Here is a 1,153,433-nt window from a genome sequence, read left to right on the forward strand (position 1 = left end):
ATTTGCTGCGCGAGTACTTTCAACTGTTTTTGTTATTTTAATGATGGGTCCTCTTAGAAGAGGCCTTAGTCAAATACAATAATAACAGAAACATGAAAACAACGAAAACTTTGTACTTAGAGCCTAAAAGTATGCAAAATATAAACACTAGTATAATTAGTAAGGCTAATCTAGTGGATTTTATTGCTTAAAAAATGTACGGACAAATGTTGTTCCTACCGATTTTGGTTATTTTTATACCCTTCACTAAGATTCGCAAGGGTGGGATGCGAGTTGTCGCTTAGTGGACTGACTTTAGTGGATTGACTTTTTTTTTTGCAAATTCGAACTTTTTTTTTCAAAATGGGCCCTTTTTCAATTTTTTTTTGCTAAAACGAAAGCTTAGTTGTTTTCCTTTAAGTCCTATTTGGTCGCTTAGTGGGATGCGAGTTTAATAAATATCAAAGTAAATGTTTTGTAACTCAAGATATAAATTTTTTGATTTATTTTGGCAAAATCAAAAACTTTTTTGACTTTTTTTAAAATGGGCCCTTTTTTTAATTTTATTTCTATAAAGAAAGCATAGGTCTATTCCTTTAAGATGGATTTGGTCGCTTAGTGGGATGAGAGTGGGATATATATCAAAATGTTTTGTGTTAAAACATATCCCACTAAGCGACCAAAAATATCTTAAAGGAATGGACATAAGCTTTCTTTTGAGCAAACAAATTTTTTAAAAAAGGGCCCATTTTGAATAAAATTAGATTATGCAAAAAACAGTCAAAAATCGTATGTCTTGAGTTACAAAATATTTATTTTGATAGATATCCCACTAAGCGACCAAAATGGTCTTCAAGGAAAATATCTCAGCTTTTGGTTGAGCTAAAAAAAAAATTAAAAAAGGGTCCATTTTGAAAAATAAAGTCAACAAAATTATTGATATTGCAAAAACGGTCAAAAATTTTATGTTTTCAGTTACAAAATATTTATTTTGATAGATATCCCACTCGCATCCCACTAAGCGACCAAATAAGTCTTCAAGGAAAATATCTAAGCTTTATTTGCTTGGCCAAAATGTCAAATTTTAAGCCCCTCTAACTCAGAGTGGTCTCGACCGATCTTGTTGAAAAATTGTGTCTGAATTACTATCCAATAGAACTAACCTTGGTGCAAATTTCATCCCGATCGGAAGACATCGATTTCAAAAGTTGGTTCACTTGACACGAAATGCCCCATAAGTTTGTCATTCCGTTTATAATTTCTACATTTTTCATTTGCGACCCCACAAAGTATATATATTCTGGACCGTTATAGATAGCGAAGTCGATATAGCCATGTCCGTCTATCCGTCTGTATGTTGAAATCAACTTTCCGTAGCCCCCAAATGACTTACAAACATGATTGATTCATCAATATATCGGGAATTCTCCCGGCTCGAGAAAATCGGCCCACAAATGGCTGAGATATAAGCAATACGGGACAACCTCGATTTTTGGACTATTTTTTATCTATATCTGGATTACTAAGTCATTAATATAGACAATATGGATATCTAATGATAGATATTTCAAAGTCCATTGCAACGATGTATATAAGGATATAGTAATGGACCTACAATGGGTCAAAATCGAGAAAAATATTTTTTAACCCGAATTTTTTTTCAACAAAAATATTTATTGTCATAAATTTTATTTTAATAAATTAAAAAAAATAAATAAATTTTGAAAAAAAAAAATTTTAAAGTTTTTAAAAGCAATTCGGCACAGCCGAATATAGCTCTCTTACTTGTTTTTACTTATTTGGTATATTTATGTATAATGATAAATAATCACAGTTTAGGAAGATGACATTGTTACATATTCTGAATTTTTTATTAGACTTAGGATTTTCAGGATTTTCAGTTTCAAAATAGTTGACATCACTACCTACAGTACAAGTCAAAAGCGAGAGTTAGTGTGAGAGAAAAACAAATATTATAAGAAATGAACAAGAGTAAAATCAAACACTCAAAATAAACACCTTAAGATTTAGTTGCTTAACAACAACAACAACTACTACTAGAATAATAATAAAAAACAAAAGCTAAATTTTCTCCATGTTCACCATGTTTAAAGGGCCATATTTTTTGTAACGAACCTACTACATGTCCACTCTAAAGGCGATTTGCTTCTCTAACACACAAAACTTGTACTTTTATAAAGTTACCTTTACACTGTGTACTAAATACTAGTTTAACATACTAAGACCTTAACTACGTCCTCGTTTAATTGTTAGTTTTAAAAATTTGTTGTTTGCCTTCCAAAAGAAACTCTAAATATAATTTTAAGGCTGAAACGTAAACTATGACGAAAGCAAAAGAGTCCATGAATCTCAGCTAAATCTTTAGGTTTTAGTTTTTCTCAACAGAACAACACATTCAGCTATACATACATACATACAAACATGCACTCTTTTTTTTGCATACTGACTCTCTTTTATGATTCGAGCAAAAATAAAGTGAAAGGAAAAGCAAGGAGCAAATTATTTAGGCTAATTTAAGGAGTTGTATTTAAGGCTATGCTAACATTACTAACAACAGCAACAAAATCCGCAGCAGCAGCTATCAAAATGTAAACAAAACAAAAAAACAACAACTTAAGTAGCATGATGTTTTGTTAGTGTGACTAGTTTGAGTGTATTTGTTGTTATTTTAGTTGTTATACATTCCCTTTTAAAACAGAATTAAAACAACACTTGGGAAAAAATGCAAAATAACACCATATATTTATATACATACGGGCAATTCCACGACAATAACAACCACGACTGAAAAAACAATAACCCTTGAAAGTTATTTTCAAGATGATTTGAATAGGAAAACATTTTAAGGGCAAAATAATAATTCAAACTGACAATATATCGAGGGCCTATATTCAAAACCATCTATGGCGTGAATTTCAAAGCAACCATATTTTTTTTACTATTTAATTTGGATTTTTGTTATTTCTCTATCTTATAAAATCAATTTTTTCCGAATGCAAAACCCTCTATCTTTTCAAATAATTAATTTTCAAAATTTGTTTGGGAATAATTTCTTCTTGCAATTCTTTTTTTCTTACTAATTTTTGCATGCTGAACATGAATTTTAGATTTTTCAATCATTTATCAAAATATTGAATGCCAATTCTGAATTGAATTACCATGAAAATATTTTATAAGAAATTAAAAGAAAACATAACGCCTCTCACGATTCCCAAATTTTCGCATATTTCTGTATGTACCTCAAAATAACTTCCGTTTTATGTCACGTGCGATATAGCCTTATTTCGCTTGATATTTTGGACAACAATGTTTCGAAAGAACTTAGTATTTTTCTAAAATATAGTACCCTCAGAATGGAGCATAAAGACCAAATTATTTTTCAGATATTCTTATATTGGCAAAATCTATTCCACTCTATAGGCGTAGGTAGGTACAAATGTCACGTACGATGACATGGAATTGCCCATATATTTTTTTGGTAATTACAGTAGTATTTTACTTACACACATAAGGTGTGTATGTGTGTGAAAGTACCTATTTTATATGTATTAGTTAAATAGCAGCTAATCAACATGCAATTCCAAAATCATTCATTTAATATTACACAAAATTAATTTTCTTTGATGAAAATCTTTTTTTTGTTTGTTTTTGTTGCTCTTAAGCAATTTGTTTGAAATTAGATGTTATTTTAAAATAATTTCAAAAGTGTGACAATTAAAAATCGTCCATGATTATTTAAGGTTATGAAAATGCTGTTGATAATTACATACTAGTATGAAATTACAGTGGATGGCGAAAACCAGCAAAGGATAAATGGAATAAATAAGTTAAAATTATTAGAATAAACAGACAGCCTAGAGATCGAAATAGGCTTGTCCACAAAATCTATGTATATATCTACTAGCTGAACCCTGTCCGTGTTGCTGGCCTTTATAAAACATTTATTTTATATTGCATCTCGATCTCGATTTTAATATACAGTGTCAGACAAAACGAAATCAGGGACTGCCCCGACCTGAGTTCGCACCTGAAACACTTATTATCTGCAGCCAGATGAGGAGGGAACAAGCCACATACAATTTTCCAAATGTTAGCCAGCAATAGTTAACGATTGGCCTTGAGCTTTGTTAATGGTTATAGCAAAGGCAATACGCAATGGGAACTGGGAACTGGGAACTTGGAGCCGATTGAATTCAAATGGTAAGTCGTTGAAAATCATTGGTATGCATGGAATCAGATGATTGTTGCCTCAATTAAATGCGGTGAACATTTTTTGATGGTCAATCTTGTTCCGTTGCATAATTTTGTCGCGTTTAAGTTGCGGAGAATCATTATCGGTGATCCATCCTTCAATGTTAATTCCGGCTGGTTGCAATGAATTCAAAAATTCAGTAGGATCATTGACGGCTTGTTCTTAGTTCATTACTATGTCAATCGATTTGTATTTCATTGTTTCGCCTGGCAGTTTCATTGGGTTTGTTGACATCATAATTTTTTGGTGCCAAAATTGCACGTTCCCACATTCAATCCGAATTTTTGTAGTTGATTGTAAAATGATTCAATTGCATTTGGCAGAAGTTGGACTGGAACGAAATCTCATTTCGACTGGAACGAAATCTCATTTTTCCATTTCCGATGTCCAACAGTTGTTTGGACATCGGCAGAATGGTCTTGCAGCAAATGCACACTCGTCGATAGCGTTCGGCTTTTGTAGCTTTATTTCCAGTGAAATAAATTTGAAGCAATGATCCAATTCTGTATTACATTTGGCCTTGAACGTTAACTTGGTCATGATGCCGACATTGTTTACGATATTAATTGCCCCGAAGGTGTCATTTGAAAGCATGAGTTGTACCAGGGCACACTTAGAAAGGTGACTGCATCACTACAACAATACAAAAACAACAGGTACTTTGTTTTTGTTAAAAAGTAGGTGAACTGTCAAAGTTGCTTGTTGTTGTTTTTGCTTTTGGGTTTGTTGTATTTTTCGCCACAACAACCACAAGTGAATTGACAATTCAAACTGAATAAAAAAAATAATCAGCTGTTTCATCGCAGTCACCTTTCTAAGTGTGCCCTGAGTTGTACTTTCGGATATTTTGAAAGAAGTGCTTGGAAATCGTAGTGACACCGGAAATGTAACTTAGAAGCTGCTCAGGCGGCTCAATAATTGGTGGCAGAACAACTTCACCGTTGTTCTCCGGGGGATTTTTTTAGGGAACTTCAAAACGCTGCAATGTAAGATAGGTCTATTCATTGCGACAATCAGTACATCCTTGTGATTATATAGCTAATACTATTTCTCAGTTTTACCTTTACAGTTTATTAGCTACCAAAGGGTTAACGCCCCAACACTTAATGATTTCAAAAATCAATCATTTCGCAAATGTTTGTCACACAATCAAAACATATGACTGTTTATCGTTTCTTTAAAATGTAGCATGTAGTACTTTATACAAACAATCGCTTGTCGGTGCGAACGAAGCGAATTGATAAATTACCAACGTTTTTGTTTCTTTGATGGCAAGACAATAATTTATGCAACATTTCCGCAAACTTTGTACTCCAACTAGACTTTAGAGTCTAGAGACTAATGTTCGAGAAAAAAAAAACCAAGAGGTCATCTGGTTGTGGTAGCAGCAATAAGTAAATAAATGTCGAAATTTTTGACCTTAAATATTAACAATGAACATGTAATTTGGACATTTTGCCAAATGAAAATTCCTTTACCAAATAAAAACTCATTTGTACTACATTCGTTTTTAACTTGAAATCGGAAAAAGCAACAAAAGAAAAATTTAGAAAAATAATTTTTCTTTAGTTTTTTACAAGTCTTTGGTTTATAAATATCAAATAATAAAATAAATATGTACATATGTATGAGTTATATTTTAATATAAAATGCAAAATAAAGATTTATACACTTCATACTTGATGTACGGTTGGTAATTTTGCAACTTTATTCAGTGCTGAATATTGTCTTGATTGTTTATGGTAATGATGACTAGAGTTATAATTAAAATTTGTGCTGAGGGAAACACCTCCACATTTACATAAGGAAGGAGCATTTGAGACCTAATAAAGTATATCGACGGCATTTATCCAAAATTGTTTATCTGCAAAACCCTGACTAGTGAGTATTTAACAAATCGATCTTCTACAATATGATCGATAGGCTTCTACTAATTCCTTAAAATATAAATTATAAAGTAAAACCCGTTATTCGCATTTTTACGGTAGATAAACCATTTTATCTTAGAAAATTTTCGATGTAAATATTAAAATGAGTAGATAAACCATTTAGTTTCAAAAAAAAAAAATTAAGTTTAAATACTGTTGTTTTTCACTTTTAAATAATTTTAGGATTAAAAAATAGGTAAAATGAATTATCTGTATGGTTAATGTTACGATTTTTATTAATATTTATTAAATAAATTACATTTATTTTAAATGAAGATTATTATAGAATGATATTCATTATTCATCACAGATTTCAATTCCTGTAGATGTTTCTATTTACTGGTAGATATTGGAAGATATTCTTGATGAAGTGATCTATATATCCTGGGTATTTTTCATTCGTATTAGAAGATCTTTGTACTTCATTAAAACTGACTTTGTATTTTACGTAGGACAAATACTGGAAAAGCGTATAATATTTTCATCGCTGAAGTTTTTGAAAAAATTGTATTCTAAGTATTCGTTATCAATCGGTTTGCTTATTTTTTTGGCACCTACTATTACACTTTTCCGCGCCTATTTCGTTATATTGATATAATCATGAGCTATATATATGGATTGGTTCTTAAACTTTTTTCAATTGTTGCATGTGCACTCTCACATTCCATCTGAGTGTGTCCCTTTTCCAGATATTTTTGCTCAATAAATTTTTTTGTTTTCTATTGAGAATAGTCAAAATAGTTCCGATTAACCCTTTAGGCTGTGTGTCTTAAGATGAAATTTGAGGACAAAAATGTTGCCATATGTATTTACATATTATATAAACACTATGTTAACTTATAATATTTTTGGCTAAAGTAATAAACTCACATCCCAATTATCGAACTTTTTTTCGTTAAACTGTGTGAAAATAGAAACATTTTGAAAACATATTTAAATCAGAGTATTAATATTCATTAGAAAAGTTGAATACGTTTGAAAATAATTACGTTCTTACAGATTTTTAATATACGACTGCTATGAAAATCTCGCAAATACATTGTAGATAAACCATTTTGCCTTCAAAAAAAGTTTTTATGTAGATAAACCAAACAAAAAACGTGAACAAATCAATATTTTGATCAGAAATTCATACCATAGGAAAAGTACATCACGGGGAATAGTTTGGCATCAAAAACTCATTTTTACAAAATCTGCAGATAAACCATTTTGGATAAATGCCGTCAACATATATTCTGGATATTTTAAGACAGCGGAGTTGATATAGCAATGTCGACTTTCCGAAGCCACTAAAAAGCTTGCAGGCATGATTGATTCATCAATATATTGAGTATAGATGATATTTAAAATCGATGTAAGCAAAAAAATCACGACTAAAATCATCTAAATTGTTTTCATCCAAAATTAATTTTATTCAACAAAAATTGTTTTCAATATTTATCTTAAAGTATAGTTTAGTGAAGGTTCTTAAGATTCGACACAGCCGATAATAAGAACGCTATTTTGTATTTACGAATTCCGCGACTTTTTGAATTTCCCAGCTCTTAACTGAAAGGGCACTCCTCCTCTCAACACGCATCTGTCAGTTGAATCCTGTCAAACTTTTAACAAGCTGCGTCATTTAGTTTGTGTTTGACAGCCATTGATGGCAGACTAACTCGTGACTTGAGGATAAATTGGAAAAAGGTGAATTTCGTCTCAATTGCGAAAAAATCATTCAAAATAAAAGCTAAGTTTGATAAATACTAAGGGAACTCTGCACCATCAATTTCAATGGTAAAAAAGTGGTTTACTGAATTTCGTTGTGGACGTGCAAGCACGGAAGTTGCCGAACATTCTGAACGCCCAGTTTAGGTCTCTGCACTCGAAACAATTGCAAAATCACGATATGGTGTTGGCCGAACGAAGATTAAAAGTGCGAGAGATTGTGGAAGCCACAGGCATCTGACATAGCTCAATGGTTTCAATTTTGAAAGATCACTTGGGTATGAGAATGTTTTCCGCAATCGGGTAAACACATGTGCGGTTTACATGACAAAAATCCATTGAGTTGACAAAGTGCTTAGACGTGGTCGTAGCCCATAATTTAGTGTTCCCTACAAATGCTCCAGGGGCGGCACTATGAGGGTTCAAAGTAGGATACCTTCGACATGTAACATGTAAACACGTGCCATTTTTTTGTTTCCCATCCGATTTCAAAGACTTTTATATTTTTGGATAGTCTTGAAAAGACACGATTGCTTCATTTCATACCTTGGTCTGCTTTTTTTAAAAATATAGGGCGTATTTTTGGACTAACTTAACACAACTAAATTACCAATAATATACAAATGATTTCAGAGCAATATCAATTATGGACACAAAAGTACAGGATTTTCAATTTAAAAATATTTAAAATTTTGGCGAAAAGGTGACTTAACTATTTTTTATTAAAACAATAACTTTCTTTAAGATCATATCAAAATTTTATATTTTCTGTAAGTTATCTTTAAGGAGAATATTTTTCTATAAAAAACATATCCTATTTTTCGAATATGCCGCCCTTTGGAATTTGACCTATTTTCGATCAAAATTTCAACTTTGGCCCCCATCTTCTTAAATCCGAAAGCTGGGATTAGAAAACAGAAATCAGCTTTGGGAACCTTGATGTGTTCCCTATTTATCCACAATGTATTTTATCAGCCCCGAAGGAAGTATGGACCCTATGGGCTAAATTGTAAAAATACCATTTTTGGGATTTTCGATCTAAGTTTTAGATCAAAAATTGTATTATTACAATTGTGCCCATAGGTGCACAAAAATATAAAAATCTTTGAAATCGGATGGGAAATAAAAAAATGGCACTTATTTAAAAATGTAACATTTCGAAGGTACCCTACCCTACCTACCATAGGGTCACCCCTGCAGCATCTGAGTACTCATTTTAATAACTTAAACTCAAATACTGCACGTCAAATTTTATGTTGATCGGCCCAGCCGTTTAGAAATGCCAGATTTATTTGCAAACAAATTTAATTCTGCCTAGAGATGCCAAACGGGGAATCCCGTTCCCGAAAAGCCCTGGATTCTTTAATTTTAAATCCCGGGATTTTCCAAATCCAGTTTTTCATAAATAAATAGTCATTTTTATGTACCTTTTCCATGCATTTTGACATTCTAAATGCCCGAATATCGCAAAGTGACGAAGTGACGAAATTGTTAAGCGCAACTCCTGCTACAACATAGCTAATAAAGGAAAGCGTTATTTTTGGTTTTCCTAGAGCGGGGCTCTGGAAAATCAATGCTTCAAAATTTTTTGTAAGTTATCTAACCAAACTCAATTTAAATCCTCTTCAAACGAAATTGATTTTATCTCAATGGAATGGAAATATTTCGATTGCTCAAAGGCTAAAAGATATTATTAATAAATGTACAAATATCAATAACGAAACCAAGTTATAATGTAGATTTGCAAAATAAATATATCATTTTATTTATGAAGGAACAAGAGGAAAATACTTACAGATTTGTTATAAGTATTTGCAAACGGTTTTGCCAATGTGAAAGATGTTTTTCGGCAGCAGCATATGTCGGAAACAAAATTCCTTCCAGAATGGCAGACGAAACCATAGATGCAATAGTATGTTTTTTTGTGTCTAATAAAATTAATTGTTAAATAAAAAATTTACTTTCAATTGTAAAGACATAATTATGTACGTTTCTTTCTTATAATTTTCGATCCCCGGGATTTTCAAAAATCAGTCCCTTTTAGCATCTCTAATTCTGCCTCACTGTGCGACGGTATATTTGCCAAATATGCTGATGACATGTATAATAATTGCCTTCTAGAGGAATTTTGTACATTTTGTGATAAATTTTGAATGGAAAAAATTATGATTGCTGACTTTGCTCCTATAAGTCTCATTTCAATTCATCTAACAACTATGCCAGGGAGTAGTGTATGTATGACATTTCAAAAGTATTATTGTATTTACATTTAATGATATATTTCTTTACAAAATAATTATATATATATAACTTAAATAACTGTAATTAAGAACTTCTTCTAGAGAATAAAACAACTTAAAGAATATTTCAACTAAAATCTAAAATAGCGACTATTTATACTTTTATTTATTTGTTGCTTTCATGTATTGTTTTTTTCTTTTTGTGAAATGTAACCAAAACTATAAAAATATTTTCAGCTTCACTCACTTCTGAATCAGTCATACAATTCAACACTCAAATTCAAGACATAAACTATTTCTTTTATTTTATTTGCATAGTATTCATTTATTTATTTTTTTCTATTCATTTGTTGTGTAATTAATTGTTTTCACGCACACAATTTATGCATAAATATTCATTATTTTCGGTCACTTTTTACTTTGCACTTTTTTTATATATATTTTTGTCCTCATTTGCACGAGCAATTTTCTTCTTTTCATTCAACAACTACGTTTTTGAATCATTTTGTTTCGATTTCATAATTTAATTTGTAACAGTATTTCTTCGTATGATATGCGTAGGTAGTTTGCATTTATTAGTTGAGAATCGTTTGTGACCTTTCTATTAAACCATATATTGCTTAAAAGACATCTATTTAAGGAATTTGGTCTTATATTAAAATCAATTTACATAATAAAGGGTGTTTTTTTAAAACCGATAGAACTTACAAATGAGTTAACTTTCAAACGATCACTTTTTGACAAATCTGACAAATCATCATGATCAGGCTTGAATATTATCCAAATTTACTTTGGAAATCAGTCATAGATTCACGCAACTTATGGACGACTGTTTTATTCCCTATTATAAACTTAATAAATTCCAATGTGATGATTAAAAATTTCTGAAATTTGTTTAAAAATTTTTTTAAAATTTTGAAAATGGAGATTTGAAACTGCAGTAAATATAATTTAATTTTGTTGGCCATACCTGCGAATAGGTTAACGATATTGTACAAGGACAAAAACTCATACACAAGTAAATACGGATATATTTTAAGTAAAAATTATCTTTTATTTTAATATTTCTCAAAACATGATAATTTTTTTCCTAAATTTCTTGTTCAAGTGGCCTAAGACACTTTAATGGTCTGGGAAATTTTTAATAACTTTAACATTTTTTTAACCATTTTTTTTCATTTATATCTCATTATAACGAAAAAAACGAAAGTTTCTATTCTTTTTCATTCAAAGTAATTATTTAGTAGCAAAATGTTTATAAAAACTGATAAATTTGCTTTTTTTACGAATTTTAGCGGTAATACAGTTTGTGTGCCAAAGGAGATATAGGGTTAATCTCCATAACTGTAACTGTACTGTAATTTTCATTAATATAAATAAATCTAAATATTTCTGTAAAATAATGCAGAAAGTTAAGGAGTTTCACAAATTTATTTCATATAAATATAAAAATTTTGCATATATCTGACCTTTGACCTCGATGCGTGTCCCGACATCGTTGTCCGATTTGGCTCAAATTTTCAGCAATTAACTTTTAGATCTACTGTCACAATATTTCACCCGGCACTCTTTGAAATCTAAAAAATCGACTGTCACCCTAATATACATACATATAGTAAGTACATATGGGCAATTCCATATCATCGTACGTGACATTTGTACGCCTCTAGAGTGGAATAGATTTTGCAAAAATAAGAGTATTTGAAAAATAATTTGGTCTTTATGTTCCATTCAGAGGGTACTATATTTTAAAATAATAAAAAGTTCTTTCGAAACATTGTTGTCCAAAATATCGACCGAAATAAGGCTATATCGAACGTGACATAAAATGGAACTCATTTTGAGTTACATGTAGAAATATGCGAAAATATTGGAATCGTGAGAGGCGTTATGTTTTCTTTTAATTTCTTACACTAATCGAAATATTTTTCCTTTACAATCCGTCATATTTAAATAAAAACAATCTTTGGACGATTTTATAATAACTAAAATTTAATATCGTACGTGACATACCGTACGTGACAGATTTTTCTCTTATAATAAAACAATATATATTCTGTAAATATATGTATACAAAAACCAAAAAAGTGAATAGAAAATATGCAATCGGTTTTAATAAACAATTTGCCAATAGCAAAAAACAATCAGAGTCAAATTCATTTCATACTACAAGCTAATTGGGAGCCTAGTTTTCGCCGCAATTTTAGCCATATCAACATTAAAAATTAAATATAGTCAGTTTAAAATATTATTTTTGTCCTTAAAATGTAATATGATCTAAATACTTTCACATAGTAACATTTTATTATTTTCTTCTATTCAAATCATCTTGAAAAAAAGTTTCAAGGGTTTTTGTAATTTCAGTCGTGGTAGCGATTCTTGTGGAATTGCCCATATGTCATTCCGTTTGTAATTTCTACATTTTATAGATAGTGGATTCGATATAGCCATGTCCGTCTGACCGTCTGCATTTTGAAATAAACTTTCCGTAGCCCTTAAATAACTTACATACATGAATCATACATCAATATATCCGCTATAGACCCGGTTCGTTTTCTATTTAAAATCGAGACAGTATGGATATCTAATGTAGATATTTTTTAAAGACCTTTGAACTACGTAAATAACGTCATAGTAAGTCGAACCTACAATGGATCAAAATCGGAACAAAAAAATTTAAAACCGATTTTTTTTTTTAAATTTTATTAAAATTTTTTTATTATAAAATTTTATATATTAAAATTTTTTTATCATAAATTTTTTTCACTAATAAATTTAAAAAACTTTTTTTTTTAAATTTGAAAAGAAATTTTTAAGAAAATATATATCTTAATGTCATTAATATAGATAATATGGATATATATTGTAGATAGCTTTTAAGAGCTCATAATCGTGGCACATGATTAACCGAAACCTGGAGGTAAATCAGAAATTATGTCCGTAGCTTTTGTACGTGTGTCCCAATTCTCTAAAAATAACTATAACAAAACAAATACATAAATCATAAATATCATTAACCTCTCTTATGTTATCCCTCAAACACTCAAAAAGATACTTCCTTTCATTAGCTGAAATTCAAATCCTCAGCAATTGGTTAATCATTCGTCTGACCTGAATATGTTACACGTTTTACGCTTTTCTTTCACAAATCCATTTATAATATTCATATTGCATTTACAATAAATCCTCGTTTTCAACTACGCTCTATTATTCATAACTTTTTATTAAGAATAAAAATTGTATAATCCACCACCACACCAAATGCGTAATTAAGCATTATTTGTACAACTCCAGTTCAGCTTATTTAATTACCCGTTTAGTTTATTTGCCAAAATTCCTAAATGAAATAAATTCTTCGAATGAAAACTAAACTGAAATATAATTATTACTTGCACTCGCTCGTATACAACAATTTTAGTAAAATCAAGCACAAACTAGACGAAATTCTAGAAAAACTTAAAACATGCAGATTGTGAAACAAGCTTATGAAAATGTTCGTTAAAATTAAACAAGTGTGAATATTATTGGTGGAATAAATTCGATTATATGGTGTGCCCTACTGTGGGTTTAAATGACAATTTAAATTTAACTAACTATGTTTACGATTAATTTTAATAATCATATATACTTTTCTTTTTTGGAAAAAAGTAATATTAACAAGTAAGAGTGCTATATTCGGCTATGCCGAATCTTATATACCCTTCACCTTTGTTGTGGATGCATTATTATTTTTTATAATTAGTATATATGTATGTATGTACATTGCCCACTTTCAGCGTACAGCATCCTAAATTTATCAAGAACACAAAAAACAACAACAACGCCAAACGAAACAAAACACCAAAAGAATAAACAAAATACGCAAGCCAATGAAACCAACACACATCCAAACATACGTTTAATTGTATAAAAAACAACAACAACGCCAACAGAAACAAAACATTCAAACATACGATTTGTTGCTTTTTTGTAAAAAAAAACCAACACACAACCAAACAACCGTTTAGTTGTATAAAAAACAACAACAACGCCAAAAGAAACAAAACACAAAAAAAACAAAATACACAAAACTTGCACATCCAAGCCTACGTTTTGTTGCTTTTTTGTAAAAAAAACCAACACACAACCAAACAACCGTTTAGTTGTATAAAAAACAACAACAACGCCAAAAGAAACAAAACACAAAAAAAAACAAAATACACAAAACTTGCACATCCAAACATACGTTTTGTTGTTTTTTTGTCAAAGCATGCAATACATTGTGTTTTTTGATGAAATTTTCAGAGGTTGTCTCGGATTTTTGCTCATATCTCCGTTATTTATGGACGGATTTTGCTGATTTTAAATAGCAAAATTCTCGAAAGTATGTCTGACAGAATTGTTGAAGATTTGGATCCCGGAGATATCTGGGGCCTTCAGAAAATTGATTTCAACAGACAGACAGACAGACAGACGGACAGACAGACAGACAGACGGACATGGCTTAATCGACTCCGCTATCTATAAGGATCCAGAATATATATACTTTATAGGGTCGGAAATGAAAAATGTAGAAATTACAAACGGAATGACAAACTTATATATACCCTTCTCACGAAGCTGAAGGGTATAAAAAAATGCTATTAATAATATATGTATTTGTCTGAAATCCATAGTTTTTAGTAGGTGACAGTCTTTGGCCTAAATACTTCCAAAAATAATTTAATAATTTATACCCTTCACCATAAGTCAAGTGACAAACTATGTAAATAAATTTGTCATTCCGTTTATAATTTCTACATTGTTCATTTGCCACCCAACAGAGTATATATATTCTGGATCGTTAAAGATAACGGAGTCGACATAGCCATTACAAATCGAGAAAATCGGCCCACAAATGGCTGAGATATAAGGAAAAAAACTCAACAACCTCGATTTTTGGGCTATTTTTGATCTTTATCAGAATAACTAAGTCATTAATTTAGACAATATGGATATCTATGGATATGATAGATATTTCAAAGTACTTTGCAACGACGTATATAAGGAGCTATGATGGACCTACAATGGGTCAAAATCGGGATTTTTTTAACCCGAATTTTTTTCGACATAATTATTTTTTTTCACTAATAAATTAAAAAAAAAACAAGTAAAGGGCTAAAATTTTTTTTTTAATTTTAAAAAAAAAAAATTATTTTTGCTTTTAAAAATTTTTTCTTCTAATATTTACTAGATTGTAGATCCAACTTACTATAGCCTTATATACATCGTTTCAATGGTCTTTGAAATATCTATCATTAGATATCCATATTGTTGACTAGTAATCCAGATATAGGTCAAAAATCGAGATTGTACTGGTTTTTTTCTTATATCTCAGCCATTTGTAGACCGATTTTCTCGATTTTAAATAGCAACTGAGCCAGAAGAATTTCGAAGATATTGATGTATGAACCGTGTATGTAAGTTATTTGGAGGTTTCGGAAAGTTGATTTCAACACACAGACGGACAGACGGACATGGTTATATCGACTCCGCTATCTATAACGATCCAGAATATATATACTTTGTGGGGTCGCAAATGAAATACCCTTGCCACTCATGGTGATGGGTATAAAAATTAAAAGTTTAAAACATAATTTTAAAAATTAAAAAAACGATTTTAAAAAAAATTAAATATTTTTACCTAAAAATATTTTAAAGTCGACTTTTTTAAAAAATCGAAAAAGTTGAAAAGTCGACTTTTTGTTTCAACTATAGAACCTTATATACATATTACTATGCTTAACTGAGAGTCCACTAATTTCGATTGATTGTCAATTTTCCTCTATATAACTTGTTTTTATTTACAAGGTCATTCATAATATCTTCAATATTTTAATCTAACTTAGTTTACCAAGTATAGGGTAGTAAATAGCCAGAAAAAAAACCGGTAAACCAAAACTAAATCAACAACAATAAATAATTATTTCAAATTCTCACGACATTTAACAGTATGATTTTTCTCATTTCCTCCATTTCAGCAGTGAGCAAAGTTATTTATTTTTTTTTTTGCTTTCTGCAAAATTTTCGTAAAATATTTATAATTGTTTGGTGTTTCCAAAAAAAAAAAACAAAAAAAAACCTGACCATATTTTGATTAATTAGGTCTGCAGTAATAAAAATTGGTGGCTTTATATAGGAATATAATATTTAAACATGAACTGTAATTAAATGATTTTTTTTTTTGTGTTACAAATATTTTCAACATTTTTAAACGAGCTGTATTTGTACGTTTTCCCCACGTGCCAACAACATCTTTGTAAGGACTTTCAAAAAAAAAAAAATCAGCAACAACTACTTTTTGTTGGTATATTTTTTTATACTTAAACCAATATTTAAGTATGTAATGAATGTATTGTAATTGTAATTGTGCTCATACCAAACTGTTGGATATTTTCCTGTTTCGTGCAATTATTTGATGTTGTACTTTGAGAAATTTTTTGTATTTCTGCAAGATGTAAGTAAATTTTATATTCATATGTATCGTTATACATCGTGTATGTTTTATATTGAGGACTAATTACTTCCTTGCACTTGTGATGAGCTTTTAAAACGACATCCACAATGGAAAAAAAGGACGAAATTTACTAGTTTATGCCATGTTTAAAATCACGAAATATTTTGAGAAACTTGTTTCATATTAGCTTGTAGATTTGTTTTAATGTCGAATTTTTCAGTGTTATTAAAAAGGTGAGAGCTTTAAAGGAACACAATTTTCTTTAATTCCTTTTACATTGGTGACATTATCTTTAATGTAAAAGGTTAAGTGTAGAGTGCTGAGTAGTTTTTCAGATCCAAGAATATTTCCTTTCATATATTATATTTAGCTCATGATCTAACTTCCACTAAAAAAGCAGCAAGTCAAAGTTATTCTACTACGATCAAGCTTTTTCTCTCGCTTCTTATTTCATCTGCTTATTATTGTTTTGATACATATGGGCAATTCCATGTCATCGTACGTGACATTTGTACGCCTATAGAGTGTAATAGATTTTGCAAAAATAAGAGTATCTGAAAAATAATTTGGTCTTTATATTCCATTCAGAGGGTACTATATTTTAAAATAATAAAAAGTTCTTTCGAAACATTGTTGTCCAAAATATTGAGCCAAATAATGGTATATTGTACGTGACATAAAACGGAACTTATTTTGAGGTACATGTAGAAATATGCGAAAATATTCGAATCGTGAGAGGCGTTATGTTTTCTTTTAATTTCTTACACTAAACGAAATAGTTTTCCTTTACAATCCGTCAAATTTAAATAAAAACAATCTTTGGATGATTTTCTAATAAATAAAATTTAATATCGTACGTGACATATCGTACGTGACAGATTTTTTTCTTATAATAAAACAATATATATTCTGTAAATATATGTAGACAAAAACTAAAAAAATTAATAGAAAATATGCAATCGGTTTTAATAAACAATTTGACAAAGCAAAAAAACAATCAGAGTCAAATTCATTTCATACTACAAGCTAATTGGGAGCCTAGTTTTCGCCTCAATTTTAGCCTAAAACATACCTAAAACATTAAAAAATTAAATATAATCAGTTTAAACTATTATTTTTGTCTTTAAAATGTTGTAATATGATCTAAATACTTTCACATAGTAATATTTTATTATTTACGTTTATTCAAATCATCTTGAAAAAAAGTTTCAAAGGATTTTGTTTTTTCAGTCGTGGTAGCGATTCTCGTGGAATTGCACATATAGAATTTTATAATGACACATTTATATTTCGCTACGTTAGGTGACAGAATGATAAAATCAGTGGTGTTATTCAATACTTTTCTTTAACGATTTCATTCCTTCACATTTTGCTGCGTTCAAAACTAGCATTTTATAATTTATTTCGCTGTTTTCTTATTTCAAGTGCAGTTTCACGTGGATTTTTAAATACTTTCTAATGGAATTTTTTCCACCTTGCAAAGGACGTCCTTGAATTTTTCTAATCTTTCTTGTTAGAATTTTTTAAAGTTCAATGAAATTAGATAAATTAAATGCCATTCAAATATATTATTGCATTTTGAATGCAGCTCATGCTATTTTATATTTAAGAGGACTTTTAAATAGCCCTTGATTTTTTGTAAAAGATAGTGAAGATTTTAATAATAAGCTAAAGTAACATATTAAAAGTAAATTTTGTTTATTAGATTACTTTATGTACTTATTTGGGCTATGCAGCGGAATTGGATATATTCAAAGCAGATCCCATTCTGTCTAACTCCTCTGTGAGTGACACAGAAATAGACAACATAGAAATTCAATGTGAGGAACGCCGCACAGTGGCTCATTTTCGTTTTTCATCGGCCAAAACTCTGTAACTTTTGAACCGATAGAGATATTTTAGAATTTTTTTTTTTTGGTTGACAGATAACTTCTTGAATTTTTCTTCAGTTTTAATTTCATTAAAATCGGTTCAACAGTTGTTACGCAATTTAAGGTTAAAGTTGAACTTTTAATTTTTTATAGCATTTAGTATGAAAATGCAAATTTTTTGTTTTTTGAATCAGCTATACTTATTAAAAAAGTTATCAGCTGATAAAAACAAGTAAGGAAGTATGTTCGGCCAAGCTCGACTATATAATACCCTACACTATAATTTATTTTCGTGAATGATTTTCGGAAGCGGGTCTTATATGGGAGCTATGACTAATTATGGACCTATCGCCATGAAATTAGGTCGTGTGATTTACGTCTATATGGAAGTTATTTATATTGAATTTTGGGTTTATACCAACATTTTTAAGAGATTTATGCTCGTTAAAGTGATTTTCGGAAGCGGGTCTTATATGGGAGCTATAACTAATAATGGACCGATCATCATAAAATTAGGTGACATTAATTCAGTTTATATAAAACTTATTTGGAGCAAAATTTGTGTAGATACATGTATAAATTAACCATTTACGACCGATAAAGTATAACTTCGGGAGAACATTTGTATGGGTGCTATGTGAAATAGTGGACCGATTTCAGTAATTTTCAATAGACTTATGTACCAAATTTTATCGCAATATCCTCAAAATTGCGAGTTGTACTTTGCGCCAGTCATATGAACAAATAAAATAAAAATAGAACAAAAATTTGGGAGTAATTTCATTCAAATGAAAAAAGTGTTCAACAAACAGGTCAAAACAGGTCAACAGGTCCTGGTTTGTTTTTATTTGTTTAACCCCTTTTGACCCTAAGCACTTTTACTCCACTGAAATTCAAATTTGGCTAAAATATAGTACTGAGAAAAACACGCACACAATTGACAATATTTTTATCTAATTTTTTGGCTACCTTAGTTTCAACGTGTTTACTATTGAATGGCATTATCATTTTTGAAATCGGATTTAACAAAAAGTTGGACTTTTGGCCTATGAAATTGAGATGTGAGCCACCGTGCGCCGGCTGAATTTTACCAAAAATACCTCTTTAGTTCCTTAGACTTTTCGAAACTTGGAACTTGACTCGTCGTCAGAGGATGAGACGGCAAACGTTTGTTACAAACCTTTACATCTACCGGGAGGAAAGAGTTGATGTCGTGGGATTAATACTTATTTAACGCCATAATCTTTATATTTACCCGTCCCTGATTTCATCAATGTTAATGGTTACGTAAGACATTTTCGTCATTTCTCTTATAACAGTTCTGCATGTATTTTTGTTGACAAATGTTGAGCGTAAATTTACGCATTTTATGTAATTTTACAAACAAACTAATTCTTGGATTTTAGCCATGGAATCTGCAGTCGTGTGTACCCTTTTGCGCGTCAGCCATGTGAGATGCCTATGGCTTCCACAATCTCTCGCACTTTCAACCTCGGCCAATACCATATCGTGATTTATTTGTAATTGTTTCGGGTGTAGAGACCTCAACTGGACGTCCAGAACGTTCGGGATCTTCCGTGCTTGTACGGCCACAACGGAATTCAGTAAACCACTTGTTTACCATTGAAACTGATGTTGCGGAGATCCCATAGCATTTGTCAAGCTTAGCCTTTATTTGAATGATGGTTATTTTCCGCAAAAAATTATGCTAAATGAGCAGACGAAATTCACTTTTTTCCATTTTCTCCTCAAGTCACAAGGTAATCTGTTAACAATGGTTGTCAAACGCAAACTAAATGACGCAGCTTGTTCAAATTTTGTCAGGATTCAACTGACAGATGTCTGTTCACAGGAGTAGTGTTGCCCTTTTAGTTAAGAGCTGGGAAATTTTAGGTTTTTACGGTAAATGTTATTATTTCCTTCTAACAACAAAAATTTAAACACTTAAGTTTTTTTTCTGATTTTGAGATCTGAGAGAGAATACTACCCCCCCCCCCTTGATTTGGCTCCCATTGCAGAATTATTTCTATACCCATAGGTTTTCTGTGTAATTGATATTATATTTCAGTTGATACTTAACTCAAGGGTGAAATTACACTTATTTTCAACTTCAATTCAGCAAAATTGCATTTTGAGAATTAAATGAAATTGATTATTTGGCCAAATAGCAATAACATTTATTAATCTTAAAATTATGTTTAATTTTTCTTTTTCTGTTTATATTTTTTTAAATCCTTCTCAATAAATATTAAACATTTTAGTACAATACATATTCAAAAACTCTATTAAAATAAATTATACAATTATTGATTGCATGCAAAAACCAAAAAATTAGCCAAAACATAGTTGACCAAAAAAGAAAAAATTAGCGAAAATATTGTGTGTATGTAAATGGATTAAATAAGAATTCCAACAATTTAGGCACAATAATGATTATGGTGGATTCATACATTAAACTACATTTAAGCAAAAGCAACAAGAACAACAACATTATAGGTATCATACCCCTACCTGTACATTTAACAACATGTATATATAATAATTTCCAGTCCAGTATTGACCAACAATACATTTAGGCAAGAAAGTAAAAAAGGAAAAAAAGTGCTAAAATGTCTTATATTTGCCTACAACAACCCACTTAATGGTTGTTTTAAAGGGGGTTAGAGGCCAGAGCTTTGGAAAACCATGAATTTGCAAATGAATTTAAATGTTACAAGCAAGTAAAGAGAAAGAGAGTATATAAACAATAAAAACAACAACTCCTTGGAAAATTCATGACGGCATATTAACACGCAATCTATGACTTCATCAACATCAATGATTTGTTTGTTTTTTTTCAATTTTCTTTACTTTTGCTCTTTGCTCTACTGTGTAACAGTTGAAATATTGAGGTTTCCAAAGTAAAGTTTAATGTTGTTTTTGGCGCTAAATGTGAAACATAAAGAAAATAAAAACAAACAAACATATACACACACAAACACACTTACAGTTAGATACTTACAATTTGAGTAAAATAAATAACGGTGAAATTGAGAATGCTTATAAACTACTTTAGGTCGTTTTTTCTCACTTCCTCTGCAAAAAAAAAAAAAAACAAACATAATTACTAAAACAACAACAACAACTGTTTGTTGTAAATAAACAATCAACGTTAACCTCACTGTGACTTTAAAGGTAGCCATTCCTAACTACACCCTAGCTATGCGATTACTTTGGCAGATATTCATATCGAAATTACAATGATCATTGTTACTAGTTACTTTTCTGTTGTACAATTTTGCTGGTTGTCACTATATTATTGTTCTCCAATAGTTCAACAAAGCAGTCAGTCCAATGTATAAAAAGAAAAGTATGACAGAATTTTTTTAAAAAGTAATCAAATATTTTGCATTGTGTGATCGATCGTAATAAACTAGTAATAATATAAGCTTAAAGAAATTTGTCTACGATTCTTTCATACACAATTTTTCAATCGGACCAGTATTTTAGAAGATCCAAATTTATTGACACTTTTTTTACGATCGTCGAATAATCACCATTCACTAGTCATTTAAAATTTCCACCTCGCAATGACAATAGCATATCAAATTTGTCAGTTAAAAGCCTTACAAGTAGGTTGTTAGGTAACCATTATTGTTTTTAATTAGCAAATGCAGGACTTTTAAATACTTAAAACACATTTCTTAGCAAACCGAGAGTAGCAGTTGTAAAATGAGGAGCCGCAGAACAAAAGGTACTTTTTCGCACATTTCAAATTTTTGGGAAAATGAGTTTTATTTATTTCGGCCCCTTAAAAAACTGCATGAACCTGAAAATGGTAACCAGTTTCTTAGTTATCAATGGATACATCTAACTGCCATAATTAAATGTATAAAACCATTTTAATATCGGAAAAAGAACCTTTTGTTAAAAAATAAAGAAAAAAAAGTACGTTTTGTTAAAAACAAAATTAAAAAGTATGTTTTTTTGAGTTTTTTTTAACGATAATATTTTAAAAGACTGTTTTTAATCCTGATCTAATATATAAACAAATTACACATTGAAATTAAATAATTTTCTTTTTTCGTTTTATACTAGTGTTGTACTTTTTATTAAGTACACATTTTTTTAGAAGCCATTTACTTAGTAAAAAAATTTAAAAAAACATATTTTACGTAAGTACTCTAGATTATTTTACGAAGAAAAACAAAATATTTAAAATTCCTACACAGAAAAAAGTTTCAACATAAATATTATGATTTGATTTCATTACCGGTATTCATGATGTAGAGCTCTTGGTCTGGTAAAAGCGCAAAAGAGCAATTTAGTGACACAAAATTTTACACATTGTGAACGTACCTTTAAAATTTGCTGTCGATAAATTTTATTCTCGAACCATAAATTGCATTTGTAATGCACTTTTCGATTTATTTCTTCGGATTTGTCTACATTATTTTGTATTATATTTTTTTCTATAAAATTTATTTCGAATTAATATTGAATTTATTTCCAAAACAAAAATACAATGTCATGAAATATCAAATACAAAATTACCTCAAATAACTTAGAAAGCAAAAGTGTAAAGAAGTAAAAAAGTAAAAAAGTAGTTCTAATGTATTTTGTTTTTGGTTTTTGCTAAACTTCTCTTTTGCTACTTTGCTAGAGAAAGTACCCTACATTGTGAATACCACTAATTAATACTTTCCAAGGCGTATTAATCAGGTGAGAGCGTCTCGGCTACAAATACAACAAAGACAATATTTGTTATTTGTCAAGAGATTGAAAATATCAAAAAATATAAAAAACAAACAATTAAAAAATAATAAATTACAAGTTTTTATATGAAAAATATTAAAAACAAACAAATAAAAAATTAATTATTTGTAGTTTGCACCAGAGCGGAAACTAGAAAAAAACTCAAACATAAATATTACTCAAAATAATCACACATACGAGTGTTGTTTTTGTTTTCACATAGTTTTTTCTACAAATACATTATCACCACTTAGGTTTCTGACAACTGAGTTAGGTCTTTGACAGGAGAGTTTCCGCTATATGTCTATTCTCTATGGTTTGCACTGTTTGTTTTTTTTTGAAGATTTAATATTAAAAACGACCAGCGGGGATAGAAAGCTAGGTGATTCCAGCGGAACTATCAAACTATCCATTTATGTACATATGGCCGTCTGTCTGTCCTAAATACAAAACCACGTCCAAAATACACAACCAAATTCTTCTAAGGAGTTTGGTATTAAAATTCAGCAAAAGCTATAAATGTGATGCATTTTCACCAATCAATTTCCAATATTGCTTATTTTGTTTTTGCAGATATTATGTTTTTTGTTTGCTTGAACAAATTTATTTAAATAATTTTCAGATTTTTATTATTTTCATTTTAAATATTTCGAATGTCAACAACAAATAGTAAACAACTTTTTGACACTTTCAAACACAACTGAAATAAACAAACAAAAATCAGCTGTGCTCGTAACTTTACCTTATTGAATACACCTTGATACTTTCTTAAATAATATGAATTTTTTCATATTTTATGTTTTCAAACAAAATTTAGAAGGCTTGGAAAATATAATTTAAATTTTTTTTATATTTTTATGTTGTTCAAAAATGTTTGAAAATTTCTTTGGAAATTTTTTTATTTTTTTATGTTTTTCAGCTTCAAAATGAGAAAATATGCGCGAAATTTACACTATTTTTTAACAGGAAATTTTTTATGTTTAACAGTCTTATGCAAAAAAACTTACAACATGCTTACTAACCGTTGTTAAGCTAAATTCGATAAAAGTATGTATATCCAAAAACTAAAATTATCTTAAAACACCTGTAGTAAACCATTGTTAAATATATGAAATTTAATAATGGTTCAACCCAAGGTCTATTAATAAGGTCTGTGCAACTCTACAACAATTCAAAAACAAAAACAGGCATTTTTTTGTATAAAACTATACTGAAATTGTCAAAAACTGCTGACTACAACGAAAAAAAACATAAATAATATAATTATATTTTCAACTTTTTTTAAATATATCAAATTCAAGAACTATTAAACATGAAAAAGGCATCTTGCAGTTGTTCACAAGTGCGGTGAAAATGTGTAAGTCTTTAAATTGTGATGCGGCTGAGCTATAGAAATGAAAAACGTGCGGCCGAAAAAGATTTGAGAAATGTGTGAAGAGGAGTTGAAGAACAAAAAAATTGAGTTATAAATCTACAAAATGAAAAATCAAGATCTGCTGTATCAATAGCGTAAACGGCTGTATCAATAGCGCATTTTTATTACTTTTTTAACGTTTTTGATTAGATTTAATAGAAATTTAGACTTAAAAAAAAATGTCACGACACACAAAAATATACAAATTAAAAAAAATGTAAACAAATTTTGACAATCACAGTATGTAAACACAAAGGGGCAAAAAATTATCAGCTGATTAGTTGCACAGACCTTATTAATAGACCTTGGTTCAACCCTACTTTAAACCTATTTTAAGGAATTCTTTTTACTTTTTATCTTAAAAAAGAGGATTTTAAAGATAAATTTGGAATAATAGACGATACTATTGACATTGCTAAACACAATTTCCAAACCGCTGGCGAATAAGTTCCATTTTAATAGTATATGATTTGGTTTGATATTCCTCCGGCAGTGAACTACATGAGGTTCACAAGTGATTTGATTGGCATTTTTGTCATTTACTTTTAACCTGCAACGCTATATAGTAATAAAATGTGTAAACATTGTGGAAGAAGGTCCACACAATCTAATATACCCACTCCGGAATTATAATTGTGTGTTTCCACATAGAAATTCATTAAATTTTGTTAAAATTTAACAAAATGTCAATAAAAATAAATTATGAAACAGTGATGTTTATTTTATCACAGAATATTCGTCATTCGAATACTTTTAATAATAATTGAAATAAACTATATACAAAAGTTTGTACATTAATATATTTTAGCTTAATATAAATTTACTAGAATCAGATATACATTCTTTCTCTAAAAATTAGTTGTTTCTTCAAAAATGTATTATTACTAAAAACAATCAATGAAAAAAAGAAAATTAACGAATATTTTATCCTAATTGAAAGCAACACTAACAACGAGAAAGGGTAAATAAATGAGAAGCATTGCCAGCTTAAACAAAAATCAGTGCCTTTAACAAACGTTTTTGGATACAATACTTTTATAAATGGGTTTTAAAGTGTTTGTTAACAAAATTGTGTTTTAAATCTACAATAAGGTTTTTTTTGCATAAGACTGTGAATGTTTATGAAAGTTTTATCATGTTTAATTATTAAAATTTCAGATATTGTTGATTCATCTTAAAATATTGGCCAATATATGGCTATTATGCAAACATTTTTTAACTAATTCATTACACAATGCAATATAATGCAATTTATTATAAAATATTATTAAATTTATGTAAAAAAATCTAAAATTTGCGTCATGTACAAATTAATAATATTTATGAACATTTTCTTATTCTGAATGAAAAAAGTTTGGGAAAAAAAAGTCATGTTCGATTAATAATATTTATTACAAAATTCATTCCAATTATGAATTTCATTTTTCTGTGTATATGTACATATTTTGCTTTTTTTCACACAATATAAAAGAATTCTGTTTTAACTTAAGTGCGTATGAGTAATATTTAATTTGTTAACGTAATTCAATAAATATTACTCATACGCATAGTGGAGCCAAATCAAATTTGTTGAAAATGTTATTAAAATATCGTGATGAAAAATCACTAAATCATGAAATTTCAAGTTTTTTTGTTAAATTTTATTCTCAAAATAGATAATACCAAATACTTGTACAAAATGCATATATCTACACTCCAGCAGACTCACAAGCCTAGTTTTCTCTTAAATGTTATAAGAGAATTGTTCATTGTTACTGTGGCAACGAGAAAATGAGCGACTTATTTGAAATCGACGTTAAGGATTTGCACTGGCTGACCCTTAATAGCCGTTTAAAATCTATTGAATAATTGGTCAATTGGGATATATTGTAGTTAGTTGGTGTTTGTTAGTGATGTCGAATAAAGAATAAAGTACAAGTTAATGCGTGTCCATTTGGTCTATACAGTTTATTATTATAATTTGCGTGGATTATTTACTACTAATTGTTTGTATGTAGTATGTAATATACTTACACCCTCTCTCTTTCTCTCACTCAGCCATTCAAAAAGAAATGAAATATTGATAAATAACGGCTTTCTATGAGAAATACGAGTATAATAATACTACAATAACAAACTTGCCTTTAGTGTTCACGATTGTACTGTTTTGTAAACATACACACATACATATTTATATATGTATGTATGTATATGTTTTCTCATATTTGCACGTGTATACTAAATACTTGCAGTTTACACAGTGGGCCAAATAGCAGACATTATTTTACAAATAAATCCACTGTGCAACATAATAAACATGTATCTTATTATACCCTTCGAGTGGCAAGGGTATATGTATATAATTTTATCATTCCGTTTGTAATTTCTACATTTTTCATTTGCGACCCCACAAAGTATATATATTCTGGATCGTTATAGATAGCGAAGTCGATATAGCCATGTCCGTCTGTCTGTCTGTATGTTGAAATCAACTTTCCGTAGCCCCCAAATAATTTAAATACATGATTAATACATCAATATGTCGGGAATTCTTCCGGCTCGGTTGAAACCGGGACAACCTCGATATTATCCCTATTTTTGATCTATATCTGGATTACTTAGTCATTAATATAGACAATATGGATATCTAATGATAGATATTTCAAAGTCCATTGCAACGATGTATATAAGGCTATAGTAAGTTGGACCTACAATGGGTCAAAATCTGGATAAATATTTTTTAAACCGAATTTTTTTCATCAATCAATTTTTTTTTTGTCATAAATTATTTTTCCCAAAAAAATTTGGAAAAAACTTTAAACAATTTGGAAAAAAAAAATTTTAAAAAATTTTAATTTTGTTTAAATAAAAATATTTAAAAAACAATATTCTATGTATAATTTGGTGAAGGGTATATAAGATTCGGTACAGGCGAATATAGCTCTCTTACTTGTTTTTATCTAGCTTTATTTTTTGTAAATTAAATTTTTTATTTCAGTATATAACGGACGTAAATCGCTTAAATATTTTCTTTTTTTATTTTCATATGTATGAATGTACATTATGCCGGGTCGATTTGTATGGAGGATCAAAAAGTAAAAAATCGTATAGCTTAAACGCAATCTACGGAAGATTCTAAGAAAGTTTCCTCAAGAAACCATAGGTCTAAAATCAAATCCTATCTTGCACATTCCGTTTTGTATCCAATAAAAAACTATTAAAAAATAAAATATGTATTGAAAGCGTTTCTGCTTCCGTAGAATGCGTTTCTGCTATACGATTTTTCGTTAAAAAAATTGACCCGCCCTAATGTACATACATATTCCAGAGATACATATACAGTGCCGAACTTAAGTATTGGCACAGGATGCTCATTGTACTTTAAGGTCGATTTTTTATTTATTTTTATTTTTTTTATTTTATTTATATTTATAATCAAAGCCCTTATGGGCCAAATGATTAAAGAATAAAGATTTAAAGGCCATATTGTTGACATTTTTAATAAAAATATATATTTATCAGATAAATTGATGAATTTCCTACAAAATACCACCAACTTCATTTCAACAATTTTACAATATTATTTAAAAATAATAAAAAGACGAAAAATTCCACAATTCCGTTGAACAAAACTATTGGCACACTTAACCAGATTCTTCAAATTTTATCGATCTATCCACTTTTTTTCTTTGAAAATGCGATTTTATCTTCTTTTATTTAACAGTTTTCGTTTCTAAAACTGTTAATGTCAATTTGTAAAAAATGAGCACAATAATTATCAATTTTGCTGAAAATGGCTAACAAAAAAAGGAAACAACAGAATCTGAGCGCAAAATCATCCTTCACTTGCACAATCAAGGAAAATCGTATGCTGAGTTTGTAGAGATTATGGAAAGAAGCCGTTTTACAATTTGTGCAACGTTTTAAGGCAACATCAACACTTGAAAGTGCTAAACATACAGGTCGTCCTAGATTCTTAAGTGAGCGTAAATACAGCCATATAATCAAAAAGGTCAAGTTATGCCCAAAAATATCTTCAGCACAGGTTGCTGCAGAGATTAAAGAAGAGTTTGGGAATGAAGTTCACGCAGCAATAGAAGACAAACTATAGTTGTCATATTGCTAGGCGTAAACCATTTATTTCATCTGTGAACCAAAAGAAGCGTAGAATATGCCGTTTACGAATTTACGTAAGCCACATGATTTTTAGCACCAAGTGTTATTCTCTGATGCAAACAAATTTAATATTTTTCGCTTTGATGGCCGTCAAACGGTATAGAAAAAAACCAATAAAGAGCTGGAAAAACAAAATATTGCTTCAATAGTAAAACATGGTGTTGAAGAGGTAATTGTGTGGGGTTGTATGTCCGCTTCAGGGGTTCGAGAGCTGGTGTTCATTGACGAAATAATGGACAAAGTGAAATATACGAATACACCTCAGGAAAAGTGCAGAAAAGTTAAATTTACCATTTTCTTTCACTTTTCAACATGACAATGATCCCAAACATTCGGCCTATACTGGACATATGTGGCTTTCATACAATATTTCGCATGTCCTACCACACCCTCCACAATCTCCGGATCACAACTCAATGGAGCATCTGTGGGAAGAGCTAGATAAGCGAGTGAAAAAGGCATTAGTTGAAGAATGGCAAAGTATTGGGTCAGATATCACAAACATATTGGTGGACTCATGCCTAAGCTACTCGAGGCATTTATAAAGCAAAAATCACTTGCAACTATATATTAAATTTTACTATATTGCTTCCTAAATGAAATGTTTTTTTAGCTTTTAATGAAGTGTGCCAATAATTTTGTTCATTGAAATTAAGTATTTTTATGTAGTTTTGTTATTAATAAATAGTGGTATTAAATTGTTGAAATGAAGTTGTTTATATTTTGTAGGAAATTCATCAGTCTATCTGGTAAATATATTTTTTTTATTAAAAATCTCTACAAAACGGCCTTTAAATAGTCCTTAAAGTACAATGAGCATCCTGTGCCAATACTTAAATTCGGCACTGTATTTTAATAATTATTTTTTCAAATAAAATTTTTTCCTTAAAAAATTTTGTTCAAAAATAAAATTTATTTTTTTATTTTTATTTTCTGTTCAAAAAATAAAAATTACACTAGTTTACAACTTTTTTGTTCATGATAAGAGTATCCAAAACCGAAAACCGGTTTTTTCATCTTTGTAAACTCGACCGGTTTCGATTTTCTTTAACTTTTCGGTTTTTTGAGAAACCGGTTTTTGTAACGGTTTTAATGAAATATAATATAATTATTAGAAAATTATAGCATTTGACAATATTTCGTAAAAGATATAAAATAATAGATATAAAAGATCGAGCCTTAAGAATCAAAAATGTTAAATTTCCAACGATTTAGTACACAATTCCTAACATATTTCTTATAAGCGTCCACAAATAAAAATAATATAACCCGCTTAACCGGTTTTTATTTTCAGTCGTGGTAGCGATTCTCGTTCATCAGAAACCCATTTAACTTCTTTTTATTTAATTAAAAGTAAAAAAGTCGAGATTTGTTCAACGACCAAAAATAACATGTGCTGATTTTGAAAATCAAAGTTTCTTTCCATTTTCTCTTTTTTATAAACATTCACATTTACTTTAATCCTGTACAAAGACTGCCATCATTTATAGACGAACAATATTCAAAGGTTAATGGAATTGCAGTAGATGTTTGTGTATTTATTTCTTTTGCATATAAACTTGTACTGGACGTATGAGTGACATTGTTTAAAATTGAAAATTAATTGAAAACATTTGGAAGTGAAGGATATTTACATATTTAAAATATTAATAGTTAGAAAAATGTTTTAAAGATTACAAGTGCAATAGGAAAAGCAATTAAATTGGTAGGTGGTAATTAAAGTTTTCGTTAAATTAAAAAATATTAATTACACTGTAAGTATGTGAAATTGGCACATCAAAAACGCCAATACACCCAAACTTAGTTTTGGATCGTAGATACAATGGTAGATATTGTCCGTTTTAAGACATCAGGTCACAATCAGGAGATATGTATTGCATTTTTAAATCTATATCTATCTATATACATATATAAAACACAAACAATGTTTCTACCTAAAACACTACATTATATGCATTATGTTTATCAAGGTTATCACGAGAGATACAATGGGCAATTCCATATCATCGTACGTGACATTTGTACGCCTATAGGGTGGAATAGATTTTGCAAAAATAAGAGTATCTGAAAAATAATTTGGTCTTTATGTTCCATTCAGAGGGTACTATATTTTAAAATAATAAAAAGTTCTTTCGAAATATTGTTGTCTAAAATATTGAGCGAAATAAGGGTATATTGTACGTGACATAAAACGGAAGTCATTTTGAGGTACATGTAGAAATATGCGAAAATATTTGAATCGTGATATCTTGAACTAAACTAAATATTTTTGCTTTACAATCCGTCATATTTAAATAAAAACAATCTTTGGATAATTTTATAATAAATAAAATTTAATATCGTACGTCGTGGTAGCGATTCTCGTAGAATTGCACATATGTAAGTATTCTTGGAGCTAGAGCATTTTTTTAACATCGCTTGAAATCAATTTCCGAAGAAGCTTGGTAACTGGCATCTATTGCAATATCGGCCCCATTTTTGGCAAAATTTCTTCACAAATATTTACTTTTAGTAGCCCCAGATAATTTGTATATTAAGGAGTGAGATCGAAAAATTCTTAACACACGTTTTTCATTACATTTTTTAACCCAAGTATTATTTGAATTTTTTTTTGATCAAGTTACCTTTGAAAAACATGTCAGTTATTATGTGTAATGTCAATTATATTAATTTTTTTGTTAATCTGATTAAAATGAGTGACCAGAAAAAAGTGCGTACTGAAATTATTAAATATTTTCAACAAAACCCAACTTGGTCTTACAAAAAGTTGGCCAAGCATACAAAGGTCTGCCGTCAAACTGTTTCCAATGTTATTAAACAGTACCGGGAGAACTTGTCAGTTGATAGAAAACCTGGTTCAGGTAGAAGGAATGGTCCACATGATGTTTCTAAAGCCAAAAAAATAGAACGCATTTTCAAAAGAGCTCCCAACACATCCGGTAGGAAAGCAGCCCGGTTAGCTCAGTGCTCGGACTATTTGGTACGAAAAGTTAAAGCTAATGCAGGTTTAAAAACATACAAGGCTCAAAAAGTTCCTGACAGGAACGCTACTAAAAATTTAGAGGCCAAAAACAGAGCACGGAAATTGAAGTCAAGTTTTATAAAAAAATATTCTTGCTGCATAATGGATGACGAAACGTATGTTCTGGCAGATTTTTCGCAACTTCCAGGTCAAAAATTTTATGTTGCTGATGCTCGAGGGAATGTTGAAGAAAAGTTTAGGACCCAAAAGCAGACAAAATTTCCCAGAAAGTTCTTGGTATGGCAAGCAATATGCAGTTGCGGCAAAAGAAGCCACTCATTTGTTACAACGGGCTCTATAAATACCGAAATTTACATCAAGGAATGTTTACAAAAAAGGCTGCTTCCATTCATAAGACTTCATAATGTGTCCACTTATTTTTGGCCTGACTTGGCATCCTGTCACTATGGCAAACAAGCCCTTGAGTGGTACAAGAACAATAATGTGGTATTTGTACCAAGAGAGGCAAATCCTCCAAACTGCCCGGAGCTAAGGCCAGTGGAGAGATATTGGGCTCTTGTTAAAAGAGAATTGAAGAGTACAAAAAAGGTGTCCAAAAGTGTGGTAGATTTTAAACGGAGATGGACTACATGTTCGAGCAAAGTGACAGAAAGCACTATAAAAACGTTAATGGAAGGGTTTCCGAAAAAGGTTCAAAATTTCATCACTAGTGATTAAAACTATAAAAATAATTTTTTTTGTAAATTGTAATAATAATTTCAATCAAATAAAAAAAAAATTAAAGCTGTAAGTTTAGTGGTTTCTTTTTTATAAACATATATGTATGTTAAGAATTTTTCGATCTCACTCCTTACTCCCAAGCATTTGCATTAATAGTTTGACAAATAAAAACAATAATGACGAACATGCTAAATTTTGTTATTGCATTTACGAACGTATTCTAGCCCATCATTTGCTTTATTTGTTTCACAAAATTTTTTTTTGTACCAGTTACTGGGCTTTCTCCGTTTTGATGTTCACTTTTCCCAAAAATAATAAAAATTACTTAACTTTTTATTTATTATTTTACTTTTTTTATTATTATAATTTCTTTGTTTTTTTCGATCCAAAAAAGTAGTACAAACTCGATTACCAATCGAGTACTACATCGAGTAGATATGTTTCGATAACGATTGCCGTGATCCCCGTTAACTACATTTCGATGCCGAAGTACTCGATTTCGAATGCGGTGATTTGCCCCCTGTTTGAACTCATGTATGTACGTATGTGTAATTTTTAATATTTAACGTAATTCAATAAATATTACTCATATGCATAATGACGCAGCACAGTGAGGGAATTAAAAAAGTGGAAATATATCTGTAACGGTACCGTGAAATACCTCCCAAATGAAATAACTCCCCACGAAAAAATTAAATAACACCCAACAAATTTTCCATACAACTTCGGACTTATTTCATTATGAAACAACTCCAAAGTTATTTCATAATTTTTTGTTGGGAGTTATTTCATAATGCAATAACTCCCAATGAAACAAGTCCCAATGAAATTTTTGTTGGGTTTTATTTCATTTTATTTTGGGAATTAGGAGTTATTTCACTGTATTGGGAGTTATTTAATTTTTGTTGGGTTCTACTTTGCAATAGCAGAACCCATAAATATAAAAAAACTGGCTTCACTCAGAAAAGTTTTTTGCATTGCCGGCCTTCGGCCGGGCGCAAAGGTTTCTCCTCTGGGGTGTTTCAAAAACCGGCTTCGCTCAGAAAAGATTATTTATACATCGTCGGCCTTTGTCAGGTTGCAACGATTACTTAATCTGGTGCGAAATGAAAATCGTGTTTCTGAAATATTATAAAACCTTTCTTTTTTGAGCGAAGCCAGATTTTTATACACCCCGGAGGAGAAAACCTTAGCGCACAAAATGCACAAAACTTTTGCAAAACAATGCAAAACAAATTTTCTGAGTGAAGCCAGTTTTTGACACATCCCAGAGGAGTAAAACTTTGCGCTACGCTATAGGCCCGCAATGCAAAAAATTTTTGGTAGGCGAAGAATAATTTCACTTTTGTAGTTCCTTTTTTTAGATTGCATAAATAAATAGCTTCACATTGGAATTATTTCATTTCTATTGGGAGTTATTTCGCTTTTTTGGGACTAATATTTTTAAAATTATGAAACCGCCGATTATTGGGAGTAATTTCATTTTACCCTTTGGTAGTTATTTCATATTTCAAGTTTGGGAATTATTTCATTTTTGAAGGGAATTATTTCATTGGGAGTTATTTCACTGGGAGTTATTTCATTTGGGAGCTATTTTACGGTACCATCTGTAACTTCTAAACGTTACAAACAAATAATTTTAGGAACATTTATTTAGGAAAAAATAATTATTTCAAATTCTATATTTTAAAAATTAAAATTTTTCAAAAAAATCAGCCATCATTTTTATTCCCATATTTTTTAAAAAATTATTCCCATATTTTTTAAAAAATTATTCCATCAATTTTTTAATTCTTAAAATGTTTATAAATTTTTGAAAAAAATGCACAATTTCCTATATGTTGATATATAATTTATGGATTTAAAATCAACAACGCTAAATTTTGTTATTGCATTTACGAACGTATTCTAGCTTATTTAACAAAAATAAAGTTTAGAAACAAACAATCATTTGCTTTACATATTTATTTCACTTAATTTAAAAAAAATCCTTTTTTAACTCATGTACGTATGAGTAATATTTATTTTTTAACGTAATTCAATAAATAAAACTCATACGCATAATGACGCCCGATAGAGTTCTTGCTATTGAATCCATAAGTTTATTTAGTGGAAAAAATAAGATTGTGTCTAAAATTTGTAAAAATTTTAATAATTAAATAATGTATAGAACATTTTTTGCAAAAATTAGAAACAAAAATTTTTTTGGAAAATTTTAAATTTTATAATGTATTAAAATAAAATGATTGTTTATGAATCTTTTTGTATAAAATTTTACAGTGTGAACATAAAATTAAGATTTGCTATTGATGATTCCTCAATTCCCAAAAATACCAAAATGGGATTTTTTGGATATTTGTATGTATTAACGCTAACAAAATCAGTGCAAAATATTTCCTTTGCCAAATAATTCACACACATTTGGTTATACAAAACACGTTTTAAATTTTTGTGGGATTAGAGAAAGTTTGAACTAAAATTGAATGTGAATAATTCTTTCTCAAAACATATTTTTTTTATTTTAAATGCTAATAATTTTTAACCCAGCCACAAGATTTTCAAACAATTATTTTTACGATTAATTTCTTGTTAATTGAAAATAATTTATTCAAGCAAATAACCATACTAAAGTACATATTTAAAAAACTTAAATTTTAATTTTGGAATGTGAAAAGTAAATATGTATATATATATGTTTAGATATCTTCTAATAGATTCCATATGTATAAAAATCTTTCAAATCGAATCGAAAACTAAAAATTGGCAACATTCCGAATTTTCCATATACTCGAGCCTGCATACTCTACGCCCTTTTTGTTTGAATATTTGATATTCAAACGGACGTTTGACTTTATTATTATTAACTGTATAACGTTTTTTGCATCTCCTGCAAAAAAACTAAATAAGTTTTAAGCAAACATTGTATGTACATATGAAAATATGTATCTGGAAAATAAAATGAAGTGAAACAACTGCTACTAAAATTCCTTTTGTCCCAGACTACATACACTAACAGTATTCAAAGTTCAACAACATGGCAATCACAATTTCATTAAATTTTTTGAAAAAATCATGAAATAAACATAAATTCTTCTACTCGCCTGCAAAGAAGCAACAAACTAAACAAAAAAAAATTACACATAGTTAACCTAATTTTATTGTGATTTAATACAATCGAATTGATTGTAATGACTTTTTGCGGTGAAATCGGAAATTTCATACTTAAATGGCATCACCACTAATACTAACATATTCGAAAATTAGGCAACAACAACACGTGTACGCCATAACGGAAACTAAAAATTGGAAAATAAGAGAAAAAAAAATCGTTCAAAGAAATTTCAAAGCTTTAATTTATATTTTAAGCGATAACAAATCTTATCCTTAGTCTGTCCCACCTTTAAAATATGAGGGATTTCATGTCATATGGGGTATTTCCGATCGGAATGAAATTTGCACCAAGGTTAGTTCTATTGGATAGTAATTCGGCACAATTATTCAACAAGATCGGTCGAGAACTCTCTGAGTTGAAAAAAAGTCAAAAAAAGATTTGTTTTTTCCAAAAAAAATCAAAAATTTTAAATCTTGAGTTACAAAACATTTATTTTGATAAATATCCCACTCGCGTCCCACTAAGCTACCAAAACCCTCTTAAAGGAATGGACCTAAGCTTTCTTTTGAGTAAAAAAGGGCCCATTTTGAATAAAAAATTAGATTTTTCCAAAAAAAGTCAAAAATTGTATATATGAGTTACAAAATATTTGTTTTGATAGATATCCCACTCGCAAACTACTAAACGACCAAAAAGGTCTTCAAGAAAAAGATCTACGCTTTCTTTTGAGCAAAAAAAAATTAAAAAAGGGTCCATTTTGAAAAAAAAAAGTCAACAAAGATTTTGATTTTGCAAAAAAAAATCAAAAATTGTATGTTTTGGGTTACAAAATATTTTTTTTTGGTAGATATTCAACTCGCATCCCACTAAGCGACCAAATTGGTCTTCAAGAAAAATATCTAAGCTTCGCTTTGAGAAAAAAAGGCCCATTTTGAAAAAAAAAAAAAAAAAGTTTTTGATTTTCGGAAAAATATGTCAACTAATTTTTATTTTTTTTACATATTTTCGAAAGATTGAGAAATAGCAATCTAAACTATTTGGGACACATTTTGTTAAGAACAATAGGTAATAAGTTACATGGATGAGAAAAAACACCTGTTGTCAAATTTTGTCCCCCTCTAACTCAGAGTTCTCGACCGATCTTGTTGAAAAATTATGTCTGAATTACTATCCAATAGAACTAACGATCGGAAGACATCCATTTAAAAATTTGGTTCGCTTGATATAAAATCCCCCATATACATATGTAAGTAGCAACATTTTGTCAAAAGCATGCACTCCTGGAGTTTTAAAACGTAATAAGTGAACAGCCTACAATGAACATGAATTGTTTTTAAATATAGTTTGTACTTTGCTTTTTTATTTATTATAATAGTTAGGTATTTTGTGTGTTTTATTTATTTTTTTTATTTATGGTTTTAAAAGGAAAAACTGAGTACTTGACATTCCTGTTTTACCACCATCTAATGTTTAGTACTTACTTGAATGTTAACGAAATGTGAAAGCATGCAGATTGTTTTCTCTCTAGTACATTTTTATAATTAAGTAATATTTATAATAACTACAATATGAATAATTATTAGGTGAGTTAAACCAGATTATGGTCGACTAGAAGATGGCCTACCACAGCGTATTTACAAATATTTTACGTACCCATATTCAAAACCCATTTTTAAAGTTTAAAACCATAGAGTAGACATAGAGTGGAAACTCCCCTGTCAAAGACCTAACTCAGTTGTCAGAAACCTAAGTGGTGAAAATGTATTAGTAGAAAAAACTATGTGAAAACAAAAACAACAAAAACAACGTCTGTGTGACTATTTAGAGTATTTTTTTTGTGTTTGAGTTTTTTTTAGTTTCCGCTCTATGTTTCTCTATGGTCAAAACCTTCTGTATCATAATACAATTTTGTCCTCTAAACAAAAATTGTATACTATTTTCATATAATATAGAGGCATCCGAATTTTGGCATTTGATGACGGCCATATTGTTGAAGCTAAATCTGTCGAATTGGCTGTCATCTATTCAGTTTGTTTTACCAAATCACCACGGACGGATATAGCGTTCAAAAACACGTGCAAATGATAAAATTGTTTTATCAAAATGGGTGTTCTGTTCGGTCAATTCAATGCTTCACCAATTCAATGCTTCACGAAAAAGTCACTGTTTGGTGTAGAATTTGTCCATATTTCTTTGAGAACGACGCACAGTGGTATAGAAAAAAAAATAAGAGTGAAATAAATCAGTAACATCTAAACCCGATTCATCCGATTTGAATGAAATTTGACATGTGCAAAGAAGTTTTGAACTTGGACTCGGGAAACTTCGGATATGTTCAATTAAAAACATATATACAATCTGTGCTGGGTAAATTCTCTGCTTAATGCCAGTCTTTGCAAGTTTGTGGACTAAATCTAGAAAATCCATGTTTTTCACATGGGCAGCTTGTAGTTGCATGTTCGCGAGTGGGAAATCCCACAGACATATAGGTCTATGCACCTGGTGAAAAAACAAAATATATTGTATATACTATGGCATTAGAACAACAAATAGTTAATAAAAAAATTTATATAGGTACTAAACATTAAATACAATTTTTTTTGTTCTAAACTTTTCTATTTTATTACAATTCACATTAAGGTTTGAAAATAAGAAATAAATAATGTACTTTTTATTACATTAGAAACTAATTTTAGATATATATATATATTAATTCCTGTTGTTCCTATAAGGAGCATAGGGCCGTAAACTAATTTTAGATAGACTAAATATATTGTAAATCATTACGGTACGGGTAGCGAAGCGAAGCACACCAGTCTTTAGCTAGTACTATATAAAAATAAAGTTTGCAGAAAAATACTAATCAACTGAAAAATAAAATAGCTTTATATTGTTACGTTTTAACCTTTTCAAAACGTTGGTTTATTTCCTTCCTAATAATAAAAGCCGTTTAGCAGTTTAAAAATTGTAACAATTCTTTATTTTAAAACGTACAACAATAGATTTAAATAGTCGCCAAGTGTTTTTTTTATACACGTTTATAAATTCGCAGAAATACAAACACACTTTATAATGTACACGAATTCTCTTGAAAATACAGCACACTTTAAGGCACTCAGTTGATGTTTATTCGAATAGCGTCTCTGATAAACTCCACTCACGACTGCAACCATGGCCACTATTTATATACACGCCATCTCTCGTGATCTTTCTACAATGTCTTTTAACTATCAAAACTCGTATATTCGAAGTCTAGAGCTTTCGAATACACACGCCATCTCTGGTGAACTTTCTACAATGTTCTTTAATTGTCAAAACTCGTATGTTTCGAATTCGAATATACGATTCGCAGCAAACATTCAGCGTTGCCATACTTACGATCAATGATCAACTCAAAGCTTTTATTCAATGTTAATAATGCCCACAGATATGTTACAGTTTCAGAGGCACTGCTATTTGAAAGCATTATGCAACTTTAAATCAGCCGTTAAAATCGTTATATTTGAATTCAAGTACAATTTCGTAACAATATTATCGTGACATACCATATTATTTCAATAATATTTTTTTAATTTTAAAATATAGTAATACACAGCATTGTCGTCTGTAAATAAATACCTTTATGAATATGGGGGTAAGTATTTATTTGAAATTAGATTTTACAGCATTGGTTATTTGTGTGCTTTACTCAGAATCTATGACGAAAATACTACAAGTTTTTGGAAAATATTTTCAATTCCTGTATTAAATGCTGGCTATAGTAAACCCCAATTAATTTATAATTTAAAGGCAACTATTGTGTACATATAAAGCAGTTGCAAAATAATTGCCGACATGTTCTATTATATGTATTTTTAAAGATTTATGAATCACGATATTGAATCTGTTGTAAAATAGTGAGTTAAATAAAATGTGTTTTTCCTTGTTTTCCTGTATGCACTTAATTTTTTTAACAGGTGTTTTAATTTGTTTTAATGTGACATTTATTGCACTACCACAATTTTAGATTTAAATAAAAACTTAATCAGTTATTTGTACGTATTATTAAAAAAATTAAATCATGAAAGTACATTTGCATGACAGTCTACTATTTCTGGATTTCAGACATAAGGAAAAAAGTATCTATTATAAAGATTTTATTAAAAAAAGATATTTACAATTAAGAATTTCTTGAAAATTAATGTAAAATCAAGAGCTAAGAAGGATGGCATTAGGAAGGCATTACAACTGGGCGTTACAAACTAATATTTTTGGGCAGCACAAACGCATAACACCCTTCCCACTAAGGTGGTCCATTGATATTTCTCTCTCCTTTCCCTATGATTCGAACCATTACAAAGGATCCTGAAATCGAATCTGTAAAAACTGATATGACAATCTATGACCAAGGGATTTTAGGATATGAATTAATATTTTAAAAAAAAAAAAAGATTTAATGAGGATACATAATTGACACTACATTTTTGTAATTCCTTTTGAAAATTTAAATATTCAAATTTGTAAATCGCCCAGAGTAATGATAAATAAGTATTTTAATAGCAATTTATTAATATTGGTTGACTGGCCACAGCTTTATTTAAGAAAATATGAATTTAAATGTAACAATTCTTTGCTTAAACAGGAAAACATGAAAAATAACAACTAAAGAAGAATGCTACAATAAGAATAAATGATAAATACATTTTCCTTTGTTTTTGTTGTTTTAATCATTTTAAACTAAACAAAATATTCCAAAATGTGAGTAGAAGAATTTCTTATCTACGATTTTACATTTTGCTTTTCTATACACAATTGAAATAAAAAAAAATATCTCATGCCGCTTATGAGAAGAGATGCTTGGTTCAGAGTGCATTAGATGTTTTACAAACATGACACATTGACGAAATTGGAATTAAAAATGAGAGATAAGAATGGAGAATAATCAGAAAATTCAAAGTGTTCTCTGTTCTGACTGTTGACCAACGCCTGTAGAAGCATCATCATTTATGCAAGTCCATTGATTTTCATTATTTTCCTTCCATAGAGTAACTTTATTGTCACCACCCGTAACGGCCAGAATATTGCCGGTCATTGACCAGCTTACCGACCACACGACATCATCGAATGTATGTAAGATGGTGGGAGACCATGTGGTAAAATCTGTACTATTCCAAATGATAACATGACGATCCTGCGAAGCAGAAGCAATTTGAGAGCGTGGCAAACCAATGGACGGGGCCCAAGCTACATCTCGCACCCAATCGGAATGAGCTTCTAGACGATTTTCCTCTACCCAACGATCATTATCTTCACGCCAAATTTTTACACAGTTGTCGCAACCGCCACTGGCTAAGCGTTTTACACCAGAAGTACGTGTCGAAGACTTTTGGTCAAATGCTGGCTCTGGCACTGTCGAGGGACACCAAGAAACGGCATTGCAGCCAATAGTATGAGCATTTGGAATTTTCTTGCAATCCCATACACCGTATTCCGTGTTGCAAGTTAAAACCGATATGGAACCATCTGAACTGCCACAAGCCAACATCAATCCATACTCGGCCGGTGCAAAGGCTACCGAATTTACTGAAGAATCGTGATTGCTGTATTCATGGCTAATTAATATTAACAAAAAACAAACATTGATTAAAATGACATCATTTAAAACTATTTATTGTTCTACTCACATTTTTGTCCAATCATTAGCACTCCCTTCTTTCCACACAATCACCTTACGATCATACGAACAAGATGCCAACATATTGCCGAATTTGGGATGTGCCCAAGCTACTTCCCATACTGGTCCCTGGTGACCTTTAAGATCCGCCACTAACACTTGATTACCATTCTTAACATCGAATATCTTTACAGAACCATCCGAGGAACAAGTTGCCAAATGTAAACCATAATAATCTAGTGTGGCATTGTGTATCATATCTTCGTGACCGGTGTCAATAGTATTAATTAAACTAACCATTTTTGTTAAGTTTTCTTTATAATAAATTAATAATTTTATTGGCAGAAAATTGTAAAAATAATAAAAATTATTGGCGGCTTCAAATTTTTCCCGTCGGTTTATGTTTTTTTCCTTTAATTTATTTGACGTGGAAATATGGAACTGTCAACGAAAAAACATTCAGTGCTGACAACCTATGGTTGAATATTGTTTAGGGTTCATAAATTGAATTTTTTGGAAAAATCGTCTAACAAACGATTTTTTCTTCACAAAAAAGTCCAAATGACGACTAACTGAAATGACACAATTCGATAAATGTTGTTAAACTTCTAATTTTTTTTTTTTTTAAACAAAAATAGTTTGCAGCAAAGTAAATTAATAAAGTAGCGACAGTACTACAACAAATACAACATTTACAAAAACCACAAGCAATTTTGTTTTTGGTTTAAGGTCTGAGCCAAGGCGAATTTATACAAGGTGGAGTCAGTCAAACAGCTGATAATTTTTTTTTCGCTTTTTGGTTCTAACAACTGTCAAAGCTTGTTTTTATATTTAAATATCTACATATTCTAAGCTTATTAACAAAATATTTATTGTTTACATAAATAAGTGAAGCCCTCACTATTCAATTATCTACACTATATTAAGTTTAAATACTTATTTGTTTAATTTTTCATTTTGGTTTTTTGACATTTGTTAAGACCAATCGTTGTTTTTGTAGAACTGACACCACCTTGTATAAATTCGCCTTGGTCTGAGCTGTCAAAGTTGCCTGTTGTTGTTTTTGCTTTTGGGCTTGTTGTATTTTTCGCCACAACAACCACAAGTGAATTGACAGTTCAGACCAAAGTAAAAAAAATAGTCAGCTGTTCTAATGAGTCTACTTTATTAATTTACTTTGGTTTGCAGATGGCTCTAAACAAGGCGAATCTATAGAAGGTGACGACAGAAGAACAGCTGATTATTTTTTTTATTCACTTGTTTAGACAAGTGAACTGTCAATTGACTTGTGTTTGTTGTGGCGAAAAATACAACAAACCCAAAAGCAAAAACAACCACAGGCAACTTTGACAGTTCACTTATCTTTTTACAAAAACAAAGTACTTGTTGTTTTTGTATATGTTGTATTTGTTGTAGTTCTGTCGTCACCTTCTATAAATTCGCCTTGGCTCTAAATTGAATATTCTTTAACAATACATACACCAAAACTGTAATAAATTCATGTTAATATCGATTTTTTTTTAACTTAAAAACTCAATAAAAAGTCATTAAGTATAAAATTAATCTTTTAAAAAATTGAAAAAGTTCCAGTTTCAATTCCAGGATTTCTAAAGTTTAAAGCCGAGTTTTTGTACCAACCTTACCGTTTATTAATAACGTAGTAGAGCAGTGATGGAATTTATGGCAAAATTGTGATATTGTGTTCGAACAATCGAACAAATCGAATTTTTGGTCGAAAAAAGTTTAACAATCGATTAAGTTATCTCAAAGTCGACTCGATAGACTGTCAAAAAAATATGTAAGTGCAACAGTATAATAATAAATAAATGTTTATAAAATAATGCTCTTTCTACATAAAATTTTTCCAAAATGTTTCTATAAAAAACTAGACATATCGTATATACTAGAATTGCAAAAAGTGTTTGATAATAAACATGCCAAATTAGTAATGTAAATTTGTTTACTATTTATTTTATAACTTTTAATCTAACGATTAGAAACAAAAGTGATAATAATATTTAATACATTATCGCATTGAAACATTTTATTTTTATATAGAGTCAAAAAAGTAATGCAAATCATTTATTTTCTGGAAAGTAATGTTGACACCAAAGTAAATTAATAAAGTAGCGACAGTACTACAACAAATACAACATTTACAAAAACCACAAGCAATTTTATTTTTGGTTTAAGGTCTGAGCTGTCAAAGTTGCCTGTTGTTGTTTTTGCTTTTGGGCTTGTTGTATTTTTCGCCACAACAACCACAAGTGAATTGACAGTTCAGACCAAAGTAAAAAAAATAGTCAGCTGTTCTACTGAGTCTACTTTATTAATTTACTTTGGTTGACACTATTTGTCTCATTGTGGTACATTTTTGACATCAATTTGTCAACAGATATAAATTTTAAAATCCCATCTCTGAGTCGGATTGCATATACAAACAGCTGGTTAACGGTGTTTTTATATTTTACGCCACATGTTTGTTTTCAATACAAATATTTGGGGTCACTTTTTTGTTTCATTATAATTCTAATTAGGAATTCATAAAGAGCCAGAATAAGAAGAGTTTTAGTGACGCGGTTATGTAAATTTTATGAAAATAATAATAATCATTGAAATTCTAAAGGAAATCTTCAACAAAATTCCAAATAAAAAGAATTTATTATTTGTAGTTTGTGCTTGTGTAATTGCTATCGTCGTTGGTTTGCTAATAGCGCACAATAACAACAAAGGCATGGAAATGAGTGTAAGTATTAGAACAACAACAACAATACATTTAGACTTTTGTTGACAAGTGTTTGTGAGGTTTTTCAGTTTGTTTTGGTTTTTGAGTTTCAGTCTTCAGTGATTTAAAGCTCCACTTTAAACTTTGAAACCAGTTTTAGCTTAAAAATTCGACAGTTAACAGCTCGTGTGCGTTTGTTTTTAATTATCAAAATTCGAAAACTAGTAGAGATGTCAGTTGTCTTGTTGTAAAGCGCGTAGAGTGAAAGTTTTGTTAAATTCATAGAAATCCATTGGAAAATTCTTTGTTTCATATTTTGTGAGACTCATTAATTAATTTTCTAATAAAGTCGTTAAATTTTTAAAGGCTGCAATGCTTGCTCGTGTCTCCTTCTATCCCACTCTCCTTTACAATGTTTTAATGGAGAAGGCCACTGCCCGCAACTGGTATGATCGTATCGATGAGAATGTCATATTGGGTGCTTTACCTTTTCGATCACAGGCCAATGATGTAAGTTTTCATAACTTTTACATATGTATTCTTAGATATCATAAAAAAGTTTAACTTCTTTATATTATTATGTTGTTGCCGCAGCTTATTAAAAATGAGAATATGAAAGCTGTTGTTTCCATGAATGAAGACTATGAATTGACTGTGTTTTCGAACAATGCTCCCAAATGGCACTTGTTGGGAGTAGAATTTCTTCAGTTGGCTACCACCGATATTTTTGAGTCACCTTGCCAGGATAAGCTCTTCAAGGGAGTGGAGTTTATGAATAAATTCCTTCCTACAAATAATCGTATCAAGGGCTTGAGTACTACTTCCAGTCCAGAAAATGTTGGCACCGTGTACGTACACTGTAAGGCCGGGCGCACTCGTAGTGCGACGCTAGTTGGTTGTTATTTAATGATGGTGAGTAATTCAAAGCTTTCTTCATTTTTTTATATTTTATTGTCTAAGAACTTTGTACTTAAATATTAACATTAAATAACATGTTTTTTATTTAATTTTTAGAAAAATGGCTGGACACCTGAACAAGCTGTTGATCACATGCGTAGCTGCAGATCTCACGTCTTACTGCACACCAAACAATGGGATGCCCTGAGATTATTCCACCAACAACACTTACAAAAGTCATGACCTAAAAACGACAATCAACAGGAAATATAATTCTTAAATATGCGTCAATTTGTTCGACTGAGTGTGTTTTTGTGCTAAAAGTTGTGCGTTCGGTGATGTGTTTTTTGTTTATTATGTTAAATATATAACACTTTTATCGTTATCTAAATAAGCCCTTTATCGTTTAAATGCTTATATTCTCTTTATTCAAACCAAATAATAAAAAGTATTTTTAGACTATTTTCTGGAAAACAAGCGAAATATATTTTGTTTCTGTTCCAGTTCAAGTTTCTGTAAGTGTTTGGGTGGCACATAATCTTGACCTCTTATAGACCAGAATTTTTTAATCATGTTAATAAGACCAACATCTTCATAAATTAGTTGATAAATACCAGCCAAGGAGGCAAGGGTTAGCAAAACTACAGAAAGACGTACTATAATAGGCAAGCCTTTGCCCACAATGGAGGAGCGTAGATAATCACTACACATGGATTGGCAGCCCCTAAGTTAAGAAAAACTTTAAATTATTTTTTAAAAATGTAAATAAAGTACTATTACCAATAGGTATGCATTAACCCCGCCATGCACACTGCCATTTCTAATTCTTTAGAGTCTACAGCAAAAGCCAATGGTATCATAATTGCAAGAGACCAGCCCATTAAACGTTCTAGTTTCCAGTTCCACATATATTTGCGACTGGTTTCATATGGCTTAATTGTAATAGACTTAGATGAGCCACAACGTAAAATGTAACGATTAATTGAAATTAGTTGTTTTTGTAAAAATATTTTAGATTTTAGAACCGTAGAATCATCATTTTGCGTCAGGATATTGAGGTTTTTGGTAAGTTGATAACACGATTTAACTTTGGAAAATATATAAATTTAGGAACAAATCAAATTCATGGGCAGCGTCGAAAAAAAATATTTTTTTTCATATAATTGTTTTTCTGGAGGTCCATTGTTTCCGAGTTATGTACCAAAAGTAGAATTTTATTCTAGTAACCTATTAGCGTATGTATTAACCCAATAAAACTTAATGCAAATACGTTTACCTATAGTTCAAGGTATTACATGTCCTCACTTTTAATATATCGGCTTAATTGGTAGCTTCACATGAAGTCTATGGTTGGGCGGAAGTGTTTCAGACTCTATGGTATATTGAACACCGGCGTCGTAGTAAAGTAGTTTTTTTAGATGCAGGACTTCTGCCAATTATTAATACAAAATAGATACAAAAACATTTGATTTTTAATATTCGATATTTAAAGTGGTATAACTCGGGAACTATTGACCGTTGAAAAATAATAATATATTATCATATTAGGCATTGAAACATGTACTTCTGATATAAATTTAGTTAAGATCGTGATTGCTGACCATCAAATAGAGCTTAGCCAAACTTTGTTATTTAGACTCAGTGATGATGAACTTACAATATAATTTCTTTAAACTATTTCTCAAAAGAATTCCAGACATGATAAAATTAGAGAAATAACAAATTTTCCAATTATTTGTTAGTTGTGGAAAACAATATTTTAAAGCTATTGACAGTTTAATTTTTTTTTTTAGTACTGGTAGTAAACAAGAAATTTTTGTGAAAGTTTGATATAAATTATTATTACTCAAGTCGAATTTACTGTACAGTAAATTCGCCCGCCTTGTTATTACTGAGAATATACATACCGCACAATTTGGACGTAAGAAACCATTTTAAATAATAGTCATTATAATGCAATTGAAAATTTCCATTCGTTTCATTAATTTATTATTAGTCGAATATCATATTGAATTTCTACAGACTCAGTTTTTGAACTTAAAACAACAAATATATAGTACTTTTACCATTATTTTTAGCTACAAATGCAGCTAAATTCTAGTTATATTAATTAAGATGTGTAACAAAGTAAATTTTCACAAAAGATGGCATCTGAATTTTAAATCTTCTTAAACACCCTTAACGGCCCACAGTTTCTTAACAGACTTTGCAATGCCGATGTCATTGTAGATCATGTAGAAAAGACCGCCCAAAGCGGCCATTGAAATCAATAATAGAGATCCATGAGCAACCTTAGGTAAAACATTGCCTACGACAGCAGGACGCACATAATCGGTAACCATAGCTTCAATACCCCTGAAACGGAATAAATACATAACAATTAAACTTTTAATTAAAATATTAATAAAATCATTACTTTACCAATGGGTATGCAAGACTAATGATACGGCCAACAAAGCGTCCATAGTTTGGGAAGGCAACAAAAAGGCTGCGGGAATAACAGCCAAGAGGGCTACAGAAACACCACGTTCAATTGACCACAAAGCTGTGTGACTACCACCCTCAGCAGACATACGAGGAGCACTCAATGCAATGCTACGGGTAACAGGCTATAAACACAAAAACCTCATCATTATATAGGAAAAGACGCATTAACTAAATACTTACTGCAGCATTTTTAACCAAACTCAATGGTTTAACTAATGCATTACGCTGAGCAGCAACTACTGTAGCATAGGTCTTCAAGGGGGTCAAACGGGCAGATTTCATCAAGCCAGCAGCACCTGTAAATAAACATTTTTTTATCATTTTAATAAATGGTATAGAATTTTTCAACAGAAATTCATATCCCAAGTTATATAATGTACATAAGTGAAATTTGTATATTCTGCCAATGCTTTTGGGTATTCTTTGTACTTACTGTTGAATTTGGTAGCATTGCGTAGTAACATATTAAGTGCCATGTCTGATTTTTATTGTTTATTTAAATCTTCCTTTAAAAAGTTACGATTTTTAAGAAAAAATAACTACAAAATCTTCAGGTGCCGAATGTGTTAAATGGGCAGTATGAAAACGAATTAAAAGTTAAAAGAGAGACGTCAAAATGTATAATCCAAAGATGCCACATGACGGGAACACAGCTAATTGTGTTGCCAGGACTAGTTTTAGAAGGCACAGTGTTGCAAATCAATGTGTAAATATTGGCTAATATCAATATTATATAACCCCCATTTTTGTCAAATTTTTTTATATTGTTAGCATAAATTTAAAATTACTAAAAGTCCCTTTACTGTTTAAGAGTATTGGCGCACCAAGTTTTAATGTTTTACATACATAACGGTACTAAACAAAATTTAGGTATCTTAAAAAGCTTTATTTAGCGAAGCCGATGTTCGACATATCACAGAGTAGAAATACATTGCTCACACATTTTCAAATAAATCATCTGAATACATTTTCATTTTGATGTGTTTTGCTGAAAAAGTCGAACATGTATATAAAATGAGTTTATCACATCAATAAATCTTTTCCTGTCATTCTCCATATTTTTTTTAGAGTTCTACCGTCATTATTCCACTGAATAGTAGTTTTCTAGGTTGCATTCAAATATAATTCTATGTTTTGTTCTCATATTATTAAATTTGAATCCAAGTTTGACCCGTTCAGGGGGAGACACGAAAAAAGCTGTAAAAACTAATAAATGCAAAAATATGCTCTTAAGGGCATATGTTAAAATTCTTAAAATGTTCTGAAAGGGATAAATACCTTATGCACGGCTCCATTAAACGTACAGGAAGAACTATGTATTTACACGATTCCAGTTTCCGTGGTCATCATATTTACATCATCATTACCTCAGTTAAGCTGATGATTTGTGAGTGCGATTTGTTCGTGTTCGACTTGTTAATGGGGCTGAGTGCGCACAAAATTACAAGTAATTGAAAATTTTCAATCACAAATCAGGCGAACAAATAATTCCGTGTGTGGCCAGCTTTATACAACTGATTGAGAGTGCTTCAAGAAAAATACATTCCATAATCAGGAATTCAATAAATCGTTGAATTGCAAAAAAATACAAAATTTGGCAACACTTTCATTGTTGTGAATTAATATTAAAGCAGAAACCGCAATAAACAAAGTGACAGGCGAATTAAAAAGCAATTGTTGATGGAATTTGAGAAGAACAATGGCAACTGTTGAAGATGAAAATATTAAAAAGTTACAAAATTATATACTCTCTCCAGAGTTATCAATACACGACCCATTACCAGATATAATACCACGTAAATACAATGAAATGCGTTTGTTGAATTTACCGCGAGGGCCGGCAAGCACAAAATTGGTACCTAAACGAGACTTGATTACCGGCCAAATTACCGCCTTCATTGAAGTGGACCTTGAAGATGTGGGGGCAAATGCAAACAATTCAACGTCTATGAAACGTGAACCGGGTTTGTTGGATGAGGTGACCAGAGGTTCCGCCATGAATTATCCATTTTGGCCGGGAGGTTTAGATGAGCCGGCCAAGGAAATAAAACGTTTGGAAATGCAGGGTTTTGAAATTGAGGGACCGTTACTTACTATTCCGCCGGGTTTTAAGACTGGCTATGATTTTAAGGATAATATGAAGTACAAAGAAGATATTTACTCACCAAAAACTGAGGAAAATGTAAATTTGCTTAAAAATTTGGAAGATGATTTAGATGTCCAGGAATGGCTGAAGTTGACACAGAATGAAAATGTAGAAAATAAAGAGCGATCAATCTCTGTTAATAATGATCAAGTTGAAGAATTTAAGGATGTGGATGAACATATAATGGCCACTGAACTGAAATCGGTTCTGAAAATCTCTACCACCAAAGACACCAGTTTGCGTACAGAGTGGGCCGAAATGTTAGATATATCCCAGCCGATAACAGACTTTAAAGAGAAAATACCCTGTCCCGCCATGACATACCCCTTTGAGTTGGACACCTTCCAAAAACAGGCCATTTTGAAGCTAGAGGAAAGACAATATGTGTTCGTGGCGGCTCATACTTCAGCCGGTAAAACTGTGGTGGCCGAATATGCTATAGCTTTGTCGCAAAGAGATTTGACACGCACCATCTACACCTCACCTATTAAGGCCTTATCCAATCAAAAATATCGTGACTTCAAAAAGACATTCAAAGATGTTGGTCTCATAACGGGCGATCTCCAAATTGATTCTACTGCCACTTGTCTGATAATGACCACAGAAATTCTGAGATCTCTGCTTTATTGTGGCAGTGATATTACACGCGATCTTGAGTATGTCATATTTGATGAGGTACACTATATAAATGATCCCGATCGTGGTCATGTTTGGGAAGAGGTTATTATATTGTTACCCGATCATGTCAATATTATAATGTTATCGGCCACTGTACCAAATACAATGGAATTGGCTGATTGGGTAGGCAGTACTAAAAAACGCAAGGTCTATGTGATAAGCACTTTAAAACGACCAGTACCATTAATGCATTATCTATATACGGGATCTGGAGGCAAAAGTAAAGATGATATTTTTCTGTTGGTCGACGAACATGGTCGTTTTATACAGCAAGGCTATGAAAAGGCTGTCGAGAGGAAGGAGGCCATGCAAAGTAAAACTAAAAGGATGGGTGGAGGTTCGGGCGCTAAAAATCAGTCAACCACACCGAAACAGGATCAAAATACTTGGATTGGTTTGATTGATTTCCTTAAACGTAATGACAAAATGCCTGTGGTTGCATTCACCCTGTCGAGAAATCGTTGTGATAGGAATGCTGTGGTAAGATATATTCCCATTTTGACAAAAACAAAATTTATTTTTTTATTTATGCTGAAGTAGATTTGTTTATTGTAAAGGATAATTTTTTACTATACATATTTAAGGGTAAAATATCACAGTTATATGTTTTTCTTATAGGCTCTTCAATCTATTGATTTAAATACAGCACGCGAAAGAGGTTCCGTTGAAATGTTCTTCCAACAATGTTTGTCGAAGCTCAAACCACCAGATCGTGTTTTGCCACAGGTTTTGACACTAAAAGATTCTCTCGGCCGCGGCATTGGTGTACATCACAGCGGAATTTTACCAATACTCAAAGAAATTGTGGAAATGCTGTTCCAAGCTGGTCTTGTTAAACTCCTCTTCGCCACCGAAACTTTCGCTATGGGCGTTAATATGCCAGCCCGAACAGTTATATTTGATTCTCATCGTAAATTCGATGGCCTCGAAGTTCGAAACCTTAAACCAGGCGAATACATACAAATGGCTGGTCGAGCCGGTCGCAGAGGTCACGATAAAAATGGTTGCGTTATTCTGCTGTGCAAGACGAGCGTTCCTCCAGTACAGGATTTACGTTCTATGATTTTGGGCAAACCAGAAAAATTAGAATCACAATTTATTTTGCGTTATGCCGTCATATTGACATGTCTACGTATTGAAAGCATTAAGGTAGAGGATATTATGAAATATTCCTTTAAAGAGTTCAATCAGAAACTGCAGTTGCCTGCGCAACAAAAACAACTGGAAGTGGCTCAAAATAAGTTTTCACAAATGCCTGAATTGGGTGAGCATCTACAGAAACTATCAAAGTTTTATGATTTGGCCTGGGAGTATATAACAGAAAAACAAAGACTTATGGTATGTGCTATAATAGAAATTGTTAAGAAGACATTTTTATTTTGAATTTCAATATTGTTTTTATAGAAATTTTTAATAGCTCAACCTAAAATTGTGAAAGAGCTTAAAGTAGGCCGTATTGTAGTGGTGACCAAAGGCAAACACTATAATAAATTGGGCGTGATTTTGTCGATTAAATCTGTAGTGGGCAAAGATGCAGTCTATCGTGTTTTAGTATTAGATCATCAATTTAAAACGGAACACAAGGTAATATATGTAATTAAAAAAATTTAGAATATTTTCAAACAAAACCTTAATATAATAATAACCAAAAATACTCTTCAGGACGATTTTCAACGTGGTGATATGTACTATAAAATGGTTTCTCTTACACCCCAGAATAAATTCTATCACCCCGAAGGTATTGGAGGTCATATTATACTCGATTTAAAAGCAGCTGATTTTGTTGAAATTACCAAATCTTCAATGAAAATTGAAGCTGACATTGTTATACGCAATTGGGAACAACGACAAATTGAGCGCTTTAAGGATTCACCACCTACCAGTACGGTGGTCAAAGTAGTTTCGGAATTACATCAAATAAATGAAAACTATATACAAAATCCCGATATTTTAAAATTTATCAATATGTCGAAGGAAATCAACGTGAATGCCGACACCGAAATGGCCCAAATACGTTATTTGGAACATGTATGGCGGCAATTGCAAGAGGTCTTACCACATACAAATATTGCGGGTTTCGAACAAGAATTTGCAACCGTCTACGAGCGTAAAATACTAGAGCAACGCATTGAAGAATTGAAATTTAAAAATTCTACAAAAAATCTCTCTTTATATCCGGACTACTGCAAAAAGTTGGATGTTTTGAGAGCTTTAAAGTACATAGATGAATCGGATGAAGGTTTAGAATTTAAAAGGAAATATCTAATAGTGTATAGAAATTGAAACACATTTTTTTAAATTTTTTTAGTGACTCTCAAGGGTAAGGTGGCCTGTGAAATGGGTCAAAATGAATTGTTGATAACCGAGTTAATACTTTGTAATTTGTTTAATGACCTTGAGCCAGCCGAAATAGCAGCCTTATTGTCTGGCTTAGTGTTTCAAGCAAAAATCCAGGGTGAACCAGTTATACCCGAAAAACTGAAAAAGGTTTTTTGTTGCTCTGTTATAAATACGAATCACATATAAATATCTGGATTAATTCTTTTTAGTGTGTTAAAGAATTTGAAGAAATCAATGACAACATTCTGGGTGAAGAGCTGAGACGTCAGGCTGTGTCTGAATCTGAAGATCGCTTGAATTTTGGTCTACTCGAAGTCGTTTATGAATGGGCTCGCAATAAGGTAGGTATATCTATACAACGGAACAATAGAAAACTCAGTGTATTTTAAATATGTAACTTACGAAGCAACTGATTTTAGACATTTTTCATTTGAGACCCAATAAAGTATATGTAGTCTGGATCGTTGTAGTCTAAAAAATACAAGCCTTCTGAATTCAGTCTCAACGATTCTCCAACATTTTAGATTTTACTCATAAAAAACTACAGCTTATAGTATTTCAATAATTTTTTGTTCTTTTAGCCATTTGCTGAAATAATGAAACTTACTGAAGTCCAAGAGGGTATTATTGTTCGTTGCATTCAGCAATTAGATGAAACATTACGAGATGTTAAAACCGCTGCCATACGCATTGGTAATCCAGATTTGCAAAGTAAAATGGAGGAGGCTTCGAATGCCATTAAACGTGACATTGTATTTACGGCCAGTTTGTATACAACATTTTAACAGTTGTTTGCAAATGGTGGGTGAGTTTATTTGCATAAAAATAATTTTAAATTTAAATATGTAATTGCTTAATGCAATAAATTGTATTTTTTTTATAAAACGAAATATGTCAAAGAATTTTTTTTTTGTAGACAAAAATATTGACAAATAAAATTAAATAAAACAAGTATGAAAGTATAGTCAGACCATATGATACCCTAGACCTACATCCCTTTAAAATGTGTGACTAACTATGGACCGATCGTTTTAAAATTTGGTGGCATGACTTTTGTATACAGTATTAGTCAAAATATATTAGACAAAATTCGCGATATAACTTTTTTTCAATTCCAAAAAAGTAAAGATTTTAGAAACAACAAATTCGCCTTAAAATATAAATACATCCTCAGTATTATTAACAACGAAATTTAATTTCATTATTATATTATTAAAAAATTTAACAAAAAGTAAAAAAAATCAAACGACAAACATAGTGGATTATATAACACATTCATGTTTTGTTGCATAACCGCACTTCTTCAAAACTTTTGCATACCTTTTAGGCATTATATATATGTAGCTTGATACAATGTGTTTGTATCTCGATGTGCCCATTCTTAATTTCTTTTCTATTTACTTTTTCCATAAATTTAAGATCGTGTGACTGTGCTGGCCACATCATGACATTAACGCCTTCCTATTTGGATGTGTGTTTAGGATTATTGTCATGTTGAAATATCCATTGGTGGGGCATTTCATCATAAGCATGAGGCAGCATCTTCACCTGCAATACATTTGTTTGTCCATAATACCGTCACTATTCTGTAAAGGTCCTAAGTTTTCACCACAAAGACCACCCCACACCATAACATGTCCGCCTAACAAAATTAATTAATTCTGCTATCAGAATACATAAAATTAAATTCAGATTCATCGGAAAATGGCATTTCATTGTGCAACAGTCCAGTTCAAGTGTTCTCAAGCTAATTTAAGGACAGTTTTACGATTTTTCTGCTGAAACTGCTCTTCTTTATATATTCCGTACACTTAACTCTAGTTTGAGAGAATCTATTACTCTAGAAGCAGACATGTATTGATCTTTTTTGAGCTCTCTCACAATCCGTCCTTCTTCCTTATAGATGTTGTGCATTTTGAAATATTATAGGAATTGGTTTACAAAATTTTACTTCACTAAAAATTAAAAACAAAAACATTTCCTTTTAAAACAATTTTAAATTTGTGTTATTTTAATGTAAAAATCAAATTAAATTTATTATGAACATATATCGTCCCCTCAATAAAACAATAGTATACATATACGCCATTATTTTTATTATTTTAATTGCATAAGAATCTACATAACTGAATTTGGTGAAATTCTACTTACACAAAGTAGGTCAAAAGATCAATTGAAATATTACTTTTGTTCTAGATGTCTACTAACACACATTTTAAACTCAATTATTTCGAAATGGCAAAAAAATTATACACTATTGTTTTATTAAGGGGACGATATTATGTTCAACTTATGGAATCGTACTTTATTTAAAGGAAACTATTTTTTTATATTCACACAGATATATTTAGACTGATCGCATGAAATGCTTAATTTTAACATTATAAAAGTTAAGATCTAAATACTTTGCAAGTCAATATTTTTTGTGTTGCTTGGAGAAGCACAAATAGAACTGTGCATTTTTTAGTTACATATTCGTTTCTACTGTTTAATCTGTTTAAATACTATTATTAAAAAACTAAACATTAAAAAATGATGAAATGAAATAAGTGTTTGTTAAAAAGTCGTTGATGATTTTGAATCAACGTAAGGTAGATAAAAAAGTAGGTGGACTTAATTAAGACTTAAGTTATTAACATATAATACCACCACATTTATCGTGATTCCGGTTTAAATTTCGGTGGCATCATCATGCCATGCAAGCGTTTTTGCTTCTTGGCCTTCTTAGCCGATTTACCGGATTGAAAGTCATGCCAACTGTTAACGCGACTTTGGCGGGATTCTTCAAAATTCGTTTGCCATTCTTTGTCAGCTTTGCGCTTTTCCTCCTCTTCAATTTCAGACTCTCTTTTCCTCTTGCGTTCCTCTTGGTCACGTTGTTCCAACTTTTGGCGTCTTCGTTCCATATCGGCAAAGAGTTTCATGACCATAACATAAATAGCATGCTTATATTTAACAGGATCATCTTCGGGTATGGTCTCAAAGCAACGATTCTCCTTTTTAATCTTTTTGCGCTTTTCAGCAATCTAAAAGAAATTTAAATACATTTGTTAAGGATTTTTAATTAGTCTTTTTCGTTTTTACCATGTGGTCTGTCCTCTCTTTAGCTTCCTCATAAACGTCTAAACATCTTTTGCGACCCAATTCATTTTCCAATGTCTTCCAGGCACGATTTATAATATCGAATGCTTTTTGTGCGCGATCCTTATCATCCTGATTTTTATCCGGATGCACTAATATGGAGAATTGACGATAACGTTTCTTGATTTCTTCGACCGTGGCTTCTGGTTCAATTTGTAACACCTCGAAGGGATTGAGATTAAAGTACGTTGAACCTGGACGAAGTAAACGATCAATTTGTTGAGTAGATGTTAGTACGGAATCACGTTTTTCAATTTCTTTAACCTGTGAATATGGCAAAATATCTTTTAATTTACAACAAATTCAATTATAAACCTAATAATGGTCACACAATGCAAATGTTGTGTCTCTTTTTATTTTTCGTTTGTTTGTTTACATATGGGATTGGCTCTTTACATAAACGACATTGAAAAAGAGCTGAGCTGACTTTTGCTTCCAGTCTATTACTTACTTCTGAGTAAAAAACATCAAAGGATTCTTTCGATGTACTGGGTTGCTCCGAACTCATTTTCAGTTTGTTTTCTCTATAGCAAAATAATGGGAAAATAGTTTATTAATTTTTTTTATACAAAATTTTGTAGTGAATTATGTAGGTAGTTGTTGGCGTCTCTTCGCCAGCTGTGTTGTTTTCTTTGTTGTTGTGGTACAATGTGAAATTAAAAAGTTTTTGTATATTTATTTTATTATTTTGTCCATAATTTTTTCACAAATTTAAATAATTGCTATTATTATATTTTGTTCAAAATGTAGAAAATAATTTTATTATAAAGTGTCAGCAAGCGAATATAGACACAGTTGTATTAAAAAGTATTAAATATTACTATGACATTTTGTTATATGTTGGGTTCTATAAGTTGATTGTTCGAACCATCGACTTTTTAGTCGGAAGAAAGCCAAACAATTCTTTCCGTTATCCAAAAAAGTCGAATAGTCGATTATTTTAATTTTAAAGTTTGTTGTAAGAATTTAAAAAAAAAACTTTTCCTAAATAGTTAAATTCGAATAGTCGACTATTTAGTTTTCGAAATAAGAAGAAATGTCGAAAAATTAAATTTTTATTTCAAGTATAGACTAAAAGTCATATGCTGAGTGAAACGCGGTGTCATCGACAGCACAGCCGATTATGGAAATAGCATGCATAAATGTCATTCTACACAAGGTGCATTTAATAAGGTGCCATCGGCAGCACAGCTGATTATAGAAATAGCTCGCACAAATGTCAAACTACATATATAAAAAATATTCGCCCGTACGCACGTATGTCAAACTCTATATATAAAAAATAAGTGAATTCGTCTGTATTTATTTCAATTCGCCACTGCTGTCACCTTGTTAAATACGCCTTGATTCTACACATATAAATAATATTCGACCGTACGCTTTTATGTTAAACTACGTATATAAAAAATAAGTGAAGTGAATTCGCCTGTATTTATTCCAATTCGCCACTGCTGCCGAATATTTTTTATATGTGTCGAATATTTTTTATATGTGTAGTTTGAGATCAAGGCGTATTTATATGCCAGGTTATGTTGATAGCACAGCTGATTAATGTTGTTTAGATGTTTAAGCTGTCAAATTATCTTGTGTTTGTTGCGGCGAATGCTACAACAAACGTAAAAGTAACAAAAACAACAGGCAAACTTTGACAGCTTAAACCACAAACAAAAACAAATTGCATGTGGTTTTTGTAAATGTTGTACTTGTTGTAGAATCGACACCACCTGGTATATAAATTCGCCTTGTTTGAGATTATCGCGGGATATTTTTATAAACAGCTGTGCTCCCGATGACACCTTATTAAATGCACCTTGGTCTTGCTCATACACGGTCAATCACAAGGCGAATTTATAGAAGGTGACCTCAGAAGAATATGAATATGATGCTATTGGGTTTTTTTCACAAACCCAATAGCAACAACAACAGACAACATTCGAATTAGATTCGCCTTGGTTCTGTCATCACCTTCTATAAATTCGACTTGGTCAATCAGCTAGCACAATCATGATGGTATTGAGTATGGGCCCTATAATAGTGTGTCGTGCACCCGCTTAGCTATATAAAGATTTTTTTGATATAACTGTTTAACTTTAAAGTACCGCAATGTATGTGAAATTTTAAAATTTGGAGGCATAACTTTACAACTCTTTACTCAAAAGAAATATGACCATTAAAGAAATACATATCAGATTAACTTGAAAATTTAGGCAGATTCGTTTAAATATTTTTATCTTTTCATTACCAATGCGACTGTGATATAACTGATTTTCAGGATTTCTCACAGTGTAAACGTATATAATAAGAAAAGTGATGGCAACCCTTATCACGTACACATGATTAGTTTGTAAACATGTTTTAGTTTGTACTTACTAACTTGTTATTTTAAAATAAAGTATTTAGAAAAACCAAAATATATAAATGATTTCTGTATTAAACAAACTATTTATTGCCAATAGAACATTACCCCAACTCCTCCACAAATCATTGGCTATACAACACTTAACCACCATTTCGCGGGAAACACAAAAAATGACTTCAAATCAAGATTTTTGCACTGAGATCGTGTGGATGGATTTAGAAATGACTGGACTCGATGTTATCAAAGACAAAATATTAGAAGTATCATGTCTTATAACAGATAAAAACTTAAATGTTATAGCAGAAGGACCTTGTTTTGCCATCAACCATCCCGAAAATGTTTTTCAGGAAATGAATGACTGGTGTATCAAACATCATAATGAATCTGGCTTGGTAGAGAATTGTCTTAAATCGCAAATAACAAACGATAAAGCCGAACAAATACTATTGGACTTTATAAAGCAGCATGTACCTAAAGGCAAATGTCCATTAGCCGGAAATTCAGTGTATATGGACAGGTAAACAAATAATATTTTTGTTTGATACATAATTCAATTAATTTTTATATTTTTAGGTTATTTCTACGTCAACTCATGCCATCTGTGGACGACTATATGCATTATCGTATTATTGATGTTTCTACCATAAAAGAATTGGCAAGACGTTGGCATCCTAAGTTATTAGATGCAGCACCCAAAAAAAAATTTTCTCATCGAAGTTTAGATGATATTTATGATAGTATTGATGAGTTGAAATTTTATAGGCAAACATTTTTTAAAGATACTTAACGAAATTGAATAGAATAAATTTAATATTAATCATGATACCTACAAGAATTCTACAAGGTAGAATAGTTTTCCTTTGGTAGAATCATTTAATTCTATAGAGTAAGTTCGGGTAATGTGGTATACATACATATTTTTTACTTCACTATAATTTTTAGAAACTTAATACGATTAGAACATATCTCAGCAGGTATTCTACTACAAGTCTTATAGGGTTTTTACTACACTAGCGCACATCTAACATCTACCATCAATTTGCAAATATGCTAACATCTTCCCATAAGAATTACACAGGGCTGAGTGCCAACTCTATATCTTTAAAAAATGTTCCTATCTCATTTCGTTACACCTAACATCTTTCGATTATTTTAGTGTCACCACTAATAAAATGGCATTTATATTAAAAAAATGTAAACAAATATTTGAATAATAATGAAGGGACATTTTATTTGTTTGAAATGTGTTTGTGAAATTATTTTCTTATTTAATTTGATAGTATAAAAATAAAAACCAATCTCAATTCATTTTGTTTTCATAAAAACAATATGATTTTTAATATTTTTGCAATTTTACTGATGGTAGATGTTAGAAGTTGCAAGTGAGAGTTTCGACACCTTCCATGCGTTTCGCCAAAATGTACGTAAGTGTAAAAACCCTATTAGGTTTACATCCAGGGATGTAGAAAAGTCCAAGTTTCAGAGAAATTTGAGAAAAAGTGAAAAAAACCCATAAACAAGCCATTGAAAAATTGGCGGCTAATGTGGTATATGTATGTACTATTGTCGGTTTATATCGTATACATACTATAAATGAATTGCGTTTTATTTAAAAATTACATTTTATTTCAATTATTGAAAAGAAAAAACGGAATTCATATAAGATTACATAAAATAGTTCAGAAAAGCATGGAGAAAAATAGCACTTCGATTATTAAATTAAAAAATACTTCAACATTAGGTGTGTTCTCGTACTTTCCAGTAAAAAATATCCAGTAACTTTATTTTAGAGAGTAAAAATTTGCAAAACTTGTAAATTGTATTAATTTTCAACTTTTTAGTTTTGTTTGAATTTGCAACAATATGTTTTAAACGTTTTTTGTGTTGATATGTTATACTGGACAAAAAATATCCAGTAAAAAATATCATGTTCTCTATCTACGAACTGTCACTTTTAACACTCTCTTGCTCTCTCGTTACAAGTTTTTAAAAGTAAACGAACGGAATCCCGTAAGACCCCTTTCACACTATGCAATTTAGTTGCGCAAGTCTCTTGTGTTTGTAGATGGCAGAGGTAATGTCGGTTAAGGAGAAGAAAATTTTACATGCTGTTTTGTTGTTGGGCAAGAGACTTGCGCAACTAAATTACCTAGTGTGAAAGGGGTCTAAGTCTTAGACTCTAAGATCATATTTTAGAGTACCCTATTGCTGAATGTAAAACAAGAAAAGAGAGTTGGAGAATTCGTAATCAACAAAACCGTATGAAAGGTAAGAAATACCATGGATTTTCTAGATGAAATGCCTAGACAAATGATAGACACATGTAAATAAAAGTTTTTAGATAAAAGAAGTGGCAACGTCTACAGGATTTAAAAAAGCTGAAATGAATTCGTCGGAGCGTTTTTTATTGTATTGGCGAAATTTGCATTGAAAATCTCAATATTTTTTTTATTTTATCATGTTTTTTTCTTCTCCTGTTAAATTAGTAAAATGTAAGTTAGGGGTAACGATATATTATAATTATTTTCAAATACCAAACAATTGTTTGGCACTTGCCACAAAAGTCAAACATAAATTATATATGTAGTTAATTAGGCACAAATTAGGTTATTGATTTCTACGAAGTATATTTAATTAATAAAAAATTCTTGCATCAGAAATTCTAGACTGTGATCAGACAGAAATTTGTTCCACCATCTTTGTTTTTTTTTTTTGATAACGTTTACATATTGAACTATTAATTCTTTTTATTTTCATCTCCTTTTAATTAAATTAATACAAATATTAATAATAAAATATGTCTACAGCAGATTACAAAATAAAAAATATTAAAATGATGTTATAATAAAAAAATCTTCACGTACTTAGCAACGATGGAACAATCATAAAACCTTAAGTATCTTAATAATCTAATCGATTTCAAATAATTATAAACATTTGGATGAATCAGTAACACATCCTTAGATGTATGTACTATGTATACAAAAACCTTGAAATATTTAGCGATTTTAATTATTGGCTGTCACTTCCATTAATCTATTTGGGAATCAATGTCCGACGTGATCACTGGAAAATTACGTGTTTTTTTTTACATTAAATCAAAGTACAACTTTCAATAAGATAGATAAGACCTATAAATGGTTTGAATGTAACGGTCTTTGCATAAAAGCGTTAAAGGTGACCAGTTCATAATTTCACTTTAAACGTTTTTGGTTTCTTAAAGGAAATACTTTTCAAAAGTACTGATTCATTCACTCCGCATGTTGGAATATCTCTGAAATTCTTTAAATTTATTTTAGAAAATCAAAACAAACAAAAAATCTGAACTTTGATACATTTTTATGTATGTATGTAATAGTTTTAAATTGAAAGAAAATATTTTTTTTTATTTAAACTTTTACTATTTATTATTAATATTGTTGTTTTAATGTTAATAAGAACTGCACATCTTACTTGTTATTTGGAATCTTAGCTAGCCGGCATTTTGCTTATCTGTAAAGTCTCTCAAAGGTCAAGCTTTCTATTTGTGTAGTATAGTATTTAATTAAGAATACATTTTAAAATATAATAATACTAAGATGGTCATATAATTTGATACAGTAAAAAGTAATATTATTATATTCTATTGTGCAGGTTTATATTTTTCTCATCTCAACAATTCGGTTTGATTTAAATTAAGAAAATTTAAAAAAAGCATTGTCAAAAAAGTACATCGAGTAATTCACACTAAGTGTGTTCGCGTACTTTCCAATAAAAACTATCCAGTAACTTTAATTTAGAGCGTAAAAATACATTTACTCTCAATCTAAAAAAATATCCAAAAAGTACTCGAACAACAATTTGTAAAAATATGTTGTATTTTATTATAAATCAATTTAAAACGTTTGTTTTGTGTTATTTTACTTCTTTTCTTTGCAAGACTTGTAAATTGTGTTAATTTTCAACTTTTTAGTTTTGTTTATATTTGCAACCATGTGTTTTAAACATATTTTTATGTTGATATTTTTTACTGTATAAAAAATGTCCAGCAAAAAATATCATGTTCTCTATCTACGAACTGTCACTTTTAACACTCTCTTGATCTCTCGTTGCAAGTTTTTAAAAGTAAACGAACGGAATCCCGTAACTTCCAGTGATAATTTGTACAAATTATCAAGTACGCGAACACAACTATTGTAATTTTTGTAAATTTTCTTATTAATTTAAATCAAACCGTAAACTATATCCTTACAACAAAACACCTTAAACGAAATAACCCAAAGTACCTTCATCGATAAAAATCAGTAACAGAAATAATCTAAAATAGCGTATAAAATTAATGACGTTACAATATTTCTGGATTCCAAGTTTTCTCTGGAAAAATCTTTATTGTCTACTGTATATATGATTTGCTTCTTTCCAGATCGAAACTGCTATCCTAACAAAAACAGTTATTTTAAATTCGATCAGGGAAAAGAAGCATGTAAATAACAATTTATAATGCAATCTTTGGTGAGATTTGTTCTTTACTCTGATACTTACTCGTACATGTAGGGCATAACAAAATTCGTGACTCTGGAATTAAACAATTGAATTTACTTGATTACTGATATGATTTTGTATTGAGTATCGCTCATTATTAATGCAACATTTTAACGCGTGAGCAACATCATCATACAAAATTCTGATACTGATTTGCTGTTCCCACCAATCATCATACATACATACATACAATAAATTTTCTCGTATTGTTGCATAAAGCTGAAAACTTGGAGTATTAAATTCAATATACTTAGTACGCTTTTTTCACAAAACGAAAAATAAAGAAATTCATTTTTTAAAAGTACGTTTCAAAGTCAATGAGATTTAGTTTTTATATACAGCTTGAACGAGAAGGTTTACGAAACGGACCGCGTTAAAGCGGATCAATTGAAAGGGTGTTTTTTAAAAATATAAAGCTGCTACATTTACCAACAAAAATCCAAATATATAAAATAATTAAAAATGGGTTAGTAAGAAAGGTTAAAATTATAAAGAAATTAAAAATAAAAATTCTAAATTTTTATTAAAACAATTTAAGCCAATACGCCAAGTATAAAATTGCATCTGGAGACAATCGATCGCATTGGGAGTATACCATTAATTGAAACAAGTTTAAAACAGGTAGAACATCTGTATGCTAAAGTCAAAAATAGCAATCGTCTATTCAACTGGTATTTTGAAACTGCAGAATACACTATTTTATCCGCTTATGAATCTGTGCAACCAGCGGTAAAACTTTTCGAAGCACCACTCAAACGTCTTGACTCAGTGATGTGCAAGAGCTTGGATATTTTAGAGCAACGTGCCCCCTTGGTGTATTTACCACCCGAACTGGTAAGATAAGACAATTTAGTTTTTAGGCTAATAGCATATTATGATTATTAGACTATTATTATGGGTTTAAAGATGTATTGGAATACTAAGGAATACATGACAGATCATTTGGTTAAACCGGTTCTGAAAAGGGCCGATTCGGTGAAACAAATCGGCAATGCAGTGCTGGAGAGTCCCATAACAACCTATGCGGCCGAACGTTTAGATGGTGCTTTGACGGCTGGTGACAAATTCGTCGATAAATATTTAGTGGCCATTGAGGGTGATGGCGATCAAACTGATGGTAAGTTAAAAAATAATGGTATAGAAATATTTGTTTAATTGGTTTTTGTTTATCTGTTTTTCGTTCACTCGAAAAAGAAAACAAAAAAGTCATTTAAATAGTCTTAAGGTTATCATTTCCTGCTAAATAATTTTGGAAATAAGTGACTGAAATGAAAACAATAAATAATTTCTTTTAATCTTCATTTAAATTTTAAAATGTATATAAATAAAAACGAAGACAAAGTCGACTGTTGATTTTCTCTTCAATCGCTAAAAACAAAAAAAAACCAAAAAATTAAGAAAAAAAACTTGCATTGATAAGACAACATTGAAAATAAATATGAAATGGTCAGTTAAGTTCAAGTTATACCCTATATTATTAAGTCAAAATAGGTAATATCCCAAAGTCCCAAAAATTCAAGCACTTGAACATTTTGTTGTAATTTGACTTGAATTTAAATATAATTATGTTTTAAACTTGAAAGATATATAAAAAACAAGTAAGAAAGTATGGTCGGTCAAGCCCGACCATATAATACCCTACACTAAGTAAAAGAGAAAAAAAAAATTCTTTTAAAATTTCAATAATTTATATTTTTAATTGATTTTCGGAAGTGGACCGATCACCATGAAATTAGGTCGTGTGATTTATGTCTATATTAAAGTTAACTGTGTTGAATTTTGTGTGTTTACCAACATTTTTAAGCGATTTATGCGCGTTAAAGTGATTTTCGGAAGCGGGTATATATGGGAGCTATGACTAATTATGGACCGATCGTAACAAAATTTGGTGACATGAATTTTGTGTATATAAAACCAGGAAAATCTCGATTTTTTACCTATGTCTGGATTACTAAGTCATTAATATAGACAATATGGATATCTAATGATATATAGATTTCAAAGACCTTTGCAACGACAAATATAAGTTGGACCTACAATGGGTCAAAATCGCAAAAATATTTTTTAACCCGAATTTTTTTTCACCAAAATTTTTTTTCGCTAAATATTAAAAAAAAAATTGTTTACCTAAAAATATTTAAAATTTTTATTTTGAAGTATAATTTGGTCGGAAATGTGAGTGATCACAGATCGAGCTCCTTTTCTTGATTAAAAGCTTATTGGCGAATTTAGATATTTTGAGTTTTTATATAAAAAATCGATTTTTGGTCAGAAATATGAGTGATCACAGATCGAGCTCCTTTTTTTGATTAAACGCTTATTGGCCAAGATATTAGCGAATTTAGATATTTTAAGTATTTATATCAAAAATCGATTTTTGTTAAGAAATATGTGTGATCACAGATCGAACTCCTTTTCTTATTGGCCAAGTTATTAGCGAATTTAGATATTTTGAGTTTTTATATAAAAAATCGATTTTTGGTCAGAAATATGAGTGATCACAGATCGAGCTCTTTTTCTTGATTAAACGCTTATTGTGAGTTTTTGTATAAGTAATCGAATTCTTGTGTGAAATATGATTGATCACAGACCGATGTATTTTGCAGAAATAAGTGGGCGTATTAGTGGACAATTTTTATTTATGTAAAAACTTTTGCGGTTTATGTATTGCGAACATTAAAAAAAAAGTAATTAAACGGTCCAGGCGTACTGCGATTTAAGATATATCGAAAAAAAATTGGAGTTTTAAATTTTGCTTTCAGTAGAAACTTAAATTGGATTACTATGATCATTTAAACAAAAAATTAGCCAAATCGATGTAGCCGTTTTCCGATTTTAGATAAGTCGAAAAAAGTGGGTGTGGTCAATTTTTCATTCCGTAAAATCCTAAGTTGGGCTATGACCAACATTTTAAAAAAAAATTTGTCTAAATCGGTCCGACCGTTCTCTGCTGATGCAATTACCAACGAACGACATTTGATTTTTATTTATATAGATTATCAAGTACGCGAACACAACTATCATCATTAGATATGTGTTTTAAACGCATTTTTAATACAAGAACAATTCGATTTTTATTCGATAGTCCGGATTAGGGTCTGCAGCAGAATATTCAGAATAATTTTACTTTTATTTAGATTCATATAGAAGTACTGCATAATAGTTGATTTTTGATTTTATCTTCGTACGTATTTTCGTTAATTGAATTCCTGATCTATACACATGTCATGAAAAATATTGAGAAAAGTTTTGAATGTTTCAGTTATTTGCTGTTCACACGAGAACAGTTGTAACATTGTTTATTCAAAAAGAAATATCAGAAAATATTAAGGCTTGGACAAAATCTGGATAAAGTTATTAAGGAATAATAAGCCACGAAGGAAATGTTTGAGATTTATTAAAATTTGAAATCTAAACTGAATTCAGTAATACTTAATTATTCATTTCTCATTAACAATTACATTTGTTCTGCTCTCCTAAAATATGTTTGTACATACAGTTGTGGATTGAATTACTCATCTGCTATTGCCTTTAATTTCCAAAAAAAACACTTTTTATTAAAAAATTTATAAAAATTAATAAATTTATTTCAATTTTATTTAAAATGGGCTCCATTTGAAATAAATTTATTTTAATTTAATTAAAATACTTTAATTGGTACTACCTATATTGTTTTTTTTGTATTTAGTACATATGTATATATTCTTTGTAGTATATAATTTCTGCACACCTAGATTGGAAACACCTGACTACTGGGTAGGAGTAACTGGGCATAATTCTAGATCAGCTATTATACTTAATTGTAGATCTGGGAACTCAACATTTTTTCTTATCCAACCATGACTAAACGATGCCAATTTTAAGGTTGGGCCATTAACATCCATTAACTACTGAAATATCATCGGCATATTTCGTGATAATACGTAGGTTAAAATGTTAATAAATAAAAATGATTTTATTTAATTTCTTTGTAATTATTAAAGGCAACAGCAGATTAGTAACTTAATTGTGTGTCAACAACTGTACATATAAATTAAAACTTGTTTAAATATACATTTAAAGACACGTTTATCTAACCTTTTGACCCAAGTAGGTGACAGGTATTCATAATATATTGTTTCCTCTTTTTAGATTAAAGTTAATTTCGACAATAATTAATTTCAATGTGGACAAAGTTTAAAAAATGATTCGTTAGATTCAATTTACAATTTGTTGAGATAATTTAACATTTTAAAGAAAATTTATAAGTATTATTGAAAATATCTTATTGAACATGATAGAATTTATGTTAAAGTTTTTTTTTTTTTTTTGAGAAGATTCACATCTGTATTTACAATTTACACTACCAGGGATACATTATTTTTTAAATGTACATATTTACTTTCATGTCTTTTAGCACCAAATGATGAAGATAACAATGTAGATGCACCGAATGAAAAAGGCGCCATCAAGGCAATTCATCACGGTCAACGTTTTTCGCGTAAGCTTAAGCGTCGTTTAACCCAACGGACTTTAGCGGAAGCCAGAGCTCTGAAGAAACAAAGTAAAGAAGCGATACATATATTGATATATGCTGCTGAGTTGGTAAATAATATTACATATGTATATGTACATGTGTAGATACATTTTAATTTGTTTTCAATTTTTTTTAAAAAAAACTTTAGATTGCAACTGATCCAAAATTGGCCCTACAAAAAGCAAAAGAACTTTGGGCTTATTTAAGTCTAGATGAACCCGAAAATCAAGCCAGACCGGCAACACTCGAACAGTTAATTGTTCTACTGACCCGAGAATCGGTCAGACGTTTGGTACATGTTGTTAACTTTGGTGCTCATGTGGCTGCCAATATACCCAAGTAATTTTTTGTTAGAATATCATTTTAAAAACAATATAAATTATATTTGGTTTAATTTCATAGAACTGTATCCCATACCACAACAGAAGTTGTACACCACATGCTATATTTCAACAATCGTTTGATTAGCATAACAAAATTGGATAAAGTAAAAAATTTGTCGAAAGAAGAAGCCGAGACATTAATAAAACGCATGTTCACTTTCTATGGCAGCCTACAAAGTCTTTCTAATGCTTATTTGGTAAATATTAAAATTAATTAATTTTAACCCTAGTCAAATACAAATACATATATATGTACATATATTAATTTTGCAAACTCAATTCGAATAGGAACGTTTGGCTTCCTTCTTATCGGGCCGCATCGAAGCCGAAAAAATTAGCGGTCATCGCAGTTCTGCTGCTTCATCCTCCACAACTTCATCAGCAAGTCTGCGTTTCGTAGCCCAGGAGAATAATACGCCTTCGTCTCACAACAATATAAATGGCGTGTACTGAGAAGTAGAGTTTTTTATTGCAGTCGTATTTTTATTTCTAATTATCGAATTTTATTTTTGCTTTCATATTCGTACTAACTAAAAAATAATAATTTTTCTCTCTTTAATTTTTACTTCTCCCTAACGTTATTTTATTTAATATTTTGAATATAGAGTAGGCATAGACACGCAACTTCATTGTAAAATTTTGTTACACACAAGTTTAAGAAATATTGTGTAGCGCCCAAGTATCTATGATTTTTAGGTCGGATAAAACCGATTCTTTCTAACAACGATTTTAGTTTTATTGTCGTTTTGTCCATTTAACCATTTAAATTTTACTTGTATGTCTTTGTTTTTCGTATGTAAGAACACTATTGTGATTTTTAATAATGATGATGATAAATATATAAAATACATCAAATAAAGATTTAAAAATATTCTTTCGAAAACTTGTATGTACTTACTTTATATCCAGGGACTTATTCAAAACACCTCTATCTTAGAAACACACAAGTTTTTAGGAGAGCAAAAAAAAAACAGTTCATTTGCTTATTTCCAAACAATGTTGAATTTTTTCTTTATTATGAAAATTTTGCTTACGTATTACTTACTTTTAATAAACCGAATAGTAAGTGCTTTGCAAATACAGTTTTACACAGGGCTATTGTAGAATAGACTGACATATTGTGTGAATTGAGTTCTTTGTCTCAATTCACAACGGGTCCCATAAAAATATTAAAATGCAAAGTTTTTGAGGACCACTGGAAAATTTCACCAATTGTTTACCAAAAATGGTCGGTCTAAGATAGACACAAAATAATGTGGAAGAGTTGTAGCAACTAAGGGGAATACGAGATACATACATATTTTTACCTTTCGTGAAATTTTTCAAAACTGAACGCAATAGTAAGCTTATGACCAGGGAAACCGGATTCATGCAAAAGCTTTTTTTCCAGTACATCATATTTTACTTATCATTCGAAAATATTACATAATTCATTATAAAAATAGGATATTTGTTATTGAATTTAAATTTAACGATATGCAAAATCCCGCCATTGTATTTTCTCTGTTCATTCTAAGCGTATTTATAAGTCCGGCAGCACAAACATAAACCAAACATTTGTGTCTCACATAGTTGGCAACTCAAACACCTAACACGCACAGTTCTTTTATTATATTTACGCTAGTGTTTTGTTAATTTTTTAAAATTGTTCTTTTCATTAAATTTATTAGCAAATATTTAAGGAAATTATGTTAAAGTATTAAAACATTAGTATAGTGACAAAGTTATAATGAAATTATATGAATTATTTACCCTTTTGGGTATTTTTGTGGCAGGTAAACATTTGCGTGTTGAAAACAAAAGTGACGAGTCTTAAGCCACACCCCTGGCTCAAGTCACAAAAAATAAAAAAACAAGCAAATTGCTTGTTGATTCATTTGAGAAATTAATTAATTTATAATACATTTTCATTTTATAAATATGATATAGCCAACGGTCAATACAATCAATTGCAAGAACAATATTGTACTATACCTAAGATTCTGCAAGGATCATGGTTTTCTTGGGAATCTGGCTATCCCACACAAACGGTAATAGATGCCAGGCAAATGAGTAAGCGAGGCTACTGCATAACAATGGAAAAACATCACGGCGATGAGTATTCTTTTGTATTTGAAGAACGCGGCAAGGGCTGTTACCACTGTGTAAAGACTTTCATAAGAACTTTAAATATTTTCGAGAAATTTGAGAGTAAGTGAACATTTGTTGCATAAAACTAGTTTGTTTTCCATAATGTATTAGTATTGTTAATTTTTGATTATTTCAGGTCCTTGTGTTACTATAGCAGATGGTGCTAAACCCTCGGTACAAACTGTTTGTCGCGGCATTAAGGATGATCAGCAATTGATTACTTTGTTCAACGAAAACTTTATACCCATCAATTGCCGCAGTTCTTTGGAAGGTGTTTGGCACTTTACCTATCAGAATCGTTTCCGTTTTACAGGGGTATGCGATAAACCTGATGCCAGAATACAGTCCTGCCAAACGGCCGGTACTCAGTTCTTGATACAAAATCAAAAGTTCAACATCACCTATCAGCAGTGCGAGGGTATGGATGGCACATTTAGTGGCATTGTGGAATACAGTTGTTTGGGTGATTGGTTTGTGGGTAAAAATCATTACTTTGCCGTGGCCAATACAAAGGAATCACGTAAAGATGAAAAATATCGTTGTTTACTCAAAAATCGTGACGATGACCTGTATGTGGGTGTATCCATTACTGCCGAGTGTAACACACTAAAAACTCCCGAAAATTCTCCGGAACGTCTAAAACTTACCCCCGTCAAAGCGGAATATGTTGAGCCTGGATGCACTTTACCACAAAATTTTTCCGGCGAATGGGTTAATACGGCCAACATAGATGCTGATGTCATTATTAGTGAGACGCATATAAATGAAACCTATTATCCGGATACGGCACGTTATAGGCGCACCATTTATGTATGTCGTGAACGTCGTGGTAATCGTATTATGATGGCTCGCCTTACTGTCGACGGTTGTCAGAAGGATTATGTTTGTTTTGATTTTATGCCCCGCCATCACAACATTATTCGTTATCGCAAGGGTTTGGCTGTTATTAAAGATGATTTCAGTACGGTATGTTCGTGGGTTCAATTTAAAAATGATGAAGCTTGGAAATATGATTTGTTTTTGGCAAAAAATCCTGTACCTGTGAGATGTCCAGTAGCCGGTAAATTTAATTTTACACAACGTGGTGAACATCCTTTTAAAACAAGGTGAGTAGAATATACATAAATAAAAAACGAACGAGTTTTTAGTCTGATATGGGAAATGATAACGTAACACATTGGGGAATTTTAATAAAAAGATTCTTGGTGTTATTGAGTTAGGACTTCAAATACCAAAGGGGCATACATAACAGGTTCCAATTTTTAGAATACAGCTATTGGAAAATTAAAATTTTTATAATGCAATAAAATTAATAGTAATTTCTGATTACAATGCAAAAGTGAAGAATGAAATTATAATTTGCTATTGGGAATTCTACAACCTTGCTAAAAATTAAGTATTTTTTTAAGAAAAAAAAAAAAAAAAATTAAAATCCAAAAATCCTTTGCGAAGTTTTGCACAATCACAACAACCACACGTATCATGTATGTTGTTGTTGTGATTGTGTGAAAGTTTACATAGTTCATAATTGGATTTCAAATACTTATAAAATAAAACCTATTGAAATCAATTATATTTTTCTAGAATTTTGGGTGGCGTTACATTGAGTCCACGTCCTGATATACGCTGCAAACAAAACATTTCCGATTTATCAGTGTGCGATACAGATCAAAAAGAAATGGCGGTCGATGAAAACTATTGTTTATCTGTAGATCATTTGGGCAGACCGGTAGACATTTACAGTAAGTTTTAATTTCACTTTAATATAAAATAGCAGAAAATTAATATTAATAAATTAACTTAAGGTGATCCTGATTATCGCATGAAATGTATCGGTTTTTGGAAGGAAAATTTGAAGTCATACTTAATAACATATGACGATTTGGATCCATTATCTAAATACAGATGTTGGGTATATCAAAGGGCCGATTTAAACAGAGTTTTAATGTCACAAGGTACTACGCGAGAATGCAGAAAACGATAGAATAAAATAATTAATTTCGTTTCTTTTTTGATTACTAGCTGCGGGCGCCTTTTGCAAACTCAATCAAGACGTAAGTTCCTGGAATCACAGCGAGGGAGCTGCTGTCGCCATTGATGCCATCGAATACGAACGAGAACGCGATGACTGCCCCATGTATTTTGATGATGGTGAAAATCCATGGCGTCAATCTGATGCCTCCAATATTATATTCGATTGGGACTTTTATAAGGCCGGTGCTAGTCGTCTCGAAGCATTAGTAAATGTGGAAATTTTTTTGACTTTAACATTGGGTTTTCTACTCATAAAATTATTACATTTTTATGTTTAACCTAGAGTTCATTTAGGTATTTCTATAAGTAAAATTCATTTAGTAACAATTTTTTACCAAAACCATTTACATATATACAAATTCGAAATATCTAAGAATCTCTTTGTAACAAACAAATGTGTCTTATTAGTTGTAAGTTTATATAAAAATTTGTTGTATAATTTCAAAACCTCCCTCCATTCCAATGTATTTTTACAATTATATTAATATTTTAAGTTCGTCCATTCCGTCCCTAGTTGTAGCATGTTGAATAAATACATCACCAACGAAATTATTGGAACTGTTTTATACAAATTATATATGAGTAGTATAAAAATAAAATGTATTAACGATGTAGTAATAAAAGAAATTTCGATGTTTTTTATACTGTTTAGCATGAGTGTGGTATAAATGTAGAAAATTCTATATTTATTATTTGCTACCCTATAAATTATTATCGCTCATTTGCTGCAACGTATATTTTATTTTTGTTTTTAAACCGATATATTTGTTTGTTTATTTTTTAAGAAAAATAAGAAATACGTAACAAACGTATGGGTATGTTTGTAAATGCAATAATATTGCATCACTGCAGCAAATTAAAAGTTTAATTAAGAGCATATTTGCCATTATTGCTTTGCGTCAAATGTTTTTTAATGCAAATTTTTGGCAGATATGCCGTTGCAAAAGTTTGCAGGTCGTGGCATCAGTGATGCACAAATTTACATTTATGAAGGCAAAAGTGACATACACTTTTTTTTATAACTTAACGATGCTGAACAAGTAATAGACAATAGATTATGAAATTAGGACAGAATGCTTCTAAGGCGATCCTGCGTGTAAATTTAGAAGCTATGTAGTTTACAAGACTTTGTCAGTTATTAAAATAACTTTGCTATTAACTCGAAATTTGGCATTGCAAATTGGTGAGATAAACTTAACTTCACCTATTTAATATTTATAATTCTGTTGTTTTTTTATTTTTTAAGTTATTCATCATTATATATTTAGATATTTTTGTCAGGTTTCTTTGCATTTTAGTTGACGATATTTCATAACTAAATATTTGGCATCAAATTGATCATAGTTTAAGTAATTTTTGTTGTGAACGCTTTTCATCCCTATTGCAAGTGCTGCTTCAAAGATGCATTTGCATCTTATTGTTTCGAGACCTGTCTCACTACATACTAGGGTATTCAATTAATCGGGTTTCTGGATTAATCGGTTAATCGAGCAAATAATTAATCGAGGTTTAGATTTATTCGGTTAATAATCGGTTAATTTAAAATTATTCGATTAACCGAATAATTTCTATTTTAATTTAAAATTGAAAATACAACAACGAATTTTGTATACAAAAACATAAAAACCAGAAAATAAGGTATTTGAGATAATTATTGTAAATATATCGCATATTTCCTGCAACAACGTCATAACTCAAAATCCGCGTTTTATTAACTGAGTAATACAAAATATGCGCTGTTCTATAATATTTCATATAGTTTTCAAAAAAGTCAATTATTTTTTGTGTGAGAGTGTTTTTTTGTTGTAAACATCAAAATTAAAATTCATGTTTTCTCGTATATTTGATAAGTAAAAATTTGGGTTAAATACAGATTAAAAAGATTATTAGATTATTAACATCTAGTATTTATATTTCTGAAATCGCATGATTTGTTGAAAATTTATTTAAGAAATAGTTAAATGTCATAAAACATTGAAAGACGTATTTCTCGAAACGACTTTTTTAGAATTATGACGATGTTGCAGCAAATGAGCGATGTGTGAGTTTTTTAGGGTTTTAGTGAGATCTTCTGAAATAATCTTTTATAAAAAGAATATAATTTAAACGTTTTTTTCCTTTAGATTTAATAAAACTTTTCTTGGAAAAAAAACCTCTCGTTGATTGTATATGTTGGAGAAATCAAAAGCATTATAAGGAATACTCATTTTTGGATTGTTTTAGATTTTGATTAATTTAATAGTTTCGTTTAGTTATGATAAAAGACTCATTTCAAAAAAGTTTCGTCTATACATGTAAATACATACAAAGTTTCAAATACATGTAAATTAAATATGTCAGTTGTTATACATAGTCACTAATCATGGCAGAACAAGCAAGGTACAATTATTAAAAAGTACGTTCTCAATTATACATTCCCTATAACGTCAAACAAAAGAAAATTAGAAAAAAACAAAACGAAATGTCTAATACAAAAATAAATTAATTAAACAAATTTTTGTGTATTTACTTTTTTTTCGTGAAATATTCAATTCAAATTAAATTTTTTCTAAATAAATATGTGTTAGTTTTAATATAACGTGCAAAACATTTCGAAAACAAAATAAAAAGTGACGTTGTAGGGGTAAATATTGAAAACTCTCCCTAATAATTGTACCTGGTTGGTTCTACCATGGTCACTAATCATGTTTATTGGATGTTCAAAAAATATCTAATTTTAATTTAAAATTTGTATTTGAATTGAAACGGAAAAATAAATACAAAAAAATTTTTTAAAATGGAAAAAAAAGGAATTTCGGTTAATCGGTTAATCGACACAAATTAATCGGTTTATTTGTTATTTGAAAATCGGCAATTTCAAATTATTCGAACAGTTAACCGTCCAAAATTAATCGGTTAACCGATTAACGGTTAATCGATTGAATACCCTACTACATACATATATTCATAATAGAGAGTTTAGTATTGTCAGTCTATATTTTGGGTTTTTGTTCATTCCAAGTAATTGTGGAACTATAAATAAAACTAAATAACTGATTTAGATAATTTAAGTAATTTTTAATGTAGCCTTTCGATATAAACAAATTTCTAGTCTTCCAGCTTGAAAATGAATACAAATACCAAAACACAAAGTAGTGGCATAAAACTTAACAATAAAGTAAATGAATGTAGAACCAAAAATCAACTTAAACAAAACAATTAAAAATATGTTTGTGACAACAAGTTAATGTTTCTTTGGCTTGGGCTCAGGAGGATCAATTAGATTGCTATGGCGAATAACGTCAATGTTGCCTAAACGTATCATTTTTTCTTCCCACAAGGATATTTCTATTCTGTAAACACAAAAAATTAAATCAATTCTGTTTCTCAAATATTTTGCCAACTTACTTGTACTTTTCCAATTCCTTGCGTGATTCCATTATGTAAACATTCTTTTGTTCGTCAGTCAGTGTGCCCCATTTGGCGGTGGCCTTTTGGTGCCATTCCCTGAATGTTTCTTTTTCAGTCTGAGGCGTTGCAATTCTTTCCTTGGCTATGAAACGTAAAAAGGCCGAGGCAGGTTTTTTAGGACGTCCCAATTCCTTAATACGTTTACGCATCATACGTCTTTCTTTTGCATCAATTTGCTCTTGTTTAAGTTCTTTTAGTTGTGAGCGCTGTTCATCTGTGATTTTTGCATCGTATTTCGTACGTGTCTCCACATATTTCTGTTGTTCTTTTTTGTATTCCTCTTGCAAACGCTGCTTCAAAGATGCATCTGCAGTTACCCATTGTTTTGAGACTTGTCTCACTATATCCACAATGGAGATTTTAGGATTTTCAGCCTGTATTTTGGGTCGTTGTTCTTTCATAAAACGAAAGTAGGGTGTCAATGGCTTTTTGGGTCTTGGCGGTAGTCCTGCTTTTTCCTCCAAAGTTTTAGCCACATATGAGGGACTACTCAAACTAAGGTTAGCAACAGCAGCAGGTCTATTGGTTTGTTGTTCCGTAATTAACAAAGATGCAGGCGATGTTATTGCAGCCGTAGGAGTATTTGTTGATGTTGTTATAGAAGTAGAGATGTTGGGTTTTATATTAGTTTCTAATTTAACTGGTTTAATTCGTACAACTTGCCTGCATTTGTTAATCAAAGAACCCAAGAAGGATCCTTTGTTTAAAAGTGAAACTGTTAATATCATTTCTAAAAGCGTAATAACAAATGGTTCACTTTGTTGTATAAAAACTAAACAATAGAAAAGAAAATAAATGCAGTGTTAAGAAATAAATCTTTAATAAAAATGTGTGCAGAAGAAAAATTTACAATAAATTTTACATAAGAAAACGCGGAACCAGCTGAGCAAGAGTAAATGTCAGAAGAACAAAAAAAAAAACAAATTTACCCAAAGATGTATGTTTAGTGAAAAACATTGATAGGGGCAAAAATAAATAATTTTAAAATACAAATATAAGATAAGCTGTTTAAATTTAATAAATAGAAATATACTTTATGAAATAAATACTTCATGTATTATACTTTTATTAAAATTTTCAAAAATTAAAACAATTTTGTTAAATATTGTCACTTGCTGAACATACTTTTACTTGTTTGTTTTTATTTACTGACATACACTGAATATACCTTCAACTAATTACAGCTGTTTACAGAACCTAACCTCATTCAAACAAACTAATATTTTGGCAAGAAGTTATTTTAAACATCTTTTAATAATTCTACTATGACCAATAACGAGGCTGCTTCATCATCTGCTCCTACATCGTCAAGCAAAAAGAAATCCTCAACATCCCAGCTAGAAATCAAAGACAAAGTGCGAGTTTTGTGTTTACATGGCTATCGGCAAAATGCCGATAGTTTTAAAAGCAAATTGGGATCATTTCGCAAACATGTAAATAAATACGCCGAATTTGTGTTTATAGATGCTCCCCACAAGGCTAAACCCATGGAAGAGGGAGTAGAACCTCAGCCTGATCAGTTGAGCTGGTGGTTTAATAAAGATGATGGCTCCTTTAAGGGTACCAATAGGAATGGTCCGGCATTTGGTTTTCAAGAAAGCTTGAAACTGGTAGAGGATACTTGGAAGACTCAAGGCCCGTTTCAAGGTCTATTGGGCTTCTCCCAAGGAGCCTGCTTTGTGGGCTTATTATGCGGTCTAGCTAGGAAGAAGTGTAAGTGGAAATGTTATAAAAATTTTCTAAATTTACCATAAAGTATTTGCTTAATTTACAAAATAAAATTACATAGAAACATTTAAAAATTCCAATTTGTCATATTGTAAATATCTGAAATACATAATGTGAAGATATTTTTTAAAGTTGTGAGTTGAATTTTTTATTTGAAAATGTAAGTAAACTCATAGTAATTTATTGCAAAAATAACAAATTGAATCAAAGTCATTAAAATCGAAATTTAGTCTTATAATAACCAACTTTAATTTATGAGTTTTTTGAATTTCAAGAGGATATTTTTCGTTTGTGTATTTTTTATGCGCATAAAAAACTTTTTGGTGCAAATTTATGTTTGCTCTGGTCATAGAGAATTATACATGGAGACGAGACACTCCGATCTGTAAAAGAAAAATACAGTTGTGGAAGTTCTTAAATTTCTGAATATATCCCTTATTATTGTACATAGTTTGGCTGAAAATGTGAGGTATTAATTTCGAATATCTGAAGATCTATAATCGTAAAAGAATTTAAACTTTATACAAATTAATTTCTTATCAATATACGGAGTTTTTCTGAAAATGGCAACTATTATTTACATATATAAAGTAAATAGTTATTTTCCAATATCTCAGGAATAATAATTATAAATTGGAATCTCAAAAAAACTATTTTATACTTACGCTACAAATTGTGAGATATAGAAGTCAACTTGGTTCAAATACCTTAGGATCGTTTTCAACATGGGGTTTATATAACATTCATTCCGACTCAAAAATATATTGATTTATAAACAGAAATGGGCGATAAGATAGAGAAATTACAAAAATGTCAACAAAATTACAAAAAATATTTGTTTCTCTTTTAAAATATAGAACGGATATGGGCTTGTTTGCTGAATATTTTGCAATCAATATAGTCCATCGATATATAATTGTTTCTCAAAAAATTGTAAATTTCAAAAATCGTTTTTCACTAAAAATTGCTAATTTAATAAAAAAAAAAAATCAAAAAACACTCATACTGGTGTTTCTTTCTCTACATTTACGCTTCTATGCCACTATCTTTATTTCAGTGACATCTATACGCCCGGAATTTGCCATACTCTCGTCTGGCTTCCTATCCGGTAGTTTAGTACATAAAAGCGCTTACGAAGAATCCATTATCATTCCCACACTACATGTCTATGGTTTATCCGATGAAATCATACCCAAAGAAATGAGCCAAGAGTTGGCCAATCATTTTAAAAATGTCGAAGTCCTAGAACATAATGGCGGACATTATTTCCCAGCCACATCCCAGCAAAAACAAACCTATATAAATTTCTTTCAAGATCGTTTGCAAGAGTATTTGGAAAATTTAGAATTACAACAAACCTCAAATGCAGCCTTTGTGGAGGAGCAACAAGGAGAAGAGGTGGAGGGTGAAATACAAACAATATCCGATGATTCCGAGGACAGTGCATGAAGAGATCACGAATTTTATAAGTTTATAAAAATTAATTTTATTTTTTTTTGTAATATTTTGTTTTATTCTTTTTTAATTTTCAATTAATAAAATTAAACCGAAACATAATTATAATTTAAATTAAATAGAAGAAAATAATAAAAATTAAAAAAAGAAAATAATGTTTTTAGTTTTATATTTATTATGTATTATTAATAATGCCTTTAGAGAAAATTAAGGATATTTTTTGCTTTGCTTTACGTTTTATTCGTTTAAATAATTATGAGCTAAAAATCATAATATGTTTTTGTTGTTTTATTATTTTTCGTTTGGTTAATTCTAATCATTTCTTACAAATTCTTTTTCTTTTTTAACGAGATTTTAACAAGGCTTTTTTTAATTATTTTTAAATGTTTAATTGTTACTTTTTTTAAGTCAGAACTTTTTTTAAAGAAAAATCTTAAAAACGGGTTTTAAAAAATAAACGTAAATAAAAATTAAAAAAAATATTTTGGGTTATAGAATTTTTAGTTTTTTTTTTTTAATAATTTTGTTTGTCCGCTAAGCTAAGAATTTTTTTAAATAAGATGTTTTGTTGTTTTATAAACTATAAATTTTTAAAATTTATTTTTTGTTGAGAATTTATTTAAGAAAAGAAGAAAATAAAACTGAAAAATCAAAAACATTGAGCCCCCCTTTAAATATTTTTTTAAATAAATTTACTTTAAAAAAAAAACTAAACTCATTTTAAAGAGAGATTTTTCTCTTGTGAAATGACAACAGTAAATCTTAGCATTTAGTACAACACTTTATGTTTGTTTTTAAATTTAATTATTATTTAGCTTCGGAGAAAGAGAAAAAAATATATTTCAAGCTGGTTAATTTGTTTGAAATGTATGAATAAAACATGTCGCTAGATTCCACGCCTGACTGTCTGTTTCTTTGTCAATCGATTTCTTAAATACATGTTTTTGTTTTGTTTGGGTTTTATTTATTTTTTTCTTTTAGCAATTACCTGTATTTTCATTCGACTTAAATAGTTGTTTGTTTTATGTTTTTTTTCTTGTTGTGTTATTTAAATAAAAAAGTTAAGGAAATGTTAAATGATTGATTGATTTTTTTTGATTAAAAGAAAGTGTTGCTTAATATTTTGCTGTATTTTGCTATTGTTGTTGTTGTTCTTATTCTTGCTGTAGTAGATGTCTCAATTGACTGTCGTCTATGCCACTTGTTCTTTACCATTTGCTGCCTCTTGATTTTTCATGACTTCGGGTAAATCGGGTGGTGATGAATATGATGTAATTTCGAGTGCTTCTATATCGCCGCTTTCCTTTCTGTAAGAGGAATATAAAGAAAATTATTAAATAATATTTCAGATTCATATTGACTTTTGTGTGTCTAATAAAATCTGCTGATATCCTCTGAATTCCTAGTTCTTTAGTAAAGTGTTTGAAATACATTATTTTGTCCAATGACGTGAATTTGGCTAAAATTTTTCGTTTTTAAAACGAATTCTCATATATTGGTGTTCTATAAATAGACTCCACATTATTTATTCTTTTAACTTTCGAGTAAAAAATCCTAGGGCCGAATTGCAGCATTCGTGATCGTATCGAAAAATAACTTCGATATTGAAGTTGTAATTGTAATAAAATGTACTAAGTTTCTTGCTCGAAATCGATTGCCAAAATCTCAAACAATTACGATCAATTTTACTCGATATCGAAAGAGGCAATTCGGTCCATTTTAATATATAAAATCGAGCTATTTGCAGAACATCGATACAATATACAATTCCATTATTTCGAAAGTGACCGTCACATTTAAAGTGAAACAAGTCAATATAAAATGGGTTTTTATTTTGACAATAGGATTAACTTATAGTTGTTAATTATTAATTAGCCTTATAATTAATTGGTACTAAGGTTATTTTTGGAAAATTTTTCGTTTTCAAGATACATAATTACAAAAAATCATGGGTTAAAAAAATTGGTTTTCGGGGCCAATAATTCAAACGCCGATTTCAGCGAAACCTGATGCAAATATGACTAAATTAGTATGTTGTTCTTCGAAGTCTTTAAAAAATGGTTTTGATTTTACCCAAAAATTATTTATACTTTTATTTAAATTTAATTTAAATCCCTTTCGCACGTGACTATTTGTCCATCATGATATTTATATTGTTTCTATTGATAGTTTTACGAAATTTTATATAAACAAGTTTAGTATTCAAAGTATTTATTTTTAAAGAATAACAATAGACTACAAACAGTCTCCTCCACTTCTCAAGGCACGCAATTACATCAACCAAAAGGTTAGACACAGGGACTTAATCCTTAAAGCTCTAAATGACACCTCTTGGGACATGAACAAGGAGACGATTGTAGCGACTACAGTGGTGGCCACCAATTTAAGACAAATACTTGAATTTTTTCATCAACTGAATTTTAAGTGCGATAGAGCCAAAATAAAAGGACCTCTAAGGGTATGAAATTTATTATTAATGTTTCTAGTTTCTGAAAAATGTTAGGAAAAATCGGTAAAACATATATGGACAAAGATATGTGGAAATACGTTGACCCACCTCAGCGAACATCCACTGTTAATAACATGATATGAGCGAAACTAATGGAACTAAAAATACGAAATTTGGTCCGAATATTTTATAATAATAAAAATATAACGATATAAATGTGAGAAAATATTTTTATTCAAAAAAAAAATTGTTTGGTCAAGTTGTAGAATAGAAAAATTTTATGTGTTCGTGGTGAATATGTATGAATTGACACAGTCGAATAAAACACACTTGTGTGTTAAAACAGTCCTCATGCATACATATTTGTGGAAATATTTGAAAAAATAATTGACAATCACGTGGAATTTAGCAAACAATTTTTGTCTTAAATTCCTGGCCACCACTGTAAAAGGCGATTGGTCGCTCTTTTCTCAATTATGCGGCCCCAGTTTAGAAACGGCACAGAATAATACTCTCCGGTCCACAACTGGTTCTGTCAAGATGACGAATGTGGATCATCTACATGAGGAGACCAGGTTACTGTCGGAGACCAGGTTACTGTCGGTCTGACAACTAATGTGTTGTTGACTATCGCTTTCGCAGCGATATCCAAGACGTCTTACTACCGGACGTCGACAGATTGTCAATTGCAAGCGCTCGGAAAACTTTGCATCACACGGCGGTTTCTGAAGCCATTAGAGGCTACAGATGCAATAGAGTCCTAAATAAACACCCCCCTGCGATTTCGTATTGTGAGAGACATTAGCCGGTTCAGTTCAGTTTACTCAACTGCTACCAAGAACGAATTGTTCCTGGCACTTTAAACCGTTGCCACGTCTGTCATCAAAGTCCTCACGACACTTTGCACTTATTCAATTGTCCCACCAGGTCTACAAATTTGCGCCGCATAGACCTATGGCGCAGCTCCCACTACCAACTTCAGACAACAGCACAAATAATTAAATACTATATTCTTATAATTTCTGGAAAAAACTATCGGCCACAGTCGAACTGTTGTAACAACAACAAACTTAACAAAAATATGTTGTGTTGAGTACCATTAAATATAACAAACTAAAATTAATTTAAATGAAAATAGTATGTTTTACTTCGTTCCATTTTTCGTCTAAATTAAATAACAAGAAATGCTTTTAAAATGTATTTTATTGCCTCTGATCAGATGCAATATTATCGATTCCTTATGCTTTTTATTGTATCCCTATGAAAATATAATAAAACAAGGTGTTTCCAAGGTCTTTTTGGTCACGGTGTACATTTTGGCGGAAATGCCCATATATGATATATAGATCATCCATATGTCTCTAATTATTTCGAGACTTTAATGGATACAGGGACTTTATTTAAAATAATTGATGCTCTTTGTGCACCACAATCGAATGTTTCATGGAATGATCGATATTCACATTTAACAATATACAAAATAAACGACTAAACGACCTTGAAATCAATGAAGTATGATTGCGTTGAATTGATGCAGCCAAGGAAATATATATATATTTGTATATATGTATTCCATAAAACATGATTAGTCACTAAGGCAAATATAAAAAAGACTAATAAGGGGTCAGTAAGGAAGACCAGGGATAACAACAAAAATATAATTGACATTAACTTAAATAAAAGAGAAAGCTCTTAATTTATTTAATAATATAAAAGTTCTTTTTATAAATCAAAAACAATTTGATCTCAACAAATGCAATACAAAATGAATGAATAATGTAGAAAAATTAAGAAACAAAATTCTGATTTTTAGACTTTCAACCAGTATCAATCAACGCGTTACTCATCGATTCGAATTGAAGATAAGATCGACTCGGTGCGAGAGACTTTGAATGAAAATTATATAGTATGTATACATATAAAAAATATTAAAATTTTTTGTATAAAGAAACAAACTTTATCAGTAACAGCAGTAGCCAGACAAGGAACTTTCATTTTATGTTAAAAAAACATAAAGTACACAATTAATAAAATATGAGCAAGATTATCTATCTTATGAGTTCATCTATCATTAATAATTTACACTTAAAAGTACAGTGAAGTTGACAGACTAAATAATGAAGTTTTTTCGTAAAATTTAGCTATAAACGATACAATAGTACTTGAAAAATCGGTTAGTCTTTTAATATGTTCTAAAAGATAACTTTTTCAAAATGAAAGAAAACCATATTTATTAAAATGTATTTCTAATTACATTACATAAAGTTTGCGAATTCATAAAAACATTTAATTTTAGATACATTTCAATAAAGGGTTTTTCCTTTAATTTATTTGAACATTTTAATATTTGAATCAGATGTCTTGAATATTTTGACTTTTCTGTGGTCGAAATTCAATGTACCGCTTCTTACACATACAGATTCCCCTTACTGATTCAACATTTTTCTATGGATTCGGAATATGATTTTTGTTTTAAAATGTTGTGTAACCTTTCTTCTGGAATATGTTAAGTACATAGTTTTCTAATATTTTCGATATTTTAAAAATTATTTCCGAAGTTTTTTTAAATTCGATTTGGATATCTCTTGCGTAGCGACAAATAGATAATAGTCATCAATGTATAAAATTGGTTTCTCGATACTTATAATTGAGAGAACACATGCTGTTCATAAAGATATAGCTTTAGCCCATGGCTAATAATTTGTTAATTGCCCAGCGATAATGTATTTTCTTAGTCTTATCCCCATTATCACAATGTATTGTTATGTTTAAATCAAAAGTTATACGGACAGTTTTCATACAATAATTGCTTTTTCAGACAGTATAACTTTAAGTTATCATATAACCAGACATCATGATAATGGGGGTTAATCATATTTTACCTATTAAAAATCGTTGTTTTAGCTAATCCATTTGTAATTATACTTTTAAGAACTATTTTCTTTTTAAAATCAAATGTATGTTTTTTATTGCATTGCAATAAAAATAAATTAAAAATAATTAGTTAAACTAAGGAAAAACTCACCTTAAAGCCAAACCTAATTGAGCAGGTGCTTGCGCCTTTGCTGTTGACATTGTGATGCCATAATCTTGCAAAGTATTGTCATCATCCATAATATCATTATCTTGATTGTATAAACGCTGATCCGCAGGTTTGACTTTTAAAATGCCTAAAAATAGAGTTGACGTTTTGATTTTTATATGATTTTCTTTTAGCACTTTTAAATTTTTTAAATGAGTAGCCAAACAAATGTTGTACATATTAATGACTGTGCTGAACGGCAGACAGATTTACATACCTTCTAGCATACGCTTTAACTCAGCCACTGAAGTATTTTCTTTGGCATCCGTGAAGATGGTTGTTTTGTGTCTTCTAATCATCAGGAACACATCCTAAAATAAATAAAATTATATTTCTAATTCAATTATCCGTGATTTAAAATAATTTATTTAAGCAATTTTATAATTTTGGTCAAAGTTCAATTTAGACTGCCAGTATTAAAATGATAAATTGAAAGGGGGAAAATAAAGAGCGGCACATCACAGTGTAGAGCTTTCGTAAACGATTGTTATCGTTATCCCCGGATCGGCTGGAGTGAACTGTGTTTATTTAATTAATTTGCGTTAATCGCTTTGATTTTGTTTAAATTATAAATCCTTTTTTGTATTTTTTTTTGGATTATTTTTACTTCACTTACCATGTTGCTTGTGTGTTGATCTTTTTTCTTTTTTGATGACAACGATGACGACCTTGCCTGTTTTTACTTCACTTCCCTTTTTCGTTTTTTCGAGCAAAAGATTTAGTTTTTTCAGCTGAAGAATTTTTTCCTTTCGCTCCTAGGCCTTCCTTTCTTTTGCTTTTCCACTTTTTTCGATTAAAATGTTAATTTTTTCTTCTTTCTAAATTTGATTTTGTTGTTGTATAAAAATATATAAGCAAAAAAATTTTTCTTATGGCCTATTCTTTTTCTTCTCTTTTTGTAGTTTTTTATTTTCCCTTTGCAGAGCCGCAATTCTGATAAATGCCGAAAAAAGACAAAATGCTAATTGACAATTTCATTGAGAGGTATGTTCAGTGCGTTTATTTCAAGAGAAATGTCAAATGTGGTATAGTGTGCAAAATAACAGGGTGCATCTAAAACGTATTATTAATGTATTAAATATACCGTTAAATTGAATACCTAGAGCATATAAGGAATGGGTAATCAAAACAAAAAGTAAAATTATGCTTAAAAATAATGGCGTCGTTGTTAAACGAAATTTGGGGATATTAGTGGTTCTTATGAATAAAAATTGTGTACAAATTAAATTAATAAATCTGAAGTGTGTCATGTATTTTATTAAGATATTGTATAAATTAAGTAATGTGCATATAGTATAATATTTAAAAACTTGAGTTTTTAAATGAACATGTAAAATAGTTTAATGAAATGGTAAATATTTTTGCAATTTTTATATTCATATAATAAATAAGACTACTTACTGTTTTTGCAATCTTTCAGTTTTATATCATCAAAATAATGGGTAAGTTTTTCTTGAATTCTTGTGTTAAATTTTTAACTTTCAAAAATTGTTTATTAATGTTGCGTTTTAAAACTATTATTTCCCAATTTCCAAAGCCTATACAATTAAAAAAAAGTTTGTTGATACTCCCATGACCTGTTCGGAGATCTCTGCGGATAATTCATACTGTTTTTCCACACTCTCATTGATTCCATGTGTACAACCTAACTTGTCACTGAATAACCAACTGCTTTGTATGTATGCATTCAAGCCAAGGTTTCCTAGTCAGTGCTGCCGGCTAGTGATTGTCTTCTAAAATATGACTTTAATCTTTAATTGTAGCTTATATGAATGCATTTGGTAGTGGATACTATAAACAGCAGTTCGATTATTCAAAAATGAAATATTGTGCTCGATTAATAAATTGAAAATGTTAATTACCATGTCCACTATTAATAACCCGCCTGTTTTCAGACAAAAAATTAAGTATAATTATAAAAAGATGTTTCGGACAAAATTTGAAGAGTCTTGCAATTTTAGTTATCCAGATATACAAAGTTGATCAAGTACTTTGTATGGAAGGGCCCACAACCACCGTTCCTATCCCAGCCATGTTTAGTTAAACTCCGTACAGTGATGAGAAATTAATTCATATAAAGTTTGAAGAATTTTGCAATTATAGTTCTCAAGATGTTTAGAAATAACTATTTACTTTTTTGGTAGGTGACTCACCCCCTGTTCGATCACTCCTATTTTTGGTTAAACCTCATGCCTCATAAGTAACTGAATCATGTAAAGTTTGAAGACTTTTATAGTTATAGTTCTCCAGATATTCGAAATACTATTTACTTTGTATGGGAGGTGCCACTAATCCAATTCTTCATATTTTCAACAAACCTCCGTACAGTAATAAGAAATTGATTCGTAAAAAGTTTAAATATTTTTACAATTATAGTTCTCTATATATTCGAAATTAACTATTTACTTGTTATGGGATGTGCCAGTAATCTAATCCCGAAAATTTTCTGTAAAACTATGTAAACTGATAAAAAAGCCATTCGGATACAGTTTGAAGAATCTCGTAATTATAGTTCTCAAAATCCCATATACTTGAAAATAACTATGTATATACTTTGTATGGGAGGTGCCACACCCCTTGTTCCCATCCGTCCCATTTTTGGATAAACTTCATGTACTGATAAGAAATTGATTCGTATAAAGTTTGAAGGCTGTCGCAATAAAAGTTCTGCAGATATTCGAAAATACTATATACTTTGCATGGGAAGTTCCACGCCCACTAATCCACTCCCGCCCATTTTCAGCTATTGTAAAATGATAAGAAAGCTATTCGAACAAAGTTGGAAGAATCTAGTAATTATAGATCTCAAGATATTTAAAAATAACTAATTACTTTGTATGGGAGGTGACTCACCCCGAGTTCCGATCCTTCCCATTTTTTTATTAACTTCTTGCACTGATAAGAAATTAACTCATATGAAGTTTGAAGCCTTTAACATTTACAGTTCTCCAGATATTCGAAAATTACTATTTACTTTGTACGCCCACTAATTTAATACCGCCCATTTTCAGCCAAACTATGTAAAATGATAAGATTGCTATTTCGACTAAATTTCAAGACTTCCACAATTATAGTTCACCATATATTTGAAAATAACTATTTGCTTTGTATGGGAGGTGTCACACCACCTGTTCCGATCCGTCCCATTTTTAGTTAAACTTCAAACAGTGATACGAAATTGATTTGAAGTTTGAAGATAGTCACAATTTTAGTTCTGCAGATATTCGAAAATAACTATTTACTTTGTATGGGTGGTACAAATTTTGCCCTCTTTTGTCCCTTTATGGTCCAAGTTAAGAAAAAATATATAGTCTATTATTGCTTCCAAGTAAAGGAATATCTATGTTCCAAATTTCAATAAAATCGGTTCAGCCGTTTAGGCGTGATACTCAAATAAACCAACAAACAAAGACATTTATATATTTATATGGATATATAAACAAAACTAAAAAGTGGAAAATTAATACAATTTACAAGTTTGCAAAGAAAATATGTAAAATAACACAAAACTAACGTTTTGAATTGATTTATAATAAAATACAACTTATTTTTACAAATTGTTCGCGTACTTTTTTTTTAATTTTTCAGATTGAGAGTAATTTATTTTTACTCTCTAAAATAAAGTTACTGCATATTTTTTACTGGAATGTACGCGAACACACCTATTGTCTTAATGTTTTCAATGGAGTAGCGATATAAAGTTGCCTTTTAATGAGTAAGTTAAATGTACGAAATGTACTTACCTATTTTGATATTTTGAGGAGCCCCAACACAATTGAAAATCAAAAAATTGTCTATTTTTCATATTTTCCATACTTTATAAACTTTAGTTTATGTTGAATATAAATATTTTTTATGTATTGTTAAGTCAATATAATTATATCCAATAATTAAAAAAAAAACAAATTTTTACTTGAAAAACTAAATTCATATTTCATACGTTTTACAACCCACATATGCCGAAGTGGGTATTTTTATACCCAATCCACAAAATCGTACTTGTAGCTTAGGAAAGTGGGCCTTATCGCTTGGTTATTTTTTTTTTACTGATAGCGGACATCCAAGGCTACTAGACATAAGGAGGGCATTGGGGACTTCTACTCCCCCCGTTTTCTAGAGCCATTTATTTTTGTATTATTATAATGATATGGGGGCACCTCTGTATATACGATCCACCAAATGAAATTTTTTGTGTATATTTAGGAGTTAAACAGAAGTTGAGTATATTTCTCTAACTGAAGCATCGCAAGAAGCGATTTGGTTACGAAGATTAATGAATGATTTTTAAATTAAAGTAAATAACGCAACAATAATCTACGAAGATAATCAGAGTTGCTTAAAGTTAACCCAAAACGAAAAATTCAGTAGAAAAACGAAACATATTGAAACAAAATACAATTTTGTCCGAGACTTAATTGAAAATATTCTAAAATTTATATATTGTTCGACAACTCAAATGGAAGCTGATATACATACTTACAAAACCTCTACAAGCTACTAAAATTAAAATTTTTCGTGAATTAATTGGATTGATTTAAAGTCAAATCGAGAAGCAGTGTTGGAAAGAATGATTTATACTTTAAAATACTATTTGCACTTGTTTTTATGTTTATAAATATGTATAATCAATTATTCTTAGATTATTTTGTTTTTATGAAAATTAATATTTTTTCTCACTTTCCATTTTTCATTTGTTAAATAAGTCTATATAATAAATAGTCAATTTATTACATTACAACATTATCATGACAAACATTTATCAGTTATAGGCATACAGATATGAATCAGCTGGTTTCAGAAATATGGAAATAGAATAATAACAAAAGAAATTGTCAAAATGTGGTTTGAAAATAGGGACAAATATATTTCACACTCGTTGACTATTGAAAATTGTACTTTTTTTTAACCACATAGGGTAACATAGAGACGAGACATAATTGTCAGAAACCTAAGTCTGTTGTCAAAAACCTATCTCTGGCAACAAGAAAATACATGCTAGTCAATGTATTTGGTTTTTGTATAAGACATATGATTTGTTGTATATTTGTTTGACAAATCGGAGTGTCTCGTCTCTATGTATAATTCTCTATGCCACAACCATTGAAAACTTTTTTGACAACTGTCATTTGTTGCATATCTGTAATAATCCGTGCAAAGTTGTAAACCTAAAAGTGCATACTCCTTACTAGGGTATTCATTCGAGTAATGATCGTTCGATTAATCGCATAATTTCTTATGAATAATTATTCGAACAATTTTATGTAGAATAATCTAATAAAATTAATAAATGTTCATAGATATTTAAATTTATTAAATTGCTTAAAATTTTTCATAATTCCAAATTTAAATAAGTAATAATGACTCACAAAAATTGTATTGTAAATAAAGGCAAAGGGACTTTTATGAGTGTTCCGATGAGTGTTCCGATAGCTCCTTCTATAAATATATAAATATTATTTATTGCAAGAAGTTACAATTCTAAAAACAAATCTTTAAAAATGTTTAACTTAGGTCTTGAACCAATGAAAATAAAAGGTACGGAATAAAATTTTTGTTATTTAGCTGGCGAAATATTAGAAGAATCGCAATTAATAATCAAAATATTAATTTAGATTAAAGTGGAGTTGAATGTGAATTGAAACGGTCGTCGAAAGTGATATTGAGGATGACATTTATAATGATATCGTTGAAATAGACAAAGGCCATGATCTTAAAATATATGTATATCTATAAGGGATGTTATTAACCGCGTACGTAAGTGTTGCAAAATATTTAATAAATCGAATGATAAACACAAACATTGAAAAACTAACGTTTTGCTGCAAGAAAATCGTTGAACATCTTTGTCTAACATGGTAAACAACTTTTTACGTATCTGTAAATGTGTCAATCATACACAGCCTGACTTCAAATTTGCCACGTTCACTGACAATGATATCAAACTTTGGACAGATTTGTGTATTTCCCTAAGACAACTTGATTAAGCAAAGATTCGGAACCCTGATAGAACTTGAGGGTATAATACAATTTGTTATAAATAATTTAGATAAAGTGAATAATTCATTTACTAAAGAATTAGTTACTCATTTTAAAACCCGAATTAATGAACGACATACAAAAGTTCTTAATACAATTATATTATATTCGAATTCAGGATCATGTCCAACTAGCTCAAATTTTTTAAAGCATAGCTCCAAAACAGAAACTTTAGGGTTTGCTAGTCAATTGTTTTGTAGATTATTTGGGTGTCAATATTTCTGATGAAAATTTAATGATGGACTTTGTTTTCGAATTTTGACCACCATGCATACGAGATTTACAAATACAGACAATGTTAAATTGTCCAATTTGGACATACGGAATCCATAATTGGATTCCGTATGTCCAAATTGGTTTTAAGACTATCTTATACAGGATGACTTTGCAGTTAAGGCGTAATTTCGATTGGTGGTGGATTAGTCAGTGTAAATTAGAAGCTTTTAGTTTCATGTGGAGCCGCTTGGCTTCTATGTGCCGACGTTAAGTAAGACGTCTATCTAAATGAATGCCAATGTATGTAACGTGGTCAGATTGTGGGATTTTCACACTGTTTAGTGTCTCTGGTGGACAATTTCCTCTCCTAAGTGAAAATGTTATGTGCTTGCTTTTGATTTCGTTCACTTGTATTCTCCAATTTTTTAACCACGTCTTCACGTGCCTGAGATAATTATCAAGGTTTCTAGATGCTACATTTAAGTCCACATGAGTACTAAGATTTGCAATGTCATCTGCAAAGGTGGAAATGGTTAATTCTTCGGACTCGGGCAAGTCTGAGGTGTATAATAAGTACAGGGTTGGTCCTAGAACACTTCCCTTCTAAACTATTTGCGAAAAATTTTAACATTCTTAAATAGTCAAAACATTATCCCAGATCATCAATTCGGATTCCGTAAACATCACGGTGTACCTCAGGGGTATACCAGCATTGATCGTATAGTCGCTTGTCACATAATCGCCGCATTTTTATCCTAAACAAGCGATCCGATAGGTAAGACTCTAGTATTTTGTGGGTACTAGAAGGCAGTAGGCATTTAATCTTGTGTATTAGACCTTTATGCCATACCTTGTCAAAAGCCTGGGCAACATCTAGAAATATTGCCGAACAGTACTTTTTTAGTTCGAAAGATTTTCGTATCTCTCCAGTTAGGCGGTTAACTTGCTCAATTGTTCCGTGATGTTTACGGAATCCGAATTGATGATCTGGGATAATGTTTTGACTATTTAAGAATGTTAAAATTTTCCCTTGGATTATTCTCTCAAATAGTTTAGACAAGCAAGGCAATAAGCTAATAGGTCTGTAGGATAATGCCAATGTCAAATCCTTTCCTGGCTTGGGTATCATTATAATTTGGGAGATTTTCCAATCATTCGGAAATACTCCTAGAGACAAGATCGCATTGAATAATACTGTGAGCACAATAATTGCCACATCTGGTTGGATTATTACAAATTTTCACACACAAATTTTAAATTTGTATCGTAATAGTTTTTTGTTATTGAACATACCATATGTATATTATCATTATTACTTGTTTGTTGCAAATATTGTAAGTTGAACGTAAGCATATGAGTGTGTCTAAAATACTCGTACATTTAGTGGTATTCACAATCTTGTGGAAATGGTATTGCACCATTGCAAATGCAAAATTTTACAGTAATCCAATAACAAAATACACACAAAAACCTTTAAAATTTTGCTTTTGCAATGATGCAATACTATTTCTACAAGATTCTGAATACCACTCTTGTATATTTCGTTTTTGTCCTCCCGATTTTCTAAATATTATTTGTTCTCTTAGTTTTTGAAAATAATTAAAAAATATTACAGCAAAATTACATTATTACACATCTGTGTAAAAAGGCAGTGTGTGCGGGAAGAGTGTTTAAATATCATCAAACGCTTATAGTTAGAAATTCTGATTGTTTGTGGTTTTGCAGTGGGATCGGTATCACTCCACTCACTCCATTCACAAACAAACAGTGTTTGGTATTTTCATTATTGTTATCATTCATGATGCTCGTCGATGTACATATGTATGTAAATGGGTGGTGGAGTTGGTTGTTAACTTGAAATAGTCAGTGAGTTCATATTGTAATTGCATGTACAAAATAACCACAAATATGTAGTAAGTATTATTCAACTTACTCAGTTAATCCCTCAGTCAGTCAGTTAGTCAGTCAGTCAGTCATTAAGTGGCAGCTTTTATCAGTTATTTACAGTGTAATGAATAACACAGATCTACAATGTTTTAGGTGGCGCCAAAACTGAAACAGTACATATCTATATCCCATCACTTTTAAATCTTTATGGAAACGTTCTCCTTCTTCTTCGCTATATGATCCAAGACATTTTCGACAACAAAAGATTTTCATAAAATCGTTGCTTTTCATTAAAAATCTTCTTTGTGGGCCATCAAAAATACAAGCTTTTAGTTTTTCTGTACTCAAACCTGAAAACATAGAGAAACAACAAGAAATTAGAAAACAAAACTCAAACCAAAATTTTACTCAAAATAATCATACATACGAGTGTTGTTTTTGTTTTCACATAGTTCATATTTCTCTATGCCTGAAAACTTTCTTAAAGAAAGGCAAAACATGGAGTAATTATAAGTTATAACTAATGCCTTACATACTGCTTCATAAGTCAAAATTTAATTTGTAATGGCGGGAAAAATTAATCAAGAAAAGGAGCTCGATCTGTGATCACTCATATTTCTGACCAAAAATCGATTTTTTATATAAAAACTCAAAATATCTAAATTCGCTAATAACTTGGCCAATAAGCGTTTAATCAAGAAAAGGACCTCGATCTGTGATCACTCATATTTCTGACCAAAATTCGATTTTTTATATAAAAACTCAAAATATCTAAATTCGCTAATAACTTGGCCAATAAGCGTTTAATCATGAAAAGGAGCTCGATCTGAGTTCACTCAAATTTTTTCAACAAAAATCGATTTTTTATACAAAAACTCACAATATCTAAAATCGCTAATATCTTGGCCAATAAGCGATTAATCAAGAAAAGGAGCTCGATCCGTGATCACTCATATTTCTGACCAAAAATCGATTTTTTATATAAAAACTCAAAATATCTAAATTTGTAATAACTTGGCCAATAAGCGTTTAATCAAGATAAAGAGCTCGATCTGTGATCACATAAATTCGATTTTTTATATAAAAACTCAAAATATCTAAATTCGCTAATAACTTGGCCAATAAGCGTTTAATCAAGAAAAGGACCTCGATCTGTGATCACTCATATTTCTGACCAAAAATCGATTTTTTATATAAAAACTCAAAATATCTAAATTCGCTAATAACTTGGCCAATAAGCGTTTAATCATGAAAAGGAGCTCGATCTGAGTTCACTCAAATTTTTTCAACAAAAATCGATTTTTTATACAAAAACTCACAATATCTAAAATCGCTAATATCTTGGCCAATAAGCGATTAATCAAGAAAAGGAGCTCGATCTGTGATCACTCATATTTCTGACCAAAAATCGATTTTTTATATAAAAACTCAAAATATCTAAATTCGCTACTAACTTGGCTAATAAGTGTTTAATCGAGAAAAGGAGCTCGATCTGTGATCACTCATATTTCTGACTAAAAATCGATTTTTTATATAAAACTCACAATATCTTAAATCGCTAATATCTTGGCCAATAAGCGTTTAATCAAGAAAAGGACCTCGATCTGTGATCACTCATATTTCTGACCAAAATACGATTTTTTATATAAAAACTCACAATATCTAAAATCGCTAATAAATTGGCCAATAAGCGTTTACTCAAGAAAAGGACCTCGATCTGTGATCACTCATATTTCTGGCCAAAAATCGATTTTTTTATATAAAAACTCACAATATCTAAATTCGCTAATATCTTGGCCAATAAGCGTTTAATCGAGAAAAGGAGCTCGATCTGTGGTCACTCATATTTCTGGACAAAAATCGATTTTTTATATAAAAACTCAAAATATCTAAATTCGCTAATAACTTGGCCAATAAACGTTTAATCGAGAAAAGGAGCTCGATCTGTGTTCACTCAAATTTCTCAAAATTATATTTATTTCAAAAATCGATTTTTTGTATAAAAACTCACAATATCTAAAATCGCTAATATCTTGGTCAATAAGCGTTTAATCAAGAAAAGGAGCTCGATCTGTGATGACTCATATTTCTGACCAAAAATCGATTTTTTATATAAAAACTCAAAATATCTAAATTCGCTAATAACTTGGCCAATAAACGTTTAATCAAGAAAAGGAGCTCGATCTGTGATCACTCATATTTCTGACCAAAAATCGAGTTTTTATATAAAAACTCAAAATATCTAAATTCGCTAATAACTTGGCAAATAAGCGTTTAATCAAGAAAAGGACCTAGATCTGTGATCATCTATATTTCTGACCAAAAATCGATTTTTTATATAAAAACTCAAAATATCTAAATTCTCTAATAACTTGGCCAATAAGCGTTTAATCAAGAAAAGGAGGTCGATCTGTAGTCACTCATATTTCTCACCAAAAATCGATTTTTTATATAAAAACTCACAATATCTAAATTCGCTAATAACTTGGCCAATAAGCGTTTAATCGAGAAAAGGAGCTCGATCTGCGATCACTCATAATTCTGACCAAAAATCGATTTTTTATATAAAAACTCAAAATATCTAAATTCACTCAAACAAAAATCGATTTTTTATATAAAAACTCACAATATCTAAATTCGCTAATATCTTGGTCAATAAGCGTTTAATCAAGAAAAGGAGCTCGATCTGTGATCACTCATATTTCTGACCAAAAATCGATTTTTTATATAAAAACTCAAAATATCTAAATTCGCTAATAACTTGGCCAATATGCGTTTAATCGAGAAAAGGAGCTCGATCTGTGATCACTCATATTTCTGACTAAAAATCGATTTTTTATATAAAAACTCAAACAAAAATCGATTTTTTATATAAAAACTCAAAATATCTAAATTCGTTAATAACTTGGCCAATAAGCGTTTAATCAAGAAAAGGAGCTCGATGTGTGATCATTTTTAGTTTTTTAACAACAGACTTAGGTTCTTTGTCTCTCAGTAAAGCTTTTATGTATATTTTATTCTATGACCATAAGATTCATTGTACATACATATTTTAAAATCAAAAATCAAACATTTAATTAATAACTGAAAATATGTGGTCTTGAATTTCTGGACAAGTTATTATCAGTCTCTGATCTCCAGATTTAGTTGTTACACTGTGATACCCTATGTCATTCATTGATTATGGTATAACTTTTAACTATTCTTTCCTGTCCAACTTCAAGTTGTTAGTTTATTTACTGCAACATTATACATACAGTAGAAGACAAAACTGTTCATGATTAGATGAAATTTTAGTTTACAGATTATTTCTTTCACATAACAACTGGTTCGATAACATTTTCTTTTTGTTAATTTGTTAAGCACTATTTACTATTATCTGGTATCTCACTCTTAAACTAACGGAACTTTTATACGTTTTTTGAATCACATCTAAACAAAGTCACATGTGAACAGTATTGTCCCCCAATAGATTTTGTGAAAAAATTAAATTAAATTCTGATATTAAGAGGAGAAAATTAAGTAAATATAATCCTTTTAATATCTTTATTACAAAATAACACAAAATAAAGCACTACAATAAATTTTCAGTTACTTTACAATGGATAAAGCTATAAATTCTGTTTTGAAGAAAAACATCATAGAAGATATACAAAATTGTGTTTCGTACCGATTAATTGCTAAAAAAATAGAAAGTTTCTATCGGACTTTGCAATAAAATAAAAAACAAAATAATTTATCAGATCCACGACATTGTGGTGGCCGTCCACCGAAACTATCTTCTGCTGATGCTCGAATTTCAAGGCGCTTAATCGTTTTAGGAGCCACATATCTGCTGTTTTCACTGCAATTAGATTAATAAAGTGCTTAGAGAGGCCCATGGAATCCATGTCAGTGACAAAGCAATTCGAAGATGTCTTAAAAATAACGGACTTAAAGCAAGAGCGATTATAAAAAAACATTGTTCAGTCAAAGCATCGTATGGCTCGATTAAAGTTCGTTAAATCGTACGAAAACTTCACCATTGACGATTGGAAACAAGTTACTTGGTCTGATGACTCTAAAATTAATCGGGTGGTGTCAGATAGACAAACATTGAAATGGGTTGTTAAACGCTTTGAGGTACAAGATCGCAATATACATATCTCAAACTATGAAATTTTAGGGTTGGATCAATCATGGTTTGGGGATAGGGTTGCCAGATTCAGATTTGCAAAAAGCTGGACATTGGGGTCTAAAAAGCTGGACAAATCAAAAAAAAACTGGACATTACAAAAATTACTGAGAAAATGTTAATTTTTGTTTTGTGTAATCAAATGTATTACACGGTGCTACAGTGAGAAAAAACTTGGAAAACGACAAAGCGTGGGTTATAGGTACATTGCAAATTGTGTCAAAAAATTTCAGAACACTCTCAATTTCAGAAGTTATTCTAAAACCCTTTTAAGTGATGTTCGTCAACTTATCGACCAGTCAGTTTTTGTCTGATTTTAATTTTTTAACGGGTTTAGAAAGAAAATTGATTACGCTTTAAAATGTCGTGCATTTTTTGATATATTTGTAAGTTATAAGTATTGTTTTTGTTAAGAATATCTAAACAAAACAAAATTCATCAATTTTTTTATTTTAAGTGGCTTTTCATTGCTTATTTTGCTATGAAAGCTTAAGCAAATTTATAGCAATGTATAAAGCAAATTTAGTTCTTAACAAAACATGGTTTTATTCAACTTTTCATTAATACGTTTTTTAGTAAAATAATTGTAGTTTTTAATTTACAAGTAAATTTTTTAGAACTTTTTCGAAAAAGTTTACAAACTTTAGCAAATTTAAACCGATTTTAACAAGTAATGTCTCGTTTTTTTCTATATACAAATTTGTTTATAAGATTGTACAAAAAAAAATTGGTTGTAATAGAAAATACATTTTATGTATAGATTTTATGAAAGCTTAATTCTTTGCCTTTTCATAACTGTTTACAATTTTTCGGTCTAAAAATGTGTGAGTTAGAGGTACTAAAGTACTACGACCTATCGTAAAATAGTTTTTTCAAATTAACTAAAAATGTTGAAGGTGTTTCAAAATCTTTGGGTCTACAACCCCCACTTGGTCGCTTTTCAAGTTCTTACAAAAAGTGTTTTTTTAGCAGTGTGCTAATATTTAGAAATTTAGAATCACAATTAAATATTTTCATTTCATTCCTTAAAATTTATTTAACTAAACTTAAATTTGTTCGGTTACGTCCGTCATATACATATTTATATTATTAAATACTAAAAACACTATCACTTTATTTCGTTTTTGAGCTTACGCATTTTGACCTAGAGGTTTGTAAACAATTTTGAAAATTTTTACAAACTTCCTATAATTTTTTTCGTATTAATATTTCAGGTCGAATGACATTCTTTCTTTAGTATAAATATTGTTTAAAATAGAAAAAATCTTTCACAAAAAGCTTTGCTTACTGGTATTGAAAATACGAAACATGCAGCTTTTCTTAAATTCTCGAATTCATTCGTTTCACCTTTGGTAAAAAAATAGGACCATATCCTTTGACAAATCTCTTGGTATTTATTTATAAACTTCACGAATGCTGCAGTAATCAATATATGCATAGTTTATCGTTATCTATTTCTTCAGATATTTCAAGGTTAAATTTAAAAATGCTATTTTTTAAAAAAAACTATGTTCTAAATAGCTGACCGCTGTTTTTAAAAAGTCTTCTACGTCAGTCTTAAGAGTTTGTTGTTCATTAGGCGAAATTTTTTTCAAAATGCTGTTAACTTTGGAGCCAAAAAAATTGTCATTTATTCTACTTTTGCGGCTTATAAATAGCCTCATAAATAGCCAGTAGAAAAGTACGGTCATTATATCGAGCAACTCTAAAACTGTACACGAGTTATTCTCAAAAGCTGTAAATTCCTGCATTATGTTTTGCATAAAATATAAATATGCTTCTGATAATCCTTAGCTTTTAAATACTTCTTCATTGACATCATTAACAGAAATTCCACATGACCGTATTCCCATAAAGCTTTTTGGTATTTATTTTTTCCTTTCTTCAAAAAATACATACACTTTTTTGCATAAGTTATTACTGTCTACTAATTAGTAGTAAGTAAATTTGAAGTAATAAATAATATAGATATTATTGTCGAAAATTTCAATTTAGCTGGACAAATGAAATTTTAGCTTGAAACTGGACAGGCATCAAAAAAGCTGGACAATCCAGCCAAGTCCAGCCAGGCTGGCAACCCTATTTGGGGATGTTTTCGTGGCAATGAGCCCGATATACTTCGGCGTATCAATGGTATTATGAGTGCCACATACTGTATTACAACATTGGAGGCCTCTTATATCCCGAGTCTGGATATATTGGTTGTTGAACGTGGTCAACAAGAAATATGTATGCAGGACAATGATCCTAAGAGCGCCGCGAAAATAACAACAAAATGGTTTGTTGATAACGAAATCAAACTGCTCAAATGGCCTTCCCAGGCCACATATTTAAACCCTATCGAGCACCTTTGGACATTTTTGCCGAAAAAGACTCCAAGACCTGTAAGTTGAAATGTGGGAGCGAGCTCCTCTAGCAAGGTAAAATATAAGTCCAAACATTTCGGAAAATCTTGCAACTAGTATGCCAGAAACAATCAAAGCTCTAAAAAAATCAAGTGGTGGCCATACAAAATTTTAATTTTAAAATTACTCTGTTTTTCAAACAAGGGGCAAAACTGTTCACACCAACTTTTCTTTTAAAAGTATTATATTGTATTTAATCCAATTTTTAAATTTAGATTTTATGTTTTGTTTAAGTTAATAAATAACATAGTGAATAATAAAATTCTTCTGAAATACAAAAATTTCGGGACTTTTTGTGAACACTTTTGTCTTCTACTGTATTTCCGAATAAAGATTTAGCTTGTTTTCATATTTATCATTATCAATCAAACATTAAATTTTGGTAGTTTTGTTGTTAAGTTGTTTTGCAAAATTGTCTTCTACTGTACATATGTATGTGCGGTTTAAGATGTTCTTTTTGTTTTATTTTTATTGTTATTTTACTTTTTTGTTTGTTTTTGGCTTGTTGAGTCTAAATTTTTTGTTGTTGCTTCATTGTTATATATTGCAACAATTTTGTTAATAATAAGTTGCTATCACGTTGTTGTTGTTGGTTATCATATGACACAATAATAAGTGTGTAGTATATGGGTTGCTGGGTTGAGTATAAATCTATGTGGCGGACAGTGTATTTCTGTGGTGTGATAAGTGGTTTGTGGGATGTCGCTCTTGTTGTATTTTTTGTAGTTTTTTCCTGACACTGTTGTCCACCATCACCTTCAACTATTACAACAACATTTTGTCTGCGTACAAAAACCAAAAAAATGGATAAAAAGGAATTTTGCCACTGCCATAGTATAAAAAGTTTATCAGTTACTCAAGAGTTGAAAGCACTTTGGTAGTAAATTGGTTTTTATGGTTTTATGCTATAATTTTGTAATAATAGTACCATACCCACTACATACTGCTACTACTACTACTATAACCACTGCCTCTATTGCTCTCACTACTAATATTCTATTTTAGCCACTTCATGTACACTAGGTTAGCCCTTATTTACCACTTTCGATGCTCACAAGGTATAAAATTGTTCTTTGTCATCTAAAAATCTAATGCTGAACATTTTATGCAAAATCTGATAACGTTTGGAGGTTGTACATTTTGTTAGAAGACCTTGGGAGCATCGGAAATCACAAAAGTGCAAAATAAGGGCCGCCCTAATGTACATAAAACGAAAAATTTCCTTTTCTCATGTCTTAAAACATATACATATGTATTGCATTTAGTCTAAGTATGTATTCTACACACTCAAAAAATTTAGTTATCTAAAGATTTGGCCAAAACCAAATCAGTGAATATTAGTATCAACTTTGATGCTTGTTACATAAGATAAAGAAAGGTGCCCGTCAATATTATAAGGTTACATGCTTTTTGTTATGTTTATTTAAAAATACAAATATGCCCAATTCACAAGAAATACCAGGATACTTTTCAAACTAAATTTTTAGAAACAAAAACAATAATATTAATAAAAAACAAGTAAGAGAGCTATATTGGGTTGTGCCAAATCTTATATACCCTTCACCAAATTATACTTCAAAATACAAATTTTAAATATTTTTAGGTAAACAAAATTTATTATTTTCCAAAGTTGATTTTTTAATTTTTTGGGAAAAAATTTTTCGAAAAAATTTTTTTTTTGTTTTTTAAATTTTTTTTGATAAAAAAAAAATTCTGGTTAAAAAATATTTTTTCCAATTTTGACCCATTGTAGGTCCAATTTACTATGGTCTTATATACGTCGTTGCAAAGGTCTTTGAAATATCTATCATTAGATATCCATATTGTCTATATTAATGATTTTGTAATCTAGATATAGATCAAAAATAGGTCAAAAATCGAGGTTGTCCCGGTTTTTTGCTCATATCTCCGTTATTTATGGACCGATTTTGCTGATTTTAAATAGCAAACTTCTCGAAAGCATGTCTGACAGAATTATTGAAGATTTGGATCCCGAACATATCTGGGGTCTTCAGAAAATTTATTTCAACAGACAGACGGACAGACAGATAGACAGACGGACATGGCTTAATCGACTCCGCTATCTATAAGGACCCAGAATATATATACTTTATAGGGTCGGAAATGAAAAATGTAGAAATTACAAACGGAATGACAAACTTATATATACCCTTCTCACGAAGGTGAAGGGTATAATAAAATAAACAATTCAGCACAGCAGCTCTTTGTTTTGTTTTGCTTTATTAACGTCAATATAATTTTTAATATACATTATATATATTTTAATGGCACTTTTTCTTTTACAAAGTTAAAATTTCCAAAAAAAGATATGTACGCATTTGCTTTTTCTTATAAAATTTAAAGTATTGCCATATTTATATGAAACATTTTGAGGAATGCACATGTGATTTGACTGAAAAGTATGGCAATGCTAACAAAATTAATCCATTAGTGATAAACACAATCACTGGTTAAATCCCGTCTAAATATGTTTCAGGTTTAATATAAAAGTGTGTTAAGCTACGTTTAACTGACAAGTAAGAAACTAGCTCTTAGACAATGAAAATGAGAGAAAGGTCAGATGGCAACTAACCGATATCAGCACCCAATTTCAGTACTGTTTTAAAAGAAAGAAAAACTATTTCTAAAAAGTGACAAAATCCATTTGAATTCCATATAAATTAAATTTCTTGAATATGGGATACAAAAAAGTACTAAAACTTGAGTTTCGCCCGTTTTATCCCCTTAAAAGTACAAAAATCGTGTAAGACAAGAACGCTAGACAATTTTATATTTTGGTTAATAAATCGCACTAACAGTAATCAAATGTGAGCAAACTTATTTAAAAATGTTTGAACGATCGATCATTTTAGCCATTAGTATCAATCAATACATTTCGTATTTTTGGATAAACAGAACAAAAACTAAGTGACCTTAGTTAGATCGATAAGTTGAGATGTTTATAAGACCTTGTTGAAACTAGTGGGTTTCCCTTGAACCATTTTCTTTGAGTGCACAATTCATATTGCCCTTAGAAAAGTTATTTGTGCCAGTGTTACTACTCCCACTATCAGTAACTTTTTGTACAGTGTTGATTTTGTTGCAAATTTGTTTTTTTTTTCTATGTTTCACTTTTTCTGCAAAATTTATGAGATTATTATCACAAAAAGTTGTATAGTTTGCGGTAGTTTTTTTTTTTAGGAAATTCATATCATTGTTCCTGCTACACACATTATCAGCTCTAAGTATTTTTAAACTAATGTATAGTGCATTCATATCATAAACCACAGATTTATTTTTAAAGAATTTTTTGCAACAAATCCATTATTTAAAAAATATTCACATTCCCTACTACATGTTTTATAAACTGTAATCCGTTATATATTAAAATTGCAGATTATAATTTTTGTATTTTATGTAATTAAACAAAGTATTTTCATCCTCTCTGTGTTTTAACAATATTAGAATGTTTGCAAGCGAAAGTTAAATTAAAAACATGGTAGTAGAAGTAATCAATTTAAACTAACAATAACAACTTAATTTTTACATTAATTTTTTAAAAAAAAACTCGCAAAAGCCAGTTACAGAAACGTTCCTCTGAATTATGCTGGCCTGTGGGAGTTGATCACATAGTCGACCAATTACCGTTTTGATTAGACCACACTAGATAAACCACAGTCATATAAACACTAAGTACTAGTATTACCCCCATTTTCTCAATCTCAGGTTATTTTTTTATCGTGATGATAAACTGACAGTTCTCATACAAAAAAAATGTTAATTGGATGTTTACCGTTACGAAAAACGATAACCAGATATTGAGAAAATGGGGCTTAGAGTACTAGGTTTAATTTGTAACATTAAAGTATCTAATGTGGTCAATAAATGCAGGTTCGAATGAACTTATGCTTTGTGTAATTATGAACTGGACATGAGCTGAGAAGCTAAAAAACTATCTCAACTTTCCGGAATCTTCTACACTACACCATGATTCATTGAAATTGAGAAAATTCCAAATGAAATTGAGAATTTCAAATTGAAATTGAGAAAATTCCAAATGAAATTGAGAATTTCCATTTCAAATTGAGAAAATTTCAAATGAAATTGAGAATTTCCAATTTAAATTGAGAAAATTCCAATTGAAATTGAAAATTTCCATTTTAAATTGTGAAAATTCCAAATGAAATTGAGAATTGAGAATTTAATATGAAATTGAAATATTCCAAATGCAATTGAGAAATTCAATTTTAAATTGAGAAAATTCCAATTGAAATTTAGAAAATTCCAAATGAAATTCGGAAAATTCTAAGTAAAATTGAGACACATTATATAAATTATTTTAAATTAAAAAAAAACAAAATTAATGATTATATCAGATGTGGAAAGATGTGGTGGTCTGAATAGAGAGATCAATTTCAATTTTTTTTCGTAGAAAGCATGGTTGGTCTCGTGTTGGATCCCGAACAGTTCTTTCGATATTCAAATGTATAGTCGCAGAAGTTCGTTCACTGCCGAAAGCGCAAACGAATGGGTCAAAAGTGTTGATAGCAAGAGTTGGGTAATCAGTTATCTGAACTCGTTCTAGTATGTGACAATGCCCCTTGCCACAGTCGTTTCAATTTCAATTAGAATTTTCCCAATTCACTTGGAATTTTGAAATGAAATTTGAAATGGAATTTCTCAATTTCAATTGGAGTTTTCTCAATTTGAAATGGAATTTCTCAATTTCAATTGGAATTTTCTCAATTTCATATTGAAATTCTCAATTTCATTTGGAATTTTCTCAATATCATGTATAATGTCTCAATTTCAATGAAAAATGGTGTAGTCATTGCCATCAGAATAGAATAAATGCATAGATCGTAAGGAGAGAGTAAAAAATTACTCTCTTTTCACACATACGGGTGATACAAAATACATGCAATACATTCTCATGAATTAGGTTTTTGACAACACACAGAGAAAACAGATTCGTGATAGCAACCGAATTTGGTGCCAATCGAATGATTCTGTCTTAGTGACCGAATTTTACAGTTGTGGCTACAATATTTTGGAAGGGGCAACTAAAGTTTGGTTGCCTCAACTAAAATTCTTCTTTATCAACTGACTTTCTATTTTTAGAACTGAAAAATTCTATGTGTGCAACCGAATCATTCGATTGGCAACAAATTCGGTTGCTATCACGAATCTGTTTTCTCTGTGCAGACTAGGGATGCCAATCCCGGGATTTGTGAAAAACAATCCCGGGATTTTGCGGGATTAACAAATCCCGAAAATTACGAGATTTTTTAATATTTTAGGATGAAACCTAGAAAGCTAAATTTCAGCATATTTATAATACTAATATAAAATAAGTAAGAGTGTTATATTCATCTTTTATACCCACCATCAATATGTAGTTTTGGTCTTCTATGGGGACTTGAATCAGTATTTATGAATGAATGAAATTTATGTTAATATCATTATATATAAATTATTTATTGACAATAAAATATTTTCTGATATAGAGGTTATATTATTATGGACTAGTCCTCACAAGAGTGGGTAGAAAGATTAATTTTCATATACAACTTGTTTATTAAATTTTATCACTATATTAATTATTATAATACAATTATGAAGGCTAAAGTCATTTTCTGAAGGGGACCATGTATGGGGACTAGGGACAAATGTAGCCCGGTTTCCGCAATACTTTATATATATTTTAATTCAATACATTAGTTTTTGCTTTGTTATATTTCTACTTAGTGTATTAACGAAATAAATAGTTTTTATGTTAAACTTGATGTTTTTTGACACTTAATTAAAATCCCGAAGTCCCGAAAAATCCCGAAATCCCGAAAAATCCCGGGATCCCGAAAAATCCCGGGGTCCCGAAAAATCCCGGGATTTACATTTCTAAAATCCCGAATCCCGGGATTTGTAAAACCCAGTCCCGTTTGGCATCCCTAGTGCAGACTTAGGATTTTGGCTCTCAGTTACCTATCTAGTTGTTGTCTATGGCCATCAGCCTCGATTCGTCGATCCTCTCCGACCATTTATAAATGGTCTAGTTGTCCTTCTTTGTCCATTTTCAGTTCTTTGAAGATGTTTAAATATTACACGTTTAATAGTCCCGAGCAGTATAGCAATAGATTTCCAGATATTCAAAGCCGAGCTGAGCCCTCTTACGGGCTAAGCGTAAGGTCATAAAATTACTTTACATGGATACACGCTGGCTTCATCAGGAAATGGAAATAGAAACGGGAAACTTATCTCATCTAAAACAATATAATATGGCTAAGAATTAGTTCAATTAACGACGAAGTTCTTCGATTTAGGTGAACCATGCGTATCAATTTTAAATTAAAGTGAAATATTAAAATTCGCAGTTCTCAACAGTATTACAAGATATTTTTAAACTCTTCATCTGAACCTTCATCACCTGTCAGACAGGACCTACGTATATACAAATATGTATGCTCTCATGTGTTGGGGCCATTTGATCCTAAGCTCATATATGACAGCTTTGAAAGACATTCATATAATCGCCAAAAGCAGACGCCGAGAAGATTCTGCCGCGTAAAACAGCAGTCGTTCTGGTACAATTAAGATGCCTATAGAATTAGCACATTTCCTAGGACTCGATTTAAAGATTGTAAAATTGTTTATGCTGTTACAACAATAACAACCATAATGTTTGAACCTAAACGGTAAGCGTATACTTACTTCCAGACGGCTTTGGATCGAGCACCCAGAATGAAAGATGGGAGAGATAATACGAAGCCTGTGGAAAGAATATCGTATAGTATATGTGAACTGTAACGACATAACAGAGATGGGTTTCCCTGGGACATTTTTTGTATAAGCAACACTCAGCAGATATCCCCAATAAATTGACGTTCTAACTAATAATTACCCTTTCAATTTGTAATAAACTTCAAGATATGATTTTCACACATGTCAACGTTTGACAACGGTTACTCTTAACAGTCGAGAAAGTTGTACAAATACTTACTCAATGTACTAAGTAGGGCTAGAAAACAAACCACAATACAGTTCAAAATTAAATATTGAATATTTTTTTCTGTTGATTAAAACTCCATGTTTCAGAAACCACATATTAAATTCCCCAAATAGTATGCCTCACATTCTCTCACACACGTATGTATAAAAAACAAACTCAAAACAAAACCAAAAAAGATAAGAGTGGAAAAAGGAAACAAACACCAAAGGATTAATATAACTAATATAAACTCAACATTTTGTTTACTTAGGATGTTTATAAATATATTATTTTCTTCATCTATTATTCGTATTAGTATTTTTTTTGGATGTATATACAAATACGACCAACAACACCACAGTTTATCCCCTCAGCCAAATCTTCTAAACGAAATCAAATGATTTTTTCCTAAAACTGACATGTTTATCCTCAACAGATGAGCAAAATACCAAAATAACCAAAAAAAACAAATAATAACTGAATACTAAACGAACTTAAACGATGACAGTAAGAGGAGCAAAGATGCTTTATTAAAAAATAGTTTTGACATTTACAATAGATTATTTATTTGATATTGTTGTCCTCTAGAGTGGAATATAAGAACTTCTCTACTTCTGCATTCTTAGCTACTCCCGTATGTACAAATAGCTAAATAAATACTTTCCCTTTTTCTTTCCTTTCTTTGAGTATGTGTGTGTGATTTTTTTTTTTTTAATAAAATCCAAAATATAAGAAATATTTTCAATACAATTCATATGCAAAGTATTTGTAAAAGTCATACTAAAGTATTTTTTCCTTTTTCGTTGTTGTTTTTTTATTATTGTATTTCTAAGTCGTAGTAATTTTTTATATTTTCTCCAACAAGGACACACCAATGACACAGAAGAAACTGTCAAATGCCACTGTGAGGCCAAAGAAGAAAAATAATCTTCAAAAGATATATTTATTTTATATATAAATATTGAGGTTTTTAATGTGTTACTTGTACATGTACACAATTGAAAGCAGTAACATTTTATTCGTTAGTGCAAAGGGGCCTTTATTTAATTAGAATTATACAAATTATTGATTTAAAATCGAGAAAATCGGTCCACAAATGGCTGAGATATAAGGAAAAAAACCAGGACAACCTCGATTTTTGACCTATTATTGACCCATATCTGGATTACTAAATCATTAATATAGACAATAGATACCTAATGATATATATTTCAAAGACCTGTGCAACGAAATATACACATGTATAAGGCCATAGTAAGTTGGACCCTACAAGGGGTCAAAATCGAAAAAAAAATTTTTGAATTTTTTTGTCCGAAATAATTTTTCCACAAAAAAGGATTTTTGAAAAATAAAAAATTAAAAAAAAAAATTTTTAAAAAAATAAAAAACTATTTTTTATTTTCGGCACAGCCGAATATAGCTCTCTTACTTGTTGTATTAAAATTATTGAAAATAATCGCATGAAATCTTAAATTAAATTTTAAAAAATATTCGATTTTGTCGAATAATTCGAGACAAAAAAAAACGGTTTGTCGAATAACTCGAAAACTGTCCTTTTGTAAAAACCGGTTTAGAAAAACCGGAAAATTGGAAAAAACCCGGTTTTTCGAATAATTCGAAAACCGGTTTGACAACTCTAATAACAAAAACTATCTGATGTACAATACAAATATTTCGTTCCTACTAATGTCGGTTGTGTACTACAGACCCGAGTACTTTTCGGTTCAGTGCTTCATCTTCCAGTTTAATAATTTTACTACCATCTGACATTGAGCAAATCTGGGACCACTTGCGCCATATCTCAATTTTTAATTGAGATGTAACACTTGTTGGCTTAGCGGAATAAAAGACAAAACTTATCCGGAAGTTCAGGCATCACATCTGCAATGGATGTTCACCGAAAAGATCTTATCTGAATGAACGATGCAGTCAGAATCAGTGTTATCTGATTGTCTTGAACCATCTCATCAGAAAAAATGCAATAGTCATCTTATAGTTTAACACGGTTCATTAGGCCCGACCTTAACCTTGTTACGGTAGAAGTGACAGATGTGTTCGATGTTCGCCGAAAAGACCGCACCAGATCTAAGGATGTCGTACAACAGGGTTCCTAATTTCCAATACATTTTATATTAAAAAAATCTGTTTAAACTCTGCGAATTCCCGCGAATATTTTAATTTTAAATTGAGTCAAAAACAAGTAGAATTTTTCAAATAATACTGCAACTTTATGAAAGAAACTTAAAAATAAATTCCAAAAATTTCTAAAAAATATTTGTTGGAAATTCTGGTAAATTTTTTCCGATTACGAACCCTACGTATACCACTTATTCATCTGATGATCTTGAGTTCCAGGGTTTTGCTATGAGATCCTTGAAAATTTAAGAAGGTCTTAAAAATAAATTCCGGAAATTTCTCGAAAATTTCTAAAAAATATTTGTTGGAAATTCTGGGAAATTTTTGCCGATTAGGAACCCTACGTATGATACTGATTCATCTGATTCTGATGATCTTGAGCACCAGGCTTTTGCAATCAGAACCTAGAAAATGTAGATTTATAATGTCCATGTTGTGCTAGTTAACAGCTTTCTACCTTTCTGAAGTATGATTAACCAGTTGACTTTCTGTTTGATGACTTGTGAAAATTTAGCGAAACTGTCATCACAGCGTCCGTTTGTTTTATTACATACAAATTGTTATTGTTAAGAATATATGTACCACAATCAAGAGCTTACTCGATGTACGGCCCCGAAAATACCATTCTAATCTCGCACACACTGTGAAGTAGGATCAAGACTGTAAAAGCGTATGAGACAGCAAAATACCCTTAACAACGTTTTTCATTCTCACTAGGAAAATAAGTTCTAAACTATGAAGGAATACGACACAATATTTAAACGCCAGTTGCTTCTAACAAATCAAATAATGGACTTCAATACCACCCAATACATAACATAAAAGTGAACCTTTCGATCCTACATTCTAGCATTTAACGTTATGTTTCCTGGATCTGTTAGTAACTAGTTTCCCTCCTCATCATGACAGCTTCTCTAAGTAATACAAATTTACAGCATTATGAAATCACATTTGTAAATCAAGGCTTTCTTAAGAAAATACATTTACGGTCGAACGTAGTCGGTAGACTAGCTAAGCTGTGCTGGTTGTTTTCTGTTTTCTCCAATATACAAGGTTGATCAAAAACATCATATATTGGTCAATTGCGCGTCGTCATTATTCAAGACAATTTGGGCTCTTTTGACTGTATTTTCCATCGTTCTGGCTAGAATATTCTCAGAATATTAAAAATCGCAAAAGAAAGAATTCTGAAACAATCAAATAGAGTATTCTTGGCGGCCACTGAAAATAGCCAAAACGAGGAGAACCCAGCAAAAAAAACGTTATTACTTTGGAAGCAGTAGTATTTGTTATTGCCTTCATACAGCTTCTCACAATATTTATCCTTCAAAATTAGTGAAAAATAAGGCGAAGAACTGCCTTATTCGAATCACGAAAAAAAATATTATATGTCTGTGCATCCCAAAAATTCGAAAGTGCTCGCGATTTACTGAAATTTTACACTATTTTAGTTTGATTTAGTGCTTGCATTTTTCACCATTTTTGGAAGCTAAATATTGTGAGAAGCTGTATAAAAGAAATAACGATTTCTACTGTCATTTATTGTCACTTAGTTATTGAATATTATAGTGTAAACAACAAATGTTGAATTTTGTGCTAACAAAGCGTCATTTGCGAAAAGTTTTGCTTTATTTCTATAATTTGAAAAAAAGTGGCGCTGAAGCAATCGGTGTTTCTCACCAAAGCTTATGGTGAATGTGTTCCATCGGGTTCAACGTGCGAGAGATGGTTTGTTCGGTTCAGAAGTGCTGTTTTTGACACGGAGGACAAAGATCGCCCAGGCCAGACAATTTTAAAGAGAGACCTTGAATGACGATTTCGAATGCTATAACAGAAAATCATTTTTGCACCCGAAGCGTAAGAGATCGTATGTGAAGCCCGGCCAACCAGCTGAAATGAAGCCAAATATTCATGGCGCTAAGGTAATTCTCTGTATTTGGTGGGAGCAAAAGAGTCCTATCTATAATGAGCTGCTGAACTCGGACCAGACCATCACAGGGAACCTGTACTGAAACTGAATCGTTTGAAGCTAGCATTGGCCGATAAACGACCAGAATATGCGGCCAGACATAAAACCGTAATATTGCATCATGACAACGCTCGGCTACATGTTGCAATACCTGTTAAAAAATATTTAGAAAGAAGTGGTTGAGAAGTTTTGCCGCACCCGCCTTATAGTCCAGACCTTGCCCCGTCCGACTGCTATTTATTTCGATCGATGCAGAACACTCTTTCTGGGACACGCTTCACTTTGAAACAGAGTGTCCGATATTGACTTGATTCGTTCTTTGGCTCAAAAGATGAGCACTTCTTTTGGCTAGGAATCCATATGTTGCCAGAAAGATGGGAAATGGTCATAGCTGCAATGGCCAATACTTTGAATAAATTTATATTGTACAAATGTTTCAAAATAAAAGCTACAAATTTGAAAAAAAAATCCCGAATTTTTAAGTTATTATTTTAGGCCATTTTGTACTTTTCAATAATTTCCGAGGGCCCATATCACCCTTAAATCCTGGCTACTCCTTTTGAAAGTATTTTTGTTGTATTTTTTCGGTTGTATGTTTTTGGTTATCCCAACTTGGCTTTGGTGTTAATCTATTTGGAAGTAAACTGAAACCGTCTGATTGTACGTATGGATGTGTAAAAACCATAAATAAAAATATTTGTTACTTCCTTTTTTAGTAAAATTGTACATTCGTTGCTATTTTGTTATTTTATTTTTTTCCTGTACACCGAAGAAAGAGGCACAATAATTTTGTCATTTCGTTTGTAACACAATGAAATATAATATTTATGAATTTGAAAAATTTTATAAATTTTGGGTTCTAACATAAATTGAGAAAGTTTGTATATTGAAAAATCTAAATTTCTCAGACATATGTTTGTTAGAACTTGCCTTTAAAACACTTGATCTTGGATGGGTTGAATTATATTCTTAGAGCCAACTTTCAGATGTTTGAAATAAATTTTATATTCTGTCTAAAATTGTGTTTCTAAAACATTACTACCAAATATAAATAGACAAGTCATATGAATTTTCCCTGACAGTAATCTCTTAAAGTATGCATTTTGTACTGCTTCAATTATTGAGGTTATTATAGAATAGTTCTGGTTCAACTTAGGGTTCTATAATTGACTTTCGATTTCTAAAAAGACGACTTTTCGACTTTTCGAACATTTGATTATTTGAAATTTTTGTATAGTCGACTTTTTGACATTAGCTATTTATGAAAATTCTTGCTTGATTGTATTTCGGTTATTTTGGAAAATGGTACAAACAAAAAATCGAGTGTGAGCGATGAACAAATCTAAATGTTTAGCTGTATAGCACTTTTCCTAAACTTTTATATTCATGGCCAGGATTCGAGTTGAATGTGGGTACTGTGTGACTGTTTGTGTGTAAATTTTTGACAAGGGTTGATAATTCATTGTCATGACAGATTTTTCTTTCTATAAATCAACATTTAGTAATATTCTGATAATAACATTTCTATTCTCAAACAAACCATTCTCTTTTGTATTCCACATACTAATGGATGGGTGCATGCATGGTTGGTTGGCTACATATTTTCCGTCGTTTTTTTTGTACATACAGTTCAAACAGAACGGCTGCTATTTTCTGGTTTTATACTGATGCTGTTTTGTTAAGTTTAGTTCAGGTCGGGTCATTTTTATGGTGATAAATATTTGCGAAAACAACAGATTAAATAATGGCTTCCCAAAATGCCATGCAAAACAAACAAGGAGAAACAAGATGGGAACCTACAAACATGTTTGTCTTTAGGAATGGTTATGAAACAAACGAGTAGGTTTGTGGGTCTTTCAAAAATACTTTCATAACCCATATTTAACTTTGAGTTGATTAATTGTTGTCCTGCTTTTGGTTTTTCTATTACTCTCTGGCTTCTAAATCTTTGACGCTAAATACGGGAAACATGTGAATGTTTGGAATTTGACTGCCCTGATGAAATGTTTAAATAAATCAAAAAAGAATTGAGTTGTTTTTATTTCTATTGTTATTATTATAATGTTATTTTTTGTTGCTTTATATGCGAGTATTTCGTTTATTTAACTTTATGAATTTTATAGACTGTTGAGTGATTATAAGGGATTTTAATCTTATTTAAATGTGAATAGAATTTTCTTGCTTTTATATTGTTTTAATCTCGAAAGTATTTCGTGGAATTTTAAACCAGTATTGTTGGTTGGTTAATAAGATAAGTTTTATTTTTTCGTTATTGTTTTAGATACTGGTATCAAAATGGTGATATGATGAGGTTAATATGTAATGAAGAAGATTTTTAAGAATATTTTTTAGTAACAGTGTTTAAATTGTATTCCATCATGTAAATATTAATATTATTATTGAATAGATAATTTTCGTAATTGAAACACAAAAAATAACAAAAATGTGTTTTCAATTACGAAAATTATCTATTCAATAATTTTTGTATTTGAAATTCAACCAATAACGAAAATTGGATATTCAATTGTCAAAATAATCAAATTCAAAACTCAAAATTCAATAGAAAATATCAAGAAATTTTGTTTTTGAGCAAATGAATACTTGATTTAATTATGAAATAATTGAAACCAGTTCAATATGTGACAAATATTTGAATTGAAACGGTTTAATAAATAGTTTTTTCTGTGATTGTTTAATGTATAGAAAAGCCCAACACTTTTCCTTATATACAAATAGTAGATACGAAAAGAAACGAATGTTTATTTTTCAGCCTAATTAAATCTACTTTTTATACCCTTCACCATGAGTGGCAATGATATATACATAGTTTGTCATTCCGTTTGTAATTTCTACATTTTTCATTTGCGACCTAACGACGTATGTATATTAGGGTGGACCTTAATAAACGAAAATTGGATTTTGGCCATTCTCACCCCCCAATTTGGTGAACATTAGTAAAAAAAATCATCCTGAAAAAATTTTAGGTAAATCGGTTGGGGTTAAGACGTGCCTCAAGCCCTCTGAAGTTTTGAGAAGCATTTACAAGGGGAAAAAATGCATTTTTTTCGTCATTGTAAAAATTTTGCCATTAAAAAATTACTTTTGCAATTTAATTTAAAAGAATAGAAATGTGTACGTAATTGTCGTTCTAATGAGACATAAAAAACAGAAATTTGTCCAAAAATGTTAAAGTTATTAAAAATTCGCCAGGCCATTACCGTGTCTCAGGCAACTAGAAAAATAAATATAGGAACAAAATGAACATATTTTGATAAATATTAAAATAAAAGCTAATGTTTACTTAAAATATATCCATATTTACTTGTATATGAGTTTTTGTCTTCGTAGGATACCGAATAGGTTAACGGTATCCTACGAAGACAAAAACTCATATCCAAGTAAATATGGATATATTTTAAGTAAAAATTATCTTTTATTTTAATAGTTATCAAAATATGTTCATTTTGTTCCTACATTTTTAGTTCTTTAATGGCCTGGCGAATTTTTAATAACTTTAACATTGTTGGACCAATTTCTGTTTTTTATGTCTCATTAGAACGACAATTACGTACACATTTATATTATTTTAAACTAGTTGGTCGCCCCGGCTTCGCCCGGTAGCATTTACTAATGTTAGTTCTTCAAGTTTCTCCAACCCACGCACATCAGCCTGTTCTTATTTATTTGCAAATAAAATATCTAAATTTGTACTGCATAATTTAGGGAGCTTTTTTATTACAGTTGACTGGACTCACAAAAAAAAGAATTTTAAAGTTTTACCCGGAACTTTTGAATTTTTTACTTTACAAACCATGTCCTGAAAATTTCGAATCGAATAAAAAAAAATCAGCCAAATCGCTCCAGCCGTTCTCAGGTGATGACATTACATACATGGACCATTTCATTTTTATATATATAGATTAAATTACAAACGTAATTTTTTAATCGCAAAATGTTTACAAAAACTGAAAAAAATGCATTTTTTCGCCTAGTAAATGCATCTCAAAACTTCAGAGGTCTTGCGGAACGGCACTGCACGTCTTAACCCCAACCGATTTACCTAAAATTTTTTCAGGATCATTTTTTTTACTAATGTTCACCAAACTCGGGTATGAGAATGGCCAAAATCCAACTTTCGTTAATTAAGGGCCCCCTAATGTATATATATTCTGGATCGTTATAGATAGCCGTAAAATAAACTTTACATACATGATTCACACATGATTCCACAAATAGCTAAGATATAAGGAAAAAACCAGGACAACCTCGATTTTTGTCCAATTTTTGATCTTTATCTGGATTACTAAGTCACTAATTTAGATATGGATATCTAATGATAGATATTTCAAAGTCCTTTGCAACGACGTATATAACGGACCTGCAATAGGTCAAATTCAGAAAAAATATTTTTAACCAGAATTTTTTATCTTTAAATTTTTTTCAATATTTTTTTGAAATTTTGAAGAAATTTTTTTTTTTTTCAAAATAATTTTTGTTAGAAAAGAACACAAAGAAGGTCATAATTTATGCCAGAAAAGAAACGCCATAAGTTTTGTGCGACGTTATCTGTATATGCTTTAAAATTAATTGTTACATTTTTATAATTTGTAACATTTCCAACATATAACGACTTTTATAATTATTTTCTGTATTTAAAACTTATATATGTTTGAAGTCAGGATAGTGATTTAATGTGAGGATAATGCTGTTTTTTTTAAAAGATAAGATGTCTCTTTAAATTAAAAAGAAAGTTCATTTCTTTTGTGAAGAAATGAATTTCGACCGAATACTGGTATTAATTAGAATTTTAGCCTTATCCGACACTGAATTTTGGGTCGAACTAAATATTAGTGGCAATTTGAATATGAGAACGAATTATTTTCGTTCGAATTACTTATTGTGGCGTAAAACATAACTACTAACCCTCGTATTTCGTATATAAAATCTATGAACAAAAAACTTCAGACTGCAATAAAAGATAGAAATAAAAAAGAAAAATGTTAACCAAAAGCAACAACAACAATGGAAAAAGTTATTTAAAATAAAAGCTGTTCTTTCCAACCAACATTTTTACAACTTTATTGTCACAATTGTTTTTCTCACAATATTTGTGGTCTTTTAGCAAAAAAAAAAATGGAAAAAAGAGAAAAATAAAAATAACAGCAACAAGGAACTGTCATTGTTCCTGGCAATATTAAATAAGTTGCTGAACCACAGAAAACAGTTGAAATGCAACATAAAAAGGACACTGCTAGCAGATGTAAAGTGAAAGACTGAAACAAACACACAATACCACAATGCACTGGTTGCACATTGGGTCACCAAATGAATGCACTGGGATTGGGAGCGAGCGAATGGTCAACACACATATTAAAATAATAATAAAAAAAGAAAAAGTAAATGAATAACGACAACATCAGCAGCAATAACGACACAACAAAATGTCATTAAATATTCAACAAATACGCGAATTTGGTTATTTCTTTGTTTATTTTTCGTTTGATTTAATTTTAAACATATTTCACAATTGGGGCTAAGGATATAAGCAGGATGCTTAAAGGGAAGTTGTGTATTTAAATGTTTTGTTTGCATATTAAGAAAATTTACCCAGGAAGTTAATGTTATAATCAGTTGCTTAATTTAACAACTCAAAAAATCATAAATTTTTATTTCAAACTGACATGTAGTTTTAATTTTCGTAACCTTCTGATTTTATTATTACAGAGTAATTATAATAGATGAACTTAAGCCAAATTAAAAATTAAAAATTTAAAACTTTCCAATTTATTAATTACAATTATGGGAATTTTACTCATACTTCTCTCATAAGTATTTAATATAATATGATTGTCGTATTTAAGTGGCAAGTCATTAAAATCTTGTTAGAGAAAATCAACTCCATGACACCCTTAATCCTTAATTACTACAAATCATTATATTTATAGTTATTCATTCTTCTTGTACGTAACGTAAGTATTAAAATCCCTAAAATACAATAAAACAATAAATCAGATAAAATGCAAAACGATGTAACATCATTTTAAACATTTTTGAACAGAAGAATATAAGAAGAAATAACATAAAAATGCGGAATTTTTTTAAAAAAATTAGCTTTTATTTTGAACCTTTTGTACAATATAAATTTATAAGTATTGGCCATTGTCAGCTATGATCTTTACCCATCTTACTAACAACATATGGATTTCAATTCAACAAAAAAATGCTCATCTTTTGAGGCCAATAACGAATCTAGCCAATATCGGATACCCTGTTCCAAAGTGAAGCGTATCCCATAGAGAGTATTCTGCATCGATCGAAACAAATAGTATTCGGACGGGGCAAGGTTTGGACTATAAGGCGGGTAGGGCAAAATTTCCCAACTACTTCATTCTAAATACTTTTTAAAGATATTGCAACATGTGGTCGAGCGGTCATAATGGAATATTACGGTTTCATGTCTGGCCGCATATTCTGGGCGTTTTGCGGCCAATGATCGCTTCAAACGAATCAGTTGCTTTCGGTACAGGTACCCCGTGATAGTCTGGTAAGATTTCAGCAGCTCATAATATATAGGACCCATCCCATCACATTAGCAATGAAGGCAACAAACCATCAAACAGCAACCGTGCAAAGACAAACGACGACAGACAGTGCGTAGTAAAACAGCTTACCGCGATATCCCGCGGACACGCAGTGACCCACCTCCACTAACATGTACCTGTCCTCTCCTAGCAAAAGCAACACGCGCAAACTCGCCCAACCTCCTAAAAGTCCTGCAAAATCCTACGGACTACATCAATAATGGCCACGTAAGTCGACACTCAGTCAGTACGTGCCTCCAGTCCTCCGGTACCCTCCCACACCCACAGTTCTCAGTATCAGACAGACCTCACTTATGCAAGAATGCATTGAGCGAGCCATGTCACGTCAGTAAAAATCCCATACTCAAGCCAAAGCCGAAATCCGGGCGTTGCCGTATGAACATACTGTCACGTATGAACTCATACGTTACCTTCCTTTTGTCACTGTTCGTCCACCTCGTCCTCCACCTAGTGACAAGACACTCATCCAAGAGCAGAAACCCAACATATGATCTCTTACGCTTCAGGGGTTTTCGTAATGGATCCAGTTTTTTTTTTTCGCAAATAATAATTCAAACATAATTTCGTGTTTCAAAGTATCTCGGCTTTAATTCGTATGGCACCCAATTTTCATGCTTTAGGATGAATCATGCTTTAGGATGAATCATGCTTTAGGATGAATCATGCATGTAATTATTTTGTAAGCTCATGTTGAGTTTGACAACAATCTTCATGGAGTAATGCCTCTAATTCTTGGTCTTCAAACTTTTTTGGCTGGCCTGGGCGATCTTTGCCTTCCGTGTCAAAATAACCACTTCTGAACCACACAAACCATCTCTCGCTCGTTCAAACACATTCACTTTGGTGAGCAATTCGTGTGCTTCAGCGGCACTTTTAGTTAAATTAAAGAAGTAAAGCAAAACTTACCGCATATGCTAAACATATTTCCGAATAAAGATTTAGCTTGTTTGTTTTCATATTCATCATTATCAATCAAACATTAAATTTTGGTAGTTTTGTTGTTAAGTTGTTTTGCATTTTATGTGATGATATACACAAATTCACACATTTCACCCACAACCGTTTGCCATTAATTAATAAAAAGGAAATTTGTTAGAACAATTCACTTAAAAACTATTGAGGGTCTTTACTATTTTTTGGGGTCATGAGAGCTAGAAAGGGTGGCAGTGAAATGGAGCTGGATAATGACATGCAAATCATATCGTTCCACAATAAAACAAAACAACAATTAGCCAAATTAGACCTAAAATGATTTTTGAAAATTAATTAATAATAAAATGGTATATTGTAGTTAATCCTTTGTTTTTCTTTTCTTAATCGAAAAAGGCTAAATAAAACTCAATTAATAAATTAATAGTTTCTATAAAGGGACGAGATATAGGATATTCTCGTCACTTTATTGTTCAGAACGTACACTTTTAACGTAAGTGTATGTGTTGTAATATCTACATATATATATACACACAGTTACTAAAGTATACGTACGATCGACTTTTTGGGCCTTTTTTAAAAAATCTATATACATATATACAAATACAAGGCCTGACTTATTCATTCACTCACTCATGACTGATGAGTCAGTGAATTATGTGTGTGAAGTTAAATTTCGAAATTTATAACCCTAGACACAAACCAGTTGAGTTAACAGAGTTCTGTTTAAAGGCTAACATAGCACTGTTAAACATTGGAAATCAAGGTAGGTGTATTCAAAATGGAATAATAATCACACGGTTGGACCAAATGGACCACTCACGTTGGAAACGGGAACTCATCTCCCGCTTTTTCCAAAAACTAAGTCAAATCATAAATTTCAAACATATTTTTACATTTTTTCGGAATTTTTAAAATTTACTTATAATGGATGGATGAATCTAAATTCCTAGAAATTGGGAGAAGATGGGCGGATGAATCTTGCTGGAATATTTAGGAAGGGTGTTGGTCTATTATGATCTGTGGTCATAACCTTTAACAGTGCGAGTTCTGATAGAGAAATTTAAATTTTTCGGAAATTTAAATTTCTTGTGAGGATGAATCTAAATTTCTTGGAAATGGGAGAAGATGGGCGGATGAATCTCTCTGGAATATTTAGGTAAGGTGCTGGTCTATAATGGTCCATGGTCATAACCTTCAACAGTGCGAGTTCTGATAGAGAAATTAAAATTTTTCGGAAATTTAAATCTCTTGAGAGGATGAATCTAAATTTCTTGGAAATGGGAGAAGATGGGCGGATGAATCTTGCTGGAATATTTAGATAGGGTGTTGGTCTATCATGATCCGTGGTCATAACTTTTAGCTGTGTGAGTTCTGATAGAGAAATTTAAATTTTCCGAAAAAAAATTTTTTTTTTTGGAAGATGAATCTAAATTTCTTGGAAATGGGAGAAGATGGGCAGATGAATCTTGCTGGAATATTTAGATAGGATGTTTGTCTATCATGGTCATTGGTCATAACCTTTAACAGTGCGAGTTCTGATAGAGAAATTTAAATTTTTCGAAAATTTAAAATTTCTTGGGAGGATGAATCTAAATTTCTTGGAAATGGGAGAAGATGGGCAGATGAATCTTGCTGGAATATATAGCTAGGATGTTTGTCTATAATGGTCCGTTGTCATAACCTTTAACAGTGTGAGTTCTGATAGAGAAATTTAAATTTTTAGGAAATTTAAATTTCTTGGGAGGATGAATGTAAATTTCTTGGAAATGGGAGAAGATGGGCAGATGAATCTTGCTGGAATATTTAGATAGGGTGTTGGTCTATCATGATCCGTGGTCATAACCTTTAACAGTGCGAGTTCTGATAGAGAAATTTAAATTTTTAGGAAATTTTATTATTTTTTTTGGAGGATGAATGTAAATTTCTTGGAAATGGGAGAAGATGGGCAGATGAATCTTGCTGGAATATTTAGATAGGGTGTTGGTCTATCATGATCCGTGGTCATAACCTTTAACAGTGCGAGTTCTGATAGAGAAATTTAAATTTTTCGAAAATTTAAAATTTCTTGGGAGGATGAATCTAAATTTCTTGGAAATGGGAGAAGATGGGCAGATGAATCTTGCTGGAGTATTTAGATAGGGTGTTGGTCTATCATGATCCGTGGTCATAACCTTTAACAGTGCGAGTTCTGATAGAGAAATTTAAATTTTCCGAAAAAAAAATTTTTTTTTGGAAGATGAGTCTAAATTTCTTGGAAATGGGAGAAGATGGGCAGATGAATCTTGCTGGAACATATAGATAGGATGTTTGTCTATCATGGTCCGTGGTCATAACCTTTAACAGTGCGAGTTCTGATAGAGAAATTTTAATTTTTAGGAAAATTTAAATTTCTTGGGAGGATGAATCTAAATTTCTTGGAAATGGGAGAAGATGGGCAGATGAATCTTGCTGGAATATTTAGATAGGGTGTTGGTCTAAAATGGTCCGTGGTCATAACCTTTAACAGTGCGAGTTCTGATAGAGAAATTTAAATTTTTAGGAAATTTAAATTTCTTGGGAGGATGATTCTAAATTTCTTGGAAATGGGAGAAGATGGGCAGATGAATCTTGCTGGAATATATAGATAGGATGTTTGTCTATCATGGTCCGTGGTCATAACCTTTAACAGTGCGAGTTCTGATAGAGAAATTTAAATTTTTAGGAAATTTAAATTTCTTGGGAGGATGATTCTAAATTTCTTGGAAATGGGAGAAGATGGGCAGATGAATCTTGCTGGAATATATAGATAGGATGTTTGTCTATCATGGTCCGTGGTCATAACCTTTAACAGTGCGAGTTCTGATAGAGAAATTTAAATTTTTAGGAAATTTAAATTTCTTGGGAGGATGATTCTAAATTTCTTGGAAATGGGAGAAGATGGGCAGATGAATCTTGCTGGAATATTTAGATAGGGTGTTGGTCTATCATGATCCGTGGTCATAACCTTTAACAGTGCGAGTTCTGATAGAGAAATTTAAATTTTTAGGAAATTTTATTATTTTTTTTGGAGGATGAATGTAAATTTCTTGGAAATGGGAGAAGATGGGCAGATGAATCTTGCTGGAATATATAGATAGGATGTTTGCCTATCATGGTCCGTGGTCATAACCTTTAACAGTGCGAGTTCTGATAGAGAAATTTAAATTTTTAGGAAATTTAAATTTCTTGGGAGGATGATTCTAAATTTCTTGGAAATGGGAGAAGATGGGCAGATGAATCTTGCTGGAATATTTAGATAGGGTGTTGGTCTAAAATGGTCCGTGGTCATAACCTTTAACAGTGCGAGTTCTGATAGAGAAATTTAAATTTTTAGGAAATTTAAATTTCTTGGGAGGATGATTCTAAATTTCTTGGAAATGGGAGAAGATGGGCAGATGAATCTTGCTGGAATATATAGATAGGATGTTTGTCTATCATGGTCCGTGGTCATAACCTTTAACAGTGCGAGTTCTGATAGAGAAATTTAAATTTTTAGGAAATTTAAATTTCTTGGGAGGATGAATGTAAATTTCTTGGAAATGGGAGAAGATGGGCAGATGAATCTTGCTGGAATATTTAGATAGGGTGTTGGTCTAAAATGGTCCGTGGTCATAACCTTTAACAGTGCGAGTTCTGATAGAGAAATTTAAATTTTTCGAAAATTTAAAATTTCTTGGGAGGATGAATCTAAATTTCTTGGAAATGGGAGAAGATGGGCAGATGAATCTTGCTGGAATATATAGATAGGATGTTTGTCTATAATGGTCCGTGGTCATAACCTTTAACAGTGTGAGTTCTGATAGAGAAATTTAAATTTTTAGGAAATTTAAATTTCTTGAGAGGATGATTCTAAATTTCTTGGAAATGGGAGAAGATGGGCAGATGAATCTTGCTGGAATATATAGATAGGATGTTTGTCTATCATGGTCCGTGGTCATAACCTTTAACAGTGCGAGTTCTGATAGAGAAATTTAAATTTTCCGAAAAAAAAAATTTTTTTTGGAAGATGAATCTAAATTTCTTGGAAATGGGAGAAGATGGGCAGATGAATCTTGCTGGAACATATAGATAGGATGTTTGTCTATCATGGTCCGTGGTCATAACCTTTAACAGTGCGAGTTCTGATAGAGAAATTTAAATTTTTAGGAAATTTAAATTTCTTGGGAGGATGATTCCAAATTTCTTGGAAATGGGAGAAGATGGGCAGATGAATCTTGCTGGAATATTTAGATAGGGTGTTGGTCTATCATGATCCGTGGTCATAACCTTTAACAGTGCGAGTTCTGATAGAGAAATTTAAATTTTTAGGAAATTTTATTTTTTTTTTGGAGGATGAATGTAAATTTCTTGGAAATGGGAGAAGATGGGCAGATGAATCTTGCTGGAATATATAGATAGGATGTTTGTCTATCATGGTCCGTGGTCATAACCTTTAACAGTGCGAGTTCTGATAGAGAAATTTAAATTTTTAGAAAATTTAAATTTCTTGGGAGGATGATTCTAAATTTCTTGGAAATGGGAGAAGATGGGCAGATGAATCTTGCTGGAATATATAGATAGGATGTTTGTCTATCATGGTCCGTGGTCATAACCTTTAACAGTGCAAGTTCTGATAGAGAAATTTAAATTTTTAGGAAATTTAAATTTCTTGGGAGGATGATTCTAAATTTCTTGGAAATGGGAGAAGATGGGCAGATGAATCTTGCTGGAATATATAGATAGGATGTTTGTCCATCATGGTCCGTGGTCATAACCTTTAACAGTGTGAGTTCTGATAGAGAAATTTAAATTTTTAGGAAATTTAAATTTCTTGAGAGGATGATTCTAAATTTCTTGGAAATGGGAGAAGATGGGCAGATGAATCTTGCTGGAACATATAGATAGGATGTTTGTCTATCATGGTCCGTGGTCATAACCTTTAACAGTACGAGTTCTGATAGAGAAATTTAAATTTTTAGGAAATTTTATTATTTTTTTTGGAGGATGAATGTAAATTTCTTGGAAATGGGAGAAGATGGGCAGATGAATCTTGCTGGAATATTTAGATAGGGTGTTGGTCTATCATGATCCGTGGTCATAACCTTTAACAGTGCGAGTTCTGATAGAGAAATTTAAATTTTTAGGAAATTTAAATTTCTTGAGAGGATGATTCTAAATTTCTTGGAAATGGGAGAAGATGGGCAGATGAATCTTGCTGGAACATATAGATAGGATGTTTGTCTATCATGGTCCGTGGTCATAACCTTTAACAGTACGAGTTCTGATAGAGAAATTTAAATTTTTAGGAAATTTTATTATTTTTTTTGGAGGATGAATGTAAATTTCTTGGAAATGGGAGAAGATGGGCAGATGAATCTTGCTGGAATATTTAGATAGGGTGTTGGTCTATCATGATCCGTGGTCATAACCTTTAACAGTGCGAGTTCTGATAGAGAAATTTAAATTTCCTAAAAATTTAAATTTCTCTATCAGAACTCGCACTGTTAAAGGTTATGACCACGGACCATTTTAGACCAACACCCTATCTAAATATTCCAGCAAGATTCATCTGCCCATCTTCTCCCATTTCCAAGAAATTTAGATTCATCCTCCCAAGAAATTTTAATTTTCCTAAAAATTAAAATTTCTCTATCAGAACTCGCACTGTTAAAGGTTATGACCACGGACCATGATAGACAAACATCCTATCTATATGTTCCAGCAAGATTCATCTGCCCATCTTCTCCCATTTCCAAGAAATTTAGACTCATCTTCCAAAAAAAAAAAAAATTTTTCGGAAAATTTAAATTTCTCTATCAGAACTCGCACTGTTAAAGGTTATGACCACGGACCATGATAGACAAACATCCTATATATATATTCCAGCAAGATTCATCTGCCCATCTTCTCCCATTTCCAAGAAATTTAGAATCATCCTCCCAAGAAATTTAAATTTCCTAAAAATTTAAATTTCTCTATCAGAACTCGCACTGTTAAAGGTTATGACCACGGACCATGATAGACAAACATCCTATCTATATATTCCAGCAAGATTCATCTGCCCATCTTCTCCCATTTCCAAGAAATTTAGAATCATCCTCCCAAGAAATTTAAATTTCCTAAAATTTTAAATTTCTCTATCAGAACTCGCACTGTTAAAGGTTATGACCACGGACCATTTTAGACCAACACCCTATCTAAATATTCCAGCAAGATTCATCTGCCCATCTTCTCCCATTTCCAAGAAATTTAGATTCATCCTCCCAAGAAATTTTAATTTTCCTAAAAATTAAAATTTCTCTATCAGAACTCGCACTGTTAAAGGTTATGACCACGGACCATGATAGACAAACATCCTATCTATATGTTCCAGCAAGATTCATCTGCCCATCTTCTCCCATTTCCAAGAAATTTAGATTCATCTTCCAAAAAAAATTTTTTTTTTCGGAAAATTTAAATTTCTCTATCAGAACTCGCACTGTTAAAGGTTATGACCACGGACCATGATAGACAAACATCCTATCTATATATTCCAGCAAGATTCATCTGCCCATCTTCTCCCATTTCCAAGAAATTTAGAATCATCCTCTCAAGAAATTTAAATTTCCTAAAAATTTAAATTTCTCTATCAGAACTCACACTGTTAAAGGTTATGACCACGGACCATGATAGACAAACATCCTATCTATATATTCCAGCAAGATTCATCTGCCCATCTTCTCCCATTTCCAAGAAATTTAGATTCATCCTCCCAAGAAATTTTAAATTTTCGAAAAATTTAAATTTCTCTATCAGAACTCGCACTGTTAAAGGTTATGACCACGGACCATTTTAGACCAACACCCTATCTAAATATTCCAGCAAGATTCATCTGCCCATCTTCTCCCATTTCCAAGAAATTTACATTCATCCTCCCAAGAAATTTAAATTTCCTAAAAATTTAAATTTCTCTATCAGAACTCGCACTGTTAAAGGTTATGACCACGGACCATGATAGACAAACATCCTATCTATATATTCCAGCAAGATTCATCTGCCCATCTTCTCCCATTTCCAAGAAATTTAGAATCATCCTCCCAAGAAATTTAAATTTCCTAAAAATTTAAATTTCTCTATCAGAACTCGCACTGTTAAAGGTTATGACCACGGACCATTTTAGACCAACACCCTATCTAAATATTCCAGCAAGATTCATCTGCCCATCTTCTCCCATTTCCAAGAAATTTAGAATCATCCTCCCAAGAAATTTAAATTTCCTAAAAATTTAAATTTCTCTATCAGAACTCGCACTGTTAAAGGTTATGACCACGGACCATGATAGGCAAACATCCTATCTATATATTCCAGCAAGATTCATCTGCCCATCTTCTCCCATTTCCAAGAAATTTACATTCATCCTCCAAAAAAAATAATAAAATTTCCTAAAAATTTAAATTTCTCTATCAGAACTCGCACTGTTAAAGGTTATGACCACGGATCATGATAGACCAACACCCTATCTAAATATTCCAGCAAGATTCATCTGCCCATCTTCTCCCATTTCCAAGAAATTTAGAATCATCCTCCCAAGAAATTTAAATTTCCTAAAAATTTAAATTTCTCTATCAGAACTCGCACTGTTAAAGGTTATGACCACGGACCATGATAGACAAACATCCTATCTATATATTCCAGCAAGATTCATCTGCCCATCTTCTCCCATTTCCAAGAAATTTAGAATCATCCTCCCAAGAAATTTAAATTTCCTAAAAATTTAAATTTCTCTATCAGAACTCGCACTGTTAAAGGTTATGACCACGGACCATGATAGACAAACATCCTATCTATATATTCCAGCAAGATTCATCTGCCCATCTTCTCCCATTTCCAAGAAATTTAGAATCATCCTCCCAAGAAATTTAAATTTCCTAAAAATTTAAATTTCTCTATCAGAACTCGCACTGTTAAAGGTTATGACCACGGACCATTTTAGACCAACACCCTATCTAAATATTCCAGCAAGATTCATCTGCCCATCTTCTCCCATTTCCAAGAAATTTAGATTCATCCTCCCAAGAAATTTAAATTTTCCTAAAAATTAAAATTTCTCTATCAGAACTCGCACTGTTAAAGGTTATGACCACGGACCATGATAGACAAACATCCTATCTATATGTTCCAGCAAGATTCATCTGCCCATCTTCTCCCATTTCCAAGAAATTTAGACTCATCTTCCAAAAAAAAATTTTTTTTTCGGAAAATTTAAATTTCTCTATCAGAACTCGCACTGTTAAAGGTTATGACCACGGATCATGATAGACCAACACCCTATCTAAATACTCCAGCAAGATTCATCTGCCCATCTTCTCCCATTTCCAAGAAATTTAGATTCATCCTCCCAAGAAATTTTAAATTTTCGAAAAATTTAAATTTCTCTATCAGAACTCGCACTGTTAAAGGTTATGACCACGGATCATGATAGACCAACACCCTATCTAAATATTCCAGCAAGATTCATCTGCCCATCTTCTCCCATTTCCAAGAAATTTACATTCATCCTCCAAAAAAAATAATAAAATTTCCTAAAAATTTAAATTTCTCTATCAGAACTCGCACTGTTAAAGGTTATGACCACGGATCATGATAGACCAACACCCTATCTAAATATTCCAGCAAGATTCATCTGCCCATCTTCTCCCATTTCCAAGAAATTTACATTCATCCTCCCAAGAAATTTAAATTTCCTAAAAATTTAAATTTCTCTATCAGAACTCACACTGTTAAAGGTTATGACCACGGACCATGTTAGACCAACACCCTATCTAAATATTCCAGCAAGATTCATCTGCCCATCTTTTCCCATTTCCAAGAAATTTAGATTCATCCTCCCAAGAAATTTAAAATTTTCGAAAAATTTAAATTGCTCTATCAGAACTCGCACTGTTATAGGTTATGACCACGGTCCATTATAGACCAACACTCTATCTAAATATTCCAGCAAGATTCATCTGCCCATCTTCTCCCATTTCCAAGAAATTTACATTCATCCTCCAAAAAAAATAATAAAATTTCCTAAAAATTTAAATTTCTCTATCAGAACTCGCACTGTTAAAGGTTATGACCACGGACCATGATAGACAAACATCCTATCTATATGTTCCAGCAAGATTCATCTGCCCATCTTCTCCCATTTCCAAGAAATTTAGAATCATCCTCTCAAGAAATTTAAATTTCCTAAAAATTTAAATTTCTCTATCAGAACTCACACTGTTAAAGGTTATGACCACGGACCATGATAGACAAACATCCTATCTATATATTCCAGCAAGATTCATCTGCCCATCTTCTCCCATTTCCAAGAAATTTAGATTCATCCTCCCAAGAAATTTTAAATTTTCGAAAAATTTAAATTTCTCTATCAGAACTCGCACTGTTAAAGGTTATGACCACGGACCATTTTAGACCAACACCCTATCTAAATATTCCAGCAAGATTCATCTGCCCATCTTCTCCCATTTCCAAGAAATTTACATTCATCCTCCCAAGAAATTTAAATTTCCTAAAAATTTAAATTTCTCTATCATAACTCGCACTGTTAAAGGTTATGACCACGGACCATTATAGACAAACATCCTATCTATATGTTCCTGCAAGATTCATCTGCCCATCTTCTCCCATTTCCAAGAAATTTAGATTCATCCTCCCAAGAAATTTAAAATTTTCGAAAAATTAAAATTTCTCTATCAGAACTCGCACTGTTAAAGGTTATGACCAATGGCCATGATAGACAAACATCCTATCTAAATATTCCAGCAAGATTCATCTGCCCATCTTCTCCCATTTCCAAGAAATTTAGATTCATCTTCCAAAAAAAAAAATTTTTTTTCGGAAAATTTAAATTTCTCGGATCATGATAGACCAACACCCTATCTAAATATTCCAGCAAGATTCATCCGCCCATCTTCTCCCATTTCCAAGAAATTTAGATTCATCCTCTCAAGAGATTTAAATTTCCGAAAAATTTAAATTTCTCTATCAGAACTCGCACTGTTGAAGGTTATGACCATGGACCATTATAGACCAACACCTTACCTAAATATTCCAGAGAGATTCATCCGCCCATCTTCTCCCATTTCCAAGAAATTTAGATTCATCCTCCCAAGAAATTTAAATTTCCGAAAAATTTAAATTTCTCTATCAGAACACGCACTGTTAAAGGATATGACCACGGATCATGATAGACCAACACCCTTCCTAAATATTCCAGCAAGATTCATCCGCCCATCTTCTCCCAATTTCCAGGAATTTAGATTCATCCATCCATTATAAGTAAATTTTAAAAATTCCGAAAAAATGTAAAAATATGTTTGAAATTTATGATTTGACTTAGTTTTTGGAAAAAGCGGGAGATGAGTTCCCGTTTCCAACGTGAGTGGTCCATTTGGTCCAACCGTGTGATTATTATTCCATTTTGAATACACCTACCTTGATTTCCATTGTTTAACAGTGCTATGTTAGCCTTTAAACAGAACTCTGTTAACTCAACTGGTTTGTGTCTAGGGTTATAAATTTCGAAATTTAACTTCACACACATTCCTGCTTTTGGTTTTTCTATTACTCTCTGGCTTCTAAATCTTTGACGCTAAATACGGGAAACATGTGAATGTTTGGAATTTGACTGCCCTGATGAAATGTTTAAATAAATCAAAAAAGAATTGAGTTGTTTTTATTTCTATTGTTATTATTATAATGTTATTTTTTGTTGCTTTATATGCGAGTATTTCGTTTATTTAACTTTATGAATTTTATAGACTGTTGAGTGATTATAAGGGATTTTAATCTTATTTAAATGTGAATAGAATTTTCTTGCTTTTATATTGTTTTAATCTCTAAAGTATTTCGTGGAATTTTAAACCAGTATTGTTGGTTGGTTAATAAGATAAGTTTTATTTTTTCGTTATTGTTTTAGTTACTAGTATCAAAATGGTGATATGATGAGGTTAATATGTAATGAAGAACATTTTTAAGAATCTTTTTTAGTAACAGTGTTTAAATTGTATTCCATCATGTAAATATTAAGGCTATAAATGACTTCTACATTAATAAATATAATTAGTAACAAAACAAATGTTCTCCCGAAAAAGGACTTTATCGGCACATCTAAAAATTTTGCACGGATCGATTCACAATTGCCACTTCCGAAAACTACTCGGTATCCTGAAAAAAATATCAACAGAAATAAGTTTAACATAGAAAGAAATCACGCGACCAAATTTCATGGCGATAGGTCCATAATTGGTCATAGCTCCCATACGAGACCCACTTCCGACAATCATTTTATTGAGCATAAATCTCATAAAAATATTGGTATGTTAATAAAATTTAACATACCATTATTTCTATTAAACAATAGTGAGACTTATTTATAATTTATTTGACTCAGAATATATTTTTTAAAAAAAAACGTGGGTCTTCAGATTTTGTTTGAATTTGTTACACATACATGGAGCCATTTAGACATTTCCATTTTGAATTTTTCACGATTTTTGAAAAGTGACAAAGGTATTTAAGTTGTTGTATTCATATTTTGTAAAGCTATGGTCCGATACGGTTGATTTGTGGAACCATGAGAATCGTTATTATATATAAAAGTGCATTCGTAATGCAATTGCAATTGTCTGATGCATTTTTGTCCAATTTCTATTCATGTGATTGTTACAATCACAGAAAAAATTATATTTCAATTCAAATATTTGTCACATATTGAACTGGTTTCAATTATTTCATAATTAAATCAAGTATTCATTTGCTCAAAAACAAAATTTCTTGATATTTTTCTATTGAATTTTGAGTTTTGAATTTGTTATTTTGACAATTGAATATACAATTTTCGTTATTGGTTGAATTTCAAATACAAAAATTATTGAATAGATAAATTTCGTAATTGAAAACACTTATTGAGAATATTATAGTCCAGATAATTCTAAATATACTCTGAAAGGGTTACTAAAATTGGAAAACTTTAAACCTTAAATCGTGAAGGTCAATGGTCAAATTTCACAATATTTGGAATTTCTCTTGGAAAGATAGCGAAATGTTGTATATTTTTGGGCCGATTTTGATGAAACTTAACAAAAATATAACACAAACTCTAGTATTTATAATAACATCACAAGAATGGAAATTAACCCTTAATGGCACTAGCGGTTAAAATGACCCCAAACTTTTAAAATCATAATTTTTTTTTATGGTTTTAGAAGTTTGGGGTCATTTTAACCCCAAGTGCTATATATGGTTAATTTGAATTTTTCTGCTGTTTTTGTAAATTTTAGGCTTTGTGTTATATTTTTGTTAAGTTTCATCAAAATCGGCCCAAAAATATACAACATTTCGCTATCTTTCCAAGAGAAATTACAAATATTGAAAAATTTTACCTTTGAAAAATTTGACCTATAAGAATCGCCAAAAAATGGGCAAATAATTGGTTTTTCTCGAAAATTTTAAAATTTAAATCGCAGGTACGGAAAAACTATAAGAGATATTTTCATAATTTTTTCACATTTTTATTCCCTATTATATTCTCAATAAATCCCAATCAGATGATCAAAAAATTCTGAAATTTGTTTTACAAAATTTTTAAAAATTTGAAAATGGAGTTTTGAAACTGCCGTTAAAATTTTTTTTTAATTTTTTGGTCATACCTGCGAATAGGTTAACGGTATCCTACGAAGACAAAAATTCGTATCCAAGTAAATATGGATATATTTTAAGTAAAAATTAGCTTTTATTTTAATATTTATCAAAATATGTTCATTTTGTTCCTACATTTTTTGTTCTGGTTGCCTGAGACACGGTAATGACCTGGCGAATTTTTAATAACTTTAACATTTTTGGACCAATTTCTGTTTTTATGTCTCATTAGAACGACAATTACGTACACATTTATATTATTTTAAACTAGTTGATCGCCCCGGCTTCGCCCGGTAGCATTTACTAATGTTAGTTCTTCAAGTTTCTCCAACCCACAAGTTTCTACAGCCTGTTCTTATTTATTTGCAAATAAAATATCTAAATTTGTACTGCATACTTTAGGGAGCTTTTTTATTACAGTTGACTGGACTCACAAAAAAAAAGAATTTCCAAGTTTTACCCGGAATTTTTGAATTTTTTTTCTTTACAAACCATCTCCTGAAAATTTCGAATCGAATAAAAAAAAATCAGCCAAATCGCTCCAGCCGTTCTCACGTGATGACATTACATACATGGACCATTTATATTATAGATTAAATTTATATATATAGATTATATTGCAAACGTAATTTTTTAATGACAAAATTTTTACAAAAACTGAAAAAAATGCATTTTTTCCCCTAGTAAATGCATCTCAAAACTTCAGAGGACCCCAACCGATTTACCTAAAATTTTTTCAGGATGATTTTTTTTTACTAATGTTCACCAAACTCGGGTATGAGAATGGCCAAAATCCAACTTTCGTTAATTAAGGGCCCCTAATGTATATATATTCTGGATCGTTATAGATAGCCGTAAAATCAACTTTGCATACATGATTCACACATGATTCCACAAATAGCTAAGATATAAGGAAAAAACCAGGACAACCTCGATTTTTGACCAATTTTTGATCTTTATCTGGATTACTAAGTCACTAATTTAGATATGGATATCTAATGATAGATATTTCAAAGTCCTTTGCAACGACGTATATAACGGACCTGCAATAGGTCAAATTCAGAAAAAATATTTTTAACCCGAATTTTTTTATCTTTAAATTTTTTTCAATAATTTTTTGAATTTTGAAGATAAATTTTTTGGCATACAATTTTTTTTTTTCAAAATAATTTTTGTTAGAAAAGAACACAAAGAAGGTCATAATTTATGCCAGAAAAGAAACGCCATAAGTTTTGTGCGACGTTATCTGTATATGCTTTAAAATAAATTGTTACATTTTTATAATTTGTAACATTTCCAACATATAACGACTTTTATAATTATTTTCTGTATTTAAAACTGATATATGTTTGAAGTCAGGATAGTGATTTAATGTGAGGATAATGCTGTTTTTTTTAAAAGATAAGATGTCTCTTTAAATTAAAAAGAAAGTACATTTCTTTTGTGAAGAAATGAATTTCGACCGATTACTGGTATTAATTAGAATTTTAGCCTTATCCGACACTGAATTTTGGGTCGAACTAAATATTAGTGGCAATTTGAATATGAGAACGAATTACTTATTGTGGCGTAAAACATAACTACTAACCCTCGTATTTCGTATATAAAATCTATGAACAAAAAACTTCAGACTGCAATAAAAGATAGAAATAAAAAAGAAAAATTTTAACCAAAAGCAACAACAACAATGGAAAAAGTTATTTAAAATAAAAGCTGTTCTTTCCAACCAACATTTTTACAACTTTATTGTCACAATTGTTTTTCTCACAATATTTGTGGTCTTTTAGCAAAAAAAAAAAATGGAAAAAAGAGAAAAATAAAAATAACAGCAACAAGGAACTGTCATTGTTCCTGGCAATATTAAATAAGTTGCTGAACCACAGAAAACAGTTGAAATGCAACATAAAAAGGACACTGCTAGCAGATGTAAAGTGAAAGACTGAAACAAACACACAATACCACAATGCACTGGTTGCACATTGGGTCACCAAATGAATGCACTGGGATTGGGAGCGACCGAATGGTCAACACACATATTAAAATAATAATAAAAAAAGAAAAAGTAAATGAATAACGACAACATCAGCAGCAATAACGACACAACAAAATGTCATTAAATATTCAACAAATACGCGAATTTGGTTATTTCTTTGTTTATTTTTCGTTTGATTTAATTTTAAACATATTTCACAATTGGGGCTAAGGATATAAGCAGGATGCTTAAAGGGAAATTGTGTATTTAAATGTTTTGTTTGAATATTAAGAAAATTTACTCAGGAAGTTAATGTTATAATCAGTTGCTTAATTTAACAACTCAAAAAATCATAAATTTTTATTTCAAACTGACATGTAGTTTTAATTTTCGTAACCTTCTGATTTTATTATTACAGAGTAATTATAATAGATGAACTTAAGCCAAATTAAAAATTAAAAATTTAAAACTTTCCAATTTATTAATTACAATTATGGGAATTTTACTCATACTTCTCTCATAAGTATTTAATATAATATGATTGTCGTATTTAAGTGGCAAGTCATTAAAATCTTGTTAGAGAAAATCAACTCCATGACACCCTTAATCATTAATTACTACAAATCATTATATTTATAGTTATTCATTCTTCTTGTACGTAACGTAAGTATTAAAATCCCTAAAATACAATAAAACAATAAATCAGATAAAATGCAAAACGATGTAACATCATTTTAAACATTTTTGAAGAGAAGAATATAAGAAGAAATAACATAAAAATGCGGAATTTTTTTTAAAAAAATTAGCTTTTATTTTGAACCTTTTGTACAATATAAATTTATTTAAAGTATTGGCCATTGTCAGCTATGATCTTTACCTATCTTACTAACAACATATGGATTTCAATTCAACAAAAAAATGCTCATCTTTTGAGGCCAATAACGAATCTAGCCAATATCGGATACCCTGTTCCAAAGTGAAGCGTATCCCATAGAGAGTATTCTGCATCGATCGAAACAAATAGTATTCGGACGGGGCAAGGTTTGGACTATAAGGCGGGTAGGGCAAAATTTCCCAACTACTTCATTCTAAATACTTTTTAAAGATATTGCAACATGTGGTCGAGCGGTCATAATGGAATATTACGGTTTCATGTCTGGCCGCATATTCTGGGCGTTTTGCGGCCAATGATCGCTTCAGACGAATCAGTTGCTTTCGGTACAGGTACCCCGTGATAGTCTGGTCAGATTTCAGCAGCTCATAATATATAGGACCCTTTTGCTCCCATCACATTAGCAATGAAGGCAACAAACCATCAAACAGCAACCGTGCAAAGACAAACGACGACAGACAGTGCGTAGTAAAACAGCTTACCGCGATATCCCGCGGACACGCAGTGACTCACCTCCACTAACATGTACCTGTCCTCTCCTAGCAAAAGCAACACGCGCAAACTCGCCCAACCTCCTAAAAGTACGATCGTCCTGCAAAATCCTACGGACTACATCAATAATGGCCTCGTAAAGTCGACACTCAGTCAGTACGTGCCTCCAGTCCTCCGGTACCCTCCCACACCCACAGTTCTCAGTATCAGACAGACCTCACTTATGCAAGAATGCATTGAGCGAGCCATGTCACGTCAGTAAAAATCCCAGACTCAAGCCAAAGCCGAAATCCGGGCGTTGCCGTATGAACATACTGTCACGTATGAACTCATACGTTACCTTCCTTTTGTCACTGTTCGTCCACCTCGTCCTCCACCTAGTGACAAGACACTCATCCAAGAGCAGAAACCCAACATATGATCTCTTACGCTTCAGGGGTTACGTAATGGATCCAGTTTTTTTTTCGCAAATAATAATTCAAACATAATTTCGGACGTGCAAAATCGTGTTTCAAAGTCTCTCGGCTTTAATTCGTATGGCACCCAATTTTGATGCTTTAGGATGAATCCTGCTGCTCGCAAGCGTTTCGAAATTGCTGCTGGAGTAGCTTGTAATTATTTTGTAAGCTCCTGTTGAGTTTGACAACAATCTTCATGGAGTAATGGCTCTAATTCTTGGTCTTCGAACTTTTTTGTCTGGCCTGGGCGATCTTTGTCTTCCGTGTCAAAATAACCACTTCTGAACCACACAAACCATCTCTTGCTCGTTCAAACACATTCACTTTGGTGAGCAATTCGTGTGCTTCAGCGGCACTTTTTGTTAAATTAAAGAAGTAAAGCAAAACTTACCGCATATGCTAAACATATTTCCGAATAAAGATTTAGCTTGTTTGTTTTCATATTCATCATTATCAATCAAACATTAAATTTTGGTAGTTTTGTTGTTAAGTTGTTTTGCATTTTATGTGATGATATACACAAATTCACACATTTCACCCACAACCGTTTGCCATTAATTAATAAAAAGGAAATTTGTTGGAACAATTCACTTAAAAACTATTGAGGGTCTTTACTATTTTTTGGGGTCATGAGAGCTAGAAAGGGTGGCAGTGAAATTGAGCAGGAGAATGACATGCAAATCATATCGTTCCACAATAAAACAAAACAACAATTAGCCATATTAGACCTAAAATGATTTTTGAAAATTAATTAATAATAAAATGGTATATTGTAGTTAATCCTTTGTTTTTCTTTTCTTAATCGAAAAAGGCTAAATAAAACTCAATTAATAAATTAATAGTTTCTATAAAGGGACGAGATATAGGATATTCTCGTCCCTTTATTGTTCAGAACGTACACTTTTAACGTAAGTGTATGTGTTGTAATATCTACATATATATATACACACAGTTACTAAAGTATACGTACGATCGAATTTTTGGGCCTTTTTTAAAAAATCTATATACATATATACAAATACAAGGCCTGACTTATTCATTCACTCACTCATGACTGATGAGTCAGTGAATTAAGGTGGAGCGATAATGTATGGAATTTTTTTTTGTTTTCAATGGAGTAGCGATATAAAGTTGCCTTTTAATGAGTAAGTTAAATGTACGAAAGATTACTTACCTATTTTGATGTTTTGAGGTGCCCCCACCACAATTGAAAATCAAAAAATTGCCTATTTTTCATATTCATTAAAGTCATTAAACAACCTTATACTTTATAAACTTTAGTTTATAAATCACTTGGTTATTTTTTTACTGATAGAGGACATCCAAGGCTACTAGACATAAGGAGGGCATTGGGGACTTCCACTCCCCCCCTTTCATAGAGCCATTTATTTTTGTATTATTATAATGATGTGGGGGCACCTCTATATATACGATCCACCAAATGAAATTTTTTGTGTATATTTAGGAGTTAAAAAAGCCACTTTTAACAGGTATTCCAAAGCGATTAAAAATAAAAATCGCTCCACCCTAATATATATATATACAGTCAGAGTCAAAATTTAGTATACAGCACGAATTTTCATCTATGAAGCTAAATATTTTAATTATAGAAAGAAATATATAAGTTTGATTAAACTTAAAAAAAATTTAGATTTTAATCTTTTATTATTTTAAAAAACTTTGAAATTTAAAATCGATCTCGTGGAAAATTTATGAGAAAAAGAGAAAAGTACCTAAAAACAACAGTCCAAATTTAGTATGCAGTTGATGGGTAGCGCTCTATTTTATATCACCAAAAGCCGAAAATAAAAAGTTTATATTTTGTTGGTCCCCATTTAGCTTAACTACGGCCTCTAGATGCAGTTTCCAAGATATTCTGTCATAACTTTAGTAATTTCCCCCCTCTCTTCCGTCAAATAGAGTTCAGAGTTCGTCCTTAGATGAAATGCTTCGTTTTCCAATATTCCTGTCTAAAATTTCCGACAGGAACTCTATTGGATTAAGGCCTGGAGATTGCGGAGATGAATATAACTGTTTAGGCACGGTATACAATAGTCACTCCTTAACAATTATTGCGGTGTACTTTGAATGACCCATGGTGTTACAGGACCTTATTTTTCAGCCCTTATTTTCAAATTGTTCTTTAAAATTTGAAATGAATACAAGATTGCCAGATCCTGCAGTTGACATACAGCCCACACCATCAAAGACTTATTTAGATAGCAATTTCTCCAATCTTTCGAAAAAATATATTTAATAAAAAAATTTTAATATTTTATTTTCCGAAAAAAAAACGAAAAACTTTTTTGGCTTTATTAAAAAATTCATAACAGTAAGCCAAAATATGGCCAAAAAATTAGTTTTTCTCGAAAATCGCAAAATTTAAATCGCAGGTACGGAAAAACTATAGGAGGTATTGTCATACTTTTTTCATATTTTTATTCCCTATTTGTTCTCAATAAATCCCAATGTGATGATTGAAAAATTCTGAAATTTGTTTAACAAAATTTGAAAATGGAGTTTTGAAACGGCCGTTAAAAGAATTATTCATGGTAGAAAGACAAAATTTCATATTTAAATATAGTTTTATATATATAAAAATAATAGAGGGTAGCGTTCCAAAATTCAAAAAATAAATAAAATTTGGGACACCCTAATGTACATTTATTCGTTTTATTCGAGTATTCTACATAAAATTGTTCGAATTATTCGTTATTCGAAAATTGTAATTTTTAAATTGTTCGAATAATTATTCGTAAGAAATTATTCGATTAATCGGTTATTTCAATCGATATTTTGTTTTGTCAATTGACTTTCTTTTGCTAAAATCTAATGAACCTATGGATATAATCGAATAATTCGATTGTTCTTAGTTGTTCTACTGTTAATTTCAAATTATTTATATTTTTTTTGTTCCTCTTTCTACATTGAACAACTTAATCTTGTTTAACATCTGTACATCATTTAAAATTCGATTTTAAAATATATTTCCTAAGCCTCCACTACCAACACAAACACCACCTACTCTCCCTGTCCAACACATCAAGAGACCTGTTGACATACAAAAAATAAATGAAAAGAAAAGTAAATGAAGAAAAACAAGAAAAGCTAGAAAATGGAAAAATAATAAACTACACAATATTGGAAATAGCCACAAAGTAAACCACTTGTGAAACAAGTTGTTTCCACTTGAAATCCACTCGAAGAACAAGAAGATAGAGAAGATGAATCCTATTTTTTCAATTTCCTAAGTGTTCAATACAGTAAAAGATATAAAGTACATGAACGTACGACTGTGAGCCACAAAATAGCCACAATTTTCTTTGTGTGTAGTTCTTTAGAGGTAAATAATAAACGTAACACATTATACGAGTACATATAGCCAAGCCAACCAGATCAAATGAAACAGCAGTCACTTGAACTCACTTTAAGGTGAAAATGTAATTTTCAATTTTTAATGTAAAACTAAAATCATGAACATCAAGTGCACGTATGCCATACACTTTCCAGTTGAAAATTTAAGTAGTACTTTATACATATGTATATAAATACTTACATGTTTGTAGTTCGAATCAGAATGAAAGCAAACATTTGATTTTACTTTTTTCTGTAGTAGTTTACATAATAAGCTAACGGCCTAAATAAGATGCATAAAAAATAAATCTAGAATTTATTGCAGATTTACATACATATATGCTTTAAAGCATTGTTCACTTAAAATCCGATCGCACTTAAGCTTTAATATCTACATAAAGAAAAATGCGTTTTCATAATGTTCAACCATTACCTTTAATCTTATTTATTAACAGTTATGAATATGCAAAAACAAACTAGTTAAATATCTTTATTTTTAATAAAAAATTCTAGTTTTTGACTTGCACAACTTTTCGGTCCACCTGTGCTGCATATTTATTCCAAGCAGATAACATTTTTTTTATTGTCGATAATAGCACTTCCATTTTTCTTTAATTTAGCTTTGACAGTAGCCCAATATTTTTCAACTGGCCGTAGCTGGGGACAAAACTTTACTGAAGAATGGTGTTGTCTAATAAAGGCTAACAAACGTTTTAGAAGACATTCTTTGATGTAAATATCTGGAGTCATAGTTGTAGAGGTTAAAAACGGAGAACTCTTAAGACCGCAACTGCAAATAGCTTGCCACAACATTTCCATTCTTACCAAATTTATCCATTTTTGTATATTTATACATAAGAGTGTCCCTTAGAATTAAATTTTTCGAAATGTTGAGAAGGTACCCGCTGAAAACTTTCGTAATGACCTAAAATACCACCAAAAAAAATTTTAGCTTGTTCTAAGAAGGGCAACCCGTGCCGACTTAGCGATTTAGTTTTGAGATGTATTTACAAGTGGGAAAAATAATTTTTTTTTCAGTTTTTGTAAAAATTTTGCCATTAAATAATTACTTTTGCAATTTAATTTAAAAGAATCGAAATGTGTACGTAATTGTCGTTCTAATAAGATATAAAAGACAAAAATTGGTTAAAAAATGTTAAAGTTATTAAAAAATCGCCAGGCCATTAACGTGTCTCAGGCCACTAGAACAAGAAAAGTAGGAACAAAATAAACATATTTTGAGAAATATTAAAATAAGAGCTTATTTTTACTTAAAATATATCCATATTTACTTGTATATGAGTTTTTGTCTTCGTAGGAACCGTTAACTTATTCGCAGGTATGACCAAAAAAAAAATATTTTTTTTTAACGGCAGTTTCACAACTCCAATTTAAAATTTTTAAAAATTTTGTTAAACAAATTTCAAAATTTTTTGATCATCACATTGGGATTTATTGAGAACATAATAGGTAATAAAAATATGAAAAAAGTATGAAAATACCTCCTATAGTTTTTCCGTACCTGCGATTTAAATTTTGAGATTTTCGAGAAAAACTATTTTTTTGGCCATGTTTTGGCGAATGAGCCGAATTTCTTTATTGTTATGATTTTTAAGCAAAAGCTATTCAGAATATTATATTCCATGTAATTTTAAATATAGTCTGAACGTTTTTCTAAAATTGGAAAAACGTTAACCCTTAAATCGTGAAGGTCAAAGGTCAATTTTTTCAATATTTGGAATTTCTCAAGATAACATAGCGAAATGTTATTTATTTTTCTGACGATTTTGATGAAACTTAAGAAAAATATAACACAAAGTCTAGTATTTACAAAAACAGCAGAAAAATTAATATTAACCCTTAAGAGCACTTGGGGTTAAAATTACCCCAAACTTCTAAAATCATTAAAAAATCGTCAATTTCAATAGTGCTGATGAAAATTTGATTTTTATAGGAAATAAACTTTAAAATATTGTGTTGTGTATTAAAAAATAGTATTACGAAGCCATTTTGAAAAATGTTCACAATTTTGTTCAATTTTGGCCACACATTTTTCAAACGACAAAATATTGTATTTATACCTGATTTTTGCTTTAATAACGTAATTAATATTTAATTAACGATTTTTGAATAATAAAATTGGTTTTAACCCTTTACTGTACTTTTGATTTATTAAATTTAAAAAATAACTTGAATGATTGAGTTTATTTAACTCTGAAAAACATTAAAGTTAGCACCATTCATATTGAATGTGTTTTTCGTGATTTTAAAAGTTGAGTGTCTTTTTAACCCCAAGTGCTATTAAGGGTTAATTTTAATTGTTGTGCTGTTATTATAAATACTAGACATCATGTTATATTTTTATTAAGTCTCATCAAAATCGGCCCAAAAATATATAACATTTCGCTATCTTTCCATTAGAAATTCCAAATATTGCTAAAATTGACATTTGACCTTCAAGATTTAAGGGTTAAAGTTTTCCAATTTTAGAAAAACTTTTAAGTTACCTGGACTATATTATTCTGAATAGCTTTTACTTAAAAATCATAACAGTAAGGAAATTCGGCTCATTCGCCAAAATATGGCCAAAATATTAGTTTTTCTCGAAAATCTCAAAATTTAAATCGTTGTTACGGAAAAACTATAGTAGGCATTGTCATACTTTTTTCATATTTTTATTCCCTATTATGTTCTCAATAAATCCCAATGTGATGATAAAAAATTCTGAAATTTGTTTAACAATATTTTTTAAAATTTTAAATTGGAGTTTTGAAACTGCTGTTAAAAAAAATAATTTTTTTTGGTTACACCTGCGAATAAGTTAACAGTATCCTACGAAGACAAAAACTCATATACAAGTAAATACAGATATATTTTAAGTAAACATGAGTTTTTATTTTAATATTTATCAAAATATGTTAATTTTGTTCCTACATTTCATGTTCTAGTGGCCTGAGACATGTTAATGGCCTGGCGAGTTTTTAATAACTTTAAAATTTTTTAACCAATTTTTGTATTTTATATCTTATTAGAACGACAATTACGTACACATTTCGATTCTTTTAAATTAAATTGCAAAAGTAATTATTTAATGGCAAAATTTTTACAAAAACTGAAAAAAATTATTTTTTTCCCCTTGTAAATGCATCTCAAAACTAAATCGCTAAGTCGACACGGGTTGCCCTTCTTAGAACAAGCTAAAATTTTCCTTAGTCATCGGGAAGCGTAGAAGACAATATATTGAACTCACTATAAAATCACCATCCAAGCCATGAAGTCGTATTTATGTGTCCAAAATAGTTTTGTATCAAAATATATAAAAAATTTGTTCGGATTTAACGCTATACATACATTTTTTTACCGATAACATTTAAATGGAGGGTATATTAGGTTTGTGTAGATGTTTGTAACGTGCAAATATTGTCCAACACCCATCTTAAAGTATACCAATCTGCTCAGGATCACCTTCTGAGTCGACTAAGAGATGCCCGTCCATCTGCGATAACAGATCACAAATTCAAAGATGAATACATTTTATATGAATGTGTTAGTATGAAAATAGAATAAATCTCTTAAATCTGTTATAATGAAACTAAAAGTAAGTTTCTTATAAACCTAAATCAGTAATGAAGCATACATAGGTCCTATAAAATATTGGAAATCACTTTCTCTCTTTTTGCGTCAATGAAATTTTATATTGCCAAATATTTAAAAAATGGTGACAAATGACTTACACCCTTGTTAAATGTAATAATTGAAATAATATGTTCATAAATAGAATTTTGCAATACAAAAGGGAAATAAAATCTAACTATTCGTATACAATTTACTAAGGGTTCAGACAAGGTTTTTGAAAAAAAGGTCACCCCAATTTTTAAGTTAAAAAAATTAACCTTATAATTTTTCAATAAACCCCCACAATACAATAAAGAAGAGTATGTAGAGGACTATAAATCTGTATAAAAGGGAGAATAGTAAAAACTCGATTATGTTATTAACAATTATTGTCAAACAGACTGAAATCCTTTTTTCCCGGAAACAAAATTATAAAGCCAATAAGCAAATAACTGTTTACTGCCCTTCCAAACCATAAAATACCATCCAAAATATAAGTTTATTGAAGCAAACAACTAATGATAATGGTGCAAAAACCAAAAAAAACAGCCATTATTTGTGAAAGTACTTTATTTCCATTTAACACATGAGACCGACCTGCTGCCTCTATGAGCAGAGATTGAGGGGTGAAACACTTACATAATAATTTAAACAAAATTTATGATGGTCTTAAGCAGCAACAAACAAAAATCCTCTTGAAAAAAAAAAACGTAAAAAAATGTATATCAAAATGTCAACTAAATTAAGGAAAGTGGTGGAGGAATAGGAAGAAATTATTTTGAAAGAAAAGGAAAGTTTATTTTAATACTTTAACACAAATTAAAAATTATAGTCATCTTTGTTTCTTTATTTTATTTTTTTTATGTTTCGTTTGCCATCTTAGTGTCCTAGAGACAAATCTTTTTTGGTTTTATTTATTTGTGTTGTTGTCGCAAACAGACAACTTCATATAAAAAACATCAAAACTTAAACCTTTTAAACGACCTTTTTTTCGTAGTGATGCTATACTGTGGCTTCGAACTGTCTTTTTCTGTGCCAAAAAGGAACAGACAACGAAGAAGATGAAGATGAAGTAAATAAGTTTGCTCCCAAGTGTAATATTAATGTCTCAATATATTTACATTGTTTTATTTTTTCTTGGTTTGGTTTAGTTTGTTTTTACACTGAAATTCAATGTGACATTTAGTATTTTTTTTATTTTGTGTCCTTCACTTGGCCAAGGTTGTAATTGTAATCACGAATTTCGGTTTGTTGAGGAATTTGTAACATTTTCGTAGCATAGATATTGAACTCATTATACCTACATTGATTTAGTAAAATGAAAAAGTACCATAAAATAAATAAATACCATTGTGATCCCTCCCCCTTTGAGGGATCAACAAAATAAAAAGCAAAAAATAACTTTGCTTTTTATTTTTTATTAAAAGGTAATAACTATTACTTACGATCCCTGGTTTTCAGCTATGATCATTAATTTAAAATTTAAAAAAATTAACATTCAAAGACCAATGTACCAATTTCCTGTCTTTGTCCTTTAAATGATCTTCAGGTCTGAATTCATTAAAATTTTACATTTTGGCGAATGATAATGTTAATTATACAAACAAAAAAAGCAGTATTAAAAAAGTTCACTGCTCCCTTTCATAAACCTTATTTTTTCTGTGACTCCTGGAACCTATGTTACAAATTGTATCTTTGAAAAAATAAAAATGTTTGTATTGTTTTATAAGAACCGATTTTTTGATGATCGGTTCATTTATTAGAAAAGTACCGAAAATAAATTAAATGTTAAAATTTCCAAAAACTAATATTTTTTTAAAGGACACAGAAAGGTTTGGTGCCTTTTTGTCCCCTAGAAATAACAACAATTTTTAACAAATATTGTGGTATAACACATTTTGCATGCAATATATGAAAATATTGGGACTTTTTTGGGAAAATACTTAAAAAATATGGCTCTGCGATTTTTTAAAATGTAAGAGCCGAACTGACCAACTTTGAGGGCCACCTACTGGCCCCCATTTCGATTACGAAGCTAAAGGTAGGGTCACACATGGCAAATATTTGCTCAAAAAAGCGTAACCACTTTTTTAACACAAATTTGTTTTACGTGTTTAGTCTTACAAATGTTTTGTAAGATCAAACAGCATCAGATAAAATAAAACAAAATTTTTGGTTTTGATTCATCCAAAGTAAAATTAGTTTTTGAAATAAATAAATGACTTCAAATGTATTTTATTTAGTGGTTACGTCTTTTTCGTCAAATATTTGTCATGTGTGACCCTACCTTAAACAACTCGAAAACACTTCAGCTCCAACCTTGTGAATCATTACGATATTTCCAACAGTTCACGAGATACCGAACAAAACTTTTCGAAACCAATGTGCATGAGTCGCATGGATATAATATGGGCGTCAAAATTGAGTAACACCAGTGAATTATAATTTTTTTAAAGAGAATGAAAAACATTTGAGTCCGACTGAACCTAAAATGTGGCCTACTGCAACAAACCGAAACGTTTAAATTTTAATTGATTGATGGGTATTTTGATAAATTATTCTAAAAACATCCAATAATTCACTGATTATAGTATATAAGATTGGTAGTCCGTTTGGAACTATATATATACTCTGGACCGTTATAGCTTTTGAAATCAACTTTCCGAAGCCCCCAAAATAATGTACATACATACTCGATTTAAACATCTATATATCCGCTATAGTCCTGGTTCAGTTGTGTTTTAAAATTGGGCAAATCGTTCCACAAATGGCTTGATATAAGCAAAACCATGACTAGAACGAATTTTAACCTGGATATGGATTATTAAGTCATTAACATAGACAATATGGATATCATATGAAAAGTATTTCAAAGGCCTTTTTTCCAATGACGTATATAACGTCATAGAAATTTGGTCCGACAATGAGTGAAAATCGGGAAAAATATTTTTTTAACCGAGTTTTTTTTCACCAATTTTTTTTAGGATTCCTAATTTTCTGGAACTTTTTCATTACCTGCTTAGAAATAATACTGTAACTTTAAAAACAAAACTTAAAAAAAAATTCCAGAAATTTGCCGAGAATTTCAATGGCAACGGAATGGATTCCGGAATCCATTCCGATCGAAAGTGGAATTAATTCAGTATTTTGCTTCTTCAGTACATGTAAAATGAAAATTTCTTTCGGAATGAAACCACTTTCAGTTTGCAAATTGGAATTGATTTTTGATTGTAATTATTTGGTTTTTCCAAAATTTTTAGTCAATTTCTGTACCAAAACCTTCATATTTGTTTTAATATGAAAAACGTGTTCAAATTAAAATCATAAATACAGAATTATGAAATATTTTTGGAATTAATAAATTACACGAAATCTGAAGAACCTAAAACGAAATCGATAGGAATAAAAACTATGGATTTGAAACCATTCCGGACAAAATGTGTGACAGGCCTGTATGTCGGTTCATGTTGTAAATTTTGATCACAATTTTGAAGATAGTACAACGAAATTTTAGGTAATGAGCCATTTTTCTAATTACTTGGGCCTACATATATTAACGAACAAAGCTTTACTATTAAATGTCAGTCCATTTTAACATTTTCTGTAAAAGTTTTTATGTTAAAGCTATAGGGTAAATCTTTTTGGTTTATTACCCGCTCTTTAAGTACACATAGTGGGTATGTGGTGATGTTTGTAGATATTAGTCTAACACCCACCGTAAAATATACCGATCGACTCAGAATAATTTTCTGAGTTAATATACATATAATCCTTGTTCGGAAAGTACAGGTCGCAATTTTGAAGATACATATTTCGATAAAATTCGGCACATTAATTTTTTTCAGCCCAAGAACGAAGCCAAGTGAAACTGTCTGAAATCGGTCCATTATTTTACATAGCCCCTATACAAATGTCGTTCCGTAATAGTAGCTTATAGGTCTTAAATGTTTAATTTATATAGATATCTACACAAATTTTGCTCCAAATAAGTTTTATATATCTGGAAGTCATGTCACCTAATTTTTTGATGATCGGTTCATAATCAGTTGTAGCTCCCATATAAGGCCCACTTCCGAAAATCACTTTAACGAGCATAAATCTCTTAAAAATTTTGGAATCCAAATATAATTTAAAAAAAATGAGTTTCGTATAGACATAAATCACACGGCGTAATATTATGGCGATCGTTCCACAATTTCTCTTAGCTCCCACATAATAATTCCGAAAATCACTCACAAATATTTATTATTGAAATTTGAAAAGAAAAATGTTATTGCTTGGTTGTGTAGGGTATATTATATGGTGTGGCTTGACCGACCATACTCTCTTACTTGTTTTTATGTTGGTTTGTATTTTCTAAACAGATTTATGTTTATTTTATATACATACTTTCATACATACATATGTATATATGTTTCGATCTATTTTTTTTGTGGTAAATATACGTAATAAGTAAGAAAAGAAGAATTAAATAAATAAGTACAACAAAACAAAAAATATAACAACAACAGCAATTTCATTTAAACAGCATAAATGTCAGGGCAAAAGAGAAAAGGATACTATTACTACTGAAACCCCAAACTGAAAGATACAAGCTAAAACAGAAGAAGTATAAGTTGAAGGTGTCAGATGTAAGTCACTTAAACTGCAGTTAAACCATTTATAACAATGACAGAAGTTTTAAATTTTTTTTTAACAACAAACTGAGGAAACAATTTAAAGCATCAGATTAATATATTTGAAGGAATACAAAAAATATTTAAAGTAAGCAAGAGTATAGGTTTTAAAGTTTAGGAAATATTTACATATATGTATGATAATTTTGATTCATAGAAATTTCTTATAACCAGTTTGTGAACATTTTCTAATTAGTATTTCATTCTTTCTTAGCACTAAAATGATTTCTAATAATAATGATAATTTAATCATTTTTTTTAGTAATTTATTTACATCATATATTTTCCATATAATTTCCTATTTCGGCGAAATAATTATAAATAAATACAATCGTAAAAAACATGCATATTTTTTATAGGTATATAAATACAAATTCTTATTAAAATTATTTATTAATTAAATAAACAGATTAAGATTTAAAGAAAACAACTTCTGCTTTATCGCTTGTAGAAACCATAATGATGATTATGATGATGATGATTCACTATATTGCAGTAGTGGCCATGGACTTTATAGCAACCAGCAAACTGAGAAAATTCATAGCGACAACATTTTAAACATTCAAAGGTATAAAAATATTTCAGACCTAAATTAAAGAATAGAATAATAAAAAAGAACAGTAATTTAATGATGTGAGCTGGGACTATAACAGTTATAAGTGATATCAAAAAAGATATTTTATAAAAGTTATTTTGTGACTTTAAAAATTTTAATTTTTCGTCAGAAAAAAAAAACTCATTTGAGGATTTTTATTTTCCCCGTCAGAAAATAAAACTCATTTTATGTAAATTGACACCTAAACCTTGACGCTGGTCAGATCATTACAATTCGTAAAGCCTCTTGCATTGCAATTGAATAATTTTTCATTAAAATAAAATCAAGTGGGATTTTAATTTGTTATTGTTTGATTCCTATTATCAAATTTTTGTTGTTTTTTTTCATAAACAAATAAATTACTACAAGCATTATATCAGATAGACTCAATAAAGAAAGCTACTGAAAAAATAGTAGAAAATAAACGAAAAGAGTTTTATTTTTTGACGGGAAAATAAAACTCCTCAAATGAGTCTTTTTCATGACGGTTTATTAAAACTCTTTTTTCATGAAAAATAAAATTCCTCAAATGACTTTCATTTTATGATGGAAAAAATAAAAGTCCTCAAATGAGTTTTTTTATGACGGCTATTTAAAACTCATTTTTTAAGTGTTTCATGCGAACTTTTATTTTTACGTTGAAAAATAACTGTTAATTGTGGAGTTATCTATTGGTATATAACATTATAGGTCTCCGTTGACTCTAACATAGAGATTTTTTTATTTAAAATTTTCTGGATAACTGGTATTTACGGTCCCTGAATGTGAGCACTATCAGCTTAAGTAGACATAAGTTAATTTATGAATTTTTGATTTTAATAAAAATTTATTAAGGCAGAATTCATAAATGGCTGAGAAATATGCAAACAATTACACAATCTGAATTGTCAGTATTGAAGAAATTATGGAATCCGTTTTTATCGGTTTTAGTAAAATTATTCAAAAACTCTGTAGTTGTGGGTACAACAAAAATAAAAAATTATTTATCATCGACGCTAGTTTCCAGTCTATATCAAATGAAAATTAAATGAAAATCTGAAAATTAATGAAATAAAATCAGAAAAAAGAACCATTATTTAAAAATATATTTTTTTTTACAATTATTAAGTTTGTAGGTGGGTTTCTGATAATATCTCAGCCATTTATGGATCAATATCGCTGATTTGTAATTAAAATTTATCGAACGAACATACAGTGAGCCTCAAAAGTTATTTAATTTTTTTTTAAGATAATGAAAATCCTAAAATCTATTCATCGATTCAAATTTAAAAGTTTCGGTTTGTTGGAGATTGAGTTGAATAATAGATTCGGTTCTCAAAAAAAAAAGATTTAATGATTTTTATGAACTTAAAAAAATCAAAAAAATCACTTCTGAGGCTGTGTGTATATATAATAAATTGATACAATAATTCGATCACCTCTGGTTAGGAGAACATTGTACAGCTTGTAACTTGTACCAATATGGACAGATTTCAATGTTATAAAGCAAGTTTGAAGATAAATAAATTCCTGTTAATTTCACTAATAACACCACCGCAGTGGCTATGGTATTATGCGTTTGTGCTGATAATGTCCAAATATACTTGTCTAACACCCACCTTAAAGTATTCCGATCGAATCAGGATCATTATCTGATTCACTGGCTGTCCATGTAAGCCTTGTGCGCAAAGTACAGGTCGCAATTTTGAAGATAAATATTTCAATAGAATTTGGTACATACAAATTTGCGGCCCACGACTGTTGAAACTGACAGAAATCGGTCTATTATTTCAGTTATTCACTACAAAATGTTGCCCAATTTCATGACGATCGGTCCGAAATTAGTCATAGCTCTCATATAAAATTTTGACTTTCATTATTTTTGACGACATGAATTGAGATATTTCAACAAAACTTATTTTTTGGATTAATCAGAAATAAGAGAAAATGCTTTTAGAAACATATTTGAGCAACCATTACCGAAGATATTTGCGAAACACAAAATAAAGTCAATGTAAAAATTCAAATTTTAAAATTTAATCAGAAATATCTTTTAAACTGTAAGAGACAACTTAGAGAAGTAAACATGAATTTCATTACCTTTCCACTTGCTTTAAAACAAAGTATCATTCATTGAAATCTGTCCATATTTGTTCAGGTTACATGCTAAGCAAAGTTTTCTTCATCAAAGGTGGACGATTTTGACACAAATTTAATTTTCTTGAAGCAACATTTTTTAATCGGACCGGAATGTACATGCTGAGCAAAGTTTTTTTTTTTTTGTAATTTTTAGGTTCTAAACTATCAAATAGTTGTATCTAGGGAGCCTTACCTTTACATGTCCATCTCGCTTGAGGATAACCATATTGTTTTCTAAAGTAACATCTTCTTGAATAGTCAGGATAACTGGGATATAATGGATATTTGGGGGCTGGAGTTGTGGTTTTTGTAAAGGGTGAATCTGTGGTTGGATAATATGGAAAATCATTTCGTTTTGTAGTAGTTGGTGCCAAAGTGGTTGTAGTAGTGGTAGTTGTGGTTTCTGGGGTTGTAGTTGGCTCTTCTGTAGTTGTGGTAGTTGGCTCTTCTGTTGTTGTAGTTGGCTCCTCTGTAGTTGTAGTAGTGGCTTCCGTAGTTGTTGTAGCGGCTTCCGTAGTTGTTGTAGTAGCTTCAGTAGTTGTTGTAGCGGCTTCCGTAGTTGTTGTAGGGGCTTCGGTAGTTGTTGTAGCGACTTCCGTGGTTGTTGTAGGTGCTTCGGTAGTTATTGGCTCAGGAGTTGTGGGTGGTCTAGTTGATAGGTCCCAATCCGGTGGTGGTACATCTTGTGTTAGCACCGCCACCACCAATAGAGTTAGGATTATTAAATATTTAAACTAAAAAAATTAAATGTATTAATTTTTTATTTGTTACCATTTAAACTTCTTCTATTTAATCTCATTATTTACCATAGTTTATTTATTTATTTATATCTTATTTTATTTTTTAAATACCACAATTATTATTATTTTTTCTTCTCTGTAATAGTTACTGTAGTGTTTTCTTTGGCGCGTTTCGTTTCAAACTGAAAACATTTTCATTTGTTTATGCCTTTCAAAGTGCACGAGAAGCTTAGTCGTTTTGTTTTTTCGTACTTCGATTATATTTTCGGAGAATCGCAAGTGAAATAGGAACAATTAAGCAGATCAGTTTATTTACTTTAGGGGGGAAAATGGCGGGGACTTAATGCCAGTGGACAAAACTTACGTAGGTGATAAATTTATATGTTTTCTCCTACCAAAAGCTGGAACTTGAGATAGTTTAATAAAATTTAAAAAAAAAAATTATAAAATCATTCCAAAAACCGGTCAATCGATTTTTTCATTATTGTAAACTCATCCGATTTTTTGACAAACCGGTTTTTTTTAAAGAAAATATATTTTCTAAAGCTTATTTGAGTGCCAGCCGTTTTTTTTTTTTAGATTTTAAAGAGTGCCGGGTGGAATATTGTGACATGACACTAGGCCTAAAAGTTAAGTGCTGAAAATTTGAGCCAAATCGGACATCGATTTCTGGACTCGCATCGAGGTCAAACTTCAGATATATGCAAAATTTTACTATTTATATGAAATAAATAGGTGAAACTCGTTAACTTTCTGCATTGTTTTCTAGAAATATGTAGATTTTTATATTAATGAATATTACATTATTACAAAATGACCCAAAAACTGTATTAGCGCCAGTTTTTGTAAAAATGTTTGCTACCAAATAAATACTTTTCAATTGAATGTAAAAGAATCGAAATGTGTACGTAATTATCGTTGTAATGAGGTATAAATGATAAAATTTGATTAAAAAATTTTAAAGTTATTACAAATTCGCCAGACCATTAACGTGTCTCAGACGTTAATCCTTAAAACGTGAAGGTCAAAGGTCAAATTTTTCACTATTTGGAATTTCTAATGAAAAGATAGCGAAATGTAAATTATTTTTGGGACGATTTTGATGAAACTTAAGAAAAATATAACATGAAGTCTAGTATTTATAACAACAGCACCAAAATGGAAATTAAACCTTAATGACACTTGGGGTCCAAATTACCCTCAACTTTTAAAATCACGAAAAACACAGCCATTTTGACCCCAAGTGCTCTTGAAGGTTAAAATCCATTGTTGCACTGTTGTTGTAAAGGTTAGACCCGAATGTATATTTTTCTCAAGTTTCATTAAAATCGGCCCAAAATATATAACATTTCGCCATCTTTTCATTAGAATTCCAAATATTGAAAAAATTTGACTTTTGACCTTCACGATTTAAGGGTTAACGTTTTCCGATTTTAGTAAAAGATTCAGACTATATTTAAAATTACCTGGACTATAATATTCTGAACAGGTTTTACTTAAAATTAATAACAGTAAGAAAATTGGGCACATTCGCCAAAATATGGACAAAAACTTAGTTTTTCTTGAAAATCGCAAAATTTAAATCGAAGGTACGGAAAAACTGTAAGAGGCATTAACATAATTTTTTCATATTTTTATTCCCAATTATGATATCAATAAATCCCAAAGTGATGATCAAAAAATTCTGAAATTTGTTTAACAAAATTTTTAAAAATTTGAAAATGGAGATTCGAAACAACCGTTAAAAAAAATAATTTTTTTTGGGTCGATCTGCGAATAGGTTAACGGTATCCTACTAAGACAAAAACTCATACACAAGTAAATACTGATATATTTTAAATAAAAATTAGCTTTTATTTTAATTTTTCTTGAAATATGTTAACTTTTTTTCTTAAATTTCTTGTTGAAGTGGCCTGAAACAAGTTAATGGTCTGGCGAATTACAAAATTTCTTAAAATAATACCCAAAGTCTTCTAAAATATTCAAATTTGCGAGGTTATATTGGATGTATGACATAAAAATACGGAATTTTTTAAAATTGTTTGGTTTTATTTTGAAAGATTTGTACAAATTTATTCAAATTATTTGTCATTGGTAGCTATGACCTTTTCCCATCTTTCTGACAAAATATGGATTTCTAGCCAAAAGAAGTGTTCGTCTTTTGAAGCCAAGAACGAATCAAGCCAATATCGGATACATTGTTCCAATGTGAAGCATATCCCAGAAAGAGCGTTCTGCATCAATCGAAACAAATAGTTGTATAAGACTTCATTATAAATACTTTTTAACAGGTATTGCAACATGTGGCCGAAATTTGTCATGGTGGAATATTACAGTTTCATGTCTGGCCGCATATTCTGGTAGTTTATCGGCCAATGCTCGCTTCAAACGAATCAGTTGCTTTACGTACAGATTCCCTGTGATTGTCAGGCCAGATTTTAGCAGTTCATAGTAGATAGGACCCTGAGCGCCATTTAGCTGTGGTGTCGATTCGGCTGGTTGGGATGGCTTGACATACGATCTCTTACGCTTCGGGTTATCGTAATGGATCCATTTTTCATCGCAAGTTTTATATAATAGCGTTCAAGCATCATTTCGGACATGCAAAATCGTCTTTCAAGGTCTTTCGGCTTCAATTCATTTGGTAGCCAATTTCACTGTTCTTGGATGAATCCGGCTGCTCGCAAAGTATTTGAAGTTGCTGCTTGAGTTGCTCCCAATGATTTAGCAAGCTCTTGTTGAGTTTTACAACAATTTTTATGGAGCAATGCCTCCAATTCTTGGTCTTCAAACCTTTTTGGCTGGCCTGGGCGTTCTTTGTCTTCCGTGTCAAAATCACCACTTCTGAACCCCATAAACCATCTCTCGCATGTTGAAACCGATAGAAAACATCCATCATACGCTTTGGTGAGCAATAGGTTTTGCGTTAAAGAAGTACAGCTAAACATCCCGCATATTCGCAGCAAAAAAAAAAAACACTATAGGGTTCAATAACTAAGTGAAGAGAGTTCTCGACCGATCTTGTTGAAAAATTGTGTCTGAGTTACTATCCCATAGGTCTAACCTTGGTCCAAATTTCATGCCGATCGGAAGACATCGATTTCAAAAGTTGATTCACTTGACATGAAATCCATCCCCCCTATGTATTGAGAATTTCTAATAATATAGGTGTATGACTTATAAATGCGAGATTTCCGCGATTTTTAATAACTTATATGTCATTTTGAAGTTTCAAAAATTTTAAATTTTTTTTTCGAAAGATTTAAGAAATAGCTATCTAAACTATTTGGGATACATTTTGCTAAGAACAATAGGTAATAAGTTTCCGGTTTGGCCAAAATGTCAAATTTGTACCCCCTCTAACTCAGAGAGTTCTTGACCGATCTTGTTGGAGTAACCTTGGTCCAAACATTCCGATCGGAAGACATCGACTTCAGAAGTTGGTTCACTTGACATGAAATTCCCATATGTAAACAGTGGGTATACCAATACAGACATTTTAACGTTTTGTATTAAACCTGTAATAAAACTACTAATTTTTTCCAAAATATCCAAATAGATCTGGATATTCTTAATCCTTGAGATTGTTATTGAAATGTACTCATTTATCGCCACTTTCCCTCATATATATATTTTGTACTATTTATTATTTATTTTATTTTTCATTCATATATTTATTTATTTGTATTAATTCTACTGATAATTTCTTAGTGTTACGTATAAATTTCAACAACAAATACTATGAGACATTTAACAATGATCGCTATGATGGTATTTACAAAATACAGCCAGCCTGCCTGCCTGCCAATATTAATGACGTTAATTCTGCTACAATTAAACAACTTGTAACGAAATGTTTAAAACATTAAACATTTGTTAAATAAAAACAGAAAAAAAATAATTTGAAAATTCCCTACTAACTGCTGATAACCTTTTCTAGACATTTCAGCAGTGTTTATTTATTTGTTGTTGTTGATGTTCATACGATCATTTCTCATGGCTCTTCATAGATGAGGGAGATTTAAAGGAATTAAAAGTTTTATTTTTCAAACATGTTTTTAATTTAAATATTCAAGATGGCGCAACAAACTTGGAGTTTTAAATCAAAGAACACTGGAATAGAAAATAGAAAATCAGACTGTGTTCCATTTGGTTGGAGAAGGTTAACTCTTTGCGGTTGAGTGGTCACTTTACTAACCACCTTTTCTATAGTCTTTAAAACATAGTTTATTGCTAAACGATTATATTTTGTGAAGTCATCGTTTGTGATTTTTTTGCAAAACTTTGCCGTCAGGGTGCTCTGGTTAGATAAATATATTTGAAAATATTGTAAAAATCTGTTTTTAAGAGACTTTCTGGCATTCAATAAAAAAAAGCACAGAGTGCTTAATGTTCATTGAATTCAGTGTTACTTAGCTATTTCGGTTGTTTTGTCAGAAACATTTTTACTAAACAATATTTTTTAACATAGTTATTTTTAAAGCCATGTGGTTAGTAAACTACACATGGAAACTGCACATGCGTGCAGTCACGCGGTTGTCAGCTTTCAATGACACAAACTAAACGACGCAGCTTATTGAAATTTTGACAGGAGTCAACTGACAGGAGCAGATATTGAAGGGACTTTCAACAATGTAACATTTGTCGCAGTTCAATGGACTATCAGCAGCTGGGTGGTGACCATATTGAAATCGAGTGATATCTCTGAAAGTGTGTGGGATATGCGAGGAGTCAAGACAAGTAGACGACGAATATCCAAGAGGGAGTGATCTTTCCTCTACTGTGGTTGATTTTCATCAAGAAACTAGATTCTTGTTGATTTGGACAATAAGGGAATTAAGAAAAGCTTCTGGATATGATTAGAAATATCATTTATTAGGAATGCTCAGCTACTGAACTACAGATCGGGCTACGTGTATACCCGAGCAACTCAAAATTTATTCATAAAAGCGTGTAGGTCCTATGCTAAGATATACATTTCTGAGCGAAAATGTGCTGAATAATCTAAAGTATTGAGATCGAGACCTGGGACAGGATAGATATAGTACGCATTTCACTAGTATCTAGTCTGGATATAGTTGCTCGATTTAATTTGGTTATGTCACGGAGTCATATGATACCACTTGAATGTGTTCAATTTGGCAAAGACAAAAATTAATCATAAACAGCCTAAATGTACGGGTTATCTTTTATTTCATGGGTGTAATGTTATTTAACATTTTAAAGTTTTTATGAATTAATTACTTCATAGCTAATTACATATTTTCTAAGTGTGAAATAATATTAAACGAGTCTCACACACATTTTATTTATTTTGCCTATAAAACTCATTAGTTTAAATTCAACCCTCACAATTCCAAAATAGTCGTCCCACTGATAAGTGCTTATTTTAAAATAAATAATGAAATAATTTGCATATGAAAACATTTTGTTAATTTTACTTATTCAATTCTTTGTATAAAATTTGTTTTGTTTCTATTGCAAACTGCTGCATTATTCGACAAAGTCAAGACTTTGTTTGGAAATTGTTTTTCATTATTCATCCATAAATGATATATTCAGGTTCATTTATTTCTACATTTTTATAAAATTTCGTATATTGTTGAATTGTAATCGAATACTAGCATTTTTATTAAGATTTTACAATGAATCAACTGACTGACCACAATGTTAATAATTTTCAATAAATAGTTTTGTTATCAATCCTAATGACTGTGTTATTTTATTAAGAATAATGTGTGAGTATTTTCTTTCTGTTTGTGTTAATTATAAATTCAATTGAATTGAGTTTATGACGATTTTTTGTTTTAGAAACTGATACTAATAATTTAAGAATTAAAAACAATACTACACAAATATCAATTTCCATTAAGCATGATTCATTATATATTTAGTGAATATGTATGACAATGCATAAGTTTAAACGGTTTTTAGTTTGTTACATATGTTTTTTTTATGGATTTGAAAATATTTCAGCAAACAACATCTGTTAACACTAATTGGCAGTTGTGCATTTTTTTAACAATTGCACATAGTATTAATATAATTGAAAACATAGTGATGCATTTAGTGATTTTGGGAGGTATTGATAGAAACTAATACAAAAGTTCTTTAAAAAAATTAGTAACTTCAAGACCACAAATAAAATGTTCAAAATTCAAAATAAAATATATGTATTTAATTTATTTGTCTGCTTTACAAAATGCAGAAAGTGGTTTTGACACGGGAGCCAAAAAAGTTGTAAGGCCAAGAATTGGAGGCTTTACTCCATGAAGATTGTTGTCAAACTCAGCAAAAGCTTACAAAATCTTTGGGAGCTACACATCCAGCAATATCAAAACGTTTTCGAGCAGAAAGATTCATCCAAAAGCTGGGGAAATTGGGTACCATACAAACTAAAGCCGAGAGACCACGAACGACGATTTTGTACGGCTGAAATCATTTTGGAATCATTACTTGAGATGACCAGAAGCATAAGAGATCGAATGTGACGCCCGTCCAACCAGTCGAATCGATTATGAGCAGCTCAAATCTGACCATACCTTCACGGGGAACCTGTACTGTAAATAAAGTTTTTTTAGTTTTTGTAAAAATTTTGCCATTAAAAAATTACTTTTGCAATTTAATTTAAAAGAATAGAAATGTGTACGTAATTGTCGTTCTAATCTATATATAGATATCCCACTCGCATCCCACTAAGGGACTAAAAATATCTTAAAGGAATGGACCTAGGCTTTCTTTTGAGCAAAAAAAAAAATTAAAAAAGGGCCCATATTGGAAAAAAATGTTGATTTTGCAAAAAAAAATTAAAAAATTGTATGTCTTGCGTTACAAAATATTTATTTTGATAGATATCCTACTCGCATCCCACTAAGGGACTAAAAATATCTTAAAGGAATGGACCTAAGCTTTCTTTTGACTACAAAAAAAATTTTAAAAAAAGGGCCCATTTGGAAAAAAAATCGTATTTGCAAAAAAAAAAGTCAAAAATTGTAAGTCTTGAGTTAAAAAATATTTATTTTGATAGATATCCCACTCGCATCCCACTAAGCGACCAAAAGGGTCTTCAAGGATAATATCTAAGCTTTTGTTTGACCTAAAAAAACAGATTAAAAAAGGGTCCATTTTGAAAAAAAAAAGTCAACAAAGTTTTTGATTTTGCAAAAAAAGTCAAAAATTTTATGTTTTGAGTTACAAAATATTTATTTTGATAGATATCCCACTCGCATCCCACTAAGCGACCAAGTAGGTGTTCAAGGAAAATATCTAAACTTTATTTTAAGAAAAAAAAAAAAAAAAAAAAAAAGGCGTATTTTAAAAAAAAGTCAAAAAAGTTTTTGATTTCGGAAAAAAAATATTAAAAATTTTTTATTTTTTTTTTTAAATATTTTTTTTTCGAAAGATCGAAGAAATAGCTATCTATACTATTTGGGACACATTTTGCTAAGAACAATAGGTAATAAGTTACATGGATAAGAAAAAACCCCTGTTTGACCAAATTGTCAAAATTTTACCCCCTATAACTCAGAGAGTTCTCGACCGATGTTGTTGAAAAATTGTGTCTGAGTTACTATCCAATAGAGCTAACCTTGGTGCAAATTTCATCCCGATCGGCAGACATCGATTTCAAAAGTTGGTTCACTTGACATGAAATCCCCCATATATAAAAGTCAATGTGTGTTTGTTTGTTTGTATGATTGTTTGCGTATTTGTAATGGCACTCGACTTACAGTAAGGCAATTAATGAACAATCTAATCGGAGCGACCTTTATAACTGGGAATTATAACTTCGGAAATGCCATTTGATTTTATTCGATTGCAGTTTCCTATTTGCTTAGTATTTGCAATGATAACTGATAAAGCTCAACGTCAGTGTTTGCAAGTTTGCGGACTAAATCTAGAAAATCCATGTTTTTCACATGAACAGAAACTAATTTTAGATAGACTAAATATATTGTAAATCTTTACGGTACGGGTAGCGAAGCACACCGGGTTTTAGCTAGTAAGATATAAAAGACAAAAATTGGTTGAAAAATTTTAAAGTTATTAAAAATTCGCCAGGCCATTAACGTGTCTCAGGTAACTAGAACAAGAAATGTAGGAACAAAATGAATATATTTTGATAAATATTAAAATAAAAGCTCATTTTTACTTAAAATATATCTATATTTACTTGTATATGAGTTTTTGTCTTCGTAGGATACCGTTAACCTATTCGCAGGTATGACCAAACAAATTTTAACAGCAGTTTCAAAACTCCATTTTCAAATTTTTAATAAATTTTGTTAAACAAATTTCAGAATTTTTTAATCATCTCATTGGGATTTATTGAGAATATAATAGGGAATAAAAATGTGCAAAAAATTATGAAAATATCTCTTATAGTTATTCCGTAGCTGCGATTTAAATTTTTAAATTTTCGAGAAAAACGAATTATTTGCCAATTTGTTGTGAATGAGCTATATTTCCTTACTGTTATGAATTTTAAGTAAAAGCTATTCAGAATGTTATAGTCCAGATAATTCTAAATATAATCTGAAAGTTTTACTAAAATTGGAAACGTTAAACCTTAAATCGTGAAGGTCAAATGTCAAATTTTTCACGTCGCGTCGTCACGTTGAACATTTTTACTAATGTTCGCCAAACTGTGGAGTGAGAATTGCCAAAATCCAACTTTCGTTTATAAAGGGCCACCCTAATGTACCCGGTTCGGTTGCTATTTAAAATCGGCCAAAAAATGGCTTAGATATAAGGAAAAGACCACGACAACATAGATTTTTTAGCTATTTTCTTCTATATCTGAATTACTAAGTCGTTAATATAGATAATGATAGATATTTCAAAGTCCTTTGAAATACGTATATAACGCCATAGTAAGTCGGACCTACAATTGTTCAAAATCGAGAAAAATATTTTTACCCTATATTTTTTGCCACGAATAAGTTTTAAAAAATTTTAAGTTTTATTTTAAAGTATAATTTGATGAAGGGTACATTAGATACGGCACTGCCGAATATAGCTCTCTTGTTTTAAATTCAAATCAATTACAAAATAGCTTTATAAAATTTATTGAATGATTCCGTTTTTCTTCAAATCCAATCTGAAGTCATTTACAAATAGGCTTTAGACTATTTCTTTCAATTCATTTTGTAAATGATTAAAAATAAATTGAATGAAGAAAACACGTTTTCATTCAATGTGGATTATATTTAATTCAAATAATTTATTGTTATATTTCCATTATGAATTAATTCAGCAATGATAAAAGTCTTTGAATTAAGGTAAAGAATTTATTTTGTTCGGTATGGTTTTATGGAATGAATTTCTGACATAATTTAATTCTGAATTAAGATTTTAGTGAATTAAGCTTAAATTTAGTTAAGTCATTCAAAGCTCTGACTGAATACCACAAATATAAATAATAGTAAAATTTAATTATGATTTATATATGTTAAAAAATGCAAACCACATTTGAACTATAGGGTGATTTATTTAGAATTTTCTTAAATTAAAAAAAAAAAAAACACTTAGGCTGGGTAATTTATTAAAATTTTAAACATAGTTATAGCTTAATCAATGCATTGTTTAAATATACTTTTTTTCATACAAATGTTTAAAGTTAATAAGTCAAATAAATATTTTTGGGCAATTAGTGGTTACACTCATTTCGTCAAATATTTGCATAATCTGAATGTACCTTGTGTATATGTAGGTGTTGTATATATAAAAGTGTAGCATACTTTTAGGATGTACTAATTAATTTACAACTGCACAGTGGGGCAGAATCGAAATTTTTTGGAAATAAATCTGGCATTTCACGTGGGCGTAGCCAAGGAGTATTCGAGTTTAAGATATTAAAATGGGCCCTAAAACTGCTCCAGGGGCGGCGCTATGGGGGCTCAAAGTAGGGTACCTTCTTGTAACATTTTTAAACACGTGCCACGTTTTTGTGTCCCATCCGATTTCAAAGAATTTTATATTTTTGGAAAGCGCTCGGCTAGGTCTTGAAAAAATGCTTGCGTGTGCTATTATATCTTATAATTTCCGAGTTTAGGCATTTCAAAATTGAAATTTTAAAATTTTGCCATACCTTGGAGAACATTTTGGTATAAAAAACATGTCCTATTTTTCGAACATGTCGGCTCTACGCCCTTCGGAAATTGACCTATTTTTTTTATCAAAATTTCAAATTTGGGCCACATTTCTAAAATCCCAAAGCTGGGATCAGAAAACGGAAACCCTGATATGTTCCCTATTTATCCCTAAAGTATTTTCCCAGCCCCGAAGGAAATGTGGACCATATGGGCAAAATTGTAAAAAATACCATTTTTGGGATTTTTGCTCCAATTTTTAGGAATTGCGGGATTCCCTTTAAACTTTTTTTACACTTTGTTATTTAGAATGAAAAACTTAAAAAACGTTGAAAATTTCATTGAGTTTCGTTAATAACTAAAGATTTTATTACATATTAAATATTGATAGAGTTCTTAAAGAAAGTTGTTTTTTAATAAAAAAAAATTTAAGTCACCTTTTTGTCCAAAAAACAACAAAAATCTACTATTTTTTGAATTTTTAAATTGAAAGTCGGTTATTTTTGGATTCGTAATTGATATTGCTCTGAAATCTTTTGTATGTTATTGGTAATTTAGTTGTCTAACTAACAAAAAAAAATCGAGTCCATTCGGTCAAAAAATGATCCCTATATTTTTAAAAAAGCAGACCAAGGTATGGCAAATTTTTAAAATTTAAATTTTGAAATGCCTAGAGATAAATAGCATATGCAAGCATGTTTTTTCAGGACATAGCCGTGCGCTAACCGTTTTAGGTTAGCTCGTATTTTCGAGAAATACCGTTATTTCGAAAATGGAGGAGGTTGCACATTTACAAATTAAAATACTATGCATCGGTTATGTGGTTTAGTATACAATATTAAAAGAACATGGTATACCACATTACCCGCCAATTTTTTCAATGTCTTGTTTATGGGCTTTTTCTCTTTTTCCCAAATTTCTCTAAAACTTGAACTTAAAAGACTTTTTTACTTTCATGGATGTAAACCTAACACTTGTAGTAGAACACCAACAATCGAATTAAGATTTTAAAATTATAGTCAAATAAAAAATAGGTATACCACATTACCCGAACTTATTCTATGTGGATACCAACATTTTTAAGAGCGCGGGTTATATGGTAGCTAAAACTAATTATGGACCGGTCATCATTAAAATGGGTAACGCGAATTCCGTGTATATAAAACTGATTTTTAACGAAATTTGTGAAGATACCTATATAAATTAAAAAATGTATGACCGATAAATTCCAATTTTGGGAGGACATTTGTATGGGGGCTATGTGAAATGATGTACTGATTTCAGCCAGTTTCAAGAGGTTTCGTCCAAATTTTATCGAAATATCTTCAAAATTGCGACCTATATTTTGCGCACAATGTTATAGCCAGACGAACGGGCCGGCATCGATCGGGATACTTTAAGGTGGGTGTTATACTAATATTTTTGGACGTTACAAACATCAGCACAAACGCATAATACCCTGCCCGCTATGGTGGTGTAGAGTATACAAATCTAGGGTATATCACATGATCTAGGCGGCCAGTTGACAGGTCCGGAATGCGAAATATGTGTTAAATTCAAATCATTCTCCACTTTATATCTCATCTGATTGTGTATATGCGTGGTGAATTCAAAGAAATATTTTTTTTCAATTAGTGGTTACACTTATTTCGTCAAATATTTCCATAAGCTGAACGTACCTTGTGTTTATGTGTTGTATAATTAGAAGTGTAGCATACTTTTAGGAGGTACTAATTAATCTACTATTAATTTAAAGTATGATAAGAAATACATACTGAATGAGGAATTAAAAGTATAAAAAATGCATTTGAGGAAGTAGAAATTAGGGCTGTTTACTTTATTGGCCAACATCTCAATACAAATAGAAAAATCTTATTAAAATCAAGTAATCGAATCATTTTAGATTAAGTTAATGAATGAACATACGATCTTTAATATGAAATGATATACAATTGGTCAATTCACAAGGTTTCTTATCATGTCATATTGTCATAATGTCCTAATATTTCACAATGATTTAAAAATATTCTTATTGCCTTTAAAGCAAAATATGTTCTAAAATACCAACCAGCAGAGGTCTGCGCCGAACGCCTAAGAGTCGGTTAAGCCGATCCGCCGATTCGTGAAATATTAGGACATTATGACAATATGACATGATAAGAGACCTTGTGAATTGACCAAATATAAATTTATTTCAAAGATTTTTAAAAGTTTAAACATGTCGTAAGTAAATTTTGAAGATTTGGTGTAACATAGTAAACTTATTAATACCACAAATTTCATCCTACATACATCTTTTCGCAATTAAAAAGTCTAGACATCTTATTTTTTCATTAAACATACAATATTTTATTTGTTTAAGAAGCGTCTCTTAAATAATTAACATTTATATTGTTTATAATTTACTTGTTGTTTTCTTCGAGAATTACCTCTATAAATTTCATTTAGATTTTGGTTTTCTTAAATTAATTATTAAATTTTTGTTATTGGTTTATTTAAGCACTTACACTTACACTTTAAACATAAAATGTACAATTCGTGTGTTTCTTTCATTCACTTCTTTTCTTTTTTTTTGTATTTTTAAGTTTAAAACTAAATAAATTTAACAATAAATATAACGATTTATAAAAATTACAAATATTTTTTAGTTTATAATTTTTCAATAATAATTTTCTCTTTTCTTTTGTTGAAATTAAATCAAAAAGATTGTGTATTTTTCGTAACTGGTTAGTTTTGGTTTGTTTTATATCTAGATACATATTTTCTTTACAACTTAGCGTTTAACAAAGCAAATAATAGCAATGAGGTTGGTATACTTTTTTACTTGGCTTAAATTTTAGAAATTTTTTTGAAGTTTTTGGATTAAGTTTTCGTTTAAAGTTAAAAATTATACTGTAACTTGAATGTGTTTACTTAAAAATCATAAGAGTTGGCCTCATCATCACCCTTGCGTACTTTGAAAACAAACTTATAGAGCAAAGCAGCCACGGCAGCGCCAGCAAAAGGACCCACCCAATATACCCAATGATCCATCCACATGTTTTGTACCACAGAGGGGCCAAAAGAACGGGCTGGATTCATGCTAGCACCGGTAAGATTAATCTGAAAGGAAATTTAAATAAACAAATTAAAAAAAATTATAAACAATTAAATAAAATTCCACTTACGGCACACAAATGACCAGCTGCTATGGATAAACCCACAGCCAAGGGAGCAGAACCCTTAATATCGGTACGTCCGGGATCGGATACAGCCTTAACAACAAACACCAAAATGAAAGTAATCAAAGCTTCGATGAGCACAGCTTGACCCACTGTTAAGGAGCCAGCATAACCGGAAACACCCAATTCAGGACCACCCACAGCTTCGGAGACACCAACCTAGATATTCGCATAAAATTATTTAGATTTCTTGGCTTGTTTGGAATCGAACTTACTTTAATGACGGCAGCTCCTGCAATAGCACCCACACATTGTACAGCCATATAGAGAGCACTTTTGATTATGCTCATTTCGCCAACGACAAGGAAGCCCAGGGTAACAGCTGGATTAATATGACAACCGGAAATGTGTCCAATGGCCTGCAATTAAAATGAGAGAAAGAGAATATTATGGTTATAGTTATATAGCATTTTATATGCATATTTTTCATATTTTGTCTATGGAACCTTTTTAAATTCGAAAAATTCTCGAATTTATTCATGATTTCGTGATAAACTTAAAAAAAAGAATTCTTTCTGATAATTGCATTATCTGTCATCTGTATGATTGAAGAAATATGTATTTTTTCCTCTTAATTTTTGAGAATAAAGGTACTTCTTAAATGGGAAATAAACTCCCCCTTTTTGTTGAGCGTGTTAATCATAATCATTTTCAAACTGTTGATATGTGATGAAGGATTTGTTTACAAAATAATTCTGAGTTTGATATCAAACATTAATGTTTGCAAGGTCCTTAAATCACGTTTAAAAAATAATATTATTTTCAAGTGTTTCTCAAAGGCAGATAACTTTTTATTTTCACTTTTGAATAAAAATGTCTTTATGATATTGTATTTTCTCATGAATTTAAATCATTCATAAAACTAATATTTCAATTTATTTTAAAACAAACACAGATATTTGATGTCTAATTGAGAATGATTTGATATCAAAGCGTTTCACAAATGTAAAAGTTTGAGAATGCTGGTATAGTGCATATTTTAAAATTATAACTTTCTCAATAATTAGATTCTTACAGATTTGCTAAGAGGTTTAAAACTACATTAGATATTATAAGAAGAAGCTATTCATAACACTGTACAACACAAAAAAAAACAAGTAAGAAAGTATGGACGGTCAAGTCCGACCATATAATACCCTACACTAAGTAAAAGAGCAAAAACATTTTTCTTTTAAAATTTCAATAATTTATATTTTTGAGTGATTTTCGGAAGTGGGCCTTATATGGGAGCTATGACCAATTATGGACCGATCACCATGAAATTAGGTCGTATGATTCATGTCTGTATGAAAGTTAACTATGTTGTTTGTGTGTAAACCAACATTTTTAAGCGATTTATGCACGTTAAAGTGATTTTCGTAAGCGGGTCTATATGGGAGCTATGACTAATTATGGACCGATCGTAACAAAATTCGGTGACATGAATTTTGTGTATATAAAACTTATTTGGAGCGGAATTTGTTGAGATACATATATGGGGCATTTCATGTTAAGTGAACCAACTTTTGAAATCGATTGCACCAAGGTTAGTTTATTTCAACAAGATCGGTCGAGAACTCTTCGAGTTAGAGGGGGTCAAAGTTTGACATTTTGGTCAAGCAGGTGTTTTTTCTTATCCATGTAACTTATTACCTATTGTTCTTAGCAAAATGTGTCCCAAATAGTTTACATAGATCTTTCTTCAATCTTTCGAAAAAAATATTTAAAAAAATAAAAAACTTTTAATATTTTTTTTCCAAAATCAAAAACTTTTTTGACTTTTTTTTTAAATGGGCCCTTTTTTTTCTTAAAATAAAGCTTAGATATTTTCATTGAACACCTATTTGGTCGCTTAGTGGGATGCGAGTGGGATATCTATCAAAATAAATATTTTGTAACTCAAAACATACAATTTTGGACTTTTTTCGCAAAATCAAAAACTTTGTTGACTTTTTTTTTTCAAAATGGACCCGTTTTTATTTTATTTTTAGCTCAAACAAAAGCGTAGATATTTTCCTTGAAGACCCTTTTGGTCGCTTAGTAGGATGCGAGTGGGATATCTATCAAAAGAAATATTTTTTAACTCAAAACTTAAAATTTTTCACTTTTTTTTGGCAAATTCGATTTTTTTTTTCAAAATGGGCCCCTTTTTAAACATTTTTTTTTAGTCAAAAGAAAGCTTAGGTCTATTCCTTTAAGATATTTTAGGTCGCTTAGTGGGTTGCGAGTGGGATATCTATAAAATAAATATTTTGTAACCCAAGACATAAAATTTTTGACTTTTTTTGCAAAATCGATTTTTTCCAATATGGGCCCTTTTTTAAATTTTTTTTTTTCATCCCGATCGGAAGACATCGATTTCAAAAGTTGGTTCACTTGACATGAAATGCCCCATATAAATTAAACATTTATGACCGATAAAGTCCAATTTCGGAAGAACATTTGTATGGGGGCTAGGAATAATAATTGTCCGATTTCTGCCAGTTTCAACAGGCTTGATCCTTACATGGACAGCCAGCGAGGCGACCAGCCAGACGGATGGACGGATATCGTTTACTTAGAAAGTTATTCTAAGTCCATCGGTATACTTTAAGGTGGTATACTATGGTGGTGTAGGGTATAAATACATATATGTTACTTGCTATACATTTTCAGTAACAGTTGTTAACAGTGAATGTTGGAAAATATAAAAGAACGACTTAAGTGTACCTTTTACTTGCTATATTCAGTAACAGTTGCTGCCAGTGATTATTCAATCACGGTGATTAAATCACAGGTATGAAAATATCGATCGCCTCTAGTAGTCACAAGGTTTTCATACTGTTTTGATATTGGTGTGTTAATCCAAAGTTGATTGGAAAATTAATGTAGAAGGTCGTTTCTAATAAAATGTTCAATGTAACCAATTTGGAATAACATTATAAACTATTGTTTCTTTGAAATAGATTTCTCCATATTTTTGATTATATAAACTATTTTCTTTTTAATTTTAACTTGAAAATAAATATATTCGACTATTCGATGAATCGACAATTATTGATCGAATAATTTTAATATCCATCGAGGACCCACAAAAGTATTTATATTCTGGATCCTTATTCTAAGACTGACTGTCTGGCTGTTGAAGGCACGATATCCAATGGAAATTTTCGTTAAATATTATCTTTTGATCAGAAAAGTTTGGTATTGAAAATCGGTCAAGTAGGACCAGAGTTATTTTGCACACGTTATTGATATTATAAAAGAACATTTTGCGTTGAAAATGGTAGGAATCGGTCTATGATTTTTCCTAGCACCCATACAAATACATATCTTTCCGGAATAAAAAAATATAGGTTTTCTTCGATTATTCGAATAATTTTTATTCGAATGACAACCCTTGTAGCACTTTAACTTATTTTATGTTATTTTCATCGAAAATATTTTATCAATGTCCATAGACATAGACCTTTGTTTGGTCAAAGGTCTATGTCTATGGAATGGTCTATGGAATATTTTTTAAACAAATGTTTACTATATTTTGAACGATTTGATAAATGAGCCATAAACAGTTAATTATCAGATGCGTTTTATTTAATAAATTAACTAATTAAAATCTGAATATACCAACCAGTCATAAATTTAATTAATTGCTAATGCAAAATCATGTGCATAATGTCGACGCAAATATTTTGCATGAGATAAGACAGTAAAAGATATTTGCCTTATATTGAAGATATAAACAAACTGTATTGCCAGTTATTTTATGAAGACAGTAAAGTGAGTCAAAATTTGTATTTAAGGAAAATATTTTAAAAATACATTTAAATAAATAGTTACTGACAAAGATTTTACACAATTATTTATAACTTTGATCTACTTTTCTCTTCAAAATCTCTCCATAAATTGTAAAATGTCACAAAACTTTTAAGCGAATATGCACGTGAAATAATGTACAGCAATTTAATTCATTTTTAATTTTAATTTTTCATTAACAATTTTTTTTTTAAATATAAACAGAATTATAGCGTAAAACTGAAATTCTTTTATGGCCAATATATGACAAGATTTTAGTTTATTTATTTTTTTGTTTAATTCTTGAAACGCATAAAAATTTAACCTACATTCAACAGGTACAAACATACATTCATACTACTACTTACTCCACTCGTCTGCGATTCTAAATTGAACATTCACACATATATTTTTGTTTTTACGAATTAATGTATGAATATGGGTACTTTTAAAAATAATGTATGACTATATTTGTATGAAAGAACGTATATAAGTATTTATGTATGTTTGAATTTAAATTTATAAGTAAGTTCTTCAACATAAATGAACTCATTTAATATGCAAACAACATTTACTTTAATATATTTTTCTTTTCGATTGATATTGGGTACGTTACATTTGTGGAAATATTTTTTTTGAGTTCTTTTCAGTTTTATTTACAAACTGAAACTCTTTTGAAAATCGTAAAATACCAAATCGAGTGTTTGAAGAATTTTATGAATATCAAACCAAAATTCTCAAAGGTTTCGCTAACCTAAACAAAGATTTTAGTTCCACATTTCATTAAGACTAATTTAAAAACAAGTAAGAGTGCTATATATACAGTGGTTCACAAAACAATGGAAACTTTTCCAAATATTTCATTAGCGGCCTAAAATCTGAAATAATTTTTTAAAAAATTTTAACATTTTTGTAGTATTTTATTTGTATAATTTTATTAACTTAATTTAACAAAAAACAAAGAACATAATTAATTAAATTCTAAGAATGAGAAAACAAAATTAAAAGATTTCTTTATTACGGTATTGACAAAACAATGGAAACTTAGGTATTATTTTAACAAATATGGTCTAAACTTTGCAATAACTCAATATTTTGTTGGGTATACCTTATTTTTTATAACTGCTACACATCGACGATGCATTGAACCAATTAAAGTGTCAATGGTCTCCTTTGAAATATTTTGCCATTCCCTTATTGAGATCTGGTTTGGGCAGGCCACTTCAAAACACGTACCTCGATAGATTGTAATCACTCGGTTACAACCCTAGAGGTGTGTTTCGGGTCGTTGTCGTGTTGGAATCTCCAAACTAGGGGCATATTTTCCTTAGCGTAGGGATACATAACATCGTTTAATATGGTTCTGTATCCTATACCTGTCATGGTATCTTTTATAATATGAATTGGGCCCATACCTTGCCCTGAAAAACATCCCCATACCATAATATTGCCACCGCCAAACTTTACAGTCTTATTTGTGTACTTTGGATCTAATCTTTTTCCCTTTGGTCGTCTTACAAATGTTCTCCCATCACTGCCTCTTAAATTGTATATGGATTCGTTGGAAAAGAGGACAGTATTCCATTTCTATATCGACCAGTTTAAATGATCCCTGGCAAATTGTAGACGAGCAGAACGGTTCTTTTTAGAAATGAGTGTTTTTTCACATGACGATAGCAACCAAGACCAGCCTCATTTGCCCTGCGACTAACAATGTTCGGGTACTTATTTCTAATTTTAGGCTATTAACAACCTCTCGATTAGTTATTTTTGGGAATTTCTTGAACTCTCTCGCTATTAAATTATCTTGTCTAGGCGTAGTCTTACGAGGTCTTCCACCTAAATGTTGAGTTTTTACAGAACCGGTATCAAGAAATTTCTTTATAATTTTTGAAACTGCTGATTTATTGAATATTTGTCACAGATACTTTTTTGTTTTAAACCAGCTTTCAAATCGTTAATTATTTTATTTTTTAAGTCTTCACAAATCTTAACTTTTTGTTTTGTCAGTAGCGAAATAGTGAATATTTTTAATTTTGTTCCCTTTTTTCAGAATATAATTAATTATGTTGTTTGTTTTTCAGTTAATTTATATAAATATACTAAATACTAAAAAAAAAAAATTTTATTTTAAAAAAATATTTTAAATTTTGGGATACATATGGAATATTTGGAAAAGTTTCCATTGTTTTGTCAACCACTGTATATATATCTTAAATACTGTTCACCAAGTCTACTTGAAGATAAATATTAAAAACAATTTTTGTTGAAAAACTTTTTTTGGGTGAAAAAAATTTGGTAAAAAAATAGTGCGGATAGGACAACACGGATTGTGTGTCGACTCTGCTATCTAAACAGATCCTGAAGGGTATACAAAAAAATTTGATTGATGGCATTTTCTCAATTTAATATCAAATATTATTCTCAAACCAAAAACTAAATTTTAATTTTTGAAAAATCACGTTTGAAAAATTTTGTTTTCGTTGATAACAAGTCTTATTCCCAAATCAATCTCAAACCTTAAGACTAGTCCGACTTATAAAGGTAACAATTACAAAGATAATTTACTTTCTTAAAAAAATAAAGTCGTTAATATTGTATGCTTGTAGGCTGATTTTGGATTACGATATCAGTAATCAGTTTCAGTTTTTAGTAAATACGAAGAATTAATTGAATAAATTTAGATTCCTGATAGGTGGAGTATTTTGTGAATGATATTTCTGTGATAAAGCTAAATCTTAATTCGAGAATATGTTTGTCATTCTAGTAGAAGATTAAATAGCAGGCATTTAGTTTTTGGTTCATCTCTTTAAAAACTGTTGAAATTATTCTTAGACATAAATTGAATTTAGATGCTGAGCCTAAAAACAATATTACATTAGAATAAACAAAGTTGGAAGTGAAAAAGAAGACTAAAAAATTGTAAATTGTTTATATTTTTTACGAAAGAGATTTTATTATCATTTTTAAACACAGATAAAAATTGTTTAAACAAAAAGTTTGGTACCTCTATTAAAAATTTGAAAACTCTCAATAATTGGACAAAATGCCCAAATTCTTGCACACGAAATACTAAACATGAAATCCCCAATTCAAATACACTAATCAGGTAACATTGATTGGGCCCTCTACATAACATTAATGTTGGTATTACTGGCCGTTCCCCACAATTTGATTCCGTACATATAAATTGGATATACACAAGGCATCAGCCAATTCTAGAGGTTTTGAATTAAAAATTAGTGTTTTATTTATTTTTATGTTACAAAACTGCGTAATTATTTAAGAATTATCATAAAGGAATCATTTCTGAAAAATAATTCGTATAAGATCAATTGAAGGCTGTTAATAATTTAAATAATATAATATAAAGAATATAATATAAGTTTGTCATTTCGTTTGTAATTTCTACATTTTTTCATTTCCGACACTGGATCCTTATAGATAGCGGAGTCGATTAAGCCATGTCCGTCTGTCTGTCTGTTGAAATCAACTTTCCGAAGCCCCTAAATAACTTACATACACGACACTTACATCGATATCTCCGGAATTCTTCCGGTTCGGTTCTATTTATATAAATCGTGAAAATCGGTTCACAAATGGCTGAGATATAAGGAAAAAACCAGGACAACCTCGATTTCTGACCTATTTTGTTTACGTATATATGGATTACTATGTCATTAATATAGACAAAAAGGATATTTAATGATAGATATTTCAAAGACCTTTGCAATGACGTATATAAGACCATAGTAAGTTGGACCTACAATGGGTCAAAATCGGAAAAGATATTTTTTAACCCGTTTTTTTTTCACCAAAAGTTTTTTTGTTATATATTAAAATAAAATTGATAAAACAAAAAAAAAAATTTTAAAATTTAGGAAAAAAAAATTTAAAAAATCAATTTGAACAAATGCTTTTTCCAAAAAATTAAAAAAACAACTTTGGAAAAAAAAATAAATTTTGTTTACCTAAAATTATTTGAAATTTTTATTATAAGTATAATTTGGTGAAGGGTATATAAGATTCGGCACAGCAGAATATAGCTCTCTTACTTGTTTTTCATTCAAATTGTTTTTGGTTATTTAGTCAATGAAATTATTTAAAACATTTTTCCAATAAATGTCTTCTGTTTGTCTTAAATATAATATAACAACGGTATTTATAAAATAAATTTAAAAATTCCCAACAAATTCGACTGACCTGACAATACAGTTTTCTCTATATATCTAGTTCTTCAGTGGATATTATTTTTGAACTTTCCAAATACCTCATTGTAGAGTAACATTTAAACTTATGTATTTCCAAACTTACTATACCTCTTACAATACATTTTATTTTAATCAAATATGCATATTTGCTTTACATTTCAATAAAATTAATGAAAAATAATAATTTTTATGCACACACACCGTAAATTTCCCATAAAGAATCGCACATTTACGACGTGCAATATATGTATGTAGTTTTAAGAAAAAGAAATCGAATTAAAAATAAAATAAATTTTATAAATTTTATGAGTATGAACGATAAATAATGTTAAACGCTCATTCTCACACAGATATGCACACACATACATACATTCATACCTATTAAATACAAACATTCATAAATAATAAATAAATAAATAAATAAATGATAAACAAATCATTTAAACAATTTAATGTTTTTTTTGTGCGAACTGAAAAAAATGCATTTAAACCATAAAAAAGAAGTTCAAAACTTTAAAAAATATACAGTAGCGGTCAAAACATATTGGACACAATTTGAGTTAAATATTACTTTTTTCCAATTCCAAAGAAAGTAAAGTACAAAAATTTCATTCTGGTTTGGTGCACCGAAACATATATTTGATAAAACATATATGGGCAATTCCACGAGAATCGCTACCACGACTGAAAACACAAAAACCCTTGAAACTTTTTTTCAAGATGACTTCAATAGAAGAAAATAATAAAATATGTGAAAGTATTTAAAGACAAAAATAATAGTTTAAACTAATTATATTTAATTTTTTAATGTTTTAGGTATGTTTTAGGCTAAAATTGCGGCGAAAACTAGGCTCCCAATTAGCTTGTAGTATGAAATGAATTTGACTCTGATTGTTGTTTTTGCTACTGTCAAATTGTTTATTGAAACCGAATGTATATTTTCTATTAATTTTTTTAGTTTTTGTCTACATATATTTACAGAATATATATTGTTTTATTATATGAGAAAAATCTGTCACGTATGTTATGTCACGTACGATATTAAATTTTTATTTATTAATAATCAGCCAAAGATTGTTTTTATTTAAATACGACGTATTGTAAAGGAAAAATATTTCGTTTAGTGTAAGAAATTAACGGCTCTCACGATTCGAATTTTTTTCGCATATTTCTACATGTACCTCAAAATGAGCTCCGTTTTATGTCACATACGATATACCCTTATTTCGAAAGAACTTTTTATTATTTTAAAATATAGTACCCTCTGAATGGAACATAAACACCAAATTATTTTTCAGATACTCTTATTTTTGCAAAATCTATTCCACTACTTCTGACTATAGGCGTACAAATGTCACGTACGATGATATGGAATTGCCCATATGGGACATTTCATTTTCAAAACTATCTAAGTTTTTTTTTGGGCACTTTTGTATTTATTTTTTTGATTATTCTGTATTTTTTTTTCTTATTATTTGAATATAGAATAAATGGAGACTTAAATACAAAAAAACACAGTTTTTTTTTACTGGTACTCTACTTTGACATCAATTTTGTAGATCTAAATTCCAGGATATAATGGTGAAAAGGATGTTGAAAATTAACTTTTTTCAATTTCACTCTTATAAGTTTGGCCTTTGGTAAAAAATGCTTTTTTTTAATGACACTGTATGTATATATTCGAATTTGTTTAAATGCACTGGGGCCTTAAATAAATAACAACGTGTGGATAGGTAAATGTGTATAAGAGAGCGTAATGCAATTTTCGTATGAAATGGCCATTAATTTTTGTTGTTTTTAAGATACAAACGAACCATCAACAAGTGCAAGATTACATCTGTATGAAAATGTATCGTTATATTTAACCCGCAAACGGTTAATTAATTGTATGTATATTATTTGTAGGAATTAAAAAAGGAATATTGAGAGATACCTACTTTTGATGTCGTCTTTTGTCGCATGATGCTTAATCTGGCATCATATTCCACATTTATATAGTTTTTTAACTCTCTTTAGGGTTAAAATTCAATGTAAGTACTTCATACACACACAATACCACAACACAAATAAATAACTACATAAATAAACGTTCAATGAACTTGTATTTTTATAGCTACAACTACAACAACTAAACCACATATAATTTTAAAAAAAATAATAAAAATACAAACAAACCAAATGTTAAATTTTGTACTGGTAACCATATAAACAAGTTAAAGTTTTAAAAATAATTAACAAAAAAATAAAAAAAAATAAATTAAAAGAAACATTGCGTTTTGACCGTGTACGAATATGAATTAAGACCAGTTTACAAATGTTTTACAAACAAACATAATTTACGCATTACAAACCAACTGCATTTGTAGCGAAACATGAATTTGCAACAAGAATACATAGACCAAGTTAAAAAGTTACAGAAACAAATGTTTTTACTAGACTTGTGAACGCCACAAATTTAGAAGAAAAAAATCGCTTGCAAAAAATCACCGATAAAGAAATTTAACCCCTAGGGAGCTTAAATTTGACTAAATGTTCTGAAATCCCAAAGCTGGTACACTTTTTGATCGCTGTTGAGATTCATTTCAAGAAAATATAAAATGTTATGAGTTCCTTAAGATTTTTTATAGAAAGGAAATAGTAATAGCGGCTTATTCTCCCAAGAAAAAAATACGAATAGTTTCAAATTCAAAATCGATTATATATGTATATGAACTTGTAAAATATATTGCTTCGAAACTTTATTATTTAAAAACAAGTAAGAGAGCTATGTATATTCGGCCGTGCCTAATCCTTATATACCCTTCGCCAAATTATATTTTAAAATAAAATTTTTAAATATTTTTAGGTAAACAAAATTAATTTTATTTTTTTCAAAATTGTTTTTAAATTTTTTTTTTAATTTTTTTTGAAAAAAGTTTTTTCCAATTTTTTTTTAAATTTTTTTAATTTTTAAAAATTATTTTTTTCAAAAAAGAATTTATGACAAAAAAAAAATTTGTTGATGAAAAAAAAAATTCGGGTTAAAAAATATTTTTTAATTGTAGGTCCAACTTACTATATACTTATACATATATACATTGTTGCAAATATACATATTGTCTATATTAATGACTTAGTTATCCAGATATATATCAAAAATAGGCCAAAAATCAAGGCTTTCCCGGTTCTCAGCCATTTATGGGCCGATTTTTTCGATTTTAAACCGAGCCGGAAGAATTTCCGATATATTGATGTTTCCGTTTTGGATACTCTAATAACCACTTTTTCAGTACACATGTTTTGTAAGATCTATCTGCTTCAAAACTAAATATTTGTTTGGAATTATCCTAAGTTAAAGGGGTTTTTAATGAAATATTTCTAATATTTTTTTTCCGGGGACCCAATAAAATCATCATCATTTTGAAAGAACCATACAAATCTTGCATACAAGATTTGTGGGACTTGAGGTATGTTTCTGTGAAATTGAGAATGATTTGTAAAAAAATTGAGAATAAAGGAACTTCCTTTCTGTGGAGAAGGCTTTTCTTATCAATTTGAGATGAAGTTTGATAACAAATCATTGTAATTTTATTAGTAAACCAAACGATTTTTTTGATAGAGATTTTTTAGCACATTCAAATTATTGTGAACATTTGATGGAAAGCACAACAGCATTAAGACAATAATCTACCATAGAACATGGGTTAATTTGTAGCATCCGTTCTCTGTCTTGTGTAGCATGTGTTACAAACGCACTGACAATTTAATTAGTCCGACAACAGACACTTTTCCATAGTGGAACCACACTAGGAGTTGCATTAAGACTACAAATAAACGAATTGCGCGTTAATTTCAGTTAACATTTATGTACAAAGTGAGAGTAAGACCCAAAGATGGAAAAAAAAAATCTGCCGCCGCGCAGACTCAAGAAGCCAATAACTGAAATGCAATTCTGGTGTTTTTGTTACGTTTGTCATACACAAATTCACACGTTTGTTTTGTATGTTGTTGTTATTGTTATTATTGTTGTAGTTACTGTTGTTGGTATCATTATTGTTGTTAACGTTGTTTTGTTATTGTTTTTAAGCTGTGGCCCACATTTTATACAAAGCTGCTCATTTACTACTCTCCTCACATTCTTATTTTTGCTAATCACTCATACGCTCTTTTATGTTAATACAATGTACTCGCGATAATATGAACTAATTAAAACCAGGCCAGTTCACTTTTGCAAGATTGTTCATATTTGCGAACGGCATCTATCTAATTCCCATCTACAGCTAGGGAAGTCTAAAAATTATTAAGCAGTTAAATTAGAATTTAGCCACTACCCTGTTGATTTAGATTTCAACTCTGTGCAGATAGATAAAATACATTAAAAATACAAAAATAAGCTGTTCATATTTTAAAAAGCTTTAAAATATGAACATCTTAGTCCACTAAGTTCATATTTTAGAGTAGCCTATGGAAGTAAAAAGTGTTCATATTTTGGGGTGTTCATATTATCGCGAGTGCACTGTACTCGTTTATTGTTGTTGTTGTTGCTTTTGTATTTGGTTTGTTTTGTTTATAAATGCGTAAACTTTGGTTACACTGTGAAAAATAATTGAACAAATTAGCGACAAATTTTGCTACTGAAAATGGTATGCAAATGGTAGTTGAAATTTTGTATATTTGTTAACCATTTTTTTAACCTTAACCAATGTCTGGTCTTATTTTTATATATTTTCTCTTTCAGTGTACCTTCAATTGGTTGATTTGTTTACATTTAGACATATAATCCGTAAATACACAAACTCATACGACATACATACTTGTAATACAAGATGTCAGTGCGTTGGCATATACATAAATATTAGGATGGTCCCAAACCAAAAGTGTGTTTTTGAATACCAATTTTGATGAATGTTTTTTCTATACCATTCAAATTTAGAATTTCCTTTTTCAAATTCGGTTTAGAACAATTGAAAATTAGATGTTCCATTTTATATTTAGAAAAGACCAAAGGAGAATAAGATTTTCCGTTTAGAATTTAGAAAAGAAGAATTGAAAATGACATTATTCCAAAAGGATGCAATTTATCATTAATTTTTTTTCAAATGAACATTTCAATTACATATGAACGAATTTCCATTTGAATTTTAGAAAACATAAAACGAAATTAAGATTTTTATTTCAATTTCAAAAAAGAACAAATGAATTCAAGAAACAAAGCAATGAAATTGTGAATAAAATAAATACTACTTAAGGTATTTATAGACGGCAATACTGAGTATTAACACTTTTCAAATTTAAAATATTATTGAAATTATTCGGTATTTCAAAAAATCGTTTCGAAAAAACATTTATTGTTTACACGATAGTATTAAAAATATTTTATTTCTTTGTTGATTGATAGTTTTCTGCAAACTTTATATTTATTTTTTATTTTCTTGACATTTTTGTTTGGCTTATTTGTATTTATAAATACATACCCGATACATATGAAAATAAAAAGTTTTTAAATTGTTTTAAAAAAATTTGAATACCGACCGTAAATCAAAAAAATCATTCGTATTTTTTGAGAATCTAATACAAATTTTGTTTAGACGATGAAATTATATTATGATACCTGAGTTTTTGACAAATATTAATACTCAGTATTGCCTTCTATGAATACCTTTAAAGTAAACTTTGTTTCAGTTGCGATTATTAGAGAAACAATATAAGTATTCGTCTTTGACTTTTTAAGGGAACACTTCCAAAATATTTCTGCCCGAACTAGAACAATCGAACATTTGGGCTAAATAATTCGAAATTCGGTTGTCAAAACTGTCATACTGAAATAAAAATACACGAGTGTTCCCAGTATGAAAACGCTCTGATGACAATTGAAAATAATATACTTCTCTACAAAAACAAAGAGTGATTTGAGAACCACCATTTTTCGTTTGACTTTTCCAGTAGAAAATTTGTATCAATTGTTATAATTGTACTAATTACAAGAGAACACTTGTCCTATTGATATACATACATATATGATACGAAGAGTTCCAAAACTTAATTAAGACCCCTTTCACACTAGGCAATTTAGTTGCGCAAGTCTCTTGTCAACAACAAAACATCATGTAAAATTTTCTTCTCCTTAACCCGTCATTACCTCTGGCATCTACAAAAACACAAGAGACATGCGCAACTAAATTGCCTAGTGTGAAAGGGGGTAAGAAACAGAAAATGAGAAATATTTTCGACCGGATCATATTTTAAAACAAAAAATCATTGATCATGGTGCTGTAACGATCTCATTGAGCATGGTGAGGTAATTAGCTCCGGCTTAATTTTTGAAGAAATAAGATCCGATGACGCAGCTTGTAAACAGAACCAAACGATGCATTTTTCTGGAGGTAATGGAGTCTGTAGGGTTTGTTGTGTATTGGTCTCATTTCATATGCGAAAATTTTCATTATTAAGAAACCCTTTAAGCCAAACATGAGCCTCATCGTTGAATACAATTTTGCGATAAAACAATCGTCTATAAATTGCGAGAATCGATGATTGATTTTCAAAAAAATGAGGTCTGGTCAATAAGTCCGTTACTTTTTGAATGAAACACAGGTTTTTGAATAAAAAAATCATTTTATTTTTCAACATATGGTGTTTTCTTTTCTGGCATAAATGATGCATTTATTCTGCCTTTTACCCTTCTTTGTGTTCTTTTCTGAAAAAAATGTAGTTTGGTCGTGTTCTTTTCTAATAATGTTACCCTAAAACCCTGAATATATGCTACATGTTTCATCCTCAATTTTATCAAAGGGTTAGAAATGCTCCACTTTTTATGTAAGTAAAAAGTATAGTTTTATAATATTTAGAAGCTACATAAAAGAAAATGGCAATGATTGTGTTTTATTGTGATAGTTAAAAATCCAACACATTATGAGGGTATGGGTAGCATTTAATAAATGGTACACAATATATATGCAACATTTTGTGTCAGAAAAGAAAACTCCAATAGTCTTCTTTGAGCTCTATACACGTTGCATCCCTTCCAAAAAATGAGATTTGTCGAGGTCATCAAAATATGTATTTGGTTGTGTGATGATTTCATCGTTGGAGTCAAATCTCCTTTCGCCGAGCCATTTCTTCAGGTTTGGAAACAAGAAATAGTCAAGAAATCCGGAGAATTGGGCGGATAAGGTAGCATTTCGTAGCCTAATTCATGGAAGTTGCACATCTGAACACTTTTTTGTACACCCGATTATTAGCAAACGCGGCATCCATCTTGCGGAAAGCTTTCTCATACCCAAGTGATCATTCAAAATTGAAACCACTGAACCTTGTGAGGTGCCTATGGCTTCCACAATCTCTCGCACTTTCAATCGCCAGCACTATATCGTGAATTTGTTTCGGGTGTAAAGACCTCAACTGGACGTCCAGAACGAAATTCAGTAAACGACTTTGTGATTGAAATTGGAGTTCCTATAGTATTTACCAAGTTTAGCCTTGGTATGAGTAATGTTTTTTTTTCGCAAAAAATAATGCTTTTGATTCCCATTTTCTCCTCAAGTCACGCGGAAGTCTGCTATCAATGGCTGTTAAATTCAAACTAAATGATGCAGCTTGTTCTAATTTTGACAGGAGTCAACTGGCAGATGCTTGTTTACAGGACCAGTTAGGAGTCACGGAATTATTGACCAGCCCTCGTAAATTTTAATAATTTAGTAGCGTTGTTCAAGCGTCAATCTGTTCATAATGATTTGCCAGACTATATGGATCATAAATGTTAAAAAGTGAGCGCAGTATTACAGTTCGTTTGACCCTTTAACCCTTTCTTAATCCAATCCAATTTATTCTGGAGGTATTAACTTAAATTCATGACGAATAAACTAATTAGGAAACTACAGAAACGTATTTAAATTGGAAACATAGACCACTTCTTTAGGAACCAGCCTAATAAGTGAATACATATCAATATATTTACTACATAATCATAATGAGTCTGGCCATTAGCGTTGCTGTTTTGTTTTTTTTTAAACTTTTCTCACTGAAATGCTAAATGTTGCTGTTGATATTATTGATGTTGTTGATAAGTGTTGCCCGTTTGCCATTGCCATGGTTTTTTGCTTTTTGTTGTTGTTACGATTGCTTCTATTAGGCTTTGTGTTGTTATTTTTGTTTTTGTTTAGCTTTGGCCATTTATTAATAATGAACTTGTGCTACTGTTCGTTCGCTCGCTCGCTAGTTTAAGCGTTTGGCTTGAATATTTGTTGCTGATATTGTTGGTGTTATTGTTGTTGCTGCTGTTGATTTGTAAGCACTTGCATTAAGCATAAGTGTTTGTTAAATACAGACAAACGGACGCATAGAAGTACAGTGGGCCAAATGGGAAATATTTCAATTTTGAGATTAAAGAAATTTTAAATACCCGTAGAAGTCGAGGATGAGGCTCAGAGTGCTGAAGTGAATAATCTCCTTCCTGCACATTTTCTAGCATGTTAGAACTCTTATATGGATATTACTAAGGATTGGTCCCACTGTGCCATACACAACTTGTTCAAAAGTGTTTTATTCTAGGTATTTTTTTTTGCAATAAACACTCTCATTTATGTGTTGTTTTTCAAATTGTTGCTCTTTTGACTCTTTTTTTTTAATTTTAGCTTTAACAAATGTGCGTGTCTGCATGTGTTGCAAGTGCAAGTTTTTAAGTGAATTTTGTTTTCGATTTCAGTTAATTCAATATCAATTTTATTTGAGTGCATGCATACGCATGTTTGAATGCTTGTGTCAGTGATTGTTGCTGCTGTGTAGTTGTAATTTCCATAATTAGCATACTAGCACGTTTTTCAATATTTAATGGCCATTTAATCTATAAAAAAAGCAAAAACAAAACAGTAACTTAAGAGCCACCACATTTAGTATCAATCTCATAAACAAATGCGGTTTGTTGTGTTTTCAATTGGCTTTGGTTTTTAGATTAATTTATTTGTAAGATTATAGTTGTATTAAATGTAATTTAAGTCGTTTTAATGTAATTTTAACCAAAACAGATCCGAAATACAATTTAAGGCAATACAAGTTTTGGTGAACGACTTTTTTTATTTTTGGATATTAAAGACAAGGTGGTATTGTAAAGTCTGATAAAATAAAAGTTGAATGTTACGCGTATTTGTACCAGCCACCCTCTCTTTTTTTAAAAACTATTATTTTCTAGCAAAATTTTTGCCATTAAATACATATCGAATCTCTAAATAAATTGTTGGTCACAACATACAAAATATTGCTGCCACCAAAAATAACAAAAAAATACATATTGGGATTTCGATGGTTTAAAATTTTATGGTAGTTTTTCTATCACAACTTTCACTATTTTATATAAAAAAAAATAGTGCATTTAAGGCATTTTAGTAAATTTGGCATAGACCTTCGTCTTGCTGTTCTCAATATAATGATAAAAGCTATGATAACTCAACATTACGTTACGCGAAATGTTGGAGGTCAAAGGTCATAAACATTAATTATTATTTTTTTATAAATCTTGCTTATTTTTCGTACTACGTATTTTGAAGTTATTACATAATTTATATATTGGGTGTATGACTTAAAAATGCGGAATTTACAATAGATGGCGGTTTTTGTTTTTAATAACTTATATGCCATTTTGAAGGGTACATTTCACTTAGTTATTGAACATTATAGTGTAAATAACAAAGTTTTTCGAAAATTTCGAATTTTGTGTTAACAAAGCGTCATTGCAGAAAGTTTTGCTTTAATTCTTCAATTTGAAAAAAAGTAACGCCAAGGCCAGCCAAAAAGTTTGAAGACCAAGAATTGGAGACATTACTCCATGAATATATGGAGATATGGAAAACATTTGCGAGCAGCAGGATTCATTAAAAAGCAGACAAATTAGGTACCATACGAATTGAAGCTGAGAGACCTTGAAAGACGATTTTGCATGTCTGAAATGCAGCTTCAATTCTATAAACGAAAATAATTTTTTGTTCCAAATCATTACTTGTGATGAAAAATGCATCCATTACGACAACCCGTAGCGTAAGAGATCATATGTGAAGCCTGGTTAACCAGCCGAATCGACACCAACGTCATATATCCATGGCGCCATGGTAATGATCTGTATTTGGTGGGACTAAATGTGTCCTATCTATTATGAGCTGCTGAAATCTTCGACCAATGCTCTCTTCAAAAACACTCAGAATATGCGGCCAGTCATGAAATCGTAATATTCTATCGTGACAACACTTGGCCACAGTGCCTATTAAAAACTATTTAGAAATAAGTGGTTGGGCAGTTTTGCCTTACCCGCCTTATAGTCCAGATCTAGCCCAGTCCAACTACTATTTGTTTCGATCGATACAGAAGGTTCTCTGTGGGATACGATCCACTCCAGGCCACATGTTGTAATATCTATTAAAAACTATTTAGAAAGATGTAGCTGGGAAGTTTTGCCTCAACCGCTTTATAGTCCAGACTTAGCTCCGTCCGACTTCTATTTGTGGTGACATAAATTTCGTATATATTAAACATATTTGGAGCGAAATTTGTGTACTTATATAAATTAAACATTTATGACCGATAAAGTTTAATTTCGGGAGGACATTTGTATGGGGGCTTGGTGAAATAATGAAGCGATTTCAGCCAGTTTCAATAGGCTTGATCCTTTATCGAAATATCTTCAAAATTGCGACCTGTACTTTGCGCACAAGGTTTACATGGACAGACAACCAGCCAGACGTACGGACGGACATCGTTTAATCGTCTCAGAAAGTGATTCCACTTCAAGATGGGTGTTAGACCAATATTTTTGGGCGTTACAAACATCTGCACAAACGCATTATACCCTCCCCACTATGGTGGTGTAGGGTATAACAAACAAGTCAGAGTGTTACATTTGGCTGTGCCTAATCTTGTATACTCACCATCAACATGTAATAGGAACAAAATGAGATATCGATCATAAAAGTCAATGGATTCTTTTCGAATTTATTCACTAAGTGAATTCGCTCATTTTCACAAAATTTTATGTGCTTACATAGCATGGAAAAAATGTTTTCAAAATTCAATCAATCAAAAAATGAACATTAAAACTACTCAATTTTATGTATATCAAATAAAAAACTAATGTTTTGTGAAAATGAGCGAATTCACTTAATTGTGAATAAATTCGAAAGGAATCAATTTGAATTATGTTTATTGTTTTGCCATAAAATAATACTTTTTTTTTTGTTTAAAACACAACAACAACTACTACACTAACATTATGACAATATGACTAATAGCAGACATGTGAATAGTGTCTAAAACTGATATCCGTTTATGAATTCCAGCTTTGGGATTTTAATAATAATAAAATGAGTTATTAAAATTTGAAGCTATTTAGTATAATTGCTGCTAAATTCTATATAATTCTTGGAAATTAAATAAATTTTTAAAAATGATTACCATTACAAAATTGCAAACAAATTACCTAAATTGTTTGCTAATTATTTAGTTGTAATTAACTTGTAAATTGTAACAAATTTGTACAAACTTTTGTTTAAACTCAAAATCAAGCCCTTAAGCTTCTTAACCCACATATTTACTACATTTTGCTTTGTCAAACAAAATCAAAAAGATCAAATCACTTGACCTTCAAGACAAATGAGAAAGACAACGGCCAAATAAAAAAAACTCGTTAAAACTTGAAAATAAACGGATTTACGCAAAAATAAGTACAGCGACAAAAATAAAATTATTTAGAAGTGCAAAAAAAAAAAAAAACAGAAAATATTTTTTACACAAATTGACTGAGTGACTGCAATAACTAAATATATAAGTGACTAAAACTTAAAGACCAACTTAAAGATATGTACTGTGAATTTGTATCTATTGGATCGCATGGAATAGAATGTGCGAGCGAGCGTGCGTGCATGCGTGTGTGATAATTACACACATGAATGAATGAAATGAATGAGTTGGCTGCCTTAACTTGGCTGACTGACTGGCTGGCTGCTGTTGTTTGGTTTTAGATTAAAATTTATTTAGTTTTAAGCGAAAACAAAAATTAACGGATACACATAATTAAGCGTTAAAATTATGTCTATCAAATTGAAAAATAAAAAAAAAAAACTTTAAACTCAACTTAATGCGTAAGTAAATATGTAGCCAGCAGTATGTATAAATGAGTAAGCAGACAGACGGAAAGACAGACATACTATTTTTGATAAATGAATCGAATAAATTAGAAAAAAATGCACAACTCATACAGCTCATAAAGACACACCAACCACCTCGACGAGAACGACTAACTGCATTAGAATTAGAAACATTTGCACTAATTGCATAAATGCGTTTTTAAGCATGCGTAAGAAGTTTTTTTCTTTTTTTAAATTTAACGTTTTTGTGTGTATGTTTGTGCGATTTTGTTCTTCTTAATTTTGTTTTAGAATCTCATTTTTGAACAGGTTTATCAAGGTGTAATTAACAACAATAACAACAACAACAGCACCAACAATGATAATGATGACGATGTTGTTAATGACAACGATCTGGTTGGTGGTGGTGATGCTGATGGCTGTGATTTTTACTTAAAATAAATAATTACAATTAAGCGAAACAGAAAGAAAAACAAATCAATTCATTAAATTCGTTTTTTTATCTACCCTTCACCTCAAACTCAAAACTGCGTGCATGAATTTGCCAATTTCCATTTTGCATTAACGAAAATTATTTATTGGTTAGATGCGTTTTACAGTTGAACGTGATAAATCGAAATTTAAACGACTTTGATTCTTACATACTACTGCTCTAAATACAGTGGTTGACAATACTAAAAACTAAAAAAAAAAAAATTCTTACGAAATTATGGGCTCATTTTGTAAATCGAAACGTTTTGAAACGTAAGAAATTTGTATGAAGAATGCTGGGAAAAAGGTAAATTCTATGGAAAATATTCAAGTTTCAAACCCTTTTCCCAGAATTCTTCATACAAATTGCTTAAGCTTCCAAACGTTTCGTAAAAGGTTTATAAAACTAAATTTTCATACAAAATTCGTTTTATAAACCTTTGATAAATTAAAAAATTTATTATGAATAAGACTTTAAAAAAATATGATTATCGGAAAAAGTACTAATGGTTCTTTCCTTAATTTAAACGATTTTTTTTAACACAGCTATGTCTCAAACAATTCAAGACGGTATTCATTTCTCAAGAAAAACATATGTTTTAAAAAAAGTACCAAACTGTTTACCCGTATTTGGCTCAATCTTACTTTCACTCGAGTTCCAAATAACAACCTGTTAGTTAACGTTTGTATGACTAGATGTTTAATGTTTAAAATTTTATAAAAATTGGCTTATTAATTTCGTATAAAATGTTTTTTCCCGTTTTTACCCATTTTTGGTACTTTTTTTTGTTCACATTTATGACAATTTATAGAAAAACATATTTTATGCAAAAATACCAAATTGATTCGGCTGTAGAGACCTCAAATGGGCGTCCAGAACTATCGACATCTTCCGTGCTTGTACGGCCACAAATAAATGTTTTACCATTGATATTGATGGCGCAGTATCCCCATAGTAATTATCAAGCTTAGCCTTTATTTGAGTCAAAAATATTTTGCTGATATAGTATTTATATGGGGGGACCAATCCTCACAAAAGTTGGCAGAAAGATCTAGGTTCATAAAAAACATGCTTATCTGCAATATCATTACGATATTTATTATTATAACACAATTCTGAATGTTCAAGTCATTTTCTGAGGGGGGCCTTGTGTGAGGACTAGTGATAAATGTTGTCCGATATTCACCATACTTTACAGTATAATTTCAGAGTATTTACAACAAATTTGTGCAAAATTTTAACATGATTGCCGCATAATCAACATATTTATGACTGCTTAAACAGTATTCCGGGTGGACATTTCTATGGGAACTAAGTGAAATCATGGACCGATATTGACCATTTTCAATACCAAATAAAACTTAACAACAGAGAGTATTTGTGGAAAATTTCAGCCACGCTCCTATTGTGTTTTCAACAGACAGACGGATGGACATAGCTAGATCCTAGAATCTTATGAGGACCCGCAATATATCTGTCATATGCAAGAGTAGCTTAAGTCGACATAAGGGCGAATTGATAATGAAAAATATTTTAAGTAGAAAATGTGACAAATCTTCTATATTTACCAATACTTTTTTTTTAAAACTTGTACCTTTGATGTCTAATAAATGTAATACCAATATGTTAAGTTACAGATTTTTTGTAACAATACAAATTACACAAAATTGTGAATACTTCAACATTTTTTGGTATCGACTTAAGATGTTCTTCCATACGGACACAGATATATACTTTTCTGAGTCTGCGATGAAGATGTATTACAAACAGAATGACAAAATCAATATACTCTCCATCTTTTTTGATGGCCCACTAGCTCCCATTACAAGTAAATACAAATCAACTCAGAAACATCTCAGCACTTATTATGTGACCACTGTGTCACATATACATTGTCATGTCGAGCATGTTTAAACAACACAGCATGACTTGACAATGTTTGGTGTGTGACACTTATCATGATGTCAAAATTTGCAGATCTTTACTTCTTATTCATATCAAATCAATTTCAAAATATAAACTAGTAGTAGCTTCATTTAGGCACTGAATATGAACGATTTATATTAGGTCTGTTCATTTACTTTCCCAGTAAAAACTTGCAACGAGAGAATAAAATCAAAATTTACAAAATTACTCTATTAAATTCTCAAAAATAGTAAAAAGTAAATGAACGCTTTTCCAGTAACAATTGTTTTATACACACAATTTTCTTATTTTATTCCTTTTAAAATGTATAAATACTCACATGTTCTTCAATTTTATTGAAAATTCTTTTTTTTAAATTTTTTCACCACAATAATAAAATTGTAAATAAATAACAATAACACAAAACATATGAAATATAAGCTGCTAACTATTACGAGTTCAAAATAGAACTTGTAATAGTTTGCAACGAGAGAACACTCTCTAAAATTTATATGCTCATGATTTTTTCTCTACTTGCTAGTTTTTTGAGTTAATGAACGCTTTTCCAGTAACAATTGTTACTAATTAGTAACAACTTTTAGTTATTGAACATAGCTATTATTAAAGAATTAAATAAAAAAATCTATAACATTTATCTCTACTTTCAGAAATGCCTCGAGGGACTACATTATTTTAAGATCTGATAAATAGAAAGGTAAGCTATAATTTAGGATTATATCTATTAGTTCCACTATTAACAATTTACAATTATATTTTGCAATTATTGCAATAACTACAAATTAACCAGGTACAGGGTTAAATAAAGATGACATTTGAAATCGACTACAATTTAATAATTTTTGAAAAGTTTAAATGCATTCAAATAATTCAATGATGGCCATAACTATTATGATTGTATATGGATTTTATACAGTTTTTTTTCTTGAATTTGTTAACAATTTATAACGATTGTTTGCATTTGTTTTTTGCTCATAAAGAGATCAATCAAATGATTGTATGATTATTTATATGCGAACAATAATAATAATAATAAAAAATATGTATAAAAATATTGAAAAAATAACTTACCTGAGCCAATGTGGCCACGGTTAAACCGAAAGTAAAGGCTATTTGTGGTATTGATGGTTTCCATTCTGAACCACCTGTACAACTGCCAACACCAATGACAACCAAAAAGAATGTACCAATCAATTCGGCCAACAGTTGACGCCAAATCTTTTTATTATCTGTGATGTCCTTAACACCAACCATGGCTGACATATCTGTAAATGGGTTTAAAAAATAGAGAAAATTGTTTTATTTAATTATTTGTTTTTTTTCTTTGTGTTATTTATCTTTAAGTACTTAAATAGTTTTTCGAAAATAAAAAAATGACATGAGTGTTTAACAACAAATAATAAGTGTAACGAATTGCTGTGATAATTGAAAATAGAGAGGGGTAACCAGCTTTAAAGTTTATGGTTTATAGGAATGACCGATCGACTCAGAATCACTTTCTGAGTCAATTTAACGTTATCCGTCCGTCCGTCGGTATGTCCATGAAAAATTGTGCGCAAAGTAAAGGTCTAAATTTTGAAGATATTTCGATAAAAATAAACAGACGAAGCGTGTTGAAATTGGTTAATATCGGTTCATTATTTCACCTAGCTCTCATACAAATGTTCACCGAAATAGGACTTTAGCGGTTATAACTATTTAATTTATATATGTAGGTGTATCCACATAAATTTCACCAAAAATATGTTTTATGAGAATCGGATTTTATGAGAATCGGCCATAGCTCCCATATAAGGCCTTTTGTACTAATTCGCCATATAATACCTACCATATAGTGTATTATATGGTCGGTATTGACCGTCTAAACTTTCTTACATGTTTTATTTGTTTGCCTTTTTGCATTGTACAATATTTATTAACAATTGTTTAAATAAATTCCACGAGTAGTGGGATTAAGATAACTACTCTCAAGTACCAAAATGTTCAAATATATTTTTCATTTGAAAACAATAAGTTAAAAAAACATTAAAAGTGTAACTAAAATAAAGACAAGTGTAGAGCATAGCTGTAACTTGTGAATAAAATACAAAATATAAATATTTTTTATATAATTTTAGTTTTTGTTTCCAATTATAAATATTTATTTTCCAAATTATTTATTAGTTAAATAAAATATTTGTCTAATTTATTAATAATATTTACAGTTAAATTTATCCATATTTATATCTTTTAAAACCAAATAAATTATAAATATAATCATTTTATATTAGTTTAATTAAATTATATTGATATTTTTTTAGAAAATAGTAAAATTTTATATATTCAAATAAAACAAAGTTGAATAAAATTTAAATTTATTTCATTTAGATACAAAAAAAATCAACTAATTTCTTTGGAATATTTATTCAAACAAAACACAAAAAACTAAAATTATTCAAACAAAAAATGATTGAATAGAAATAATTCTAATAAAACTTTAGAAATATTTTTATTTCTCACAAATTTGAAACAAATAAATTTATTTTTCCAAAAATTACTGAATAGAAATAATTCTAATAAATGTTAAAGAATATTTTTATTTCACAATAATACTGATGTAAAATGTCTTCTGATTGCATTCTGAGTTGAAAAAGTTATTTTCAAAACGAATTACAAATTTTTTTCAGACCCTAATTCTCTGATATCTAATATTCTATTTTTAAAAACTACTCTTAATCATTGATTATCACTACAATATGAACATTATTATTAATATTATTAATTTAAATTGTGAAGAACAAAACTCATGAATTATTTTTGAAAACTGTTTTTAAAGTAACTAGTTGTTCAAAATGATCGTCTGACATGGCATTCCTCCTAGGGCTATTTATCGTTGAATTATTTTTGAGCATTGTTTTTATTTTTTCATAGCAAACGAAGGATCTTTTTCATAATCATCGGATGAAAAATCTTCATCGTCCGAGCTCATTTTCACACACAAAAATATTTTTTTATGAAATTGTTCAAAAATTTGTTCTTAAAATATTTGACTTTATTTTCACAAATAAAATTATTCAAAGAAAATTTCTATGAATAAAAATATTCTAAATTTTTTTGTTGAATATTTAAATATTTTTCTTTTTTTTGGAGAAATAAAATTATTCAAAGAAAATTGCTTTGAATAAAATCTATTAACAAATTTTCGAATAAGTAAAATAATATTTCATTTATAACTAGTTGAATAAACTAACTTAATATTTAATTTTTACTATAAAAATATAATTTGAAAATAATTACATGTTTTCATATTGATTAAAATATTTTAAAATCTATTCATTATATATTGAATAAAATACAACTTATTGTTACTAAAATACAAATAATATTAGTATAATTTTATGAATGTTTATTCAAAACTTTTAAGTATAATATATTTAATATCGTATTCTATTTAAATCAAATAATATTTATTGCTTTATATTCTAAATAGATATATATTAATTAGTATCCTATTTTGAATAATATAGAATGATTTCAATATAAATTTATTTTTTCAAATATAACTAAAATTCAAAAATAATTAAGTTTTTGGAAATATCTTGAATAAAAATATTCACAATTTACAGCTATGGTGTAGAGCGGGATAACGTTAATATTCGTGTTCGACATGCAGTGTAAAAGTGCTGAAAAAGTGTTATTGACTTAAGCTTTAAAATGATAAAAATATTTAAAGATTGCGTGAAGATAAATCCACATATTTGATTAATGATAAAAAACCGTAGTGAAGGTAAAAGATATTTTCAGTTTATTTTTAGTTTTAAGCGTAAAACACTTTTTATTATTAATAAAGTTAACATTTATGGATTATAAAATAAGAATTTTAAAAATTTAATTTTCATCACAAGATACTTTTCATAATCAAATTTATGATTGTTTACAAATTATTTTAGAAATAATGTGCTGTTATCAAAATATGTACATATAAAAACAAGCCAAATTTCATAACTTATTTTTATATCACCCATCGAAAAGATGGGGTTATATAGATATCCCACTCGCATCCCACTAAGCGACTAAATAGGTCTTCAAGGAAAATATCTAAGCTTTATTTTAAGAAAAAAAGGGCCATTTTGAAAAAAAAAATCAAAAAGAAAAAAAATATTAAACATTTTTTTATTTTTTTAAATAATTTTTTCGAAAGATTGAAGAAATAGCTATCTAAACTATTTGGGACACATTTTGCTAAGAACAATAGGTAATAAGTTACATGGGTCACATGTTTGGCCAAAATGTCAAATTTTGACCTCCTCTAACTCCTAGAGTTCTTGACCGATCTTGTTAAATTGTGTCTGAATTACTATCCAATAGGTCTAGCCTTGGTGCAAATTTCATCCCGATCGGAAGATATCGATTTTAAAAGTTGGTTCACTTGACGTGAAATCCACCATATATCTGCCTCTTTTCATTATACATGCTGATCATTATACCCGAATGAATGTTCCAAAGAGGAAAAAAAGGTTGTCAAAAGCTCCAAGGGAATCTTGCAATTCCTAATTAGAGCGAAAATACCAAAAATGGTATTTTTTACAATTTTGCCTATAGGGTCCAAATGGTCCACATATCCTTTGGAGCTGGGAAAATACTTTAGGGATAAATAGGGAACACATCAAGGTTTCCAATATATTCTGGATCCTTATAGATAGCGGAGTCGATTAAGCCATGTCCGTCTGTCTGTCTGTCGGTCGGTCTGTCTGTTGAAATCAATTTTCTGAAGACCACAGATATCTTCGGGATCCAAATCTTCAATAATTCTGCCAGACATGCTTTCGAGAAGTTTCCTATTTAAAATCAACAAAATCGGTCCACAAATGGCTGAGATACGAGGAAAAAAACAGGACAACCTCAATTTTTTACCTATTTTTGACCTATATCTGGATTACTAAGTCATTAATATATCTAATGATAGATATTTCAAAGAACTTTGCAACGACGTATATAAGACCATAGTAAGTTGGATATACAATGGGTCAAAATCGGAAAAAATATTTTTAACCCGATTTTTTTTTAAATTAAAAAAAAAATTTAAAATAACAATTCGAAAAAAAAATTTCCAAAAAATTTAAAAAACAACTGGAAAAAAATTTTGTTTACCTAAAAATATTTAAAATTTGTATTTTGAAGTATAATTTGGTGAAGGGTATATAAGATTCGGCAGAGCCGAATATAGCTCTCTTACTTTTTTTTAATAATATTATTGTTTTTGTTTCTAAAAATTTAGTTTGAAAAGTATTTATGACATACAACTTACAACGCTACGACACCGATTACCTCTTACTTGTTTTTTTAAAATATTTTTTCCAAATAAATTGATCTAAACATATGACTTTCTTATAACCTCCTGACACAGCATATATATTTATTTTTATACCCTTCACCATGAGTGGCAAGGGTATATATAAGTTTGTCATTCCGTTTGTAATTTCCACATTTTTCATTTGCGACCCCATAAAGTATATATATTCTGGATCGTTATAGATAGCGGAATCGATATAGCCATGTCCGTCTGTCCGTCTGTCCGTCTGTCCGTCTGTCCGTCTGTGTGTTGAAATCAACTTTCCGAAGCCCCCAAATAACATACATACATGATTCATATATCAATATCTCCGGAATTCTTCCGGCTCGGTTGCTATTTAAAATCGAGAAAATCGGTCCACAAATGGCTGAGATATAAGGAAAAAACCAGGACAACCTCGATTTTTTACCTATTTTTGACCTATATCTGGATTACTAAGTCATTAATATAGACAATATGGATATCTAATGATAGATATTTCAGAGACCTTTGCATCGACGTATATAAGTCCATAGTAAGTTGGACCTGGGCTGAGATATAACCAAAAAAACCAAAACACAATGTAATTTGTTATTGTTTTCCATGACGTCATGCAAATATATGTATAATAACAAACAAATCTTTATTTGTATGTGTTTTTTTGTCAATCTTCAGCAATGCGAATTTATATACCAGGTGGTGTCGATTCTACAACAAGTATAACATTTACAAAAACAACTTGCAATTTGTTTTTGTTTATGTGGTTTAAGCTGTCAAAGTTTGCCTGTTGTTTGTGTTACTTTTACGTTTGTTGTAGCATTCGCCGCAACAATCACAGGATAATTGACAGCTCAAACAGCATTAATCAGCTGTGCTATCAACACCAGCTAGTATATAAATTCGCATTGAGAGAGAGCTTTTTATAATGTGTTCTCAAAAGAGCAACTCTCTCACGCGTACACAGAACCAGTGTTGCTATATGTTTTTTGAAGAAAACTTTTTATTTCTAAGTACATACTAAAATTACAAAACCCAATTCGTACATATATGAGATAATTTATGTGAATTTGGTGCTGGAGACACTTTCAATATATTCAAATCAATCTCCCCATTTCGTGAATGAATTTGGGGACTATCATTTTGAAATCATCGGTTCAACTTATTGATATCAATATTCCAAAAAAAATATTTTTTTAAAAATAAAACTTTTTGCGTCTCAAAAACCTTGCTAAAAAGGGAAAACTTAACATATGGTAACACTGCACAGAACACATATTGTACAAAAACAACAACCACGTTGTTTGAGCACGTTGCTTTTGCGCTTATTTCATTTTTGTTGTTGTTTGTTGCTATTGTCAACAAATAATTGAGCAACGCAACCACTCCCAGCAAGGCGAATCTATAGAAGGTGACGACAGAACTACAACATGTACAAAAACAACAGGTACTTTGTTTTTGTTAAAAGATAGTCGAACTGTCAAAGTTGCCTGTTGTTGTTTTTGCTTTTGGGTTTGTTGTATTTTTCGCCACAACAATCACAAGTGAATTGACAGTTCACTTGTCTAAACAATTCGCCTTGACTCCCATATTGTTATTCTATTTTTTTAGCCGTTTTTAAACATGAAAGTAAATAACAAACATTTCAGAAAAAGCTTTTTGTTCGATTGTTGTGTTTAATTCTTTTAATACCCTTCATCATAAGTGGCATGGCTATATACATATGTATATGTAAATTTGTCATTCCGTTTGCAATTTCTATAAAATTTTATGAAATTTCAACAGATTATGTAAACGATTCTATATTTGATTTGCTGTTACGGTTCCATATGTGTTCTCCTATTTTAAGATTTACTTTTAATCTTATATACAGGGATGGAAAATTATATTTTTGTTCCGTATTAAAATAGTATTAAAAAATTACTTTATTCATCACCAGAGTACTTAAAATTTTAATATTACTGTAGCTTTATGTTGTAAACAGTCGTCTGTTATCACAAAATTGTCTATAGAAAGTGCTGTTGAATACGAGATTTTCTATAGAAAATGCTGTTATAATAGACAAGATTTTTAAAGAAAATGCTGTTTTTCATACGATTTTCTATAGAAAATACTGTTATACACAACATGTCCAAAAAATATAGTTATACACAAGATTTTCTATAGAAAATTATTTTATTTTCTATAGAAAAATGTTACACTCAAGATTTTCAACAGAAAATATCGTTATACTTAAGATTTTCTACAGCAAATATTGTTATACACAAGATTGTTTATAGAAAATATTGGTCTACGCAAGACTTGCTATAGAAAATATTGTTCTACGCAAGATTTGCTATAGAAAATATTGTTCTACACAAGATTTTCTATAGAAAATATTGTTCTACACAAGATTTTCTATAGAAAATATTGTTCTACACAAGATTTTCTATAGAAAATATTGTTCTACACAAGATTTTCTATAGAAAATATTGTTCTACACAAGATTTTCTATAGAAAATATTGTTCTACACAAGATTTTCTATAGAAAATATTGTTCTACACAAGATTTTCTATAGAAAATATTGTTCTACACAAGATTTTCTATAGAAAATATTGTTCTACACAAGATTCTCTATAAAAAATATTGTTCTACACAAGATTTTCTATAGAAAATATTGTTCTACACAAGATTTTCTATAGAAAATATTGTTCTACACAAGATTTTCTATAGAAAACATTGTTCTACACAAGATTTTCTATAGAAAATATTGTTCTACACAAGATTTTCTATAGAAAATATTGTTCTACACAAGATTTTCTATAGAAAATGTTGTCCTACACTAGATTTTCTATAGAAAAAATCGTCATACACAAGATACTCAAGATTTTCTATAGAAAATATTGTTCTATACAAGATTTTCTATAGAAATTATCGTCATACTCAAGATTTTCTATAGCAAATATTGTTATACTCAAGATTTTCTACACAAAATATTTTCTATAGAAAATATTGCTCTACACAAGATTTTCGATAGAAAATATTGTTATAGACAAGATTTTCTACAGAAAATATTGTTATACACAAGATTTTCTACAGAAAATATTGTTATACACAAGATTTTCTACAGAAAATATTGTTATACACAAGATTTTCTACAGAAAATATTGTTATACACAAGATTTTCTATAGAAAATGTTGTTCTACACAAGATTTTCTATAGAAAATATCGTCATACACAAGATTTTCTATAGAAAATATTGTTATAGACAAGATTTTCTATAGAAAATATTGTTATAGACAAGATTTTCTATAGAAAATATTGTTATAGACAAGATTTTCTATAGAAAATATTGTTATAGACAAGATTTTCTATAGAAAATATTGTTATAGACAAGATTTTCTATAGAAAATATTGTTATAGACAAGATTTTCTATAGAAAATATTGTTATAGACAAGATTTTCTATAGAAAATATTGTTATAGACAAGATTTTCTATAGAAAATATTGTTATAGACAAGATTTTCTATAGAAAATATTGTTATAGACAAGATTTTCTATAGAAAATATTGTTATAGACAAGATTTTCTATAGAAAATATTGTTATAGACAAGATTTTCTATAGAAAATATTGTTATAGACAAGATTTTCTATAGAAAATATTGTTATAGACAAGATTTTCTATAGAAAATATTGTTATAGACAAGATTTTCTATAGAAAATATTGTTATAGACAAGATTTTCTATAGAAAATATTGTTATAGACAAGATTTTCTATAGAAAATATTGTTATAGACAAGATTTTCTATAGAAAATATTGTTATAGACAAGATTTTCTATAGAAAATATTGTTATAGACAAGATTTTCTATAGAAAATATTGTTATAGACAAGATTTTCTATAGAAAATACTGTTATAGACAAGATTTTCTATAGAAAATATTGTTATAGACAAGATTTTCTATAGAAAATATTGTTATAGACAAGATTTTCTATAGAAAATATTGTTATAGACAAGATTTTCTATAGAAAATATTGTTATAGACAAGATTTTCTATAGAAAATATTGTTATAGACAAGATTTTCTATAGAAAATATTGTTATAGACAAGATTTTCTATAGAAAATATTGTTATAGACAAGATTTTCTATAGAAAATATTGTTATAGACAAGATTTTCTATAGAAAATATTGTTATAGACAAGATTTTCTATAGAAAATATTGTTATAGACAAGATTTTCTATAGAAAATATTGTTATAGACAAGATTTTCTATAGAAAATATTGTTATAGACAAGATTTTCTATAGAAAATATTGTTATAGACAAGATTTTCTATAGAAAATATTGTTATAGACAAGATTTTCTATAGAAAATATTGTTATAGACAAGATTTTCTATAGAAAATATTGTTATAGACAAGATTTTCTATAGAAAATATTGTTATAGACAAGATTTTCTATAGAAAATGTTGTTCTACACAAGATTTTCTATAGAAAATGTTGTTCTACACAAGATTTTCTATAGAAAATGTTGTTCTACACAAGGTTTTCTATAGAAAATGTTGTTCTACACAAGATTTTCTATAGAAAATGTTGTTCTACACAAGATTTTCTATAGAAAATGTTGTTCTACACAAGATTTTCTATAGAAAATATCGTCATACACAAGATTTTCTATAGAAAATATCGTCATACACAAGATTTTCTATAGAAAATATTGTTATAGACAAGATTTTCTATAGAAAATATTGTTATAGACAAGATTTTCTATAGAAAATATTGTTATAGACAAGATTTTCTATAGAAAATATTGTTATAGACAAGATTTTCTATAGAAAATATTGTTATAGACAAGATTTTCTATAGAAAATATTGTTATAGACAAGATTTTCTATAGAAAATATTGTTATAGACAAGATTTTCTATAGAAAATATTGTTATAGACAAGATTTTCTATAGAAAATATTGTTATAGACAAGATTTTCTATAGAAAATATTGTTATAGACAAGATTTTCTATAGAAAATATTGTTATAGACAAGATTTTCTATAGAAAATATTGTTATAGACAAGATTTTCTATAGAAAATATTGTTATAGACAAGATTTTCTATAGAAAATATTGTTATAGACAAGATTTTCTATAGAAAATATTGTTATAGACATGATTTTCTATAGAAAATATTGTTATAGACAAGATTTTCTATAGAAAATATTGTTATAGACAAGATTTTCTATAGAAAATATTGTTATAGACAAGATTTTCTATAGAAAATGTTGTTCTACACAAGATTTTCTATAGAAAATGTTGTTCTACACAAGATTTTCTATAGAAAATGTTGTTCTACACAAGATTTTCTATAGAAAATGTTGTTCTACACAAGATTTTCTATAGAAAATGTTGTTCTACACAAGGTTTTCTATAGAAAGTGTTGTTCTACACAAGGTTTTCTATAGAAAATGTTGTTCTACACAAGATTTTCTATGGAAAATGTTGTTCTACACAAGATTTTCTATAGAAAATGTTGTTCTACACAAGATTTTCTATAGAAAATGTTGTTCTACACAAGATTTTCTATAGAAAATGTTGTTCTACACAAGATTTTCTATAGAAAATGTTGTTCTACACAAGATTTTCTATAGAAAATATTGTTCTACACAAGATTTTCTATAGAAAATATTGTTCTACACAAGATTTTCTATAGAAAATGTTGTTCTACACAAGATTTTCTATAGAAAATATTGTTCTACACAAGATTTTCTATAGAAAATATTGTTCTACACAAGATTTTCTATAGAAAATATTGTTCTACACAAGATTTTCTATAGAAAATATTGTTCTACACAAGATTTTCTATAGAAAATGTTGTTCTACACAAGATTTTCTATAGAAAATGTTGTTCTACACAAGATTTTCTATAGAAAATGTTGTTCTACACAAGATTTTCTATAGAAAATGTTGTTCTACACAAGATTTTCTATAGAAAATGTTGTTCTACACAAGATTTTCTATAGAAAATGTTGTTCTACACAAGATTTTCTACAGCAAATGTTGTTCTACACAAGATTTTCTACAGCAAATGTTGTTCTACACAAGATTTTCTACAGAAAATGTTGTTCTATACAAGATTTTCTACAGAAAATGTTGTTCTGTACAAGATTTTCTACAGAAAATGTTGTTCTGTACAAGATTTTCTACAGAAAATGTTGTTCTATACAAGATTTTCTACAGAAAATGTTGTTCTATACAAGATTTTCTACAGAAAATGTTGTTCTATACAAGATTTTCTACAGAAAATGTTGTTCTATACAAGATTTTCTACAGAAAATGTTGTTCTATACAAGATTTTCTACAGAAAATGTTGTTCTACACACGATTTTCTACAGAAAATGTTGTTCTTCACAAGATTTTCTACAGAAAATGTTGTACTACACAAGATTTTCTACAGAAAATGTTGTTCTACACAAGATTTTCTTTTTTTATACTCTGTTTATTCACTTGAGGTTAAAAAGGAAAAATTAGTCTTACTAACAATTGTTATATTATTTCAGTTGTTATACCATCATATTAGGGTGGAGGGTATTTAAGATTCGGCACGGCCGAATATAGTACTCTTACTTGTTTTTTATATTGTTGTTACATTATTAGAGGGACAAATAATGTATTGAATTGAAGAACATGGAGAAACTGTATTTTATTGCAAATTAATGAGCCAACATAGATAAAAGTCGTTATTTAGGCACCATGAGACCAAAGGTTCGAAAGAATTAATTCATAATTAAATTTTCAAAATCAAACCATTTCATTAAAGAATTCATTACTATTTTATTCCTATGCTTTCTAAAAGACTTAAAGTAAAATAAAAACTATATTTTTTCTCTGAGTGTATCTATATATATATGGGGCATTTCATGTCAAGTGAACCAACTTTTGAAATCGATGTCTTCCGATCGGGATGAAATTTGCACCAAGGTTAGCTCTATTGGATAGTAACTCAGACACAATTTTTCAACAACATCGGTCGATAACTCTCTGAGTTATAGGGGGTAAAATTTTGACAATTTGGTCAAACAGGGGTTTTTTCTTATCCATGTAACTTATTACCTATTGTTCTTAGCAAAATGTGTCCCAAATAGTATAGATAGCTATTTCTTCGATCTTTCGAAAAAAAATATTTAAAAAAAAAAAATGAAAAATTTTTAATATTTTTTTTCCGAAATCAAAAACTTTTTTGACTTTTTTTTAAAATACGTCCTTTTTTGTTTTTTTTTTTTTTCTTAAAATAAAGTTTAGATATTTTCCTTGAACACCTACTTGGTCGCTTAGTGGGATGCGAGTGGGATATCTATCAAAATAAATATTTTGTAACTCAAAACATAAAATTTTTGACTTTTTTTGCAAAATCAAAAACTTTGTTGACTTTTTTTTTCAAAATGGACCCTTTTTTAATCTTTTTTTTTAGGTCAAACAAAAGCTTAGATATTATCCTTGAAGACCCTTTTGGTCGCTTAGTGGGATGCGAGTGGGATATCTATCAAAATAAATATTTTTTAACTCAAGACTTACAATTTTTGACTTTTTTTTTTGCAAATACGATTTTTTTTCCAAATGGGCCCTTTTTTTAAAATTTTTTTTGTAGTCAAAAGAAAGCTTAGGTCCATTCCTTTAAGATATTTTTAGTCCCTTAGTGGGATGCGAGTGGGATATCTATCAAAATAAATATTTTGTAACGCAAGACATACAATTTTTTAATTTTTTTTTGCAAAATCAAAATTTTTTTCCAATATGGGCCCTTTTTTAATTTTTTTTTTTGCTCAAAAGAAAGCCTAGGTCCATTCCTTTAAGATATTTTTAGTCCCTTAGTGGGATGCGAGTGGGATATCTATCAAAATAAATATTTTGTAACAATTTTTTAATTTTTTTTTGCAAAATCGAAATTTTTTTCCAATATGGGACTTTTTTTTAAAATTTTTTTTTTGCTCAAAAGAAAGCTTAGGTCTTTTCCTTTAAGACCTATTTTGTCACTTAGGAAGATGTGAGTAGGATATCTATTAAAATAAAAATGTTGTAACTCAAGACATTCAATTATTGACTTTTTTTTTGCAAATTCGAATTTTTTTTCAAAATGGGCCCTTTTTTAAAAATTTTTTTTTAGTCAAAAGAAAGCTTAGGTCCATTCCTTTAAGATATTTTAGGTCCCTTAGTGGGATACGAGTGGGATATCTATCAAAATAAATATTTTGTAACTCAAGATATACAATTTTTGATTTTTTGGCAAAATCAAAAACTTTTTTGACTTTTTTTTTAAAATGGGCCCTTTTTGTAATTTTTTTTTTTTGCTATAAAGAAAGCTTAGGCCTATTCCTTTAAGATGGTTTTGATCGCTTAGTGGGATGCGAGTGGGATATATATCAAAATAAATGTTTTGTAACTCAAGACATACAATTTTTGTGTTAAAACATTTATTTTGATAGATATCCCACTCGCATCCCACTAAGGGACTAAAAATATCTTAAAGGAATGGACCTAAGCTTTCTTTTGACTACAAAAAAAATTTTAAAAAAAGGGCCCATTTGGAAAAAAAAATCGTATTTGCAAAAAAAAAAGTCAAAAATTGTAAGTCTGAGTTAAAAAATATTTATTTTAATAGATATCCCACTCGCATCCCACTAAGCGACCAAAAGGGTCTTCAAGGATAATATCTAAGCTTTTGTTTGACCTAAAAAAAAAGATTAAAAAAGGGTCCATTTTGAAAAAAAAAAAGTCAACAAAGTTTTTGATTTTGCAAAAAAAGTCAAAAATTTTATGTTTTGAGTTACAAAATATTTATTTTGATAGATATCGCACTCGCATCCCACTAAGCGACCAAGTAGGTGTTCAAGGAAAATATCTAAACTTTATTTTAAGAAAAAAAAAAAAAAAAAAGGACGTATTTTATAAAAAAGTCAAAAAAGTTTTTGATTTCGGAAAAAAAATATTAAAAATTTTTTATTTTTTTTTTTAAATATTTTTTTTTGAAAGATCGAAGAAATAGCTATCTATACTATTTGGGACACATTTTGCTAAGAACAATAGGTAATAAGTTACATGGATAAGAAAAAACCCCTGTTTGACCAAATTGTCAAAATTTTACCCCCTATAACTCAGAGAGTTCTCGACCGATGTTGTTGAAAAATTGTGTCTGAGTTACTATCCAATAGAGCTAACCTTGGTGAAAATTTCATCCCGATCGGAAGACATCGATTTCAAAAGTTGGTTCACTTGACATGAAATGCCCCATATGTATATACTTTGTTGTGTAAATTTCATTAATTGATCATTCAATCGAGTAATCGATTAAATGTAACTAAAATACACTACTATCATTATCAAAGGCATATATATTTTTGTTTTTATTGTAATTTAAGAGAAGAAAAAAAAAACTATTTCTATTAATGTTTGGGTTTTTTTCTAATAGAAATCGATCAACTGCTGCTGGTTGTTGTAAATTTTTAATTGACTGTTTATGGATGTTGTTGTATAGTAAGATTAAATTTGACGTTTATAATGATATTTTGATAATTTTTTTATTATTGTTAAATTTTTTTTTGGTTGTATTTTTATTATTATTAAGATGGCAAAATTTTAATGTTGAAAGTGTAGAGTTAGGTACACACATTAGAAAGTGAAATGTTATGACAATGTATAAATAAGTATTTAGGTAATAATAAATAATAGTGCTGGTGTAGTTTTGTTTCAAACAAAAAACTACAACAATTATAATGCTCGTAACAAAGAGTACATATTTAAAAGATAAATAAAATATGTATCTATGAAATTAATTGCTTGCAAACAAAAACCTGCATTACTTATTGTATTCACGATAAACGAAATGTGAAACCAACATAATATGAAGTGTCCATGATCTTGAAGTCATATTAGCCAGATATTATTAAACTACTTCCAAGTAATCTAGACTATATGTACTTATCATTACACAGTTCGTATGTTAGTCAGTAAATACTATGCCATTACAAAGTTTATGCATTTTTAACAATTATATTTTTCAAACACTGTTTAAAAAGCAACATAAATTAAAACAAATTCTACCATATATCTTAAATTTTTTTTGTTACGCTAACAAAAGTGGGACTGATTAAAATCATGTCAAGTTGTCATCATTAATTACATGTGTCACGTTTTTGTTTAGGGATGAGTTTGTACTTCATTCATTCATTCATAGCAGTTGCTGCTTCTATTGTCATTATTGTAGTTGTTTTAATTAATTTTTGTTTGCTACAATTTCTAAACAACTACGTATTTAGTTAATACGAGTTTTAGTTGTTGTCACTAATATAAGATATATGAATGTACAACAACTGATTTATTATATTAATTGTACTTGTAACGTATGCAAATTAGTTAAATTGTTAATTTAATTGGCTTGTTAAGTTGTAATTATTAGAGTTTAGTTGTTGTTCAGAGTAACAGTTATAGTCTAGGTGAGAATAGATTGAAAAACTTAAAACATTTTAAATAAGTTATGTACATATGGGCAATTCCGCGAGAATCGCTACCACGACTGAAAACACAAAAACCCTTGGAACTTTTTTTCAAGATGATTTGAATAGAAGAAAATAATAAAATGTTACTATGTGAAAGAATTTAGATCATATTACAACATTTTAATTAAATTTTTTAATGTTTTGGGTATGTTTTAGGCTAAAATTGCGACGAAAACTAGGCTCCCAATTAGCTTGTATGTAGTATGAAATGAATTTGACTCTGATTGTTTTTTTGCTATTGTCAAATTGTTTATTGAAACCGAATGTATATTTTCTATTCTTTTTTATAGTTTTTGTATACATATATTTACAGAATATATATTGTTTTATTATATGAGAAAAATCTGTCACGTACGTTATGTCACGTACGATATTAAATTTTATTTATTATAAAATCATCCAAATATTGTTTTTATTTAAATACGACGTATTGAAAAGAAAAAAATATTTCGTTTAGTGTAAGAAATTTTTCTCACGATTCGCAAATTTTCGCATATTTCTACATGTACCTCAAAATGTGTTCCGTTTTATGTCGCGTACGATATACCATTATTTCGCTCAATATTTTGGACAACAATGTTTCGAAACAACTTTTTATTATTTTAAAATATAGTACCCTCTGAATGGAACATAAAGTCCAAATTATTTTTCAGATACTCTTATTTTTGCAAAATCTATTCCTCTCTATAGGCGTACAAATGTCACATACGATGATATGGAATTGCCCATATGTATTTGGGAAAGTGAAAATATGAAAGTGAATACCTTTTTTAAATTTAAAATTATATTTATAATCTTCGTCATCGAACAATCCCACTGTGCAAATTTTAATAAATTTTTAGGAGTTAAACTTCTGATCCGATAATAAAAAAAGTTTATAGCAGAACAGATGCTGGAAACTGAGTAAGCTGTACTGGTTGTCAATGTTGACCATTTCGAGTGTGAAAAACTGTTATTTTTAACTATTCATACTAAGAGCATGATTACTGAATGTCACATTTTGTAATGACCACTATATACCGTCTGTAATACTTAGAATTTTAGTTTAGTAATTATTATTTTATAATCAAATATATAAGAAACTAACGTTAAGATGGTAAGGGTATCGTTAATGTGGAATTTTTCGGTAACGTTGATTTACCGTTAACAGAATTTTTTGTTATTTCGGTAACGATATTTTTATGATAAACGGTAATTATGGTCTGAGTATTTTTTTTTTAATTTTTCTGTTACAAAAAAGAAACCAAACAACAAATTATATTTATTCCAGTTGTTATCAATATATTTCCATTTTCTTTAAAAAAATGCATACCTGATACTATGTAGTATTTACACACCAAACATTATAACATTACAGTAAACGAATAAATATAATTCTCATTTAGTTAAAAATACTTTACGCATAAATACTTGTTTACGGTAAACCGCTATCTTGTCCTTCGCTATATATTTTCTGCAGTACAAGTAATGTTTTTTTCATTAGGAGCATGACTTAAAAATGTGAGATTTTTTCAAAGTTTTAGCTTTTATTTTGAAACATTTGTACAATATAAATTTATTCAAAGTATAAGTCATTGTTAGCTATAACATTTTCCCATCTTTCTGGCAACATATGGATTCCGAGCCAAAAGAACTGCTCATCTTTTGAGACCAAGAACGAATCAAGGCAATTTCGGATACTCTGTTCTGAAGTGAAACGTATCCCAGAAAGTGTTCTACATTGATCGAAATAAAAAGTAGTCGGACGGGACAATGTCTGGACTATAAGCCGGGTGAGGCAAAACTTCCCAAACACTTCATTCTAAATAGTTTTTAACAGGTATTGCAACACATATGGCCGAGCGTTGTCATGTTGGGATATTACGGTTTCATGTCTGGCCACAAATTCTGGTCGTTATTCGGATGTTTGGCCGGGATTCACATATGATCTCTTACATTTCAGACTACCGTAATGGATCCATTTTTCGTCGCAAGTAAAGACTAATCATAGATCGATCCATGATTAGTCATAGCTCCAATATAAATTATTGAAATTTTAAAAGAAAAGTGTTTTTGCTCATTTACTTAGTGTATTCTTACTTGTTTTTTTATTGGCATTATTATCTCTAAATCTCGCAAAATTTAAAAAGCTAAAAAAAGTTGTGGAATATTTTTTTTATGATAATTATGACCCAATAAACTCAGAACAGCCATCAGAAACTAATTTGCAAATTAAGTTTAGGAACCAGGTGCAAAAAGGTGTAGAATGCCTCAGGGCATTGTTGCCAGTTTAGGTCTAAAAAACAATAATTATGATACGATTTTATTGAAAAACTAATGAAAAATAACTAATAAAAATATTTCGAATAGATAGGTCAACAAAAAGTTAGTAAAACTTTGATTTAAAAAAAAATTACACACAAAATTTCACGTGCAGAAATTATGACATCACTCACAAAACAGCTGACAGAACAAAAACTAAAAGTCAGAATGCATTTCGACCTTCGAGGGAAATGTTAACAAAGCTGTAACTAAAATCACAGTTAAATTTAAAAAAAAAACAAGTAAGGTCAAGGCCGACCCTATAATACCCTACACTAAGTAAAAGAGTAAAAACATTTTTCTTTTAAAATTTCAATAATTTATATTTTTGAGTGATTTTCGGAAGTGGGCCTTATATGGGGGCTAAGACCAATTATGGACCGATCACCATGAAATTAGGTCGTGTGATTTGTGTCTATATGAAAGTTTACTATGTTGAATTTTGTGAGTATACCAACATTTTTAAGCGATTTATGCACGTTAAAGTGATTTTCGGAAGCGGGTCTATATGGGAGCTATGACTAATTATGGACCGATCGTATCAAAATTTGGTGACATGAGTTTTGTATATATAAAACTTATTTGGAGCGCAATTTGTGGAGATACATTTATAAATTAAACATTTATGACCGATAAAGTTCAATTTCGGAAGGACATTTGTATGGGGGCTAGGTGAAATAATGGACCGATTTCAGCCAGTTTCAATAGGCTTGGTCCTTGGGCCGAAAATAATATGTACCAAATTTGATCGAAATATCTTCAAAATTGCGACCTGTACTCTGCGCACAAGGTTAGGATAGGTTACGTGGGTTGCTCGCAAGTTAGCGAGTTCACTCGGAGGCCTTGCGGCCCATTGTGGTACCCTTAGAAGTACTATTCCATTATGCTGAAAATGTTATACATAAAGTGAGAATAGTTTCCCTCCCTAGTTTCGTCTATTATGTGATTTCTGTGGTCCCTATGGGAACCAGCCGGTACTTCTAATAAGGTTTACATGGACAGCCAGCCAGCCAGCCGACCAGACGGACGGACGGACATCGTTTAATCGACTCAGAAAGTGATTCTAAGTCGATCGGTATACTTTAAGGTGGGTGTTAGACTCATATTTTTGGGCGTTACAAACATCTGCACAAACTCATTATACCCTCCCCACTATGGTGGTGCAGGGTATAAATATAATTACTTTTTGAGATAATTGGTGTTTTGTAATGCAAGCCTTGAGGCACTCTTGTAGGTTAGAGGGTTAATAATCCCTTTAAGAACTTAAAATTTCAATTGGTATTAAGTGAATTTTCCAGTTTGAAATAAACTTTTTCTGTATTGGTTGTAATAATCGAATTCAATCAAATGATTCGATTTAAATTATCGAATGTTCCTGCAATGTAACGTTCCTGTAACGTAATTCAGAAAAATTTCACCTTTTCACACATAAAAGTGGAGGGTTTGAAATCTCAACGGGTTATAATATTTCATGTAGTACAGGGGATTTTTGAAAATAACAAAAAATTGCATGTACAAAATTACCCCAAAATCCAACAAGACCACAAAATATTTCCAGCTCAAAAAAAATTACATGTTTCTTCCGGTTGAAATAAATTCAAATACCTATTCATTGAATTCATTATGGACATAAACTTAATACTGAATACATGAATATCATTTAAATATTATTTAAATTTATCGTACTTTATTGTAATAATTATTAAATTTTTTTTGCCGACAAACAATAATCATTTTATTGTATTGTTGTAAAAGCATTTTCCTAATTGACAGCTAATTTCGCTACCTTCTCAGTAGTTTCTTTATGATTTGTATTACAATCTCTTAAATAAACTGTTTCTAATTTTATTCATTTGTTTGAGTTATAATTTTTTTTTTAATTTTTACAATATCATTGTTAAGCTTTATTGTAGCTGTGAATAATGTTTTTAATATAAGTAATTAAAATTCCTGGGAAATAATAACACTGTACAACACAAAAAAACATGAGGTGGAATTGCCTAGAGCTAAAAAAAATGCAATTAATGAACACTTCCTATTCAAATTTGCAATTGAAGGTAAAATAATAGAGATATTAGTGATTTTTAGTTAATTTTGAACAATTTCAAGCTAAATTTTTGGGGTACTTTAAAATAAAATTCTTAATAAATGCGAAATTAATCCTAGGCTCTGTTTTGTTGTGTCTGGTTGAATTTTCCGTTTTGGTGTATTCAGGGGCTTATAGTAAAATTTCACGGATAATATTTTTGCGGAACATTTTAACCCCTTAAATCCCTGTTTTAATGAAGTTTTTCGCTCTTTTTTAAAAGAAGGGCAAAAAAGATTTAGAGGGTTAATATATTCTACAAAAATATTCTCCGTAATATTTTACATAAATTTGCTGAACAGAGTTTATACCTAAAATGTAAGTTAATCGGTTTCTTATACCGATTAACAATAAGAACGTGCCAGAGTTGGGAAACTTTAATCCCCCCTGAAATGAAATTCAAGGCTTTTTGTTTTTGTCTCCAAAATTTATTGATCGGACCTTGTAATTTTGGAAACAATTTGATTTTGTTGTATAGTGTAATTATTATTGTGTTTAAATATATGCATATTCACTCATTATCTTTTGCATGAGTTTGCTTAAGATTTAGAAAGTAAATAATAGTTTAAATAAGTAATTATTATTATTTTTTTTTGTATTTAAAACACTTTAAGATTTTCATTAGGTGCTATTATAAGATTTATAAAGAAAAGTAAATCTAAAGTTTAGAAATTAAATACGGTTAGTAAGTTTAATTAAATTATTTCTGAATAATTATTTTATTTTTGTTAATTATTTATTATTGAAATAATTTTACATATTTATAAAGGGGTCTTGCAATAGGGACCATATCGAGTCCTTAGTGCCAAATTATCATAAGCGACATTTTCTAAATTTTTTTTTATTGCAAAAATTCAAATTTTATGAACCGACTGATGTTTTAGCGTTCTCAGAATATCAAAATTGTTAATAACTTAAAAATTATAGGCGGTAAGATTTTATCGTAAGTCAATGTTTATATTTTACAGAAAACGAATTTTATCGTAAGCGACACACAGTGGTATCGAACAAAAAGAGGGAAATAAATCTGTAACTTCTAAATGGTTAGATTGGTTTGAATGAAATTTCACAAGCGCAAAGAAAAAGTGTTGTCGAGTTTAAGTTTTGAACCTTGATCTCATGGGCCCACCTGGGCGCGACCAAGTGTCCTCAAAGTAAGACACCTCGGGCATGTTATTTTTTTTATAAATTACACACATATAATCTTCTCATCGAGCACTATAAAAAACCTTGTCCTAGCTGTCAAATATCTCTTAGAGCTTAGGAGATATTCGCATTTGAAAATTAAATTTTCAAAATGTTTACCCACCACACTCCAGTTTTTTGATAACAGCGGGTCCAAATATTTTCCGATATTCTCCAATTTTCATTTGTTGGAGTAACAACACATTTATGTGTCAAATAGAAAAAGAATTCTTTAAAAATAATGATTAAGTCCAAAGTTATATGCATTCGAATTTAAAAAATTTTAAAAAGACAATTTTTCGCTAATTTTCTGGGAAAAAAGTACTTTTTTCTTTTTAAGTTATCGCAAAATATTTCTAAGAGGATGTATAAGGAATATATACTTTCTGAAAGCTAAGTTTTCATAAAATATTTTAAATGAAAAAAATTAAAAAATGTTTGTTATCGAGGGGACCAGGTCCATTCAAAAAACACCTATTTTTTATGTAAAATTAAATTTTAGGGCAAAAATTCTAAAATCGCATATTCGACAGTAACCAATTTAAGGTGGCCTAATATGTTTCTAATTATTTTGTAAAGGCTTCCGATAACCCCGACCCTGGTATGGATATTATAGCCAAAAAACTAAAAATTCCCATTTTTGGATTTTTTAAACACTTTTTTGGGAATTGCGGGATTGCTGATAATAAATTTCAAAATTCGGTTTTATTTTTCCATTTTAAATAGAAAAATCTACATATCTGTGAAATTTCCTTAAAAACTATACATAAATAAAAATTTAATTTCAATTCGAAAAATTTTTATTTTTTGTCATATTTTTCAATAAAGTATTCAACATAGACAACAACTAGATAGGTAACTGAGAGCCAAAAACCTAAGTCTGTTGTCAGAAACCTAATTCATGAGAATGTATTGCATGTATTTTGTTATTGTATCACCCGTATGTGTGAAAAGAGAGTAATTTTTCCATATATATTACTCTCTCCTTCCGTTCTATGTGTTTATTCTATGGTATTCAATGAATTTTTAATTGTCAAAAGTTATAAATATTTTTGAAAAATAAGCAAATATAGCTTGAACGAAATTAGATTATATCGCATCATAACATTTTTAATTCTATGTATAAATTTCAAAATAATCAAAAAAAACCTTCTCCTGTAAAATTTGTGTTTTGTCGCTTACGATAATTTGGCGCTAAGGGATCGACATTGTTGAAGCTTTATCTGTCGAATTTGTTATCATTTATTCAGTTTGTTTTTCCAAATGACCATGGACATTTTCACATGTTGTTTAACGTGTTCGCTAATTTTACAGTCTCTATAATTGTCCTATCGATAGGACTATATGTGGTGGATAAATTAGTGTCCACTGATTCTCAAAAGTAAGATCTGCCGAAAACATTCCCGCTGTTCGTGAGAGTGTGCAGGAGAATATGAGGCAGTCGATTTCGCGTCGCTCATAAGAACTCAACCTTTAGTAGAGCATAACTTGGCGTATTTAGCATCGTGACTAGGGCCAGCACCAGTACAAAATTCAACTGATCCAGGACGAATGTTCGCTGATTGGACCATGTAGCAGTTGGAAACAGACCTTAATTTTCATCCAAAAATCATATTCTGCGTTGAAGCCTATTTTTGGATTCAATGCGTTCCGAAAAAGTCACTGTTTAGTGTGGATTTTGGGCTGGCGGCTTCATTGGCCCATATTTCTTTGAGAACGACATTGACAAGGCCTTCACTGTTAAAAGCTGCTCAAGCGATTTGAGGCGATGCACAGTGGGGTCAAATGACACTTTTTTACGGATTTATTAATATCTCAACAACAATAATAGCGACGCTCGCAAAATTTTAGCCCTTAGACCAATCCGTATTTTGTAACAAAATTTTAGGGATATAGGAGGGGGAAGTCAATTACCCACCATATAAAATAATTATTAACTGTGCTATATCTATAGAACTACAATAGTTATGCACACTAAATTTCCTGCGGGTAACTCTAAAAACAAACTACACATTCCGCCAAAAACGGAAGGGTATACGAGGGTGGAATCGGGTGGAATCGGGTTCCCCCCATACGAATGAATTATTAATTCTCCTATATCTAAAGAACTACATCAGTGAGACACACTAAATTTATGCATTTTATTGATAAAAAAACTACCATATTGTTTTAAGTTGATATCATTATATTAACTAGTAATGGGAGGTTGAATAATTGAGATCTTTCCCAACTCCTGCCACTAAAAGACTTGCAAAGTTTAAATGCACTGCTTTGAAATTTATACAACACAATATTTGAAATGAGACAATATAAAAACTACAGATCTGAACGTGAGTGATAACTGGCTCCCCATATAAAACTTTAAAATTCTCGCGATCGCGCTCACTAACATGACTTTAAGCTAAATTGCCTGCTATTGGATGACTTCGTATTAACCACAAGAAAAAACTTCGAATTAATCACAAAAAAAAACTTTTAAACAAGCATTGTTAAAATTCTGCGTGCTATTCATTCACGATTAGAAAATCAACGGATGGAAAACTAAACTGAAATAAAGAAAAGTAATTGGTAAAAGTTTATTATTGTTTATCTCATTATAATACAAGAATATAGCCACGTCCAGGCCTGACTCTCGTATTATTAATCACAACACTTGCACATCTCTTATAAAACAAAAAAAAAAACAACAATGACAATAACAACAACGACAGCAATAAAACGTTTATCAGAATCGCAAAGTGCTTTTTGCTTAAAGGGTGAAGCTTTTACTAATTTACATATAACTTATGAGGCGCAGCGATGCGCAACCTAATTTTTTCTGAAACAACGCCTAACTGTCCAGGCTTTTAAATTATATTATATTCTCTGCCCAGCTGAACCCAGCTAATAACTTTATGTCCATTTTAACTCACAAAATCCATTTTTTTTGCACTTCCAATATAAAAACTAATATCAAAGCCACTTCCACAATTAATTCAAATTTAAATTTAACCAAAACATATCAATAAATACTTGAACTTGATGGTTACATAATTAGATTTGTTAATTTTTTTAAATTACCTATCACAAATAGTATTTATTTGCGCAATTTTTTATTTTTTTAGGTTTTTTTCTCACAATATGTAATTTCAACACGTGACTATAAAAATACCTTTTAATATTTCACATTAATTGTTTGCCTGCTGATGTGGAATTTTGTGCTCTTTAAGCTGGCACTTTCAGTTTACACGATACTTGAAATTTGTTTTTTCAATTAATCCGCAAAATTAGTATGTTGGCCCTTCTGTGTGATGGTCAATATAACCCCGTTAGTCTTTTTCTAGTGGGATTATCTTAAGTTGCAGGTCTATGAATAAGCCACAAATCACATCTGCCCTCAAAGGTAACATAATCCATGCCATCGGTCAAATTCAGCCTGATTTATGCGCCAGAGTCATGCGCATCGATATGCCTTTCAAACGTATAAAATTTGTTAATAGGAAGCGCTTAATGAAAGACCCTTTATAAGACTTTATATTTCATATGTATTTTATTAATTAGCTTATGTTATTATTATTGATGTAAACATTTCATCATCATTATTAATTAATAGTATCAAGTAATATGCAATTACTTATTGACTTCTAGTGAAATTGTTATACATAAAACAAACTTCATATTTAATTAGCAAAAAATAGCTAAAATAAATAAAATAAAAAAAAAATAATTATAGCATGCATGAGTATAATTGAAATAAATAAAATTCTTCACATATTTCTTGTTAAACAGGTATCGACATTTTAATTCCATATAAGGTTCGCTTATAATTAATCAAATGAAGAAAATAAAAAATAAATTTGTACAATTGTACGACTTAGTGCAATTGTTTTTTTTTTAAACTATGGAAATGTTTTCATTTTATATGATATGAAAATATTCAAAAATCCTTTCCATGTTAGCTGTCATTGATTGACAAGCGATGTGGATATAATGTGGATTGGTATCGTACCAAATTATTATAAACAGTTAAAAATTCCTATTTTAATAAAACATCCTAGGGCTAAAGAGGGATTAAGGATTTGAATTTAAACCTTATGGAATATCGGGGGGGCGTGTTCTTAGGGCATTGCGAGTTGGGCCATCTCGGTTATATATAATATTTAATGAATTAGAGGCGCAACTGAGCGTAAATATAATTACTCTCTCCCAAATTATATGGCTGACACAACAACTATATAAATTGATGTACATGTATTTTGTTGTAGTTCAATATTAGTTTGTTTTTCAGAATTTCTATTTATTATATCTCAATAATTAATTGAATGTTTTGATTTCAAGTTGTTTTTTCTTAATATCAATTTGAATCTTCTCAATTTCAACTAGAAATGTACTTGCATTGCCTAACAAACAAAAATTTGTAGCTTTTTGTGTGTTTTGTTTACAAGTCGTGAAGCAAATAAGTAATTTATATCAGATTACAATGCAGCTATTACTCAACAACATCTAAGTAATGTATTTGGTATATATCAATTTTTTCCTGGAATTGTTTTTCAATCGGTCTAATAAATACTCATTTATTCACTGTATGAAAATGTTTATTGCTACCAATATTTAGTTTTTTTTGAAATTTCATATTGCAATTACAATTCAATACTAATTGTTTGTGTAGGTCATGATATAACAAAATGAATATTATATTTGAATAAACAAAAACCGTAATGTAATCAATACTTGCAAAAATATGTTAATTATAAATTATTTAAAAATTTCAATGAATAGAGAGTTCTTAAATTATGGGAAATAAATTTTTGTAACCGCAAATTTCCAAAGTCATGCTTATTTTGTTGTGTACAAATATAACTAATAACTTAATTTATTTTATTTTATTAATAACTACAAAGAAACAAAACAAAAAAGGTACATTTTTTTTAAACAAAAAGTACTTTAGTATTAAATAAAACATAGTCGTAGTATTTAGTACAAAATAAAACATACAATAAAATGTGATGTAAACAGCAACAGCAACAAATAATAACAATAAATATTTCAAGTTCAATGAAATCTCACGTTTGTTTTTAGTTTACAAATTGGAAAAAAAATACAAAAAACGTGTATGAAAAAAAAATAAACCTGTGACTGACGACTGACTTGAGTCTGTCTACACAGTTTAAACCACCCAGAGTACATATTGGTAGCAGTCTCGGTCGTTGTTGTTGCTGTTTTCAGTAAAGTGTCATTCATAGTCTCGGTTTATTTATATTTTATATGTTGTTTCTTCTTTCAATTCACCTGACTTGTCAGTTAGTCGGTGTAAATAGCTGTCTGTATGTCTGCATGTTTGTATTTATTTTGTATTTCGATATTTTAGTCAGTGTTTTAATATGTTGATTACGATTATATTTACTATATACCCCCCTTGCCACGACACTCTACTCACTGAATGTGGTTGTTAGTTCGAGAGTGTTTGATTGTAACTTGTAGTAGCATCGCTTGTCAATCATATTTATTGCAAATGATAGTAATAAAAACTACATATTTAATAACACCAAATACCGGTAATGCTGTTTTTTTATGCAACTTTTAAACATGCTGCATAGTAGTTTCAGTTGGGTGCTAGTCTCAACTATACTTAACTCACACAGGTTACTTTCTTAACAGAAGTGAAGCTGCAAATTACTCTGGAGTTAGAAGTAATCATATATTTTTAAATAGTATTTAGAATTGTTTTTTTTGAATTTTGTACCGATTACTTTTTTTTATTTAGGAACATTTTATTAATTTTTGTAGATAATTTTATTTAAATTTAGCTGTAGTATTCGTTTAAATTAAACGGATATGGTTTTTTGCAATTCCTAAAATATTTGGTACCGATTACTTTTTTTATATTTTTAGCAATATTCAATTATTTTAATGTAGTTTTCCTTTAAAATTATTATGGTATTTTTTAACAATATTTAAAGTTGTTTATTTTTAATTTCTAACAATTTTGGTACCGATTACTTTTTCTGTATAAGTTATTTTGATTAAATCGTTTGTATAGTATTTATTTTGATAAACCTGACATGGCTGTTTTAAATTTCGGAACATTTTGGTACCGATTACTTTTTTAGTTTGAGCAATTTTTAAAGAATTGTTTATGTAGTTTTATTTTAAATTGAGTGTAGTATTTATTAATGTTATTTAGATTATTTGATATCCATTTTCTTATGTTTTTTGTACCGATTACTTTTTTTTATTTAAGCAACATAGAATCAAGCCAATATCGGATACTCTGTTCCAAAGTTAAGCGTATCCCAAATAGAGCGTTCTGCATCGATCAAAACAAATTGTAGTCGGATGGGGCATGGTCTGGACTATAAAGCGGGTGAGGCAAAACTTCCCGACCACATCATTCTATATACTTTTTAACAGGTATTGCAACATGCGGCCGATCGTGGTCATGATGGAATATTACGGTTTCATGTCTGGCCGCATATTCTGCGCGTTTTCCGGCCAATGATCGTTTCAAACGAATCAGATTTCAACAGGTCATAATTCAATACAGAATATTACCTTAGACCCATGCGCAGATGGTAAACGTTTTGAAATTGCTGCTTGAGTAGTTCCCAATGATTTGGCAAGCTCTTGTTGAGTTTCACAACAATCTTCATGTAGTTGTGCCCCCAATTTTTGGCTGGTCTGGGCGATCTTTGTCTTTCGTGTCAAAATCACCAATTATGAACCGCACAAACCATTCGACATTTACACTATAACGTTCAATAACTACGTGAGGCAAAATGCGCGCTTAACAGATACGCCATCTAAGAAAGTGCCGCTGAAGCACACCGATTACCCAGGCCAGCCAAAAAAGTTTGAAAACCAATAACTGGGGGCACTACTCCACGAAGATTGTTGTAAAACTCAACAAGAGCTTGCAAGCAGCAAAATCAAAACGTTTGCGAGCAGCATGATTCATTCAAAATCAGAGACATTGGGAACCATACAAATTGAAACCGAATCATTACTTGCGATGAAAAATGGATCCATTACGATAATTCCGGCCAACTAGCCGAATCGACACCAAAGCCGAATATCCATAGCGCTAAAGTAATTCCCTCTACTTATTGGGAGTAAACCAGACCATCACAGTGAGCCTGTACCGAACGCAACTGATTCGATTGAAGCAGGCTTTGGCCGGAAAAAGCATAGAATATGCGGCCAGACATGAACAGTTAAAATGCTCCGACACATGTCGCGATAACTGTTAAAAAGTGTTTAGAATTAAGTGGTTGGGAAGTTTTGCCTCACCCGCCTTGTAGTCCAGACCTTTCCACGTCCGACTGCTATTTGTTTCGATCGATGCAGAATACACTCTCTGGGATAGGCTTCACTTTGGAACAGAGTGTCCGATGTTGGCTTGATTCGTTATTGGCCTCAAAAGATGATCCGTTCCTTTGGCGCGGAATCCGTATGTTGCCAAAAATATGGGAAAGGTCATAGCTAACATTGGCCCATGCCCTATGAATAAATTTATATTGTACAAATGTTTTAAAACAAAAGCTAAAAATTTGAAAAAAAAAATCCTGCATATTTAATAGATGCATCCAATAAATAATTAAAATTTTTAATATTCTGAGGATGAAGAAAGTACCATTTGAATATTATTCGATCGACAATGGAATTGTACAACCCTGCCCAACATCACTATATCTTTTCTATGATTACCACTAGTGAATGTGCAGAACATATTTCAAAAATCCAAATTGAAAACACAGTCATTAGTTAAAATTAAATGCTTGACTCTGCAACAATTGAGGTTGTCATTTCAGCTAATTTCTTGTGTAAAAATATTACTTACTACTTACGACCTATAACTTGTCCTAAGCAATTGAAATAAATCGTTTTATGCCAAAAATTATTGTAAATTTGTATAGCCGCACTCTTGTTGACCAGTGCAATTTTAAATTAAACTTTATACACTTTACTTACATTTAAATTTTTATCACAAAACACAAATATAATCTAAACAATTTTGACATAAATATTTAGTTTTTTTTTTTCTGTTTATTTGGATATTTGTGCAAAATTTATTACAACTTGTTTAGAATTAAATAGAATGTAATTTCACTTTTTCACTCTAATGTTTGTTGCTTTGTGCAATTTTATGAAAGTCAGCTTATTTGGCAGGCCAAAGAGGAGTAGAGAAAAATAATATGAAATGAAATACTTTCTTTTCTATTTTATTTTATTTCTATAGTTTTTATATTTATTTTTTTTGCTGTTTGAAAAAGAAATTGCAATATTTTGAAGTGTGTTTGTTTCTTTTGCTATCGTAATAATTACAATAAAATGTATACAGGTTTGTAAAACTCGTAGTATACAATTTACAATTACATTTTTTATTGTACTCGGACAAGTGTTTTAAACACTGACAGACTAGTATTTAAAGTTTTATTTAAAATATGTTGGTATTTAGTTGTAGGTAAATGTATTATGTATCGTGTGTAGTTTGCAGAGCGATATAAGTATTTAGAATAGCCCAAGTCATAAATTAGTTGTAAAGACTTGACTTCTCATATTCGTATCTTTGTATCATCCATTTTTATTTATAATCGTATGTCAGACTACTGCAATTTAGATTTTGCCAAAGTGCCACAATGAATGATCATATCAGAGTTAGACACATGAACATTTTTAATATGATAAACGAGGGTGATATCAAGAGTGTAATTTTACTGTGTGACGTTAACTTTTTCGTTTATTTTTCATGTGATAAAAGAAAAAGTAGTCTCAGATCCACTATGGCGGGTAATATATGGCCAAAAGAGGAAATATCCTTTAAATAAGATAATATAAGTTTAATATGGTGAAAGGGATATCCAGAGGATGTTTTGAACCATCATCTGGGTGCTATCCTGAGAATACAATACTAATCATATATTTGTTATCGTTCAATCAATTTTATCGCCTTTGACAGAGCTTTCGACACTAACATCAAAGATATACCAGACGAAGTTGTAAACAACATATCGCTCATTTGCTGCAACAACGTCATAATTCAAAAAAAGTCGACTTTGAATGTTTTATGACATGTTACTATTTCTTAAATAAATTTTCAAGAAATCATGCGATTTCTGAAATAAAACCAGATTTAAATATATTTTAATTAATTTGATTAATATTAAATTTTAAACATTTTTTAATTAATTCAATTAATATACTTAAATTTTTTTTAAATTAATAGATTTAAAAAATTTGTAAGAAATTTAATTATTTTTTTAATTAGTTCAATTAATCGTTTAATTGAAACTTCCTCTTGTTTTTCAATTAAATTCCTTGGTTTTCATTAATTGATTTTAAAATACAGAAAAACCTCAAATTTAAAAATTCGTTAATTGGTATGATCAATTTGTTTGCAGGCTGAAAATTAGCGAAAAACTTAATTGGGATCACGAATTTCTTAATTGAAGTCGATTTTCCATTTTTACTGTGTATTAGATACTAATATCTTTCTAATCTGTATTTCACCCAAATTTTTACTTGTCAAATATACGAGAAAACATGAATTTTCATTTTGACGTTTACAACAAAAAAACACTTTCAAACAAAAAATAATAGACTTTTTTAAAACTGATAAAACTATATGAAAGACTAAAAAACGGCGCATATTTTGTATTACTCAGTTCAAAACACCCGGATTTTAAGTTATGACGTTGTTGCAGCAAATGAGCGATATGAAGAGTTTTATGGGAATATTTTTAAATGCCCTAGAGTGGATGCCGAATGCACTGTAGAAGGAGAATATAATGACGAATAGTTATTTCAGAACAAATATGTATATACAATAGAGTGCTCCAAAAAAATAAAATTGCGAATTTTGACCGTCCCCCCCACTAGAATTGTTCTATGTATTGTAGAAACACATTGTGTAAAATATTAGGATGATAGGATAACCTTAACTGGTGGCGCAACGACGCTGAAGTTTTGAGGTTCATTTACAAGGGGAAAATATGCAATTTTTTCAGTTTTTGTAAAAATTTTGCCATTAAATAATGACTTTTACAATTTAATTTAAAAGAATCGAAATGTGTACGTAATTGTCGTTATAATAAGATATAAAAGACAAAAATTGGTGAAAAAATTTTAAAGTTATTAAAACATCGCCAGGCCATTAACGTGTCTCAGGCCACTAGAACAAGAAATTTATGAACAAAATTAACATATTTTGAGAAATATTAAAATAAAAGCTTATTTTTACTTAAAATATATCCATATTTACTTGTATATGAGTTTTTGCCCTCGTAGGATACCGCTAACCTATTCGCAGGTATGACCAAACAAATTTAATTTTTTTAACGGCAGTTTCAAAACTCCAATTTCAAATTTTTAAAAATTTTGTTAAACAAATTTCAGAATTTTTTGATCATCACATGGGGATTTATTGACAACATAATAAGGAATAAAAATGTGAAAAAAGTATGTCAATACCTCCTATAGTTTTTCCGTACCTGCGATATAAATTTTGCGATTTTCGAGAGATTACAAAAATTTCGAAAAATTGTAATATAGGGCACCTCATTGCAAAAACTAAAAATGTTTGCACACAAAAATAAAGCATGGACATCTTTCTTTTAAACTGTGTCCTCAAAAGTAATAAAAATCGTGTCTTGACAAAGTTATGAATAAAACTCAAAAAAGGCCGACAAACCCGATTTTTGACAAAACCACTTCCGAAAAATCTGAAAAAATCTCAAAAATACTCTACCCTATAAGCTCTCAAATTATGCTTGAGCACCCATGAAAATAAGAAAAAAAGCTTTTTTTGGGACACACTAATGTGATACAACAACAAAATACATGTTTATGAATTAGGTTTTAGACAACATAATTGGGTTTTTGGGTCTCAGTTACATATCTAGTTGTCGCCAATGGCTCTAACCAAAGTATACCAAGTATTCCGCCTCTCTATTTGTTAAATATTTAAATATTTTTTTTAACGGCTTTTGTGCGATTTTGATCTTGAAGATCTTGATTTTATATGACTTAATGACAAGAGCTACTTTGCTTCAGAGAGTAAATCAAAATTCCGAACGTTTTGCAAGATATGAGCCTGAGAAAATTATCACTTTTTTTTTGCTAAAATGACACCGAGGCCACAAATCTTTGGAGGCCCTTAAAAAAAAGTGCATGACTTTGGGCAAAACGGCTCGTTTTTTTTGGTCTTTTATCAGTGGTAAGGGTATATATAAGTTTGTCATTCCGTTTGTAATTTCTACATTTTTCATTTGCGACCCCACAAAGTATATATATTCTGGACCGTTATAGATAGCGAATTTATCCGTTTGTATGTTGAATCCGTAGCCCCCAAATAACTTACATACATGATTCATACATCAATATATCGGGAATTCTTCCGGCTCGGTTGCTATTTAAATTGACAAAATCGGTCCATAAATGGCTGAGATATGTGGAAAAAACCGAGATAACCTCGATTTTTGGCCTATTTTTGATCTATATCTAGATTACTAAGTCATTAATATAGACTATATTTATATCCAGTGATAGATATTTCAAAGTCCATTACAACAATGTTTATAAGGCTATAGTAAGTTGGACCTAAAATGGGTCAAAATCGGGAAAAATATTTTTTAACCCGATTTTTTTTTTCACTAAAAAAATTTTTTTGTCATAAATTTTTTTTCAATAAATTTTTAAAAAAAATTATAAAAAAATTTTTAAAACACTTTTTTAAAATTAATTAAAAAACAATTTCGAAAATAAAAATTTAAAAAAAAATTTTAAATTTTGTTTACCTAAAAATATTTAAAAAATGTATTTTAAAGTATAATTTGGTGAAGGGTATATACGATTCGTCATAACCGAATATAGCTCTCTTACTTGTTTTATCTAGTTTACATTGTTCCTTCACTTGGAACAATTAGCGAAATTGGCTCAAGAATGAGACATGAGTAAAGTACTTAAATCACTGTTAGTTATTTGAGCCAAGTTCTTCGTATTTACCTAATATATGTAAATATATTTAATATTAGGAACTAGTTAAAAAAAAATATATAACCTTTAGGAACTCTTGAAGTTATATTTTGTTAAAGGTTTATTTTCTTCAAATCAAAACAACTAAATGAAAATGATTTTATATTAATGATAAATTTATTATTGTATACTTGTATTTGAAACACTCCTTATTCTCAAGTTAATACGTATAAAAAAAGTCAAGATCTTTATAAAATGATAAAATTTAATGGTACTAATAAAAATGTATATATCTATATGAGTTTAGATGTTTCAATATGTAGGAAATGTTAGAATGTTGGTTTACATTTGAAAACAACCGTAAGTAGTTGTGGTTTTAATATACGAGCATACAACATGTATTGCAACAATTTCTCATGGCTAAATGTCGGAAGTTGGATGAGTTAGTAAAAAAACACATATAGAATAGGTAAAAACCAAAGAAATGCACAAATATTTGCAATAACAAGTAAATTATTTGTTTAAATAACTGCAAGAATTGTGGGTAAAAGTCAGTATTAATGAAAAAGCACAGAAGGTGATGTAACATATACATAAATGCAAGATATTTCTGATTTCTATTTGAACTAACTACATAGTTGGAAAACTGAACACTTCAATTTAAACTAATAATTTTAAGTCTTTTAATTTATGACAATCATAAACCCACCTGTTACCAACTTTATTTTTGTTACCAACTTTAACTGTTATCTATATAAACAAACATATTAGTACTTGCGATACATTCTACCCAGGCCCTTAATAATATTTTTTTAAGGAGTGTGTAAATGAAATTGAAACCATTTTTTTTATTTGTACCTCACAAGCCATTATTAACGGGCAATTACTAGATATTAGATTATTATTCTTTTTTATTTGTAGAGTTTTATTAAAAACTCATTTAACTTAAGTAATTTAATAATATACCCGCTCCCTTTACTCAAAGGCCTTTATTTGGTGATGATTTTTAAAAGTTTTATACAGAGATAAGATACAAGCAACACTCTTAACAATATGTCGTCATTTTATTTGTGTTAAAGTTATTTGAAAAAAATAAAATAAACAAAACTAAATAGATTTCATAATTGCAAGCGCCTTTAGAAACAATTTTGAATTTTAATTAGATAATTGTATGGGTATTTATTTATTAATTTATTAGGAGAATATTTTTAACAAACGATAAGATTAGTTTCCTCTCCCCCAAAAAAAGGCTTGACTTTAATTAAGTGACATTATCTTAATTTGTTAATCGTTTGAAATAATTATTTGACATAAAGTACAAAAATAAAAACTAGTAAGAGTGTTATATTCAGCTGTGCCGAATCTTATATACCCACCATCAATATGTAGTCTTGGCCTTCTATGGGGACTTGAATCATGGTCCCTACAGTACAGAATTTTATAGAGTGATTAATTTCTTAAAACTTTAAATGACTTATGTAGAAATTTATGTTAATATCGATATATATAAATTATTTATAGATAATGAAATATTTTTGTAATATATTGGTGGTGGTTTTTTATATGGGGAGTAGGGTCAAATATGAGCCGATCCTCACAAAAGTTGGTAGAACGATTTAGGTTCAAATAAAACTTGTTTAAGTGCAATTTCATTATGATAATTATTATTTTAAGACAATTATGAATGTTCAAATCATTTTCTGAGGGGGACCTTGTATGGGGACTAGGAACAAATGTTGCCCGATTTTCGCCACACTTTACACTATAATTTCAGAGTGTTTAGAACTAATTTGTGCAACATTTTATCAGGTTTGCCGCATAATCAACATATTTATAACTGCTAAAACAGTAATCTGGGAGGACATATGTATGATTTCACATGGACCGATATTGAAAATGTTCAATACCAAACAAGTTTCAGCCAACAAGCTCCTTTCGTTTCGGCCCTATTGTATTTTAAACAAACAGACATGCGGACGAACATACCTAGATCGTTTTAGAATCTTATGAGGACCCAGAATATATCTACTAATGTGGGTCTGCGACAAATATTTTGATGTGGTACAAACGGAATGACAAAATCATCTGTTTTGCTGGCGGCTATAAAAACTACTTAAATTATTTGAATATTCTATAGCAAAAACTATATTCGAAATTATGACAAAACTTGTCATGGGATTAGCTCGTAATAAATACGGATCGTTTCTAGTTCCAAGTCTATATGTGAAGGGAACCTGTTACTTTAACATGGCAATGTACCATTTATTAAAATATTTTTTTTTTTTTTAAAAATTTAAATTTATTTTAAAAAACCATAGCAGAAACATAGAGCGGAAACTAGAAAAAAACTCAAACAAAAAAATTACTCAAAAAATCACACATACGAGTGTTGTTTTTGTTTTTGTTCACCACTTAGGTTTTTGACAACTGAGTTAGGTCTTTGACAGGAGAGTTTCCGCTCTATGTCTATTCTCTATGACTATGGCCCTAACCATAGAATAATATATCCATAGAAGCGTTACTGAGAAGGAAAAAACCTAAGTCTGTTGTCAAAAACCTAAGTCGTGAGAATGTATTAGTACATAGTTTTGATATTGTATTGGTGCCTTTTTAATTTTCACCAGACACACAGAGTTGTATAAAAATGTTTAAATTTTAATTTATTTAAATTTTCTTCTATTTTTAATGCCAAAAATTGAAACTCTGTTCTATAAATTAAATTCCACCACAAATAAAATAAAGTGTCAAAAATTAATAAAAAATATTTTTTTTCGTTTGAGCAAAATTAAAAGTATTAAAAAAATGCCAAATATTGTGTAGAAGTGTAATAAAGTGGTTCGGTCTCTATTTAATCGGAATATCGAAATTAAAATTTCAAGTATTTTTATGTGTTTAATTCTCTCACAAGTATGTTGAATTCACATATCACAAGTACGTGTGAAGAGAGTAATTATTTTACTCTCAGCTTACTCTCAGTTGCGCCTCTAGCTGTACCCTATGGCCCTAACCATAGAGAATTATACATAGAGACGAGACACTCCGATTTGTCAAACAAAAATACAACAACTCATTTGTCTGATACAATAACAAAATACAGTGACTAGCATGTATTTTGTTGTTGCAAGAGTTAGGTTTTTGACAACAGACTTAGGTTTTTGACAATTACGTCTCGACTCTATGTTACCCTATGGCCCTAACTATGAAAGAAATTTTAAAGTTTGTTTTTGTTAAAGTCGACTTTATTTTAAAATAGAACTTTTGTTTTTATTTGAAAAAAGCTTCAAAACTTTTTCCAACATATACATACATTCAAATAATTGAAAATATTTTTCAATGAATGTAAATAAAAAAAGAAATTTCAAAAAATTATAAAAACAAATTATACATAAAAGTTCAAAACAAAAAGCTTTTTTTGAAATAATAAAACAACATTTTAAATTATATATGAAATTTGTTTTATGGTACGAAATTTAAAATAATAGTCAACTTTATGGACTTAAAATCGATTTTAAGGCTTTCGTAGTTAGGCTGTATGAAATTTAGAAAATACTATTTCACAAATGAACCTCAAATTGCTCTTAAATTATAAATTAAAAGCTCGTTTTAGGTTTGAGAAAACATTGAGAATTATGTTTAAAGTCAACACAAGTTATCATCATATTTCAAAACATTGACTTTGTGTAAATTAACATTTAATTTTGGGTTTGAGAATGATTTGATATCAAATTAAGAAAATAATATATTTCAAACTAATTTTTTACATTCAAATCAACCTTTAATTGATTTTAAATTAAAGAAATTGTTATCACTAATTAGGTTTGCGAAACCTTTGAGAAATACGTTTAATGTCAAATCCAAATATCATCGTTTTTTAATGTTGACTTTATGTTTGTTGTAATAACATAGCATTTCCTTTTGGGGTTGAGGATGATTTGAGAATGACATTTTTTTTATCTAATTAAGAAAATAACAACTTCAACATTTTTGTTTATATTAAATTCAATTAAGAAATGGAGTTTTTTTTAGGTTTGAGAAACCTTTGAGAATTATGCTTAATAACAAATTAAAAAAAACATAATTTTTCAAACGTTTACAATTAATGAAAACTTTAATCATATGAAAACGAAAATTTTCATGGGGGTCAAGGGTCACAAAATGCATGATTTTACATACAACTCGCAAATGATAACCTATAATGTTTAAAAGTTATTGCAAAATAAAATTTCCTACTTTTTTGTTAAAACTTTTTCCAGTTTAATATTCTTATCCACAAAAATCTAAAACGTGAAGAATTTTAAGATTTTAAGAGGCTTAAGTTCATGCCTAAAAGTGTGCTCCGCTTCTAAGCTCATTAGGCATTTGAAATAAAATAATTAGATGACAAACAGTGGATCTCTTAATTAAGTTTTTTTGTGTGTTCAGTAATAAATTCAAAAATTCATGAGCTTCTTTTTGCGGCTTTGTGTGATTGTTTTTTTTTGTTTTGTATTGTTAACAATTCAAGTCAACCACCACGTTTGGCCAATTTTTGAGGGCTAAATCAAAACAAACACAACAGCGTGCACGCTGATGCAGATTTGTTTTTTGTTGCCGCTTTTGAAAATAACAAATTTAAATAAATCTTAAAAATATGTAAATCAAAAGATACACGAGGTAAAAATAGCATAAAACGAAGAAAAATTACTGAGTTGAGAAAATAAGTCTCGTGATAAAATCTTAATCACTTTGAACTATATCTGTTAAATATTAAAAAAAAAAAATTCAGCGTTAAATGTCTATCATTTAACAGATGCTTAATGTGTTTCTCATACAGCTTTATGTTTCATATGAAATATTTATGTATACAATTTCATTTAGAGTTAAATGAATTTTAAATTGTTTCAAATCAAAATATTTGTAGTTTAACCGGTATAACTTAATAAAATTCAGTGTCGTCTGAATAAATTGTTTTTTTTCTTCAAATTTTAAGTATGATTTAAAATTAATTTTTATTGCATTTCCCTTTTATATATTAAGCTATATGTTTACTGTTTGGATTCATCTCAGAGTTGAACAACTCAAACGAGATCGGTTAGCGTATTAGAAGTATCTCAGCTGCAGTATAAATCTTGCAAAGGGATTAAAAGCTGATTTTAAAACGGTTTCTTGACATTTAACTTAGTTCTACCTAATCTCTAACATTTTATTAACAATTTATTGATTTTAAATTACAATTGCTTAAATTTGGTTTTGTTTAAATATATTTTTTCTGTTTGGTTATTTTTCCTAAATTTTATTGTATTTTGTTTCGCTTTTAAAGCGGTTTTAAGTTTCTATATTAAAAATAGAATATTACCGCAGAGATTTTTACGTATTTGGTAGTTATTATACCCTTCACCATGAGTGGCAAGGGTATATATAAGTTTGTCATTCCGTTTGTAATTTCCACATTTTTCATTTGCGACCCCATAAAGTATATATATTCTGGATCGTTATAGATAGCGGAATCGATATAGCCATGTCCGTCTGTCCGTCTGTCCGTCTGTCCGTCTGTCCGTCTGTGTGTTGAAATCAACTTTCCGAAGCCCCCAAATAACATACATACATGATTCATATATCAATATCTCCGGAATTCTTCCGGCTCGGTTGCTATTTAAAATCGAGAAAATCGGTCCACAAATGGCTGAGATATAAGGAAAAAACCAGGACAACCTCGATTTTTTACCTATTTTTGACCTATATCTGGATTACTAAGTCATTAATATAGACAATATGGATATCTAATGATAGATATTTCAGAGACCTTTGCATCGACGTATATAAGTCCATAGTAAGTTGGACCTGGGCTGAGATATAACCAAAAAAACCAAAACACAATGTAATTTGTTATTGTTTTCCATGACGTCATGCAAATATATGTATAATAACAAACAAATCTTTATTTGTATGTGTTTTTTTGTCAATCTTCAGCAATGCGAATTTATATACCAGGTGGTGTCGATTCTACAACAAGTATAACATTTACAAAAACAACTTGCAATTTGTTTTTGTTTATGTGGTTTAAGCTGTCAAAGTTTGCCTGTTGTTTGTGTTACTTTTACGTTTGTTGTAGCATTCGCCGCAACAATCACAGGATAATTGACAGCTCAAACAGCATTAATCAGCTGTGCTATCAACACCAGCTAGTATATAAATTCGCATTGAGAGAGAGCTTTTTATAATGTGTTCTCAAAAGAGCAACTCTCTCACGCGTACACAGAACCAGTGTTGCTATATGTTTTTTGAAGAAAACTTTTTATTTCTAAGTACATACTAAAATTACAAAACCCAATTCGTACATATATGAGATAATTTATGTGAATTTGGTGCTGGAGACACTTTCAATATATTCAAATCAATCTCCCCATTTCGTGAATGAATTTGGGGACTATCATTTTGAAATCATCGGTTCAACTTATTGATATCAATATTCCAAAAAAAATATTTTTTTAAAAATAAAACTTTTTGCGTCTCAAAAACCTTGCTAAAAAGGGAAAACTTAACATATGGTAACACTGCACAGAACACATATTGTACAAAAACAACAACCACGTTGTTTGAGCACGTTGCTTTTGCGCTTATTTCATTTTTGTTGTTGTTTGTTGCTATTGTCAACAAATAATTGAGCAACGCAACCACTCCCAGCAAGGCGAATCTATAGAAGGTGACGACAGAACTACAACATGTACAAAAACAACAGGTACTTTGTTTTTGTTAAAAGATAGTCGAACTGTCAAAGTTGCCTGTTGTTGTTTTTGCTTTTGGGTTTGTTGTATTTTTCGCCACAACAATCACAAGTGAATTGACAGTTCACTTGTCTAAACAATTCGCCTTGACTCCCATATTGTTATTCTATTTTTTTAGCCGTTTTTAAACATGAAAGTAAATAACAAACATTTCAGAAAAAGCTTTTTGTTCGATTGTTGTGTTTAATTCTTTTAATACCCTTCATCATAAGTGGCATGGCTATATACATATGTATATGTAAATTTGTCATTCCGTTTGCAATTTCTATAAAATTTTATGAAATTTCAACAGATTATGTAAACGATTCTATATTTGATTTGCTGTTACGGTTCCATATGTGTTCTCCTATTTTAAGATTTACTTTTAATCTTATATACAGGGATGGAAAATTATATTTTTGTTCCGTATTAAAATAGTATTAAAAAATTACTTTATTCATCACCAGAGTACTTAAAATTTTAATATTACTGTAGCTTTATGTTGTAAACAGTCGTCTGTTATCACAAAATTGTCTATAGAAAGTGCTGTTGAATACGAGATTTTCTATAGAAAATGCTGTTATAATAGACAAGATTTTTAAAGAAAATGCTGTTTTTCATACGATTTTCTATAGAAAATACTGTTATACACAACATGTCCAAAAAATATAGTTATACACAAGATTTTCTATAGAAAATTATTTTATTTTCTATAGAAAAATGTTACACTCAAGATTTTCAACAGAAAATATCGTTATACTTAAGATTTTCTACAGCAAATATTGTTATACACAAGATTGTTTATAGAAAATATTGGTCTACGCAAGACTTGCTATAGAAAATATTGTTCTACGCAAGATTTGCTATAGAAAATATTGTTCTACACAAGATTTTCTATAGAAAATATTGTTCTACACAAGATTTTCTATAGAAAATATTGTTCTACACAAGATTTTCTATAGAAAATATTGTTCTACACAAGATTTTCTATAGAAAATATTGTTCTACACAAGATTTTCTATAGAAAATATTGTTCTACACAAGATTTTCTATAGAAAATATTGTTCTACACAAGATTTTCTATAGAAAATATTGTTCTACACAAGATTTTCTATAGAAAATATTGTTCTACACAAGATTCTCTATAAAAAATATTGTTCTACACAAGATTTTCTATAGAAAATATTGTTCTACACAAGATTTTCTATAGAAAATATTGTTCTACACAAGATTTTCTATAGAAAACATTGTTCTACACAAGATTTTCTATAGAAAATATTGTTCTACACAAGATTTTCTATAGAAAATATTGTTCTACACAAGATTTTCTATAGAAAATGTTGTCCTACACTAGATTTTCTATAGAAAAAATCGTCATACACAAGATACTCAAGATTTTCTATAGAAAATATTGTTCTATACAAGATTTTCTATAGAAATTATCGTCATACTCAAGATTTTCTATAGCAAATATTGTTATACTCAAGATTTTCTACACAAAATATTTTCTATAGAAAATATTGCTCTACACAAGATTTTCGATAGAAAATATTGTTATAGACAAGATTTTCTACAGAAAATATTGTTATACACAAGATTTTCTACAGAAAATATTGTTATACACAAGATTTTCTACAGAAAATATTGTTATACACAAGATTTTCTACAGAAAATATTGTTATACACAAGATTTTCTATAGAAAATGTTGTTCTACACAAGATTTTCTATAGAAAATATCGTCATACACAAGATTTTCTATAGAAAATATTGTTATAGACAAGATTTTCTATAGAAAATATTGTTATAGACAAGATTTTCTATAGAAAATATTGTTATAGACAAGATTTTCTATAGAAAATATTGTTATAGACAAGATTTTCTATAGAAAATATTGTTATAGACAAGATTTTCTATAGAAAATATTGTTATAGACAAGATTTTCTATAGAAAATATTGTTATAGACAAGATTTTCTATAGAAAATATTGTTATAGACAAGATTTTCTATAGAAAATATTGTTATAGACAAGATTTTCTATAGAAAATATTGTTATAGACAAGATTTTCTATAGAAAATATTGTTATAGACAAGATTTTCTATAGAAAATATTGTTATAGACAAGATTTTCTATAGAAAATATTGTTATAGACAAGATTTTCTATAGAAAATATTGTTATAGACAAGATTTTCTATAGAAAATATTGTTATAGACAAGATTTTCTATAGAAAATATTGTTATAGACAAGATTTTCTATAGAAAATATTGTTATAGACAAGATTTTCTATAGAAAATATTGTTATAGACAAGATTTTCTATAGAAAATATTGTTATAGACAAGATTTTCTATAGAAAATATTGTTATAGACAAGATTTTCTATAGAAAATATTGTTATAGACAAGATTTTCTATAGAAAATACTGTTATAGACAAGATTTTCTATAGAAAATATTGTTATAGACAAGATTTTCTATAGAAAATATTGTTATAGACAAGATTTTCTATAGAAAATATTGTTATAGACAAGATTTTCTATAGAAAATATTGTTATAGACAAGATTTTCTATAGAAAATATTGTTATAGACAAGATTTTCTATAGAAAATATTGTTATAGACAAGATTTTCTATAGAAAATATTGTTATAGACAAGATTTTCTATAGAAAATATTGTTATAGACAAGATTTTCTATAGAAAATATTGTTATAGACAAGATTTTCTATAGAAAATATTGTTATAGACAAGATTTTCTATAGAAAATATTGTTATAGACAAGATTTTCTATAGAAAATATTGTTATAGACAAGATTTTCTATAGAAAATATTGTTATAGACAAGATTTTCTATAGAAAATATTGTTATAGACAAGATTTTCTATAGAAAATATTGTTATAGACAAGATTTTCTATAGAAAATATTGTTATAGACAAGATTTTCTATAGAAAATGTTGTTCTACACAAGATTTTCTATAGAAAATGTTGTTCTACACAAGATTTTCTATAGAAAATGTTGTTCTACACAAGGTTTTCTATAGAAAATGTTGTTCTACACAAGATTTTCTATAGAAAATGTTGTTCTACACAAGATTTTCTATAGAAAATGTTGTTCTACACAAGATTTTCTATAGAAAATATCGTCATACACAAGATTTTCTATAGAAAATATCGTCATACACAAGATTTTCTATAGAAAATATTGTTATAGACAAGATTTTCTATAGAAAATATTGTTATAGACAAGATTTTCTATAGAAAATATTGTTATAGACAAGATTTTCTATAGAAAATATTGTTATAGACAAGATTTTCTATAGAAAATATTGTTATAGACAAGATTTTCTATAGAAAATATTGTTATAGACAAGATTTTCTATAGAAAATATTGTTATAGACAAGATTTTCTATAGAAAATATTGTTATAGACAAGATTTTCTATAGAAAATATTGTTATAGACAAGATTTTCTATAGAAAATATTGTTATAGACAAGATTTTCTATAGAAAATATTGTTATAGACAAGATTTTCTATAGAAAATATTGTTATAGACAAGATTTTCTATAGAAAATATTGTTATAGACAAGATTTTCTATAGAAAATATTGTTATAGACAAGATTTTCTATAGAAAATATTGTTATAGACATGATTTTCTATAGAAAATATTGTTATAGACAAGATTTTCTATAGAAAATATTGTTATAGACAAGATTTTCTATAGAAAATATTGTTATAGACAAGATTTTCTATAGAAAATGTTGTTCTACACAAGATTTTCTATAGAAAATGTTGTTCTACACAAGATTTTCTATAGAAAATGTTGTTCTACACAAGATTTTCTATAGAAAATGTTGTTCTACACAAGATTTTCTATAGAAAATGTTGTTCTACACAAGGTTTTCTATAGAAAGTGTTGTTCTACACAAGGTTTTCTATAGAAAATGTTGTTCTACACAAGATTTTCTATGGAAAATGTTGTTCTACACAAGATTTTCTATAGAAAATGTTGTTCTACACAAGATTTTCTATAGAAAATGTTGTTCTACACAAGATTTTCTATAGAAAATGTTGTTCTACACAAGATTTTCTATAGAAAATGTTGTTCTACACAAGATTTTCTATAGAAAATATTGTTCTACACAAGATTTTCTATAGAAAATATTGTTCTACACAAGATTTTCTATAGAAAATGTTGTTCTACACAAGATTTTCTATAGAAAATATTGTTCTACACAAGATTTTCTATAGAAAATATTGTTCTACACAAGATTTTCTATAGAAAATATTGTTCTACACAAGATTTTCTATAGAAAATATTGTTCTACACAAGATTTTCTATAGAAAATGTTGTTCTACACAAGATTTTCTATAGAAAATGTTGTTCTACACAAGATTTTCTATAGAAAATGTTGTTCTACACAAGATTTTCTATAGAAAATGTTGTTCTACACAAGATTTTCTATAGAAAATGTTGTTCTACACAAGATTTTCTATAGAAAATGTTGTTCTACACAAGATTTTCTACAGCAAATGTTGTTCTACACAAGATTTTCTACAGCAAATGTTGTTCTACACAAGATTTTCTACAGAAAATGTTGTTCTATACAAGATTTTCTACAGAAAATGTTGTTCTGTACAAGATTTTCTACAGAAAATGTTGTTCTGTACAAGATTTTCTACAGAAAATGTTGTTCTATACAAGATTTTCTACAGAAAATGTTGTTCTATACAAGATTTTCTACAGAAAATGTTGTTCTATACAAGATTTTCTACAGAAAATGTTGTTCTATACAAGATTTTCTACAGAAAATGTTGTTCTATACAAGATTTTCTACAGAAAATGTTGTTCTACACACGATTTTCTACAGAAAATGTTGTTCTTCACAAGATTTTCTACAGAAAATGTTGTACTACACAAGATTTTCTACAGAAAATGTTGTTCTACACAAGATTTTCTTTTTTTATACTCTGTTTATTCACTTGAGGTTAAAAAGGAAAAATTAGTCTTACTAACAATTGTTATATTATTTCAGTTGTTATACCATCATATTAGGGTGGAGGGTATTTAAGATTCGGCACGGCCGAATATAGTACTCTTACTTGTTTTTTTTAATGATCATGTTATTTTTTTACGATTGTTGTCAGTGCGGCACGCAAGCGAAGAGATCAAAGATCACTTTTTAAGAATTTTAACCTTTTTGGGAAAGTTCCTTATAAACATGATTTTTTTATGATTGTAACATAAAGAAATTAATGAGCTAGTTTGTTTTAGGTGTGAAAATTAATAAATTTTAAGCGATTGTTTTTTGGCACTGTTTGGATTTAAGTATTTTAATTAAACAAATAATATTATTGTAGCAACAAAATTAAACTAAAACCCAAATGATATTTTCAGAAAACGGGAACAGCAAAAGAGATATTTCCCATAGCACTCTGTGAGAAACTATTGAAATAAATTTATCTGAAAATTGAGTACTCAAACGTTTTTAAAAGGAAAGAAAAGCATTTTCATATCCTATACTAAGGTCGGGTAACTTATAAAAATTTTAAACATAGTTAAGCTTTTCCAATGTTTAAATATATTTTTTTTGTATGAAAAAACATTGATTAAGCTTAACTATGTTTAACATTTTGATAAGTTACCCGGCCTAACGGCCATTTTCACAATGTACGATTATTTCATTTTAACCGGAAAATTAACTAACTGTCGGTTTGTTTAACGGGGACCATTTAACCAACGGTTACCGATTTACGTTTCACCATCATTTGATTACTTAACCAAAGCATTCAGTAGAAAGTATGGCAATAAAGCATACATTTGTTTACGAAAAATAGTGTAATGAAAGATTGAAATATAAAAAATTGTCTAAAAGACGGCATAAAAATGAATAGTTTGTGTTTTCTTAGTGCTATAATAAAAAAAACGTATAAAACTCAAAAATATTAAGGTACCTAACTGTAAAATTTACAGAACAAACTGAACAACAATTACTGAAAACCAACAAGCAAAAGTGCACATTTGTTGTTTGGTTTGTAAGTGCAATATCCGGGTGGTATATGGATCACCCCGTGCAAAATTTACTTTTCTTCGCTTTACACTTTTAAAAATTATAAATATTACAAAAATATAAATGTTTTTCCATGTTCTTTTATTATATTTCTTACAATTAAGATGCTAACCGGCGAAATTTGTTCGGTTATATTTAACAGCAACTTTGTGTCAATTAAGAATTAATCGTACATTGTGAAATTCAAATTAGCCTAACTTGCGGTTAAAGTTCACCTTAACTTTTAATCGTACATTGTGAGAATGGCCGTAAGTGTATTTTGTCTTATTCACCGATGTATTTTAAATGTTGATTGAAATTTGTGAGAATAAGTTTTGATACAAAATGAGAAAATTTAATTTTTCAAAAGTTTTTTTTTTTCATAAATTAAAATTATATTTAAGCAAGACGAAAATCAGGAAAATCGCCTTCTATTTAAAGTTTGAGAATAATTCAAGTACATCATTTGAGATCAAATTGAGCAAATATAATTAAAATGGTTTTTTCAAATCAGTCTCAAACTGAATTCAAATATTTAGCTTTGAGAAACCTATGTGAATTATTAAATGAGATATCAAATGCAAATAACATAGTTTAAACAAAAATTGTTGAGAATCAATTCAGCATTTTCTGTCGTTGATATCATATATCAACGTATTTATCGGGGAAGTGGCTGTATTGTTCAACTTTTGCTTAGTTAGTGACCGAAAATTACAATTAATTTTTTGAAGAATCGACTTTAAAAGTGAATACGTTGTTCCCACGAGTATTGGATCTTCGACGACAAAAGCGGATATAGAATATTCTAGAATTGGTCGCTATTTCGAGATAATTTGTTTAAATTCTCGAACGTTTGTATTACATTTTTTTTTGAGAAATGTTCGCTATTGACTATGGTTGACATTGTTCGAATAATCGAGGAAAAAATATATATTTTATTCGAATGAATAACATTTATCAATTTAGTATAAAAATTTTAACAATAATTGTCGTTTAATCGAGTAGTCGAATACATTTATTTTCATGTTATAATTTAAATAAATAATTTGAACAAAATTGTCACAATGAAAAAGTTCAATCGTTTATAATTTATTTTGTCATTCCGTTTGTAACATATCGAAATATTGGTCGTTCAGCCAAAAAGTATATACATCCTGAGTCTCATAAGATTCTAAGACGATCTAGCTATGTCCGTCCGTTTGTCTGTCTGTTGAAAACACGATAGGGACCAAACAATAGGAGATAGCTAGCTGAAATTTTCAACAAATACTTTCTGTTGGTAAGGTTTTGTTTGTATTGAAAATGGGCAATAGCAGTTCATGATTTCAGCTAGCCCCCATACAAATGTCCCCCCGAATACTATTTGAGAAGTCATAAATATGTTGAATATGCAGCAATCCTGATACAATGTTGCACAACTTAGTTCTAAGTAAATATTACTATTTATTTCAATTTAAAGATCTTCACCTCTATAAAGAACACGCTTTACATTTATAGTTTTGTTAAATAAAGATTTCAATGCGAAAAGACATACATATATGATAAAAGCTACGATAAATCGAATTTACGTTGCGCGAAATATTGGAGGTCAAAGGTTACAAAAATCGAGTTTTTGGTCAGTTTATATAAACATTTTTTTTCTTCTAATTTTAATTATAGGTAATTTTAAAAATTTTTCTAACAATTTTTTCTCAGCCTAAACACGTCATAACATTTTATAATATCTTTCATCTCAGAATCACTTTCTATACCGAGATGTCAAATTTAGAGGCTATAAAATATGAACCATATACTATATGTAAGAGTAATGAATGTATGCTTTGAATTTAAATAATATCAGAGATGGTAAAAATCCAATCTGGATCCAAATAAAATGGAATTATTATTATTATATTTAGGTACTAGTTAAATATTATTAATTTTATATTTTTATTCATTGTTAACAAACAAATTATTAAAAATTTTGTTCATCGAATAATCGAAGTAATTTTAAAAAATAATCGATCACTTGAATAATAAAACTACATACTTATTATGAACTTTTTATTAGATTAAAATAAAATTCGAATAATTGACAACCCCAAATATAAACTTCTTTCAAAACTCTGTTCATGTATCGCCCAAATTTTGAAATCAGTTACACATTTTTAAACAATTACACTGTCCAACAGCATTTTTGGAATAGAATAGCGACCCTATAATTCTGAAAGGGCATGTTGAGTAGAGCATTTTTGTAGAATAAACTTATAGTCCAGCTGGTCTGAATAAGTAAGTTAATATCTGAGAGAATTCTTATGGTCAGAGTTTTTTAAAAAATGTGAGACCCAATGTGGCGTGCAATTTTGCTAATTAAGCGTAAAGTGCTTTATCTACATCTTTGGTGACCCGACTGAAATTTTCCGACAAAAATTTTCGTTGAATATTTGAATCCTTAAATGTCCTTTTTGAAAGGACTTTTTGCATTTTCTCGAAAAAAGGGTCAAAGTGACCCCCAAGGATAGGAGCTAGAGGGTTAAGATCTTCCACAAAAATGATCCCCATAAAATTCCACAAAATAACTCTGACAATAATAATTCTCTTAGACATTAACTTACAACATTTTTTTCAGATAGTATACTGCTCCCTTCGATCAAAAAATGAAAACATTGACCCACTGTAAAAAAAAAAATTCAGACCAAACTTACAACATTTTTTTCAGTTAGTTTGACCCACTGTAAAAAAAAATTCAGACCAGTTGAAGTTTAAGTTTATTCTACAAAAATGATCTACTCAATATGCCCTTTCAGAATTATAGGGTCGCTATTCTGTTCCCATCAAAAAGTCTCAATTTGTTGGACAGTGTTATTATCTCTGGCTTGTTGTAAGTTTCAAAACATAATTATCAGCATGCTATTTCGAAAATTTCAAAAAAAGAACTATTTGGAGCCAACAACATCAAAGAAAAAAGAAATGTATAAAAAACCTAAAATAAAGTCAACAACATGAACATCAACATTAAACAGGAAATCAAAAAGAAAAAGACACAAATAGATACAAAAAGTATGTTTATTGACAACATAAAAAAATATGTATGTATGTTTCAAACCTGAGTTATTTGAAGGAGCTAAATGTTTATATTTGATACACTTTGTATTTACTGTTCTCTAGTCAGGTGATAACAATAACATCTAATAAAACCTAATGTTTGTTTTAGTTTTTTTTTTCTCAGTTTTAGTTTTCTTAACAAAAACAAAATATTTAATTATGAATTCTATTTATGTATGTAGCTGTATTCATAGGATAGTATTGTTTTGTAAATATTAAATTGTTGTGATACCAAGATACTATCAAAAACAACAACAACAACTTCATACAATTTTCATATCAAAGACAAATTAGTCTTGAAAAAAAAAACCAACACAAGTGTTTTAGTTTTGCATTTGTTTTATTATTTTTCTTCTTAGTTTAATTTCATCTGTTTTTTCATCTCTGCTCTTGTGCGATTTTAAGCTCGAGCATGTTTCTGTTTCTGTATTTTTATCTGTATCTTTTTCTTGCTCCACTCGAGCCATTTGGTGAATTATTCGTGTTCGTATACAGTTGTTTTTGTTGTTTAAATATTTATTTTTGTTTGTTTTTATTTACAAAACATTTAATACTTTATTGTATTTTTTTTTCGTTATTTGTATCTTTCTGCTGGCTGTTGTTACAGTCATTTGTTTTTTGGCTTTAAGAAAGAATTGTAGAGAGATAAACAACATAGTAGTTAGTTAGTTTGTGGTTAGGACTGTCATTCGAATAAAACTTATTCGAATCGTAGAGGAAAACAAAATATTTTTATTCGAATGAATAACATTTTTGAGTTAAGAATTAAAAAAAAATATTCGATTAATAATTGTCGAATAATTAAATACTCGAATAAGTTTATTTCCGAATTAACACTTTATGAAATAGTTGGCCATCATCAAGGCAAGGATTTTCATGCACTAAAAAATTAAAAATATGCAATAAAAACAAGTTCATTTGAAATATATTTATTAATATGTAAAAGAAAAATATAAATTTCACTATTTTCAGATAGGGCAATTATATGGGGGCTAGGAGAAATTATGGATATCCCGAGACAAAAATATTGATATATCATACATTAAGATCCGACTGTAAATGGAAAAGATATAACGAAAAATGTAAAAACACGACCCCTACGTTCGGCAAAAAAAAATTGTTAATAAATTGTGTAAATTGTCTAATGTACAGTCTACACTAATATAAAAATATATCCAAAAGAATATTAAATATACAATAAAATGCTAAATGTATGCATTTAAAAGAAAAATATGCAAAATATGCATTTATAACAAAATATAGAAAAATATGCAACAACAAATCTATGCCATTTTGTTGAAAATTCTTCGATTCGGAAAGATAAATTGTAAAAAGTGATTTTGAGTTACTGACTACAAACATGCATTTGCATAGAAATCCTTGCCCTGGTCATCATTGTAAATTTTACTATAGATACATTTTTTCTATAGATTTTGGATTAAGATTACAAGGTATTATCTAAATTTTAAAATATTTAACAAAATGTGATGTAATTGAAATTTATTATTTTTTTATTGGGTGTATAACTTAAAAATGGGGGATTTTTTCAAATGTTTAGCTTTTATTTTGAAACATTTTCCTAGCTTTCTGGCTCGGAATATATGGATAAAAGAACTGTTCATATTTTGAGGCCAAGAGCGAATCAAGCCTATATCGGTTACTCTGTGAAACGTATCCCAGAAAGAGCGTTCTGAATCGATCGAAACAAGTAGTAGTCGGACTGGGCAAGGTCTGGACTATATAGCGATTGAAGTAAAACTTCCCAACCACTTCATTCTAAATACTTGTTAACAGGTTCTGCAACATGTGGACAAGCGTTTTGATGATAGAATAATACGGTTTCATGTCAGGCCAAATTTCAGCTGCTATTAATAGATAGGAACATTTTGATCCCACAAAATACCACGGTTACCATCGATATTTGTCTTTGATGTCGATTCAGCTGGTTGGCCGGCCTTCACATAAGATCTCTTACGCTACGGTATATCGTAATGGATCCATTTTTCATCCCCAGTAACGATTCGATGCAAAAATTATTTTCTTGTATAGCGTTCAAGCAGCAATTCACACATACAACATCTCTCAGCTTCAATATCCCAGCTTTTGTATGAATTCTGCTGCTAGCAAACGTTTTGAAATTGTTGATTGAGTAGTTCCCAATTATTGATTTAGCAAGCTCTTGTTAAGTTTGACAATAATATTCATGTCTTCCATTCTTGGTATTCAAACTTTTTTGGCTGGTCTGAGCGATCTTATTTTTAAAGAAGTAAAGCAAAACTTCCCGCATATGATGCTTTGATGGCACAAAATTCGAAATTTTTGAAGCAAAAAATGCTTATTGTTTACACTATAATGATCAATAACTAAGTGAGAATAAATGACAGATATGTACCCTTCAAAATGACAATTAAGTTATTAAAAACAAAAAACGCGCTCAAAAGATACCCCATCTATTGTAAATCCCTTATTTTTAAGTCATACATCCAATATTATTTTTAACAAACCAATTACGAGTATTGTAAATTTTCTGTTTTTAAATATATTTTATTATATAATTCAAATAATAATTTATGTAAGTTAGTCGTTCGAATAATCGAGGAAATTTTATAAATTAATCGATCAGTCGAATAATAGAAAAATTATTAACTTTTGTACGATTAAAATTAAACTCGAATAATTGACAACCCTAGTGTTTATTAAAGCACAATGGGTTGGGGATACAAGAATTCTACAGATGAAATATTGCATTATTTAAGGAGCATATCGAGTTAGACTTCTAGATTCAGGGAGAATAATTGTTCAACTGATATCTAGATTTACGAAAAATGAATCGCTTTGGAAAGTAATTTAAAATACCTTTCACTTGACATGCATATTGTCTATGTAGCCGAGATGTAACCAAAAATTCGAGATACATTGTTCTAAGTGCTGAAATGTCTGCTTTATTTTAAATGTCTTAGAATGGGTACTAATATCTATGCTTTTATTTTTTTCTCACATGTTTTTAAATTCTCTTCCACCCATTGTGCACACACCTCCTCATATGTAAGGGTGTTCATGCCTGTTTTCGTACTAACGTACGTAGGTATTTCACTGTATGTTTAAACATTAATTGTTTATTTTTGTATTTGTTTATTAATTTAACAATATTAACAAGTTAACGGTACTTAAAGTTAGTTATATTTTTAACATACAAAATACAACAAAAAATATTAAAAGATCTTTATAATTTGGATAAAGGCGTAATTAAGCGGTTTTAAAAACATACATTTCTGTTAGGTTGAATTTAATTTAACACTATAACACTTGATAATCAAAAGGAAAGCAACAAGAGGATGCAAAGTATTTTTAAAATATGTAAATTATTTGCTTAATTAGCAGCGGCGTAAACAAATTACACACGTACTTACTTACTTACTTGCATAAATACTTGTGCAAATAAAAACCTCAAGTCTTTGACAATAAAACATTTACGTAGTTTTTAAATAAATAAATATAAACAACTGCGTATTTGTTTAATTTCCATTTTTCAATTAATGTATTGTAACAAACGATACGGGGATAAATTACCAAAATTATTTATGGATGTTAATGAGATGAGGCATAACGTTGTAAGGACAGACAGACAGACAGACAGAACGATATTTGTTTTAAGAAATTGAATAAATTTATATGAATTTAATACTCGTATTGTAAAAAGTATTTAATAAATACTTGAGGACAGTTTTAAAGATTCTAAACTAATTTAGTGATTCGTGATTCATAATCAAGGATAATTATTTTTTGTCCCACTTTTTATACGGTATTTCTAAGATAATACAGAAAAATATTGTTGTCCACATAAGAATCGAAATGTTTTTAAAATTTCATAACAATCGGTTCAGTTGCCTAACTGAAATAGTTTCAATTAGGCAGGCCTTTCAGTCTTGTGTATTTTTTTCCCATTTACTAGTTTATAATGACAATAAAATACCAATATCTGTAACTTATTTCATATTTCTGGAATGGAAAATATAGATTGTGAATAAGATTGAAAATACTTGGCATTATAGCTGTATTTCTATGACAATTATATTGAAAACAAGTAAGAGAGCTATATTCGGCTGTGCCGAATCTTATATACCCTTCACCAAATTATACTTCAAACTAAACATTTTAAATCTTTTTAGGTAAACAAATTTTTTTTTTCCAAAGTTGCTTTTTTTTAAGTTTTTGAAAAAAACTTTTTTCGAAATGTTTTTTTAAATTTTAATTTTTTTTTTAATATTTAGCGAAAAAAAAATCGGGTTAAAAAATATTTTTTCCGACTTTGTTCCGTTGTAGGTCATAGGTCTTTGAAATATCTATCATTAGATATCCATATTGTCTATATTAATGACTTAGTAATCCAGATATAGGTCAAAAATAGGTAAAAAATCGTCCTGGTTCGTTGTCCTGATTTTTTCCTTATATCTCAGCCATTTGTGGACCGATTTTCTCGATTTTAAATAGCAACCGAGCTGGACATATTGATGTATGAATCGTGTATGTAAAATATTTGGGGGCTTCGGAAAGTTGATTTCAACAGACAGACAGACGGACATGGCTTAATGACAAACTTATATATAATAATTGTAAAATTATATATATAATTGTAAAATTAAAAAAATGTGTTTAGTTTTTAATATTGACTCTGATTACCTTAAAAACCATTACGTTTATGAAAACTGGTTACTCGATTATTCGTAAATAAACAATAATATATTTAAGCACACAATTTAGTACAATCTTGATGTGTTCACGAACATTTTTGCATAATTTTTAAATTAATTAAACCTTTTTTATATATAGAAAAGCCTATATTTATTTGCAATAATAAACCTTTGTTTTTTGATCCAATCAATAAACAATAAAATAGATCAAATTCATTTATCATCAGCTCTAAACAAAACAATCCATAAAAAATCGTATACATATGTTTGTATTTAAATAAATATCTGTTTATTTGGCGCTCAAACAATACAAAAATAACAAGAAACGTCTCCAACAATTTGATTTTGAATCATTCATACGTTTTTGATAAATGACGCCAAAAAAGTGCATCCCATGATAATGATATTTATTAGCGGTATTGACTTGGTTTTTAAATAAAAAAAGAAAAATATTTAAACACCGAAACACACACCAAAAATTAAGACAAATGAAACAAAGAAATAAATACTTGTACAATATTGAGAAGAAAAAAAAAATCATTTGAAAGACAAAACATTTGGTTTGATTGAAACTTTTGGAACCAGTTTGCTTGACACAGTTTGAATACCCAAAAATGAAACAAATAAAAAAATATCTTTATACTAAATAATACTACTACCAAATTAAATATTTAATCTGTACACTCATACTTAATATTCGTCTACTTAAAATATTGAAACATTAAGAGTTGAAGTGAAACAAAGCCAACAACAAAAAAAAGTCGTAATCATTTTATGGTCTTTGTGGCGATTTACAAACCCCGGAAATAAATGAGTGAAATGGTCCAAACAATCAAATAAAACAATATCGGGTTACAGTTTATACGTTTTTAGTTTAAAAGTGAACTAATTGTTCACAGTTTTAAGTAGGTCAAGGACATTAGTTGAATAAATTTAAAATTAATTTTATAGAATTAACACAGCATTTATTTCATTGCTATTTGTAAATCTGTAAAAAGTAAATTATTTATATTCATTCACTTAAGACAGACATATAAATAATTACAATTTCTTTTTTAAAATGTTCAAGTCACGTTTTGTGTCCACTTTATTATTAGGCCGCTCATAACTCAGAGACATTAAAATTCTATGCAGAATTACAATTCATTCATGGCCTTTAGCATTTTGTAGTAAAGTACTACATTTCATTACTTCATGTTACAAAAAAAGAACACAAGTTCAACTTATTTTTAGAAATCTCAAACCAGACAAAAAATTTTCAAATCTCACTGTTTGATTTTTATATCCATTGATTTTGTTATTCCGTTTGTAACTTAACAAAATATTTGTCGCAGTCCCACTTTAGTATATGGATATATTCTGGGTCCTCATAAGATTCTAAGACGATCTAGATATGTCCGTCCATCAGTCTGTCTGTTGAAAATACGATGGTCCCAAACGAAATACTCACTGTTGATATGGTTTGTTTGGTATTGAAAATGGATAATATCGGTCCATGATTACTGTTGGAGCAGTTGGAGCATTATGTTAATTATGCGACAATCCTCATAAAATTTTGCACAATTAAGTTATAAGTACTCTGAAATTATACCTAAATAAATGGCGAAAATTGAGCAACATTTGTCCCTAGTCCCCATATAAGGTCCCCCTCAGAAAATGACTTGATGAATTTTGACATAACAAGTTATATATTAACTTGTTGACCCTATCCCTCATATAACATTAATTGTCATACATTGATGGTGGGTATACAAGATTCGGCACAGCCGATTCTTACTTGTTTGAAATAATTTTTTGATTCACAAAATAACATACTTTGATGGGATGTAAACACCTCGCTCTCATACTCTTATTAACAATTTACCTTCAAATTCTATTTAGAAATAAATTTATCACACAGTCATTGACTCGAATTATTGTAAATTCTATTATATTTTGTTGTTGCTGTTCTATCCCTTGAATAATTGACAGATTTGATTGATTTGTGTGGTTTTAGTTTCAATTCAAAACAAATGAAATCAAACGTAAATAAAGGTTGTGTCATAAAAAGGGTTTTTTTATGACAATTTTACAACATTTATTTCTATGTCTACTTTTGTTTTGTATTATTTTGTATAAATTAAAGTAATTTTAGTAAAATTAACTTTTCTACGTTAACAAAAAACAAAAAAACAAGATTTAATTGAATGTTATAAAATATTAAATAAGAAAAGGAAAAAAATTCCATAGGCATCACGAAAACACTTGGTATTTTTCCTTTACATACAATTAAATTGTGTAGAGATAGAATTTTTTTGTAAATTGAATAAGTTTTAGCAAATTACAGCTGAAATGATTCTTCAAATTTATCTTTACATATTCTATAAATAAAATTTCTATTTTATTTTACATTTACTCTCTCTCCACTTCCCTTCTTTAGGGTTAGAGAAAGCTAATTTTTACAATAAATTAGCAAATTTTGTTAAGACTTATTTTAGGTTAAAATTGATGTGTGTTTGGGTTATTTGTGTAATTTAAATTGCATTATTGAAATTCTTTTCCCATGACTATTAAACATGCAATGTGCAGTTGTTTATCAATGCAACTGTCTACGATTTAAATAAAAGTCATTTAATATAAACTCTTGTTTTTAATTTAAATTATTTACTTTCTTTTTTGCCTGGTTTAGGATCTTTGAATTTTGGTCAAATGGTGTCCAATATTGCAGGCAGCGTTTTTATTCCTCACTTAATGGTACTTTAAACTGGTGGTCGGTCGGCATAAAGAGAACATTGAATATGAATAAATAATAAAATCGCAGAAAAAACTTGGTAGTAAATAGCAATTACACTAGGGTTGTCATTCGAATAAAAATTATTCGAATAATTGAAGAAAAAATTTATTTTTTTATTCGAATGAATTATATTTTTCAATAAAAACTTATTCGATAAATCGATTATTCGAATAAATTTATATTCAAGTTAGAATTTAAAAAATTAAGTAAGATTGTTATAATCGTCTGTGTCGAATCTTGTATACCCCATCCCATAATCAATATGTGACAAGAAAATTTTTTGTGAATGAAACTTGTTTATATCCAATTGCATTAAAATCTGAGGGAGACCTTGTATGGGGGCTAGGTGAAATCATGGATCGATATTTCCCATTTTCAATAAGAAACAAACGTACCACACAGCTCATGCCACATTGGACATTCTGCACGAATGATTTGAGGGCATGGTCGTCTCACGTGAAGTGGATATGAACTGACCTCCGAGCTCGTGCGATTTTAGACCGTTAGACTTTTTTCTGTGGAAGAAGAAGTCTGCGGACATCAAAGCAAACAAAATCCATGCCATCGGTGAAATTCAGCATGATTTATGAGCAGAAAAAATTCAGTTTTTTTTTCCAATTTCTGCTCAAGTCACGACAAAGTCAACTGACAAATTTCAAAAGAAGCGGACTTATCGATATTTGTATATATATTAATACTAGCTGTCCCGGCAAACGTTGTTCTGCCCTAGCTCACACAAAGTTTGAAGATTCTAACTATAATAGTACTCTAGATATGCAATAATAAATTTTTACTTCGCATGGGAGGTGCCACGCCCATTGTACCTATATAGGTCAATTGTGAATCTAAACCATGCGGGAAACCACTCAAACAAACACAAAAAATGTCATCGAAATCGACCCAGCAGTTAATGAGGAGTTCAGTTACTAATACACGTACAGAAGAATTATATATATAAAGATAGACAATATGAATATCTAATGATAGATATTTCAAAGGCCTTTCCAACGATTTTGTTTTATAAAGCCACAGTAATTCGAACCTAAAATTGGGAAGTTGGGGAGATTTTTTTTACCCAATTTTTACAAATCGTTTTCTGTTGAAAAGATAAAACTCATATCTTTCAATAAAAAAAACAGTTTTAAAATTAGTTTCAAAAGAAAATATTTATGATGTTTTGAAGTTGTAACTTCAAGCATACTGTTATTTCACTACAACGAAGTGATCGAGAAAAACTATAAATATTTCAGTACTCTATAGACTCTGACAAAACATAATTGCATCATGAGAACCCCTGCATAAATGTTTCGTTCAATTTCTTATCACTGTGTTATCTATCGAATGCATCTATAAATCAATAAAATCCGTTTCACAAGATATAAATATTTAAAGATACACAATATGTACTAGTATATTCAATTAATCGGGTCTCTGGTTTAATCGGTTAATCGAGAAAATAATTTATCGGGGTTTAGATTTAATCGATTAATAATCGGTTAATTTTAAATTATACCATTGGAGTCCTTTGTGATTTTTTTTTAGATTTTGAATACTTTTAATAATTTCGATAAGTTTTGATAAAATACTCGTTTCAGTAATGTCTCCAGTTTTTCCTCCTCCGACAAATACATGTAAATTAAATATTAAATGTTATACTCACTATGTTCTTGGATGTTCGAAAAATATGTTTTACTTTGACATTTGTATTTGAATTACAAAAAAAATATGTTAAAGTGCAAAAAAAAAAAAATTTCGGATAATCGACACAAATTAAACGGTTATTTGAAAATCGAAAATTTTGAATTATTCGATCAAAATCAATCGGTTAACCGATTAACGGTTAATCGCTTGTATACCCTAGTATGTACCATAAGTTTTCCAAAAATAAAAATCGCCAAAAAAAAATTGGGAGTTTTTTGAAATTAGAAAAATATGATAAAAATCGCACGACCCAAACTCAATTTGTTTGTGATATCTTATGGAATTCAATTCATGCTATATTTATTTAATTATATCATGAATATCGGCCAAAATGTGCCAACGGCATTTTAAACGAAATAGCGATAACAGAATTATATTGTTGCTGTAACCGTAATCAAGCTCAGGGGATAGTTATGCGATAACAGTAGTTTTATGAAACATTTTTATTACTTAATTAACGTAAAATATGCCTCCTATGTTTGCTTAAAATAAAAACTATAAAAACTTCTTGTTTAAAATGTTGTTAATAAATGCGGTGCCTTTTAATAGTTATATAATATATACAAATTGCAACATGACATTCCCTTAAAAAAAATAAAACACCCTATTTTTATGATTATTTCCTAAGAATATTTTCAATTTCATTTATTAAGTTCAGACGTCATAGAGCTACAGATGACACACCCCTGGCAACAGAAAATCTCAATTTATTTGAAAGTATTTAGACAACGCCCATTATTAATTTAATAAATCTAAAATAAATTTATAAAGATATTCTTCTTCGCGGGATTTTACATCATTTATAACATTCTTTACATGTTTCCTGCTGTTTAAAAGTGAAACTAAAAAAAAATATATGAATAAAAAGAAAAGGATCTTAATTTAATTTATTAATTTCTACTCTTTACTACTACTTTACTACTATGTATGTGAAAACTGGAAAAGGTCTATAAAGGAAAATATGTTTTTTTTTGTTTTATTGCAAAAAACACGTCATAAATGAAGTCGTTTCTTGTAGAGGTTCTTTCCTGCTCAGTTGTATAATTTATCATGTCCAATATTCGTTTGCTGCACAGGGACGCGAATTTTTTGCTTTAGGTGTGTTCTAAATGAATCAAGGTTTTATTTCTATTATAAAATGTTGTTTTTTTTTTACAAAATAATAAAAATATTATAAATTTCTTTCCTTATGTCTGCATGTAGACATAATTTTTTATTATTTATTATGATTTTTTTTGTTATTATTGCTGTCGTCGTTATTATTGAAATGATGTACCTGCTGTTGTTTAATTTTTTTTTGTTTGGCTCGTTAAAAGGTTTTAATTTACCGTTTTTTTCGGTTTATAATGCCAATGTCAAGAGTTGTTGTTAAGACACAAAAATATACTTAAAAGGTTTGGTTTGGTATGTTTTTTTCCCTTCCTTTATTGTTTTTTATTAGAATAGTGGGTAATAATTTCTAAAATACATTGTATATGAAGAAATATCAACAATAGCTACAAATATTGTTTAGCAACTCCACCCATATTGTTAGAAACAGATTTACAAGTGCGATTAAAATCGTAGACAGAAATTAGAAACATCATCAGCAGGTTTTGTGTTTAGAAGGTTTAGCTAGATTTGATGAAATTTTTATTAGGTTTTTGTTAATAGTTTCAATGATTGGACTTGGCTGAGTAGAGAAGGTCTGGTATGATGTTTTCAAATTAGAAGTGTCAATATTGTTTGTAAACTAGTGTCCTGCCAGTAAAAGGATTTTCTGGCACCTCTTAGCGAATAGTTTAGAGGTGGTTTGTTCATGAACGAACAAGTTCAATTGAACAATTCAGTCGAATGAACAATGTGAAGTTGTTCAATCATCTTGTTCTTTATTGTTCTTTATTGTTCTTTTTATTCACTTTATTCCTTTTGGTCATCTGCCATTATATGAAACTTATATTTCGAAAACGCTTTTAAATGAGATTTATGTTGTTTGAATTTTATATAATTCCTTCTTCTTTTCTTTATTATTAAAAAAAAATTAATTTTCCAAAAGCAGAAGTGATCTGTTCGTTTTGATCACTGCAAAAACATTAAGAGAGCAATTGTTCATTCACTTAGTTCAATCAAACACCACAGAATAGAAGTGAACAACTGAACAAAAATAAAGAACTTGTTCATTTATTTGTTCTGAACAAAAACGACCAATCAGTAAAAAGAACGATTATGCCCAACTCTAGAATAGTTTTCTCATCACTTCATAAGTATGGAAATTATTATTCTTTCAATTTATTCGTGACTGAAAATTTCGATAGAATTTTATGCTATATTTCAGCACTTCCGAATTGTGGAGTTGTGTCGTTGCTGAACGAAATCGTCCATTTAAACCATAAATTCAACAAGGTAATGCTTGTTAAACACCAATGTGAAAACGGTTACAAAAACAACACAAACTGTTGTTTTTGGAATTGATTTACCTTTGCTGTTAAAATTTATTTATATTTTTAATGGATTAAAAGATTAATGGTTGAGAAAAAACACCTATTTCGACAAAATGTAAAATTTCTTGACCGATCTTGTTGAAAAATTGTGTCTAAATAGGACTTACCTTGGTACAAATTTCGGAAGACATAGGTTTTAAAAGTTTGTTCACTTGACATGAAATCCTCCACATATATCGTTATCTGTTTTGTTGCAATTTTTTGCACATAAGTTATCTTTAAAGTAACAAAGAAAAGCCTGAGGAATTTGATGCGATCGTCAAAGAATTTTAAAATGATACATTAAAATAACATAAACATAAATACCCGGCAAAACCATAGTAATGGATTAAACTGATTATATAATGACAGTTCATTACTTAAGTAGATATTGTAATTTAAGCCAGTGATGTCTTTGCGGGCAACAATTTATCACTTAAGACATATAAAGCCTTAAATAAATCACGGACTATATAACATATTGATCGTAAGGCATTAGAAGGCATAAAGAGAAAATGGATTATAATAACATGATATGCACTTTCTTTCTCAGTTGCAATCTTACCATTTTCTTATTGATAATTTTTATGAACATTTTTATAACCGATAATGTTCGTCCCCTGGTGATCACTGTTGCAAGGTCTTACAGAAGTTGTTAAGCTATAGTTTTTCAATGTCCAATATGAGCATCATTCTTTTTATGTTCATTTACCCTGCCAAAACAAAGTCAAACGTTGAGAAAATGATTATGTAATTTAAAATTTTTCATCGAATCTCAATGATAATTGTAATTGTTGAGAAAGAAGGGCTTTAATATTTCAAATCATTCTCAATTTAACATCGAACATTCGTGTTTGCTTTAATATTTCAAATCATTCTCAATTTAACATCGAACATTCGTGTTTGCTGGGTAAGTAAGTGATATTTAAAAATGAGAGCTGAGAATCGAATATACTCAAGCAAAGCCATCCATTGCTAAACTACCTCTAAATAATGCACACGGCATGTGGTACTCATTACTGATTTACAGTAATGACATGTCATTATCAAAATTATGTTGGCTACATTTTTGTTTCAAATATGATTAATTTTCACATACATACATATGTATTTTGTATTTAATCATTTTTTATCACAAATTCATTTTAAACTACCATTAAATGCCTGTTTAGATTATTTTTATAACGTTTTGAATAATTCATTCAATCATTTATTAAGATGGACCTGTTTGACAGCTACTCTTTAGAAGATTTAATAGTATGTATTTTCAATAAAATCTTAATTTTTCCTATAAAAATTAATAAAAACTGAAACAAATAAAAAGAACATAAGTATGTGCCACTTGAACGAGTTTTAAGTTTTGTTTTTAAAAAATATTTACCATAATAAAACCATCATATAATAAATTTTCTTTAAAACGAAATTATTGTAATATTAATTATAAGTGTTATGTTATTGATACAAAATATTTTTCTAATAATGTTTACCCCTTCTTATTAGTAATTAATTATTTGCATGGAAAGAATTATTTATTGTCTTCTCAAAAACGCAATAAGCGCTTTCTTGAATATGGCTGATTATTTTTTTATCGTTATTTTAGATAATACATGTGGTTGATCACTACACTAATACGTGTGATATAAATAACATTAAAAACCATAAGAAGAAAAAAAAATGAATCAAGATTATTTATGGAATTAAATGTGTGGGTAAAATTGCAATTTTAAGAAGCAACAAATATTAAGAAAACAAATAACTCATCATGCCTCTATTTCAGTATATTTCCACAATTTATTTAACCTCTATATAAATAAAGATTATATGATACCATTTACACTTCTTTAATTGTTTAATATATAGAAACCTTATTATAATTCCCTGAGGTTTGTTCTATCTATAACAAGAACGATATTTGAATCAGAATGTCCTCAGTCAAAACATTGTCGAGTAATACATATGTTAAATGTGTAACAAATGTACTGTAATTGATATTTTATAAAGTCGTTTCTTTGGAAATATTCCAAAAAAAATACAGTGTTATTCACCGATTTTGCCTATTTTCAATGTCAAACATTTCTGATCAATAGAGAATCGGGGTTGTCATAGAATACAATCACTGTCGGAATCGGTTTTGAAAACTGCAGAAAAGATAAATTTGTCTTATGAAATACAATGTCATTTTTTGTTTAATCGATAACGAATTTAATTATAGATCGAATATAAAACCAATAACTTTCGAATTCACGAGCCAATGTACTTTTTCTGTAGTTTTCAAAACCAATTCCGACAATGATTGTATTCTATGACAACCCCGAATATTTGATACAAATTTTATCCTTATAGGTCCTTCCCTATTGACTCCATTGTGCCTTAAACATACAGAAGGATGTATATATGTAGATCGTCTAGAATTTTATAAGGACCCAGAATATATACAATTTGCCGATGTGTTACAAAAGGTATTAATGTATTGTATAATTTTTACTACATACTAATTTCCTTCAACTTTTATATATTTTTATACCCTTCACCTTCGTGAGAAGGGTATATAAGTTTGTCATTCCGTTTGTAATTTCTACATTTTTCATTTCGGACCCTATAAAGTATATATATTCTGGATCCTTATAGCGGAGTCGATTAAGCCATATCCGTCTGCCTGTCTGTCCGTCCGTCTGCCTGTCTGTTGAAATCAATTTTCTGAAGACCCCTGATATCTTCGGGATCCAAATCTTCAATAATTCTGTCAGACATGCTTTCGAGAAGTTTGCTATTATAATCAGCAAAATCGGTCCACAAATGGCTGAGATATGAGAAAAAAACCAGAACAACCTCGATTTTTGACCTATATTTGGATTACTAAGTCATTAATATAGACAATATGGATATCTAATGATAAATATTTCAAAGACCTTTGCAACGACGTATATAAGACCATAGTAAGTTGGACCTACAATGGGTCAAAATCGGAAAAAATATTTTGTAACCCAAATTTTTTTTTCACCAACATTTTTTTTTTTTTAAATTTAGAAAAATAAAATTTTAAACTAAAAAAAAAAATTTTTTAAATTTAAAAAAAAAACAATTCGAAAATTTTTTTTCCAAAAAATGAAAAACCGGCAAAAAATAAATTTTGTTCACCTAAAAATATTTAAAATTTTTATTTTGAAGTATAATTTGGTGAAGGGTATATAAGATTCGGCACAATCGAATATAGCTCTCTTACTTGTTTAACCCCCATTAACACGAAGCCTGGTTATGTCTTAACAAATAGTTATACTTTCGGTTAAAAATATTTTTGTATGAAAATTGTTAGTTTAACTATTAGTTAACAAATAACCAGACTTCGTGTTAATGGGGGTAAAAAAGTTTTTAGACTAATAAAAGTAATTTTTCTTAAAAAGTACATACTATTTTTGGAGCTTTTCAAAAAAAAATTAAAAATATGTATTTTGTTTATTGCAACAAACAAATTAAATTTATATAAATTTAAAAAAATGTTGGCAATAAATAGAACATTAAAAAAATTACTTTTTTAATAACTATCATGTTTGGTACTTTTCCCAAAAACATTAAAAGAGTTTTGTGTTTAGCAACTAACAAATTAAATTTATATAAATTATGTAATTAGAAAAATAAAAGTAATTTTTCTTAAAAAGTATACATTTTGGTACTTTTTCCAAAAAAAGTCATTTTGTTTATTACAACTAAGAAAATAAATTTATATAAGAAATGTTTTTATAATTTTTAATTTTATAAAAATTGTCCTAAAACATGTAAGATTAAAAAAAACCCAAATTGGTACTTTTCTTAAAAAATAAAAAATATTTCGTTTAACTTAACAACAAGATTGTTATATTACATACGTTCTATTAAAAAAATGTTGAAAATGCAACAGTAATCTTAACTGACAAAGTACCAATTTTGATACTTTATTAGATATACTTTTTATACATTTCATAAAGTGCATAACACTTGTTCTTTAGATGTCATTATGTTGCTTTAGCGTGTTTTTATTTTATTATAAGATTTAGAAAATTCTCTAATAATTAAAATAACTTTTGAGTTATGAAAAAAAATCTGCAAAATATCTGGAAATTTCTTATTTAAGAATATTTGTTCAAATAAGCAATATTAAGAACGATTTTTTATAACAAAATGTACATATTTGAATTAATAAATGCAATTTTAAAAGTTTAATTGTCATGTCTGCAGTCATGCCTTTAAACATTTGGAAAACAGATAAATGATAAATTATTTTGAAACCAGTATAATTTATTTTAACGGAATATGTATGTACTATAGTGTAAATAGTGTTGGATACTCACCGACTTTTTCCACCATTTTTATTGTTTGTAAAATTTATTGTATAACTTTTTAATTTGTATTAAAAAGCAAACTGAAATTATAATAAATATTTTTTTTTTAATAAAATGAGTATAACACTTTCTTATTTAAAATATTTTTATTTAATTTTTTTTATGTTTAATTTTTTTTAACACACACCTTTTATTTGTTATTAATAGAATTAAAAAAAATTGAAAATTTCAAATCAATTTTTAACACTTGTTAGCGGTAATTTTCTTTTTGGTATGTCGTTGTTTTAAATTCGTTTTATATATTTTCTAAGTAATAAAAATTAATTAGTTATTTTGTGGTTTGTTGGGCTTTTTTAAAATAATTTTCAAAAACTTTTTTTTTTTTTAAAAATTGTTCACCAGTTTTATTCGCGCCTTTGCTAAGTTGCTAACACTTTCAGTGTTCGAGCGTAAATAAACGTTAGTTGTGTATGAACTGAAACTTAGATATGAACCTAGACGGTAAAAACAATAACAACAACTCAAAGTTTGCAAAAATTTAAAAATGAAAAACAACAAAACATCAACTCTGCCAAGTTAAAACAAACGTTCACTGAACTGAATTGAAGCGCAGCCCGACTTCAAAGAAAATAAAACACAACAAAATAATATAAAACAAACTCAACACACACGACCACTTTGTGGTGAGGCGTAAAAACGTCAACTTTTGTTCACTTCTACGCCAACGTACTCATTAACCGCACAACATATGCTTTACGCACAGTACAGGTGTTTACGTCAATGTATATATTTCACTGTTGCAGCGCAGTAGCCGGCATATGTTAGTTACTAAAGTTACGATCTTTTTTGTAGGCTTTCGAATACGAGTACGAAAGTGAGTACTTGTACTCGAGTCTTGTTCAGTTGTTGTGTTTGTTTACAAAACAAACAAAAATAAAAAAATAACAACAACACAAAACACGAGTTGGCAATGTTTTCGTACGAAAAAAACAGTGCTTTCGTTTTAGTTACGGTATTTCTTTGTTGGTAGGTGTATTTACATGCATGGATGGTTGTGTATGTGTATGTATGTATTTCATTTTGTTTAGGGTTTTCTCAATAAACGTGTGTTTTTTGCTGGGGCAAGGTCTTCCTTCTTTTTTGTTTTGGTCTAAGATTTACAACACATGCATGCAACTAAATAGTCTTGTCCGTACGTATCCTTAACGTAAATGAGTTGTGTGTGTGTGTAAAAGGAAATTAATAGTTTATTATTTCTATTTTCAATGTTGTTTACGGCGTTTAAATGTTTTAAATATATGGTCTAAATGGACGAGTTGTTGATTGTATGTATCCCCAATAGGGTGTCCCAATATTTTTTTTTATATATGGGGGATTTCACGTCAAGTGAACCAACTTTTAAAATCGATGTCTTCCGATCGGGATGAAATTTACACCAAGGTTAGACCTATTTCAACAAGATCGGTCCAGAATTCTCTGAGTTAGAGGGGGTAAAAATTTGACATTTTGGCCAAACATGTGATTTTTCTCATCCATGTAACTTATTACCTATTGTTCTTAGCAAAATTGTTCCAAATAGTTCATTTCTTCATCTATTTCTTCAATCTTTCGAAAAAAAAAATATTTAAAAAAAAATAAAAAAATTTTTAATATTTTTTTTCCGAAATCAAAAACTTTTTTAACTTTTTTTCTTAAAATAAAGCTTAGATATTTTCCTTGAAGACCTATTTGGGCGCCTAGTGGGATGCGAGTTTGATATCTATCAAAAAAAAATGTTTTGTAACTCAAAACATGGAATTTTTGACTTTTTTGCAATATCAAAAACTTTGTTGACTTTTTTGACCCTTTTTTAATTTTTTTTTTTGCTCAAAAGAAAGCTTGGATATTTTCCTTTCAGAACTATTTGGTGGCTTAGTGGGGTGCGAATGGGATATCTTTCAAAATAAATGTTTTGTAACTCAAAACATGCAATTTTTCACTTTTTTTTCAAAATCGAACTTTTGTTTTCCAAAATGGGCCCATTTTTAAAAAATTTTTTTTGCTCAAAAGAAAGCTTTGGTCTAGTCCTTTAAGATCTATTTGGTCGCTTAGTGGGATGCGAGTGGGATAATAAATGTTTTGTAACTCAAGATATACAATTTTTGTTTTTTTTTTTTGCCAAAATCGAACTTTTTTTCAAAAGGGGCCCTTTTCAATTTTTTTTTGCTCAAAAGAAAGCATTTATTTTGATACTATCCCACTCGCATCTTAGTGTGATGCGAGTGGGATAGTATCAAAATAAATGTTCTAATACAAAAATTGTATGTCTTGACTTACAAAATATAATATAATAATGTATATAAAATTATAGTTAAATATGAAATTTTGTCTTTCTATCACGTTCAATTTTGTTTTGAATTGTAAATAAAGCCTATTCAGAATATTATAGTCCAGGTAATTCTAAATGTAGTCTGAAAGTTTTACTAACATTAGAAAATGTTAACCCTTAAATCGTGAAGGTCAAAGGTCGAATTTTTCAATATTTGGAATTTCTCATGGAAAGATACCGAAATGTTATATAACTTTGATGAAACTAATGAGACTTAACATGCAACTTAAATAACAGCTCAAAAATGTAAATTAACCCGTAATGGCTTAGTTTCTTATAAAAATCAAATTTTGATCTGCACTATTGAAATTGAAAATTTTTTTATTGTTTTTAAAATCATTTTAACCCCAAGTGCTATTAAGGATAGTTTTAAGTTTTTTGCTGTTATTGTAAATAAAAGACTTTGTGTTATACGTTTCTTAAGTTTCATCAAAATCCTCCCAAAAATATATAACATTTCGCTATATTTCCTTGAGAAATTCCAAATATTGAAAAATTCGACCTATGACCTTCTCGATTTTAATCGGTTTTCCGATTTTAGACTATATTTAAAATTGCATGGGCTATAATATTCTGAATAGGTTTCACTTAAAGTTCATAACAATAAGTAAATTCGGATCATTCGCCAAAATATGGCCAAAAAATTTGTTTTTCTCGAAAATCGCAAAATTTAAATCGCAGGTACGGAAAAAGTATTGTCATATTTTTATTCCCTATTCTGTTCTCAATAAATCCCAATGTAATGACCAAAAAATTCTGAAATTTGTTGAACAACAAAAAAATTAAATTTTTTTTCTTATACCTGCGAATAGTTTAACGGTAACCTTCGAATACAAAAACTCATATACAAGTAATCATTTTAGCCCTTGTAAACGCACCTCAAAACTTCAGCGTCGTTGCGGTACCAGTTAACGTGTTTCCACAATACATAGAACAATTCTTTGGAGCACTCCAAAGTCTACATATTTGTGAAAAGGGTATTCTTTTACATTAGGGCCGGCCCATTTCATATGAAGCCAACATTAATTCAGTTCACCAATATACAGTGTAATATTTGTTTAATTTGGAGCCATTAAACTAATTATGAACGTTTAGGGGTAACTTTATAAAAAATGGCATTCAGTGGTTGACGTATTTTTTTTTTACTTTTTCTGAATATGTCGTAGTTGAATTTTTTTCCTCATCCCCCATATTATGGGAAATTTCATGTCAAGTGAATCAACTTTTGAAATCGATGTCTTCCGATCGGTATGAAATATGCACCAAGATTAGTCCTATTGGATTTCAACAAGATCGGTCTAGAACTCTCTTGGTTAGAGGTTGTCAAAATTTGTCATTTTGGCCAAACAGATGATTTTTGACAACAATGTTCATGGGCGCACATTGAAACCGATAGAATACACTCATCATTAGCTTTGGTGATCAGTGGGTGTGCTTCAGCGGCACTTTTTTTCAAACTAAAGAAGTAAAGCAAAACTTCCCGCATTTTTGAAGCAAAAAAAACTTTGTGGTTTGCACTATAATTTCCAATAACTAAGTGCGAACTAATGACAGATATTTACCCTTCAAAATTAAAAACAAAAGATACCCCATCTATTGTAAATGCCGTATTTTTAAGTCATACACAGGTCTTACGAGGTCTTACTTACTAATGTTAAGTTTTTACAGAACCTGTCTCACGAAACTGCTGATTAATTAATTGAATTTTAATCTTAGATAATTTTTTGCTGCAATCCAGCATTAAACTCGTTTATTATTTTGGTTTTAAAATTTTCGCAAACTGACTAACTTGACTTGCTAACTATTTAAAGAAAATATTATATTGTGTGTTATACCGTCCTTGATATTGTTACAAAGGAATTATTTAATGCAGTACCTTTAAATACGACAAACTATTTAAATAAAGTGAAATTAATACTAAATAAATAATGCAACAATTTGGCTTAAATTGAATAGACACAATATTTACCTTACTTCACGACACGTTTAAAAGAGCTGACATAATCAACTAAAATGATAAGGAAACAATTGAAAATATTGACGATAATTTGCAGAATCATAAATTATTATTTTATCATTTGATAACCACGGGAAAAAGTGAATTTTTATTTTGTAATAAAATTCAATAAGGCTCTTTAATATGGCGTCTACAATGTGTTGCATTACTTTTTGTTATGGGTTTTTTCAAGTACATATTTAAATTAGAACATGTCATAATGGAATTACCTGGTTGTTTATAATTTTGCATTCAGCTCTTGATTTGAACACTTTTTTAAGTTTTCATTTTTCACTTTTATGTTAATTTTTTTACAAACTTAGAAAAAGTGTTTGCAGGATACCACTCCTTTGACATGTTTTATAACTGACAGCTTGTATGTCATTTATATTGAGTTACGTTATGTCATGCTGTATTAGAATTCTTATCAGTTTTTTTTTTATTCACAGTTGATTTTTATTACAAAAAAATGTATCTGTATAAAATACATATGTATAAGAAGGCAAAGTAAAAGTGTTGAAATGGGTATTGGTAGAATATGAAATGAAGTAAAAGCTAAGAAAAAACTCTACATAATTAAGAGGTAAGATATTAAGTGCAATTTAATATCAAATGATGGACAATATGTCATAGTGTTGTTGTTCTTTTAAATTAAAGTCTTGTTTTTAAATAATAGGGCTTTGATTAAGCGCTTCCTATCTTTAAATTTAAATAAAACAAAGATTATGTGAGACATCATCGAAACTTTTTATTCATTAGAAAGTCATATCGATGTCATTATGTATGGGTGGCATGGGTTATGATGTATTTGAGGGCCGCTGTGGTTTGTGGCGTATTCTCATAGACCTAAACCCTACAAGAAAAAGTATAACGGAGTCAAATCGCACGATCTCGGTGGCCAGTTCTCATCACCTTCACATGAGATGGCCATGCCCTCAAATCGCTCGTGCAGAAAGTCAAATGTTGCAGGAGCTCTGTGGCATGTAGTGTCATCCAATTCAGTGAAAAATAAGTTGGTATTCATCAACCTATAGCGCTCGCCGTTGATGGTGATGGCCTTTCCAATGTCGTTCTCAAAGAAAGAGAGTACAAAGTCCAGGATCAAAGTTCGAAAGTCCCTATTAGAAGATCCTTTATTTTATTTTTAAATTTATGACTGGTGCTCATCTCTTGAAGAGATGTGGAGTAGTTCCCTATCCGAGGCACATGGAAATCTCAGGACGAATAATCTTGGCGTACAGACTTAGATTCCACCAAATGTGGAATCCGAGAGAGACTGATACATCGCAATAATACTAACGATGAGGTGTGCCACCAGTAATATTTGAAGGACATTTGTTTAAAATTTCCTAAATTCACATGTTCTCTACTGGAAATATTAAGGAAGGTTAAATACTTAATTACTTATTAATCATGTTTTCTTTTAATTAATTTTGTATTAAATCCAATGACAAATTTAATTTTCGCACTTTCTACTCGATAGTGTAGAATATTGTGTTTCGAATTTCTTTATAACTTACACATCATGATTTACATAGTTGTGGCTGTAGTTATGGTAATTCAAATCAATTGTAACTGATGTCACTTTAGAATGTAAATGAAAAATTTACGTACTTACGTATACATATAGTACGAGGATAAGTTTTTTAGCCGTTATTAAATAGTACAAACATACAAATTGTAAGTAAGTACTTAAAAAAAGTACAAATACAAAACAATAGAATTTTACAAATTTAACACGATTTTGAACGTGCTTTGTTAACGAAATTTCGCAATTTCGAATTGAGTGAAATGGCAAATAGGGTAGGAGTATTGATGTAAATAATAATAATAAAAGTAATAATCATAAAAAAAAGAAATTCAATAAATAATCGTATTAATTAACGTCAAAGATATTTTAAATAATTTTAACTATGACGAGTTTTAAAATAATTTAAATTCATGCCAGTATTTATTTTATTGAAAATGTTATTTAAATAATTTTTAAAATAAAAATTCCCTACAAATTTACAACTAAAATTTAGTTTACCATTTAAGCAAAAATCTCAAGGAAACCGAAACTTGGAATAAAATTATAATTGCAAACAAAACAAAAAAACTGCTATAATGTAATAAATTTCTTATAATTGTATGACAATAATTACTTCTATACACACCTCATTAGTTGCACAAAATAAATCTAATTTTTGTTTTTTTTTTTTAATTTTTATTTTCAGCGAAACCACAAATTCGTGACTTTTTATTTATGAATGAATAATTTGTTGAATGAACCAGCAAAATACGAGTATAATTATTGCAATAAATATGTTTGTACGTTTATTTGAAATGTAAGTATTTACATATGTATATAATCATTAGTTTAGCAAAATTTAACCACAATTTGATGTCAGAAAAATTACCGATTTATTGTCAAATCGTATGGATATCAAATGATTCAGTTTACAGTTGATACAAATGCATTAAATACATTTAAAGGTTTTAAATTGTTCATTTATATTCGATTGATTAATTGTGTGAGTGATTCGAATATGAAGGTTTCCGTTGTGGGGATGAAACCTATTTTTATATTTGGGAACTTCTTAAATACAACTTATACTCATGGCAGTGTCTGTCTGTGCAGAAATACAGCCTCTTCTGGACGTTATATACAATACAGAGAAAAATAACAAAGTAGATTAGTCTTTTAAAAGCATTAAAAAACTAAACGTACAAATTTAAGTTACGATTTTTTTATAATATTTCTTATTTATAAAATAATGTGATGTGAATTTAAAATTTTGTTCTAATGTTACTTTGTTCAGTGTATATTAAGTTTCCTAATTTCCATTCCCGAGAAATATTAATTAATATTTTTGGGTGTATGACTTAAAAATGCGGGATTTTGAAAAATGTTTACATTTTTTTTTTTTTAAATTTATTCAAAGTATTAGCCATTGTTAGTCATCGTTCTGGTAATATATGGATTACGAGCCAAAAGAACTGATCATCTTTTGAGGCTAAGAACGAATCAAGACAATATCGGATGATCTGTTCGATCGAATCAAATAGTAGTCGGACGGGGAACGGTCTGGACTATAAAGCGAGTGTGGCAAAACTTTCCAACCACACGCAGAGAAAAAATATAGTTGTGCATGTTTACTGTAACTATGTAAACATAATATGGTTAAATTACGATTCACATGATTGTATCAACCATATACATATATGGTTACAGTAAAAAAGTATATGACTGTGACAACCATTTTTATGATGAATCAGAATATTATAAGCCGAGAGCAACATAATATGGGTAAGTTCTTTATCATATAAATGGTTGTCACCAACATATACTTGTTTACTGTAACAATATATATGGTTGATACAATCATGTGAATCGTAAATTATCCATATTATGATTACCACAATCATGTAAATAGTTACTGTGACAATAATATTGTTAAAAAACAATGTTGAAATGGTTCTCTGCGTGCACTACATTCGAAATACTTTTTAACAAGTATTGCATAATGTAGCCGAGAGTTATCAGGATTGAATATTACGATTGCATGTCTGGCCGCACATTCTGGGAGTTTTTCGGTCAATGCTCGTTTCAAAGAATCAGTTGCGTTCGGAATAGGTTCCCTGTGATGGTTTGGCCAGACTTCAGCAGCTCATAACAGATGGGACCCCTTTGATCCCTTCAAATACAGAGAATTACCTTAGCGCCATGGATATTTGACTTTGGTGGCGATTCGGCTAGTTGGCCGGAGTTATCGTAATGGATCCATTTTTCATCGCAAGTAATGATTCGGTACAAAAATTATTTTCTTTTATAGCGTTCAAGCATCGTTTTGGACATGAAAAATCGTCTTTGCTCTTGGGCTTTAATTCGCATGGTGCCCAATTTGCCTGAATCCTGCTGGACGAAAAAGTTTTGAAATTGATGCTTGAGTAGCTCACAATGATTTTGCAAGCTCTTGTTGAGTTTTACAACAATCTTCTTGGTCTTCGAATTAAAGAAAATTTAAATGATTCAATAAGGAATTAATTCTATAAAGAATGAATTCTCCAAGGAATCAATTCAATACATTTGAAGTACAAACAAATTATGAATATGAATTAATTCATAATGAATGGTGAATAGATAAAATTTATTTCAGGGACCGTAACAATTATGACATTTATAATAAAAATCACAACATAATTGTTATTTTCTGATTTTTATTTTTTTTGTCAGAAATAATTGTTATTTTTGAGTTTTATTTTTTTTTGTGAGGAATATTTGTCAGACTTTGATTTTTATTTTTTTTGTCAGAAATAATTGTTATTTTTTGATTTTTATTTTTTTTGTCAGATATATTTGTCAGACTTTGATTTTTATTTTTATACCCTTCACCACGAGTGGCAAGGGTATATATAAGTTTGTCATTCCGTTTATAATTTCTACATTTTTCATTTGCGACCCCACAAAGTATATATATTCTGGATCGTTATAGATAGCGAAGTCGATATCGCCATGTCCGTCTATTGAAATCAACTGTATGTTGAAATCAACTTTCCGTAGCCCCCAAATAACTTACAAACATGATTGATACGTCAATATATCGGGAATTCTTCCGGCTCGGTTGCCATTTAAAATCGAGAAAATCGGCCCACAAATGGCTGAGATAACGGGACAACCTCGATTTTTGGCCTATTTTTGATCTATATCTGGATAACTAAGTCATTATGACAAAAAAAATTTTTTGGAAACAAAAAAATGTTTGACAAACAAATTTTTTTGGTAAAAAAAAATTTATGACAAAAAAAATTTGTTGGTAAAAAAAAAATTTATGAACAAAAAAATTTTTTGTTAAAAAAAAATTCGGGTTAAAAAATATGTTTCCCGATTTTGACCCATTGTAGGTCAAAGCCTTATATACATACATCGTTGCAATGGACTTTGAAATATCTATCATTAGATATCCATAATGCCTATATTAATGACTTAGTTATCCAGATATAGATCAAAAATAGGCCAAAAATCGAGGTTGTCCCGTTATCTCAGCCATTTGTGGGCCGATTTTAAATGCCAACCGAGCCGGAAGAATTCCCGATATATTGATGTATCAATCATGTTTGTAAGTTATTTGGGGGCTACGGAAAGTTGATTTCAACATACAGCCGAATAGACGGACAGACGAACATGGCGATATCGACTTCGCTATCTATAACGATCCAGAATATATATACTTTGTGGGGTCGCAAATGAAAAATGTAGAAATTATAAACGGAATGACAAACTTATATATACCCTTGCCACTCGTGGTGAAGGGTATAAAAATAAAAATCAAAGTCTGACAAATATATCTGACAAAAAAAATAAAAATCAAAAAATAACAATTATTCCTGACAAAAAAAATAAAACTCAAAGTTTGACAAATATTCCTGACAAAAAAAAATAAAACTCAAAGTCCGACAAATATTCCTGACAAAAAAAAATAAAAATCAAAAATAACAATTATTTCTGACAAAAAAAATAAAAATCAAGAATTTAAAAAGCATGTTATTTTATGAAATTATAGTTGAAAACAATCAAAATGGTATGCTTGACTTGACTCTCCGATATTATCCTGTGATGGCTTTTTTCCTTAGAAATTTCAAGAATAATTATTATTTTCGGTCCCTGATTTATTTCGATTTCGAAAATGAAATTAAGATTTAATTCTTTTGAACCTTTGGTTCTAAAATTTAGAATCAAAGAATAACAAGAAGGGAAGCCTCTCATTTTTTTACAACAACAACTTCTCTCTCTTCTCACATACAAGTAGTATGTGAAGCCAACACACCTGAGAGAGAGATTTAACTTAAAAACTTTTTCTTGAAAATTGCACAAAATTGCAATTCTAACACACACTTTCAACATCACATAATATTTTTATTATTTTTTACACACTTTTAAACCATTTAAATAACCGAAACGTGTATATTTTGCACAAACGAAAAAAATATTTTTTTTAATTTTTTTGACATTAATTTTTTAGGAGGTGAAATAAAAACTAAAAAATACACATTTGTAAAATTTCGTATTGTAAATAAATAAAAAAGTTCAAATAAACTTAATTTTTGCAGAAATTATGGAATAAAAAGCTGAAAAATCTATTTATAAAACCATTCCAGATCAAATATAATTCAAATAATTCGAGAATTGTTTGAATTTTTAAATTTAATTGTAATAAAATTTTGTTATAATTTTTAAGGTCGCTTTTTTACAACTCTGTGTGTTTGATATAATAAAAGTGATACCAATACATCCAAAGAGTTAGGTTTTTTTTTGACAACCGACTTAGGTTTTTTTGACAGCGTTTCACTTCTTGTTATTATTCTTTATTTAGAATCATCTGGTTACGACTTAAATGAATTTTTTCAAAACTGGCCCAATATAAAGTAGAATGTGTGTTTACAGTAAATCGAACAATTCAAACAGTAAGGTCAAAGGTCAGCTATTATTACAAACATCGGCAATAATAAAAAAAAATCTTGAAAAACTAAATAATAATATTTAGAAAACCAACATGTCTAAAAATAAAAATATCTATGTATTTATTTTTATTTTGTTTCTGAACGCCTGTCAACTACTAAAGTAGTGATTGTGTTAATTTATTAATAGGTTGTTTTTATGATTAAACAAACCGTTTTTACTAGCGATAAAGACTTAAACAATTATTTAACCAAACAATTAATATGGCGTTTAACAGCTATAAAGCATGTGAAACATTCTGGGTATTTTGCACTCGTTTTTCAGGGTTCCGTAAAAAACAGTGATAAGAAAGTCAATACATATAGTACAAATACGAGTGGGAATTATAAACTGTTTTTATAACTAAATAATATATTTATTTCATATACAAGTGGATAATCTAAATTAAGGTGGTATTTCAAATTCGATTAGAAAATAATTGCAATAATAGAGACAAATTTTAATTCCTCTAACTAATCACACCCTTCAAACAAAGTCCATTGACTATTCCAGGGTGTTAAAAACGTTATTATTCTACTGCATAACAAATTATTGTGGTTAAATTAATAAAAAAAAATAACAATAATTTAACTACTGCTAATTATTTCACACATTTTCATTTAAAATGAAAATAAAATTCTACACAAAAAACTCTAAAAATTTATAGCAAAATATATTCATGGCAATTTGTGAACCGCACAGTCGTCAATCTAAGTTCAAATAAACTTTTTCTACAATGAAACATTTGCAACAATCATGGAAATGAAGTGTTAATTGAAAATACAACGGGTAATTAATTATCAAGTTATTAAATTCTACACTAAGTAGTAAATAAATAAATTTTGTAAATAATTGTTAATGTATAGTTGTTGTTACATAAAAAAGTCAATTCAATTCAATGGCTAAGAAATTATTAAACGTTTTTATGCATTTTCCGTTAAGAAAAGGAAGTAAAGCAGATAAGTGTTATATCCGTTGTTCTGTGACACTTTAGGCCGCTGCAAGACTATGTGGAGAAAAGAAAGACCCTAGATCAGTACTGCATTGACTGCTGAAGAAGTTAATTAATCTTATTACGCAATTGATTTTACTTGGTAAAATTACTAGTTCGGGACACTTTGCTAAAAACGCTGAGATATTATGATTGATTCCCATTAACACCTACACACTCGAGTTAATACCAACAATCGGTCAGGCGCGTATCCAGGGGGTGAAAAAAGGAATACCCCAAAAACCGAACAGTTTTAAAATAAAACAAGTAAGAGTGCTATATTCGGCTGTGCCGAACCAAATTATACTTCAAAATTTTAAATAGTTTTAGATAAACAAAATTTATTTTTTTTCAGTTGTTTTTTTCATTTTTTGGAAAAAAAAAATTGTCGATTGTTATTTTAAATTTTTTAATTTTAAATTTAAAAATTTTTTTTTTGTTTTTTCAATATTTTTTTGTGAAAAAAATTCGGGTTAAAAATATTTTTTCCGATTTTGACCCATTGTAGGTCCAACTTACTATGGTCTTATATACGTCGTTGCAAATGTCTTTGAAATATCTATCATGAGATATCCATATTGTCTATATTAATGTCTTAGTAATAAAGATATAGGTCAAAAATAGGTAAAAAAACGAGGTTGTCTTGGTTTTTTCCTCATATCTCAGCCATTTGTGGACCGATTTTGCTGATTTTAAATAGCAAACTTCTCGAAAGCATGTCTGACAGAATTATTGAAGATTTGGATCCCGAAGATATCTGGGGTCTTCAGAAAATTGATTTCAACAGGCAGGCAGACAGACAGACATGGCTTAATCGATTCCGCTATCTATAAGGATCTAGAATATATATACTTTATAGGGTCGGAAATGAAAAATGTAGAAATTACAAACGGAATGACAAACTTATATATACCCTTCTCACGAAGGTGAAGGGTATAAAAAGAAAAAATGCAAAATAAATTTTTATTTATAATATAGATCCCATGTAAGGCCCAATTCCGATGAGCATAAATATCTTAAAAATGTTGGTATCGACATAGAATTCAACAGAGTAAGTTTCAAGTGTCCTAGTTTCATGGCGATCGGTCCATAATTGTTCATAGCTCCCATATAAGCCCACTTCTGAAAATCACTCACGAAAATAATTTTTTGTAATTTTAATAAAAAAACGGTTTAGCTTATTTAATTAGTCGGGCTTAACCGATGATACTTTCTTATTGGTTTTTTTAGCTGATAAATTTGAATCAGCAAAATCTGACCACAGCTTTATACTTTGTCGATTTTTTTCGCTTTTCAAAAATCAAAAGAAAGATTACGGGTTTTTCAAAATTTTAAATTTAAAAATGAAAATACTTAAATAATGCCATAGGCTATATGTGTGCCACATACATACATATTAACAAATACGGTGGAATGAATAATATATAATTTGTTAGGTCTTAGGTGATTATTTCTCATGATTATACAAATATATGTATGTATATAAAGGGGTTTCCAATTAGTGTGAGTCGATGTTGATAGTCTGTTATTTTGGCTGCGTCTGTCAAGTCTATTGTTTATTATTCAGTCTTCTCCTTTAAAATTCCATAATCTATGATTTTTCTTTATAAAAATTGGGGACGCTGGACGAAATCATATTTTTGGCATAATCCGAAACCAAGCATTCGGTCGGACTCTAGCAATTTCTTTTGTTCCAAATTGAATGATAGGGACATGAATGAAATATGATTTCTTGTGAGTTTTACAAAAGACGTAGACAATAATTCATAATCGACAAAAAAGCGAAATATGAGGAGATGTGATTTTGCAAATTTTGTCATGAAAATGAACATTTTAAATAACTTAATTCGAATTTTACCGTTTCCATATCATTTTTAAAAAAAATATTTAAAAATTTTGCAATAAACAACTATTGAGGGTGATTACTTTCATTTTTATTGATTTTGAACACAAATTTGACTAATTTGGAGGAAAATCGTTGTAAATTACCCTTGATATTAAACAAAAAAAAAACACTTATCATTTTTAGCAAATCTTGCTCGTGTTCTCTATTTATGTGTTTGACATAAATGATTTAAATTTTTTGAAAATCGAATTACAAGTTTAATCGTTATTTTAACCCCTTCAACAATTCGAATAATAATGACTGTGATGATGATGGTGATTACAAATTAATATTCATTTTAACATTTTTGTTTTGGTTTACAGCCAATCTAAACGACATACAAATAACAAAACAATAAAATTGACAAAACCCAGCTATATGATGGGAAAAACTATGATTTTATATAAAAAATAATAGACATACTAATAAAGTCAGTGAGACTCCATCGTTCAAATAACTGATTAGTATGCATTGTTGTAAATGGTTAGTAGTTGTACGTACTAGAGCTAATATTCGCCAATATTTATTGTAGCTGTAACTAAGTAACATCGGTATAAAATCAAATAAACTTTATATTTAACGCCAACGCGGAAATACATATTTATGTCAAACGTTTTTATACATGAATACATGATGAATCTAATTTGTATCTTATTTCAGTTTCAATTTATGGCAAAAATAATTGTTACCCGTAAACATACATAAATACATTGATAGATACATTGTGAAAACACAGTTTATAACTTTTTTTTTTGCAATTTAATTGAAATGACTAATAAATGTTTATACTTATATGAACTTTATAAATGACTATGTAAGTTCGTCTGTTCATCTTTCATGTTTGTATAAAGAAGTAAATAAAATCTTTTTATCTTTCAGTTGAATCAATAATAACACACAACAGTTTTATTGTAACTACACTAAACAATTATTATAATTATAATAATTGTATTCAATTTGAATTTAATTTATGAAACCCGCCACTATTTAGAGTTTTTTGGGTATAAAAAGTTTAATCATATGTTTGGAACTGGCTTCTAATTCTATCCACATAGTTAAACATATTGCTTAGGCTTCCAATTTTTCACCATTCCCATAAAATCTCATAGAAATTTGAAATGCAAAAAACAATACAGCTAATTTTATAAAACTAGCAAGAATTATCTCACCTCAAGAACTTCCTTTATTGTATGCCTAACTAAGTAGAATAATGTTTTTTTCATTCATATGTTCATAGGGCATATTTGTATATGGTGCACAGTTTTTTTTTTAACAACCACAAACTGCGAAGCGTTTTGCTTGTCTGCAGATACACCCAGAGTCTCTGACGGGAATCGAAACCGCAACCCTCAGATTAATAGTCCAGCACACTATCGACTGATCTATCGGGGCACTCTAACAATTGGTGTGAAGTGCCAATGTTCAAGCTCCTTACAACAGATCCCATTGTGATTACCAAGGGGTACACCGCAGGTCCATCAATTATCGCGCATTTTTTCCATACCGAACTGATCAGATAATCCGATAAAAGAGTAGATGTATATGAAATTCATCCTTGACTGCTTGATAGGGGCACAAAATATACGCTCCGTCATAGTGAGACACTGTCTCAGCGTCCTCTTTCACATTATGACAACTTTAATAGCCAAAAAACTTATACTTGTATTAAGATACAAAACTTCTCCAAAATACGTAAATTTATTCAAATGTTGAACAGTACCTCGTCCATCAGCCACATACAAATCTTGTCCCGGAAGTTTCATAAGTTTCATCATCCATCACACAACAGGTATTATTTTATGAAATTTCTGCGTAAAGATGCCTTACAGAAAAACATAAAATTGTTATATGTTCTTAAAGAAAAAGATAAGTCACCTTTTCGCCTAAAAAACAGCAAAAATCTACTATTTTTTTAAATTGAAAATCGTTTATTTTTGAATCCATAATTGATATTGCTCTGAAATTATTTGTGTATTATTGGTAATTTAGTTGTTGACCTAAAAAAAATATATGAGCAAAATTGTAAAAAATACCATTTTTGGGATTTTTGCTTAAATTTTTAGGAATTGCGGGATTCCCTTTGACCTTTTGACAAGTTTTTTTACACTTTGTTATTTAGAATAACAAATTTAAAAAACTTTGAAAATGAGTTAGTTTTGTTAATAAATAAATAAAGATTTTATAACATATTACATATTTATTGAGTTTCTAAAACTGAAATTTGTATCAAAATTTTAATAGGATTGCAAATATTAGGAACTATTTGATCTACATTTATTCCGAACTATTTTTTTTTGTTTAAAAATGTTACATGTCGAAGGTACCCTACTTTTAGCCCCCATAGCGCCGCGCCTGGAACATATGTAGGGCCCATTTTAATAACTTAAACTCAAATACTCCTTGACTACGCACAATACAAATAATAGTTTAGAAATGTAAACTATTATTTGAATTGTCGACTCGTATTTGAGTAAATAATAATTTTGCTTGTTTCTTTTTTAAATTTTATTTTAGACTGAAAATTTTATTTTTTATAAATTTCATTTTGAGTTACAAAATCGAAAGTATTATGACTAATAATTATTTTTAAGTTTAAAGTATTTTTAATATAAAGTATAAATTATGTTCATATATTGCCTACAGCTTCATACACTTTTTTTGCAAAAATAATAAGGAGTGGTCGTAGAGCGCTGAAATTTGGCACAGAGAATTATATGGACCAAACTAAGAAAAAATAAAATTTTATCAAAATCGACCACTTTCCAACGCCCACTGCCCATACAATCCAAATAGATTTTTTCGCATAAACTTTTTCCTATCCAAGTAAAAGTCTAGAAATTTGGTACATATATTTTCTGAAACAAAAGAAGAACGTATGCTGTTTTATTAAAATCGGCCATGCCCACCGCATACCGCCCATGTAATCCAAATGCAATACATTTTTGTGCAAAAATTTGTCACTGAGAATTATGTATATGGACTAAATAAGGAAAAAATAAAATTTTATCAAAATCGTCCACGCCCAACGCCTACTGCCCATACAATCCAAATTGATTTTTTCGCATAAAGTTGTTTATATCCAAGCAAAAGTCTAGAAATTTGGTACATACATTTATTGAAACAAAAAAGGAACGCATGCCGAGTTTCAATAAAATCGGTCACGCCCACCGTCCACGAAACCCATACATAGATAAGAATTTTTTATCTATGTTAAGTTTTCATCCTGTTCCGAAATCTTCCTAAAACTATTTCATTTTATTAAAAAACAGCTTGGGGGAAAGTGGGGCTACATTTTTTTTTCTCCATGGAAAATCAAAAATAAAATAATTTTTAGAGACTTATAGATTTGGGCATATCTTCTTAACGGTTTATGATATACCCATAATTTTTTTTATTGATGTAGAAATGTTATATTTTTCAAATATGTTAAAGGTAAATGGTATTATTAGGAAAATTATACATATGTATATAAACCACTGAATTACGTGAAAATATAAGTAAATTTTAGCTTAACACTCTTGCATGGACTTTACTTCAATTTTTTAAAAATAAAATAAAATTTTTCTTAAAACTATAAGTGTACATTTCATCTTTAAACATTTCTCTACAAAACTGCCTCATTTGATTTTTGAAATTAAGTGTTTGAAAAATTGACTTTTTGACACCAAAATTTCTCTGTGCTACGTCCGCGTCAAATTTTATCCCGATCATACCAGCCGTTTAGAAATGCCAGATTTATTTCCGAAAATTTTTGATTCGCCCCACTGCAGTGCACTGCGGTGATTTTTCGATTTTTTTTTTGGAAAATTGATTTTTTTATCAGAATTAGGAGTGATTACAAATCAAGCTCATTTTCACTTTTAAACGCTTCTTTACTAAGTTATTGATCATTTACGGTTTCTAAAGTTTTTCATATAAAAAAACTGATTTTAAGTCAGATTGATCGAGATCAAAGGTTCACATAAAATTTAGTGATCATTTAAGACGGTTTCAGTTTAAAAACAAACATTTTTTATCGATCAGAAATGGGAGCAATCTAGCTTCTCTTCTAGGCCAAACGCTTGTTTACAGATTTTTCGGAATTTTTCATATACAGTGGTGGCCACCAATTTAAGACAAATACTTGAATTTTTTTCATCAACTGAATTTTAAGTGCGATCGAGCCAAAATAAAAGGACCTCTAAGGGTATGAAATTTATTATTAATGTTTCTAGTTTCTGAAAAATGTTTGGAAAAATCGGTAAAACATATATGGACAAAGATATGTGGAAATACGTTGACCCACCTCAGCGAACATCCGCTGTTAATAACAAGATAAGACCGAAACTAATGGAACTAAAAATACGAAATTTGGTCTGAATATTTTATAATAATAAAATTATAATGATATAAATGTTAGAAAATATGTTTATTTAAAAAAAAATTTTTTGGTCAAGTTGTAGAAAAATTGTATGTGTTCATGGTGAATATGTATGAATTGACACAGTCGAATAAAACACACTTGTGTGTTAAAACAGTTCTCATGCATACATATTTGTGGAAATATTTGAAAAAATAATTGACGATTACATGGAATTTAGCAAACAATGTTTGTCTTAAATTCCTGGCCACCACTGTAACAATGTTGGTCAGAAATACGAGAAACAGTTCGTCTCGTTTTCACGATAAAGCCAAATTTCTAATTATCATACTAAAAAAATAGATAAATATTGATGAAAAACAGGTAAGAAAGTATGGTCGGTCAAGCCCGACCATATAATACCCTACACTAAGTAAAAGAGCAAACAAAAATTTCTTTTAAAATTTCAATAATTGATATTTTTGAGTGATTTTCGGAAGTGGGGTTATATGGAGGCTATGACCAATTATGGACCGATCACCATGAAATTAGGTCGTGTGATTTATGTCTATATTAAAGTTAACTATGTTGAATTTTGTGTGTTTACAAACATTTTTAAGCGATTTATGCACGTTAAAGTGATTTTCGGAAGCGGGTCTATATGGGAGCTATGACTAATTATGGACCGATCGTAACAAAATTTGGTGACATGAATTTTGTTTATATAAAACTTATTTGGAGCGGAATTTGTAGAGATACATATATAAATTAAACATTTATGACCGATAAAGTACAATTTCGGGAGGACATTCGTATGGGGGCTAGGTGAAATAGTGGACCGATTTCAGCCAGTTTCAATAGGCTTGGTCCTTGGGCCGAAAAAATAATATGTACCAAATTTGATCGAAATATCTTCAAAATTGCGACCTGTACTCTGCGCACAAGGTTTACATGGCCAGCCAGCCAGCCAGCCAGCCAGCCAACCAGACGGACGGACGGACGGACATCGCTTAATCGACTCAGAAAGTGATTCTAAGTCGATCGGTATACTTTAAGGTGGGCGTTACAAACATCTGCACAAACGCATAATACCCTCCCCACTATGGTGGTGTAGGGTATAAAAAAAATTACTACTGAATAATAAAATCATATGAAAACAATAATGAACTAATATGAATTTAATTTATTTAATTTAATTTAAGACCCAAAAAAAGGTAGTAGTATATCAAATTCAGTCTAACCTAAAGTTACAAGTTTATTAGTTAATTTTTTATTACCATCGTTATCGTTCATTCCATCTTTTGCACATTAGAAAACAACGACAACAAAGTTGTGTGTGATATTTATTTATTTAACAATTCGTAAAATTCGAATAAATAGCAGTAAATAAATAAACTATTGTGTGGTTGTTTGTCTACAAATCCAAATAAATTTTAATGATTTGTTTATAGAAATTAGTTACGAGTATTTTGTATATATTATTTGTATTTTTTTATATTTACATGATTAAATTAAGATAGTCTGTCTATAAGTATAACTTGAGTGATTTGTTTTGATTTATTGTCTGTAATTTTTTCTTATGAGAGTAGAGCAAAATGATAGATTCTTGATGTCCAGCAATTTTTATGGCCAATTTCATTTTACAACACAATAACTACTTATTTTCTTTCTAGGAAAATATAAATGTTATTCCTATATTATTGGCAGTTAATCGATTGAATTAAAAAGCCATAAGTATAATTAAATGTTTAGAGAGAAATTCTTGAATGCTTTTAATTTATGGCTCGTAATTGGTTGGGAGATGTAATAAATTTGTGTCTACATATGCATGTAGTTAGTAGGGATGCCAATCCCGATCCCGAAAATCCCTGGATTTTTCGGGATCGGGATTTGTTAATCCCGAAAAATCCCGGCATATTTATAATACTAATCTCCCTTCAAATCCAAACGCAGCCAGATTTTTTCATTTGAATCAGGGAGCAGCACGTGTCCCTTGTATTGACAGGCTTTTACACAATTTACACTTTTACGAAATTTATGTTCAAGTTATTTTCTGAAGGGGACTAGGGGCAAATGTAGCCCGATTTCCGCAGTACTCTACAGTATAATTTCAGAGTACTTACAACTTATTTTGTGACTGCTCAAACAGTACTTCGGGGGACAATTGTATGGAGCTAGGGGAAATCATGGACCATTTATTTTAATTTAATGCATTAGTTTTTGATTTGTTATATTTTTACTTAAATATATTAATGAAATTAATAGTTTTTATTGTTGAATTTGATGTTTTTGACGTTTAATTAAAATCCCGAAAAAACTCGGGATTTACATTGCTAAAATCTCGAATCCCGGGATTTGTAAAACCCAGTCCCGTTTGGCATCCCTAGTAGGTAGTTGTAATATAAATAAGAATAAAAAAATGCCTAAAGTAGTCTATTGGGTTATGGAATGAAAATATTTTATGAATTAAGTAAATAATTTATATACAGTTGTTTATCCTGCAGTCATTTTCGGTGCACCAATTCCAACATTTTAATAAAAATTCACTTATTTAGGCGCTGGTTCTAGAACAGCTTCAATTATAATTAGTAATGAATGTGATAAATTCAAAGCTGTGATAACAAGCTACTATCAAAATCAGTTCTAGCATCTGGTCATAGATTAATGCAGTTTGTTTGGTTTATATATTAAAAAATAAATTTTAAAACATTCTGCGAGAAATATGTATGTATTCCCTTCCGTATTTCAGCTGAATAATAATAATAATAATTGTGTTGCAATTTTAAACAAATATAAACAAATATTTTTTAAATATTAACCATGTAATATTTGCTCGGTAAATACAAATACAATGCATTCTAGTTGTTATAACAATGTATTGTTTAATTACTACACAGAGAAAACAGATTCTTTGTTGCAACCGAATTTTTAGCCAATCGAATTTAGTCGGTTTCATTCAATTCGATTACAATGACTGAATATATGGATCTAGCATTATTTGATTGCTAATTCAGTGGTGAGAACCGAATGTATCAGTAGGAACAATTAATATGTATTTGTATACCCTACATCACCACAGTGCCGAGGGTATTTAAAACATAAACACTTCCTCTGTATGTTAAATTTCATTTAAACCGTGCTAACCGCTTAGAAGTTACAGATTTATTTTTGTTTTTTACCACTGTGCCTTTTAAGGAACACGGGAAACCTTTCCTGTGTTCCTTAATTCTTAATACTTTTCTACAGTCCGAAATTTTGGACAGTTGAGTGGATTTACCTCCCGTGGTACAAAATTGATAATATTGTTTGAATACCACTCAAGGGACCTTTTTCCATAATCGCATGATCAAATCGGGACAGAAATATGAAGGCACTGCTGTTTTAAGAAAGGTAATAGCCGTTTTTGATGTCGAACATTATTGGCTTCATTTCTCAAGAAACTTCTTGGGAATTTTGTTTGTTTTTTGTCCGGTATTATTCTTGAACATTACCTCGTCCATCAGCCATATAAAAATCTTGACCCGGAAGTTGCGAAAAGTCTGCATATACTGGCAGAAGTTTCATCATCAATTAAACTACAGGTGCATTTTTTTATAAAATTTGATCTCAATTTTTTCGCTGGTTCTTTTGTTTCTAAGTTCTTTACTGCCTTGTGATCTGAAACTTTCTGAACTTTATACGGCTTGAAAGCAGCATTAGCATTGGCTCTGCGCATAAAAGAATAAGAGCATTTAACTTTACGAGCTGTTTTTCTGTTAGAAGAGTTGTTCGACTTATCTTGCCTTACCAATATGTGTTGCACATTTTTTTCTTCCTCATCCAGGTTGTCTTTCAATGGCCATCTTCCTTATACTGTTTAATGGCTGTTGAAACAGTGTGACGAAGAAACTTCAAATCATTTGCTATTTTTGAAAAACAGTTGATCTTACATATTTCTAAAAGCTAACGTGATTAAAAAATTAATAGTTTATTGGACCAAATATAAGTTTTGGCTAGAATAGTGTGTATAAGTTTTTTCTGGCTCACTCTTTATCTATGCAAATTAATACATATCGTCACCTAAAACGCAAAAGGGCCTATCAGCACTTTTTAGAATTTTACAGGAGAGACAAAAAACTAAATAAAATTAAAAGTGTTGTGGTTACAACTAAGATTTTATTTCTTTGATAAAGTCGTTTGGTTGTTACGCCCTTTTGCATTTCAGGTGACGATATATAGATAATATACATATCTATTACTTACAATTATGATATGTTCAACAGCTTGTATACATATTTTTGTATACAAGCATATATATTTTATATGATAATTGAATTTTTCGATTATAATCACCAATATTTGGAATTCATTTATATATTTAATGCTGAATTTAATTATATTTTCTTTACTGAATTCATCTAATAAAATTCATAATAGTATTTTATATTTCGATAACTTTCAATTTTAAAATTCTTGAAATTAAAATTCCATGTACGATTTAACAAGTATTTTCATAGAAAAACGGTTGTGTTATAAATATAAACTAATTTTCTGTTTCACTTATTAAATTTTTATAATGATAACCAGGGCAACCAAAAATATGCAATATCATATTTGTTGCTGTGCATCGTATAAACATATGAGTTAGTTATTTATCCGTTTCAGACAATTATAAGAATTTTGGCATCGATTTGTTAGTGCATATTTAACTCATAACTGCATATTTTTGTGGCATATTTTCTTTATTTCCATTATTTTGTTTTCTAAATATAATTTTCTTGCTTGTATTGTAATTTTTCATTTCTATATTTTACAATTTTGTTAAGGTCCAATGCTAATTTGCCTAAGCTATTTAAAGAAAAAAATTAGAGTACCCATAATCGACTTATCTTCATTAAATTTTCATTGACTTAAGGGATCTTAGTTTCAATATATATTTGAATTAAATTAAAAATATTCACACACAAATATCAAAATTTAACAAATAGTAAAAAATACATAAAAAATTAAAAGAAAAGAAAATGGGCAACTTCTTAACAAAATGTTGGATACATTTAAAAAAAACTTAAGGTAGCTTGAGACAGTTATGGTTGGGCATTAACAGTTTACCACTAATGCAAAATTAAACAACTTTTCAGCAAATGTTCAGAATATTAAGATCCATCGAAAATATCACGTTCAAAGCACGTTGATAGATTTACACAAATTGTAACAAAGATATTAGGAAATCATTAAAAAACAATCAATTGATGAGAAAGGAAAAAACATAGAAAATGTCACGGTATTTTGAGTTCCAGTAATAAAAATGCAAAAAAGGTTTTTTATTTTTCCGCAGTTTTAAAGAAAACAAATCACTTCACTATTGTAAGGCTTTTTGATAATTCTGTTTAAATTTTGGAAATCAAATTTAGATGTTAATCTTCATATATGATGAATGCTCCAAAATCTAATGCAATTTTATACCAAACAATTACAAACGCTCTCTATAGTGATTTCGAAACATAATTCAAATGATAATAAAGTAGATTTTAAAGAAATTCTTGATATCCTCTCCCTACAATATTATGCAACTAATTACTAAACAAACTTTTATTTACTTCTTATATTATTTTTAATAAAACATTGAAATCAAACAATAACCAACTAGTTTTAAGTGCATATTTTTTATATTTTAAGAGCATATTTTTCGTTTTTAAGTGCATATTTTATGCGCATAAAACTCTTTTTTTAGAGCATATTTTTGGTGATGATAACTGATTTCCAATTGATCTTTTTTCTGTGTGTATTTATCCGCAAAACAAAATCATTTCAGTTTTGAAAATTTGTTATAACTATTTACCAAAAAAAGGTACTTTCAGTTGGTAATTAGTCTGGTAACAAAATTTAAGACAGGTTCGTAAATACTGTAGGTCAATACTTCTCACTAAGTTTTGTAGTAAAAATTTTTACAGTCTTTTCAACACGATTACAACCAAATGAGTACTGTTTCATTCAAAATACTTTTCAACATCTTTAATTTGAATGCCTGTCTGTTTTAGTGGTATGTGAAAAACAATCGGCCTAAACTAATATAGATTTATAATTTTAATTAAATCAAAAAAAAAAATACTTTGTTGCACATTTTAATGTTTTTCGAAACAGATAAAACAAAAATTTGAATTGTATTTGTTAAATTATCACTAATTAGCACACATTTTGTGTATACACAATTTTAAATATTGAATTGTGTTTTGCCTAATTTAGGTTATATATTTTTTATACTATACGTATTTTAAATGTTGCAAAATATTTGTAGATATAAGTGAAAATTTATATATTTATACACAAGTAATAAATTCTATGATTCCATTTTGTCAATACCAATCTATTTAATGAGATTTTTGAAACTACATCAAGTCTAGATGCTAGTGAAAAAAGTACTGGATCTAGTCTGTCGCATTCAGGCATCTAATAAGATCTCATAGTTTCCTAGCATTAGTCTTTAATAGATCGTTCAGTATATCATTACCTTAATATAGAAAGGTCCTAACTCATGGTCCGCTAATATATCATATTTGGCCAAATAAATATCATCTTAAAAAAACACGAGTTAGGGACTTTCTATATTAAGGTAACGATATGTAAGTTCAGAAATTGTTATCTCTATAAATGAAGACCAGAACACCACAGAGGAACACATCATAGGAGGTGCAAATCAGTTTCTTACTATCTGCGGTCCAGACAGCCGCTGCAGTAACTGTTGAACATATTTATCTGTCCAAGGCTGTTGACGGGATTACTGAATGACCCGTCAATACTGCTGTTAGCTTCAAAATGCCATTGTATGCGGGCCACTATTTTTAGTATTGCAAATGCAAACATTTTAATTTTAACATTCTTTTTCAAAATAGCACATTTTGTTCGGAATGGTTTCAATTCCGATCGATTTCGTTTTTAGTTCTTCAGATTCCATGTAATTTATTACTTCCAAAAATATTTAATCTATATCTTCTATATATAAAAATGAAATGGTCCATATATGTAATAGCATCACGTGAGAACGGCTGGAGCGATTTGGCTGATTTTTTTTTTATTCGATTCAAAATTTTCGGAATTTTTTTTTTGGAGTCCAGTCAACTGTAATAAAAAAGCTCCCTAAAGTATGCAGTTCAAATTTAAATATTTTATTTGCCAATTAATAAGAACAGGCAGGTGTATGTGGGTTGGAGAAACTTGAAGAACTAACATTAGTAAATAGCTTCCGCAGGAAGCCGGGGCGGTCATCTAGTAATTTTATATTTCTGATTTAAATTTGACAGCGTTGTTTATATTAAAACAAAAGGGAAGCTTTTGGTACACAAATTGATTAAACATTTTACAAAAACAAATAATTACAAAGAAATATCAATTCCACTTTGAAAACTGAAAGTTTATTTTATTTTTTCTCAAGAAGCAAAATACGGAATTAATTCCACTTTCGATCGAAATGGAATTCTGTGAGAGGCCTGTATATTGCAATTTTTAAGATTTCTTGTTTGTTTGAAATATTTATCTCATATCTTTGTATATATAATCGTTAAGCGTTTACTAAGGTGGACAGCCCTTAGGTGGATAACTCAGGTCAATTCGTTGCGCAGATCATGCTGTCGTGAGAATGACGTCATGTATTAGTTAAATACATGCTTTCTTACAATATAATAAATATCGTTACTTGTTTCTGTTATGGTGTTGTTTTTATTTATTTACGCCATTAATAACATTGTTGATATCATTTAAATTTGATCACAATCTCCTTAAAATATAAATATGTAATTGTGTAATAAAAATATATTATTTGATTTGAAACAATAAAATGCTAAATTAAAATGGTATGATTTAGTGTTATTCATAAATATGACAGAGTTGAATACAATATAAATTTCAAGGACAAAGATGGGAAAAGTGACGAAAAAAATACCCACCATCAAATGAGATGGGGATATATTGATGTTGTCATTGAAAATTGAAAAATATTGAAAAGATATTGTCTTTAAAATGGTGTGAATTTTTGCAGTATATATTTCGATGTAAAAAATATCAAAGATGGCGATATTAAAAATTAAAAAAGTACATGGTATGAGGACACCTGAACTATCTTCTATATTTGTGCAAAAAATGTTCGATAGACACTAAGGAATTTCCTACAGGGCTACTAAACAAAAACTTAAAGAGTGCCTTTGACTTCTAGAAATCTAACAACAATAATAACTGCCAGATTTAATTACAATTAAAATTAATTACCTTTTTTCCACCACTACCATCATGAAACAATAAACATTTTATCGTTCACTTAGATCCATTAAGAACAGCCCATTGAATTCTCCAGCATCATAAAGATCATAAATATAATTGAATGGCTGTTTGTTACCAAATGTCAATAATACTTTGGCACTTTTAAGTTTAAGAGTTTTTTTTCTTCGCATACTCGCTGTAAAGAAATCGAGATAGAATCTTATTTATACATATTGTTGGAAAAGGCGAACAAACAAATAAATGTGAATAAATTGAAATTGAAATAAATGAAAGAATGAATGACCATTTGAATGCAATATTTTTGTAACGATTGTTTGAAGATCGACACCATTGAACCCAGCCTTGTTATACGTTTTTTTTTTAAATTTCTAGCCATTCAAAAAATTTATTCGTGTGTAAAACCTCCTCCCATACAATTCATAAAGTGTCAACTTTTAACTTTGAAGTTTGGCGTTTTATTTTATTATTTTTCACTGTTTGTTGTTGCTGTTTTAGGGTGTTGCAAAACGCAAATTATAAATAATAATCACCAAAATCCAAATCCAAGATGTGATCTCAACACACGTTTTTCATTTTTATAGCTTTTTCCATGAATCGCATGGTATAAACAGAAAATAACAGAAAAAACCTTTCAATGTTTAAAGTTCTTTTTGTTTTGCTATTATGATCATTTATAGGTGTTTGTTGTTATAATTGTTATTTGTTTCGAAAAACTGCGTAAGTGTTCTACTAGCTAGCACTGGCAACCACCAAGACAGCCTTTCAATTTCGAGTTCAAGTCAAAGTTACAATTCATTCAAATGAAAAATGGTAAAAATCAGTTTTGAAAAATTTGAATGGTTAAAATATAATTTTATTTTGTTTGGTCTGACTGTGTTAAAGTTGCTGTTGCTGAATTTGACTGATTGACAGTTGTGTTGGTCAAGGTCGACTAAAATGTGCTCAGCCTTTTTATAAAATTTCATTTGTTTTTACTTACAGGAAAAATATACCAATTCAAATGTGTTTGAGCTAATCCATTACAGTTCAACATATCGTATCGCTGCTGACTTTTCCGCCCTACAAACCGATATTTAAACATTTTGATATAATGTCAGCCAGACAAAAGAAACAGTTCGTTTATAGCTTAAATTTAAACCCTTCGAAATTTCAGCTGAAATTTTATACTACGTTACTGAAATAACTGAAATTATCGTTACCATTACCGATATAATCGGCTATTATAATTGATAACTAAGAAACTTGTTACCTTTTTCAAGTTCATTCAGGGCGAAATAAATAAAACTCAATTTCCCAAAAATTTTAAATGAGCAAAAAAGTACCTTTTGTTCTGCGGCTCCTGTTATATTTTATGAGGTTGCATCCATTATTTAGAATCAATCATGCCCTAAGCTCGACTACGATTATGACTTTTAGTTAAATAAAAAAAGTGTTTGGGTTTGATTTTTTTTAAATATAGACAAGGCCATTATATTGTTGTTGTTGGTGGTGGTGGCAGTAGTACTCGTAAATATTTTTTAATGGTTTGTTATTGCAGCAGTCTCCAAATCATTTAGTATGACAGGCTGTTTCTTCAAGATGTGTTATATTCTTTTAAATCTATATTATTTTAAATTAGCAGAAATATAATTCTTTTGAATTTTCAGAATAATATCACTGTCCAACAAATTGAGACTTTTTGATTAGAACAGAATAGCGACACTATAATTCTGAAAGGGCATGTTGAGTAGATAATTTTTGTAGAATAAACTTATAGTCCAGCTGGTCAGATTTTTTTTTTAAAGTGGATGAAATTTTTATTTTTAGATCGAAGGCGGCATTATACTAACTGAAAAAAATTTTGTAAGTCAATGTCTGAGAGAATTCTTATTGTCAGAGTTATATTGTGGAATATTATGGAGATAATTTTTGTGGAAGCTCTTAAACCTCTATCTCTTCTCTTTCAAAAAGGACATTTAACTATAAATTAGCAGAATGTTAAAAAATGTGAAAGAACGTTATTTAACAGTGTAATAGTGTATGTTGAAAACTGTGTTGAAATATGTTAAAGAACGACATTTAAAGTTAATTTCTCCAGTTGTTACCAGTGATTTTTCAAAAACGTTATACACATATTTCTCAACGTTACTTAAAAATAGATGTATATACCATTAAACTGAAAATCACTTTATATTCAAATAAGTTACTGGATTATAACTAATTAGGTACGAAAAACGTTTTTTTACACGTAACTCAAGATTTTGGTATTTTTTACAGTAATGTAAAAAATAGTTTGATTTAATAAAGTATCCAGTTAGAAATGACAGATTTATTTCCTAAACAAAATTGATTCTCCCCACCCCCACTGTACATTGAAGTTGGGAGCCTTGATTGAAAAATAAGTCCAAAAATAGTGGACTTGATTCGGCTCCGCCGAATATAATACTATTACTTGTTTCAATATTTATCTTATTTTCATAATTTCTTTTTGAAATTTTCTTAGTAAAAATTACATTTAAAAAACAAAGTATGATACGATTTGAGGTTGTGGATTGAAGCGAAAAAACTATCTGAAATAATATTTAATTAATAAATTTCGTGAGGTACTGTAAAAACTCAACATTTGGGATGAAGACCTTGTAAAACTATTCCAAGACAAGATAATTTAATAGCAAGAAAGTTCAAGAAATCCCCAAAAATTACACCCCAGGAGCTTATCAATAATTATCTTATTTCTAAAAAAACGTACTAATAGTTTGAAGTGGCCTGTCCAACCGCCAGATCACAATCTCATAGAACTTACCCTCAACCTCTTATATAACCAAGAGACATTTTATTTAAATCGTAGTATCCGTTTAGAAATTACAGATTTATGTTCACTTCTTTTTGAAATTGCCCCACTGTGCAATGGTCGATTGCTTAAGATTTAGTGCTCGGTTTTTTAAAAGTTGAGTTTTTTCTTGATTAAACGCTTATTGGCCAAGTTATTAGCGAATTTAGATATTTTGAGTTTTTATATAAAAATCGAATTTTGGTCAGAAATATGAGTGATCACAGATCGAGCTCCTTTTCTTAATTAAACGCTTATTGGCCAAGTTATAAGCGAATTTAGATATTTTGAGTTTTTATATAAAAAATCGATTTTTGGTCAGAAATATAAGTGATCACAGATCGAGCTCTTTATCTTGATTAAACGCTTATTGGCCAAGTTATTAGCAAATTTACATATTTTGAGTTTTTATATAAAAAATCGAATTTTGGTCAGAAATATGAGTGATCACAGATCGAGCTCCTTTTCTTGATTAAACGCTTATTGGCCAAGTTATAAGCGAATTTAGATATTTTGAGTTTTTATATAAAAAATCAGATCGAGCTCCTTTTCTTAATTAAACGCTTATTGGCCAAGTTATAAGCGAATTTAGATATTTTGACTTTTTATATAAAAAATCGATTTTTGGTCAGAAATATGAGTGATCACAGATCGAGCTCCTTTTCTTAATTAAACGCAAGTTATTAGCAAATTTAGATATTTTGAGTTTTTATATAAAAAATCGATTTTTGGTCAGAAATATGAGTGATCACAGATCGAGCTCTTTATCTTGATTAAACGCTTATTGGCCAAGTTATTAGCAAATTTAGATATTTTGAGTTTTTATATAAAAAATCGAATTTTGGTCTGAAATATGAGTGATCACAGATCGAGCACCTTTTCTTAATTAAACGCCTATTGGCCAAGTTATAAGCGAATTTAGATATTTTGAGTTTTTATATAAAAAATCGAATTTTGGTCTGAAATATGAGTGATCACAGATCGAGCTCTTTTTCTTGATTAAACGCTTATTGGCCAAGTTATTAGCGAATTTAGATATTTTGAGTTTCTATATAAAAAATCGATTTTTGGTCAGAAATATGAGTGATCACAGATCGAGCTCTTTATCTTGATTAAACGCTTATTGGCCAAGTTATTAGCGAATTTAGATATTTTGAGTTTTTATATAAAAAATCGAATTTTGGTCTGAAATATGAGTGATCACAGATCGAGCTCCTTTTCTTAATTAAACGCTTATTGGCCAAGTTATAAGCGAATTTAGATATTTTGAGTTTTTATATAAAAAATCGAATTTAGGTGATCACAGATCGAGCTCCTTTTCTTAATTAAACGCTTATTGGCCAAGTTATAAGCGAATTTAGATATTTTGAGTTTCTATATAAAAAATCGATTTTTGGTCAGAAATATGAGTGATCACAGATCGAGCTCCTTTTCTTAATTAAACGCTTATTGGCCAAGTTATAAGCGAATTTAGATATTTTGAGTTTTTATATAAAAAATCGATTTTTGGTCAGAAATATGAGTGATCACAGATCGAGCTCCTTTTCTTAATTAAACGCTTATTGGCCAAGTTATAAGCGAATTTAGATATTTTGAGTTTTTATATAAAAAATCGATTTTTGGTCAGAAATATAAGTGATCACAGATCGAGCTCTTTATCTTGATTAAACGCTTATTGGCCAAGTTATTAGCAAATTTAGATATTTTGAGTTTTTATATAAAAAATCGAATTTTGGTCAGAAATATGAGTGATCACAGATCGAGCTCTTTTTCTTGATTAAACGCTTATTGGCCAAGTTATTAGCGAATTTAGATATTTTAAGTTTCTATATAAAAAATCGATTTTTGGTCAGAAATATGAGTGATCACAGATCGAGCTCTTTATCTTGATTAAACGCTTATTGGCCAAGTTATTAGCAAATTTAGATATTTTGAGTTTTTATATAAAAAATCGAATTTTGGTCTGAAATATGAGTGATCACAGATCGAGCTCTTTTTCTTGATTAAACGCTTATTGGCCAAGTTATTAGCGAATTTAGATATTTTGAGTTTCTATATAAAAAATCGATTTTTGGTCAGAAATATGAGTGATCACAGATCGAGCTCTTTATCTTGATTAAACGCTTATTGGCCAAGTTATTAGCGAATTTAGATATTTTGAGTTTTTATATAAAAAATCGAATTTTGGTCAGAAATATGAGTGATCACAGATCGAGCTCCTTTTCTTAATTAAACGCTTATTGGCCAAGTTATAAGCGAATTTAGATATTTTGAGTTTTTATATAAAAAATCGAATTTAGGTGATCACAGATCGAGCTCCTTTTCTTGATTAAACGCTTATTGGCCAAGTTATTAGCGAATTTAGATATTTTGAGTTTTTATATAAAAAATCGAATTTTGGTCAGAAATATGAGTGATCACAGATCGAGCTCTTTTTCTTGATTAAACGCTTATTGGCCAAGTTATTAGCGAATTTAGATATTTTGAGTTTCTATATAAAAAATCGATTTTTGGTCAGATATATGAGTGATCACAGATCGAGCTCTTTATCTTGATTAAACGCTTATTGGCCAAGTTATTAGCAAATTTAGATATTTTGAGTTTTTATATAAAAAATCGAATTTTGGTCAGAAATATGAGTGATCACAGATCGAGCTCTTTTTCTTGATTAAACGCTTATTGGCCAAGTTATTAGCGAATTTAGATATTTTAAGTTTCTATATAAAAAATCGATTTTTGGTCAGCTCTTTATCTTGATTAAACGCTTATTGGCCAAGTTATTAGCAAATTTAGATATTTTGAGTTTTTATATAAAAAATCGAATTTTGGTCTGAAATATGAGTGATCACAGATCGAGCTCTTTTTCTTGATTAAACGCTTATTGGCCAAGTTATTAGCGAATTTAGATATTTTGAGTTTCTATATAAAAAATCGATTTTTGGTCAGAAATATGAGTGATCACAGATATTTGCAAATTTAGATATTTTGAGTTTTTATATAAAAAATCGATTTTTGGTCAGAAATATGAGTGATCACAGATCGAGCTCTTTTTCTTGATTAAACGCTTATTGGCCAAGTTAAAAAAGTGGGCGTGGTCAATTTTTCATTCCGTAAAAACCTAAGTTGGGCTATGATAAACATTTTAAAAAAAATTTGTCTAAATCTACTGATGCAATTACCAACGAACGACATTTGATTTTTATTTATATAGAAGATATAAATCCATATAATTTTGCAGCAGTCTATATTTTAGATGATTAAATAGTTTTAAATAGTTTTACAAGTATATTTAAATGTCACCTCTCATTAAAGCAGCCTGTTGGAAAACATTTACACACAATTTATTGAATTGTATTGACTGACTTACCGTCTCAATAACTGAGAGGTGGTGACAGAGTGAGTACGTTTTCGTGAATTCACACAGATTGTTTATATTATATTGTTGTTGTTGTTATTATTATTGTTATTGTTATTCGTATTGATCGTATTGTTTGTTGTTGGTGTTGCAAAGTTGTTAAACATGCATAGAACTTCAAATGTGATGGCGTAGTTTTTAGGTTTTTTTTTCAGCAACTTTTATGCGTTTTTGCTGTTTGTTGTCGTTAATAAAAATATGTTTTATTTGATTTTAAATAGACGCGTTTTTTATGATGCTGTTGGTGGATTGTGGTTGTTTTTTTTAGCCGTTTGTTGTTTCTTTTTTTTTGTGTTTGGCGTATGGGAATATTTAACATTTTGTCATGAGTCATTTTCAAATTGGAGTCTATTTTATTGTTGTTGCTATTCACTTCATTCATGTAATTTTGCATTTAAAATATTCACTTGTTAGTGAAGTACATAGATTTGTGTTATTGTTGGTTTTCATAAATGTACTTGTTTGTATTTTTGTTGTCTGATTTGTGTGGTTGCTTTTGTAGTCAATAAATCTCTAAGGAATTGTTGAAAAACTCAACAGCAAGTAAAGGAACAAAAACAATAATATGTATTAACAAAATCTACAAATTGATGATTTCTGAGAATAATTGTGGTAAAAACAAATGAATACAAATAAAATAACAAGAAACAAAAACAAAATAAATAATCAAACGTCTGAAAAAAAGACCTGAGAACTGAGATTTAAATGCTATTTTTATTTGATTTTGTATATTTTTATACCCTACACCACCATAGTGGGGAGGGTATTATGCGTTTGTGCAGATGTTTGTAACGCCCAAAAATATTAGTCTAACACCCACCTTAAAGTATACCGATCGACTTAGAATCACTTTCTGAGTCGATTAAACGATGTCCGTCCGTCCGTCCGTCCGTCTGGTTGGCTGGCTGGCTGGCTGGCTGTCCATGTAAACCTTGTGCGCAGAGTACAGGTCGCAATTTTGAAGATATTTCGATCAAATTTGGTACATATTACTTTTTCGGCCCAAGGACCAAGCCTATTGAAACTGGCTGAAATCGGTCCATTATTTCACCTAGTCCCCATACAAATGTCCCCTCGAAATTGGACTTTATCGGTCATAAATGTTTAATTTATCTATGTATCTACACAAATTTCGCTCCAAATAAGTTTTATATATACAAAATGCATGTCACCAAATTTTGTTACGATCGGTCTATAATTAGTCATAGCTCCCATATAGACCCGCTTCCGAAAATCACTTTAAAGTGCATAAATCGCTTAAAAATGTTGGTATACACGCAAAATTCAACATAGTTAACTTTAATATAGACATAAATCACACGACCTAATTTTATGGTGATCGGTCCATAATTGGTCATAGCTCCCATATAAGGCCCACTTCCAAAAATCACTCAAAAATATAAATTATTGATATTTTAAAAGAAAAATATTTTTACTCATTTACTTGGTGTAGGGTATTATATGGTCGGGCTTGACCGACCATACTTTCTTACTTGTTTTTTTTATATAAGTGTCTTGAGATTTATATTAAAAGTTTTCAAACTAAGAGAAGTGCTGAGTTAATTGTTTTGACAATAAAGGAATGATAATAAACATTTTAATGTACAACTGTCTTGAAGACTTATGCATATAACTTGATACGTTATTAAAGAGGTCAAAGGTTTTTTAAGACATACAAATAAAAAAAATAGTTGACTTTTTACACTAACGAGAAAGTGTTATATTCGGCTGTACCAAATCTTGTATATCCATTTAGTATATAGTTAATAAGTGAATACATGTCGAAATTTTATATTAATATCAATATGTATATGGGAGATTTCATGTCAAGTGAACCAACTTGTGAAATCGTTGTGTTCTGACACAATTTTTCAACAAGATCGGTGCAGAAATCTCTGAGTTATCGTGGGTAAAAATTTGACATTTTGGCAAAGCAGGGGCCGAATTACCGCATTCGATATCGAGTAATTTCGATCGTAATTTTAGATTACGGCATTCGATATCGAGTATGAAATTTAGTACATTTTGTTATAATTACGATATCGAAATTATTTTTCGATACGATAGTTCATTCGATCGCGAGTGTGGTAATTCGGCCCCAGGTGTTTTTTTCAAAATGGACCATTTATTCAATCTTTGGAAAAAAATTTAAAATTGTTTTTATTTTTTTTTATTTTCCAAAGATTGAAGAAATAGTTATCTAAACTATTTGGACAACATTTTGCTAAGACCAAAATGTAATAAGTTACATAGATGAGAAAAAACACCTGCTTGGCCAAAATGTCAAAGTTTGACACCCTCTAACTCAGAGAGTTCTCCACCGATATTGAAAAATTGTGTGAAAAATTATGAAAATCAGTATCTTCAGAATTTGAAAAAACTAAGTTTTTTCGGAAGCTGACAATCTGCTCTCCTCCAATACAAATGTGTTTTTCAATTGGACATTTCGTTTTCTCAACAGAAGCGCCAGAAGTTCAACAAATTTTGAATCATATTTTCGTTATTTTTTTTTAATATTTTACTGCTTTACTAAATTAGATATATCTAAATGGTTTTACCATATAGAAATTCATACTTCAAAACATAGATAAACATTGATATAGGCTTTTATTAAATGTATATCTTATATTTATGGGCCTCTCCATTTTCCTGTTATAGTCCTTTAAACTTGGTTCTCAAATATACTGATATTGTTTTTTCTAAGAATATTATAAAGCTTGCCAAAAAAAGAGGAAGCCTGTCCAAAGACTATATACATCATTTAAAGAAAGTTCTGGGGAATGTCTTTGTAAAAAAATTGTAGCCGCCAGCACCCGCCGAAATACTTTTTTTTTTAATTTTTACGGAATGGAATTTTTAGAAATATTTCTTTATTTATTATTGATTTTTATATATCTAGAACCTACTGTAACTTGAAATATAGTAAATACAGATCTTTTTAAAAATTTAGTTTCAGAAAGACATACAAAGGTATTTTTTTTTAATATTTTATTAATGTTTTTTATATGTATATCTAGACCCTACTATAACTTGAAAAAAAGTTTATATTGATCTTTTAAAGATTTTTTTTAGAATCGGAGATACCAATTCTATATAAAAAGATCGCCAAATAATTTTGTCCACCTAGATTTTGATTTGAAAGTGTACAGGTCGCAATTTCAAAGATAATTAACAAAATTTGCAAGGACGAAGAAAATAGTTATGATCTCATAAATATCCAAATTCAGCAGAAATAAGTTTTATATAAGCTTAACTCGTCTCACCTAATTTTGTGATGATCGGTCCACAATTATTCATAGCTGTCATATAGACCCACTTCCGAAAATCACTTTAACTAGCATAAATCTCTTAAAAATTTTGGTATTCAAATAAAATTCAATACAAATAATTTATTTATATACAAAAGTCATGTCACTAAATTTGATAACGATCGGTCCATAATTAGTCAGGCTCCCATATAAAGCCCACTTCCGAAAATCATTTTAATGAGTATAGATTTCTTAAAAAAGTTGGTACCATAATATTAATAGGCAAGTCGATTTCTTTAGACCCCTTTTACGCTCACATTATACATTCAATTTAGGAAAGAAATATACCATTTTAAAGGGATTTATTCACAGAAGTGCAGAATATATATTTTATTGAAATCGGTTCAGTTTTTTAGGAGTTATAAGCGTTTTAAGATGTTACTAACACACATGCAAAAACGTGTACATGTGAACCTTAAGCTAAAAAGTAAACAAAGCAATGCGTGTTGTTGTTGTAAATAAATAAGAGAAACAATTAAACAGTATTGATTTCGCTCTATTTTAAGTGAGAGTTGTTATAGAAAACAATGAAGAAGAAGATTTTATTATGTAATAATTACATTGTAATTTAAAGTCGCTTGAAAGAAATATTTTGAAGGTTTTTTTTATTTTCTCAATATGTAATTGTGAGTAAATAGTTATTTTATAATATCTGCAGAACTATAATTGCGAAGGGCTTTAAACTTTATACGAATCAATTTATTATCACTGCATGAAGTTTAACCAAAAATGATATGGATCGGAACAGGTGGCGAGTCACCTCCCATACAAAGTAAATAGTTATTTTTAAATATTTTGTGAACTATAATTTCAAGATTTTTCAAACTTTGTCTATATGGCTCTTTTATCATTTTGCATAGTTTCGCTGAAAATTTTCGGGATTGGAATAGTGGGCGTGGCACACCCTATACAAAGTAAATATTTAATTTCGAATATCTGGAGAACTATTACAATTATAAAAGTGTTTAAGCTTTTTACGAATTAATTTGTTATTACTGTGCGGAGTTAGCTGAAAATAGGCGAAATTAGATTAGAGGACGTAGCACCTCCCATACAATGTAAATATTAATTTCGAATGTCTGGGGAACCAAAATGGGAGGGTCGGAAAAGGATGTGAGTCACCTCCATACAAAGTTATAATTACAAGATTCTTCAAACTTTGTCCGCATAGCTCTATTACCATTTTACAGAGCTTGGCTGAAAGTGGTCGGGATTGCATTAGTGGTGGCACCTCTCTTTCAAAGTAAATAATTAATTTCGAATATCTGGAGAACTATAATTCTAAAAGTATTTAAAATGTATATCAATCAATTTATTGCCATATTAAAAACGAATTTATTCTTGATCATTTTACAAAGTTTAGCTAAACATGATCGGCTTAGTTGGAATAATGCCTCCCATATAAAGTAAAGTTAAAGTGAATATGAGTTATTTTTTTACATAAAATACATAAAAATGGGTGGGATCAGAACAGTGAAGTAGTGTCTCCCATACCAAATTAGTTAATGTTTGAATATCAAATAAACAGTAATTGAGAGATTCTCAATATTTTGCATGTGTTATTATCATACCATTGTACATAGTTTAATTTTAATAGGATAGGGGTAGCGAAGTGCACCGGGATATACTAGTTCAAATAAAATTCAACACAAATTGGTTTTATACATACAGAAGTCATGTCAAATAATTTTATAGCGATTTGTACATAATTAGATTGGTGTAGGGTATCATATGGCCGGGCTTGACCGACTACACTTTCCTACTTGTTTAATACTAAATTAAACCAAAACATTTTTTCCAAGAGTATAAAATTTGGTTGTACAGTGTTGCTCCAGCCTTTAAAAGCATTTCTAATTTAATAGTGGCATTTGATCGGTATTGTCACACTCGTAGTTTTAATCAGTATAAAACCAATAAATTATTTGTTTAATTAAAAAACTTAAGAAAACTTAAATCTATAAAACAAATCTAATTTTAAACAAACAAATTTGAACCCTATTATTGTTATTATTTTCTCTAAATACTATTTGGTCGTATTGTCATAATGTCCTAATATATTATTATAGTTTAATCAAATTTTTTTTGTGTTTGAAACAAAAAAGTTCTAAACTAATAAGACTATTTGAACTATGTTTATTGTTTTGTCATAAAATTATACTTTTTTTTGTTTAAAACACAACAACAACTGTTATAATATATTAGGATATTATGACAATATGACTAATAGGAGACCGTGTGAATACCCCAATAGAATATCCCTAAAAGTTGTAATGTTAGGCTTCTTAATAATTCCTTTAAGAGCATAAACATTAAATTTGATTCATTCTTAATAACCGAATTTTTCTGATGTGGCTTGAGTTGAATGAAAAAAGGTCGGGGTTTTCAACCGTAATACTTCTTTGCCAACTGACTATCTGTTGCTAGAACCAAACAAAACAAACTTACAACTAAAATTAAAACTAGTTGCTCTCTAACAAGAGAGCCTTCATTGATAAATGGTACTCATCTTATTTATTGACAATAATATATTTGTCTCTATAGGGATTATATGGGAGGTAGAGTCAATTATAGACCGATCCTCATTACGAGATTATAAGACAATTATGAATGTTCGTTTCATTTTCTGAGGGGGACCTTGTATGGGGACTAGGGACAAATGTTGCTCGATTTTCGCCATACTTTTCAGTATAATTAACATTATTCCTATAGTTCCTTCCAGACATACAAAAATATACTGTAAAAATTTCAAGCAAATCTGTTCAGCCGTCTATAGACTTCAAACATACAAACACACATTCACTTTTATATACAAACTAGCATGCAACCCGCTACTTCGTTAGCGAAAAAATGTGGAAATAACAGAACAACTACGTAAATTATTTTAAAATGTTTATTATAGAAATTTTAATTATTGCGTAAAGTAAATACACCTTACAATTGTTTGTAGTCCATGATATTTTGAAGTATTAAAGCATCTCAAAACTGCTTGGGTAATTGAAAATTCATAATAATAATTGCAAATATTAATAGTAGATAGATAAAGATATACTAATTTAATAATGTGTGTGAAGTTAAATTTCGAAATTTATAACCCTAGACACAAACCAGTTGAGTTAACAGAGTTATGTTTAAAAGTTTACATGACACCGTTAAACATTGTAAATCAAGGAAAGTGTATTCAAAATGGAATAATAACCACACGGTTGAACCTAATGTACCACTAATGATTGAAACGGGAACTAATCTCCCGTTTTTTCCAAAAACTAAGTCAAATCATAAATGTCAAACATAGTTTTATACTTTTGCGGAATTTTTAAAATTTAATTATTATGGATGGACGAATCTAAATTCATGGAAAACGGGAGAAGATGGGCAGATGGAAATTGCTGGAATTTATAGCCAAGGTGTTTTTCTATCATAACCCATGGTCATAACCCTTAACAGTGCGAGTTTTGATAGAGAAATTAAAATTTTTCGGAAATTTAAATTTCTTGGGAGGATGATCTAAATTTCTTGGAAATGGGAGAAGATGGGCGGATGAATCTTGCTGGAATATTTAGGTAGGGTGTTGGTCTATCATGGTCCGTGGTCATAACCTTTAACAGTGCGAGTTCTGCTAGAGAAATTTAAATTTTTCGAAAATTTAAATTTTTTTGAGGATGATTCTAAATTCTTTTATAACGGGAGAAGATGGGCAGAAGGAACTTGCTTGAATTTATAGCCAAGGTGTTTTTCTATCATAACCCATGGTCATAACCCTTAACAGTGCAAGTTTTGGGAGGAAGAATTTAAATTTTTTGGAAATGGTAGAAGATGGGCGGATGAATCTTGCTGGAATATTTAGGTAGGGTGTTGGTTTATCATGGTCCGTGGCATAACCGTTAACAGTGCGAGTTCTGATAAAGAAATTTAAATTTTTCGAAAATTTAAATTTTGTTTGAGGATGAATCTAAATTTCTTGGAAATGGGAGAAGATGGTCTATCATGGTCCGTGGTCATAACCTTTAACAGTGCGAGTTCTGATAGAGAAATTTAAATGTTTCGAAAATTTAAATTTTTTGGAGGATGAATCTAAAATCCTGTATAACGGGAGAAGATGGGAAAATAAAATTTTTCGAAAATTAAAATGTTTTTGGAGGATGAATCTAAATTTCTTGGAAATGGGAGAAGATAGGTGGAATGAACTTGCTGGAATTTATAGATAAACTGTCCCACTATGATAATCTGTGGTCATAATATTTAACAGAGCGAGTTTTGATAATAATTTTTTAATTTTGACCAAAATCGAAATTTAATATACTTGGGAGGCTGAATCCGAATTCTAGGAAAACGGGAAAAGATGGGCGGATGGAACATGATGGAATTTATAGATAGGCTGTTAGTCTATCATCGTCCATGGTCATAACCTTTAACAGTGCGAGTTCAGAGAAATTACATTTTTACGAAAATTTAATTTGGAGAATGAATCTAAATTTCTTGGAAATGGGAGAAGATTGGCAGATGAATCTTGCTGGAATAGTTAGATAGGGTGTTGGTCTATCATGGTCCGTGGTCATAATCTATACCAGTGCGAGTTCTGATAAAGAAATTTAATTTTTTCTAAAATTGAAATTTTTTGGAGGATGAATCTAAATTCCTGGATAAAGGGAGAAGATAGCCGGATGGAACTTGCTGGAATTTATAGTCAAGGTGTTTTTCTATCGTAATCCATGGTCATAACCTTAACAGTTTGGAAGGATGAATCTAAATTTCTTTGAAATGGGAGAAGATGGGCGGATGAATCTTGCTGGAATATTTAGGTAGAGTGTTGGTCTATCATGGTCCGTAGTCATAATCTTTAACAGTGCGAGTTCTGATAGAGAAATTTAAATTTTTCGAAAATTTTATTTTTTTTGTAGAATGAATTTAAATTTCTTGGAAATGGGAGAAAATGTGCGGATGAATCTTGCTGGAATATTTAGATAGGGTTTTGGTCTATCATGGTCCGTGGCCATAACCCTTAACAGTGCGAGATCTGATAGAGAAATTTTCGAAAATTGGAATTTTTTGGAGGATGAATATAAATTCCATCCAAGAAATTTAGATTCATCCTCCAAAACAATTTCAATTTTCGAAACATTTAAATTTCTCTACCAGAACTCGCACTGTTAAAGGATATGACCACGGACCATGATAGACCAACACCCTATCTAAATATTCCAGCAAGATTAATTCGCAAATCTTCTCCTATTTCCAAGAAATTTAGATTCATCCTACAAAAACAAAAAAAAAATTCCGAAAAATATAAATTTAATAAGTAAGTATTGAACTCTTTATTTTATTATTTTATTTAAATATCGCCATTTGAAGAAATTTTAATATTCATTTCTGTATGTTCAAAATGTATTTTCTTTAATCCATTAACGTCAGATTTGTAGAAAAATCGTAGCTGAGATCAGATGAGAGGTAACACAAATCTATTTTCACGGACAGATAAATAAAGAATAGGACTACACAAAAAAATAAGATTTATACTTAGGGGAATCAGTGGATCAACTACCTTAAATTTCACAAATTCATTAAAATCGAATAGAAATAGCTCTAGAAAATGTCAAATCCAGAAAACTATATCTATATCAAAATAGTATATTTTCCTTAATAGGTCGAATCATACCTGGCCTACAGTAATGATTCGGTCGAGTAAAAATTCAACTTTTTTGTATAAAATCATAAAAAATTTATTTAAGTTTTATTGAGCAACATGTAAGTGGTTTATTCTATAATATTAACAGAGATGACAATCATCCAGATAATTTATATTTTAGTTTCGATATATATAGACTCAATTGTGCATTTCACAACACAATTAAGTTTAAACGTGAGGTGTGTTGACATTATCAGCTATATTTGTATTATTGTTAAAATCGTCAACCATTTATTTTACTGTAGTTATTAAAGCGGAAGTCCCAAATTATTTTTAACCTTGCATGCCCACTGTTTCGACTAATATTATTGAATTATTCCCGTACCAAATTTTATTTAATTTTTCTGTATCGTTGTAATTTTTTACGTTGAGAGATCTTATTCCGATCTTATTTTTTATTTTTATATATAAAAATGTATTTTAGTTTTTCAGTTCATTTTTCAAATTTGCTAAATGTTGTGGTATAAATATCATTCGAAGCGAGTATGACTCAATCTGTGGGATTCTGCATTTATTCTATAATTCAAAAATATATTTGAAAAAGCACAAAATATTTTTCTGATCTTCTTAGGAAAATTAATTTCAACTAACAGTCGTACATACACTCAGATGGACAAATAAGTGTTCACCAATTACCAATAAATATTCTTACTTTAATCATATATGTATATTTACAACTGTCTCAATTTACATCCATTGTTTAAGCCAAAATAAAAATTACAGCCAGAAGATAGATAATTAATAGTAGTAGTAATTGGTTTTTAAGTCTCATAGAAACTCACATTCTAACTTTTAGAATTTTCTATGTTTATGAAAATCAAAAATACTATTAAATAACTGTTAGTTCAAACGTCATTTCGGAAATGCTAAATCGCTTTTCAAGGTATCTCGTCTTCGATTCGTATGGTACCCAATTTGCCTTTTTTTTTGACAAATCCTGCTGCTTGCAAACGTTTTGCTTCTTGAGTATCTCCCTATGATATTGCAAGCTCATGTTGAGTTTGACAACAACATTCACGGATTAATGCCTCCAAATCTTGGTCTTCAAATTGTTTGGTTGTCCTGGGCCTTCCGTTTCAAAATCATCACTTCTGAACATGCACCATCTCTTGCACGTTGAAACCGATGGAACACGTTCACCATAAGCTTTGGTGATCTATGTGTACTTCTGCGGCACGTTTTTCAAATGAAAGAAGTAAAGCAAAACTTTCCACATATGACGCTTTGTTGGCACAAAATTCGACAAAAAAAACTTTGTTGTTTACACTTAATGTTCCATAACTAAGCGAGGATGAATGACAGATATAAACCCTTTAGAGTGATATAAAAGTTATTAAAAATTAATAAAGGGGTTCAAAAGATACGCCACCTATAGCAAATCCCACATTTTTAAGTCATATACCCAATCAGTTGAAATCAAATTTCAGTAAAAATATTTTTTTAAACACACTTTCAACATATTTGGGGTATTCAAATGGTCTGATTGTCCTAATATATTATGATAGTTTAAACAAATTGTTGTTGTGCTTCAAAAAAAGTGTTATTTTATGACAAAACAATGAACATAGTTCAAAAAGTCTTATTAGTTTAGAACATTATTGTTTGAAACACAACAAAAATTGTTTAAACTATCATAATATATTAGGACATTATGACAATAAAGACATTATGACAATATGACCTAATAGCATATCATTTTTTAAAATTTTAAAAATTGTGGTGTGAATGTATGTACATATACATTTTATTTACACGATAAAAACGTAATAAAACTTAATGAAGATTAATATATATATATGGAATATGAAATTAAAAAACTTACATTTCTAAGTAACGTAGAATTTTTTCTTTTAATTGAATTTATAAAATTTGAGCACTTATTATTACACAACTATTTTTTTTCAAATGAGTTGACGGTTATATGTAAATAGTGTTGTCTATTCATCGAAATAAAAATATTTAAATAAATGTTTGTGTAAACGATTTTATTTATGCGAAAATTTATTTGTTATTATCTAAAAAAATGTTTTTTTTTTATAAAGCGTGCAATTTGTATGAAGAATACTGGTAATAAGGTTTTAAACTTGAATTTTTTTCATACACAATTTGTTTAACGTTTGGAAGCGTAAGCAATTTGTATGAAGAATACTGGGAAAAAAGTTTAAAACTTATTTCCATAGAATTTTATTTTAACGTTTGTCGTTGCGTTTTATAAAATGAGGCCCTAAATTTGTTTTATAATCTTTTGATAAATTGAATATGAATAAGGTTTTAATCATAGAGACACATATTGTGTAAATTCTGTTTTTTAAATTTATAAAAAGTTTCTAATACTACATTTGAGTGATAAGTTGATTTTATGAACTTGATAAATAGAGTATAAATAATGATTTACTCATAGATACACATAGTGCTTTACATTTTAATTTTTTTAGGGTCTAATTTTATAAAACGAAATGACAAACGTTAAAATAAAATTCTATGGAAATAAGTTTTAAACTTTTTTCCCAGTATTCTTCATACAAATTGCTTACGCTTCCAAACGTTTTGTTTTATAAAATGAGGACCTTAATTTACTGAAATTGTTATTAAATTTTGCGAGAACAAAATTCTTATTTTAGCGAATAGGAATAAACACGTGATTTTTTTTTGAGAAATGCTTTAATGAATATATTTTTATGAATATTTTTTGTTTTGTTTCACATTTCAACAAAATAATTTGTTTTGTAGTTTTTTATCAAATAAAACTATAACATTTCAAATAGCATTAAACCAACTATATTTACAACACTGTTATTAATATTTTCCCTCATAAATTCCCATATACATTTCATATAACTGTATGTTGAATAAATTTTAAATTTATTGAATAAGGTGAAAATAATAATTTTTACAAAAAAGGTTAAGGTTTATGTCTGTACTATTGGAATTTTCAACACCATTAGAATTCAACTAATGGTGAATAGGGTGAAAAACTATATATTTTAAAATAAAATTAGTATTATAAACATGAAAATAAACATTCTGGTGTAGGCTAAGGGTTTAGACTACTGAACTGTAGCCGAACTACATCGGTTCGAATCTCAGTGGAGGCAAAACAATTTTATTGAAAAAAAAATAAAACTACTTGAATAGAATAGTAGAACTGAATTTCAAAAAAGTACCAATATAAGTGTACTGAAATTTGGCCCTTTTTACCCATTTGTATTTGACTTCCGAATAGCATGTTGTGGATTCTTTTTTGTGTGGTTGGAAGAATATTTTATCTTTTTTTATTTTTAAATTGAATAAATAATATCAAATCTCCGTTTTTATCCCGTTTTTTGTCCCCTTTTTATCCCCCGTGAAGAAATAATTTTCAAAAAAGTACCTAGTAATACGTACTATTTGAAAATAATAGTTCATGGAATTGTTAGTGAGAAAATACATTTTGATAAAAAAGTACCAAAAAAGAAAACAATTTTGAGGCCTTAGGAATTCGAATTTCAAAAAAGTACCAAAAAGATTTCTAGTTTTTATTGATCTGAGCCAGATACATTCAATATAATATTTCTATGTTTATTTATGTAGGAGATATACATGTTAACAGAGGGTTCTACGGGGACTATTTTTACCCCATATGGCCACTTGAATTTTGAATTTCAAAAAAGTACCAAACACCTGTCGGCTCTTTTTTTGATTACAGGCGGACGCATTTAAAATATTATTTCTAAGTTTATTTGTTTTGGAGATATAGAGGTACAGGTTTTACCCGTTTTTGCCCCATTTGTCCCCCTTAACGACCGAATTTCCATAAATCCCTTCTTAGTGGATCTACATATTGTAAAAGGAACCCATTACCCGAATTTCAAGTTTCTAGCTTTAGCGGTTTGGGCTGTGCGATGATGAATGAATCAGTCAGTCAGTCAGTCAGTCAGTCAGTCAGTCACGTTACTCTTTTATATATATAGATTAATGAACATTAAAAACATTCGTTTTGCACATAGCAGTAAATATGCTCCACTGGTCCTTCGATAATTTGATGTTATTTTTATATATTTAAATAGTTTAAATTATTAAATAAAATACAATTTTTATGTTTTATACAGCATACATTTGTGTTTTGCCAAATTGTAAATTGATTTTAAATCTTTTTTGCTTTATAACCATATTTCTTTATGTATCATAAATATATAATCGAAAATTTATTAGAGTATTTATGAGTACTTAAGCAAAATCTATAAAAAGAGACGATGAAATTCCTAAACAAAACATAAATATTTAATTTAAAACCTTATTCTATATTAAAAATTCCGCTAAATAACTTTGAATGTTTGTATTAACGAAATAAATGTTAAATATTGATATCAAAATATTATTAGTATTTTGCATTTACGTTTTCAAACACACCCTTCTCCAATATAAATTTAAGCGTTAGCAAGCAACCCACCCCATAGCTTTTTGAATGCGAGAAGAAATAAAAAGCTTCAAAAATATGTAGATAGAGTTTTATAGATAATTCAAGTAGACTGTTTTACACCTTTTTTTTAGTACAACTAAAATTTATTTAAGAAAATTATACTTACTAGGATCGCCTGGTGGCCGAAATTCGACTACTTTTAAACGCTTTTTACCACTTTTATGGAAAGAATTTTGCAATAATTTTTTATATTGTGCACATCTAGAGAATCTAAAAAAACCTTTTAAACCATATAAGTTTCATTAATATTGGTGGGCAATAACATACTTAAAATTGTACCTCAAAAAACGTGTGGCCTATTTATTTATAAGAAGTTAAGATAATGACAATAATGGAAATAATTCGGATGCTCTTGAACTATTGGGGATATCTAATGAAATTGTACACAGTCAGAGCGGAGGTTGGAATGGGACTAGAGTTTTTCTTTTCCCGCACTTTTTTATTTCGCGGGAAATGGGAATTAATTTTGAAATTTCCCGGGATCCCTGAAATTTCCGCATAGAACAAATTATTAAATTTTAAGAATGTAGACTTCGTTACAAATCTATAAAATTTCTTTGGTTTTAAAATGTAATTGGATACACATAATAAAATCCAATAAAAACTTAATGTAAACAAATAAACTGACTCAATTTCTAATAATTCTGTTAATTCGCAAAAAATAAATATTTTATTTTTTTTTAATTTAGAATTGGCAATGTTTTACTTATTAAATCAAAAATTAAGTAAAGATGTTAATTAAAACTTGAAGAAAACGCAATAATATTAAACAAAATTCAATTTCGTTTTAGTCTTCGTGAAAAAGCTAAATACTAAAATAATTCCACTTTCGATCGGAATAGATCATTCAGGAGTTTAAGGAATAATTTGAATAATGAACATGTTATTGCTCTATTTGGGTTAAGTCCTTTTTGTTGTATTTTTCTTCTGAATTTGCTTTGGGGCTTTAAGCTTCTTTTAGAGAAAGTCAAGTTCAAAAAATATCAAATAGAACGAAAGAAAATAATTCCCGGGAATTCTCGCACAATTTCCTGGGATTCCGGATTGAAAATATTGCGTGAAAAATTAAAATTTTTTGAATTTTTTTCCAATTCTTTGCATAAATGGTTAAAAGCTAAATAAAAACAAAACAGAATGAAGGAAAAATATTTTAATGCAATTTGTATTAGATTCGAATCAACAAGAATTGAATCATTGGACGATTGAAGTATTATGAATTAATTCTTTTTAAATAAAAACCTTTGAATGAAGCTAAAGAATTAGCTGCAGTTACGTCGAAACATATTTATCTTCACACACATATTTTGATATATGTGAATATAATTTAGAAAAATGGCTTTAACTACTGGGTTGCATTTGAGAGTGTAGGGTATTTATATTTCAAAAGACTTTAACAGTGTGTAATAAGAACAAACTTAAACAAAATAAATGTTTTTATATGCGTCATAATTTTTTTCTTTTATACGAGTAACAACGCTTTCGCCATATACTCCACGTAATTAGAATAATCACACAATCAATGTCAAACACTAACTAATCTTGCATAGTTGATGATCAATAAGTCACTAAATTTTTGAGTTACTAAAGTGCAAAGTAGCAAAAGGTATAATTTTGTAGTTATGTTTTGATGGTGCTGAAATACAAAAAAAAGTCCCACAAATATTTTTAAAAATTCTTTGTTTATAATTGTATATTAATTATAACTGCCTTTATTCAAACGTCTTTCAGTGTGTGTTTACAACAAAATTCAGTCTGTTTTTTGAAAATAAGTATCATACTATTTTTATGCGTGAATATTTGCGTAAATTTTACATTTACTTGTGAGCAAAAAAAAATAAAATAAAAAGGAGCAACACTAAAAACGAGTAAATAAATTGAACAAATCAAGCATAAAACTGAAATGCTAAACAAAACACTCATAGATACACACATACATACAATTCCAAACACACTCAAATACATACAATCATACCCCTGTAGTTCTAGGAGATAGTACCGAACTAGTGATTTTACCCATCATTTAGGGTGGGAGCTAATTACTTCAATAGCCACGCTAATTACTTTTAACACGGGCATGTCCTAAGCAGGGACTGTCTGGTCCAAAATAGGCAGTGCATTGGCTTCACATAATGGTTACATAACGTCAGTTACCTTACTAGCTTTGCAATTGGTTACTTGATCAGCTACTTGACTAGTTATTTTAACACGTGCATGTCCTAAGCAGGGGGTCAATTGATCCTTTTGATTGCAATGTGACTATCTGATAACTAATCGAAAGTAGTCAACGCTTCTAGTGGGTAAAAAATAAAAACAAACTGTATGAGAATTATATCAACACAATTTGTATAAAACCAGTTTGCACGAATTACTCACAAAACGTTTAAAGTGACTACACTCCAGATTACTTAGAGACACTTAAGTGTCAATTGTATTCACGCTAGATTACTTGGGATGTATAAAGTAACCAATTGACCAAAATATATAAATTCAAATGACCAAAAATATATAAAACCAAATAACCAAAATATATAAATTGGAGTGAGCCAAGTGATAAGACATTTGTGACAATTGACTACTTGCTTGACTCCTGAGTCCCAACAGTTTCCAGCATTTCTAGGAGACAGTCCCTAACTAGTTACTTCAATAGCTACGTGACTAGTTATTTTAACACGTGCATGTCCTAAGTACGGGGTCAATTGACCCTTATTGATTATAATGAGACTGAGCGATAGCTAGTCCAAAGTATTCAACGCATTGGATTCACATACCGGTTACATAGCATCAGTTACTTTACTAGCTACCTAACTGGTTACTAGTTGTCAACTTAAAGAATAGGCAAAATCACTAGACAGTCTCCTAGAACTGCTGGAACACTTGAATATGGAAAATGGAAAAGTAAACTTAATTTGCACAGTTGTAGAAACACGATATTGTGTTCGTGCTACTGTTGTGATACTTTTAAATTTTGTACGTTTGAGTAAAGTGTTAAAAGTACCTATTTAGAGTTGAGGAAACCCTCAATTTGGATTACACTGTAAAATAACTACATATTACATTTCTTTCATTTATTCATTAAAGTCTATACTATAAAAACATGGATCAATCATTTATCTACTATAATATAATTAATATTTTTTTTTAAAAAAAAACTTAAATTTAAACAATATTTTAAAGCAAAATTTCCATACTAAATTTGATTTTAAAACGTTGATTAATTTTAAAAATTGTTTATGATTAAGACAGTTTTAACACTATTTTAATAATATTCATTTATTTTTTCGTTTCAGAACAAAATCATGGCTAAAAGGGTGACCGTTTCGAAACGATTTATTGGCCTATGATGTAAATGTAATTCTTATGAAACCATAAAATGAAGATGAACCTGGAAGTGTTTATATTTTAATGTATTATACGATGTTCCTTTTTTGTTTATTGAATGAAAGGCTAGGTAGAGTAGTTGATTAAGTATTTTTTGCTTGCCAACTTTACATTACAATTTTCAAAAAAAAATACTTCATGCTTAAATACGGGGGTGGTTCAATAAGACCGCGACTTTTTGAATTTCCCGGCTCTTAACTGAGAGGCCAACACTGCTCCTATCAACAGGCACCAAAATTTGAAATTGCATTATCAATTTCAATGTAAAAAATTGATTTACTGACCGTTCTGAACGCCCTAAACAATTGAAATAATTCTCGATATCGATCGGAGATTGAAAGTACGAGAGATTGTCTCAGTGTCTCGGCGGAAAGAGATTTTACGATGAAATCATCTCACAATAAATACATACCTACATATATTGATGATGAAAATTTAAATTTGATTATTTTCACGAATACGGATTGAGATTTTGGAAAAAAAAACGTTTTTCTATATTTTTATAGAGTTTATTAGAATGTTTTTAGAAAAAATGTTTGACAGCTATTAGGAAATATATTTGCGAAAAACTAAATAAAGTCAAAATAAAAATCGAAAATTTAAGCTTAAATATATTTTAAAGTAAAGAAATAGCTTAAATATTTTTTAAAGAGAAATAAACAGGATAATTCAATTAATATATGTAAATCAGTATTTGTACAAATTACGAATTTGTACAAGGTGGTCTACTTTGACACCCTGTATGTTACCTTGTGGTCATACCTAGCGTGGTCATAAATTTAATTTTCTGGACCCCTTTGTCCTCCTGTAACATTGGTTTGTACATAATCTTGCAACCGGACCAGTAGTTTAGAAAAAACAGGTATATTACCAATTTTCTTCTGATCGACTCTACCATGACGTATTTAAACGGAACTATCAAGGTTTTTGGGACCGGCATATATTAGGAGACTATATAGTTGGAATGTCATGAGGGAGACAAATGAAATTATAAAACCAGGATTAACATTGTTAATTTTAAATTAGTTTTTTTTTAATTTTAATGTTATTTTTAGTATTTAAGTGACCTAAAATAATAAATCCATAAATGTTTCACATCATAAACAAAAACCTTGTAAAATGGTGTTATTTATAGTTATTAATATTTATTAATAATACATGTTTTTATATAATCTAAATAAATAATTAATAAAAATAAAATTGTGTTTTATTCTAAATTAATATGAGAGTGGTACACGAAATATTCTGAATTAAAATGTATGTATATAAGCAATATTTTTTTTTTTGTAATTTCAATTTAATTTCTTAATTGTTTCAAAATGAGTCGAACAAATTTGTATGGAAACTATTCGAAAGAATTTTAAAAACTGAGTGTTTTTCATAAAAATGTGTTCGACTCATTTTTCTTTCGACATCGTGAAACAGGTCTTTAAATTTTAAAGCAACAACACTTATTATAACCATATTAAGGATATCACTGCATAATAACTATTTAATTGCAATATGGTGCACAATAATGATATTTTTCAATTAATTTTAATTTGCGACATTCATTGTTTTCGTATACTACATACTTTTCGTATGTAATTTTTGTCTACCACACTCAAAACGTAGGTTGCGTATGATAAATATTTATTTCTCCATCACATAACAAAACTTTACAATTTTTGATTTGTGCCTAAATTTGTTTTTAACACCAGGTGCACATAATCGCTGAAAATGCAGAACGTGAATGCAAATTAAAAAAAAAAAAAAAATCACAGCATACTTTGGGGCTCTGAAAAGTATTTGTCTCAGCCTGTAAGTAAAAATGAGCATAGGCTGACTCAAATACTTTTTTGAGCCTCAAGATATGCTGTAGAATTTGTGAAAACATTTTTGTAAGCTCTTGTTGCTGTTTTTTAGAGATTCTGTGCTCTTGGTATTAAAAACAATTTCAGGCAAAATTCAAAAATTGTAAATTTTTTTTATGATTCAGTTAGTGTGATGGAGAAATAAATATTTATCATACGCAACCTACCTACGTTTTGAGTGTGGTAGACAAAATTAAAAAACGTAATTAAATAAAATGAATAACCAAAAATTAAATAAATAAAAACCCAAATGACCCAAGAAATTAGCTGCAATATTATCAACGTCAGCCACACTAGTAATTGGTCTAAATTTATTTTGTTTTAAAGACCTATTATTTATTAATACATATTGTTTGTTTATTTTATGTTAAATTTTAGATTGTTAGAATTTTTTTTTATAAAATTAGCAAAATTAAATAAACCTTAAATAAAACAATAAATATACACATTAAACAACTATGTATATTATATAAAATTATACATATGAATACATAATATAATCGTTTGAGTACTAGAGCTTAGATTTATGTACATCTTTGATTTGGTTCTACATCATCTGGGTTTTTATTAACATTTTGAGTACGATGGATAATGTTGTGACTTTATTTAAAATCCTTTTTTGGGATCACGATCTAAAAATAAACAGAACACAAATTCTAGAATAAAATTTTGAAATGTATCTTATTTTTTTATTTAATATGTATTATGTCATTCGATAGCAGAAATTCGAATAATTTAATTCAAGTTGAGCTTAATTCCATACATTTTTAATTCAGAATTTAAAATGTCAGCAATTCATTCCATAAATTCATTCCTAATAAACTAATTCTTTAACTTCTTTCAATGGGTTTTATTTTAATATAATTCATTCACAGTTTAATGAATTCAGAATAGAATTCATTCTACAACCATTTAATCATTCAAAGGTTGGTATGATTAAATGGTTGTTAATTCAAATCTAATACAAATTGAGTAAAAATATTTTGTTCATTCAATTTGTTTTTTAGCATTTACAAAATAAATTCAAAGTTTTGTATCAAATTTTATGGGCATAGTTTTATAATTGTTCTCAAATGAGAACTCATCCCAAATTTTGACAACGTCTGTTATTATTGTCGATAAATTCATTGGCAGTGGCACTATTTTTGTTGTAACAGATCTTCTGATGACCAAAGTTCTTCCTCGGGTAAACAAAAACTCCCAGTTGATACAGCTTACAGTGGACACGATTGTTAATATAATGGTAATCACCTAAACTACTGGAACAATTTCAGGTTTGCAAAACTTTGTAGAGCTCGTAACATGTACAATATACAGTGGTGCATGTATTAGAAAATAATAAAAATAAACAATGTACAGCTGTCGTTAAGTGGACAATCTTTGGCCAATTGTGACTCAGGTGGTTCTGGAGCATAGATACAATTACATATACAGCCCAATTATGAATAAAAATTCCGCGGGAGTTTTTTCCCTTTTCTCATTTTTCCTATTCAAATTCAATGGGAAAAATCTCTCGGGGAACAAACTCCCGCGGAATTTTTTATTCATAATTGGGCTGATTATGATAACGTCTTAAAATATTGCTTGTGGCCCTAAGTTATTAATATCTGTGGTCGAACCAACAGTGCACAAAGACGAGATCGACATAGTTCCCACAATGCAGTAATGAGTAGGCGGCCCATCTACTCGGAACATATGGGAGCACTTAAAAACAGTTTTCTTTACATAATCGTAATAGGTGTAGGAGGGTGGTATTATATGAATATGGCATAATAATTCATATTTACTCTTAAATTAAAAAGGTACCAAAATTTACGTACCATCCTACCAACTCTGGTAATCTATATGTATGCGTAAGATTATACGTATGTGTGTGTTTGCATAATAAATGCGATATTATTCATTGAATAAAAATAAAGTACATTTTTCGCTAAAATAAGAATATGCATACATATGTAGAATAGAATATACACTAAAAACTTAAAATAAGCCAGCAGAAAAACTGAAGAAAGTAAAATGCGTTGGAACAAGTAAGAATGTATAGTCGGTCAAGCCCTACCATATGATACCCTACACCAAGAAGATGATTCTTATATGGAAGCTATGACTAATTATGGACTAATTCTATACAATTAAGTGACATGTCTTCTGTATATATGAAACTTATATGTGTTGAATTCTGTTTGAATACCAACATTTTAAAGAGATTTATGCTAGTTAAAACAATTTTCGGAAATTAACCTTATATGGGAGCTACGACTAATTATAGGCAATCGTAGGGGGGCTAGGAGATATAATGGACCGATTCTAACCAAATTCAATAGGATTCGTCCTTGGGGCAAGAAAAGCTCGTATCAAATTTTGTCGAATTATCTTTAAAATTACGACATGTAGTTTGATTACAAGGTTTACATGGACATCGTGATTCTGAGCAGATTGGTATACTTTAAGATGGGTGTTGTGACAATATTTTTGCACGTTACACACATCAGCACTAACCCACTATACCCTCCCCATTATAGTGGTGTAAATTCTTTAGGAAAAACTTATTTTTCACGCAAAATGATTGAAAAACTTGCCCTACATGAATATGTATCAGAAAATGACAATAAAGACAGTGTATTTACAGTTCACAACCATACATAATATATTACGAATATATTATTCTAAATAAAATCCTTTTTATGATACAATTTCGTTGATGCTGATGTTGGTGTTGTACATTTGAATATAGAATCAATTGATTGAATTTGATTTAATAGACCATTTTATATGAACGTATGCAAATGGTACAATGTAGTCTTACATAAGTATGACAAATGTGTATTAAAATCGAGAGTGCTCAGCAGAAAATATTGAATATATATTCAATATATATATGCAAATACATACTAGGATCAGTGTAAGCATTTCAGTTTATATTGAAAAATGTCCAAGAGATCAAGTGCGTAACCAAAAATTCCGCCTAGATGGGCCACATATTTATACCCTTGACCTTAGTGAGAAGGGTATATATAAGTCTGTCATTCGTTTGTAATAATGAGGAAAAAACCAGGACAACCTCGATTTTTGACCTATATGTGGATTACTAAGTCATTAATATAGACAATACCTTTTGCAACTACGTATATAAACCTTTGCAACTACGTATATAAGGCCATAGTACGTTGCACCTACAATGGGTCAAAATCTGAAAAAATATTTTTTTACCCGAATTTTTTTTTCACAAAAAAAAAATTAAAAAACAAAAAATTTTTTTTTAAATTTTAAAAAAAAATTTAAATTTAACCCAGATATGCCGACTGTACTACATGTAGTACATGTAGTTCTTGTTTACAGGATACGTCACGTTTATCAAAATACCATTTTTTGTTGTTCACATACTTAGTACTCACCACTACCTCATAGGAAATTGTGTGATCGCATTATTTTTTGCTACTATTTTTGAGTTATTGAATTTTTAGTTTGTGATATTTTCAAAATGCCCATATTTAGTCATTATGGACATATCTCGTTTGTACTGAAAGTAAAATTTTGTATATTTACAAGTGAATAAATGCTATATTTTTTTGGAATTTATATTTATGAAGAGTAGCTTGATTGTTATATGCATGAATGTTTCATTATTGCGTTTTAGTTTTCTTGTTGTGACCCCAAAGTCCAAACCACTTTTGGACTTTAAACAACAAAACTAAACCAACGATAAATAAACAACCAAACTCATCTAAATTACGGAAATTGGAAAAATATTATTTAATTTTTCATAGAAATCTTAAGGAAACACTAAATATTCGACTGTTTTTTCACCTTAGAATTCTTAATCTTATAAAACCTAAAAATCGGCTGTTCTAAATCTTAAACTTACTATGCACTGAAATAATAATAATAAATTGGGTTTTCATTAAATGACAGATGTATTTGTTCCTAGACAAAAAATCATTTTCCGGTAATATTTTTTAAGAAATTATGCGAATTTTCTTACATGTTTTTTTTTTTTCTTTAAGTTAAAGTATTATTTCCATTGATATGTTCGGTTCTAGCTCAACATAAAATCAGACCGGAGATAAAACAGGACAAACGATAGTTAGTGATAATGGTACGTAATTTACTTCATCTGAATTTAAGTCAACTGAACTCAATAGAACATTTACGAACGAATGGATTTTTTGGATCGTTTTGTTCCAACTTTTAAATCGTCATTTTATAAAATAAGTATGTCAAGAAGAACCCAAACAAGAACATGCTTTAAATAGATATCTCACAACATACAGAGCAATGCCTCCAGTTAAACATAATTATATTAATACAAGATCAAAATTTAATATTGGTTAAAAAGTATAAGTAAGAAATTTTTCAAAAAATAAACGTTGGGTTCAGGATGAGGTAAAAGATAAGATTGCAAATTTCATGTATTAAAATTCAGTAATTAAAATACATCAAAATCCAATAAAAGCAAGTAAGCAAGTATAGCCGGTCAAGCTCGAGAAGATGATTATAAAGAGTTGTCTTTTAAAATTCATATGGGAGCTATGACTAATTTTGGACCATCGCCACAAAATTAGGTGGCATGTCTTCTGTATATATGAAACTTATTTGTGCTGAATTTTATATGAATACCAAAATTTTTAAGCAATCTATACTCTTTAAAATGATTTTCGGAAGTGGGCCTTATATGACAGTTCTGACTAATTATGAAACGATCGTTATAAAATTTGGTGACATGGCTTCTGTAATTTTTAAGGGATTTACGCTAGTTAAAGTGATTTTCATAATTGGACCATATATGGGAGCTAAGACTAATTATGGACCGATCGAGTTCGGCTTATATAAAATGCTTATATAAAATGCTTATATAAAATTGAATTGGATATCAATATAACTAAGATATTTATGAGAGCTTAATTATTGGCAATTGTATGGGGGCTAGGAAAAATAATGGGCCGATTCAATATGTTTTGTCCTTGGGGCATTAAAAAAGTTTGTACCAAATTTAATCGACTCAGAAGGTGTTACAGGACAGATTGGTATAATATAATGTGGGTGTTTGGACAATATTTTGGCAGGTTACAAACATCAGCACTTACCCAATATACCCTTTCCACTGTGTAGGGTATAAATAGACTGGATGTACCACAATCAGCAATCGAACGATAATCAAAAATCGAATCAATTTACTTTTCCAAGGACCAGATACATAATACTTTCAAATAGACATAATACTTTCAAATAACCAGTTGAATCAACAAAAACAGAGACATCCAGAAAATAATTTTCAAATTTCAAATAATGAATCAGTTAATAATCCCAACATTTCAGCAAATGAACAGCTCACAGTAAACCGTGTTAATTTAACAGGAAATACACAGATTCTTACCAAATCCTCAGGAAACTATTGATCGTCAATAGATGTCTATAAGAAACCTATCCGAAAAACGCCAATAAAAATTTATGCCTAGAAAGACTAAATGCCCGTTTCACGATGTCGAAAGCAAAATGATTCGAACAAATTTGTATGAAAACTATTCGAAAGAATTTTAAAAACTGAGTGTTTTTCATACAAATTTGCCGACTTTCGATTTAGTTTTGAGGTGCATTTACAAAGGGAAAAAATGCATTTTTTTCAGTTTTTTTTTTAATTTTTGCCATTAAATAATTACTTTTGCAATTTAATTTAAAAGATTCCAAATGTGTACTTAATTGTCGTTCTAATAAGATATAAAACACAAAAATTGGTTAAAAAATGTTAAAGTTATTAAAAAATCGTCTGGCCATTAACATGTCTCAGGCCACTAGAACAAGAAATGTAGGAACAAAATTAACATATTTTGAGAAATATTAAAATAAAAGCTTATTTTTACTTAGAATATATCCATATTTACTTGTATATGAGTTTTTATCTTCGTATTTTTTCGTATATTTTTTTAACGACAGTTTCAAAACTCCAATTTCAAATTTTTCAAAATTTTTTTAAACAAATTTCAGAATTTTTTGTTCAGCACATGGGGATTTATGTACAACATAATGGGGAATAAAAATGTTGAAAAAGTATGTCAATACCTCCTATAGTTTTGCCGTACCTGCGATAAAAATTTTTCCATTTTCAAGAAAAACTAATTTTTTAGCCATATTTTGCCGAATGAGCCAAATTTCCTTACTGTTATTAATTTTAAGTAAAATCTGTTCATAATATTATAGTCCAGGTAATTTTAAATATAGTCTGAAAGTTTTCTTAAAATCGGAAAACGTTAACCCTTAAATCGTGAAGGTCAAAGGTAAAATTTGTCAATATTAGGAATTTCTAATGGAAGATAGCGAAATATTATATATTTTTGGGCCGATTTTGATGAATCTTAAGAAAAATATAACATGAAGTCTAGTGAACTTTTAAAATCACGAAAAACACAGTCATTCTTCTTCTCTTCTTAGAACAAGTTAAATTTTTTTTGGTGGTATTTTAGGTCATGACGAAAGTTTTCAGCGGGTACCGTTTCAACATTTCAAAAAATTTAATTCTAAGAGACACTCTAATGTATATCTATTTGTGTTAAAAAAATAATACTAATTGTAATTTCTCTTTGAAATATTTGTCTATCCTATTTAAAATAAAATTAATTTATATTCTTTAAAAATGTCTCATTTTGTTAATATTAACAGTTTGGTTTGACCTTTATTAGTTTTTTGTTTGTCTCTCACCTAAGCATTAAAAGGTGACAGAAAAACAATTTCAATTGTAATTGACCTTAATAACTGTTACCATTTTAGATTTTTTTTTGGAAAATTTATGTTTTTTGTTTAATTTAAAATTTTACATTCAAAGATTTAATTAATTTAATATTTAAGCATTGATTTCCATCAAGTGAGTTTTGCCATTTATTTTTAAAGTTCCCAAATAATGTATAATATAATAATAACTCATCTTGCACGCAGAGAAAAAATATAGTTGTGGATGTTTACTGTAACCATTTCAATATTATTACAAGTATTTTAATGATTGTATCAATCATATATGTTATAGTTATGGTTACATTAAACAAGTATATGTTTGTGACAACCATATTTATGATGAATCATCATATCATAATATGTTGTATATGTATGGTAAAAATGGTTGCCACAAACATATACTTGTTTACTGTAACCATATATATGATATATGATCAAGTGAATCGATTACTTGTGTTTTTTTTTCTGTTTCTCTCAACCACTAACATAAAATGCTATTTTATAAATCTTTCTCTCAGTGATATAAAACAAAAACGATATTTTATGATTGAGGTTGCGAATTTACCACTGAAATGAAAGTGGACCCATGGACGGTGTGGTTAATAATTGCAATATCAATGACATTTCACGTGATACCAAAATATCATGCTTTTTTACGAGAAGTATGAAGAAAATAATAGAAACTAAATTGAACAATTTTATTTTTTTTTACGATATCTTAGAATGAATTAAACTTTTATTTTAGTTGGGAACATTATATGGGGGTAGGGTCAAAGTACTTAGAACTAATTTGTGCAGAATTTTATCATGAGAGTATTTGTTTAAAATTTCAGCCAGATAGCTCCTTTCGTTTTGGCTAGACATAGCTAGATCGTCTTAGAATCTTATAGGAACCGAGACATTTAAAAAAAACGGTATCTTATAATGAATTACATTTGTTGGGAACATTCACAACCTATTCCTAGAGTCACACAGTGCTTTGTTCAATGGACAAAAATCAAAAACAAGATTATGTCTTTGATGTTAATGAAATTTATATTTTTCAATAGACAACTAAATAACTCATTCGTGTAAAAAAGACTTTTTTATAAATATCTCTTTTTGTCGTCACTAGAGGTCGCTAAAGTTAGTACATTTTCAACATAAATTTTATGGAGAAAAATATATTTTTTTTATGGTTAACTAAAATCATTGTTAAAAGTTCGTTTTAAAAGATATAAACTCGCGATTGGCTGCAAATGAAAGAATATGAATGTGGAATTATGGAAAATTACTGTTTTTGTCAAAAATTTTTTAACAGTTTAATCTGCGCAATTTTTAATAATTAAAATTTTTTTTATTGTAAGCCTGAAATTCTAAAACTTTGTTGGAATATTAGTAAAATACGTGTTAATCTATTTTGATTATGTTTTACTATAGAATAGCCATAAGTATTATCTATAAGAAAATGTAATCATTAGTTGTCCTTTCGTATGAAAACTATTAAAATTTTGTTTTCGTTTAAATGTATAAATTACAATTTCGTAAATTTTCAATTTGATGGTTTTGGGAAATAGCTCCAGATTTTTGGTTTTTTATAAAATAATACCGTTTTTTCTTTTAAATAACTAAGAAATATTGCGTTATTTAACAAAAGTAGTTTAATGGCATAAAGTGTATTAATAGGTCTTTATTTGGTTCTTGATGTTGTATGTTTTTTTGCTGAAATCAAAAAAAAAATCCAAAGTTTGATTTAATTTTGAAAAAAAAACATGTTAATCAATTTTAATTTTTCTTTAATTTTATCTAATGCCTATCTCTTATTTATTATAATGTGAAATCATTATTTGTCCGTTTTGACTAGAACTTTAAAAAAAATTGGTTTTTGATGGCACCCATAAATAATACATTTTTACCGTATATGTAAGTAACTCAATAATTTAATATAACCTACATAGCCTTAGATTGAGATATTAATATGAGCTTCTGCTGATATTAGGAACACTTAAAATATAATCCAACATCCAGTTTCTAATTTTACAGCTGAACCATAAGGCTATCAATACTTGAAAATGTCCGTCCATCCGTCCTTCCGAATTTAGAAAATATATAAAATATTTCAGTATTTTTTTTACAAAAGGATATTTGGCAGTTATGTATATCCTTGCTAGAATTAAAATGTTAATTACTAAATTAATCTGATATTATAAGAGAACAATAATTTCTGAAAATTAATAATTTTATTCAGGTTCATAGGTTTTTTAAGGAAAAGGATGTATGGCAGCCACCCGAATCCTTGCTGCGATTGTAATAAAAATTTTCACAAACAACAATAGCTTTATTAAAATGATTATAACCAAATTGGTTCCAAAATAAGAAACGATTTTTACGAATTTTTTTAAAAAAAAATTAGATGTTATACAGGATATTAAAATCTTGATGTCTTGGAATTATGAATATCCTTCCGATAAAATTTTCATAACTTTGCATCTAATATTATAAGACAACAATAATTTCTGAAAATTAATAATTTTATACAGGTTTATAGGTTTTTTAAGGAAAAGGATGTATGGCAGCCACCCGAATCCGTGCTGCGATTGTGATAAAAATTTTCACAAACAACAATAACTTTATTAAAATGACTATAACCAAATTTTAAAATGTTAGGAGTATAACTGTGAATTTTATTCAAAATTATATGTTCAGGATATATGGGAGGTACCCGTGTCCTTTCACGGATTTTTTCAAGAATTATATTTTTTCTTAATCTTACCAAAAGGTAATATTCCACTAATTTTTATTCGTCTGCAATAACTCCTTCTATTTTTGTCCATTGCCTATATGAAAACAAAGCACTGTGAGTCACCCTAGTAAAACTATATGTATGCATGTAGATATAATAAGTAAATGTCCATTCGTTTTAAGACTTACCTACACCTATATGACCTTTCTTATATTACGCCTTAAATTTCTGCCAAATACGTCAGGTCATACATTTAAATATGACCTTTTTGACATTTGTCCTTATTTTTTTTATGTTACAACTACACCTTTCTAGATTATTGTTTTTGTTTTTATTTTTTGTGTGTGTGTTGACCCGAATTGTTTATTGCGAACCGGAAATGCATCAAAACTTCATTTTACATAGTGCAGAACGTGTTGGTCGAATGCAACTAAAAACTTTTGTTTATTCGTTAAGAATTTTAATTTTAAATTACAGAAAATGTACTTTTCATTATTTTTATCATTGTCCTTTGTGTTGCATTTTTAATTACTTGTTAGTTGTTGTCAGCAAAGGCTATTACAATTGTTTCATTGTTGCAAAGTGGCAACGAATGTAGTAAGGGAAGCAAAACGATAGCAATTGTTTAGCAAAAATGTCAAAGTATGTATGAATATTGTTAAAACACTATAGTTAAAAACAAAAAAAAAAACTAATTTAATATTAGCAGGGGAATAAATGATTTTATTTGTTTACACAAGCAGACTGCTGTTTAGTCATTTACTTAATGTTCGACTGTCAATAGGACTAACATGATTTCTGTTGCCACAAAATTCATGTAAGAAACAATTATTCTTACCAGAATATTAAGTTATAAACTCTTAAAATAACAACCTTGCAACATAAAACTCAAAGGAATTTAAAAATATTCTTAAAAAACGAATCACAATCAATAGTATTGATTTCATTTTACCATATTTCAATATTTTTCATCAATTATCTTTGTAGATTCAACAATTTTTGGATATGCGTAAATCACCAGGCGTGAAATGAATATTAACGAAACATATTTTAGAAAAATTATAAATTTGATCTCCTTTAACATGTATTGGTTTTCTAATATTTAATTGAATCTTTGTGAATTTATGGACAAATTTTATAAAGAAATAACAATAACAATTACATACATACATATTTCAGTTTATATTTTTTCCACTTTTTATACTTCAAATATCATTCATATTCATGCAAAATAAGCTTTATTTACCAAAGGCATTTGACGGTTTTTTATGAATTTTGGGATTATGTTAGCTGTTGTTTAGAATTACCCAGCAGTTCTGGTTCAGTGTCCCAAACTAATGAGTTTAACTATCATTCATCATAAGTTAAAGAGCATCAGGTATGTAACTAGTTATTTTAACATGTGCTTAAGTGAATTTATAAAGTTAAAGTCACAGCCATTTGTTTAATGTAGGTATATATACAATATGATTGCAGAAAGCATAATATGTTACACGACTATTTGTGGCAATTATTTATATTAAGTATAATGTAATGCTTCGTCATAGATACATATGATTGACATAAACATATACCTTCAAGCTAGATTAGCCTGGATAAAGTAACCAATTGACTTCTCTTTGCATTACAATGTGCTGATCATGTACATATATAATCCAAATGATCCAAAATTATTTAAAGCATTCGACCAAGTATTTAGTAGTAATGATTACTCTCTAAAATGGATACATTAACTTCTTTCAATGCCAATGCAGAACTGCTGGGTATACATACTTATAGAAACATATCTCTATATTTATTTACGTATTTTGATATTCAAATATGTCTCTTAATATAAATAAAATAGAGTTTTATGTGGGGGATTTTATAAACTCAATGTTAAACTTTTAATAAATCTATGACATAATATACTTTAAATGCAATCTATTTATTGATTACAAGTTAACTAGCAAAAACTTCCATTACTAAGAAGTAGTTTGAAATGCTAAAATAATGACTCCTCACATTGCCATTTAAACTTATTATTTATACCCCGTGATTTCATGAGAGGTAACTATGAGGGTGATCGGCCCGGTTTTAATAAACGGTTTTTTTGAAAAGCTCACATTTCGACTATCGAAGAAACCGGGTTTTTCTCCTCTAATAACCGGTTTTTTCTAAAAGTGTGTCTTTAAAAATATTCAAAATCGAAAAAACTTTAAAAAAAAATAATCCAACTATTTTTTTTAAACCTAACGTAGTTGTTGACTTTTGAAATTAAATAAAAGTCGTTAAATATCAATCACTCATTTTAGAAAAAACTCAATTTTAATTTCAAAATGTTGCACATTTGACCCGAATATCTTTGAAAAACAATAGCTTTGGTATTTACAAGGGGATTCCTAGTTTTCATACAAATATAATGTTCAGCAAGTATGATGAAAAGAGACGGATATATGTTAGTGCTACCAAAGCTCTGAAAACATTTAACTTAATTGTGCGTAACAACAATTTAAGATTTTAGATCTAGGTCAAATTTGACCCAATGACCTTAAGCAAAAAATTTTATAGATATTTTTTTTTTTTGGCAGATTTGTGTTTCTAAAACGTAGTTGTTGATATTTGAAATTAAATAAAATTCATAAAATATCAAAAATATCAACCATACACTTTTAGAAAAAATTCAATTTTAATATCAAAATGGGTCGAATTTGACCCGAAGACATTGTGAACGTTAAAAGAAGTAAACAAAATTAGAATTAAAAAGTATTTAAGCGTTTTAAAAAGGCTTATAAGTATGAGATATTTAATATAAAATAAAACTTATATTCTTCTTATTTCTAGGCGTTTTAATATTTTGCCAAAAACCGGTTATTATTAAAAAACTGAAACCGAAACCGGTTTATATTAAATTGCAATTTTTCGAAGAAACCGAAAACCGGTTTCTAAAAAATGTCGAACTTCCCATGAACGCTTACTCATTACATTGAGTCACTTAAATAACTAGTTACATGTATGGACTGTAGAACTCATTGATTGTGATCAGTACAACTGCTAATTATATGCCATGTACAAAACAATGTAAATTTAACGAAAACTTGCTAAACTAAATTAGTATTATATGTATAGGATATTCCTTTAAGTACCATGCATTTTTGGGAATTAATAATAGTACATACTCCTGCTTATATCTAACAAATAAATACAGATTATAAACCTGTTAGTTATGGAGTAGTTATTGTAACGTTTTTTAATCATGTTTTGTTTTAAGTTTTTTTATGGGGTATATACATATTTCCATATGAAACTCCGCAATTTAAATTATCGTATATTCATAAAATATATTGTGAATTTTTTGATGGTGAGTAAGTAGTCTTTATGTAATACAATGTTATCAGCCGGCATACAGACTCTACTCAATTTACCAAAGAAGTCTACCTATATCACAGCTTTTGAAATATTTCTCTGTCTCATTTTTTTTAAAAAAAATCGCCAAAAATCCATTTATTTTGCCTACGTTAAAATTTTTCAAAGGGGGCAAGGTTTGTGAAGCTTCAGAAGAGTAAATATAGGATTTCTATATAAGTATTTGATATTGGTGAAAAATTTGGGAGTTGAATTAAATAATTCTAATTAAATAATTTTATATATTTTTCGGATGTCTTAAAAACTAAAAAAAATTATAATATGATTTCCATGAAAAAAAAATATATAAAATTATAACGATTAAAGACATCATATAAAAATTTGGACCTATTGTAGATCCCAATGTCCTTAACCTTTAACTTATAACGTGAAAATTTGAGTATGTACCTCAAACGGGAAAATGTGTTCCAAAAACTGATTTTTGTTTAGAAAAGTGTATACTGTGACGTTATTAACGGAGTGATAGTAAAAACGCATAGTATGTATTTAAGCAATATATAGGGCTATACAAATATAGGGCTTTTTCGAGGATCGGTGCTTTGCCTTTTTAGAAAAACTCAAAATATATAAATTCGTAAATAACTTGGCCAATAAGCGTTTAATCAAGAAAAGGAGCTCGATCTGTGATCACTCATATTTCTGACCAAAAATCGATTTTTTATATAAAAACTCAAAATATCTAAATTTGCTAATAACTTGGCCAATAAGCGTTTAATCAAGAAAAATAGCTTGATCCATTTCAAACTGCATTTTTTTACTTTGGAGAGGACAACGTCTGTCGGGTCAGCTAGTTAAAAATGAATAAACCTAAATATCTCTTCAACTAAAAGAGATAACACAGGTCAACAGCAAAAAAGATTTGATGCATCATGACTACCTAAGTACAAAAATTGAAAAATTTTTCAATTCTATGGATAATTTTGTTTTAAATAATTTTTAAGTAAAATTGGCAATATTTTGACACATTTCTTATCATAGAATAAACACATAGAACCGAAGGAGGGAGGACAAAATTACTCTCTTTTCACACATACGGGCGAAACAAAAACAAAATACATGCAATGCATTCTCATGAATTAGGCTTTTGACAACAGACTTAGGTTTTTGGCTCTCAGTTAACCTATCTAGTTGTTGTCTATGTTTCATATGTTGTCATATCTCAAAAACAACTATTCCGATATTATTAAAATAAACTTGGAAAAATTGTGATTTACATAATCTTTAATCCGTTTATATATTGCGTTTCAAATCGAAACATTAGTTTCGGAGTTACAAATTAAAGCAAAAAATATATTTTTTACGAGCAAATTGGAAATTTTATGCCATTTTCGATTTTTCATGATTTTATAAAAAAAAAAATTTGTTATGATAACTTCGAAATTACTGAACCGATTGAAACGCAATATATAAACGGAATAAAGGTTATGTAAATAACAATTTTTCCAAGTTTATTTTAATAATATAATTTTTAATTATGTGGAGAAACGTCTAAACAAATTTATAATTTTACTCATGATACAATAATTGTAGAAGGTAGAATCACTAGGGAGAGTTTTCAATATTTACCCCTATAACGTCAAACTTTGATTTTGATTTTTTTTTAATATTTTTTTTATATTTTCTTTTTTTTGGCGTACAAGAATTGTACAATTGATAATTTATTTTCCACTGAGTGTATCTTTACTTAAAAATTGTTTAGAAAAACTCTCCATAGAATTTAAAATTGTTTAGACCACAAAAAGCAGGATCATGGATCAAGGATCCTAACTCTCAATATCATTGAGATATACGCCGATAGAAACCGTGAGTCCAATGGAAAGGCAACTTCATTAACTTCTTGCCCAATAATATACGCGTCATTTTGTCCAAAACTTATTTTCAATAAACTCACAACTTCACTCACCTCGGAAATAAGTTTGAAAAGGGTAAAGTGAAAGAGCATAAACATCTTAAAAATGTTGGAATCAAAATGAAATTTATCGCAAATAAGTTCCATACATATAGGATTCACGCGACCTAATTTCATGGCGATCGGTCCATAATAGATAATAGCTTCCATATAAGGCCCAATTTCGAAAATCTCTTTAACGACCATAAATCACAAAAAATTTTGAAATTCAACAAAAATAGGTTTCATATTGAAGGAAGTCATCGGTCCATAATTGGTTATAGCTCTCTTAAAAGCCCACTTGCGAAAATCAATCTAACGATAATAAACCTTATGAAAATTTTGATATCCATATAAAATTCAACACAAATAAGTTCTATATACAAAGAAATCACGCATATAGCAAGAAATTTCATGACGATCGGTACTTGATTAGTCAAAGTTCCCAAATTAGGCACAATCTCCTACGTATAAGAAATTTGGAGCATCTACTCAGTATATTTTCTTACTTGTTTTTAATTGCTTAAGATCAAAAACTTCTAGCTTTTTGTCCTCTATAAAAGTTTAGAGAAGTTTAATGAAATTAAAACCAGATGCCTAATAGAATCTTTCCGGCTTTCTGAAATATGGTCTAGCCTTTTGCAAAATTTGCTATTTTGATTGGTTCATATATAAACTGACGACTACTAAGGTATACTTCCCTTTGTCAAAGATTTAGCACAAATATGTTATAAATGATAACGATGGAAAAAAAGAGCAAAAAACGAAAAATAAATTCACTTATATCACTGATATATGCCACACATATACTCGGAATCGCGAAAACAGACAAATACAATAAAAAAATACTTTACCTATATAAATATTTATGTACATAAGGATGGTCCAAGAAAAGGACTAAATAGTCTAGATTACTTAATATGTTTCTCATATTTATTTCAAAATAATTTTCGTAATATATATGAAGATCGATCGACATGTATGAACTTTACGAGTAGGTACAACCATACCCGATATAATATTCGCGAATAAATTCGCACGTGCATGGAAACTTATCAGGTACTTGATACTCTAATTTGCAACATGAAATTTCAGCCTCAATGATTCCGAAGCGTATGAATAAATTTATGTGGCTAAATAAAATTCTAAAAAGATTTTACAAATTTGGTTTGAATTTAATTTGTATGGGCTCTTGAAGTTGGAATATTTATGAAAATAATGGAATCATGCCGAAAAATATACCAACTTCAACCTATAAAAAAAAAACAATTTATTTGTTTGAAAAATATGGCCCGATTTTACCACAATATGTCATTAAAGTCATAAATTCTTTGATTCAGCTAACATTAGAACCTAACATTCTGAGAAACGTTCACTATTTTCTTAGTTCCTCAATAAGTAGGACTCTCCTAATGCTATGTAAATATTTTTTTTTGATAAAATAAAGGATGTGTATATGACTATGTGAGAATGTACATATGAGTATTGATTGAACAAAGCGATTGAAAGAGAGTATGAGCAGAGAAATGCTGCTTAAGTTGACAGTTTCGCGTTTCTTTTACGATTTTTCAGTTGTCAATATATCCTAACAAAATATTTTGCTAAATTGAAATACGAAATAAATTTTTTTCTCCCGACAAAATAAGAAAAGCAAAAATAAGAACAAAAACTTTCCTTGCTTTCAAATAAATCAAATGGGTTGCTGGGATATGTGCGGATAAGTGTTTTTTTTTGTAGTATTTGGATTAATGGAAAGAAATGGTAAGATTGAGTTGTTCGTATGAAGTATGATTATTCAAAGATGGTTGATGGTTGCATTTATTTAGTTTATATTCCTCACTTTTGTTTGTTTGTTTATTTTAGATTTTATTTGTATCTGAAGTTGATACACGCGAACGCCTTTTATAATTTCTCTTAAAACGAATTTGGCTGACGTGTGTATAATATTTATTATATCGTGTCACCATTGCTTGTTTATTTTATTTATCACGGTTGTTTAAATTTGTTATTTTAATAGCAAAAGTTGAATCATGTACAATTTTAGTGATATTTAAACTTTTAAATTGTAATATTTATTTAATGTGGAACAGAATAGCGACCCTATACTATTTATAGGATTATTTATATTTCAAATTTAAGCTCATTTGGATAATAAATAGATTTTTTACGATTTTTTTAAAAAAAAAAAGTGAGATTTTTTTAAAAATTGTCCAACTAATTGAGACTTTTTTAGTGGAAGAGAATAGAGACCCTATACTATTTATAGGACTAATTATATTTTCTAATTCGATGTGGCGTTATTATTTCAATGAAATGCAGGGCCTGTACATCAAATACTCAGCCATACAAACTCAAATTGTGTCAGATTTTTTTAACCAGCTTAAAGAAAGTAAAATTTTCCTTATATTTTTCCTTTGTAAAACTCATACGCCCCCATAGTGCCGAGCAGAATAAATTTATTTTCACGGTTTCATCTTTGTATGTTGCCGTTGTTGTGTTAAAAATGTTTTATTGGTATGTGTGTGTAATCGGGACAGAAAACAGTATGAGAAACTTGGTTTCTGTTTTATTTTGTAAGAGTTTTTTTTAGTAATGTTTGTTATTTATGTTAAAGGAGCAAAATAAACAATTCCTATTATTTGTTCATATTTATTTTTAAGTTAAGATCAAAATAAATAAATCAGAAAATTAATTATATTTAATGGCCTCTCATGATTCTCAGATTTTGTTAATTTTTTGGAAATTATTTCAGAACACTCGCAATCTTAGATTTCTATGAAAATGAGTTTTTGATGTCATAGTATTTAGAAAACAAGCTCACATCTATATCTACATATGTAAATAAAAATCAAATGTCGTTCGTTGGTAATTACATCAGTAAGGAACGGCCAGACCGATTTAGACAATTTTTATTTTAAAATGTTGATCCTAGCCCAATTTAAGTTTTTACTGAAAGAAAAATTGACCACGCCATTTTTTTCGATATATCTAAAACCGCAGAACGCCTGGAATCAAGAGTTTGCAATAGTTTTTACATAAATAAAAATTGTCCACGACCACTAATTCCCACTTATTAAATACATCTGAAAAATACATCGATCAATCATATTTCAGAATTGGATTTTTTATATAAAAACTCAAAATATCTAAATTCGCTAATAACTTGGCCAATAAGCGTTTAATCAAGAAAAAGAGCGTAATCTGTGATCACTCATATTTCTGACCAAAATTCTATTTCTCATTCGCAGCCATTTAAAAATAATTTTTTGTGATATATCACTGAGAGAGTGATTTATTCGATAACATTTTAGTTTTGGGGTTGAGAGAAACAGAAAAGAAACAAACACAATTAATCTGGATGAGTGATTTATAATTTATTTTTTTCGTAAAGGTCAGTTTCTGTTACTCTGACTTCATTACTTCATACTTATCATATTATTTCCATAATTTATTAAAAATTACTAACAATATGTTATTGTATGTAAATAAAAGAGAAAGTAACAGTTATTAAGAGCAAGAACAAATGAATGGTTTATCTCACATCAAACCATTAAAAAACAACAAAAACGAATAAAAGTCATACCAAACCATTTAAATAAAAATCATTTTGTAACTGTTATTTTCAGTGATTTATTTTTATCACAAAAATATAAATCACAATTTGGGGTTTTTGGTATATGGAGGAGTTATTTTCGATCTCTGCTTCTAATTTGTTATGTTCACAATGAATCTGGTCATATACAAGTCACATTGAACAGAAGCCCTTATATTCTGGTAAAGGAATGAATTTACAAGATTTAAATATCCCCTTTATACAAATCCTTCACAATAATTTGAATTAAGGAAAGCCTAACTATGCTACACCAAAAATATGCAGGGGTTCTCATATAGAAATTTTGTTTTATTGGAGTCCATAGAGTTGGGGATTATTGTAGTTATAGTTTTTCTCGATCACTTCGTTAAGTAATCGTACTTTTTTTTGTTAGCAAAGGTAGTGGAATGACGATATTCATAAAGTTACAACTTCAAAAAATCATAAGTATGTTATTTTGAAATTCTTTTATTTGAAAGATATGTATATGTTTTACCTTTTAAACAGAATAGACTTTTTGAAAATCAGTTGAAAAAGGCTGTGTTATGATTGTTTAAGTTTCAAAAAACCAACTATTTTCAACAAATTTTTACTTCGTAAGGCAGTAAAATATTTTTCTTTTATTTGTTTATTTTATTTAATTTGTTAAATCCATTAAATAGTACGAGTATGAATAAAACATGGTAGAATTTACAGAAGTCCCAAAATCAAATCAAATTTTAATTGTATTTCTTACCACCAGTAACACGAAATGTGGTTATGTGTTAACTAATAGTTATACTCATAGTTTTCATACAAAAATAATTTTAACCGACAGTATAACTGCTTGTTAATGCATAACCAGGTTTCGTGTTAATGGGGGTTATAATACAAAACCCTGTAACTATTACCAAATTTATATTTTTGTAAAAATATATTATAGAAGAAAGAATTTAATTTTCCTTAGGAATTAGTAAAATAAACTGTAAATTTAGTTCTAACTTTTAAAATTTCATCTTTAAAGTCATCTTTAAAAAGGAAATTATAGAAACAAAAATTAAGACCAACAAAAAAACAAGTAAAAAATTATAGACGGTCATGCCCGACCATGTAATACCCTACACAGCGTAAATGAGCCAATAATTTTTCTTTTTAAATTTCAAAAATTGTTTTCATGAGTGATTTTCGGAAGTGAGCCTTATGGATGGATCATCATGGATTATGTCGTGTGAATTACTTCTATATGAAACTTATTTCTGTGGAATTTTATGTGGATACCAACTTTTTTTAAAGATTTAAGCTAGGAAGCTATAACCAGATTTCCCAATTCTAGTCATGAACGAACTAGTGCAATTGAGCGATTCACTTGATTGAACTATGAACTAAAATGATCCAAGGCTAGTAATTCGTGTGAATTACTTCTATATTAAACTTATTTCTGTTGAATTTTATATGGATACCAAAATTTTTAAGAGATTTAAGCTTCTTAAAGTGATTTTCGAAAGTGGGCCTTGTATGGCAGCTATGGTAAATTATGTATTGATCTGTGGAGGAATTTGAGTGGATACCTATATAAATCCAACATCTACCTCCCCACTATGTTGGTGTAGGGTATAATGAAAGAAATGAAAACTTGAAAAGACAATTAAACTCACACCTGTAGAATGATGATGATGGAAATATGCTTCACTGCACAGCAGGCAAAATTGGAAAAAATGAGAGAAACACAAGAATGTATTAAAGAAATGAAATATGATGTATAAAAAGCACCATATGCCAGCAAAATTACGAGACAAAATACTTACAAACAAAAGAAATTCAAATGGTCAGCACAAAAAAGCATACAAAAATTAAATAAATAACGACTGAAACTACAAAAGAATTCACAAAGGGAAACATGAAAAAAATCAAATAAACTTAAATCAATTGTCTGCCAGTTAAATATGCAAAGACATATCGACATTATATGAAATTATATGCAGCACAAAAGAAGAGAATAAAGGGCACGAAAACCCGAAAATATACAGCCCAATTATGAATAAAAAATTCTGCGGGAGTTTGTTCCCCTGGAGTTTTTTCCCATTGAATTTGAATAGGAAAAATGAGAAAAGGGGAAAAACTCCCGTGGAATTTTTATTCATAATTGGGCTGATAGATAATCAGCATTAACTCAACGAAAAATTCATTTGAATTGTCCATATATGAGTTTGGTAAGATTTCTTTAAAAATTCTCTTTGGTTTTTGTTTCCATCTAACCAAATCCAGCTCAGATGTCATGTTCATAAGTAAAACAAGACAATTTAAACAGCAAAAGGTACGTTCTCGTGTACTTGTATTTAGTACGTACTTTTTACGAGTATGTACTTGTATATGAGATTAAATGAAATGTATTTTATGGTTGTCAGTACCTTTAAAAGATGCAAATCTTAAAGTTTAACTTCTTGACATGGATTTTTTATGTAGAAAGTTCAAAAAACCAAAAAAATACAAAAAAGTATACATCAAGAACAATAAACACTCACGGGCATTCAAAACATAGCTTGCAGAAGTTTAAAGTGTTGATTTTTTTAAGCAATATTTTATTTTAAAAACTGATGAATGAATATACTATAACTGTTGCACAGTGGGTCTATTAAAAACATTTCAAGAGCTTTTACTATTCCTGTTCTTACTTTCATCATATTTTTTTCATATATGTATGTATATTGGAAGTAAGTTTGTAAGGAAGAGTAGCTAAACTCCTCGACAGACAAATAAGACTTTAAATGAAAGACAACGATTACATACATACTTACATTCAATGAAATCTTTTGTTGCCGTTGTAAAAAATTTCTTCGGAAATCTGAAGGCTGAAAATTGCGAGGAATTAATTAGCTTTAAAAATCTTGAAATCAGCACAGTCATTTAGACGTTTCCATCAAGATTTAAAAGTAATGGAAGATATATACAAAGTTCACTGGGATGATAATATTATGGCACATCACTATTGGAGTATCACAAAAAGAAGCGTATAACCTGAAAAATAATTTAATACAATTTTTTAAATGCTGTCAAATTCAAATCTTGCGAGAGTTTTGGAACAACCTACATATATGCCTATAATAAAAACGATTTTCCAGAAGATTTATTCAAAAGAGATTTATTTCAAAAATTTTACTTTACCAAAAGTTTGGAAATGAGAATGAAAGGTAGGAAGAAATACATTATTCTTCAAAAAGAAATAATAAAAATCAAAACAACAATTTTTTATTTAGAAATATTTGGGATAATCAAACGGTCTGCTATTAGGACATATAGTCATAATTAGTGTTTATAAAAAACCGACTTTTTAAAAAACCGGTTTGTCGGTTGACCGACATTGAATGGAATTTAAATGTAGAATACATAAAATATCCAAAAATGTTTAATATTTTTAGTTTTTAGTGGTCAGGAATGGTTAATATTTTTTTTTTCCATTACCCCACTTTGGTTACGATAACCAAAATAAAATATATCTTATAAAAATGGTTAATTATAACCATTTTATAAATTCATCAATATAAATGGTTAAACATGATTTTTTGTCGTTTATCTTATAATTGTTACGTCCCTGGAAAAAACAATAAACATAGTTCAAAAAGTCTTATTAGTTTAGATTTTTTTTTGTTTGAAATACAACAAAAATTTATTTAAACTATCCTAATACATTAGGACATTATGACAATATGACCTAATAGCATACCTTTTGAATCCCCCAATTATATTATTTGGAAATATTTTAACTCAAATAATATTTACATATAATAAAATGAAAACACTTGATATTTATGAGAACCAAATAAATTTGAGGAACGATTTAAATAATTTTCTAACAAATTCTAGGCGTGAAATTAGCATTTGTTTGTTATTAAGCCAGGGGGTATATTTATTTCAGAGGATATTGATAATAAAATAAACAATAACAGAAACGTAGTACATAGGCACTTACACAAAAACAAAATATACAATATATTTGTTGAATGTGATGGAAAATTGCTGAAAATTTATGGAAAAAAACTCATCAATAATTCATCAAGAAATTAATACAAATTTTAAAGCACTGACATTTGAGCTCCCTTACAAAATCATACATCTACAAAGATTTTGACCATACGAGTAAAATACACATTGGAGCATTAAGAAACCATTTCAAATTGGTAACAAATCCACAGACACACACTCGCCCACACATCAACTGAAATGGAAATCTTCAAAGAAGTGAAGAAAATCGTAGTAAAATAACAGAAAAAAAGTCAGAGAAACAAAATAAACAAAAATAAAAATCGTAAAAACAACAGTTTCAAAAAAAAAAAATAAGGACTCATTACTACTACTTCTACTGCCACAAACGTAAGAAAACAAATCAAAGAGAAATTGTAAACGACAAGTTAATCTTACTTCGAGCATGGCCGGAAGCGTTTTTATTACCCAATGCACAAGGTTGGCAAAAAAGAAAAATTAAGGAAAGCAAGGAGGACATACACACATGTAGATAGATTGTTCAAACATACATACATCAACATCATCAAGGGAGAGATGCACAGACAGACACTTAGTCATGATGAAACACGAGACAAGACACAAAGTATGCTTTCCAAAAAAAATATGTATGTACACAACAACATATCGCAAAATCTACACAAATACACACACACATACATTCATATTCACAGGATCTAAATGGAAAACAACCAACAAAGTGCGTAAAAATCAGGGAGGTGCAACATGAGCCACATAGTGGGGCCAATTGTAGAGATGACAAATTCCGAACATTGTCTAAAAAACTTTTCGGATGTTCGCTTTAAGCTTTTTTATTTGACTAAAACTTTATTTGAGTGCTTATATCTAGGTTAGTTTTTATTGACAGCCTCCCAAAGCATATCTCACTAAAGTCCAAGCGTAGGTCTCGTTATGATACCTTGTGTCCATCGCTCCATTTGTCATAGGTCAGCCATGTTGTTACCTTCTATATCCCCGTGTCCTAGAACCCATACGAGGCTAACTGATTAATGTCTCGCTATATCCTCTAGAGACTCCCGGCATTTTTAAACGATTTTCTATGTGATATGTTCACTCTCTAAGGACCTAATAGCCGCTTTGCTGTCATTGGATATCCCAGCTCGATATCCCTTGATATTGAATTTGTTCCGCGGCTCAGCTTGAATTATGCTACCATAAACAGTTCTGGATGACATTTCCATGCTTTCGCGAATATTACAGTATTCGGCAAGATATCTGGTTAAGAATAGTGAACAATGCATATTATCGAATAGTCATAAGAAAACCTGTTAGTCTAATCGCCACCATTCTCAATTCGAATCTGTTTTAGTGAACCGCTGTCCCGTAGAATAGAATTGATTTGATAACGAAATCATATAGCCAGTATACGTTTTTATATTCGATGCTCCTGTTTACGCCAATTGTGTTTTAGAAGAAGTATTGTATATTATCCAGCATTAGTCCAAAATATTTGACATTATCGGACAATGTTAGTGCTACTCCATTAATTTTAACGGTATCAAACAAATTGAGGGATTTTATATCTTTTTATGAATATTACTAGTTCTATTTTGTTGGTGGATTTACTTCCAGCTCACATTCTGCCACCATTCTAATAATAATTTTAGAGTAGTGGTGAGAGTACACATCTTTATAGTTTACCACTAACCGACACTTTGGAAATGTTCGAGGGGCTTAAAATACCTGTATTTTAAAAGTTCTCCGACAAATCCGATGACAGCAGGATTATTATCCAGCTGTCTTATGGCGTTAATAACCAATTCCGATTAAAGAATTGTTAAAGCCCTCTACATCAAGAAAGGCAAGGATATTCCTTATAGTTCAGGGATTTTCTATACGGCTTAGCGCGGCTTCGGTATGCATATATAAGCCCTTAATATAGTACCTGGTCCAAGGCATGATGTAATATAGACATCGATGATATTTTCCAGTGTTTCGAGTAAAAAGGATGAAAGACTGATAGGCCTAAAGTGCACTCGAATTCGAACCTTCATCAGATTGACCTGGCAGAAAAGAAATTTAAGATGGCTGTGTTTTTCCTACAAGCTGAGGGCAACATAATATCCATTAGTCAAGTATTTGTGATTCTATATTTTTGAGGCCCTGAATTGTCTGGCTCTGCATCACTTATAACATCATCTCAAGTAGTTTACCTTATCTAAATGAAAAAACAAAATCTTCATGTATATGTATGTGGTTAAAGTAATTGTGTTTATATGGATGTAAGTCTGTATTCTGAAAACGAAGGAAAGAAAGTGTGTGTATGTGTTTGTCTGTTATAATATGAAGAACATTTTAACAAGACCAAAATTTAGAGGCCTGTTAACTTCAGCAAGAATTGTAAAAGTAAAACAAGAAAAGGATGTGAAAGTCTCAGCTGGTTCACTGATTTAGCTGTACGTTAACACAAAATACAAAGTTAAATAAAACAATTTCTTTAACGTTAAAATCATTGAAATTAAATCACAACATACAGATGAATACATCTATCTACTTACAACATCTACACACTACCACTTCTACTACAGACACACACAAAGAGACTCATTTTTTCCTTGTCTTTCTGGTTGAGTCTCCCCGGAATTAGGGAAGTATAGCTAAGCAACTGAAGGCAGGAGAAGTGGAGATGATTTAGTACTTTTGGCAGCGTATTTTTTAATGTGTTTTCTTAAGTGTTTCCTCATTTGAATGAGTATGAGGTGAAAGAGAAAATTTATTTAACGATTCAAGTAGAAATTAAATAAATTAATTTCTACTTTTTTCTAATTATAACTGAAACCCCAAAGATGTGAGCTCCTCACGTCGACAATTATCCGCTGATGTCGATGCACAACCAATAACTTCATCGAATTATTATTAAGATTTTGATTCGGTTCTACAACCGGCACTGCAACGCTTAAAGAGCCTCTTGTATGATAGATCATCTGTTATTCCTGATTCTATAGAACGTTCCTAATAAATATTAAAACACACGTTGAAGAAACGAATTTAAAATCCTTTGAACCCAGAAGATACATACAGAAATCATGGCTCATTCTCTTACACAAAACAATACATTTACACCGAATGTGTGCTTCCTCTAAACATAGGGACACAAATTAGGACTAGTACAATCACTTCTCAATAGAGGATAGTTAAATCGGAAATAACAAGAGATGAACGTAGTAATAAGTCAGAAATCAATAATTTTGAATCCTAAGTTTCTACCATGTGAATAAAATTTAATAATTAAATGTGAGACATACTATGCCTCCACAAAAAATTTTACGGGAACCAATGATGATGTAAAAGACTCCTTCTCATCATAGGTTAGGTTTCCAGGCAGCCACGAATTGAAGAAAGAAGAGCAGCTCACGTGGGTCCAGGTCGCTTTGTGTTACCTGAATGCAGAAAGACAGAAAAAGAGAAAGATAGAGATGAAAAAGAGAAGGGGACAGTCAGATGTTATTAATAAGAGGTCCCAAGAAAGAGAAAGGAGAGGAGATTATTAATTGCATACCAATGAATTGGCGGTTATTAGGTCACTCTATGGAGATCCCCATGTCTGGTCTGGTTAGCCAATACTAATCCTTATAAAGGCATTAATGCACTCTAACCTCATATTCGATAGCTCAGCAAGACTATTTAGGAAACGATGTCCCAGAAACCTTAAGGGAAGATCTCCTAATGCCGGACAGTGACAAAGAAGATGAAAAATGGTCTCATCCTACTCCTAGTTTTGACAACTTCTGCAGAAGTCGTTGTAGGGCAAGCCAAGTCTCCTCGCATGGTTGCCAAAAGTGCAGTGTCCGGTAATGACCGCCACTACACCACTCAATTGTGAGCGTGTCAAGCCAAGAAGATATGTTGTTCGTCCACGATTCAGTCGGGGCCGTATAGTTCACCATATACAGTGACCAAATCCAATACAATGTGACCATATTTTGCATAGCTATTTTCTGAAGGAAACTTGAAAATGATAGAGATTTTAAAGTAGCTTCTTAAAAAACCTATGTCTGAAATACGGTGGTCCATTTTCACAGATATTCTCAAGTTTACTGTAAAGATCCTTGGGCATTCTCTATACAAATTTTTGGACATTTCTGTATGTAATTTAAACTTTCTGGTGTTGAAGAAAGAAATATGTTCAGATTGATTAATGTATGTAACTATATCGATTTTAATACAAACATTCGATATAGTGCAGGATTTATTTCAAAAATGTTTGATCTTTTTTTAATACAAAGGAAATTATTTTATAAACATTTCTCATAAATAGAGTTCAGATGAAAAGATTAAATAGAGATGTCATTCGAATAAATTTTTTTCGAATAATCGAGGAAAAATTGATATCCTTCCCTATCTTCTACTCCATACATTTCAAATTCTATATATTTTTTCTACGTTTTTGTTTCACTATCAATCCTATCTACTATTTAGTCCTTGCATTAGCATTACTCTTCACCAAAATAACTTGCTGACATTTAAAGCTTTTTGTCCTGCTTCTCTCTGTCTGTCGTCTCGCCCTTTTCCTCAACGGTGTTTTATGGACAAGAAACATACTAAAATCTCTACTCTCTCTACTTCATCTATGTATGTTAGTTCTATTTTTATTTTGTTTTTATCGGGTACATTTTATTTAACAGATTTCTTTGTTTCATTTCATTCTATTTGTAGCGTAAAACAATAAAAAAGTCGAATGAACGTAGAAATCTTAAAATAATACCTTTTTTATTATTGTTGCTTATGCTTCATTGCTCTTTGGGTTTGGTTTGCTATTTTTTTCTTTTTCAATTTTATTTCATTTGATTCTTTTTGCTTTTATATTTATTCAGTTTGAACTCTTTATGCCACACTCTCTTCATTTCCTCAAATGTACTTACATACATATACCGAGATTTACGATGTGTATGAGTGAATACTGGGGATTTGGTAGTTGTGGCTCACATTCCCCAGCAGCTCTTGATGACTTTCCTAGTGATTTTACTAGTGATTTTACCTATCACTTAGGATGACAACTAATTACATATGTAGTTACGTGACTAGGTATTTTAGTACGTGCATTTAAAAAAAATTTAAATTTAGAAAAAAATTTTAAAATAAAAATTCGAAAAAAAATTGTTTCCAAAAAATTAAAAAAAACAACTTTGGAAAAAAAAAATTTGTTTACCTAAAAATATTTAAAATTTGTTTTTTGAAGTATAATTTTGTGAAGGGTATATAAGATGCGGCGCAGCCGAATATAGCTCTCTTACTTGTTTATTACACTCACACTTACTAGCTACCTAATTGGTCATTTGATCAGCTACATAACAAGTCAGCTAAAAGGACTTACTTGTACAAAACAAACGTTTAAATTGACTACATTCTAGTTTACTTAGAGACAATAAGGAGACAATTGACTTCACGCTAGGTTAGGACGTCAGTATACTTAAGCAAAAAGAAAAAATACTGTATGAGAGTTATATCAACACAATTTTTACAAAACCAGTTTGTACGAATTACTCACATAAAAGTGCATTACAAGTGACTACACTCTAGATTACTTAGAAATACTTAAGTGACAATTGCCTTAAAGCTAGATTACATGGGATATATAAAGTAACCAATTGATTTATCTCTGCGCTACAAAGAGCACATATATATAAATTGGAGTCTGCCAAGTGATCATACATTATTGAAAATTAGTGTCTATAAGAGATACATTGACTACTTGCTTAACTGCTGGGTCTTTATGTATCCAGGAACACCAATACAACCGTCACTAGCAACCAATCATTATATGATTGGATAAATAAATGAATTGGATAGTTGTGGATGGATGGATGGATGGTTGAAGAGACGCATGAATCAATGAATGGCTAGATGGATGAATGGATTCATGGTTGGCTAAATATGAAACAGCAACAATATGACAATATAAAGATTTAAATGCTAGAACAATTACTTACGTAATAGCTTTTATTTTGAATGGCTTATGTCAAATTGTAGTTACTGTGACATCTTATGGCTTGGTTTAGAGTGAGCTGTTGAAGTGGTTATGTTAACTGTAATACAATTGCTTAGCAGAAAAACAGCAATAAATACTGATGTATGTCGCCTAATTTGGTTAAAATTAAAATTAAGGATTATTTAAGTGTTTCTAAGCTTTCATTTAAAATAAATCAGTATTACAAATACAAAATAATATAAAAAGCCGAATTTAAGTCTTATTATTACTCTAGGCTACTAAAGTGCTCGAACAGTCTCAGTTCAAATAGGGCATTTGTATTTCTTATAATTTGTCATAGCGGTATCAAAGATCTCAGCAGTTTTCTATTTATTTTTTTTTTTATTATTATTCACATTCATAATCGTTCAATCGGTGCTGATTTTTGAAATGAGATTCGATCATTCGGCCCATACGATTTTAAATTGTTCCAAAGAAAAGCACTACCAGAACTAAATGTTGCAAAAAGCAGTAAGTAAATCTTTGTTCAGACGGTTGCAAGATCTAACAATATTGTCAGACCTAGCAATGTGCTGACAAACTTTAATATCTAATCCTCTGAGGAATTTCAAGCATTAAAAAAAAAGAAAAGAGCTGTCAATCATCCTGTAGATCCACCTGACCATCCTTGCACTCAAGTCCTAAATAGATCTGGAGGACTTTTATATAGCAATTCCAAGTGAGTTTCCTTTCAAGTGTGACTCCCTACAACTAGTATATTGCCAAATGATTTTATACATGTTTGTGAAAATTATTCAATGCATGTGTAAAGTCTACTCTTTTGTAGGTAAGTGAGCACAATCCTGAAATAATTACAGGTATTTATCAATAGGAGGATATTATGGCCCAACACGAATCTCTGGAACTTAATCAATGAGGAACCCTTACTGAAACAAATCAAACGCAGAAAATTGAGGTGTATCGGCCATAATATCACGAAGATGCCCATAGTATTACAAGGATGGCGCTAGAGTGAAATCCTCAAGGCTCAAGAAGCCATGGTGGACCCAAGAACTCGTGGAAACGCACGATACTCTAAGAAGTAAGACAATGCAATCTTACGTGGGAAGACGCGAAAACAACAGCAGCAAACCGAATAAGATAGAGATGCTTTGTGGAAGTATATACTCCCAATCTTCTGCAAAATCATTATAAATAAAGTTGAACTCTAAAAAAATCAAAGAATTTTGAAAAAAACATTTCAGGAGATTTTAAAGTTTTTTAAATGGATGATTGCTTTTGGATAGAACATTGAATGTTATTACTTCTTCATTACATTTTGTTAAATGTTTTTAAACATTTTAAGATTTCTTCTGGATTTAAAAAAAAAAAAAACAAAAATAAATAAATATTTTTTACTACTATATTAAACAGCACTGTTAGAAAATTATTTAGTAGAAGTTTGTGATAAATCATTTGTTTCTTTCTAACCCAACTGATTGAAAGGTGTTGAAATTGTTTATTTATTCATTTTATTCATTTCGTTCAGGTACATATTGTACATATTGTGTAGTGCAGATGAATGTTTAACATATTTTAAATTTAATTGCATTTTATCATTATCTCATTCACGTAGACAGATACTCACACAAAGACAGATTCATAGATACATTTCATACATAGAATCACATGAGCTAATGTATCCTTAAAATGTCTAAGTCTTCTACAACTACTTCCTTTGTAGCATCATCAGCAACATCATCGTCTTGTAGTTCGTTTCATTCAACCATTCATCTTGTATTTTGACACAATAAATAAAAGTTTTCGTTTTGTGGCATGAAAGGAAACATACACATACTACATACGAGTACATAGCAGAAAACCTAATGTATTTCAAATTTAATTTTCAAACAAGTAATTAAAAAAAATAGATCAACGTTTTATAATACAGGGTGCTCTAAGATTTCTAAGGTATTACGTAACATTCTAAAGCATTTCCATGCATAGTTTTCATTATCTAAACATTATCTTTATCCTTGCAAAGTATAATAATAATTCCTTAGTCGCAAAGCTTCCATACACCATTTTGGAAACCCCTTTACAATTAGTTATTTATTTATATGCATTTATAGCACACAACACACACATTAGAAAACTACGAACATGTACATCTGTTCTATTCTATTATTCATGAGCATTTTCATCATAAAGAACTAAAATTCAAGACAAATTTAATTGCCTACTCCAATGTATTTATATTTGTAAATATTTGAAATCCTTATCGTGCACCAACCACTTAGTGTTTGAGTGAAATGGAATACAACTGAGGATGTGTGCGCACAACGTACACAAACAATTAAATTGTGGCAAAGAGGGGAGTTCATCTAAGAAGGGAGGTGTAGGAGTATAAAAATTATAAAAAGCTTAAGGATAAATAACGATCAAACATTAAGACCCATAGTCAATGTAATCATTTTACTTATTGCCCTGCGGTTACAGACAGTATGCAAGGCGTCCTGCCTGTTTGCCTGCTTTCCACTCGATTCAACAGAACTGAACTCATCTGAATTTAAAACAATTCAATTCAAACCAATGCAGTTCAATATAAAAGTAAAATAAACTACTTTCATCTTAACAAAAGGCATCATATTTTCCCCAGTAGCAGTTACTATGTGTAGTACTGGTAGGCCTTGTAAAAGTTTATGTTTTTTTTTCTCTTTGCATAGTATTAAACAGAAAAGTCTACTTGCCCTTCTGTAGAGAATTGCATTCCCTTTTCTTTAAATAAAACAAAAATACAAGGAAAACAAGTTAAACTTTTAATCTAGAGCAAATATGTAAAATGAAGCTACTGATGCTCGAATTCGGATAAAATAATAACTATATATTCATTATATCGGTGAAATGGACATTGATTTGTTGGACGTAGGGTCTCGACTGTGGTGCTTTAAAGCGTTCGCTATTGATGGGATAGAATCTCATCAAACCATATATGTTTCTTCTTCTATTCTCTAATTTTAATTCCCTCGTAGACTGAGTTTGTTGAAAATTGTGGGGTCATTAGACTCAATATGAGTTATGCTTTTAATTGTGCACTTTTTTTAAGCTCTAAATAAGAAATTGGGATGATTTGGTGCACAATTTAATGTGAATATGAAACATATTGGAGCCCTTAGCGCCAAATTATCGTAAGCGACAAAACACAAATTTTACAGGAGAAGGTTTTTTTGATTATTTTGAAATTTATACATAGAATTAAAATTGTTATGATGGGAAATAATATAATTTCGTTCAAGCTATTTTTCTATTTTTCAAAAATATTTACAACTTTTGACTATTAAAAATTCATGGAATACTTTATTGAAAAATATGACAAAAAAAATTTTTTATTGAATTTTTGCATAGATAAAATTTTTTTGAATTGAAATTAAATTTTTATTTATAAGTAGTTTTTAATGAAATTTGACAGTTATGTATATTTTTCTATTTAAAATGGAAAAATAAAAACGAATTTTGAAATTTATCATCAGCAATCCCGCAATTCCAAAGTGTTGAAAAATTCCAAAAATGGAAATTTTTAGTTTTTTGGCTATAATATCCATACCAGGGTCGGGGTTATTGGGACTCTTTACAAAATAATTAGAAACATTTGAACCACCTAAAATCGGTTACTATATTTTGATATCGAATATGCGATTTAAGAATTTTTTTTTGCCCTAAAGTTTTATTTTACATAAAAAATAGGTGTTTTTTTTAAAGGACCTGGTCCCCTCGGTAACAACAATTTTGAAATTTGTTTTCCTTTTAAATATTTTATGGAAACTTAGCTTTCAGAAAGTAGAAATTCCTTAAACATCCTTTTAGAATTTTTTTGTGATAACTTAAAAAGAAAAAAGTTCTTTTTTCCCAAAAAAATTTGCGAAAAATCGCCTTTTTAAAATTTTTTAAATTCAAATGCATATAACTTTGGACTTAGTCATTATTTTTAAACAATTATTTTTCTATTTGATACATCCATGTGTTGTTAGTCCAATAAAGGAAAACTGGAGAAAATCGGCAAATATTTGGATACGCTGTTATCAAAAAACTGGAGTGGTATAAATGTTGAAAATTTAGTTTTCAAATGCGATTATCTCCTAAGCTATAAGAGATAATTGATAGCTACGAGGTTTTTTGTAGTGCTCGATGAGAAGATTATATATGTGTATTTTAGAAATCGGAACTCAAACCAAAAAATAATATCGTTTTAAAAATGTAACATACCCGAGGTGTCCTACTTTGAGGGCCCATGAGGTCCACGTTAAAAATTTAACTCGGCAACACTTCTTTTTGCGCATGTGAAACTTTATTCAAACCAATTTAACCATTTAGAAGTTACAGATTTATTTCCCTCTTTTTTCTATACCACTGTGTGGCGCTTACGATAAAATTCGTTTCGATATTAACAATTTTGATATTCTGAGAATGCTAAAACATCAGTCGGTCCATATAATTTTAATTTCTGCAATAAAAAAAATTTTTAAAAATGTCGCTTACTCGGCAACACTTCTTTTTGCGCATGTGAAACTTTATTCAAACCAATTTAACCATTTAGAAGTTACAGATTTATTTCCCTCTTTTTTCTATACCACTGTGTGGCGCTTACGATAAAATTCGTTTCGATATTAACAATTTTGATATTCTGAGAATGCTAAAACATCAGTCGGTCCATATAATTTTAATTTCTGCAATAAAAAAAATTTTTAAAAATGTCGCTTACGATAATTTGGCGCTAAGGGCTCGATTTTTTTTGGAAATAAATCTGGCATTTCTAAACGGCTTATCCGATCAGGATGAAATTTGACATGGGCGTAGACAAGGAGTATTCGAGTTTAAGTTATTAAAATGGACCCTACAAACGGACCCCGAACCAGCGGCTATGGGGGCTCAAAGTAGGGTACCTTCGACATGTACAATTTTTAAACACGAGCCATTTTTTTGTTTCCCCTTCCGGTTTCAAAGATTTTTAAATTTTTGGAAAGCGCTCGGTCTTGAAAAAACATGCTTGTGTGTGCTATTTATCTCTTAAAATTTCCAAGTTGAAAATTGAAATTTAAAAATTTTGCCATACCTTGGTCCCCTTTTTTAAAAATATAGGCCGTACTTTTGGACCGAATGGACTCGAATTTTTTGATAGTTAGACAACTAAATTACCAATAATATGTAAAAAAAGCATGTTTGCCAAATTTATTTCAAAAAAATTTCGATTCAATTTCTGTTTGGGTTACCCCATAGAATTCTGGTTGTTCGTTCGACAGTTGATCCGTTCGTTCTCTTTTTATAGGGGTTATCCAAAAGCATGCTTTACGTTCTCTTGATCTTTTTGGATCATCGTGTCGACGTTATCCAAGGAGAAACCTATCATGTATTCAAATATTGCAAGACAATCATCATTAACATCGTTTCTTAACATTTTTATAATAGATTTGTTCAACAAAATCCAAGGCCGGTTACACCATTCAATGCTTGTCTTTAAGGAATACTGGTGATAAACTTAATATTTATATAACTTTTTCTTCTTGTAAGACTTTTTACTGATTTTTCGAGGTTTAAATTGAGAGCTCTTGATCTGTGTGAGTGATTGCCGCTTTTGGACATTTATGTAACCAGTATACTTTTTGTTGGGATTTACATTGTGACATTTTTGTCTGGTTTAGTTGAAGGATGTGTCAAATGCCACTTTTGGTCATTTATGTATGCAGTTATAATATTTTCATTTTGTCAATATTCTGATGAGATTAGGGAACGAGTTCCCTATACATATACATATGTTTTTTATATAATACTCAAACTAGATAATTCAGTGGTATAGAAAATAATATGAGAACATTTCAATTCCATTTGTACAAACTCTAATCCCTCTATCCTTCTAATAATAATCTTCTCTAAAGGTCAGTTAAATTGTCGCACAAGTAATAGTCTAAATGCAATTTAAAACATTTCAAAAAACAAGCAAGTCGTATTAGAAAACAAACAAATTTAACAGTTGTTTTCATTTTACTTCATACATATCGTTTTTGTTATCAAATTTTGTTAAGACTTTTAATTTTATTTGCTCTTGGCATTATGGTCTAAAGCTATCTTAAGATATTTTAAAGTAAAAATCCGAGTAACTAGTTTCAAAAAATATATAAATGAGAAATTCTTAAGAATTTAAGTACCTCAGTTTACTTTTAAGAAAGTTCTGAGAAAAGCTCTTGACTTTTAAATGTGTTACAAAGTCTAAGATAAAAATTGGCAACCCTAACATATAACGAAGCGTACAAAAAGTAAGAACAACACCAGCATTGCAATATTACTGCACCACATTTGTATTTAACATTATGAATAAAAATTAAATGTAAATTCTTAAATGTTGCACAGTGGTGTATAACGTTAACAATACTAACGCAGAGGGAATAAATTATTCCATACCAACTTCAGTTTCTCTATACCCAATATAAATTATGGAATATTTGAAACAAATACAGATAGGAATAAGTTTAATTATTAGGGGATATCATTCGAATAAAAATTATTCAAATAATCGAGAAAAAATTCATTTTTTTTATTCGAATCAATGAAATTTTTCAATTTAGAATATAACATTAATCGACCAATAATTGTCAATTAATAGAACATACGAATAAATTTGTTTTTAAGTTAAAATTTTGAGAAAAATATCTCGAAGAACCAAGACCAATCTCTCTGTACAGTGGTGGCCATGAATTTAAGACAAAAATTGTTCGCTAAATTCCATGTAATTGTCAATTATTTTTTCAAATATTTCCACAAATATGTATGCATGAGGACTGTTTTAACACACAAGTGTGTTTTATTCTATTGTGTCAATTCATACATATTCACCACGAACACATAAAATTTTTCGACAACTTGACCAAAAAATTTTTTTTTTAAATTAACATATTTTCTCACATTTATATCATTATAATTTTATTATTATAAAATATTCGGACCAAATTTCGTATTTTTAGTTCCATTAGTTTCGGTCATATCATGTTATTAACAGCGGATGTTCGCTGAGGTGGGTCAACGTATTTCCACATATCTTTGTCCATATATGTTTTACCGATTTTCCCAAACATTTTTCAGAAACTAGAAACATTAATAATACATTTCATACCCTTAGAGGTCCTTTTATTTTGGCTCTATCGCAGTTAAAATTCAGTTGATGAAAAAATTCAAGTATTTGTCTTAAATTGGTGGCCACCACTGTATATACATATATGGGCAATTCCACGAGAATCGCTACCACGACTGAAAACACAAAAACCCTTGAAACTTTTTTTCAAGATGATTTGAATAGAAGAAAATAAAATATTACAACATTTAAAGACAAAAATAATAGTTTAATTTTTTAATGTTTTAGGTATGTTTTAGGCAAAAATTGCGGCGAAAACTAGGCTTGTAGTATGAAATGAATTTGACTCTAATTGTTTTTTTGCTATTGTCAAATTGTTTATTGAAACCGAATGTATATTTTCTATTCACTTTTTTAGATTTTATATGCATTAGAGTGTCACAAAATTTTTTTTTTTGGAATTTTGGAACGCATACCCTCTATTTTTTATATGTATAAAACTATAGTTAAATATGAAATTTCGTCTTTCTATCATGATTGCAAACCGTGCCGACTTGCGATTTAGTTTTCAGGTGCATTTACAAGGGGAAAAATGCAATTATTTCCGTTTTTGTAAAAATTTTGCGATTAAATAACAACTTTTGCAATTTAATTTAAAAGAATCGAAATGTCTACGTAATTGTCGTTCTAATAATATATAAAACACAAAAATTGGTTAAAAATTGCTAAAGTTATTAAAAAATCGCCAGGCCATTAACGTATCTCAGGAATCTAGAACATGAAATGTAGGAACAAAATTAACATATTTTGAGAAATATTGAAATAAAAGCTTATTTTTACTTAAAATATATCCATATTTACTTGTATATGAGTTTTTGTCTTCGTAGAATACCGTTAACCTATTCGCAGGCACACAGTGGGGATTCTGAAAAAAAAGTGGAAATAAATCTGTAACTTCTAAACGAATAGCCCGATTTTAATAAAATTTCCCATGGCCATAGAGGAGGTGTTGAATTTTGAATTTGGGCTTATAACACCAAGGGGGTGCCGAGCCACAATGCCCCAAAGTGGTGCACCTCGGGTATATCAAAAATTAAAAATTATGCCAAATCCATAAATTTGACTAGTGGAAAAGAAAAGATATACATGTTATATATCAACGTGTAGGAAATTATGTCCTCTTTTCAAAAATGTACAACATTTTTAAGAATTAAAAAAATTATAGAAGACTCTTTTTAAAAATATGGGAATAAAAAATTATAGCTGATTTTTTTTGGAAAATTTTAATTTTTAAAATGCAATAAAAGTTTTGTTTATGAATTGTTTTTAATAAAATTTTACACTTATATAGAAATGTTCGATCCAAATTTAAAAGTGAAAAAGATATTTGTGAATTGTTAATGACAATCCTACAATTCCCAAAAAACTTTCCAAAAATCCCAAAATTTTTTGATTTATTGAAGGCACCAAGCATGGGGCTATGAAATCTTAATTTTATGAAAGCAGCTATGCGATTTGAGAAAATGTTGTCTTAAGTTGAAATTTATATAAAAAATAGGTCTACTTCGAAAGGCTCTGGACCACGCAATAATACGAATTTTAATATTATTTTGCTTTTATAATATTTCCCAAAATGTTGTCTTTCAGAAAAATATAAATACACTATTTATATTTTTCTTATTTTCTGTATAATTTAAAATTAATGTAAGTACTTTTTTCGACAAAAAAAAAAAATGGCGAAAAAACGACTTTTTTATTTTTTAAAAATTAGAATGCACATACCTTTTGACTCAGTAGAGGTTTTTAAACAATTCTTTCCTACTATTATTACTACATGTCTTGTTAATTCAAAAAATCGGGAAATAATTGGATCCGTTATTAGCAAAAAACCAGACCAAGGTAGGTAAATAAAATAAAATTTTACTTTTCAAATGCGAATAACTTGTAAACTATAAGAGATAATATATGGCTAATGTTTTTTGTAGATCTCGTCTAGTAGATTCCATATATATAAAAATCTTTCAAATCGGTTCGCAAACAAATTTGGCATGATTTTTAATTTTTGATATACCCGAGGTGACCCCTTGGTGTTATAAGCCCAAATTCAAAACTTAAACTTATCAACACCTCCTCTATAGCCACGGGAATTGGGCAATTCGTCTAGAAGTTACAGATTTATTTCCACTTTTTTTTCAGATCCCCCACTGTGCGCCAGTTTCAAAACTCCATTTTCAAATTTTTAAAAATTTTGTTAAACAAATTTCAGAATTTTTTGATCATCACATGGGGATTTATTTACAACATAATAGGGAATAAAATGTGAAAAAAGTATGACAATACCTGCTGTAGTTTTTTCGTACCTGCGATTTAAATCTTGCGATTTTCGAAGAAAACTAATTTTTGGCCATATTTTGGAAAATATTTCGTTTAGTGTAAGAAATTAAAAGAAAACATAACGCCTATCACAATTCGAATATACGATATACCCTTATTTCGCTCGATATTTTGGACAACAATGTTTCGAAAGAATTTTTTATTATTTTCAAATATAGTACCCTCTGAATTGGAACTCAAGTGTGAAGGTGTAGATAAATTAAATCTAAATCAATTTGTGACCACTCATATTCATACCAAAAATCGATTTTTAGTATAAAAAACTCAAATATCTTAAATCGTTAATAACTTTGTAAATACTGTGATTTTTGTGAAATCGCTTATATTTCATTCCAAAAATCGATGTCTTTGTTTCCTTTTATTTCGATTATTACGTAAAGCAAGTAAAAATCTATTCCTATATAGTACCATAGAATCAATTAAATTTAATTAGCTCCCATATACCTTGCAGTATAACCCTTTGTCGACCGACGCTACTTATAAGTACCATAACAATAATAAACTTACAGAATGAAAACAAAACATATGTTGAACCTTTTTGCCCAAAAGTACTTTGAAGTACACTATCATCTTTGGAATAATGTATTTTTTTTGCCTATTGGTAAACTCGCTTACCCAGAATAACGTTGAAATATTTCATGTTCTCATTTTGGTGTTTATTTATGTTGTAATGATAACAAATACTGTTTCGTAAAATACCATAAAATAGACTTGTAATAGAAAATGTTATAAAAGTTACAAACCTAAACAATATTAATAAAATTTAAACAAAATACTATGAGTTTTTTTTATCTTTTGGCTGATGCTGACCCAACGGTACCAGGTCCCTTTCGGATCCTTGCAGGTCCTCCACAAAGTTAAAATTTTGTAAATAACTTTCTGATGTCACTATTTTCAATATTTCATAAAAAAAAATAAAATTTTTTCAACGATTTAAAGTCTTGGCCCACAAGGGGATAAACACAAATCTAAACCCTTAACAGAATTTTCAAAAACCAGATTAAAAATTTTCGTCTCCTGCACAAACATTTCAAGCTAATATAAATTGATAAACCACTGTTGTTAGTTACTCCTGTTCTTGATATTGTTGTTGATGATTCCAAACAACCGCCAAAGGTCTACAAATGCACGTGGATGTGTAAGTAAACATCTGAGTGAGAGCGTCAGTGAATGTATGTACGACGAGTATGAAAATATATTTTGTAAATGTATGGAAAAGAACATTTTGCTGGAGGTTGTTTACATATCTGGTTGCTTGGTTTTTGTTGAAAATCATTGGGGGAATAAATATATAAGTTTCTCATTTACAAGTATCTACGTGGGTTAAACTAAAAGTTCAGTGAAAGGAAGAGTCTCCCACCCATGTTTACTCCAAAGTTTAGAAAATGTGTCTGACCTGAGTTATAATGTGTGTTCCGAATGAAATCGCGATTATTAGGTATCTGACGATGTTCCAAAATATCAATAGGCCGAGTAATACTTGCATTCCCAGATCCACCGCCCATTTTTGAATCCAGCAGCTCCCAGATAAGGGAATTATATTCCGTTTTTCGACAAATGAAGGTAGTGCGTATACAAAGTAGATCGGAAGTCTCAAGAAACCCAGGCTCCAAAAAGTTTCCATCACAACATCAACGATATGAACATCAAGATATGATTCCAACGAATGTCACACTGTTTTCCCGTACCTTGAATCATATTTGAGGACATGATTGTAGTAAATTCTCTAAACGTTTGTATGTTAATAAGAAACACTGAGTTTTAAGTGCGTTAAAATTAAACCGAAATCAATTCACCCCATCAGGTCATATTAATATGAGTTTAGTGTTTATAAAAAACCGACTTTTTAAAAAACCGATTTGTCGGTTAATCGAAATTTGGCCTTTTTTAGAAAACCGGTTTTTCGATTAACCGACATCGAAAAAACAGGTTAAACCTAACTAACCGTCATATATGTGTAGAAAACATAAAATGCCCAATAAAGTATACATAGCTTTAAAATTTTTGGATTTTAGTAGTCAGGAATGGTTAATATTAAATAACTATAAATATTTAAATGTGCTAAGTCCATTTTATTTTGTAAAAATTTCAAAATTATTATCTCAGTCAAATGGAATTGAGTATTAATATGTTACTAAATATATATAATACTTGTTTTAATTATTGGTTTATTAATTAAATTTCAACCAAAAAATGTAAATCATACAATTTCTAATTAAATATTTGATCATTTTGAAATTTATTATCACATTAACATTCTGATATGAAACAGAAAATATTTCAAGTCCCTAAAAGGACCTATAAGATGCAAACGCACTTTTTCTTAGCTGTGATTAATTGTCATTATATGTATATCATACCAAATAATAAATAAAACTCCATTATCAGATTTCAAAAATATTTCATGATTTCTGTATATATAAAACTTATTTTTTCGCACAAGGCTTACATGGACAACCAGACGGACGGACGTACATCGTTTAATCGACTCAGAAATTGATTCTCAGTCGATCGATATACTTTAAGGTTAGACCAACATTTTTGGGCGTTACAAATATCTGCACAAACGGATAATGGTTTCAGAAATGGTGATTTAGACACGGAAGACAAAGATCGCCAAAACGGTTTGAAGGCGTTACTCCATGCAGATTGTTGTAAAAGCTTGCAAAATCATTGAGTAGGGTGATTGGCCCGGTTTTTAATAACCGGTTATAACTGGTTTTTTTGGTTAAGTCGGTTTCGGTTTTTTTGAAAAGCTCACATTTCGAATATCGAAGAAATGTCACAAGCGATCTGGAATGCTTGAAAACTTACTCAATGCTATGTTAACTACATATACGTCCTACAAGTATACTGAGTGAAAGATCATTTTCAATGTTTAGCTTTATAAAAACAAAGGAAACAAATCGATATACTCCAAAGCATTTAAACTGTGTTTTATTGCTATGAGATTGTTTTAACATTCATAAGGTCTTCAAATATTTGTAGTTAACGATCTTCGGGTCAAATTTAACCCGAATAGAAAATATATATTTTTTCTATTTAAACCTAACGTAGTTGTTGACTTTTGAAATTCAATAAAAGTCGTAAAATATTAACCACTCACTTTAGAAAAAACTCAATTTTAATTTCAAAATGTGTCAAATTTGACCCGAATATCTTATGAAGCATAAGAAAACAATAGCTTTGGTACAAGGGGAATCCCAGTTTTCATACAAATATAATATTCAGCAAGTATGATGAAAAGAGACGTATATATGTTAGTGCTACCAAGATTATGATTTTAGCTCCAGGTGAAATTTGACCCAATGACCTTAAGTGCAAAAAATTTGTTTGCACTTAAGGTCATTGGGAGATTTGTGTTTCTAAAACGTAGTTGTTGATTTTTGAAATTAAATAAAATTCATAAAACATCAAATGTATCAACCACTCACTTTTAAAAAAAATTAAATTTTAATATCAAAATGGGTCGAATTTGACCCGAAGACATTGTGAACGTTAAAAGAAGTAATCAAAATTAGAATTAAAATGTATTTAAGCGTTTTAAAAAGGCTTATTTTTTGTAATTAGAATACATGTATATTCTTTATCATAAGTATGAGATCTTTAATATAACCCAGCAAAAATTTTGTGAATTTTTGTAATGACAACTAGTTATTTCATGCATTCTTTTGTAAGGAGTGGTGGTTACCCAGCACATTATTTTATTTACTAGAATAAGTACTTATTTTTATACAGGATGGTAATGAACTTTTGCATTTAGCACAGCTATCTAGTGTGTTTGACTGGAAAACGGGAGGTTAGTGGTTCGCCACCTGTCAAAGCCATTAATTTTTTTGTTCATATCATACTCATTTATATGTTGATGTTAAAACTATTGTTAACTTCCAATAAAATAACTCGTACATGGAGCAGTGAGTTAGCAGCTTGACTATCAAACACAAGCAAATAATGTGACTGTTCGATTCCTACACAAGGCAATATTTTTTGTGTTTTTTTTTAGCTACATATTCTTGTTGTGAATTTACTACTTATTTCTCAACTGATTGTAAGTACATTTGTAAGCTTGACCCCTGAATTTTTTAAAAATCTCGAACAACGGTAAGTAGTGTTTCAGTCAAATAATAAGTAGTTATCGCTTTGCTCCAATTATACTTGCTGGCTTACTAGGTAAGTAAAGTTTTATTTTAAAATAAAACTTATATTCTCCTTATTTCTAGGCGTTTTAATATTTTGCCAAAAAGCGGTTAACCGGTTATTATTAAAAAACCGAAACCGGTTTATATTAAATTGCAATTTTTCGAAGAAACCGAAAACCGGTTTCTAAAAAATATCGAAGAATCGATCACCCTAGTAAATCCTTATTTAACGCCTCAATCCCATGCATTAATCTCTATTTGAGAATGATTTTAAAACTTTGAGGGTGATTTTTCTGTAATTTATTTCCCTGGCGAGACTGAAATCTCAATGCAAGTCAAAAAATCTCCGTTAACCCTCGTTTAAATTTGCATTGGATTGTGGAGCTGCTGTTACTTTTTGATATTTTATTGTTTTAAATAGTCAGAATCATGATGAGATGATGTTGACGATGGCTTATTTGTATTTCCATTTCCTTACCCGATACTGCTATCGTTGTTGTTGTATATTTAGCAGAATATTATACCATTTGTAAAGTCAGTCATGACTTCTCAGGTTTGTTAAAGTTTTCTTTCACAAGGCGCACATTGTTTACGAAGGCTGATGAGAATCATTTAAAACTTTTTTTTAAAACAATCAAATTACAACAACTAAACACCAATTAAATATTAAATCAAACAATTCAAAAATACAATGCGAACAACGGTAACAAAGTTCAGCAAAGTTAAGAGTTTATTTGTTTCTAGGGCAGATTGTATAGATGACGGTTTTGTAATATGATTACTACAGTATAGTTAGAAGAGGTATAATAATGTTATCAAAGGATGCATAATATACATGTGATGCATAATAAGTTGAGAGATACTCACTGATATTGATTAGTGTACACAACAGGAAAAATAAACTTTTGATTAAGTGAGAATACTAGAGGATACAATTTGCAATCGATGCAAATAGGGTCATTGAAATAAAATATAAAGTGTTTTTTTTATTTAATGCTGGTACCGACAATATGATTTCACACATACTAGTGCAGTCCTTTTTGTATTAATTTTCATAAAATACACATTTTTAATGATTGGCGTTTTTCAGATTTCTAATACAATATAAGATACAGACATACAGGAACAATAGACCTGCTCTTAAAAAAATTGATTTTCTTTGCATTTTTTTATTTAGTTCTTTAGTCTCTGATTTGTAGTTTGTGTTTTGCAAACCTCAAATTGATATCGTCTAACTAGACTATAATTTTCGAGTTGATTTTTTAACAAATATTTAAAAATTGGTTCTTAAAACAGCTGGAACTCCAGAAATTGTTAATATTTATTAGGAAAAATATATTAGTTCCACAACTAATGCTATAACTCATTCTTATAGTCAGTAGTTGTTCTAGTTTGTTGTTGACCTTCTTAGGAATCATTCCAGAACTAGTTCTTCAATTTCAAATCAAAATCACTGGTGAGATTTTGATTTGAAATTGTCATGCTTTTTTATCGTTTTTTCGGTTAAATTTAGAGAATAGTAGCAGATTTTTGTATGCTTATTTGCCAAGTTATTAGCGAATTTATTTATTGTGAGTTTTAATATAAAAAAAAATATGAGTGATCACAGATAGAGCTCCTTTTCTTGATTAAACGCTTATTGGCCAAGTTATTAGCGAATTAAATATTTTGAGTTTTTATAGAAAAAATCGATTTTTGGTCAGAAATATGAGTGATCACAGATCGAGCTCCTTTTCTTGAATAAACGCTTATTGACCAAGTTATTAGCGAATTTAGATATTTTGAGTTTTTATAAAAAAAAAATATGAGTGATCACAGATCACTTATAAGCGAATTTATTTATTTTGAGTTTTAATATAAAAAAACGATTTTTGTTCAGAAATATGAGTGATCACAGATCGAGCTCCTTTTCTTGAATAAACGCTTATTGACCAAGTTATTAGCGAATTTAGATATTTTGAGTTTTTATATAAAAAACGATTTTTGCTCTGAAATATGAGTGAACACAGATAGAGCTCCTTTTCTTGATTAAACGCTTATTTGCCAAGTTATTAGCGAATTTAGATATTTTGAGTTTTTATATAAAAAATCGAGTTTTGGTCAGAAATATGAGTGATCACAGATCGAGCTCCTTTTCTTGATTAAACGCTTATTGGCCAAATTATTAGCGAATTTAGATATTTTGAGTTTTTATATAAAAAACGATTTTTGCTCTGAAATATGAGTGAACACAGGTTGAGCTCCTTTTCTTGATTAAACGCTTATTTGCCAAGTTATTAGCGAATTTAGATATTTTTATATAAAAAACGATTTTTGGTCAGAAATATGAGTGAACACAGATAGAGCTCCTTTTCTTGATTAAACGATTGTTGGCCAAATTATGTTTTTCTATAGTGAACGAGTGCTTTGAGTGGACGTTTTACATGTATTTTGTTTTTGTTACAATAACAAAACACATGTTAAATTTCCACTCAAAGTACTCGTTCGCTATAGAAAAACAGCACATAAATTAATTTTTTTGTATGACAACAAATGAGTAATTTTATTTGTTATGTAATTTTATTTCAATGGATATTTTCTCGCGATCTCGTTTTCGAATTTTAATTAATAACACTCTGCTACAAAATAACACTTTTTGTCAGAGCTTGAAAAGCCTAGGTGAGGGCATACTAAAACCATTTTCAAAGATTTTGAAACACCCTCAAAATTTTGAGTTATTTTGAAAAAACTGTTTTAGGGTATGTCGTAGTACTTTAGTACCTCTAACTCACACATTTGTATGCCGATTTAAAAATTGTAAACAATTATGGATAGGCAAATAAATGTATGCATAAAATTTATTTTTCAAAAAATTGTTTAAGTTTTATAAAAAGTTTCGCTTTATTTTTCTTACGAATTTTACTACGAACATTTAAAAACTAATTAGCCAAATGGTGCAGCCGTTTTCCGATTTTAGAAAAAAAGTGGGCGTGGTCAATTTTTCCTTCAGTAAAAACTTAAATTGGATAACTACGAACATTTAAACAAAAAATTAGCCAAATCGGTGTAGCCGTTTTCCGATTTTAGATAAATCGTAAAAAGTATGCGAAATCGCGCACAAAAATAACTAGTGTTTCAGTCAAACAATAAGTAGTTAGATATTGATTTGAAATTAATGTCATGTTACATTTTAGGTAAATTTATATGTTGGGTATTTTACAACATAGATATCTATTTATTGAAATTACGGGCATAAGAAGTATAACCACATTCTATAAATGCATTTGTTTATTAAACTTAAATGCCTAAATTTAATATACAATGTGGCGCAATTGCGATTGGCCCCTAATGTCAGTTCTGTTTTGACATTTGTGTAGTAAACACATGCGAAATACACGTTAATAAACAATGTTACGCTACACTGCTTCAGAACGCGGAATATTGCTTACTATTTATTTGACCAATAATCGAAGATGATTTTTCATCAAAAATAATCATGAGTGATGAGGCCCATTTCCATCTTAGCGGGTACGTAAATAAGCAAAATTTACGCTTCTGGGGCACTGAAAATCCGCGTGTAACTCACGAAGAGCCATTACACCCGCTCAAAGTCACTGTATGGTGTGTTGTTTTCGCTGGAGGAGTCGTCGGACCTTTTTTCTTCGAAGACGTCGCGGGCCCAACGGTTACGCTACAGAGCAATGATCAACGAGTTCTTTTTGCCGCAACTTGATGAATTGGGATTGGAAAACATGTGGTTCCAACAGGACGGTGCAACGGCACACACTGCACGTGCCACAACCGATATGCTGAAGGATGAATTTCCGGGCGCCTAATCTCCCGTTTTGGCGATTTGCACTGGCCTGCAAGATCGCCTGATTTGACCGCTCCAGACTTATTTTTGAAGTCGCGGGTTTATGTCAACAAGCCTCAGACTCTTGCATCTCTTAAAGACAATATCCGTCAAGAATGTGAGGACCTATCGCCGGAAGTTTTGGCCAAAGTGATGGAAAATGCCATAAAAAGGGCTCAAATGACAATCAACTGTGGCGGCGGCCATTTACATGACATCATATTCTCGACTTGATGTAAAAAAATTAAAAGACCAAATAAAAATAATCCACAAGAAGAATCAAAGTTTTTAATTTTTTTCTTTAATTACAGCCAAAAAACATCGGAAGTTTACTTTTGAGCCACCTTGTATTTGAATTTATCTTAGATATACATTTATATTTCATGTAAAAGTTCATGTTTTTAAAACTAATATTACGGAATATAGTTTTTTAGAAAATTCCAACGACAAACTCGGCATCACTCTGTTAAATTAAATAACAATACAAAATTTTTGTATAAAGAATTTTTTGTATCTGATACAAAAGTAAAATTAATTATAGTCTGTTACATTTTCATTAATTACTCTAACATTATCACAATATTGTAATATTTTTTTTTTTTGGTTATTAACATTATTATTTTAGGTTAATACTTATTCCAAAATGTTTCTTTCTATCGCTACGGTTTCTTCGAGAATATATAGAAGAATCTAACAAAATACTTTATGTATTTTATACGGTCTTTTGACAATGATTAAAATGTTCTTATATTAAAATTAGATCAAAGTGAAAATTCATAGACTTTGAGGCTTTCAACCGGGGTGCAAAAGCATTAAAATTCAACAGTAACATCCACATCACCATTGCCATTAACATCTTTATTATCATTATCATCATCATAATAATTAATTTTCCTCTAGAAGCACAATTAAATTAATGTCTAATTAACGTTTTCGTTTCTTTTTTTTGTTTTTTTTTTGTCTGTAAATGTATGAATTATTCATATCAAAATAAATACGCGTCCACCAGGGACACAATTGTTTGGTTAGTTATTGTGGTGGCATCAAGAAGGTGAACTTGTTGGTCTTTCTCCCACTAGCTATTCCTAATGGACACAAACAGGCATAAAATTGTCTAGGAACACACATACACACTGAAATACATTTCGTTTTAGTTTAAGGGAATGATTTGCAAGAACATCATAAACTAAATGAAATACAAACTTTTACTTGGTAACAGCCATGTTTAACAAAATAGCACATTGCGAGTTTAATTTAAATTAATTTGCGACCCTTTAATTTATATATATTCCCAATAGCGGATTCGATATACATAGTTAAAATCAAATTACCCTAACCCCCAAATAACTTACATACTTGATTCATACATCAATATATCCGCTATAGTCCCGACATTGACAAACTGTAGATGAGAACCTTGTATTCACCTATAATAGAGTAGTCAGAAAACAAATTTTCTTAAAAAAAACTATTTTTTCCACTGTGAAAGGAGTGTCATAGTATAAAGTATAAATACTAAATACCCTAAATAGATTACGCTTGAATTTAATTTGATAAATATTTAAAAGAATGAAAAAATAAATGATAACGACATACGCTTTGACAACTGGTATACAAAGATGTAAACTTTCATTTTGCAGAGGAACATAAGTAATTTTTTTTCGACTTCAGACAAACCAGAAACCTAATGTGCATATCTACCCTTAGTTCATCGAACTAGTTCCGCCACGTCGCACAGAGGGATTTTGGTGTCAAAAAGTCAATTTTTCAAACACTCAATTTCAAAAATCAAATGATGCAGTTTTGTAGAGAAATGTTTAAAGATGAAATGTAAACTTATAGTTTTAAGAAAAATTTTATTTTATTTTTAAAAAAATTTAAGTAAAGTACATGCAAAGGTGTTAAGCTAAAATTTACTTATATTTTCACGCATTTCAGTGGTTTATATATGTATAATTTTCCTAATAACACCACTTACCTTTAACATATTTGAAAAATATAACAAAAAGAAAATTATGGGGATATCATAAACCGTTAAGATGTACCCAAATCTATAAGTCTCTAAAAATTATTTGATTTTTGATTTTCCATGGAAAAAAAATGTAGCCCACTTTCCCCCAAGCTGTTGATAAAATGAAAGTTGGGAGTGTCTTGTTTCGATTTAAAAAAAAATAGTTTTCGGAACAGCATGAAAACTTAAAATTTGTTGTCGAATAATAAACGAAATATCCAAAAAATTCTTATCTATGTATGGGTTTCGTGGGCGGTGGGCGTGACCGATTTTATTGAACCTCGGCATGAGTTCTTCTTTTGTTTCAAGAAATATATGTACCAAATTTCTAGACTTTTACTTTTATGTGAAAAAATCGATTTGGATTGTATGGGCAGTAGGCGTGGTCGATTTTGATAAAATTTTATTTTTTTCTTAATTTAGTCCATAGAAATTATAATTTCTTAGTTTGGTCCATATAATTCTCAGTGCCGAATTTCACGACCACTCCTTATAATTTTTGCCAAAAAATGTATGAAACCATCCCTCTCTCCCACTACTAGTGAATTTTCAACCTACGAGCAACGTTATTAACTGGTGAATTTAACACCTTGTGGACCAGGGCTTTAAATCGTTGAAAATTTTTTATTTTTTTTATGAAATATTGAAAATAATGACTTCAGGAAGTTATTTGCAAAATTTTAACATAGTGGAGGACCTGCAAGGAACCGAAAAGGACCTGGAATGATCCGAAAGGGACCTGGCACCGTTGGGTCAGCATCAGCCCAAAGAAAAAAAAATCATAGATTTTTGTTTAAATTTTATTAATATACTGATTAGTTTTGTAACTTTTTTAACATTTTCTATTACAAGTCTATTTTATGGTATTTTACGAAACAGTATTTTTTATCATTACAACCTAAACAAATACCACAATGAGAACATGAAATTATTCAATGTAATTCTGGGTAAGCGAGTGTGCCAATAGGCAAACCAAATATATTATTCCAAAGATGATAGTGTACTTCAAAGTACTTTTGGGCAAAAAGGGTCAAAATATGTTTTGTTTTCATTTTGTAAGCTTATTATCGTTATGGTACTTATAAGTACCGTCGGTCGACAAAGGGTTAACATGGGGATAATAATTCACTATTAAATTCACCAGCATTTCAAAAAAAAAAAGTAAACATACATTTTTCAGAGAACGGGCTTGAAATCATAAGCTTACGTTTTATAGTCAAATGACCTAATCACTAAGCCACTGCTCTCTATTTGTTTTTAAGAATTGCATGTGGGTCTACTCTCAATTTTTGAATTTTCCGAATCATCATATAGAACGAAAATACCAACACCATATTCGGCATTACATTTTAGAAGATTTTATTTTCAAAAACTTAAAACGAATATCTGACTATTGTTTATGCAGACCTTGTTAAAAATCTAGAAAATATCTTTGGGTTTAAAATGTAATTAGACTGAATCGATTTCTAATTTTGGTTATATAAAAACCTGTCTCCATTCACAGAAAAAACTATATTTCAATTCAAACCAAAGTATAACAAGTAGTCCAACTCTTTGAAAGCAGTACCTAACTCTCAACATGTGTTAGTGAAAAAGTACCTAAGTCTAAATATGTGTTAGTAACAAAAATGTACATGTGTTGATGCCTTTTTAATTTTCACCAGACACACAGAGTTCTATACAAATGTTAAAATTTTAATTTATTTAAATTTTCTTCTATTTTCAATACCAAAAATTTAATTTTTTTCTTTAATTCTACCACAAATAAAATTATGTGTCAAAAATTAATAAAAAAATATTTTTTTCATTTGAGCAAAATTAACGTGTTTCGGGAATAAAAGTGTCCTACAAAGTGTTAAAAAAAATTCGTAAAATATTGTATAGAAGTGTAAAAACGTGGTTCGGCCTTTATTTAGTCGGAAAATAGTAGTAAAATTTTGATGTGTTTAATTCTCTCACATATATGTTGAGTAATTTTAAAAAATTGAGAGTCGGACTACTTGGTATACTTTGATTCAAACATTTATCACATATTGAACTGGTTTCAATTATTTCATAATTGAATCAAGTATTCATGTGCTCAAAAACAAAATTTTCTCATATTTTCTATTGAATTTTGAGTTTTGAATTTGATAATTTTGACAATTGAATATACAAATTTCGTTATTGGTTGAATTTTAAATACACAAATTATTATCTATTCAATTTTCGTAATTGAAAACATAAAAATAAATATTTTATTTTTTTTTTAATTTTGAATTGGCAATAGTTTGCTTATTAAATCAAAGATTATATATAGTTGTTAATTAAAACTTGAAGAACAATTTTAGTTTTACTCTTTGTGATAAAACAAAATACTAAAAAATTCAACTTTCGATCGGAATGGAATTCTGTGAAAAGCCCTGAACATTCAAGAGTTTTTGGAATAAGTAATTTGAATAATGAACTAGTTATTGCTATATTTGGGTTAAATCTTTTTTGTTGTATGAACCATATGCAATTGTTTTGGAGCTTTAATCATCTTTTAGAGAAAGTCAAGTTAAAAAAACATCACATAAAACAAAGGAAAATAATTCCCAGGAATTTTTCGCACAATTTACTGGCATTTCGGAATTGAAAATTTTGCGGAATTCCCGTGAAAAGCTCTAGTACATACACATATTTCAACTATAAAATCTCAAAAGCATTGCATTCATATTTTGTTTATTACTCTTTTCAAAATACCCAAAGAACTCTACAAAAATAATACAGTTTTCCTTGAAATGTTGCTTATATTAAAACTAAAGAGTATAATTGCTTCTTTTTTTATTTATTATAAAAACTGTCCAATTTATTTTAATACACAAAGGATTTCAAACTTCAGAGCTCTGAGGATTTGAAGTTTATATAGTGAAAATATGAAAAGAAAATGTTTTATATTTTAATATAAAAATATTCAACATTCATATAAGCATGAATATATACATTAAATATAATATACAATATATTATTTTTAATATTACTTAAGGTTGAATAACATAGACTATACCATGCACCCTGCAGAAATATTTGAGACTTGACTGACTCTCTGTTGACTATCAGACATTAAATAATTATATGGTTTTAAATCAGAAATGATGTATGAAATATAACTGAGATTATGAAATGGAAGTCTCATAATATTTCAGAAATATTGTAATGAAGAATAAGATAACACTGAGCGGATTTCAAATTATTATTTACTATTCAACTCAGATAGTAAAATAGTGAGATACCTTTTTTCGAAACGTAAACGAAACGCATACAAAATGGCCCTAAACAAAGTGTAGCGCTCGTTATGCACAAAAATAATAGCAAAACCAAACAGCACATTATTATTATAATTAACTTAACAGCTGGTAAGTATATTGTATCTTAATATAATATGTATTTATAACCATCTATTAACATATACATATGTATACGTACATACATTGGGGTGGTTCATGTTCCCAACTAAATTTATAGTTTAATTCATCCTAAGATAACGTTTATCAAAATGTTCAGTATATGGTAAGAAAAGATCTTTGAAAGGCGCTTTTAATGCCATATCTAAAACAAGTAAGAAAGTATATAGACCATATAATACCTGACACTGAGTAAATGAGCATAACCATTTTTCTTTTTAAAATTCTATTATATGGGAGCTATGACCAATTATGGACCCATCGTCATGAAATTAGGTCGCGTGATTTCTTATTTATTCCATCTGAAAATTCCATATTGAAAATAACATTAACCAACTATTTACTTTCAAAATCCTTGGAAAATCGTATATGGCATGAAAAATATTTGGTTAATTCACAATGTCTTAATATTTCATAATGGTTTTTATTCTTTTTCAAGCAAAAAATGTCTTAAAATAATACTACTCTGTATGCAATGTTTATTGTGTTATCGTAACCAACCAGCAGAGACCTGCGCCGAATGCCTAAGAGTCGGTTAAGCCGAGCTGTCGAGTCGAGATATATTAGGACATTATGACAATATGACTGATAAGATACCTTGTGAATTGACCAATTGAGTTGTGTGTGATTACAATAGATGTCGTATCTTTTGAACGCGGTTTTTGTTTTTTATAATTTGTATGTCTTGTTTGAAGGGTACATATCTGTCATTAATTCTCACTTAGTTATTGAAGATTATGTCAAATTTTGTGCCAAAAAAGCGTCATATGCGAGAAGTTTTGCTTTACTTCTTTAATTTGAAAAAAAGTGCCGCTGAAGCATGAGTTCCATCGATTTTAACGTGCATGAAGAGATCTTGAAAATACGGAAGACAAGTATCGCCCAGGCCAGCCAAAAACATTTGAAGACAAAGAATTGGACATGAAGATTCTTGTAAAACTCAACAAGACCATTCAAAATCATTGGGAGCTACTCAAGCAGCAATTTCGAAATGTTGGCGAGCAGCAGGATTCATCCAAAAATGAAAATAGTTTTTCACCGAATCATTACTTGTGATGAAAAATGGATCCATTACGATAGCCCAAAGCGTAAGTGATCGTATGTGAAGCCCTGCCAACCAGCCGACTCTAAACCAAAGTCTAATATCCATAGTGATAAGGTAATGCTCTGTATTTGGTGGATGCAAACACATTGAACCTGTACGAAACGCAACTGATTTGTTTGAAGCAAACATTGGCCGAAAAACGCCCATACCGCTCGGCCGCATGTTGCAATACATGTTAAAAAAAACTTTGGTTGGGAAGTTTTGCCCCATCCACTTTATAGTCCAGACCGTGCCCCGTCCGACTACTATTTGTTTAGATCGATACGGTATTAAAAGCACCTTTTACATGATATTAATATGTATTTCATATGTGTCTTCATTTTAGTTGGGAACATCGACACTATATTTTGTCTCCATAGAGACGGGACCACCCTAATATACATATATATGTCTATGTGTCCATGTAACAGTATCTAAATCTACATATGTATGTATGAGTTTGAATTTATTCGTCCAAATTTACAACTTATGAATGGCTTGTCCTTTATGTCAGTAAGTGTATGCGTTTGTGTTCATGAATGTGTAATAAACTTAAGTTTTATCAGCATGATATTTTACTTGGCTAGATTTACTTACTACGAGTCAGGTTCAAAGCCAATGATTAAAAAATAGATATGTACATTATACATATAGTTGTACATCTTGTTGTTTTATTGCTTCTTGTTGTCGTTTTTCCAAAAATCATGTCAGCATATAATGTGTATTTGACACATTATAATAATGATGTTTTTGGACACAAGTACATACGTCTGCATAGGCATTTCCATAAAAAATAAGTGGCTGAATTGATAAGCACTGACAGATACATATCTATTTGTTGAAATTTGTAAAAATAAAACCTAATGGCGTTTTCTTTTCTGGCATAAATGATGCCTTTATTCTGCCTTTTACCCTTTTCTGTGTTCTTTTCAAATAATGTTGCCCTAAAACCCCGAAGATATGCTACACGTTTCACCCTCAATTTTATCAAAGGGTTAGAAATGCAGCACTTTTAAAACAGCAAAATGTATAAAATTGCATAAATGGTTGCCAATTAAATATGTTGGCAACATTTTGTGTCAGAAGAGAAAACGCCATAAGTTTCTATAATAAAGAAATTCTTTTTAGTTTGTTTTTAATTTTCAGAATTTAATTATTTCCTGTGGGTAATATACATTAGCGTGTTCAAGCATATTTTGAAAGCTAGTATTTTTGAGATTTTTTTTAGAATTTTCGGATGATGGACATTTTTCTTTTAAACTGTGTCCTCAAAAGTAATGAAAATCGTGGATCTTGACAAAGTTATGAATAAAACTCAAAAAAGGCCGACAAACCCGATTTTTGGCAAAAACTCGATTTGAGCGACCTCTAAACCACTTCCGAAAAATCTGAAAAAAATTCAAAAATACTCTACCCTATAAGCTTTCAAATTATGCTTGAGCACCCATGAAAATAAGAAAAACAACTTTTTTTGGGACACACTAATATACTACATACATACATAAGTAAAAAAATATATTAATGAAATATTTACTGCAATAAAAAAATTTAAATTTCTTATGAACTTTTTTGGATTCTGACTAATTATGCCGCGGCAGCCGGTAACTTCAACAAATAGATATATATCTACGGTCTAAAATATCCAGCAGATGAATTTACCTAAAAAGTAACATGGCATTAATTTCAAATCCATATCTACGGGTAAAACTTACCAAATATTTTTACTCCATAAGTAGCTAAGCACTGATAGATATCTATTTGTTGAAATTATGGGTATTAATTGAATTATTGGAAAAGTTTCCATTGTATTGTCAAAAATTGTATATTATTTTAATCACTTCTCAAACTCGCTTCTAACATGCTTGTCATTTTAACAGGGTATAAAGGACAGCAACAAATAGTAAAAAACATTTTAAAAGTAGAATAAATACGAGTAAGAAAACAAAACTTTCATCTTTTTGTAATTCATCATTTTTGTGCTGCTTTGCAAAATTATATAAATTAAACAAAAAAAAAATATATATATGAAACACCAGGGGTTTTAAGTATCCTTATGCGTTGCATAAAAAAACAGCAAAAAAGCTCCGAGAAATTACTTTTAGGGTAGTTAGTTTCCAGCATGAGCAGAGTATTGTAGGTATTCCACGTTTTTTTTATTTTTTGGTTTTTATGCGTAAAAATTTAATAACATTCCATTTGACTTAAAAACAAACAAACAAAATACCAACAATACTCACTCGTATTGTACATTAACTTAAATAAAGTTAAGTAAGAGTAAAAACGACAACAAAACGGCAGGAATACAAAAAATACAAAGAGTAAAACAAAAAGTCCTTGAAAAATAAAGGTCCTTACAGTACTTTAGTACTTACGTACCCATATCATATAGTAACGGTGACTTGAACAAACAGTTTGTGTGTGTGTGTGTGTTTTTTTAAAGGGTAAATATTCTCTACATAGCAACAGGATATTTGGGATTTACAAAATTACAGAGTCGACAAAAGAACTAAGAAATTTTATAGAGAAACTGAAAAATACAACATTACAAATTGTGCAAGATAGATCTGGCTGTCATCCAGGGTTATTAAGTTGGACTTAGGAGGATCAACGGGGACCATTAGGGCAACCAGGGGATGTCCACAAGGTGGCGTACTATCGCCTCTATTGTGGACTCTTGTCATCGATGAACTTCTGGAAAAACTTAACAACTTAGGTTTCCGCACATATGGTTACGCCGACGACTTAGTAATATCTGTTACTGGGTGGTATGACGTAACCATATCGGAAAGGATGCAGACTGCTCCGAATATAACCACCAAGTGGTGCTTGGAAAGGGGGCTGACTCATAGAGCCTACATTGAATGGCTCATCTATAGGGTTTTCTAAGGAGGTAAAATATCTTGGGGTTACACTTGATAGGACTCTCACTTAGAATTCTCATTTATCCAACACTATCAAAAAGGCCACTTGGGCAATATATGCCTGCCAGCGTCTTTTTGGTAGAACGTGTTGGTTAAAACCGAAGATGATTTACTGGTCTTTTATTACGGTAATTAGGCCAATAATTACATATGCTGCATTGGCATGGTGGAAAAAGATAAAATAATGCCGATCAAGTATGGTTTACTGATGGTTCCAAACAGGCTAATGGTGACACTGGGGCTGGTATCTATGACCCCAATTTTCAAAGGGGTATCCCAATGGGAACATTCCCATCAATATTTCAGGCGGAGATTTACGCCTTTCTTATATGCTCCAACGAGTGCATAAGAAGGAGACTAAGGAATAATAGAATATTCGTTATGTCTGATAGTCAGGCTGCTCTTAGAGCATTATCATCATGTGAAGTAAGATCTGGTGTTGTTATGGACTGCTGGACATCCTTGAATGAACTCGGCGCACGCAATGAACTTACACTCTGCTGGGTACCTGGCCATGAAGGTCACGCTGGCAAGGAACGCGCTGATTGTCTTGCCAACAGGGGCGCTCGACGCTTGTTTATAGGTCCTGAACCGTTCTTTGGCATCCCACGTGGATACACTATGGAACGTATTCGTTCTTGGGTTGAGTCGGAATTTGCCCGTTTTTGGGGTAATCTACCAGGACTAAGACAGTCCAAACGATTCATCACCCTATCCAGATGTAGATCCCAGTCGTTGCTTTCGCTCGGAAAGGGTGACTTGAGGATACTTACTGGATTATTCACCGGACACTGTGGTTTTAAGTATCACCAATTTATGTTACGTAACGTTGAGAATGAACAGTGCAGATTCTGCGGACTTCATGCCAAAACCACTGAACATGTTCTATGCGACTGCCCAATGCTGGAATTATGCAGAACTAAATGGCTCGTAAGGGCCTTAATGGCCCCGGGAGACGTAATTTATCTCTCACCAAATAGAATACTTGGCTTTATAGGTAGCCTAAATCTATTAGGATGAAATAAATCTAAGGCTGCACAAAAGATCCTTTGGTCGCAGTGCGTAGAGCCTCACTAAAAATAAAAGATAGATCTGAAGCTGCACCATAAAACATTACATACGTGTCAAAAGACCCTAAATACAGTGTTGGAAAAAATAATAGAGACGACATTAGGTTTCAGTTTTTCTTATCTGTATACAGACTCATAAATAAAAGTTTATGCATAAACAAAATTAGACTAATAAACAGAAACGGAAACAGAAATTTTATTCTATTCTATGAATTTACAATAAAATATTTATGTAAATTAAAATTAAATACCTTAATATTTCAATGTTATATTAATGCTGCCTTCATTTTAACTCTTTCAGCCACGCTTTTTTGTGTATAAGTTTAAAAAGAAAACAATTGCATTTTTACTTTAATCAAGGTTAGTTTATTATAAAAAGTAAGAAACAATTAATCAAAACATGAAAAAACCACACCATTCCAAGGTTTTTTGTGGAGTGAAGTGGTTAGTTTGGCATTAAAAATAACTACGATAAAAAAGTTTGTTTCGTATAAATTTTTTTTAAATCGAAAATTTTTGACTAAATTTTCTGACCAAACAACCAAAATATCAAAGAACCACTGAATTCGATGAACAATAAACACTCTGTGCTTTTTTTTATTAAATGCGTGAAAGTCTCTTAAAAAATCTGATTTTTACAAATTTTTTAAATTAATATTTGCAAAAAATTATAAACGATGACTTCCAAAAATATAATTGTTTAGTAAAATGGCAATAGATGCCAATAAACTATGTTTTAAAGACTATAGAAAATGTGGTTAGTAAACTAGCATCTGCGTCCCATAGATCCAACAAGACTAGCACAGGTTTCCCTCTATTTTTTTGCTCTATTTTATTTTTAAGAACACCCCACAACTGGTCAATGGGGTTTAAGTCCGGAGACTGGGAGGAACTCTCTAGGACACGCAAGTTGTTCTCTTGAAACCATAACTTAGCCATAATTTAGTGCATCGGATGGTTGTCCTACATAAACTTCCAGATAAGAGTCATGTTTTCTTCGGCAATTTGTTTCTTAAGTATCTCTACGTAAACATTTGACACCAGATACAGAAAAACATCCCCAAATCAGTATGGAACCTCCACCATGTTTGACTGGGTTTTTTATACACCTGGAGTCAAATTCTTTATTTTTTAGAGGTACTTTTCTTGGACTTCGTCCATATATGGGCTGGGAACAGAAATCGCCAGAAGTCCACAGCCCATATGTGGGCTGTTCGTCCAAACAATTTTCAAGTCCACATGTTGTCTGTGGACTTTGAAATCGATTTATATGAGATTTTTCGAATGCCCATATGTGGTCTATTAAAAAGAACCCTTTTAGCTATTTATATACATTTTAAAAGCTGTAGATCTTTATATTTAGAAAGCGGGCGTGTGATGCAATTTTCAGTCCCTACCTTGGACTGTTAACGTGTTCTTTTTCGTCATTGTTTTTAAAAAATTTTGTGAATTGAAGTAAAAGAGCTTAAATTGACTAAATATCTTATTTTTATTGTCAAAGAGCATGAATTTAAAAAAAGTGAACTTTTAGTGCGTGAGACCGACGTCATCATTGATCAAAGTCACATTTGCGTCACCATTGGCGGGTTAATACAGCTTCTATAAGTCTACTCCTTATTGTAATGGTTGTAACTGATGCACATAAATCGTTTTTGATTTCACTCGATGACTTAAAAGGATTTTTTTTGGAAGTTCTTACTATAAGTTGGTCCAAGCATGTTGAGGTTTTTCTATTTCTTCCTCGATTTTCATGTATTTTTTTAGAGTGAAGTGCATTGAAAACTTTATTTTTGGAACACATTAATATTTTTGCAAATTCACGAATAGATTTTCCGTCTTTTTTAAGCTCAGAATAAACTCTTTCTGAGATGGTGTAGTATGAACACATCGACCCATTTTTAAACAATAATTCAAATAATCTCCCCTATCGCAAATCAATATTTCACATGAAATATGTTCCCTTTTTCCAATTTTCGTTAATTAACTTTGTTCAGGTGAAAAAATTCCGCATGTTGTGAAATATTTAGATGGAATTTTATGAACAATAAAGTGCTGTAACGAACTATGTTCACATGAAAAAAGTCCGCATGTTGTTAAATTTTTAGATGGAATTTTATGAACTATAAACTGCTGTTACGAACAAAATTAAAAGTTCATGGGAGTACCACGATAGCAATTTTCACTTCTGGGAAATACATATTTCATGGTAACAAAATTCCACATGTTTTATGCCAAGAATTTGTTTTTTACCGTTATATTTCATCATTTCTTTTCGTTTAGAGTACATTCAATTCAAGGAAAGGCATTTTTGTTTTTCCAATACTGTATAAAGTGGAGTCCAGACATACGGCATATATTGCATGTGTATTGTGACATTTATTTGGACAATTTTCCCACATGTAAACATGTACATACCGTGTGATAGTCATATTGTCATAATATCCTAATATATCACGACTCGGCAGCTCGGCTTAACCGACTCTTAGGCATTCGGTGCAGGTCTCTGCTGGTTGGTTACGATAACACAATAAACATAGCATACAGAGTAGTATTATTTAAGGACATTTTTTTCCTTGAAAAACAATAAAAACCATTGTGAAATTTTAGGACATTATGACAATATGACATGATAAGAGAATTGACCAATTGTGTAAGTAAAATACGTGTGTATATCTTATAACATTTTTGGCAATTAGAGCATGTTCTATTTTCGTGTGTTTAACAATTGGGATATTCACACGATGTGCTATCACTTCATATTGTCATAAATTACTAACGTTTTACAATAGTTTTAAAAAAATTTTATTTTGCTTCCTAAATTAATGAGACCTTTTATGCTGTGTATATTGTTTTGTCATAACTAAACATTGTATATCTAAGACATCATAGTAAGTCGGACCTGCAATGGTTCAAAATCTGGAAAATTAATTTTTAACCCGGATTTTTTCACCAAAAAAAATGTTTTTATCATAAAATTTATTTCACTAATAATTTTTTTATTTAATTTTGTTTACCTAAAACTATTTAAAATTTTTATTTTAAAGGACATATAATTTTTTTTTTCTTTTATAAGCTGACTCAAATTTGAAATAGCACACTACCTTATGAGGGCTGCTCACAGCAGTCATATTTGTTCGTGTTATTATTTTATGACATGAATAAATGCGTATTTTGAAATACAACACTGCATGAGTGCAAAATAAAAAACACAAAACATTAAATATATTTATTGTGATTTAAAAATTTATTAAATAGATATAAATGGGCAACCACCCCAGACTCGCATCTGCCCACCCCAGATAAAAATTTGGAAAGTCGCAGAAAGATTTTTTTGGATTTGTAGATTGTTCTGTTAAGAGATTGCAGAGATTCCAGAACAAAAAGTTAAAAAAATATTCCAATGCCAATCGTACAACGGAGCACATGTAATGTTTGGTTTTACAAACGGTTTACAAGCTAATATAAAGGAGTCAAATCCGCAAGCCATTTTGGTTCATTATTTATCCGACAGGCTAAACTTAGTTATTGTGGATTCATGTTCACACATATGTATCATCAGCGCAAACATTCTTAGCATAGAGGCTTTATGCATTCACTTTTCGAAACCAGAAAATAATAATGATTTAAAAAGCCTAAGCCAAGCTCTTCAAATTAAACAGTATAATAATATAATAAACAGCCTTTGCACAACTAGATGTAGTTGTAGATATAAAAATTGTAAGTCAGTAATTAAAAATTACGCTGTAATTAAGTGATTTTGAAGATTTCAACATTAGGTAAAAGCTAAAATCTGGATTTGCCGGATTCTATTCCTTTATTTGATTATTGGAAGTTAAATATATAGTATAATCCAGTAGTAGCATAATTTTTAATATCGAATACCGATACCAAAACATTCCATTACCTAAAGCTGTTAACAATTTCTTTAAATTAGATTTGGATGGCGCCGATGAATTCATTATTAATTACAAACATGTCTTGCAAATTGATTCTGATTCTATGAAAGCTGAAGCACTAGTACTAGTTTAAACACATATTCAGCGAAAAACAATCAAACTTTGATATGATAAAATCCAAAATTGACAAGAATATCTCTCCAAGCATTTACATACTTTTACAAGTGGCATTAAGCCTTACTAGTTGCGAAAGAAGTTTCTCAGCTATGCGTAGAATAAAACAATGGTTACGTAGTGCAATGCTTCAGGAACGATTTTCAAATTTAGCAGTTTTTTTTTCAACTCAATTCTTTATTTATAATAATATTTGTACAAAGCCGTATATATCCATGTATACAATAGTACATTTTTAAATATAGAGAGTTTAGATATAAATAAATCTTTACAACTCAAAAATAATATTTTGTCTAACTAATATAATAAGGAACAAATATCAGTTAAGATCAAGAGGAAAATTAATAAAACCCCATTTAAATATAAAAAAACATTTTATAAAATAAATTAGCAGTTTTAAATATTGAAAATGAAGTAGTTATGTTAGCAAACTGAATTTTTGTGATATTTTAGTCATAGAGAATAGACATAGAGCGAAAACTCTCCTGTCAAAGACCTAACTCAGTTGTCAGAAACCTAAGTGGTGAGAATGTATTAGTAGAAAAAACTATGTGAAAACAAAAACAACACTCGTATGTGTGATTATTTTGAGTAATTTTTTTGTTTGAGTTTTTTTCTAGTTTCCGCTCTATGTTTCTCTATGATTTTAGTTTTATTTTTACTATTTGGGAAGTGCACTTGCCCACCCCAGAGTAATAGTCTAGCTACGCTTATGCTAACAGCTGATCATTTGTTGCATATAAAATGTTTCGCATGAAAAAACCATAATTTTTCGTTAATATGAACAGAGTACTAGGCTTATAACATGAATTTTAACATAAGTACACATGGAATTCCATATGTATCGAATACATGACGCAATACATGCCGCGTGACCCCCCTTTAAGGGATAGAATGACTACTTGCGTAACTGGTGGGGAGTGCTATTCACAAACAAAAAGACCTTTTAAATGATATCAGATATGTAATTCCATTAGAACATATTTAATATTTTAATGATTTATGGATGTTAATGAGTTCCCATCATTTTAATATTTCAATATAATCAAGCAAAAATGCAATAACAAATTAACTTTATGTAGTTACATACATTCAACTTACCAGCTTCCAATACATTTCTTATAGACATTTGTTGAAGTTTCCAACAAATTTAAAGATACACAACACACAAACAGCACTTGCTTTAAAAAGTTTACACACACTAACACTCACTTCGAAAATAGTGCATTTTTAAATTGCTTTTCCGAATTATTAAGATTAGTATTAAAATTAGTTTATTAAGTTTTCTAACATTTTCCAGTTTTTTTTCAGGTTTTCTTTTGTTCTCTCTCACAAAACTACAGTTACATAGTTTAACTTCGATGACAAAAACAAAATGTAAATAAACAAACAAGTTGCGGGTCGTGTTGCCAGATATACTTCAAATGATAGAAGAGGAATAATAGTTGTGTTCGCGTACTTGATAATTTGTACAAATTATCACAGGAAATTACGGGATTCCGTTCGTTTACTTTTAAAAACTTGTAACGAGAGAGCAAGAGAGTGCTAAAAGTGACAGTTCGTAGATAGAGAACATGATATTTTTTACTAGTAAAAAATATCAATATGAAAAATATGTTTAAAACAAATTGTTGCAAATGTAAACAAAACAAAAATGTTGAAAATTAACACAATTTACAAGTCTTGCAAAGAAAATAAGTAAAATAACACAAAACAAAAGTTTTAAATTAATTTATAATAAAATACAACTTATTTTTATAAATTGTTGTTCGCGTACTTTTTTGGATATTTTTTTAGATTGAAAGTAAATGTATTTTTACGCTCTAAATTAAAGTTACTGGATAATTTTTACTGGAAAGTACGCGAACACACTTAATGTAAATAAATTAAAAGCTCAAACTATGACCCCTTTCACACTAGGCAATTTAGTTGCGCAAGTCTGTTTTTCATTTTCAATAACATGAATGAAAAAACAAACTAACTTACCGTGTACAAGCAAGTCTGTACTCAAATTTTAACCCGACTTTACCTCTGAGATATACAAACACAAAAATTGCGCAAAAGACTTGCGCAACTAAAGGGCAGCCACAAATATGCAATATGTATCATATTTTTTACTATGCGTTGTAAAAAAACATATGACTTAGTTGTTTATACGTTTCAACAAATTTTAAGAATTTTGGCATCGATTTGTTATTGTATAGTTTTCCATATTTTGCTCATTACAGAATAGTTTGCGTTTTATAGCATATTTTTGTAAACTTAACTAATAACTGCATATTTTTGTTACATATGTATTTTATTTTTCTTTCATTATTTTATAATTATTTTTTATTATTTCATTATTATTTATATAATTGGCCTAAGCTTAGAGTGTCCAAAAATCCGGAAAATTTAAAAAACCGGCTTATCCGAAAAAGTGTGTTTTTGAAAAAACCGGTTTTGATTATTGTCTTTTAAAAAAAACGTTTAAACGGTTTCGGTTTTTGTCTTCAAAAAACCGGTTAACCGGTTTTTATTAAATATTTGTTTAATGTTAAAAATGTTATCAAAGTTTTTCATAAATACATATGTTTGAGTGAGCTTTAGAAAATATATTTCATTAAAATGAGAGTATCCATAATCGACTTTGCTTCTGTTCACTGAATAGCTTTTTCTTCACCGGCAACGATATAGAGCAATTCTGTATATTTCGAATTGTGGTTTATAGGTTGCTGAAATGTTCACTGGGCAATGATATTAACCGAAACTAAAAGAAATTGCGACCGTGGTACCGACAAAATGAGAAGGGAGAGGATTCTTGTTCGAAATCAATTACGAAAATGTTTTCTTTATTTAAAACTAGCTGAACGCCCCGAACCGGCTTCGCCCGGTAGCTATATGCTAATGTTAGTTCTTCAAGTTTCTCCAAAAAATCGGTTAGTCGACACAAATTAATCGGTTTATTTGTTATTTGAAAATCTGGAATTTCAAATTATTCGAATAGTTAACTGTTCAAAATTATTCGGTTAATCGATTAACGAATAATACAAACTCTGCGTATGTATATTCAAAACCCTCATATATATTCACTGCTTTTGTGACATTTAATTTGATCTATGCAAATATCGTTTCGTTTTATAAAATAACTAACTTTTGTTTTTTCATTCCAAACGGAAACGCAAACGAAAATTCGTTTGAAAATATAAAATAAAGTCTGTTGTCATGTATTCCCATGTATTTTGTTATTGTAGCACCTATGTGTGTGATAATATAGTAATTTTGTTTAATTTCTTTCCTTCTATGTATTTATTCTATGGTACCAAGTTTAAAAACATTGTTTAAAGGAAAAAAGTTTGTTTTTAAATTTAAAAATACATGAAAAATGTATTGAAATGAATAAAAATTCTTAACGTTTGATTTTGATAATGCAAACCTTTATGAATGTTTATATCGTCCCCTTAATAAAACAATAGTGTATAAACGAAAAACTTGTTTTTAAAAATATGGAAATCAAAAAATGAATTTTATTTTAAAAAAAATCGTTTTTGTTATATGTATAGTATATTTTAATTTTTGTAGCAATTTATTATTGCCAATATTATTTAATTTTAATTAAATATTACCATTAATATGAATACAAAAATTATATAATTAAAAATTATTTGCTTTTTAAATTGATCAAGAACATTACATTATTTTAAAAAATAAAACGGTTTTAAAAATTCTAATCTAAAATTCTATCAACAATCTGGCACTCCACTTAGCTTAACATGTATAATTGCCAACTTGGCAGCACTTAACGATCAAAGATGTGCTTTAGCTTAGACAACAACCTACAATATGCTTTAGTACCAAACATGTGTTTTGCCACGCAAAGCTTTTGAAAATGAATCAACAGCTGTCATGACGGCAGCTGTTTTGTTTTAGAATTCATTTGCCGCTAATAGTAACACATGTGTTTTTTATTGTTGCATTCAAGTTTTGTTTATAAACTATTGTGGTAGACGGAATTTTAATTGTGAAATATTTTTTATTCAGTTGTCATAAAGTATTGCAAATATTGCAATTATTCGTTTTGTGGTAAATTTAAAAGCGTGAAATATTTCGTTGACAGTTTAATCCGAGTGTAAGTGTACAATTCGATTTAACGCGAGTGTTGTGAAAAAAATTGGACTTTTATACGTATAAACGGGCGTGTTGGTTCCTTCTTACGGTTACGGGTAACATTTTGTGCCGGTAAAATGTCGGTGTTGCTGGCTGATATCGATGCGACTTGTGCGGCTTTGGGCTACTCCGATGGCCAACAGTATCAGGCTGAGCCAGATGCCATACAAGGTTTAAAGGTAAAATCACGTTGTAAACATGTTGGCTGGGAAGCTAAATCGGCTGGTGCTGTAGTACATGCTTAACATACACATTATGCCGTCTCAATCCTCAACCTTTTTGTCAATTACTTGGGCTTGATTGATTTTTCATTGGCCTGCCACTCTTGTTTTCCCTCTGACATTAACATTTTTCTTTACTGCAAGTTTAATTTCTATCGTTTTTCTTTTTCCTTTTGCATTTAGCATCTCATTTGGATTTTACGTCGTGATTTGGATAATCATGAGTATCGTCGACATTTGGGTCGTGCCAAAGTCTTGCAAACGGATTTAGTTTATATGCTGCCTGACTATGTCGAGGATGATGAATATGCCGACGTACTCATACGTCTGCTGGTCATATTAACGAATCCCACATTATTGCTGTATCGTGATGGGCCACCCAAGGACAATCATGGTCGTAAGGTTTTCCTTGAACTCATTGATATTCTGCAGGGCTATAAGAATGCCTTTACACGTGATAAAATTTGGTCGGCTCTGTTTGGCAAATTAAAGAAATCATTAGAAATTGTAAGTAACAATTTATTGTATATGTATATTATTCTTTTACATATTAGATGTATTCTTTTTGGCAATTTCTTTGCTAGCTACACATGTCCTGTCTGATATGTATCAACTTTAGTTCATGTGGCGAAGAAATTGAATACAAATTATTGTGTAAGTGGGAAAGGGTTTGTAGTTGTCTTATTGTAAACTTTGTTTCTATTTACATGTATAGACTAAACTTTTTTGAAATGAGTCTTTTATCGTTACTAAACGAAACTATTAAATTAATCAAAATCTAAAACAATCCAAAAAGGTATATTCTTTATCATGCTTTTGATTTCTGAAACATATACAATCAGCGAGAGTTTTTTTTCCAAGAAAAGTTTTATTAAATCTAAAGAAAAAAATCGTTTAAAGTATAAACTTTTTATAAAAGATTATTTCAGAAGATCTCACTAAAACCCTAAAAAAACTCAAACATCGCTTATTTGCTGCAACAACGTCATAATTCAAAAAAGACGTTTCGAGAAAAACGTCTTTGAATATTTTATGACATTTTACTATTTCTTAAATAAATTTTTAACAAATCATGCGATTTCAGAAATATAAATAGTAGATGTTAATATCTTTCTAATCTGTATTTAACCCAAATTTATACGAGAAAACATGAATTTTAATTTTGATGTTTACAACAAAAAAAAAAACAGTCTCACACAAAAAATAATTGACTTTTTTGAAAACTGATTAAACTATATGAAAGATTATAGAACGGTGCATATTTTGTATTACTCAGTTCCAAAAACATGGATTTTGAGTTATGACGTTGTTGCAGCAAATATGCGATTGTTTACAAAAATGATCTCAAATACATTATTTGCTGTTTTTTATGTTTTTGTACACGAAATTCGTTGTTGCATTTTCAATTTAATATGAAAATAGAAATTATTCGGTTAATCGAATAATTTTAAATTAACCGATTATTAACCGAATAAATCTAAATTAATTATTAATTATTTGCTCGATTAATCGATTAACCTAGCGTTTACACATGCAAGTAACAGTTCGAAAAACACAATACATACATACTTTTGCACTAACACAATCACACATGCAGCCACTTGCAGCTCACTGCCTACTGAATTTAGGTGGACAGTGATTTTCGACACTTTCATACAAGTGATGACAAATAGAGTTGCCAATAAATAGCTTTTAAAAAATTTATCAGAAGGTGGTAAAATAATAATTATATTTTTAACTTATTTTATGTATTTTTGTAAAAGAAAATAGTACAAATGACCACTAATGCTTATCGTTTTCGTAAAAATAGCAATTTCATTAGTTTTAATAAATAAAATTGTTACTAATATCTATAAAAATTGTTAACCTAACATTTTCCCCAGAAATTTTTATATTTGAATATCATGGTAACACTTTATTGTTATGAATAAAAATAATAAAATTTGGTTTCAAGCCGCAAATGGACTTAAAAATAACAAATGCTGATATATAAAAGGTTTATTTATCGAATTAGCTGTAATATTCTTATATTTGTGGCATTTTGAAGACATCATTCTCCTTCGCTAACATTTACAAAATGAACTTTTACTTGCATGTGTAAACGCTCAAGCAACTTGTAGACATTTCGATGTATTTTCGACATTTTCGATAATAATACATATTCTCAACTTTCATCAATTTACTTGCATGTGTAAACGCAGCGTAAATCAGAAACCCGATTAATTGAATACCCTAACTATAACCATAGAGAATTATAAACAGAGACAAAACACTCTTATTTGTCAAACAAAAATACAACAAATCATATGTTTGATACAACAACAAACAAATACATTGAATAGCATGTATTTTGTTGTTGCAAGAATTAGGTTTCTGTCAACAGATTAAGGTTTTTGAAAATTACGTCTTGTCTTATATTATATTTGTTTGACAAATTGGAGTGTCTCGTCTCTATGTATAATTCTCTATGCATTATATATTATTTACAATTGAAATTGATGAAATTACACATGTATTGTGAAAATTCGGTATAAAATTGAGAAATTTTAAATGAAACTTAGACATTTTTAATTTAAAGTTTTCTCTACATATGTACATACATAATTAATACACCACAGATTATTAAAGATATGAAACAAATGACAGTTTTCAAAAAAGTAATATCGAATCTTATGTTTATTTTGACGTTCTACAACCAATTTTCAATGGTTATGGTGTGCAGAGCGAGAGAAAAAATACAATTTTCAATAGGCAACGAATGTGATATATACACACAGCCTCAAAAGTGAGTAAACACCACAAATTATTGGAATTTTTTTTAAGATAATTAAAATACTAAAATCTACCCATCTATAAAAATTTAAAAGTTTTGGTTTGTTGAAGATTGGGCTGAATAATAGAATCGGTTCATATTCTTCAGAAAGTCAAAACAAATCAATGGTGTTTACTTTTACTGACTTTTGAGCTTGTGTGTATTTGTCCCTCTTTCCAAACCACAACAAGTATCAAATTTTCTTTTATTAGTTTTCTATTGTCATATTACTGGAACCAGCTGATTCATATCTGTGTAATGCACATTAAAGAAATGTGAAACTAGATAGGTGACAACTAGGTAGGTAACTGATTTTATGAAATTTCATAAAATAAAAAAACGCACCTATAGGGCTGTAACTTTTTTCTTATAATTTTGGATTTTTAATAATTATTTAAACGGGACATTATCTATCTGTTTTTCTACTAATGGTTAGGAATTTTTATTGATTAATTTTCTGTCCATCATCTGAGGAAATTCTAAAGCTTTTGCCTTTTATCGTTTTTTCCAAGCCACATTTGGAATTTGTTATATTTTTTTTAAAAATATTGGTCCGTTTCCGTTATGTTTTATTGTTTCTAATACTCAGCATTGATTTATTTTCATCAAACTTTCAATTTAAAAAAAACATGTTTTGTTTTCCTAAAAGATTCTGAAAAACTATGGATTGTTTAGATCAACATTATAAACTTGTCCACAAGTTTTAAATTATTGTTCATATGAATTCATTTGGATTTGAACATTGTTTTTATGATAAAATAAATGTTTAGAATATCATTTTGTGAAAAATTAAAAATTAAAAAAGGTAAAATTTTAACTCGAGGAGAGATTTGAATTAAATTTCATAATTTTTCTACAATACTACATCAGTTAAGCTCTTAAATTTGATTTTTATAAACAAACTAGTTGGCCCGACTTCGCCCGGTAGCCATTTACTAATGTTAGTTCTTCAAGTTTCTCCAACCCACATACACCTGCCTGTTCTTATTTATGTGCAAACAAAATATCTAAATTTGTACTGCATACTTTAGGGGGATTTTTTATTACAGTTGACTGTACTCAAAAAAAAAATTCCGAGTTTTACCCGGAATTTTTTGTCTTTACAAACCATCTCTTGAAAATTTCAAATCGAATAAAAATCAGCCAAATCGCTCCAGCCGTTCTCAAGTGATGCCATTACATACATGGACCATTTCATTTTTATATATGTATATAGAAGAAGATAGATAGAAAATAGTTTTCGAAAACACTTTTATCACCACTTTAAACTGAAATAGAGAAAATACAAATTGATATTATGAACATTCAATTAACAATGAGAAATTTTCAATTGATTCACGAAATCCCAATTAATGTTGTAAGATAGCAAATTCAAATTTAGAAATTAAAATTAATACCGAGAATAAACAAATTGAAATTTTGAAATCAAAACTAATATTGAGATGTAAATGTAACTTGAAATTTAGAAAAAAGAAATTGATTTTGAGAAATTAACAATTTGTATGAAATTTTTCCGTAACCCGAGACAATGTGTGTGTTAAGGTAGGGTCACACATGGCAAAATATATTTGGATTCTTTTATTTATTTCAAAAACTTATTTTACTTAGGATGATTCAAAACATATGTATATTTAGTTTTATTTTGATCTTACAAAAGACTTGTATGAGTAAATAACGTCAATCAAATTTCTGCTAAAGAAAGTGGTTGCGCTTTTTTGAGTAAATATTTGTCATGTGTAACCCCTACCTTTAGAATTTTATAAAAGTCATAAGTAAGTACATATGTTGTTATTTAGTTAACATATTAATTCCTGAAAACTTAAATAATATAAAGAAGAATTTCAAATATAAAACACAATACATACATAGGTATTTTCACATTAAAAAATGTTTTCGGAAACAATTTCTAGCTTTCATATGAAATTTCTATTTTCCGTATCTACATAATTTCCAACAATTTTATCCAATTGAATGTAAACTTACTACCAACTAACTTGAATTTAATTTTGTAATTGTTTATTTTTTTTTACTTTTCATAATTTTAGTTTTAAGTATAATTTTATTTCATTACATATTTATTTTTTTTATATTATTTGGTAACAAAACTTCTGCAGACTTATTTTATCTTATAATTACGAATGTTTTTGTTTTTAATTTTCTTTCTTAAAGTTCACTTCAAAAAGTTATGTTTGTATGTTGTTGCAGTTGCTGTTGCCATTTCATTATGTCTGTCCCGTACGTCTGTCTGTAGCTCGTACTTTTTTGGTAGACAGTTTTCAAAAACTATTTTTGTCTTGTCTACTAAAATTGCAATTTCCCTTAATGTTTTATTATTGCTGTTGTCGTCGTCGTCGTCATTTCTCCAACAAGTGACAATTGTTTTCAGTCATTTACATGTCTTAAATTCAAATGTCAAAAAGGAAGAAAAAAAATGCTACTAAAACTAAAAAGAAAATCCTTTTTTGCCAAGTGGTTTTTGTGTGTAGACTGCTCAAAATCTTTTTGCTCCTTCCCCACAATCCACAGAAATATTTTGTTTGTTGGGAAGTATGAGAGTGCTTATGCTTCTGCTAGTGCTTAGGATTTGACTGACAAATGTGTCAATTTCGTATGAAACTGTCGTTATTATATTTGTTGTTGTTGTTTTGGCAGCATTTACGTTTTGTGGCTGATAACACTGCTGCCTTTGCTGCTACTGCTTTAACTGTTTAGATATTTTCTTAACTTTTGAGCGGGCTTAAGTCAAAAGTTTCTAACAACTACATGTTTTTGATGCTGCCTCTTCCACTTTTTATTCCTTCTTTTTTTAGTTTTTTAAATATTAAAAGAGAGATGAGTGTAGACCTCACTTAAACTAAGTTTAATTGTTTTAAGATTTTTTTCTTCAACTTTTTGTGTTATTTCTTAGAGGATTTTAGATAAGTTTTGTGTGTGTTTGTCGGTTTGTTTGAGTGCATTTAAACTTTTTAAAAACTTGTTGCAGCTGATTTGTATTTGAGTGCGCGTTGAACAAATGCATTTAGCATAAGAAGATGACATCCCAAATATTTGTTTAGTTGAGTGCGGTTTTCTAAGTTGTTCAGTGTGCTGAATTAATTTTTTTAACACAACATGATGCAAAAATAAATCTTAAATAAACCTACACTGACTTCAAAAAATAACTATTGATGTTAAATATTTTTATTAGGTACTATTAGGTACATACATTCACCGCCATTTCCTCTTTAGGATGTGTAAAGGATCGCCACGGTACGTATTTGTAAATTAGGTTAAGTTAAAAAGACTTGTTTTAACTGAAGTATAATTAAATTGAATTATTGTTTTTGTTGAAAAAATAAAATTTTGTGTTTCAATTATATTTATAACGTGGTAGTCCTTTAAACATTCTGAAGGGAAATGGCTGTGACTTTCGTCCATCAGTGTATGTATATTATTACGCTAATAAGTAATTCGGACACCTAATCTCAAAGTGTGTATAAGATGCGGTATATGCCGAGATAATGTGATCGGAACATTATTTAGGAGATTTTAATTTATCGTTAAAAATAGCCAAATAATTGGGTTCCGCCAGAGCGGGATTAGATTAGGACCAGTAGATTCCAAAACTATATCGTATATGTCTGGATTCAGCCCTTTCATGGAGACTTATTGGGTGTATGGCGGGTCTTACAATAGTTGGCGTATCTTTTGAACGCGATTATTATTTTTAATAACTTATATGTCATTTAGTTATTGAACATTATAGTGTAAACGGCAAAGTTTTTTTTTTTTGCATCGGTAATGTCGAATTTTGTGCCAACAAATCCTCATATGCGGGAAGTTTTGCTTTAATTAATTAATTTTATCTCAAAAAAATTTTAATTTTAATTTCAAAAAAAAAAAGTGCCGCTAAAGCACACCGATTGCTCACCAAAGCTTATGGTGATTGTGTTCGATCGGCTACTAAGTGCGAGAGATGGCTTATGCGGTTAAAAAGTGGTGATTTTGACATGAAAGGCAAAGATCGCCCAGGTCAGCCAAAAAAGTTTGAAGACCCAGAATTGGAGGCATTAATCCATGAAGATTGTTGTAAATATCAACAAGAGCTTGCAAAATCATTGGGAGCTACTCAAGCAGCAATTTGAAAAGGTTTGCGAACAGCAGGATTCAACCGAAAGCAGGGAATTTGTTTACCATACGAATTGAAGCCGAGAGACATTGAAAGACGATTTTGCATGTTTGAAAGGACGTTATAAAAGACAATCATTTTAGCATCGACCCATTACTTGCATAGAAAAATAGATTAATTACCATAAACCGAAGCGTAATAGATCGTATGTGAAGCTTGGCCAACCAGCCGAATTGACACTAAAGTCAAATATCCATGGCGCTAAGGTAATGATCTGTATTTGGGGGTAGCAATAGGGTTCTATCTATTATAAGCTGCTGAAATCTGGCCAGACCATCACCGAACGTAGTTCCGAGCATTTGCCGAAAAAAGTCCAGAATATGCGTAAATGAAACATTAATATTCCATCATGACAAAGCTAGACCACTTGTTGCAATACCTGTTAAAAAGTATTTAGAATGATGTGGTCGGGAAGTTTTTCCTCACACGCCTTATAGTCCAGACCTTGCCCCGCCCGACAACTATTTGCTTTGATCGATGCAGAACGCTCTCTCTGGGATACGCTTTATTTTGGAACAGAGTATCCGAAATTGACTTGATTCGTTCTTGACCTCAAAAGATGAGCAGTTATTTTAGCTCGGAATCCATATGTCGCCAGAAAGATGGGAAAAGGCAATAGCTAACAATGGACAATACTTTGAATACATTTACAAAAAAAAATTTAGATTTTCTTTATAAAGCTTTCGTAATGACCAGGGCAAGGATTTTCATGCACTAAAAAATTAAAAATATGCGCTTATAATATGCACTATAAAGGGAGAAAATATGCACTAAAAATGACAAAAATATGCAATAAAAAACAGTTTTTTATTTGAAATATATTTATTAATACAAGAAAAATATACATTTGAGGTCACAGTTTCAATATATGAATATGTACATTAGGGTGACAGCCGATTTTTTTTAGATTTCAAAGAGTGCCGGGTGGAATATTGTGACTCTAGGCCTAAAAGTTAAGTGCTGAAAATTTGAGCCAAATCGGACAGCGATTTCAGGACACGCATCGAAGTCAACGTTCAGATATATGCAAAACTTTACTATTTATATGAAATTAATAGGTGAAACTCGTTAATTTTCTACATTGTTTTCCAGAAATATGTAGATTAATATTAATGAAAATTACATTAAAAAAAAATTGTTGAAGATTAACCCTGTATCTCGTTTGGGTCAAAATGACCCAAAAGCTGTATCGCAAAAATTCGTAAAAATTAAAATTTTTCAGTTTTTGTAAAATTTTTGATACTAACTAAATACTTTTGCAATTGAATTTAAAAGAATTGAAATGTGTACGTAATTGTACTGGATACTTTTCTTTAAATTTTAAAAACACTTTTTTTCATTCGAAATTAATAAATCTATATCTTCAAATTGAGATCTAATTTATTCGGCTACTCGATGTAAACCATGTGCTAAACATGTTACATGAATAAGTTTTGAATAAAATGCCTTTAAATTATTTGCAGCTATAAAAATATATCCAAAAGAAAATTAAATATGCAATAAAATGGAAAAATATGCTAAATATATGCATTTAAATGAAAAATATGCAAAATATGCATTTATAAGAAAATATGCAAAAATATGCAACATCAAATCGATGCCATTTTGTTGCAAATTCTTCGATTCGGAAAGATTAATTGTCAAAAGTGATTTTGAGTTACTGACTACAAACATGCATTTGCATAGAAATTCTTGCCCTGGTAATGACAAAGCCAACATATGTTTAAAGCGGAAGAGTATTCTCGGTGTCTGGAAACTTTGCCACTAAAATAAGACTTAATGAAAAAAATAGTTCTATGACGAACATATAATATTATTTCTATGAAATTATATCGGTATTCACAATGTAGAGTACTTTATCTAGCAAAGTAGCAAAAGAGCAGTTTAGCTGAAACCAAAAACAATATACATTAGAACTACTTTTTTTACCTCTTTACACTTCGGCTGTTTAAACTTTATGAGGTAATTTTGAATTTGATATTTCATGACATTTGATATTTCATATTTTTGTTTTGGAAATGAATTAGATTTTATTTTAAAATATCGGTGGCTTAATATAAAAAAGGCGTAACTCGATTTTTTATTACTTTACAAGAGAAGGAAAAAACTTAATAAAATCCATAAAATTTTAGACACAAAGAATGTTTTAATGCAAATTTTAATAAGAAGAGGCATCACATTTTATTTCTCATTTAAAATTTATTTAGTTTTTTATTTCAATGAAGTTATTTAATATACCCTTTTTACATTGATATTTTTGAAAAAAAAAATTAGTTACGCCCATGACGAATTTACTATACAGATGGCGTTGATATTACAACAAGTACAACATTGCAAAAACAACATTAGCGGTATTCATGATGAAGAGCTCTTGGCCTGGTAAAAGTGTAAAAGAGCAATTTAGTGACACAAAATTTTACACATTGTGATTTGAAATTTGCTGTCGATAAATTTTATTCTCGAACCATAGATTGCATTTGTTCACATTATTTTGTTTTAATTTTTTTCTATAAAATTTAATTAGAAATAATATTGAATTTATTTCCAAAACAAAAATAAAACGTCATGAAATATCAAAAACAAAATTACCTCAAATAGTTTAGAAAGCAAAAGTGTAAAGAAGTAAAAAAGTAGTTCTAATGTATTTTATTTTTGGTTTTTGCTAAACTGCTATTTTGCTACTTTGCTAGAGAAAGTACTCTACATTGAGAATACCGCTATTGTGTTTTATTGTTGCTTGAGGGGCTAATGTGTCAAAAGCAAATGTTTTCTAATGCAAAACAAGAGACAGCTCCAAAAAGAACATATCTCCAAGAAGTATTTGCTCCAGAATATTTAATCATAAGGGCGAAGAAGAAATGTGCGACCTGGACAGTCGAGAAACAGAGATTTTGTTCTTTTTGCTAGTTGTGATAATGATAAGAAGCCGCAAAACGGATCGTGTTACAATGATAAACTATTTTTCCTCACCATTCTTGTACACAAAAGTAGCAAATGTGATTTTACGGGCTTTTATACGGTATAGAATCCTAGCTGTGTAAATTTTGCACCCACTTTGGCCGAAATATCGGCTGAGTACAAGTTGGAAAAATTGATGTAGGCCGTTTTCCCGAAATTGCTCAAAAGTATCGCATCTCTTATTGCAGTTTCTCACGTCAGCTGTTTCAAAATGGCAAAGAAAGGCTGATGCTAAAGGCAAACTGCAGAAATTCTTTTCCTCGGACAATGTTACAGCCACGTTTGGTCTTAACAATTTGTACAAATAATGAGTAGAATATTCAATACCTGTCAAAGCAGCCAAACAAACGGCTTCTATTAAAAAGGCCCAATAAATAAAGGAGAAAACACGTCATAAATTTAATATCTTCATTATGTTGTGATTTGTGTTTTATTATAGACTCTTTTTTACATAAAATAAATTCGTTTTGTAAACAACTTTTGACAAGTTTTCCCCCAAGGCGAAACAAAAAAAGTAGATCAGCTGTGCTGTTAACGCCACCTGTAAAGTAAATTCGCCTTGGTTACGCCTTTTTTATATTAAGCCATCGATATATTTTATTGAAAAACAAATGATCTCCAAATATTTTAACCAACTTTTTTTTTGTTTTATGTTAGTACAATTGAATTGTTTTTTTTTTATAAAATGACACAATTTCTCATTCCCGTTTCCCGGGAAATAAAATTATCCAGGAAACAAATGAATAAAAAAACTCTTTAGCTTATTCTTTTCCAAAATTAAATTATCTTGAATTATTTAATTCTTTAGATGAATTGAGTAAACACCTCTTTTAAAAAGCCATTAACATTCAGATTTAATTTAAACGATACGACAAGAAAATAAAACAAAATGATAAAAACTAAAAAAATAATTTTTTTAATAAAGGTTTGCTCAAGGTTTAGTTTTCTCTTTCTTTGGCATAAAACATTCGTTAAAACAAAGTTTTTTAATTTAAAAAAAAATTCCAGTTGTTAAGGGTCCTATTATGCGCAACTGTTTTCTGTCGTTATTTCTGTCTGCTTTTGTTTTTCTAATTTCAAATTTGTTCTCCACTATTCAATTAAAATTTAAACGTGAATAAGAACCAAATATAAACACATTTTTCATTCATCCTTTGATGGACACAAGTCGGACTCTATATTTTATCTTTTTTCTTTTTGTAATTTAAAAGTCCAAATATACAGACTATTAAAAACGTTTTACGTTTAATTTTTCCACTTTTTTTTTGCTGCTGCTGCTGTGTTTCATGATAAATAGAGAGTTAAACAACAGAGTGAGAAAACAGAAAGGAAAAAAACGAATTCAAAGAAAAACAAAATAAAGGCCAAATTATTTTGAATTAAAAACAAACAAAAAATCGGAGACCCTGTAAAAAAATAATAAAATAAATAAAATGTGTATGTACAATATAAAAAACAAAGAGAAACTTACTTAAGTCAACTTTTAAAAACAAATTAAACAAATTAAAAATAATGGAAAACTACTACGGGCAAAATCACATCGCTTCACATCAGAACAGACCAGCAGCAGAAGTTCAGTAGTTGAATTTTTAAATTTCACAGCACATGACATGAACAAAAAGAATAACAAAACAAACAATATTAAACAGGAAATTAATGTGGAGAACGTAAAAGAACTTAAAACTTAAACACCTAAAATAAATAGGAAAAAATTAATTTTATAACTGGACGACAAGTGGCAATGAGAATCAGTTTAAGAGAAAATTTGTCTCCACAGGTTTAATTTGAGGGAAATGATATATGATTTTAATCGAGTAAACAAAAAGTTATGTAGTTCAATAATATCGTTTATATTGTGCTCGCTCCGGTATTAGGTGGTTCTAAGGAGTGAGATCGAAAAATTCTTAACATACATATATGTTTATAAAAAAGAAACCACTAAACTTACAGCTTTAATTTTTTTTTTATTTGATTGAAATTATTATTACAATTTACAAAAAAAATTATTTTTATAGTTTTAATCACTAGTGATGAAATTTTGAACCTTTTTCGGAAACCCTTCCATTAACGTTTTTATAGTGCTTTCTGTCACTTTGCTCGAACATGTAGTCCATCTCCGTTTAAAATCTACCACACTTTTGGACACCTTTTTTGTACTCTTCAATTCTCTTTTAACAAGAGCCCAATATCTCTCCACTGGCCTTAGCTCCGGGCAGTTTGGAGGATTTGCCTCTCTTGGTACAAATACCACATTATTGTTCTTGTACCACTCAAGGGCTTGTTTGCCATAGTGACAGGATGCCAAATCAGGCCAAAAATAAGTGGACACATTATGAAGTCTTATGAATGGAAGCAGCCTTTTTTGTAAACATTCCTTGATGTAAATTTCGGTATTTATAGAGCCCGTTGTAACAAATGAGTGGCTTCTTTTGCCGCAACTGCATATTGCTTGCCATACCAAGAACTTTCTGGGAAATTTTGTCTGCTTTTGGGTCCTAAACTTTTCTTCAACATTCCCTCGAGCATCAGCAACATAAAATTTTTGACCTGGAAGTTGCGAAAAATCTGCCAGAACATACGTTTCGTCATCCATTATGCAGCAAGAATATTTTTTTATAAAACTTGACTTCAATTTCCGTGCTCTGTTTTTGGCCTCTAAATTTTTAGTAGCGTTCCTGTCAGGAACTTTTTGAGCCTTGTATGTTTTTAAACCTGCATTAGCTTTAACTTTTCGTACCAAATAGTCCGAGCACTGAGCTAACCGGGCTGCTTTCCTACCGGATGTGTTGGGAGCTCTTTTGAAAATGCGTTCTATTTTTTTGGCTTTAGAAACATCATGTGGACCATTCCTTCTACCTGAACCAGGTTTTCTATCAACTGACAAGTTCTCCCGGTACTGTTTAATAACATTGGAAACAGTTTGACGGCAGACCTTTGTATGCTTGGCCAACTTTTTGTAAGACCAAGTTGGGTTTTGTTGAAAATATTTAATAATTTCAGTACGCACTTTTTTCTGGTCACTCATTTTAATCAGATTAACAAAAAAATTAATATAATTGACATTACACATAATAACTGACATGTTTTTCAAAGGTAACTTGATCAAAAAAAAATTCAAATAATACTTGGGTTAAAAAATGTAATGAAAAACGTGTGTTAAGAATTTTTCGATCTCACTCCTTAATTGTGCCTTGCTCTTCCTCTCTATTGCTGAATAAATTCCCTGTTTAGTGCTTTGCTGCCACATTGATCCGTTACACCCCTTTGCACTCTGCTGAAACTGCTGTTAATAGTTTCAGACAATTACAAACTCACGAACTCCCTGTTCAACATCCTGTAGCTCATAGACATCCAGATAGGAGAACAGCATGTTATTACCGAAGTTATTATCGTCAAGGCCAGCCAAAAATGTTTGAAGACCAAGAATTGGAGGCATTACTTCATGAGGATTATTGTAAAACTCAACAAGAGCTTGCAAAATCATTGGGAGCTACTCAAGCAGCAATTACAATACGTTTGCGAGCAGCAGGATTCGTCCAAGAGCAGGCAAATTGGGTACCATATGAATTGAAGCCGAAAGACCTTGAAAGACGATTTTGCATGTCTGAAATGCTGCTTGAACTAGAGTGTCAAAAAAAAACCGGCAAATTTAAAAAACCGGTTTCCGGTTTAACCGAAAAAGTCTTTTAAAAAAACGGTTTCGGTTTTTTGGTTTCAAAAAAACCGGTTAACCGGTTTATATTAATTTTTTTTTAATGTGAAAAAGCTCTCCTTAAATTAATTTTTATTTGTGGACCTTAATTGGAAATGTGTACTAAATCTTCGGAAATTTAGCATTTTTGAATTCTTAAGATTCTATATTTATGAAATGCTATAATCCATATAAATATATAAATGTCTTTGTGAGTTTGTTTGTTGGTTTGTTTGAGCATCACGCCTAAACGGCTGAACCGATTTTATTGAAATTTGGAACATAGATAGATCCTTAATTGGAAGCGTCAATCCATATAAATATATAAATGTCTTTGTAAGTTTGTTTGTTGGTTTGTTTGAGCATCACACCTAAACGTTTGAACCGATTTTATTGAAATTTGGAACATAGATAGATCCTTAATTGGAAGCTTTAATACTTGGACCAGAAAGATATTTAAAGGGGGAAAACCGGTAAAATTGGTACCTTTAGTTCTTAAACAATCAAGAGTAAACGGCTGCACCGATTTGATTGAAATTTGGAACATAGATATTCCTTTACTTGGAAGCAATAATAGACTATATAGTTTTTCTTAACTTGGACCACAAAGGGACAAAAGAGTGCAAAATTTGTACCACCCAAAGTAAATAATTACTTTCGAATATCTGCAGAACTAAAATTGTGACTATCTTCAAACTTTATACGAATCAATTTCTTATCATTACATGAAGTTTATCCAAAAATGGGACGGATGGAAACAAGGGGTGTGGCACGCCTTCTTAATAACTGGCATCAACGTAATTTACACAAAATTTAAAGACTCTTACAATTAGATTCACTTGATATTCGAATATTTATATATTTTATATGCAATGGTAACAAAATAACTCATTTGAAGCATTACTTTAACTATTATAATAAATAACCTTCATATCATTATAAGGAGTTTTTTATACCTTCAACGGCATAGTATGCAATTAATCACAAACAAGAAATTCCGGTATTAATTATATTCATTTATTTGCTTATAAAATCGTTTCACATTTTTTTATTTTACTTCGACAGGGGTAGCGAAGCGCACCGGGTCAAGCTAGTTTTCTACAGTACGAGACACAAATGTGTAAATAAATTTGGAAATATCTATAATTTGAATTTTTATGCTCAACATTTACCAATCTGACAATATTTTTTACACAATATGAAGATCATGATTAGTGAAGTATAGCAATACAAAAAAATTAATTTCAAGTAATGGCATTTAAATACCAGGATATCAAAAAGTTAAAAACTGAATTACACAATTTTGTCGCATTTTCTTTAAAGTTAAATAAACTTGTTATTATTATTTAGAAAAAGAACAATTTTAATCAATTTCATTAATGACAGTTAGTTAAAACATGTTACTAGTTAACAATTTACAATTCTTTAAGGAATATTGAATATGAAGAAGATTATCACCGAAGTTGCAAATTCTGTTACCGAGCAGCTGAAAAATGGTATCTCCCATCGAAAAATATCCACCAAATTCAATATTTCTTTTAATCTGTTGAGAACATAGCGAATATATGTGGTTTGGCTTTTCCAGCACCAATTTGTGGACGGAATTCAATTCTATTGTTAAAAGATGGTCTCACTGTATAACGTCTAGTTGCATCAGGAGAAGAAAATAGTCCCCGTGAGGTACAACCAAAACTATCTTCATGCTACCAAATTAAGATTTCAAAACGTGCATCTCTTAGAGGAATCAAAAGATGTGGTTTTTATGCAATAAAGATTGTTAAAAAACCTCGTTTAACTGAAAGACACAAGTCTCTTCGACTAACATTTGTAAATTTTTTTAAGAAATGGACATTTGATGATTGGGAAAAAGTTATCTGTACAGATGAATCGAAAATTAACCATTTTGGAACTGATGGACCAAAATATGACTACCAAAAACAAAATGCGCCATTAAAAGACCGTGATTTTATGACGACTATGAAATATGGTGGTGGAATATTGCCATTTTGTGGTTGTTTTTCTGCGAAAGGTGTAGGAAAACTCCATAAAATTGGTATTAATATGAATGCAGAAATGTATATAGACATTATTAAGACAACAGATGTGGATAGTCTGAATGATTGGCGTGGACAAATTGAAAACACTGTGATACTACAAGATAACGACAACAAACATAAGTCTAAAAAGACGCTTAATTTTTTAAAAACCGCCAAAATTACATTGCTAGATTGACTCCCACAATCTCAGAATTTAAATCCGATTGAGAATTTGGTGCGAATTCTAAAACGTCGCGTTTATAATTATCAAAATGCATTTAGAAACACAACTCAGCTCTAGGAGCGCTCCCATGATATCTAGGGATCTATAATGCAAGAAGAGTGTCGCAAACTGGTGGAGAGTATGCCCTCCAGAATTCAGGCTGCCATTGACGCGAAAGCAGGTTATTCGAAGTACTAAAAAAGTTACTTTAGTAATCTGCGCCAAAAGTGTGTAAATGGGTTGCAGTTATTTTTTTTAGATTACTGGAGTATAATTAAGGAAATATTTTATTTATTTAGTCCTAAAATATCCTTAATAAATATTGTTTAAAAAACACAAAACGTTTCTTTATAAACATTGCACTTTAAAAATGGTGTCACAAAGTGTAAATATATGACCATCATTTACACATTTTTGTCTTACACTGTATAAAATAAATCAATATTTTTTAAAATGGTATCAAAGTTTTTCATAAATATGTTTGAATGAGCTTTAGAAAATATATTTCATAAAAACCGGTTAACTGTCTTACATAATAAACCGGTGGAGTTTACAAAAATGAAAAAACCAGTTGACCGGTTTTCGGTTTTGGATACTCTAGCTTGAACGCTATAAAAGAAAATCATTTTTGCACCGAATCATTACTTGCGATGAAAACTGGATCCATTACCCATAAGAGATCGTCTGTGAAGCCCGGCCAACCAGCTGAGTCGACACCAAAGCCAAATATCCGTAGCGTTAAGGTAATTCTCTGCATTTGGTGGCAGCAAAAGCACTTTGGGTCCAAATGACCCTCAACTTTTAAAATCACGAAAACCATAGTCAAATTGAGGTTAATTTTTTGACCCCTAGTACTCTTAAGGGTTAATTTCCATTTTTGCACTGTTATTTTAAATCTAAGACCTTATGGTATGTTTTTCGCAACTTTCATTAAAATATATTTCGCTATCTCCTTGTAAATGCATCTCAAAACTTCAGAGGGAGGGCATGAGGCACGTCTGAACCCCAACCGATTTACCTAAAATTTTTTCAGGATGATTTTTTTTACTAATGTTCACCTAACTGTGGGGTGAGAATGACCAAAATCGAACTTTCGTTTATTAAGAGCCACCCTAGTGACCATACCTTAAGGAAAATAAGTCCCGGGTATTCTCGCAAATTTTCCCGGGATTTCCGTGAAAAACTACAATGCTATTAAACAAAAATCATTTTATTTACTTCCTTAGCAATTATTAATTTGTTTGTAAAGCCAACATTAGATGAGTAACTTAATTGTATGTGTTACATTATTTTTAGTTTATTTTAAACTTTAAACAATTTAATACAAATTTTACAATCACAAAAATAACAACAACATAATAATAACCTTTAAAATTAACATTCCACCATTAGATATCGTTTGCAAATCCACAAAAAAGGCCATATTACCAATAGTTTTATTATCGCAATTATGCATTTATTTCGTTGAAACTACAAACAAAAAATTTTAGTACTTTCTCAAAGTTCAACTTGTCCTGAGGCTGTGATATATAAAACAAAAAAATAAAAACTTTTGAGCCAACCAGAAGCGCCAACAACAACAACAATACGGATAATACAAAATTCCGAAATTTCTTAAAACTTTATATTTTTATGAATCATCATAATTTTTAATTACACCACTAAAACTGAAAACGCTACGATGCTATGAATGGAATCAAGAGAACAGAAGAGGAGTGGAGATAGACGACGGTGATGAAGATGATGATGGTGATGATGATAAAACACCTTACGGAAATATAAACCACATCCTTGTCGTCATTAAGCTATTCGCCTAATAGAACATACACCCAGAAAGATTGAGTAAGAGGGAGGGAGAGGTCTGGAGTGGGAAGTTGTGTAGGTTAAGAGTGTAAGGAAATAGTGTGCCAGAGTCCTGAATGATAATAAAATAAGCGTTCATTTAGTTGGTGGTCTGTCTTTCCTTCTATTTATTCATTCATTCAATGGTTGATTACTATAATTTTGTCACACTACTTTTGCAACTGTGCAGAAATGTCTGTCCGTCCGCCCGTCCGTCCATCGATTTATCTAACAGTTTGTCTCCACGTCTATTTGTCTCCATGAATGTGATTTTATTCTTCTCCTCTTAGTTTGTAAAACTGTCGTTGTATTTCCTTTTAGCATTTGTCAGAAAATGGCAGTAAAAATAAAATTGTATAATTTCTGTTTTATTGCGGGAAACTTAACAAAACAAGAAAAACTTTTTTTTTTTTTACCAAATCTTTACTTTTTTTTAATTTTTGTTACTTGTTTGTTTTGTGAACTTTTCACTACTGTTCAGTTCGGTTGTGCTCATAATGCATTCATTCAGTTGTTCATCCTCTACTACTTGTATGTTTGAATATTTGCGTGTGGTTCTGAGATTCTACACGCAAAATGCAATTAAAATGTCAGAAAATCGTAAAAAAAGACCAACTGGTTTTATACAGCATTGTACGATTAACTAGGACATATAAATTTGGTAATAGACGTTCTAGAATTGAGGTATATTTTTTATGGTAAAATGTTGTAAAGGATTTTGACAAGTATCTTATTTGTTTGTAGTAATGATGTATTTTAGTAGACTGCCTCTGAAATAACTTAAAGAGAAAGGGTGTTATGCCCCCCTCTGGCCCACAGGCTTCACTTACATTTATTTCTGAAATTAAGAAAAAAGTATGAGCAGCCATCGATCCTCACTCTGATAAAAGATCTACAAATTTAATTTCAAGTCAAAATATATTCATTCTTTTTCATAAATTTTACAGGAGACACAAGAAACGTTCTAAATTCCTTTGTTTTAAATATTTTTAAAAACTATTATTATAATGTCCTGTGTTTCCTATAAGGAACAAAGGGACACCACAAACTGATTCCGATTGAGTATTTCAGTCTGGATTGGACGTTGTTAGATTTGCTTTTGATTTTGTTTGTTCTTGCCTCGATAATACTGTAAATCGAGTGACATTACAAAGTCGTGGCATAGTAAAGTACCCAGTAGTTCTAGGAGATAGTCCCGAACTATTCATTTTACCCATCATTTAGGGTGGGAACTAGTTACTTCAATAGCTACGTGGCTAGTTATTTTAACACGTGCATGTCCTATTGACCCTTTTTGATTACAATGAGACTGTCTAATAGCTGGTTCAAAGTAGTCAACGCATTGGATTCACATACTGTTTAAATAGCGTCAGTTATCTTACTTACAAACTGTTTACTTGATCAGCTACTTAACTAATTATTTTAACATGTGCGGCTGCTAACTGACCACAAATAGTCATCTAAAAAGACATATCATAGACAGTCTAATAAAGGTTGCTTGTAAACAAACCTTCCACCGACAACTCTCCAATAGATTGTCGTCTCTTTTTTTGTTTCCACTCCTTGTGGTGGTTCAACGCACCTAAAGACGCGCATTTTGAGCACATTTTCTTGTAGAGCAAAAACGGTTGATTATATTGCAAATCTGATTTCATCAGTCAATTCTGCATCAAAAATTAATACAATTGTTAAATTTTTGAATCCTTAAAAATAGTTCCAAAACAACAGGGGGCGCAAATCTGAGAAAAAAATAAAATAAAGAATTTTAGATTTTTTAAACATGCACGATCAAAAGGCATTTTAAGATTATCAAAACGTTACCAATATTTCCTTTCTATCACAACCCGTTTAAAAGTTATGTGGCTTTAAAATTCTAAACTAAAGTCCGCCATTATTTTTATTTATTAACTCTAATATACATATAGAAGTTTTTCACAAAATTTTAACATTTACTTAACATTTTTGGTAGTACCCCATTTATATCCTAAACATTCCTATTGACAGCTGCTATAGCTTCCTCTATATATAGTTTTTTATATCTGTATGGGGTGCCACGCCCACTAATTCAATCCCGACCATTTTCAGTCAAACTATGTAAAATTAAAAGAGAGCTATTCGGACAAAGTGTAAATAATCTCGTAATTATAGTCTCAAGATATTTAGAAATAATTGTATACTATGTATGGTAGGTGAATCACCCCTGTTGCGCGATCCCTCCCATATTGACTAAATGCTTTTTTAATCTATAAATAATGAATTCTCAAGGGAATGAAGTCAATACATTTGAAGTACAAAGGAATTAAGCCTATGAATTAATTGATAAATAATTCATTAAAGGATTGATTAAGAGATAACATTTCATTTTCATTTTAAAATAAAAACACGTATTTTTTTAAATATTTGTGATTGTTTTTATTGGATTGTAAAGAAGACATGTTGCGATTAAGTATGGAGTAAAATATAAATCAAATGGCTCCCACGGCTCTGATGACATGCCATTATTCTTTTCATGAATCTCACTAATTATGCGTTGGATCTTGGAATTGAGCTTAGGGGTTGTTTCTGGTTTATTCGCATAAAAGCGAGATTCACAAAACACCAAAGAAAAAAATCGCACGGCGTTAAATCGCATGATCTTGGTGGCCAGGTGACATTAGAATTTCTTGAGATAAGAACTCCGTTATCATGTTCCTGTAACGAATGCCGTTCACAAGCTGCCTGACCAAAGTTGCTCATTGTGGGTGCATTTGTTTCACATGAATTGCACAAGGATTTTCTGAGCCCCAAATTCGACAATTTTGTGTATTCACGAATTCGTGAATCTTAAGATGACTTAATCGGAGAAGATGACTTTTTTCGAAAAATTGACATTGATATTGAGGTAAGCTGGCTTGAGCTCCTGAGTAAACTGAATTTTATACGCACGAAGGTGGATTTCTTTCATCAAAATTCGATGAGTAGTGCTTCGTGAAATTTGAAGTGGTTGACAACGATGTCGAATTGTTGTTTTCGGCCACACTCTGCTTTACAGCAGCAATGTTTGCAAGAAACCGACAGGACGGTACAGGAGTCCAATCCAGTTTCTTCAAATTTCTTGAGCACTCTTCGAATGCTTGATACATTTGGTGCACTTTATAGACTGAAAATTTATCGAAGTTTGCGTGTGGTCTCAGCATAACTTTCCAAATTTTTGTAATAAGTTTACACAATTATAACGCGTTTTTCTTTCGTAAAGTGCTCCAAATGACGCTAAATTTAAAAAGTCCACTCTTACTGAGGCACCCTTTACATGTGTTTCTGAATAAGTAAGAATCCAAAAAAATAGCGTCAGTGTTACTATTTCATTATTCTCAATAGCAGCATTTTTAAAACAGCTCATACTATACCGCCCTTCACAATGTAGTGCTTACCGGAAAAATGTACAAAAAAAAAAACCAACTCAGGATATAGAAATTGGCGTCTGCAGTAGTGGTTTTTTAACTGAATAAATGAATGAATGACTGCGAAAAAAAAGAAGAAACTTAATGATGGGCTGCTATTTTTTGCAATTTTTTTTCACTGGCATTTAGAAGTAAAATTTATATATTTTACTTTTACAAATTGCCTCTAAAAAGTAAAGTTCTTTCCGAACATTTCTAGCGGCAGCAGCATCAGAAACATTAGTAAACGTTTTATAGTCTCTGACATTTAGCCAAACCAAAATTTAGATTGAAAGCAAAAACAGAAAAAGGAAAATTGCTTGTAATAATATTCATAATACCCATTACATAAGTATGTCTGTGCAGTTTTTATGCTAAATACTGTGTAAAAAAGAGACGAGTTTTGCTGCGCGACTCAGTAAAAGGATATTAATCCTTTTAATGTATTTTAAGTGGCAACACAAAAATTATTACTATTATAATTTTATTTTTTTCGTAAAAACAATAAAACCATGAACAAAATTGAGTACTTTAAGGGAATGAGTTAGTAGGTTTTTTTTTTGTTTTAATATTCAAAAATCTGTAATCTTCTGTTATTTAAAGTGTGCTAGGGAAATTAAAATCAACAATAAAAAAAATATTATTTTATTGCATAAATAAATAAAAGAAAAGTTCATTAATATAAAAATTTACGTTTGTTGGAAAAATTACAAAAAAAAATATATTATTTTAATTAAATCTCAAGATCATAAAAGTATTGACGGCAATAAAAAACAATGCTATAAAACTTAGTTTTTAATGCTAATAGAGTTGAAGTTAAATTTACAATTTTATTATTATTTTGTGTACTTTTTTTTGGTTAAACTGCAAGGACTAAAAAAATTATTGAGCTGACAGAAAACGAAGTATTTTTTTTAATTTAAAATTATTTTTATTTTCAATTCATATCAGACATTGAAAATTAAATATTTGTCCGCTGTTAAAATAGTATTTTAAATGTATTTTTTTTCACATTCAGAGTATTAAAGTTTTGAATTTTAATTATTTGTTTATTAGCGAAGTTCTGTTTATATAAAAATGTTTGATAGTAACATTTTTTATACAGAAAACTGTTGTATCCAAATTTTCTTCAAACAAAAAACTGTTAAAAATGGACATTTCCATAGAAATACCAGTTATACAGGAAATTTATCAAAGAAAATACTGTCATACACAAATTTTTTAATAGAAAATACTGTTATACAGAAAATTTTCTACAACAAAACTATCATACCGCCAATTTTTTTAAATTGTCATACAAAAACTAAACATAAAATTTTCAATAGAAAAAACAGTTATATTGGAGCTTCCAACAGAAAGCATTCCGGTTAGCTCAGTACTTGGACTATTTGGTACGAAAAATTAAAGCAAAGGCAGGTTTAATAAAAACATACAAGACTCTAAAAGTTCCTGACATGAACTCTGATAAAAATTTAGAGGCCAAAGACAGAGCACGGAAATTGAAGTCAAATTTTTATAAAACAAGTAAGAGAGCTATATTCGGCTGTGCCGAATCTTATATACCCTTCACCAAATTATACTTCAAAATAAAAATTTTAAATATTTTTAGGTAAACAAAATTTTTTTTTTTGGATTTTTTGGAAATTTTTTTTTTCGAATTGTTTTTTTAAATTTTAAAAAAAAAATTTTAAATTTTTTTTTTTAATGTTTAGCGAAAAAAAACTTTTGTGAAAAAAAAAAAATCGGGATAAAATTTTTTTTTCCGATTTTGACCTTATATTACGTTGCAAAGGTCTTTGAAATATCTCTCATTAGATATCCATATTGTCTATATTAATGACGTAATCCAGATATAGGTCAAAAATAGGTAAAAAATCGAGGTTGCCCTGGTTTTTTCCTTATATATCTGCCTTTTGTTGACCGATTTTCTCGATTTTAAATAACAACCGAGCCGGAAGAATTCTGGATATATTGATGTATGAATCGTGTATGTAAGTTATTTGGGGTCTTCCGAAAGTTGATTTCAACAGATAGACAGACCGACAGACAGACTGACATGGCTTAATCGACTCCGCTATCTATAAGGATCCAGAATATATATACTTTATAGGGTCGAAAAATAATATTGTGGAAATTACAAACGGAATGAAGGGTATAAAAATATACCTGCTGAAAAATTCGCAGCTTCCGGGTCAATATTTGTATGTTGCTGATGTTTGAGGGAATGTTGTAGAAAAGTTTAGGACCCAAAAGCAGAACATTTTTCCAAAAAGTTCTTGGAATGGTAAGCAATATGCAAAAGAAGCCAAACATTTGTTACAAAGGGCTCTATAAATACCGAAATTTACATCAAGGAATGTTTACAAAAGAGGATGCTTCCATTCATAAGACTTCTTAATGTGTCCACTTATTATTGGCCTGATTTGGCATCCTATCACTATAGTAATAAAGGTCTTGAGTGGTACAAGAACAGTAATGTGTTATTTGTACCAAGAGAGACAAATTCTCAAAACTGCCTCCAGCTAAGGTCAGTGGAGAGATATTGGGCTCTTGATGAAAGGGAATTGAAGAGCACAAAAACGGTGCTCAATATAAACCTTAAAGGAAGTGTTTCCGGAAAAGATTCATAAATTCATCACTATTGATTAGGACTATAAAAATAATATTTTTTATAAGTTGTAATAATAATTTCAATCAAATAAAAAAAGAATCAAAACTGTAGGTTTAGTGGTTTCTGTTTTATTAACATTTATGTATGTTAAGATTTTTTCGATCTCTCTCCTTCGAAAATGTCAAATTTTGTGCCAAAAAAGCGTCATATGCGGGAAGTCTTGTTTTACTTATTTAATTAAAAAAAGTACACCGAAGCTTATGATGAATGTGTTTTACCGATTTCAATGTGCGAGAAGTGGTGATTTTGACACGGAAGTCACAGATCGCCCAGGCCAGCCAAATATGAGCTTGCAAAATCAGAAAGCTACAATTTGTAAAAATTTTGCGAGCAGCAGTTATAGAAGCCGAAATACCTATTGAGACACCAAAGCCAATTATTCATGTCACAATATGCGGCCAGACATGAAACCGTAATATTCCATCATGACAAGACTCGGCCACATGTTGCAATACCTTTTAAAAACTATTTATAGTGAAGTGGAAGCTTTATATTCCAGACCGTACCCTGTCCGTAATAGCAGGGTTCTGACCGGACCACTTGCTTCCTTTTCGTTATAAATCTACAATTGCTGACTAAAAACTTAATTTAGCAGAATCAGCTCTATAACGTGCCGAATTTCATAAAATGTAAATGGAATATCTTATTCAATTCCTAGCTGTATTTTCATAGTAATGTTAACAAAGCGGATACTTTAAATACTGCTTCATGTTGGACATAGTGATTGATTTGCGGTGATACAAATTGTTTAAACTAAATCACCAAACAATTTTCATTTGCAACATTTAGAACTTAACTCATTTGAGGAATTAACAAAAAAAAATCTATGTTTGCAATCTATCATTTGTGTAAAGTGCTGGGGTGGTAAAGAAAACCGACATTCTCGTATTTAGAGAGAACTAATTTATCCAGTACGGCTGTTTCCATTTAATGAAATATAAGATTAAATTAAGCGCACCCACAAAGTAAAAAAATAAAAAATATGTGAAATTTCTTTCTCATCATACAAACCAAACCAAACAAAACAAAATATAATATTTCTTTTTTAATTTTTTTGTTGGAAAATTCTAAAAAAAATCTCTAAATAGGCTGATTCTGAAAATATTGGTGCGGCAGTAGTCAAACAACATACCACAACCACTTGTTAGCCTGAAAATAATGCCTACAAGCTGTTACATGTTTTTGAGAGCAGAAGCAATTTTTTTTCTGCTGTTTTCAACTACTGGCATTGCCTCAGACTCAACTACTAATGCTACCAGTTTTACCCACAGATTATTTCACATATTCCGAGCTAAATGAATTTGATGGGGGAGAGACGACGCGTCGGAGGAGATTTAACAATGGAATTTTTGTCTTCCTTACAAACCAAATGGGTGGTTTGGTATTTCATATCAAAACCCATCATGTGTCTTTGACAATGAATAACAATGAAAACGAGAAAAAATTTAACAATAACTTAAACCAACTCCCACTCCCTCACCTCTGCTACACTACCACTATGTTGACTAACTAAAGAGCTGGGAAAAGGGAAATGGAAGAGGCCATGTTAATACAACAAAAAAAAATCCAATTTGTAGATGAACGATGAACGACATTTGGAAATGGTTGGGCAACTAAAATACATTTAAAAGCATATAAAATATTATATGAATTCATGAGCATTTTTCTATGCCACACTCGCACACAACTTTTGCGAGGAACAATGAAAACAAACCATTTTTTGTTTCATTCTTTCTCAAAAAAATATTGCCAAACATAAAATAAAATTCATGTTTGGTTTGAAATAATTTGAAGCAAACATTTTTTCTTCCTTTCACATTCTCAACATTTTCTGTTTTTATGCCTTTTTGACTGTTTGCTTGTTTTTTTTTGTGACGTTTTTGGTTTTCTTTATTTTTTTTGTTAATTTTTGATGGCTGCCTCATGGTGGTTTATTTTTCAAATACACCATTTCTGTTAGGGAATTTTCGAAATGTATTTAAAAAGTGATATTAAATGTTGGAATTGGCTTTACTTTTGTACATTAGACAACTGATGAATTGTGTGTGCAGATTTTCTTTAAAATTAACCAAATGAATCCATTAGCCTCTCTATGTTTCGATGTGTGTCTATGCTTAGCTTAGCCATTAGCTATTTGAATGTCCAGAAATGAGGAATAGTGGTTACAGATTAATCTTAAATATAGCGGCTGTTGGAAATTACTTATTTGTCCAAATTATTATACCCTACACCTCCATAGTGGGGAGAGTATAATGCGTTTGTGCAGATGTTTGTAACGCCAAAAAATATTAGTCTAACACCTACCTTAAAGTATACCGATCGACTTAGAATCACTTTCCGTCTGGCTGGCTGGCTGGCTGTCCATGTAAACCATGTAAACCAGGTCGCTATTTTGAAGATATTTCGATCAAATTTGGTACATATAATTTGATCGGCCCAATGACCAAGCCTATTGAAACTGGCTGAAATCGGTCCATTATTTCACCTAGCCCCCATACAAAAGTCCTTCCGAAATTGGACTTTATCGGTCAATTTATAAATGTATCTCCACAAATTGCGCTCCAAATAAGTTTTATATATACAAAATTCATGTCACCAAATTTTGTTACGATCGGTCCATAATTAGTCATAGCTCCCATATAGAGACCCGCTTCCGAAAATCACTTTAACGTGCATAAATCGCTTAAAAATGTTGGTATACGCACGGAATTCAACATAGTTAACTTTCATATAGACATAAATCACACGACCTAATTTCATGGTGATCGGTCTATAATTGATCATAGCTCCCATATAAGGCCCACTTCCGAAAATTACTCAGAAATTAAAATTATTGAAATTTTAAAAGAAAAATGTTTTTGCTCTTTTACTTAGTGTAGGGTATTATATGGTCGGGCTTGACCGAAAAAAAATTTATTGAAAGACAAGAGATGATCTTTTGAACGCGGTTTTTGTTTTTACTAACTTAGATGTCATTTTGAAGGATGTAAACAAAAAAGTTTTTTTTTTTGATTCGAAAATGTCAAATATTGTGCCAACAAAGCGTCATAAGCGGGAATTTTTGCTTTACTTCTTTAATTTGAAAAAAAGCCGCTGAAGCTCACCGAAGCTTATGGTGAATGTGTAACATCGGTTTCAACGTGCGATATATGGTTTGTGTAGTGGTGATTTTGACACGAAAGCCTTGGAATTGGGGGCATTACTCTATGAAGATTGTTGTAAAACTCAACAAGAGCTTGCCAAATCATTGGGAGTTATTCAAGCAGCAATTTCAAAACGTTTGCGAGCAGCAGGATTCATCCAAAAGCTGGTAAATTGGGTAACATATGAATTGAAACGGATAAAATCGATTTTGCATGTCCGAAATGCTATTTAACGCTATAAAAAGGAAAATCATTTTTGCATCGCTTCATTACATGCGATGAAAAACGGATCCATTACGAAAAACCGAAGCGTAAGAGATCATATGTGAAGCTCGGCCAACCAGCCGCACCGATACCAAAGCCAAATATCCATGGCGCTAAGGTAAATACTCTGTATTTGGTGGTAGCAAAAGGGTCCTATCTATTATGAACTGCTGAAATCTTGCCAGACCATCAAAGGGCACCTGTTCAGAACGCAACTGCTTCGTTTCAAAGTATTTTTTTAATTCGTAAAAGGCTTTCAGTAAAATTTTATGGCGTTTGACTAAAATATCTATATTGTTTATAATTAATTGCAGAATTATTCTAACTCTATTGCAAATAATTTTACTTTAATTTTTAAGTTAAGTTTCGTAATGTTCTTGGTCTTAATCCAAAGTCGATTGGAAACTGAATGTAGCAAGTCGTTTCTAACAAAATTTTGCAATGTAACCAACTTGGAATATCATTATAAATTAATGATCTACTTTATTTGAGTTATTTTTTCCAATTTTTTTTTTATTTAACTTGAATATATATTTATTCGAGTATTCGATTAATTGACAATTATCGAATTTTTTCCCTCGATTATTCGATTAATTTTTATTTGCTTTCGGTGAAAATAATTTCAACACAGAACATATAAACTTTTGTCCTATAATTTCTAGTGTTTGACAAATGGCCGATTAGTAAATCACTGATAAGTACTGGCAAATAATATATTTTCTTAACATTTCCATATGCATTCCGAAAAAAGTGACCTAATAGTTTCATTGGTGTTTCCTGTTAAGACCCTTCCTTTGATTTCAGCATACAGTCAAATATTTCGAAATAAAAACGAACGTTTAAACAATAAGAACTGTCGTTCTTACTTTTGAAATAGAAACCTAGATTTTCATTTTTTCTGTATCTCAGGAAATGGTTTATTTTAAATCATAAACTAAGAAAAGAAAAATCTAAAAATTCAAAATTCAAACATCGTTTTACAGTTGCCTTTATTTTGTTAAAAGACATTTGTTTGACGTCCACCATAACCATAACCAACAGCAACAACTACAAATAGCCTACAACAAAATATACACTCATTCCAGCCTCCACCCCAGAACTCTGTACTCTCAACCCGCTAAACAAATGTCCTCCCACTAAACTATCAGATAAAGAAAACCTCGTGAATAATATTTACTTTAGAGGCCATAAATCGGATTCACTACATTATAAATAAATATATTTGTATTTTGTTTTCATTTAATTTTTTTCATCACTTGTTATAGTTCATAAAGAATGAAATGTTTAAAGGAATTCAAATGGTTAGTGGAAAATAAAGAAATTTCAAACCTTACAAAATGATTTTAGAAAATAGAAAATGGCAATAAAGTTTTAGGCTAGTTTTTAATAAAAAACTCCAGGAATCAAACTTAAAACCTACATACCAGGGTTCTATAAGTCGATTGTTTAAACAATTGTAACTTTGCTGAACAGAGACTTTTTGGTCGAGAAAAAAACCCTATCAATCGATTGCGTTATCGCAAAAAACTCTATAGTTATCAGTCTGTTGAAATTAATTTTCCGAAGGCCCCAAATATCTTACAATAGCTATTTCACCGAAATTTTTTCAATATTTATCTTAAAGTAAACATTGGTGAAGGTTAAGATTCGATACAGCAGAATATAGTATTCTTACTTGTCTACATTAAAAGAGGATAAAAATTCGACTTTTCACAAACAAATTTAGAAAAGTCGAAAGTTCGAGAACTGCGACTTTTTGTTTCAATCTAAGGTTTCTATAGTTCGAAAAAAAACTACTTTCACATTACCAAAATGTCCTTTAATTTCAAATAGAAATAGAAACAGTCCTGAATATTAAAATAAGATTTAATCCATTTAATTCTCCTGCTCATATTTATGCCAATAAGGACTTCCAGTGGTGTGTTATATTCCGTCTTGGTATTTTATTTTCTTTACTTTATTTTATTACTCTTATTTTTATGAAAACTATGTTAAGCATTTTTGTGTTTTTATTTAATATGTATTGTATTATCCCACGGCTATCATGTTTCGCTATTGTATACTTAAAGGTAATAACAGCCTTGATCAAAGATCTGCAACATATTTAGTAATTGTCTTACAATTATTTAAATGCAACGAAACTTTTGTAGCATCGAACATGAATAGCTAAAAAATTCGATCAAAAAATACTTTAAATAAATTTTTTCGTTATTTTAATTTAGTAGCACATTCAAGTCCTATTTGTTTTCTTATCGAAAAGCAGCATAACTTATTTGGTCAATTCACAAGGTCTCCTATCATGTCATAATGTCCTAATATTTTTCAATGGTTTAACCCCTTGTGGACCAAGAATTTAAATCGTTGAAAAACTTGTATTTTTTTATGAAATATTGAAAATAAGGACTTCAGGAAGTTATTTACAAAATTTTAACTTTTTGGAGGACCTGCAAGGATCAGAAAGGGACCTGGTACCGTTGGGTCTGCATGAGCCAAAAGATAAAAAAACTCATAGATTTTTGTTAAAATTTTATTAATTAATTAGTCTAATTATGGTATTTTACGAAACAGTATTTTTTACCATTACAACATAAATAAACACCACAATGAGAACATGAAATAATTTAACGTTATTCTGGGTAAGCGAGTATATCAAAGATGATAGTGTACTTCAAAGTACTTTTGGGCAAAAAGTGTCAAAATATGTTTTGTTTTCATTTTGTAAACTTATTATTGTTATGGTACTTATAAGTACCGTCGGTAGACAAAGGGTTAAAAATTCTGTTATTGCCTTTCAAGCAAAAAATTTCCTAAAATAATACTACTTTGTCTGGTATGTTTATTGTGTTACCGTAACCAACCAGCAGCGACCTGCGCCGAACGCCTAAAAGTCGGTTAAGCCGAGCCACCGAGTCGTGAAATATTAGGACATTATGTCAATATGACATGATTGACCAATTAATTGTGTATTGACCAATTAATTATTTTTAGAAAATTGTGGAACTCATCAGTAAATATGTAATAACGGAGCAACTTCGCTCTGGTTGATCTGGCATGTAGTGCATCCTCTTGAGCGACTTTACCCTGCTAATCATTTATGACTTATGGTTTGTTCTTTAAATTAACATCTCCCAGACTTGTTGTATTTCTTCTGTGCTTTTTTTTTTGCATTCTCAACTTTGTTCATAATTTAAAATTGCATTCTTTTTCTCTATAAATATTTCTATTTTATTTATTTATTTATTCCATCGTTTTCTTAAATACAGACACACTCCAATACAAACACAGACATACGCCATCGCACACAATAACTCAGCATAGAGGGGGGATTAAAATGAAAGGCCTTAACTTTAAATTTCAAAAATTTTAATAAGCGACCTTATTATTTGGGAAAATTTGGCCCAGTTTTGGTACAGCGACATTCAAACTATTTTGTCCGTGCTTCAATCGGAAGACATTTTAGTATTGCAGGATGGTGACATATGTCTTAGGTCATCGGGCGATGCAATCAATTTACTGAGAGTAATATTTGACAAACGAATAATTTCAAGAAATGGACGTCTTTTAATAGTCTTCGTTTTCACCAAAACTTAATACTTACTCGATTTGTTGCATTTATATCCTTCAATGATAAGATAAGTCTGTCATTCCCTATGTAATTTCCACAATGTTTTTACGACTCCATAAGAAATATATGCAAATTCTAGAGTACTTATAGATAAGGATGCTTATAAGTATAGTAATGTCCGTCTATCCATATGTTGGATAAGTCTTATTCAAATACAGAATTCAAACAATTAAACTGTGTAAAAAAACTTGGATATGAGTTCAAAATAATATATTTTGTGTTTGCAAAATAAGGCCTCCTAACAGGCCTCTTTTCTTTATATTTTACATCTTAGTTTACTCTCAGACGCACACACAGTCACACAACAAGTACTGTTTAATATTTTTGTTGCCTTAGGTCAATTTTCCAGCGGGAAAAAGCTGCAGTAAAGATGCCTTCCTAAAGGCCGCATTGCAAAATCCTTTAAATTATACATGGCGTGTCTTTGATAGTCAAGGCCTTGCATACTGTCTTCGGTTAGTCATCCGTAAAGGCCTTTAAGGAGATATATCGCTTAATGTCTCATAGAATGTCTAATAGGAATTTCTATTCAAAGCAGGAACCGTAACGGTTATAAGATATATCAAAAAAGATATATTATAACAGCTATTTTGTGACTTTAAAAATTATAATCCATCTAAAACAGTTATTATTCAACGTAAAAATAAAAGTTCGCATGAAACTCTTGAAAAAAGAGTCATAAAAAAACTCATTTGAGGAGTTTTATTTTTATCGTCAGAAAAAAACTCATTTGAGGAGTTTTATTTTTCGTCATAAAAAAACTCATTTGAGGAGTTTTATTTTCCCCATCAGAAAAAAGCTCATTTGAGGAGTTTTATTTTTTCCGTCAGAAAATAAAACTCATTTTATATAAATTGACACCCAAAGCTTGTCGCTGGTCAGATCATTACAATTTGTAAAGCACCTTGCATTGCAATTGAATAAATTGTCATTAAAATAAAATCAAGTGGAATTTTAATTTGTTATTGTTTGATTCCTATTATCAAATTGTTGTTTCTTTTTTCTTAAACAAATAAATTACTACAAACATTATATCAGATAGACTCAATAAAAAAAATACTGAAAAAAGTAGAAAATAGACGAAAAGAGTTTTATTTTCTGATGGGAAAATTAAAACTCCTGAAATTAGTTTTTTTTTAAAACAAAAAAAAATAAAACTCTTCAAATGAGTTTTTTTTATGACGGAAAAAATTAAACTCCTCAAATGAGGTTTTTTATATGACGGATTTTTTTAAGAGTTCCATGAGGACTTTTATTTTTATGTTGAATAATAACTGGTTAAAAGACCTGTAAATTAATGCCTAATTCAAGATCTGCTGAAGCAAGCCTTTAAAGAGAGTTATTAGGAAAATGTTCTTAATTCAGAATTAAATATAAAGAATGGACTTTAAAGAATCTCGTGTATCTTATTGTAGCTTATAATAGGAACTATTGAAAACCCAATCATGTTTGAATTTTAAATAAATGTTTGTTAGACCTTATTTTGCAATGCACTAGTGCAATGTGTGTGAAGTTTGTTAGTTGGAGAAGCAGAGTCCTTCTAGAACATCATCTGAGAGAAGGCGGAGCAGAAAGAGTATCGGATATTATATAATGTGTAAACAGGTCTTTTAAAAGGCCTGTCAATTGAAGTCCTAGAAATTTTTTCCGCTGGGTTGGCATTAAAAAATTTGTATTCGTTTTGTTTATTTACTTGTGTGTGTGTTTATACAATTTTCTCTCTCCCTCTCAGGAAAGAAAAAAAATATTTCGTTTAACTTTAAAAAAGTTTTAACAATTTTTTAAATGTTGTATGTATTTTAAGCTGGTATTTAGGAGTTTTTATAGTCATTAAAAGCCCAGAAAACTTTTGTTTCTTTTTTTTTTTTATAAACCGTATTTAACTTTATTAACAAGTAAGAATTTATTTAAAAAGTTAGTTAAAGTAAATACTTACTTAATAAAACATAGAAAAAAAAACGAAAATTTGTTATGTATTTTTTTTTGCAAAGCTGCAGTAAATATTTACAGCTAATTATATACAATGATATTAGATTAAAGGCATTTTTGGTTGTTCTTACAAATTTGGTATATTCCACCCAATAATAATACAAAGGAGTCTAGAAAATACTACCTCAGTCATATTAACAATATTAGATATTGGTAACATTTAGTCAAGTACGTCATCTACATATATGATATCTATAAGTATTTTTCCAACAGGATGTTTATATTTAGCTCTATTCAAAAACTTTAAATTGTATTTAATTTTATGAATTTTTTGCCCTCATCATAAATCTGTTACACTTATCGATTTCCCACAGAAATACTCGGTATGTTGGTGAAATATCTTTTACTTTTAATGTAAAATATTGTGTATTTTTTTTGTAACATTATCATCATACAGTTGACTTGCAGCTCATAATTTACATTTCAGTCCGATTGTTGTGACAGTCATAACACTTTGGGGAGCTATACAACAGGAAGCAATTTTTTTCCAAAACATATTTAGTAGGGTATCCATTCAAATAATGTTCGTTCGAATTATCGAATAATTTATTACAAATCGAAGAATTTAAAAATTACCATTTTCAAATACACACAGTAATTCGAATAATTTTATGAAGAATAATCCAATAAAATTTATATTTTTTTGTAAATTTTAGAGATCTAAATATTCTGTTTAGTGAATCTATAACATGAAATTATAATGATCATTTTTATTCTGATCGAAAAAAATCATATTGTTGCAGCAAGCCGACAAATCTTAAAGGGATTCTATAAAACGGCGGCATGAAATAACCCCCCACGAAATAAAACCCCAAAAATAAAATTAAATAACCCCCCAAAATTTGGGGTCTTATTTCATATGAAATAGAACCCCAATTTTTAAAAAGAAATAAGTCCCCAAACACAGTGAAGGTGATCTAAAGCAATTGGGGGTTTCAAACCGTCTGCTATAAGGTCATATTTTCATAATGTCCGATAGTTTAAACACATTTTTGTTGTTTTTCAAACAAAAAAAGTTTTTAACTAATAAGACTTTTTGAACTATTTTTATTGTTTTATCATAATAAACACTTTTTGTTTGAAGTACAACAACAATTTGTTTAAACTATCATAATATATTAGGACATTATGACAATATAACTTAATAGCAGACCGTTTGAATCCAATAAATGTGCTTGTATCTTTCTCATTTTGTGTTGAAATCTCTTTTAAGACTTTTGGATGAAATAAAAACCATTCTATTTGAATACGAAATATATTTTGGTTTAATGAGATTTTTTAAAATATTAATTTGTAAATATATTTTGAATTACTGTAATGTTTTGTAATCAAGCGCCGCAGGCGAAAAATTAAACCTTATAGCTTTTATTAAAAATGTTAGAGCAGACTAAATATAAAAATGTTCTATGAAAAAGTAGAACTTTTTAAAAGTAAAATATTTTTAATTTTTATTTATTTAAATATGAGAAAATAAATTGAATTGCTTTCTCGGAAAGTATTTTAAAACACCATTAGAAATTTAGAAAAAAAAATATTTGTTAACCCCTATAAAACAATGTATAGGACCACACCAATAGCTCCTTCTACAAGATATGTATTAATGACTTAAAAATGCGGGATTTTTTAAAAATTTTAGATTTTATTTTGAAACATTTGTGCAATATAAATTTATTCAAAGTACTGGTCAATGTTAGCTATGACCTTTTCCCATCTTTCTGGCAACACACGGATTCCAAGCCAAAAGAACTGTTCGTCTTTTGAGTCAAAAGAACGAATAAAGCCAATTTCGGATACTCTGTTCTGAAGAGAAATGTATCTCAGAGAGATCGTTCTGCATCGATCGAAGCAAATAGTAGTCGAACGGGGAAGGGTCTGAACTATAAGGCGTGTGAGTCAAAACAACCCAACCACTTCTTCTAAATAGTTTTTAACAGGTATTTCAACATGTGGCCGAGCTTATGGTTTCATGTCTAGCCGCAGATTCTGGGTGTTTTTCGGTCAATGCTCGCTTCAAACAAATCAGTTGCGTTCGGAACAGGTTCCCTGTTATGTTCTGGTCAGATTTTAGCAGCCCATAATATATAGGACTAGATACAGATAATTACCTTAACGCCATGTATATTTGGCATTGGTGTCGATTCGGCTGTTTGGCCGGGTTTCACTTACGCTTCGGGTTATTGTACTGGATCCATATTTCATCGCCATTAATGATTCCGTGCAAATCAGATTTTCTTTTATAGCGTTCAAGCATCATTTCGGACATGCAAAATCGTCGTTCAAGCTTACTCAGCTTCAATTCGTATTGTACCCAATTTGTCTGCTTTTGGATGAATCCAGCTGATTGCAACCAAAATTGCTGATTGAGTAGCTCCTAATGATCTTGCAAGTTCTGGTTGAGTCTTGGTTTTCAAACTTGTTTGGTTGGCCTGGGCGATCTTTGTCTTCCGTGTCGAAATCATCACTGCTAAATCACACAAACCATCTCTCGCACGTTGAAACCGATTAAACACTCATCATAAGCTTCGGTGAGCAATCAATCGGTGTGTTTACTTTATTTAAAAAAATTGGATTATTCAATTCGATTAATTTTAAACATGTTACAATCTCGTATTCGAATAAAGAAAAAATCTATAAATTTGGATACCCTAGTATTTAGCAAAGACCTAAAAGCAGAAGGAAAAAATCAAAAATAAACCTTTGACGTTATATTTTTAAATAATACTGGATGTTTTGTTTTTGTTTTTCCACAAGCTTTCTTTATCACTGTGATAAATGACAGACTGCAAAGTGGTGAACTAAGGCTACCAAAAAAAAGTGATACATCTACATACATATTCCCTATTTTTGAAGAATAAAAGCAAAAATGTTGATCTTTTTTAGCAATAACCTAAAAGAGTCCTAAAAGACAAACATTTAAACAATTTTTAAATTTAATCTGTGTCACTGTCTGAGTTTGATTTGCATATTTCGTTTGCCATTGCTGCTACTGGTTTTATTGTCATTGTTACCATGTCTATGTCGAAAAATCAAAATTGATTTTCTTTTATTTTGTTGTGTGTTCAATTCAATGCTTTTCGTTTCGTTGTTGTGTTGGCTACGTGTATTAGATTTATAGCAATTATACACAGTTACTTTTGTTTGAAAAACATTAATTGGGATTTTTTTCATCTTTTTGCTGTTTATAGTCCCAGCTCTGCCATCATCACTACCACCTTCTATTTGTTGTTAGTTGTTGTGCTGTGTTGTCGTCATTCTAAATTGTATTGAAAGCTGCTGCTGTTTTTTACTCTGTCGCAACCGACTTCCTTGGAGTATTCAATTCATGTTTGGATTTACATTTGAAAAGATAAATTTCAATTTTTAGGAGGTTTTTTTTTGTTGGTAGATTGTCTTTTAGCTTCAGAATTAAATTTCATGTGTATTTGTTTAAAATTTTTATTTTGAATTCATTGTAATGTACAGTGGCTAAGAAGAAGGATGAAGGAAGTTATAAAAATTAAATAAATTTTGTTGAAAAATTATAAGTTAAATAGTTGTAATATCTGAATTTTGATCTAAAAACCTTTTTCATTCATTTGATTGAAATTGTTATTACAACTTATAAAAAATATTATTTTTGTAGTTCTAATCAATACTGATGAATTTATGAACCTTTTTCGGAAACACCTCGATTAAGGTTTGAATAGAGCTTTCTATTACATTGTTCGTACAGGTCCATCTTCGTTTAAAATCTACCACAATTTTGGATACCTATTTTGTGCTCTTCATTACTCTTTTAACAAGAGCCCAATATCTCTCCACTGACCTTAGCTCCTGGCTGTTTGGATGATTTGCCTCTCTTGGTACAAATACCACATTATTGTTCTTGTACCACTCAAGACCTTTCTTACCATAGTGATAGGATGCCAAATCAGGCCAAAAATAAGTGGACACATTAAGAAGTCTTATGAATGGAAGCATCCTCTTTTGTAAACATTCCTTGATGTTAATTTCGGTATTTATAGAGCCCTTTGTAACAAATGTTTGGCTTCTATGGCCGCAACTGTATATTGCTTGCCATACCAAGAACCTTTTGCTTTTAAACCTGCATTGGAATTTGAACAAAAGTCGTTCTACATGACCATTACGGGAGTCACAAAGTTAATGCTATTAAGTCTCATCCTGCAAACTACATAATCAACATCTCTGCAATACCCAACGTGTACTTATGTTATCTATGACCTCAAAGTCCAGTAAGCAATCACTTAAGTATCCTTTCAAGCGATAATAGCTTCTGGAGTTTTATCCCCCAGTACGTTCCGAGATATAATACAGTTCATGACAGCTCTCTATCTTGCGATACGATAAAAAGGCCCTGAGTGAATGTTATGTGGGTTCATATAGGAAGATATAAAAATATCTTCTAACAATATTAATAAAATATACCACTGTCCCAACTGAAATTTGCTCTTATTTATTCTAGTCATTTATTCATTCATTTATTTTGTTGTAATTCTAGGGATTTGCATTAGTTTGTTATATTGTTGTATTACTTACTTATTTCTACATTTTATTTTTTTTCTACAAAACCATTAAACAAAATTCCTAGTATGGATTTAGTTAATGTTCTCCAACATCTAAAATGTAATTTAATTTTCAACTGTTTTAAGTTTTTATTTTTGGCTTATTTTTTTATTTATTAAAAGGCAAAAAAAAAACAGTAGCAGCAGTCAGCTAGCTAGCATTTTATATGTTCTGTTTTTATTCTATTGTTTTTTACCAATTTGTGTTTAAATTTTTTTGTAATTTACACTTTTTGTTATTTCTTTCCAGGATTGGGCACTACGCAGTGAAGAGCAGAGTCTTTTAATTGAACGTATTTTGGTTTTGATACGAAACGTGCTTCAAGTGCCAGCAAATCCTGAGACTGAATGTCGTGCCGATAATGATGCCAGCGTACATGATCAGGTTATTTGGGCTTTGCATCAGTCAGGCATTTTAGATTTGGTATTGTTCATAATTTCATCGTCGGATGAGAATCAATTCCATTTGCACTGTTTGGAAATTGTGTGTCTACTGTTTCGGGAACAGGTGAGTTTTTTTTTGTAATGTTTAAAATTAAGGAGAAGAACATTTTGAATATTGTCATACATTTTACGTGCATAACGTGGTATTGCTAAAATTATGTCATGAATGGATATTAAATATGTCGGAGTTTCAATTGCTAAAATGTGAAATATTTGGAAATGAAATAATTCCAATAATGTTGCCCATTAATGTTCAATGAGCAAAATTTTTTCCATGTTATCTGTTTGAGTCACATTGACCACCTTCGAATTTTCCTTATAAGTTATGTCTTTGCAACATAAGAATAAGCAAAGTTATGATTTTTTATTTAAATGCGATAATCAACATCTTTAGATATTTCTTATTTAATCATCAAACAATTCCATGAGTACCAGCAGTTATCTCCAGTTGCACTGATGCGTATTCCTATAAATGTACAACTTACCAAAAATAGGGTTTAAAAAATATTTAAGGAGCTATAAATTTCTTCAATAAATCTTTGTTGAACACATTTAAAATTATTAACTGAAACTTCAATTAATAATCCTAATGTTACTCGTTTAAAATGACAAACTCCTTTAAATTTTAAAGAAGTTTGTTATTATACCCTACACCACCATAGTGGGGAGGGTATTATGCGTTTGTGCAGATGTGTGTAACGCCCAAAAATATTGGTCTGACACCCACCTTAAAGTATACCGATCGACTTAGAATCACTTTCTGAGTCGATTAAACGATGTCCGTCCGTCTGGCTGGCTGGCTGGCTGGCTGCCTAGCTGGCTGGCTGGCTGGCTGGCTGTCCATGTAAACCTTGTGCGCAGAGTACAGGTCGCAATTTTGAAGATATTTCGATAAAATTTGGTACATATAATTTTTTCGGCCCAAGGACGAAGCCTATTGAAACTGGCGGAAATCGGTCCATTATTTCACCTAGCCCCCATACAAATGTCCTCTAGAAATTGGACTTTATCGGTCATAAAAGTTTAATTTATATATGTATCTACACAAATTTCGCTCCAAATAAGTTTTATATATACAAAATTCATGCCACCAAATTTTGTTACGATCGGTCCATAATTAGTCATAGCTCCCATATAGACCCGCTTCCGAAAATCACTTTAACGTGCTTAAATCACTTAAAAATGTTGGTATACATAGACATAAATCATGCGACCTAATTTCATGATGATCGGTCCATAATTGGTCATAGCTCCCATATAAGGCCCTCTTCCGAAAATCACTCAAAAATATAAATTATTGAAATTTTAAAAGAAAAATATTTTTACTCATTTACTTAGTGTAGGGTATTAGATGGTCGGGCTTGACCGACCATACTTTCTTACTTGTTTTTAATAATAAGTTGATGATTCATTATTTCATATTATCGAAAAAATACTCGTAATCATTTAATCCACAAATTTTTTGAGAAAATTCAGATAAATATCCTCCCAATTTTATGGAATTTTCAGTTTAAACTCTATCTCCATCGCACTTAAATCCATTCTGTAAGCCGGCTACACCAACCGAGAAACACTATGTTCAGTGAACCACGATTTGGATTATTTTAAAGCGTGAATGGCAGCATAGTCTTGTTGAAATATTCAATATCACTGTGTGTAATTTTTTAAGTCATGGAAATATAACCATATACGGACACCAGTACGTGATAAAAGTCCCTGTCTCCCAGTTTTGCCCAAAGTCAAGCACTTATTTTTATGGGCCCCAAAGTTTTGTGTCCTCGGTGTAATTTTTGCAAAAAAAGTTACCATTTCCTCAGGCTCATATCTTGCAAACAGTTCAGAATTTTGTTTTACTCTTGTCATAAAGTACAAAAGTTGTGAACATATAAAATCAAAAAAACTTCATCTTTAAAATCAACATCACAAAAAACTTTAAAAAATTCGAAATAAATTTTTTTAACCTTTGCTTTACCAAAGGTTTTTTTATGTACATGGTTTACCAATAACCACCCGGGTGGTATTGCACTTTTACACATGTATAAAATTTTAAATGATTTTAATAAATTCTACGGAACTCTAAAATTTGTTCACTTAGTCTTAATTTCATTTAAATCGAAACAAAATTAAAAAAATTATTAAACTACTAAATCCGTAATAGTCACCCGGGTGGGTATTGCTAAAGCGAAGGTTAAAGCTGCCTAAAAGCATGCTTTAGTTTATAATAATTTAATAGTCTATGGCCCAAGACACCTAATTCCTTTAGTTTTTTCTTACTAACTTATATTGACCTACCTAAACGGTTTGAAGAATCATTCCTAGGAAGTTCATATGTTCTAGAAAGTTGTTTATTGAGATCTTAGGTACATTTTTGTAGTTGATTGTTTCCTTGAATTTTAAACGGTTTGTTACCTATGGACCTGAACAGGGGAAAAAAGGTAAGAAAAAATCGAATTTTTTAAAGTTTTTGCAATTTTGATTTTGAAGATGACGTTTTTTTTGATTTTATATGTTCACAATTTTTGTTCTTTATGACAAGGACTAGAACTTTGAGCCTGAGAAAATGATCACTTTTTTGCAAACATGACACCGAGGCCACAAATCTTTGGGGACATATAAAAAAGTGCATGACTTTGGGAAAAACTGGGAGACACGGGTCTTAATTTCAATTAATTTCATGTAGAAAGAAATCACGAGATCATATTTTCGGTGGATTGTCCCATATTAGACCATAGCCCCCATATAAGAACCACTTCCGAAAATCACTGAAATTTACATAAATCTCTTCAAAACATAAAAATCTAGGAACCTAATTTTGTGAACATAGTCTCAATCATGGGACTTCCATATAAGGACCACTTTCGAAAAATACATTAACCTACACAAATATCTTATCGACATGAAACTAACATTTAACACAGATCAGTTATATGTATTTATGCTAAAATCATTTGCTAGATATCGGTGCATAACTGGGCATTACAGTGCTCCAAAAAAATAAAACTGCGAATTTTGACCGTCCCCCCTCTAGAATGGTTCTATGTATTGTAGAAACACGTTGTGTAAAATATTAGGATGATATGATAACGCTAACTGGTGCCGCAACGACGCTGAAGTTTTGAGGTGCATTTACAAGGGGTAAAAAATGCAATTTTTTCAGTTTTTGTAAAAATGTTGGCATTAAATAAATACTTTTACAATTTAATTTAAAAGAATCGAAATGTATACGTAATTGTCGTTCTAATAATATATAAAAGACAAAAATTGGTTAAAAAATGTTAAAGTTATTAAAAAATCGCCAGGCAATTAACGTGTCTCAGGCCACTAGAACAAGAAATGTAGAAACAAAATTAACATATTTTGATAAATATTATAATAAAAGTTTTTTTTTACTTAAAATATATCCATATTTACTTGTATATGAGTTTTCGTCTTCGTAGGATACCGTTAACCTATTCGCAGGTATGACCAAAAAAATTTAATTTTTTTAAAGGCAAAACTCCAATTTAAAATTTTTAAAAATTTTGTTAAACAAATTTCAAAATTTTTTGATCATCACATTGGGATTTATTGAGAACATAATAGGGAATAAAAATATGAAAAAAGTATGACAATACCTCCTATAGTTTTTCCGTACCTGCGATTTAAATTTTGAGATTTTCGAGAAAAACTATTTTTTTGGCCATATTTTGACGAATAAGCCGAATTTATTTACTGTTATGATTTTTAAGCAAAAGCTATTAAGAATATTATATTCCAAGTAATTTTAAATATAGTCTGAAAGTTTTCTTAAAATCGGAAAACGTTAACCCTTAAATCGTGAAGGTCAATGGTCAATTTTTTCAATATTTTAAATTTCTAATGAAAAGATAGCGAAATGTTATATATTTGTGGGCCGATTTTGATGAAACTTAAGAAAAATATACGCAAAGCCTAGTATTTATAAAAACTGTAGAAAAATTAAAATTAACCCTTAATAGCACTTGGGGTTAAAATGGCCCCAAACTTCTAAAACCATAAACAAAATTGTCAATTTCAATAATGCTGATCAAAAATTTGTTTTTTATAGGATACTAACTTTAAGATATTGTATTGTGTATTAGAAAATAGTATTACTAAGCCACTTTGAAAAATGTTCACATTTTTGTTCAATTTTGACCACACATTTTTCAAAGGACAAAATATTTTATTTAAACCTGATTTTTGCTTTAATAACGTATTTAATATTTTATTGAGTATTTTTTGAATAATAAAATTGATTTTAACCCTTTAGTGCACTTTTGATTTATTAGATTTAAAAAATAACTCGAATGATTCAGTTTATTTAATTCTGAAAAACATTAAAGTTAGCACCATTTGATTTTAAAAGTTAAGAGTAATTTTAAAACCAAGTGCTATTAAGGGTTAATTTTAATTTTTCTGCAGTTTTTGTAAATACTAGACTTCATGTTATATTTTTCTTGAGTGTCATCAAAATCGGCCCAAAAATATAAAACATTTCGGTATCTTTCCATTACAAATTCCAAATATTGAAAAATTTTACCTTTGACCTTCACGATTTAAAGTTTAACGTTTTCAAATTTTAGTAAAACTTTCAGAGTATATTTAGAATTATCTGGATTATAATATTCTGAATAGGTTCTACTTAAAATTCATAACAGTAAGGAAATTGAGCTTATTCGGCAAAATATGGCCAAAATTTGTTTTTCTCGAAAATTGCTAAATTTAAATCTCAGGTACGGAAAAACTATTTAGCAGATATTTTCATAATTTTTTCATATTTTTATTCCCTATTATATTCTCAATAAATCCCAAACTAGATGATCAAAAAATTCGGAAATTTGTTTAACCAAATTTTTGAAAATGGAGTTTTGAATCTGCCATAAAAAAAAATTTTTTTTGGTCATACCTGATAATAGGTTAACGGTATACTACGAAGCCAAAAACTCATATACAAGTAAATATGTATATATTTGAAGTAAAAATGTGCATTTATTTTAATATTTAATGTTCTAGTTCTAGTGTCCTGAGACACGTTAATGGTCTGGGGAATTTTTAATAATTTTAAAATTTTTTGACCAATTTCTGTTTTTTATGTCTCATTAGAACGAAAATTACGTTCACATTTCTATTCTTTTAAATTAAATTGCAATAGTAATTTTTTAATGGCAAAATTTTAACAAAAACTGAAAAAATAGCATTTTTCTCTCCTTGTAAGTGCATTTCAAACCTTCAGAGGGCTTTTTTTAGTATGATCTTTTTTACCAATGTTCACCAAACTGGGGGATGAAACTGGCAAAAATCCTACTTTTGTTTATTAAGGTTCACCCTAGTGCCGACTATCGTTCAGAATTTTGGACATATTCGGCAAAAAACGTTTAGTGAGTGATAATAAATTGATATTATTTTAAAATAAAAAAATAATAAACAAAATAAAATGCAATATATAACAGAAAATATGCAAGTTTAAAAACTGTAATAGCCAACTAAAATGTAAAAAAATATTTGCAAAATATTTCAACATAAAGCAAGTAGCAAGCATTTGACCCCAATAAAATCAATCATAGTCTGTCTGTATGTCTGACTGACTGACTCATCATACATAACAATACACCAAAGAGCCCTTATCATTTCCAAGGGCATTTTACGTTCGATGTAACTGCCTGCATTTATCTAATATTCTTTATTACAACTTGTGTTATTTAATCTTGGCCTTAATCCAAATTGTACTCGAAAAAATATCTAATACATTAATTTAAAATACATACAAGCAAATCAAATCAAATAAAATGAAATACAAAAACACACTCAAAACATGCACTGAATGAGGAAGAGAGAGAGTAGACTGAGACTGCAGTTTGAGTTGTACGTGTTGTGTTGGCGTTATATGTCAGTTTGGCAACTGAAGTTAAAGCTAAACAAAAACTACAATAGAAATAAACTGAATACATCTATCTTACAATTCGCAATACCCCAAACAGCCAACAAACTCACCCATTTTTCATCTATTCCATCCATCTATCCATCCAACTATTCACATATCCAACTGTCCTACTAGTGGAATGTTGTGTGTAAAGTCTACTATGCACAGATGATGGAGTGGATGTTTTTAAATTGTTACAGGGTTCTTTCTTTTGGATGGAGGCTAGACATAAATCACGAAATCTTAATTTTCACACGAACATCAACCATAAACCATGAAATATATTTCTTTGCTTCGCCATTGTTATTGCTGCTGTAGCTGGTATTACGACTTCACCAATTTGATGGCCACAAACATTTCAATTACAATACAATTTACAAAAGAAATTCCTTTTTACAAACTCTGTAGAGCGCGCGTTTCTGCACTCACTTACACTTTGAACAGAACAGAAGCCTCCATGCAACTCTAACGAAACGTGAGGTCCTTTTGTTAAACGTAATACCAATACAATGGAAAATCAGACGCTTGGCTGGTCGTACAAAGGGATAAATAGACGGTGGCAAGTCAGACAGACTGGAACAGTCGTAGAAGTAGAAGTATACGCATATGAACTTGTATACATTGAAAGCAATATTGAATTTTTATTTTCTTGTATTTTTCCTTTTATTGTTGCTGTTTCGTTTTAATACCACTTAAAACTCCATTACTAATAGCAACAGATCTAAAATAGTTGTGCGCTATTAGCAACATCACATTAACAGTTTGCCCTATATGGTGTGGATTGACGTAGGATATGTTTAGATTATTAATACGTAGTCATACCGATCATATACACGCAGAGAAAAAATATAGTTGTGCATGTTTACAGTAACTATTTCAACATTTTTAAAAGTATTTTTAACTATATTATAGTCTCAGTAACTATTTACATGATTGTGGTAACCATAATATGGTTAACTTACGATTAATATGTTTTTATCAATCATGGTTACAGTAAACAAGTATTTGTTTGTGACAACCATTGTTATGATGAATCTTTATATCATAATATGTTGTTCTCAGATTATGATATCAATTAGCCCAGAGCAACATAATATGGTAAAACTTAATCATATAAATGGTTGTCACAAACCTATACTTCTTTACTGTAACCATATTGTTACCGCCACTGCCTACGCGCTATCGTTAATGCTATATTTTCATGTATTACTGTTAAAATTTGTATTAGGTGGCAACACTTATGATTGTCAAAAATAATATTCCAAGCGGCAAATGCAATCTTGGATATACATAAAGAAAAATTAAAGATTCTTGAGGCATATCAAAGCTAAAATTATTTTGTGAAGTTTAACGATAAATTATTTAAACCAAAAAGCTTGCTCCGAGTCCAAACTAAAAAAGTTTGTAAATCTATTGTTTGTTTTGAAGATATTTGTATTAAAAAAATTGATCTGGTGTTAATAATCTATTGGAATCTGGAGCTTGGGCTACTTCAATTAAAACATATACATATATGATTGATACAATCATGTGAATCGTAATATAGTGAAAAAAACTTTTAAAAATGTTGAAATGGTTACTGTAAACATGAACAATAGAGTGTCTCTTAGAATTAAATTTTTTGAAATGTTGAAACGGTACCCGCTGAAAACTTTCGTAATGACCTAAAATACCACCAAAAAATGTTTAAAAAATGTTTAGCTTGTTCTAAGAAGGGCAACCATTCTTTTTCGTTTTCTTTTCTGACACAAAATGTTGCCAACATATTTTGTACCATTTATTAAAAGTTACCTATACCCTCATAATGTTTTACATTTTTAACGATCACAATAGAACAAAAACCATTACCATTATGCAATTTCTAACCCTTTGATAAAATTGAGGGTGAAACGTGTAGCATATCTTCGGTGTTTTAGGGCAACATTATATGAAAAGAACACGTTATACACTTACCAAACTACATTTGTTTTAGAAAAGAATACAGAAAGGGTAAAAGGCATAATTTATGCCAGAAAAGAAAATACCATTAGTTTTGAGGTGCATTTACAAGGCGGAAAAAAATGCATTTTTTCAGTTTTTTTAAATTTTTGCCATTAAATAATTACTTTTGCAATTTAATTTAAATGAATCGAAATGTATACGTAATTGTCGTTCTAATAAGATATAAAAGACAAAAATTGGTTAAAAAATGTTAAAGTTATTAAAAAATCGCCAGGCCCTCAACGTGTCTCAGGCCACTAGAACAAGAAATGTAGGAACAAAATTAACATATTTTGAGAAATATTAAAACAAAAGTTTATTCTTACTTAAAATATATCCCTATTTACTTGTATATGAGTTTTTAACTTCATAGGATACAATTAACCTATTCGCAGGTATAACCAAAAAAAAAAAAAATTTTAACGGTAGTTCCAAAACTCCAATTTCAAATTTTTAAAAATTTCGTTAAACAAATTTCAGAATTTTTTGATCATCACATGGGGTATATTTACAACATAATAGGAAATAAAAATGTGAAAAAATATGTCAATATCTCCTATAGTTTTTCTGTACCTGCGCACATTAGGTCAAATGACACCTTTTTCTATGCAAAAGTATTAAAATCAAAGTGCCGTTTTACATTTGTTTTTGATGCTTTTTAATTGGAAACACATTAAATAAAAGACTCATGTTTTTTGTTTGAGTTAAATGTCAAGCACCGTTACACAGCTATGCGTCAAAGTCAATAGATGTAATTTTTTTATAAATGTGCTTGCAATTTCAGTAGTGCTTGCTCAACTTTAAGTGCGTGTTTCTCGAATCGTGTTCGTAATAATTCATTTGTATAAAATGGAAAATAAAGAGACAAGTAAGTATAAATGTATTTAATTTAAGCTGCTTTATACATATGTCGCTATACCTCAAAATAAATCATTTTTTTACATAACCTCAAAGCGGTAAAATTTATCCAAAACTTTGACATTTCGTAAGCGATAAAAAATTTTGACCCCATTTGCCCTCTGTCAAATTTTAATAATAGATTAAATAATAATTAATAAAATAATAAAATAATAATAATAAATTAATTAGCAATTTATCTCAAACTGCTATTTTTTGCGTTTTAGGAGTAATCCCTCTTTATTTCAGGTAACCTCTGTATAAAAATCTATCCATTTGAAATATGACGAAAAGAATGCACAACAAAAGAAAAAATTTATGCCGTTTTTAATATTTTCAGATGAAGAAGCATATAACGCAAATAATAAATTTTGTATACCCTACACCACCATATTGGGTAGGGTACAATGCGTTTGTGTAGATGTTTGTAACGTCCACAAATATTAGTCTAACACCCACCATAATTTGGTATATATAATTTGTTCGGCCCAAGGACTTATCCCCCGTACAAATGTTCTCCCGAAATAGGATTTTATCGGTCATTAATGTTTAATTTATATAGGTACCAACAAAAATTTCGCTCCAAATAAGTTTAATATATACAGAATTCATATCACCTAATTTTCTAATGATCGGTCCATAATTAATCCTAGCTTCCATATAAGACCAGCTTCCGAAAATCACTTTAACGTTCATAAATCTCTTAAAAATGTTGGTATTAACATAAAATTCAACAGAAATAACATTCATATAGAAATTAATCATACGACATAATTTCATAGCGATCGGTCCATAATTGGTCATAGTCCACTACCGAAAATCACTCAAGAATATAAATTATTCAATTTTTAAAAGAAAAATGATAAAGGAAAATAAGACCCTTGCCAAAATTTCGTTGCAATCTATTTTACTGCATATTGCTATATTGTTGAGATGCAATGGAAACGGAGAAGACGTATTTTCCGACTTAATATAAATCTGTTGATATTTCAGATCCATTAATTTCCACATCATTTTTAAATTGGCGCTTACAAAAGCGGAAACGTTCCACACTTCCACCTGAAGTAATTGAATTATTATGTTGCAGTGAACCCATGTAAGAATTTCACTTTAGACACCAAGACGATGAAATTAATGAAATTGAAGAGGACCTTTTGGTTTTAAATTTACAAAATGAATTAGATTTAAGCAATTACTAAATGTTTTAGTATAATTAAAATAACTGAATGAATACAATGTATTGTGTTCGCATTAATGGTTGCAAAAGGGTTTATTTTTGGTCGTTAGTGGGTTAAATTCCATTTTCTTTAATAGAATTATTCTTACTTATGAAATTCTTACAGTTTTTGGGTCGAATAACATGATTTTGTAGTCGTTATTAATTTAGCACAGAAAAAGTGGTCATTTGACCTATAGTGCTGCGATATAAATTATTCGATTTTCGAGAAAAACTAATTTTTTGGCCATATTTTGGTGAATGAGACCAATTTCCTTACTGTTATTAATTTTAAGTAAAATCTGTTCAGAATATTATAGTCCAGGTAATTTTAAATATAGTCTGAAAGTTTTCTTAAAATCGGAAAATGTTAACCCTTAAATCGTGAAGGTCAAAGGTCAAATTTTTCAATATTTGGAATTTCTAATGGCAAGATGGCGAAATATTATATATTTTTGTGCCGATTTTGATGTGAGGGGACATAACATCCTCCAGACCTATCCAAACTTGGCCATTTAAAAAAAAATTAAAATTCTAAAAACGCAAAGCAGTGATCCTCGAAAAGGCTCCATATTTGTATAACCCTATATGTTTCTTAAATACTTACAAAGTTTTGTTTTACTATCAAATGGTAAATAACGTCACAGTAGGCACTTTTCTAAAAAAAACTCAGTTTTTGGCACACATTTTCCCCGTTTTAGGAATTTGGGTATATGAAAATTAAAAATATCAAAAATTATAATGCCATTGATTTCAGAACATTTTGTTATGATATCTTAAACCGTTCATTTTACATTAATTCAAATTTTATATTTTTCTTCGTGGAAAATCACCATATTATTTTTTTTTTAGTTTTTAAGTTGAATGACGTCCCAAAAATATTTAATTTTACTAAAATATCAATCTTCAAGTTCTAAGGTTTTCACTAATATCAAATAGTTAAGTATGTATGCATATAAAAAGCTTTTATTTACCCTTCAGAAGTTCCACAAATTTTGTAAATTTTTGGGAGGTCAATTGTCTATTGGATACTGGTGGATTTTATGGCGATTGCTACCTTATTTTATGGCGATTGGTCCATTAATAGCTCCCATATGTCGTCGGGCTTGATCGACTATACTTTCTTACTTGTTTTTTAATGTAAATCTTTTGAAATTTCATAGGTGTTCTTAAGTACTTTTAGAATTTTATAGTAAAAACTATTTTAGCTTAAATACTCATCGAACGTGTGTTTACTTTAAATTAACACATACAAAAAATTCCAAACAGAGAGTCTCCTGCAATGTCAGTTGTTATGCACATAAGACATTTTTGCAATATCCATTTCTCGCATCATTAAATATGACTTGAGACTTTGAGCCATACCACAGACATCTAGTAAAAATCAAAAGGACGTCAGAACGCAATTAACGCCCATAGAAGAAATCTGTTTACAAATGAGAAAATTTTCACCGTGAATGAGTTTTTCAACAAACAAAATGACAGAGTCTAAGCTACATCACCTCGACAAGCATCGGAAGTGGTTCCTAGAGTAGTGCCTGCTTCTGCAATATTGTGGTGGGCAGTCACAACAAAGTTGATTTTCTATGCAACGGAGAAAATCATCATGACATTGTGAATCCACTAAACAACACCTTGTTTAAAAACGAACCATAGTTGGGCATGTTTACTGTAACCATTTCAATATTTTCAACAAGTTTTTTTTAACAATATTGTAGTCACAGTAACTATTTACATGATTGTGGTTAATTTACGATTCACATGATTGTATCAAACATATATGTATAAGGTTACAGTCAACAATTATATATTTGTGTCAACCATATTTATGATGAATCATTATATCATAATATGTTGTTCTCAGATTATGATATCCATAAGCCATGATTGAGACAATCATGTTAATTACTGTGACTATCTTACTATGTAAATGGAGACTTAGAATTTTTTCTTTTTGCACAATATTTCAAAACATTACAATTTTATATTTAACCGTCTTCAAATCTCAATATTGTCTTTCGATTTGTTAACACATTTAAAAAAGAGTAGTCTGTATTTGTTACAATCCAACCATCCTCAACACACTATTCAACAATGTTCTCATCTTTTTTAAAACTAAATTCTTCTATATCAAATAATGATTTTTTTGTTTTTCTTATTTTCAATTTTGTGTCTCCCCCAACAGACAGCAGAAAATCTGGCTGATGCCTCACTGCAACGCAGTGTCAGTGAAAAACAACGTGACGAACAGGAACTCTTGGCAGCACGACGACGTGAAAAACAACGTCTAGCCTCAAAACCGGCTGCTGGACGGCATTCACGTTTTGGCGGCACGTTTGTAATACGTAATCTAAAATCTGTCTCAGATCGGGATATAATCTGCCATCAGCCATTGGGACGTGTCACATCGATTGATTTGGATCGAGAAAAGCAGCAACAGAAACGTCCGCATCGTCATATACAGGAAGAGGGTCAGGTGACACGACGTAGTGCGTTTTCCGTACGGTAAGTGTTTGCAAATTAAAGGATCTACTTTTTAAAACGTAAATTTAAATATTTTATTTTTGATTACACATTCAACATGTTCCTTTTCATAACTGCAATAGGATATTAATATGTATTTCGAAATATGTATTTGTATTTAAGGTTTGTAAAAGGTAGTAAGATGAGAACTCATACACTATATAATATTCTTTTGCTCATGTATATTTTGCATTTCCTGTTTATAATAAAAATTGTTTATGTTACTGCGTGTGTGGTGCTCACACATATGACTTCTCTTGCACATATTTGTGTTTGTTGTTGTTATTGACTGTTGTATCCTGGCAGATTTCTACAAGGATGTGCCTGCCTGCATGTACATTAGGGTGGGTCGACTTTTTTGCCAAAGAATCGTAGGGGATGGGATAATGATGATTCTACGATGAATTATAATCTAAGGAAATTTTCCCTAAATCTTTTGTCTAAAATGGATATTAATTAATGTTGCAGAATCAACATTTATTGGAAATATATCTGCCATTTCGGTCGGATTAGGATAACATTTGACGTAAACGTAACTAAGGAGTTCGTATTTGTGTTATTCAAATGGGCCCTACAAATGCTCCATGGTCGGCGCTATGGGGGCTCAAAGTAGGATACCTTCGACATGTAATATTTTTAAACACGTACAATTTTTCAAAGAGCTCGACTAGGTCTTGAAAGAAATTTTTTGTGTGTGCTATTTATCTTTTATAATTTCCGAGTTATAGGCATTTCAAAATTTAAATTTTAAAATTTTGCCACATCTGTTTTTTTTATAGAAATATAGGGCGTACTTTTGGAACGAATGGACTTTTTTGTTACTTAGACAACTAATTTACCAATAATATACAAAATATTTCAGAGCAATATCAATTATGGATCCAAAAATAAATAAAAATTCAAAAAATAGTAGATTGTTACTGTTTTTTTTGGGCAAAAAGAGGTGACTTAACTCTTTTTTTATTAAAAAAAAAATTCCTTTAAGAACATATAAAAATGTTATGGTTTTCTGTAAGGTATCTTTACGGAGAACATTTTGGTATAAACAACATGTCCTATTTTTCGATTATTCGCCCTTCGGAATTTGACCTATTTTTTTTTTAATCATATTTTCAAGTTTGGGCCACATGTTCTAAAATCCCAAAGCTGGGATTAGAAAACGTAAAACAGCTTTGCAAACCTTGATGTGTTCCCTATTTATCACCAAAGTATTTTCCCAGCACCAAAGATAATGTGGACCCTATGTGCAAAATTGTAAAAAATAAAATTTTTTTGATTTTCACTTAAATTTTTAGGAATTGCGTGATTCCCTTTGACCTTTCGACAAGTTTTTTTACACCTTGTTATTTAGAATGTAATAGAAATTTATAGTTGCATTCATACAAATCGACCCACCCTAATATACATACATATATAAATGTATATGTTTGCATACCCACTCCGAATAATCAAGATAAACTTGTTAAGTCACATACACATGTCATTCCATTCATTGTACTGCATTTTGAAAAGACAATTGAAATTTTGTAAATGATTGACTTGTGGTTTACACCTGACGCCATGATGTTATTGGAATTGTTGTTGCTGCTGTTGCAATTACAACAGTTGTTGCCACAATCTGATGTGATGTGGGGATATACATAAGTATGCTTGTTGTCTATGTGTTTGTGGTTGGTTGTATGTGCGTGTTAGTTTTGTTAACTAATTTAAACTGTATGATGACCCCTAAACAAAAACAAGACTTTTGTAAATTAAAGACAACAAATTTTATATTTTCTTGGGGGCTCTTTTATGTTTTTTGTAATAGAATTATTTAATAATCAAATTTCTTGGCATTGAATTCTTTTATTTATAAAAATATTTAATGTTATTATTTATATCTAACGGATAAATAGTTAGTTTAGTTCTAGACGCAGAGAAAAAACATGGTTGTGGTAATCTAATAGCAACATATTATGATAAGATTTATGATTGTAGTCCAAACATGTTCTGAAGTAATCGTGTTATGATTTAAAGTAATCATATTATTATTAAGTTCTAGTTCAGTTCTAGTTCAGTTCTAGTTCAGTTCTAGTTCAGTTCTAGTTCAGTTCTAGTTCAGTTCTAGTTCAGTTCTAGTTCAGTTCTAGTTCAGTTCTAGTTCAGTTCTAGTTCAGTTCTAGTTCAGTTCTAGTTCAGTTCTAGTTCAGTTCTAGTTCAGTTCTAGTTCAGTTCTAGTTCAGTTCTAGTTCAGTTCTAGTTCAGTTCTAGTTCAGTTCTAGTTCAGTTCTAGTTCAGTTCTAGTTCAGTTCTAGTTCAGTTCTAGTTCAGTTCTAGTTCAGTTCTAGTTCAGTTCTAGTTCAGTTCTAGTTCAGTTCTAGTTCAGTTCTAGTTCAGTTCTAGTTCAGTTCTAGTTCAGTTCTAGTTCAGTTCTAGTTCAGTTCTAGTTCAGTTCTAGTTCAGTTCTAGTTCAGTTCTAGTTCAGTTCTAGTTCAGTTCTAGTTAAGTTCTAGTTCAGTTCTAGTTCAGTTCTAGTTCAGTTCTAGTTCAGTTCTAGTTCAGTTCTAGTTCAGTTCTAGTTCAGTTCTAGTTCAGTTCTAGTTCAGTTCTAGTTCAGTTCTAGTTCAGTTCTAGTTCAGTTCTAGTTCAGTTCTAGTTCAGTTCTAGTTCAGTTCTAGTTCAGTTCTAGTTCAGTTCTAGTTCAGTTCTAGTTCAGTTCTAGTTCAGTTCTAGTTCAGTTCTAGTTCAGTTCTAGTTCAGTTCTAGTTCAGTTCTAGTTCAGTTCTAGTTCAGTTCTAGTTCAGTTCTAGTTCAGTTCTAGTTCAGTTCTAGTTCAGTTCTAGTTCAGTTCTAGTTCAGTTCTAGTTCAGTTCTAGTTCAGTTCTAGTTCAGTTCTAGTTCAGTTCTAGTTCAGTTCTAGTTCAGTTCTAGTTCAGTTCTAGTTCAGTTCTAGTTCAGTTCTAGTTCAGTTCTAGTTCAGTTCTAGTTCAGTTCTAGTTCAGTTCTAGTTCAGTTCTAGTTCAGTTCTAGTTCAGTTCTAGTTCAGTTCTAGTTCAGTTCTAGTTCAGTTCTAGTTCAGTTCTAGTTCAGTTCTAGTTCAGTTCTAGTTCAGTTCTAGTTCAGTTCTAGTTCTAGTTCAGTTCTAGTTCAGTTCTAGTTCAGTTCTAGTTCAGTTCTAGTTCAGTTCTAGTTCAGTTCTAGTTCAGTTCTAGTTCAGTTCTAGTTCAGTTCTAGTTCAGTTCCAGTTCGGTTCTAGTCTCTCTATAATGTAGAGCCTCTTGAATTTCGGTTCCAAAAACTAAAATGTCACTCCTGATATGTAATTGATTTCACTAACACAAAGTCATCTTCGCCTAACAAGAAATCAAAATAACAATTTCATTAAATAAATATTCTACATCTAAACAATATGTTTATGATGTTCCCAATGTGTACTATTGACCAAAACCAAATAATATTATGGCTTTTATCCTATTACTTATTTGATTGCAATTTTTTACAAACAGGAAAAAATAGAAAGACTACTGACCACCCCTGCTATTTGCACAGAAGGAAAAAATATTAAATAATTCATGATATTATTTCCGTTATACGGAATTTCTAATCAAAATTGCCAATACAGCATTGGAAATAAGTCTTCTGTTTATTGTCTATAAAATGACAACAACGGCCAACTGCAGGAGAAAAAAGATATTGTGAACAAAATAGATAACAAGACTGTTTATGTCTGTTGCAATGAGGACTTTTTATACATCCTGGGAGTATTAGCTTTTGTATATGCTTTTATCATACCGCATAAGAAATAAGACTAAATATTAATAAATAAGAAACAACTATAAGACAAAAAAAATATACTCGTACTTCAACGCCCTTAATGTATACTACAGATTTTTTTTATTTATTTTTTTCCCATTTTCATATTATTTATTTTACGTGTTGTTTTGCTTTCATAAACAAATCCCGGAATGTGCCAGTGCTGACCAACTTGTTAGTTTTTAAATAATTGTACGGTTTTTCGACTTAAAGGATGAAAAGGACACAATAATTTGTCTGATTCGTATTCATTTTTCATTTACTTATTGGAATATTTACAAAATGTCCTTGATCCAAAAGCGCTTAAGCGATCCGAATAGAAATAATTAAAAGTATTGTTTATTGCGGTGTTTAACCATATTTAAATTCTTAATATTAAGTCTATGTGCTTTTGTTGATACAGCTCTGCACCTTAATCATACTCTGCAGAGATTTAAAGATTTTTCTAGACTAAAGTCTGAAAAAGTAATGCAACAAGGTATTCATCCATCCATCTAGATGTGGCGGTAAATCAAACAATTTGTTTGCCATCTTGCGTACATTGTTTAGAATTATTTTTTTTTGCGCTCTGAAGGAAAAAAGCAACATAATGCAGGTCTCTTCTACTTGGGAAAATACAAGAACACCGACAGACACATCAACAAACTTCCACTTATTGGCCACAAATAAGAGGTCAAGTAAGTATTAGTATTTTTTTCTTTTTTTTTTTGACCAACTCGCCCCCAGTTTTCTTAACAATTCGTATTTTTTAACCGGAAGACCTTAATAAATGGATTTCGTGAAACTAAATGGATGTTTTTATAATATTTTTTCATACAGTAACTTTAAAGGGTTTTTTTCATACATGTATCAGCAGTATCTGTTACAGTATGAGTTAAAAAGTTTATTGTTTACTTTGTATTTCTTGCTGTTGCCACATAGATACACATTCTATAGTTATAAGGGATGTATAGATTTATTTTTAGTTCGTTTTTCATAGACAATCTTTCGCCGTTTAGTAAACACCACTGGCGGCAAACATTAACCTGCTGCAGCTATTGCTGAGACTGCTTGCTGGCTGTGAAAATAGTGAAACATAAATTATTGTTACAGTTGCATAGAAATGGCGCAACAATTTTTTGTTTGCATTTTTATTTTTTCGAAAACAAATTACAACTTGGTAACAATAGACCATTGTAGAGCAGAAATATTTATTTATCTGCTGTGTTTTTTTGCTTACTATGCAGGTGATATGGGTTACTTTTCAATTTTTATTATTTGCTTAGTTACCAGCAAATTTCCACTTTTATATTTGGCTGTGTCTTTTTGTCTTTTTTACTAGGGGGTCCATTAAGTTGAAATATATTATTATTTTTGTTATGACTTTCTTTATCACATAAATAGAAAATATGAGGAGAAGTTTTATTAAAAATACTTGAAGCAAATACTATAAATAGTATGACTATTTACTAGCATGGAAGAGTGTGTGAGAAATGAATCCTGCTGTAAATTATTCTGGGAACTCTACGATATATTCCACGACATTGCCGTACATCGATAGGCAGAGTACAATACATTAAATTTTTCAGCCTTGTTGTGATGCCGTGATGATCCCCGAAGTCAAGATGAGATAAATTGAACTTGTTTGGATAAACAAGTTTAACATTTTATTTATGAATATTTTTTAATGAAGTTTTACAGTTGCACAGATTTTTAATTTAAAGATTAAAAATTGAAAAATAAACACAAAATTTTGAAATTTATTATCAGGAAGCCCGAATTCCCAAAAAATTTGAAAACCCCAAAATTGGGATTTTTCAGTTTTTTTTTTTGGCTATAATAAGGAGTGAAAACGAAAAACACGTGTTTTTCCTTAAAACTTTTAACCCAAGTATTACACGGTCCGACAAATAGAGAAAAAATTCTGTAGACACGAATCGGATGATATACGTCCGAAACTATAAATTTAATGGAGAAAAACTGTGTTTTCAGTTTTTCATTTCGTGATCCTGTGTCCTTTTTTAAGGACTTCAAAGTTTCAAAGAAGTACATTTTTCAAAAAATATTTAAAAATACTCCTGCTATTCCAACAATGACAAATTGTATGTCAAAAGAACAAGAAGAGTTTTAAAATATTTTGTATTATCTTTATTTTATCCTGTAAGGATCAAAAGATGCCAAAAATGTCCTTTAAAATGTTTATCCTTTAATATACTTTAAGATTACCAATAAATTCCTTTTAAAAAAATAGTGCGTTAAAGACCCAAATATTCTTTACTAAAGGTCAAAATTTCATCCTTTATATATATAAAGGTCAAATTAAAATATAAAAAATTATTAAGAAAAGTGCTTGTTTATAAACTACACCAGCATAGTGGGGGAGGTATAATGGGTTAGGGCTGTTGTTTGCAACATACAAAAATATTGTCCCAACACCCACCTTAAAGTATACCAATCTGCTCAGGATCACTTTCCGATGTCCGTCCGTCTGTCCGTCCATCCATGTAAACCTTGTAATCAAACTACAGGTCGCAGGTTTGAAGATAATTCGACAAAGTTTAGCACAAACCTTTATATTGCCCCAAGGACAAAGGCAAATGAATTTGGTTAGAATCAGCCCATTATTTATCCTAGCCCCCATACAATTGGCCTATATGAAAATAGTTAAGCTCTCATAAATATCTTAATTATAAACATATTCAAACCAAATTCAGCAGAATTAAGTTTTATGTAAGCCGAACTCTCACGACCAAATTTCGTGACGATCGGTCAACAATATTTCATAGCTTCCATATAAGCAACATTCTCGAAAATGTCATTAATATACATAAATCTCTGAAATATGTCAGTATCCAAACAAAATTCAACACAAATATATTTCATATATTCGCAATTCATCCCACCAAATTTTGTGACGATTGGTCCATAATTAGTCATAGCTCCCATATAAGGCAAACTACCGAAAATGTGTCTATTCAAATAGAATTCAACACAAATAAGTTTCATAACAAAAGAAAATTCTTTATAATCATATACCCGGTGTAGGGTATCATAAGGTCGGACTTGCCCGACTAAACCATTTACTTGTCTTTTTGATCCTTACAGGATAAAATAAAAATAATACGAAATATTTTACAAGTCTTCTTGATCATTTGACACCAAATTTGACACAGTAGGATGATCAGAAGTATTTTAAAACATATTTTTAAAAATGTACTCCTCTGAAAATTTGAAGTCCTTTTAAAAGGAAACAGGATCACGAAATGAAAAACTGAAAACGCAGTTTTTCTCCATTTAATTTATTGTTTCAGACGTATATCATCCGGTTCGTGTCTAATATAGAGTGTCGTAAGGTGTTATTTGATTTTTTTTTTTGATCAAGTTACCTTTGAAAAGTATGTCAGCTATTATGTTTAATGTCAATTATGTTCATTTGTTGTTAATCTGATTAAAATGAGTGACGAGAAATTTCGTACTAAAATTATTAAATATTTTCAACAAAACCTAACTTGGTCCTACAAAAATTTGTCCAAACAATTAAAGGTCTGCCGTCAAACTGATTCTATTGTTATTAAACAATATCGGGAGAAGGTTTTTCAGGTTTTCTATGAACGGAGAAGTTCATAGAAAACCTGGTTCAGGTAGAAGGAATGGTCCACATGATGTTTATACAGCCAATAAATAGAAACCATTTTCAAACGACCCAACACATCCGGTAGCAAAGCAGTCCGGTTAGCTCAGTACTCGGTACGCAAATTGTAGTCAAATTTCGCAGTTTCCGGGTCAATATTTATACCCCACACCACCATAGTGGGGCGAGTATTATGCGATTGTGCTGATGTTTGTAACGTTCAAAAATGTTTGTCTAACACCCACCTTAAAGTATACGAGTCCATTAAACGATGGCCATCCGTCCGTCTGGCTGGCCGTCCATGTAAACCTAATGCGCAACATACAGATCGCAATTTTGAAGATACTTCGATAAAATATGGATAATTTTTTCGGCCCAAGAAAGAAGGAACTTCCTGAAATCGGTTCATTATTTCACCATCCAAATGTCCTCCCGAAATTGGACATTATCGGTCATAAATAGTTTATTTATATACAGTATTGGCCATAACTAAAGCACCCCCTCAATGAATTTTTTTCATATGGTATTTTTTTGTATAAAATCAAAGTTTTAAATATTTATTATGTATTATTCTATAAGACGAAACGTAAAATCAAAAAATATTTTAAGGATATACTATAAAAAAAAATTTTAATTAATTTTTTGTTGCAAATCCTTTGTTTTGGATGGCACAAGAACATCTCTTGGCATAGAAGATAATATGTTTTTATGGCGTTTTTCGATATTCCTTCCCAGGCTATTTTAACGGCATGAAATAAATCGTGAAAATTTCCGATCCTTATTTCAACAATTTTCACGATTTATTTTCATATTAACAATGTGCTACAAGTTCTCAATAGGATTGAGCTCGGGAGATTGACCAGGCCAATGAAGAACTTGAATCTTATTGCTCTGTAGCCAAGTCTTACAAACTTTGGAGGGGTGCTTAGGATCGTTATTCTGTTGGAAGCTCCCTATAATTGGCGTCTCTTCACTGGCATAAGGCAGCATTACAGCTTTCAATACATCACGGTACATGAACCGGTACATGAACCGGACCAGAAAAGCAACCCCAGACCATTACATTGCCTCCTTTTGAAACGAGCCTGGAAATAACTGATCTGTTAATTAAATATTTTTTACTAAATTCATGTAGTGATAAGCCCGTCTTCCAGTCTTCAATAACTTTAATTTTAAATTTCATGGAGTACTTGTTCCTTGTCATTGTTTTTTTCAAAATAAACTGTATAAAACTTAAATTTTGCACACTACTTCTTCCTATATTTTTATCTTTTGGAATTTTTAAGTCCATTCATTGTGATTCCCGATAATTCACATTGCAAATATACAGTACCGAGTCAAATTTTTAAACATCTTATAAGAGGGTGCTTTTGTTTTGTCCGTTGCGTTTTGAGTTTTTATATGATTTATCATTTTAAATTAATTTTTAATACAATTATCTTTTACTAAATGAATAGTAAATGAACATTAACAACATTAGTTAATAAAATATATACAAAATACATCCCAAAAAAGCCGTTTTTATCAAAAAAATTATGATTTGAAAAAATCCATTGAGGGGAAGCTTTAGTTATGGCCAATACTGTAGGTATCTACACAAATTTCGCTACAAAAATAAGTTCTATATATACGGAATTCATGTCACCAAATTTTATTAATTAATCATAGCTACCATATAAGGCCTCTCTTTAACGAGCATAAATCTTTTGCACATAATATTCAAAATTCATATTTCATGGCGATCGGTCCATAACACGGTGCTACGATGGAAAAAAAAACTTGGAAAACGGCCTAGCGTGGGTTATAGGTCTTGCTGAGTACACTACAAATTGTCTCTAAAAATTTCAGAAACACCCTCAAATTCAGAAGTTATTCTGAAAAAACGTTTTCAGTGATGTTCGTCGACTTATCGACCTGTAGCTTAGTCAGTTTTTGTCTGACTTTAAATTTTTTAACGGGTTAAAAAGAAAACTGATTACGCTTTAAAATGACGTGCATTTTTGATACATACATTATAAGTATTGTTTTTCTTAAGAATATGTAAAAGAAAAACAAAATTTATCAAATTTTTTATTTTAGTCGCTTATCATTGCTTATTTTGATATGAAAGTTTATAAAAATTTATACCAACATATATAGGACATTTTGTTCTTAACAAAACATTGTTTTAATTATTCAAATCGTATGAAAATTCTAAAAGTTATTCAACTTTTAATTAACACCATTTTTAGTATTTTCTCCCCCAGCGCATATAAATAAAAATAAACAAAAAACTGTAGAAACAAAAATATTTGTAAAATTTTGAATTTACAAGGTAAATTTTTTCGACCTTTTTTCAAAAAAGTTAAATAACTTTTCAAATATATACCAATTTTAACAAGTAATATCTCATTTTTTCCCATATAAAGTTGTCTTTAAAACATTTTTTTTCATAGAAAAAAATTAAATTAACTATTGTTGAATACTTTTTATAAAACTTACTTGATATACATTTTGTGCATACATTTTATGAAAGCTTAATTCTTTGTCTATCCATAATTGTTTAAAATTTTGAAATCGGTCTAAAAATGTGTGAGTTAGAGGTACTAAAGTACTACGACCTACCCTAAAACATTTTTTTCAAAATATCTCAAAATTTTGAGGGTATTTCAAAATCTTTGAAAACGGTTTTAGTATGTCCTCACCTAGGCCTACAACCCCCATTAGGTCGCTTTTCAAGTTCTGACAAAAAGTGTCATTTTGTAGCAGAGTGTAATTAGTCATAGCTCCAATATAAGGCCCGCTTCCGAAATTCATTCACGAAAACAAAGGACTGAAATTTTAAAAGAAAAATATTTTAGCTCATTTAATTAGTTTAGGGTATTTTATGGTCGTGCTTGACCGAGAGAATGTTGTAGAAAAGTTTACCAAAAAGTTTTTGGTATGGCAAGCAATATGCAGTTGCGACAAAATAAGCTAAACATTTGTTACAAAGGGCTTTATAAATACCGAAATTTACATCAATGAATGTTTACAAAAGAGGATGATTTCATTCACTTATTTTTGACATCGGCAAGGTATTGAAGCTATGAAATTGGCAATAAAATATGCAAGAATAGCGTACCAAGCATCTTCTAATCTTTGAAACATAATATCTGAATTAGTGTAATTTTTGCGATAGATTCTTTGATTCACAATTCCCAGGTTCTCATTAAGTTCTGGTGATTGTGATTACAATTCCATTACAGAAACTCTTTCTTGTGCTAATCACGATTTAACAACTTTTGAATAGTGCTTGGGGTCGTTATCGTGCTAAAAAACCCATCGCAGCAGCGTATGTGGAAGCATTACTCTTTCCAAGATGACTCTATAGACAAATCCACTCATTACTCCATTAATTCTGTGCAATGGGCCAACTGCAGCAGCAGAAAAACAAACCCCATACCAACAAAAAAATATAACATACCCGAGGTGTCTTACTTTGGGGACACCTAGCCGCGCCCTGGTGGTCCCATGAGCTCTAAATTATTTTCTATACCACTATATGCTCTGTATTTAATACACATTTAAAGTTTCTCCAAAAACCCATTTTACGCTCTCGTTTTGGAGCAGACAAATTATTCTCAGTGCATTATATTGCAGTGTTTTGTAATTTAACATTATTGTATGATTAATCCCTTCATTGAATAGTGGGATAGAACAATGTCGGGTTCAGAATCTGAGTCATCTATAAAACCTAATAATTTAACTTTGAATGTTGAAAATAATATACAATTCGGCTATGTTGATTACATTTAAAGTTTAGAATTCCCAAAATTCCAATCGTCTAAAAGCAACGCATTTTTTTTTTGTTATACATCTATAGTAGTTGTTAGTTTATTGTTTTCCATTAAAATTGATTACTTTACAACGTAATTATTTATTTAGTCCAATGAAATTTATTTACTTAACATGTTCTTAATGCACAATCTTTTTTCAATTTATTTGCAGTTTGTGTTTACGTGAGTATTGTATCGAAATCTTGCGTTCGGCATACAATACATTAGTACGTCAAGTGAGACGTGTATTGGAACGTAATTCAGGATCAACCAGTCATGATGATTCGTACTTATTGTGGGTCATACGTTTCTTTATGGAATTCAATCGTCTAAGTGATATGAAATTGGAATTAGTAAGGTAAGTGTTTTTTTTTTAATTTATTTATTTTTTTCTTAAGAAATGCATTTTGCAAGAACTACTTAAAAGTTTTTTGCTTTTACTCATTCCCTGCTTTTCCCACCTGTAAACTGCTCTACTGCTGTTCATTGTTTATTCAAACTTTTCTATTATTATTTTTTTTTTAGTTATTTTGTTGTGTTTTTATACCCTACACCACCATAGTGGGGAGGGTATAATGCGTTTGTGCAGATGTATGTAACGCCCAAAAATATTGGTCTAACACCCACCTTAAAGTATACCGATCGACTTAGAATACTTTCTGATATTTCAATCAAATTTGGTACATATAATTTTTTCGGCCTAAGGACGGAGCCTATTGGCTGAAATCGGTCCATTTTTTCACCTAGCCCCCATACAAATGTTCTCCCGAAATTGGACGGTCATTAATGTTTAATTTATATATGTATTTCCACAAATTTCGCTCCAAATAAGTTTTATATATACGCAATTCATGTCACAAAATGTTGTTACGATCGGTACATAATTAGTCATAGCTCCCATATCTTCTGAAAATCACTTTAACGTGCATAAATCTCTTTAAAATGTTGATATACACACAAAATTCACCATAAATAACTTTCATATAGACATAAATCACACGACCTAATTTCATGGTGATCGGTCCATAATTGGTCATAGCCCCCGAATAAGGCTCACTTCCAAAAACCACTCACGAATATAAATTATTGATATTTTAAAAGAAAAATGTTTTTGTTCATTTACTTAGTATAGGGTATTATATGGTCGGGCTTGACCGACCATACTTTCTTACTTGTTTATTATTTTATTTTACCCATGGTATATTGATATTGTCATTCCGTTGATAACACATTGAAATATTCATTGCAGACCCGCAACAGTATAGATATTATGGATCCTTATAAAATTCTAAGATGATCTAGTTATGTCCGTTCGTCCGTCTATCTATCTGTCTGTTGAAAACACGTTCCACAAATACTCTCTATTGATAAGGTTTGTTTGGTATTGAAAATAGGCAATATCGGTCCATGATTTCACCTAGCCCTCATATAAATGTCCTCCCGGAATACTGTTTGAGTTGCCATAAATATGTTGATTATCCTGATAAAATTTCCGCATTAATACTGTAAAGTATAGCAAAAATTGGTCAATATTTCTCCAAGCTCCCCCCGTCAGAAAATGACTTGAACATTCCTAATTGTCTTATAATAATTAATATCATGATCCTCCAAATTTTTGTGAGGATCGGTCCATCGGGTACAACTAGAGGCGCAACTGAGAGTAAGCGGAGAGTAACAATAATTATTCTCTTCACATGTACTTGTGATATGTGAATTCAACATACTTGTGAGAGAATTAAACACATCAAAATACTTGAAATTTTAACTTTGATTTTCCGACTAAATACAGACCGAACCACTTTATTACACTTCTACACAATATTTGGCAATTTTTTTGACTACTTTGCAGGACACTTTTATTTCCAAAACACATTAATTTTGCTCAAATGAAAAAAAAATATTTTTTATTAATTTTTGACACTTAATTTTATTGTGGTAGAATTTAATTTATAGAACAGAGTTTCAATTTTTGGTATTGAAAATAGAACAAAATTTAAATAAATTAAAATTTATACATTTTTATAGAACTCTGTGTGTCTGGTGAAAATTAAAAAGGCACCAATACAACCTGAAAACTATGTACTAATACATTCTCTCGACTTAGGTTTTTGACAACAGACTTAGGTTTTTTCCCTCTCAGTAACGCTTCTATGGATATATTATTCTATGGATCGGTCCATAATTGACCCTATTTCCCATATAACCCCTATACAAGAAGGGAAGCCTCTCAATTTTTCTACAACAACAACTTCTCTCTCTTCTCACATACAAGTAGTATGTGAATTCAACACACTTGAGAGAGAGATTTTACTTCAAAACTTTTGCTTGAAAATTGCAATTTTAGCACACTCTTTCACAGACAGATAATATTCTTTTATTTGTTTCTATATATTAAACCATTAAAGTAACCAAAACATGTACATATATTTTGCACAAACGAACAATATTTTTTTTTTAATTTTTTTGACTTTTAATTTTTTTGAAAAAACACATTTGTAAAATTTGGTATTGAAAATCAATAAGAAATTCAAATAAATTAAATTTTTGTAGAAATTATGGATTAAAAAGCAGAAAAATCTATTTATAAAACCTTTCCAGGTCAAATATAATTCAAATAATTTGAGAATTGTTTGAATTTTTAAATTTAATTGTAATAAAATTTTGTTAAAATTTTTAAGGTCGCTTTTTTACAACTCTGTGTGTTTGAGGAAAGTGTAGTGGTGAAAGTGGTTTGAAAACCAATACATATAAATTAAATGTTACCCATACATTCTTATAGTTAGGTTTTTTTTGACAGCGTTTCACTTCTTGTTATTATTCTTTGCCCCTATATAAGAACAATTTTTTATTGTCAATAAAAATAAATTATGTACATAGAATGATTTTACCAGGGACCGTAACGGTTATAAGGGATATCAAAAATGTTATTTTACAACAGTTATTTTGTGACTTTAAAAATAAAAATCCATCTAAAACTGTTATTTTTCAACTTAAAAATGAAAGTTCGCATGAAACTTTTAAAAAAAGAAATTTTTTTTCCCGTCAGAAAAAAGACTCAATTGAGAAGTTTTATTTTTTCCGTCAGAAAATAAAACTAATTTTTTGTAAATTGACACCTAAAGCTTGTCGCTGGTCAGATCATTATAATTTGTAAAGCACCTTGCATTGCCATTGAATAATTTTTCATTGTTTGATTCCTATTATCAAATTGTTGTTTTTTTTTCATAAACAAATAAATTACTACAAACATTATATCAGATAAATTATATAAAGAAATATACTGGAAAAAAGTAGAAAATAAACGAAAAGAGTTTAATTTTCTGACGGGAAAAATAAAAGTCCTCAAATGAGTTTTTTTTATGACTGCTATTTAAAACTCTTTTTTTGAGGGTTTCATACAAACATTTATGTTTACGTTGAAAAACAACTGTTAACTGTGTAGTTGAGATCATTTTTTTAATATCACCATAGATTCTGAAAGAGCACGTCAATGCGAATCTATTGGTATATAACAGTATATGTCTCCGTTGACTCTAACATAGAGATTTTTTGATTTCAAATTTTCTGGATAACCGTTATTTACGGTCCCTGGATTTTACATATTATAAATTTCGGCCAAATTCTTTTAAAGTTTTAAGAAATTAATCACTCTATCAAATCCTTCAATATTGTATAGAAGGCCAAACCTATACAATATTGACGGTGGGTATACAAGATTCGGCACAGCCGAATATAACACTTTTACTTGTTCTATTTAGTTTATTTTCTTAAATAAAGTTTTGTAGGTTTATTTTTTGCCCTTTAAAAATGTAATGCAACAACGTAGAAGCTAGATGGACGAAATAGGGAAGAAGAAAAAAATAAGCAAACACCTTTTAGAAAATTGCACAGAGAGTTTTCTATTATTTCCATTTTTATTTTGTTAAGTTCCCACTGCCAATCTCTCCCAGGAATCAGGAAATTTTGTTGGCAGAATTCTATATATTTTGCTATTTTTTCTTCTATGGTACTTTCGTTTCTTCGATTTTTTTTTTATATTTGTATGTATTTAGTTTTCAAATCTTTTTCTACTTTTTTTTTTTTGTTTAGTTTGGTTCTTTAACAAATTAAATTTAACATAGTTTTACAAGAAGTTGTACTTGTGCATTATTATTGCTGTTGCTGTTGTCGTTGTTGTTATATTCTTTAAGAATTTCCTTCAAAATACTGTCGTCGATGCTGTTCCTTTCTCTAGCTGTGTTGTCTTAAGGAAAGAAAAACTTGCAAATAGTTGGCCAGTTTTTTTTCTCCTGTAGTACATTTTGGCTATTTGCACAGTTGTTTAGTTTGATGTTGAGTTTGGAATTTTCTTTTATTTGAAGCTATTCAAGGATATTTAATCGAAACGGGATTTTTAAAAAAATCTAAAGTTCACAAATCGCTGCCACGAAGTTTTTTTTTTTTATTTTAAACTTGTAGAATTAAATCATGAATATTATTCTCTTTATGCTAAATTGCATAGATCATTTATAACTTATGTTCTTTTGGTGGCAGAATTAGGTCTACGTAGACTTGAAATATCCTAGGTTTCTTTTTATCACAGAAGGAAAAAAAGTCGTCAGTTCTTACAACCTCAAACCTTTTAGTTTATAAATATTTTCTTTGGATTTATAGGAATTTATGGCTTATGCACAGATAAAATAGATTTGTGATAGAAACCGAATTTGTTGCCAATCAAATGATTCTGCCTTAGTAACCGAATTTTATAGTTGTGTCTACGAAATTTTAGAAATGATAAAAAAAATGTTGGTTGCTTTAACCGAATTTCTTCTTTATCAACTCACTTTCTACTGATGCAACCGAATCATTCGATTGGCAATAAATTCGGTTGCTACTACGAATCTGTTTTCTCCGTGTACGTCTAATCGTACTCAATCAAAACCATCAATATTGTTCTGGTAAGGATGGTTGTCTGAATGGCACAGATGTAAATTATTGTCCGTATCAAAAAATTCAGTCTTCCTGTGAATGAAATTGGCTGAATCCGACAGAATATTCGGTTTCGGATTAGGCTAAAATCTGTAAAATTTTGCCCGAAATTTTTTTATAAAGAAAATATATAGATTATGACATTTTTAAGTGGAAACTAGTTTTCAATATAAAAAATTATATAATAAGGACAGAGATCGAAAAAATCTTAACATATATGTTAATAAAAATGAAATCACTAAACTTACAGTTTTTATTTTATTTGATTGAAATTATTATTACAACTTACAAAAAATATTATTTTTATTCTTCTAATCAATAGTGATGAATTTATGAACCATTTCCGGAAAAACTTTCATTAAGGTTTTTATAGTGTTTTCTGTTACTTTGTACGAACAGCTAGTCAATCTGCGTTTATTAAGATTTTTGTGATCTTCATTCTCTTTTAACAAGATCCCAATATCTCTCCACTGGCCTTAGATCAAGGCAGTTTGGAGGATTTGCCTCTCTTGCTACAAATAACACATTATTGTTCTTGTACCAATCAATACTTTTCTTAACCTAGTGACAGATGCCAAATCAGGTCAAAAATAAGTGGACACATTAAGAAGTCTTATGAATGGAAGCATCCGCTTTTCTAAACATTCCTTGATGTAAATTTCGGTATTTATAGAGTCCTTTGTAACAAATGCTTGGCTTCTTTTACCGCAACTGCATATTGCTTGCCATTTTAAGAACTATTTGGGACAATTTTCTGTTTTGGGTCCTAAACTTTTCTACAACATTCCCTAGAGCATCAGCAACATAAAAATATTGACCCGGAAGCTGTGAAAAAGGTTCCATACGTACGTTTCGTCATACATTGTGACGCAGGTATATTTCTTGTAGAACATTTTACTTCAATTTCCGTGCTTTGTTTTTGGCCTCTAATTTTTAGCAGAGTTCCTGTCAGGAACTTTTTGAACCTTGTATGTTTTTAAACCTGCATTGGCATTAACTTTTCTTACCAAATAGTCCGAGTACTGAGCTAACTAGACTGCTCTTTTGAAAATTCTTTCCATTATTATACTATAAATCATCCTGATTATACTATAAATCAACGGACAAGTTCTCCCGATACTGTTTAATAACATTGGAATCAGTTTGACGACTGACCTTTGATTGTTTGGTCAACTTTTTGTAGGATCAAGTTGGGTTTTGAACTCAGAATTAATTCATTCGTCAAAGTTTCGGCGAATTCAAATAGAAGAAGGAATGTACAGATGCCGGTAAAACAACGAGCTGGAGAAACTAAACGAAAATCCGAATATTGATCCATTACAGTGACAAAACTGTTTGAACAACAACCAGAAATTATTGAGAAAACAGAACACCCGAGAAAAAGAATGGAAAGTTAGCTTAGAGGATGAGTTTTATCTATTCTCCTTGTTAAAACACCCTTTAGATAAGTGGTCGGCACTCATAGCAACCAGGTTAGAATGGAATCAGTTATTTACTTGTAAATACCATGTTAACAATCAATTTCATACAAATCAATCTATCTTCTATATAAATAAAAATCAATTCTCGTTCGTTGGTAATTGCATCAGTTGAGAACGGCCGGACCGATTTAGACATTTTTTTTCTAAAATGTTGGTCATAGTCCAACTTAGGTTTTTACGGAATGAAAAATTTACCACGCCCACTTTTTTCGATTTATCTAAAATCAGAAAACGGCTATACCGATTTGGCTAATTATCCAATTAAAGCTTTTACTGAAGAAAAAATTAACCACGCCCACTATTTTCGATTTATCTAAAATCGGAAAACGTCTATTTGGCTAATTTGTTTTTAAATGTTCGTAGTAAAATTCGTAAGAAAAATTTATCACGCCCACTTTTCTTCGATATACATATCTAAAATCGCAGAACACCTGGACCGATTTGGCTATTTATTTTTAAATCTTCGCAATAGTCCACAAAAGTTTTTTACGACCAATAAGACGCTTACTAATACGCCCACTTATCAAGTGCTGAAAATATGCGACCAAAGGTAGTGACATGGCCCGAACGCTGCTATACTACGAAATGACAAGATATTATACTTGGAATCAATAGTCAAAGAAATTTCAACGGCGGAAACAAGGAATTCCAGTTTTAGGTTCCCCTATTTATTTTCCAACGACAATTTTTTTTGCTTTGGCCAAAAATCGATTTTTTATATAAAAAATTACAATATCTAAAATCGCTAATAGTTTGGCCAATAAGCGTTTAATCAAGAAAAGGAGCTTGATCTGTGATCACTCTGATTTCTGAACAAAAATAGATTTTTTTTATATAAAAACTAAAAAAATATCTAAATTTGCTAATAACTTGGTCAATAAGCGATTAATCAAGAAAAGCAGCTCGATCTGTGATCACTCATATTTCTGAACATAAATGGATTTTTTATATAAAAACTCACAATATCTAATATCGCTAATAACTTGGCCAATAAGCGTTTAATCAAGAAAAGGAGCTCGATCTGTGATCACTCATATTTCTGAACAAAAATCGATTTTTTATCTAAATATCTAAATTCGCTAATATCTTGGCCAATAAGCGTTTAATCAAGAAAAGCAGCTTGATCTGCGATCACTCATATTTCTGAACAAAAATCGATTTTTTATATAAAAACTCAAAATATCTAAATTCGCTAATAACTTGGCCAATAAGCGTTTAATCGAGAAAAGGGGCTGGATCTATGATCACTCATATTTCTGAACAAAAATAAATTTTTTAATTAAAATCTCACAATATCTGAAATTGCTAATAACTTCGCCAATAAGCGTTTAATCAAGAAAAAGTGCTCGATCTGTGATCATTCATATTTCTGGCCAAAAATCGATTTTTTATATAAAAACTCAAAATATCTAATTTCGCTAATAACTTGGCCAATAAGCGTGTAATCAAGAAAAGCTGCTTGATCTGTGATCACTCATATTTCTGAACAAAAATCGATATTTTATATAAAAACTCAAAATATGTACATTGATTTACATGTATGCTGTTGCTGCTTGGACAGAACAACGTCTGTCGGGTCAGCTAGTTATCACAATGAAAAGCTTATCAGATTGTAACATAGGAAGATTTCTCTATTTGGCGACCACTGCTTTTTATGAATAAACACAGGGTAAATAGACCTGATCATAAATTGAAGCGATAATAATGATAGAGATTTGCAGCAATGAGGTCAATCCACTTGGATGTACGCTTCGGAACGATCTGAGTTACATTCGAAAGAAGATTGTCAACACAACTACAGCTGCTTCAAGTTTTTCTCATGGTACAACTGTAGATCTACAAAAACTGACACATCAGTATAACTTTTAAATCCAAATTTCTTCCAAGATCTTCAGAAAGTATGTTTTCTTACCCAAATCACTGTGCTGCACATTTACCCATTCTACCTCTCTTCGTTTTCAATGAAAATGTTTAAAAATAATAACTTCAAAGTCTATATTTTTTCTCTCTCTTTCCTTCTCCATTGAGTATGTCTATTATAATTTCAATCTGGACCATTGTGTTTATTTACATCATTTGTCCGCCTCTGCGCTGTTGTGATGAAACAACATTGGCGTTAAGTAAAATGTCTTAGGAATACAACACCAAAAATCTTAACAATTTGTTGGTTACTTTAAAACTGGTTTCTATACAATGACAAAAATGAAGCATTACAAAAATGTTGTCATTCCTAGAAATATTTCAACTCTACCGATAGCGCCCCTTCTGCTTCCTCATTGTTCCCTAATAATATGCTTTAATTTTTTATAGTTGTAGGATAGTGTGGACAAGTTTTATTGTTGTTATTCAAAAGTTTCACCAATTTATTCATTTTCCTATTCCTTCAACAGCAAGCTGCTGTCGTTAGTTGTTGCTGTGGAACCTTTCCAAAATGCATACTTTTTAAGTCAAACCCGTGTTGCATCAATTTGTCTATGTGTTTTATTTCTTTGTTTCGTTCGTTTTTTCTTCAAATTCTGGTGACTTGCTGAATTTCTTTTTGCCCAAAACTTCACTTTTAAGTTATTTAAAAGAAAATGAAAGAAACCGAAATGTAGTTTTCTTTTGCTGTTGTTTTGCAAGATAAAAAAGTGGAAACAAAAACTCCATAAGTTATTGTTGTTAAAAGCGTAATAAACTAAAATAGCAATTTGTTGTTTACATTACTTTAAAAAGCCAACAACAAAACAATAGCAGCAGTTTCAACATTTAACATTTTCAGCTGTTGCCTTTAATTCATTCATTATTTTTGGGACTTTTTTATTATACCCTACCTTAGTGAGAAGGGTATATATAAGTTTGTCATTCCGTTTGTAATTTCAACAATATAGTTTTCCGACCCTATAAAGTATATATATTCTGGATCCTTATAGATAGCGGAGTCGATTAAGCCATGTTCGTCTGTCTGTTAAAATAAATTTTCTGAAGACCCCAGATATCTTCGGGATCCAAATCTTCAATAATTCTGTCAGACATGCTTTCGAGAAGTTTCCTATTTAAAATCAGCAAAATCGGTCCAATGGGTCAAAATCGGAAAAAAAAAATTTAAAAACAAAAAAATTTTAAAATTTAAAAAAACAAAAAAAAATTTTTAAAAATTTTAAAATTAAAAAAAATAATTTTAAATAACAATTCGAAAAAAAAAATTAAAAAAACAACTTGGGGGAAAAAAAATTTGTTTGCCTAAAAATATTTAAAATTTGTATTTTGAAATATAATTTTGTGAATGGTATATAAGATTCGGCACAGCCGAATATAACTCTCTTAGTTGTTTTTAAATATCTTTGAAACAAATGTTTAAAAACTATTTTAAATGAAAACAAGCGTTTTAATCCGAGAGCTTTTGGGAGAATAATATTTTGGTTGAAGTTTCGAAATATCTATTGGCAAATAGATTATTAATAATATGCATTTTGTCAAGTTTACTCCATGAAAGCCACACATCATCCATAGACTTAAAAACACTGCAAAGTGCCGATCTGCTAACGTGGTCAGAAGGTTTTGACATGCGAATTTTTGCAGATATTTCAAAAGATCAAATAATGGAATGAAAGATGGACGATGAGCATCGATGATTATTAACGTGGATTAACTAAAAGTCATTTGGTTGCCTACTAAATGTATATATATTTCTAATGCACCATACCTAGGCATCCAATTTCTATGGTTTTTGAAACATATTAGCCGTTTCTTAGTAAAGGAAATTCATGATAGAAGCATCATCATCATGCCTACCTAATAGATCAATCAACCGAAACTGACTTGCATGAGGCTATAAGAACCGTTGAGAGATCACTTGAATTTAAACTACATGAGATGGCAACAATCCTAGAAATGTATCTAAATTACAACGGTTTTAGGAGATCTAGCTGCTTTGATTTATATCAGTGATAGTGACCACCGAGAGTTGGGAAATCCAAACAAGTTAAACGTGCAACACTCCAAGGTGGGTACAGGATTCAATTCGATTCAGTTTGAACATAAGGCTTTGCTTCTGGTTGATGGTTACAGGAATGTTTCCTTATGTGATTAGGAATATCATAAACAATGGCTTATGAATAATCAATAACTGGGTCACAGATAGTAGGCTAGGAGTTATCCCGAGCAAAACAGAACTGGTTCTTTTTATCACAAAGACTATGTTTCAGATGGTTACAGGACCGTGAACTCTCTCTATCAGTCAGTGTTAAATATCTAGGTTTTATTCTGGACTCAAAATATCTATGTTTTATTCTGACCTTATTGACATACAGGAAATATAGCGTGGATCAACTGTACAGAATTGAGAGATCTCTGGCGCACTAAGCACAAGTCGTTCAGATACTTTAGTTCGGTTAGTCGCGCGGTGGGGGGTCGAAATTTCCTTTTTTCACTAGCCTAAATCCGCGCCTGAGTTCGCTGAGACTTTCTGACCATGCCAGCTGGAGATCTAGAACGTCTGGACACACAAGGATATTGTATGTGCTTTATTTGCTCCTAAATCAAAACTATAAATATAAAACGCCATTTACGGACTTTGATAGGATGTTAAAAAGTGTTAAAGTTCTCAATACGTTTTCCAGATAAGTCTAACGTCTCTCATCTCGAGATATTGGCAATCAGAGATCTTAGTCGATAGTAAGGAGGTACTTATGTTATTAAATCATATATGTACCACCTCTTTCAGTTAGTCCGACAGTGTAAAAAAGTCTATTTGCCATTGGATCGCCTCGCATAGAGTACGTGATCGATAATAACGACCTTGTCATAGAAGGATCCGCTTTAAATGTCAGGTCATGCATCTGGAATATTAAAGGTGGAATCTTTAAACACTATCTTCAGAAGGCTGTCAATAAATGGCCCAAATACTTATCAGTAAAATGGTCTGCGTACTCTTGAATATGAACCAGATCGACATTATGAGGTTAATGACTGTGTAAAGGGGTCATTGGGTGATCTGTAATCGTTCCTGCTGGCTTGCTTGTATTTTCATTCAACAGTTTCACATTCATTTGTTAAGACAAACAATTTTGAGCGAACATATGCTAATCGTTCTATCTGAGCTATCTGCAAACTGTGTGACCTTATTGAATACCTGACTGCGACAACTTTGATCTTACAGTATTTCCACTATCAACTAGTCATGACCTTTATAAGTGGTGAGGTCTTGACAAAATGAATTCGCATCGATTCTACATGATAGCTAGCTGCAAGAGAGTAAACTAACTAACGGGACTACGAGACAATCTGCAACTATCACCAACTTTACCACCTGGACGATGGATGGATTTGAAATTCCGACTGTGGAGCACAGACACATTTTCTGGCACAACTGAAATGGGATGGAGGAACAGGCTTATTGCCTTCCGAATTTATGACCAGCTTGTGGGCAGTTGATGATGTGGTCACCATGACACCAAATGTTCAACTACGGAGACAATCTTACTTCACTTCGTCCAATGGATTAATGGACCCACCCACATGAAGTTGCACACAATACCTTGACAAGTATCTAAATTTGTTGGTGGAAAATATTATCACAGTTGCAGAATTTGATATTTGTTAAAGCTTACTTAAATGCAGTCAACGCAATCATTGTTGATTCCTTTTCATTAATGTTTCTGTTGCAATTTCAACCATATTAGATGCATTGATAAATACGTCTACTACTAATAGGGTCATTTACCCACAACGACTTTGCATTCGGTTTGTCTTTAAGTCTATTAAAGTCATTGAAAATTAAATCCAATTAAAAATTTCTTTTCAATTTCTTTACAATTTTGTTTTCTATAAAGTTTACTTCATTTCTTTGGATTAATCCATACACTCACAAAGTTTATATAAGGAGACACATACGTTTATTCCTATGACGTATTTAGAAGTTTCTTTTTATTTTTTTCCAGGATCTACTTTTATTTTCATACATACGAGTATAAAGAATCCTTAGACATTTTTAACCGTTGTATACACCTTTATGATGGCTACCAAATAGCAAATACAAACTCTTCTCCCAATACTATAACGTTTATTATCAGGCAGTAGAAGTGGAAGTAGCAGTGGAGCAACCAAAAGATGAGTGGAGTGATGATGTTGTATTTGCAAGTGTTTATTTCCACTTGAAGAAATTTAATTTCGTTAATGAGTTTTGCTTCCTTAAAACCTGACTTCTTTAGATTTATTTAATTTTTTTTGTTTGTTTGTGTATGAACGAGTGAATGAATGTGTTTAATTTTGAGTCAATGAGTGAGTGTTTGTATGAAAACTTCTCTTACTCTGTTACCAACTAGAAAAGTAGTGGAAAATCTTAGGTGCTTTAGTTTTTTCCCCCTTTTAGAGTCTTAATATCCTTGTGTTTTGTTTTAGCTATTTCTTCGTAGTCTTTCTTTTGCTACCTTTTGTTTTATATAGCTGCACTATTATTCTCAACTAAGTAGTCAGTCAGTCTTTTATACATTCATTCAGTCAGTTAGTCAACTAGTCATTCATTTAGTTTCTATGATGTTGACGATGATGATGATGATGATGTTGATGGTATTAAATAGTAGTATGTTTTTTGAAAGTTTGACTATTTCTTTTAATGTTGATGTCTTTTATGATGTACTGTGGTTTTGTTAGGATACTGATGAAAATATACTTATGTTTAAATACAGTTGGAAGTGGATTGAGTTTGTTTGAAACCAAACCAAACCATAGCGAAAGACTTTAAGAAGAATTTCTATTCTATAGCAAGGCTTCCCGACTGTCACATGATGACTATTTGCAACTAATTTTTTTCCAAGATGTTATAATGATCCTAAACCACATCTTATGATGATGAAGAAAATCAGAATTAGTTCAGAGGTGTTTAAAAATGATACATAACGACCTCTATTAAATTAGTTATATTTCCATTATTTATCGTAATCTAGTTTCTGACAGTTCACTAAATATTGGGAATTTGATAGACTTTCGGCTATAAAATCTGGATTATGATCCAGGTTCTATTGTTAATCATATTCTAAGATTGTTTTTTTCTCATTTTTTCTCTATCTGTTAAATTACTAGCCTTTGCTTTAGGCTACTCTAACCTATGCCGCACCAACACTTTCTCCTATCTCCTAATATAGTTAAAAAACTTGTAACAATATTGAGATGGTTACAGTTACCATGCCCAAATATATTTTTTTTCTGCGTGTACTGAATCTAGATCTCCCTGACTTTCGGCTATAAAATCTGGATTATGATCCAGGTTCTATTGTTAATGATATTCTAAGATTGTTTTTAAATTATGGTAGAATGCTTTAGACTAACTCTAACTTATGCCGCACCAACACTTGCTCCTATTCTGGATCTAGAAAATATAGTATTCGGATGTTAATCCAAATCCCTTAATTTTTTCTGGATCATAATAATGCCAATGAAGAGACTAAAGCAGTCTTAATCATGCCTTTCTATAACCTAAATGGACACTGAATTTATTGCCACAAATCAATAAAATCGTTAAGCTTTCTTTACTGTATTAACACGACATTCAGTGCCTTGTCTTATACGACAATTCAGGTTAACCTTCCATCAGACTTCTTGTTGTCTCCAATCTAAATATACGGAAGTAACATCTCATCCACTAAATGTGATCCATGAACTAAAATCCTTGTTGCGAATGTTCGTTGTTGGAGTCCATGAATAGATGAAGTTTTGAAGAAATTTGTTTCTTACACATGGAAAAAAATTCTTGATAGCAGCCGAATTTGTTGTCAATCGAATGATTCTATCTTTTACAGTCGTGGCTACAAAATTTTTGAAAGTGTAACAAAAGTTTGGTTGCTTCAACCGAATTCTTATTTATCAATTGACTTTTTGCTGATAGAACTGAAAAAATCGACAAATTCGGTTGCTATAAAGAATCGGTTTTCTCTGTGTAGACATTGCAATGTCGAAAATGCTGAAGAACATAATTAAGCTGAGGATGAAAACTTGCACCCATCCAAAAAGAAATTTCGATTAATTTTAAGGACAAATGAAGAAGTGAAAAATTCCAATTAAATCCAGAGAGATCAAGAAATTATGAAAAAAGTGTTGTTACGTGCAAAATAAATGTATCTAAAGGATAGCTAATTATTCTCTAAACCACCGGCAGTAGCGTATATATGTAGAATAAACTTTGAAAAAACAATCGCTTCATTTTTTCATAAGTATCATTTTTGAACATCACATCAAACCACTGTATCTACTTATGCAATTTCAAGAACCCCTTATTTCTCTATTTCTAAGGACTGAGATCGAAAAATCGTAACATACGTAGCATATTAATAAAAATGAAACCACTAAACATACAGTTTTTTTTATTTGATTGAACAAAAAATATTATTTTTTATAGTTCTAATCAATAGTGATGAATTTATGAACCTTTTCCGGAAACCCTTTCATTAAGGTTTTTATAGGGCATTCTGACACTTTATTCGAACAGGTAGTCCATCTCCGTTTAAAATCTACCACACTTTTGGGCACCTTTTTTTGTGCTCTTCAATTCCCTTTTAACAAGATCCCAATATCTCTCCACTGGACTTAGCTCCAGGCAGTTTGGAGGATTTGCCTTTTTAGCTACAAATAACACATTATTGTTCTTGTACCACTCAATACCTTGCTTAGCATAGTGACGGATGCCAAATCATGCAAAAAATAAGTGGACACATTAAGAAGTCTTATGAATGGAAGCATTCTTTGATGTAAATTTCGGTATTTATACAGCCCTTTGTAACAAATGTTTGGCTTCTTTTGCCGCAACTGCATATTGCTTGCTATGTCAAGAATTTTTGGGAACATTTTCTGCTTTTGGGTCCTAAGCTTTTGTACAACATTTCCTTGAGCATCAGCAACATAAAAATGTTGACCAGAACATTTGACATTTGTTGTTTTCCAGAACATTTGACTTCAATTTCCGTGCCCTGTCTATGGCAGAGTTCCTGTCAGGAATTTTTTGAACCTTGTATGTTTCTAAACCTGCATCGGCTTTAACTTTTCGTACCAAATAGTCCGAGTACTGAACTAACCGGACTGCTTTCCTACCGGATGTGTTGGTAGCTCTTTTGAAAATGCTTTCTATTTATTGGCTTTAGAAATGAATCATGAACCAGGTTTTCTATCAACGCACAGTGGCTCATTATCGTTTTTCGTCGGCCAAAACTCAGTAACTTTTGCACCGATAGACATATTTTAGAAATTTTTTTTCTTCGATTTTTCTCCAGTTTTTATTTCATTAAAATGGGTTCAGTAGTTGTTGAGCAATTTAAGGTTAAAGTTGAACTTTTAATTTTTGTATAGCATTTAGTATGAAAATGCAAATTTTTTGTTTTTTGAATCAGCTATACTTATTAAAAAAGCTATCAGCAGATAAAAAGAATTAAAGAAGTATGTTCGGCCAAGCTCGACCATATAATACCCTTCACTATAATTTATTTTCGTGAAAGATTTTCGGAAGTGGGCCTTATATGGGAGATATGACTAATTATGGACCTAGCGCCATCAAATTAGGTCGTGTGATTTATGTCTATATGGAAGTTATTTCTGTTGAATTTTGTGTTTATACCAACATTTTTAAGAGATTTATGCTCGTTAAAGTGATTTTTGGAAGCGGGCTTTATATGGGAACTATGACTTATTATGGACCTATCATCATAAAATTAGATGACATTAATTCAGTTTATATAAAACTTATTTGGAGCAAAATTTGTGTAGATACAAAGTCACATGGACAGGTCAAATAAAAATAAAAAAAAATTGGAGTAATTTCATTCAAATGAAAAAAGTGTTCAACAAACAGGTCAAAACAGGTCAACAAGTATATATGGGCTTAAAGAGGACACTTTCGCCTTTCTCCTGGTAGTAAAATTTGTTTAACCCCTTTTGACCCTAAGCACTTTTATCCCACTGTAATTCAAATTTGACTAAAATATAGTACCTGAGAAAAAAATTAATAACACATCAGGTATAAACGGTGCAGTGACAAATCATACCAGTTCTTATAGATCCTACCTATTATCCTACCAACATAACAAAAAAATCATCCAATTATCGATAATAGTGGAGAGTAATGATAATTTACTTCTGATAAAATTTACAAAAATCACATTTTTTATAAAATGACATAAAATATTTGACTTTCACAGCATGCCACGCACACAATTGACAATATTTTTATCTAATTTTTTTAGCTACTTTAGTTTGAAATCGGAGTTAACAAAAAGTTGGACTTGTGGCATATGAAATTGAGATATGAGCCACCGTGCAACGTACAAGTTCTCCCGATACTGTTTAATAACATTGACATTAGTTTGACGGCAGACCTTTGATTGTATGACTAAGTTTTTGTAGGACCAAGTTGGATTTTGTTAAAAATATTTAATAATTTAAGCATTTTTTTCTCGTCACTCATTTTAATGCACATAACACTGTGCATCAAATTTCGGGTCATTAAATCTTTCCCGAATGATACCAACGGGAAGTGATAGTAGAACATCAGTAGACTAAAACCCCCAAATTTTTGCTAAAGTAGTGTAAACTTCATCCCTCTTAACCACAGTTTTCAGAAAACTTTTTACTATACCGAGTTTTATATGTAATGGTGGTAATAAAACTTTGTCTTGAGGTACCAGGGGATCATCAATGACGTTGGCATTCGCATGTTTGCTTAATTCCCTGCACTTCCATTCATGATTTACATATTGATCACCCTTATATCTGGAGTCCCAGTCACATAGAAAGCACATGTATTTAATGTATCCAGATTGCAATCCCCGAAGAACTAAATTTAAAAACGATATATTTTTCTGCTTTTCGGTAATGTATTAGCAGACATCACTCCTTTTTAGAAATATTTTAGGTTTACAAGATTATATCAATAAATATTTTGAACTTTTTAACTATTATTCCAGTTTTTTTAATAATATTTTATTCTGATTTGAAAATTGTTTACGCTAAGAGTTGCATTTCTAATATTGATTTGAGTTGTATTTATAGTAGAGATGCATTTTTTGCACCATAACCGTTAAATTTAAATAAATTAAATTGTAAAAATAGAAGTCTAAAAGTATTGAGTAACTACTTTTGAGTATTGAGTACTCAAACAATATGGCAAATACTCGATACACGATACCCACTACTCAATACTTTTACAGCAATATTCAGCAATTCTCCAAAAATTAGTAAATGCGTTTTTAAGTACCAAAAACTATAAAAATAAAAAAATAAATCTGCAAAAAGTGTTAAAATTAATGAATTTTAAGTATATTAGGACTAGAACATTCAACTAAAATTACTTTATATATATATTGACTTACTTCAATAGATTATTTATAAAATATATATGAAAAATTTTTACTCAAAACAGCTGAACTTTAAAGGCGAATAACTTTAAAACACGAGCTAACTTTTAAAAACCCTTTGGGGTTTTTGGTATACTAATTATCTACTTTCATTTCCCGTTGGTCTCATTCGGGAAAGATTTTCTTGTTGCACAGTGTAATTGACATTAAACATAATAACTGACATGCTTTTGCAAATAATACTTGGGTTAAAAGTTTTAATGAAAAACGTGTGTTAAGGTTTTTTCGATCTCAGTCCTTAGTTGTACTTATTTAATTTTTTTCCAGCATTATTTAAAAAAAAATTCATTTACTTTGCTTCCAGTACTTAAGAAATAATACTTTGTTAAACTATCTAATATATATATTGCTTGTTTTATTTCCTTGACATTTTTTTAAAAAAACTTTTCTTTTATTCTCCTTTCTATAGCGAATCATTGAGCGTTCAGTGCTTTCATTGGGTTTTAACACGTATGCAACATGATATGGACATGATTGTTAGCGAAAAGAAACAAGCTCGTCTTTGGGCCAAACGTTTACATGTTACTTTACTGGTAAGTGTCTGAAATGTACATTAAAAATAAAAGTTAACATATTTTGCTGTAGCTACCTGAAACATACCAACACGTTTGCTTTTCGTGAAACGTGAATGTAAAAGTTGGAGTATTCGGAGTCTAGGAGTATGTGTTTGTATTATTTTGTGATTATTTAAAATTATTTCAACGTCTGCTAATTTTCCACAGACTTGTTCAGGGGGTTGACAATATTGTATTTTGTATTTAGTTACTTTTTAAAAGTTTATTTTTTATTTTTTTCCATGCTTTGTATTATCTGAAAAACTTTTTTAAATACCTTTTTGTTAGTAGTTAATATAAACACACTTTTATTGTTTGCATTTAAAATCCAATTCTTGCATGACAGTAAGTGTTTATAAAAAGTTGGTTAAAGTTTGTTGATATTTAAGCATCCTTCCAAGTGCAGTTTCCTGATAGACAAGTTCAGATTTGTTTGAAATAGGACCTTCGATATTCCAAAGTCATTATAATTCCTATAGGTACATTTCAGAATATCAATAATATCATACTATTTTCCAAGGTAGAAAGTACAGAAATCCTTGGTGTCATCGAAAGTAAATTTTGAGACTGACTAACTTTCCCACAAACTTTCCAAACAAGTTATCAAGAGAACTATAGAGAAGATTTGTAGAGTCTTAAATTATAATTGTATTCTGGGTTGATATCGTCGCTTTCCATTCGATTAAAAATATATTAGGTGGTAAACAGTATTGTAATGTTTTTTAAAAACATCTGAAAATCACTTAAGTGTCAGTTAAAATTGTGAAGGAGATTCGAAAAATTTGTGAAAAAGTTTTTAATTAAAAAAATCAATAAAAATGCACAACATTTTTAAAATAAGTAATTCTGATTTTTGCTAAACGTGGTTCAGGTAGAAGGAATGGTCCACATAATTTTTCTAAAGCCAATAAATAGAAAGTATTTTCAAAAGAGCTCCCAACACATCCGGTAGGAAAACAGCCCGGTTAGCTCAGTACTTTGACTATTTGGTACGAAAGTTAAAGCCAATGCAGATTAAAAAAGTTCCAGACAGGAACTCTGCTAAAAATTTAGAGGCCAAAGACAGAGCACGGAAATTGAAGTCATATTTTATACAAAAAGTATACCTGCTGCATAATAGATGATGAAACATACGTGTGGAAAGTTTTTCGCAGAGTCATGGTCAATATTTTTATGTCACTGATACTCGAGGGAATATTGTAGAAAAGTTTAGGACTCAAAAGCATAAAATTTTCCAAAAAAGTTCTTGGCATGGCAAGCAATATGCAGTTGCGGCAAAATAAGCCAAACATTTGTTACAAAGGGCTCTATAAATACCGAAATTTATATCAAGGAATGTTAACAAAAGAGGATGCTTCCATTCATAAGACTTCTTAATGAGTGGTACAAGAACAATAATGTGGTATTTGTACCAAGAGAGGCAAATCCTACAAACAGCCAGGAGCTAAGGCCTGTGGAGAGATATTGGGCTCTTGTTAAAAGGGAATTGAAGAGCACATAAAAGGTGCCCAAAAGTGTGCTCAATAAAAATCTTAATGAATGATTTCCGGAAAAGCTTCATAAATTCATTACTATTGGTTAGAACTATAAAAAATTATATTTTTTGTTCAATGAAATAAAAAAAAATATCAAAACTGTAAGTTTAGTGGTTTCATTTTTATTAACATATATGTATGATGATTTTTTCGATCTCAGTCCTTAGCTGTAGTTAATAATATAATAAATATATTGATCTATGTAGCTTTTTGTTACATTAGTACAATATAAATTTATTCAAAGTATTGACCATTGATATGACCTTTAACCATCTTCCTGGACATCTTGGCTTCAATTCGCATGATACCCAATTTCCCTGCTTTTGTATGAATCCCAATGATTTGGAAAGCTCTTGTTGAGTTTGACAACAATCCTCATAGAGTAATTTCTCCAGTTCATGGTTTTTAAACTTTTTTGGCTGGTCTGGGTGATATTTGTCTTACGTGTTAAAATCACCGCTTCTGAACGGAACAAACAACAATCTCTCGCACGTTGTAAAAGATGAAACAAATTCATTGCTCACCATTTGGTGAGCAATCAGTGTGCATCAACCGCATTTGTTCAAATTAAAGAAGTAAAGCAAAACTTCCCACATATGACGGTTTGATGGCACAAAATTCAATACTCATATTAATTTAAATTTTATTACATAAACGTTAGCACGATTTTCATTCTTGCGCTGTCCTTATATATACTTTTGTGGGTCTGCGATGAATGGTGGGTAAAAAATGATTAAAATAAGAAGCATTTTAAAAGTTGGAAACTTGATTAGACATGACAGAGCAATAATCTATGTAAACTGGAGTTCAGGTTCAGTCGAATCTGATAAATGAGGTACCCAAATGGATCTAATGGAACTAAAAGGAGATCTCAGATAGCTTCAGACAAAATCAAAGGGATTCAACATTAGAAAGATAAAATGAAAAATCTGCAACTGGTTTGGTATTAGACTTTTATCTTTACTACTCCTCAATGTTGAACAAAAAGTAAGAGCAAAAAATGAGCATGAAAATAAAATTCATTCGAATGGTATTCACAGCTACTTTTGAACACACTTTGCTTTCGACATCTAGAGAAAGGCTGGCAATTTGGGTCCTAAATATTATCTCGTATACTATGGCATGTATACACTCTTCATACCACACTCTTTCACCGACTGTACATTTTCTAAAATTTCTCTATATATAAATGTCTTTTCCACTTCCCTTGAAACCGTATGTTAAAAATTCTTTAAGTTTTTTGTTCTTTCCTGTCGAGTGAATGTTGAAATACTTTGAAAAAAAAAGTAAAAATACTTGTAACGAAGTCAAAGTCACGTGTTGCATGTTATGCAATACGAGAGCTGATCTCGTAGCACTGGTGGAAGAAACCAAAGCAGAGACTGCAAAAAAAAAATAATGGAACGAAAAATGCTGTTTTTACACTTCATTGCATTTACGTGTAGTAACGAACGAAAATAAGCAACGTTGCAACGACAGCAATAACATCTTTGCAAGAAAAAAAATATAAAATCTTGTAAAAATTAATCATGTTAAAACATGCACGCAACAAGAAAAAGAAAAGTAAAATCAAGGAGAATTATAAATTTGACTTAATTCTTTAATAACAAACAAACAAAAAAAAAATAAAAGTAAGAAGAGCAGATGAATTGACAAATTATGTTTTTATTTGAAGGTAATTAATGAACATGGCGAGACAGTGGTTAAAGTTCATAATTTTATAAATTGCTAAAAAAAAGAGAATTGAATGTGAAGTAACAAGAGTCATTGGTATTAGCTTAGAGTCAGATCTGATTGAAAAGTTTCATTATGTTGCCATCAAAAGTAAAAAAGCTAACTCAAAAAAAGAGGCAAGTAATTACCACAAAAGCTTACAAATAAGGAATTAAATAAGTCTTAAAAATACGGACTTAACTGAAAGCGCAACTCTGCTCCTGTCAACCGGTAACTGTCAATTGACTCCTGTCAAAATAAGCTGAGTCATTTAGTTTCTATTTGAAGGCCATTGATAGCAGGCGTGACTTGAGTAGAACATGGAAAAACCATTCCTCAAACAAAGGCTAAACTTGATAAATATTGTGGGAACTCTGCACCCTCAATCTCAATGGTAAAGAAGTAGTTTACTGAATTTCGCACGGAAGATCCCAAATTTTCTGGAGCACCAGAACACCCGACACAATTAAAAAATATCACGATATGGTGTTGGCCGATCAGAGATTGTGGAAGCCATAGACATCGCACATGGCACGGTGGTTTCAATTTTGAATGATCACTTGGGTATGAGAAAGTTTTCTGCAAGATCTGTGCCACGTTTGCTCATAATCCACCAGGAGTGTTTGGCGATGTTTAAACGTAATTTGACGAGTTTTGCTCCATTTCGTAACTGTGGACGAAACATGGATCCACCATAATACAGCAGAGACAAAACAGTAGTCAAAACAGTGGGTTTCTCGGTGTGATCGCACAGGCCAGCCAAAACAGTTTGAAAAGGTTTGCGAGCAGCAGGATTCATTCAAAAGCACGGAAATTGGGTACCATACGAATTGAAGCCGAGAGTCATTGAAAAACGATTCTGCATGTCCGAAATGATGCTTGAACGCTATAAAAGAAAATAATTTTTGCACCGAGTCATTACTTGCGATGAAAAATGGATGCATTACGATAACTCGAAACGTAAGAGATCGTATGTGAAGCTCGGCCAACAGCCGAATCGACACCAAAACCAAACGTCCATGGCGCTAAGGTAATTCTGTGTATTTGGTGAGAGCAAAAGTGGTCTGTCTATTAAGAGCTGCTGAAATTTGACCAGACCATCACAGGGAACCTATATCCTGATTACTTTGAAGCTGATGCGGTCAGACATGAAACCGTAATATTCCATCATGACAACGCTCGGCAAAATGTTGGAATACCTTTTAAAAACTATTTGGAATGAAGTGGTTGGGAAGTTTTGCCTCACCCGCTTTATAGTCCAGATCGTGCCCCGTCCGACTGCTACTTGTTTCGATCGATGCAGAGCGCTCTCTCTGGGATACGAGTTACTTAGGAAGAGAGTATACGCAATTGGTATGATTCGTTCTTGGCCTCAAAAAATGAGTAGTTCTTAATTCTGAATTTTGAAAACAAGTACTAACATATGGGCAATTCCATACCATCGTTCGTGACATTTGTACGCCTATAGAGTGTAATAGATTTTGCAAAAATAAGAGTATCTGAAAAATAATTTGGTCTTTATGTTCCATCAGAGGGTACTATATTTTAAAATAATAAAAAGTTTTTTTCGAAATATTGTTGTCCAAAATATTGAGCGAAATAAGGGTATATCGTACGTGACATAAAAAGGAACTCATTTTGAGGTACATGTAGAAATATGCGAAAATATTCGAATCGTGAGAGGCGTTATGTTTTCTTTTAATTTCTTACACTAAACGAAATATTTTTCCTTTACAATCCGTCATATTTAAATAAAAACAATCTTTGGATGATTTTATAATAAATAAAATTTAATATCGAACGTGACATACCGTACGTGACAGATTATTTTCTTATAATAAAACAATATATATTCTTTAAATATATGTATACAAAAACTAAAAAAATTAATAGAAAATATACATTCTGCATTTGACAATCACGCTAATTGGGAGCCTAGTTTTCGCCTAAAACATACCAATTAAATTAAAAAAATAAATATAGTCAGTTTTAACTATTATTGTTGCCCTTAAATATTTTAATAAGCTCTAAATACTTTCAGTAACATTTAGTATTTTATTCCATTCAAATCATCTTGAAAAAAAAGTTTCAAGAGTTTTTGTTTTTTCAATCGTGTCACGTTGGGTTCAAATAGTTTTTATAATAAATTTTGGTATAGGGTAAAAGTAGATATAATTCTAGACCATTAGCTGTTAAAATAAATCAACTAAGTTGTTTACTTTCTTTTCAGTGAGTGGTCTAAGTTAGCAAATTATTGCTGTTTTTAAAAATAGTGAAAAAATTGAAAATTTTTACAATTCAAGCGATTATTGTTAGTATTAAATCTATTAAAAGTAAATTTTTTATAATGGAACCTTCAACATCGGGTATTAAAGTATATAGTAAATTTTTTTTTTATAAAAACTATGTGTATATATTTTTAATAATTTTTTTAAAAAAGGTCCAAAATTGGGATAATTTTCGCATTTAATGGGCCACAAGTAATAAGTTAGTAATAGTTGAAATTAGTTTTATAGATTTTAGAATAGTATAGGATATCAGCTTATATTTAAGAAAAAAAAGTCCAGACAATACCCGGCCATTTTTTTTATTTTAATTTTTGTGTGAAAACTCTGGATGTCATTTATTTTACAAGACCAGTAAATGATAACAACCCTGTTGGTCAGGATGGACAACAGAAGGATTAAAACAGTCGCGTACGCTGACGATGTAGCAGTTTTTATATCTAGTAAATTTCTGGATACAATATCTAGTTGTATGGAATCGGCATTAAATACACTGAGTGAGTGGAGTATATCGAGTGGACTTAGTGTGAACCCCCAAAAAACGGAACTGGTTCTCTTCACTAGGAGGTATAAGATCGATGACTTTAGACCACCTAGACTGAATGGAATCAGTCTTGAAATTAGGGATAATGCAAAATATCTTGGCATCATTCTAGATAAGAGATTGTCCTGGAATATGAATGTTCAGAACAGGATTAACAAGGCCTACGTGGCAAAAAGGCAATTGGTACTAACTGGGGCATTATGCCGAAAGGTATAAATTGGATCTTCAAAGCAGTCGTCAAACCCATCTTGTTCTATGGAGTATTGGTGTGGTGGCAGGCCTTGGATAATGCTACTCACCGGAAGGCCGTTGAACGAGTTCTAAGGACTATTGCGATACTGATTACAGGCGCTATAAGGTCTACTTCCTCTAAGGCACTTTTTACTATTCTAAACTGGCTACCAGTGGATTTGATGGTGATACAAATGGCTCTCAACTCTGCTGTGGGACTAAATGCGGGTGGTTCGTGGTCTGGTAAGGATCTTGGACACTCTAGGATACTGAATTACTATGGACAGATACATGGTAATGTCGATTACTGCATTGCAAAACCTTTTTTCGATAGGCATTTCCATATTATGATCCCGAACAGGGATTTATGGCAGCGCGGACTCTTCCCTCCTGCTGATGTCATACGGATATATACTGATGGCTCTAATAGGGGAAACAGGGTCGGTGGAGGTTTCTATATTAAAAACTTTGGGATAAAAACCTACCAGGCGGAAATTACTGCCATTAAGCGTGCATCGAACTGGCTGAGGTATTATCGAATATCTGGTGATATATGTATATTTACTGACAGCAAGGCTGCCGTTAACGGAATAGCGGGTGTCTTTACGACATCTAGGTTAACCGAGGAATGCCGGGTATCCCTAAATGAGATAGCGAGACATTCTAGGATAACGCTTATATGGGTCCCTGGACACGATGGAAATCAGGGTAATTGTATAGCAGATGATTTGGTCAAAAGGGGTGCGATGATGAGTGAGGAGGCAATCGATCACTTTTCTGGTATTGCCCTTGTTAAATGCAAGATGGCTGTTCAGCAGAAACTATATGAGACTGCACAAAACAGGTGGACTAATGAACCTTCCTGTGCTACAGCGAGGTCGACTTGGCCCGTATATGATGCCAACAGGACGAATCTACATGTAGGATACCGTCGTGAGCAAATAAGGCTAATTGTCTCCTTTATTACAGGACACTGTTTAATCGGGACACACGCTAGAAGATTAGGCCTACGGTACAATGATTACTGTAGAAGCTGCCATAATGAAGAAGAGGAAGAGACTGTGTATCATCTTTTCTGCCAATGTCCGGCTCTTACAAACCTGAGGGAACGCATCCTCGGATTTCCATTCCTATCATGCTTGGACGAGCTATCAAGGTTGAGTCTTAAACGAATCTACTCCTTCATCCGGGAATCTGGTTGGTTAAATTTGGAGGCAACGGAAGTATTATAAATACCCTGATGTCTACCCCCTGGGTATCACAATGGGATCAGTTTTGAATGGACCCAAGTGAGCTGCTTGAGGAGCAGCAGCCCATGGAACCTAACCTAAATGATAACAACGATGAAGATAGTAATGATAATGTAATGATGAAGAAGGTTATAATAATGATGATGAAGATAATGATTATAATGAAGCTTATGATAATTGGGATATTTGTGGTGAATTTGAGAATGCAGAATAATACAAATATTTTAATATATTTTTTATTAAGAAGGTAAAACGAAACCAAAGAAACGCCTAACAGGTTAAACATTTTCCATTTTTTTAAAGCTGTTTTTTTATGTATTTGTGATTACTAGGTTCGCCTGGTGGTCAAAATTCGACCACTAATAACGAAATTATACAGTTACTTTTTTCCTATTTACAGTGACGGACAATACAATAGAATCACTACATATGAATTCGATTAAAGCGGTAAAAATACAAAATTTGATTTCAAAATTTAAAATTTGTTCATTATATATTAATGCTCATAACGTAAACAATAAATAGAAAAAAACAAAATAAAAAAATAACACATTCTTATGTTAAAAACGATGTCAAATCTAAAAGACTAAATAAAATATGCGACATTCAAATAGAATTAATCAGTCATAAAATGATTAAAAATCATCATAAGAATTCGTTGTTTTCTTAATATTTTGTTGCATATCAATTATTTCTAATAACAGCATCAAATCTTTTGGGGATTGAATTTAACAGACTTTCGCATGTAGATCGGGAAGTTGCATACCATATTTCCTTAATTTTCTGCCAAAGTTCTTCCTTGTTTTTCAATTTTTCAGGTCCGAGTTTGTCTTTTACTATTTTCCATAGGATTTAAGTCTGGTTATTGAGACGGCCATTCCATAACATGAATTTTGTTATATAAAAACCATTTTTTGGCAAAACCTGACGTGTGCTTTGGGTCATTATCTTGCTGGAAAAGCCATTTTAAGGGCATATTCCATTCTGCATGTGGCTTTATAACATTCTCCAAAATATTTACATACAAGTGCTTATCCATATTTTCTTTAATCCAATAAATTGGACCAACGCAATACCAAGAAAAGCATCCCCATATAATAATATTTCCCCAACCATGTTTAAACGTTTTTGCCATTTTTTGGACGTCTAACCCATGTCTTATCATCACTACCAATTAAATTAATGGTCGTTTCGTCCGTCCACAACACATTTTGCCACTTTTTTATATTTTCTGGCCCACACCAATCCTTATGATTGCTCCTGGTTTTAAATGAAATATTGGTAGGGATTCTATTGTAATGTCCGTCACTGTATATATAAGATTCATTACAAAAATTTATAATATTCTCTTTTGTGACTTTTTTGAAAAAAAAATTGTAAATTTATACAATTTTGTGTAAAACAAAAATTGGATTTTAAATTAAATTTATACTAATATAAATACATATAATAAATTTATTAAGTATGTTTAATCTCCAATTTTATTCATTAATTTATCGCGTTCCATTCCAAAGTTATATCATAAATTGTGAGCTAAGGTCTTTTTTTCCAAAACACAATAGTGCACTTAACGGGTTAAAAATTTTTTTTTTCTAAAATTCTGTGTTTTTATGTTTTTATGTATTTATAATTATTCATTACTAAAAAAATTATAATATTCTCTTTTGTGACTTTTTTGAAAAAAAAAATTGTAAATTTATACAATTTTGTGTAAAACAAAAATTGGATTTTAAATTAAATTTATACTAATATAAATACATAGAATAAATTTATAATTTGACTTTTTTAATAGCACATTAAGCATGCTTTAATTTCCAATTGTATTCAATAATTTATCGCTTTCCATTCCAAAGTTACAGCATAAATTGTGAACAAAGGTCTTTTTTTCCAAAAAGCAATAATGCGCTTAAAGGGTTAAAAAAAAATTTGTTTACCTTTTCTTTTTCTAAAATGCTGTGCTTTTATGTGCTTATAATAACTCATTAATAAAAAATATAATATTTTAAAACTACGGCTTCTATGAATTAATCGCCACTTTGGGTACCATCGAACCCACTGTGCGTGGTAGCGATTCTCGTGGAATTGCCCATATACTATCAGATTATATGCAAGACATTACCAAACTAGTTCTTAGTCATGCAGATGTTTGGAAGTAGACATTAAAATGTATGTTATTCAGTAATGGCAATTCCATATCTTTACCTACAATATTATTCTTTGTGCCTTTACAGATGCCTGATGTTTGTGATATTCAGTTACAAAGCTGTCATATTATTTTATATGTTCCTTAATATAGATTTAACATGCATTTATCTTGCATTATACAAGAATCTGTGAATAGTCCTTGAGGCATTATTTAACAATATTGAGTTTCATTAATAAACCATATTGTTTTTTTTTTCAATTTTTGTTTTACATTTATTATTTGCTTCAAATTTTCATCGTCTATTACAGTTTTAGATACACATACTCCCAGACTCCTGTCGTTTATACTATTTTACTAGTTTATTCTTCATCTTACTTACTTTCCCTCATTTTATTTGATTATTTTTCCATTCCATATCATTTTCTATGCTATTCTCTAAACTCTTTCGTTTCGTTTGGTTTCTATTTTATTTTTTAATTAAAGACATTCCGTGAATTGCTTCATAGTCTGTTGGCATTACAAAAACTTCAAGATGACAATGCTCGAGCACTGTTCGATATGTTATTGAACAATGTCTGTTATGTCCTGGAATATCGAGAGACAATATTGCATCTGTTAATGAACTACAATGAGGCGCACAGTACCAAGTAAGTATTTTCTATGTATTACATGTATGTATATGTAAATATCTAGATGTATGCATTTACTATAATAGTTAGTATCTAAGTATGTTTGCATGTACATATGAATGTATGTATAAGGAAGTGTGTGACAGTATGAGTATGTGAAAATGAACATGCACATTTTTAGGGGGGAAAAAAAACTTGATAGGAATCTATAAGAAAAATACCATCACATATTTGTCATCAAGTCTGTGTATGTAGAATTAGAAAAAAAACAAACTAAAAAATTTAGAATTTCCTTAATGGTTTGGGGTTAGATTTAATTTTTTTTTAAGGAACCCATTGTTTCCCCATTAGAGTTTGAGTTACTACGTGTATGAGCATGATGACATTGCTACTAACTATTTTCTTCCATGTGGACGACTCTACTCCTTCTACTGACTGATTTCTCAAACTGATGTGATGTTCAAATGAATGGTGTAGTTGTCGCCATAGTAGTGTTTTTGACTTTTAGTGTCCACTTGTGTTTTCTAATAGGATTATATCGTCCTTTAAGGAGTTTTTTATGTGGAGAGTGGTGGTAAGGGACGAAGGTTTTGTGTTCAAGGAGGTGGTAAATTGAAAGAATATTTGATATACGTGCTTGATTGTTAAAATCTAGTTCCTGTTGTTGTACTTGATTTTACTCTACTCCTCTATATTTAGTTAAGATTTTGTTCTATGATATTAGGGTAACTGAGAATTGTATAAATAGTTGCATGGAGAACTAAAGTAGAACTAAATCTTTTACAGAATAATTGATTTCTGAAACACTTTAAACATCCCACTGAAGGAAAACTATTGATTAAACATTTGGCCTTCTATCATTAATTAGTAATTAATAAATACGAAATTAACCGTAAGCTCTCTTTTGTTGTGTCTTATTTCTGACTTACTGGTTGAATTTTCCGTTTTGGTGTATTTAATGACTTATAGTAAAATTTCACGGATAATATTTTTGCGGAACATTTTAACCCCTTAAATCCCTGTTTTAATAGTGTTTGTTGCTCTTTTTTAAAAGAAGGACAAAAAAGACCCATGTCTTGGGGATTTAGAGGGTTAATATATTATACAAAAATGTTCTTCGTAACATTTTACATAAATTTGCTGAATACATTTTATACCTAACATGATCTTTAAAATAAAATTCTTAATAAATGCGAAATTAACCCTATGCTCTCTTTTGTTATGTCTTTTTTCTGACTTTCTGGTTGAAATTTCCGTTTTGATGTATTCAGGGACTTATAGTAAAATTTCACGTATAATTTTCTTGCAGAACAGTTCAACCCCTTAAATCCCTGTTGTAATGGTGTTTTTTGCTCATTTTTAAAAGAAGGACAAAAAGACCCATGCCTTGAGGATTTAGAGGGTTAACATATTCTACAAAAATATTCTCCGTAACATTTTACATAACTTTGCGGAACACATTTTATACCTAAAATGTAAGGATCACATGGTTTCTTATGAAGATTAACAATAAGAATGTGCCAGAGTTGGGAAACTTTAACCCCCCCTCAAATGAAATTCAGATGTAAACTTTCAAAACGCTGATACACGTGTCTTTTTTTTTTGTCTCCTCTATCAAAATTTATTGGTCGGACCTTGTAATTTTGGAAAAAATTTGATTTTGTTATAAACCAATCCTCATAAATGTTGGTAGAAAGATTTATATATAATGTCCTGTGATTCCTATTGGGAACAAAGGGCCACAACGAATCTATTCCATTCAATTTTAGCATGTGTCATCTGAAGGCCTGCGCAGCGTGTGATCAATCCAGCGCCATTTGCGGTTCAAAATATCAATATGGACGGGCTGCTGATGTGTTTGTCTCCAGAGTTCTGTGTTACATATGGTGTTAGGCCAGAAAACTTTTAATATTCTACGGAGACATCTATTAACAAACACTTGTATGGAGTTTACGTTGTGTTCCGTCGTATTCCACGTCTCGCATGCATAGAGGAGCACAGAATTGACACTAGAGCTAAATATACCGATCATGGTGTTCTTAGATATAGTAAAAGATTTCCATACTGACTGAAGGGTACCGAATGCGGAACTTGTTGGTGTTTACTGTATTGCAGCGCATTATCTTACTCTTGTTTATGTTTATTTTTAGCCCAGCTTTTATGGCCTCGGTTTCGATGCATTTAAGTTTTAATGCCATATCCTTATAGCTGTGTGACAGGAGGCATATATTATCTGTATACTCGAGGCTCTCGAGTTGTTGGAAAGATTTAGGTTCATATAAACGGTTCATATCACGATATTAATTATTATATGACAATGAATGTATAAATGTTCAAGTCACTATCGAAGTATTAAGAACAACTTTTTTTTTTTGCATACATTATTCCGGGAGACATTTGTATGGAGGCTAGGTGAAATCATGGTACGATATTGCCCATTTTCAAACCTTATCAATAGAGTATTTGTGAAAAATTTCAACCTTTCTTTTGGGTCCCATCGTGTTTTCAACAGACCCATCATTTTTGATGGTGATTATAAAAATAAGATTTCCAAACCATTAAAAATATGCTCTTGTTTTAGCAATGATCTAATTTTTTTTTTTAAATATCTCTTTACGCTGAACAGATAACCCAACGAATCGTGTCGAATTACGGTTATAATATCTTAGGGTACTGCTACATGTTCTATATATGTATATTGTGATATATGGATCGCGATCCATTGTAATGGATCACGCAAAATTAGGTTATTCTGCGATTTGGATCGCGATCCATCAATACTGCATGCTACACGTTCAATAAATATAGCGATACTGCATCGCGGTCAATATATTTTGAACGTGTAGCAGTGCCCTTAGATTATCGAGTTTTCAAAATTAAACCCTTCAATGTCTTACCAATCACTGCGATCAAATCTCATTACACTGAACACTGCTATGAATCATTGCAAACTGAATACATAAATTTTTACTGTAATTGTGTGTAAACTGTTAAAAAATTCAACTGATAAATATTCTTTTGTTTTAGTATTGATCTCATTTCATAAATACTGAACTCATAAAGAATCGTATTCGAATTACAGTTCGATCGATTCGAATTAGAGTTATATTCTCTAAGATCATAATTTTTTTTTAAATTTAGACTCTTCATTGTATTACCAATCTCAATATTGCTATCGACTTTTGTGAGTTTTTTCTTTGATCGAAATTAATATAGCAACGTTTCTTGAATATCGTATTTAGTTGCATCTCATTCAACTAAATACGATAGGCTCTCTCTTCAACACGATGAAGAATGACGATTGGGTCACGATCAAGTTCACCAACAATATTAAATAATATCATCTTGATATATTCTGGGTTTTTATTACAAAATATATAATGCGAAACAAAATGTTGTTCACTAATATCCAGTCAAAGTTTAGAGCAGTGGGCGGCACTCACAGCCACCAGTTGCAATCTACTATTCAGATGAACAATACGAATGTGAATGAAACTCGTTAAACTTATCGAAAGGGAAACAAATTGCAGGACAAAATACTCAGAAGTATATCTTACATACATATAGATTCAACAACAAAGTCTGCAAGTTATCTGGGACTAACGAACATTAGTTTCAACATACTGTCGACATTTGGTAAACACTTTATAACAAGAAATGTATTTCAGGCTGAGAAATACTACGTTTATACGTAGCCTATTCGCAAATAAAAATAATTTGCAATTAACTAACTCTCTGTTTATATGTCACTTGGTTACGGAAAATTTTTATTTTTTTAAATACAAAAATTAAAGAATTTAAAATTCTTGATTGTCTTGCAATCCAATTAATGCAATAACGCAATGAAATATTTAAAAAACGAAAGAAAAACTAAAAACTTTAAAAAATATGGCAATGTTTAAAATCTTATTTGCAAATAGTGTCGTTAATCAGGAATTGTATTCGTGATTTAGCTATTTGCAAATAAAAAATTAATTGACTGTTTATACGTCTAATTTTTCTACTTTCAATATATTTATTTGCGAATAAGCCGTGCGTATAAACGTAGTAAAAGAGACGATCAACAACTCACCATGTAAGGTTATAAATGCTGATCTTGACAACACTCTTATCAGTATCATTCTTTAGATCGCTGTCACATGATTTGGGTTTAGTTTGTTTTGCCATTTCATCATGATCTTGAGATTGATGACTGAATTTCAGGCAAATAGTGACATAACAAGTGGTACTAAATAATATCTTCTCCATGACAGAGGTGTTGATATGAATCTCGAATTAAGATTCATATCAACACCTGTTATTTCAGATACTCTTACGGGATCCGAAACGAACCTTCTTGCTGTGTTCCCATCATTCGTATTGCCTGGTCATTGTTTTGGTTGATCAAAATTTTGCAGTTGTGACTACAATATTTTGTAAGGGGTAACTAAAGTTTGGTTGCCTCAACTGAAATTATTCTTTATCAACTGACTTTCTGTTGTTAGAACTGAAAAAATCATTGTGTGCAACCGAATCATTCGATTGGCAACAAATTCGGTTGATATCACGAATCTGTTTTCTCTGTGTAGTTAATCGGTTTAAGTCTATTTTAATAAACTCAGTTTAAGGAGGATAAGTGAAGACTGGGCCATTTAGCTAACGCGAAATGTTCTGTACAACTTATTAATCGTAATTAAAGAGACATTGTGAGTTGGTGATGGTTGTATATTGTGAGTTGGTGATGGTTGTATTAATGGGTCATTGGGCGATCGGTAAACATGGGATCTATTGAAAGCCGATAATTTATTTTTGTTCCTCTGTAAATGTCCATCTTACTGTGTTACAAAATATGTATATGAGGTGCCGCACAATAAAAGGTACTTTTTTGAAAATTTAAAAATTTTGGGAAATTGATTTTTTTCTGGAAGATTTAAACCCAAATATTATAAAAATAACAAAAAAATCGAAAAAGTACCTTTTGTTCTGCTGCTCCTCATGTCTATGTGGGTGCCCCGAAAGACTAGACGATAGTGTGATTGACTATCAATCCAAGGGTTGCGGGTTCGTTTCCTGCCAGAGACTCTGGGTGTTTCTGCAGATAAGCAAAACGCTTCGCAGTTTGTGTTTGTTTTTTTAAGTACCGAGAACTGAACAGAGTTGTCTTATTAGATATAATAATACTTTATTCTTAACCAAACAAACTTCATAAAAACTTCGTTGTGGAACAGATACCACCCTACTAGACATTAATTGTCTATTCTAACTAAACATACTTCAATAAATAGTTTATTGTCCTACTCTAAGGTGGCTGGCTGGCCGACTGTAGCTACTGATACTGCTCCTGCCTCTGCTGATGGTGTTGTCTTGACTGCTAATGCTCATTTAAAGTGTTACATGCTTATTTTTCATAAAATTCTAACTTCCCTTGCTCATTCCTGGCGTATTCTGTCATCTTTCACATCTCATAGTTTCTAATGAAAAGGGATCAATTGAATTTTCTTATATTTTTTATGATATTTTTATCATATTAAAATATTACAACGTGCCTTGGCATAAAATTACTTTATTTAACTTCATCTTCTTGTCATTCATAATTTTTTTATTTGATTTTTTTCCTTCATACACATATACATGTACTTCTGACGTATTTTCGTTAACAAATCCTTTTCATGTCATTACACCGTCTGCTTCGTCTTCGGTGTCTGCTTCATCCTCATTGTAATACCTCAAAATGTCACAGTGGAAGTCTGTAAAGTTTTCGATGTTCTTTTCTGTTGTTTTCGCTCTCCCAACTTGTCTTAAATAAATATTTACCAAGTCATTTAGTTGCTGATACTCGTATACCCCGTATATTTTATATTCAGTCATACATAAATATTGATTGTCTTTTATTTAACACGATGAATAATTAATACATAAATTATCATCATTACAGATTTGTCTAAATCAATTAGTTTGTCGCTTTATTAGTAAAACGAAGGTTAATTTATCACTGTGTTATGTTATCATTACAGTTGTAAATGTCTTCTAAAGATCTTGCCTTAAATTAAAAACATTTAATATAATTTTCAGTCGCTTATACAAAGTTTTAACAAATTTATGTTAAACATTTTGTTTAGTCTAATACCGCTACTAAACTCTCAATCAATGAAAATCAATACACTAATTTAATTCATGTTTTTTTTTTGTATATTAAATATTGAAATATAAATTATTGACCAAAAACTAAAATGATCTAATTTTGATTTTACGTACGTTGTTTAATTCTGTTTATCATCATAAATATTTTATTTATTTGGACTAGTGACTAATTTGTTGCTGTTTGTAAAATTTATTTCGAACGAATATTGAATTTAACACTCTAAAAATACATTCACATAAATATTTTTTCAATACAATATTAGAATATTTTCTAGTAATTATTGGTAAGTTATTTGTTGTTTGCAAATACACATAAATAGAATGGAGAATGCATTTATCAAATACAGATACAAATATAGATTCAGATAGTTAAACGAATGGCAAAAAAAAGGAATGTTTCTCTTGCGATTGCAACGAATTTAATGGAACCTCTACCAAGTCGAAGAAACCTCAAGTGGACTTATCAGTGCATTTGATACAAAAGAGAAAGTTTACGAATTTTAACAAATCCAACTATAGTTTTGAATGTAAACTATTATATAGGCTTGACTATAGACTATTCTATAGTCTTGACTATAGACTATTCTATAGTCTTGACTATAGACTATTCTATAGTCTTGACTATAGACTATAGTCTTGACTATAGACTATTCTATTCTATAGTATTGACTATAGACTATTCTATAGTCTTGACTATAGACTTAGTCTTGACTATAGACTATAGTTTGACTATAGACTATTTTATAGTCTTGACTATAGACTATTCTATAGTCTTGACTATAGACTATTCTATAGTCTTGACTATAGACTATTCTATAGTCTTGACTATAGACTATTCTATAGTCTATAAACTATTCTATAGTCTCGACTATAAACTATTCTATAGTCTTGACTATAAACTATTATATAGTCTTGACTATAGACTATTCTATAGTCTTGACTATCGACTATTCTATAGTCTTGACTATAGACTATTCTATAGTCTTGACTATAGACTATTCTATAGTCTTGACTATAGACTATTCTATAGTCTTGACTATAGACTATTCTATAGTCTTGACTATAGACTATTCTATAGTCTTGACTATAGACTATTCTATAGTCTTGACTATAGACTATTCTATAGTCTTGACTATAGACTATTCTATAGTCTTGACTATAGACTATTCTATAGTCTTGACTATAGACTATTCTATAGTCTTGTCTATAGACTATGGACCGTAGACTATTCTATAGTATTGACTATAGACATACAGCCAGTCAAAGGAGTAGCCTTGGCCTCACTTTTAGGATTTGAAATCATTTTTATTATTTTTTTTTGAAAAATTTTTAAATATTTGCAACGTCGATAGAACCATATCGCAGAACCACTTTCATTGCCTCATTCATAGGAAAGCTCTTTTCCTGGAGTTAAATTTATAAGTTTGAGCGCGCTAATAATAGCAAATGTAGGGTACACAAAGATACATTCCTCTCACTATAAAATCTGTAGGCAAATAGAAAATGTAATTGTATTGAATTTGTGTTTCTGAGTATGTGTGTATTTGTATTTTTGCCATCATTTGCCTGCATTTTCGATTTCGATTCCTCTTCATTACTTTTATGGTTGTTGAGAAATTTAGTTGTTTGTACCAGTTTAATTTTATCACTGAATATACACAGCTCATTAACACGAATTGTAATGGTATTATATTCCATCTACACAAATCCATACATGCATATCGTCACCTGAAATGCAAATTCAAAATTGAATATTTATGGGATATTGGTATAGCCCATCAAGGCACACATCTTCACAAATGTTTAGCTTTCTATTTTTATAAATAACGACTTTATTTTATTATGATTTTTGTCTCTCCTGTAAAATTTAAAAAAAAGTGTTGATAGTCCCTTTTGCATTTTAGGTGACGATATGTACATTAGGGTACAAAATACGTTTGCAAGGATTTGTAGCGCGTAAAAATATTGCAATTTTGTACTTATTTAGTCATTTTATTTTAATATATTTTTCATATTATTACTGAAATCTATTATATATTGATAACTTTTTAGGCGCCATATATTTGTTTTTCTATTATTTAAAAGTTGAAATATGTACGTACAAAATACTATAAAAATTTTAATTAATAACGGCATTAAAGCATTTTAGAAATCGCATTTGGCGCTTGAAGTTTTTTCTCCAAATTGACTTAATAATTAGGTTTTTATTATCGATACAATATTGCCCATAAGGTGGTGATAATATACATATTTTGGCCCCAATAAAAATATATCACCCTAATGTGTATGACTGCAGAGAGTTCTGGCAAATGCATTTATGTATTTGTCGATGAATGCGTTTAAAGCTACAAGTGATAGTAATTTGAATTTAAAATGATCATTAGGAAATTTACACCGAGGAAAGTTGATTGTATTCAGAGAGAAAATGAAAGGCTCATTTATAATTGGAATACACAAATCTTTGAGTAAATTCTCAGAATATTAATTAATAATGCTTAAATGTCAAGCTCTAAGAGGAAAATTTCATGTGTTTTAACTTACAACGTAGAAGATGTATACATGAAATTATATTTATATATAAATTAGGGTGGGTAAAAATTGTTTGCTTCTTGTTCTATGGGTTATTTCAAGAAACTTTGCCAAATAAACCATAGCTCAAAAATGACTTTTCAGTCCCCGGATTTTTCAAAATAGATATTTTTCCAAACTATTCAAGAATCGAGGCAAAAGAAAATTTTATTTCATGTAGCCAAATGTGTATGTGGGGATTTTTAGTTTGAGTGACGCCAGATGGCGATTTTTTAAAATTGTTTAGTATTTTATCGCCTTTATTTTTGGTGAAAATTTACGAAATTGTAGTACTAGATACATTGTGTAGATACTTAAATAAATTCAACAGTTATGACCGATAAAGTCCAATTTCGGGAGAACATCTGTATGGGGGCTAAGTGAAATAATGGAGCGATTTCGGCCAGTTTCGTCCTTGGTTTGCTGAAACAAACCTATATACCATCGGACATCGTTTAATCGACTCGGGTCGATCAATATTTAAAAACAAATAGTCAACGATTTTAGTGATTGATTGAAGCAAAAACTATCTGTCCTAAATATTCAATTAATAAATTAGCCGTTTTAAAAATTATCAAAACATTTCGTGAGATAGGAACTCTCTCTTGGTTGGTATCTGTCGTCCTATACCTAACAACATTTTAACTGGCCGAAACTGAAATGCAAAACTGATTTAATTTTCGGATGAATCCAAAAAAAATACAAATAAGTGAGCTATATTCGGCTGTGCCGAATCTTATATACCCTTCACCAAATTATAATTAAAAATAAAAATTTTAAAAAAATTTAGGTAAACAAAATTTATTTTTTTTTTACAAAGTTTTTTTTCATTTAAAAAAAAAAAAAAATTTCGAAGTTTTTTTTTATTCTTCAAAATAAAAATTTTAAATATTTTTTAGGTAAACAAAATTATTTTTTTTTCCAAAGTTGTTTTTTTTTTCATTTTTTGTAAAAAAAAATTTCGAAGTTTTTTTTTAAATTTTAATTATTTTTTTAATATTTAGCAAAAATAAACTTTTGGTGAAAAAAAATTCGGCTTAAAAATATTTTTTCCGATTTTGTCTCATGTAGGTCCAACTTACTATTATATACGTCGTTGCAAAGGTCTTTGAAATATCTATCACTAGATATCCACATTGTCTATATAAAGATAGGCCAAAAATCAAGGTTGTCCGGTTTTTTTTTTCCTTATATCTCAGCCATTTGTGGACCGATTTTCTCGATTTTAAATAGCAACCGAGCCGGAATTTATCATACAAATCCAAAATACATATCATCACTAAACAACGTAAGTTCGTCTAAATTTTCCACTGGTCTCGTACACACATCTATTTGAGAATTTAGTTTATTGAAAAATGTTGTGCACCCAAATTGCAAAATTGTGTTTAAATTAAATTTACTGCATACTTAGTTCATTATAATATAATATAAAATGCAATTTTAGAGTAAATAGAGAAAAATAAAACTACAAAATATCTAAATGTACAAAATGATTTGAGTTTGATAAAAATATGAAGAGACACTTATTTACACTTGAAAGGTTCATTACTTAGAAAATACAAAAAAAGAGCTCATGTAACATGAGTATTTCCTAACAAGACATCTAGTTACACTGATTTAATTTTGTTAGTACATATATACATATGAGTATTTTTATTTTTTGTTGGTTGAATGAAATCAAAGAATTTATTGGTAAAATGGCAAAAAAAACAAACATCACTTTAAAAGTTAATGACCTCAAGGAAATCATTTGGCTTGTAGTGAGTGATGTAATACTGAAATGTGAGATTTATTTAAAAATTGATTAATTGCAGTTTAAATTTAGCACAGTGATATTAAACAGTGATGAATAATACCGATACCTGTTATTGTATAAAGTATTTTAAAACTGTGTAATAATTTAATTATGCCAGATGAATTTATAAAAAACTGTTCTTTTTATCACTAATTGATTCATCATATCACTGGGAATTTCATTCAACAAACAACTTTATTTTAAAAATGGTTTAAGAGAAATTCAATGCATACCCTACCTTCACTCACAATCACCTCATAGAAAATATCATTCAAACATGTATAAATATTTATTCCAAGTTTATATCAACCTTGATTATTTGCTGATATTTGCTATTCTTGTTAAAATAAACCCGTTTAATCGTTCGATATTTGCTCTTAATTTAATAGAGTGCATCTATCAAAATAAACGATTTTATTTTTTGAGTTTCTAAAAAATTCATCATTTGACCTCAATAACAAAATTAACAGAACAACCATGTTCATTACAAACATTAAACAAAATTCGGTTGTTTTTCCTCATTCCACTCGTACTCTACCAAAATTTCTATACTCTATTCATGTATAAAAATAAAATCTGTAACAATCCTTAACAAAAAAAAAAAAGCTAACAAACCTTCTCCATCATTCTTTGCTGTAGCGCTGGCGCTCGAATGTAATACACACACTCGCATAATGAAATGGCAGTGATTTTTAAACATCTGACAATTTTACGATTTTAACTAAAACCGCCCTCTCTCTGCCATGATGCGATTTTTACGTGGGTCATCCACAAAATATTGAGAGATTTTGAAATTCTGAATGGTCTGCAATCCTGATTATAGAATATAGAATGGTCTTCAGTCCACACTATAGAATGGCATAAAGTTCAGACCATAAAACCGTCTATAGTCCAGACTATAGAATGGTCCGTCTATAGTCCAGACTATAGAATGGTCCGTCTATAGTCCAGACTATAGAATGGTCCGTCTATAGTCCAGACTATAGAATGGTCCGTCTATAGTCCAGACTATAGAATGGTCCGTCTATAGTCCAGACTATAGAATGGTCCGTCTATAGTCCAGACTATAGAATGGTCCGTCTATAGTCCAGACTATAGAATGGTCCGTCTATAGTCCGGACTATAGAATGGTCCGTCTATAGTCCGGACTATAGAATGGTCCGTCTATAGTCCGGACTATAGAATGGTCCGTCTATAGTCCAGACTATAGAATGGTCCGTCTATAGTCCAGACTATAGAATGGTCCGTCTATAGTCCAGACTATAGAATGGTCCGTCTATAGTCCAGACTATAGAATGGTCCGTCTATAGTCCAGACTATAGAATGGTCCGTCTATAGTCCAGACTATAGAATGGTCCGTCTATAGTCCAGACTATAGAATGGTCCGTCTATAGTCCAGACTATAGAATGGTCCGTCTATAGTCCAGACTATAGAATGGTCCGTCTATAGTCCAGACTATAGAATGGTCCGTCTATAGTCCAGACTATAGAATGGTCCGTCTATAGTCCAGACTATAGAATGGTCCGTCTATAGTCCAGACTATAGAATGGTCCGTCTATAGTCCAGACTATAGAATGGTCCGTCTATAGTCCAGACTATAGAATGGTCCGTCTATAGTCCAGACTATAGAATGGTCCGTCTATAGTCCAGACTATAGAATGGTCCGTCTATAGTCCGGACTATAGAATGGTCCGTCTATAATCCGGACTATAGAATGGTCCGTCTATAGTCCGGACTATAGAATGGTCCGTCTATAGTCCGGACTATAGAATGGTCCGTCTATAGTCCGGACTATAGAATGGTCCGTCTATAGTCCAGACTATAGAATGGTCCGTCTATAGTCCAGACTATAGAATGGTCCGTCTATAGTCCAGACTATAGAATGGTCCGTCTATAGTCCAGACTATAGAATGGTCCGTCTATAGTCCAGACTATAGAATGGTCCGTCTATAGTCCAGACTATAGAATGGTCCGTCTATAGTCCGGACTATAGAATGGTCCGTCTATAATCCGGACTATAGAATGGTCCGTCTATAGTCCGGACTATAGAATGGTCCGTCTATAGTCCGGACTATAGAATGGTCCGTCTATAGTCCGGACTATAGAATGGTCCGTCTATAGTCCGGACTATAGAATGGTCCGTCTATAGTCCGGACTATAGAATGGTCCGTCTATAGTCCGGACTATAGAATGGTCCGTCTATAGTCCGGACTATAGAATGGTCCGTCTATAGTCCGGACTATAGAATGGTCCGTCTATAGTCCGGACTATAGAATGGTCCGTCTATAGTCCGGACTATAGAATGGTCCGTCTATAGTCCGGACTATAGAATGGTCCGTCTATAGTCCGGACTATAGAATGGTCCGTCTATAGTCCGGACTATAGAATGGTCCGTCTATAGTCCGGAATATAGAATGGTCCGTCTATAGTCTGGAATATAGAATGGTCTATAGTCCAGATAATAGAAAGGTTTATAGTCTAGCCTATGGAATGGTCTATTGTCCAGACTATATAATGGTGCAGAATATAGAATCGTTTATAGTCCAGACTAGATTGGGCTAGAGTTGAGGAATTGTCATTATAAAGTTAAGTATATGATTAAAAGAATGATTTGCTTGAAGTTTAAAAAGTCATGGAAAAATCTACAAAATTTATCACACCACCATCTGACAACCTTTGATGGACTGAAAAAAGTTGTTGTTAAAATGATTGATTACGTTTCAGCAGTATATTGGTTTATTTGTCCCGTTTCGCCTTTTCAGCTATTAAGTAAATGGCAGAATAAGAGAGAGAGAGAGTGAGAGTAAGAGAGTGAGTGGTATAAAGTACCGAAAAAAAATCAATTCATGACAATTTAAAATTTGTTGACCCTTTGAAAACTGAGCAATTTAAAGTGATTGTAAATTTGGTAAAAGTTCATGGGTAGCTGTTAGAAACTTCATAGAGAGGGAATGACGGATGATGAGGAGTTTTTCGTTTTTTTTTTGGTTAAGTGTGTGGTATATTTAGCATTTCAATGTTTTTGAGGGGTTTTATAAAAGTTTAAAAAGTTTATATATACGAATATACTAAAAGGAAAACAAAGCAAAAAAAAAAAAAAACACAAGTGAACCAAATTTGTTTCTGTTTCTGTTTTTTTCCCGTAAAATCACTGAATTGATGAATATTTCTCTTTTTCCACCATGAATGAAACTAATTGCCTTTCAATTGCAAAAAAATGGCGGTCAAATTGAGTTTGCATGTGGATGAGCTTGTGTTATTGCGTGCATATTGAGTGTCTGTATGTTTATGTAAAATGAAGGCTACACTGTTAATGTGTGTGAACAATTTTGTTTGAGGGGCTTATAGGCTGCCCGTCAAAATGATAAGGTTACAATCTTTGCGTTCTTTGCGATTAGGCATAGAATTTATGAAATTTTGTAGTGTCCGTAGGCTTATATCCCACAAAACATTCAAAATTGTGATTTTCATTTCTTCAACCGAATCATAATAATGGTTGTCAGAAAAAACTTAACTCACAAGCAGTTCACACATGTTCTCCAAATTTATGTACAAAATTGCGCACTAGGTTTACATGAACAGCCAGCCAGGCGGTCAGACGGACGGACATCGTTCAATCAACTCCGAAAGAGATTCTACCATGAGTCAAAAAAAACTTTATCAGAAATAATGTCATTTACGTTTAATTTTTAAAATACAGGATGAGGGTTAATGGCTACCACTGATTTAGTGCAATTAATTTAGTTTATACAACTTGCTTTAATGGCTCTCAAAACTGTACTTTTGGTGCATTTTCTGGATCTGATGAAGTCTGTAGGGTCTGTTGTGGATCGGTCTCTCTCTTCATATGCGGTAATTTTGTTTATTAACAAAGCCGTTTGCCAAAAATTTCATTTTGTAAAAGTCACCTTTGATCTTCAACTTCAAATTATTATTCTTTTCCATTATTAAATAAACAGCTAATGTACAATATGTTAATTTATAATTAATTTAAAATAATTTACTACGAAACATTTTAATTTTGTCTAATGATTAAATACCAGATATATTCCAAGAATAAATACAATAATTGAAATTAAATGTAACTCGTTTGCTAAATTGGTTATTGAATCAGTTACAATCGAAAACGTTTGTTTGAAATATTACAAAGTTTTGCCGTTGGTTGGCTTTGAAGCGTTCAAAGTATTACTACTGTTTTGATCGATATAATTATGTGAAATAGCTTATCTGCAGTCTGGCACTCATGGACGCTGAGAATGATGCGAGTATTAGATGTTAATTGAATTAAAGTTAATACTTTTTTTTATTATTCGAGTAATCGATTCATTTTTAAAATTTTCTCGATTATTCCAACAATATAATAATTAGTTTTTTATACCCACCGTTAAAAAAATACGGGTTCGATATTGACTTTATCTTTCCGTTTGGGAAGATCCATATCAAAACGGACAGCAGTCGGATTTACCATCTCCGATTTTAATGAAATTTATCACGTACATAATATATCCAATATGTTTCTCATATCAGTGACTTTTTCAATGGAAACTCATTCCGATGTAAAAATATTGCGATTTGAAAATTGAAAATTTTGTTAAAATTGTCTAAAATTATATTCACATAAATTCATATAAAAACTTAAGCACCTGTGTTGTACCACATAAATTGAATTTGATTAAACTATGTTCTGTTTTCTGTTTGTTTAAATTTGTATATGAATTAATAACTTTTAATAACGTTTTTATTTATAACTCCTGAACTAATCGAGTCTCCATCGAATATTGAAATTTATACTCTGGAAATAGACCTTTAACCTTTTGGAAGTAAACAATTATATGGACAATATCTTTGCCTTTAAAACGGAATCAAAAATTATGTTGGACTTTCAGTAGCTTCGAAGTTATGGGCAATTATGTGTATATAATTTTAGAAATTTTAAAAAAAAATTTTCAATTTTCAAATCGCGATATTTTTGAAATGGAAAGGTTCTCCGATGAAATAGTCATAGATTTGATTAACCCTTTGGAACCGTAATATGTTTGGTAAAATTCATTAAAATCGAAGATGTCAAATCCGAAAATAGCAATAAGTTTATGGATTCTCCCGTTTGTAACATATTGAAATTTTGGCCGTAGAATCAAAACTTATATATCTATATATTCTGGGTCCTCATAAGATTCTAACACGAAAGGAGCTAGCTGGCTGAAATTTTCCACAAATATTCTCTGTTGATGTTGATGGTTAGTTTGGTATTGCAAATGGGCAATATCGGTCCATGATTTCACCTAGCCCCCATACAATACTGTTTGATTAGCCATAAATATATTGAATATGCGTCAATCCTGATAAAATTTTGCACTAATCAATTCTAAATACTTTGAAATTATACTTTTGATATACTATACGAAAATCGGCCAACATTTGACTTCAACATTCTTAATTGTCCTATAATAATTAATATTGTGATGAAATTGGGCATAAATAAGTTTAATATGAATCTAAATCTTTCTTCAGGGTGCCCCGATAGACTAGACGATAGTGTACTGGGCTATCAATCTGTGGGTAGCGGGTTCGATTCCCGACAGAGACTCTTTGGATTTACTACTTATGTAGAATAGAGATTATTAATTCTATCTAAATTAATTGCAAAACTATTCCAATTATATTGAAGATTCTTTACTCTAGCTCTTTATAAGTCACAAGGTTTTCGTGTTTTAGTAAAGTTTGACAATATTGGGATCCATTGGTATCCAAAATCTATAGATGAAATTTTTATTAGCAAAATATCCAATGATGACCAACCAACATTATTTAACATTATGAATTAATGGTTTTGTTTCATAGACCTCTTTTGAGGCAAATAACACATGATTGTTCTTGTACCACTCAAGACCTTGCCCATCATAGTGACAGGTTGCTAAACTATGCCAAAAATAACTGGATACATTAAGAAGTCTGAAGAATGGAAGCAAGCTCTTTTGTTAACATTCCGTGATTGTAAATGTCACTTTGTTCGAACAGGTTGTCCATCTCCGTTTAAAATCTACCAGACTTTTGGACACCTTTTTTGTGCTCTTCAATACTCTTTTAACAAGAGTCCAATATCTATCCACTGGCCTCAGCTCCAGGCAGTTTGGAGGAATTGCCTCTTTTGGTACAAATATCACATTATGATTCTTGTACCACTCAAGACCATTCTTACCATAATGACAGATGCCAAATCAGGCCAAAAATAAGTGGACACTATAAGAAGTCTTATGAGTGGAAACATCCTTTTTTGTAAACATTCCTTGATGTAAATTTCCTTTGTAACAAATGTTTGGCTTCTTTTGACGCAACTGCATATTGCTTGCCATACCAAGGACTATTTGGGCAATTTTGTCTGCTTGTGGGTCCTAAACTTTTCTTCAACATTCCCTCGAGCATCTGCAACATAAAAAAAATTACCCAGTAGCTGAGAACCATTTTTCATACGTGCAGTTATATTTTTTGTATAAAATTTGACTTAAATTTCTGTGCTCTGTCTTTGACCTCTAAATTTTTAGCAGAGTTCCAGTCAGAAACTTTTTGAGCCTTGTATGCTTTTAAACCTGTATTGGCTTTATTTTTTCGTACCAAATAGTTTGACTACTGACCTAACCGGGCTGCTTTCCTACCGGAGGTGTTGGGAGCTCTTTTGAAAATTCTTTCTATTTTTTGGCTTTAGAAACATCATGTGGACCCTTCTTTCTACCTGAACCAGGTTTTCTATCAACGGACAAGATCTCCCGATACTGTTTAATGACATTGGAATCAGTTTGACGGCAGACCTTTGATTGTTTGGCCAACTTTTTGTAGGACCAAGTTGGGTTTTGTTAAAAATATTTAATAATTTTAGTACGCACTTTTTTCTCGTCACTCATTTTAATTAGATTAACAACAAATGAACATAATAGACATTAAACATAATAACTGACGTGCTTTACAAAGGCAACATGATCAAAAAAAAAATCAAATAATACTTGGGTTAAAAGTTTAAAGGTAAAATATGTGTTAAGAATTATTCAATCTCAGTCCGTATAGAAACTTATTCGAGTACTCGATTATTCGGCAATTATAGAACGAATAATATTTTATTCTAAACTGAACGATTTTATAGATTCAAATAAAAATAATTTTGTTTTGCTTCGATTATTTGAATAATTGTTATTCGAACGACGACCTACCTAATAAATACATACATTTACATGAATTATTTGTTGTGACCTAAATATGGTTAAATAAATTATATGCTCCGCTAATAATTACCAAACAATAGAAATGGTTGATTCGATGAAATGGTGCAGGATGACCATGAAGGAAAAACTTATGATAACCTCTTAACCACAGAATCGAATACAGAATTACTTGCAACTCAAAATCTTTAAAAGTTTGTTAAAATAATAATCTAGATATTAAAGACTACCAAATTTTTGAAACAATGCTCCGCTGAATAACAAGAAACATTCTAGTTTTTCAACAAAATAAAACACTGTTTCTGAAGCAGTTTCGGCCTCAAAATGTCAAGCAACAATAAGAAACGATTATTTTCAATCGTTTACAACTGTTTATTCTTCATCCAGCATACAATTCAGATCATCAACATTTTCAATTCATCCAAAGTTTTGTTACTCAATTCAAGCTAGACCTTTATAGGTCATACGTTTTTTTTTCAACAATTTCAACACCTTTGCGCTAAGTCTCGCATCAACTTGTTTCGGTGCTATCTATCTATGTATCCAAGTATTATTTACCAAAGTTAGTTTTGTACATTCAACATGGTTTGTTTGTATTATTTCCACTATTTATACTTTAAAGCCTCTGTTTTATTGTGGTTTCTGTGCACTGTTTTTCATGTTGACGTTTTCACCATAATGTAGGCAAATTACCAGCCAACGATAAAATTTATTACACGCCATATTTTCTTACTTAACCAGCATCATCCCGGCAACCACTAAAGTCTAAAGCTCGTGCCATTACCAACCACCAACGCCATCGTCATCATCATCAACTATAAAAACTGACAGTTTAAATGACCATTTGTCCGTAAGGCAAATAAACCAACAGCGAACAAATAAACAAATATTTATCAGTATTCAAGTTATCCTTTAGCAGCACCTCTCCCTTTACTTCACCTCTTTCCCTGGGTAAAAAGTTTTATTTTGCTGTTGCTGCTCTACGTTGGCCAATACACTACTGTTGGCCATGTAGAGCAAGATTAAATGTTTCCAGCAAAATATGTGGAGGCATAAAGAAAGGGATTGAATTGAATTGTTACTTAAATTCACTTTTAATTGTGGAATATAAGTGCAGTTTAAGTGGAAAATAATTATGTTTTTGTTGTACAATTTTTTCACATTATTGCTTTCGTTATCAGTTGCCTTGCAATAATTTTGGTTTGTTTGTTTGCTTGCTGCTGTCCGAAAGAGTAAATATTCATATTTCTTGATATAAATTTCTTTTAATTATAGATTATTAAGCATTTTATAATTTAATCTTTACCGTTTGTGAGTCTTTGTGTTGTGGTTAGAGGCGTTTCGCATTTCCATTTGTTACCTTAATTACATAATTATGACTAACTAGCTGAACCAGGTCCGCGTTGCTGGCCTTTAGAAAACATCTGTTTTTTATTGCAGTGTCGGAAAAAGTCGGTAATCCAACCTTCAATGTTAATACGTGTGGTGGCATTTCGGCTAGTTATAATGAATTCAAAAATTCAGTAGGAGAATTGACGACTTGTTCTTCGTTCATTACTGTGTCAATCGATTTGTATTTTATTGTATTTTATTGTTTGCCAGACACTTTCAATTGTATTTGGTCATCGAGCTTGTTAACATCATAATTTTTTGATTAAAATTACATTTCATATGGAAATTTTATATTCATGCACCTAATATGCAAGAGTAAACAAAATTGTTTATCACAGACCGAAAATCAAAAATCTGACTATACACTGTTACACAAAAGGCTTTTCTGAAGATTCCGTGAAAATTGTACCAAAATCGGTCCAGCCATTTTTGAGTCCATACGAAACAAACATACACACATCCATTTTTATGAAATATATGGCATTAGCGGTATAATGTAAAAATTGGATTTTTACACGCCCCTCTGACTATACAGTGTTACCCGCTGGGCTATTCTGAAGATTCCCTGAAAATTTCATCAAAATCGGTTTAGCGGTTATTTATATATATAGATGGCATTAGCGGTATAATGTAAAAAATTGATTTTGCCACACCCCTTCGCCCACAGACCGAAAATCAAAAATCTGACTTTAGAGTGTTACCCCCCGCTAGGCTATTCTGAAGATTCGCTGAAAATTGCATTAAAATCGGTCCAGCCGTTTTTGAGTTCATTCGGAACATACATCCATTTTTATATATATAGATGAAAAATGTTTATATGAGAAAATTCGAAAATCTTCTTTACGAAAGCACCGAAAGCACCGAAAGCACCGAATGGACCTAATGTAGTATTTTAGGTGTCTAAAACCATATTCAGAAAATTTCCTTTCCAATGATACCAGTTTGGAGCTAATCGGTTGGATGGTCTCAGAGTCTATAACGGATATAGGTAGAAACATTTTTTGTATTTTATATAGATATATAGATAGATAAAGAGTTTTTGTAATAATTATTCGTACATTGACAATTGAACGCCTTTAAGAAAGATACTTAAATTATTCATGCAGTTATTGTTAGTATATATAGCGGTGTTAGTTCAAGGTAACTGCTAATTTTGAAGAAAAAAAGTATTCAAATGTTCCCAGTCGCTTTTAGAGTATTTTGTTAAAATTCTAAAAATTTTAGTTCTCTAAACACCTTCTGTCCAAATGAATGTAACTCAACTCTTTAGTATTAATCAACATGTCATCATGCTAATTTTATAATTTTGTTACTGATTTTCTTAGTTGTCATTAAAAAATTGTTTGTCTGATTTTAATTTCCTCTTTTACATTGAAATTATCTACATATCACATTTGGTTTGTTGGCATCATAACTGCTGATTTAATGATTAATTTAATTCTTTTTGTACCTTTTGGACTTTGTTTTTGTTTCTTCAAAATAATTTAACTAAATAACAAATTACCTTAGTTGGATATTTAAGGCCTGATTGAGAAACATGGTCACAAAATTTATTTTACAAATTTTTATGAAAATCAAAAATTGTTCATGTTTCTGAATTTGGGGGTTAGCTTTTACAAGGGTCTGAATTATAAAATATTTTTCTAATTTGGCAAATAACTGCAATTAACGTTACCGCAATAATCGAAAATACCGTTATGTTATTGTATAAGTAATTTTAAATTATGAAAATAGTCTACAAAAATTGAAATATAATAACTGCAGCTGTCGTTACAGCTAAAACACCGTTATGCAGGGACTGTAACGGTTTTAAGTTATTTATAACAGTTATTTTGTGACTTTAAAAATAAAAATCCATCTAAAACAGTTGTCATTTAATGTAAAAATAAAAGTTCGCATGAAACTCTTAGAAAAAGAGTCATAACAAAAAACTCATTTGAGGAGTTTTATTTTTCCCGTCAGAAAATAAAACTTATTTGAGGAGTTTTATTTTTCCCCTCAGAAAATAAAAAAAACATTTAATGTAAATTCACACCTAAAGTTTACCGCTGGTCAAATGATTACAATTTATAAAGCACCTTGCATTGCAATTGAATAAATTGTCTTTAAAATAAAATCAAGTGCGATTTTTATTTGTTATTGTTTGATTCCTATTATTAAATTGTTGTAGTTGTTTTTTTTTTTTAAACGAATAAATTACTACCAAAAAAGTAGAATATAAAACTCCTCAAATGAGTTTTTTTTATGACGGCTATTTAAGACTATTTTTCTAAGAGTTTCATGTGAACTCATATTTTGAAAAATAACTGTTAACTGTGGAGTTGATATCAGTTTTTAATATCACCATAGATGCTGAAAGAGCACGTCAATACGATTGGTATAGGTCTCTCGCCATTTTGATTCATTGATTGTACTGATGCCACAAATTAAAGAATAGTCTACAGTCAGGACTATAGAATAGTCTATAGTCAGGACTATAGAATAGTCTATAGTCAGGACTATAGAATAGTCTATAGTCAGGACTATAGAATAGTCTATAGTCAGGACTAAAGAATAGTCTATAGTCAGGACTACAGAATAGTCTATAGTCAGGACTACAGAATAGTCTATAGTCAGGACTATAGAATAGTCTATAGTCAGGACTATAGAATAGTCTATAGTCAGGACTATAGAATAGTCTATAGTCAGGACTATAGAATAGTCTATAGTCAGGACTATAGAATAGTCTATAGTCAGGACTATAGAATAGTCTATAGACAGGACTATAGAATAGTCTATAGTCAGGACTATAGAATAGTCTATAGTCAGGACTATATAATAGTCTATAGTCAGGACTATAGAATAGTCTATAGTCAGGACTATATAATAGTCTATAGTCAGGACTATAGAATAGTCTATAGTCAGGACTATAGAATAGTCTATAGTCAGGACTATAGAATAGTCTATAGTCAGGACTATAGAATAGTCTATAGTCTGGACTATAGAATAGTCTATAGTCAGGACTATAGAATAGTCTATAGTCAGGACTATAGAATAGTCTATAGTCAGGACTATAGAATAGTCTATAGTCAGGACTATAGAATAGTCTATAGTCAGGACTATAGAATAGTCTATAGTCAGGACTATAGAATAGTCTATAGTCAGGACTATAGAATAGTCTATAGTCAGGACTAGAATAATCTATAGATAGAATAGTCTATAGTCAGGACTATAGAATAGTCTATAGTCAGGACTATAGAATAGTCTATAGTCAGGACTATAGAATAGTCTATAGTCAGGACTATAGAATAGTCTATAGTCAGGACTATAGAATAGTCTATAGTCAGGACTATAGAATAGTCTATAGTCAGGACTATAGAATAGTCAGGACTATAGAATAGTCTATAGTCAGGACTATAGAATAGTCTATAGTCAGGACTATAGAATAGTCTATAGTCAGGACTATAGAATAGTGACAATTGACTTCACGCTAGATTACCTGGGATATTTTGAACATTTAATACAAGTGTGTACAGCAAATTGTATACTTTTGTCCAGCAGTGTTTCTTTTGTTGTAAGTTTTTAATACATTAATTGTATTTATCAATTATTAATTAATATTGACTCCTTTTTCCAGTATTGTATTCATTTATGTTGATTGCTTTGTTTTAAGATTTTGGTATTGCACCCTTTTATAACAAATTATTAATGCTGCTGTTTTTTTTAATATTTTTTCGTTTGTAGTTTACATAAAATTCATGAATTATATATAATTTTATGATTAATTACTATATTTGGATTTTATTTAATTGTTAAACAATGAATTCATACACATCACCATGGTTATTACCAAACGTATTTATTTCGTTATATAAATTTGGCTAATTAATTACCAGGAATTAATTTTGTTTATAATGATTAATTTTTTTCTCATGGTAATTGTAGTGTGAGCGACAGGATGAATGACGTAAAGACTTTGTGTGCTACTGCAACATTTTCTTTTCAATTGAATGAAAATCAATAAATTCATTAATAATGTTCGGTGTTGTGAAATTGAAATTGTAATTTTTTTGGTTATATTGGAAACAAAAGTGAAATTATAATGAATGATTTGTAGAAATATGAAAATGACTTAATAATAATGAGAAAATGAAGACTATAACTTGTTTTAAATTTCACCATTGCCGATACAAATGTCTAAGTCTAATCATGAATATTTATAATATAGATTCTACAAAATTTTATACAAAATCCCACTTATCGGCCAGAAACTTTTGGTTGAAGTCTTAATATCTTTTTCACCATTTGGAGTTTGTGTTCATATCTTGGCTCATTTGTTTTACTAGATTCAGTGACTTCCTTGGAATTTTATCTTGCGGTTACAGAATCGTCCATTGAAATGTCAAATGTGAATAATAACACTAGTTTAAAGGGTTTTTGTTCATGATGTGAATCATCAAGGGTTTGTTATTTTAGGCCTCTCACTTTGGAAAAGATATTAAGAAAAATCCAGGATGTCAAACCTTTGAGATATTTATTGAGAAAGAAAACATTAAAATTGTAACAAAAATAAAACTGAACAATTTTGTTTTTGTAAACAAAATTGTTTTCTAGCACATGCTGGTCCCAAAACAATCTCTTATACTTTAAGAGATATTTGAGTTTCAATTTTAAAGTTTTCGATTTTTACCTTGACTTTATTTTGTTTTTCGCAAACATATTTCGTAATAGTTGTCGAACATTTTTTCTAAAAACATTATTTTATATCTAATAAACTCTAAACTAACATGTAACAAGTAAGAGCACTTAGTTATTGAACAACAAATGTGAAAATGTGGAAATTTCTTCCAACAAAGCGTCATATGCGGGAAGTTTTGCTTTACTTCTTTAATTTGAAAAAAAGTAACGCTGAAGCACACCGAAAACTTATGGTGAATGTGGTGATTCTGACACGGAAGACATAGATCGCCCAGGCCAACCAAAAAAGTTTGCAGACCAAGAATTTTAGGCATTGCACCATGAAGATTGTTGTCAAACTCAACAAGAGCTTTCAAAATTATTGGGAGCTACTCAGGTAGCAATATCAAAACGTTTGGATTCATTCAACAGCAGGAACATTAAGTACAATACGTATTGAAGCTGAGAGACCTTGCAAGACGATTTTGCATGTCCGAAATGATAAAAGAAAATCAAAAATGATGGCTTGATATTGAGCATTTTCAATACCAAATAAACCTTAGCAACAGATAATATTTCTGGGAAATTTCAGCCAGCTAGCTTCTTTTGTTTTTGCAACAGCCAGATAGACACTCATAGCTAGATCGACGTAGAATTTCATAAGAACCCAGAATATATGTACTTTTTGGTTCTACGTTCAATGACAAAATCAAATAGTTTTAACAAAACCCAACTTGGCCAAAGCCATGCAGACCGGCTCAAAAAGTTCCTGACAGAAACTCTGCTAAAATTTTAGAGGCCAAAGACAGAGCACGGAAATTAAAGTCAAATTTTATAAAAAAAAATATAACTTCTGCATAATGGATGACAAAATGTATGTTGGAAAATTTTTCGCAGATTCCGGGTCAATATTTTTATGTTGCTGATGCTGGAAGGAATGTTGAAGAGAAGTTTATGACCCAAAAACAGAAAATTTTCCCAAAAAGTTCTTGGCATGGCAAGCAATATGCAGTTGCGGCAAAAGGGCTCTATAATGTGGACATTAGAGTAGATTTTGTAAAAATATTAAAAATTTTAATAGTATTTTATTCAACTGCATAAAATTTATACTAAAATTTTTTTTTTTTTCTGAGCTCTCAAATCAAAAGAAGAAATATGTATGCATGTGGCTATATTTGGGAGAAATATATGTTTCATTCATTTTTGTAAATAACTTGTATAATCAAACATGAATATTTGTGAGTGCTGGGCACTTTGATCCCTTTATAACATTTCCTCTTAAATTAAATATTCCATTAACTTTTACAAAATCATTAATCGTACAAACTGTATGAACGGAATTTATAATTTATTAATAAATTTATGGAATCAGACAGTAAGCAAAAAAAAATCAGTTTTTCAAATATTTATATTTATTTGATAAAATAAATACAACAAATATTTCAAACATAAATATGCGTAAAAAACACGCAACACAAATGTACATACTACATACCATTACAAATTCATTTATTTAACAAAATCCTTTTTTTGTTGATTTTTTTTTTTTTTAAATAAACAAGTCACCTAGAAAATCATTAAATATTATCACGATAAACAATATACGTTTTTTCCTTATTTTTATTTAGCATAAATAAAAATATATTATTTTTTTTTTAATTCAAACTATGAATAACAATAACACACTGATACAAAATAACACTTTTTGTCAGAACTTGTAAAGTGACCTAATGAGGTTTATAGGCCTAGGTGAGGACATGCTAAAACCGTTTTCAATGATTTTGAAACACCCTAAAAATTTTAAGTTATTTTGAATAAAAACTGGTTTTAGTAGTTTAGCACTTGTAACTCAGACATTTTTTAAACCGATTCAAAATTTTAAACAAAGCAAAAGCAAAGAATTAGCTTTCAAAAAATGTATATAGTTTGCGTTTTTTTATATTTTTTTTAAAATTCAACAATAGCTATTTTAATTTTATTCTATGAAAACCTATTTTTCTTTACAAAGTGTTTTTATTACCAAAATTTACTTAAAAAAAATGTTAAATATTTTTGGGTAAACGAAATTAAAATTTCTTTTTTATTAATTTATTAGCGTAAAAACTTTTACGGAAAAAATAAGGAAATGTAAGAAATGATAAAATCACGGTTTATTGTTGGTGTTTTGATTAAGCTATGATATTTTTACAAATAAAGCTTGAGTGTCTGTAATTCTCAAACACTCTATAGTTTTATTTGTATAATATCTTTAGTTTTTCTAAAGCCTTTTGGGAAAAGGTTTCCTGATGATCTGTCCTAAGCAACCAGTGAAATGCGCATAGGAACTAGCTTATCCCCCAACAATAAATTTCAAACTATCAAATTATCAAATTAAAAATTGGGAATTTACCATAAAACAATTTTACTAAAAAACTAATTTTGTATTCCCGAATAACCTTTTAACCAAAAATGTGTTTAATTTATTTTTTAATAAAAAAAAATTTTTTATTTTTTTTTTTAACAAAAAGAAAAAAATATTTCTCTCGATTTTTACCAAATGTAGGTCCGACTTACATATGCTGTTGAAAAGAGCTATGAAATATATATTATTGGATATCCATATTGTATATCACTGTGTGCAATTTTTTGAGTCATGGAAATATAACCATATGCGGACACCAGTACGTGATAAAAGACCAAAAAAAAAGACCCTTGTCTCCAGCGCACAGTGGCTCATTTTCGTTTTTCATCGGCCAAAACTCTGTAACTTTTGAACCGATAGAGATATTTTAGAAATTTTTTTTTGGTGGACAGATAACTTCTTGAATTTTTCACCAGTTTTAATTTCATTAAAATCGGTTCAGCAGTGGTTGTGCAATTTAAGTTTAAAGTTGAACTTTTAATTTTTTATAGCATTTAGTATGAAAATGCCAATTTTTTGTTTTTTGAATCAGCTATACTCATTAAAAAAGTTATCAGCAGATAAAAACAAGTAAGGAAGTATGTTCGGCCAAGCTCGACTATATATTACCCTACACTATAATTTATTTTCGTGAATGATTTTCGGAAGAGGGCGTTATTTGGGAGATATGACTAATTATGGACCTATCGCCATGAAATTAGGTCGTGTGATTTATGTCTATATGGAAGTTATTTCTGTTGAATTTTATATTTATACCAACAGTTTTAAGAGATTTATGCTCGTTAAAGTGATTTTCGGAAGCGGGTCTTATATGGGAACTATGACTAATAATGGACCGATCATCATAAAATTAGGTGACATTAATTCAGTTTATATAAAAATTATTTGGAGCAAAATTTGTGTAGATACATATATAAATTAACCATTTACGACCGATAAAGTATAATTTGTAGATACATATATAAATTAACCATTTACGACCGATAAAGTATAATTTCGGGAGAAGGGTGCTAGGCGAAATAGTGGACCGATTTCAGTAATTTTCAATAGACTTAGTTCTCGGGCCGAAAAAAATTTATGTACCAAATTTTTTCGCAATATCTTCAAAATTGCGACTTATACTTTGTCATATGAACAAGTAAAATAAAAATAGAACAAAAATTTGGGAGTAATTTCATTCAAATGAAAAAAGTGTTCAACAAACAGGTCAAAACAGGTCAACAAGTATATATAGGCTTAAAGAGGACACTTTGGACTTTCTCCTGGTAGCAAAATTTGTTTAACCCCTTTTGACCCTAAGCACTTTTATTCCACTGAAATTTAAATTTGTCTAAAATATAGTACCTGAGAAAAAAATTAATAACACATCAGGTATAAATGGTACAGTGACAAATCATATCAGCTCTTAAAAACTATTGTCCTACAACATAACAGAAGAAAAATCATCCAATTATCTATAAGAGTTTGCGAGTAATGATAATTTACTTTTGATCAAATTTACAAAAATCACATTTTTATACAATGACATAAAATATTTGACTTTAACAGCATGCCACGCACACAATTGACAATATTTTTATCTAATTTTTTGGCTACCTTAGTTTCAATGTATTTACTATTGAATGGCATTAAAATTTTTGAAATCGGAGTTAACAAAAAGTTGGACTTTTGGCCGATGAAATTGAGATATGAGCCACCGTGCAGCGCTGCCAACTTTGACGATTTATCGTCATTTTGACGATTTTTTTAGTCAAAATTATTAAAATGACGATTGACGATTTTTCATTTTTCCCGCGAACAAAAATGACGATTTTTTAAAAACCTTTTTTCCTAAAATTAAAATATTGTAAGTCCCCTTTTGCAATGTACAAATTGAAAGGCAGACGCGTCCAATTTTATATTGAATTGATTTCACAAGTTTTAAAACGTTTTGATTTTCGCGATAAACTTTTAGAAGGATTAAACTCCATTGAACAAAAAAGAATTATTCAATTTTACAATTGGCCAAACTTATTACAAATTTATTAAATGGAAAAGAACTTGATAATGAAGTTCGAGAATTACGTAATATGAAATTCACCGAACTCGAAACATTGCAAAAATATTTCTATTTTAAAGAGAGTCAATAATGCAATGGCCATCCCAATTTGAACACAATTTGTTTCGAAATTAACCACATTCGTCGGCCAACATTGAAAGAATTTTTAATATTGTAAATTTAAATAAAACAAAAATCAGAAATGCTGGATTCTTCAACATTACAAGGAATATTGTTTTCAAAAGATTGTCTTAAGTTACTCATCTTAAGTTACTTACTTTTTTATGGGCCCCCAAAGATTTGGGGCCTCGGTGCGGCTACAACTTTGTCTCAGAGAGTAAATCAAAATTCCGAACTGTTTGCAAGATATGAGCCTGAAAAAGTTATCTCTTTTTTTTTGCAAAAATGACACTACATGACTTTGGGCAAAAGTGGGAGACACGGGTCTCTGTTTTGGTCTTTTATCACGCAGTAGTGTCGGTATATGGTTATTTTTTCGTGTTGCACTGTGTATATTAATGACTTATTAATCCAGATATAGATCAAAAATAGGTAAAAAATCGAGGTTGTCCTGGGTTGTACTAAAGCTACTAAAATCAAAAAACTTGATAAATTTATTTTTTTTAGATACATTTTAAAGCATGATAAGTTTTCTTTTTAAACCCGTTAAAAAATTTAAAGTCGGACTAAAACTGACTGATTTACAAGTCGATAAGTTGACGAACTTCAGTGTAAACGTTTTTATTTAACCTATAACCCATTCTAGGTCGTTTTCCAAGTTTATTTTTTCACTGTAGCGCCGTGTAATTGAACAAAAATTTTGAAAGAAAAAATAAAATAGTATTTTATTTAAATACAATTCATTTTTATACATATTTTTTTTCCAATTTTTATTAAACAAATTCTATAGAATTAATTCCATGCCATTTGCTTTTAAATTTTTGTGAATATTTAAAAAAAAACGCTTAACTTTTTAAGTGAATTTAATAAAAAAAAATATTGTATTTTTAAATCTTTAATGGAATTTTGTTAAATTTTGCAAAATTTTCTTTAAATTTCTATTCTAGAGCCTATTTGCGTGATGTGGTTGAAACAGCCAATATTTTCATTAAAATGATGGAGAAATTTTGCAAAGATTCGGTGGTGGTGCAGGATAAGAAACGATCCAAGAAACGTTCTAATAAAAAAACAAAAAAATCCGAAAAACCATCCCAAGAAACTGAGGTAAGTAAAATAAATTTTTTTTTTTAAATTTATGAAAATTTAGTTTATTTTTTTTTTATTTTTATGATTTAAATGCTATTGATTTTTTTTACTATATAAACATTTGCGTTTACCGTTTAATATTTACTAGGAAAATTCGACCACTAATAACAAAATTATACAGTTACTTTGAGTATACGCAAAAATATTTTTCACGTTTGTGTACAAATACACGTGTATTTAGATGTGCATAAACATGTTGTTGTTGTTGTTTTTCAAGCAAATTTAAAACGCTTTGTAACACTTTTATGGAAAGAATTTTTTAAAAAAAAATTTATATTGTGCACATCTAGAGAAAATAATCTTTTAAACCATATAGGTTTCATCAATATTGGTGGACAATAACATACTTAAAAGTGTACCACAAAAAAACGGGCCTATTTATATACAGTCAGCGTCTAAAGAAAGTGTACAACTTGTTTTTACATTTAAAACATTTTATTTACATATTAAAAAACTATTTGTTCTCCAGTTCTAGTATATTTAACAAAACATTTAATTGTTCTCTTGCAATATATAAACAAAAAACTAAACTAGTTCAACTGCAACAAAAACAGTAACAACAAAACCAAAAATACTCCATTTTTAACGCGTCAAAAGAAAGTGTACAGTTTAGTGAAATTAGAAGAAACAAGTAAGAGTGCTATATTCGGCTATGCCGAATCTTATATACCCTTCACCTTTGTTGTGGATGCATTATTATTTTTTATAATTAGTATATAGGTATGTATGTACATTGCCCACTTTCAGCGTACAGCATCCTAAATTTATCAAGAACACAAAAAACAACAACAACGCCAAACGAAACAGAACACCAAAAGAAAAAACAAAAACAAAATACGCAAGGCAATGAAACCAACACACATCCAAACATACGTTTAATTGTATAAAAAACAACAACAACGCCAAAAGAAACAAAACACAAAAGAAAAACAAAATACGCAAAGCATGCACATTCAAACATACGATTTGTTGATTTTTTGTCAAAAAAACCAACACACAACCAAACAAACGTTTAGTTGTATAAAAAACAACAACAACGCCAAAAGAAACAAAACACAAAAAAAAACAAAATACGCATAGCTTGCACATCCAACCATACGTTTTGTTGTTTTTTTGTCAAAGCATGCAATACATTGTGTTTTTTGATGAAATTTTCAAAGGTTGTCTCGGATTTTTGCTCATATCTCCGTTATTTATGGACGGATTTTGCTGATTTTAAATAGCAAAATTCTCGAAAGTATGTCTGACAGAATTGTTGAAGATTTGGATCCCGGAGATATCTGGGGCCTTCAGAAAATTGATTTCAACAGACAGACAGACAGACAGACAGACAGACGGACATGGCTTAATCGACTCCGCTATCTATAAGGATCCAGAATATATATACTTTATAGGGTCGGAAATGAAAAATGTAGAAATTACAAACGGAATGACAAACTTATATATACCCTTCTCACGAAGCTGAAGGGTATAAAAACGTGTTTAGTATTTTATTTGACATCTTTTGGGTTTTAAAACAGTTTCAAGCCTCCTTGGCATTGTTTCTACCAATTTTGATGTCACCGATGTTGGGATGTTGAACCACTCTTCGTGTAGAGAGTCATTGCTGGTAATATTTCATTTTCTGATCTGTCTGTCCAAATGCTACCACAGATGTTCAATGGGATTAATGTTCGGTGACTGTGGGGGTTGTTCCAGTTATTTCGGTGTATGATACAACAACCATTCTTTAACAAGTTAAGAAGTATGCTTCGGATAGTTGTCCTGTTGGAAGATCCAGGTTCGGTCTAGATTTAATTTTCTAATGATGGGTTCCATATTTTCTATAAGAATGTTTAGGTAATCGGTTTTGCTCATCAAACTATCAATAAATATGAGTTTTCCCATGCCACTTGCCGCCATACACCCCCACACCATCACCTAACCACCACCATGCTTTACGGTGGATAGTACATTTTTTGGTCGAACTCTTGATTTTTGCTTCTCCAAAGTTTACTCCTTTTTTTACTTCCGAAAATCTCAAACTTGCTTTCGTCCGTAAACAGCACATTATTCCAAAACAATTTTCTTGGTTTTTGTACCTGTTTGCGAATTCTCGAGGTCGCTCTTTATTTCGTTTGGAAATGTGGTGTTATTCTCTCGGAACTCCACCATATAGAGCATTTGGGTGTAGCGCTCGGCGAACCGTACTGTTACTAACTCTCACTCCAGACGAATCTGTTAATTCTTCGCATAATTTTACTGCACTTACTGTGAATACTTTCTTCACTGCTCTCACAATCGATCGTATTTCAAGGTTGTTAAGGCGTTTTGGTGTTCCGGCACGTTGCTGATCTTCTAAAATTCTAAATTTTTTTGTTTGTCTATAATTTTTTTTACAGTATTATGGCTTCTTCCTATTATAGATGAGATTTCACGTGACGATTTGCCTTCATTTTTAAATTTTATGACTTACTTTCTTGTTTCAATTGCAGTTTGTTTACCCATTTAGGTTTTAAAGTTCTCGCGATCAAACAAGAAAAGCTACTATCTTAAAATCTCATGAGACTAGCAGCAAGATCCACAAAAAATTATAATCTAGGCAAAAATAAAGAATAACAATATATTTTTTTATATAGCTAGAAAAATCTTATTGCAATTCTAAATGTGTACACTTTTTTCTGACGCGTTAAAAATGGAGTATTTTTGGTTTTGTTGTTACTGTTTTTGTTGCAGTTGAAATAGTTTAGTTTTTTGTTTATATATTGCAAGAGAACAATTAAGTGTTTTGTTAAATATACTAGAACTGGAGAAAAAATTGTTTTTAATATGTAAATAAAACGTTTTAAATGTAAAAACAAGTTGTACACTTTCTTTTGACTCTGACTGTATAAGATTATTATTACTTGACTTATGATGATGGATTTTTAATTTGCAACGATCAAATTCATGAAATATTATTTGTATGTACTTTAGGGTGGCCTTGTTTTTATGAATTAAAAATGTTTAGTTTAGTTTGTTTGCGTATACTATTTCTCAAAATTTTTGTTTTGATGCCAGTATTTGTTGAGCTGGATCAAAGGATAACATTTTTTTTGTTAAGGTTTTTACGATTTTTTCCATGTATGAGCAGGTCGTCCTCTACGTCGGCTTCCCTGGGGATGCCATTCGATTGCCTACTTGGCAATATCATTATCATCTTTACGATGTGCATCCACTTTGAATTCACATATTTTTATTTTTTTGGAAGCCTCCCTAATTTCCATATGTTTGTGCGGATATGTCAACGTATATAGAGTAAGAAAAATAAATTAAAATATTTCACAGCTGCAGGTTGTTTTTGGAAAATCCAGCAAGTTGGAGGTGGTCTGTTGGTTGGTAGGTCGGATATCACACTGAGCGTTGATGACCATTAGGGATTTTATACCAAAAATAATAAAGAATTATTATTAAAACACAAAGCTAGAAATTAAAATAAAAATAAAAGATGTGATGAATGAGTCGCTGAAAAAAATAAATAAAACAGTCTATTGTAATTTTAAACATATTTATTGATGCCAAAAAATTTAAAAATTGCTAATGTTTATATTATTAACAAAAATTCCATATACTAGTTAACGTGGTTTTATTGTCAGCTGGGGTCACTGACTCTCGTCCAGGGCATACATACGGATCAACGAATCTTATTTTAGAGTTTTCTACAAAACCGATGAATTTTAAAAATGCGATTTCGGTGTTTTTTTTTTTTAATTTAAAAACTATCGGTTTATTAAATATCATACAAAACCGACTGATATGTATGTATTAGTGCTGTCAAATTTTATTCTCAAATTTCAAATTAGATGTCCCGATAGACTAGACGATAGTGTGTGCAACCAAAGGGTAGCGGGATCGATTCCCACCATAGACTCTGGGTGTATCTTCAGACAAGCAAAAAGCCTCTCAGTTTGTGAGCTATATTCGTCTGTGCCGAATCTTATATACCCTTCACCAAATTATACTTCAAAATAAAAATTTTAAATACTGCTAGGTGAACATTTTTTTTTGGGAGTTTTTTAATTTCTTGGAAATTTTTTTTTTTCAAAATTTAAAATTTTTTTTTTTTGGTGAAAAATAAATTCGGGTTAAAAAATATTTTTTTCCGATTTTGACCCATAGTAGGTCCAACTTACTATGGTCTTATATATAGGTAAAACAAGTAAGAGTGCTATATTCGGCTGTGCCGAATCTTATATACCCTTCACCAAATTATACTTCAAAATTTTAAATATTTTAAGGTAAACAAAATTTAATTTTTTATCCAGTTTTTTTTTTATTTTTTGGAAATTTTTTTTTTTCGATTGTTATTTTAATTTTTTTTTTTTTTTAAATTTAAATTTTTTTTAAATTTTAAAATTTTTTTTTGGGTTTTTTATTTTTTTTTTTTTGACAGACAGACATACGGATATGGCTTAATCGACTCCGCTATCTATAAGGATCCAGAATATATATACTTTATAGGGTCGGAAATGAAAAATGTAGAAATTACAAGCGGAATGACAAACTTATATATACCCTTCTCACGATGGTGAAGGGTATAAAAATCTAGGTTGTCCTGGTTTTTTCCTCATAGACCGATTTTGCTGATTTTAAATAGCAAACTTCTCGAAAGCATGTCTGACAGAATTATTGAAGATTTGGATCCCGAAGATATCAGGGGTCTTCTGAAAATTGATTTCAACAGACAGACAGACGGACATGGCTAATCGACTCCGCTATCTATAAGGATCCATAATATAGGGTCGAAAATGAAAAATGTAGAAATTACAAACCCTTATATACCCTTCTCACGAAGGTGAAAGGTATAATAAATAAAGATTCATAACTTAATTTATCTTATAATCGGTGATGCCAGGAGATTTTTTCAGAAATCCCTACGCTTATGAAAAAAAATTCCTTTTTTTCCCTACACTCACTTTTGATTTTCCCTACATTTTTCCCTACACTACTTTTTTCTTTTTTGAACAGCTAAGTTGTGTTCATTAATCGGATTTTGAAATTGGCCACATCATTGGTTTTTCCAGGACTTGCTTACCAAAAAGAGAATCCATTGTTCGGGTTTTTGTTTTTGAAAGATTTTTTGGTGCATTTGGGTATTAGCACACAAGTCTTGTATCTGCATTTAAAGTCGTCATCTTTGACCGGCTCCAGCCATCCCATTAGCTTCTCGTTTCTCAACCAACTTGAGCAGTATTTCTTTACTTTGTTTCCATCATTATCAGAAGACGAATCGGAATTTTTTTTCTAAAATTTGTTGTTTTAATTTATAATGACATTTATTTCTTAAAAACTTACTTATTAAAATCGATGAGACCTGTGAAGATGGAGTACGTATGTATGTAAAAAAATGCACATAACCAAACATGTGTTTACTTCAAAAGAAAATTTATTGTAGAATCTACTCTTGTAGCTAGTTCTTTAAGGAAATGTTAAATACCGTAAAAAGGAGAATACAATGCGTATTAACAAGGTAAGTGCGTGAGTGAGTTAATACGCCTTGAGATAATCACTATGGCCCTAATTTTGTAAATCACGTCACCAAAGTGATATTTATGTGCAAAGCAAAAACAACATTTAACACATTTCAAAAATTTGTTTTTGTTTTATGTACAAATTCTGAACCAAACAAACGCACAAAAATTCAAGCGTTGATTTGCCTTTCATAATTTGAAAATTGTGTACACAAAACAAAAACAAATTTTTAAAATGTGTGAAATGTTGTTTTTGCTTTGCACATAAATATCACTTTGGTGACGTGATTTATAAAATTAGGGCCTATATATGTATGTAGTTTGAAAGCGGTGATGATATTAAAGATGCCACATTATTAGTTACTTCATATTATACCAGATTTACGAATTTCTAATGATATGCTTAAACAAATTTTATGTTTTTTTAATTTTATATTTGGAAAATACATAATAATTGGGGTATTCATACGGTAGTCATAAAGTCGTATGTCATAAAATAATAACACGTAAAAATATGACTGCTGTGAGCAACCCTCATAAGTTAGTGTGCTATTTCAAATTTGAGTCAGCTGATAAAAGAAAAAAACAATTACAAATATTTTTAATAAAAAATGCCAAAAACAATTTAATTTAAATAAAATTAATAATAAAGTAAATAAAATCTTACCTGAGAATCTTCTAAACCATCCATTTTTAAAAAAATATATTAAAAAATTTCTTGTCAGAAAATAAATTGTTTAAGTACATAAACATAAACAGCTGTTGTCGGTGACTAAGCCGGCAAATTTTTCTGACGGCGGTTATTTTAAATACGTTTGGTGGCTGCCAGTCAGCTAAAGTATACAAACAACATTTTCTTACTTTTTTTATATGTCTCAATGCGGCTACTTCTAAATATTGTCACCGGCTCGATGAAAAGTTTTTCCCTTTCGACTTAGATTTACACTGTTCAGTTATGACAAAACAATAAGCACAGTATATTTCTTATTATTTTATGACTTTTTTCTTTGAAGCACAACAACAATTTTTAAAACTATTGTAAAACTTTAGTACTTTATGACAATATGACTTGATAGGACACCGTGTGAATACCCCAAATATGTAGTTTTAAATTGCCATTGCAAAAAATCCCTACAATTCGACAAAAGTAAAAAATCTTTCCCTTTTTCCCTACATGTGAAATTTTGGGAAAAAATCCCTACAAAAAGGGAAAATTCGCTACACTTGGCATCACTGCTTATAATTGTAAGATAAATTTGAATTTGCTAATTCTGATATCGAATTCGTACAAACCAATTTTTGGGTAATTTTCTACATTTTTCGACTTTTGGCCGCACAAAGGGACACTAAGGGAAATCTTGACCCGGTAGTTGTGAAAAGTCTGCCAGTACATAAGTTTCATCTGCCATCACACAACAGGTTTATTTTTATTTTTTTTAAATTTGACCTTTTGCCTAAGTTCTTTAAAGCATTCCGATCTTTAACTTTCTGAACTTTATACGACTTCAACCGAGCATTAGGATTGGCTCTGCGCACAAAAGAATCAGAGCTTTAGCTTTACTAGCTGCTTTTCTGATAGAAGTGTTCGGTGTTCTTCGAAAGAGTTGTTCGACTTCTTTTGCCTTAGCATCTGTTAGACCTTTTCCTCGTCCTGATCCAGGAAAAGGAGTCGTCCTGACGAGGAAAAGGAGTTGTCGATATTGTCCTAACGGACGTCATTAACTGGATGTTTTGCTTTTTTGCCAACTTTTGAACTTCCTGGCTGTGGATCTTCTAGTGGAGTACCAACTGATCATGAGTCAAGGCGGATAATTTAATCCGTCTGTCATTTTTTTTCATGTAACAAAAAATATAACGATAAATTTAGCCCTGAGTTTTTGCGTTCTCAACACACTTTTTTTTAATGATTTAACATTTACCAATTCATATACTGAAAGAAGAATATCTTACTATTTCCAATAGATCGGGCGACTAAAAGTTGGTAAAACTTTGATTTAAAAAAAAATCACACGCAAAATTTCACGTGCTAAAATAATGACATCACTCACAAAACAGCTGACAGAACAAAAACTAAAAGTCAGAATGCATTTCGACCTTCGAGGGAAATGTTAACAAATCTGTAACTAAAGTCACCATTCAATTTTTTAAAAAAATATTATATTTACTTTTTGAGATAATTGGTGTTTTTTAATGCATGCCTTGAGGCACTCTTGAGGGTTAGATGGTTAAAATAATTATAATTTGTTGGACCAAGGATAAGTTTTGGCTGGAATAGTGTGTTCACTCACTCTTTAAAGAACATATGCATGAACTTTTTTTACAATATGTAAGTGCTTTTTTCAGCCTCAATACGTTTGTGCTACATCCGCATTCAATACAAACGAATAAAAAAATGCCTTCGACAATTATTATTACATGAAATAATAATAAAAAATATTCATTTTTAAAGAGGCTGGCTGGCCGACTAGCTTGGTTGGCTAACAGCCCTGCAGGATATGAAAGTAAAAAAAAATATATAGTATAGTATATTGTATTTTTTTTATTTTTCAAATGTATTTTAATATTTTACTGTTGTTTTTACAGCCAGAAAATTTTTAACACATTTTTTGAGTACATACTAGGGTATTCATTCGACTAATGGTCGTTCGATTAATCGAATAATTATTCAAACAACTTAAAAATAGCCATTTTTGAATAACGAATAATTCGAACAATTCTATGTTTGTTCATATATATTTCAATTTATTAAATTGCTTAAAATTGTTCATAATTTCAAATTTATATAAGTAATAATGACTCACAAAAATTGTATTGTTTCTGAAATTCGACATATAACTAAAGACAAGGGGACTTTCGATCACTGTAGATGAGTGTTCCGATAGCTCCTTCTATAAATATATAAATATTACTGCAAGAAGATACAATTCTAAAAACAAATCTTTCAAAATTTTTAACCTAGGACTTGAACCAATGAAAATAAAAGGTACGGAATAAAATATTTGTTATTTAGCTGGCGAAATATTAGAAGAATCGCAATTAATAATCAAAATTTTAACTTAGATTAAAGTGGAGTGTGGAATGTGATGGAGAATGTGATCTTGAAACGGTCGTCGAAAGTGATATTGAGGATGACATTTATAATGATTACATTGAAACAGATGAAGGCCATGATCTTAAAAGATATGTATGTATATAAGTGTGTTATTAACCGCGTACGTAAGTGTTGCAAAATATTTAATAAATCGAATGATAAACACAAATATTGCAAACTAACGTTTTGTTGCAAGAAATGCATGGTGGAGTTCGTCTTATACATGATTTTGAACATCTTTGTCTAACATGGTAATATACTTTTTGCGTATTTGTAGCTGCATGACTTCAAATTAGCCCCGTTCACTGACAATGATATCAAACTTTGGACAGCTTCCCTTAATTGTGTAATTCCCTAAGACCACTTTATTAAGCAAAGATTCGGCAACGTTGATAGAGCTTGATGTATAACACAGTACAACATTTTTCAGTTCATTGCTTTGGGACTCAATTCTGACAATTGCACGTGAAAGTAGCCCCAAGAATAAGAACTTCTGCATCATTAGTTTTGTCAAGTTGGCTGCCGTAATAATTTAATGGCCATACGAATTGTTTTCCTCAAGGTGGATTTTTATCACTTTTTCTATATTTTAGAACGGTTATATCTCGTATACCGTACGGAATATCTCTTTTGTGGCTGAAGCAAAGTTGTAGATATTGTAGAAAATAGTAGAAAAAAAGTACGAAACATACCTACCCGAAAAAGGTGCACCCAGTGCCTTAAAAATCGCAAAAATGCCCATTTTTTAAATTTTTTACCAATTTTTCACCTTTTTTGCTCAATAACTGGATTACAAATCCAATTATGGACCGAACACCATGAAATTAGGTCTTGTGATTTGTGTTTATATGAAAGTTATTTATCATGCATTTTGTATGTATACCATCATTTTTAACAGATTTATTCACTTTAAAGTGATTTTCGGAAGCGGGTCTTATATGGGAGCTATGACTAATTATGCACCGATCATAAAAAAATTTGGTACATATAATTTGTTCGGCCCAAGGACGAAGCCTGTGGAAATTGGCTGAAATCGGTTCATTATTTCACCTAGCCCCCAAACAAATGCCCTCCCGAAATTGGACTTTATCGGTCATAAATGTTTAATTTATGTATCTACACAAATTTCGCTCAAAATAAGTTTTATATATATAAAATTCATGTCAAAAAATTTTATTATGATCGGTCCATAATTATTCATAGCTCCCATATAAGACCCGCTTCCGAAAATCACTTTAAAGTGAATAAATCTGTTAAAAATGATGGTATACATACAAAATTCATGATTAATAACTTTCATATAGTCACAAATCCCACGACCTAATTTCATGGTGATCCATGGTGATCGATCCATAATTGGATTTGTAATCCAGTTATTGAGCAAAAAAGGTGAAAAATTTATAAAAAATTTAAAAAATGGGCATTTTTGCGATTTTTAAGGCACTGGGTGCACCTTTTTCGGGTAGGTATCTACAATTTTGCTTCAGCCACAAAAGAGATATTCCGTACGGTATATAAAATATAGAAAACGTGATAAAAATCCTCCTTGAGGAAAAAAAATTCGTATGGTCATTAAATTATTACGGCAGCCAACTTGACAAAACTAATGATGCAGAAGTTCTTATTTTTGGGGCGTGCAATTGTCAGAATTGAGTCCCAAAATCATGTGTTGTACTGTGTAATACAATTTGTTATAAATAATTTGGAAATAGTGAATAAATAATTTACTAAACAATTAGGTACTCAATTTAAAACCCGAATTAGTGAACGACATAAAAAAGTTTTTAATACGTTTATATTGTATTTGAATTGAGGATCATGTCCAACTAGCTCAAATTTTTTAAAGCTTAGCTCCAAAACGGAAACTAAAGGATTTGCTAGTCAATTGTTTTGTAGATTATTCGGGAGTTAATCTGATCAGAATATTCTGTTGAAAATTTAATGATGGACTTTGTTTTCGAATGTTTTTTAACATTATCAATACTTGAATTGTTAACAATAAAATATTAAAAAAACCGACATCAAAACTTCATTCTTTACTTTTTTTAAAAAAACTTTAATTATTCGAATAATTCGATTAATTTTAATCGAACAAGAGAAAAATCGAAGAATTCGAATACCCTAGAGTACATACATATTTTTAATATGCATATGTCTACTTTATTCTTTACAATACTGTATATGCAGATTGCAACTCTATCCTTTTTTGATATTCATAGATTAAAGATAAATTGGCAACATTTTTTGTTTTTACATAAATTTAAATTTTGAAAAAAAAAATGCTGCTGATACAACAATATTTTCATTCAATTAAATTTGATGATAAGCATAAATTTTCAATACAAATTATAGACCATAATAACCAACTAGACATTTAAATGTTTTCATTACACATTTGCACTCGCATGAACAAATACGAAATGCATTTTAAAAATAATAATAAAAAACTTGAAATACTGATAATAAATGATAATAAATGGTTTTAAGTTTTTACTTTGTTTTAGAACAATTTGTTAAGCTTATAATTTGTTGAGGTATTTTTGTCCGGCCGGAATTAGCTTTTTTTAAATTTAATATAAAAGATAAACAAAATATTGTTAAGTTTAAAGAATATTTAAAAAGAGAACTATGAAATTACATTTTTTTATTCAGTTCTTTTTATTTACAAAGATATTTACGAAATTAAATGAAAAACTAAAATTGGGCTGTCTCCTCTTATTTTTTAAACTTTCATGACTTTCAGGATTTACTGGCAATCATTTCTAGTCCAATATATTATTGTATTAAGATGTGAGATCGAAAAAACCTTAACACACATTTTTCCTTAAAAATTTTAACCAAGTATTTTTGATAATGTTACCTTTGTAAAGCATGTCACTAAAATTATTAAATATTTTCAACAAAACCCCCTACAAAAAGTTGGCCAAATAATCAAAGGTCTGCTATCAAACTGATTCCAATGTTATTGAACAGTGTCGGTAGAACTTGTCCGTTGATAGAAAACCTGGTTCATGTAGAAAGAATGCTCCACATGATGTTTCTAAAGCCAATAAATAGAAAGCATTTTCAAAAGAGCTCCCAACACATCCGATAGCAAAGCAGTCCGGTTAGCTCAGTACTCGGACAATTTGGTACGAAAAGTTAAAGCCAATGCTGTTTTAACAAGTATGAGAGCTATATTCGGCTGTGCCGAATCTTATATACCCTTCACCAAATTATACTTCAAAATACAAACTTTAAATATTTTTAGGTAAACAAAATTATTTTTTTTTAATTTTTTGGAAAAAAAAAATTTTCCAAGTGTTATTTTAAATTTGTTTTTATTGAAAATTTTTTAAATTTAAAATTTTTTTTAATTTTTTTAAATTTAAAATTTTTTTTTTTAATTTAAAAAAAAAATGTTATAGTTTTTAAATTATTTTGTGAAAAAAATGTTAGGTCCAACTTACTATGGCAATGGTCTTTGAAATATCTATCATTAGATATCCATATTGTCTATATTAATTACTTAGTAATCCAGATATAGGTCAAAAATATATCAAAAATCGAGGTTGTCCTGGTTTTTTCCTCATATCTCAGCCATTTGTGGACCGATGTTGCTGATTTAAAATAGGAAACTTCTCGAAAGCATGTCTGACAGAATTATTGAAGATTTGGATCCCGAAGATATCTGGGTCTTCAGGAAAATTATTTCAACAGACAGACGGACCAACGGACATGGCTTAATCGACTCCAATATCTATAGGGTCGGAAAATTATATTGTGGAAATTACAAACGGAATGACAAACTTATATATACCTTTCTCACGAAGGTGAAGGGTATAAAAACATACAAGGCTCAAAAAGTTCCTGAGTTTAGGACCCAAAAGCAAAAAAATGAGAGCCTACAGAACGGTACAGAACAGAAACGTTACATAACTCAAAGACTAATGGAGCCTTTAATGGAAGGGCTTTCGGAAAAGGTTCATAAATTCATCACTATTGATTAGGACTATAAAAGTAATATTTTTTGTATATTGTAATAATAATTTCAAACAAATAAAAAAAAAAAAAAATCAAAACTGTAGGTTTAGTGGTTAACATTTATGTATGTTAAGATTTTTTCGATCTCACTCCTTAAATAATAAATTTTTTTGTAGAACTGAACCATTGATAGAAGTCCACATGAATGAATTATGAAATTACAGCAAATATATTGAAATTTCAGCCATTAGGAAGCACTTAGCTGAAGCATTATGCAAAACATGCTAATATTTAACGAAATATACAAAAAAAAGTTGAGAAGTGTAATCCTTTTTTTTGTTGATTTGAAACTATGTATTCTATTAGATATGTTTTAAATTTTAGTTTAATTACTTTAAAAGCTTAATTTCCTTTAGCAATTGTATAAAATTGTGTTTATTTTGTTTTCTGTTTTATTTTTAGGAAGAACTATCCAATCGCTGGGCTGAAATGGCTGGTGAGGTATCAGAAATTCTGTCAAATGAATTGCAACTGGCAGAGGAAGATCAACCCATACCATTTGATTCGGCATCTGATGTACCAATTGATGATCAAAAGTAGGTCACTTATGTTTTGAATATTTACATATTTATTTCTAACCAACAGATATTATTGTGTAATTTATTTGCAAGCATTTTCTATTGCATGTTGTGTTGCTTCAGTTTAACATTTGTTTAAAATGTTGTTCTCACCTTTGCAAAATGTTAACTCTTTATGCTTTTTATTTAACGATCCTACATTTTGCAATTGAATCTGTTTTTTTTATCATACTAAGACATTTTTAAAAAAAATGTTGTAATCTAATCATCATTTGATTGTGATTTTGGCTTCTTATTTGACAATTTTTTTATATTTTTTTGGATATTGGTGTTTCTTACAGGTAAACCGATTATGTTCGGTCCCTGGTGGATATAAGTACCGACCACTGTATTATATAGTGAGATCGAAAAAAACTTAACACACGTTTTTCGTTAAAACTTTTAACCCAAGTATTTTGTGATTTTTTACCCTTCACCTTCGTGAGAAGGGTATATGTAAGTTTGTCATTCCGTTTGTAATTTCTACATTTTTTATTTCCGACCCTATAAAGTATATATATTCTGGATCCTTATAGATAGCGGAGTCGATTAAGCCATGTCCGTCTGTCTGTCTGTTGAAATCAATTTTCTGAAGACCCCAGATATCTTCGGGATCCAAATCTTCAATAATTCCGTCAGACATGCTTTCGAGAAGTTTGCTATTTAAAATCAGTAAAATCGGTCCATAAATAACGGAGATATGAGCAAAAAACCGGGACAACCTCGATTTTGATCTATATCTGGATTACTAAGTCATTAATTTAGACAATATGGATATCTAATGATAGATATTTCAAAGTCCATTGCAACGATGTAGATAAGGCTATAGTAAGTTGGACCTACAATGGGTCAAAATCGGGAAAAATATTTTTTAATCCCAATTTTTTTTTATCAAACTATTTTTTTGTCATAAATTTTTTTTTTTTTAAAAAAAAAAAAAATTTGTAAAAAAAATTTTTTAAAAAAATTTAAAAAAAATTAAAAAAAAAATTTAATTTTGTTTACCTAAAAATATTTAAACAAATTTATTTTAAAGTATAATTAGGTGAAGGGTATATAAGATTCGGCACAGCCGAATATAGCTCTCTTACTTGTTTTTTGATCAATTTATCTTTGTAAAGCATGTCAGTTATTATGTTTAATGTCAATTAAGTTCATCTGATTAAAATGAGTGACGAGAAAAAAGTGCGTACTAAAATTATTAAATATTTTCAACAAAACCCAACTTGGTCCTACAAAAAGTTGGCCAAACAATCAAAGGTCTGCTATCAAACTGATTTCAATGTTATTAAACCGTATCGGGATAACTTGTCCGTTGATAGGGAACCTGGTTCAGGTAGAAGGTATGGTCCACATGATGTTTCTAAAGCCAATAAATAGAAAGCATTATCCAAAAATTCTCAACACATCCGGTAGGAAAGCAGTCCGGTTAGCACAGTACTCGGACTATTTGGTACGAAAAGTCAATACTGGTTTAAAAACATACAAGGCTGTAAAAGTTTCTGACAGGAACTCTGCTACAAATTTAGAGGCCAAAGACAGAGCATGTTGTAGAAAAGTTTAGGACCCAAAGGCAGAAAATTTTCCCAAAAAGTTCTTGGTGTGGCAAGCAATATGCAGTTGCGGCAAAAGAAACCAAACATTTGTTAGAAAGGCCTTTATAAATACCGAAATTTACATCAAGGAATATTTACAAAAGAGGATGCTTCCACTTATTTTTGGCCTGATTTGGCATCCTGTCACTATGGTAAGCAAGGTCTTGAGTGGTACAAGAACAATAATGTGGTATTTGTACCAATAGAGGTAAATCCTCCAAACTGCTTGGAGATAAGGCCAGTGGAGAGATATTGGGCTCTTGTTAAAACGGAGATGGACTACCTGTTAGAACAAATTGACAGAAAGCTCAATAAAAACCTTTATAAAGGGTTTCCGGAAATGGTTCATATATTCGCTCAGACTACAAGGCATATGATCCAAAATACACCAAGAAGTCCGTAAAACAAGGCGGTGGATCCATCATGATATGGTGGTGTTTTTCCTATTCTGGTGTCGGTCCAATATATTGGATTAAGAACAAAATATGCACTCTGGACTATGTAAATATATTGCAAATCATACTTCTTCCATTTCCTGAGGAAGAGATGCTCTTCATATGGGAGTTTCAGCTGGACAATGGTCAGATGCACTCCTCAAAATTGGTAAAATACTGGTTTGCTGTCAACAAAGTACCTCTTATGGAATGGCCTTTGCAGTCACCAGACCTTAACCCAATAAAACACGTTTTGGGAGTGCTCAAGTAAAAGCTAGAGGGTTTCAGTCCGAAAAATAAGGACGAATTATGGGAACAAATCCAGGAAGAGTGATTTGATATTGACAAGGACGTTTGCATAGAAATTGGTTGATTCCATGAGCCGCAGATGCAATGAAGTTGTGAAAAACAAAGGTAGAGCAACGACATATGAATATAATATAGTTTTTTTAACAAAAAATATAAAGATGTGCCTCTAAAAGTTGAATCCTTTTACGTGTTTCTATTATTTTTTCCAGTAAAAATATTGACTCTTTACATTGTTAAAATATAAATGAAAATAGGAATGGTTATGTTTTTTCTTATAAATAAATAAACAAAACTGCATACAAATTTTGTTCAACAAAACTAAACTTGACTAATATACTTACAAAGTTTGAAAAAAAGCATTCGTTTCTATTATTTTTTCCAAAACTGTATGTTAAAATTTTTTGGATCTCACTCCTTATTTGTTTATTTTGTTTTTTACTTTAATAAAATTTGTTTAATGTTGAGAGTTTGAACAACGTTTAATTGGAGCAATTAATATGAAATGCTTCGACGATACTCCTTCCGACAAGAGAGCTCTTTTCAAAACAATTAATTTGAATAGTTCGAATCTGGAAAATGCTCACGATGTTGATATTTACGTATTCTTGAATTGGCGTTACCCTAACCCACGCCCACATGTATTTAAATATTTTTTTCATGGCAACAAAACTGTTAGTAGCAAAATATTTTTTTTATTTTAGTTTTTGACTTGTAAAAAACAAAGTTATTTTTAAAATTTATTTATTTCGAACAAGTTTTGTGCGTCACATTTTTATTTTGATTATTGCCACTGGGGAGAAACTATTTAACTGTTGCTGAATGGAGTGTTGTGGTGTGATGTGATGTGGCATTGCACATTTAGTTAGTGATGTGGTGATGGCATATAATTAAAAACTTACAGTTTTATTTTTATATGTACGTATGTACTATGATTGCAGTTGCAGTTGTTTTTTGTTTTTATCAAAGTTAAAAAACTGTTTAATTGAAATTCAAAAAATTTCAAACAAAACTAACAAAAATATACATACATATATTTAATTGCAATCGAAAGAAATGTAAAAAATTTCAAAACATTTTGGGGTTGATTTAAATTGCCAGCCTACATAAATACTGGCTAAACGAAAACTTGACAGTGTGTTTTGCACTTCTGACAACTCTTATTCCTTAACACTAACTCATGTCAGCTCTATTAAAATAGAAAAGAATCAAAGTCTTTCTTTAAAATCATTTCTATAACATAAAATCAATTTAATTTGATTAAACTAAATCGAATAGTGTTTTCTTATACGATTCACATATTTTTTTCCATGGCAATAATGTAATTGTATCGTGTTTGAATTCTTTTTTCTTTCTTCGACATTAACACAATCATTATTGTCTTCTTCTTGTGTATCTTCGATAGAATTTCATTATTTTGAGTACATTCACAAAAACACACACGCACAGATTCATATGCTCCTCTTTTTTGCTGGTGACAAAAATATACATTCGCCTTTTTTCATACTTGTTCGTTCTTTTGATGATAAGTTGGTTCAGATTTTTCACTTTGACATACTTATCTTAATTCAATGTTTTGAACATGTAGTTCGAGTGTGTGCTTTTGAGAAGGTACAGCACAAATAATTGTTGTTCGTTTTTGTTTTCATTGTTCGATTTTCCATGTCAAGAAAAGGTGTTAGTACTGTACTGCAAGTAGGGTTTATGAATAATACACTGTACAAGAAGTCTTTTGAAAATTTTATTCAAGATCTGAGTTTTGTTAAGAAAACTAGTCGGAATCTGATAACTGTTTTGTTTTGCTAAAATCGGAATCTGAGCACTGTTTCGTTTCTTTACTTTACGAAATGTAGTCAAAATGAGTGCCGTACTGTTTCGCTAAGAATAACTTGTCAGAATCTGAGTATTCTTCTGTTTCATTAAGAAAAACTTATCAGAATCTGATAACTTTTATGTTTTGTTAACCCTCTAACCCGCAAGAATGCCTCAAGGCATGCATTACAAAATACCAATTATCTCAAAAAGAAATTAAATTTTTTTTTTAATTTAACCGTGACTTTAGTTACAGTTTTTTTTTTATATTTCCATCGAAGGTCGAAATGCATTCTGACTTTTAATTTTTGTTCTGTCAGCTGTTTTGTGAGTGCTGTCATAATTTTAGCACGTGAAATTTTGTGTAAGATTTTTTTTTTTAAATCAAAGCTGTACTCACATTTAGTCGGTAGATCTATTCGAAATATTTTTTTATTCTTTCAGTCTATGCATTTGTAAATGTTAAACAATTAACAAAAAGTGTGTTGGGAACGCAAAAACTAAGGGGTGCTTCAAGGCACTGTTGCGGGTTGCGGCTAAATTTATCGGCGTGTAATATTTCTTAGTTTTTTACTTTTTTGTTATATAAAAAAATGATAGGAATGGCAGATGGAGACCGCAGACAGCTTAAATTATCCGCCTTGACTCATGATCAGTTGGTACTCCACAAGAACATCCACAGACAGGAAGTTCAAAAGTTAGTGAAAAAAACAAACACATCCAGTTAATGACGTCCGTTATGACAATATCGACCAGTTTACCCAAAATGCAATCTTCATTTATGCTACTCAAATGCCAAAAATTGTTTTTATGAGTTTTATCGTAGAAAGTATCTTTTTATACCCTTCACCATGAGTGGCAAGGGTATATATAAGTTTGTCATTCCGTTTGTAATTTCCACATTTTTCATTTGCGACCCCATAAAGTATATATATTCTGGATCGTTATAGATAGCGGAATCGATATAGCCATGTCCGTCTGTCCGTCTGTGTGTTGAAATCAACTTTCCGAAACCCCCAAATAACTTACATACACGATTCATACATCAATATCTCCGAAATTCTTCCGGCTCGGTCGCTATTTAAAATCGAGAAAATCGGTCTACAAATGGCTAAGATATAAGGAAAAAACTAGGACAACCTCGATTTTTGACCTATTTTTGACCTATATCTGGATTACTAAGTCATTAATATAGATATGGATATCTAATGATAGATATTTCAAAGACCTTTGCAACGACGTATATAAGACCATAGTAAGTTGGACATACAATGGGTCAAAATCGGAAAAAATATTTTTTAAACCGAATTTTTTTTTCATCAAAAATTTTTTTTTGTCATAAATTCTTTTTCCAAAAAAATTAATTAAAGAAATTAAAAAAAAAAAATAAAAAACAATTTGAAAAAAAAAAATTTTTTTAAAATTTTAAAACATTAAAAAAAAATTTTGATTTTGTTTAAATAAAAATATTTAAAAAAAAAATATTTTTAAGTATAATTTGGTGAAGGGTATATAAGATTCGGCACAGCCGAATATAGCTCTCTTACTTGTTTTCATTAGTTTTTCAATAACATCGCATCATAATTAATGTTTTACACCTAAACCGGCAACAATGCCCTGAGGCACTCTCCACCTTTTTGCCCCTGGTTCCAAAACTTAATTTGCAAATTAGTTTCTGATGGCTGTTCTGAGTGTATTGGAGTCATAATTACCCTAAAAAAAATTATTCAACAACTTTTTTTTAGTTTGCGGTTTAAGAGGGTTAAGAAAAGCTGTCAGAATCTGAGAACTATTCCGTTTAGTTGAGAAATGTGGTGAGAATCTGAATACTGTTCTGTTTCGTTAAGAAAAACTTGTCAGAATCTGAGAGCTGTTCTGTTTCGTTAGGAAAAGTAATCGAAATCTGAAAACTTGTCAGAATCTGAGTATTCTTCTGTTTCGTTATGAAAAACTTGTCCGAATCTGATAACTGTTTTTTTTTGTTAAGAAAAGCTGTCGGAATCTGAGACTATTCCGTTTAGTTGAGAAAAGTATTCAGAAATTGATTTGTCAGAATCTGAGAACTGTTCTGTTTCGTTATGAAAAGTAAACGAAATCTGAGTACTGTTTCGTTAAGAAATGTAGTACTGTTCCGTTTCGGTAAGATTATCATGTCAAAATCTGATAACTGTTTTCTTTTGTTAAGAAAAGTAGTCAGAATCTGGGCACTGTTCTGTTTCGGTAAGAATAACTTGTCAGAATCTGAGTTCTGTTCCGTTTCGTTAAGAAATATAGTTAGAATTTGAATATTGTTCTGTTTCAGTAAGAAAAACTTAGTACTGTTTCGTTAAGAAATGTTGTCAAAATCGGAGTATCCACTGTTTCATTAATAAAAGTAGTCAGAAACTGAGTATTCTTCTGTTTCGTTAATAAAAGTAGTCAGAATCTGAATACTGTTCTGATTCGTTAAGCAAAATATTCAGTCAGAATCTGAGTGTATTTCGTTAAGACAAATAGTCATAATATGAATCCTATTCAGTTTCATTAAGAAAAATTAGTCAGATCCTGTGTGTATTTCGTTAAGAAAAGTATTCAGAATATTACAAATCTGAATACTGTTAAGTCAGAATCTGAGTGTATTTCGTTAAAAAAGTTTCCTTAAGAAAATAGTCAGAATATGAATAGTGGCTTCGGTGCATCTGAATACTGTTTCCTTACGAATTGTAGTAGAATCTAAGAACTGTTGTTTTTCGTTAAGAAATGTACTCAGTCAGAATCTGACTACTGTTTCATTAAATGTGTTCTCAGTCAGAATTGGCGTTCCTTTTTGTTATTCTGAATCTTAGTAACTTTTCTGTAAGAACATTATTCAGAATTTTAGTAAAGAAAAGTAGTTGGAATCTAATTGTCTCCGGAAAAGTGACACAGTTTCTGTACTACGTACACAAACTCTGTGTACATTTTCTATTGAAAAAGTACACAGAATCTGTGAGCATTGTATTGTACAATGTAGAAAAGTTATACAGTATCTGAATTCTTATATTGTCGGGCTTTTTCAATCCATAAATACTTTAGCATATTGTAGATTAAAATACAAGAATTTCTTTCACTTTGTGACATGCTTTCTCAGATATTGTGTTAACAATCAGAACAAAGTAAAACCCATTTTCAATGACTTACAACATCATAAAGTTGTCGTAAATGATGCAAGGAAACAAAAAAACATAATAAAAATAGCTTTAAATTTGATTGAATCTTGTTATTTTTAGTTGTGTTACATCATCGGCAACTCAGCGTTTTTTTTTCTATTTCCTACATTTCCTACATTAACTTTATTTTTCAGTTTACTTCAAATCTTTTTAACTTTATCAAAATCCTTTTGTTAACAATTTGTAATTTTTTTCTTTTGCACCTTCTCGTCTATTTGCAGGGAAGATTGTATGATAAGGATTCATAAAATGTTGCGTACTGGTAAATTGGAACATGGCGTTGCATTAATGCGTGCTGCCAGGTAAGTTTAATACTCTATTTCTATCATCCATCCTATCCCCATCATACCTTTGAAAACATGTTTGAACATTTTGTATTGAAATCGACTGATATCAATATGCAGAATCATAGAAATTCAATGGTTTTAAATTTCCTTTTAAAACACCCGCTAATGTGTTTCTTTTTTTTTTGGGGGGGGTTTTCTCTTCACTGAAATGTATTTTTGATTACACTTTAATATCAAAAGTGTTTATACGATTTTTAGCTCAAAAAAAAAAAAAAACACAAAAAGAAAATTGAAATGAACATAGAATTGTGTTAATATGAAACATTTTCACAACAAGTTCAGGCTTATTTAAAAGGAAACTAAAAATATTTTTTTCCATTTATTCGAATAATCGACGAACTAATTTCTACATTTTCTTATGGAAATATATTTTTGAATTGTGAATAAAAAAATATTCGAGCAGCAGCAATTGTCGATTAGTCGAATAATTTTATTTTCAAATGCAATTTTCAAAAAATTTTTTTATATAAATAAAATTTTGGACATAACTATCTCATTAACCCTCCGACTGGTGAGAAGGTCCCTGGGGACCTTTTTCATTTTCAAGGTCCATGGGAAGTATACCCGCCCCCACATGTGTTCCAAGGAAATTTTATCTAGAATCGTTTAAAAAAAATCTAAGCGATCCGACCAATAGTTTAGTTTCTATTGAGATTTAAATGTGTTTAGTAAGGGAACGTGTGAAAACGTACTTGTACTGAAATTTCAACAATAGTTTTTTAGGCTTTTTTCATATAAATATAATATAAAAGACATTTTTTTTTCTATCATTAAATAATAATAATAAATCAAAACAAAAAAATGTTTAAAAAATGCGTTTTCATATAATAGAAGAACAAGGTCCCTGAGGACCTTGTACTTCGTATAAGGGCAACTTCTCCTCAACCGTCGGAGGGTTGAACAAGATCTATAGTCATTTTTACTCGACTTTCCATAGACACAACAATATTAGAAGCTTATGAAACCTGAATGAAAAACTTGTGACTGATCTAGGGAAGGTTAAAGTAACGGCAATAGGTGGTGAAAAAAGAAAATTCCTCCCCCGGTAAAACCTAAAAGTTTTAATATAAACCCTTCACCAAATTATTTTATTTTTTATTTACTACTTCTTCTTTAGCAATTGCTGCACTAAAAAATTATGCATAAATGCTGTAAAACTAATTCTTAGTAAGTATTGCAACACATGTTACAACGCCTCTTATTTATTATCTTTTCTTTAATGTCTTAATTATGCGCTACACCACCATAGTGGGGAGGGTATAATGCGTTTGTGTAGATGTTTGTAACGCCCAAAAATATTGATCTAACACCCACCTTAAAGTATACCGATCGACTTAGAATCACTTTCTCAGTCGATTAAAGGATGTCCGCCCGTCCGTCCGTCCGTCTGGTTGGCTGGCTGGCTGTCCATGTAAACCTTGTGCGCAGAGTACAGGTCGCAATTTTGAAGATATTTCAATAAAATTTGGTACATATAATTTTTTCGGCCCAAGGACCAAGCCTATTGAAACTGGCTGAAATCGGTCCATTATTTCACCTAGCCCCCATACAAATGTCCTTCCGAAATTGGACTTTATCGGTCATAAATGTTTAATTTATAAATGTATCACCACAAATTGCACTACAACTAAGTTTTATATATACAAAATTCATGTCACCAAATTTTGTTACGATCGGTCCATAATTAGTCATAGCTCCCATATAGACCCGCTTCCGAAAATCACTTTAACGTGCATAAATCGCTTAAAAATGTTGGTATACACACAAAATTCATCATAGTTAACTTTAATATAGACATAAATCACACGACCTAATTTCATAGTGATCGGCCCATAACACTATACAACAAAATCAATTTTTGTCCAAAATTACAAGATCCGACCAATAAATTTTGATAGAGGAGACAAAAAAAAAAGACACGTGTATCAGCGTTTTGAAAGTTTACATCTGAATTTCATTTGAGGGCGGGTTAAAGTTTCCCAACTTTGGCACATTCTTATTGTTAATCTTCATAATAAACCATATGATCCTTACATTTGAGGTATAAAATGTGTTCCGCAAAGTTATGTAAAATGTTACGGAGAATATTTTTGTAGAATATGTTAACCCTATAAATCCTCAAGGCATGGGTCTTTTTTGTCCTTCTTTTAAAAAAGAGCAACAAACTCCATTAAAACAGGGATTTAAGGGGTTAAAATGTTCTGCAAAAAAATAAACGTGAAATTTTACTATAAGTCCCTGAATACATCAAAACGGAAAATTCAACCAGAAAGTCAGAAAAAAAACTTAACAAAAGAGAGCATAGGGTTTCGCATTTATTAAGAATTTTATTTTAGAGAACATTTTAGGTATAAAATGTATTCAGCAAATTTATGTAAAATGTTACGAAGAACATTTTTGTATAACATGTTAACCCTCTAAATTCCCAAGACATGGGTCTTTTTTGTCCTTCTTTTAAAAAAGAGCAACAAACTCCATTAAAACAGGGATTTAAGGGGTTAAAATGTTCCGCAAAAATATTATCCGTGAAATTTTACTATAAGTCATTAAATACACCAAAACGGAAAATTCAACCAGAAAGTCGTAATTTTTTTTGGTGTTGTATAGTGTAATTGGCCATAGCTCCCATCTAAGGCCCACTTCCGAAAATCAATCAAAATTATAAATTATTGAAATTTTGGAAGAAAAATGTTTTTGCTCTTTTACTTAGTGTAGGTTATTATATGGTCGGGTTTGACCGACCATATTTTCTTACTTGTTTTTTTTTTGTATCCACTACATTTTAAATCATGTTTTTTATTCTCTCTAACACTGAAAACAAAAGAAAATCCTTTACTTTATCTCGCGTAGACTTTAGACCAAATTAAAACCAACTACCAGTAACTAATTATGTGCGATGCTCCTAAAGTGTGTGTCTGACTGAAAGTTAGTACTTGTATTATCAAAATATCTAAATCAAGTTTAAATTTAATGCCACATAAATAACTTTAGACACTTTTTTTATTTGTTGAGCTAAAAAAAATGTTAAAAACTAGATGTAGCTACAAAAGAAACTAGTGGTTAAATTTAGATAGAAAGTACAAAAGAAAGAAAAAAAAAACTAACTTGCAAACATAATTAACACTTCCTGGTAAGGTATGAGAATGAAGTGATAGCATAAAGGGACTAATAAGATAGAACTGGAAATATAGGACAGATTTATAAAAGGCCAATAAAGTTTAATAAAAATTGGAACAGATTCAGATGTCCTTACCTTTTCTAAACGAAACAATACTCAGATTCTGAGTAGTTTTCTAAACGAAACGGTACTCAGATTCTGAGTAGTATTCTAAACGAAATAGTCCTTCGATTCTGAGTACTTTTCTAAACAAAACTGTACTCAGATTCTGAGTAACTTTCTTAACGAAACAGTACTAAGATTCTGAGTACTTTTCAAGAGTAAGCTGTACTCAGATATTGAGTAGTTTTCTAAAGGAATCAATACACAGATTCTGAGTACTTTTCTAAAGTAAACAGTAGTCAGATCCTGAGTACCTTTCCAAACGAGACAGAGTACTTTTCTAAAGTAAATTGTACTCAGATTCTGAGTACCTTTCTAAATGAGACAGTACTCAGATTCTGAGTTCATTTTTAAACGAATCAGTACTTATATCTGAGTACCTTTCTTAACGAGACAGTGCTCAGATTCTGAGTACCTTTCTAAACGAAACAGTACTCAGATTCTGGGTTCTTTTCAAGAGTAAGCTGTACTCAGATGTTGAGTAGTTTTCTAAACGAAACAATACACAGATTCTGAGTACTTTTCTAAAGTAAACAGTACTCAGATTCTGAGTACCTTTCTAAACGAGACAGAGTACTATTCTAAAGTGAGACAGTACTCATATTCTAAGTTCTTTTTTAAACGAATCAGTACTTATATTCTGAGTACGTTTCTTAACTAGACAGTGCTCAGATTCTGAGTACCTTTCTAAACGGGACAGTTCTCAGATTCTGAGTACTTTTCTAAGGTAAACTGTACTCAGATTCTGAGTACTTTTCTAAACAATAGAGTACTAGTACTTTCTGAGTTCTTTTCTGTTTTCAGGTTCTGAATACTTTCTTAACGAAATTCTACTCAGATTTCTTGAGGAAACAGTGGATTGTGTATACTATACAATAGAAAAAGTACCCAAATTCTAAAAGTACCTGTAATTCCTATTGTATTTTGTTTTGTCCAGAGTCTGCCTACAACAAGGAAGGAAAATATTTAACAAAAACTATTTTTATTTTGCACTCTAAACAATGTTCACTTCTCTACCACCTAAAATTGCCAGGAATAATAGATTAATTTCTATTTTGCAGCAGTATAGTGAATAGAGTCTGAAGTTTGAGAAAGTACGAAAAAAACAACAATGGATCACAATATAATGCAAAGTAATAAAACAAGAAATAAGAAAAAAAAAAAATAACAATAGCAGGGAGCACAAGAGGTGGACATTGTGTGTTAAAAGTACAGTGTCGGCGAAATAAAATAGAACAAAAATTGCTTCTATACTATTTCTTTAGGGAAAACAAATTTGTTTGGTTTTAAAACAAAAAATATAATGATCCAAACGTGTTACAACCTTGATTTAACTAAAGAACACAAAATGATAAATATTAGATTAGCGTGTTAGTTCTTTGTGTGTAGGGTTTTTAATTTCCCGACCTTTTTTGATTCCCGGGAATAGGGAAATTTTTTTCTACATTCCCGGGTAACCGGCTATTCCCGAAATATATAATGATACTGTAAATTAGGAATATTTTAGCCAAATTTCGTATAAAAACTTAGTGTTATAACTATTATATATCAGAGCTTCGAATTAATTAATACAATTTGAGCTTAATTCACTAAAATCTTAATCCGTAATTAAAAAAAGTCAGCCTTTTATTCCATAAATACTTTTCTAATATTTAATTTTTTAGATTCATTCAAAAGCCTTTCTGAATTAATTTTAAAGTTAATTAATAACAGAATTTATTCAAACTTTGAATGATTAAATTTTTGTTAAATCAAGTCATTTACAAAATTAATTGAAAAAATTGTCTTAAACCTTTCTGTACTAGATTTTAATTGAAGAAAAATTTAATCATTTAATAAATTTTTGAAGCTACTTTGTTATGGATTTGAAGAAGAAATTTAAAGAAATTAAAATGATTCAATAAGAAATAAATTCTATAAATAATGAATTCACTTTTTAAATTTTCATACGAAAAACCCGAAATAAATTATAATAATAAGCGGTCTATTATTGTCAAGATATAAGCAAAAAACTTTTCACTGTTTCTTGGTGAAAAAAACAGAGTTCTAACTTGTTTTCTATTTTTTTTTGTCAGTTTTTAATTCTCGGGATTCCCGACTAAAAATCCCGGGAATCGGATAGTGAAAATTTGGCAAAATTACCGGGAAATTTGTATCGGGAATTCCCGGGATAAAAACCCTAGTTGTGTGCAAACAGTCAATTAGATTCGAAAGAACCCCGTTTTGGCATGGTGAAATCGTCTCAAAAAAATGTTGATAACCTCGAAAAATTTTATTTTCTGGAACAAATTTGGATAAACGACAAATTTTTTTATCCAAAAACCTGTGTTTCATTCTAAAAGGCATGGACTTCTTGACCCACACTTGTTGTTTGTAATAGGCAAGTGACATATTCACCATTATCGTGGTTGGCGTAAACGTCTTACGCCTACGACTGTTTCGTACTAGATTAAAGATTAAAGATAAAATGTAAACTGTTTCTTTAATCTAGTACGAAACTGTCGTAGACGTATGATGTTTACGCCAACCACGATTATGGTGATTATAAAAAACTGTTTATGTATGCAAAAATTGCCGATACAATTTAACTACACTTTAAAATTAACATCAAGAACTAAAAATCACTAATATCTCTATTATTTTACCTTCGATAGCAAATTTGGATAGGAAGTATTCATTAATAATATTTTTTTTAGCTCTAGGCAATTCTACTTCATTACCATAAAATGTCCAGCATATTTCAGCGATAAGCGAATGAATACTTTTCAATTTATAGCGTTCGTCAATGGGTGCGCATATCTTTCCGTTTTGGTGTATTCGGGGACTTGCAGTAAAATTTCACGGAAAATATTTTTGCGGAACATTCTAACCCCTTAAATCCGTGTTTTCATGCTGTTTTTTGCTCTTTTTTAAAAGAAGGACAAAAAAGACCCATGCCTTGGGGAATTAGAGGGTTAACATATTCAACAAAAATGTTCTCCGTAACATTTTACATAAATTTGCTGAACAGAGTTTATACCTAAAATGTAAGGATCACATGGTTTCTTATGCCGATTAACAATAAGAATGTGCCAGAGTAGGGAAACTTCAACCCCCCTCAAATGAAATTCAGATGTAAATTTTCAAAACGCCGATACACGTGTCTTTTTGTCTATTGGTCGGACCTTGTAATTATTTTTTTGATTATGTTGTATAGTGTAATCTTTAACAGGTATTGCAACATGTGGCCGAGCTTTGTCATGATGGAATATTACGGTTTCATGCCTGGCCGCATATTCTGTGCATTTGGCGGCAAATGCTCGCTTCAAACGAATCAGTTGCATTCGGCAAAAGTTCTGGCCAGATTTCTGCAGCTCTTAATAGATAGGACCCTTTTGGTCCCACCAAATACTGAGCATTACCTTAGCGTTATGGTGTTGATTCGGCTTGTCGGCAGGTCTTCACATACGATCTCTTACACTTCGGGTTATCGTAATCGATCCATTTTTCATCGCAAGTAATGATTCAGTGCAAAAATGATTTTCTTTTATAGCGTTCAAGCATCATTTCGAACATGCAAAATCGTCTTTCAAGGTCTCTCGGCTTCAATTCGAATTTTACACAATTTCCCTGCTTGTTGGTCGCAAACGTTTGTAAATTGCTGCTTGAGCAGCTCCCAATGATTTTGCATGCTCTTGTTGAGTTTGACAATAATCTTCATGGAATAATGCATCCAATTCTTGGTCATAAAACACTTTTGGCGGGTCTGGCCGATCCTTGTCTTCCGCATCCAACATACCATCTGGAAAAATTCATGTTTAAGAAGTACACTGTTGTAGTTTCATGTTCTGTTGTACTATATCTTTGTTGCGTAAACATGCAATAGACTTTTTGTTTTCTTTTAAGCGAACTTCAGTTACCACACAGCAGCTTAACGAAAGCCATAACTGGGTGCCACAAAGGGTAACTGTATGTCTGAAAAGCAGCTTAATGTATTTGCCCGTTGTGAATGTGAGTAATATTATATGAAAATATACACAGTCGCTGACAAACAGAAGGAAGAAACAGGAGCAGGAGCAAGATACAAAGTTAAAGTAGTCAACTTCATCAGGTATCAACTTAAATTCACCTCTTATATTTTGGTATGCAACTAACTATACACACAATGCAACACATACTCTTGTTTTTATCTTTTACTATTTATAAATAAAAGAACTATTTAATATTCCTGCAGGCTCCGCAACTGCTGAGTATTGCCGCGATAGCAACCAACAACAGACCAACCCATCATCTACCTCTGGCTTTGAGAGTGTTCCAAAGACAAATGCTGTGCGCGGCATAGACCAAAAAATAAAACACAAACAAAACAAAAAAACACTTAAAAGCGTGTAGCCATTGTAAAAGTTGTCTGCCACAAGAGCTGTATTAAGCTCGTCGCTTTTAAGCACAACAATGCCGTTGCTATTTTTTAAGACTCCCTTTTTTATTGTACGTTTTTCTCCTATCTGGCTGTTTTAAAAACATTTTACATCACCGAACGTACGACTACGAAACTGCTGATATCGTTTAGTTAGTTTTTGTTTGTATGGCCACCAGGAGCAAAAAATCTTTTTGTCGGAAACTACAAAATAGAGTTAATGTTGATACATAGACACTACTCGTACACTTACTTTTTCTACATTTTTTGTTTTTATCACAAAAATAAATTGTAAAATGTATTTTTCTATATTAAAAATGACAACCAAAAAAAAACTTTAAGTAATGAAAGCTACAAGAATAAGAAAATCATTAAGAATTTGAGTACAATTTCATTAAGAAAAGTAGTCAGATTCGGAGTTAAAAATGCACTCAGTTTTGGTCGTTAAGAAAAGTATTCAGTCAGAATCTGACTACAGTTTCGCTGTGAGATCTTTGTTTAAAGAAACATTTGCCAGAATCTATGTATATTTTCTTAAAGGAAACTAGTTAGAATCTCAAATTCTGAGCACGGTAGTGGTAGGAAAAGTAGTCAGATATTAAGTTTCTGTTTCGTTAAGAACAGTACTGAGAATTTAATTACTGAAAGTACTCAGAATCGTACTATCGCTAAGAAAATTACCCAGATTCTGAGTACTGTTTCGTTAAGAAAAGTACTCAGAATCTTGGTACTGTTTCGTTTAGAAAAGTACCCAGATTCTGAGTACTGTTTCGTTAAGCAAAGTATTGAGAATCTTGGTCCTGTTTCGTAAAGAAAAGTACCCAAATTCTGAGTATTGTTTCGTTAAGAAAAGTACCCAGATTCTTTGTAACGTTTCATTAAGAAAAGTATTCAGAATCTTGGTACTTTCTCGTTAAGAACAGTACCCAGATTCTGAGTACTGTTTCGTTAAATAAAATACTCAGAATCGTGGTACCGTTACATTAAGAAAAGTATTCAGAATCTTGTTACTGTTTCGTTAAGAAATGAAAAAATACCAATATTCTGAGTACAGTTTTATTAAGAATCTCAAGTTTTCTAAAGCAATTTGAACAAATTTAAACATATTCGTTAAGAAAAGTACTCAGATTCTGATTACTGTTTCGGTAAAGAAAGTATTCATAATTTTGGTACTGTTTCGTTAAGAAAAATATTCAGAATCTTTGTACTGCTTTGTTAAGAAAAGTACCCAGATTCTGAGAACTGTTTCGTTAACAGATTCTGAGTATTGTTTCGTTAAGAAAATTATTCAGAATCTTGGTACTGTTTTGATAAGAAAAGTACCCAGATTCTGAGTATTGTTTCGTTAAGAAAATTATTCAGAATCTTGGTTCTGTTACGTTAAGTAAAGTAACCAGATTCGGAGTACTGTTTCGTTAAGAAAAGTACCCAAATTCTGACTACTGTTTCGTTAAAGAAAGTACTCAGAATCTTGGTACTGTTTCGTTAAGTACCAAGATTCTGAGTACAGTTTTGTTAAGAACCTCAATTTAAAAACATTCGCAATTGTTACGTGTGTTAGAAAGATATTTGATTTTCATTTAGTTTTGTTTATAATAAGGATAACGTAGAGATATTCATTCAGTGTGCCTTAACCCCCTTAAGTCATGTATGTTAGCAATTCATAGTTTTATATGCATTTCATCTCTTTAGTTTTTAGTTGTTTCTAAATGTTTTTACAATTTTATAGTTTATTTAAAGTTTGTAAAATAGAAATAAAAAAAAAACAAAATAAACACAAGCATAGTTTGTAGGATTTTAGTTAGTTTGTATTTCATGTTGCTCATGTACTTCATTTTACAAAACCAAGTTGTCCAGTTGTCTGTATTGTAGTTGTTTTTTTGGAGGGTAGATTTGGTTTATTGAAATGCAACATAATTCTCTCTGCCTTATTGTGGCAACTTTTTCTTTCTGACCATAAGTGAGCTAGATGTGGGCATGAGTGTTGGTGTTGCGGCCAATAAATACAATTCGTTTGTTTTATCTTTTGGTTATTTAAAAATTATTCTCTTTTGAATATTTGAAAAATTCATAATCACCCACTGTCTAGACATTTAAGTCTCATATTTATTTATTTTTTTCTATTTGCATTTGGTTTATTTTATTTTGATCTTTTTATTGTTCGAAATTCATTTGAAACATCTGGGATTGCGTTTTGGGTAAATGAATGATGATGCCAAGGGTAAGAGGCAATATGATATTTTGCAAGTTCAAGGCAAAATTATTTGTGTGAAATATTTAAAATATGTATTTATAATGTGCTGTATAACAATATGGGTTTAGTAAAGTTGTGACATATGCTTATATCTAGATATTTGGTATTTAGATTTAGATTATTCCTAAAGAACCTTACTCCCGCTTTTCTTAATATTTTATTCGTACGCAGGCAATAAATAAATAATTCTTCTTTAACACTCTAAATACCCACATCCTTATCAGTGGTGAGAAATACGCAAATCGTAATTTCATGCCTTGAAAAACTTTCTTTATTTCATTATTTTCTTAACTTTTGATTAACTTATATGCCGTTAAAATGTGGAAATTACCTTCTCATTTCTTTTGTTTGTACTTTTTTCATTTTATTGTATTCTTTGCCAGAAAACCCCCAAAAAAGTAGAATAAAACACAAAAAATTGTAATAAAAAGTTTAGAAAAAATACTTCAAAAAAAAAAAGATAAACTTTTTACATAAATAAAATTCGCAACACTGTGAAATTAAACTATACAATAAAAGAAAAAAAAAACGTAATTGCTGTAAAAAATACAATTAAAAAGTAGCAAAAGAATTTAAAGGAGTGTAAGAAGGTGGTGCAGAAAAAAAAAGAAAAAGAGCATTAAATTTTAAATAATTTTTAAGGAAATTTAAAGTACATATTCCATACAAAATATTGTAAACAAAATAAAACAACTTGCACGAATATGATAAAAAAACTAGGAACAAATTGTCCACAGGTAATTAATAATTGTTACTAGCTGAAGATAAATGTACTAAGTCCACAGTTTCACTCATTCATTTACAAACTCTCACTCCAAAGTCCAATCGTTTCCTCTTGATTTTAAACACACACACACTCGTAAAGTGTCCTTCTCTGGCGTTTAGAGTTTTGTGCGGTGAACACAAAACAGAAATTATAAAAATAAAAGTGAAATTGTGTGGAAAATTAAGTGGGTAAAATTGAATGAATGTCGAAACATAGAGAAAGAAGAAACACACAAAAACAGAAACTGAAGAAAAAAACAATAATAATTAAGCTTTTAAATTAAATTTTTATTTTCTAATTAAAATATCATTAAATATGAGTATGAAAAACACTTAAAACAGCATCAACAACAGCAACACATCTACTTAAAGAGAAAAAACTTAAAAGTACATAATTAATTTTTTATACAAGAAAATAATCATAATTATGCAACATGTGTAATTAACTGAAAAAAACACTAACTCATTCCTGGGGACCTGCTAAATATAGGATAATTTACTTATTACTTTTATTTAATGAATGTGTGAGAAAGAATCTGAATACTTTTCCCACAGGTAATCTTTTCAGACTCCGACCACTTGTCCCTTAGAAAAGTTAGTCAGAATCTGGAAAATTTAAACATTTCTATGATTGTTTGTCAGAATACAGCAAATTTCGTAGAAATGTTGGTCAGAATCTGACTACTTTTCCTATAGAAAAGTTGTTCAGATTCTGACTACTTTTCCTATAGAAAAGTTGTTCAGATTCTGACTACTTTTCCTATAGAAAAGTTGTTCAGATTCTGACTACTTTTCCTATAGAAAAGTTGTTCAGATTCTGACTACTTTTCCTATAGAAAAGTTGTTCAGATTCTGACTACTTTTCCTATAGAAAAGTTGTTCAGATTCTGACTACTTTTCCTATAGAAAAGTTGTTCAGATTCTGACTACTTTTCCTATAGAAAAGTTGTTCAGATTCTGACTACTTTTCCTATAGAAAAGTTGTTCAGATTCTGACTACTTTTCCTATAGAAAAGTTGTTCAGATTCTGACTACTTTTCCTATAGAAAAGTTGTTCTGATTCTGACTACTTTTCCTATAGAAAAGTTGTTCAGATTCTGACTACTTTTCCTATAGAAAAGTTGTTCAGATTCTGACTACTTTTCCTATAGAAAAGTTGTTCAGATTCTGACTACTTTTCCTATAGAAAAGTTGTTCAGATTCTGACTACTTTTCCTATAGAAAAGTTGTTCAGATTCTGACTACTTTTCCTATAGAAAAGTTGTTCAGATTCTGACTACTTTTCCTATAGAAAAGTTGTTCAGATTCTGACTACTTTTCCTATAGAAAAGTTGTTCAGATTCTGACTACTTTTCCTATAGAAAAGTTGTTCAGATTCTGACTACTTTTCCTATAGAAAAGTAGTTCAGATTCTGACTACTTTTCCTATAGAAAAGTTGTTCAGATTCTGACTACTTTTCCTATAGAAAAGTTGTTCAGATTCTGACTACTTTTCCTATAGAAAAGTTGTTCAGATTCTGACTACTTTTCCTATAGAAAAGTTGTTCAGATTCTGACTACTTATAGAAAAGTTGTTCAGATTCTGACTACTTATAGAAAAGTTGTTCAGATTCTGACTACTTTTCTTATAGAAAAGTTGTTCAGATTCTGACTACTTTTCTTATAGAAAAGTTGTTCAGATTCTGACTACTTTTCTTATAGAAAAGTTGTTCAGATTCTGACTACTTTTCTTATAGAAAAGTTGTTCAGATTCTGACTACTTTTCTTATAGAAAAGTTGTTCAGATTCTGACTACTTTTCTTATAGAAAAGTTGTTCAGATTCTGACTACTTTTCTTATAGAAAAGTTGTTCAGATTCTGACTACTTTTCTTATAGAAAAGTTGTTCAGATTCTGACTACTTTTCTTATAGAAAAGTTGTTCAGATTCTGACTACTTTTCTTATAGAAAAGTTGTTCAGATTCTGACTACTTTTCTTATAGAAAAGTTGTTCAGATTCTGACTACTTTTCTTATAGAAAAGTTGTTCAGATTCTGACTACTTTTCCTATAGGAAAGTTGTTCAGATTCTGACTACTTGCTCAAAAATTGTTCAGAATCTGAGTATGTTTCTTATAGATTAGTTGCTCTAAATTAAACTTATTTTCCTATAGACAAGATGCTCCGAATCTGACTACTTATACCATGCTTATGTTGCTCATAATCTTACTATTTTTCGCAAATAAATTCTGTTCCACTCTACCATGGCCAGAAATGCTGAATTATTTGTATAGAATGTAATTTGTCTGTAATTGCAAATTCTGTTGCTGATAAATAATTAAAATTTACAATGGCTTTTCGGCTCTTCGTCCTTTTTTTATATTAATTTACATTTACTTCTTCTTACTACAGTATTTCATTATTTGAATTTTTATTTTCAATTATTTATTTTTGTTGTTAATGTTTTTGTCATTCATTAAAATGTGTCATTGGTGGAATTGAGTTACCAAGAGGCTTATGTTTATTTCTTATACATATATAGGGTTTTCTTCTCATTTTATCTGCATGCAACTGCATTGCTCCACATACATTGCTGTTACGTCAACATGAATATGACAATTAATTAAGTGCATTCACGCATTCAATTCATGTTTTATTGTCAACATGTATCATATGTCACAGCCGAAATTATTTCGTAATATGATTTTTCGTCTTTATTTTATTTTTTCGTTGATTTTAATTGTGCAACACCACAAATTGTGTAAATTTTTCATTGCAACGCTTTGGCGTAAAGCCTTGGTTGCCAGTAGAAAATTGTATAAAAGACAGAGATTTATAAGAAATCCAACTGATGATGATTATAATGACGCAATGATAATCTATCAAAAGTCATTGAAATATGGAATTATTATTATGATGTGTTTGTGACACGTTGTTTATTTATATTTTTTATTATTTTTATTGTAATTTCTGGGTGTAGAAAATATATGCAAATAGTCCTCGAACTGTTAGCCGCACGGCAAACAGGATCCATCATTAAATGATCTCATTCATATTAGAGTCGATGTATTGTCACAAAATGTTGCTGTTTTTTAGAATCTCATGATCTGATATCCCTCCAATAAAGTGCACTTAAAACAATGAACCCACATTTATATACTTTTTATTTTTTTATATCCACCATCCAAAAAGATGGGTGGGTATAATAATGTTGTCATTCCGTGTGTAACAACACATCGAAATATTTGTCGCAGACCCACGTTAGTATACATATATATTCTGGGTCCTCATAAGATTCTAAGACGATATAGCTCTGTTCGTCCGTCCGTCTGTCTCTCTGTTGACAAGGTTTGTTTGGTATCGGTCCATGATTTCACCTAGTCCCCATACAAAAGTCCCCCCGGAATTCTCTTTTAGCAGTGATAAATATGTTGATTATGCGGCAATTCTAATAATGTTGGCCACTCTCAGAAAATGACTGAAACATTCAGAATTCTCTTATAGTAATATATATCGTGATCAAATTAGACAAACTTTTGTGAGGATCGGTCCATAATTGATGTATGTATACCAAATATTGATGGAGGGTATACAAGATTCAGCGCAGACGAATATAACACTATTACTTGTTTTTAAGCAAGTCCCTGAAATTCTCTCGCCGCTAATAATAGAGAAATTACATTTAACAGTGGTGAGTTGACTGGCTTTGGTTGGCTGTTCAAACGAAACGACCACCAATTGTACTTAAAGCTCACAATAATCCACGCTATAACTTATTACTTTGTGGTTGTGCAGTTATTTTTTAATATCATTATTATTATTTTTATTATTACATATTATTATAGCGGTATTTCTGTTGTTGTTGTTGTTGAAACTACAATAATGAAAGGATTAAGGAGTCAAAGTCACAGCAAACCATTATTCAACAAACCAGCAGAATGTGAGTGAACGAGTAAAAATTTCAATAAAATTTATTGTTTGTAAATGAGCGTTTGTGTGTGAACGATTCAAATATATTTATAATTTTTGTTTATCAGGTGGAAGATTTTAATGATGTCATAATTAAATGACTTGGAAATATTTATATCCTTGAGCTGTCACTCAAAACATTTATAACTTTCAGTGTTCAACGACGCATTTGTCTTTGCTCAGTTGTCGTGCCCAGTGTTGGAATGTTTAAAAAAAGAACACAACTTGTATAATTTGATGAAGCTTATAATGATTGCTAGTTGCTTGCCACTTCGGCCATTCGTTGCTGTTGGCACTGGGATGAAAGTTATTTATATTTCAATTATACGTATGGCTAATGTAGCAAAATGATTTAAAGCTTGGTTTGAATTCCTTTAAAAAAGGATTTACAGAATTTCCTTAAATACTTTAAAGGTTTTGTCATAGAGAGATATTTTTGCTAACTATATTCCATAAAAGTGCCGTATGTCCGCTCAGAAAACGTTCAAGACACAGTACAATTTTTGATGATGCAGAAATTTCAATATTACAATTCGAATATTACAAAATGTGCCTTGATTTTGAGGGATAAAAAAGAACCTGAAGACTTTGTTGGACATTTTTAGTGGAAATAACGATATGTCTTCTTTATTCTATGGTCCCTAAAGTCCATGTCTGCTTGCATAGTTGGTTGCGGTTTATGGCATTCCATTAATGTTCCCCTCATATAGCCAGGATTGTCCTCATCCCGAGTTTTTCCGATAAGAACGCAAAGTTTCCACCACATTGCATCGTAGAACCGTTAGTCAATACACTGGAGTGATATCAATTTATCTCGTTACTAAAGAAATAAAAGCTCTGAATAACCTTTCAGAAGAAAACTAGTCGACAGACAGTTTTCGTATAGAAAACTTGTCGACAGACAGTTTTTGTATAGAAAACTTGTCTACAGACAGTTTTCGTGTAAAAAACTTGTCGACAGACAATTAGTTTTCGTGTAGAAAACTTGTCGACAGACAGTTTTCGTATAGAAAACTTGTCGACAGACAGTTTTCGTATAGAAAACTTGTCGACAGACAGTTTTCGTATAGAAAACTTGTCGACAGACAGTTTTCGTATAGAAAACTTGTCGACAGACAGTTTTCGTATAGAAAACTTGTCGACAGACAGTTTTCGTATAGAAAACTTGTCGACAGACAGTTTTCGTATAGAAAACTTGTCGACAGACAGTTTTCGTATAGAAAACTTGTCGACAGACAGTTTTCGTATAGAAAACTTGTCGACAGACAGTTTTCGTATAGAAAACTTGTCGACAGACAGTTTTCGTATAGAAAACTTGTCTACAGACAGTTTTCGTGTAGAAAACTTGTCGACAGACAATTAGTTTTCGTGTAGAAAACTTGTCGACAGACAGTTTTCGTGTAGAAAACTTGTCGACAGACAGTTTTCGTATAGAAAACTTGTCGATGGACAGTTTTCGTATAGAAAACTTGTCGATGGACAGTTTTCGTATAGAAAACTTGTCGATGGACAGTTTTCGTATAGAAAACTTGTCGATGGACAGTTTTCGTATAGAAAACTTGTCGACAGACAGTTTTCGTATAGAAAACTTGTCGATGGACAGTTTTCGTATAGAAAACTTGTCGATGGACAGTTTTCGTATAGAAAACTTGTCGATGGACAGTTTTCGTATAGAAAACTTGTCGATGGACAGTTTTCGTATAGAAAACTTGTCGATGGACAGTTTTCGTATAGAAAACTTGTCGACAGACAGTTTTCGTATAGAAAACTTGTCGACAGACAGTTTTCGTATAGAAAACTTGTCAACAGACAGTTTTCGTATAGAAAACTTGTCGACAGACAGTTTTCGTATAGAAAACTTGTCGACAAACAGTTTTCGTGTAGAAAACTTGTCGATAGACAGTTTTCGTGTAGAAAACTTGTCGACAGACAATTAGTTTTCGTATAGAAAACTATTCAGTTTATAGAAAATTCAAATCTTGTCGACAGACAGTTTCCTGTCGATAGACAGTTTTCCTATTAAAATCTTGTCTTTACATATTTTTCGTATATAAATATGGTTTTGTTTGAGAAAACTTGTCGAGAAATAGTTATCCTGTAGCTCTGTGGCAAATTAGATTTCAACTTACTTTTTTAAATCGAGCCGTTGCTACTAACTTAAGAAGTGGCCACTTAAAATCCGTACGTATTAAAGCGAGCATAACTTTTAAATTAAACAACGTATGTTAGCATTTTATACATGAAGTTAAAGGTTATTTGTTAAGCTTTAAAAAAAATATAACTGTAGGTTTATGTGTCTTTATTGCGAATTAATATTCTGGCTTTTCTTATTATGCCTCCCATTAAAAGCTGCACAACTTTTCTTCCCACTTATACCGTTATTCCAGCATGTTTATTCCTCTTTGTTCTCATCAAAATCTGGTTATTTACCGTACCTGCACTTGTTTTCAATTTACGTTTAACAATTGCCCAATATATCTCGATTGGACGAAGATTTGGGCAATTTGTTTAATTGCTTAGTTTTGGTATAACATCAATATTATTCTCATTATACCACTTCATAGTTTTATTTGAGTAATGACATCTTGTCATTGAGTAATGACAACTTGGCTGAAACTTTGTATCAGATGTTGATGTCTTATAAATGACAGCAATCGCTTTTCCAAACTCTCTTTTTTTATATAATTCTAAAAATTCTGAAAAGCTTGACTCTTCAAACCGCAGCTGCGGATTGCCTGCTAAATTAATATTTTTGTTCAATTTTACGTATTCATATTTAAAGGCCACACAACCTCGAGCTGTCGAGACGTAAAATTTTTGATCTGATATCTGCCGAAAATCAGATTTTGGCTATGTTTTAACCCGACAAAGTCGGTTTTTCTAGATATTTGTGCACAATTTTATCTCTAGCTTCTTTTTCAATTGTGTCTACACTTTTTAAAACTAAACATAATGACTTGCAATTCATTGCAGAATAATGGTAGATTTGTTGTTAAAAACGTATGTAAATCTTTTTTTCATTTTGATAACAGGGGGCGTTGTTATGATTACTACAGTGCGTACCGATTTTAAGTGGCCACTTCTTTACTTCTTTCATCCGATGTAATGAAGATAGTGTTCACCTTTGCCACCTTTAATTATCTTAAACTCCATCACCTATCATTAAATTTAAAATATGTAAGCACTTTTCCTATGACTCGTATTACGATCCAATTGCATTACCTTAATTTCTAAACACCATCATTCGTCATTATCTACCAACAGTTTTGTGTAATTTGCCAGAAATCTAAATTGCTTCTTTCTAAACCTTAACATTTGTTCTGTTCATTTTTCGTTTTAATCGCAATGATTAAAAATTTTAAGTAGAAAAAGAAAAACATGAAAAACACTAAATAATGTAAATTACGAAGGCATTATATGGAAAAGTGAGCAGATTTTATGTACCATAAATTATGAACACGTTTTAATTAACAGCATGTGTATGGGAGTTATAAGCGAGAAAAAGATATTTCCATAGACAGGCTAAACTAAAATAGATTGAACGCACACATACACTGATCAAAGCAGAAAAACACGCCAAATTATAGCGTGGTGTGCAATCTGAAACTTGAAATTCAATAAATGCATGTAATTCCATGCAAACACCTAGATTCATCCAAAGACCGGAAAAAACAAAACCCTTAATAGGAGAATTCATCAGGGGAAATAAAACATAAAGCAGAGGTCGCCAATAATGACAACATCAAAGAAAATTTTAAAAATTCTTATCTAAGTAGCTTCCAACATCGCCCAGCACAGACGGCAAAATGCAGAGACTTGAAATTGGGACTAAGATCCAATAAGAAGGAATTTTTGGAAATTCAATGGTTAAGGGGGTATAAACGGGTTAATTCGGTAACCATATATCTTCTAAAGTAATACAGATACCAACAATATTTGGTTAGCGCGTCTGATCATTAAGCATGATTTGGTATTTGCGATCTGGGTTCGATTCCCAGCCGCTGTCAACCAACAACATCCGTTTACTAATAACTAATATTTATCACAGTGCCCTCCTTCGGTGGTACCTGTAATAATAACAAACATAACGCGCAATTGTAGAGTTGTCAAACAAAAGCTTATCTCCTCTTTCACCACCTTACCTTCTACATTCATGACCGGTATTGTAACGTGATGGAATATTATGGTTTCATGTCTGGACGCATATTCGGTTAATTTTTCGGCCAATGCTCGCTTCAAACCAATCAGTTGCTTTCGGTACAGGTTCCCTGTGATAGTCTGGCCAGAATTTAGCATACAATGATAGATCGTACCCTTTGCTCCCATCAAATACAGAGCATAACCTGAGCGCCATGGATATTTGGCTTTGGTTTTCATTTGGCTGGCTTCATCCGGGCTTCACATACGATCTCCTACGCTTCGGATCGTAATGGATCCATTTATCATCGCCAGTTATGATTCGGTGCAATACTGATTTTCTTTAATAGTGTGCTCAAGCAGCATTTCCGAAATGCAAAATCGTCTTTCAAAGTGTATCGGCTTCATTTCGTATGGTAGGTAGCCAATTTCCCTGCTTTTAGATGCTCGCAAACCTTTTCAAATTCAAAATCAGTTGCGTTCAGTACTGGTACACTAAATAGAGAGCATTACCTTAGAGCCATGGTAGGCGTTCATATTGTTCAGGTTACGATGATTTTTAGTCAAACAACCCGAATGTGAACAAAAGAGCGTAATAGAGCGTAAAAATACGCTCTATTGTTTGCAACTAAATGAGTTATTGTATTTTTTATGCTCTTGCTGTGTATTTTGTTTGCTTTCGGGTTGTGTATGTGTAAATTCACGAAAATGTTCGTAATTTCAACGCCTACCAATGCCTTAGAGCCATGGATATTTGGCTTTGGTGTCGATTTGGCTGGTAGCCCAGCCTACACATTCGATCTCTTACGCTTCGGGTTATCGTAATGGTTTTTATCGCAAGTAATGATTCGGTACGAAAATGATTTTCTTTTATTGTGTTTAATTGCCTTTCAAGGTCTCTCAGCTTCAATTCGCATGGTACCCAATTTCCCTGCATTTGTATGAATCCTGCTGCTAGCAAACATTTGCTGATTGAGTAGCTCCCAATGATTGTTCAAGCTCTTGTTGAATAATGCCTCCAATTCTTCGTTTTCAAACTTTTTTAGCTAGTCTGGGCGATCTTTGTCTTCCATGTCAAAATCATCACTTCTTAACCGCACAACCCATCTCAGGCAAGTAGAAACCGATGGAACATATTTACCATACGCTTTAGTGTGCTTCAGCGGCACTTTTTTTTTCAAATTATAGAATTAAAGCAAAACTTCCCGATATGACGAGTTGTTGGCACAAAATTCGACATTTTCGAAACCAAAAATATTACACTATAATTATTAAACAATTTTTATTTACGAAGCGAAGCAAACCGAGCCAGCTAGTGTTTTATTAAATCCGAATGCTTGAATTCTGGGTTGCATATTTTTCCAATATAAAGATTGTGAAATTCTGACATTTAGTGTTGCATGCAACAACTCATTTAAGGTGTAAAAGTTAACAGTTTTTATATGGCGAGCATACATGAAACACACTGCCAGATATGAAGCGCCTTTATAGCTGCACACATGCACGTCCCCCGATATCAACTAAAAACATATCCATATGTACATACATATATTCCACCTCATGTTTAATTTCTGATTTTGGTTTCACTATTTTAAACATAAACATGGTGGAATACAAATTTCTATGTGAAAGAACTAGCACACAAACGCAAACACATCTCTGGCTCCTAACATTCAATAATACCAGCGCAAACTTTTCCAATAAAAGAAAAAAAGTTGTTGTGTGTTGTAGACGCACTATCGCTTTTGAACACTGACATAAAATACAAACATAAATATCGTGCTTAGTGTCTAATTTGCCACTATAACATTTAACAGAGACGTTGTTATGGGAAGGTGCAAGATACAGCAAGCAAAGCGGAACTAATAAAATTGTAGAGAACTTTGTCCACAGACAATTTTCGTATAGACATCTATCGAAGGAAAGTTTTCTTTTAGAAAACTTGTAGAAAAACTATTGTCTTACAGAAAACTTGTCGAAGGAAAGTTTTCTTATAGGAAACTTGTCGAAGGAAAGTTTTCTTATAGAAAACTTTTTAAAAGAAAGTTTTCTTATACAAAATTTTTTAAAAGAAAGTTTTCTTATAGAATTTTTTTTAAAGGAATGCTTTCTTATAGAAAAGTTATCGAAGGAAAGTTTTCTTACAGAAAAGTTATCGAAGGAAAGTTTTCTTATAGAAAATTTATTGAAGGAAAGTTTTCTTATAGAAAATTTATTGAAGGAAAGTTTTCTTATAGAAAATTTATTGAAGGAAAGTTTTCTTATAGAAAACTTGTCGAAGGAAAGTTTTCTTATAGAAAACTTGTCGAAGGAAAGTTTTCTTATAGAAAATTTATTGAAGGAAAGTTTTCTTAAACATTTTAAAGGAAAGTTTTCTTATAGAAAATTTATCGAAGGAAAGTGTTCTTATAGAAAACTTTTTAAAATAAAGTTTTCTTATAGAAAACTTATCGAAGGAAAGTTTTCTTATAGAAAAGTTTTTAAAGGAAAGTTTTCTTATAGAAACGTTTTTAAAGGAAAGTTTTCTTATAGAAAACTTATCGATGGAATGATTTCTTATAGAAAACTTGTCGAAGGAAAGTTTTCTCATAGGAAACTTATCGAAGGAAAGTTTTCTTATAGAAAACTTATCGAAGGAAAGTTTTCTTATAGAAAACTTATCGAAGGAAAGTTTTCTTATAGAAAACTTGTCGAAGGAAAGTTTTCTTATAGAAAACTTGTCGAAGGAAAGTTTTCTTATAGAAAACTTGTCGAAGGAAAGTTTTCTTATAGAAAACTTGTCGAAGGAAAGTTTTCTTATAGAAAACTTGTCGAAGGAAAGTTTTCTTATAGAAAACTTGTCGAAGGAAAGTTTTCTTATAGAAAACTTGTCGAAGGAAAGTTTTCTTATAGAAAACTTGTCGAAGGAAAGTTTTCTTATAGAAAACTTGTCGAAGGAAAGTTTTCTTATAGAAAACTTGTCGAAGGAAAGTTTTCTTATAGAAAACTTGTCGAAGGAAAGTTTTCTTATAGAAAACTTGTCGAAGGAAAGTTTTCTTATAGAAAACTTGTCGAAGGAAAGTTTTCTTAGAGAAAACTTGTCGATGGAAAGTTTTCTTATAGGAAACTTGTCGAAGAAAAGTTTTCTTATAGAAAACTTATCGTCATTTTAAAGAAATCTTGTCGAGAACAAGTTTTTTTTTTAAAGAAATCTTGTCGAAGGAAAATTTTTTTATAGGAAACTTGTCGAAGGAATGTTTTCTTATAAGTAAAAAACTTGTCGAAGGGAAGTTTTCTTATAGAAAACTTGTTGTAAAGGAAAGTTAAAGGAATTTCATTCTCTTCCCCAATTTCCTCCTAACAAAAACGGCGTTTACAATCGGTTCCTTTCATTTTATTAGCATAAAGTAAATTTTTACTGGATCTTGTAACCTGTAAAACGAGACAATACTCGTAATATGAAAATATAGAGTCAAATAAAATACACCTTCTTGAGAAATAGTTTGTCCGTCTGTTAATATGCCCATGTATTTTCTATAGTGTAAGTACACATCAGTTTGTGGGTGTATTCTGTTTTCTGTGTGGTATAAAATACTGTGTTTTTGTTGATATGGCGGAAATTGTTTGGTATGGTTTCATCTCATGCATTTCAGGCATGTTTTGCATGCAGGAAAGTACGTCCTAACAAATACACACACAAATATCTATTGCATCAGTGCATGTTAAATGAAACTGAGTGAATGTGTGTAAGTGTGTGGTAGTGATAGTGAAGTTGTATTTATAGGAATACAAACATACACATAGATACATCTACATTTACTATATGAATACACACGTTGCCATATTTCTATGCAGCACTGAAAATAAGGTATGTTGTCCTTTTTTAAATTTGTTCTCCTCTCTATAGTTTCGAGCCAACGACTGACTAGAAGCCGTAAATGGAAAGTAACAAACTAACTGGAACGAACCGTTTAATTAAGTTGATGTGATTGTGTCGTGTTTTTTGCCAGTTTTAATTTTGTTGTTGCTGGCGCAAAAACTTATAAAATATATAGAACTAACCTTGTGTAATGGATACACCAATTAATGTAGGTATGACGTATGTGCAAAACAAAAATATTGTACCAGAGAGAGATACTTGTACTATTTACGAAGCTGCTTGTTCATTAAAATTTGGTATAGCAATAGGTCTGGATATTTGTTGAGCCGTAGTAAAGGAAATGTTTCGAAATAATTGTAATTACAATATGTTTGATCTTTCTGAACTTTTCTAGATATGAGTATTTTTCTCATATCTACTTTTTCATCCCTAATGCGTTCACACGATATTCGATTAACAACTCGTATAATAGTTCAGATGATTCAAATGCATGTCGATAAAATTTTGTGTGAATATTTTATTTTATAATTCGTCAGCAATGCAGAGAACAGTATTTTGTCATTGGTGGGCATAAATTAGGGTGATATCTAATTTACGCTTTAAATTACAATTTTAATTGTTTAGTTTTTAGCCAACATTTAATAAATTAAAATAGATTCTGATCATCTCCCACAACAACAAAAATGCATGTGAGGAGCCGCATAACAAAAGGTACTTTTTCGTATCTTATCAAAAATTGTTTGTTTTTTGGTATTTTTATAATATTTGGGTTGAAACAATCTAGTCAGCAAAATTTTTTAATTTTTTTTACTAAGTAAAAGAGTGCTTAAAAAAATGTACAACACATGTATAAAACGAAAAAAAAAAATATTCAATTTAAATGTGTAATTTGTTTATATATTAGATCAGGATTAAAAACATTCATTTAAAATATTATCCTTAAAAAACAACGCATAAAAAACATACTTTTTAATTTTGCTTTTAACAAAACGTACTTTTTTTCCCCTTATTTTTTAACAAAAGGTTCTTTTTCCGATATTAAAATGGTTTTATATCAAACATCTTTAACATTTAATGTGGCGACGTATGCCAGTTAGATGTATCTATTGATAAGTAAGAAACTTGTTACCATTTCCAGGTTCATGCTGTTTTTTAAGGGGGCGAAATAAATAAAACTCATTTTCCCAAAAATTTTAAATGTGCGAAAAAGTACCTTTTGTTCTGCGGCACCTCATGTCATACCAAGTATTTTTTTGGTGACCAATAAAATCTTGTTTTGATGTGTTTTTGAGTTGATTTACAGTTGTTTAGCTTCCTAGGGGTAATGGGGGCTAGTGCGTGGCCCCCAAAAGTTGGTAACTTTCGGGTCTCACATTTTAAAAAAAACCCGCCAAAATCGGCCCTATGCGGGATCAATTTTTTTAAATCAGCTTTAAGTTTTTGGAACACATTTTCCTCGCTTTAGGTATTTCGGTATTTGAAAATAAAACAAGTAAGAGAGCTATATTCGTCTGTGCCGAATCTTATATACCCTTCACCAAATTATACTTTAAAATTAATTTTTTTAAATATTTTTAGGTAAACAAAATTTAATTTTTTGAATTGTTTTTCAAATTTTTTTTTTTTGAAATTGTTTTTTAATTTTTTTTAAAAAAAGTTTTTTCCAAATTTTTTTAAAAAATTTATTTTTTTTTGGAAAAAAAATTTATGACAAAAAAAATGTTTTGATGAAAAAACAATTCGGGTTAAAAATTTTTTTTCCCGATTTTGACCCATTGTAGGTCCAACTTACTATAGCCTTATCTACATCGTTGCAATGGACTTTGAAATATCTATCATTAGATATCCATATTGTCTATATCCAGATATAGATCAAAAATAGGTAAAAAAACGAGGTTGTCCCGGTTTTTTGCTCATATCTCCGTTATTTGTGGACCGATTTTGCTGATTTTAAATAGCAAACTTCTCGAAAGCATGTCTGAGAGAATTATTGAAGATTTGGATCCCGAAGATATCTGGGGTCTTCAGAAAATTGATTTCAACAGACAGACAGACAGACAGACAGACAGACAGACAGACAGACAGACAGACAGACAGACAGACAGACAGACAGACAGACAGACAGACAGACAGACAGACAGACAGACAGACAGACAGACAGACAGACAGACAGACAGATAGACAGACAGATAGACAGACAGACAGACAGACAGACAGACAGACAGACAGACAGACAGACAGACAGACAGACAGACAGACAGACAGACAGACAGACAGACAGACAGACAGACAGACAGACAGACAGACAGACAGACAGACAGACAGACAGACAGACAGACAGACAGACAGACAGACAGACAGACAGACAGACAGACAGACAGACAGACAGACAGACAGACAGACAGACAGACAGACAGACAGACAGACAGACAGACAGACAGACAGACAGACAGACAGACAGACAGACAGACAGACAGACAGACAGACAGACATGGCTTAATCGACTCCGCTATCTATAAGAAAAATGTCCAAAATTATAATGTCATTGATTTAAAGACACGTGGATAGAGTTTAGCTGAAAGTGGGCGTGGCTTTTCCCATAAAAGGTAAATCGTAAATACAAATATCTGGATAACTATAATAGTGAAAGTTTTCAAACTTTCCACAATTTAATTTCTATCACTGCATGATGTTTAACCAAAAATTCCAGTGATCGGAACATGGTGATTCACCTATCACACAAAGAAAATAGTTATTTTTAAATATCTTGAGAACTATAATTGCAAGTTTATTCAACTTTTGTCCGAATAGTTCTCTTATCAATACAAAAAAATCTTTTTTTTTGTTGTTTACACGACAGATATGTACTAAATAAAATATTGCTGAAATTAAATTAAAATAACAATTATTTTTGGTATGACAACAATATATTGTTACAAAGAACACAATGTAGTTTTTGTAACAATGCCGAACCATGTTGTTTCTCTGCGTGTAGCGGGCAACAATTTTACGAATTAACTTGTTCTGCAGTCTGCAAGCTCAGATCAGATGGTCTACTTGATATGGAGATATGTATAGCCCCTATATGACTGCCACGATCGGGTTTGATATTAAAAATAGGCAATATCGATCTATGATTTTACCTAGTCCCCATACAAATGTCTCCCCGGAGTACTGTCTGGGCAGTTATAAATTTGTTGATTAAGCGGCAAAATTTGTTCTAATTACTTTGAAATTATACTGTAAAGTATGGCAAAAGTCGGGAAACATTTATCCCTGGTACCCCATACCAGGTCCTCCTCAGAAAATGAGTGGAACATTCATTATTGTCTTATACTAATTAATATCGTGGTGAAATTGCACATAAACATGTTGTATGCACACCTATATCATTCTCACAACTTTTACGAGGATCGGTCCATAATTGACCCTAGCCCCCATATAGCCCCTATATCAGAAAAATATTTTATTGTCATTTATTAACGGTGGCCATAAAAGATTCGGAACAGCCGAATATAACACTCTTACTTATTATACCCTTCACCTTCGTGAGAAGGGTATATATAAGTTTGTCATTCCGTTTGTAATTTCTACATTTTTCATTTCCGACCCTATAAAGTATATATATTCTGGATCCTTATAGATAGCGGAGTCGATTAAGCCATGTCCGTCTGTCTGTCTGTTGAAATCATTTTTCTGAAGACCCCAGATATCTTCGGGATCCAAATCTTCAATAATTCTGTCAGACATGCTTTCGCGAATTTTGCTATTTAAAATCAGCAAAATCGGTCCACAAATGGCTGAGATATTAGGAAAAAACCAAGACAACCTCGATTTTTGACCTATATCTGTATTACTAAGACATTAATATAGACAATATGGATATCTAATGATAGATATTTCAAAGACATTTGCAACGACGTATATAAGACCATTTATTTTAATTTAAAAAAAAAAATTTTAAATTTAAAAAAAAAAAATTAAAATTTAAAAAATTTAAAATAAGAATCGGAAAAAAATTTTTTCCAAAAAATGAAAAAAACAACTGGAAAAAAAATTAAATTTTGTTTACCTAAAAATATTTAAAAGTTTGAAGTATAATTTGGTGAAGGGTATGTAAGATTCGGCACAGCCGAATATAGCACTCTTACTTGTTTTTTATTGATATTGTTATGATTGGCAACCAGTTTTTTTTTTTTAAAAAGAGCGTCTACATTAGTTAAGCATTGCCCTAATAACCATGTAGACAATCATGTTTCGCGTCTAGTAAAGGATGGTCTTCTATTCACACATAAACTTCACTATTAAACAATATTAAATTTTAGAAAAACAAAACAGAAAAAATACTCCAAAATTGCCAACATACACTATAATGTTCCATGGTTGCTTACAAAACGAAACAGTAAAAATAAACTGGAAAAAAATTAACAAAATTTGTAGAATTTTGCCAGCGCAAATAAATAACAAAACATAAAAATTGGACGACTCATGTTGTATTTTAAACCAAAACTGAAATATAATATTAACAAGTAAAAGAGCTATATTCGGCTGTGGCGAATCTTATATACCCTTCACCAAATTATACTTCAAAGTAAAAATTTTAAATATTTTTAGGTAAACAAAATTTATTTATTTTCCAAAGTTGTTTTTTTAATTTTTTGGAAAATAATTTTTTTTTGAATTGTTTTTTTAAAATTTTTTTTCTTAAATTTTCAAATTTTTTTATTTAAATTTCAAAATTTTTTTTTTAATATTTACGAAAAAACTTTTGGTTAGAAAAAAAATTCGGGTTAAAAAATATTTTTTCCGATTTTGACTTATATGGTCTATCATTAGATATCCATATTAGTAATCCAGATATACAGTGGTGGCCAGGAATTTAAGACAAAAATTGTTTGCTAAATTCCATATAATTCTCAATTATTTTTTCAAATATTTCCACAAATATGTATGCATGAGGACTGTTTTAACACACAAGTGTGTTTTATTCGACTGTGTCAATTCATACATATTCACCATGAACACATAAAATTTTTCTACAACTTGACCAAAATTTTTTTTTTTTAAATAATCATATTTTCTCACATTTATATCATTATAATTTTATTGTTATAAAATATTCGGACCAAATTTCGTATTTTTAGTTCCATTAGTTTCGGTCATATCATGTTATTAACAGCGGATGTTCGCTGAGGTGTGTCAATGTATTTCCACATATCTTTGTCCATATTTGTTTTACCGATTTTTCCAAACATTTTTCAGAAACTAGAAACATTAATAATAAATTTCATACCCTTAGAGGTCCTTTTATTTTGGCTATATCGCACTTAAAATTCAGTTGATGAAAAAAATTCAAGTATTTGTCTTAAATTGGTGGCCACCACTGTAGGTCCAAAATCGAGATTGTCCTGGTTTTTTCCTTATATCTCAGCCATTTGTGGACTGATTTTCTCGATTTTAAATAGCAAACGAGCCGAAATGGCAGAATTCCGGAGATATTGATGTATGAATCGTGTATGGAAGTTATTTGGGGGCTTCGGAAAGTTGATTTCAACAGACAGACAGACGGACATGGCTTAATCGACTGCGCTATCTATAAGGATCCAGAATACATATACTTTATAGGGTCGGACAATTTTATATTGCGGAAATTACAAACGGAATGACAAACCCTTCTCACGAAGGTGAAGGGTATAAAAAAGAAGCATTTTTAAAACGTGAAGCGTCTGTGCATGTTTGCCAGAAGATTGTTGTACTACGACAAGATACAACATTTAAAGTCCCGCTGCAATGCCACATAACATTGTCTCGTGTGACTGGTGAATGTACTACACCAAATATTTAACAACTAAAATAGAAAATAAATCCTCCTCCCAACTAACTGCCTACTTCTGGGGGGAAAAAAATGTAGTTGCTGGGTAAAACAGTGTTAGGTGAGTTATTGAGTAGAACGAGGAAAGTGGAGGTTTGTAAGGATTGCACAAGGATTTATAATATTTTTTTTCTCAGTCTGTGCATGTAGTTTTATATATGTAAAAGTATTTGTTGATAAAAATTGTGTGAGATGTGTTACATAAGGATTAACTCCAATGTTGGAAACAATACATGCACATACATTTTTATAAACATTTCTACAACACAACACGTTGCCGTTGTTACCTGTTTCATAGTAGTAAACAGTTTAGAGTAAAAGTTATCGTACACTTATTTATAACAGCTAAAAAAGTTTAATTTTGGAGTTTGGAATGTTTCATTGTCTATGAATATAGACATGTTCTACGATAGATGTTATTGATTGATTTTTGGTTACTTTTCATTGAATCGGAAGTTGAGTTTTTTTATACCCGACATCATCATAGTGGGAAAGGTAGTATGCTATTGTAGCGACTAAAAATTTAGTTAAAAAATTGCTCAGTCGATTTAACTATGTCCGTCCGTCCGTCTGGCTGACCACGCAAACCTTGTGCGTAAAGTAAAGATCCCAGTTTTGAAGATATTTCGCAAAAATTGCTGCCTATTGAAATCGGTTCATTATTTCATATCTCCCCCATAATAATGTCTTCCCGAAAATAGGAACTTAACGATCATAAATGTCTGATTTAAATATATAGGTATCCACTTGTTCCCTTCCCGGGAGTAATTAAAAAATTATTTCATTCACGGGCATTTTCTACTACTAAATTAAACCAAAAACTAAGGACTGAGAGGGAAAAAACCTTAACACACGTTTTTCATTAAAACTTTTAACCCAAGTATTTTTTGATTTTTTTTGTTAGAATAATTTACTTCTGTAAATCATGTCAGTTATTATGTTTAATGTCAATTATGTTCATTTGATGTTAATCTGATTAAAATGATTGACGAGAAAAAAGTGCGTACTAAAATTATTAAATATTTTCAACAAAACCCAACTTGGTCCTACAAAAAGTTGGCCAAACAATCAAAGGTCTGCCGTCAAACTGATTTCAATGTTATTAAACTGTATCGGGAGCACCTGGTCCATGTAGAAGAAATGAGTATATAGCCAATAAATAGAAAGCATTTTCAAAAGAGCTCACAAAACATCCGGTAGGAAAGCAGTCCGGTTAGCTCAGTACTCGGACTATTTGGTACAAAAAGTTAAAGCCAATGCAGGTTTAAGAACATACAAGGCTCAAAAAGTTCCTGACAGGAACTCTGCTAAAAATTCAAAGGCCAAAAACAAAGCACGGAATGCTAACGCTCGAGGGAATGCTGTAGAAAAGTTTAGGACCCAAAAGCAGAAAATTTTCCCAAAAAGTTCTTGGCATGGCAAGCAATATGTACTATAGTTGCGGCAAATACAAAGGGCTCTATAAATACTAGAGTACTCATTCGACTAATGATCGTTCGATTAATCCAATAATTTCTTACGAATAATTATTCGAACAATTTAAAAATGGCCATTTTCGAATAACGAATAACGAATAATTTGAACAATTTTATGTAGAATAATCGAATAAAACGAATAAATGTTCATATATATTTAAATTTATTAAATTGCTTAAAATTTTTCTCAATTTCAAATTTAAATAAGTAATAATGACTCACGAAAATTGTATTGTTTCTGAAATTCGACAAATAACTAAAGACAAAGGGACTTTCGATCACTGTAGATGAGTGTTCCGATATCTCCTTCTATAAATATATAAATATTACTGCAAGAAGTTACAATTCTAAAAACAAATCCTTCAAAATGTTTAACTTAGAACTTGAACTAATGAAAATAAAAGGTACGGAATAAAATATTTGTTATTTAGCTGGCGAAATATTAGAAGAATCGCAATTAATAATAAAAATTGTAACTTAGATTAAAGTGGAGTTGAATGTGATGGAGAACGTTTTTTTTTTTTTAAAACAAACACAAACTGCGAAGCGTTTTGCTTGTCTGCAGATACACCCATAGTCTCTGGCGGGAATCGAACCCGCAACCCTCAGATTGATAGTCCAGCATACTACCGTCTACACTATCGGAGCACCCAATGATTTTGAAACGGTCGTCGAAAGTGATATTGAGGATGACATTTATAATGATTACATTGAAATAGCTGAAGGCCATGATCTTAAAATATATGTGTTGCAAAATATTTAATAAATTGAATGATAAACACAAATATTGCAAACAAACGTTTTGTTGCAAGAAAAGCATGTAGTTCGTCTTATACATGATTTTGGACATCGTTTTACATCTTTGTCTAACATGGTAATAAACTTTTTGCGTATTTATAAATGCGTCAATCATGCACTGTCTGACTTCAAATTAGCCACGTTCACTGACAATAATATCAAACTTTGGACAGATTCCCTTTATTGTGTAATTCCCCAAGACCACTTTATTAAGCAAAGATTCGAAAACGTTGATAGAGCTTGATGTATAATACAATTTGTTATAAATAATTTAGAAATAGTGAATAATTAATTTACCAAAGAATTAGTTACTCAATTTAAAACACGAATTAATGAACGACATAAAAAAGTTCTTAATACGTTTATATTGTATTTGAATTCAGGATCATGTCCAACTAGCTAAAATTATTTAAAGCATAGCTCCAAAACGGAAACTAAAGGTTTCGGGAGTTAATCTGATCTGAATATTTCTTTTGAAAATTTAATGATGGACTTTGTTTTCGAATGTTTTTTAACATTACATTTAACATGTTTTTTAATCATACTTGAATTGTTAACTTTAACGTTATTTTTGGTTTTTCTTTAACAATAAAATATTAAAAAACCGACATCAAAACTTCATTCTTTACTTTTTGAAAAAAATTTAAATTATTCGAATAATTCAATTAATTTTAAAGATGTGATTGAATTATTCGAACAAGTTAAAATCTCTTATTCGAATTATTCGTTTTATTCGAACAAGAGAAAATTCGAATAATTCGAATACCCTAATAAATACCGAAATTTACATCATCCTCAATAAAATTTTTTATTCGGAAAATTCTAAAATATTACAGTTAACATTATATCAAATCAAAATGATAAATCAGTTGAAAATCTAATGAAATATTTATTTTTGTTCATAACTTAAGTTTTTAGGCAATTAAATCTTATTTCTTAATACGCATTTGCATCGAACTACAGCAATAGAAATACATTAGTTGTAAAAAACACCAAAGTTTTTGACGATCGGTCCATAATTAGTACTAGCTGCCATATAAGGCCCATATGATCGTGCTTGACCTTGGTTTTTTATATGAAATTTGTCTATAATATTCATAATTTATATTATAATTACAATATATATTTCAAGAATTCGGGAGTGTATGACAAAATTTGCCGATTCCCGGGAATCAAAAAAAGCCGGGAAATTAAAAACCCTATTCATAACTTCTAAACGAAATTTTTATATTGGACACTCTGAGTCATTTTCAATTGAGTTGAGTTCAGGCATAATTTTATTAAATGTGTGATTATTTTTATCAGCCACTGTATTTGTTTGTAACTACACACATACATATGGGAACATAAAAAATTAAAACGCATTTTAGTAAGCGCTCAACTTCAATTTAATTCTTTGCTGTTGCTGTCGTTGTTTTTGGTTGATGTTTTATATCCTCTTTTTACATGAAAATGTTCATCCTTGTGTCTCATGTTTGTTTCATGTCATATTAAACTGAATGTTGCTGTGTATCGGTGTGTTTGCTTCAGTTTTTGAGTCTGTGAATTTCGTTACTAAATGATATGAGCATTAAAATTTAATTATAAAATATGAGTGAAAGTTTATTTTAATTTTAATTTTTGTTTTTTTCTTTTTATTTTTTGAGCAGCACTTGCTTGTAGGTTAGTGTACCAGAAATATAAATTATACAAGTTTTCGTGTGAATTCATTTTGTTGGTTTCATTTTGAGAAGATCTCTTTATCGTTTGTTGGCAAATATGCAGCAACAACAACGATTTATCAGCATTAATTGTGACAACTATTGCATTTTAGGGCGCATAAAAGAGTTTAGAGTAGAAATCAGATGTTTGGCAGAAATGTGGTAATTAAGCAATTTGAATTCAGGTTTGAGTTTATGAGTATATGAATATTAAGAACAATTTGTGTTTAATTAAGGTGGTAAAACTATGGAAAAACAAGTAAGAGAGCTATATTCGACTGTGCCGAATCTTGTAAACCCTTCACCAAATTATACTTTAAAATACAAATTTTAAATATTTGTTTTTTTTCTAATTTATTAGCGAACGCAATTGTATGGCAAAAACAATTTTTAAAAATTTATTTTTTAATTTTTTTTTAATTTTATAAAAATGTTTTTTTAGGTGATAAATATTTTATGTCAAACAAATTTTTTTGTTGAAAAAAATTCGTGTTAAAAAATATTTTTTCCGATTTTGACCCATTGTGTTTCCGATTTACTGTGGCCGTTGCAAAGGTCTTTGAAATATCTATCATTTGATATCTATTATTGTCTATATTAATGACTTAATAATCCAGATATAAATCAAAAATAGGTAAAAAATCGAGTTTGTCCTGCTTTTTTCCTTATATCTCAGCCAGTTCTAGGCTATTTTCTCGATTCTAAATCATGTACATATATAAGTTGTTTGGGGGCTACGGACAGTTGATTACAACATACGGACGGACATCGCTATATCGGCTACGCTATCTATATTGATCCAGACTATATATACTTTGTGGGGTCGCAAATGAAAAATCTAGAAATTACAAACTGGTGAAGGGTACAAGAATAAGAGGTTTTTTTTGTAGAATCCTAATACAAAATTGACATGGATAGTCTTGCATAAATTTTAGGAGACTGCACAGAAAAAATATAGTTGTGCATGTTTACTGTAACCATTTCAAAAAGTTTTTTAACAATATTATAGTTACAGTAACTATTTGCATGATTGTGGTAACCATAATATGGTTAATTTATTTTTCACATGATTGTATCAACCATGTATATGGTTACGATAAACAAATATATGTTTGTGACAACCATTTTTATGATGGACTTACCATGTCATGTTGCTCTCGGCTTATGGATATCATAATCTGAGAACAACATATTATGATAAAATTATTCATCATATAAATGATTGTCACAAACATATGGGCAATTCCCTGAGAATGACTACCACGACTGAAAACCCAAAAACCCTTGAAACTTTTTTCAAGATGATTTGAATAAGAAAAAACACTAAAATATTACTATGTGTAAGTATTTAGAGCTTATTACAACATTTTATTGGCAAAAATAATAGTTTAAACTGACTATATTTAATTTCTTAATTTAATTGGCATGTTTTACGCTAAAATTGCGGTTAAAACTAAGCTCCCAATTAGCTTGTAGTATGAAATGAATTTGACTCTGACTGTTTATTTGCTATTATAAAATTGTTTATCTAATAATAACTGACATACTTTACAAAGGTAACTTGATCAAAAAAAAAATAAAAAATAAAATCAAATAATACCGGGGTTAAAAGTTTCAATGAAAAACGTGTGTTAAGGTTTTTGTCGATCTCACTCCTTATTATATCAATAGACTACTTAAATCATACATTTGTATTTAAATTAGTCCAGTAGTTTCAAAGATAACTAAAATTAAACACTATATATTTCAACGTTATGCCTTTGTCTGCTCCCCTCCTTTCAGAGAAGTCTGGCCTGAAAACGATGTATTTGGAGCCATGTCTGCCGCTCCTGAAGACGAAATGCTGCTAATGAGAGAAATATTCATGCACAACATTACAACAGGTAAGTTTTAATATGAATTTATAATTGTGAAGTTATTTTATTAATAATTACAATTAAATCTATTGAAATTTAACAACCATAAACTGAACGTTAAAATTATTCTATAGATATCTTGTAGTTTTTGTAATTTATTTAAAAAGCGATTAAATCGTTCAATTAATTCAATTCAAAAATGTTTGCGAAGTACAACAACACAACGAAAGAAACAGATGATTGAATATTTATTTATTTTATTTACTTTTTTGCGTGCTTTGAGGTTTTAAGGAACAATTATAACAAGAGTTTCCTATTAATTAATTAGGACAATTGATGGCCTAACAATGTACATGTATGTAAATATGAATGTGTGCATGTGTGAATATCCCAGCAGTTTGAAAAGTGACAATTGGAAACCTTACACTAGCTAAATTACTGTTTGTACAACAAACTAGTTGTGCCTGCTAAAGTGTCAGTTAAGTGGTTATCGTTTGCACTGCATTTCACCAGCGTATTTATTAATAAACAATACCCAGATATTGGTCTTAAGTTTTTGAAAATAAATTCAAGTATAATAAAGTCTTCAGAAAAAATTCAGAGTGGACTCACACGCAATTCTTAATAACATATAGAGAGCAGTACAAATAAGAGCTCTGTGGCTTAGAAAAATGAGAGTTTATGAGTTCAACTCCGCTTTCTGATAAATTTATTCTTTATTTTTTTCTGAAATGCAATAGAATTAGTACTATTGAATTTTATAGTGAAGTGTTATGACATCCCCACGTTAAATTCACCATTCTTTAACATTGTGCGTGGGTTGAAAATTCACTAGTAGTAGTTCTCAGTGGCTAACTAATTCGGCGTGGCGGAACTAGTTCAATGAACTTCAGGGTATTTATGAATGTGAGTGTGTTTTTTTGAATTTGTGCACATCTGCGTAAATGTGTGTATCTGCATACATATAAATAAATAAATAAAATTTTCAATATGTATAAACAATAACACATGATGGCTGTAATAACAATAGAGCCTCATCAACTGAACTAAATATAAATTGTACGTGAAATTATTAGGTTACAACAAATTCTCTAGAAACAAGGAATAATGAGAAATGTTTTTGTGTGAGTTTGATGACTGATTTTAAAAAATATAAATCCTTTTTGCTATAATTAATAGCTCCTTATTAAAGGTATTTGTATACATTTACCTACAAATATGTATATAATTGTGCATATTTGCAATAAATTTATATTTATGTATATTTGTGTGTTATGTGCTTGCAAATGTAATATTTATTATTTGCACAATTTTTCTCATTTCATTGCTGGCTGTTTCTCACTCTATCTTTGCACTATGGCTTATTTTCACTCTAACAATTGCTATTGTTTGTTACGTTATTGTTAATATTGCTATTATCATTTAATAAAGTTGTATATACGTGCATGAATAAAATTAAATTGGAATCTAGACCACAAAAACACCAATATCTATACCCACACATAGTTAAACATGTCCCAGCAGTTCTAGAAGACAGTCCCGAACTAGTGATTTTACGCATCATTTAGGGTGACAACTAGTTACATAACCAGCTACTTGTCTTGTTATTTCATCACGTGCATGACCCTCTTTGATTACAATGGCACTTTCCGATATAGAGTATTCAATGCATTGAATTCACATACTGGTTACATAGCGTCAGTTACCTTACTGGCTACCTAACTGATTACTTGATCAGCTACATAACTATACGCTAGATTACTTAGAGACACTTAAGTGGCAATTGTCTTCACGCTAGATTACTTGGGATGTATAAAGTAACCAATTGTCTTCTCTCTGCACTACAAAGAGTACATACGCGTCAAATGACCAAAAATATATAAATTGAAGTCAGGCAAGTGATTAGACAATTACTGTCTATAAGGGATACATTGACTACTTGCTTAACTGCTGGGACATTAGGATGCCCATATATTGGAAATACGTAAATTTATTCAAATATTATACAAATTCATTAAACGTTAAAATATTGGCAAAATGTTTACCCTTTTTCCGGAAAAGCTCCCATTAAAGATTTTATAGTTGCTTTCGTTTAGCTTTTTGGATGAGGTGTTCCAGCTACGCTTAAAGTCGGACATGTCCTGGGATGCTTTTCATGTTGTCTTTAATTCTTTTTTTTGTACAAGAGCCTTTCAACTGGCCGAAGTTCTGGACACTTGGGTGGATTTGCCACCCATGGTACTAAATTGACATTATTGTTTGAATACCACTCGATATCCTTTTTTCCATAGTGATGTTCCATGATGCCAAATCGGGCCAGAAATATGAAGTCACTCTGTGCTGTTTTTAGAAAGGTAAAATCCATTTTTGTAGACACTCCGTAATATATTTCTGTGTTTATCGTGCCTGATGTCACAAATGATTGGTCTTGCCACACAAGAAATTTCTTTGGAAATTTTGTTTGTTCCTTTATATCCTTCACTATGAGCGGCAAGGGGCTCAAAAGATAGTTTGGATTCAAAAGATGGCAATTGTAAATTGTATGGTACCATCAATTACACTGTGCTTGAAATTTACACTTTTTTTCTGTCAAGAAGGGCACCCAGTGGGTTAAACTAATTCGGGTACGCTGAATTCAATGGTGCTAACCGTTTTTTTAGGTTAGCTCGTATTTTCGAGATATACCGTCATTTCGAAAACGGAGGAGGTTGCACAACATATATTCGCGCAATTCAAAAACGGTTTAGTTTCTTGAATAAACTGAAAAAACCGAAATTCCGCAATAAAATTCGCCAAAAAAAAATAATTTTTTAGAAAAATTTCGAAATTTTTGGTTTTTAAAACGTCGTTAAAAATTGGAAAATTCATATATGCTCTTAATTTTTTTTCAAACATATAGAAAACGATGTACCAAATAAAACAAGCCCTAAATGATTAAAATCTGTCCACATCTTTTAATTTTATTCACAAAAGATAAGATACATCACTCGTAGTAATTAGTAGTTTCACATTTTTTTCAACTAGCACAGTGTTATTAACCACACAAGGGGCTACGGGATTTAGATTATGAAAGGAGAAAAATATAAGATCTCTTAAATAAACTAAACTCGGAAACAACATCATACCGACAAATCGAAAAGAAGCAACAGCAATCGTGACCCGGAAGTTGTGAAGTTGTACATAAGTTTCATCATCCACCACAAAACAGGTTACTATATTCCTGAGTTCTATACAGTGGTGGCATAAATGGGTAAATTTATAGAGAAGAATCCCTACACAATCAATATTGACATTTATAGGGTCTCATGCCGTTTAACACCGTATATTTAGTCAAACGTATCCAGTAGTAACTATATACCTATGAATGACCTCAAGTTTATCTTAAAATAACGCAATGCAGCTAATTGCCTTGAGTTAAGACAATTATCAGAGTTAATTTGAGAAAGTCAGGAATAATTGTATAATCTATAGATCCAAGCTTTAAGAAAATAAAAAATTGTTAATTGATATTTCAAATTAAAAGTATTAACCTTCGCTTTCATGAAGCCATTTTTTACGTATCTACATGGGTAGATAATGACTTTATACATTCAATTTGTGTTAGAATTTTTATTTATATACTAATTTTTTGTATCAAAATATCTAATACATATTATAAGAAGTAATTTTACAGCCATCTATGCATCGCGATTCGTATATTTCAGGTAAAAAACAGAAGTCTGAAGTCATCCAATTTTACAATAAAACTAAAGGATTTGATACGGGAAAAACCTGAGTCTCAATATCCAACCAAAAGAGCAACAATACTTTGGCCTGTGCCGATTTTTTTCAATTCATTGGATTCTTCAGCCCTAGCAGCTTAAAGTATATGACAAAAACAACACACAAAGTACGGAAATATATTACTCTGGACGTAGATTACTCTTGAACTCCTTGGGTACAAATCTTTGCATCGCACAAATAAATCTCGAGCCGAAAATACGATTTTTAACAAGACAGCAATTGAATGTATTTAAGATAAGCTTTTGAATAATTTTTGATGATAGTATAAACTAAAGCTAGTTAAGTAACAAAACCAATATAAATTATCATAAATTTGAATGTATGTATCTACCGCGGTATATTTTCATAAACCCGTATACACAAAAATATAAAAAAACTTCTATAATCTTACATTAATTTTTTTTATTTGTTTGTTTTCTTAAAATTCGGCAAATTTTGATAACTGAGCTGAAAGCAATTTCAAAGTTGATAAAATCGTGTAAGTTATTAACAACTGAATATCCAAATATCTACCTCGGTAGATACTAGGGTATTCAATCGATTAACCGTTAATCGGTTAACCGATTAATTTTGGACGGTTAACTGTTCGAATAATTTGAAATTGCCGATTTTCAAATAACAAATAAACCGATTAATTTGTGTCGATTAACCGATTAACCGAAATTCCTTTTTTTGCACTTTAAAATTTTTTTTTGTATTTATTTTTCCGTTTCAATTCAAATACAGATTTCAAATTAAAATTAAAATTAGATATTTTTTTTTAACATCCAATAAACATGATTAATGAGTATGTATAACAACTGACATTAAATTTACATGTATTTGAAACCTTGTCTTTTATCATAACTAAACGAAACTATTAAATTAATCAAAATCTAAAACAATCCAAAAAGGAATATTCTTTATCATGTTTTTGATTTCTCAAACATATACAATCAGCGAGAGAGTTTTTTTTCCAAGAAAAGTTTTATTAAATCTAAAGAAAAAAAATCGTTTAAATTATATTCTTTTTATAAAAGATTATTTCAGAACCCTAAAAAACTCACATATCGTTCATTTGCTGCAAACAACGTCATAATTCAAAAGAAGTCCTTTCGACATTTTACTATTTCTTAAATAAATTTTCAACAAATTTGGCGATTTCAGAAATATAAATAGTAGATGTTAATATCTTTCTAATCTGTATTTAACCCAAATTTTTACTTATCAAATATACGAGAAAACATGAATTTTAATTTTGATGTTTACAACAAAAAAACACTCTCACACAAAAAATAATTGACTTTTTTGAAAACTGATGAAACTATATGAAAGATTACACTATGCAACAAATGGAGACTTTTGGAAAAACACAAGATCATGACAGTATAGGTTCGACTCTACTACCAAAGGGTAGTACAACCCTATACTCAGTTTGCCCATTTTGGTGACCGATTTTTTTTTATGGGCCCCCAAAGTTTCTGAAAATCAGTGGGGCCTCTAAAAAAGGTGTCATCAGGTTTTGGTTAACAGCTAATTCAGACTTTGTGCTACGGCCAAAGCCAAATAAATTTTGTTAAAATTTGTTTCCAAAAAATAGCTTTTTCGTGCACTTTTGTTGAAAAAATATAGGAAGAAAATTTTTTTTTTTTACTTTTTTTAGAATAACTTCCAGGGACTCCTAATTTTTCAATAACAATATCTCGCAAAGTTGTAGCTACGGTAAATTTGAATAACTCTTGTGAACATATCAATGCATTCTGAATGTGTCTAGTCACTCTACATAGCACATAAAGATCACTTTGTACCTTAACAATTTTCGTTTTTCCTATTTTTTGACGCTAAAACAAAGATTTTTTTGTAAAAATAGTATTATCAAGTCCACACTTCTATGTTGTGCTGTATTATTTACTCGGCTGAGGTGTTCGGAATGGGGATCAGTGGGTGGACCTTCAATGTCACACATTTATAAAAAAATTACCAAAAAGTCATTTATGATCCGAATGAGCTGCAATTTCAAATATAGATAGACCTTGAGAAGGTCTACAAAAAATATGATTTTATCTGTAGTTATCTCTTTTAGTTCAAGAGATATTTGGGTTTAATATTTTTTTAAATTTTGCCCGATCTTTTTTTCGTATTTTAAATTTGATGGGCCTACGAAAGGTCGAAATTTGTTTTTTTATATATGACGTATATTTGCGATAAAATTCTAAAGAAAATAAAACAAATCTGATAACAATTATTTCGTCCCTATAAAAAGTTACACGCATCCAAAGTTGAGGCATCTTTTTATATATTTCAACTTTGTATGCGTGTGTTTTTTAAGTTTTTTCCCAAAAAAGTCCCCATATTTTTTCTTTTATAAAAAACTAATTTTCTTCGGGACTATATAAATTTTTTTATGATCTGGAAAGAGAACTTAATGCAAAAACATATAAGGTAAAATTTGACTAACTTAAGCGGACATTGTACCCCCCAGCCCTATCCAAACTTGGGCAATTTTGAAAAAAAAAAATTAGGTTTGAGTAAAAAATTCTAAAAACGCAAAGCACCGACCCTCAAAAGCTCATCACATTTGTATAGCCCCATATGTTGTTTATATACATACAGAACGTTTTTACTATCATGCTGTAAATAACGTCAAAGTGGGCTATTTTCTAAAAAAAACTTCGTTTTTGGAACAAATTTTCGCCGTTTCAGGAATTTCGGTGTTTAAAAACAAAGAATGGCAACATTAGTGATGCCATTGACTTACGAATATTTAGGTCTATATTACTTCCAAATTTTATTGTGATGTCTGTAACTGTTCAAATTTTACATTAATTCAAAGATTTTATTTTTCTTGATGGAAAATCACCATTTTAAAATATTATTAGTTTTTAAGGTAAATGACGTCACAAAATTATTCATTTCACTAAAATGTCAATCTTTAAGTCATAAGGTTTCCACCGATATCAAAAACTTATATAAAAAGCTTATATTTACACTTCAGAAGTTCCACAAACCTTGCCCACTTTCAAAAATTTTAAAGTTTTTTCATATCTTGCATCAAGCCGGTCTTGCATGATCAAGATTGGATAAAGTTATGCGCCCGGATCATACCGATAATGATTTGCCCATTCTTCGTTATTCCAGCACAATAGAGAAGTATACACTCGAACATACATTTTTAACAAAAAATTATTGTTTTAGAGTCAAAAATTAGTAAAAAACTACAAATTTTAAGCTACAAAGTGATTTTTGACAGCTATTTAGAATACCTAGGTATGTTCGGATTGCATTGATATGTTCACGAGAGTTATTCAAATTTACCGTAGCTACAACTTTGCGGGATATTGTTATTGAAAAATTAGGAGTCCCTGGAAGTTATTCTAAAAAAAGTAAAAAAAAAAAATTTTCTTCCTATATTTTTTCAACAAAAGTGCACGAAAAAGCTATTTTTTGGAAACAAATTTTAACAAAATTTATTTGGCGGACTCTTAGCTATATTATTGCCATATAAAGTTAAGCCGTAGCACAAAGTCTGAATTAGCTGTTAACCAAAACCTGATGACACCTTTTTTAGAGGCCCCACTGATTTTCAGAAACTTTGGGGGCCCATAAAAAAAAATCGGTCACCAAAATGGGCAAACTGAGTATAGGGTTTTACTACCCTTTGGTAGTAGAGTCGAATCTATACTGTCATGATCGTGTGTTTTTTTCATTGTTGCACTGTGTTATAGAACAACGCATTTTGTATTACTCAGTTCATAAAACACGGATTTTGAGTTATGACGTTGTTGCAGCAAATACAAAAATGATCTCAAATACCTTATTAGCTGTTTATACCCTACACCACCATAGTGGGGAGGGTATTATGTGTTTGTGCAGATGTTTGTAACGTCCAAAAATATTAGTCTAGCACCCACCTTAAAGTATACCGATCGACTTAGAATCACTTTCTGAGTCGATTAAACGATGTCCGTCCGTCCGTCCGTCCGTCCGTCTGGTTGGCTGGCTGGCTGTCCATGTAAACCTTGTGCGCAAAGTACAGGTCGCAATTTTGAATATATTTCGATAAAATTTGGTACATATAATTTTTTCGGCCCAAGGACGAACCCTATTGAAACTGGCTGAAATCGGTCCATTATTTCATATAGCCCCCATACAAATGTCCTCCCGAAATTGGACTTTATCGGTCATAAATGTTTATTTATATATGTATCTACACAAATTTCGCTCCAAATAACTTTTATACATACGAAATTCATGTCACCAAATTTTATTACGATCGGTGCATAATTAGTCATACCTCCCATATAAGACCCGCTTCCGAAAATCACTTTAACGTGCATAAATCGCTTAAAAATGTTGGTATACACACAAAATTCAACATAGTTAACTTTAATATAGACATAAATCACACGACCTAATTTTATGGTGATCGGTCCGTAATTGGTCATAGCTCCCATATAAGGCCCACTTCCAAAAATCACTCAAAAATATAAATTATTGATATTTTAAAAGAAAAATATTTTTACTCATTTACTTGGTGTAGGGTATTATATGGTCGGGCTTGACCGACCATACTTTCTTACTTGTTTTTTTATGTTTTTGTACACAAAATTCGTTGTTGTATTTTCAATTTGAAATGAAAATAGAAATTATTCGATTAATCGAATAATTTAAAATTAACCGATTATTAACCGAATAAATCTAAACCTCAATTAATTATTTGCTCGATTAACCGATTAAACCAGAAACCCGATTAATTGAATACCCTAGTAGATACTATGAAAGCGAAGGTTAAATCATAGCCAATATGTGGTGTAATTATTATTTAGAGCGAATTAATATTAATCATACGTCACATATAACAAATTGATGCAAGCAGCTGTGCAATAATAAATAATCAGGTTTTTAGATTTATGAGATATTTTTTTCCAAAATATCTGACCTTTTCATACGCATTGCAACCCATTAAACACTGTATTAAGTTATTATTAAGTGATTAAATATACTGATAGAATTCGTCTTACGTTTAGAAAATGTCATTATTTTCTTAACTCCTGTACACAATATCTGCCAGTACTTTGAATGCGTGCTTCCTCTTATTGGTAAAAATCTGTTTCTCTTTCGCAGTTAAATTTTTTATTCTGGCTCAATCCATTTCGATACACCGACAATGGCTATAAATTGTGATCTGGGTGTACTTTTAATTGGAAAAACTAATATTTTTGTTAAAAACTCTTGATTTGGTTGTTTTTTTTTCGCACATTTTGCAAAGTATTTCTGACAGTTATGTAAAGAAGTGGCCACTTAAAATCCGTACGGATTAAAGCGAGCATAACTTTTAAATGAAACAAAATATAACTGTAGGTTTATGAGTCTTTATTGGGAATAAATTTTCTGTCTTTTCTTCATATGCCTCCCATTAATAGCTGCACAACTTTTCTTCCCACTTCTACAGTTATTCCAGCATGTTTATTCCTCTTTGTTCACATCATAATCTGGTTATTTACTGTACCTGCGCTCTTTTTCACTTTACATTTATCAACTGCCCAATATATCTCGATTGGACGAAGATTTGGGCAATTTGTTTAATTGCTGTGTTTTGGTATAACATCAATATTATTCTCATTATACCACTTCATAGTTGTATTTGAGTAATGACAACTTGTCATTGAGTAATGACAACTTGGCTGAAACTTTGTATCAGATGTTGATGTCTTATAAATGACAGCAATCGCTTTTCTAAACTCTATTTTTATATATAATTCTGAAAATTCTTTAAAAACATGTCTGAAAAGCTTGACTTTTCAAACCGCAGCTGCGGATTGCCTGCAAAATTAATATTTTTGTTAAATTTTACGTATTCATATTTAAAGGCCACACAGCCTCGAGCTGCCGAGACGTAAAAATTTTGACCTGATATCTGCCGAAAATCAGATTTTGGCTATCTTTTAACCCGACAAAGTCGGATTTTCTAGATATTTGTGCACAATTTTATCTCTAGCTTCATTTTCCATTGTGATTACTATAGTGCGTGCGGATTTTAAGTAGCCACTTCTTTAGATTCAATATTTACTAAGTCATTCGTTTTCAAATTGATACCGTTCGTGTACGATTTATGCACAGGCGGGCTTGTTGTACTATTGACACCAAATAGTGTCAAATCGTATACGGATATAATTCGTTGTGTCTAGATATCAGCATTTCTAATACAGAAGTACATACTTATATAACATCTGAATTAGTTAGCCACTGATAACTACTACTAGTGTATTTTCAACCCACGCGCAAAGTTAATGCCTGGAGAATTTAGCATGGGGATATCATAACACTTCACTATCAAATTCAATAGTAATAATTCTACTGCATTTGAGAAAAAAATAAAAAATAAATTTATCAGAGAGCGGTGTTGAATACATAAACTCTCGCCACTGAGCTCTTATGTGTACTGCTTAGAGTGCTCCAAGATTGTATGGACCTAAAAAACTTTCGAGGTACAGGCCGTCCCCCCTCTAGAATTGTTCTATGTATTGTAGAAACACATTGTGTAAAATATTAGGAAGATAGGATAACGTTAACTGGTGGCGCAACGACGCTGAAGTTTTGAGGTGCATTTACAAGGGGAAAATATGCAATTTTTTCAGTTTTTGTAAAAATTTTGCCATTAAATAATGACTATTACAATTTAATTTAAAAGAATCGAAATGTGTACGTAATTGTCGTTATAATAAGATATAAAAGACAAAAATTGGTGAAAAAATGTTAAAGTTATTAAAAAATCGCCAGGCCATTAACGTATCTCAGGCCACTAGAACAAGAAATTTATGAACAAAATTAACATATTTTGAGAAATATTAAAATAAAAGCTTATTTTTACTTAAAATATATCCATATTTACTTGTATATGAGTTTTTGTCCTCGTAGGATACCGTTAACCTATTCGCAGGTATGACCAAAAAAATTTAATTTTTTTAACGGCAGTTTCAAAACTCCAATTTCAAATTTTTAAAAATTTTGTTAAACAAATTTCAGAATTTTTTGATCATCACATGGGGATTTATTGACAACATAATAGGGAATAAAAATGTGAAAAAAGTATGTCAATACCTCCTATAGTTTTTCCGTACCTGCGATATAAATTTTGCGATTTTCGAGAAAAACTAATTTTTTGGCCATATTTTGGGGAATGACCAGAATTTCCTTACTGTAATGATTTTTAAGTAAAAGCTATTCAGAATAATATAGTCCAGGTAATTTTAAATATAGTCTGAAAGTTTTACTAAAATCGGAAAACTTTAACCCTTAAATCGTGAAGGTCAAAGGTTAATTTTTTCAATATTTGGAATTTCTCATGGAAAGATAGCGAAATATTACATATTTTTGGGCCGATTTTGATGAAACTTAAGAAAAATATAAAACGAAGTCTAGTATTCACAATAACAGTACAAAAATGGAAATTAACCTTTAATAGAACTTGGGGTCCAAATGACCCTCAACTTTTAAAATCACGAGAAACACATTCATTTTGACCCCAAGTACTCTTAAGGGTTAATTTCCATTTTTGTACTGTTATTGTGAATACTAGACTTCGTTTTATATTTTTCTTAAGTTTCATCAAAATCGGCCCAAAAATATATAATATTTCGCTATCTTTCCGTGAGAAATTCCAAATATTGAAAAAATTGACCTTTGACCTTCACGATTTAAGGGTTAAAGTTTTCCGATTTTAGTAAAACTTTCAGACTATATTTAAAATTACCTGGACTATATTATTCTGAATAGCTTTTACTTAAAAATCATTACAGTAAGGAAATTCTGGTCATTCCCCAAAATATGGCCAAAAAATTAGTTTTTCTCGAAAATCGCAAAATTTATATCGCAGGTACGGAAAAACTATAGGAGGTATTGACATACTTTTTTCACATTTTTATTCCCTATTATGTTGTTAATAAATCCCCATGTGATGATCAAAAAATTCTGAAATTTGTTTAACAAAATTTTTAAAATTTTGAAATTGGAGTTTTGAAACTGCCGTTAAAAAAAATATTTTTTTTGGTCATACCTGCGAATAGGTTAACGGTATCCTACGAGGACAAAAACTCATATACAAGTAAATATGGATATATTTTAAGTAAAAATAAGCTTTTATTTTAATATTTCTCAAAATATGTTAATTTTGTTCATAAATTTCTTGTTCTAGTGGCCTGAGATACGTTAATGGCCTGGCGATTTTTTAATAACTTTAACATTTTTTCACCAATTTTTGTCTTTTATATCTTATTATAACGACAATTACGTACACATTTCGATTCTTTTAAATTAAATTGTAATAGTCATTATTTAATGGCAAAATTTTTACAAAAACTGAAAAAATTGCATATTTTCCCCTTGTAAATGCACCTCAAAACTTCAGCGTCGTTGCGCCACCAGTTAACGTTATCCTATCATCCTAATATTTTACACAATGTGTTTCTACAATACATAGAACAATTCTAGAGGGGGGGACGGTCAAAATTCGCATTTTTATTTTTTTGGAGCACTCTAGTACTGCTCTATATTTGGTATTAAGAATTACATCTGAGTCTACTCTCAATTTTTGCATTTTCGGCATCATCAGTGAGAACGAAAACACGAACGGACACAACTTAAGACGAATGTCTGACTATTGTTTAATGTAGTGCAAATAATAACAATTTAACTACCACCTAAGCAGCCAGATCGAACTAGTTAGTTGTAGAAGTAGTAATGTAAAATTTCCAATTGTCACTTTTCACTTTTCAAACTGCCAGCTATTACTAAACTACTTCCAAGTAATGTTTGCAATAGACATTACACATAAAAGTAATCAGTAATTGGTGGGTATTATTGCTGTACTGTTCTTAACAGTTTTAGTACCTTGAAATTTCTCACCTTCACTACAGCCCTAGCTAAATTATGTAAAAAAAATGCCAGCACAAAAAATAACTCTAAAAAATTGCGGATTTAAAAAGAACAAGTAAGAGTACTATATTCGGCCGTGCCGAATCTTAAATACCCTCCACCCTAATATGATGGTATAACAACTGAAATAATATAACAATTGTTAGTAAGACTAATTTTTCCTTTTTAACCTCAAGTGAATAAACAGAGTATAAAAAAAGAAAATCTTGTGTAGAACAACATTTTCTGTAGAAAATCTTGTGTAGTACAACATTTTCTGTAGAAAATCTTGTGAAGAACAACATTTTCTGTAGAAAATCGTGTGTAGAACAACATTTTCTGTAGAAAATCTTGTATAGAACAACATTTTCTGTAGAAAATCTTGTATAGAACAACATTTTCTGTAGAAAATCTTGTATAGAACAACATTTTCTGTAGAAAATCTTGTATAGAACAACATTTTCTGTAGAAAATCTTGTATAGAACAACATTTTCTGTAGAAAATCTTGTACAGAACAACATTTTCTGTAGAAAATCTTGTATAGAACAACATTTTCTGTAGAAAATCTTGTGTAGAACAACATTTGCTGTAGAAAATCTTGTGTAGAACAACATTTGCTGTAGAAAATCTTGTGTAGAACAACATTTTCTATAGAAAATCTTGTGTAGAACAACATTTTCTATAGAAAATCTTGTGTAGAACAACATTTTCTATAGAAAATCTTGTGTAGAACAACATTTTCTATAGAAAATCTTGTGTAGAACAACATTTTCTATAGAAAATCTTGTGTAGAACAACATTTTCTATAGAAAATCTTGTGTAGAACAATATTTTCTATAGAAAATCTTGTGTAGAACAACATTTTCTATAGAAAATCTTGTGTAGAACAACATTTTCTATAGAAAATCTTGTGTAGAACAATATTTTCTATAGAAAATCTTGTGTAGAACAATATTTTCTATAGAAAATCTTGTGTAGAACAATATTTTCTATAGAAAATCTTGTGTAGAACAATATTTTCTATAGAAAATCTTGTGTAGAACAATATTTTCTATAGAAAATCTTGTGTAGAACAACATTTTCTATAGAAAATCTTGTGTAGAACAACATTTTCTATAGAAAATCTTGTGTAGAACAACATTTTCTATAGAAAATCTTGTGTAGAACAACATTTTCTATAGAAAATCTTGTGTAGAACAACATTTTCTATAGAAAATCTTGTGTAGAACAACATTTTCTATAGAAAATCTTGTGTAGAACAACATTTTCCATAGAAAATCTTGTGTAGAACAACATTTTCTATAGAAAACCTTGTGTAGAACAACACTTTCTATAGAAAACCTTGTGTAGAACAACATTTTCTATAGAAAATCTTGTGTAGAACAACATTTTCTATAGAAAATCTTGTGTAGAACAACATTTTCTATAGAAAATCTTGTGTAGAACAACATTTTCTATAGAAAATCTTGTGTAGAACAACATTTTCTATAGAAAATCTTGTGTAGAACAACATTTTCTATAGAAAATCTTGTGTAGAACAACATTTTCTATAGAAAATCTTGTCTATAACAATATTTTCTATAGAAAATCTTGTCTATAACAATATTTTCTATAGAAAATCTTGTCTATAACAATATTTTCTATAGAAAATCTTGTCTATAACAATATTTTCTATAGAAAATCTTGTCTATAACAATATTTTCTATAGAAAATCTTGTCTATAACAATATTTTCTATAGAAAATCTTGTCTATAACAATATTTTCTATAGAAAATCTTGTCTATAACAATATTTTCTATAGAAAATCTTGTCTATAACAATATTTTCTATAGAAAATCTTGTCTATAACAATATTTTCTATAGAAAATCTTGTCTATAACAATATTTTCTATAGAAAATCTTGTCTATAACAATATTTTCTATAGAAAATCTTGTCTATAACAATATTTTCTATAGAAAATCTTGTCTATAACAATATTTTCTATAGAAAATCTTGTCTATAACAATATTTTCTATAGAAAATCTTGTCTATAACAATATTTTCTATAGAAAATCTTGTCTATAACAATATTTTCTATAGAAAATCTTGTCTATAACAATATTTTCTATAGAAAATCTTGTCTATAACAATATTTTCTATAGAAAATCTTGTCTATAACAATATTTTCTATAGAAAATCTTGTCTATAACAATATTTTCTATAGAAAATCTTGTCTATAACAATATTTTCTATAGAAAATCTTGTGTATGACGATATTTTCTATAGAAAATCTTGTGTAGAACAACATTTTCTATAGAAAATCTTGTGTAGAACAACATTTTCTATAGAAAATCTTGTGTAGAACAACATTTTCTATAGAAAACCTTGTGTAGAACAACATTTTCTATAGAAAATCTTGTGTAGAACAACATTTTCTATAGAAAATCTTGTGTAGAACAACATTTTCTATAGAAAATCTTGTGTAGAACAACATTTTCTATAGAAAATCTTGTCTATAACAATATTTTCTATAGAAAATCTTGTCTATAACAATATTTTCTATAGAAAATCTTGTCTATAACAATATTTTCTATAGAAAATCTTGTCTATAACAATATTTTCTATAGAAAATCTTGTCTATAACAATATTTTCTATAGAAAATCTTGTCTATAACAATATTTTCTATAGAAAATCTTGTCTATAACAATATTTTCTATAGAAAATCTTGTCTATAACAATATTTTCTATAGAAAATCTTGTCTATAACAATATTTTCTATAGAAAATCTTGTCTATAACAATATTTTCTATAGAAAATCTTGTCTATAACAATATTTTCTATAGAAAATCTTGTCTATAACAATATTTTCTATAGAAAATCTTGTCTATAACAATATTTTCTATAGAAAATCTTGTCTATAACAATATTTTCTATAGAAAATCTTGTCTATAACAATATTTTCTATAGAAAATCTTGTCTATAACAATATTTTCTATAGAAAATCTTGTCTATAACAATATTTTCTATAGAAAATCTTGTCTATAACAATATTTTCTATAGAAAATCTTGTCTATAACAATATTTTCTATAGAAAATCTTGTCTATAACAATATTTTCTATAGAAAATCTTGTCTATAACAATATTTTCTATAGAAAATCTTGTCTATAACAATATTTTCTATAGAAAATCTTGTCTATAACAATATTTTCTATAGAAAATCTTGTCTATAACAATATTTTCTATAGAAAATCTTGTCTATAACAATATTTTCTATAGAAAATCTTGTCTATAACAATATTTTCTATAGAAAATCTTGTCTATAACAATATTTTCTATAGAAAATCTTGTCTATAACAATATTTTCTATAGAAAATCTTGTGTATGACGATATTTTCTATAGAAAATCTTGTGTAGAACAACATTTTCTATAGAAAATCTTGTGTATAACAATATTTTCTGTAGAAAATCTTGTGTATAACAATATTTTCTGTAGAAAATCTTGTGTATAACAATATTTTCTGTAGAAAATCTTGTGTATAACAATATTTTCTGTAGAAAATCTTGTCTATAACAATATTTTCTATCGAAAATCTTGTGTAGAGCAATATTTTCTATAGAAAATATTTTGTGTAGAAAATCTTGAGTATAACAATATTTGCTATAGAAAATCTTGAGTATGACGATAATTTCTATAGAAAATCTTGTATAGAACAATATTTTCTATAGAAAATCTTGAGTATCTTGTGTATGACGATTTTTTCTATAGAAAATCTAGTGTAGGACAACATTTTCTATAGAAAATCTTGTGTAGAACAATATTTTCTATAGAAAATCTTGTGTAGAACAATATTTTCTATAGAAAATCTTGTGTAGAACAATGTTTTCTATAGAAAATCTTGTGTAGAACAATATTTTCTATAGAAAATCTTGTGTAGAACAATATTTTCTATAGAAAATCTTGTGTAGAACAATATTTTTTATAGAGAATCTTGTGTAGAACAATATTTTCTATAGAAAATCTTGTGTAGAACAATATTTTCTATAGAAAATCTTGTGTAGAACAATATTTTCTATAGAAAATCTTGTGTAGAACAATATTTTCTATAGAAAATCTTGTGTAGAACAATATTTTCTATAGAAAATCTTGTGTAGAACAATATTTTCTATAGAAAATCTTGTGTAGAACAATATTTTCTATAGAAAATCTTGTGTAGAACAATATTTTCTATAGAAAATCTTGTGTAGAACAATATTTTCTATAGCAAATCTTGCGTAGAACAATATTTTCTATAGCAAGTCTTGCGTAGACCAATATTTTCTATAAACAATCTTGTGTATAACAATATTTGCTGTAGAAAATCTTAAGTATAACGATATTTTCTGTTGAAAATCTTGAGTGTAACATTTTTCTATAGAAAATAAAATAATTTTCTATAGAAAATCTTGTGTATAACTATATTTTTTGGACATGTTGTGTATAACAGTATTTTCTATAGAAAATCGTATGAAAAACAGCATTTTCTTTAAAAATCTTGTCTATTATAACAGCATTTTCTATAGAAAATCTCGTATTCAACAGCACTTTCTATAGACAATTTTGTGATAACAGACGACTGTTTACAACATAAAGCTACAGTAATATTAAAATTTTAAGTACTCTGGTGATGAATAAAGTAATTTTTTAATACTATTTTAATACGGAACAAAAATATAATTTTCCATCCCTGTATATAAGATTAAAAGTAAATCTTAAAATAGGAGAACACATATGGAACCGTAACAGCAAATCAAATATAGAATCGTTTACATAATCTGTTGAAATTTCATAAAATTTTATAGAAATTGCAAACGGAATGACAAATTTACATATACATATGTATATAGCCTTGCTTGCCACTTATGATGAAGGGTATTAAAAGAATTAAACACAACAATCGAACAAAAAGCTTTTTCTGAAATGTTTGTTATTTACTTTCATGTTTAAAAACGGCTAAAAAAATAGAATAACAATATGGGAGTCAAGGCGAATTGTTTAGACAAGTGAACTGTCAATTCACTTGTGATTGTTGTGGCGAAAAATACAACAAACCCAAAAGCAAAAACAACAACAGGCAACTTTGACAGTTCGACTATCTTTTAACAAAAACAAAGTACCTGTTGTTTTTGTACATGTTGTAGTTCTGTCGTCACCTTCTATAGATTCGCCTTGCTGGGAGTGGTTGCGTTGCTCAATTATTTGTTGACAATAGCAACAAACAACAACAAAAATGAAATAAGCGCAAAAGCAACGTGCTCAAACAACGTGGTTGTTGTTTTTGTACAATATGTGTTCTGTGCAGTGTTACCATATGTTAAGTTTTCCCTTTTTAGCAAGGTTTTTGAGACGCAAAAAGTTTTATTTTTAAAAAAATATTTTTTTTGGAATATTGATATCAATAAGTTGAACCGATGATTTCAAAATGATAGTCCCCAAATTCATTCACGAAATGGGGAGATTGATTTGAATATATTGAAAGTGTCTCCAGCACCAAATTCACATAAATTATCTCATATATGTACGAATTGGGTTTTGTAATTTTAGTATGTACTTAGAAATAAAAAGTTTTCTTCAAAAAACATATAGCAACACTGGTTCTGTGTACGCGTGAGAGAGTTGCTCTTTTGAGAACACATTATAAAAAGCTCTCTCTCAATGCGAATTTATATACTAGCTGGTGTTGATAGCACAGCTGATTAATGCTGTTTGAGCTGTCAATTATCCTGTGATTGTTGCGGCGAATGCTACAACAAACGTAAAAGTAACACAAACAACAGGCAAACTTTGACAGCTTAAACCACATAAACAAAAACAAATTGCAAGTTGTTTTTGTAAATGTTATACTTGTTGTAGAATCGACACCACCTGGTATATAAATTCGCATTGCTGAAGATTGACAAAAAAACACATACATACATACATACAAATAAAGATTTGTTTGTTATTATACATATATTTGCATGACGTCATGGAAAACAATAACAAATTACATTGTGTTTTGGTTTTTTTGGTTATATCTCAGCCCAGGTCCAACTTACTATGGACTTATATACGTCGATGCAAAGGTCTCTGAAATATCTATCATTAGATATCCATATTGTCTATATTAATGACTTAGTAATCCAGATATAGGTCAAAAATAGGTAAAAAATCGAGGTTGTCCTGGTTTTTTCCTTATATCTCAGCCATTTGTGGACCGATTTTCTCGATTTTAAATAGCAACCGAGCCGGAAGAATTCCGGAGATATTGATATATGAATCATGTATGTATGTTATTTGGGGGCTTCGGAAAGTTGATTTCAACACACAGACGGACAGACGGACAGACGGACAGACGGACAGACGGACATGGCTATATCGATTCCGCTATCTATAACGATCCAGAATATATATACTTTATGGGGTCGCAAATGAAAAATGTGGAAATTACAAACGGAATGACAAACTTATATATACCCTTGCCACTCATGGTGAAGGGTATAAAAATAAAAAAACAAGCAAAACACCTGCAATTCTATACACCTTTTGTATCTACGAAAGGCATAATTGAATAAACCACAAATTTGTGCAAAAGGATGAAAGAGAAATATAAATGATAAAAAAATAAAAAAAAAAAATATTAAACATGTTGTGGTGTATACAATATTTTGCACGTTTAAAAAATAAGGAGTGAGATCGGACAAATCTTAACATACATAAATGTTAATAAAAAAGAAACCACTAAACCTACAGTTTTAATTTTTCTTTTATTTGATTGAAATTATTATAGTAATGAATTTATGGAACTTTTCCGGAAACCCTTTCTTTAAGGTTTTTATTGAACTTTCTTTCACTTTGTTCGAACAGGTAGTCCTTCTCCGTTTAAAATTTAACACACTTTTGGACACGTTTTTTGTGACATTCAATTCTCTTTTAACAAGAGCCCAATATCTTTCCACTGGCCTTAGCTTCGGGCAGTTTGGAGGATTTGCCTCTCTTGGTACAAATAACACATTATTATCTTGTACCACTCAAGACCTTGCTTACCAAAGTGACAGGGTGTCAAATCAAGCCAAAAATAAGTGGATATATTAAGAAGTCTTATGAATGGAAGCATCCTCTTTTGTAAACATTTAGGTATTTATAGTAACAAATGTTTGGCTTCTTTTTCATATTACTTTCCATGCCAAGAACTTTTTGAGAGAATTTCCTGATTTTGGGTCCTTAGTTTTTCTAAAACATTCTCTCGAGCATCAGCAACATACAAATATTGACTCGGAAGCAATAGACGAACATACGTTACATCATCCATTATGCATAAGGTATATTTTTTTTATAAAATTTTACTTCAATTTCCGTGCTTTGACTTTGGCCTCTAAATTTTTAGCAGCGTTCCTGTTAGGAACTTTTTGAGCCTTGTATGTTTTTAAACCTGCATTGGCTTTAAATTTCTGTACCAAATAGTCCGAGTACTGAGCTAACCCGACTGCATTCCTACCGGATGTGTTGGGAGCTCTCTGGGAATGCTTTCTATTTATTGGCTTTAGAAACATCATGTGGACCATTCCTTCTACCTGAACCAGTTTTTCTATCAATGGACAAGTTCTCCCGATACTGTTTAATAACATTGGAATCAGTTTGACGACGGAGCTTTGATTGTTTGGCCAACTTTTTGTAGGACCAAGTTGGGTTTTGATGAAAATATTTAATAATTTTAGTACGCACTTGTTTCTCAGATTATCAATATATTAACACAATTGACAATATACATAATAACTGACATATGTTTCAAAGGTAACTTGATAAAAAAAAAAAAATTAAATTGGGTTAAACGTTTTAAGGAAAAACGTGTGTTATGTTTTTTTTGATCTCAGTCCTTACTCACACACACACACACATGTGAGCACGTACACTACACGACACACGTATGTTATTCAATATAAAAAAACCACAAAATCGAATTTGTGGTACCATTGTTCATTAATAATATTGAATGAGAAAAAAAAATAAAATAATTCTCACACACTCCTAGGCACATAATCACAAAAATTCCGTTACAAAAAATTGTGTATTGGGTTAAAAAATAGGAGTTGATCTAGAATTTGTTTGTATTTCATGTTTATTTTTTTATACCAAAATTTGAATTATGAAATTTATAATCTTCACAAACAATTCATTCACATTTTCGAATCAAGTGATGTAGTTTTTTAAAGTTTTTTAAGCAAAGTCTAACAATTCAAGAATTTTCTCCTCAGATTTAATTAAGAACTAGAAGAATAAATAAAAAAAAAATCCATTCCTACTTTAATGACGACTGCAATTGTTTGGATTTTTCTTTTAAATTTATATGGGAGCTATGACTAATTATGGACCGATCATAATAAGATTTGTTTACATAACTTTTGTATATACATAACTTATTTGTATTGAATTTCATTTGAGATTTATGCTCGTTAAAGTAATTTTCGGTAGTGGCTCTTATATGGGAGCTATGTCTAATAATGGAACGATCATCACAATATGGTGACATGATTTGCGTATATATTGTTACGTTTTTACCTTTTAAAAACGGTGGTTTATTTCCTTTAAATATACCCAATTATTTTGATTGCAAATAAAAGCAGTTTAAAATTTGTAACTCTAAATTTATTCAAATGTACACAACAACAGTTTAAATAGTCACTATCAGCCCAATTATGAATAAAAATTCCCCGGGAGTGTTCTCATTTTTCCTATTCAAATTCAATGGGAAAAAACTCCCGGGGAACAAACTCCCGCCGAATTTTTTATTCGTAACTGGGCTGTATGTGTTTTTGTACAAATACACGTTTATAATTCACAATAATACATTTAAATTATACTTGATAATGTACAAGACAGCTGATGTTAACTTTAACAGTGCCTATGATAAAACTGACTCACTACTGCAACCACAGCCACTATTTATAAACAGTGCCATTTTCATTCGAGTAGCCACGATTGTTCTTAACGGACAAAACTAGTATATTCTAATTCTAGAGCTTTCGATGTTAATGTTAGCAGCTTAAGTATTTAGTATTGCCATACTTACAAACAGTACTAATTAGTGCATGCTGGCAACATTGTTGATAAGTAGAAACTTCTACTGATGAGCATGTAAAAAATTCGTAACAATATGAAACTTATCTGTGTAAATGCTCATTAACGAAAGTTTCGAGAGTTTTCCTCATAAGGAAGATATGGTAAACAATAATATTTTAACAACAAGTTAATCATATCTGAAGGAACATTTTTATTAAATAATTAAGTTATTATTTTTAGACAGGAAAATTTACTTACAATATTGTATTAGTTGCTGAGGATATGTAGGTCAAATTGCGGAAAAGCTTTGCATAATTCTTTGAGAGATTTCAAAATTATCTAAGGACAAATAACACTGTGCAACAAGAAAATCTTTCCCAAATGAGACCAACGGGAAATGAAAGTAGATAATTAGTATACCAAAACCCCCAAAGGGTTTTTAAAAGTTAGCTCGTGTTTTAAAGTTCAGCTTTTTTGAGTAAAAATTTTTCATATATATTTTATGAATAATCTATTGAAGTAAGTCAATATTTATATACAGTAATTTTAGTTGAATGTTCTAGTCCTAATATACTTAAATTTCATTAATTTTAACACTTTTTGCAGATTTATTTTTTTATTTTTATAGTTTTTGGTACTTAGATACGCAATTACCAATTTTTGGAGAATTGCTGAATATTGCTGTAAAAGTATTGAGTAGTGGGTATCGTGTATCGAGTATTTGCCATATTGTTTGAGTACTCAATACTCAAAAGTAGTTACTCAATACTTTTAGACTTGTATTTTTACAATTTAATTTATTTAAATTTAACGGTTATGGTGCAAAAAATGCATCTCTACTATAAATACAACTCAAATCAATATTAGAAATGCAACTCTTAGCGTAAACAATTTTCAAATCAGAATAAAATATTATTAAAAAAACTGGAATAATAGTTAAAAAGTTCAAAATATTTATTGATATAATCTTGTAAACCTAAAATGTTTCTAAAAAGGAGTGATGTCTGCTAATACATTACCGAAAAGCAGAAAAATATATCGTTTTTAAATTTAAAAAAATCCGTTAAAAGTACCGAATAGTATTGACTACCCAAACGAAAAGTGTTGAATAGTATTGAGTAATCAAAAGTAGTAGAATGTTACAGCACTATTGCTGAACAAATTATTAAGATGTTTTAATTTTTTGAAATCAAATCGTAGTTACCTGTTATAATAGTGCAAATTTTTGTGAATTTGTGAACCATTATTTGTTAATAAAGTGAAAAGAAGTTTTTAAATAAAGTTAATTACTAAAAAAAATATTTTTAATTTAATAAAGTTTGTGAAATGTCTTGCAATATAAAAATTTTTTTACGTTTGTGACCATTTTACACCACAAATGTTAAAACATGGTTCGTTTACAGAAGAATTTATATCTGTTGGGTAAATATAAGTCTGACAGCTATCAGAGATCTGTTAACGCAATGATGAATGCTTTTTCTAAAATAGGCGTTAATATGTCGCTCAAAATTCATTACCTACATCATCATCTAGACTACTTCGGTCAGCAACTAGCGACCGAATCAGGTGAACAAGGTGAACAGTACCACCAAATTGCAATGCCATTTGAAATGAGGTAATTTTTAATATACATATATTTTTTCCCCAGTACATTTTAACACAAATTTTGCAGATATCGAGGAAAAAAGTCTCCCGATGCTGTATTAGCCGAAATTTGTTGGTGAGCAAGAACTTGCATTACGATGATGAAGGAGAAGAAAACACAGGAAGTGAACTACAAAATTTGTCTACTTCAAATTCTGGTCAGAGCATCCACCAGAGCAGAAAAGACCTCGAACTATAGAATGTAGTTCATTTTTATATAAACTATTTAAAAAAAATACAAATTAAATTTTAAAAATTAAATATATATGAAAAATTTTTACTCAAAAAAGCTGAACTTTAAAGGCGCATAACTTTAAAATACGAGCTAACTTTTTAAAACCCTTTGGGGGTTTTGGTCTACTGATGTCCTACTATCACTTCCCGTGGGTCTCATTCGGGAAAGATTTAATGAGCCGAAATTTGATGCACAGTGTAATAAAATAATTATAGATCAATTCAACTGTTTTTACGCTCTCCTGAAAAATTCCACTTAAGTTGTTTTGTCAAAAGTCCACAGATCTACTTTTTGGTTCTACGACCAATATTTCGATATGTTACAAACGAAATGATAAAATCAATATACCTCCCATCTTTATTGATGGTGGGTATAATAATATGCAGGGGTTCTCATATGGCAAGTTCGTATTGTTGAAGTCCATAGAGTACGGAATCGTTCGATCGATCGTGAATAATTTTCTGAAGTTGGCCTTATATGGCAGCTATGGCCAAATATGGACCGATCGTCATGAAATTAGATCGCGTGATTTATGTTTATATGAAAGTTATTCGTGTTGAATTGTATGTTTATGCCAACATTTTTAAGATATTTATGCTCGTTAAAGTGATTTTCGGAAGCTGGCCTTATATGGGAGTTATGAATAATTATATAACTATAGAGGTTTGCGTATATATGAAACTTATTTGGAGCGAAATTTGTGTACTATGCGCCCAATTTTACCAGAATATCTTCAAAATTGCGACCTGTATTTTGCGCACGATTACTTGGACATCCAGCTAGCCAGCCAGACGAACGGACGGACATCGTTAAGTGATTCTTAGCCGATCGCTATACTTTATGGTGGGTATTAGACTACTATTTTTGTACGTTACAAACATCAGTACAAACGCCCCACTATGGTAGTTTAGGGTATAATAATACTAAAAGAAAACTATAAGTATTTCCCAATTCTATGGACTCCAATAAAACTGAATTGCTATATGAGAATCCCTGCATTTTTTAAACTAAATATTCTATCAGGGAAATCTATATATTTTAATATATTCCCACACAACCAAGTAATGTTAACGAAATATACCTCAATGTCCTTCTAACGTCTCCTCAACATTTTTGTATTTAAAAATGTTGGTTACTTTAAAGGGTTAAACAAAGTATTTGTTACAAATTAACATTGAGTAGTTGCACTTGTTTAAAGCATTCCCTCACTATAGTTGTTTATAAAAAAACTCCTAAAAACTTTGTTTTTGTAAAATACAGGAAAAAACTCTCTACCAATTAAATATTCATGACTACCTTTCAGGCATTTTTTTGTTCTGCATTTTAGTAGTTTGACGCTTTAATGTTATTCAACTCTTTAAACATTTTTTTAGATTAAAAATTTATGGTTTTTTTTTCTATTTTTTATGTTTCAACAAAAAAACTTTAATATTTTTTCCATCGTCCTGTCACATGTCCATCAATATTTTAATGCTACCCAATCCGTATTTGATTGTATTTTATTGTTGTTACATTTACGCTCAATGGTTTGCGCTACTGGTGGACCACATTTACGTTACAGTCGCTCAATTTTGAAAACAATGTTGTGAGTTTTTTATCGTCTAGTCGCTGGATTATAAAAATTTGATATTTTCCCCCATTTTTATGCCAACCATTCATGCAATCATTCAGTATTTACACCCTGCCAGCAAATAAATAATTTTTTAGCGCCTTTTCACAGGAAAAGTGTCAGTTTACTGCAAATTTTTAGAGTGTGGATGGAATTTAAATGTTTGTAACCAAAAAAAAATTTGATATTTTTTTTATTGTTTCTTTGTATGTGTTTATTTTCCAGTCTGACCACAGAATTATTTCAGTCCCGGTGTTTAAAGCTTTTTGATAAATGATTTTTTTTTGCGTTCATTTAGTTGTTCCATAATCCTACAAAATTATGGTAATGACAGTTGTGTTGAGTTGGCAGAGAGAGCCTCTAAATAAATTAAAAAATAATAAGAATAAATTAGTTAGGAAACCAGGGAGAGAGTTTATTAAACGGAAATTTTAATTGATCATTTTTTTGCTTTTGTTTAACAGATAATTTATGGAATTTAATTTCTGGTACACCAACTGACAAGTTATTTACAGTACTTTTTTTACTAGTTACCTTAATGCCCAAAGCAAAAAAAGTCGAACAAATTATCCAGCAAAGACATCATAATCACTTGCAATTAATAAAGCAACTTATTTTTCAGTGACTACGACATATCATCTGTATTACTTAGTAGTAGTTTAGTAATGACTGTCATATAATTAGTTAAATAAGTACGAAATTAACAATTGATTCATAATTAAAATTTAAAAATTTGTATAAAAAGTTTCAATAAATACTACGCTATGAAAAATTCCACAATTCCAAGAGATATGTTCAAAATTTTCAATTAAATTTCCTCGATTATTCGAACGAACAACGAATAAATAATATTATTCGAATTATTTACGAAAATATATTTAAAACCCGAGAATTTCTAACCATTTGTTGTTTAACAATGCAGAACAAGTATGACTATTATATTCGACTGTGCAGAATCTTGTATACCCACAATCAATATGTAGTTTCGGATTTCTATGGGGACTTGAATCAGTTATGGTCCTAACTGTACAAAATTGGATAGATTAGAACTAGTTTGTGCAAAACTTTATCAGGTTTGCCGCGTAATCAACATATTTATGATTGCTCAAGCATTTGTATGGGGATATGTGAAATCATGTACCGATATTGCCGATTTTAAATACCAATCAAAACTTATCGTGGCTTAGTTTGTCGAAGGCCTTCTCGAGGTATATGAAGCATAGATACAGTGGTGAGCGCCACTCTACGGATTGTTCCACAATAACACGTAAGCTGTTTATGTGGTCGATGGTGGACTTATGGGGTCTGAGAGATCCTTTTGGCAAATATCTGACTGTTGTCTTGTTATTCACGCAAAGCAGAGTAATGCCGCGCCACACAATGGTATGAGAAAAAAAAAAGATGGAAATAAATCTGTAACTTCTTAACCCTTAATCCGATTTGAATGAAATTTGACATGCGAAAAGAAGAAGTGCTGTCGAGTTTAAGTTTTGAATTTTTACCACATGGGCCCAACAGGGGTGCGGCCATTGTTCCCTAAAATAGGACACCTCGGGTATGTTCAATTTTTAAAACGATCCTATTTCTTCGTCTGAGTTCTTATTTCAAAACACTTACACAGCTTAGTAGCTTTCAATTATCTCTTGTAACTTAGGAGATATAGGTATTTGAAAATTAAATTTTCAACATTTTTACCCACCCTACCCTATTAGACTAACAACAAATGTACATGTCAAACAAAAAAGAATTGTTTAAAAATCGTGACTGACTCAATAGTTATATGCATTTGAATTTAAAAATTTTAAAAAAGGCGATTTTTCGCTAGTTTTTGTGAAAAAAGTACCTTTTTTCTTTTTAAGTTATCTAAAAAATTTCTTAAAAGATGTATTAGGAATTTATACTTTTTTAAAAGCCAACTTTACATTAAATATTTTAAATAAAAACAAATTTGAAAATTGTTGATACCGAGGGGACCAGGTCCATCCAAAAAACGCCTATTTCTTATCTAAAATTCAACTTTAGGGCAAAAATTCTCAAATCGCATAATCGATATCAAAATGTATTAAACCGGTTTAGATGCCCAAATATGTTTTTAATTGTTTTGTTAAGGGTTTCGATAACCCCGCCCTTGTTGTGGATATTGTAGCCAAAAAACTAAAAAAGCCCATTTTTGAGATTTTTCAACACTTTTTTGGGAATTGCGAGATTCTTGATTACAAATTTCAAAATTTGTTTTTAGTTTTCTATTTTCAATGGCAAAATCTATATAACTACAAAATTTTATTAGAAACTATTCATAAATAAAAATTTAATTTCAATTGAAAAATTCAATAAAAAGCAATTTTTGTCATATTTTTCAAAAAACTATTCCATGAATTTTTTAATTGCCAAAAGTTAGACGAAGAAATAGGATCGTTTTAAAAATTGAACATACCCGAGGTGTCATAATTTGGGGAACAATGGCCGCACACCTGGTGGGCCCATGCGGTCAAAATTCAAAACTTAAACTCGACAACACTTCTTCTTTGTGCATGTCAAATTTCATTCAAATCGGACTAAGGGTTACACTAAGTTACAGATTTATTTCCCTTTTTTTCTCATACCACTGTGCGCCAGTTATTAGTGTCTGTGAGATCTCCCTTTTTTTGGAATATTTATGTATTTTATATTAAATACGAAAATAATTGGTTATTATTTTCTGATTTTTTTCATCTAATAAAGTGATTTTTTTTTCATTTTTGGAAGCTTGAAAGATCGCAATGTTTTGCATTTTCTGGTCATATAAAATGTATTGTTAAAATTTAATTTTTTTATTGAACAAATTGTTGATTTTGCAACTTTTTAATTTTAATAAATAACCTAGAGTTTCCCATTTTTAATTTAGGGATTTCTAAACCACTGTACGCAATGCCAAATTAAGAAGAATCGATCATTATAATATTTTTCATATTACTTTAGAATTTTAAAGACTTAAACTTATTATTATTTTTGTATACAATTTCTTTTTTAAATTCTTTCATCTGATGCTAAACAAAAGAGTTGTTTTTTATCATTGATTCGTTCAATTTCAATTGCAAGCACTTGGCTGCTGCTGCTTGCTCTTGTGCATTTGTAGAAGGGTTCCTAATTTTCCAGACTTTTTCTTATTCCCGGGAATTAATAATAACAAATCTGTTCATTCTCTTTTGTCTGTGTTTTAAAAAAAGTGTTCTTGATTCGTGATTGTTATGAAATTGCTTTCATCAACTCGAATGTAATGGGTTTTAATGGCTGTTTTTTTATATTTAAAATTATTATTTAGCATCTACAATGATAATATAGTTGATAAGTGGAGACTAATACTTATAAACCCTGTTGAAAATACATTGTTATCAACATTGTTGCACTGCATGATCATTCCAGAATCGTCAGAAAATACTTCTGGTGAATATACTTACTTAATAATAGAGAAATTTTCCCCTGACTATTTTAGAGAGTAGCAACCCTAATTTTTAGTCAAGGATTCTTATAATTTTAAATTTATAAAATAAATAATTCACCTTTCTAGTTTCTTTTTATCTCAATTTATCTTTAAATTTCACACTTTTTGAGTTTTTTGTTTAAGACTAAGTGTTTTGCAAGTAAATAAAATAAAGATAAAGAAGAAAAACAGAAGAAAAAAAATATGAAAATATAAATAGAATGAAATTGTACTTAAACTTTAAAATTGTCTTTTTCACTTTCCCTTGAGACACAGCAATATCAACAACAACAAAAATAGCAAGAAATGCAAATTTAAAGAAAATGAGCAGCAAGCCAGACTAAATTCCCTAACACAACATACACATATACACTGAGTTATTTGCACACATGTATACCTATCTACACATCCATAGATACATTTACTTTGAACAATTCAGCAGTTCTGGGTGACTGTCCCGAACTAGTGATTTTACCTATAATTTATGGTGACCACGGGTGTTACGCGGAACCTAACTAATCTCTAATTTAAAAAGACATCTCCTGGACAGTCCAAGAACCGATTGTATGTAAACAAACCTTCCTCCGCATACTATCCAATATATTACTTTTGGTATGTAAAATAACTACTTTCTAAAGTTGAGTACAAATTAAACGTTTAAAGTGACTACACTCTAGATTACTTAGGGACACTAATATGATAATTCAATTTACCTGGGATGTAAGTAGACTTAAGCATAACGGAAATAAACAGAATGAGAATTATATCAAGACAATTTGAATAAAACCAGTTTGTATGTATCACATTTTCCCATCATTCTGGCAACATATGGATTCTGAGCCAAAATAACTGCTCGAACTGCTCATCTTTTGAGGCCTAGAGCGAATCAAGCCAATATTGGTTACTCAGTTCCTTTGTGTAGCGCATCACAGAGAAAGCGTTCTGCATCGATCGAAACAAATTGTAGAAGGGGCACGGTCTGGACTATGAGGCAAAACTTCCCACCACGTCATTCTAAATAGTTTTAACAGGTATTAATTACAACATGTGATTCTTGGTCTTCAAACTTTTTTGACAGACCTGGGCGATCTTTGTCTTCCGTGTCAAAATTACCAATTCTGAACCGCACAAACCATCTCTCGCAAGCCTTGTTTACACTCTAATGTTTAATAATAAAGTGAGAATTAATGAAAAAATTTTAAGTCTTACATCCTATATAAAGTAACTAATCGACTAATATCTGCACAACAAAGAGCATATTCGTGTCAAAACATTAGATGATTAGTTCCTCTTTTTCTTCCTACTTCTTCTATAAACTCAAGACTTGCTCAAATAAGCTTGACGTGTTTGAACCAGCACTTACTGTCTATAAGGTATACACATTGCCTACCTGTAAAACTGCTTGGAATATTTAGAATTTATTTCATACATGCAGAACAACAACAATAGTAAAAAGGAATACAAATAAACAAATACAATGCATACAAACTTAAACTGAGTTACAGTGGTTTATTACAATAAATCGATGCACAAATTCACGAATCCATTTTATAATATCCACTCCTAATAAATCCGTGCTATCACCTATAGATCTGGGTAAAGGGAGTGAAGGTGTTCCACCTATTCGTAAATGTCGTTAGAACGACAACTTCTACAGAAGTCATTGATACTCATCCAACAGTTCCCTGTCAACACAGTTACCAAAACATGTTGCCTATCCCGTGAAATCCCCATCAGAAACATCGACATGTGACAGTCATATACATGTCGAGAATGCAACTCCCAGCCGGGAAACGCATCATTATTGTTAGATACGTCATCAATACCCGAAATCCAGGGGAGTTATTGTGTAATTCGATTCGAAAAGAAAATCGATAAAATTTTTATTGTATTCCGAAATGTTTTCTTTTGAATCGAATTACACAATAACCCCCCAGAATAGTTTTAGGTTAGACTGGCGCGTCATTTCATCAACATATCTAGATGTTGTTTAGACCGAAACATGTCATTCGCACTGTATATCCATTAGTACCTTAGCCAGTGTACCTTATCTGTATGACCAAGATCTTAGCCTTAATTATGATCCGGCAACCTAAAACTAACCCTCCTTCGAAAGCGGGGAATCTACAACCAAACCTAGCCGCAAAATTTAATCTATTTGTATTGAACTCAAACGTCGCATCCCCATATAAGGTAACGAGTCCGTAACCCATACAAATTTTTAATCGTGCATTCTCTTCGGAAAAGGTGTATAAATTCATAAATATCGAGAAGTAATGTTCCAAAATCCTAATTATACCCTACACCACTATAGTGGGGAGGGTATTATGCGTTTGTGCAGATGTTTGTAACGCCCAAAAATAGTAGTCTAACACCCACCTTAAAGTATACCGATTGACTTAGAATCACTTTCTGAGTCGATTAAGCGATGTCCGTCCGGCAATTTTGAAGATATTTCGATGAAATTTGAAACATATTATTTTTTCGGCTCAAGGACCAAGCCTATTGAAACTGGCTGAAATCGGTTATTTATTTCACCTAGCCCCATACAAATGTCCTCCCGAAATTGGACTTTATCGGTCATAAATGTTTAATTTATAAATGTATCTCCACAAATTGCACTCCAAATAAGTTTTATATATACAAAATTCATGTCACCAAATTTTGTTACGAGCGATCCATAATTAGTCATAGCTCCCATATAGACCCGCTTCCGAAAATCACTTTAACGTGCATAAATCGCTTAAAAATGTTGGTATACTCACAAAACTCAACATAGTAAACTTTCATATAGACATAAATCATACGACCTAATTTCCTGGTGATCGGTCCATAATTGGTCATAGCTCCCATATAAGGCCCACTTCCGAAAATCAATCAAAAATATAAATTATTGAAATTTTAAAAGAAAAATGTTTTTGCTCTTTTACTTAGTGTAGGGTATTATATGGTCGGGCTTGACCGACTTGTAAATAGTTTTTTTCTACCTGTCAGATATCCTTTGAAGTAAAACACGAATATTTTCTTATTATTGAAATATACACAGAGAAACCAAATTTTGTCGGTTACATTCATTATCACGAATTCTGTTGAAATTACTAAATTTCTGTGGTACTTACAACTAAATTCAAAAATAATGCGATCAAATAGAAAGAAATCATCAATAGTCATTGATGAATGAATCATTTAATTTCAAATAAAACTTTACTTTTTTCTTTCTCAATTTATTTTCATAAAACAAACTAATTTTTGTTATTGCAATTGATTTCACAGTGCAAAACGAATAAAAATAACCATATACGGACACCACTACGTGATAAAAGACCAAAAAAAGTCCCAAAAAGAGCCTGATAATTTTCTCAGGCTCCCCTGTTCAGGTTCATAGGTAGCAAACCGTTCAAAATTCAAGGAAACGATCAAATACAAAAATGTACCTAATATCTCAATAAACAACTTTCTAGAACATATGAACTTGCTAGGAATACTTCTTAACACCGTTTAGGTAGGTAAATATAAGTTAGTAGGAAAAAACTAAGTGTTTTGGGCCATAAACTACACTCTGCTACAAAATGACACTTTTTGTCAGAACTTGAAAAGCCACCTAGTGGAGGTTGTGGGCCTAGGTGAGGACATACTAAAACCGTTTTCAAAGATTTTGAAACACCCTCAAAATTTTTAGTTATTTTGAAAAAACTGTTTTATGGTAGGTCGTAGTACTTTAGTACCTCTAACTCACAGTCTTAGACCGATTTAAAAATTTTAAACAATTATAGTTAGGTAAAGAATTAAGCTTTCATAAAATGTATGTATAAGATCTACATATATTCCTAGAAATTTTTTAAGTTTTTATAAATAGTTTGGCTTTCTTTTTATTATTTATATTTATATTTATTTTTTTCCTAATTTTTCAAATTCAACAATAGTTATTTTAAATTTTGTCTATAAAACCCTATTTTTTTGCACAGTAATTTATAGACAATTTTATGTAGACAAAAACGAGACATTAGTTGTAAAAATCGGTTTATACTTGCAAAAATTATGAAACTTTTTCAAAAAAGTTCCAAAAAATTTACCTTGTAAATTAAAAATTGTAGACATTTTTTTTTTTAGACATTTTTTTTTTTGCTGGGGGCAAAAATACTAAAAAAGGTGTTAATGACTTAATAACTTTTACAATTTTCATCTGATTTGAATTATTAAAATGATGGTTTGTTAAGAACTAAATTTCCTTAATACATTGGTATAAATTTGTATAAGCTTCCGTATCAAAATAAGCAATGAAAAGCGATTAAAATCAAAACAGTTGATAAATTTTGTTTTTCTTTTAGATATTAACAAAAACAATACCTATAACTTACAAATGTATCAAAAAAAAAAATGCACGTCATTTTAAAGCGTAATCAGTTTTCTTATTAACCCCGTTAAAAAAATTTAAGGTCGGACAGAGACTGACTGAGTTACAAATCGATAAGTTCACGGACATAACTGAAAACGGTTTTTTCAGAATAACTTCTGAATTTGAAGGTGTTTTGGAAATTTTTTGACACAATTTATAATGTACTCAGCAAGCCCTATAACCTACGCTAGGTCGTTTTCCATGTTTTTTTCCATCGTAGCACCGTGCTATTAAATTATTATAAACTAAAGCATACTTTTAGGCAGCTTTAAAAAATTTATTTCTAAATTTATTTCGAATTTTTAAAAGTTTTTTGCGATTTTGATCTTGAACATGAAGTTTTTTTGAGTTTATATGTTCACAATTTTTGTTCTTTATGACAATGGCTACTACTTTGCCTCAGAGAGTAAATCAAAATTCCGAACTGTTTGCAAGATATGAGCCTGAGAAAATGATCACTTTTTTGCAAAAATGACATAAACAAAAGTCCATGACTTTGGGCAAAACTGGGAGACACGGTATTTTATCTCGTATATTGTTATATTTCCACGATTCAAAAAATTACACACAGTGTTTCCAATCAATATCTTCTTTTTGTATATAATAAGCTTTTATAAACTACTTAAACTTTCGGATTTTAATGCTTCTGAGCGAGGATTTTATTTTCATTTGTGTTTCATAGAATTATTTTCTTGCTTCTGCACTCCTCCCAGTATCTTACTAAAAATCTTACATAAAATATGACTATTTTTTTTCTATCCCTTAAATTCATACACAATTTCTTGTTTAAAAACGTTCAAATATGTCTTCAAAAAATTCTATTTTTGCAGTTTGGAGAATAATAGAATTTGGTCTAGCCTAATGATCTAACAAATGAGTGTTCGTATGGATGGATGTGTGCGTTGTGTAATGCTTAACTGGAAAAATGCAAATACCAGAAAATGAAGTTTTTCGTATTTTTTCTCACTTTTTTTGTACCAACTTTTTTCTCTCTAGTTATTTTGCTGTTAGTATTGTTGCTTTTTTATTTTCGAATTTGCCTAGTCTTGTTTGCTATTTATTTTTCATGCTACGACTATGAGCAACAAGAATTTCCATACAAACGAATGAAATGAGACTGAGTGAAGAAACAAAAAAAACAAAAAAACTGAAAAAAGAATTAAACTTCATTTTCCACATGTCACACATTCATATGATAAGTTCCCATGTATGTAATGCTGCCGATGTCCAGCAGTTCTGGGTGACTGTCCTGGACTAGTGATTTTACGTATAATTTAGGGTGAACAATAGTTGCATAATTTGCTACGTGACTAGTTATTTGAACATAAATTACAAAAAGCTGGTCCGAAGTAGTCAACGTATTGGATTCACATATTGATTAGTAAGGTAATTACTAAATACCAAACTAGTTACTGGATTAGCTATATAGCTACTTATTTTAACATGTACGGGTGCTAAGCAGTTGCAAATTAATCTCAAATAGTTAAGAAGACATCAACTAGAGAGTCCAATAACCGATTACTTGTAAACAAACATTCCTCCGACTACATTTCTCCAAAAGATTACTTCTGGTGAGTGAAATAACTAGTTTCTAAAATGCAGTACAAAATAAACGTTTAAAATGACTACACTCTCGATTACTTAGGGACTATAAAGTGAAAATTACTTTCACGCTACATTATCTGGCATGAAGTATACTTAAGCAAAAATAAAATAAACTATATGAGAATTATAGTTCTCAGTTTTGCTCAGAATAAAGTGCATTACAAAATAAACATTTAAAGTGACTACACTCTAGATTACTTAGAGACACTTAAGTGTCAATTGACTTCACGCTAGATTACCTGGGATGTATAAAGTAACCAATTGACTTCTCTCTGCACTACAAAGATCACATACGTGTCATAGTGTGCACCCAACATATATAAATTGCAATCAGCCAGTGATCAATTGCTGTCTACTTGTAAAACTGTTGGGTACTTCTATATACTGGAATATGTACAATGTACATATGTGAGTCTAAATGTTGGAATGTATACAAAATATTTTAAAATAAGTATTTTAAAAATACATACAGTGAGTGTCACTCAAAATCGTACAACATATTTTTTTTTTAAATATTATGAAATTATAAAGGCAATAACAGGTGATTATATAAAAAATTAAAAGTAATTTTATTTATTGGAACAAAAAATATGTATTTCAACAAAAAAGTTAACAAAACCTCAATTCGTTAAAAAAATATTGATGAAAATTAAAGAACATCACAAAATTCATATTTCACTTAAATTCGTACAATTATATTAAATTATAATTAAAACTTTAAAAATTAAAAAAAAATGTTAATATTAAATAATCCTAATACTTTGTAGGGTATCATTTGCTATTTTTAGTGCCTTTACGATTTTAAATGAAGCATTGATATTCTGGGCACTGACAGTCTTACCCAATTTTTTTATTTGTGGATAAGGGCAATTAAAATTATACCCAATTTTCTGATAGGTAATAGCACACACAATATAAAAATAGCATTTTAAAATATTTCCAAAACATCAACTTTCTATAACTAATGAATAAAATTTGACTACGATGGTGTACGATTTTAAGTGACATTCACTGTATAATCAGAACGGAGCTCTGAAGGAGTTTGTTAAAACTTATTTCACTGGTTTCTATGTAGTTGAGAAATTTTATAATTTTTGTTAAAATTTTTCTGAGTTTTATGTTGATTGAATCATTTTAAAGTACTGCTTCTCAGCATTAAGTTGATTCCAACTAAAATATGAATGAAAATAGTTTGTTTGCAATGTTTTGCTTTTTCTTGTTTATGGGAGTTTATAACCTTAAAACGTGTCCCAAACGGGAGTATAAATGATGTTTTGAATGTATTTGTGGCACGAACATACTTATAGCCGTAAAAATGCATTAAATATTAATGCAATATTTTCTCAAAAGTTCGACAGTAGGGAGCTAACCACATAAGAGTTAAAATCTTTTGATCACAATTTATTTCATGGCAGTCAGACTGAAGTTGGAAAGCTGTTTCGAAATGCTGGTTTTATCTAAGAAACTTAATTTATTTTGATGTATACATACTAATTTTTCGATTTTTGTTACAGTTAATTGAGTTAATTGAATTGGCCAATATCGGTCCATGATTTCATCAAGCCCCCATACAACTATTTGAGCAATCATTTTTTTTATGCAGCAATCCTGATAAAATTTATGCAAATTATTCCTGAGTACTCTGAAATAATACTGTAAAGAAGGCGAAAATCAGCCCACATTTTTCCCAAGTCCCACCTCAGAAAATTACTTGAACATTCATAATTGTAATGAAATTGTCACACATTGATGGTGGGTATACAAGATTCGGCACATCCGAATATAACACTCTTACTTGTTATTATTAATTGTTAATTTTCCCTGAACATATGCTACACAAAAGTGTAGTAAAATATTTGAAATAAAAATAACTATGTACTATTTTATAAAACTGACCTAAAGCTCAAATATAATTGAATTTGACTTTAAATTATTTGAATTTATTTATTTGCCTATAATGGCATTTAATGTTATTTAATTCGTTTTAATAATTTTATTTATTTAACGAACGAACGCCAAATGATTTTATTAATGTCACTTTTCTGTTTCTTTAAATCATATTTTTTTTTTGTTTGCAATCATACACGTGTACAACTTCAATTAATTTTCAACCTCATTACTAATTTTATGCGGTTTTTAAACATGGTGACCCAATTTTAATCACAAATTAACCAAAACTTTTTGCAATTTTATCGATTTTAAATTTTAATTTGATTTGTTATGTTTTATTTAATCAAAATGTGCTGCGAAATCAACTAATTGCAATAACTGATTAAATAAATGCCAATGAACAAGTGTACATACATACATCTTTAATGCTATAATTTTTTTTAATGAAAACAACGAAATGTAAAACGCTACATAAGGTTTTTAAGAATCTTTGATGGCTTATGTTGTCCATTAAAATATGGGGGGAGTTGAGCTTGTTAATTGCCCCTGTTGGAATAGAGGATCTTGAAGCTGCCTGTACTGCTTAGATGTAGATTAGTAATTACTGGCTTATATGTGTGCATTTCCACGGTCCAGAACGCGACATTCGTACGCCTTTGAAGCGAACAAATTAAGAAATCGTATGTGCTGTTTTTCTATAGCAAACGAGTGCTATTAGTGGAAATTTTACATGTATTTTGTTTTTGTTACAATAACAAAACACATGTTAAATATCCACTCAAAGTACTCATTTGGATTAGAAAAACAGCACGTTTTTCGCAGAACTATTTTTAGTGGAAAAAGTAGGTTTTCTTATTTCCAATATATAGCAGTGAATATGATATCAAGAACGCTACAAAAAATAAATCTAATTTTCTACTTCCAACGAAATGCAAAAATCTACAAATTGGAACATCATTTTCCAAAGCGATTTTTTTTATACATATTAAAGTATATTTGTTGATATTCGTATGATTTAGTACGTGACATTTGTTCATGTAATCTATATAAATAAAAATCAAATGTCGTTCGTTGATAATTGCATCAGTAGTTATCGGCCGGACCGATTTAGACAATTTTTTTTTTTAAAATGTTGGTCATAGCCCAAATTAGGTTTTTACGGAATGAAAAATCGACCACGATTTATCAAAAATTGGAATTAGGCTACATCGATTTGGCTAATTTTTTGTTTAAATGATCGTAGTAATCCAATTTTAGTTTTTACTGAAAGAAAAATTTACCACGCCAATTTTTTTTCGATCGGACGCCTGGACCGATTTAACTAATTTTTTTTAATGTTCGCAATACATAGTCCGCAAAAGTTTTTACTTAAATAAAAATTTTCCACGTCCACTAATACGTCCACTTATTAAATACATCGGTCTGTGATCAATCATATTTCTAACCAAAAATCGATTTTTTATATAAAAACTCAAAATATCTAAATTCGCTAATAACTTGGCCAATAAGCGTTTAATCAAGAAAAGGAGCTCGATCTCGATTTTTTATATAAAAACTCAAAAAATCTAAATTCGCTAATAACTTGGCCAATAAGCGTTTAATCAAGAAAAGCAGCTCGATCTGTGATCACTAATTTTTCAGACCAAAATTCGATTTTTTATATAAAAACTCAAAAAATGCTTATTGGCGAATTTAGATATTTTGAGTTTTTATATAAAAAATCGATTTTTTGTTAGAAATATGAGTGATCACAGATCGAGCTCCTTTTCACCTTTATGACCTTTTTAAACCACTTCTCACAAATTCACAAATCGAACACAAGCATTTTTTTAACTTGGACAGGACAACGTCTGTCGGGTTAGCTAGTTAAAAAAAAACTTAATGATTTGTTGGTTCGACAAACTTTTCAAATAGTGCTTCAATAACTTCAGCTCCTTAACTAAGACCGCTTTCTTCTGTCTGCTGTACTGCTCTTTCAAAATGCCGATATAAGGCTCTAACTTCTCTGTGTCTTTGTCATATTTTTTCTTTTAACAGCTTGCTATTTGTTTTTGTCATTTCCGTCGGAATGTCCGTCCATGTAAACTTTGTGATGAAACTAGAGGTATCAATTTCAAATATAATTCGAAAAGCCTATTGAAATTGGTTAGAATCGGTTCATTATATCTCCTATCCCCCATTCTATTTCACGACCTGAAAATAGTTAAGCTGTGGATGTGGAAAGAAAGATTTCATACAATTTTATTGACATTTTTCCGATTGTGTTTCTCCCAGGTTCGTCATCCAAAAATCAACTGCTGAAAATGTTGCACATTTTATTTGAAGCTTCAAGTTCTGGCTCAAAGTAGATATATATTACAAAAATTAAATGTTAAAAATAGATGTTTAAACATAAAATATAAAAAAAATATTCTGACATCGATAACCCGTTATGATTTGCCAACAAAAAACCATATACATAATTTCAAGCATACTTCAAATACCATATTTAACATTTTCAATATGTTAGAAAAAGTGGAATATAACTTTCGAATGCGGTTTTTATTTTTAATAACTTGTATATAATTTTTAAGGTTACATATCTCTTATTTATTCTCACCTACTTATTGAACTTTATAGTGTAAATAACAAAGTTGTTTCTTGCTTGTCGAATTTTTTGACAGCAGTTTTGATTTACTTCTTTAATTTGAAAAAAAATTTGCAGTTGAAGCACACGGATTGCTCACCGAAGCTTATTGAGAATGTGTTTCATCAGCTTTAACGTTCGAAAGATGTTTTGTGCGGTACAGAAGTGACACGGAAAACAAATATCGCCTAGGCCAGCAAAAAAAAGTTTGAAGACCAAGAATCCATTAAGATTGTTTTCAAACTCAACAAGAGCTTATCAGTCAGCAATTCCAAAACATTTGCAGGCACCTGGATTCATCCAAAAGCAGGGAAAATGGGTACCATACGAATTGAATGACCGAGAGATCTTGAATGACAATTTTGCATGTCCGAAATGATGTTTGAACGCTATAAAAGAAAATCATTTTTGCACCGGTATTTTTATAACCTTCACCTTCGTGAGAAGGGTATATATAAGTTTGTCATTCCGTTTGTAATTTCTACATTTTTGATTTCCGACCCTATAAAGTACATATATATATTCTGGATCCTTATAGATAGCGGAGTCGATTAAGCCATGTCCGTCTGTCTGACTGTCTGTTGAAATCAATTTTCTGAAGACCCCAGATATCTTCAATAATTCTGTCAGACATGCTTTCGAGAAGTTTGCTATTTAAAATCAGCAAAATCGGTCCATAAATAACGGAGCTATGAGCAAGCTATAGTAAGTTGGACCTACAATGGGTCAAATTCGGGAAAAATATTTTTTAACCCGAATTTTTTTTTCATCAAAAATTTTTTTTTGTCATACATTTTTTTTCCAAAAAAAAAAAATTTAAAAATTTTAAAAAAAAATTTTTAAAAAAGTTTGGAAAGAACTTTTTTTTAAAAAAAAGTTAAAAAACAATTTCAAAAAAAAAAATGTTGAAAAACAATTAAAAAAAAATTAAATTTTGTTTACCTAAAAATATTTCAAAAAATTTATTTTAAAGTACAATTTGGTGAATGGTATATAAGATTCGGCACAGCCGAATATAGCTCTCTTACTTGTTTAATTTAAAATCCCGCTTTTCATAAATAAATAGGGGACATTGTAATTTTTTGGTGACTTTTTCATGCATTTTGACATTCTACATTGCCGAATATCGCAAAATGATGTTCAGCAAAGTTGTTAAGCTACAATTTAGTTTAAAAAAATTATGGAAAATCAATTTTTCATAATATTTTTTTCGTAAATCTCAATTTAAATCCTCATCAGATGAGGAGCTCGTACAAAATGAAAATATTTCGATTGCTCAAAGGCTAAAAGATATTTTTAATAAATGTAAAAGCCCCCAAAAAATAATAACGAAACCGAATTATAAAGTAGATTTGCAACTTGCAAAAGAAATAGATCATTTTATTTCTGAAGGAAGAAGAGGAAAATAAAAGTATTTAAAATGAAGTGATTGGTAAGTTTTGCTTCACCCGCTTTATCGTCCAGACCGTGCCCCATCCGACTACTATTGATTTCGATTGAAGCAGAACGTTCCCTCTGGGATATGTTTCATTTTTGAACAGAGTATCCGCAATTGACTTGATTCGTTCTTGGCCTCAAATAATGAGCAGTTCTTTTGGCTCGGAATCCATATGAGAAAAGGTCATAACAATTTCGAACAGAAATCATTGGACTCTAAATTTTAAAATTAAAAATTATGTTTTTGGTAGACAAATTATTTTATAGCTTCAACAAGCCTTAAAATTGATAAACAAGCTCATTGATTATTACTTTGTAAACCCTACATACATACATATCGTTAGCTAAAATGCAAAAAGGGCGTAACTAACAAAAAATTCAAAATCGAGTTTTCGATTGATTATTATACATTTTTTTATTTTATAAAATACTTCAACTATCTAAATGTTTAACCCTATTTAAATAGGTCTACAATTATTGTAGAAAAAAGCTTGTTAAACATGTTTATAGTTTTCAATTTACAAAGTCTTTTGCATATCCTCTAAAATTTTATTTTTGTTTCTTAAGCCTTTTTGCATTTTATTTAACGATATGTATGAATTAATTTAATATAAACTTACTTTTCAATTTAAAGTAAAAATAAAACAGCAATTATTTTATTTGTTATGAATTTGTTATTATAAATAAATAATGTATATGCGACCAATACATTTCCTGACCCAAAAATATAATTTTGTGAAAAAGAAGATTAAAAAACGGAAAAAATGTCGCAAACACATACAAATTATTTATGTTATAAATTGTATAATAATGTTTGTTATAATGTTTTGCTGTTGCTGTTGTCATTGTTACTGCTAAATTATGACATATTCATTCTATCATACAATTGTTTTTCTAGGTATTTGTTGGCTTGTTGCTGTTGTGTTATATATTTTTGCAGCTTCACACAGATTTATAGCAAGAGATACAGATAGATACTACACTGCACCCATATTCTTTCATATACATACCCAGCGGGGAAAAAGATGCAGTAAAGAGGCCTTCCGAAATGCCATATTTTGCAGACACAAGGACACCCAGCCGCATTGCAAAATCATTTCAATTTTACACGGCCTCCAATTTTAAATATTCATATTAAAGGTATCATCTGAGAACCTCAGAAGCCAAAAATTCAGGTCTCTATGTAAACATTTTCCCTATAAACAGGGTGATTCAATATGCACCTTTTTATTATCTGATTGAAAAGTAGGATTTTCTAATAAATTTTGAAAATTCAATCGCTTAAGGGACAAAAGGGATTTTTATGAAATAAGCGGTTTTCGTTAAAATGTTTTTTCATAGCTTTTATTTCAATGCAGATATATATTTCCACTGATTTTGAAATCACTTTCATATTATTTTTAAAAATGTGTTAAATTTTACATAAATTTAAGGTTTGATGGAATAGTACCTTAGGGAATTCCTAATATTTCGTAAAAACCCTAACACCATTTTAAAGCACGTAATATCTCCTTTATTTACATACACATTTCGTTTTGCTTTTTTGTGCTCGAAGCCTATTGAAACTGGCTGAAATCGGTCCATTATTTCACCTAGCCCACATACAAATATCCTCCCGATATTGGACTTTATCCGTCATAAATGTTCAGTTAATATAGCTATCTACACAAAATTCATTTCCAAATAAGTTTTATTTATACGGAAGTCATGTCTCCTAATTTTATGACGATCGGTTCATAATTAGTCATAGCTCCCATATAAGACCCGCTTCCGCAAATCATTTTAACGAGCATTCATTCATCAGAAATAACTTCAATATAGATATATGTAAATCTCACGACCTAATTTCGTGACGATCAGTCCATAATTAGTCATAACTCCCATATAAGGCCCTCTTCCGATAATCATTCACGAAAATAAATTATTGAAATTTTAAAGAAAAATTATTTTGCACATTTTCTTAGTTTAGGGTATTATATGGTCGGGCTTGACCGACCATACTTTCTTACTTGTTATTATTATAACTCTTTACTACTATTATCATTATTTATTAAATTTTATTGAAAAATAAAATATTTCTAATAATAAAATTTTCTAAAAAAAATTCAACATTTTATTTAAAAGACTCAGAAAGGCTTTTAAGGAGTGAGATCGAAAAATTCTTAACACACGTTTTTCATTACATTTTTTAACCCAAGTATTATTTGAATTTTTTTTTGATCAAGTTACCTTTGAAAAACATGTCAGTTATTATGTGTAATGTCAATTATATTATTTTTTTTGTTAATCTGATTAAAATGAGTGACCAGAAAAAAGTGCGTACTGAAATTATTAAATATTTTCAACAAAACCCAACTTGGTCTTACAAAAAGTTGGCCAAGCATACAAAGGTCTGCCGTCAAACTGTTTCCAATGTTATTAAACAGTACCGGGAGAACTTGTCAGTTGATAGAAAACCTGGTTCAGGTAGAAGGAATGGTCCACATGATGTTTCTAAAGCCAAAAAAATAGAACGCATTTTCAAAAGAGCTCCCAACACATCCGGTAGGAAAGCAGCCCGGTTAGCTCAGTGCTCGGACTATTTGGTACGAAAAGTTAAAGCTAATGCAGGTTTAAAAACATACAAGGCTCAAAAAGTTCCTGACAGGAACGCTACTAAAAATTTAGAGGCCAAAAACAGAGCACGGAAATTGAAGTCAAGTTTTATAAAAAAATATTCTTGCTGCATAATGGATGACGAAACGTATGTTCTGGCAGATTTTTCGCAACTTCCAGGTCAAAAATTTTATGTTGCTGATGCTCGAGGGAATGTTGAAGAAAAGTTTAGGACCCAAAAGCAGACAAAATTTCCCAGAAAGTTCTTGGTATGGCAAGCAATATGCTGTTGCGGCAAAAGAAGCCACTCATTTGTTACAACGGGCTCTATAAATACCGAAATTTACATCAAGGAATGTTTACAAAAAAGGCTGCTTCCATTCATAAGACTTCATAATGTGTCCACTTATTTTTGGCCTGACTTGGCATCCTGTCACTATGGCAAACAAGCCCTTGAGTGGTACAAGAACAATAATGTGGTATTTGTACCAAGAGAGGCAAATCCTCCAAACTGCCCGGAGCTAAGGCCAGTGGAGAGATATTGGGCTCTTGTTAAAAGAGAATTGAAGAGTACAAAAAAGGTGTCCAAAAGTGTGGTAGATTTTAAACGGAGATGGACTACATGTTCGAGCAAAGTGACAGAAAGCACTATAAAAACGTTAATGGAAGGGTTTCCGAAAAAGGTTCAAAATTTCATCACTAGTGATTAAAACTATAAAAATAATTTTTTTTGTAAATTGTAATAATAATTTCAATCAAATAAAAAAAAAATTAAAGCTGTAAGTTTAGTGGTTTCTTTTTTATAAACATATATGTATGTTAAGAATTTTTCGATCTCACTCCTTATGTTATACAGTAGTTTTGACTTACCTGCCTTTTACATAAGAGCATTTTGCATATAAGTGCACAAAACTTGTGTTTTGTATATTTATTTACCAAACTCCATATAAATTCGTTAATTTAAGTGCATTGTTCATACCTGCACATTTAAGATAAGTGCATAATACCTTTGGAAGCTATAACTGGATTTCATGAAAAAAATTTAATTTAGCTGCCTAATACAAAATTAAATCAAAACAAATAAGAAAAATACGATTTTGAATGAAAAAATATGTTGTAAACTTCTTAATAATTTTAAAAGTAGCTAAAATATCAATTTGACGTTATTTTTAAACGGAAAAATCACAAAGCTTCATGTAAATTATTTGCCGTTAGCTGCTTTTGTGGGCAGTAAACTGTAAATGCACCAGCATCAATGAGCAAGTAAGTGCATTGAGGTTAACTGCATTTTTAACTTAACTGCACAAAATATCGTGCAAAGTTGATTGTGCAGGTAAGTCAAAATTACTGTACAATATAATAAATACTAAATTTTTTGTCATAAATTTCATATGCAAATTGAAAAAAAATTTCTTAGTTAAATTATGTCTAAAATTCTTAAGAAAATAACTATAATTTTTCTAGGCATCATAACTAGTAGGGTATTCATTCGACTAATGATCGTTCGATTAATCGAATAATTTCTTACGAATAATTATTCGAACAATTTAAAAATGGCCATTTTCGAATAACGAATAATTCGAACAATTTTATGTAGAATAATCGAATAAAACGAATCAATGTACATACATATATATTTAAATTTATTAAATTGCTTAAAATGTTTCATAATTTCAAATTTAAATAAGTAATAATGACTCACAAAAATTGTATTGTTTCTGAAATTCGACAAATAACTAAAGACAAAGGGACCTTCGATCACTATAGAGGAGTGTTCCGATAGCTCCTTCTATAGATATAAAAAACAAATCTTTCAATATTTTTAACTTAGGTCTTGAACCAATGAAAATAAAAGGTACGGAATAAAATTAGAAGAATCGCAATTGATAATCAAAATATTAACTTAGATTAAAGTGGAGTTGAATGTGATGGAGAATGTGATTTTGAAACGGTCGTCGAAAGTGATATTGAGGATAACATTTGTAATGATAACGTTGAAATAGACAAAGGCCATGATCTTAAAATATATTTAAGTGATGTTATTAACCAGGTAAAAAGTGTTTCAAAATATTTAATAAATCGAATGATAAACACAAATATTTCAATCTAACGTTTTGCTGCAAGAAATGCATGGAGTTCGTCTTATACATGATTTTGAACATCGTTGAACATCTTTGTCTAACATGGTAATAAACTTTTTGCGTATTTGTAAATACGTCAATCATACACTGCCTGACTTCAAATTAGCCATGTTCACTGACAATGATATCAAGCTTTGGACAGATTTGTGTATTTCCCTAAGACAACTTGATTAATCAAAGGTTCGGAACCCTGATAGAACTAGAGGATATTAAGGGTATATATAATATAAATAATTTAGGTAAAGTGAATAATTTATTTACATTTTAAAACCCGAATTAATAAACGACATACAAAAGTTCTTAATACGTTTATATTGTGCTTGAATTCAGGATCATGTTCAACTAGCTCAAATTTTTTAAAGCATAGCTCCAAAACGGAAACAATAGGTTTTGCTAGTCAATTGTTTTGTAGATTGTTCGGGAGTTAATCTGATCAGAATATTTCTGATGCAAATTTAATGATGGACTTTGTTTTCGAATGTTTTTTAACATACTTGAATTGTTAACTTTAACGTTATTTTTGGTTTTTCTTTAACAATAAAATATTAAAAAATCGACATCAAAACTTCATTCTTTACTTTTTTAAAAAAATTTAAATTATTCGAATAATTCGATTCATTTTAAACGTGTGATCGAATTATTCGAACAAGTTATAATCTCTTATTCGAATTATTCGTTTTATTCGAACAAGAGAAATATCGAATAATTCGAATACCCTAATAACTACATTCCGCCACAACTTAATATACAAATTAATATACCAAAATACGGGTAAAAAATTCACCTATCAAACAGAAAAAACCGCATTAAAAAATTCCACCTGTGTCAAAAGTTTTAGAGTTTTGGCCGCTATAGGAATAGGAATAATTGCAAAACCAAGCATGTTGCATTTAGCAATGCGGTTTTGAATGTGTGTGATGTTTTTTATAAAGAGAAGCAAAGCCCTTCTAGAACGTCTACTGAGAGTAGGCAGAGTGGAATGTGTATCGTATCTTTTAGAATGTGTAAAAAAAGGTATTTTAGAAGGCCTACAAAGTGAAGACCAAAAACTTTTTCCCGCTCCGTATTTATAAATACATACGTATGCAGATATTTATTTAATATAGGTTAAGTGCTATTGTTGTTGTCGTTCTTGTTGTTGTTTCTGTTATATATTATTTATAGTTTTGTTAAGTCACTATTGTTAAACATTCATATTTCATACTCGTGTAGTTATTTGTTGTAGTTGGTTTGAAAACACAAGTATATACACTGTGAGTACTCACTCACCTTTACATAAATTTATATGCAAGCATTTCTGTTTTTTGTTGCTGCCACAGATTGTTGTTGCATCATAATTCCTGTTGTCCTGTTATATTGGGGAACACATCATACATATATGGGCAATTCCTCGAGAATGACAACCAAGACTGAAAAAACAAAAACCTTTCTTTTTTCAAGATGATTTGAATAGCAGAAAACACTAAAATTGTACTATGTGAAGGTATTTAGAGGTTATTACAACATTTTAAGGGCAAAAGTAACAGTTTAAACTGACTATATTTAATTTTTTAATTTAATTGGTATGTTTTAGGCTAAGATTTCGGGGAAAACTAACTATTATCAAATTGTTTGTTTATTTTTTTAGTATTTGTATACATATATTTACAGAATATATATTGTTTTACTATAAGAGAAAACTCTGTCACGTACGGTATGTCACGTACGATATTAAATTTTGTTTATTTTAAAATCATCCAAAGATTGTTTTTATTTAAATATGACTGATTGTTAAGGAAACATATTTGGTTTAGTGTAAGAAATTAAAAGAAAACATAACGCCTCTCACGATTCGCAAATTTTCGCATATTTCTACATGTACCTCAAAATTACTTCCGCATTATGTCACATACGATTTACCCTTATTTCGCTCGATATTTTGGACAACAATGTTTAGAAAGAACTTATTATTTTTTTAAATGAATGGAACATAAAGACCAAATTATTTTTCAGATACTCATATCTTTGCAAAATCTATTCCACTCTATAGGTGTAAAAATGTCACGTACGATGACATGGAATTGCCCATATATATAAATGTAAATTAGGAAGGACCTCATTTTGCAGTTTTTTTTTTAAAAAAAGAAAAAAAGTAATAATAACAAGTAAGATTATTATATTCGTGTGCTGATTATAATATGTATCCACCACCAACATAAGACTGATGCCAATTTTGTACATTCATTTTCAATAGCAAATTTTGTATGGATACCACTATTCTATAGACATTTATATATCATAGAGCCATATTCCTCGAGCTATTTGTATAGGAGCTAGGAAAAATCATGGACCGATTCTTTCAATACTCTGAGCTGCTGAAATCTGGCCAGACCATCACAGGGAACCTGTACCCAACGCAATTGATTCGTTAGTGCATTGGCTGAAAAACGCCCAACATATGCAAATGTAATATTCCATCATGACGCGCTAGGCCACATATTGCTAAACCTGCTAAAAACTATTTACAATTAAGTGGTTGACAAGTTTTACCTCTCCCGCCTTATACTGCAGACCTTGCCCCGTCCGACTAATATTTATTTCGATAAAAGAGAGAGCGTTCTCACTCTGGGATACGCTTCACAGAGTATCAGATATTCGTTCTTTGTCTCAAAAGATGAGCAGTTCTTTGGCTCGGAATCCATAGGTTGCCAGAAAGATGGGAAACGGCCATAGCTAACAAATTCCAATACTTTGAATAAATTTATATTCTACAAATGTTTCAAAATAGTAGCTAAATATTTAAAAAAAATCCGTATTTTTATGCCATACACCCAATAAATTTTTAGGACATTATTAATCCGTTTATAAATGGTTTCAAAATTGTCCAATACATCAATGTTAGAGCTAAACAAGTAAACAAGAGTGCCCTTCACCAAATTATACTTCAAAATTTTAAATATTTTTAGGTAAACAAAATTGAATTCTGTTCCAGTTGTTTTTTTCATTTTTTGGAAAAAAAATTTTTTCGATGTTATTTAAAATTTTTATACCCTTCAGCTTCGTGAGAAGGGTATATATAAGTTTGTCATTCCGTTTGTAATTTCTACATTTTTCATTTCCGACCCTATAAAGTATATATATTCTGGATCCTTATAGATAGCGGAGTCGATTAAGCCATGTCCGTCTGTCTGTCTGTCTGTCTGTCTGTCCGTCTGTCTGTCTGTCTGTCTGTTGAAATCAGTTTTCTGAAGACCCCAGATATCTTCGGGATCCAAATCTTCAATAATTCGGTCAGACATGCTTTCGAGAATTTTGCTATTTAAAATCAGCAAAATCGGTCCACAAATGGCTGAGATATGAGGAAAAAACCAAGACAACCTCTATTTTTGACCTATTTTTTACCTATATCTGGATTACTAAGACATTAATATAGACAATATGGATATCTAATGATAGATATTTCAAAGACATTTGCAACGACGTATATAAGACCATAGTAAGTAAGTTGGACCTACAATGGGTCAAAATCGGGAAAAAAATTTTGAACCCGAATTTTTTTTTAAAAAAAAAAAATTGAAAAAACAAAAAAAAAATTTTAAAATTTAAAAAAAAAAAAATTGTAAATTTAAAAAAAAAAAATTTTTTTAAATTTAAAAAAAAAAAAAATTTTAAAATTTAAAAAAAAAAAATTTTAAATTTAAAAAAAAAAAATAATTAAATTTAAAATAACAATCGAAAAATTTTTTTTTTCAAAAAATTCAAAAAACAACTGGAAAAAAATTAAATTTTGTTTACCTAAAAATATTTAAAATTTTGAAGTATAATTTGGTGAAGGGTATATAAGATTCGGCACAGCCGAATATAGCACTCTTACTTGTTTTTTTTAAATTTAAATTTAAAAATTTTTTTTTTTGTTTTATCAATTTTTTTTTGTGAAAAAAAAATTAGGGTTAAAATTTTTTTCCGATTTTGACCCATTGTATGTCCAACTTACTATGGTCTTATATACGTCGTTGCAAATGTCTTTGAAATATCTATCATTAGATATCCATATTGTCTATATTAATGTCTTAGTAATCCAGATATAGGTCAGAAATAGGTCAAAAATCGAGGTTGTCTTGGTTTTTTCCTCATATCTCAGCCATTTGTGGACCGATTTTGCTTCTCGAAAGCATGTCTGACAGAATTATTGAAGATTTGGATGCCGATGATATCTGGGGTCTTCAGAAAATTGATTTCAAAAGACAGACGGACATGGCTTAATCGACTCCGCTATCTATAAGAATCCAGAATATATATACTTTATAGGGTCGGAAATGAAAAATGTAGAAATTACAAACGGAATGACAAACTTATATATACCCTTCTCACGAAGGTGAAGGGTATAAAAACACACAAATTAGTTGGCGAAGAACAATTTCTGTATAAATATTCAACAAAATAATAAAAATAAACAAATATATTTGGACTTTATTTGAAGTAAAAAATATACTTTCGCACATCAATTAGACCAATATTAATATTAAATTACGATGACGACCACCTAAATCAATGTTAATACCAAAACTGCTGAGAAGAACAAAACTTTATCCCAATTAGATAAAATTTCACATCATAGTATTGCATAAAACCATATTTTCAAAAATGTTTTGATACATGTGGCCTGGGATATACAATGGTCGGAGGAAGTTTTAATAACTCCAACATTTTCAAAGCGTTTTAAAAAAAAAATAATTTGATTTAGATTAAGATTCCATTACAACTAAATGCGAACTATTTTAACCATATCGGCATCGACAATTTCGTACTAGATTATAGAAACAGGTTACATTTTATCTTTAATCTAGTACAAAACTGTTGTAGGCGTAATCATTTATAAATGATTATTAAATAACTAATTTTTTAACTAAAAACTAAAATAAAAATAAAAATTTTGAGGGTTTCAGTTTCGTAACAATATTTGAAAAAAAGTCGAAATGAAACCCCCTTAATATTTAAGTACATATACATATTTCTATACAGATTAATGAAGAGTAATATTGTTTAGCTTAAGCTCACTTTCCATTTATTTTAAAATACTATAAGCAAAACCTTATTTTTTGTGTATTTTGCAGGTAAGCCAATCTTAAATTGAAAAGAAATCCTAGAAATATGCAATATTGTTCCTGTAAGTATGCAATACATTTTTATATAAATTCATTAACTCCTTAATTAAAACAAGCATTTTCCTTTTAATAACTTAAAATCTGTAAACATTTTTAATGATTTTGAGTTTCAGCTACAAAGCGAATTTCCTTGAAAATCTTTTTCTCCCACTGTAGATAACAATAGAGCTCGTTTTTATGCTCCACTAAAGGTAAAACATTTATGTTTTTTTATTTTTTAAACTGGAATAATGTTCATGGTGCTTGTACATATCTGGATTTTTTTCGTAACTTTGGTTCTGCCGCATAAATGTACATTTATTGTGGTTGTTTCTTTGTGTTTGTTGTTGAGTGTCCTACAGAATAAAACCGTATCCATTGTTGTCAGCTTAGTTTATGACTTTATTTTGTCGGTTTTATTAAATGTAATGGCTGGTTGGTTTATATCTACATTTTTTTATGTTAAAACTTAAAAATGGTTTTTTAAAAACGAAGTTATATTTTCTTTTTGTTTGGTTTTATAGCCAGACAATTGTACTTGATTTTTTTATTTTTCAATTTAAAATTTTTAGTTTCTTAATTGTGTGTTAAGTGGGTTAGAAATGGTTTCCAAAATTACATGTGGTTACATGTTAAAGGAAAAGTGTTTGGTTTGCTGCGGTAATTGTGGTGTTTTAGAAAAGCAATAGTGTTATTTACATGCATTCTTTTGAATTATTTGCAAGGTAAATGTGTGAAATTTGTTAGGTAGATGTGTCCTTTGTAATTGTAATTTTTGGGCGTTACAAACATCAGCACAAACGCATAATACTCTCGCCACTATGGAGTTGTAGGGTATACAAATGATTAGTGTTTTAAATGTTCTTTTGCAAAATAGTCTGGAATGATGCGTGTGGTGTAAATTGACAGCAATGTGGCATGATGGACTAGTTTCGAAATTGATATCGCTCGGTGCACAGTGGGGCGAATCGAAATTTTTTGGAAATAAATCTGGTCCGATTGGGATAAAATTTTACGTGGGCGTAGCCAAGGAGCATTCGAGTTTAAGTTATTAAAATAGGCCATACAAATAATCCAGGGGCGGCGCTATGGGGGCTCAAAGTACCTTTGACATGTAAAATTTTTAAACACGTGCCATTTTTTGGTTTCCCATTTGATTTCAAAGATTTTAATATTTTTGAAAAGCGCTCGGCTCGGTCTTCAAAAAATATGCTTTCGAGTTATAGGCATTTAAAAATTTAAATTTTAAAATTTGACCATACCTTGGCCTGCTCTTTTAAAAATATAGGTCGTAATTTTGGACTGAATGGACTTGAATTTTTTTAGATAGACAACTAAATTAGTAATAATATACAAAAGATTTGAGGTCAATATCTATTATGAATCCAAAAATAACCGATTTTCAATTTAAATATTAAAAAAATAGTATATTTTTGCTGTTTTTTGGGCGAAAAGTTGACTTAACTCTTTTTTTATTAAAAAAAAAACTTTTTTTAAGAAACTGTATGTGGCCACCAATTTAAGACAAATACTTGAATTTTTTTCATCAACTGAATTTTAAGTGCGATAGAGCCAAAATAAAAGGACCTCTAAGGTTATGAAATTTATTATTAATGTTTCTAGTTTCTCAAAAATGTTTAGCAAAATCGGTAAAACATATATGGACAAAGATATGTGGACATATGTTGACCCACATCAGCGAACATCCGCTGTTAATAACATGATATGACCGAAACTAATGGAACTAAAAATACGAAATTTGGTCCGAATATTTTATAATAATAAAATTATAATGATATAAATCTGAGAAAATATGTTTATTTAAAAAAAATTTTTTTGGTCAAGTTGTAGAAAAATCTTATGTGTTCGTGGTGAATATGTATGAATTGACACAGTCGAATAAAACACACTTGTGTGTTAAAAAAGTCCTCATGCATACATATTTGTGGAAATATTTGAAAAAATAATTGACAATTACATGGAATTTAGCAAACAATTTTTGTCTTAATTACCTGGCCAGCACTGTATAACAATTTTATGTTTTTCTATAAGGTAACTCTACGGAGAACATTTTGGTATAAAAAACATGTAAAATTTTTCAAATATGTCGCCCCTACGCCCTTCGTATTTGACCTATTTTTTATCAAAAATTCAACTTTGGGCCACATGTTCTAAAATCCCAAAGCTGGGATCAGAAAACAAAAAGCAGCTTTGGAAACCTTGATGTGTTCCCTATTCATCGCCAAAGTATTTTCCCAGCCCCGAAGGAAATGTGGACTCTATAGGCAAAATTATAAAAAATACCATTTTTGGGATTTTCGCTCCAATTTTTAGGAATTGCGGGATTGCCTTTGACCTTTTGACAAGTTCTTTTACACCTTGTAATTTAGAATGACAAACATAAAAAACGTTAAAAATTTCATTGAAATAATAATGTCACTTTGAAACTCCATCCTTCAAAAATATTTCACTTTTTCATACTAAAAAATTTGTATAAAAATTATGATTCTGCCCCACTGTGTGGTGTCGGGGATGAATTTTCTCGTTTTATTTCTAGTTTCATTCGTGGACGTACTATAAGGGTAGAAATAGATGGGGTTTGCTCCGAGAACTTCATATTGAGCTCTAAAGTCCCTGGGGTTCTGTCCTTTCTCCCTTCCATTTTTTTTTTAATTTTCATGAATGATTTACTAAAAATCACTTCAAATTTAATTTATTCTTTCGCGGATGACAGTAATATCTGTCACTCATATTCATTTGACCATAGACAAACTCTTGCTGAGATTCAAAGTCTCAAGAATGAATAAGGATGACTCGGTTCAATTAACCCCAGATGGATTAATTGCAATGCACTCAAAACTCACACAGACATCTTGAGATTTCACCACAATCAACTCTTCGTATGGCTAATGCAACTGTTGGAGTTTCAGATAACCTTTCGATTCTAGGTACGAGAATACAGTGTAACGTCCGTTGGTATCATCATACATATATTCGATGTTGCGAAGGCAACTTTTAGGTGCTTGGCTTTCTCTCCGTACGATCTTCTTCGTAATTACACTAGCTTCATTCGTCGGAAAATGGAATATAATTCTCATATATGGGCCGGAGCTGCAAGGTCAAGTCAAAGAAGGGCGGTGATACTGTTGCCCGGTTCATCGATAGTTTAGAACATCGTTGGAATGTGGGCAGCTTATCCTTATTTTACAGATATTATCACGGGTGTTGTTTAGCAGACACAAGTAATCTCATACCTAATACGCACACCTTCATTCGGAGAACACGAATGAATATTCTCTTTTTGGTCGAACCATACGTATGTGGAATCTACTACCTGCCAACATATTCCCGCGGAATATAATATTTATCAATTCAAGTCAAACGTCAACAAACACTACTCCCTCATTCCAACTTGCCATAACATTATTTCCTAACATCAACACAATGCACTGCATATACATATACAATTTAATATAGTTCGTGACATACCGTACGCGACAGATTTTTTTTTAAATATATGTATACATACAGAAACTAAAAAACAAAGAAAAAATATTTTCGGTTTCAGGAAACAAGGTGTTAATAAAAAAAAAAACAATCAGAATCAAATTCATTTCTTAACATATGGGGGATTTCATGTCAAGTGAACCAACTTTTGAAATCAATCGGAATGATCGGACATAGTTTTTCAACAAGATTGGTCAAAAACTCTCTGAGTTAGAGGGTGTCAAAATTTGACATTTTGTCCAAACAGGTGTTTTTCTCATCCATGTAACTTATTGCCTATTGTTCTCAGCAAATTGTGTCCCAAATAGTTACTAAGCAACTTAGCCTACTACATACTAAAACAGTTTAAACTGTTATTTTTGCTCTTAAAAGCTCTAAATACATTCACATATGCGCAATTACGCATTTTTTGTTATTATAATCTTTAGAGGAAAATTTCAAGCTTTTCTCCATTATGTTTGTTATTGTTGCAACCAATGCAACTCTTTACTACATAAATACTAGTTCCATTCTTTTCTATTGAACCGCGATACCAATATTAAATATATTCTCCACTTTATATCCTAAACACATGTCTACTCCTGTTTTCCAGTTTTGAAACAAGGCACTTACTTTTCTGTTTTACTAAACGTTTGTTATCAAAATGTTATGGCATTGATCCAAAACATATTTACATGTCATGTTAAAAATGGATAAAATGCTCTTTCTCTAGCCAACAAAAAAAAAAAAAAAACTGCCAAACACAACAATGGCCATAAAAATTCCAATGATATAAACTAGGAAAACTACAATCTCTACCAACAAAACAGCCATTCCAAACTATCACAAATATTCCTACTCAAAATAAACGACTACAAGGAAAGAACAAAAAAAAAAATAGAAAAATATAAACAAAAATGCTGAGTTAAAGTGAGAAATAGTACAAAAAAAAATCAGGATAATATAGGGAAAAAAGGGCAACAAACAAACATCAAAAAAAAATAAACTAAAAATAGCAGCAAACAAACTGAAAAAATAGTCAAAAAGAAACCTAACGAGCAACGAGTGCATGACAAAAGTACACAGAAGACTCACATTCAAATCTGAGTTGTGACACACAAAAGCATCGTTAAGTCAGCATTTTATGTGTCTTTCTATTTGTTAGGGATATTGGATGGATTTTATTTTTACGTATTTAACCGGTTTTTTTGTGTAATCGAGAAAAAGGATGTTTTTGATTTGCGATCACTTTGTAGAAATACATTTAATTGAGGGAAATCATTACTTCAAATTTGCTCAAAGTAGCAATGTTTTCAAAAATATTAAATGTATAAAAACAAATTAAAATTTAAAAAAAAAAAGTTTTTGTATTTCATTTACCCATAGATGGTTAATTATATCCGATCTTCCTTAAATTTGGATTTTAGATGACGGAGAAGCATCGAAAATCCAAAAACTGAACAATAAGAGCCGAGCCGGCCACCTTAGTGATCATCCATATCTCTAGGCAAAAATATTTAATATTTCTGATCAATAATAATTTTTTTTTATGAAAAATAGAAATCTTTATGAAAAGTCTCTTAAATCGTTTATAAGTTAGTATTAGGATATTCAAATTATTCGATGTTTCTCTTGTTCGAATAAAACGAATAATTCGAATAAGAGATTTTAAATTGTTCGAATAATTCGATCACACGTTTACAATTAATTTATATTCGTATAATTTAATTTTTTTTTTTTAAAAGTAACGAATGAAGTTTTTTTAATATTTTATTGTTAAAGATAAACAAAAAATAACGTTAAACCGTTTCAAAGTCACATTCGCCATCACTTTCAACACCATTTTAATCTACGTTAATATTTCGATTATTAATTGCGATTGTGCTAATATTTCGCCAGTTCGTGTTTAGACGCTAAAATTTCTGTTTCGAAATCTATTCTAAAATCATTCAGCCTTTTTTTTTTACTAAATTATTGATTAAGTCATCAAAATTGGCCAAAAAATATACAACATTTCGCTATCTTTCCAAGAGAAATTCAAAATATTGAAAAATTTGACATTTTACCTTCACGATTTAAAGTTTAGCGTTTTCCAATTTTAGTAAAACTTTCAGAATATATTTAGAACTACATATCTAGACTATAATATTCTGAATAGGCTTTACTTAAAATTCGTAAAAGAAAAGAAATAGAGCTCATTCGACAAAAAATGGCCAAATAATTGGTTTTTCTCGAAAATTTCAAATTTTAAATCGCAGGTACGGAAAAACTATAAGAGATATTTTCATAATTTTTTCACATTTTTATTCTCAATAAATCCCTATGAGATGATAAAAAAATTCTGAAATTTGTTTAACAAAATTTTTAAAAATTTGAAAATGGAGTTTTGAAACTGCCGTTAAAAAAAATTTATTTTTTGTTCATACCTAAGAATAGGTTAACGGTATCATACGAAGACAAAAACTCATATACAAGTAAATATGGACATATTTTAAGTAAAAATTAGCTTTAATTTTAATATTTATGAAAATATGTTAATTTTGTTCCTACATTTCATGTTCTAGTTGCCTGAGACACGTTAATGGCCTGGCGAATTTTTAATAACTTTAAAATTTTTTAACCAATTTTTGTCTTTTATATCTTATTAGAACGACAGTTACATTCACATTTCTATTCTTTTAAACTAAATTGCAAAAGTAATTTTTTAATGTCAAAATTTTTACAAAAACTGAAAAAAATGCATCCCCTTGTATCTCAAAATTTCAGAGGGGTTGCGGCACGTCTTAATCCCAACCGATTTACCTAAAATTTTTTCAGGATGATTTTTTTTACTAATGTTCACCAAACCGGGGGGTTGAGAATGGCCAAAATCCAACTTTCGTTTATTATTATTATTCTACATAAAATTGTTGGAATTATTCGTTATTCTAAATTGTTCGAATAATTATTCGTAAGAAATTATTCGATTAATCGAACGGTCATTACTCGAATTAATACCTTAGTTAGTTTATAAGTGTATAGTAATAATTAAAATGAATAATTTCTGAATAATAATATAAATTCTTACTTGAGAAGAGGAGTCCGATCTGAAATTTCATATTTCTGACCATAAACAATGTTTATTAAAAAACTAAACAAATCTTAAACAACTTGTGTCCTTGTAAATAAGCGTTTAATTGAGTAAATGAGCTCGATCTGTGAACAATTTTATTTCTGATCAAAAATCGATTTATTATAAAAAATCTTAAATCGTCTGTATGTTTGGTAATAAACCCTTTATTGAGTAAAAGAGATAGATCTGTGATCACTTCAATTTCTAACCAAAAATCTATTTTTATATGAAAAACTCCACAAAACCATCAATAGTCTATAACTTTGTAAATAAGTATTTCATTGAGAAAAATTGCTCGATTTTCCGTCAAAATTTGAGTTTTTGTGGATAATTTTAAATCGCCATTAATATTGTAAGTAGAGTTGTCAATTATTCGAGTTCTATTTTAATCGAATAAAATTTTGTTTATTATTCGAGTGATCGATTAATTTTTTTCAATATTTTGGTTAATATAAACTACTTTTTATTTTAAATTTTAATTTGATTATTCGCTTAATCGAATAATTTTTCATTCTAAATTGAAAAAATATTATTCATTCAAAAGAAAAAATATATTTTTCCACAATTATTCGAATGACAACCTGGATTGTGCTGGATCTGTGATCAATTTCTGAACAAAAATTGAATTGAGTTGAATTGAGAAACCCGGTTTTTGGAAAAAATCGAATAATCGTTCTCCCTAGCATGTATAGTGTTTTTACATAAGGTTGTTATTTGTAGTTGTATGCCAAACTTAAAGGACCCTATTTCAATAGATGTTTTGTTAGAGTGTTTGTTGAAATTCACATAAAAGCACACACATATATATGTACATATAAGTTTATGTGAATTACCAGCAGTTCTAGGTGACTGCCTAGAACTAGTGACTTTACCTATCATTTGGGGTGACAACTGGTTACATAACTAGCTACGTCACTAGTTATTTTAACACCTGCTTGTCCTAAGCAGGGGTCAATTGACCCTTTTTGATTACAATGAAACTGTCTGATAGTTGGTCCAAAGTAGTCAAAGCATTGGATTCACATACCGGATACATTAAGTTATTTTAACATGTAGAGGTGATAATTGCTAAATAGGCACCCATAGACAGTCCAATAACCGATTGCTTGTAAAGAAACCTTCCTTCGACAACTCTCCAATAGAGTAATACTGCTGGGTAAAATAAATACATTCTAAATTGCCGCATAAAAAAAAGGTTTAAAGTGACCACACTCTAGGTTACTTAGATACAGGACAAAGACAATTGATTTCACGCTAGGTTACATGGGATGTCAGCGTACTTAAGCAAAAAGAAAGGAAAAATGAAGAGAATTACATCAAAACAATTTAATTAAACCAGTTTATCGAATTATTGACGAAAAAGTGCAGTACGAAAGAAATATTTAAAGTGACTACACTCTAGATTACATAGAGACACTTAAGTGACAATTGACTACACGCTAGATTACATGGGATGTTAAAATAACCAATTGACTTCTTTCTAAACTACAAAGAGCACATACGTGTCAAATCTCCCAAAATATATAAATTGGAGCCAGTCAAGTCAACAGACACAAGTGACAATTACTGTCTATAAAGGATTTATTGACTGCTGGGTTGAAATACATACTTTACATACTCCGGTAATGCATAGTCCTTTATATACCTAAATAAAGTGTAAGCAAACAAACGCTCTCATATCCTTATACATATTCGCACTCCGACTTAATACTTTAGTTCAGTGTGGTAATGAGAATGAGTTTTATTAAACTCATACTCATACAAAAGCACAAAATACACACAAAATGCACATTTACGAGGGTAATTTCATAAGTTGCTTTAAGAATATAAACTTTAAAAATAACATTGCTAAAAGGTTTACCATTTTATTTCATATAGTTTGGAGCATTTTAACTAGGCTGGCTCTTATTTTGAGATTTGAGATATGCATGAAATTTTATGATTTTTTTATGAGTAAATTAAACCATTCGGTTTTATTTTATAAAGGGGAACAATTTCAGACCTAGGTAGCATCAAAAATTCAAAAGGTGCAATTTAGTTGCCCTCCTAATATGTATTCAGCACCAAATCTTTTTATTCCATTCGATATATGTATATATTAAGGATGTTAATCCCGGGATGGTGATTTCCTGATACCCGGGATTTTTCGGGATCGGGATTTGTAAATCCCGGAAAATTACGAGAGTTTTGATATTTTAGAAAGATTTTTGAAGTTTCCAAAATACATAGAAAGCTTAATTTCAGCATACTTATAATACTAATCTCGCTTGAAATCCAAACGGAGACAGATTTTTTAATTTTAATCAGGGAGCAGCAGGTCTCCCTAGCATTGACAGACTTATACACAAGTTTATTAATAAATTCGCATTGACTATGAACGATGTTTTTCGTCAGTTCCATACATTAAATAATATGAATATAAAACAAGTAAGATTGTTATATTCGGCTATACCGAATCTTGCATAACCCTCAATCAATATTTGAGGAGCCGCAGAACAAAAGGTACTTTTTCGAATTTTTTTACAAAGTTATTTTTTGGTATTTTTATAATATTTGTGTTAAATTCTTCTAGAAAAAATCAATTTCCAAAAATTTTTAAATTTTCAAAAAAAAGTATCTTTTGTTCTGCGGCTCCTCATTTGTACTTAAATATCTTAACGAAATAAATAGTTTTTATTGTTGAATTTGATGTTTTTGACCGATCCCGGGATTTGTAAAAGCCGTTTGGCTTCCCTAATATATCTATATATATAAACAAGTTGTTTAAGTATTCATTTGTGTATCTGTGTGTGTGTACTTTATATTTAGTACTCAAGTACTTAAGTGTTAAAGTAAAAGTAAGATGTATTTATGTGTGTTTGTACAATAACTGTTCGAAACTTGTATACTCCAAGTCAATTTCATCTGGAGCACTTAAAATTTTAGGCTTCATATTTCGGCGCGGTATTCTCAGGACATTTCTGACCTTTAGAAGAGATCAAGCACTAAATATGTTTTACTTTATTCAATGTATTTGAAACAGGAATACAATATTTTCTAAAGCTATGAGGACAACTTTTGTATCTAAAATTTTTGGAATTTAATTTCATTTTTTTTTGGTTTACTTCATTTATTTATTACTACTTTGTTGCCCTATTCAAATGTTCCCAAAGCATAAAACTTCTCTGCTTAACTTAGTACCTACCAACATAGAAAATATTCTCATATGAATGAATGTTTGCATATGGAATGAAGTGGAACGAAGATACTGCTACAAAACACTAAGTGGAATGAATGAATGAATGAATGAATGAATGAATGTACAGTAACGATACTCCAGATAATGACATGTTAAAAAGCAACGCATTAGATTAGGAACACAGCATTAGGAAGTAGCTCCGCTCGCATTTCTGTTTTTGTTTTACAAATGAAGTTGAATGTTGACAACAAAAATATACCCAATGAATTACACAGACTTAAGAAAAGAAATGTTGCACGATAACGAATACTCGTACGTTACCTGGATTTGAGAGTGAATGTCTATAAAAGTGTCGTCTAGTTATTTGGGTTTTATTTTTAGGGCAGCATTAACAGTTGCCTGTTGCTCAGGCTTATTAGAGATTTTTCTTGTCTTCTCGGTATTTTTGTTTGTTTAGCAACCAACCAACAATGCCACACTTGTGTTGCATGTGTGAAACAGGTGAATGGAGGATACCAACTGTCACAAAAATTGTTTTTTCGTGTCATGGTTGACTACTGCCATGACAAACAAGTGTTGCTCTTCTTGGAAATTTGATTAACATTAACAAAATTATCTAATGTTTGAGCATGTTGATAAAATTGTCAGTATATACTATTGTTTACTGTGTTGGTTTTTCTTATTTATTAAATTTCAGTTATGTTAATTAAATTCTTCTTTTTATCATACAACACAATAAGTAGATTTTTATTTAAAAAATTAAATTTGATTTTAAATAAATCCCAATTAAATTTGTTTAATGCTTTATATCCATCCGTTTATTTTGTGTACACCAGGTATAGGTAATTGATATTTTTAAATTATACAGAGCTCTAAACAAAAGTGAACTTTTTTAACATTATTTCCTCATAACAACAAATACATGCTGGATTTTGAATCACAACGGTTCAGTCAGAAGTTACGACCCTTGTCAGTATCCTACACTACTAATACTGTAGCTATAAAACTACGACTGTACCCAGCAGTTCTAGGAGACTGTTCCGAACTAGTGATTTTACCTAGCTATGTGACTAGTTATTTCAAAACATGCATGTCCAAAGCAGGGGGTCAATTGACCATTTTTGATTACAATGAGACTGCCTGATAGCTGGTCCAAAGTAGTCAATGCATTGGTTTCACATACTGGTAACATATAGTCATTTACCTTACTAGCGACCTAACTGGTTACGCGATAACATATACGGTGGCTAATTTACCTCAAATACCGTCCAATAACCAAAAACAAACCTTCCTCCGACAACTATCCAATAGATTACTTTTGGTGGGTAAAATAGCTACTTTTTAAAGTGCAGTACAAAATAAACGTCTGAAGTGACTACAATCTAGGTTACTTAGAAACACTAAAGTGACAATTGACTTCACTCTAAGTTCCATGGGATGCCAGTATACTTAAGCAAAAAACAAAATAAACTGTATGAGAATTATATCAACGCAATTTGTATACAACCAGTTTGTACGAAATACGCCAAAAAAAAAACTGCTTAATAAAATAAACGTTTAAAGTGACTACACTGTAGATTACTTAGAGGCACTTAAGTGACAATTCTCTTTTCGCAAGAATACATAGGCTGTATAAAATACCCAATTGGCTTCTCTCTGCACTACAAAGAGCACATGCGTGTCAAATCACCCAAAATATATAAATTGGAGTCAGCCAAGTGGTCAGAAATTATTGAAAATTATTGTCTATAAGGGATACATTGACTATCTGCTTAAATGCTGGGTATTATCAATTATTTACCACTACAATATGGCGTAAACATAACTACAATTCCTGAGAGAGAATACCTCATTTATTAAAATTGTATACCAACATAACATAATGAAAAACAATCGCACGACTCCGACTCGAATGACGTCAAAAGAAAAATGCAGCTATAGTTATGGTATAACTACATTGTGACAAGATTGAAAACAAGGCTCAGGGGACTATTATTTGGTTGTAATGATGTCTTTGTAAAGAACAATCATTTGGTGTTATCATTTCGATATTGTAACAATGTTGGGCCGCATTTGTATTGACTGCTTTTCTCGAGCCCTATGCTCTACCAACATAAGTACTAAAATGATAATACAATATTCAAATCGAAAACAATATTTTGACTGAAGTCTATTTTATACTGGTAGATTTCAGAAATATAAAATTATTTTTAATATAAAATTTGCATCAAATTGTACCAATCAAAAGTTTATAATGTTGAAAAATACTAGCACTAACTTGTACATCCCTGCTATACATTATTGTTAATTTGCTAAAAAGCTAAAAATAAATTCATGTTTGCAAAAATGTCAGTGGAAGTTTATTTGATTTCACAAACAGTTTTTCATTAATTTTATTTTCTATTTTTACATCATTTGGTGCTTTTTTTTATTTTTACAGAGTTTTTGCAAAAATAAAAAAAAACCCAATCGTATTTATTTTCTTATCGAAAAGATATTAAACAAAAACAAACATTTACAAAAAAAATTTGTTTGTAACAAATTCTAAGCTTTTTATACTCAACGATTTTGTAACAGGACCCAACCATATTTCGACAGATATATATAGACATGCTAAAAGAGACCCAGTTGGAATTTGAAGAACTTCAAACAGGCCTGTTCCACGCTGTCGAAAGAAAAATTATTCGAACAAATTTGTCTGAAAACTATTCGAAAGAATTTAAAAAACTGAGTTTTTTTCAAACTTTTTCGACTGATTTTTCTTTCGACATCGTGGAACAGGCAATTATTTTTGTTAATTCCTTCGAATAACTAGTGTAGTAGTAGTTCTTAACAAATCAACTGTATTCCTATTAAAATCTTCAGGTTTTTCAAAAGTCTCTCAAGGTCTCTCGGCTTCAATTCGTATGGTACCCAATTTCCCTGCTTTTGGATGAAATTGCTGATTGAGTAGCTCTCAATGATTTTGCAAGCTCTTGTTGAGTTCGACAACAATCTTCATGGAGTAATGCCTCCTATTCGTGGTATTCAAACTTTTTTGGCTGGCCTGGGTGATTTTTGTCTTCCATGTCCAAATCACCCCTTCTGGACTGCGCAAACCATCACTCGCACGTTGAAATCGATGGAACACATTTTAATTTTCAAATGCGAATATCTCCTAAACTATGTTTTATGTAGATATCTTCTAGTGGATTCCATATAAGTTATTCAAAACTCAGCTGCAGCTCTTTTATAGGCATTAGAAATTTTATTGGAATCGGGCTATCCGTTTAGAAGTTACAGATTTACTTCCCCCACTGTGCAGAATTTGGTTTGGATGTGTTGTTTTGTTTGATGTCCTGGTGTGTTTGTTTATGTTTGTGTGAGTCTCATGTACTTTGCCAATTCTTTTTCTCTTTTATTATGGAATGATTTTCCTTTTTTATACCCTTCACCATGAGTGGCAAGGGTATATATAAGTTTGTTATTCCGTTTGTAATTTCCACATTTTTCATTTGCGACCCCATCTGGATCGATATAGATAGCGGAATCGATATAGCCATGTCCGTCTGTCCGTCTGGGGGCCGTCTTTCCGAAGCCCCCAAATAACTTACATACACTATTCATACATCAATATCTCTGAAATTCTTCCGGCTCGAGAAAATCGGTCCACAAATGGCTGAGATATAAGGAAAAAACTAGGACAACCTCGATTTTTGACCTATTTTTGACCTATATCTGGATTACTAAGTCATTAATATAGACAATATGGATATCTATAATGATGTTCAAAGACCTTTGCAACGACGTATATAAGTTGGACCTACAATGGGTCAAAATCAGAAAAAAATATTTTTTAACCCGAATTTTTTTTTCACCAAATTTTTTTTTTTTTTGTCATAAATTCTTTTTCCAAAAAAATTAATTAAAGAAATTTAAAAAAAACAATTTTGAAAAAACTTTTTTTTAAAAATAATTAAAAAACAATTTGGAAAAAAAATTTTTTTAAAAAAATTTTAAAACATTAAAAAACAAATTTTGATTTTGTTTAAATAAAAATATTTTTAAGTATAATTTGGTGAAGGGTATATAAGATTCGGCACAGCCGAATATAGCAATCTTACTTGTTTTATTTGTAAAACCATTGAAAAAAGATCAAAAAAAAAAATAATCCACAGCATATAAAAATAACAAATATAAAATAAAAACTCAGCTTTTATTCATGTATAGATTTTTCTCTTAATTAACATTGATTGTATAATTGTAAAAGTGAACACAAAGTGAAAGGTACCCAGCAGTTCTAGTATCCTATTCCGAACTAGTGATTTTACCTATCATTTAGGGTGACAACTAGTTACATAACTAAGCTACGTGCCTAGTTATTTTACCCTTTTGGAGTACAATAAGACTGTCTGATAACCGGTCCAAAAAGCCACTTACCTTACTAGCTACCTAACTGGTTACTTGATTAGCTGCATAACTAGTTATTTTAATATGTACGGGTGCTAATTGCTAAATAGGCAGTTACAAATACATCTCGCAGACATTCCAATAACAGGGTTGCTTGTAAACAAACCTTCCTCCGACAATTCTCCAATAGATTAATACTGGTGGGTAAAATATGAATCCTGGGATGTAGAAAATAACCAATTGACTTCTTTCTAAACTACAAATAGCACATACTTGTCAAATGACCCAAAATATATAAATTGGAGTCAGCCAAGTGGTCAGAAATTATTGACAATTACTGGTCTATAAGGGATACATTGACTACTTGCTTAACTGCTGGGTAGATAAATACGAGTGATGGTGTTGATATTTGTGTGAGTGCATTGAACATGTTGGTTGTATAAATTTATATAGGAGGGTTGTTTGATAAATTTCCCAGCAGTTCTAGGAGACAGTACCGAACTAGTGATTTTACCCATCATTTACTTCAATAGCCACGTGACTACACCATTTTTCATTGAAATTGAGAACATTATACATGAAATTGAGAAAATTCCAATTGAAATTGGGAATTTCCATTTTAAATTGAGAAAATTCCAAATGAAATTGAGAAATTCCATTTCAAATTGAAAAAATTCCAAATGAAATTGAGAAAATTCCAAATGAAATTGAGAAATTCCATTTCAAATTGAGAAAATTCCAATTGAAATTGAGAATTTCCATTTCAAATTGAGAAAATTCCAAATGAAATTGAGAATATTTTATTTTACTCTACATAAATAAATAAATATTATAATATACATTAAACAAAAAACTACGTCCACAGTCTTATTGACCAACAGGCATATCTTGCAATTCCAAAGCGCTTTGTTGGAATGATGTTGTATGTTGTATAGCTCTATAGCAATATCCAGTATTTATACAGGACTTGGAATCGTTAATTAATTCTTGCTCTTCTACATTAGGAGGATTTACGGTTGGTATATTCATCCTTTTCTTCACAATACTTTTGATTTTGGAACAAATTATTTCAATAGAGTTAAGCATTGGTGAGTAGGGACTCAATGGTAAAAGTGTTGCTGGAGAGTTGTCGAAAATTTCACTTAAACGACTGTGGCAAGGGGCATTGTCACATACCAGAACGAGTTCAGATAACTGATTACCCAACTCTTTCTATCAACATTTTTGAAGCATTCGTTTGCGCTTTCGGCAGTGAACGAACCTCTTCGACTATTCATTTGAATAATGCTTGCGGTACCAATTACACCTATCACTTGGATGTCGGGGCCACTTGAAGTAGGCATCGAAAGAACTGTTCAGGATCCAACACGAGACCAACCATGATTTCTACGACAAAATAAATTGAAATTGGTCTCTCTATCCAGACCACCACATCTTTCTACTTCTGATATAATCGTTAATTTTGTTTTTTTTTAGTTTAAATTAATTTATATAATGTTTCTCAATTTTATTAAGAATTTTCCCAATTTAATTATTAATTTTCTAAATTTGAATTTCTCAATTTCATTTGGAATTTTCTCAATTTAAAATTGAATTTCTCAATTTCATTTGGAATTTTCTCAATTTAAAATTGAATTTTCTCAATTTCATTTGGAATTTTCTCAATTTCAATGAAATCATTCTAACACGGGTATGTCCAATAAAGTGCAATACAAAAAATTTTTGAAGTGACTTCACCATAGGTTACTAAGAGGCATTAAAGTGACTATTGACTTCATGCTATGTTACATGGGATATCAGTATACTTAAGCACAAATAAAAATAAACTGTATGAGAATTATATCAACACAATTTGTATAAAAGTGACTACACTCCAGATTATTTAGAGACACTTAAGTGTCAATTGTCTTCACGCTAGATTACCTGGGATGTATAAAGTAACCAATTGTCTTCTCTCTGCACTATAAAAAGCACACACGTGTCAAATGACCAAAATATATACATAAATTGGAGTAAGCCAAGTGATAAAACATTTGTGACAATTACTGTCTTTAAGGGATACATTGAGTACTTGCTTAACTCCTAGTTTGTTTGTTACTTATCCTGGTACTTCGACGGCTTTAACATAGTGCAAAGATGACTTTAAAAATATATGAAAATCTTTTATTTTAGACAAACCACCAAAAATTTTGCATTTCTAAGAACCAACAACTTCGCTCCTTGGTCTTTGAAGAATAAACTCGAATACTTCTCTGCTACGCCTATTTAGAATTTTATGCCAATCGTATTAATCAATTAAAAATGGCAGATTTAATTCCAAAATATTTTGTTGCTGTTGCACTGTGTATTGTTGATACAACATAAATATAAGAAATATCAAGCCATCCTCGTACTTGTTAAAATGTCAAAAAAAAAACAAAAAATACACTTGATTTCAATTTACTTTAATTAAAAACTAACTACGGTATAAATATGCTTTTACTGAATAGTTTCTCTCTGTCAAATTAAGGATGCTATTTTGAAACATATTTTGTTATTTCTTATGCAGTTGAATACGAGAAATTAAAATAAATCCAACAGCTTACATTAAAAGCTTGTTCATTTGAACTAGTTCTTTCATCAACTACTGCATACCAATATGTCGCAAACATATTACTTATGCTAAATTTGTACATACTAGTTATAAATAGAAAAAACTAGTTACACACAGCCTCAAAAATGAGTAAACACCAGAGAGTTTTTTTAAGGTCATGAAAATCATTATAGTCCGACTTAAAGCTTTTTTTTCAGAACCGAATCTGTTATTTTACCCAATATCCAACAAACCGAAACATTTAAATTTAAATCATTGAATAGATTTTAGGATTTTCATTATCTTAAAAAAAATCAAATAATTTTTGGTGTTTACTCACTTTTGAGGCTCACTGTATATTTATGGGTAAGTTTTTTTTTAAAAAATCCCAATATTTATACATTTTTACAATACATATTGAGGGCCTACTATATACAAAACCCTCTATCTTTGATTTTCACGAAAATTACTTTTTGTTGGTAAAATGTTCAGTAAAACAGCTCTCATATATGGTGTGAATTTTATAACAAAGATGTTTTTTTTGCATTTTTGTTATTTCTCTATCTAACACAAATAGTTCTTCTGAATGCAAAACCTTCTATCTTTTCAAAAAAAAAAATGATTTTCAAATATTTCTTTTTATATAATTTCTTCAATCAAACTTCAAAAAATTTACAAAATCAAAACAAAAACATTTTTTCAATAATTTTTTGTTTAATGTTGTATTATTAGACGCTATCTTAAATAAATTAGGTTATATAAAATAAATCACGTTAAAAACTGACAGATGGCATAAATGAAATCAAAATAATTAATTTTTATTAAAGTGCAAAACCCTCTATCTGATCATATTCATACATACACATTGAATTATTTTGTAAAGCAAAACCCTCCATCTATCATAAAGTCCACAATAATGCAAAATTTTAAAAACCAATTATATGGGAGATTCAGTTAATAATAACTAAAATTTTAATAACTCAAGTAATATGCGAAAAAACAGTTTTTTGGCTCTCCTGCAAAGTTGTGTTTTTCAAGATAGAGGATTTTGAATATAGGTCCTCGATATGTTTTGTTTTATTTATTTTCTATTATAACCTATAGTTGTAATATTGTCTTTTATGTTATTAAATATTGTAGCAACATGATAATACAATTAAAAATTTATTTTAGACAAAACTAGACACAAAACGTTCAGAAACGAAATCAATTTGTATGAAGAATACTGGAAAAAAAGTCTTAAACTTGAATTTGTTCCATATGAAATTTGCTTAGCGTTTGTCGTTGCGTTTTACAAAATGAGGACCTAATACCGGTACCGTGAAATAGCTCCCAAATGAAATAACTCCCAATGAAATAACTTCCAATGAAATAAATCCCATCAAAAATTAAATAATTCCCAAACTTGAAAACTTAAATAATTCCCAAACTTGAAAAATTAAATAACTACCAAAGGGTAAAATGAAATTACTCCCAATAATCGGCGATTTCATAATTTTAAAAATATTAGTCCCAAAAAAGCGAAATAACTCCCAACGAAATAAATCCCAATAGAAATTAAATAATTCCCAACCCGAAGCAATTTATTTATGTAATTTAATAAAAGGAACTACAAAAGTGAAATTATTCTTCGCTTACCAAACATTTTTTGCATTGCGGGCCTATAGCGTAGCGCAAAGTTTTACTCCTCTGGGATGTGTCAAAACTGGCTTCACTCAAAAAATTTGTTTTGCATTGCTAAGGTTTTCTCCTTCGGGGTGTATCAAAATATGGCTTCGCTCAGAAAAGATTTCTTTCATTGCAGAAAGGTTTTATAATATTTCAGAAAGCCGAATTTCATTTCGCACCAGATTAAGAAATCGTTGCAACCTGACAAAGGCCGACGATGTAAAAAGAATCTTTTCTGAGCGAAGCCGGTTTTTGATACACCCCAGAGGAAAAAACCTTTGCGCCCGGACGAAGGCCGGCAATGCCAAAAACTTTTCTGAGTGAAGCCAGTTTTTGATATTTATGGGTTCTGCTTTTGCAAATGAAAATGAAATAACTCCCAATACAGTGAAGTAACTCCTAATTCCCAAAATAAAATGAAATAAAACCCAACAAAAATTTCATTGGGAGTTGTTTCATTGGGAGTTATTGCATTATCAAATAAATCCCAACAAAAAATTATGAAATAACTCCCTATGCGTTAGGAGTTGTTTCATAATGAAATAAGTCGTAAGTTGTATGAAAAATTTGTTGGGTGTTATTTAATATTATCCATATTTTCTTTAATCCAATAAATTGGACCAACGCAATACCAAGAAAAGCATCCCCATATAATAATATTTCCCCAACCATGTTTAAACGTTTTTGGTTTTTGCCATTTTTTGGACGTCTAACCCATGTCTTATCATCACTACCAATTAAATTAATGGTCGTTTCGTCCGTCCACAACACATTTTGCCACTTTTTTATATTTTCTGGCCCACACCAATCCTTATGATTGCTCCTGGTTTTAAATGAAATATTGGTAGTGATTCTATTGTAATGTCCGTCACTGTAATATATATATTTTTTCTTTGCCAAAGCAATGTAGATCTCGTCTAGTAGATTTCATATATCTAAAAATCTTTCAATTTGGCATCATTTTTAATTTTTGATATACCCGAGGTGCCCTACTTTGGGGCATTGTGGCTCGGCCCCCCCTTGGTGTTATAAGCCCAAATTCAAAACTTAAACTTATCAACAGCTCCTCTATAGCCACGGGCAATTCGTTTAGAAGTTACAGATTTATTTCCACTTTTTTTTCAGATCCCCCACTGTGCGTTGTTTACTCTTACGAGTGTTTTGTAAGATCAAACAGCATCAAATAAAATATAACTAAATATTTATTTTGAATCATCCTAAGTAAAATACTTTATTGAAATAAATAAAAGAATTCGAATATATTTTATTTAGTGGTTACGTCTTTTCCGTCAAATATTTGACATGTGTGACCCTACCTTTAGTATAGAAGAAAAGATTACACAGGTCAACAGCAAAAAAAGACTTGACTAACCATTATATAGATTTGATTCATCATGGCTACCTAATAGGGTATTCAATTAATCGGGGTATACTTTTAATCAGTTAATAATCGGTTAACTTTGAATTATTCGATTAAATGAATAATTTTTATTTTAATTTTAAATTGAAAATAAAACCACGAATTTTGTGTACTTATTTAAGTATTATTAATAAAAAGAACAAAAATATAAAAAAAACAAACAAAAAACTAACAATTCAATTAAAAAATAAATAATAGCAAAAAAAGATATAGTTTTTTTAGGATTTTAGTGGGATCTTCTAAAATAATCTTTTTAAAAAATAATATAATTCAAATATTTTCCTTTTAAACGAGTTTTCCTTAAGTTTTAACAAAACCTGACTTGGAATCTACATGATTGTAGATGTTTTATAAATCAAAAGTACACTCTAATAAATTTTCATGTAAATTTCCTACATTAATAGTAGGAAACTTTTCTCCTTCTATAATTAGGGTAAAAATACATGTTGTGTGTAAATTCAAGTATTTTTTTTTAATAAAAACAAATGTATTATGCTTAAATTTACGCATAATGTGTAATTTTACATGAACACTTACTTTATAGCAGTAGATTTACATGCATTTTTTAGAGTGTATGGCATGATATAGAATATTTTTATTTATTTTATTTATTCAGTAGTTATTTCAATAGCTAGGCTTACCATATACTACATATGTATGTATTTAATTCCAAAGAGTTCAATAAAAACTAAACAATGTTAAGACAAATTGAAAAGTTAAATTATGTATATTACAAATAATATAAGCACAAACAAATAAATAAAGTTAAATAAAACAAAATTTTAAATTAGGAAAAAAAAAGACTCTAAAACAAAACATCAGCTCTCTAACAAGGACATGTTTTCCTTTTATTTTTTATTCATAAATCCACAATAGCCAGTAAAAGCTACATCACTAAAAGCAACAAACAATAATGAAAAAAATCAACAAAAAATCCTTATGTAAATGTTTCATACGACAATAAACAGAAATTGAAAATATAACTTCAATACATAGAAGCAAGAAATCAAGAAAAAATAAAATAAAATGAAAATAAATTGGAAAAACCATTCTTCTGGTGGTCAGTGAAATAAATTTATAATTGAATGTATCCTTACCCTACCTCCTCCTATTGCATTAGCTTCCAACAATCTCCTTGTATGTTGCAGTGTTGTGTCTGGTCATTTGTAGATGTCAGTTGAAAAATCTCTCTATAAAAGGAACATGATTTTCCTTTTATAGTTTATTTGTTTTCTTTTTTTCTACTAACATGAAACTTTCAATTTGTAGATTCTTATTAAAAAGGAAAATGATTAAACCTACAAATTTTGAATATGGTTGGAGGTTAGATTGATAACACAGGTCAACAGCAAATAAAGACTTGACTAACCATTATATAGATTTAATGCATCATGGCTAACTAAGTACAAAAATGGTAAAATTTTTCAATTCTATGGATAGATTTTATTTTTTTTTTTTAAATTTTTAAGTAAAATTATAAATTTTGTTAGACATTTCTCCACATAATTAATGATAACTTAAAAAGGGTTAGTTTGATATTATTAAAATAAACTTAGAAAAGTTGAGACTTACATAAACTTTAATCCGTTTATATATTGCGGTTGAATCCGAGTTATAATAAAAAATTGAAGCAAAAACAAGTTAGAAAGTATGGTCGGTCATCTCTCCATTAAAAATTACAAATATTGAAAAATTTGACCTTTGACCCTCAAGATTTAAGGCTTAGCGTTTTCCGATTTAAGTAAAACTTCCAGACTATATTTAAACTGACCTGGACTATAATATTCTGAATTGGTTTTACTTAAAAATCATAACAGTAAGGAAATTCGACCCATTCGCCTAAATATGGCCAAAAAATTTGTTTTTCTCGAAATTCGCAAAATTTAAATAGCAGGTACGGAAAAACTGTAGAAGGTATTGACACACTTTTTTCGCATTTTTATTCCCTATTATGTTGTCAATAAATCCCCATGTAATGATAAAAAAATTCTGAAATTTGTTTAACAAAATTTTTAAAAAATTGAAATTGGAGTTTTGAAACTGCCGTTAAAAAAAAAATATTTTTTTTGGTTATACCTGCGAATAGGTTAACTGTATCCTATGAAGATTAAAACTCATATACAAGTAAATGTGGATATATTTTAAGTAAGCATAAACTTTTGTTTTAATATTTCTCAAAATATGTTAATTTTGTTCCTACATTTCTTGTTCTAGTGGCCTGAGATATGTTAATGGCCTGGCGATTTTTTAATAACTTTAACTTTTTTTAACCAATTTTTGTCTTTTATATCTCATTAGAACGACAATTACGTACACATTTCGATTCTTTTAAATTAAATTGCAAAAGTAATTACATAATAGCAAAATTTTTACCTAAAAACTAAATCGAAAGTTTGCCCTTCTTAGAACAAGCTAACATTTTTTTGGTGGTATTTTAGGTCATTATGTAAGTTTTCAGCGGGTACTGTTTCAACATTTCAAAAAATTTTATTCTGAGAGACACTCTACTGCTTCTGTCAATAGAAATCTGACAGTTGACTCCTGTCAAAATTTGAACAAGCTGCATCATTTAGTTTGACGCATGACTTAAGGAGAAAGTCGAAAAAAGTGAATTTCGTCTGCTCATTAAGCAGTATTTTTTGCGGAAGCTTCATAAAGATGCCCAACATTCTGGACAATTGAAAAAAATCACGATATGGTACAGGTCGATCGGAGATTAAATGTGCGAAAGATTGTGGAAAAAGTAAATAACCTCAGAAATGTCAAATTTTAAACTCTTTACATTTTTTCCCCATTTCCTCCACTATTATTATTCAAAGCAATATATTTTACAAGTCCAAAAATAATCGATTTTAAAATTGAAACAAAAAATTAAGTTTCTTATTATTTGGCTTTCTATTTCCTAGAAAAACACATTCTTAAGGAGCTTATAATGTATTTATATTTTATTGAAAGGTATCTCAACAAGGAAAACTCTAAAAATGGAAAACGTGTAAAATATAATAATAGAGGTTTCCCTAGGTTCTTTCCAATTTAACCATTTTTTTTTTAGTTTTTCTAAATCGTGTATTTTCCCGAAAAAAAATGCCAAAAAATATTTTGTACGTTCAAACATTGGTGACTTTAAATTTGAATAATAAAGAAATTTTAAATTTGAGGGATTTCAAGTGAAAAACCCTCATTAACCTCTGGAAAAAAATGTACAATTGTACAATTTTTTCCAAACCCATTTTATGTCGAAATTTCTGCTAAAACAGGGAATCTCTAGGGAAATACAATTTTTAATATGCCATAGGTACTTTATAAATCTTTTTCCAGCTTCGGACCAAATGTGGTAACAATGGGTAAAAAATCGAAAATACACTTATTGAGATTTGTAAAAATATTTTTCTTTGGGAATTATGGTATTTTATTTCCTCAAAATTGTTTACTTTTAATAATTTAAAGCTAATTTTCGGGAAAAAAAGTTATTCAAAAAAACTAGAATATGTTTTATCTATACACAGTTACCGCTACTAACAGTAATTTCCCAGCAGTTCTAGGACTGTACTGAACATAGACAACAACTAGATAGGTAACTGAGAGTCAAAAACCTAATTCATGAGAATGTATTGCATGTATTTTGTTTTTGTATCACCCGTATGTGTGAAAAGAGAGTAATGTTTTATCATATAGGCTGACAACTAGTTACATAACTAGCTACGTGACTAGTTATTTTAACGTGTGCATCTCTTAAGCAGAGGGTCATTGACCCTTTTGGATAACTTAGGGGCAAATGCCCTACACAATTAACGTTTTAAGTTACTAAACTATAGATTACTTAGAGACACTTAAGTGACAATGGGATGTATAAAGTAATCAATTGACTTCTCTCTGCATTACAAATGATCCAAAATATATACATTGAAGTCATCCAAGTGATCAGACATTAGTGACATTTACTGTCTATAAAAGATACATTTACTACTTGCTAACTGCTACTTTACATCACGATCACAATATTGATGATTTTAAAAGGCGAGTCGCAAAATAGAATCTCTAATGATTATGGCTTTAAACAAATATTCATTAGCCAGATATTATAATTAATATATCCATCGTTTTCTCAGAAGAACAATTATAATTTTAAAACTTTAAATATTTTATTTGTGGTAGAATTTAATGAGTTCTAACTGCTGATAACACTGTTGTATATTTTTTGGACATTGCACGATCCATAGTTAATTATTTTATGATTCTTCACAAATTTTGATTTTTTTTGAAGCATATTTTAGGTGCATATTTTCCAATAATAAATTCATGGAAATCCGCTACCTACTTATGTGTGTTATTTGCTGAATTCACAACAATTTGTATTGTGTATCTTGTATTAAATACAATTTTTGTTTATTAGTTTGTGAACACCCATTGTATATTGTATGAATTTTTTGAAAGCGTAGTATGAATAACAAGTAGACCGACTCTCATTTTTATACCCTTCAGCTTCGTGAGAAGGGTATATATAAGTTTGTCATTCCGTTTGTAATTTCTACATTTTTCATTTCCGACCCTATAAAGTATATATATTCTGGATCCTTATAGATAGCGGAGTCGATTAAGCCATGTCCGTCTGTCTGTCTGTCTGTCTGTCTGTCTGTCTGTCTGTCTGTCTGTCTGTCTGTCTGTCTGTCTGTCTGTCTGTCTGTCTGTCTGTCTGTCTGTCTGTCTGTCTGTCTGTCTGTCTGTCTGTCTGTCTGTCTGTCTGTCTGTCTGTCTGTCTGTCTGTCTGTCTGTCTGTCTGTCTGTCTGTCTGTCTGTCTGTCTGTCTGTCTGTCTGTCTGTCTGTCTGTCTGTCTGTCTGTCTGTCTGTCTGTCTGTCTGTCTGTCTGTCTGTCTGTCTGTCTGTCTGTCTGTCTGTCTGTCTGTCTGTCTGTCTGTCTGTCTGTCTGTCTGTCTGTCTGTCTGTCTGTCTGTCTGTCTGTCTGTCTGTCTGTCTGTCTGTCTGTCTGTCTGTCTGTCTGTCTGTCTGTCTGTCTGTCTGTCTGTCTGTCTGTCTGTCTGTCTGTCTGTCTGTCTGTCTGTCTGTCTGTCTGTCTGTCTGTCTCTCTGTCTGTCTGTCTGTCTGTCTGTCTGTCTGTCTGTCTGTCTGTCTGTCTGTCTGTCTGTCCGTCTGTCTGTCTGTCTGTCTGTTGAAATCAATTTTCTGAAGGCCCCAGATATCTCCGGGATCCAAATCTTCAACAATTCTGTCAGACATACTTTCGAGAATTTTGCTATTTAAAATCAGCAAAATCCGTCCATAAATAACGGAGATATGAGCAAAAATCCGAGACAACCTCTGAAAATTTCATCAAAAAACACAATGTATTGCATGCTTTGACAAAAAAGCAACAAAACGTATGTTTTTGGATGTGCATGCTTTGCGTATTTTGTTTTTTTTGTGTTTTGTTTCTTTTGGCGTTGTTGTTGTTTTTTATACAACTAAACGTTTGTTTGGTTGTGTGTTGGTTTTTTTGACAAAACAGCAACAAATCGTATGTTTGAATGTGCATGCTTTGCGTATTTTGTTTTGTTTTTCTTTTGTGTTTTGTTTCTTTTGGCGTTGTTGTTTTTTATAGAATTAAACGTATGTTTGGATGTGTGTTGGTTTCATTGGCTTGCGTATTTTGTTTTTGTTTTTTCTTTTGGTGTTTTGTTTCGTTTGGCGTTGTTGTTTTTTATGTTCTTGATAAATTTAGGATGCTGTACGCTGAAAGTGGGCAATGTACATACATATATACTAATTATAAAAAATAATAATGCATCCACAACAAAGGTGAAGGGTATATAAGATTCGGCATAGCCGAATATAGCACTCTTACTTGTTTTCAAATTACTTTCTCACATATACCCGTATATGTGTGCTCAGAGAAATTTATAGCTGAAAACCAATACAACTTTTTAAAAACATACAAAAAAAAGTGTATAAGTGTATTTAATTTTTGTATGAAAATTTCCAACAACACTTACACTATTGTATTTGAATTCAATAATACACTCGATACAATGATACAAGGGGTTTTGTGAATTCCGCAATTGATTCTTATGAAATTCTATGTCTGTGTAAAACATGCTAACTTCCAATATACAAAACCAAAATTAATGAGTTTCGTCTAGAATGTCTAGAACCATGGTAGGCATTCATATTGTTGAGGTTACGATGATTTTCGTTAAACAACCCGAATGTGAACAAAAGAGCGCAATAGAGCGTAAAAATACACACAATTCATTCATTTTCTTGATGTTGTTGTGGATATTTTATTTTTTATCCAAAAGAGCACACAAATTAAATGCCTCTTTTTGCGTACCACTGGTCTAGAATATCTAACATTGTCTTAAGTGTTTTGGTATTGAAAATAAGCAAAATCGCTTCAAAAGAAAACAAGTTATGAAGTGCAGGACAACCTCGAATAATTGTGTGCAGTGTTGCCGTTTTGGTTATTTATAACCAAAATTGGTTATTTTTTTTCCTGATGCGTAGATGTGTATTTATTTTTCATTTTGGTTACTTTTTTCAAAACATTTTGTTATAGACAGATTTTTCAATATTTAAATATACGACCCTAACGAGATCGAAAATTTAAAAATTTATACGTTTTTCATATATTGAATGCAAAATGCGGGACACCTAATTTTCTGTTAAATCAGTATGTTTTTGAATTCCAAATTTACATTTCGTATATTAACTAGAAACATTTTGCATGAAATATATGAAAAAAACGTACAAATTTTTCAAATGGGGCAAGGTTTGTGGAACTTCTGAGGAGTAAATAAATGATTTTTATATAAGTATTTGATATTGTTGAAAACGTAACGACTTGAAGATTGATATTTTAGTAAAATTAAATAATATTATAAATTTTTGGGATGTCATTTACTTGAAAAACTTAAAAAATAATAATAACGGTGATTTTCCATAAAAAAATACAAAATTTGAATTAATTTTAATTAACGGTTAAAGATATCATAACGAAATTTGGAACTAATATAGACTCAAATGTCCTTAAATCGACGACATTACAAATTTTCACATTTTTTCATTTTCAAATACCGAAATACCTAAACCGGGGAAAATGTGTTCCAAAAACTGAGTCTTTTTTAGAAAAGTGCCTACTGTGACATTATTTACCGTGTGATAGTAAACAAATTTTGTAGATATTTAAGAAGCATATAGAGTTATACAAATTTGAAGCTTTTTGAGGATCGGTGCTTTGCCTTTTTAGCATTTTTTACTCAAATCTAATTTTTTTTTAAAAACATTGATAGCAGCGTAGTTTGTTGCTATAATGTTTTTAATAGTTTAATGTGTCTAATCCGGTGTTCGTAATTAAGAGAGCATGCAATTTTCGATCTCTGTTGTTTTTATAACCTACACCACCATAGTGGGGAGGGTATTATGCGTTTGTGCAGATGTTTGTAACGCCAAAAAATATTAGTCTAACACCCACCTTAAAGCGATGTCCGTCCGTCTGGTCGGCTGGCTGGCTGTCCATATAAACCTTGTGCGCAGAGTACAGGTCGCAATTTTGAAGATATTTCGATCAAATTTGGTACATATTATTTTTTCGGCCCAAGGACCAAGCCTATTGAAACTAGCTGAAATCGGTCCATTATTTCACCTAGCCCCCATACAAAGTCCTTCCGAAATTGGACTTTATCGGTCATAAATGTTTAATTTATATATGTATCTCCACAAATTTCGCTCCAAATAAGTTTTATATATACAAAATTCATGTCACCAAATTTTGTTACAATCGGTCCATAATTAGTCATAGCTCCCATATAGACCCGCTTCCGAAAATCACTTTAACGTGGATAAATCGCTTAAAAATGTTGGTATACACACAAAATTCAACATAGTTACTTTTAATATAGATATAAATCACACGACCTAATTTCATGGTGATCGGTCCATAATTGGTCATAGCTCCCATATTAGGCCCACTTCCGAAAATCACTCAAAAATATATATTATTGAATTTTTAAAACAAAATAGTTTTTGCTCTTTTACTTAGTGTAGGGTATTATATGGTCGGGCTTGACCGACCATACTTTCTTACTTGTTTTAAGTCTAAATATTCTGCCCCTGGTCGATTACATTATTCAGCCCCATTCTGAAATTTAAAGTTTTATTTTTTTTTGTTATAAAATTTTATACTTGCCTTGATGCTACTTACTATACTTTCAATCCAAATAAAATCAGTCAACAAAATTAGTTATTATTTTAAATAAATTTTCTTTTTAATTTATTTAAATTATTTTAAGATCAATTTTTATCATCATAATCTTCATTATTATTACATTAAATACTTTTATTTCATTTAATATACATTAGTTTTGTAAATGTATGGAGATTTAGGGTACTAAAACTATTTATGTATCTTTCTTTCTTTATGTAATTTCAAATATTTTATTGTGTTTTTTTTTTGTTTGTTTTGTTTTTGGTTTTTTATAAACTATACACATTTAAAAACTACTTTCTTTAAATCTCTTTGGGGGTTGTTGTCTTAAATCGATTTTAATTTCTTGTTTTATTCTTGTTAAATATTTTTTTTTTTTTGGGGGGGGGGAGTGGTGGATTTTAAATTGTTTTATGTCTTATCATGTTAAATTACTACATTACTATTTTTGTTTGCAAGTGTCAATGTTTTTTTTATTTATTTATTTTTCATTTTTTATTTTTTGTTAAATTTTAAAAGAAAATGTTTTAAAATATTTGGTTGTTTGTTTTTATGTATTTGTCGAAACTTAAAATTTTCTAATATTTACAAATAGACTTGTTTTGTTTTGTGTTAAATATGGAATTTATTAAGAAAATACTTCTATAATTTAGTTTAAATCTTAAGATGGTTTATTAAAATATAATTAATTTTCTTTGTTGTTTTATAGATTTTTACAAATAACAAAAAAACTATTTAAATAAATTAAATTTGTATTACTTTTTAAGGTGTTGTTTAAGGTTTAATTATTGTTTCAAGTGTTTTTCTTTTTCATTTTTTTTTACTTATTTCTTTAATTTTTCTTTATTTAATGATAAAATCTTTTAACTTCAATTTAATATTTACATGCTAAATTTATGTAATTTTTGTTTGTTTTTATTTAATTATTTGATTGTATGTTTTTTTAATCAATGTTGTTTTTTGTTACTTTTTTAATTTTAACATTTTTGTTTGGCATTTATTTGTGATTCTCAATATTTAATACTTTTTCATTAGCAGTTGGTTTTTTTTTATTTTTAAATAAAAAATTATTCTTTCTTTATGGTTTTTCAAAGGAATTTCCTGGTGAATGTATAAGAAAGGAGCTGCATAATTCCAAACCGGTTTAAGTTTTCCAGCTAAGTACTTCATCAACATTTATGTTCTCCATCGTTTACACTCCTGGGGATGCTAAAATAATAACAAAAACATTTTAAAATTAGTTTTGATTCATTATTAGAAGCAGTATAACAAATTTCAATATCTCCATGAGAGTATCTAAAACCGAAACCGATAATCGGTTTTTTGTCTTCGTAAAATCTACCAAAATCAGCTTCCTAGATATAATGGGGGTCTCACATTTATAAAAAAAATTTAAATTTTTCAAAGAGGTCAAGTTTTGTGAAGCCTCTGAAACATTCTTTGGAGCCGCCACAACATCAACTCATCCCATAATATTAAAATAATTGGTCAATTCACAAGGTCTCTTATCAGTCATATTGTCATAATGTCTTAATATATCTCGACTCGGCTTAACCGACATTTAGGCATTCGGCGAAGGTCTCTACTGGTTGGTTACGATAACACAATAAACATAGCATACAGAGTACTATTATTTTAGGACACTTTTTACTTGAAAAACAATAAAAACCATTGTGAAATATTAAGACATTATGACAATATGACATGATAAGAGACCTTGTGAATTGACCAAATATATTTATTTAATCCTACTCCAAAAAATGTTAATAGACTTCTTGGACTAAGAAGTTATTTTAAAATTTAATTTAATTTTTCGCCCATTTTAGTTGACATTGACCAAAAACAAATCCTTCAATGCTAAACAATTTTTTATCTGTGGAACCCTTCAGACAATTTCGTTAGATTAATTAAAGCCACAAAATTTAATTTTAAACACTTTATTATATCCCTGTTTTCAAACAAATTAAAATGTTCTAATTTTAATGGCTTTTTCTCAAGGATATTTCTTAAGAATGTCTTGTTGAGTTGTTTTTAATAAAATTTAAAATTTTAAACCTTGTGTTTTCAAAGTAAAAGTTTTTTTTTTCTTGCTTCCAATTTATTTAAGCCTAAATGGTAAAAGACCCATAAAGATTTTGTCCAAAAAACTGCCAAGTAAAAACCACAACAAAATAATTAAACAAAAACTTAGAAACTACAAGATGAGTATCAAAAATACGTTGGCTGACCCTTTTTTATTGTCTCAAATGTCCTGCAGAGCAAAAACAAACAAAAAAAAAAACTATGGGAAAAAAGAATTTTACAGCAAAAGCTTATTAAATCAAGAGTTTGGAATTTTATCAGTCTTTCTTGTTGTAAGAAGGCAAACTAAAAAGGCCTTTAAAAATAATAAAAACAAGTAAATGGAGTGGATCAAAACTTTTTCTTTTAAAATTTTAATAATTTATTTTCGTGAGTGATTTTCAGAAGTGGCCCTTATATCACCATTTATGTATCGATCGCCATAAAATTAGGTCGTGTGATTTATGTCTATATGGTCGTTAAAGTGATTATCCGAAGTGGGATCAACTTCCATGTACAAGGTGGCGCAAAAGTAATCCTCCTATCAGAAAATACTATAAATTTTGCGATTGGCCGCTAATGTCAGTTCTGTTTTGACATTTGTGTAGTAAACACATGCGAAATACACGTTAACAAACAATGTTACGCTACACTGCTCCAGAACGCGGAATATAGCTGACTATTTATTTGACCAATAATCGGTCGGTGAATTTGGTAAAAATAATCATGAGTGATGAGGCCCATTTCCATCTTAGCGGGTACGTAAATAAGCAAAATTTACGCTTCTGGGGCACTGAAAATCCTCGTGTAACCCACGAAGAGCCATTAACCCGCTCAAAGTCACTGTATGGTGTGCTGTTTTCGCTGGAGGAGTCATCGGACCTTTTTTCTTTGAAGACGTCGCGGGCCAAACGGTTACTGTGAATGGTGAGCGCTACAGAGCAATGATCAACGAGTTCTTTTTGCCACAACTTGATGAATTGGGATTGGAAAACATGTGGTTCCAACAGGACGGTGCAACGGCACACACTGAACGTGCCACAACCGATATGCTGAAGGATGCATTTCCCGGGCGCCTAATCTCCCGTTTTGGCGATTTGCACTGGCCAGCAAGATCGCCTGATTTGACCGCTCCAGACTTCTTTTTGTGGGGCTTTTTGAAGTCGCGGGTTTATGTCAATAAGCCTCAGACTCTTGCAGCTCTTAAAGACAATATCCGTCAAGAATGTGAGGTACTATCGCCGGAAGTTTTGGTCAAAGTGATGGAAAATGCCATAAAAAGGACTCAAATGACAATCAACCGTGGCGTCGGCCATTTACATGACATCATATTCTCGACTTGATGTAAAAAAATTAAAAGACCAAATAAAAATAATCCACAAGAAGAATCAAAGTTTTTCATTTTTTTTTTTTTAATTACAGCCAAAAAACATCGGAAGTTTACTTTTGCGCCACCTTGTATATAAAACCATAGCTGTTAAATAGTGATTACTAATCATAATAATTAGTAATTAGATTACTTTTTTTCGAAAGGTGAAGTAATGATTAAATTACGATTATATTCAGATTCGCACGATTACTAATTGATTACGATTACAAATAATCAAAAAAAATTCAAGATTACTTTCGATTACGAGAAAATAATCAAAAATAATCAAAAGTAATCAAAAAATAATCCGACTATTTTCAAAGATTATTTTTGATTATTTTAGATTATTTTCCAAAAATTTTGCATTTATATAATTTTATTTTGAATAATTTGCATTTACAACGTAAAAAATAAAAAAAAACAGGCCCGTCCACATCCGGACTCGAACCGGGATGTCTAGAGCGATAGAGCAAGACACATACATCTGACCTATCGAAGAACAAATGTTTTTGTGTACAGTTGTATATAAACAAGCAAGTAACAAACATAGAAATCATTAAATTTGTTTTTTTTTCAACTGGCATATCTATATTTAGATCGTTGTTTGTCGATATGATAATTGATAATCTGGTTGCATTCTTCTCAATTTCTTGTATGTACATTAGACATGCCCTTAAAAAATATATTTGCTTTGGATGGGTCTTATTTTGTTCATTAGTAGCTAAAACTAACTACTGCAAAATTTAAGTGCAATCGGATAACTAGAACACGTGCATATTTTACTCCCATTTCTGTTGTTGGCATAGTTGTTTACATAACTTTTGCATGCAAAACAGTGAGTAAATAATAGAAAAATGTCGTTTTTCTTGAATATATGACGTAGGGAAATGCTAATAACTTGTTTATTTTTAACTCGTGTTTTATACCTTGTTAGAAAGATAATTTAGATTTAATTTTATAAGCTTAGGTTTATTGCAAACATTTAAAAAACAGTATTCAAATAGGGAATTTTGCAGTAGTTAGTTTTAGCTACTAATGAACAAAATAAGACCCATCCAAAGCAAATATATTTTTTAAGGGCATATCAAATGTACATACATACTATATGCATTTGAAAACAATTGCTTGTGGTTTATTTATTTTGCTTTTTTCGCAGAATCTAGTATGTATTGTTGTTTGTTGTTAATATTTTGTTTTGTTTGTTTTTAATTTTCCTGTGATCTGTTTGTACATATACATATTTCTATTACATTGTAATTTTTGGTGAGTATTGAAAATGTATTTGTCGTAAAATCTTGATAAATAATTAAAATTTATTTTTATGTCAAAATGTCAGAAAGCGATTTTTCCGCAGACGATATTAGCTTACCATCACTGATGATGGTAAGCTAATGCGTGCATTATTTAAATTTTTTTAGTTTTAATGATCTGATTTTGCAGATGATGAACCTGAAACAAGCCTTTCCCCACAAGAACAGAAAATTGACCAACGATCCGCAGTAACACATCAGTTCTTCAGTTATTTAAATAATAATGAGAGTGCTGATGAGATTTGGCAAAAATATGATTTGCTAAGGGATGCATTTATTTTTCTTAACACGCCCTTAACGTCTTCAGCTCCAGTTGAACGATTGTTTTCTTTTGCCGGGATCGTCAACAATGCAAGGCGGCAATCATTGTCTGATTTTTCATTTGAAAAATTAGTTATTATGAAGGCCAATTGCAAATATATGTAAATTATAACCCTTTTTTGTAAAATGATTTAATGTACACAGAATGTATTTGTTTTTCTTAATTAGTTTATTCCTGTATTTTTCCCTTTTTTGTTGAGTCAGGAATTCCAAAAATGTTTATTGTTTGTGTTATTATTAAAATTAATATACATATATTTTTTTTATGAAAAAACATCTTATTTTGTTGTATTTGTTTAGAATTTTTTCACGTTGTAAATGCAAATTTTTGAAAATAAAATGATATAAATGCAAAATTTTTGGAAAATAATCTAAAATAATCAAAAATAATCTTTGAAAATAGTCGGATTATTTTTTGATTACTTTTGATTATTTTTGATTATTTTCTAGTAATCGAAAGTAATCTTGAATTTTTTTTGATTATTTGTAATCGTAATCAATTAGTAATCAGAAATTGTCCTAAAGAGAATTATATAATCAATTAAATTATTTTTAAAAAATAATCTAATTGATTACTAATCGTAATCCAAAATTAACAGCTATGTATAAAACTTATTTGGAGTGAAATTTGTACCTATATAAATTAATCATTTATAACCGATAAAGTCCTATTTTAGGAAAACAGGTGTATAGTGCTAGGTGAAGTCATGAACCGATTTCAGCCAGTTTCAATATGGTTCGTCCCAATTTGATCGAAATATCTTCAAAATTGCTACCTATAGTTTGCGCACACGGTTTACGTGGACAGCCAGCCAGCCATTCGGATGGATGGACGGACGGACGGACTGACATTGTTTAATCGACTCGACAAGTGATTGATGCTGTTTCGATCGGTATACTGTATTTTGAACATATTTTAATGTTAAACTGAGCTAGGCTTTTAAATTTTGCGCGTCGCATTCAATATATTCTAAATCAGAGCTTGATGAACTTTCATTTAGTTCCGACTGTTTTAAATTTCCAAAAAGTCGATTAAAAAGGTGACATTAAAAAGCCAGCTGGTTATTTTTTGCTTGATATGTTTTCTAAATTGGCATTAGCACCACCCAACAGACGGCCTTGGATATAATCTTAAACCTACTACCCATTGGCGGCAAGGAACTTAGGCTATTTGAGTTCTCGGTAATGATACCATTGCTGGTAGGTCACACTAGGATATTGCTAAGGCAGGTCTTATCGGTCAGGACTTTATTCCCACGGGAATCTCTGATAGGATCGCGACCTCTAAATTCGGTGTCTCACTCCATGTAGAGAAGAATGGGTTGGATTCGATCAACTGTTCGAATGGGGTGCCGTTTTAACTAATGGATCCAAGATGGACTCTGGTGCATGGAGTCGGAGTTTATATGGTCGATAACAATATTAATCGGTCATATAGACTCTATGACGAGTGAAGCGTCTTTCAGGCAGAGATTTTCAAGATCTATAAAGCCACAAATTTGACAATAGCACACGTCACAGAGGGGTCTGTAGTGACAATGTATGAGGACATTCAGGCGGTACTTAAGGCTTTGAAATGTCATTTAATACATTCTAGCTTAGTGGAAGACTGCAGGAGAGCTCTTGAAAAGTTATTGGTACACTACTCAATTAGATTGTGTTAGCTACCAGGAAACTGTAACATACAGCGAATTCAGGTAGCAGTTGAAGTGGCCAGACATGGCTCAGATATAGACCATGGTACTAGAGAACGGGGAGTAAGACCTCCGATTTGCCACTACTACAGGTAAATATCTGATAGATTCCGTGACTCCACCAACCAATTCAGGAATAGTAGAACTGGATGCAAAGGCAACCAATAAACTAATTGTATTGGTATAAGGTTATGATTTTGGGCAGTGTATGCCTGGAAACTAAACTGAAATAGTTTTGTCATGAAACGAACTTCTCAACCTGCCCGTATACACATTTTATATCGCTGGCGTTCTTCTTCATCAACTTTATCGACAAATCACCATCTTTATTTGGGTTATTTTTTTTTATTTTTTTGCTATTTTACTATCTTTTATTTTGGGGTAACTCTATAAATATAAAGTGTACAACAACAAATCTGTAATGACTTTATAAACACATTAACCCAGTATTTTGTCGTAGACCCCTTTTATTACTCATACCCAGCAAGTAGTGTCCTAGTAAATGGTAGCAACACATATACATCAACAAAGACATTCACAAGTACTTTAGCTAATGCAGCAGCAACAATTTTATGTTGTAACATACAACCCACAATCATTGTAACAAATCTTAAGAGAATTTACAGTTTAATAAACTTGTTTTTAGGTTTCTTCTCTTCTCTTCCTCCCATCCTCTTCTTTTTCTTAGTATTGGTTTTATTTGTATTTGAAGGTTTTTGATACGTGTGTGTGTGTGCTAAATTATGTGTACTAGGGTGGCCCATGTGAAGCACATCATTGATTTTCTATGCTCCCAGGTCTATAATGGAGAAAATCTAAATTTGAGAAAATCGGATAACACTCAAAGCTAGTACACAAAGATTAATAAGAATGTTGACTCTCAAATAAAACCTAAGTCTGCTGTCAAAAAATCTAACTTTAAAGACTGAGATCGAAAAAACCTTAAAAACTTTTAACCCAAGTATTATTTGATTTTGTTTTTTTGATTAAATTAAAGCATGTCAGTTATTATATTTAATGGCAATTATTATTTGAGGGTGCTGTGGCTTAATTGGTTAGCGCGTTTTATCATTAAGCATGATATGGTATTTGTGGCCTGGGTTCGATTCCCAGCCGCTGCCAATCAACAACATCAGTTTATAATAAATAATAGTTTACTAATAACACAAAGAACTTAACACAAATATATATAGGCATATTAATTGCCTGAGTGTTACTTCTATTTTTTTTTTTTTTTTTAGAATTATGTTAATTTGTTGTTAATCTGATTTAAATGAGTGACCAGAAAAAAGTGTTTACTAAAATCATTAAATATTTTCAACAAAAACCAACTTGATCCTATTAAAAGTTGACCAAACAGTCAAACTGATTCCAATGTTATTACACAGTGGGGCAGAATAAAAATTTTTTGGAAATAAATCTGGCATTTCTAAACGGCTGGAGTTTAAGATATTAAAATGGAAGATACAAATGATCAGGGGCGGCGCTAGGGGGGCTCAAAGTAGGGTACATTCGACATGTAAAATTTTTAAACACGTGCAATTTTTTTGTTCCCTGTCCGATTTCAAAGATTTTTAAAAATGCTTGCGTGAAAATTTATACAATTTTTTTAGCATGAACAAGTGCAATATTTTTGAAGGACGGAATTTTTAAGAGGCATATTTTTGAATCTAATTGAGATACAGACTTCAATTTCTTTTGTAAGACCAAAAATTAACTAAAAGTAAGAAAGTATGGTCGGTCAAGTCCGACCATATAATACCCTACACTAAGTAAAAGAGCAAAAACATTTTTCTTTTAAAATTTCAACAATTTATATTTTTGAGTGATTTTCGGAAGTGAACCTTATATGGGGGCTATGACCAATTATGGGCCGATCACCATGAAATTAGGTCGTGTAATTTATGTCTATATGAAAGTTTACTATGTTGAATTTTGTGTGTATACCAACATTTTTAAGCGATTTATGCACGTTAAAGTGATTTTCGGAAGCGGGTCTATATGGGAGCTATGACAAATTATTATAAACCCTAGAGTTTATGTTATATTTTTGTTAAATTTCATCAAAATCGGCCCAAAAATATACAACATTTCGAAATCTTTCCAAGAGAAATTCCAAATATTGAAAAATTTGACCTTTGACCTTCACGAGTTAAGGGTTAACGTCTTCCGATTTTAGTAGAAGTTTGAGAGTATATTTAGAATTATCTGGACTATAATATTCTGAATAAGTTTTGCTTAAAATTCATAAGAGTAAGGAAATAGAGCTCATTGGCCTAAAAATTGCCAAATAATTGGTTTTTCTCGAAAATTGCAAAATTTAAATCGCAGGTACGGAAAAACTATAAGAGAAATTTTCATAATTTTCATAATTTTTTTACATTTTTATTCCCTATTATATTCTTAATAAATCCCAATGAGATGATCAAAAAATTCTGAAATTTGTTTAACAAAATTTTTAAAAAATTGAAAATGGAGTTTTGAAACTGCCGTTAAAAAAAATTTTATTTTTTTGTTCATACCTAAGAATAGGTTAACGGTATCCTACGAAGACAAAAACTCATATACAAGTATATATGGACATATTTTAAGTAAACATGAGCTTTTATTTTAATATTTATCAAAATATGTTAACTTTGTTCCTACATTTCTTGTTCTAGTGGCCTGAGACACGTTAATGGCCTGGCGAATTTTTAATAACTTTAACATTTTTCGACCGATTTCTGTTTTTTATGTCTCATTAGAACGACAATTACGTACACATTTCGATTCTTTTAAATTAAATTACAAAAGTAATTCTTTAATGGCAAAATTTTTACAAAAACTGAAAAAAAATGCATTTTCCCCCTTGTAAATGCATCTCAAAACTTCAGAGGGCTTGCGGCCCCAACCGATTTACCTAAAATTTTTTCAGGATGATTTTTTTACTAATGTTCACCAAACTGGAGGGTGAGAATGGCCAAAATCCAATTTTCGTTTATTAAGGGCCACCCTAAGGGACACACATAGCAAATATTTGACGAAAAAGACGTAACCGCTAAATAAAATATTATTTAATTGGTTTATTTACTGTCAAAAACTCCTTCTACTTAAGACAATTCTACATAAATATTTATTTTATTTGATGCTGTTTGATCCTACAAAACACTTGTAAGAGTAAACATGTCAAACAAATTTGTGCTAAAACAAGTGGTTACGCTTTTTTGAGTAAATATTTGCCATGTGTAACCGTACCTTTAGTAATAATAACTAAAGTCTTAAATTTGCACAATTTTTAATATTTGACATTAAAACATTTTTCTGATATAGGGCTTATATGGGGGGCTAGGGTTAACTATAAACCAATCCTCACAAAAGTTAGTAGTACGATTTAGATGCATCTAAAACTTGTTTATGTTTATGGGATATTTTTTGCATTTTCTTATTTAATCTTTTATATTATTTAATTAAATCTTGTATTGTTTTTTGTCAACGAAGAAAAGTAATTTTTGTAAAATTACTTTAATTTATAAAAAATAATAAAAAATTATTTAGGTTTGATTGCACTTGTGTTTAATTGAATCTAAAAACCACACAAATCAATCAAATATCTCAATTATTCAAGAGATTGAACAGCAACAACAATATATAATAGAATTTACAATAATTTGAGATAATAAGAATGTGTGATAAATTCATTTCTAAATATAATTTGATGTTAAATTGTTAATAAGAGTATGAGTGCGATGTGTTTGGATCCTATCAAAGTATGTTAAACTTCTGAATCAAAAAAGTAAGAGTGTTATATTCAGCTGTACCGAATCTTGTTTACCCACAATCAATATGTGACAAATCAATTTCATCTATTTTATATTTTTAGTAATTTTTAGTGCAGAGCTTTGGACAATTGGACACAATTGACCCCAGAGAGTGCCCCGATAGACTAGACGATAGTGTGCTGGACTATCAATCCAGGGGTTGCGGGTTCGATTCCTGCCAGAGACTCTGGGTGTTTCTGCAGACAAGCAAAACGCTTCGCAGTTTGTGTTCGTTTTTTTTTTTAAAAAAAAGATATAAAAAGGGTTAAATTTACAAATACAAACAACTAAAATTACTAAAACGTAAATTACTCTCCCAATGAAACAGTCTGAAGCATCGATAAAGTGCAAAATAAGGCCCACCCTAATGTGTACCTACATGGTTGTGGATGTTGGTTGAGTTAGAGGAAGGAGGAGAATGTTGTCTGATTGTCTAATGAGTAGAAAGAATACAAGGATTGTTGTTGGTTTGTGGGTGAGCAAAACTGTATTGCTTAGTTGGTGTGCTTGTCGAACAGAGTATTAAAACTTTATTAAATTCGACATCATTTTTTTTCGATTGTTTTATAATTTTTTGTTGTTGTTTATGTCAGTGTGAGTTATACGCAGTACTTGAAGAAGCACTGGCAGAAAAATATGTAATAAAAGAGAACATTCCTATAAATTTACAAATAAGCAATATTATTTATTGTGACTAGGAAAAAAGAGATACAGATCAGGTACTGCACTCGAACTTTAAGAATTTTCAGATTTTTCTTTAGATTTTTTGTTGTTGAATTGCAAAAATGGGAAAAATGAAAAAAACTCCCGCGGATTTTTTATTCATAATTGGGCTGAATAAGAAATCAGAAGACAAGTTTCTAAAAGAAGTAACAGTTTTCGTGTCTTTCATTTAGTATTTTATAACTGTTAAATCGGATCTCTTATCATTATAATTAATTAAGATTTAACTACATAGATTTACCCCCATTTTCACAATGTCTAGTTGTGTTTTAACCTATGAAGAACTGTCAGAATAACCGACAGTTTTCATACAAAAATTATTTTACCACGATATCACAATGGACAAGTTAATCAAAATACTGAGTTGTTAAGCTGAAGGTCCACACCACCCGTTTTACGCTTTTTCGCATTCTACGCGGCTGTCAAAAAAGTTGAATCAATGTATTTGTACGCTGCAAGTTACAAGTACAAAAGCGTAGAATGCCTTGACGCGTAGAATGCTTAAACGAACATGTCAGCTGATTTTTATATTCTTTTTTAATGTGTATTTTTCAATTTTAATAAATTAAAACAAGTTTAATGGTGAAAAAATAAATAAAAGCTGCAAAAAACGCGAAGTTTTTTTAATAATAAAACAAAAAATTTACGCTTAAAAAGCATCGCAAGTAACTTGAAGCGTAGAATGCGAAGTAGGTATGAAAAGCACGCAATGCTTTGACGCGAAGACGCGTAGTGTGGACCTCCAGCTTTAGTTCCTTTAAAACTGGTTTCTTTTTTCTGACAGTGTAGTTTTTTCTCCCTTTTTATGATTCCCCAATTCTCGTTCTCTCTGACATCATGTCCAGGACTTATATTCTTATTATTTCTGTTGTTTTCTTTTAGTTACAACGAACATGATATTGCTTAATTAAGGATTTGAATTTGACACATTTTTATCTTGTTTTTTTTTACAAGTTTCTTAAAATATCTCAAATAACAATAAGTAAGTTCTAAGAACAACAAAAATTAAAATGAAGTAAATAAACCAAATAATATACAATATATACAGTCCCCTCTTACTTTCTCTATGGCCTTAAATGATCTGATTTTTTTTGGCAAGAAAATCTAGAAGAAATTAACAAAAAAAATCTTTATTTTTATTTTTACCCTCAATAAAGTATTTAAAAATAAACAACAGCCATTTGTCTTAAGACTTAAAACCAACTTAACACTCACACACAGTAAAACAATTAAGTAACAAAAAGGATATAAAGGAAAGGGAAACACCCTTCTGTACAGGCAGTAGATTGTACAGAGTTTCGTATATAAATTAAACAGGATAAATGTCAATGAAATTAAGATGACAACAACAAAATGCTTGAACGCCTTTATTTTGTCTGTTTTGGAGTCTCTCATAGCCATTGTATAGTAAGTAACTAGTATAATGATGACTTCGTTGGATGACCACTTTCATTATTTTGTTGTACATCCTGTCTTTATTATCATCATCATCTGCATTGTCAGACTCTTGCTTTTCTTACTTACATTTTTCCCTTTTTGACACAAATCAAGAAAATATATATAAAAAGGGGTTTAGAACAGTTTTTATTGTACAACAAACTCTTCAATTACGAACATTATTACAAAGGCAACAATATCAAAATAACAAAAAAAAAAAGAAAAAGTGAAATAGTGAATGAGATTCTTTAATCATGAGTAGGTCTTTTGGTCAAGTGGTCTTGGAGTAACACAGCTTACAGCAGCAGCTGTACAAAAATAAGCGGAATTATTTGTAATTTTTATGAATGAGAGCTGTTGGGAATGATAAGGAGAAAATATCGAGCCCTTAGCGCCAAATTATCGTAAGCGACATTTTCTAAATTTTTTTTTATTGCAAAAATTAAAATTTCATGGACCGACTGATGTTTTATTAGCGTTCTCAGAATGTCAAAATTGTTAATAACTTCAAAATTATAGGGGGTAAGATTTTATCGTAAGTCAATGTTTACATTTTACAGTAAACGAATTTTATCGTAAGCGACACATAGTAAGATTTTAGAATAAAAAGAAGGAAATAAATCTGTAACTTCTAAATGGTTAGATTGGTTTGAATGAAATTTCACATGCGCAAGGAAGAAGTTTAAGTTCTGAATGTGGACCTCATGGGCCCAACAGGGGCGCGACCAAGGGCCCTTAAATTGGGACACCTCGGGTATGTTACATTTTTAAAACGATATTATTTCTTGGTTTGAGTTCTGATTTCAAAAACATTATACATGTAGAATATTCTCATCGAGCACTACAAAAAACCTAGTTGTAGCTATCAATTATCTATTATAGCTTAGGAGATATTCGTATTTGAAAATTAAATTTTCAAAATTTTTACCCAACCTACTCCAGTTTTTTGATAACCGCGTATCCAAATATTTTCCGATTTTTTCCAGTTTTCATCATTGGACTAACAACATATGTATGTGTCAAATAGAAAAAAGAACTGTTTAAAAATAATGACTAAGTCCAAAGTTATATGCATTTAAATTTTTAAAAGACGATTTTTCGCTAATTTTTTAAGAAAAAAGAACTGTTTTTCTTTTTAAGTTATCACAAAAAATTTCTAAGAGGATGTATAAGGAATTTATACTTTCTGAAAGCTAAGTTTTCATAAAATATTTTAAATGAAAAAAAAAATTAAAAATTTTTGTTATCGAAGGGACCAGGTCCATTCAAAAAACACCTATTTTTTATGTAAAATTAAACTTTAATTAAAATTCTCAAATCGCATATTCGATATCAAAATATAGTAACCTATTTTAGATGGCCCAATATGCTTTTAATTATTTTGTAAAGGGTTCCGATAACTCCGTCCCTGGTGTGGATATTATAGCCAAAAAAACTAAAAATTTCCATTTTTGGGATTTTTCAACACTTTTATGGGAATTGCGGTATTGCTGATAATAAATTTAAAAATTCGTTTTTATTTTTCCATTTTGAATAGAACAGTTTACATAACTGTTAAATTTCATTAAAAACTATTCATAAAAAACTATTTTATTTCAATTCGAAAAATTTGTATCTATGCAAAAATTCAATAAAAAACATTTGTTGTCATATTTTTTAATAAAGTATTCCATGAATTTTTAATTGTCAAAAGTTATAAATATTTTTGAAAAATAGACAAATAGCTTGAACGAAATTATATTATATCGCATCATAACATTTTTAATTTTATGTATAAATTTCAAAATAATCGAAAAAACCTTCTCCTGTAAAATTTGTGTTTTGTCGCTTACGATAATTTGGCGCTAAGGGCTCGATATGTAGTAGGCAGACAGAGGTGTGAGAAGTTCTTTATTCTACAAAACATTTCAAATAGAGAACAATTTCAAAATAAGATTAAAATCAGTTATTTTTCTATATTTTCATACAAATATATAGTATGTAAAGATTTAAAGAAATTTTATGTCGAAATATGCAATAGTTTATCGCCAAAAAAAATCGCAATGTCGCCAAACTCAAGTTCTAATCACCAAGAATTTTTGAAAATCATCCAGATACAGGTGAATTTTTTTTGAAACGTGTAGTCGTCGTCGTTTAGTGATATTCATTCTCACTTAATTCATGATAACTTTGGTTTAAGTTTTGGTATGAATTAATTCCATAAATGAGTACCGATCATTTCACTTTCATTTCTGGTTTTCCGTGATTCTTTAGTTCTTTAAAATTCTTGAATTTCTTTCACACTGCTCGCAAAAGATACTATTAACTAACTAACTACAAGTAAAATTTATTTCGTTCTGTTGTTTCATGTTTATATTTTTTTTTGTCTTAAAGTATTTTTCACTTTTATTTTGCTTTCTTTTTTATTATGTTGTTATTTGAACAATTGTCAAGTGTGGTTTGTGCTTAATGCGAAATAGTACTTGCAGAAATATGCCTGCAATACACGAAACCCACTTCTGTCTTCAATCAGTTACTAGCATAACCAATTACTAGTGAATGGTGGTCAACAATCTCAAGTTTCAAATCCTCTACAACTCTGCTACATATACACAACTATTATGCTAAATACATACGTTATTTTCAGATACACTGCCCATTAGGGTTCCATAAATTAATTGTTCGAACAATCAATTTATGGAACAATCAATAATTCGTAAATTAGAAAGTCAAACTTTTGTCCCAACAGTATTTTTAGGTCAATTGACACGTATGTTCTCTTTCTAATGCAAAGAGTAGTCAATTGGTAACTATATACAACCTAGGTAATCTAAAGTGAAGTCAATTGCTACATTGTATTTCTAAGTAATCGCTTTAAAAATTTTGTTTGAATATCACAGAAGGTAGTCATTTTACCCACCAGAGGTAATCTATTGGAGAGTCAATTGTCACAAAGTGTCCGGAGTTTAGTCTCTTATATTGTCGATGCTCTTAATAATGCCTTAAGTTAGATTTAAAGAATGATGTTTAAAAAAGTTTAAATTAGAATTTATCGTGGGTCTTTATCCTACTCTATTTCTTATTTTTCAAACTTGCAACCCAGATGATAGCAACATCTGCCATTCATATTCATTCAATTATAGACCAAGCCTGTCGGAGATTGGGGCAATAAGGCAAAACGTGAATGTTAGACCCCTTTCACACTAGGCAATTTAGTTGCGCAAGTCTCTTGTTTTTGTAGATGCCAGAGGTAATGTCGGGTTAATGAAAAGAAAATTTTACATGCTGTTTTGTTGTTGGGCAAGAGACTTGCGCTACTAAATTGCCTAGTGTGAAAGGGGTCTTACGCTTAACTAAGATCTTGTGACAATCTATGAATGATGTTGTGCGAATTGAGTCGAATTTAATGCACGCAAGACTCAATGTTGCATGTTAACACACAACAGATCATGTTGTTTCATCTGTTTTTATGGGTGGTGTAAATATTAAAGAATCAGTAGCTCTTGTTGTTCTAGTCATGAGTATTTAGTGCGATGTGCGATGAAGAAAACATATTTTGCAAGTGCTCGAAGAAAGCAATCAAGTACCTTGGTTTTCTAAAACAGTGTAGGAAATACATTTCTCCATATGATTTCCTTACTATTTACACCACTTATATGCGACTCAAAATGGAATACAACGCTCATGTGTGGGTACTTAAAAGTATATTTTGGAGTTACTCAACCGCGTGCTTATCGATGACAGCAGAGTATCCAGCTCTATTGACTCATTGGAACATTGTCGCAATGTGGGTTGTGTTTCAATCTTCTACCGATACTTCAATGGAATGTTGTCTGCAGAAATTGGGGATTTTTTTCCCGAAGCCCGTATTTCTTTTTATCAATACAGGATCTTTGACAAGGACTCTGGGCAGGGATCACACAAAACAATACAGGGGAAATTCGTTCATAAGCCGAACAGTCCTTATGTGGAAGAAGCTTCTTGCTGAAATCTTTCCTTTCACTTACAGTATAGGAAAATTTAAATCAAATGTCCACAAACAATACTCCCTCTATGCTCCCTCCCATAACCTATTTTCCTTGTTCCAACACAATGCATTACATAAGTGCTGGTCCAAGCAAAAAAAAAAATCAGTGCTCTTTATATGATCTTAAATTAACTTAGATTAGTTTCAATCGTGGCTCCTTATATATTCTTAGATCAGTTTTAATAATTCCTCTTTACATAGTTACACCCTACACCACCAGGGTAATCATGTTGATGTTTGTATCGTGCAAGAATATTGTCCTAACACCTTAAAGTATACCAATCTGGTCAGGATCACTTGTTGAGACGATTAAGCGATACCCGCCGTCTGTCCGTCCATGTAAACTTTGTAATCAAACTACAGTTCGCAATTTTAAAGATAATTCGACAAAATTTGCCAAAAACTTTTATATCGCAAATCATCCCACCAAATTCTGTGACGATCGGTCCATATAAGGCACACTTCCGAAAATCACTTTATCGCGCTTTAATATCTTAAAAATGTTGGTATTCAAATAAGATTCAATACAAATAAGTTTCATATCAAAAGAAAGCTGTTTATAATCATATAGGCGGTTTAGGGTATCACATATTACTTGTTTTAGATTAGCTTTAAGACCTGCTCTTTATATAATTGTATATTAGCTTTTATAGTGGTTCTCATACAGTCTTCGTTAAGCTTTAATCGTGGGCAGACGCGGATCCAGAGGGGTGAAATAGGAAGTCCACCCCCAAAACTGAAAAGTTTTCATATAAAAATGAAGTAAAAAAGAAAAATGTTGAACAAATTTTGATTTATCCCCAAAATGGTTGACCTGGCTCAGCGCCTGATCGTGGCTGTGTTTATAATCTTAGACTAGCTTTAAATGCTGCTCTAATATTAGATTAACTTTAATCGTCTCTTAGATTAGTTTTAGTCAGGGTACTTATATAGTTTTAGTTTAATAATACATGCTAAAATAACTAGTAACATAGCTAATTCTGTAACCTTTGCTGACCCTAAATGATAGGGAAAATCTTTGGTTCGTTACAGTCACCCAGAACTGCTGGGTCTTCAATATATATATATGTACATTGGCAAAGGGTCATACAGACATACACAGAGGTACAATTATTTCTACACAGATGGGATTATTAATGTCATGAATTTGTCCTGATAGAGACTATGGTTTTTATTATTTTTATTTTTTTTCATTCGTTATTATAACCAACTTTTTATTGCATTATATTTGATTTGGTTTTCTTTTTATTAATACTTGAAATTACTTGTTAATTGCTGTATGAGAGTTTTATGTGTTTTCTCTCTTTTATATTAAGAACTTCATTCGTTATTTGTGTCGACTGCTGCAATTGTGTGGTTAAACAACTTAATGCGGTGAATTGTATTTATGGGTCATTTGCAGTTAAATATGGTTTAATTGGTAAAACGAATAAATAATGTTGGGGATTTTAAATTTTAGAAGGAGCTTACTCATATGGTATAAGAAAAATTTTCTTAAATTTTCTATAAAATAGATTTAAAATTTGTTTGAAAATGTTTTATCTGTGGACTTTTGACAAGTTGTTTTGTGCAATTTAAGTGCAATTTTCAAATTTTTCAAGAGAGCATAAAAACCGCTGAAATGACCGATAATTATTTCATTATTTGTCCTTAAAGAATTTCGAAAGTTTTGTGTAATTCTCTGAGACAAATAATAAAGATCTTCAAGGACAAATAATACAACAACTATCGATCAATTCAACAGTTTTTGCGCTCTCCAAAAAAAATATGGAAATTTCACTTAAGTTGTTTTGTCAAAATTAATTTTTAGTTTCTTGTACTTTCCATCAATTCTTTAATATCACTGTGTGAAATTTTTTAAGTCATGGAAATATAACCATATACGGACACCAGTACGTGATAAAAGACCAAAAAAAAAACCCGTGTCTCACAGTTTTGCCCACAGTCATGCAGTTTTTTTATGGGCCCCCAGAGATTTGGGGCCTCGGTGTTATTTTTGCAGAAAAGTGATCATTTTCTCAGGCTGATATCTTGCAAACAGTTCGGAATTTTGATCTACTCTCTGAGGCAAAGTTGTCATAAAGAAAAAAAATTGTGAACATATAAAATCAAGAAACTTCACCTTCAAGATCAAAATCGCAAAAAACTTTAAAAAAGTTCGAGTTTTTTTTATCTTTTTTTCCCTGTTCAGGTCCTAGATAGCAAACCGATCAAAATTCAAGGAAACAATCAACTACAAAAATGTACCTAAGATCTCAATAAACAAATTTCTAGAACACCTGAAAAAAAATCAAAAAGAGCATGACTGGGCAAAACTGGGACACACGGTTCTTTTTTTGTCTTTTATCACGTAGTGGTGTCCCTATATGGTTATATTTTTTCGTGTTGCACTGTGTTTTTCTAATGTATTTTTCCATTTCTAACATCATTAACAAACTTCAGTGACATAATAAGTTTTTGCCTTTTCTTTGCTTACCAGGAAACTTTATCGAGTCTTTTTTTTTGATAGTTTGTCATAAAAAGAAAAAAAAAATTATATGTCTTATTAAAAATTAGTAGGTTTTACAGCAGCATAACAGAGGTAAACTGAGAGCACAATTTCCTATATTAATATTTATAATTTTTAATACTCAAACTCTTAGATGCGCTCACTCACACACATTGATTTACCTTCTTACCTCCCTCAACACTTTTCCCAATCCAAAGAAAATTAAGTAAACTTGAGCCAAACTATTTATTTCTTGTCATAATAAACATCATTTGAAGGCTTCTAACAGAAGTTTGAAAGGGGTTGGAAACAAGCAAAGAAGTTTTGTAACATTTTCTGGTTTGTGTCTCACCTTCCATAAAAAATAAATATTTTTCTTTGGTCATAGTTTTTGCTTCATATACTTTTTTATTTTTTTTTTTTAATTTTATAGTTCATTTTTTTTAAAGCATCTGCATCAGCAAATGACTCTATTTCTTGATTTATACTTTGGTCATTAAAGTAAAACTTTTTTTTAAGTTTTTTCCTTATTGCATTTTCCATTTAAAGAGAAAATAATCTTTGGTTGTTGTTGTTGTTACAAAACTAACAAACAACTTCTTAAAAATAACAACTACATAAAATTATAGTTATACTACACTTTTTCTTCTTCTTCAAAAAAAAAAGAAAATAAAAAAAATTAATGCACTTTACGTTAAAAATAACAAACTTTTCAATAAAGTATCATAAAAAAAAGAAATATTTTTGTTATTCTTTCTATATTAAAATGATCATAAAGAAAGTAGTCTTAAACTATACAGTGCTCATTTTATTCTGGAAAATAAAAAATAAAACTTTGGCCAGAGAAAAACTAGAGCAAGTGGTCAGTCAGTCAATATATATTGACAATTTATGAAAATAATTTTGTTTCCGTTGTTTGCCACAAGGAACTGGCTGGCTAAAGTATATACATATATATTTAGAGAGAGATAAGATGACATTTTCTAGCAGCTGGTTAAGTAGTATGGGCCAGCAAATGTTACTTTAAAATAGTTATTTAATGAAAGAAAATATGAAAGATTTTGAATATCAGACATTTTTACACAAATCCTTTTCTAGTTTCATGTTATTATAACCTACATCACTATAGAGCGGAGGGTATTATGCGTTTGTGCTGAGGTTTGTGGCGTCTAAAAATATTAGTGTGACACCCCGATTGACTTAGTATCACTTTCTGAGTCGATTAGACGATGTATGTCGATTCGACTTGCTCTAATTTTGAAGATATTTTTGTAAAGCCTATTGAAATTGTTTGCAATAATCGGTCCATTATTTCACCTAGCCCTCATACAAATGTCATTGCGAAATAGGACTTTATCTGTAATAAATGTTTAATTAATAGGTATCTACAAAAATTTCGATATAAATAAGTTTAATATATGGGGATTTCATATCAAGTGAACAAACTTTTGAAAACGATGTCTTCCGATCGGGATGAGCATCCCACTAAGCGACCAAAAACATCTTCAAGGAAAAGCCTAAGCTTTCTTCTGAGTAAAAAAATTGCCCAATTTGAAAAAAAAGTAAAAAATATTTTATTCGAAATATTGCAGAAATAGCTGTCTACACTACACCATTTTTCATTGAAATTGAGAACATTATACATGATATTGAGAAAATTCTAAATGAAATTGAGAATTTCAACTTTAAATTGAGAAAATTCCAAATGAAATTGAGAATTTCCATTTTAAATTGAGAAAATTCCAAATAAAATTGAGGATTTCCATTTTAAATTGAGAAAATTCCAAATGAAATTGGGAAAATTGTAATTGAAATTAAAAAAATTCCAAATGAAATTGAGAAAATTTTATTTTACGCTACATAAATAATGCACATTACACAGTCTTATTGACCAACAGGTATATCATGCAATTCCAAATCATGGAATGATGTTGTATGTTGTATAGCTCTACTGAAATCTCCAGTAGTTATACAGGACTTGGAATCGTTAATTAATTCTTGAAGATATAAAATCCTCTGCTCTCCTACATTAGGCGGATTTACGGTTGGTATATTCATCTTTGACTTTACAATACTTTTGATTTTGGATCAAGTTATTTCAATGGGGTTAAGCATTGGTGAATAGGGACTCAATCGTAAAAGTGTTGCTGGAGAGGAAAATTTCACGTAAACGACTGTGGCAAGGGGCATTGTCACATACCAGAACGAGTTCAGATAACTGATTACCCAACTCTTGCTATCAACACTCAAGAATAATGTTTCTCAATTTTATTTAGAATTTTCGCAAATTCATTTGGAATTTTCTCAATTTCAATTAGAATTTGCTCAATTTCAATTAGAATTTGCTCAATTTCAATTAGAATTTGCTCAATTTCAATTAGAATTTTCCAAATTTCATTTGTAATTTTCTAAATTTCAATTTGAATTTCTCAATTTCATTTGGAATTTTCTCAATTTAAAATGGAAATTCTCAATTTCATTTGGAATTTTCTCAATTTAAAATGGAAACTCTTAATTTCATTTGGAATTTTCTCAATTTAAAATGGAAATTCTCAATTTCATTTGCAATTTTCTCAATTTCAATGAAAAATGGTATAGTTGGGACAAATTTTGCTAAGAGACAATTTTTAAAATTTTTGGGATTTTGATCTTGAAGATGAATTTTTTTTGATTTTATATGTTCACAATTTATACCTTAAAAAATAGTACATCGTTTTTTGAAAAACTGGGAGACACGGGCCTTTTTCGGTCTTTTATCACGTACTGGTGTGCGTATATGGTTATATTTCCATGACTCAAAAAATTACACACAGTGTTATAATTCAAGTATCAAGACTGTTAAGTGATTAACATTGCTCTTTTGATTGTAACACGAGTAATATTAACACATTGACTGCCACGTCGGACACATTTGTGTGACACTGCACTATGCGGTTTACGCCACGTCGGACACACGACACGACTTTTATTCTCTCTAGCCATGTCGGACAATAGTGATTGACTTTAAGAATTTTTTCGATGTTGTCTGGAAGTTCCTCATCAAAACTGTAATCTTCACACTCTTCATCATTTTCTGAACTGAGTATTTTTTCTAACTCAGTATCCCATAAAAAAATCCTCTTCGCCATTTCGTAAGACCCTCTTATTTATAAAAAAAATCTGTTTCTAATCAGTAAATATTACTGATAGTAGCCTTAATTCCAATATTGACGTTTTCGAAGAGATTACGCAAAGAAAATGCTGTGGCACCCTGCTTCTTATTTGCTGAAAGTGCCTTGGCAGTCAATGTGTTAAAAAATATGGTTTTTGTCTGTGCTATTTAAATTCCAATGTATCTTCACACACATTTGTATAGATAAGGAGTGAGATCGAAAAATTCTTAACACACGTTTTTCATTACATTTTTTAACCCAAGTATTATTTGAATTTTTTTTTGATCAAGTTACCTTTGAAAAACATGTCAGTTATTATGTGTAATGTCAATTATATTAATTTTTTTGTTAATCTGATTAAAATGAGTGACCAGAAAAAAGTGCGTACTGAAATTATTAAATATTTTCAACAAAACCCAATTTGGTCTTACAAAAAGTTGGCCAAGCATACAAAGGTCTGCCGTCAAACTGTTTCCAATGTTATTAAACAGTACCGGGAGAACTGTCAGTTGATAGAAAACCTGGTTCAGGTAGAAGGAATGGTCCACATGATGTTTCTAAAGCCAAAAAAATAGAACGCATTTTCAAAAGAGCTCCCAACACATCCGGTAGGAAAGCAGCCCGGTTAGCTCAGTGCTCGGACTATTTGGTACGAAAAGTTAAAGCTAATGCAGGTTTAAAAACATACAAGGCTCAAAAAGTTCCTGACAGGAACGCTACTAAAAATTTAGAGCCCAAAAACAGAGCACGGAAATTGAAGTCAAGTTTTATAAAAAAATATTCTTGCTGCATAATGGATGACGAAACGTATGTTCTGGCAGATTTTTCGCAACTTCCAGGTCAAAAATTTTATGTTGCTGATGCTCGAGGGAATGTTGAAGAAAAGTTTAGGACCCAAAAGCAGACAAAATTTCCCAGAAAGTTCTTGGTATGGCAAGCAATATGCAGTTGCGGCAAAAGAAGCCACTCATTTGTTACAACGGGCTCTATAAATACCGAAATTTACATCAAGGAATGTTTACAAAAAAGGCTGCTTCCATTCATAAGACTTCATAATGTGTCCACTTATTTTTGGCCTGACTTGGCATCCTGTCACTATGGCAAACAAGCCCTTGAGTGGTACAAGAACAATAATGTGGTATTTGTACCAAGAGAGGCAAATCCTCCAAACTGCCCGGAGCTAAGGCCAGTGGAGAGATATTGGGCTCTTGTTAAAAGAGAATTGAAGAGTACAAAAAAGGTGTCCAAAAGTGTGGTAGATTTTAAACGGAGATGGACTACATGTTCGAGCAAAGTGACAGAAAGCACTATAAAAACGTTAATGGAAGGGTTTCCGAAAAAGGTTCAAAATTTCATCACTAGTGATTAAAACTATAAAAATAATTTTTTTTGTAAATTGTAATAATAATTTCAATCAAATAAAAAAAAAATTAAAGCTGTAAGTTTAGTGGTTTCTTTTTTATAAACATATATGTATGTTAAGAATTTTTTGATCTCACTCCTTATCTGTACATATATTTGTTTAGAAGATTCGAGACTTCATATTTGCAAAAAATCCATTCTAACTAGTATATATTTCGTTGGAAAGAGTTTAATTATTCAAGTTATTGGGTTGACTTGTAATCACAAAGCATTGACGAACCTCGAAATAAAGCTGTAAAACATTTGAACATCTCAAGCGCTGTAGAAATTGACAAACTTGCAAGTTCTTTAAAAATGTTGCTGACAAAATTGTAAATGGAGCAGGTTACAATATAGTAGATACATAACTGTTATATACCAAATTATTATAAATAACAAAAAAATGATTTAATATCTTCTTTAACTTACCCTTTTCATTTGAAGAAAGCTTATACAAAATAAAATCAAAATGTATTTGTATCAAGCTGCTGCAATTTATTGAAATGGAGCGTATTGCTGTTGTCTCTGTAGCAGGGTTTGTCACCACAAACCAAACTTGCGCGATTGTGTCTGAGGTTTGACACTCAAAGACGTTGTTGTTCTTGACGGCGAAGAAGTCGAGCAAGGTAACGCTGCAGTGGATGACGTTAATGAAGTCAAATGTGGCGGGTAACGCTGCTGCTGTGGTTGTTGTTGTTGATAATGCACCACACAGTCATCTTCCATGGAGGTCTGACTGTCACCCATGGTATCTTGATAGTCCAGCGTTTGTATTTGGGCCATATTTAACAGCTCCATGGGCAGAAGTTCCGATTGCAAGGCTCGAGAAAATTGACCAGAATCCGGTGTCATTTCAATATAAAACGATTCATCATCTAAAATGGCCGAGGAGGAGGCAGACGCAGTAGATGTTTTGGTAGTGGAGGACTGTGAAAGGGATCTAGAATTGTTCAAGACCATAGAATGACTTAGAGGTGGTGCTTTAAAGTTGGAGGCAGCTGTCTTGACAGTGGCGGGCTTTTCAGTGGCCGAAGTTTTTTGCAATTCACGTACATGTAAATTGTGTAAAGGCGAATTATAGGGTGCCTCCAGGCGAGTGCTGTGATGCCATTTTTGCATGCCCTCACTATAGCTTAAAAAGCTGTGGGAGTCATCCTCTACAGAGTGATTTGGTCTTTGATGTGGCCGCAAATGATGGCTGGGAGAATGACGGCGCCAGGGCATGTCACAACGATAAACATGCATGAGTCCCAGTAGTAAAACTAAAAAGAGGCCAGATGACACTAGCAGTATCAAACCCGGATGATTTTCTTTACTCTCTGCCCTTCGCAAGTCGGACCATTGTTCGGTTTTGGTGTGTTTTGCATGGGTTTCGGCTTGTTGATCCTGCAGGATTTGTTGTATTAAGAGCTCGTGTTCGTGCTGAAATGTATGCGGCTGTTTCAACAAGTTGGCTGCCTGCCGGTTGTCCTGGTTGTCACTGTTAATGGGTGTATTGACTGTGCTGTGTTTTAGCGTATGTGCTTGAGTGTTGTAAGCAGAGTCGTCTTTCTCTAGAATCGCAGCAAGTGGTTTTAACTCCTGATAGTGTGAGTTATCAAACTGTTTGGCATGAACTTCATTTTCCTGGGGCTCAGCTGTATGGACATGTTGTTTGTCGTCGTGTTGCTTCGTTATGATGGTCATTTTCTTCATAATCAAGGAATGTTTTTTGGTTTTGATTTCATAATTGGGTTTTTTAATTTTCCCCAAATCATCCTGCCTGTCTGCAGGACCATCTAGTTTAATGTCCTCTTGGCATTTTTTATTAGTTGATTTGTTTATCTTGTGTTCTGTTTTTGTGTGTTTGTTTGGAGTTGTAGCTGCCGTCGCTGGTGGTGCCCTGGCCGTTTGGCTTATTTCCAAATTGTGTTTATTTTTACTATCGGCTGCCATTGTGTTGGTCTCTAAGTCATGATGTTCTGTATTGTGGTTGATGCTATTGCTGTTGTCTTCATGTTCAGCATTATGTTTGTTGGCTGGCAAGATAAGTTCATCGGCTGTAACCATAAGATTTTCTCCTTTGTACATTAGTAGTGGTGTGCCGATTAAATGTCTGTCCTTAACAAGCAGTTGTAATGGTTCATGTTTGTGCATGACTGTCGTGGTTGATGCTGCTACTGCTGCTGCTGCTGGTTTTGTTGGATTTTCTGTTGAGGTTTTACTAGCAGTTGTTTGTTCTAATGTGGCCTCTATTGTTGGCGTTCTACCAAGCTCATCTTGTCTTTGTGTCGCTGATGTTGCTGTGGTTGTTTTTACTGAAGAATTGCATTCTATAGAAATACCAGAGTGTAGAAATTTATAAAAATTAAAATTTACATTTATTTGTAGTTTGTTTAAAGTGAAATTTATGAAAATGTCAGTCAGTCACTATCGTTCAGGCCTTTGCTGCTTTCAAAACTCTTTTCATTTTGGTTGTAAATTGTGTTTTTAAATGGCTGTAAAGGATTTTTTTATGATTATTATAAGAGAATAAATGTTTGTTGTGTACTGTATACGTATACTGTGGTATGTATCTGTGTATCCAGATTAGATATGTATAATGTGTTTTTTGGCCTTTTTTTTGCCGAGGGAAATTATATCACAATGACCCTTATAAAATTATATTTTATGTTTGAAATTAAAGCATGATTCTTACATATTATTAGATATTTAATGAAACTAAGCAGGATTTTTTGAATCTGGTTGTTAAAAGCTTTTAATGAATTTGTAAAATTTAGCTTTTATGAGGTGAAAATAGTTTAGGTTTTCATGAAGTCTATCTATGTTTGGGTTCCAATGTTAAATGAAAGTATGTAGATCATAGGAGAATCATCACTCTGAAAGGGGCTTGTAAAGCGTGGCCATCTGAAGTTTGGTTATCACTAAAATACCCTTTCTGCTCAACTACCCCCAGCAGTTAAGCAAGTAGTCAATGTATCCCTTAAAGACAGTAATTGTCACAAATGACTTATCTCTTGGCTGACTCCATTTTATATATTTTGGCCATTTGATACGTGTGTGCACTTTATAGTGCAGAGAGAAGACAATTGGTTACTTTATGCATCCCAAGTAATCTAGCGTGAAGACAATTGTCACTTGAGTGTCTCTAAGTAATCTAGAGTGTAGTCCCTTTAAACGTTTTGTGAGTAATTCGTACAAACAGGTTTTTTGCAAATTGTGTTAATATAATTCTCATACAGTTTATTTTAGCTTAAGTATGCTGTTATCCCATGTAACTTAGCATGAAGTCAATAGTCACTTTAGTGTCTCTTAGTAACCTATGGTGAAGTCACTTCAAACTTTTTTTTGAACTGCACTTTATTTTACCCACCAGAAGTGTTGCCTATTTTCGATCAGCTATTCGATAGTCACCTTGTAATCAAAAGTGTCAATTGAACCCCTGCTAAGGACATGCACGTGTTAAAATAACTAGTCAAGTAGCTGATCAAGTAACCAGTTACAAAGTTAGCAAGGTAACTGACGCTATGTAACCAGTATGTGAATCCAATGCGTTGCCTATTTTGGATAGATACAAATAAACCCCTGCCTAGGACATGCCCGCGTTAAAATTACTAGTGGCAATTGAAATGATGGGTATAATCACTAGTTCGGTACTGTCTCCTAGAACTGCTGCGCCGTTAAGCTACCGTTGCCTTTTTACCGCTAAAATACCGTTACCGATATAATCTTAAATACATTTACCTATAAATACCGTTGCCGATATTCTATAAATAATTATAAATTATAAAAATACAAATTTAGAGTTACCATTAGCTTTTTACGATTTTATCAAAAATATTTAAAATTTTTATTTTTGAGTATAATTTATTCTTACTTGTTTCCTTTTAAATTCAATAATCTATACTTTTATACCCTTCACCTTCGTGAAAAGGGTATATATAAGATTGTCATTCCGTTTGTAATTTCCACAATATAATTTTCCGACCCTATAAAGTATATATATTCTGAATCCTTATAGATGTCCGTCTGTCTGTCCGTCTGTTTGTTGAAATCAATTTTCTGAAAACCCCAGATATCTTCGGTATCCAAATCTTTAATAATTCTGTCAGACATGCTTTCGAGAAGTTTCCTATGAAGAAAAAACCAGGGCAACCTCGATTTTTTACCTATTTTTGACCTATGTATATCTGGATTACTGAGTCATTAATATAGACAATATGGATATCTAATGATAGACATTTCAAAGAAACACACTTTATTGGTCTGATTTGAAACCTAAACTGCTGATTTACAATACAAACGTCTCTAGATTAATATTTTTTTAAGAATTACAATGATTCTAAATAGTAGAGGACGATGAGCTTACAGAAAAACTTTTTCAGAATAAATTGCACATAATGAAACTATTAAAAATTAAATTCCGCATAATTCTAGAAGTTAAGCTAAATCATAATAATGATTCATTGTGATGATTTTACCAAACGTTAAATTGAATTTGATGTACATACCTTCTTTCAACAAATTTGACTTCATTAGTGTGTTTTGTTCTTAAAATTTAATTTTATTAATCATTTCGTTGGCTTGGTGTACAAAGTTCCTTTTCAGAAATAAACGTTCTAAAATCTATGATTTGAAATATTTTTTAAATATGATAATGGAGTTTTATTAATTATTTGGTATGATTTATAATGACAAATAATCACAGCTAAGAAGAAGTGCGTTTGCACATTATAGGTTCTTACTTTGGGACTTGTAACATTTTCTGTTTCATATCAGAATGTCGAGGTGATTACAAATTTTAAAATTATCAAATTTTTATAAAATAAAATGGACTTAGCTCTTTTGTATATTTATAGTTATTTAATATTAACCATTCCTGACTACTAAAAACTACAAATTTTAAAGCTGTGTATACTAGGGTGGCCCTTAATAAACGAAAGTTGGATTTTGGCCATTCTCAATTTAATTTAAAAGAATCGAAATGTGTACGTAATTGTCGTTCTAATGAGATATAAAAAACAGAAATCGGTCAAAAAATGTTAAAGTTATTAAAAATTCGCCAGACCATTAACGTGTCTCAAGAACAAGAAATGTAGGAACAAAATTAACATATTTTGATAAATATTAAAATAAAAGCTCATTTTTACTTAAAATATGTCCATATTTACTTGTATATGAGTTTTTGTCTTCGTAGGATACCGTTAACCTATTCTTAGGTATGAACAAAAAAATAAAATTTTTTTGACGGTAGTTTCAAAACTCCATTTTCAAGTTTTTAAAAATTTTGTTAAACAAATTTCAGAATTTTTTGATCATCTCATTGGGATTTATTAAGAATATAATAGGGAATAAAAATGTGAAAAAATTATGAAAATATCTCTTATAGTTTTTCCGTACCTGCGATTTAAATTTGGAAATTTTCGAGAAAAACCAATTACTTGGTAATTTTTTGGCGAATGAGCTCTATTTCCTTACAGTTATGAATTTTAAGTAAAACCTATTCAAAATATTATAGTATAGACAATTCTAAATATACTCTGAACGTTTTACTGAAATTGGAAAGATAGTGAAATGTTGTATATATTTTGGGCCGATTTTGATGAAACTTAACAAAAATATAACACAAAGCCTACACGCAGAGAAAAAACATGGTTGTGGTAACCATAAACTAAGAGCAACATATTATGATCAGATTTTTGCTTGTAGTCCAAAACATATTATGATCATTATTAGTATCATAAAATATCATTATCAATTTGAAATAATCAAATTATGATAAAAATCAATCATAATATGTTTTGAAATAATCATATTATGATAAAAAACAATCATAATATGACCCAGAGTCATCATATTTATGACCCAATTAAATCATATTATGATCCAAAACAATCATATTATGATCCAAAATAATCATATTATTATTAAAATTTATTTTTGGAAATACAAAATTTTAATAGGATTTAGTTTTAAAGTACTAAATTCACAATTAAAATATTATTGATAAAATCAAATTTATTGTTATTCGCTCTAGGAAAGTTAAAGATAATATACAAATAAAACTATAGAGCGAATGGGAATTACAAACACTCAAAATGTACTTGTAAAAACAGCACAGCTTAGACAAACACCAGCACTCACAAATGGTTGGAAAAAAGACTATTAAAAGTAAACATATTTTGTTTGCATCTTAAACATATTATGACTACGCGTATATAAACTTAACATTTAATGGTTGTACATAAAAATAATATGTTTACCTAATTATCATTATTTAGTTCTTCGAAAACCATATTCATATTTATAATTGCGATGAAAATATAAACGTTTACAGTAACTATAATATTGTTGAAATTAAATTAAAACAATAATTATATGTTTACGACAACAATATATTGTTACAGAGAACATAGTATAGTTGTCGTAAACATGTCCAACCATGTTTTTTCTCTGCGTGTAGTATTTACAAAAACAACAGAAAAATTTAAATTAACCCTGTATAGCGCTTGGGGTTAATATGACCCTAAACTTATAAAACCAAAAAAAGAATTATGATTTTAAAAGTTTGGGGTCATTTTAACCCCAAGTGCCATTATGGGTTAATTTCCATTCTTGTGCTGTTATTATAAACCCTAGAGCTTATGTTATATTTGTCTTGGGTTTCATCAAAATCGGCCCAAAAATAAATAACATTTCTATATCTTTGAATTAGAAATTCCAAATATTGAAAAATTTGACCTTTGACCTTCACGATTTAAGGTTTAACGTTTTCCAATTTCAGTAAAACTTTCAGAGTATATTTAGAATTATCTATACTATAATATTCTGAATAGGTTTTACTTAAAATTCATAACAGTAAGGAAATAGAGCTCATTCGCCAAAAAATTATTTTTTCTCGAAAATTTTCAAATTTAAATCGAAGGTACGGAAAAACTATAAGAGATATTTTCATAATTTTTTCACATTTTTATTCCCTATTGTAATAAAGTGGATTCACTTTATTATGGGGTTTGAGGGTTTTTAATATTTATTTATTCTGAGTCAAATAAGGCAGTCAATCGCCAGTATTTGTCTTCAGATCTGCTAGTCACAGTAGTCCACAAAGGTCTTCCTGCGTCTTAGCAATTTTGTTTAATTATTAAAACAAATAGAATTTTCTTTAATTTTTAGTCTTTATTTAATGACGATCGCTGTTTGAATGACACATACTTGTTATTACAATGAGGTTACTTGATTTTAGTAAAATTACAAAAGTCGTCTAGTATAAAGAATAAACAATTATTACAAAAACAAATTAATAGAAATTACAATGAGAGAGAGAGCAAGTGATAATAATTAGTCTCTTTTAGTGATGAACATTAATATTGATTATTGATTATTACATTATTGTGGTTACATCGTTAGGGTGTCCATTATATTAAATAAATCAAGTAATTTTACATAAAATAGGTGATATTAAAATAATCATAATACAAATAATAATAACATAAAAAGATTTGTGTAATAAAGAATAATGATCAAATATAATAAAACAATATAATAAGGTTTAATGAAAATAAAAATAATTAATTTAAATAATATCAGATACAATTCAGGCTGTTACACTATTATATTCTCAATAAACTCCAATGAGATGATCAAAAAATTCTGAAATTCGTTTAACAAAATTTTTAAAAATTTGAAAATGGAGTTTTGAAACTGCCGTTAAAAAAATTTTATTTTTTTGGTCATACCTGCGAATAGGTTAACGGTATCCTACGAAGACAAAAACTCATATACAAGTAAATATGGATATATTTTAAGTAAAAATGAGCTTTTATTTTAATATTTATCAAAATATGTTAATTTTGTTCCTACATTTCTTGTTCATTTGCCTGAGACACGTTAATGGCCTGGCGAATTTTTAATAACTTTAACATTTTTTGGCCAATTTCTGTTTTTTATGTCTCATTAGAACGACAATTACGTACACATTTCAATTCTTTTAAATTAAATTGCAAAAGTAATTTTTTAATGGCAAAATTTTTACAAAAACTGAAAAAAATGCATTTTATCCCCTTGTAAATGCATCTCAAAACTTCAGAGGGCATGCGGCATTTCTTATCCCCAACCGATTTATCTAATTTTTTCAGAATGATTTTTTTACTAATGTTCACCAAACTGGAGGGTGAGAATGGCCAAAATCCAACTTTCGTTTATTAAGGGCCACCCTAGTGTATACTTTGTAGGACATTTTATGTTTTCTACAGATATATTACGGTTAATCGGTTTTTTCGATGTCGGTTAACCGAAAAACCGGTTTTCTAAAAAGTCCAATTTTCGGTTAACCGACAAACCGGTTTTTTAAAAAGTCTGTTTTTTATAAACACTAGGTATAGGCCTATTTTTGGACTAAGCCGTAATCTAAACCGAATAATCGGTGGGATTCTAGTTACAACAAAAACTATCAAAAACATCAGAATTAATTTTATGCAAATGTCAATGGAGGTAAGATGTACGAGAAATTATGTTTTCAAAGCGTTTGTAAATTTCAATAAGGAACTAATTGAAAGGAAACCTACAGGGGATAAACATTTCTGGACAGGAATTAAGGCTGTATTGAAAATGTTCCAAAATTAAAATACGCCGAGTTCAGACAGTTCAAATATTTGGTTCCAAATATGAAAGCAACGAAGAAAGTTAAGGTTGCAGATGTACAAGGGAAGGAACAAAACTTTTGTTATTTTATTTAGTCAGATCACAGATCTAAAATAATAATTGTAAAATAAGTAGTTAGTACTATGGAAATACGTATATTTTAAATTTCCGATTTTTTCCTATTCCGTTTTCTTAATAATCTCTATTTGAAAAACTTTCCTTGCTATCACTTTCCTTATGATTTCTCGGTCATTTTCTAACAAGTATGTCAACAGTTTTCTTTTTCATTGTTGCTAATTGGTGCGTGTTTTTTTTCTTTTCTTGTAACAAAATTCAAGTGCATAAATAAATCTGCAGATACACAATTTATAAATGTTGTTGGTGTATCCTTTGGATGAGAGATAATATTGTAGTTGTTGTGATATCTTTTGTTGTTGTTATTGTTTTAAATACTACTTACCATTGGATGTTGATTGCATACATTTAACATTGACATCCTTTTGTAAGGACTGACGATAATTTGGCATCAGAATATCTAAGAGATGATGTTGTTGCTGCTGCTGGTGGTGGTCGAGAATACTGGTGATTGCTGCAGTTGTTGTAGATGTAGTGGTGGTAGTAGTTGCAATATCAAATTTCTTTGCAATTTGATTGTTTTTATTATATCCATTTATGCTTGTTGTACTGCTGGTGGTGCTGGTGATATTGCTGCTACTGTTAGTTGTTGGTTTTGCTAAAATGTTGCTGGTTTTATTTATAGTTTTAGTTATTTGTCTATTGTTCTCAGTGTCCTGGTAATTTGATGCTAAATCTTTATCTCCAACCAGAATAGTAGTTGCTGTTGTAGTTGCTGCTGATGCTGTTGCTGTTGTTTTTGCCTCAATTGTCTTGAATGTTTTTAATATTGCTGCAGTAATACTTGTAGTTGCTTCTACATCATGTTTCTCTTCTTCAATGGGTTTGTTTCCGATTGTTGTTGTTGTTGCTGCTATTTTTCTTGTAGTAGTTTTAATGTGAGCAGAATTTGTTGTCATTGTTTGGGTAGTAGTGTGGGCCGTGTTTGTTGTTGTGTTGGCTGGCATAAATCCTTTTAACTCTTTATTGGGTTTGTCTAAATTGGCTGTTAGTTCCGGTGGAATTTTTAATGTTATTTTAGCCATTCTTTTGTTAGTTGTTGTGGCTTCAAGTGTAGTGGTTGTTGTTGTTGTTGCTGTGTCAGTTATTTTTGTTTGCATAGTTTTGGGATTTCTTGCTGCTAAAGTTTTAATCTCTTTTGTATTGGCAATTTTTGTTTTAATTTCATGCTGTTGTTGTTCGTTTCCAAGATTTATCTCCAATTTGCTTGTTGTACTTTCAAAATCTACAACATCTGCATCTTTTTCTTTTAGATGCTCACCACTACCCCTCCTCTGTGTCTCGTTGACATGTTTGTTTTCCTGTTTCAGTTGTATGAATGCCTCAGCCATTGTTGTGGTTTCCAGTGCCGCTGATGTTGGCACAAATGTTGTTGTTATTGTTGGTGTGGGAGATGCTATTGTGGTTGTTTGTGTTTCAGAATTTATTGGTGTAGCAAATGTTGTCGATTTTATAAATTGTGCTGCATTTATATCTTTAGTTTTGTCCTGCTTTAATAAAATTTCCATGTTTTGTGGCATTTCTATGCCACCACCACCACTCTCACCCTTCAGTGGAGTCGCCTGCTTTAGCCATTTTTTGGATTTGGTTGTTTGAAAATTTGTTTTATGTTGCACATCTTCAAGTTGTTGTTCGGCTTCTTTAGTGTGTTTTTCAACTGCTTCAACTACTTCTGTCATATTTGAAGAACTTTCAGTTGGAGTATTTCCTATTGATGCAATTTCTTCATGCTGGAATGTTGTTGTTGTTGGAGTTGTTGTGGCAACAGCATCTGCATTTGCAGTCAAGTGATCAAATGTTTTCATTTCGTTTGCAAATCTAGGTTTAACAACAATGTCTGGCTCCTCTTGCCCCTCACTTCCTGCACCCAGAAGTTTGTTGGAGGCGGTGTTTCTAATTGTAGTTGTTGCAACAGCAGTTGTAGTGGTTGTTGCATACGAGCTAAAAGTTTTTGTGGTTGTATTAAAGGTTTGTTTTTCATTTAAACTGCTTGACTGCATTGCAGCTGGTAAAGTTTGTGTGGCAGTTTCTATGGTAATTGGTTTTACTGCAGTTTCATCTTTAAGTTGTTGCTGCTGTTTCTCCTCCTCATCTGCATGTTTCAAGCTGCTCACTGCATCTGTTTGATTATTACTGTGTTGTGTTAAGGTTTTTTCTTCCGCAACAGCTGTTGATAATAACGTGCTGGATGTCATAGAATTTTGATTAAACTTTATTTCCTCCTTTACAGCTTCCTCTTCCGTATTAAAGTTTTTCTTAATACTTGGCCCAGCATTTAGATTCTCTTGCACGCAAGAGGGAGCTTTCAATTCGCTCAATAAACTATTATTTAAAAATGAAGAATTCAAACCAAATTGTTCATAGAAATTATGCATTTTTTCAAATTTATTCTTTAAGTCCTGGATTCTAATCATAAAATTGTCCTCCTCAGCCAACTGTTCCCCCTCTTCTTCATTTTCTTTTTCTACCCTTAAGCGGCAGGTGCTGGCCCACTCGGCTATACCCAAAAGATCAGCACATTTAATGGGGTTATCCTCCAACATTAAATCATTTAACTTGGGCAAAGAGTGTATAATACCCTGACTTATGCCTCTTATCTCGGAGGATTGCAGATTGAGGGTTTGTAATTTAGGCAGCATAATGTCGGGCAAATACAGCAGTTTGTTGTGGGACAAATCTAAAGTTTTCAAATTATTAAGGCCCTGAAAAGTCTGTTGAGGTATTTCCATTATTTCATTGTTTTGTAAAAACAAATGTTCCAGCGAAACGGGCAAACTGTAGGGAACTTTGCGTAGTTGATTGTGATCCAACATTAGTATCTCCAAAATTTCCAAACGTCCCAAGGCATCATCTTCAATGTGCTCGATGTGACTAAAGGATAAGTCCAAATATTGTAGCAAGGGGTAACTATCCAAGTCACCGCAGTTGATGACCTACAAAGAGAGAGAGAGAGAATTAAGAATTTTAAATATTTATATGATTAGAAAAAAAATTCAAAATTGTTTATACAAAATGATTAGATTAGCATTAAAATATTTGAACTTTGACATCTCAGCGAAAAGTTTTAGCATGATCGGTAGGAAATAAAGATCACTGTAATATCCCTTAATTCCCTCGGAATGTACCCTGATTTAAGACTTAAACTAAATATTTAAGTAAGCCATTGATATCTATTAGTTGAAATAATGGGAATATATCATTTGGATTTAAAGAATTATGCAGCATAAAAGCAGCAGTTTATGTATATTCAAAGATTTTTTAAATTCCTTGGTTTTTGAGTGTTTAAATTAAATTTCCCAGCAATTGAACAGAATGTTTTTTGACAATATTTTTGTTTGTATTATTTTTTATTCTCAAGTATGTATGTCTAACACTCATCTGGTTATAATCAAATTTTCGGTTTGACTTGCTTTTGGTATGTTCTCTTTCTTCCTTCCTCTACTACACCCTTTGGAGCGAAGTATAGTATAAAACTCCAGGAAAAAAAGCGGATCTCTTCAACAAACGAAAAAAAAATTATCATTTATTTAATTAAACCTCAACCAATTTACTGTTTGCACTGAAGCTTCTTTCTACTCACAGTATGCCGGCAAATTGTACGCGTATAGGCGAGATGGTTGGGTGGTTATTTGTGGTTTCAATTTTACTTTTAAGATACATTCATACATATATTATCTCAAACACACTCATAAGCTAAAAAAAACAAACCAGGAAAGACGAAAAAGAAAACAGTTTCTTAACAAATTTTGTGTTGTATAGCTTTAGGGTTTCTTTTTTTCGGTTTTCTTTGTTTACTTGAGATTTCTCTTACTCTGGCTCTCTCTTTGGGGGGACCCAATATGTTTGTTGTAAGTGTTCGTGTGTGTGTTTTGGGGAGCTGCATGTTTATGTTTGAGTATATACCGTTATTTGTTGTCAGTGATGCCAATTGTAAATAAAGAAAACTGAAAGTGCGCCATTACCGAACCCTTGGCAAGAAAGTTGTTTATAAATTCAACAAATTCTACTGTCTTCTTTAAACTAACGTTGGTAATAGACCAAAATTCCTGTATTAGTGTGACAAATGCTAGACTTTATTTATAACCATTTTTTTAGGCCGTGGCCCACTGTGTAACCTGTTAATCTACAGTTTTTTTAGCTTATTGAAAAACGCAATATTTGCCATACTGTTTGTTGTCTATGTTCTGTTTACATTATTGTTTAACGTATTTGCCTATTAGCATCTTAAGTTGTTCTTCTTTTTTTTATTATTTGTTTGTGTGTGCCTGTATCTCACTGCCATAATTCTTCTCCTAAATATGGTTTTGGCTTGTTTTCAATGTTGTTGCTGCTATTTTGTCTTGCTCGCCTATTTTCCACTACTCCTGTTTTAACTGTGTTGTTTATTTTTAACAACAATACCAATATAAATACGAGATATTGTTTTTTGTTGCTAAAAGATTTATGAGCAAAAAAATCATTAAAATTTAATTTATTTGTGGGGAAATCTTAAGTAATTTATTAGGACACAACACATGAGCCAAAGAGACTTTCAACAAAATTTAGATTTATAAAGAAATTGCTACAAAATTTGAGGCTACAAAACTAGAGATTGAACTAAGCAGATTGAAACCACACAGGCCTAAAATATGCCCCACACCTATAGCCTGGAGAAAAGCAAGTGTGGTTTTCATATAAAAACCAGGAAAGGAGAACTATGCAAATCCTAAAGCATATAAAGCCATAAGCTTAACGCCATTCATGCTGAAAGCCTTGGAGCCCTTCCTCTAGTCATCCTAACTTAAGCAAAGTAGTGATAGTTTTAATCTCAATGACCGCATGACTAGACAATGTGAGTTGGACACTTCTTGTCGCACCAAATGGAATTTGCGAGAATGTGAATAAATAATTTCCACTTATATCACGAATCTGACTAAATATTATAAATGCGGCTTAAAAATGCCTAATTATTAATATTTTTTTAATATTCATTTATTCAAAGCATTGTCTATTGATAATTATCACTTTTTCCCATCTTTCTGGCAACATATGGATTCCGAGCCAAAAGAACTGCTCGCTCCTCTTTTGAGGCCAAGAACGAATCAAGCCAATTTCGGATACTCTGTTTTAAAGTGAAGAGTATCCCACAGAGAACGTTCTGCATCGATCGAAACATATAGTAGTCGGACGGCGCACGGTCAGGATTATAAAACGGGTGAGGCAAAACTTCTCAACCTCTTCATTGTAAATAATTTAGCAAGGTCTCTAAGCTTCAATTCGTACGGTACCCCATTTCCTTGCTTTTGGATGAATCCTGCTGCTGCTTGCTTGGGTTATCATAATGGATCAATTTTTCATCGATAGTAATAATACGGTGCAAAAATTATTTGCTTTTATATTTGCTATAATAGCGAAATATTATAGAAAAATATAAAATGAAGTCTAGTATTTACAAAATGGAAATTAACCCTTAAGAGCAGTTAGGGTCAAAATGACTGTGTTTTTCGTGATTTTAAAAGTTCAGGGCCAAGTGCTCTTAAGGGTTAATTTCCATTTTTGTACTGTTATTGTAAATAATAGACTTCATGTTATATTTTTCTTAAGTTTCATCAAAATCGGCCCAAAAATATATAACATTTCGCTATCTTTCCATTAGAAATTCCAAATATTGAAAAATTTGACCTTTGACCTTCACGATTTAAGGGTTAACGTTTTCCGATTTTAAGAAAACTTTCAGACTATATTTAAAATTACCTGGACTATAATATTCTGAACATATTTTACTTAAAATTAATAACAGTAAGGAAATTGGGCTCATTCGCCAAAATTTGGCTAAAAAATTAGTTTTTCTCGAAAATCGAACAAAACTATAGGTGATATTGACATACTTTTTTCACATTTGTATTCCCTATTATGTTGTAAATAAATCCCCATGTGATGATCAAAAAATTCTGAAATTTGTTTACCAAAATTTTTAAAAATTTGAAATTGGAGTTTTGAAACTGCCGTTAAAAAAATATTTTTTTTTGGTTATACCTTCGAATAGGTTAACTGTATCCTATGAAGATAAAAACTCATATCCAAGTAAATATGGATAGATTTTAAATAAGAATAAACTTTTGTTTTAATATTTCTACAAATATGTTAATTTTGTTCCTACATTTCTTGTTCTAGTGGCCTGAGACACGTTAATGGCCTGGCGAGTTTTTAATAACTTTAACATTTTTTAACCAATTATTATCTTTTATATCTCATTAGAACGACAATTACGTACACATTTCGAAACTAAAAAAAATGCATTTTTTCCCCTTGTAAATGCACCACAAAACTAGAAAGTCGGTTGCCCTTCTTAGAACAAGCTAAAATTTTTTCAGCAGGAACCGTTTCAACATTTCAAAAAATTTAATTCTAAGGGACACTCTAATGTACATATGTACTTAAATAGTTTGTGTAGTTGAAAAAAAAGTTTTTTTTTTATAAATAAAAAGTTTTCTTCAAAAAATATATGGCAACGCTGACAGTAGTATAAAAGATTCGGCTCAGCCGAATATAGCGCTCTAACCTGTTTTAAATAAGAATCCAAAAGCTATTTTGATTATTTTGTTAATTAGAAAAAGAGCTACGCTAACTGCTGGTTAAAAACAAATTACAAATATCTAAATTTCTTGCTGTTGAACTGTAAACACAACTGTTTATTTGAATCACTACCACTAGTATTTGTTTTTAATTAAATTATCTTTGCCTAGGTTTGTGTTTATTCAAGTAATTTAATAGTACATTATTTATTCCCAGAGCATGTGTTTAGTGGAGAACCTACCAACATATTTTGTTGCTCAAGTATTTTCTGGCGACTGTCTGGCATTGTCTGGGTTGATATTCGAAATTTGTTTGGTGAATTTTGATTGATGGCTATGTATATGTTTTCTATACTTTGATAAGTCTTTGAACTTTCCTATGGCATTGAATGTGCAATTGAATGGAAATTTAAAAAAGCCACATTAAAAATTGTTGAAAAGGCCAGGAATTTGTTAAGGATTTTTATAGGGAATTTCCAACAAATTTAATAAATGTTAATAAAAAATGCAAATAAATTTAAAACAAACATTTCGTTTAAACAAAGTTGTTGATTTTATTTGTGTATTCGAATTTTGTGCTTAACAATTTACAAAATTTGTTATCCTTAATTCGGTTGGATCTGTAATTTAATTTTAATTCACATCTTAATGGAAATTCACCCTTATCATTTACTTTCATATCCTCATATTAAGCAAAATTTCGAAAAACAATCTTTTGTTTCTGAAACTAACCCAAAATGTATATCTCCCCCCCCTCCCAGGATAATAGTTTCATAATTACTTTAAAACTAATTGTTATCCCCCAATTTTTTTTAATTGCATTACATTATCTTCAACTTACTCAAACACCACTTACTCATCACTCAAACAATAATACAGAAACCCCTAAAATACCACCACAAAAGAACAACAGCAAAAAGCATATTGAAAGGATTCGTAATCCAGTTTTGGACTTTTTTTTGAAAATGTTTCTTCTTTGGAAAAAGAACTGAAACCATATTTAAATATAATTTTTTAAATACCAAAAATTATCATTATCTACACAAATAAACATACTACATACACATATCATTGATATGTAAATAAAAACACACACTCCAAAGGATACGAATACCCAAATCCTTTTACACATCCATACAACGTACATATGAGTTTAGAATAATGTAATAGCAGAATTTATTTCCTCCCCCACTTTGAAGCAAATGAAAACTCCATTTGAATGTAAAACAAACTTTTTCTATGTGAAAGTGGTTGTTGTTTTTGTTCATTACCACAGCAAAAACAACAACAAACAGTAAATAGCTAAAAGCCCAGAGAATATTTGTAAACAGAGAAATATTTGTTTTTCCTTGAGCATGAGTTTGTGTGGGTGTTTGTTTTGTTTTCAAAAGATTTAAAAGAAATTCAAATAGAAAAAAATAAAAACGACCAGGGTTGTCAGATTTTTTTTAGCTCCATCACCAAAAGCTAAACGAAAAATCGCCAAAATATTTTTTTGGAGCTTTTTTATTGTAAAATACTTATTTTTTGTATTATAAAGTCAATTTATTTCGGTTTAAATCTAGTTATTTATATTAAATTGATATCAAAAGTATACATTGTCTTAGAATTTGACTTTTTTTAACATTTTATCTGTAACAAAATTTATTAACATTCTATAACTTATTATTCCCATCAATAAATCTATAAGTTCATATTGAATTTTATTACGTAAGAGTTTTGGTATAAGTCGTAATAGAAAATACCCTTTATACGCAAGCGTTGAAGGTTGGTAAAATTAACATATTTAGAACGGCCAATGTTAAGTCTTTAATGATTAAAGTTTAATCTAACAAAAATCTAAACAATTTTGTCGGAATTTCAGATCTAAGTCCAATTGGTATATGCTAATGTTGACCATTGGAATTCACATTCCCCTGCTGAAACTTTCAAAAAGAAATTTAATGAATTTTGAACTACCAAAACTTTCCATTCCATTCCATTTCAATATTGAAAATTCATTATATACTTTAGAAAGAGTTATATTTGCTGGTAACCGTTTAAGAATTTCTTTTAAAAGATTTTTAAATACAAAAAACAAATTTCTTTTAAAATTTCTACATCATATTCCTCCATTTTTATATTTTGTAATTCCATTTCAAATTCTGTGCCAAAATCGATAGATTTCGGATTCCAAAGAATCCATCGAACCAATAGCCATTTTTAATGAGCATATTATCTAAATTATCAATATTTCCAGTATTATTTAAAAATTTTGGAAGAAAAAATTAATATTGATGAAACTATTTGAACATATATGCTACCTGCATCCATATGATCAGATTATAAATGATTAATTTTATGAACTATTGGGTTAATAAATATCAAAAATATTATTTCAAGAGAAACATATAAATCGCCACGTTTGGCGAGAAATCGCCACATCTGACAGCCCTGGAAACAACATTAAATTATTAACCGGGAGTATGAGAGATAGAGTGTTTATGTGTAAAGAAAGAAAGTACTGTTGCCAATTATAAAAAAAAATTGCGATAAATCGTCAAAAATTTTTCAAAATTTCAAAATTCTGCTGAAAATTTACCAAAAAATTGCTACATTTTAAAGACTTTTCACATTATGTTTATCATTAAAATTTTTATGATTGTTTGCATGATTAAATTTAAATGGACGATGAGGATTTGAGCTTTCTTTTATAAAATTGTAACGGAACCATGAAATTTCAACAGATATATGAGGAGCCGCAGAAAAAAGGTACTTTTTCGCATCTTTTCAAAAAATTTTTTTTACCAATTAAATGGGTTCTAAAAAAAGATGTGCTTTACAAAACGTCCAACACTAGTATAAAACGTAAAAAAAAATTATTTAATTTCAATGTGTAATTTGTTTATATATTAGATCAGGATTAAAAACATTCATTTAAAATATTATCTTTAAAAAAACGCATAAAACACATACACCCTAACTATGAAAGAAATTTTAAAGTTAACTTTTGTTAAAGTCGACTTTATTTTAAAATAGAATTTTTGTTTTTATTTGAAAAAAGCTTCAAAACTTTTTCCAACATATACATTCAAATAATTGAAAATATTTTTCAATGAATGTAAATAAAAAAAGGAAATTTCCAAAAATTAAAAAAACAAAATGTACATAAAAGTTCAAAATAAATAAAACTCATTTTACCAAAAATTTTAAATGTGCGAAAAAGTACTTTTTGTTCTGCGGCTCCTCATATGTACAAGATGGCGCAAAAGTAAACTTCCGATGTTTTTTGGCTGTAATTAAAAAAAAAAAATGAAAAACTTTGATTCTTCTTGTGGATTATTTTTATTTGGTCTTTTAATTTTTTTTACATCAAGTCGAGAATATGATGTAATGTAAATGGCCGCCGCCACAGTTGATTGTCATTTGGGCCCTTTTTATGGCATTTTCCATCACTTTGGCCAAAACTTCCGGCGATAGGTCCTCACATTTTTGACGGATATTGTCTTTAAGAGCTGCAAGAGTCTGAGGCTTGTTGACATAAACCCGCGACTTCAAAAAGCCCCACAAAAAGAAGTCTGGAGCGGTCAAATCAGGCGATCACGCTGGCCAGTGCAAATCGCCAAAACGGGAAATTAGGCGCCCGGGAAATGCATCCTTCAGCATATCGGTTGTGGCACGTGTAGTGTGTGCCGTTGCACCGTCCTGTTGGAACCACATGTTTTCCAATCCCAATTCATTAAGTTGCGGCAAAAAGAACTCGTTGATCATTGCTCACCAATCACAGTAACCGTTTGGCCCGCGACGTCTTCGAAGAAAAAAGGTCCGATGACTCCTCCAGCGAAAACAGCACACCATACAGTGACTTTGAGCGGGTGTAATGGCTCTTCGTGGGTTACGCGCGGATTTTCAGTGCCCCAGAAGCGTAAATTTTGCTTATTTACGTACCCGCTAAGATGGATATGGTTTATTCACTCATGATTATTTTTGATGAAAAATCATCTTCCTCTTGGTGGTGATTAAGGTCAAATAAATAGTCAGCAATATTCCGCGTTCTGGAGCAGTGTAGCGTAACATTGTTTATTAACGTGTATTTCGCATGTGTTTACTACACAAATGTCAAAACAGAACTGACATTAGGGGCCAATCGCAAAATTTATAGCATTTTCTGATAGGAGGATTACTTTTGCGCCACCTTGTATTTGCATTAGTCAAAACCGACTATATTATTGATTTCGCTGTTACGGCTCGATATGTGTTCTCCTATTTTAAGATTTTCTATTTTTTTAATCTTATAGGTATACAAAATATGATTTCTGTTCCGTATTAAATAATATTCAAAAGTTACGGGTAATAAATCGTGGTTTCGTAGCTTAATGCATTTATAGGCCATGTGTTTACTCACTTTTGAGGCTGAATGTAACTATTTAACGAACATGTAAATTGTATTTTGTTTAAACAAATTTCATGAACTTCTTATAATATTGAATAAATTCACGCCGAAATATTTGATTATATATGGCACCGTTATCTTCAAAAGTGGTTTCGGATAAGTTTACAATATATTTTCAAATTTACTTAGTATATGCAAATAACTTTATTTAAATCTTTAATTTGCTCTAACGTTCTTCACATCGAATCTAAGGAAACTATAAACCAACAGTCACCAAATTTCCCAATAATAGAGAAATCATATTTAATGTAAATTTAAAAATCGCTAGATTTTACTAGAAAATAGCTAAATTGGCAACAGTGAAAGGAAGAAAGAGAAATGTGTTTTTTAAATATTAAATAAAGCATTAATATTTAAATGAATTTTCTAAGTAAACCTCACTCATGCTTTCTACACTCATTTTGCTAAAATATTTAGAAAATTATGGGGAAAGAAGTAAGTTTTGTTTTCGATACTGCTTTGGATTTAAACATTTAAGGAGGAATCATGACTTCGTTTTAAACACCAAAAAAAAAAAATAATAAAAACCTAATATTTGCTGTTCTTTACTTTTCTTATATAATAATAAAAATAGAACCACTTTAGGAAAAACACAAATTAAATTTTAATTTTTAATAGAACTAAATGTGTTTAATTTCAATGTATTTGAAAAGGGTTGGAGGTGAAAAGAGAGTTTTCTTAAAAATAAATGTTTCATGGAAATATTTTTTTGTTGTGGAAAAATCTTTTTTAAACCATGGGAGATTTTTTGGGATAAAGCTTTTTTAAAATGTTATGTTATAAAAAAAAGCTTTCGAAAATTTGTGTTTGTTGTTGTCAGAGGTAAGATCGGGTTAAGGAGAAGAAGATTTGGTTAGTTGTTTGAACTTCTGAAGAAGCTTCAAAAAAATGTCTTGATTTTGAAAATATTTCTTAAAAAAATCAGGAAAAAGCTTTAAAAACTTAAGTTAAAGTTTTTAAAGGGTTTTCTGTGGGAAAAAAAAAGTTCGTTACTGATCATTTTCGTATGAAAAATTAATTATTTTATGGCTGAAATCATTTCGTTTTGAAAAAATTAAATTTATAAAAAAGTCTAAACTTTTTTTAGTAAAAAACTTTTCTAAAACCTATTTGTGGAAACAAAAAATTTTGTGGAAAAAAATATTTTTTTGGAGTAAAAAAAACTTTCTTGTGTCAAAAGCTTTTTTCGGAATAAAAACATCTTAATGAAACATTTTTGTTTTGGTAAATTTTACGCAAAAAATCTTGTTTTCAACCGAAAAAATCAATTCCCAATTGATTACTTTTTAAATTTTAATAAAATATGTTTATATAACATAATTATTTTTTCTATCAATACCATTAATTAAACAAACCAAATTCTTATTCCAAGACAAAATCTTAAATGCTAAGAAAACAAGTAAGTATTCGGCCTAATATTACCCACCAAATTATACTTCAAAATAAAAACTTTAAATATTTTTAGGTAAACAAAATTTTGTTATTTCTTCATTTTTTGGAAAAAAAAAATTTTGGAATTGTTTTTTTAAATTTAAAATTTTATTTTTTTTTTGAAATTTTAAAAAATGTTTGTTTTTTAAATTTTTTTTTAATATTTAGCAAAAAAAAACTTTTGGTGAAAAAAATTCAGGTTAAAAAATATTTTTTTCCGATTTTGACCCATTGTAGGTCCAACTTACTATGGTCTTATATACGTCGTTGCAAAGGCCTTTGAAATATATATCATTATTAATCTAAGTATATTAATGACTTAGTAATCCAGATATAGGTAAAAAATCTTGGTTTTCCTGGTTTCTTCCTTATAATTTCAACAGACAGACGGTCATGGCTTAAGCAACTCCGCTATCTATAAGGATCCTGAATATATATACTTTATAGGGTTGGAAAATTATATTGTGGAAATTACAAACGAAATGACACCTTTGCCTTCTCATGAGGGTAAACAAATCAATTTGTTTATACTATTATTATCTACTATTATTTATGGAATAAATCCATTCACAAAAATACATTTTAAAGAAAACAATTTCTAATTAGTGGTGTCTTTCAAAATCACTCCAAAATTGTTTACAATTATTTTAAAACGCTAATGCCTTTAAGGACCTCATGTGTATTCTGTAGCTTTTTGATGTTATTGCATTGTTAATCCTGGCTAGATTGTCATACATACAATCACACTAGGCAATGCTCCTTTATTTTAATAGTTAATGTAAGCAATGAAAGTCTGCTTAATAACTTGCTAAGAAGATATGTTTACCTAAACAAAAAATAAAACTAAGAAAAAGGCAAAAGAGAGCGAGAGAGGCAGAGGCCCTTCGAAAACGTTAAACCCGTGACTAAATACCAATACACAGCCACTCATACATTTACTCTGCTTACAAATATTTACCAATAAAGAAAGTTTCCTGAATTTGTCTATGTGTACAGACAGCTTAACAACTTTAGCCCACACACACAGATTTACTTGTGCTCTAGATAAAGAAGAGTTTTGTTTCTTTTGTAAAATTACAAACAAAACAAAAAACAGCTACAACATTGAGTCATGTTATAATTTAGGATAATTGGTATAAGGATAATAAAGATAAAGACCTAACCTAAGAATGTGTGTAATACAGCTTTCTTGTATACACATAGACATTTCAATACATACATACAAGCATTAATTTCTACTTACATCGCCATTTTAACACAAACTCTATCACATACCCAGAGCAGGCTTTACATCCGGTTGGATGTCTCAGTGGATAAACCACACAGGCCAATCTTAATAACACCAACAATGAAAATAATGTTTTGGAGCTTACATTGAGAAATTGTACTACAATTTCATAGTAGTTGTACTACTATGATTAAAGAAAATTTTGTTTTAATTTGTAGATTAAATAACAACTTCTACAAAGTCATTAAAAAGAAAAAGACCACACTTTAGGGCACCTTTTTTGTGCTCTTCAATTCTCTTTTAACAAGAACCCAATATCTGTCCACTAGCCTTAGCTCCAGGCAGTTTGGAGGAATTGCCTTTCTTGGTACAAATACCACATTATTGTTCTTGTACCATAGCAAGGTAGCTTACCATAGTGAAAGGATGCCAAATCAGGCCAAAAAATATGTGGACACATTATGAATGGAAGCATCCTATTTTTTAAACATTCCATGAAGTAAATTTCGGTATTTATAGAGCCCTTTGTAAAAAATGTTTGGCTTCTTTTGCCCCAACTGCATATTGCCTGCCATACCAAGAACTTTTTGGGCAAATTGTCTGCTTTTGGGTCATAAACTTACAAATATTGACCCTGAAGCAATATACATACGTTTCGTCATCCATTATGCACCAGGTATATTTTTTGTATAAAATTTGACTTAGATTTCCGTGCTCTGTCGTTGGCCTCTAAATTTTTAGCAAAGCTTTTCGTACCAAATAGTCCGAGTACTGAGCTAAGCGGACTGCTTTCCTACCGGATATGTTGGGAGCTCTTTTGGAAATGCTTTCTATTTATTATTCTACCTGCACCAGATTTTCAATCAACGGACAAGGTCTGCAGACAGTTTGACAGAAGACCTTTGATGGTTTGGCCAACTTTTTGTAGGACCAAGTTGGGTTTTGTTGAAAAAATATTTAATAATTTTTGGTACGCACTTTTTTCTCGTCACTCATTTTAATCAGATTAACAACAAATGTACATAATTGGTTAACCATAATATCATTAAGGTAACATGATAAATAAAACAAAATCAAATAATACTTGGGTTAAAAGTTTAAAGGAAAAACGGGTGTTAAGGTTTTTTCGATTTCAGTCCTTATAAGATTCGGCAAAGCCGATTATAGATCTTTTAATTGTTTTTACTTAAAGAAACTCTAAACTTTATTGTCACTATAACTTGTTACAAGTAACGACTTCTTTATTAGGTTATTTATCGTAAGAATTCGTAGAAGAAAAAAGAAAAAACTAATTAAATAAAAAATTCAGTATTCTACGACTTCTATGTAATGCAAACATAGAAGTCGTAGAATTACTGAATAACATTAAAAATTATGTTATTCAGTAATTGAAAGCTTTAGCTTGGAATCTACAACTGAAAGCACATCTATATCTTTGACTAGCAAGAAAGAACAATATCTATATATATAAAAATGAAATGGTCCATGTATGTAATGTCATCACGTGAGAACGGCTGGAGCGATTTGGCAGATTTTTTTTTATTCGATTCGAAATTTTCAGGACATGGTTTGTAAAGAAAAAAATTCAAAAATTCCGGGTAAAACTTGGAAATTCTTTTTTTTGTGAGTCCAGTCAACTGTAATAAAAAAGCTCCCTAAAGTATGCAGTACAAAATAAGAACAGGCTGGTGTGAGTGGGTTGGAGAAACTTGAAGAACTAACATTAGTAAATGCTACCGGGCGAAGCCGGGGTGATCAACTAGTTTATTATATAAGTTACTCTGTATGCTAGAATTTTCCCTTTTTTTTGTTGACTGTAGTTAGAAATAAATGTATTTGCTGTTATTTAATTTCTTTTATTTTTACAATCCTATTTAAATCAGCTTTTTGTGCTTTTATTTATTTGTTTTGTACTGGCGTTAAGTTTTTTTATTTTATCGAAAAATAATCTCAAGATTTAAAGGTCTTCCTTGTCGTTTGTCTGTTTTTGAAGTGTTTCCCTTTATTTGCGCCTCATTAGTATGAAAATACAAGACAGTAAAGAAATCTAATTTAAGCTTTTTTGGTTTGTTTTTCTTATTGAAGCAGGTGTTTAAATTAAAGCAAATACCGACAGTTAAGGATCTTATTAAAAATATTTGCTTTAAATAGTTAAGTACAGTAGCGGTCAAAACTACTAGTTGGACAACATTCGCGTGAACTTTTTTTCCAATTCCAAAGACAGTAATAATTGTAGAAACATTGTTAAGAACGAAATTTAATTTCAGTATTTCTCAAGATATTATTAAAAAATTAAAAAAAAAATCATATTGGATTATAAGGAGTGAGATCAAAAAAACTTTAACACACGTTTTTCATTAAAACTTAGTATTATTTGATTTTTGTAAAGAATGTCAGTTATTATATTTAATGTCAATTATGTTAATTTATTGTTAATCTGATTAAAATGAGTGACGAGAAAAAAGTGCGGACTAAAATTATTAAATATTTTCATCAAAACCCAACTTGGTCCTACAAAAAGTTGGCCAAACATTCAAAGGTCTGCCGTCAAACTGTCTCCAATGTTATTAAACAGTACCGGGAGAACTGTCAGTTGATAGAAAACCTGGTTCAGGTAGAAGGAATGGTCCACATGATGTTTCTAAAGCCAATAAATAGAAAGCATTTTCAAAAGAGCTCCCAACACATCCGGTAGGAAAGCAGTCCGCTTACCTCAGTACTCGGACTATATGGTACGAAAAGTTAAAGCTAATGCAGGTTTAAAAACACACAAGGCTCAAAAAGTTTCTGACAGGAACTCAACGGAAATTCAAGTCAAATTTTATAAAAAGATATATCTGATGCATAATATATGGTGAAACGTTAAATTTTTCGCTGATTCCGGGTCAATATGTTTATGTTACTGATACTCGAGAGAATGTTGTAGAAAAGTTTAGGACCCAAAAGCAGAAAATTTTCATAAAAGGTTCTTGATATGGCCAGCAATATGCAGTTGCGGCAAAAGAAGCCAAACTTTTATTTCAAAGGGCTCTATAAATATCGAAATTTACATCAAGGAATGTTTACAAAAGAGGATGATTCCATTCATTAGACTTCTTAGTGTGTCCATGTACTTTAACTATTTTTGTTTGTTAATCTCTACTACCTATTTATTTTGTTAATCATTCCCAACTGGTTTTCACACACAAAGAAAAATCAACATAATTTCCATTTTTTTAAATTATATTTTAATTTAATTAAAAATAATTAATTAAGCAATTATAATTGAATTCGCTAACTCACGGTTAGATTTATATTTGGTTATAAAATAATGCATTGAGGAAGTACATACATAGTTAAATTGTAATTACACTTAAAATTGGGGGCAGCTTATCCCCCAACAATAAATTTCAGTGAATTAATTAATAATTAAATTAGCACATGGAAACTAAATCTAATCTATTTCCAAAAATAACTTTTTGATGGTATTTCATTGTGCAACACTCTAATTTAAGTGTTTGAGCTTTACGATTTATCTGCGATAAAAATGATTTCTTCACAGGTCTATAGCTTTTGATCCCAACTGAAACTGCTCTTCTCTGAACAGTCCGTACACTTAACCCTAGATTAAGACAATCTATTACGCTAGAAGCTGGCGTGCATATATCTATTTTTAACTATCTCACAGCGCGTGCATATGACTTATTTGTTGGGCATTTTGGTCGATCGCCTCGTGAAATTAAATTGAAATTTGTATGGAAAAATTGTTACGGTAATCGTGTTCCCTATAGAAATAGTACAGAAGCAATTTTTGTCAAATGTGTTTTGAACAACACTGTAAATATTTAAAATAGCCAGCCATTGAGATTTAAAAATTTATTACCACAAGATTTGTGTAAAATGGTGAGTCAGGAAAAGCGTACAATAGATTTCATTGCGAACGAATTAAAAATGTCACGTACTACAATCAGCAATATTTTAAGTAAGGAGTTTGAAATGTTCCCAGCATCTCCTTAAACAAAAGTATTTGGTCATAATAAAGATTATAACTCGCTCATGACTATAACGATTTTATCAATAATTGGAATCAGATGTTATGTTAAATAAAAACATGTTAATATAACTAATCTCCCAGAACTGATGGGTTGAGCAATTAAAAAATTAACTTTAATCGAAAAGTTCGATGAGCGCGATGTTTTGGATATTGAACATTATATGTCAGTTATTTCCCTCTATAACTCACTCATTTCCAAAGCCGACCTCTTACCCACCAAGGCCATATAGTTTATTATTTTATGTACTCTTTTTTGTTGTTATAAAATAACGATTAATATCTTAAGTAGTAATTTAAATATGAACCTTCTGCTGTGTGTCCTCCGCCCATCAGCATTCTGTTTTCATACGATTTTAATTAGCAAATAGAAACATATATTGCCTTGAATATATTATTTATATGAAAATGAAAAGGGTTTTGCATATGATTTTACTCACATATGCATACGTACTTGTGTGTCAGTTGTTTGTGGTTGTGTCTTTTTAGCATAATGAAAAATTAACATGGTTTTAAGGGAGAAAACAATTAAATTTTTCAACTAAAAAAAAAACAACCACCAGCCACACATATGCAAACATTAAGTTGTATGCAGTGTGGGTAGGAAAATGTGTAGATAAAATGGACTGAATAGATACTAAAATACACTGAAAGAAAATGTTAAGAAAATAGAGTCTTTACTAAACAACTGCTAAGTGCTGAAGATTGTATGTAGTAGTAATTGAAATGTAACCCAGCACTTCTGGAAGACTGCCCCGAACTAGTGATTTTACTTATCATTTAGGAGCAGTAATGCATAATGTAACCATTGCAATGGCTAAATTATTAGCTACTAGGCTAGTAGACATGTGTGTGTCCTAGGATGAAGTCAACATGTATTACAAAGACACTGCCTGATAGCTAGTCCAAAGTAGTCAAAGCATGGAATTAGCTAGCTACCTTGTTACATGTTATTTGATCAGCTACATAACTAGTTATTTTAACATGGACGTAAAAAACATAAATGTTAACAAAAAAAGAAACTACAGTTTGATTTTTTTTATTTGATTGAAATTATTATTACAACTTGCAAAAATTACACTCTGCTACAAAATGACACTTTTTGTCAGAACATGAAAATCCACCTAATGGAGTTTGTAGGCCTAGGGGAGGACATACTAAAACAGTTTTCAAAGATTTTGAAACACCCTGAAAATTTTGAGTTATTTTGAAAAAACTGTTTTAGGATAGGTCGTAGTACTTTAGTACCTCTAACTCACAGTCTTATAGCCCTGACAGACATAGGATTGGTATACTATACTAGCGTAGTATACTACATGTGTGTCAACCTATACTATAATTAAACCATCAAACAATATGGTTTAAAGCTGGTTCGTATACTATGAAAATGTACGTGGTATAAATGTAGTATATTACTACTACTCACTAAACACAGCTCTGTTCAATAAGAACTAGGAAACCCTAGTCATAAAGTCAGTTGAAAAGACAGTTACAATTTGTATTTTTATTTCAAAAAATGGTTTCAATCAGAAAAATTTTAGGAAACAAAGAAATTAAAATGCTGATAGACGTCTGGAAGGAACACATTAATGAATTAAGAGGTGTTCACCACCACGTTATGTGTACAGAATTAGAACGAGAGTACAGGACGAATGTACAGGTTTGTTTAAATTTTATTCATTTCATAATAAAGTATATATTCATACATATACTATATTTGTTTTTATTATTTTTGTAGAAAATTGGTTCACTAAGATCTGAATTTATTGAGGAAAACTCTCTAGTTTCAGCTCAATCCTCCAACTGCAACATTGACGCTGACATTCTTCACGTGAACAAAATATGCAATTTTATTATTATTGTTTAAAATTACACTCAAAATTCTTTCTTTTTCCATTTTTCCTAACATATCAAATGTAAAAACAATAATAGTAGTACGCATACTACATGTCTGTCACACTAAAGTAGTATCAAAAACCGTAGTATACATATCGTGGTATAGAAACCACATGTCTGTCAGGACTATTAGACCGATTTCAAAATTTAAAACAATTAAAGTTAGGTAAAGAATTAAGCATTCATAAGATGTATGTATAAAATCTATATTCCTAGAAATTGTGTAAGTTTTTATAAATAGTTTCGCTTTCTTTTTTATTTTTTTTCGTAATTTTTCAAATTCAACAATAGTTATTTTATTTTTTTTCTATGAAAACCTATTTTTCTTTGCAAAGTTTTTTAAAGACAATTTTATATAGACAAAAATGAGACATTACTTATTAAAATCGGTTTATTCTTGCAAAAGTTATTAAACTTTTTCGAAAAAAGTTCCACAAAATTTACCTTGTAAATTAAAAATTGTACAAAATTGGTTTTTGTATAGTTTTTTGTTTTTTTTTATTCATGGGGAGAAAATACTAAAAAAGTTGTTAATGAAAAGTTGAATAACTTTTACAATTTTCATCCGATTTGAATTATTAAAACGATAGTTTGTTAAGAACTAAATTTCCTTAATACATTTGTATACATTTTTATAAGCTTTCATATCAAAATAAGCAATGAAAAGCGACTAAAATCAAAAAAGTTGTTAAATTTTGTTTTTCTTTTAGATATTCTTAACAAAAACAATACTTATGACTTACAAATGCATCAAAGAATGCACGTCATTTCAAAGCGCATCCAGTCTTTCCAACCCCGTTTAAAAATTTAAAGTCGGACTGAGACTGACTGGACGAACATCACTGAAAACGGTTTTTTCAGAATAACTTCTGAATTTGAGGGTGTTTCTGAAATTGTTTGACACAATTTCTAATGTACTCAGCAAGCCCTATAACCCTCGCTAGGTCGTTTTCCAAGTTTTTTTCCATCGTAGGACCGTGTTATTATTTTTATAGTTCTAATCAATGTCTGCTTTTACACAGGGCAAGTTTACTTGAAGCAAGTCTCGTCGATTCCCTTTTAAACTTGCTCGTCTGTTTACACACAGCAAGTCTGTGAGCAATTTTGTATGTCAAAACCTAATAGACGCCATATTGAAAATGAGAAAACAAAAGAGAATTGAAGAGACTTGCCAGTACAAGCAAGTGTGTACCCCTCTTCTTTCTTCTTGCCTCTCTCTCCTATAAACTCTAGACTTGCGCAAGAAAAATTGCCCTGTGTAAAAGCAGACAATAGTGATGAATTTATGAAAACCGGAAACCCTTCCATTGGGGTTTTTATAGAGCTTTCTGTTATTTTGTTCGAACAGGTAGTCCATCTCCGTTTAAAATCTACCAAACTTTTTTGGACACCTTTTTTGTGCTCTTCAATTCTCTTTTAACAAGAGCCCAATATCTCTCCACAATACATTCCCTTGAGCATCAGCAACATAAAAATATTGACCCGGAAGCAATTGACGACGATATATTTTTTTTTATAAAATTTGACTTTAATTACCGTGCTCTGTCTTTGGCCTCTAAATTTTTAGCAGAGTTACTGACAGGTACTTTTTGAGCCTTGTATGTGTTTAAACCTGCATTGGCTTTAACTGTTCGTACCAAATAGTCCGAGTACTGAGCTAACCAGACTGCTTTCCTACCGAATGTGTTGGTAGCTCTTTTGAAAATGCTTTCTATTTATTGGCTTTAGAAACATCATATGGACAATTGCTTCTACCTGAACCAGGTTTTCTATCAACGGACACGTTCTCTCGCTACTGTTTAATAACATTGGAATCAGTTTGACGGCAGACCTTTGATTGTTTGGCCAACTTTTTGTAGAACCAAGTTGGGTTTTGTTAAAAATATTTAATAATTTTTGTTACGCACGTTTTTCTCTCACTCATTTTAATCAGATTAACGACAAATGTACATAATTGGCATTAAACATAATAACTAACATAATTTTCAAAGGAAACTTGATCAAAAAAAAAATTAAATAATACTTGGGTTAAAAGTTTTAAGGAAAAACGAGTGTTAAGATTTTTTCGATCTCATTAATAAAGAAATCGGCAGCATTCAAATTTATCACTACACTATTTTCTCCCAGTATATTTAAAATAAAACAGTTTTTTCTTGTAACAAACTACATATTACGCATATGGCTTAGAAAACAAACAATTTTAAATAGCTGTGAGCATATGTATTTGAATACAGATACATACTTCCATAATAATTACAATTTTGTGGAAAAATTTAAATTTTTTGGTGTGTGTGGGAGACTGTGTTGGTAAAGCTGAGTAAAAAAAATGTTTATTGCTTAAATGCAAGCAAACCAATATTTCAAGGCTTTTAACCCAAAAATTATTCCAGAGACCAAGTAAAACAAACCAATCAGCCAAGATAACATAAAAACATATTCTGTTTGTTTTATTTTCAGTATTTTATAGGAAACAAACAAATGTGCTGAAAACTATAGAACATTTTTTAAGCATTAGTAAATCTACAGTTACATTTCATTTTAACTACATAATTTAGAAGAACAAATTTAAGTTGTTACTTTAGTAGAAGAAATATGTACTTAAGATGTTGGTATTTAGAAGTTCTATATTACAATAATATTAACTTATTTACTATTTATACTGGTGATCGTCAAAAAGAAACATGCTTAACCCATTAATGCCTGACCCCCGAATCCGTTGTCCGATTTTGATGAAATGTTATACAGACAGTACTTATGGCATTTATATTGCCGTGGATATTTTTAATTTTTTTATCTGCCATACCTGAGCCCGCAGGGTATGGGTATTATTCTACCCACTTCGGCATATATGGGTTCTAACATGTATTTTTTTATAATTAGCTACTTATATAAAGGAAGCCCTTATCGCATTTTTTTTCGATGTTTTGATGATTACGTTGTAGATTTATCAATAGCTTAGTTTTTTTGTGGAAAAAAAAACTAACAAAACAAACCACCCCCCCCCCCAAATGGTTGATCTGGATACGCGCCTACCTAGCTATCATATAGATGGTGAAAAGTTGAAACCACATATCTAACTAGTTGTGTTATGTTAACCATTTACCATCAATATATCTACATTAGCTTGGCTTGGTAAAAAATATTGTTTCATTTTTTGATAGAGTAAAAGAAATTCAATAATAAGACGGTGAAAATTGGCAAAGTTATAAAATTTATCGAAAATTCTTCAACATCTTAAAGTTTTAACAGTTGTTGGCTAACAATTATAAATGTATGAGGAAAATAATGATGCAAACCGCATATATTTTCCATCAGATAAGATTGATACTTTTAGAAAATATTATAATGTCTGATAAAATTCAAATAACTAATGAAAATACTGGTAAGTCTGAGATGGAGTGTATTGATAAGATCTAAAGTTGTATCTGACGTTGAAAAAATTTTAGTTAGGTTGTGTCAACCTTTCACCATCTAAATATTTTATATAGTCATTAGGGTTCTATAGCTGAAACAAAAAGTCGACTTTTAGACCTTTCGACTTTTTCCGTTTTTTAAAAAGTCGACTTTTCGAACTTTCGACTTTTTTCGTTTTTTAAAAAGTCGTCTTTTCGAACTTTCGACTTTTGGTAATTTATAAAAGTCGACTTTTCGAACTTTCGACTTTTTAGTTAAATCGGCTTTTTTCGACTTTTCGACTTTTTTAGACTATTTTTGACTTTTTTAGACTATTTTCGACTTTTTTAGACTATTTTCGACTTTCCGACTATTTTCGACTTTTTTCAAGTTTTTACTATTTCTTGTAAAAAATACATACTTTCTACATTTATTGATGCGCCTTTTGTAATGTTTAGCAATAAAAATGAAATTTATCAAGGCGATAATAGTTAGAAGAATGTTGTGTAGAAAAAAGCTTTAATTTATAAACATTTATTTATTATTTATATTAACATATACTACAAAAAATGCAAGTGTACCAAATTGCAATAGTTTTAGTATAATGTTGCAATTAAATTTTTTTTTAACAATCTAAAAAGTCGACTTTTATCGACTATTTGACTATTTATGATTTTCTAAAAAAATTAAATTTTTACTTGAAAAATTAAATTCATATTTCATATGTTTGAGAACCCACATATGCCGAAGTGGGTATTTTTATACCCAATCCATAAAATCGTATTTGTAGCTTAGGAAAGTGGGTCTAATCACTTGGTTATTTTGTTTACTGATAGAGGACATCTAAGACTACTAGACACCAGGACACATGGGGGACCTCCACACCCCCCGTTTTCTAGAGCCGTTTATTTTCGAATTTTGTGATTTTGTAAAATTGCTCAACTTTGGCCCACTAGTTCCCCACCATGGAATGACCTAATATTACCGAAAAATTATTTTAAGTAGTTAGATTCTTACTATATCTATTCCAAAAAAAAAAAGATTTTTGATATCGCTCTTCTAGAATTTTTCTAAAATTGCTCTATTTTTGGGGATGTTTCTACCCATTCGGCGTTAATGGGTTAAAACTAACTTTCTGATTGTGTTTCTAATTCGCTTAACTTTTTGATACTTCTAACGAGTTTCAGTCATATTTGTGTTGTGTCGCTATAAGGGCCGATCGCTGATTTAGTCACTATCAGAATAAGTTTTCCGTGCCCACTAATATCTGCTTTAAACAATTTATTTTTTATTCTCTTTATGTACTTATGTGCTTAAATTGTCAGCAATGTTTATACATTTTAAAAATTTCAATGTTCATCTATTTGCATAAATATTTTTTCTGGTTTCTTGCACTCATATTTTCAATTTTAGAAAGTAAAATTCTTGAAATGTGGTCAAGCACTTTGATGTACATATGGGCAATTCCATGTCATCGTACGTGACATTTCTACTCCAATAGAGTGGAATAGATTTTGCAAAAGTAAGAGTATCTGAAAAATAATTTGATCTTTATGTTCCAATCAGAGGGTAATATATATAAAAAAAAATAATAAGTACATTCAAAACATTGTTGTTCAAAATATCGAGCGAAGTAAGGGTATATCGTACGTGACATATAACGGAAGTAGATACTTTTGTAGATATATGCGAAAATTTTGCGAATCGTGATTCTTTTAGTTTCTTACACTAAACCAATTATTTTTCCTTTGCAATCCGTCATATTTAAATAAAAAAACAATCTTTGGATGATTTTATAATAAATAATATTTAATATCGTATGTGACATGACAGATTTTTCTCTTATAGTAAAGCAATATGTATTCTGTAAATATATGTATGTATACAAAAACTAAAAAAAAATAAATAGAAAATATATATTTGGTTTCAATAAACAATTTAATAATAGCAAAAAAACCATCATTTCAACTAGATGCTAATTGGGAGCTTAACTTTCGTCGCAATGTTAGCCTAAAACATACCAATTAAATTAAAAAAATAAATATAGTCACTTTAAACTCTTATGTTTGCCCTTAAAATGTTTTAATAAACTCTAAATACTTTCACATAGTTACGTTTTAGTATTTTCTCCTATTCAAATCATCTCGAAAAATAGTTTTAAGGTTTTTTGTTTTTTCAGTCGTTGTTATCATTCTCGTGGAATTGTCCATATGCTATATTTTAATGTAAACATTTGTTCGTTTTATTTGTTACTGACAGGCTATTTTTTAATATTTTCAAGCTTTTGATTGGCAATTAATTAAAAATGTTCTCTGAAAATACATTTGTGTTTCTAGGTCAAATGTTAAAATTTGAAACAACTATGCAGAAATATTGAAAATTTCATAAAATCATCACATACAGAGTCTAGCTTTGGGAGCACATTTATTTTGTCTATGTCTAGCTAATAATGTAACTGATTCAAACTATCGAATCACATAGTAAATTATGTAACCAGTGTGACATAAGGATCCGTATATATATTAGGGTGGCCCTTAATAAACGATTTGTTGGATTTTTGCCATTCTCACCCCCCGGTTTGGTGAACATTAGTAAAAAAATCATCCTGAAAAAATTTTAGGTAAATCGAGGGGTTAAGACGTGCCGCAAGCCCTCTGAAGTTTTGAGATGCATTTATAAGGGGAAAAAATGATTTTTTTCAGTTTTTGTAAAAATTTTGCCATTAAAAAATTATTTTTGCAATTTAATTTAAAAGAATTGAAATGTGAACGTAATTGTCGTGAGACATAAAAAACAGAAATTGGTCAAAAAAATGTTAAAGTTATTAAAAATTCGTAATTTTTTAAACATTTTTCAAATTTTTAAAAATTTTGTTAAACGAATTTCAGAATTTTTTGATCATCTCATTGGGATTTATTGAGAATATAATAGGGAATAAAAATGTGAAAAAATTATGAAAATATCTCTTATAGTTTTTCCGTACCTGCGATTTAAATTTGGAAATTTTCGAGAAAAACCAATTGCTTGGCCATTTTTTGGTAAAGTAAAACCTATTTCAGAATATTATAGTCCAGATAATTATAAATATACTCTGAAAGATTTACAAAAATTGGAAAGCTTTAAACCTTAAATCGTGAAGGTCAAAGGTCAAATTTTTCAATATTTGGAATTTCTCTTGGAAAGATAGCAAAATGTTGTATATTTTTTGGCCGATTTTGATGAAACTTAACAAAAATATAACACAAAGCCTAGTATTTACAAAAACAGCAGACAAATTAAAATGAACCCTATATAGCACTTGGGGTTAAAATGACCCAAACTTCTAAAACCATAAAAAAATTATGATTTTAAAAGTTTGGGGTCATTTTAACCCCAAGTGCCATTATGGATTAATTTCCATTCTTGTGCTGTTTTTATAAACCCTAGAGTCCATGTTATATTTTTCTTAGGTTTCATCAAAATCAGCCCAAAAATAAATAACATTTCTATATCTTTAAATTAGAAATTCCAAATATTGCAAAAATTTGACCTTTGACGATTTAAGGTTTAACGTTTTCCAATTTTAGTAAAACTTTCAGAGTATATTTAGAATTATTTGGACTATAATATTCTGAATAGGTTTTACTATACATTTATTTTGCTATATATCCCACTCGCATCCCACTAAGCAACCAAATAGGTCTTAAAGGAATAGACCCAAGCTTTCTTTTGAGCGAAAATAAAAATTAAAAAAGGGCCCATTTTAAAAGAAAAAAATTGCATATTTTGAGTAAAAAATTGCATATTTTGAGTTACAAAACATTTATTTTGATATATATCCAACTCGCAACCCACTAAGCGTTACAAATATATCTTCAAGGAAAATATCTGAGCTTTCTGTTGAGCAAAAAAAATTAAAAAGAGGGCCCATTTCGAAAAAAAAGTCAACAAAGTTTTTGATTTTGCAAAAAAAGGCAAAATTCCATGTTTTGAGTTACAAAACATTTTTGATGATATATATCGAACTCGCATCCCACTAAGCGACCAAATAGGTCCTCAAGGAAAATATCTAAGCTTTTTGTCTGAATTACTAGCCAATAGGTCAAACCTTGGTGTGAATTTCATCCCGATCGGAAGACATCGATTTTAAAAGTTGGTTCACTTGACGTGAAATCCCCCATATGTATTTAATAGGGTACCAAATGAAAATTATATAAACAAAATTTACCACATACATATATCCAATATGTTCCTCATATCAGTGACTTTTTCGATGTAAAAATATCGCGATTTGAAAGTTGAAAAATTGTCTAAAATTATATACACATTGAAACTACTCAAAGAGAGTATATGTCCTCATTTTTTAACACCGCGATCTTTAATATTTTTTACATTGAAATATATATGAAACTACTCAAAGAGAGTATATGTCCTCATTTTTTAACACCGCGATCTTTAATATTTTTTACATTGAAATATATACTCCGAAAATTGACCTTTAACCTTTTGGATGTAAACAATTTTATTCACACCTTTGTCTTTAAAATGAAATCAAAAATTATGTTGGACTTTAAGTAGTTTCAATGTTATGGGCAATTATGTCTATCAGCCCAATCATTAATAAAAAATTCCGCGGGAGTTTGTTCCCCGGGAGTTTTTTCCCATTGAATTTGAATAGGAAAAATGAGAAAAGGGAAAAAACTCACGCGGAATTTTTATTCATAATTGGGCTGTACACAGAGAAAACAGATTCGTACTCACAACCGAATTTGTCGCCAATCGAATTTTGTCGGTTGCATGTACTATCGTATAATTCGGTTGAAATTACTGAATTTATATGGTACTCGTAACTGAATTCCAAACCAATTCGATAGCATTTAGTCAGTTACTATTGTGAATTCATACATTTAAAATAATTTGACATTTTTTGTTATTTCTACATACATATGTATGTAATTTATTTCAAAGGAAAGATAAATTATTAAAAATACAATATATAGTTTCGAAACATAATTAGTATATTAGTGTATATGTTCATATGTTAGTAACTGGATGTTATCCTCCTTCTGGCGATTGTTGGAGGAACCATTTGCAGCAGTTTCAATACACATTATAGACCAGAAGACACGACAGACCTTTGCGAAAAATTTCCTTTGTTTTTTAAAAACAGACTTTCTTATATTCTTCTCAATTTCACAGACACTTTCTTATATTCTTCTCAATTTCAATATATCATTGTATAATTTAACTCTGCTAGCGAAGTACCTCAGTGGTCCAGAATTGGAAAAGTTGACTGCAGTTCATCTGCACAGAATTTTTAACAGCAAAAAAAGTATTATTGCAAATATCTTTAAGTAACGATTTTCTTACCGTCGTGACACTCATCAACAAGTTAGACAATTGTATTTCAGAACCTTTTGGTAGCATCTCCTTAATGGAAATATGTATGTAGATTTGTACTTATTTTTATATAAAAAACGGTTTTGAAGGTTGTTTTCATATACATACATATTTAGAAATATAATTGAGCAAAAGACTCTTTTTTCAGCGAATTTTTGGGACCCTCAGTTTCAATTATAGACTGATATAATATTTGTTTCTTTTTGTAGTAAATTTATTTAAAATTTTACGAATATTATTTTTAATATTTTTTATTTGTCTAGAAAATGTCAAACATTTCAATACCCAATTTTCGGTTGAGAACCAAAAATAATTATAAATGAATTGTTAAATTGTTATACAAAATTAATGATTTCAATAACCAATATTCAGTACTGAGTCTTTATATACTAAATTTAATTCGGTAGTAATTTTCAACATTTTCAAATAAATTTCATAAATACATAAATTGGTTTATGTAACTAAATTTTCTATTGTAGAATTTATTATTCCATCCCAATTATGTTTTATATATTAACAATACAGATTATTAGTTGCATTTCTAAATTGTTGATAATTGAAATAAAATCTTAGTTATTATTATTAAATTTTAATAATTGTAACTGTTTTCCAACCAATCTGTTTTCTGTGTGTATATAATTTTAGACAATTTTAACAAATTTTTCAATTTTCAAATCGCGATATTTTTGAAATGGATGAAAATGTCATTGATTTGAGGAACACTTTGGAACGGTATTATGTGTGGTAAATTTCATTAAAATCGAAGATGTCAAATCCGTTTTGATATGGATTCACCCATTTACTTCAGGTGATTTTGGAAATATTTGATAACTAATTGTGATGCGTTTGAAATCAAACATTTTCTCAAATGTTAAACGTTTGACAAAATTTATTAAACATTTGATGATACACAGAGAAAACAGATTTATGATAGCAACCGAATTTGTTGCTAATCGAATGATTCTATATTAGTGACCGAATTTTATAGTTGTGGCTACAATATTTTGGAATGCGTAACTAAAGTTTAGTTGCCTCAACTGAAATTCTTCTTTAACAACTGACTTTCTGTTGTTAGAACTGAAAAAAGCTATGTGTGCAACCGAATCATTCGATTGGCAACAAATTCGGTTGCTATCACGAATCTGTTTTCTCTGTGTAAGAACGTTCTCAACAAAAATTTAAGTTTAGTTATTCCCGATTTGAGCAATACCTGTCTGCTTAAATTGTTCTTCAACTTCAATTGTTAATAAAATCCCAAATACAAATGTAAACATTAAACCATTAGCTTAACAGTTATTTTGAATTAAGAAACCTTTGAGAATTTCATATCATAGTTTTATAAAACCTTAATATTCTGTGGGAAAAATAAAGATAATAGTACATATCTAAAATAAAACAGATTTTTCCTATTTTCACTTACCTTCAACCAGTTATGCGTCAACTTCAGCGATCTCACCGATTGAGCCAAGGCAGCCGGTATCTGACACAAACCTGTACCACTGGCATCCAACTCCTTCAAACTCCACGAAGCCACAAACTCTTGCATGTAAGCCCCAATCTCAGGATTAAACGCTATATTCAATGCCACCAAACCAGTTATGCCCTGCAACGCCCTAATCGATTTCCCCTTTAAACCATTGAAAGACAAATCCAAATATTGCAGATTCGGCAGAGCCAAAAATGTTTCATAATCTATATCGCTGATATTGTTGTGCGACAGCAGCAAAGTGTTCAAACTCAAGAGATTATAAAACGTTTCGCGGTATATGGAGCCCAATTGATTAAAGGCCAAATTTAAATGCTTTAAATTATGCATGCGCTGGGTGAAAAAGGAAGACTCTGAGTTTTGTAGCAGATTATGGGAGATATCTAGAGATTCCAAATTCTTTAGCAAGGCAAGTTCTATTGAAGAAAGGTTCTCTATGAGATTGTTGGAGAGATACAGATTACGCAGATAGATGTTGGAGGGCAATAAAGAAGTTTTGATCAAATTGTGGTTGAGATTTAGAGTTCTCAGTGTAGTTGCCTGGGAGAGAGGTATAGAAGTAAAGGAATTGTTTTGCAAGTTGAGGGAGTTAAGAGAAGTAATGTTACTGAAGACTGAAGTATTGAGTTGAGCTATAAAATTATGACTTAAATCTAAGCCGGATACCAAATTCAAGCGCTTGTGTATTTGAGGCGTGAGCACAAATTCCGTTAAGTTTTGTTGGCTTAAATTCAGCATTATCTCTTTCTCCTTTGTCGAGCGTTTAATTAACTGATGGCTCTCCTCGTAGCTGGGTGATCTCTTTTGATAATATCTCAATTCCGTTTCCTCTCTCCGGTAGCTGGGCTCATTTTCATCTCTCAGTATGCGATGTATCGTCTCATATGATAGTCTTTTTAACTCACTACGATACAAATTGAAATGTTCTCCACTATTGTCATGTTGGCTGGCGGCCGCTGCCGAACCCGCCTCATGTATATTGGTTTTCTCCTGCAGCAAGTCGTCATCATTGATGAGTAGTCTAATTTGGGGATTCTCTAATTTGGCACATTTTATCATTGGCAATATGGCGCTAATAACACATAAAATTATTATTAATCTAACATCACAGTTTTTTGCAAAGACATTATTGTTGAATGTCAATCTTCTTTGAAAAATTTGGCATTTAAATGACATGTTTGTATTTTGGTAAATGAAGCAGCTCAGACCCAAAAATAAACTGTTTGTGTGGCTAGATGGGGGGTATGAGACTCTTAAAATGCTACTCCTGATGGTGGTAGTTTGTGTTGTTGTGGCTTTAAAAGCTTGATTTTTTTTTATTTTTTCTCTTGATTGTTATAATATGACAGCGTTTTTATTCTTAATTTAAATTTAACATTTCGCTAATGTCTCGTCGCTTTCTCTCTCTCCAGGTAACAGTAATGCCAGCCCAAGGTATCAAGTAAAATTTCTAAATATAAGTTTTGTGCCGCGGAGCTGTATTTACTCAACGTGATGTTCATTAGTTGGAATACAGCAGGATTTTCATTCTAACAGGGTGGTTGAGTTGACAAATTTTCTTTTATTTTGCTTTCAAAATCAAAATTTAAGTCACGTTTCTTGTTTTCTTTTGGCTGTTCGTAGAATTCAATATTATTATTTCTTTAACACCATGTCACCACGATTTCTTTCCTTCTCTAATTCTTTCCGTGCTACTGTTTGGTGTTTGCTGCTTTAACAGTAGTAGCTGTTGTTGTTGATGTTTGTATGTAAATTTCCATTAAAATATTCACACGTAAAGCAGGGCATAAACGTAATAACAACAACGAAAAAAAATGTACTTGGTTTTTCAATTAAACATCACAAATTTTTCATTTCCAAAACAAAACGGACGAAATCATAAAAAGAAGCATGGAGTCAACTACAGCAAATTGATGACAAACGTTTGACTTTGGTCTCGTTTTCTGACGTCTCTTGGCTATTATTTCATTAACATTTGCTTAATTTTAAATTAACATTAATTTTCTTTTTACACTTTTACTTCCGCCTTGTCCTTCTTCTTCAGCTAAATGACATTTATTTTATTGGTGTTTTAATATATATTTTTGACACCATTTTCCGTTATATTTGACAAAATAATTCCACGTATTTCATTTATAAAGACCGTTCGGTTTCTCAGCTAAACATTCAACACTGTTGTTCTCTGCCGAAATGTGTAAATCCTTCTGGTTTTGTTTCTATTTCATTAGTTTTTCATCAGCGATTGTGTCTGCAATAATAAAAAGAAGAGTAGAATGTATTTTTAAGTACAATTAACATTTCAGAAATAACAAGAAAAATGTAACAAATAAATTTTATTTCAAATCGTCTAATATTGCTTCCATACACATTTTTTGTTACAAATTAGTTGTTCTCATAAACTTTAGGTTTTATTATTCCACATTAAAGAAAATTAATTCGCAAATGAACAGTTTTAATTACTTTGTTTTGTTAGTGATGGTGAATATAACAACACAACACACGATTAACTTAATAAATTTAGAATACTTAATGGAAAATGAACTTGAGTTGGAAAATAAACAAGAACTGAACTAGAACTGAACTAGAACTGAACCAGAACTGAACTAGAACTGAACTAGAACTGAACTAGAACTGAACTAGAACTGAACTAGAACTGAACTAGAACTGAACTAGAACTGAACTAGAACTGAACTAGAACTGAACTAGAACTGAACTAGAACTGAACTAGAACTGAACTAGAACTGAACTAGAACTGAACTAGAACTGAACTAGAACTGAACTAGAACTGAACTAGAACTGAACTAGAACTGAACTAGAACTGAACTAGAACTGAACTAGAACTGAACTAGAACTGAACTAGAACTGAACTAGAACTGAACTAGAACTGAACTAGAACTGAACTAGAACTGAACTAGAACTGAACTAGAACTGAACTAGAACTGAACTAGAACTGAACTAGAACTGAACTAGAACTGAACTAGAACTGAACTAGAACTGAACTAGAACTGAACTAGAACTGAACTAGAACTGAACTAGAACTGAACTAGAACTGAACTAGAACTGAACTAGAACTGAACTAGAACTGAACTAGAACTGAACTAGAACTGAACTAGAACTGAACTAGAACTGAACTAGAACTGAACTAGAACTGAACTAGAACTGAACTAGAACTGAACTAGAACTGAACTAGAACTGAACTAGAACTGAACTAGAACTGAACTAGAACTGAACTAGAACTGAACTAGAACTGAACTAGAACTGAACTAGAACTGAACTAGAACTGAACTAGAACTGAACTAGAACTGAACTAGAACTGAACTAGAACTGAACTAGAACTGAACTAGAACTGAACTAGAACTGAACTAGAACTGAACTAGAACTGAACTAGAACTGAACTAGAACTGAACTAGAACTGAACTAGAACTGAACTAGAACTGAACTAGAACTGAACTAGAACTGAACTAGAACTGAACTAGAACTGAACTAGAACTGAACTAGAACTGAACTAGAACTGAACTAGAACTGAACTAGAACTGAACTAGAACTGAACTAGAACTGAACTAGAACTGAACTAGAACTGAACTAGAACTGAACTAGAACTGAACTAGAACTGAACTAGAACTGAACTAGAACTGAACTAGAACTGAACTAGAACTGAACTAGAACTGAACTAGAACTGAACTAGAACTGAACTAGAACTGAACTAGAACTGAACTAGAACTGAACTAGAACTGAACTAGAACTGAACTAGAACTGAACTAGAACTGAACTAGAACTGAACTAGAACTGAACTAGAACTGAACTAGAACTGAACTAGAACTGAACTAGAACTGAACTAGAACTGAACTAGAACTGAACTAGAACTGAACTAGAACTGAACTAGAACTGAACTAGAACTGAACTAGAACTGAACTAGAACTGAACTAGAACTGAACTAGAACTGAACTAGAACTGAACTAGAACTGAACTAGAACTGAACTAGAACTGAACTAGAACTGAACTAGAACTGAACTAGAACTGAACTAGAACTGAACTAGAACTGAACTAGAACTGAACTAGAACTGAACTAGAACTGAACTAGAACTGAACTAGAACTGAACTAGAACTGAACTAGAACTGAACTAGAACTGAACTAGAACTGAACTAGAACTGAACTAGAACTGAACTAGAACTGAACTAGAACTGAACTAGAACTGAACTAGAACTGAACTAGAACTGAACTAGAACTGAACTAGAACTGAACTAGAACTGAACTAGAACTGAACTAGAACTGAACTAGAACTGAACTAGAACTGAACTAGAACTGAACTAGAACTGAACTAGAACTGAACTAGAACTGAACTAGAACTGAACTAGAACTGAACTAGAACTGAACTAGAACTGAACTAGAACTGAACTAGAACTGAACTAGAACTGAACTAGAACTGAACTAGAACTGAACTAGAACTGAACTAGAACTGAACTAGAACTGAACTAGAACTGAACTAGAACTGAACTAGAACTGAACTAGAACTGAACTAGAACTGAACTAGAACTGAACTAGAACTGAACTAGAACTGAACTAGAACTGAACTAGAACTGAACTAGAACTGAACTAGAACTGAACTAGAACTGAACTAGAACTGAACTAGAACTGAACTAGAACTGAACTAGAACTGAACTAGAACTGAACTAGAACTGAACTAGAACTGAACTAGAACTGAACTAGAACTGAACTAGAACTGAACTAGAACTGAACTAGAACTGAACTAGAACTGAACTAGAACTGAACTAGAACTGAACTAGAACTGAACTAGAACTGAACTAGAACTGAACTAGAACTGAACTAGAACTGAACTAGAACTGAACTAGAACTGAACTAGAACTGAACTAGAACTGAACTAGAACTGAACTAGAACTGAACTAGAACTGAACTAGAACTGAACTAGAACTGAACTAGAACTGAACTAGAACTGAACTAGAACTGAACTAGAACTGAACTAGAACTGAACTAGAACTGAACTAGAACTGAACTAGAACTGAACTAGAACTGAACTAGAACTGAACTAGAACTGAACTAGAACTGAACTAGAACTGAACTAGAACTGAACTAGAACTGAACTAGAACTGAACTAGAACTGAACTAGAACTGAACTAGAACTGAACTAGAACTGAACTAGAACTGAACTAGAACTGAACTAGAACTGAACTAGAACTGAACTAGAACTGAACTAGAACTGAACTAGAACTGAACTAGAACTGAACTAGAACTGAACTAGAACTGAACTAGAACTGAACTAGAACTGAACTAGAACTGAACTAGAACTGAACTAGAACTGAACTAGAACTGAACTAGAACTGAACTAGAACTGAACTAGAACTGAACTAGAACTGAACTAGAACTGAACTAGAACTGAACTAGAACTGAACTAGAACTGAACTAGAACTAGAACTAGAACTGAACTAGAACTGAACTAGAACTGAACTAGAACTGAACTAGAACTGAACTAGAACTGAACTAGAACTGAACTAGAACTGAACTAGAACTGAACTAGAACTGAACTAGAACTGAACTAGAACTGAACCAGAACTGAACTAGAACTGAACTAGAACTGAACTAGAACTGAACTAGAACTAGAACTGAACTGAACTAGAAAAAACATAAATGAACAAATTTACATCTAAACTACAACATTCCATACAACATTATAAAAACTAATCGCTTAATTCTTGTAAGTAGGTACCTACTTACTTGTGCTGCTTTAAATGCATCGAACTATGTTTAATTTTAATAATCATTGTCGTTCCCGTTTTCTGTGAAAGTATTCGTATTTACATTTATATTTAAATTTGCATTGCATTTACATTAATTACAAATATACATGGATATTACTATGTGTTCTTGCTGCTGTTGTTCTGGTTATTTTTTTTTTTCACTAAAATGCTCTTCAGTAATTGTGGTTAAAATCTCTTCGATAACTTTTAATGTTGCATTTTGTATGCATAAGTATTGGTGTTTGCATTATGGAAATTTATTGTGTATGTGCAGCAAAGTAATTAAGGAAATGTAAATATAAATATATAAAACAAATACACTTGCTCTAGAATTCATACTAATAAATAGGAAATTTTCATTATTGTTAAAACTGCACTTGTGTAGCAACAGCAATAATTGCAATAGAGCATGTAAATTTTGATTATTAAATATGTGAGTTACATTTAGTTTGTAAATTCCTCTGATATAATAAGTAGAATATATTTTCTTCATTTTAGTTTTGAAATGTACTTGTACTCAAAAATTACTTATCATAAGTTAAAGTATTATTTTGCGATAGGTACATACATACATATATGTTGCAATATTAATATTTGTTAAGAAATTTCCTTTTTTTGCCAAAAATATAATTTTTTTTCTTTAAATCATTAAGCTTAACTTGATCTAAATTATCTAAAACTAGAACAGAACTAGTCTAGAATCGAACTACTGAAAGACTGTGGATCCTTTAAATATAAAATACGTATTGGCTTGCTTTAAGATTATTTTGCTGTATTAAAGTCCCTGGACGTATGATTGATTTGAATAGTTTTTTTTTGTTAGGTAGACATCAATCATACGTAATGGTGGTATAAACAAAATCACATTATATGACTTTCAGTAGCATGGTTGTCATGTACTTTTCAATGTTTTTCTTTAAAAATTCTTTAGAAAACTTATTAAAGTTAATTTTCCAAAAGTTTTTTTTTTCGAAAAGAGCCTTTCACATTTAACATTAATAGTACATTTTACAACATTAAATTGAAAGTCAAGTCGAAATTACAGAAGTTTTTTTTGATCTGCACATAAAATCCGACAATTAGAAAAATGTTTGGAAGTATAGCTGTAATGATAAGTATTTTTGTGTGTCACTGTGGTTTAACTTTACGTTTTACTTCTTCGGATACATATGAAAATTTACTGATAAAAAGGTCAGTGTACGTTTTTATTTGCTTCCTCATTTTTATGTGGAGGAAAGTTTCTCAACAAAAAAAATAAAAAATAATTTAGTCAAAACAAGCAGAACATGCATTATAAAATGCCAAGATAAAAATAAGAAAAATACATTAAAATTTATGCTAACACACCTACACGATTTCAAACACATATACATACCTACAAACACAAATAAACATACATATAATTTCTTTTATTTCTTATTTGAATCGATAAAGTAAAATTTAATGTGAAACTCATGTGTTTCGGTGCACAGTGGGTTCGATCGTAGAATATGCAAGCTCAAATTCGATTAACTCTGGTGTGCAAGATCAGATTTCAACGAATTTAACTTTGTTCTAGAGAAAGTGTAGAGTAAAAAAATCCTGTTTATTTCTCTGAGATATCTGTTATACTTTATAAGTTATTTAAGTTACAATTTTTAAATAATTGGTTTTTACCTTAACTTTATTTTGTTTTTTTTATATAAAATTTTTAAATCGATATAGAAGTACACCTCATTTCAGCCAATGAACAGTGGTCGGTGCTGTATGGAGTCGGCGGCCAAAAATACTTCCAGTGTAGGTATCAATTTGTAATTTCGGTCACGGCTTTATAAATATGTCAGAACTATTTAATGATAAAATGGGAGTGGTTGATGACTCATACCCTCCCCCTACCATACCTTAGCATCCAAATTCACCCCAACGCGCAGTGCGAGGTTATGACATTCTAGTTAATCAAAATTCCATATCTCGGTAATAAATAATAGTACATTTATAATTTTTGGTACAATATATAATAAGGATATTACACACATTTTTTTCAAAAATGGGCGTAATTGGACAACTGCCACACCCACTCCCCATATAAGTGAAACTATAAACTTTTTAAAATTGATAAAAAATTAAAAATCAATAAGAATTCTTACTAAAAAAATTGCAAACTAAATCTGGGCATGGTCCGCTCGCTCATGTGAGTTTAATAAAATCGACTCCTTTTAGGCAAGCCAATCAGAATATGTATTTTGAACTTTTGTTTTTATACGATTGCATTTTTGCATTTCTTTAAATGTGTAGCCCTCATTTTTAATATAGTTTTTCACGACATCCTTCACTTTTCGAGCTTTTTCAGCATTCTAAGCACCAAATATTAAAAATATGTGAGCGCGAAAGTTTGCAATTATAAGATGTGACTATTGCAAAAACAATTTATAATAAGGACCAAATTCATAAAGTAAAATTATTAAAAGTCCGTGGAAAAGAAAAAAAACAAACACAATTCTTTACATGCATAACAATAACAAAGCAACGCGAACATAAACTAACAAAACAACTCACAAAAATTCAAAGTTGGACATCAAAAACAACGAGGCCGCTTTGATGTATGGGAGATAAATCAAAGAGATGCAAAAGGATGCAGCTTAAATTTCCAATTTTAGAATCTTGGAATATTAACTAATAAACCAGAAAAAATCCCATTAGAGACTTCAGGGGGAAACACAACTAAAACTCTAGTTGAAATTGAAATATATGGACGAACGAACACTAAAAATGACACAGGGCAAATATTAAGTTTATAAAAAATACACAAGAAGCTAAACACATTGTAATTATATTAAAATTAAGTTAATACCTTCCAATTCAATATTTATTTTGCTTTTTTTCAAAAAAACATTTTTTATATGGTTTTAATTAATTTAAAGTTGCGCTTAATTTCACTTTCGCTCTCACTTTTGAAACTATTCTTGAAGAGTATAGTTGGAATACAACAAAAACAACTATAAATATTAAAACCTTGTTTTTATAAGAAATAGTGATGACACATTTGGTGACAAACTTTTCACTTTGTTTTTTTTTTATTTTTGGCCTATGGGATCGACCAGTGTGCAATGGTGAAATTACAAATTGTAAATAAGTTTTTATTGAAATTGATTCGGTCGTTAAACATTATCCGCCCATTTTAAGGCATGGGCAATTAAGCAGATTTTGTAATTATAGTAAATTATCCAATAGAATTTTTTTTACTTGCATAAATTTTTCTTTATTTCCCTATATGATCTAAACCAATCACCCCTATCGGCAATATTATGTGAAATTTTGTTCCCATGAGATATTCATTTTCCTCGAAGGGAAAATTGCTATGGGGAATATCACGATGAACTTTACATTCACAATAGTTGATTTTGTTCGTAACAGCTGTTTATTGTTTACAAAATTCTATCTAAAAATTTCACAAGGTGAATTTTTTCACGTGAACAAAGTTGAACGAAAAAAGGAAAATATTTCATGTGAAATATTGATTCGCGATAGGGGTGAATGTAAAAGTCAAATCTTTTTTTTATTTCGAGTTCTAAAAATTTTTGTACACCCGAGTTGGTCGACTCCGATCTCACTGTGCGGTATTTGTATACGATTTTAAATGGGAATTATCTAATATATTTAACGTTGCAGTAAACTGTTCTCTATATATTTATAGCAGGGCTGGGCAATACATAGTTGGCTGTGCCAGATAGTGAAAATCTTGGTTTAGGGCCTGATTTAGACACGACTGGCAAACAATTTTGAAATTTTTGTATGAAAAACACTCTAAAAAAAACTGAGTGATGTTCTGACTCAGGCCATTTATCTCCCAAATTCTTGTTAATTTTGAATTGGTTGTAGTTAATACGGAATTACGTTTCCTCCCACCTCTGCATCTATTCCACTAGATGATGACTTTTGTATATAATGATCTCGTTTTTAATGTTGCCTTTAAGTAACCCCTTTTTTATTTTTATTGACTGAAAATACACACAACGGCTAAAGGACAAATACTTGCATATGGTTGTTTTTATTGTTTTTATATTTATTTCTTCATTTATTGTCTCTGTATGCGAATGAGTTTTTTTCCTTTTCCTTTTGTTTGTATTTTAGATTTTAAGCTGTTGGCAATAAGAATTTATCTCTATGTATTTTGTAACTTACAAATTGTTTTAACTCCCCTTTCATATTTCTTTTCATTGCAGGTATGTACCACAAATAGAGAAGACAATGGTTTGAAGAACCAGATAAGAAAATATATCCTATAAAATGGTAATAAATGTTGGCTGGTAACATGTGACACCAATATGTACGTATATATTGTATTAGAAATGGTTGTGTGTGTAATAGGGTGGCCCTTAGTTGTGTGTGTTGTACTTTTTTCGATTTTGTCGAATTATCTTTAAAATTGCGACCTGGATTATAACGTTTAATCGAGGCTTAATCGACTCAGAAAGTAATCCTGAGCAGATTGGTATACTCTAAAATGGATGCTAATATAATATTTTTGCATGTTACAAACATCAGCTCTAACCCAATATACCCTCCCCACTAAAGCTACGTTTCCGCATACAACGTAATCGGCACTGAAAACGAAATTCCATACATTTGCACCGAAAACAGTTCAGAAACGAACTTTTTTTCGGTGCAAATGTATGGAATTTCGTTTAGGGTGGCGCTTCTTATGTTGCACTTTTTTCGCTTTTGTCCAATTATCTTTAATATTGCCACCTGGATTATAACGTTTAATCGAGGCTTAATCGAATCAGAAAGTAATCCTGAGCAGATTGGTATACTCTAAAATAGGTTCTAATATAATAGTTTTGCACGTTACAAACATCAGCTCTAAAGCTGTATTTCCGCATACACCGTAATCGAAATTATTTTTTAATTTTGGATGGCGGACATTAAATTGAATTTCATTATTTTTGACAAAACCTATTACTTTTTTCCTCTTCCAATAAAGAAAATTAAATTTTTTTATTCATTTTGATTTTCTTTAAATTTGAAATAAAATAATTTCGTTCCTACAGCACCGAAAACAACCTACTTGAAGTTGTTTTCGTTCCGGCCCCAAATGACCGGTTTTTCGTTACTGATCGGTGCCGTTTCGTTCCCGTTTTCTGAAACAAATTTTTTTCGGTGCAAATGTAAGGAATTTCGTTTTCGGTGCCGATTACGGTGTATGTGGAAACGTAGCGTAGAAACGTAGTTGTACATATTAACCATAACCATTTCAAAATTTTTTAAATGTTTTTTAAGAATATTATGGCCACTGTAATTATGTATATGATTGCGGTAACCTTAATATGTATAAATAAACATGATCATGATTGTACCAATCATATATATGATTGAATTAAAAGTACATAAAGCAAGATAATTCGAAAATTATCAACACATATTTCATCCCACTATGCATTCGTTTTTTTTACCTTTGTTTATGTAAGCGCTTTTTAGCCTGCCAAAAATATTCCAAAAACGTCCAACATAATTTGATAGCCATTATTTTCAAACTTGTTAAACTTTTCACAAGCAATTCCACATGTCAATAAATGTTTTCCAAAAATATCTTTATAATATTTTCAAACAAAAAAGAATGGCTGAAAAAAACAACAGCAGAAAACTAGAACAAAAAAGTTCATATCGCTGCCTTAACATGCAAAGGCTGTAAGTCCACTTTTTTAGAAATTGAGATTTTAATGCAGTAATGTACAATAAGTAAAAATACATGAATTGCAAACAAAAAATTTCAGTTATCTCGTTTTTCGTTGTTGTTTTGTAGTGATAAGCAAAAGCGCTTATCTCGAGCTTGATCTCGACAAATAATTATTTTTTCATTTTGCTTTTACGCACATAGAAAACAAAGAGAACTACAATAAAAATTGCTTTTACAGAATTCAAAAATGTTTACGCACAAAAAAGTTTGCTTGTTTTTTGTCTCTCCTGTAAAATTTTCAAATATGAACTTAGAGTCTTTGCATGCTGAATATAATACATATGGGGGATTCATGTATTCCGATAGTGATGAAATTTGCACTAAGGTTAGTTCTATTGGATAGTAATTTTTCAACAAGATCGGTCAAGAACTCTCTGAGTTAGAAGGAGGTAAAAATTTGACATTTTGGCCAAGTCGGTGTTTTTTTCTCAACCATGTAACTTATTAGCTATTGTTGTTAACAAAATGTGTTCCAAATAGTTTAGATAGCTATTTTTTCAATCTTTCAAAAAAAAAAAAAAATTATTGTCATTTTTTTCCGAAAACAAAAACTTTTTTAATTTTTTTTAAATGGACCCTTTTTTCTCAAAAGGAAGCTTATTTTCCTTGAAGATATATTTGTAACGCTTAGTGGGTTGCGAATTGGATTTCAAAATAAATGTTTTGTAAATCAAAACATAAAATTTTAGCTCTAAAGAAAGCTTAGAGAAATCAACAATGTTAGCACCGATAACATCATGCTACAAGGCCAACCAGTTGAAGACGTAGAAAGCTTCTGCAGTAAAGTATCAACAAATGGCGGCGCTGAAACATACGTAAATAACAGGCTGAATAAAGCGAGAGCGGCATTAGGAAGACTACAACCAGTATGGAGAAACTCACAGATATCCAGACGTACCAAGCTTAGAATATTCAACGCATGTGTAAAGTCTACTCTGCTGTACGGAAGTAAAACTTAGTTAGTATCGAACTCCATCACGCAAAAACTACAGATATTCATTAAAAAGTGCCTCAGAACCATATGCAGAATATTCTGGCCAAACAACATCAGCAATACGGAGCTCTAGAACCTCACCAACGAGGAACCCATACTAACACAAATAAAACGTAGGAAATGGAGGTGGATCGGCCATACTATCAGAAAGAATCCTGACAGTATAACAAGGATGGCGCTAGAGTGGAACCCTCAAGGTTCAAGAAGCCGTGGTTGTCCAAAGAATACATGGAGACGCACTATAATCCAAGATCTAGGACAGTGCAATCTTACATGGGACGATGCGAAAACAACTGCAACAAATCGTGTAAGATGGAGATGCTTTGTGGAAGCCATATGCTCCCAAGAGGAGTAATGGAAAAAAAAAGTGGGATGCGAGTGGGATATCTATCAAAATAAATATTTTGTAACTCAAGATATAAAATTTTTGAATTTTCTTCTGCAAAATTTTTTATCATTAGAAATAACGAGATTGTGATGAATCTGTGACGAGGATCCTGACTCATCAGCGTCCCGTGCTATTACAACATAATTTTTTTTTAGAAAATAGCTGTCTTTCCGCTTACAGCACTTCCAAATATTCATCTAAGACTTAACAATTCCATCCATTTGTGTGTGTAAAACACACTAACGTTGTAAATACAAAAGGGATATTAATGAGTTTATTTTATTATGTTTATGATACTCCTATATTGTTTGGTATTCAAAATCAGCAAAATCAATTCATTAGAATAAAAGTCATAAACCAAAATGTGATTTTACGGCTCCTTCGATTATTGTTGCAGTATGTATGAACAAGCCTGCTACAGTAGTATGCACAGAATCAGTATTGAGGCAAATGTAATTTAAATTACAATTGTGTAATAATTGTTTTGGATGGAGGCTATTTATGATTTGAAGAATTAATCAGTAGTTGGAATACGAAAGCGATTATCGTCTTACAGTTTTAAACTATACAGAATGAAAACCTGAGAACATCGGATACAATCATCTAATATCTACACAAAATTTCACAAATTATTCAATTCAATTTCAATGCATCAAATTTCAGTGTAACAATCTTCAATCTACATTACTAACCTTAATCGATTTAATTAAGAAAATGGTATTTTATTAAAGCCTGTTCTGTAGTCCCTATTTTAAACTCAAATTACTACGGAACAATTATATGTAAAAACAGAAAATAAATATTACTTTGCATACGTAAAGTATGACCCAATTTCAGTAGTATTAGTTATTGTACAATTTTTAATTTGGCTTTCAAGTATTTCTAGTAACTTTAAAATAAAACCTTATGACATCCAGTTTGTTGCGATTTTGAAATTGTTTTCGTATTGAATTACATTTAATAACAAGCTTTGCTGGAACAAAACAGGGCAACAATATTGAAATGACAAGGGTTTTAAATGACACACTCTTGTTATCTTGCTAGCATGTCATATACATATGTAGATTTGGGTACATTTTACAGGTTTTTACATGTTTTCAAATGTGTTTTTTTAAGTTTTTTTTTTTGTAGTTTTATTTTTCTTGTTTCACTCGAAACAAATAAAAAAGTAAAAACTTATTCCTTCATAAGCCCTTGAGACATTAATATCATTGTTGACCCAAAATAGAAATAAAAATACTAGTTTTGTTTTCATATTTGAAATATAAAAATGGGGAGGAACTCTAAAAAAACAACAATTTCTTTAGAGGCCAGTATTTACCAAACTGATTGTGACTGAATGGAGGACAATAGAAACAATATTCAATAAAAAATGCTAGAAACCAAATGTTGAGAAAATGTTAATCTTTGCAAGGGATTTGTTTCCCCACCCATTTCAATTTTTATTGTTATTGTTTTTTTTTAACTACAACTGGTGTGTGTGAAGTAATTTCCCATATGCAAACGAAATACTGGTTGGTTGGTTGGTTGGTTAGACGCTCATCATCAGTTTGATGATGTATAGAAAAACCTCAAACTTTATTTTATTTTTTGTTGTATTTTTATTATTTTTCATTAGTTTTAGGGAGAGGGGAATAAACGTTCAACCCGTACGTTTTATATTCGACGAAAAAGAAAAAAAAAATTGGTAGTAAAATGAAATATCAGCAAACAAAAATATCATATAATATTGAGAAAAAAAAAGAAATGTAAAAAATACTTTTTCAATTTAGTAAAAAGCTTTTTTTGCTCTGCTCTGTTCAGTAGTTGTTGTTTGTTTTTTGTTACAACTTTAATACAGTCTCTAGAGATGTGATACATTTGCTGTTGTTGTAAATTTTTTGCAGTTTTAACACAAATGTCATATGCTGGGTTCAAATTCATATGTGTATTACAAATTGTTAACAGCTCAAAATGAAAAGAGCCCCAGTTCTGCATATTGTAGCACACAAACACACGCACTCACCCACACTCATGCGAAGCTTATCCTCTTGTTAATAGTTTTTGTTGTTTTTGAAGCATTTTAACATAAATTTATACAAAAGACAAACAAATTCAAACAAAAATATCATTAATGATATGAATATTTCATTCATATCATCAACGAAAATTTTTGTAACCCCTTTTTAATATTGAAACACACACTGGCATCCACACAAATATGTGAACATATGTATTTATGTATGAGTTATAATTTATACTTAGTTTTATGTTTCACCCTTCTCCTGCCCTCCCCCTCCATTAACTGGTAGTTGTTATAATCCTTCAAAAAGCATCACAAATAAATTTGAAGTTTTAGTGAAATTGCAAGGATTTCCTACCCTTAATCTCTCGCTCTCTATCTCTCTCTCTCAATCACTTATTATTAATGTACATACATAGTAGTTTTTGAAAAGTATACTTTTAGGCTTACAATGGGTATTCTTCGACGTTTAAGCAGTTTTCTTAATGTTTACTTAAAAGTTCTACAAACAACTCTGAACGGTAATCTTTTTTATAATCCTTTAAATAAATTATATATTGACATTTCCATATACAAACTGCTAACAATTAGAAACGCAGAGAAGCCAACTTATTCACCCTTATCGTGGTTGGCGTAAACGTCTTACGCCTACGACTGTTTTGTACTAGATTAAAGATAAAATGCAAACTGTTTCTTTAATCTAGTACGAAACTGTCGTAGGCGTATGACGTTTACGCCAACCACGATAAGGGTGATTATAATTAAGCGACTGGATACAAGACAGATTTTCAGATTTTCTTTTCATTACTATACAAGAGAAGAAACAGATCATATTTTGTTATAAGTTCTACACTGAACGGAAAAAATTATGAGGCAATATTTTAATATAAGTGTTGTCACTCCTGCTTACATGAAGTAGCTTACATTTTGTAGCAAAGTATTCAACAAAAATTGGTTCTTCTCCAGGGATTCATACAAGTGTTGAGCTTGTATTACTTAAGGCCTTTTTGTTGTTGTTATTCTTTATTTTTGTCTTTTTTTTAGTTTGATATTGTTTGTTATTGTTGCTTCATGTCCCTATGTGTTTTTGACAAATTCCAGTGACAAAAACTTTAACCAAACAAATATCGGTCTTTATAATGTCAAAACTAAAATAGAGAATATTTCTTTTATTGTTTTTATCGTGTGTGATACTGTTGTTGTTCTATTTTAGCTTCATTCTGTTATTGTTATTTTTATTCTTAACACACAACTTTCAGATTACTAAATAAATCTCTTCCTATACTTAGATTTTTGTTCTCTACGATTAATATTTTTTTTTTTTTTTTTTGAAGACTTTGTGTAATGGAATGTTCATAGTAATGGGCAAAATTAAATTGAGAACTGGACTGAATACAAAACAGGAAATATCGATATAAAAGGGAACTCAGAGCATCAAGATAATAGTCTGAGTTAGAGGCAGGTATTCTGACATAGGACTATTGTCTGAGTATAGGAATGTAGTCTTAGTATAAAGGTGTTGTCCAAGTATATGGCTGTAGTCCAAGTATATGGCTGTAGCCTGAGTATATGGCTGTAGCCTGAGTATATGTCAGAATATAGGACGTAGTCTGAGTATGAGACGTAGTGTATAAGACGGTAGTCTAAATATAAGTCGTAGTCTGAGTATAAGACGGTAGTCTGAATTGAGGACGTAGTCTGAGCACCAGACAATAGTCTGAATATATGACGTAGTCAGAGTATTGGACGGTAGTGTGAGTATAAGGCAGCTTAAGACAATTCCATTATTTTCCCCTTAACTATTGATATTACAGCAATAGCATTTCATATTTCACACACTCAATAGTAAATCCAAAACTTTTGTTGCAATATTTCTATTTATTTTTGTTACTCTACTCTTAACCCTCTAACCGTCCAATTTTATTTCGAGGTAAAATAATATACCTGGTTATTGTTTGAAAAAAAAAGAAATACGTTGGAATAAAAACAAACAAAAGACAAGTGCACATTCTTGTTTATCACAATAAGTAAATTGTTTGTTTCTTTACACATATTTACCGTTATAACGGGAAAAATAACCAAATAAAGCAGCATTACATATCGCACTTGATCAACAAGAGGGTATTAACTCAAAATTTTAAAATTTTCAGTAGAGGTTAAAAACTGTTTGTTGTTACATTTTAAGAGAATTTGAAAATCTGAATACATAATAGTATATAAATTCCATTTAAAAATATAATTACATTGTTTTTCTTTTAAATTTTTCCAATTATTGCAAAAAAAATCTGTTTTTTGAGTTAATACCTTTTTTCTGAAAAAATGTGAACAATTTTATTATAAAAAGAGTCACATTTCGAATTAAAATCATAAAGTAAAACAAATTTTATCAACAAAACAGTATCAACTCAAAATACAACCAAATATAAATAAAACAATTTGATTATTTTTAACTGGAATAAAGGCTCAACTCAAAATAATACCTTTTTTATGAAAATATACGATGCATTTCTATTTCAACTTTTGTATTAACTCAAAATAATACCTTTTTGTTGTATAAAAGTAGTCACTACATTATCATGAAAATGGTCTCAAATGTTGTTTTCGAGATGAAAGAGTAATCGGAATACGTTGAAATGTTTACAGTAGATAGATATTGATGTTGTTAGTTGATTTCTTGAAAAAAGTGAAATTTTCAAAATTTTGAGTTAATACCCTCTTGTTGATCAAGTGCGATATATTTAACATACCCGCCTAAAGGCAGCCTTGCCGGTTAGAGGGTTAATAATAATTTTTCTCTAAACATTTCTTAACATTGTTTGATGGCATCCATCTTTATTGCTTCAATACAGATGGGGGTGCCTGTGTAAAGATACTTAAACACATATATACAACATTGTAACTGTCATATTGTATTCAATTTAATACATATTTTGTTATTCCAACTTGTCTTGTCTTGTTTTGTCTCGTCTTTATTTTTTATCTATTCAATTTTTATGTGGCGTTAAATGTGCAAACTTTGTGACTTTTTGATTGGATTTTTCGATGTGATTTTTCTGTTTTTGGTTTATTTCCAACATGACTTGAAAATTACATTAAAATGAAATAAAAATAACAATACAACATTGAAAAGTCGTCATAGAAAAACTTAAATTTGAAAAGTTTTCAAAACAAAAATAATACAATATTATTTTTGTTATAAACGCTTGTCTTATCATGATTTTGCAAGATTTGCAAAAACAAATCACTGAAAGAAAAAAAAATACGCAACAAATTTATAGCTCATCTATTAGGTGTTAAAATTTTTATTGTTAAATTGCCACCACCATTAAAAATTATTGTCTTTCGTGAATAGAAAATGGTGTCTACGAAATATTTTTGAAGAATTGTTATATTTTTTCATTGTTATATATATTTTGACAGCTAAATTATGACAAGCCAAGAAAGATTCTTCTATATGGTTTAAAACTACTAAATATGTACTTCAATAATTATGTTTTAATTAAAGTATTTAATTTATTTTAATCAAATTATATTGTAATAAAATTTAATTAATATTGTAAAATATAAGTATATTATGTGTTCTATGGTATATTTTTATCTTTTCATAATCTAAAGCTAATACTTTGAGTATTTATAATGAACATTTTCTAAAGCCTGTAAAAATGTATTTATAATCAATGAAATTAAGAGCAAAAAAGCAACAACAAAACCCAAAAACACATTTTATAAAATATTTAATTTGTTAAATTATTATAGTGGTTAGAAGCCCAAAGCTTTTTACAAAACATAAAACCACTACACACACACACTCACACATACATACATGCTCACATCCTGTGAACATTATCTATAAATATGTACATATCGCAGCAGTTCTGGGTGACTGTCCTGAACTAGTGATATTACCTATCATTTAGAATGACAACTAGTTCTATAAACAGCTATGTGGATTGGATTCACATACCTGAATGCTGGATTCAAAATACAGCTCCTTGCGCTTGTAAACAAATTACACTGACTACACTCTGGATTACTTAGAGACACTTAAGTGACAATTGAATTCACGCTACATTATCTGGGATGTATAAAGCAATTAATTGACAGTAACAGTACATAAATTGGTGTCAGAAAAGTAATCAGAAATTAGTGACAATTACTATCTCTAAGGGACACATTGAGTGTTTGTAAAACTGTTGGGATGTATGTGAATAAAGCTCAGGTAACAATAGATTTGTTATTATTAAATCATTTATCTCCTATACATGGCTCCTCGACTTTCCAAAGGCTGAACAATAGCTACATGCATGCATGACTAACGATCATTCATGCATGTTTGTTTGTATGTACATTCTATTTTTGATAATGTTTATTGCAAATACCGTAATTTTTGTGTGGCTGTGTGTTTTTTTTCTGCCATTGTGTGGATTTATAGATAAAACGATATTTTATGATTATAGTTTTTTATTTAGCAAATAACCGCAAATACATTTATTTACACTATTATCAATATCATCATTATTATCATTATACACACATAGGCTTAAAAACAATATATTTGGTCAATTCACAAAGTCTCCTATCATGTCATATTGTCATAATGTTATAATATTACACGATTCGGCGGCTTTGGTTTTGGTTGGTTACGATAACACAATAAACATAGCATATAGAGTAATATTGTTTTAGGACATTTTTAGCTTGAAAGGTAATAACAACATTTTTAAACCATTGTGAAATATTAGGACATTAGACACGATAGAAGACCTTGTGAATTGACCTATTATGCATTAATATGTTGCTGTTTATACTCACTTTAAGAAATATCCCATATACATTTAAAGTTCAATGCTTTCCCTTCTCTAACGTCTTAAAGGTCTTGTGGGAATTTCGAAATTGTACTTTATTTACACTTTTTGTACGTTTGAATCGATGTAAAATGTCAAATATGTTTGCTAGAAAAATCCTTTGAGTATATTTCTGTGTGTACACACAGCAGTAGTAATAGTTATTTTCAATGGCTTATGTGTGTAAGTAGTTAATATTTGATATTTTGTATTTTAAATATGTTACGTACATTTTGTAGTGATGCTTGCATGTGTTTGAGTTACATATTTCAGACAGTGGATAACAAAACATCAGCGAATTTATATAAATCGTACAAATTGAATAAGTTTACATGTTAAGCTTATTTACAATTAAAATGTTTACAACACTATAGTCTGAGACGGTAATCTAGATGTTAGACTGATGTTGGATTGAGTATAAGACTGTAGTCTAAGTTTAAGACGTTAGTCTAAGTAGTCTAGTCTGAATAAAAGACGGTTGTCTGAATAAAAGGAGGTAGTTTGAATTAAAGACTGTAGTCTGAGTAAAAGAGTATAAGGTAGCCTGCAGTTTGAGAATATCACGGTAGTCTGAGTATAAGACGGTTGTCTGAGTATAAGATGGTCGTCCGAATATAAGACCGACTGAGTATAAGACGGTCGTCTGAATAAAAGGCGGTAGTTTGAACAAAATACAGTAGTCTGCAAAAAAGACGATAGTCTGATTAGAAGACGGTAGTTTAAATTTAAGACGGCTGTCTGAATAAAATACGGTAGTTTGAATAAAAGGCGGTAGTTTGAATTAAAGACGGTATTCTGCATAAAAGACTGTAGTCTGAATTAATATAAGATTATCTGAGTATTAGATGGTCGTCCGAATATAAGACTGTCTGAGTATAAGACTGTCGCCTGAGTATAAGACGGTCTTCGGAATTTAAGAAGGTCCTTGAGTATTAGAAAGTCGTCAGAGTTTAAGAAGGTCGTCTGAGTATAAGACGGTCGTGGGAGTATAAGATGGTAGTCATAGTCTATGGCAGTAGTTTTGACTACAAGACATAGTCAGGGTCAGACGCATATTTGAATGCATAAGAGGCTAGTGTCTGTATAAGACGGAAATCTGAGTGTTCGACGGTAGCCTGAGAATAGTCTTAATTTTCCAAATTGTTTACTATGCAAGAATTGATACTTACTGTCAGCTACACTTATGTATGTATGCCTATAGTGTTGAAATTTAAATCTTTAAATTGACTTAAATTTAAATTTTGATTAAAATATATCAAGTACACATTTTGACAGATTTTTGGTCATAAATATACATTTAATCAAGCGCCTTTAAAATTGAATTAGTTTAAACACAAGTCGGCAGGTCATCAATTACATTTGGATATGTAATATTTAATTAAACGAGTGAGAGACTGAGTAAATGATTTAAAGTTAAAGTGCAAGATGCCTTAAAGTATTAACAAGTTACACACTCGCACACAATTATACAGGTATATGCATGTTAATTTGATATCGTTTTGCTGAAATTGTTAAATATATTTTACATTATTTTAATTAATTCTCTTAACAAAAGGCACAACATTTATATATATATATATATCTGCATATTCGATGTAAATAAAAAGATAATTAAAGAGGATTTAACGTTTTTAAATGAAAGTATTGTCAACGTATGTTAAATGAGCAGATTTGATGGAGTTGGTTGCTATGGCAAGCAGCAATAAGTAATTGAGGATATTTTATATATTAATTAACAGAAATTTTCTGATTTCATTTCGAGCTTATGTCTGTTAGTGAGGCCTTTATCTTTCTAATCCAAATAATACCATACAAATGTTTTAAGAAAATTCTATTAAATTTCTATAAAAACTTTCTCATCATTGCTAAACAAACGGCTGTTGTTTGAGTATTATGTGGTTGATTGAGAGATGCATTTAATATAAAACTGTGGTCTTAGTATAAGACTGATCTGTCGCTATTTCAATATTGTAAGAATATATAAGTACTATAGTTTCTTAAAAAAACCTCAGCAATTCTTGAATATGTATATAAGTGTCTTAATGACAACAAGTTTTATTACCTCTTATAGCAACAGATAGGCCCATGGTGCCCATTGACATAAATTTATATCAGAATATATCGAATAAAAGAAAAATATTAAATTAAAATTCAATAAAAGTTTTTTTTTATATTTTTAATATTTATGTTAAAAGTTCCTACAAAATAACCAATACTCTCGCTGTCTCTCGAACAATATACTATATTTGTATATAAGTATAAACAATAAAAAGTACATACCACATACACATACAAATATATATATTTATGTACAATGCATATATGTATAGTACATATGTTTAATATCTCATTAAGTCCATAAATTGTAATTTTTAGCAGATGACGAGTAGTTGTGATTGCATAAGGAATTTTACATTTGTATGACATCGGGAGTGTTATGCATAATTGTATGTTTAATGAGAAGCAAAGTAAACATATGAGGTTATTTATATAAACTTATATTCATACACATATATATTTTAATATTACATACCTATCAGTTCTAGGAGACTGTCTCGAACTAGTAATTTCGCCTATAATTTATGGTGACAACTAGTTACACAAATATCTACGTGAGTAGTTATTTTAACATGTACTACATGTCCTAAGCAGGGGGTCAATTAACCCTACATAGATTACAAATAGACTACCTAATAGCTGGTCCGTAGTAGTCAACGCATTGGATACACATACCGGATACACAATTGGTTACTTGATCAGCTACATAAATAGTTATTTTAACATCTATGGGTGCTAATTGACCTTAAACGATTGCTTCTAAACAAACCTTTCTCCGACAACTTTGCAATAGATTACTTCTGGTCGGTAAAATAACTACTTTCTAAAGAGCAAAAAAAATAAATGTTTAAAGTTACTTAGATACACTAAAGTGACAATTGACTCCACGATAGGTTACATAAGCAAAAATTTATTAAACCCTATGAAAATTATAAATACACAATTTGTATATTTTATACAAACCAGTTTGTACGAATTACTCATAAAAGTAACAATTGACCTCACGCTAGATTACCAGGGTTATATAAAGTAACCAATTGACTTCTCTCTGTACTACAAAATGTCAAATGACCCAAAATATATCAACTGATACATTGTCTACTTGCTTAACTATTGGGTACTTACATATCGTCACCTAAAATGCAAAATAACGTAACATCACTTCTCATAACTTTATAGGAGAAGCCAAAACGATATAAAATGAAAACTACTTGAGATATTGAAACAAAATTTTAAAGTCTGAATTACAATGCCACTAGAAATATGTTTTATATATAAAAAAAACTATGTGTGTTACGTTATTTTGAATTATTGTTTTCTAAAACCAAAATAACGTATCATCAAAAATTCAATTGCAACAAATTTATTAAAAAATATTAGGAAACTACATAAAATAAGGTAAAAAACTATTTATTAATTAATTACTCAAATCGTATACGTTATTTTGTTTAAGAAAATCGTGCACTTGATGATACTTTGTTTTGAATTTTGGTTATAACTTGGTTATTTTTGATAGTAAAAGTTTAAAATTTTTTAACATGACGTAGTGAATCGAAATCAATAATAAAATCAATTTCGAATTTCTTGATGATACGTTCTTTTGCATTTTATTTGCCGATATATATGTCTGAATACAATACTACTACGAATGTGTTGAAAATATATCAGGACAATACAATACAGTACATTTCATATTATTATTATTATACACATGCCATAAGGACTGTCCTCTGCTCATCCTTAATCAAACGCAAGAAAACACATATGCAAAAATATTTTTAGTAATAATACCACGAATAATGAAAATACAGATATAAAAACAAACTCATCACACGTACACAATCATATACAGTACGGTAGTTCGCAAATAATATGAATCTTTACATTTTTCTAAGATTTCATTTCTCAACATTTTTTCGTAGCACTAGCTACTTCAAATGATAAAAAGGTCACTTTTCAAGATTTTTATGGGAGTTGTTCTAAATAACATCGATTACTGTTTTCCAACAAAACTACCCTAATATATTGTACAAACAATATGCAATACACATCCACACTTAAAAGTTAATGCCATTGTACTTTTATGTCAATACACGAGCACAGAAATGTTAAACATATGATGGTATTTTATGTAACTAATGGAACTGGTATTGAGAGTGCTTATGTGTATAATATTGAATCGTAATTTTTTGTCAATATTGCATGCTCTATAAACGAATTTATATAATTTAAAATTCGCCCACTTCAATATCCTCCCACTGAGTAGAGTTTCAAAAGAATTGTTGAATGGGAGGAAAAATTTTACCCAGAACTTGGAACAGGAACTGATCTAGAACAGAACTAGAACAGAACTAGAACAGAACTAGAACAGAACTAAAACAGAACTAGAACAGAACTAGAACAGAACTAGAACAGAACTAGAACAGAACTAGAACAGAACTAGAACAGAACTAGAACAGAACTAGAACAGAACTAGAACAGAACTAGAACAGAACTAGAACAGAACTAGAACAGAACTAGAACAGAACTAGAACAGAACTAGAACAGAACTAGAACAGAACTAGAACAGAACTAGAACAGAACTAGAACAGAACTAGAACAGAACTAGAACAGAACTAGAACAGAACTAGAACAGAACTAGAACAGAACTAGAACAGAACTAGAACAGAACTAGAACAGAACTAGAACAGAACTAGAACAGAACTAGAACAGAACTAGAACAGAACTAGAACAGAACTAGAACAGAACTAGAACAGAACTAGAACAGAACTAGAACAGAACTAGAACAGAACTAGAACAGAACTAGAACAGAACTAGAACAGAACTAGAACAGAACTAGAACAGAACTAGAACAGAACTAGAACAGAACTAGAACAGAACTAGAACAGAACTAGAACAGAACTAGAACAGAACTAGAACAGAACTAGAACAGAACTAGAACAGAACTAGAACAGAACTAGAACAGAACTAGAACAGAACTAGAACAGAACTAGAACAGAACTAGAACAGAACTAGAACAGAACTAGAACAGAACTAGAACAGAACTAGAACAGAACTAGAACAGAACTAGAACAGAACTAGAACAGAACTAGAACAGAACTAGAACAGAACTAGAACAGAACTAGAACAGAACTAGAACAGAACTAGAACAGAACTAGAACAGAACTAGAACAGAACTAGAACAGAACTAGAACAGAACTAGAACAGAACTAGAACAGAACTAGAACAGAACTAGAACAGAACTAGAACAGAACTAGAACAGAACTAGAACAGAACTAGAACAGAACTAGAACAGAACTAGAACAGAACTAGAACAGAACTAGAACAGAACTAGAACAGAACTAGAACAGAACTAGAACAGAACTAGAACAGAACTAGAACAGAACTAGAACAGAACTAGAACAGAACTAGAACAGAACTAGAACAGAACTAGAACAGAACTAGAACAGAACTAGAACAGAACTAGAACAGAACTAGAACAGAACTAGAACAGAACTAGAACAGAACTAGAACAGAACTAGAACAGAACTAGAACAGAACTAGAACAGAACTAGAACAGAACTAGAACAGAACTAGAACAGAACTAGAACAGAACTAGAACAGAACTAGAACAGAACTAGAACAGAACTAGAACAGAACTAGAACAGAACTAGAACAGAACTAGAACAGAACTAGAACAGAACTAGAACAGAACTAGAACAGAATTAAAACAGAATTAAAACAGAACTAGAACAGAACTAGAACAGAACTAGAACAGAACTAGAACAGAACTAGAACAGAACTAGAACAGAACTAGAACAGAACTAGAACAGAACTAGAACAGAACTAGAACAGAACTAGAACAGAACTAGAACAGAACTAGAACAGAACTAGAACAGAACTAGAACAGAACTAGAACAGAACTAGAACAGAACTAGAACAGAACTAGAACAGAACTAGAACAGAACTAGAACAGAACTAGAACAGAACTAGAACAGAACTAGAACAGAACTAGAACAGAACTAGAACAGAACTAGAACAGAACTAGAACAGAACTAGAACAGAACTAGAACAGAACTAGAACAGAACTAGAACAGAACTAGAACAGAACTAGAACAGAACTAGAACAGAACTAGAACAGAACTAGAACAGAACTAGAACAGAACTAGAACAGAACTAGAACAGAACTAGAACAGAACTAGAACAGAACTAGAACAGAACTAGAACAGAACTAGAACAGAACTAGAACAGAACTAGAACAGAACTAGAACAGAACTAGAACAGAACTAGAACAGAACTAGAACAGAACTAGAACAGAACTAGAACAGAACTAGAACAGAACTAGAACAGAACTAGAACAGAACTAGAACAGAACTAGAACAGAACTAGAACAGAACTAGAACAGAACTAGAACAGAACTAGAACAGAACTAGAACAGAACTAGAACAGAACTAGAACAGAACTAGAACAGAACTAGAACAGAACTAGAACAGAACTAGAACAGAACTAGAACAGAACTAGAACAGAACTAGAACAGAACTAGAACAGAACTAGAACAGAACTAGAACAGAACTAGAACAGAACTAGAACAGAACTAGAACAGAACTAGAACAGAACTAGAACAGAACTAGAACAGAACTAGAACAGAACTAGAACAGAACTAGAACAGAACTAGAACAGAACTAGAACAGAACTAGAACAGAACTAGAACAGAACTAGAACAGAACTAGAACAGAACTAGAACAGAACTAGAACAGAACTAGAACAGAACTAGAACAGAACTAGAACAGAACTAGAACAGAACTAGAACAGAACTAGAACAGAACTAGAACAGAACTAGAACAGAACTAGAACAGAACTAGAACAGAACTAGAACAGAACTAGAACAGAACTAGAACAGAACTAGAACAGAACTAGAACAGAACTAGAACAGAACTAGAACAGAACTAGAACAGAACTAGAACAGAACTAGAACAGAACTAGAACAGAACTAGAACAGAACTAGAACAGAACTAGAACAGAACTAGAACAGAACTAGAACAGAACTAGAACAGAACTAGAACAGAACTAGAACAGAACTAGAACAGAACTAGAACAGAACTAGAACAGAACTAGAACAGAACTAGAACAGAACTAGAACAGAACTAGAATAGAACTAGAACAGAACTAGAACAGAACTAGAACAGAACTAGAACAGAACTAGAACAGAACTAGAACAGAACTAGAACAGAACTAGAACAGAACTAGAACAGAACTAGAACAGAACTAGAACAGAACTAGAACAGAACTAGAACAGAACTAGAACAGAACTAGAACAGAACTAGAACAGAACTAGAACAGAACTAGAACAGAACTAGAACAGAACTAGAACAGAACTAGAACAGAACTAGAACAGAACTAGAACAGAACTAGAACAGAACTAGAACAGAACTAGAACAGAACTAGAACAGAACTAGAACAGAACTAGAACAGAACTAGAACAGAACTAGAACAGAACTAGAACAGAACTAGAACAGAACTAGAACAGAACTAGAACAGAACTAGAACAGAACTAGAACAGAACTAGAACAGAACTAGAACAGAACTAGAACAGAACTAGAACAGAACTAGAACAGAACTAGAACAGAACTAGAACAGAACTAGAACAGAACTAGAACAGAACTAGAACAGAACTAGAACAGAACTAGAACAGAACTAGAACAGAACTAGAACAGAACTAGAACAGAACTAGAACAGAACTAGAACAGAACTAGAACAGAACTAGAACAGAACTAGAACAGAACTAGAACAGAACTAGAACAGAACTAGAACAGAACTAGAACAGAACTAGAACAGAACTAGAACAGAACTAGAACAGAACTAGAACAGAACTAGAACAGAACTAGAACAGAACTAGAACAGAACTAGAACAGAACTAGAACAGAACTAGAACAGAACTAGAACAGAACTAGAACAGAACTAGAACAGAACTAGAACAGAACTAGAACAGAACTAGAACAGAATTAAAACAGAACTAGAACAGAACTAGAACAGAACTAGAACAGAACTAGAACAGAACTAGAACAGAACTAGAACAGAACTAGAACAGAACTAGAACAGAACTAGAACAGAACTAGAACAGAACTAGAACAGAACTAGAACAGAACTAGAACAGAACTAGAACAGAACTAGAACAGAACTAGAACAGAACTAGAACAGAACTAGAACAGAACTAGAACAGAACTAGAACAGAACTAGAACAGAACTAGAACAGAACTAGAACAGAACTAGAACAGAACTAGAACAGAACTAGAACAGAACTAGAACAGAACTAGAACAGAACTAGAACAGAACTAGAACAGAACTAGAACAGAACTAGAACAGAACTAGAACAGAACTAGAACAGGAATATATTCGAAATTGAAACAAAACTGAACTATTGCCAAACAAGTTCGTAAGTAATTCAGTTCCAAATGATGTTTTTATTTAATGTTATGTCCAATTTCCTTAAATTCTCTGTTCTCTGCTTGTTTTTGAAAAAAAATTTTTTTTAAATATTTCGATGTATGTATATAATGAAGGAAAAAAGTATTTCAAGTACATACTTACAACTATATTATTTTTACTCGTGTATTTGTACATCTCAGTTTTGGATGATACTTAAACAACAGCACAAGTTGCAACAGCCAAATAACTACCAAATAATTTTCGAACTCTAATACACTTAAACGCGCATTTTGAAAAAACAAGATACAACCCCAGCATAGTGGTGGAAAAGGTCAGGGTAAAATTCAATCGATGGCTACAAAAGATGATAATAAACAGAAAAAGTTTGTTAAAAAAATAAAACCAACAAAATAGGTAAAAAAGAGTTCAGTGCTAAGAAAAATATATATTAAATTCATTTATTATTTGCTTCTATATTATGTACGTCTGCAGAACTGTTTTGTCAATGAATATATACAATCAAATTGTTAAAGCTAAATTCTTATTGAAAATAATAATGAAGGAAGAATAAATAAAAATATGAAAATGAAAATGAAAGAGAAAGAGAAATGTAGGATTTTTGTTATGCCACAACAGCAATTTACATAAACATATAAACAAAAGAAATAAGAAAGAAATTATCATGCAACAATTGATTTTAACAAGGCCAAGACCAATATTCTATTCTATTTTCTTTATACATATCGAGCATGTTAAATTTTTTTATGTTTTCTCCCTAGTTTTTTATTTAATTTTTTATTGTAATACGAAAATTTAAAAAAATTATAGGCAACTGACGGAAAGGACATTGCGAATTGTTTCTTCCTTATTGTTGTAGGAGCCCTCATTAAAATATGGCCTACTTACATACATATGAATGTTGTTGTTGGAATCAAGACCAAAGAAAGCAAAATAAAATATTTTTTGTTTCCGTTAGGGTGCTTTCTGTTTTATTGTTTTTTTTTTGCAAATTCTTATAAACGATTCAACAACTACACTCGAATATGTTTCTGTGGAAGTCGTTATGTTTAAATTCAAATGAGGCTTATTACTCCTGGCATACGAATAAAGTTATTTTTTGCAAAGAAGAATTATACAAATGGTATTTTTTAATAAAGTGGAGAAAGAGTTGTAGCTAGAACTGAACTAAAACTGAACTAGAACTGAACTGAACTAGAACTGAACTAGAACTGAACTATAACTGAACTAGAACTGAACTAGAACTGAACTAGAACTGAACTAGAACTGAACTAGAACTGAACTAGAACTGAACTAGAACTGAACTAGAACTGAACTAGAACTGAACTAGAACTGAACTAGAACTGAACTAGAACTGAACTAGAACTGAACTAGAACTGAACTAGAACTGAACTAGAACTGAACTAGAACTGAACTAGAACTGAACTAGAACTGAACTAGAACTGAACTAGAACTGAACTAGAACTAGAACTGAACTAGAACTGAACTAGAACTGAACTAGAACTGAACTAGAACTGAACTAGAACTGAACTAGAACTGAACTAGAACTGAACTAGAACTGAACTAGAACTGAACTAGAACTGAACTAGAACTGAACTAGAACTGAACTAGAACTGAACTAGAACTGAACTAGAACTGAACTAGAACTGAACTAGAACTGAACTAGAACTGAACTAGAACTGAACTAGAACTGAACTAGAACTGAACTAGAACTGAACTAGAACTGAACTAGAACTGAACTAGAACTGAACTAGAACTGAACTAGAACTGAACTAGAACTGAACTAGAACTGAACTAGAACTGAACTAGAACTGAACTAGAACTGAACTAGAACTGAACTAGAACTGAACTAGAACTGAACTAGAACTGAACTAGAACTGAACTAGAACTGAACTAGAACTGAACTAGAACTGAACTAGAACTGAACTAGAACTGAACTAGAACTGAACTAGAACTGAACTAGAACTGAACTAGAACTGAACTAGAACTGAACTAGAACTGAACTAGAACTGAACTAGAACTGAACTAGAACTGAACTAGAACTGAACTAAAACTGAACTAGAACTGAACTGAACTAGAACTGAACTAGAACTGAACTATAACTGAACTAGAACTGAACTAGAACTGAACTAGAACTGAACTAGAACTGAACTAGAACTGAACTAGAACTGAACTAGAACTGAACTAGAACTGAACTAGAACTGAACTAGAACTGAACTAGAACTGAACTAGAACTGAACTAGAACTGAACTAGAACTGAACTAGAACTGAACTAGAACTGAACTAGAACTGAACTAGAACTGAACTAGAACTGAACTAGAACTGAACTAGAACTGAACTAGAACTGAACTAGAACTGAACTAGAACTGAACTAGAACTGAACTAGAACTGAACTAGAACTGAACTAGAACTGAACTAGAACTGAACTAGAACTGAACTAGAACTGAACTAGAACTGAACTAGAACTGAACTAGAACTGAACTAGAACTGAACTAGAACTGAACTAGAACTGAACTAGAACTGAACTAGAACTGAACTAGAACTGAACTAGAACTGAACTAGAACTGAACTAGAACTGAACTAGAACTGAACTAGAACTGAACTAGAACTGAACTAGAACTGAACTAGAACTGAACTAGAACTGAACTAGAACTGAACTAGAACTGAACTAGAACTGAACTAGAACTGAACTAGAACTGAACTAGAACTGAACTAGAACTGAACTAGAACTGAACTAGAACTGAACTAGAACTGAACTAGAACTGAACTAGAACTGAACTAGAACTGAACTAGAACTGAACTAGAACTGAACTAGAACTGAACTAGAACTGAACTAGAACTGAACTAGAACTGAACTAGAACTGAACTAGAACTGAACTAGAACTGAACTAGAACTGAACTAGAACTGAACTAGAACTGAACTAGAACTGAACTAGAACTGAACTAGAACTGAACTATAACTGAACTAGAACTGAACTAGAACTGAACTAGAACTGAACTAAAATAACAGTGTTAATGTAAATATTTATTATTTATTTAATTTGCATGGTGTTGTTTTATAAAAAAATAATTTTTTTTTTTAATTTAAATTTGCTAGAATCAGCAGAAATTTCATGTTATTTCAACTTAAATCACTCAACCGCTGCTAAAATGTTATAGAACCCAACTGCAATTTCTCTTTTAACATAAAACGTATGTGTGACAAAAAGGAAAGCGGTTTCCTTTTTTAAAATTGTTACAATATTAAGAAACTTCTTTGACAAGTCATCATATATCATAAAAATGTAAATGTAACAAACTGGCAACTGAAAAATACGACAACAATAACAAAAAAAGCCACCAAAAATATTCACAACAGCAAAAAGGAAACACTGTTTGCTTCAGCGAATTTACTTTGCAGGGAGTGTAGTAAAATAATGAAGTATATTTGCTCAAGGACACCATCAAGCGTTCATTTATTTACATATACACACATCTGAACTTAAATGTTGTTGGTGGTATTAAATTTTAGCTGTAACATATGTCAAAAATAACGTTAAAATGGGGGGAAGGAAAAAGTAATAAGTTTTCATTTTCAACTATCTTTGAAAAAAACATCTCCTTGATTTGTGTATAAAAATGTAAATACCATAATGACACATATTTTGAAAAAAAAATATAAATAAAATATAGTTTATTTAATGGAACTCTTACTGATACGTAAATATTTACAAGGAATTGAAAAGTAACGCTCATCACAAGTATGGAAAATAGAAAGAAAAACGTTTTTAAGAAAAGTTATTTAAGCATCAAGCACAGTGGTTCTGCCTGCAAAATTCTAATAAATGTTGTACATAAAAAATAAAGTTTCCGTCACTGTAATAACGAATGTTTTATACCCTTCACCATAAGTGGCAAGGGTATAACTAGATCAGTTTGTCATTCCATTTGTAATTTCTACATTTTTCATTTGCGACCCCACAAAGTATATATATTCTGGAACGTTATAGATAGCGAAGTCGATCCATCTGTATGTTGAAATCAACTTTCCGTAGCCCCCAAATAGCGTCCTTACATGATTCATACATCAATATATCGGGAATGGCTGAGATATAAGGAAAAAAACAGGACAACCTCGATTTTTATCCGATTTTCAATCTATATCTGAATTACTAAGACCTTTGCAATGGACCAAAGCAAGTCCGACCTACAATTGGTCAAAATCGGGAAAAATATTTTTTACGCCGAATTTTTTTTTCACCCAAAAAAATGTAGTTTACCTAAAAATATTTAAAATTTTTATTTTAAAGTACAATTTGGTGAAGGCCATATAAGATTCGGCACAGCCGAATATAGCTCTGTTACTTGTTTTCAAATTGAATTTGGTTTAGTTCCGGATTTTAAAGTTTCTACAATTATTACCAAGCATGTTGCAATTGCTGCCACTGTACCACTTCTTGTTATCGGTATTGTCATATAAGTTTGTTTGCGTACACAACTATGAAAAATTTGTAAAAAAAAAAAATAAATGGAAAAATATCCTTGAAATAAATTAGTATTCTTTTACATATTTTCCTTCGATATTAAAGTGGAGTCTTCTTTATGTTGCTTCTCCCACAACTTTTCTTTCAGCCACTAGTGCCACACTGCCACTTTAGCTGCCTAGAATACAAGTTGAACAAAACTTCTTCTAACCGAATCATTTTAATATTTAAGTTATGCAAAGAAATATTATACATACTCTACTTCAATATACATACATACATATGGGCAAAAACTCGTTTCTTTGGGACACATTTTGCTTAGAAAAATAGTTAATACGTTATATGGATGAGAAAAATCACCTGTTTGGTCAAAATGTAAAATTTTGACCCCCCTCTAACTTGTGACCGATCTTGTGCCTGAATTACCTTGGTGCTAATTTCACCCCGATCGGAAGACATCGATTTCAAAAGTTGGTTCACTTGACATGAAATCCCATATATATTTTTTTTAACTTTTTGGCCTCTCACCAAACTAATTCATCCCAATGTATTTTACACACTGATTTTGTTCATACAAAACGTTACTGGTGCGTTTAGAAAAAAGGCCATGCAAAACAATTTAAGTAAACTTAAACAAAATCTTGTTTTTGCCCATATACGTACTCTAATTTATATGGAAATATACTCATATGTCAGTGTTTGTAGTTGAGTTGTATAATAAGGAGTGAGATCGAAAAATTCTTAACACACGTTTTTCATTACATTTTTTAACCCAAGTATTATTTGAATTTTTTTTTGATCAAGTTACCTTTGAAAAACATGTCAGTTATTATGTGTAATGTCAATTATATTAATTTTTTTGTTAATCTGATTAAAATGAGTGACCAGAAAAAAGTGCGTACTGAAATTATTAAATATTTTCAACAAAACCCAACTTGGTCTTACAAAAAGTTGGCCAAGCATACAAAGGTCTGCCGTCAAACTGTTTCCAATGTTATTAAACAGTACCGGGAGAACTTGTCAGTTGATAGAAAACCTGGTTCAGGTAGAAGGAATGGTCCACATGATGTTTCTAAAGCCAAAAAAATAGAACGCATTTTCAAAAGAGCTCCCAACACATCCGGTAGGAAAGCAGCCCGGTTAGCTCAGTGCTCGGACTATTTGGTACGAAAAGTTAAAGCTAATGCAGGTTTAAAAACATACAAGGCTCAAAAAGTTCCTGACAGGAACGCTACTAAAAATTTAGAGGCCAAAAACAGAGCACGGAAATTGAAGTCAAGTTTTATAAAAAAATATTCTTGCTGCATAATGGATGACGAAACGTATGTTCTGGCAGATTTTTCGCAACTTCCAGGTCAAAAATTTTATGTTGCTGATGCTCGAGGGAATGTTGAAGAAAAGTTTAGGACCCAAAAGCAGACAAAATTTCCCAGAAAGTTCTTGGTATGGCAAGCAATATGCAGTTGCGGCAAAAGAAGCCACTCATTTGTTACAACGGGCTCTATAAATACCGAAATTTACATCAAGGAATGTTTACAAAAAAGGCTGCTTCCATTCATAAGACTTCATAATGTGTCCACTTATTTTTGGCCTGACTTGGCATCCTGTCACTATGGCAAACAAGCCCTTGAGTGGTACAAGAACAATAATGTGGTATTTGTACCAAGAGAGGCAAATCCTCCAAACTGCCCGGAGCTAAGGCCAGTGGAGAGATATTGGGCTCTTGTTAAAAGAGAATTGAAGAGTACAAAAAAGGTGTCCAAAAGTGTGGTAGATTTTAAACGGAGATGGACTACATGTTCGAGCAAAGTGACAGAAAGCACTATAAAAACGTTAATGGAAGGGTTTCCGAAAAAGGTTCAAAATTTCATCACTAGTGATTAAAACTATAAAAATAATTTTTTTTGTAAATTGTAATAATAATTTCAATCAAATAAAAAAAAAATTAAAGCTGTAAGTTTAGTGGTTTCTTTTTTATAAACATATATGTATGTTAAGAATTTTTCGATCTCACTCCTTATATGTATGTAAATATGAATAGCTTTCACTTATAATGGTGATAGTGATAATATAATATTCTAAATGGAACTATAATACGTAGAAAAACATATAGTTTCCCTACGTTCGTAAAATTATGGTCGTAGAGAAAGAGATAAATGGGAAAAATGCCTTAAAAAATATTTTATTGAAGAAATGTAATGCATTAAACCAAAACAAAAAAAAAATCGATATACTCCAAAGCATTTAAACTGTGTTTTACTTATTCCTAAGAGACGATTTTACCTTCATAAGGTCTTCAAATTTAGAAATACTACTTTTTTTAAAAAAGGAGTAGAAACACTACTTTTTTTAAAAAAGGAGTAGAAACACTACTTTTTTTTAAAAAAAAGGAGTAGAAATACTACTTTTTTTAAAAAAGTAGTAGAAATACTATTTTTTTTTTTAAAAAAGGAGTAGAAATACTATTTTTTTAAAAAAAAAGAGTGGAAATACATACTACTTTTTTTAAAAAAGGAGTAGAAATACTACTTTTTTAAAAGAAGGTGTAGAAATACTACTTTTTTTAAAAAAGGAGTAGAAATACTACTTTTTTTAAAAAAAAGGAGTAGAAATACTACTTTTTTTTAAATACTACTTTTTTTTAAAAAAAGGGAGTAGAAATACTACTTTTTTAGAAAAAGGTAGAAATACTACTTTTTTAAAAAAAGGTGTAAATACTACTTTTTTTAAAAAAGGTGTACGTTTTTAATTTCAAAATGGGTAAAATTTTACCTTATGAAGGATAAGAAAATCAGTAGTTCCGCAAGTATGATGAAGAGACATATTGTAGTGCTACAAAAGCTCTGAAAAAATTTAACTTAATTGTACGTAATAAAAGACCTTTAAGTCCAAACTAGTTTATAGATATTTTTTTGCCAATTTGTTTTTCTAAAAACCTAATATAGTTGTTAACATTTGAAATGAAATAAAATTCATAAAATATCAAAAATATTAACCACTCATTTTTAGAAAAAATTAAATATTATTTTCAAAATCGGTCAAATTTGAACCGAAAACCTTGTGAAGGATAAAAGAAGTAATCAAAATTAATCACTATTATTTTAATAAATAAAACTTTTTTTCTTTTTATTTCTAGGCGTTTTTATATTTTTCCAAAAAACTGGTTAACCGGTTATTATAAAAAAACCGAAACCGAAACCGGTTTATATGAAATTACAATTTTTCGAAGATACCGAAAACCGGTTTCTAAAAAATGTCGAAGAATCGATCACCCTAGTGTATAAGTATTTCAAAATTCTATGGACTCCAATAAAACAGAATTGCTAAAAATCTACATATTTTTGGTGTAGTATAATTTAGTTAAAGTAATTTTTAAGAGACAAAAAAATTTTTGTTTTTTTTCTATCTCTTATAATTTAGCTAAACAATGGTATTAAATTCTAGTTTTACTTTCATTTCATCAAAAGAAAACTTTGAACCAATGACCTTAACATTTCAAGACTTGTATTTTCTTGCTATGATATGTATATATGTATGTATTTCAATGCTTCTTTCTGTCTGTGCCTTTGTTAAATGTATAAAATTTCACTTGAGTATCTTTTCTTGTTGTTGTTTTTTTTTCCTTTTCTTTTTGCATTATTAATGTTATGTATGCTAATGTCATATTTATGGATAGAAATCCATATACACATATGAATTTATAGTATAGAACATGTGTATGTACTTATTTGTGAATATTTTATTACTAAAGACAAAGGCAAAAAAAAATATATATGTATATAAATAAAATAAAATAAAACTACAACAAGACGTTCTATTTTCTTTTGGTAGAGGGAAAACAAACAACAAAGAAAACGAAAACTAAAATCCATACGTGACATTGGCAATAAATAATACTTAAAGTCGTACAAATAAACATATACGTGAGACACACACTTTCAAGGAGAAATATCTAACGTTACTACTACTACACCATTTCCAATTGTATTGCAGAAATTTCCCATTGCACAGACAAAATTTAAGTTTTCAGATTTTTTTTTTTACTAACACGCTTATAAATTGTCATATTAACAAGGTCGGAATATCACATTTAAAAAATTAAAGAAATTCAAATCTAATTTTTCATTTTTAATAAAAAATGCAATAAATATATTAAATAATCTTTAAAGGATACATCCATAAGAAATGTTGCAGTCATCACAAAGTCGTCCATTAACAATTTTTTAACGAAATATTTTCCAACAGAATTGCATGGTGCTTTTAATAAATAAATTTATAGAAAGCCCTTTGTCGTACATACAATTATTTCTAGCACAATATAAGTGGAGTTGAGACCAAACATACACGCAGAGAAAAAAAATATAGTTGTGCTGTTTACTGTAATTATTTCCATAATTTTATATCAATCATATATATAGTTACAGTAAACAAGTATATGTTTGTGACAACCAAACATATGTTAAGTTTTACAACCATCTTCATGGAGTAATGCCTCCAATTCTTGATCTTCAAACTTTTTTGACTGACCAGGGTGATCTTTGTCTTCCGTGTCAGAATCAAAACTTCTGAACCGCACCAATCATCTCTTGCACACCCAATAAATAGAAATTTCTGATACTTCTGAAATTCAACTCCGAAATACAATTGGAAATGGTGTAGTATACACGCGTGTGTTTATTACAATGGGTCGGTTATAACAAAGAACAAAAAAAAAATAAACTAAAACTAGTTCTCTTATATCAAGCCCTTAGCGCCAAATTATCGTAAGCGACAAACCACAAATTGTACAGAAGCAGGTTTATTTTTTATTATTGAATTTATACATAGAATTAAAAATGTTATGATGCGATATAATATAATTTCGTTTAAGCTATTTGTCTATTTTTAAAAAATATTTATAACAATTAAAAATTCATGGAATACTTTGTTGAAAAATATGGCAAAAAGTGTTTTTTATGCAAAGATACAAAATTTTCAAATTGAAATAAAATTTTTATTTATGAATATTTTTTAATAAAATTTTACAGTTATATAGATTTTTCTTTTGAAAATGAAAAAATAAAAACCAATTTTTAAATTTGTTATCGTGAATCCCGCAATTTCTAAAAAAGTTTTGAAAAATCCCAAAACTTGGATTTTTTAGTTTTTTGTCTATAATACCCATCCAGTGTCGGTATGGGTATGGGAACATGTTTGACAATCTAAAATGGGTTTCTGTATTTTGATATAGACTATGCGATTTTACGTAATTTTACGTAAAAAATAGGAGTTTTTTGGAAAATTTTAAACATTTGAAAGTTAGTTTTTCAAAAAGTATAAATTCCGTATACATCTTCTTAGAAATTTTGTAAATAACTTTAAAAGAAAAAAAATACTTTTTCCCAAAAAACTACCGAAAAATCGATTTATTAAATTCAAATGCATTTAACTTTAAACTAGGTCAGTATCTTTAAAAAATTCTTTTTTTTATTTGACACGTACATTTCTTGTTAGTCCAACAAATGAAAAATGGAAATCATTTTTTTTTTTATCAAAAAACTGGAGTAGAACGGGTAAAAATATTTAAATATAATTTTCAAAAGCGAATATCTCATAAGCTATAAGAGATAATTGATAGCTACGACAAGGGTTTTTGTAGTGCTCGATGCGGAGAATTGTAATTTTATAAAATCGGAACACAATCGAAGAAATAGGATCGTTTTAAATATTTAACGTATGCACCTGAAGTATGCTAATTTATTTCCCTCTTTTTTTCCTATACCACTGTGTATCGCTTACGATAAAATTCGTTTAGTGTAAAATGTAAACATTGACTTAAGATATTATATTTTTGAAGTTACTAACAATTTTGATATTCTGAGAACGCTAAATCATCAGACCGCCCATAAAATTTTAATTTCTGCAATAAAAAAAATTTAGAAAATGTCGCTTACGATAATTTGGCGCTAAGGGCTCAATATAATTTATTGTCTACTAAAATCTATGTCACACTGTATCTGGTAAAGACCTACAGCTTTAGGTTTTAACCGAGATGAAGGAAAAGCAGTAGTATTTGTAGTTTTGTAAACTAGTAAACTAACACTGAAGGTGCCAAAAGATAGAAAGAGGGAAACAAAACTTCTAAATCCCAGAGAAATCCTGACCTTAATGCCCTGTTTTTTTTTTTAAGACACACTAACGCTGGCACACAACTAACAAACTCACACATACATTTACCAGATATGTATGCATGTATTTGAATGTGTTTGAATAATAAAAGCACCGTTTGAGCATTTTTTTGTCACTGTAACTGTAAGAGTGTGAGTTTTTTTTTAATGTTTGATCATGATGCTGATGATGATGATGGCTGGCTGCGCGTGTATTCATCTATTCGTATCTGTGACTGTCATATCATGTTGGTTGTTGTTGGTGTCTAAAACACTATATTTCGTCCTTTAATAAATGTCTTTATTTTTCTGTTTTTCTACTCTTTTTACAATCTCATAGATGGTTGTTTACTTGTGTGTGCTTGTTAAAAGACATGAATGTAGTTATAATAAATGTAGTTTAAATTTGTTTATGAAAATCGATTTTCATATAATAACATCTTTATTATTATAGCTGTTTCTTTCGTTATATTAATATGATGATATTTAACCTAGTGTGTTGTTCGAGAATGTATTAAAAGCTTAACCTCTGAAGCACCAAGTTCCAGGTCAAATTATTGAAAAAGTAGTACTACATATAAAATTATGTGAAATTAGTTGTAAAACTAAGATTGGTAGAATGTTAATAAGACTGGTCATACATGTGAGCGAACATACATAAATTTACATTTAACTAGCAGAGACAAGAACCACATTTTGCAGCAGAGCTAATTTTGAATGTAGTTAAAATAGCATTGTTATATTCAGCAGAATGGTACCATATCCACCTAGAAAACTATTTATATCAATAGGTCTATAATAGAACAATAATAATGGAATATCTAAAGTATTAATGGAATTTAAAAATGTTGACAAAGAAGTATGTCAGTTTTGAAAAACAATTACAGCCCAATTATGAATAAAAATTCCCCGGGAGTTTTTTCCCTTTTATCATTTTCCCTATTCAAATTCAATGGGAAAAAACTCCCAGGGAACAAACTCCCACGGAATTTTTTATTCATAATTGGGCTGTAATTGTTTTTCAAAACTGACATATTAACTGAATAGTTAGCTTTATTTACAAACAAAGTTTATTTCAATATGATAAAGCTTTCTTCAAAATAGGCTTAAATAGCAAACAAGATTTTTTCACAAGAAATCTATATTTCTTAAGCAACACATTTATTCAAACAACAAAATAGTTTTTTCATAAATTTGTATTTTTTTTTTAAAAAAAGAAAAAAAATTTCACAAAGAAATATTTTTTTTTTCAAACCGAAAGCTTTTTTGTCAATAATAGAAACAATTTCCATAAAAAAAGTTTCCTCGCAAACATACCCCTAAAATACCCTTTCATCACAACTATTGTTACCGCTAAGCTACCGTTACCGAAACAAATAGCGTTAAATCACCATTTCCGGAATAAACGAAATTAGAATTTTTTTTTTACAAAGAAAGCTCTTTTTATTTTCAGTTGTTTAAAAAAACTTTTATCACAAAAAAGAGCTTTTCAAACCCATAGATTTTTCCGCATTTATAAGCTTTTTTCAAAGAATTGTGTATCATATTCAATTGTGTATTTTTTTACAAAACATTAAACAATTTTGTCTTAAATTATTGTAAACAAAAAATTTTCTTTACAATCAGAAACTGAAATATCTTTTTGCTCAAAGAAAAAACTTTTTTTAGAAAAAAGTATTTTTTCCAACCAAACGCTTTTTTCTCAAAAATAATTATCACAAATAAAAGGCTTTTTTTCACAACAATGACATTTAACTAGAAAATTTTTCTCCTCAAAAAACATTTTAAAATCATAAACTTTCTTATCGAAAATACTTTTTAAAAAAGCTTTGTTCACAAATTTTTATAACAAAAATAAAAACTTTTTTCTCTGTGATTAAGCTTTTTTCCTAAACTAATTTTTTAAGACAATAGCTTTACCGATATAATCGTAAATACCGTTACCACTAAATGCCGTTATCCATATTATATACATAAATACATAATTTGAAATGTTAAAAATTAACCCCCTTATTCATAATAAATTTTTAAATTTATGATTTTATTAATTGCGTTTACTGAAACCTACATTATTTAAAAAATTATGATCTTTGTCAATTTATTTTTGATTTTTGTAAATTTGATCAAGATAAAATTACCGTTACCGAAATATGCCAAAATGTCGTTACCGCTAAATCACCGTTACCGAAATAATCAAAATTAGCGTTACCGTTGTTACACTTTTACCGTTTTGAATCGGTAGCCAAAAGGTTTCTAAACAAAAAATAATTTTCTTCACAAAAAATGTTTGTTTAAACAGAAATCTTTCTATGGGTTTTTTGTCTCTACTTAAAAATTAAAAAAAACACGTAAGCCCTTTTGCAGACAATACTGCATTATACGAGTATTAAATCCAAACATCCTGTTTAAAATTAATTTAAAACATTTCACATTTTAACCTGATTACTTCCTTATACCAGTATTAAGTATATGAGCAAAAGTATTAGAAAAACATTTCAGTTTAAACAACCTAATAAATTAACATTTTAACAATCCTATTAAATCAATTTATTAAATGTTTTGCCTCTATAAAATTCCTATTAAAACGCACAAATTTTTTAAGCTAAACGAAAGAAAATAATACAAAATTCGTCAAGGATCATTATTTATTTACTGATGAAAACCCATAAAATTGCACATCCGCACACAAGCAGACATTAAATGGGATTTGGTTTTAATTTGTTTCCCCTAATTTTCATGTATTTTGTGTTTTTGTTTTTTTCAATGTTTCTATTTCTATTTCGATATTTTTTTTTGTTGAAATCCTATTACTAATCCATGTGTAATTTGAGGGTTTAAACATTTAAATAATTGAACCATTGCATTGAAAAAATAGAAACAAATCACCCCATCAAATAATTTTTTGGAATTGAAAATTTTTCAATTGTATATATTATTTCCACATAAGAGTTGTATTAAACATAGCCTTTTGGGGTGTTTTATAAAGAGGGTAAAAACTTGGGGTTTATAAGGAGTGGGGTCATAAATGTTAAATGAAATTGCATATGTGAGGTTTTTTTACATTTTTTTTTACAAAAAATAAATAATTGAAAGTATCAAATGAACGTATGTTGTCATCAATTGCAGATGAAAGTTAAATAACACAAAAAAAAAAACATTCAAATGAAAATGAATAAAAAAAATAAACTAAATTGAAGTATTTGCTGCATGCAATGCGTCATGACAAAGGAGTTTTCGTATTCAACACCATACACTGTCATACATTTAAATGTTGCAGTAAATACCCAGCGGTTCGAGTAGACAGTGCCGAACTAGTGATTTTACCCATCATTTAGGGTGGGAGCTAGTTACTTCGATAGCCACGTGACTAGTCATTTTAACACGGGCATGTCCTAGGCAGGGGGTCAATTGTCTCTTTTTGATTACAATGGGACTGTCTAATAGCTGGTCCAAAGTAGGCAACGCATTAGATTCACATATTGGTTACATAGCGTCAGTTACCTTACTAGCTTTGTAACTGGTTACTTGATCAGCTACTTGACTAGTTATTTTAACACGTACATGTGCTAAGCAGGGGTTCAATTGACTCTTTTGATACAATGTGACTATCTGATAGCTGATCGAAAGTAGTCAACGCTTCTGGTGGGTAAAATAAAGTGCAGGACAAAAAAAAAGTATGAAGTGACTTCTCCATAGGTTACTAAGAGACACTAAAGTGACTATTGACTTCATGCTGTGTTGCATGGGATACCAGATACTTAAGCAAAAATAAAAATAATGTGTATGAGAATTATATCAACACAATTTGTATAAAACCAGTTTGTACGAATTACTCACAAAACGTTTAAAGTGACTACACTCCAGATTACTTAGAGACACTTAAGTGTCAATTGTCTTCACGCTAGATTACTTGGGATGTATAAAGTAACCAATTGTCTTCTCTCTGCACTACAAAGTGCACACACGTGTCAAATGACCAAAATATATAAATTGGAGTTAGCGAAGTGATAAGACATTTGTGACAATTACTGTCTTTAAGGGATACATTGACTACTTGCTTAACTGCTGGGTACTGTAATACGTATATATATGCACATATGTATGTTTATGCATGTATTCACTATGTAAACAAGGAATACCAGCAGAAAATTTGATATATTCTGTTTATATAACTACATAATGACTTGTCAGCATGTCTGCAGCCATCACAATAATACTTACGCAGAGGTATAAGGTGTTGTCAACGCATTAAATTGTCATGATGGAGGACATTACCATTTAATAACTGGTAACTGAAGAATGCCTTTTCTAATAACTACATAAGCGAATTTTCTACCGGGTTGTTTTCAACTCTTATATTACTAGCAACATATGTCGTTTACTATATACTTCTGGTATGAGTTTCCTTTGGCAAAGATGTATGTTTTTGAGCATAGGAAAATGCGTGATTAAGATGATGTTATTACGGCATTTAATTAAACATTTGTATTCATCAGCAAGCCCATAAAGTAACGTCAAAATAATATCCCTTCTCTATCGCTCTCTCTATCTCTCCCTCGTTCTATCACCCTCTCTTGTAGCTGAGTTATTTTTATAAGTTTTTCTTAATTCCACCCCTCAATCTATATATCCATTCATTGTCTTAAGTTTAAACTAATGACAAACAATATGGCTCCCAATTTAATACTTACAATGAATATTGTATTAAAGTGTAGATGAGTTAAGTTACGCGAATGAGGGAAGTTCCATAGCAGAAGACACTTTTAAATAAAATATATGTCTGTGGAGTTTGGACAAAACATCTCAAGTCGAGATAAGAAAATATCTTAGTTTTTTTTATAATAAAACTAACTTTTCAAAATGCTCCGTTTACACTAATCTGCTTCTTCTTACGAATATTAGTTTCTGAGATATCATAAAAAAAACAAATCAAGTTATTTGGAGTTGTTGTTGATTTGTTTTTGACAAAACAACTTAATTCGCAAAAACTGTTGAATTTATCGATAATTATTTTATTATTTATCCTTTGTATAATTCTTTGAGACAAATAATAAAGTTCTTCAAGGACAAATAATAAATTCAACAGGTTTTTGCTCTCCTGAAAATTTTTTAAATTCCACTTAAGTTGTTTTGTCAAAAGTTCACATAATATAGCAAGGTCGTATCTTATCTTTTAGTTACTTTACAGGAGAAGGAAAAAACTCAATAATATCAGAAAGTGAAAATGAAAAACACAACTAAAAATTTGTAATACAAGATGGCGCAAAAGTAAAATTCCGATGTTTTTTGGCTGTAATTAAAAAAAATAATGAAAAACTTTGATTCTTCTTGTGGATTATTTTTATTTGGTCTTTTAATTTTTTTTTACATCAAGTCGAGAATATGATGTAATGTAAATGGCCGCCGCCACAGTTGATTGTCATTTGAGCCCTTTTTATGGCATTTTCCATCACTTTGGCCAAAACATCCGACGATAGGTCCTCACATTCTTGACGGATATTGTCTTTAAGAGCTGCAAGAGTCTGAGGCTTGTTGACATAAACCCGCGACTTCAAAAAGCCCCACAAAAAGAAGTCTGGAGCGGTCAAATCAGGCGATCTTGCTGGCCAATGCAAATCGCCAAAACGGGAGATTAGGCGCCCGGGAAATGCATCCTTCAGCTTATCGGTTGTGACACGTGCAGTGTGTGCCGTTGCACCGTCCTGTTGGAACCACATGTTTTCCAATCCCAATTCATCAAGTTGCGGCAAAAAGAACTCGTTGATCATTGCTCTGTAGCGCTCACCATTCACAGTAACCGTTTGGCCCGCGACGTCTTCGAAGAAAAAAGGTCCGATGACTCCTCCAGCGAAAACAGCACACCATACAGTGACTTTGAGCGGGTGTAATGGCTCTTCGTGGGTTACACGCGGATTTTCAGTGCCCCAGAAGCGTAAATTTTGCTTATTTACGTACCCGCTAAGATGGAAATTGGGCCTCATCACTCATGATTATTTTTGATGAAAAATCATCTTCCTCTTGGTGGTGATTAAGGTCAAATAAATAGTTAGCAATATTCCGCGTTCTGAAGCAGTGTAGCGTGTGTTTACTACACAAATGTCAAAACAGAACTGACATTAGGGGCCAATTGCAACATATATAGCATTTTCTGATAGGAAGATTAGTTTTGTGCCACCTTGTATATCAAAAAATATTTTCAGAAAAGTTGTTTGTTTTATTATAAACCAAACAAATATATTCGAACGATTTTTTAAATGAGTTAGGGCTTTTTTATAATTACTGTAAATCTGTTATTCGTCAACATAGGAAATTTTTAAGGGAGGTCTATTTGAGATTTGCTTACCAGAATATGTAAAACATCCGATTTTGAAAAAAAAAAAAAAAAAAAGAGATACTACCTTTCTATATTAAGCCATCGATATGTGGCCACAAACATGTACTTGTTTACTATAACAATATATATGGTTGATACAGTCATGTGAATCGTAAATTAACCATGTTATGGTTACCACAATCATGTAAATAGTTACTGTAACTATAATATTGTTAAAAAACCTTTAACAATTATGAAATGGTTACAGTAAACATGCACAAATATATTTTTTTTCTGCGTGTAGGTGCGAATTTTTAGCTTAAGACATCATAACGATAACGCTACGTAATAACAGCGTTATTTCTGACTAAATTGTATGATATTGATGTCATGCCACATTTCTTACAGCCTATGAAACTATTTATTTACTGGATGCGTCATTACCTAATCGTGTAGTATCTCGTTTCGGCGATCAGAATTAGCCCCCCCATCGTGCGATTTAACACTATGGATTTTTTTTTATAAGGTTATTTGAAGTCAAAGGTTAATGTCAACAAACCCACAGCCATCCGTGCATTAAAAGGACAACAGTCGGAAATATTCACTTAGGAGTCAGGAATAAAAACAGCAAGATTGGCGCATAAAGAATTTAAATACAGTCATGGGCTTCAGTAAAATTCTCTATTAATTCCCTTACTATGAAACTCCCCTTATATTTGCACACATTCATATAAATGTAAAAATATGTTAGTATAAGTATTTATTTTAGTTATCGCGAGAAGATGTGCGTTCCATATGTATAGATAGATGGAAATGTTAAAGACACATTCCTTGTACTCATGCATACATTCATTCGCTCCCATAAATTTCTATAAGACGCATATGTTATGGCATTTAAATGGCAATTTAAAATGTCTTTATGGCAGCATAGTTGGGAACGAGATCTTTTACTTTCTTATTTATAATTTTTTTTTTCTTCCTTTTTTAAGCTCTTAAAGACAAATAAAAACAAAATTTGCAGCAATATTAAAACAGTTAAGAAACAAAAATCGTTAATGCTTGTAAAAGAAAGAAAGAAAGAAAGAAAGAAAGAAAGAAAGAAATTGCTTTAATATATGCACAAAATAATTTTTTTATATATTATTCTCTTTTAGGTACACTGAAATAGTTTTAAAGAAATAAAAAAAAAATAATTACAAAAAATTTTCGTTAGAGTCTTATAATGCTTGTTTAGCATTTAAGTGGGTCATAAAAGGTTAAGACTTCAAATTGCAAACTCTTACTAACACACACACATATCAATTTTAGATTTTCAGCAAACTTTAAAACGCATGTTACCAGCATTTTAGTTAAAAATACATACATTTATATATAAAAGAAAGTTTAAGGAGATTTCCTTTAATCGTACAGTTTAAGCAGGAAAACCTTTTTCATTGCTACTGCTTCTCGTTTTGTATTTTTTTCTTCGTCTTTTGGCACATTTCGTTTAACGTTTATGTTTAGAAGGTGCTGCTATAAATTTTATAGAGATTCAGTTTTATTTTATACTCTGGAGATTTTGTTAAACTATTTACGATAATTTATGGCAGATTATTATGCAAGAAAAAAAACAGAAAAAGTGTAAAAAAAACTTATGCAAAGTTTGTGAGCTAAAGACTGAGATCGAAAAATTCTGAACACACTTAAATGTTAATAAAAATTAAACTACAAAACTTACAGTTTTGATATTTTTTATTTGATTGAAATTATTATTACAATTTACAAAAAAAAAAAAATATTTTTATAGTTCTAATCAATAGTGGTGAATTTATGAACCTTTTCCGGAAACACTTCCACTAAGGTTTTTAAAATCTCCGTTTAAAATCTACCACACTTTTGGACACCTTTTTTGAGCTCTTCAACTCTCTTTTAACAAGAGCCCAATATCTCTCTACTGGCCTTAGCACCAGGCAGTTTGGAGGATTTGCCTCTCTTGGTACAAATACCACATTATTGTTCTTTTAACACTCAAGACTTTTCATACCATAGTGACAGGATGCCAAATCAGGCCAAAAATAAGTGGACACTTTAAGAAGTCTGATAAATGGAAACGTATTCTTTAATGATGTAAATTTCGGTATTTATAGAGCCATGTGTAACAAATGTTTGGCTTCTTTTGCCCCAACTGCATATTGCTTGCCATACCAAGAACTTTTTGGCAACATTTTCTGCTTTTGGGTCCCAAACTTTTCTACAACATTCCCTCGAGCATCAGAAAATTTTTCCAGAACATACGCTTCGTCATCCATTATGCAGCAGGTATATTTCTTTGTTTATAAAATTTTACTTCATTTTCCGTGCTCTGCCTTGGCCTCTAAATTTTTGGCACCTGTTTTTAAACCTGCATTAGCTTCAACTTTTCGTACCAAATAGTCCGAGTACTGAGCTAAACTTCTGCTTTCCTACCGGATTTGTTGGGAGCTCTTTAGAAAATGCTTTCTATTTATGGGCTTTAGAAACATCATGTGGACTACTCCTTCTACCTGAACCAGGTTTTCTATCAACGGACAATATCTCCCGGTACTGTTTAATGACATTGGAATCAGTTTGACGGCAGACCTTTGATTGTTTGGCCAAATTTTTGTAGAACCAAATTGAGTTTTGTTGAAAATATTTAATAGTTTTAGTACGCACTTTTTTCTTGTCACTCAATTTAATAAGATTAACATAGTTGACATTAAACTTAATAACTGTAATGCTTTACAAAGGTAACTTGATCGAAAAAAAATATCAAATAATACTTGGGTTAAAAGTTTTTTCGATCTCAGTTCTTAGTTTCAATCTCATTTTAGGAAAAAAATTACTTACTTAGTAGCTTGTGTGAATTGTTACTGAGTGTAAAGTTAAATCTTTACTAGTTGTCATAGATAAAAGGTAAAAACTAAATAAAATTAATTTACTCTTAATAATTTTAAAAGGACTAGGACTAAATAGAACATGAAATATCAAAAATACTTAAATGTTTTATTTACTGATCTTAGAGTGCGCCAAGATTGTGTTGCTCATAGAGAAATACATATAGAGCGAAAAGTAGAAAAAAATTACTCTAAATAATCACTCATACAAGTGTTGTTATACCCTACACGACCATAGTGGGGAGGGTATATTGGGTTAGTGCTAATGTTTGTAACGTTTGCAAAAATATTGTCCCAACACCCACATTAAAGTATACCAATCTGCTGAGTATCACTTTTTGAGTCAAACTATTTAAAAGATAATTCGCAATTTTAAAGATAATTCGACAAAATTTGGCAGAAACTGTTCAGAAACTGTTCAAGTACAAAGCCTATTGAATTTGGTTAGAATCGGTCCATCATTTCTCCTAGCCCCCATACATCTGACCTATCTGAAAATAGTTAAGCTCTGATAAATATTTTAATGATATACATAGATATCCAAACCAAATTCATCACAAATAAGTTTTATAGAAGCTGAACTAGCATAATTTTCAATTGATCCCTTATAAGGACCACTCTCGAATGGGCATGAATCCCTGACATATGTTAGTATCCAAACAAAATTCAACACAAATAAGTTTTATATACGAAAATCCAAATTTTAGCATTCAAATGAATTTCAATACAAATAAGTATATATGTATTAGGGCATTCAATTAATCGGGTTTCTGGTTTAATCGATTAATCCAGCAAATAATTAATGGGGGTGTAGATTTAATCGGTTAATTTTAAATTATTCGATTAACCGAATAATTTCTATTTTAATTTTAAACTGAAAATAAAACCACGAATCTTGAGTACTTGTTTTAAGTATTTTAGTAATAAAAGAACAAAAAAATAAAAAAACAATTCAACAAAAAAAAAAATTAATAACAATTGACTTGGGAAAAACTCTCTCGCTGATTGTAGATGTTGGAGAAATTGAAAGTAAGGCATGATCAAGAATATCAAATATCTCAGTTCTTTTTTTTTACTTTTTTCTAAGCATATAAAATCCTCCATTATACCATTGGAGTCCTTTTTGGATTGTTTTTAGATTTTGAATACTTTTAATAATTTCAATAAGTTCTGAAAAAATACTCGTTTCAATAATGTCTCCTGTTTGGTCTATTATCATGTCCTCCTCCGACAAATACATGTAAATTAAATATGTCAGTTGTTATACTCACTAAACATGTTTCTTGGATGTTCGAAAAATATGTAATTTTACTTTGTATTTGAATTACAAAAAATATGTTAAAGTGCAAAAAAAAAATTCGGTTAACCGACAGAAATTAACCGGTTTATTTGTTATTTGAAAATCTTCAATTTTGAATTATTCCAACAGTTAACGGTTAATCGATTGAATACCCTAATATGTATACAAAAGTCATATCAACAAATTTTATATGATCGGTCAATTTAAATTTAAAATGTGTTTTTAATGATGTACTCTGTTTAGTGTATCGTGTGGTCGGTCTTGACCGACTTATGCAGTTCTCATGTAGCAAATTATGTTTTATTTGAATCCATAGAGTTCGGAAAACATATAGTTTTTCTCGATCACTTTCATTAGGCCTTTTTTATTAGAAAATATTGTGAAATGACTATATTCTTTAAGTTACAACTTCAAAAAATCCTAAATTTTTTATCGTGATGCAGTAAAATATATTTTTTTCCATATTTTAGTGAAAAAGCATATGGGGAGGGTATAATGCGTTTGTGCAGATGTTTGTAACGCCCAAAAATATTAGTCTAACACCCAACCTAAAGCATACCCATCGACTTAGAATCACTTTCTGAGTCTATTAAACGATGTGCGTCCGTCTGGCTGGCTGGTCGGCTGGCTGTCCATGTAAACCGTGTGCGCAGAGTACAGGTCGCAATTTTGAAGATATTTCGATCAAATTTGGAACATATTTTTTCGGCCCAAAGACCAAGCCCATTGAAACTGAATGAATTCGGTACATTATTTCACCTAGCCCCCCTACAAATGTCCTTCCGAAATTGGACTTTATCGGTCATAAATGTTTAATTTATATATGTATATCCACAAATTCCGCTCCAAATACGTTTTATATATACAAAATTCATGTCACCAAATTTTGTTACGATCGCTCCACAATTAGTCATAGCTCCCATATAGACCCGCTTCCGAAAATCACTTTAAAGTGCATAAATCGCTTAAAAATGTTGGTGTACACACAAAATTCAACGTAGTTAACTTTAGTATAGACATAAATCACACTACCTAATTTCATGGTGATCGGTCCATAATTGGTCATAGCTCCCATATAAGGCCAACTTCCGAAAATCACTCAAAAATATAAATTATTGAAATTATTAAAAGAAAAATGTTTTTGCTCTTTTCCTTAGTATAGGGTATTATATGGTCGGGTTTGACCGACCATATTTTCTTACTTGTTTCAAATATTTGTGTTTTTCAAAGGTAAAACTCATTTCTGTAAAACAAAGTAAACAATTTTAAAATTCATTTCCAAAGAACATATTTATGATATTTTGAAGTACATAGTTACTTATCACTGTATCACTGTTTAATAGTCGAATACTCCCATAAATTCATTTCCAACTAAGATTTTAAATAAAAAATTTGTACAATATTTACCGGGATTTAACTATAAATTTAGTAACTTGATTTTCCTTTTAATATTAATAGTTTATAGTATATTTTAGCAATTTCCATAAACATAGCCTGCATAATGTTTTCCACTTTACTGGGCTTGGGCTGTGTGTGTTTTTAAAAGCCAACTAACTACTTACTACTAATTTGCATTTAAAATTTGTGTGTGTTTTTTTATGCCAAATAATTGAATTTATAAGCTGCTCTAAATAAAGGCAAATAACCTAATTGTTTATGACAAGTACTCGTAAGTAATACTAGCATTTTGCCCCTGTTCTTTGTTACACAGTAATGCTCTCCCCTCCATAAAAATATTAACCTTGTACTGTTTTACTAAATCATAAAATATTTACGAGATATTTAGCATAAATTGCATATTTTGTAGCAATTTTAATATTTCGTTTATTTTTTTTTTGTTCATCTTGCTGTTCTTTATACTTTCTTAAGCATAATGAAAAATTTCTTTAAATTTCCGTTTGAGATTATAAAATAAGCTGAAACACACGCACTCTTACACTTCTACATACTTTTAGACAAATACATATATACATTTATTTAAAATACTCCATTATACTTCTTTCTACTAGTATCAACACGATTTCATTCTAGATTTTTATATTAAAACCTCCATCCACCGAGACAGTTTATAGGAAATTTATAAAACAGTTTTTGTATTTTTTTCTCTTGCTATTTTACTTGTATGAGCGGTTGGTTGGTTGGTGTTGCCGCCGTTTGCTGCTTCCTATGAACTTTAATATCAGGCAGTGATTTTTTAGATTCCTTTTTTTTGTTGTTGCTATTTTTAATAATGTAACAAATAAAATTGTTACAGCATTTGCTTTCTTCTTTTTTTTTTTGTATTTTTTGCAAAAGTAGACTTTTTTGTTATAAAAGATTTACAAATAAGTTTGCAAAAAAATAGAATGGAAAAATTTGCATATTTATAAACATGCTCTAGCACAAGTAAGCTGTGCAGTTAGATGCACAGTGGTGATGGATGGGGGAAATTTAGATAATATTTATTTTAATTAGAATTAATAATAATTTTCATATGAAATTCATCAGCTGCACCAAAACTGTCTAGCATTTAAGCAAGTAGTCAATATATCCCTTACAGACAGTAATTGTCACTAATGTGTGAGCACTTGACTAACTCCAGTTTATATATGTATACATCCATTGTAACCTAGTGTGAAGACAATTGTCACTTAAGTGTCGCTAAGTAATCTAGAGTGTAGTCACTTTAAACGTTTATTTTGTACAGCACTTTAGAAAATAACTAGTTATTTAGCTGATCAAGTATCCAGTGAGGTAGCTAGTAAAGTCAGTGACTAAGCAGCATGTGAATCTAATGCGTTGACTACTTTGGACCAGCTATCAGACATTCTCATACAAAAGGGTCAAATACTTAGGACAGGCATATTATAAAATAACTAGACACGTAACTAGTTGTCATCCTAAATGATAGGTAATATCAAAAGTTCGGGAAAGTCACTCTATAATTTCAACATATTCGTATTTTCTTTAAGAGCTCTTCCAAGTAAAATGTAGTAGAGTTTTGTTCAACTTTACACTTCATTGAAATGGCAAGACAATTTCAAAATCAGTAAATCTTCACGGATTTTTTTTTTAAATTATCATGAAGTCATATTTTTGACAGTAAAATTTCATGACTTAAAAAGTGGATGATTTGATACAACATTTTCATGAAACAGAACATGAAAACTCTTATTATTGTAAGTTTTGTCATTAATTTACCAGATGTATTTTAGTTTTATTTAAGGCCAAAATGTTTAACATTGTTAACAGGTTAGTATCCATTAGGGATATAACTATTGACAATTTTTGCAAATATGCAAATTGGCATAGCATAGTCGTATAGAGTATTAAAAAATATAAAAAACCACGGTATTATTTTTTCGCGGTTGTTAAAAAAGTTCACGCACCAAACGCAATAAAGTTTTTCATGAAATATTTTCAATTATTTTGAAATACAATATAATTTATTTTAATAATAACTGCGGACATACTTCAAAAGATAATTTTTAAATAAGGGAAGTATCCCTCACACTTGCAAAAAAAAATATGAAATTATTTATATAATTTTTCAGAGAAAAAAAAATTTGGTTTATTTTAGAAATTGGTGTTGGTGCGTGATGTTTTTGATTCCAAATGACCTAAAAAAATGATTTTCATTACTTATACAACATTGGCCATCACGTGGTGTTATGCCAAAAATATCGCCAAAATTAGTTATATGCCTAGTATCCATACTTAAATTTCTAATTAGCAAACTACAGGCATAGCAGGATCATCGAACTAATTTTGTATGCATGATTCGATCATGTCAGTTTTAAATTTGCCGTAATTTTTGCAATAATTTGTTGCCAACTAAAAAAAAACATTTTCAAAAGCTGACAGTTTAAGTTTTCTAAAAATCAGATACTACAATATTTCAAAAATAATGAAAGTTTGCCGGCCACAGTTCGAAAATTTCGTACAAAAACGGATCGGTATATTGATGTACCTTCGTCAACTGTAAAGAGTGTAACTTATAAATTGACGAAATGAAGAATTTAAACAAAAGAGTGCATACAAGTCAGCAAAGCCATGTAAGCCATGTAAGCCATTTACCCAATAACCCTATACTGTGTACTTTATGATTCAATAACCTCATAAGGACCTTTTCGGTAGTTAATCCTCATATATAATGCTATCTTTCGTCGAATAAACTGATTTTCAATATAGATAATTTTGAAATTATAGTATAGACATTTCCATGACCAAGTACGCGACATTCGTATACCGATTTTTTAATAGCACTTTCGTAGCACCATGTTTAGTACCAAAAGTAGGTTTTGTCGGCTTCAATACGAGTATATTAGAAATATAGAAAAAATTACAAATCTCCGAATTGAAATAAAATTGTTAATACGAATATTGTGGATTTCTGTTATGATTTATCACGCGACATTTATAATTTTACTGCAATTTTGCTTTTCTTTTTCTTTCTGCACAAGATTTACCTGACTAAATATAAGGGTATTCAATCGATTAACCGTTAATCGGTTAACCGATTAATTTTGGACGGTTATCTGTTCGAATAATTTGAAATTGCCGATTTTCAAATAACAAATAAACCGATTAATTTGTGTCGATTAACCGATATTCCCTTTTTTTGCACTTTAAACATTTTTTTTTGTATTTATTTTTCCGTTTCAATTCAAATACAAATTTCAAATTAAAATTAGATATTTTTTGAACATCCAATAAACATGATTAGTGAGTATGTATAACAACTGATATATTTAATTTACATGTATTTGAAACTTAGTTTGTATTTACATGTATAGACGAAACTTTTTTTTGAAATGAGTCTTTTATAATAACTAAACGAAACTATTAAATTTATCAAAATCTAAAACAATCCAAAAAGGAATATTCTTTATCATGATTTCTTTTGATTTCTCCAACATTCACAATCAGCGAGAGAGTTTTTTTCCATGAAAAGTTTTATTAAATCTAAAGAAAAAATATTTTAAAGTATATTCTTTTTATAAAAGATTATTTCAGAAGATCTCACAAAACCCTAAAAAACTCACACATCGCTCATTTGCTGCAACAACGTCATAATTAAAAAAAGTCGTTTCTTAAATTAATTTTCAACAGATCATGCTATTTCAGAAATATAAATAGTAGATGTTAATATCTTTCTAATCTGTATTTAACCCAAATTTTTACTTATCAAATATACGAAAAGACATGAATTTTAATTTTGATGTTTACAACAAAAAAAAAAAACAGTCTCACACAAAAAATAATTGACTTTTTTGAAAACTCATAAAACTATATGAATTATTCAGTTCAAAGAACACGGATTTTGAGTTATGACGTTGTTGCAGCAAATAGGCGATATGTTTACAAACATGATCTCAAATAGCTTATTGGCTGTTTTTTATGTTTTTGTACACAAAATTAGTTGTTGTATTTTCAATTTAAAATGAAAATAGAAATTATTCGGTTAATCGAATAACTTTAAATTAACCGATTATTAACCGAATAAATCTAAACCTCGATTAATTATTTGCTCGATTAACCGATTAAACCATAAACCCGATTAATTGAATACCCTACTAAATATGCATGTTAATGTAACAAAAACAATTGTTTTTGAAAAAGATACACTTACGAAAGCGAACTCTTTGAAAATCAAATTAAAATGTTAAATTTAATTATTGTATGCCGTACAATTTTTTAGGTAAAACCACTAAATTTAGTTTAGAAACAAAATTTTCAGCGATTTGATTAAAACGATCGCGAAGTACTGACAACAAACTACAAGAATGCGACACTAGAACATGAGCACAATCTAATCAACATGGGGATTATGCAAATTTTCCTCATATTTCGCTCTAAACGTCGGACGGACGGACATTTCTTAGCAATCTTAAACATTTATCAGCCTCCGATGTATTGGTGCCAATTAATACTTTTTATTGAAGACCAACTTCTGTTTAGCCCTCCATCCCACTGTGCCATAACATTTTAATACCACTTGTATAGTTGTGTAAGTACCAGACATATTAGATTCTTGCTGATATTGTATTTTGTACATATAAATACGAATACATTCTTTTTTTTTCATCTATATCAAATCAAAATGAGTAGTCGTGGTACAGTACAATTGCCTGATTTTAAAATGTTGCATTAAAGCAGAAAAAATAGCTCCTCTTGACTTGGTTAGAATGGATAAAAGGAAAAACCTTTTATGTTATTTTTCTTTTAGTAGCGCAACAATAGAAAATAAGAAGATATTTAAGTGAAGCCAGTTTGAAATTGGGGTGCTGTGCCACATTTCAATAGTAATATGTATAGCAGTAGCAACAACAGTATTAAAATAAAGCCAAAACAATTTTAGCAACGAACACACAACTTAAACAATAGAAAAAGAAGTTGATAAAAGAGCAGGGGCTAGGAATACACCTTCCTTGCTCCTTTACCCTGGCCAATAGCGCACAACAAACACCGGTCTCACAAGTTCCTTTTGTACACAAAGAAGAGTAAAAGAACCTATTTAGCATAAAGCATGTAATCTTAGCTGATTTGCAAAACAAAAAGAAGCACCCACACACTCTTTCATACGTACAACAAAGTGTTGCAGATTGTTGTTTTGATGATGACGACAACGATGATGACGAAGACATTAAAGAAGTCTGACTCTCTCTTTCTCCCTTTACAAACACATATTAAATGTTGCTGCGTAAAGAGTTCACAAAAAGTGTGTGCTGTATGTAAAAAAGCGGCAGCATGCAGTATATTGTAGAAAGTGCTAAAAAAAAGCAAGATATTAAATTTTCCACTGGGTTTTTTGCTTCAGCTTTCACTGGTTTTTGGTTAGAGTTTGGACGACTTTAAGTTTATCTCTTTATATGTTTTAGCTGTTTGTCTTGATGTGTGTTTGTGAATGAAACGTTTTCTTAAGAATATAATTTAGTTGTAAATTTTAAGCAATGAAATTGTAAAATTGTACTTGTAAATGTCTAAATCCGTTTGATACGTCTGCAGAAAAAAGAGATTGTGTGTTAGTAGTTAAGAGTGAAAGACTCCTTACAATAGTCAAATGCCATGTGAATAAAATGTTGTTCTTTGTTTTTTATTCATATCAAAATGAGTGCGAGGGGGAGTGAGAAAACAAAAGAAGAAAAAAAAACAGTTTTCAAAAAGGAGTAAATACACAAATTTAAGGATATGCAAATTTTTCTCTAGTCGAAAACATAAAATATAAAGAACAATACATATGATGTAAGTAGATGTGAGTTCTTTTTTTATTTTACTGTATTATTTCCACTTTATTATACATTGTCGTAGAATTTTATTACATTTTTATTAGGTCTTTCTTTTATATGATGGAATAATTTAAAATAGCAACACGAAATAAATCTTTAAAAGCGAGTTGTTTTTGCTCATTTATATGATTTTATTATATATTTTTTGTGAAGAAGTTTGAAATATTTAAATTCAGTTTATTTCGGCGATTTTTGTGTGTAAGTAGTGTAAAATTAATGCAAATTTTTAATTTATGAAGAATTTATGGCTGTGTTGGTATTCTTTATTATGAAATCGTAAATAAAACATTTTTTTAAAGCAGAGTTTTAGGTTTTTTGTTATAAATGACATATACATAGTTATTTTTATGGGTCTTTTAAAGGTCTGATTTAGTTTTTGTACTTATGTATAAGCTGTGCGATAGTGAAATTGCTGTTTCAGTAAAATTAAACACAAATTTGGAAAAAAAATTATTAAAATTTACAATCTTTTGAGCGCAGTTTTTGTTTTTAATAGCTTAACTTCTTTAATTTGAAAAAAGAAGCCGCTGAAGCACACCGAAATTAAAATCTTTAGTTCACATGTGCAGCAAACAGTTTCGAAGTAAAAATAATCTTTAGTTCAACATTTAAATGTTCCTTTATAAATATATTACATTTTAGCTTAATTAATTTAATTACCTTACAACTTATTTTGTTAATTAAGTAATTAGTATACATACATAGACATACATACACACATATACATATTTATATATACAGTGTCGGTCAAAACACATTAGACAATAATTGCTGCCATGCTATTTCTATATGAAAAACAAATTTGATTGTTTTTTAAAACAAAAAATATATGATACGAAATATTCATACACTGATATAACTAAAAAACTAGAAAATACAAATTTACTGTTACAATTTTTCAATAAAAATTTCCATTGAACATCATTCATAAGTTTTATAATAAATTTTACAATAGATGGTGTATTTTTTGAGCGCGATTTTTGTTTTTAATTACTTATATGTCATTTTGATGGATAAATATCTGTCATTTATTCTCACTTAGTTATTGAACATTATAGTTTTCTGCTTCGAAAATGTCGAATTTTGTACCAACAAAGCGTCATATGCGGGAAGTTTTACTTTACTTCTTTAATTTGAAAAAAATGCCTGTGAAGCACACCGTTTGTTCACCGAAGCTTATGGTGAATGTGTTGCATGGTTTTCAATTGAAAGACGATTTTGCATGTCCGACATTATGACAAAACACACATTCAAATTGTTGAAAGGGCCTTCAGAACAGGAAGGCGTTAATATCATATAGTGGCCAGCACAGTCACCCGACCTTAACCCTTAACGAAAGGTAAATCGGTAACTGGTACATTGAGAAATTGCTAAAAGCTATAAATGAGGCATGTTCATCTATTCCAATGATAGCAATAGTGAAAAAGCTTAATTATAGATAAAATTTTGTAAGATTCTACATGAAATTTAATCAGATTCTATTCAGATTCTATCCTTAAGAAAGTTAATTATTTTTCTTAACGACCTCAGGAAATTTCATCAGATTTTGACAACTCATCCTTAAAGAAAATTTTGACAGATTCTGACTACTCCTAATTAAGGAAATTTAGTCAGATGTTTTACTACTCTTCCTTAAGGAAATTTAATCAGTTTTTGAATTTTAATCAGTTAAAGAAAATTTCCAATTTTCCTTTAGGAAATTTAAGCATTAAGAAGACTTACTCAGATATGAATACGCTTAAGGAAATTCAGTCAGATTATTGACTTACATTTTGACTACACATCCATAATTTTTTTTGTCAGATTTTGACTACTCTTCCTTAAGGAAATATAGTCTGAGTATGACTACTTAACCTTAAGATGATTCTTCTTATCATTGAGAAAATTTTTGTCAGATTTTGACTACTCTTACATAAGGAAATTCATCAGATTCTGACTACTATTCATTTAGAAAATTTAGACAGATTTGGCTACTTTTTTGCTCAGGGAAATTTTGTAAAATTTTGACTACTTTTTCTTAAGAAAATGTTTTTGAAATTTGGCTGCTCTTCGTCAAGGAAACTTGGTCAGATTTTGACTACTCTTTCCTAAGGAAATTCTACTTTTTCTTAAGAAAATCTTTTTGAAATGGTTACAACTTTTTCTCAAGGAAATTAGACAGATTTTGACTATTCTTCCTTAAGGAAATATAGTCTGAGTATGACTAATTTTCCTTAAGAAGATTCTTCTTATCATTAAGAAAATTTTTGTCAGATTTTGACAACTCTTCCATAAGGAAATTCGTCAGATTCTGACTACTTATTTAGAAAATTTAGGCAGATTTGGCTAATTTTCCTTAAAGAAATATTGTCAAATTTTGATTACTTCTCCTGTAGGTAACTTAGTTAGATTTTAATTATTCGTCCTTAAGGATATTTAGTCCGATTATGACAAAACTTCTTCTTAAGGAAATTTATTCAGATTCTTCCTCTAAGGAAATGATGTGAAATTTATTTCTATTTTTCCTTAAGGAAATTTAGTCTGACTTTGACCGATCTATCATAAGGAACTGTTGTTAAAATTTGACCGCTCTTACGTACGCAGATTTTGACAACTTTTGCCTAAAGTAATTTAACAGATTTTTCTTAAGGAAATTTAACAGATTTCACCTACATTACTTTAGGAAATTCAGTCGTACTTTGTCATATTTTCTTAAGGAAATTTGGTCGGAGTTTGTCAACTTTTATTGCAGGAAATTTGGTCAGATTCCGAATAATTTTCCTTTAGGAAATTTAGTCAGATTTAGACTACTGTTCCTGAAGGAAAGTTGAAGAAGCGAGTACTTTTTATTAAGAAAATCACCCTATCGTGAAAAACATGTGAAATTTATGTTCCCATGAAATATCCATTTCCCTCGAAGGGAAAATTGCTATCGTGATATTCCCCTGAACTTTTCATTCACAATAGTTGATTTTGTTCGTAACAGCAGTTTATTGTTTACAAAATTGCATCTAAAAATTTCCCATGTTGGGGAATTTTTTCACGTGAACAAAGTTCATGAACGAAAAATGGGAAAAGGGAACACATTTCATGTGAAATATTAATTTGCGATAGGGGTGAATGTTGTTCTTTAGGAAATGTTGTCTGATTCTGACCACTTTTTATCTAGGAAGTACATATTTCCGTATGAAATTTTGAGTTATTCTGACTAACTCAAAATTTAAGTAGTCTAAATCTGACTAAATTTTCTTAAGGAAAATTATTCAGAATCTGACCAAATTTTGAAAAAAAAATTTACATTGAAAAGCAATGAGTAAAAAAGCTAATATAACTACTCTTCACCACTTATACATTGGCATTTTAACACATTATTTTGACATGGTGATGACAAGTACTTACCACCTTCGCTTACAAATAGGGACTTAAATAAGTACAACATACAAATTTATACATTAGTATTTTTCATTTCATTCATATCACATGTGCATATTTTTTTAAAATAGTTGAAAGTTTTCAAGAAGGCATCAATATTTGTATTACATTTTAATCAATAAAACGTTAAAAGCATTTTATTATGAAATAATTCTGAATTTGGTAAATCAGCTCTTAAACAAGTACTTATGTATCAGATTATATGCCAGCCATTACTAAACCAATTATATGTAATGCAGGTGGTATGAAGTAGTCATTGAAAAGTAAGCTGTTCAGTAATTGCAAGTCATTACCAAATTTTTGCTGGGTATTAGTGTTTATTATATCATTCAATTTTTTTTTTCGTACGATTTTTTATCTTTTTTTTACATTTTGTTAAATCTTTTAAATTAAATTTTTTGTTAATAATACTGAGGATGTATTTTTATTTTAGAGTGCATTTGTTGTTTCTCCAACATGTTTTGACCGATACTGTATTTTAGTATGAAACTCAACTTACCTTTTGTGTTTTGCTCTATGAAAAAACCACAATTATTTTTTTCGAAATCAGCAGCATTTGTAGCATCTAAAAAGATACAAAGAAAAATTACACAGTCAGAAATTGAAAGTACCTTAAAAGGAATGCAAAAAGTAATAAACCGAAACAAAGAACATCCCTCCCTTAATGGAATTTGAAGCTAAATACAAGCAAACAAAATAATGTTAATAGAACAACCACAAAATATTTACTGTGCTAAATAGCAACTAACCGAGATAATAATCATGACTTAATAATTATAATTACAAAAATTTCTATATGTTTGATGTTAAGTAATATTGCTTAATACAATATACAATTACATAGATATGTACGTTAAGGTTGCCCACAAAAAAGGAGGGCTTTAAGCCAACTCACAAAATACTCAATCCAGGGTAAACATTTTCAGAAATGGTCTCATCAAAGAAAAGAAACTTGAAATTTAATTGGGAAACATCGACACCTTATTTTTTCTCCATACAAACTGGATACCCTATACTCAGACATACACACAGCCTCAAAAGTGAGTAAACACCTGTGATTTTTTTGATTTTTTTAAGATCATGAAAATCATTATAGTTCTTTTTTTTCAGAACCGTGTCTATTATTCAGCCCAATATCCAACAAACCGAAACTTAAAAATTGTAATTAATGGATAGATTTTAGGATTTTCATTATCTTAGAAAATATCAAATAATTTGTGGTGTTTACTAATTTTTGAGTCTGTGTGTATGTACGTAACCATATAGGTTGTATATGAGAATGTTTATGTGTGTACTTATTTGAAAAATAATACACTCAAAGAAATCTGTACTTAAATACTTATGTAAGTATATTGTTATTGTTAAATGTAGCACTAAATTACTACACCCGAATGAAATTATTAAAATAAATATTAAAGTTTGTTTTAAGAACTTATTTTTTATAAACCTAAAATTAATCTAAATAATTATATTTTTCTATTTTATTTACAGGTATGCAAATATTTTAGTGTCCCATGTGAAACATTATATATGTATTCTGTTGTAAGTATGCTACAATATTGTACAAAAAAACTATATTTTAAAAATTGCGATATATGTGGCTGATTTATTTTTGAAATGATGAAAGATCATAAATTCGAAAAAAATACCGTTTTCATAATTTTAGAAAGAGATAAGGTCTGACTAATGTACCCAGCCCAACTGTTTGGTTGAATACATTATATCAGCGAATACGATCGGTTATTTACCTATTAATAATACGAAAATTTACATACAAATCTATATCTATGTATATATAAAAAAATTAAATAGTCCATGTATGTAATGCCATCACGTGAGAACGGCTGGAGCGATTTGGCTGATTTTTTTTTTATTCGATTCGAAATTTTCATGAGATGGTTTGTAAAGAAGAAAACTCAATAAAAAATTCGGCAATTTTTTTGAGTCCTGTCAATTATAATAAAAAAAGTCCCCTAAAGTATGCAGTACAAATTTAGATATTTTATTTGCAAATAAATAAGAACAGGCATGTATATGTGGGTTGGAGAAACTTGAACTAACATTAGTAAATAGCTACCGGGCGAATCCGTGGCGGTCAACTAGTTATAAAATAGAAAACAGAAATCGCAATCGATAGCTGATTTGAATTCAACATTGAAAGTAAGTGCAGAACATATTATTGTAATTTCAAATTGGTTCAAATTTTTGTACAATTGTACGATATAAATTTATTCCATGTATTGGACATTGTTCGCTATGACCTTTTCCCATCTTTCTGGCAACATATGGATTCCGAGCCAAAATAACTGCTCTTCTTTTGAGTCCAAGAACGAATCAAGAAAATATGGGAAACTCTGCGAAGTGAAGCGTATCCCAGAGAGAGTATTCTGCTTCGATAGAAACAAATAGAAGTCGGACGATTGAGGCCAAACTTCCCAACCACTTCATTATAAATAGTTATTAACAGGTATTGCAACATTTGGCCGATCGTTGTCATGATGAAATATTACGGTTTGTTTTTTAGATATGACGGGCCTCTTTTTTTAAATATCCGCTATATTTGCGATAAAATTTTAAATATAATAAAAAAACTTGCTAAGTTAGAACACGTAAAAGGGCCGTATTTTTTACGTTTTTCTTTTATAGAAATACATTTTCTTCGGGACTATATATCATTTTTATATGATCCGAAAATAGAACTTAATGCAAAAGCATGTAAAGTAAGCAGTCCCACTCAGACCTAACCAAACTTGGTCAATTTTGAAAAAAAAATTTAGGTTTGACAAAAAAATACTAAAAACGCAAAGCACCGATCCTCAAAGGATCAGGTGAAAACCATAGGACTTAAAGATAGACATTTGAGTGAAATGAAATAATTTTATAAATTTTTCTGACATCATTTACTTTAAAAACTAAAACAATTGTAATATGCTGAAGAAAATTGTAAAATTTTACTGATAAGAGATATCATAACAAAATTTGGATCTTCTCGTATTCGTATCATAAATGGATTTTTGGTAATTTTTTTAACAAATGTGATACCTTGTGAAATTTCGTTACGAGATCTCCAATAGTTCCGGATACACCGAATTATTTAAAAAAAAAACAAAACGTTTCTAAACCACTGTGTACTAGTATATTGAAGAAATCATAGAATTACGGTAATGGTATTTAAAGGTAACGGTAATTGCAGTTATTTCGCTAACTATATCTTAGGTAACGAAAGTCGTAATGAAATGGAATATTAGGGGTAACGGTAGCCAACCGAAGGAGAGTTATGAGCCTTTGAGCTTTGAATTTATTTCTTTGTATAATTTTGGAGCCGTCTAATGTAGTAGACAATTTTTTGTATTTCGAATAAATTGCTCAGATTTTAACTTTATCTGAAGAATTTTACATTTGTTATTGTGAACTAAACATAACTAACTCAACAATATTTGTATACTAGCTTGACCCGGTGCGCTTCGCTACCCCTGTCGTAGTAAAATAAAAAGTATATAGCCTATTGACGCTTCCCAGTAAGGATCTATCTACGTTCCAAATTTTAATAAAATCGGTTCAGCCGTTTAGGCGTGATGCTCAAACAAATAAACAAACCAACAAACAAACTTACAAAGACATTTATATATTTATATATATAAACAATAATTAACAATAATTAAATTTTTTCTTCTAAATATTATTCACACATTAATTTAATTATAAGATTTCCTTAAGTGTATAAATTTCTTTATTTAATGTGTTTTATGTAATACATATGTAATTTAATATAATCCTGAATGTGAACATTAACCATAAAATTTTAAACATTAAACTACCGCTTGATGGTGCTCTACACCACTTCATGAAACATACATAGAAATATGTAGTGGATTGATGAAAGGGAGTGGTGTGGTGGTGGTGGTTAAATATTTTATATTAATTTTAAATAATTTCAATGTTTGAGGTCTCCTTAGTTATACTAGGAATCTTTCATCGTACATCGTATGTTTAACCCACATTATGATTCCACTGTGTGATTTTGTTCATGTCTTGTTGCAGTCGGCGTTGTCGTTTTCATGATACATTTAAAAATAATGAACCAGAAGAAGACAAATAAGGGACAAGTATAAAGGACGAATCAACTTAAATTGAGCAGAAATTTCAAGTATTTTATTAAATACACATTCATACATATTTGCTTTTACTACAAAGAGCATACATATACATATATTTTGGTGGCCAATTTTATAGAGGGTTGATTATTTTGCATGACTTTACTGCTGGCTGGCTTTTGTTGACTCTTAGCAAGTACTATGTACTACTACTCGTGACTTTATGTCATACATAGTGCCATAAGCAGCATTTGAAGTGAAGGAAGCCACCCTCACTGTTGGTTCCACTAATTAAACTCATGCAGACATTTAGACCGTCATATGTTTCTTTGGCTGGCAAAATAAGATTTTGTTTCATTTTCGCTTAATTAAGTCTAATTAACATTTTACTTGCGGTATTGTCGTTTTTTCGCTGTTTTCTCTCATTTGATTTTCATGTAACTGACTTTCGACTATAAACGTTTGGTTTGTCAGTCTGGCTGGCTGTATGTCTGCCTGACTGTTGAGTTTTTGGGTTCACTGATTATCATGACTTTGGCTGTCTCTCTTACCTTATGTCGTCTACTGTCATGGCATTTCAGTGTCACTGTATATGTGTGTTTTAGGTCGTTTTTAAGCCATTTTCATTGTAATTTCTGTTTTATTTTCCGTTTTTATTCTGAAATTAAGTTTATGAGCCTTTTTTGCCATTATTTCCTTTTTAGTTTTTTAATGAGAGAATTACGTGTTTTTTATATGCGTCTGTCTGAAACAGTAAGTTACAAAATAATTGCCCTTCTTAAATCAAAATACTTTTATTTTTCGACTGATCAAAATATGACCTATACGAAAAAGTTGTAAATAAGTTGAATCTTATGTAGATATCCAAATCAAATACGTTTTACATAAGCTGAACTCGCATTGTCAAATTTAGTACAGACCTGTCAATAATTTTCCATAGATCCCATATAAGACCACGCACGAAAATTTCATTAATGAGTTAGTTCATCATGGAATATTTCCCGTAGCTATTTTTGCCTGAGACCCTGTAGTCCAGAACAGTTACACAGAATATGTTCCACTGTTTCTAGTTCCTCAATGTCCTCGCACAACCCACAGAAGTTCTGTGCGCCCGTATCCCATTTATCAATGAAGGCTCCATCCAATTGCACAGTGTCCGGTTATCACTCCTACTAAAGACGTCCAACTTTGGCCAAATTGCCCTGGACTCCCTGCAGTAAGTTCTACTACACCAGGATTGGTTCGTTTGGAGAATGTTTAATCTCCCAGTCCCTATTAACATAGTCCATATCCAAACCTTGTCTGGCCAGTTTATCTGCTTTCTCATTTCCCTGTATGTTACAGTGCCCTGGTACTAGGGTATTCATTCGAGTAATGATCGTTCGATTAATCGAATTATATCTTACGAATAATTATTCGAACAATTTAAAAATTACCATTTTCGATTAACGAATAATTCGAACAATTTTATGTAGAATAAATGTGAACCAACTTTTAAAATAAATTTAAAGTAATTCAGACACAATTTTTCAACAAGATCGGTCACGAATTCTCTGAGTTAGAGAGGAGGTCAAAATTTGACATTTTGGACAAACATTAACATCTAAAATATCAAAATTTGTACTGCATACTTTAGGACCTTTTTTATTACAGTTGACTGGACTCAAAAACGCCGGTTTTAGCCGTAATTTTTTAATTTTTTTTCTTTACAAACCATCTCCTGAAAATTTCGAATCGAATAAGAAAAAAATCAGCCAAATCGCTCCAGCCGTTCTCACGTGATGACATTACATACATGGACCATTTAATTTTTATATATATAGATGTGGCAATCATGTGACTGCAGAGAATTTGATTGGGACAATTTCTTTATTGGGCCCCAATTCAGCACAATAAAATTTTTATTAAATTGGTGCATTGCGGCAATCGTGTGATCCTACCTTAACATGATATAAAACTTTTTGCGTATTGGACAGATTTGTGTAATTCCCTAAGACTACTTGATTAAGCAAAGATTCTTTAACGTTGATTGATTGTTATAAATAATTTAGAAAAAGTGAATAATTAATTTACTAAAGAATTAGTTACTCATTTTAAAACCCGAATTAATGAACGACAGAAAAAATTCTTAATAGGTTTATATTGTACTTGATTTCAGGATCATGTCCAACTAGCTCAAATTTTTTAAAGCATAGCTCCAAAACGGAAACTATTCAATTGTTTTGTACATTGTTCGGGAGTTAAGCTGATCAGAATATTTCTGATGAAAATTTAATGATGGACTTTGTTTTCGAATGTTTTTTAACATCAATACTTGAATTGTTAACTTTAACGTTATTTTTATACCCTTCACCATGAGTGGCAAGGGTATATATAAGTTTGTCATTCCGTTTGTAATTTCCACATTTTTCATTTGCGACCCCATAAAGTATATATATTCTGGATCGTTATAGAAAGCGGAATCGATATAGCCATGTCCGTCTGTACGTCTGTGTGTTGAAATCAACTTTCCGAAGCCCCCAAATAACTTACATACACGATTCATACATCAATATCTCCGAAATTCTTCCGGCTCTGTCGCTATTTAAAATCGAGAAAATCGGTCCACAAATGGCTGAGATATAAGGAAAAAACTAGGACAACATCGATTTTTTACCTATTTTTGACCTATATCTGGATTACTAAGTCATTAATATAGACAATATGGATATGTAATGATAGATATTTCAAGGACCTTTCCAACGACGTATATAAGACCATAGTAAGTTGGACATACAATGGGTCAAAATCGGAAAAAAATATTTTTTAACCCGATTTTTTTTTTCATCAAAAATTTTTTTTTTGTCATAAATTCTTTTTCCAAAAAAATTAATTAAAGAAATTTAAAAAAAAAATTAGAAAAAACTATTTGGAAAAAAAAAATTTTAAAAAAATTTAAAACTTAAAAAAAAATTTGATTTTGTTTAAATAAAAATATTTAAAAAAAATATTTTTAAGTATAATTTGGTGAAGGGTATATAAGATTCGACACAGCCGAATATAGCTCTCTTACTTGTTTGTTTTTCTTTAACAATAAAATATTAAAAAACCAAAACTTAATTCTTTACTTTTTTAAAAAAATTTAAATTATTCGAATAATTCGATTAATTTTAAAGGTGTGATTGAATTATTCGAATAAGTTAAAATCTCTTATTCGAATTATTCGTTTTATTCGAACAAGTGAAAAATCGAATAATTTGAATACCCTACCTGGCACCCAACACAATCTGTGTGCGTAAATAGACATCAAAGAGTGTTTTAGTGATAGATGGGGAATTCAAACTTCAAAATTCAAAATTGTTTCCATTAACATGACCTTAGATTATTTATATTTTGAATATTATTTTGTCCAATAGTTACTTTTTCTTTCTAGTTTTCGTTATATTTTCCCTCAATGTTCCTTTGTATATATTGCTTGAATGTAATTTTCATTATTAACAATATTACAACTAATTAGGTTTTTATATATTTTTTTTTCATTTTTTAGGAATTCACTCAGCATTTTTTTTTGGGAATTTTTCTATTTTTTTTTGTATTCCTTCATTTTGTAAATAATAGTCTTAAAATAAAATATTTAAACAAAAAAATGTGTATACACTACGTATAGCCAATCAGCTTAGTTAAATTAAAATGTTGTCATGTATAAAATTTAAATATGCTTAAAGACTGCTGCCATAAAAAGATTTTGTAGAAAAGCTTGGCAAAATTCTAGACCAACAATAAAAGATGCGTGTTAATATGCAACCATAATTTTTTGGATGGAAACTAATTTGTTTTGTATTTTAAACAGCGTTTACAAAATTCAATTATTGATAAAGGATATACAGTGACTCAAACGCAAAATCGGACAAGAGTTTGTCTAATATAAATGTGCTCTAAACATAAAAGGATGTACCAAAAAAATTGTTTTTTTCATTTCTATTTACACTCCACATACCTATATCTCTAAAAAATAACAAAAACTAAAATTTGCATAATTAAAACTGTTAACTTTTGCATAAAAACCAAAATAACTCAATTTCTTGCGCCAAATACAAAATCGGACAGAGTAAAATAGGTATTCAAAAGTGTGCAATAAATATTTAGTTGCATATCCTTTGTTGTCTCGAGTGACCTGTAATCGCTTTTGAATCGATTTCACCATGTTTTGACATACTTCCGGCTCTATTGAGGTCCATGCTTCCAGTAAGGACTCTTTTATCTGAACTAACGTGTTAAATTTTAATTTAATTCCTCCCAAAGATGCTCAATTGCATTAAAGTCTGGGCTCTGTATAGGAATTTCTATAAGTTTGGGACAGTTATGGATCAACCAAAGATTTGCAACACCTGATGTGAGCTTAGAATCGTAGTCTTGATAAATGGAAAAGATGTTTTCTGTACCCACTTTTTCGCACTTCGCTCTAAATTTTGCTTCAAAATGTTGAGATAGACAAATTTGTCCATTTTGCCATCGACAAAATGCAAATTGCATTCTCCGGCACTCAATATGCAGCCCCAAACCGATTTTCCGATTTTGCGTTTGAGTCACTGTATTTTTCATGTCATCTACTTCAATCATATTTACACATTTTGCCTTTCTGTTTTCTTACATCTTAAATCTGAACATAATTCCATAAAACAAGAGCCTTAAACTTTTACCTAATTTGAGATTTCCAAGTTCATTAAAAAGTGCCCCTTGAAAAATGAAAAAGTACCATTACATCTAGGAAAATTGGTATATAATTTCAGCTTTATTAGTTCACAAATTTAGAACAGAAATGTAAAATCAACATTGATTTCTCCTTAGTGCGTTTTTAGTAAGAACTTCTTACTAAATAAAAAGTACCAATTTTCTGGGTGCTGTAGGAATTGTTAAAATACCACTAACATTTTTAAACTTGTTAATCAAAGATTAAAAATTCATATGTCCACTTTACAATTATGTGGTTAATTCATGATTATTCATGATATATTTTTTATAACAGTGCAGTGGAAGCATTAGTACAACATTTTAAACAAATTCAAATAATAAATGTTTTAGTTGTTGCGTGCAAATTTTTAGTAAAAATTGATATCCACGTTCTAATAAAAAAAACAGCAGGTAAAGAAATTATATTTTTTAATAATACACAGAGAATACAGATTCGTGATAGCAACAGAATTTATTGCCAATCGAATAATTCGGTTGTACACATAGAAATTTTCGGTTCTGCCAACCGAAAGTCAGTTGATAAAGAAGAATTTCAATTGAAGCAACCAAACTTTTGTTACCCCTTCCACAACTGTAAAATTCGGTCAATAAGTTAGAATTATTCGATTGACAACAAATTCTGTTGCTATCAGGAATCTGTTTTCTCCATGTAGTTAGTAAACTATAGTAGTGTTTTTTTAAATATTATATTTTTTTTTTTTTTTTTTTTTTTTTTATTTTTATTTGTAAAAAAAATTTCCTTAATCTAAGTTATCACACAATTTACAGAGTTGTAGTTATATATTAACTTTTCATCTAAAAAAAAAAATATTATTAATTTTATACAAGTGTAATTTGTTCAAGCTAAAATTATTTTTCAGAGGAAAGTGATAATTTTAAAAAAACCTCTGATTTATTAAATAACTTAGTAATACCTGCGCTTACTTTATTTACTATTTTCGGAGTAATTATATACCCACATATTTATTAGTAGCTTATAAGTCTATAAAAGATTTATAAACTAGATTTCAATACAAAATTTGTTTTATAGACGTTTGATAAACTTTAATATATACTATGACAAAGTCTATAAAACATATATTACTTAGTTGAAGTTTTATATACATACATATGTGTACTTAATTATATAAACTGGAAATTAATGGGTTATTTGATAACCTGCAAAAAAGTTTAAAACGTTCCGTTATAGCAAATATTCTATCCCGAATCATATTTATATTATTTTGGTTGTGTAGATCTTTGGTGGAGAAATGCCATGGTAAATTTAACATCATTTTTAGCAATTTGTTCTGAACAATTTGTAATTTTTTAATGTGGGACTTTGCGCAAACTCCCCAAACAGGACAAGCATACAAAATAATAGATTGAAACACTACTTTAGCTAAGATTATCTTATTTTCATGACTTAAAAATGAGCTACGCCCTATGAGGGGGTATAACATGCATTTGGCCATGTTAAATTTTTTAATCTGATTTTTGATATGCAAATCAAAAATAAGTTTTCTATCTATGTATACACCTAAGTACTTGATATTATCACTCCACTGTACTGCTGTGTTATTAATTTTCAATTGATTAGTGGGATAAAAACAATATTTTCGTCTTTGGCTAAAAAATACAGCTTGAGTTTTGTAAAGGTGCTGGCTTCTAAAAACATTTTGTTATTTTTTCTATTTAAAATTAACGGTTATAGTATGCAAATACAGCTATTAAACGTAACGAGATATGAATTGAAACCATGCGATATATTTTCACCACGGGCAAAATGTCAAAATAATTTTGTATTGATCTTATTGGCAAATAAGATTGTGTTGGTAGAATTCGATTATATTTCCAATTAAGCAATTTACCCAATGTTAAAACCTTGGTATAAAAGCGAAATTTTCCAAAGTGCGGTCTTTTATTTTAACCTCAATACTTGTAAAATATTGTTAAAAATCAAGATCAAGTTTGATATTGCTACAAGTTTACAAATTACATAAGTAATATAATTTTGCTTTTAACCTCAAAAATTCTTTCAATTTAATAAGTGCTTAAATATAATATACCCCTGAACACAATAAATAACACTTGCCTTAAAGTTTTGTAATTTTTGGAAATTTATATTGGTGCCAATCCAAGAAATGGTAATATAAAATATTTCCAAATACTCCAATTACTTATCTAATACATGTTAATTCTAACAGATTTGGCACCAATTTCGTAACAAACTTTATTTAAGAAATCAGTGGCAAAACCATAAGTAATTGGGCCTACTCGAAGGAAAATATTACACCAAATTCTGACATAAACTGCATTTTAAGAAACCAGTACAAGACTAGTGAAATTCTGGACACCTCGACGACACATTTTGCATGCCAAACATTGTTATTTGAGAGTAAACAATTCAAATAAAATTCATCAGACTTTATTCATCTCGGATTACATCAGAATTAAACCACAGGAATCAGAACAAAACTCCAGTATCAACTTATTCATTTCTTCAAGATACGCCTAAAATGCAAAAGGATTTTAAATCTACATAAAGCCAGAATCCGTAAACTTTCGCTGTTAAATTTGCATCCCAATATTTGTCTACAACAAACTTTCTTTCTAAATTAAGTATAAACATTCAAACCACATTGTTGTAATAATTTATATCATGCGATTTTTTTTCCTCTTTGAGATATAGTAATATTTTTTTTGTCACACGTAAATATTGCAGATAATATGCACATTTGACGAAATAAGTAAAAAAAAGGCCAATTAACAATTTATAAAAAGAGATCGATCGTAATCACACATCATTGTAATAATCAATAATTGTCTCCCTCCAGCTTATAGACTTTACATTGCTGAATGATCATTCAACGGTGGACCTTTTGAGAAATGAGTAAGTCAAAGAACAAGAAAAAACAAAATTCTTTAGTAATCTTTAAAACGCTATTCTAATTACACCGAAATTGGTATTTAATAAATAAAAAAAAAATAATTGAATTTTGTGAAACATTAATTATGTTAAAAAAGGATTTACAGTGAAAAAAAAAAAAATTAAATAGTGTAGTGAAGATTATTAAAGAAATTATTATAAAATAGATTATTATAATCTAAATTATTGCAAATGATGTGATGAAAAAAAGAAGTGTGTTAAATTTAAAGCAAAGATAATAGAAAAGAAAATGTGTAAGAAGAAGAGTGACAAAACAAAATCGATTAAAAGTGCATACAAATTTAATTTTTATTAATTGAAAAATTTACAAAAGGTATTTAAACCCCAATAATCATTTTTATTATTTTCTTTTATTAATTACCTAAAATTTATAAATTATTAAAACAAGTGGCTTAACAAAACAATCCCGTAAAATCTATTTTAAAATTTGTATTGGCAATCATAGCCCAAATTTAATTTTTTTGTTCATCTTTTTATTTTTCCTTCTTTCTCTACTTTTGTCAATGATCATCAACAAAGTTGAATGACCTAATTTTGAAATTTATATACATAGTATTTACTTTATTCGCCATACAGGGTGTTAAGATTAATTGTTAAATATTTTTATTGTTATTTATTTGTTTTTTATTTTCAATTTGCATTTACTAGATTGATCTTTTAAATTAATAATTTTTTTTTGTTATTTACTGAATGCATGTACTAAATTTGAATATGAAACATACATTTAAGAAAATACTATACATTTTTTGAAAATACTATACATTTTTTGAAATGTTGAAAATGCCGACGAGCCAGTGCCGGATTTTTATGCATGCTCGAACTTAACAAAACCATAGAATGTGTTCATTTTATCAGTTGTATGCTACATAGAAATTTATTTTTGGCGCCCAACGTGGGGCCCACGTAATTTAACACCTCATTTTTAGACATACTATGTTATGTCATGAAAATAAACTTATGGGTCTTACATTTTTTTCTGGCATTTTTAATTATTTTAATTTTTTATCAAAATCTCTCGAAATCTGCCGACTTTTATTTCATAATTTCACCTAGTTATTCGGAACTAAATTTAAAGAAATTTACCAAAATAACAAAAACTTTATATTGTAATTGCCTTGTTTCTAAAGCCTATGAAATGTTTGTTTTGTCTAGGAAATTCAAGAACTATTACATATAGTGATAGCAAGAATCCCGACAAAACATTACGAAATTCTTTACTATTTCGTCTTGTTTTCAGTATGGAGTTGGAAATTAAGAATTGAATTAACGAGTCGATTCTTAACCATCCAGACAACCTTTTTATGTTCCTTGTTCACAGATGGAATCCTAGAATTGGTATTTATATCAATTTAGAGCCATCAGAACTTTTATTTTTGCTTTCATACACATTAATATTATCAGTTTTTGAGAGAAATACATTTTTTATATTAAAGTATTACAAGAGATTTTTTTTATAACTACATGTCTTTACCAAGCTGAATCTTTTTCATAAGAAAATCACAACAACAACAATATAATAAACTTTTATAGTTTTTTTTGCTTCCCCAAAGGAAAATTAAGTATTTTTTTCCCATAAAGCAATATTTGGAATTTGTCAATTATATAGGTGATTCGAATTTGTTATTATTTTTCTTGTTACAATTTCCTAATTACACATAATGTCTGTTATAAGAAGTAATGAAAATTTATCAATAATTCCACCATTGGTTCTACCTAATAATCAAACTCCCGCACCTCCACCTGTTCCAACTATTTGTGAGATCTGCAAAAATTGCATCTCAATTAAAGCTCATGCTTTAAAGTCTAATTGTCAGCATTATTTCCACAAATCTTGTTTTAGTAAATATACACAAAACAAAACTAATTGTCCGACATGTAATTGTCATATTATACTTCCTAAAGTAACAGCTTCAAAAACTCCCACAAAATCAAACTTAACAGTTACTACTAGAAATCAAGCAAAACAACAGCAATTAGATGAAAATAGATTTGCAGGTGATTCACAACCTAGACCAACTACACCAAACACTTCCCATAGCCATTCTTCTCCCGAAAGTGCAGAGAATCAACGTCATTATATACGAAATTTAGTTACAGCTGCAGTTGGAGCTCAACAAGCTGAAATGCTTTCTTCACTAAGTGAACAATTAACACAATTAATTCAAAGTAATATTGAAGCTGGGTTCCGTAGAATGTCAATTAATAATAATATTACTTCTATTCCGCTCACCGAGCAAAACAATATTCAAAATGAAGCAACTAATTTCACTCAGGATAATCATGGGCAGGGCATTGAAAGCCAAACTTTAAATCAGCTTTTGGGTCTTCCACAAACTAGTGATCAAGGAAATTTCATAAATTTTAACGCAAATCCTTCTGCAAATTTGTTCAGGCCAAACTCAGGACTTTCAGCAGATTTGACTGTGAGACCTGATAAAATAAGCCAAATTATTAACAATTGGAGATTGAAATTTAGTGGCAATTGTTCCAGTCTATCAGTAGATTCATTTCTTTATAGAATTGAGGCTCTCACCAATCAGACCTTAGGTGGCAATTTCGATCTGTTGTGTAAGAATGCTACAGCACTTTTTGAAGGTAAAGCCAGTGATTGGTACTGGAGGTACCATAAAACTGTGAGAGAAATAAAGTGGCCTGATCTCGGTATGGCACTACGTAGACAGTTCAGGGACACACGAACAGACATGGATTATAGAGAGCTAATACGAGATAGGAAACAAAGACCAGGAGAAAGCTTCGATGCTTTCTATGACTCGATTTTAGAACTAGTTGACCACCTGGACCAGCCAATAGCGGAGTCATTAATGATTGAGATACTTAGGAGAAACATTCTACCAGAAATTCAGCACGAAATATTGAACTTAAAAGTATTTTCTGTAGATCACTTGCGAGATATTTGCAGGAAACGTGAATTTTTCCTACAGGACATTCGTAAAAGAAATATAGCCCATAGACCGATAGCATTTTCAAAGAAGATAGCTGAGCTTTATGAAGAAAGTGAAGTTACCTCAAATCTTGTATTTGATTCAGATAACGATATTTCAGAACTATCCCTTATATGTTGGAACTGTAGGAAAACATTTCACAGGTACCAAGATTGTCTTGGTGAGAGACATGTCTTTTGCTTTGGATGTGGTACCCCAAATAACTACAAGCCAACTTGTTCCAAATGCAACCCAACAAAAAACTTGCAGGGGAGTGCACATCCAAGTGCACGCAAACCTCTTCAAATGAAGAAAATGGATCGCTCAACGAGCACCGATTAAATACCCCCAACAAAACAACCATTTTAAAACCTCCAATGTCTATTTCAAAGTTTAAAAGTAACCCAGATGAGCTTAGGCCAATTATACCTTTACATGAGCGAATTAGAATTTATAATCAGATTCGAAATAGAATTTTTAATGAAGGGTGTAAAGAAAAACAATCACGATCTTCAAAGAGAAATAGGGATTATTGGTCAAATGTTAAGAGAAAGAGCAGAAATATAGTCAGTAGTATTTTTGAAAAAGAAAATGACTTACGGCCTTATGCCGAAGTTAGAATATTTGGCGAAAATATTACCGGACTTCTTGATACAGGCGCTTCGATAAGTTGCATAGGAGGAAGTTTTGCTGCTAAATTTTTAGAATCAAATCATCCTTATAAGAAACTTAATTCAAAAGTACACACAGCAGATGGTAAACCACAAAATATAGTTGGTTTTGTGAAAACGAATATAGTTTTCAGATCTCTAGAAAAATCCATAGAAATCTATATAATCCCCAGTTTATCCCAACAACTTTATTTAGGAATTGATTTTTGGAAGTCATACGACCTATTGCCATTTCATTCTTTAAATTCTCCATCAATTTCAGCTCTAGTAGATACATGTAGCTTAGATAGTCAACAAAAGCAAAAATTACACAAGGTTATCGAGTTATTTCCTTCATTTACGAAAGAAGGGTTAGGGAAAACCACTTTAGTGAGTCATGTTATCGATGTGGGCGAAGCAAAACCCATTAAGCAAAGACATTATCCGGTTTCGCCTGCAATCGAGAAGTTAATGTACGAAGAGGTTGACCGGATGCAGAAATTAGGTATTATTGAAGAATCGAACAGCGCATGGAGTTCTCCCTGTGTTCTAGTAAGAAAACCTGGGAAGAACAGATTATGTTTAGATTGTAGGAAAGTTAACGAGGTCACAGTTAAGGATGCTTATCCCCTCCCAATCATCGATGGTATATTAAGCAGGTTACCAAAGGCTAGATTTATTACCAGCTTGGATCTTAAAGATGCCTTTTGGCAAATACCTTTAGATCCACAATCAAGGGACAAAACAGCATTCACAGTACCAGGACGGCCATTATATCAATATAAAGTAATGCCGTTTGGTCTGTGTAATGCACCTCAAACTATGTCTCGTTTGATGGATAAGGTAATTCCAGCCCATTTGCGTAATGAAGTTTTTATATACCTCGATGATTTGTTGGTAGTCTCTGATAATTTTGATAAGCATCTTGAAGTTTTAGGACAAGTTTCTAGACACTTTCGACAAGCAGGTCTAACTATAAATGTTGAAAAAAGTAGCTTCTGTATGGAAGAAGTAAGGTATTTGGGTCACATAATTGGGAAAGGTGTTATTCGTACAGATCCAGATAAAGTTAATGCTATACTTGAATATCCGACCCCTGGATCTGTAAAAGAGATCAGACGGTTTCTCGGAATGACGGGGTGGTACCGGAAATTCATAGAAAATTATGCATCTCTTACAACTCCGTTGACAGATTTGCTCAAGAATAAAAGAAAATTCACGTGGAATGAAGAAGCCAATAAATCCTTTGAATCGTTGAAGGGTCTTTTGAGCTCAGCCCCTGTCTTACATAGTCCGGATTTTACGAAACCTTTCTATATCCATTGTGACGCAAGTAAGACAGGAATAGGAAGCGTATTGGTCCAGCTAAATTCGGAGGGTGATGAAGTTCCTTTGGCATTTATGTCAAAGAAACTAAATAAAGCCCAAAGAAATTACTCCGTGACCGAACAGGAATGCTTAGCTGCTGTGCTAAGCATTAAAAAGTTTCGCCCGTATGTAGAAGGACATGAGTTCACTATAGTGACCGATCATGCTTCACTTAAGTGGCTCATGTCCCAAAAAGATTTAAGCTCTAGATTGGCTCGATGGGCCCTGAAACTTCAAGGGTATAATTTTAAAATACAACACCGTAAAGGCACTCAAAATATCGTTCCCGACACGCTTTCTCGTACCACTTCGTCTGATCCAGTCGTTTGTTCGTCCGATGAACAGTTAGACCTAGTAATCAGTAGTTTGTCTGATGACCATGGGGATTTCGTTGACTTAAAGTCACCACAATTTCAATCTGACGAGTACAAAGCACTAATAAGTAACTTGAACGAAAACCAAACTAAATTTCCGGACCTTAAAATTTTGGACGGATATGTGTATAAACGAACGGAACATGCTATTGGGGAACAACTTAACGACGACTTTTGTTGGAAACTTTGGGTTCCAAGTGGGTTAATACCTGAAGTTTTATTAAAAGCACATGATAATACTTTGTCAGCACACTTCGGTATTAATAAAACTCTAGACCGAGTTCGCAGATATTACTTTTGGCCAGGTCTTGTGAATAGTGTTAGGGATTTTGTAAACCAGTGTGAGATATGTAAGTCCACAAAGCATCCAAATTATGTTTTAAGACCACCCTTAGGACGCTCTCCTATGCCTGAACGTTTATTTCAGAGGTTGTACATAGACTTCTTAGGTCCATATCCCAGATCAAGAACTGGTAATATTGGTATATTTGTGGTTCTTGACCATTTCTCAAAGTATCCATTCCTGAAACCTGTTAAGAAACTAACTGCTGATGTTGTTACAAAATACCTAGAGGAGGAAATTTTTCATGTTTTTGGCGTTCCTGAGACAATTGTCTCAGACAATGGCGTCCAATTTAAATCTAAAGTATTCAAAAAACTTTTAGACAGATACAAAATATTTCACACGCTTACAGCAGTGTATTCGCCACAAGCAAACGCCTCTGAGCGAATTAATCGATCGGTGATAGCGGCTATTAGAGCTTACATTAATCCGGACCAGAAAAATTGGGATGAGGTGCTTAGTAGCATTGCATGCGCAATTCGGTCAAGCTCCCACTCATCGATAGGTGTAGCGCCATACTATCTGACTTTTGGGCAAAACATGGTGACAAATGGTGACACGTATTCGTTGTTGAGAAAACTTGATGCTTTAGAAGACAGAACTGTCAATTTTACAAGAGAAGATTCAATGGAGGTAGTTAGGAAAAGAGCTTTAGAGTTAATGGAGAAACAATTTTTAAGAAATGAGCGAAAATATAATTTGAGATCTAGAGTGACTAATTTTAAGGAAGGACAGGAAGTATTTAGGCGGAACTTTAAACAGTCAAATTTTGAGAAAGGATACAATGCAAAGCTGGATCATGTTTTTGTAAAGGCTCGAATAAGGAAAAATGTAGGACACTGCAATTACGAATTGGAAGATTTACAAGGCAAATACGTAGGGAAATTCCATACAAAGGACATCAAACCGTCTTAATTTTAGCCAGCTTGATCCTATTTTGTTGTATTTTCACCCCAAAATATGATCTTAACGGGGGGTTGTGTAAAGGTGCTGGCTTCTAAAAACATTTTGTTATTTTTTCTATTTAAAATTAACGGTTATAGTATGCAAATACAGCTATTAAACGTAACGAGATATGAATTGAAACCATGCGATATATTTTCACCACGGGCAAAATGTCAAAATAATTTTGTATTGATCTTATTGGCAAATAAGATTGTGTTGGTAGAATTCGATTATATTTCCAATTAAGCAATTTACCCAATGTTAAAACCTTGGTATAAAAGCGAAATTTTCCAAAGTGCGGTCTTTTATTTTAACCTCAATACTTGTAAAATATTGTTAAAAATCAAGATCAAGTTTGATATTGCTACAAGTTTACAAATTACATAAGTAATATAATTTTGCTTTTAACCTCAAAAATTCTTTCAATTTAATAAGTGCTTAAATATAATATACCCCTGAACACAATAAATAACACTTGCCTTAAAGTTTTGTAATTTTTGGAAATTTATATTGGTGCCAATCCAAGAAATGGTAATATAAAATATTTCCAAATACTCCAATTACTTATCTAATACATGTTAATTCTAACAGATTTGGCACCAATTTCGTAACAAACTTTATTTAAGAAATCAGTGGCAAAACCATAAGTAATTGGGCCTACTCGAAGGAAAATATTACACCAAATTCTGACATAAACTGCATTTTAAGAAACCAGTACAAGACTAGTGAAATTCTGGACACCTCGACGACACATTTTGCATGCCAAACATTGTTATTTGAGAGTAAACAATTCAAATAAAATTCATCAGACTTTATTCATCTCGGATTACATCAGAATTAAACCACAGGAATCAGAACAAAACTCCAGTATCAACTTATTCATTTCTTCAAGATACGCCTAAAATGCAAAAGGATTTTAAATCTACATAAAGCCAGAATCCGTAAACTTTCGCTGTTAAATTTGCATCCCAATATTTGTCTACAACAAACTTTCTTTCTAAATTAAGTATAAACATTCAAACCACATTGTTGTAATAATTTATATCATGCGATTTTTTTTCCTCTTTGAGATATAGTAATATTTTTTTTGTCACACGTAAATATTGCAGATAATATGCACATTTGACGAAATAAGTAAAAAAAAGGCCAATTAACAATTTATAAAAAGAGATCGATCGTAATCACACATCATTGTAATAATCAATAATTGTCTCCCTCCAGCTTATAGACTTTACATTGCTGAATGATCATTCAACGGTGGACCTTTTGAGAAATGAGTAAGTCAAAGAACAAGAAAAAACAAAATTCTTTAGTAATCTTTAAAACGCTATTCTAATTACACCGAAATTGGTATTTAATAAATAAAAAAAAAATAATTGAATTTTGTGAAACATTAATTATGTTAAAAAAGGATTTACAGTGAAAAAAAAAAAAATTAAATAGTGTAGTGAAGATTATTAAAGAAATTATTATAAAATAGATTATTATAATCTAAATTATTGCAAATGATGTGATGAAAAAAAGAAGTGTGTTAAATTTAAAGCAAAGATAATAGAAAAGAAAATGTGTAAGAAGAAGAGTGACAAAACAAAATCGATTAAAAGTGCATACAAATTTAATTTTTATTAATTGAAAAATTTACAAAAGGTATTTAAACCCCAATAATCATTTTTATTATTTTCTTTTATTAATTACCTAAAATTTATAAATTATTAAAACAAGTGGCTTAACAAAACAATCCCGTAAAATCTATTTTAAAATTTGTATTGGCAATCATAGCCCAAATTTAATTTTTTTGTTCATCTTTTTATTTTTCCTTCTTTCTCTACTTTTGTCAATGATCATCAACAAAGTTGAATGACCTAATTTTGAAATTTATATACATAGTATTTACTTTATTCGCCATACAGGGTGTTAAGATTAATTGTTAAATATTTTTATTGTTATTTATTTGTTTTTTATTTTCAATTTGCATTTACTAGATTGATCTTTTAAATTAATAATTTTTTTTTGTTATTTACTGAATGCATGTACTAAATTTGAATATGAAACATACATTTAAGAAAATACTATACATTTTTTGAAAATATATATATAATTTATAATGGATTACTAAATTTTCGGATGTGATTTCTTTTGAAAAGATTAAGTAAGGTAAAGACAATTTAGCATGGGATTGCCTAAAATAGAAATAAATAGGAATCTGATAATTCAGGTAGTCAATGGTTGGGTAAGGGCAAGATTTTGTTCCAAAACATCTCGGAACAACATAATTGATTATCTCTTTGCAATACTACCGGTTTTTTATAGTTTTGATTATTTTACCATCCCTTTTTAGCTTTTGAATCATATTTTTTTTTCTTTTTTCCCAATTTGCAATTTTGTATCTGCATGCAATTAAAATATCTATCTCTGTGTAGCCTTTTTTTTATCTACGTTAAGTTCACGTACCCGCCCGATAGCCGACGAGCCAGTGCCGGATTTTTATGCATGCTCGAACTTAACAAAACCATAGAATGTGTTCATTTTATCAGTTGTATGCTACAGTTTTATTTTCATTAATTTTTATTTTCCATTTATGAAAGTAAGTCACTAGTTGGTCTAAAGCTCTTTGCAAACAATTAACAATTTTTTGTCCATACACGTCCGAAGAAAATAAACAGGTGTCATCAGCATATGCTGCACATTCAACTCCATTAAAAGTAGGCATATCTGAACAATATAAGTTGTAAAGAATTGGCCCCAAAACTGAGCCCTGGGGGACTCCTGCAGGGATTTCGATTAAATTTGAATATTTATCATTGAGATTTACACAGAAAACTCTATTTTTTAAAAACGATTCAATAGATTTTATAAGGTAAAGAGGGAAATTATGCTGAATCATCTTATACAACAAACCATTATACCATACACAGTCGAATGCTTTCTCGATATCTAGTGCCACTAAAACGGTGGAATGTCCATTTTTAAACCCAGTATTTATATGGTTGTATATACGTTTGATTTGATGAACGGTGCTATGAAAAGGTGTGAACCCAAACTGTGTTATTGGAATAATTGCATTTTGTTCAATAAAGATGGATAGTCTTGCTTTGAGAACTTTCTCAAGAATCTTACTAAGGCTGTTAAGTAAACTAATAGGTCGATAACTCTGAACTGAATTTGGAATTTTATTTGGTTTTAAAATAGGTACAATCTTAGCTATTTTCCAGATTTTAGGGAAATATTGTAGTTTCAAGCAACAGTTTATAACAAAGGTGATGTAGGTAATAGCAGAGTGTGGTAATTGCCGTAGCATTATATTTTTAATACCATCTAATCCGGAGGCTTTTCTAGGTTTCAATTCTCTAATGATTGCAACAATTTCATTGACATTTGTGTATTCACTTGCATCTGTGCTTATATCGAGTAAAGAAAATCGTTCATTTACAGTGTCAACCATTGAAGTATGATCTTGATTACCTAAGTTGGTAGAAATATGATGGTTTTCCAGAAAATTTGTGGCAAGTTGATTCGCTTTATCTTCATCCGCATAAAATGTTTTAGAGTTTTCCACTAAAGGTGGAATAAATATTTTCTTTTTTCTAAGGCATTTTGCAATATTCCAAAACGGTTTTGAAGCTTGATCTAGATTTCTAATCTTTGTGTTCCATGTTCTATTTCTAAACTTTGATATTTCACTTCGAATTGTTCTGTTATATCTTTCCATAGTGTCGAAATCGGATATGTTTCGATACCTCACCCACAAACGCCGATAATAGTTGCGTGACGTTAACAACTGTCTAATGTAAGGTGGTAACTTATTTCTATGAAAATCAATATCTATTCTCGGCGTTGCAATGACTGTTGCATCTGTTATAGATTTTGTTAAATAATCTACACAAACATCAATAGTTTCTTTCTTCGTAATGATCCCCACATCACGATGTAAATGTGAAATTGAACTATTAACTAACGACCTAAAAAGATGCCAGTTCGTCTTCTTATAGTTATAAACCAGTTGCCTATTTCTTAGGAGATCAATATTTATTTTAAAAGACACTGGAAGGTGATCTGAGCTTAAAGCATTTATTGTTTTAGGGTGAGATATGCATTGTGGAATATTTGAAATTATTATGTCAATAACTGATGGTGTCTTATTTCTAGCAGTAGGAATATAAGTTGGCGAGCCCGAGTGTAGAATGTTGTACGGAACGACAGACACAGTATCAACCAGAATATTTCCCCAAACATTTGCACGATTACAATTCCAATTTCTATGCTTACTGTTAAGATCTCCACAAATTATAACATTACTATCCACTTTAAGAAGTTTTCTTAAGTCTTTTCTAAATAAGCCCTTTGTTTCAGAGTTTGCTACATTACCCGGGAAATAAACTGCAAATAAATTAATTTGTTTATTATCTGTAGTCGTTAAGCAAATACCTACATTCTCAATTTGTTCCGTTTTAGCAAAAATGGTTTTAAAATTTCTTATATCTTTTTTTATAAGAACAGCAACTCCTCCACCAATGCGATCGGTCCGATCATAACGAACACAATAATAGTCTATTTGTGGTATATTTACATTATTCGATAACCAGGTTTCTGATAGAAAGCATATATCTACATTATTATTTATTAAAAAATCATAAAGTTCTAAATATTTATTTCTTATACTTCTACAATTCCAAAATATAATATTTAATTGGCCTGCCATTATATTTTATTTATTATATAAATATTGTATTGATAATTGTGTGATAACATGAAATTGTTCTTCTTTGGATTTACAATTTTTTAATTTATTCAATACATCTAAGGTCAGCTGACTTATTTCTTCAGCAGTAAAGAGTTCAGTTGAGTTTTGATTATTGTTTCTCTTAAAATTATTATTATGTTGAGAACTTTGCCAAATATTTGCAGCACTTTCATTCCTACTGTTTGTGTTTGGTAGGTTAGGGAAAGAGTTATTATCAGATAATCTTGTTGTGACATTATTGTTGATTCTTCTTTGATTATTTGTTCTATGATTCGAAGAGTGATTATTTTTGCGTTGAATATTTTCTCTTATATGTATAAACGATTCTCTTACTGGACATGAGATGTCAGTTGCTGCGTGTGTGTTATTGCAATTTGCACATCTAAGTTTATCTTTGTTGGTACATTCTGATGTTTTGTGCCTACCTGAACATAGTGCACATTTGGTTTTTATAGAACAACCTTTCTCTCCATGCCCAAACATTTGACAATTATAACATTGCACTGGTTTATTTTTAATTCTTCTTTGATAATCCCATTTGACTACCATATAAAAGAGAGTTTTAACATTTTGTTTTAAGTCATGTAATTTTACTGATCCATTTTCAAAATAAATGATATAAAGAGTATCAACGTACTCGTTATATTTTTTTTCAACTTTTTTAACATTTATGCATTTATATTTTTTTAGAACCATTTCGTCTTTTAATTCTTCAGCTGTTTTACCGTCCAAGCCGAACAAAACAAATTTATAAGGTTTTTCATGCTTTGATTCATGAATAAAAAACTGACAATTGTGTTCTTTTAAAATTTTTACAATAATATTGAAAGTTTCTATAGTTTCACAAATTATTTTGATTCCAATTGAAATTTTTTTTATGCAGTATTTAGTCATACCGGAATTTTTAAACATTTTATGAAATTGTTCGCAGTTATGTGAAAGAACTTTAATTGGAGAAATAAATTCACTAACATTTGTATTTTGCACTGAAGTGTCTGTATTTTGAGCATTGTCATCTGTATTCAATGCCTGTAAAGGAGTCCAATAATTATATCTACTCATCTTAGAGTTCGAAGGATAAACCGAGGACTTTAAGTCCTCAGGTTTAGTAATTGCCCGTCGTTTTGAAATGTTTGTTTTTTATGCAATTTTTGTAAAATAATTTAGTCACAGAGCGCAGAAAAAAAAGACACGTCATACACAGCTGACAGTTACAAGAGAACTGATTATATTTTTTTTTTAAATTAAACATAATATCCTGCATTTCCTACCACTGTTCTTCAGTTTCATAATATTATTTGTATGCGGTTGCGTTTTTATGACAAAATCCTATGTCATATGTTTAATTAAATACATACGTATTTTTTTTGTTGGTTTTATTTATTTTTAATTTTAAATTATTAATTTACCAATACATTTCACTTGTTAAATGATTTACAGCATAATAAATAATAAAATATTTCCGACCGTAATTTTTAACAATGAAACATCAACAAAACAAAAAAATAAATATTTTTTGAATTGGAAAATCGTTCATGTTTTTATATATTTATGAACCCTATATAGGAGAGACAAATGACAATTCTTTTATCCTGCACACTTGCTTATGGATTCCTAATGTCTTGTTATGAAATTAGTCAAGCTAAATAAATATTATATTATGCTTCAAAAAAATCAAAATATGACCTAAAAATTTATATTTTTGTGCAGAAACATCAAATAATTAACTGTGGATCGCGCTCAATGTCCAAAAAAGGACTTTTTAAATTAAACCTGAAGTTTTAAAATTGCAATTGTTCTTCTGAGAAAATTATTATATATTAATTGTTTAAAGCCATAATTTTTAAAGCATATATCTTGCGACTTTTATTTTAAAATCAATACGTCAATACTTTGATCGTGCTGTAGTAGCATCCAACCTTAATCTTAATCTCCCAATAACCCAGGAGTTAAGCTAGTAGTAATTGTATCCCTTATAGACAGTAAATGTCACTAATGTCTGATCACTTGGCTGACTCCATTTGACATGTATGTGCTATTTGCTATGAAGAGAGAAGTCAATTAGTTACTTTATACATCGAATGTAATCTAGACAATTGTCACTTTTGTGTCTCTAAGTAATCTATAGTGTAGTCACTTTAAACGTTAATTGTGTAGTGCATTTGTCTCTAAGAAATCCTGTCAGTAGCGGCAACTGTGTATGTGTAGTTACAAAATCTTTCGGTAAAAAAATCTCTTATAAATCGTAATTGAAATGAAATTGCTGATAGACAAATGAAGAATATTTAATGCCAGTTTTTCGATGAAAGAAGTTAGTCGATAGTATTTAATGCTATTTCTATAACAAATTTGACAAAAAACTTTTTGTCCAGACAATATGTTGCCCATTGACGATAAAAATATTAAAAACTTGGGTAATATGCATATAAATATGCATTTTGAAGTTAAATATAACAATATATGCTTTACATATCAATAAAATATGCAAAAATATGTCCTAACAAATCGATGCCATTTTACAGCAAAATGTGCGATTCAGATAGATAATTAGTCTACATTGTATTTGGACGCTCGATAAAAAACATGCATTTGCATATAAATCCGCCCTCTTCTGATCACTGGTCTCCTGATATCACTGGTCTCCTGATATCAAATTAATTTGAAATGTATCGATTGAAAGCGGGATGTGAGTAGAAAGGTACCGTGAAATAGCTCCCAAATGAAATAACTCCCCACGAATAGATGAAATAACACCCAACAAATTTTTCATACAACTTAGGACTTATTTAATTATGAAACAACTCCTAACGCATAGGAAGTTATTTCATAATTTTTTGTTGGGAGTTATTTCATAATGCAATAACTTCCAATGAAACAACTCCCAATGCATTTTTTGCTGGGTTTTATTTCATTTTATTTTGGGAATTAGGAGTTATTTCACCGTATTGGGAGTTATTTCATTTTTGTTGGGTTCTATATCAAAAACTGGCTTCACTCAGAAAAGTGTTTTGCATTGCCGGCCTTTGGCCGGGCGCTAAGGTTTTCTCCTCTGGGGTGTATCAAAAACTGGCTTCGCTCAGAAAAGTTTTTTGCCGGCCTTAGGCCGGGCACAAAGGCTTTCTCCTCTGGGGTGTATCAAAAACAATCGGCTTTCTGAAATATTATAAAACCTTTCTGCAATGAAAGAAATCTTTTCTGAGCGAAGCCAGATTTTGATACACCCCGGAGGAGAAAACCTTTGAGTCCGGCCGATGGGCCGCAATGCAAAAAACTTTTCAGAGCGAAGCCAGTTTTGATACACCCCAGAGGTGAAAACTTTAGCGACCGGCCGAAGGCCTGCAATGCAAAAAAACTTTTCTGAGTGAAGCCAGTTTTTGACACATCCCAGAGGATTGCTTCGGATTGGGAATTATTTCATTTCTATTGGGAGTTATTTCGCTTTTTTGGGAGTAATATTTTTAAAATTATGAAACCGCCGATTATTGGGAGTAATTTCATTTTACCCTTTGGTAGTTATTTCATTTTTCAAGTTTGGGAATTATTTCATTTTTGATTTGAATTATTTCATAGGAAGTTATTTCATTGGGAGTTATTTCATTTGGGAGCTATTTCACGGTAGAAATCTAACAAATTATACTCTACTTTAAATATATAACACATGTCACATTATTTTTAATTATGATTTTTACATTCATGACACGATTTTGGTGATTTTCAATAGCAAAATTCTCGAAAATATGCCCCATATATTGATGTATTATACATAAACCTTATAAAAATCCTTACTATGTATGAGTCGCTAATAAAAAACGCATAAATAATAAAAGGAATGAGAAAACACCACTTCTATCACTAATGATCCGGACTCCCAAATTTCTTTCCTGTCTTATCCACACAAATTATACTTATATTAAATTATAAGTCGATCGGTATACTTTAAGGTGGGTCCTAGACTAATATTTTTGGGCGTTACAAACATCTGCACAAACGCATTATACCATCCCCACTATGGTGGTGTAATAATTATAAAATAAAATGAAGAAAGTCATTCGACTAATCTAATTATACCATCTTTAAGCAGATATCGGACTTTATTTATCTTAATTACACACATTTTTCATTTGTCAGTATTTTATCTTCAGATTTCATATTTATTATTATATTATTTTTATATTATTTATTATTTGTATTAATTTTAAAAATAAAATAACAATAACATGGAGGAAAATTCCCAAATTGGGACATTGCTAATGATGAATTATATAAAAGTTATTATGAATTTGTCACAATTAACATTCAAACATTCAAGTGTTAGTTAAAGCAAAAATACCGTACTCATGCAACTCAGCGATTAAAACAACGAGGCCTTCTTAAAGGCCTTTTTAAACATTCTTTGAAATGTTATTCACATTCTAGCCAGCTTTTCATGGAACATTTTCTTGAATGCATGCTTTTCCCCTTCTAAAAGATTCGAAACACATTCCAACTTCCCTTCTTTTGGAAGAGTTTTTCCTGATCTTTTGTATACCTAAGGTACGTTCAAATTGGTGAAATAGTAAGTCATTACAATATTGTTTAACGTTGTATGATTTTACAATGTCATGTAAGTTGAAATATGTAAATATTTGCAGAAAATATTGCTCGCAGAGAAAAAAATATAGTTGTACATGATTACCATAACAATTTCAACATTTTTACAAGTTTTTTTTTAAATATTATGGTCACTGGAATTATATATATGATTGCGGTAATCATAATATATTTAAGTTGTCATTCACATCATTCTAGCAATCATATATGATTAAAGTAAGTATGTATATGTTTGTGGCAACCTTGTTTATGATGTAATACTTTACCATATTGTATTGTTCTAAGATTATGGTTATCATACTCTGAGACCAACTTATTATGATAATGTTTCATCATGTACATGATTGCCATAAACATATGTTTATTTACCACAATCATATATATGATTCATACAATGATGTGAATGGTAACATAAACATATGGTTACACTATTATATAAATAATTAAAGTGACCATAATATTGTTAAAAAAAAAACTTTTAGAAATGTTGAAATGGTTATGGTAAACATGTACAACTATATTTTTTTCTTAGCAAATGTGTTCTTAGCAAAATGTGTCCCAAATAGTATAGATAGCTATTTCTTCGATCTTTCGAAAAAAAATATTTAAAAAAAAAATAAAAAATTTTTAATATTTTTTTTCCGAAATCAAAAACTTTTTTGACTTTTTTTTAAAATTTTTTCTCTTTTTTTTTTTTTTTTTTTTTTTCTTAAAATAAAGTTTAGATATTTTCCTTGAACACCTACTTGGTCGCTTAGTGGGATGCGAGTGGGATATCTATCAAAATAAATATTTTGTAACTCAAAACATAAAATTTTTGACTTTTTTTGCAAAATCAAAAACTTTGTTGACTTTTTTTTTCAAAATGGACCCTTTTTTAATCTTTTTTTTTAGGTCAAACAAAAGCTTAGATATTATCCTTGAAGACCCTTTTGGTCGCTTAGTGGGATGCGAGTGGGATATCTATCAAAATAAATATTTTTTAACTCAAGACTTACAATTTTTGACTTTTTTTTTTGCAAATACAAGTAGGTGTTCAAGGAAAATATCTAAACTTTATTTTAAGAAAAAAAAAAAAAAAAAAGAGAAAAAATTTTAAAAAAAAGTCAAAAAAGTTTTTGATTTCGGAAAAAAAATATTAAAAATTTTTTATTTTTTTTTTTAAATATTTTTTTTCGAAAGATCGAAGAAATAGCTATCTATACTATTTGGAACACATTTTGCTAAGAACAATAGGTAATAAGTTACATGGATAAGAAAAAACCCCTGTTTGACCAAATTGTCAAAATTTTACCCCCTATAACTCAGAGAGTTCTCGACCGATGTTGTTGAAAAATTGTGTCTGAGTTACTATCCAGTAGAGCTAACCTTGGTGCAAATTTCATCCCGATCGGAAGACATCGATTTCAAAAGTTGGTTCACTTGACATGAATTCCCCATATATAGATTTAAAAAAAAAAAACTCAAAAAGTCGATCGTACTTATAGTTTAGTAACTCTTTACAGTGCAGAGAATATTCAATTGGTTACTTTATATATCTCAGGTAATCTAGCGTGAGGACAGTTGTCACTTTAGTGTCTCTAAAGTCAATTTAAACGTTTATTTTGCACTGCAGTTTAGAAAATAGTTATTGTCATTTGGAATATAATTTTATATTCTACTTTAGAGTTGAGTTATTTTACTTGCGCCATTACTATTTACTTTCAGTCTGACATATTTTCTTTTTAATTTTCTTGTTTTTATTGAATCTTTATTTTTAGAAGTTTAGAATAAGTATTGAAATCTTAACCTAAAATAAATATAATTAACAGGTATCATCATCAGCGACAAAATTTTGTTACTAGCATGCCCGAAGTGATTTTCAAATGTTAATGTCATTTATTGATTTTTCGAGTAAATTAAATCGGGCCAGAATAATTAAAAAAAATTATAACCTTTTATTTGTAGACTATTTGATACCAGTTATTTGACTGTGCATAAGTAGCTAGTCAGGTAACTGATTCTATTTAAACGGTATGTTAGTTCCATGCTTTGTAAAGTCCTTGTAATCTATGTAGGATCAGTTGACCCCCCTGATAGATAAAATCACTAATTCGGTACAGTCACTCAGAACTGCAGGGTACGTATACGTTCATTCGTGTTTGTAGTACTGCAACATCAATTGCTTTGATGTTTGAAGTGGTTTTTCTCTCGTTCACTTTTTTCTAGTCTCTCTTTTCTTTTTATTTTGGTGAATTTTTGCGTTTTCCTTTTTTTTTATGTTGAGCATTTCCATGCAACAACATCGAAATGTATGAATTATACTTGGGGCTATAATTTTGTTGCAATACAATACACACACATTAGGGTGGGTCAATTTGTTCGAGCCCAAAAAAAGTGATAAAGCGTATAGCAAATTCGTAATCTACGGAAAATTCTAAGAACTTTTCCCGAAGAAACCATGGTTCTAAAATCAAAATCGAGCTTCCGGTTTTTTACGAGAAAATTTTGTGCTCATGACCACTGAAAATAATGCTATTTTTTTGGAAATATTCATATGTATATTGTCATTACTATTGATCAATTGTTGATGTGTATCACTAGCAGAGGGCTTGTTTAAAAGGAAATTTTCTCAGCTTTCCATATCTGTGCTCATTTTCGGTACATAAATAATGGTTTTGAAGATTTTTTTAAAAATAATAATAGTCAAATTGGTAAAATAGTCAAATTTGCTATCCAAAAATTAAAATAAATTAATTTAATTAATTTTCATTCAAAATTGAGTTAAAACCACAATTGATTCAAAACATAATTAAAAGAAAATATATTTTGAAAAATTTAAGTCGAAACTGAAAATGGAAAAATTGAAAAAAAAAAATTTAATCTCTTTTCTATCAAAACTCATTTTTATACCCTTCACCTTCGTGAGAAGGGTATATATAAGTTTGTCATTCCGTTTGTAATTTCTACATTTTTCATTTCCGACCCTATAAAGTATATATATTCTGGATCCTTATAGATAGCGGAGTCGATTAAGCCATGTCCGTCTGTCTGTCTGTCTGTCTGTCTGTCTGTCTGTCTGTCTGTCTGTCTGTCTGTCTGTCTGTCTGTCTGTCTGTCTGTCTGTCTGTCTGTCTGTCTGTCTGTCTGTCTGTCTGTCTGTCTGTCTGTCTGTCTGTCTGTCTGTCTGTCTGTCTGTCTGTCTGTCTGTCTGTCTGTCTGTCTGTCTGTCTGTCTGTCTGTCTGTCTGTCTGTCTGTCTGTCTGTCTGTCTGTCTGTCTGTCTGTCTGTCTGTCTGTCTGTCTGTCTGTCTGTCTGTCTGTCTGTCTGTCTGTCTGTCTGTCTGTCTGTCTGTCTGTCTGTCTGTCTGTCTGTCTGTCTGTCTGTCTGTCTGTCTGTCTGTCTGTCTGTCTGTCTGTCTGTCTGTCTGTCTGTCTGTCTGTCTGTCTGTCTGTCTGTCTGTCTGTCTGTCTGTCTGTCTGTCTGTCTGTCTGTCTGTCTGTCTGTCTGTCTGTCTGTCTGTCTGTCTGTCTGTCTGTCTGTCTGTCTGTCTGTCTGTCTGTCTGTCTGTCTGTCTGTCTGTCTGTCTGTCTGTCTGTCTGTCTGTCTGTCTGTCTGTCTGTCTGTCTGTCTGTCTGTCTGTCTGTCTGTCTGTCTGTCTGTCTGTCTGTATGTCTGTCTGTCTGTCTGTCTGTCTGTCTGTCTGTCTGTCTGTCTGTCTGTATGTCTGTATGTCTGTATGTCTGTATGTCTGTATGTCTGTATGTCTGTCTGTATGTCTGTATGTCTGTATGTCTGTCTGTCTGTCTGTCTGTCTGTCTGTCTGTCTGTCTGTCTGTCTGTCTGTCTGTCTGTCTGTCTGTTGAAATCAGTTTTCTGAAGACCCCAGATATCTTCGGGATCCAAATCTTCAATAATTCTGTCAGACATGCTTTCGAGAATTTTGCTATTTAAAATCAGCAAAATCGGTCCACAAATGGCTGAGATATGAGGAAAAAACCAAGACAACCTCGATTATTGACCTATTTTTTTACCTATATCTGGATTACTAAGACATTAATATAGACAATATGGATATCTAATGATAGATATTTCAAACACATTTGCAACGACGTATATAAGACCATAGTAAGTTGGACCTACAATGGGTCAAAATCGGGAAAAAAAAATTTTGAACCCGATTTTTTTTTTTTTTAAATTTAAAAATCGAAAAAAAAATTTTAAAATTTAAAAATTTTTTTTTTTTAAATTGAAAAAAAAAATTTTAAAAATTAAAAAAAAAAAATAAATAACAATCGAAAAATTTTTTTTTCCAAAAAATTCAAAAAACAACTGGAAAAAAAAATAAATTTTGTTTACCTTAAAATATTTAAAATTTTGAAGTATAATTTGGTGAAGGGTATATAAGATTCGCACAGCCGAATATAGCACTCTTACTTGTTTTAATTAACTTTTGAAAGATAATTATACGTGCAAGCACGTTTTTTCAAGACTAGCCAAGCGCTTTCCAAAACATAAAAATCTTTGAAATCGGATGGGAAACCAAAAAATGGCACGTGCTTATAAATTTTACATGTCGAAAGTATCAAATTTTATACCGATCGGACCAGCCGTTTAGAAATGCCAGATTTATTTGAAAACAATTTTGAATCGCAAAACTCTGCTGTCTTTTGTTAACCATCGAGACTGGACTATTGGTCCTGCCATCAAAGGAAAATGCTATGATATCAGAGGCATTCAATTGATGTGGACGTAAAAAAGTTCTGCACTTCTTTTTTCACGAGCGACTTTGGCTGTATAGATAACAATGAATTCCCCCGCTGTGTCCATAAACTCAATGTCTCTAAAAACTGCCATTGTCAGGGTTTAATTCCCGGTTCGGCCAATATTTTTTTTAATAAATTTTTAATTGCTATTCGATTTATTTTTTTTTTTAATACTAAATTGAGTTTTAATAAAATAGCGATTAAATTTTTTTTTTAAATTTTTCCATTTTCAGTTTCCACTTAAATTTTTCAAAATATATTTTCTTTTAATTATGATTTGAATCAATTGTTGTTTCAATTTTGAATGAAAATTAGTTAAATTAATTTATTTTAATTTTTGGGTAGCAAAATCTTTAGGTTTTTTACCAATTTGATTATTATTATTTTTAAAAAAATCTTCAAAACCATTATTTTTGTACCTAATTTTAATGAGCACAGATATGGAAAGCTGAGAAAATTTCTTTTAAACAAGCCCTCTTCTAGTGATACACATCAACAATTCACCAATAGCAATACAATATAAGAATATTTCCAAAAAAGTAGCATTATTTTCAGTGGTCATGAGCACCAAATTTTCTCGTAAAAAACCGGAAGCTCGATTTTGATTTTAGAACCATGGTTTCTTCGAGAAAAGTTCTTAGAATTTTCCGTAGATTATGACATTGCTATACGCTTAGTAGGCAAACAAATTGACCCACCCTAACACACATACATCCCAATAAACATCGCTTCAAAACTGTTTACTTTTTTTTAGAAAATTCTTAAAATATTCTTTTAAATAAACATGAAAATTCAAAAAATTTCTCTAAAAATTATAACGTTTGAGATTTATAAAAAGTTCAAATCTTTACAAATTTGAAAGTAAAAGCTTTTTTTAATTGTATTTTTCTACCCTCCACCATAAGTGGCAAGGGTGATTTCTAAATTTTTCATTTGCGACCCCACAAAGTATACATATATATTCTGGATCGTTATAGCCAGCGGAGTCAATATAGTCATGTCCATCTGTCCGTCTGCATGTTGAAATCAACTTTCCTTAGCCCCCAAATAACTCACATACATGATTCATTCATCAATATATCCGCTATAGACCCAGTTCGGTTGCTTAAAATCGAGAAAATTAACCAGATTTTTTTTCACTAATAATTTAAAAAAATTTTAAAAACAAACATGAAAATTCCAAAAAAATTTAAACGAAAATTAATTTTTTTTTTAAAATTTTGTTTATCTGAAAATATTTAAAATTTGTATTTTAACCCTCTAACCGGCAAGGCTGCCTTTAGACGGGGTATGTTAAATGTATGTAATGCTGCTTTATTTGCTAATTTCTCCCGTTATAACGGTAAATATGTGTAAAGAGACAAACAGTTTACTTATTGTGATAAATATGAACGTGCACTTGTCTTTTGTTTTTTTTTTTATTCCAACGTATTTTTTTTATTCAAACAATAACCTGGTATATTTGTTTACCTCAAAATTAAATTGGCCGGTTAGAGGGTTAAAGTATAATTTGGTGAAGGGTATATGATATTCGGTACAGCCGAATATAGCTCTCTTACTTGTTAATATACAAATCATTTGAATAAAAATAAAAAGATTTGAAAACTTATATATTTTTAAATTTATTTATATACAAAATGTCAGTGTTTTGTGCTTATTGGGATACTTAGGCTCTACTACAGTAATAATGTTCAGTAAGGATGCACTTATATTAAGGTACTTATTTAAGAACAATAAATTTCAAGGATTAGGATATTTTTTTTAAATGAAGGTGTTTATTAAACTAACGTTTATAGTTGCGTGTTTAATGCCTAACAATACTTCTACAAGTTTAAAACATCAGCTATCAAAACGGGGTCCCTTCGACTCTACTTGATTGTTCGCACCTAGTGAACTACCATGAAAACCAAAAACATCAGCATCAGTCTGACACTTTTTTAAGCGAATCAGAAATCCAACCTAGGCCTGAGTTAGGAGCCGAAGATCCTTGACAGTATATACTGTGCCTATAGAAACTGCGATACGTTTTGGTGTGTCATAACGTCTATTGGACATTGGGCTTTTTAAAACTCATTTCTGGAGGTACATATTTTTGTAATTTATGACAAAATTATCGCAACTGTCAAATGTTTATTCGAACTTAAGTGGATTTTAGAAGAACTACGTTTCTTTAAAATTTAAAGTTTTCACTTAATACAATATATAAACAAATTATGTTGTCTAACGTTATATTAAAAAATCTGCTAAATTTTTATAATATGTACTTGCAGCTAATCATAGTTCCTATCTTGATAGAATTAGCCCTTTGGTTCCTTCCTACGTTTAATGAAATTTCTTCATAAGAATTTATTTCACAGATCTTATGAAATCTTTCAGTCAACAACAAATTAACACAAAAAGGCCAAACAAAGCTCTACCAACGGTAAATATGTCATTAAATTTTGTTCACGATTTAATGTCGCGTTCTTGTACCTAAATCACTGTATATTATCAGTACTTCGCTATTGTTCTGATGAGAATAGCTGAGCATTTTAATTCAAATCAGAATACACATTGTTTTTTGATGTTTAAAGTGAGTCACGTTCACTATCGTAAGTGTATTTTTTTTTCAAAAACAATTTTTTTTATTATTTTAACATTCTTATTCAGATAAATCACAAACAAATATCAACCGTTGTATGACCACAGCCAAGTATGCCAGATTTTTATTTCTTATAATTGTTCAGATAAAAGGTAAGGCAAAATCTATAAGTGATTTGCCTTTTAGGTGGGTTCATCATTCCAATATATCTAATAGATCCAACACATTGGCCAGTATGATGGAGAGAGATTCACTATTTTCATCATAATATCGTAATTCGAGCAGTAGTGAAACCACTAATTAAAGTTTCGATTCAATTTAACCCAGTGCGACACATACAAATTTTATATCATTTAATGTATGACAATATACTCGTAATAATAGATGAAGGTGAACACTAGAATTATACTTTAATTTTTCCTGCATCTACCTAATAGCAAATAGATATAAACGAATATATTTTGTGGTTTATATCTAACAAAACAAAAAAAAGGAGAAACTTTTATTAAACAAATAAGTTTTTTTTACGAGCATGTAACAGGAACACAATACTGGAAATGTATACACTAATAGCCAAATATTTAATATTTGTAGAGGAGAACAAAAGAAGAATACATGAACAGATGCAATTAAGGAAAGAGTAAAGTCACTAGCAAATACTCAGAACATCATTTCCCAGCTAAAATTAACATACTAATTAATACGATGAAATTTTAACTTACGAGTAATATTTTATCATCATAATATCAATGAAGGCAAAGCCTCCATATTAATTTTTAGGCAAATAATTGCTAAACTAATTCTAAGTAATGAAAGTGGCCTGAAATATTCATTACCAAGAATGGCATATCATGTCTTTCCAAATCAAGGAATCAAAAGCCAAATTGAGAGGAAACATTGCTAGGAACATGTTAATAGACAAATATTTATTAAGTTTTGCTTTAAAATAAAAAAGACTGCTAATAATTTTAGATACTCCTTGTGAAATTAAAAATAGTTTTCTCCATATTCCTATTTACATCTATTAAATATTTTAAAGATATTTAAATCTCATAAATTTTGCTCTTTAAATAAAAACAAATGCATGTATGTTAATTACCAGAAATTATTTACTGCTTTTTAATTTATACTCCCCTAAATAAGCAAGCTTATCTTTAAACCAAACTAACAATTTTCTGCCCCACTTAAATACTTAATTTGTTTCTGCTTATTAAAAACCTCTACCTTCTTGCTTTTATAAAATAAAAAAAAATTAATAAAAATGAAAAACTTCTGCTTAAATATCTATTTAAATATAAATCTCTGTGGATTTATTCATAGAATTCACCTTAAACAGAAATTATTTGCATTTAATCTTTTGAAAACTGTGCGCTTTAAAAGCAAGACCTTCAATAACGCTAATTATGAAAAATTATTACGAACTACCCACCAACATTAAATGGTAAAATATACAAATATAACTAATTTGCATATATAATTTGAAAGATTCGGAGAAAATTATAACAGCCAAAGCAGACGAAAGCGAAGGAAATAAATTTTAATTTTCAGCTTAATTCCAAAAACTGAAAAAAGCATAAAATAAAAGAAATAAATGTAAACATTTCTTAAATAAACGACTAATTTAAATATACATTGCAATTAACTCAAAAATACTTTGTCAAATGTAAACACAGACTCATACTACATATACTCCATTGACACTGACACAAAAGTCTTGCTGCTTCTTTATAAAGTCCTGACTCATTTCATTTTTCAACATACAAATATAATTTTTTAAATTCTTTTTTTGCGAATGAATAAAGAATGTAAGATATGTTAGCATAAGTGAGAGTTTATTTGAACAGAAATCTGGCGTGGCAATTTAATGTAAATTGGCCAACTTGGTTGGACAAATTAAAAATTAATCAAGTAACAGAGCTATATTCGGCTGTACCGAATCTTATATACCCTTCACCAAATTATGCATTAAAATACAAACTTTAAATATTATTAGATAAAAATTAAATTTTTTGTGGAAAAATTGTATGATAAAATTATTTTCTCAAAATTTTTTTTTTAATTTTTTTCAACATTTCATTTTAAATTTATTAGTGGAAAAAATTGGGATTTTGACGCACTACAGGTCCAACTTACTATGGCGTTATATACGACGTTGCAAAGGTCTTTGAAATATCTGTCATTAGATATCCATATTGTCTATATTAATCCAGATATAGATAAAAAAAATAGGTCAAAAGTCGAGGTTGTCCAGGCCGATTTTCTTGCTATAGCAACCGAACCGGGTCTATAACGGTATGTTATTTATTTGGAGGCTACGGGAACTTGATTTCAACATATAGACGGACACGGCTATATCGACTCCGCTATCTATAACGATTCAGAATATACATATATACTTCGTTTGTTGCAAATGAAAAATGTGGAAATTATAAATGGAATGACAAACTTATACATATCCTTGCCACTCATGGAGCAGAGTATAATAAAATGTGTTTGTAACATTCAGGCCAATGTGTGAGTAAAGTGGAGCGGAAATGAATGACCTTCCCAGAATGTGGCTTAAAATTAGTGGTGAAGCCAATGGGAGATGGGAAACTGATCAATTAACAGACACAAATTAAAATTACAGATCAGTCGATAGCGATCATAAGATTCTCTAAAATGTAGTCCGATAAATTTTTTTCCTCTATAGGAACTGAACGACAAAAAAAATAATTATTTCGGATTATAGGCCAGTCTTCATTACTAATATTGTGGAATACTTGGCATTATTAACAGAACTCCAGGAGCCTTCTAATCAAGTGGCTGGAAATTTTAATTTATATCATAATTTAGTGACTTTACACAAAAAAAAATAAAAATTTACACACATCATTTGTTGAAATTAATTGAACCAATATTTCCTTATCACAAACATGGGGAGAAAATATTTCACATTGTAAATGTCGCATACCAAATCATTCTAAAGCCTGTAAAGATACGATTGCAAATATTTCAACATGGCAACTATCAACAGAGAGTTATAGAAATTAAAAATTCGCAGATTTTTGTACATGCAATCGTATACATTTTTCTGTCGCGTTCTTGAAGTCATTGATAGCGGCCATATTGTTGCTGCTACATCGGTCGAATTGGCACTCATTTATTCAGTTTGTGTTGCCAAATCAACACGGAAGGATATATCGTTCAAAAAAAATGGGTGTTCTGTTCGATCAATGTTCCCCGCGCTTCGCTGATTTTACGAGATTAGGCCCATTTCTGGATGAATGGGTACATCAACAAACAAAATTTTCAAATTTGGGACAATACCAATCATATTTCTTCGAGACCAACGCAGGCCAGACCATCACCGTCAACGGCTAGTGTTATAGGTCAATGATTACCAATATATTTTGGCCTGAATTTATGGACACCAACGAAATGTGGTTCAACATGACGTCGCTACATGCCACACATTCTGCACCAGCTATTTGAGGGCATGGTCATCTCACGTGAAGTTGATGTGAACTAGCCACTGAGTTCGTGCGATTTGACCTCGTTGTACTTTTTTTTGTAGGGTTTTCCTAATAATACCTTACACATTACTAATCAAAGTTATTTATGAGTAGTCGAAAGAAATACTTGAGCTAATGATGCAGGGTGTCTTCAACATGAAAACAAGATAAAGTCTAAAAGCAAAAGAAACACAAGCATTTTACCTAATTAACATAATCCTGGTCTATACAGTCAGTATATTATTTACTTTTTTTGTTTAGTTCAAAATTGTTTTATTTTTGATTTGGTTGGCTGTTGATGCTATGATGATGTTGGAGATTTTCCTTTGATTTTTTTTTTGTTTCGAAATTCCAGCAACAATGAGTACAAGTCTTAAAAAAATCAAGTAACAAAGATTAATTTTGCTTTATTTTATCTTGTTTTCCGTTTAAACAACATTGCCGGCATCTCTCTTTTAATATGATTCCTACTTGGAAACTAACTATCACAGTGTTATTTGTCATCAGCAATTTTTTGTAAATTTTTTAAAGAAAACAGAAAATAAAAGTTACTTAGTGTTTCTTTTAGATTTTTTAAAGATTTTTGGTATAGATAAGCATTAAGGAGGAAAGAGCGAGAAAAAAACTTTAGGCTGGTTTTTTTTAGAAATTTTGCTACTGGTTTAATTTTTGCTCTCATCATGTTTCACAGTTTTTTTTTCTTTAACTTTTACTTGCCACTGGTTTTTATTTGACAAATTACTTGCCTTGAATTTTTGATATTTTTATTTATCATTTTATAAAACTTTTGCCTTCTTTTGTGTGGCTTTAATTTATTTAAATTTGCATTAAATTTCTCTTTTTTATTTACCGCCAACTTTTCTAAATTGTTTCGTAGTTTTTGTTCATCGTGAAATGTGAGTGGGAGCGTGTAACGCCAAATAAGTAGATTTAATTAATGAGTTTTTATATAATTTTGTGTAGCATATATATTAGGTGTTATGTATATGTTAAGCATACTTGTAGGCATTTTGTGCTTTAGTGCTTTGGTGATATTTTTGTTTTTGCTGTTGTGTTAGTTAAAGAATGTGTCATTTCAAGCGGAAGTTTCATAGAAAATTTACAGTTGTTTGCTTTCATGCCTTCGGAACTAATGTTTCACATTATTTTAGCCTTTTTAGACATTTATATATGTGGGGGATTTCATGTCAAGTGAACCAACTTTTGAAATCGATGTCTTCCGATCGGGATGAAATTTGCACCAAGGTTAGCTCTATTGGATAGTAACTCAGACACAATTTTTCAACAACATCGGTCGAGAACTCTCTGAGTTATAGGGGGTAAAATTTTGACAATTTGGTCAAACAGGGGTTTTTTCTTATCCATGTAACTTATTACCTATTGTTCTTAGCAAAATGTGTTCCAAATAGTATAGATAGCTATTTCTTCGATCTTTCGAAAAAAAATATTTAAAAAAAAAAATAAAAAATTTTTAATATTTTTTTTCCGAAATCAAAAACTTTTTTGACTTTTTTTTAAAATACGCTATTTTTTTATTTTTTTTTTTTTCTTAAAATAAAGTTTAGATATTTTCCTTGAACACCTACTTGGTCGCTTAGTGGGATGCGAGTGGGATATCTATCAAAATAAATATTTTGTAACTCAAAACATAAAATTTTTGACTTTTTTTGCAAAATCAAAAACTTTGTTGACTTTTTTTTTTCAAAATGGACCCTTTTTTAATCTTTTTTTTTAGGTCAAACAAAAGCTTAGATATTATCCTTGAAGACCCTTTTGGTCGCTTAGTGGGATGCGAGTGGGATATCTATCAAAATAAATATTTTTTAACTCAAGACTTACAATTTTTGACTTTTTTTTTTGCAAATACGATTTTTTTTCCAAATGGGCCCTTTTTTTAAAATTTTGTTTGTAGTCAAAAGAAAGCTTAGGTCCATTCCTTTAAGATATTTTTAGTCCCTTAGTGGGATGCGAGTGGGATATCTATCAAAATAAATATTTTCTAACGCAAGACATACAATTTTTTAATTTTTTTTGTAACTCAAGACATACAATTTTTGTGTTAAAACATTTATTTTGATAGATATCCCACTCACATCCCACTAAGGGACTAAAAATATCTTAAAGGAATGGACCTAGGCTTTCTTTTGAGCAAAAAAAAAAATTAAAAAAGGGCCCATATTGGAAAAAAATTTTGATTTTGCAAAAAAAAATTAAAAAATTGTATGTCTTGCGTTACAAAATATTTATTTTGATAGATATCCTACTCGCATCCCACTAAGGGACTAAAAATATCTTAAAGGAATGGACCTAAGCTTTCTTTTGACTACAAAAAAAATTTTAAAAAAAGGGCCCATTTGGAAAAAAAATCGTATTTGCAAAAAAAAAAGTCAAAAATTGTAAGTCTTGAGTTAAAAAATATTTATTTTGATAGATATCCCACTCGCATCCCACTAAGCGACCAAAAGGGTCTTCAAGGATAATATCTAAGCTTTTGTTTGACCTAAAAAAAAAGATTAAAAAAGGGTCCATTTTGAAAAAAAAAAGTCAACAAAGTTTTTGATTTTGCAAAAAAAGTCAAAAATTTTATGTTTTGAGTTACAAAATATTTATTTTGATAGATATCCCACTCGCATCCCACTAAGCGACCAAGTAGGTGTTCAAGGAAAATATCTAAACTTTATTTTAAGAAAAAAAAAAAAATAAAAAAAAATAGCGTATTTTAAAAAAAAGTCAAAAAAGTTTTTGATTTCGGAAAAAAAATATTAAAAATTTTTTATTTTTTTTTTTAAATATTTTTTTTCGAAAGATCGAAGAAATAGCTATCTATACTATTTGGAACACATTTTGCTAAGAACAATAGGTAATAAGTTACATGGATAAGAAAAAACCCCTGTTTGACCAAATTGTCAAAATTTTACCCCCTATAACTCAGAGAGTTCTCGACCGATGTTGTTGAAAAATTGTGTCTGAGTTACTATCCAATAGAGCTAACCTTGGTGCAAATTTCATCCCGATCGGAAGACATCGATTTCAAAAGTTGGTTCACTTGACATGAAATCCCCCATGTATATAAATAAATTTCTCTAGTACTATGTAGAAATATGATTTAGGGAGTCCCTCTTTAGAATATTAAATATCAACAAAAATAAAGTGCTCGAACAGAAAATCCAGAATGTTATATTCGAATATCAGTGGTGCAATGTCACAATACAGAATCGCATTTCGTAAAAATAATGACAAATAGATAATTAAGAAAATTGGAAAATCTGAATACCTTGTAAAATTTGCAATATTTTCGAGATTTGTGATGCAATGATTAGTTGGCTTACTTACAACAAACAAGAGGAAAGCTTAACTGACGTACATATATTGCTAAAATAACGTTTCTATGTAAAATAATTCAAAATAAAAATAATACTAAAATATACTTAAATTTGATTAAGCAGTGTAATACCTTCCAAAGTATGCAACGTTTTTCTATATATACTTTTCTTCCTAATTTTTTTTTATTCACAGCATACCCTACCTTACCATTTTGTTTTTCTATAAAAGCAGTTTTTTGTGGCCTATAATAAGGCTGACTGGCAGCCAGGCTGTCTGGCTGTACTCATTAAAGAGTAAAAGAGAGTGAAAAAAAAACTCTGTAGTAACGAACGAACATTGGCATTATTATTCCGTTGTTATTGAAAAATAGAACGGAAATATGGAAACTTGTTTTTAAATTTTCAAATTTTTTTTCCACAAATTAAAAACTTGATACTGAACTTTAAGGAAAAGCATTTATAAAAATAGAAACTTGAGAAGAACGAAAAATTCCATGAGAGAAAGGAAATTATATTACACACTAATTTAATGAAAAATTTCTTTAGTAATAGCCCTGGGTATGCTAAAATAATTCAAATCTGTATTTCAAATAAATATCTGTTGGATAAACTGAACACAAATTTCAATTTCTGTACTTAGATGAAATTAGTAACTCTAACTAAAAGCAAAACAAAAAACATCCTTGAAATATGCTATATATTATTATAACTTATAACAAGCATAATCAGACTCTAGTAACGTAAAGGTTAAAATAACAAACTTAAGGTAGGGAGGGTCACACATGGCAAATATTTGCTAAAAAAAAGCGTAACCACTTTTTTTAGCACAAATTTGTTTGACGTGCTTACTCTTACAATTGTTTTGTAAGATCAAACAGCATCAAATAAAAAAAACATTTTTTTTTTTGTTTTGAATCATCCAATGAAAAACAAGTTTTTAAAATAAATAATAGAATTGAAATATATTTTATTTAGTGGTTACGTCTTTTATGTCAAATATTTGTCATGTGTGACCCTACCTTTACAGATTTTTTATAAATACGCAGCGTATTGTAAAAGTTGAATATAGTAGACCTATTAGATACCAATTCAGACACAATTTTTCAACAAGATCGGTCAAGAACTCTCTAATTTTTCTCATCCATGTAACTTATTACCTACTGTTCTTAGCAAAATGTGTCCCAAATAGTTTAGATAGCTATTTCTTCAACCTTTTGAAAAAAATATTAATATTAAAAAATTAAAAAAAGGCCCAATTTGAAAAAAAATGTCAACAAAGTTTTTGATTTTACAAAAAAAGTCAAAAATAGCTTGTTTTGAGTTACAAAACATTTATTTTGATAGATATCCAACTCGCATCCCACTAAGCGATCAAATAGTTCTCCAAGGAAAATATCTATGCTTTCTTTTAAGAAAAAAAGGACCCATTTTTGAAAAAAAGTCAAAAAAGTTTTTGATTTCGAAAAAAAAAAATATTAAAATTTTTTTTATTTATTTTTTTAAATATTTTTTTTTTCAAAAGACTGAAGAAATGTCAAATTTTTACCCCAAAATATAAAATTTTGACCCCAAAATATCAAGTTTTTGATTTCGAAAAAAAAATATTAAAAATATTTTTATTTTTTTTTAAATATTTTTTTTTCAAAAGACTGAAGAAATGTTAAATTTTGACCCCAAAATATCAAATTTTCACCCCCTATAACTCAGAAAGTTCTTGACCGATCTTGTTGAAAAATTGTGTCTGAATTACTATCCAATTGGTCTAACCTTGGTGCAAATTTCATCCCGATCGGAAGACATCGATTTTAAAAATTGGTTCACTTGACATGAAAACCCCCATATATAAATGGAAAGCCAAAACTTCAGTTAGAATTTTAAATGTAACTCCAAAATAACACATTAGGAAATTCATTATTTTGCAGCCATCTTCAAGTCAAATACAGATCTAAAAATGAGCTGGGGCAGCATTTTTTTGTAAATACTTTTGGGTGTATGACTTAAAAAAGCGGGATTTGCAATAGGTGGCATATCTATTCAACGCGGCTTTTGTTTTCAATAATTTATATGTCATTTCGAAGGGTACATATCTGTCATTCATTCTCACTTAGTTATTGAACATTTAACATTTTTTTTTTATTTGAAAATGTCGAATTTTGTGCCAACAATATGCGTCATAAGCGGGAAGTTTTGCTTCTTTAATTTGAAGAAAGTGCCGCTAAAGCACATTGGTTTCCACATGCAAGAGATGGTGTGTTCGGTTCAAAACTAGTGATTTTGACACGGAAGACAAAGATCACCCAGACCAGCCAAAAAAGTTTGAAGACCAACAATTTCTCCATGAAAATTGTTGTAAAATTCAGAAAGAGCTTGTAAAATCATTGGTAGCTACTCAAGCAGCAATTTGAAAACGTTTGCGAGCAGCAGGATTCTTCCAAAAGCAGAGAAATTGAGTCCAATACGAATTGAAGTCGAGAGACCCTGAAAGACGATTTTGCATGTCATTTCGGATATGATTGAAAGCTATGAACGAAAATGCTCTTTTTGTTTATTTATTACAAATTTACTTAGTGTAGGGTCGAGCTTGACCTAGTCCTTAATTAGATGATATGTATTATTTTTTCATTAATGTTTTTTGTAGAAGTATACAGCTGCGAAAATTCTATTACATATTATGAGGACAATTTTTTTTATGTTTACAGAAAAAATAAATTCATAATTGGAATGAATTTTGTAATAAATATTATTAACACGAACATGACTTTTTTTCCCAAACTTTTTTCATTCAGAATAAGATCATTTTTATAAATATTATAAAATTGTATGTATGTACATGACGAAAATTTTAGCTTTTTTACGTAAATTGTATGATGTTTTGTAATAAATTGCATTATAATTGTATTATCTAAGGGATCAGTTCAAAAATGTTTGCATAATAGATGAATTAACAATAACTGAAACTTAAAAAATATCATTAATCATAAGAAAACATACATAAACATTGAAGCATTTCATTCTCTTAACAAAATTGAGTCTATTTCGCGCAGTTTTTCTCATTTTGTAGCTGAAAATCATAAAAAAAATAAAAAAATCCAATGGAAAATTTCAAGCTGAAATTGAAATGAAATTGACAATTTAAATAATATTTTTCAAGCCTTCTGGATTTCATTTGAAAACATAGAATATGAAAAAAAAAATCATACTATTTATGAAATTATTTATAAATGTTATGAATTGAAATCAATGAAATCAAATCATAATATTTATGTTGAAACTTTTTTCTGTTTGGATATTGTGATATTTTCTGAGAAATATTTTTATTAATAATAACATAATATAACATTAAATAAAATTAAATTAACATGTTTACTTTCATGTTCATATATAAACTGCAGCGTTTTATTATATTTTTTCGTTAATAATTTTAGTTTTTAATTTCATAGATTTCTAATTAAGTAATATTTGTGTAACTGTGTATAATATTTATAATGAATGTAAAACATACATTTTAATATATTATTAAAATTCACTGTCAACAGTTGATAATAAATATTTAATTATTTATTATTGGTAAATGCCCTTAAATTATACTACATCAATGAAGTTTTGTGCCTAATGTAACAATTTTTATTTAGAAATAACCACAAAATTATTGAAAATTTATTTATAAATAAAATATCTGTAAACTTCATTAACAATTTTATTTTAATTCTATTAAATAATAAATATATTGAAAATTTTATTTTTCCTTTTCAGGTATGCCACAACTTTGTTAATTAATGTATCAAGTTTCTCTTGTTGGTATGTTGTACTGTATTTTAAATAATAATTTTGTTTTATTGCATATTAATTATTTAATTTAAATTAATATACTAATACAATAAAATTCGCTCATTTTTAAGCAAAAAATTATAAGCACTAGCTCCTTTTTTTGGGCCCTATCGTGTTTTCAACCACACAGACGTACGGATATAGCTAGATTTTCTTAGAATCTTATGAGGACCCAGAATAGATATACTAACGTGGGTCTGCGATGAATATCTACGATGTGTTACAAATGGAATGGCCAATCAATATACCCCCATATTTTTAGATAGTGGGTGTATTGAATTAATTGTTCATAATTAGTATTTTTTTAATTGTTCTGAAACGGCTTTAAAATTAATTGTAATAGTTCTTTTACATTTCTAGACTACCTATATTATAACTCATTATTTTTATGTCATTGGAAACAAGTGCTTACCACAACCGCTTACAAATTGGCAGTTAAAAAAGTCATTAAATGCATGTGTAAATGTCAAGTAAATAAGTACATATAAATCATATTAGATAAAAGTCATTAGTTGGCTTCTAAGTAATGCATGCGGTATGTAGTAGTCATTATTTAGTAATTAAAAACCAGTTTTTTGCTGTTCTTATACCCTTCATGGAGGGAGGGTATTACTGTGCTGAAGTTTTGTAACTCCCAAAAATATTAGTTAAACACCTACTTTAAAGAATACCGATCAACTCACTTTCTGAGTTGATTAAACGATGTCCGTCCGTCCGTCTGGCTGGCTGGCTGGTCATGTAAACCTATTGCTCAAAGTACAGGTCGCAATTTTAAAGATATTTCGATTAAATTTGGCATGTGCATTTTTTTCGGTCCAAGGCGCGAAGCCTATTAATGTGTTCTCCTGAATTCTAAATTTTGTTTTTTCTCTTAACGTCTTAACAATTTTATTCATAAAAGTATGCACTGAATTTTCGCCACTATTACAGTTTATCATTAACATTTTCACGGCACTCTAGGGTATGCATGTGAAAAAAACAGCGTTTTACTGAAACTGTTTTCATTTTAAAAAGAATATAAGTTCATAATTTTGTTTTGTTTTACTTAAAAATTCACAATAAATTAAAATTAAATTCATAAAATGTTCAGTTAAGTGTAAAATTAACTGAACACTTTATTTCACAGATAATTATGCCTGTCCTTAAAAATAGCTATATTGCCAGTAAACACTTTCCTTAAAGTGTTTAATTAATTCGTTGTTATAAAAAGAATTTTAATACATATAAACAAAATGTACTCAGTTGCAGCTTTATTCGCCGTCCTTAAAAGTATGCAATAGTTTTTCTTGAGTTATTTATTTTTATTAATATATCCATAGTATATTTCATATATCATAATATCATTCTCAATTTTAGTTTATCAAATAGCTATGTATTTAGTTAAAAAAAAAAACTTTCGAAATATATCTCTTTACTAAAATAGTTTAAAATATACAAGTTATTATCTTCTGCCATACAACCAAATAATGTTTGCTTTTTTATACATTTTTTAAATGTTTTGCAAAAGTATGCAACATATTTTTTCATCTGCAGAGTATGCAATGAAAAGAGTTCTGTTGATGACATTGTTTTCAGAAATATTTTCATTAACCTCAGCATTTTTAGCTCAATTTTATTTTGTTAATTAACTGTGTTGATCAATTTTACTTTTAAGTTTTAAATATTTTAACCAAGAGTTTACTTCTGGAATATGTTGTATAAAATATATGGTTTAAAATAATGAAATAGTTTATCGCTGTTATTCAGAAAAGAAAAAAACACAAATTTGTTAACAAACACTTTAAAAACCCTTTATAAAAGTATTGTCACAGATGATAAGCAGATACGACACGGTGTTAAAATGTATGTTTTGGGAAACTATAAATTCAATGTTAAATTCTTACAGTTTATGTAGAAATTCACTACAAATATGAATCTTTTTCAGTACAATTTTCGTTTTATGGAAATTAAAATGACAACACATAAAATGCCATACATTTATGTTTGTTTTATCATTTAAATCACTGCCATAACAAGAAAAACAGAATTTTTCGTTGATATTATATATTTTTGTTGGCATGTTCACTTAACTATTTTGGTCAGTTTACTTTTTAAATCTTAAATTCTTCCGAAATTTTATAGACTTTAAATTCAGCATCAGCTTAATTGTCAAAATTGTATCTATTAAATACAATGTTATTTACCAAACTGTTTGCTTGAGTATTTACAATAAAAATACAAGTACTTATGCTAAACTTCTAGCGAAATTCATTGAAAATTTAACTCAAAATCATATTATTTTTCCAAAAATTATGTTGAAGTGAATATGTGCTAAATTTGTTATTGTTAGCAGCAATTTTTAATTTAAGTTCCTAACTATTATTTAAAATAGTTGATAAAACTATGAAAATATTTATATGTATATAAATTAGTACAACTTATTTCATTGAAATTTAGAGTTTATGTTAACTACACAGAGAAAACAGATTCGTAGTAGCAACCGAATTTGTTGCCAATCGAATTATTCGGTTGCATACATTGTATACAATTCGTTCACTGAGATAGAATCATTCGATTGGCAACAAATTCGGTTGCTACTACGAATCTGTTTTCTGTATGCAACCGAATCATTCGATTGGCAACGAATTCGGTTGCTACTATGAATCCGTTTTCTATTCTTTGGTGCTGCTGAAGCTCATCGAAGCTTATGGTGAATGTCTTACTTCAAATTTAGCTTAACATTAATTGGCCTGATCTAAAACCAATATATAGATTTTAATATCAATAATAGTACATGTATTAAAATAATGTAATTTCTCAAATTAGTCCTATTTCCTCATGTTAGTGCATTCTTCAACTATTAATATTTCCAACAAGCTTAAAAAAATACACTCATTAAAATGGTGAACTAAAATATTTTATGCAAAAAAATTTAATTTTTAATGCCACTAAACAATTGTTTCCGAATTAAATTCAAATAAATGATGATCAATAATAACATTACTTTCTGAATTATACTCGTTCTTGTTTGTTAGTTCAGTTTTCAACCGTTGATATTTTTACTGACCCATCAGGGTATGCAATTAAAATACTATACTGCTGAAATCGTTCTTACAACATTTCCTAACATTTTTAATTAATTAAAAAATAGTTCTAATTTTTAATCAAATTATAAAATAACGTTTTTTTCCCCTAAAAAATTTTATATATGCATTTTTATTTATACTTAATATACAGTGGTTGACAAAACAATGGAAACTTTTCCAAATATTTCATTAGTGGCCTAAATTCTGAAATAATTTTTTAAAAAATTTTAACATTTTTGTAGTATTTTATTTGTATACTTTTATTAACTTAATTTAACAAAAAACAAAGGACATAATTAATTAAATTCTAAAAATGAGAAAACAAAATTAAAAGATTTCTTTATTACGGCATTGACAAAACAATGGAAACTTAGGTATTATTTTAACAAATATGGTCTAAACTTTGCAATAACTCAATATTTTGTTGGGTATCCCTTATTTTTTATAACTGCTACACATCGACGATGCATTGAACCAATTAAAGAGTCAATGGTCTCATTTGAAATATTTTGCCATTCCCTTATAACCGCCTCCGATAAATCTTCCTTCCTGGTGTAATTTTGGGTCCTTATTTTACGATCTACAATTTCCCATAGATTTTCTATGGGATTTAGATCTGGTGATTGGGCAGGCCACTACAAAACACGTACCTCGTTGGATTGTAACCACTCGGTTACAACCCTAGAGGTGTGTTTCGAGTCGTTGTCGTGTTGGAATCTCCAAACTAGGGGCATATTTTCCTAAGCGTATGGATACATAACATCGTTTAATATGGTTCTGTATCCTATACCTGTCATGGTATCTTTTATAATATGAATTGGGCCCATACCTTGCCCTGAAAAACATCCCCATACCATAATATTGCCACCGCCAAACTTTACAGTCTTATTTGTGTACTTTGGATCTAATCTTTTTCCCTTTGGACGTCTTACAAATGTTCTCCCATCACTGCCTCTTAAATTGTATTTGGATTCGTTGGAAAAGAGGACAGTATTCCATTTCTGTATCGACCAGTTTAAATGATCCCTGGCAAATTGTAGACGAGCAGAACGGTTCTTTTTAGAAATGAGTGGTTTTTTCTAATTATTTCTAATTTTAGGCTATTAACAACCTCTCGAGGATTTATTTTTGGGAATTTCTTGAACTCTCTCGCTATTAAATTATCTTGTCTAGGAGTAGTCTTACGAGGTCTTCCACCTAAATCTTGAGTTTTTACACAACCGGTCTCACGAAATTTCTTTATAATTTTTGAAACTGCTGATTTATTTATTGAATATTTATCACACATCCTTTTTTGTTTTAAACCAGCTTTAAAATTGTTAATTATTTTATTTTTTAAGTCTTCACAAATCTTAACTTTAGCCATTTTCGTTAACTTTGAAAAAAAGCAATTATGCGGAAAACTTAGAAAAAGAAATTGTGAAAAATTACCAGAATTTAAAAATAAAATAAAATAAGTGTAAACAGGATGCTGTTTACATCGTTCTTTTAAATATTATTTTCGTTTTACACTTCTTTCTTGCAGAAGTTTAAAAGTTTCCACTGTTATGTCAGTAGCGAAATAGTGAATATTTTTAATTTTGTTCCCTGTTTTCAGAATATAATTAATTATGTTGTTTATTTTTCAGTTAATTTATGTAAATAAAACTGTACAAGTAAAATACTAAAAAAAATAATTTTTATTTTTAAAAAATATTTTAAATTTTGGGCTACATATGGAATATTTGGAAAAGTTTCCACTGTTTTGTCAACCACTGTATGTATTAGCATACTAGTACCCAATACATAATGGTTGTTTCGATAGTTTAAAGCCAGCAATTTAAATAAATATTGACAAATAATGTATATAAACTATAACTTTTCCAACATAAATTGCTGCTGGTAAATTATTAGTTTTTGATTCAAACATTTTATTTAAATAACATAATTCATTACCTTTTTAAATGCCAGGAAACAATTGTCCTTTTGTTTGTAATTTAAATCTCTTTTTATATAGAATTCTTGTTAAACAAAAACAAACGAAAACAAATTCCCCGGATATAGCTGCAGGCTTAACACTTTATCCTTAAAAATATGCAATATATTTTGTTTGCTATTGCAGTTTCAAATGTATGCACTGTGTATGTGTTTAAAGATAATATTTGTTTTATTCACTATTCGTTTTTATTATTTTGCCAGTATTTTCTTTTGTTTGTTATAAAATACGTTTTTTTATTATTTTAATTTTACTTGTTTTAAAATACTTTCAGGAATTCGGTTTTTATTTATTTTTATAGACGTATGTATGTGTGTAAATAGAATTTCTGTGAGATAATTTGTTTTATAATTTATGCCGGTATTAAGACTTTATAAAATTTTCTTTTTTCTGTTTGTGTAAGTTGAACTATTTGAAGTAAATTTCTTTGCTTCAAGTTTTGTTTACTTCGTAAAGAAAAAATCTCTTAAGTAACAACTTTTTTTTATTATTTTTTTTCTGCTGATACACTACAACTTCCCTGGAAGTATGCTATATAATATTTTTTGTATTAGTAATTTTTCTTTTTGTGTGTGTGTGGATAAGTATGGCTATTTTTAGTTAAATTTTATTATTAAAATCACTGTTTATTTATTTTGTGTATTCAATACAATTTAAATTCTTTAAAGAATTTTTGTTTTGGTTTTAAATTTCTCGAACAATTTTAGCCCTCACACACTTCTACACTTTCTATTTTTGTATACTATCACACACACAGAAACACACTTGAAAGTAACCGTGATGGGAGTTTGTTAGTATGCGAGTAGTGTGTTAGATAGATATTATTTTGTACGTTATTTGTTTTTGTTCGTTTTATTGTATTTTGTGTGTAGTAAACAATGCGATCCGTTCGTGATGTCCCGTGTCGATGTTGACGGTTGTATTTTTAGCTTAAGACTAAATTGTCAGCTTCTTAAGGACCAGTTTAAATATACTCAATTTTTATGGTATTTTATCCTTATAATTTTGTTGTTGCTATGTTTTTGTTTTACAATAACATTGTTGCATTCCTTTGGTTTGGTTGATGGACTTGGCCACAGTTACATTCATGTTGGAGTTCATTTTCTCCCAGTGCTAAGGGTATGAGTATGCGCTCTGTTAAAACGGATAAAGCTCTCTCAGATCCTGGTTCTCTCATTTGTGGCAATTATCCGTAAATGAATTCATTTTTCTTTTACTGTCACTCTCATTTATTTATACTGGGGTTCATTTCTCTTCCAAAGAAAACTAATGTTTTTATCTCAGTTGTCCTTGAGTTTTGTGTACACAAATTCTTATTCCGTGTTTAGCTGTCCTCCTGCTGGCATGTGTCACTACGCGTTAGAACTTAAATTTTTATGAATATTTTTTATTTTTTTTTGATTGTGTGGCATTTAGTTTGTTGTTTTTTGATGGTCTGTTTATTTTGCTCTTTCTCTTGTGTAAGGATTTTTCGTATATTTTGTCCGTTTTTATACCCACTTGTATTCATCACCTGTTAGCACTGAATTTTATTGCCACTGCTGTGGTTGTTGTTGTAATTTTCATTTATTTTCACTTGTTTTTTTTATTCTGATCTAAAACAACAAGGACCCCTCAAGTCCTCGTAAAGAATGCACGCAATTATTAGACAATGTTGTTTATTTGTCGATTTGATGGCTCAAACAATAAACATATTTTTGAATCTAAATAAGCAATGATAATGATGATTTCTATTAACATTTCAAGTAAATTTTGTTTAAACAGGAAATATTTTGTCAAGTAAAACAGGTCATTGACTTTGTGCCATGAAAGGTTGTGCAAAATTGTTGCAACAGCTTAAATGCGATAAAAACGTAATGTTAAATTATGTGAAGGCATTTTAATTTGCATTCGACTGACCTTGAAAATTCGGCATTAACGTTAAACAAAGCCTTGTAATTCAGAATTTTAAATAGAGAAAGAATTATCCACTAAAGTTTGAAATAATCAAAATTAAGAATCTATATTAAATATTATTATTCAAAAGTTGAGTGGTATGCCATAAATCGAATTTACAGATCGACTTAGAATCACTTTCTAATTCCATTAAAAGATGTCTGTCCGTCCGTCTGGCTGGTCGGCTGGCTGGCTGTCCATGTAAACCTTGTGCGCAGAGTACAGGTCGCAATTTTTAAGATATTTCGATCAAATTTGGTACATATTATTTTTTCGGCCCAAGGACCAAGCCTATTGAAACTGGCTAAAATTGGTCCATTATTTCACCAAGCCCCCATACAAATGTCCTTCCGAAATTGGACTTTATCGGTCATAAATGTTTAATTTATAAATGTATCTCCACAAATTGCGCTCCAAAAATGTTTTATATATACAAAATTCATGTCACCAAATTTTGTTACGATCGGTCCATAATTAGTCATAGCTCCCATATAGACCCGCTTCCGAAAATTACTTTAAAGTGCTTAAATCGCTTAAAAATGTGGTATACTCACAAAATTCAAAATAGTAATCTTTCGTATTGACATAAATCACACGACCTAATTTCATGGTGATCGGTCCATAATTGGTCATAGCCCCCATATAAGGCCCACTTCCGAAAATCACTCAAAAATATAAATTATTGAAATTTTAAAAGAAAAATGTTTTTGCTCTTTTACTTAGTGTAAGGTATTATATGGTTGGGCTTGACCGACCATACTTTCTTGCTTGTTTTTAAATTACTCTTAATAATTAATAAATATTCCGCTATTGGTCTGAACTCAGCGATATTAGCCAACTAATAAATAATAACTGGAAGGTTTTTTTATATAACTTGAACTAATCCTTATTACAAATGTATCGGGAAAATATGTCGCGTGCTAAATCACTAAAACTAAATGTTGTAAAAAAAAATAATAAAGATTTATTTACACAAAGCCAGATTATTGTACTTAGTTAAACAAAAATGCTTTAAAAATTGAGATTTCAGTACGCATATTTTTGCATTTTTCTAGATGAACTCGAAAACGAGTTCTATTTTTTGTGGCGTTTTTTAAAACCCATGTTTATCAAACTTTGTTAAATAATAAAAAACAATAAAACACTACTAAAAATGGTTAAAAAATAATATAAAAAACAAATAATAATTCTCGGTTCTCGTTTTCAGTTAAAACCGAACACCAAACTCTACACTTATTACATAGATCTCTTCGCAATGTCACCAATAATATCTTGTTTCGGTTGATCATACGAAATTTTTAATTTCTTCGATCTCAGCACTTTCAACGACGGACTATAAGATCTTAACTCGCGATGTAAAATATTACACACAATCTGGATTCAAGGGACAAATATAAAATATTAGACAACATCACACGAGAACGAAACTAGAAATCAGTTAACTGTATTTAAATATTAAGACGAGTCAAATCCCAAAAAAATCACACGATGTGCTACCGTCAACTCTGTTGTCAAAGAGTTGAATACATTTAATCTTTCTTGTCCATGTAAAGAAGTTTCAAATAATTTTCAAAATATAAGGCTTTAACTTGAAAAAAATCAAAATGCTTTTAAAAATTTCTTTAATAATAAAAAAAACAGTGTGATGACTACTGCATTTAGCTTAAACTTTAGATTTTTTAATTGCTTCAAAATTTGCTTTTCGTTTACATATTCCTGCCAAGTGTTTCTTTTCAAAATATTTCATTCATAAAATCGGATGCTGTAATTCCAACACACAGCCAACAAAGTGCTGTTAAATGTATTTGTAAATAAATATAAAAACCAACATTAAATAGATTTTTTTTAAATAAATATAGACGCAATAATAATGTTGAATAATTACTGGCAATTCTTTTCGCCAACATCCTCATTTTTGCCGTTTTTTGTCGTCTTTTTTTCATTTTTGTCCGCAAACAGAAAAAGGAGCATAAAAGAAGTTCCCTGGTTATTGTTGCTGTTATTTTTCTGTATACACAATTCATTATACTTTTAATTATCTCTCTTACTCTGGGTATAAAAATATATTACAAACAAAATTTGAAATGAATCTCTATTAAAACCACTTCTTTGCCTTGTAAAAACTTCAAACATCCTCTTTATATAGAAAAATTACATTTTGTTCTTGTTTTCCCTATTAAGTTTAGGGCTTAAAGACAACAACTGCAACAACAAAAAGTGGTATTGAAAATGAGGAAACGTACGTTTCGTAAAGGGTAGCAGAAAATATAGAATTAAAATAACTAGGAAAATGTCGCGTTAATGCAACACTTTCACCACAAACTGCATTATTAATGACTTGGAAATGTCACGTGCTTTTGGTTTTTCAAAAACCTCCATCCATTCACATCCATCCTTTTGCCACACACTGGTCGCAGCCTGCGGCAGTATCTGACTGAGTGTGTATGAGTCTGTACTTATTGGGGTAGGTAAAAAAGTTATTTCCGGTTTGATGAAATGAAATAGTTTATAGTTTTGACAACAAATAGGTTTTAGCCATTTAGGCAGTACTGAATGAATATAATTAATATAGGAATTTTTTTGTTTGCCATTGAAAGTATAAAAATTTACCTGCGATTTTAAAATATCTTGATACTTTTCTTAATGATAGGAAAGTGATTTATAAAAAATTAGAAGACTTTAGCTGTAACAGTACTTTAGATATTCAAAAATAACTATTTACTTGGTATGATCTAATACCATTAATAACAATCCCCCTCACTTTATGACAAGCAACAACGCAATTTAAACAAAGTATGAACAATCAATATATAGTAGTTCCAAAGCATTTGATAATGAATACGAAATGTTTTGAGAATCTCTCTATTATAAATAGTTCTTCAGATATTCGATAATACATATTTACCATACATAGTAAGAGGTGGCACATCTCTTTCTCCTAAAGTTTTTACCAAAACAGGACACTGACATCAACGTAATTTACTCAAATATTCTAGCAATTACATTCACTTGACATTCGAAAATAACTACATATATACTTACAATTATTTGTCTACAAATATTCGATAATTACTAATACAATCCAGCACATTTTCAGCCAACTATGTACCATGGTAATGAAATAAATCCTTAGAAGTTTTACGGCTTTCTCTAACACAGTTCACCAGATATTTGATTATATCTATTTATTTTCCGTTCCATCCCATTTTTTGAGTTCATTTTCTGCAGTGATAAGAAATGAACTTATATGACGTTTGAAGACTTTCACATTTACAGTACTCCAGATATTCGAAAATAACTATTTACGTATAATAAGTACCACGCCCACTAATACAATCCCTCCCATTTTCACCCAAACTCCGTATATTGATATGAAATGAATTTGTATAAATACTTTCGCAATTATAGTCCATCAGATACTCGAAATAAAACCTTTCACATGGTAGGCACCACGCCTACTAATTCAATATCGCGTATTTTCAGCCAAACCATGTAAAATAATAAGGGTGCTGTTCGGTTAAAGTTCACCATATATTTCCCGGTTTTCCCCCTTTTAATCTCAATCTGGTCCAAGTTATGAAAAAATATATACCCTATTGCTGCTTTGAAGTTATGGAATATCTATGTTCCAAACTTCAATCAAATCGGTGCAGTCGTTTAACATTGATTGTTTAAGAACTAAAGGTACCAATTTTACCGGTTTTCCCCTTTTTTTCCTTTCTGGTCCAAGTTAAGTAAACAGATATACCCTATTGACGCATCCAAGTAGTAAAACTTAGTAAAACTTTCAGAGTATATTTAGAATTATCTGGCCTATAATATTATGTATATGTTTTACTTAAAATTCATAACAGTAAGGAAATTGGTATCATTCGCCAAAATATAACCAACAAATTAGTTTTTCCCGAAAATCACAAAATTTAAATCGCAGGTACGGATAAACTATAGGAGGTATTGACATCTTTTTTCATATTTTTATTCCCTATTATATTCTCAATAAACCCCAATGTGATGATTAAAATATTCTGAAATTTGTTTAACAAAATTTTTAAAAGTTTGAAAAAGGAGTTTTGAAACTGCCGGTAAAAAAATATTTTTTTGGTCATACATTTTTACAAAAACTGAAAAAATCTAATTTTTTCCCCCAATTTCGTTCTCACGAACTTTTTCAGAGTTGTACTGAATTTTCTGAGTGAAGAAAGTTTTTGACACATCCCAGAGGAGTAAAACTTTGCGCTACGCCATAGGCCCGCAATGCAAAAAATGTTTGGTAAGCGAAGAATAATTTCACTTTTGTAGTTCCTTTTTTTATATTACATAAATAAATTGCTTCGGATTGGGAATTATTTCATTTCTATTGGGATTTATTTCATTGGGAGTTATTTCGTTTTTTTGGGACTATTATTTTAAAAATTATGAAACCGCCGATTATTGGGAGTAATTTCATTTTACCCTTTGGTAGTTATTTCATTTTTCAAGTTTGGGAATTATTTCATTTTTGATGGGAATTATTTCATTGGGAGTTATTTCATTTGGGAGCGTTTTCACGGTACCGAAATTACTTTCTTGCCATACCAACAAGAGTAAATTTTACAAGGATGCTGAAGTAGTAGCAGTTAGTAGCAATAGCAATAGTCGTGGTGGTAAATAGTATAAATTATGTTGCACACAAAAAAAAAACAGAAGTACACAATTTCATTCATGTTGTTAAATATTGATTGTATATTTAAACGATTGTCTGTCTCTCTATCATTCGATCAATATTTTAGCCACATTAGAGATCTATTGGAATTATGGTTGAAAAAATTGGCATGACCCATTCATATACTATTTCAAATACATATTTGCAACACACTGAATGGTTGGCTGAGTGAACGAATGAATGAATAAATTACTAGCAGTAGCAGTAGAAATAACAACGACAACTCTACGTATTTGCAAACTGCATTTAAAACGTTTCTGTCTAGTAGTAGGTGTCTACATATATTTCTATGCAGTAATCGACTTTTATCTCTGGAATATAGTAATCTCTGTATAGTTGGATATCAATAGGCATACAGCTACTGTCCCTGCCACATTATATTACAACTGTTTCAACAGCTCTTGCAACCACATGTACAATTTAGACATTTATGTAGAGGCCACTGTGCAACCACATTACAGAACTCTATTTCTATTAAGGATTAAAGCATTTTTCCAGCACGTCTACTCTATTGTAATCAATGCTTTTAAATCCATTTTTTTTTTTGTATCATAAAGTTCTTTAATGTAAAGAGAGAAAGTGGAGTGCAAATCAAAAATCCAAATTAATAATAAGAATTGAAGAATTTATGCAAATATACTATAGTGACTGTATTCTATATTTAGTTTACATAATCTAGTCTACTTTTAGTAGACTGCTCTAAAATTTATAGAGTGAAATTGTAAATTGGAATATCTCTATATTAAGGGTAAATTTGTACATACAAATATACCCGATATTATACAAATATTTTCAAAAGATATTTTTTTTGAAAATGGTCCAGTTCTCGAAAGTTCACTAGACCCATAATATTTTGAAGACATGCTGAAACACACCAAGGTTTATTTTCAGGCGAAAACAAAATCACTTTTTTGTGTGAGTCAATTTAATGTACACCCTACTTCCAGTCTATGGTAAAATGTAGTGAATTTTTTAAAAAAAAAATTAAGTTTATCGTGGAATTACAAAAATGTCACATAGGGTTTTTAAAATTTCTTTACAAATTGTATTAAAAATATTAAATGAAATTGATCTGGCATTTAAAACTTACCCGTCCGCTCAAAGCCATGCACATAAGAGTAGATATTGTAAAAATAGTTTATTTTCCAGTAGCATTTTTTAGATTTCAAAGATTATTACGTCTAGTGTTTATAAAAACCGGTTTGTCAGTTAACCGAAAATTGGCCTTTTTTAGAAAACCGGGTTTTCGGTTAACCGACATCGAAAAAACCGGTTAAACCGGTTAACCGTCATATATGTACAGAAAACATAAAATGTCCAATAAAGTATACACAGCTTTAAAATTTGCAGTTTTTAGTAGTCAGGAATGGTTAATATTAAATAACTATAAAAATACAAAAGTGCTAAGTCCATTTTATTTTGTAAAAATTTAAAAATTAATATCTCAGTCAAATGGAATTGAGTATAAATATGTTACTAAATTCATTCATTAAATTTCAACCAAAAAATGTAAATCAATTTTTTATTTAAAAATTTGATAATTTTAAAATTTATTTACAGAAAATGTTACAAGTCCCAAAAGAGGACCTATAAGATGCAAACGCTTTGCTTCTGAGCTGTGGTTATTTGTCATTATAAATCATACCAAATAATTAATAAAAGTCCATTGTCAGATTTAAAAAATATTTCAAATCTTGGATTTTAGAACGGTTTTTGTCTATCCTGTAATATTTCTCAAAAGGAATTAAATTTATAGTAGTTTCATTTTGAGCAATTTATTCTGTAAACTCATCGTCCTCTACTATTAAGAATCATTGTAATTCTTAAAAAATATTAATCTAAAGAGGTTTGTATTGTAAATCAGCAGTTTAGGTTTCAAATCAGACCAATAATGAGATTTATTAATTTTAGTCCCAAATTTTAAAAACCGGTTAACCGAGTGATAAAAACCGGATAAACCGGTTAACCGAAAATTAACCTTTTAAATTAACCGGTTCGCAAAAAACCGAGATTTCGAAGAAAAAACGGTTTTTCAGTTAACCGGTTTATAAACCCTAATTACGTCACCTTAAACGGTCATGTTTTTTTACGAGTTTTCAACGCCCCAACCATAGAGAAAATATACATAGAGCGGAAACTAGAAAAAAACTCAAACAAAAAAATTACTCAAAAAAGTTACATATACGAGTGTTGTTTTTGTTTTCACATAGTTTTTTTTACTAATACATTCTCACCACTTAGGTTTTTGACAACTGAGTTAGGTATTTCACAGCAGAGTTTCCGCTCTTTGTGTTCTCTATGGCCCAAACCCATAGTTTTGTTGTATAACTTAAATTCAAATAAAATTTATAAAATACACTTACTTACCTTTTCATGGATATATAATTGGGGTATTCACATGGTCTGCTATTAGTCATATTGTCATAATGTCATAATATAGTATAATAGTTGTTGTAGTGTTTTAAACAAATAAAAGTATTATTTTATGACAAAACAATAAACATAGTTCAAATAGTCTTAATAGTTTAGAACTTTTTTGTTTGAAAAACAACAAAATTTTGTTTAAACTATCTTAATATATTAGGACATTTTGACAATACGACCAAATAGTAGACCTTGTGAATACCCCAAATATGTCTACATAATCTATTTCACATAGTAAATAAAATGGCATCAACCCATATATCTCGGTTAAAATTTATGAAAAGTGCATTCAAGTGTTTTGCCACTATTGATATGATTTCGATACATACTTTTTTTATAGCAAACATTTAGCGTAGTGAAAATAATACATTTTTTACAATAATATATTTTTATACCATTAACCATTATTGGTAAATTTTCCATTTGCTCGTTATAGATAGCGGATTCTATATGTCCGTCCGTCTGTATATTGAAATCAACTATCCGTTGTCAACAAATAACTTACATACTTGATTCATACATCAATATTTCCGCTTTAGTCCCGGTTCGGTTGGTAAAAATGGCGGAGATATAAGCCAGACATCGATTTTTTTTCACCAAAAATATTTTTCAACCATATTTTTGTCAATAATACAATTTTGTTAGGCAAAATAATTTATTCCAAACTATTTTTTCATCCAAAAATATTTTCAATATTAATCGTAACGTATACATTGGTGAAGCGTATATGTATATAAGATACGGCACATTTCAATATAGCTCTCTTACTGTTTATACCCTACACCACCATAGTGGGGAGGCGAGATGCTTGTAACGTGCAAAAATATTGTCCCAACACCGGCCTTAAAGTATACCAATCTGCTCAGGATCACTTTCTGAGTCGATTTAACTTTGTAGTCAAACTATAGATCGCAATTTCAAAGATAATTCGACAACATTTTGTTGAAGCTTTTCAATTAATCCAAGGACGAAGCCTATTGAATTTGGTTAGAATCGGTCCATTATTTGTTTTGGTTTTGGAAACTGAAATAATTTTCGAAATTTAATTTTTTTTATCGAGCTACAGAAAAATAGTTCTAATTTATGCAAAATTTATTATTTTTACAAAATTAGCTCTTTTTGAGGGGTCGGGTAATGTTTAAAAGCCAAATTAATTCGAATTTGTAAAGAAATTAAAAAAACTCCATGTAAACATTAAATTCTCAGAAAGATTATGTCTTTCTCTACGATTCGTTTGTATATTATTTTGCAATCGTGGCAGTAGTTTAGATGATACAGATTTATTACCACCGACCACACCGTGCAGCACTTAACACCAAATTCCCCATTTAATTCTTTTATTTCTCTGCTACTCATAATTTTCGAAAAAAAAAAAAATAAATTCAAAATAGGAAAAAATAATGAAAACTAAACTGAAACACAACAAAACAATATGTCATTCATAAAGATTTTGAATGACAACACAGCCAAGCAGACTTTTGATGGGGTAAAACTCACATACATACACACACACAATCACTCACACATATACATATGTATTTAAATTCACACATTTTAATAGAAATAACAAGAATGAATGAATGCTGCACAAATGTTGCCATTAACGGATGTAAAGCAATGACAACAGTTGCAACTTGCAACAGAATATAGAAAATAAACACAATACAACGAGGTTTAATAAAAAGTGACAACGGTGAAATGCGTCGACATGTAATTGAGGGAAAAAGGCAACATATGTAATGCAGGAAAAGAGAACTTCTCGAGGAGGTGTGTTGTGGTTTGTTGTAGCTGTATTAAATGAAAACTGCTGATTAACGATACGCTTCAGAGGTGAAATGTTAAATTCGAAATTTATTCAAATTCTTGGAATCATTACAGAAAGAGCTTGTTAGCACATATAGAAATCTGTTGCGAATATTACCTCCATTTGTGACACTCTTTAAAAGTTACATTATAAATGTATTTTTTGTTTGTCGAGTTAAAAAATCGCTATTTAAAAATACATATAAAAAAGTATGAAAACTGAATACACACATACATAAGCGTCTTTATAGTTGAATAAACACAAATACATAACGTTACCTTAATATAGAAAGGCCCTAACTAGTGTTTTTTTTTTGTAAACTCGAGTTAGGGCCTTTCTATATTAAGGAAACGATATGTATGTACAGCAACATTATTGTACCCTCATACATAAAAACACACGCGTGTACATACATATTTCCATTTGTCATATAAGTCAGTTTGTTAGATAAACATTAAAAGGTAAAAATAAATTTTAAACATACAAGTTAAATCAACGTCATTCTAAACACACTCTTGCATTCATTCACTAACACATTCAGACAAATAATATCACAACCCAGCAGTGCTAGGAAACAGTCCAGAACTAGTGATTTTACGCATCATATAGGGTGACTACTAGTTACATAACTAGTTATTTTAACACTCGCATGTTCTAAGCAGAGGCTCAATTGACCTTTTTGATTACAATGAGTAGTCAACGCATTGGATTCACATATTGGTTACATAGCATCAGTTACCTTACTAGCTACCTAACTGGTTACTCGATCAGCTACATTATTTTAACATGTACGGGTGCTAATTGATCTCAAATAGTCAGCTTAAAAGACATATCACAGACAGTCCAACTAACAATTGCTTGCAAACAAACCTTCCTCCGACAACTTTTCAATATATTGCTTCTGGTGGCAAAAATAACTACTTTTTAAAGTGCAGTACAAAATAGACGTTTAAAGTGACTTCACTATTGGTTACTAAAAGACACTATAGTAACTTTTGACTTCAAAAATAAAAATAAACTGTATGAGAATTATATCAACACAATTTGTATAAAACCAGTTTGTACGAATTACCCACAAAAAAAGTGCAGCACAAAAAAAATATGTATTATTGATTACTTAGAGACACATATGTGACAACTGTCTTTACGCTAGTTTACCTGGGATGTATAAAGTAACCAATTGCCTTCTCTTTGCACTACAAGGAGCACATACATGTCAAATGTCCCAAAATATGTATATAAAGTGGAGTCAGCCAAGTAATCAGACATTAGTGACAATTACTGTCTATAAGGTATACATTGACTACTTTCTTAACTGCTGGGATACAGCACCATCACTATAGTTGTGTATATGTGTGTGCAATAGTAATTGTTGTTTTGTTGTTGTTGTAGTAGTAAATTATTATGATGGTGATGATGACGACTACAATGATGACAACATTTGATGATAATGGTAATGTTGTCATTATTATTGTCGTTGCTTTCTGTTGTCGTCATAATTGTTGTAGTTGTTTCTCATGCACTTACTCCTACATACCCATACATATATATATATAGTTTGGTTTAGTTAATAGTTAAACACACATACCTGCAGTCATACAGGAAATGAAATGCAAATGTTAATGTTGTAAGTAAACCAACATCCACATTTTAACATTAGGGCAGCCTATATTTTACACTTTTTTGGCATTTGTGATAAGAAAAAATCTAAAATTAAATATTAGAAAATAGGCCACGAAAAATTTTTTTTAAGAAATAGTTTTAGCAAATTTGTACCCAAAAACCTAATTTCCTAGACATTTATATTTTTAATCTTTATTTTATGGCCGTATTCAGAAAAGCTTAAAACTGGTTTATTGTTATATAAAATTGTATTTATAAACGTTTAATAGCTAAAAATACCTGTTATAAACCATTATTAAGTATACGAAATTTTTTATTAATTTTTTTTAGTTATTCAAGCACCACTGGATGCCCCGATTGACAGAAAAACCAAATTGTCAACTTCGAGCACAGTGTAATTGAAAACAAATATTTGGGGGATTTCACGACAAGTGAACAAACTTTTGAAACCGATGTCTACCGATTGTTATGAAATTGAATAGTAATTTAGACATAGAAATGAATAGTAATTTAGACAGATCTCTCTGAGTTAGAGGGGGTCAAAATTTTACATTTTGGCCAAACTGGTGTGTTTTCACATCCATGTAACTTATTACCTATTGCTCTTAGAAAAATTAGTCCCGAATAGTTTAGATAGCTATTACTTCAATCTTTCGAAAAAAAATATTTTTGACTTTTTTTTTGCAAAATCTAAAACGATTTTTTTTTTCCAAAATGGGCCCTTTTTTCTCAAAAGAAAGCTTGGGTATTTTCCTAGAACAGCTGTTTGGTCGCTTAGTGAGATGCGAGTACGATATCTATCAAAATAAATGTTTTGTAACTCAAGACATAAAATTTTAGTTTTTTTTTTTCAAAATCAAACACTTTTTTTCGCCTTTTTTTCACAATGGCTTTCATCTATTCCTTTATGAGCTTTTAGGTCGCTTAGTGAGATGCGATTGTGATATCTATCAAAAAGTGTCTTGAGTTGCAAAACAATCACGCCAATATCGGATACTTTGTTCCAAAGTGTTCCAAAGTGATGCGTACAAATAAATAGTAGTCGGACGGGGGCCACGGTCTGGACTATAAAGCGGTTGAGGCATAACCTCCCAACCACTTCCTTCAAATTAGTTTTTAACAGGTATTTCAATATGTGGCTCAGTGTTATCATGATGGAATATTACGGTTTCATGCCTGGTCGCATATTCAGGGTGTTTTTCGGTCAATGCTCGCTTCAAACGAATCAGTTGCATACAGTACAGGTTCCCTAAGATGGTCTAGTCGGATTACAGCAGCTCATAATAGATAGGACTCTTAGCGCGATTTATATTTGGGTTTGAGGTCCATTCGCCTGGTTGGTCGGGCTTCACATACGATATCTTACGCTTCGGGTTATCGTAATGGATCCATTTATCATCGTAATTAATGATTTGTTGCAAAATGTTTTTCTCTCGGCTGCAATTCGTATGGTACCCAATTTCCTTTTGGAATGGCTTTTGGACGAATCCTGCTGCTTGCAAACGTTTTGAAATTGCTGTTTGAGTAACGCCCACTGATTTTGTAAGCTCTTGTTGAGCTTTACAACAATCTTCATGGATTAATGCCTCCAATTCTTGGTCTTCAAACTTTTTTGACTGCCCTAAACGATCTTTGTCTTCCGTGTCAAAATCACAACTTTTGAAGCTCACAAACCATCTTTTAAACCTTGAAATCGATGCAATACATTCATAATAAGCTTCTTTGGCACTTTTTTTCAAATTAAAGAAGTAAAGCAAAACTTTGGCACAAAATTCGACATTTTGAAAACAAAAAAAAAAAAACTTTGCTGTTTACACTATAATGTTTAATAACTAAGTAAGAATAAATTACAAAAATCGAGTTTAAGTCCACTATTTTAAACATAAACTATTTTTAATTGGAATTTGTTTTTAAGATTTATTTTTTTTTTCATCCAAACCTCGAAACATCAAATAAAATGAACAACCTCTAAACGTTATTCGGTGTTGGTAAAATTTGCAACAATGACGGAGAATAAAAGTGAAAAATAATGGCCACCCTAAGATACATACTTAGGCATACACTTATGTACATACATACATATGTAGATAAATGTGTATGGGTAGTAAGGACAACAACTAATCCAGCTAGTGCACTTGATGGACTTAAAAAATATAATTTTTTACAAATGTACTCCATATAAAATTAGTAATCGCTTGCTTCTAAAATTAAATCATTAATATCCTAACACAATATGTATATTTATAATTTTCGATGATCAAATTTGTTTTAGTCTAGATATCTGAGTTCAGTTAGGCCATTGATATTGCTTTTATTTGCTAGCTTACGTTCTCTGATGTTACTAATATCAGTCCTTATATAAGCGAGGTTCCATTCAAGGACAACTATCAAAGCAAATTGAGTTTATTTATTCCTCTCTTTACAATTATGCTGGTTATTACCAGTAAGAAATGGTAAAAAAAAGTTTAAAAGATAAAACAAAACCACCCATACGTCTGTATAATAAACTTTACTTCACAGTTTTGTAAATATCCAAGAGATATTTACTGAAAGGAAAAAAATTACAAAAGACACATCTTTAAAACAGTTGAATGAATAGCTGCTGCAGTTGTTGTATAATGGCAGTTTTAGCATTGACCTTGACTTATGCAAATATGGATTTTTAACTGTGAATGAAGGACTTTCACGAGCTTGCAGTCAACTGGGGAAACTCTAATGCAATTATTTAAACAAAATAAAGCTAGATTAAGAATAAATGTTTGCTATCGCTTTAAGCAGTTTATGAAAAAGTCATCAAAATTTATTTATTACACAAGATTATTTGAGAAACACTCTTAATAAATGTATGGTTTTGTATGCTAGAAATGTTATGATTTGATAAATCAAATAAAAGATCTACGGGTCTTTCTTAAAATATTTTTTAAATATTTTTTTTTTGTAATTACAATCTGCTACAAAATAACACTTTTTGTCAGAACTTGAAAAGCGACCTAATGGAGGTTGTAGGCCTAGGTGAGGACCCGTTTTCAAAATTTCAAAATCGATAGGTACGGAATTAATTCCAAGAAATTGTGTAAGTTTTTATAAATAGTTAAGCTTTCCTTTTTATTTTTTTTTCCTAATTTTTCAAATTCAACAATAGTTATTTTAATTTTTTTCTATGAAACCCTATTTCTTCTTGCACCGTATTTTAAAGACAATTTTATGTAGACAAAGACGAGACATTAGTTGTTAAAATCGGTTTATACTTGCAAAAGATATTAAAAAAATTTCGACAAAATTTACTTCGTAAATTCAAAATTTTATAAATATTTTTTTTGTTAGCTTGTTGTTTTTTTTTATTCATATCGGCTGTGAGAGAAAATACTAAAAAAGGTGTTAATGAAAAGTTGAATAACTTTTACAATTTTCGTCCGATTTGAATAATATTGGTATACATTTTTAAAGGCTTCCATATCAAAATAAGCAATGAAAAGTGACTAAAATCAAAAAAGTTGATAAATTTTGTATTTCTTTTAGATATTCTTAACAAAAAAAATACTTATAACTGACAAATTCACCAGGAATGCACGTTAAAAAATTTAAAGTCGGACTGTGTGACTGAGTTACAGATCGAGAAGTTGACGAACATCACTGAAAACGGTTTTTTCAGAATAACTTCTGAATTTGAGGGTGTTTCTGAATTTTTTTTTCGTTTTCCAAGTTTTTATCCATCGTAGCACCCTGTTATTATGATGTTGAACTATATACTTACTCCTGCTAAGCATCCTTCAATATTTAATAATTCCATAATATTTTCTTTAACCAATCCATATGTGTCAAATAGATTGGGTGACGCCAGTATGCCTCCCAAAACTCAAGCATAACTGTTGTTTTGTCTTTAGTATGAAAGGTATATTTATATAAGTTTTTCATTCCGTTTGTAATTTCTACATTTTTTCATTTGCAACTCCACACCTTCTATCCTTCTGTATGTTGAAATCAACTTTCTGTAGCTTCCATATAACTTACTACATTCATGATTCATGCATAAAAATATCCGATATAGTCCCGACTTTGAAATCGAGAAAATAATTCAAAGTCGGCTGAGAAAAAACCAGGACAACCTCGATTTTTTACCAATTTTTTAAGCTATATCTGGATTAATTTAGACAATATGGATATCTAACGATAGATATTTCAAAGATCTTTGCATGGGTCAAAATCGGGAAATATATTTTTTAAACCGAATTTTTTCACCAAAAAAATTTTTTTATCATGCAATTTTTTTTTCACTAATAAATTTCAAATAAAAAATCAAGCAAATTTTGTTTTCCTAGAAAAATAGTATAGAAGCTATTTTTGTCAAGTATAGAGCAATTTTTGTCATTTTTGGCGTCTTCGTGTAATGTGTAATCACTTTAAACATTTTCAGTAGTAAGCTACTGGAGAGTCAATCTGGAGTTCAGTCTTTGTAATCTATGTCACGAAAATAACATGTGACTAGCTAATTCTGTAACCAGTAGTGAACACAAATTAGTGATATGACCTATCAGAACAGCTGGGTGCGAAAGTAATATTTATATTGTCCAATAATTAATTTTAATAATAACTGACCTGTGGTATTTGTGGCTAATACCCACTGACAAATATATTGAAATCAAAAAAAAATAATTAAAATTGTGTATTAAGATATTTGTTCACAGTCACATTCACAGCATTCTATAATTTTTAGTTTTTTTTTACTTTTAAAATTATTCCCTTTTGCTACAATACAATAATGACAGAAGCCCTTTTATACTATTATTAATCCCCTATTAGCACACTGTACTGACTGACCCCTTATCATCTGTTGGTGTCAAGCTAGTGTATTCAATGTTTGGTTTACAACACCATACGACATTCATTAATTGCATTTTATAAACAAAAATTTAACAAAAATCTATACAATTGAAATTTATTCCGAAACTAATTTTTCATATAAAAGAGTTTGTTTGTCATCATTGTATTAGGCTATTCAAATTAGTAGATTTTTCTCTTGTTCGAATAAAACGAATAATTTGAATAAGAGATTTTAAATTGTTCGAATAATTCAATCACATGCTTAAATTTAATCGAATTATTTAAATATTTTTTTTCAAAAGAAAAATAATGAAGTTTTTTAATATATTAGTGTTAAAAGAAAAACAAAAAAAAATAACGTTAAAGTTAACAATTCAAGTATTGATAATGTTAAAAAACATTCGAAAGCAAAGTGCATTATTAAATTTTCATCTGAAATATTCTGATCACATTCCCTACTGAACTATCTACAAAACAATTGACTAGCAAACTCTTTAGTTTCCGTTTTGAAGCTATGCTTTAAACAATTTGAGCTAGTTGGACATGAGCCTGAATTCAAGTACAATATAAACGTATTAAGAACTTTTTTGTGTCGTTCATTAATTCGGGTTTTAACCCTCCGTTAGTCGCAATCATTTTCAATCGTGACTAGTCGCAATGTATCAAATTGATATCAATAAAAAAGGAGCGTTTGAAAATAATCTCTTCACTTTTTATTTCGAAAACATAAAAACAATATTAAATGCAATGTATTTAAAAGACTAATAAAGAAAAATTGCAGTAAAAATATTATTTTATCAAAAAATAGCTTAAAATTTAGGGTGTTTAAAAAAAATTTACAATAAACAAATGTTTGCCTGTATCAACCAGATCAGTTGCGAGTAACGGAGGGTTAAAATGAGTAGACAATTCTTTAGTAAATGAATTATTCACTTTTCTAAATTATTTATAACAAATTGTATTACACCCACAAGCTCTATCAACGTTGCCGAATCTTAGCTTAATCAAAAACTTTGGTCACAAATCTGCCCAAAGTTTGATATCATTATCAATTTTAAACAATTTAATAAATTTAAATATTTATTTATGTACAATTGATTCGTTTTATTGGATTATTCTACAAAAAGTTCTTCAAATTATTCGTTATTCAAAAATGATGACTTTTAAATTGTTCGAATAATTATTCGAACGATCATTACTCGAATGAATAGCCTAGTTAGTTTATATGATAAACAATAATTTTATTGTTATTGTAACACAAAATAAATAATTTTTAAGACGAATAAATAACAGAGAACATAAAACTCCTGCAATTAATTTGTCGAGTTTGTCAGTCCAAAAATTTTAACTTATCAACACAATAACAACAATAACAGTCATGTAACTTACAGAGGTCATTATTATTTTTATTGTACGTTTTGTTGTTGTTGTTGTGATTGTCCTTTAAGTCAAATGCACACATAGCCAAACAACACAAACAGATAAATAAACCAACAACACGGTTTGCATGACTTTTCAAAAGACAAATTGTATTTTCTATACAAATAAAAGCATAAAGGCTAAGCGAATGTGTGTGTGAGTGTTTGTAGACTTCACATAAATTCTGCTGGTTGCTTAGTAAAGTATATTTTTACATACAAATACACACATTCTTGGTTTGTTTACCTGAGCAAAGAAACCCTAAAGTAGAAGCAGAAGAAGTTAAAGCAGCAAAAGGAAACCATTTGTTAAAAAAACACACATTCACTTGTAAACATATTTACCGAACTAAAAACCAACATAACCAATACAAAGATAGAAAAGCTAACTCACACATACCTAACCAATGCCAACTCATACACACATGTGAAAGGAAGTAAATCCACTAAACATTTTTTTGCAGTATTCAGTCAGAGTTCGTACGATGTCGCATCGATCGAAAAAAAAGTGGTAATAAATCTAAATATTCTAAATCTTCCGATTGCATAATGATGTAGGAATAAATCATAGCGGAAGACACAGACTTTAAGAAACTAAAATTTGTGACTACCCCGTTGAATTGCGAGGTTAGAGTTTTCTAGACCGCCTCTGGTTAGGAAACTGTGTACTGCTTATAACTTGTACAAATATAAACAGATTTCAACAAAAGATACTTTCTTAAATAGTAAGAGGAAAAGTACAGAAATCGTGTTTATTCCACTAAGTTATCTCTTGTAGTTTAAAACCCAGTAACACGAAGTCTGGTTATGTATTAACTAATAGTTATACTGACAGTTTTCACACAAAAATAATTTTAACAGTCAGTATAACTGTTAATTAACGCATAAACAGGTTTCGTGTTAATGGGGGTAAGAGATATTAATAACCAAATCAAAATATAGTCAAGGTAAAAAACGAAAGTTTCAAAATTTAAATGGAAATATCTTTGAAACTGTAACAGATAACAAGTGAAATAAAAAAATATTTTTGCCGTTTTCGATTTTTCATGATTTTTTTAAAACAAAAAAATTTTATATTTTCACGTAAAAATTATATTTATACCCTTCACCATGAGTGGCAAGGTAAGTTTGTCATTCCGTTTTTAATCTCTACATTTTTCATTTGCGACCCCACAAGGAATATATATATTGGGTTGTTATAGATAGGGAACTCGTTATAGCCATGTCGTAGCCCCCAAATAACTTACATACTTCAGTATATCGGGAATTATTCCGACTCGGTTGCTATTCGTCAAAATCGGCCCACAAATGGCTGAGATATAAGGAAAAAAAACCGGGACAACCTCGATTTTTGGCCTATTTTTGATCTATATCTGAATAACTAAATCATTAATATAGACAATATGGAAATATAATGAAACATATTTCAAAGTCCATTGCAACGATGTATATAAAGCTATAGTAAGTTGGACCTACAATGGGTCAAAATATTTTTTAAACCGAAATTTTTTTCATCAAAAGAATTTTTTTCTCTAAAGTCTTTTTGAAATTTTTTTTTTTAAAAATTAACATAAAAAATGAAAAAAAACTTTTTTTTAAAAAAAATTAAAAAACAATTTCGAAAAAAAAAATTTAATTTTGTTTACCTAAAATTATTTAAAATTATTTATTTTAAAGTATAATTTGTTGAAGGGTATATAAGATTCGGCTCAGCCGAATATAGCTCTCTTACTTGTTTTTGCTTCAATTGGTTATTATAACTCCGAAACTACAGAGCCGATTGAAACGCAAAGGTTATATAAATTTCAAATTTTCTAAATTTATTTTAATAATATAAAATAAAACTATAGTTCTATATTTCAGACAATGTGCAGACTTGTTAGATAATTTTCTTACGAAAGTCCAGCTAATGTGCAGAAATGTCTAAAGCAAAAAGTGTAAATTTTAAGATATGTCCGCAATCAGATATGTCCGCAATTAATGTTTACTGGGTACTCAGACACAAAATATTGTTGCATGCAATTTAAATAGATGTGTATGTGTCTGAGGGACTCTCTCTTTCTGTTTTATGAGTTTTTGTGTGCAAGTAAAACTAACTAACAAGATAGGATGCAGCAACAGTAAAATATTAGGGTGGTATGTAAAATAATTTAAAATATTCTATGAATTATAATATTGAATGAAGGCATGTAAATTTAGTTCCTTAATGTCGTTTTTCACAACCGATAACATTTCATTTAATTTTTTCTGAAAGCTACACTCCTCTTCTCTGCTGGACTCTATAAGAAAAATTATTTCACAATTTACTGCCATCCTACTAATTAAAGGCACGTATGTATACATCTACTTTTTAGTAACCAGATTTTGGAATATACTAATCACTGAAAGACTTATGTAGTTGGTGACAGTCTTGTTTAGAGTTTGTGGTGGTAGAATAATAGAGTCAATAGTATATTTATCATGTCATTCAGTTTGCGGCATAAGGATGAATTACTCACAGAAAGCTAATTCTAAAGAAGTTTTAACTATAGGCTCCTTCGAGAAAGCGGGACACCCAGTGTGTTAAACTAATTCGTTAATTTTTTGCGAAATTTCGGTTTTTCAGTTTATTCAAGAAACTAAACCGTTTTTGAGTTACGCGAATATACATACGTTGTGCAACCGCCTCCATTTTCGAAATAACGGTTAGCACCAATGAATTCAGCGTACCCGAATTAGTTTAATCCACTGAGTGACCTTCTTGACAGAAAAAAAGTATCAATTTCGTGCACAGTGTTATTTATCAAACATTTTTAAAACTGCTCTCTGAAGAACAGTTACCAATATTGTTTTGGTCTTTGATAGCCAATAACATTTTTTTTTTGGTCTTCCATAACAATTATGAACGATCTTCCATAACAATTATGAAAATCTTTTATTATGGTTATCAAAGACCAAAGAATATTATACTCTCTTGTGATGGTTATGGCTGGACTAAAATAGTTTTGAGTTATTTATAAAGGGTATTACAGGACTGATTGTTTTGCAGTTACTTTTTCTATAACCAATTGCTTATTTAGAAAAAATAATAGTTATTTGGGGTCCCTGATAAAAACATAAACGGCTACCTTAACAAATTTCCATAGCTAAACTAACATTTTTCATTCCGAAGAGAGCCAAATATCAAAAAAGCATACAAAGATAACCTTTCTATATTTAACATTTAAAATATATTTTTTAGTTATTTTGATAAGTAGTCTTTAAGATTCGCCTTAACCTAATAAAAAATATGACATTCTAACTTGTTTTCCTCTCCGTATATGTTACTGCTGTCGCTAATCATGGTGTGGGTATAGATGTTGCCACATTTATATTAGAAAAACTGTCAACAACAATTGTTGCTTGTGCATCCTTATTGCTGACTGAAACTCATTTGTCCCTATGTGTGTATATTGCATCATTTAACCATCCGCACTACATCTGTATTTAGCATATCTTCTACCTGTACTTATTTGAAGATTTCTCAAAAGTTTCAATTTAATTTATATAAAATCTTCAAGATTCCATTGAATTTTAGCTTTACTAAAAATAAAATTTTAAAACTTTACCTAGATCTTGGATTGTATCATTTGTATACCTTTCACCTTCGTGAGAAGGGTATATATGTATAAGTTTTTCATTCCGTTTGTAATTTCCACAATATAAAGTATATATATATTCTGGATCCTTATAGCTAGCGGAGTCAATTGAGCCATGTCCGCCTGTCTGTTGAAATCAATTTTCTAAAGACCCCAGATATCTTCGGGATCCAAATCTACAATAATTCTGTCAGACATGCTTTCGAGAAGTTTCCTATTTCCTAAAATCAGCAAAATCAGTCCACAAATGGCTAAGTTATGAGGAAAAACCAGGACAACCTCGATTTTTGACCTATTTTAGTCATTAATTTAGACAATATGGATATCTAATGATAGATATTTCAAAGACTTTTCCAACGACGTATATAAGACCATAGTAAGTTGGACCTACAATGGTTTAAAATCGGAAAAAATATTTTTTTTTCACCAAATAAAAAAATTTAAAAAACCAAAATTTTTTTTAAATTTAAAAAATTACAATTTATAAAATTCGAAAAAATTTTTCCAAAAAATAAAAAAAACAATTTTGAAAAAAAAAATTACCTATTAATATTTCAAATTTGTATATTGAAGCAGAATTTGGTGAAGGGTATATAAATGCGGCACAGCCGAATATAGCTCTCTTACTTGTTATATATGTGATTATATCTAAGAAATTTATTTTTGTCTTTGTTTGTGCACCTGGCAATCCTGCCGCATGGTTTATTTTCTGCTTGCAGCATTCTTTAAACTCAAACTATAAGATAACAAGAACCTGTGTAATTGTAAAGAGTATTTCAAGAATATGTACATAAGAATATGAATCCGATAACGAAAATCCTCAAACTAGTATATTACAATAATCTTAGATTATGTTCCTATAGAAAAAAGAAGTGAACTTATGAGAATGTATTATTAAACCCTAAACAACAATAATGGGGAGGGTATATTGCGTTTGTGCTGATTTTTGCAACGCCCAAAATAACACCCACCTTAAAATATACCGATCGACTCAGAATCACATTTGAACCAATGGCGAAGTCTATTAAAACTGGTTTTAGATCCGTCCATTATTTCATACAAACATACAAATGTCTTCCCGAAAAATTCCCATATAAGGCCTATTTCTAAAAATTACTTTAACTTGCACAAAAATTCATAAAAATTTTGGTATCAAAAAAATATCAATACATAATAAATCACGCGGCCTAATTCAATGCATGGACCACTTCCGAAAATCACTTTAACGAGCTAAAGCTAATAAAAATGTTAATGTCCAAACCTCCGTTAGTCGCAACTGATCTGGTTGATACAGGCAAATATTTTTTTATTGTAAATTTTTTTTAAACTCCCTAAATTTTAAGCTATTTTTGAATAAAAATATATTTTTACTGCAATTTGTTTTTAATTACTCTTTTAAATACTTTGAATTTAATATTGTTTTCATGTTTACGAAATAAAAAGTGAAGAGATTATTTTCAAACGCGGCTTTTTATTTATTGATATCAATTTGATACATTGCGACTAATCTCGATTGAAAATGATTGCGACTAACGGAGGGTTAAAAGAAATAAGTTTTTATATATAAAGTAATCACTCGACGTAATTTAATGGCTCCAAAGCTCCCTATAAGGTCCAGTTCCGCAAATCTCTCACATAAGAAATATTGAAATTGTAAAAAAAAAAAATGTTTTTGCAAATTTTTTTAGTGTAAGTTTTTTCTATAAAGAAAAGGAACCTGAATATGATTATGTTTACTGTAAAAACTTTGCTTTTTCAATGCAAAATCTGTTCTGTGAAAATTTAGTCGATTTCTGACCGCTTATTCTTTGAATAGTTTAGGATGTAGTCTGTTTTCTGACCACGTTCATATCGAAAAAGTATTAAATTTCTGTTTTCAGTTTCTGTAAACCATTTTTGCTTTAGCAAATCTAGTCAGTTTCCGTATACCACTTTTCCTATGAAAAATTTAGTCAGTTTCTTACCACTTTTCCCAATGCAAATGTAGTCAGTTTCTGTAGACCACTTTTCCTATGAAAAATTTAGTCAGTTTCTTACCACTTTTCCCAATGCAAATGTAGTCAGACTTTTCCTATGGAGAATGTAGTCAGTTCCTATAAACCACTTATCCTATGAAAAATATAGTCAGTTTTTGCACAATTTTCCCAATGAAAATGTAGTCAGTCTCTGACCACTTTTCGTATGGAAAATGTATTCTGTTTCTGTAGAACGCTTTTCCATTGGAAAATTTAGTCAGCTTCGTTCTACTTTTCCTATGGAAAATGTCAGTTTCTGTCAGATAATACAGTCAGTTTCTGATTTGATTTTCTTTTGAAAAATATACTTAATTTCTGACTATTTAAAAATGTACCTATAGAAACTATAGTCTATTTCTGACTACCTTTCCTACGGATTACTTATGACTACGATTACTTTTCTCATGAAAGATGCAGTCAGTTTCTGATTATTTTGTAGTCACTTTCTAACTAATTTTCTTATAGAAAATGTGGTTAGTAGCTGACTACTTTGCGATTACTTTTTATCAAAGGAAATGTATAGGAAAGTTCCCGACAATCTTCCTATAGAAAAATTTAGTTACTTTCTGACTAGTTTGTCTTAATAAAATGTATTCAGTTATTTATCCTTTTGAAATTAAAGTTGTTTTCTGACTACTAAATCTATAGAAAATCTAGTAAATTATTGAAAAGTGGTTTCCAAAATTTAGGGGGGGGGGGTGTATGCTTTAAACTTACAAATCTTTTTATTAATACCCTTTATTTAGAAAAGTTTGTGAAATATTTTGTTTATAGCACATACGAATATGCCAGTACACAACACTCGCAACCGCCTTCATAAATTCATGTATGTTTGCATTTGCAAACAGGAAAATAGCTTCAGGATATTTTAAATAACGTAAATGATTATCATTTGTTGTAATCATAGTACTCGTTATTGTCACACTCATCCGTTTTGGTCTGAATGAACTATTGCTCCGGTTCAGTACAGATTAAATACTTGGTTGGCCCTGTTGGTTGGTTGGTTGGTTAAGATGATGGGTATCATACCATTTACTCATAAGTTGAATGTAATTTACAAGCAGACTGAGATCATTTTGGTATGGTAGGGTTCACTTTAGTTAACTTGGCTTGTTATATAGTTGGGTTTGTTGGATGGTTGGTTGGTTGTTCGTTAGATTGTTTAGCTTATTTGTATTGTTGCATTGTTTATTTATTCGCATGCGACATAAATAATTAGTAATAATGACACTGCCCTTCTCTGCACTCACTACTCTGTTGAGAATATTTGAACAGCAAATAACATTTATTCAATTCCAACAAATAACCCATCCTTACAGCTAAACAAACTCATGTTTATTTAGTTCAATGTTTGTTTGCATGAATGTTTGGTTGGTTGGTTGGTTGGTTGGTTGGTTGTAAATTTAAACTAGTTATAAAACAATGTTTGTTGGCCTGTTGGGCTCAGGTGATTGTGCCAGTGACATGGGTCATAGCAGGTGGTTGCTTAAATAATAACAGCAACAATATATTTATTTGATTGAATTTTAATTTAATTTCATTTGAATAAATGTTTTGTGGCTATAAATTTACTATTCAAATGATAAATTATCCATATTACAACATTCTGTTGCAACAGCAAGTTTAGTTTTAATATGGATTGGTCACTATGATAAATTTCAATTCTATTAACTGAATTTGCATAGAATATAAATATGTACAAACGTATAGAGTTTCCATAGGTTATTTAGGTGTATTTAGTTAAAATAATTTTCTCTAAATGGTCAATTTAATCGTATAAATTTAAGGTAAAATACTAAATAATAAATAACTATAGATAGTTTTAACTGCAACAACATGAAGCAATTAGTTAGAATATTGGTAATTTTAAATGATTTAGTATGAGTTTTGTTGTTTTATATAATTATCTATCTCTCTCATATGTGGTAGTAACCATAATTACATGTCACGCAATGATTAAGGAAATTAAAGTTTAAGTTAAGGTTTAAAATTTTAATTTTAAATTAAAGGCAGAATATGAACGTTGGGCTAAATATACATGAGATCCAATATGTTTCCATAAAGAATTTGTTATAATATAAATAATGTTTTCTTTCGCCAGACTTCGGATCACTGGAATTCAGCCGAGAGGGTTCAATATTGACATACGAACAGGCGGATCGAGATATTGCAATTAGTTTGAAGTTTATTAGAAATAATAAATTCGAAAAATATTTGGACACCTATTACCGAAGATATTTACAAAAAACAAAATAAAGTTAAGATAAAAAGCGAAAGTTAAGATAACAAATTGTAACTCAAATGTAATTCAAAGTATGTATAAGATTTAATAAAAAAAACGAATTTTCTTTATATTCCTATTTACTCTATAAAAAACTGAAATCAGTACATTAGGGTGGGTCGATTTTTTCACGAAAAATCGTATAGCAGAAACGCAATCTACGGAAAATTCTAAGAAAGTTTCATCAAGAAACCATACTCTCAGTTAATTTTAGTCAGAACATTTGTCAAAAACCAAGTTTAATAAGTTTAAAACCACGAAAGAAAAATGTTTAGTTGGAAAAAATACACTTTACAAATAAATTTAAAACACATTTTTTTATCCCTTAACACCTTTGCCAAACTCTAAAACATTACAGTATACATTCATTCCCTAAAAAATGTCTCTAATATTTTAAACATGATCTTATAGAGAATCCCAACTTCTAACAAACACAATATTTGCGTGACAAAAATAACAAAATATTACAGATAAAAATACTGTTTTCTTTTTGTAAATAAACAAATATAATTTTATTTAATTTATGCTCTTTTGTCTCGACAAAACACCAATTATTCTTTGCCAAAATTGTGGAAAAAAAAACACAAAAATTTGCAAACAACTTTGCAGTATAATTTAGCTACTAGTGGATATATTGAGTACAAAATTTACACAAACTCTTATGAATAGAAAAAGTAAACAAACAAATAAAATAATATTAGAAAACAAAATTGAAAAAGGGGCAAAAACAAACAAACAAGCAACCAAAAAGCCATCAAAAACAAAGTAAACCCCCAACACAAAAATATCAAAACGTTAGATAAATCTAGTAAAATAAGAAAAACTCTATAACAAATACAGTAGAATTTCAATTAACAGGGTTTTATTTGTTTGCAGTAAAGGATCTAAATTCAAGTGTTTTTCTTTAATTTGGGGTTTTAAGGATTCTATGGTCTGAACACATACATCTGTTTATGGAAACCATTACCAACAAACAAACATCTTTTACCCACACACAGATAAACAAAAATAGCAACAACAAAAAGTGAAAAACTGTTTTATTTTTCTAAAGAAAATCCCAACAAAATAAACAAATTCCGCGGGCGTATGAAATACATTATTTATTTCGTTTTATTTTTATTTGTTTGAACTTTACTTTTTGCTGTTTTTTTTTTTTTTAGAAAAAGTGAAAAATAATAAACAACACATACATTAATACATATCGGCATCTAAAATGTAAAATGACGTACCATCAAAAAATCTGAAATTTATTTTATTATTGATTACGCTTAACTACATGATATTAGAAATGTTTTCAAAATTTTAAACTTCAGGTCTCAAAAGTAACCAAGTTATAACCAAAATTAAAACAATATGCTTATTTCAAGTTCATATTTTCTTTAACGAAAAAAACTGATCTTCCCTGATGCAAAATAGAAATAACAGAGTATTTCATTTTGGATATGAAAATATGGCTGGTACAAAAGTAAAATTCTAAGACGATCTAGCTATATCAGACGAAAGGAGCTAGCTGACTGAAATTTTCCACAAATATTCTCTGTTGATAAGGTTTGTTTGGCATTGAAAATGTGCAATATCAGTCCATGATTTCACTTAGCCCCGATTTATGACTGCTGAATACTGTTTCAGCAGTCATAAATATGTGGCTTGTGCAGAAATCCTGATAAAATTTTGCACAAAGTACGCTGAAATTATTCTATAAAGTATAGCGAAAATCGGGCAACATTTGTCCCTAGTTTCCATACAAGGCCCCCCTGAGAAAATGACTTAAACATTCATAATTGTCTTATAATAATTAATATCGAGATGAAATTAGATGACATATTTATGGTGTGTATACAAGATTCAGCATAGCTGAATACAATACTTTTTTTAATGTTATTTTTTTTTTGTAAAGGATGTCTCAGTAGGAATGCACTTTTATAATTTTTAAATGAAAACACATATTTTTTGAAATAGTTTTATTTTAGTTTTGGTTTATTGTAAAGAAAACATGTTCCGATTAAGTATGGAAGTCAAATGGCCCCCTTGGCTCTGATGACAGGCCATTATGAAATTTTCCATGACATTTTCACAGAGATGTGGCTGTATCTCACCGATAACGCTTTGGTTATCGGATTTGAGCTCAGAAATTGTTTCTGGATTATTCGCATAAACCCGAGATTGCACAAAACGCCAGAGAAAAAAAATCGCTCGGCTTTAACAGAACAGTTGACATCAGAATTTCATGAACAAATTTGAAATCTTTTTTGTTCCGATTTCAAAAAAGTTACATACATAGAATCTCCTTGTCGAAAAATACACAAATCGCATAGTCGATATCAAAATATAGTTACCCATATGTTCTTAATTATTTTGTAAAGGGTTCCGATAACCTCGACCCTGTCATGGATATTATAGTCAAAAACCTAAATAATTCCATTTTTGGGATTTTTAAGACTTTTTTTGAGAATTGCGGTATTCCTGATAACAAATTTCGTGATTTGTTTTTGTTTTTTTCATTTTCAATAGACAAGTTTATATAACTGTAAAATTTAATTAAAAAATATTCCTAAATAAAAATTTAATTTCGATTTGAAAAATTTGTATGTTTGCAAAAACTCAATAAAAATCATTTTTGTCATATTTTTTAAAAAAGTATTCCATGAATTTTTCAATTGCCAAAAGTTTTGAAAAATAAAAAAAACAAAATGTGCTAATAGAAATTCATAACAAAGCATTATTATTAAAGATTCATAGATAAGTTCTCTGCATGAGGATTTTCTGAGCCCCAAATTCGACAATTTTGTGTATTCACTTCATCGAAGAAGATCACTTTTTTTTCTCGAAAAATTGGCATCGACCTCAATTTGCTTCATTACCCATTGAAAGAATTGCCGACACATAGCATAGTATCATGTTAATCCAGATTAGAAAATATTGATTCAATATCTCAAGTAGTTTCCATTTTATATATTTGGTCATATTGTCATAATGTCCTAATATATCACGACTCGGCGGCTCGGCTTAACCGACTCTTAGGCATTCGGCGCAGGACTCTGTTGGTTGGTTACGATAACACAATAAGCATAGCATAGAGTAGTATTATTTTAGGAAATTTTTTGCTTTAAAATCAATAAAAACCATTGTTAAATATTAAGACATTATGACAATATGACATGATAAGAGACCTTGTGAATTGACCAATTGTTTGTTGCTGCCCCGTTAAACTTATAAAAAGTGATGTTACTTCATTTTGCATTTTAGTTGACGATATATATGTGAATTGCTTACAAACTGATGTTACTTACTCATACGCATTTAGCTTTAAAATAATATGTTTAGATTTGCTTGTTTGTTTGTTAGCGTGCGTAGCTATGTTTGTTTGTCAAGGTAGTTCTGTTGAATTTATAATGTTCTGTTTCGCTAACTTTTGTTATTGTTGTTGATTGCATTACATATTTTTAATCTGAAAAGATTTTTTAAGAGGTTTATTTATTTCTCAAAAGTAAAATCAGTTAAATACAATGATTCACGTACTTACGCTGACTTTAAAATATGATTCCCATACATTTATAGCGAAGTAAGAAATTTGCACGAAATAACATTAATTTCAAGAAAAAAGGTACATTTTATTTTTATGCTAAACTTATAATTTATGATCCTGTAAATTTGTGTTGATGGTGAAAATAAAAATAAATACATTTTGTGGATATAAATAAAAATTATATGCACCACCACTGAATTTGCCATTCCGTTTGTGACATATCGAAATATTGGTCATAGAACCAAAAACTATATAAGGAGTGAGATCGAAAAATCTTAATCCTTAATAAAAATGAAACCACTACAGTTTTTTTTTTATTTGATTGAAATTATTATTACAACTTACAAAAAATATTATTTTTATAGTTCTAATCAATAGTGGTGAATTTATGAATCTTTTCCGGAAACCCTTCCATTAAGGTTTTTATAGTGCGTACTGTGACTTTGTTCGAACAGTTAGTCTATCTCCGTTTAAAATCTACCACACTTTTGGATAACTTTTTTGTGCTCTTCAATTCTCTTTTAACAAGAGCTCAATATCTCTGGACTGGCCTTAGCTCCAGTCATTTTGAAGGATTTACCTCTCTTGGTACAAATACCACATTATTGTTCTTGTACCACTAAAGACTTTGCTTACCACAGTGACATATTGCCAAATCCGACCAAAAATAAGTGGAAGCATCCTCTTTTGTAAACATTCCTTGATGTAAATTTCGGTATTTATAGAGCCCTTTGTAACAAATGTTTGGCTTCTTTTGCTGCAACTGCATATTGCTTGCCATATCAAGAACTTTTTGGGAACATTTTCTGCTTTTGGTTCCTAAACTTTTCTATAACATTCCACGAGCATTAGCAACATACAAATATTGACCCGGAAGCTGCAAAAAATTTTACAGAACACGTTCCGTTATTAATTATCCATAAAATTTCACTTAAATTTTCGTGCTCAGTCTTTAGAGAGTTCTGGAACTTTTTGATCCTTGTTTTTAAACATGCATTGGCTTTAACTTTTCGTACAAAATAGTCCGAGTACTGATCTAACTGCTTTCTTAACGGATGTGTTGGGAGCTCTTTTGAAAATACTACCTATTTATTGGCTTTAGAAACATCATGTGGACCATTCCTTCTACCTGAACCAGGTTTTTTATTGTTTGTCCTACTTTTTGTAGGACCAAGTTGGGTTTCGTTGAAAACATTTAGGCCCTAATTTCGTAAATCACGTCACCAAAGTGATATTTATGTGGAAAGCGAATACAAAATTTCAAAAATTTTAAAAATTTGTTTTTGTTTTATATACAAAATTTTTAAATTATGATAGGCAAATCAACGCTTGAATTTTTGTGCGTTTGTTCTGTTCAGAATTTGTATACAGTGACCGACAAAAGTCTACATACGACCATTATTTTCGTAACTCGCGGACTTCTAAACCATAACAAGTAAAAGTAATGATGCAGTTTTATTTCAAATGCATTTTTAGTAATATAACAAAAAAATATCGATAAATTTATAATTAATTTAACTTTTATTCACAAAAAAATAAAAAAATATGTTGACAAAAGTCTACATACGATCTGTACACTAAATAAACATTTGTCAGTGAATACAAATTTTCATTAAATTCAAAATTTCGTTGGGTCACCACGGGCATCTACAAGCGTCTGGGCATCGAAGCAACTAAATTTTCCAGTTCTGCGGACGTTATATTTTGCCATTCTTCTGGAAGGTTCTCCTTTAATATTGGTGCACAAGTAATACGATTTTTTCGGATCTTCCGTTGTAGAATTACCCACACGTGCTCAATAACATTTAAGTCCGGGCTTTGAGGTGGTGTGTACAATTGTCATGGGGCATGGTAGAGTAGCCTATCTTTGACAATTTGAGACCAATGTTTCGGATCGTTATCTTGCTGAAAAATCCAACTTTAACCAAGAGTTGAAATACCAACGGATGCTCTCAAATTTTGTTCCAAAATGGATTTGTACTGATAACGATCCATATTATCCTCAATAAACACTAACTTTCCCACTCCAAAAGCAGCGATAGTACCCCAAACCATCAGACTGCCAACACCATGCTTAACTGTAGCGAGTAAGTTTTTCGGATCCATTGCTGTATTTGTTTTGCGCCATACTTTATCTCTTCCATCACTTCCAAATATGCTATACTTCAACTCATCAGTGAACAAAACTCGTTTCCAGAATTCCATGTCCTTTTCAAAGTGCTTTTGGGCGAATTCCAAACTAAGTTTGCGATCCGTTCGCTAATTTACGAGGAGTTCTGCTTTAATTACAATTATTATTTAAGGTTCTTTGAATTGTTCGTGGATGAACAATAACTTGTTGATCTTGTTGGCCAATTTTGTGGTATTTACTTTTGAGTTTTTGTTGACTTCATTTAACATGAAGATTACATATCTACGATGTAGTTTCTTTGGGCGACCACTTCGCAACTTGTTTTTAACTCTACCACTGTTGATCAGAAATGTTTGCTATAGAAAATGGCTAAAATCGGTCAAATCTATATATATAAAAATGAAATAGTCCATGTATGTATGTAATGTCATCACGTGAGAACAGCTGGATTGATTTGGCTGATTTTTTTTATTCGATTCGAAATTTTCAGGAGTTGGTTTGTAAAGAAAAAAATTCAACAATTCCGGTTAAAACTCGGAAATTCTTTTTTTTTTGTGGGTCCAGTCAACTGTAATAAAAAAGCTCCCTAAAGTATGCAGTACAAATTTAAATATTTTATTTGCAAATAAATAAGAACAGGCTGGTGTGCGTGGGTTGGAGAAACTTGAAGAACTAACATTAGTAAATGCTACCGGGCGAAGCCGGGGCGATCAACTAGTAGTTTATATTTTTCGAAAATGTTTTTTTTTATAATATCATGTAATTTGGCTCACATTTTACTGTTGATAAAAATACAAGCTCTTTTGAAAATGGTAAGAATAGCTCCATTACTTCTCCAAACCCCCAATACAAATTTCTTCCCGAAAGATGGCTAAATGATACATAAGTGCCTATAGAATAGCAGTATCCATTCAAAATTCAGGAAAAAAAAATTCCAATTCCAAAACAAATCACAAAACTAACTTTTGTTAGGACCACGCATAAGTCTATATATGTATATAAAAATGAAATGGTCCATGTATGTAATGGCATCACGTGAGAACGGCTGGAGCGATTTGGCTGATTTTTTTTTTTCGATTCGAAATTTTCAGGAGATGGTTTGTAAAGAAAAATAATTCAAAAATTCTGGGTAAAACTCGGAATTTTTTTTTTCAGTCCAATAATAAAAAAGCTCCCTAAGGTATGCAGTACAAATTTAGATATTTTATTTGCAAATAAATAAGAACAGGCAGGTGTATGTGAGTTGGAGAAACTTGAAGAACTAACATTAGTAAATGCTACCGGGCGGAGCCGGGGCGGTCAACTAGTATCTTATAAATATCGATATTAGGTTGAATTTTGACAAAAATTATTCTAATATATACAGAAATCGCCTTACCGAATTTTATGATGATCGGTCCATAATTTATGAAGATTGGGACCACTTCCGAAAAGCACTTAAATGCTCATGTGAATATGGATCCATAATTATACAGAGAGCCTCAAAGTGAGTAAACATTACTGAATTTTTTAAGATAATGAAAATCATTATAGTCCGACTTAAGGCCCTAATTTTGTAAATCACGTCACCAAAGTGATATTTATATGGAAAGCAAAAACAAGATTTCAAAAATTTTAAAATATTGTTTTTGTTTTATATACAAAATTTTCAAATTATGAAAGCCAAATCAACGTTTGAATTTTGATGCGTTTGTTCTGTTAAGAATTTGTATATAAAACAAAAACAAATTTTTAAAATTTTTGAAATTTTGTTTTTGCTTTCCATATAAATATCACTTTGTGAAGTGATTTACAAAATTAGGGCCTAAATCTTTTTTTCCGAACAGAATATATTATTCAGCCCAATTTCCAAAAAAAGACGAAACTTTTAAATTTTAATCGATGGATAGATTTTGGGATTTTCGTTGTCTTAAAAAAATCAAATAATTTGTGGTGTTTATTAACTTTTGAGGCTCACTGTATATATTTTCCATATTAGACTCAAACACATTATAGTCTAGCAATGTGAAATTTAACACAAATCTTTTCTAGTTAAAGAAAATATAAAACTAACCAAATCGGGTAACCAGTCTTTTGCAAAACGCACAGCAATAGTTGGGTGTATAAGATTCGTCATTGTCGAATATAACACTCTTTCCTGTTAAATTTTGTTGTTTTTTTAGTAAGTAACTTAAAAGAAAATCTAGATAAAATATTACTTACACATGTAAAAAGTTATTTTTGAAATGAATCAAACAACCCTTGTAACTTAGTATATATATTAATTAAATCTATCTAAATAATAAGCAGATGCTTATGTAGTATTAACATGAATATGTGGTATTAAATAACATTATTTCATTTTATTTTTAATTAAGCTTGGAGAGGATTTAAACAAAAACATTTAAATAACCAGCTACGTTGTAGCCTAACTCTTTACATTTCACAAAATAATTAATTACCTTATTTTATGATTTTAATAAAATCCATTAAAAGAAAAATATTTGACAGTCTATACTAAAATTCCTTTTCAAAAAACATATAATGTTAATTTTTATTTCTCCTATTTTTTTCCATATTGTGGCTTATGTTGCTGCTTTGTTGCTGGTGAGACTGCTGTGATAATTCCTTTGTTATTTTTAATTTAAACACATTATTTAGATCTTTTATGTTGTAATTAACATTTTTTGGTATCTTTTTTGTTTATGTTCATTTTCATATTCATATTTCTTTTTATCTATATTAAATCCCATCATCAGTATTTTTTTTGTTCAGCCTTAAACATATGAGTTGATTTTCATATAAGAACACAATTTGAAAAAAAAAAAAATTATAACATTGTTGATTTGTGAAAATTATTTAGGTTGTTATTTTTATACATACATATCACCTTAAAGATTTTGGGTATTTCTAACATATCGAAATATTGGCCGTAGTACCTAAAAGTATATAGATTCTGGGTTCTAAGACTATCTAACTATGTCTATCCGTCTGTCTGTTGAATGCATGATAAAGCCTAAATCACTGGACTTTGGCCCTATCTCTAATAATCATGAAACTCTTGTAAATATCGTTATTGAAACGGAATTGAACGTACAATATTTTATGACGATCGCCCATTAATAGGTCCATAGTTTCTACATAAGACACTCAACATAACGCCCATAAATATCGATATTGATATAAACAATTTGATACAATTTCAAATATGCATAAATCTTAATCTCCACCAAAAATATGGTGATTATATTGATTTTTGTCATTCCCTTTGTAACACATCGAATTATTGGTCGTAGACCCACAAGAGAATTTATATTCTGGATCCTTATAAAATCCAAAGACGATCTAGCTATATCCGTCTGTCAAGGCACGATATGGTCTAGAGGGACAGAGTTAGGCTACAAGGTAGCTGGTTATTTAAAAGTTTTTGTTTAAATCCTCTCCAAGCTTAATTAAAAATAAAATGAAATAATGTTATTTCATACCACATATTCATGTTAATACTACATAAGCATCTGCTTATTATTTAGATAGATTTAATTAATATGTATACTAAGTTACAAGGGTTGTTTGATTCATTTCAAAAATAACTTTTTACATGTGTAAGTAATATTTTATCGAGATTTCCTTTTAAGTTACTTACTAAAAAACCAACAAAATATAACAGGAAAGAGTGTTATATTCGACAATGACGAATAAAAACGATTATCTGGTTACCCGATTTGGTTAGTTTTAGATTTGCGATTTGTGTTAAATTTCACACTGCTAGAGTATAATGTGTTTGAGCCTTATGTAGGAAATATATACAGTGAGCCTCAAAAGTTAATAAACACCACAAATTATTTGATTTTTTTAAGACAATGAAAATCCCAAAATCTATCCATCGATTAAAATTTAAAAGTTTCGAGAATAAAATGTTCCAGAAAATATTCTATGTTGATCAGAAATGTTTGGTGTTGAAAGTGGGTAAAATCCGATTTGATTTCAGCCAAATCGGGTAACCAGATAAATTTTTTGTACAAAATTTACTTTGTATTTTTTAGAATCAAATTTATCAGCTGTAGATGTCCTCAATTTTACAAAGAGTCACAACGAAGGAGTATTTATTATCCAAGTTTTTTGTAGGAGTCTTTGTCACAGCAAAAAGCCAGCCAACATTTTTCTCAACAGAAGCTTAGATTGATTGTACAGAGACCAAGTTTGTGGAATCTCAGCTGTGCTAAGACTAGATATACTAATATCAATATTCTCCAATATTCTCTCAGTTTTACTGATAATAAGTTTATTTCAGTTGTACTGAGATCAAGTGTATATGTTATCAGCTGTACTGAGAATAATATTGTATCAGCTGTACTGCGACTAATGTTCCCTCAGCTGCACTGAGACTAAGATAGCTTTAGTCTGACTAAGATTCTCTCAGCTGAACTCAGACTAAGTTTATTTCAATTTTACTGAGACCAATTTTATCTTAGCTGTAGTGGAACCACGATTATCTCAGATTTACTTAGATCAAGTTTGTCTCAGCTTTTCTGGAACCAATATTTTCTTATGAGAATCTTTCTAATAAAGGTGCTGATACGAAGTTTCTTATAGAGGAAAATTTATACATATTAGCTAATTTCATATAGCTTTGTCTCAAATGTAGCTGGAAATTCAAATCTAGTTGGACAAAATTATTTAATAACTTTTTGTATCGATTTTGGGTCTATAAATCAAAAAATTATGTTTAAAAAGCTGTGTATTACTAATTGTTCGAGTTACAGTAGTGTAAATATAAAAACTTCTGAATTGCCAAAATCATGGAACAAAAGGTTTTTGGTTTAAATAATATTGTTATCTACAGTGAAATTTATTTAATTAGAAAGTTTTTCCTAAAATTTATACAAAATAAAAGGAGGTTTCTTGAAATATAAGCTTAAATATTAAGGCGGACTTCAGCGGTCTGTTCTTTTGGCAATCTATATAATATTAATAATTTGTATGGATTTTTTTATTTGTGTGCTACCTTTAAGGAACCAAATCAGGACAAAAGTAAGGACCAGTAAAGTAAACTATACATCTACTAAAACAAATGAACTACAAATCTGTGGTCACAAGCAATAACCGCCTAATTCAAAAAACATGTTTTTGAGAAAAAGCAATTTATAGTTATAAAAGCGTTTCTGCGAAAAATAAAATAATGCATTAGAAAAAGTAGAATGCAGGATCAAAGCTTCTTACCCTTACAATGCTAAAATGAAAAATTATAACAAAAGCTTTATTTATTAGAGAAATATTTAATAAAAACAAATATCATCGCTTAATGCAACTCAGAAATACTAAATTGAAAGTGCTAATGTCTGATTAGGCGTTTGTTGAAAACAAGTGTTTTGATTGTTGCTTGGCATATGTTGAGTTAAGCTGTTATTACATATTTATATATTGACATGTCAAGTAATTAAGCCAATTTGCAATAATCGCTTATCTTTAGTTTGGCTATTATAATAGCACTCTTATTTATGAAAATTTATTCTGTGAAAAATAACAATAACAACTAGTCTTTATAAGCTATTTAAACAAAATAAAATATAATTGAATGTTTTCTTATGTATATTTTGGCGTTTATTGTAAATGCAATAGTCTTCCTTAAGACTTAAGCCAATATGTTTCTAATTAATAACTATTTAAATAAGAAAGTTAGGAAGGTAGGGATTTCACGTATACATACAGTTCTATGAACAGTATAATGTAGCATATATAACTCAAATCTTTCTTAAGTCGACTTAGGTGGTTATTGCTTATGACCACAGAAATTATGTAATTACGCTTATATTTGTTAGAAAGCTGTTAGCTATTATAAAAAATATATTTCGCTTTATAGCTAAAATTGGGAACCACAGGAAGCTGCACTGAAACCAAGTTTAGATGTACTGAGACCAAATTTATTGTCTTTTCGTTGAGAGTACGTATCATATGTGTATGTCCTAGTTATATTTGAAGCCAAAAGCTATATTTGAACTAACAGTCATACAGCTCACTTAAAACTTGCCAGTCTGACTAATATTAACAAACAAAAAACAGTGTTTATATAGATTTTTAAAAAACAAACAATAAAAAAATTAGTTGTTTGTATGTTTGAATAATTTTTGTTTAAGAGTTTATGGAGTACAAAAAGAACGTGTCTGCACATACATTCCTACCGGCATTACATACAAATACCCTTATAAATATGCACCCATAACCGCACATACTCGTATATGAGTGCTGAATAATGAAGTGTTGTTATGATAGCTGTTAAAGCTGGGACAATAACCCAGCTTTTCTAGGTTACTGTCCCGAAGTAGTGATTTTACCTATAGTTTAGGGGGTGACAACTAGTAATTTAAATAGTTACGTGACTAGTTATTTTCACACGCGCATGTCCCCTACCTAGATTACAAATAGACTGTCTAATAGCTGTTCCAAAGTAGTCAATGTATTGCATTCACATACCGGTTACATAGAGTCAGTCAAAAAGTCATATCCGATTGCTTGTAAACAAACCGTGCTTCGCTATCTCCAATAGATAACTTCTGGTTGGTAAAATAACTACTTTATAAAGTGCAGTATAAAATAAACGTTTAAAACGCTAGATTGTCTGGGAATTACAAAGTATACGTTTCAATTGGTGACAATTACTGTCTCTAAAGGCTACATTAACTACATGTAAAACTGCTGGGTATGATATTGAAAGACTGAGTGACTGAAAGAATGCTTGCATGTTTTATGTCAAAGATTATAATAAACTCAACTGTAATAAAAAATACAACAGCACACATTGAGATTTTTTGACGTTGTAGAGTTCGGTTTTAATGAAAAAAGAAAAAATACCAAAAAAAATTAAATAAAAGAGAAAGTAATAAACAATAAAACATGTTGAAGCATATTTTAAGGCTTATAAACTTGTTGTTCTCTTGTTGTTTTAAATTTTATTTTTTAATTAATCCTTTGTTCTTACAAAAAGAGTGTCTAAAGAAATTTGATATGGAGATTCTTTATTAAAATAAGAATTTCATACGCATGTGTTCTTAAATCATTCTTATTTTAGAATATCATTTTAATACTTCAAGCTTTACGCAAAAATATATGAAAAATTATAAGAGTTTATTAAATACTAGGGTATTCAATCGATTAACCTTTAATCGGTTAACCGATTAATTTTAGACGGTTAACTGTTCGAATAATTTGAAATTGCCGATTTTCAAATAACAAATAAACCGATTAATTTGTGTCGATTAACCGATTAACCGAAATTCCTTTTTTTACAATTTAAAAATTTTTTTGTATTTATTTTTCCGTTTCAATTCAAATACAAATTTCAAATTAAAATTAGATATTTTTTGAACATCCAATAAACATGATTAGTGAGTATGTATAACAACTGACATATTTAATTTACATGTATTTCAAACTTTGTTTGTATTTACATGTATAGACGAAACTTTTTTTTGAAATGAGTCCTTTATCATAACTTCGTTTAATTATGATAAAGGACTCATTTCAAAAAATTTAATCAAAATCTAAAACAATCCAAAAAGGAATAATATTTATCATGCTTTTGATTTCTCCAACATATACAATCAGCGAGAGAGTTTTTTCCAAGAAAAGTTTTATTAAATCTAAAGAAAAAAATCATTTAAATTATATAAAAAACTCACACATCGCTCATTTGCTGCAAGAACGTTATAATTAAAAAAAGTCGTTTCGTCTTTTGAATATTTTGTGACATTTTACTATTTCTTAAATAAATTTTCAACAAATCATGCTATTTCAGAAAATAACCCAAATTTTTACTTATCAAATATACGAGAAAACATGAATTTTAATTTTGATGTTTACAACAAAAAAACACTCTCACACAAAAGAAAATTGACTTTTTTGAAAACTGATGAAACTATTATAGAACAGCGCATATTTTGTATTATTCAGTTCATAAAATACGGATTTTGAGTTATGACGTTGTTGCAGCAAATAGTCGATAAGTTTACAAAAATTATCTCAAATACCTTATTTGCTGTTTTTTATGTTTTTGTACACAAAATTCGTTGTTGTATTTTCAATTTAAAATGAAAATAGAAATTATTCGGTTAATCGAATAATTTTAAATTAACCGATTATTAACCGAATAAATCTAAGCCTCGATTAATTATTTGCTCGATTAACCGATTAAATCATAAACCCGATTAATTGAATACCCTATTAAATACTCAACACAAACAACAACAGTTAAAAAAAAATATATAATACAAAATGACATCTTTAAGTAAGAATGAAAGTCATTCACTAGAACTTCCTTTTGGCTGATGGTACCTATTATATCTGCTGCGGATGCTGAAGGTATTGGGAGCATATTAACACACATTACACTTTTTATTTAACCTAATAATCTGCAGTTTTCATGTGTGCTTGTGTGTATTAAAGAAATGGTACTGGAGTATACGTTTGTGGGTCGAGTACCGTATTCAAAGTAAATACAGTGGAGTTAACTTCTTATGAATATTTTAAAATGAAAAGAAGACATGAGTGACAGTGGCAAATGTTGAAATGCTGAAAACATCGTTAAATTTAGTAGTCAAAAGTATGCGAACTGTGTCCAAGTTTATCCAGAAATACAAATTGTATTAATTGGTGGGACGAAACGAAAAATTTCGACCAACCAAAATTAATTGTTGAATCTTTAATCGTCTGAATTCGATAATACTTGGTATACTAACATTGGTGCAAATCCCGATCGGAAGACATCGATTCCAAAAGTTGGTTGATATGCCAAAATATGGCCAAAAAATTAGTTTTTCTCGATAATCACAAAATTTATATCGCAGGTACGGAAAAACTATAGTAGGTATTGACATACTTTTTTTCACATTTTTATTCCCTATTATGTTGTAAATATATCCCCATGTGATGATCAAAAAATTCTGAAATTTGTTTAAGGAAATTTTTAAAAATTTGAAATTGGAGTTTTGAAACTGCCGTTAAAAAAATATTTTTTTTTGGTTGTACCTGCGAATAGGTTAACTGTATCCAATGAAGATAAAAACTCATATACAAGTAAATATGGATATATTTTAAGTAATAATAAGCTTTTATTTTAATATTTTTCAAAATATGTTAATTTTGTTCGTACATTTCTTGTTCTAGAGGCCTGAGACACGTAATGGCCTGCGATTTTTTAATAACTTTAACATTTTTTAACCAGTTTTTGTCTTTTATATCTCCTTAGAACAACAATTACGTACACATTTCGATTCTTTTAAATTAAATTGCAAAAGTAATTATTTAATGGCAAACATTTTTAAAAAAACTGAAAACGCACCTCAAAACTAAATCGAAAGTCGGGTTGCCCTTCTTAGAACAAGCTAAATTTTTTTTTTTGGTATTTTAGTTCATTACGAAAGATTTCAGCGGCTACCGTTTCAACATTTCAAAAAATTTAATATATTTCTGTAAATAAATTTGTGGTCCCACTGTACAAGAAATTTAATGTCAAACTCTTTTCTTTTTATTATTATAATCATATGTATGTGTCAATGAATATGCATGTGAATGAACTTGCTGTTGTTGTGTTAGTGGGTGTGTGTGAGTGTATTAATAATTCTTTGTTTTATATTCGTGCTCATGCTGAGCATTACAAACAACTAAAAAATTATGACTGTCAGGATTATGATAAAACAAAAGCTTTGTCGCTGTATTTTTTACGCGTTTTAAAGCGATCATTCATACAGTCACACACTCATACACAGTAATACTCTTACAAAGTAACAACAGTGTGTTTTAAAGAAGAAAAAATAAACATTAAATATGACAAAATACAAACAAATATACACAAACATACATACTTTTGCAAACTCTTCACTAAATAAGTGAATAGCAAAATAAACGACAAAAATAAGAGTTATATTTCCAATGTTAACGTACCAATGCAAGGTTGTGCGAATAGCTAAGTGTTTGTGATTATTGATATACATACGTCCCTGCAGTTCTTGGTGACTGTTCCAAACAAGTGACTTTTCTTATCACTTAGGGTGACAACTAGTTATATAAGTAGTAACATAACTAGTAAATTTAAAACGTGCATGGTCCAAAGTAGTCAAAATAGAGTCAGTTACCTAACTGGTTACTTGATGAGTTACCCAACTGGTAACTTTAGCATATACAGGTGGAAATAGTCAGTTAAAAAGACATCTCATAGACAGTCCAATAACCGATTGCTTCTAAACAAACTTTCCTCCGACAACATTCCAATTGATTACTTCTGGTGGGTGAAATAACTACTTTCTAAAGTGCAGTACAAAATAAACGTTTAAAGTAACTACTAGGGTATTCATTCGACTAATGATCGTTCGATTAATCGAATAATTTCTTACGAATAATTATTCGAACAATTTAAAAATGGCCATTTTCAAATAACGAATAATTCGAACAATTTTATGTAGAATAATCGAATAAAACGAATAAATGTTGATACATATTTAAATTTATTAAATTGCTTAAAATTGTTCATAATTTCAAATTTAAGTAAGTAATAATGACTCACAAAAATTGTATTGTTTCTTTAATTCGACAAATAACTAAAGACAAAGGGACTTTCGATCACTGTAGATGAGTGTTCCGATAGCTCCTTCTATAAATATATAAATATTACTGCAAGAAGTTACAATTCTAAAAACAAGTCTTTCAAAATTTTTAACTTAGGACTTGAACCAATGAAAATAAAAGGTACGGAATAAAATATTTGTTATTTAGCTGGCGAAATATTAGAAGAATCGCAATTAATAATCAAAATTTTAACTTAGATTAAAGTGGAGTTGAATGTGATGGAGAATGTGATTTTGAAACGGTCGTCGAAAGTGATATTGAGGATGACATTTATAAGGATTACATTGAAATAGATGAAGGCCATGATCTTAAAAAATATATAATAAATCGAATGATAAACACAAATATTGCAAACTAACGTTTTGTTGCAAGAAAAGCATGGAGTTCGTCTTATACATGATTTTGAACATCTTTGTCTAACATGGTAATAAACTTTTTGCGTATTTGTAAATGCGTCAATCATGCACTGCATGACTTCAAAATAACCAAGTTCTTAATACGTTTATATTGTATTTGAATTCAGGATCATGTCCAACTAGCTCAAATTTTGTAAAGCATAGGTCCAAACGGAAACTAAAGGTTTTGCTAGTCAATTGTTTTGTAGATTGTTCGGTAGTAATCTGATCAGAATATTTTTGTTGAAAATTTAATAATGGACTTTGTTTTCGAATGTTTTTTACCATTATCAATACTTATATTGTTAACTTAACGTTATTTTTTGTTTTTCTTTAACAATAAAATATTAAAAAACCGAAATCAAAACTTCATTCTTTACTTTTTTAAAAATATTAAAATTAATCGAATAATTCGATTAATTTTAAACGTGTGATCGAATTATTCGAACAAGTTAAAATCTCTTATTCGAATTATTCGTTTTATTCGAACAAGAGAAAAATCGAATAATTCGAATACCCTAGTAACTACACACTAGGTTACTTAGAGACACTAAAGTACCAATTGACTTCTCGCTGCACTACAAAGAGCACAGACATACGTGTCAACTGTTCCAAAATATTTAAATTGGAGTCAGCCAAGTGATCAGACATTAATGACAATTACTAACTATAAGGGATATATTGACTACTAATCTGCTGGGATCCCAGCTGTTCGTACAAACTGGTTTTATACAAATTGTGTTGATATAATTCTCATACAATTTATTTTTATTGTTGCTTAAGTATACTGACATCCCATGTAACATAGCGTGAAGTCAATAGTCATTTTAGTATCTCTTAGTAACCTATAGTGAAGTCACTTTAAACGTTTATTTTGTACTGCACTTTAAAAAGTAGTTGTTTAAGCCACCAGAAGCAATCTATTGGAGAGTTGTCGGAGGAAGGTTTTTTTGGAAGCAATCGTTTGTTGGGCTATCTGTGATATGTCTTTTTAGATGACTATTTGTGGTCAATTAGCACCCGTACATGTTAAAATAACTAGTTATGTAGCTGATCAAATAACCATATAACTAGTAAAGTAACTGACGCTATGTAACCGTTGTATGAATACAATGCATTGCTACTTTGGACCAGCTATGGGACAATCTCATTGTAATTAAAAAGGGTCAATTGACCCCTGCATAGGGCATGCACGTGTTAAAATAACTAGTCACGTAGCTATTGAAGTAACTAGTTCCCACCCTATATAATGGGTAAAAATAACTACTTCGGTACTGTCTCCTAGAACTGCTGGGGTATTATGATTATGTGTGTGGATCTGTGTGTTTATGTCTGTATCTGTCTAGTTGACTGCTTGCTGTGTGAGTTTTGCTGTATTTTTTTCTAGTTGATGTTTTGTTTTTTAAATCAGCCTAAACGTATGCTATTATTAAGAGTATGTGTGTATATATTTGCCTGTATATGTGTATTTCTCTTTATGGAAATGACATGTTGTGTCACGCATTTATTTTTTTTTCACATTTCTGCTGTATCTTTTGTTTTGTCTTTTGTTATCATTTGTAAAAATATTAAGCATTAAAAAGAAAACGACGACAAAATCTGAAAATGTAGAAAAAATCCAATGAAATAATAATTCTGCTTGCAACACTCATTTATATTCTTACTCGTATTGTTCACGTTTATAATAGACAACCATCATGTTTTTCTAATGTTCTTGCTGTTGTTGTTTTGTCTGTAGATCCGTTCGTTTTTAAGGACTATGATACGTGTAGGCAGTTTTGCCTCGTATTATACATGTAAATATGTAAAATATTTATGTATGACTGTGTCACATAGTTTGTTAAGAATGTATGTGTGTATGTTAAACATCAAATCATCATTGTTTCGTATTGTGTCTTGATTATAAATTATGAAATGAAAATAACCTTTTCTTGAGGCATTATTTTAAAATAATCTTTTATTATTTGTATTTCGTTTTGCTTGTTGAATTTTCTTCATATTCTTGCGTTTCTACTGCTATTTTTCTGTTCTAAGCATAATACAGATTATAAGGAGGGTTCGAAATATTTAATTTAAGTATTTTTAAAATACCAAAAATTAAAAGTAATACCCGATTCTGTATTTAAAATATTTAACATACAATTTAATCGCTGCATTCTACTTTAACATTCATACGTAATACATACTCTGCGTATAATTAATATTAATGTGATTTATGTTGTTCATACGTCGCGTCTAAATTTCAGTAAAAAGACTATATATCGATGGCTTAATATAAAAAAGGCGTAACTCGATTTTTTGTTACTTTACAGGAGAAGGAAAAAACTTTACAAAATCCATACAATTTTAGATACAAAAAAAGTTTTAATGCAATTTTTAATAAAAAGAAATATCACATTTTATTTCTCATTTAAAATTTTTTTTTATTTTAATGAAGTTATTTATATACCCTTTTTTCATTGAAATTTTTGAAAAAAAAAAAAATTAGTTACACCTTTTTTATATTAAGCCATCGATATGTATAAGTATTTAGAAAATACATACCATGTGTATATTTTAACAATGTTAACAGCGAATTTTATTTTGATCTCCCTACTAGGCAAAATTTATGGTCTAGCTAAAAATGTTTATATAAATATACATACATCCTTGCATTTGTTTGCATATTTTTTTTAATAAATATATGTATAAGCATTGTTGTTATGCCCTTCACCAAGGATGTCTAGGATATATACGTAAGTTTGTCATTCCATTTGTAATTCCCACATTTTTCATTTGCGACCCCATAAAGTATTTATATTTTGGATCGTTATAGATAGCGGAGGCGATATAGAAATCTCCGTATTTCTGCAGCATTCAACTTTCCAAAAAAAATCCACTACTACCACGATTTTTTGTTGTTTTTACTATATAAGGAGTGAGATTGAAAAAATCTTTCCTTAAGACTTTTAACCCATGTATTATTTGATCAAGTTACCTTTGAAAATTATGTCAGTTATTATGTTTAAAGTCAATTTTGTTCATTTGTTGTTAATTTGATTAAAATAAGTGACGATAAAAAAGTGCGTACTAAATTTATTAAATATTTTGAACAATACCCAACTTGGTCCTACAAAAAGTTGGGCAAACAATGTCGTCCAACAGATTCCAATGTTATTAAACAGTATTGGGAGAACTTGTTCATTGATAGAAAACCTGGTTCAGGTAGAAGAACTCAGTACTCGGACTATTTGGTACGAAAAGTTAAAGCAAATGCAGGTTTAAAATCATACAAGGCTCAAAAAGTACCTGAGTGCTGCTAAAAACTTAGAGGCCAAAGATTGACGGGCCAATATTATGTTGTAGAAAAGTTTAATACTCAAAAGCAAAAAATTTGCAAAAGAAGCGAAACATTTGTTAAAAAGGGCTCTATAAATACCGAAATTTACGTCAAGGAATGTTTACAAAAGAGGATGCTTCCATTCATAAGACTTCTTAATGTGTCCACTTATTTTTGGCCTGATTTAGCATCCTTTTACTATGGTAAGCAAGGTATTGAGTGGTACAAGAATAATGGTATTTGTACCAAGAGAGGCAATTCCTCCAAACTGCCTGGAGCTGAGGCCAGTGGAGAGATATTTGGCTCTTGTTAAAAGACAATTGAAGAGCACAAAAAAGTGTCCAAAATGTGGTAGATTTTAATCGGAGATGGACTACCTTACCTGTTCGAACAAAGTGACAGAAAGCTCTATGAAAACCTTAATGGAGGGTTTCCGGAAAAGGTTCATAAATTTATCACTATTGATTAGAACTGCATATAAAAATAATATTTTGTGTAAGTTGTAATAATAATTTCAATCAAATAAAAAAATCAAAACTGCAGGTTTAGTGGTTTCTTTTTTATTAACATTTATGTATATTAGGATTTTTTCGATCGCACTCCTTAGTATGTAGACGTAGATACATACATATGTACAACTTAGCGCACACACAAATAAACAAAAACAAAATCTGTCAGGGTCACAACTAGCTTTCATACAGCAAGGTTGTATTACGCTTGTTTTTCTCTAAAAAATTTTTTCACCAAAAATTGTTTTTAATATTTATCTTAAAGTATACATACTTGGGGATGGGTATATAAGATTTGGCACAGCCGAATATAACACTTTTACTTGATTAGTGTTTCTTTTAGGTTTTAAATAAACAATAGACATACTTTGGTTAAAACCATGAATGTTTAATGCAATATGATAAATTATTAGAAAAACTTAAGTGATACATTAAATATATTTTTTTTAACTATTTTATATAATTAAAAATGTGACGAATGAATAACATAAATGTCATTAAAATTAATCATACGTTTAGTGATACATATGAATGTTTTAATATAACACAGTGAATATTTTTAAGATTCAACGCTTTAAAGCAAAAATGTTAACAGGAAAGTACTAAATACGCGGAAATTTTGATTAGCAAAAAATATTTATATGTTTGGGTCCCATTTTTAATTTTTAAAATTTCCCATAAAAATAATTATTATGCATTTACAACAGATTTTGATAAAACTCCCTAAAAATATTGCGTGAAGTCTATAAAGTATATTCAAAGAGATTAAATTAAACTTAAACCCTTAAGCAACAGGTACCAAAGGGAAAATAAAATACATATGTTGCCTAATTTTAGCTTGAAATGAAGAAGATGGTTCAATTGTTGCTTTGTTGCAATATGCAATACAAAAGCCATTAGTTTAATTTGCAAATGTTTTCAATTTACGGTTTAACATTAGCATTTTAAGCCTTCAGTGTGCCATTATGCAAATTTGAATCAACCACTTGTTTCTGTTAAATTTTTTTGTCGAACAATATTGACAACAAATTACAGTTGTTCCTAACATGTTATTATAAAATAATAATTAATTTGTAACAGATAATTTTGTGTACGCTTCACCAGTATACATACTAGAGTTAATTTCAAAAATTTGATTTGCGGGTATCATAATTTTTCTGAAGGTTTTTGCGTAAATAAAAATAATGGCGTCCTTTTTTTGAAAATTTTCTCTCCTTGTGGTGGTTCAACGCACCTAAAGACGCGCATTTTGAGCACATTTTTCTGTAGAGCAAAAACGGTTGAATATATTACAAATATGATTTCATCAATCAATTCTGCATCAAAAATTAATACAATTGATGTTTTTTGAATCCTTAAACATAGTTCCAAAAACTCACAACAGATGGCGTAAATCTCATAAAAAAATAAAAAAAAACAGAATTTTAGTTTTTTTTTTAAACATGCTCGATGAAAAGGCATTTTATGCTTAGGAAACGGCACCAATATTTATTTTCTATCGCTAACCATTAAAAAGTAATGAGGCTTCAAATTTATTTATTTGACAAGAAAATAATAATTTTAAAAAAAGTTTAGAAATTTTTTTGTTAGTTTGCCTTAACAAAACATTTTTAATTTTTCATCGTGCATGCTTAAAAAATTATATGATATTTGCGCCCCCTGTTGTGGGTTTTTGGAACTATTTTTAAGGATTCAAAAAACATCAATTGTATTAATTTTTGATGCAGAATCGACTGGTGAAATCAGAGTTGTAATAAATTCAACCGTTTTTGCTCTACAGAAAAATGTACTCAAAATCCGCATTTCTAAACGGCTGGTCCGAGCGTGATAAAATTTGAATTGGGCGTAGCCAAGGAGCATTCGAGTTTAAGTTATTAAAATGGGCCCTAGAAATGCTCCAGGGGCGGCGCTATGGGGGCTCAAAGTAGGGTACCTTCGACATGTAAAATTTTTAAACACGTGCCATTTTTTTGTTTCCCCTCTGATTTCAAAGATTTTTATATTTTTGGAAAGCGCCAAAATCGGGAAAAATATTTTTTATCCAGATTTTTTTTTTCACAAAAAAATTTTTTTGTATAAAATTTATTCAAAAATAAATTAAAAAATTTTTTTTTGCTTTTAAAAAATTAAAAATTTTTGTTTTAAAGTGAACTGTATATAAGATACGACACAGCTGATTATAGCTCCCTTACTTGTTTTATTTCGATTTGTAAAACTCGTTGCGAGGATTAACAACGAGTGTTACAATTAAAAAAACATACAATAGTTAAAATGTATTAAGGTTTGTTTTAAAAATATACTTGCATTCTGTAATGTGCGTTCGCTCTTTATGTAGAAAATATATACAAAATGTGATTTTTATATATGAAAAATCGAGTGATTCAAATATGAATCGTCACTCATTTTTATATCGTTGAAAACGTGTTTGTAAAAAAAGCTTTATGTATTTATATACATATTTTAGTGAAAAAATTTTATGAAAAAAAAGTTTTTAAATTTTTTTTTTATTTTTTTTCGACATTTTAAAATTTATTAGTAAAAAAATTTTATTGATGAAAAAAAAATATTTTTCCCGATTTTGACTCATTATATGTCCGACTTACTACTTACCTTATATTCGCTGTTGCAAAGGTCTTTGAAATAGATAACATTAGATATCCCTCTTGTCTATACTAATGACTTTTTAAACAAAAATAGGTCAAAAATCGAGGTTGTCCTGGTTTTTCCTTATATCTCAGCCATTTGTGGGCAGATTTTCTCGATTTTAAATATCAACCGAACCGGGTCTATAGCGGATATATTAAATATGAATCATGTATTTAAGTTATTTGAAGGCTTCGGGAAGTTACTTTCAACATACAGATGGACAGACAGATCCAAATTGTAGGGCCGCAAATGAAAAATGAATAAATTACAAACCGAATGGCAAAATTATATATACTCTTGCCACTCATGGTGAGGTATACTGGATGGATGTACTGCTTGTAATTTAGCTTATATTTCACCCCCAAAATCTCCAAATAAATGCAATAATAATCAAATGTCCTTTGAGAGTAAACGTAAATTTGAAAATCCATAATTTTTATTTTAAACTTTTGCACTTCATATATTTCAATAAATGACATAAAACAGCAAATTCAAGTCAACACCAGCATGCATCATTAACACAAAAATTTTTTACTGCTGCTTTCCAACCCTCCTCTGAGACAACATTCAAAGAAAAACAGACAAACTGCAAGAAAATTCCTCAATTGAAGTGGAGCGAAAAGAAAACAAAATTGAGTTTAATGTTCTGTACAATAATTGAACACTTTTGAAAAATGAAACTCACCGACAAACGCCACCTAAATACAAATGCGTTTTTTATTTATTTTTATAACAAGTAAATGATAAAAGGACTGTAGGAAAATGTAGTATGCTTGATTTAAACTTAAGGAGGGGGATGAAAATTGTAAGCAAATGCAGTTTAAATTAAAATAAACGAGTCTGGGAATAGCAATAATAATTAGCTTTTCAGTTGAAAATAACTTTTATTTGTTAACATTTTTCTGTAACAATTAAACCCAGTATTTTGGTATATTTTGGTTTTCATAGAAATAACCAGCCCTCATTTCAAACAGAAAATAAAGAGAAAACATCTGTTAATAGGCCCATTAAAACACACGTTTACAACTGTCATTAAGGCTCTACGACTACAACGACAATGAATGTATGTACGTACATGATAATGATAATAAGGACGATAAGCATAATAATAATGGCGGTAAGGAGGGATAATATTAACTTTTGCTTGTGTGAAACAAATATTCTGCCACCACAGCTCACGTACAAAAATGGGACATGAAGGCAGAAAATTAACACAGAATCCTTAAACTGGGAATCACACTCATATATTGGCAAATCGACAGAGCATTATTTTGTTTGTACGATTGTGTGTTTTCAGTTACATACCCCGCAGTTGTGAAGGTAGCATTTGCCATTTTAACACTGGCTGATCTAGCTATGTCCGTCTGTCTGTCTGTCTGTCTGTTGAAAACACTATAGGGCCTATTTGAAAGGAGCCAGCTGATCAATATCATCCACGAGTCAAATTAAAATCTTTCAAGTCTATAGGTAGGTACCTAGTAGGGTATTCAAATTATTCGACTTTTCTTTTGTTCGAATAAAACGAATATCACACGTTTAAAATTAATGGAATTATTCGAATAATTTAAAGGTTTTTTAACAAGTAAAGAATGAAGTTTTGATGTAGGATTTTTAATATTTTATTTTTTAAATGTTAAAAAAGATTTGAAAACAAAGTCCATCATTAAATTTTCAACACAAATATATTGCAAAAATTTTGCAAATAATTATGCTGTTTCGTTACACAAAAACTGTAAATTCTATTTTTGCAAAACAAATTTCGATAAGTTTGTCAAAAATTTGCAAGAAAAAACGATCGCTTTACAAATTCATATCGTTATAACTAGTGAAGCTTTAAAAACGTTAAGACGTGAATTTTTTTCGACAATAGTGAAGACGCGGTTATAACAAGAAATTGTAGAGACCGAATTAATTTTTCATGACCACAAAACTTTAATTTAAAAATTAAAAAAAATTGGAAAAATATTAAAAAATAAATTTTGAAAAAAAAGTTTGGCATAAAATTTTCACTAAAGAAATAAAAATTTAAAAAAAAAAATTTTGGCATCAATTTTTTTTCACAAAAAAAATATAAAAAACATTTTGAAATGAAAATTTAAAAAAAAATATTTGTTTACCTAAAAATATTTAAAATTTTTATTTCAAAGTATAATTTGGTGAATTGTATATAAGATTCGGTACATACGAATATAGCTCTTTACTTGCTCTTTAATCACATGTAACACTGTAAATGTAACATAAAAATGAAATTTGATAAGTGCAAAGTGAAAAGTTGATAAGTTGTTTGTGGAATAGGGCCCAGATCAACTCTACAAAACAATTGACTACCAAACATTTTAGTTTCCGTTTTGGAGCTAAACTTTAAAAAATGTGAGCTAGTTGGACATGATCCTGAATTCAAACCACATTCGTCATCACATTCAACACCTCTTTAAGTTAATATTTTGATTATTAATTGCGAGTCTGCTAATATTTCGCCAGCATATGTTCATGTTTAGACGCAAAAATTTCTATTTCAAAACCAATTCTAAAATCATTCAGTTTTTTTGTACAAAATAATAAATATTTTTTTCCATACGTTTTATTTTCCTGGTTCAAGTCCTAAATGAAACATTTGGAATTATAAAAAATGTTAAGCAATTTAATAAATTTAAATATAGATATATGTACAATTGATTCGTTTTATTCGATCATTCTACATAAATTTGTTCAAATTATTCGTTATTCGAAAATGGTAATTTTTAAATTCTTCGAATAATTATTCGTAAGAAATTCCTCGATTAATCGAACAATCATTACTGGAATGAATACTCTAGCAACTAGTAGTGGGTTTGAAGCGTGACAATTTTGATTCACTTATGCGGAACTAGTTCCACCGACTGCAGGATACATATGTATATGTGTGTTTATATTTGAGTGTATTTATTTCTGTGGTTATGTATGTAAGTATGTGTGAGTGCTAGCATTGGTAAAAAAAAGTGTAGTTTTGTGTATTCGTATAAAATGTTAAAAACACGCAATTTATATATAATTTAACAACATCAATGTTGGTTAAAATGAATTTTATATTTGTTTGTTATTGGATGAGAGAAATAGTTTCTGCTATATTGTAGATCAGAGAAATTATTAAATAATTTTAAAGGAAGATACTTATACACGTTAATAAATTAAAATACCAATCGTAGCATAAATTAATTAAAAAAAATATTCATTTATACTTATCTGTCTTTCACACAATTTGTTCGGAATGGTTTCAATTCCGTAGTTTTTATTTTGATCGATTTCGTTTTACCTGCTTCAGATTGCGCGCAATAAGGAGTGAGATCGGAAAAACCTCAACACACGTTTTTCATTAAAACTTTTAACCCAAGTATTATTTGATTTTTTTTATTTTTTATAAAGTATGTGAGTTATTTTTTTAATGTCTGCCGTCAAATTGATTTTAATGTTATTAAACAGTATCGGGAGAACTTGTCGTTTGTAGAAAACCTAAAGTCAATAAATAGAAAGCATTTTCAAAAGAGCTCCCAACACATTCGGTAGGAAAGCAGTCCGTTTAGCTCAGTACTCGCACTATTTGGTACGAAAGGCAATGCAGGTTTAAAAACATACCAGGCTCAAAAAGTTTCTGACAGGAACTCTTCTAAGAATTTAGAGGCCAAAGACAGAGCACGGAAATTGAAGTCAAAATTTATAAAAAAAAAAATTAACTGCTGCATAATGGATGACGAAACGTATGTTCTGGCAAATTTTTCGCAGCTTCCGGTTTCATATTTTTATGTTTCTGATGATCGAGGGATTGTTGTAGAAAAGTGTAGAACCCAAAAGCAGAAAATTTTCCCGAAATGTTCTTGGTATGGCAAGCAGTTGCGGCAAAAGAAGCCAAACATTTGTTACAAAGAGCTCTATAAATACCGAAATTTATATCAAGGCATGTTTACAAAAGAGGATGCTTCCATTCATAAGACTTATTAATGTGTCCACTTATTTTTGACCTGATTTGGCATCCTGTCACTATGGTAAGCAAGTTCCTCAGTGGTACAAGAACAATAATGTGTTATTTGTACCAAGAGAGGCAAATCCTCTATTGGTACTCTCCAATGGAGAGATATTGGGCTCTTGTTAAAACAGAATTGAAGAGCATAAAAAAGGTGTCCAAAAGTGTGGTAGATTTTAAACGGATATGGACTACCTTACCTGTTCAAAGTGACAGAAAAAAATCAAAACTGATGCAATTCGCAAATCTAAAACAAAGAAATGTATGTTGCGTTAAAATGATTAATCTTATCATTAGGAAATTTAAGAGTAAATTGGTAGAAAAACTATATAAAAACTAACTGTTGTCAGGTAACAGGTTTTTTCAGACGTGACAATATTAAATTGGTATTTGTGCGGAGCCCGGACGAATATTGGATTCGAATTAGGCCAAAAATTGGCGGTTTAGGCCTGAAAAAGACCCCAGCACAGTCTCAGCATCGGACTCAAGGCGCCCGTAATGCTTTTGATATCTAAATAGTCCCAAATAAGTTAGAAATCAAACTTTAGAACACTACAAAGCCAAAAATACGAATTGTGTTTAGCTCCTGCTCCCACTGCCTCTTAGCATTTTATATTTGATTTTGTTATGTCTTTAATATAAATGTGATTGTATGCTTACGACAATGTATGTATGTATGAGTATGTGTCCTTAAACATAAATGAATAAAAGTAACACATTCATTGTCAATTCTTATAACAAAACATTGCTCTTTTTTACCAGGCTTGCTTTTTTTTTGTTTCCTTATATATTTTTTGGTGTAAATGTCTGAATAAAACGAAAGCAAAAGAAAAAAATTACGCATGAATATCCTTTAAGTTGACAATACTAACAAACGTACATACTCTCATACATGTTGAATTGTGTATTCCAAGCCCACCTCAAATAAAACGAAATCCTGTAAAAGCGAATGGAAATAAAAGCAAAAAAAACAAACTGAAGCAATGCATTTAATGTAACGTTTTGTAATTCCTAACGCGTTTTTTTTTTGATTCTTCTCATACATACTCTTTGTACAATTGTGAACATTTCTGTAGCTGTTGTTGTTATTGTTGGTGATTGTACAATGTCCTGAAGGAAGACAAAATCAAATTATTAGGGGGAAGCTCACATTCATCCAGCACTCCCATTATTTGTAGCTGTTATTTGGCATTCTTTAGTCATTCCCTCCCTCTGTTGCGTTGAACTTCTCAGACAAACACTACTATTTGTTCCTAGTTTCAAATATTCATACATTTTTTTTTTATTAAAAAAACATACACATGCATTCTTTAGTAATTCTAGAAATGATTGTCAAAGTGCCCAGCAGTTTTACAAGTAGTCAATGTATCCTTATAGACAGTAGTTGTCCTCAATATATAATCACTTGGCTGACTCCATTTGAGACGGATGCCAAATGGTACTGGGTTTAACAAATCTCAGGATTCGGTATTTTATAAATGTAAAACCCGGTATTGCGGAATTTTTCGGGATTTCGCGATTTTTGTTTCACATCAAAAACCATTAAATTCAACAATGGAAACCATTTATTTCATAAATATATTTAAGTAAACATATAACAAAAAAAAACTAAATTTGACACAAAGATATGTCACATTCAGGACCGTGACAGTGAGAAATCTATATTATGTTTTGAGTTGAAACTATTATACATTACCATTACTTTGAGACCAATCATGTAAACATTGGTTATTCTGTTTAAAAGTTATTTAGAATTGAAACTGGAAGTTGAACCTCGTTAGAACCCAGACCCTAGCAAATTTAAAGGAACTTAAAAATTTGTATTTTTGTAGAAAATTTTAGCTTCCTGCCTATATTATTATTTAAAATTAAATATAAATGTATTGTTTTATTTTATTTTATAACAGAAAATAATAAAATTCTATATATTTTACATGCAACTGATCGTTCAACGAGTAGTTATTAATAAACCTGATAGGAAGACCTGCTGATTGAAATTAAATCTTCCAAATTATCCAAAATCTCGGGATTCGATATTTGTTAATACAAAAAAAAACCCCGGAGTTTCGGGAACGATATTTCGATATTAGCATCCCTAGTGTGCTCTTTTTGAAGTACAAATTGCTTACTTTATACATCCCTTGCAAGTGTCTCTAAGTAATCTAGAGTGTAGGCACTTTAAACGTTTATTTTGTACTTTTTTATGAGTGCTACGTACAAACAGGTTTTATAAAAATTGTGTTGATATCATTCTCATATTTTCGATTTATTTTCTTTTTATTTAAGTACACTTACATCCCAGGTTATCTAGCGTGAAGCCAATTGTCAGTTTAGTGTCTCTGAGTGATCTAGAATGTAGTTACTTAATTTTATGTGATAGAATAACAAGTCATGTAGCTATTTATATAACTAGTGGTCACCATAAAAGTTAGCTAAAATCACTCGTTCGGGACAGTCACCCAGAACTGCTGGGTGTGTTCTCACTCATGCAAAAAGATTTGGCATTAGGATGACGCAATTTGTATGAAATTAAAAACATTGTTATTCCAAAGGAACAATATGACATTTTGATACATTTTAAAAGGTTATGCTTCAAGAGATTCCATTTGTGGTGTAGAAGCATTAACTAGTTATTCCAAAAAAAATGGTGGCAATTAATTAATAACAATTGATATACAGCATATAACTAATATCATATCTTAATATTCTTTGCATCATTCATTATCATTTTATATCACATTTTCTAAATTATATCTAAAATATCACCCTATAAGAAAGTTTTTGAGATATCCTTCGTTCAAGGACAATTTTTTGGTTCAGGAGAAAATAATGGATAAGTGTTAAAAAAGTTATATACAATTTAAATTGAGCGATTTTACATCATTCTTATATACAATTTGAACTTTGACCCTCGATAAAAGACAAAACCAACGCGATTATAAATTTTTTGGTTGGACAGTGTAATGTTAAAAGACTATTTTAGAATTGAGATCAGTGATATGTGGTTTCAACTATTCTATGTTTTATTTTACAACATAATTGTTATATCCTTATGTTTGAAAATAACCTTGTAACTTCCTATAGAAATGTTTACAAAAGTCAGGTTGGAGGGTTATGCATTTGCTCGGATATTTTGTTTATATGTATATTCTAAACCTTTTCCAAAAATTGTGTATTGTTTCTTTGGGAATTATTATGAGAGCACTATAATTTGCGTTTCTATGGACCGACCTAATATGTACAGCTATGTGCTATGAATGCTTGGCTGACTTGTTGTTTCTATTTTGAATTTTGTTTTCTTTGGCAAATGGTAGTGTATATGTGTAAAATAGAAACGACATTGACATAAAATTCTCCTTTGTATTTTACTTATTTGTTTGTTCATAAACTAAATACGTACGCATTGCTATTTCGTATTTTCGTGTAAATTTTTCATTCTTGCTGTAAACTTATGTTCATTCGAAGGTAGGTTGATAAGTCATTCAAATCAGTAAATACTATGATAAGTCATAGTATTTAAATTACACTTTAAGACAAATGGTAGAGGTCAGTGATCGGCGAGGGTTCTGCCCACCGGGAAAAGTTATATCGGTAAAAACTATGTTATAGAGTCCCGGCGTTTCGCTGGGTCAGGTTTATGTATCAAGATAGGGGAAATTGTAATTTTATGTGCGTTTTTTATGCATTTTGGACCATCTAAATGTCCGAATATCGCAAAGATATGGTTACTGTAATTATATATATGATTGCGGTAACCATAATATGTTTAAGTTACCATTCACATAATTGTAGCTGTTTATGGCAATCATGTTCATGATGAATCATTATATCATAATAAGTTGTACTCAGTGTATGATAACCATAATCCGAGAACAGCACAGGGTTCCAGGGTCGTACTCAAGGAAAACCAAAAAAATCTGCTTTCCTTTATCGACTATGTTGTAGCCGGCATTGAGCTAAACAGCTTTGCTGAACATCACTTTGCGATATTCGGACATTTCGATGGTAAAAATGCATACAAAATACAATTTCCCCTATACAAGACTTACTAATTTCAAATCGGTATATATCGATTCCTAGACCTGAAGCAGCGAAACGCCGGCACTATATAACTTTTTTTTAATCGATATAACTTTTCCCGGTGTGCAGAATCCACGCCGATTTGGGCTGTCGTGCAGTTATAGAGTAGAATAAAAGCAATCTGAAATTAAATATTAAAAAATGGTCATTAAATGTAATTTTATTAAATAATTTTTTAAATTAATTGAATCCTCGGCCATTCCCAATAATATTTTTTAGATTTTTTTTCCCCGATTAGGAACATTATATTTATGGGTAAATGGAATACAAAAATATTATTTTTTTTAAAAAATATTGCTAAAAACTATAAGCTTCAAATAAATATGTGCAACCTCTAAATGTTATGCGATTTTGCGGAAATTCTCAGCATGGTTATAAGTTGCAGAAAGTTCAAAATAAGAGTCAAATGAATAGCAGCAGAACAAAAGGTACTTTTTTGCACATTCAACATTTTTGGCAAATTGAGTTTTATTTATTTCGCCCTCTTAAAAACCTGCATGAACCTGGAAATGGTAACAAATTTCTTACTTATCAATAGATACATCTAACTGGCATAAGTCACCACATTAAAAATTAAGGATGTTTGATATAAAACCATTTTAATATCGAAAAAATAATCTTTTGTTAAAAACTAAAGAAAAAAAAGTACGTTTTGTTAAAAACTAAATTAAAAATTATGTTTTTTATGCGTTTTTTTAACGATAATATTTTAAATGAATGTTTTTAATCCTGATCTAATATATAAACAAATTACACATTTAAATTAAATAATTTTTTTTTTCGTTTTTCACTATTGTTGTACGTTTTGTTAAGCATACATTTTTTAGAACTCATTTATTTAGTAAAAAACTTAAAATAAATGTTGTTAACTTGATTGTTTCTAGAAGATTTAAACCCAAATATTATAATACATAATACCAAAAAACCAAATTTTGACAAAATGCGAAAAAGTACCTTTTGTTCTGTGGATCCTCAAATGTGTGTGACTAAAACTGGGTCACGCCCGAAATAAAAAAACTAAAATAATGAAATTTCTTTTAAAATTTGTATTATTGTTTTAAGTATTGAAAATCGGTACAGAAGAGTAAAAGTTATGACCCATAATGTGAAACAACCTCGAAAAAATTTACTTAGTTTGTTGCCGAGAAACTGTTTCCCTCTAGGCACATTTTACTTCCTCCCTCTTATTTTACTTTCCTTGAATTTCCTTTAATTTGTGAATTTTCTACACACACGTTTTTCATAATTTTTTCGTTATTTTGAGTATATTTTTTTTGTTTCATGTAGTTGGATTTTTTATTCTAGGTTTTAAAATCCATTTATTTAAAATTCCTTGATATTTTTTTTCCCCTTAAAACATAATAAAACCGTGTGAGTGCGTGTGTGTTTATTTAAGAATGTACAAACAAAACAAAATAAGTCGGTTGCGGGATTTAAAAACAGAAAAGTTTATTTTATTTTAATGGACATGTGTGGAGAATACTTATAAAGGTGAAATATGAACCATAAACTTATGTGTGTGATGCAGCAATTGCAGGATTGTGAACAGAAGGGATGAACAAGAGTAATGACAGCAACCACGCCCATAAGTAAAGCAATAATCGTAATTGCATGACGAAATCCTTAGTTAAGGCCAGTCATGTTCAAAAATAAATCTTCTTTTCATTATTATTTATTAGGAAATGAAGAAAATTTACGTTTTATTATGAATACTTGAAGTGTAAGGGTGGGGTCTCAGGGTGTGATAGAATGCATTAGGTTATATAAATTATGATTTTATGTTCCAATAATGTAGTTTTTTTTACATTAAAATATGCAGTTTGATATACATATTATTCTTCATGGAATGTAAAAAGAATTAATTTGCCACGTAAAAAACATAACGTAGACATGTTATATATCAATGGATAGGGGATTTTGTCAACTTATCAAAAATATATATAACTTTTGACAATTTAAAAATTCATGGAATACTTTTTTGAAATATACATATTTTTCAAATTGAAATTAAATTTTTATTATGAATATTTTTTAATAAACTTTTACAGTTGTATAGATTTTTCTATTGAAAATGGAAAAATAAAAACAAATTTTTAAATTTGTAATCAGGAATCCTGCAATTTCCAAAAAAAAGGTTTTGAAAAATGACAAAAATTGGACAGGGTTATCGGAACCCTTTACAATATAATAATGAACATATTGGTCCATCTAAAATGGGTTTCTATATTTTGATATCGACTATGCGATATGAGAATTTTTTCCCTAAAGTTGAATTTTTCATAAAAAATAGGCATTTTTTGGATGGATCTGCTCCCCTCGGTGTCAACAGTTTTCAAATTTGTTTTCATTTAAAATATTTTCTGTAATATTAGCTTTAAATAAATAAATTTAAATTACTAATAACTTATTAAGTTATCTACTAATTTTTAGATAACTTAATAAGAAAAAAATTAGTTTTTTTCCAAAAACTAGCGAAAAATCGCCTTTTTTAAATTCAAATGCATATAACATTGCATTTGAATTTAAAAATCGAAATTTTTTGGAAATTAATCTGGCATTTCTAAACGGCTGGTCCGAACGTGATAAAATTTGAATTGGGCGTAGCCAAGTAGCATTCGAGTTTAAGTTATTAAAATGGGCCCTAGAAATGCTTCAGGGGCGGCGCTATGGGGGCTCAAAGTAGGGTACCTTCGACAAACCCGTGCCATTTTTTTGTTTCCCATCCGATTTCAAAGAATTTTATATTTTTGGAAAACGCTCGTCTACAAAAATATGCTTACGTGTGCTATTTATCTCTTATAATTTCCTAGTTATAGGCATTTCAAAATTGAAATTTTAAAATTTTGCCACTTTTGCACCGAATGGACTCGAATTTTTGTGTTAGTTAGACAACTAAATTACCAATAACATACAAAAGACTTCAAAGCAATATCGATTACGAATCTAAAAAAAACCGATTTTCAATTTAAAAATTCAAAAAATTTTATTTTTTTGCTGTTTTTTGGACAAAAAGGTGACTTAACTCTTTTTTTATTAAAAAACAACTTTCTTTAAGAAAATATAACAATTTTATGTTTTTTTATAAATTTTCTTTACGGAGATCATTTTGGTATAAAAAACATGTCCTATTTTTCGAACATGTCGGTCCTACGCATTTTGGAAATTGACCTATTTTTTATCAAAATTTCAACTTTGGGCCACATGTTCTAAAATCCCAAAGCTGGGATCAAAAAGCGGAAAGCAGTTTTGGAAACCCTGATGTGTTCCCTATTTATCCCTAAAGTATTTTCCCAGCCCCGAAGGAAATGTGGATCCTATAGGCAAAATTGTAAAAAATACCATTTTTGCGATTTTCGCTCCAATTTTTAGGAATTGCGGGATTCCCTTAGACCTTTTGACAAGTTTGACACCTTGTTATTTAAAATGAGAAATTTAAAAAACGCTGCAAATTTCATTGAGTTTCGCTAATAAATAAAGATTTTATTACATATTACATATTCATTGAGTTTCTAAAACTAAAATTTATATCAAAATTTTAATAGGATTGCAAATATTAGGAATAATTTTATCCACATTTATTCCGAGCTATAAGTTAATTTTTGGTCTTACAAAAAAAAATTCAAGTCAATATCTCAATTAGATTCAAAAATATGCCACTTTAAAACTCCGTCCTTCAAAAATATTGCACTTTTTCATACTAAAGAATTTGTATAAAATTTTTCAAGACCGAGCGCTTTCCAAAAATATAAAATTCTTTGAAATCGGATAGGAAACAAAGCACGTGTTAAATGTCGAAGGTACCCTACTTTGAGCCTCCATAGCGCCGCCCCTGGAGCATTTTTAGGGCCCATTTTAATAACTTAAACTCGAATGCTCCTTGGCTACGCCCAATTCAAATTTTATCACGCTCGGACCAGCCGTTGAGAAATTTCCAAAAAATTTCGATTCTGCCCCACTGTGCATTGAAGAAAGCCATGATTTTTAAATAAGTCTTTTTTTACTTTGACATATACATTTATTGTTAGTTTAATAAAATAAGAATGGAGAAAATCGGGAATTATATGAAACCGGGAAATCGGGAATTATATAAAAATATTGAACATTTAATGTTTAACTGCGAATATCTGCTAAGCTATAAGAGATAATTGACAGCTATGAAATCGGAATACAAACGAAGATATAGGATCGTTTTAAAAATGTAGCATACCCGAGGTGTCCTACTTTGGGGACCTATGGCCGCTCCTCTGATGATGTTCAACTTAAAATTTAAACCCGATAACACTTCCTATTTGCGCATGACAAATTTCATTGAAATCGGACTAACCATTTAGAAGTTACAGATTTATGTCCCTCTTATTTTTATTCTATACCACTGTATGACGTTCATAGCCCCCATCTTTTTGGTGGTAGGTATAAAATGGAACTGAGGAGAAGACACGTATGCCACGATGCAAGTCTCGAGCAACACTAATGGGACCTATTCGAAAAAAGGGACATGTTTTGGATAGTTATGGATGGAATGACAAACTTATATGAATATTATTCATGATGAAGTAAACATTGAAGAACAGTAACTCCACTTTTTTATGCCCAGCAGAGGAGTAAAATCCTATAAATATAAAAAAGAAAGTCCTGCATAAAATTGAGTTAAACCATATATATACATACATGTCATCAAGGTAACCACGAACTGTTTAAAAGTTATTGTATTTTTAATACATTTTATACTCTGCGTTTTTATATTTTTGACAATCATATAAAAAAAGGTTAATATTACCTTTTTTCTATTTGTTTCTTTTTTAAATTTTTCGCATTTTTATTTTCTACACAAGTTTCAGCAAAAAGAAAAGTGTTGACAGTTTTGACCATTGACAATTTTAGGCACGTAAGCAAATTGTTTGCACTTCAAAGCATTTTTTTGATGCTGTTGTTGTCCTTTATCTTGACTCGATAAGGATAGAAAAACAACTTCTCTGTGTGCCACACATTGTGGCTTATGGTCATAATACAGTCTCCAAGTGTGAGTGGGCTGCACGTGTATGTTTGGGTGTACATGTTGTAGGTAAACAACAGTGTTGACAACTTAAGTGGTTTTATATTAAGGTATTCGGTCTACTCTTGGTTTTATTCTTAAACATCTCTGTATCTTTCCCTCTCTCTCTCTTATTCTGGATATTTTTGTTGGTCAAGCGTAACCCATAATTGTTAATACTCTAGAGAATTTATTTTGACCGAAAACGTAACGAAAAAAGAATTACACTAACAAAATTATGTAATGAGGAAAGTTTTTCCTTTTATTCATTTTAGGTATATTTTGTTTTCCTGTTTTTGGTACATAAAATGAACATGATGTGTATAAATAGTAGAGAACAATTTGAAACAAATTATTAAGTGTTTGTCCAACACTTATTTGAAGAACTTCCGGGAGTTTATGTAGATAATTTGTTAAAAGGATATTAGTTAACTATGTTTTCTTTAACAATTTAGCCAAATAATAACTAACTAAATGTACACCAAGACGAAAAACTTTTATTTCCAGTACCTAAATGGGTGATACATTAAAGAACTTGAAGAACTTTTACTAAATAAATAAATGAAACTATTACATGTTACGAGTATCTAACATGTAAGTAAGAGATATTTATTAGAAACCCTTTATGAATTAAATTTTTTAGTGATAGGTAGGGTATGGAATTAATCGAGCAAATAATTATTCGAGGTTTAGGTTTATTCGGTTAATAATTGGTTAATTTAAAATTATTCGATTAACCGAATAATTTCTATTTTAATTTTAAATTGAAAATACAACAACGAATTTTGTGTACAAAAACATAAAAAACTGTAAATAAGGTATTTTAGATTATTTTTGTAAACATATCGCCTATTTGCTGCAACAAAGTCATAACTCAAAATCGTTGTTTTTTGAACTGAGTAATACAAAATATGCGGCGTTCTATAATCTTTCATATAGTTTTATCAGTTTTCAAAAAAGTCAATTATTTTTTGTGTAAGAGTGTTTTTTTTTTGTAAACATCCAAATTAAAATTCATGTTTTCTAGTATATTTGATAAGTATAAATTTGGGTTAAATACAGATTAGAAAGATATTAACATCTACTATTTATATTTCTGAAATCGCATAATTTGTTGAAAATTTATTTAAGAAATAGTAAAATGTCATAAAACATTCAAAGACGTTTTTCTCGAAACGACTTCTTTTTAATTATGACGTTGTTGCAGCAAGTGAGCGATGTGTGAGTTTTTTAGGGTTTTAGTGAGATCTTCTGAAATAATCTTTTATAAAAAGTATATACTTTAAACGATTTTTTTCTTTAGATTTAATAAAACCTTTCTTGGGAAAAAAACTCTCTCGCTGATTGTAAATGTTTCGGAAATCAAAAGCATGATAAAGAATATTCCTTTTTGGATTGTTTTAGATTTTGATTAATTTAATAGTTTCGTTTAGTTATGATAAAAGACTCAATTCAAAAAAAGTTTCGACTATACATGTAAATACAAACAAAGTTTCAAATACATGTAAATTAAATACATATGTCAGTTGTTATACATACTCACTAATCATGTTTATGGGATGTTCAAAAATAAGTATCTAATTTTAATTTGAAATTTGTATTTGAATTGAAAGGGAAAAATAAATACAAAAAAATTTAATATTTGAAAATCGGCAATTTGAAATTATTCGAACAGTTAACCGTCCAAAATTAATCGGTTAACCGATTAACGGTTAATGCAACCCTAGTGCTAGAGTGTCTATTTCTGTGTTTATATTCATAATGACAACTGAATAGGTAAAAATAAGTTATCGCATTCGTTTTATGGTTTCGTCGACCATATTTTTTTGATACCAATTCTTTGCAGCTTTTGAATAGTGGCTGGAAATTTAACTTTATTGAGGAATAGAGAAGTTTATAAATGTTTCTGGAGTCATTAATTGTTAATGATGTGACAAACCGAGCACTGTTTTTTGTGCAAAACTGCAAACAGCGGCATCATCATCATTTCAAAATTTGCCATGCAAGATCCCAACTCTGGGTAATCTGGTTTATGGTTAGAGTCCATTCTAACATATGATGGTTAGAGTCCATTTCCATAGGAAAAGTAGTTATAAACCATTGTTATTACGGAATATTCTTAATAAGCTGCGATCCCAACAATTATTTATGTAGCTCTTACATGCGCCAACATTTACCAATTCACCAAACATGATCTTAAATCTGGGTAATCTCCAGGCACATGTTCGTGTATTTCGCAAAATCTGTATATTCCAAAACAAACACGAGTTAGCTAACATTAAATAGTCCTGAAATACCTTAAACCATATAGCCTTTACCACATCCTTTCGCTGACATTTCTCTCAAGGATGCGGCTTTGTTAGCGCAACACTCAGTCCCTTTAGCGCTAAAACCCCGATCTAACTTTATAAAGGCCCAGTCCGCATCCTGGCAATCCTTCTCCTAAAGAACTTTCTAACACAAATGAAAATGGCGTTAAATTCCTTATGCAATTTCGTTGAGTATTTAAATATGGACCCGGCGATAAACGTCAGTCCCACTATTGGTATATTTCCCAGCTTGGAACCATCAATAAACAGAACTTTATTCATATTCTGATACCACCAGGCCTGATCCTTATCATTGATCCCTTTTAGATTTAAAAACTTCAAAATTCAGAAAGGGCAGTTCATGTAGGTACCCTAATCTCGTTATTTAAAGTTCCGTTAATGATCAGGTCCCTAAACTTCATGTCGGCCATTTCCTAAAATATTTGCAGAAAAGTATCCAGGTCATAGTTGGGAGAGATGTTTATGAACCTAAAAATTAAAACAAGTATGTACATAACAACAGCTCTGTTCCACCTTCGTCCACCCTATCAAGGCGTTTTGAATACAATGACTAGAATACAAAAACGTATGTTTTACTGTAAAATGTGTAAGCATCCTGTAAAAAGTGTTACGTCAGAAAAACTTTTAAGTTCAAGATAAAATAAAACAAGTAGGAACAACATTTTTCGCATAAAGTGAGTAACTTAATTATTCTCATAAATTGAACTGTATTATTTCTAGTTTTAAATATTATTCAACATTTGTGATATAAATCTAACATCAATAATAGTAGTTTAATTTAATTAATTAAATTTTTCAAAAACGCTTTAGTTAAATTCACATCTAAAATCAATTAATCAAAACTTTTAATTCACTCTTGCAGTTTCTTTGCAACACAAATAAATCTAAAGTGTTTTGTTTAATTAAAACTTAATTATGGACATAAATTCATTTTCATCCACTCTCCATAAATATTGATAAATTTTATACGTATCTGACTTCCATTGGACAATTTTGCTCCACCATTAAATTAATGTCTTTAAATAAATACAATTTATTTTTAAGTTTTTATTTTTTTTTTCTTTCGTTAATTTTTTTCAATTCAGTTCAATTCGATTTGATTTCTGTTCTGTGTTTGAAGGAGTCTGTGTTTGCGTGCTGAGTTTATCAAAAATCGATTTTAAATTTCTATTTAACAAAATTCATTTCGATTCAACGATAATGTGTGTAAGAGTGTTCGTGTTTGTGTGTGCGTTTGTATGTATGTAGTGACTTTTATGGACAAAGTTTTCAATTCAATTTCAATTTAATAATATTTTATAGTCATTCATATTGTTGTTGCTTCGATGGACAATTGTTTTCCCCAACTGCTGGCTGCTGGGGAGTCCTTGACTGCTGGCTGACTGACTGGTTGATTGTTCAATCAACGCGACCATAACAACAACAATATCTTTTATTATTTCCAAGCTTATACTAACATTTAAATGTGCACACACACACACACATGCACAAACAAACACATATTTATTTGTATGAAATGCTAAACAATGAATGACTCTTTTTCGCTCAACGCTTTGCCTTCATCAGCAACAACATCATCAACGTATTGACTATGGTAATGACCATGTATATGAGAGCAGGTTGAGAAGTCTGGATAAAACAATAAATGAACATATTGTTACGTTTTTATCTTTTAAAAACGATGGTTTATTTCCTTTAAATAAACCGGATTACTTTAATAGGAAATAAAAGCGCCAAAAAAATTTCAACAACTCTTCATTTATTCAAAATTGAAAGTTAACATCAACCGTATTACACACTGGTAATACGGTGTATGTTAACTCGATCAGTTATTACGATATACTGACTCACTCACAACAAGCTGTTACTATTCATGTATATACACAGCGCCATCTTCTAGCTAATTTTAGTATTATATACTTATTAATGATCACCCAGAGCTTTTAAATATAATGCCAACAACAGCAACATTGTTTATAAGTAGCAGTTTCTACCGATGGAAATTTTGATAAAAATGATATGGGTGACGTTACAGACCCTTAAATTCAAATTGATAATGCAATTTCGTAACAATATTTTTCAGAGACATAACTGTTATAAGAAATATTAAAAAAATTAACCCATAATTTTTATATTGTAGAAATAAAATTGTATTTCTTTTCAATGAAAATAAGTTATGCTTCTCTAAAAGTGTTATTCTAAAGAATATTTTTTGTTTCTCATAACTTTTATTTTGCAACACCAAAGTTTCTAGAACACTACACAGACAGGTAAATACACATAACTAAATAGAAGTCAATTTTAAAATAACTTTTAAACTTGACCTCGTCTCATGTACGACTATTATACATATATTCTGGGATGAAAGACCGTTTTATTTTAAAACATAGTGTACCAGCACAACATCAACTACCAAACAACCATAATTTAAAAATTCTGTTTTCCATTATTTTGTATTTGTTTTTATTTCTTTAACACCAATCAGCTTTACCTACATCTACTCCTCATCCACCTCCTCCTACTGCTGCTAGAGTTTGTTAATGTTATTTGGAATATTTAAACTAGAGCAACATTACACTTGGCAATCAAAATTTTTTTTTAAATTTTTGTATTTTTTTGTATTTAACATTCATTGTCGTTCGTTTATATTTATATTTACTTTTGTCAAATAATGATGACCATATCTATAGATGTTGGGGTGAGAATGAGGCAAAATTTGGGGATGTTGATGTGGCTTCATAGAGGCAGAGAGCAGTGCTTTATGTTGTGACCACGTTCTATTTTTAATGGCAATGAAATGTGTGCTTTTTATAGCTGAATTATGTAGACATCAATATTTTTTAAATTTTGTATGAATAGTTATAAAAAAATAACATTTTTATTTATAACAATTTTTATTTCACAAAGTTAAAAGGTAGAGATAAGAAAAATTAATGTTCTTTAACACCTGTATATTTTGGCTGAATTTTTTATAAGTCAACTAAAAGGAAGTTGTATTTAAAATTTATTGCAGACCTTTTAGAAATTTCACCGAAAATGTGTTTAAATATTTCGTGACTATTTCGATAGAAAAAGTAATTAGAATCTGAGTGCATTTGCCACAGGAAATTTAGTCAGAATCTGAGTAATATTTCCATAGGAAAATTAGTCAGAAGCTGACTACTATTTCCATAGGAAAAGTAGTCTGAATCTGAGTAATATTTCCATAGGAAATGTAGTCCGAATCTGAGTACTAATTACATAGAAAATGTAGTCGGAATCTTAGTACTATTTATAGGAAAAGTACACGCAGAGAAAAATATAGTTAGGCATGGTTACTGTAACCATTTCAATATTGTTACAAGTTTTTTAACTATATTATAGTCACAGTAACCATGTACATGACTGTGGTAACCATAATATGGTTAATTTACAATTCACATGATTGTATCAACCATATATATGGTTACAGTAAACAAATATATGTTTGTGACAACCATTCATATGGCTTAAAGCTTATCATAATCTGAGAACAACATATTATGATAAATTTATTCATCATAAATATGATTGCCACAAACATATATTTGTTTACTGTAACCATATATATGGTTGATACAATCATGTGAATTATAAATTAACCATATTATGGTTACCACAATCATGTAAATAGTTACTGTGAATATAATATTGATAAAAATCTTGTAACACTATTTAAATGGTTACAGTAACCATGCCCAATGATATTTTTTCTCTGCGTGTAGTCAGAATCTAAGTAGGTACTATTCCATAGGAAAAGTAGGCAGAATCTGAGTACTATTTCCATAGAAAAAGCAGGTCGCAAGCTGGGTACTATTTCCATAAAAAAAGTATACATAATCTGAGTACTATTTTTATAGAAAAAATACTATACAAAGGTTCTGACTACTTTCCAAAATGTAAGTACTATTTCCACAGCATAAATAGTACGTCACCTTGATAATTTTTTATTAAGATTGCACTCTTACCCATATTATTAAAAAAAATCTCACTGTATTTTATTTACTTTCTTTCACACATAAAATCCCTACAAAAATATTGTTTAAGTGCAACATCAAATTATGCTTAAAAACCATGCAGTAGTCCTTTAATATGAAGGTTTTATTAAATTTCATTTAACACTCTACACTACTTTCTCTTAACATAGGGACTACTGTTTAAAAATACTACATTACAAGCAGTGTAGAATTGTCAGTGTAAAGTAAGTGTTAGTAAAGAACGAAGGCAACACATTCGTATGACACGTTTTATTGTCATCAACTCGTTGGGTCTGCATAAAATCTAGACTTTATGTAAAATGTTGTGCATGCAGCTTGGAAAAGTAAAATGTAGTATGAATGAAATATGTTGCAATAAAATGCTGAAAATATTGAAAAGAAAGAGTAAAAAGAGAAAAATGAAGGAAATAGCAGAAGTATGTAAGTAAGTGTGTGTGTACATGAATATTAAAAAAACGTGCATTATATAAGTTTTATAGTTGTGATAATGATTGTAGAAGCACCTAAATATCTGTTGAATTTTATTATTTGTGGTAGATTTACATCTTATTAATAATGCAAATAGCTTGAAATAATCCTATTGATCATAATCTCTTAATTTTGGAGGCCAACATTTTTCGTGTTATTCGTGACATACGGCCAGCAATGCTCAAAATTAAACGTCCAGAATTTTCAACTGTTACTGTCAGGTAGAGATGAGCGATATTTCCATACCTTTGATTTAAAAATCACTGGTAACAACTGTTACTGAATATAGCAAGTAACAGATACATTTAAGTCGTTCTTTTATATTTTTCAACATTCGCTGGTAACGTTTTTGAAAAATCACTGGAACAAATGTAGTACTTTTAATATCGTTCTTTCACATATTTCAACAAATTATGAAAAACAAATTATTAAATGATGAAATCCACCAAACAGAACAAGTGTTGATCTATTTAGTTTTTGTTGTTTTTCGTTTTAGTAACTGCTTTGTTTACCAAATTTCTTTTAGGCGCATAATTTTATTTATAAATGCATGAAAATGCGCCTCATAGTTATGTGTCGTTGCTTAATTCTGTTATTTTCCTTTAACGATGTTTTTAAATCAGAAAATATTTGTTTCATAAGAGCAGTTTTAAAAATTAAAATAATATGTAAAGTATTGTTGTTATTTTGCTTAACATAGACAAAACGTGATCACGGTCAATGTTTAAAAGAACAGTGATTTATAAATCACGTTCACTGAGAACGACGTTCTTCAAAAATAACGGGATCGCTCATCTCTACACGCAGAGAAAAAACATGGATCGACATGGTTACGACAACTATACTATGTTCTATGTCGTAAACATATAATTGTTGTTTTGATTTAATTTCATCCATATTTTAGTTACTGTAAACGTTTATATTTTCATCGGAATTATAAATATGAATATGGGTTTCGGACAACTAAATAATGATAAATATGTAAACATATTATTATTATGTACAACCATTAAATGTTAAGTTTCTATACGCGTAGTCATAATATGTTTAAGATGTAAACAGAATATGTTTACAACAACCAAATAATAATAAATGTAGTCATAATATGTTTAAGAAGCAAACAAAATATGTTTACTTTTAATAGTCTTTTTACCACAATTTGTGAGTGTTGATGTTTGTCTAAGCTATGTTATTTTTACAAGTAAATTTTGAGTGTCTGTAATTCCCATTCGCTCTATAGTTTTATTTGTATATTATCTTTACCTTTCCTAGAGCGATAAAAAATAAATTTCAGTGAATTTATTAATAGTATTTTAATTGGGAATTTAGTACCTTAAAACTAAAACCTATTAAAATAAAATTTTGTATTTCTAAAAATAAATTTTAATAATAATATGATTACTTTGGATCATAATATGATTTCATTGGATCGTGATATGATTTAATTGGGTCATAAATATGATTACTTTGTGTCATATTATGATTAATGTATATAATAATATGATTATTTCAGAACATGTTATGAATAATTTGTATCATAATTTGATTATTTCAGAACATATGATATTTAATGATATTAATAATGATCATAATATGTTTTGGACTACAAGCATAAATCTGATCATTGCTCTTAGCTTATGGTTACCACAACCATGTTTTTTCTCTGCGTGTACTGTCAGGTATTGAACTTTCGAATAAAAAAATGTATTACAATTTACATTTTTGTGTTATTTTTGGAATTTAAAGTTCTATCGGGCTTAAAAAACACCCTTTGTATGTATTTTAAAGTAAAGTTTAACAAAATAAGCATTACACAGGTCAACAGCAAAAAAAAGCATGACTAACTATTATGCATCATGGCTACCTAAGTACAAAAATGGTAACATTTTCAATTCTTCGGATAGATTTTTATAAAAAAAAAATTTAAGTAAAATTATAAATTTTGTTAGACATTTCACCAAAAATGTCTAAGATGATTAGTCCGATGTTATTCAAATAAAATTGGAAAAGTTGAGATTTACATAACCTTTAATCCGTTTATATATTGCGTTTTAATCGGATCTGTAGTTTCGGAGTTATAATAACAAATTGAAGCAAACAAATATATTTTTTAAGTATATAGAATTTAAAATTGGGACCATATTTGTACTACTGGATCCACAATACATCAAAATTGTGAAGCTGTTTAAAAAGCCTCTAAAATTTTTTCGATTTTGTTGCCCTGTGTTATCAATAAAATATGAAAAAATATTTTACAGCAAAATGTGTAATTCGGATAAATAATTAGTGTGCATATAAATCCAACCCCTAGTAATGACTTTTTGAAAATAAGTGAACTTCTTATTTTCGGTTGCTGATAGACAGGCAAATGCAATAATTTGACGTGTATATTTATAATTTGTCTTCCAATGTGAAAAATTTATTTTGAAACTGTGAGTATTTCTTTTGGTTAATATTTTATATCATTTATAAATGTGTGATATATGAACAAAGCAACACAATATATGAGCAATATTTTACAAAAACCTGTTTTAGAATTTCCTTGATAGCTTTTGAATCTCGAAATCAATGTTGGATCAATGTTGAAAAATCATACGATTCTGTTCATAAGTGGTTATAAAGAAACAAAAAAATCGAATAGAAATCTGTATTTTGTTTCAATAGGAAAATTAGGTCACGATCTGAGTACTATTTACAGACAAAAGTTACTCAGAATCTATGTAGTTGTGTTTCAATTATCAACAAATTTCTCACATGGAGATTTCTCTCATTTACATTGATTTACAACAATAAGTGAATTTTTAAAATATATAAATACCTATTGTTATTAATCTTTTGAATTTATTTAAATAACTTATTTTCAGATTATGATATAAAGGCATGTGCAATAGTTTAACAATTATTTATTGTTTTTCGCCCATTTTGGAGAATTTATCTCAAAATTGGAAATTTTTCTGTTGGATAACTTTATATATTACTTGAGAGCAGGCTCGGATCCACGGGGGGATAAAAGTATATCCGCGCCTGCTTGACAGTAATATTTAAGATTTGACACTGATTAAAGAACGCCTTTGCTCGTGAAATTTTTGCAATCGGCCGTACTGAGTGACACAGTCTGACATAATTATTTTTAATACAAAATTTTAAGAGTTAAATTCATTATTTTATAACTCAAGGCCTTTATATGTTACCTATAATTTACGGCATTGGGAGAGTATCATATTAAATTATATTTTTTACATCTTTAACATAGCAAGATATCAATATGTTATGTTTATATGAGGTAAGGATGGCTTCATTATTTTTTTGTATGTTTACAAAACCCTATTCTTCAATTGGATTGGATTTTATTTTTGTTACTGTCTCACAGGTGTTTAGTAAAATCAGATCATCTAAATCCGCTATTAATATGATTTTCTGAAATGGTTCCATATTAATGCCCCGCACTGTTAAACCGGAAATTACTTAAACTCAACATGAATTATATAAGTAACAGGCTATGAAAAAATTGTGCCAAACAAAACAAAAAAAACAAGAAGAGAAATACGTTTTTTCCTCAAATCCTTCCAAAAAGGATGTGCATTAATATAATAACATTTCAATAATAATGATGACAGGAAATGTTGTGCATATGCACAAGCATAATTCAAGTACTACGTTGTAGGAGAAAACAGAAAAAATAAATACTTTTCTTTAGTACAGGAAATATAATTATTATAAGAAACAAATAAACTCATACATACTTTTGAATGAAACTCAAGTAAATTATAGCCAAAAGAAGAAAAAAAATAGTATAATAAAACAGGAGATAATTTAAGAGGCAACTACCCACACACCAAAAGTAAATAAATAAAAACAATAAACTATAAATCATCTCAACAATACAAATAAAGTCATTTGAAATAAAAGCTGCAAAGAAAAAAAAAACTAGCACACTCACAAAAATAAAGATTAAGTATGCCGTAGATGTTTGAGGTACGACTAGCACATGAAAAATTATCACAAAACAAACCTTAAACTCTTGACAAGCATAAATCAAAGATTCCGACAGACACAAACAAATCACAACAGATTTACTCACATAAACATTCAGCGATACCAACATAGATACAAAGAAAAATAACATAGTTAATAATATATTTTTTTGCTTTATTAGAGTCATGATGCGAGTGTGATGAGATAATAATAATTGTCAACAACAACATCATCAGCGCCGTTATTATCAACATGATCCAAATGTTAGAGTCTGTTAAAAGAGGATTGAATTGACACATTGATGTTTATCCATTAGCTTTTTGTCATACTCTCTCCAGACTCTTAACGAACGTGACACGCATCTACTCTCCCACTGCCAGCAAATTCAACTCATCGAAAATAACTAACAACTTTGCACTGTATCCCTGGTCTTAATGTGGTTTGAGATACAGCAATGCTTAGGTAAATATACAAAACTAGACATCAAGTTTTATGACAACCCGCACATATGGACATTTCCATGACATCGTAGGTGACATTGGTATAGTGTCATAGAGTGGCGTAGATTTTGCAAAAATAAGAATAACTGAAAAATAATTTGGTCTTTATGTTCCATTCAGATGGTATTATGTTTAAAAAATATAATAAGTACATTCAAAACATTGTTGTCCTTTCCGTTATACATGACATATAACGGATAGAATTTTTAAGTACATGTAAAAATATGCGAAAATCTGCGAAACATTAAAGCATATATTTTTCCTTTACAATCCGTGACATTTGAATAAAATCAGTCTTTGGTTGTTTTTATAATAAATACTCGTAAAAATTAATATCGTTCGTGACATACAATACGCGTCAGTTTTTCTCTTATAGTAATAAAATATATAACTTGGGGATTTAAACCGTCTGTTATTAGCTCATATTGTCATAATGTTCTAATATATTATGATACTTTAAACAAATAGTTGTTGTGCTTCAAACAAAAAAAGTGTTATTTTATGACAATACAGTAAACATAGTTAAAAATGTCTTATTAGTTTAGAACTTTTTGGTTTGAAACAACAAAAAAAAAATTTTTTAAACTATCTAATATATTACGACAGGGCATGTTGAGTAGATAATTTTTGTAGAATAAACTTATAGTCCACCTGGTCGGAATTTTTTTACAGTGGGTCAAAGTTTTCATTTTTTGATCGAAGGGAGCAGTATACTAACTGAAAAAAATGTTGTAAGTTAATGTCTAAGAGAATTCTTATTGTCAGAGTTATATTGTGGAATTTTATGGGGGTCAATTTGACCCTTTTTTCGAGAAAATGAAAAAAAGTCCTTTCAAAAAGGACATTTAAGGATTAAAATATTCGACGAAAATTTTTGCCGGAAAATTTTAATGGGGGTCACCAAAGATACCAAAGATGTAGATAAAGCACTTTACGCTTAATTAGCAAAATTGCACGCCACCTTGGGTCTCACATTTTTTAAAAAAATCTCCTAAAATCTATTTATAATCCGAATGAGCTGATATTTAAAATATAAATAGCCCTAGAGAAGATCTACAAAAATATATATACATACATACGTAGATTATTACTTTTAGGTCAAGAGTTCTTTAGGTTTATTTATTTACTTTTTTAATTTTGTTCGATCTTTTTTAGTGTTTTAGATATGTCGGGCCTACGGTGGTCAGAGTTATATTATGGAATTTTATGATTTTTTTAAGTTAAGATCTTCCACAAAAATGAGCCCCATAAAATTCCATAATATAACTCTGACCATAAGAATTCTCTCAGATATTAACTTACAACATTTTTTTCAGTTAGTATACTGCTCCTTTCGATCAAAAAATGAAAACTTTGACCCACTGTAAAAAAAAAAATTCAGACCAGCTGGTCTATAAGTTTATTCTACAAAAATGCTCTACTCAACATGCCCTTTCAGAATTATTGGGTCACTATTCTGTTCCAAAAATGCTTTTGGACAGTGTTATTGAATTTATTACAGGTTTACAAAAAGAAAATATTGTATGGAAATTTTGTTTTATAAACTTTTTAAAAAATTAAAAATTGATTATGAATAAACTTATAGTGTTTTTGTTCTCTTCAACTCATCTCGAAAAAATTCAAATATTTGTGGAATTGCCCATACGAAAAATTATAAAAACTTTTATTTTTGGCTTCGGCGGAATAACGTTTGACGTTAAACTAAAGCGAATATCGAAATTCTGGAGAACTTTAAATTTTGTGTTTTCTTGCTCGATATTTTTCGTTTCATCCCATAAATAAGTTGTGCTATTTTACCTACCATGGCTAAATTTCTAAATGTATATTATTTTATCATTTTGCTATGATTGTGGTGATTTTTAGTGGTAGAGCATTTTATTGTTTTGTACCAAATCTATCTTTGTATGTATGTACTCAAAACATATTCATTTGTTTTCCAATATACAAACATACAAATATTTTGTTTTATACCCCAGAATCACATACAAATGCTCACTTATCAAGCACACACTCGCATTCATAAATATACATTTTTCAAAATTGTCTTCTCATGTTGTATTAAATAACTGTAACTATATCATCATTTATTTGGCATGTTTGTGTTTGAATGTTTTAAAGGCGGACATGTGGCAGAATTGTCTAAAATAGACCGACAGACACACAGTAGTACAATTGTTGGGGATTCTACTATTTGCTTTACTTATCACTGAAAACAGCAAAAATGCTAAAAACAACAAAATCATACAATTTTTTTTTGGGTTTTATTTTATTAGTTATTGTTTATGTTTCGGCAATACAAATATGAATTTTATGTTGGTCTTTGTAAATTAAATACACAAAGTAAACACAAACATGAAAACATCATACATAGAGACGGAGACACAGGACGTTGTACATACATACATACACAAATAGAAATGAACAGGAAAACAAATACTATAATCTGTGTAGAGACAGTGATGGAAAGGAGTAAAATGTGTCTGAAAATGAGAAACAAAAATCTAGCAAAATTCAACGAAACAAAAACAAGAATTCCCAATGTCATAATGAACATAGTAGTTATGAACTGCCAAAAATGTCTGAGTGTCTAAGGACGCTTCGATCATGAACTTACTTAAAATTCGATTTTTATGACGTGATTATTTTATTTGAATTCGACAATTCATTCATTTATTGGAAAAAATTTTAGGTACTTTTCGAAGAAAAATTTAATTTTGTATGCCATTTATGCGTATGATTAATATGTAATTATCACAACAAGTATACTCTTGTGTGATATGTGACAATCAGTTGTATGGAAAAAAAATTTTGTTTAAATTTTGAAGAGTGCCGTGTGGAATATTGTGACACTAGACCTAAAAGATAAATGCTGAAAATTTGAGCCAAATCGGACAACGATTTCTGGACGCGCATCGAGGTCAAAGTTCAGATATATGCAAAATTTTACTATTTATATGGAATAAATAGGTGAAACTCGTTAACTTTCTGCATTGTTTTCTAGAAATATGTAGATTTATTTATATTAATGAATATTACATTAAAATTTTTTTTTTTGGGTCAAAATTACCCAAAAACTGCATTATTGCCAAAATTCGGAAAAAATGCCAATTTTTCAGTTTTTGTAAAAATTTAGCTACTAAATAAATACTTTTGCAATTGAATGAAAAAGAATCGAAATATGCAATAACGACAAAATTTGGTTAAAAAATGTTAAAGTTATTACAAATTCGCCAGACCATTAACGTGTTTCAGGCCACTTGAACAAAAAATGTAGGGAAAAAAATTAACATATTTCGAGAAAAATTAAAATAAAAGCTAATTTTTATTTAAAATATATCCGTATTTACTTGTGTATGAGTTTTTGTCTTCGTAGGATACCGTTAACGTACTCGCAGGTATGGCCAAAAAAAAAAATTTTAACGAATTTTTCCTTTTTTAAATTTTTAAAAATTTTGTTAAACAAATTTCAGAATTTTTTGATCATCACATTGGGATTTATTGAGATCATAATAGGGAATAAAAATATAAAAAACTGATGTCAATACCTCTTACAGTTTTTCTGTGCCTGCGATTTAAATTTTTCAAGAAAAACTAATTTTTTGTCCATATTTTGGCGAATGAGCCCAATTTCCTTACTGTTATAAATTTTAAGTAAAACCTATTTAAATAGGGTCTGAAAGTTTTACTAAAATCGGAAAACGTTAATCTTTAAATCGTGAAGGTCAAAGGTAAAATTTTTCAATATTTGGTATTTCTAATGAAAAGATAGCGAAATGGTGTATTTCTTTGGGCCGATTTTAATGAAAAACAAGAAAGTTATCCTGAATTATGTGACACGTCCTCAAAAGACTATACGAGTAAAATTAAATAACAAAACGTTTTAAAGGTAATAGCCAAAGCCCAATCACAATGGGATCAGTTTTGAATGGACCCAAGTGAGCTGCTTGAAGAGTGGCTACCCATGGAACCTAACCTAATAGCCAATGTTGTAGACCCGCCCTCCAAATATTTGGAGACGTTGTCGCTGGGCGCAAGCGTAAATGATTAATTTAGCAGGATATTCTAAAAGTGACGGACTAAGACGATGAGTAACTACTAGGGTATTCATTCGACTAATGATCGTTCGATTAATCGAATAATTTCTTACGAATAATTATTCGAACAATTTAAAAATGGCCATTTTCGAATAACGAATAATTCGAACAATTTTATGTAGAATAATCGAATAAAACGAATCAATGATCACATATATTTAAATTGCTTAAAATTCTTCATAATTCCAAATTTAAATAAGTAATAATGACTCACAAAAATTGTATTGTTTCTGAAATTCGACAAATAACTGAAGACAAAGGGACTTTCGATCACTGTAGATGAGTGTTCCGATAGCTCCTTCTATCAATATATAAATATTACTGCAAGAAGTTGCAATTCTAAAAACAAATCTTTCAAAATTTTTAACTTAGGACTTGAACCAATGAAAATAAAAGGTACGAAATAAAATATTTGTTATTTAGCTGGCGAAATATTAGAAGAATCACAATTAATAATCAAAATATTTAGTTAGATTAAAGTGGTGTTGAATGTGATGGAGAATGTGATTTTGAAACGGTCGTCGAAAGTGATATTGAGGATGACATTTATAATGAGTACATTGAAATAGATGAAGGCCATGATCTTAAAATATATGTATGTATGTAAGTGATGTTATTAACCGCGTACGTAAGTGTTGCAAAATATTTAATAAATCGAATGATAAACTCAAATATTGCAAACTAACGTTTTGTTGCAAGAAAAGCATGGAGTTCGTCTTACATATGATTTTGAATATCGTTGAATATCTTTGTCTAACATGGTAATAAACTTTTTGCGTATTTGTAAATGCGTCAATCATGCACTGCCTGACTTCAAATTAGTCACGTTCACTGACAATGAAAAAAAAAGAATTAGTTACTCAATTTAAAACCCGAATTAATGAACGACATAAAAAAGTTCTTAATACGTTTATATTGTATTTGAATTCAGGATCATGTCCAACTAGCTCAAATTTTTTAAAGCATAGCTCCAAAACGGAAACTAAAGGGTTTGCTAGTCAATTGTTTTGTAGATTGTTCGGGTGTTAATCTGATCAGAATATTTCTGTTGAAAATTTAATGATGGACTTTGTTTTCGAATGTGTTTTAACATTATCAATACTTGAATTGTTAACTTTAACGTTATTTTCTTTACTTTTTAAAAAAAAAATAAATCATTCGAATAATTCGATTAATTTTAAACGTGTGATCGAATTATTCAAACAAGTTAAAATCTCTTATTCGAATTATTCGTTTTATTCGAACAAGAGAAAAATCTAATAATTCGAATACCCTAGTACTTATACGTGTATAAAGTCACGTACGTCATCGTTAGTGTGAAATTTAAAAATGTTAAGATTAGTTTTAAATATGTTATATCCGATGTATTTGCATTTTATCAGTGTGCACAACATAACATAAATGGTATTAAAATGTATTATATTTCATCTGATAATATTTAAAAGCATTCCTTTTTATATTATTTATATGAAAAATGGAAAGGAAGTAAGAAGCATTCCAGCTATAGCCCAGTTGGATTACTTTTGTTGCGATGTTCTTACTTCTGATATTCAGCTTTATATTCCTGATACTATTTTCATTTAAAATTATTTTTGTTTATTATATTTACTATTAAAAAATACCTTGTTCGTACTACATTGTATACTTTGAACTAAATACTTCTGTTGTTTCAAACTAAGCTTGTTTATATGTATGTATATAATTTCGTAGAAAGAGCAACAGAAACAACATAAATATCATGATGGAAAAAAATGTCCCGTGCGACATAACCCTTACGACGGTGATTAAAAATAAATTTAAAAAAAAAGTATAACTCATTTTTGAGTAAAATCAAAACCATTTCAAGAGTCATATTGAAATATTGCCTCAGGTTTTGCAGAAATCGGCATGTGAATTGCTGGCTCCGAAAAAAAAATTTCCCAAAATCAACCTAAGCTCCATTTATAAAGCTAATTAAGAACTATAACCCCCATTAACACGAACTTTGGTTAGGAATATAACTAATAGTTATATTGTCGTTTAAAATTATTTTTGTATGAAAACTGTCAGTATAACTATCAGTTAACACATAACCAGACTTCGTGTTACTGGGGGTAAGTTAAGCTTATTGTCGAAATAAAAATTCGGGTTTTCACATTAAATGTCTTCGATGGTCACGTTCGACATCATGAAATTGCACTTATTCAAATGCGTATAATTGTCCAAATTTGAAAACTCACAGCGCCGTTTATGTTCGTCGCCATAAATTAATGTAGAATACTCATCTGGTATGCCAACATGAAATTATTATTTTTTTTTAATAATGTTAGCTATTAACAATATGTCAGATATTATATTTTCTATATCATTAATTTTCAATTATTTTTTCGGTCAAAATGGACAGCGGAAAAAAAGTACGTAAAAAAATAATTAAAACTTTTTACAAAAAAAAAACAATATGGAAAGTAGCAAATGATCTGAAGGTTCATCGTTACACTGCACAGTGGTTTTCCTTATATGAACAAGCGGTCAATAATCAATATCTCCAAAACTAAAAAAGCTAGGGTCTTCAAAATTTGTCACCTCATAGCATGCCCGAAGAACTTAAAGTTTGCAAATTTTTAAGAAAAATTATTAACAACTGTAACCACAGTAGCCCTTTGATCTTTCGAGGGTTAATTGGCTTTTAGATTTGTTTTATGAATTTTTGAAATAAAATATTTCAGTATGAAAATTCGTTTGTTTTAAACAATTTAAGTAAATTTTTATTCCATTTTAATTCATTTGAATTATACGCTGAAAAAAAAAACTAAATTAAAAAGTTATACAAAGTTATATAATGCAATATGAGGTATTACTAAATAATATAAGGTAGTAAGGTAAAATAAGACATTAATATACATATATCAAATATTAATCAAATTTAAAACTCCTTGACTTAAACTACATGTTTTCTTTGTTGGTAAGTTTGTCCTCCAGAAATAAATGGATCTGAACATAAAACAGGCTATTTAAAAGTTCTATATTTGTAGCAGTGCACGAAATTTTTCGGGTATGTTGCAATCTAAACTGTTTTATATGCTTATTTTTCGCTTCAGATGCTTCCTCCGATAATTCACCTATTGACACTACTACATGCTTGCTTACCTTAGCTCCATGGATCAGATTTTTATGTACCGATGCAAAAATAAGACGGTGCACAGAGGGATTTTGTTGTCAAAAAGTCAATTTTTCAAGCACTTAATTTCAACAATCAAATGATGCAATTTGTAGAGAAATGTTTATAGATGAAATGTACACTTATAGTTTTAAGAAAACATTTATTTTATTTTTAGAAAATTGAACTAAAGTCCATGCAAGTGTCTTAAGCAAAAATTTACTTATATTTTCATTCAATTCAGTATTATAATTTTCCTAATAATACCATTTACCTTTAACATATTTGAAAAATATAACATTTCAACCGTTAAGAAGATATGCCCAAATCTATAAGACTCTAATTATTATTGTATTTTTGATTTTCAATGGAGAAAAAAAAATGTAGCCCCACTTTCCCCCAAGCTCTTTTTTTAATAAAATGAAAGGTGGGAGTGTCTTGCTTCGATTAAAAAAAAGAATAGTTTTCGGAACAGGATGAAAACTTAACATTTTTTGTCGAATAATAAACGAAATATCCAAAAAATTCTTATGTACCAACTTTTGCTTGGATATAAACAATTTTATGCGAAAAACTCAATTTGGATTGTATGGGTAGTGGACGTGGACTTTTTTGATAAAATTTATTTTTTTTTTTAATTCTCGGTGCTAAATTTCAATGCTCTACGACCGCCCCTTATAATTTTTGTTCAAAAATGTATTGCATTTGGATTGGATGGGCGGTATGCGGTGGGCAAGGCCGATTTTAATAAAACTTAGCATACGTTCTTCTTTTGTTTCAGAAAATATATGCACCAAATTTCTAGACTTTTACTTGAATAGGACAAATTTTATGCGAACAAATCTATTTGGATTGTATGGGCAGTGGGCGTTGGGCGTGGTCGATTTTGATAAAATTTTATTTGTTTCTTAGTTTGGTCCATATAATTATCTGTGCCAAATTTCAGCGCTCTGCAACCACTCCTTATAATTTTTGCAAAAAAATGTATGAAGCCATCCCTCTGTGGGGCGGGTTAGTATATTACAGATTACACGCCCATCCGCAAATTTCCGCAACTAACTTCAGCACTTTTATTATCTTAAGAATCAGATTAATACAATGAAAAAGGAACCTATGGGGGAATCTTGGGGGAACATAACTAAAACTTTAAGTAAACATAATGAAGTTTTACAAAAAAGTAACAAACATATAGGTTAACTAAAACATTAATTTCACAAGAATTACAACACAAGTTAGTTTTTATTATTTTCTAAAGATAAAATAAATACCTTCAACTTCAAAATCCATTGAAAATAATTTAATTTTGTAGACTACAGCAATTGCAAGACCGTTTTGAAATGCACTTTTGCTTTGAATTATTCTTCCAGCGTTCAGCTGCGCTTTGCAAATGAATATTTGCTCATGCTTTCAAGTTTATTTTTAAAAAGTCCCGTTAGATTTCCAGTAAAAACCGGTTTGCCATTAAAAGGATTAGATATTTAAGAGAAAATTTTTTTGCATTTTGTCTAAATATTTTGTGATCGTTTTATTTATTTTTGTCCTATGGGCGGAACCACTGTGCACTGTTTCAAATGCCATTAAACAGTATAAGGAAGACTTAAACATTGAAAGAAAACTTGGACCAGGAAGAAAAAAAGGTCTAAAAGATATTGGTAAGGCAAAAGAAGTCGAACAACTCTTTCGAAGAGCATGGAAAACATCTATCAGAAAAATGGGTTGTAAAGTAAATGCTCTGATTATTTTGTGCGCTCTGTTTATATCATGCGGTATTGAACATAAAAGCAAATGAAATTAAGGTCAAATTTTATAAATAAAAATACATCATTTTGTGTGATGTGTGATGAAACTGACAGACTTTTAACAACTTCCGGTTAAAAAAATTTTATGTGGCTGATGGACAAGGTAATGGACAAAAAAACAAACAAAATTCTCCAAGAAGTTTTTTGTGTGGCAAGCCATTTGCAGTTGTGGCAAAAGAAGCCAATCATTTGTGACATCAGCCATGATAAACACAGAAATATATATTACGGAGTTTTTACCATTATTAAAACAGCACAGGGACCGAATCACCGCACTCGTGGTCGAATGAACTATCGTATCGAAAAATGATTTCGATATCGAAATTATAACAAAATGTACTAAATTTCATGCTCGATATCGAATGCCGTAATCTCAAATCAGAAAATTACTATCGAATTTACTCGATATCGAATGCTGTAATTCGGCCCAAGATTTTTGGCCCGATTTGCCATCATACAACTTGAAGGGTCTTGAGTGGTATGTATTCAAACAATAATGTCAAGTATGTACCACTGGAGGCAAATCCACCTAACTGTCCAGAACATCGGCCTGTGAAAAGGTATTGGGCTCTTGTAAAAAATTAATTAAAGAACACATGATAGGTATCCCAGGACATGTCCGATTTTGAGCGTAAGTGGACCGCCTCGTCCAAAAAGCTAACGGGAGCAACTATAAAATCTTTAATGGGAGGATTATAATTCATATACCGAGTAATATGAATTTGTACAATATTTGAATAAATTTACGTATTTACGCCGACCAATGTTCTGGAAAAGCTCATACCTTTAAATCTCTGGTTGTCTCTTCACTGTCATTACACAACACAATATTTCGTTATGCAAAAAGCGATATGACAATGAACAGAAAAAATCGACAACATTTTGTAACAAATACATAATCTGTGAAACAGTTAAAGGCTTTTAGAGCTACAAACCATTAAATAAAAGACTAGGGACAGATTCATTCAAAAAACAGAAAAACTAGCAAAAATACTTTTTGCGAAATCATGCCGCATACAATTTTAGACATACACTCGCTCACATATGGACAAACATTAATAAACTTTTCAACACACATACCGATCCACATACAATTTGTCATATTTACACACACACATAAACATATCACAAACAAAATGTCAATAGAATTAATTTATTTAAACAACAACAACATAACCAAAAATACAATTAATACATATACTTTCTGTGTTATCTTTGTTTGTATTTGTTTAGCTGTGATATTTAGGTTTGAGTATGCGTTAGGAGTTATTTGTATGTGATTTAGCATATTTCCAGTTTCAATTGCTATTGTTGTCAAATTATAATTCAAATTTTTATTGATACCTTGAACAAAGTTATACAAACTAACAAAAAATTGTACAATAAACATTTGCGTGTGTGTTCTAAAAACGGACACACACAAAAACATAATTTTTTTTTTGAAATAGTAACATTTGATAAGACTTTAGAGATCACTATAACAATAATAGAGAAAATAAAAGACTAGATTATAGCATACTTTGAGGAGAAATCTAAACAAATTAAAATGAAAATTTGATATTTTATTTTAAATTACTATAACAATATTTGGAAATGAAATTGATAGAATGAACAAAATGTGTATTTGTTATTTAAACTTTAATTTATTTTATTGTAATTTACATTGTATGTTTAGAAATAACACAATATATATATATTTTTTATTATAAATACGCCCCAATGTACGCCTTTAGGCGTTTGCATTTCTTTGTTGTATTTTTGTTCGTCCTGTTTGTGCTACAAATTTAGCTGCAAGTTTTATTTTAGTTAGTAGGTGGACAGTTTTTATTTTTGATTTCAACATTTATCTATTATTTTTTCCATTAGCCATAGTTATAAATCCATAATTGTCTGTGTTTGGTAGTAGATGGTTTTTCTTTTATTTTTGTCGTTTTCTTTTCTACAAGAGTTTGGGAAATTGCAACGAATTTTATATAACCTACTTATTTTTAAGACATTTAAAAATTTTTTTTTTTTATTTTATTTATTGTATCTTCACAAAATAATGTGAACTATCAATAATTTGTTCAAATCTTAAATCTAAATATTAATTTTTTATTTACGTCCCACCACAGTTGGACGAAAAATTATGTTTAATTCATAGATCATATCATCAGCGCAGGTGTCTTGGATTCCTTCTTCTTAGTCGGATGTAGCCATTACTTCTCATTAATAATCGTGCAAGTGGGTTAGGGTGAACTTCCAACTTTTTCAAATATGACTCCGCTTGTTTTTTTATTTCATTTTTCACCAGGAAGACACCTAGGTCCTTATGAATGTTAATATTTCTCACATTCCAAGGCGCTGCACAGTGGGGGATCTGAAAAACAAAGTGGAAATAAATCTGTAACTTCTAAACGAATAGCCCGATTTTAATAAGAAAGTATTGGATCCGTTATTAGCAAAATGGTAGGCAAAAAAAATAAAATTTTACTTTTCAAATGCGAATAACTCGTAAACTATAAGAGATAATATATGGCTAAAGCAAAGTTGTTTGTAGATCTCGTCTAGTACATTCCATATATATAAAAATCTTTCAAATCGGATCGCAAACAAAAATTTGGCATCATTTTTCATTTTTGATATACCCGAGGTGCCCCACTTTGGGGCATTGTGGCTCGGCCCCCCCTTGGTTGTTTAAGCCCAAATTCAAAACTTAAACTTATCGACACCTCCTCTATAGCCATGGGAAATTTTATTAAAATCGGGCTATTCGTTTAGAAGTTACAGATTTATTTCCACTTTTTTTTTCAGATCCCCCACTGTGCGCTGCTGTTATCATTCTTAATATTTTATTTTGGAATCTTTGAATTTTTTCAATATTAGAGGCCGTGCCCAATATTTTTATCAATATCGAAATTTATGGTAGATAATTTATTTTTTCGGATATGTGCTTTATATGGGAGATATAACCTATTAAAGGGCAATTGTCATACAATTTTGTGCGTTGATATCTATATATAGTATATGGGAGATATGGTAAATTATGGACTGATCTTTACAAAAACTAACAGTTCCGTAACGATATTTAAAGAACTATGATTTAGGTTAGTGTGTTTTTCGGAAATGGCCCTTATATGGAACGTATGACCAATTATGGGCCGAGCTTCACAAAACTAGGTGTGGTGATTCTTGTGTACGTACATGAGGATTATTCATATTAAAACTTATTATGATATATTTAACATATTTATGCATATTTAAGTGATTTCTGAAAGTGGACTTAATAGACCCCTATAATCATATATGAACCGCTATACACAAAGTCCATCAGTGAAGATTTTTGCATACATATTACTCATCTATGTAAAATTTTGGTTCGAAATCGATATTTTTAAGATATTTATGAAGGTTAATGTATTTTTCGGAACCAAGTTATGGCCAATTATGGACCGATCTTCACAATAGTTTGTAAGACGATTTCTGTATTGTATATATGATGGCTATTAATGTCGAATTTTGAAGTGATAACGATATTTTTTTGTGTTTATCGGAAGTGGTCGTTATATGGGAGCTGTAACCAATTATGGACTGATGTTCATAAAAGTTGGTACAGCGATTTCTTTATGGTACGATACGATAGTACAATTATTTATGTCAAATTTCAACCTGCTAACGATATTTGTAAGAGATATATGCATATTTAAGTGAGTTTAGGAAGTGGACTATATATGGGGGCTATGGTGAAATATAGAGCGATGCAAACAAAATTAATTAATAGAGTGACGTGATTAAATATAAATTAATATTTACAAGTCTCTCTAATAATTCTATCTGGTTATTTTACCACGAGAATAACTAATCCTGAAACTTATACGACTTTTCTTTGGAATAATCTATTGTTACATACATATTAACCAACCTAATAGTCGTAATCTTAAAATAGTGTATGAAATAAAAAATAAATAAAATTATTGCATTATCGTGCCTACTTACATTTATGTTGAAAAAATGTCTACAAGTATGTTTATATGTTTGAAATTGTCGAGTCTAAATGTCTGACTACATTAGCTGTATTTGGCAAATTCATACTTTTGATGTCCACCCATATCAAGTCAGTCACCCCTCTTTTATTCATGCACCACTGTGTTTTTGTGTTGATAGAACTAATGATAATGGTATTTATGGCTTTATGTTGCAGTTAATTTTGTTTTTGTTGCATGTGTATAGTTTTGTTAACTTTGCGAAATAAAAATGTCTATATGTCTATGGATATGAATACAACGACGTATTATTGCCAAATTGTCATGACAGGCTTTGTTTGTGATACAAAATATATTGGTTTATTGACTCTCTTTTTTTACTTTCTTTGCAACTGTCAAAAACAGTTTACAAATTTATTTTAAAGTCAGCTTAATGTGACTGTAGTAAATTTTTTGACTCGAGGTGGAGTAAGATATGAAATTTAATTACCATTAGATATTTATGGATTTATGTTAGGAATATGGACGAAAAATATATATCTGTTATGATAACAAAACAGGCTTTAATTAAGCCAAAGGGATCGATCCACTTTTGAAATAATATTTTTAGGTAAATATATAAAATTTAAACAAAAATCTATGATTTTTTTTTATCTTTTGGCTGATGCTGACCCAACGATACCAGGTCCCTTTCGGATACTTGCACGTCCTTTCGGTTCCTTGCAGGTCCTTCACAAAATTAAAATTTTGTAAATAACTTCCTGAAGTCCTTATTTTCAATATTTCATAAAAAAAACTTTTTCAACGATTTAAAGCCTTGGTCCACAAGGGGTTAATAGGACTAAAGTTGCACGGCTCGGACATATTTCTGAAATATTAGCAATTTTCAGGATTGAATAACTTTGGAACTCGTCATTCGATTTTAATAAACGTGGTATACTTTCTCTTTACAAATATTTTAAAAATCTTCCTAACAAAAGGATTACTAAAACCAAAAAATGTCATTTACCCTTGGATATCTTAAAAGCGAATATTTTTATTATTTACACAAAACGGAATTCTAACTATTGTGTGAAAGTTATGGTAGTTTCTCTATATAAATTTTCTATGAAAATGCATTTTTTGAAAATGCATTTAGTTTTAATGCAAAATTAAAAAAAAATAACATAGAAATTCTTCTTAATGTTCTAAGTACGATGATAAAAAAATTTGATAAGACAACATTAAGCATTCCAATGTTATTCGATCCTAAACATCGCTAATTTATTACAAAAATTACAGAGATGTCCATCTTTATAGGGCTATTAAATATGAACCATATAGGATATGGACAGGGTTGATATGACATTTAACACGTTAACAGTCCAAGACAGCGACTGAGGATTGCCTCACACGGCCGCTTTTCAAATGTAAATAAATAGCTAAAATGGTTTTTTTTAATAGGACTCCGTGAAACAAAATCTCCTATAAATCGCTTTCAGAGTCCACAGACCACATGTGTGCTTGAAAATTGTTTAGACCAACAGCCAACATATGGGCTGTGGACTTTCTGTTCACAGTTGTGGGCTGTTAACGTGTTAAGAGTACAATACATGACTTTAATTTAAATAAAATCGGATGTGATTAAAATCCAACATGGTTCTACCCATGTTGGATTTTAATGGAAAACTTTTTAAAACAAGCTCCTAACAAGCTTAACTCTTTCAGACACGCTTTTTTGTGTATAAAGCCTAGTACGCTATTCATATTAGCGAAAAATTATGTTTTTTTCATGCGAAAAATTGTATAAGCTAAAACATGATCAGCTGTTGGTTTTAATTTCGTGCGAAAGAAGTGCTGCCTATGTTATTTCGTGTGGAAAAATAAGGTTGCCCGATGTATTTCACATGCTTTCCACAATAAGAACAGAGTACTGCTTTTGCGAAATTATTTCGCATATATTTCATTCCAAATATTTTATATGTAGTTTGACAGCATTTCGCACGAAATTTTGAACAGAGTACCAAGCTTAAGTTTAAAATCAAAACATTTTTACTTTAATCAAGGTTAGTTTATTATAAAAAGTAAGAACAAATTAATCAAAACATGAAAAACCACCCCATTCCAACGTTTTTTGTGGAGTGAAGTGGTTAGTTTACTAACCACCGTGAAATCGAATATTTTTTACTAATTTATCAAAGTAACACTGAATTCGATGAACAATAAAGACTCTGTGCTTTTTTTTATTGAATGCGTGAAAGTCTCTTAAAAAAACTGATTTTTACAATATGTTCAAATTAATATATTTATCTAACCAGAGCACCCTGATGGCAAAGTTTTGCAAAAAATCATAAACGATGACTTCCAAAAATATAAGTATTTAGTAAAATGGCAATATATGCCAATAAATTAAGTTTTAAAGACTATAGAAAATGTGGTTAGTAAAGTAAAGAGTTGGCCATACACACAGCCTCAGAAATGAGTATACACCAGTGATTTTTTTGATTTTTTTAAGATCATAAAAATCATTAAATTCCGACTTTTTTTTTGAGAACCGAATCTATTATTCATCTCAATCTCCAACAAACCGAAACTTTTAAATTTGAATCGATGGATAGATTTTAGGATTTTCATTATCTTAAAAAAAATCAAATAATTTTTGGTGTTTACTCACTTTGATGCACACTGTATATCGTCTGCTTAGTGCGCAAACAATCTAATTTGGCTAGTATATCGCACGAACACAATTTCTTTATAAATGGCATATCCAAATCGGATGGACGTTACCAAATTTCAAAACGCATGTACTGTTTAAACATTTTAAAAAATATTTCCCTATTTATACTCTACACCGCCATAGTGGGGAGGGTATTATGCGTTTGTGCAGATGTTTGTAACGCCCAAAAATATAAGTCTAAAGTATTCCGATCGACTTGGAATCAATTTCTGAGTCGATTAAACGATGTCCGTCTGTCCGTCTGGTTGGCTGGCTGGCTGTCCATGTAAACCTTGTGCGCAGAGTACAGGTCGCAATTTTGAAGATATTTCGATAAAATTTGGTACATATTATTTTTTTCGGCCTAAGGACCAAGCCTATTGAAACTGGCTGAAATCGGTCCATTATTTCACCTAGCCCCCATATAAATGTCCTTCTGAAATTGGACTTTATCGGTCATAAATGTTTAATTTATAAATGTATCTCCACAAATTGCGCCCCAAATAAGTTTTATATATACAAAATTCATGTCACCAAATTTTATTACGATCGGTCCATAATAAGTCAAAGCTCCCATATAGACCCGCTTCCGAAAATCACTTTAACGTGCATAAATCGCTTAAAAATGTAGGTATACTCACAAAATTCAACATATCTTACATACCTGCATATATGTATTAAAAATAATAATTAATTTTTAAATAACTCTTTATGTTTTATACCCTACACTACCATAGTGGGGAGGGTATAATGTTGTTTGTAGATGTTTGTAACGCCCAAAAATATTGGTCTAACACCCACCTTAAAGTATACCGATCGACTTAGAATCACTTTCAGAGTCGATTAAACGATGTCCGTCAAGCTGGCTGGCTGGTCGGCTGGCTTAATGTGACCAAATTTTGTTACGATCGGTCCATAATTAGTCATAGCTACCATATTGACCCGTTTCCGAAAATCACTTTAACGTGAATAAATCGCTTAAAAATGTTGGTATACACACAAAATTCAACATAGTTAACTTTCAGATAGACATAAATCACACGACCTAATTTCATGGTGATCGGTCCATAATTGGTCATAGCCCCCATATAAGGCCCACTTCCGAAAATCACTCAAAAATATAAATTATTGAAATTTTAAAAGAAAAATGTTTTTGCTCGTTTACTTAGTGTAGGGTATTACATGGTCGGGCTTGACCGACCATACTTTCTTACTCGTTTTTTAATAAAATACGGGACATAAAAACATCGTAAAAATATTGTAATAAATCTCCGTGATAGATATTCGGTGTATAACAATATCAATTTATTCAAAGTATTGGCCATTGTTAGCTATTAACATTGTTAGCTTTTACCATGGATATTTGGCTTTGGTGTTGATTCGGCAGGGCTTCACACATGATATCTTACGCTTCGGGTTATTTTAATGGATTAATTTTTCATCGCAAGTAATGATTCGGTGCAAAAATTATTTTCTTTTATAGCGTGCTCAAGCATCATTTCGAGCATGCAGAATCGTCGTGCAAGGTCTCTCGGCTTCAATTCGTATAGTACCCAATTTCCCTGCTATTGGATGAATCCCAATTTTAAAATATTGAATACAGTCTCCTGCATAGAATGTAATATGAAGGATAATTATCATGAATATAAGTTTAGAACGACCGTATATTTTTTAATCGATATTTATTTATTTTTATCTGGAAAAATTGGTGTGAATTTTTCTCAGTTTATTTCAGTTATTATACAAAATTGTGTTTTTAGTAAAATTCTCTAAAAACAAATGTTTAATTTCTTCATTTGGTGGGATTTAAAATTACTGTAAAATTCTTTTCAACAAAGTTTAACTTTAAACTCCCTTCAATTGACAAGATTTTGTTTTCTATTATTGTTTTTTTTTCAGACTTTGTTTTTGTTACCATAACTTTTTGATTGGCTTTTCCATTTACAAGGTTCTAACAAAAATCTCAGAAACTAGTTTCTTAATTGATAACGATTTTAAAACCATTTTCATTGTTTTCTCTTCTTTTTTGGTTTCGTTTTGCAGTTGACCCCAGTGAAAATGATCAAAATGAAGGTGAAAATTCCGGACGCAGTGATGATGACGATGAGGAAAATGAAGATGCAGGTAAGAAAAAACACACGCATACAAAACAAAAACAGTTTTTTCTTTTTTTTTAATTTTTTCATTTACTCATACCACTTCCAACTATTATTTTCTTTTCTGTTTGCTGTTGTTATGTGCGTTCCCCCTTAACAGATGATGGCATGGTCGAGAAAACTTTTAAATTTGATGATTTTGCCAAAAGGTAAGTAAAAATAACACGAGTTCAAACAAAGTAAAGCAAATTAAAGACCACAACAGTGAATCTTTAGCATAAATTAAACGTTTAATAAGAAGTTGTAAATTTAACCCAATTTAGAACAAGAAAACTACGGCAGCAGCCCATCACCAAATGATTTATTAACTCTTTTTCACAAATTAGTAGAATTTGTTATTTTTCATTAAAAATCGCACAAACAAGCAAGCGAAAGAGTGAAATAATTATTTAACTTAATTTGAAAAAATTTCTTTTATTTTTGTTGTTTTAGAGTCAAATTACAGCCACACATTCTGGCAAATGTGCGTGTTTAGACGGCGCGAGTTCATTTCGTTTCGGTTTCGTTTTTCATCCTTTTCTTCTAGTATAGATAAAGATAAAGTATATAATTACATACAGGATATAAATGAGGGTGTTCTACTTTATTAAAGTTAAATAATACTTTCTATTTTCAGTAACAAGTTTGCGCTGCCAAATGTAGAGAAAAAACAAAATTATTTAAGCTGTCAGGAATTTGAAGCACAAAAAAGTTAAGAAAATTATATAAAAAGAAAGTGTAGCGAGGAATTGGATATAAAGGCGGGGCGGAGACGAATTTTTTGTGTACCCTACTTAGAATCTGTCCCCCATATGAATAAACAGTTTATAAATTTATCAAAGGTTTATGAAACAGATTTTGTATGGAAATTTTGTTTTATAAACCTTTGATAAATTTATAAACTGTTTATGCATATGGGGGTGTAACTATAACTTAATTCCTGCCAAACTTAACCGTACTAGAATTTAACAGCCATATAGTAAAGTGCAAACACAATACCCCCTTGTGTTCAAACTCTACTTCTATGCAAATAATTATCTGCAATCTTAACTCTGCATCTATCGCTATACCAAGTTTGTTACATTTACTAATTATTTTCCAATAGTTCACAATATGCTTTTTTTCAAAACTAACATTTATTTCTATCTAACAAATTTAGGACTTGTTGCAAGATGTTTAACAAAACCTCATATACCATCGTTTTCTAGGTAACATACATAAAACAATTGCTCAATTGAAGGGTTAAACTTAAAGTTGTTTTATTTTTTTTTTCACCATAAGTAAGTGAAGCAAATTGTAAAGAGCAGAAAAAATAAATAAAAGCAGCTGAAAACTTTTGATTCCCAAAACGGCGTCATCTGTTGTGTTGGCGTACAATTTTTCTTTAGCTAATTTTAGTATATTTCTTTCTTAACATTTCGTTTATTTTTTTGTGGCATTCAACTTTTCTTTGCTGCTCTATAGGATATAGGATTTTTAATTGTACTCGTAATGAATAAATTGGTTGTTTTTGTCATTAGTGATTGTTGATTCAGAGTGTTGGTAAAATAATGGTCATTAAATTGACATTAAAATATGCATTTTTTAAGCATTATAATGATAAATCCTTAAATTATTTCAGAAAAGGCTGATTCTAGTTGTGCGTTCCTAAATTGTTCTACAAACAATAAAATGAAAATATTCAATTACACTAATACCACGGTTTGCGTCGCTAATTGGGCCTGGAGAAACGCGACGCAAAACGAAGTACGATTTTCCATACATTTGTATTGATTTTCACTTAATTGGTTCCGAGATTCATAATTTTAGCTGAACAAATTGATTTTTTAATAAAAAATATTTTTTTTTAAAAAAATTGTTTTTATTATTGTAAAAATATAACAATTCATGGGAATAATGCAAAAAAAAAACATAACAAAACAAGTAAGGAAGTATGGTTGGACAAGCCCGACCATATAATACCCTACACTAAGTAAAAGAGCAAAAACATTTTTCTTTTAAAATTTCAATAATTTATATTTTTGAGTGATTTTCGGAAGTGGGCTTTATATGGGTTCTATGACCAATTATGGACCGATCATCATGGAATTAGGTCGTGTGATTTATGTCTATATTAAAGTTAACTATGTTGAATTTTGTGTGCATACCAACATTTTAAAGCGATTTATGCACGTTAAAGTGATTTTCGGAAGAGGGTCTATATGGGAGCTATGACTAATTATGGACCGATCGTAACAAAATTTGGTGACATGAATTTTGTGTATATAAAACTTATTTGGAGCGGAATTTGTGGAGATACATATATAAATTAAACATTTATGACCGATAAAGTCCAATTTCGGAAGGACATTTGTATGGGGGCTAGGTGAAATAATGGACCGATTTCAGCCAGTTTCAATAGGCTTGGTCCTTGAGCCGAAAAACTAATATGTACCAAATTTCATCGAAATGTCTTCAAAATTGCGACCTGTACACTGCGCACAAGGTTTACATGGACAGCCAGCCAGCCAGCCGACCAGACGGACGGACAGACATCGTTTAATCGACTCAGAAAGTGATTCTAAGTTGATCGGTATACTTTAAGGTGGGTGTTAGACTAATATTTTTGGGCGTTACAGACACAACTTTGAATTTGCACTAGACTTAAACGGTAAATCCCCTTTTTTCTGTTTTAGCTTTGTAAAGAAGTGGCCACTTAAAATCGGGACGGATTAAAGAGACCATAACTTTTAAATGAAGCAACGTATGTTAACATTTTATACATTAAATTAAAGGTATTTTATTACGCTTTAAAAAAATATAACTGTAGGTTTATGTGTCTTTATTTCAAATAAATTTTCTGACTTTTCTTGTTATGCCTCCCATTAATAGCTGCATAACTTTTCTTCCCACTTCTACCGTTATTCCAGCATATTTATTCCACTTTTTTCTCATCAAAATCTGGTTATTTACTGTACCTGCACTCTTTTTCAATTTACGTTTAACAATTGCCCAATATATCTCGATTGGATAAAGATTTGGGCAATTTGTTTAATTGATGTATTTTGGTATAACATCAATATTATTCTCATTATACCACTTCATAGTTGTATTTGAGTAATGACAACTTGTCATTGAGTAATGACAACTTGGCTAAAACTTTGTATCAGATCTGTGATGTCTTATAAATGACAGCAATCGATTTTCCAAACTCTCTTTTTTTATATATTATTCTGAAAATTCTTTAAAAACATGTCTGAAAAGCTTGACTCTTCAAACCGCAGCTGCGGATTGCCTGCAAAATTAATATTTTTGTTAAATTTTACGTATTCATATTTAAAGGCCACACAACCTCGAGCTACCCAGACGTAAAATTTTTGATCTGATATCTGCCGAAAATCAGATTTTGGCTATCTTGTAACCCGACAAAGTCGGATTTTCTAGATATTTGTGCACAATTTTTTCTCTAGCTTCTTTTTCAATTGTGTCTACACTTTTTAAAACTAAACATAATGACTTGCAATACGTTGTGGAATAACGGTAGATTTGTTGTTAAAAACATATGTAAATCTTATTCCATTTTGATAACAGGGGGCGTTTTATGATTACTACAGTGCGTACGGATTTTAAGTGGCCACTTCTTTATAAATATTTTCGTATTAACGACAAAAATCGAAGCACTAACGACGCAACTTCGAAACCTGCGACGCAAACTGAAACAAAAACGACGCAACTTCGTAATCACAGAAATTTTAAAAAGACGGAACTTCGAAACGGACGCAAAACGAAGCGACGCAAACCGGGGTATTAGTGTAATTGGTAAAAATCCAAACAAAAATTAGAAATATGTATATTTTCAGTATTTTATTAATATATGTTTACATTTATTTAATTACATAACAAAAAAAATTCGAATTCATGATTTTGATATTGACAAAGCAACTAAAACTTATGTTTCATTTTTACAAAAATTTTCTGAGCCTTTTAATGTCTCAGTACGATGCATTGAACCAATTAAAGGGTCAATCGTCTCCTTTAAAATATTTTGTCATTCCCGCATTTGATAAAGTTTCCTTCATGATATAATTTTGAGTCGTATTTTGCAATCTATTTCTTCCCATAGCATTTCTATACGATTGATATCAAGCGATTGGACAAGCCACTTTGTATTGTAAACACTCGTTCAAAGACCTAGAGGTGTATTTGGGGTCATTGTCGTGTTGGAATCTCAAAGCTAGCACCATATTTTCCTCAGCTTATGGATACATAACTTTGTTTTAAACTGATCTGTATCCGATTGCAGTCATATTATCTTTTCTAAGTTTGAATTGAACCCATACCTTGCCCTCCAAACTTGACTGTCTTATTTAGGTAATTGGGGTACTAATGTTCTCCCATCATATAATGAATATAGAAAACTTTATTCCGTAATTTCAGTTTTCAAAAATATATTTTTACTTATTATAAATTTAAACTAGTTTCTCTATTAATATACAGAAAATTTTAGCATTAAAAGTTTAACAAAAACGCATTTATTTAATGAGATACTTTTTAGCATTGGCAAAACAATGGAAAACAATCGCAGACCCACATTAGTAGATATATCCTGGGTGCTCCAAGGATTCTAAGACGATCTAGCTATGTCCATCCATCTGTCGAAAACACGATGCGAAATTCGAACAACATTAATCCATAATATGGGGTCAAGGTGATCCTCAGAAAATGACTTGAACATTCATAATTGCCTTAAAATAATTAATATCGTGATGCAATTGGACATAAACATGTTTTATATGAAAATAAATCTTTCTACCAACGTTTGTGATAATAGGTCCATAGTTGGCCCTATATCAGAAAAATATTTAATTGTCAACAAATTATTTATATAATGATATTAACATAAATTTTGACTTAAGCAATTTAGAGTTTTATGAAATTAATCACTCTATCAAATTCTGTACAGTTCGGACCATAACTGAATCAAGTCCCCATAGAAGGCTATAACTACATATTGATGGTAGGTATTAGGGTATTCAATTAATCGGGTTTCTGGTTTAATCGGTTAATCGAGCAAATAATTAATAAGGGTCTAGATTTATTCGGTTAATAATCGGTTAATTTAAAATTATTCGATTAACCGAATAATTTCTATTTTCATTTTAAATTGAAAATACAACAACGAATTTTGTGTACAAAAACATTAAAAACAGCAAATAAGGTATTTGAGATCATTTTTGTAAACATATCGCCTATTTGCTGCAACAACGTTATAACTCAAAATCCGTGTTTTATGAACTGAGTACTGCAAAATACGCGCTGTTCTTAATTTAATTTTTAATTTTTTGTATGAGTGTTTTTTTTAGTTGTAAACATCAAAATTAAAATTCATGTTTTCTCGTATATTTGATAAGTAAAAATTTGGGTTAAATACAGATTAAGGAGTGAGATCGAAAAATTCTTAACATACATATATGTTTATAAAAAAGAAACCACTAAACTTACAGCTTTAATTTTTTTTTTATTTGATTGAAATTATTATTACAATTTACAAAAAAAATTATTTTTATAGTTTTAATCACTAGTGATGAAATTTTGAACCTTTTTCGGAAACCCTTCCATTAACGTTTTTATAGTGCTTTCTGTCACTTTGCTCGAACATGTAGTCCATCTCCGTTTAAAATCTACCACACTTTTGGACACCTTTTTTGTACTCTTCAATTCTCTTTTAACAAGAGCCCAATATCTCTCCACTGGCCTTAGCTCCGGGCAGTTTGGAGGATTTGCCTCTCTTGGTACAAATACCACATTATTGTTCTTGTACCACTCAAGGGCTTGTTTGCCATAGTGACAGGATGCCAAGTCAGGCCAAAAATAAGTGGACACATTATGAAGTCTTATGAATGGAAGCAGCCTTTTTTGTAAACATTCCTTGATGTAAATTTCGGTATTTATAGAGCCCGTTGTAACAAATGAGTGGCTTCTTTTGCCGCAACTGCATATTGCTTGCCATACCAAGAACTTTCTGGGAAATTTTGTCTGCTTTTGGGTCCTAAACTTTTCTTCAACATTCCCTCGAGCATCAGCAACATAAAATTTTTGACCTGGAAGTTGCGAAAAATCTGCCAGAACATACGTTTCGTCATCCATTATGCAGCAAGAATATTTTTTTATAAAACTTGACTTCAATTTCCGTGCTCTGTTTTTGGCCTCTAAATTTTTAGTAGCGTTCCTGTCAGGAACTTTTTGAGCCTTGTATGTTTTTAAACCTGCATTAGCTTTAACTTTTCGTACCAAATAGTCCGAGCACTGAGCTAACCGGGCTGCTTTCCTACCGGATGTGTTGGGAGCTCTTTTGAAAATGCGTTCTATTTTTTTGGCTTTAGAAACATCATGTGGACCATTCCTTCTACCTGAACCAGGTTTTCTATCAACTGACAAGTTCTCCCGGTACTGTTTAATAACATTGGAAACAGTTTGACGGCAGACCTTTGTATGCTTGGCCAACTTTTTGTAAGACCAAGTTGGGTTTTGTTGAAAATATTTAATAATTTCAGTACGCACTTTTTTCTGGTCACTCATTTTAATCAGATTAACAAAAAAATTAATATAATTGACATTACACATAATAACTGACATGTTTTTCAAAGGTAACTTGATCAAAAAAAAATTCAAATAATACTTGGGTTAAAAAATGTAATGAAAAACGTGTGTTAAGAATTTTTCGATCTCACTCCTTAGAAAGATATTAACATCTACTATTTATATTTCTGAAATCGCATGATTTGTTGGAAATTTATTTAAGAAATAGTAAAATGTCATAAAATATTCAAAAAGGTTTTTCTCGAAACGAATTTTTTTTTAATTATGACGTTGTTGCAGCAAATGAGCGATGTGTGAGTTTTTTAGGGTCTTAGTGAGATCTTCTGAAATAATCTTTTATAAAAAGAATATAATTTAAACGATTTTTTTCTTTAGATTTAATAAAACTTTTCATGGAAAAAACTCTCGCTGATTGTATATGTATGTTGAAGAAATCAAAAGCATGATTAATAATATTCCTTTTTGGATTGTTTTAGATTTTGATTAATTTAATACTATTAAAATAATTTAATAGTTTCGTTTAGTTATGATAAAAGACTAATTTAAAAAAAGTTTCGTCTATACATGTTAATACAAAGTTTCAAATACATGTACATTAAATATGTCAGTTATTATACATACTCACTAATCATGTATATTGGATGTTCAAAAAAAATCTAATTTTAATTTAAATTGAAACGGCAAAATAAATACAAAAAAATGTTTAAAGTGCAAAAAAAAAGGAATTTCGGTTAATCGGTTAATCGACACAAATTAATCGGTTTATTTGTTATTTGAAAATCGGCAATTTCAAATTATTCGAACAGTTAACCGTACAAAATTAATCGGTTAACCGATTAACGGTTAATCGATTGAATACCCTAGTAGGTATACATGATTCGGCAAAGCCGAATATAACGTTCTTTCTTGTTTTAATTGCAATTATATTATATTTTTCTCATGAATTCCATACGAATTATGTACTTCAAACGTATTGTATTCATTCCTAATTCTTTATAGAATTAATTTCTTATCGAATCATTTTAATTGTCTTTAACTCAAATCCATTGCAAACTAGCTGTTTATTGAATGAATAAATTTTTCTAGAATTCAATTCTTTTACAAAGACAATTAATTTTGCAAACTATTAAAAGTAAAACAAAAACAAATTTAATAAAGAATGAAGTTATTAATTACAATTGTGATCTAGACATTAAGCAACATTAACTGTAATATTTTAATTTTAAATGTTCGACTATAAAATTTGTGTGTTTCGTGTTGTCCACAAATTGACTTGCTCAACAATGTAATATTAGCATAGATACAATAAAAACAAGTACGAGAGCTATATTCGGCTGTGCCGAATCTTATATACCCTTCGCCAAATTATACTTCAAAATAAAACTTTTAAATATTTTTAGGTAAACAAAATTAATTTTTTTCCAAAGTTGTTTTTTTAATTTTTTGAAAAAAAAAAAAAAAAAATTTCGAATTGTTTTTTTAAAAAATAAATTTTATTTTTTTTTAAATTTAAATATTTTTGTTTTTTAATTTTTTTTTAATATTTAGTAAAAAACTTTGGTGAAAAAAAAAATTCGGGTTAACAAATATTTTTTTCCGAATTTGACCCATTTTAGGCCCTACTTACTATGTCTTATATACGTCGTTGCAAAGGTCTTTGAAATATCTACCATTAGATATCCATATTTTCTATATTAATGACATAGTAATCCAGATATAGGTCAAAACTGGGTCAAAAATCGAGGTTGTCCTGTTTTTTTCCTTATATCTCAGCCATTTGTGTACCGATTTTCTTGATTTTAAATAACAACCGAGCCGGAAGAATTCGGGAGATATTGATGTATGAATCGTGTATGTAAGTTATTTGGGTGCTTCGGAAAGTTGATTTCAAACAACAGACAGACAGACGGGCGTGGCGTAATCGACACCGCTATATATAAGGATCCAGAATATATATACTTTATAGGGTCGGAAAATTATATTGTGGAAATTACAAACGGAATGAAAAACTTATATATACCCTTCTCACGAAGGTGAAGGGTATAATTAACAATTCCTGAAGATGTTGGAAAAACACCAACGAAACATAGGATGATAATATAAAACAATGAAATATTTTATTTTATATAAAAAACAAATGGCTTCAAAGCCCGATAATAGATAATATTTTTTCAACCCCGTTGAAAGAAAACAACAACCACCAAACCCAACAATTTCTAGCAAAAAGCTAGAAATTTGTTTACTATGAGAAAATTTATTGAAAAATATTTTCATTCACTTTGTATTGGATTTGACTTGACAAACTTAAGGAATTTTTATAAAACATGTGTTTTAGGACCCCTTTCACACTAGGCAATTTAGTTGCGCAAGTCTCTTGCCCAACAACAAAACAGCATGTTAATTTTTCTTCTCCTTAACCCGACATTACCTCGGGCATCTACAAACACAAGAGACTTGCGCAACTAAATTGCCTAGTGTGAAAGGGTTCTAGCTCTCAGCAATTTTTAAGGTTTATTTTATAATTTTTTTAAAATAAATTATTTTTTTCCGAAATCGATTTTTCAAATTGATTTCTAAAAAAAGCTTTTTTACAACTCATATTCTTTACAAACAAATTTAAATAAAAAAATTTTTGTGAAAATATTATTTTCCAAAAAAAAGCATTTTTTTACTTTTTTATTTTTTTTTAAGTGTATGTTACAATAAAGCTTTTTTATTAATAATGTTTATTTTACATTATTTTGCATTATCACCATACATAGGTACATATATGTATATTAGTTTTAGTTTTTTTTTTATTTTTACGATAGAATGCAATGCAAAATTACAATATTTTTACATTTTTAATTGTTGATTTTACCATTGCTTCTTTGAAAGCTTTCAACTTGACAAAATGACCCCATTTACCGCTTCAGCTAATGCAAATTTACTTTTTAAATGTCAAGAGGTTAATAATAAAGAAAATAAACAGAAAATTAAGAAAAACGCAATCAACAAAAAATTATAAATACATAAATAAAAAAAATAAAGAAGTGCAGCTACAACAATTGATGTCAAAAGCATTAAATAAACATAAACATTGGAAGGACAAAATAAAAAAAAACATTCCACTTAAATACAACAAGAGGTACTTTAACTACAAAAGAAAGATGAAAAATTACCAAAAAAATGCTGGGAAAATAGCAATGAAAAATAAATTATATATGTATGGATGTAAGCTCAAAAAGCAGGCAGCATTTCACTTTTATTTTTCAGCAAGATATCATGAAAGACACCCAGCTGCCGCCAGCAACATTAGCGTCATCAAACAAATAAACATTTAACAAGTTTCCACGATTTAAAGGGAAAACAAATGGCTGATAGACAGTGAAACGTTTGCTTTCACCACAAACTTGATGAGCAGCCTGATGGCTGTTGCTGTCCTGGGTAACTGTCTGTATGTGGACAAAGGAAATGAAGTTTTATGGATTGTAAAAGACAAATTTAATACTTAAACATTTATTGGCAATTAAATTTCAGTTAAAAGTTCAGTTAAACTGGGCGAAAAATTAAAGAAAATCCTGTGCTCTATTACAAAAAAAACATCAAATGAATTAAAGCGATCGCAAAAACAACTAAAACTTTTGCTGATGGCAACACTTAAAATATCAAAAATAAAATAAAATGCCTACTAGAGAGAACAAAGCCAACAAAAAACCATTGACAGCCATTTCTAAAGAAGAGAAGTGAAACAATAAAATCAACACAAAGATGAAAATAATTACGCAATAGTCAAGGGAAACCCAAGAACAATAACAATGCATACCAACAGCAACAACAACGACCACAATAATTTCAAAGTATTTAAAAAGTACAATTTAAATAAGCTCTACCACACACACACACACGCACATAAACCCACTCAAAAAGAGACAAGACCCAATAACAAAAATAAAAACTTTTTAAAATGAAACAAACAAAAAATACCAACAATTTTAATGAAACCACTAAACAACAACAATTAACAGCTACAAAACAAAAACAAAAAGACATTGAAGTAATAATTAAACAGCAACAACAATAACAACTAAACAACCAACAAATGTATGAGTAATTTTTGACGTTAATCTCTAATTAGTTCCCTCGAGCTTAATGATTTTTTTGTTTCTTCGTTTCGTTTACAACTCCCCTTATTTATAAAAGGAGTGTAGTATAATTTTTGTTAATGGTTTACAATTGTAAATAAGAATGCATAAACTGCCAGTGTTGAAGTTTTTCCTAGTTTAAATTGAAGTTTTTGGTTGAAACTAGAAATGTATTTTTGAAATTATAACTTTTTCTATCCTCAACACTAGAAATGTATTTTTGAAATTACAACACAGTTACTACAATCTGTGTTTAAATAGTGCAGAGTTTTAGTTAAAAGTTTTAAATACGTTGTTGTTCTATATTAGAGTCCAAACGAAACCGGTTTTTGTAATGGACAAAACCGAACCTAATACGTATTCGGTTAAAAATTCAATAAAAAAGAAATATAAAAGTTTGAATATTATAGCCAAAAAACGAAAAAATACCATTTTTGGGATTTTCAAGATTTTTTTGGGAATTGCGAGATACTTGATAACAAATTTCAAAATTTGTTTTTATTTTTCCATTTTCAATAGAAAAATCTACATAACTGTGAAATTTCATTACAAAATATTCAAAAATAAAAATTTTATTTCAATTTGAAAAATTTTTATCTATGCAAAATTCAATAAAAAGCTTTTTTTGTCATATTTTTCAAAAAAGTATTCCATGAATTTTTTAATTGTCAAAAGTTATATACATTTTTGAAAAGTAGACAAAATCCTCTATCCATTGATATATAACATGTCTACCTTATGTTTTTTACGTGTCAAATAAGTTAGGGAAAACTAAACAACTCGCTGAGAATTTACCTAACATAGAAATTCATAAAAAAGCATGTTGCCTAATAACATTTTTAAAAATGTATATAACTTTTGACAATTAAAAAATTCATGGAATACTTTTTTGAAAAATATGACAAAAAATGCTTTTTATTGAATTTTCCATAGATACAAATTTTTCAAATTGAAATAAAATGTTTATTTGTGTAATTTTCTATATGTGTAATTTTTTTTAAATCGGAACACAAAGGAAGAAATAGGATCATTTTAAAAATTGAACATACCCGAGGTGTCCTACTTTGGGAACACCTGGTCCCGCTCCTGGTGGGCTCATGAGGTCCAAATTTAAAACTTAAACTCGACTACACTTCCTCTTTGCGCATGTGAAATTTCATTCAAATCGGCGTAAGGGTTTAGAAGCTACATATTTATTTCCATTTTTTATTCTCATACCACTGTGCAGCGTATTGGCATGGCTTGTCTTCTTTTCAAAAACTTTTAAGAATTAAACAAAAAAAATATGGAAAACTTTTTGCAAAAATATGGGATACATACTGTAATAGCAGACCATTTTGTTTTTATTTTCTGTATAACTAAACATTACTTTTTTCGAAAAAAAAATCGCGAAAAAACTTTTTTAATGTAAATACTAACAAAATTTTTGTTCATTAAAAAGTATATACATATGTATTTGAAGAATAAATCGGGAGATATTTGGATAAATCGAGACTTTGTAAATATAAGAGATAAAATATAGTGTTTAATATAATGTTTGGTGGCATGTCACAGTGTCCATTGACATAATGTCCATGGACATAATGACACTCCAAATGTGACATTAAGTCCATGGACATTATGTCACTTTTAGTATTGTCATAATGTCCATGGACACTAAGTCACTTTGCGTATGGATATTATGACACTTTAAACTCTGGGGAGAATCGAACACCGGCTTTGGTGAAATCACTTTTTCTGTATTTATTATAATTTGCAAGAAAAGCTTCATTTAGCGAAGCCGCCTGCTGCGTTCTATGGAGGAGAAAGCCCCTAAGAACGGCCGTAGGCCTCCACACACGAAAACTTTATTTGTGAAGACAATTTTTTTGCACTCAGTAGCATAGCGAAACTATTCGGTTTCACAGAAAAGGGTTGTTCTTATTGGCGGCCTGCGGCAGCTCTTAGGGGCTTTCTCCTCCATGGAACGCGGCAGGCGGCTTCGCTAAATGAAGCCTTTCTTGCAAATAATTATATTTATAAATATATATGTAATTATACAAGCTATTTTACACTAATATGGCTTTATTTTCATATGGCCTTATTGCCTAAGGCCTTATTTCACGGCGCCCATAATAAAACCTTTCTTGTTAAAAAATTTAAAAAAAAAAACATTTTTTTTGAAGTGGAATTTTTTTTATTTTTTTCAATAAAACTTAACTTTTTTAAACTTTAAATTTATGACTTCTGGACTCCATAAAATTCGGATAATAACTAAAAATCGTAGCTATTGCCTTATTACTACTTTAAATTTACAACGTTAAATTCGATAGAAGTTAAATTAAAATATAAATACATACTTAAATTACTTTTTAAATATCATAGACATTATGTCATTCTAAAAGTGTCATTATGTCCATGGACGTTACGACAAATTATAAATGGACATTATGACACTACGCGAAATGACATAATGTCCATGGACGCTATGACACTTTTGGAGTGTCCTTATGTCCATGGACATTATGTCAATGGACGCTATGACATGCCACCTAATGTTTTTTTTTGTAAATTCCATGTCATCGTACGTGACATTTGTACGCTTATAGAGTATAAAAGATTTGACAAATATAAGAGTATCTGAAAAATAATTTGGTCTTAAAGTTCCATTCAAATGGTACAATATTTTAAAAAAAATACTAAGTTCTTTCGATATATTGTTGTCCAAAATATCGAGTGAAATAAGGTTATATCGTACGTGACATAAAACGGAAGTAATTTTGAGGTACATGTAGAAATATGCGAAAATTTGCGAATCGTGAGAGGCGTTATATTTTCTTTTAATTTCTTACACTAACCCAAATATTTCATAACACAGTACAGCATTTTTCAGTTCATTGCTTTGGGACTCAATTCGGACAATTGCACGTGAAAGTATCTCCAAAAATAAGAACTTCTGCATCATTAGTTTTGTCAAGTTGGCTGCCGTATTAATTTAATGGCCATACGAATTTTTTTTCCTCAAGGTGGATTTTTATCACTTTTTCTATATTTTAGCACGATTATATCTCGTATACCGTACGGAATATCTCTTTTGTGGCTGAAGCAAAGTTGTAGATATTGAATAGTAGAAAAAAAGTACGGAACATATCTACCCGAAAAAGGTGCATCCACTGCCTTAAAAATCGCAAAAATGCCCATTTTTTAAATTTTTTTACCAATTTTTCACCTTTTTTGCTCAAATCCAATTATGGACTGATCACCATGAAATTAGGTCGTGTGATATGTGCCTTAAAAATCGCAAAAATGCCCATTTTTTAAATTTTTTTACCAATTTTTCACCTTTTTTGCTCAAATCCAATTATGGACTGATCACCATGAAATTAGGTCGTGTGATATGTGTCTATATAAAAGTTATTTATCATGAATTTTGTATGTATACCATAATTTTTAACAGATTTATTCACTTTAAAGTGATTTTCGGAAGCTGGTCTTATATGGGAGCTATGAATAATTATGGACCGATCATAATAAAATTTTTTGACATGAATTTTGTATATATAAAACTTATTTGGAGCGAAATTTGTGTATATACATATATAAATTAAACATTTATGACCGATAAAGTCCAATTTCGGGAGGACATTTGTATGGGGGCTAGGTGAAATAATGAACCGATTTCAGCCAATTTCAACAGTTTTCGTCCTTGGGCCGAACAAATTATATGTACCGAATTTGTTTATGATCGGTCCATAATTAGTCATAGCTCACATATAAAACACGCTTCCGAAAATCACTTTAAAGTGCATAAATCTGTAAAAAATTATGGTATACATACAAAATTCATGATAAATAACTTTTATATAGATACAAATCACACGACCTAATTTCATGGTGATCAGTCCATAATTGGATTTGTAATCCAGTTATTGAGCAAAAACGGTGAAAAATTGGTTAAAAAATTAAAAAAATGGGCATTTTGGCGATTTTTAAGGCACTGGATGCATCTTTTTCGGGTAGGTATGTTCCGTACTTTTTTTCTACTATTCAATATCTACAACTTTGCTTCAGCCACAAAAGAGATATTCCGTACGGTATACGAGATATAACCGTGCTAAAATATAGAAAAAGTGATAAAAATCCACCTTGAGGAAAAAAAATTCGTATGGCCATTAAATTAATACGGCAGCCAACTTGACAAAACTAATGATGCAGAAGTTCTTATTTTTGGGGATACTTTCACGTGCAATTGTCAGAATTGAGTCCCAAAATCATGTGTTGTACTGTGTAATTAAATAAAAACAATCTTTGGATGATTTCATGATAAATAAAATTTAATATCGTACTTGACAGATTTGTCTTTTATACAATCAGAGTCAAATTCATTTCATACTACATGCTAATTGGGAGCTTAGTTTTAGTCGCAATCTTATCCTAAAACATATCAGTTAAATTAAAAAACAAGTAAGAAATTATGGTCGGTCAAACCATATAATACCCTACACTAAGTAAAACAGTAAAAACATTTTTCTTTTAAAATTTCAATAATTTGTATTTTTGAGTGATTTTCGGAAGTGGGCCTTATAAGGGGGCTATGACCAATTATGAACCGATCACCATGTGATTTGTGTCTATATGAAAGTTTACTATGTTGAATTTTGTGAGTATACCAAAATTTTTAAGCGATTTATGCACGTTAAAGGGATTTTCGGAAGCGGGTCTATATGGGAGCTATGACTAATTATGGACCGATCTTAATCTTGGGGACATGAGGCTCCGCCCCATCTTAGTGTTTAAAGTCCAAATGCAAATCTTATACACAGCTTCATCTTCTTTATAGTCCTGGTAAATTTTATTATAATCGGACTATCGGTTTAAAAGTTACAAATTTATTTTAAATTTTTTTTTCATTTCCCCCGCTGTTCATCATGAAGGGGTAATGAAGGCAGACACGCTATTTCGAATTCAAGTACTATTACTATACAGTTTTATTAACATCCATAAAAAATATATGCGCAACTTTAAGTCAAACTCTAGAACAATTTACCTTAAATTTCCAGAAAGAAAAAAAACAGAATAAAATTTGTCTATAATTAGCTTACAGCTTTTCATCGTCTACCTTTTTTATATTATTTTTTCATCCAATTTCCCATAAATTCAATAAATACACCATAAATTATGAGCATCTATAGTTTCCTTTTTGCAGTTTTAAGTAATTTAGTTCATTTTTTGTTTGCTTCCTTCATTCATTTATTTACAATCAAGGTTAACTTTTGTAGTGAAATGTTGTATTTTCTAAAGGTTCTCTAAAGGCAGACAAAAAAAAGAACTACTCGTAAAAAGATTCTTTCCTTTATGCACATAAACTAAAATCTAAAAAAATGAAGAATTCATTTTTCCATTCTGTATGACTACTTAAAATGATTAATAACCATTTAAAAAAATGGTATCTTTAGAAAATGTTAGCTGTATGTGTTAGTGTGTTTGCAAGTATGGTAATGTTTGCTGGGGTTTACACTCGGAAAAAATATGAACTAAATTCTTAGAAAATGTGTAAGAACGGTTATCAATACATTGGACAATTTGCTGCAATTTAATTTAGATGAACTCAATTTGAAAATGAGTAATTTTCGGCCCACGGTTGAGGCCTATTGAAACTGGTTGAAATCAGTCCATTATGTCCATTTCATAAAGAATTTTAAATTTCTAAAGAAAACGGTTCTTTCTCATATAGTCGGTGTAGGGTATAATATGGTCGGGCTCGACCAACTATACTTTTTTTTACTTATAATATTAATTTTCTTTGAGTGTATTGTCATAATTCATGGATTTCATTTCTATTTACAGATTACTAAATCCAAAAATAGTTCGTGCTTGTGTTGTGGTACTTTCTGATTGGGAACAAATACCTACAAAATCCCTAAAAGCAGCTGTAACCATACTACATCGTATTGCCTATGGATGTTCATGTCCGGCCATGCTTTATCAGGTGAGTTTACTTTTGCTACTTATACCAACTCCTATTGCTGTGTATCTGAGTGTTTTTTTCTTCTATTTTTGGGATTCTTTTGAAAATATATCATCGTTTGTAGTTACGTATGTGTAGTAAGGATAAGCACTCTTTACGATTCCACAAAAATAGAAGATGCAGCGAAACCAACATAACAAGTCTAAAACTGCCCCTATATATTTCGTTTTATGATTAAGCTTTAAACGTGTAGAACGGTAAACTGGATGATGGTTAAGGTAGTAGAGCAAAAGCTAGCTGAAAACCTGCTGGTTTAAAATTTCCTCTCTTGTTAGAAATTATAGATATTTTCCAAAGTTTGAGCTGTGTGGGGTGTATACACATTGTGTATATGTATTTGTTTAGACAACTGTAAAGGTATTTCCGTTTCCGTATGCTCAATATAAAATGTATTTTTTTTTTCGTTTGTGTTTCTTGTGCTTCATACCATTACTTTTGCTATGACTGCATGCAAAATAAACATAAATCAACGTCATGTACATAAAAACGCGCATTCAAAAATTGCCAACATACCAATTATAAAACACCTCAAACACACTGCCCTGGCGCTCTGCCTCCTCCATCTTCTTCAAACATTATAATCGCAGAAATGAATGAATGGCTATAAAAGGCAGGACCATGGAGCATCAGCTGCTTATTTTGATGCTTTGGGCAAATAAAGTACAACATTTAAAGCCACATGTTTGTTTTTTATGCCTGTTTTCTTTTTGTTTCTCATATTACTCGCTATGCGATTGCAATGTGGCTTTTAATGTTTGTTTCTTTTCATCGTTTGCCGGTTTATTTTCTAAGGACTTTTGAACAAATTAAATGAACTTGAACTTTTAATCTCTTGCTTTTGCGTTACTGGCATTACCGTGAAATAAACAATAACGACTTTTACCATTAACAGCTTCAAAACTGAAATCAAAAGATGTATAAACTGGAAAAAAAATGCCTAAAAACAATGCCAGCAGACATTATACAATATTTGGGTGCCTAAAAAATATGCACAGACTTTTTTCCTTGCCCACTCCAAAATGTTACTTTTTAAAACACATTGTTATTGCGATTTCCTTTATTTATTTCACCACTTTTCGCCATTATTCGCAGTTTGGAATTGGTAAACGTACCATCAGGAAATTATGGCCACTCAAATTGGCCATTTTGTAGATACCCTACAATAAACGGAATTGTCGGGATATTAAGCATATTAAAAACATCTGGGAAATGTTGTTTTTTAATAATAAAAAGCAAGAAGAATTAAATAGATATATTTCTTAATTTTACGGTAACTACAATTTGAATTTAGCAAACTTATTTTTTTTATATTTAAGATTTTTGGTGTTTTTATGGAATGTGAATTTATTAAAGATTTGGCTAATAATTTAAAACATCAAAGTGGTTGGGAAATTTTGCCTCACCCGCCTTATAGTTCAGTCCTTGCCCAGTCTGACTACTATTTGTTTTGATCGATGCAGAACGCTCTCTCTGGGCTAAGCTTCATTTTGGAACAGAGTATTCGATATTGGCTTGATTCGTTCTTGGCCTCAAAAGAGCAATTATTTTGGCTCGGAATCCATGTGTTGTCAGAAAGATGGGAAAAGGTCATAGCCAATACTTTGAATAAATTTATATTGTACAAATGTTTCAAAATAAAAATTTTAAAAAAGTTCGCTTTTTTAAGTCATACACCCAATAATATAAGAGAAAAATCTGGTGCGTCAGGAACGATTTTCAATTTTATTTATAATAAAATCATCCAAAGATTGTTTTTATTTAAATATGACGGATTTTAAAGGAAAATTTTTCGGATGTTTCTACATGTACCTCAAAATCACTTCCGTTTTATGTCGCGTACGATATACCCTTATTTCGCTCGACATTATGGACAACAATGTTTTCTAAATATTGTACCCTCTGAATGGAAAACAAAGACCATATTCTTTTTCAGATGCTCTTATTTTTGCAAAATCTATACCACTGGTCGCAATTAATCTGTTGTATACGCTATTGACGAAGATGGCCCCACCAACGTCGTTTTTGAAGAAGTTCGTGTACCAAAGATGTTATAATTGACGCTTTTTGGCAAATCCTGAAACTGCTAGATATAGTAGGAATGCTTGCTTGTCTTTGCCCTCTAAGTGGGTTTAATCTGATTTGGACTTTATTATCTCCAATATCTATTTTCAACTCCCCGAACGCATGTTTAGTATTCGGCAAACGTAAACAGTCATACGAAATTTCAATTATTTTCTTTCGATTTGGTTTTCGGTGACAGCATTATTAGCTGTCGAATGAATTGCAAATTCTTAGTTTCAAAAAAAGCAAGGTTGATTTAAATGGGTCAATTGTAAAAGGTATTGGTAACGCTAATTTGATTCAGGTAAGGGTTATTTAAGGGATAACGGCAATTATTTGATTTGATCAAAATTATCAAAAATTTTTGATTTGATCAATAAATTGTTTGTTTGTGAGTTCAATACAATATTTTTTAAATTATTTATAAATTAACGGTAATGCCTTTTAACAGTTAAAGTCAGTTTTGCTTCCTTTGGGCAACGGTATTTTTGAGTTAAAGTGCGTTTTAACACTAACCTTAAAAAACCTTAAAAAATATCGTTAAAATCTAAATCAACCTCCAGTAGGGTATCAAACAAAACCAACTCTGTTGTTTTCCCAACAACTAGAAAATAAAATTCAACAATTTTTAATTTACTTTTATAATTTATGTTGATAGTTAGAAAACCAGAAAAAAAATTGTAATAAACCATAAAAAAATATATTTCGGGTTCATAAATCATCCTGTTTTTCCACCATTTCTACTACATAATGCTGTTGGTGTTGTTCAATCCAACTCAAGGTTGTCTAAATCATACAGAGCTAACTGTTGTGTGTTCCAAAAAATAACTAAATACAAATTACAATTAGAGACAAAGTAGAAAAAATACATTTGCAAGAAATATATATTTTTTCTGCCATTTTAATCCTTCTTTCTACATCTCCACTTCCCAACACTGCTTATCATAACGGGCTACAGTTCATAAATGTTTTTCTTTGAAATGAGTCATTATTATTTAAGGATTCTGCTTTATGTACATGTTGTAACGTTTCTTATTTCCGTTATAATTAATTTCATTAGAAAAGAAAATCACCATCATCATCGTCGCCGTCCTCGTCCTCATCATAGATTTTCCATTGTTGTTTGGTGTTTGTATTGTGTTACCAGCGATGCTGCGCTGTTGCAACTGCTGCAGCATCCCTACTCTCTCTCTCTCATTGGTGTTTATGGGTATTAAATCTGTGTTTGTGCAACAGGAAGTAAATTGCATTGTCTTGAAAATAATAAAAAAAAGAAGGAAGAACATACATTTACAGTAAAGGGCGATGCTTAAGAATTCCAGTAGCATTCAATTTTCAAATATTCTGGCATAATGTCTGAGTACAAGCAAAAACCCACAACTGTCTCGATTTGTTACCCAAAATGTATATAGAACTAAAAGCTTTCAAATCTGCCAGAAATACTTTTTAAATTCTCTGTAGTGACAGAATCATCCAAATCGTATTATAAATGGCCGAGATATGCTGAAAACCATTTTTTTCTTGGTTATTTTGACGTTTTTCTCATCGCTTTACTTAAATCCATAGTATTTATCGGTGACGCCTACTTTTGAGTGGGATTTTGAAATATTCCAAGGTCATAAATTGTTTTCCGTCATCTTAGATTAAAATTTGTGTAAAATCGGGTAACGTTATAAGTTGCACATTTTATTTGAAGTTTAATATAAGGGTCAAAGTAGCAATATTTAAAATAAAAAAATATGTATAAAGGAATAACATATATTATGATATTTAAAGAAAAAACATATATTTTAATATAAAATATCTAAGCAACCTGTAAAAACGGTTCCCTTCAAAAAACCTTTGAGTTTAAGTTGGAAAAACTGTAGATTCCAGTGTAAAGTGGGTGCTGCAGGCCACCTAAAAAGGAGCTAAACATGCTCTAAAATTAAAATCTAAAATTTTTTTGTGTAGGAAATGAGTAGACCATTTAAAAAGTGTCGAATTATGCCGAATACTGATTTATATGAATATTAGGTTCGGTTTCGCTCGGACTCTACTAATTTTAACTGTTGGGTTTTCGTGGGGGTCGATTTGAAATTAACGGATTTCGATAAAGTTTAGTTCTTGGTCACAAATTTGTTAACATTTTTTCTTGAAAAAACATTTCTTAAACGTACAAATTGGGGCCAACCAATTGGGATATAAATTTAAAAAGTTCCAAACTTCTATAGTATATTTCTTTCTGTCAAACAATTATAAAGCATACAATAATAAGAGATAATTTTAGTTGTCACTGTATTTTCTAATTATTGTATTTATTTTAGTTTAAATAAACGTTGTTGTTTTATAGTTTCTTTTCTGCCTTAAGATGTCAAAAAAGGATATTTTTTGTGTCATTATACAAAACAATGGGGGTTTTAATTATACTTTAATGTATAAATTTATTAAAAATGGCACGTATTTTCTAAGACATGTTTCTTGTTGCAAACTTCTAGTTATTCGCTTTTCTTCATATACCTTTTGGAAAGGATAGTAAAGGGCACATACAAAAAAGTACAATATACGATTTAAAGTCCATTAATGGCTATGGCTATAGGGAGTTCTTGCATTTCATTCAGTTCTTTTAATTGTACATAAACTTTAGCTTTCGGTGATATCGTAAAAAAAAATATACATTTCGCATTTTCCTGCGTGCAAATTTTTTTATTAATTACAAATTCAAACTCATAAAAAACTGTGTGAAAAATTACCCAAATAACTAAATATTATTGTATTCATTCGACTAATGTTCGTTCGATTAATCGAATAATTATTCGAACAATTTAAAAATGCCCATTTTTGAATAACGAATAATTCGAATAATTTTATGTAGAATAATCGAATAAAACGAATAAATGTTCATATATATTTAAATTTATTAAATTGCTTAAAATTGTTCATAATTTCAAATTTAAATAAGTAATAATGACTCACACAAATTGTATTGTTTCTGAAATTCGACAAATAATTAAAGACAAAGGGACTTTCGATCACTGTAGATGAGAGTTCCGATAGCTCCTTCTATAAATATATACATAAATGTTACAATTCTAAAAACAAGTCTTTCAAAATATTTAACTTAGGACTTGAACCAATGAAAATAAAAGTTACGGAATAAAATATACGTTATTTAGCTGGCGAAATATTAGAAGAATCGCAATTAATAATCAAAATATTAACTTAGATTAAAGTGGAGTTGAATGTGATGGAGAATGTGATTTTGAAACGGTCATCGAAAGTGATATTGAGGATGACATTTATAATGATTACATTGAAATAGATGAAGGCCATGATCTCAAAATATCTGCGTATAAGTGATGTTATTAACGGCGTACGTAAGTGTTGCAAAATATTTAATAAATCGAATGATAAACACGAATATTGCAAACTAACGTTCGTCTTGTACATGATTTAGAACATAGTTGAACATCTTTGTCTAACATGGTAATAAACTTTTTGCGTATTTGTAAACTAATGAATTAGTTACTCAATTTAAAACCTGAATTAATGAACGACATACAAAATATCTTAATACGTTTATATTGTACTTGAATTCAGGATCATGTCCAACTAGCTCAAATTTTTTAAAGCATAGCTCCAAAACGGAAACTAAAGGGTTTAATCTGATCTGAATATTTCTGATGGAAATTTAATGATGGACTTTGTTTTCGGATGTTTTTTTAACATTATCAATACTTGAATTATTAACTTTAACGTTATTTTTTTGTTTTTCTTTAACAATAAATTAGTAAAAAATCGACATCAACACTTCATTCTTTACTTTTTTAAAAAAATTAAAATTATTCGAATAATTCTATTAATTTTAAACGTGTGAATTATTCGAACAAGTTGAAATCTCTTATTCGTTTTATTCGAACAAGAGAATAATCGAATAATTCGATTACTCTACTAAATATATTTACATCTGTACTTCATAAACTGATTTAATAAGTATCCATTTCTATTGGAGCTCTCTAGTTCAGTATGCCCGTAGTTTTGGACAAGAGACCATTGCTTTCTTAATATTGCGAAGAGTTAGTGGTAAATTATAGTTTTTTTTTAATTTGCCTTTTGACCAGCTCCATGTTATCTGTGGTGGGGTCAGTTGTCCCATTAATGTCCAGATATTTTGTATAGTGGTCAGTTGTCACTTTATTTTTCCTTTATGACCAAAATGAGGCAAAGAGAGACAAAATGAAAACCATTAATTTTAGACAAATTTATAATTTTAATGTAAAGATTTTTATGCACATAGAATATGTTGTAAAACTGAAAAATATGTCAAAATTAAATTTTTTTTATCAAAATTTAATTTATTAGTAAAAAAATAATGTTTTAGTAAAATAATTTATTAGTAATGTTGAAATAAACTTTCCGTAGGCACCAAATAACTTACATAAATAATTCATACATTAATATATCCGCTGTATACCCGGTTCGGTTGCTATTTAAAATGGTGAAACTATAAGGAAAACTATCTTGATTACTAAGTCAATATAGACAATATGGATGTCTAATGGTAGATATTTCAAAGACCCTTGCAACATCATATATAAGGTCATAGTTAGTCGGACATACAATGGCTCAAGAAGGAGAAAAATATTTTTTTCACCAAAAAAAAAATTAGTTTGTCATAAAATTTCTTTCACTAATAAAAATTTTGTAATAAATAAAAAATATTTTTTTTTTTTTAATTAAAATTTAATTTGCAAAATAGTAGTTCAGAAGATTCGATCGATCCCACTGTGCGGGGTACTGTGGTAAAAGGTATCACCTTTAGTTGCTTGCAGATTAAGTTAAAAGCCACATTAATTTAGTCGGTACTCCTTATATTAAGGAATGCAAACTTTTTCTAAAAACAAAAAAATATACATATAATTTAAATAATTGAAGATTTAAGCCTTTTTGTGCTCTAACAAATAATTTTTTTTGTAATCAAATTATTCATTCAATTTAACCTTCAATTTTGTCTGTTTGTAAGTAACACCTTAACACAACAATAAAACGTATTTAAATCCTTGACCTTTTTAAAAAGCGTTCCCAAATTTGTCGAAAGAAATCAACAAAAAATCATTTATGTTTATCTTTCAATCAACTTTCTTACAAATAATAATGAAAAAAAAATTATATTTTTATTATTACTTTTGCTTTCTATTTTTAGGCCAAACTATTTCGTATCTTTCAACAAGTTTTCCATGCTGGCCGTGATGCACATCATGAGGAATTGCGTCGTTTGGGCATTTATGTTGTACGTAAATTTGTGGAAACCGCACCAAATAATCCAAAAATCTACGCTGAATTGTTGTTCTACAAATCGATTAAGGAAGCAAATGAACTGGAAAGTGGCTACTGTGATGCCTATGAATCGTAAGTATTCTAGCGTTTAAACTTATTTGTAATGATTCATTCAGTCGTTCAATTGTTCAGTCAGTCATTTGTTCATTCTCGCACACTCACACACCGATGTTCCAACTGAACTTAACTCTATTCATTTCATTTAAACACTTTCACTTTGGCTGATCATTTAGGTCATCCTTGAGGCAAATTTTAATTTAATTTTCTTCTTTTTTTGTTTTGTGTGTCTTCATTGGTATGACTGAATGTAGTATGTGCTAAAGCCAGATGGAGCGGACCGACCGTCTTCTTTAATGTGGGCACAATCAAATTCGTAATTTTCCTTTTCCTACCGCTTTTCTTGTCCTGGCCAAGTAGATTGATTACGTTGTGATTGCAGACATGGAATTGTTGTTTTTATTTTACTTTTTTTCAATTTTTGTTTGTAGTGTAGGTCTTTTATCTCATAAAAAACATTTAAATGAAAACGATGATGAATGATTGTAAATGAAATAATATTTTAACACTCCCTTCTTTTTTGTATCTCATTTTTATTTTTCCGTACATCTTTTGTTTAACAAATATGAAGGAAGAAAAAGAGCAGAAAACGAATCAGTTTATTTGATTACTTATTCTTTTTCTTGCATTATTTTTTCATCTTATTTTTTGTGTGTATTTCCAGTGGCACCAAAGGAATCTGGACCGAAGAACAGGAGTCGGAGTTGCGTTTTCTATTTGAAGAGAATCAACGAAATCCTGAAACTGACAAGGGTAAGTCTTACAATCATGTTTTTTTTAATTTTTCCTTTATCATTTCATAACTGGCTATTAACAGAGGTTGATAAGAATGTATTCTCTGAATTCATAACAGGCCTTCTTTTTATTAAAGTAAGACATTTTGCTTCAGGTTATGTTTATATCAAGTTTCATTTAAAAATAAGAGAAGCAAACATTCATGAAAAATCACAAATATTTCAAAATTTAACCTTCGACCCCTGCAGTAAAAGGATTAAATATTGATTATAAAATTATTTTATTACAACACATGAAATAGATTAAAGTTTGTAGATCTCTCGAAAAGGTACATATGTAATATTTATTTATTCAATCAAGGCCATAAAATAAAATAAAAAACCAACAAATTATTAAATATTTTCTGGTTTTAAATATATTTATTGAATTATTCGAATAATATTTTACTATATATTCGTTCGAATAAATGAGTGAATTTTTTAAAATTAATATATCACTCGAATAATACAAAAATTATAAATTTTTATTCTTTTAAAATTAGACTTGATTAATGGACAACCCTAGGCCAGCAGTCCAATAATTTCTTAAGTTTTAACGAAATTAAGTACTAGATAGAAGATCATTCTCTTATCACATTTAAAACTTACTATAATTTATATTATTTGGGGATTAAAATCAATTACTTCCCTGACATTTAAGCAGCAGACAAAATGCTTTTTAAAAATTCAAATTTGTTTGAGGTTAGAGCAAAGTTTTCAACCCCACACTTCACTTTTTCAGCTGTGCATCCATTCTGTAGCAGTGATAACACTTTTTTCCACTTTTTCAAGCAATAAAGATGAAATGGTGATGATGAGCAGTAGGTTGTTGTTGGTGTGACAAAATCCTTTATTAATGTCATTGTTGGTGTTGTTGTAGTGTCCTGTTGTTTTGTGAACTTCATTTTGCCGTTGGCATATTTTTTAAGTGCTTTAGCTGGGTCTCCAAATCCAAAGTGATTGATTTAACAAGTCAATTTCAATGTGTTGACAGTTTCATGATTGAAATAATTTTCTTTATTATCGCTTTGCAATCGACCCAACAACATCGTCAGCGTCGTCGCCATCGCCATTGTCATCATGTGCCTTCATTTGTTATCCTCTTAATAGCACCAATTGATGAGGATTCGGTTTCACTTTGTGTGTATGTTTTCTCTCTTTCAGTACTTTTTTCTAAAGTCTGTCGTCTGCTAATGTTTTGACATTTTTATTTCACCAATATGTCCAAGATTAATTGTTATGTGTCTGGTAGTATGGTTGAAATTTTATTTTTATCCATAAAAATAAATTTATTGTTGAAAATGAGGCACATACCAATCAACAACCACTTTTTTATTGTGTTCTTTTACTGCAGCAAAAACCTAAAGTTTGTTTTTAAACTAAAAAAAGGCTTTGTGAGTAAAATCCTTTAATGACAATCATTTAGGGTTTAAATAATCTTTAATATCATTTATATGGCTTCATTTTGCAATGACATTAAGATGTGTATTCTGCCTTAAGATTTAGGAGTCATCAAGATCAGTATCAGCATTTGAGTACTGCAACGAAATTGAGTAATGTACTTAAATGAGAACAGCAGTTTTGAATCAAAACTATTTTTAAATATTTGTAGTAGAGATAGTATTTTTAGCACTGCAGCAGTAAAAATCTCAAAGACCTCCAATTTTGGGCGTTCTAGGAAACCAAATATACGGTCCTCATTCTAATCTGCCTTCCTTAATAACCCTTTTTTAAAAGAACCCTCCACGTATTTTAAAAAAAATTATCGAGTCGACAACAAACCAACCAATTGTAGTAGGGAGTCTAAGCAAATATTAAATCACTATTTATTGTTGATGTTTTGTTTAAGCTTTTATATTTTTGCAAATGAAGCAAAAGTGTCTGTAATTCTCATTCGCTCTATACTTTAATTTGTATAATATATTTAGCTTTCCTACCTATGGTTTATTTGTTTGTGATGTCTGGTAGAATGTATTATATAGTTGACTTAACACTTTCGGGACTACTGGGATAATACGTCCCAGCAATTCTCAAATGCTAAATAACACCTAAACCATGTTTAAGAGTTCATTATAATATTTGAATAAAAACATATCGATACGGTCAGCGTATCCATGCAGCTTGAAAATGAATTTCACAACATTGTTGAAATTTGAGCAGTTTGAAAGTCGGCCGCACAGTAGTATAGAAAAAATATAGAGGCAAATAAGTTTAGAGTTTGGACCTCATGAACCCACCAGGGGCGCGGCCAGGGGATCCCAAAGTGGGTCAATTTGCGATCCCTTCGTTTGGATTCCGATTTAAAAAAAAAAATACAAATAAAGAATCTCCTCGTCAAGCACTATAAAAAACCTTCAATTATCTCTTATAGCTTAGGAGATATTCGTATTTGAAAATTAAATTATCAAAATTTTTACCCACCTTTTTTTGATCAGAGGGTCCATATATTTCCCGAATTTCTCCATTTTTATTTTATTAGACGAGTATGCCAGTAGAGCATACTGGTCTTCACTTGGTATCGAAAAGTGTACAAAGATGATATGCTCAGGCTGCAACAACGCTTTGTGTTACAAGTGTTTTGGACCATCCCACAAACTAAATCCCTAATTACATTTATAAAATGCTATAAATAAGCAAATAAATATGTACTTTCATCTAAATTTAATAATATTCTGTTGTTTTATTATTTTTTTAATTTCGAATCACCCATCAAGAACACTGATTGGGATTATATGTCCCACGAAAAATGCTTATTGGGATTATATGTCCCATCTTTTAGAATATGGAAAAATGTCGTCTACCATATTGTTACGTTTAAACCTTTTCAAAACGTTGGTTTATTTCCTTTAAATGAACCGGATACTTTTGATTGCAAATAAAAGCCGTTTAGTAGTTTAAAAATTGTAACAACTCTTTATTTATTTAAAATGTACAACAGCCACAGAATTAAATAGTCACTCAATGTTTGTTATACACGCTTGTAAATTCGCAGAAATACAGACACACTTTATAATGTACACGAATTCACTTGAAAAACAGGCACTCAGTTGATGTTTATTCAAATAGCGTCTCTGATAAACTCACTAACGACTGCAACCTTTGCCACTATTTATAACACTGCCATATGCACTCTAGATTGCTCTTTAACAGTCTAGAGCTTTCTAATACATACGCCATCTGTTGTGTACTTTCTACAATGTTCTTTAAATGAATATTCGAATTCGAATATACGGTCGCAGCAAACAGCGTTGCCAACTTACGATCAATAGTCAACTGAAAGCTTTTATTCAATGTTAATAATGCCCACAAATATGTTACAGTTTGCTATTACAGCACTGCTATTTGAAAGCATTATGCAAATTTAAATCAGCCGTTAAAATCGTTATATTTGAATTCAAGTACAATTTCGTAACAATATATATTTTGGTTCTCAAAATAAAACTCCGTCCCTAAAGGGTAAAGAGTGCTTCCAAACTGAAAAGTGCATTAATTTGGTCGTTATAAAATTTAAACCGTCATGTCAAATGGTTTTTATTTATTAACAATTATTGAAGTTTTAATTAGGTTGGCAATTATCTTGAAAAGAAAACTTTATGAAACAAAAGACGGCAAAGAACAATCTTGATTTGTATTGGAAACAAAACAGCAGAGATTCGATACCTAAAAATTTAATTTCACAGGTTTTGAGTTACCACATCAGGAGTTGATAAAGACACTATGTACACTATTTTGAACAACACTAAATCCTTTTTCGATAATAAATATTTATTTCTTCACTTTTTAAATGTATAATTAACGTCAATAACATGTCACCGAGTATTCGGAATAAGTAAATATCCTTCACCAATAACAATTTTATGTCAAAGTAACAGCTGCCCCTGATATAATGTTGTATAACTTTATATGATAACTTTATATTAAGGTGGCTAGAGCTATGACAGTTCACTTCCTCTAGCGTAGTATTTGTGGAACTTTAATTTTGTTAAAGTAATTAAAGATCCCAAGAACATTAGTTTTAGTGGAAGTAGTATTAGTTGCAATAATTTTGAATTAACAACGACTAATTATTCTTTACTCTCCCTTGCAGATGTGATTGATTGGATTTTAGAAAACATCGGTGATAAGACACGTAACAGACGTGGAGTCCTGAAGAAGCTCAAGGAAATGGGTTTGATGTTTAAGGCGCCAACCAAAAAATCCACTGCTGATGCACAAAATAAAAACTTGTTTCGCTCTGAGGAAGATGAAGAACTACGCAGCCTCTACGATCAATATCGAACTGAAGATGGTAAGTTACACTATTTTAAATAAATCCAACACTCAAAAATCAAACTAATTTTAAAAAACTTCAACGCACAGATTGTCTACAACGTATTCTAGATGAATTTGGCGAGAGACGTAATAAACAAGCTATAATCAAGAGAATGTTGCAATTGCATATTATAGCCGATAAATCGGAAATTTTACCCCAAAAGCCACGTAAACGCAAGTCGAAAAAACAAATGGAGAATGAAGAAGGAGGAGAGCACGATGAATATGAATTTATGGAAGAACCAGAATTGGATGAAGCTGATAGACCTAGTTCGTCCAGGCAGAGTAAGGCTAAGAAGCCAACCAAAGCAAAACCACGCAAGATAGTACGTACTCCTCTAGATGTGGGCACGGTTAGAGCTTTGTTGGGACAAATTGATGCCGACAAATACCAAGAAGCTATAGATTGGCTTAAGGAATGTTTAGATGATGCCGCTGAAGATACTGAGCTAGCTGAGGAAGAAGATGATGGCGTTCCTTTGGTACCCTTGCAGGAATTGCAAAAAGAAGCCATGGAAGATGATAATTTCAAAAAGGTTTTGGTAGCCTTGGGCATACAACCTCCTGTCTTTGGCATGGAAAGCTATTGGCGTATACCCATTTATTTGAATTCGGCTGACTTGAAATTAAGAGCCAAAATAGTGGCGGGCGAAGAAGTTGACATTGATGTGGATGATTTGGAAGAAGATGACAACGGAAGCGATAATGATAGTGCTGAAGAAAACAATGATAATCGAGATGGCGATGAGAGTGAAGAAGATTATTTGGAAACTTTGGGCATGGCCAAAGAACGTAAGAAGTTGGATAATTTGGAAAATTACATGGAGCAACAGAGGGAGAAAATGAAAAACTTGATGTTTAGCAAGAGTGATGAGGAGACTGAAGAACGTGCTCCCTTAAAAGATAAAAAGAAAACCAAAGCCAAAAGGGAAACCAAGGCTAAGAAAAAGAAGGCAGACTCTGATTCGGAAGAAGATACGGAAATGGTGAATAAAATTAAAAAAAAATTGGATAAAAAGAAACGCAACAATGATTTGAGCAGTGAAGAGGAAGATGGAGAAGAAACGTTCAAAAAACCTAAAGAAAAGGAAGTGGTCAAACCCGATACAACCGATTTGTTTGATCAATTAAAGGCCAAAAGAGCTAAGAGTAAAATCAATCTTAAGGATATGGTGGCCGAAAAGAATAAAGACAATGAAGGCGAGGAGGATGATATTGATTTACATTTCAACTCTGAGGATTATCGCAAACGTTTAGCTGAATTGGGCGACGATGATAATAATGATGGCAGTGAAGGAGAAGAGGACACTGAACAGCAAACCTTAAGCAATCGTTCTCGTCGAGCCAATGTAATTGAATCAGATTCTGATGATGATGGTGATGTTGTTGACAATGTTAATAAAGCCAACAACATATATAAACAAGTCTTCAATGATGATGACAACAATTATGCAGATGATGATGGTGTTAAATCCATTAAAAAACAACAAGCAGCTGGCGACAATATAAAAGACTCGTCTAAAACATCAACTAAAAAACGCCGACGTTCCCTAGATGAAGACAATACTGATGAGATGAAGCAGGAGGATGATGCTGATGATGACGACGAGGATGCTAAATTTCTAAAACGCAAGAAGCCATCACCAACTAAACAACGTGTTGCAGAGACTGGTGAAGAACCAGCTAAACGACGCCGTGTTGCTGTCATAGACGATGATGATGAGGATGATTGAGCAAACAATTTTAGTTTTACTTTTTCTCTCTTATGTTGTATGCAATGATTTTCATTTAAGTTTATATTTGTTTTACTATCTTTTCTCCTTAATTGGTTAAAAAGTGAAAAAAAAACAATATTAATATGTGAAGTCAAGACAGTTAAGTACTTGTCTCATTTTCCATTCGTTAAATTTTAATACACTTTTTTTAATATACTTTTTAACACTGAATTATTAAACTGACTGTAAGCATGATTTCAATTTTAATTGTCAACTCTGTTTTAACTTTTCTTTTGCGATAATTACTGTTTGTCATGTTAAGTTTATTAAGTTTTTATTTTTCATTGCATACAATTGTTATCTTATTGATCTGGTATTGAATTTTTATTATATAAATGATTTTTTTCCTTTAATAAATTTAAATATTCTTTTGCATTTAATACATGTTTAGTTTTTTGCTGAATGGAAATTCTTACAGATTTTCCTTTTTTTCTACAGTTAATGTTCTGAACGAAATATTTTAAATTTTCGTTATCTTTTTTTTATTATAGATTGTTTGAAAGCACTTTACTAAAGTTTTAACTGTTTTAATAATTTACAAAGCCTGCCAAAACTAAATCATGCAAGATAGTATATGCTGCTTTAATGCTAAAAGTGTATCGATTTGGATTTGGAAATTTCATTCAAATTAGGTCTCATTTTGACTTTAACTCATTGTGTCATCTTTGAATTTCATTAAAAAAATCTTTGAATTTATGTAAAAAATAAGTGGACACATGTGTGTGGTACTTTTTGATGGTTGTACTTTTAAGGGGATAAAACGAGCGGAAACCCAGTTTTTGAAATATGAACGTATACTTTTATTTTTTATAAAACTACTCCATTAATAAAGAAATATGTTTTATCAATATGCGATTTGACATTTTGGAAGATTTTTTTTCTGCAGGTAGAGGTAAAAAATTTTAAATTGCATGGACATAACCACCCGTGATTACTGGTTACCAGGGAAACCGGAAATATGCTCTTTAAATATGCAGTAAAAACCTTAAAATATGCTCTTAAAATTTAAAAATATGCTCTTAAAAAACAAACTTTTACATAATTTTTAACCAAAAAATATACTTTTATTTAAAAAAATCAATACAATTCATTTCTAAAAAGGTAAAGTAACATAAAATAAACCAAAATAATATGAACTAAAACAAGTATTACAAAAAATAAATACAACATAAAAACAATAGGAACTTAAGCTATGAAAAGGACTCGAGAGGCATTTTATATAAATATAAAGTCACTTCTTCAATTAAGGTTATTATTGCCATAAATTACAAAATATTGACTTAAATTTTCAAATAAAAATCGTTGTCAATTGGATCTGAAAACATTTTTATACATAGAAAATGTTCTTTCGACATCAACTGATGTTATAGGAGCAAATTTAATTTTAAATTTTTAAACTGGAAATACCGTTATTATTAAAATATCGTTATCGAAATAACAGCCACCATCATTACCGCTCAAAAACTGTGACGGAAATAAGCATTACCGTTATTATTTGACCGTTTCTAATCGGAATCTAAATACATTTTTATTTTATTTAATTCTCAAACATTAAAACGTTCTTTAAACTATCACTTAACTAATAAATTTAAACAACAACCTTAACGTTAAATAAAATCAATATTTATGTTAAAAATTAATTTTTTGTAAAATATTTAATTCACCAACAAAACAAATAAATATTAATTTTTACAGCACACTCTGGCCACGATTTTGCTGATTCCCAACTAAAATAGGGCACAAATATTTGGTTTGTTTTTAACAGTTTACAATTTTATTTTATAACCATTTGCACTACTATCCTTTCCTACCACTATTTTGCTGGATATTTTTTTCTTCCTTTGAAAAGTTAATAGTGGCAATTATATAAAGTCACATCATCTGCCATATTATGTTATTTATACAGGAGAAGAGTACAGGAACGATGGCAAAAATGGAGCACACTCAGATATACACATACAGTGGTTGACAATATAATGAAAACTTTTCCAAATATTTAATTATTAGGTTAAAATCCAAGAAGAAATTTGCTTATGAAATTTGTATTTTTTTAGTATTATATCAATATATACTTATAGTAACATAATTAATTAAGTTTAGAAAAAAGAAAACAAACTAAAAATTATTTATTAATATGGTATTGACATGGAAACTTAGGTTTCATTTTTACAAAAATTGGAATATTGTTCTCAAAAATAATATTCATTGTATTGTCACTTATTGTATGTACATTAGGGCGGGTCGATTTAAAACTCGCCCAAGTGACATCGCACATTAGGGATTAAAATAAGAAATTTGCCCAAGGAACCATACCTCTAAAATGATTTCTGATGTTCCTTATTTTTGACCCTCCCTAATGTATGTATATATAAATATGTATGTAAGTAAGTATATTCCTTCATATACCAACATAAAATAGTGAATCCCTTCAAACTCAAAACGAATACGTGTGTATTGCAGCAGAACCAATGAATGGTCAATTTCTCTATATACAAAAAAAATCGAAGCCAAAACTGAAATGAAACTAATAACGAAACTTTTAGACACTCGTTTGGATATGTAATAATAATAATTTTTTTTTCATAAAAATGAAAATTAAAAGATACAATATGAGAATATTTTGGGACATATTTTCTTGCCATTTATATAGGTATAGAGAAATATTCCACATTTACAAATAACCGGTTTTCGAATAATTCCAAAAAGCGTAATTTTTAAAATTCTACCAGACCGCAGCTCGAATAACCGGTTTTTAGCATTTAGTTTAATTTAATGTATTTATTAAAACAAATAAAAATATTTTAAAAATTAATTAATAACTTAAATTTACATATTAAACATTTTTTACATAAAAATTACACGGAATTTGAAATCAAAAGAATGAATATACATACGTATATTTATATAATAGTTATATAAAGAAGAAACAGAAAAAACACATTCATTTATAGTTAAAGTGGGATTAGCTGTTAAAATGGCATAAAATAAATATAAAAATGACTTGTAACAATATTGAAATAGTTACAGTAAACATGCACAACTATAGTTTTTCTCCGCGTGTGGTTTAAAAAAATGGTTTTTCGAATAATTCGAAAACCGGTTGGAAAACTCTATATACGTATGTTGGTTTTCGGTTATTATACACTTGGGAAATATGTACAATACATATCGAGCGTAACGAAAATGTCTTTAGTGCAAAACAACAAACATTACAGGAGAGGCATTTTTGTGATTGTTTGCATGTTTTAGTTCAATGTAAACATATGATTGCGATGAGAATTTTAGCTAAAATTGCATTTAAAATTTCCACAGATTATGTAAGCGATCCTAAATTATTTATTTACATTTAAAATGAAAATCGAATATATTGTCGGTTAAGATATTTTCGCTGTTAGTGCTCGATATGTTTGTTGCGTTTTTTTTATATTGAAGCTAAATTTTTCAAACTAACAATTTGTTCTCATTCATACATAGCGAATGAATAAATGAATGACTGACTAACTAAAGATACATTATATTATTATAGGACTAGTCTGTAACTAAGGAGTGAGATCGAAAAATTCTTAACATACATATATGTTTATAAAAAAGAAACCACTAAACTTACAGCTTTAATTTTTTTTTTATTTGATTGAAATTATTATTACAATTTACAAAAAAAATTATTTTTATAGTTTTAATCACTAGTGATGAAATTTTGAACCTTTTTCGGAAACCCTTCCATTAACGTTTTTATAGTGCTTTCTGTCACTTTGCTCGAACATGTAGTCCATCTCCGTTTAAAATCTACCACACTTTTGGACACCTTTTTTGTACTCTTCAATTCTCTTTTAACAAGAGCCCAATATCTCTCCACTGGCCTTAGCTCCGGGCAGTTTGGAGGATTTGCCTCTCTTGGTACAAATACCACATTATTGTTCTTGTACCACTCAAGGGCTTGTTTGCCATAGTGACAGGATGCCAAGTCAGGCCAAAAATAAGTGGACACATTATGAAGTCTTATGAATGGAAGCAGCCTTTTTTGTAAACATTCCTTGATGTAAATTTCGGTATTTATAGAGCCCGTTGTAACAAATGAGTGGCTTCATTTGCCGCAACTGCATATTGCTTGCCATACCAAGAACTTTCTGGGAAATTTTGTCTGCTTTTGGGTCCTAAACTTTTCTTCAACATTCCCTCGAGCATCAGCAACATAAAATTTTTGACCTGGAAGTTGCGAAAAATCTGCCAGAACATACGTTTCGTCATCCATTATGCAGCAAGAATATTTTTTTATAAAACTTGACTTCAATTTCCGTGCTCTGTTTTTGGCCTCTAAATTTTTAGTAGCGTTCCTGTCAGGAACTTTTTGAGCCTTGTATGTTTTTAAACCTGCATTAGCTTTAACTTTTCGTACCAAATAGTCCGAGCACTGAGCTAACCGGGCTGCTTTCCTACCGGATGTGTTGGGAGCTCTTTTGAAAATGCGTTCTATTTTTTTGGCTTTAGAAACATCATGTGGACCATTCCTTCTACCTGAACCAGGTTTTCTATCAACTGACAAGTTCTCCCGGTACTGTTTAATAACATTGGAAACAGTTTGACGGCAGACTTTTGTATGCTTGGCCAACTTTTTGTAAGACCAAGTTGGGTTTTGTTGAAAATATTTAATAATTTCAGTACGCACTTTTTTCTGGTCACTCATTTTAATCAGATTAACAAAAAAATTAATATAATTGACATTACACATAATAACTGACATGTTTTTCAAAGGTAACTTGATCAAAAAAAAATTCAAATAATACTTGGGTTAAAAAATGTAATGAAAAACGTGTGTTAAGAATTTTTCGATCTCACTCCTTATATGTGTATTGCAGCATTAAACATATTTTTGTGATGGCAACTAAACATTCAACCATTGTTGAAACTAACCAAACAACCAACCAGCCAGCAATGATTTTGTTCGAAATGGAATACAGCGAATATTAAACAGTTTCACAGCTGTGGGTTAGTAATACTCGGTGGAATGATTGGTTGTTATTGTGGTAAAGGAAGTACATAGATGGGATGTTAAGTTATAGGTTGTTAGGGTTTTGCATTTTGATTCACACTTTATAAAAAAAAAAACATTTAAAAGCTTTATTATTGTAAATTTTTTTTATTTCAAAATCAAATCAATTTCACTCTCGGATAACAGTTCACATGTGGGAAACCTAAAATTCGAAATTCATTCTGCCGCCGTTTTGGCTGGAATATGATGAATTATTCAGTCACTCTGTTATATTATCACTATTTTATATGTATAGCTTCATTTTATTAATTAAATATAAAAAAAATTTTAATAAAACATTTTTAACATTTTATAAATCACATAAAATTATAATAAATCTATTTTTAGGTACAACACAGCTACACTCTACCAACTTGTGCCACTCACAATAATCAACTACAATCCTAAAATTAATAATTTTAAATAATAGTCAAGCTCGATGTCATTGTTGTTATACAATATACATAATTCGATATCCACCGTATAACTAACTACCATCATCAGCAATCTACAAAGTTGTAATTAATTATTTTACCACTACAGATTAAATACAATAACATAAAATAAATGTTTTTTGTGAATTACAAATTTGTAGGTAGATTTCTGACAAAAAATTATATTTAATAACAACAACGACCTCGATATAAAATTATTGTAATAAAAAGGTTAACAAAAAGAAATATTACTATCATAAAATTCATTTAAAATCAAAAATAATTTAAAGATGTTTTATTTCTTACCCTTATTAACACGAAGTCTGGTTATGTATTAACTAATAGTTATACTGACAGTTTTCATACAAAAATAATGTTAACCGACAGTAATAAAACTATTAGTTATATAGGTTATTCAAATTACATATTATAATGTTAAATATATTTTTTGTTATTGTATTATACTAATTTTTAATAGAATTTATTTTAGAATGAATGTTTCAAACTATAATTAATATTAATCCAAAATATTCTTGAAATGCGAAGAAGGGTAAATTAAAAAATAATGAAAAATATTAAATAATATTGTTTTTAATATTGTTATTTAATTAATAATAAGCATAATAAATAAACATTTCAATAAAAATCTTAAAAATAAACAAGTAAGAGAGCTATATTCGGCTGTGCCTTATCTACATCGTTGCAATGGACTTTGAAATATCTATCATTAGATATCCATATTGTCTATATTAATGACTTATTAATCCAGATATAGATCAAAAATAGGTCAAAAATTGAGGTTGTTCCGGGTTTTTGCGTTATTTATGGACCGATTTTGCTGATTTTAAATAGCAAACTTCTCGAAAGCATGTCTGACAGAATTATTGAAGATTTGGATCCCGAAGATATCTGGGGTCTTCAGAAAATTGATTTCAACAGACAGACAGACGGACAGGGCTTAATCGACTCCGCTATCTATAAGGATCCAGAATATATATACTTTATAGGGTCGGAAATGAAAAATGTAGAAATTACAAACGGAATGACAAACTTTTATATTCCCTTCTCACGAAGGTGAAGGGTATAAAAAAGAAAAACCAAAAAATGTGTTTAATTCCAAAACGTCTTATTTAAAAAGTCGAGCGATTCTTACTTAACGCAACCGTATAAACTTTGATAATGTTTTTCATATCGCAAAATGTACCTGCAGTATGCTAAGTTTTTTTTTAAATTATAACTACTCGCTTGCTAGCTTTGTCTTGATGAAGATACATATGACTGCATTACATCAGACGTTTTGGATGGAATCACCCTTTTTTTCGATAACTTTTTTTTCTTCTTCTGTAAAACTCAAAATTTCTGTTTGTCACCAGGCTTCCAGAATCTCAGCAAAACAGCAAGGTGCTTTTTTATTAAATTTTCTTTCCAACAAAAGTCTGCAGCATACCTTTAGGATTTGAAAAGTATTTAAAACACCCGGTGATCAAAATTAAACACAGGCTGAGTCGTGTAATGAATTTACCTTAACGCCATAAAGTATGTGAAGAATTTTTATGATATTTTATATTTAGCTCAATTAAGAGTTGCCGTATCAATTACAATAAGTATTTCAATGGGAAATATGAAAATTTACGAGGGAAAAACGAGAAATAGTTTATAATTTATGTTTTACTTTTATTAGTACATTCTTTTAATTATTAAGAGGAAAATGTAATTTTTAAACAACTTCAATAAGTTTAATTATAAAATTGAATTCATTAGACATATTTTTTCTTAATTCTATGCATCTGTAATCCATAACGACTTAATATATCTCCAGCTTTTAAAGTTGATATGTTTCCTGCAAATTAAAAAAAAAATATTTTACTTACTTAAATTAAAAAATTAAAACAGTATAATTTATAGGCATAAAGGCGATGCAAAATTAAAACTTTTTCAAATTCATGTTGTTTAGTTGTAAGAGAAAGACCTAATTATTTTAATAATTTTTGAAATTTCATTGAAATAGATTTTACAAAAGTTAACTACATACATATATAACGTGTATTTGAAAACCTCTTACATTCAACGTTATACCTGTTCTCACCTTTATCATATTGTCATATACTGGATTGTTTTGATAAAACAAATTACGAAAATATTATGCAATTTGCATAGGAATTCGTATATTAAAATGTGTAATGGACTTAATTTTAAATTTTGTCATAACGAATTAAAAAAATAAACTTTAAAGAAAGATTTTAATGCTGGCGATATGCATTAAGTAATGCAATTCTTAAAAAATAATTTTTTTAAAACATTTGATACAATATTATTGTTGGTTTGGGATTTTGTATATATTTTGTTCAGTACCTGGGAGTAGTTTATAATTTCACCATGACAGTCCGGCAGCGTAAATCTACTTTGTTGAAAATATTTACTGTTGCTTTCTACTTTTTTGATGACCTGGTACTTGACAATGCACAATTGTTACTTGTTTCTGTTTGTGATGTCGGTCTCATCAATGTCGCTGTTACTTTTATTTACTTATTTACATACATACATACCATCAATCAAAGTTTGATCAAACTAACCCAGCGGGAAAAAGAAGCAAGAGGCCTTCCTAAAGGCCTAATTTATATACAAAATTGTTTCAAATGTACGGCACACAGTGGCTCAGAATCGTTTTTCATCGGCCATAACTCTGTAACTTTTGAATCTATAGAAATATTTTTTTATGGAGAGATATTTTCTTGAATTTTCATTGAAAATAGTTCAGCAGTTGTTGGAAAATTTAAGGCTAAATTTGAAATTTTTAATTTGTTTATAGCGTCATTGGGAGCTTAGGTTTACTTGCTTAATCGCTTCTGTTAGAGGTCTGATTAAAAGGTCTGCAAATGATAGCCTAATTGAGTGTTTGCTGAATTAAGAACAAGCCTTTAAAGGTGGTTATTGGGGAAAATATTTTTAATGAATTCATCATAAAAACTAAAGAATGGACTCTAAAGAATCACATGTGTATTTATATTTAAAAACAAACTTTAAGACAACTACACAAAATACATTTTATTATAGAGATGAGCGTAGTTATTTGCACAACCAATCATTATGTTTGAATCTTATATAAAATTTTGTTAGACCTTATTTCGTAATGCAATTTTTTAGAGGGGAAGAAAAGTCCTTCTGAAACATCTTCTGCGTGATGACAAAGTGGAATGAGTATCGGTTTTCAAAGAATTTGTAAAACAACTTTTCCAGGATGCAAAGTAATTCGAAGTTGTCTCGAAAATTTATGACTTTTTGCATCGCAATTCGATATTAAATATGTTCTAAATTGACAACATTAATTACACAGGCCAACAATGGTTTTGGAGCCTCCAAACTAAACAGGTTTTAAGTATATTCGATACCCATATTTTAACTGTATACTTATCATACCCACCATCAAAAAAGATGGGGGGCATATTGAGTTTGTCATTCCTTTTGTAACGCATCAAAATATTTGTCGAGGACCCACATTAGTATATATATTCTGGGTCCTCATAAGATTTTAAGACGATATAGCTATGTATGAATACTATTGGGTGTATGACTTAGAATGAGGGATTTTTTTCAAATTTTTAACTTTTGTTTTGAAACATTTGTACAATATAAATTTATTCAAAGTATTGGCCATAGTTAGCTATGAGCTCTTCCCATCTTTTTGTCAACATATGGATTCCAAGCCAAAAGAACTACTCATCTTTTGCGGCGAAGAACAAATCAAGCCAATATCCGATACTATGTTTCAAAGAATCCCAGAGATAGTATCACCAAATAGTTGTCGGGTGGGACACGGTCTGGACTACAAAGCGAGTGAGGCAAAACTTCCCAACCACTTCATTCTAAACAATTTTTAACAGGTATTGCATAATGAGGTCGATCGTTGTCATGATAGAATATTATGGTTTCATGTCTGGCCCCATATTCTGTGTGTTTTTCGGACAATGCTCACTTTAAACGAATCAGTTCGGATATGTATAATCGTAAATAAAGGTCTCTCGGCTTCAACACCCCTATTGCTCGCAAATGTTTTGAAATTGCTTGCTGAGTTTGACGACAATCTTCATGGAGTAATGTCTCCAATTCATGGTCTTCAAACTTTTTTGACCACTTCTGAACCGAGACATCTTCGAAGCATTTTGCATACTGGGTGGTAGGATTGTAACTAACAAACTAATCCTATAAGTTTTTAAAATGTTAGCAGCTTAAAAATAAGGATTTTGATTCTCCTAAGCGCTAGACTTCTAAAGCAACCCTCCAGGACTCGTCTTCATTTCATACTAAATTTTATAGATTTTCATTTTAGTTGTTCTTGATTTGTACACTTTATGGGAGTTGAAGTTTTGCTGCTGTTGTTTTTGTTGGTATGTTCTTTGAATTTTCTGAAATTTAAATGTTCCAACATTATTGGCCATTAATTGAACATATTGTGAACTTTTGCCAAAAACCAACAAACAGACAGGCTACTAACGGGGAAAACAGGGAATTCTAAAAGGAAGGGGTCGGTAGGTATTTTTTTTTTGCTGTGGCCTTTGAAAACAAGATGTTTTACATTGTAGATATTCTATGGTTTCATAAATTTTTATTAAAAACTTTCAATTGTTATCGTTTAACCCTAAATTGTTTATGAAATTTGTGTGTATACATATGTTTGATTGTTATTGGTGTCGTTGTATTTGGTTTAACTGTTATGAAATCGTTATTATCTAAAATATGAATCTACTATTTGGTAACAAATGGTTTTTCAGTTACAAAACGGCAAGAGTGTAAGTAATAACAAAAAATAAATAAATATTTATGAATTATTGCGAGCAATATTGTTATACGAGTAAAAGGGTGTGTTGAAATTATATAGAAATTTGTAAGACTGAACGAATGAATTTTCAATTACTTACATAAAAAATTCATGCAAAACAATTGGAAGTTTGTGTTGTATTTGTCCATATTTATGACCCCTTTGAAAATGAAATAGATACTTACAGACAAACACAAGTTATTAGCCAGAGAGAGATGTAGATGATGAAGAAATCGAGGTTGAATGAGTAAATAATATATGAATATGAATGAGTTGTAGATGTTCCCAACTAAAATGAAATTTAAAATTAAATTTATTTTAAGATACCGTTTCTCAATTTTTTTCTTCTGGGAATTCCCGGGAATATTTGTTTAGAAATTTCTGTATTTACATTATTATTTCAGGAAATTTTTCCCGGAAATTATTTTTTTTTATAATTCTCACAAAGGAAACAAATGAAATATTAGTATCATATGAAAGGCCTTTGAACTTCTAGTGCCTTATTTAAAATTATCATGTAAGTCCAAAAAAAATGTTTCATTTATTATATAAAATAAACAAAACCATTAAAAATTGTAATCACAAAGATATCGTGAGAAATAAAAGTAAAAATAAAATTTTTGTTGTACAACACAACGAAATTATAAAGTGTTATATACCAATGGAGAGCTTATAAAATCATTAGATCGGAAAGAATATATACATACATATGTTTCGAAAAATTCAAATACAATTGGAACTAGAATTTAGATGAAGTTTATAGCGTATTAATTTAAACTAATTATTTGAAATAAAACTAAATTTAAAAAAAAAGAACTTAATATCAAAATTTGCAAAACTTTGAATAGTTTGCCTTTCACGTAATACTAAAATTTCATATGTTTCCTTTGCGAGAAAGATGAACAAATTTAGAAAAACATTGAAAAATTACTTTTATATCCTTTGGTGCAGCTCATCAAATGCTAACGCGAAGACACAAATTTTGAGAAATGAAGCAAGTAAGGAAGCAAGTAATATTGAAGCTAAGTGATAACTACTTATTATTATTTGACAGTAGCACTAGTTATTTTTGTTTGCGATTTGAAAAAAATCATGGGTCGCGCTTACAAAAGTACTTACATTTAGCACAGGTATATAAAAAATTTCTTATTTTACCTCCATACAAATGGGACCACTCTAATAAACAGTACTGAATCAAAACTATTCAGAGATCTGCTTGCATCGGGATCATGGCTACACTACACACTAGAGATGAGCGATCGCATGATTTTTGAAAAACGTCGTTCTCAGTGAAGGTGATTAATAAATCACTATTCTTTTAAACAGTGACCGCTATCACGTTTTTCTATGTTAAGCAAAATAACACCAATGTTAAGTAACGTATTAACGTATTAGGTACTAGGTATCACCAAAAGGCGAAAATAAAAAGTTTATATTTTGTTGCTCCCCATTTAGCTTAATAGTTGCCTTTTCATAGAGTTTCCAAGATATTCAGTTATATATTTAGTAATTTCCCCCTCTCTTTCGTTAAAGAGGGTTCGGAGTTAGTCCTTAGGCGAAATGTTTCGTTTTCGAATAAGCCGGTCTAAAATTTCTGACAGCAGATTTCGGTGGTGAATATAACTGCTTAGGCACGTTATACAATAGTCACTCCTTAAGAATTATTGCGGTGTGCTTTGGGTCATTGTCTTTCTGAACGACCCATTTTGTTACAGGACTTAATTTTTCAGCACTTACTTTCAGATTGTCGTTTAAAATTTGTAAGTAGTCTCGGCTGTTCATTGTAATTGCAATGAATACAAGAGCCAGGTTCTGCAGCTGACACTCATATAACTACGAATTAACAGTATGTTCAAAACTGTGGAGGAACGCCATTAAAAATATTTCTTTTTTAAAAATATAAAAGAACGACATTTAACAGTATGTTGAAAAATATGAAAGAACGACTTAAATGTACCTGTTATTTGCTATATTCAGTAACAGTTGTTACCAGTGATGAAGAACTGATCACAGAAGCTTCCTCTTAAAATGTCTCAGATACAGTATTTTTAGACAATATACAAATCTCGAATATGAATGTTATGGACATTTCGTGTCTAAGAGCTCAACAGTTATTGCCGCAGCTGCCTGGACCGCGTAAATGAAAAACTTGTTTTTCACATTCGGCTCTATATTTATTAATATATAGATTTCTGAACGCACATATATAGAACGCACTAAATAAAACATTGGATACTTGAATATGAGATCATGTTGGTTGCCAGAATGCGATTTCAAAATTTTTTGGAAATAAATCTGGCATTTCTAAACGGCACATCCGATCGGAACAAAATTTGACATGAGCGTATTCGAGTTTATGTAATTGGCGCTATGGGAGCTCAAATTAGGGTACCTTCGACATGTAAAATTTTTAAACACGTGCAATTTTTTTGTTTCACATCCGATCTCAAAGATTTTTATATTTTTGGAAAGCGCTCGGCTAGGTCTTGAGAAAACAAGCTTGTGTTTGCTATTTATCTATATATATAAAAATTGATGTTTGTATATGGGTAAATATGTATGTATGTATGTTCCGAATGAACACAAAAACGGCTGGACCGATTTTGATGGAATTTTCAGAGAATCTACAGAATAGCCCAGCGAGTAACACTGTATAGTCAGATTTTTGATATTCGGTCTGTGGGCGGACGATTGCATAAAAATATCAATTTTTATATTACACCGCTAATGCCCTATATTTCATAAAAATGGATGTGAGTTTGTATGTTCCGTATGGACTCAAAAATGGCTGGACAGATTTTGATGAAATTTTCATGGAATCTTTAGAAAAGCCTTTTGGGAAACAGTGTAAAGTCAGATTTTTGATTTTCGGTCTGTGATAAACAATTTTGTTTACTCTTGCATATTAGGTGCATGAATATGAAATTTTCATACTGAATTTTGGAATTCATTGGAACCAGCCGAAATGCCACTACATGTATTAACATTGAAGGTTGGTTCAACGACTTTCTCCGACACTGTATATTAAAATCGAGATCGAGATTCAATATAAAACAGATGTTTTCTAAAGGCCAGCAACGCGGACCGTGTTCAGCTTGTCTCTTATAATTTCCGAGTTATAGGCATTTGAGAATTTAAATTTTTAAATTTTGCCATACCTTGGTCCACTTTTTTAAAAATATAGGTCGGACTTTTGGACCGAATGGACTCGAATTTTTCGAATATTTCATTCTCTCAAAACGGAATCTTATCGATTATATTTGATTGGTTGTGTGCAACATGCTACCGCATGAACCAACACAGGTAAAATTTTCAATTTCCACTGTACATAAATTGTTACATGCATAACTTATGCTCAATATTAATGATGTCAATAATATGAAAGTATTTTTTATTCAAAATATACTGCTAACATGATAGAAATAATAAAAATGATTAAATAAGTAACCGCATGATTTGTCTGCCTGCCAGTCAGACAAAGTGTCTGCACTCTGTTCGTAGGCCTGTTTAAAAAAATATATAAAAAAACACTAAAAAGTAAGTGGAAAAATGTTAGCAATATAATGTTCATCAATATTTTATGAAAATCAGTCTGCATTTTGTCTACAAAGTCCTCTGAGTCTCAAAAAAAAAAAAAAACAGAGCTATAAAATGAACGGTGGATTTTTGTTTATATATTTGAGACTTAATACTCGAACAAGTACTAATATATTCAATTTATTTCTACATACTCGAACAAATCGTTATCTTATTTGCCCCATCTGTTTCCTGTTTCTTCATTTTCATCTATTTTGCTGTTATGTTTTTCCTTCGTAATTTTTTTTTTGTTCCGCGGAAGTGATAAATTAGTTAAGCTTAGATTGTTACTGCTGCTGGTTGGTTGGTTTTGGCGTTTTTCAAATTTTTCTAGTTTCTAGAAAATTGTATTGGATTTGATGTTGTTGTGTTTATTTGAGCGTTGAGTGTATGTGTGCCAAGGCAGATAAGAAATAATTTCAAAGTTCAGAGGGCATTAAAGGGAAGCGCTTTGAAAATTATGTCGATATAAGTACGCTGTCAATATGAATATTGATGTCATGTAAATGGATGGATTTCTAATTTTTTTCTTTCCTCTTTTTTTTCATTTCTTCTGGTATGTAATACTTTATATGGATTATATTAACAAATTGAGTATTTTATAAGGCTAAAAGTCACAGTAAATTGATTGAAGTTTATGGCCCACATTTAACTGTAACTGCGGATAAAGAGTAAATTTATTTGCTGTTTACTAGAGAGGAACTAATTTAGTGTTTTGCAGCTAAAGAAAATTTACAATTTTATTTAGAAAAACATTGTTCGCATAAATAAGGCAATAAAAGTAATTTTAAATTATTTTAATGAATTATGGCATACAAAATATCTGATCTGTTTAGATAAAACTTCAATGAATATTATTTTTGAAATTAAGACTCACTTTTGTCCTCTTAATACTGATTTATAATAAAACAAAACCCCACATTCCAATCTTAGCCCATGGAAAAAACCAAATGCATCATGTATACAAAGCATTTGGGCAATTTTATTTTATTTATATTTACATATTTTTTCCACTTTAGACTTATACCTACGCTGCACATAGGGGCAGCTATATGGTGACTTATGGCGATAAATGCGTTTTACAAAACAAATGATATGTCATTGGAAAGAGGACACTTTTCTACATATAGTTTGTGCAGAAAATTTTTTTTCAAAGCTTTGGTTTAAGAGTAGCAGCAGTCCAAACGTAAGAAAAAAATTCCAAATTTAATATCTATTAAAAATGGAATATTAAGGTGTATATTTGATTATTAAAATATCCTATTCGTTGTTGAATAAAATAGTTTTTTGTATTAATAATATTGGTATATGTTGTTGGGAACTGATTTGTGGTCTTTTTTAAAGAAATTATGAATGCAAGTACTTAAATTTTGGTAAATTCCGAACAAACTATTGTTATAATTTTTTTTACATGAAAAAGTTCTTTGGAAGTAAAAAAGTAGCATAAATGCCCATAACTATTTTATGTTGATTAAAGAAGGGAATATATAGAATTATATTTTATTTTAACATTTTGCTGATTTTTGCGGTTTTCGATTTTATTCAATTTTTAAAATTATAGGAATTTATTCCAAAACGCTTACCAAAAGTTTTAAGTACAAATTTGTATACACATATATAAACATTTTTTTTTTAAATCTTTGCTAAATGGTTTTAAATAATATATAGCAATAAATAAGCGCGCTGCAAAGTGGTATGAGAAAAAAAAGAGTGAAATAAATCTTTAACTTCTAAACGCTTAATCCGATTTGAATGAAATTTCACATGCACAAAGAGGAAGTGTTGTCGAGTTTAAGTTTTGAATTTGGACCAGGAACGGGGCCAGGGGTCCCCAAAGTAGGACACCTTGGGTATGTTCAATTTCAAAAATGATTCTATTTCTACGTTTGTGTTTCGATTTCAAAAAAATTAGGTATATGGAATCTTCTCGTCGAGCGTAGATATCAATTATCTCTTATAGCTTAGGAGATATTCGCATTTGAAAATTAAATTTTCAAAATTTTTACCCAAACTACTCCAGTTTTTTGATGACCGCGGTTCCGATTTTCTCCATTTTTCTTTTATAGGTTCAACAACAAATGTATATATCAAATAATGAAAGAATTGTTAAAAAATCATGACTGGGTCTAAAGTTACATGCATTTGAATTTAAAAAAAATTAAAAAGGCTATTTTTTGCAATTTTTTGGGAAAAAAGTACTTTTATTCTTTTTAAGTTATCTAAAAAAAGTTTTAAGAGGATGTATAACTAATTTGTACTTTTTGAAAAACTAACTTTACATCAAATATTTTAAATGAAAAAAATTGATAATTTTTGATAACGAGGGGACCAGGTCCATTCAAAAAACGCCTATTTTTTATGTAAAATTAAAATTTAGGGCAAAAATTCTCAAATCGCATAGTCGATATCAAAATATAGAAACCTATTTTAGATGGCCCAATATGTTCTTAATTATATTGTAAAGGGTTCCGATAACCCCGCCTCTAGTATGGATATTATAGCTAAAAAACGAAAAAATCCCACTTTTCGAATTTTTCAATACTTTTTTGGGAATTGCGGGATTCCTGATTACAAATTTTAAAATTTGTTTTCATTTTTTCATTTTTAATAAAAAAATCTATATAAGTGTAAAATTTCATTACAAAATATTCATAAATAAAAATTTTATTTCAATTTGAAAAATTTGTATCTATGCAAAAACTCAATAAAAAGCATTTTTTGTCATATTTTTCAAAAAAGTATTCCATGAATTTGTTAATTGTCAATATATATTATTGGAAAGTAGACAAAATCCTATATCCATTGATATATAACATGTCCTTATGTTTTTTACGTGGCAAATTAATTAGGGAAAACTTAACTTTTTTGTTTCAGAGTGTACTTTGAAAAAAATAGTTATTTTTTGTATAAATTATAATTTTAGTTTTAATATAATTCAGATTTAAAAACTTTGTTTCAATATCTCAAGTACTTTTCATTTTATACCATTTTTTGCTTCTGATGTTACGTTATTTTGCATTTTAGATGACGATATGTAAGTACCCAATAGTTAAGCAAGTAGACAATGTAGTAGTAGACAATATCGCGATTCAATCAAAATCTTACAAAAGAAAGCTTAATAAGGTTTTTCAATTAAATAAAATAAAATTACGTTTATCCACATAATTAATGATAACTCAAAAACGTTTAGTCCGATATTATTAAATTAAAATTAGAAAAATTTAAATTTACAGGCCTATTAGTTTCGCAGTTATAAGAACAAATGGAAGCAAAAAATATATTTTTTATGTGAAAATAGCAAATGTTTTTGTTTTAAAAAACTTATGAAAAATGGAAAACGCTTTATTGCAAAGCCACATATAATAGCAATAAAATGAGATATCGGTCATAAAAATTTATTGATTCTTTCCGAATATATTCACAATTAAGTGAATTCGCTCATTTTCACAAAATTTTTGTTTTTTGTTTGACATAAATAAAATTGAGTAGTTAATGTAACTACTTTACATTAACTACTCAATTTTATTTATGTCAAACAAAAAACAAAAATTTTGAGAAAATGAGCGAATTCACTTAATTGTGAATATATTCGGAAAGAATCAATAAATTTTTATGACCGATATCTCATTTTATTGCTATTATATGTGGCTTTGCAATAAAGCGTTTTCCATTTTTCATAAGTTTTAAATACTTTCCATACTTAAATTAAATAATATTATTTTTAATCCGTTTTTCGTTACTCGAATTCGAATAAGAGTTTTTTGCAACGAATTTTATTCTCTGATGGATACTTATGTCAGTTCATCATTAATAATTCTAAGCTCTTAATGTTTTTCTAGTGTATAGAATACAATATCATAATCATGCATTATTAGTACATACATCCTTGGACAATATTAACTTTTTAACCATCCAAGCAACTATTATAATAATTCTTAGCTTTCAGCATTTCATAAATCACTAACGCTTGCCGTTTTAACATTATTTTTAATACAAACACATACATGTGTATATATATTTTGTATGCAGAAGTAGTTTTTTGCATTATTTTTTGGAAACAAAAGAAGACATATACTTCCGGTATCTTATAGCATATGCCACATATTAAGACACATACAACAGACACTGACATCAACACCAGCAAAAACTATACTAAAATGAAAAACAACACCCTCTTGTCACACACACAAAACAAAAACTCTTGCAACTTCCGGTGTGGCAAATTCTACATATTTGGACAGTTTGGCATGTTTTTTTTTTGTACAAACTATTGTCTGTAGTTTTACTATAAGCTGGTAGTTAATGGTTGTTTTAACAATAAATTTTTGTCAGTCTTTTATTTTTAGTTTGCTTCTTTTCTTCAAGTCATCTTTCTGCAGTCTATTCAAAAATTAACTTTTATCCCAAATACATTTAATGGTGTCATATAATATACAAAGTACAGTGAAGGAAGACTATTGAAAAATACTTGTTTTCTTGGAAGCTTTAGTCAAAATATCGACTGTGATAATTCAAATTAACGTTTTATAAAGTTTGACCACGAAAAAATTTAACATTTTTAAAATTAGGATTACTTGGAAACAACATGTGCCATTGATACAAAACAAATGCCTTTTCTTAGCAAATTGTTTGTCAAATTCAGTGTCAAAATACGTAAAATTTTTAATCACAAAGGATTTGCATTTTTAGCAATCCGACGGTTGAGGAGAAGTTGCCCTTATACGAATTTTATATGAAGGGAATTTTATATGAAAACGCATTTTTTAAAAATTTTTTTTGTTTTGATTTATTATTATTTACTAATTATACGTGTATAATGAATGTTAGAAAAAAATTTTCTCTTATATATAACATTATTAATTTTTTATGAGTTTTATGAAAAAAGCTTAAAAAACTATTGTTGAAATTTCAGTTCAAGTACCTTTTCACACGTTCCCGTACTAAACCCATTTAAATCTCAATAGAAACTAAACTATTGGTCGGATCGCTCGCGTCCGTACAAGAAAAGATGTTGAGCAAAATACTTACAAATCCGAAGGTTAGGTATAGTGTAGTATGGTTAAGAGGGTAGTACGTCGATACAAGTAGGATTTATCAACACGGTGGACACCAGGTTCGGGAAGAAAAATTAAAAAAAAAAACTGAAAAAAGTACTTCAACAATTTTAACAAAAACCGAGCATTTCTGTTCGAGATGAGGTAAAAAAAACTGGAACATTAAGTTCTTATATCCTTATGGTAAAATATATTGAACACCCACAAAGTGACAAAATTGCTAAATCATTCGGCCGAAAAACTGAACATGGCCAGACGGGCCTGAAAACAATTGTCCAATTCACAATCGGTGCCGTAGCCTTGTATGGTTGTATGTCGTAATTTTATTTATAAATGTTTTGTTTTTGTTTCGAAAAATTAATATATTTATGCCATACAACGCTACAACATCGATTATGAATTGGTCATATGTATACATATATCGCGAAATACAATTGTATTATTATGGATGACGAGACTTTCTGTAAGGTTGACTTTAGTCCGTTACCGCCCGTAAGAGAGGAGGAGCCAGTGCATTATATACGCAAAAGAAGGTTGGCAAATTACCCAAAAACAATATATGATATGGCAGGCAATTTGTAGCTGTGGATTCCTTCAAAAATTAAGATCGAGAAGTGTGTAATTTTAATCAGATTAAGAAAAAACAAGTAAGAGTGCTATATTCGGCTATGCCGAATCTTATATACCCTTCACCTTTGTTGTGGATGCATTATTATTTTTTATAATTAGTATATACATATGTATGTACATTGCCCACTTTCAGCGTACAGCATCCTAAATTTATCAAGAACACAAAAAACAACAACAACGCCAAACGAAACAGAACACCAAAAGAAAAAACAAAAACAAAATACGCAAGGCAATGAAACCAACACACATCCAAACATACGTTTAATTGTATAAAAAACAACAACAACGCCAAAAGAAACAAAACACAAAAGAAAAACAAAATACGCAAAGCTTGCACATCCACACAACCAAACAAACGGTTAGTTGTATAAAAAACAACAACAACGCCAAAAGAAACAAAACACAAAAAAAAAACAAAATACGCATAGCTTGCACATCCAACCATACGTTTTGTTGTTTTTTTGTCAAAGCATGCAATACATTGTGTTTTTTGATGAAATTTTCAGAGGTTGTCTCGGATTTTTGCTCATATCTCCGTTATTTATGGACGGATTTTGCTGATTTTAAATAGCAAAATTCTCGAAAGTATGTCTGACAGAATTGTTGAAGATTTGGATCCCGGAGATATCTGGGGCCTTCAGAAAATTGATTTCAACAGACAGACAGACAGACGGACAGACAGACAGACAGACAGACAGACAGACAGACAGACAGACAGACAGACAGACAGACAGACAGACAGACAGACAGACAGACAGACAGACAGACAGACAGACAGACAGACAGACAGACAGACAGACAGACAGACAGACAGACAGACAGACAGACAGACAGACAGACAGACAGACAGACAGACAGACAGACAGACAGACAGACAGACAGACAGACAGACAGACAGACAGACAGACAGACAGACAGACAGACAGACAGACAGACAGACAGACAGACAGACAGACAGACAGACAGACAGACAGACAGACAGACAGACAGACAGACAGACAGACAGACAGACAGACAGACAGACAGACAGACAGACAGACAGACAGACAGACAGACAGACAGACAGACAGACAGACAGACAGACAGACAGACAGACAGACAGACAGACAGACAGACAGACAGACAGACAGACAGACAGACAGACAGACAGACAGACAGACAGACAGACAGACAGACAGACAGACAGACAGACAGACAGACAGACAGACAGACAGACAGACAGACAGACAGACAGACAGACAGACAGACAGACAGACAGACAGACAGACAGACAGACAGACAGACAGACAGACAGACAGACAGACAGACAGACAGACAGACAGACAGACAGACAGACAGACAGACAGACAGACAGACAGACAGACAGACAGACAGACAGACAGACAGACAGACAGACAGACAGACAGACAGACAGACAGACAGACAGACAGACAGACAGACAGACAGACAGACAGACAGACAGACAGACAGACAGACAGACAGACAGACAGACAGACAGACAGACAGACAGACAGACAGACAGACAGACAGACAGACAGACGGACATGGCTTAATCGACTCCGCTATCTATAAGGATCCAGAATATATATACTTTATAGGGTCGGAAATGAAAAATGCAGAAATTACAAACGGAATGACAAACTTATATATACCCTTCTCACGAAGCTGAAGGGTATAATTAACATAATTGACATTAAATATAATAACTGATATGCTTTACAAAGGTAACTTGACCAAAAAAAGTTTTAATGAAAAACGTGTATTAAGAATTTTTCGATCTCAGTCCTTAGGATCTTTAATACAGCATCTCACCTTAAGAGAATAAGAGAAATTATGTTTTTTAAAAAAGCAGGAAATAATTTTTATTTTTGAGGCGTTCGCTGTTAATTACGGAAAAAACATACCCTTGAAATTTGAAATTTAAATTTTTTTATATACATAAATTAGTTTATTGATATGTTTTTATTGGATATCATGAACAAATTTTGAAACCTTTAACCCTAAGTAAAACTTATAAGAATGAACCTGAAAACTAAATTTATGTCAAAGAAAAGATAATTTTGTGTAGAATACCATTACAAAAATACTTTTTTTTAATTTTAGTCTCAATTTATGGAATATTCAATAAATAAGAGAAAAAAAATACAGAATAACCTAATGCCGTGTCGATGTATCGTCGGATCGATACATTGGACACATTTGTTGTATGTATACATAATTATTGCTACACTTTTGTCTCACACTGTAGTCACACACTATTCCATATACATTCATGTACATTAGAGGCATATGTGGCGTGGTAACATTATGCACACAAAGGAAAGAAGACATAAATGTAACAAATTATAGGAAATATGCACATACAGAAACCAATATACAGTCACATGCAACTAAAACTATAAGAAAAAGCTTAAATTACACATAAAATACCCAAACACATGCAGACCGACACAGATACAAAACACACACTTACACAAAATATGCAAGTTGGCAAAATAAAAACTGAATCACACACATACACTCATTTACATATAAACGACATGTATGTTAGTATGTCCAATAGGGTGGCTACACAAAAAAATGTTGCGGATGTTACCAACAACTCCAATAAAAGTTTAGTCCTTGCGTGAATATATTGTGAGCTAGATCCAAGGTTAAAAAGTTAATTATACCCTACATCACAATAGTGGGGAGGGTATAATGCGTTTGTGCAGATGTTTGTAACGCCCAAAAATATTAGTCTAACACCCACCTTAAAGTATACCGAACGACTTAGAATCACTTTCTGAGTCGATTAAACGATGTCCGTCCGTCTGGCTGGCTGGCTGGTAGTTCACGTAAACCTTGTGCGCAGAGTACAGGTCGCAAGGACTAAGCCTATTGAAACTGGCTGAAATCGGTCCATTATTGCACATAGCCCCCATACAAATGATCTTCCGAAATTGGACTTTATCGGTCATAAATGTTTAATTTATATATGTATCTCCACAAATTCCGCTCCAAATAAGTTTTATATATACAAAATGTCACCAAATTTTGTTACGATCGGTCCATAATTTGTCATAGCTCCCATTTAGACCTGTTTCCGAAAATCACTTTAACGTGCATAAATCGCTTAAAAATATTGGTATACACACAAAATTTAACATAGTTAACTTTCGTATAGATGTAAATCGCACGACCCAATTTCATGGTGATCGGTCCATAATTTGTCATAGCTTCCATATAAGGTGGAATCTAGTTGCCATTAAAAAAATTCCCAAATAAAATTCGAACTAGAATGAATTTCGAAAAGCTAAAGAAAAACTTTTCGGAGAATTTATATTAATTATTGTAGTAATTTAAACTAATTATTTGAAAAAAAACATGACAAAATTTAAAAAACTTAACTGCAAAAATTACAAAACTTCGTACCACCCTAGTGTGCAATATCTTGTTTTTGTTTGTAAATGAGCAGAAGATAAAAAATCGTACATACTGAAATTGCTGATACAATAAAAGGGAACCAAGTTCCTAAAAATGGAGTTTATAAAGATAACATATAACATACACACATACGGCTATAATATACGAAGGTATTTGGAAAAGTTTTGAAGTGAAGTAATTGTAACTTGAAATATTATTGAATTGTTTGTTCGCTATTCTTCCCATATAAATAGACACTCGTATATTCATATGACTTCAAACATTTATGCAACATATGTACATTTTGTTCATGTATCGTCTGACTTGTCTTCAATAAAGATATTTTACATGTTTTTATACCCTTCAGCTTCGTGAGAAGGGTATATATAAGTTTGTCATTCCGTTTGTAATTTCTGCATTTTTCATTTCCGACCCTATAAAGTATATATATTCTGGATCCTTATAGATAGCGGAGTCGATTAAGCCATGTCCGTCTGTCTGTCTGTCTGTCTGTCTGTCTGTCTGTCTGTCTGTCTGTCTGTCTGTCTGTCTGTCTGTCTGTCTGTCTGTCTGTCTGTCTGTCTGTCTGTCTGTCTGTCTGTCTGTCTGTCTGTCTGTCTGTCTGTCTGTCTGTCTGTCTGTCTGTCTGTCTGTCTGTCTGTCTGTCTGTCTGTCTGTCTGTCTGTCTGTCTGTCTGTCTGTCTGTCTGTCTGTCTGTCTGTCTGTCTGTCTGTCTGTCTGTCTGTCTGTCTGTCTGTCTGTCTGTCTGTCTGTCTGTCTGTCTGTCTGTCTGTCTGTCTGTCTGTCTGTCTGTCTGTCTGTCTGTCTGTCTGTCTGTCTGTCTGTCTGTCTGTCTGTCTGTCTGTCTGTCTGTCTGTCTGTCTGTCTGTCTGTCTGTCTGTCTGTCTGTCTGTCTGTCTGTCTGTCTGTCTGTCTGTCTGTCTGTCTGTCTGTCTGTCTGTCTGTCTGTCTGTCTGTCTGTCTGTCTGTCTGTCTGTCTGTCTGTCTGTCTGTCTGTCTGTCTGTCTGTCTGTCTGTCTGTCTGTCTGTCTGTCTGTCTGTCTGTCTGTCTGTCTGTCTGTCTGTCTGTCTGTCTGTCTGTCTGTCTGTCTGTCTGTCTGTCTGTCTGTCTGTCTGTCTGTCTGTCTGTCTGTCTGTCTGTCTGTCTGTCTGTCTGTCTGTCTGTCTGTCTGTCTGTCTGTCTGTCTGTCTGTCTGTCTGTCTGTCTGTCTGTCTGTCTGTCTGTCTGTCTGTCTGTCTGTCTGTCTGTCTGTCTGTCTGTCTGTCTGTCTGTCCGTCTGTCTGTCTGTCTGTTGAAATCAATTTTCTGAAGGCCCCAGATATCTCCGGGATCCAAATCTTCAACAATTCTGTCAGACATACTTTCGAGAATTTTGCTATTTAAAATCAGCAAAATCCGTCCATAAATAACGGAGATATGAGCAAAAATCCGAGACAACCTCTGAAAATTTCATCAAAAAACACAATGTATTGCATGCTTTGACAAAAAAACAACAAAACGTATGGTTGGATGTGCAAGCTATGCGTATTTTGTTTTTTTTTTGTGTTTTGTTTCTTTTGGCGTTGTTGTTGGTTTTTATACAACTAACCGTTTGTTTGGTTGTGTGGATGTGCAAGCTTTGCGTATTTTGTTTTTCTTTTGTGTTTTGTTTCTTTTGGCGTTGTTGTTGTTTTTTATACAATTAACCCAGCAGTTCTAGGAGACAGTACCGAACTAGTCACTTTACCCATCATTTAGGGTGGGAGCTAGTTACTTCAATAGCCACGTGACTAGTCATTTTAACACGGGCATGTCCTAGGCAGGGGGTCAATTGTCTCTTTTTGATTACAATGGGACTGTCTAATAGCTGGTCCAAAGTAGGCAACGCATTGGCTTCACATACTGGTTACATAGCATCAGTTGTCTTACTAGCTTTGTAACTGGTTACTTGATCAGCTACTTGACTAGTTATTTTAACACGTGCATGTCCTAAGCAGGAGGTCAATTGACCCTTTTGATTACAATGTGACTATCAGATAGCTGATCGAAGGTAGTCAACGCTTCTGGTGGATAAAATAAACTGCAGTACAAAAAAAAGTTTGAAGTGACTTCACCATAGGTTACTAGGAGACACTAAAGTGAGTATTGACTTCATGCTATGTTACATGCGATATCAGTATACTTAAGCAAAAATAAAAATAAACTGTATGAGAATTATATTAACACAATTTGTAAAAAAAATAGTTTGTTCGAATTACTCACAAAACGTTTAAAGTGACTACACTCTCGATTACTTAGAGACACTTAAGTGACAATTGTCTTCACGCTAGATTACTTGGGATGCATAAAGTAACCAATTGTCTTCTCTCTGCACTAAAAAGTGCACACATGTGTCAAATGACCAAAATATATAAAATGGAGTCAGCCAAGTGATAAGACATTTGTGACAATTACTGTCTTTAAGGGATACATTGACTACTAGCTTAACTGCTGGGAAACGTATGTTTGGATGTGTGTTGGTTTCATTGCCTTGCGTATTTTGTTTTTGTTTTTTCTTTTGGTGTTCTGTTTCGTTTGGCGTTGTTGTTGTTTTTTGTGTTCTTGATAAATTTAGGATGCTGTACGCTGAAAGTGGGCAATGTACATACATATGTATATACTAATTATAAAAAATAATAATGCATCCACAACAAAGGTGAAGGGTATATAAGATTCGGCATAGCCGAATATAGCACTCTTACTTGTTTTTATATTATTTTTATTGTATTTTTTAAGTTTTCAATATTTCTAGTTTGTATTGATTCTATGTGAGTTTCTTCTGTGTGCAAGTAAAAGTATTAAATTTTAGTTAATAAAATTGTTGTGCAAAATTTAATGGGTCAGACATGTTTTTTAAACTGCAATAGAATATTTTAATTTTATTGAACAAAATGTTAAGTAATCTATTGGCATAGTCGTATAGTTTTACATACAAAAACTTTCAAAAGTTGCTTTCAAAGTTTGTCTATGTAACTGTAGCAGAAAAAATATTGAAAAGTTGGATCATATTTTAAACTTAGGTAAGAAATTTTAGTACTCACAACAAAAAATATTAAAAATTGTAATATATTATTTTTTGTTGCAAAATTATTTGAACGGAGTTATAGTTGAATATCTTGATATACGGAATTTTTGGATCTTATAATATATATTAAACAAACATGGACCGATTTAGCTGAACTTGATTTTTATGATACAATAAAAGAAAATTATGTTCTTCAAAATGGAGTTTATTAATCCCAGCAAAATATATTTTGAATTTAGAAGCAGCAGGAATCGTTATTGCTTCCGTATAACTTCTCATAACATATAGTTTCCAAAAGATTCGAGTTTGCCACCATTTAGGAAATAAAGTGTTTTCAACTAAACAAAACACAGTTAGAAAGAGAAATTGTTCTACAATATTTTAAAAATAATGAAAGTTTGGCTGCCACTGTTCGAAAATTTCGTACAAATAATGAGCGGAGATTAATTGAAAACTTCAGAGAAAATGTATTTATTGGTGATACTAATCACACTGGTCGTCCGTAAACTAGCTGTCTAAATTTCAATATCTAAGCTTGAGAATGTTGGCGAAAGTCCAGGAATGCCAATTCTGTGTGTTTCCAACCCAAAATAGTTAGAAAGGGAAATTGTTGAACAATATTATAAATATAATGAATTTTTACTGCAATTTCGGCATAGAATAGCTACCCTATAATTCTGAAAGGGCATATTGAGTAGTTCATTTTTATGGAATTTTATGGGCATCATTATTGTGGGAGATCTTAACCCTCTAGCTCCACTCTTTAGGTCAATGCGACCCTTATTTTTCGAGAAAATCGAAAAATTCTTCCAAAAAGGACATTTAAGGATTAAAATATTCTAAGAAAATGTTTGCCGAAATGTTTGCAGTCGTTGTCATCAAAGATACCAAAGTTGTAAGTAAAGCTATTTACGGTTTATTAGAAAAATTACACAATACTTTGGGGCTAATATTTTTAAAAAATATTTAAAATATTAATAGTCCTTTAGAAGATCTACAAAAAAGGTCAAGAGTCAATTAGGTTTATTTATATATTTTTTTTTAATTTAGCTTGATCTTTTTTTTAGTTTTCTAGATATGTCGAGCCTACGCTGCACAGTGGTCCAAATGCTCAATCCAGCCGGAAAAATGTCATTTTTTTAAATGTTTCAAAAGCAAATTTTTTGTATGGTAATATGTTGACAAGTGTCCATAGTACATAACGGCATATTTTTTTCTTCTTTAATAGCTACACTGGCATTGATACATTGCTTCAAAGCAAGTAATTGCTTCTTTGTTAAAAAAATTAATATCTCAAGTAGAGTTTGGGGTTTCCCGGATAATTTAATTTCCCGGGAAACGGGAATGAAAAATTTCATTTCCCGGGATTCCCGGGAATCCCGGGAATGTTTTTTAACTAGAAAAATAAGTAAAAAAGAAAATTATTTTATAAAATTGTGTCAGAAAAATAACACATTACAATTCAATTGTACCTACATAAAACCAAAAAAAGTTTGTTAAAATATTTGGAGATCATGATATAGTAGAGTAAAAGAGCAATTAAGTGTCACAAAATTTTATAAATTGTGAACGTATCTTTATAATTCGATGTCGATTAATATGTTAATGGGATTTTTAATGCACTTTTTAAATTCTTTCTTTTGATTTTTCTGATATATATTTTTTTATATAAAATATACATATTTTAAAATAAAATTAAATTCATTTCAAAACAAAAATATGAAATTCAAAATTACCTCATATAGTTTAAAAAGAGTAAAGCAGTAAAAAAGTAGTTCTAATGTATTTAGCTACTTTGCTATATAAAGTACTCTACATTGTGAATACCGTTATTATATCATAAAAATAATATTATATGTCCGTCATAGAACTATTTTTTTAAAAAATTGGTTTGTCAAAATTACTTATGCATTCAATGAGTCATTCGACGAGAAAACTCTTTCGCTTTAAACATGTGTTGGCTTTATCGTTATTAAAGCATTATAAAGACAATCAAAATGTATTTCCGATTGCTACTTGCTTCAAATAAATCTAATTCCCGCTTAAAACTTTCAGCATTTGATTTTAAATGTTTAGGGCTTTCCCTTTCAATATTGATTAAATATTCTAATTGGTTTTTAAAATGTTGCTCCATTTGTATTTCGGAAACCTCATCTTCAACGCTTTGAACAGATGAGGGAACATTGTGGTCAAATAGACGTTCATACATTTGCTGTCCATAAATTTTTAACATTGTGTTTTTATATTATAATTTATCTTATAATGTTGAAGTTTTTAGGTTTAATTTAATTGAATGAACCGTTTTTTGAGAAATCGTAGAATTTTTAGATAACTGCTGCTCATAAAGTGTGTTCATTATAGCAAGACCTATCAGAAAAATGGTTTCTTTTAGGCTTAATGCTTCTAAAAAACCTCCACTAATATTTGGAACAAGCCATTCATCAAGCAGATATGTCATATTTAAATATATTAAAGTATTTTTAATTAATTTTAAATTTCCCGTTTTTCCCGGGAAAAAAATTTAAATTTCCCGGGAATTCCCGACAACAATTTTACGGGAAATCCCGGGATTTCCCGGACGGGAATTCCCGGACCCCAAACTCTAATCTCAAGTGACATTTAACAGTGCAAATGAAATTGTCTTAAAAAAATAATAAGAACAATTAAAAAAAAATTGTTGGTGTAATTAATATAACAAAGGTAAGAGTTTAAATTTTTCATAAAATATGTTTTGTTTAGAAAAAAAATGCAATTATGTACATGTGTGTTTTAAATGTGGAATTTTTGTTCGATGTCCAAATTCTATTAGAATTTCAAATGGTAATTTAACAGAGTTAAGCTTTAGTTTTTATGTTGTCGTCATCTATATACATATATGTAGCTTTTTAATGTATAAAAAATTAGCTGCCACTGCCACGTCAGCGATTTTTATTTCATTTAGAGTTTAACTTGTCCATTACAAGGAAGGAGCTATATTTTTATTTTTGAGGTTGGCGTGGCATTTCGCCCATTTAAAATTTTTTAATGATTGGTAGCCTTTAATTCCTTCCACACATACAGAAATACTGTGTGAACATTTTAGGAAAATCGGTCCAGCAGTTTCGACGTCTATAGACTTCAAACAAACCCACAAAGAAAGAATATAAATACAAAAACACACATTCGTTCCCAAAAAATTTTTTTTTCTCAGATTGTTTATATTGATGAAATCTATAAACGTACCAAGTTTCATGTCGGTACGGCTTTTCAAAAGCGAGTTATGACTTGTTTCCGGCTAGATTGGGCATTTGGACAACTGTGCGCAGGGTCGAATTTAAAATATCATCTACAGTCAGAGTCAAAATTTAGTATACAGCACGCATTTTCATCTATGAAGCTAAATAATTTAATTTTAGAAAGAAATATATGAGTTTGATTAAACTTAAAATTAAATGTAGAGTTTAATCTCTTATTATTTGAAAAATTAGGTCCTGCAACACCAAGGGTCGTTCAGAAAGACAATGAACGAAAGCACACCGCAATAATTGTTAAGGAGTGACTATTGTATAACGTGCCTAAGCAATTATATTCACCTTCACAATATCCAGGCTTTAACCCAATTGAGTTCCTGTCAGAAATTTTAGACCGGAATAATGGAAAACGAAGCATTTCATCCAAGGACGAACTCCGAACCCTCTTTAACGGAAGACAGGGGGAAATTACTAAAGATATAACTGAATATTGGAAACTAAATGGGGTCCAACAAAATATAAACTTTTTGTTTTCGGCTTTTGATGATATAAAATAGAGCGCTACCCATCAACTGTATACTAAATTTTTAATGTTGTTTTTAGGTACTTTTCTCTTTTTCTCATAAATTTTCCACGAAATCAATTTTAATTTACAAAGTTTTTTAAAATAATAAAGGATTAAACTCTAAATTTAATTTTAAGTTTAATCAAACTTATATATGTATTTCTTTCTGTAGTTAAAATATTTAGCTTCATAGATGAAAATGCTTGCTGTATACTAAATTTGCTGTATGATAAATTTCAAATACAATAAAAAACAACTTGCTAACAGTTATATCGTCCCTGTAAAAAGTTGCACGCATCCAAAGTTGGAACATGTAAAAATGCCCGTATTTTTTACGTTTTTTCCAAAATAAATATAAGCTTTTTGACAAAGTATTTGTAAAAACCTTAGGACTTGGAGATTAACTGTTTAGTGAAATTAAATAATTTTATGAATATTTCGGACGTCATTTACCTTAGAAACTAAAAAATATAAAATTTGAATTAATATTTTTAAAAATGGTATCAAAGTTTTTCAAAACTATGTTTAAATGAGCTTTAGAATATATATTTCATTAAAACCGCTTTACCATCTTACAAAAACCGGTTTCTCAAAAAGCAGAAAAGCTAAAGAAACTCGACCGGTTGAGTTTAAAAAAATGAAAAAACCCCTTGACCGGTTTTCGGTTTTGGATACTCTAAATGGATTATATGCATTGATTTAAAAATGGTTAATTTTTTTGATTTAAAAATACTTAAAATCAAGGATAATTTTGGTGGCTTCAAAATCATTGTAGACCTGTGTCATTTATTTAAAACAAATTTAAAATAATTTCTACACACTAACAAAAACAATACATATTTATCTTATCTTTTGGTCAAATGAATGAGGTCCTTGTGTAGTAGTAGTGTTTGTTATTTTATAGTTAACCTGCAACATGAGACCAATTTGCAACATTGTTAATACTAGAACTCATGTAACATGATTTCATTTTTTAAAGTTGTTGTTACTGCTTCTACTACTTCAGTTGTTTTTTTATTGTTGTCGTTGTTGGCAGTTGATATTCATACAACAAAAGATATCAAAACAACCTCTTGAGACACACCCAATTCAACTAATTTTTGCCAACATAATCCTTGTTGTGTCGCAAGTGTTTGTGGCTTTGGACATTTATCATTGTGGTCACAAGTAGAACAACAAGCAAACATCAACAAAATATTTGGATTGTCAGTGTAGAATGGAAATCTTACTATAGAAGATAACTAAAGGATAAATTCATGGATTCAATGGCATGAGAGCGTGTTGGATGGTGAGTTAGTGTGCAATGAGTGACTGATCATATAAGTAGTTTTGGTTTTGTTATTTTGTGTCGATGGTATAAACTAGTTATAAAGTGTATAGCTGTAATCAATAAGATACCTGCCGAATGCTTAAAGACTAACAGGATTTTATCATTTCTAAAGAATTTACTTTTCTAAAGAATTTACACTTATCTATAATTCTCATTTGAATGACCTACAAAAATAACAGCTGCCTTAAATTGTAGAAATTAATAATGTGCTGCTACCCTAATAAAACTTTATTAGAAACAATTTAGTTACCAGCTTTTGTAAAACATACGATTGTTGTTCCATTCATGTACAACATTAAAGTGCTCCAAAAAAATGAAATTGCGAAATTTGACCGAATAGGGGGTGTGGCACCTCCCATACAAATTTAATAGTTATTTTCGAATATCTGGAGAACTGTAATCGTAAAAGTATCTAAACTTTATATGAATCAATTTATTATCACTGTAAGGAGTTTGGCAGAAAATAGGGCGATATTGGATTAATGGGCGTGGCACCTATCATTCAAAGTAAATAGTTATTTTCAAACTTTAGATGAATCAACTTCATATCACAACATGAAGTTTAACCAAAAATGGGAAGGATCGGAACAGGGGATGAGTCAGCTTCCATACAAAGTAAATAGTTATTTCTAAATATCATGAGAACTATAATTGAATGATTCTTCAAACTTTGTCCAAAAGTGATGATTCAAAAATTCTAAAATGTCTTTTAACAAAATTTTAGTTGAAACTGCCGTTAAAAAATTCAAAATTGGTTGGCCATACTAGACAATAAAATAAGTTAACGTTATGCTACGAAAACTCATTTACAAGGAAATACGAATAAATTTAAAGAAAAAATATGTTTTTATCTTAATATTTATATAAATATTTTTCTTGATTTCTTATGCAATTTGCCCGTGACTTTCAAATTTGTTAACCAATTTTTGTCTTTTATATCTCATCATAATGATAACGTATGTCGTGATGTTAAAATAATTATTTAATGGTAAACGTTTTGCAAAAATTTAAAAAAAAATATTTTCCCCTTACAAATAAATGCATTTCCAAACATCCGTTGCGCCAGCAGATAACGTTATCCTATCATCGTAATAGTTTACGTGTGTTTCTACAAAATTAAAGTGTATCTACAATCTATAAAACATTTCTAGTTATCGGCCGTACAGTCTTGGACCACTCTAATGTACAAATATTGTATGTACAGTACGAGTATTATTGTTGATTATTTTGTGGTGGTTTTTCGAGGGGTTAGAAATCTTAAAATTTGTTGTGCGTGCGTGTGTGTGTTATGTGTGCATTTGATGTCAAGAATTTGTCAATGGCTAAAAGGGACACCATTGCATCTATTTAACTGTTACTGATTGTAAGCTGACAAAGTGTCAATTTAGTTGTACTTTCTTTGTTTGCTTGATTTCGTGTCTTAGTGTAGCATGGTGGGGTCGATTGTAGGGAAACTCCTAGTATTTTAGTATATTTTTATCTTCTGTTGCTAATGATAAGAAAACTTAATGATAAGAACACTACTGAACAGCCAAAAATGGATTTTTTTGTAATATAATTTTGGCACGCGCATCAAAAATATGGTAATTATTTTAAAATCATACAGTAAAGCAGTGGTAATAAAACAAAAAAATATAAATGGAATACAGTAAAAACTCTCTCTATTTAAAAGCTTCAGTAGTATTTGTTACTTTGTTAGGTCATTCCACCCAGTTTTCTATTTCAATAACTTCTTGTTTAGATTCGCTTAATGTTTCTTCAATTTCAATGGAGATGTTATCATGTTCATTGTATAAATTTTCATCAATGCAAAGATATTCTTCTGTATTTACAGGCCTGCATGCTCGCACTAAAAATTGTGGTTCTGTTAAAGGAACTAGAAGAATTGTAAATATTTTTATCAAAACCAGTTTTGCGAAAACAATTTTCAATTGTTTCAACAGTAACTTTTTTCCATGTATCTTTCATCAAAAATATACATAGATTCAATAATGTCGTTTTTTATGAACCGTATAAATTTGCTTCTTGTTTTGGCAATAAAACTGCCAGAATAATACCTTGATCTAAAGGCTGACAGATAGAAGTTGTATTTGGAGGTAATCAAAATATCTTTATATCTTTATGTTATCTAATTCCACTTCGCAAGGATGAGACGCTGCATTATCCAAAAATAAAGCTATCTTTCTTTTCTCTTTACCCATTTGACGATCCAATTGCTGCAACCACTCGTTCATAATATCACTTGTCATCCAGGCCTTTTTGTTTGATTTCCAAATTATTGGCAAGTCTTCGATTGGGGTTTTCTTAAATGCTCGAGATCGAACAGCTTTTCCAATTAATAAAGGCACTTCCGTTTGTCCCGTCATGCTAATACAGAATAACATTGATTATATTTCCTTTATTTGATTTATTGGGAAGTGCTCTATAGAATAGTTAGACTGCTTTCATCAGCATTGTAAACATTTTCTGGTTTAAACTCGCGAACAATAATTGTAGTCTTTGTCTGAATTGGTTAATATCATCTTCAGACACCGATGCTGCTTCACCACAAACTGCTTCAAAACATATACTATTGTGTATTTTACGCCAATTCTGCTGTCAGACCTTTGAGGGAACAAATGTTGTCATTACCAATTTTGAGGTGATTTGTTTAGCATTTTCTTGAACAAAAGGTCCAGACGTAAGAATGTTTTGTGATCAAAAATGTACAGTTTGTCAAATAATTGTTTTCAAAAAAAAAATATTGTAAAGCATTTAATTTGAATGAAGACAAACACTAACAAATATTAAGTTTTTTTATTATTCATCTTAGTACGATTATTAATTTATTTATCTTAAGTATAAATATGCGAAAAAAATAAATTATTATCAAAACGAAGCTGTAAGAAAAAGGATAAATAGGAAAAAACATCAATAATATGGTGTCAAACAATTGTTTTCAAATTTTTACACTGACAATTTTAATTCGATTTTTTTTTTCTTATTTGGACAATACTGACATACACTAACTTTGAACTACAGCAATCAATATAGCGAAGTTTTGTAACAAAAAAAGAAAATATAAAGATGCCAGGAAGCGAACCTTTTTGAAAATTATTCAATTAGTTTATTATCAATATTATAAGAAAAATCTCCTAAAAAACTTTAGAAAATGTTTTATTTGCAACTAAGAACTGTGTATAACATTATATACCATGCTGGGAAGGAAAAATAATTGGAATTAAATAAATCAACTTGCAGAAAAAAGGCTCTTAGAAAACGAACTGAAAGAAAATAATAATAACTATTGAAACAAATCCACAAAGAGGCATGCAAAGGATCTTAAAAATGAATGTGGACTATCAGTTTAGCATGAAACTTTCGGGCAAAATGTACATTAAAAACTACACTTTGCTATTGATCACATTTTTCTGTCAATAGAGTGTTAGGATGACGTTATTTATTATGATGAAACAAAAATAATGCTCTACAGCCCCGGTGGACCAAACATGGTTTAGAGAAAACCACTGACTGCCCTTGAAAAAAAAAATATAATACCCACGATCAAATTTAGAAAATTGTTTGTAATGGTGTGGGGTTGTATTTCAAGTAAACAAGTGGGATAAATTCGAATTTTAGAAGACGTAATGACCATTAAAAGGTTTACTGACTATTAGTGCTCAAAAATTCGGTTTCTTTACCGTGAAAATGACGAAAAATTTAAATACAAACTATACCATGACAACGATCCGAAACATAAATCACATTTATGACGACCGTGGTTTCTTTATAACTGCAAAAAGGTTATTGATAAACCTCCCCCAAAGTACAGATTTGATTCCCAAGCATGAAATTTTCTGAATAAAATGGTGGCAAAAAAAGGCCTTGGAATAAAAATGAGTTAATTAGATTTATTAATGAAGAATGGTTAAAAATGTCCCTTGTATACGATATTCTAAAACTGATGCCGAGCAGATTGGCATCTGCGATTGATGGTAAAGGTGTACGCACAAAACATATTTATGATGAATAATTTTATCATAATATGTTGTACTCAGATTATGATAAGCCTTAAGCACCATAATATGATAAGTCCTTCATCATATAAATGGTTGTCACGAACATATATATGTTTACAGTAACCATATATATGGTTGAGACAATCATGTGAATCGTAAGTTAACCATATTATGGTTACCACAATCATGTAAATGGTTACTGTGACTATAATATAGTTAAAAAACTTGTAACAATATTAAAATGGTTACAGTAACCATGCCCAACTATATTTTTTCTCTGCGTGTATAATTAAAATTTTAGGTTTCATTTGACTTACTACTTTCAAATAAATAAAGAAGATAAATTGTAAGAAAAAATCTGCAAAAAATAAAAAAAATATTCTTTTTATTTATCAATTAAATTATAAATATGTATGTTGAATATTTTCAGTTTTGAAAATAATTTATTGACAAACTGTATGTATGTAGTTGCTTCAGACTTTTCAAATGAATAATATTCGAAATCAAACCAAAAATATGCAAAAGAGTGAAAATATGTAAAGGAGTGTCCACCTATGGAAGTTTCATTCACATGAAAATTATTCTTTGGTGTTACGTTTCAGAGATTTTGTCCATTAAAGGGTGGTGTCCGCTATAAAGATTGTCCACTATAAGGAGTTTTCACTGTATTAGCTTCAAATACAAAGTTATAGTTTTAAGTTATAACAAGTAAGAAAGTATGGTCGGTCAAGCCCGACCATATAATACCCTACACTAAGTAAAAGAGCAAAAAAATTTTTTTTTAATTTATATTTTTGAGTGATTTTCGGAAGTGGGGTTATATGGGGGCTATGACCAATTATGGACTGATCACCATGAAATTAGGTCGTGTGATTTATGTCTATATTAAAGTTAACTATGTTGAATTTTGTGTGTTTACCAACATTTTTAAGCGATTTATGCACGTTAAAGTGATTTTCGGAAGCGGGTCTATATGGGAGCTATGACTAATTATGGACCGATCGTAACAAAATTTGGTGACATAAATTTTGTGTATATAAAACTTATTTGGAGCGGAATTTGTGGAGATACATTTATAAATTAAACATTTATGACCGATAAAGTCCAATTTCGGGAGGACATTTGTATGGGGGCTAGGTGAAATAGTGGACCGATTTCAGCCAGTTTCAATAGGCTTGGTCCTTGAGCCGAAAAAATAATATGTACCAAATTTGATCGAAATATCTTCAAAATTGCGACCTGTACTCTGCGCACAAGGTTTACATGGACAGCCAGCCAGCCAGCCAGCCAGCCAGCCAGCCAGCCAGCCAGCCAGCCGACCAGACGGACGGACGGACATCGCTTAATCGACTCAGAAAGTGATTCTAAGTCGATCGGTATACTTTAAGGTGGGTGTTAGACTAATATTTTTGGGCGTTACAAACATCTGCACAAACGCATAATACCCTCCCCACTATGGTGGTGTAGGGTATAAAAATTAAAATCCAAATCAATATGGATTTTAATTTTTATAACTTAAAACTAGCAATTGAGGTAGTTATTAGTTGACGTAACAGTTAAAGTAGAAGTTAGGTGGTAATTGAGTTTAGACATAATACCCAAAATGCTAGAAATAATTCGGTTTTATTCGTTTTAGATGTTCGTGTTGCTAATGTAAAAAAGTTATCTTATGCGTATATTATTTGTCCGGAAATTATTAACGTTTTACATACAGTTGGGAATAGAATAATAGCAGTACCACTAAATTTTTAAATATTTCATACAGTACACTGTGAAAACTGATAGAAAAAGCGTGGACGTCGACTATAACTTCCAAATAAAACAAGTCTAGACCCGTCAGTTCGCAAAATATTGCGCCACTGGCTTTCAGAGCAATCCAAACAAGTATTGCTATGTATTTTTTTAAGTAATGGCGTTTTCCAGGGACACAGTCATATCCATTTCTCGACACAGTCATATCGCAAACTTCTGAACATAATTCTGTTTTTATTTAAATGACAGATATAAATGTAATACATTTGATTCTAACGATATTTTGATCGTCCTATGGTAAATTTTTCCGTTTAAAGTCCCTATTGTGTACACATAAAGAATTATTGCTAAAATATGTTCAAACAATCGCCTGTCTAAAACTTTTTTATTTTATTTTCCATAAATATTTTTATAGATTCTATAAAAGTTTTTGTTTGATTTTTTTTAATACAACACATGGGATAAAGCAACAAAACATGCATTTCAATTTTGTTTGCATGTGTGCTGGTTAAACTTAATTCATAAAAAAGTTATTTTTTATCAAAGGCTTTGAAAAAATTTATGATTTGTGTGATAAATCGATAAAAACATTATTTATTAATTTGTCTCTATTTTCTTATTCTCTAGTAAAAGACAAAAATTTATTCAGTTAAATGTTGGTTTTAAAAAAATATTTGTTTAAAATTATTTGTAAATTCAAATAACTTATTCAATTTTTTTACGAAATTGTACTTGAATTCAAATATAACGGTTTTAACGGGTGGTTTAAAGTTGCATAATGTTTCTCAACATTTGTATTTTATGTCAACAGCAGTTATCATATCTGTGAATATTATTGACTAGCTGTGGAACATACAAAATTGAATAAAAACTTAGAGTTGAGCATTGTTTGTAAGTATGGCAACACTAAATAGTTAAGCTGCTAACATTAACATCGAAAGCTCTAGAATTCGAATATACTAGTTTGAAATATATTATATTTTTGTACATTATAAAGTGTGTAATTTAAGTGTGTGTACTTCTGTGCATTATAAATGTGTATATGTATAAGAACACTGAGTGACATTTAAACTGTTGTTGTACATTTGAATAAATACAGAGTGGTTACGATTTTAAACTACAAAACTGCTTTTATTTGCAATCAAAAGTATCCAATTTATTTAAAGGAAATAAACCAATGTTTTTAAAAGGTAAAAACGTAACAATATCATATCGTCCCTTGAATAAAACAATAGTGTATAAACATATACACCATTACATTGCATAATAAGAATCTACATAACTGATTCTATATGTGGTCAAAATTTGGTGAAATTCTACTTCCACTTTTGTTCTAGACGTCTACTAACACAAAAGTTCTAAACTCAATTATTTCGAAATGGCAAAAAAATTATACACTATTGTTTTATTAAGGGAACGATATGTTTTTAATTACTGAATTAGAAACTTTACTAAATTAAAAACTGAATTCTTTTTGTGAATGTAATAAATAAAAATAATCACTTATTAGTTTAGATTTTATTACGATAAACGTAAGCACCATCTTTTTGTGCGCATTCCAATAGGTAGGGTCATTGGGTAAAAGGGGGACCATTCATGTACCATCACTCAAAGTTTGACAGTTTCATTTTACATATGATCAGAGATTCCCGAAAATTTTGTGCCAACTTTTTTAATTTTTTTATTCAAAAAATATACTACTTAGTTGGTTTTAGAATATCAACAATAGTTCACAAAAAGGGACAATAATGGTTTTGATAACTTAATTGGAAGTTTAAAAAAACAATTATATTAATGTACAGAACTTCTCCTGGGGCTTATTTGCCAGAGGCATGGTGGGATGGCTTTGGAAGAAGAACAAATTTATGAATATATTTTATCTGTTTTAAAAGAAAGCTTATCAAAAATTTTATGAAAAATTAGTACCTAACCGCTATAATATATATGAATTATTTTATTTATTTCAAAAACTGAATTTACTTGCGATGATTCTATACAAATATTACTATAAAAAAAATTCAGCTAAAAGAAGTGTTTGCGCTTTTTTGATACGATTGCGCTACTGTGTATTGGTATGTACATCAAATAAATACTCAAAAAAATCAAATATCTTGTTTAAACATGAGCCACTTGCTTTTTAATACATTTATCTGATTAATAGTAACTTTTTTAAAAATTTCAAAATAAATTTTAGTAGTATGTAATTTTTTGTTTCTTTCTTTGATATTAAACAGTTTATATATTTTTAATTTATTTGAACATATTGCACTGTTTAATATAGTTAATCCAAGTATGATATCAATATAATATTATGCATATTTTTTCTATTGAGTTTAGAGTTAATATTCTTGCAGGGTAGGGTGGCCATGTATATTAAAATAAATTTTAGTATAGTAAAATTCATATCTCACAATCATGTTCCAATATGCATGTCAAATTTTGGAAGCGATATATAGGGTTGTCGATATATATGGGGGATTTCATGTGAAGTGAACCAATTTTTAAAATCTATGTCTTCCGATCGGGATGAAATTTGCACCAAGATTAGACCTATTGGATAGTAATTCAGATACAATTTTTCAACAAGAACGGTCAAGAACTCTCTGAGTTATAGGTAAAAATTTGACATTTTGGCGAATCATGTGTTTTTTCTCATCCATGTAACTTAACCTATTGTTCTTAGCAAAATGTGTCCCAAATAGTTTAGATAGCAGTTTCTTCAATCTTTCGAAAAAAATATTTAAAAATAAAAAAAATTTAATATTTTTTTTCCGAAATCAAAAACTTTTTCTATCAAAATAAATGTTTTGTAACTCAAAACAAGCTATTTCTGTCTTTTTTTGAAAATCAAAAACTATTTACTTGAGAGATTTTCTAGGTTTTCGTTATTAATAAAAGTAATTTTTTACTTACTAATGCCAATGTGTCTAGGGCCCTAATTTTGTAAATCACGTCACTAGTGATATTTCAAAAAATTTTAAAAATTGTTTTGTTCACTTTGGTGACTTAATTTACAAAATTAGGGCCTAAGATTTACGTGGATACCTACCTTGATGGTCAAACCTCACGGTGTTCCTTAAACCTGATAAAATCAATGCGTCTATCACCGCCATTGCGTGACATGCAAGGACCACACAATTGGCAATTTCTTGTACATTGACTGCACAGTTCTATGAACAAATCCCTTGCTCAACAGCTCAGGACATCTAATCCCTGTCATCCGTAGCTAGCTAGTCAATTAGAAAGCCCGATTTGCCTCTGCCAATTGATATGTGCTACTTTCAATGGTTTTGTTGAATCGGTCCTTAAACCCACGATCTTCTTCCCGCTTTGGGCCTCAAACCACAGCCACACCGTGTTCACTAGAGTGCTCCAAAATAATAAAATTGCGAATTTTGACCGTCCCCCCCTCTAGAATTGTTCTATGTATTGTAGAAACACATTGTGTAAAATATTAGGATGATAGGATAACGTTAACTGGTGGCGCAACGACGCTGAAGTTTTGAGGTGCATTTACAAGGGGAAAATATGCAATTTTTTCAGTTTTTGTAAAAATTTTGCCATTAAATAATGACTTTTACAATTTAATTTAAAAGAATCGAAATGTGTACGTAATTGTCGTTATAATAAGATATAAAAGACAAAAATTGGTGAAAAAATATTAAAGTTATTAAAAAATCGCCAGGCCATTAACGTGTCTCAGGCCACTAGAACAAGAAATTTATGAACAAAATTAACATATTTTGAGAAATATTAAAATAAAAGCTTATTTTTACTTAAAATATATCCACAATTACTTGTATATGAGTTTTTGCCCTCGTAGGAAACCGTTAACCTATTCGCAGGTATGACCAAAAAAATTAAATTTTTTTAACGGCAATTTCAAAACTCCAATTTCAAATTTTTAAAAATTTTGTTAAACAAATTTCAGAATTTTTTGATCATCACATGGGGATTTATTGACAACATAATAGGAAATAAAAATGTGAAAAAAGTATGTCAATACCTCCAATAGTTTTTCCGTACCTGCGATAAAAAATTTTGCGATTTTCGAGAAAAACTAATTTTTTGGCCATATTTTGGGGAATGACCAGAATTTCCTTACTGTAATGATTTTTAAGTAAAATCTATTCAGAATAATATAGTCCAGGTAATTTTAAATGTAGTCTGAAAGTTTTTCTAAAATCGGAAAACTTTAACCCTTAAATCGTGAAGGTCAAAGTCAATTTTTTCAATATTTGGAATTTCTCATGGAAAGATAGCGAAATATTATATATTTTTGGGCCGATTTTGATGAAACTTAAGAAAAATATAAAATGAAGTCTAGTATTCACAATGACAGTACAAAAATGGAAATTAACCCTTAAGAGTACTTGGGGTCAAAATTAATGTGTTTTTCGTGATTTTAAAAGTTGAGGGTCATTTGGACCCCAAGTGCTATTAAGGGTTAATTTCCATTTTTGTACTGTTATTGTGAATACCAGACATCATTTTATATTTTTCTTAAGTTTCATCAAAATCGGCACAAAAATATATAATATTTCGCTATCTTTCCATGAGATATTCCAAATATTGAAAAAATTGACCTTTGACCTTCACGATTTAAGGGTTAAAGTTTTCCGATTTTAGTAAAACTTTCAGACTATATTTAAAATTACCTGGAATATATTATTCTGAATAGCTTTTACTCAAAAATCATTACAGTAATGATTTTTGAGTAAAATCGCAAAATTTATATCGCAGGTATGGAAAAACTATAGGAGGTATTGACATACTTTTTTCACATTTTTATTTCCTATTATGTTGTCAATAAATCCCCATGTGATGATCAAAAAATTCTGAAATTTGTTTAACAAAATTTTTAAAAATTTGAAATTGGAGTTTTGAAACTGCCGTTAAAAAAATTTAATTTTTTTGGTCATACCTGCGAATAGGTTAACGGTATCCTACGAGGACAAAAACTCATATACAAGTAAATATGGATATATTTTAAGTAAAAATAAGCTTTTATTTTAATATTTCTCAAAATATGTTAATTTTGTTCATAAATTTCTTGTTCTAGTGGCCTGAGACACGTTAATGGCCTGGCGATTTTTTAATAACTTTAATATTTTTTCACCAATTTTTGTCTTTTATATCTTATTATAACGACAATTACGTACACATTTCGATTCTTTTAAATTAAATTGTAAAAGTCATTATTTAATGGCAAAATTTTTACAAAAACTGAAAAAATTGCATATTTTCCCCTTGTAAATGCACCTCAAAACTTCAGCGTCGTTGCGCCACCAGTTAACGTTATCCTATCATCCTAATATTTTACACAACGTGTTTCTACAATACATAGAACAATTCTAGAGGGGGGGACGGCCTGTACCTAGAAAGTTTTTTTCGTCCATACAATCTTGGAGCACTCTAGTGTTCACTGAAGTGACCTCACCAATGATCCAGACAGGACAATTACTATTACTAGATACAGAACTCTAGTCAGCTGCAAATTTAAACAAAAATGTTTCGACCCATATTTCCCCTTTAAGCATAACATCAAGGTGTGGAGCTCACGAAGATGTCCAAACATGCCCCACTTACTAATGAAAAAATTATTAAAACAATATATGAACAAATTATAAGCGCCTTTCCCAGAATTTTGTGTAATTTTTGACGTGTTTTACCACAGCATGTGCCGTCTTGGTGATGTTTGATAAATAACTTAAAGTTTATGATTCGATGATAATTTACAGTATTTACGAATATAATAAATCTCTTTCAAGTCTACGATAAAAACTATGAAAATTACAACTTCATATGTATATTCATTTGATTGATGTTTTAATTTAAAACTAAATTTCGTCTATTTAAAAATGTGGCTACTTTGTAACATCATGATATATTAATATAAAATACTGACAGACTAATATTTAGCATAATGACGCGTCATGCTTTTAAATATTATAATTTTTTTTTATAATATTGTTTAAAACACATACTGAAGTACATATATGCACATTAGACATATATTACATGAACATTGGTATGTTTGCATATTTTATACATATGCATCCTTTGCCATAATGATACTATTACTTCCATATTGTATATACACCCTGTCACAATACAGCACATTCATACAGTTTGTATTTACATGTACAAAGGCATTTATATGGGCACATCCAAAATTTGTTTAATATCATATCAAACTAATCCTATATATTTACAATAGTAGCAAAATAATTGGTCAATTCACAAGGTCTCCTATCATGTCATAATGTCCTAATATTTCAAAATGTAGTTATTGCTTTTCAATCAAAAAATATCCTAATATTATTTATTACTTTGTCTTTGGTTATCGTAACCAACCAGCAGAGACCTGCGCCGAATGCCTAAGAGTCGGTTAAGTCGAGCCGCCGAGTCGTGAATATTAGGACATTATGACAATATGACATGATAAGAGACCTTGTTAATTGACCTAATATATATTTATAACTCCACTAATGTTGCATCATAGGGACATACTACTTTTCTGACATCATTTACCCATTAAAACTTGAGACCAAATAACTCAAAACATTTTTTTCTCGAATATAAGTGAGATTAAAAATTTCAAATTGTAACGATTGTACAATGTACATATGTGTATTGTACTAGCGTTGGAAACGATTTGAATTTAGTGTTAAAGTTTTAAAGGTATTATGTACTTTAAAAAAATATTCTCTAATATTTAATTTCAGCTTATTTCTTTGTGTTACTAATTTACAAATGTGTAATTTAAAATGTCTTGGACATTGCCGACCCTTTTATATCTGGACTAGAGATGCCAAACGGGGAATCCCGTTCCCGAATCCCGTTTTAACTTTAAATCACGGGATTTTCCAAATCCCGTTTTTCATTTTGACATTCTACATGCCCAAATATCACAAAGTGATGTTCAGCAAAGTTGTTAAGCTCAACTACTGCTACAATATAGTTAATAAAGGAAAACGGTAATTTTAGTTTTCCTTGAGTGGGTCTCTAGAAAATCAATTCTTCACCTTTTTTTGTTAGTTGTCTAACAAAACTCAATTTAAATCCTCTTCAAATGAAATAGATTTTGTCTCAGATGAGGAGCTGCAACAAAATGAAAATATTTCGATTGCTAAAAGATAAGGTACTGTTTTTACCAGTATGTACATTAGGCTGGGTCGATTTGTATGGACGACCAAAAAACAAAAAAAACGTATAGCAGAAACGCAATCTACGGAAAATTCTAAGAATATTTCCTCAAGAAACCATAGGTCTAAAATGAAATCTTATCTTGCATATTTCGTATTTTATCCAATAAGAAAACTATTAAAAAAAAAATACTGAAACATCATTGGATAAAAGACGAAATTCGCAAGATAGGATTTGATTTTAGATCTATTGTTTCTTGGGGAAAATTTCTTAGAATTTTCTGCTATACGATTTTTCGTGAAAAAATCGAGCCACCCTAATGTATTTATTGTTATTTCTTCTTATATAATGTACTCATGCAAGTATTTTATGCTTTTTAGTGTCTAATATAAATTAATTGCTAATTATGTACGTTTCTTTCTTATATACCAAATCCCGAACCCCGGGATTTTCAAAAATCAGTCCCGATTTGCACCTCTAATCTGGACTGAAAGCTTTCCAGTTCATCAAAGATCGACCTCTAAGTCCAACATAAGGGCCAGTATATTCAACACTAACTACACAGAAAAAATTATATTTCAATTCAAACATTTATCCCATATTGAACTGGTTTCAATTATTTCATAATTAAAACAAGTATTCATTTGCTCAAAAACAAAATTTCTTGATATTTTCTATTGAGTTTTGAATTTGATTATTTTGACAATTGAATATACAATTTTCGTTATTGGTTGAATTTCAAATACAAAAATTATTGAATAGATAATTTTCGTAATTGAAACACAAAAAATAACAAAAATGTGTTTTCAATTACGAAAATGATCTATTCAATAATTTTTGTATTTGAAATTCAACCCAAGGCGTATTAACAAGGTGAGTGCGTCCGGGCAACAAATGTTTTTGAGCAAATGAATACTTAATTTAATTATGAAATTATTGAAACCAGTTCAATATGTGACAAATATTTGAATTGAAACGGTTTAAGAAAACGTTTTTTCTGTGTATACTTTACATACTCTTGTGAAAATGTTTAATTTTAAGTACCAACATACCTAGCGCTATTTGTAAAATATTACTTTAAATCACTTATTTTGACGAGAATAGCCATTAAATAATATTTTAAAGAAATAGTATGGAATACAATATTTGTTGGCAAAAACCCATATGTATTAGTACATGTTTTCCATGTGATTCTTATGCATATGGTTTTGTTATTAAATGTATAAATAATCATAAAAAGACACCCTTCCCCTAACCGCTGAACTTGACATCAAACCAAACAAATATTCAGCCATACTGTACAAATACTCGACGTAATAATAAAACTGATATAAAAAACTGGGAAATAAATATTTTTCAATGAATGGATGAATCAGTAAATTGCATGTAAATAACTTTATGCATCATGTATGACTGTGTCTCTCCAGTTAAAAGCTTTATGTAAATACTTGCAACATTTATACACACATACTATATGCAATCGGAAATAAAAACAACAAACAACTTCAGCGGGTAAAATCGAGGGCTTCAATTTTTAGGCATTCTAAAATACATATTTACACATTATAAAATATGCGATACTCATTCTACTCTGGCTTCTTGCTGAAGATGCCATAGAACGACTTTGACTCTCCTTTTAGAGAATTTATACACATTCAACATTGCACTGCAAAATAAGGTTGGATTTGCAATTATTCCGGTATATGTAACCAGAAGGTGGTACAAAATATTGTAAAAATTTCAGTATTTTATAAAATTTTATGTTGTAAAGTTTTTTATATACATACTAGCTTGAACCGGTGCTCTTCGATACCTCTGTCGTAGTAGAGTAAAAAATCGTATATACCCTTCACCAAATTATACTTCCAAATAAAAATTTTAAATATTTTTAGCTAAACAAAATTTATTTCTTTTTTTTCCATTTTTTGGAAAAAAAATGTTTCGAATTGTTTTTTTTTTAATTTTTTATTTTGTTTTTTCCAGGGTTTCGATATTCAGCTCTAGCAACATATTTCTTACATTTGACTATGCAATAAATATGAAATTATCTATTTCATCACAATCAGCTAATATAAATATTCATACTGTTCGTTCGTATTACTATTAAAATTGCAATGCTAGTCTGCAATTTTTAGTAGCAAACACAATCCATTGCATATCCACCAAAATATATGTTCGTGCTTTAGTAGCACACACAGTTTTTTTGTCGTGCTAATATTGCACTCCATTCATTTTATTTTGTTGTGCTGGCAAACTTTTCTAGCAAAAATACACACTTCTGTAGTTGTGCTATAGCACAATTGACATTTCTGCAATTGATGCTATCAGTTGCTGTTCTTGATAAGTGCATAACAACATATCAGTAAACACACCCAATGTACAGTTGGGCAGAATCAACATTTTTTTTAAATAAATCTGGCATTTCTAAACGGCTGATCTGATCAGGATAAAATTTGACGCGGGCGTAGCCAAGGAGTATTCGAGTTTAAATTATTGAAATGGGCCCTACAAATGCCCCAGGGGCAGCGCTATGGGAGCTCAGAATAGGGTACCTTCGACATGCAAAATTTTTAAACACGTCCCATTATTTTGTTTCCCATTCGATTTCAAAGAGTTTTGTATGTTTAGAAAGCGTGTGCTTGCGTGTGCTATTTATCTCTTATACTTTTCGAGTTATAGGCATTTCAAAATTGAAACTTTAAAATTTTGCCATACCTTGGTCCGCTTTTTTAAAAATATAGGTCGTACTTTTGTACCGAACGGGCTCGATTTTTTTTGTTAGTTAGATAACTAAATTATCAGTAATATACAAAATATTTCAGAGTAATATCGATTATAGATCCAAAAATAAACGATTTTAGTAGATTTTTCCTGTTTTTTGGATGAAAAGGTGACTTAACTCTTTTTTATTAAAAAAAAACTTTCTTTAAGAACATATAACAATGTTATGTTTTTCTGTAAGGTAGCTTTACAGAGAACATTTTGGTATAAAAAACATGTCCTATTTTTTGAACATATTGCCCTTTCGTCCTGCGGAATTTGACCTATTTTTTGATAAAAATTACAACTTTGGGCCACATGTTCTAAAATCCCAAAGTTGGGATCAAAAAACGGAAAGCAGCTTTGGAAACCTTGATGTGTTTCCTATTTATCCCCAAAGTATTTTCCCAGCCCCGAAGGAAATGTAGACCCTATGGTTAAAATTGTAAAAATACCATTTTCGGGATTTTCGCTTAAATTTTTAGGAATTGTGGGATTCCTTTTGACCTTTTGAAAAGTTTTTTTACACTTTGTAATTTGGAATGACAAATTTAAAAAACGTTGAAAATTTCATTGAGTTTTGCTAATAAATAAAGTTTTTATTACATATTACATATTTATTGAGTTTCTAAAACTAAAATTTTTATCAAAATTTTAATAGGATTGCAAATACATATTAGGAACAATTTGATCTACATTTATTCCGAAAATTTTTTTTCTTGTTTAGATATTTTAATTTTTGGTCTTACAAAAAAAATTCAAGTCAATATCTCAGTTAGATTCAAAAATATTTACACTAATGAATAATCGTTATTTCGTTTTACATACTTGACAATAAAATAACTAGCAGCATCCAAATAAACAAAAAACAAGAAATATCAATGCAACCATAGCAGAGCAACCAAAGAAATGTAAATTGCTGCCAGAGAAAATTGCTAGCACAACAAAACAAAAACGAATGCTGACGCACAATATTAGTTCGGCAAAAAAGTGTGTATGCTGCTATAGCACGAACATATATTTTGGTTGTTGTGCTACAATAACGAGCTGACAACTGGTTGTATCTGCTACTAGAAATTGCAAACTAACATTGCAATTTGTATAGTAATATATGAATAGTAACAGTAAATTTATATTAGCAGAGTTATACAAAATTATAATAGTAACTATATTTTTAGTATGCAGATTGATAAAAATGTATATTTACTGCAATTGACGGCTAATATAGTAGCAATTGTAAACCCTGGTTTTTTCCATTTTTTTAATAATTAGCGAAAAAAAATTTCGTCTTAAAAAATATTTTTTCCGATTTTGACCCATTGTAGGTCCAACTTACTATGGTCTTATATACGTCGTAGCAAAGGTCTTTGAAATATCTATCATTAGATATCCATATTAATTACATAGTAATGTAGGTAAAAAATCGAGGTTGTCCTGGTTTTTTCCTTATATATCAGCCCTTTGTGGGTCGATTTTAAATAGCAACCGAACCAGAAGAATTCCGGAGATATTGATGTATGAATCGTGTATGTAAGTTATTTGGGGGCTTCGGAAAGTTGATTTCAACAGGATCCAGGGAAATTATATTGTGGAAATTACAAACTGAATGACAAACTTATATATACCCTTCTCACGAAGTTGAAGGGTATAATAAAATTAATACCGTAATTTCTTGAATAGGTCTTCAAGTTTCTCCATAAAATATATCTTATTAAGAAAAATGAGAAGTGAAGAGGAGGCAGTGTTGGTAGTTCTTCAGGTTTCTTCAAGAAATTTCTCTTAATAAGAAAAATGAGGAGTTAAAAAGACTTAAAATTTCCATGTTTTACCAAGATTTTTTTAATTTTTTCCCCACAAACCATCTCCTGAAAATTTCGAATCGAATAAAAAAATCAGCCAAATCGCTCTAACCGTTCTCACGTGATGCCATTACAAACATGTTATTCTTTAAAGTCAATTCTTATTTTTTTAGATTGAATTCATTAAGAGTATAAGTTCTAATGTAGACATTCCATGAAGCATTAAGTGGTAATTCTCCTCACAGGCCTTCAACGGAAGACCTTCAAATATGAATTCTATCAAGCATCTGAAAGAAGCGAGTATGCAAGGCCTTGACTCTCAATGACAGGACGTATGGGTTTGTTTGTGTCTGCAAAATAAGGCCTTTAGGAAGGCCTCTTTATTTAATTTTTTCACGCAGCCATTAAAACTGATGTTTAATGTTAACAAACGGATAAAGTGAGAGACTGTAGGAGATGGGTTTGAAATATTATTATTCTTTACAGTTAACAAAAAGAACACAAAAACATTGAAAATATTTGCAATACTGTACATTTATAATTTTTTAATTAATGTTCACTATTTATGCGCATCAGTCATTAATGTTATTATGGAGAGGTATGAGGTTCTGCGTTTAAAAGTGTTCTTTGTCTACGGTAACAATTAAAATAAATATTTTATTTATATACACAAATGTTAATAAACATGAATTGAGAGGATAATAATATACTAAATTGATATGAACTTAAAATCGATATATCAGATCAATCAGTCGCTATCGCCCGCATTGTAAACGGTATGATCGACTTCGAATAAAACAGATAATTCATGCTGTGTAAGAACGCCCCATTCAAAAGTGCCAACGCAAAGGAGAAAATAAAACACTTGTCATCGACAAAGCGAACTAGAAGAATAACATAAAAAAATCAATATAGAACATTATCATACAACCAACCACAATTTAAATATTACAATTTAATATGTGTATTCGACTGTACCTAATCTTATATACCCTACACCTAATTATACTTTAAAATACAAATTTAAAAGTTAGGTAAACAAAAATTAAAAGAAAAGATTATAAATTTTTTTTTGTTTTTTGTATGGGAAAATTTTTTTTTAAATTTTTTTGAAAAAAAAATGTTAAATTTATTTGTGAAAAAAATGTTAAATTTATTTGTGAAAAAAGTTTTATAACGAAAAAAGTTTATTTTGGTGAAAAAAATCGGGTTAAAAAATATATTCCCTATATTGACCCATTGAAGGTCCGACAAATTACGTTATAATTTTATATACAGAACAGAGTATTGGTCGTTGCAGAAAAACAAACAACAGTCTCGACGGATATTGAACCTGCAAGTACAGCAATTGCAGAAGATCATGCTACCAACTGAAAAACTACTTGTATGTATATGGGGGATTTCATGTCAACTTTTGAAATCGATGTCTTCCGATCGTGATGAAATTTGGACCAAAGTTAGTTTTTTAATAAGATTGGTGAAGAACTCCCTGAGTTAGAGGGGTTCAAAATTTGACATTTTGGCCAAGCAGGGGTTTTTTCTCATCCATGTGACTTATTATCTATAATCCTTACATAGGCCCGCGATATGTCCTATTTTAGTAAAAAACAAGTAAAAAAGTATGGTCGGGCTTGACCGAGTATACACCAAGTAAATGAGTAAAAATATTTTTCTTTTAAAATATCAATAATTTATATTCGTGAGTGATTTTCGGAAGTGGGCCTTATATGGGAGCTATGACCAATTATGGATCGATCACCATACAATTAGGTCGTGTCATTTATGTCTATATGAAAGTTATTTATGTTGAATTTTGTGTATATACCAACATTTTTAAGTGATTTAAGCACGTTAAAAAGATTTTCGGAAGCGGGTCTATATGGGAGCTATGACTAATTATGGACCGATCGTAACAAAATTTTATGACTTGAATTTTATTTATATAAAACTTATTTGGAGCGAAATTTGTGTAGATACATATATAAATTAAACATTTATGACCGATAAAGTCCAATTTCGAGAGGACATTTGTATGGGGGCTAGGTGAAATAATGGACCGATTTCAGCCAGTTTCAATAGGCCGAAAAAATGGGCCGAACAAATTATATGTACCAAATTTTATCGAAATATCTACTCTGCGCACAAGGTTTACATGGACAGCCAGCCATCCAGACGGGCGGACATCGTTTAATCGACTCAGAGAGTGATTCTAAGTCGATCGGTATACTTTAAGGTGGGTGTTAGACCAATATTTTTGGGCGTTACACACCCACTATGGTGGTGTAGGGTATAAATATGTTTGATTTTATAAATTTTGTGATTGAATTTTAATTTTTTCTGTGTGCACCGAAATCATGCTACTAAATTTGTTTGTGATAGATCCGTAATTTTGGTCAAGCCCGACCATATACTACCCTACTTTCTTAATTGTTTTAGAAATATGTAGATGGTATTTAAGATTCGAATAAATATATGTATGTATGTATATCAGAAGTCTGTCTTTATTAAAAATTGTTTACATGTTTAAATTTAGCAAAAATAAAAACAACCAGCGAGAAAACTTTTTAATTGTATGTTAAAAACTTTACATACATTATTATTCTGCAATCAATTAACAAGTTTAATTATCAAACAACAAACGACAATTCTAAAGGATAATACATTTTCGCATATACATACATATGTACGTACACACATCTGCAAATTCATGCATACTTACACATTAGGGTCTTTCTCATTCTTAAAGTCTCCGAAGGTTTAATGGTTGTACCTATAATGGGTTAGTGCGGAGACCGATTAGAAATTGTAAATCGAGGTGATTTAGTTTTTGGTCATAAAATTTGTTAAAATTACTTTTTAAAACTACATCTTATTTTCTAATACGTTTGATTGTATTAAAAAAAAATAATAGTTTTTTACTTCACTAACCCATTAAAAGTTAAAAAAATATAATTTAACCCTTTAATGCTACAAAAAAGTCAAATATTTAAAAAAAAAATAAATGTCTACGAAAAAAATAAATTTATTCTACACCATTTCCAATTGTATTTCAGAAGTTTCTAATTGTATTTCAGAAAATTCCAATTCAATTTCAGAAATTTCCATTTATGTTTCAGAAATTTCCAATTATATTTCAGAAATTTCTAATTATATTTCAGAATTTTCTAATTATATTTCAGAATATTCCAATTATATTTCAGAACTTTCTAATTGTATTTCAGAATTTTCTAATTGTATTTCAGAATTTTTCAATTGTATTTCAGAAATTTCCATTTGTATTTCAGAATTTTTAATTTATATTTAAAATGTTTCTAATTGTATTTCAGAATTTTCCAATTGTATTTCAGAATTTTCTATTTGTATTATACAATTGAAAAATTCTGAAATACAATTGGAAACTTTTTAAGTATAAAATAAAAATTCTGAAATACAAATGGAAATTTCTGAAATACAATTGGAAATTTCTGAAATACAATTAGAAATTTTTGAAATATAAATGGAAAATTCTGAAATATAATTAGAAAATTCTGAAATATAATTAGAAATTTCTGAAATATAATTGGAAATTTCTGAAATATAAATGGAAATTTCTGAAATATAAATGGAAATTTCTGAAATACAATTAGAAACTTCTGAAATACAATTGGAAATGGTGTAGTTTTATGGGAAAAAAAATATTTTGTAATATTTTTTGAGAAATTGTTAAGGAAAAATTATATTTCGTCAAATAAATTTCTGCCCGCTTCAAAACAAACGTGTTAACTTTATTAAATATCGCGAAAACAACTTAAATAAGTAAGAAAGTATGGTCGGTCAAGCCCGACCATATAATACCCTACACTAAGTAAAAGAGTAAAAACATTTTTCTTTTAAAATTTCAATAATTTGTATTTTTGAGTGATTTTCGGAAGTGGGCCTTATATGGGGGCTATGACCAATTATGGACCGATCACCATGAAATTAGGTCGTGTGATTTGTGTCTATATGAAAGTTTAGTATGTTGAATTTTGTGAGTATACCAAGCGATTTATGCACGTTAAAGTGATTTTCGGAAGCGGGTCTATATGGGAGCTATGACTAATTATGGACCGATCGTAACAAAATTATATGACATGAATTTTGTATATAGAAAACTTATTTTAGCGAAATTTGTGTAGATACATATATAAATTAAACATTTATGACCGATAAAGTCCAATTTCGAGAGGATATTTGTATGGGGGCTAGGTGAAATAATGGACCGATTTCAGCCAGTTTCAATAGGCGTCGTCCTTGGGCCGAACAAATTATATGTACGAAATTTTATCGAAATATCTTCAAAATTGCGACCTGTACTCTGCGCACAAGGTTTACATGGACAGCCAGCCAGACGGACGGACATCGTTTAATCGACTCAGAAAGTGATTCTAAGTCGATCGGTGTACTTTAAGGTGGGTGTTAGACCAATATTTTTGGGCGTTATACACCCACTATGGTGGTGTAGGGTATAAATATGTTTGATTTTATAAATTTTGTGATTGAATTTTAATTTTTTCTGTGTGCACCGAAATCATGCTAAATTTGTTTGTAATAGATCCGTAATTTGCTCATATATATATTAGAGTGACAATCAGTTGTATGGAAAAAAATTTTTGTTAAAATTTTGAAGAGTGCCGGGTGGAATATATATATATGCCATATATCCGTATTTACTTGTGTATGAGTTTTTGTCTTCGTGGGATACCGTTAACCTATTCGCAGGTATGGCCAAAAAAAAATTTTTTTTACGGCTGTTTCGAATCTTCATTTTCAAGTTTTTAAAAATTTTGTTAAATAAATTTCAGAATTTTTTGATCATCACATTGGGATTTATTGAGATCAAAATAGGGAATAAAAATATGAAAAAATTATGTCAATACCTCTTACAGTTTTTCTGTACCTGCGATTTAAATTTTGCGATTTTCAAGAAAAAAATATTTTTTGTCCATATTTAGGCGAATGAGCCCAATTTCCTTAATGTTATAAATTTTAAGTAAAACCTATTCATAATATTATAGTCCTTGTAATTTTAAATATGGTCTGAAAGTTTTACTAAAATCGGAAAACGATAACCTTAAATCGTGAAGGTCAAAGGTAAAATTTTTCAATATTTGGAATTTCTAAGAAAATATAGCGAAATGTTATATATTTTTGGGCCGATTTTAATGAAAATTGAGCAAAATATACATTGGGGTATATTATTAAAAATAACAGTGCAGAAATGGATTTAATACTTTAAGAGCACTTTGGGTCAAAATGGCTGTGTTTTTCTTGATTTTAAAAGTTGAGGGTAATTTGGACCCCAAGTGCTTCTAAGGGTTAATTTCCATTTTTGTGCTGTTATTTTAAATTCTGGACTTTATGTTATACTTTCCTCAAGTTTCATTAAAATCGGCCCAAAAATATATATCATTTCGCTATCTTTTCATTAGAAATTCCACATATTGAAAAATTTGACCTTTGACCTTCACGATTTTAAGGTTATCGTTTTCCGATTTTAGTAAAACTTTCAGACCATAATTAAAATTACCAGGATTATAATATTATGGATAAGTTTTACTTAAAATTTATAACAGTAAGGAAATTTGGCTCATTCGCCTAAATATGGTCAAAAAATTTGTTTTTCTTGAAAATCGCAAAATTTAAGTCGCAGGTACGGAAAAACTGTAAGATTTATTGATATAAATTTATCATCTTTTCATTCCCTATTTTGATCTCAATAAATCCCAATGTGATGATCAAAAAATTCTGAAATTTGTTTAACAAAATTTTTGAAAATTTAAAAATGGAGATTCGAAACAGCCGTAAAAAAAATTTTTTTTTGGCCATACCTGCGAATAGGTTAACGGTATCCCACGAAGACAAAAACTCATACACAAGTAAATACGGATATATGGCCTGAAACACGTTAATGGTCTGGCGAATTTGTAATAACTTTAACATTTTTTAACCAAATTTTGTCATTTACATTACAACGATAATTACGTACACATTTCGATTCTTTTGCATTCAATTCCAAAGGTATTTATTTAGTAGCAAAATTTTTAAAATATCTTAAAAATTTGCATTTTTTATGAATTTTGGCAATAATACAGTTTTTGGGTCATTTTGACCCAAAGGAGATGCAGGGTTAACTTCCAAAAAAATTTTTTTAATGTAATATTCATTAATATAAATAAATCTATACATTTCTAGAAAACAATGCAGAAATTTAACGAGTTTCACCTATTTATTCCATATAAATAGTAAAATTTTGCATATATCTGAACTTTGACCTCGATGCGCGTCCAGAAATCGTTGCCCGATTTGGCTCAAATTTTCAGCACTTAACATTTAGGTCTAGTGTCACAATTTTCCACCCGGCACTCTTTGAAATCTAAAAAAAATCGGCTGTCACTCTAATATATATACATATACTACCCTACTTTCTTAATTGTTTTAGTAATATGTAGATGGTATTTAAGATTCGAATAAATATATGTATATCAGAAGTCTGTCTTTATTAAAATTTTTTTACATGTTTAAATTTAGCAAAAATAAAAACAACCAGCGAGAAAACTTTTTAATTGTATGTTAAAAACTTTACATGCATTATTATTCTGCAATCAATTAACAAGTTTAATTATCAAACAACAAACGACAATTCCAAAGGATAATGCATTTTCGCATATACATATGTACGTACACACATCTGCAAATTCATGCATACTTACACATTAGGGTCTTTCTCATTTTTAAAGTCTCCGAAGGTTTAATAGTTGTACCTATAATGGGTTAGTGCGGAGGCCGATTTGAAATTGTAAATCGAGGTGATTTAGTTTTTGGTCATAAAATTTGTTAAAATTAATTTTTAAAAATACATTTTATTTTCTAATACGTTTGATTGTATTAAAAAAAATACTAGTTTTTTACTAGGACTTCACTAACCCATTAAAAGCTAAAAAATATAATTTAACCCTTTAATGCTACAAAAAAATCAAATATTTAAAAAAAATTAAATGTCTACGAATAAAATAAATTTATTCTAGTTTTATGGAAAAAAAAATATTTTGTAATATTTTTTGAGAAATTGTTAAGGAAAAATTATATTTCGTCAAATAAATTTCTGCCCGCTTCAACACAAACGTGTTAACTTTATTAAATATCGCGAAAACAACTTAAACAAGTAAGAAAGTATGGTCGGTCAAGCCCGACCATATAATACACTACACTAAGTAAAAGAGTAAAAACATTTTTCTTTTAAAATTTCAATAATTTGTATTTTTGAGTGATTTTCGGAAGTGGGCCTTATATGGGGGCTATGACCAATTATGGACCGATCGCCATGAAATTAGGTCGTGTGATTTGTGTCTATATGAAAGTTTACTGTGTTGAATTTTGTGAGTATACCAACATTTTTAAGCGATTTATGCACGTTAAAGTGATTTTCGGAAGCTGGTCTATATGGGAGCTATGACTAATTATGGACCGATCGTAACAAAATTTGGTGACATGAATTTTGTATATATAAAACTTATTTGGAGCGCAACTTGTGGAGATACATTTATAAATTAAACATTTATGACCTTTAAAGTCCAATTTCGGAAGGACATTTGTATGGGGGCTAGGTGAAATAATGGACCGATTTCAGCCAGTTTCAATGGGCATGGTCCTTGGGCCAAAAAAATAACATGTACTAAATTTGATAGAAATATCTTCAAAATTGCGACCTGTACTCTGCGCACAAAGTTTACATGGACAGCCAGCCGACAAGACGGACGGACGGACAGACGGACATCGTTTAATCGACTCAGAAAGTGATTCTAAGTCGATCGGTATACTTTAGGGTGGGTGTTAGACTAATATTTTTGGACGTTACAAACATCTGCAGAAACGCATAATACCCTCCCCACTATGGTGGTGCAGGGTATAAAAAGTGAAGAATTAAAATCAAAGTTTGAAATTGCAGGGGTAAATATTGAAAACTCTCTCTGATGATTCAACCTTCTAGAATTATTGTATCATGGTACAGTATTAGGTTAATTATAGTTTTGGAATTCAATTTGATGATAATCACATTGTTTTACAATATTGTTACGAAATTGCAATTCTCAGCGAGTAGTTTTCCCTAATTAATTTGCCACGTAAAAAACATTAGGTAGATATGTTGTATACCAATCTATTTTTCAAGGGGTCTATTTTTCAAGAATATTTGAAAAATAGACCCCAAGAATATTTATAACTTTTGACAGTTAAAAAATTCATGGAATACTTTTTTGAAAAATATGACAATATTGAGTTTTTGCAAAGATACAATTTTTCAAATTGTAATTAAATTTTTATTTTTGAATATTTTTTAATGCAATTTTACAGTTACATATCGTTACCGTAATATAGAAAGGCCCTAACTCGTGTTTTTTTTGGCTAAATATGATATATGAGCGTACCATTGATCGTAATAAACGAAAATCTGGGCTTACAAAAATAACACGAGTTAGGGCCTTTCTGCATTAAGGTAACGATATATAGATTTTTCTTTTGAAAATGGAAAAATAAAAACAAATTTTGAAACTTATAATCAGGAATCCCGCAATTCCCAAAAAAGTGTTGAAAAATCCCAAAAATGTAATTTATTAGCATTTTTGGGAGTTATCGAAACCTCCCTCTAAAATAGGTTAGTATATTTTGATATCGACTATACAATTTGAGAATTTTTGCCCTAAATTTGAATTTTACATAAAAAATAGGGGTTTTTTTTATGGATCTGGTCCTGGATGGATGCTGAGGGGGTAAAAATATTTAATATAAAGTAAGCTTTTCAAAAAGTATAAATTCCTAATACATCTTTTTAGAAATTTTTTAGATAACTTAAAAAGAAAAAAGTACTTTTTTCGAAAAACATCGAAACAACGAAACATCGCCTTTTTTTAAATTCAAATGCATATAACATTGGAGTCAGTCACGATTTTTAAGCAACTATTTTTTTGTTTGACATATACATTTTTTGTTAGTTCAATAAAATAAAATGGAGAAACTCGGGAAATATTTCGAACCGCTGTTATCAAGAAACTGGAGTAGGGTGGGTAAAAATGTTGAAAATTTAATTTTCAAATGCAAGTATCTCCTAAGTTATAAGAGTTTTTTGAAATCGGCACACATACGAAGAAATAGGATCGTTTTAGATATTGAACATACCCTACTTTGGGGACCCCTGGCCGTACCTGTTCCGTTCATGCGGTCAAAATTCAAAACATAAACTCGACAAAACTCCTTCGGATAAGCGTTTAGAAGTTACATATTTATTTCCATCTTTTTTTTCTATATTTATATGAATTCGAAACTGTGGGAGGGTATATTGGGTTAGTTCTGATGTATGAAACATGCTAAAATATTGTCCCAACACCCACCTTAAAGTATACCAATCTGATCAGGATCACTTTCTGATTCCATGTAAACCTTTTATCAAACTACAGATCGCAATTCCAAAGATAATTCCACAAAATTTGGCAGAAACTTTTCCATTGGATCAAGGGCGATGCCTGTTGAATATGGTTAGAGCGGTCCATTATTTCTTCTAGCGGCCATATAGCTTCCCTATCAGAAAATAGTTAACTTCGCATAAATATCTTAATTATATAGATATCCAACCAAATTCAGTACAAATAGTTTTAAATAAACTTAACTCACACTAACAAATTGAGTACCGATCGGTCAATGATTTTTCATGGATCCTGCAAAAGGACCACTCTCGAAAATTTCATTAATGAGCATAAATATCTGAAATATGTTGAAAATAAATAATGTCACCAAATAAGGAACCTCCCTAATACACATGTATGCAGGAAAATGCAATAGAAATGTCTGATAGAATAAAAGCGACATTAAAGATTCACCTGCACATGTATAATGACAACAATGTGTTAGCGTATGCTGTATGTAGGTATGTATACAAATGAGGAATAAAAAAATATTATTTAAAAAACACAGCGTAGCAGACAAAGAATCATATAAAATTTATAGACAAAAATAAATTGAAAAATATAAAAGACACTTATTTTCAACACAGTACTTCTCTATAGACTGGTAGTGTTAACTTTTAGTGCTGCGGATGCCCGTAAACATATTTTGCACATTTATAAAGATTTACAGCTTGTAGCATACACAAATACACGCATACAACACCACACCAATAAAAAAACCTTAAACAAGCCAGCGGGAAAAAAATTATGTAAAAAGGCCTTAATTTGCAGACACAATACATAACAAAATCGATTAAATTTAGCACGGCGTGTCATTGGAGCCAAAGCCTTGCATATGCAATTTTTTAGAAAAATCGTGCAGTGCAAAGAAAAAAAGAGGGAAATAAATCTAAACCCTTAGTCTGATTTTAATGAAATTTGACATGTGCAAAGACGTAGTGTTGTCGAGTTGAAGGTTTGAATTTTGACCGAATGAGCCCACCAATCTCGTATAGCTTAGGAGATATTCGCATTTTAAAATTAAATTATCAACATTTTCACCCACCATACTCCAGTTTTTTGATAAAAGCGGGTACAAATATTTCCCGATTTGCTCCTTTTTTCTTTTATTGGACTAACTACAAATGTATATGTCAAACAAAAAAAGAATTGTTTACAAATCGTCACTGACTCCAAAGTTATATGCATTTGAATTACAAATTAAGAGCGTATATGCATTTTCCAATTTTAATGCCGTTTTAAAAACAAAAAATTTCGAAATTTTTCTAAAAAAAAATTTATATTTCTAAAATGACCACGAAGATTAAAAACGTGTCAAGCCTTACCTAAAGGTAATTTTGTTCCGGAATTTTGGTTTTTTCAGTTTGTTCAATAAACTAAACCTTTTTTGAGTTACGCGAATATATGTTGTGCAACCTGCTCCATTTTCGAAATAACGGTATATCTCGAAAATACGAGCTAACCTAAAAAAACGGTTAGCACCACTGAATTCAGCACACCCGAATTAGCTTAACCCACCGGGTGCCCCGTTTGAATAAAGGTTTTTTAGGCCTTATTTTGCAATGGAATTTTGAATGTGTACAAAGTAAAGTCCTTCTCGAACACCTTCTAAGAGACGACACACAATGGTTTAGAAACTTTTTTTTTGGAAATAATTCGATATCTTGGGAATTATTGGATATATTGTTACGAAATTTTACATGGTTTGAGCTGAGGCGATTTCGAGTTGATTTACGTTTGATCAGCTTCCTAGCGATAATGGGAGCCAGTGCGTAGCTTTTTTGTGGATTGGTGCTTTGCCTTTTTAGAATTTTTTACTCAAACCGAAATTTTGTTTTTAAAATTGTCCAAGTTTGGATAGGTCTGGGGGTTGATATGTTCGCTCAAGTGAGCCAAATTTTTCTTTACATGCATTTGCATTAAGTTATCTTTCCGGATCTTATACAAATTCTATATAGTCTCGAAGAAAAGTTTTTTCTACATAAGAAAAAATATATGTGGACTCTTTTGGAAAAAAAACGTTAAAAATACGGAGATTTTCTTAAAAAAATTTGAGATCCGAGATGACCAACTTTGAGGGGCTACGCACTGGCCGTCATTATCGCTAAGAAGCTGAATAAACATAAATAAACTCGAAATCATGTCAGCTCAAACCATTTGACATTTCGTAACAATATTTCCAATAGTTCCCAAAATACCGAATTATTTCCAAAAAAAAGTTTCTAAACCACTGTGCGACAGAGTGTCTGAATATCGGATCTTATGAAATATGTAAGCAGATATTTTAGAAGGCCTACAAAGTGAAGCCCTAGCGTATTCGCATTGAGAATTTATTTTTATACAAATTTAATAAAAAGAGAAATATAAAAATACGATTTATAAAATATTTGTAGACAATATTATCTATGTATATAAACACAGAGTCGTGTTCATAACCGAATTTCTCACAAATCGTATTTTGTCGGTGCCATGTACAATCACTAAATTTTATTGGGATGTCTGAATATATGGTAGCTGTGCTATTTTATCGCTGAATTATTATTTAAAATAAAATAATTTGGATTTTTTCTAACACATGAAATAAACTATAGACTTTTTAACTTTTCTCCCATTTATTGATAAAAATAGAATGTGTTTAGTCTTAAAATATGTACAAAATCTTAATATAAAAAGGAAAATTCGTTTCATTTAATTGAGTTTTTACACCCTTTCGCATGGCAGGTTTAGGTTTACGTATATGAAATACAAAACCAATATGTTAATATATTTTCTTATTTAAATTGAGACTTGAATAATCTTGACCTTTCTGCGTCCTTAAATAAAATGGTTGAAATAATACATTCAGTATGAGAACGAAAGATTAACATACATTTAAAACTCAGAAAAATGTATTGGTGTTTTGTTGACGAGTTCAAGATATCGTGGATATCTTAAAGCATTTAATTTCCCATTGCGAAAACACTAAATATATAACACCGGACATATGCTGACTCCTCGCAACTAATTTCCAAGAACGATTTCTTATAATAAAAATGTGATTCTTGTTATGAAACCCAAAAAATTCAATAACCCACCATTTCATGTGCACATCCTAATGCTGATTTGTTTAGTTAAAAATTTAGTAGATCTTATTTGTTTAAATTTTTTAATTGAAAAATATTTTAAATGAAATAAATTAATTTGTGAATTTAAATTTATTTTATACTCACTACATGTTTTGTGAAAAATGTCTACCGATACAAATTTTTATTTCGGCTGAGAACATCGAATTTAAATTTTTATACCCTACACCACCATAGTGGGGAGGGTATAATTCGTTTGTGCAGATGTTTGTAACGCCCAAAAATATTAGTCTAACACCCACCTTAAAGTATACCGATCGACTTAGAATCACTTTTTTTCGGCTCAAGATCCAAGCCTATTGAAACTGGCTGAAATCGGTCCATTATTTCACCTAGCCCCCATACAAATGTCCTCCCGAAATTGGACTTTATCGGTCATAAATGTTTAATTTATATATGTATCTCCAAAAATTCCACTCCAAATAAGTTTTATATACACGAAATTCATGTCACCAAATTTTGTTACGATCGGTCCATAATTAGTCATAGCTCCCATATAGACCCGCTTCCGAAAATCACTTTAACGTGCATAAATCGCTTAAAAACGTTGGTATACACACAAAATTCAACATAGTTAACTTTAATATAGACATAAATCACACGACCTAATTTCATGGTGATCGGTCCATAATTGGTTATTGCCCTCCTGTAAGGCCCACTTCCGAAAATCACTAAAAATATAAATTATTGAAATTTTAAAAGAAAAATGTTTTTGCTCTTTTACTTAGTGTAGTGTATTATATGGTCGGGCTTGACCGACCATACTTCCTTACTTGTTTTATATCGTAATCGAATTTTTCGATTACAATCACTAACATTGCTGAATTTAATTTAGTCATAGTGGACGAATAAACTAATTAAGTTTTAGAAAACATTAAGCTGGTTTAAATAACTATATAATTATTTAATCCTATCATAGAAAATCTATTAAAATTATAGTTTTTCAATTATAATACCTTAAATTCAGCTCATCTTATTAAATATTAAAAATGGAAACTGATTTCCAATCGAACTCTTTTCTGTTTGTTTATATTCTATAGAATTTCACTTTAAACTGAAGAAAATTAAATACTTATAAAGAAAATTAATGGTTTTACAGGCATTGCTGATATTTTTTGTTATTGCTTAAAATAATTCCAATTGAAGTTTGAAAATAAATAAATCGACAGTTAAATTATCATTAAACGTACTTTTTGAATAAAGTTTATTGAAGTTATCTGCCAGTCTTTATTTGATGTTTGTAATGTTTACAAAACAAAATGCCTAGTGACTCTTGCTAAGATTTTTATTCTTTTTTTTTCTTTTTAATTCTTTTGAATGATTTTAAATGGAAATCATTACCTATGTGATAAGTCATATTAATTTTGATCCCAAATGTGACAAAACACAATTTGCTAATTGATATTTTTTTTTCATACAGCTGCAATCGTAATCCCTTACAATACGTTAATGTGGTTTTTAAATGTCAATATTGCTAATGCAACGTCATTTTGTTGAAATTCAACAATATTGTCATTAAGAGATAAAAGCAACATTTACAGTTGCATTTATGTTCACATAAACATTGGTACTTTCATCAGCTTATTTGAGCTGATAAAAATGAAAGAATTATTTCAAAGTTTATATCAAAATGCAATCAATCACAACAACCACAAGAACAAAATAAAAAAACAAAATTCATACACATTTATCAAAAAACATCCCAGCAGTTAAGCAAGTAGTCAATGTATCCCTTAAAGATAGTAATTGTCACTAATGTCTAATCACTTGTCTGACTCCAATATATATGTTTTGGGTCTTTTGACACGTATGTGCTCTTTGTAGTGCATATAGAAGACAATTGATTATTTTATACAACCCAGGTAATCTAGCATGAAGACAATTGCCACTTAAGTGTCTCTAAGTAATTTAGCGTGTAGTCACTTTAAACGTTTTGTGAGTAATTCGTACAAACTGGTTTTATACAAACTGTGTTCATATAATTCTCATACAGTTTATTTTTGCTTAAGTAATATAGCATGAAGTCAATAGTCGCTTTAGTGTCTCTTAGTAACCTATAGTGAAGTCACTTTAAACGTTTATTTTTTACTTCACTCTAGAAAGTAGTTATTTTAGCTACCAGAAGCAATCTATTGGAGAGTTGTCGGAGGAAGGTTTGTTTAAAAGCAATTGTTTATTGGACTGCCTGTGATATGTCTTTTTAAATGACTAGACTTTGTGGTGAAATAGCACACGTACGTGTTAAAATAATTAGTTATGTAGCTGATCAAGTAACCAGTTAGGTAGCTGGTAAAGTAACTGAGACTCTGTAACCGTTATGGGAATCCAATACATTGATTACTTTCGACCAGCTATCGGACAGAGTCATTGTAATCAAAAAGGATGAATTGACCTCCTGCTTAGGACATGTACGTGTTAAAATAATTAGTCACGTAGCTATCCCGCACTAATTCGGGACTGTCTCCTAGAACTACTGGGATACTAGCATAGAAAAAATATATAAAGAAATTTTGATAAACCACAATGTGAAGGAAGAAGTGTTAAATTTAACACATTTGTGGATTTGTAGTAGGGCGGGATATATGTTTAACTTTGATGTTTTTATAACCACCATTTGTGGAAAACACGATAGGGTCCAGACGAATGGAGCTAGCTGGCTGAAATTTTCCACAAATACTATCTGTTGACAAGGTTTGTTGGTTATTGAAAATGGGCAATATCGGTCGATGCTTTCACCTAGGCCTCATTCAAATGTCACTCCGCAATACTGTTTGAGCAGTCACAAATATGTTGATTAGGCGGCAATCCCGAATACTGTAAAGTATGGGGGAAATCGGGCAAAATTTGTCCCTTGTCCCCTCAGAAAATGACATGAAAATTCATAATTTTCCTATAATAACACAGGGCAACAAAATCGAAAAAATTTTAGAGGCTTTTTAAACCACTTAACAATTTAGATGTATTGTGGTTCCAGTAGTACAAATATGGTGCAAATTTTAAATTCTATGGAATGGAAATTCTACTGAGTTCACTTAATTGTGAATAAATTCAAAAAGAATGCTAATATCTGAACCAAAAATCTGATTGTAATATGAGTAGCATACGGGCAATTCCATATTATCGTATGTGGCATTTGTACGCCTATAGAGTGGAATAGATTTTGCAAAAATAAGAGTATCTGAAAAATAATTTGATCTTTATGTTCCATTCAAAGGGTACTATATTTTAAAATAATAAAAAGTTCTTTCGAAACATTGTTGTCCAAAATATCGAGCGAAATAAGGGTATATCGTATGTGACATAAAACGGAACTCTTTTTGAGGTACATGTAGAAATATGCGAAAATATTCGAATCGTGAGAGGCGTTATGTTTTCTTTTAATTTCTTACACTAAACGAAATATTTTTCCTTTACAATCCGTCATATTTAAATAAAAACAATCTTTGGATGATTTTATAATAAAAAAAATTTAATATCATACGTGACATACCGTACGTCACAGATTTTTCTCTTATAATAAAACATTATATATTCTGTAAATATATGTATACAAAAACTAAAAAATGAATAGAAAATATACATTCAGTTTCTATAAACAGTTTGCGAATAGCAAAAAAACAATCAGAGTCAAATTCATTTCATACTACAAGCTAATTGGAAGCCAAGTTTTCGCCGCAATTTTAGCCTAGGACATACCTAAAACATTAAAATATTAAATATAATCAGTTTAAACTATTATTTTTGTCTTTAAAATTTTGTAATACGATCTAAATTCTTTCACATAGTAACACTTTAATATTTTCTTCTATTCAAATCATCTTTTTGTTTTTTCAGTCGTGGTAGCGATTCTCGTGGAATTGCCAATATTTGAAATCGTTGGACAGTTTCCTGTAAAATAGGTTTATTCAATTTTTTTTTTGTATAACCAACACTCAGGGGATACCCCTATATATGCAGTGCATTGTGTTGATGTTAGGAAATAAAGTTGTGAGAAGGAGGAAAGAGACAGTAGTGTTTGTTGACGTTTGACTTGAATTGATAAATATTATATTCCGCCGGAAATAAGTTGGCAGGTAGTAGATTCCACATACGTATGGTTCGACCAAAAAAAGAGTTTTCCCTATAATGTGTCATGCGGTCGGTACTCGAATTAATAGCAAATGGGTGCGATCTGTGTGATAGTCGTGTGTTCCGAATGAAAGTGCGCGTATTAGGTATAATATTACTTATGACTACTGAACAACACCCGTGATAATATCTGTAAAATAAGGATAAGCTGCCCACATTCCGACGATGTTCTAAAGTATCGATAAACCGGGTAACATTTTCATCACCTATAAGATCAACCGCCCTTCTTTGAACACGATCCAGCAGCTCTACGCTTGACCTTGCAGCTCCGGCCCATATGTGGGAATTATATTCCATTTTAGGAAGAATGAAGCTTGTGTATATACGAAGAAGGTCGGAAGGGGACAAATACATATGTTCGACATCGTCTCAAGAAACCCAAGCACCTAAAAGTTTCCTTCGCAACATCGAATATATGACGATTCCAACGGACGTCACACTGAATTCTCGTACCTAGAATCAAAAGGTTATCTGAAACACCAACAGTTGTGTTACCCTTACGAAGAATTGATTCTGATGAAATCTCAAGACGTTTGTGTGTCAATAGGCAGCACTGAGTTTTGAGTGCGTTGAAATTAACTCGGTTCAATTCACCCCATCTGGAGATTGTTGTAAGGTCACGATTTATCGAGTCGTCCATATTCATTCTTGACAGTTTAATCTCAGAAATAGTAGGTCTATGGTCGAATGAATATGAGTGAGAGTCATCCGCGAAAGAATAAATGGGATTTGAAGTGATTGTTAGTAAATCGTTCATGAAAATTAAAAAAAGGGAACGAGAAAGAACAGAACCCTGGGGGACTCCAGAGTTCAATATGAAGTTCTCGGAGCAAATACCATATATTACTACCCTTATAGTACGACCACACAGGGAAACTAGAAATAAAATGAGAAAATTCTACCCCGACACCGAACGAAAAAGTTCTTTCGAAACATTGGACAGTTTCCTGTAAAATATGTTTATTCAATATTTTTCACTTGTTCTTCAGGCGCAACAGTTAAGATTTTTTTTAAATTTCGTATCTGAAGGGACGAATGTAGGTTCGCGAGGAAAGGAGATGGTTCGATCGATAAGGTAGTTGGGCTTGAAGGATCGTGAAGTTCCTACAAAATTATAGTAGAGTAAATGTTCCATGTTGCTAATTTGTGTTTTATTATTTATAATTATATTAATAATTTTAAGCTCTCTATATAAATTTGAAAGAGTAAACAAAAAGTAGTAAGACTGATCACTACTGGATTCTCTCATCAGATATTTGGAATGGTATATAATCGCTTTTTTGAATTTGAAATTTTATTATATAGGCCAAACCATTTCCTTCTAAATCCCTATTTTCACTTTTTGTTAATCTAGTCATTCAAAATATTTCCATTTAGCATAGCACCAGCCTAACAATTAAATTTATGTATATGAAGAGTGCAATGTTCACAATTCATTTAAAACTATTATACGAAAAGGATTTGTCTTTTCATTCTTTTTCCAAAAAAAAAAGTAATAAAATACACTTATAGACAAACATACCAACCAACATGCATACAAGTGCACTCATACAGCTATACAAAAAACAACAACAATAACCCAGCAAATCCTCGGAAAAGGAAATAAAATAGAATAGTAAAGAGAATAAAAAAGAGTAAAGAAAACAATAGAGTAAAAGTTTTCCACAGAATGTTTAAAAGGACTTAAATGCAGTTGTATGTGCCCAACTACGTTTAAACACATACATCCCAGCAGTTAAGCAAGTAGTCAATGCATCCCTTAAAGATAGTAATTGTCACAAATGTCTTATCACTTGGCTGACTCCAATTTATATATTTTGGTCATTTGACACGTGTGTGCACTTTGTAGTGCAGAGAGAAGACAATTGGTTACTTTATACATCCCAAGTAATCTAGCGTGAAGACAATTGACACTTAAGTGTCTCTAAGTAATCTGGAGTGTAGTCACTTTAAACGTTTTGTGAGTAATTCGTACAAACTGGTTTTATACAAATTGTGTTGATATAATTCTCATACAGTTTATTTTTATTTATGCTTAAGTATACTGATATCGCATGTAACATAGCATGAAGTCAATAGTCACTTTAGTGTCTCTTAGTAACCTATGGTGAAGTCACTTCAAACTTTTTTTTGTACTGCAGTTTATTTTACCCACCAGAAGCGTTGACTACCTTCGATCAGCTATCCGATAGTCACATTGTAATCAAAAGGGTCAATTGACCCCCTGCTTAGGACATGCACATGTTAAAATAACTAGTCAAGTAGCTGATCAAGTAACCAGTTACAAAGCTAGCAAGGTAACTGACGCTATGTAACCAGTTTGTGAATCCAATGCGTTGCCTACTTTGGACCAGCTATTATACAGTCCCATTGTAATCAAAAAGAGACAATTGACCCCCTGCCTAGGACATGCCCGTGTTAAAATGACTAGTCACGTGGCTATTGAAGTAACTAGCTCCCACCCTAAATGATGGGTAAAATCACTAGTTCGGTACTGTCTCCTAGAACTGCTGGGATATGTATATCTCTGGGAGTGTGTGTAGATTTGTGTGCAAATCTGTGTGTCAACGAGTTTTTATTAAAGTGTTTTTGTATGTGTATGTGTGTGTGTATGTTTGGATGAGACATTGGGGGATTAAATTTTAATTTGCCAAAAGTGGCAAGTTACTGTGATGACAATGTTACGATAAAATGAATGATTTTCAGTTTTCTTCTACGAACGAACGAACAAAAAAGCAAAATATAATTTCAAAAGAAAAAGGATTTATACGTAGTTGCTGTTGTGATTCTCATAATTTTATAAAGTGTATTTATGTTTGCGCAAAGATTTTATTTTGATAACAATAAACTCAAAAAAGAAGGAAATAATGGTTTTTAACGAAACTCAGATTTTAATAAGTATTCTTTATACGAAAGTATTGAAAGAAATTATGAAAAGTTACATTGAGGTAATCACTTTCTAAGTATTACCTTATTTAAGGGGTGTTTAAGGAGAGTTTGTGGTTAGACGTGTAGAAGTCTGTAAAGTCGAGAAATCTTTTGAATTAATCACTAATTAATTCATGTATTTTGAGCACATGTCTGCCATTACTTGCCTGTTGTAGCTTTGTTATGAAGTACAAGTTTAATTAAATTCTCATCAAATTTACTTACTATTTAAATAGAAGTCTGTTTTTGCATTCATTTCTTATATATTTTTTACTTATTACAAACATCAAAATTCGTTCAAGTTTAATGTGTTCATTAAACGTAAATGTACAGTGTGTAACAAAATATACATATATAAGGAAAATCTTTTTACAAAATCTTTTTACAAAAATTGTTATTACTTATAATTTGTCAAGATATTTAAGAAACTTTTGTTTTTTTAATGATAAACTTAGAATTTTGTTTAAAAAAAAACACAACATCCGACCATTGTACTGTTTTCTGGCAGACCAATTTTCATGGCCAAAATTCCAATTTGTAAACACTTCAAACCTACAGGAAATATTTGTAAATTATAATTTTCCAATTTTGCATAAAGTTGTAACAATTAGTAAAGGGTGTCTCATTAAGAATCATTTTTTTCATTTTAAAATAAAAACACATATTTTTTGAGATAGTTGTGATTTTTTTATTAGATTGTAAAGAAGACATGTACCGATTAAGTATGGAATAAAATATCTGTCATGTCCGCATGGCTCTGATGACAGGCCATTACTCTTGTCATGCAATTTCCCTTGACTTTTTCACAAAGATGTAGCTGCATCTCACCGATGAAGCGTTGGCTTTCGAATTTGAGCTCAGGAATTGTTGCTGGTTTAGACCAAAGAACATGTTTTCATGTTCCTGTATCGAATGCCGTTCACAGTCACTGCAATTTCGGTCTCATCTTCAAAAAAGTAAGGTCAAATCACGTCGCATGACCAAAATCCGCACCAGACAGTTGCTCGTTGCCGGTGAATTTGTTTCTTATGGATAGAATGATGATTTTCTGAGCCCCGAAATCGAAAATTTGGAGTATTCACGAAGCCATTCAGATGGAAATGCGCTTCATCGGTTAATATGACTTTTTTTTCGAAAAATTGGCATTGACTTCACTTTGCTCCATTATCCATTTAACGAAATGTCGGCGCTTTCCATGGTCTTCTGGTTTGAGCTTCTCAGTTAGCTGAGTCTTAAACGCGTCTTTTGTTAAAGCGCTTTACGAAAGATCAGCGCGTTATAATTGTGAAAACTTATCAAACTTCGAAGAATTTTCAGTCGAAGAGTAATCAAAAAATTTATATGTATTTCGAAAGCATTGCTGTGTAAACGAGAGTGTCGCCGTGTAAACGAAGCTGCGTAGTGCTTCGTGAAATTTGAAGTTGATGAGAATGATGTCGATTTGACATCGTAATATATCTGTAAAACATCGTCGGCTTTTCTTTCCAATTTCGGTTTCTTGTGAAGCTGGTGTTCCGTCAAAGTTGGTCACCTCTGGTCTCACTTTCTTAAAAAAAATCGCAAAAAACCCATTTATTAAAATAAACTAAAGGCCTACGGAAACTTTTTCCATCCACTGTTACCTGTTCTAGTAACGCACTTTCACTGACATCAGCCGCACATGTATACATGGACAACACACTACCACACTATTCAATATGTATCTGTATTTAAGAGAAAAACAACGTACATGTGGCTACAACGTGTCGACGTTTAACATAAAAAGCCAATTTCAAATGGTCTTTATTATGGAGCGACCGATGTCTTAAATGGCCATCGAATGTTGTTGGCGCGTACGCGTGTGCCACGCGTGCTACTGCTACATTTTTATCGTTTCTTGTTGTTGGAGTCTCGTTTTGTGCCAGTGACTTCGGTTTCCTGTTACGTGAATGTTTTCATTTGTTTTGGAAAAGGAATAGAAATAAAGGAATCATTGAATGAATGAGCCGGCGTTTCACTGTGGTACCAAACCCAAATCTAGCCGGACAAAATTATAAAATATTTTATCTTCATAATAAGAAACCTTTCACTCATTCAATTTAAAAAAGTTTTTTAATTGGTCGTTTAGTTCTCACTAGAGAAGCTAGTGAAATTCTACAAATATTGGCTCATATTTTTATTTAAAAATTTCTATAAAATTTAAATAACCTATATATAGCTCATGTGTTTTAGCACACGAAAGCCCATACTTTAAAGCTTATATAGACATTGAAGCTTTTATTTAATGTATATTTTATTTCATTGGTGTTCCCCATTGTCCTGTTTCAGTCCCTTCTAAAGGCAACTTATAGAGAATGTTTCTCCAACCTCGTCCATCCTTTTGTTTTAAATGGTCTTTCATTAGGTGCTTCCTATCTTTAAATTTAAATCAAATAAATTATATAACGGGTTCAAATCGCAGGATCTCGGTGGCCAGTTTACATCTTCTCCACGTGAGATGACCATGCCCTCAAATCACTCTTGCGGAATGTCCAGGGTGGCACGAAGCGACGTCCTGCTGTTGGTGTTCATATCAACCAATTTAGGTCAAAAGGAGTATTTTATGATCAACATATAGCGCACATTGGCGATGAGGGCCTGGCCAATGTCGTTCTCAATCAAATATGGACCGATGGCTTTTTCGAGATGAATTGGACGCTCTTGGATCTCATGTGAATTCTTATCGTACCAAATTCGAAAATTATCATTCAGAATAGGTCTCACCGTATCCCTATTGTATTTCGAAAAATTCATTAAAAAAACGCCACCAAATAACTTATATTTGGAACCACAGTGCATTTACTAGATGTTCATTACCGTGAGACTGATGGCGATGTTGTTAGATGTTGAGGATTGTTTTATTAGAATTAGTTGGGAAATAAAGTAATTTCGAGGTATTTAACTATATGTATTAACTAATTATGGAACAGTGAAAAATACTCGTTTACCTACAGTTAAATTAACCCGTATTTTGTTACCTAGTTTTAGCATTTCTATTGCAGTGTATTATTATTTTTCAACATAAAATTTAAACACCGCCAAAAAAAAAATACTTTTAAACCCACCCAACATTCAATTGTAGAAACTGCTAAACAAAAAGTTTCTAATGCGATGGCATGTCAATTGTTCGAAGGAAACGCATTTGTTAGACTTTAATGTGGTTTGTTGTTAGAACTAAATAATTTTTGTGGCTGATGTTGTTGTTATTTTTATTTGTGGCGATATTACAGATTTTGTTTATGACCAATACAAACTGATGCTGTTAACGGTTTTCTCCGAATTTAAACAAAAAATCGTATTCCAACATAGAAAACGATTTTATGTTACATTTGAGTTTATTTGGTTGAAGGATTTAGTTTTTATTTGTTAAACTTTCCAAATCAGTTTTTACTATTTTCGAAAATACTATAAAATAGTCATAAAGGTTTTTACAGGCGACAATACTGTGTATTAATACTCGGTCTCGTTTACTTTACGAACAAGTTCTGACAAAATCTAATAACTGCCTTAAAAATGGAACTTCAACAGCTACCAGAACGTAAATTTTATGTTGCAGAGAGCCGCGGGAATGTCAAAAAGAATATAAATATACAAAAATGGATAAATTTGGTAAGAAGGTAATGGTGTGCCAAGCTATTTGAAGTTGCGGTTTTAAGAGTGCTCCATTTGCAACCTCTACAACTATGACTTCGGATATTTACATCAAAGAATGTCTTTAAAAACGTTTGCTACCCTTTATTAGACAACACCATTATTCAGTAACGTGTTGGCCTGATTTGGCCTCCTGTCACTATTCCAAAGCTATCACGGATTGGTACCCATCCAATTGTCCCCAGCTTCGGCCAATTGAAAAATATTGGGCTATTGTCAAAGCTAAATTAAAGAAAAATGAAAGTGCTATTATCGACAATAAAAAAATGTTATCTGCTTGGAATAAATATGCAGCACAGTTGAACCGAAAAGTTGTGCAAAAGTTAATAGCTACCATCAAGTCAAAAACTAGAATATTTATTAGAAATAAATATATTTAACTAGTTTTTTAGCATATTCATAATTGCTAATAAATAAGATTAAATTTATGGTTGAACATTATTAAATCGCATTTTTTGTTATGTAGATATTAATGCTTAAGTGCGAACGGATTTTAAGTGAACAATTTTATTACATCATAAAAATGGTTGTCACAAACATATACTTAATTACTACAATCATATATATGTATGATTGCTACAATGATGTGAATGGTAACTTAAACATATTATGGTTATCACAATCATATACATAAATACAATGACCATAATGTTGTTAAAAACTTTTAAAAATGATGCAATGGTTATGGCCAGGCTTCTCTTACGCTACGAATTATAATAATGGATCTATTTTACATCGCAAGTAATGATTCGGTGCAAAAATTTTTTTTATAGCTTTCAAGCAGCATTTCAGAGATACACATTCGTCTTTCAAGCTCTCTCAGCTTCAATTCGTGTGATACCCAACTTCCCTGCTTTTGGATGAATCCTCTCACTTGCTAACGGCACTTTTTTTCAAACTAGTAATATTTTCGAAGCAAAAAACAGTTGTTGTTACCACTATGAGAATAAATGACAGATATTTACGCTTCAAAATGACGTATGAGTTATTAAAAGCAGCGTTGAAAAGATACGTCATCTATTGTAAATCCCACATTTTTAAGTCATACATCCAATAAAAAACATAAATTTATTATTTCTGAATATTAATTTAGGATTTCTCAAGATCGAGTTGTATTTTCTCAACCTTAATTTTAATTTTTGGAATTTTTATTTCGATTTTTCAATTTCAATTATTTTTCTCTCAATAAAGAATTGGATTTTTTAATTTCAATTTTTATTTTTCCTATATTAATTCTATTATATTTTTCAATATTGACTAATTGTTATAATACCAATGGTTAGTCAGTAGGGTGTATTATCTCATAATGCACCTGATGCATATTTGTCTGGTTCACATGATGAAACCGGACTATACCCATCAGCGCTGACTATTCCCATAGTCTGTCAATCTATGTCGCTGCTCACTGTAGTTTTTAAGATATGAATAATCAAGTCCAGTTTAGTATAAAAGCTTAAAGAGTAATATCACAATTTGCTATTATGAATTTATATATTTGCATTTTTTTAACATCAACCAAACCAAAGTTTTCGGTTTCAACTAAATTAAAATCAAACACACGAGTTTCAATATATTTAATTTTAATTATTAATTCTTGGAATATATGAGGTATTTTATGAATAGATATAATATAGGAATTTCGCTGTAAATTATTGTACCAGATATCTGGAATATAATCATGTACTCAAAATGTAAATAAGTTGAACAATAAGAAAATAACACTGTGCAACAAGAAAATTTTTCCCGAATGAGCCTAACGGGAAATGAAAGTAGATAATTAGTATACCAAAACCCCCAAAGGGTTTTTAAAAGTTAGCTCGTGTTTTAAAGTTATTCTCCTTTAAAGTTTTTTTGAGTAAAAATGTTTCATATATATTTTATGAATAATCTATTGAAGTAAGTCAATATTTATATAAAGTAATTTTAGTTGAATGTTAACACTTTTTGCAGATTTATTTTTTTATTTTTATAGTTTTTGGTACTTAGATACGCAATTACCAATTTTTGGAGAATTGCTGAATATTGCTATTGCTGTAAAAGTATTGAGTAGTGGGTATCGTGTATCGAGTATTTGCCATAATGTTTGAGTAATCAATACTCAAAAGTAGATACTCAATACTTTTAGACTTGTATTTTTACAATTTAGTTTATTTAAATTTAACGGTTATGGTGCAAAAAATGCATCTCTACTATAAATACAACTCAAATCAATATTAGAAATGCAACTCTTAGCGTAAACAATTTTCAAATAAGAATAAAATATTATTAAAAAAACTGGAATAAAGTTAAAAAGTTCAAAATATTTATTGATATAATCTTGTAAACCTAAAATGTTTCTAAAAAGGAGTGATGTCTGCTAATACATTACCGAAAAGCAGAAAAATATATCGTTTTTAAATTTAAAAAAATCCGTTAAAAGTATCGAATAGTATTGAGTACCCAAATGAAAAGTGTTGAGTAGTATTGAGTAATCAAAAGTAGTAGAATGTTACAGCACTATTGCTGTACAAAGTATTAAGATTTTTTAATTTTTTGAAATGAAATCGTAGTTACCTGTTATAATAGTGCAACTTTTTGTGAATTTGTGAACCATTATTTGTTAATAAAGTGAAAAGAAGTTTTTAAATAAAGTTAATTACTAAAAAAAATATTTTTAATTTAATAAAGTTTGTGAAATGTCTTGCAATATAAACAATTTTTGCTACGTTTGTGACCATTTCACACCACAAATGTTAAAACATGGTTCGTTTACAGAAGAATTTATATCTGTTGGGTAAAACTAGGTCTGACAGCTATCAGATATCTGTTAAAGCAATGATGAATGCTTTTTCTAAAATAGGCGTTAATATGTCGCTCAAAATTCATTACCTACATCATCATCTAGACTACTTCGGTCAGCAAGTATCGACCGAATCAGATGAACAAGGTGAACAGTACCACCAAATTGCAATGCCATTTGAAATGTAGTAATTTTTAATATACATATATTTTTTTCCCCAATACATTTTAACACAAATTTTGCAGATATCGAGGAAAAAAGTCTCCCGATGCTGTATTAGCCGAAATTTGTTGGTGAGCAAGAACTTGTATTACGATGATGAAGGAGAAGAAAACACAGGAAGTGAACTACAAAATTTGTCTACTTCAAATTCTGGTTCTACAGAGCATCCACCAGAGCAGAAAAGACCTCGAACTATATAATGTAGTTCATTTTTATATAAACTATGTAAAAAAAAATACAAATTAAATTTTAAAAGTTAAATATATATGAAAAATTTTTACTCAAAAAAGCTGAACTTTAAAGGCGCATAACTTTAAAATACGAGCTAACTTTTTAAAACCCTTTTGGGGTTTTGGTCTACTGATTTTCTACTATCACTTCCCGTTGGTCTCATTCGGGAAAGATTTAATGACCCGAAATTTGATGCCCAGTGTAATTTGTTATCAAATTAAAATTGGAAAATAAATTAGAATACTGCAAAATGGGTGAAGATTCATGTTTTGCGACAAAATTTCCAATTAAAATAATTTTTTATATTTCATTGGCCCAGACATCTACAACCCATCATAACTTGATAGCAAAGAAAACATATGTAAGTATAGTAAAATGTCATGCATTTCCCAAATTCCAAATTTTACATTTACAATATTTTTTAACGAAATTCCAAAAAATATTTTCGATTCTAATAAACGACACATAGTGAGTACTATGGTATTCAATTAATCGGGTTTCTGGTTTAATCGGTTAATCGAGCAAATAATTAATCGGGGTTTAGATTTAATCTGTTAATTTTAAATTATTCGATTAACCGAATAATTTCTATTTAGATTTTAAACAGAAAAAAACCACAAATTTTCTGTACTTATTTAAGTATTTCAATAATAAAAAGAACAAAAACATAAAAAATAAACCAAACATAGCAATTCAACCAAAAAGTAAGTAATTTTCTTTAGTTTTAAAAAAACTCGACTTGGAAAAAACTCTCTCGCTGAATGTAGATGTTGCAGAAATTGAAAGTAATGCATGGTAAAGAATATCCAATATCTTAGTTATTTTTTTTTAGCTTTTTCTAAGCATATAAAATCTCCATTACACCATTGAATTCCTTTTTGGATTTTTTAGATTTTGAATACTTTTAATAATTTTGATAAATTCTGATAAAAACTCATTTCAGTAACGTCTCCAGTTTCGTCTATTATCATCTTCTCATCCGACAAATACATGTAAATTAAATATGTCAGTTTTTACACTCACTAAATGCTCACTGGATGTTCGAAAACATATGTTATTTTACTTTGACTTTTGTGTTTGAATTAAAGTGGCAAAATAATTACAAAAAAATATGTTAAAGTGTAAAAAAAATAAATTTCGGTTAATCGGTTAATCGACACAAATTAATCGATTTATTTGTTATTTGAAAATCGCCAATTTTGAATTATTCGAACAGTTAACCGACCAAAATTAATCGGTTAACCGATTGAATACCCTAGTGGGTACGGTTTCAAATTGAATGAAAATACCATATAAACTATAAGTCTGATTAAAACGAATGCAAGTATTTGTAATGTCTACTTTATTTTCTTACAAAACCCTGATAACATGCTATCTATCAGTCTCAGCCACTAACATTTTAACAGCCATTAAAGTTGTAAGTTAAATGGTTGCTATAAAATATTAACACTCTATGACGAGACATAAAAAATCATAAAAATTTGTATTTTTAATATAAAATCATGAAATATGCAAGCATTTACAAGTTATAATCTACCACACGCTACAGGAAATGAACAAACACACACAGACACCAGCACAAGAAACACTTGCAACACTTATTCCCAACTGTTCTAGGAGTAAACGAACAAAAAAAGTTTTAAAACAATGTGATCATACAAGCATTAACCACGTAAAAATAAATGTATACTATACATTTATACATGTACATATGTATATATATATAAATGTTGCATACATGTGGCTACATGCAACAATATTTAAGTGATAATAAGGGAGAGAAACAATGAACAAAAGCAAAACTATTAAACATTCATAATTTGTGGCATGTGCATGCCATCATGCATGCACATTTACCAAATGTGTAGGGGGAGGGCGGAGAAGAACAAGCAAATCGTATGAATTAATAGCAAAAAAAGAGGAAAAGAGCAAAAAAAAAAAATAAAATACAACATGGGGAGCGCCGGTTGCGTATGTTTAATAATAAATGGGCAAGTTAAATAAATATTAATAATACGCAACAATAAGTTGCGTGTTAAACACGAAATGCTACATGAACTATAGAGAAATAAATGAATAGTTCAACAGGCTTTTTATTAAAAAGAGTAAGAAGCAGGAGCCCAACATTTAAAAACTTATTATGTTTAAGGAATGATGGTATGTATATCGTGGCTTAATATGCACCTTTCACTGTTCTATCTTCACTTTGTTAGGGGAGTATAATTACACCATGTTTTTAGGTTTCTCTATACAGTCTTGTATATATTATTTTCTAGTTGGTGATTAGAATTTAAGTACATATTGCATTATAAAAGTTGTTAAGTATTAATTGAAAAAGTTTTTTATATACTGAAGTACTAAGAATTTATTTAAAATGTATTGGGCCGGATTTACAATAGATGTCGTATCTTATGAACGTTTTTGTTTTTAAAAACTTATATATCATTTGGAAGGGTACAAATCTGTCAATTATCCTCACTTAGTTACTGGACATTGTAGTGTAAATAACAATTTTTTTATGTTTTTTTGCTTTGAAAATGTCGAATTTTGTAACAACGAAGCGTCATATGCGGGAAGTTTTGCTATATTTAGCTGAAATATACAGATTGCTGAGTAAAGCTTATGGTGAATGTGTTCCATCGGTTTCAATGTTCGCCCAGGCCTGCCAAAAAAGTTTGAAGACCAAGAATTGAAGGCACTACTCCATGAAGATAATTGTCAAACTCATCAAAAAGCTTGCAAAATCATTGGAAGCTACTCAAGCAGCAATTTCAAAATGTTTGCAAGCAGCAGGCTTCATCCAAAAGCAGGGAAATTGTGTACCATTTTAAAAGTTGATTTTGCATGTACGAAATTATGTTTGAACGCTATAAAACAAAATCATTTTTGCACCGAATCGTTACTTGAGATGAAAAAGCGATCCATTACGATAACCCGAAGCATAAGAGATCGTACGTGAAGCCCGGCCAATCAGCCGAATCGACATCAAAGCAAAATATCCTAATGATCTCATAAAAATCATTATAGTCCGAGTTAAATCACCGACGAGTCTGGATAGATTTTAGCATTTTCATTATGTTAAAAAAAGTAAATAATTTGTGGTGTCTACACATTTTTGAGACTCCTTTAATGCTTGGATTCCAAAATAACAACCGATTTTTACGACTTGAAATAAAAATTTAAAAGTTTGTTAAGAAACTTCAAATAGGGATGTATTATAAATATGGGTATCCTTCGTATCAAAAGGATGATTTTATTAGGGTTTGAGCTTGTTTAGGAAAAAGGATGTATGGTAACTTATCGAACCCTTGCTGCGTTAAAGTTGAAAATTGACACAAACAAACCAAATTTTATAATATTCAGAGTACATCCGTATATTTTATTCAATATTATATGTTCAGGATATATGGGAGATATACATGTCCTTGCACCGATCTTAACACACGCTTTTGATTAAAATTTTTAACCCAAGTATTATTTAATTTTTTTTTATCAAGTCACCTTTGTAAAGCATGTCAGTTATTATGTTCATTTGTTGTTAATCTGATTAAAATGAGTGACGAGAAAAAAGTGCGTACTAAAATTATTAAATATTTTCAACAAAATCCAACTAAAAGTTTGTCAGACAATCAAAGGTCTTCCGTCAAACTGATTCTAATGTTATTAAACAGTATCGGGAGAATTTTTCCGCTGATAGGAAACCTGGTTCATATAGAAGGAATGGTCCAAATGATGTTTCTGTTTTTCAAAAGAGCTTCCAAAACATTCGGTAGGAAAGCAGTCCGGTTAGCTCAGTACTCGGACTATTAGGTACGAAAAGTTAAAGCCAATGTAGGTTTAAAAATATACAAGGCTCAAAAAGTTCATGACAGAAACTCTGCAAAATTAGAGGCCAAAGACAGAGCACGGAAATTGAAGTCAGATTTTATACAAAAAATATACCTGCTGCATAATGGATTACGAAACTTACATATGGCAAATTTTGCTCAGCTTCCGAGTCAATATTTTGTATGCTACTGATCCTCGAGGGAATGTTGTAGAAAGGTTTTGGACCCAAAAGCAGAAAATTTTCCTAAACAGTTCTTGGTGTGATAAGCAATATGCAGTTGCGGCAATGATTATCATAATCATGATTATCATAATCATCTATGTAGGGTAATAATATCATTAAACCAAAGGTAATGAAACAGTTTTTTACAAGTTCAAGACTAAAGTACTGTACATACGTATATATGTATAGTAGAGTGACAATCAGTTGTATGGAAAAAATTTTTTGTTAAAATTTTGAAGAGTGCCGGGTGGAATATTGTGACACTATGCCTAAAAGTTAAGTGCTGAAAATTTGAGCCAAATCGGTCAACGATTTCTGGACGCGCATCGAGGTCAAAGTTCAGATATATGCAAAATTATACTATTTATATGGAATAAATAGGTGAAACTCGTTAAATTTCTGCATTGTTTTCTAGAAATGTATAGATTTATTTATATTAATGAATATTACATTAAAAAAAATTTTTTGGAAGTTAACCCTGCATCTCCTTTGGGTCAAAATGACCCAAAAACTGTATTATTGCCAAAATTGAGGAAAAATGCAAATTTTTCAGATATTTTAAAAATTTTGCTACTAAATAAATACTTTTGCAATTGAATGCAAAATAATCGAAATGTGTACGTAATTATCGTTGTAATGAGATATAAATGACAAAATTTGGTTAAAAAATGTTAAAGTTATTACAAATTCGCCAGACCATTAACGTGTTTCAGGCCACTTGAACAAAAAATTTAGGAAAAAAAATTAACATATTTCGAGAAAAATTAAAATAAAAGCTAATTTTTATTTAAAATATGTCCGTATTTACTTGTGTATGAGTTTTTGTCTTCGTAGGATACCGTTAACCTATTCGCAGGTATGGCCAAAAAAAATTATTTTTTTTAACGGCTGTTTCAAATCTCCATTTTCAAATTTTTAAAAATTTTGTTAAACAAATTTCAGAATTTTTTGATCATCACATTGGGATTTATTGAGATCAAAATAGGGAATAAAAATATGAAAAAATTATGTCAATACCTCTTCCAGTTTTTCCGTACCTGCGATTTAAATTTTGCGATTTTCAAGAAAAACTATTTTTTTGTCCATATTTAGGCGAATGAGCCCAATTTCCTTAATGTTATAAATTTTAATTAAAACCTATTCATAATATTATAGTCCCTGTAATTTTAAATATGGTCTGAAAGTTTTACTAAAATCGGAAAACGATAACCTTAAATCGTGAAGGTCAAAGGTCAAATTTTTCAATATTTTGAATTTCTAAAGAAAAGATGGCGAAATGTTATATATTTTTGGGCCGATTTTAATGAGACTTGAGGAAAGTATAACTTAAAGTCCAGAATTTAAAATAACGGCACAAAAATGGAATTTAACTCTTAGCAGCACTTGGGGTCCAAATTACCCTCAACATTTAAAATCACGAAAAACACAGCCATTTTGACCCCAAGTGCTCTTAAAGGACTAAATCCATTTTTGCACTGTTGTTGTAAATGTTAGACCCCAATGTATATTTTGCTCAAGTTTCATTAAAATCGGCCCAAAAATATATAACATTTCGCTATCTTTTCTTTAGAAATTCCAAATATTGAAAAATTTGACCTTTGACCTTCACGATTTAAGGTTATCGTTTTCCGATTTTAGTAAAACTTTCAGACCATATTTAAAATTACAAGGACTATAATATTATGAATAGGTTTTAGTTAAAGTTTATAACATTAAGGAAATTGGGCTCATTCGCCTAAATACGGACAAAAAATTTGTTTTTCTTGAAAATCGCAAAATTTAAATCGCAGGTACGGAAAAACTGTAAGAGGTATTGACATAATTTTTTCATATTTTTATTCCCTATTTTGATCTCAATAAATCCCAATGTGATGATCAAAAAATTCTGAAATTTCTTTAACAAAATTTTTAAAAATTTGAAAATGGAGATTCGAAACGGCCGTTAAAAAAAATATTTTTTTTTGGCCATACCAGCGAATAGGTTAACGATATCCTACGAAGACAAAAACTCGTACACAAGTAAATACGGATATATTTTAAATAAAAATTAGCCTTTATTTTAAATTTTCTCGAAATATGTTAATTTTTTTTCTAAATTTTATGTTCAAGTGGCCTGAAACACGTTAATGGTCTGGCGAATTTGTAATAACTTTAAAATTTTTTAACCAAATTTTGTCATTTATATCTCATTACAACGATAATTACGTACACATTTCGATTATTTTGCATTCAATTGCAAAAGTATTTATTTAGTAGCAAAATTTTTAAAATATCTGAAAAATTTGCATTTTTCCCGAATTTTGGCGATAATACAGTTTTTGGGTCATTTTGACCCAAAGGAGATGCAGGGTTAACTTCCAAAAAATTTTTTTTAATGTAATATTCATTAATATAAATAAATCTATACATTTCTAGAAAACAATGCAGAAATTTAACGAGTTTCACCTATTTATTCCATATAAATAGTATAATTTTGCATATATCTGAACTTTGACCTCGATGCGCGTCCAGAAATCGTTGCCCGATTTGGCTCAAATTTTCAGCACTTAACATTTAGGCCTAGTGTCACAATATTCCACCCGGCACTCTTTGAAATCTAAGAAAAAAAAATCGGCTGTCACTCTAATGTATAGTGCTTTTTACAATAACATACAAACATGCACACGTTTGTATAAGTATGCGTGTTAGCTCAACATTAACCTTTAAATAATCATACGAGTACAAGGAGAGTTCTACACCCACCCTCATTGTACTCGTATGAGTATTTAAAGGAATAAAAAATAAAATAATAAATACAATTCCGTTTTTTCTTTCCTGTGTCTTTCATTCGTTAGTTACTCTATGCAGCAACTCTATTGTTGTACAAAGTATAAGGGTGTGTGTTTCGTTTTGTTTCCTATAATTGATTTAATTCAAACACTTTAAGTTGAAATTAAAATCAACACATGCTTGTTATCACTAATGTTCAAGGGTATTTTTTTTTTATTTTAGCTTTTTAATAAGATTTAAACACTATTTTACATTTAGTTGTGTTAAACAGGAATGTTTAACATTGATACTGTTAGTAGTTAATGGGTGGGAGATAGAAAATTAGAAAAATGTATATTTTTTATGCAATCCATTAAATTTGTTTGTTAATATAAGAAATAGTTCTAAATTATAGATCGTGAGATCTTGATGAATGGCTATAAGGCGTAGTAGAATATATTTTTTTTCAAATTATTTCCAACCTGACAAATGCGGTTCAAATCCCAAATCTAGGTTGCCAGAGAAGTTGTAAATTTTGGATTATCTTGACTTCACAATTTTGCCGCTAATATTCGCAAGATCTAGAACATCATTGTTCGCTAACAGAATTTTTCAACTAAATGAATTAAGACCCAGCGGGAAAAATATGCAGTAAAGAGGCCTTCTTAAATGCCTAATTTTGCAGACACAAGGACTTCTAGCCGCATGGCAAAATCAATTCAATTTTACACGGCGTGTCATTTTGCGAGCCATGGCCTTGCATACTCGCTGCTGTTAGAGGGCTGAAAGAAGGCCTACTTATGATGGGCTATTGGTAGCCAACAAGCAATTTATTTTTGTAAATTTGTAAAGAGAGTTAATCAAGGAGATGCGGAGTATTTTATTTTTTGATGTAGACTATTTTCATTTACTCACTAGGGCTTCTTGAACACCTTCTAAGAGCAGGCAGTGTGGAATGAGTATCGGATATTTTAGAATGAGTAAGTATGCCTTTTAGAAGGCCTACGAACTGAAGTCCTATCATGTTTTTCCGCTGGTTATTAACTTAAACTATTACATTATCGAAAACAGTAGGAGGATATTATGCGTTTGTGCTGATGTTTGTATCGCCCAAAAATATCGTATACCGATAAACTCAGAATCACATTCTGAGTCGACTTAACGATGTCCGTCCGTCTGGCTGCTGTCCATGTTAACTTGTGCATACAAATGCCCTCCCGAAACAGGACTTTATCGACCATAAATGCTTAATTTATATAGATATCCACACAAATAAGTTTTATATACAAACAAAGCACATCTAAAAATGTTGAGCGAATCGATTCATAATGGACCATAGATCCCATGTAAGGCCCTCTTCCCAAAATTACTTTAACGAACAAAAGATTTATTGAAATTTTAATGTTGGAAGTATAACTTAAAAATGCATGATTTCCAATATATGGCGTATTCTTTGCAGGCGGTTTTTGTTTTTAATAACTTATATGACATTTTCTCTCATTTATTCGCACTTAGTTACTGAACATTATAGTTTAAACAACAAATTTTATTTTTTTTTTTATTTCGAAAATGTTGAATTTTTTGCCAACAAAGCGTAATATGCGGGAAGTTTTGCTTTATTTCTTTAATTTGAAAAAAGAACAGCTGAAACACACCGCTTGCTCATCAAAGCTTATGATGAATGTATTCCATCGGTTTCAACGGTTTCGCTCATGCCGGCCAAAAAAGTTAGCAGACATAGAATTGGAGGCATTACTCCATGAAGATTTTTGTAAAACTCAACAAGAGCTTGCAAAATCATTGTAAGCTTCTTAAGCAGCAATTTCAAAACGTTTGAGAGTAGCAGGATTCATACACAAGCAGGGAAATTGAAGCCGAGAGACTTTGAACGACAATTTTGTATGTCAGAAATGATGTGTTCAAGCACTATAAAAGAAAATAATTTTTGCACCGAATCATTACTTGCGTTGAAACATGGATCTCTTACGATAACCCGAAACGTAAGAGATTGTATGGGAAGGCCGGTCAATTAGTCGAGTCGACACCAAAGCCAAATATCCATGGCGCTAAGGTAATAAAAACAAAAGTTTCTAGTATGAGATGCTGAAATCTGACCAGACCATCACAGGGAATCTGTAACGAACGCAACTGATTCGCAACTGAGCCGAAAAATAGCCGGCGACATATCAAAAAAATCACTTTCGAGATGCCCAAATTTCAGAAAAAGTCAAAAAATTCACTATGAATATTTCCTTAAATATTGAAAAAACAATTAAATCAGCATATTTTTTTTTATTAACTACTAAAAAAAACCTTGAAAAATAAAAGTTGAGAAAAAGTAAATTTTTTGATTTTTTCTAAAATTTGGGCACCTTGAAAATTATTTTTTTGACGTAGTGGAAAAACTATTGAAAAATCGATTGCTAAATCGATCCACCCTATTATACACCCAATAGAATAATGATATGCTCATTTTCAGTGTGGGGTATTATATCGAGCCCTTAGCGCCAAATTTTCTCAGTTATGTAGATTTTTCTATTTAAAATGGAAAAATAAAAACGAATTTTGAAATTTATTAGCAGCAATCCCGCAATTCCCAAAAAAGTGTTGAAAAATTCCAGAAATGGGAATTTTTAGTTTTTTGGCTATAATATCCACACCAGAGTCGGGGTTATCGGAACACTTTACAAAATAAATAGAAGGCCCAATATGTGCCATCTAAATTTTGATATCTAATATTCCATTTGAGAATTTTTGCCCTAAATTTTAATTTTACATAAAAAATATGTGTTTTTTGAATGGACACCAGGGGACCAGCCCCTCGTTAACAATAATATTTAATTTTTTTTTCATTTAAAAAATTTTACGAAAACCAAGCTATCAGAAATAATAAATTTCTTATATATCCTCTTAGAAATTTTTTGCGATAACTTAAAAATAAAAAAAGTTCTTTTTTCCCCAAAAATTAGCGACAAATCGCCTATTTAAAATTGTTTAAATTCAAATGCATATAACTTTGGACTTAGTAATAATTTTTAAACAGCTCTTTTTCTGTTTGACACATACATATGGTGTTAGTCCAATAAAGGAAAACTGGAGAAAATCGGGAAATATTTAAATACGCTGTTATCAAAAAACTGGAGTAGGGTGGGTAAAAATGTTGAAAATTTAATTTTCAAATGCGAATATCTCCTAGTTATAAGAGGCAATTGATAGCTACGACGAGATTTTTTGTAGTATTGAGAACACAAACGAAGATATAGGATCGTTTTAAAAATGTAACATACCAAAGGTGTTCTACTTTGAAGACCCTTGGTCGCGCCCCTGGTGGGCCCATGTTCAAAATTTAAATTCCAGAACACTTCTTCTTTTTTGCGCATGTGAAATTTCATTCAAACCAATCGAACCATTTAGAAATTACATATTTATTTCCCTCTTTTTTTCTATGCCACTGTGTGTCGCTTACGATAAAATTCGTTTACTGTAAAATGTAAACATTGATTGACGATAAAATCTTTCCCCCTATAATTTTGAAGTTATTAACAATTTTGATATTCTGAGAACGCTAAAACATCAGTCGGTCCATAAAATTTTAATTTCTGAAATAAAAAAAAAATATAAAATGTCGCTTACGACAATTTGGCGCTAAGGGCTCGATATGGTCTGGCTTGACCGACTATACTTTCTTACTTGTTTTGATTTCATTTAAGCATAAGCTTTACGCAATAAGATATTATTAAAACGAACAGATTTATACCTGCAAAATATATTCGTTTTAAATAAAACACAAACTGAAAATATTTTTAGACAAATTCTAAATTTTTTTCAAAATAATTTGGTCTTGTATTTGTTTTATTAAATATATACATATTTGGTCGATTCACAAGGTATCCTATCATGTCATAATGTTCTCATTTTTCACAATACATAGTTTGAAAATATTGCTATTGTCTTTCAATCAACAAATGTCCTAAAATAATACTACTCCGTATGTTATATTTATTGTGCTATCGTAACCAACCAACAGAGACCTTCTCCGAACGCCTAAGAGTCGGTTAAGCCGGATCGGTGAGTCATGAATTATTAGAACATTATGACAATATGACATGATAGGATGATACCTTGTAAATCTACCAATTGTATTAATACTTAGTATGTTCTATGTTTTTAACATATTTTAATGACTGTTGTAATACTTCAAGATGTTTTAAAAAATGGACAATATTTTGAATAAATTTCTACTTGTACTACTAGAAATATTTACCAACTAGGCCACAAATGGAATACAGAAATTATTATTGAAACTAGACCACTTAGAAATCGCTCTCAGTTAATAACACAATACATCGTACTCACATACATTTTATGCTAAAACTTGTGCTACTTACCATAAGCAATATTTAAGCTCTTAATATGAAAATTATAATAACAAAATTTGTAGACAAAATAAATAAAACACATTGCTAATGTGAAAGGAAACAGGATATTCCCGAGATTCGAGTTTCTAACAAGCCAGAAAAAAGCCAAAAAAAATCTTTGGCAATATTTTATTTTGTTTTTTGTTTTTTCAAACAATATTTGCCTTTATACCAATATAATGTAAAACGAGAAAAAAGAGATTTGTAATATTAATTTGCATGAAAAATTCATAAATAACATACACGAATATTTTAAAAAACCAAATTGTGAATAATAAAATAAAGAAAATGAAGAACAAAAAAAAAAAAACAACAACACACTGAATTGAAAAACGTTGCATACAATAATACAAGACAAGACGTACAGCAACAACAAGATTTCCATGTTCAGAGAATAGGGCAACAAAAAGCAATAAGTCATCAGGGCAACAACACAATAACAACAACCAAAATAATAAAAATAAAACCAACAACACTATAGTACAAAACGAAAAGTCACTAACCCCATAATAAAACTTATAGATACAAACATCTACCAACAACAAAAAGTTTAGAAATTCATGGATTCATTCTTTCATTCATTCAGTCAGTCGTTCTCACTGCATGCAGACGTTGCCAAATAAGTACAAAACAGTTCAAATAAATGTAACAGCAGCTAATTTTTTAAAATAAAAAAAGAGAACTGCAAACATGACTGGAGTTTTCTTCTTTGTACTTTTAAGAATGAATAATATGTAAGTAAATATATCGCAGGAGTACATCAATTTTTTTTAACAATTTGTTGTGACAAACACAAATTTGACAGAGATTGTGGATTCGAAATTATTCAGGTGATTTTGTAGGAATAATTAAAGAAATTTGTTATCATAAAAATACTAAGACTTCAAATAAATTTCACAAGTGCCTAATCTATGATATAAGGCTTTTTGATGAAAACCCCTTCACATTGATGCCAACTATATACATACATATACTACAACTGAGAGCCAAAAATCAAATTATGTTGTAAAAATCTAATTCATGAAAATGTAGTGCCATGCATTTTGCTTATTTACATTGGGGATTAATCGCAGTGATTTTATTTATATTTTCTTCTAAAATTGCGCATTTAATTGTGCCATGCAACTTTTAATAATCATTTTTGACAACTAACAACAATTTAATCATAAAAAATCCCCAACAATCACAAGCCTTGTGACATCGTGTAACTTGTCCTACTTACTCCGCACTGTGGTTCCAAATCAAAATCTAGGTGGACAAAATTATGAAAATAGATATCTTCAGAATTTGGAAAAACAAAGTTTTTTCGGAAGCTGACAATCTGATCTCCTCCAATACAAATGGGTCTTTCAATTGGACATTTCGTTTTCTCAACAGAAACGCCAGAAGTTCAACAAATTTTGAATCATATTTTCGTTAATTTTTTTTGAATATTTTACTGCTTTACTAAATTAGATATATCTTAATTGTTTTACCATATAGAAATTCATACTTCAAAACATAGATAAAAATTACTATAGGCTTTTATTAGGTGTATATCTTATATCTATGGGCCTCTCCATTTTCCTGTTATAGTCCTTTCAACTTGGGTCTCAAATATACTGATATTTTTATACCCAGACCACCGAGAGTATAATGCGTTTGTGCAGATGTTTGTAACGCCCAAAAATATTAGTCTAACACCCACCTTAAAGTATACCGATCGACTTCACTTTCTGAGTCTATTAAACGATGTCCGTCCGTCCGTCTGGTCGGCTGGCTGGCGCAGAGTACAGGACGCAATTTTGAAGATATTTCGATGAAATTTGGTACATATTATTTTTTCGGCTCAAGGACCAAGCCTGTTGAAACTGGCTGGAATCGGTCCATTATTTCACCTAGCCCCATACAAATGTCCTCCCGAAATTGGACTTTATCGGTCATAAATGTTTAATTTATATTTGTATCTCCACAAATTCTGCTCCAAATAAGTTTTATATATACAAAATTCATGTCACCAAACTTTTGTTACGATCGGTCCATAATTAGTCATAGCTCCCATATAGACCCGCTTCCGAAAATCACTTTAACGTGCATAAATCGCTTAAAAATGTTGGTATACACACAAAATTCAACATATTAACTTTAATATAGACATAAATCACACGACATAATTTCATGGTGATCGGTCCATAATTGGTCATAGCCCCCATATAAGGCCCACTTCCGAAAATCATTCAAAAATATAAATTATTGAAATTTTAAATGAAAAATGTTTTTACTCTTGTATTTAGTGTAGGGTATTATATGGTCGGGCTTGACCGACCATACTTCCTTACTTGTTTTTTTCTAAGAATCTTATATAGCTTGCCAAAAAAAAAAAAAGACCGCCAGCACCGGCCGAAGTACTTTTTTTTTAATTTTTACGGAATGGAGTTTACCAATCTATATAAAATCTACCAATCTATATAAAAAGACCGCCAAATAATTTTGTCCACCTAGATTTTGATTTGGAACCACAGTGCTCCGTTTGCTTCTCTACATTTCTAGCTACATTTTCTACATTTCTATGTTCGAATAAAATGAATAATTCGAATAAGATATTTTAACTTGTTCGAATAATTCGATCACACGTTTTTAAAAAAGTAAAGAATGAAGTTTTGATATAGGTTTTTTAATATTTTATTGTTAAGGAAAAACTGCTAATGTTAAAAAACATTCTAAAACAAAGTCCACCATTAAATTTTCATCAGAAATATTCTGATCAGATTCCCTTCCGAACAATCTACAAAACAATTGACTAGCAAAGTCTTTAGTTTCCGTTTTGGAGCTAGTCTTTCAGCTAGTTGGACATGATCCTGAATTCAAGTACAATATAAACGTATTAAGAACTTTTTTATGTCGTTCACTAATTGGTTTTTAAAATGAGTAATTAATTATTTATAACTAATTGTATTATACCGTCAAGCTCTATCAACCATGCGGAATCATTGATTAATCAAATCTGCACAAAGTTTGGTATTATTGTCAGTGAACGTGGCTAATTTGATGTCAGGCAGTGCATGATTGACGCATTTATAAATACACTTATTATCATGTCCAACGATATTTAACATCATTTATAAGACGCAACAAAACGTAATTTTGCAATATTTTAATCTAAGTTAATATTTTGTTAATTAATTGCGATTCTGCTAATATTTCGCCAGCATATGTTCATGTTTAAATGCTAAAATTTCTGTTTCGAAATCAATTCTTTTTTTTTACTAAATAAAAATGTTTTATTCGGTCCCTTTAGTTTCATTGGTTCAAGTCCTAAATTAAACATTTTGAAAGACTTGTTTTTAGAATTGTAACTTCTTGCAGTAATCTTTATATATTTAGAGAATGAGCTATCGGACCACTCATCTACAGTGGTCGAAAGACTCCCTTTATCTTTAGTTTTCTGTCGAATTTCAGAAACATAACAAGTTTTCTAAGTCATTATTACTTATTTAAATTTGGAATCATGAAAAATTTTAAGGAATTTAATAAATTTAATTAGAATTAAATTTTTTGAAATGTTGAAACGGTACCCGCTGAAAACTTTCGTAATGACCTAAAATACCACCAAAAAATGTTTAGCTTGTTCTAAGAAAGGCAACCCGTGCCGACTTTCGATTTAGATTTGAGGTGTATTTAAAAGGGAAAAATGCATTTTTTTTAGTTTTTGTAAAAATTTGTCCATTAAATAATTACCTTTGCCATTTCGTTTAAAAGAATCGAAAAGTGTACGTAATTGTCGTTCCAATAAGATATAAAATACAAACAATGGTTAAAAAATGTTAAAGTTATTAAAAATTCTCCAGGCCATTAACTTGTCTCAGCCCACTACAACAAGAAATGTAGGAACAAAATTAACATATTTTGTGAAATATTGAAATAAGTGCTTATTTTTATGTAAAATATATCCATATTTAAATGTGTATGAGTTTTTGTCTTCGTAGAATACCGTTAACCTATTCGCAGGTAGGACCAAAAAAATTTAATTTTCAAAACTCAAATTTGAGTAATAGAGTGTAGCATGCTGTATTGATGGATGCCGATCCAAATCTCAGAATATCCTAATTTTGCATGATTCATTACAATGCACGATGGGGCCAATGACAGGTTTTGAGGCAAAAAGTACTTTTTTCATGTCAACCATTTAAAAAAAATAATAATTATATATATAATTAAATATAAAATATAAATATAAAAAATAATTTTATATTTAACACTTTGAAACACACGAATATTAAAAAATTAAAGTCAGGTGGCAACACATGACGACATGCCGAGCTGCCAAAGTTTTTTTTTGCTTTGCTACATTTTCTGACATTCAATCATAATAGGTCTGTTCATTTACTTTCCCAGTAAATACTTGCAACGAGAGAATAAAATCAAAATTTACAAAATTACTCTCTTAAATTCTCAAAAATAGTAAAAAGTAAATGAACGCTTTTTCAGTAGCAATTGTTTTATACACACAATTTTCTTATTTTATTTCTTTTAAAATGTATAAATAAATACATTTTCTTCAATTTTATTGAAAATTCTTTTTTTTTACATTTTTTCAGCACTAAAATAAAATTGTTAATAAATAAACAATAACAGAAAACATATGAAATATAAGCTGCTAACTATTACGAGTTCAAAATAGAACTTGTAATAGTTTGCAACGAGAGAACACTCTCCAAAATTTATACGCTCTTGATTTTTTCTCTACTTGCAAGTTTTTTGAGTTAATGAATGCTTTTCCAGTAACAATTGTTACTAACTAGTAACAACTTTTAGTTATTGAACAAAGCTAATGAAACAACAAAGGAATTTTAGTCGTCAAACAAAAACTTTTAAGTTTATAAAAATTTTGTAAAATGGAAAACACTTGTAAATGTATGTAAATTAAAAAGATATAAAAATTTAAAAAAAAGTTAGATGTGGTAAATAATTTTTTGTGTCAACTTGTGTTGTCTTTTTTGTGAAGTTTTTGCTGTTTATCCGAGCGTATCCGTGAAACAATTTATATGTGGAGATAGGTAATAATGTCTACTATAAATTTTTGGAAAAACCATCTGCCGTTGTTTATTAAAATTTATTTCCAGGTAGCGTATAACTTAAAAATTTGGATTTTTATACCCAAAACCTCTATAGTGGAGAGGGTATAATGGGTTAGTGCTGATGTTTATAACGCGCAAAAATATTGTCCCAACACCCACCTTATGGTATACCAATCTGCTCAGGATTAAGCGATGTCCGTCCGTCCGTCTGTCCTTCTGTTAATGTATACCTTGTAATCAAACTACAGGTTGTAATTATAAAGCTAATTGGACAAAATTTGGTACAAGCTTTTCTCTTATCCCAGGGACAAAGCCTATTGACTATGGTTAGAATCGGTTCATTATTTCTCCTAGCCCCCATACGATTGCCCTATCTGAAAATAGTTAGGCTCTCATAAAAATCTTAGTTGGATATCTATCCAAACCAAATTCAGCACAAATAAGTTTTATATAAGCCGAAATCGCACCACCATAAGCCGAAATCGCATCCATATAAGACCCACTTCCGAAAATCACTTTAACCAGCATACATCTCTTAAAAATGTGGGTATTCCATTAAAATTCAATACAAATAAGTTATATAGATACAAAATCATGTCACCAAATTTTATAACGATCTGTCCATAATTAATCATAGCTCCCATATAAGGCCCACTTCCAAAAATCACTTTAATGAGCATTACAGATGTTCGTATTAAAATAAAATTCAACACAAATAAGTTTCATATACACAGAAAACATGCCACCTAATTTTAGGGCAATTTGTCCATAACTAGTGATAGCTTCTCGCTTAATTTCAAGATCCACATATCGCCATGCATATATCTCCTGTCAGGAGAGTGGGTGTGGCAGTAGACAGATTGACTTGAAATGTTTACTAAAGTCTTTGGTGAGCATTTATGTGACCTAATTGAAAGTCAGAAACTTATTATTTTCCAGTGATCTGCATACGCAGTTGCACTTTAATCCACCTACTGGAAATGGACACTGGCACTGTCCGATTGACTTAAATTTTTTACTGAAGATTTAGAAACTTCTTATTATCATCTGTACGAAATTTGAAAGGTCTAGCTGTTTCCTGTGATTTATTGCCTCAAAAACTGGCCATTGGCCCCATCGTGCAATGGATCGCGATCCAAATATCACAATGTATATGGTGTAACGAATATTTAGCAATTTAAATTTCGAAATCAGTTTCATGTAAAAACTCTACTTTAGATATTTTTCCAAGTAGTAAACCAATAATTACATTTTTAGTTTAAAAACCCTCCTCGTTTACGATTAAATAGCAATTCTTTAAACAATTTTGCAACAAAATATTTTTGAATCAGATTTTAAGATGTTTCTTTAAGTAAAACTGTTGCTCATTCAATCAAATATAAGTAAATTTAAGTGAAATTCCAGCAACATTATTTTCTATCAGTTTTTTGAGATTTCTTTTTATTTATGTTCCCCCCTTCAATACATATGTTTTCGACTTTTTAAATCTATATGGTTTTATATCCTATAAAATGTTTCCTACAACATCTGTACACAGAGAAAACAGATATATAGTAGCAAACGAATTTGTTGCCAATCGAATGATTCTGCCTTAGTGACAGAATTTTACATTTGTGGCTACAAAATTTTGGAAAGGTTAACAAAAGTTTGGTTGCTTCAAACGAAATTCTTCTTTATCCGAAAAATTCTATGTGTGGCACCGAATCATTCGATTGGTAACAAATTCGGTTGCTACTACAAATCTGTTTTCTCTGTGTATGTATTAATGTTTGGTCTGTTAGTTATTGGAATGTGTTGATAACAAGGTGTTATAGGTGGTGTGGGGTTTATTGTGGTTTGTAAAAAGACATTGACGTCTGGCGGTAGTGGTGGTGGTGGATGTCAAAAACATACTTTCGCTACGAAATTTATAAATGTAAAATTTTGTTTATTTTCGTTTTTATCAAAAGATTTGACATGTGTTTATACATTGTATAAATATGTGTTAGATTTTGGATAACAAGCACACATAAAGTACAATTTATTTCTTTACTTCAACATGTTTTCTATAAAAAAAAATATAAACAAAAATATTGATTATAAAAAATGACTTGTTACATTTTGGTTGAATGCTTGGTTTGACTTTAAAATTGTACTTTGTTTTATATTCTCCATTTTGTATTGAATGTACATTTTCTTTATAAATTGTTTAATTTTCTAGGAATTTATTTGTTGATTTAGTATTTAAGTTTTTATCATTTATAAAACACATGTATTTAATCATTAAATCGTTTATTTATGTTGTAAAATTTGTAATGTACAAATTGTTTGGAATTTCTTTTATTTACTATTAAGAAATTAAACTACATTTTCTTTGAGGTTTATATGTAAGTGATTTGCAATAAAAATATTCAGTTAACTTAGACAAGAGAAATTGTTTTTAAGTATCCAGTCTTTTATTCCCATTAACATTTCTTTATCTATAATTTTGCACTTGAATCTTTTGTTGTATTTATTTCTATGTGGTTATTTCATTGATGTGTATGAGTGTTTCATTTATCTATTCATTGCAGTTTTTATTTTGAATTGTTTTCAATATTTACATATATGAATTTCTTTGCCATTTGAAATCAAAAATACTCCCTTGACTTGGCCATTGTTGAATTGTGTTATTGGAATGACTCTATTTCTTTATTTCTTTTCATGATATTTTCGAAATATGTAATTTGCTCTGCCATAAAAATGTTGCAACAGCAAATAAGTGACTTTAATACTTATAAGTCTAGACACTATTGTTTTCTGGTAAACAAATACATTGATTTTATATTTTTCATTTCATTTCTATTCAATTATATTCCCTTCTATTAGTTGCAGTTTTATGAAATAATAAAAAAATATATACATAAGTATTGATAATACCACATAGAAAACACTTTAGTATTTGCAACATTCTATTAAAAATACACTTTTTTTAGAATTTTATATTTTCTGGTTATAAAACTGGAGAAAAGAGTACTAAGTTGCAAGGAAATTTTTAGAAAAATAAAGTAAAGATGCAATCCTTGGTTGGAGGAGTTTTAAATGTTGCATGTTATATTACTTATGACAGGGAATGATAAAAGGAATTTTCAAATTACTAGTAGTACTTACTATTTGCATATCAGCAGCTGCACAAGCGTATGAAAAATTATTTCCTAGATATAGTATATCGAAAAAAAGCTTAGATGCCTAATGATGGACAATATCATGAACGTTTTGCATAAATCTAACTGAATGTCGATGCTCAAAGATGTCTAATATTGAAACAACACGCAAAGGATACCTAATACACATAGAATGTATTGTGTTGTTACAAGAAACAATGATAAGGAGGTAGTAGTAGTTTCAGTGGTCATTAGATCTATAAGAACTGAGATCAAAAAAACCTTAACACACGTTTTTCATTAAAACTTTTAACACAAGTATTATTTGATTTTCTTTTTGGATCAAGTTGGCTTTGTAAAGCAAGTAAATAAGAGTGACGAGGATAAATTGCGTACCAAAAATTATTAAATATTTTCAACAAAACCCAACTTGGTTCTACAAAAAGTTGGGCAAACAATCAAAGGTCTGCCGTCAAACTGATTCCAGTGTTATTAAACAGTATCGGGAGAACTTTTTCGTTGATAGAAGAAATGGTCCAAATGATATTTCTGAAGCTAATAAATAGAAAGCTTTTTCAAAAGAGCTTCCAACACAGTTCTCAGTAGCTCCGTTCTCGGACTATTTGGTACCTAAAGTTTAAGCCAATGCAGATTTAAAAACATACAAGGCTCAAAAAGTTCCTGACAGGAACTCTGCTAAAATTTAGAGGTCAAAGACAGAGCTTAATGGATGACGAAACGTAAGTATGGAAAATTGTTCGCAGCTTCCAGGTCAATAATTTTATGGTGCTGATGCTCGATGGAATGTTGTAGAAAAGTTTAGGACGCAAAAGCAGAAAATTTGCCCATAAAGTTCTTGGCATGGCAAGCAATATGCAGTTGCGGCAAAAGAAGCCAAACATTTGTTACAAAGGGCTCTATAAATACCGAAAATTACATCAAGAAATCTTTACAAAATAGGATGCTTCCATTCATAAGACTTCTTAATGGGTCCACTTATTTTTGGCCTGATTTGTGCATCCTGTCACTATGGTAAGCAAGGTCTTGATTGGTACAGCAACAATAATGTGGTATTTGTACCAAGAGAGACAAAGGCCAGTGAAGAGATATTGGGCTCTTCTTAAAAGAGAATTGAAGAGCACAAAAAAGGTGTCCAAAAGTGTGGTAGATTATAAACGGAGATGGACTACCTGTTCGAACAAAGTGACAGAAAGCTCAATAAAAAGCTTAATGGAAGGGTTTCGGGAAAAGGTTCATAATATCATCAATATTGATTAGAACTATAAAAATAATATTTTTTGTAAATTCTAATAATAATTTCAATCAAATAAAAGAAAAATCAAAAGTGAAAGTTTAGTGGTTTAATTTTTATTAACATATCGTCGTCCCGAAGTTATCTTCACGTATATCACAAATTAAAAAAAAATGAGTTAAGGCCATTTTCTGGTGTAAAATTCTTAGATCTATCGATCTGTTCTTTCGGCAGGTTTATATCTCTTATAATTTCAGAGATATTGTGGAGCAATTTTGTTGTATATCCTTTTTTGCTAATAATTTAATGTGTTATGATACAATAAAAAGTGTATGAAATTTTATAAATATAAAAATCTTGTGTTATCTTCACGTATGTGATACAAATATTTAACAAGTTTTTAAAAAAGAAAAAAATATTTTATTTTAATTATAATAGGCATTTCGATTTCGTTCTATGCATGAATAGAATTGCCAAAACTCTCTTTCTAGCTCGTACTTATTTTAAAACATGATGATGAAAATTCGCCTTCACTTATAGATGTTTTATAGAGTAGAGAAAATAAATTAAATTTATTATATTTTATTACTTTAATTTTGGTAAATGGAACTTCTTTAAAATTATATTGGCTAGCTAGTAACGAATAAACTTTCAAATCGGTCGGATTCCATAATTTTTAAAATGAACTTTTTGGATTGATTTTGTTGTCGAATCTAAAATGTATTAATTTTAGGAATCGTTGTATTGCACTATGTACAGTGTAAATCTCTTGAATTTGCGAATGTCCCGGCTGTGAATGTTTTTGAACAATTGTTTTTAAGTTACTCATTTTATACAAAATGTCAAGGAAAGTAGACGATACTATTTTATTTCTGTTTTGTGGCACACTGTTTTAAATTTTTGACATTTACGATCAGTATACTCTGGCAAATCATTATAAATATATTGATGCTTGAACAACACTATCAAATTATCCAAATGTACTTTGAAAATCAGTTATTGATTCTTAGCTTAACGGGTTTGTTAATAAACAAAATTTACAGAACCATGATCAATGATTTTTTGTTTTAAAATATGGATTACATATAACCGGGCAATATGTGATTTCAACAGGAGGCGCTACGTGCCATACGGAGACCGCAACCATCGATTTATTGAAATGCACCTGTCTATTGGCCTCCAAGGACGAGCGATTTGACATTTTCGAAGTCACTGGTTTATGCTGATAAACCAGCAATAATTGACGCCTTGCAGGCCAACATTGTTCGTGTTATTTGTGACATCAATTCAATTCCAAAGTGGTCCAAAATTGGACGTCCATAATACGCTTCATCAAAAACAGACATGGTGGCATAATCCCGAAATCATCATGTTTTTTGAATAAAAAATTTGTTTTTGAATAAAATTTACCTTTTTGTGAATTTTTTACAATTTCAAGTTCTATCCGGATTAAAAAAACACACTTTAGAACTTGCCATAACATTTCTAGAGCGACGGGTTTATTTAATTTACTAAATACATACGTTAATTTTGAATACTGAAAGTATTACTCATTTACGTGAAGATAATTTTAGAGAAAAAAATTAGTGCAGTTTTTATTAGTACTTTCTCACGTACATATGTGCCATAAATTAATAAATATTTCGTAAAAAGTGGCTAAAAATGCCAATAACTTGAAAAATTTCCTTCATGACTTTGGAAATTTTTACACTAATCGATGTAGAATTTCAAGCACTACATAATACAGAAACATCGAACCACATTTTTCGACCCAATTTTTTTTATATAAATCGTTAAAACTTTAAATTCAATTTCCCAAAAAAAATTTTTTTGGACTTACGTGAAGATAACTTCGGGCGACGATATATGTATGTTATGATTTTTGCGATCTCAGTCCTTACCTATATAATCTTTAAATATAGCTTTAAATCGGAAGAGACTTTGTTGGAAAATGGCTGAGTTATTTTTTTGTATTGTACATATATATTTAAATTTAATAAATTTAAATATAAATATAAAATTAATTCGTTTTATTCGATTATTCTATACAAAATTCTTCGAATTATTCGATATTCGAAAATGGTCCTTAAATTGTTTGAATAACTGTACGTAAGAAATTATTTGATTAATCGAACGATCATTACTCGAATGAATACACTACTTGTTACATATGAATAAATTTAAATAAATAAAAACCTTTACAACAAGTTATCCAAACCATCAATGTTGAAACAATATTTTTAGTAATTAAATGATGGTATACATACAAAAATATCAAAAGTAAAGACCAACTAATTTTCGTCCTTAAACATAAACCATTACAAAACAATAATTGAAAAATAGAAAAGCACAAGCCCAGCTAAATTTCACTACAATTGGTTAGTTTTAATTTTGTTGAATCCTTTGATCCTTTTAAAATCAAAATAATAAAAAAAAGAACAGCAGACAAATAAAATAATAATAACAAATGCATTGTAAAATTAAAAATCATTATGCGGCAGACTGCTTCGAAACCAACTCAGACATACATATCTCACATACACTCTCCCCAAAGATAACATTTCAATTTCTATGTCTGGTGCAGAGATTCACAACTAGTTCCCAGTTAAGAAGCTATTACAGTCCCCAAAAAAAAAACAATTTGGCTAACTACGTTTCAGATGCCTGTACGCTAATGACGTAAATGCAAAAGCAAAAGTCATCACTAATGGCATTTGCTTACAATGAAAATTCATTCCCTTATTCATTCCATTCATTGCTTTATTTCAGTCATTATATTCATGCTGAACACTGCGAACGAGCACCAAATTCGCTTTACGCATACAAATTTTGTGGAAAAATTAACAAAATTAATTTCATTTGTTTCATGTAGTACATTTATTGGCTACTGACTGTTGTCGTTACTTGCTGACTGACTGAATGAATGAATGAATGACAGGCTGGTTGTATGACGACATCATAATCATTAATGTTTGTTAGCGATATTTGCAGTTGATTTTTCTTTTGTTGGTTGGCTGGCTAGCTGACTCTTTGTTTTGGTATATTTTTCGGTGAATATAATGAAAATAATTCAATTCTTTAACATTTTAAGTAAATTTTGAGCTGTTTTCTTTTCTGTTGATGAAAACAGTGGCGTTTTCATAGAGGTAATTACATTGCATTATAACAATTTCTTTAAATCTGCTGAATAACATGTCGAAAAATTTCTTTAAAATCAGTAGAGTGCATTTTACAAGGCATTGCCACAATTATTATTTCATTAATTTGGGGTTCTTCAAGCTTTCCTATTCAGTTGAGTTTATTTTTGCAAAACCATTTCCTTTTTTAAATTTTATTTTTGTTTCAAAAAGTATTACTTTTGAGTATTTTCATTAATTTTAACACACTGCGTATAATTAATATTAATTCTGAAAATTTTAAATACTATAAGAGAAATTGCAATAAGTCAAATAAAATCTATTAGAAAACTGAACTAGCTTTATTATAAAATAAAAATTATAATAAAGCTTGTAAATTTCTAAAGGGTGTGTCAGTAAGAGTGCACTTTTTAAATTTAGTATACATTTAAATTTGGCAGCTGCCACATTAGTTTATTCCGATTATTAAAAATGGAGCGCTTTGAGAAAGAACCTCAAGTTACAATTGTGAAAACGTATTACAAAAATTTAGAAAATTATGCTGAGACCGCTCACAAACTTTGAAGAATTTTCAGTCGAGGAAGCGTACCTAATGTATCAACCATTCGAAGACGAAGCACTACGCAGCAAATTTTGACAAAAGACCTCCACCTTCACGTAATATTCAGGAGCTCAAACCAGAAGATTATGGAAAGCACCGGCATTTCGTTCAATGGCTAATGGAGCAAAATGAGGTCATTGCCAATTTTTCGAAAAAAGTAATTTTCTCAGATGACTTCGTGAATCCACAAAATTGTCGAACTTGGCCTCAGAAAATCCTTATGCAATCCATGAGAAACAAATGCACCCACAACTAACAACTTTATGGTGCGGATTTTGGTCGGGCGGCGTGACTTTTACTTATTTCTGTTGAAAATGTGGCTGAAATTGCAGAGACTATAAACGACATTCGTTACAGGAACATGATAATGGAGTATTTGTGACCTCAATTGGATTGCATGATGGCACGATAAGTGGTTTCAAGAAGAAGGCGCCACATGACACACCACGCATGTTACAATCGATTTATTGTAGCAAAGATTTCCAGAACAAATTATATAGAAAAATTTTGATGTCAACTGGCCACTAATATCATGCGATATAACGCCATGCAATTGTTTTCTTTGGGGTTTTGTGAAATCTCGGGTATATGCGAATTAACCAGAAGCAATTCTTGAGCTTTAATCCGAGATCCAACGCATCATCGGTGAAAGAAGTCATGGAAAATTTCATGAAAAGATTAATGGCATGTCATCAGAGCCGTGTAAGCCATTTCACAGATATTTTATTCCGTGCTTAATCGGAACAATCCAATAAAAAATCACAACTATTTCAAAAAATACGTGATTTTCTTTTAAATGAAAAAGTGCAGAATATTAAAAAATTAAATTTTGAATTTGTGTAGATACCTATATAAATGAAACATTTATGACTGATAAAGTCCAATTTCAGGACTGATAAAGTCACTTTCAGGGCTAAGTGAGGCAGCTAGTTTTAATAGGCTTTGTGCTTAGGCGAAAAACCTTCTATGTTTATCGAAATATCTTCAAAATTGCGACCTGTACTTTGCGCACAAGGTTTACATGGACAGCCAGCCAGCCAGACGGATGGGCGGACGGACATCGTTTATTCGACTCAGATTGTGTTTCTGAGTCGATCGGTATACTTTTAGGTGGGTGTGGGATTTTAAAATATTCTAATTTTCTAAAATTTTACACCAAAAACTTAAAGTGTTCCTTATATTATTTTCAGCTCTGCACTTAAAACTTATATTGATTTAAACGAATATGATAAAAATCTCTAAATACAATATTTATTATACTAAAAATTTTAATATTTTTTTTAATTATACCACACTGCCTATGAATAATATTAATTCTGGAAATTTTTCCATAATCTGAATTATTTTAAAATCCAAAAAATATTTTTAAAATGCATCTAATTATAAACATAATAGCTGTTGTTAAAAAATAAAAATCTAAATAAATTATTAAAATTTCTTTAATAAATTTTGAATTTTGAAAACAGAAATAACCTCCACAATTTTCGAAATAACGGTATATCTCGAAAACAAAATCTAACCTAAAAAATGGTTAGCACAACTGGGTGCCCCGCATGACAGAACAAAAGTGTCAAATTCGTGCTCAGTGTAATTGTTTAATTAAAAAATACAGTAATAAATACTTTACTCCTAAAAAAACGCTCCTGTTAATTTTCGTGCCTTAACATTAAATATATTTCGAAAAGTAAAAAAAAAACACATTTTGGCACTCAACACATCGTGATGGCTCATACAAATACAAACAAGCAATCTCTCACACACACACACACATTGACGACACAGCACAATACATTGTAATGCGAATTTAATGACGCCACATAATGTTTCAAGTGTTTTGTAGACATTCGTTTAAACCAGAGACTCATAGATATTCCACAGTCTTAGATTTAAGTGCCACGACAACAACAGCAGCAACAACACAGATATTAACTAGTACAACATCTCAGACACAATAATATACACACCCATGCATGAACACAAACATACATTTACACTTATACAAAGAAACATACATACATATAGTATATACATACTTACCCACTCATTTACTTTAGTACTGAGTGAGTAAGTGTATCTTGTTGCTGTTGTTGGTTCCTGTTCTGCTCGCTATCTTAAAATATATATTTCTTTACAAGTGGGTTGATTTATGAACCTATAAATTTTCCAATACAATTTTAATTTTCATTTTCATTTCACTTAATATTTAGTTGTTTGGTTGGTTGGTTGGTGGGTACATGTCTCTATTTTGGTGTACTTTTTCATTCCCTGCTTCATTCATTTTTATCTGTGTTGCAAGAATGACAATATTAAACGATTTCATTGTTAATGTTAAAAACGTTTGTAAATAAATTAAAATACAATTTTTCAATATGTTTTTGCAGAGAATGAAATTTATTAAAATTAAAATTGATGATGAGAAATTGAATTTGATTTGAATATTTGCAAATAATAAAAAGCGAAAACAATTTAGATTTTTAACTGTTAGCAAAAGGTGGCTATTAATAAATACTTGCATGTATATATCACGTTGTATTCACTGGAATTGTTGATAAAGTATTATAAAATAAACATATAAAAAATGATGAAAATACGAATTTTAGAATTTGGTAAAAAGTTAACATTTGGATGAATCACTTCACATTTATAAAATTCACTAAATGTAAATTTTATAACACTAATGTTTCTATACTGGCTAGGGTGATCGATTCTTCGACATTTTTTAGAATCCGGTTTTCGGTTTCTTCGAAAAATTGCAATTTAATATAAACCGGTTTCGGTTTTTTAATAATAACCGGTTAACCGGTTTTTTGGCAAAATATTAAAACGCTTAGAAATAAGAAGAAAATAAGTTTTATTTTATATTAAAGATCTCATACTTATGATAAAGAATATACATGTATTCTAATTACAAAAAATAAGCCTTTTTAAAACGCTTAAATACTTTTTAATTCTAATTTTGATTACTTCTTTTAAAGTTAACAAGGTCTTCGGGTCAAATTCGACCCATTTTGATATTAAAATTGAATTTTTTCTAAAAGTGATTAGTTTTTTTTATATTTTATGAATTTTATTTAATTTAAAATATCAACAACTACGTTTTAGAAACACAAATCTGCCAAAAAATATCAATTAAGATTGTCTCTTTTCAGCATATTTGCTGAACATTATATTTGTATGAAAACTAGGATTCCCCTTGTAAATAGCAAAGCTATTGTTTTCTTAAGATATTTGGGTCAAATTTGACACATTTGGAAATTAAAATTGAGTTTTTTCTAAAATGAGTGGTTGATATTTTATGACTTTTATTTAATTTCAAAAGTCAACAAAAATAGAAAAAATATATATTTTCTATTCGGTTTAATTTGACCCGAAGATCGTTAACGTCAAATATTTGAAGTCCTTATGAAGGTTGAAACAATCTCTTAGGAATAAAACAGAGTTTAAATGCTTTGGAATATATCGAATTGTTTCCTTTGTTTTCATATAGCTAAACATTGAAAATGATATTTCACTCAGTGTACTTATAGGACGTATATGTAGTTAACAAAGCATTGAGTAAGTTTTTAAGCTTTCCAGATCGCTTGTGACATTTTTATAAATATAAAAAGTCTTCTAAAATAGATGGAGTATTTTTTTTAAAGTTTTTTGGATTTTGAATATTTTTTTAAAGATTTTAATACACTAAAACTCATAAAAACAGACTTTTAGAAAAAACTGGTTATTTGAGGAGAAAAATACGGTTTCTTCGATATTCGAAATGTGAGCTTTTCAAAAAAAACCGAAACCGACTTAACCAAAAAAACCGATTACCTAATACTGGCGTTTAATTAATTATTGCGATTTTAATTGTTTCATCATCAAATGATGTGTCGTATGATTGATATTTAATTATTTATATTTGGCATACGCCCTGTGTTCATCTAGACATTCACACTATAGACGTGCAAGAGTGTAACTTAAAGTATTGTCAAAACAAGTATACCATATACATTAGGGTGTTTCATTTTGTAAGAGAAAAAATAAAATGTAAAATTTTTGCAGACTTTGCTTACGCCCTGAGTCTCTGTGATGCAAAAGATATTTATACAAAATTTCATGAAGATTGAATAATATTTAGAGGTTGCACAATTTGGTCATTTTTTGTGAAAGTAGACAAAATACGATTTTTCAATGTAAATTACTTTTATTAGAAAACTAAAAATAACAAACTTAAAACAATATTAAAAGTAGACACTCAGATTAATATGTAATAAGTAGGGGGCGGATTTATATGCAAATGCATGTTTTTTCTCGAACGTCCAAATACAATGTAGACTAATTATCTATCCGAATCGCACATTTTACTGCAAAATGGCATCGATTTGTTAGTGCATATTTTTGCATATTTTATTGATAATGCATATTTTGTTATATTTTACTTCAAAATGCATATTTATATGCATATTATGCCAATTTTTAATAAAAATATAATTTTTTGTCGTTAATGGGTAATACATTGTTTCGACAAAAATATTTTTGTCGAATTTGTTATAGAAATAGCAGTAAATCTTATCGACTAACTTCTTTTGACATCGAGAAACTGGCATTAAGTTCTTCATTTCTCTATCAGTAATTGAAATTTATTATTTCAAAACATTTTTCTTCAAAAAAGTTTAATTTTAGTATCAAAAATTCATTAAATGTGTCGAAAACATTCATATTTGTTTTCATTGCACATTCGATTTATAAGAGATTTCGTTATCGAAAGATTTTGTAACTTCACCTACACAGTAACCGCTCCTGACAGTCATTTCCAAGCAGTTCTACGATACTGTCGTAAACTAGTAATTTTGGATAACTGAGAGACAAATGCACTACACAATTAACGTTTAAAGTCCCTACACTATAGATTACATAACATGGCTTTAAACATGTATTTATACCAAGATATTACAATTAATATAAATATCCATCGTTTTTTAGAAGAAAAGTTATGTTAAAAATAGTTTTAGAACTTTAATTGTTTAATTCCTAGTATAATTTAAAGAGTTCTAACTGCTGGCAACAGTGTTGTGTATTTTTAAGACATTTCGAAATCCATACTTAATTATTTTATGTTTCTGCGCAAAAATATAAGTGCATATTTTTTTAATTTTTAGGTCATATTTTGATTTTTTTGAAGCATTTTTTAGGCGCATATTTTCCAATAATAAATGCATGAAAATCCGCCCCCTAGTAATAAGTAATTATAAGTATTATATGTAACATGTGTTTTATTAATCAACTTTGAACGATGCAATGCCTTCTTTTGTTCGCTTAGTAATGATATTTCTGTGATGCTCGACTACACTCAACAAGTTAAATTGGTTAAACTTTTTTATTAGAGCAACTCCTCTTTCTGCGGTATCATTGACCACCTTAAGAGCTTTTACATACTCTCTTAGAGAATCACTGCAGTATTCTGTTGTATCATGGATCCCAAACAATTCAAAGAACTTCTTTGTCTTCTTGGTGACAAAATGGCTTAAATCTTTTCCTTCAAAAACTAAGTTTTTACCATCCAATTTTTTTATTTCCTTTTTCTTTGCAGGTTTGGTTTCTAAATTTTTAATCATATTTTCCTTATCAGCCTCAGTAATGCGTTCGTCTAAAAAATCCAATCCAACGTTTGTTTCTGAAAGATACCACAGATGTCTCTTAGCAACTGTGAGAGTACTTTTCTTGACGCCTTCATATGGGTAAGTTCGCAGGCCATCGACTTACAATTGTCTCGTGCCAAAATCGAACATATATGAGGCAGACAAAATGTGCTACCCGTTTCATTACTTTTATCTCTCGTTGAGAAATATTTAATTGTTTGGTGAAGAGGGCAGTTTTAAGTGCATATATTGCTTTTGCCATCCACCTTGCCTGATGTAGAGCCCCTGGGATCTTGAAACTGAAGTCATTTTCAGACCACTCTCCTAGGTACAGGAGTGAGAGTTGTAATAACTCTTTATAGTCTTCTCTTGAATGACTACCATTTTTTAAGACATTTTGAATGTAGGTAACCATTCACTCGTTGTTCTTCTAGAAAGCCTTGAATGGGACTTTCTTCATCTAGCATTGTCGTATATGATTTCTTATCAAGTGAAGCCACAGACTTTTTAATTTACGAAAAATCTGGATGTCAGGATCACTTGATGGTATGCCACAACACGCTTCATACCCCGCTTTCAATATTAGTTCTGTGGTGTGATGACGTCAAGCCAGCAAAGTTCGTCCGAATTCCCTTTCAATTCTGGTACAAACTCCTTGGATCGGTCCTGTATTAGATTCTGTAGTATCAAAAGATATAACAATGATTTTGTCACGTAGCTCAAATTGGTCCACTTCACGAATAATTACTTCGGCCATCTGCTCACCAGTGCCATTTAAAGCAACAGGTACGCCAAGCAAATGTTCAAAATCTTTACCACTCAATACGACTGCAACCCTATCTTCCAAACTTTTGACATTGCCATGGGCAACTGAGGGCAACAGTTTACTATCCCAATGCAAGACCAAATGAGGAGGTTTTTCATTGATATTTCGATTTTCTTTGCCATTTTACTTCTATCTGTATCTATACAGAAACAGTTTTTACCATATATACATAATATAAGACTTCTTTCCGTATATATGAATATAATGTTAAAAACTGTTCTAAACACACGTTAAGTATGCTGGCGTTTTCAGATAAAAGTGTTAAATGTGTGCAACCCCTAAATATAACCCAATCTTCTTGAAATTTGGTATGTATATCATTTACATCACAGAGACTCGGGGCGTAAGCAAAGTCATATGAAAATCACATCTTTGGCAAAATGAAACACCCTAATATACATAGCTATGGGCAAGGCTGTCAGATGTGGCGATATCTCGCCAAACGTGGCGATTTTTCATTGCCTTTAGCGACCAAAATTTCCAATTGGCGACATGGCGATTTTTTTGGCGATTTACAGACTAGTTGGCGATTTATTTGGCGATTTTTTAACAAATTATTGGTTTTTCTTGAAATATTTTTTTTGATATTTATTAACACAATAGTTTACAAAATTAATCATTTATAATCTGATCATATGGATGCAGGTAGCATACATGATCAAATTGTTTCAACAATATTAACTTGTTCTTCTAAAATGTGTAAGCCGTCATTTTAAAATAATGGAAATATTGATAACTTAATATGCTCATTAAAATTGGCGATTGGTTCGACGGATTCTTTGGAATCAAGAATCTATCGATTTTGGCACAGAATTTGAAATGGAATTACAAAATATAAAAACGGAGGAATATGATGTAGAAATTTTAAAAGAAAATAGTTTTTTGTACTTAAAAAAATTCGAAAAATTTTTTTTCCAAAAAATGAAAAAACATCTTTGGCAAAAAAAAGAAAATTTTGTTTTTACCTAAAAATATTTAAAATTTTTATTTTGAAGTCTAATTTGGTGAAGGGTATATAAGATTCGGCACAGCCGAATATAGCTCTCTTACTTGTTAAAGTATACAATGAATTTTCAATATTGAAATGAAATGGAAATTTTCGGTAGTTCAAAATTAATTAACTTTATTTTTCAATAAAGGGGAATATGAATTGCAATGGTCAAAATTAGCATATATCACTTTGACTCAGATCTTTAAAGGTGAAATTCCAACAAAATTTGTTAGATTTTTGGGCACAAGTTTACAATTATTGAGATACAGGTGGAACATTTCACTTTAAAGACTTAGCATTGGCCGTTCGTAATATGTTAATTTTAACAACCAGTAATTCATTTCAGCCGACAGATAAAATGTTAAAAAAGTTTAATTCTAATACAATGTATGTGTACTTTTATATCAATTTAATATAAATAACTAAATAATAACTAGATTTATGTGCTGTTTTTCTATAGCGAGTGGACGTTTTGAGTGGACGTTTTACATGTATTTTGTTTTTGTTACAATAACAAAACACATGTTAAGTTTCCACTCAAAGTACTCGTTCGCTATAGAAAAACAGCACATTAAACCGAAATAAATTTAGTATGTATGTATTTTACAATATAAAACTAAACAAAAAATTTTTTGGCGATATTTGGCGATTTTTCGTTTAGCTTTTGGCGATGGAGGTAAACAAAATCTGACAACCCTGCCTATGGGTATAAATATGAGAATGAGTATAACTAATGTTGTATGGTTTTGCTTTTGCACACACACTGTACTCTTAAAAACAAAAACAGTTGTTTATTGTTTTGTATTGAGTATGTCATAAACTTCTTTTTTGCACACAAATAGCTGTTGTAACTACAAGTATTATAAAATATTGTAGGTGAAACAAATATACAAGTGAACTTTGGTGAGTTGATGTGTATGTGCGAAAATTTATGTTTAAAAATGAACGTTTAGAAACGTTTATCTCTGGAAATAATTCGGTATCTCGGGAACTATTGGAGATATTACTACAAAATTGCTCATGATTGGAGCTGAGGTATTTTCAAGTTGATTTGCAGTTGACCAGTTTCCTAGCGCTAATGGGGGTCAGTGAGTTGCCCCTCAAAGTTGGTCAACTCGGATCTAAATTTTTTTTAATAAATCGGCAAAAATTTATGATCCGAATGAGCTGAAATTAAAAATATAAATAGCGCTTAAGAAGACCTACAAAAATACGCTTACATGTGCAGGTTATCTCCATTAGTTGAAGAGTTATTTACGTTTATTTATTTTTAATTTTTCTCGATTTTTTTATGGTTCTTTAGATATGGCGGGCCTATGTATATTGGCAATAAAATTCTAAATAAAATAAAAAAAACTTGCTAACAATTAACTTGTCCCTATAAAAAGTTAAACGCATCCAAAGTTGGAACATGTAAAAAGTGCCGTATTTTTGAAGTTTTTTCCCAAAAAAGCCCACATATTTTTTTCTTTTGTAGAAAAAAATTTTCTTTGGGACTATATACAATTTTTATATAATACAAAAGCGTGTAAAAAATTCTGAAAATGCAAAGCACCGATCCTCGAAAAAGCTTCATACTTGTATAAATATTTAAAAATTTAAAGGTTTGATGCAAATAAAAACTCGTGTGTATGATTTATAAATCATACACACGAGTTTTTATTTGCATCAAACCTTTAAATTTTTAAATATTTTACAACACTTACGTACGCGGTGAATAGCATCACTTACATACATATATTTTAAGATCATGGCCTTCGTCTATTTCAACGCAATCATTATAAATGTCATCCTCAATATCACTTTCGACGACCGTTTCAAAATCACATTCCCCATCACTTTCAACTCCACTTTAATCTAAGTTAATATTTTGATTATTAATTGCTAATATTTCGCCAGCTAAATAACAAATATTTTATTGCGTACCTTTTATTTTCATTGGTTCAAGTCCTAAATTAAACATTTTAAAAGACTTGTTATTAGAATTGTATCTTCTTCCAGTAATATTTATATATTTATAGAAGGAGATATCGGACCACTTATTTACAGTTATCTTTAGTTATCTGTCGAATTTCAGAAACAATAAAATTTTTGTATTATCATTATTACTTATTTAAATTTGAAATTATGAAAAATTTTAAGCAATTTAAATATATATGAATGTTTGTTCTTTTTATTCCATTATTCTACATAAAATTGTTCGAAAATTATTCGATTATTCGAAACTAAAATTTCGTCTCTGGGTTTACTAAAAAAAAACTCGAGTTATTAACGATATAAATCTAAAATCGCTCAGGATTCACTTTTCATAACTTGTTAAATATTTGAAATCGATTAAGAACATTTTTAAATTTATGGTTTTTATTGATTTGAAAATGTTGATGGATTTTATTAAAAAGATGGATACAATAAAAGTGTTTTATTTTGAATCGATTTGTTAACAGATGTTGAAGTAATTTAGAGAAGAAAAAAAATGTATTAAATTAAAATTTTGAAATCTTTTAATATCACTCTCATATAAATGTGTCATTTTATGCCCATTTATTGATAATAATAATAATAATAACAATAACAAAACAAATACGTTGTGTTATTATCCTTTATACGGTACATTAAATTTTGATAAATCTGTTAGTGTATTGTCTTTGCAAATGTTTGTAGATATGTGTGTGTGCGTCTGACTGACTGACTGACTGGCTGGGTGTTGACTTTTCAACATCAATAAAAAATGACAAGATATTTAAAACATTTCAACTCTTATCTTGTCATTAAAAGGGACTACTCGACTAAATAAATAACATACACTCGTCAAAAATATATAAAAATGAATTCACCTACACTTGCTCACATTACAAGGATAACAGTTTTATATACACACACGACCTACACATACCAACACATTTATGACTTACATAATCGTATTGTTACTCTTTAACGTACAACCGGAGTATGTATGTATGCCAGCGTAGGTGTAAGTGCAAGTGTAGGTACATTAGGATGATCCTTATTTTGCTCTTTTTGTATATTCGATGCTCCCAAGATCTAAATTTATTCTCCGCCATCTAAAAACCAAATGCTGAAAATTTACAATAAAAATCAAATAACGTTAACGTGTTGGACATCTTATTTTAGTTTCCTTTTTTGGGTCAAAGCACTCGTAGCAATATTTTGAAAAAATAAATGTTGAAAAAAAAATAATTTAAAATATTTTTTTTTATTCCGTTTAGCCATCTATTAACCAACTATCGATAAACAATTATAACTTGATACCAAAAGAAAATAATAAAATTTCATACATATTGGCAATTCCATGTACGTGACATTTGTAAGCCTATAAATAATAAGAAAAATAATTTGGTCCTTATGTTCCATTCAGAGGGTACTATATTTTAAAAAAATAATAAGTTCTTTCAAAACACTGTTGTCCAAAATATGGAGCGAAATAATGGTATATCGAACGTGACATAAAACTGAAGTAATTTTGCCGTTTTCGATTTTTCATGATTTTTTTAAATAAAAAAATTTGATATTTTCATATAAAAAATATATTTTTTGCTTCAATTTGTTGTTATAACTCCGAAAGTACTGAGCCGATTAAAACGTAATATATTAACAGATTAAAGGTAATTTAAATTTGAACTTTTCTAAGTTTACTTCATATATTATGTGGAGAAACGTATAAAAAAATCTCAATTTTACTTAAAAATTTAAAAAAAAAATCTCTCCATAGAATTTAAAATTTGTACTACTGGAACCACAATACATCAAAATTGTGTAGTGGTTTAAAAAGCCTCTTAAATTTTTTCGATTTTGTTGCCCTGTGTTATCTTTGTATGTAAGTATATTTATACAAGCTTTTTTTTCGAGCTTTTTTTGCCTTTTTAGAATTTTTCACTGAAACCTAATTTTTGTTTAACTGTCCAAGTTTTGATAGTTCTGGGGGGTCAAATTTTACTTTACACGCTTTTGCATTAAGTTTTCTTTCCGGCTCATATAAATATTGCATATAATTCTTGTATGTTGGGGCATGTAATGATTAATACCCTCTAAACAATCCATCCACTTTGGATGCGTGTAACTTTTTATGGGACGAGATAAATGCTAGCAAGTTTTTTTATTTTATTTAGAATTTTATCACCATCATAGCAGATAAAATTTAAAAAAAATCCGCTCTCCATAGGCCCCCCATATCTAAAAAACCAAAATAAGTACGAACAAAATAAAAAAAATAAATAAACCTAAATATCTCTTCAACTAAAAGAGATAACCTATAGATTTTGGGCGATTTTCCCAGGCACTGGCCCCCTAGGAAGCTGAAGGACTGTAAATCAACTCAAAAACATCTCAGCTCCAACCATGTGATAATTCGTAACAAAATCTCTAAGAGTTCCCGAGATACCGAATTATTTCCAAAAAAAAAAAAAAAACGTTTCTAAACCACTGTTTGCAGGCCACATGACCGAAATCATATAAAAGCATTAAGGCCATAAAATTATCAAATTAATAAAGAAATTGTATGAAAAATAGTTTTAAATGAAATGAACTTCTAAGCCTTATCCGATTTTGCTTAAATTGACAGCATTCGGATTTTAGATGAAGTAGAATAATTAGTAAAGTTATAAATAAGTGCCACCCTATTTTATATGTATACTTATGCGTATTTTGGTTTCCAACATACACGCATCCTTGTACATAAGTGTAATGGAATACTTTCACATACTGGAATAACTGGTGTTATTCTCTTCTTTTTTTAGTTTTTGTAGTTATGTCAAGGTGTCATAAACATAAAATGCGTCGTAAAGTCGTTTAACATTGGCATCAAATAGAGTTGTTAAAAGAATTCTGCTTCTGCACAGACAAAAAAAAACAAAATACTTAAAGCTCGTAAAATGAAATAAAATAAATAAAATGTTAAAACAATTTGCAACATCTTTTCACATTTTATGCAGGTATGTATGTATCTATAGACCCACATATTTTTATTTGAATTCATAATATTTGCTTTTAAATAGTAGGGTAATAGCCATTGCCAAGCACAGGTATAATAAGTTTCTTAAACAATTTTGACTAAATATTGGAGCTTAGCCGGTATTCAATTAAGCTAGTTTTGTTAAAAGGTCCTCCTCTGTAGATTACTAACATTTTTAGCGATTGTCTTAATTTTGGCTTCATGTGTGAATACACATTTTAATATTATTAAAAACTAGTTGATCGCACCGGCTTCGCCCGGTAGCATTTATTAATGTTAGTTCTTCAAGTTTCTCCAACCCACGCACACCAGCCTGTTCTTATTTATTTGCAAATAAAATATCTAAATTTGTACTGCATACATTAGGGAGCTTTTTTATTACAGTTGATTGGACTCGGAAAAAAAAGAATTTCCGAGTTTTACCCGGAATTTTTGAATTTTTTTTCTTTACAAACCATCTCTTGAAAATTTCGAATCGAATAAAAAAAAATCAGCCAAATCGCTCCAGCCGTTCTCACGTGATGACATTACATACATGGACCATTTAATTTTTATATACTTAGATAGATTAGTAAGTAATTTTATAAAGAGTAGAATATACAATGCCTTAATTTTTATAATGCTTCCATATTGTGAAACACAATAAGAATACAAATAATCATGTATTTATTTTAACAATGATACAGAACAACATGTCAACAAAGTAACATAAATTCAAAATAACTTAGGCAAATCAAAAAAGTAAGAGCATTATATTCGTCTCTGAAGAATCTTATGTACCCAACATCAATATATCGAGCCCTAACCGCAAGCACTTAAGCCATGTGCTTAGCAAACTTTACAGCAGAAGCTTTTTTTGCGATTGCATATTTTAATTCAATGTAATTATATGGACAATGTGCATTTATGCTAAAATTGTAACAGTACATGCTACACACGTCAAATATCCTTAATTTTCAATTTGTTTTAAAAATAGAAAATCAAATATATTGTTGGTTAAGTTATTTTTGCTGTTAGGGCTCGATATTACAGGCACCGATAGTTGTATGCGAAAAAAGCTTTTTCCAGTACTATAATGTTTTGAAGAATTATTAATTACTAGCAGACCCGGTGCGCTTCGCCACCCCAATTAGAAGAAAAAATAGTACTATTAAGTCTCCGTTTGTGAATCTAATTGTAAATGTCTAATTTCATATTTCTGGGTCCATTATTATAGAAAATGCAAAATGTGTTTTGCATCGGTTTTTAATTTTTTAAAACCGAAACTCTAGGTCCATTATTATAGGAAATTCAAAAAAGTACCATTATTATATATAAAAAGTACCAAAAATCCCCCACTTGTGGTTTCCCACTCACTCCGGTCCATATAAGCTTAATTTCATGTTTTTAGGTTCATTGGTGAAGAAATTACAAAAAGTACCATTCGAATAAAGAAAAAGTACCAAAAAGTCTCCCCTAGAATTCTAACTCACTTAGGACCATGCAGTATGCTTAATTTCATGTTTTAAGTCCATTGCTATAGAAAATTAAAAAAAAAGTACCATTAGAATAAACAAAAGGTACCATGAGGTATCCGCTTGAATTTTCAATCACTTAGGACCATATACGCTCAATTTCATATTTCTAGGTCCATTATGTTATAGAAAATTCAAAAAGTAACATTAGAATATAGAAAAAGTACCAAAAAGCACCCACTTGTAGTTGCTCACCCACTCGGGTCCGTATAATCTTTATTTAATGTTTCTAGGTTCATTGGTGAAGAAATTACAAAAAGTACCATTTGAATAAAGAATAAGTACCAAAAAGTCTCCCCCTAGACTTCTCACTCACTTAGGACCATATATGTTTAATTTCGTGTTTCTAAGTACATTGTTATAGAAAATTCAAAAAAGTACCATTAGAATATAGAAAAAGTACCAAAAAGCAGCCACTTGCGGATTCCCACTCACTCTGGTCCATATAACCTTTATTTCATATTTCAAGGTTCATTGGTGAAGAAATTACAAAAAGTACCATTCGAATAAAGAAAAAGTACCAAAAAGTCTCCCCCTAGAATTCTAACTCACTTAGGACCATGTATGCTTAATTTCATGTTTTTAAGTCCATTGCTATAGAAAATAAAAAAAAAAATACCATTAGAATAAACAAAAGGTACCATGAGGTATCCGCTTGAATTTTCAATCACTTAGGACCATATACGCTCAATTTCATATTTCTAGGTCCATTATGTTATAGAAAATTCAAAAAGTAACATTAGAATATAGAAAAAGTACCAAAAAGCACCCACTTGTAGTTGCTCACCCACTCGGGTCCGTATAATCTTTATTTAATGTTTCTAGGTTCATTGGTGAAGAAATTACAAAAAGTACCATTTGAATAAAGAATAAGTACCAAAAAGTCTCCCCCTAGACTTCTCACTCACTTAGGACCATATATGTTTAATTTCGTGTTTCTAAGTACATTGTTATAGAAAATTCAAAAAAGTACCATTAGAATATAGAAAAAGTACCAAAAAGCAGCCACTTGCGGATTCCCACTCACTCTGGTCCATATAACCTTTATTTCATATTTCAAGGTTCATTGGTGAAGAAATTACAAAAAGTACCATTCGAATAAAGAAAAAGTACCAAAAAGTCTCCCCCTAGAATTCTAACTCACTTAGGACCATGTATGCTTAATTTCATGTTTTTAAGTCCATTGCTATAGAAAATAAAAAAAAAATACCATTAGAATAAACAAAAGGTACCATGAGGTATCCGCTTGAATTTTCAATCACTTAGGACCATATACGCTTAATTTCATATTTCTAGGTCCATTATATTATAGAAAATTCAAAAAGTACCATTAGAATATAGAAAAAGTACTAAAAAGTATACACTTGTGGTTTTCCAGTCACTCGGGTTCATATAAGCTTTATTTCATGATTCTAGGTTAATTGGTGAAGAAATTACAAAAAGTACCATTCGAATAAAGAAAAAGTACCAAAAAGTCTCCCCCTAGAATTCTCACTCACTTAGGACCATATATGCTTAATTTCATGTCTCTAAGTCCATTGTTAAAGAAAATTCAAAAAAGTACCATTAGAATATAGAAAAAGGACCAAAAAGCCCACACTTGTGGTTTCCCACTCACTCGGTTCCATTTAAGCTTTATTTCATGTTTCTAGGTTCATTGGTGAAGAAATTACAAAAAGTACCAATCGAATAAAGAAAAAGTACCAAAAAGTCTCCCCCTAGAATTATCACTTACTTAGGACCATATATGCTTAATTTCATGTTTCTAAGTCCATAGTTATAGAAAATTCAAAAAAGTACCATTAGAATATAGAAAAAGTACCAAAAAACCCACACTTGTGGTTTCCCACTCACTCGGTTTATATATAAGCTTTATTTCATGTTTCTAGGTTCATTGGTGAAGAAATTACAAAAAGTACCATTCCAATAAAGAAACTCGAGTTCCAAATAACACCCTATTAGTTAATTTTTGTATGAATCCAGGAACCAACGTTAAAAAAAATTATCAAAATTGGCTTAATAATTTCAAATATAATGTATTTTCCCGATTTTATCCCCTTTTTGGTACCTTTTTTATCCCCATTGAGGTGGTACAATTTCATTGAAATAAATTTCTGTAACGTGGTGGGAGCTCATAATAAAATATTCGTATGTCTATGTCAAATTATAGAAAAACATATTTTATGAAAAAGTACCAAAAATTAACACAATTTTTATCCCTTAAAGGTTCGAATTTCCAAAAAGTACCAAACTTATATTTTTTATTTTTTGTTAATTAAAGAATACGATTTAAAATTTGTTTCTATGTTTATTGGTTTAAAAGATACATAGGGTGCAAAAAAAGTACCAAAATACAGTTTTTACCCGTTTTCTCTCCTAAAAGTTTCGATTTTCCAAAAAGTACGAAACACCTGTCAGCTTATTTTTTAAATGGAGTAACATGCTATTTTAAGTTTTTTTATATCTTTATTAGTTTTGAAGATATAAGGTTACCGAATTTACCCGTTTTTACCCTTTTTTACCCCCTAAACGTTCGAATTTCCAAAAATCCCTTCTTATCGGATCGTTTTGGGGAGGGAGGAACCCACAGTTAAAATTTCGTGATTCTAGCTTCAGCCGTTTGGGCTGTGCGATGATGAATCAGTCAGTCAGTCAGTAACGTTACTCTTTTATATATATAGATTAGGTCTGTATCACATTTTGTTCGGAATGGTTTCAATTCCGTAGTTTTCATTCCGATCGATTTCGTTTTAGGTTCTTCAGATTCCGTGTAATATATTCCCAGCAAAAAATGGTGCTTCCTCGGAAGCAGGTTTGTAAGGCAGAGAGCACTTGTATACTGCTACCACTTCGCATGAAAGATTACATGATTTTTATATGGGATTCCTCGCGTAGAGGCTCTGCATAAGGAATCCAAAATAAGCATATTTCAAAGCTTTAAAATTAACCTGATTTCATCGAATTAAATATGTGCAAACAATTGTGCACATAGATTTTAGAGCTGCTTAGAAGCAATAAAATCGTACAGACCCAGTGAAGAAGCCTAACAAGAAGCGCTGATTTTTTCTAAGTTCTTCACCACCTATACGAATAGCTTAATGTATGCCTTCCAAAATCATTTTTGTAAGGCAATAATTTTAGGATGCAATTAATGTAGCAGTAGAAGATGCAGTAATCATATTTATTGCTTCCAAATCCGAAATATTTAATAATTTTGTATTTCTGATTTTAATTTGACAGCGCTTTTTATAATATTGGTACAGAAAATGATTAAAATGTTATAAAAACAAATATCTACAAAGAAATATCAATTCCACTTTGAAAACTGAAAGTGGTTTCATTCCGAAATTTGTCGTTTTACTTTTTCTAAAGAATCGAAATATGGAATTAATTCCACTTTTGATCGGAACGGAATTCTGTTTCGATACTTTAGCAATTTCGATGGTACTAGATGGAGTTTTTTTTTTTTTTATTTATTTAATTTAGTCTATGGATATTATCCTTACAGACTGAGTGTTAAATTAAATTGTACAATGTATTCTTAATGTAAAGATTGTTAGTTATTTAAATTGATTCTGGGTTAGTTTTTTTTAAACTTCTTTTCTCCTGGTTCTTAGCTATAATTGTACCGAAAACAGGGAAACAAAATTCCAATTGGTTTCCGAGATATAACCGAGAGATAAATGTCATGTTCTTCGGAAAAATCAAGTTTTAGCCAAAATATACATGAGGCCATAGCAGCTAAAACTAGCAAAACACAAATGGGATTTTGCTAGTTTCCAAATAAGAAAGAGTTTGCACTCGATGACTTCTAAATTTTTGTACTGTGTTATTGATGATCGTTTCTCCAAAGTTCTAATATTTGTTGAATAGCCATTGCCAAGCAAAAAGATGTCCAAGAAAAGTATTATATTATTTTTATAATTGTCACCGTTCAATAAAGTACAAACATGTATCTTAACAAATAACGTTATCTATTTTATGTTCGGCTGCGCTTCACATACGATCACTTACGCTTCGTGTTATTGAATTTGGTTCACTTCAATTCGTACGGTAACACATTTTCCAGCTTTTTGATAAATCCTGTTGCTCGAGTAGCTCACAATGATTTTGAAAGCTCTTGTTAAATTTTACAACCATCCTCATGGAGTAATGCTTCAAACTTGTTTGTCTTCTGTGTCAAAATCAGCAATTCTGAACAGCACAAGCCATCTATCGCACGTTGAAACCAATGGAACACATTCGCTATAAGCTTTGGCAATCCGTGTGCTTCAGCGGCACTCCTTTTCAAGTTAAAGAAGTAAAGCAAAACTTCCAGCATATGACGATTCGTGGTACAAAATTCTACATTTTACACTATAATGTTCAATAACTAAGTGAGAACAAATGAGAAAAAAATGACATATAAATAAGATATTAAAAAAAAACGATACGCCATCTATTGTAAATTCCGCATTTTTAAGTCATATACCCAATAAAAAATATAATCAGTAAGAAATAATCCATTTCACTCTGTTTACTTTGTTCAAACATATTTACATGTGTTTATAATACAAAATTGTTTTGAATACAACAGCATATTTTTGTTCATATTCATGTAAAAATAAAAAAATTCTATAAAAAAATTAAAAAAAGACAAGCTATTGCGTAAAATACGTTTTATTTTATAACAAAAGTATAAAAACATTTTTCGTATAAAATGGATTAAAGGATTGTTTTATTTATTTGTGACATAATACGCTTGGTTAACGCGCTCACACAAACACACATTTCGAAATTCGAATTTAATAAAGCGGAAACATGTAAAACTGTCGAATGAAATTTATCAATAACGATGAAAACATGTTTAAATTGAACAATTAATAATGCTTATCGATTTTTTTTTAAATGCAATATATGTATAAGCGCTAAATATTTCTACAATAAGTATTATGAAATATAATTACAAAATATTAAATGTATGTTAAAAGTCGTATTGGCTAACAATTTTTTTACTACTAAAAAATTAAGCAGGCCTTCTGGAAGGCCTTATTTATCAGACACAAGGCCTCATTGCTCCATTCCATACTCATATATTTTTTACACACGATGTCCTAGTCAGCCAAGGCCTTCTTCAGCAGGCCTGATAGAAGGCCTTCTTCAACAGGCCTGGTAGTAGGCCTTCTTCACAGGCTTGTTATCAGGCCTTTTGTATATTATTTGAATAGCTGTCACAATTATTTGAAAAACTGTCATTTCTAAAGGTAATTTTAATAATTACCTTTAAAAATTAAACATATTACAAATTATTTTAATTTGTTTATAATAAAAACTCGTAAAAAATTCACACAACGCACAACCGCGTTGTCAAAGAATTTAAGCAAAACTATTTTAAGTTTACTTCTTTTTTTCTTTTCACTTTTTGCATTTTATTTTGTGTTTGTTGTTTTGTCTTTGGAATGTAATTTTTTTTAACGGTATTTTGTGCTTGTACTTTTTTGTACCAATAAAAAGAAGGGAGCAGGTAGGCCTTCCATAAGGTCTTCCTGAGAAGGCAAGCGAGCATGAGTACTGGATCTAAAAAAAGGTCTAGGAAGGTCTTTCAGAAGGCCTTATAGCTGAAGGCCTCAAAAATTTCGCCGCTGGGACCCTTAACCAAAGATTATAAACTGTTTTTGGATAAAAAAAAAAACATTGAAAAACGAGCATAATATAACCTTCCCATTTTAAAGCTATTGCGAGACTGATAGCTTATGTTTTTCTTTCTTTATAGTGACAACAATCACAAATCGAAGTAGTAATCATGTTTTTTTTTACTTATATCTTAGCCATTTGTGGACGATTTTCCTGATTTTAAATATCAACCTAAGTTGGACTACAGCGGACATATTGATATAACAATCATGTATGTAAGTTATTTTTGGTGGCTTCGGAATGTTGATTTCAGTTTGATTCAGCTTTTATAAAATTTTGAATTTTTCAGGAGTCAACATGTTTCGATTACATATTGGCAATGCATAACTATCATTGTAGTAGGAGATGACAAATTCAACAGCTGTCCTGTCATATTTTATCTAGCCGTTCACAAAAATCACTTTTGTTGAAAAGATAAAAGAACTAAAATAATTTTCTCTATTGACTTATACTATTAGTTTACTCTCTACACATTTATTTTAAATTTATTTTCAAAATATATGCAGATTTTCCTCCAAGGACTTAATAAAACGGAGATTAAAGCATAAATCCCTAATATGATTGTGTCACCATTGTCATCATTTATCAAAAGGCCACGCACACGCAACAGAAATAAAAAATGGAATCTAAATGCATTGACTCACTAATATTATTGATATCAATTAATGATAAATCTAATAACATGATTTATGATCTTTTTATCGTTATAATGTGACTTTGAAATAAAAAATAACGAACCCTGCAACAAAACCAAAATTTTAACAAGGATATAAGTGAGGGGTGGGTTTCCGTTGTCAGGCACAAATATTACAATGTGTAACTAAGGTTGTGTGTGGGAGAGTGTTCGAACAAAACTTTTTCATATGATGATTTATTGTTTTTTATTAACAACCATAAAACTTCACACCACACTTGCATACATACAGTACCGGCCAAAAGTTATTGGGCAAAACTCGCTTTATAACTTTTTTTCAATTCCAAAGAAAGTAAAGATTTAGTAAAAAACAGACATAAAATCATTCGACAAAACACATATTCTATTATTAGGTGTATGACATTTGTACAATATAAATTTGCTCAAAGTATTGGTCATTCTAAGCTATGACCTTTTATAATCAGCTGGCAACATATGGATTCCGAGCCAAAACAACTGCTCATCGAATCAAGCCAATTTCGAATACAATTTTGGTACAAAATTTAAACCATTAATACTTCTTAAATACAGCGAACTCAAATACCTTCAACCGTTCATATCTTTGTGAATTTCGTTATTAACTTCGTGACTTTTTTAGGGTGCACCAATAGACTAGACGACAGTGTACTGGACTATCAATCCAAGTGTTGCGGGTTCGATTCCTGCCAGAGACTCCGGGTGTTTCTGCAGACAAGCAAAACGCTTCGCAGTTTGTGTTTGTTTTTTTTTTTTAAAAAAAATACAGAGATTTCAGTGAAAATTAGCTAAATATGTGATCACTCATATTTCATATCAAAAATCGATTTTAATATGAAAAAACTCAAATATCTAAAATCGTTAATAACTTCGTAAATACAGCGATTTCAGTGAAAATTAGTTTAATCTGTGATCACTCATATTTCATATCAAAAATGGATTTTAATATGAAAAAACTCAAATATCTAAAATCGTTAATAACTTCGTAAATACAGCGATTTCGGTGAAAATTAGCTAAATCTGTGATCACTCATATTTCATACCAAAAATCGATTTTTAGTATAAAAAACTCAAATATCTTAAATCGTTAATAACTTCGTAAATACAGCGATTTCAGTGAAAATTAGCTAAATCTGTGATCACTTATATATCACAACAAAAATCGATTTTTAGTATAAAAACACTCAAATATCTTAAATCGTTAAAACTTCGTAAATACAGGGATTTCAGTGGATATTAAATCAATATGTGATCACTCATATTTCATACCAAAAATCGATTTTAGTATAAAAAACTCAAATGTCTAAAATCGTTAATAACTTCGTAAATACAGCGAATTTAGTGAAAATTAGCTAAATCTGTGAACACTCATATTTCATACAAAAAATCAAAAAAAAAAAATGTGTGCATCTTCTCCTGCAATATATTTGTATACACTTGTTTGTCCAAAATACCTTCAATTTTATGTAAAGTTCCTAAGCAACTCCACCCATAACATGTCCGCCTCTATGCTGAACTGTTCCAGTATATTATTTGGGATTTTGTCTGTTATTGGCAGGTCGTACCGATCACAACTGATTCGTTTGATATGGACATTGAAAAGTCATAGCAACAATACTTTGAATAAATTTATATTGTACAAATGTTTCAAAGAAAAGGCTAAAAACTTGAAAAAATACTATTTTTTAAAATATTTAAAGATAATCACTGCAGCAGTTTTTAATATATAGTTTAACGTGAAGTCAAACATTTATTCTTCGTATATAACCAGTTTTGTCGCTTTTTTATTATTCTTAATTATTTATTTAATGTTTTATTAATTTTCTTAATTTTTAGGTACAAAAATATTTATCATTTTGTGATTTTTAGTTAAATCAGTGTTGGAACTTTTCCTATTACAAATCATTTGTTATAAAAAACAAGCAAATAGTTTTCACTATAGAAATAGATAGAAGCAACTTGTATCCAATTTGTTTTGGCCAACACTGCACATGCACGCTAATATTAGTTTCAGCTAAATAAATGCCTAGAGGAATTGTCTGTCCGTCTGTCTACCACCATACCACATCCTTAGTTTCTTTACTACATATTTTATGATTTTTGTTATTTGTATGAATAAGTATTCTTTTTTTTACTTATTAAATTATCACAAGAAACAAATGTGTTTGAAAGTTCGATGCCAACATGGCCAGGAAGTTTAGTTGGATGAGTAAATAAATGAATCAAAAAAAAAAACAAACCTTTTCTGATTTCCTTTTTTTGAATAAATGAATGGCCCACCAGATAATGTTTTAGAGAACAACTAAACAGAAAAAAAGCAATGCGAATATTTTACCGAATTATAACATTATCTTCTTTGTGAACAATAGAATTTGTACAACTTTATTTAAGCTGATGCCAATGATGCTACACATCTACCGCCACGGCTGTTTCCACTGATATTCTAATATTTTTCTATAGATTTGTGAAACAGTGTTTTTATGTTCTTTTGTTCCTGTTATATTTTGATATCCCCTCATAATCCTTGGGAAAATCTCTGTGTTGAAAATTGTTGGTGTAAAATCCTAAACGAGCATGTGTATATATATTTATTGGGTAGGTTAAACAAGTTATTTCTATTATCTATTTCAATAAAATTAATGGCTAGCCTTTTATTCGAAAAATTGGAATCCTTGAAATATGTATGTACACTCAAAACGTGTTAAATTATTAAGCTTATTTAAAAAAGTAGGATAGATATATTCGACTGTGCCGAATCTTATATAACATTCACAAAATTATATTTTAAAATAAAAATTTTTAATATTTTTAGTGGAAAAAATGTTTAAATATTTTTTTTTAATTTTTCTATCAATATCCATATTGTCTATATTAAAGACTCAGTAAACCAGATATACATCAAAAATAGGTTAAAAATCGAGATTGTCCTGGTTTTTTCATTATATCTCAGCCATTTGTGGGCTGATTTTCTCCATAGCAACCGAACCGGGTCTATAGCGGATATATTGATGAATGAATCAAGCATGTTATTTATTTGAGGGCTACGAAAAGTTGATTTCAACATAAATGAAAAATGTAGAAATTACAAACGGACTGACAAACTTATACATATATACCCTTGCCACTACTCACGGTGAAGACTATAATAACGAAATTAAAACTAATGTTACTTATTCCCTCACCTTGTAACAATTCGAATCTATATTTATATATAAGTATGTATGTAAAAACGTAAGTCCAGAGAAATGAATATATTGCACAATATGTTGTCAATGTTTGCATCAGCATTTTGGTTGCTTCATTTTTCTGTTCGCCCTTGCCTCTCTGCCTTTCGTCATTGTTGGTTTGGTATAACTAAATACTAGGGTATTCATTAGGGTATTCAATTGATTAACAGTTAATCGGTTAACCGACTAATTTTGGACTGTTAACTGTTCGAATAATTTAAAATTGCCAATTTTCAAATAACAACTAACCGATTAATTTGTTTCACCATGACTTTTAAGATGTCGTTTTTTTCTTAATTTTCTTTTGAAGTTGTTTTTACTCTACCCCTATTATCCACAAACTCAAAATATCAAAAGAGAATTAAGAAAAAACTACGTCTTAAAAGTCATGGTGTAAATCGGCACAAAGTGCAAAAAAAACATTAAAAAAAACTGAGATAATGAATATTCTTCATCATGCTTTCGATTGCTGCAACATCTACAATCAGCGAAAGAGTTTTTTACAAGTCAAGTTTTATTAAATCTAAAGAAAAAAATCGTTTAAAAGGAAAAAAAATATATTCTTTTTATAAAAGATTATTTTGGAATGTGTATACAAAAAGGATCTCAAATACCATATTTGCTATTATTTTTTGGTTGAATTAGTATGTTTTGTTTGTCTTTTATGTTTTTGTACACAAAATTCGTGGTTGTATTTTCAATTTAAAATTAAAATAGCTATTATTCGGTTAATCGAATAATTCAAATTAACCGATTATTAACCGAATAAATCTAAACCCCGATTAATTATTTGCTCGATTAAACCAGAAACCCGATTAATGGAATACCCTAGTATTCATATTATTCAATTTTTATCTTGTTCGAATAATTCGATCACACATTTAAAATTAATCGAACTATTTGAATAATAAAAATAAAGAATGAAGTTTCAAAATTACATTCGCCATCACATTCAACAACACTTTAATCTAAGTTAATATTTTGATTATTAATTGCGATTCTGCTAATATTCCGCCAGCATATGTTCATCTAAAGTTTTTGTTTCGAAATCAATTCTAAAGCATTCAGCCATTTTTTTTAACTAAATAACAAATATTTGGTTCAAGTCCTAAATTAAACATTTTGAAAGACTTGTTTTTAGAATTGTTAATTTTTGCATTAATATATATATATATTTATTCGTAAGAAATTATTCGATTAATTGAACAATCATTATTCGAATGAATACCCTACTAAATATGTATGATATTAGAAAATTTTTCCATGGAATTTTTGCTTAAATTGCAATTTAGGTTTTCATTGTTTTCATACAATAAATGGATTTATATACATATGTATATTTTGAGGTCTAAAATAAAAGATAAAAACAAATACAACGCAACATCAACTCGTAACCATAAAACTGGACAATTGTATTGTCTAGTGAAAAAACAAAATTGTTAAAAATAGAAGAAGATAGATACAGTATTTAACTGCATGCTAAAGAGATTTCATTTGTTTGGGGTTTTTTAAATTTTTGCAAAAAAAAAAAAAAAACATTGTATTGTGTGCGGTTTATCATTGAACAAATAAATCAGCTTTATTTTTGATGCAATTGGTCACTAATCAATCTTAATTATTGAGTGTCAAAAATATCATTTCATTAAAAATAGTAAATGAATAATGTTTAATACTGATAAATAGTAATAATATGAATTTAGGGATATCTTACATACCTACATATATGAATTAAAAATAATAATTAATTTTTAAATAACTCTTTATGTTTTTATACCCTACACTACCATAGTGGGGAGGGTATAATGCGTTTGTGCAGATGTTTGTAACGCCCAAAAAATATTGTTCTAACACCCATCTTAAAGTATACCGATCGACTTAGAATCACTTTCTGAGTCGATTAAACGATGTCCGTCCAGCTGGCTGGCTGGTCGGCTGGCTTAATGTGACCAAATTTTGTTACGATCGGTCCATAATTAGTCATAGCTACCATATTGACCCGTTTCCGAAAATCACTTTAACGTGAATAAATCGCTTAAAAATGTTGGTATACACACAAAATTCAACATAGTTAACTTTCATGTAGACATAAATCACACAACCCAATTTCATAGTTATCGGTCCATAATTGGTGATAGCTCCCATATAAGGCCCACTTCTGAAAATCACTCAAATATATAAATTTTTGAAATTTTAAAAGAAAAATGTTTTTGCTCATTTACTTAGTGTAGGGCATTATATGGTCGGGCTTGACCGATCATACTTACTTACTGGTTTAATTATATGACAGCCGGACGGTCATAGATAGCTTAACTTATAATTTTATAAAAACTCGGAATATATATGTATAAAAGCACTAGTCCTTCAAAAATCTATGAAATCTATTGTTCATTATTTCTTAAGATTTTGAAAAAATAGTTAATAATTATTTTCATCAAAATTGCAAAATTTCAGAATCCAAGGTCTACTATACCTTTATTCGTTATAGCTTCCTAAGGTTGAAAAGTATTAAAAAAATTATTGAAACGAACGGCAGGTATTTTCCATTTTATATTATATTATGATCATTATTAGTATCATAAAATATCATGTTATGATCAAATATAGTCGTAATATCAGTATGACTCAAAGTAATAATATAATGACCTAATGAAATTTTATTATTATCCAAAATAATCATATTATCATTAAAAGTTATTTTTGGAAATACAACATTTACTTTTAATAGGTTTTAATGTGCTAACTGCGCAATTTAAATATTATTTATAAATTCAAATACACAATAATGTAATATTTTTGCTTATTTATCATTATTTATTTGTTTGAAAAATAATTATGTTTCGGTGAATCATAATCAAATTTATAATTGGGATGGACATAAGAATTTTTTGCAGTAATTAAATTATTGTTGAAATTAAACTATTATTTGTGTACGGAAACAATATTTTGTTGCAAAGAACACAGTGTAGTTGTCGTAATCATGTTTTTTTTCTCTGCGTGTACACTTTGAATAAAATCATGGTTGGTGATGATGCTCATTATTGATGACTTCGTTAATAAATGTTTAGACCAGCCGTCGTCAATCATAACCACCAGGGGCCGAACACGAATGGTCATGAAAAACATCGTCATAAATATGTGTTTAGAAACGTTCCACAGGTAGATCAATCGAAACAAATTATAATAAATCGGAATCTTCTAAACTACTGTTCCGATCCATGATTTCACCAAAAGCCCCACACAAATGTTCCCCGGAATACTGTTTGAGCAGTCATAAATATGTTGATTGTGTGGCAGTTCTGATAAAATTTTGCACAAATTAGTTTTAAGTACTCTAAAATTATACTGTAAATTATGATGGAAATCGGGCATTATTTGTCCCTATTCCACATACCAGGCCCCCCTCAGAAAATGACTTGAACATTCATAATTGTCTTTTAATAATTAACTAGCTGAACCCGGTCCGCGTTGCTGGCCTTTAGAAAACATCTCTTTTATATTGCATATCGATTTCGATTTTAATTTACAAAGTCGGAAAACCAACCTTCAATGTTAATACATGTAGTGGCATTTCGGCTGGTTCCAATGAATTCAAAAATTCAGTATGGAAATTTCTTATTCATGCACCTGCAGACTGAAAATTAAAATCTCACTTTACACTGTTACCCAAAAGGCTTTTCTGAAGACTCCGTGAAAATATCATCAAAATCGGTCCAGCCATTTTTGAGTCCATGCGGAACATACATACACACATCTATTTTTATGAAATATAGGGCATTAGCGGTATAATGTCAAAATTGGATTTTTACACACCCCTCCAGACCGAAAATCAAAAATCTGACCTTACAGTGTTACCCGCTAGACTATTCTGAAGATTCCCTGACAATTTCATCAAAATCGGTTCAGCCGTTTTTGAGTTCATTCGGAACATATATACATACCCACATACAAACATCCATTATTATATATGTATATTAGAGTGCTCCAAGAAAATAAAATTGCGAATTTTGACCGTCCCCCCCTCTAGAATTGTTCTATGTATTGTAGAAACACATTGTGTAAAATATTAGGATGATAGGATAACGTTAACTGGTGGCGCAACGACGCTGAAGTTTTGAGGTGCATTTACAAGGGGAAAATATGCAATTTTTTCAGTTTTTGTAAAAATTTTGCCATTGAATAATGACTTTTACAATTTAATTTAACCCGGCAATTCCCAGTGTCACCTACAGGTGACAAAGATTAACGGTAGTTTTAAACATAGAAACATATATCATTGATAAATAATGATATTATTTATATACAGACAAGATCCTGTTTTATATCTGATTTTATTTTGGCAACGCTAGAATTTTATTAACTAGGGGATTTTTAAAAATCTTTAAGCAGTGTTTTTGATTATAACATACTGATGTGTGTTTTATGATAAATAAGTTGTTATAAAAATGCCAAACGGTAAAGTATCACAATAATTTTTTTTAATAAATACTGCTAGATATTCAGGCTAACAATATCAGCAAGTATTTTTAGAAAATTATTTTTTCTCTGCCCAGTGTCACCTATTGGTGACCCCCGCTATAAAATCGCAACTAACTATATTTTTTTTATTTTAAACTTATTTATAGTGTAAACTAGACGTAATTTTACTATTTTTAATAAAAACAAATTGTTTCTCCCTTTGGCGAGGGTATGGGAATTGCCGGGTTAAAAGAATCGAAATGTGTACGTAATTGTCGTTATAATAAGATATAAAAGACAAAAATTGGTGAAAAAATGTTAAAGTTATTAAAAAATCGCCAGGCCATTAACGTGTCTCAGGCCACTAGAACAAGAAATTTATGAACAAAATTAACATATTTTGAGAAATATTAAAATAAAAGCTTATTTTTACTTAAAATTTATCCATATTTACTTGTATATGAGTTTTTGTCCTCGTAGGATACCGTTAACCTATTCGCAGGAATGACCAAAAAAATTAAATTTTTTTAACGGCAGTTCCAAAACTCCAATTTCAAATTTTTAAAAATTTTGTTAAACAAATTTCAGAATTTTTTGATCATCACATGGGGATTTATTGACAACATAATAGGGAATAAAAATGTGAAAAAAGTATGTCAATACCTCCTATAGTTTTTCCGTACCTGCGATATAAATTTTGCGATTTTCGAGAAAAACTAATTTTTGGCCATATTTTGGGGAATGACCAGAATTTCCTTACTGTAATGATTTTTAAGTAAAAGCTATTCAGAATAATATAGTCCAGGTAATTTTAAATATAGTCTGAAAGTCTTACTAAAATCGGAAAACTTTAACCCTTAAATCGTGAAGGTCAAAGGTAAATTTTTTCAATATTTGGAATTTCTCATGGAAAGATAGCGAAATATTATATATTTTTGGGCCGATTTTGATGAAACTTAAGAAAAATATAAAATGAAGTCTAGTATTCACAATAACAGTACAAAAATGGAAATTAACCCTTAAGAGTACTTGGGGTCAAAATGAATGTGTTTTTCGTGATTTTAAAAGTTGAGGGTCATTTGGACCCCAAGTACTATTAAGGGTTAATTTCCATTTTTGTACAGTTATTGTGAATACTAGACTTCATTTTATATTTTTCTTAAGTTTCATCAAAATCGGCGCAAAAATATATAATATTTCGAAATCTTTCCATGAGAAATTCCAAATATTGAAAAAATTTACCTTTGACCTTCACGATTTAAGGGTTAAAGTTTTCCGATTTTAGTAAAACTTGCAGACTATATTTAAAATTACCTGGACTATATTATTCTGAATAGCTTTTACTTAAAAATCATTACAGTAAGGAAATTCTGGTCATTCCCAAAAATATGGCCAAAAAATTAGTTTTTCTCGAAAATCGCAAAATTTATATCGCAGGTACGGAAAAACTATAGGAGGTATTGACATACTTTTTTCACATTTTTATTCCCTATTATGTTGTCAATAAATCCCCATGTGATGATCAGAAAATTCTGAAATTTGTTTAACAAAATTTTTAAAAATTTGATATTGGAGTTTTGAAACTGCCGTTAAAAAAATTTAATTTTTTTGGTCATACCTGCGAATAGGTTAACGGTATCCTACGAGGACAAAAACTCATATACAAGTAAATATAGATATATTTTAAGTAAAAATAAGCTTTTATTTTAATATTTCTCAAAATATGTTAATTTTGTTCATAAATTTCTTGTTCTAGTGGCCTGAGACACGTTAATGGCCTGGCGATTTTTTAATAACTTTAACATTTTTTCACCAATTTTTGTCTTTTATATCTTATTATAACGACAATTACGTACACATTTCGATTCTTTTAAATTAAATTGTAAAAGTCATTATTTAATGGCAAAATTTTTACAAAAACTGAAAAAATTGCATATTTTCCCCTTGTAAATGCACCTCAAAACTTCAGCGTCGTTGCGCCACCAGTTAACGTTATCTTATCATCCTAATATTTTACACAATGTGTTTCTACAATACATAGAACAATTCTAGAGGGGGGGACGGCCTGTACCTAAAAAGTTTTTTTCGTCCATACAATCTTGGAGCACTCTAATGTATATAGATAACGTGATTTAATTGGATATATTCTAGTTTTATATGAACCTCAATATATCTCAATATATCCATAATTGAATCTACCCTCCATATAACCCAATATCAGAAAAATATTTTATTGTCAATAAATACAAGATTCAGGACAGTCGAATATAAAACTCTTACTTGTTTTATATTAGCATCATTTAAAAACTGTGGGAAGAACGTTTACCTCATCAATTACACAAAGTTTTTGTAAATTAGATATTAAAACAATTTCATATACATATGTACAGTACGAGACACAAATGTGTAAATAAATTTGGAAATATCTATAATTTGAATTTTTATGCTCAACATTTACCAATCTGACAATATTTTTTACACAATATGAAGATCATGATTAGTGAAGTATAGCAATATAAAAAAATTTATTTCAAGTAATGGCATTTAAATACCAGGATATCAAAAAGTTAAAAACTGAATTACACAATTTTGTCGCATTTTCTTTAAAGTTAAATAAACTTGTTATTATTATTTAGAAAAAGAACAATTTTAATCAATTTCATTAATGACAGTTAGTTAAAACATGTTACTAGTTAACAATTTACAATTCTTTAAGGAATATTGAATATGAAGAAGATTATCACCGAAGTTGCAAATTCTGTTACCGAGCAGCTGAAAAATGGTATCTCCCATCGAAAAATATCCACCAAATTAAATATTTCTTTTAATCTGTTGAGAACATAGCGAATATATGTGGTTTGGCTTTTCCAGCACCAATTTGTGGACGGAATTCAATTCTATTGTTAAAAGATGGTCTCACTGTATAACGTCTAGTTGCATCAGGAGAAGAAAATAGTCCCCGTGAGGTACAACCAAAACTATCTTCATGCTACCAAATTAAGATTTCAAAACGTGCATCTCTTAGAGAAATCAAAAGATGTGGTTTTTATGCAATAAAGATTGTTAAAAAACCTCGTTTAACTGAAAGACACAAGTCTCTTCGACTAACATTTGTAAATTTTTTTAAGAAATGGACCTTTGATGATTGGGAAAAAGTTATCTATACAGATCAATCGAAAATTAACCATTTTAGAACTGATGGACCAAAATATGACTACCAAAAACGAAATGCGCCATTAAAAGACCGTGATTTTATGACGACTATGAAATATGGTGGTGGAATATTGCCATTTTGTGGTTGTTTTTCTGCGAAAGGTGTAGGAAAACTCCATAAAATTGGTAGTAATATGAATGCAGAAATGTATATAGACATTATCAAGACAACAGATGTGGATAGTCTGAATGATTGGCGTGGACAAATAGAAAACACTGTGATACTACAAGATAACGACAACAAACATAAGTCTAAAAAGACGCTTAATTTTTTTAAAACCGCCAAAATTACATTGCTAGATTGACTCCCACAATCTCAGAATTTAAATCCGATTGAGAATTTGGTGCGAATTCTAAAACGTCGCGTTTATAATTATCAAAATGCATTTAGAAACACAACTCAGCTCTAGGAGCGCTCCCATGATATCAAGGGATCTATAATGCAAGAAGAGTGTCGCAAACTGATGGAGAGTATGCCCTCCAGAATTCAGGCTGCCATTGACGCGAAAGCAGGTTATTCGAAGTACTAAAAAAGTTACTTTAGTAATCTGCGCCAAAAGTGTGTAAATGGGTTGCAGTTATTTTTTTTAGATTACTGGAGTATAATTAAGGAAATATTTTATTTATTTAGTCCTAAAATATCCTTAATAAATATTGTTTAAAAAAACACAAAACGTTTCTTTATAAACATTGCACTTTAAAAATGGTGTCACAAAGTGTAAATATATGACCATCATTTACACATTTTTGTCTTACACTGTATGTACAATAAAGTTAAAGCTTCTATTAAAGAGAAATACAAAGAAATTTATCAAAAAACTTTCCTAAATTTAAACATTAAGTTCAAATTTGAAATTGATTTTGACAACAAAAAAAATACAACCATTTCCTGTGCAAGCTTAGTTGTTCTCCCTTGTATGAGTACCTTACAAACAAACAAACGAACACATAAATGGGAGAAAACAATGATTTTAATGGACATTAGTTGCAATTTCCAGCACATATGTCTTCAAATTTAAATCATCCACCCTTGTAAACAGTTTCAAAGTTCCAGTCTATTAAATATCAATGTCGCAAAAATGGTCCAGCAATCATTACAAAATACATCTGGCTTGCAAATTGACAACGACCTCCCAAAATCGACCGAAATAGCAATAAGAGCCATAATAAAGCATGGCTGTAGTGCTGTATAAAAGTTAAACTAAACTGGAGGCAGCTAAAAAAAACAACACCAAGAAGAATAAAAACAAGAAGAATAAAAACAACAATCAAACTGTTTGAAATACCAAACATTCAGCTACAAACATACAGTGAGTGATAAATAAGAAACAATAACAATGGCCACTGTTAAAGGCAGTTAAAAAGCAACACAACAGCATGTTAACAACTGTTACACTTACACTGCGACAGCAACAACAGCAAATACCAAAAAAGAAACAACAAAATAACGACAAAAATAAAACCAACTACAACTAGAAATACACAAAAGGAAGTATAGTCTAATGATTCAAAATAGCAATAGCAAAAAGAACAACAACTACAAGAATACTACGTAACGAACAAATTGACAACAGCTGTGGTCCTTATTTAGAATCATCATCGAAAAATGTACACTCATACTTGGGTATCGCATACTCTACTGTATAGAGAGAATGAGAGGAGACGCATACAATGTTATTAGGGGTCCAAAATTCCTATAGCCGGGAAGTGGCAAATTGTTTAGGTTAGCAAATTACACCGTCCAACAAATTGAGACTTTTTGATTGGAACAGAATAGAGATCGAAGGCAGCAGTATACTAACTGAAAAAAATGTTGTAAGTTAATGTCTAAGAGAATTTTTATTGTCAGAGTTATATTGTGGAATTTTATGGGGATAATTTTTGTGGAAGAACTTAACCCTCTACCTCCTCTCCTTAGGGGTCAATTTGACCCTTTTTTCGAGAAAATAAAAGAAAAAGTGGCATTGACATTTAAGGATTAAAATATTCGACAAAAATGTTTGACGGAAAATTTCATTGGGGGTCACCCCAATGAAAATTAAAAAAAATAAATAAATAAACCTAAATAACTCTTGACCTAAAAGGGATAACCTACATGCGTATGAACGTTTTTTGTAGATCTTCTCTAGAACTATTTATATTTTAAATATCAGCTCATTCGAATTATAAATAGATTTTTGGCGATTTTTTTAAAAAATGTGAGACCCAAGGTGGCGTGTAACTTTGCTAATTAAGCGTAAAGAGCTTTATCTATATCTTGGGTATCTTTGGTGACCCCCATTGAAATTTTCGTCGAATATTTTAATCTTTAAATGTCCAAAATTTTTCTGCAGAAAAAAAATGTTATATAAAAGAGTTTATATAGAAAAATACAGCATTTGCTACAAACTGTTATACACAATTATTTTATAGATAAAGCAGTTATAGGTACTCAAAATTTTTCTATAGAAAAAACTGTTATACTCAAAATTTTGTATGGAAAAAACTGTTGCACACAAAATTTTCTATAAAAAAACTGTTAAAACAAAATAGTTCTACAGAAAAAAATTGTTATAAAAACAGGTATACACAAAATTGTCTATAAAAAAATTGTTATACCAAAATTTTTCTGTAGAAAAAAATTGTTTTACTCAAAATTTTATATAGAAAAAAACTGTTTATATAGAAAAAAAGTTAGATACAGCATTTGCTATAAAAAAATCAGTTATACCAACAAACAGCTATAGTATACTCAAATTATATGTAGAACAAAGTGTTATACACAACGATTTTATAGAAAAAAGCTGTTATACACCACATTTTCTTTAGAAAATACTGTTATACACATAATTTTCTATAGAAAAAACAGATAGAAATGTTCTATAGTTTTATACAGAAAATTTTTCAGGTTTTTTTTCGTATGTCGAGGAGGATATTACTTAAATTTCATTGTTTTTATTTTAATGATACAAAATGTACCATTTTTCAGATCTATTTGACTATTCTAAATCTATCTGATTTGATAATTTAATGCTTTTGAATTTGTTCCCGACGTTTCCTATGCATGAAACCCTAAATGTTATAGAAAAAATATGTCTACTATTAATAAAGTATGTACTAATACGAATACAAACAAGTGCGTTTATGTTAGTGGCATGAGAATGAGTGTGCTGTGCAGCAACATGTACAAATGACCAAAAATAAACGAAATAATACACACATGCAACATCAGCTTCATTCCTCCCTCTGAGCATCCATATGAAAACTATAAAAATAAAACAACAACTATGAACTCCTGACTGCTTTTCTAATGACAATCTGTGTGTGTGTAGGATGATTTTTGTACTTTTCTATGTCTCACAGTGGTTTCAATTATAAAATGTATAAATGGATTATTCCGAGGTTGGAAAATATCGGAACAATAAAAAATTGTAACCAGATAAGGAACAGATGACGTACTGCACAAACAAGTTTCCAGCTGATTGAAATATTAGTTTTATATGTTTTTACTATTTACTTTACAATCGATGCCACTGTGCTTTGTCGCTTCAAAACTGAATTTTTATAGACGTGTTAGTTCTTGAATTTGAAATTGTACTCATATTATGTAGTCGTTCGTATGTTACTTTTCAACTAGTGGTTTATTACATTTGACCATTGTTTTGTTTAGATTTCTAGTTTTTCATGGCCATAAAATAAAGCGCAGTGGGGGTTGAGAGCAAAAGGCTCGTTATACCAACACAAAATAACATTTTTTATAGCTTTTTATGGCTATCTACAGTGTTCCCAGATTATGTTCGTGTCTTATCTCCAAAACACTGCTTTCCTTATACCCAAAAAAATCCCCATTTACAAGTATTTAAAAATTATTATTATTATATCGTCACCTTAAATTTTATCACTCAAATTTAATTATTACTGATTTTATAACGTTTTTTTGCTACTCTGGAAAAAAAATAAAAGTGTAGTTACGTCCGTTTGCATTTAAGGTGAATATCATAAACTTTATATAAAACAAGTAAGAAAGTATGGTCGGTCAAGCCCGACCATATAATACCCTACACTAAGTAAAATAGCAAAAAAAAATTTTCTTTTAAAATTTCAATAATTTATATTTTTGAGTGATTTTCGGAAGTGGGGTTATATGGGGGCTATGACCAATTATGGACCGATATTAAAGTTAACTATGTTGAATTTTGTGTGTTTACCAACATTTTTAAGCGATTTATGCACGTTAAAGTGATTTTCGGAAGCGGGTCTATATGGGAGCTATGACTAATTATGGACCGATCGTAACAAAATTTGGTGACATGAATTTTGTGTGTATAAAAATTATTTGGAGCGGAATTTGTGGAGATACATATATAAATTAAACATTTATGACCGATAAAGTCCAATTTCGGGAGGACATTTGTAAGGGGGCTAGGTGAAATAGTGGACCGATTTCAGCCAGTTTCAATAGGCTTGGTCCTTGAGCCGAAAAAATAATATGTACCAAATTTGATCGAAATATCTTCAAAAATGCGACCTGTACTCTGCGCACAAGGTTTACATGGACAGCCGGCCAGCCAGCCAGCCGACCAGACGGACGGACGGACATCGCTTAATCGTCTCAGAAAGTGATTCTAAGTCGATCGGTATACTTTAAGGTGGGTGTTAGACTAATATTTTTGGGCGTTACAAACATCTGCACAAACGCATAATACCCTCCCCACTATGGTGGTGTAGGTTATAATCACCAAAAAATATTAGTAAGAATATTAAACGAATATCTTTGCATTCAACTCATATTCTTTAGAATAATGTAGATTATGTAATGAAAATGGAAATTATGTTTACTTTTTTTAAAGTTTGACAAACCCTTTATAGAAGTATTGTTACATTTTTACCTTTTAAAAATGGTGGTTTATTTGATTTTAATTTGTTTAAACTATCATAATATATAAGGATATTATGACAATATGACCAAATAGTAGACCGTGTGAATACCCCAGATATATATAATATGTTTCTCATATCAGTGACTTTTTCAATGGAAACTCATTCCGATGTAAAAATATCGCGATTTGAAAATTTAAAAAAAAAATTTTAATTGTCTAAAATTATATACACATAATTGCTCAAAGACCAGCATAATTTTTGACTCCATTTTAAAGCCAAAGATATTGTCCTTAAAATTGTGTGAATAAATTCATATAAAAGTTTAAGAACCTATGTGTTACCATATAAATTGAACTTGATTCATCTGTCATCTGTCTATAACTCCTGAACTAATCGAGTCTCCATCGAAATTTTTGTTCACGAATATAGTAGCGTATGCGGAATGAAATTGCAATAAAACAGAAAACGCTATATTTGTTTTCAACGTTAAAACAAATAATATATAAAACCTTTATAAGATAGCCCATTATATTGATTTAATGTAAGCAAAAAAATTATTATATTCATGTACTTTTGTGGCAGTTATGAAGAAATTTATATACAGGTGTTGAAAATACCGATGTTTGCACTTTTCTGAGCTACTATTTGAGTTTCATGGACTTATTGTTCTCGATCTTTATTTTTAATAATCTACAAAAACTCTTCTATTTAAAAAGGTCCAAAAACTGACATATTATTTTTAATTTAAAAAAATATGGACATTTTTTCACTTTAGAAAGTCTGGAATTTCAAGGGTGTTAAAAACACTATAATCATCTGGGCGTGACAGTTGGATGATGGAACAGTTAAGAAGATCTTTCTTTTTCACAAAATAATCTCTGATGTTGCTTTTTCTGAAATGATTAATTTTGTGTACACATTTCATAATATATTATTTAGAATTGAATCAAATCAAATTCCAAAAAAGTCAAAACTTCTAATTTACATCTGATTGATTAAGATCCATATATATATTTTTTTAGAAAAAAATCATCTTATCAATAATAGGTTTACTTACTACCAAAAAAGTTCACTTCTCTGCCTTTCTCTGCCACTTGATGTAAAATATAACAAATTTTCCCGATGATAACACTATACAACAAATGAAGACTTTTGGAAAAACACAAGACCATGACAGTATATGTTCGACTCTACTACCAAAGGGTAGTAAAACCCTATACTCAGTTTGTCCATTTTGGTGACCGATTTTTTTATGGGCCCCCAAAGTTTCTGAAAATCATTGGGGCCTCTAAAAAAGGTGTCATCAGTTTTTTGTTAACAGCTAATTCAGACTTTGTGATACGACTTAACTTTATATGGCAATAATATAGCTAAGAGTCAACCAAATAAATTTTGTTAAAATTTTTTTCCAAAAAATTGCTGTTTCGTGCACTTTTGTTGAAAAAATATACGAAGAAAAATTTGTTTTTACTTTTTTTAGAATAACTTCCTAATTTTTCAATAACAATATTTTGCAAAGTTGCAGCTACGGTAAATCTGAATAACTCTTGTGGACATATCAATGCAATCTGAACATATCTAGGCATTCTAAATAGCTGTCAAAAATCACTTTGTAGCATAAAAATTTTAGTTTGTTTACTATTTTTTGACTCTAAAACAAACATTTTTAGTTAAAAATTTATGTTCGAGTGTATACTTCTCTATTGTGCTGGAATAAAAATCGGTCACCAAAATGGACAAACTGAGTACAGGGTTTTACTACACTTTGGTAGTAGAGTCGAACCTATGTAGTCATGATCGTGTGTTTTTTTCACTGTTGCACTGTGTAATTGATAAAATTTGGAAAAAAATTACAAATGTTTTTTCAAGGTAGTTCTTTTTTTGTTAACATTTTGAGATTACTAAATGACAGATTTTCAAATGGGATTTTAAAGTATTAAGGCAAAACATAAAGTAATTCAAAATAGGTCCTAAAACACTAATAGCTCATGTATGTTTTCTTTTGGCCAGTGTCAAATATTTTTTGCAATTTCATTTCGCATACGTTATAGAGTTTAGGTGTCATCATACCGTGTTCTTTATTGATTTTTAACATCGCGATGTTTGATATTTTTTACATTTAAATATATACTCCGAATATTGACCTTTAAACTTTTGCAAGTAAACCATTTTATTCACACCATTTTAAGCACAATATATTTGCTTTTAAAATGGAATAAAATATTATGTTGGGCTTTGAGTATTTTCAATGTTATGAGCAATTATGTGTATATAATTTTAGACAATTTTAACAAATTTTTCAATTTTCAAATCGCCATTTTTTTTAAATAGAAAGGGTTTCCTCTGAAAAAGTCATTGATTTGAGGAACCCTTTGGATCCGTAATATGAGTTGTAAATTTCATCAAAATTGAAGATGTCAAATCCGAAAATAACAGTTTTCTGTCCGTTTTGATATGGATTCTCCCCACTCTCTATTAATGCACACACTTTACAATTTACAAGAATACACTGGTAATACAGTTGCTATTAACTCTAACAGCGCCTACGATATACTGACTGATCAGCAACTCGCTGTTACTATTATTATATACACAGTGCCATCTTCTAGTAGTTTCATGAATTATCTAAGGGAAAAACTGGAATGTTATATTTCCACAATGATCACCTAGAGCATTTAAAACTGTTTTACTGTTAATGTTTTCATACTTATAAACAATATTAATAACAGAGTGTTATCAACATTGTTGATAAAAATTAATTTTCAACCCCCGTTTCGAAAAAAATCGGAAAAATCCCTAAATCTGACAACACTGGTCATCTATAGGAAGCAATACATTTAAAGTGTATTTATGTTTACACATGTGTGTTTCTATGAATTTTGTACATATTTTTCGATGATATTGTATATTGCAATAAATTTTTGTACTTACTAATTTTTATATACGTACAGTATTGGTCAATATTGCATAAAATTCGCTCTATAACTATCCAATATCCAATTCCAAAGAATGTAAAGATTTTAGAAACCATAAATGAACTCTTAAATAAAAATAAATACTCAGTATTATTAACAACGAAATTTAATTCAGTATTTCTTATGATTTTATGAATTCCAAAGAATGTAAAAATTTTAGAAACAATAAATGAACTCTTAAATAAAAATAAATACTCAGTATTATTAATAACAAAATTTAATTCTGTATTTCTTATGATTTTATGTTTACAGTTTAAAAAGTAGAACATATTGGATTATACAAAACATATTAATAATATTTAGTTGCGTAATTTTTATTCCATGGAATTAGAAGCTGATGGAAACGATGAAACTGACCATGGTAATTTAAACATCTACTACGATATATATGTAAATCCATTATTTTCTTTATTTTTTTCCAGATTGATTCATAAGCATTTCAAAACAGCATTAGCAAAATAAATTTATTAGTCTCATTACATATTCTTTTAAATAGTTTTTGTAAAATACGGCATGGCATGGTGGTGAGTTTTACCCCCTTATTCATAATAATTTTTTTTAATTTTATAAAAGCTTTATAAAACAGAATTTCCATACAAAATTTGTTTTATAAACCTTTAATAAATTTAAAAATTGATTATGAATAAGGCCTTTAGTAAATATAGTTTATGTTATTAACATATCAAATGTAAATTTTGAATTCAAACACATACTGACTTAACAGAAATTTTAGTGTAACAGATTTTTGCACGCATTATATGAAAAAACGTACAAATTTGTCAAAGCGGGCAAGTTTTGTGGAACTTCTGAGGAGTAAATAAAGGCTTTTTATATAAGTATTTGATACTGTTGAAAACATTATGACCTGAGGATTGATATTTTAGTAAAATTAAATAATTTTATAAAATTTTGGGACTTCATTTACCTTAAAAACTAAAAAAAATTTCATATGGTGATTTTCCACGAATAAAAATATAAAATTTAATTTAATGTAAAATTTTAACGGTTAAAGATATCATAACAAAATTGGGAACTAATTTAGATCCAAATGTCCTTAAATTAATGACATTATAATTTTTGACATTTTTTATTTTCAAATACCGAAATTCCTAAAACTGGGAAAATGTGTTCCAAAAACTGAGTTTTTTTAGAAAAGTGCCTACTGTGACGCTATTTACCGTGTGATAGTAAAACAACTTTCTAAGTATTTAAACAATATATAGGGTTATACAAATACGGAACTTTTTCGAGGATCGGTGCTTTGCCTTTTTAGAATTTTTTACTGAAACCTAAATATTTTTTTTAAAATTGTCCAAGTTTGGATAGGTCTGGGGGATACTGTGTCCGCTTAAGTGAGCCCAATTTTACTTTACATGCTTTTGCATTAAGTTTTCTTTCCGGAACATATAAAAATTGTATATAGTCCCAAAGAAAATTTGTTTCTACAAAAAAAAAAATATAAGGACTTTTTTAGGAAAAGTCGTAAAAAATTAGGCCCATTTTACATGTTCCAACTTTGGATGCGTGTAACTTTTTACACGGACGAGATAACTGTTACCAAGTTTTTTTTATTTTATTTAGAATTTTATTGCCAATATAGCTGATATTTTGAAAAAAAAATTCGACCCTCCGTAGGGCCGCCATATCTAAAAAACAAAAAAAAAATCGAGCAAAATTAAAAAAAAAAAAATAAATAAATAAACCTAAATATCTCTTCAACTGAAGGAGATAACCTACACATGTAAGTGCATTTTTTGTAGATCTTCTCAAGGACTATTTATATTTTAAATTTCATTCGGATCATAAATGAATTTTTGGGGATTTTTTTAAAAATTTTGAGACCCGAGGTGACCAACTTTGAGGGGGCACAAACTGGCCCGTATTACCCCTGGCCCGTATTCCCGAGATACCGAATTATTTCCAAAAAAAAAAGTTTCTAAACCACTGTGCATTGTCAATACTTGAATTGTTAACTTTAACGTTATTTTTTTGGTTTTCTTTAACAATAATATATTAAAAAAAATACTTAAAACTTCATTATTTACTTTTTTATAAAAAAATAAATTATTCGATTAATTTTAAACGTGTGTTCAAATAGAATAAATTAAATATCCTAGTGTTTACAAAACTTTGTTCTTTTTCAGCCATTTTTAATGTTAATTTCTAAATATTGCCTAATTTTCTCAAGGACTATATATTAGGGTGGGTCGATTTAGCAATCGATTATTCTATGAAATTTGTTTTTTTCTATCGAAAAATCGATGGCACAGTATCAAAAATACTATATACACAGAGAAAACAGATTCGTAGTAGCAACCGAATTAGTTGCCAATCAGAAGCTCTTGATGTTCTAGGCATGAGTTTTCAGTGTGACACATTTTTCAAGTGTCGAAAGAAGCATTCAAGTGCCTTGGTTTTCTAAAACGGTGTAAGAAATAATTCACTCCATCTGATCTCCTTACTATTTACACCACTTATATCTAACCTAAAATGGAATACAACTCTCATGTGTGGGCCGGTGCTTCGAAGTCTATTTTGGAGTTACTCGACCGCGTGCAGGATAGGGCGAAGATGCTTATCGGTGACAATAGGGTATCCAGCTCTATTGACTCACTGGAATATCGTCGCAATGTGGGTTGTGTTTCACTGTTCTACCGATACTACAATGGTATGTGCTCTGGTGAAATTAGGGAACTTGTTCCCGAAACTCGTAGTTTTTTACGCAACACAAACTCTTCGGCAAGGGCACATCAATTCGTTGTCGACTGGACAGTGGATCGCACAACACATTACAGGGAAAATTCGTAAGTTTCCTCCTGAAGTCTTTCCTATCACTTTCAATATAGGAAAATTCAAATGAAATGTCCACAAACATTACTCCCTCTTTCCTCCCTCCCATAACCTATTTTCCTAGTTCCAACACAATGCTTTGCATGAGTATGGGTCATCCCCTGAGTGCTGGTCCAAGAAAAAAAATTCAGTTCATTCGCATCATAAGTAGATTTTTGCAGATTTAAAAAAAATGTGAGACCCGAGGTGACCTTGCCCGTCTGTTCAACTACGAAACTGAACAACTGTAAATCAACTTGAAAACATGTCAGCTCCAACCTTGTTAAATTTCGTTGCAATATCTCCAAAATTTCCAGAGATACCGAATTATTTACCAAAAAAAAAATTTTCTTAATTATGTGGGATATTTAATTGAAAGTATTATTGAAAAATTGTAATGGCCAATTTTTATACCCTTCACCATAAGTGGCAAGGGTATATATAAGTTTGTCATTCCGCTTGTAATAATGTCAATAAATATTCTCGATCGGTATAGATAGCGGAATCGATATAGCCAAGTCCGTTTGTATGTTGAAATAAACTCTGTAGCCCCCAAATAATTTACATACATGATTAATACATCAATATATCCTCTATAGACCAGATTCGGTTGCTATTATCGAGAAAATCGGCCTACAATTGGCCTATTTTTGATCCATATGTAGATAAAAAAATCATTAATATAGACAATATGGATATCTGATGATAGACTATAAAGGCCTTTGCAAATACATATATAACGCCATAATAAGTCGGACCCACAATGGGTCAAAATATTTTTTAATCCGAGTTTTTTTTCACCATAAAATTTGTTTCTTTAATAAATTTAATAAAAAAAATTTTCAAAAATATTATATTTCAAGTACACAAACATTTATAATTTTGTGTTTTTTAGTTAAATCAGGTTTGGAGCTTTACGTGTCATAATTTTTTTTGTTTTTAAAAAAACTAGGAAATTAGTATAGAAGCAATTTTTTTCCAATGTGTTTTGAGCGACACTGTTTATGGACCTCATTTGCCAATACAAACAATACGATTTCATATTATTATGGACATATTTTAGGCCATTTATAAACAGTAACGACAACAGCGGAGTTCCAAAACAAAACTATTCCCAAAGAATAACGAAAATGTTAAATGGCAAATAATAGTGGGGGATCATTTAAAATACATTATTTGATTATTGCACCATTTGTGACCATGTCTATATAAATTCATTCATGTACATACTTATTTAATAATATATGTATTGTCAATTGTAATTTTTTGTTGGTTTGTTTCTCTTTATTAAATAATACAATCTTATTATGGACAACTTCTGCTGGGGGTATATTTAATGAAAAATCTTTAAGGGAGTGTAATTTTGTGGGATGATTGTGTAAGAATGTTACTGTTATTGAAGATGTATTCAAAGTTTTATGATACTATTTCTAATTTTTTTTTTAAAGGAAAGGATCTTAAATATATTTTTGTAAGTATAAATGCGGAATATATCATGTTTCATAATCACAAAAGTGCAGGCGATGATTCCAGGTGAAAACAGGAAATTTAACTTACTTACTAGGGCATTCAAATTATTCGATTTTTCTCTTGTTCGAATAAAACGAATAATTCGAATAAGAGCTTTCAAGATGTTCGAATAATTCGATCACATGTTCAAAATTAATCAAGTTATTCGAATAATTAAATTTTTTTAATAAAGTAAAGAATGATGTTTTGATGTCGGATTTTTAATATTTCATTGTTAAAGAAAAACAAAAAATAATGTTAAAGTTAACAATTCAAGCATTGATAATGTTAAAAAACATTCGAAAACAAAGTCTATCATTCAATTTTCATCAGAAACATTCTGATCAGATTCCCTTCCGAACAATCTACAAAACAATTGACTAGCAAACATTTTAGTTTCATTTTTGAAGCTATGCTTTAAAAAATTTCGAGCTAGATGGACATGATCCTGAATTCAAGAACAATATAAATGTATTAAGAACTTTTTTATGTCGTTCATTAATTCATAAATTTTTACTTTAATCAAATTTAGTTTATTATAAAAAGTAAGAAAAAATAAATCAGAATATAAAAACCACTCCATTCCAAGGTTATTTGTGAAGTGAGGTGGTTAGCTACTAACCATCGTGGCGGTTTTGAATAAATTTCCTAACCAAAGAAATGAAATAGCAAAGTAACACTGAATTCGATGAACAAAACACTCTGTGCTTTTTTTATTCAATGCGTGAGTCTCTTAAAAAACAGATTTTTACAATATTTTCAAATTAATATATTTTAATAACAAGAGCAAAAAATGATTTAAAAAAATATAATAAACTATATTTTAAAGACTATAGAAAAGGTGGTTAGTAAACTAACCACTAAACCGCAAACAGTTAAAATTAGTAACTAATTCATTAGCAAATGAATTATTCACTTTTTCTAAATTATTTATAAAAAATTCATGTTTTTCTTGCAACAAAACGTAAGTTTGCAATATTTTGTGTTTATCATTAGATTTATTAAATATTTTGCAACACTTAAGTACGCGATTAATATCATCCTCAATATCACTTTCGACGACCGTTTCAAAATCACATTCGCCATCACTTTCAACACCACTTTAATCTAAGTTAATATTTTCATTATTAATTGCGATTCTGCTAATTTAATGACAAATTATCGTAAGCGACATTTTTAAAATTTTTGTTTTATTGCAGAAATTAAAATTTTATGGACCGACTGATGTTTTAGCATTCTCAGAATATTCAAATTGTTAGTAACATCAAAAATATAGGGGGTAAGATTTTATCGTAAGTCAATGTTTATATTTTACAGTAAACAAATTTTATCGTAAGCGACACACAGTGGTATAGAAAAAAAAGAGGGAAATAAATCTGTAACATCTAAATGGTTAGATTGGTTTGAATGAAATTTCACGTGCGCAAAGAAGAAGTGTTGTCGAGTTTAAGTTTTGAACGTAGACCTCATGGGCCCACCAGGAGCGCGACCAAGGGCCCTCAAAGTAGGACACCTCTGGCATGTTGCATTTTTAAAACGATATTATTTCTTGGTTTGAGTTCCGAATTCAAAAACATTATACATGTAGAATCTTCTCATCGAGCACTACAAAAAAATCTATCAATTATCTATTATAGTTTAGGAGATATTCGCATTTGAAAATTAAATTGCTCCAGTTTTTTTATAACAGCGTATCTAAATATTTCCCGATTCTTCCCAGTTTTCCTTTATTGGACTAACAACGCATGTATATATCAAATGAAAAAAGAACTGTTTAAAAATAATGGCTAAGTCCAAAGTTATATGTATTAGAATTTAAAAAAAAATTTAAAAAGCAATTTCTCGCTATTTTTTTGGGAAAAAAGAAATTTTTTTCTTTTTAAGTTATCGCAAAAAATTTCTAAGAGGATGTATAAGAAATTTCTACTTTCTGAAAGCTTAGTCTTCACAAAATATTTTAAAGGAAAACCAATTTCAAAATTGTTGATACCGAGGGAACCAGGTCCTTTCAAAAACCACTTATTTTTTATGTAAAATAAAACTTTAGGCCAAAAATTCTCAAATCGCGTATCCGATATCAAAATATAGTAACCGATTTTAGGTGGTTCAAATGTTTCTAATTATTTTGTAAAGGGTCCCAATAACCCCGACCCTGGTATGGATATTATAGCCAAAAAACTAAAAATTACCATTTTTGGAATTTTTCAACACTTTTTTGGGAATTGCTGATAATAAATTTCAAAATTCGTTTTTATTTTTCCATTTTAGATAGAAAAATCTACATAACTGTGAAATTTCATTAAAAACTATTCATAAATAAAAATTTAATTTCAATTCGAAAAATTTGTATCATGCAAAAATTCAATAAAAAACATTTTTTGTCATATTTTTCAATAAAGTATTTCATGAATTTTTAATTGTTAAAAGTTATAAATATTTTTGAAAAATAGAAAAATAGAATAAATAGCTTGAACGAAATGATCATATATCGCATCATAAAATTTTTAATTCTATGTATAAATTTCAAAATAATCAAAAAAGCCTTCTCCTGTAAAATTTGTGTTTTGTCGCTTACGATAATTTGGCGCTAAGGGGTCGATATGTTCAGACCCTAAAATTTTTGTTTCGAAATCAATTCTAAAATCATTCAAATATATTATTTTCATTGGTTCAAGTCCTAAATTGAACATTTTGTTTTTAGAATTGTAACTTCTTGCAATAATATTTATGGAAGATGCTATCGGAGCACTCATCTACACTGATCGAAAGAAATTTGGAATTATGAAAATTTTAATTTAATAAATTTAAATATATATGTACATTTATTCGTTTTATTCGATTATTCTACATAAAATTGTTCGAATTATTCGAATAATTATTCGTAAGAAATTATTCGATTAATCTAACGATCATTACTCGAATGAATACCCTACTACGTACATAGCTGATTTGAATTATTATTCAAGGATATCTATCTACTCACGTTTCCTTATACATTCCCTAACAGCACAACCTAAACACAAATACACATTAGTATAATTGAGGCCGGCCACACTTAAACTATTTCCATAAAAAGATCTATGGACCTTTTTGTTACGCCAGCAACATTTAAATAAAAAGTTTGTGTTAGTAAATTATAATTTTATCTTGATTTCTCCATTTCTATTTCGATCGAAGATCGATTAATCAAATTAAAAGTTCTTCCGCCTACAAAATATCTAAATAACTAACTATCAACTTTATACTTAAACTGAAATAAAATTTAGTGCTACTAAAGTCAAAAACATTAATTGCCATTATGTTTAGCTATTTATGTTGCAAACATAAACTCAAACCAGAAGCTCTGGCAACAGGACTAACAACAAAGTTTAGTTAAAATAGCTGAAAACAAACAAAATGGAAAAAATAGTAAAAAAAAAACAATATAAAAAGTTAGTTTTGTATGTATTTTAGATGAGATGCATTAACTATTCATAATGGAGAAAAACAAAAATAACATCAACTATGTATGAGTTCATTATTTAATACTTCTTGTTATAAAAACCACATAGTTTGTGTATGTATACAGGAATTCACGAATTCATGAACAAAAACTCACACGTGTGTACACTTATGTAGATTAGGGAGGCCTTTATTTTATACCTTTTGGATTTTCGATGCTCCCAAGGTCTTCAATTGTTCTCCGTCATCTTAAAACCAAATGCTAAATATTTGAGCAGAATCGGATAATGTTTAGTGTTTACACATTCTATTGAAGTTAAGGGTCAAAGTAGCAATATTTTCAAGAAAACTATTAAAAATTAAATCCAATTAAATATATGTACATAGGTTTTATATAACCGCACGAAACTATTTTTGACACATGAAAAGTCATTTTGTTTTGAAAATACATACTTACATACTTCCTATAGGCATTTGAAAAAAACTATTGTTCGAATTTTGAAGGATGCCGGCCGGAATGTTATGACACTAGGTCTAAAAGTTAAGTGCTGAAAATCTGAGTCAAATCGGACAACTATTTCGGGACGCGCATCGAGGTCAAATGTTAGATATATGCAAAATTTTACTATTTATATGAAATAAATTTGTGAAACTCCTGAATATTCTGCATTATTTAACAGAAATATATATGTATATATTAATAAAGATTACAGTAAAATAAAATCTTTTGGAGATTAACTAAAATTAGCTAAAATTCGTAAAAAAAAATTTTTTTAAATTTTTTTAAAACTTTTGCTACTAAATAATTAATTTAGCAATCAAATGCAAAAGAATCGAAAGTTGTCCTTGTAATGTAATGCATAAATTGGTTAAAAAATTTTAAAGTTATTAAAAGTTCCCCAGACCATTAGCGTGTCTCAGGCCACTTTTAGGAAAAAAATTAACATATTTTGAGTAATATTAAAATGAAAGCTAATTTTTATTTAAAATATATCCGTATTTACTTGTGTATTCCTATTCGCAGGTATGACCGACAAAATTTAATTTTTTTTAACAGCAGTTTCATATCTCCATTTTAAAAATATTGTTAAACAAATTTTAGAATTTGTGGATTTATTGAGATTATAATAAGAAATAATAACATGAAATATTATGTCAATACACCTAGCACCTAGCACTGTTATTTACATTCGTAAAAATGTTATTATGTAGGCAACATGCTTTTTTATGAATTTCTATGTTAGGTAAATTCTCAGCGAGTTGTTTAGTTATCCCTAATTTATTTGACACGTAAAAAGCATAAGGTGGACATTTTATATATCAATGGATAGAGGATTTTGTCTACTTTTCAAAAATGTATATAGCTTTTGACAATTGAAAAATTCATGGAATACTTTTTTGAAAAATATGACAAAAAATGCTTTTTATTGAATTTTGCATAGATACAAATTTTTCAAATTGAAATAAAATTTTTAATGAAATTTTACAGTTATGTAGATTTTTCTATTTAAAATGGAAAAATAAAAACTAATTTTGAAACTTGTAATCAAATATCCCGCAATTCCCAAAAAAATCTTGAAAAATCCCAAAAATGGAATTTTTTCGTTTTTTGGCTATAATATCCAAAATAGGGGCGGGGTTATCAAAATAATTAAGAACTTATTGGGCCATCTAAAATAGGTTACTATATTTTGATATCGAGTATGCGATTTGAGAATTTTTGCCCTAAAGTTGAATTTTACATAAAAAATAGGCATTTTTTGAATGGACCTGATCCCGTCGGTATCAAAAATTATAAATGTTTTTTTCATTTAAAATATTTGGCGTAAAGTTAGCTTTTCAAAAAGTACAAATTCATTATACATCCTCTTAGAAAATTTGTAGATAACTTAAAAAGAATAAAAGTACTTTTTTCCCAAAAAAATTGCGAACAATCGCCTTTTTTAATTTTTTTATATTCAAATGCATGTAACTTTGGACTCAGCCATGATTTTTAAACACTTCTTTCTTTATTTGATATATAGATCTATTGTTAATCCTATAAAATCGGAGAATATTTGGAACCGCGGTCACCAAAATACTGCTGTAGGGTGGATAAAAATGTTGAAAATGAAATTTTCAAATGCGAGATAATTGATAGCTACGACGAGGTTTTAAATCGGAACACAAACGAAGAAATAGGATCATTTTAAAAATTTAACATACCCGAGGAGTCCTGCTTTGGGAACCTCTGGTCCAGCTCCTGACGGGCTCATGAGGTCCAAATTCAAAACTTGAACTCGACTACACTTCCTCTTTGCGCATGTGAAATTTCATTCAAATCGGCGTATGGGTTTAGAAGTTACAGATTTCTTTTTTTATTCTCATACCACTGTGCAACGTTACAAATTTCCAATATTTGGAATTTCTAAATGAAAGAAAGCGAAATATTATAAATTTTTGAGCCAATTTTAATGAAACTTGCGAAAAGTATATGTACGTTAAGGTCTATAATTTACAATAACAGTGCAAAACTGGAGCACTTGGGGCACTTGTGGTCAAAATATTCCTCAATTTTACTGAGTTTTCGTGATTTTTTTTTTAGCAAATTTTTAACTTTTTTTCAAAGTTGCCCTTTTTAAAATTTTTTTTTGCTCAAAAGAAAGCTTATTTGTTTTCCTTTAAGACCTACTATTTATTGTCATTCTGAAGACATACGGAAATCAGGTTTTTAGAAACAGCGTTAAAGTTAAGACGTGTGTTATTTACATAAATACTTACAAAATTCAAAATGTCTACGACTTCTAAAAAGGCTAAGGTTCAAAAGTTGGTTCACTTGACGTGAAATGCCCCATATGTATATCCCACTTGCATCCCACTAAGCGACCAAAAACATCTTAAAGGAATAGACCCAAGCTTTCCTAATAGCAAAATAGCAAAAAAGTAAAAAATTGTATGTCTTGAGTTACAAAACATTTATTTTGATAGATATCGCACTCCCATCCCACTAAGCGACAAAAAGGGTGTTAAAGGAAAACACATAAGCTTTCTTCTGAGCAAAAAAAAAATTTAAAAAATGGGTCCATTTTTTTAAAAAAAGTCAACAAAGTTTTTGATTTTGCAAAAAAATTCAAAAATTTTAAATCTTGAGTTACAAAATATTTTTTTGATAGATATCCCACTCGCATCCCACTAAGCGACCATATAGGTCGCTTAGGAAAAGACCTAAGCTTTCTTAAAAAAAATAAAAAAAAAAAATAAAAAGGGCCCATCTTGAAAAAAAAGTCAAAAATATTTTTGATTTAAAAAAAAAAATATCAAAAATATTTTATTAAATTTTTTTAATTTTTTTTTTCGAAAGATTGCATAAATAGCTATCTAAACTATTTGGGACACATTTTGCTAAGAACAATAGGTAATAAGTTATATGGATAAAAAAAAACACCTGTTTGGCCAAAATGTCAAATTTTGACCTCCTATAACTCAGAGAGTTCTTGACCGATCTTGTTGAAAAATGGTGTCCGAATTACTATCCAATAGAACTAACTCGCGATCGGAAGACATCGATTTCAAAAGTTGGTTCACTTGACGTGAAATGCCCCATATATCAAAATAAATGTTTTGTAATTCAAGACATATAATATTTCTTTTAAAATATTTATTTTGATAGATATCCCACTAAGCGACCAAATAGGTCTTAAAGGAAAAGACCCAAGCTTTCTTTTGGGGAAGATCCATGAAAAAGCGGACAGCAGTCGGATGTACGTTTTTTCATTTTAAAAATTTAAGCAAATAGAAAACAAAACACATTTGATTCAATTTCAATTTATATGGTAAAACACAGGTGCTTAAATTTTTATATGAGTTTATATGAAAATACGTACTTTTATTAACATACGTACTTTATAACTCCTGAACGTACTTTATAACTCCTGAACTAATCGAGTCTCCATCGTAATTTTTTTGCACAAATATAGTAGAGAGTTTATTAATTTATTTTCCTTATTAATTTTTAACACCGCGATCTTTGATATTTTTTACATTGAAATTTATACTCCGAAAATTGACCTTTAACCTTTTGGAAGTAAACAATTTTATTCACACCATTTTAAGGACAATATCTTTGGTTTCAAAATGGAGTAAAAAATTATGCTGGTCTTTGATTAGTTTCAAAAATTTAAAGCAAGGGCCCATTGTAGAAAAAAGTTCGATTTTGCAAAAAAGTCAAAAATTGTTTGTCTTGAGTTACAAAATATTTATTTTGATAGATATCCCACCCGCATTCCACTAAGGAACCAAAAGCCTCTTAAAAGAATAGACCTAAACTTTCTTTTGAATAAAAAAAAATTAAAAAAAGGATATCCCACTCTCATCTCACTAAGCGACCAAAAAGGTCTTCAAGAAAAAAACCTAAGATTTCTTTTGAGAAAAAAGAATTAAAAAAAGGCCCATTTTGGAAAAAAAAAACGGTTCGATTTTGCAACAAAAAAAGTCTACTCGCATCCCACTAAGCGACCAAATAGGTCTTCAAGGAAAATATCTGAGCTTTCCTTTCAGAAAAAAGGGCCCATTTTGAAAAAAGTCAAAAAATGGTTGTGATTTCGGAAAAAAATAATGTCTAACTTTTTTTTTGAAAGAATAGCTATCTAAACCGGTAGGCGTTAATATTGTCAGGTTACGAAGATTTTCGTCAATTTCTACGTACACAACCCGAATGTAAACAATAAAGCCCACAGTGGGGCAGAATCAAAATTTTTTGGAAATAAATCTGTCATTTCTAAGCGGCTGGTCCGATCGGGAAAAAAATCTTTGAAGTCGGATGGAAACAAAAAAATTGCACGTGTTTAAAAATTTTACATGTTGGTACCCTACTTTGAGCCCCCATAGCGCCGCCGCCGGATTATTTGTAGGGCCCATTTTAATAACATAAACTCGAATACTCCTTCGCCAAATGTTATCCCGATCGGACCAGCCGTTTGGAAATGCCAGATTTATTTCCAAAAAATTTTGTGGAGCGTAAAAATACAAATATTTCATTTAGTTGCTTGATGTTGTTGCGGATAGTTTATTTTTTACCCATACATGCACACAAATTAAATGCCTCTATTTGCCTACCTATGATCTAAACTATTTGGGATAAATTTTGCTAAGAACATGGATAAGAAAAAAACATCTGCTTGGCCATAATGTCAAATTTTGACACCCTCTAACTCGGAGAGTTTTAAAATGTGTCAGTATTAGGCTTTAAAATGACGAAGAACAATTTCAGGCCTTGGCAGCACCGAAAAAGTGCCACCCTAATATAAATGTACTATAAATACATCTGTATAAACTCTACTTCCGTTATGATTGGCCAACACGTTCATGGTTAAAACAAACAAAAAAGCAACAAAAAAGTTATGAAAAAGTTTAACATTTCCTTTATGTACAAGTATTTTTGGTGTTTTTTTTTCTATTTTTGGGTGTCTGTTAAACACTTTGTAATATTTTGTTGTTGCTCTTTTGTTGGTTGTTTGAGTTTTTGTTCCGTCTGGATTTTTATGAACTAATAAAAGCTGACTCTACGTTTATTTTTATTGGCATTTAAATGGTTTTTCAAAGTGGCGCTAAATGTTCAGGCCAAGTGATTAATCAAAATAAAATACATACAACAAAAATTATTGCTTAACATCACAAAATAAGAAATCGATATAGAGAGTGAGAGAGATAGAGAGAGAACATTACAACATTTTACTTGTTTTTGTTATTGTTTGTTGCATTGTTATTTCCTTTTATTATTAATATGGCATAAAAGAAGCCATAAACTAAAATTTTTAGCAAATAAAATACATTTTGTGGCAAGAAATAATTTTTATTGAAAAAGAAAAACCATAAACTGTAATGAGCTGAAATGAAAAAGCCAACAAAATACAAAACGAGGAAAAGGGAGAGGAACAAAAAGAATTGCAAAAGTTATAATGGAGGAAGTGAGATGGAAGCAGCACTTAAACCGGAAATAATAATTTAACTTAACGATTAAAGTTTATTAACACCATTATTGTACATGTACTTGGTATATATTTCCTTAAATTGCGTATAGGTTAGGTTGTATAAGTTTAACTTCTTAAATGTATCCATAATACCATGAATACTTCTTAGTGGCTTTAGCATAATTTTGGCCTGCTATAAATACCTTGAATTGAAAAAAATAAAGAAATTTTAAATTTCCGAGTATTTAGTACAAATTTAATGGAGAAAAACTGTGTTTTCAGTTTTTCATTTCGTGATCCTGTGTCCTTTTTTAAGGACTTCAAAGTTTCAAAGAAGTACATTTTTCAAAAAATATTTAAAAATACTCCTGCTATTCCAACAATGACAGATTGTATGTCAAAAAAACAAGAAGAGTTGTCAAATATTTTGTATTATATTTATTTTATCCTGTAAGGATCAAAAGATGTCAAAAATGTTTATCCTTTAATATCCTTTAAGATTGCCAATAAATTCCTTTTAAAAAAATAGTGCGTTAAAGACCCAAATATTCTATACTAAATGTCAACATTTCATCCTTTATATACATACATACATACATATATAAAGGTCAAAATAAAATATAAAAAAAAATTTATTAGTATACAAAAAAGTTTTATTAAAAAAAGTGCATGTTTATAAACTACACCACCATAGTGGGGGAGGTATAATGGGTTAGGGTTGTTGTTTGCAACATACAAAAATATTGTCCCCACCTTAAAGTATACCAAACTGCTCATGATCACTTTCTGAGTCGACTAAGCGATGTCCGTCCATCCATGTAAACCTTGTAATCAAACTACAGGTCGGAGATTTAAAGATAATTCGACAAAATTTGGCACAAACCTTTATATTGCCCCAAGGACAAAGGCTATTGAATTTGGTTAGAAGCAGCCCATTATTTATCCTAGCCCCCATACAATTGGCCTATTTGAAAATAGTTAAGCTCTCATAAATATCTTAATTATAAACATATTCTAACTAAATTCAGCAAAATTAAGTTTTACTCTTCGAACTCTCACGACCAAATTTCGTGACGATCCGTCAACAATATTCCATAGCTCCCATATAAGCAACATTCTCGAAAATGTCATTAATATACATAAATCTCTGAAACATGTCAGTATCCAAACAAAATTCAACACAAATATGTTTCATATATTCGCAATTCATCCCACCAAATTTTGTGACGATCGGTCCATAATTAGTCATAGCTCCCATATAAGGCCCACTACCGAAAATGTGTGTATTCAAATAGATTCAACACAAATAAGTTTCATATCAAAAGAAAACTCTTTATAATCATATACCCGGTGTAGGGTACCATAAGGTCGGGCTTGCCCGACTATACCATTTTATTTGTTTATTAAAAAGTCTTCTTGGTTGCTTTTCACAACGGATTTTGTTATATTTTTTTCGAATGAAATATTAAAATAAAATATAAAAAATCAAATAATTCAAATTTAAAATATTTTTTAACACTTAAGTAGTTAAGATGGAAGGATGAACCTTTGGCATGTGGTATTCAATATTTGGATATTTAACTCACTATTTTTAAAAAAAAAAAATTATTGGAAATCTAAAAGGATATTCAAGGATAAAAATTTGAAAGGACATTTTTGACATCTTTTGATCCTTACAGGATAAAATAAAAATAATACGAAATATTTTACAACTCTTCTTGATCATTTGACACCAAATTTGACATAGTAGGATGATCAGAAGTATTTTAAAACATTTTTTTAAAAATGTACTCCTCTGAAAATTTGAAGTCCTTTTAAAAGGAAACAGGATCACGAAATGAAAAACAGAAAACGCAGTTTTGCTCCGTTTAATTTATTGTTTCAGACGTATATCATCCGATTTGTGTCTAATATTGAGTGTCGTACGGTGTAATACCATGAATACTTCTTAGTGGCTTTAGAATAATTCTGGCCTGCAATTAATACCTTGAAGTGAAAAAAATAAAGAAATTTAAAATTTCCGAGTATTTAGTACACAATTCTTAATATATTTCTTATTAGCATCCACCAAATTGAAATAGGTTAAACTTTTTCGGTTAAAGCGGAAACCGATTTTGTGTGCCGCTTAACTACACCGATTGCTCACCAAAGGTTCAGAAGTGGTGACTTTGTCACGGAAGACAAAGATTGCCCTGGCCGACCAAAAAAATTTGAAGACCAAGAATTGCAGGTATTACTGCTATTTTGGGACTTGACATCTTCGATTTTAATGAATTTTAGCACACATATTATGGTTCCAAGGGGTTCCTCAAATCAACGACATTTTCAGCGGACACCCATTCCCGTTCAAAAATATCCCGATTTGAAAACTGAAAAATATGTTAAAATGTTCTAAAAGTATATTCAGATAATTGTCCATAACTATGAAACTACTCAAAGTCCAACATAACATTTGATTCCATTTTAAAAGCAAAGATATTGTCTTTAAAATGGTGTGAATAAAATTGTTTACATTCAACAAGTTAAAGGTTAAATTTCAATGTAAAAAATATCAAAGATCGCGGTGCTAAAAATTAAAAAAGAACATGATATGAGGACACCTAAACTCGCTACTATATTCCAGCAAAAAAAAAAATATGATGGATTTTTGGGTCCCCAGTATGGTGGTGTAAGGTTAAAAGTCAAACAAGAAAATTATTCAAAATAATCACATATACGAGTGTTGTTTTTGTTTTCATATAGTTTTCTTTACTAAACATTCTCACCACTTCGGTTTTTGAAAACTGAGAGAGGTCTTTGAGAGAAGAGTTTCCGATCTGTGCATTGTGTATTTATCTATGGTTTCAGTTATAATTGGAAATAGAGAGTAAAACAATTTTATTTGAAGTTATTGTTTTATTATTTTACAGGTAATTAAATTTGGTTTTATTGATTTTAAAAATGCAAATAAACTTACATATTGTAGCCAACATAAAGAGCCAAAACTTATAAAAATATAGTGCATCAGACATGCAAAATTACTAAAAGCTTTCGAATTTTTTAGGTTCGTAAAAAAAACATAGTTGCTACATGAGAATCACTGAATACCTTCATCGTTCACATTTGTATCAATGTGTTATTCAAATGTCTCAATGATAATAACTTTTAAATAAAAAATATATAAAAATTGCAGCAAAGTAAGCAACACTCTATCTAATTAAAAATAATTTTTCAAAGAATAATACATTAACTCAATTTTCTAACGCTATTATAGAATTTGTTTGGAATTTCTAGCGTACACCAATACTTTATATTGTATAAAAATTCGTTTGAAAGTATAACATAATTACCCTAATTTTTTAACTCTTTGATTTATCTGCCAATTTTATTTTACATACTTATATTTACAATTTTGTTATGCAAGAATATATTTGCAAAAATACATTTAAATAAATTACTTTCAGTATTTTTTTTTTAACATTTGAATGCGCGCATTGCCTTAATAAAACTAAATACACAACTATTCATACTGACTCAATTTATGCTCAAGTTAAATTGGCTTAATCCATAATATTCCCTTTATTTTTTGTTCTCTGGTACAGCAGCCATATTAAAGGCTGAGAACAAAAAAAGTCGCATCATGAAGATTCCAAAAAAAAGGGTTTTTTTGTCAACAACAATGACAATTATTGCTGATACAGATACTATTTTCACTCAATTAAGTTTTATGACAAACATAAATTTTAAAAACAAAAACTTGGGGAAAAAATCATGGCGTAAAACTGCCAATTTTACAACAATTGAAAGTTGTGTCGTTTATATGTCGTTTTGCCTTAAATGAGGGTGGTTATAATAAATCGGGGTGAATAGTTTAAAACATAGAGAAACATAGAGCGGAAACTAAAAAAAATACTCAAAATAATCACACATACGAGTGTTGTTTTTGTTTTCACATGGTTTTTTTTACTAATACATTCCCACCACACTTAGGTTTTTGACAACTGAGTTAGGTTTTTGACAGGAGAGTTTCCGCTCTATGTCTATTCTCTATGGTTTTTGAAGCAGAAAATTATGTTTAACTTATCAATTAACTGTCCAAAATATTAATAATTATAGTCCAGCTGGTCTGAGTTTTTTTTTTTACAGTGAGTCAAAGTTTTAATTTTTTGTTCCAAGGTAGCATTATACTAAAAGCAAAAAAAAATGTTATAAATATGGCATTTTATTGCGATAATTTTTGTTGAAGATCTTAACCATCTAGCTTCTTACTTTAAGGGTTAAATTTGACCTCTATTTCGTGAAGAAACTGCTTTAAATTCCTAACAAACATAACAATAATTTTTCCTAAGAAATTTTTTGTTTTCCCTAAAAACATGTTCTTTTATAGTGTAAAATATATGTTTGCTTCACGTTCGTTGGCTTTTCAGTAACAACTGTCATCCCTCGTATAAATAATCATGTTAAAAATAATTTTATTTTGCATCAAAATAGCCGAAATAATTAAATTGGGTTAATTAGTGTGGTTTTGAATGTATGTAATAGCTTTAACAGTTTTTTTTGGTAATTTGTGTTCATTAAAAATCTTTGAATTTAATACCAATTCTGCAAATTATCAATTTATTTGGAATAACCAAAAACAATTTAGAAACAATTAGTTTTTGCTGAATAAAATTGTAAAAGCACAATTCAGTTTTCTATGAAAAATAATTTATCTGTAATTTAAGGGTTTGATATAAACTGTCGATAATTTTAATACATGTACTATGTATATTAAATGAATACTTGTTAGCCATTTCACCTTTGAATTTGTACGCCTATAGTCTAAAACATATCAATTAAATTAAAAAATTAAATATAGTCAGTTTAAATTATTATTTTTGCCCTTTAAGCTAAGTAATCTGTTCAAAATTTCGTGCGAAATGCTGTCAAACTACATATAAAATATTTGGAAATAATTTCACAAAAGCAGTACTCTGTTATTTTTGTTAAAATCATGTGAAATACATCTGGCAACCTTATTTTCCACACGAAATAATATAAGCAGCACTTATTTCGCACGAAATTAAAACCAACATAACCAACAATAATCGAAACAACCATAATTTTTCGCAAATATGAACACAGTACTAACCTTAAAATGTTTTAATAAGCTCTAAATACTTTCACATAGCAACATTTTAGGATTTTCTCCTATTCTAATCATCATGAAAAAAAGTTTCCAGGGTTTTTGTTATTTCAGTGGGGTTGTCATTCTTGTGGAATTGCCCATATGTAAATTGATATGAAAAATACTTTTCTGGAAATTGGTAGGCACACTATACACGTTAATTGAATTATACCTTTTTCTTCCTGGACATTGCGTTCTTCATAGTAAATTTTATGGATTGCTTAAAGCACTCAAAAATATTTACCCCCATATGCATAAACAGTTTATAAATTTATCAAAGGTTTATGAAACAGATTTTGTATGGAAATTTTGTTTTATAAACCTTTGATAAATTTATAAACTGTTTGTGCATATGGGGGTTATTCTCTAATTATTCTTCTAAATTTTTACTACTGTAGTTCTTTAAAATATCTTAATTTAAAAACAAAACAATCCATTTTTTTCCAATTTAACAATTTAAAAACCGTATAGCTTGAGTGATCGGAAAAAAACATTTTCGAAATTCAATGCATTAGGCCTTCAAATTCCAATGATTTTCGTTTCTAATCGAAAGGCAGAATAACCCCCTTGGTACATACTATATGAATGCACATATTAATTACAATATGCGCCTAAAGGTATGCGCAGAATACTTAATTTACACTATTATGGAGTAATCAACAACAAAATAGGTTTTTTTGTTGTATTCTTAAACATTTTTTTAAGTAAGTTCTATTAGTAAGCATTAGTAATAACGGTTTAATTACTTACCTTGTTCTCCTCAATATTTTCACCGTTTAGTACAAGGCGTATTTAACAAGGTGACAGCAGTGGCGAATTGAAATAAATACAGGCGAATTCACTTATTTTTTATATATAGAGTTTGATACGGCGTACGGGCGGATATTTTTTATATATGTAGTTTGACATTTGTGCGTGCTATTTCTATAATCAGCTGTGCTGCCGATATTATTAAATGCGCCTTGGTTTAGTACATACATATGTATTTGTAAGTTTGATGCGCAACAACAACACAAACTCTTTATATTATATTCGCCTTGCTCTTTATTTTTTAGTTGGTAGTCTAAACAATATTACACTCTTGTTTTGTATATTTCTACAACAACAACAATTACAGCCTCTGCAGCTGCATGATACACTCAAATTCACTAAATTATTTAGTAATTTTACACAAAACTTGTCACTGTTTGCTTTACTTATTTTAAATTAAAACACTTTGTTAGTATTTTAAACCAAAAAAACTAAACGAAAGCTTATCTATTAAATATTATTTAAACAATTTTTAATCATTGAACAAAAAAAAAAGGCGACCGTCCATAATAATGTAAACAAGGCGTATTTAACAAGGTGACAGCAGTGGCGAATTGAAATAAATACAAGCGAATTCACTTATTTTTTATATATAGAGTTTGACATACGGACGTACGGGCGAATATTTTTTATATATGTAGTTTGACATTTGTGCGTGCTATTTCTATAATCAGCTGTGCTGCCGATGGCACCTTATTAAATGCACCTTGAATGTAAAGAACTTTAATAATTGATGTTACAAGTTGAGACATTTTAATAAGTTATAAGTAGTACCAAGGTATATTTAATTCAGAATACCGAGCGAATTGGTTATATTTTTTTTATATGTAGTTTGACATTGTGCCTGCATTTGAAGGTATATTAATCAAAGTAAATTAATAAAGTAGACTCAGTAGAACAGCTGACTATTTTTTTTATTCAGTCTGAACTGTCAATTCACTTGTGGTTGTTGTAGCGAAAAATACAACAAGCCCAAAAGCAAAAACAACAACAGGCAACTTTGACAGCTCAGACCTTAAACCAAAAACAAAATTGCTTGTGGTTTTTGTAAATGTTGTATTTGTTGTAGTACTGTCGCTACTTTATTAATTTATTTTGATATTAATTATAAGGTAGTGTCATCGGCGAATTCAGAATACCGAGCGAATTGGTTATATTTTTTTTATATGTAGTTTGACATTGTGCCTGCATTTGAAGGCGAATTGGCGGCAGGGGAAAATGTCAAAAACAGCTCACAAATAAATCAAAGCGAATTTTTGTTAAACAAAAAATGTTTATAAATTTGAATCTGTTTGTAATTTAATTTGATGTTTTTAAAAATAAAACTAATTTCGTGTAGTATTATTATTGGTTTTAAAACATAAACGAATTTAACAGCAAAACAAAGTTTGACATTTACAAAATGTAAACAAAGTTCGACATTTATAATGCACTACCGCGAAAAATGAACATAGTAGCAAAAAACGATCAGCTGGTCTGATAACACTACCTTATAATTAATATACCTTGAGTAGTACCAAGGCGTATTTAACAAGGTGACAGCAGTGGCGAATTGAAATAAATACAGGCGAATTCACTTATTTTTTATATATATAGTTTGACATACGGACGTACGGGCGAATATTTTTTATATATGTAGTTTGACATTTGTGCGTGCTATTTCTATAATCAGCTGTGCTGCCGATGGCACCTTATTAAATGCACCTTGAGTAGTACTGTCATCAAGGCGAATCTAATAAGGTGACCTCACGAGAACAGCTGATTACAGAACTAGCACGCGATAATGTCAAACTGCATATATGAAAAATATTCGCCGGAACGCCATTATGTCAAACTCCATATATAAAAAATAAGTGAATTCGCCTGTATTTATTTCAATTCGCCACTGCTATCACCTTGTTAAATACGCCTTGACTGTCATATAATAAATATACGTAGACAAAGTAAATTAATAAAGTAGACTCAGTAGAACAGCTGACTATTTTTTTTACTTTGGTCTGAACTGTCAATTCACTTGTGGTTGTTGTGGCGAAAAATACAACAAGCCCAAAAGCAAAAACAACAACAGGCAACTTTGACAGCTCAGACCTTAAACCAAAAACAAAATTGCTTGTGGTTTTTGTAAATGTTGTATTTGTTGTAGTACTGTCGCTACTTTATTAATTTACTTTGTACGTAGAGTTTATAAAAACACAACCAAGGCGAATTCATACAATGTGGTGGCAGTTCTACAAAAACAACAATTGGTCTTAACAAATGTCAAAAAAACAGAAATGCAAGATTTTGTTAATAAGATTAGAATATGTTGATATATAAATATAAAAACAATCTTCGACAGCTGTTAGAACCAAAAAGAAAAAAAAACAAGTATGAGTGCTATATTCGGCTATGCCGAATCTTATATACCCTTCACCTTTGTTGTGGATGCATTATTATTTTTTATAATTAGTATATAGGTATGTATGTACATTAGAGTGCTCCAAAAAAATAAAATTGCGAATTTTGACCGTCCCCCCCACTAGAATTGTTCTATGTATTGTAGAAACACATTGTGTAAAATATTAGGATGATAGGATAACGTTAACTGGTGGCGCAACGACGCTGAAGTTTTGAGGTGCATTTACAAGGGGAAAATATGGAATTTTTTCAGTTTTTGTAAAAATTTTGCCATTAAATAATGACTTTTACAATTTAATTTAAAAGAATCGAAATGTGTACGTAATTGTCATTATAATAAGATATAAAAGACAAAAATTGGTCAAAAAATTTTAAAGTTATTAAAAAATCGCCAGGCCATTAACGTGTCTCAGGCCACTAGAACAAGAAATTTATGAACAAAATTAACATATTTTGAGAAATATTAAAATAAAAGCTTATTTTTACTTAAAATATATCCATATTTACTTGTATATGAGTTTTTGTCCTCGTAGGATACCGTTAACCTATTCGCAGGTATGACAAAAAAAAATAAATTTTTTTAACGGCAGTTTCAAAACTCCAATTTAAAATTTTTAAAAATTTTGTTAAACAAATTTCAGAATTTTTTGATCATCACATGTGGATTTATTGACAACATAATAGGGAATAAAAATGTGAAAAAAGTATGTCAATACCTCCTATAGTTTTTCCGTACCTGCGATATACATTTTGCGATTTTCGAGAAAAACTAATTTTTTTGGCCATATTTTGGGGAATGACCAGAATTTCCTTACTGTAATGATTTTTAAGTAAAAGCTATTCAGAATAATATAGTCCAGGTAATTTTAAATATAGTCTGAAAGTTTTACTAAAATCGGAAAACTTTAACCCTTAAATCGTGAAGGTCAAAGTTCAATTTTTTCAATATTTGGAATTTCTCATGGAAAGATAGCGAAATATTATATATTTTTGGGCCGATTTTGATGAAACTTAAGACAAATATAAAATGAAGTCTAGTATTCACAATAACAGTACAAAAATGTAAATTAACCCTTAAGAGTACTTGGGGTCAAAATGAATGTGTTTTTTGTGATTTTAAAAGTTGAGGGTCATTTGGACCCCAAGTGCTATTAAGGGTTAATTTCCATTTTTGTACTGTTATTGTGAATACTAGACTTCATTTTATATTTTTCTTAAGTTTCATCAAAATCGGCCCAAAAATATATAATATTTCGCTATCTTTCCATGAGAAATTCCAAATATTGAAAAAATTGAACTTTGACCTTCACGATTTAAGGGTTAAAGTTTTCCGATTTTAGTAAAACTTTCAGACTATATTTAAAATTACCTGGCCTATATTATTCTGAATAGCTTTTACTTAAAAATCATTACAGTAAGGAAATTCTGGTCATTCCCCAAAATATGGCCAAAAAATTTGTTTTTCTCGAAAATCGCAAAATGTATATCGCAGGTACGGAAAAACTATAGGAGGTATTGACATACTTTTTTCACATTTTTATTCCCTATTATGTTGTCAATAAATCCCCATGTGATGATCAAAAAATTCTGAAATTTGTTTAACAAAATTTTTAAAAATTTTAAATTGGAGTTTTGAAACTGCCGTTAAAAAAATTTTATTTTTTTGGTCATACCTGCGAATAGGTTAACGGTATCCTACGAGGACAAAAACTCATATACAAGTAAATATGGCTATATTTTAAGTAAAAATTAGCTTTTATTTTAATATTTCTCAAAATATGTTAATTTTGTTCATAAATTTCTTGTTCTAGTCGCCTGAGACACTTTAATGGCCTGGCGATTTTTTAATAACTTTAACATTTTTTGACCAATTTTTGTCTTTTATATCTTATTATAATGACAATTACGTACACATTTCGATTCTTTTAAATTAAATTGTAAAAGTCATTATTTAATGGCAAAATTTTTACAAAAACTGAAAAAATTCCATATTTTCCCCTTGTAAATGCACCTCAAAACTTCAGCGTCGTTGCGCCACCAGTTAACGTTATCCTATCATCCTAATATTTTACACAACGTGTTTCTACAATACATAGAACAATTCTAGAGGGGGGGACGGCCTGTACCTAGAAAGTTTTTTTCGTCCATACAATCTTGGAGCACTCTAATGTACATTGCCCACTTTCAGCGTACAGCTTCCTAAATTTATCAAGAACACAAAAAACAACAACAACGCCAAACGAAACAGAACACCGAAAGAAAAAACAAAAACAAAATACGCAAGGCAATGAAACCAACACACATCCAAACATACGTTTAATTGAATAAAAAACAACAACAACGCCAAAAGAAACAACACACAAAAGAAAAACAAAATACGCAAAGCATGCACATTCAAACATACGATTTGTTGATTTTTTGTCAAAAAAACCAACACACAACCAAACAAACGTTTAGTTGTATAAAAAACAACAACAACGCCAAAAGAAACAAAACACAAAAAAAAAAAATACGAAAAGCTGCACATCCAACCATACGTTTTGTTGCTTTTTTGTCAAAGCATGCAATACATTGTGTTTTTTGATGAAATTTTCAGAGGTTGTCTCGGATTTTTGCTCATATCTCCGTTATTTATGGACGGATTTTGCTGATTTTAAATAGCAAAATTCTCGAAACTATGTCTGACAGAATTGTTGAAGATTTGGATCCCGGAGATATTTGGGGCCTTCAGAAAATTGATTTCAACAGACAGACAGACAGACAGACAGACAGACAGACAGACAGACAGACAGACAGACAGACAGACAGACAGACAGACAGACAGACAGACAGACAGACAGACAGACAGACAGACAGACAGACAGACAGACAGACAGACAGACAGACAGACAGACAGACAGACAGACAGACAGACAGACAGACAGACAGACAGACAGACGGACATGGCTTAATCGACTCCGCTATCTATAAGGATCCAGAATATATATACTTTATAGGGTCGGAAATGAAAAATGTAGAAATTACAAACGGAATGATAAACTTATATATACCCTTCTCACGAAGCTGAAGGGTATAAAAACAGTAATAAGCTGCTTGACTGACTCCACCTTGTATAAATTCGCCTTGATCACAACGTTATTAAGTGGGTTTTACTATATAACCGATTTAACTGTTATTTGAAAGTAATTATTTTAGAAGTTGTAACAAATATACTATTAAAATAAAAGCAAGATTGGATACCGAATCGGTAAAAAGGTAACAGTAACGCGTTTATGATATTTTTGCGTATTTCAGTAAGTATATTTTAGCGGTAATGGTAGCCAACCTTTAAGGGCCTGATATAAAAAATTATTTAAAAACAAAAATTTTAAAATAGTTTTTAGGAAAAGTTTCATTATATATAAAATATATGACCATTTCACACTAGGCAATTTACTTGCGTAAGTCTCTTGCTCAACAACGAAACTGCTTGCAAAATTAAGAGACTTGCGCAACTAAATTGCCTAGTGTGAAAGGGGTATATGTATGTATATAATCTATCAAAAATCGTGCAATAGAACCTCAATACACACAGTGAGTGACAATACAATAGAAATATTTTTGAAAACTATATTCTGTAATTTCAACTTTAAAAAAACTTAGCTTTTACCGAATATATGATTATATTTGTAAGATAAATTCATATTTAGTAGGTTTTCTAATAAAATATAGTAACTTTCAACTTTAACTTTTTAAAGAATATGGTTTAACTTATAGGCATTGGCAAGACAATGAAAACTTTTAAACATCTGCAAGAAAGATGAGTAAAACAAAATTAATATTGTTACGAAATTGTACTATAAATTTGAATTTAAATGTTTTAACATCTGGTTTTCACATCCACCATCTTTTGTATATATTGTCATAAGTGGTTATTTCTTCTAACATTAAGGCTTTAAAAATAGAACATTCTAGTTTTGTCCGTTAGGTAATTCATGAAACATTTCATAAAACTATACCAATACAGGATAATTTGATAACAAGAGAGTTTAAGAAATACCCAAAAATTATGCTTCGTAGGTTTGGGTGCTATACTTGTATTGCAGTATCATATTACCCACTTTGGTGTTACATAGGAATTTAACGGTTCTTATACCTGTAAGGGACCAGTGGCTAGATCAGACATGGTGGCAGGATAATGCCAATCAAGTGTGGTTTACAGATGGTTCCAAACACGTATTTATTTGCTCAATTTTCAAAAGGGTAATCCAATGGTTACTTTCATATCAATATTTTAGGCGTAGATTTACCCCATTCTAATATACTCTAATTTATGTTTAAAAAGGAGATTGAGGAATATTTTCGAGGTAATTTTAGTAAAGAAATCTTATAGAAATACAAAACAGCGAAATTTATTTAACATTTTTAAACATTTATATTGGAATATACATACACAGAAAAAAGAAATTCATAATTGGAATGAATTTTGTAATAAATATTTTTAATCGAACTTGACTTTTTTTTCCCAAACTTTTTTCATTCAGAATAAGAACATGTTCATAAATATTATAAAATTGTTCATGACGGATATTTTTGCTTTTTTTGCATAAATTTAATAATATTTTATAATAAATTGCATTATAATTGCATTATCTAATGAATTAATTCAAAACTATTTGCATAATAGCCATATATTGCCTAATATTTTAAGATGAATCAACAATATCTGAAAATTAAAAACAACATAATAAAAAACATAATAAAATATAAATAAACATATTGGCTCATTTTGTAGCTGAAAATCAAAAAAATAAATAAAAAAATTTTCAAGGAAAATTTCAAACATTTTTCAACAACATACAAATATAAATGAAATTGAAATTATATTTTTCAAGCCTTCTAGATTTAATTTGAAAACACAAAATATGAACAAAATCTTAATATTTAAGAAATTATTTATAAATGTTATGAATTGAAATCAATGAAATCAAATCATAATATTTATGTTGAAACTTTTTTCTGTGTATTATCATTATGATTTACTATGTAATCACTATTCCTGCTTCTTAAACAGTTTCTATTGAGAATAGTTTAATTTTGAAAACCTGTTCTTTACCGCTGAAATGTAACAATTGAACTTAATAGCTACATTTTGTAGGGTTTCATCTAATTAATATTGTTAAGGGAGGCTATACTGCCTCTGCAGAGTATTTTATTAAAAGACATTTGTATAAAAATATTATTTTGTATTGTTTACTAGAGCTTCTAACATTATTCAATTAATTATATTAATTATGCTTGCAGGAGTAACACAAATACAATTTATATTGTTTCCATAGCACAAGACAAAACATCAAAGTTCTAAGGTCAAACATAAATAATTGTGTATATTTGCAGTGAAATATTTATGAATTCATAATAATGAAATTTATTAAAGCAAATTCAGTATTTCACTCAAGATTTGTTAAAGAAAAAATTATGTACGAAATATCATACTTAAATTTGTATTTACATAAGTAATATATGAATCGTGTATGGGACAGGATTTCCACACGATTGGGTCCATATACAATTTATTTCATGTTTCTATGTTCGTTGGTGAAGAAACCGCAAAAACTACAATTAGAATAAAGAAAAAGTACCATAAGGTCTCTCCCTGGAATTCTCACTCACTTGTGGCCATATATGCTTATTTTCATGTTTCTAGGTCCATTATTATAGAATATTTAAAAAGAAGGAAAAAAGTACTACTAAATACACCTTTTGCGTATTATTACTCATTCCGGATCATATGTATGTATGTGTCTAATTTCATGATCTCCCCTTGAATTCTTATTACCTCGGAACCATATATGCTTAATTTAATATTTTTAGGTTCATTGTTAAAGAAATAAAAGTACCAAATTTTGGTACCTAAATATTAGTCCCTATTCCTAACTATAATTTCACTCAGATACATATCAGCTAACTTTAATATCGATAAGTTAAATAATTTAAAATATTAAAAAAGTAAAATTAGGAGAAAAGTACCAATTTCCCCTTTCCTTCTTGAACACCCGTCAAGTTTGAAATTTTAAAATACTCCATTTTTTCATAAATGTTTGTGCTACAGACATGTCTCAAACGAATAAAATTTGTGTTAATGAGCTCAAGAAAGAAATATGTGTAAAAAAGTACCAAACTGTTTACCCGGATGTACACTTTGGCACTTTAGTTAATTTTTGTATGAATCCATGAACCTATGTTAAAAATTTTATCTAAATTGTCTAAATAATTTCAAATACAATGAATTTTCCCGTTTTTAACCCCTTTTTGGTACCTTTTTTTATCCTCATTGCGGTGATAAAATTTTATTCAAATGAATTACTGCAGAGTTGTAGGAGCTCATAATAAAAAGGTTCGTATGTCTATGTCAATTTATAGAAAAACTTATTTTATGAAAAAAAAGTACCAAAAATAAACACCATTTTTATCGCTTACGGGTTCGAATTTAAAAAAAGTACCAAATTCATTTTTGTTATTTTTTGATAAGTTTATTGGTACCAAAGTACCAAAATACAGTTTTTACCCGTTTTCTACCCTAAAAGTTTCGAATCTCGAAAAAATTACCAAATATCTGTCAGCTTTTTTTTAAGTGGAGTAATATGCAATTTTAAGTTTTTTTGTATCTTTATTAGTATTGAAAATAAAAGGTTACCGAATTTACTATTTTTTACGTAGTAAAATTTCCAAAAATACCTTCTTAATGGATCGTTTTGGGGAGGGAGGGAGGAACTCACATCAATTTAACAGTTTTTATGTAATATTAATATTTAAGAACTTAAATGTCGTGGTGATATTATTTAGACCGCAGCTGTAAGTTTAGTTAATACTCATAATTGTTTTATTACTATCTTTTAAATTTCATGAACTAATGTTAATATTTTTGTCTTAATAAAATAAAATACAGGCCACTGTTACATTAAATCAATTATATTTATATGCAAATGCACTAAATTGGCAATACTGCACTTATAACGCAATAAAATGTCTCATCTGGCAGCACCTTTTAGTTCAGTTGTTTACATTTTTATTGGCGAACGCCGGTTATTTTCTTGCTCCAAGTGAAATATTCGTACAATTCTTAATAAAATTCGGGTTTTGTTTAGTTTTTTCGATAAAAGAATTAATAAAATTGTTTTAGTTTGCTAAATTTATAAAAATCTATTGTAATATGTGTAATAAGCAGTGGAAAAGTTGTGTAAAATATTTGCAAATGATGAGAAGAAATTGCATTTCATAAATAAAGAAGAGGCTGCATTTTGTTCAGTTTTGTTGTTGTTGTTGCTGTGTGATACATCAACAAGAGTTTAATATTGTGGAGAGTGGAGAGCTGAGTAAGTGAATTGTTGTTTTTGTTGCCAAATTAAATAAGCAAGTGCTTTAAAAAGGTAGAAAAAAAGAAGTGTTTGTTAAGAAACTAAATTTATTCAATATTAAAATAAAATAATACAAATAAAAAACATCAAGTCTGTTCTTCTGGAAAAGCTGAATGTGTGAATGGTAAGTGTGATAAATTCGTTAATGTTTTTCTTTATTTCTTAAAAAAATTATTCTTGAAAATACTTTAAAGTGCATATTGCAATTATTATAAATATTTCTTATGTGTTGATTTCAAAACTGCGACTCAAGATATGCAAAATATCTGCATATATGTAAACAATTATTTATTACAAACGACAAAAGCGCAATAAGTTGAGATTATATCGTAGTGTTTTTTCACATTTTATACACTTATATCTGACATACCTTTAGGCGCTTATTTGAATTAATAAATCTGGTATAAAATAGTGCCCTACGCTGGTATCAGCAACTTCTGGCATAAATGATGACTTTATTCTGCCTTTTACCCTTTTTTGTGTTCTTTTCTAAAACAAATGTAGTTTGGTAAGGGTATAACTTGTTCTTTTCAAATAATGTTGCCCTAAAACCCCGAAGATATGCTACACGTTTCATCCTCAATTTTATGAAATGGTTAGAAATGCAGCACTTGTTATGCATTAAACACATTCAAGACAACAGGCTACACGACTACACGAACACAAATTCTGCTGGTTACAGTTGTAGTCGTGTGGCAGCTACTGAATTATTTTAAAGACGACAGCTACAAAGTAAACAGCTGATTAATAATTCAGTGGTGCCACTTTAATAAAAAATAACCGTACAAAATTCCAAAGTAATTAAGACTGAAACAATTATTTTGAGTAGAAATATATATATGGTTATAATTAATTATGTACCTGTTATTAATTTATTTCAATATGGTTATCAGAAACTTCTCTTAATTAAGTAAAAAAAATATATTTTTTTAAGCACTAATTTGATTTACATTTTTTTTATTATATTAGCAACACTATTTCTGTTTTGTAGTTGACAAAAATAGAAATTAGCCTAATTCGGCTACATCGGCATGAGTAGTCGTGTGGCCGTGTAGCTGTGCTGTCGTTAAAATAATCGTCTCCATATAAACGTGTGCATTTTATTTTTGACAGATTGAAGTTGGTAGCCTGCTGTCTTGAATGTGTTTAATGCATTATACAGCAAAATGTATAGTTTTACATCATTTAGAAGGTACATAAAAGAAAATTGCATAAATGGTAACGTTAAAAATGTAAAACATTATAAGGGTATGGGTAACTTTTAGTAAATGGTACAAAATATGTTGGCAACATTTTGTTTCAGAAGAGAAAATGTCATTATTATACACTTCATCTTCGTGAGAGGGGTATATATAAGTCATTCCATTGGTAATTTGCACAATATAATTTTCCGACCCTATAAAGTATATATATTCTGGATCCTTATAGATAGCGGAGTCGATTAAGCCATGTCCGTCTGTCTGACTGTCTGTCTGTTGAAATCAATTTTCTGAAGACCCCAAATATATTCGGAATCCAAATCTTCAATAATTCTGTCAGACATGCTTTCGAGAAGTTTCCTATTTAAAAAATGGCTGAGATATGAGGAAAAAAACACGATTTTTTTACCTATTTTTGACCTACATATGTATATCTGGATTACTAAGTGATTAATATAGACAATATGGATATCTAATGATAGACATTTCAAATATCTTTGCAACGACATAGCAAGTTGGACCTACAATGGGTCGAAATCGGAAAAAATATTTTTTAACCGGATTTTTTTTTCACCAAAAAAAAAATTTTTATTTTTTAAAATTAAAAAAAAAAAAATTTAATTTTTTTAAAAAACAAAAAAAATTTAAATAACAATGTGAAAAAAAAATTTTTCCAAGAAAATAAAAAAAAAATTAATTTTGTTTACCTAAAAATATTTAAAATTTGTATTTTGAAGTATAATTTGGTGAAGTATATATAAGATTCGGCTCAGTCGATATATATAGCTCTCTGACTTGTATTTACTTTAAAAGTTCATGAAATTAAAATAATAAATTCGCCCCAAATCAGAAGTTAGTTGCAAAACAACTTTTTTGGGACTTCGTGTTTTCCATTTCTGATCTAGAGTAACATCAGGGATGAAGAATCAAATTTTTGTTTGATATCAAAATAATATTCAAATACAGAAAATATAGAAAATACAGACAGAAAATTAATTTTACATTTATTCATTACCCATTTCGAGATATTCGAAGGCAAAGTCGCTCAAGGTCAACTTTTCTGATTTGAATATTTATATGTATGTAATGCATGTTTTGTTTTGATACAAGTTCTTAAAGGGAGACATTATGCATTGACTTTTGATATCTAAAATCTTTCTGAGGGTACAAAGAGTCAAAGAATAATGCATAAGAAACTATGCGATTACAAAAAACTGTTTTGGCTATGCATTATCACATATTTCGATGTCCCGTGCGGCATTGAAAAATAATATTTGTTATCAGTGCGTCGAAAGTACATACAGAAAGCTTCTCAAATATTGATTGCAAACAGAGATTTTTTATACATTTAAAATAAAAAAAACCTTAATAAAAATAAGAAGATTTAAATCATAATTATGATCTTGGTACTTATTTTAAGTTGGTCATTGTAGTTTGAAATTTAAATATTTTCAATTTATTTTTTCTAACATAAATAAAATAAATTATGCAGATATTAGGGTATTCATTCGAGTAATGATCGTTCGATTAATCGAATAATTTCTTACGAATAATTATTCGAACAATTTAAAAATTACCATTTTCGAATAACGAATAATTCCAAAAATTGTATGTAGAATAAGCGAATAAAACTAAAAAATGTACATAAATATACATATATTTAAATTTATTAAATTGCTTAAAATTTTTCATAATTCTAAATTTATAACGAATTATGCGAACAAGAGAAAAATCGAATAATTGTTAAATATGCACAACAAATGGTAAAAAAAGGGAAAGGAGTGAAAAGCATTTCAGGTATATCCCAGTTGGACTACTTTTGTTGCAATGGTCAAAGAGTAAAAGCAGATAGGACTGAGTATTCTGAAAAAAAACTGCGTTAAATATTCTTGATATTATTTTGTGTAACCGATAAAGTTTTTTTTTCTTCGAAAATACCAAATTTTACTTCTTTAATTTGAAAAAAGTGCCTCAGAAGCAGACCAATTGCTCACCAAAGCTTATGGTGAATGTTTTCCTTCAATTTCACCGTGTGAGAGATGTGCGGTCGCGCAAGTGGTGATTTTGACCAGACCAGCCAAATATTTCTGAAGACCTAGAATTACCCCCATTAACACGAAGTCTGGTTATGCGTTAACTAATAGTTATACTGTCGGTTAAAATTATTTTTGTATGAAAACTGTCAGTATAACTATTAGTTAATACATAACCAGATTTCTTGTTAATGGGGGTTAGAGGCATTACTCTATGAAACTTGTTGAAAACCTCAACAAGAGTTCAGAAAATCAATTTCAAAAAGTTTTCGAGCAGCAGGATTCATCTAAAAGCAGGGAAATTGGGTAACATACGAATTGCAGCCTTAAAATACGATTTTGCATGTCCGAAATGACGCTTGAACGCTAGAAAAGAACCAGTCGATTCGACACCAAAGCCAAATATCCATGGCGCTAAGGTAATTCTCTGTATTTGGTGGGAACAAAAGGGTCCCAACTATTATGAGCTGCTGAAATCTGACCAGACCATCAAAGGGAACCTGTAGCGAACACAACGAATTCGTTTGAAGCGAACATTGCTTGAGTATGCGGCCAGACATAAAACCGTAATATTCCATCATGACAACGTTCGGGCATATATTGCAATACCTGTTGAAAACTATTTGGAATGAAGAGGTTGGAAAGTTTTGCCTCAACTACATTACAGTCCATACGGTGCCCCGACCGACTACTATTTGTTTCGCTCTCTCTGGGATACGCATCAGGTCAAAAATTAATTTTTTCAACAAAATTTCTCGTTTCGTCCTTGTGTTAAATAATAAAATAAAAATCGAAAATACTATATTTTTATATTATTTGCCAATAACAATTCAGCCTGTCCTACAGCTGCTAAAGTATGTGTGTGTGTAGAAACAACAGGTGTATTTGTTTAAGGTAAATAATACTTAAAATCAATCGTAGTAAAAATAGCAAATAAAAGTACTTTTTAACAAGCAAAAACAAAGCAAATAAATAAACAAACAAAACAGCAAATGTATAGACAAACAAATAATCGAAGATACCATAAATACATAAATAAGGACATTTATACATTATATTAACACACATACTACATTAAGTAATATTATACTTATAAAAACGTTCTTACAAAACAGTTTTAGTACATAAAAAGCTTTTTAGTACCAAACAAAAAAAAGTTCTTTAAGTATTACTGCGCAGGCCTTCAATTCATATAAGCTTTACCGGTTTGACACGGAAATGAACTGTCTATAAAATGAACCCACGTAAAATTCACTCATAAAGTCATTACTTACTTATGTTCGCGTACAATACACTAAATATTATTATCATTTCATAGCTATTCTCAATGTTTTGTAAAATTTACCTTTTCGTTTCATGTTTATTTGTTGTTAGTAAACATTAAGGACACGTGTTGAAATGATTATGAACTGAAATTGCAATATAAAAAGAAAAATAACAAACAATCTTCTCCACAATATGTCTGAATAAATATGTAGATGGTAGGTAACAAATACAACTCCTTAATATGGTAGTACACGACGTATGTTTGATATTATTATATGAATAATTAATATTACTCATACGTTATACGTTGCTCCTCTTTCTTCTTTAATGTTCAGTGTGTTTGTATTAATTTTGTTTGTCACAGACGTGATAAATTATTTTCCAAATAAATACCAAAAGTCGTTGCTTAATTTTAAAATAAAGAGACACGTTTTTCTTTCATTTCAAACGAAATGTTAAGGGAATTTTTGTGGCGAGACAAAAAACAATGTTGTTTAATAATTAAATATTTAACAAGTAAGAGTGCTATATTCGGCTATGCCGAATCTTATATACCCTTCACCTTTGTTGTGGATGCATTATTATTTTTTATAATTAGTATATAGGTATGTATGTACATTGCCCACTTTCAGCGTACAGCATCCTAAATTTATCAAGAACACAAAAAACAACAAACGAACAGAACACCAAAAGAAAAAACAAAAACAAAATACGCAAGGCAATGAGAGCAACACACATCCAAACATACGTTTAATTGTATAAAAAACGACAACAACGCCAAAAGAAACAAAACACAAAAGAAAAACAAAATACGCAAAGCTTGCACATTCAACCATACGTTTTGTTGTTTTTTTGTCAAAAAACCAACACACAACCAAACAAACGTTTAGTTGTATAAAAAGCAACAACAACGCCAAAAGAAACAAAACACAAAAAAAAAACATAATACCCAAAGCTTGCACATTCAACCATACGTTTTGTTGTTTTTTTGTCAAAGCATGCAATACATTGTGTTTTTTGATGAAATTTTCAGAGGTTGTCTCGGATTTTTGCTCATATCTCCGTTATTTATGGACGGATTTTGCTGATTTTAAATAGCAAAATTCTCGAAAGTATGTCTGACAGAATTGTTGAAGATTTGGATCCCGGAGATATCTGGGGCCTTCAGAAAATTGATTTCAACAGACAGACAGACAGACAGACAGACGGACAGACAGACAGACAGACAGACAGACAGACGGACATGGCTTAATCGACTCCGCTATCTATAAGGATCCAGAATATATATACTTTATAGGGTCGGAAATGAAAAATGTAGAAATTACAAACGGAATGACAAACTTATATATACCCTTCTCACGAAGCTGAAGGGTATAAAAACAAATGCTTGTAACATTGCTGGAATAATATGCACATTAAAAACTAAAATAATAAAGTTTAGTGTGCAAATGTGTTAAAAATTAGAATTTAGCAATTCTTTACTTAATCCTGCAAACATTCTAACCTAAAAAAACGATCAACAGTACTGGATTCAGCATACCCGAATTAGGTTAAACCGGCGGGTGCCGCGCTTAAGACAATGTTTAAGTATTTTTCTGAGGGTAACCTTGTGTGGGGACTAGGGACAAATGTTGACCAATTTTCGCCATACTTTACAGTATAATTTCAGAGTACCTACTCGGAACTAATTTGTGCAAAATTGTCTCAGGATTACCGCATAATCAACATATTTATGACTGCTCAAACAGTATTCCGACGTGAAATTGGTGGCTAGTTGAAATCATATACCGATATTGGCCATTTTGAATACCAAACAAACCTTACCAACAGAGAGTATTTGTGAAAAATTTCAGCAAGCTAGCTCCTTCGTTTGGGCCCAATCGTGTTTTCAACAGATAGGCAGGCGCACAGATGGATAGACATAGCTAAATCATGTTACAATCTTATAAGGATCCAGAATATGTATACTACTGTGGATTTGCGAGAAATATTTTGATGGTGGGTATAAAAATAGTCCTCAATTAAGAGCTGAAGTTCTGTAAATTTTAAATTCATAAAAAGTTTTAAAAACATTCACTATAATTCAACGTGGGGCAGAATCAAAATTTTTTGGAAATAAATCTAGCATTTCTGGCTAGTCCGATCGGTATAAAATTTAACGTGGGCGTAGTCAAGGAGTATGCATGTTTAAGTTATTAAAATGGGTTATACAAGTGCTCTAGAGGCGGCGCTATGGGTGCTCAAATTATGGTACCTTCGACATGTAACATTTTTAAACACATGCCATTTTTTTGTTTCTCATCCGATTTCAGCGATTTTTATGTTTTTGGAAAGCGCTCGGCTATTTATTTCTTATAATTTTCGAGTTCTAGGCAATTAAAAATTTAAATTTTTTTGTTAGTTAGACAAACTAAAGCAATAATTTTCAACATAAAAATTCTAAAAATAGTAGATTTTTGAGGTTTTTTGGACTTTTTGATTAAAAAAAACTTTCTTTAAGAACATATAATAATTTTATGTTTTCCTGTAAGTTATCTTTACGAAGATGATCTATGTAAAATAAACATGTCATTGAATATGTCACAACTACGCCCTTCAGAATTTGGGTCACATGTTCTAAAATCCCAAAGCTGGGATCAGATATCGGAAAGCAGCTTTGGAAACCTTGATTTGTTCCCTATTTATCCCCATAGTATTTTTCCAGCCACGAAGGAAATGTGAACCCTATGGGCAAAATTGTAAAAAATACCATTTTTGGGATTTTCGCTACGATTTCAAAGAATTGCGGAATTCCATTTCACCTTTTGACAAGTTTTTTTTAACACTTTGTTATTTAGAATGACTAACTTAAAAAACATTGAAAATTTTATTGAGTTATGTTAATAAATAAAGATTTTATTACATATTTATTGAGTTTATAAAACTAAACTTTGTATCAGCATTTTAATAGGATTGCAAATATTAGGAACAATTTGATTAACATTTATTCCGAACTATTTTTTTGGTTTAGATAAATTAATTTTTGGTCTTAAAACAAAAAATTTCAAGTTAATATTTAGATAATATTAATAATTAGATTCAAAAATATGTGACTGTAAAACTCAATCTTTCAAAAATATTGCACTTTATAAATTTTTTTGTTGTTATAAATTTTCTTAATATTTTATTTTACAACAAGTACATTGGGATAAAAAACGTGGCTACGCCCACTTCAAATTTTATCCTGATCGACCGCCCTTTAGAAATGCCAGAATTATTCCCAAAAAATTTTGATTCTGCCCAATGTGCATTCGGGAGATAAAACTGCACAAATTAAAAATATAAACAAGTAAGAAAATATGGTCGGTCAAGCCCGACCATATAATACCCTATATTAAGTAAATGAGCAAAAATATTTTTCTTTTAAAATTTCAATAATTTATATTTTTGAGTGATTTTCGGAAGTGGAGCAATTATGGACCGATCACCATAAAATTAGGTTGTGTGATTTAAGTCTATATGAAATTTATGCATGTTGAATTTTATGTGTATACCAACATTTTTAAGAGATTTATGCACGTAAAAGTGATTTTCGAAAGCGTGTCTATATGGGAGCTATGACTAATAATGGACCGATCATAACGAAATTTGGTGACATGAATTTTGTATATATAAAACTTATTTGGAGCGTATTTTGTGTAGATACATGTATAAATTAAACATTTATGACCGATAAAGTCCAATTTCGGGAGGACATTTGTATGGGGGCTAGGTGAAATAATGGACCGATTTCAGCCAGTTTCAATAGGCTTCGTCTCTGGGCCGATATATATTTACCAAATTTTATCGAAATATCTTCAAAATTGCGACCTGTACTTTGCGCACTAGGTTTACATGGGCAGCCAGCCAGCCAGCCGACCAGCCAGACGGACGGATGGACAGCGTTTAATCGATTCAGAAAGTGATTATTAGTCGATCGGTATAGTTTAAGGTGGGTGTTATGCAAATACTTTTGGGCGTTACAAACATCTGCACAAACGCATTATACCCTCCCTCCCCACTATGGTGGTGTAGGGTATAATTATATAATCAGCCCAATTATGAATACAAATTCACCAGCAGTTTTTTCCCTTTTCCCATTTTTTCTATTCAAATATTCATAATTGGGCTGATTATCTTTATATATTAGGGTATTCATTCGAGTAATGATCGTTCGATTAATCGAATAATTTCTTACCAATAATTATACGAATAATTTAAAAATTACCATTATCGAATAACGAATATGTACATTTATGGGGGATTTCACGTCAAGTGAACCAACTTTTAAAATCGTTGTCTTCCAATCGGGATGAAATTTGCACCAAGGTTAGTCCTATTAGATAGTAATTCAGACACAATTTTTCAACAAGATCGGTCAAGAACCCTAAAAGAGAAAGAGACTAAAAAGCTCTTAAAGAATGGACATAAGCTTTCATTTGAGCAAAAAAAAATTTTAAAAAGATGGCCTATTTTGGAAAAAATTCGATTTTGCAAAAAAAAAATCAAAAATTGATTATCTTGAGTTACAAAACATTTATTTTGCTATATATCCCATAGACACAATAGACACAAGCTTTCTTTTCAGCAAAAAAAAAAACAATTAAAAAGGGGTCCATTTTTTAAAAAAGTTAGATTTTGCAAAAAATAGGTCAAAAATTGCATATTTTGAGTTGCAAAACATTTATTTTCATAGATATCCCACTCGCAAAGCACAGGGATCTGAGCTTTCGAAAAAAAGTCAACAAAGTTTTTGAGTTTGCAAACACAATCAAAAATTGCATGTTTTGAGTTACAAAACATTTTTTTGATAGATATCGAACTCGCATCCCACTAAGCGACCAATTAGGTTTTAAGAAAAAAGGTCCCATTTTGAAAAAAAAGTCGGAAAAAAAATATTAAATTTTTTTATTTTTTTTAAATATTTTTTTCAAAAGATTGAAGAAATAGCTATCTAAACTAGTTGGGACATATTTTGCTAAGAACAATAGGTAATTAGTAACATGGATGAAAAAGATCACATGTTTGGCCAAAATGTAAAACTTTGATCCCCTCTAACTCCGAAAGTTCTTGACCGATCTTGTTGATAGTGCAAATTTCATCCCGATCGGATTTTAAAAGTTGGTTCACTTGACGTGAAATCCCCACCATATGTATAAATATATAAATATTACTGCAAGAAGTTACAATTCTAAAACAATTTTAAAAACAAGTGTCAATAAACGACATAAAAAAGTTCTTATATTGTACTTGAATTCAGGATTATGTCCAACTAGCTCAAATTGTTTAAAGCATAGCTCCAAAACGGAAACTAAAGACTTTGCTAGTTTGTTTTGTAGATTGTTCGGGAGGGAATCTGATCAGTATATTTCTGATAAAAATTGAAAATTGAATTGATAGACTTTGTTTTCGAATTTTTTTAACATTATCAATACTTGAATTGTTAACTTTATCGTTATTTTTTGTTTCTCTTTAACAATAAAATATTAAAAAACCTACATCAAAACTTCATTCTTAAATTATTCGAATAATTTGATTAATTTTGAACATGTGATCGAATTATTCGAACAAGTTAAAATCTATTATTCGAATTATTCGTTTAATTCAAGCAAGAGAAAAATCGAATAATTTGAATACCCTATTGCATATATAATTCTTCTATACGTAGGTTAGTAACTGAACTCCTCCTTAACGGCTGGGCCGATTGCGATGAATTTTTTGTGTGTATTTGAGTGGGTCCCTGGATAGGTTAGATTCACAATTCACTTATATAGGGCGTAGCACCTCCCATACGAAGTAACAAATTATTAATAGCTATAGTATTCTATAAAATATATGTTTTACACGAGAAGCATTTTTTAATATTTATTTATTTTTTTGATGTAACTTTCCTCAACATTATTGTTGTACAACCAAAATAATTTTTATAAATTTTTAAATCTTTAAATATCCAAAAAATTAATTACATTTACTAAATTTATAATTAAAAGGCACACAATTTAAAATATATAATTACAGTCCATAGTATAAACTGCAATAAAAAAAAAACGTTTTGTTAACATAATTGAATTGTCATTACATGTATGAACGAGTAAATGGACATTTAAGAGAATAAATTGTCTGTATTTACGTGTGTGTGTGTAGATAAACCCAGTTGATCACATCTTCAAGTCACGCTCAATGATGGGTGCACGACAATGTAAATGTAAAATGGGTGCACGACAATGAGAAAATCGAGGACGCCTGAAAGAGATACAATGTCGCTCAGTTTGTCATTCGTCTATATATTAATTGACGACATTATGGAAAACTAATTACATTACATTATCGTCAACGACAATGTCGTCCATTTAGTCGTGAACGAATTGGCATCAATATTGTCCATTTTATCGTCAACGATAACATGGTCGAAAATGATTGTCATCATGGCCATTTTGTGTAAATATAATTGAATTTCCTTTACCTTTAAATAACCTCATAACAAAAAGTCCAATGGTCTTCAATCACACCATCTAAGAAGCCAATTATGATCACTCATTAAGTCTCATAAAGTAATTGAATTGTTTCGGGCATTTAGAACCACATGTTATCCACGTCAATATCATGCAATTTAGGCAGAAACAACTCGATATTGAGCACCAGTAACAGTTACAGCTTGACCAGCTCATTGTTAAAGAAATATGGTCCAATCGTACCTGAAGTCAAAATCAGATGTGTGGTGTCTGAACCCAACATTTAATTATTTTTATGATTTGTTATCAATAATTATTATCAAAAATGTTATAATGTTTCGCAATCACATTGCATAGTAAATTCGAATATCTAAAGAACTATAATCGTAACAGTATTTAAACTCTGTATGAATGAATTTCTTATCACAGTACGTAGTTTCGCTGAAAATAGGCGGGATTTTATTGGTGGGCATGGTACCAATCATACAAAGTAAATAGTAATTTTTCTTGGAATATCTGCAGTAATATAGTTGTGAATGTCTTCAAACTTTATACGAATGAATTTTAATAACACGGCATGAAGTTTAACGAAAAATGGAAAGGATCGGAACAGGGGGTAAGTCAGCTCCCATGGAAAGTATGGCTGAATATGGTCGGAGTTGAATTAGTGCACACTGGTTTTTTTTAAGTTGTTTTTGGCATAAACTCTAATTTAAAAGCAATTGAATTGAAATTCGGGTTGTATACATTTTTTATACTCCCGAGATGACTTGCCAAGTTTCATATGATTTGGGGCAATATTTCATATAGCTGCTATATAGCCGATCTGGCCGATTTGCCCCAACATTCTTGTTTATAAAGCTATTGAAGTGAAATTTGATTTGTATACATTTTTTATGTTCCTAAGATGACCTACAAAGTTTCATATGATTTGGAGCAATATTTCATATAGCTGCCATATAACCGATCTGGCTGACATATTGACGTTTCCACTAAAATTATAATTTTTAAATTTAGATTTTTTAGAAAACGTGTGGATTCGGACAAAAAGGATTAGTTTCTTCTTAATCTGCACACTTTGGTTAATAACTTCTCACTTATAACTTTTTGCAACGCTTTGCCATGCAAAAGTACTGATCCACGAAACACAATTACACTTGTTAAGCTCATTCTAAAAATACATATAAACAAAACACGGTACAGTTGGACAAAAAAACCTTAACAACGTCACAAACATTGGTAAACTATAGTTTTACATACCAGGACAAACGTTTTCCATATTAATCCTTTTCACTTTAATGTAAACTTTCGCCAGAACAAACAATTAAAGTTGCAAAATTTTCCCCTCCAATTTTACACAAAACGTGTGGTACATAATAAGCTTTCTTTAACTTTAACTTTTCTTTAAAAATTAATTTGATTATTTTGACAATTGAATATACAATTTTCGTATTGGTTAAATTTCAAATGCAAAAATTATTGAATAGATAATTTTCGTAATTGAAAACACAGTTTTGTTATTTTTTGTGTTTCAATTACGAAAATTATCTATTCAATAATTTTTGTATTTGAAATTCAACCAATAACGAAAATTGTATCAAAGAGAACATAGAGCGGAAACTCGAAAAAAAACTCAAACAAAAAAATTACTCAAAACAGTTACACATACGAGTGTTGTTTTTGTTTTCACATAGTTTTTTTACTAATACATTCTCACCACTTAGGTTTTTGACAACTGAGTTAGGTCTTTGACAAGAGAGTGTTTTCTCTATGAATGTATATTCATATGTGTTTTTTTATGTGTTTTCTCTATGAATTGTATATTCAATTGTAAAAATTATCAAATTCAAAACTCAAAATTGAATTTGATTTAATTATTAAATAATTGAAACCAGTTCAATATGTAACAAATATTTGAATTGAAATATAATTTTTTCTGTGTATTCACACTAAAATAGAAAATCGTTTATACTTTTTTACGCCTTATTTTATAACTACATTTACAAAATTTACAAAATTAAAGGTAACAGAAAATAAAATTTGAATGAAAAATTGCATTTTAGATATTTCATTTTCAGTCCACTCTGATTCTTGGATTTTTGACCATTCTTGATAAAGCCTCTTTTTATACCTTAGCCATTCTGCAAAATAATTATTCATGAATGTAGGTAGTATCATGTCTCGTACAATGCACAGTGGTTTAGGCGAAAGGGAGTCAGTGGGCGGCCCCTCAAAGTTGGTCACCAAGCGTCTTACATTTAAAAAAAAATCTACAAAATTCTATTTACTATCCGAATGAGCTGAAATTTATAATATAAATAGTCATTGAGTAGATCTACAAAAAATTCAAGAGATATTAAGGTTTATCTATCTATATATCGTCCCCTTAATAAAACAATAGTGTATAATTTTTTTGCCTTTTCGAAATAATTGAGTTTAAAATTTATGTGTTAGTAGACATCTAGAGCAAAAGTAATATTTCAATTGATCTTTTGACCCACTTTGTGGAAGTAGAATTTCAACAAATTTGGACCGCATATAGAATCTGTTATGTAGATTCTTATTATGCAATATTGGTGTATGTGATTATTATTGTTTTATTGAGGGGACGATATGTAAAACACTAAAAATGTTTCTACCTATGTCCGTTATAAACTCTGAAACCATCCAACGGTTTCATTGGAAAATAAATTTTCTGAAGATGGTTTAGACACCTAAAATACTACATTAGGACCATTTGTAAAGCCGATTTTCGAATTTTCCCACACAAAAATTTTTCTCAAATTTGAAATTTTGTATTTACACGATGTGTAGATCCACAAAGAAGGTATTTTTGGAAATCGAATTTTAAGAGGGTAAAAATGGGTAAAACCCGGTAAAATCTCTATATATCTGGAACTAATAATGCTAGCACTAAAAGTCGAACCAAATCTACATTTGTGCAAAAAATAAGTGGACAGGTATGTGGTACTTTTTGATTTATGTACTTTTAAGGGGATAAAGCTGGCGAAACCCAAGTTTTAGTACTTTTTTGTATCCCATATCCAAGAAATTTAATTTAAATGGAATTGTAGTCCTTCTTAAAAAAAAAAATCAAATGTATTTTGTCGCTTTTTGGAAATTTGAATGTATAAGAGGTTAAACTGATCGCTCGAAATGTTTATTATAAAGTCCCTCTATTAATAAAGATTCTTTAGCAGAGTAGCACACGTTGAGTATCCGTTAGTTTATTTATATTTTTTTATCGGGTCGAAATTTTTCTTTTTAATTATTAATCAGCTATATTTGTGTTAACATTCTGAATAACATAAAAAACATGTTAACATTTATAGATTTTTATATCATCCGGCAGGAGAACTTAATGAAAAAGCGTGTAAGTAAAATATGGCTCACTTAATCGGACCTATCGAATGCTTTTAGACGACAAATTCGGTTGCTATATCTCTGTGAATAAGAAATGTAGAACATAAATAAATTTTGTATACGATAATTTGGCCACCTAGGATGTTTATACATAAAATATTTATACAGATAATGACAAAATATATATATGTATGGATATGTATGTATGTATTAAAAAGAATATAATTTTTTTGTTATTTATTTCATACACTTTGACATGTTATGTTCTTGATTATTTTTTTTATAATCGTTTTTGTTGCTGTTGTTAAATGAATGACTTTTCTTCAACTTTTTGTCTTTCATTATTCTTTCTTCTTGTGTTGAGACGACAGTAACTTATAAATTTGTTAAACTTATGCGAGTTTGTTGTGCATGTACTATTTATTCCTTCATATAAGAGATTATTTTTTATACTCACCATCACAAAAGATGGCGGGTATATAGTTTTTGTCATTCCGTTTGTAACATATCGAAATATATGCCATAAAACCAAAATGTTTATATATTCTGGTTACTCATAAGACTCTAAGACGATCTGGATATATATGTCCGTCTGTTAAAAACTCTTTGTTGATAAGGTTTGTTTAGTATTGGAAATGGGCAATATTGGCCCATGATTTCACCTAGCCCCCATACAAATGTCCATCCAGAATACTGTTTGAGCAGTCTCCAAAATGGATTGATTATGCGGCATTTGGTTTGCACAAATTGGACAACATTTGGCCCTAGTCCCCATACAAAGTCCCCCTCAGAAAATGGCTTGATCAGTCATGGTTGTCTTATAATAATTTATATCGTGATGAACTTTTGTGATATTAACATAATATTCGAAAAAAAGTCATCCAAAGTTTTAAGAAATTAATCACTCTAGCAAATTCTGTACAGCTCAGCCCATAACTGATTCAAGTCCCCATAGAAGATCAAAACTTAATTTTGATGGAGGCTATACAAGATTCGACACACCCGAATATAATACTCTTATTTGTTTATTTATGTGTACGAGCATGTTAAGGACAAGTTTATGTTGTATGTCTATATGAATACGTACATATATGTATGTACATATACTTGTAATTCTCTATGTGGGTTTGTCTGTATTGCAATTTATGACAACAATTATAAAAGAGAAAATACATACATATACAATGTACATACGTAAATGCTGAGTGAAGTAAATGTAAATGTGAATTTTAACACTGCGAGTGTGATAAAAAAAAAAAATAAATTAAAAATTATACTATTTATATTTTTGTAATTTAAGTAAATGCTTAAGTGTTTAACCCTAAAAGTGTAAATATTATTTTCATCCCACAAAAGTAGAACAGAAAAGAAAATTGTATACTATAGGTATATACAAAATAAATTTTTTAATTTTCTCATCAATTATTTACCTTTCTATTTTCATAGCAATATACTTAGTTTTTGCTCTTAAATTTTCACATTCTATACTACAATTCGTGCACATCAATCGTGCATTAATACTTTTTTTCAATTTTCATAACATCCGTGGCCTTTTCTATACTTTAGTTTCCACAGTAATTTTTACTTCATTCTTTACTTCAATTTTCACATCAATCGAGGCGCTTTATATATGGGGGATTTCATGTCAAGTGAACCAACTTTTAAAATCATGTCTTCCGATCGGAATGAAATTAGCACCCAGGTTTTTTAACAAGATCGGTCAATAACTCTCTGAGTTAGAGGGGTCAAAATTTCACATTTTAGCCAAACAGGTGTTTTTTCTCATCCATGTAACTTATTACCTATTGTTCTTAGCAAAATATGTCCCAAATAGTTTAGATAGCTCTTTCTTCAGTAGTTTGAAAAAAAAAAATTTTTCTGAATTTTTTTTTCCGAAATCAAAAACTTTTTTTTCAAAATGGCCCCTTTTTTCTCAAAAGTAAGCTCAGGTCTTTTCCCTTAAGAGCTTTTTGGACACTTATTGGGATGCGAGTGGGATATCTATGAATTTTTTTATTTTTTTTTTGCAAAATCGAAAACTTTGTTGTTGACTTTTTTTTTAAAAAATCGACCCTTTTTTAATTTTTATACCCTACACCACTATAGTGGGGAGGGTATTATGCGTTTGTGCAGATGTGTGTAACGCCCAAAAATATTAGTCTAACACCACCTTAGAGTATAGCGATCGACTTAGAATCACTTTCTGAGTCGATTAAACGATGTCCGTCGGTCTGGCTGGATGGTTGGTTGGTTGGTTGGTTGGTTGGTTGGCTGGCTGTCCATGTAAACCTTGTGCGCAGAGTACAGGTCGCAATTTTGAAGATATTTCTATAAAATTTGGTACATATAATTTTTTCGGCCCAAGGACGAAGCCTATTGAAACTGGCTGATCTGTCCATTATTTCACCTAGCCCCCATACAAATGTCCTCCCGAAATTGGACTTTATCGGTCATAAATGTTTAGTTTATACATGTATCTACACAAAATTCGCTACAAATAAGTTTTATATATACAAAATTCATGTCACCAAATTTTGTTACGATCGGTCCATAATTAGTCATAGCTCCCATATAGACCCGCTTCCGAAAATCAATTTAACGTGCATAAATTTTGGTATACTCACAAAATTCAACATAGTAAACTTTCATATAGACATAAATAACACGACCTAATTTCATGGTGATCGGTCCATAATTGGTCATAGCCCCCATATAAGGCCCACTTCCGAAAATCACTCAAAAATACAAATTATTGAAATTTTAAAAGAAATATGTTTTGGCCCTTTTTTCTTAGTGTAGGGTATTTATGGTCGGGCTTGACCGACCATACTTTCTTACTTGTTTTTGATCAAAATAAAGCTTAGGTCTTTTCCTTTAAGAGCTTTATTGTCGCTGAGTGGCATATCTATCAAAATAAATGTTTTGTAATTCAATATATAAAATGTTTTTACTTTATTTTTGCAAAATCTAAAACTTTTTTTTCAAAATGGACACTTTTTTAATTTTTTTTTGCTCAAAGGAAAGTTTAGATCTATTCTTTAAGAGATTTTTGGTTGCGTTGTGGAATGGGAGTGGGATATATATCAAAATAAATGTTTTGTAACTCAATACATACAATTTTTTAATTAAAACATTTATTTTGATATACATATGTACATATATCCCACTAAGAGACCAAAAAGCTCATAAAGGAATAGACCTAAGCTTTCATTTGAGCAAAAAAAAGTAAAAAATGGCCCATTTAAAAAAAAAAAATCAAACTTTTTTGATTTTAGAAAAAAAATTTCAGAATTTTTTTTTCGAAAGATTAAAGAAATAGCTATCTAAACTTTTTGGGATACATTTTGCTAAAATCAATAAGTCATAAGATACATGGATGGAAAAATACACCTGTTTGGCCAAAAAAGTGAAATCATGACCCCTCTAACTCAGATAGTTCTAGCGGATACGTAGCGAGTGCTACTACGCTAAAAATTATTTATTAATAGAGGGGTTTTATTATAAACATTTTTGTACCATACTAATGTATAAAAAGTACCAAAAAGAAGGATCAATTTAACCCCTTATACATAGACAATAACTAGATAGGTAACTGAGAGCCAAAAACCTAAGTCTGTTGTCAAAAGCCTAATTAATGAGAATGTATTGCATGTATTTTGTTATTGTATCACCCGTATGTGTGAAAAGAGAGTAATTTTTCAATATATATTACTCTCTCCTTCCGTTCTATGTGTTTATTCTATGTCCTTATACGTTTTTTTTTTTTTTTTTTTTTTTTTTTAACGTTTTATTGATTTATTGAATCTGTCTATTTTGACCTTACAATAAGTATTTAAATCTTATAACTAAAATTAAAACTATTTGCTCTTCAGCAAGAGAGCCATTATGGTAAACTGTCACTCATCTTAGCGGGGTGGTAGATCTGCTCTACGGAGCCTGGATCGGGTTTGGGTCTGCACAAGTTGTCTTGCAAGGGAATTGGGATGGTTTCGCAGCTTCACAATATATTTCTCACGGACTTTCTCGAACTCTTCCTTTACCAATGTCACTTCTAAGTCTCTGTGGATGTTTTCATTTCTTATGTACCATGGTGCTCCCGTCATGGTCCTAAGAATTTTAGATTGGGCCCTCTGTATAAGATCAATACTGGTGTTGCTAGCCATTCCCCATAATTGAATTCCATATGTCCAAATTGGTTTTAAAACGGTCTTATACAGGATGACTTTATATTCAAGGCTTAATTTTGATTGGTCACTGATTAACCAATGAAAGCTAGAGGCTTTTAACTTCATGTGAAGTCTCTTGGTTTCTATGTGTCGGCGCCAAGTAAGCCGTCTATCTAGATGAATACCAAGGTAGGTGACATAATCAGACTGCGGTATATTAACGTTGTTGAGTGTGACAGGTGGGCAATTTCCTCTCCTTAGAGCGAACGTAACATGTTTACTTTTCAGCTCATTTACCTTTATTCGCCAGTTTTTCAACCATGACTCCACACGTACGAGGTAATTCTGTAGTTGACTAGATGCTATGAGTGGGTTTTCGTCTGAGCTAATAATGGCGGTATCATCAGCAAATGTTGAAATTGTTAGTTTATCGCACGTAGGGAGGTCGGAGGTGTAAATCAAATATAGCGTAGGTCCTAGTACACTTCCCTGTGGAACGCCAGCTCCAATCTTGCATTCTCTCGTCACATAATCATTGTACTTAACTCTGAAAAGTCTATTCGATAAATAAGACTCCAGCAATTTATGAGTACATAGTGGTAGTAAACATTTGATTTTATGTATTAGACCCTTATGCCATACCTTGTCAAAAGCCTGAGCAACGTCTAAAAAGATGGCAGAACAATATTTCTTTAATTCAAAAGATTTTCGAATCTCTCCAGTTAAACGATTGACCTGTTCAATGGTGCCATGATGTTCACGGAAACCAAATTGGTGTACTGGGATAATGTTTCCATCATTCAAAAAAGGTATTATCTTTTCCTGGAATATTTTTTCGAATAACTTCGACAAACAAGGGAGTAGGCTAATAGGTCTATAAGAAGATGGCAGGGTTAAATCTTTACCCGGTTTAGGTATCATTATTATTTGAGAAATTTTCCAATTTTTTGGATAAATTCCTAGTTTCAAGATCGCATTAAACAATATAGATAGCACAATTATTGCCACATTTGGTAGGTTCTTAATCATTGATGGCGTTATTAAATCATATCCCGGTGATTTTTTCAAGTCTAATTTATTTTTAATTACTCTATTAACATCCTCAGGACTAATATCGAATTGGGCTGCATTAAACATTGTTGAAGCTGGCAGTTCTTCTAGTTCAAACTCATTTGCCGTGGAGTTGGGCTGAAATACTTCACTTAAATGTTCAGCAAATACTGAGGCTTTTTCTATAGCACTTCGTGCCCAGGTTCCGTCAGCTTTTCTTAAAGCGCTTTGTGCCTCTACCGGTGGCTTAATGTTCCTCGTTGCCTTCCAAAGAGAGAAATTTGTGTATTTTGTACTCGTCAAACTTTTAATATATTTTTCGTTTATGCGATCCTCCTCTAAATGAAGGGCTCTTTTCAGTTTTCGTACTGCTGCGGACAGCCTCTGCTTTGCAGCAGGTGATCTATTATGTTGCCATTCTCTTCTGAGTCTTCTCTTTTCGAGAAGAAGTCTTTCAATATCCGAACTTGAAATAGGCGTATTAGTTTTTGGAGGGATCTGGCACCTAGAGTGTTCCAGAGCCGAAACAATCAGTGACGTGAAGTCATTAACGGTCCTATCTATGTCTTCCTCACACTGTAAATTAGGATTTGTGTGGATATGACTGCTGATATATTTCCTATATTTTAGCCAATTTGTCTTAAAATACAAAGAGTCCTTAGGAAATCTTGGGGTGTTGGGTCTCTCACAATAATTAATAATTACAGGAGAGTGGTCAGAAGATAGATCATAGGATATTTCTGTGGATATTGCATTCCGAATAATATTTCTGCATATGGCGAAGTCTATTAGATCAGGAATTTTTCTAGGATCAGTTGGCCAATAAGTTGGGTGTCCAGGAGACACAAAATCTAAGCAATTTTTGCGATCAACTAGAGCTTTATACAGCTGTCTACCTCTGGGATTTACCAATCGCGAACCCCAATATGTATGTTTGGCATTGTAGTCTCCACATGCCAGAAACCGATCTCCTAGTGTTATAAAGAATTCTTCAAATTTTTCCTTGGTCATCGAAAAACGTGGTGGGCAATATATAGAGCTCAGAGTTAGGTCTCCAGCTGGGTATTCAAGGCGAATAGATGTTGCTTGCATATAATCCTTTGAAAACGCTTCTAGGGCATAGTGTCTCAATCGGTTTCTAATTATGATACCGGTACCGCCATGTGCCTTACCATCCGGATGGTTTGTGTAATAAAATGAGTATCCTGATATATTAAAGTTATATCTATTTGTAAGATGTGTCTCCGAAATTAACATCACATCGATGCTTTTATTTAACATAAAATGGGAAATTTCCGATTTGTGCTGGTTTAAACCATTTGCATTCCAGAAACATATCTTCAAAAAATTCATTTTCTTGTTAATAGAATTTGAATCATTTGGTTCTGTGCTCTCAGAAGCTCTTGTATTGTGTTTTGCATGGATGACATGAAGTTAGTCATATTTTGATTAAGAGAGGAAATATTCTCAGTAAGTGTTTGCATAAGGTTTTCCAACCCTCCCATATTTTGGGGGACTTTTGGCTTTTGATAACCCGTTTTTAAAATACTGGCGTATGAGCTGGCTCCAGCATTAATTGTAGCTCCCTGGCCATTTTCCTGTGATACTGGATGAGCCGCATTTATTTTATCATTTGAAAAATCTACTCCAGAGCTTAGTGGTCTAGATGTAGATACCGAATTTGTAGGTGTTGATTCAACTATTTCACCTCTCAACAGCTTTTGCCTCTCTCTTAATCTTTTTAGTAACTCCTTGTAGACCGGGCATCCGCGATAATTAGCGGAATGATCTCCACCGCAGTTACCACATTTCCTACTGAGACCATTCTCAACTATATCACATTGTGACGAAGAGTGCAGGCCTCCGCATGCAACACATACTGTGCGTAGGGTACAATAATTACGTGTATGTCCAAATTCCTGACAATTACTACACTGAACTGGACGATTACGCTTAAGAGGTTCCTCTATATTTACTCTACGATTCAACAAATATCTTAGAGTGTATATAGGGTGAGTTTCATTATTTTTTAATTTCCTATCATCAGGCTCTAACTCAACCCTAAACATTGGCTGAGGAACCTTGTCTCTATTAAAGATATTGACTACATTCTTTGTCTGATAGCCCAATTCTTCCAGGGCCTCCTTGATTTCGTTTGTATCTACACTGGACTCTATACCTTTTATGACCACTATCAAGCCCTTGCAACTCTTAAGTTGATATGTATAAAAGTTTTTCTTACTGTCATTTAGGTGTTGAGAAATTTTTCTATAACAATCCTCAGTGTATACAACTATTTTTGTCTCTTGCACACCTCCTTTTCTTATTGGAACAATATGAAAATTATTTTTTCCAATGAGTTCAATAAATGATTTCACTAAGTTATTAGAGCTAGTTTCACGAAGGAATATTGGTGGTGGTTTTAACGGTTTACGGATGGATTTATCATCATTTTTTTGACGATTAGAATCTTCCTCACTCAAGAGAGCAAAACGGTTACTTTTCAAGGGGTTATCAGTAATTTTTTGCTTCTTCTCAGAAGGCAGACTTTTCTGGGGACTTAAATTTCGCTTATTAATTCTTATATATCTAAGCATACCTGTTTGAACTGGAGATTTAGTTTTACTTATCTTATTTCCAACCTTAGGTATAGCACCACTTGATGTTCCATTATCTTCCATCACGGTATTTTCAGTGTTAAATACATTAAAACTCTCACTAGGTGTTGTTAGTGGATTATCATAAGCTTGTGTATTTATCATTGTCGACTCTGTTATATCTACTGCAGTATTTGTTGTTGTACCAGAACACTTTTTATTTTCTTTTATGCTTTGTTCTAAACAAGCATTACTAGGTGATGATGTGTGTGCAATATTGTTCTCATGTATTTGTATCACGGGGGAACAAGAGCGCGCTCTCTCAATCGGTTTGGCGGTTAAATAATTTTTGTTAAAGTCTGGATCTCTTATATTTTTGTTAGCACTTCTATTTTCACCCTCCCCGTTCAAAAATATGTAGGCATTTCTACCGTTTAAACTGAGTCTACTCTCATTATGAGAGTTCATATGCTCACAGTAATTTAACGAAATTTGAAAAAAGAAAATAAACAAAGCACTTTTAAACAAATTTCTATTTTTTTTGTTATATTGTATATTTTTTTTGTTTGTTTATATTAAACACTTAGAGAAATATATTTTTTTTTTTTGCGTCCAATCGCTAAATTTTTCCTTTTTATTTAAATTTTCACTGAAACCACTTAAATTGCGGAGCGAATAAAAAACACGTCTGCTTCTCATAAGAATTGCAGATGAATTCGTATGTGTGAAAAGAGAGTAATTTTTCAATATATATTACTCTCTCCTTCCGTTCTATGTGTTTATTCTATGCCCTTATACGTTCAAATTTCTAAAAAGTGACAAAATACATTTGATTTTTTTAAGACAGACTACAATTCCATTTAAATTAAATTTCTTGGATATGAGATACAAAAAAAGTACTAAAACTTGGGTTTCGACCGTTTTATCCACTTAATTTTTGCATAAATTTAGATTAAGTTCGACTTTTAGTGCTAGATTTATTATTTCCGGAGATATAGAGATTTTACTAGGCTTTACCCCCTTAAAATTCGAAGTTCCAAAAATCCCTTGTTAGTGGATGTACACATCGTGTGAGGTACCTACATACATACAAAATTTCAAGACAAAAGTTCAAATTTGGGAAAAATGTTGGGAAAATTCGAAAATTGGCTTTAACCATCTTCAGAAAATTTCCTTCCCTTGGAGCTAATATTGACTTAAAAACACACCAGTTAGGGCCTTTCTATATTATGGTAACGATATGTATGTTTGTTAAACTCTTCTAAATCATTAATACTCCGAGGCAGTGTTATGGACTTTGGTAACACACATTAAACAGTCCCTAAAGTGTTAAAAGAATATTAATCTTTCACATCATGATTTAATTATAAAGATTTTAAGCAACACACAAAACATGTAAAAGAATGTCTATTCAAATTTAATTTAGTTTCAAATAAGATTATCCTTTATACAATAAATTATTTTCTCCTTTATTTTTTTTGTTTTTTTTTTGCTGCATTATCTTTTCAGTTTTTTGTTGTTTGTGTATGTTTTCTTATATTCATCATAAATAAATAAATGTAAGTCCTTTTGATTGTTACTTTGCATACATGTATTAAATAACTTTTGAATTCTGCATAAAACACAGAGCAAAATAACAACAATAGTAACAAAAACTTTTCTTAAGCCTACATACGAAATTGTAAGTATTGCGTTCACAACCGACATCACTTGTGTCTTGAGTACTTTTTTGTTTTTTTTTGTTTTCTTGCCGTTATTGTTAAAACAAATAATCGTAAATAAAAAGTCATAATAACACAATTTGTTTAAACCAAAAAGGAAAAAATTACATATTTTTCAAGACTTTTGTATGTATTTATATTCACACACACACATTCACGGTTATTTTAAAAACTAAAACAAAAGCTATGTAAAGAAGAACTTGAATGAAGCATTGATGTTTTATATTTTTTACTTTTCCATAATTTTTGTTAGTCTAAACAATGAGTATGGGCGTATATAACCCAGCATACTTGCTGGGATTTTGAGATTATTATAATCAAAAGCTGTATTTTCCCAAAAAAAATTCACAGCAACCAACCTTGGTTCTTTTTATACTTAAATTTAAACGTCAACTGTGAATCTTTCTACACTTCTCAGCCTTTTCTATACTTCGATTATCAATCATGGCACTTCTTGTGTTCTAATCTACAATTCCTGATCTTTCTTTACTTCAATTTTGAGTAAAATGGTGGATCATCCTATACTTATATCTTTAGGTCAGTCCTGGTTCTTCCTTTACTTAAACTTTTGATTATATCGTTTTCTATACTTAAACTTTTAGTTCCATCGTATCTCTTCCTATACTTAAATTTTTAGTTCAATTTTGGATCTTTCAATACATAAATTTTTTATTTCAATCTTGGCTCTTCCTATATTAAAATTTTTAGTTTAATCGTGGCTCTTTCTTTACTTCAATTTTTAGTTCAATCCTGGCTCTTTCTTTACTTCAATCGTGGCTCTTCCTATAATTTCTATAATTAAGTGTTTAGTTTAATTTTGGCTCTTCCGATAATTCAATTTTTAGTTCAATCGTGGCTCTTTATATTTCTCAATTTTTAGTTCAATCGTCGCTCTTCCGATACTTAAATTTTTAGTTCAATAGTGGCTCTGCCTATTACTCAGTTTATAGTTCAATCTTGGCTCTATCAATAACTGAATTTTTAGTTCAATCGTGACTCTTTATATAACTCAAGTTTTAATTCAATCGTGGCTGTTTCTAAAACTCAATTTTTAGGCTCTTTCTATAACTCAATTCCTAGTTCAATATTGGCTCTATCTATAAGTCAATTTATTGCTCAATTTTTAGCTTAATCTTGGCTCGTTCTATAACTCAATTTTTAGCTCAATCTTAGCTCTTTCTATAACTCAATTTTTAGCTCAATCTTGGTTCTTTCTATAACTGAATTTTTAGTTCAATCTTGGATCTATCTATAACTAAATTTTTAGCTCAATCTTGGCACTTTCTATAAGTCAATTTTTATTTCAATCGTGGATCTTTCTATTATTCAATTTTTAGCTCAATCTTGGCTCTGTCTATAACTCAATTTTTAGCTCAATCTTGGTTCATTCTATAACTCAATTTTTAGTTCAATCTAGGATCGTTCTATATCTCAATTTTAGCTCAATCTTGGATCTTTCTATAACTCAATTTTTAATTTAATCATGGCTCTTTCTATTTCTCAATTTTTAGTTTAATCTTGGCTCTATCTATAACTCAATTTTTAGCTCAATCTTGGGTCTTTCTATAAGTCAATTTTTATTTCAATCGTGGCTCTTCCTATTACTCAATCTTTAGCTCAATCTTGGCTCTTTATATAACTCAATTTTTAGTTCAATCATGGCTCTTACTATTACTAAATTTTTAGTTCAATCGTGGCTCTTTCTATTTCTCAATTTTTAGTTCAATCGTGCCTCTTCCTATTACTCTATTTTTAGCTCAATCTTGGCTCCTTATATAAATCAATTTTTAGTTCAATCTTGACTCTTTCTGTAACTCAATTTTTAGCTTAATCTTGCCTCTTTCTATAACTCAATTTTTAACTCAATCGCGGTTTTGCTTTTATAAAAATTACTTAAAACATTTGTTGGGATTAATGTCTACTTTCAATATTAAAAAGTAAGAAAGTATAGTCGGTCAAGCCAGACCAGATATGATACCCTACACCGAGAAAATGATTATAAACAGTTGTTATATGGGAGCTATGTCTAATTATGGACCGATCGCCATAAAATTACGGTGCATGTCTATTGTAGATATTCGCGTTGGAGTTGATTTGAATAACAACAGTTTTAAGAAATCTATACTCGTTAAAATTAATTTCGGAAGTGGGTTTTATATGGGAGCTATGTCTAATTATGGACCGATCGTCACAAAATGAATTTTGTTTGGATATCTATATACATAAGGTATTTATGAGAGCTTAACTACATTCAGATAGGGACCGATTCTAACCAAACTCAATAGGATTCGTATTTGTTTAATTACTTTCGAAATTTCGGCCTGTAGTTTGATTACAAAGTTTAAATGGACGATCAGACGAATAGCGCTTAATCGACTCAGAAAGTAATCCCGATTAAATTGGTATACTTTAGGTAGATGTTGGGACAATATTTTTGCACGTTACAAACATCAGCAATAACCAAATATACTCTCCCCACTATAGTGGTGTAGGGTAAGCATGTAAGTTTTCGTAAACATATGAATAAATATAAATAAACTTTTCATATGTGGAAGCTCTGTAGGAAAACAGAGAAAAAGTTTTTGTTGAAAAGAACTCATAAAATATAAGTTTTATAATCCTTCCTACTTTCTGTTTCTGTTTCTGTTTTTATACCCTTCAGCTTCGTGAGAAGGGTATATATAAGTTTGTCATTCCGTTTGTAATTTCTACATTTTTCATTTCCGACCCTATAAAGTATATATATTCTGGATCCTTATAGATAGCGGAGTCGATTAAGCCATGTCCGTCTGTCTGTCTGTCTGTCTGTCTGTCTGTCTGTCCGTCTGTCTGTCTGTCTGTCTGTCTGTTGAAATCAATTTTCTGAAGGCCCCAGATATCTCCGGGATCCAAATCTTCAACAATTCTGTCAGACATACTTTCGAGAATTTTGCTATTTAAAATCAGCAAAATCCGTCCATAAATAACGGAGATATGAGCAAAAATCCGAGACAACCTCTGAAAATTTCATCAAAAAACACAATGTATTGCATGCTTTGACAAAAAAGCAACAAAACGTATGTTTTTGGATGGGCATGCTTTGCGTATTTTGTTTTTTTTGTGTTTTATTTGTTTTGGCGTTGTTGTTGTTTTTTATACAACTATACGTTTGTTTGGTTGTGTGTTGGTTTTTTTGACAAAAAAGCAACAAAACGTATGCTTGGATATGCATGATTTGCGTATTTTGTTTTTTTTGTTTCTTTTGGCGTTGTTGTTGTTTTTTATACAACTAAACGTTTGTTTGGTTGTGTGTATGTTTTTTTGACAAAAAAGAAATAAATCGTATGTTTGGATGTGCATGTTTTGAGTATTTTGTTTTTCTTTTGTGTTGTGTTTCTTTTGGCGTTGTTGTTTTTTATACAATAAAACGTATGTTTGGATGTGTGTTGGTTTCATTGGCTTGCGTATTTTGTTTTTGTTTTTTCTTTTGGTGTTTTGTTTCGTTTGGCGTTGTTGTTGTTTTTTGTGTTCTTGATAAATTTATGATGCTGTACGCTGAAAGTGGGCAATGTACATACATATATACTAATTATAAAAAATAATAATACATCCACAACAAAGGTGAAGGGTATATAAGATTCGGCATAGCCGAATATAGCACTCTTACTTGTTTATTTTTGTATTTATTATGCGAGAATACTTTTGTTTGTCGTATTGTCCTAAAACAAAGGCAACGAAAAATATGAGTGTTTTTTTTTTCGTTTTCACAAAAAAACATAAAAAAAAAATCCAAACAAAACCCATAGGAAATACAATGAAATTTCAATGTTAAGTGGAAACATAAACAATACATAAGACTAATTTTGTATACAAACTTAAAATATCACATTTTTTTAAAATATGCACTAACTGCTTATCATAAATACAAACAGATTTTAAGAAATTATTGTAGTGGTATGGGTTTAAATATGTAAAAGTATTTATTTACTTATGTGTCATGTAGATGTGTTAGAATTAAATAACTGACAGCTTTCTCTGTACGTATGAGTGACATTTAATTAAAGTCAGACATTTAAAAAAAAAAAATTTAAATTTAAGGTATTCGCTCAAGCAAAACATTACAAAAGTTATTTGGAATTAAATATAAATGCCAGTAATTAAAGGATATCAAAACCAACTGACACATAAAGAGAATAAAAGTTTCTTTTTAGTTTAATTATAGTTATTGAGAAATGAATTAAAATAGATTTGATGTTTGAAATGTTATACAAATTTATTTCATATAATTTATTAGCTTGCTTTAGAATACCTGTTAGGAATATTATAAATTACTTAATAATACCCTTGTTATCCCCTTTATATGATATATTTGAGGGCATTTAGTATTTCTAGTTTTAAATATTGCACTCAATGAGATACTACATGTATAAATAATTTTATGAATTCTTGTATTATTTATTTATCGCAAAATATTTCTTAATAAGTGCTTAACTAATAGCTCCTCCTACAAAACACAACATCCTCTCCACAACTTGTGTTGTTACATTTAAGCATAGTGAATTTCCTCTTGAATTCTCCTAAGAGAAAACTTTCACTAATTATGTCCAACTCATGTCGTTTAATTGAACGATTCCCCAGACATGAACGGCAACATAATTTGCCATCTTTGTACCAAAATTTTGTTAAATAAAGTCATGGACACATGAGTTTGAGTAAAGGGAAATGCTGTAAATGTAATGGTCACACATAGTTAAATTTATTAGCACATTATATGGTATGAAATTAATTATTAAATACACAGTGAGAATTATGATAATTTTCAGCAATGTACTTAAGTTTAAAGTGACATTTACACAGGATGCATATATTAGAGTTCGATTGGTGGCCAGGTCACTTAATTTTTTATACCCTACAGCACCATAGTGGGGGGTGGGGGTATATTGGGTTAGTGTTGATGTTTGTAACGTGCAAAAATATTGCCCCAGCATCCATCTTAAAGTATACCAAAATGCTCAGGATCATACCAAAATGCTCAGGTCTTCAAGTAGAACATCTAAGCTTTCTATTGAGCAAAAAAAAATTAAAACATATAATACCCTACACTAATTAAATGTGCAAAAAACATTTTTCTTTTAAAATATCAATAATTTATATTCGTGACTTATTTTCGGAAGTGTGCCTTATATGGGAGCTATGGTCAATTATGGACCGATCACCATGGAATTAGGTCGTGTAATTTATATCTATATGGAAGTTCTTTATGTTGAATTTTGTATGCATACCAACATTTTTAAGAGATTTATGCACGTTAAAGTGATTTTCGGAAACGGGTCTATATGGGAGCTATGACTAATTATGAACCGATCATAACAAAATTTGGTGACATGAATTTCGTATATTTAAAACATATTTGGAGCGAAACTTGTGTAGATACTTATATAAATTAAAAATTTATGACCGATAAAGTCCAATTTCGGGAGGACATTTGTATGGGGGCTAGGTGAAATAATGGACCGATCAGCCAGTTTCAATAGGCTTCGTCCTTGGGCCGAAAAAATTATATGTACCAAATTTTATAGAAATATCTTCAAAATTGCGACCTGTACTCTGCGCACAAATTTTACATGGACAGACAACCAGCCGGACAGACGGACGGACATCGTTTAATCGACTCAGAAAGTGATTATAAGTCGGTAGGTATACTTTAAGGTTTTTTGGGCGTTACAAACATCTGCACAAACGCATAATACCCTCCCCACTATGGTGGTGTAGGGTATAAAAAGGTTCCATTTTGAAAAAAAAAAAAAATTTTTGATTTTGCAAGAAAAATTCAAAAATTGTATGTTTTGAGTTACAAAACATTTATTTTGACAGATACCCAATTCGCATCGCACTATGCGACCAAATAAGTCTTCACGGAAAATATCTAAGCTTTCTTTTGAGAAAAAAGGGGGCCCATTTTAAAAAAAATTTTGATTTCGGAAAAAAATTTAAAATTTTTTCGAAAGATTGAAGAAATAGCTATCTAAACTATTTGGGACACATTTTCCTACGAACAATATGTAATACGTTACACGTATGCAAAAAAACATCTGATTGGCCAAAATGTCAAATTTTGAACCCCTCTATCTCAGAGAGTTCTCCACCGATCTTGTTGAAAAATTGTGCCTGAATTACTATCCAATAGAACTAACCTTGTTAACCTTTCATCCCGATCGGAGAAATCGATTTCAAAAATTGGTTCACCTGACATGAAATTCCCCATATATATTAGAGTATATCCTGACCAGGTCACTTCATTTGTTTTTTTTTAAAGGTTTTTGCGTAAATAAAAATTATGGCGTCCTTTTTTTTTGAAAATGTAACCTTAAAAATTATAGTATAGAAGAAGCCACGTTCGCTGTGAAAATTGACTTATAGAAAGAGCCACGATCGCTGTGAAAATTGACATATAGAAAGAGCCACGATCGCTGTGAAAATTGACTTATAGAAAGAACCGCGATCGCTGTGAAAATTGACTTATAGAAAGAGCCACGATCGCTGTGAAAATTGACTTATAGAAAGAGCCACGATCGCTGTGAAAATTGAAGTAGAGAAAGAGCCACGATCGCTGTGAAAATTGAAGTAGAGAAAGAGCCACGATCGCTATGAAAATTGTAGTATTCAGAAGAGCCGCGATTGATTCGTATTTATCATCCTCCAATGTACATTTTGGAGGATGTGTTTCTAGGTTTTATGTCTCTTTAGACGATTCTCAGTGACTGGCAAAATCACTTAATTATACCACTACAGCCTTCTTCCATTGGGAAGTTTTGAAGTCACGAGTCTATGTAAACAAGCCACGGACTTTGGACTCTGACAAAATTCCTAGAACTAATTGCTAAAATTACTTGCTGGAACGATTGAAAGATGTGGATATTTCTATGTGTGTGAAGATAGATTTAAATTTATTTAGCACAAACATACACCACATATTTTAGCTCAGCCCATTTTGCAGTTAACAGAGCACTGTTAATCACTTGAATTATAATAAACAAATTTATATCTACAATATCTGAAATAATTTCAGAATAAGAAAAAACATGGAAAAAATTAAAAAAAAAAAAAACTATACGTCTGAAATAATAGATGGATATTTGAACCCAGCCCTTTTCCTAATTTCCATAATGGCCAAAAATCCTCTCCAGATTTATTTTTTCAAAAAACTCAAATTTATTGGAATCCTGATATTACGATGGGTTCAAATATCCATCTATTATTTCAGATGGATAGTTTTTTTATTTTTTCCATTTTTTTTCTTATTCTGAAATTATTTCAGATATTGTAGATATACATTTGTTTATTATAATTCAAGTATTATGACTGTTAAGTTATTAACAGTGCTCTGTTAACTGCAAAATTGGCTGAGCTACAATATGTGGATTATGTCTGTGCTAAATAAATTAAATTTATCTTCACACACATGATATTTCTTTATATAAAACAAGATATATTCTATATAGAAAGGCATTTTGTTTAAGGGCAATTTTGTTTAAGGGCATTTTGTTTAAGGGCAACTTTGCCATGTGTGTGAAGTTAAATTCGAATTTAACTAGCACAGACAAAAACCACATTTTTTAACATTGATCATTTTACAGTCAACATAGCACTGTTAAGCACTTAACAGTCATCATAAATAAATTGTAGTACATGAAATATATCTGAAATATGTATCTGAAATAATTTCAGAACTATAAAAAATAAAAAAAATAATAAAAAAATAAATCTCTGACGTGAAATAAAAGTAAGATAGTAAGAATTAATATTGGAATTTAAATAAAATTGAGTTTTTTGAAAACAAAAGCTGGAGAGGATTAGTGACCATTTTGGGAACTGGGTGAAAGGTTCGCATACTACACTATATAGAAATGTTGGTGCAATGAGCACTTGTTGGAACTGTTATAGTGGGATACCTGAAATAATCTTGGGATTTGAGAAAACTTAAGTTTTTTGAAAAAAAAGCTCGAGATGATTTGTGACCATTTTGGAAACTGGGTGAATGGTTCGCATACTATACTATATGGAAGTGTTGGTGCAAGGAGCACTTGTTGGAACTGTGGTAGTGGGATATCTGAAATAATCTTGGGATTTGAGAAAATTTGATTTGAAAAATAGTATTTTTTTGAAAAATTTTCTGGAGAGGATTTTTGTCCATTTTGGGAATTGTGTGGAAGGTTCGCATATTACACTATATAGATATGGTGGTCCAAGAGGTACTTGTTGGAACTGTGGTAGTGGGATATCTGAAATAATCTTGGGATTTGAGAAATTTCGACTTGAAAAATGTAATATTGCTGGAGAGGATTATTGTCCATTTTGGGAATTGTGTGGAAGGTTCGCATATTACACTATATAGATATGGTGGACCAAGAGGTACTTGTTGGAACTGTGGTAGTGGGATATCTGAAATAATCTTGGGATTTGAGAAATTTCGACTTGAAAAATGTAATATTGCTGGAGAGGATTATTGTCCATTTTGGGAATTGTGTGGAAGGTTCGCATATTACACTATATAGATATGGTGGTCCAAGAGGTACTTGTTGGAACTGTGGTAGTGGGATATCTGAGATAATCTTGAGATTTGAGAAATATCGACTTGAAAATGTTATTTTTTTAAAAATTTTCTGGAGAGGACTTTTGTCCATTTTGGGAATTGTGTGGAAGGTTCGCATATTACACTATATAGATATGGTGGACCAAGAGGTACTTGTTGGAACTGTGGTAGTGGGATATCTGAAATAATCTTGGGATTTGAGAAATTTCGACTTGAAAAATGTAATATTGCTGGAGAGGATTATTGTCCATTTTTGGAATTGTGTGGAAGGTTCGCATATTACACTATATAGATATGGTGGTCCAAGAGGTACTTGTTGGAACTGTGGTAGTGGGATATCTGAAATAATCTTGGGATTTGAGAAATAACGACTTGAAAATGTTATTTTTTTGAAAATTTTTCTGGAGAGGACTTTTGTCCATTTTGGGAATTGTGTGGAAGGTTCGCATATTACACTATATAGATATGGTGGACCAAGAGGTACTTGTTGGAACTGTGGTAGTGGGATATCTGAAATAATCTTGGGATTTGAGAAATTTCGACTTGAATAATTTAATTTTTTTTTGAAAAATTTTCTGGAGAGGATTAGTGTCCATTTTGGGAATTGTGTGGAAGGTTCGCATATTACACTATATAGATATGGTGGACCATGAGGTACTTGTTGGAACTGTGGTAGTGGGATATCTGAAATAATCTTGGGATTTGAGAAATTTCGACTTGAAAACTTCTATTTTTTAAAAAAAAAATTCTGGAGAGGATTTTTGTCCATTTTGGGAATTGTGTGGAAGGTTCGCATATTACACTATATAGATATGGTGGTCCAAGAGGTACTTGTTGGAACTGTGGTAGTGGGATATCTGAAATAATCTTGGGATTTGAGAAATTTCGACTTTAAAAATTTAATTTTTTTAAAAATTTTCTGGAGAGCACTTTTGTCCATTTTGGGAATTGTGTGGAAGGTTCGCATATTACACTATATAGATATGGTGGACCAAGAGGTACTTGTTGGAACTGTGGTAGTGGGATATCTGAAATAATCTTGGGATTTGAGAAATTTCGACTTGAATAATTTAATTTTTTTTTGAAAAATTTTCTGGAGAGGATTTTTGTCCATTTTGGGAATTGTGTGGAAGGTTCGCATATTACACTATATAGATATGGTGGACCAAGAGGTACTTGTTGGAACTGTATTAGTGGGTTATCTGAAATAATCTTGGGATTTGAGAAATTTCGACTTGAAAATGTTATTTTTTGAAAAATTTTCTGGAGAGGACTTTTGTCCATTTTGGGAATTGTGTGGAAGGTTTGCATATTACACTATATAGATATGGTGGACCAAGAGGTACTTGTTGGAACTGTGGTAGTGGGATATCTGAAATAATCTTGGGATTTGAGAAATTTCGACTTGAAAAATGTAATATTGCTGGAGAGGACTTTTGTCCATTTTGGGAATTGTGTGGAAGGTTCGCATATTACACTATATAGATATGGTGGACCAAGAGGTACTTGTTGGAACTGTGGTAGTGGGATATCTGAAATAATCTTGGGATTTGAGAAATTTCGACTTGAAAAATGTAATAATCTTGGGATTTGAGAAATTTAAACTAAGCAATTTTATTCCTGGTCAGTTTTGTTAAGTTTTCATAGTGCGATATAAATTTAAAAATATTTGTTGGCGTGTTGCCAACAAGTCCTCTCCAGAAAATTTTTAAAAAAAATTAAATTTTTTAAGTCGATATTTCTGAAATCCCAAGATTATTTCAGATATCCCACTACCACAGTTCCAACAAGTACCTCTTGGTCCACCATATCTATATAGTGTAATATGCGAACCTTCCACACAATTCCCAAAATGGACAAAAATCCTCTCCAGAACATTTTTCAAAAAAAAATTAAATTATCCAAGTCGAAATTTCTCAAATCCCAAGATTATTTCAGATATCCCACTACCACAGTTCCAACAAGTACCTCTTGGTCCACCATATCTATATAGTGTAATATGCGAACCTTCCACACAATTCCCAAAATGGACAAAAGTCCTCTCCAGAAAATTTTTAAAAAAATTAAATTTTTAAAGTCGAAATTTCTCAAATCCCAAGATTATTTCAGATATCCCACTACCACAGTTCCAACAAGTACCTCTTGGACCACCATATCTATATAGTGTAATATGCGAACCTTCCACACAATTCCCAAAATGGACAATAATCCTCTCCAGCAATATTACATTTTTCAAGTCGAAATTTCTCAAATCCCAAGATTATTTCAGATATCCCACTACCACGGTTCCAACAATTACCTCTTGGACCACCATATCTATATAGTGTAATATGCGAACCTTCCACACAATTCCCAAAATGGACAAAAGTCCTCTCCAGAAAATTTTTAAAAAAATTAAATTTTTAAAGTCGAAATTTCTCAAATCCCAAGATTATTTCAGATATACCACTACCACAGTTCCAACAATTACCTCTTGGACCACCATATCTATATAGTGTAATATGCGAACCTTCCACACAATTCCCAAAATGGACAAAAATCCTCTCCAGAAAATTTTTCAAAAAAAAAATAAAATTTTTCAAGTCGAAATTTCTCAAATCCCAAGATTATTTCAGATAACCCACTAATACAGTTCCAACAAGTACCTCTTGGTCCACCATATCTATATAGTGTAATATGCGAACCTTCCACACAATTCCCAAAATGGACAAAAATCCTCTCCAGAAAATTTTTCAAAAAAAAATTAAATTATTCAAGTCGAAATTTCTCAAATCCCAAGATTATTTCAGATATCCCACTACCACAGTTCCAACAAGTACCTCTTGGTCCACCATATCTATATAGTGTAATATGCGAACCTTCCACACAATTCCCAAAATGGACAATAATCCTCTCCAGCAATATTACATTTTTCAAGTCGAAATTTCTCAAATCCCAAGATTATTTCAGATATCCCACTACCACAGTTCCAACAAATACCTCTTGGACCACCATATCTATATAGTGTAATATGCGAACCTTCCACACAATTCCCAAAATGGACAATAATCCTCTCCAGAAAATTTTTCAAAAAAAAAAAATAAAATTATTCAAGTCGAAATTTCTCAAATCCCAAGATTATTTCAGATATCCCACTACCACAGTTCCAACAAGTACCTCTTGGACCACCATATCTATATAGTGTAATATGAGAACCTTCCACACAATTCCCAAAATGGACAATAATCCTCTCCAGCAATATTACATTTTTCAAGTCAAAATTTCTCAAATCCCAAGATTATTTCAGATATCCCACTACCACAGTTCCAACAAGTACCTCTTGGACCACCATATCTATATAGTGTAATATGCGAACCTTCCACACAATTCCCAAAATGGACAATAATCCTCTCCAGCAATATTACATTTTTCAAGTCGAAATTTCTCAAATCCCAAGATTATTTCAGATATCCCACTACCACAGTTCCAACAAGTACCTCTTGGTCCACCATATCTATATAGTGTAATATGCGAATCTTCCACACAATTCCCAAAATGGACAAAAGTCCTCTCCAGAAAATTTTTAAAAAAATTTAATTTTTCAAGTCGAAATTTCTCAAATCCCAAGGTTATTTCAGATATCCCACTACCACAGTGCCAACAACTACCTCTTGGACCACCATATATATATAGTGTAATATGCGAACCTTCCACACAATTCCCAAAATGGATAAAAATCCTCTCCAGAAAATTTTTCAAAAAGAAAATAAAATTTTTCAAGTCGAAATTTCTCAAATCCCAAGATTATTTCAGATAACCCACTAATACAGTTCCAACAAGTACCTCTTGGTCCACCATATCTATATAGTGTAATATGCGAACCTTCCACACAATTCCCAAAATGGACAAAAATCCTCTCCAGAAAATTTAAAAAAAAAAAAATTAAATTATTTAAGCCGAAATTTCTCAAATCCCAAGATTATTTCAGATATCCCACTACCACAGTTCCAACAAGTACCTCTTGGTCCACCATATCTATATAGTGTAATATGCGAACCTTCCACACAATTCCCAAAATGGACAAAAGTCCTCTCCAGAAAATTTTTCAAAAAAATAACATTTTCAAGTCGATATTTCTCAAATCCCAAGATTATTTCAGATATCCCACTACCACAGTTCCAACAAGTACCTCTTGGACCACGATATCTATATAGTGTAATATGCGAACCTTCCACACAATTCCCAAAATGGACAATAATCCTCTCCAGCAATATTACATTTTTCAAGTCGAAATTTCTCAAATCCCAAGATTATTTCAGATATCCCACTACCACAGTTCCAACAAGTACCTCTTGGTCCACCATATCTATATAGTGTAATATGCGAACCTTCCACACAATTCCCAAAATGGACAAAAATCCTCTCCAGAATTTTTTTTTTAAAAATAAAATTTTTCAAGTCGAAATTTCTCAAATCCCAAGATTATTTCAGATATCCCACTACCACAGTTCCAACAAGTACCTCTTGGACCACCATATCTATATAGTGTAATATGCGAACCTTCCACACAATTCCCAAAATGGACAAAAGTCCTCTCCAGAAAATTTTTCAAAAAATAACATTTTCAAGTCGTTATTTCTCAAATCCCAAGATTATTTCAGATATCCCACTACCACAGTTCCAACAAGTACCTCTTGGACCACCATATCTATATAGTGTAATATGCGAACCTTCCACACAATTCCCAAAATGGACAATAATCCTCTCCAGCAATATTACATTTTTCAAGTCGAAATTTCTCAAATCCCAAGATTATTTCAGATATCCCACTACCACAGTTCCAACAAGTACCTCTTGGACCACCATATCTATATAGTGTAATATGCGAACCTTCCACACAATTCCCAAAATGGACAAAAGTCCTCTCCAGAAAATTTTTAAAAAAATTTAATTTTTCAAGTCGAAATTTCTCAAATCTCAAGATTATCTCAGATATCCCACTACCACAGTTCCAACAAGTACCTCTTGGACCACCATATCTATATAGTGTAATATGCGAACCTTCCACACCATTCCCAAAATGGACAATAATCCTCTCCAGCAATATTACATTTTTCAAGTCGAAATTTCTCAAATCCCAAGATTATTTCAGATATCCCACTACCACAGTTCCAACAAGTACCTCTTGGACCACCATATCTATATAGTGTAATATGCGAACCTTCCACACAATTCCCAAAATGGACAAAAATCCTCTCCAGAATTTTTTTTTAAAAAATAAAAATTTTCAAGTCGAAATTTCTCAAATCCCAAGATTATTTCAGATATCCCACTACCACAGTTCCAACAAGTACCTCTTGGACCACCATATCTATATAGTGTAATATGCGAACCTTCCACACAATTCCCAAAATGGACAAAAATCCTCTCCAGAAAATTTTTCAAAAAAAAATAGAATTTTTCAAGTCGAAATTTCTCAAATCCCAAGATTATTTCCGATAACCCACTAATACAGTTCCAACAAGTACCTCTTGGTCCACCATATCTATATAGTGTAATATGCGAACCTTCCACACAATTCCCAAAATGGACAAAAGTCCTCCAGAAAATTTTTAAAAAAATTAAATTATTCAAGTCGAAATTTCTCAAATCCCAAGATTATTTCAGATATCCCACTACCACAGTTCCAACAAGTACCTCTTGGTCCACCATATCTATATAGTGTAATATGCGAACCTTCCACACAATTCCCAAAATGGACAAAAATCCGCTCCAGAATTTTTTTTTTAAAAATAAAATTTTTCAAGTCGAAATTTCTCAAATCCCAAGATTATATCAAATATTCCACTACCACAGTTCCAACAAGTACCTCTTGGACCACCATATTTATATAGTATAATATGCGAACCTTCCACACAATTCCCAAAATGGACAATAATCCTCTCCAGCAATATTACATTTTTCAAGTCGAAATTTCTCAAATCCCAAGATTATTTCAGATATCCCAGTACCACAGTTCCAACAAGTACCTCTTGGTTCGCCATATCTATATAGTGTAATATGCGAACCTTCCACACAATTCCCAAAATGGACAATAATCCTCTCCAGCAATATTACATTTTTCAAGTCGAAATTTCTCTAATCCCAAGATTATTTCAGATATCCCACTACCACAGTTCCAACAAGTACCTCTTGGTTCACCATATTTATATAGTATAATATGCGAACCTTCCACACAATTCCCAAAATGGACAAAAGTCCTCTCCAGAAAATTTTTAAAAAAATTAAATTTTTAAAGTCGAAATTTCTCAAATCCCAAGATTATTTCAGATATACCACTACCACAGTTCCAACAATTACCTCTTGGACCACTATATCTATATAGTGTAATATGCGAACCTATTCCCAAAATGGACAAAAATCCTCTCCAGAAAAGTTTTAAAAAAAAAATAAAAATTTGCAAGTCGAAATTTCTCAAATCCCAAGATTATTTCAGGTATCCCACTACCACAGTTCCAACAAGTGCCTCTTGGTCCACCATATCTATATAGTGTAATATGCGAACCTTCCACACAATTCCCAAAATGGACAATAATCCTCTCCAGACAATTTTTCAAAAAAAAAATTAAATTATTCAAGTCGAAATTTCTCAAATCCCAAGATTATTTCAAATATTCCACTACCACAGTTCTAACAAGTACCTCTTGGACCACCATATCTATATAGTGTAATATGCGAACCTTCCACACAATTCCCAAAATGGATACTAATCCTCTCCAGCAATATTACATTTTTCAAGTCGAAATTTCTCAAATCCCAAGATTATTTCAGATATCCCACTACCACAGTTCCAACAAGTACCTCTTGGACCATCATATCTATATAGTGTAATATGCGAACCTTTCACACAATTCCCAAAATGGACAAAAATCCTCTCCAGAAAATTTTTCAAAAAAATACTATTTTTCAAATCAAATTTTCTCAAATCCCAAGATTATTTCAGATATCCCACTACCACAGTTCCAACAAGTGCTCCTTGCACCAACACTTCCATATAGTATAGTATGCGAACCATTCACCCAGTTTCCAAAATGGTCACAAATCATCTCGAGCTTTTTTTTCAAAAAACTTAAGTTTTCTCAAATCCCAAGATTATTTCAGGTATCCCACTATAACAGTTCCAACAAGTGCTCATTGCACCAACATTTCTATATAGTGAAGTATGCGAACCTTTCACCCAGTTCCCAAAATGGTCACTAATCCTCTCCAGCTTTTGTTTTCAAAAAACTCAATTTTATTTAAATTCCAATATTAATTCTTACTATCTTACTTTTATTTCACGTCAGAGATTTATTTTTTTATTATTTTTTTTATTTTTTATAGTTCTGAAATTATTTCAGATACATATTTCAGATATATTTCATGTACTACAATTTATTTTTGATGACTGTTAAGTGCTTAACAGTGCTATGTTGACTGTAAAATGATCAATGTTAAAAAATGTGGTTTTTGTCTGTGCTAGTTAAATTCGAATTTAACTTCACACACATAACTTTGCCAACATTCAGAAGCACACTTATGAAATTTCAGAGCTGCAGTTGCGTCTGGGAATTTTAGAGATTTAATATTGAGGTATAGAATACATGTTTATCAAGTGCTAACACGTGAACCGAATACATATAATGTTTTATATTTGGTAAATCGGAATCCTGAATTGTAATAAATGTTAAAAAATGCTGCGACAATGATTTTATATAACAGAAATCATTGGTTATTAAAAGGAATTTAGTTAAGAATAACCTTTAAGATTACATAAAAACTTTTAATTGTCTTTTCAAAGTTAATCAGTGACTAAAATTTAATTTCTCTCAGCATAACTCGGTTATGGTCTACAGAATGACCATAAAACAAAACAAAAATAAAATTTTTTTGACATTTAATCCGAGACAATTTGCTGCTCTACTCTTCTTTATTTTCCGTTTTTTTTTTTTTGTTTGTACTTTCATACTGCTGCGTATTTCTAACAAAATACCACAAAGAAGCAATAACAATGGTCTGATGATGTCTAAGGGCAGCATACCAAATCAAAAAAAATTTAATGTCCAGACGTATATGCTGCAGGGTTAGATAGAATATGTGAAATTGTTACAATTCCCTAAAAAAGAGCAGCTAGAGTAAAATCAAAGAATAAAAAAGAAACAAGTATAAAATCAACCAAACATGCAGTAATTACGACAACAAAACAACACTGTATTCAGAGCTTAAAATTCCTTTTCATCTGTAAAAAATACTAACAGTAACAGCAGCATTTTTAAAAGGAGTAGTAACTAGCATTTGGGTGGTACTTATTTTGCACTTTTTGGATGTTAGATAAACCCAAGTTATATGGCTCTCCGTTATCTAAAAACCAATTGCTGAAAATATTAGCCAAATCTGATAAGGTTTAGAGGTTGCACATATTATTTGAAGTTTAAAGTTTTGGGAATTTGGCGGATTTAGGGGCTATTTTGTTTTTAGTCACAAATTTGTTAAAATTATTTCTTAGAAATACTTTTGAATTTCTAGGACATTGTTAACTCTTTTTGATATGGGTTCAAATTGGCTAGAACAGCAAAGTTGGAACACTACTAGGGTTCCTAATTTCCCGGACTTTTTTCATTCCCGGGAGGAAATTAAAAAATCGTTTCATTCCCGGGAATTTTTTAACACTAAATTAAACCAAAAACCAGAAAAAAATTTTCGAATTTTACAAGGGTTTTAAAAGAAGTATAAAATAACTATATTTGGTTGTTGGTCCAGCCTTTATAAGGGTTTCTAATTTAATAGGGGAACCGATAAAAATCTATGGATATAATAGAGTAATTCAATTAGCAACAAATTTGGTCATCTAAACGTATCTGAATATTGTAACTTTTAGAAGAAAACTTATGAATAAATTCCCGAAAATTCCCGACAAAGATTCCCCGAAAATTAACAAAAATATATTCCCGGGAATTCCCGGGAAATTTTTCCCGCGTAGGAACCCTAAACACTACACTAAAAAATATTAAATACTTGAAATTTATTTATTAATGGCAGTTTCTGCAGCATAACTATAGTTAAACTGTGCCACTTTTTCATAAAGAATGTCCCCCCGGAATAATGTTTAAGCAGTCATAAATATGTTGATAATGCGGCGATCCTGATCAAATTTTCCAGAAATTAGTTCTAAGTACTCAGAAATTATAATATGAAGAATGGCGAAAATCGAGCAACATTTGTCCCTAGTCCTTATACAATATCACCCTCGAGAAAATGACTCGAACTTTCACACTTGTCTTATAATAATTATTGTCGTGTTGAAATTGGACATAAACAAGTTTTATATGAACCTTAATTTTTCTAGCAACGTTTGTGAGGATCGGTACATAATTGCTGGATTCAGAGCCAAAAAGAACTGCTCATCTGTGGAGGCAAAGTGAAACATATACCACAGAGAGCGTTCTGCATCCATCGAAACAAATAGTAGTCGGACGGGGCATGGTCTGGACTATAAGGCGGGTGAGGCAAAACTTCACAACTACTTCATTCTAAATAGTTTTTAACAGGTACTGCATGAAGTGGCCGAGCGTTGTCATGATGGAATATTACGGTTTCATGTCTCGGCATATTTTGGTCGTTTTTCGGCCAATGATCACTTCAAGCGAATCAGTTGCGGTACAGGTTACATATGAAGGTCTGGCCAGATTTCAGCAGCTTTGAATAGATATGACGCTTTTGTTCCCACCCAATACTAAGAATTACCTTAGCGCCATAGGTATTTGACTTTGGTGTCGATACGGCTGTTTGGTCGTCTTCACGTACGATCTCTTACACTTTGTTTCATCACAAGTAATACTTTGGTGCACAAATTTTTATTTATAGCGTTCAAACATCATTTCGGCAAAAGCATCTTTCAAGGTCTCTCGACTTCAATTCGTATGTTACCAAATTTCCCTGCCTTTGAATGAATCCTGCTGCTCGCAAATATTTTGAAATTGCTACTTGATTAGCTCCCAATGATATTTGTCATCCGGATCTTTGGGATATGTTGGTTAATGGGCGAAGTTTCTAATATTGAATTCGACGAGATAAACGCTTCGGCTCTCGGTCTGCTAACGACTATGATTTGTAAATACTGTCTATGGATGCAATCCGAGGAGATAAATTCTTCAATTCTCGTTTGCTAACTACAGCTTATGGGCTATGACTAGCTAATGACTACAATCCGACGAGATAAATGCTTCGGCTCTCGGTCGGCTAACTACTAATTATTCGTAAATACGGCTTATGGATGCAATCCGAGGAGATAAATTCTTCAGCTCTCGACGGCTAACTACTAGTTATTGGCTATGAATAGCTAATGACTACAATGCTTCGGCTCTCGGTCGGCTTACTACAGATTTTAACTACAGTATTAATACGAAGTAAGAATCTAGGCCTTGTCTAATTATGCTTTGATACGCGGGCGCAAAGTATAAGTAGATCGGCACAGAGCTTTCGAAATTCTTCAAGGAAAAATTTAAAAATGAAAATTCCACTTAAGTTGTTTTGTCAATAGTTCACAAATATTTTCTCAATATTAAATTGAAAATAAGAAGTTCAATTGTTTTTTTCTCAATACTATTGTAGGTTGCTTTGCTAAATTATTTTTTTTTCAATTTCTATTTTTTCAATATTAATTTTAAATGGTGTAGGCAAAGAGGGATCATGATTTCCTTATATTTTTTAGCAGAATTATATTGTTAAATTGTATTTTTTGTGTTTTGTATACAAGAATATTAAAAAGTGGTCCCAGCTTTTAAAGAAATGGATCAGGGGGCAAAAGCTTGTGAGAACCTCTGCTCAAAACGTTATCCGATTTTGCTTAAATTTTCAGAATTTTGCTTTTAGATGACGGACAGCAATTTTAGACCCTGGCAGCGAAAATGTCCAATATAAAGACCACCTTAATGTGCAAGCATGTATGATTTTCATGCTTTGTGTTTTTGGCTTGACATTTAAACATTCACACAGACACTCATATCGTTTACAAAGTAAAGTGTGAGAGTGTATGCATATGACCCTAAATTGGAACAATCATTATTAGTGTGTAGGTATCTGTGTGTATTTGAGCGTATGTGAGTTACTGCATTGCTTGTGAGTATGAGTGTTAAAGAGTATTATATCATCTCCAATAAGCTTTTGATAATAAAATGTCTGGCAGTGGTGGTACATAGAATTTGATACTCTTCTAGTACACACCAACCTAGACATACTTACTAATAATAACAACTAAAGGAACAATTACAAAATGTCATACGATATGGAATAAAAGAGACAAAAAGACAATTATAACACAACATCTTCTTTGTACATTCTTGTGGCTTTTAAAATGTTACATACAACACTGAAGCATGTGAATAAAACTTCACATCTTCCCTTCACACACCTGCCAGCAGTGAAGAGCGTAAATTGAAAAACAGATCGAAAACATTTGTTTTATAATGTTTATGATATTTTATGCATAACTCCAAAACTAAACAAGTAAGAATGTTTGGTCGGGCTAGACCATACACTAAGCCCTACAGTAAGTAAATGATCAAACATATTTTTCTTTTAAAATTTCAGTAATTTATTTTCGTGAATGATTTTCGGAAGTTGACCCTATATGGGAGCTATGACTAATTATGGACCGATCGCCTTGGAATTAGGTCGTGTGATTTATGTCTATATTTGTTGAATTTTATGTGTATATAAACATTTTTAAGAGATTTATGCTCGTTAAAGTGATTATCGGAAGCAGAGCTTATATGGGAGCTATGATTAATTATGGATCGATCATAATAAAATTTGGTGACATGAATTTCGTACATATATAGAACTTATTTGGAGCAAAACTTGTGTAGATACTAGGGTATTCATTCGACTACTGATCGTTCGATTAATCGAATAATTTCTTACGAATAATTATTCGAACAATTTAAAAATGGCCATTTTCGAATAACGAATAATTCGAACAATTTTATGTAGAATAATCGAATGAAACGAATAAATGTACACACATATATTTAAATTTATTAAATTGCTTAAAATTTTTCATAATTTCAAATTTAAATAGGTAATAATAACTCACAAAAATAGTATTGTTTCTGAAATTCGACAAATAACTAAAGACAAACGGACTTTCGATCACTGTAGATGAGTGTTCCGATAGCTCCTTCTATAAATATATAAACATTACTGCAAGAAGTTACAATTCTAAAAACAAATCTTTAAAAATTTTTAACTTAGGACTTGAACCAATGAAAATAAAAGGTACGGAATAAAATATTTGTTATTTAGCTGGCGAAATATTAGAAGAATCGCAATTAATAATCAAAATTTTAACTTAGATTAAAGTACAGTTTAATGTGATGGAGAATGTGATTTTGAAACGGTCGTCGAAAGTGATATTGAGGATGACATTTATAATGATTACATTGAAATAGACGAAGGTCGTAATTTTAAAATATGTGTATATAAGTGATGTTATTAACAGCGTACGTAAGTGTTGCAAAATACTTAATAAATCGAATGATAAACACAAATATTGCAAACTAACGTGTTGTTGCAAGAAAAGCAAGGAGTTCGTCTTATACATGATGTTAAACATCGTTGGACATCTTTGTCTAACATGGTAATAAACTTTTTGCGTATTTGTAAATGCGTCAATCATGCACTGCCTGACTTCAAATTAGCCACGTTCACTGAAAATGATATCAAACTTTGGACAGATTCCCTTTATTGTGTAATTCCCCAAGACCATTTTAATAAGCTAAGATTCGGCAAAGTTGATAGAGCTTGATGTATAATACAATTTGCTATAAATAATTTAGAATTAGTTACTCAATTTAAAACCCGAATTAAGGAAAGGCATAAAAAAGTTCTTTATATTGTATTTGAATTCCTGATCATGTCCAACTAGTTAAAATTGTTTAAAGCATAGATCCAAAACGGAAACTAAAGGGTTTGCCAGTCATTTGTTTTGTAGATAATTCGGTAGGTATTCTGATCAGAATATTTCTGTTGAAAATTTAATGATGGACTTTGTTTTCGAATGTTTTTTGTAACATTATCAATACTTGAATTGTTAACTTTAACGTTATTTTTTGTTTTTCTTTAACAATAAAATATTAAAAAACCGACATCAAAACTTCATTCTTTACTTTTTTAAAAAAATTTAAATTATTCGAATAATTCGATTAATTTTAAACGTGTGATCGAATTATTCGAACAAGTTAAAATCTCTTATTCGAATTATTTGTTTTATTCGAACAAGAGAAAAATCGAATAATTCGAATACCCTAGTAGATACCTATATAACTTAAACATATATGACCGATAGAGTCTAATTTCGGGTGGACACTTGTATGGGGGCTATGTGAAATAATGGACCGATTTCAGCTAGTTTCAATAGGCTTCGTCCTTATGACGAACAAATTATAAGTACCAAATTTTATCGAAATATCTTCAAAATTGCGACCTGTACTTTGCGCACTAGTTTTACATGGACAGCCAGCCAGACGAACGGACGTACAGACGGACATCATATAATCGACACAGAAAGAGATTCTGATCGATTATGAAAGAGATTCTGTTCTGTTTTGAATAAAATGTTTAGGCTCAAATCTGCACAAATCCAATATACCCTCCCCACTATGGTGGTGTTTGATTTCCTTATACATATGTATATCTTATTCCTAATGTTATAATCTTAAAGTCTTCCAATTCACGAGATATATTGAGTTCTCAATTAAAAATCATTATTTTACTCTTCACAGTACTTTCTCTTCATCATCTTGCTCTCCTTTAAATCAACAAAAAGAAAACATTTGAAATTGAAACATATTAAATTAAACAAAGATACAGTTACACTTTAAAATTTCCCTAGTTTAATAATGCCACAATATCTTTAAACTTACTGCAATAGAGTTTCGGTTTTGAGGGTGTTTTTCAACATGTCTGTCTGCTGCCTTTATTCAGGCAGGGAAAAGACAAAAACTGTGACTTTATCGTAGAAAGGAAAACCTGATGCATGTGTCATATAAACATTTCAGCTTATACTCGTAACTTGTTAGTTACACCTAACAAAGCATTGATTAATGTGTTCAGTGCAACACAATATTGATATGAAACACTAACACTTGAAAACACATTTACTACACGTGTGGGGAGTACTACTTTTAACAGTATAACAGAGAAATATTCTCTCAAAAAAAGAAAAAAACATTTATTGGAAATAATAATTTTGTTTTTATCAGCTGACACAATATTTATTTTACCCCCCGTCTATACTTGACAAATATTTATCATAACAATTAATGACATTTGTTGTCAAGACAAAGTGGTCTATGTAAAAGCACTAACAATTTCGTCATAACGAAGCAATAATACCAATAAATGAGGGCTATACCTGATAATTTTTTATCCTGCCAACCATTTCGACGTTTATTAGGTATAGACAGGGGGTTATTCTTTATTATACCCTTCACCTTTTTTCTTTATTATACCCTTAAGCTTGTCATTTCGTTTGTAATTTCCACAATATAATATAAAGTATATATATTCTGGATCCTTATAGATAGCGGAGTAGATTAAGCCATGTCCGCCTGTCTGTCTGTTGAAATCAATTTTCTAAAGACCACAGATATTTTCTGGATTGAAATCTTCAATAATTCTGTCAGATATGCTTCGAGAAGTTTCCTATTTAAAATCAGCAAAATCGGTCCACATATGGCAGAGATATGAGAGAAAAAACCAGGACAATCTCGATTTTTGACCTATATATGCAACGACGTATATAAGACCATAATAAGTTGGACCCACAATGGGTCAAACTCGGAAAAAATATTTTTTAACCAGCATTTTTTCACAAAAAAAAAATTTAAACCAAAATTTTTTTTTTTAAATTTAAACCAAAAATTAAAAAAAAAAGTTTTTCCTAAAAATGAAAAAAACAACTTTGAAAAAAAATAAATTTTGTAAATTTGAAAAAAAAAAAATATTTAAAATTTGTATTTTGAAGTATAATTTAGTGAGTGTATATAAGTTTCGGCTCAGCCGAATATAGCTCTATTACTTGTTTTTTTGTACATATGTTTTATTTTTTTTTTGGTTATAGTGTATTTTATTATTTGCCACCTTGTTTGTGATTATGATTGTATTCGCATAAAAGACTGTAGGTTTTAAAGCAAACCAGCTAGCTAGACTGTCAGATAGACCAATGAACGTATAAAATTAATACATGGCTGAACAAACAGATACAGTCATGCAATTTGTTTTTCCAAAAATACACACTCTAAGGATCTCAAGCATATATGGAAAATATTTTAATAATATCTATGGGAGAACAATTGCGTTGAAAATAGTAGCTCTATATTTACCACTATTTATTACAGAGTTTACATAATCATATTCAGAAATAAAGAATACTTTAAGAGAATTAAACTTGACTTTACTTAAGAGTGGACTTTAGGTCTATCATAGACAAGTTAAAGTATACTTCTGGCGCTGAAGTCGACTCTAAATATAAAACTAGCTGAAGTTGTTTTTAACTCGTTTAACAATAGCATCAGCTGTTCTTCGCCGAGTAAAAAAGTTCGTCACAAAGTAAAAAAATTTTAAGTTACAAGATATTGGTAGAGATTTTGCAATTATTGAACAGTTATCCATAAAATTAGTACCAAAATATCGTAATTATGATATTAATCTTATCTTTTCCATTTTTCCACAACAAACAACTTTCTTTCTATAGATGTCCCGGTTACTTTTATTGTTTACGTTTTTTTGATTTTTTTTTAATTTTGTATGTCAGCTGTTCAGCGTTGCCACTTTTCTGTTTTTTGTTGTATATTGTATGAAAACATTTTCTACATTTGCGGTGGCACCCAATTAAAGTCAGTTCAATTTAAAACATACTTTAATTTTGACTATGGTAGCAAATTAATAAAAAGCTGGTTTTTATTTTAAAGTTATTTTTAAAAAGAACCGACTTTAGTGTTTGACTATGATTATGGGCCAATATTTTGTTTGTTGTTCATTTTTGAGAAAGGAATAGTAATAATTTTTGAAATTTAATGATTTTAATGAATAATTACACTCTGCTACAAAATGACACTTTTTGTCAGAACTTGAAAAGCCACCTAGTGGAGGTTGTAGGCCTAGGTGAGGGCATACTAAAACCGTTTTCAAAGATTTTGAAACACCCTCAAAATTTTTAGTTATTTTGAAAAAACTGTTTTAGGGTATGTCCTAGTACTTTAGTACATCTAACTCACACATTTTTAGACTGATTTCAAAATTTTAAACAATTAAGGAGTGAGATCGAAAAATTCTTAACATACATATATGTTTATAAAAAAGAAACCACTAAACTTACAGCTTTAATTTTTTTTTTATTTGATTGAAATTATTATTACAATTTACAAAAAAAATTATTTTATAGTTTTAATCACTAGTGATGAAATTTTGAACCTTTTTCGGAAACCCTTCCATTAACGTTTTTATAGTGCTTTCTGTCACTTTGCTCGAACATGTAGTCCATCTCCGTTTAAAATCTACCACACTTTTGGACACCTTTTTTGTACTCTTCAATTCTCTTTTAACAAGAGCCCAATATCTCTCCACTGGCCTTAGCTCCGGGCAGTTTGGAGGATTTGCCTCTCTTGGTACAAATACCACATTATTGTTCTTGTACCACTCAAGGGCTTGTTTGCCATAGTGACAGGATGCCAAGTCAGGCCAAAAATAAGTGGACACATTATGAAGTCTTATGAATGGAAGCAGCCTTTTTTGTAAACATTCCTTGATGTAAATTTCGGTATTTATAGAGCCCGTTGTAACAAATGAGTGGCTTCTTTTGCCGCAACTGCATATTGCTTGCCATACCAAGAACTTTCTGGGAAATTTTGTCTGCTTTTGGGTCCTAAACTTTTCTTCAACATTCCCTCGAGCATCAGCAACATAAAATTTTTGACCTGGAAGTTGCGAAAAATCTGCCAGAACATACGTTTCGTCATCCATTATGCAGCAAGAATATTTTTTTATAAAACTTGACTTCAATTTCCGTGCTCTGTTTTTGGCCTCTAAATTTTTAGTAGCGTTCCTGTCAGGAACTTTTTGAGCCTTGTATGTTTTTAAACCTGCATTAGCTTTAACTTTTCGTACCAAATAGTCCGAGCACTGAGCTAACCGGGCTGCTTTCCTACCGGATGTGTTGGGAGCTCTTTTGAAAATGCGTTCTATTTTAATCAGATTAACAAAAAAATTAATATAATTGACATTACACATAATAACTGACATGTTTTTCAAAGGTAACTTGATCAAAAAAAAATTCAAATAATACTTGGGTTAAAAAATGTAATGAAAAACGTGTGTTAAGAATTTTTCGATCTCACTCCTTATAGTTAGGTAAAGAATTAAGCTTTCATAAAATGTATGTATAAGATCTATATTCCTAGAAATTTTTTAAGTTTTTATAAATAGTTTGGCTTTCTTTTTTATTTTTTTCCTAATTTTTCAAATTCAACAATAGTTATTTCAATTTTTGTCTATGAAACCCTATTCTTTTTTGCACAGTAATTTATAGAAAATTTTATGTAGACAAAAACGAGATATTAGTTGTTAAAATCGGTTTATACGTGCAAAAGTTATTAAAATTTTTCGAAAAAAGTTCCACAAAATTTACCTTGTAATTTAAAAATTGTAGAAAAATTTTTTTTTATAGTTTTTTGTTTTTTTTTTTATTCATATTGGCTGGGGACGAAAATACTAAAAAAGGTGTTAATGAAAAGTTTAATAACTTTTACAATTTTCATCCGATTTGAATTATTAATTGTTAAGAACTAAATTTCCTTAATACGTTGGTATAAATTTGTATAAGCTTCCATATCAAAATAAGCAATGAAAATCAAAAAAGTTGATAAATTTTGTTTTTCTTTTAGATATTCTTAACAAAAACAATACTTGTAACTAATTAATGTATAAAAAAATGCACGTAATTTTAAAGTTAAAAAATTTAAAGTCGGACAGAGACTGACTGAGTTGCAGATCGATAAGTTCACGGACATAACTGAATACGGTTTTTTCAGAATAACTACTTAATTTGGGGGTGTTTTTGAAATTTTTAAAGACAATTTGTAGTGTACTCAGCAAGCCCTATAAACTACGCTAGGTCGTTTTCCAAGTTTTTTTTTCCATCGTAGCACCTGTTATTGATTATAATCAAAATAAAAAAAAAATTATTTTTAATAAATAAATCTTAGTATATATAACTTCAATGTACATCAATAAAATAATTCTAATAATTTGGAATCTACATTTTTTAGAGGATAACACATTTAATTGGTCGTAGAACCAAAAAGTTTTTATATCCTCCTAAGATTCTAAGACGATGTATGTCTGTACGTCTGTCTGTACGTCTGCACAGAAAAAACAAAAATTCAAATCCAATCACAAAATTCATAAAGTCAATTGAATATTTTATTGAAATGGGACCTATCACAAAAATCACAAAATCAAACAACAAAATTTGTAAATATTTTATTGAAAAAAAAAAATTTTTTTTCTTATTAAAATATTTTAACTATCAATGAAACATTTATATGAAATTCCACATAAAATCAAACAATATTTTTAATAAAACCATAGAAACAAATAATTGGTTTTGACTAGATATTCAAACAATATTTTTTATTAAATCAATTAAAATATTAATAACATTTAAATTCAAAATCAATAAATATTTTAATTATATATTATAATATAATATTATAAACAATATTTTCTATATAAACTACTGATATACACAATATTTTCTAAAGAAAATACTGTTTTACACAATATTTTCTAAAGAAAATACTGTTTTACACAATAGTTTCTAAAGAAAATACTGTTATACACAATATTTTCTATATAAAATACTGTTATACACAATATTTTCTATAGAAAAACACTGTTATACACAATAGTTTATAAAGAAAATACTTTATACACAATAGTTTATACAGAAAATACTTTATACACAATATTTTCTAAAGAAAATACTATTATACACAATATTTTCTATATAAAATACTGCTATAGACAATATTTTCTATATAAAAATACTGTTATACACAATATTTTCTAAAGAAAATACTGTTATATACAATATTTTCTAAAGAAAATACTGTTATATATAATAGTTTCTAAAGAAAATACTGTTATACACAATATTTTCTATAGAAAATACTGTCACATAAAATATGAACTAGTTTCTCCGACTTACGGACTATCCAGCCAACGGGAATCCAAGTTATATTGATATTATTCACCTGTGGGAAGATAAACCAGTTTTCACATTCATCTTAATGAAAATAAATCGTCTTACCAATTATGTCGTATTCTCCCAAATTTCTGCCATAGGAAGCTAACAACGTCTGCAATTATACCGGAATGTTTAACAATGATATAATAAAGAATTTTAAGTTCATACATACTTACCAATCTTGAAACGTGAGGAGTTATTGAGCCCTTGAACTCCTAGTCTGTTTCATGACGACCAAAACTTAAAAATTGTGTACATATGTAAATATTTTTTTTCAAAATATATGTATAATTTATTTTTATTTTACAGCTGTTTGTCAAAATTCACTATAAATTTTAAATTTTTTCAATAATTTAAAAAATTGTTTGAGTTTATAAAAAAATTCAAACAAAATTTTAATAAAGAAAATATTTTGTTATGTACAAGTGTTGTCTATTATTTTGAATATTATAAAAATGTATCACAAAATGAAAACGTGCTTGATTTTAAGTACATTATGTTAAAATATTTACAAAACAAATAGACGTTTCTCATTATTAAAAAAAGTTGTTAGCATTGTTAACCATCAAATTTAAAACCAACTAAAATATTTATGAAACCAAATAAAATAAATAATTAAATACAAATCTGATTTCAAACATGCATTTGTTTGAAAATATTTTAGTCATAATTTTTTCTGTGTGCCTGTGTATTTAAAACACGAAAGAAGCAAGCTGGCTAAAATTTATCACATTACAATACACTATGTTGATAAAGCTTTTTTGATATTGCAAATAGGCAATATTGGTGCATGATTTCACTTAGCATCCATACATATGTCCCCTTCTGTATTTGCTGGGAGAAAAATGGACCTATCTATTATAAGCTGCTGAAATCTGGCCAGATCGGACTGATTCGTTTGAAGCAAGCATTGCTGGAAAAGATCCAGAAAATGCCACCAGACATGAAAACGTAATATTACATCATGACAACGTTAGGCCACATCTTGCAATACCTGTTAACTCTTTGCGGTTGGGTGGTTAGTTTACTAACCACATTTTCTATAGTCTGTAAAACATAGTTTATTGGCATCTATTGCCATTTTGCTAAACAATTATATTTTTTGAAGTCATCGTTTATGATTTTTTGCAAAACCTTGCCGTCAGGGTGCTCTGGTTATTAAAATATATTAATTTGAAAATATTGTAAAAATCAGTTTTTTTAAGAGACTTTCCGCATTCAATTAAAAAAAGCACAGAGTGTTTATTGTTCATCGTTATTGTTCATGAAGTGGATAGTAAACTAACCACTTCACTCCACCAAAAACTTTGGAATGGGGTTTTTTTCATATTTTGATTTATTTTGTCTTACTTTTTATAATAAACTAACCTTGATTAAAGTAAAAATGCAATTGCAATTAAATATTAACATAAATATTTAAAAAAAATTAAATCAGTAGATTTTTTTTACTACGTACTAAAAAACCTTGACTTTGATCTATCCACCCTAATGTACATATAATTGGAATAATTCGTTTAATAAAAATTATTAAACGAACATGATTTTTTTCCAAACTTTTTTTTATTCTGAATAGTAACATGTTCATAAATACTATAAAATTTTACATGACGGAATTTTTTGCCTTTTTTTACATAAATTTGTTGATATTTTATAATAAATTACAATAGCGTTAAGTACTTATTTAGTTAAAATATTTTTGTATAATCTTAAAGCGTAAAAAATAGCATTAAACATGATTAAACATGCATTAACATTAATGCATTTCATCTACTTCAAACAATGCAGTCAATTTCGCGCATATTTTCTCACTTTGTAGCGAAAAATCATACACAAAGAAAATTTCAAACATTTTTAAATAACATAAAAATGAACATTAGTGTGGGTCGATTTTTTTTCACGAAAAATCGTATAGCAGAAACGCATTCTACGAAAAATACTACGGAAGTTTCGTGTTTTATCCAATGATATTTCAGTATTTATTTTTTTTAATAGTTTTTTTTATTGGATAAAAGACGCAATGCGAAAGATAGGATTTGATTTTAGATCTATGGTTTCTTGGGGAAACTTTCTTAGAATTTTCCGTTGAATATGTTTCTGCTATACGATTTTTTACTTTTAAATCGTCCATACAAATCGACCCAGCCTAATAAACATACATAAATGAAAATTTAAATATTTTTTTCATGCCTTCCAGATTCCTTCAACAAAAATATGAACAAAATTATACTATTTATGAAGTTATTTACATATAAATGTTATGAATTGAAAATCAATGAAATCAAATCATATTATTTATGTTGAAACACTTTTCTGTGCAATATACCCATATTCATATGTTTATTTCACATCATAAATAAAAACTATTGTATTTTTAAAAATAAAATAATGTAGAATTTTATTTTTGTTATTAAAACTTTTCTCGGAAATACTTTGCAATCAATACCTTGGATACTGTGCATATAACTAAAACTTAATATCTTTCAAACAGCATGCATGATACACGTAAATTGAATCACAGCTTCATTAAATGAATGCCTGCTTTTAATAATTGTAATACCATGAAATGCCCATAAAAGGGACTTTATATGTCATTTGGGCGTATGATTGATTTTTATTGAAAACTATTGCGTATACGTAAATTTTCCATAGCACAGCGTTCACGAGTATGCACATTAGAGTGTCCCAAAAATTTTTTTTTTGGAATTTTGGAACGCATACCCTCTATTTTTGTATGAAATTTTGTCTTTCTATCATGATTGCAACCCGTGCCGACTTGCGATTTAGTTTTGAGATGCATTTACAAGGGGAAAAAATGCAATTTTTTCAGTTTTTGTAAAAATTGTTCCATTAAATAATTAATTTTGCAATTTAGTTTAAAAGAATCGAAATGTGTACGTAATTATTGTTCTAATAAGATATAAAACAAAACAATTGGTTAAAAAATGTTAAAGTTATTAAAAAATCGCCAGGCCATTAACGTGTCTCAGGCCACTTGAACAAAAAATGTAGGGAAAAAAATTAACATATTTCGAGAAATATTAAAATAAAAGCTTATTTTTACTTAAAATATATCCATATTTACTTGTATATGAGTTTTTGTCTTCGTAGGATACCGTTAACCTATTCGAAGGTATGACCAAAAAAAATTATTTTTTTTAACGGCAGTTTCAAAACTACAATTTCAAATTTTTAAAAATTTTGTTAAACAAATTTCAGAATTTTTTGATGATTACATGGGGATTTATTTACAACATAATAGGGAATAAAAATATGAAAAAATTATGACAATATCTCCTATAGTTTTTCCGTACCTGCGATTTAAATTTTCCGATTTTCGAGAAAAACTAATTTTTTGGCCATATTTTGGCGAATGTTTCGAATTTCCTTACTGTTATAAACTTTAAGTAAAACCTATTCAGAATATTATAGTCCAAGTGCTATTAAGGGTTAATTTTAATTTTTGTGCTGTTATTATAAATACTAGACATCATGTTATATTTTTCTTAAGTTTCATTAAAATCGGAGCAAAAATATATAACATTTCGCTATCTTTCCATTAGAAATTCCAAATATTGAAAAAATTTACTTTTGACCTTCACGATTTAAGGGTTAACGTTTTCCGATTTTAGTAAAACTTTCAGACTATATTTAAAATTACCTGGACTATAATGTTCTGAATAACGTTTACTTCAAAATCATAACAGTAAGGAAATTCGGCTTATTCTCCAAAATATGGCCAAAAAATTATTTTTTCTCGAAAATTGCAAAATTTAAATCGCAGGTACGGAAAAACTATAGGAGGTATTGACATAATTTTTTCACATTTTTATTCCCTATTATGTTGTAAATAAATCCCCATGTAATGATCAAAAAATTCTGAAATTTGTTTAACGAAATTTTTAAAAATTTTAAAATGGAGTTTTGAAACTGCCTTTAAAAAAAAAAATATTTTTTTTTGGTCATACCTGCGAATAGGTTAACGGTATCCTACGAAGACAAAAACACATATACAAGTAAATATGAATATATTTTAAGTAAAAATAAGCTCTTATTTTAATATTTCTCAAAATATGTTAATTTTGTTCATAAATTTCTTGTTCTAGTGGCCTGAGTCTTTAACATTTTTTAACCAATTTTTGTGTTTTATATCTTATTAGAACGACAATTATGTACACATTTCGATTCTTTTAAATTAAAATGCAAAAGTAATTATCTGAGGCAAAATTTTTACAAAAACTGAAAAAATTGCATTTTTTCGCCTTGTAAATGCACTCAAAACTAAATCGCAAGTCGGCACGGGTTGCAATCATGATAGAAAGACAAAATTTCATATTTAACTATAGTTTTATATATGTAAACAAATAGAGGGTATGCGTTCTAAATTTCCAAAAAAAAAATATTTTTGGGACACTATGTGCATCATTTAGGATGAAATTTTTTGACAATAATCTTATTTCTGTTAAATTTTATTTGAAAACTAACATTTTTATGAAATTTATGCTCGCTAAAGTGATTTTTGGAAGTGGGCCATTTTATTTAAATTTATATGTTGAAGAATTTGTGTGGATACTTGGGTATTCATTCGAGTAATGATCGTTCGATTAATCGAATAAGTTTTTACGAATAATCGAACTATTTTAAAATTACCATTTTCGAATAACGAATAATTTGAACAATTTTATGTAGAATATTCGATTAAAACGAATAAATGTACACACATAAATTTAAATTTATTAAATTGCTCAAAATTTTTTATAATACCAAATTTAAATAAGTAATAATACCTTATAAAAATTGTATTGTTTCTGAAATTCTACAAATAACTAAAGATAAAGAGAGTCTTTCAATCATTGTAGATAAGTGGTCCGATAGATCCTTCTATAAATATAACAATATTACTGCAAGAGAATTCTAGATACAATTCCAAAAACAAGTCTTTCAAAATGTTTAATTTGGGACTTGAACCAATGAAAATAAAAGTTACGGAATAAAATATTTGTTATTTAGTAAAAAAAAGGCTGAATGATTTTAGAATGGATTTCGAAATAGCAATTTTAGAGTCTGAACATGAACATATGCTGGCGAAATATTAGCAGAATCGCAATTAATAATCAAAATATTAACTTAGATTAAAGTGGTGTTGAAAGTGATGTCGAATGTGATTTTGAAACGGTCGTCGAAAGTGATATTGAGGATGACATTTAAATTGATTACATTGAAATAGACGAAGGTCATAATCTTAAAATACATATATATAAGTGATGTTATTAAACGCGTACTTAAGTGTTGCAAAATATTTAATAAATCTAATGATAAACACAAAACATTGCAAAGTTACGTTTTGTTGCAAAAAAAAAACATCGTTGGACATCTTATTTAACATGTTAATAAACTTTTTGCGTATTTATAAATTAGCCATGTTCACTGACAATAATATCAAACTTTGGACAGATTTGTGTAATTCCCTAAGACCACTTGATTAAGCAAAGATTCGGAACCCTGATAGAACTTGATGTATAGTACAATTTGTTATAAATAATTTAGAAAAAGTGAATAATTAATTTACTAAAGAATTAGTTACTCAATTTAAAACCGAATTAATGAACGACATAAAAAAGTTCTTAATACGTTTATATTGTATTTGAATTCAGGATCATGTCCAACTAGCTCAAATTTTTTAAAGCATAGCCCCAAAACAAAAACTAAAATGTTTGCTATTCAATTGTTTTGTAGATTGTTCGGTAGGCAATCTGATCAGAACATTTCTGATGAAAATTTGTTTTCGAATGTTTTTTTTAACATTAGCAATACTTGAATTGTTAACTTTAACATTATTATACCCTTCATCTTCGTCAGAAGGGTATATATAAGTTTGTCATTCCGTTTGTAATTTCCACAATATAATTTTCCGACCCTATAAAGTATGTATATTCTGGATCCTTATAGATAGCGGATTCGCTTAAGCCATGTCCGTCTGTCTGTCAGTCAGTCTGTTGAAATCAATTTTCTGAAGACCCCAGATATCTTCGGGATCCAAATCTTCAATAATTCTGTCAGACATGGTTTCGAGAAGTCTCGTATTTAAAATCAGCAAAATCGGTTCACAACTGGCTGAGATATGAGGAAAAAACCAGGACAACCTCGATTTTTGAACTATATCTGGATTACTAAGTCATTAATATAGACAATATGGATATCTAATGATAGATATTTCAAAGACCTTTGCAACGACGCTTATAAGACCATAGTAAGTTGGACCTACAATGTGTCAAAATCGGAAAAAATATTTTTTAACCCGAATTTTTTTTTCATCAAGTTTTTCGCTAAATAATAACCAAACAAATTTAAAACACAAAAAAAAAAAAATTTAAATTTAAAAAAAAAATTCCAAAAAAATCAAAAATAAAAAAATAATTTTGTTTATAATTTGGTGAAGGGTATGTATGTATATAAGATTCGGCACAGCCGAATATAGCTGTCATACTTGTTTTTTTATTTTTCTTTAACAGTAAAATATTAAAAAACCTACATCAAAACTTTATTCTTTACTTTTTTAAACAAATAGAAATTATTCGAATAATTCGATTAATTTTAAACGTGATGGTAGAAAATGGTAGCTGATATCGATGGAACGTTAATAGCAATCTGATGCCTGAATTGATTTTTTTCTTGCTGTTATATTATGGTATGCAAAAGAGCTTTAAATTTTCTATATCTACAGATGTTTGATGTATTATGTTCTGTCAACAGATGAGAGCATTATTTTAAATGTTCTATTGGTTTTATATTTGCTCTTATTTTACTCAATGTTCTTATTTTAAAAATGCTGAGTAATAACGATTTATATGTAAAGATGTATATAGTATTATAATACCAAATATAGTATAACATGCAACACATAGAATATTTTATCCAGAACAATGACCAAACTGAAATCTTTTTAAATGTGTAAAGCGTACATTCATATTTCCATACATACATACTTACACATGAATGTGTACGCATGTACACATTAAAAATTACAAAACGCTTCATTTTGTAGGCCTTCTAAAAGACCTGTTTACACATTTCTGATACTCATTCCACTCTGCCTTATCTCAGAAGATGTCATAGAAGGACTTTGCTTCTCCTTCTAAATAAATGTATACAAATTAGAAATTGAATTACAAAATAACAAACTCTTTTTTTAAATCAAACATGCATAGTCTTGCAATTATTCTCATCCTTGGGTCACTATAATATAATTTATTTTGCTCTCTTTATTATACGACTAATACAAATTACAAAAGACCAGAAACAGGAAAACGATCATCTAAAAAAGTTTGTCTTTTATAATATTTTATGTTGTAAATTATATGTGAAGTAGTTTTTTATCCTAATGGATTATAGTCATATCTAGTTTATGGAATCATGAAATCTTTCCCCTAGCCATTTTTGCCTGAGACCCTGTAACCTAGGACAGTTACACAGAATATGTTCCACTGTGTCTAGTTCCTCAATATTCTCGCACATCCTACTGTGCTACCGTATCCCATTTATCACTCCTACTAACGACTTACTAAGCAGATCGCTACGATCTCTGTCTCCTCATCTACTACGTAAAATCAAGCATCAGTGCTAGATTTCATCGTTTTCAGAGTAATTCGAAACAAATATTTAAATTACTTTGACAAAGTCCTAGTCGATTCGTAAATAATTTCGAAACACTATAAAGTTTTAACCAAAAAGGATATATGGCAGAGTAACAAGTCCGTGCTTTGATTGAAATGAAATTAGCTCAAAGTTAGGAACTTAATTCTAGGAATATCTATCTGTTATTTCTGTTGAATTTTATGTTTATACCTGTATTTTTAACAGATTTATGCTCGGCAAAGTGATTTTTGGAAGCGTGCCTTATAAGGCAGCTATGATTAATTATGGACTGAAATTAGGTGACATGTATAAAAAAAACTTCTTTGGAGCAAAATTTGTGGAAATGCCTATATAAATTCAAAATTTTCGATCGATAGAGTCCAATTTCGGGAGATCATTAGTATGGGTGCTGGGTGAAATAATGACCCTATTTCAGCCAGTTTCAATTGGCTTCGTGCTCAGGCCAAAAAATGTATGTACCAAATTTTATTGCAATATCTTCAAAATTGCGACTTGTACTTTGCGCCAGTCATATGAACAGGTAAAATAAAAATAGACAAAAATTTCGGAGTAATTTCATTCAAATGAATAAAGTGTTCAACAAACAGCTCAATAAGTATATATGAGCTTAAAGAGGACACTTTGGCCTTTCTCCTGGTAGTAAAATTTGTTTAATTCCTTTTGACCCTAAGCACTTTTATTCCACTGAAATTAAAATTTTACTAAAATATAGCACCTGAGAAAAAATTTTATAAACGGTACAGTAACAAATCATACCAGTTCTTAATGACTATTATCCTACCAACATAACAAAAAAAAATTATCCAATTATCTATAATAGTTTGCAAGTAATGATAATTTACAAAAATCACATTTTTTATAAAATGACATAAAATATTTGACTTTAACAGCATGCCACGCCCACAATTGACAATATTTTTATCTAATTTTTTTGCATTAAAATTTTTGAAATCGTTAACAAAAAGTTGGACTTTTGGCCAAAGAAATTAAGTTCTGAGCCACCATGCGCCGCACAGAGGGATACAATCCAAATAGATTTTTCGCACTAAATTAAGAAAAAAAATTTAATTTTTATCAAAGTCGTCAACGCCCACTGCCCATACAATCCAAAATGATTTTTATACCCTTCACCTTCGTGAGAAGGGTATATATAAGATTGTCATTCCGTTTGTAATTTCTACATTTTTCATTTCCGACCCTATAAAGTATATATATTCTGGATCCTTATAGATAGCGGAGTCGATTAAGCCATGTCCGTCTGTCTGTCTGTCTGTCTGTCCGTCTGTCTGTCTGTCTGTCTGTTGAAATCAGTTTTCTGAAGACCCCAGATATCTTCGGGATCCAAATCTTCAATAATTCTGTCAGACATGCTTTCGAGAATTTTGCTATTTAAAATCAGCAAAATCGGTCCACAAATGGCTGAGATATGAGGAAAAAACCAAGACAACCTCGTTTTTTGACCTATTTTTTTACCTATATCTGGATTACTAAGACATTAATATAGACAATATGGATATCTAATGATAGATATTTCAAAGACATTTGCAACGATGTATATAAGACCATAGTAAGTTGGACCTACAATGGGTCAAAATCGGGAAAAAAAATTTTGAACCCGAATTTTTAAAAAAAAAAAAAAATTGAAAAAACAAAAAAAAATTTTTTAAAATTTAAAAAAAAAAATTTTTAAAATTTAAAAAAAATTTTTTTTAAAATTTAAAAAAAAAAAAATTTTAAAATTTAAAAAAAAAAAAATTTTAAATTTAAAAAAAAAAAATTTTAAATTTAAAAAAAAATAATTAAAATAACAATCGAAAAATTTTTTTTTCCAAAAAATTCAAAAAACAACTGGAAAAAAAATTAAATTTTGTTTTCCTAAAAATATTTAAAATTTTGAAGTATAATTTGGTGAAGGGTATATAAGATTCGGCACAGCCGAATATAGCACTCTTACTTGTTTTGCATAAAATTGTTTATATCCAAGAAAAGGTCTAGAAATTTGGTACATACATTTATTGTAACAAAAAAAGAACGCATGCCGAGTTTCAATAAAATCGGTCACCGCCCACGAAACCCATACATACATTAGAATTTTTTTGATATTTCGTTTATTATTCGACAAAAAATGTTAAGTTTTCATCCTGTTCCGAAAACTTCCGAAAACTATTTTTTTTAATCGAAAAAAGACACTCCCACCTTTCATTTTATTAAAAAAAAAACAGCTTGGGGGAAAGTGGGGCTACATTTTTTTCTCCATGCAAAATCAAAAATAAAATATTTTTTAGAGGCTTATAGATGTGGGCATATCTTCTTAACGGTTTATGGTATCCCCATAATTTTTTTTTTTTGTTATATTTTTCAAATATATTAAAGGTAAATGGTATTATTAGGAAAATTACACAAATATAAACCACTGAATTGCGTGAAAATATAAGTAAATTTTTGCTTAACACCCTTGCATGCCTTTTACTTAAATTTTTCAAACATAAATAACATTTTTCTTAAAACTATAAGTGTACATTTCATCTTTAAACATTTCTCTACAAAACTGCATCATTGGATTTTTGAAATTAAGTGTTTGAAAAATTTACTTTTTGACACCAAAATCCCTCTGTTCGCCCTGTAATCAGGCAAGCAGTCCATGTGTCTGCAAAATATGGCCTTTATGAAGGCCTCTTTACGGTATCTTTTTCCCGCTGGGTACTTTAAATGCTACTGATGACAATGTGTCATTAAATTATTTTGCGTGTGGTGCATACTTTTAGGCGTGTAAAGACGATCACAGAAAAGTGTAATTTAACAGATTATATGTATTAAACAACAAATATACACACAGCACAATACAAAAACAACAACATATACATGATGAGTACATGCAGTTTATACCATAAATATCCATATTTGTTTATTTGGGTATTAAAACACCAACTTCGCCCACTCTCACACCTTATTTACTACACACTGGCATAGTCATATAGACATACATATGTAAGTATGTATTTCCGTCTCCCCTTTTTTATTACATACAAATGAATGTATGTACGTGTATTTAAACATTAATAAACACACTTATTGTCTGACATGAAAGACGTAGCAATTCATGTTCATGCTTATGCAGACAATGCAGGCAACCATATAATTTATTGTCAGTTGTTTTTAAAGAGACGGTGAGAGGGAGTGAGATGGTGAAAAAAATGTACACATGGGCAATTCCACGAGAATAACAACCACGACTGAAAACCAAAAATCCTTGAATATTTTTTTCAAGATGATTTGAATAGGAGAAAACACTAAAATGTTACTATGTGACTTATTAAAACATTTTAAGGACAAAAATAAGAGTTTATACTGACTATATTTAATTGGTATGTTTAATGCTAATGCCCAGTTTTTGACTTCGTATTAAAATATGTATTTAGTTAATTTTTACTTAAATTTAAGCGGCACTTAAATACAGTTTGAGTTTTTCAGTGCTATATAATTTGTCTTATTTAGATAAGATAAAAGTATGGTAGCACTACTAAATATCAAAAATTAATCGATAGTTTTGCTTAAAACAGCTGTTCAACCAAAACAAAAATTGATACATTTTGCCCAATAATAAAAAAAGGTTATTAAACAATAAAATTATTGGTAGGAAAATGTACAAAAGAAGCTCCAAATGCCCCGCATCGTAATTATAGTTTTTGCAAGACGCTGCACAGTGGTATGAGAAAAAAAAGAGGGAAATAAATCTGTAACTTAGTCCGATTTGAATGTGTTGTCGAGTTTAAGTTTGGACCTCATGGGCCCACCAGGAACGGGGCCAGGGGTCCCCAAAGTAGGACACCTCGGGTATGTTCAATTTTAGAAATGATCCTATTTCTTCGTTTGTGTTCCGATTTCAAAAAAATTGCGTATATGGAATCTTCTCGTCGAGCTCTACATAAAACCCTGTCGATATCAATTATCTCTTATAGCTTAGGAGATATTCGCATTTAAAAATTAAATTTTCATCATTTTTACCCACACTACTCCAGTTTCTTGGTGACCTCGCTTCAAATAATATCAAATAATGAAAGAATTGTTTAAAAATCATGACTGGGTCCAAAGTTACATGCATTTGAATTTAAAAAATTTAAAAAAGGCGATTTTTTGCTATTTTTTTGGGGAAAAAAGTACTTTTATTCTTTTTAAGATATCTAAAAAATTTCTAAGAGGATGTATAATTAATTTATACTTTTTGAAAAACTATCTTTACATCAAATATTTTAAAAGAAAAAAATGATAATTTTTGATAACGAGGGGACCAGGTCCATTCAAAAAACGCCTATTTTTTATGTAAAATTCAACTTTAGGCAAAATCTATTCCACTCACCAGGCATACAAATGTCACGTACGATGACATGGAATTATCCATATGTATGTATACGAATTCGTGCGTATGTACTTAGTACGTACCAGGGAGGAAATACATACATAGATGCTGGAATTGTACTTTTTTCCAATTACTTATTCATAGTACTTAAGGATGATTTTTAGTTTAGGCTCGGTACTCAACTAAAACAAAATTGGGTCTGAAAAGGTACCTTTTCCAATATGTTATTTATACTTTTAAATTGCTCATCCCTGTTGCGTGCACATAAAAGGTATACATTAAAGTTTGTGGCGGTAGAAGTTAGAGGTGAAAATTATAAAAAAAAAAATTGTATGTTCAACAGGCTGTTAATTCATGGGTGGTATGTTGTTGTGCGTGTGTGTGTATCTGAACTGTTAGTAGAAATAATGTTTAATCGTCTATTTTTGGATAGTAAAATTGCACACATAAACTTGTACTTACATGTAAATAAACACACTTCCCAGCAGTTAAGCAGTAGTAATGTATCCCTTATAGATTGTCACTAAAGTCCAATCACTTGGCTGTCTCCAATTTATGTATTTTGGGTAATTTGAAACGTATGTGCTCTTTGTAGTGCAGAGAGAAGACAATTGGTTACTTTATACATCCCTGGTAATCTTGCGTGCAGACAATTGCCACTAAAGTGTCTCTCAGTAATCTGGAGTGTAGTCACTTAAAACGTTTAGTGAGTAATTTGTACAAACTGGTTTTATACAAAAATGTGTGGATATAATTCTCATACAGTTTATTTTTATTTTTGCTTAAGTATACTGATATCCCATGTAATATAGCGTGAAGTCAATAGTCACTTTAGTGTCTCTTAGTAACCTATAATGAAATCACTTTGTACTGCACTTTAGAAAGCATTCCTTTGTAGAGTCTTTAAGGGATACATTGACTATTTGCTTAACTGCTGGGCATGTAACTGTGGACACAAACCAACAAGTTTAATAAGAAATACAAACATCGTTTTATGTTCAAATAGTATGATGTAATTAATCCAGAATCGCAAATAAACATTCAGGGAATTATGTATAACGAAGCATGGAGTTGATAATGCCAATGCAAAATCTATATATATAAAAATGGATGTTTGTATGTGGGTATGTATGTATGTGTGTATGTATGTTCCGAATGAACTCAAGAACGTCTCCACCGATTTTGATGAAATTTTCAGGGAATCTTCAGAATATCCTGGCGTTTAACACCGTAAAGTCAGATTTTTGATTTTCGGTCTGTGGGCGGAGAGGCGTGGCATTATCCATTTTTTACACTATACCGCTAATACCATCTATATATATAAACAGATTCTGCACCGATTTTGCTGAAATTTTCAGGGAATCTTCAGAATAACCCAGCGGGTAACACTGTAAAGTCAGATTTTTGATATTCGGTCGGTGGGCGTAGAGGTTTGTAAAAATCTAATTTTTACATTATACCGTTAATGCCATTATATATAAAAACAGATGTGTGTATGTATGTTCCATATGGACTCAAAAACGGCTAGACCGATTTTGATAAAATTTTCACGGAATCTTCAGAAAAGCATAGCGGGTAATACTGTAAATACTTTTAATAAAAAATAAAGGTTTTATTCAAATAAAATTTGTTTTCGAAAGGGCATCTACGTCTAGAGTCGCAGAAACGGGAATAGAACGAGAATCACGGCTTCAGCAAATGCGTCGCAGTGCATCTTCATCGAGTGCTGCAGAAACACCTCAACAGCATATAGTTGTTCGCTCCCGAATGGCTCGATCAAGAGAAAGAATCAATAAGTATGATGACTACAGGAATCACAAGGATGTACTAATTGGCGCAATGAACAAACATTACTTACATTGCAGCATTTTGAAGTTCCCTAAGGAATCCCCGGGAATGTGCTGTTCGAACGGTAAAGTTATTCTGCCACCAGTTATTGAGCCGTCTGAGCTGCTACTAAGTTACATTTTCGGCGCGAATCCTATTTCCAAACACTTCCTTCAAAATATCCAAAAGTACAACACATGCTTTCAAATGACGTCGGCTTCATGCCCACCTTTAAAGTTAAAGGCCAAATGTACCACAGATTTGGATCAGTGCTCACGCTTCTCAATGACGATACGAAAAATTCCAATTGATCCCTCTACAAATGAGATTTCATTTTCGGACTTCTGAAAAATGCTAATAAATATTCAAGACGTTGTCGACAAAGTATTCCCAAGTCTTACAATGAACTACAACAATTCGGATTGTCTGTGGGAACATGCAATTTTGGCACCAACAAATTATGATATTAACAAGATCAATAAGCAAATACAATTGAAACTGCCTGGCAAAACAATAAAATACAAATAGATTGATACAGTAATGAACGAAGAACAAGCCGTCGATTATCCTACTGAATTTTTGAATTCATTGGATCACCGACTTTGTCCAAAACTGTATATTAAAATAGAGATGCAATATAAAACAGATATTTTCTAAGGGTCAGCAACGCGGACCGGGTTCAGCTAGTACTTATTAAAGTATTGAATATTTAATTCAGTTTTGAAATTTAATGGCTGTATTTGGGGATTTGTAAAGGCAAAGCAATTGTTTTTCAATAAGCTTAGCTGGAATACGATCTTCGAATATTGCTAAAGAAATTTATGATTAATGTTAAGAATCATTGTGCGACCGAACGCACAATAATTCGTCTGATAGGCAAAACTATGAAGGAAATGAAATTGTGGAAGCCATATGCATCTCACATGACTCAGTGGTTTCAATTTTGAATGATCACTAGGGTATGAGAAAGCTTTCCGCAAAATGCTGCTGCGTTTGCTCACTCTGGGAAAAGCTGCAACTTAAAAATAAGAAATCGTCATATTAATTCAGTAATTTTCATTATAATAGATTATAATAGAAAAATTATATTAAACAATTAAAATTAATATTGTTCCATATTGAAATATAAAATGTCAACACTACTAGAGTTTTGTTAATGTTTCTTATTGATTCAATATGGGTTTTATTGATTTTAAGTTGTTTTTTTCTCTGGGTGTACAGGTTCCGTGGCAAAAATCTATGAATTAGGATACGATATGCATCCTATTCCGCGATATTTTCCGTATTTAGAACCAAGTGACTTGTTTTATATACTATTTTTAATTTTTGTATTGCTGCATAAAACACTACCTAAAATTTACTTAGAAATGTTGTTTGTATTGATACTTTCTTAACAGAGAAAAATTAAACTATACTAGGATCGCCTAGTGGTCAAAATTCGACCACTAATAACGAAATTATACAGTTACTTTGAGTATACGCAAAAATATTTTTCACGTTTGTGTACAAATACACGTGTATTTAGATGTGCATAAACATGTTGTTGTTGTTTTTCAAGCAAATTTAAAACGCTTTTTAACACTTTTATGGAAAGAATTTTTAAACAAAATTTATATTGTGCACATCTAGAGAAAATAATCTTTTAAACCATATATGTTTCATCAATATTGGTGGACAATAACATACTTAAAAGTGTACCACAAAAAAACGTGTGGCCTATTTATATATAAGATTAATGAAATAGTAATCCAGCTACATATATGTAGATAAACAAGTAAGAGAGCTATATTCGGCTGTGCCGAATTTTATATACCCTTCACCAAAATATACTTTAAAATAAAAATTTTAAATATATTTAGGTAAACAAAATTTAATTTTTTTTTCAGTTGTTTTTTCGAAATTGTTTTTTTTAATTTTTTTTTAATTTTTTTTTTTAAATTTTAAAATTTTTTTTTTAATTTTAAAAAAATTTTTTCTTTAGTTTTTAAATTTTTTTTTTAATATTTAGTGAAAAAAAATTTTGGTAAAAAAAAAATTCGGGTTAAAAAATATTTTTTCCGATTTTGACCCATTGTAGGTCCAACTTACAATGGTCTTATATACATACGTCGTTGTACAGGTATTTGAAATATCTATCATTAGATATCCATATTGTCTATATTAATGATTTAGTAATCCAGATATGGGTCAAAAATCGAGGTTGTCCTGGTTTTTTCCTTATATCTCAGCCATTTGTGGACCGATTTTCTCGATTTTAAATAGCAACCGAGCCGAATTTCGGAGATATTGATGTATCATTCGTGTGTGTAAGTTATTTGGGGGCTTCAGAAAGTTGATTTCAACACACAGACGGACATGGCTATATCGACTCCGCTATCTATAACGATTCATAATATATATACTTTGTGGGGTCGCAAATGAAAAATGTAGAAATTACAAACGGAATGACAAACTTATATATACCCTTGCCACTCATGGTGAAGGGTATAAAAATAGGTCAAAAATTTTAAATAGGAATCGAGCCGGTAGAATTCACCATATATTAATGTATGAATCATGTATGTAAGTTATTTAGGGGCTACGGAAAGTTGATTTCAACCTACAGACGGACTTATATATACCCTCGTCATTCATGGTGAAGGGTATAAAACAGAAATTTCAAAAAACAAAATGTACATAAAAGTTCAAAACAAAAAGTTTATTTTAAAATAATAAAACAACATTTTAAATTATATTTAAAATTTTTGTTATGGTAATTTTTACAATTTATTTACTTTAACCACATTTTAAAATTAAATTTTGCATGGAAATTTATCTTTAAAACATTATTTAAATTTAACATTTAATTTAAATTAGCCCTCTCAAAATCAATATTTTCAAATATTTTAAATTTTCACTAAAATACATACTACATACGTATTTACCTGTGTTTTGAAAACAAACAAAACATGTATTTACAAACACAAATGAATATGTTTGTTTGTGTGCTTGTATGTAAAATGTAAATGAACTCATGTATTTAACAAAGACATCCCTTAAAGCGGAAATGTATTTAAACAACATGAATTATTGTAGTTAATTAAATAAATAATTAAGCTTTTCCGTTTAAAATAATATGCTACATTAGCACATACATATACACACAAACATACACAATAGCATGATCCTTATTATACCCTTAAACTTCATAAGAAGGGAGTAAGCCATGACCGTCTGTCTGTTGAAATCAATTTTCCGAAGCCCCCAAATAACTTACATACACGATTCATACATGAATATCTCCAAAATTCTTCCGGCTCGGTTGCTGTTTAAAATCGAGAAAATCGGTCCACAAATGACTGAGATATAAGGAAAAACCTCGACTGACCTATTTTTTTTTTACCAATATCTGGATTACTAAGTCATTAATATAGACAATATGGATCTCTAATGATAAATATTTCAAAGACCTTTGCAATGACATATATAAGTAATAGAGTGTCCAAAACCGGTCAACCGGTTTTTTCATCTTTGTAAACTCCACCGGTTTCGGTTTTTTTAACTATTCGGTTTTTTGACAAACCGGATTTTGTAAGACGGTTAACCAGTTTTAATGAAATATTTTTTCTAAAGCTCATTCAAACATATTTATGAAAAACTTTGATACCATTTTTAAAAATATTGATTTATTTTATAGAAAATTGTAGCTTTGACAACATTTCGTAAAAGATATGAAATAATTGCATAAAGATTTAAAAAAAAATTAAAAAAATTTAAAAAACAATTCGAAATTTTTTTTTTTCAAAAAATTAAAAAAAAATAAATTTTGTTTATCTAAAAATATTTACAATTTTTATTTTGAAGTATAATTTGGTGAAGGGTATATAAATAAGATTCGGCCCAGCTGAATATAGCTCTCTTACTTACTCTTCACTTAATTTGATATTTGAATGGTCTCCGTTATTTCAAAACTAAATGCTGAAATATTTAGCAAAATCGGACAACTTTTAGAGGTTGCACATATTATTTGAAGCTTTAGGCGTATGCCAAACCCCAAATTTTACATTTTAAAATTTCTGTTTATAGAAAGATTTAAAAAATTAAAAAAAATGTTTTCGATTTTATTGAAATAATGATTTAAATCACAAATAACATACATACAACTCTATTATGCTATTAAATGTGCGGATTTTGAGGAAATTTTGTTTTTGGTCACAATTTTGTTGAAATTATTTCCTAACAAGACATTCCCTAGCCTATGTTCTTATATTTAATTTCAGATTGCTTCCTTGCTTTGCTTATTTACGATTTGGTAATTTTAAATTTCTGGTACATATTAAACATTTTATGGCAGGGGTCAAAAAGCAAAGGTCTAGCTTAAAATGATTAAAAGAATAAAATGCATCAAATTTGTATATTAAAAACCATTTATGTATTCTATTGAACCATAGCTAATAAAAAGTTAATATATTTTTTTACTTGGACTTCATAAAGCCATGATAAGTTCAACATCAATTGGTCCATTTATATTAAATTATGAAATTGGCTTCACGCAGAGAAAAAATATAGTTGGGCATGTTTACTGTAACCATTTCAACATTGTTACAAGTTTTTTAACAATATTATAGTCACAGTAACTATTTACATGATTGTGGTAACCATAATATAGTTAATTTACGATTTACATGGTTGTATCAAATATATATATGGTTACAGTAAATAAGAATATGTTTGTGACAACCATTTATATGATGAAGACAACCATATTTATATTATTCATCATAAATATGGTTGTCACAAACATATGCTTTTTACTGTAACCATATATATATTTGATACAATCATGTAAATCGTAAATTAACCATATTATG

At 30.1% G+C, this 1,153,433-nt stretch overlaps 16 protein-coding genes and 1 pseudogene across 21 annotated transcripts; 8 read left to right on the forward strand and 9 right to left on the reverse strand.

The window, feature by feature from the left end:
• Positions 1-40,133: 40,133 nt before the first annotated feature.
• Positions 40,134-41,677, reverse strand: Sec13 (secretory 13). The gene is made up of 2 exons (XM_065515715.1): positions 41,255-41,677; positions 40,134-41,182 (listed from the first exon to the last, which is right to left on the reverse strand). The coding sequence occupies exons 1-2, from the start codon at positions 41,542-41,544 to the stop codon at positions 40,522-40,524; spliced, it is 951 nt and encodes a 316-aa protein (XP_065371787.1). The 5' UTR covers positions 41,545-41,677; the 3' UTR covers positions 40,134-40,521.
• Positions 41,678-43,791: 2,114 nt separating this feature from the next.
• Positions 43,792-45,349, forward strand: PTPMT1 (protein tyrosine phosphatase, mitochondrial 1). Its single transcript, XM_065515716.1, has 4 exons — positions 43,792-43,990; positions 44,336-44,479; positions 44,564-44,881; positions 44,984-45,349. Exons 1-4 carry the CDS (start codon positions 43,838-43,840, stop codon positions 45,107-45,109), a joined length of 741 nt encoding a protein of 246 aa, XP_065371788.1. The 5' UTR covers positions 43,792-43,837; the 3' UTR covers positions 45,110-45,349.
• On the reverse strand, positions 45,295-46,642 carry LOC135963748 (succinate dehydrogenase [ubiquinone] cytochrome b small subunit, mitochondrial-like). The gene is made up of 3 exons (XM_065515717.1): positions 46,524-46,642; positions 45,647-45,953; positions 45,295-45,590 (listed from the first exon to the last, which is right to left on the reverse strand). The coding sequence occupies exons 1-3, from the start codon at positions 46,564-46,566 to the stop codon at positions 45,326-45,328; spliced, it is 615 nt and encodes a 204-aa protein (XP_065371789.1). The 5' UTR covers positions 46,567-46,642; the 3' UTR covers positions 45,295-45,325.
• A 178-nt stretch (positions 46,643-46,820) lies between these two features.
• Positions 46,821-47,945, reverse strand: LOC135956894 (succinate dehydrogenase [ubiquinone] cytochrome b small subunit, mitochondrial-like). Its single transcript, XM_065507499.1, has 4 exons — positions 47,787-47,945; positions 47,534-47,649; positions 47,288-47,475; positions 46,821-47,221 (listed from the first exon to the last, which is right to left on the reverse strand). The coding sequence occupies exons 1-4, from the start codon at positions 47,827-47,829 to the stop codon at positions 47,035-47,037; spliced, it is 534 nt and encodes a 177-aa protein (XP_065363571.1). The 5' UTR covers positions 47,830-47,945; the 3' UTR covers positions 46,821-47,034.
• Positions 47,946-49,005: 1,060 nt separating this feature from the next.
• Positions 49,006-53,407, forward strand: tst (twister). The gene is made up of 7 exons (XM_065515718.1): positions 49,006-50,657; positions 50,796-51,515; positions 51,582-51,761; positions 51,840-52,416; positions 52,486-52,664; positions 52,727-52,858; positions 53,099-53,407. Exons 1-7 carry the CDS (start codon positions 49,053-49,055, stop codon positions 53,300-53,302), a joined length of 3,597 nt encoding a protein of 1,198 aa, XP_065371790.1. The 5' UTR covers positions 49,006-49,052; the 3' UTR covers positions 53,303-53,407.
• Positions 53,408-54,495: 1,088 nt separating this feature from the next.
• LOC135963752 (dnaJ homolog subfamily C member 8) lies at positions 54,496-56,322 on the reverse strand. The gene is made up of 3 exons (XM_065515719.1): positions 56,110-56,322; positions 55,602-55,922; positions 54,496-55,543 (listed from the first exon to the last, which is right to left on the reverse strand). The coding sequence occupies exons 1-3, from the start codon at positions 56,164-56,166 to the stop codon at positions 55,172-55,174; spliced, it is 750 nt and encodes a 249-aa protein (XP_065371791.1). The 5' UTR covers positions 56,167-56,322; the 3' UTR covers positions 54,496-55,171.
• Positions 56,323-58,046: 1,724 nt separating this feature from the next.
• On the forward strand, positions 58,047-58,829 carry LOC135956904 (probable oligoribonuclease). Its single transcript, XM_065507511.1, has 2 exons — positions 58,047-58,534; positions 58,591-58,829. The coding sequence occupies exons 1-2, from the start codon at positions 58,077-58,079 to the stop codon at positions 58,802-58,804; spliced, it is 672 nt and encodes a 223-aa protein (XP_065363583.1). The 5' UTR covers positions 58,047-58,076; the 3' UTR covers positions 58,805-58,829.
• A 4,023-nt stretch (positions 58,830-62,852) lies between these two features.
• Positions 62,853-68,320, forward strand: Lsd-1 (lipid storage droplet-1). 3 transcript variants are annotated; one of them, XM_065515720.1, is made up of 7 exons: positions 62,853-63,004; positions 63,077-63,372; positions 63,424-63,655; positions 66,935-67,122; positions 67,203-67,393; positions 67,457-67,634; positions 67,726-68,320. In XM_065515720.1, exons 1-7 carry the CDS (start codon positions 63,001-63,003, stop codon positions 67,888-67,890), a joined length of 1,254 nt encoding a protein of 417 aa, XP_065371792.1. In that variant the 5' UTR covers positions 62,853-63,000; the 3' UTR covers positions 67,891-68,320. The 3 variants fall into 3 exon arrangements, with proteins under 3 accessions (XP_065371792.1, XP_065371794.1, XP_065371793.1); XM_065515722.1 differs by having other exon boundaries at positions 63,463-63,655; XM_065515721.1 differs by having other exon boundaries at positions 62,854-63,004; positions 63,445-63,655.
• Positions 68,321-69,053: 733 nt separating this feature from the next.
• Positions 69,054-72,228, forward strand: udt (protein undicht). Its single transcript, XM_065515724.1, has 6 exons — positions 69,054-69,212; positions 69,367-69,627; positions 69,704-70,673; positions 71,152-71,309; positions 71,373-71,522; positions 71,590-72,228. The coding sequence occupies exons 1-6, from the start codon at positions 69,167-69,169 to the stop codon at positions 71,877-71,879; spliced, it is 1,875 nt and encodes a 624-aa protein (XP_065371796.1). The 5' UTR covers positions 69,054-69,166; the 3' UTR covers positions 71,880-72,228.
• A 2,409-nt stretch (positions 72,229-74,637) lies between these two features.
• On the reverse strand, positions 74,638-75,967 carry TFAM (mitochondrial transcription factor A). 4 transcript variants are annotated; one of them, XM_065515727.1, is made up of 4 exons: positions 75,902-75,967; positions 75,715-75,823; positions 74,989-75,570; positions 74,638-74,933 (listed from the first exon to the last, which is right to left on the reverse strand). In XM_065515727.1, exons 2-4 carry the CDS (start codon positions 75,777-75,779, stop codon positions 74,825-74,827), a joined length of 756 nt encoding a protein of 251 aa, XP_065371799.1. In that variant the 5' UTR covers positions 75,780-75,823; positions 75,902-75,967; the 3' UTR covers positions 74,638-74,824. The 4 variants fall into 4 exon arrangements, with proteins under 4 accessions (XP_065371799.1, XP_065371800.1, XP_065371797.1 ...); XM_065515728.1 differs by having other exon boundaries at positions 75,914-75,950; XM_065515725.1 differs by having other exon boundaries at positions 74,989-75,823.
• Positions 75,968-76,287: 320 nt separating this feature from the next.
• On the forward strand, positions 76,288-78,389 carry LOC135963756 (esterase CG5412). The gene is made up of 2 exons (XM_065515729.1): positions 76,288-76,764; positions 77,837-78,389. The coding sequence occupies exons 1-2, from the start codon at positions 76,317-76,319 to the stop codon at positions 78,226-78,228; spliced, it is 840 nt and encodes a 279-aa protein (XP_065371801.1). The 5' UTR covers positions 76,288-76,316; the 3' UTR covers positions 78,229-78,389.
• A 786-nt stretch (positions 78,390-79,175) lies between these two features.
• EloB (elongin B) lies at positions 79,176-84,593 on the reverse strand. Its single transcript, XM_065515730.1, has 4 exons — positions 84,382-84,593; positions 83,983-84,076; positions 83,709-83,853; positions 79,176-79,541 (listed from the first exon to the last, which is right to left on the reverse strand). Exons 1-4 carry the CDS (start codon positions 84,382-84,384, stop codon positions 79,427-79,429), a joined length of 357 nt encoding a protein of 118 aa, XP_065371802.1. The 5' UTR covers positions 84,385-84,593; the 3' UTR covers positions 79,176-79,426.
• Positions 84,594-145,271: 60,678 nt separating this feature from the next.
• On the reverse strand, positions 145,272-148,864 carry LOC135956912 (integumentary mucin C.1-like). Its single transcript, XM_065507524.1, has 3 exons — positions 148,753-148,864; positions 148,140-148,680; positions 145,272-145,820 (listed from the first exon to the last, which is right to left on the reverse strand). Exons 1-3 carry the CDS (start codon positions 148,753-148,755, stop codon positions 145,672-145,674), a joined length of 693 nt encoding a protein of 230 aa, XP_065363596.1. The 5' UTR covers positions 148,756-148,864; the 3' UTR covers positions 145,272-145,671.
• A 12,594-nt stretch (positions 148,865-161,458) lies between these two features.
• LOC135963758 (aquaporin) lies at positions 161,459-250,069 on the reverse strand. The gene is made up of 6 exons (XM_065515731.1): positions 249,812-250,069; positions 249,634-249,704; positions 185,536-185,729; positions 162,214-162,357; positions 161,945-162,157; positions 161,459-161,879 (listed from the first exon to the last, which is right to left on the reverse strand). The coding sequence occupies exons 2-6, from the start codon at positions 249,647-249,649 to the stop codon at positions 161,691-161,693; spliced, it is 756 nt and encodes a 251-aa protein (XP_065371803.1). The 5' UTR covers positions 249,650-249,704; positions 249,812-250,069; the 3' UTR covers positions 161,459-161,690.
• A 115,284-nt stretch (positions 250,070-365,353) lies between these two features.
• On the forward strand, positions 365,354-915,028 carry timeout (timeless circadian regulator timeout). The gene is made up of 18 exons (XM_065502580.1): positions 365,354-365,482; positions 365,708-366,031; positions 403,178-403,435; positions 415,570-415,889; positions 427,279-427,464; positions 445,343-445,466; positions 455,675-455,838; positions 485,070-485,226; positions 498,274-498,407; positions 505,985-506,065; positions 540,375-540,475; positions 883,890-883,970; positions 884,103-884,151; positions 900,511-900,652; positions 907,935-908,140; positions 908,790-908,878; positions 912,986-913,186; positions 913,258-915,028. The coding sequence occupies exons 1-18, from the start codon at positions 365,381-365,383 to the stop codon at positions 914,940-914,942; spliced, it is 4,404 nt and encodes a 1,467-aa protein (XP_065358652.1). The 5' UTR covers positions 365,354-365,380; the 3' UTR covers positions 914,943-915,028.
• LOC135948918 (thioredoxin-related transmembrane protein 2 homolog) lies at positions 374,807-375,836 on the forward strand (annotated as a pseudogene).
• 2mit lies at positions 643,266-682,531 on the reverse strand. The gene is made up of 3 exons (XM_065498369.1): positions 681,243-682,531; positions 651,805-654,412; positions 643,266-645,037 (listed from the first exon to the last, which is right to left on the reverse strand). The coding sequence occupies exons 1-3, from the start codon at positions 682,482-682,484 to the stop codon at positions 643,266-643,268; spliced, it is 5,622 nt and encodes a 1,873-aa protein (XP_065354441.1). The 5' UTR covers positions 682,485-682,531.
• Positions 915,029-1,153,433: the final 238,405 nt, after the last annotated feature.

The sequence above is a fragment of the Calliphora vicina genome, chromosome 1 (assembly GCF_958450345.1).
Source record: "Calliphora vicina chromosome 1, idCalVici1.1, whole genome shotgun sequence".
Classification (NCBI taxonomy): Eukaryota; Metazoa; Arthropoda; class Insecta; order Diptera; family Calliphoridae; genus Calliphora; species Calliphora vicina.

What these genes read in the sequence shown, in the direction of transcription:
- Sec13 (XM_065515715.1), bottom strand. Translation starts at nt 41,544, where the DNA reads ATGGTTAGTTTAATTAATACTATTGACACCGGTCACGAAGATATGATA. An exon ending in GCTAATGATTGGACAAAAAT is followed by an intron (nt 41,183 to 41,254) that starts GTGAGTAGAACA and finishes AATATTAATTAG; the next exon opens with CCATGAATACAGCAATCACG.
- PTPMT1 (XM_065515716.1), top strand. Translation starts at nt 43,838, where the DNA reads ATGAAAATAATAATAATCATTGAAATTCTAAAGGAAATCTTCAACAAA. An exon ending in ACAAAGGCATGGAAATGAGT is followed by an intron (nt 43,991 to 44,335) that starts GTAAGTATTAGA and finishes AAATTTTTAAAG; the next exon opens with GCTGCAATGCTTGCTCGTGT. An exon ending in TTCGATCACAGGCCAATGAT is followed by an intron (nt 44,480 to 44,563) that starts GTAAGTTTTCAT and finishes TTGTTGCCGCAG; the next exon opens with CTTATTAAAAATGAGAATAT.
- LOC135963748 (XM_065515717.1), bottom strand. Translation starts at nt 46,566, where the DNA reads ATGTCTGGAATTCTTTTGAGAAATAGTTTAAAGAAATTATATT. An exon ending in TAGTTTAAAGAAATTATATT is followed by an intron (nt 45,954 to 46,523) that starts GTAAGTTCATCA and finishes TATTTTCCAAAG; the next exon opens with TTAAATCGTGTTATCAACTT. An exon ending in GGGTTAATGCATACCTATTG is followed by an intron (nt 45,591 to 45,646) that starts GTAATAGTACTT and finishes TTCTTAACTTAG; the next exon opens with GGGCTGCCAATCCATGTGTA.
- LOC135956894 (XM_065507499.1), bottom strand. Translation starts at nt 47,829, where the DNA reads ATGGCACTTAATATGTTACTACGCAATGCTACCAAATTCAACA. An exon ending in CAATGCTACCAAATTCAACA is followed by an intron (nt 47,650 to 47,786) that starts GTAAGTACAAAG and finishes GTTTATTTACAG; the next exon opens with GTGCTGCTGGCTTGATGAAA. An exon ending in GTTTGGTTAAAAATGCTGCA is followed by an intron (nt 47,476 to 47,533) that starts GTAAGTATTTAG and finishes TTGTGTTTATAG; the next exon opens with CCTGTTACCCGTAGCATTGC.
- tst (XM_065515718.1), top strand. Translation starts at nt 49,053, where the DNA reads ATGGCAACTGTTGAAGATGAAAATATTAAAAAGTTACAAAATTATATA. An exon ending in CAGAAAAACAAAGACTTATG is followed by an intron (nt 51,516 to 51,581) that starts GTATGTGCTATA and finishes TTGTTTTTATAG; the next exon opens with AAATTTTTAATAGCTCAACC. An exon ending in CATAGATGAATCGGATGAAG is followed by an intron (nt 52,417 to 52,485) that starts GTTTAGAATTTA and finishes AAATTTTTTTAG; the next exon opens with TGACTCTCAAGGGTAAGGTG.
- LOC135963752 (XM_065515719.1), bottom strand. Translation starts at nt 56,166, where the DNA reads ATGAGTTCGGAGCAACCCAGTACATCGAAAGAATCCTTTGATGTTTTT. An exon ending in TTGATGTTTTTTACTCAGAA is followed by an intron (nt 55,923 to 56,109) that starts GTAAGTAATAGA and finishes CCATATTCACAG; the next exon opens with GTTAAAGAAATTGAAAAACG. An exon ending in AAGAGAGGACAGACCACATG is followed by an intron (nt 55,544 to 55,601) that starts GTAAAAACGAAA and finishes AATTTCTTTTAG; the next exon opens with ATTGCTGAAAAGCGCAAAAA.
- LOC135956904 (XM_065507511.1), top strand. Translation starts at nt 58,077, where the DNA reads ATGATTTCTGTATTAAACAAACTATTTATTGCCAATAGAACATTACCC. An exon ending in AATTCAGTGTATATGGACAG is followed by an intron (nt 58,535 to 58,590) that starts GTAAACAAATAA and finishes TTATATTTTTAG; the next exon opens with GTTATTTCTACGTCAACTCA.
- Lsd-1 (XM_065515720.1), top strand. An exon ending in TGTATTTACCACCCGAACTG is followed by an intron (nt 63,373 to 63,423) that starts GTAAGATAAGAC and finishes TATGATTATTAG; the next exon opens with ACTATTATTATGGGTTTAAA. An exon ending in TGATGGCGATCAAACTGATG is followed by an intron (nt 63,656 to 66,934) that starts GTAAGTTAAAAA and finishes CATGTCTTTTAG; the next exon opens with CACCAAATGATGAAGATAAC.
- udt (XM_065515724.1), top strand. Translation starts at nt 69,167, where the DNA reads ATGAAATTATATGAATTATTTACCCTTTTGGGTATTTTTGTGGCAG. An exon ending in TTTGGGTATTTTTGTGGCAG is followed by an intron (nt 69,213 to 69,366) that starts GTAAACATTTGC and finishes AATATGATATAG; the next exon opens with CCAACGGTCAATACAATCAA. An exon ending in GAACATCCTTTTAAAACAAG is followed by an intron (nt 70,674 to 71,151) that starts GTGAGTAGAATA and finishes ATATTTTTCTAG; the next exon opens with AATTTTGGGTGGCGTTACAT.
- TFAM (XM_065515725.1), bottom strand. Translation starts at nt 75,779, where the DNA reads ATGATATTAACAGTTTCACTTTTAAACAAAGGATCCTTCTTGGGTTCT. An exon ending in AAGGAATTGGAAAAGTACAA is followed by an intron (nt 74,934 to 74,988) that starts GTAAGTTGGCAA and finishes TTGTGTTTACAG; the next exon opens with AATAGAAATATCCTTGTGGG.
- LOC135963756 (XM_065515729.1), top strand. Translation starts at nt 76,317, where the DNA reads ATGACCAATAACGAGGCTGCTTCATCATCTGCTCCTACATCGTCAAGC. An exon ending in CGGTCTAGCTAGGAAGAAGT is followed by an intron (nt 76,765 to 77,836) that starts GTAAGTGGAAAT and finishes TCTTTATTTCAG; the next exon opens with TGACATCTATACGCCCGGAA.
- EloB (XM_065515730.1), bottom strand. An exon ending in GTTAAAGCGTATGCTAGAAG is followed by an intron (nt 83,854 to 83,982) that starts GTATGTAAATCT and finishes CTCTATTTTTAG; the next exon opens with GCATTTTAAAAGTCAAACCT. An exon ending in CAATTAGGTTTGGCTTTAAG is followed by an intron (nt 79,542 to 83,708) that starts GTGAGTTTTTCC and finishes TTCCTCTTACAG; the next exon opens with AAAGGAAAGCGGCGATATAG.
- LOC135956912 (XM_065507524.1), bottom strand. An exon ending in AGCGAGATGGACATGTAAAG is followed by an intron (nt 145,821 to 148,139) that starts GTAAGGCTCCCT and finishes TCTTTAATTTAG; the next exon opens with GTCTGAAATATTTTTATACC.
- LOC135963758 (XM_065515731.1), bottom strand. An exon ending in CAGGAGCTGCCGTCATTAAA is followed by an intron (nt 162,158 to 162,213) that starts GTAAGTTCGATT and finishes GCGAATATCTAG; the next exon opens with GTTGGTGTCTCCGAAGCTGT. An exon ending in CAGCTGGTCATTTGTGTGCC is followed by an intron (nt 161,880 to 161,944) that starts GTAAGTGGAATT and finishes ATTTCCTTTCAG; the next exon opens with ATTAATCTTACCGGTGCTAG.
- timeout (XM_065502580.1), top strand. Translation starts at nt 365,381, where the DNA reads ATGTCGGTGTTGCTGGCTGATATCGATGCGACTTGTGCGGCTTTGGGC. An exon ending in GCATTAATGCGTGCTGCCAG is followed by an intron (nt 506,066 to 540,374) that starts GTAAGTTTAATA and finishes CCCTCCTTTCAG; the next exon opens with AGAAGTCTGGCCTGAAAACG. An exon ending in TTTGATGATTTTGCCAAAAG is followed by an intron (nt 884,152 to 900,510) that starts GTAAGTAAAAAT and finishes TTCTATTTACAG; the next exon opens with ATTACTAAATCCAAAAATAG.
- 2mit (XM_065498369.1), bottom strand. Translation starts at nt 682,484, where the DNA reads ATGTCATTTAAATGCCAAATTTTTCAAAGAAGATTGACATTCAACAAT. An exon ending in TGACGCATAACTGGTTGAAG is followed by an intron (nt 654,413 to 681,242) that starts GTAAGTGAAAAT and finishes CTCTCTTTGTAG; the next exon opens with GTCATCAACTGCGGTGACTT. An exon ending in TATGCAATCAACATCCAATG is followed by an intron (nt 645,038 to 651,804) that starts GTAAGTAGTATT and finishes GTATTTCTATAG; the next exon opens with AATGCAATTCTTCAGTAAAA.